This window comes from Molossus molossus, unplaced genomic scaffold (genome assembly GCF_014108415.1).
Source record: "Molossus molossus isolate mMolMol1 unplaced genomic scaffold, mMolMol1.p scaffold_m16_p_20, whole genome shotgun sequence".
Lineage (NCBI taxonomy): Eukaryota > Metazoa > Chordata > Mammalia > Chiroptera > Molossidae > Molossus > Molossus molossus.
Window position 1 is genome coordinate 2,345,145 of NW_023425356.1, and position 1,153,433 is coordinate 3,498,577.

At 44.0% G+C, this 1,153,433-nt stretch overlaps 2 protein-coding genes and 2 pseudogenes across 5 annotated transcripts; 2 read left to right on the plus strand and 2 right to left on the minus strand.

The window, feature by feature from the left end:
* The first annotated feature begins 137,495 nt into the window (after nt 1-137,495).
* PTBP2 (polypyrimidine tract binding protein 2) lies at nt 137,496-188,370 on the plus strand. 4 transcript variants are annotated; one of them, XM_036272234.1, is made up of 14 exons: nt 137,496-137,575; nt 138,850-138,880; nt 153,620-153,695; nt 162,490-162,662; nt 163,569-163,712; nt 169,671-169,835; nt 169,919-170,029; nt 173,894-174,089; nt 181,403-181,557; nt 183,007-183,040; nt 183,454-183,546; nt 186,346-186,562; nt 186,660-186,737; nt 186,902-188,370. In XM_036272234.1, the coding sequence occupies exons 1-14, from the start codon at nt 137,568-137,570 to the stop codon at nt 187,029-187,031; spliced, it is 1,611 nt and encodes a 536-aa protein (XP_036128127.1). In that variant the 5' UTR covers nt 137,496-137,567; the 3' UTR covers nt 187,032-188,370. The 4 variants fall into 4 exon arrangements, with proteins under 4 accessions (XP_036128127.1, XP_036128129.1, XP_036128128.1 ...); XM_036272236.1 differs by having other exon boundaries at nt 181,418-181,557; XM_036272235.1 differs by having other exon boundaries at nt 181,418-181,557; nt 186,899-188,368.
* LOC118638036 lies at nt 167,818-167,913 on the minus strand (annotated as a pseudogene).
* A 157,592-nt stretch (nt 188,371-345,962) lies between the features above and the next one.
* Nucleotides 345,963-933,427, minus strand: DPYD (dihydropyrimidine dehydrogenase). Its single transcript, XM_036272711.1, has 23 exons — nt 933,281-933,427; nt 911,966-912,076; nt 870,454-870,536; nt 797,312-797,399; nt 780,417-780,578; nt 770,760-770,956; nt 764,941-765,022; nt 748,672-748,759; nt 688,404-688,511; nt 686,313-686,482; nt 674,256-674,466; nt 649,682-649,866; nt 631,270-631,485; nt 575,818-575,982; nt 539,474-539,542; nt 530,892-530,975; nt 484,776-484,896; nt 483,615-483,734; nt 434,454-434,596; nt 409,153-409,332; nt 354,780-354,923; nt 349,056-349,196; nt 345,963-347,311 (listed from the first exon to the last, which is right to left on the minus strand). The coding sequence occupies exons 1-23, from the start codon at nt 933,317-933,319 to the stop codon at nt 347,141-347,143; spliced, it is 3,078 nt and encodes a 1,025-aa protein (XP_036128604.1). The 5' UTR covers nt 933,320-933,427; the 3' UTR covers nt 345,963-347,140.
* Nucleotides 933,428-1,081,980: 148,553 nt separating this feature from the next.
* On the plus strand, nt 1,081,981-1,082,641 carry LOC118637627 (annotated as a pseudogene).
* Nucleotides 1,082,642-1,153,433: the final 70,792 nt, after the last annotated feature.

Consider the following 1,153,433-nt stretch of genomic DNA (forward strand, 5'->3'; position numbering starts at 1 on the left):
AGCTGGCCCCTCGTCGTGTGCCGTCTCGCTGACGAGAAATGGGAGTCCTCCCAACCCTGTGGCCTCTGAGCCCTGGCCTCCAGCCCCACACACGTACGTGGTCACGTGAATGTGGATGCAGATGAGTTGGTTTCCTTAACAGTCTGGATTCCTCTGATCGCCTTCCCATGGGGTTCTGCTTGCTCACCTTGTCGGGACGGGGGGTGGGGGGCGATCCCAGCAGAAAGCACTGATGGTTCTGGGACATGGGCCTCTGAGAGCTGCCTCTCCCACTCAGGAATCTGGCGCCTACCATCGTCCACCTGGAACACTGGCTGTAAAGTTACTGACATAACTGACAGCGAGCACTTCCTTCGAAGGGAAAATCTCTGCAAGTTCCAATACTTTGGAATAGTGATTAGAAAGAACCAACACTGAAAATCAAAACAAGCCAGGTTGCATATCCTCTGGGCCATTCATTTCACGTGACTTTCAGCAAGTAACTTGGCTTCTCTGAGCCTCAGCTCCCTCGCCTGCGAGACGAGAAGCCCACAGCCCCCTCCAGACTGCCGTGGGACACACAGGAGAAAACGCATGGCGGACGGTCAGACAGTTTTCGTTTCATTTCCAAGTTTGCCCTTTGCTGTATCAGGGTCACCAGACCACTTGTTGCTCGTGACTCACAATCATCCTGTTGGTTTTCTTCAGCCCACTGTAGGTCAGATTAAGGACCTCGACCTGATCGTTTGAGCTAGTCCAACTTTGTTACCCCTCCTGGCTTGTCCTCGGTGCCTAGAATTCCAGGATCGACCCCTGCAGTGCAGGCGGTGATGTAAGGAGACGGTGATGCAATGGTGATTTATCCAGTGGGATGTTCCAAGAGTTCCTTCCTTGTCACTGTGTTAGGTGCCAGAGAAATACCTGTCTCGTACCTACTGTCAAAGCAAGGAACGATGTAGGTGAATGAGACAGGCGAACGAGACAAGCAAGCCAGGGAAGACTGAGCACAGCGTCAGGGCTGCCGGGGTGCACGGGGACCAAGGAATGCATCCACCCTCACCAAAACCAAGTGGGGAGAGCAAGCAGGTGTGAAGGGAAGGGGCGATTCTGCGTTTGAAAGGGAAGCGCCCCCCATCAGAGTGTGAAAATGATGGTGGGACTTAGGAAGACTGGATGGAAAGAGCATCACAGAAAGAAAAGAACAGGCTATGTGGAGGTGTGGAGCTCTGAAAGAATAAGGGCCCATGTGGTAAACCGCAAATAGGTGTAGCTGGAGCTTAGGACGGCTGCCTACTCCACCCCTATTTCCTTGTGTGGTCTTGGAGACGAGGAGATGACATTAAGTTCTGTTGTGCGAGCTGAATGAAATGGAGAGATGGTAGGTGTGCCTAGACAGCAGGTGTGCCTAGATGGCAGGTGCGTCTAGTCGGCAGGTACACCTAGATGCCAGGTGCATCTAGACGGCAGGTACACCTAGATGGCAGGTGCAGCTAGACAGTAGGTACACCTAGTCGGCAGGTACACCTAGATGGCAGGTGTGCCTAGACGGCAGGTGCGCCTAGTTAGTAGGTACACTTAGATGGCAGGTGCGTCTAGACGGCAGGTACACCTAGACGGCAGGTACACCTAGACAGCAATGACTAGAAGTGAGCTGAGTTTAGTCCTGACTGTCTGCTTCAAATGTGTGTGAAGTTTTCCCAACCAAGCAATTCTCTGACAGCAGCATGGGTCCTACACGTTGACTCAATTCTGACACTGTCTACGTGAGAATAGTGAAAAGACCTCAGGTCAAGGCTCAGTCCCTCAAGACCGCCCCGCATTCAGAGGCCAATCGCGAGCTGCAGGTCCCCAGGTTACCACAACCCTTGTCCAGTTTGGCTCCAAATCGAGGTTCCCGTGACCTCCGCCCTCGGATTCTATTATTTACTAGAACAGCACACAGAACTCGGGAACATATTCACCCGCTTATTAAAGACTATGGCAAAGGGAAACACGAGGCAAGGGCTGGGAGGGTCCTGAGCACAGGGGTGCTTCTCCCCATGGAATTGGGTGGGTTAGCCTCCTGGTGCATGGATGTGTTCACCCCTGGAAACTGCCAAACCGCCTACTGTTGGGATTTTACGAAGGCTCCTCCATGTGGGCACGATTCACTACCCCCACTTCCAGCCCTCTCTGCTCTCGGAGAATGGGGGTGGGGCTGAAAATTCCAAGCTTCTAATCAGTCGTGCTTTGGTCTTTCTGGTGACCAGCCCTGCCCTGGACCCATCCAGGTGCCCGCCCAGAGTCACCTCATTAGAGCAAAAGATGCTCCTGGTGCTTTTATCACTTGGGAAATTGCAGAGGCTTGGGGAGCCCTGTGCCAGGAACCAGGGGCAAAGACTCGCGGATGTTTTCTGTTCTCTCACAGGTGGAGGGGCTGGGGATGTCATCTGATACACAAGTGAGGTATGCATCAAACTTCGGAAAGTTCTATTGCAGATCTTTTGATGAGCTTTCTTCAAATGAAAGGAAGAGCACTGATTACAAAAAGATTAATGATATTGTTTTATCTAAGTGAGTTCTATGAATATTCACACAGTCCCACATGGTCTCAGGGCTAAAATGAGACACTGTCCTGTTTTACTGTATCATATTGTTTTACTATTGTAAGGTCAGCGGGCTCAGGGGAGTCACGTGACTGGGGAAATGGATGGCCCAAGGAGACATCGAAACCACCAATCATACCTCCCCTCATTGTTATGCAGAATTAAGTACCTCCCCTCTTTGTTCCTCCACCTCCCCTATAAAACTTCCCTGGCCCCCTCCACGGACCCCTGGACCTCCCCCGGGAGCCTCAATAACACTTTCTTGCCCGCTTTTGCGGCTCTGTTTCTCTTTCTTCCTCGGCGAGATACCTTACCACTATTCCTTGTCATTTTGGACCTGGCCGCCCCTGGAAACCACCTAGAGAAATGAATCATAAGTGGTTAAAAATGTGAGGGAGAAACATCAAGTTATTCGGCAGGGCTTTGAAAAGCTAAGTGTTTGTGAGGAGAAACCTAATTAACAGGTTACAGTGTATATGTTTGCAAAATGCCAGTGATGCATGAAAATGGTTTTGTCTACTTAGTTTCCCTAACATCGTGTGTTTATACTTACATTAGTTAAAGGCCAGCGCCTGTGCTCTTCAATAAACTGCAGTAACTGGTGTGGGCAGCCCAGCGGTGGCATGCAGTTAAAATGGCTGGCCCGAGTGGGGCCCAGGAGCTGCGCTTGGTAATGAGAGCCCTCGGACAGGGGTTCAGCCGAGGAGGCTCCTGTCCTCGAGGGGACGGCACCCAAGGCCTTGGCATGAAGCAGCCCCTGAGGCTGAGCCACAGTCAGGAGCACCTGTGAGCAGGCACCGTCCTCTGCGTGGTTCACTGCCGCCAAGAGCACAGAACACACCCGCCCCGGTTTCTCCTCGCTGAGCTGTGGGCGAGTGGGTGCACGGGTTTCCTCCGCAGCTCGGCTCTGACCGGACAGCAGAGGTCTGGTGTGGGAGGGAGGCCTCGATTCTAACCTTCACTGTGGGGTGGCGCCCATCTTTGCTTCAATAATTCAGTAACACAGCACCACCCATGAGGGTTCAAACCGAGGGCCACCCTCACTGGTGGTGGGGTCCTGAGTAACCTATTTAATGTTGAGCTCGGTTCCACGCCAGGGAGCTGGAGACAACAGATGGGAACATGAGGTCACCAGGCGCAGCTCCCGGGAACACACACTGAAGGCATTCACGGGCTGCTCATGGGTCTCCCCGAAGGCGCAGGTGTGTTTGTGTGTTACCAAGGGATTCCCAACCCCCCGTGCTTGTGCATTTATTCTTCAGTCTCCGGACACATGGGCGGCCCATAATAAATGTTTATTAAAATGACCTGAACCCCATGGCTGGAGCATTACACAGTGGGAAGTGTGGGGGACAAGCCAGCATGGATGAGAAGGACTCACTGCCAGGAAGTGTCTGCAAAGTTGGTTTGTTGGGGTTTCTGAGATCTGGCTTTCTCTCTCAGTCTGGGGGCTCTCGGTTCCCAGGGTCATTTATCATGACGATTCTTCCCCTGCCTCCACGTAGGACAACACCTTGCGTGACAGTGAGCGGGGCCTGCTGGCTGTTCGAAGGGCAGAACTATTGCTGACTCGTGGCGCCTCGCTTGAATATGTCCAGGTCTACACATGCCACATGTTCAAACGTGTGCCGCTGTGCCCAGGAAAACCTTCTCAGAGTCTATGTGTACCCAAATAAATCCTCAGCTCATGGACAGATTCGTTTTCAAAATCACACTTGTAAGAAGTTTTCCAGAATTTCTTCAGCAAACTGTCCTTATCGCTTGGCCTGTGTGTTGAGCACTGAGGTCAAAACAATGGCCCCACGATGTCCCTTCCACCCCGGCTGCTCCTCATTCTCCAGGGCCCAAGATGCAGAGCGGGGGCAGGGCTGCGAAGAGAGCTGTGCAGAGGGCAGGTGGGCTGGGGGTGAGGGGCTGGTGTGAGAGCGGGTGGAGCAGGCACCAGCTAACGTGGTTGTCGGCACGTGCGGCGTGAGTGAGGGGCGAGCAGTCCCACGGTTCGCCCAGAGAAAACACCCTCACATAAGCAGTTTTAAGGCAGGAAATAATTCTCCTAACTAGGGCTAGAATTTAGCATGACTAAGTGCAACTGTGTCTTCCTCCTAGGAGGTGCTTGATGTGTATTAAATGAACAAATCGATGAGTCCTCGCCCCACATTTACTCACTGTGCCACTGGGCAAGTTGTGTAAACTCGCCAGCTTTTTCCAACTGCAAGGACAGTAATACCTTCTTCCTGATGTCATTAACTGCTGACAACAAAGACTGAAAGGCTGTATATAAAGTGCTTAGTACAATACCAGGCACACAGCAAGCTTTCAATAAACAGTGACCAGTGTGATATTAGTGCCTGTCCCAGGGATTATGTCCCTCAGACAGGACAGAGAAGGGAACTGACAGATGTGATCATCTCTATGCACAGTTGTTGACAGGCCTGTCCCTGTGCATTATGTGCTATGTGACATGTAATAAGAGGACTTACAGCCTTCTGTGGTTTTGTGGGAAGAGGCACCCTGTTGACGGGCCCTGCACTGTCCACCTGGTGTCTGGGTAATCCCTGCGAGCAGTCCTCTCTGCCTGCCCGTCCCGAGGCACCTTCCCTCCACCTCACATCAACACTAGAGGACGGAGAGAGGGAAGAAGGCAAGAGAGAGTGAGAACTGACTCCCTCCAGCCTACTAGCTCAAAGTGTAATATTGTGTGTCAGCACAGACTTCACAGTCAACATAATTATATGCACAATATGCGTGGATATGCAAAAACATGTAAATCATACCGCTTTAAATGCAAATATATACATGGTCTTTTTGATTATCTGTGCCACTTGGATGTGACCCTGAGGATAACCTCATTGGAAACTACTGCCCTAGGTACCATTTTTAAACCGAATCACTGATCTGAGCTGTTTTTTAAAAAGGAACTAGGGATGAAAAAGGAATGTTTCACAGCTCACATCTATGTGGGTTAAACCACCTGCTAGGATTCTGGAGATTATATTCCTTCTACTGCCTTGAACTATTAGTTAATTTCTCTGTGTGCATGTTTTCTCTCCCACCGCCCCCAGCTCCAGGCTGTCGGTACCTGGAAAGAAGGCACTGGGGACGATGATCCATCATGTCCCATTGGAACCCATTTGAGCGCTCAAATCTTTGAAAATGGAGGGAGGGCCTGTTCCCGGAGTTGATACCATGACATGTTTCTCACTCACGCCAGCCCCTTTGTCTCCTAGCTCCCGTGTAGTCATCTTCTGACCTTGCCTGTCCTCCTGGGTGCCCGCCCTCTCTCTCTCAGGCCTGTGCTGAGGTCTCTGCTCCTCACTCAGCATCCCAGTGGGTGGCCTTTCTTACAGCATGCCCTGGACCCCCAGCCCCTCCCTGCTCCTCTGTCCTCTAAAGCCTCTCCCACCACTTCTCCCAACCTGAAGTTGGAGCAGGTTCACACATGGTTTTTCATCTACTTTTTCAGATCCCACACAACGAATCTTTATATCTGGTTTGAAACCATCCAGACACCTGGAGTGTTGAGGGTTTGGGTCATGTCATGTCCCTTCAGAGACAGGATTCTCTCCCATGGTGAGACAAATCAGCCTGCATGTCACAAAGGCCCTCACGGCTCCTTCCCACAGCCCTGTGTCCGAGTTCTCCACACCCAAGTTCAGGCGGGTGGGCTGCTCCTCTCCATCCCCATGGACACACCCACGTCCCAGGTGTCTGCGCTGGACTTGCCCATGGTTGTCAGTGGGTGCAGGCACACATTACCTGCTCAGCTAGCTCCTACGTTCAGCTGGGAGGTGTGCAGTTCACTGTCACTGTCAGCACGGCCCTACAGGGGACAGCATGCAACTGTGTCTCCGCTTTTTAAGGGCATAGCTCTTCTAAAGAACAGCTGTTATACACGCCGGAGAGGGCATCTTTGAGATTTCTATTTCTGCAAAAAATAAAAACCGAGGTGATTTGGAGCAATTACAAACTTTCTGAAAGCTTGCTCACTTCTGTGTTGGTCCTTTCCTGTACACAGACACCAGCAAGCTCTTTATAATGGGCCGGATTGTCAGTATCTTATTAGAGTTTCTGGCCATACAGTCTCTGTCCAACTGTTCGCTTCTGCCTAGTGAATGGTGTGGCTGTGTTAAAGGTGGGGAGGGAGGGAGGGGGGACAGAAGGAAGACCAGAGTTTAAGGGGGCGAGGAGAGGTAAAGGACCTTGCTTTGTTCTCTGATCTGGGGGAGAGAATGTCATCGAGCCAATACTTGGTCCCCAAAGGTAATCCATCCTTTCTGTCTTTATTCAGGCAGGTAGCTTTGAGCCAAAGAACAACAAGTAGTAGGATTCAAATACCCGTTTCCTAGATTATCATCAGTCATTGATCTGCCCCCTAGGAAAATGCAATCTGTTCTGACCAAATAATGGGAATAGAGTAACTGCATTACTGGTGTTAAAACAATTAAGCAAGTGGGCCATTAGACTGAGGTGGCTCTAATGTCAGGGAGACCTGCGTAAGCAAACCCCAATCTAGGCCTGTCAGTGCCTCTCGGTCACAAAATTGAAACCTGAAGACAACCAGTTCCAAAGAGGCAGCTGAGCTTTCCTCTGCGGCCAGTCAAGTGACTTCCGTTTTTGGCTATCACCCCGGCTCCCTAGGGGTCTGGGCCCAGCGCCTGGGCACCAGACTGCACCAGCCACTTCTGTTCTATACCACAGCTATAGTAATCACCCAAAGATAATAAGTTTTAATATTTTGGCATTTTTATTTTTTATTCTTTTTGAGATTACATACTCCCTTTATATTTAATTGAGCTCATTCTTAACATGTTAAAACCCAGTGAACTATCCTTTAACCCAGCGGTTCTCAACCCTTTGGGGATTGAACAACCCTTTTGCAGGGGTCACCTAAGACCATCGGAAAACATATTTCCAATGTTCTTAGGAACTGAGACACCTCTATTCATCTCCAGGCAGGTCTGCCCACATGCACATACACCCACATACGAGTACCTGGCATGATGACATCATCGTGCCAACCCCATCACATACACCTCGTACAAATACAGGTGTGTATGTGACAGAGTTGGCACCATAATGTGCTTATGTGGATCAGTCGCACATGTGTAGAGAGCAGCTACTGTGTAGAAAGCAGCTGTATTGGAGGTAAAATGACACTTCATGAATTATAATTACTGGGTAAATGTAAAATCATGTACTGTAAAATCATCAACTGCTGCAAAAAAAAATATCTGTACCATGGAAACGTAATCTGGATGCTGATTGGTCTTTTATATTCAGCTGTGGTTGATGTGAATACTGCCCTCTTGTGATAGTAACAGGTATGTAAAAAAACAACACAGAATGGTAAATCATAGGAAACTTTAATGAACTGTATTGACTAAACTATGCCATGTATCATCTTTTGTATTATTAAAGTTATTGTTATATATTATTTTCATTAGCAAACCATCCCATGACAATGGATCATGTAGAGAAGAATGTTAAGAAAAGAAAATATAGTGAGGATTTTTTACAGTATGGTGGTTTTACCTCAATAATTACAGTAGGATTGAGAAACCACAAGGTGTGTTTTTTTTTATCCTCACCCGAGAACATTTTTTGCATTTATCTTCAGATAGAGCAGGAGGGAGAGAGGGGGGAAGAGAGAGAAACATCAACATGAGAGAGACACATGACTGGTTGCCACTCACATAACCCCAACCAGGGCCGGGGACAAATTGCAACCAAGGTACATGCCCCTGGCAGGAACCAAATTAGGGACTCTCTGGTCCGTGGGCCAATGCTCTAACCACTGAGCAAAACCATCCAGGGCCACGATGTGTTATTTGTTGTGAAGTTCTATTAGCCGAATCTATGAAGCCAAACAAACTAAAATGCCATTTTGATAACAAGCATCCGAGCTTTGCTGGCAAAGACACCAACTATTTTAGAAGCAAAGCTGATGGACTCAAGAAAGCCAGACTTGACACTGGTGGCAAGTACCACAAACAAAAGGTAGCAGCTGTTGAAGCTTTATATTTGGTGGCACTCAGAACCGCCAGAGCTATGAAACCTCACACCATTGCTGAAGATTTACTTTTGCCAGCAGCCAAAGACATTGTTCAAGTTATGATCGAAGATGAATTTGTTACAAAATTGAGTGCAATTTCCTTATCTAAGGACACTGTCCACAGAAGAATAGATGGCATGTCTGCTGATATTTTTGATCAGGTAATCCAGGAAATTAAATCTGTTCCACTTCCAATATTTAGCATCCAGCTTGATGAATCTACAGAAATTGCAAACTGTTCACAGTTATTGGTTTACGTGAGGTATATTAATGATGGCAACTTTAAAGATGATTTTCTTTTTTGCAACCCTCTTGAAATGACAGCTACTGCACGTGATGCATTTGACACAGTTGGTTCATTTCTGAAAGAGCATAAGATCTCTTGGGAAAAGGTTTGTGGTGTTTGCACAGATGGTGCTCCAGCTATGCTAGGTTGTTGATCTGGATTTCAATGTTTGGTACTGAATGAGTCACCAAAAGTCCTCGGAACTCACTGTATGATTCATCGGCAAATATTAGCAATGAAGATGCTGCCACAAGAGTTACAAAAAGTAATGAATAGCATCATAAGTTCTGTCAATTTTGTAAAGGTGAGCACTTTAAACAGTCGACTGTTTTTGCAACTGTGCAACAAGTTGGATGTGCCAAACAATGCTCTGCTATTTCACACTGAAGTGAGATGGTTGTCTACAGGAAAAGTTTTAAAACGTGTTTTTGAGCTTCATGATGAACTCAAAATGTTTTTTAATCAGAAAGCAAGACCGCAGTTTGAAGCACTTTTCAGTGATAAAAGTGAACTGCTCAAAATAGCTTACTTGGTTGACATCTTTGCCATCTTGAATGACTTAAATTTATTACTTCAAGGACCAAATGCAACATGCCTCCATTTTTCTGAAAAGATCCGATCATTCCAAATGAAACTTCAGCTTTGGCAAAAAAATTAGATAAAAATAAAATTTACATGTTGCCTACCTTATCTGCTTTCTTTGAGGAACATGACATTGAACCAGACAAAAGGATTATGATGATAATTTCTGTGAAAGAACACTTGCACATGCTTGCAGAAGAAATTTCATTGTATTTTCCAAATCTACCTGACACCCCATTTGCACTTGCCAGAAGCCCATTCAAGTCAAAGTTGAAGATGTTCCTGAGACAGCACAAGAGGAGTTCATTGGACTTATTAACAGTGATGCAGCGAGAACTGATTTCTCTACAGTGCCAGTTACAAAATTCTGGATCAAGTGTTTGTAGTCATATCCTGTTCTTTCTGAGACTTGTTGAGCCTTCTTCTTCTATTTCCAACAACTTATCTTTGTGAAACAGTGTTTTCCAGCTTGTTGGTTATCAAGTCTAAATACAGAAGTAGACTTGTTGTGGAAGATGTGCTCTTGCAAAGACTGCCCGGAGAATTTCTGATCTGGTGAGAAAGAAGCACTCTCAACCTTTGCACTGATGTTGGCTTTTTACCCATACTGTTGCTAAATGTAGCAATGTAGTTTACTGTTGTTATAGTAAGACTGTTACCCATGCTACACCATGCTTCAAGACAAAATTTCATTTATTTGTAATTAGAAATAAATATTTCACAATATATAATTACATATAGTTTTTGTGATTAATCACTATGCTTGAATTCTGTTCAATTTGTAACAATGAAAATACATCCTGCATATCAGATATTTACATTATAATTCATAACAGTAGCAAAATTACAGTTATGAAGTAGCGATAAAAATAATTGTCTAGTTGGTCACCACAACACGAGGAACTGTATTAAAAGGTTGCGGCATTAGGAAGGTTGAGAACCACTCCTTTAACCAAAAATAAAAAATAAGAATTTCCTGCATTTCATTAAATATTACACCTTCTAGTATGCAGTTCATAGATATGCCCCACCTTAAATAATTATGAATTTAGGATAGTTAGATGATTTTCTATTTTTAACATGACAAGTAGTCTCATGATAAATTTTCTTTTGCATATATTTTGCCTGCATTTCTGATTATTTTCACAGAAAAAAATATACAAATAATCCAAGTTTAAATATATGTGTGCTCATTGCATCTAAAAAGTTTCAATAATTTATACTTCTATTTTTCAAAAATCCTGCCAGCCATCAGTTTTATATTATCATTAAATTAATAAGTGAAATTAGTATCATATTTTCTATTTACATTCATTTTAGTACAGATGTGGTTAAATATGTTGTTATAGGTTGATTGGTCATTTGTAATTTCCCCTTAGTGAATTTCTTTATTTCTATTAAGTTGTTCATATTTTCAATTATTTTGAGAAAGCTGAGATTATTATTTTTTAATTATTTAGCCCTGGCCAGTTTTCTCAGTGGTTAGAGCATTGGTCTACAGACCAAAGAGCCACAGGTTCAATTCCCAGTCAAGGGCACGTACCTCAGTTTCAGGTTCCATTTCTGGCCCTGGTCAGTGTTGTGTGGGAGGCGACCAAGTGATGTATCTCTCTCCCATCAATGTCTGTCTGTCTCTCTCTCTCTCTCTCCCCCTCCTTCTTTCCCACTCTATCTAAAAAAATCAATGGAAAAATATCCTTAGGTAAGGATTAAAATATAATAATTATTTACCAGTCATTTGCAAATATATTATTTGACATTTGCCTTCTGAATTTATTTATATAATTTAACATAGTTCATTTTTATGTATTTTATGTAATTAAATAAATCATTTTATATTTAATATTTCTATATTTATTTTTAGGCTAAGTATGTCTTTCCCAACCAAATTAATTTTTTTCTTAATTTTTCCTCTCTTATCCTCCCTCCTTCCCTCCCTACCCCCCTCCCTCACTTTCTCACCTTCCTTCCTTCTTTTATACCACTTTGAAAGCTCATCTCTTATTTATTTATTTATTTATTTATTTATTTATTTATTTATTTATTTCCTTGGGCTCCTATTCCCCATTCCCTGCTCCTCTCAAATATAACAATTTTTATTTCTTTTTATATCTTTTTCTGGTTCTGTGTTTCTGTGAAATGTGTATTTGTTTGTGTGTGTGTATTGTTAATTTACATAAATGTTGTTTTGTGTCATAAATTGAAGTTTTTTGCTTTTTTTCATTCTACCCAAGGGTTTTAGAATTCGTCTGTGTGGCTCTGCCACATCGACATGCTGTTCATTGGTCCTGGCTGATACAGACTGCTGTAGGACACACTCACAATATGTATATACCCAACTGCCTCCAACTTCCCACCACCACAGACAGTGCTTGAAGGGACATCCTCATCTATTTCCACCCACAGTTTTGTAAGGAGTCGAATCGCTGGTCACAGGCATGCCTTTATTTAATTTGGTGAAGCATGGCCAGTTTGCTAGGGCTTCTCTGTGTCATTCTGCATTCCACCACTGGTGCCCAGGCAGCCTCCCTCCCAGTGTCCCGCCAGCAATTAGAGTTAGCTCAGGCTTTATCTGTTTGACACGTTGTGAGGAGCATGTCACTGTTACTTTCATATGCACTCATCTAATCACTACCAATTTTGTGCATCTCTGTAAGTCTATGAGTCTTTTGCGTTTCCTCTTCTATCAATTGCCTCTACATACATTCCTGGACCATTTTTCTAGGGAGTATGTATCTGCTTTTTGTTTGTTCATATGAAGCTCATGTTTATTCCTGATATTAGTCCCAATGGGGTCCAGCATTGAATAAAAATCTTTAGTGTGATACAATCAAATTAAGCAATTTGATTACCTCATGGTTCCATAGTTAGGGAACTAAGATATTCTACTGTATTATTTTCCATTAGCTTTATGGGTTTATTTTCACAGTCAGCTCCTTAATCCATCCGGATTCCTTCTCCATACATCATGTTTTATTTTTCCTTATACAATAAGACTCTTTTCCCAATACAACCTACTAAACAACATGTTTCTTTTCTATTAATCTCTGGGGTCCTCTATTGTATATTAATTTTTCACATAAACATGAGCCTGCTTCTGAGTTCTTTAGACTGTTCTATTGGTCTATTTGTATTTCTACCAAATTCTGCAAATATTGCTTTATAATATGACAATATCTAATAAGAAAAATATCCTCTCTTCATGCATTTTTTCAAAGTAGATTTAACTCTGCATAGAAACTGATTCTTCCATATTAATTTAAAAGTAAGTTTAATGAGTTTCTTTCTTGTTAAGTTTACTCAAGATTTTGTGTTGAAGGCTAATGATCCATTTATAGCATATTCTGATTACTAACCTTTTTATTAAATTCTATTTTACTAGTTTATCTGTTGATTTTTTTATTAATTTATTTTTCTTACAGATGTTTCTCCTTTTTCCCCCATTGACACCCTCCTCCCAATCCCCCTCACCGCAGCATTGTTGTCTATGTCCATGGTTATGCATATATGCATATAACTTCTTTCTTTGCTTTATCTCTTCTCTGCCCCCACCCCCTCTTCTGAGGTTTGTCGGTCTGTACCCTACTTCTATGTCTCTGGGTATATTTTGTTCATCAGCTTATTTTGTTCATTATATCCCACAAATAAGTGAGATCATGTGATATTTGTCCTTCTATGATTGGCTTATTTTACTTAGCATAATACCCTCCAGGTTCCTACATGTCGTCTCAAAGGATAAGAGATCTTTCTTTCTTAGAGCTGCATAGTATTCCATTGTGTATATGTACCACAGCTTTTTCTTTTTTTTTTTTATCCTCACCCGAGGACATTTTTCCATTTTTTGTTCAGGTAGAATGGGAGGGAGAGAGAGGAACAGAGAGAGAGAGAGAAACTTCAATGTGAAAGGAACACATCGAGTGGCTGCCACCCGCACAACCGACCAGGGCCGGGGACAAACTGCAACCGAGGTACGCGCCCTTAGCGGGAACTGAACCCGGGTCTCTCAGGACCGCAGGCCGACACTCTAACCGCTGAACCAAACCGGCCAGGGCATACCACAGCTTTTTAATCCACTCATCTACGAATGGACACTTGGGCTGTTTCCAGATATTAACAATTGTGAATAGTGCTGGTATGAACATAGGGGTTCATATATTCTTTCTGATTGTTATTTCAGACTTCTTAGGATATATTCCTAGAAGTGAGATCACTGGATCAAATGGCAGTTTAATTTTTAATTTTTTGAGGTAACACCATACTGATTTCCATAGTGGCTGCACCAGTCTGCATTTCCACCAGCAGTGTGCTAGAGTCCCCTTTTCCCCATACCCTTGCTAACACCTGTGCGATTATTTGTTGATGACAGTCATTCTGGCAGGTGTGAGGTGATACATCATAGTCATTTTAATTTGCATTTCTCTGATAATTAGTGATGTTGAGCATTTTTTTCATATGTCTCTTGGCTACTTATATGTCCTGTTTGGACGTATTTAGGTCCTCTGCCCAGTTTTGTGTTTTTTTTTATCCTCACCCGAGGATATTTTTCCATTTTTTGTACAGATAGAGTGGGAGGGAGAGAGAGGAAGGGAGAGAGAGAGAGAAACATCGATGTGAAGGAACACATCGAGTGGCTGCCACCCGCACGACCAACCAGGGCCGGGGACAAACTGCAACCGAAGAACGTGCCCTTAGCAGGAACCGAACCCGGGTCTCTCCGGACCACAGGCCGACACTCTAACCGCTGAGCCAAACTGGCCAGGGTCCTCTGCCCAGTTTTTAATGGGATTCTTTGTCTTTCTTTTGCTGAGTTGTATGAGTACTCTATATACTTTGGAAATTAACCCTTTATCTGATGTATCATTGGCAATTATGCTCTCCCATATAGTGGGTTCCCTTTCCATCCTGATGGTTGTTTCTTTTTATGTGCAGAAGCTTTTTAGTTTGGTATAGCCCCATGTGTTCATTTTTTCCCTTTGTTTCTGTTGCCTTAGGCGTTGTATCAGTGAAAATTTGGCTGCGTGTGATGTCTGCAATTTTGATGAGTACATTTTCTTCTAGGATTTTTATGGATTTACAAATCACATTTAAGTCTTTAATTCATTTTGAGTTTATTCTTGTGTATGGTGTAAGTTGGTGGTCTAGTTTCATTTTTCTTTTTCTTTCTTTCTTTTTTTTTTTTGCATGTAGCTGTCCAATTTTCCCAACACCATTTATTAAAGAGGCTGTCTTTACTCCATTGTATGCTCTTGCCACCTTTGTCAAATATTAATTGAGCATGGTGTCTTGGGTCAATTTCTGGGTTCTTTGTTCTGTTCCATTGATCTATGTGCCTGTTCTTGTGCCAGTACAGGCTGTTTTGATTACAGTGGCTTTGTAGTATAACCTGAAATCTGGTATTGTGATCCCTCCTACTTTGTTTGTTTTTCTTTTTCAAGTATCTGTTGATTTTATTGGATTTCCTGCATAGAGAATTATATAATATGCAAACCTCTTCTTTTATAATGCTTTTTAAAAATTGAGATATAATAGACATATAACATTATATTAGTTTCAGGAATATAACATAATGATTTGATATTTGTATACATTGCAAAATGATCACCAAAATAGATCTAGTTGATATCCATCACCAGAGTTACAAAGAATTTTGTTCTTTAGCTAAAATCTTTTAAGATCTACTCTCTTAGCAACTTTCACATATGCAATACAGTATTATTATCTATAGTTGCCATGCTGTATATTCTATCCCCGTGAGTTATTTATTAATGGAACTTTGTACCATTTGACCATTTTGCCAACCCTCAACCTCCCTATAATAATTCTTTATCTGAATTATTTTTCTTTATATGTTGCACTTGCTAGAGCTTTCTAACAAATGTTAAATAATGACAATGATAGCAGACATCTCTATTTTATTCCTTGTTTAATGGGAATGGTTCATGAAATTTTCCATTGTGTGATAAACCTGCCCTACTATATTAAAGGAGTATTCTTCTCTTATTAAGTTACTAAGCGATTGCATAATAAATAGTTTGAGCATTATCAAATGTCTATCATTTATGGATCAAAGTACAGTCCTTCTCATTTTATTTATTAATCTGAGTGTTATTCCAATAAATCAATAAATCATATTGAGGAGGGAAAAAATGGAGTGAATGGAAGCTACACAGACCATCTCCCAGGACCAACCTGGAATTACAGCTATAAAATAAAGACAAATTATCGGGAAAAACAAACTGAAAAGCAGCTGAAGAGAAACCTTGTAATGCGAGACAGAAAGAGGACACCAAATAGAGCCTGGCAGGGACTGTGGAGGCATGAGCGGGAAAGCTGGGAGCCCACGGACAGCAGCTGAGGGCAGTTTTATCTGTGAGCAGTCCCCTCTGACAAGTCAGTGGTTAAAACCCCATGGTGGCTCCCAGCAGAGAGGCAGCACCCCAGCACAAAATGGCGGGAGAGGGAAAGGGAGCTGCATAACACCTGGCTTGAGATCACCAGAGCTGAGGTTTTGTCCAGCAAGGACAGGCACAGGAAAAAAAAATGGCACTTCCCTGAAGGGCCAGAGCACCAAATCTACTACAGCCACTCACCTTGGACTCTGGCACAGGGAGGGCAGTCTGGACTGGAACTATGTGAACAGAGTCATGGGTTCATGGCTCAGGGGAGAGAGCTGGGAAGGAGGACACTGGGAGTTTTATGCTAAATCACTTCCTCATAGGACATTAGCCATCTCAGTCAAAGAGACAATTCCCAGAGCCCCAGGGAGAAGCAATAGCCCCTCCCTCAGAAATTTAACACCACCAGGCCAGGCCAGAGAAATGCAAATTGAGGCTCATTAACAGCTAGAGACTGCCAGCTAGTAAGGAGAGGAAAAAAGAAAAGGCCATTGCCTCACCTGCTGGAACTCCTCTTACCCTGTACACCTGAGAGACTTTTCATTCAGCTAAGGGCTACAACCCAAGACTCATTAAGTAACTGAGGCAAATAGCCTGCAGCAAAAGCTAGAGAATAACTGAACATTTGCTTGGCCAGCAAATCTACCCAGGAAAGTAAGACTTGACAGTTGTGTTTAACATGGGTCCTCCCACACGCATCCAAACCCAGTAGAGGGAGCCACAATCAGCAGAACACCAACACCCACAGGGAAAATTTGACAGACTCCAAAACCTACTGAGACAGCCAAAATGGTGAAACAAACAAATCCCAAATGAAAGAAGAGAATTCTACAGAAGAAGAGATAAATGAAATGGAATTAAGCAAGATACCAAAAGTAGAAGTCAGAGTCATGATTATGACGGAGCTCAACAACATGAGTAAAGATATAAAAACATTGAAAATCATTTCATTTCCAATTGATTAATTAGAAATAAAAAAACCACCAAGCTGAATTGAAGCATGACATAGCAGAAATAAAAACACATTGGAAGGAATAACCAGCAGAATAGAGGAAGCCGAGCATCTGATCAGTGAGCTAGAAGACAGGGTAAAAAAAAACCACCCAATCAGAGAACCAATAAGAAAAACAATTTAAAAACAGGAAGACAACTTAAGACAACTGTGGTACAACATGAAATGTAACAACATCAGCATCATAAAAGTTTCAGAAGAAGAAAATGAGCAATGGTTAGAGAATATATTTGAAGAAATCGTGACAGAAAATTTCTCTAACTTGGTAAAGGAAAAAGGCATAAAAGCTCAAAAGCACAGAGAGCCCCAAGTATAAAGAGCACAAAGAGGCCCACACTAAGACACATAGTAATTAAAATGCTCAAAATTAAACACAAAGAGAGAATTCTAAAGGCAGCAAGAGATAAGCAACAGGTTAACTACAAAGGAAACTCCGTAAAGTTATTAGCTTACTTCTCAACAGAAACACTACAAGCCAGAAGGGAATGGCATGAAGCAATCAAGGTAATGAGAAACAAGGATCTGAATCCAAGACTCCTACATCCAGAAAGGCTTTGTTCAAAGTAGAAGGTCAAATAAAGAGCTCCCCAGACAAAAAAAGCTAAGGGAATATATTAGTACCAAACCAGCACTGCAAGAAATGTTAAAAGGATTGCTATAATAAGCAGAAAAAAATATAAAGAAAAACATAACCAGAATGAACAAAAATGTCAATAAATAAATACATATCAGTAATAACCTTACATGTAAATGAATTAAACTCTCCAATCAAAAGACACAGAGTAGCTGAATGGATGAGAAAGCATGACTCATATAGATGTGGTTAACAAGAGACCCACCTCACAACAAAAAACTCACATAGATTGAAAGTGAAGGGATAGAAAAAAATTTCCAAGCAAATGGAAAGGAAAAAAAAGTTGAGATAGCAATACTTATATCTGGTAAAATAGATTTCAAAATGAAGGCCATACCTAGAGACAAAGAAGGCCACTACATAATGTTGAAAGAATCTATCCAATAGGAAGATATAACCTTGGTAAACATATATGCACCCAATATAGGAGCACCAAAATACATTAAAAGAACTTCTGGAGGACTTCAAAGGAGAAATCAACAGCAATGCAATCATAGCAGGCGACTTCAACACCCTGCTGACATCACTGGATAGATCCTCTAGACAAAAAATTAACTAGGAAACAGAGACTCTAAATGATGTACTAGATCAAATGGATTTAATAGATATCTACAGAAAATTACACCCCAAAGCTGCAGGATTCACATTCTTCTCAAGTGCACATGGGACATTCTCAAAGAGAGACCACATGTTAAGACACAAATAGTCTCTACAAGTTCAAGAAGATTGAAATCATATCAAACGTCTTTTCAGATCACAATGGCATAAAACTAGAAATTTATTACAATGAAAACACTCAAAAACATTCAAACACATGGAGGCTAAATAGCATGTTAATAAACAATGAATGGGTTACCAAGGAGATCAAGGAAGAAATTTAAAACTTCCTGGAAAACAATGAAAATGAACACAGAACAACACAAAATCTATGTCCTGAAAGGGAAGTTTATAGCACTACAGGCCTATCTCAAGAAACAATAAAAATTTCTAATTGATTATCTAAACCTACTACTTGAAGAACTAGAAAGTAAACAAAATGAGAAACCAAGAGCAAGTGAAAGGAAAGAAATAGTAAAGGTCAGAGTAGAAATAAATGACATAGAGACTTAAAAAAAAAAAAAATTCAAAAGAACAATGAAACAAAAAGCTGGTTCTTTGAAAAGATAAACAAGATTGATGGACTCTTATCAAGACTCACCAAGAAACAAAGAGAGAGGACCCAAATAAACAAAATCAGAAATGAAAAGGAAGTAACAACTGACACCATAGAAATGCAGAAGATTATTAAAGAATACTATGAACAATTATGCACCATCAAATTGGAGAATCTAGGCAAAATGGACAAATTTCTAGAATCACACTGTCTTCCAAAACTGATCTGGGAAGAGATAGAAAACTTGAACAGACCAATAACAACTAAAAAAATTGAAGATGTAATCAAGATACTTCCAGAAAACAAAATCCCAGGCCCAAATGGCTTCAAGGGGGAGTTTTACTGAACATTCAAAGAAGAATTAACACCTATTCTCCTCAAACTATTCCAAAAATATCTAAGAAAAAGGGAGACTTCCCAACTCATTTCATGAGGCCAGCATAATTTTAATTCCAAAACCAGATAAAAGACACTACAAAGAAAGAAGACTACAGGCCAGTATTCCTGATGAACACAGATCCCAAAATTCTTAACAAAATATTAGCAAATCTGATCCAGCCATACATCAAAAAAAGTTATTCACCATAACCAAGTGGGGTTCATCCCAGGGATGCAAGGCTGGTACAATATTTGAAAATCAATAAATGTGATACATCACATAAACACTCCGCAATGTGAGAATAAAGGGGTCATATCTTGACAGAATAAAGACCATTTATGACAAACCTACAGCCAACATCATACTCAATGGGCAAAAACTAAAAGCATTTCCCTTAAGAACAGGAACAAGACAGCAATGCTCACTTTTGCTACTCTTATTTAACATAGTACCGGAAGTCTTAGCCACAGCAATTAGACATGAAGAAAAAAAAGAAGGGATTCAAACTGGAAAGGAGGAAGTAAAACTCATTATTTGCAGATGACATGATATTGTACATAGAAAACCCTAAAGACTCCATCAAAAATCTACTAGACTTAATAAACAAATTGGGCAAAGTAGCAGGATACAAAATTAACATCAAGAAATTGATAGCATTCTTATACACCATTAGTGAACTCACAGAAAGAGAAACTAAAAAAGCAGTCCCATTCACCATTGCAGCAAAAAATTAAGATACCTAGGAGTAAACATAACCAAAGAAGTAAAGGACCTATTTGCAAAAAAACTGTAGGACATTGAAAAAAGAAATAGAGGAAGATATAAAAAGTGAAAGCATATACCTTGTTCATGGATTGGAAGAATTAACATAATTAAAATGTCCATACTACCCAAAGCAATCTATAGATTCAATGCAATCTCCATTAAAATACCAATAACATATTTCACAGAATGAGAAAAAATACTCCAAAGTTTATATGGAATAAAAAAAAAAAAAAAACAAATAGCCACAGCAATCTTAAAAAAGAAGATGGAAGTAGGAGGGATTACAATATTGGATATCAAGTTATACTACAAAGCCATTGTAGTAGAAACAGCCTGGTACTGGCACAAGAACAGGCATATAGATCAGAACAGAGAACCCAGAAATTGACCCAAGACATTATGCTCAATTAATATTTGACAAAGGTAGCAAAAGCACACAATGGAGTAAAGACAGTCTCTTTAATAAATAGTATTGGTAAAATTGGACAGCTACATGCAAAAAAATGAAACTAGACCACCAACTTACACCATACACAAGAATAAACTCAAAATGGATAAAAGACTTAAATGTGAGTCATGAATCCATAAAAATCCTAGAAGAAAATGTATGCAATTACAGACATCACACACAGCAGAATTTTCACTGATACAATGCCTAAGGCAACAGAAACAAAGGAAAAAATTAGTAAATGGGACTACATCAAATGAAAAAGTTTCTGTACAGCAAAAGAAACAAGCATCAAATTGGAAAGGAAACCCACTCTACAGGAGAGCATAATTGCCAATGATACATCAGATAAAGGATTAATTTCCAAAATATGTAGAGTACCCATACAACTCAGCAAAAGGAAGACAAATAATCCAATTAAAATATAGGCAGAGGATCTAGACACCTCTCCAAACAGGACATACCAATGATCAAGAGACATATGAAAAAATGCTCAACATCACTAATTAACAGAGAGATGCAAATTAAAATGACTATGATATATCACCTCACACCTGTCAGAATGGCCGCCATCAACAAATCATCAAAGAACAAGTGTTGGCAAGGGTGTGGAGAAAAGGGGACTCTAGTACACTGCTGGTGGGAATGCAGACTGGTGCAGCCACTATGGAAAACAATATGCTGTTTCCTCAAAAAATTAAGAATTAAACTGCCATTTGACCCAGTGATCCCACTTCTAGGAATATATCCTAAGAAGCCTGAAACACCAATCAGAAAGAATATATGGACCCCAATGTTCATAGCAGCACTATTCACAATTGATAAGATCTGGAAACAGCCCAAGTAGCTGTCAATAGATGAGTGGATAGAAAAGCTGTGATACATATACACAATGGAACAGTGTATGCAGCTGCATGAAAGAAAGATCTCTTATCCTTTGAGATGACATGGAGGGACCTGGAGAGTATTATGCTAAGTGAAATAAGCCAATCATAGAAAGACAAATATCACATGATGTCACTTATTTGTGGAATATAATGAACAAAATAGACCTAGAGACATAGAATTAGGGAACAGACTGACAAACCTCATAGGAGTGGGGGTGGGGAGGATGGCGGGGGTTGGGGAGAGAAAGGGAAGAGATAAACCAAAGAATGAATAGATAGATAGATAGATAGATAGATAGATAGATAGATGATAGATAGATAGATAGATAGATAGATAGATAGATAGATAGATAGATAGAGGCATAACCAATGGACATAGACAACAATGCCTTGGGGAGGGGGGCAATGGCAGGAGGGTGTCAATGGGGGAAAAAGGAAAAAGGAGAAACATCTGTAATAAGAATAAATTAATTAACCAAAAAAATCATACTGATTTTGCCTGTGATTACAGCTTTGACTGAACTCCTTGTTTTCATGTGTACCTTTCTCACTATTTCTATTTTCTAATTATTAAAGAACTACAGTTTTCAATCCTGCTTTAATTCAGAATTTATTTAGAAATATCATTGTGATGGCCATTGTTATTCCCAAATGCTAGATCAGAGGCTTCTTTTAATGTCTATACTTACCTGTGCTTTGGGAAACAGAGTATTAGTAAGATGTAATATATAATCTGTTTTGAAACCATTCAAATCTTTTAATTCCTTTTTGGTTTTTGCCATTAATGTTTGAAATATAGAGATATTTCTGTCTGTCATAATGATTGTGTATTGGTCACCTTTAAAGCATGGCTACTTTTCCCAATATGAAATTAGCCTCTTTCTTCCATTTAAAGCTCTTTTGCATTAAAATCTACTTTAGTAATGTTGTTTCTGTTTTTATTTGTTTTTAATATTGTTGCTTATCCTGTTACTTTTAAACTTTCTGAATTACTTGAGATTGGGGTTAGGGGGATACAGGAAAGGTTTTTCTTGTGGACAAACTAGAATTGGGTTTGATTTTGGTTGTATTTCATTTGTTTATCCAATGTAAGTCTTTTATTTAAATAGAGAAATTTAATTTAATTATATTTATCATTATAATTAATATGACCGCTCTTAATTATGCCAGTTTTATATTCTGTACCTTTTATGATTTGTTATTTTACTTTGTTTCCTGTTGCTATTTAATTTTTTTAAATATATTTTTCTTTTTCTTTATTGGTTTTGCAGTGTTCATTGAAAACCTTACTATGTGAAATGAGGAGAATGTGTGTGAGGTTCTCATCACCACCACATAACAGCATGTCTGACAGTACCTGGTGGAGTGAAGTCCTCAGGAGGTGTTGTTATTTCTGTCGTCATTCATCATCCTCATTGTCTGTCGTTCTGACATTTAGAATTATCAAAGCAAATTCAGAGACCCTGTACCATTTATTCCCTTCTGAGTATTTGACAGAATGATTATGAAAATCGTTTTTGAACCTTTGAAAATTATAAATTTCCCAATAATGTGTCTAGCTGCTATTCTCTTCAATTAATTCCTCTGGGCACCTGAGAAAGTCTTTGAATTCACTCGTTTTCCTCTGAAATCTCCAACAGTTACTTCCATATTGCAATCAAGAATTAACTTGATTGTTTGCTTCTTTCTCTTTTATTTCTCTGTTCTTCAAGGACAGAAAATATCTATGTGTTGGATTTCCTCACTGAGTTCCACAAATCCACTGTTTTTTTTCCATCTCTCCTGAGTTTTGTGAACACGCCACAATTCACGGACTTTTACCCGAGCTGGTTTTCTTCAGTGCGGACTCTGCTTGCTTCTGTGGTGTGTGTTTTGATTCTTCTCGTGTTTCCTCATCTGTGAATGAACATGAGATCGTTCCTGTCCTCCCTCGTCCCCCCTCACCATCCTCTCTTCTTGAAATACCTTGATGCTAGAATTTTATGTGGTACACAAATTAGATGTCATAAACTTACTTCTGGTCCCTTTCAAAACATTGTTTTTTAAAAACTGTTCCTCTACTTAAGTTTTGTCTTTTCCTTGTTCTTTTATGTTGAAACTGCTTTTATTGTCCCCAGTTATTACTTTGAATGAACATTTGAGTCTCCGGACCTCGTCTTTGCGTAGAGGCGGAGGACTGGATTATCCCGCAATCTATTCTGTCCTCCTGGCGAGGAACCTTTTCCCAGGGCTCATACCGGGGGTGGGAAAAGCACTGCTCCCTGAGATCTCACCACCTGAGGGGCGGGAAAGAGCCCACGACCTGGGCAGGTCCGCCTGCAGATGGTGGGAGCTGCGCCCTCCGCCTGCCCAGCTTTCCGCTGTCCCTTCTCTGTACCGTGCGCCTGTGTGGCCGCCGGGCTCCTCTGGTGCTGTTCTCAGGTCAGGGACGGAACCCCCCATCCTGAGCTACTGCTGCCTTGTGTGTGGTGTGCCATTTGCATAGACCTCACAACCTCCCAGCACAGTGACACCCAAATGTGTCCGCCCTCAAGAGACAGAAATTCTAAGGAAAGTGCTCCCATCTGTCCCGACCCGCTATAGGTATCACCGGTTCCCGGCACTGCTCTCCAGCACCCTGTGCTGCGCGCTGCAGGGGAGAGTGTGCCGACCCGCTGCGTGTACTAGGTATCACCGGTTCCCGGCACTGCTCTCCAGCACCCTGTGCTGCGCGCTGCAGGGGAGAGTGTGCCGACCCGCTGCGTGTACTAGGTATTACCGGTTCCCGGCACTGCTCTCCAGCACCCTGTGCAGCGCGCTGCAGGGGAGAGTGTGCCGACCCGCGACGACCTGTTCAATGCAGCTATACTGCATTAGTGCAAAACAGCCGGCAGGGGACGGTAACACGCCTGCTTTCCCTTTCCATGCAGGTTTTCTGGGCCTTTGGGGGTGTATTTTATTTTTTGGTCATTTCATCATGCTCCTTAGGTGACACTGTGAGGGCAGTCGGGGAAGGAAGTTCCATGCATATACTCAATTTATCAGTGTCTGAAAGTACAGAGAAGCAAATACATTACCGTCCATATTGCAAGAGTCTGAACACTCCTGACCAATATTCTGTGCGCTCTGTGACCAGGACGCCCTTCCGTGAAAGCCGCGCTCACATTCAAGGGCGTCCGCGTCAGAACATGGACCGAGGCACCGTCTGCAAAAGGTATTTACAAACTTTCAGAATCCATCTCACAGGAGGGCGTGATGTGTCCCGTCATCTGCATGGGCGAGGGTGCCTCGCAGTCAAGACAAAGCAGCCTGGGGTTTCACGGGCGGTGTCGGGACATCGAGGGTCCAGAGCCTCCTGCACAGAAGGGAAGCCGGCCAGGCGGGCGTCAGCCCCAGATGTGTCAGCGAGGAGGCTGTTCGCCAGCCTGCGGCGGAGGCAGCCGCCCTCACCACGCGTCGTCACACGGCCGGTGCCCAAAGCTGCGGAGCTCCGTTAGCGCGAAAGCTGCCCCTGACCTCGCAGGGGCGATCGGAGGCCCTGCCCGCAGCTGGACTGGGCACCAGAGCCTGGCAAGGCCTTCAGACCACAGGGCCCTGCGGCCAGGAATCAGTCCACAGCTACTCTGAGGTCTTCTCCATGGGGTCCATCTTCAAACCATTCCCTTTAAAGATTGCTTTTGTTCAAAGGAAAGACTTTTTATTGTTTAAGTATATAATCTGAAAAAGGTTCTCCAGACAATGACGAACAGACCCTCTGAAGGAAGCCTAGATACATTCAACTACATTAGGCAAGATAACATTAGGCAAACAAGATAACACCTTCAAGCAGGTGAGGCAACTGAACAGAGTGCTGAACTGTTGGCATCAACAATTCTTTGGCCTCATCTTCCATAAAGAGCTTTCGAATTGTGAAGGGAACAAGATAAATAAATGCCTGAGACAGTCTTACAAATGGACCCATATCTCTAAAAGGCACCCAAGGCCATGGCCACTCCCTCCAGTAGTGGCCTTGGCCCTGTGGGGGTGCCTTACAGCCTCTCGTTCCCTCCCCGGCTATTACCTGACCCATCATTGAGGTGAAATTTCCTCTGCAGGATTCAACACATGGGCATTCCAGTTTATGTTCAAGTGGAATGTGTTTGCTAGATGTGGTAGTAAGTGTGATGCTTACTTTAAACTCTTTTATAATCTGCTGTGTTCGAGCAGTTAAGTGGTGAAATTATATATGAAGACCTTGACCTATTCTGCTGTTTTTGTGTCCAAAAAATCAGAATAGCAGAAGCTCAAAGGCTTAGCTGGACTGTTGCGGCCCTGCATGCCTCCATGAAACGGGGTCCCCGCATGCCCCACTCCCCGAGAAGGGCAGAGCTCAGGCAAAAGCCTCTTCCAGTCACCTTTCCCACTGTGTGTTTTTAATTGTTATAATCGACATATAACATATTAGTTTCAGCTGTGCAATGTAATGATTTGATATTTGTACACCCTGCAAAATGACCCCCACACTGTCTAGCTACTGCATGTCACCAGGCATAATTCCATCCCCTTGCTCACTGCTGGTCAGTCTTCAGTTCTCCGTTGACCTGTCCTCTCTGGACTGACTCCCCTTTCTCGGCAGGATGCCTTTCTGATGCTAATAGAGACCTTTAGGAACAGTGTCTCATTGAATCCTCAGAGAAATTGTTTCTGTTATTATTACTATTCACAGATGAAGAAACTAAGGTATGTAAAGATTAACTAACTTGTTCAAGGTTACATGGCTCAGAAGTGGCAGACTGGGATTCAAACCAAAGCCTTCTGACTGCAGCTGACAGGTTTAACCCCTCTGCTTGGCTCTGTGTGAACTATGGTACAGCTGAGCAGTCTCCTGTGTGAAGGGGACACACAGCCGTGGACAGCAAGAGCCACTTCCAAGGGCTTCCGTCTCTTCATCCCTCTGACTGGAGCTCGAACCCCACAGTCTGTTCTTGGGGTGTGCTCAGATTGCTCTCTCTCATCCACCTGCCCCTCCTAAGCCCTGGTGCTGGCTGTCTTCTCAGTCTTCCCCGCTCTCTGCCAGGCGTTGGTCAAGACCTCTCCTCCCTGTCCCTAAGTTTACGCTAAGAATATCCTTTCTTCTCTGGGCCCAGACCCTTTTGACTTTGGGAGAGCATATGTTAGTGATGGTCTGTATCCATATTTAACTGGAAAACTCCCATTTCAGCCCACAGAGAATTTTTCTTAACTCTGAACCTCATCTGTTATTCAGTCTCTCTAAACCGAATTCCAAAATAATCAGCTCCTCCTGCTTTCCGCTGTCTCTCTCCTTCCTGCAGCCCACCCTCCTGCCTTTATGGCCACCACCTAATCCTTTTCTTTTCTATTTGGTCTCTCCTATCTTTCTTCCTAATCCTTTTCAAATTGCTGTTTCCTCAGGCACTTAACCACCCTCAGTTCCTCCCTGCTCCTTAAGCCTCTCGCTCACCTCTCTGCAAACACGGGTTCAGTGAAAGCCACTGTGTTCCCTCCCTCTGCCTCGGCAGCCCTGGGCCCTGGCCAGTGGGGCACACCAGCCCTCTCCCCTACCCCCACAGGAGCAAGTGCGTCTCTCTCTCAAGCTTTCTTGTCACTTAATAAATATCCCTTGGGCCCTGGCCAGTTTGGCTCAGCGGTTAGAGCATCAGCCTGCGGTCCTGAGAGACCCGGGTTCAGTTCCCGCTAAGGGCACGTACCTCGGTTGCAATTTGTCCCCGGCCCTGGTCGGTTGTGCGGGTGGCAGCCACTTGATGTGTTTCATGTCGATGTTTCTCTCTCTCTTTCTGTTCCTCTCTCTCCCTTCCACTCTACCTGAACAAAAAAGGAAAAAATGTCCTCGGGTGAGGATAAATAAATAAATAAATAAATATCCCTTGGTGTGTGGAGAGGCAGCCACCATCTGGCTTCGGTGATCCACCAGCGAACATCCTTAGAAATATTAATGTCATTTATATTTGACAACATCGACTTCACCTTTGCAGAACTTTGAATCCACACTTACCATTAGGATATGTATGCTACTCTATTCATTCAATTATCTCACAAGCTTGAATGTTTTATACAAATATTCTCAGTGTTACAAGGTGTCATAAGCAATATACTTCAAGCCCAGGCTTGGCAGAGGGCAGGACAATTTAAACCTGTATCTTGCTTTGGGAAAGTTTTGCTCATTTGCTGGAAGCACAGTTGCAGATGCAGAAGGCAGGGCGCATTCCCGAGTTCCCCACAGCAGGAGATGGATGGGAGGAAGTGCAGGCAGATGGCAGATGTGTGTCAGGGGAGAGTCAGCCACGAGCAACAGGTGTGCTGGCAGAGAAGGCAGGCACAGCGTCAGGAGCTGGGCTCCAGCAGGCAGACGGTATCAGGAAAGCCTAGCAGCTGGTATCAGGAGCCAACCCCACATGCAAGTTCTGCTCCATGAAATGCCTTGAGCGGAGGAGGACAGAGGGTCCTAGGCAGAGGCAGCCGGTAAACCAGGGCATCAAGGATTTGTCCGTTACTGGGATGGAGATTCAAGACTGAGTTTGATTGACAAGGAAGGTGATGGCTAGGGTTGGGTCAACAAGACTGACCAGAGTCTGAACCACTGTGTCTGCTTCTACTCAATTCCACCTGCCCTGCTCTAGGAGGGGCCTAAGGGTTGAAAATGGACTCAGACTTCCAGGTGGGGGCCAGGTAGTCTCCTCTCAAGTTCAAGGCAGATAAGCCCACCAGTGGTTGCTGGTGCCTCTGGGTGGGTAGGTTGCAAAAGGAGTAGTCACAGGTGCTGGGACTGCAGTTGGACAGTCCTTGCTCCTCAGAGGCGCATGTCTGGCCCAGACTCCGGCCTCCCAGGGCCACCTGCTCTGCAAATGCGCACACCAAGGTGTAGGCCAGCACCTCCTGTGTGAGCTCGCCACACAAACAGGTCTGCCCCACAGAAGAAGCGAGTCAAGGTGCCAGAACCTCTACGTGTGTAGGCCAGAGAAAGCAATGTGACTCCCAGAATGCGTTTTTTTCTTTTTGTCAATCCACACTGGAGGACATCTGTCCATCCAGTGGAAATGGGAGAATGGGAGGGAGGGGGTTGCAGAGGAAGGGGGGGACAGAGAGAGATCATTGGTTGCCTCCTGCATGATCCCAACCAAGGCCAGGGATTGAACTCACAATCCAGGCATGTGCACTTAATGGGACTTGAACCAGAAACCCTTCAGTTGGCCAGCACTCTAACCGCTGAGCCAAACTGGCCAGAGCCCAGAATACCTTTTGATCAGTGTGGGTGCTCGATAAATGTGGGGGACTGATCAGTCTTGCCATTCTCTTTAGATTTCAGAGAAGTAAAAGCTGGGTTCTGACCAGGTCTCTCCCATGGCTCCAGCAGCCAAAATATGAGGAATCTTTTTTTAAATTGACTATATTCCTATGACTTAATTTATAACTAGAAGCTTGTACTTTTTAATTGCCTTCACCTTTCCTCCCATCCCCCGCTCCCCACCCCTCTGGCAACCATGAGTTTGTTCTCTGTGTCTATGAGTCTATTTCTGTTTTGTTTCTATTCATTTGTTTTGTTTTAGATTCCACATACAGTATTTGTTTCCTCTGTCCAACTTACTTCATTTCTCGTAATACCTTCTAGGTCTATTCCTGTCATCTCAAATGACAAGGTTTCATTCTTTTTTATGGCCAAGTAATATTCCACGGTGTATACCACATCCATGTTATCACCGGTTGATGGACACCTAGGTTGTTTCCACATCTCAGCTATTGTAAATAACACCATAATAAACATAGATGTGCAGATATCTTTTCCAATTAGTGTTTTGGGCTTATTCAGACACATTATCAGAAGTGGAATCACTGAGTCATGTGATCATTCTATTTTTTATTTTTGAGGCCCCCCCCCATGCTGTTTTCCACAGTGGCTCCCCCAGTCTGCATTCCCACCAACAGTGCACAAGGGTTCCCTTTCCTCCCCATCCTCACCAGCACCTGTTTGTTGATTTATTGATGATAACCATTCTGACAGGCATGAGGAGGTCTCTCGTTGTGGTTTTCTTTGCATTTCCCTGATGATGAGTGATGCTGAACATCTTTTTATGTGTCTGTTGGCCATCTGTATATCCTCTTTGGAGAAATGTCTATGCAGGTCCTCTGCCCATTTTTTAGTTGGATAGTTTGATTTTTTTATATTAAGTTGTAAAATATGAGAAATCTTGACCTCAATATATTCTTTGGTGTTACATAAAGGAGTCATTCCCTGAAAGCAGGGAGACCCGCATAGAGATTTTCTGAGCATAATGAATTCTGAGCAATTCAAAATGCACGCTGTCTCCTGTCTGGGAAGATGTCCAGATGTTCAGTGCTGGCAGGTTGCTGAATTGCCCAGGTAAACACTTTGCTTAAATACAAAGAATGGTGTGTCAGTGTGTGCCGTCTATTTGATGCTCATTGTTTCAGAGTTAAATGCCCTTTTAATGACAATTCTTTGTATGTTTCTCAACGCAGTCATTTTTGCCAAATAAATCATGCCCGGATTGAGCATGGCAGAAATTTGTACTTTTTGCAGTCATGAGCAGTTTGCAAACCCCCCTTCTGACTGCCACAGAGCAAATACTGACAGCATTCTGCCGCTGGGGCGTACGCAGGCCACGCGTAAGTGCCCAGCATGCCTCTGCTCTCACTGTCCGAGCAGGAGGCAGCAAGTAGTCTGTTTCGTTTAGAGTCGTGAGCATCTTCTTGGCATCAAAATGACAGATGATCCTTCTCCATGTGGGAAGCTGCAGTTAGTGGGCTCTGTACCAGGGCTCTAAAGACTTGGAAATGTCAACGGCATATTCAAGCATCTGCTCTCGCCAGCCCCACATTTCTGGGCAACTGAAAATTTCTTCGGGATGATGCACTGAAGCCCCAGTCTTCCAGCATCAACTGTCAGGAGAAATTTTAAATTTACATCAAAGAAATTGGGTGGATCATCCTACTCTCCCCTGTTACTGCTCCATGGGGTTCTCTGGGATGAAATGAAATTGTGGTTACATTTCCAAATGGGTGATAAACCCGATACAGCGCTCCTTGGAGACTCACAACTTACACTTCCCCGCTTGCTGCTGCACTACTGCATCTCTGTGCGGCTCGGCTCACACTCGAGGTGGCAGGCAGCCCTGGGGAAAGGCAAAGATTGGGAAGAGAATTCTGGCAATGGGTGGTTGAGAGCTTAGTGGACCTTATTAAAGAGGCGTGTGCACGCCCAGTCCCCAGCCCGCATCCCTGCTCCCTGGACCACTCTGCCCCACTGATGCTGTTACAATGGCAGACTAGGAAGCAACTAAATAACAGCTCTCCACCCTGACAGCAAATCCAGACCCTGTGAAGCTTCCTTCATTTTTGTGACTACTGAGCTTTCGGTGGGGCTTCCCCTCAGAGCTTTCTCAGAAGGGATTTGTGTTTGCAGTGATGCCCTGAATCTAAGTAGACTTTTTAACCCAAGCTTTGGAAGAGACACTTATGTCAGGCAGAGGAGATTTCCAGTTGGAGGCAGAACTGTTTCATTTCGGGGAGACCCACCCTTTGTCTCATCCCAGAAACAGTGGCAAGCACCCCAAATGGCAGCCTTTATAAAGCTGTTTTAGCTTCGGGGAATTATGAAGGTACACATAGGCTTCCTCTCGGTGTTTTTAGAAAACAGACAATAACCAGGAAATAAACACAGTGACTAAGAGCACATGCCACTGGATGATTGTGTCTCCTCTCCTCCCACCGTCTGTAGGCACTGGACCAGCGAGAAATGAACTGCCTGGGAGAAGGTGGAAATGTAAGCAAACTGAGAGCAAACAAACTTCCCTTAAGAAATAGCACACGTGGATTTTAAGAGCATTTTAAGGTCACCCAGTGAACGGAGTATCCAGGCTCGCTCTTCAGTGGTCTGAGACCAACGTCCAGACACAAAGCCCACCTTTACCCGTGGCCGTGGCCATGGCTGAGGCACGTCTCTGGCAACTCCTATGATGTATGTGCACTTCCACTCGTGCTGAAATTGTGATTAATGTTCAGTTCATCTTTCTTCTCGCTAATAGGCCAAAGTCTTTCTCATCAAGGAATAAATGATCAGACTACTGATACAAGTGGCTTTTGAGAAGTCCATTTATTATGCAGGAGCTTCAGCAGGAATTTCTTGACTTAAAAAAGCAGAAAAACTAGAACGGATGTCCTGTGATGTTTGCAGTTCTTCCCAGCTCCTTCTCGTGGACAGGGCTGTGGTGGTGACCGTGGCGAGGGGAGGAGGGAGAGAGGCCAGTAGCAGTGCTGAGCACTCACTGTGTGCCGGCTGCAGCCCAGGCCTGAACTGACCGGCCTTTCACTGCATCCCTGGAGCAGGCATCCCTGCCCCACTCTACCGCAGAGGAAGGGGCTCCGGTCATGCAGCCAGCAGCTGGTGAGGTCTCGTGTCGGCCTTTACCCAGCGCGTCATGCTGCCAGGCTGTGGGAGAACTGATACCCCACAGTGTGGAGCACTCACAATGAGTATAAAGAGGAACCTTGCCCGGCCAGTGTGGCTCAGTGGGTTGAGCATCCTCCCAGGGACTGAGAGGTCTGTTTCAATTCCCCATCAGGGCACGTGCCCGGGTTGCAGGCTCGATCCCCAGTAGGGATGTATAGCAGGTGGCCGATTGATGTATCTTTGTCACAGCGATGTTTCTATCTCTCTCTCCCTTCCTCTTTCTCTAAAAGATCAATAAAAACATAATAGAAAAAAAAAAAGAGGAATCCTGTAATTCATGTTCGACCAGTTCCTACAAGGATATACATGCTGCCCAATGAGCTGAATTAAAAGTGATGAGCATTCACCCAGGAGTTAAAACAGAAAACAATCAAACTCAACCCAGGCTTATCTCCCGCAAGAGCCCTGGAGCCCAGAGGTCCCAGCCAGAAGGTCAGAGTGTTCTGCTCAGATGATCAACGCTGACATTTAAATAGACACCTTAAAGACCTATCACCTATGCCTGCTTCCTCCCAGAGGAAACGGGGACCGCCGATTCTTGGTCAGATAATAAACAGGCAGCTCGCTCTGGTGTGAAGGCCAGAGCAGGCCAGTGCGGTGAGGAAGGCAGGTGATGTGTTCAGTGGCCAACCCAGCCTTGGGAAGGGCATGAAGCCCGAGAGGCTGACAGGTGCGGTGAAGTGATTCAGGAATGGAGTCTGGAGATGTGAATTCTGGTCCTAATTCTTGTTTGTGGCACAATTGTAGACAAGACGACCTCTCTGGGCTTAGTTCCCTTATCTCTTACCTGGCCTTTCATATCACTTACCTTCGAGGTTCCTTCGACCCTGTGAGTGTCCCAGTCTCTGTTCCGCGCAGGGGAGTGGGGAGAGAATTCGGGCTGGGGTATAGAGAAGGCCATACTGAGGTCCAGACATCACAGCCCAGCCCCAGTGTCCTAGGCCAAGGGACCAAAACACAGAGAAACCAAAGCCTGAGCAAAAGCTCACGGGGACAAGATACCAGCAGTAAGAAGGACCTAAACTTTAATCCCAGACTTTCTTTCTCAAGAAACTTCTGAGTTAACCCTCCAGGGGGCCGACCTGAGGATGGCTGGGCAGCGTGGGAGGCCTGGTCAGAGTGCAGTGTTCAGAAGGGAGCGTGCCCGCTCCTGGCACTGGCCTTCGCCGGACATGCAGCCGGCACCACCACAGCTCCTTTCTGCCCGGTTCGGTCCACGTCCCGTATTCTTGGAGGAGAACTAGGAAACCAGTGAGCCACAGGGACGTATTAAGAGCAGCTTTCTAACAAAGGAATTCGGTTCCTTGTGTTTTTCTGGAAGGAGAGTGGCTTGATGAGTCAGAGCAGATTGATTCATGGGGAACTTTAAATCTGCACTACATTTTAAATCAGTTTTGCTGATAGCTATCACCTCACTTACCTGGCTTTAAATAACAGAACCAGCCAAGTGATTTTTAAAAATGTGGTTTGATTTATTCTGCAATTGAATAGTGTTTTGAGGAAGATGAGTAGGTAATTTGGGAATTTCTTTGGACTTGCTATTTTCCTTTAAAATCAAATGGAATACTCTGTGACTATGGGAAGAAATATTTACATACATTATATGTATATTATACACATATAACATATGGGTTGCATCAATATTATTATTGATTTTGTTATAATTGGTTACATTAATATATTATGTGCGTATCAAACATGTGTTGTTATTTTTAGATCTAAAAGCAAATACAGAAAATACTGGATTAATGAGTATAGGTCACAAATACATATAGACAAGAATAAACTTTGTAGCATTCATTTTGATAGGGAGTAACTGTCAATAACCCAAGTGTTAATTAAGTATAGATTGGTTCGATAAACTATTGTTCAGTCTTACAGCAAATACTATATAGCTGCCCCAAAATACAAACAGGGACTTATACGTATGACGTGGACGGACGGTCCCAGCAAACTGGACCTGGGCAGCGTCACCGCCCGTGCACGCACGCCCTGTCGGAGCACGGGGGACAGCATCACACTGCTGCTGGTGCTGCTCTCTGGGGACAGGACTCTAATTTTCTAGATGATATGGTTTCTGTTTTGTGCAAATTGGATAAACTTTATGTTAGTATCATCATTAGAAAAAAATTCAAGAGAAAAATAAGATGCAAACAGGCTGATCATAGACATACACAGGCGTGGGCCAAGTAGGCATACGTGTGAGCACGGCATTCCTCCGAGTGAATGAAGCGGCTGTGATAACCGGAATCAGCAGGCCTCTTTCCATGCGGACAACTGTAAGCCTATCTTGCTCACCCCGAATGCTTCTCGATGTCTTAGTTCAGAGTTTGGTGTTGTGCCCTGACGTCTCATTTCATCGGACTACTTATCTTTTAAATGTTTATAGAAGGTATCAAACACATGTATCCCTCAGTAGTCTAATGATGATGACGGTGTGAGCTTGGCCTTTCAGAACCTATTTGAATATGTTCTGTTAGAGGGCAGTCAAGGTAGGGAACTGGGGTTGATCAAATCTTGTCTGTGTTTAAGCTTCAGTATGGCCCAAATTTTAGGACCAGTAACTCGAAACAACACAAAATGTCTAATGTAGTAACGAGTGCAAATAGATAAAGGCGCAGAGGAGCAGTTAGACTCCTACGTCGCCCTTTGATGTGAGATTGAACTGAACCACATCACCTGCTGTTTGAAGGGCAGTTAATGGAGTTACCTAGCTCCGTGCAAGGCTCAGGCAAGCTCTTGCTGTTTCTGTTGCTCTCAGTGTGTTCCACGCGTGGCCAGGGAGCAAGGTGCCTGGAGAAGAGTCTGGCCTAGCAGGCAGCTGATCTGAGCTTAGACCCGTCTCCGCCAACCACGGGCGGGCCACGTGGCGCTGAGCGACCCCTCACCCTTCTTCTCTGTCCTTAGAAGGGTTCTCTGCCTCTGGTCTGTTTTCTTCCACCGGGTCGTTTCAGGTCACAGGGAAGAAGTCTGAACCGCCCTCTTGCTGACGGCTGTGTCTCTGGCACCGAGAGTGGGGTTTGCTACATGGAAGACGCTCTGCACATGTGTTGCGAGGCCCAGGTCTCCAGCAGTCCTGGGGTGCAGTGTGGGCTTGTGCTCCCAGCACAGCCTGCAGTAAAAGAGGGAGACGAGAGAACAAAGATCGGGACTGTGTGTCAGGCACAAACTCTGTGGCCTGAAACAACAAAACGAAACCAAACCAAAGATTGTGGCTGAGCCACCACGGGGTCTTGCTTCTGAAGCCACGGCAAACCCTGAGGTGCCTGCCGGGAGGTCGTCCGGACAGCGCACAGCCCACTGGGCCTCCCGGAGCACTCCTTCCCTCCCTCCCCTGTCCTGGGACCAGATTTAATTTAATTAAATCAGATTTAATTTTCTATAAAACTTGGTGTGGAAAAGGATTTACTCATTAAAAATGCCCATCACCTGACTGCCCAGGCACGAACTCGCAGCAGCGGAAGGGGAACGCCATGGAAACACCGGCGGGCGGGACACGAGCACGCTCTGACGCACCTGAGCTGAAATGATCAGCAAGTCCCGTGTCTGGGTTTGCCTTTTAAAATATCACGTCAGGAATAAGTAAATGTCACTCACCCGTCAGCCTGTTTTCTTCCATTTCTCTCTAGCTCACTTCCTTCAACAGGTGTTTAGAAGTGGGTTTTCTTAGCTGACCTCCTTAGCCTGTGCGTTACCCACGATATTCCCCCGGTCCTGTGTGTGTGTCTTTGCAAATGTCACACACCTCTCTCCAGCACACAGCAGAAGGGCTCACATGAGAGCCTGGGGGGGCAGTGAGGACAGAGTGGAGAAACCATGGCCCATGGAAGAGCAGATGGCAAATGTCTGCAGTGAGTTCAAGATAGATCTGTGGTCTGTAGACGTAGCCCTGGGTAGACGCTGTGGCCGCCAGCTCAGCGGGATCCCGCGTGTGCGGAACTTGGAGAGAGTTAGAGTAACTAACTACAGCCAAGTTCCTGTCCAAGGTTGCACACCCATGCCCAAGAAACTCCTCATCTGTGAAAAGGCCAAGATCTAAGCATTCCCTCCTGCTCCAGCACAGGACAGGATTTTCATCGTGACTCTCCTAAATCCTTACTGTGCCGAGACAGAAAGGAAGGCCTGCAGGAGGGGTAGGGAAGGCACATGGAGAGCAGCCAGGAAGCTCGCCTGGAGGAGCCGGCCTTCCCTCCTGGCCCCGCATGTCCTTGCAGAGAGAAGGCCTTCCCTTGGCTGTGCCTGTCACTTCTGCCCAGCCCTGGGAATCTGCATTCTCTTTAAGGAAAGAGGTCGAGAGAGGAAAGCCCACACGTAGCCGCTGGAGAATGCAGCCGAGCCTGCTGTATGGTCCTGTACGCAGGCAAAGCGACACTGGCAAGTCTCCTGTTTCCACAGCTCCCTTTCCTGTCATTTCCCTTTGTGTGTATTTTTTTATTTGTTCCGAGTCTACGTATTCTTTTATCATCTGTCCATATGATGTGTTTCTGAGCCTTCCAGTCTGTGATTTATCTAATCTTAGGAACACTCCCAAACTGACCCAAATGAAGGTTGGGGCGTTTTACTTATTTTTTTATTTTAATATGTTTTTATTGATATTTCAGAGAGAGAGTAAGGGAGAGCAAGATAGAAACATTGATGAGAGAGAGAAACATTGATCTGCTGCCTCCTGCACACCCCCTACTGGGGATTGAGCCCGAAATCTGGGCATGTGCCCTGACCGGGAATCGAACCAGGACCTCTCAGTCCATGAGATGATACTCAATCCACTGAGCCACACCAGCCAGGCAGGTTTGGGGTGTTTTAACTAGATTTTGGAAAAGCAGGTTGCTTCGGTTGCTATCTACTTGTTAATAGGGTGGCTCATGTTCTCAGTTCACAGATAGTCTTTGAAGACACATGTTCTCGACAATAAAACTGTAAGAAAGTCCACAGCCACACCACCTAGGCTGATGATCTGACTGAGGAAGGGTCTTGGTGGTGATCCAGTGTCTGCCCCCTGGAAGTGGGGGCAAAAAAATGAAGGGCATCCCAGGTCAGTGCTTTGTGATGCCTTCCCCCCCCCCCCCCCCGAGTCATTATACTAATGGGCTGTGCACTGTGTATATGGCCCTGTCTAACAGGCAACTCACAGACAAGACTCTGTTTTGTGCATTTCATGTCATTAACGCCCCCGGACAGTGCCTAGTATTTAGGAAGATGTCGGTGCTTTTAAATGAATGAATGAACTAACGTTTTGATGTTAGAGCTGCAGAACCATCTTATTCAGATGCAAAAACTGAAAATGTAAAACCCATAGCACTTTGACCTCCTGGGTTCCTCTGTCACTGAGACCTGACACCGGGCACTGTGTTCTCTGTTCCTTGCTCTTCCTGTTCTGTCATTATCCTCGCTCCTGTCCGAACAGCCATGGAAAGCCACCTACTCTGATCCTGTGCCACAGGTCAGTGGCAAGAACGTGTGGATTTCCCCCATCAATGTCCGCTGCCTCTGAGAGGAGGCCACCAGACTTCCGCCGGCCCAGTGAGTGCGGCTTTGGGACCAGGGTAGAGCAGAGAGTTGCATGAGAGGACGGAGGAGAGTCACAGACAGCAGACCCGTCTGCTTGTCCATCCAGCCTGCATTCACCACCCACTTCATCCAGGCCGTTCTGCGCTGGTCCTTTGCACCACAACGGTGAACAGGGCGAGTCCCTCCTCTCCAGAGTTACAGTCTGGTGGGACAGTTGTCATGAACCTGGGAGTCTTGCTCATCCCACTGCCCTGAAAACGAGACCACGAAAGTGGTTGTTAGGCCTCAGGCTGGTCTGCTGCCTCGAAGGGCCTGAGCCACCCTTCGGCCACGGGCCTGCTCCACGCCCGAGCACTGCCGAGTAGCTCCTCGGGCAGTGGCAGGACCTGCTGAGCTCCAGGCAGCACCAGTCGACAGCAGTCGCTGGCTATCAATTATCTCTACAAATCATGCGACCCCAGCAATTCGTTCATGGTCGGAAAAGACTGGCTTCTGCGGTGAGTGATTCAAGGAGCCACCAAGTCCACTGGTCCTGGAAGTGCCCCCAAACCAGCCTCGAGATTCTCAGGGCCCCTTCAGGAGGGGCACTGCCTCCACATTCGTCCCCGGATGCCCGCAGGGAAAAACTCACGACCAGATCTTTCCCATCACCAGAAATCAGCTTATTTCCTTAATCCGTTACCCTCCCTCCTCCTAGCCTCCTACCTTGGTTCCTACCCCTCTCCGCTCAAGTAACTGTGAATCCCAGCCCGGGGCGGGGGGTGGGGTGATGGATCCTCATAGGTATCTCCATGGGGAACCTTGCTTTGGTTGTGGGGATCTGGACAGAAAACAAAGAGAGGAAAAGAAGGCTGAAAACAAATTGTCCCCACTTGACAATCTTGTGAGCTGCCTGATCTGCAAGTGACAACTCTTCTCCAACCAGACTCGGGCTCAGAGCTCCCGGCAGGCACGAGCCAGCCTCCTTTCTCAGCCGCACGCCGAGTGGCACCGGCGTGGTAACGAGGAGATGTCTGCATGCACACTGCTCTGAACAGGAGGCACCGGAGGAGTTATGAACTGCCAATCATTTCAGCGGTTCTTGGCCCCGTGTTTATCCAGAAATAATTTCCAAGGCTGCAGGAAGTGTTGTTACTAACTGATGAGCAAGTTTGAACACTAAGAATGAAGAATGATTGATGTTTCTTTAGGTGAGCTGGGAAGCTCTTCATCCACTGCAGGCAGCCACGGCTCAGAGCGCTGATGAGGTTCTGGCGCGAGTGATGAGTGGGGTGTGTGTGTGTGTGTGTGCACGCACGTGCACATTTGCGGAAACAGGAGCTGGGCTGCAACATGAGGAGGCGTCCTGAACACAGCTCCCGTGGGCCACACAGGCGAGGTCACAGCCCTGACACCGTGACTTGATCTGCGGCACGGACCCCCGGCAGGGTCTCACCTGCGCCTCCGGTGGAAGAGACTGCAGGAGCTCACACCCGCCCATTGGCAATGAAATCCTCCTGCTGGATGGATTTGTTGGTGATTTTGAAATGGTCTAATCTGAATGTTTAATGCAGAAGATTTTTCCGATCTGTCATATTTGGTATAGTTTTGATAGAGAAAAGGACAGGAACTTTTAAAAAACATTAAAACCATTAGAATCTAGGAAACGTGGACCAGATCTTGGGATTCCTGTTAGAGAGTCAGCAATGCTGAAATATTGCCCAGTTGGCTTCCTGACCTCAGGATTCGGAATGTCGACTCAGCACAGATGTATGCTCTTTGACAGGTGCAGGAAATTCTGATCACAGTGCTGGCTCACGACTGGTCTGGCCTGCCGCCTTCTCCTCCGCGTCCCCTTCCGTGCAGCAGCAGCCCATGTATACACCCAACAACACTCAGTCCAGGCATCTTCTGTGCCAGGCATGGTACTGGATCCAAAGAATCAGGGGCGGACAAGCAAACAGTGCTCCCTGTCTCCGTGGAGTTCACAGGCCAGCAGAAGTCAGAGGTGTTGGAGGTACAATACACAACCTGAAAAATGTTATGAAAGAAAGTTGGAGAGTGTAATGGAAGAGAATCATGAAAGGGAGCCATGGAGGGCCTCTCTGGGGGCTTACAGTTAGTCTGGAACAGAAGCCAGGCATCGCGCAGCGCAGGCGAATGGGGACCGTCCTGGGTGGAGGGAACTGCCCGTGTTGAGACTTGTGGGAACACGGGAACAGCACATTGGCGGGACCTCTTTTCCATAGATATTCAAGGCATACCCTTCTTTATCTTAAGATACGAAGCCCCTAGATTCATTACAGACATGGATTTGTTGTAAATCCTGTCCTTGCTGACTTATTCTGGATTCTCGATATTTATTAACCAGTATCTTTGGGGTCCTTCCTCTGGCTACATCCTCATTTCTTCAAGAATTCTTGGTCTTTCTCAGTAATGGTGACCGTGAAACAGGGCAATGTGTTGGGGTAGAGGCTGAGACTTGGGCTCACTGCAAGAGAAGACTTGAAGGATTCTGAAGATGCTAGAAGAAGGGAGTGTGGGTGCTTGGGGGAGGGCGAGGTTAACTTAGCAAGGCAGAGGGTCTGTCTCCCCCTCCCCCTCCACAGGGGGGCAGCAGGCCCTCTGTTTTCTGTTTTGTTTCTGTTTTGCTATCAGAGGCCCCCTGAAGGTCCACTGTTGTGCACAATGTCAATCGATCAAAATGGAAGGAACTGCTGAGGCAGGGCTGCGGGTGGGAAGGGATGATCTGCCTTCTTGCCAGTTTAGTAACATGTCTTTGCTATTCCCCCTCTTGGGAACCTGTAACCAGGCACCACAGTCTTTATTTATTTTTTTAAAATTTTGTTTTTTATTGATTTTAGAGAGAGAGGAAGGGAGAGGGAGAAAAAGATAGTAACACCGAAGAGAAAAAACATCAATTGCCCACCTCCTGCATGCCCCCCACTGGGGATCGGGCCCACAACCTGGGCACGTGTCCTGACCGGGAATCGAACTGGCGACCTCTTGGTGCAGGGTCGATGCTCAACCACTGAGCCACACCAGCTGGGTGGCACCATGGTCTTTGAAATGCAGCCCAGCCCTAGCCAGTTTGGCTCAGTGGTTGGAGCGTCCACCTGAGGACCAAAGAGTTGCAGGTTTTATTCTCAGTCAAAGGCACGTACCTCGGTTGCGGGTTCCATCCCCAGCCCTGGTCGGGGTCATGCAGGAGGCAACCAATAGAGGTGTCTCTCTCACGTCAGTGTTTCTCTCTCCCTCCCTCCCTCTCACTCTCTCTAAAAAAAAAATCAATGAAAAAATATCCTCGGGTGAGGATTAAAAATAATAAAAATAAAATGCAATCAAAAGTGCATCTCAACACATACCTGATGCTCATTTGAACCTGACATCTCCCCCGACCGTTCCTGACCACTGTCAAATTCAATCCCATCACCAAGTCCTATCCCACCGGTTCCACCTCTCTCATAACTCATTGCGAGTCTCTCTGCTCTGTGTAATCCCCCAAATTCACTTCTTCACCTGCCCTGGTTTCGCCCTCCCGTGTTCCTGGCATCCCACAGTATTCATCGCCTGCACCACCATGCAGTTAATTACGTTCTCTGGCGTGTGAAACAGAACAAGACACATACTGGTTTCTGCTCAAGACTTCGTGCAGAGATGAAGTCTTAACTCCCTCAAATCTCCTCCCATGCTCAATGCAAACCCGGATCTACGGCAAGCTATCAAAAATGAAAAAAAATTAAGTAAAGTCACCGGCATCAGTCCATGCCCATCGCCAGGCTAGGCGCCACAGGGTTTGTGAGGGACGCAGCAGCCTGGCTCCTTCTCATCTTTCTAGCCTCATCTGCATACACTGCTTTTCTCCTGGCAGCTTCCCCAGGTCTAAGTGCAGACAAGACACTCCTCCCGAGTGCCAAGGTGGCAGTGAGCCCCTGCACCAGGCCTCCTGACCACACTCTCCTCAGGCCGAAGGCACCATGACAATGGCCACGGGACCTGCTCCCCCTCCAGCCCAGGGCCTCCTTGGCCCATGGTGGGCATGCACTAAACATTGGTTGAATAAATAAATAAAAAATGTACTGACTTCAAGGCACAAATGATCTAGTTATTGAAACACAAGAAATACTTACATGCATACATGATGTACACATACGAATGATATGTGTTCGTATTCACTCGCGCACCAGTTTAAGCACTGCCTCTCAGGCGGACAACCGCGGCGTTAATGTGCGTTTGGAACGGCAAGAGCTCCTCCTAACGGCCGGTGGAAAGCGGGGAAGCTGAAGAAGAGGCGTTGATTCACCCCGTCTAACGGCAGATCGCAAACTCAGCCGGGCACTGCCCTCTCACCCCAACACTCGCCCTCCAGCCTCTTGTCTCCGAGACCGAATCAGGACGCAGGAGGCCTTGCTGAGCTGCCGCGACCTTTTCTCGACTGCGAGACCGGACGCACCCAAGTCCATTCCAGAAGCACAAACACTGGATGGAGTTTAAAATATTTGTGATAAGCCCTGGCCATTTTGGCTCAGCAGTTAGAGCATCAACCTGCGGACCAAAAGTTACGGGTTCTATTCCAGTCAAGGGCACGTAACTCGGTAGGGTTTGGTCCCCAGCCCTGGTCAGGCCGGGCGACAGGTGGCCAGTCGATGTGTCTCTCACAGTGATGTTTCTCTCTCTCTCTCTCTCTCTCTTTCTCTCCCTCCCACTCTATCTGAAGATAAATGGAAAAAATATCCTCGGGTGAGAATTTAATTTTAAAAAGATACTTTTGCAATAAGTAGCACTCCTGGATAAACGCCTTTCACCGTTTAACTTGAACTCACCTGTCCACCCTCTGAGGGTAGGTGCTGATCGTTACCGAGAGCACTTCCCAGCCCTCTGGCAAAGCTGACAGCCTTTGGAGTGTGCCCGCTCGCACCCAGGGTGCGTGGGCGGCTCTCGGGCTGCCACCACAGCCTTGCCTTCATTCTCTCGCTGGAAGAACATTTCCGAAGCATCTGGCCTGTGCCAGGCACTGTGCTGGTGCCAGGGACGCAGCAGCATGCAAGGAAAAGGGACTTCTATCTCCTTCCTGGGCCTCTGTGCTGCAGCAGAGAGGCAAGTCCAGAAATCCAGTTTCTCTTTACTTCGCGTCGTTGGCACAGGTGCCCCAGGGCCTCGGGGCCTACTGGACTGTGAGTGTGAACAGGAGGCCTCAGGAGCCAAAGGACGGGCACCACTATGTTTGTGTTCCTCCAGCTGACTTCTGCATCGTGAGTGCGGTCTGTCTACGGGTTACCTGCGCCGTCAGTCATGACGTATGTACCTGTTTCACCTGACTGAGAACAGGATGCACTCCTGGAGGGCAGGACTTGACCGAGACTTCATGGTGTCCCCGAGAGGGCTGTGCCTTGCACCCCGGGGGAAGCACCACTTATTCTACAGACTTTTTTACTTTGGGCTCGCTTCCAGGACCCAAATTGCCGCTGCAGCTGCGAGACCTCTGCAGGTGCTCACGCTGACGGGACGGGTTGTTTTCATGAACCATAAAAATAAAAATGAGGGAGCCTTGTTTCCAGTGGATGATATTAGATCCCACTCCTGGAATTTCAACATGAAATGGAAACTAAAACAGCTCCATGTTTCACAGTTACCCAGGAGGATCACCTGAAGAACACAGAGAATGAGGACCAGCCATCATCCGGGCAGACACTGCGGAGTGTGACCAGCCATCATCCGGGCAGACACTGCGGAGTGTGACCAGCCATCATCGGGGCAGACACTGCGGAGTGTGACCAGCCATCATCCGGGCAGACACTGCAGGAGTGTGACCAGCCATCATCCGGGCAGACACTGCGGAGTGTGACCAGCCATCATCCGGGCAGACACTGCGGAGTGTGACCAGCCATCATCCGGGCAGACACTGCAGGAGTGTGACCAGCCATCATCGGGGCAGACACTGCAGGAGTGTGACCAGCCATCATCCGGGCAGACACTGCAGGAGTGTGACCAGCCATCATCCGGGCAGACACTGCGGAGTGTGACCAGCCATCATCCGGGCAGACACTGCAGGAGTGTGACCAGCCATCATCCGGGCAGACACTGCAGGAGTGTGACCAGCCATCATCGGGGCAGACACTGCAGGAGTGTGACCAGCCATCATCCGGGCAGACACTGCAGGAGTGTGACCAGCCATCATCCGGGCAGACACTGCAGGAGTGTGACCAGCCATCATCCGGGCAGACACTGCAGGAGTGTGACCAGCCATCATCCGGGCAGACACTGCGGAGTGTGACCAGCCATCATCCGGGCAGACACTGCCGGAGTGTGACCAGCCATCATCCGGGCAGACACTGCAGGAGTGTGACCAGCCATCATCCTGGCAGACACTGCGGAGTGTGTACCAGCCATCATCCGGGCAGACACGTGCGGAGTGTGACCAGCCATCATCCCGGCAGACACTGCAGGAGTGTGACCAGCCATCATCCGGGCAGACACTGCGGAGTGTGACCCACCATCATCCGGGCAGACACTGCAGGAGTGTGAACCAGCCATCATCCTGAGCAGACACTGCAGGAGTGTGACCAGCCATCATCCGGGCAGACCACTGCGGAGTGTGACCAGCCATCATCCGGGCAGACACTGCAGGAGTGTGACCAGCCATCATCCGGGCAGACACTGCGGAGTGTACCAGCCATCATCCGGGCAGACACTGCGGAGTGTGACCAGCATCCAATCCGGGCAGACACTGCGGAGTGTGACCAGCCATCATCGGGGCAGACCACGTGCGGAGTGTGACCAGCCATCATCCGGGCAGACACTGCGGAGTGTGACCAGCCATCATCCGGGCAGACACTGCGGAGTGTGACCAGCCATCATCCGGGCAGACACTGCGGAGTGTGACCAGCCATCATCCGGGCAGACACTGCGGAGTGTGACCAGCCATCATCCGGGCAGACACTGCGGAGTGTGACCAGCCATCATCCGGGCAGACACTGCGGAGTGTGACCAGCCATCATCGGGGCAGACACTGCGGAGTGTGACCAGCCATCATCCGGGCAGACACTGCAGGAGTGTGATCAGCCATCATCCGGGCAGACACTGCGGAGTGTGACCAGCCATCATCCGGGCAGACACTGCGGAGTGTGACCAGCCATCATCCGGGCAGACACTGCAGGAGTGTGACCAGCCATCATCGGGGCAGACACTGCAGGAGTGTGACCAGCCATCATTCGGGCAGACACTGCGGAGTGTGACCAGCCATCATCGGGGCAGACACTGCAGGAGTGTGACCAGCCATCATCGGGGCAGACACTGCAGGAGTGTGACCAGCCATCATCGGGGCAGACACTGCAGGAGTGTGACCAGCCATCATCCGGGCAGACACTGCAGGAGTGTGACCAGCCTCATCCGGCAGACACTGCAGGAGTGTGACCAGCCATCATCCGGGCAGACACTGCAGGAGTGTGACCAGCCATCATCCGGGCAGACACTGCAGGAGTGTGACCAGCCATCATCCGGGCAGACACTGCAGGAGTGTGACCAGCCATCATCGGGGCAGACACTGCGGAGTGTGACCAGCCATCATCCGGGCAGACACTGCAGGAGTGTGACCAGCCATCATCCGGGCAGACACTGCAGGAGTGTGACCAGCCATCATCCGGGCAGACACTGCGAGTTGACCAGACATCCATCATCCGGGCGCACTGCAGGAGTGTGACCAGCCATCATCCGGGGCAGACACTGCAGGAGTGTGACCAGCCATCATCCGGGCAGACACTGCGGAGTGTGACCAGCCATCATCCGGGCAGACACTGCGGAGTGGTGACCAGCCATCATCCGGGCAGACACTGCAGGAGTGTGACCAGCCATCATCCGGGCAGACACTGCGGAGTGTGACCAGCCATCATCCGGCAGGACAACTGAGGAGTGTGACCAGCCATCATCCGGGCAGACACTGCGGAGTGTGACCAGCCATCATCCGGGCAGACACTGCAGGAGTGTGACCAGCCATCATCCGGGCAGACACTGCGGAGTGTGACCAGCCATCATCCGGGCAGACACGCGGAGTGTGACCAGCCATCATCGGGCAGACACTGCGGAGTGTGACCAGCCATCATCCGGGCAGACACTGCGGAGTGTGACCAGCCATCATCCGGGGCAGACACTGCGGAGTGTGACCAGCCATCATCGGGCAGACACTGCGGAGTGTGACCAGCCATCATCCGGGCAGACCTGCGGAGTGTGACCAGCCATCATCCGGGGCAGACACTGCGGAGTGTGACCAGCCATCATCCGGGCAGACACTGCAGGAGTGTGACCAGCCATCATCCGGGCAGACACTGCAGGAGTGTGACCAGCATCATCCGGGCAGACACTGCAGGAGTGTGACCAGCCATCATCCGGGCAGACACTGCAGGAGTGTGACCAGCCATCATCCGGGCAGACACTGCAGGAGTGTGACCAGCCATCATCGGGGCAGACACTGCAGGAGTGTGACCAGCCATCATCCGGGCAGACACTGCAGGAGTGTGACCAGCCATCATCCGGGCAGACACTGCAGGAGTGTGACCAGCCATCATCGGGGCAGACACTGCAGGAGTGTGACCAGCCATCATCCGGGCAGACACTGCGGAGTGTGACCAGCCATCATCCGGGCAGACACTGCGGAGTGTGACCAGCCATCATCCGGGCAGACACTGCAGGAGTGTGACCAGCCATCATCCGGGCAGACACTGCAGGAGTGTGACCAGGGACGAGGGTGGCCCAGAGATCAGGCTTCAGCAAGCCCATCTGCTCATCCAACCAGGGGCGTGTCTCTGCCCTTTCGGTCTCAGTGTATCGAGTCGCTGCTGGGGCTACACCACCCCGCTGGTGCGCTGCGTTGGCGGGATCTGTGCAGGTGCCTGGACCCTCAGGGCTCCCCATACCCACCCTGCTGAGGGAGGGGGCTCCTTACTGTCCCACTGTGTGGGACTCCCCGGCAGCGACCACACTACACACCCAGTGTGCTTGTGGGAAGTAAGGACTGACAAATTAGTATTGTCAATATCGCTACATCCCAAATGTCGGTTTACTGGTTGTTCTCTCTGATATTGAGGAAGACTTTTAAAATGTTATCACAACACATGACTGTTTTAAGTTGTGGTTTTTAACCTCTGCCCTTGGGAGCCCTAAGACTGCCCCGGGGACCCTGTTAGGGCAGCCGGCGGCCTTGGAGAGGTGTCTCAGGGCGTCTCCAGTCTTGCCACTCCTGTTTTTGCTTGAACTCTATTTAATGTTCTCTTTATTGTTTTAATTTTAGAGTGTAGTAGGCAGTGGTTTTTCTGAGGGGCCAAGGGAGAGAAGACCTGTAGCTTTATACAGTATATAAATCAGTGGTTTAAAAATGGAAAAGCGTAGTATATTCACAGGGCCTGTATCTGTCTGTGGGAGAGGCACACTGATTGTCCATGTGTGCATCTCGGGGTGTGGGGGCGTTCTCTGTGGGCTGTGGTTTCTTGTTGGTTTGGTTTGGTTTTTGTTCTTGGTTTTTTGGTCTTTATTTATGCAAGTTAGTGCTATGAAGAGTACTTGTCTAGTAGGTCACAGTGCTAAGTGATACTGTGGAATAAACATCGAGAAAATGCAAAGCTACCTGTCAAAACAACAAAATCTAGCATTCCTTCGTTTTCTCCAAGAAGACCCAGGGGAACTGGGCATCATGTCACACTGTCTCCTGTTGGGCAGCCAAGCCCACGCTGACATAAAAACATACCAGCCCTGACAGGAACTCAGCATATAGCGTGTTTATGTAAGATAAAGATGTGTTCACTTCCAAAGGGAGTTTCAGATCTGACCAGACTGAAATGCCTTCTTCCTCGCTATTTGAATTCTCTCCTGCGTCTCCACCTGCTCCCAGCGCCCGCCGTGAACCGTTGCTACGGGGAGATTGAGATGTCTAATTCCCGTTAACGGCACGATAGGAACAGCCACCGTGATTAATTCCCACGCTGTGCTGTCTTCAGCTCACACGCATTAGACGCACTCCCTCGGAGCCTGGAGAGCCAGGCGGCACGCCGGCCCTGGGAGAAGCGGAGCGCTCGGAGCTCCGTGGTTCTGGGACGGGAAGCGGCTAGGCGTGGCCACCCTGCGCTGTGGGATGGGCTGTCACCTCTGTGCGCGCCCGGGACGCGGGCCGACATCCAGTTAGCATCACACAACCAACTCCTCTCAGGAAGGTTAGCACGGAGCGGAAAAATGTCTCGATGCATCTGTTAGGTCCGTTCTTTAATAAATTAAGATACTTAAGGAAGGAGGTCCATCTGGCATCTTCTCCGGTCTGTTTTCTTTGGAGGGTGACTGGGCTGCCGAGAAAAGTCAAGAGTGGATGCAACACTCCATTGAAAGCTCCGTAATCAAAACAGAGCACGAAAACTCTGGAGCATTGTCTAATGGGCGATTTATCATCCAAACAGATGCATTTATTACAGGGAAATCACCTTCAAATATCAGTAAAACAAATTGGGTCTGTTCTGACTTCTTATTTCTCCAACAAGAGTGTTGAGACTATGGAAGCAAGTATATAAAAGATGCTTCAGTGCACCAGCAGGACATTGCAGGCATTTGAGTTCATTGTGCAAAGCTGCTGGAACTGCTCGAAGACGGTAAATCACCCCAATATGGAACATTCCAACCGATAATGCCTTTCTGGGCTGATTATTCCTCTCCCATATTTCAGAGACAGAGGCTGTTTTGTTACCTCATGGCTATTGTTATTATTAATGCGACGAGCACTACTAATAAGACGTCATTTTCTGCCTCACCTCACTCAGTGGGCTTCAGCCCCTCACCCCGTGCCCCTCTGGCAGGGACTGCGCCTCAGGCACAGCGGAGACCGGCGCCCTCATGCTCTCCCCTCCTGTGACAGGCAGGTGGTGGAGAGAAGCACCGCTCCCCCAGGACCTGCACCGCCCTGAAATCTATACTAACAGGCAGCAGGGTGGTCGCCCAAAGGCCGTAATCCAGCCCCCATGTGGCATCAAGAAGTTCCCTCCACAAACAGCCTCAGCCCTGCTCACTGGGCTGTGGCTCGGCCAGGGACAGCTCCTCTTGGCCGGGGCCCTAAAGGCTTGCTGCAGACTCACTGCATTGACGACTGACGAGGACCAGTCTGTCCCAGAGCCCCTCCCAGGCGCCAGCTCCGAGCAGGAGCTCTCTGGGCCTTCGGGGAAGAGTCTGAGCAGCGAGACAGAAGGTCTCGCGCTGCGACGCTGCCCTCTGCACACGGGCCCCTGACTCCAGGGCCTGTTACATGCTGGGGACAGCTGGACGGATGTTTGGGTCGTTTTATTTCTGCAGATGAAGAAGGAGAGGCAGCTAATGGCCGACGGCACCCGGCAGTGGGGGTAAGCCAGGTGCGGTTGTGATTCCACCAGCCAGTGAGCCTCTGCGTCCGCGGCGGGGTAGGGCCGGGGCCAGGAAGGGCTTGGTGTCAGTCCGGCCTGACCTGGTCTCTGCCTATACGAGTTCTGAGAAGCCAGCTATCCTTTCTGATCTTCATTTCTTTGTTTGTGAAATAAAATAGCCAACATTTATTGAGCACTTGCTATATAAATATGAAATGCTTGTCTAAATCACAACATATAATTCATTTACTCCTCGCACAACCGTGCTGTTCACTCCAAATGATGAGCCTGGGTGTCAGAGACCTTCCACAATTTGTCCTGGTGATGAGACAGGGCAGGGCCACAGTGGGAGTCACTCATGTTCTCTGACTCAGAAGCTTGGGGCTGTAGCTTGCTTATGCCTCCCTGCCTACTGTGCCTGTTCTAAGGCTGAGACTCTATACGGTACGGGGACTGCGTGGTCATAGGGGATATGCCTTATTGAACTATGACCATGTCACGCAGAGTAGTAACTACATTATCATAACTGTTCATTGTCGACCGACTGTCAGTGAAGTCGAGTGTGTGCAGAAATTTGCTGTGCTAGAACAAACACCTTCCCTAGCTGAAGTCTTTATTTGAAATATATGTATAAAAGAAGTTAGATGTTAACTTTTGGGGAGAAGAAGCAGTGTCTTGGGCATCTTGTAGCCTAGAAAGCAGCACTTTGCATTTATCAAATACTCAGCAAAGTGACTCAGTTGTGCTTTGGGAAAAGTACATAAGCATAGCCACTGTGTTTTTATATTTCAGTCGGTCCCTCATTGAACTATGCGCCAAGCCCCGGCCAGGACCTGCGGGACAGACAGATGCAATGGCCCTGGAATCCACCATCCGATGTCTCTGAGGTCTGTTGTAACTCAAGCCTCCTCTGAGTCATGCTGCATGATGCACGGTCTCCGAATCTCACCACCTGAGCCAACACAAACAGCTTCCTTCTCCCCCTCAGCTCATGTCCTGCGGGGTCGCCCTGAACACGGCTCCGCACTGTCCCCAGGACACAGGCTGGTGGAGAGCGAATGGCCTGTAGCTGCCGCTCTGGAACTTGGGCCTGTGGGGGCCGAGGCAGAGAAAGAGGGTGCTGAAGGGTTTGGCCGCTGTCTGGGGCATGAGGGGCTCCCCCAGGGATGGAGAACAGCCTCAGTGGAGGAGAGGCTGCAGGGGGTGGACGGGCTGGCTGGCTGGGGAGAGCCGTTCTCCTGCAGGGGAACGAGGACGCACCAGAGCCTTTGCCTGGAAGAGCGGACCAGCAGTCTGTGCCTGGCCCGTTCCAGAGCTTCCTTCTGACACACAAATAGGTAATTTCCCAGGAGCAAGCTTTTACCGTTTAGGTTCCGTATACCCAAAGTCCATTTCTAAACGTCAAGGTTTTATTCAGTGAACTCCAAACCACACTGAAGTAATAGTTACATTGCATAACACAGAACACTTTGATTTCTCCCATCTAAGTTGAAAAAGTTGTCACAAAACACCAACACATTCAGAACAGCTCTCAGAATGACTTTCTTTAAAGGCAGATTCCCGGACTATTCATCTGTGTTAAAATGCATTTTGCCTTGAATTGTATGTCACGTTGCCGGCAAAGAGTTGTTTCCATGCCAACTCGTTTGCAACGCGGGGAGAAAAATCAAAGCTCCTAACATCTGGAAGATGTCAGCACTGATGTGAGCCACTTGCAAGGAAAGGTGCAGGGCCGCCCCCATCTGCCGGAGACCCGGGGTACAGGTATTGTCCATAACACAGGTACCTAACAGTGCGACACTGTTCCCTTTTTGGCTGTGTTCTTGATCTAAACTCTATTTCAGAAAAAGGTTTTCAGCAAAAAAAAAAAAAAAAAATTACTATGGTTTTTATGCGGTGTTACTCTCAAAGCCAGCATGGTTTTCGGACATGCGTCTTTTCACACGCCGCCTTCTTCCACTGTAGCCTGAAACCTGGGACAGGAAACACCTTTTCCTTATCTGTGGTTCCGAAATGTCCCTTATTTGTTTATTTATCTGTTAATCCTCACCTGAGGATATTCTTTCCATTGATTTTTTTAGAGTGGAAGAGAGGGAAGAAGGGAGAGAGAGACACACAGAGACAGAGGCATCGATGTGAGAGAGACACATCAATTGGTTGCTTCCACATGACACTGACCAAGGCTGGGGATCAAACCTGAAGCTCAAGTATGTGCTCTTGACCAGGAATCAAACCCACAACCCTTTGGTCTGAGGGCCAATGCTCTAACCACTGAGAAAACTGGCCAGAGTGGCAAGTCCTTTTTAAAATGAGGACTGTCGGTGAGATAAATGAAACCTAGCATTTCAAACAGTGAATTTCATGACCAGCAGCTCTATATACTCATGCCTCCTACATAGTTCTCTCTTCTTTACCTGTGTGTGTGTGTGCACGCATGTGTATCTCTTTGTGTCTTTAAATAAAATGAACTAGTTTATGAATTTCCTAAGTAGTAAAGAACATCACAGACCAGAGTGGCTCCCGAAAATAGTATCGTATGGTCAAGGAACCTAAGGACACGAAATCGCAAGATCATCCTCGTGGTGTCAGGTCCTCCCACAGGTGACTAGGATCCGCGCATCTCTTAATTGACTGGCGGAGATCAGGCATTTCGTGTCCTGACTTAAAACAGGAGTTGCCCAGAGAGCTCATGGGGGTCCTGTAATAGAAGCGGTTTGTGTTCCTCTCCCTCGCTGCTTTCTCAGGCAGGACCACAGAGGCTCCCGAATGTTCCTGGGTGTCTGAGCATATGCCTCGCTCGTGGGTGCAGGAGCCCCGCTCAGCTGTGCTCGCCGCGTCTGCCTGCGTCGCTCTGCCGCCTGCACCAGCCCCGCGCGGCCCGTGCAGAAAGCCTTGCGGTGTCTGTCACAAGCTGGGAGACCTCTGGTTCCCGACCTCCATGGGGAGCACACGCAGTGGTATCTGTGACCAGATTACTTGGTAAAACAATTTTAAAGGCCTTAAAAAAAACAAAGAACCTCTGCTCTCTGTGGGACTCATAAAAGATTCCAGTGGGACCTGGGCCGTGGCCGACTCACAAGATAAATTCCCAGTGACAGTGACTCTATTGTGTCTCCCCCAGGTGACACTCTGATTCTCTTACTGAGTCCACCTCTCTTGTCTGGCTCCTCTTGGTTTGGAATGAGTTCTTCCCCGGCAGCTCGTTGGTCCCTCTTACAAAAGTGTGGGGCAGGTGCGCCTCAGTTCAGCAGACACGCCCGCGTGGGTCTGAGCGCAGCGTAAACGGCGTAAATGGCGCGGGGAGTCAGCTGCAGGCTGGTCAGACATGGACTGCTTTCCAGCAACCAGCATCCTTTGAGTCGTGTTCAGAGGACTTTTCTTGAGGAGCAGCTAGGAATGGTTCCTTCTGGCCCTCCACCCAGGGCTCTCTTCACCAGTGCAAGCGGGAGGTGGACACAGTGCCTCATGTCCTCAGTGGGAGCATATTCCCTCTCCGTGGACAGATCAGACACCTCTCCAGCCACCCCGCACGCATGCATGTCACCTTCCTGGTTGCTGGCCCACAGGTGAATTCTAATCAGAGTCCTAGTCCCAGTTCCTTTCAGAGCCCTGTCCTAGGCATTTGGGCTAAGCCTGCACTTCCTGTTCAATGGGAAGAGAGCCCTAACTCAGTCACTGAGCCGGCATCCTGCCTTTACCCTCAAAGCACATCCTTTCCACACCGGAGACAGTCCCACCTTGTAGATCCAGTTCCCATCTCCGCTGCAGAGCAGAGTGAATGGAGATGGTCGTCTCCTGCCTCCTCCCCCATCTCCCTGCAGCTCCGCCCATTGTCTGTCCCTGCACTCCTACCGTCCCCACCTCCTGACACGCAGGAGTCATTCTCTGGGATGCTTGCTCCATGCACGGCTAAGTTTCCACTGACACCTGTGTCACCCTCAGGGCTGTGCCTAGTTCCTCGTTATCGCCCCAAATCCAGCCTGTCCCGAAGCCTGCAGAGCCCAGACAGCGGCACCCTCGGATCCTGCCTGGACCCTGGAGCACCTCTGCGTCTGCTCTTTGAGATGGTGAGCGTCGTGGAGAAGCCAGTCTGGATGAGAATCACACACCACGAGGCCGCATTCAGGTGCCATGCAGGACTGGAAAAGATTCCTGTCGATCTTGAAGTCTGGTCAGCCCCACACAAAACCCCTGACTTCTGGTTTTCCTTGAGGTAGGGGAAGCTCTCGAGCATTGGCTCAGCTCCTCATGGTAACAAACAACTGGAGCTGAGCCGTGGCTCCCCCAGAGGACACGTGCTCCCCGTGGCTTGAGGTCACTGCGCATTGCTGTGGCACTGAGGGTTTTCTAATCGTAGAGAACCAGGTCTCTTTGTCCTGGTCTCCAGCAAAAGTAGGAAATGAATGAAAGAAAGGAGTCATGTGTTGAAGAAACATGCACGACAGGGACTGAGTGGCTGTGTGTGTGTATGGGTGTGTGCAGGGGATGGGCAGTCTTGCACGTTCAATAGTGGAATGTATTTCTGAGGTACCACCCATATCACCCAGCTAGTTGTCCTGAGCCAGCCCCTCCATGGAAAGATCGATAAAGCAACCAAGTCTAAATACTTCAGATAAATAGCTTCCTGTACATTCCAGTTTAAAAACCAATGGAAGTCGGTCTTTCCATCAGGATTCTCCTGAACTGCTAGGTCATGCCTGACCCCTCCCTCAGCACTGATGGCGCAGATGCACCTGCCACGGTGAGCACTATTAATCTCGTTCCACCCGTGCCTACTAAGCTCCTCTATGTGCTTGGCATGGAGCTATGCACTTCAGGTAATTATATTTACTGTCATTCAGGGAGGGCGTGCTGTGTACAGGGCACTGGACCAGTCCGCTTCCAGATACCGTACTGCTTATCATCCCCCGTGGCAGCAGTCATCCCCACTGTATCATAAAGAATCTGGGGTCAGGAAGCCACGCAAGTGGCCTAGGGGTACACCTTGAACATGGGGTGTCAAAACCCAAGCCATGGCCGGTGTAAGTGTAAATGGCCTCATCTCCCAGAGGACCACGCGCTGGCACTGTTTACTTAGACAGCCAGGTTTCTGCGTGGCTCAGGGTTTCATACGATACACATGTGTGTCTTCACGTGAACCTGTGTGTGATTACCCTTGCCTGACCTGAAAGAGACTTACCTACAGAGAGGAGTGCTCGACTTGCCCAGCAGGACTCGGCCTGCTTGTTACAAAGGCTTTCTTTTTCATTTGTAAAATGACCTCAGCACATCACCCTACTGGGAAGACGAGCGCACTTTTTATAACCGACTTCCAGCCGTGCTCCGCTGCAGGCGCGCTTAGCCTCCATGAGGTTGCGGACGGCATTTTCCACGAACTTTAACCTCTGCGTGTTAATCAACAGCAGAGAAGCCCGCATGCAGCTGCACAGTGTGAGAGTAATGAAGCTGTTCATTACCCTTGACTCGGCTGCCCCTGCCCTTATTCCCCCTCTGCACGTGGCCAGAATTGAGTTGATGCTGAATTTGCTCTGTGTGGGTAATGCTACTCATACATGCTTTGGTAATCCATTCACTTTGCTCGTGTTCACCTTCCGCTGTTTCCATCACTTAACATCTGCTTTGGCCTCTCTCACATTCTGTCTGCTAAGTTCCTGGGCATGAGTGGGAGATTTATGAACTTTCTGAGCTTAGGTTCCAGTAGGCCTGGAGAACAGATGCATGCCAGCCTCCTGGGGTGGACCCTGCAAGGCAGGCACCCAGTTAGGAAGGGTAGCCTATAGCCCTTGGCGACAGCGTCACACAGTGGCTAAAGGCTCCATCTTCTGACGGGCAGGATTCACACCCTGGAACGCTGTTCTCATCTGCAAAATGCATATACTCACAGTATCAACCACATAGGAGTGCTCTGAGGATTAAATGAGAAAATCTATATCAAGCACTTAGCTTGCAATATATATTCAATAAATATGCATTATTGTTTTTTATGGTGAAGCCATAAAAATATAAAGCTGATCTTTTATTTTGGGGAATGGGAGGATAAAAATATGAAAAGACCTAAAAGGGGGATACAGGGTGATACATGGAGACTTGACTTGGGGTGGTGAATACACAATACAAGATACAGATGGTATGTTGTGGAACTGTGCACCAGAAATCTGTAAAATGTTGTTAACCAGGGTCACCCAAATAAATTCAATGAAAAGGTGGGGGAAGGCCTAAAAACACACAACAAAAATGCTTCAATAAAGCAATTGTTCATTCAGGGTAATGGCAACAATTGCACGTAGTGAGCAAACCTGGCTGCCCTTCAATATCATCGTCCAATGTTACAGTCACTGAGTAGAAGATACATTTGCTTTAGTGAAATAATAGATGGATCCTTCTTTAACTGATTGTAACTCTTTTGGGGCTTGCTTAATTTCTGCTCTGTACAACTCTGGGATAACTATTCTCCTTGGGCCTGCTACCCTCTTTGAAAAGGGGCGACATTTACTCCCTGAGTTCTTAAATTTGGGCCTTGGTGAATGAAACACAGTTTTATAGACTCTTTCATAACCTCCTTTCCCTTTCTCTGTCTTGGGTGCGGAGGCAAAGCGTAGTAGCCAAAGACACTGATGGCCCAGCACAGGCTCAGGCTGAGGCAGTGTCGTAGGAAGAACATAGCTGACTCACTGGGGTCAGAAACAACAGCGACAGTGACGTAGGGGTGACTGAGCCAGATAGTGCTCACAGTAGGAGCAGCAGATGAGGAACATGGGGTCTAAATGCAGCTATGTGTCAGGATTAACCCTGGTTTAGCAAGATGGGTAGATTAAAAGATAAAACTGACTTGAAAATCCTAAAGGTAGCTGGCTAGCTGTTCTAACAAAGATATGAAGCAAAATAGGCAATTATTTGGAGGAAACTGACATCTTTTCTATCTTAAGAGACCAGAGTGTGCTACTACAGCATAGCCCCAAGCCCCAGAAGGCAGAGGTGGTCTCATTCATTCAGGATCACTGGTGGCTGAGTCTGTGGGTAATGCTACAGGTGCCAGGCAGCCCCAGGGATCTCTCAGGATCCAGTCCAACGCAGGCTGCCCCCTTGGTGCCCTCATATTCCACCTACAGAATCTCCCTTCTTCACACCCTGTCACCACTCCTTGGGTCACCAAGGACTCTGAAGGAGCTATGACACTGACCCCAAACTCTGGCCCTTTTCCAGGCCAGTTACAGCTTTCTGGAAGTGCAGTGACCAGAACATGTTCTTCAGGGGTAACATTATACTTTCTATTTTCATTCTAATGCACTTCCCGGTGATGCCAAGAACACTCTGGCCTTTCTTCTTTCTGTTTTCACCGCTGCTGCATACAGAGACCTGAGTTTCTGTGGTCCCTCAGAAGCGGTTCGATCCAGCCACAGCTTACTGAACTCTTACAGACAACACAGAAGCAGCCAAGGCTCGGTGCAGCCCAGGGAGCTGGCGGGTCCGGAGCAGTGCCGCCTGTGACGGAGGCCAGCTCACGGCCTTCCTCAGGAGCTCCGTGGCCGTGGCGGTCAGACCGCAGCGTAGCGAACCAGTGGAATTCCCTCCCAAGTGATACGTGATGGACACATTTTATTTTCCAAATCAAATTATTAAACTAACAAATGACCATGGTCTATTACCACATTTAGTTAGATGAAGGTACATAATGCTTCAGTCCCTTTGGGCTGCTGTGACAAAGTACCCTAGCCAGGGTAGCTGATAAATAATGGAAATATGTTTCTCACAGTTCTGGAGGCTGGACGTCTTAGGTCAAAGTCTGAGATCTTCTGGGTCTCGGACTTCTCATCCTCACGTGGGGGAAGGGGACTGAGGACCACTGTGGCCCTTCCAGAAGGGCACTAATCCCACTATGAGGGCTCCATCCTCATGAAGGAGTCACCTCCCAAAGCCCCACCTCATAATAGTATCACCTTTGGTAGGTTAGGGTTTTAATATATGAGTTTAGGGGGCACAGACATTCATTCAGACCAGAGCAAATATAGGATTAAAAACAATCCCTTCACTGTATGGACTGTTTTCTCATTTTGCTGTGATTTCCTTAAGGTCATGGGAATGACGGTTTAACCTATTCAACAAATATAGCTATCGTGTTCTGGGAAGTAGGCACTTGGATACACCCATGAACAAAATAAAGGTTCTTGTCCTTTTTCTAAATTATGAAAAAGAAATATATTTTTTAATGATTAATTTAGCTGGAAATATAAAACCCATTTTTCACAATGAATCACAGAATATTATTCTCAAATTAAATTCAGATCTTAAATGAGAGCAAACAAGACTGGTCCATATTTGTAAAACACCAAAGGTCAATTAAAATTTAATTTCCACTTAAGCAGTAAATTTAAGGCTGAAGACAACAAAGTCAATGTGTTGAGTGAATATACAAATAGAAGTTTATGTTGATAATATTAAAATCTGCCCTGTTTCTGTTTCTTTTATAGTTAATAGCATACTTCTGGCTGAGCAGTTTTAATGACTCGATTGTTATTACTATTTCTGTTGAACTTGGATTAGGTCACTTTCTGATGTACCTTCATAATCAAAATATATTTTTTCATTGTTGTTATTCTCACTTCATCCTTTGTTCAAATTGGAACCTTATTTTCCATTAGTCTTGTCAGTTTTATAAAGTTAATATTATTTTATTATCTTCATATCGATTTCATCTTTACAGGTAATCTTGAGTCAACCTGTCTTAGTCAACCTTCCCTAAAAATATGGGGTCAGACTTACGCACTTTGCTAAAATACATCTGTCAGAGTTTTCATAGATTCCCTAAAATTGATGGATTTTCAATGAACTAATATGTAGTGTGAGTTAAGAACACACCTAGATAGGCCTGGCTGGGTGGCTCAGTGAGCTGGAGCATCGTCCAACCGTACACTAAAAGGTTGTGTGTTTGATTCTGGTCAGGGCACATACCTAGGTTGCAGGTTCAATCCCTCGTTGGGGTGTGTACAGAAAACAACCGATCCATGTTTCTCTCTCACATCAACATTCCCCCCGCTTCCTCCTCTCTAAAAATCAATTTTAAAAAATATATCCTCAGGTGAGGATTTAAAAACAATAAAGAACACATGTTTGATATTCAGCAACCACTGAGCTCTCTGCTTGCATACATCATCAGTAACGCTTTTCTCTACCTGTACTTCATTCAAAGGAGAGCTTTGTATTTTTGGAGTGCAATTCTCAATACTTTTACTTTAATCTTAGAAGAAATGCACACTTAAACACTTAAAATGCCTACAGCAGCCAGAAAGGTGGCAGAAGTGGATTGTCCATGAACTCAGCTTACAAGGAAGAAGGAAATTACCGAGGCTACTGCGGTCGAGACAGAGCACATGTGCCCTTCCAAAGCCACTCAAAGGTGTACTGCATCTAAAGGCGCGGTGTGTGGTCAACACACACACTTCTGCAGAGACGACCTGCAGGCTTGCGTTTGCAGGTGTCTTAAGCACTGCTTGCCGAGACCACTGTAACAAACTCAGCATCGGTCAGCCTCACACAAGCCCCACGTTCCAATCATTGTTGCATAAAATGAATACTATTAAATGACCAATAAATGTACTTTATTGTTCTAGTACTATGCTAGCTACTATGATTAATCAGAAGCATAAGGTAAGGCTTCTTTCCCTGAGGAACAAGAACAGAAAGGAACAATTATTTAGCACCTGCTGTGTGCAAAGCATTATACAAATGTAAAAGAAATGGCATTTCTTTTGATCTGCACAACTTCACAATTAGCTATTATTTGTTTCAGGTATTCATTCACTCAGTGAAATTTGTTAAATGCAACAACACACCTAGCACTTTGCTGAGGGCTGGGATTTTAAAGGTGAAGGAAGTGACAGGCAGAGAGGAGGAACTTTGCCCGAGGGCCAGGACTCGACCGCTACCTTTCCAAGCCCAAAGCCCACGCCTTTCCCCCAGAGGGGCCCCGAGGAAGAGCAGGGCTCCCAGTGAAATCTGACAGGATTTGGAATCCTACCTCCTACGTTATAGCTACATCTATTTCTGTCTGTGTTGCATTTCCTACATCTTTCTCAGAGTATTGTGGCTATGCAAAGGACTTTGTAACCAGCGCTGGATTTTTGATGGATAGAGAAAACCTTCCAAGCTGAATTCTAACTGAGATTGTTTTCCCACTAGGCAAAAGTCATTGATTCTACGGGACTTCTTGTGTAGACATATCAACACCCAGGCTCTGGAGACTAAGGTTGTGCTATTTAACTGTTCCTCGCATATTCAGGTTGGGCTGTAACCTTGGAACTATTCTCACATTTGCATATATATGTATATATAATATATGTATATATAATACATTGCATATACAGTATATTATATATTGCATAAATAGTATACAATATATATTACATATAAATTATCAGCAATGACTATTGTTCAACATGAATAATATATATAATGGCTATTATTAGTAGTGAAGTGGCCATCGTTCAACATAAATAAATAGTTTTGTTTTTGAGGTTATTGTTTCATGCTTCACCTAACAGATTCAGCTATTTTTTTTTATTCCTCACCCAAGTATATTTTTCCATTTATCATCAGATAGAGTGGGAGGGAGGGAGAGAGAGAGAGAGAAACATTGATGTGATAGAGATGCATTGACTGGTTGCCTCCCACATGACCCCCACCAGGGCCGGGGACCAACTGAAACCGAGGTACGTGCCCTTGACAGGAATCGAACTTGCGACTCATTGGTCTGCGGGCTGATGCTCTAACTGCTGGGCCTAACCAGCCAGGGCCAGATTCAGCTATTTTTATTAGAGCCATTTATATATTTGTAGTACTCATTCTCAGCCATCAAGGAAAATGGTTCATTAGACCTTATGCTGTTAACTATAGACCAAAAGTCCTTTAAGGACAGGGGCTAAGAATCCTGTTTATTTCCCTGTTTTTAATCCCTCCCAGCACAGGGGGTGGAGTTGATGAGTGAGTGAATGGGGGCGCAAATAAAGAGGTGCATCCTTCTCCAGATGGTGTCTAAATCTGAACAAGTAATTTTTTAGGGGAAGCCCATATCTCAGGGATTCATTTCCTCTCCTGTCTGACAAATGTCCAGCGTTGCAGGACACGGTGCGGCACCTGGGCACTCCATCACGCTTTGACGGGTGGAGGCGGCGCGTGTCTGGAACAGAAACACGGTCACCAAAGGCTGCGTTAATGTCAGTGAAGTTCAGCGGCTGAGGCATTAAAGAAAATAAATAAACATACTGACACCAAAGTGTCATTTTTAGGAAATTATCTAAAAACGTTTTTCTAGGACAAAGAAGGAAACATCACCATATTTTCTCCACTGTGGGAATCTGGCAGTATTTGCACTTCAGGTTTTATCAGTTATTGCTGCCTCGGTCACACTGCTGCTTCTTAGCATAGCATGCCATCTCTGTCCTCCAGGGCACATTCCGTCTGGTTGATGTTGAGCTAATTGGCGATTTTCCTCTGTGTTGACCCCATTTCTCAGCTGCAGCCATTATCTGCAACTACCTCTCTTTGAACTCTGAGCCGTTTGGATAGTGGCCCTGATCTGTCTATTAGCCTTTCACGTGGAGGAGAGTTGACATTAGTGCCCTGGGGAAAATATGAGCGCCCTCTGCCCTTGTCGGTCCTGGAGGCCTCATTCAAGGCACTAGTTCATTTCCATTCTTGCTTTGCCTCTTCAGAGTGAACCTGTAAACGCTCGTTTGCCCTGAGCTGATTAAACACCAGCACAGCTTGGAACTTTCTCATCTTTGATTTCACTGAACTTCAGCCCCATACAAGGCTTTATGTCTTTTTCCTGTATGTATACTGCAAACTTGCTGATGTACGTAGCTTCTTCGAAAATATACCAAGCCCTTTCCCTAGGTAACAACCAACATTATTGAGTGTTTATCATAACTTAAGCACTATTTCTAGATTACTTAATTTAATCCTTACAATGATCCAAAGAGGGAGGTAATATTATCTCAATTTTACAGATGTTCTTAACACCATCTTCCTAACCACTACAGTTCTCACAGGGCTGTTCTTTCAAGCCATCATGCCTTTGCACACATTCCTTTTGCCTTCCAGCCCTTGCTCCCCTCCACAGCCGGGCAAGCTCCTACTTGACCTTTAAAACTTATCTCAGATTCTTTGTTTGTGAGCTCTTTCTGAATCCATCCCAAAGAGATGATCATTACTTTTTTGTGCCAAAACCATACTACCAACCACAAACTTTAATAATGTTCATTTCACGCTTAACAACATTTTTTTTTTTTTACAAATCTGCTTCTACCAAATTATAATGACTTTGAGATCAGGAACTTAAATTGTTGACTTTTAAAACCCAACAATTGGCCCATCTCAGGGCTGCTTTTTATGTACTGTTTTGCTTCTTGATTATGAATTATAATTTCCTATTCATTTGTATTATGCCTAGTCATTTTTGGTTTGAATATTGGACCTTGTTCTAATACATTGTAGAGACCCGATTCTGTCCTCTCTGAAGAGTGTTGATTCTTGTGTTAGCAGACAGCTCAGTTGCTGGCTGGTTGCTGCCTGCTGGGGTGGTTTGAGTTTGTGCAAAACCTAATGCATGTTACAACCCCTTCAACATCCAAATCTGTCTTCTCTGAAGATCTCATTGGATTTTGGATTTGGGCTTAGGTTGTGGCTCATACTCCTAAGGTGTGACCCTTCTCGTATCTCGGTTAGGTGTGAGGGTGTTATCGAGGTGTTCAGATGACCTCTCCACTCTGGCAGGGTCAGAATTCCTGGGTTCCCTGGTACTGCCCTTTCCACAGATACTCACCCTCTAGTGTCCCTGTTCTACTTACTCACTAGTGAGCCTTGGGGGATTTCACTCTGCATACCTACAGCCCAGCCAGCCAAATCCACAGGCAACGCCACACGGAAACTGGGACCCACTCTGTGTAGTCCCTGCCCCTGATGCCTCAGCTTGCAGAGTTCAGCCATTGCAACTGACTCCAACTTCATCTCAGCTTCTTAGCCCAGTGAGCCACCGTGATCTTCTCAGGCGCCAGCTCTCTGGGCCACGCTCAGGAAGTTGTCCCCAGGCAGCAAGTTGTTCAGTCATGAGACTCCTCTCTTGCTTCCCTCATCCCCTCGACAGCATTGTTGTCCAGCTGTTGTCCACATACCCTGCCTGGTTTCACACTCAGTTGTGGCGGAGAGGTCATCTGGTCTCAGGTGTGATGGCATAGCCAGAGGCAGAATCTACGCTCTTGTCAGCTTTATGTCCCTAGTACTTATGTGTGTAGCTAATAGTAAGTCTCCAATCATCAATAACTATGTATTTAACAGGAGTCAAAGAATGATGTTTTTCAATGGGTTACACTATTCTAGCTAAGTAATACTTTTATTATCCTATAAGATCACCAAAATAGACATAAAATTAATTTACTAAAATTAATGGAGGTGAGAAGAGAATTTTCTCGGCTAGTTTTCAGTTGCTTGCATTTATTTATAACACAATTTTCTAGTTCTTTGATGGTAGACAGATAAGTACTTAGACAAATTAAAGTAAAAATCTAGGTTCACCAGGAGTGCCTCAGAGAATAGAATGTTCTGTTAATGTGATTTTTCCAGTGAGAGTTAACAAAAAACCCTTCTGTTTTGTTATTTATTGAAAACGTCTATGGAATAAAGGACTTCACTTTAGAAGGTGCAGCCTTTCAGCTTACAGAAGTCTGAGACAGACAGATCTTCCTGCAGTTCACCCCGTCCAGGCCAGGCAGCCCTGAACTCCTTGGCCGTGCCTGTACCCAACGCTGACCACGTGCAGTATGGCGGCCTTGAGGGGGGCTGAGGCGACCCTGGTGAGTGCGAGTCCAGAGATCAGCAAACATTCTATGACCACACCTTCGATAAGCAAAACGCAGCTCCAACCCCAGAGTGTAGAACAATTCAGGGCAACATATACTCCCTTTTCCTGTTTCCTGCCCAGATAGAGGAGAAGCAGTACTCCAGGTCTCTAGCTTCCCAAACTCTAAAGATGCAAAATTGCAACTGAAGGAACCCCAGACCAGCTCCTATAGTTCCCCACATGGTCCCACTTTTATTTCTTCTGGTTCCATCTCAGGGGAAAAAGTGACAAACTGATCAGTTTACTGGCCAGGGAACTAAGCTATTCCCTTTACTTAAAAAAAAAAAAGTATCTTACTTGGATCTTATTTGACTTCTTGAATCTGAGAATTGTATCTCGTATCACCTCTGAAAAATCTTCGATCATTACTCTCTTCATGTTGGCCTCTGCTATACCATATTTCTCTTCTCATATTCTATTCTTCATGAGTCTGCATCTCTTTTATATTTTCCATCTGTTTCTGTTTCCTGGATGCAGTCTGGATAATTCCTTTTGACCTATCATCTAGCTTATTAATTCTCTCTGTAGCTGCTTTAAACTGCCCTCAACCCACCCACTGGGTCCTGCGTTGACAGCAGCGTTCTTCACAGTGCGGCCTTCAGATCTTATCTGAAATGAAAGCCCTTGGGCCTGAGCTCCGACCAGCTGAACCAGAGCTCGCGAGAGCCGGACCCGGGGATCCGCGTGATCACCAGACGTCTGGCCACTGTTCATGCGTGGTAATCTATAAGAAGCACTAATTCATGGTATTATATTTTCCAATTTTATACATTCTATTTGATTTTTTTTAAATATGCTTGATAATCCCTTACTTTCCATTTCCTGGAACTTTTCTTAAGTTTGTCTTTTACTTCTTTAAACATAATAACCATATATTTTTTTTCCAGTCTAAGATTTGAAGTCTTTGGGGATTCATTTTGCTTTATGTTGTTTTTGCTGGTCTCATGCCCAATGCCACACTTCCTTCTGTACTTCCTGGGGTTTTTATTGTAAAATGTTCCTTTTTTTGTTTCAGAATTCCTCCTTACAGTTGTTCTCTGAGGCCTGGGATGAAGAGGCGCTCTGCAGTTGTGTTGTATCAAATGTGGGAGTACTTTAGGCTCACAGAAGGTTTGAACTCCCTATGTGGGCTATCAGTCCATTTGAGGATTAGCTAGCGCTTAAAACTTCTCAGATGCAACTTTGTTTTTCCTCCTGATCAGAATAGCTCAATGTCAAGTTTATATTCAGTCCCCAGAGGGGACTTGGTTTTTTTTAATCCTCACCCACCTCACCAAGGACATTTTTTATTTTTTTTTGCATTTATCTTCAGTCGAGAGAGAGAGAGAGAGAGAGAGAGAGAGAGAGAGAGAGGAAGAGAGAGAAACATCAACATGAGAAAAGAGAGAGAGAAAGAGAGAAAAATCGACGTGAGAGAGACATATCAAGTGGCTGCCACCCACACGACCCCAACCCCGGGCCGGGGACAAACTGCAACTGAGGTATGTGCCCTTACCAGGTCTCTCTGGTCCGGGGGCGGATGCTCTAACCGCTGAGCCAAACCCGCCAGGGCTGGAATTACTTTTGATTACACTGAAGATATAGCTCTTCGGGTCCCTTCGTGGGGGGTTTGGTCGCAAATTACACTGTGTTGACTTGAATACTCTTCAAATCTCTTCTTAGTTTATAAATATCTTTGCAAAGGAGAAACATTCTGTTGGTTCATTTTGAAAGTTTTAGCTGGATTCAAAACAACCTTTTTACAAAATTCTGTTAAACTTAAATCGTCTTTGGAATTTAGGAGTATTTCTTTTATCGGTACCAGTCGACCTGCCTGGTGCATTTTCTTCATTGAAAAGATAAAATGATGGAACGTGAGATAACTGTTCTCCTGCTCTGATGTCAGAGTTACGTTCCTGGCTCCTTGTCTCTTTCATCATTTCATTTGTTCTCCGCCATGGTTCCTGGGGACGAGTCCTCGCTCTCATTGCGGAGGTCAGACAGATGTCCTTGTGGTTTTCTTCACCGGCTTCTCTCTTTCCTTTCTTATTTTATACAAATAATATCGCATATCTCCTCATTTCTTGGATTTTTCCATGTAATTTTAATTATCCACTGGTCACCTCTATCGTATGAAGAGAGGAAAGTGAATGTAAAAATTTGGGACAGATTTCGCGTTGGCCTAATCAGTCATTGCCTATCAGATTCAGGTGGTGGAGACTGACTTCCCTTCACTTACAGACCCACAGTTTGGTGAACCTGATTCAACCCAGATGTAATGTCACTTGTTCAGAAGTTACACCCTTTAAAAACCTAGTGAAATATAATAAAATGGAATGATTTTTATCAGTTGCCATCGGGATTCTTCCATGAGAAGCTCTCGCCATGGTAGTACGCTCTGCTGTCTCTGGACTCGCCTTACTTTCAGAATTAAACATCCACAGCCACAGCGTTTGGGGTCTACCAGCCTGTACCCGAGCTTGGCTTATTGAGTTCTCCTGTTCTGTGATCACGTGTTAGAGTTCTCCAATACGATGAGTTGGCACCTTTTAGATACTTAGGTACTTACTGACGTCTGGCGATTTTTTAAAATTTCAATTGTCATTGATATGCTGACGGTGTCAAGCAGAGACAGCTGCCCCACTTCCAGAGATAGATGTCATCAGGTCCTTCTGTTCTCAAATGCTATGAAATGTTAGCATTCTTTGTCACTGACCACATTTTATTCTAGGCCTTAAATGCTAGTAACTGTTCTTGTCCTTTAAGTGTAGTTTAGGTAGCAATCATAAGTGCTTACCCAGAGCATCTAGAAAACAGCCTGATGAGTACCCCGCCTTTGAGTGTTTTAAATACTTAGCAAATTTATACCAAAGGTTTTATTCTTTATTGATGATTTAATTCTTAAAATTATGTCTCCTGGAAGTTTCTAGATGAAGTAGATGTGGTGTTTAGCTGCTGTCTGAATTATATTCGTAGTGATGAGAATTCTTACTGAGAGTTTGTTATGTGCCAGTAAACCTGCATCCATTTAATCTTTCCTTTCAAAAAACTGTTTTACAGAATAGGGGACGAAGCTCAAGAGATGAATTGGTTTGCTCAAATTCACCTGGTATATGGAAGATTCATGGTCTGAACTTGGGTTTTGCAGCTGCATTCTCTCTCCAGGACACAGGTAAGCCATCCCCTCAGAGGTCACGCCGTCTGATTAATTCTTAGCTCTCCACCTCATTTTTCCTGTATGGATTATTAATGTGTGGCAGGACTAATGAACTAGGCACCGTAAATTCATTTATTTAATCTCTAAGTGACTGATGATATAGATCACTGGCTGGTCATTAACGCCACGGCCGTGAAATTACGTTTCAAGACGGCTGAAATGAATGAGCCAGCCCTGTGGCGGGCACAGGGCACAGTGCTTCCCGGCCGCTGTGGCGATGGGGCTCAGCGCTGGGCTAGGGTCACCGGCGTGAATGGAGACTCTGCTCCACCACTTACTAGCTGTGTGACATTGAACAACCCACTTAACCCCTGTGCCTCTTTTTCCACGTCTGTTAATAGGAGTGTAGGGATGCTGACCTCAGTGTGTGGTCAAGAAGATTAAATGAGATAATGTGTGTAAAAGGGTATTATGTTCTAAAGTGCACTCTCTGATTCTAAGCTATAATTATTATTTTATTAGAGCATTGTTCACCAATACATTCTTATGATCCTGAGACTCCTGGAGAAGGAGAGAAAAATGTGTCGAGTGTCCCTGTTCCCTTGTGTAAATCTTTTCACATTTGGACTCCTACAGTTAGGATCATGCTTAACTTTCTGTTTGTAACTTAGCATCCTGCAGATGATTTATCGCCTTACCATCTGTGCTGTCTACAAAATCGAGGTTACATTGTAGGGTTTGTGTGTACTTAGTGTCCCGTGAGGACTTGACTAAACATTTTGGGGATCTTCTGGTACATGTTTAAGTCTTTATTCTTCTTTCTGTAATGTTCCTCAGCATCTCGTACGCACGGGAAAGGGCATTGGAATCACTTAATAAGAATTAATGAGCTTCTGACTGGGACATATGCTAAACGCAGTCACGTCCCAGAGGGCCACACGTGCAGCATGCTGAGTCCGTCACGTGTGCGACTTACATGTGCCAGTGCTAGGGCACAATCCATCCTCATTCGAAGAGATCACATATTTATAAAACAAAGGAAGTCAGCATGGAGCCTTATTCCCGTCATCAGCAATGTTGTCTGAAGCACCCCCTCTGTCATATCGATAGAATGACCTGTCATGGCCTTTACCGAGAAAATCCCGCCATACAGGACTTCCGAGTAAGGAGGAAATACAGCAGGGCATCGCTTTCCTTAAAGGGAAGTCTGTTTTTCTTTTACTCCGAGTGAAATATACAATGACCTGTAATTAAGAGGGCAATCTGATGGTCCGCTGACAGGTTTTGGGGGTCCGTTTCCCACGGCGAGTGGACATAGCTGAAACATGCAAAAGCCTCTGCATGTGTTTTCACTAGTGCGAGTTGATAGTATACGTTATAATAAGTTATTTCAGCCGCGCTGCTAAAACAACGACATAGCACACAAAACAAAGCTGAGCAGAGGTCCGAACAGGGCGTTATTAGAAAGTCGAAGTGAGTGAGCAGACGAACTTGGCACGCCCAGTGGGTTGGTCACCAGGGCCACCTTGGACCCGTGAGAGCCCGTCTCAGTCAGACGACGGCAGGTGAGAGGAAGGGATGTGCAGAAGCCAGCACTGCCCAGCGCCTGTGCTCCCAGGTAAACCCGGGGCTTTCACTTCCTTTGTCTTTCTTTAAGCACAAGACAACATGAAGCTACAGTCTGGCTCCATTTGTCATCAGAGACTTTTCCCACAAAGTCTGTGCAAAGGCAGTAGAAGGAGAATTGGAACCGGCCAATGTGTGGTGCTCTCCCACTCGGGCGCATGGGGTGGACGCCGGGGGACAGCACCCTCTCGCTAAGGGAGCATCAGCTCCATGCATGAGTGTGTGGGGAGGCCCATGCAGAAACAGTGGCTTAGTCACCATCCCCTAAAGAACCAATCAAAATGCTTTGCTGGTCAGCTCCCCAAAGTAACTACTCAACTCATCACTACTCTGTTCAGACAGATGGAAATGTAGCCATTGACATTTCCCTCCCATTCTGACCCAACACTCTGGCTTGTATCGTGGCCCCACCATGTAGCACAGCAAACCTCACAACCTGCATGGGGAAGGTAAGTGTCGAACCCGAGGCACATCCTGCAGGAAGAATTTGAATTGCAGAAAGCCCTTTTCCTAGATCAAATGGAAGCTACCCAGATAGCTCGTGATAAACAGAAAGGCATTGTGGGTTACACATGGGAGTTTGGGGAGCATGCTTTCTGGGTGACCTTTTGGGAAGAGCACAGAGCTGGTTGGGTGGCATCTACTGTGTAAGATAAACACAGGAGAGGTGCAAAGTCCCCCACGTGAGACAACTGCAGTGTAACTGTGACCCATCCTGACTCTAACAGAAGTCAACACAAGCTGACAGCCAGACGGCACCGCCGATCCACAGGGCGCCATGCTCCTTGTTTTTGGTGACAGAGATAGCATAGCCTTCTGCTAAAGCTTAATCTGCACTTTGAGAGTTCTTTCAGACTATTAGTGCCAAATATGGGTGAGTGTGCAGGGTTTTCCAACCAGAACCAAAGAATGTCACATATATATTAGTCTAAATATATATGACAATATATTGCAGTAAAGGACTACATTGAAAACAGAATAAAAGTCTGATGCGACCCTGTTCAATTATGTGATCACCTCGTGTCCTCACTGCAGGACTGAGAAGAATCCACAAGCGCCGAGAGCCCAGGGCACCTGGACATGCCTGGTGAAAACTGGAAATCAACAGGAGTCTGTATCGCAGCCAAATGGCACCATGTGGGCGAAAGATGACAGGCGTCACGACGGAGCTTGTGCAGGGCTGTCACACACGTGGCCGTGTGACCCGCTCTCCTCAGGTGCCCACAGTGTTCCTGTGCTGGGCACACTGGGTTTGGGTTTGATTTTAGCATACTCTTGCTTCTGTTACAAAAAGAAAATTATTCCTTAATTTCAGGCAGCAAAAGAATGGCAAACCCTTATATTGACCTCGTGCTAGTTACATACTGAATATTTTTCTGAATTTACTAGGAAAGAAAGAGAACCCACCCTCCTCGTTGGCACCCCACTTATCCACACGCGGGCACCAGTTCACAGGTGCTCCCCAGCTTTCTGTCAGCTCACCCTCAGTTCATCTCAGTCTGGCCGGAGCGAGCTCCAGTTCCAGCGCTGAGAGGTGATTCAGCCCCAGTCAGGCTCTGCACCTCGGGTAAGCCAAGTCTGCCAGTTCGACATGAAAATGAACCTGACTCTCCAGCAGGGGCCAAGCTAAACCAAACATTTCATTTTGCTGCAGACGCCCATTTTTTCTCCAGTTGAGATTTGTGCTTGTAGTTCTTGATCCTGAGCCTGTGACACGATGTGTCCAGGTCACAGCTGTCCTTGAGCTCTCGGGCTGACTCACGAAGGCACAGTCCACAGTGCCAAGGTGCCTGTCCTAGTTATAAGAGAAGCAAACTCATCTACCCGAAGAAAGGCAGGACAGCCTCCATGACAGCCTCCCCAAGACAGACACAGACAATCGCTGTCAAAGATTTTCATCTGCGAACCACAGCTGGCGTCCCAACATTCACGATTGTAGCATGCACTTTCGGGCAGAGGAGGGTGTGCTGAGTTTGACGGTGCCTCGGTCAGTTCTCAGAAGACAGTGCCTAGCTAAATGCCCATTTATTTCTAACATTTTTACAAATATAAAGTGTGCTAAGGGCCACCTTCTTCGTCAGTGGAAAGTGAGGATAAAGACGGTAAGTGTTACCCTGGCCGGTGTGGCTCATTGGTTAGAGCATTGGCCCGAAAATCTAAGGGTCTTGGGTTTGATTCCTGTAAAGGGCACATACCTGGTTGCAGGTTCAATCCCCGGCCCTGTCTAGGTCGTGTGTGGGAGGTAACCGGTCAATGTGTCTCTCTCACATCAATGTTTCTCTCTCTCTCTCTCCTTCCCACTCCCTCCCTTTAATACTCTCTCTAAAAAATCAATGGAAAATATATCTTCAGGTGAGGATTAACAAAAATAACATGACTGTAACTGCTGTCCCTGTGGGGTACCAGATACACATCTGGATTTGAGAGCTTTCTGAGGTGGGGGTGGGTCTATCCTGGTGGTTCTACAAATGGCATTCATAGTTTTCAGAGAAATTAGGACTTACCTTATTAATGAGGTGTAAGTTATGACTAGTTACCCATGCTCTAGGTGTCTGTGAAGTTCAGAATTAAGAGAAAATAGTTTTTCTGGAAGGCACCTGGGAGAGAGGACTCAAGGCCCAGGGCCTGCACTGGCAGGCACACGACGGGACCACAGTGACCAGACCAGAGCAGCAACGGGGCTCTCTTCCTGGGCATGAAGAGATGCTGTATGGTGCTGTATGTCTCATTGCCAAGAAATGTGTATGTGTGTGTACACGCGTGTGTGTGTCTTTCTGGGTCTAGGGCTTTGGGACATTGGGGTAAAGCACTGTTCCCCCAGCAGTCACCTCCATTGCCCTGCACCTCACAGCCAGCTGCCCCTTCCCCCATCGGCCTAGCCTGCTGGTCTCTGAGCCCTCAGAGTCCACAGGGGCTCCAAGAGCCACTTCCTCCCCTTGTCTTCTGGCCCCTCCTTCCTCACCCATTCCTGCTCTGCCGCGGGGCTGGGAGCCCCCGTGGCCCGCTGTGGGCTCTTCGGGAAGCACTCTGGGAAATGTCTTCCCCACTTCCTGGACCTTGTGCTACTTCTGTCTGTCAGACTCCAGGACTAGTGTACCCGGCAATTCACACACACTGACCTCAGAGGCCCAGTCTGGTACCCCCAGCCTAGGTCACTCCCTCACAGCCCCTCACAGTGCCCCCACCCTCTCACTGCTGATGTTGCCTTGTGTCCCCCTCCCTACTGTGCCGCTGTTTCCACTCCGAGGGCGGGCAGGGGCTGGCTCTCTCCTCCCGCTGTGCCCCCTCCTGTGAGGGAGGGGCTCACCCTGCAGGGAGCTCTGTGCTGCAGGGGGTGCAGGCCGGTCTTCTGAGTTCCCGTCTCTGTGTGACCTGTACAGATCACAGACACAACTCCGAGCCTGAACTTCCCGCACGCGAGCCAGGAAGGACAGACTAAGAACCATAGATTTTTAGGTCAGCAAAGAAAATTTCCTGGACGGGAGACAAACAGGCAACATATCGCAACCGCAGGCAGTAAACATGCAGTCACCCCGAGGTGAACGGAAGGCCAGGAATGTGCTTGGACCGGGCTGGGGTGGAGGTCAGTGGTGGGGGGCACTGGGCGGGACTGTCAAAGTCAACATGCTCTGACTCAGATCAGCGACGCAGGGAAGGACCAGAAACATCACTCTGAACGAGACCATCGAATTTCAGTCTTTAAGGTAAACCACTCAGAAAACACTGGCAGCGTGCACAGTGTCTCTCCAGCTGCAAACATGTCCTCCTCAGCCTCCCCCCCCCCCCCCGTCCCCTTCCCCATGTTTCCCTTCTGAGCACCTGTGAGCTGGAAGCTCGCCGTCACGTGCCTGGCATCGAGCCGGGCAGCGGGCGGTCTGTGCAGCTTGCAGGAGAAGCCGGGAAAGAAGGTGCGTGGAAAGGCCTCGGTCTCTTCTGTCCCCGTGGGGCCGCTGCAGACCACTCGGCCCAGCGCCGCGCGAAGGCCTGCCACTGCTGGCCGCGGGACCCGGCCCTCCCCCGACGGCCTCGCGGTCATCGGGGAAGCGCAGGTGCGTGCCCGCCCTGCGGACACTCACACCCCTATCCTCACCCGCCCTTCCCAGGGCGCCCCGCTGTCTTCCTCTGTGAGAGAGCAGCCAATGAGCCGGTTCCTCACCTGCAACCAGGGACAACTAAGAGTTGGCGCACATTTACCAGCCGCTCAGCGGAGCCCAGCACAGAGAACTAGGGGCCGGGGCTCTGCGGAGGGGGCCCCGCCCTGCTGAGAGGCCTGTGTCACCTGACGGCCCTGGCTTGCGCCCCGAGTTCACGTACTTCGTGAGGTCCTCGTCGCGCAGGAAGGCACAGCTCTCAGTACAGGGGTCCTGGCCTACCCAGGCTGCTGCGGTGGGCGCGTTGTTGGAGGGCTTGGCCCGGCTTGGGCCGTTACCCCGCAGCTGGGCCTCCCACGGGCAAACCCCGTCTTCCTCCTCCTCCGAAAAGGGTCTGAGGGGCCTCAGAACATAAATATTTGCTTAAAATAAATGTGGGAGGGGGCGTGGGGAGGAGGTGCGTGGAAGAGAAGTGTGCCGGGAGGGGAGGCCCGCAGTGAGGGGAGGCCCGCAGCGAGAGGAGGCCCCGCAGCGAGGGGAGGCCCGCAGCGAGGGGAGGCCCGCAGCGAGGGGACGCCCGCAGCGAGGGGAGGCCCCGCAGCGAGGAGGGGAGGCCCCGCAGCGAGGAGGGGAGGCCCCGCAGCGAGGAGGGGAGGCCCCGCAGCGAGGAGGGGAGGCCCCGCAGCGAGGAGGGGAGGCCCCGCAGCGAGGAGGGGAGGCCCCGCAGCGAGGAGGGGAGGCCCCGCAGCGAGGGGAGGCCCGCAGCGAGGCGAGGCGCGCAGGCCCGCAGCGAGGAGGGGAGGCCCGCAGCGAGGGGAGGCGCGCAGGCCCGCAGCGAGGAGGGGAGGCCCGCAGCGAGGGGAGGCACGCAGGCCCGCAGCGAGGAGGGGAGGCCCGCAGCGAGGAGGGGAGGCCCGCAGCGAGGGGAGGCGCGCAGGCCCGCAGCGAGGAGGGGAGGCCCGCAGCGAGGAGGGGAGGCCCGCAGCGAGGGGAGGCGCGCAGGCCCGCAGCGAGGAGGGGAGGCCCGCAGCGAGGGGAGGGTGGCCGTGTCCCTCCCTGCAGCCGCCTCCCGCCAGTCTCCTTCCGCGCCTGCGTGGGCAGCGTGGACGCCAAGCCGCAGATCTGAGGTGTGAAATGTTCAAACAGAGCTTTCCAGGCGCAAGTGAAATTCCTTCCGAGGACATGTTTGAACACACACCACGTCGGGCAGACAGCAAGGCGTGGCTTCTCAAAGGTGGTCTTCTGATACCTTCCCTACGAAAAACGACTGCTCCCTCCCGAGGGAGGCTTATTTAATAGAAAAGTATTGTGGAGAGCTCTGCACGGCTATTAAAAATGGGGGTGGGCTGCCCTGGCCAGTTTGGCTCAGTGGTTAGAGCGTCGGCCTGCGGTCCTGAGAGACCCGGTTCGGTTGCCGCTAAAGGCATGTACTTCGGTTGCAGTTTGTCCCCGGCCCTGGTTGGTCGTGCAGGTGGCAGCCACTCGATGTGTCCCTTCGCGTCGATGTTTCTCTCTCTCTCTCTCTCCCTTCCTCTCTCTCTCTCCCATTCTATCTGTACAAAAAATGGAAAAGTGTCCTCGGGTGAGGATTAAAAAAAAAAAAAAAAATGGGGGTGGGGAGGAACAGAAAGCAAACGTCAGCAGGGCCTACACCAGGGACCAGCTGAACAGGCGCTGCAGGCCCCAGCCCGAGGTGTGGTGCCTGCGACATGGTGGGGCTGGGCCCCACCCGGCTGCCGAGGCCACAGGGCAGCAGAGGGGCTCGGACCGGCAGCTTTCCCAGTGAGCCCGGTGTATCTGGGGTGTGTGAGCCTTGCCCACACTGAGAACTGCTGTTCTCGGGAACCCTGCGGGGGCGGGGGGGTGTCCTCAAGCCGCCTGAGACCCTCCGAGGCTGCCACTCGAGGAAGCAAGTGGGATGCGCAGGCAGTTACTGCGACAAGTGCTCTTTCCTTGGGTGCGAGCCGCCCAGTTGTCTTCAGGGAGGCTTGACCGCAGGCAGAGACACACCCCCTGGGGTCCAGGCGCATCGCCCCATAAACCGCCCCCACACCACCCTCCAACTCCCATCCCTCCCCCGACAGCTGCTCCTGAGCAATCCCGCCGGGCAGGGGGACACGAGCACGCGGGCAGGGCCGCGCCAGCTGCTTCAGAGCTGTGCCCACACGCCTGGCGCCGGCTTTCCAGGGCCACGCCGCCCGATCCCGGGTTTCAGCGCCCTGGCCTTGGTGACAGGCCGCTCAGGGGAAGCTCAGCCCTGCCCTTCCTGGTCTGTGTGGTGTGGGGCCGTCACTTACTTCTCTGAAGTCAGCATTTAAAATCACCAAATTCGTGGTAAACATAGGGCCTAGCTCAGTGCTGTGGGGACCGAAGGGGATAATCTGGTCGAGTCTTCCACAGGGTAAAGGAATAAAGAAATGCCAGTTGTTCTCACTGTGCTGTGAACCCAGGAGACAGGGACTGTGTCACTAGTTTGTCCCTGTAACCCCAGTACAGACCCTGGCGTGGGTCCGTAAGTGCTTCGGAATGCAGGGGAGAAGGAAGGAAGGAAGGAAGGAAGGACGGACACACTTTGGAAGGTAAAAGACCTCTGGTTCCAAGGCAAAAAATAGAGTGTCAGAGCCATCTGTAGGCCCAGACTACAGTGTAACAACAGATAATATACAGAAATTTATTTCCTGCTCACAGAAATTCCTTTGCAGGTCTGATGAGTCAAGACCCATTTCATGGCATCGGGTAGCACTGGCCTCTGTGTGTCCTCCAGTGAAACTGGCGGGAGCAGAAAGCCATGAGCCAGCCGCCTGAGTGCCATCCACCATGTCCACTCTGGTCCACTTGAGCTTCCCGGATGCTGGTGGGGGGCGCACCAGGTGCTAAGGGAGGACCCCAGGAGCACCAGTGATGTTGCCACTCTGTGTGTTGGGGCATCGAGTCTGAGCAAAGGCAGTTGGCAAGCCATATATAGGAACATATACCCTGAAAAGAATTAACAAAAATATGTTAAGCGATCTTGGTTTCCTCACTTTTTCTTCACAACGTCCTAGGATTTTCACTTGGTATCTGGTATGTGCAGGGGCACAGGAGAGACCTCAAAAATGATGGTACAGTGTTAATTGAGTCAAACCTTTGTTGTTTCTCTCTCCCTCGCTCCCAGACCCTTGGAAACACACACTACAATGCCCATGCCTTCCTTACTCTGGCTAAGGTAAGAGTCATGTTAACCTAGATCCCAGGAGGAGAGGGTTACAGATGTTCATTAATATCTAACATTTACTAAGAGGAAACAGCCTGTGATGGATGGATATACCCTTCACAAGTTAACAGCCCTGGGGAAAAACACCTTCATTTCCGTTCCACTGGATAAACCAAACATGGAAGCTTTGACCTTGAACTAACAACCATCTTTACCCAGGTGGACACATCTAGGACAAACAAGGCAGAGTTATTTCTCTGGGTGACCTGAATTCAGTGAAGCTAGCTGCACAGTTAATTCACTAAAATATATCAGCATCCAAATTTGGCCAGAATAACCCAGATGTAATCTGCTTGCAATCCCTCTCAACTGTTCAAAAACTTGAGTTTGCAGGATTCTAGAACTAAAGCGTGTGTCCTTTGTGGGCACGGGTTTCTGAGCAGACCCTCAGAACCCGTGAGGCCAGTGGCTCAGCTCTGTGCAGAGTGTCAGCCAGCTTCATGCGATGAGGATGCAGCTTCCCAAGTCTCATGACTCGCGACAAAGACCCTACCCATTGGCAGCTGCAGAACGCATTTTGGGGTGAAGGTCACATTTCGAGCTAGGAGCTGCTCTTGGTTGAGATATGCCATTTGAACAACAAAGAGAAAGGAGCAGGGATGTCAATAGAAACCCATGATGCCTCTAAGTCTGTTCCCATGTCACCTCATCGGGTCCACTCACATGCTATTGGCTGAAGTTGGTCACTAGGCCAAGGAAGAGAGAAGTCCATTTCCCTCACGTGGGACCCCCCCAAATGCAAGGTGCAGACTGTAGCAGGCCTCCAAGAGCAAGGGGGTGAATATTTGAGAACAATGATACAATCTACCCCTATATGTAATCAATACGGAATCTGTCTCATCTTCAATTCCCTAGGGCTCAGCACAGGTGTCCAATGAATATTTATTAAATCACATTGAATATTCATTGTATTGAATGAATATTATCATTTCCGTATAAGTCAGTCATCTGAAAGAAAGAGTATTTTATCATTCTATCACCACTATTACCATCAAATGATAGTTTTTAATTAGCATGTATACCTAGTGTTTATCTGAACATTCTACAGGTAACAACAATAGATTTTATTGATTACTGATTGGAGTTTAACAAACTGAAAGATAAAAATGATAGAAAATCATTCTAAAAAAGACACTAGCATATATAATCATTTATTAACATACAAAATCACAATTTCCCTTTTGAAACCACTGTTGATGATGCCAGTCAAACCCTGAGGGGGACTTGTTTTCTGCGAACTGCCTCTGAGATTGAAAACGGGGTTTCCTCTGCTGGAGACATTCTGTGGGGAGACACCAGAAGCAGTCAGGAAGATGCGGTGGTCCCTCCCCGTGTCGAGCTCAGGAGTTAGTTGTCCTGACTCTGCTGGTTTTGGAGGCCGACCCCGAAATAACTACAAAGATTAGACACAAAATGAAGATGGCCAGCCTGAAGGAACTCAAAATATAATGTTTTGAAAACATTTGGAGAAGGGCTGGTTGTGCTGCTTTTTGATAAGAATTCAGGCAACATGAAGTTCTGAGACACTGCCAGCCTCCCTGTAGGAGCCTGGGGCCAGCAGCCACACTCTGGCCCCTCTGCTGTCACAGAAATCACTCCTTTTCATTGGCATCCACTTCAGGAGTTGGTCCTGAATTCCCACATCCAGAACCTGGCTTTTCCTCAGACACCAGGATGCTACACAGTGCATTACGGGATTCAAGGCTAAGACCTTTATCCTGTGAAATGATGCCCTTCCCTCCAGATTGTAGCTGGGAATTGTACCAAAGTCGTCATCCGTGCTCAGTGAGTCAGTGAATGGATACCCTGTGCTGTTGAATCCGTGTCTCTTATCATCTGCCACTTGGAAGACTCGGTTTGCATCACTCAGGCTGCCCCCAGTCAGCTTCCGACGCAGGAGCAGCTCCAGTTCCGAAGCGAATCCTCGAGCTGAGAAATCCCACCAAGGGAACAGAGACCGCTTTGACTTCCAAACACGGCCCAGGAGCCAGCAGAGCGTCTGGAGAAGCACCCGAGCCATCGGTCCATAAACTGTCGTGAAAGCCAGGTCTCCTCCAGCACAGATCAGAGGCTGCCTGGGCAGAGCACTGTGGGTGACGGTGCCGTCCTAGGAGCCGAGCGAGACCGCGCCCGCTGCACTCCGGAGACCCGTGCCAACACCGCGCCGGGACCGAGTCCGGAGGCCACGCCAGCCCTTTGTGTTGAATTCTTCCTTAAATATATGTGACGTGTGTATTTAAAGTTTGATGTTACCTTTGAGAAAACAAGGCCGCATTGCTGATTAAAAGAATATTTATTCTCGCCAATGCCATCACAGCCGCATACATTTGCCTGGCTGCCAAGCGGTAATTAATTTCCTGGTGAGCACTGCCTGTCTGGAGACCTCTGCAGAGCTACCTAGGACTTCTCATTAAAATGACTCCTGAAGGCACTTTGCTATTGTTTAATCTCAGAAAAATATTGGCAGGGCTTTCTCCCTCCCTCAACATCCTTGTTTTCTAAACGTTGGGTGTAAAAGCATTTTTGCACATCTTTTGAAGTATTCCTTATCAATAATTCATTTACAGTCACAAAAGGGGAGAATAGCTGGGTGGTCGAAACTGCAGCAATGATCAGAAAACCGCGTCTGCGTTTGGCTCTTCGTGTTCCTGAGACTCGGCTGAAGCGCCGGGACCGCCGCTCGGCCACGGGCCTCTGTGCTCAGTTTGGCTGTACTTCCCAGGAGCTCTGGGGTACCCCCCCTGCAGATGACAGCACCAGGGTGTGGGCACTGCCGCGCCCCTTTGTGTCCCTTCAGCGGCCGACAGACAGGGCAGAGTCCTGTGGGGTCCCCTGCTCCTGCCTCGGAGGATCAGCTCTCCAGCTGGACTGCGCTTCCCTTATCTGTACACTGTGCCCACAGGCGGGGCCACTCCAACCTTGTGGTTGTCAGTGCAGAGCGAGGCCCCTCGACAGCGCTAAATCAACGTTCAGTAACAGGCCACATCGTTCCTGCCACGAACGTCGACGTCAGAACAGAAGACTAAAACGGAAAGCTGTACACACCGGCCAAGGCATCCTGCACAGAGCTCAGATACAGACAGACTCTCCGCTTGCCGTAGTGCCCGGTGAAAGGCCATGCCACTCATTATTCCAGCCACAGGTTAAAGACACAGCCTCCGGCTCCTGGCTGCGGCGGCCGGCTGCTCTCCACGTTGCCGTGGAGTTACCAGCGCGCTGGTTTTCCACGTCCCGGCTTTGCGTTTCAAAATTACCGAACCTTAGTCCCTAAGTCTGAGGGACACACTCAGAGTTACACAGAGTGCGGGTCACAGACTGGGTTCTATTTTCTTGAGGTTATTCGACATCTTAGAGTTAATGTTCTGTTAGAAACTACAAAAAGAAATGAAAATGTTGACCAAATCCTGCTTACAAACTTATATCTGAAATGCTCTATCGCGGCACACGCAGGAACGCATCGGACTTCACCAGGCATCCGTGGATACCTGCTTTTCAGTCAAAAGCAAGGAACTCTTTTTAAATATGCTTTTTGTAGTTGATTTTTCGAGAGAGAGAAGAAAAGAGAGGGAGAGAGAGAGAGATAGAAACATCCATGAGAGAAAAACATCAATTGGCTGCCTCCTGCATGCCCCGTACTGGGGATCGAGCCCGAAACCCAGGCATGTGCCCTGATCAGGAATCAAACCTGCGACCTCTTGGGACCACGCTCAACCACTGAGCCACACCTGCCAGGCCAAAGCTCTGAACTTTAGTTTCACCTGAAATAAATCTTTAATATCTCTTTAACTTCTCATCCATAATAAAACATAATATTGGGAAAAATTAGTTCCTGAATAAAAATACCAGTCGTAGTTCATAGTTCTCCTCCTGGGCTCCCAGCAGTGCCGGGCAGTACCAGTACCTGACCCCAAGATGAGAAAGGCACGTTTCACTCCACGTTGTTGTTTACAGGAAAATGGAAACTTCAGTCAAGATTCTACAAACTGAGAAATATGAATAGATTAAAACTGTATATTAGATTATGTCAAAAATAAGAGCCATAAGTGTCAATACATCATGAATGGTTCAGAGGGTAAGCTAAGCTAAATATACCTCATTATTTTTTATCAGATATTAATCTGATATAGAAAGTCATATATTGATCAAACTCTCTAAATATTCATGTAGGTAATAATAATAATAACAATAGCTATAGTTATTATGACTATATCTGAGGGACTAGTCTAGGGAAGACTTTCTACATATACGTCATACAAACACATGTAAAATCTCAATCTTTATAATACTCTTTTTAGACTCGTATTATTATCCCCATTTTTCTGTGGAGAAACACAAGTTTCAAAAATGTTATATAATTTTTCTGTAGCCAAAATAGCATGGCCAGGATTTGAGCCCGTCGAACTCAAACCCATGTCTTTAAACATTACTAAGTGATAGGATTATCAGAGATCTTGAGAGTTGATTGAACAACCACATCTAAAGAATATACACAGATGTCATTGGTCAGTGTTCTCCTGAGAGAGGTCTCCTGAACTTTCACATTTGACCCTCCCTGGTTCAACTTTGTTTCTTTCTTTTTTTTTATCCTCACCTGAGGACATTTTTTCTATTTTTTGTTCAGGTAGAGTGGGAGGGAGAGAGAGGAACAGAGAGAGAGAGAAACATCGATATGAAAGGGACACATCGAGTGGCTGCCACCCACACGACCGACCAGGGCCGGGGACAAACTGCAACCGAGGTACATGCCCTTAGCGGGAACCGAACCCGGGTCTCTCCGGACCGCAGGCCGACGCTCTAACTGCTGAGCCAAACTGGCCAGGGCTCCACTTTGTTTCTTAAATCACCAGCTTTATGAAGATCTACTTTTCAAATTTACAGATAACACAAATATGGGAAGAGTAGATAATTAATATATTGCATTATGAAATCCATATTAAAAAGAGCTCAACACAGAAATAACGAACCCCAACTGGAAACATTAACAGAGAGAAGCATGAAAGGGAAGACCTACCTTAATCTTTGCCGTGGTGGGAAAAACAATCCTACAGATTTTAAATGGCCACAGAAGGCCACAGAAATTAATGATCACGTGCACTGTCCGGACAATGAAAACAGTTCTGTTGTGGCACTTTGTTATTGTCAGGGAATCGCTATGAGATGAAACGTTTTCCAAGAAGTCCATGAGGCACTTGAGAGGTGTGGGGAAGGGACCTCTTGCCCTCTTCCGTCAGACTAGGGACAAAGTCGGGTTCTCCTGGAACCTTTGTGAAACCACGCGGGCCTCAGCCCCCTGCATCTGGAAGCCCGCACCCACAGGACTACGTAGCTCTTTCAGGGGCTGCCGCTGATGTGTTCCAACCATGCTCCTCCAGCGGTCCTGGAACATTTCTGCTCAGCACACCTCACTTCCTGCCGCGGCGCCAGGACTGCCCTCCGCCGCTTCCAGCATCCCAAGTAAAGCCACTGATCTGCAAATACTAAATCTGCAAAGAGAAATAGACACCAAAAATCATGCAGTGGGAGAAATAAACCAATATATCTTTTGTATGTAATGGCCTGAATTCAGCAACACATTAACTTAAATATCCTAGTATCAACCCAAAAAGTGAGAAACCAGTGTTCAAAGTAAACTTTGCAATAACATGGTTAAAAGCTAAGGCTTAACAGTTGGACAGACCTTGTTTGAATTTCTGCATTGTCGTTTACCAGACTTTTGACTTTGGGGAAATTTTTTTAGCCTCTGTATGGCTCGGGTTTCTCACCTACAAAATGAGTAGTGATTGTTTCTCAGCTTGAATCCCACTCCAGCACTTCTGACAGTGCAGCCTTGGGGGAGATGCTCAGCCTCTCTGTGCATTAATTTTCTTTATCTGCAAAATAGCACAATAATAGTATCTGTTAAATAGGATTGTAGAAGGGAATGTATGAGTTTACATGTGCAAGATGTTTAATCAATGTATGGCTTATAGTCGACCTTCAGTAAATCTTAGCTACTGTTCACCATTTCTTCATAGTGGAGGGTATAGAACCCGCCCTGTTCGGCTGGACTCATGGGAATCACAGCATGTGCTGGAGAGGACTCATCCTACAAACTGAAACCCCAACTGAATATTCACTGGTGGTTTTAGTTTTATCAGCCAGGAGTCCACAAAGCATTTGTATAAATTGCAACTGAAATTTTAATTATCTTTCTAGTTGTGTGCAGTTAGATTATTTATCGGTCATGTTTGGGGACTGGCAATGAATCATAAAAGACATTGCCCAGAATTTTGCATACATATCACAGATACGTTCTTAGACATTCACGTTTGTAGGAAACCCTGGGAAGAATCCAAAAACTGAATTTCAAAACAACTTTTTAATTAACTTTATTTTCAAGTTTCCAATGGAGAAAACAAACCATCGTTTGGGGTTCTGATTTTTTTCCCACTCAGACCCAGGATAATTTTAATCGCCTTTTTTTTTTTTTGCTGACCTTAGAAGAAGCAATCATTGGCCACAGACAGTAATACTCTGAGAGCCCAGACCACCACCAGCTGAGATCATTCCCAGCCACATACAGCTGAGTCATCTTCTGAAACCAGGCCTCGAGTGGCACTTTTAAAGTCCATCTTGCTATTTTTTTAACTTCTAAGACACATTCCCATGTATCTAATGTTTAATAAGCACTGCTGAATTCACGTTGGATCTCCCCTTAGCGTCTCAGTACCAAGTCAGCGTCAGTGGTCGGTTCTGCTTTCTCTGGTCCCACCCACAGCCCAGCAGCTGGAAGCTCACCAAGACGGTGGTGACACTTGGGGCGTACACTCCTGGGTCATTATGTATAGAACACGTTTCCTAAACTTAGCAAAAGGAAGTCTTGTACCAAAAGCATCTTTAAAAGATTGTTCTTTGTATTTGATCGTACTACCCAACCAATGGAAAGTCATGCTGCTCCAGAAATGTATGGAGCTACCAAACCGTGTCTTCAAAGAAAAGGTTGTTTAATGGAGAAAAGGAACCAGCTTTTTTTTTTTTTCTTGACCAGAGATTACCTAGTTTGAAGCGAATTGTTATCTCAAAATTAATGAGAAGCAGCAGCAGAAGCGAAGAGAAAACCCGGACAGTGCTCCTTTGGCCTGATCGCAGAGGGAGGCAGCACCCCACGTGGGCCACTGTGTTCAAGACCCCAGGCCCGGGCCTCCGTCATGTGAGCACACATAATGGCACCTATTGGACAAGACAGCAAAGCTCCCGAAAAGGACATGTGTTTTCAGATGTCCTGGATTGTTGATGCCCTGAATTTCACGGGGACCAAAAAAGGACAAAATAAAACCTTTGTTTTTGGTTTTTAGTTCTACAAATGCAGTTATGTTTTTCATAAGCATCCTGGTGGATTCAAAACCAACTGTTCCCTAGGGAAGGAAGGGAATATGGAAGGATCTACTAACAGACACCTTTCAAATAGGCAGCGACAAATAAAGAGTGACCATGAACCAAAGGCTCATGAACCCCCACCCCCTTTTTAAGCCACAAGAAGATAGGTATCTGAGAGGTTTAGTCTGCTTTTCAAAGTGTTCACTTATTACTTGGGATAATCTACCGGCAAGGAAACAAACGTTTGGACTGTCCTAGACTGAAGACAGACGATGCCATTTAGACTTGCCAACCCTATACGACCACAGGAATGTGTCCATGTGTTTCTGAGAAGGAAGAAAAGGAGAGAAAGTCCTGACTACACCCACCCGTGTGTCCTGCTTCTGGAAGAGCCTGGCTGTCACCCCACGGGGTCACCCCCCGGAGTTCCATCATGGGGCTTCCCAACAAAACAGAAGTCTACAATGATCTTGTTCTGTTATAAAGGCAACATGCCCATTAAAAACAAAACCCTAGGACTCCTTCCCCAAACGGAGACAGTGTCCTGAGAGCAGGAAATACTCGCTCCAATGCTTAAAAGAGAATGACTGTGAAAATACCTTCAAATAACCTTTTGAAGAGAGAAGGAATGCTAGAATTGTCATAAACACCCCCAATAAACACCAAAATCATCTTTCCACTCAAGGTACAATGCTCTGTCATTGGGCCTGATTAAAACTTGGATTCCCAACAACATTTCTGCTCCAGGAAATAATGTTAAAACGTGGCAAGGCAGCCAGTTGAAGACATCAGCATTTCATTCTCATTTCCAAAAACATAGTCCTGGAAGGGAGAGCTTGTAAAATTAGAACCCAGAGTAACTATTGAGTTAAGCTCATCTTCAAAGGCAGTACTAAGCATTTAATTAGGCGATTTCTGCAAGGACAGAGCTGGTAAATGAATACAATCTAAAAAGCTCTGGCCAGGGCCAGGAACAATGATCACATCTACTTGCCCTGTGTTTACTCTTCAGGCCTTTGCTGGGTACGTCCCACTAAAGAACAATACAATCAAGGAGGAAGGAGTTGAGAGAATGCTTTTCATTGTAAGAATTCTGGCTTCAGGATACAACTTTATATATTGAAAATGTGCTCTAACCCCTCTTTGGAAATTCTCCCTACCTCTGTAGCCCGAGCCTCACGAGCCCGATGAATGGCTGTTTTCCTTCCAGCCTGTTAACCGGAGAGAACGGGATGACCAGAACTCCGCAGCTGGGAGTGCAGCACGGGGACCTGGAGTGAGCAGCCTCCGGAGCTGGCCCATCGCACAGCAGGGTGGGCTGGCCTGGCAGCAAGAGGCAAACATCTGCAGCTTGAACGGCTCACAGCTTCCCTGGTGTCTCCTTACAGTCTGTAAAACAAAAGGGTGGAGTGAAATGTTCCCTTCCCTTCTCCGTCTGTAGGAATTGGGTTCCTAAGTGTGCCTATTGTTGAAGAAACGGGATCCCAGCACCTATAAAACACAGGCGGCTGCCATGGTGAAACCATTGCTGGGGGAGGGGCGGGGGCTCCATTCCATTCCACACCCAGCCAAGGCGGCTGGGGAGTGATCGAAAAGGATCTGTGGCTGGGACAGGACTCAGAGAGGACGTCGAGGGTAGAGGGAACTTTCTGAACAGCCTGGACAGGACACTGGCTAAAGGCAGGGCAGGTGATCAGATCCAGGGGGTGAAGGTTGATCAGATGTCCAGGGTGAGGTTTCTGACTGAACTGACTTAGCAGGATTCTGGCTACAAGTGGACAGGCTGGCCCAGTGCCAACAGGGCTGTGGTAGGACCTGATGAGAGGAGGGCTTGGGGGAGCCTCGATTTTGTCACCATGTGGGTTGCAGCAGAAAGCAGACAGGAGACTGGCATTAGGGAGTAACAGGTGCAGTACAGACTACACACACAGCAGACGGCACCAAGTGCCAGGTGGCCTGGAAGGGAGTGTTTCTTCAGGCATCTGGATGGGGACAAGCATTTGGGCTTGTTCAAAAGTCAAATCTAAGGATGCAGAAATGAATCCATTCCAGTCTGACCTTGCAGCCATGACAACCAACAGCACAGCAGAGCCGGGAGACAGAGAAGCAAGTGGTCCTGGCTTTGATGGTCTGTGGTTCTGAGTCTGCGGGGGATTGGAGAAACGTGTGTTATCATTGTTGTGTTCTGTGACAAGTGACCAGAAACCCTCGAGGTCACCTCCAGGCAGACTTCAGATGGAGAGGAGAGGCTGACCAGTGTCACCTCTGCCCCCTCTGCTCAGCGTGTCCTCCAGTTCTGATGGGGCGCTGTCACAGTGATGGCTCCTTTCCTGGGGTCCCTACCACATGAGCATGCTGGGGGTATGAAGCCCCTCTGCTCTGTGAACGGGCTCTTGAGCCTGGCTCACCAGGTGGCTCAGCTCCCAAGTTCACGTCACACAGACTCATCAGCCATGCAAGTGCAGCTTGAGCCATTCCAAACTGGACTCCAGAACTGTGGGACACAGAATGACCTGGCGTTTTTGGAAAATGCAGATCCATGGGCCCGGCACTCAGAAATTCTGATCTTCGTCCCGGGTGGGACTCGGGAGTGTCCATTTTTCAACCAGCTTCTAGTAGGCTTTGATGTACCCTCTGAGAAACCCTCGTCTAGGGTTTGTGTAGTTAAAGTCACAAGTGTCAAAACTCCGCTGAGTCCCAGTAACCTGTTATCCAGGTCAGGTTGACAATGTTAGACCTTCCGGACAGTTTGACCTTGAGGAGTGGTCCTCACCGGAGGACGAGTCAAACTGCGGTGTCTCTCTGGCTGAAACTGTGGGAACATGATTTACTTGTGAATACCCTTCATAGCACGTGGGTTCTGAGCGTTGCCCAGGCTCAGACCTCTCTTCCTCGCTGCGGGGGTGGCGCGTGGCGGCCAGCGCTGGCGTCCTCTGCTCAGCGCCCCTCGCGAGGTCCCGGAGCCCCGCAGCCAGACCCGGTCCCCGACTCCCCAGCCTCAAACCATCTGTAAAGAAATATTCGCTTATTAGCAGCGCGTGTTTGACAGTTTACTTCATGGCAGCCTCTAGCCTCCTTTACAAGCTGATTTGCATAATGTGCTATTATGTCTGAATGGAAACGCAGTCTGTGACTGACAAGTGTTTGTCAGCTTCATGCAATATTCAGAAGTGAGGGATCCGAATCACAACAGCACTCAGTGGGACGGGAAACTTGTTGTGTTTCCTTCCTTACAAATTTACACTCTGGTACAGGATTGCCAATTAGACATTCCATGTGTTAAACAGTTTATTTCGACTGTGAAGGAATTTACTGGAGTTTATTCCACAGTGTTCTAAGTAATTACAATTCACATTACAATTTTTTTAAATTTTCAAACAAAGCAGCTCAGGAATAGTCTCCGAATGACCTTGGCAAATATCTCCAAGAACTTCTGTTTCATTACTTCAGAATACCTGTGAGTCTTATGATAACATTTTTTTTTCCTTTTTTCTTTATTGATTTTAGAGAGAGAGGGAAAGAGAGATAGAAACATCGATGAGAGAGCACTGATTGGCTGCCTCCCGCATGCCCCCCACTGGGGATTGGCCCCACAACCTGGGCATGTGCCCTGACTGGGAATTGAACCAGCGACCTCTTGGTTCATGGGCCGATGCTCAACCACTGAGCCACACTGGTTGGGCTTATGATAACATTTTTAAGAACACTGAAAATTCCACTGTGGGGATCTAAAATTTTTTTCGCCTTCGACTTGGTATTTAGGATGCTGACTTTTGGTGCTGATTTTTGGTATATAATAAGAAACACAGTATTTTAAAGGAGTTTTCACTGCATGGTTCATGGTCCCCCCTCATATATTTAGCATTGTTCTCATCTTAACATATGGATGCCACATTAATATTTGATTTAACGTTAGCACCAACCACTGAATCCATGCAACCTCCTCCACAGAAACCCCCCGAAAAGAAGTCCTTTTGTCTGAAGGGCCTTTTCAGCCGAGAGACAACAAAGAGAAAGTAGCTACAAGCCCGCTTCGGGCCGCTCCCCCTCGCTCCCCCTGCTCCGTCTTGTCTCCCTCCCTCCTTCCCCTCAAAAGCTGCCGCAGAAAAGCCCCAGCCTGAAGCAGGGGGCCGTGCCCACAGTGGGCCCAGTCCTGGAAGGGAGGGCACAGGGAGATAACGGAGGCTTGAGACCCTGGTATAGGGGTCCCGGGGACCTCAAAGCAAACAGCTCAGGCTGAGGTCTGGGGGAGACAGGGCTGGCCCCGTGGGAAAAAGAGGAAGGAGGCCTGGTTTGGTCCACACCCCACACACAGATCCTGTCCAGGCGCTGAATGGCTGGGATGGAGCGAGAGGCCTGACAGGGTGACTGATTCCCGAGTGGTTCCCCCAGGACTTAGCTGACTGGGAACTTTGAATGATGAGAGTCTGCACGCCCAGCACTGGTTGGTGGGAAATGTGTGTTCGGGTTGTGTGACCCCCATCCCGAACCCAGGACGTGATGAGGTGGTCAGCAGGCTTTGTGTGGGAGGCCTGGAGACCAGTGATGGATGGCCAATGAGGGGGCAGAAGCTGACCTCAGAATAGTCACAAGGACCCAGTGAACCCAGATAATGGCCTATTGAAGCCAGTACCTAGGAGACCTCAAAACATATCCTCAAAGAAAGAATTTACAGCCATGTGATGAAAAGTAAGCAGCTAGACCAAGTTACAAAGGAGGGGACAGTGGCTCCAGAACTGTGGGTCAGGGAACACTGGCATGGAAGGGACTATTGGATGTGCACGGCCCAGCCCTCCTGTGCCCCTGGGGACGAAGGAGAGGCCAGAGAGGGAGGAACTCAGTGGTGTACCCGCCTCCTAACGACACAGTCGGTTCATCTAGCCCCTCACTGTGCATGTTTCACAAGAAAATATCGGTTTGCCCAGGCCCTCTCCAAGGCTTTAGCCTGAAGTGAACTCTGGATAGCAGTCAATCCTGCTGCATTCACTGTCCAAGGTGTTCTCAGCAGTTCCCAGTCTTCTGTTTTTTTTTTTACTAACATTCATATTATTATCTATCATAATAATAGTCTCAAAAAGAAAAATTATAGACCAAATGGTGATTGAAATTGCTCTTTTTTTGGAATCTCATTAAACCATTCTGATTACAGGACCTATCTGGTCAAATCACCTCTTAGCAGAGTAAGAACATTATATTCATGTATTAAAAATTCAGCTAGTAAATTAACATGTATTTTTAGCACCTACTTCATTCATTCATTCATTCATTCATTCATTCAACAAGAAAGTACAGGTGGCAGACTTTGTTCTACAGATGTGAGACACAGCAGTGACCAGAGCCTGAGAGGTCTGTACCTTCACAATGTTTATACTCTTGCAGGGGTGGGGAATCTCTGGCCCATAGGGTACAAAGCCCTGGAAATCAATACCAGCTAACATCACACGCCTCACCAAGTTGGCCCTACCAAATAGAGCAGGCTAATGTTTAAGTTGAAAATTTTGTATGGCTTTCAAATGATGTTATAAGTATCCAAATGGCCCTGGGCACAAAAAAGGCTGCCCGCCCCTGAAGGGCGATTGCACAGAATGCCATCTAGTAGGAGCTCAGAGGTGTTGAGTGCCCCGGGGGAATGAGGTCAGCACAGCTGGGGAGCACTGGTCTGCTCCAAGGTCACTGCTCAGAACATTCGGAGGCCATGATGGCCGGGCTAGCTCACTGAGGAGCTTCAGAGGACTTAACGTGTGACCGGTATCATACCAGTTCCGTCAGATGATAACAGGTGTTTTGTGCAAAAAGCAAAGGAACCCTACAGTGAAATAACTTTAGGAAATCTTGAATGAAATAAAGTCAAAGTACTGCGTGAGCTCTCCAGAGGGCGTGGAACGCTGGTAGCCCTGGGCTCCACAATACAATCGTATGAGAGGATCACAGGAGGTATTTCCCCATCTCCACCCGAGAACTTGCTGAACGAGATCTCTGTGGGAAGCATTCCGGAGCATGCGCAGTGGGCCTGCAACCTCTGCAGACACGAGTGCTGCGCAGACACAGCCTTGGCGACCCCAATATCCGTGTTCCTTAGTACATGGCGCGCTCAGGGCTGAATTTTAAAAGGCGATCGAAGCGTCGGACTTTGATAATGGGTCCCTCAGAAAAATCTGTTGCATATTTGCACTAAAAAGAAAAAAATGTTCTTTTTAATTACAACACATATGATTGCCTTGTAAAGTGTCAGATTGGTCCATATCTCCATGGTCCATGTCAAATTCTTGTACTCCTCTACACCCTGCCTGGACAGTTCGCTCACTAGACGGCAGGCACCGTGCGGGCGGGGCGGGCGGCCCCCGGGCGGCAGTGATGGCGCAGTGCGGGGGCGGGCGGCCCCCGGACGGCAGTGATGGCGCAGTGCGGGGGCGGGCGGCCCCCGGGCGGCAGTGATGGCGCAGTGCGGGGGCGGGCGGCCCCCGGGCGGCAGTGATGGCGCAGTGCGGGGGCGGGCGGCCCCCGGGCGGCAGTGATGGCGCAGTGCGGGGGCGGGCGGCCCCCGGGCGGCAGTGATGGCGCAGTGCGGGGGGCGGGCGGCCCCCGGGCGGCAGTGATGGCGCAGTGCGGGGGCGGGCGGCCCCCCGCGGCAGTGATGGCGCAGTGCGGGGGCGGGCGGCCCCCGGGCGGCAGTGATGGCGCAGTGCGGGGGGCGGGCGGTCCCCGGGCGGCAGTGATGGCGCAGTGCGGGGGCGGGCGGCCCCCCGCGGCAGTGATGGCGCAGTGCGGGGGCGGGCGGCCCCCGGGCGGCAGTGATGGCGCAGTGCAGGAATATGTGCTGAATAAACGATTGCATCAGTAAGTAAATGAGGCTCACCCAGCTTCCATGTCCCCACACTGCTATCCCATGGCCGGCATACTGCAGCACTCTTTCTTTGTGAATCACTGAGGTAAAATGCATATAACAGAATTAATCATTAACTTAAAAAATGTGAACAATTTAGTGGCATTTAGTATATTTAAAATGTTGTGCAACCACCATCTCTATCTAATTCCAAAATAATTTTCAACCTATACCCGTTAAGCAGTTTGTCCCCATTCTTCTGTTCCCAGCCTCTGGCCATGACCAGTTTGGTGTCTATCTCTATAGATGTATCTATGGTGGGTGTTTCATAAATGGAAAGTAGGAGACTGTCTTTGAATTCACCTTCTCATGCATGGATGTGTGTTCCTTCTATGTTTTCACAATCCACTCATCCGAGCTTTGGTAGACTGCTCCGGTCACCTCCCCCAGCAAACCTTGCTCCCATATATGTCACTGTGCATTTAAGCCACTGTGTTACTTCTTTGTTTTATGTCTACCCTTACTAGCTCATGAGATTCTTGAGAGTAGGGATGTTTCTTGCTCTTTGCTATTTTGTTGTTGTTGTTGCTGTTTTTCACATAGTAGGTGCTTAATAAATATTTATGGCCTGATTCCTCTAAGTATGAAACAAGCATAGCTTGTGCTTGTTAGAAGAACTTTAGGTATAAACAAACTGCCGGGGGGGGGGGGGGAGGAGAGAGAGGAGGGGAGAGAGAGGAGGGGAGAGAGGGGGGGAGAGAGAGAGAGAGAGAGAGAGAGAGAGAGAGAAAGGCAGTTCTATAAAGCAGAAGAAAACAGAAATCTGCTTAGGCAGCCGCTTCCTCTAACTATGCACAACCCAGCCAACCTACAAAGTCTGGACTCTTCCAGGTTTGGTTTTAGAAAAGAAATCACAGTGGCTGCTACTGTCTAATGTGGGTTGCACTCGATATGTGGGTCCCCAGGTATGAAAGAGAAAAGGTCCTCTGAGATGTCTGAAGCCAAAAGAAATAAAAAGCTTCCTGAGGCATCTGTATGTCAGTTGCCACTAGATTTCATTGGACTGGGTGGCAATCTGATTGCTTCTGCAGAGAAGAAAAGATGAAAGGTAACAGAACATTGCATCAGGACCACTATTCATTTCTAATCTACTGTAAAACCAGGAAGAAAACACCCCTTCACCTTTCTTGGGCATCCTTATTTGGGAATAATTATGCACGGAGAGGTTGTTTGCACCTTCAAGGCAACTATGGTAGCTGTTAGTGATTGATAAGGTCCAGTGGTAATAAAATGAAGCGGGACCCCCAAGACAGCTTGGTGGGGGGCAATTCGGACCTATTACTGTGGGAATCACACACTGTAATTAAGCTCAGAGGAGGCGTTCGCATCTCTGCTTGTGTGAAAAGGTCCTGATGAGCACTTGTGCTGTGCGCGTTGGTAGTCAGAAGTCATCACAGAGAATGCAAAGTTCGGGGAAGGAATATTGCAATCTTCTATGCATTAAATAGGCTAATTTTTTAAAGAAATGACTTAATATCTAAAGTAAACAACATACGTTCTTTTCCTGAATAGCATCAGCATGCGGTCAGATGCGCTCTCCACGGCAGTTCGCACAGGGCTGCGCAGCGCACGTTGGATCAGCAAAGCCGCACTCGCACCGCAGAGGCCGACTTCACTGCAGTGTTGAGATGTGAGGTATTTTGCTAGGTGTCTCTAGTCTTGGAGAGAGCTAAATGATGAATGAAACCAGCCCAAGATAGAAACGGCAAGTTTTAAATTCTTAAATCGTTCCACAAATTAGGTCAAGATTCAAGACGACTTCTGACAGAGGCATCAGAAATATTTTTGTTCCATGAGATATGAACAGGGAAGAAAGCTTCCACTAGAATGTGTTTGGCTTATTCTGACACTTGACCTTTTGTCCCTTCAGGAGACTAGCATCCAACCACTACAATGGGGTCTTAAGTGTATCAGGCCATTGTTGTTTTTAATGAATTTCAAAGGCTTTTTTTTTTTTTTTTTTTTTTTTTTTACTGTTTTAGACCTGTAACTAAACAATCTAAGAAATTCTTTTCATATCAAATCTTTGCAAGATCATGTTATTCCATCCACAGTATCCAGTTCCACTTGTTTGAATTATGTGGGTTCCTTGGTAAGTGTTCAGAAGAAGAGGCATTGTCAGGAATTGAATGGGACAAACTGCATTTACTCAAAAGAAATTTAAACACTTTATTGTTAGCAGCTAAAATTCAAGCTAGTTTATTAAATGACCATTTATTCATTATTTATGACATACAATTAGAAGCACTTTTAACTTTGACTATAATTTTACCAAATTAATGTTCCTACATCTCCACAGCTGTCTTTTTAAATACCTCTTCTCCAGTGTGCCATTCAGATTGACCAACTAAAGAGCTAAAACCTTAGCTGATAAAACAGTAATGACTGCTTATTTCAAAGTACATGAGACAATAGCTAAATAAGTAACTTCTTTAGTAGTTATTATAAAACGATTAAACTATGAAGGTTAAACATCATTTCCCTTTGCTTTGCTTTAACTGATATTACTCTACAATTGTTTTGTGATAACACAGTATTCATGAAAATGAATTTAGGAGTATACCCCAAGTTGTAATGATGTGTTTTGTTTTGTTTTTTATAGAGGTGTGTAGACTGACCCATAGGCACGACAGGTGTCCAGTGTGTTTTTCCATATCCTGTCACACCCTGTAACTCGCCACTCTGTGACCAGAAGCATATTTTGACAAAACAATCAGGCACTAGGCCTGTGGTGATTCACATAGAACACAAAGCTGGTCACAGTCCTATATTGAGATGCGACTGTTTTTAAAAAAAAAATAGAGGGAGAGCCCAGCTGGTGTGTTTGTAGATTCAAACAAAATCATTTTGTTTGTTGATAAATCTGTATTTATTGTCATTTTGTTGTTTATATTTTTTATCTTGTTTTTCTTCAAGAAGACCCTTCAACATTTCATATAATACTGGTTTGATGGTCATGAACTCCTTTAGCTTTTTCTTGTCTGGGAAACTCTTGATATGGCCATCGATTCTAAATGATAGCTTTGCAGGATAGAGTAATCTTGGTTGTGGGTCCTTGCTTTTCGTCACTTTGAATATCTCTTGCCACTCCCTCCTAGCCTGCAAAGTTTCTTTTGAGAAATCAACTGACAGTCTTATGGGAGCTCCCCTGTAGGTAACGAACTGCTTTTCTCTTGCTGCTTTTAAGATTTTCTCTTTGTCTTTAACCTTTGACATTTTGATGATGTGTCTTGGTGTGAGCCTCTTGGAGTTCATCTTGTTTGGGACTCTCTGTGCTTCCTGGACTCGTATGTCTGTTTCCCTCACCACGTTAGGGAAGTTTTCTGTCATTATTTTTTCAAATAGGTTTTCAATTTTTTGCTCTCTCTCTTCTCCTTCTGGCACCCCCATAATGTGAATGTTGGTATGCTTGAAATTGTCCCAGAGACCCCTTACACATTCCTCATTGTTTTAGGTTCTTTTTTCTTTTTTCTGTTTTGATTGAGTGTTTTTTGCTTCTTTATATTCCAAATCTATGGTTTCCTTCTTGGCTTTACCTACTCTACTATTGATTCTCTGTAAATTATTCTTGATTTCAGTTAGTGCCTCTTTTATTTCTGACTGTGCATCCTTCATTTCTGACTGGTCTTTTTTTATGCTCTAGGCCCTAACTAAGTTCCTTGAGCATCCTTATAACCAGTGTTTTGAACTCTGCATCTGTTAGATTGCTTATCTCCATTTTGTTTTATTTTTCTTCCTGGAGTTTTGTTTTATTCTTTTATTTGGGACATGTTTCTTTGTCTCCTCATTTTGGCTGCTTCTCTGTGTTTGTTTCTATGTATTAGGTAGAGTTGCTATGTCTCCTAGGCTTTGTAGGGTGGTCTATTGTTGTAGGTGTCCTGTGGGGTCTAGTGGCACAGCCTCCCTGATTACCAGAGGTGCACCTCTAGTGTGAACTGTACATCCTTCTGTTGTAATTGAGTCTTGATGGCTGTTGGCATGTCAATGGGAGGGATTTACTCAGGCTGATCAGCAGCAAGGACTGGCTGTGCCCACTGACCACTGGCCTCTGACTACCTTGGAGGATCAGCTGTGCAGGGGCCACCACACAGAGCAAGACTTACCTCAGTAGGGCTCTGTTACGCACTGAGTCCACTCATTGAGTGTGTCGCTTGTGGAGGTGGTTGGGTGGTGGTGCTTTGCCATGGTCTGAAGCTGTCCACTGGGTGTGCTGGCTCTGGGGCAAGGTCAGCCACTACCTGTATTCTACCAGGGCCACCAGGCATGAGCTACAAAGTTATCTGTAGATGGCTGCTTCTTGTGCTGGGCTTGGAGGTGCCCAGTCAAAGCCAAGCTGTGAACCAAGGCTGGTTGCTTCTAGTGCCAGGCCTGGGGCCACTTAACAAGAGGTATGGGGCTCGCTGAGGCCAGATGCTGCTTGTTTGAGAGAATTTAGGAAAATCTGAAGCAAGATCTAAGACAGGCTTTGGTAAAGCCACTGGAAACAGCTTGGGTGGGCCTGAAAGTTGGGTGGGGCGGGGCCTCAGGGTATCACCAGGGCAGGGCAATCGGTGTGAGCCAGGTTGCTTCAGTCCCAGATATGGTGGCAGACTGCCTACCCCATGCGGGAAGGGCTCATCAAAGGAACAACAGCCTCTGCCAGCACATCTGTCCGGGAGAAACTTGCCTCTCCAGGCTTCTCCCCACTGCCAAATAGCCCCGTATGTCTCTGGTGCCTTTCAAGCTGCCTCTTCCATGCTGGATTCTGGAGGAAGAGAGTCTGAGTAAGTCAGTGCACAGGCCCTTTAAGAGGAACTTCCTGGGGCTGCAGCAGCCTCAGCCTCCCTCAGCCTTAGTTCCTGCTGGTTTTACAGCCAGAAGTGATGGGGATTCTCTTCCTGGCCCTGGAACCCTGAGCTAGAGCCTGGTGTGGGACAGGGACCCCTCACTCTTCGGGGGGGACCTTCTCAGCTGAGGTGTCCTCCTGAGGACCAGCCCATCTGCCTCTGCCCTCCTACCAGTCTTGATGTGGTTTCTTCTTTAATCTCATAGTTGTTGGACTTCCACTCAGCTCAAAGTCAGGCGATTCTGAACGATGGTTGTTCTGTAGTTGTCATTTTGATGTGGTTGTGGAAGGAGGCAAGTACCACATTTACCTACCCTCCATCCTGACCAGAAGTCTATTTTTATATTTTTATTTTTATTTTTTTATCATCACCCGAGGACATTTTTGCATTTATCTTCAGATAGAGTGGGAGGGAGAGAGAGAGAGAAACATCCATGTGAGAGAGAGCCACCCACACAACCCCAACCGGGGCTGGGGACAAACTCCAACCGAGGTACGTGCCCTTAGCAGGAACTGAACCCAGGACTCTCTGGTCCATAGGCTGATGCTCTGACCGCTGAGCCAAACTGGCCAGGGCTATTTTTATCCATTTAAAAAATAATTCACGCTGCATGCACATTTTCAAAGTTAAATTGAGCACCATATAAGAGGGTGTAACGTAACCTGAGAATGTAGTCAAATCCCCAAGTTCAGTGGATGTCATTCCCCTTGAGTCTCAGAAGCTAAGTCAATTCAGAAATCCCACCTGTCTCCCGGTCCACATGACTCGCATGCAGGAATACCACTGAGGTTTGTGGAATGACAGTGCTGAGCTGGAAAGTGTATTGTGAGACCAAAGAGCTGCATGCTCAGTCAGCAGAAAAACACTACGTCTCTTTTCTGAACTTGAAAAGATCCTGACCCAGCATTGCTGTATAATAGAGGTTTCGTGATGAAGGAACTTAGGTTGAAATGCTCTACTGAGGTTAGGAGGAGGAATGTATAAGAATATGGGGACTGTTTGTTTGTTTGTTTGTTTGTTTGTGTAAAGACAGGACCATACAGGATACTTCGTTCTCAAGGTCAGGGTGAACAGGAAAAGCCAGAGAAAAACCTGCAACCACCCAGGCAGGTTAAAATACTAGACAAGTTCTTTCAAGGATTTTTAAAAAATATTTGAAACCATTTGGGATCCTCGATTCTGTATTGCAATAAGGTGGAAAAGCCACCATTGTTGAATAATAAGAGAATGCATAAAATACATGATTTGGAAAAAGTTGGACCTGGACTCTAATTCTCATCCCATTCAATAGCTAAGTGACCTTGACGGAGTTATTGAACTTCCATAAGCCTTACCTCTTGCATCTACAAAGCAGAGGGAAAACAGGAACTGCATTACAGGGTTACTGTAGGTGTAGAAGATAAAGCACTTGATAAATGTTAACTGCAATTAACATGCCGATTTTATAGACAAGAAAATAAATGATCAGGGAAATTATGAAACTTTCCCCTAATCTACAGCTAATACCTAACAAAGCCAGTGCATAAATCACTGTAGTCTGAGTACAGAAATCATGAAAGAAAGAAAGAAAGAAAGACAATTAGGATTCAGACTCAAGGGTCTCTAACTTCAAAATGTATATGCTTCCTCCTACTGCTTTTCAAAGGCAGGTGGCAAAAATAATAATAATAATGATAATAAGGCAGCTGGACGTAGAATGAAGCCGAATGGAGAAGCTGTCCAAGCTTGCAGTACAGGGGGGAGTGACGGGCAGGTGGGTGGCATCTGCCCATGTGCACACAGTTTCTGAACAGAACCCAGGGGCTCAAGTGATGTCCCTTGATGTTTGTTGACACCGAGTCACTTGAGTTAGTGTTCACAGGAATGTATTGTTTCCATCTCAAATAGCAACAACGACTGTTTTCCCAAAAGGATGAATTAAAAAGCCATCACACAGAGTGGCTGTTCTGTCTCCTCAGTCTTCAACCTTCCTGATTGTCAAGGGTTCTGTATTCTTTTATGAGATGGTCAGTCAGGTGCAGCAGCGAGAGCAGACAGAAGAGGGGCTCAGGAAGATGAAGTTCGTGGCTCTCACGTCCCAGAGACTGGGAGCACGTCATGGAACAGACTCAGAAATGAGGGCAGAGTAGAATGGCCTTTATTGGGGTCTCTGTGGGACGGCAAGGCAGGATGGGGGAGCAGTTTAAGAAGGGTTTGTGTGAATGGTCTAGGTGGGCTCTAAACCACAGGGGTGGCCCCTGTAAACCTGGCCTTGGGATGATCCTGGCAGAGGGATTTGGCCTCCTGGGGTAAACAGCCAGGGCTCTGGATCCAGTAGTTTGTGTATCAAAGGCCCCTCCTGGCTGAGCCCTGGGCTGCCTCTAAGAATTGACAGTCAGGACAGGCAGGCTCTCCCCAGCCAGAAAGGTTTGTTTTAAAGACAGCAAAACGTCATAATGTACATATAAGTAAAAGATACGTACATATATAATACAATAGGTATCTTTTTACATATATATTCATACATCAAACTATTTTTTCCTATGTAATTTGAGAAATATCTTACAACATAGTAATCTATAAATCTGATTTAACGAGCTGCCCATATTATGTACTAAATCAGCTAATTTTCAATAGCAAAAAAAAAGGAATATTTTGGTATATTTATCTGACAAAAAGTTATGAAAACTCCTCTAATTAGGTACCCTTTACATATGCTTGTTTTATGATGTCCATATGTCTTTAATGTTGGTATTGCTCCTGTGAGAATATTGGGGTGGGGTGGGCAGGATTCTCATTTCCTAAGGGTTCGGGGACATGAGAGCATCATGTCTCCCTGTGGATGGGGGACAGGACCCCAAGCTCAGGACGGGGTTGACGATCATATCTCGCTGACTCCTCCATCTCTTCGTACTGAGACAGGCCGGCAAAAGCTGCCGCTGCTGTTCAAGGGTGACGGAACACGACCTCCACGGAACACGGGAGAATTCAAGACAAATGAAATTTCAGGTAATTTATTTCAAGTTAGAAATGTAGCAAAGCCTTGTGCTGATAAAGAGGCGCACACACAGGATCAGAGTCATTCATCTCCAGGGCCCAGCCGAACAAAGAGAATTATTTGCCTCAAATGTGATATCCTATTAGTGATGGAGAAAATATTCCCATCTGTGAAAAAGTGGTAGATTCGGAAATCGCATGAACCTCAATCACTGAAAATAGACCCATGTACAGAGTAACTGCTGCTCTGACGCCCGGACTAGACATGGCGAGGAACGGAAAGGTGCCTACCTCCAATTCCTGCAGTCTGGAAGAGGAACACCGAGTACACAGGGAAGGATTCTATTTTTCTTGATCCAGACAGACCTCTAGACACCCCAGCTCATCTACCTTCTTACCACATCTCTGACGCAGAAGCTCTAGCTCATTTTCCAAAATCCCCTTCCCCTTCGAAGTCCTCACCAGGTGTCCCACATGCTGGGTCATCCCAGCAGGGTGCTCCTTTGGAAACGGGTGCTCACGTCTCCCAGAGTTTATGATGTGAGGTAGCAGCTGTGTCTCCTTCTCCTCCCCAGCTGGACATGAGCCTCTCGCTGATGCTCACCCTGCAGGCCCACAGACACCCCCGCACACACGCCAGGGCGGCGTCAGGGCACCTGCTCCCTAGGTGAGTGCAGAGGCAGGGGCCAAACTGAAGACAAAGGACCCGTCGGATAGTTTGTCTACTTGGTGGGATGGGTCTCAGTCTTACTTACAATCTGCTGATAATTCAGAGGCATTCTGCCTGTACCTCAGTTTTCCCAAGTTTTGAGCACTTCAAATTGCCCCTGGCTGGCTCGCCTTCACTCCCCTCCAAAATTTTCACCAAGAGCAGAGTTGAAGCAAACAAACTCTCCAGAACTAGAAGACACTGATGCCAGAGGGGATGGTTTTCTGACTCATCAATGACTCATGTAGGCCAGAAGAGCCCCCCAAATGGACCACTAAGGTCCTTATGCAGAAAGCCCAGGTTTCAATCTGAGAGAGAGCATTAAAGTGTTCAGATTTCGACCCTGGTTCGCTTGACATGCTGTCTACCTAAATGTTTTGGCTATTCATCGAACAGCTTGCACAGCCCATATGGTTACCATGGAGCCCGCGCTAGACCGAATGCCACTTGAAGCTTCTAAACCTCGGGTAAGAGACTCCATCCCACTCTCTCTGCTTCCTCCCCTCCCCCAAAAATGCAATTTGGACAGACTATTGATTTTTAATTTCTCAATTTGTAGAACAAAAATGTGATTTCTTTTTCCATGACGCTTTGCTGAAGATCTCACCAGTGGTTAGGTTTCAATATCTATACAACATTGAATTCCTTAGAATTAAAGCTATCTGGTATTTCTCTCTAATTTGGAAAAAGTTCAATTAATTGAAAATATCTGTAATGAAACACCCCAGTAATTCCTGGTAATTCTGCTAACTGTGTACATTTTTTTTTTTTTTTTAAATCCTCACCCGAGGATATTTTTCCATTTTTTGTACAGATAGAGTGGGAGGGAGAGAGAGGAAGGGAGAGAGAGTGAGAAACATCGATGTGAAAGGGACACATCGAGTGGCTGCCACCCGCACGACCAACCAGGGCCGGGGACAAACTGCAACCTACGTACGTGCCCTTAGCGGAAACCGAACCCAGGTCTCTCCGGACCGCAGGCCGACGCTCTAACCGCTGAGCCAAACTGGCCAGGGCTAACTGTGTACATTTTTAAAACCTTTTCATTTAAAAGGAAAATGAATTAGAAAATAAAACTTTGATTTCTTTCCCTCTGAATTAGGACAGTTTTCTGTTGTTATAACAGATTTTTCTTTAACCTAAATCATTGTTTTATCTTTAATGTATCAGGGAGCATTTGCCAAGGGATTGAGGCAACTGTTATTTTTGGTATGAGAGATTTGTAAGTTTCCTCTCCATTTTAAAAAATATGCCATTATTCACATATAATCCAGTAAGAAATGTCATATGGGTACTCATCTCAGCTTTTCTGGCTGGAGAAGTGTGTTTCCCAAAACAGGACCAGCAAGTGGTTTTCGGAAGGGTGTGCTTGCACACTGTTCTGTCTGCAGCAGAGCGTCAAGCCTTTTCCTCAGGGGCCTGTCGGAAATCTACCGTCCAGGCACGCAGCCAAACCTTTTCCAGTACGTATTTCAACCTGTCCTGGCTCTTGAAGTCATGCATTTCTGGGATTTCAATACCCATGATGTCAATTTCTATCGCCATTCCCTGGTTCTGTTTTGCTCCCGTTAAATTCCAAAGGATGCCCCGTTCCAGCCCTTCAGGCATCGGGAGCGAGCCTGTGCGGATTACCCTTTGTCCTCCCAGATTACAAATTGTGATCAAAACTCTCTCACCTTTAAACTGACATGTTCTACTTACTTAATACACTTCACAGTCACTGTTCCTGGTGACCCGATAAATATCAAGGCATTAGCCCTTTTCAGTTATTATTTTTTTTATTTCTCTGCCACCTGTCACAACATTGGCCAGACTGTTCCTTTCTATTCTTCTTGTTGTTGTTGTTAATCCTCACCAGAGGATATTTTTTCCACTGATTTTTAGGAGTGGGAGGGAGGGAGGGAGGGAGAGGGAGAGACGGAGAAAGAGAGAGAGAGAGAGACATCGATGTGAGAGAGACACATGGATTGGTTGTCTCCCGAAAGGAACCCAACCAGGGCGGGGATGGAACCTGCAACCCAGGTACCTGCCCTTGACCAGGAGCCTTCGGTGTGATGGCCGGCGCTCTACCACTGAACACAGCGACCGTGGTGCTGTCTGCTCTCCCCCCGCAGGCGCTGGCAGCGGCGCCGCTTTGGCGTCCGCTCTGTCTGCACCCACCCGGGAGCGGCCTCCGCACGGCCGGTTCGGAGCTCCCGCCGGTGTGCTTTCCAGCGCTGACTGCGGCAGTCAATGGAGAACAGCTGTTTTTTCCTGGAATTCAGAAAAACCCTGAAGCACAAATGAGGGATTTCAGATGAAAAATGATGTATTATGTAAGGCCCCACCTGTTTCTCCACTTTAGAAACACTTTGCAGCCCCACCGCCTCCGCGTCGCTCCAGGCCCGCGGGCCGGTTCGTCTTTCTGCCCCGCGGGGCCGGAGCTCACTGTAGAATGTGCCTGCCCCGGTCATCACCGACGTGGGGACGGGCGCCAGCCCAGCCCTTGGCTTCGCCCTGCGTGTCTGCAGGTGCCCGCGGCTCCCGGAGGCAGCGCCGAGACTCCGCAGCCGCCCCTGCTCCTCCTCTGACTCCCTGCGAGCCGGGCGGCTCCCCAGACCCCTCTCGCTCTCGGGAGGCGCCCACTCCCCGCAATGTTCCCACGCGGCTTCATCACCGCACTGCAGACACTTCACGTGGAAACTTAAAAACAAATACAGTCGGCTGGTGTGGCTCAGTGGTTGAGTGTCACCCTGCACCAAGAGGTCACCAGTTGATTCCCGGTCCGGGCACATGCCCAGGTTGTGGGCCCGATCCCCAGTGGGGGGCGTGCAGGGGGTGGCCAGTCCATGTTCTCTCTCATTGATGTTTCTTTCTCTCTCCTCACTTCCTCTTCTAAAATCAATAAAGGGAAAAAAAAAATACAGCCTCTCTTTGCCTTCTCGTGTGTCTATTTGAAGCTTATTATAGAAGGAAATACAATGACAATATGAATAAGAATTACAAAATTTCTAAAGAATTTTAATGGTTACTATAATAGCATTAGGCATAATAATAAATAAAATTTCATTTATTTATATTCAGTTTTAATTATAGTGAAATAGAATAACCAGTTCACATCTGCTGCCGGAGCTGCCCTTTGTGAGGCAGAACGACGGCCTCGGGCGTGGAGGGAGGTTTGAACAGTTAGCAATTTTAAAGAATATCAAGCCTCTCTCCAAAACCACTTAAATAAGGGTGTACTTTTTCTACAAAGAAAACATTAACTGTTGACATTTGATGCGGTGATTTTCATCATATCTGGAGAAATCGTTTTCTGTTTGGGCCATCACCTTCTCCCTGGTGTCAAGTCTCAATTACAACCTAAATTGCTTACAAGTATAACAGGAAATAAAACATTTTGCTTAGTTTTTTTCATTATGACCATTAAGATACAAGTGCATATACTCAGGAAAAACTGTGTATACCTGTGTGTCTGTATGGATGTGTATTGACAACATGATTCTAAAATTTAACTTGAAATGCAGTCAATGGCAATGATAATTATGAAAAAGAACAAAGTTAATTATCCTACACTACTAGATATTAAGATTTATTATAAGGTTACAGTAGTTAAAACAGTGTGGAATTAGTGCGAAAATAGACAGATGGAATAGAATTTGCAAAAAGACCCCATCTATAAATAGCTACTTTATTTGCCTATGACAAAAGCACCACTGCAATGCCCTGAGGAAGGAGTAATCATTTCAGTAATGGGTGCTGGGTTAATTTATATTACTACAGGGAGAATGAACCTTGACCCTATCTCACACCTACAGACAGTCTGCTGCAGGCGGCCCAGGACGTCCGTGTGAAGAGCGAGACAGTACCGCTTACAGAAGAAAATTCAGAAGATCTTCTTGCCCTCAGAGTAGGCAATGAATTTTGAGAAATCACAAAACTAAAACCACACACACAAAACAAAACACAAGAAAAAACATTTAAGAAATGACAAAATACAAAAAGCACTAATCAGCAAAAGAGATTGGCAAATGGGACTTCATTAACATTAAAAACTTCTGTTCAATGAGACCACTAAGAGATGAGAAAGGCAAGAAAAGAGAGACGATATCTGCAATGTTATCTACCAAAGAACTGATATCCATAATATATAAAGAATTTCTAGAAATCAGTTAATATTACATAGGGAAAACAATTTTAAAACATGGGCAATAAGTCTGAACAAGCACTTTACCCAAGATGCGTACAGATGGCCAGTGAGTGTATGCACATGTCTTTAGTCAGCAGGGACTTGTATTCACCACAGTAGCTCTCATTTCACACCCACCAAAACAGTGGAAATTAAAAAGACAAGTAATGCTCAGTGTTGGCGTGAATCTGGAGCAACCAGAACTTCCAGAGTGTGCTGATGGGAATGTGTAGCAGCTGCATCGCTTTGTACAACTTTTTGGCAATACCTGGAGCTGAACATGTACCTACCACAGAACCCAGCAGTTCTTTTCCCAGATGTACGCTTAGTAGAAATGAGTGTATATGTCTCCAAAAGACATGTCAAGAATATTCACATCAGCTTCATTTATAATGGCCAATGTAAGAAAATCCAAACCTCTCTCAACAGCAGACTGGATAAATAAACTGTGGTCTAGTCCTCCAGCAACACACCATGCAGCAATGAGAAAGGATACACAGTTGCTGCATCGACAACGTGGACTGATTCTGGAGACATCACGTGGGACCAAAAAGCCAGACATACAAGACATTCTGTGAAATTCAAAATCAGACAAACTACCCTGCAGAGAGTGGGCCAGAGTGGTGGTTGCTCTTGTGGCAGGAGGACAACGACCGGGAGAGAACACCAGGGGTATTCTGGGGCACCAAAAATAGTCTGCCTTCTGGTCTGGCTGATGGTTACTTCAATGTACACATATTTTAAAAATTCATTGAGCTAGACATGTAAGATGTGAGTACTACTGCATGTGTATTAGACTCAAAAATAGGAGCAGGAGAAAGGACAGGAAGGGGCGGGGGAGGGGCTGAGATAGTCAGGTGAAAGCTCATGGATTCAACCTGCTACAGAATGTTTATAGTCTCATAAACATTTGCTTCATGAACCCTCTCAGATGGACTTATTTAGATTGTCTTTAATAACAAAAAAGAAATTTAACATAAAATAATTATTTTCTCTCTTTTGTTTTTCTAAAAAAAGGTAAAGTCACAGAGTATACCTGAACTTTCAAAATGATGTAATTTGTTATTGTCCGTATTTTTATTAAAAGGATTTTATGTTATTTTCTTATTATTTTATCATCACCCCATGGATCTAGCTGTTTTACTTGTTTTCTATATTTACCAAACTTAGAGAAACCTAACTCATGGCTCCCAAGGTCACAGGGTATGTTTACACATTTATACAGCACATTCTTAGAGAAAACATTATGCACATTTAAATGACTAGTCTTTTTATTTACGAAATTACACTGTTTTCTAGAAGTGAACATTGATCAGTATTTGTAAGCAGATATACTCATGATACCAAAGTCTTTTTACATCAATTACAGATAAAATTAATGAATACCTTTATAGAATATTAGTTAGATTAAAACACCGCACCCTTAATGTAGCATGCTATTAATGACTATGCATTAGAGAATATATAAATGGTTGAATGGCAGTGTTTGATATGATACCTAATTTGACGTATACTTTTAAGGCACTTTTTAGACCCACTGCGTTTTCAGATGTTAGATTATTCGCTCTCAGAATCATACCTAGGTAGCCCTGTGCACCCGAGCTCTTGTGTAATAATTTGCTGGCAGTTAACATTAAATATTTGCACTTGGATATTTGAAAATAAACAGTAAGATTTCATCACAGGGAGTAAATATTATAGACTAGTTTTTCAATAAGTGTTTTGAACCTGAAGTAGCAAAAGTAGTCAGTTAAATGCATCCCGATCTTTAAAAGCGTATTTCAGTTTTTTAGAGAGAGCCATGCAGCCCCTGGGACTGTAGGATGGGCGCTCTCTTTGTTCCGGACCATCCCCTCCCAGCATGTTTGGTGTGGAAAGCTTAGAAGAGAATAGGACTGAGAAAGCCGTAGTCTCCCCACGGGGCAGAGGACAGGGTTGTTCCCTGTCCAGTCTAATAAAGATAATGACTCTCTGCAAGGCAAAGGCCTGGCAAATTTGCTTTCATTTGAACATAAAGGATTTCGTGTGCACAGCATCTTCACCTGGTCTCGCATCCCCGGGGCACCCAGGCGCACAGTCTCAGGTTGGTTTCTGTGCTGTGAGGACCGAAGTCCTGCGTCTCTGACCCGGAAGTCTCGGAAGGCCATGTCTCTGTCCACGACGCTGCAGCAGGCTGGTTGGCCGCTTGCAAGTCGGGTTCTTCATGATCCAGAGCTTGTTGTTTACACAATGAGGGCACGCTGGTTTCCTGAGGCACTGGCTTCCTGGAATCCCAGACTCATCCCCAAGCACAGCTGGTGTCAGGGGAACCGGGTACCTGCACCTGGTCCCCAGGATCAGTCCCGTCAAAGTGGACGCTGACTCCCAGGGTCGTCCAGGAGAGCAGCCCATGCACTCATTTGATTCATTCCTTCTCTCTGCCTCCTGATGTTCCCAGGATGAAATCCCGCTGCAGCACATGGGCTGTAACTGATAGGGGTCAAACCTTTCGGCCTCATTTTCTTCTCCTTCTCTGCCTCACTCCTGCATCATTACCTTCTCACTGTTCCTCGGGGGTCACCAGTCTTCTAAGCTCTGCACATGCTCCTCCTTCCCAGCGAATGTCCTTCTCCATGCAGGCAGGGCTGGAGGGCACACTGAATGTGGTAGAAACGGACAGGCCCCCGAGTTAGCACACTCCGCTGCGCCCCAGGCCCAGCTGAGATCCTGTGTGCTCACAGAGGCCTCTGCACTCTTTCCCAGGTATACCTGGCTCTTTCCCAGGTGTACCCGGCTCTTTCCCAGGTGTACCCGGCTCTTTCCCAGGTGTACCCGGCTCTCTCTTCTCCAGGCTTCCACACGGCTCTTCCCCAGGTGTACCCGGCTCTTCCCCAGGTGTACCTGGCTCTTTCCCAGGTGTACCCGGCTCTTCCCCAGGTGTACCCGGCTCTTCCCCAGGTGTACCCAGCTCTTTCCCAGGTGTACCCGGCTCTCTCTTCTCCAGGCTTCCACACGGCTCTTTCCCAGGTGTACCCGGCTCTTTCCCAGGTATACCCGGCTCTTCCCCAGGTGTACCCGGCTCTTTCCCAGGTGTACCCGGCTCTTCCCCAGGTGTACCCGGCTCTTCCCCAGGTGTACCCAGCTCTTTCCCAGGTGTACCCGGCTCTTCCCCAGGTGTACCCAGCTCTTTCCCAGGTGTACCCGGCTCTCTCTTCTCCAGGCTTCCACACGGCATTCCACCCACATCACAGCTTAACTCTGTCTTAAGGTAGGAACAGGACTCATTTATTTTTCATCCTCGGGGCCTGGGACCTAGTTGGTCCTTAAAAACTGTTTAAGGTCAAAAGGAAGAAGAATGAACAAAACAAGAAGCATACAGATGGTATGCACTGGCCCGTCCGCTCTCATGAGAAGGACAAGGTTAGGATGAGCTGATTTCTATCTCATTTCATTGTTTGTACCCTGCATCCAAGTGGCTTCCCACAAGGTTCAAAGCCCAGAGGCAAGGTTGCCTCCTCCTTACCTTGACCAGAGTTGCAGGTGCCCTTTGATCAGGAGCTAGAGCTCTGTGCCCTGGAATGGGCCAGCGCTTTAACACAAGCTGACTGGAGCTGGGCCAGCTGTGCAGAGGCCCTCGGACTTCCAAATAAGGAACGCTAAGACATTGGTGAAAATGTACAGACATTTTCTTGTATTTCCCAGGATTCCTCTCTGGAAAAATACTATAAAGGACTGGGAAGAATTCTGTAACATGTCGGGGAGATGAGGGAGGAGAGAGGCGGCTCATAGCACTTACCAGCTCCCTCAGAGGATCACCGAGCGGGCCGCAGGGCTCTGGCTGCAGAGGCGTGGACAGTTTGCAGCCCAGAGCAGAGACCCTGGGCGCTGCCGAAGGGGCCCCATCCCCTCCCGGTCTCTTTCTAAACAACCTGTGAGTGCCCAGTTTGCGATGTGCAGTGTGGTCGTGTGGGTGGGGAGGGAAGGCGTGGGTGTTCTCCTCTGGCTTTCTGCCTTGCAATGCGCAGACCTTCGTTCAGATCTTAATTTGGAAAAAGGGGCGTAGCCTCTCCAGCAGGACCAGCCGCAGGATTTGCAGGGCTCATTGTAAGACAGAAATGTGGAGACTCTGGTTCAAAAATTATTAAGAATTTCAAGACAGTAAGAATAAAGCATTACACTGCACAGGTCACATGCCCCGTGGCTGGACTTCAGAGGCTGTCGGTGACATTGTGGACGCAAAGGCTCCCAGCAGGGCTCTTATAGGGGTGCACCAGTGACCAGGTGGAGGGGACCGGCCTACTGTGAACATGCAGTGACTACTGGTTCTCGGCCTCCCTCTCCTCTCTGCTCTTCCCCCACACCCTTCATTAGAACAGGGAGAGTAGCTCAGATACACCTGTGCCATTGGTTATATGAACTGTCAGATAAACAATATAACGTTCACGTGGTTAATGTTAGACATAATTTTCTGTAATAACAAAGATAGGACAGGAAGATTGAAACCCACGAGTTATCTCAAATTACCTCCTAAGCCATAACAGAACATTTCTCCTCATCAATTACCTTTTCATGAGAATTAATAGGCCCCCATTTTTCGAGCGCCCCGCGACAATGACACAGTGCGGTATCGGGCGTGGAATAAAGCTCTTTCCCTGGCTCGGCTGCAGGTACGTCAGCACACTCTGCTCTAGTGCCTTACATCACGGCACGTTCTCCAAAGAACAGCATCTCCTGTGAGTATACTTTTGACAGAGTATAAGCCAGAAGAATCGGTTCTCTTTTATTTTTTATAGTCAGTCCAGACAATATCAGAGACACACTGCACACCAAGCGTCCTGCATTAAGTATTTTATGTGATATTCCCTCCTGGAACTATTGGGAAGGTGCCCAGTGTCTATTATGTAAATGAAATGTCAGCCGTGGGCAGCTGTGAGTTTTGGGTCCTTCAAGTTACACAACCGTCTTTACTTCCTCTTCACTCACCCAGGCTTTTGCTAGACCTAGAGCACGAGTCTCTCCCCAGCGCGTGTCCAAGTACAGGAAACGTGAAGGACGCGGCTCCTGAAACATGCCGGCGCCAAGAATACACAGCTGACCACCGCTGGAAACCGCACCCCACGTGCACCTTCCGATGCTTGTATTTAATTGTCAAAAGAGCTCATGCTTTTCTTTAAAAAGGATTATATCTAAAAAAGATAAGTGTTGTAAGATAGAATTAAATTTTAAGAAGAGGAAAATATCCAGTGTATCTGTGTGTCCGTCATTTCAGTTTACAACATAGTTCGTATACCAAGAGATTCACTTTCTTCTCTTTGCAAAACTTAGCAAAAACATTACATACATTTAAATATATGTTTACATGCATGTATATTTAAGTAACGTGTCTGAAAAGAAGAAAAGACCCATGATCTCTTTCTATACATTTTCTACTGGAATTGAAAAAGCCCCTAAAGACAGCAATCTTTATTTTATTTTTTTATTCCTTACCTGAGGATATTTTTCTACTTGTTATCAGATAGAGTGGAAGGGAAGGAAAGAGAGAGACAAAGCGAAACATTGATGTGAGAGGGCCACATCGACTGGCTGCCTCCTGCATGACCTGACCAGGGCTGGGGATGAAACACAACTGAGGTACGTGCCCTTGACCAGAATCGAATCTGTGACTCATTGGTCCGCATGCCAATGCTCTAACTGCTGAGGCAAACCGGCCAGGGCAAGTAAGTGATCTTTTAAATAGAGGAACATATAAAAAAGTGGAAGCATATACCTTGTTCCTGGGTTGGAAGAATTAACATCATTCAAATGCCTATACTACCCAAAGCAATCTATAGAGTCAATGCAATCCCCATTAAAAGACCAATGACAGATTTCACAGAACTAGAACAAATACTTCACAAGTTCACATGGAACCAAAAAAGACCCCAAATAGCCACAGCAATCTTGAAAAAAAAGAACAAAGTAGGAGGGATCATAATACCGGATATCAGGTTATACTACAAAGCCACTGTAATCAAAACAGACTGGTACTGGCACAAGAACAGGCACATAGATCAATAGAACAGAACAGAGAACCCAGAAATTGACCCAAGACATTATGCTCAATTAATATTTGACAAAGGAGCCAATAACATACAATGGCTTAAAGACAGACTCTTTAATAAATGGTGTTGGGAAAATTGGACAGCTACATGCAAAAAAATGAAACTAGACCACCAACTTACACCATACACGAGAATAAACTCAAAATGGATAAAAGACTTAAATGTGACTCATGAATCCATAAAAATCCTAGAAGAAAATGTAGGCAACAAAATCTCAGACATCATAGGCAGCAGAATTTTCACTGATACATCACCTAAGGCAACAGAAACAAAGGAGAAAATGAACACATGGGACTACATCAAACTCAAAAGCTTCTGCACAGCAAAAGAAACAACCACCAAAATGGAAAGGGCACCCACTCTATGGGAGAACATAATTACCAACGATACATCAGATAAAGGATTAATTTTCAAAATATATAGAATACCCATACAACTCAACAAAATGAAGACAATTAAAAATGGGCAGAGGACCTAAATAGACACCTCTCCAAACAGAACATACAAATGGTCAAGAGATACATAAAAAAAATGCTCAAAGTCACTAATCAGGGAGATGCAAATTAAATGACTATGAGGTATCACCTCACACCTGCCAGAATGGCCGCCATCAACAAATCATCAAACAACAGGTGTTGGTGAAGGTGTGGAGAAAAGGGGACTCTAGTACACTGCTGGTGGGAATGCAGACTGTGCAGCCACCATGGAAAACAATATGGTGTTTCCTCAAAAAATTAAAAATTGAACTGGCATTCCCAATGATCCCACTTCTGGGAATATAGCCTAAGAAGCCTGAAACACCAAACAGAAAGAATATATGTACCCCTATGTTCATAACAGCACTATTTACAATAGCTAAGATCTGGAAACAGCCCAAGTGACCATCAGTAGATGAGTGGATTAAAAAAAGCTGTGGTATAGCCCTGGCCAGTTAGAGCATCAGCCCGCGGACCAGGGAGTTCTGGGTTCGAAGGCCAAGGTCATATGCTTCAGTTGCGGTTTGTCCCCAGCCCTGGTCAGAGTCATGCAGGAGACAACCAGTCTATGTGTCCCTGTCACGTCAATGTTTCTCTCTCTCTCCCTTTCTCTCCCTTTCTTTCCCTCCCACTCTGTCTGAAGATAAATGGAAGAATATCCTCAGGTGAGGATTAAAAAAAACAACAACTGTGATACATATACACAAAGGAGTACTATGCAGCTATAAGATATGGAGGGACCCAGAGAATATTATGCTAAGCAAAATAAGCTAATAAGAGAAAGATAAATACCACATGATCTCACTTATTTGTGGAATATAATGAACAAAACAAAAGCTGATGAATGAAACAGACCCAGAGACATAGAAAGGAGTATGGTCAGACTGACAAATCTCAGAGGAGGGGGGCTAGAGGGAGGGATGGGATAAACCAAAGAACTTATATGCACATATGAGTAACCAATGGACACTGACACAGACAACAATGCTTGGGGAGGGGGAGGAGGGTGTCAATGGGGGAAAAGGAGAAACATCTGTAACAAAAATTAATTAATAAAAATAATTTAATAAAAAAAGACGGTGTCTTTTGTTCTCCTCTGTTCAATTACATAACAAAGCCTCCACTGTCAGCTTCATGGAGGCAGGAGCAGAGCAGCCCAAGGGCTTCCCCAAACCCTGCAAATCTAAGTGGGGTCCCACCAGTCTATGTCATTTAAAATGAGGGTGGAATTCCTCCTGTGCCCATCTCTGAGGGTCGTGATGAGGATCAATGGGATAAAATGTAAGGCAGCTTCCTCAAGTTCAAACCTCATGAGTGTGGGAATACAGGAGCAGCAGCATTGTCACTTCTGAGAATTGTCAAACGCCACCTCCTCAGTGAACAATGGCGTCGGGGCGTTGGGTGTGAGGCGCACGGGGCATCGGGGGCGCTGGCGCTTGGGCGCGGATTGGACAGGCTCCAGAAACCCTGAGCTCCCCGCGGCCTAATGATCCTTTCCCACACGCCCAGCGAAGTGTTTGTTACTCGTGTTAGTGGCTGAAGAATAATATTTGTTTTGTTTACTTGTAAGGCGGAACGTGTATGGCTGCCACCCACACAACCCCAACTGGGGCAGGGACAAACTGCAACCGAGGTGCGTGCCCTTAGCGGGAGCCAACCCGGGTCTCTCTGGACCGCAGGCCGACGCTCTAACCACCAAGCAACCGGCCAGCGTCAATGTGGTACTTTTTAAATTCAAAACAACTTCACTGCATGCAACCAATACATAGCAATTTTCAAATATTTCTAAATGCCTATGTTTTTCAAGATCTTTCACAAGAATGATTTACAAGTGCATTTTGATATAATTTTTACTTGGTTTTAAATTCTTTCACTAGAATTGTTTAGAAACTTCAGAATTTTTAAGTATGTCCTGGGCCTGTCACATCTGTTATATTAGTTGTATATACATGTATTATCTTACTACTTAAATATGTTTTTCACTTCATTTGCTTCATTAATTAAAAGAGTAAAAACTGCATTTCAGAACCTTTTCCATTTCTGTCTGCCGCTGCACTGGGGCAGGTGTGTGACTGAGGTGACATGAATGAAGAGGAAAAGTGCAGCCCTCTTTTTTTGCTACTTCTGAGTTTTATATTTTCCTTAGCACTTTTTCCGTTTATATTTATGTTTCCATTTATATTTACCAAGAAACACATTCTCAAAAAATTTCACCCTAATTTAATTAGATGGTAAAGATGTTACATAGTGATATTCACTGTGGTATACTCGTATATACATGGATCATTATCTGAGTTGGATAACAGATAACTATGGATATTCTGGAAGATAAAACTACATTCTGAAGTTAACATATCCTGAACAACAAATAGATATGGAGAAAAGTACAAACTTAGTCTCCTCTGAATCTCCTTCTCTCCTTCTCTGGAAGGGGAGGGTTTCTGAGGACATTCCTTATAGGACAACTCTTCTTGAAAACAGAAAGTGCTGCTTTCAAAATCATACCTGGACTTTCTGCCTTAAAACCTCAAGTCTCCAGTGGGGCCTCTGCTGACCTCATACTAGTCACCATGAAGCAATTTAACTTTTAAATGACAAACAAGTAATGCAGGGGAAGGAGACATAGAAGAGGGCTTGATGCACATGGTGTATCTACTATATACTAAGTGTCCTATTTAGTGTCTTATATGGAGTGTTTTATTGAAAGAGAATGAGCCCTGACCAGTTGGGCTCAGTGGTTAGAGCATCAGCCTACGGACCAGAAAGGCCTGGGTTTGGTTCCTGCTAAGGGCATGTACCTCGGTTGCAGGTGTTCCCAGCCCCAGTTGGGGTCGTGTGGATGGCGGCCACTCAATGTGTCTCTCTCACATCAATGTTTCTCTCTCTTCCTCCCTCTCTCCCTCCCACTCTCTCTGAGGATAAATGCAAAAATGTCCTCTGCTGAGGGAAAAAAAAAAAAGGAAGAAGAATGAGCCCCCGATCATATTTAGACATAATAAAGGCCATATATGAAAGACCTACAGCCAACATCATACTCAATGGGCAAAAACTAAAAGCATTTCCCTTAAGAACAGGAACAAGGCAAGGATGCCCACTTTCACCACTCTTATTTACCATAGTACTGGAAGTCTTAGCCACAGCAATCAGACATGAAGAAAAAATAAAAGGGATCCAAATTGGAAAGGAGGAAGTGAAATTGTCATTATTTGCAGATGACATGATACTATACAGACAGGTCACCAACGAGGTTATCCAGATGAAAACATAGTCGTGAACAGGCATGTGAGATCACTAGCCATTGGGGAAATGCAAATGAAAGCCACAGCCAGTGACCATTGCACACCTGTCGTAATGACAAATGCGGCAAGTCCTGACGCTATTACACGCCAATGAGGAGGTGGGGTCCTCTCGTCCATCGCTGGAGGGGACGAGAAGTGGAAAAACTCTCTGGAAAACCGTCAGTCAGTTGCTCATAAAGTAAAATTTTCACTTATCACCCAACCCAGCAATTGCACTTATCAATTGTATTTATCATAGAGAAATGAACATGTATGTCCACACAAGAACTGCATGCAGATATTCATAACTACTTTGTCATAGCCCAAAACTGGAAACAGCCCAAATGTCCTCCTGTGGGTGGAGAGAAACTGTCCATACAACAGGGCAGAAAGGAGCCAGCTATCCCCCTGGCTGGGGAGCAGTTGGTTAGAGCATCGTCTGGATATGCCATGATTGGGTTCAATCCCTGGTCAGGGCACATACAAGAATCAAGCAATGAATGTATAAATAAGTGGACCAACAAATCCATCTCCCCCTCTTTCTCTCTCTCTCTCTCTCTCTCTCTCTCCATCTCTCTCTCTCTCTCTCTCTCTCTCTCTCTCTCTCTCTCTCTCTCCTCTAAAATCAATCAATAAATTTTTTAAAGGCGAGAACTATTGATACATGTGACAGCACAGAGCTCTCCCAGGCATTTTGTTTAGTGGAGGAAACCACTTGCAAAGGTTCCGCAGTGTAGGATTCTGTTTATATAACCCTTGATGACAGAATAATAGTGACAAAGAACAGGTGGTGTTTGCCACAGGTAGGACTGGGAAGAGGTATGAGATAAGGCAATGTGAGGGTCTTTCTCTGTGGTGGCAGACAGGATCTTCGTTGTGGAGGTGATTGTGTAACTCAGCACATAGATAACATTTCATAGAACTACACACAGACACAGAAAAAGAGGGAATGGAAATGCTGGCGAGACCTGAACAAGTAACGATGATATTAGACCAACAGTAAGTTTTTGTTTGAATATTTAGTATGGGTTCCTAAGATGTTATTGGAGTGTGAGGACTAAAAAATAATAAAACTTTTTGTTTCCTCTTCTAAGTTCTTGTGGCTGAGCTAATCATTAAATTAACAGAGGCAGATTTACAGGAGGAAATCAAAGTTTAAGACATACACATGGGGAATTCACAGAAGCATGAAAATTCCAAAGACAGGAGGTAGTGTTGGGTATATATGCCATTTGGGACAGAGGAGAAAGGGGGTAGAGGAGGGGTATTAGATTTCAGAAGTGAGAAGCAGCGATGTCCAGGTACTGAAGAGCTGGACACAGGCTGGTACATTCTTGCAGGAGGCTCAAACAAGGGGACACCACGGTGTGTGGCTAACAGCCCGGCCTGGAGCCCCTCACAGACCACACTTGGTTCACATTCGGCTAAGACAGCATCCTAAGATTGCCTTCCTGAAGTAGGTTTTTCTGCCTGAATCTCTTGGACAAGAAGGGGTCCAAGGTTCTTTTGGAGTTGTGTTTCTTAATAAACGACTTAGAATCAATGTCCTGGAAGGCAGCTTCAGGTTGGTAAAACTCTGGTCCCCTTCATTGTCTTTTGAGTTGAATGATTGAACTACTTCGGAGTTTAAAGTTCTGGTGTTTTTTAAGCGTGGAAATTCTTATCTGTTTCATAGATTGACAAAGTCTCTAAGTTACCTTCGCTAAGAAAGGTCTCTGAAATTCGAGGAGTCCCTTGCAGCTGGGAGCCGCTGTCACCTGGGCTGGCTTCGGCTCGGTGCAGGCGGACTTGTTTACGAAGTGCCTTCGCCTCCTGCCAAGGCTCTGGCCTTGGCCCAGGACTTCAAGTTGTTCCCCGACCTCAAGTGGGCAAACGTCTCAGCACAGCGGGAAGAAGGTGATAATCCTCGAGATGACTTCTTTCCGGAAGGGGATTTGCTAGCATTCTGCCTCCTTCTCTAAAGTAAAGATGATACAGCAACGGCATCGGGAAACTGGGCGTTGCGATGCGGAGGCCAAGGATCAGCATCGGATGAATATCCAGCCGAGGCGGCCGACCTGCAGCTGCGGACGGAACTGCTGCAGCGGAGGCTGGCCCCCCCCCCCCCCAGGCCCGCTGCGGGCTGTCCTCGTGGGCTGGTGCGGACTCCGCTCTGCGCCGCGCTCCAGTGCAGAGGACGGGCGCCCAGCCTGCCGGGGGAGGTCAACGCAAGACCGGCTCGATTTCTGAACCTAAAAACTCCAAGCTCCTTGCTACCCATTCAAATGAATGAAGAAAAGCTCTATTTTGATGTGTAGCATCCCAAAGACTTGCTTGGGGCATCCAGGAGAGAAACGGCTTCGGCTCGGACCATTTGGCACCTCCCAGAGCGTGCGACCCGCCCAGAGCTGTGGGCCGCCTGGTTCCCGAGGCCTGTCTCCCGAGTTCAATGCAGCTTAAATAATGGAGACTCCAACAGAGAAAACAGTACCGTGCTTGGCCCTTTTGCGGGAACATATATTCCAGAAACAAAACAGTAAAGTGATTGTGCTATTCAAGTTGATTGTGAAGTGGATTTTTCATACAAAAGGCTGGAGTCTGATTTTATCGTAGGCAAAAGTCTGAAAGTTTAGGAAAAGCACTAATTAGGCAGCATGTTAGGTTCCTGAGAAAATGCTTGTGCTAGTGACGGAATCAGGTTAAACCACAGCAGCTCCACTGTGTGACAAGGTTCAGTACCGAGCATGTCCCAATCAAACACATGGGGTGACTGCTCTCCAGCCTGGAACGGGGGAGCTGGATAAGATGGGGTGTACCCTGCTGTGTGTTTCTGGGGCAGGTCGGCACCGGGACTCTACTCCTCTCTGTCCCACTAGTTTTCTGCTTCCTCCTGGCATGAGACACAAAGAGCTTGACTCAGGTATTAAACAATTGGGCTTCTGGAAGGAGGAAATGGTGATGAGTAATGTGTGTGTACACACACACACACACACACACACACATAGTTTCTTCTCTTTGAGTATATATCTGAATTTTTTCCTACTATTCTCAGCCAAATGAAATATAAGGTTCCCAATAAAATATCTTCCTCGGAGACCCCATGATTGGCAGTCTTCTGGGAAAGGAAGCAGTACTGAGTGTCAGTGATTTAGGGTGCCCATGGTAACAAGAAGGGCTAAGTTAGTCAATTAAGTTTCTGCCTCATCCTTTTTTATTGCTTAATTGTTGATAGGTGTGTAAGCATATATGTAACAATTATTTATGAGACCTGCTGAGGTGAACAGTGCTGACCTACCCACCTGAAGACCAGGGCAGGGAACCTGCACGTACTGCGTGTTCCTTCCCTTCACACATCTTTCCCCCTGCCCGAGAGGCACCGCCATTCGGAAACCTGTGCTTATTCTTCTCTTGTCCCCTCAGCCCTCACGTACCCCCCTAGTTTTATCAGAAATGTATTTAGTTCTAAACAATATATTGTTTGCCTTCCTGGTTTGGAGACTTGTACAAATGGTACCCTACCGCACACATTCTTCTACCAGGGCCTTCGCCGAAACATTTTTGCAAGGATCCATCACTGCCATGACATCACATGGTGTACATGCTCTACAGTTCCATCACCCTGTCAACAGACATGTGGGACGTTCTCTCTGCCACCTAGCTCCCCGAGCCCTTATCATCACCTACTGAAGGCTGGGTAACCCTGACTACCATGGGCTAAAAGTTTCTCCAGTTAGAACAGGGGTGCACCGTGATAAACTGAGCCCTTTGTAAGAAGTAACCCAAAGAGGTGCCTTAGGTCCCTCTGGTCACGGATGCTTAGGCCTTTGGTGAGCCACATGCCTGGTTGTGTGTGTCCTCCTCTCTTCTGGGCTCAGGCTTTGTAACATTACCCCACGCCTCAAGTTTCCTTCAAATGAACCAAGTTTCCGAATCTCAGATGGAGAAATATTTTCCACGATGGGAAGTCCATGCTTTGGGTTTGGTCCCGTCTGAATGTACACTGAACTCTGTCCTTCTAGATCTTGAACAGTTTATTTACCTTCCCCAAGTTCTAGCTTCCTCTTCACTAAAGTGTAAACAATGATACATATTCATAAGCGTGATATCATTATTAAATAATGTTAATGCCTAGCATAGTGTTTGGCACATGGAAGGCATGGAATCCATGTTTGTGGGGTAAAGCACTGAAGAATGATTAGGCAGAGGGGTGAGCAGGGCGCCGCACAGAGAGCAAAGGACGGAGCGCATGTGTGAGTCAGGGACGTGCTGACAGGTGGTGCCGTGGGGAGAAGAACTCGGGTCTCGTCGCGAAGCTGCCACACCACACACCAGGCTGTTTCTGGGGTTGACCACGTGTAGCTCCCTTCTAAGGCATTTATATTATATTTTAAAATAGAATATGCTGGTGAAAGAATCATATGTGCAAATGATTGGCCTGGATAACCATTATTCAATCCCTAGTGTGTAGAATTCTAAGCCGGGGTTGTAGGAATGACCTACTGTGTGACAGAAGCAAAGCTGCCATGTTCCGTGTGCCTACTGAATGTCCCGCTGCCCTCCGGGGAGAGAAAGGGGAGCCTGCTGCTGAGAAAAACCCGGTCCCTTTTCTTAAGAACCTAAAACGTGCACCTCTCTCTTGTGGCAGTTTCCTGACACTGTCCCTCCGTGGCAGTTCCTCCTTGTCTCAGGGATGCCTGTGGCTCAGTCCAGGCCAAAGGGCTTTGGACGCCTGCGGGCCCTTCAGACAGCCGCACACAGACGCCAGGGCACCGGCAGCCGCCTGCTGGCTTCCCGGTGGCAGGAAATGCTCAGTGCTCGCATCTGCTCCCCTCGGGCTCCGTCCTCAGCCCCTCCCAGTATTTCCTAGCTCTCTCGTGTTCTTTCCACGGCTCTCGTCCTGAGACAAAGGCCTTCTGGGCAGCCCATCTATAATCCCTGCATCCACCTCTTGCTAGGAAAAGCTCTAAGGAAATCATCACTTTGACTATGGCCGTAGTTTACACTCTTGGTATGTCTTGTACATGTTGTCTACATGATTAGTACAATGAAACCTCTCCTCCCATTTCCATTGTCCATCTAAGTAAGTTACGTCTACTGCACACAATTTAAAACGCAGCTGAGCCTATTTTAAAGATCAAAGATTATTGAAAAAATATTGGCTCCATTCTATCAAATTCTGACTCGTACAGTACCCATGAAACTTGGAAAGTGTTGGACATCTGGCCTCGTCACCCTTCTTAAAGCCTAGGCTCGTGCTGCCCACTGCGGCGGCGCGGCGGTGCCCCCAGGCCGCGAGCGGCTGGCCTGGGTCCCTTGCGCGCCCTCGGCTTTCATCTATTTCGCCTTACTGCTCTCCGTGACAGAAACCCGACCATATATTGTGGGCAATTTTACATAATATCACTGGCAGGTTTCCCTTCCCATCACTCTGCTAGGGCTATCTGAAATTCCAAACAGGCAAAAATCTGACCCACCCGTTCTGTAGCATTCTTATGACCAGATTAATATGAGAAAAACACACATATTAAATATTATATGATCAAGAGTTTCCCAGACAAGAAAAAGCTAAAGGAGTTCATCACCACCAAACCAATATTATATGAAATGTTGAAGGGTCTTCTTAAAGGAGAAGAACAAAAATATGAACAATAAAATGGCAAATAATACATATCTATCAACAATCAAATCTACAAACAAAATGAGCAAGCAGAACAGAAAGAGACTCATAGATACAGAAAACTTTTTGTTGCTTGCCAGATGGATGGGGGCTGGGGGGCATGGGTGAAAAAGATGAAGGAATTAAGAAGTACAAATTGGTTGTTAGACTGATGAACCTCAAAGGGAAGGGGGGAGGGAGGGCCAGATGAGATAAACCAAAGAACTTCTATGCATATATGCATAACCAATGGACACAAACAATAGTGTGGGTAAGGCAGGAGAGGGGCGGGATTGGGGAGGAGGGAAGTCATTGGGGGGGGGGACATCTGTAATACATTCAACAACAAAGATGAGTTTTTAAAAAAATATTATATGACAGATGACACATTGCATGTCCCAAAAGTCCAGCCTTTGGGAAATGCTACTGACCAGAGAAGTGACCGGCTGGCCTGACTTTTCTGCTCCCCCTCTGGATGCCTCCCGCTGGGCTGCTCCTGAGCCCTCCCTCTCGGGCCCCTTGCATGCCTCTCCACCTCAGTCTCTCCAGAACATAAGCAACTTTCCGGTCTATCATTTGTTCTCAGTTCTGTGCTTCTTTCTGGACCACTATCCATGCACAAGGGATAGTTCTGAGGAGGGGCTGACGTTCAAATCCATTTCCTTCCTGAGAGCAAGTATGTTAACGTCATTTATCTTCTGTGTTGCTAGTATCCTGGCTACTCACCGGAGTGGCATGCTTCCACAGGAAGGGCTTGGCTTCTAGTCCTTATGACCTTGTGAGTCTCTCCCCCCACTGGAGAGCAGCAGAGCCAAAACCATCTACTAGCTGTTGAATTCCGGACCAGAATGCATTCACTACAATTAAAAAGAATATTATCAGTAGTGGCTTAAGCTAATAGTTTATTTTTCTTACATAATTGTGAATTTAGAGACAGGAGGTCTGCTGCTGCTCTGCAATGCCATCCAGGACCAAGGCTCATTTAGGCCATCTTTCTGCCATGTGCCTAAGCATGTAGTTTTTGTCCTCATATTTACTAAATGGCTACTGCACCTCCATCCGTCACATCTGTGTTCCAGGCAGGAAAAAAGTAGAGGATCATATACTGTCTTCTCATAGGGTTTTGCCTCTGGGGTTTCTTTCTCCAAAAGTCTCTGTTTACATGATCATTGAGCAAAACAACTTTATGGCCAATCCAGCCTGTAACCATGGCTGAGAAATCAAGTGTTTTAACTTTCTAGTTGCCAAAGTAAAAGACACAAATTTACAAACATATTACCTCTTCCACTGAAGACTAAATCAGAGGGTTTTTCTTCAAGTTTAAGGGAATTGCCTTCATGAAGTGTATGTATCGTGTACATCTGTTATCTTTTGTTTCGATTTTGCTGGGCGCCTTAGGCACCACCTAAGTAACTCTCAAATAATCAACATTTTGGAAAATAATTTCTTAAAGATGATACTGCAAGGCCAAACATATGTGAAATAATAGGGAAAGATGACAGGGAGGGAACAATGACACAGAAGCACATTAAAAATCAGAGGATAGAAGAAAGAAAACTGAGTCCGATCTGGGGACAGTAAATCAGCAGCCGCCCTGAGTGCTTGTTGCTCAAAATCAAAGTCAACTGGCGCTGGGTCCCATCCTCCCGGGCGCTAATGACGCTGCCACGGGAGAGAAAGACCCAGATGCTCCAGCCCAGCCACGAACACGCATATGTAGTAATCTCCAATGTAGAAAAAATGATGACTTTTATCATGCCACACAAGAATATTAGACCACGGGCTAAAAAATAAAACATGTTTTCTATCTGAGGAATTCAAAACAATAAACAGCTTTTAAAACAAACTCAGGAGAAATTTTCTAACAATAGACAATATATAGGAAAGAGAGAGGACCAAAGATCCTTTGCTCATTCTCTCTTTTTTCTCTCTATCCTTCTTTTTTATTCTCTTTCTTCCCCTTGCTCTGCTTAATCCTACAGACACACACACACACACACACACACACACACACAATATTTTGTTTCTCAGCAACATTTTAATAAAATATGGACAGATTTTAATAACAAATATGTGTATTTGCCAATAAAAGTAAGGTATTAGAATATTAGAGCATATGGTTTCACTTAAGGAAACAAATGTTTTCTAATTATTCCCTTTAGTTCTTATATATTTTTAAAATGGGACAAGACAGGATGGCAGTAACATGTTTCGTTGTCTGTTCTTTCTCTTCATCCTGGCTTATCCCCTTGTGCATGAAAATGCACACGCAACTTGCCAACACTCGTTATGCAGCCTTAAAATAGTTGCAAAGAATGTTATTCCTTTTAAGGGTTATGTCTCCAACATCTTAGTATGATAACAAGAGCTTTCATTTTCAATAGCACTTTCAAATACACTTTTCAGATTTATACCTATAATACCATGATTCCACAATCGTGACTGTTTGTAATCATGTTGTAATTAATGCATTTAATAGAAACCTCATGGATAGTACATAATGTTTATCACAGTAGGAGAAACAGTCGCATTTTCAATTCATTAATTCTTTGGCATTTGTTCTGAGCACCGCCCTGTGCCCGGCATTTCCGTTGCCTCTTCCGGTCTCTGCAGCCCGTGGGCGGAGGCTGGAGGCCAGCAAGGCTCTGTCCTGTCCTCCTGCTCACCTCTCACTCCGCGTCTGGCACACAGTGTGCGTTGAATCCACATTTGTTCAGTGTGCACAGGTTGACATTTATCTGAAAAACTTGTTTCTGTTTTCGGATCCACTCCTTAGTCGTTATGAGTCTAAACCTCTGGTCTCTGTCGCGGAATTGCAGGACCGGTGGTGTTTCCGTGTGTCCCGGCTGTCCACACCTCTGCAGACGGCGTGAGGCACGCTTGCCGGGGTCCTCAGGAGTCCCGCTTGTTCCTCCCATTCTGTCACCTGGCTGCGAATCACTAGCCAGAAACATCTTGGGAGTTCTGTTGTTTTAAAAATCAGGCCTTTCAGACACAAGCATCATTGAATCCCTTTTCTCTTCACAAAGGGCATGAACATCCTTTTTAGGCTCATTTTTTACAAAGTATAAATACTGCTGGCGAGGGTAATGTGAAACTTCAATAATTTAAAAATAAATAAATGCATCAGACTCCTTTCTTGTCTGAGAGAGAATAATGGAGGGCTTGTCGTGACTCCTGGGTCCCACGCGACACTCAGTGGCGCTCGGTCGTCGTGTGCACTTAACAATGGGCCACAACATATATATATATATTTTTTCATGTAAGCTGTTTTGTAAGGTTGCTGATCCTATAAAATAAGGCGAGTAGATATTTACAACTTCTGTATATGGAAACACATTGACAGGATCACTCAGGTTACAGTTGTGACATGTCGAGACTTTCCGCTACACATCACACACACTTTATTAATGACTCTATGAACTGTTGCAGAGAAGCACAGAGTAAGAAATTAAAAATGCATTAGAAACATCTAAGTCCATATTTAGAACAAACAGCCGACCCACCCCATGACCTGGAGCCTAATGCTAGGTCTGATTTTGGAGCAGCTGGGGTGTGAATTCTCTCCCCCAAACCACTCCAGGTCACTGAGCGTCTGCAGTCCCTGACGGACCGGCTGCACTGTGCACTTCTCAGGGACCATAGTTTCAGAGACATGCACATGTTCTCCAAAGCTGTGAATTCCAATCCTGTGCCAAAACCACACTGCTTTATAACTCCACACTGCTTTGCTCTCCCAAGCCTTCTTCCCACTGTAAGAATGAATGTTGACATGATGCCTTTCTCATGGGAACATGGTGAGGTTTCATTCATCGAAGCATCGGGAACCTTCTGGGAAACTCAGAGCAGAGATGCTGCACAAGTGTGCGGTATTATAGCAGTTTCCAAACTGACTCAATTATAAAAAATGTGCATTTCCAATATGGATACTTTGGCCCTATATTCTCTGTGCCAACAGTATAATCTAAAATAATTACAGTAGCTGTACTTTTCAAAAACAGACATCTTTTTCTTAGGCTACCAAATGCCACTAGTTTTTTAGCTATGGTTTAAATGATAGCCTTAGTAATTTTCTACTAGGAACCAAAAGTCACATGTAACAACTTCAGTGAGGGTGAGAAGGGAGCTGCCGCCGTGGGCAGGGCCACGGGTGTTTACTGTGCTGCCCTTGGTGCTGCGTCGTGCTCGAAGGGGGCTGACCACCACTCTGCACAGAGAGCCAGACTGGAATTTAAAGCAAAACTTGATGCAATAGGGTCTATGTCGTAAAAGGCCACAGTTGTAAGGGTGGAAAACGCTGGATGTCACGCTGACAACCCTAAATTTTCTTTTGTTTGTTCTGTCAAATAGAAAGCAATGACAACCCATCATCCACCTATTAATGCATTAAGTCCCCTAACTTGTCAGCTGCTAAAATAATTGTTCGACCACTTAACTGTTTCCAATATAACCAGCAATGATGACTGTCAAATTCCCCCGAAGTGCAGAATTTATGATCTCAGAATACACTTCTTTTTCCCGCGCTGAATCCCTTGTGTATTTATATTTAAAATTCTGCCACTAATAACAGAATTATTTGAACTCACAGTTCTTGTCATCTGTTATTCTCAAAGTATGAATGATGAGTAATCTGTGAGATTTGTCTCTGCTCTGGGCATTACTGCTTCTGTTTCAGCCCCATGTCCCTGGATGCTGGTCCCGTCTGTCACTGCCAAGGTGTCTGAGTGGAGGGAGGAGCAATAGAACAGTTCCAGGTGGGAGCAGGGCTCCCCCTTCCCCTCTGCGCTGTTCCTGTCAGAACCTTCCGGGGCTGGGTCCCCGGGTGATCCATGTCCAAATCCGCCCAGAGCAGAGAGACCCACAGGGGGGGGCGGGGTCAGGACCCCACGCCCTGCTGGACACTTGTTCCCAGCACTTTGCCCTGCACTCGACTTCCGGCTGCTGCTCCAGGGTTCTCGTCCTGCCACCAAGACAGGGACACCAGAGTGAGCGCTCGCTCTTCCCGACATGGGCAGGTGGGATCCTCCAGTGCTGGCGTTAGGAGAGTGCACCGTGCTGGTCTGTCTTCTTGGCCACGGTAAAGCTTTGTAAAAATAAAGCTCAAAAGGTAATATATGTAGAAGGGGAAGTGCAGGATGGCCAAATGATCTCCAGAAAAAGCTTCATATTTGTCATTTCAAATCTTATATAACACACACCCTCTTGAGCGTTTTTGGTTGTTGTCAAAACTCTGACCTCGAGCACCTGAAAATGATGAAGTCACTATGGCCACCTGGTTCTTACTGTTTGTGGATAATGGCCGAGTGACACTGTCAGTAGTCATTGTTCTAAGTCGTGTCGGCTGCGTGGCTCTTCCTTGCAAACTTTCACTCACCACTTACGCAGAGACGGACATGTGAGCTGTGCACAGGGGTGGGAATTCTCCAGACTCGTGAGGTGTCGTGTCAGAAGCATCTTCGGAGGCTTCGGATCTAACATTCGTCCTGGAGTTCAGTCTTTCTTTCTGAATCAAAGTGTGGAAGGTTGTGGAGTAACTGACACTGTCCAGATTACCAGCTAGAGCTTCTGAGTTCACCTTTTCATGTCCTTCCTTCCCCAAAGTCCACACAGTATGGATTTAAGGTGAACAGACCCAAATCAGCACTGAAAGTGGTTAAGAATGCTGTCTGCAGACTGGACATTTGATACATTCCAGAAGCACAGACGTGGGTGGGGTCGCAGGCAGCACGCTGAGCACATGACACCTTTGTGAAAATTGGACCCTGTTCTCCTAGGAGGCAGAGCCCTGAAAGCATGTTGAGGGGCCCCAGGTTCAGTTCCCGGTCTGTCTGCCCGCCCTTCCTGGGAAAAGTGTCAGACAGAGAGCCAGCTGGTGTTGCGTGGAGTGGGAGGGGTGAGCGGGCTTGTAGAGAGGCCACGAAAGACATGTAACAAGTTCCTCGGTCCCAGCCACGGCCAGGTTCTACTTCCCAAGCACGAGGTTGGCTCCCATGTCCCGACAGGAGTGTCCTTAGAAGGCCGCTACCGTGACTGCAGCAGCAGGTCCCCAGTGCACTTGCCCGGCCACATCTGAGAGGAGACGGGACGTAATGAACCCTAGGAAATAATATTTTTGTTTCTCTCATTGTAATTAGATCTATCCAACAGCCTTAAATCCAGGCATTTACATTTTTCACAAAATTTAAATGACGTGTGTTGTGCTGACCACAATTTCCTTTTGTTGGCCAAACAGGTGTAGTTTATACTACTGTCAGCAGTTTATTTTCATTATTATTTTTTAAATATGTTTTTACTGATTTTTAGAGTGAGAGACAGAAACATCGATGTGAGAGAGATACATCAATCGGCTGCCTCACACGCCCCCCACTGGGGATCGAGCCCCAAACCCAGGAATGTGCTCTGACCGGGAATCGAACCGGCGACCTCTTGGTGGATGGGTCAACGCTCAACCACTCAGCCACACCAGCCAGTCTACTTTCATTATTATTATTATTATTATTATTATTATTATTATTTATCCTCACCCGAGAACATTTTTGCATTCGTCTTCAGATAGAGTGGGAGGGAAAGAGGGGGAAGAGAAAGAGAGAAACATTGATGTGAGAGGCATATCAACTGGCTGCCACCCACATGACCCCAGTCGAGGCCGGGGACAAACTGCAATCGAGGTATGTTCCCTTAGCAGGAACCGAGCCCGGGTCTCTCTGGTCTGCGGGCCGACGCTCTAACTGCTGAGCCAAACCGGCCAGGGCGATTTTCATTATTTTTAAGGGCTTACCTGGAGGACACTAGGAATGCACATGTCATGGGAAGGGCAGGTTTTCTATTTCTGAAATAATTTCTCCTAAAAGAATATCCCCAGCTTGAAGAATATTTGGAAAAGGTTTTCTCTTTGAAAAAATTCATACAATTGAAAGTTTCACCTTCAAAGACTTCTCCAGAGGGAGCCCCGAGAATTCTAGGCATTGCGTGGGGATTGTATTCTTTGAAGATTTTTATGTTAGAAAACAGTTCCATGACGTGGGTATTCTCTTTGAAGGTTTTCAAAAAAACAATATTTAAAGGATTTCCCCCTTTAAATGTTTTCAGGCTACTGAGTACTGTCTCTCTGTTCAAGTGGTCTGCTTTCATTCCCTTCTTCCCCATTATTACCACACCTTTAATTATTTTGTTCTGATAAGAAGAATTGAAGATGCTACTTAACCAGGGCTCCTCCCACATACTACAAAACGTGGGTTGGCTTTCCCAGCCTCACCCTGCATCAGACTGGACTCAGAAGTACTATAAAAATGACTACCCCAGCCCTGGCCAGTTTGGCTCAGCAGTTAGAGCATCAGTCCATGGACCAGAAAGTCCCCGGGTTTGGTTCCCCCTAAGGGCACGTACCTCGGTTGCAGTTTGTCCCCAGCCCCGGTTGGGGTCGTGTGGGTGGCAAACACTCAATGTGTCCCTTTCACATCGATGTTTCTCTCTCTCTCTTCCTCCTTCTCTCCCTCCCACTCTATCTCAAGATAAATGCAAAAATGTCCTCAGGTGAGAATTAAAAAAAAAAAAAAGATTGTTGTAAAAATGACTACCCCATATAAGGAATCAACAGAGAAATGGAACCTAATGTAGAGGGGCTTTATAAGAATTGGCAGTGTTGCCCTGGCCGGTTTGGCTCAGCAGTTAGAGCATCGGCCTGCGGTCCAGAGAGACCTGGGTTCGGTTCCCGCTAAGGGCACGTACCTCGGTTGCAGTTTGTCCCCGGCCCTGGTTGGTCGTGCGGGTGGCAGCCACTCGATGTGTCCCTTTCACGTCAATGTTTCTCTCTCTCTCTCTCTTCCTCTCTCTTCTTCCCACTCTATCTGAACAAAAATTAGAAAATGTCCTCTGGTGAGGATAAAAAAAATTATAATAATAACCAGCTGGATTGTGCCTCAGACACTACCAAAGATGAGGAAACATTTTTGTTGTTGTTGTTGTTTTGTTTTGTTTTGAATGAAAGGCTTCCAAATGGTCACTGTAAAAAACATGTGTTGAGCAAGGTTTAGTATATTTTTAAATTTTGGATTATACTGGGAGCTGGAGAGATGTGTAGGGCAGGAAGATGTTTTCCATTACCCTCTTCAGGTCCCTGGCTGGGTCAGAAAATTAAACTGGCAAATCAGGTTAACAGGATAAAAGCATACAAACTGCACTGAATGTTTATGTGTCCATGGAGCCTTCACAAGAGAATGAGAACCCAGAGGAGTAATCTGAGCAGGACGCTGTTGTACCTTTTAGACAAAGAAATGCTACGTTTTAAAGGACTGACAGGGCAGAGGGCGGGGGCTGGGCTGGGCCGGGTGCAGCAGTGACCCGGACGCAAAGGACGGTTCAACAGGGTCTGTTTATACCGGTCTCTCAGCCCCGATTCCTGTCTCTGGGGACAAGAATGCCGTCCGTCCTCGTACTGCAGGGAGAGTACCTGTCATGGGGATGCTCCGCTCTGTTTCAGGGAAGCAGGGCCGAGGGGTGGAGGGGTGGTCAGAATTGTCTCTCTGCTTCTGCCCTTGTCTCCAAGTCTTTCAGCTAAAGACAGTCATGTGCCAGCCCCCATGTTTTGGGGTAGCATGTCTTGAATTCCCTGAGATGGAAACCATACTTTTGTTGGGAATTATATCTTCAAAATTTACTCTAGGCGGATTTCAGCAGACATAGTGGTGATAGGTTCGAAACAAAGAGGTACCGAACAAGTTGGGATGGTTGCTGAGGGAAGGGGAAATGGCCAAGTTCATCTGTCAATGTAAGGGACAGAAAAGATTTCAAATATGACGTTACCTATTCAGCTATGACATCAAACTCTGACTGCTAACAAATGCTGACTAATAAATCCTTTAGAACTGAGGAGGTGATTTGCACGTGATATAGCCAATAAAAGGTTCATTTCCAAAATATATGAAGAACCCGTACAACCCAACATATAAACAAGCAATCCAATAAAAAATAAAAAAAAGGAGACTTCTGGTCAGAATGGCGGGTAAGTGACCACGGTCTCCCTCCTCCCACAAGCTCATCAAAGTTACAACTAAACTACAGAACAACCATCCTTCAGAACCACCTGACATCGAGCTGAATGAAGTCCTACAACTACAACATTAAAGCAGCCACATGGAAACTGGTAGGAGGGTGAAGGCGGACGGGCTGGTCCCACACCCACGTGTGGCAGATAATAATCAGGAGGACACCTCAGCTGGGAAGGTCCTCCCTGAGGAGTGAGGAGTCCCCATCACATACCAGGCCCCCAGCTACGGGCTCCAGTGCCAGAAAGAGAATCCCCATCACTTCTGGCTGTAAAACCAGTGGGAACTGAAGCTGAGGGAGGCTGAGGCTGCAGCTGCTGAGCCCCAGGCAGCTCCTCTTAAAGGGTCCATGCACTGACTTACTCAGACTCACTCCTTCTGGGCTCTAGCATGGGGGAAGCAGCTTGAAAGGCACCAGAGACAGATGGGGAAGAACTGAGCTGTTTGGCATCAGGGGGAGAGATGGAGAGGCAGCTTTCTCCCAGACAGACGTGCTGGCAGAGGCTGTTGTTCCTTTGGTGAGCCCTTCCCTGGGGCAGGCAGACGGGCACCATATCTGGGACTCCAGCAACCTGGCTCACACTGTTTGCCCCGCCCTAGTGATTCCCTGAGGCCCCGCCCCACCCCACCCAACCTTCAGGCCCAAGCTGTTTCCAAAGGCTTTACCATAGGATTGGCTTGTCTTGGGTCCTGCTTCAGATTTTCCTAAATTCTCTCAAATAAGCAGCATCTGGCCTCAGCGAGCCCAATACCTCCCATTAAGTGGCCCCAGGCCTGACACTAGAAGCAGCCAGTCTTGGTTCATAACTGGACTCTCCCTGGGCAACTGCAAGCCCAGCACAAGAAGGACCCATCAGCAGATCACTTTGTAGCTTATGCCTGGTGGCCCTGGTAGAACACAGGCAGTGGCTGACCTGGCCCCAGAGCCAGCACACCCAGTGGACAGCTTCAGACCATGTCTAAGCACCACCACCCAACCACCTCCACAAGCGACACACTCAAGAAGTGGTCTCAGGGGGTACCAGAGCCCTGCTGAAGCAAGTCTTGCTCTGTGTGTGGGGCCCTGCACAGCTTATCACCCAAGGTGGTCAGAGGCTAGTGGTCAGTGGGCACAGCCAGTCCTTGCAGCTGATCAGCCTGAGTAAATCCCTCCCATTGACATGCCAACAGCAATCAAGACTCAATTACAACAGAAGGGTGTATAGTCCACATGAGGGTGCACCTCGAGGGCCCAGATGGGGTGACCAGGGAGGCTGTGCCACTGGACCCTACAGGACACCTACAATAATAGGTCACCCTACAAAGCCTAGGAGACATAGCAACTCTACATTATACATAGAAACAAACAAACACAGGGAGGCAGCCAAAATGAGGAGACAAAGAAACATGTCCCAAGTGAAAGAAAAGAACAAAACTCCAAGAAAATAACTAAACAAATGGAGATAAACCATCAATCAGAGTTCAAAACACTGGTTGCAAGGATGGTCAAGGAACTTAGTGAGAACTTCAAGGAACTTAAGAAGAACTCCAAGGAACTTAGTGAGAACATCAACAACATAAATAAAGACCAGTCAGAAATGAAGGATGCACTAACTGAAATAAAGAATAATTTACAGAGAATCAGTAGTAAAGTAAAGCCAAGAAGCAAACCATCGATTTGGAATATAAGGAAGCAAAAAACACTCAATCAGAACAGCAAAAAGAAAAAAGAATCCAAAACAATGAGGATAGTGTAAGGAGCCTCTGGGACAATTTCAAAGGTGCCAACATTCGCATCTTGGGGGTGCCAGAAGGAGAAGAGCAAGAACAAGAAATTGAAAACCTATTTGAAAAAATAATGACAGAAAACTTCCCTAACTTGGTGAAGGAAACAGACATACAAGTCCAGGAAGCACAGAGAGTCCCAAACAAGATGAACCCAAAGAGGACCACTCCAAGACACTCCATCACCAAAATGTCAAAGGTTAAAGACAAAGAGAGAATCTTAAAAGCAGCAAGAGAAAAGCAGTTCATTACCTACAGGGGAGCCCCCATAAGATTGTCAGCTGATTTCTCAAAAGAAACTTTGCAGGCCAGAAAGGAGTGGCAAGAGATATTAAAAGTGATGAAAAGCAGGCACCTACAGCCAAGATTACTCCATCCTGCAAAGCTATTATTTAGAATCAATGTACATATCAAAAGTTTCCCAGACAAGAAAAAGCGTCACCACCAAACCAGTATTATATGAAATGTTGAAGGGTTTTCTTGAAGGAGAAGAAGAACAAAAATATGAATAATAAAATAGCAATTAATGCATATATCTATCGACAATTGAATATACAAACAAAATGAGCAAGCAGAACAGAAACAGACTGACAGATACAGAGAACATTTTGTTGCTTGCCAAATTGGAGGGGGTTAGGGGATGGGTGAAAAAGATGAAGGAATTAAGAAGTACAAACTGGTTGTTAGACTGACAAACCTCAAAGGGAAAGGGGGGAGGGCAAATGGGAAAAGATAAACCAAAGAACTCATATGCATAAATGCATAACCAATGGACACAGACAATAATGTGGGGAAGGCAGGAGTGGGGAGGAGGGGGGTCAATGGAGGAAAAAAGGAGGGACATCTGTAATACATTCAACAATAAAGATAAGTTTTAAAAAATGGGCAGAGGACCTCAACAGACATTTCTTCAAAGAAAAATACAGATGGACAGCAGACACATGAAAAGGTGCTCTGCAGCAACTCATCAGCAGGGAAATGCAAATTAAAACCACAATGAGATAGCACTTCACACCTGTCAGAATGGCTTTTATCAAAAAGACAAGTGTTGGAGGAAAGTGGAGAAAGGGCCCCCCTTGCACAGTTGGTGGGCTTGTAGATTGGTGCAGCCACTGTGGAAACAGTATGGGGGCCCCTCACAAAGGTAAAAACAGAGCTACCATATGACCCAGTAATTCTACTTCTGGGCATTTATCTGAAAAAACTGAAACTAATTCAAGAAGATGAATGCAACTTTGTTCATTGCAGCATTGTTTACGATAACCAAGATATGGAAGCAACCTAAGTGTCCATCAACAGATGAATGGATAAAGAAGAAATGGTACATATATACAATGGAATATGACTCAGCCATAAAAAAAACAAAAACACAATGAAATCTTGCCATTTGTGACAACATCGATGGACCTAGAGGGTATTATGCCAAGTGAAATAAGTCAGGCAGAGAAAGACAAATACCATATGATTTCATTTATATGTGGGATGTGAAGGTCAAAACAAATGAGTACGCAAAACAAAACAGAAGCAGACTCATGAAAACAGAACACGCTGACAGCTGCCAAAGGGCAGGGGTGGAGGAATGAGTGGAAAAGGTGAAGGGATTAAAAGGTACAATTTTCCAGTTATGAAATAAGTACAGCCTGGGGCTGTGATGCACAGCACGTGGAATACAGTAAACAGTATTGTCATAACTTTGTACAGTGACAGAAGGTTACTAGAATTGCCGTGGTGATCCCCTCATAAGGTATATGGATGTCAAATCACTGTGTTGTACACTGGAAACTAATAGAATATTGTGTGTCAGCTGTACTTTAGCAAAGTAAAGACAGTTTTAACTTAAGAGACTGATACAATGAATAGATAAAAATGATGTATAAAGTAATTCTGATTAGCATATCAATTGTATGTAGATTAACTACTTCCGAGGCTTGTAAGGGTATTGAAGGTGTTCCGTTTATTGTCTGTGGTATTTTAAATATGTTGCCTACACGTGTGCAGTTCAGTCGTGCTGTGTGCAAGCAAGGCGATCTTTTGGCAAAGAGGAACTTTGGGGGAGGGTGTGCCTGTTCCTCCTGTGTTCTCCGCACCGCACCGCAGCTTGGAGCCCGCCTGACGCGGTTTCTGCTCCTGCACTTGCGAAAGGAAAGGCGTCAGTGAAGAGGCTCCTTCCCCACCCGTGCCCTCAGGTGCCACTCCTGCTTTTTATAAATGTCTAGTTCTTCACACCCACTTCGTCACCTTCACAACTCCACCAACTAGACCGGGAACGACACAAAGGCTGAGTAGCGGACAGGACCCGAGAACGCCCCCCAAAGTAAGTAGCACACGGTCATGGCTTTGAGGACACCAAACAAAAGCAGAGTACCTCTGCGAGGTCCCCAGACACTCAGCTTTTGAGAACTGTTCTCACACATTTTAGAACTTCATGCCAAGTGTTTATATAATGGTGGTGATGGCAAAGCAACTGGTGCATTGTGGGAAACGTATGACTTTTTTTCCAACTAATTGATGGTGTGTGCAGTTCCAATTAATGTGTACAGGGTCTTATTTTTATTTTTTTTACATAAATGATAAGAGATTTAGTTTATTAGCCCAGATCTTATACATACACATAAACAGTGATTAAAAGAAAAATAAAATGGTTATTGGTTGTGACTCTTTGGTTGCAAGTAACAGAAATAACTTGACTGGCTTAAGGAGGGTAGAGAGGGAGAGAGAACCAGCCTCAGGGTAAGAACACCAACGGGCCTTAGGAAGAGCTGAGAGCAGGAACCAGAAACCCTAACAGATGGCCAAGCTGCATCTCTCTGTCATTTGGCTGTGTTCTCTCTGCATCAGCTACATTCTTTTATTCCTTCTGCAGGCCAGGTATCTCCACGCCTTAGCTCACGTGTAGGATATGGTTGTCCACTACTTCTGAGTTAAGATGTCATCTTTCTAATCACACAAGAAGACTGGCTGTGGGTCTTTCCTCCTACGTATTTCTAAATTTCTAGTGGGAAGAATCTGATTGGCACACTTTTGTGAGTTGCCATTCCTGGCCTGTCGGCTGTGCCCACAAGGGACTGACTCTCACGTATAAACACAGCTGCCTAAGCTCACCTGCATGAAGCGAGAGTGTTTGTTGACCGGCTGTGCGAATGTCCTGTTGAAGTGCCCACATCAAGATTCTTCCTACCAGATTCCTGTGATCTCGTCTCGCCTCTGTCATGGCCACGTTCGGCCTCGGCTTGAACATGCATAGCAGCTGACCAAGGCTCGGGGCAGCTCACTCCAGTGGGAGCCAGTTTTATTGTTAGAAGGTTCCTCCTTAGGCTGAGCTGCAATTTCTCTCTTTAGAACCTTAGTCCACTTTCCTTTGTGGAACAATAAATTATATGCCTAACTCCACCTCTGCTATGACTGCCCTTTCTTTACTGGGAGATGACTAACCTGTTCTTGACTGTTTTTCCCCGGGACAAACATCTCCGACTCCTTGAAACATATCTTCTTTGAAATGGGTCCCTCGTCCCTCACTATTTTAATGGTTAGTTTACTTTCAATGGTCTAAAAAAGGTCTTAAGGGAAGGCCCTAACCGAGACAGTGCCCACCATGTTCAATGAGTGACAAAGAATGTCAGTGGTCAGCAAAGAATGAGAGAGGGGCCAGGGAACCGGGTCATGTAGGACTTACAAGCCCTTTGTAAGGACCTTGGCTTCTACTGAGAATGGACTCGGGTTCTGTTTCAGGATCTTGAGCAGAAGGGTGAATGGGCTTAATGTATTTTTAAAAATTTCCCTGGCTCCTATGAAAAATAGATGGTTGGGGGGGCAAGAGATTCTTTCTGTTTCTCTGTGGGCTTTATGCTTAGGTAGGCACCTTCTGTGATTTTCGTGGGACTGCCAGCATAGAGCAGAGCTACATGCTTCCACATTCGTGTTCATCAAGAGGAAGAGGAAGAGGAAGATCACCACCATCACTGAATGGCACATTTCATGCAGATTGATATGCCCCTGAACCAACCCTGGGGTCAAGAGAATGCCCTAGGTATGGACCACCAGAAGCTAGCACTATGGAAGGGGGGTGACGACTGTCATGGACTTACCCCTGCAGCTGGGAATGGGGGCAAAGTCACCCAAATTTCATGGCTAATACACAAGGAGAGAATGGAGTGAATGTTGAGCTGCCTACCATCATATTGTCCACAGTTATTCTGGTATAACTATTGTTGTTTTCTTAACATTTATTCAATGAGCATAATAAGCTATGGGCAAAATTTGAGTAGAATACAATGGGACTATTACATCCTTTATTGAGTACTTCCATTTCATTGTAACTATCTTAAAGTTGTCATTGCTTTGCGTCAATGCTTCATGATTTCTTTATAGGGTCTATCATCAAACCATATATACCCTTCTATGTAGAGTATTTATACAACTGACTTTTTATTTTATTTTATTTTTTTGGTACATGCCCCTAGTGGGAACTGAACCCGGGACTCTGTGGTCCGCAGGCCGATGCTCCAAACGCTGAGCCAAACCGGCCAGCGCTATACAACTGACTTTTTAAAACCTAAATAAGAGTTTACATTTGTAGTATGTATTCCTCTTGCACTTTTTCCAATACTATTTAGAAAGCTGATTCCATCTTCCTAATATAAATGATCATCATTTCAAATAAACACTTCATCGTAAATATTAAATAAGAACAAAATCATATCCTTTCCCCTTTCTTAAAAGGATACTTTATTTCTATAATAAAAAACAAATGTATCGGGTGAGGAGGTCATTGGTTGAGGTGACAATGCCCAACAGAGACATCTATTACAAAATAATTAAGAGACTTAACCAAATATGAACTATTTTCAGCTCTCATTTCTCAATTTTGTACTGCCAGTGTGAAGGAACAAATGCATTCAAACTACTTTGAAAATTTTAGAAATATTATGAGATTTTGTAAAGGCTGAGCGTTTCCATTCGTTACTTTGGTTCCTTTCTTTGTGAAATTATCAAAGAAGAATTTAAGCTGGAAGTGTTACTCCTTCCAAGTATGAGCTTAAAACCTGTATTTTTGTTTGCAAATCACTTGTCCTCAGTTATCATGTATGTGGCTATTTGCAGAAAGCTGCATAAATTATAATATGGACTTTATAATATTTCATGGTTTATAATAAAGCAAAATGAGGTTGTTTCCTTTGTAGTTAGCATTCCCTGCCACCCCATCTTTTACTTTTCTGTGTAGTTTTTTACTTTTCTACTTCTTCCCTAGTTTAGTTCTTTATACATGATCATTTAAAAAACTGCTGATCCACTCAAACTATTGTGCTCTCTTCCGAGAATAATCTTTGTTATATGCACAGTGCAGGGGGGACAGCCGGCTCTGCTGGGCTTTGGCAGTGAACATGCAGATAAGCAGTCGCTTCTGCTGAATACAAAGGAGGCAGTGTTTGTGCTAAGACAGTCCTTTGCTCACTGCCATCTAATCCTTTCTTTTTTAAATGCAAAATGTATTTTTCTCAAAGTAACATATGCACATAGCTTAGAAAGTAAATAGTCGTGGACAATTTATCATGCAATAAACAAAAGCCAAAAGCATACTTCTCTGTCTCGCACTTTTTTATCCTCAAGTACCATGCCCAGAAGCAAGCACTTTGACTCTTCTCCCTGATCCTCCTGGTTTTTACCTCTAAGCTTCCAGGAACACTTGCACCTGCCAGTGTCTCATCCATCAGTTCTAGACATTACCTATAGACTTCCTCCTTTGGAATACGGGAGTTTCTACTCCCACCACACACACGCATCCACAACTTCTTTTTCATTCTCCCACGAAATTGTTTCACAGTCTTCATTTTATTAATATTCAGTGCTTCCATTATTATGAAGATGTAACTATTTTCATAACTGAGCCACAGAGTGTACTATGATATTTCTTTACAACATTTTATTTATCTTGGATTTTATTTAAAAATTTTTTTCCATGTACCTTTCATTTTTTCCCTAAGCATTCCAACAGCTCTATAAGACTCTGCTCAATGTACTTAAACATTTTTTTTAATCTTTAAGGTTCACATTTTTACTTGGAGACATCTTTCCTGAAGCTCTCTGATCTCATATTGCATTGCACCTGAAGGGCTGCTGCCTAGCTGCATGGGTGCCTAGCTGTATAAGTGCATAGCTGCATAGGTGCACAGCTGCATGGGTGCACAGCTGTACAAGTGCGTAGTTGCATAGCTGCTGGCCTCGGCCTTCTCTCCCAACATCTAATCTACTTCTCTCTTATGTGTTGGATATCACATCTTCTTCATTACTGATATATATCTTCTAGAAATTTTCAGAGAAAAAAAAGCATAAGAAAACAAACTTTTTTATAGTCAGTGTATCTAGAAGTGTCTTTATTCTATTTTCACATTATTGATAGTTTAGAAAAGAATCCTCTCTTCTTAGTCCTCAGGAAGCTTGGTGCGATGTCTGTCTGGGGTTTAGTGGGGAGAAGGACAAACAGGTTAAAAAAAAGAACCTTAGTACAGTTTTACCTTGAATTTCTCTGATTATAAGTGAGGCCGAGCATTTTTTTTTTTTAACTTTTCTGTAATGTTTATTCATAGTCTATTCACATGCTTTTCCCATTTTTTGATTTGGTTGTTGGCCTTTGACATTTTTTGGGGGTAGAAACTATGTATTAAAGAAATTAGCTCTTTTTAAAAGGATAGGAATGCCAATATTTTTCCACAAGGACTCAAGGAACTGGAGGACAATTTGATAGCATGTTTTAAGATTAAAAAGGCATGCCCCAAAATTTAATATATGTTATTTATCCAGAACATGTGAATATGACTTAGAAACAAGATATTCATTGCAGAATTGTTTGTAGATAGCAAGATTGGAGGCACCTAAATGTCCATCAATGAGATCTAGCTAAGTAAACTATGGTTTACTTATTCGGTAGAATATTGTGCTTGTATATATAAAGAGCGAGGCATTTCTAAATATACTGATAAGAAAAGACCTCTAAGACATATTTTGTAAGTTAAGAAATAAGTTGCAGAACAGAATGTACTGTAATTACTACTTTGGAATAAAAAGAAAAACTAAGTGTGTAATCAGTTTACTTATAGAACATTTCTAGGAGGGATATCCCATAAACTGACAGGACACAGTGGTTGGGGATCTGGAGTAGAAGGTATATGCTTTTTCTTTTTGTAACAGCTTTATGGGTATGTAATTTACACACTATGAATTTCACCAGTATTAAGTGTATAATTCAATGAATTGTAGTATATTGTACAACTATCATCACCATGTAGTTTTAGAGTATTTCCATCACCCTAGAAACTTTGGCTCCATTTGTAGTTATTCCCCATTGCCCTCCCCGCCCTAGGCAACCACTCAATCCACTTTTGTCTCTATTTGCCCTTTCCAGGCATTTTATGTAAGCTTTTATGCCTTTTAAATTTGTTTTCTCTATTTTGAATTCATATTAGCTATTCAAAAATACATATCAAAAAATTACCAAATTGATCCTATTATTATTCCCTCTTCATATAATAAGAAACTGCTCCGTGAAAAAGTTAGTCTTTAGTGCTATAGGCAGCTGAGAGGTGGGGCTAGGAACACATTCAGAGCATCTGAACAAATCTCATTTCCTATTTTTACTGCACCAATATTAGATCTCATTTTGGCTTCACATACACTGAAATTTAGAATTAATCACCATTCACATAAGTGTAAGTCTCTGTAAAAGGTCAAAACATTTACCATTCAAAAGGGAAAGAACAAATCATTATGCTCAAAAAGGATATGTGTGTGAAAATAATGCTGCACAGGCGCTTCACTTTTAATTGCCTTGTTTTGTTAGGAACCTATAAACATTAATGTAATCTTGTCATATATTACAAAGGTTGGCCATCTGGTAATGCTGAGATTAGTAATCTAGCCCATGGTTAACTCATAAAAATCATACAAATTTAGATTTGGCTGGGGATTTGGAAATTTATCTATGACATTTTCTCAGATTTATACCACTAGATACCAGCCAATCTAATTACTTTAGTGACATGTTTAACCTTTGTGAAAATCTCTATATAGATTTATTTTTATGAATATTGTTGGCTGTTAAAAATCCAAGAGCCAAATTTGTGACCACTTCTTTTTCAAGTGGATAATAATAGTTAATAAAAATAATGAGGATGATGATAGAGCCCTTTATTTACTGGAGCCCACCACTGGGCTAGAGAGGTACTTCAGCAAGGCGTCTAGCCTTCATAAACATCCAGAATGGAGACCCAATTTTTAATCCCGTTTTCATTTTCAGTAAAGAAAACTTTTTCCTGGACAGGTCAATGAACACGCCTAACGTCATGCAGTTATTAAAGGAAACAGCTCCAGTTTGAGCCCAGCCTTTGTGCTGCCATACACAGCTGCATCCCTCTCATTCCTGACTCCACATTAGTCTGTCCTTTTGTTTTATTCCTTATTTTACTTTATTTCATCTAGTATTTTATGTGTCTTGACTTGTAAATAATCTTAACTTTCTTCTAGAAAGTGAGGGGCTGAAATAAGCAAGCATATTGACTAGTGTTTGCAGTGTTGTACTTTATTAGGAGGGAAAAGAAAAATGTGTTTTTGTGAATACTACATATAATTCCTTTTGCTACCTCAGGACAGCCTTCCTCTCAGGGAATAGTTTGTCTTTGCCAAGACAAAGCAAGAGCCAATCAATCAATATTGATTGAGTCAGTGTAGGGTATACAGAGTTATGCTGGAGTCCCTGCCCTTTGGGAGCTTACATATTTAATTGTTGAGTGAAAATACATGTACAAAACCAAAAATATGTGAAAAGTGATTATTAATGGCACTGATGTGGATCCCTTATGTATCATAAGTGAATGCTTAAGGCAAAGGGAAGGCATTGTAGGAAACAGATTTTTGTTTAGGATTGCTAATCCCTGAGTTAAATAAAGAGTTTAAAAATTTTAAGTGCTTTGGAGAGTTCTATAACAACACATTTGGACAAGAAACTCTTTAAGGTCTGTCTGATTTAAAGTAATGTAATTTAATGAATGGTACAGAAACTACCACCTACTACAGTGAAATTCCAATTTGTAGAGGGTTAGGAGGTTTGTGTGAAGTGGGTATAGGAAAACCCAGAGTGGGCGCGGGGAGGTACAGGGAATCTTTCTCATTTCTCAGGATTAGACGTGCATTCGCGCGTGGACAGTCCCACGGAGCAAGTTTCCGGTGCCTTTTCAAACTCGGTGGAGTCTCTGCTAACAGTCACAGGAAAAAGTCGAATTTGCGGTTAACATTACAGTGGGGACAGAGGAAAGGGATCGGATAGGTGTGGTCCCCTTCACGGGCCTTCCCGGCGGGGTGCACCCCACCCCCAATGTGGAGTCGCCCACTATGGAGCACGTGGCCACCTGCCCTCTCTCCCACCCAGGCCGTGGTGACCATCTTCCCTAGGTGCCCCCTAATCGTCCACCAGGCAGGCGGGACCGCGCTGCCCCGAGGCGTGGAGGACAGGTGTCGGGAGGGCGCGGCCGTGGGCGTGATGAGCTCCACCGGCTCCTGCTGGGCGGTGGTCTTCGGCCCCGGTCCTGTGCAAACAACGGGGAGGGGCTGCAGGGACCGTGTGCGGGGCGCCCGGCTCGGGGCGGCTCTGCCGGGGCGGCCGGGAGGGGCGGCCGAGGGCCCCGGCGGCGCGGAGGGCGGAGGGCGGAGGGCGCCAGTCAGAGCCGCGTCCCCGCCCGCAGGTGCGCGCGCCCCGCCCCCCGCGGCTTCGGCTCTTTCCGCCGCTCGGCCCGCGCGCCCGGCTCCCTCGGCCATTTCCGTCGCGCGCTGGCCGCCATTTTGTCGCCGCTCGTGTGTCTGCTGGTGCGCGGCTCGGTCCCCGGGAGCGAGGCTTTGTCCGGTTCGGCAATGGACGGGTAGGTGACGGGCCGGCCCGGGGGCCGGAGGGGGTCGCCCTGCGGTCCGGCGGGACCGGCCCGGAACCGCCCGGCGGTCGCTCGCAGGCCGGGCCGCGTCTCCGCCGCCCCCTCGCACACACCCCCCGCCGCCCCAGGCCGCTCGGGGACGGGCGCGTCGGGCCGGGGGCGGCGGGTGTGCTGCGGGGCCGCGGCGGGACCGGGGGCGGCTCCGGGCCTAGGCGGCCTTGCCCCCCGAGCCACCTCGGCCGGACACCTGGGAGCAGACGGGGACCGCGCGGGGCCCGGAGGCCGGGCTGCGGGGAGGCCCGTGTCCGTGTCCCCGCGCGGCCTCGCCGTCCCCACCGCCCGGCCCGGGGTGCGGGAGGCGGCAGCCCCGCCGAGGCGAGCGGGGCGGGGGAGGGGCGGCGGTGTCGCCGCCTTTGTTGTCGCTGAGCCGGGGTGGGGGCGGGCGGGCGGCCGTTAGGGACCAGGACGCGCGGGGCCGGCGCCAGGGCCCGGAGTGAACCCGTCGCCCGGGGCGTGTGCTCCCGGCCCCGTCACGCGGGCCACGCTGGAGCCGCGGCGACCGGGAGCGCAGCCGGCTCGCGGGACCGGCTGTTCTCCACTTTGGACCGTTTCCGGGAAAACAAAAAACGGCCCGGGAAGCGCGAGCCTGCCGCCCCTGGGAGAGACCGGGCAGCCGTGCGAGGCCCGGGGCGTCGCGTCGCGGGTCCCGCCCGCCCCTCCCCCAGCCTGCAGACCCAACCGTCGGGACGGCCGCCTGCAGGCCCACGTGGGGGCGGGGCGGGGCTGTGCCGGGAGAAGCCCGGCGTTGGCCCCGTGACGCGGCCTGAGACTCGGAAGTGAAGCGGGAGGGGGGGGTCGGCGCGATTAACCGAGAACTCGGGGAAGATGGTGTAAAGGTTGCGAGTCACAGAACTCGGTTTTCCCGAGCCAGCCGCGTGTCCCCCAGGTGAACGTGGGTGGAGGCGGAGCTCGCGGTGGAATGCGCTCCCAAATCTCCCGGGGTGACCAGACCGGGCAGGAGGCGGAGGGCACGCGGTGCCCCAGCTTTGTGCAATGCCTTACGGCGGGCGGGCGGTGCACCCTCCCCCTCTGAGGCTCTGCTGCGCCCGCTGCGCCCAGGACGCACGGGGTCGCCGACCCTCTGCCCTTCCCACCCGCCTTGCCAGGGGAAGATTCCTGAGTGCTGAACTGCCCTAAAAAGTTTCAAAAGTGACCGTTGGGAAGATGGCAAGAGGTTGAAACTGTTTTTCTTTTTTTCTTTACAGAATTGTCACAGAGGTCACAGTTGGCGTGAAGGTAGGAAATGATTGTGGGAAACCAATGAAAACTGGATTGTGGGATCTGTTAACATCAGTAATGGAAATTTTCACTTAGGTTTTGAAACTAGGCTACAACTCACAAAACCCAGCGAGCTGTAAAGTGTGTGCTTCTGAAGTTGAATCCTGTAGTTTTAACCTAAATAGACAGCAATCATACATATGTTATTCTGGAAACAGTCTGAGAATGACACTTCATAGGACGTGTGAATGGTGTTCAGGAAATTAAAAATGCTCCAGGCATGGCTTCTCATGAATAGGGAGTGAACTCCCAACTTTCTGAGGGGAAATTGTGGCTTTAAATAACTAGATAAGTGACTTGATCTGAGTCATATAATTTTATTAATTTAGGATATTTTGCTTTTCTTTTGTCTTGTGCAGACTAAGGTAGTTTTGCTAATAATAAGCCACATTTAAAATCAGTTAACCTGACCCTTATAAAGAAAAGAAACTTGTTTACACAGTTAACTTCAAACTCGAGTTAGAAGTTGAGAACTGGTGGCCTTCCTGTTAAAGAAGGTAGGCTTTTGGACTCTATTCCTCAATCGATCAGGTTTTGTCCAGGAAAACTCATTCTTTCAACCTTAGTTCTGCTGCTTCGGCCTTTTGTTTCTTTTAATCCCCGCACATTTTTACATCATGATTAACATGCATTTTTTTTGTTTGCCAGCCTGTCTGCCCGCCCTCCTAAGGGCATGGTCCTTGTCTTGTACCTTTATTTTCCAAGCCTGGCACATCATCTTCCAAGCCTAGTCAGCAGGTCCTCAAATAAAGTCGTTTTGTTAAAACGCTGATGGAATGCCCTAGGAACTTGACTCTCATTTATATCAGTCTGGGGCAAAATTGGTTTCATTACATGTTTTGCCTCAAGTTGCAGAACCTATGGATGTTAAGTGAGGACTTGATGTATTCTGATACTTGTTGGATGCAGTGACATTTTCCCCTTCAGGTGTCTCCGTCTGTGCTTAGTTTAGTGATGCTGACTGCTCAGAATACTTCTTAGAATTTTAAAGTTTTCATCCATAACAGCGTGGTGGTTCTCAGAATACTTTTGGAGATACTTTGTTTTTTTTTGTCCTCTGCCTTATAGTGAACTAGATACTTGTCCATGTTTTAATATTTAGGCTTTTTTTGTTAAGTTCATATTATGTAGACTGAGGGTGAAGTAATGAGCGTTTTGGGGGAAAGGCATTATTTGGCAGTGATATTTTCTAAGCTGAGATAGAAGAGAATTTGAAATGAGGAATAGGTCAAGAGTAGTTACCATCCAAACTTATCTTCTGAAAGTGAATTTTGTAAAAGAATAAATGATGCAGGTCTGAGTATCATTTATGCATGAGGAGAGAAGGCAAAGAGAACTGAGGTTTAGAAGAGGATGTCCGGGTGAGCTGTATTGGTTACACCAGTGTTCTACGTTTGTGGTAGTTTGAGGGGAAAATATTAGCAAATGATATAAAAGTAATTGCTAACTTTTTTTTTGCCCATTGTTAATGTAAAACTTTGAATAACAAAAGCTATGTTTTATATGATTTTCTAGGATAGTGGTTAAGAACTTTTGCTTTGGCATCAGACTTCTGTACAAGTAATTAAGCTTTCATAATTTTTTTTTTTTTAATCCTCATCCGAGGATATTTTTCTATTTATCTTCTGACAAGTGGGAGGGAGAGAGAGAGAGAAACATCCATGTGAGAGGGACACATCAACTGGTTGCCTCCTGCATGACCATGATCTGAGCTGGGGACCAACCGAAACTGAGGTATGTGCCTTTGGCCGGAATTGTACGATCCTGATCGGGGCCAGGAATGAACCGAAACCTTAGGTACACGCCCTTGGCGGGAATTGAACCCCAAGACTCATTGGTCCGCAGGCCAATGCTCTACCGCTGAGCCAAACCGGCCAGTGCAAGCTTTCATAAATATTTTTTAAAAAGTAATGTGCATAGTAAAAAAAGTTCAGAGTACAAAGTATTTCTCACTGATTTCCAGTCCTATTTATTAGGTGTAGCTAATTATATTAAGATTTTTCTGGTGCATGTTTTCCTGGAATTACTGCTTTATACATTACCACACACATACGCGTTCTCGTTTCCCTAGTTGAAGTCATGCCTCCTGTGCTGGCTTTCATCTTGCTTTGCTTTTTAAAAAATAGCATTATTGAGATAATTGATATAATCTACACATATTTAAAGTGTGCATGTTTTGACATATGTATACATCTATGAAACCATTATTGTAATCAAGACAGTGAACATCCATCACCTCCCAAAATATCATTTTGCCCTTTGTAATCCCTCCCATCTGCCTTTCTCTCCCCAAGCAACCACTGATCTGTAGTCTCTCACTATAGATTATTAAATTTTAGAATATTAAATAAATGAAATTGTATAATATGTACCTTTTTTGGTCTCACTCCACTCAGCGTAATTCTTTTCAAATTTACCCATGTTGTGTATCAGTAGTCTATTCCTTTGAATTGCTTAGCAATATTGCCTTATATGGGTATACGGCAATGTGTTTATTCATTCAACTCTTGATGGATGTTTCAAGTTGATGCTATTATAAATCAAGTTGCTGTGAACATTCCTATAGAAGTCTTTGTGTGAACATTTGCTTTCATTTCTCTTGGGGAAATGCCTATGATGAGAACTGCTGGAGCATATGGCAGAGGCATATCTAACTTTTAAGAAGCTGCAAAACTACTTTCCAAAGTGGTTGTACCTTTTTACATTGCCACCAGCATTGTATGAGATTTCTGGTCCATCCATATCCTTGCCAATGCCTGTTATTGTATATCTGTTTTTTTTGGTGTTACGTGCCCCTAGTGGGAACCGAACCCAGGACTCTTTGGTCTGCAGCTGACTCTGCAGGCCGACGCTCAACCACTGAGCCAAACTGGCCAGGGCTGTCTTTTTTTATTACAGACCTTCTAGTAGGTGTGAAGTGGTAATCTCCATATACCAATTGGTAGTTGGATCTAGAGACTCTCAGATTCTCTTTTTGTTTGTGTTTTGTGGAGTGGTGGTGTGTTTTTCCATTAGGAGACAGGATACCTGAATCTTTTATGCCAGCACATGCGTGAATGGTGTTATTCTCAAAGATATTTTCTATAAAAGGTTTTTCTTCACCTTCTTTGTGCCTGGCATAGTCTCTGCTCGATAAACATCTGTTTATCAATATTCTTTCTACAAAGATGTATATTTTAAAGTATATGTAATAGAAATGCAATATTAAAATTTAACATTAATTGTAGTTATTGATGGTGGATGGAAATATTTTTTCAATAGAGGTCTTGTCAAGTTAAGAGAGGTTGATTGGAATTAACAGACTAGGGTTTGGTCTGTGAAACATTGAACCAGATGACCTCTGAGTTTCAATTTTACAAATTTGTAAATGAGCATAATAGAACCTACCCACAAAAGTTATATTGAAGATCAGATAAGGTTATACGTAAATGATTTCATACGGAATGGCACATAAGTGTTCAAATGATGATAATGGTGGTTGTTATAGTTCTTTAATCTGTAAATCTGATTTAAATACAAGTCCAATGTGATAAATAAGATAGCTTGGAGTCCAGGTTAAAAATAGTTGGTCAGGCCCTGGCTGGGTTGCTCAGTTGGTTGGAGTGTCGCCCTGTGCACCAAACGGTGGCAGATTGGATTCCCTATGGGGCAGGTATGGGAGGCAACTCATCGATGTTTCTCTCTCTTCCTTCCTCTCTAAAATCAATTATTTTTTTAAAGGTGGTGAAAGCTCAGACCTTGAAAAACAAAATAATTGGTTAGATAGCACTAAAGAGAGAATTAGTGAACTCAAAAATAAAAATTATTCAATTTAGTACAGCTATAAAGAGATAAAATAGAAAGGTTAAAAGATATGGAGGAAAGGAAGAGAAACTGTAACAGATATCTAATTAGAGTTCCAGAAAGAGGAATTAAAAGATTGCAGAGAAGCAAAATTCAAAAAAGCTGAAGACTGATAATCCAAAATTAATGAGTTACATGAATTCTTAGATTTAGGAGGCACAAGGAAATCTGGATGCATCACAGTAAAAAAGCAGAACACCAAAGACACTGAGAAGATCTTTAATGCACCCAGAGGAAAATTAGATTCCCTAAGAAAGGAATAAGAACTAGAAAGATAAAATGCTTCTTCAGCATCATGGGCATCCAAAAAATAGTGGAAATAATAGTACCTTCAGAATGTTGAGTGAAAATAACTATCCACCTGTTATCACATAATCAACTGAATTATCCTAAAGGACAAGAGCAAGATAACATTTTTAGAAATCCCCAACAAAAGAGCAATTAAAGGCATTGATAATGACCCACTGGGAAATTCTAGAGGTTGTATTTTAGGAAGAAGGCCAATAAATGACTCCAGAAAGAAGGTCAAGTAGAAGTGATGTTAACCAAGAAGTCGGTAGGCATGAGGGTAAATGTAGTTATTGAATGTATAAAAAAATAATAGCAGTGATTGATTTGGAGTTTAAAAAATAAAAAGTAAAAATACTGAATTATGATACCATGTAAGTGTGGCAGAGGAACTGGAGTTTGTGTGTTTTGAGCTGTGTTGCCTTGTTAGGTAGCCATTGTGGTTATTGAGCACTTGACATGTGGTCAGTTTTTTTTTTTTTTTTTTTTTATCCTCACCCGAGGATATTTTCCCATTTTTTTGTACAGATAGAGTGGGAGGGAGAAAGAGGAAGGGAGAGAGAGAGAGAGAGAGAGAAACATCGACGTGAAGGGACACATCGAGTGGCTGCCACCCGCACGACCAACCAGTGCCAGGGACAAACTGCAACCGAAGTACGTGCCCTTAGTGGTAACCGAACCCGGGTCTCTCTGGACCACAGGCCGACGCTCTAACCGCTGAGCCAAACTGGCCAGGGCTGGTCAGTTTTTAATTATCAAGTACACATTGGATTTTTGAGATAGTATTGAAAATGTAATTTATATTTGTGTTATCTTTTCCTTTTAACTTTTTAATTAAAGTATGGCTACTAGAAAATTTATGAGATTACATGTATTGTGCACATTACATTTCTTTTGGACAGTGCCCTTATGGAGGGTAGAAATTTTAAGTCCAAAGTGAAATCAGATAAATTTACATTTTAAAATTGTAAGGGTGAGCACAGTAAAAATAGGGATAAAGTATATAACTTCTAAAATAATTGGAGGTGGGGTGATTAAAATTAAAGATATATAATTCAAAAGAAGTTAGTGAAAAATAAAGAATAGGGCACAAAGTGAGCTCAATTTAATGGTGTTAGAGCAGCTCTATGGAGGGAGGGCTCCTTTGAACCTGTAAAAGGAGGAGACATTTGGGTGGTAGGGATTTGGACCTTGTCTAACCCTAATTGCCTCCTCTGGGACTCTGTCCCCATATCTAAGTAACATTACACTGGGGGTTAGGGCTTCAATATAGAAACTTGGGGGGACATAACATTTAGTGCATAACACCCTGCATATACTTCTTACCCACGTCCCACCCCAGGTAAGCTATCCTGAAGTTGGTTTCCTGTGAAATTATCTGTACTTTCACTATATGTATTTATATATATATTTTGTCTTAAGCAATATATAATTTTGTTTTACATGTTTAAAAGATATATATGTGCGTCGTGCTGTGTCTTCTGTAATTTGCTCTTTTCAATAATTGCTTCTTAACCTACGTTTATTCATTTTCCTTGACATAAAATATATAGTTATATGAATATACCATTACCCTGTTGACAAATACAAGGTTGTTTCTTATGTTTTTCTGTTACACAATGCTGCTGTGAGCATTGTGCATATTTCAGTGTATGTCAAGACTAAGAGTTTCTCTAGAAATAGAATTCCTGGATTATGAGTTGTGTCTGTTTTCAAGTTGATTGGATATTGGCATGTTGCTTTCCTAATTGGCTGTGCTAATTTATACTACATTAGCAGTGCATTAGAATTCCTGTTTCTACACATCCTCTCTGATAATTGGCATTGTTGGACTTTTTAATGATGTGTGCACGTTGCATGTGTGTATAGTATCTTGTTTTAATTTGAATTCCCTTAGTGTCAATGATATATTTTCTTAATTAGCCATTCGTGTTTCTTCTCTGTTAAATGCCTGTTCATATGGTCTATCCATTTTTTTTCTCTATATTGATTTTAGAGAGAGAGGAAGTGAGAGAGAGAGACAGACAGACATTGATGAGAGAACATGGATTGGCTGCCTCTTGCACATCCCCCTCCCCCCAGCCCCACAACATAGGCATGTGTCCTGATTGGGAATCAAACCAGCGACTTCTTTGTGCATGGGTCGACACTCAGCCACTGAGCCACATCAGCCGGATTATCTATTTTCTTTTTAATGTAGTTTTAATTTTTTTTTTAAATTGATTCCTAGGACTTTTTATATATTGTGGATACTAAAGCTTTGTTAGTTATGCATGTTGCAGATAACTCCTTTCTGTCTGTAGCTTTTTTACATTGATAAATAGAAGTTGGAAATTTTAACATCACATTTATATTTTAGGTGTAGAAATAGTTCTTTAACTGAAGGTTTTGTAGTCTTGTGGATTGTATTTTGAAAGTTTTAAAATTTTGATTTTCACATTTAGGGTCTCCATCTATTTGGAACCTAACTTTTATGTAGTGTGTGGTAAGGGTTTAATGATTTTTTCCTTATGCGTAGTGAATTTAGTAGTGAGTCATTTGAATAGTTGGTTTTCCTGTGGATGTGTGTCAGCTGTCAGGTTTCCATCTGTGGTGGAGCTGCGCCAGCGCTTTCTTTGCTGCTCATTGCTGTCTGTCCTTTCTGAACACCACAGCGTCCCAGTCAGTATGGCATCTTCGTAGAGTGGATTTCACAACTTTGTTCTTCAGAACTGACTTGGAATATTTTTTATTGTATGCTGTATGTATTTTAAGGCTAAATTCCTTAAAGACTTTTTGGGATTTGATTTATAATTTCACTCAAATTCTAAGTTAATTGGGGGAACATTGTATTTGCATTATCATGTTTTACAGTGGCAGGATTTCTTTTTATGGCTGAATAATATTTCCTTGTGTGCATATATGTATAATCTCATATCTCAGTTTCTGTCAAAGGACATTTTTATTTTTTTTATTTTTTTATTTATTTATTATTATTATTTTTTTTTTATCCTCACCCGAGGACATTTTTCCATTTGTTCAGGTAGAGTGGGAGGGAGAGAGAGGAACAGAGAGAGAGAAACATCGATGTGAAGGGACACATCGAGTGGCTGCCACCCGCACGACCAACCGAGGGACAGGGCCGGGGACAAACTGCAACCGAGGTACGTGCCCTTAGCGGGAACCGAACCCGGGTCTCTCTGGACCGCAGGCTGACGCTCTAACCGCTGAGCCAAACCGGCCAGGGCTCAAAGGACATTTTTAGGTTTCCATATTTTGGCTATGTAAGTAATGCTGCCGTGAACATGGGGGTGCAGATAATCCTTTTTGAGATAGTGATTTCATTTCCTTAGGGTAAATATCCAGAAATAGGATTGTGGAGTCATGTAATTGTACTTAAAATTTTTTTTTGAGCAACCACCATACTGTTTTCCAAAGAGGCTGCATCAGTTTACATACCCACCAACTGCACAAAGGTTCTCTTTTTTCCCACATCCTCACCAGCACTTGTTATTTCTTCTCTCTCTTTTTTAGGGGGGTTAGTCCTCACCCAAGGATATTTTTTTCCATTGATTTTTATTTTTATTTTTTTAAGGGAGAGTGGAAGGGAGAGTGGCGGGGAGGGGGGAGGAGAGAAGGAAGGAAACATCAGTGTGAGAGAGACACATGGATTGGTTGCCTGCCACATGACCTCGACTGGGGCTGGGGATTGAACCCAGCACTCTTTACTAAGCCAAACTGGCCAGGACTATTTTTTCTCTTTCTGATAACATCCATTTTGACAGGTATGAAGTGATATTTCATTGTGGTTTTGATGAGCGTTTCTGTAATAATTAGTGAAAGTTGAGCACCTTTTCATGTACCTGTTGGCCATTTCTGTGTCTTCTTTGCAAAAATGTCTGTTCAATTCCTGTTTATATTTTTAAATTGAATTTTTTTTCTGAGTTGTATGAGTTCTTTATAAATTTGGGGTATTAACCTCCTATTAGATGTATGATTTGCAAATATTTTCTCCCATTCCTTAGATTGTCTTTTTATCTTGTTGATAGTTTGCTTTGCTGTGAAAAAGCTTTCTAGTTTGATGTAATCCTAATTGTAAATATTTGCTTTTGTTGCCTTGGCTTTTGGTGTCAAATCGAAGAAATCATTGCCAGGGTGATACCAAGGAGCTTACCACCTGTTTTGTTTTTTCTTTTTTCTTGGAGTTTTATGATTCAGATTTTAAATTTAAGACTTTAATCCATTTTGAGTTGATTTTTGTGTATGGTGGAAGGTAGTGATTGAGTTTCATACTTTTGCATGCGGTTGTACAGTTTTCCCAACTCCTTTAATGAATAAACTGTCTTTCTCCATTGTATATTCTTGCCTCTTTTGTTGCAGCTTAATTGATCACATATGGGTGGGTTTGTTTCTGGACTCTATTCTGTTCTAGTGGTCTGTGTCTTTTTTTTTTTTTTTTAATTCTCACCTGAGGATATTTTTCTGTTTATCTTCAGATAGAGTGGGAGGGAGAGAAAGAAACATTGACGTGATAGGGACACATCGACTGGTTGCCTCCTGTGTGACCCCTACTAGGTGTAGGAATGAACCGAAACCGAGGTACATGCCCTTGGTTGGAATCGAACCAGCAACTCATGAGTCAGCAGGCTGAAGCTCTACTGCTGAGCCAAACCGGCCAGGGCTGTCTGTGTTTGTTTTTATGCCAATAGCATACATATTGTTTTGCTTACCATAGCTTTGTAATATAGTTAGTAATCAGGCAGTGTGGTGTCTCCAGCTTTGTTCTTTCTCAAGATGGCTTTGGCTACTTTGATTCCACACAAGTGTTAGGGTAGTTCTATTTTGGTGATATGGATGTTTAACATTATTAATTCTTCTAATCCATGAGCACAGAGTATCTTTACATTTATTTGCGTCTTTTTCATTTAAAAAAAAATCAAAGTCTTTTTAATTTTAGAAACTTTATTATAAAACTTTGAAGATATACGAAAGTGTGTGAATGGTATAATAATACAGCTGACCCTTGAACAACACAAGTTTGAACTGTGCAGGTCCGCTTATATGTGGAGTTTTTTCAGTAAATCCTCTCCTGTTTTTTTGTTTTGTTTTTTTTATCCTCACCTGAGGATATTTTTGCATATATCTTTAGATAGAGCAGGAGGGAGAGAGGGGGGAAGAGACAGAAACATCGATATGAGAGAGACACATTGATTGGCTGCCACCTACACAACCCCAACTGGGAACGGGGACAAACTGCAACCGAGATACATGCCCTTAACTCTGGTCCACTAGCCGACGCTCTAACTGCTGAGCTAAACCATCCAGGGCCCTCTACTGTTTTTGACCCGTGGTTGAGAGTCTTTAGATGCAGAGGGCTGACTGTATACGTTGATGTATGCCATTCTGTATAGGGAACATGGCACATGTTGGTGGATGTTGGTATTTGTGGAAGCTTCTGGATCCAGTCTCCTAGAGATACCAAGGGACAGTTAATATGTTTGAAGAGTATACATGGATTTTTGGCTGCAACGGGGGTCAGTGCTCCTAACCCCTGATTGTTCAGCTGTATACGTTTTTTTTTCTCTCTCTTTCCGATGGAGAATATTGAAGAAAATTTTAGAGATCATATCATCCCCAAATATTTCACTGTGTCTTTAACATATATTTTCTTAAAAATGACATTGATACCATTATTACACCTAATAAAATTTAAAATCATTTCTTAAGGTCATCTACACTCCTACAGTACTCAAAATTTCTCAGTTGCTTCAAAATGTCTTTTACTCCCCCCCCCCCACCCTCCCCACACACACTTTGAATCAGGAGCCAATGAAAGTCAACCCCATGTTGATTTGGTTAAAGTGTTTTTAAGTCTCTCTGGATATAAATTTACCTTTCCTTTCCCCTTCTCTTGATTGTTTTTATTAGAGAAACTAGGTCATCTAATTTGTTCAATTTTCAGAAATTTGTACTTTCTTGGTTTTGCCAAATATACCTCTCTGATGTCATGTCCGATGTTCCTCACATCCTCTGTATTTCCTGTAAACTTGTAGTTAGATGAGGCTTGATCAGATTCAGATTTAATTTTTAGCAAGAATATTTTGTAGATGTACTCTGTGTGAATATTAAAAACATAGATGTGTGTAACTTTCTGAAAGGAATTATATTAATTTTAAGGATAATACATTTTGTACTGGGGAGAACTTAAATCTCTACATTTTCTATCTTTTGGATTGAATTTTCTAAATTGATACTTGGAATTAATCAATACTGAATGTTACCAATGCTATTGCTTATGCTTATGTGCTCTTTTTATATTTCTTCCTGACTCTGCTGCTGTGGTTACTGACAGCTGTACATTTTATGTTTTTGTTTTTTTTTTCATGATTTTGTCATGTATATGACAATATATTGTTATGTACATTTTTTGAGTTTTATGAAAATGGTATGCTCTTATATTTTTTTTTGTGACTTGTCATAATATGGTAGTACTTTTAACAGTTAGCCATGTTTTTCTCTATAGTTGTACAATACCCAGTGCTATGTAGGATTCTTCTGTAAAAATACCTTGATTTATCTCTCTTCTTGTTGGTGGACATTCGGGTTGTTTAAAATGTTTGACTTGAAGAACAATGCTGCTCTGAACATTGTTGTACTTATTTCTTGGTGGTGTATGCAAACATTTTGGCAACACATATCTAAGGAGTACGCTGAGCTTGACAAGGCAGTGCTTGATTGCTTCTGACATCCTGTTCCAGTTTGTTTTCTTACCAGTGCTGCCCAAGGGTCTGGCTGTTTTAGACCTCTTCAGTGCTTAGTATTAAAGCTCTTAATTTTACCCTTCTGGTATGAAATATCTTCTATTTCCCTAATTATTGATGAGTTGTTACATTTCCCCCCTTTGAACGTATTTATTGGCCATTAGAGTTTATTCTTTTGTGAAATTCTTTGAAATATCTGTTTGTATCTTTGCCTAATAAAAATTTGAATTAAACTGATTTTGTAGTTTTTGTGTGATACAGTTACTGATTCTCTTGCTTATGTTGCTAATATCTTCTGGTTTGTAGCTTGCCTTGTCACTTTTTTATGCTATCTTTAATGAATAAAAGTTATTAATTTTTACCTGTAGAGTTTTAATATGCCCACAAGTTAGTTCCCTTTGCCATCCTAGTTAAAATGATGTGTTCCCAGTCTTGATCCACCCATTTTAGTTTTCCCCTTGTTCTCCTGACATCTTTCATGGTGATCGCTGGAAATCAGAGCCTAATCGTGGTTTTTAGTTTTCATCTGTTGTTGGGATACAGTTTTTTTGGTAGAGATTTTGTGGCCACTTTGTAGAATTATCAGTATTTTTTTATGGTTAGTTTTCTTGTGTTTTAATTTTAAATGTCCTTATATATTTAGATCATAAAGCTATTTTATAAAAATGTTTCAAGTTTTGCCTTTTGCATTTGTCTGTAATCCATGAGGAAATTATTGTTTTTTGTTTGTGTATTACGTGGGCATCCAATTTTATTTTATTTTTTTGCTCTTTTAGAGATAACCAATGAAATTAAAATTTGCAGTGCCATTTTTTCACTTTACAGGTGTATATATATGTTTTAGGATAAAGGTTGAGCTACTTGAACAAAATACTCAGCGTAGTGGCAAGAATAGAGCAGACGTTTATTTCTCCTGAGCACAGGTCCTGGTACGGAAGGAAGTGGTATTAGTCCATGAGACTCTTCTATCTTGTTGCTTCATAATTCCCTAAGCTTTTGTTTTTGTCTGTGTGATCTGATGGTGTATGACTAACTTTTTTCCCCTTGATTATTCTCACCTGAAGTTTGTCTGCTTTGTTGTCTTGTTTACAAACAATGGACTTCTGGTTTTATCGATCCTCCTCAGTGTATCATTGTATTTTTGTTGATGTTATGAGTTAGTGCTGTCACAAATTCCTAGTAGGGAGGAGGCACTTGGTCCACCACTCGTCTCCTTGGCAGCACCTGGCATGAGCGAATACCTTTCTCTCTGAGAATCTGTTCCACCGGAACCTGACATTGCATCCTTGCTCCATGTCTTTCTGTCATGGCTCCCTCTTCCCCGGAGGAGAAAGTCTCTGGGCAGTTCTGTCTTCAGTCCTAAAGCCCGGCACTCATGTCAGCCTTGGCCTTCAGCCTGGTGTGCCACCAGCGGGCCTTTCACCTGTGAGTTTACGGGACTACATGGGGAACAGAATGTCTAATCACCTCGAGAAGGAAAAATAAGGAATTTCACCGGAATGAATGCCAAAGGTCATTTAAATGTACATTTTGTGCTCATCCTTTCTTAAGAAAGCACTTTTCTCTCTGATTGACATATAGATTGTATCTTCTTGTGTTAGCATTTTCTTAATTGTTTTTGTGGGATGCTAGTTTCCTGTGAAGTGGTTGTTATTACACAGGAGGAGAAGTTTCTATGGTCAGATTAACCAGGGACATCAATACCACTTAATTTCTTGTCTTAATTGAATCTAAGATCATTTGACATTTATCTTAGATGAATTAAGTAAAAAGTACATACTTAGTAAAGATTGTGATTCCAAGTTTAAGTGCCTCTAACTTAATGTGTCGTAGCAGCCACTACTGCAGAGCAGCCATCAATCACTACACCATTGAGTCATTTGATGCTATGTCTATTTCAAGTCAGGCAGCTATGTTGAGATATTTCAAATAAGATTATTTAATCAGTTAATATGGGAATGTTAACATTATCAGTACTGCAGAATCACTTCTTATGGACAAAATAGTAAGCTTTTTACTCAACAGAAAGGCAAACATAATTGCTTTTTAATAAAAATAATGTAATTTATAAAAATATATTCAATAATTTTTGTGAAGATGTCTCAGAATTGTAAATAAGTTGGTACTCTTCTGACTCAGTTATGAAGACAAACTTACTCTTTGAACAGCAGGTATGAAATTATTTGGGGGGTGGGGGAAGATCGCAGACACAAAATTAACAAAATAATTAATAAAACTTTGCCATTCCTAAAGATGGCATTACAGGAAGGAGGAAGAAACTGCCCCTAGCGCCACACATCAGATGACAAGCTTTCCTTAGGCATCAGTGGACCTAAGATTCTACACCTCTCATCTCCATAATTAACCTATGAATCCACTAGGGTGGAAGGATTTTTTTCTCACAAGCAAACATCTAAAGAATAAAGTGAAAATTTATATTTGAAAAGAGGGCAAGTGATACTTTTGAAAACTAGAGGAGTCAAAGTGTTTTTTGAGAACTAAGACAGTTCATTGTAAGCAGCATTCATTCACTCACTTAGTAGTCATGCAATAAGATTGACTTGCTGAAGAGGCACCTTGGAGGGCTTTCTAGAACTCTGGGTCCCACCTCAGTTTTCATTCAGTAGGTCTGGGATAGATCTGAGAGCATGGATCACTAACACATTTCTAGGTCTGCTGCTTGTCTAGGGACCACGCTTTTGAGAATCACCAAGTGTCTAGTTATGTTCATCATGTCATGCTGAATCTTCCATAGCTTGAGAAATTAGACATGATGCATATATGGTGTTAACGGGGCTTGAGATAATGTTTTAATTTCTGTCATGCTTGTGTGTATTTCTCTGAGCATTTGATGAATAGAAGCTTATAAAACAATTTGGGAGATAACCATTTGTTTACCATTTTGATATTTGTTATAATACAGCTTATTAATTGAGTTTGAACTCAAATTAGCATAAAATTTGGTTAATTTGTACCGTTTTAGACTTTCTGAAATGCTTTGATAAGATGTCCTTTATATATTTTATTTTTCATTTTGTTAGTTGCATTCAGCTTCTTTGTACTTGTGGTTGTTTAAATCAGCTTGTATTGATTTAGTGACTTTAAATAGTGATGCCCATGTATGTAAATGTATACCTACTTAAAATAGGCAAAACCATCGACTTAGCTATTTTAATAATCTATGAACATGTAGTTTTTGTAAATACACACATTTTTAAAATAGCTAAAAGCAACTGGCTTGTTTGAACAACTGCATTTATAAGAACATAGGAATTTATAGCCTTTTATCTAAAGGATTTGAAGACATGATTAGGTCTCTGTTTTTATAGGCAGAAAGAAATTTCTCATTCTGTGGATTCTGCTTTTGCTTTTAGTGTTTTAGCTACTAAAATGTATGCCTAATTAATTTTAATGATGATGAAGATAAGCTGTTCAACTCACCAGGATGAAGTTCTAATTTCCTACAGACCCGAGTTATCTGGATGAATCAAGTGCTGTGGGTTGGAGAATTTGCAGCATTAGGAAGTTTATAAAATATAAATGTAGTTCTCCAAAGCTTTTGATTATAGAACCAATTCTTTTCCTATTTGTTGTCTTTGGACTTGGGTGAAAGGGAGAAAAAGAAACTATTGGCTTTGTGGGAAAGAGAGTGAGATCCATGTTTGTCAAGTTTTTATTTTAGGGATTAAAATATTTCACTATTTCCCATAGTGTTAACACCTGACACTTTGTCAGTGACTATTTGAAAAGTTACAGATAAGTGACGGACTTTCAGATTTATATTTTTAAATTTAAAGATGTCTTATGTTGATTTTTGTTTTTATAGAGAGGATCTGACGAACTACTCTCAGGTAGTGTTCTCAGTAGTCCAAACTCTAATATGAGCAGCATGGTGGTTACAGGTAAGTCTTCACTTTCTTTAACAGTATGTCATTTTTGCCATTTTATGGACCAGGATGTTAGAACGAAAATGTATTGTTTTACCAGAATAGTCTTTATTTTTAAAGGCTTTCTGTTGACATATTTTAGAGAATATATATGTGTGTCAAGTGAAAAAAACCTGAAGATGGTGACTTCTATGGGCAAGTAATTAAGTCTCATTGCTTTTTTAAATCACGAAAATATAATCTTTTTTCCTTTCATGTTCCAAGTTCTCTCTAATTCTTTCTCTACTTTTGTTTTTAGCTTTTGTGTTTTGCATGTCATAAAGTATTTTTAATTCTCTAGTTCACAAACCCTAAAGCCCAAACTATAAATAAAATCCCAAATTTCAACCATATAGTTGTCTTTATTCTATGCTTTGAACCGTTTTTCTTTGCTGTAACAATATTTTAATTCTTTGAATTAAAAGACAGTAAAAGGATTGTGAAAGACTGAAAGCATTTCCTTCAGGTAGCCACTGCTTATATATACAGGCAGGCCTGATTTTATTGTATAGCACGTTTGTGTGCTTCACAGATGTTGCATTTTTTTTTTTATAAATCGAAGGCAAGACTACTAGCAAGCACATTGAGTTACCTTATTTCGATACTTGGCTGTATTGCGGTTTCTGGAACTGAACGCACATTATCTCCGGGGTTGGCCTGTATCTATACCTCAGCACACACATACACATTCCTGACAGTTAAGTAAAAATTACAATGAAGTATTTACCAAATACAGTCATAATAATGTGAAGCTGGATTTGTCCACACAGAAAACCTTTTTTGTTTATACAGTATACATTTTCAAATGTACATAGAATATTCACCATGATAGGCCATAAAGTATTTCTCAATAAATTTTAAATGATTGAAAGCTCATATAGTACCTGATAATAGTGGAATTTATTTTATTTTTAATCCTCACCTGAGGATATTCTTCCATTTTTCTCTTCAGATAGAGGGGGAAGGGGGACAGGGGGAAAAGAAAAGAGAGAGAGAGAGAAAAAGAAACATCGACATGAGAGAGACACATCAACTGGCTGCCTCTTGTATGACCCCGACCAGGGCCTGAGACCAAACCACAACCAAGGTACGTGCCCTTGATGGGAATCGAACCTGCGACTCCTTGGTCCATAGGCCCAACACTCTAATCGCTGAGCCAAACTGGCCAGGGCTGGAATTTAATAGAAATTAAAAACAAAAATCTAGGAAATTACCAAATATTTATGAATTGGACTACACAATTCTGAAAAATACATGAATCAAGATACAAAGGCATATTTCTGACTGGATGAAAATGAAAGTATATCAAAATTTGTTAACTGCAGCCCAACTAGGGGGAAAAATTAGGTCTATACCTATAATAGATACCTATCTACCTGTATTAGAAAATAATCTGTATTGGAAAGAATAAAGGTTTACAACTCTTATCAAGAAAATGAAGAAAACTTAGTATTGCCAGTATTGGGAATGAATGTACAGATATTACTACAGATCCTCCACAGCGTAGAAGGAAAATAAGGCAATATTATAAACAGTGGTAATGCCAATAAACTGAACAAATTAGATGAAATCGACAAATTCTTTTATAAATCTCATTTACTAAAACTGACACAACCTGTCATTCCAAAATAGCTTTAGATGAGTTCTGTATCTATTATACAAATTTAATTTTCAGTCTTTCCACAGAGGTATTGGTGCTTTCACTGCTAAATTTTATGAAGTTCGATGTAAGAAATAGTCATCTTTAATATACTTTTTTTTAGAAAATAGAGGAGGGGATACTTCCTAATTAACTTGACGAAGGTACTGTAACTACCATACCTCACAGATAGGAAATCAAGACTTTATACTAATGTTTTTCATTAATGTAAAATGCAGACATCCTTAATAGATGTAAGCAAATCATATATAGCATTATATAAAAGATAATTCATGATGACTAATTGAGACTTACCCCAGGACTGTAAGTTAGCATTCGAAAATGAACTATTATTTATCACAATAATAGATTATAGGAGGGAAAAGGGCTTTTGACAAAAACACAGCATCCATTCATGATGAAAATCTCTTAGAAAACCAGGGAAAGTTATAACAAAGCAGATAAGGTCTACCTGGAGCTTACAACAAATTCCATTCTTAATGCTGAAGTACTGCATTTTTTTTGTTAATAAGAGGAATGGAGTAAGGATGCTGTTTTCACGATTATTTTTTAGCACTTTTCTTATATTAAGGCACATAAAATAAAAAGCATACAGATTGGAAAGGAAGAAATAAAACTGTCTTATTTACAGTCACTGTGATTTTTAAACTGAAAACCCAAAGGGATTTACAAAATGGTAGCACTAATAAGTAAATTTAGAATAGTTACAGGATTCAAGTTCAGTATACAAAAATAAACATTTTCCTGATGTTAAATTTAGAGCTCCATTTACTGAAACATCAGACAAAATATCAGGGAATAAAATTAACAAAATATTTGCACGATATCTACACCAATAATTACAAGACACAGCAAAAGAAAGTAAAGACCTAAATAGAGAAACCATATTCATTAATAGAAGGCTCAGTATGTATGATGTGGTCGTTTATCTCCAAATTGGCATGGAATCGATTGTGCAAATCAGTCAAGTCAAACAGGCTTTTAAATTGAAATTGATGAGTTGATCCTAAAATTTATGTGGAAATTTTAAAAGGAACCAAAATAACTAAAACTGATTGGAAAAAAGTGCCTTGGTCATTAAGTGGGCAAGAGAAGTCTTTTCGATTAATGGTGGTAGTTGAATACATATACAAAAACTCAAACCTTTTTCATACTGTATAAAAATGAGATGAATTATACACCTAAACCTAAAAACTAAATATATAAAGCTCTTATATATAAATAAAGGAAAAAAATACATATATATGTTTTTTCTCAACCTTAGGGTAAATGAGCATTTCTTTAGAGAAGACAAAAAACATTTATCTTCAGAGTGGGAGGGAGAGAGATGCATTGACTGGTTGCCTCCTGCACTACCCCTGCCAGGGACGGGGATGAACTGCAACCAAGGTGTGTGCCCTTGGCCGGAATCGAACCCGTGACTGTGGTCAACAGGCCGATGCTCTAATCACTGAGACAAAGCTGGCCAGACCGAGATTTTTTTTGGTCTAACATAGAAAGGTGTGAGTCTGTATATGTTCTAACAGTCCCACATTTGGACACTGTTGCTTATAAGAGCTTACAAACCTTTAAAAGCTAGTGATTATGCTTGCATGGAAAAATATACCATTGTTCAGATGTCTCAAAACAGGACTTTTACAGACATCATTATAAGGATACTTTTAAAAAATGTTTTTATTGATTTTTTTAGAGAGAGAGATACACCTATTGGCTCCCTCCTACATGCCCACTACTGGGACTCGAGCCTTGAAACCAGGGCATATGCCTGGATCAGGAATCTAACCGAAACCTCTCAGTCCATGGGATGACGCTCAATCCATTGAGCCACACTGGCCGGACTACAAGAATACTTGTGTGGTTAGCAGATACTGAGCAACATTTCAGCTTTATCCAAGATGTTTCTTCTGATTGATGTTACTATAGAATTCTGTTTCCAGTAGCATCTATCTCAACAGCCTTTCCCTGTCAGAAGTTTTAGTCTACTGATTTTTTTTGTGTGTGTGTCAAAGGGTAGATAATTTTAGAAGTGAGGAAAGTTGTTAACTTTAACTCATTATATTAAGACTTATTTTGTAATAAATTTATCCTTAAGAAATAAAAGTGAGGCATTTTAATACACAACTAGCTCCACCTAGTCCTGGAATTAGATTTTATTGAAAGATGTTTGTAACTGTTTGTCAGTTGGGCAGAGACTTGACATTTGTAAGATATGGTCTCTCTCGAGTCATTTCTTTGAGCTGTGGAAATGGAATAAATATCCCTTTAAGCTGGGTATACATATTTCTGCCAGTGCTGCATGTTATTTCATAATAGCAGGATTTATTATCGCTAAATATATGACTTTTGCCTTATTCGAAACTGAAATCATTTCATAAATTCTGGCCCATGTTACTCTGAGATTTTCATTTTAATTTTTATATGCAGACAATTTTGACTTGGTGTCATTTCATTTTGTTAAAATGCTTTCATTTTGTTATAGTGTTCTAGCACATTGTTTCACAGTTGAATGTTTATGGGGTTCTAACAACCTGTCCTCTTGCATGTAGAGGTAATGAGAGTCTTCCTCAAATTTAATCTTCTGCATTTTTCCAGTTCATGTGGTAGGTACTTCAGCAACTAGGCTATGCAAGTACTTGGAAATAGAGTTATAGCAGATTCTGCAATAAATCTAGTGAAATGTTTGTTTACTAGCTGTTGGAGTTAACTAAAGAGCTAGCAGAGTAACAGAAGTATATCTATCTGTTTATACCTGCATTTCTGGCTCTTTGGAATTTTTGTTTTCCAGTATAGGAATGTAAAGAGTGTGAGCCTCATTTTTCTTAGGTCAGATTCTTATTTCTTTAAAGCCAGCTTCTGTAACCCTGTGTTACCCTGACGTCTAAAACTGCTTGGAATTAAATTGCTTTGCCTCTCATTATCATATTTGATAAAGGAAGTTACCAGTACTTTTATAAATGCTTGAATCTGAGAGATATGGAGAATGAGATTGTGTGTGTATGTGTATACACACACACACACACGTAATTTTTTTTTTTTAATCCTCACCTGAGGACACCTTTGTAACCTATCTTCAGATAGAGCAGGAGGGGACGGGGAAGAGAGAGAGAGAAATATTGACATGAGAGAGAAATATTGATGTGAGAGAGACACATTGAGTGGTTGCCACCCATCCGACCCCAACCAGGGCGGGGACAAACTGCAACCAAGGTACATGCATGCCCCTAGCTAGAACTGAACCCGGGCTTCTCAGGTCCATGGGCCGACACACTAACTGCTGAGCCAAACCGGCCAGGGCTGTATTTATATTTTTTTAAAAGTCTGTTTCCAATGGTCAGATGCAGTATAGTTTTGAAGTGTACTTAGTGAATAAGTAGGACTAAAATAATAGATACACAAATTAAATGAGAAGGTGCTGGAGTGTTTACATGAGCAGGTAAATGTAGAAAGGAGCTTAGGACCAAAGCCACTTGGTGAACACAGCCATTTTCTGGACTGAGTGAGTAAGCAGAGGGTTCAAAGCCAGTATAGGATGAGTCGGGGAAGCAGGACAGCTCGAGATGAGTGGTAGGTGCCTTGCGAGCAGAGACTCAGTAAGAGTCAGAGGTCTCATGGGTCTTCGACCATGGGTGGATTTAACAAACTACCCAGGGTCTTTATGTGAAGACTACAGGTTAAAGCTGGTGGAGAACAAGGGTCAGGTAAGGGGAAAAGCGATGGGCTGGGACTGGTCAGAGATGGGGAACATGGTCACTTTAGAGTTGAGGCGGAGAACCACTTCTGAGTTTGGGTGAGAAGTTTTCAAATGGAAATAGTTTTTATGTTACGTTTGTTTTGAATTTATGAGAATATCCTCCCTAAGCAAAAGGCTTTAAGAAGGCTGAATAATAATATGGAACATAGTATAATTAAAGATTTCTGCAATTTACATGCATAAAGACAAAAGCATTGCTACGTCTGATCTTTCATAAATTCTTAAAAATTATTCTAATTATTATTGGTTTCTGGATTTACTTGGGGATTGGAAGGGAAAAGATCATGGGAAGAAATCTAAAATTATTGTACTTTGTCTTTTAGACAATCATAGATCTGTAACCCAGAGAGACCCAACCTTCCTTCCTTGTCTCCTAGGGGAGTCAGTGGCCTGGATACTTCATAAGCTGAGGGCCATACGTTTTTTTCTGCCCTCTTTCTTTTCTAGGGTTGGGGTCTTTTCATATATGAAAGTAGGCTTAGTTGTATGATTGAAGAAGTCCTCTTTTCCCAACTTCACATTTTCATAGTATCATTGTTTAAAAATGAAAGTTTTTATTAAAATAGGATTATTTAGTAGCCACCCTCTCTGAAGCTGCTAACTAAATGAGGGAGGGTGTATTGGGTATCATGAAGAGTGAATTCTGATAGGTGCTTGTTCAGATCTTGGCCATCGTATGTAATGTGAAGATTGTCTTTGGGAACCTGCTCCAGTGCGGTGGGTTAGAACACAGGCTGTGGATCATTCTCTGACTCCCATCCTTTTTGTATCACTTCCTGTCTTCACCACTTGGTAACTTTCTGGTCTTGGACATCTTAACCAGCTCTCCTGTATAAGTGGGATTCACGGGTCATAGCATTGTTAGAGTGCACAGCGCCTGGAGTGTAGTTAATGTGCAGTGGATGTTAAATATTGATGCAAAAAAAAAAAAAAGCATCTTGTCTATATTTCTAAAAAAATCAAACACAGGTTATTTACCTTTGACTGCCAAAAATATCTCACCTTTCTATATTATTCAGCTGTTTTACTCCTCACCATCCATTGTCTAGGAATTATCAACATCCAAAAAAATAAATTGTTCTGTTCTTTTAACAGATTTAGGTAGCCTTTTGCCTTTGGGGATCACATTCTAAAATTCCTGTAAAAGGGAAGGTTATCCATCCCTCTGTATGTACAGCGCAGGTAGTATCTTTACTGTGGCGGCTTTTCCTGTCCTTTCCCAGAAAGAAAAGGACAGATTAAATAGGAAAAACTTAAATTGCAGTTTTGAGTTTCCTGATACTATAATCTGTAGCTCCTGGGTCCAAGTTGGATTAGGACATATTTGTCCTTGTTATCCAAACAAATGAATGAACAAGAACACAGAGTGTCAGGATCCTAGACTTGTACTTTTTTGCCAAGAGAAGTCTTATGTAAGAAGCATGTGCTTTTGTATGCCAGTTATATGTTTTAAGGTATAGACAGTTTTTTGATTCCCTGCTTAATTTACATTTTTACTTAACAGATGCAATGATGATTTTAAGATGCCACAATATAGGTAATTCAGCCCCTTTCTGATCAGTTCAGCCGGTGCACACACAGCTCTTCCTTAGTTAGGAAAGGAGTGTGGAGAGGGCCCTGTGGTTTCTCATGTTCTACAGTGAGGAGAGCTAGCCAGCACGGTTTTACGGTGTACATTCAGAAGCCAGAGGACTATCTTTCTGTACAAAGCCTGCCTAGGGGGATTGTTGAAATCATTAGCTGGCTATTTGTGTGTATAAACTTGAGTGAAACAAAGTATGAGTTAAGTGTAATCTGACAAATAATTATCAAGTGAGATCGCACATTATCTCTTAGAGATATCTTTCTGAGCATCAAGTAAAGTCACGACCACACCACCCTCATCTAGTCAGTCAGTTTCAATCACACCCCACTGTGTTACTTTCTTCATAACACTTAATCACTACAAGAAATGATGTGGTTCTTGTGCTAGTCAGCCAACCTCTCCCGTGAGATTGCAGGGGGAGCATCAGGGTCTCACTGATCTTGTTCACTGCTATGCCCCAGAGCTTGAAATGGTGCTGCACACATTTTTTAAAATAAGTTTTTATTGATTTTTTTTTTAGGGGGGGAGAGAGAGAGAGAAAAACATCAATGTGAGAGAAACATTGATCGGCTGCCTCCTGCACACCCTCCACTGGGGATGGAACCGGCAACCTGGGCGTGTTCCCTGACCAGGAATCAAAGCAGAACTCTCAGTCCATGGGACAATGCTCATTCCATTGAGCCACACTGGGAGGGCTGCTGCACACATTCTTAATACTCAGTACCGTTGAAAGTACCGTGGGAATGGATTTTGAAGACACTTAGAAATCAGGATGATCTCAGTTTTATTGGGTGTATATATTATATATAATGTTGTTTGTAGATATTGTTGAATGTTTTGGGGAGTATCACAAAGTACCTAAAATTATATACAGGATAGAGTATGCATGTATATTTCTCAGTGTACAAGGATCCTTCATTTTAGTTAGTTTAAAGCTCAGAGTGATAAGGCAGTTAAGTCCATGAGTGATTTATAGTATATAGATGTTGATAGTGATAAAATACTTAGGTAAATGAGATGGTGATATTAAATTAGCAGAGGCTCATGGGAGGTAAGCACAATGTAGTGACTACATAATTATTTTTGTAGCATTGCTTTCTTTGATCCTCCTTTTGGGTATATTTCTCAAATTGAACAATTTATAATTTTTCAGGTGAAATTATAATCTAATTTTTGCTAATCCAAATTTTCACATTTAAAAAATTTTCTGTTAGTCTTTAATATTATTAAATTACAAGGTAATTATGTTCTTTGGCCATTGGACAATTTCTTAATGAAGTTACACTTTAATGTTTTTACTTTATCACTTACTACTTTTTACTGTTCAGAAACATTTACCCAGTAGTAATCTTAATTAATTGGTGGATAGGATTTTCTTTGTTTCTTTGAAACCTGTTTTTAAATTTTTAGGACTTATTCCGATATACTCAGCTGTGTTAAGTTTTTTTGTTTTATGTTTTTTTTTAATACTCACTCGAGGATATTTTGTTGAGTGGGAGGGATGGGGAGGGGGGAGGTGAGAGAGAAACATTTATGTGATAGGAACACATCGACTGGCTGTTTCCCACACCACCCCGACCAGGGTTGGGGCCTGAACTTCAACTAAGGTATGTGATCTTGACCAGAATTGAACCCGCAACTCGGGTCCACAGGCCAGTGCTCCAACCTCTGAGCCCAACCAGCCAGGGCTTAAGTTCTTTTATAAACATTGTTTTGTGCTTTTTAATGCAGATAAGGAAAATTAATATGAAAACTATTTTCTAATGTTTTTTAGCCAATGGTAATGACAGTAAAAAATTTAAAGGAGAAGATAAGATGGATGGTGCTCCTTCTCGTGTTCTTCATATTCGAAAATTACCTGGTGAGGTGACAGAAACTGAAGTCATTGCTTTAGGCTTACCTTTTGGAAAGGTGACCAACATCCTTATGCTGAAAGGAAAAAATCAGGTATACCTCTTTCAGGACTTAGAAAATATTAGGTCCCTGACTAGTCAACAGGTGTGAGTTAGCTGTCTCCTAATAATGGGTAGAATCTAGTAGGTCACTTTGTGAAGGAACAGAATAGAAGTCTGGCTCTTCCTGGTAGTGGTGCTCTGGGAATTAATGCCCAGGAAACTAATGCCTGGGAGCTAAATGAACAACGTACTGCACTTTTCAAATTCTGCCTTTTGAGCTCACTCTGAGACTCTGCGTAGTTGTTGCAGTGAGATCGCAGAAAACACAAATGTTGTACTGTACTTCTTTTCTTGTGGCTCTGCCCTTTGTAATATCAGAAATTGGGGGCACTAGTAGCATCTTGACTAAGCTTATTCCATGGAAATAATGTAGCATTAAAAGAAAATAGTCATTAATCCTAGCTATTCTTCATTGAATAGAAATACTTGTCTCAGTAGGATCCAGGTATATTAAAAATGAAGTTTTAAAATTCTAATACCATTTGGAAGAACTTAAGAAATTTAACAATCTCTTAAATATTAATGCTGCTAATAATCATCTGACATTTAATTTTTAACTTTTTTCTTTGTCTCCGATATACTGCTTTAAAAATGACTTGAGATCTCTCTTATTCTCTAAGTTAGGAGTTGTAAAATTTTGATACTGGAAAATGTTTAAATTTATTTTTCTCTAACTTTTATTGGGGAAGTACATTTGTGATGTTTAGAGAACCAGAAGTACCATGTACACAAAGAGCTTTCTCCTATTAGCTTTAATTGTGTACCTAACCTTCATTAAAGTTCTGCTTATTAGAGCATCTAAAGTAATTTGAAAGTTTTTCTAATTAGCTGAATAGATCAGACAAATATTAAAGTCTATTTGAATTTGTATTAAATATTTTTGCATTTAAATTTTCAGGCATTTTTGGAACTAGCAACAGAGGAAGCTGCTATTACTATGGTTAATTACTATTCTGCTGTGACACCTCATCTTCGTAACCAACCGATTTACATCCAGTACTCGAATCACAAAGAACTGAAAACAGATAATACATTAAACCAAGTAAGTATATGTAGGTACATAAATGAAATGACATAGAACATATTAAGAAATCTCATAAATACAGTAACAGAAAATAAAAATTTTAACCATTCTTAAGCTGTTTCTGTGGGTATTTTCTTATTATTTTTAAGACATTTTCTTGCAGTGTGTCCCTAATTGTTAAATATTATGTTTATTTACAAAAAGTATGGTTTCTTCATGTTTTAAATTAATACTGGATAAATTAGTTAAATAGTACTCTTTCAGTGTTTTTAGGTCCTGGTCACAAACCTAAATGAGGTGGGACTCATTCTGTTTATGAGGTGGGACTTACTATTAGCATAAGCTATTTATACAACTCTGCTGCTTGGACTTTATAAGTTCAATGCCTTTGGTTATTTGACTTTTTATAGGTCTTATGTCTTATGGAAAATTTTTTGTTGAAGCTGTGTTAATGGTTTCCTGGGGGGAAATGTTATGAATGGAGAATTCATGAGTAAAAGAATGGTTTTAGACCTCAAATACATAGTCTGCAGTAATGATATAAAAACTTTAGCTCCTTTAATAGAGTTTTTAGCTAATTAAGTTTTCTGTTTCAGTAAAATCTAAATTGTATCTGGCTCTTTGTCTTGTTGAAAATTTAATGAAAAATGACTCCTCAAAGATTTTAACCTTTATAAAAAGTGACCTATGGTCTTTTTAATCGTTTATAAAAAATAAGCTTATAAAACTCTTTGTCTAAAAGAAAAGGCTAAAATGCCAGCTTTTAAAAATATTTGGTAATAATTTTCATTTCCCTTTCAACCAGAAGTTATGCTTCTTAAGAATTTATCTTGAGGAAATACACCTCAAGAAAATATTCTTTATTGTTTTTACTTAGAATTTAGCATGGCATTTAATGTCCAGTTTTTATTTTGTATCTTAGTATTTTCAGTAATGTTTTAATACATTCTCATTTTGGAAGATTCAAATGAGAGGAACATATAAAAAATAAAAATAAAGCGGCAGTAGCTGTATGTCGGAGAGGGGGATTTGTAATTTTAAATGGGATAACCCATGAAAGCCCGTCAAGTAGTGACATTTGAGTAACAAACTTCAGAGTGGTTAGACACTAAGGCACTTAACTCTTGTCTGGTTTATTTCAGACACAGGGTGACACTCAGTGTTGAAAAAACTGTTTTGCTGCCATATTTTTAATTTTCAAAAGCCCTGGAAATCTTGGATCATCATTTTTGCATTGGTACTAGACATGTTCCATGATTTTACAATTCTTTATGGATAGTAATTAATGATGTTTTGAAAAAGACTTCACTGTCCTCTAAGTACTCTCTTGTTTTCTTCAGTGTTAGCTGTTTATCTTGTCTGTTCATATTTCAAAAGGAACAGTTGGGTTTTACTGGACTTGCATATTTTTCTTTAGTCAAGTAATGAGTTTGATACTAAGCTGGGATCCCCTCAGATGACAAAGAAGTCTTTACCCTGGACCAACAAATTCCCTTTAGAACTTTTGACTCCTTTAAGAGAGAATTTTGTTATTTTTGTTTTTGTTTTTTAATGGTAAAGGGTAGAGAAAGAGAGGGGAAGAGGAGTTTAGCTGTTTGACTTTCTGTTAATCCTTTTATCTCCACTCTCTTCCTCCTCCTGTGAATGTGCCAGTTCCTAATCTGAACCTTGAAGCCCTTTTGCTATATGTTCATTATATCTCCTCTCCATTTGGTTACATTCATTTTCTGTGTTCCAGAAATTGATAAAAATTACTGTTAGCTAATGATGACCTTCTCTGTCTTCATTGTTTGTGTTTATTCCATTTTGTATTCATTTAATAAGCATTTTTATAGGATTTCACAATAGAAGAGAAGCAAATGAATGTGTCATTCATGAATTCTTCCAGAACTGTTCCTCAAACCACCCAGTCCTATCAATTCTCTTGTTATTATCTGCTCAAGTTCCTTCATCTTTCTTGCTACATTGGTAGCTCAGACAAACACTTCTTGGCTATCTTACTATAATTGGTGTTCTTACTGATCTACTTTCTTTTTCCTCTTCAGTTCTTTCTGCCTATGTCTTTCTAAACTGCACACATCATCTAAGGCATCCCTGCAACAAATCTTCTGAGATGACTACAGTCTCTGTCTTCTGGTTGTTCTCACCCTGCTTGCCTACACTTCTGACCTAGCATGATTTCTCTTATTTTCAGTCTTTTGAGGCCACTGTGTCTCTGTGCTGTCCTTTCTGTCTGGAAGATGTGGCTTCTCTTCCTTTGCTACATTACACCCTGTACTTCATATGGCCAGATGCTAGACAGTTTTAGGTGTCCCCTTGGCTAGTTTCCTCTAGAAAGCCATCCTCCCCTCCACAGAGTGGGTTAGGTTTGAATTGAGAACCTTTAATACAAATTAAAATCACAGTGAATTAGTACCTGCTACTCCTAAATGGGCTAAAATTAAGACCAGTAATACCAAGTGTTGATAACAGTGTAGAGAAGCTTGAAGTCTCATTTATGAGTGATGGGAATGCAAGCTGGTAGAATTATTTGTAAGAAAAAAAAAGTAGAAATATTTATTAAAGCTGAGCATATACATAGTCTTTGAGTTAGTAAATCTCCTAGTTACATAAATGAGAAGACACGAATGTACGTTAGAAGATGTGTGAAAAAGTTGACGGCACATCTGTGTGACATCTAGATGTTCAACGGGAGGTAGAATGTGTCGTATTCACTCATTGGAATGCTGTCTGGCAAAAGACAAACAAGCTACTGGTACCAACAAAACATGAATATAATCATAAAATCAATGTTACTGAAAGACGCCAGACCAAGTAGAACAGATACTATGTAGTCCCATTGATACAACTAGGAGAAAGTATGAAGTGTGGCTTCTGTAGTCTGATAATGTTCTGTTTTTTATTGAGATAGTCATTTCACAGATATGGCCAATTTGCGGTGTTTTATTGAGCTGTATACACTTGTAATTTGTGTTCTTTCTGTATATATGTAATAGAATTGGAAATAAATGGAGTAAATATAAACTGACGCACTTGTATGTAATGGATATGTACATATATGTTCTACATGGATGGTCTTTCTGTGAGGGGTGGGTAAGAGAAAGCAGTCAGGGTGACAGGGTTTAACCTTTTGTACCATTTGGATAGTGTTCCATGATCATGTGATTCTTATTTAAAAAGACAATCCAGCCCCGGCTGGTTTGACTCAACAGTTAAAGCATTGGCCCTCAGACTGAGAAGGGTCACGGGTTTGATTCCCAGTCAAGGGCTTATATTGCGCCCAGTCCAGGTCATGTGGGAGGCAACTATTGGATGTCTGTTTGTCTGTCTGTCTCTCTTTCTTCTCCCTCCCCCTCCCTTCTACTTTGTCTAAAACTCAACGGAAAAATATCCTCAGGTGAGGATTAATAAAATAAAATTAATTAGATAAAACAAAAAGACATTTCATTATTTGAAATAGCAGGTGTTAATGTTTTCGTTAGCTGTGATTTTCCATGCTTCTTATTTCATATACTATGTGAAAGGACATGTTCACTAATGAAAAAAGTAATATTGCAATGATCTACTTGAAAACTTTAAATATGTGTTGGGTTAAATACAGCAGATCCATGCATAACATCTTTTGTTAAAACTTTGGTGAGGTACCATAGGAACTAACTCCTGTTCACGTCAGTTAGCCTGTGGTGAAATTGTTTTTGTTACGTCATTTCACTTAAACTCACAGAACCTATCGAGGATGTTAGGTGAGAACTTACTGTCTATTTAAACATTTAAGTTAATAAATGTTCATAGCATTGCTTTAGAAATTTTTTGATCCTCCCTTTTTTAACTGTATGCTCCATTGTAGTGTAAATATCTTTATTGTATTGTATTAAATATCATGTTTCAAAATGTTGGATTTCAATTAGTCACTTTAGCTAACAAATTTATAGGTCATCTTATCTAATTAACATTTAAAAGTTATATATGATCCCTGGTTATGTAGTACTTCATTGAAATGACCATTTTTCCTTCTCAGCTTTATTGAGATATAATTGACATGTAACACTGTTTAAGGTGTAGTGTGTTAATTTGATAATATGTATTGCCAGTGATTACCACCATTGTGTTAACTAATACCTTCAAAAATGAGTAACATATTACAAACTTGCATGTCATCTTTGCAAAACAGCCATGCTAATCTCTCTTTCTAATTTTAGTATATTTGCTGCCAAAGCTAGCACTGACCGTTCTTGTTTATTCTCCTGAGTGTTTTAATTCTTTTGTTCATCACTGTGTCTGTCTGTATTCCTATTCATCTGCCAGTACAGCTTTTTTAAACTTTAAAACAAGGTGGAGGTATTTGTCATTGTTAACATTTAATAATTATTTCCTTTTATAATGATTTTTTGACTCCAGATAAGGTAGAAAGAAATTATTTTCTTATCAGTGACTCTGTCACAGTAATAATGGGAACAGCAGGATAGTTTTAGTAAAGGCAATCATTTTGGAGCATTTAACATATGATTTAGTTGACAGGTTTCTGAAAAATTCTATATGTACGTTTTTTTCACATTTTAAAATCTCAGAAATCAGTGTTCAGTGTCATGGTTTATTAGCAATAGCTTCCTTTGGTTAATCCTTACCTGAGGATATTTTTCCATTGATTTTTAGATAGGGAAGGAGGGAGAGAGAGAGAGAGGTGAGAAACACACATTGATTGGTTGCCTTCTGCATGACCCTGACTGGGACCAGGGATGGAACCTGCAACCCAGGTATGTGCCCTTGACCGGGAATAGAACCAGAAACTCCTCAGTCTTCAGGTGGACGCTCTGATCGTTGAGCCAAACTGGCCAGGGCTGCAATATCTTTTTTTTTTTTTTTTTAATCCTCACCCGAGGACATTTTTCCATTTTTTGTACAGATAGAGTGGGAGGGAGAGAGAGGAAGGGAGAGAGAGTGAGAAACATCGACGTGAAGGGACACATCGAGTGGCTGCCACCCGCACGACCAACCAGGGCCGGGGACAAACTGCAACCGAAGTACGTGCCCTTAGCGGGAACCGAACCCGGGTCTCTCCGGACCGCAGGCCGACGCTCTAACCGCTGAGCCAAACTGGCCAGGGCAGGGCTGCAATATCTTACTAGTTATACATAAAATGATGGTGCTGCTTACCTTTGATTGTGTATTAGATACTATAGCATGTATGGGAAATGTCTTTCATATTTTATCTTAAAGTGTTCCTGAGAATGTAATGATTTTAAACTACAGTGTACATCAGTTTTAAATATTTTGATGTCAGTTACACTAGTATGAAAAAAGACTTAAATTGTATTGTGAATATTTGTCTTTTAAGATTGTATTGGAAATAACATTTATGGGGGATCTTCTGGATAATAGAGTAATCCCCTTCTTGAAGTTTCCTATTTGTCTTTTTTAGAGAGTGAAAAATGTTAAAGTTTTATTGTTACTCTAATTTTTTGTTTTAATTCTCACCTGAGGATATTTTTACATTTATCTTCAGACAGAGTGGGAGGGAGAGAGGGAGAAACATCGATGTGAGAGAGATGCATTGATTGGTTGCCACCCGCACGACCCCAGCTGGGGCCGAGGCCGGGGACGAGCCACAACCGAGGTACGTGCTCTTGGCTGGAATCGAACCTGGGACTCTCTGGTCCACAAACCAACGCTCTAACCGCTGAGCCATACTGGCCAGGGCAAATTTTATTGTTATTATAAAACTTCCATCTTAACGTTCTTTTGGGAGTAAATTACATTGCCTATTTTGGCTTGTCCAGCATTGGTCCCAAAGGTACATGATTATTTTGAAGTAAATGTTAGAATGTTTTGAGACAGTGCCTGTCTTAAAAGGATTATTTGAGTGTTAAATTTTATTTATATGTGTTTTAGAAAAGAAATGAGGTAGTAGTGTAACACGTAGCAAATGTAAGAGAAAAGACTGGGTGTGTTTCCAAAGGACTTGTCTTTGCATTTCAGCGTGCCCAAGCAGTTCTCCAAGCTGTGACCGCGGTGCAGACAGCAAACACCCCTCTCAGTGGCACTGCCGTGAGTGAGAGCGCAGTGACCCCCGCCCAGAGCCCTGTGCTCAGAATCATCATTGACAATATGTACTACCCTGTGACCCTGGATGTTCTTCACCAGGTACCTGCATCTGGATTTGCATGTCAACCAGCAAATTGAAGAAGTAATACAGTAGATAATGTTTTCCTTTAATGTTTTATCAGATATTTACTAAGTTTGGTGCTGTATTGAAGATAATCACATTTACCAAAAATAACCAGTTTCAAGCTCTCCTCCAATATGGTGATCCAGTAAATGCACAACAAGCAAAACTAGTAAGTCTAGAGCTTTTTTGAGATGAGATGTTTTTCCATTTACGCATAGCCAATGTTACTGATACCGATGATACCGATACACCATGTATGTAGCATTATAGATTGTATAGATTGTTGTCATTAAGATAATGTTAGAAATGCTTAATATTTTTCATTTAAAAATATGTTTATTTTTAAGAATAGTCATATCTGTAGTTATCTATAGGTTTATGTTATTTATATTTTTGTTTGCTTTAGGTAGAAAAGTTTTGTGCTCTTGAGGAAATAGCAGGATTATATTGTGATGCACACCTGTGTTAAGACTTGTGCTTTCCAGTAGGAGTTTCAACGTAATTAATTAGCTATCTAGATAGTGTGGCCGAAAGACATCAATTACACCTGTGACTTAAGAGATTACGGTTTCTGAATAGGTTCCTAGTCTACTTTTCATTCACATCACTTACATTTTTGTTGTTATATATGGAGGGTAAGAAACTATTAAAAGAAGTGACGTCTTTCCCTGTTGTGGCTACCATTGACAACTGCATGCCACATGTTTCTTCTCCTCGCTCTAATCTGTGTCTGTCTTAGGTCTACCTCTGCTCTGCCTCTAACTCCTTGTGCCGGACTATCTCATGTTACTGTTCCACTGTTAAACTAAACCAACCCTGTACTTACCTTTATCTTGCCTCTTTTTCTCCTTTTCACTCTTTTACTTTCATGCTAATTACAGTCTGTCTCTTAGGTTTTTCTCTATGTTGGCTACTTCTCACTAGTGTTTTAATCATGCTTTAGCCTCCATTTTAAATGATTTACCCTCAACTTTCCATTTCTCTCCTATCATCACCCTGTCTCTCTTCTCCCTTTTCACTTATAACCAGAGTTCTTAAAGAAATAGGCCGTCTTTGTTTTCTGTTTATACTTCTTAATTTGGTTTTAGCCCCATTTACCAATATGTTCTACCCATATCACCAGTGATCCCAACAGTATGAGTAACTTATATCTTGACCTTTAGGTGACATTTGACACTGAACCGCCCTTTTTCTTACAATGCTCTCTTCTCCTGGTCTCTCATTCTTCTCACCTACATTCCCACCTCCTTGACTGTTTCTTCCTTGTCCAGGAAGGTTTATGATGAAACTAATGATTTCAGAATGTTTATTAGTAGGAAAATCCTGCATGAGCTCCTGGTCTGGGATTTTATATTGGTAAATAATTGGCCTAAATATTTTATTAGTATAATGAAACTTAATGTTCTTGATTTTGATAATTTTTTATGACTAGCTAAAGGGATACATTTAAAGAATTTGAAACTTAAGATTTCCTTGAGCATCTGCTAAATCTATGACCCTCAACAGTCTTCTCAGAAAAGTAAGAGACATAGAGAAATAGTAAACCGCATTGAAATAAAAGGGAAATAGTTTTGTTGTGGCTTTTCTTTTTATTCATATGCAGTGTTTCATTGTGCTGCTTCCACATTCTGTGCCTAGCATCTTTTGATGTTTTAGCCATAACTCTTACATTGACTGAAAATATTTTTCCTTTTTTGTATTTGATTTTTCTCCTTCCTTATTTGTGTCCATCTTTCTTCAGCTGACTGTTGGAAATGCCCGGGTTTCTGTTTGAATGCCTCCCCAGGTCTTGGTCGTCTCCTCTTGCTAATAGGCAGTTTTAATTTATATATTTTTATGAGCTAGTTTTCTCTAGCTCTTGAATCTCAGGTATACTTGTGTATCTTCCACCAGCATAAAGACATTTCTTTCTTTCTTTTTTTTTTTTTATCCTCACCCGAGGACATTTTTCGATATTTTGTTCAGATAGAGTGGGAGGGGGAGAGAGAGAGAGAGAAACATCGATGTGAAAGAGACACATCGAGTGGTCGCCACCCACACGACCCAACCAGGGCCGGGGACAAACTGCAACCGAGGTACGTGCCCTTAGCGGGAACCGAACCCGGGTCTCTCCAGACCGCAGGCCAACGCTCTAACCGCTGAGCCAAACCGGCCAGAGCAAGACATTTCTTTTTTTAATTGAAAGTAAAATGTCAACGTTTTCTGGAGGGCTTTCTAACAATTGGCATGTTTATTGTAGAGATTTGGCAGTTACTAACCTCAGTATTGCTTGGAAGGAATTTAGCCCCCCAAATAAACTTGGCTTATTGTGACATTAGTAATTTTATATTGGTACTTTACTTTGTGCATTAATCTAGATACTATGACCCAAAGCCAAGTCTTTTTTTTTTTAGTAAGATACTAGGTTTTTTCTTTGTTATTGGAATAGTGACCTAAGAGTGAATTTCACTGCTCCTGTTTCGATATTCATGCAGTGGGTATGGAGACAGGTTCGATCGCTTGGCTCCCAGCCCCTCCAGGGAGGAGTGCTGCATGAGGAGATGAGCGCTGCTGTCAGGGCCGTGTGCCTTTGCAGCAGGCATTGCACATTCCTCTGCTGTCAGGGCCGTGTGCCTTTGCAGCAGGGCATTGCACATTCCTCTGCTGTCAGGGTCATGCTTGGCTTCCCCACGGCTGTACTGAAATGGGTGAACTTGTGGTGAATTATTTTTTAGGTTACTTTTAGCTTGGCAATATATTCACATAACTTAATTTTGTACATTAAAGGGAAAGGCTTTTCAGAGTGGGAATAAGTGAATGAATTACAAACCTTGTATACTTCAGTAGCTATAGGACACTCCTATTTTTAAGTCTGTCTCAGGTATTTTCTTAGTCAACCACATGGCAATTAAAATAGTCATACTGAGATAATATAAAATTTCTCTTAAATCAAGCATGTGAAAAAATGTTGGTTTACTATTAAAATATTATGGTTCTAGAATTACACACCTAATGGGTTTCAGTCTATGTAAACATCAGCTGTGATCTATCTGTGTTGTTGCCAGAAGAATGTTGTTTCATTTTCAGTGATTTATAGAACTAACATAGTCCTCATTTCTGAACTGCTGTTTTATACAGTGAAGGTTTATTCTTCTCATGAAAAGTAAACAGTATTTCCCTGTTTTCTAATTTATTTCAGGCTGTTACCTAGCTGGAATGGGACTGGTGATTGTGTAGGAGCAGAAAACGCATAATTACAGCAGCAGCATAGTCCAGTATCAGTCATTCATGGTGTCCTTTCCCCCACATGGTCCTTTATGTAGTCCTCATGATAACCCTGTGAGGATGCATGGCCATCTTTGCATCTCTGGTCGGTCTTCAGATTAAGAAAGACTCTGAAGTTCAGAGAGGTTAAGTACCTGGCTCATGGTGACCTAACTGAGTGTAGACTTTCAGCTCTCAAGCTGGCACTCGGCTCCTCCAGAACCTTCCTGGGATGTCATTGGATTTGCTAATTCAACAGGTGGTTCTGATTCAGGTTGAACACCTCAGGTTAAGGACGATAATAGTTTTTGCCCATTTCATAGGAATTGCTAGGTGCATCCCAGTGATATTTATTTGGCTTGAGGTCCTTCATACAATGTGGCATCAAATAGAAGTTACCTCATACAACCATACCAATGGTTAAGTATTGCCATCCAGCAAAAAAGTGTACATATTACATCATGCAGGTTATTATGGTACTACTTTGGCAGGACTGACTGCATTTTGTTAGTTTTAAAAATTAAATTATTTGCAGATTTTTGCAATTTGTACATGTGCCTAACAGGTTGTATTTTAGATTTAAGCAGCTCTCTCTCTTTCAAGAAGATAGTACTTGAGAAATCTAGTTCATGTACAGCTGGGATAGCAAAGAAAAATGGATGACATTTTGATCCCTTTCCTGGTGGCTCTTATGTACAGGTTTTCATGGTTGAGTTTTATTGTCAAAGTCATAACCGTTAGCTAATGCTCATTCCTTAACATTGCTCATATGCTTTATTTACTTTCACAGGCCCTAGATGGTCAGAATATTTATAACGCTTGCTGTACTTTAAGGATTGATTTTTCCAAACTTGTGAATTTGAATGTAAAATACAACAATGATAAAAGTAGGGATTATACTCGACCTGACCTCCCATCTGGGGATGGACAGCCTGCATTGGACCCAGCTATCGCTGCAGCGTTTGCCAAGGAGACATCCCTCTTAGGTATGATTTCTATTGTCTATCCCACTTGTCCCCCGTGTGCCAAATGGAAAGTGCCTGTTAAACTCCAGTAAGTACAATGAGCCCCCCATTTTGGAATTTAAGAAATTGTGTTATGTTCTATTTTCCTTGGGTGAGAAGCCATGTGAATTCTGTTGGGAAAACCTAAAGTGTTCTTTGTAAGTTATATTAAAATTATATCAGTTATATGTCTTTCTCCACTCTCACTTTCTTTCCCGAAATAAGAAAAGCTGTAAAATGGAGAAATACTGTTGAGTTCTTCATATAACATTTACTCTTTAAAGTTGATGTGACACCGTCTAGAACTAAATCTAGGTCCAGGACCCTGTGCATATTCTTTAGGGCTAATCTGATTGTTTTCATTTAGCACAGCATAGAAACAGTGAAATATTAACAGGCAAAACCTGGAATGGGAGGAAGACGTATTACACACCCTCTCAAAAAAATTTTTTTACACTGGAAAGAATTTTCTATAAAATTACTTTTTGTATTTGATTTCACCTTGTTCTACAGTGGATTTGACCCATCTAACAAAAACAATACAAAAATTTGCAGCTAATAGTTGATGGAGTTGAGATGAAGAAAAAAATGAGGGAAAATATTATTTTGTAAGTAAAATGAAGTTATAACTTAAAATGGAATCTTAGTTTCCTTTTACTTGATATGTGTGGGAAATTCTTGATTTCTGACATTTGTAAGGTTCTGACCGTTTCTGTCCATGTCAAACCGACTCTTACAATTCAGTTTATGTCTATCAATTAAAAAAGAAAACGCAATTAAAATGAAGTGATTATTGAAAATAGATACTTATTTACTGTAGATATGTAACATTTGTACTAGCCATTTGTAAATATGTAATATAAGTGATACATCTGTGAACAGCAGAGAGACACCCTAATGTAAGTGAACCAGATGACATTTGAAAATAATTCTTTCTGGTGACTTCAGTCAAAATTGACCCTTTGTTCTAATTTTCTGCTACATCTATCACAAGCCATGCTATTCATCTTGGCGATAATAGATGCTTTGGGTTGGTAACATTCTGACAATCTCTGATACTATGGGTCTAGTTTAAGTGTTTATTCCCTCAACTCAGCTTATAAATTAATACTATTTCAAGTTTACCATTTTAAAGGTAAATATGAGAGAATAATGAGTGATACATGACCTGCTTACAATTATTACTATAGATTCTTAAATTCTTTACTGATTCTGTTACTTTATTGGCAAGATAAAAAGCCAACATTTATTGAATGGCTTCAAGGTCTTAGGCATTCTGCTAGGGACTTGGCTGATACATTATTTAATTCCTAGGATATCAAATAGAAGGTGACATCAAGATTTTATAGTTTCTAAGAAGTTTAAAAATTCACACGCAACTCATTAAAGAAACAATTTAAGGGTAAACTACCAAGAAAATTCAGCTAGTGTCAAATAATCACTTCTTTGCACCCTAAAGAGCTGTGTGCCTTTGTCCATGTGTTTGCATTTGGTCAGAAGTCACTTGGCTTCTTCTAGGGATTTCATCACCATTTTCCCTATAATCTCATGGTCTTGGTGAAAATTTTATTTAAAAGTAATAAGTCTTTGTTATAAAAATTATTAAACCCTAGCATAAGTAGCTTTTATCTTACCCTGTGCCTTTATTGTTTTCAGGTGTTTTTATTTTTGCATGAAAAGCATATGAATCAAGTTGCTCAGTTCTTAATAAATTGTCTAGTGTCTTTCAGCTCTGTATTGAATATTTAATATATTTTTGTTTCTTCACTCTGCCTGATGAGAAAAAGAAAATGTTCTGTGGTGAAAATATGTGAATTCACCTTCCTTTACCAAATAACTTCATCATTTACCTCTTTTCATGGCTTTACATCTTGTTATAATTGGGCATTTTAAGTATCCTAAAATAGTTCTGGATGTAGGTGAGTTACATGTTTTAAAAATCAAATAATGGATTCTCTGGTAATTTGGATAATTTATGAGATAACCACTGTTACAGTTTTACTGACAGTTTTACTGAAAATACAAATTCCTATACAAAATTAAAACCATTGTATTTGCAGTTTTGTGTTCTATTGTAATTGCATTTTGCTAAGAATTTTTTTGAAAAAGTATAATTTTAATAGCTGCATAGCGTGATAGTGGATGTATCATACTTTTGAAAATAACTTTGTTGGGTATTTGTTGCACATATTTACATTCTTTTTATTATAATAAGTAGCATGTGACAAACAACTTTTTTCTCCCCTCAAACTACTTGTTTAGGCTAGATTCCTAGAATTGGAATGATTGGATCAAAGAAAATGTTCAAGGCTTCTGATTCTTACTGCAAGTTTCTTTCTAGAAGGTGGTATTGATTTACACTAACATGAATGGTATATGAGGCTGGTGTGGCAGTTCTCCCCCTCTGCCAGCACTGAGTACTCTTTTTATAATTTGCTAGGATCTTCATTTGATAGGAATGTGTCAGATTATTATTTTAATTTTTATTATGATCTATTTTGTATTAAGTGCTTATTCAATATCTATACATTTCCAACTTGGTTGTCTGGATTATTTTCTGTTGGAGTGTACAACGTGTAAAGTGAGTATTAAGGATCTTATATTTTATATGAGCTGATCCTTTGACTTTGTTCACTTAGACTGGCCAGTTTGTGGAAAAGTATTTCTAAATAACTCATCTCAGTTCAAAACTATCCATGTGTACAGGACATTAAGGTAACTTTTCCCCCCATACATCTGGTGGATATTGTATCAGGAACTACTTAGTGTTTTGCTTTTTAAAGTATTCTTTAAATACCTAATGAATACTGTTTAGTGAGGGCATGCCTTCTGGAAGGTGATAAATCTTTGTTTATCTGCTTCCAATGATATTTACCAGTCAGGTGACTTCAGAGTACATCCAAACTAGCCCTGGTGATGTGCATGTCCTGCTGTCTTCTTTACACTGTGCTGTTCAAATGAAATGATGGATCTCCTGTTATTCCAAATGTTCTGAAAGAACACAAGTATGAGGTGGTAATTCTTTCCTGCTAAATATTTAGGGGGATTCTCTTTACCTTGAGAATTCTAGATAATATTTAGGGGGATTTCACTTTACCTTGTATAGTTTTTATATTCTAAATACTTGACTGAATTCAATTATGTTGGAATTGGTATTGCAAATTTTATTTATTTTATACAGTTTTTGTTAAAATTAGTGTTTATACCTGGCTTTTCTGCTTGCTTCTATTACTAAGAAATGCAGTGTCTCAGAAAACAGAATTTATTCAAGAAGGGGACTTAGAAATCTGACGTCTATGTACATAGCCATAAACCTGGAGAATGACTTATATATAGATGCTACTTCAGAGAACAGGGTTATCAAAAACTATTGAGATTACAAATTGAGAATCATTATAATTATCATTTTATCATGTTGAACCAATGGACACAGAAAACAGTATGGTGAGGGAGAGGTGGGGGTTGGGGAGAAAAGTTTAAAAGGGACGTCTGTAATAAAAAAATTAATAGAGTAAGTATTAAAAATAATTAAATTTTAAAGAATGAACTTACTCTTACTTTTATAAAAACAACAGTATAAAACTCCAGAATCTACAAAAACTGTAATAGCAATTAACAAGTTTATTGGAAGTAAGACCTAATATGTACAAAAGAATCACAACAAATAGAAAAATAACATTTTCATTATGAATAGGGCATTAGCAATAGCAAAAAAAAAAATGTGTAGTTAATTTATTAAGGGCTGGGTCACTTTTAGAAAATGTATTAGAATTTTTCATGATCATATTGTCTACATTTTAAAAATTAGGGCAAATAAGCAAAAAAAAGCAAAAATTAGGGCAGATAATAGGTACAAAGAATACTTTTTTTAGAGCTATGTATTTTGAGTTGAATGAAGTAGCAATTAGCCACTCTTGTGAGATGCCTTAAAAGAAAGGCAAAGCAAACTTTTAAGAAATCTGTTGGTGTTAAAATAATTGGTAATTGAGAATAGCTATAATAAGCATTTATTCATAAAGGTAAATATTTAACCCTTACAGACCAGCATTTCACAAGCTCTGCTGCACATTAGTCACCAAGCCCTACCCTGGACTGAGAAGCATTAGGACTGGGTCCTGGGTGTTTGCAATTCTTTAAGATCCCAAGGTGGTTTTGCTGTAGTGAGAGTTGAGAATTAGTGCTATAGACAAAAGTGTATAATTTTTTTAGATTTAAAATGTTAGCTTTTTAAATGATCAATGTCTCATAAGAACAATATAGCTTTTAAGCAGTATTGGAATACTTTTCTTATTCATGACATAGCCATCTGTGTGTTTGTCATGTATAAAATTAACATATAAACTTACTGTTAAAATAAGTATACATTTTAAATTTAGTAAATAATTTTAAAACTTATGTTTTAAATGATTTCTGAAAGCTTTTTTTGTTACTTTTGAATGGGTTATCACATGGTAATTTTTTAAAACTATACTATCAAAGATTTCAATCATCACATATTAATATAATGAATCCCACATAGCCATCACCACCATTCAGTAGTTTTCTCATTGTTTTATCTGTTTCTTTTTTCTGTTATATTTTGAAGCAAATCTTGACATCATGCAAACATTACCATATCTCTAAAGTAATTATATTTTCTTACCAAACTATATATTATCACACTTAGCATATCTGATGGTTATTTCTTAATGTCATCAAATACCCAAACCATCTTTAATTTTTTCCAGTTGATGTCCTGGCCAGTGTGGCCTAGTTGGTTGGAGCATTGTTCCATACACCAGAAGGTCATGGGTTCGATTCTTGGTCAGGGCACGTGTCTAGGCTGCAGGTTCGGTCCTGGTTGGGGTTTGTATAAGAGGCAACCAATTGATGTTTCTCATTTTGATGTTTCTGTCTTTTCTCTCTCTCTCTTTCTCTCTCTCCCCCCCCCTTCCCCTCTAAAATCAATAAACATATCCTCAGATGAGGATTAAACTTTTTTTTTTTTTTTTTTAGTTTTTTTCCAGTTGTCTCAAAAGATGTTTTTTAAGGGTTGATTTGTTCAGAATAGGATCCTCTAAAGGGCCACACATAGCATTCATTTGGAAGTCTTGTGATCTGTAAGTTCTCTGTGTGCTCACCCGAGTTCCTCTGACTGATCAAGGAGCCTGGTGGTTCTGCTAGCAAGTCCCAGCATCTGCACTGGTCTGGCTGTTTCCTTGTGTGTCATCTTAATTTGCTTCTCCATCCACTGCATCTTTTGTGTGAACTAGAAGTTAGCTCCAAAGGCTTGATTAGATTTAGAATTTTATTTATTTTTGTGTAAGCAAAGGTTCTTCATAGGTGTTCCTTGTGCTTCATATTTATCTCCGTAGGAAGCATAAAACATCTGGTTTTCCCACTGTCAGTGCTTTTAGTGGTGCTGAGAGCCTGCTGGTGGTTTCAGGTGGCAGTATTCTGATCCTTCCATTATATTTTTATTCTAACGGTTTTAGTGTCCACTAATGATTGCTGTCTTGACTATTTCATTTGGGGCTGCAAATGTCCCCCCTCCCCTTCAAGGCACACATTCCTTCTACATTAATTGGTTGAAAATCTAAAGTAGAATTTCCTTCATCAACCAGTACTGTCTATCTAGTGATACAGTTTGTGCAGGACAGGTAAATTCTTGTGTTTATTTGCTAATTTTCAGTGGAAGAAGTTATTTACTCAGCTTTTGTTTTTGTTAATTAACCAGGTAATGAATAGGGGCAGGCTAGATTCTTCCCCACTTTTGCTTTAAACTCTGGAAACTGTTGGTTGTTTCTGGTTTCTGGTAGTTCGAGTGGTTTGCGATAGTGAGCTTAGCTTAGAGGTGATGAGTTTTATTTACGTAATTATGGGAGTTGGGGAGGGCTACCATATGGCTCCAAGAAAGGAAGGGAGGTGGGTAAATAACTAAATAAAGCAAATTAACATTTAGATATTTCTTTAAAAAGAGAATTTGTCCCCATAAAATAAAGAACCAGGAAGCAATTTTTTTCCTCAGTAAATGTCAACAGACTAAATCATTTCTCATAGCAAATTGTGAGGGGAAAAAAAACTACCTCCAGACATGAGTGTGAATTGCTTACCCAGTCAAAGGATTGACATCCCTCGGGTATTGTTTTTCTTGTACCATGTGCAGTCTCTGCCTGTGTGTTCCTTTTGATCATGATTCTATAAGATGTGCCTTTTGTGAACCGTTGTCACCGTGTATGCTCCTCCAGTGGAGTGATGGGAAACTCACAGACAGGCTGGTGGGAGAGTAATTAGTGTGTGGCAGCAAGCTAACGAGCCAGCAGCAGTGCTTGTGTGTGAGTGACGCCTGTGTGTCTCCTTTGTGTGTGTATGAACAAGGTACCCTTCTGTTGTCTTTCAGATACCATTTAATAAACACAGGCTATTCAGTGTTTCAGTAGTTGCCAAAGATGAATGCTATTTGGAAATTCTTGTGTTTTTTTTTTTCTTACTGAAACATTTAATAGCCCCACAGGTTAGGAAGAACAACATTATTTCTTGGTTATTTTCATGAATTTGTAAGGCTGCTTTCAGTTAATTGTTCTGTAGGCCATTAAGTAGACTTTCCTAAAAAGAAACGTTCATGACAGGAGTCTTAAAGGCACACGTACTAGTTTCTGAGGAGTGGGCCTCTGGGTGATTGGTATCGATTGAGGGGATTAGCTTTTTTTTTTTCTACCACCATTCACTCTTCCTATAAAAATTTGGATCTATTCTCTAAATGTCTACATATATCTGGGGGGGGGGGGGGCAGTGGTTCCCACTGTAGGAATAGCTATTCAGAAAATTATTAGTTTGATTCCACCTTTATTGCTTAGTTTTATAAGTTGTAATTACTTGTTTAATTTCAGGTGTGAGTTTATGAAGACTATAGCATTTGTTTTAAAAAAGTGTGAGTTGCTGTTATGTTTAAGGTGATTTTTTTTTTTTACATGAGGCTTCTCGCTGTAAACCCTGGGAGGGAATTTTTTAAGTTTCTGACTTGGAAGTATACTACTCTTTTATGCTTTTGTTTGCTTTTCCATAGGAAATGGAATATTTTATATTTATTTTTTTAACATAATACAGGTATGTACCTTAGTTCTAATATTTTTCCCAAACCGGTTGTTTTTCTGTAACGACGCCATACCAGCGAACTGTTTCCCTGATGTTATAAAAATGAACTTTCAGGAGCCACGTGGAGTGCTCAGCCCTAAGTCCTGCAGCCTTCGTGCTTAAGTTGGTGTTTGTAAACGACTTGTGTGTGTTTCGTAAAATACGCTTTATTTTAAAATTAGGGCTTCCTGTTGCAGCTGTTCCAGGAGCTCTGAGTCCTCTGGCCATTCCAAACGCCGCGGCGGCTGCGGCTGCGGCTGCTGCGGGCCGCGTGGGGATGCCCGGAGTCTCCGCGGGTGGCAACACAGTCCTGCTGGTTAGCAATTTAAACGAGGAGGTTAGTGCCCTGGTCTTGTCCTGTTCACCCTTGAACTCCATTTCATCTGTGCAAGTTTTTCATGTTTATTTCATTTTGCACTTGCCTTTTTTTTTTTATGTACATTCATTAGTCAAAGTATTTTTGTATGTTTCTACTTCTGAATAAAATCTATGTACTTGTTTAAGTAATACTTGATTTCCTCAGACAGTCATATCTCATTAAATATATATAATATATTTCTAGCTTAACTACCTATTTTTCCTAAGAAAAATATGGTGAAGTACAATAGTTTGGCTTTTTATCTTTTTGTTGTTTTCAAAGGCAAATGTAATTCAATTTGCAGATTTAACTGTAAAACAATTTTGCTCTTTGCCTTTTCTAATTATTTGCTTGTTCATTTCATGCTTACATGTCATTGCATTTTTTTTTAAATCTTATTTTATGTGAACTACTCTAATACATTTTTCTTTGAAGGTTCTTCCAAAGATCTTGCCGAGGCACTCTTCCAGCCTTTCTTAGTAATTTTTCTTTGCAGTTATTAGTCATTGTCTCCTAAAAATATTTTTCGACTTGATTCCCCCTTGTTAAATAAAATTTATTGTTATTTATTTATTTATTTTTGGTTGTACATTTTTATGTCTGGTGTATTTTATTTTGATTGCTATGAAAGCTGGTATGAAATGTGGGAGGCTCAGTGTATCAGTTTACGGTGTCTAATTTGAATATTTGTTTCATTTTTAATTGGCCTCTGTTAATATGAACATTAGCTTATTTTATCATTTAATACTATTGTCATCACAGTTCTGCATGTTAAAATGTTTGAATCAGAGTGCCTTCGTTTTTTGTTTAAAAATTTTGCCTGCATTTCATAACCAGCCATGCTTATGCAGTTAAAGTTCAGAGTTTTAAATTCCTATGCATGCTTTCCTTCCCCATGTTGAGATGAAATGCTGTAATTTACTCTTTGATGTAGATGTACTTTACCCATATTTGTCTTGGATGACTACATTTTACTCAGTTTTTCTTGTACAGTACATAAACCAACCATTTTCTGACCAAATTCCTGCATTTCCTATGTACTGACCTATATTTTATTTTTTTTTTGTTCCCCGATTCCTTATTTTTTTCTTCTGCATTGCTGTTTCCCTTCCCCATTTCATCCTTTTCCCTGTGTGTTCACCTTCCCTTTCCTTGTCTTTCCAAACGCCCATCCCTCCCCTGTCTGATCCTTTATTTTCCTTGTCCTTGTCTTCATTCCCTGTTTCCATCCCTATGTTCATGCTTCTGTGCTTGAACAAATGTTCCTCGGACCAACTTGCCCCAATTAACCGCCTTGAACCATGATCCATGACCACCTCACCATTCTGCGGGAACCACCCTTCGTTATGGATGATCTGTTCATCTCCGCTCTTCCTCGACTCTTCTCTCTTCTTGTCTTACGCTGCTTGCTCCTCTCTCCTTCTAAAGATGGTTACGCCCCAAAGTCTGTTTACCCTCTTCGGTATGTTATTGTTAGCACTATACTTTTATTATTGATTTGATTTTGGTTTCACCTTAATTCTTATTTGTAGCTAGCACTTTGGCTTAAAGTTGAATAGTAAATCTTTTGCTATTTTTCTTTGCTATTTAAAACTCTCCATAGACACAAAATTTGTTTTAATGCATGCTGATTTATTTTGCATGGTCTTTAATATCATTCACATAGCTTTGAGGGTTTATCAAAATTTGTTCTTTTCAAAATTCACTGTTCAAAATCTTGATCTTTCTTTATTCATTTGTGAGAATGATGAGTTTGAATGAGTGATCATGTTGATGTCTGAGTGTTTCATTAATATGTCAGAAAGATAATCTTTAGCTGACTTGCACATAAAATTAATTTCATTTTTGGATTACCTCTCTGTGGCTCCACAAAAGGTGTTTATGGAGACGTGCAGCGTGTGAAGATTTTGTACAATAAGAAAGACAGTGCTCTGATCCAGATGGCTGATGGAAACCAGTCCCAACTGGGTAAGACACAGCTGAGTTACCTGTCAGCTTCCGGCCTGACTCCAGATAGCAATGCAGACCTGTGAGTAATGAAAACAAACCCCTTTGTGTCAGGAAGAAACCACCTGTTTTTTTAAGGACCAGAGCTCAAAATGTCATGTTAATTTTTCTATTTTCATGTAAATAGTAGTATATGGTGAACATACTTGTATTTTTCTGCTGTCCTCTTTCTGTTTGTCATGCTCGGTCTAATGGGAAGTGGTTGGGCTCCAAAATCGCAGTAATAGTTGTACATAGAATTATGGCATCTATGTTAACAGGCTCTTTCGTGGGTCTCATTCCTGCTTACTCCCTGTACTGGAAGTCAGCTGTTCATATAGGCTGTGGGGTTCCAAGTAATGCCGTGGTGCCTTCATTCTAATGGCATTTTTAAGTACTGGAAAGAGTCACATGGAAAATACCAGGTTCTTCCCAATGTAAAACCTGTGCCAGATACACCATCCCTTTGGAATCTTAAAATATACTTAGTCCAGTTACACTTACAGCTTTACATAGATAAATAATTGGTGATTTTAGTTAAATTGATACATCATTTGACTTTATACTCGGAGTGAGATCACATAAATCTAGACTAACCGTATGCTCATTGTGACTGACTGACTAAGTGACCTGTTCTCAGCTGAGACTTCTGTTAGCTAAGATTCAGGAATGGTGGTGCCTCAGACTGATTGTATTCACATTGTTCATTTGGAAGTTTGCCATTTTGACAGAAGGACTAGTGTAGTTTTGCTGTTACATCTAATGAGAATTACGAGCTAACAATGGGACATCCTAGACCTCTTGTCTACTGGAGACAGACAGAAGTAAGTTTGAGTTTTCAGTGTTTCTTACCAGCTATTGTGGTAGCTCAGGCAAGGCATGAGACTTTAGACACCTGGCTTTCCACTTTTTAAAGTGTAGGTGACTGTCTTTTATGAGAAATAGATAAAAGGCTTGCATGGTCAGTCTTCTTTCCCCACTGGTGTGTGCTCTGGGGAGGGTGGTCATTGTGAGCTGGTTTTCCTTATCACCAGGTGAGCTGTGGGTGGCAGAACCTCAGATAAATAAGGTGTCCAAAGTCATGGTTGAGAAGTACCTGAGGTAGAATAAACAACCACATTCTTTTGAATAGTTTTTGGTTTTGTGTTATGTAAGGGCTATTTTAAATGAGTGATATTTTAATTTTTATTATATTAGTCTGCTTAGGTTGCCATAACAAAATGCCATGGACTGAGTGGCTTAAACAGCAGTCCTGGGGGCTGGAAGTCCCAGATCAAGGTGCCAGTAGACTTGTCTCAGGGGAGGGGAGAGGGGTGTCTCTTACTCCCTTGTCTGCACTAGCCTTTCCTTTGAGCCCCTCACCCATATAACCTCGTTTAACTCCTGATGACCTCCTCAGGCCCCTCTCCAGACAGTCATGTGATGAGGGAGTAGAGCTCCAACATAGGAATTTGGGGAGAGTATAGTTCAGTGCATACAACACTTATATTTGTAAAGAGTCCAACTTTTTATAAGATCTTTACACTAAAGCTTTGACTTACTAATAGCATGATTTATAGTTTCTGGACTATAATCTCTCAACACTGTAGTAAAACCATCAGAAAGAGTAAACTTTTTACAAGTTAGGGAAGTGGTAAGTGAAAAAAGAATTTTCTTTTATGAATAGTACCTTTGACTTTTACAGTATTTTTCTTTTCAGACCTATTTTTATTTAACTGGCATATTCTATACCAGTAAGTGTGAGTGCACGAAGCGTGGATGTCCATGTTGGACTGTGCACATAGTATCTCCAGGTACGAGCATTTGAGAGGAGGGGTTCTGGCCTCGGTGCCTTGCTGCCTTTGCCTCTGCTGTCAGTACTCAGACTTGGAATAGTTGGATCAGATCTTTAGCTTAGCTGAAGTGTGTGACTTGTGAAATGGTCTTTTCATTGGTAACTAATGAATAAACGTAAAACATACAACTTTTCTCTCTCATCAAACCAGTTCATTAGTTCCAGTAATCACCCACTGTTACCTGAAGAAGTACGTACACATAATGTTCTGTGCTTATACACGGCACTGTGTGGAGTAGGCAGCAGTTCCTGTCTTCGTGGACCTAACAGTCTTAAGGATAGAGGTCCTTCAGATAAATTATGATGCATTTCTGAAGTACACAGCACTTACCGCATGGGCAGGGTCTACAGCGAGGGCTGCGTCTGTCCCGAGGGTGGAGAAAGACCTTCCTGAGGAGGTACCAGTGAAGGACAGAGGGAAGTATTAGGGCTGGAGTGGTGTGCGCTCAGGCTGAGAAAAGACACACTGGCACTTGGGGAAGGACCATGTTGTGTGCAGCTGGGCAGGCAGTGCCTGTGCACACCCACTGTGCGTGGGCGCCGTCAGACTAGGGGAGGTGGAAGCGATGTCGGGATGCGTTTAGACTTTGTCCCGTGGGTTTTGGGCAGGTAATGACGTGATCAGATGTGCAACACAGAGCTGTGGATAGAAAGGGTTGGGATGCTGATCGGGTCACCCAGGTGCAAAGTGGGGAGATGGACAGAAGATGAAGCTGAGAGATTAGGGTGTGGAGCAGGAGGGGAGGTTAGAGGTGAGTTGCTCAGTTTCTTTCCTGGACAGCTAAGTCTGATTATCAGCATGATTGTCAAGGTAGAGAGAGGTTCATAATCTGGCTTTTCATTCTATGGAAGAAGCTTTTTTGTGATACTAGTCTAAAAATCATTATTTTTTGCTTTGAACTTTCTTAAAACTTTTTTAGTAGGCATTGTTTTCTTTTTTTTTATAGCCATGAACCATCTTAATGGGCAGAAAATGTATGGAAAAATTATCCGTGTCACTCTGTCTAAACATCAGACTGTACAGCTACCTCGGGAGGGACTCGATGATCAAGGTCTCACAAAAGATTTTGGTAATTCCCCATTGCATCGTTTTAAGAAACCTGGATCCAAAAATTTTCAGAACATTTTTCCTCCTTCTGCAACCCTTCACCTATCCAATATCCCGTGAGTATTAAAGTTGGACTTGGTAAGGATGTACAGTTTAGCAATAAAGTATAAAATTGATTAATAACCGTTGTTTTTTTTGCTCCGATTTCCCTAGTCCTTCAGTAGCAGAGGAGGACCTGCGCACACTCTTTGCTAACACTGGGGGCACTGTGAAAGCCTTTAAGTTTTTTCAGTAAGCAAACTTTCTTGTCTTTTAATTGGTGGCTGGATAGAAGTAAAAGTCATCTAAGTAATTTTTATTCTTTTTGTTTATAGAAATTTGTGTTTCTGGAATGGGCAGAATTTTTATTTCCTAATTGTTATGATGTATCTAATTTTATTATTTTGTTTCAGAAGAGATCACAAAATGGCCCTTCTGCAGATGGCCACAGTGGAGGAGGCCATTCAGGCCTTGATCGACCTTCACAACTACAACCTTGGTGAGAACCATCACCTGAGAGTATCTTTCTCCAAGTCGACAATTTGAGGGGCGATGAAGAGCAGAGGTGGATCACAGTGTTTGGTGTCATCACCTAGTGACTGTTCAGAAAAGTGGGGACCAGAGTTTGATTTTTTTTTTTTTTTCCTTTTTTTTTCTCATGCTGTTATCATTCCTTGGTTCTAAAACTAAATGGCATATGTAAAGGCAGAGTGATTAACTGCTGTATTCCATCTGTTTGATAGGGAAGCCATTTTTATTGTCTGTTTAAAATTTCAGTTTAATTTTCCTCTTGTTTTTCAACTTAGTTGACATACGTGCCTTAAAAGGAAAACTAGTGTTGCTATTGTGCATTTACTAGGAACAAGGAATTGCTTGTCTGGGGCACATTTGTTATATGGGGATTACACTATGTTTAGGCAGGGGTGTGTAAAAAGGTTAAGTTTTTGTTTCTCCTGCTTGGAACTTACTTTGAATTATTGGCTTGTCACATTTCTTTCTATTTAATCAAATAAGATACAGGATATTGAAAGAATAAAGCAGCATTTTTTAGTTTTACTACCTTAGGCTTTATTGCTTTAAAAAAACATTGGCCTTTTGTATCTCACAATTCTGGTCTAGATTCAGTTATGAATGTAGGCATTAGTTAAATTAACAAGATGCAGAGTATTAATTTCTGTAAGTTTGAGCCCTACGTGGAAAGCATTGTGGAATCTTAACCTTTTGTACACGCTCTTGTGGGACGCGTCATATAACTAACTGTCAGCACTAAGTAATGTCTTGTTTGTGGCTGAATATTTTTCGTAGATGTTTTTGAAGTTGACATGACTTATGTGCATTTAAATATATATTGCCATCCTTAGTTTGTAATTAAGATTTGGAATATGGTTGTGGATTTCTGAGCATGTGAAGACTGGTCTAGCTAGTTCAGGAACTGGTGCATGTATTTTTCAAAGATAAAGAAAGTGTACTGCAAAAATTTGCAGGAAGATTAATTTTGTGGCAGTTTTCTAAAACTGACAACCAGGTGGGACCAAAGTTTATGTGCCTTTAGTCTTAATTTACCTTGCATTGTAATATTCAGTTTTAATAAATCTTCAAAATATTTTGTATTTAGGAATAGATCTGACTTTAATAAAAACATGGCTCAGAATCTACAGGTCAAATTAATTTGAACAGTTCTTGTCGATCTGAATTGTTGATTCTGTTTAAATGACCAATACTTTTTTGAAATTGATGTACTTAGTTTCAAGATCCATAGATTCTGTTATCTATGTAGACAGAATGGTCATGTATATTTTCTATTAGTTGAGTTTTTACATCTTTAGAAATGTAAAATTCAGTCTAGTTTGAAAGCGGCACAATTAAAAATTACTTTTCTAACAAAGTCGGGAGGTTTGATGGTGGTCTACTTTCCTTGTGTGTACTCTGCTCACCTCTGTAGCATGCTCAATAAACACTGCAGCTCTGTACTCACCTCTGTCTCTCTCTGCTGCCTCTCCCTCTGTCCCTCCTCTGCTCCTGAAGTCCTGTCCCTCTGCAGGGTGGGAAGGGGCAGTGATGCCCAGTCCATGGCTTTATCCCAGAAATAAACCGAGATGCTGTGAAATACACCAGCGGGCTTTTTTTTTGTTTTTTTGTTTTGTTTTTTTTTAATTAAAGAGATATAGTGACTGCTTCCCAGGAGCACACACAGTTAACATTTCCCACCCTGTTACAATCTGCTGCTCAGACACAGACTGATTGTAGCTCGTGCTGGTGTGTTCCCGTAGGTGGATGTAGGTGAACGCAGTGGCGGCCTCCCACTGGCTGTGCTCGTGCAGTCCACCTGTCCTGTCTGCTGGAGGTCTCCCTAGATGCCCTGTGAGCCCTAACCAGGAGCATGCGGTGTTGGAGGAACGGGGCCTGTCCTTCCTTCACTGCTGCCTCGTGGGTCTTCTCACCAACACACACGTGCAGGTGTTTGAAACTGGACAGTTTGTGGCTTTATGACTGACTCATTAAAGCATTCTGATAAGGTGCTATCTGTATTACTCAAAATATTGTAGGTCACATTTTTTTCAAACAGGTATATTGGTGACAGATAACCTCAGAGTTACACGTGTTCCTTAGGGTGGTCCCAGTGCAGATGTGTGTGTACATAAGAGGAGAGAGAAGGACTCGGAGTGAACTGGGGGTGGTCTCTGAGGGTGTCATGAGGGGGAAGGACGGGGTGCAGGAGTAGAGGCCACCCTTCCTACTAAGTCAGGATCTAGAAACAGAAATGTGTACAGAATTGTTTGAACACAGGTATGGGTTTTTGTTGGTTTTTTCTTCTATTTCCCCTAAACGTTACTTGGAAATGTGATCATAAGAATTCAGTAGAAAGTCTTTATTTTTATACTTCTTACTCTCCTATATATTTATTCCCTTTAAGTTAATGTGTTTTTTGTTTTAAGATTTTGCAAATAGAATTAATGCTGAAGAAGAGTGTCAGATTACCTACATTAAGGACCAAGTAAAATGTTCAAATATGCAGAAAAATAGTCCCTGGCACTAGTACTCTCCCCCCAGCATTTCCCGTACTCTTGAAGATGAGAATGTTCGGACTGGACACTCCCTTTATCAAATCTCATGACAATTTAAGGAGATTTGAAATTTTATTTTCAGTAATTATTGAATAGGTTGTTGGAGTCTCAACTTTCTCCAAGGTGATATAAAAAGTGAACAGTGGTGTAACTGGACTTGTATGTGAGCATTATATGCAAACACCTTTCTCGTTTCACATGTGGTCGCCCTGCTTCTACAGCTTTCTTCCAGTTTGACAGACAGTGTATTTGGCCTCTGTGTTCATCCCCTTAATTGGGATTAGTGTTGATTAGGATTTTTGAGTCAAGGAATTTTAACTTGTATGAAAGTTCCCAAACACACAAGATAGGAGACTGGCAAATCCCATGTCCAGCTTCAGCACCACCTTACCAACCTCGCCTGTTCCTCCACCCACTGCTCCCTCAAGTGTAAATGGGAACCCCAGACACACTTCATCGGTGTCCTGCATCATCTTCCTGCATAATGACATCTGGGCCTGCCCAGCTTAGCAGCAGTCCTGATGGCCCGGGTCCGAGAACCTTGCCATTCTAAATGCAGCCCTGAGACCAGCAGCAGTCAGTATCACCTGGGAGCTTGTTAGAAACTCCGAATTCTGACCTGCTGAATCTACATTTTCACAAGATTGGCAAGTGAGGCCCATTTGAACAGTAAAGTTTGAGAATCCCACTTAGTATAACTTTGTTTTTTAGTTCTATGAAAATCATCTTGATTATATTTTGTGATTTTTTTCCTTGACTTCCCATTTTTTAAAAAATGAGTAAATTCATTTGCCTTTATAATAACATAACTACACCAGAAGCCCAAAGATGTCAATTTCAGTTTTTAAAGATTTTCAGTATGAAACACCCAGTATTACACTTTCAAATTAAATACCAGACTCTAAAATGTGGATTTCTACCAACTAGAAACAAATCTTAATCTTTACAAAGTCTTCCACTTTCTTCACTACAATCTACTTTTAAGCTCTTGAGAATTAATTCTTTCAACACATATTATCCCACAACAACTAGGAGCCAGTTGATACTGTGAAACCACACATGAAACACACTTCCTGTCATGTGGGATGAGATCAGTGGACGGCAGTTAGGCAGTTGAATACGTTTTATGGAGAAGTTACTGGAAAGCACTATAGGATATTCAGCCTCTGGATTAGATGAAAGAATTCTTGGAGGTGGGTAGATTTAAGGGTTAGCTGGGTTGGGGGAGGGATGGGAAAGGGAAATGTAGACAATACAGTTCCTCGCCATTTCGTGCTTCGACTTTTGCAGCTTCACTCTCGTGGTTTTTTCAAATTACTAATACTACACTACACTACACACTATACTATACCTATACTACACTACACTAATATTCGAAAACCATGATAGACTGAAGCCACAAAAGTTGGAGCGCGAAGTGGCAAGGGATGGCTGTAAATAAAGAATCCTACTTCGTGGAAATTCATGTATCAGGGGAGGGTCTAACTGATTAACCACAATAAACGAGGGCCGACTGTTGTGTAGTTTTTGGTTTTTTAGAAGACCTGAATAGAGATTGTGGCACCTGGGAGAAACTAGAAGGTGAGCATGGCCAGGTCATCGACTGAGAAGAAAGGGATAGAGAAATGTGTTTGGATAGGAAGACGCCAGGTCATGGCCATGCTAAAGCATTTGGTCTCTCTTTTAAGATCAGTGGCTTTTAACCACAAGTATTGGTAAAACAGATTTAAGAGGGGACTGGGAAATTCACCCTGTTTCTTAAAATATCCCTTTTAAGCTCGGTGGTATTGCTCAGTGGATTGAGCATCATCCCATTCATTAATTGAGGTCCCAGTTTGATCCCAGTCAGGGCACATGCTGGGATTGCAGGCTTGATCCCCAGTAGGGGGCGTGCAGGATGCAGCTGGTTGATGTTTCTATCTCCCTGAACAAAATAAAAATATAAACTCTTTTTAAATACAAAGATTTTTCCCTCTAATTACACAAATTTGAAGTTTATTCAAATAGATCTAACATCTAAGAACTTCAAAATTAGATGTCAAATTCTTTTAAACAATACAAAATTAAGACTTCCAAAAGTATTTGTTGAATGCCATTAAAAGAGAAGCCCTTCCTGTGGGCCGTGTTATCCTGAGGACAGCAGGGCTCCATGACCGTGTTCTCTGGCTGGATGATACAGGTCGGGAAAGCCTGGAACCAACATGCATAGGTTTGGACTGTCTTTTCATTAAAATATTGTCCTGTGCAAACAAGCACACATACCGTTAGTAGAACACAAAGCTTCTACGTTACAAGACTGAAAGTGTATTCACAGTATTTCATTTCAGAGCTGCTCTCGGCTGTTAGGTGTGCCTCAGCACCCTCAAGCTTGCAAGTTCGGCCCACTCCTGTGCTCTAACGGGAAGTTAAATCTGAAATGGCAGGAATTTGGTTGAGTCGAAAGAATTGGTAGAGAAGAGCAAAGACCCTGCCTTTATAAAAATATAACTTTTTAAAAAAGCAAAGTCTCACAGTACATTTAAATATTACACTCTAATAAAAAATATGTTGACCATAATTTACCTTTTAGCTAATTCCAGAATTTTCCTTGCAATGTATTCATGAGTTTATAGCCACACACAAAACCAGTTTAATGGTAGAAAATCCACATGCTCCCCTTTCCCCTATGCCTTTGCTGTCTACCTCAGCTTATTCTTCTACACAAGCTATGGATAATGAGAACTAGTGGACATCAAGTGGACAAAAGTTGTCTATGGAATATTGAGCTTTATTTTAGATAGAGGTTTACAAAAAATACCTTGTTAGCATTAGCATTTCCGATGACTGCCTGAATCTCACGGAACTCTAGAGGTTCCTGACCTACCCATTCGAGGTCTTCCCCCTCAAGTATATTGTTTCCATTCATTATTATTAAAACCAGGCTGATGTGGAATTGATGCCGCGGTCAAATCCCAGAACTGGCACACTTTGGACACATACTTGAATTGTTACTGAGCAGATGTAATTTAGTTGTAATTAGCTTAACAGTGTTTGGCCTGAGGAGATCAGAGAACTCATCTTACTCGTGCTATATGTAATGTATTTACTGCATACATTTCAGACTGTCTTTAACACATGGCTTGATAAATGCAAAATAATTGGCACAAATAATTCAAATTGTTTTCATTTGGCATTTCACTATTTGTACTCAATATCTGACCACGATATACACAGGTACTAGTATGCTATGTAACACGAGTGTTGTCTCAAGACTGGTTAGAATGCTGTCGGGGTTGGAGCGCTGAGGTGGTTCGCCCAGACTAGTTGAACTGATGTACGAGATGAGGCGGATCATGAAACGGGGTGCGGAACCAGCGAAGCCCGGGGATTCCTAACAGAACACGAGCACAGGTAGGTGTGTCCTTCCCTCCGTGTCTACACTCAACATTCAACCTCTGTTTCCTGCCTTCCTTCCGGGGAACAACAATTGTGTATTATCTAAGAATTTAAGTTCACACGGGATTTGCTGTGATGAAGGCATGATCTAAGTCAGCCCTGGACCGAGGTCGGCTTTGCAGGCTGCGCAGCCAGCAGGAGGCGCTCTGGCCTGTCCGCACGCGCACTGGGCCAGCTGTGCAGCTGCAGCCTCCCCAGGCAGCAGCCCGGCCCTCTCATTCTGCCCCGACAGGTGAACAGGACCCCGTCCTCGGGTGTCAATCTTGTAGCAGAGTGCCAGGACTTGCAGCTGTCCACCTTCCTGCCCAGGGCGAGCGGGAGAGCACAGGACCTTCAGGATGGGGTGGGGTTAGTAAGGCTGGTGCTCCCTGAGGGCTGGGTGGTCATTTGGTTTTGCACCTAGGCGCCCAGAGGAAGACGACTGTACTTGCACTCTGCATGGGTGTCTAAACTTCCCTCTCCATTTTCTGGTGTGTTTTTTGTTTTGTTTTGTTTTGTTTTGTTTTTGACAGTGCTTTTCTTTCTTTGCTTACACATTCTGTGTTCAATTCAGCACAGTAATTTGGAAAGTAATTTCTGGGAAGGTGTCCAGTACAGGGTGGGGCAACAGTAAGTTTTCAGTTCATATGAAAAAATACACTAATAATACAGCATACTCGGAACCGGAAACCTGTGCAGTGACTCCTGCTGAGGGCAGTGTGGACGCCCCGTGGAACTTCCTGGGAAATCCAGACAGGTCCACCTCAGAAGTGTCTCAAGAACACAGAAAAATTTGTGTGTGTGTAGTTAATGGTATATTGTTTTATTCTCTGAAACGTAAATATTTGCTAATTAGGCTACAACTTAAAAGAGGCCTGCGTTTTCACCAAATGTAGGAAAAGGCCTAGAATATCAATGCCTGTTCTTTAATGCTACAGTTCCACAGGTGTGCCATCATGGAGAATCACGCTGTTCTACATTGACACGTGCGTTCTTTGTAGACGAGGTGATCTGTGTTGGGACTTGTTCGAATTTTATTCCTTTAGCTATGGCACTTTTTTCTTTATATTTTCCTGTCTGGCTTAGTGTTTTTCTTCCAACTTGTTCCACTAGAATCTAAGAGTTAAGTAAGCAGTTATTTTCTTTCCTTTTTGGGGGGGTATGTGCCCCTAGCGGGACCCAAACCTAGGACTCTGGTCTGCAGGCCGACGCTCCAACCGCTGAGCCAAACGGGCCAGGGCTAAATAAGCAGTTTTTAAAGATGTCCTTAGCCAACATGAAGGAAATTATTTGAAAAGCATTGCTAAGGCACATTAGCCATTTAAATGTAAATAATTTGCAATGCCGTGGATCTAGCTGATGAGAGCCACCGAAGAAATGCTGGCTGATTTATTCGAATCTTTTCCTGATTGATAATTATTTCAGTCTCTTTTACGTAATTCAGTTGATCGTTTTTGTGCCAGGTCTTAGTAAGCATTTCACATCATTAGTTTCTCCACACTTTCAAACCAGCAGTAGAGGACCAGTAACTACATTTCTTACAGCTGTTTACTGACTACTCACAGCGCTTACTGATTTTAATGATCTGATTTGTAAAATATTTGAAAGCTTTGCATTGGTCCTCCTCAACAGTACGTTTTCCCCAGGCTGTTATATTTTAAAATATTTAAAAAGTTACCAAAACAACCTTCAGTTACACTTTTAGGTTTTCATATAATCATGACCTTGAGGCATTTAAAATTTGAGCTTTGTTTGAAATTCACAAACATGATTGTAATTTCAAGAAGCACTATCTTAAAGTTGTCTTATTGCTGTAATGAAGCTGCTAGAAATTTCATTTATTCTCAAGTTAAATCTCAGGAAACCCATTTTATCATTGGAAATCAGTCAGTGCTAAAATCCGCTCTGACTCTGGGGTTCAAGTTTATTCATATAACTCTTGAGGAATGCCTGTCAGTCAATCACAGAAGTTTTATTGCCTATTATATTTATTTTTTAATATAAATTTAAATCTAGCATCCTCGGAGGCTAATACTCTGTACGTTACTACTTTTATGATGTACGTATCTTCATTTATTTAACTCTAGGTACCTGGAAAGTTCGCAAATCCTACACATCACAGATTTTGGTACAAGACTTGTTAACTCAAAAATCCGTGGCTGTGGCTGACACGCAGCTGTCCGTTTAACAGGAAGCAGCAGGCGCCATGACTGCGTGGGCGTGCCTCCACTCCACGTGTGTGGGCGTGCCTCCACTCCGGGTGCGTGGGCGTGCCTCCACTCCACGTGTGTGGGCGTGCCTCCACTCCACTCCAGGTGCGTGGGCGTGCCTCCACTCCACGTGTGTGGGCGTGCCTCCACTCCGCGTGCCTGGGCGTGCCTCCACTCCGGGTGCCTGGGCGTGCCTCCACTCCACTCCAGGTGCGTGGGCGTGCCTCCACTCCGGGTGCGTGGGCGTGCCTCCACTCCACGTGTGTGGGCGTGCCTCCACTCCACTCCAGGTGCGTGGGCGTGCCTCCACTCCACGTGTGTGGGCGTGCCTCCACTCCGCGTGCGTGGGCGTGCCTCCACTCCGGGTGCGTGGGCGTGCCTCCACTCCACGTGCGTGGGCGTGCCTCCACTCCGGGTGCGTGGGCGTGCCTCCACTCCACGTGGGTGTGGGCGTGCCTCCACCCAGGTGCGTGGGCGTGCCTCCACTCCGCGTGCCTGGGCGTGCTCCCTCCGGGGGCCTGGGCGGCCTCACTCCCGTGGTGGGCGTGCCTCCACTCCACGTGCGTGGGCGTGCCTCCACTCCGGGTGCGTGGGCGTGCCTCCACTCCACGTGCGTGGGCGTGCCTCCACTCCGGGTGCGTGGGCGTGCCTCCACTCCACGTGCGTGGGCGTGCCTCCACTCCACGTGCGTGGGCGTGCCTCCACTCCACGTGCGTGGGCGTGCCTCCACTCCGGGTGCGTGGGCGTGCCTCCACTCCACGTGCGTGGGCGTGCCTCCACTCCGGGTGCGTGGGCGTGCCTCCACTCCACGTGCGTGGGCGTGCCTCCACTCCACGTGCGTGGGCGTGCCTCCACTCTGCGTTTCTGTGGCTGAGCTTTCGCAGTTGTGAGCCAAGTCTCTACCTGATATAGCCGTGAAAATGGTAGGATACACCATACACTAAAAGAAGAAAAACTTGTATCTTTTAAAACTGCTCACTGGTAGCTCAAAATCCTACATGCTGTTTTGTTTAGAAATATATATCCTTTTGTGGTGACAAAACCGCTTCATTTCTAGAAATTGCTCAAACTGGAACTGCTTATCTTAAAAACAAGGCATAATTATATAGAGAATCTGTGTGCTGGTGTCTCACTTTGAAAGTACATAATTCTCAGATGGAGGAAACGAACATATTTTGAAAATCAGAAGATACAGACCCCAATACTGCAAATCCAATAGGATTTCTTTGTGTGTTGATCTACACGTTAAGCTGTTTTTGTTCCTAGAGGCACATTCTTTGTTGTTAAATTCTGAGCCTTTCCTTATGACCTTATGAAGTATAGGCTAGTTCCATTCCATTTATATTTGATCTGGCAAGAATTTGTAGTGCCTAAAAGTCTACTTGTTTGAAATAATACAGCATCAGAATTTAAAATGAGTGTATTTCTAAAGTCAATGGGGAAGAAAGACCCGACCTAGAGTAAAAAATTCAGGGCATTTTCCCATAGATACTTATATTAAACTAAACTTTCTTTTTTCTTTCAATTGATTAGACAAGATATAGTTCCAAACTGATTAACTGAAAGTAAATAAATACTTCCTCAGTAAAAAGAAAAATTTGTTTAGACACTTAAATTGTTTATAATAAAGTCTATACAAACTGAAGACTTGTAGGTTCTCATTTACTACATTTATTTATTTCAATTTTATTTTTTATCTAGAAAATATTTATTCTATCATGAAAAATTGTTAGATTTAAAACTGAAGCTTAAGGACTTCCGGTCAAGATGGCGGGTAGGTAAACAACTAAACTACAGAACAACCATCATTCAGAACCACCTGACATGGAGCTGAATGGAAGTCCTACAACTACGGAATTAAAGCAGCAGCCACATGAGACTGGTAGGAGGGGCGGAGGGGACGGGCTGGGCCCACACCCACGTGTGGCGGATAAAAATCAGGAGGACACCTCAGCTGGGAAGATTCTCCCTGAGGACTGAGGGATCCCCGTCCCACACCAGGTGCCCCGCTCAGGGTCCAGTGCCAGGAAGAGAATCCCCATCACTTCTGGCTGGAAAAACCAGTGGAAACTGAGGCTCAGGGAGGCTGAGGTGGCTGGAGCCCCAGGCAGCTCCTTAAAGGGCCCGTGCACGGACTTATCGGACTCTTCTCCCTCTAAGCTTGGAGGGGAGGCAGCTTGAGGGGCACCAGAGTCATACAGGGAAGAACTGAGCTATTTGGCACTGGAGCGAGGGCTGGAGAGGGGGCTTTCTCCGGGACAAACATGCTGTCAGAGGCCTTTGTTCCTTTAGTGAGCCCTTCCCTGGGGCGGCAGACAGCTGCCACATCTGGGACTCCAGCAACCTGGCTCACACTGGTAGCCCTGCCCTGGTGACTCCCTGAGGCCCCGCCCCACCCAACTTCCATGCCCACCCAAGCTGTTGCCAGTTGTTTACCCACAGGATTGGTCTGTCTTGGATCCTGCTTCAGGTTTTCCTAAATTCTTTCAAACAAGCAGCATCTGTTCTCAGCCCCATACCTCTCGTTAAGTAATACACAGAAACAAACACAGGGAGGCAGCCAAAATGAGGAGACAAAGAAACAGGTCCCAAATGAAAGAACAGAACAAAACCCCAAGCAAAGAACTAAGCGAAATGGAGATAAGCAACCTAACAGATGCTGAGTTCAAAATACTGCTTATAAGGATGCTCAATGAACTTAGAACCACAGTGAACTTAGGGAGGGCCTCAAGAGCATAAAAAAGGACCAGTCAGAAATGATGGATCCACAGTCAGAAGTGAAGGAGGCATTAACTGAAATAAAGAATAATTTACACAGATTTAATGGTAGAGTACATAAATCCAAGAAGCAAACCATCAATTTGGAATATAAGGAATCAAAAAATGCCCAATCAGAACAGCAAAAAGAAAAAAGAATCCAAAAAAATGAGGATAGTGTAAGGAGCCTCTGGGACAACTTCAAGCGTGCCAACATTTGCATCTTGGGGGTACCAGAAGGAGAAAATAGAGAACAAGAAATTGAAAACCTATTTGAAACAATAATGGCAGAAAACTTTTCTAACTTGGTGAAGGAAACAGACATACAAGTCCAGGAAGCACAGAGAGTCTCAAATAAGATGAACCCCAAGAGGCCCACACCAAGACACATCATCAAAATGCAAAAGGTTCAAGACACAGAGAGAATCTTAAAAGCAGCAAGAGAAAGGCAGCTAGTTACCTACAAGGGAGTTCCCATAAGGCTGTCAGCTGACTTCTCAAAAGAAACTTTGCAGGCCAGAAGGGAGTGGCAAGAAATATTCAGAGTGATGAAAAGCAAGAACCTACAACCAAGATTACTCTCTCCTGCGAAGCTGTCATTTAGAATCGATGGCCATGTAGAGAGTTTCCCAGACAAGAAAAAGGAGTTCATCACCACCAAACCGTTACTATATGAAATGATGAAGGGTCTTTTTGAAGAAAAAGATAAAATATATGAACAAACAAAATGGTAATGAATACATATCTATCAACAATGGAATCTATGAACAAAATGAACAGGCAGAACAGAAACATTCTTATAGATACAGAGAACATTTTGTTGGTTGCCAGATGGGAGGAGGGTTGGGGGAATGGGTGATAAAGGTGAAGGGATTAAGAAGTACAAATTCATTGCTGGACTGACAAACCACAAAGGGAAAGGGGTTGAGGCGTGGGAAGGAATAAACCAAAGAACTTATATGCATAACCAATGGATACAGACAATAGTGTGGGAAAAGGCGGGAGGGGGGCGGGAGTGGGGAGGAGGGGGTCAATGGGGGAACAATGAGGAACATCTGTAATACATTCTACATTCAACAATAAAGATTTAAAAAAAATAAAATGAAACTGAAGCTTAATATGTAAGGAAATATTAAAAAGTCTTGGAGAGTTGCCACTGATTTAAATCTGACTTTGAATACATCATTTAACTATTTAGGAGATATATTTTCTTTGAACAGAATTACTATAATTGACATGCTTGCAGAGAAACTGAAATATTATTTCTTCTTGGGAAAATAGGAAATGCACATTTTTTAATGTTGACAAAATGTGCTTTTAGTGGTCAATAAGTGGAAATTTGATCTCTAGGCAGAGGAAGCACTGACAAAACTCAGTAAGTGGAAAAAAGAAATCACAGCCAGGTGGACAAACACGGGGCCAGGTGAGAGGAGGCGAGTTCCTGGAAGGCCTCCACCCTGAGGGGCGCAAGGACTGAGCGGCCCTTGATCCTGAAAGCCATCGTCGGCCTAGATCTCTGCAGGGCTCTTCAGATCTAACACCTCTAAGTTAAGATCATCACAGGCCTAGAAAATGTTCAGTGAAGTGACAGCGAGCTTGGCACACTACTGCAGCTGCTTAAAAAGTGCACCACCATCTCTGCCCAGAACTCACCGTGCATTGAATCTGTTTTGCCCACTCTGTGAATACAGTCTTACAGTCTGATTTCTCCATTCGTACCCCCGTGATTCAGGTCCAAAGATGAAGACAGGCCCACAACAGTCAGATGGAGGCCATCACGAGTTTGGGCTTTCTAGTCTCACTGGGCTCAGTGCTCCTGTCAGTCACTGTGACTGACCTTGGTGAACTCCTACTCCCCTTCTCAGCATGTTACTCCAGCCCCCTTCCCCACAAACACACTCTCTAACCTATGGCGCCAATACCCACATGCACACGTGTGCTGTCTCACTCAGGAAATGAACTTTGGAATCAAAGTAGAGATCGAGTGAAACCTTCCCACTTCCCCCGCTGACGTAACCATCTCAGATGCTCTTCTCTGTGGGCTCAGGAAGCAAGTTCACCCCATTCGAAGGTAATTCCTCTCAAAGGTCTTCCTGCCCTCAGAAAATCCTCTATGAAGCACCCTTAGCCCTGAGATTCCCAACTCTTCTTTAATACAGAAGATGAGAGAATACATCATCCAAACTTATTTTATGAGGCCATCATTACTCTGATACCAAAACTAGACAAGAAAATTCCAGTCCAACGTTCTTGATGAACATGGGTGCAAAAATCCTCAAAATATTAGCAAGCCAAATTTAGCAGTACATTGAAAGGATCATACATCATGACAAGTGGAATTTATTTATTGTAAGGGAGGTTCAACATCTACAAACCAACCAGTGTGATAAACACTAACCACATTAACAAAACGAAGGATGAAAATCATGATCTCAGGTGCAGAAAAACATCTGACAAATTTTAATGTCCAGTCATAAAAACACTCTACAAATTGGGTACAGAGGGACTGACTCTACTTCAACATTAAAAGTTATATATGAAAAATCCACAGCTAACATACTGTGGTGAAAAGCTGAAAGCTTTTCTTTTATGATCAAGAACAAGACAAGGAACAGTAAACACTTTTATTCAAAGCAGTACTGGAATTCCTAGTCAATCAAATTAGTCAAGAAAAAAGTAAAGGAAGCAGTGAGCCAGCTGGTGTGGCTCAGTGGACTGAGAGTTGTCCCAGCTGGTGTGGCTCAGTGGACTGAGAGTGTCCCACAGACGGAGAGGTCTGGATTACGTTCCCTGTTCCATTCCTGGTCAGGGCACACGCCCGGGTTTCCAGCTAGACAGCCAGTAGGGGGAGTGCAGGAGGCAGCTGATCGATGTATCTCTCTCACATGGATGTTTCTATCCCTCCCTCTCTCTAAAAAATCAGTAAAAACAGATTTTAAAAATTTTGTTTAAAGGAAGAAGTGAAACTGCCTGTATTTGCAGATATTATATATAGAAAACCCTAAAGACTCCACCAAAAACCCTTAGAATAAATGAATTCAGTAAAGAATTAAAAAAATCAGTTGCAGTATACACACTAACAACTAGCAGACAAAATAAAGAAAATAACCCTGCTTATAACTGCATCAAAAAGAAGAAAATACCTGGAAGGAAATTTAGCCAGTGGTGGAAAGATCTACACTGAAACTGTCAGATATTGAAGACACAAATGGCAAGATATTTTGTGCTCATGGATTTAAAAATATTTTTTTTATTGATTTTTAGAGAGAGAGAAAGGGAGAGGGAGAAATAGAAACATCAATGAGAGAGAACATCAATTGGCTGCCTCCTGCATGACCCCATTGGGGATTGGGCCCATAACCTAGGTATGTGACCTGATTGGGAATTGAACTGGTGACCTCTTGGTGCATGGGTCGACACTCAACCACTGAGCCACCCCAGCGGCACATGCTCGTGGATTTTAAAAATTAATATTAAAATGTCCATAGATTCAATGCAATACGTATCAAAATTCCAATGGCTTTTTTTTCCATAGAAATTCAAAAAAACAATACTATAAGTTGTATGAAGCTACAAAAAATGCAGAATAGCCAAAGCAATGTTTAGAAAGAAGAAGGAGCTGGAGGAAACATTCTTCTGATTTTAAACTCTATTACAAAGCAATAGTAATCAAAGTAGTGGTATTGGCATAAAAACACACATAGATCAATGAACCAGAATATAGGGCCCAGAAATAAACCCATGCATATATATATATATATATATATATATATATATATATATATATATATTTATTTTTATCCTCACCCGAGGACATTTTTCCATTTTTTGTTCAGGTAGAGTGGGAGGGAGAGAGAGGAACAGAGAGAGAGGAGAGAAACATCGATGTGAAGGGACACACCGAGTGGCTGCCACCGCACAACCAACCAGGGCCGGGGACAAACTCCCATGCATATATTTTTGACAAAGGAGTCAACAACAGGGAAAGTATACAACAGGGAAAAGACAGTCTCTTCAATAAGTGGTGTTGGGAAAGCTAGGCAAAAGAATGGAACTAGATTTTGTCTTGTGCCCATACACAAAAATCAACTCAGAAGTATTAAAGACTTAAATTTAAGACCTAAAACCATAAAACTAGAAGAATTGGGTAAGCTCCTTGGCACTGGTCTTGTAAATGAAAAGCAAAAACAAGTGGTTCTATATCAAACTAAAAAGCTTCTGTACAGCAAAGGAAACCATCAACCAAAAGAAAAGGCAACCTACAGAATGGGAGAAAATATTTGCAAATTGTATCTGGTAAGGTGTTAATATCCAAAAATATACAAAGAATCCTCACAACTCAATAGCAAAAAAGAAACCAAACAATCCAATTAAAAGTGGGCAGAGGAACTGAAGGGACATTTTTCAGAAGAGGATATGCAGAAGGCCAATGGGTACATGAAAAGATGCTCAACACCACTAATCAGGAAAATGCAAATCAAAATCACAATGAGATATCACCTCACACCTGTCACAATTGCCATTATAAAAAAGAGAAGCATGTTGGCAAAGAAAGAGAACCCTGGTGCATTGTTAGAGAGAATGTAAATTGGTGCAGCCACCGTGAAAAAGTATGGAGGATTCTCAAAACTTAAAAATAGAACTGCCATGTGATCCAGCAGTACCACTCTGGGTATTTATCCAAAGGAAACAAAAATAGGATCTCTAAGAGATATTCACACTTCTGCATTCACAGCAGTGTTGTTCACAAAAGCCAAGATAAGGAAATAACCTAAGTGTATTTTATATATATGAAAGAACCAAATGAAATATTATTCAGCCATGAGAAGGAAGGAAATCCTGCCATTTGTGAGAACATGGATGCACCTTGAGGGCATCATGCTATGTGAAATAATCCAGACAAAGATAAATACTGCATGGTATCACTTATATGTAGAATTTAAAAAATCAAATGCATCGAAACAGTAGAAAGTGGTTGCCCGTCCCTGGCCAGTTTGGCTCAGCGGTTAGAGCATAAGCCTGCGGTCCAGAGAGACCCAGGTTCGGTTCCCGCTAAGGGTATGTACCATGGTTGCAGTTTGTACCCGACCCTGGTTGGGTCGTGTAGGAGGCAGCTACTGATGTGTCCCTTCCACATCAACGTTTCTCTCTCTCTCTCTTCCTCTCTCTCCCTCCTGCTCTATCTGAACAAAAAATGGAAAAATGTCCTTGGGTGAGGATGAAAAAAAAAAAGAAAGAAAGTGGTTGCCAGTTTGCCAGAGGCCAGGGGTTGGGGGAAATGGGGAGAGGTTGGGAGCTGGGCACAGACTTTCAGCTGCGGGATGAACACGGCCTGAGGTCTCATGTAAAACATGGTGGCTGTCGTTGCTAACGCTGTTGTGTAACTGAAACTTCCTAAGAGTAGAACTTAAATGTTCTCACAGAAGAAAGAATATGAGAGGTGATGGATGAATAAAATAGCAAACCACCAGGATGTACACATCACACGTCTCACAGTTTTGTCAATTTTACCTCAATAAAGCTAAAATTTTTAAAGTTAAAAATAAACATCTTCATTGAAAGAGAGGGACAGAGTGATCCTGAGAGACCCCTTTCCAATCCCAACGCGTCTTTGTCATCAAACGGAAGCCCTGGGCCGGCCCTCGCCAACTTGCCCGTCACACATCCCGTTGTCCGGAGGAGGAGCCTGCCTTGCGAAGACAACCCATCCCAGAGCCCTCGTCCTTCCTTTGAACTCCTCCAGACGGGCTCTGCCTTCCCCATCGCTTGGTTCTAAGGGTGAGATGCTGTCTCGGCCTATAGACATATCAACTCGCACGACAGTCACACAAACACACCCCCACTTTCTCTGCTCCGTGTCCCCTCCGAGCCCGTCCTCTCGCCTCCCTGACGGTCCACACTCCTGCTCCACAGGACGAGTCTGCCTGGCCACCGGCACCCCACAGGAACGGTCCTCCTGGCTGCCAAGCCCTTTGCAGATGCCGCTGCCCGGACCCTCCGACACCCTCTCAAGTGTGTTCTTGCCCCGCTTCCTAGACGACGAACCTCACTTCCAGCAGTTCCTCCAGCCTCAGAGGTCAGCGGTGGGCTCAGCTGGAGTGAGTGTCCTTGGTGGGACATCACTCAGGCCGAGTATAGGGTCCCTCTGCTTGGACAAACTGGGGTCACGGTCCTCCCTCTGAGCCAATCGCAGTAGCCCGCGGGCTATGAGCCAGACAGGCGGACCTCGTTTCGTGGCGTTTCATCGCGTCTGCAGGTTTTGCAAACCGAAGGCAAGGCCCTCCTTGGGACGCCTCGCTTTACGGGGCACTGGCTTTCCTGCGACACCCTGGAAGCGGCCGCAGGAGCGCCCGCCGCCGGGCCGTCCTGCCCGCTGCCAAGGCTACACCGCCCGTTTTCATCTTCGAGGATGTTTATGGGACAGTCGGCGATTCATCTTCCACCCCGCCCTTCGCCTCTCTCCCTTTGTGGGAAGAACCGAGGCGAGCAGCGGGAGCTAAGACGTTGGTCCAAAGCCGAACCGTGTACCGGAGCTGAGGTGAAGGCGAGGCCAGATCTCCGCCTCGAGTCCTGTCTGTGCTCCCAGCTCTGCTCCGTGAAAAATACGTGCCATTTAAATATTTACATTTTGCTAACAGTAGCAGAAATAATGCCAGCAAATGTTAATTAAGCAGCCACGAGATGATTAAAACACTGGTACGGCCTCCCCAGCGAGAGAAAATCTATTAACATGTCCTCACTGACTCTCGGAAGCTCGCTGTGATCTGTCTCCCTGAGCGGAAACAAATGACAGCTCTGATGGAGGGATGGGCCCGGGGAGACGCCGCGTGGGCAGAAGACACTCTTTGTATGGCTGGTAGGCCGTGGACGCTATCTGATGGCAGCCAGCAAGGGCAGAGGGCTCGGAAAGGGGCTTGTCCTCGAAATCAGTAGCCTTGCGGGAGTCAGGTGCCAGCAAGGGCGCACCTTGCCTTCTCCCACTGTTTCTGGAACAAAGTGCCGTCTCTCCTGGTCTCCGACTGCTCGGAGGAGGCTCTGCAGCCACAAGCAGCCGTGGGCTCCTTGCCTGTAGTCACAGGTGCCACCGGAGCGTGCACGTGCTGTGTTCGGTGGGTCAGCTTTGCCTTGTCCCGCAACCAGCAAGTCTTTCTCTGCCCAGTGGGGGGCGGGCTGCGTCGCCTCCGCTGACAGGCTGGCGCTGCACTGGGTTCCGTCCGAGGTGGTTTCCCGGCCTCTTGTTTGCTTTCTCACAAGGTAATAGGGGATCTTTGCTCTCCTGCCCTCCCTGGCAAAGGAGCTTGGGGTAGGGGACTCTTCTTTCCTCTTCATGGCAACTCTTGTGAACCTGGCCAGATAGCTGTCCCTGTTAATGCCTGGGCTTTCCTTCCAGCTCTGGCTTTCTCTCTGTTTCTCTTCACTGGAGTCCTTTCTTTGTGGCCTCGCCAATGACATTTCAGATGTGTGCTCAGCAGACAGGCAGGTCCCAGTCTGCAGACTAGGAGCTGACTCACAGCCTGGCTCTACGGGATCGCCTGAGACCACAGACCCTTGTCATTAAAGAAGATGCATTTCTAACAGAAAAGATTTCAGTTACAAGCAGGAATCCATAGCAAGAATCCCCCCAAATGCCTTCTTTATTTATCTGAAAACATTCTCAACGACGTTGAGACAACAAAGCCAGGATGCCACACTAAAGGCCCTTGGCAGGTAGCAAAGGAGACAAGGCAGTCAGTGCCCACGACTCAGAAGGTAAGTGCCCTGACAGATGTATCTGTAAGGGGCTGCTGGTTCAGGGAGCCTGCCTGGAGGAAGCGATGCTCAAGGTGACTTTTGAAGGATAAATGGTCACCACATAGGTAAGACTGTACTAGGAGGCTGTCATAGCTCTTGGATGAGACAGTAATTCTCGTGGACAGCTTACAGCAACTGAGGAGAAAGGAAGTGGGTTTGCTAGTGAGAGATGGCAACATTAGGAGTAGCTGTCAGATTTCTCCTGTGAGTGTCTCGATGAATAAAGGTGCCAGTCAAATGCCGGGGACTGGGCTTAGCAGGGAGGAAGTGAGTTTACTTTTGGACACGTTGACTTTGAGATGCTCGTGGACTGTCCAAGTGAAGAGGACATGCTACTTGCCTGTGCGTTTCACAGTCCCCTCTGCAGACTCCGAGAGGTGGAGACTAGAAAAGGAGCATCCTCGGACAGCATCTAGCCATGCTGCAGACTTGTCCAACCTTAGCTGCAAGCTTTGGCCACCATTAGGAGAAACAATGACATTGTGGAAAATAAATAACCAAACAAGGCGTCCTGTGGCCCCTGACACAAGCCAGGGAGGATGAGGCCCTTCTCTGCACTAATTCTGAGCCTGCTTTTCTCAAATATGAACAAGAACCCTGAAAGCATGTACCTACTGAACCATGTCTTGTATAGACGACTTTACTGGGGAAAAGAGACCCTTCTTCCCCTCGGTGCTGAGTCAGAAGTCCTCAAGGTCCCACCTGGAATCTCCTTTGTCCTCCTGGACGAGGTCAGCGAGAGCGGGGGCCAGACTCTGAAGAACGAGGACAAGCTCTGTGACAGTCCCAGCATACACAGCCCTATAAGATAGAGGAAGTCAACCACACCGAGGCTTTCTGCTGCTGAGCACTGACACAGACAGGGAGGGGTGGACCGTGGCAAAGGTCTCAGCCTTCGGGCGCCTGTGGCACGGAGGAAGACATTCATCTTCCAAGCCCACGTTGTGACATGCATTCTTGGCTTGTTCTGTCGACAGTGTTCTCTCTCAGAAGGTTAGGAAAGCAAGAGGAACGTTTACCTGTGAGACACATACAGGGAAGAATCATTAAACTCGCACGTTATTCTTCTCTCAAAGAAAATGACCTTTAGTGGGAAATTTGACATTAGACATTAGTGCGGGGGACTTAGGGCCTGAGAGAGGACCAGTTCAGGTGTCCCGGTGTGGAGGGACGACCTCCCCGGTTACTCTCAGAGCTGACCCGTGCAACCTGCAAGCGCTCATGGGTGCCCGGGAGGAAACGGGACGCCCTGGCCCGGGGTCCTCAGACGGAAGTCATACTCTTGGTTTTCAGACAAGTGGGGGAAGGTTACGTTCCTCAAACTGCAAGCGGATGAGCAGCAGGGCAATGTTCCAGGCTGGACTCAAGCATTAATACTCACTCATTTGCTTAAATACTTGTTCATCCCAGGCAATCTGCCCAAGGCGCCCCCACCCTGCTTGGGATGTGGCCACCACGCCACCACATCGCCCGTGCTGGAGACACCGCGCCTCCGGTCCGCGTGGGAGCAGCGCCTGCAGAACTGGGAGGGATTGGGGAGATGACACAGCCCTTCTGTGGGGCGTCATTAAATTCCTGCGCATCCGCAGTGTCCTGCAGCCCAGGGACCCAGCCCTGTGTTCCCTTTTCATGTGTCCACCTTTTCTCATGCTCCCCTCTCTCCAGCCTCCCCTCGGCGTGTCACCGGCCTCCAGACCCTGTGTCAGGTGCTGTGCTCAGACTCAGGCACGTGACTGAGGAAAAGATCTATGAAATTCATCGAAGCCAGAGCAAAAGCTGTCTTTCAAGTTTCAAGTGCAGTGTCACCTCCTGCTTTGCCTCTGTATTTACTACCTGGGTCAAGTGGTGGCCACGGCGAAGGGCCTCTGCTTGAACTTGATCTGGGCCTGGCCGCGTGGAGAACGACATGGTCTCTGAGCATAGGCTGCTTCTGATCGGACCACACCGATCAAGGGCTTGCCAGCTGTTCTGTGCGACTGGTATTGCAGCTGGCCTCTCTGCGTGCCCACTCCCGGGGTGTGCCAGATCACAGGCATGGCGAGAGCCAGGCTGGGCACAGTTCACTGGGCATCTGGGCAGCCTGGCTGGAAGCCCACCTTTTTTTGTTTATCCTCACCTGAGGACATTTTTCCATTTTTTGTTCAGGTAGAGTGGGAGGGAGAGAGAGGAAGATAGAGAGAGAGAGAAAAACATCGACGTGAAAGGGACACATCGAGTTGGAAGCCCACTTTTTACTCAAGAGGACATGTTGACCTGTGAGTGAAGTTCCTGTTGTTACAGTGATGTAACCTGACTGTGGTGTAGTGTTTATGAAAAATCCAATTGTCCCTCTTCTGTGGTTCTTATTAAAGGTGACAAGTCACAGCAGCTCAGACCGACTGTCACACAGGTGGGTTGGGACACTGGTACTGAGAAGTAGACCCAGGGCTTCACGCTTCAGCATAAATTACTTATCATATTGGGGAAAATACAGTTCTGAGGACCTCTGTGCTTCTAAGAAGGAGCTCCTTCCCAGTAGACTGGCAAAAGGGGTTCCTTCTGCTTTTGAGATTCAAGAAACAAACTCTTCATCTACAGTTCTCTACTTTACCCAATACCTCCACTTCCTTGTGTTCCGCCTGTCGAAGTCTGCACTCAGAAAGTCTGACAGCAGTCATTAACACCATAGTATAAATTTCAGTGTACTTTATTTTACCAGAAAATGCATAGTGTTTGACTTTTTAAAAGCCTTATGTCATAGGTAGAGATGAAAGTATTTTTATTCAATGGTTGCAATATCAGCACCTGCCCTAGAATGAGACAGTTTGAGACTTCGGTCTAGAGGTCAGATGAGTTACTTGTTTCTGAATCATAGACAAAGGCCACGGCCCAGGACAGAGTACTGATCCCGCCTCCGAGTGGGGCTGACGGAGTCTGCTGGCCTAGCTCAGCTGTCCCTTTCCAGGGCTGGAGCCATCCCTAATAACGGGTCCCTCTCTCTGCCATTTAATGATCGCCCCTCTTTATTGGGAGAACAGTTTGATTCAGCCCATTTTCACAGACAAACTCTTTCAGATAAGGGTACTATGAATCAGGTAGTAAAACCAAAGAGACAAAAACTGAGGTTTTGTATCAACTGTAAGCCCATATAGTCTGACATCAGATCCCTCCTCAGTAATTCTTCGATCATTTTATCCACACCCTTCCTGAATGAGCTGAATGCCTTTGGTAAGTAACTAATTGGGGGTTTGTTTTTAAATATAAAAACGAAGGCTTGATAGTGGGAAGAATCTCCCATGGACTAATCTGAGCCCTTAGGCCCTTCAATTCGGTTTAAAACAAGTCATACTTGATGAGATATTTGCTGCATTTCAGTTTCTTTAATTTGAAAAGTCAAATTGGGGATAATCACCACCATTTAAAATAAAAGCCTAACAACCACCGCCTACATTTGTGAAGATATAAACAACGTGGGACTTGGGAAAGCGAGTATCAGGTTCCCGTCTGGCGTGTGACTCACCGCAGGCCTGCGTCCCTTACAGGACTGAAGTGAACAACATCAGCCCCCCCTCCCCCCCGGCAGGGTTTCCATCTGTGACACTCTCTCCAACACAGCTGTGGGCACCTTCTCTCCTGCATCTCGTCTGTGGGGGACCCAGGGAAGGTGAGACCTGGCTTCTGTCCACATGGCGTCAGGACAAGCTTCTGAAACCCACAGTCATTCCTCACCCTGTCTGTTCTGCTGCTGCCGTGACAGGCACCACCGACGGGACGGAGCCGCAGAGGCTGGGGGGCTGGTGAGGGCCCCCTTCTGCTGGGTCCTCACTGGGCACTGGGGGAGCTCTGGTGTCTCTTCCTCTTCTCACAAGGGGACAATCCTGTCCTGGGGACCCCACCCTGGGGACACCACCTAAACGTGACTGCCTCCCAAAGGCCCGCTTCCTAACACCACCAGACGGGGGGGCTCACCCTAGGAACTGGGGGCAGGGAGGTCGCCAACAGTCGGTCCTGCAGCCTCCTCACTACAGCCGGTGCAGGAGAACCTTCCCCTCGCCCCTGCGCCTCCACCTCCCAGCTGCCCGCTCCCGAGCTCGCCGCGCGTTTCCCACGGCTTTCCACCCGGCAGGGCCACGCGCCTGACCCCTCAGCTGTCGGCCGAGTGATTCTCCCTCTCTTGCCCCTCAGCCCGTGGACTCCGCCCTCTTGCTGGCCCTTGTCCCCAGGACCACGGTGCGCCGGCATCGCCGCGTCCTCCTTGCGAACAGCCTAGTCAAGCCTGTCAGAGAGCGGGCCTCCAGGGGGTCCCGGCGGTGGGAGACCCCAGGGTAAAGGAAGCATGAGGAGACATCAGGAGGGGTCACAAAGGGCCGCGGCTTTAGAGGCTGGTGGTGGGATACTCGGCTCTGGCAGGTGCAGGAGCAGGTGTGGACACGTGTCCTAAGCTGTACCTATGTCCTGCTTATATAAGGCAACGTGATCTGCGCCTGTGCAGCCAGTTCCGGAGTCTTGTCCTCTATCAACAGCTGGCTCCCAGACCCTCCGGGAGAGAGGCCATAGGTTTGAGAACTAACCCAGCTAAAAGCAGTTGCCCCTCCCAGAGACGGTTCTGCCCCGTCTGGAGAGGAAGGAGCTGGAGCAGAAATGGGGATTGAGAAACCTGCAGGGGAGGGTCCCAGGAGATGTCCACCTGGGGACAGGGATGTCCACCCATGGGGAGGGGTGCCCTGTGGCCCCTCTGAGGCCCGCCAGAGCTGCACAGGAGTCTGCAGAGTGGGCCGTGCATTTCATGTGACCACGTGGAGCGATGTGCTCAGGATTTCAGCGCCCCAGCAACAGGAGGGCCTTGCCGGATTGAAGTGGCCTTTCCCTGGTTGCAAGGGGTGACCTGGGTGTGACCTGTGTGAACCAGCCCTTGGCAGCGGGCAGGGGGATGGGGGTCCCCCCCGCCCCGGCACTACACATAAGCCCAGAAGGTGGCTGTAACCCCAATCCCACTTTCTGGCAGAGTGGGCACGCAACACAAACTCAGTGGAATTAAAAACCAAAAGAAATGCATGGCACTTTGGAATTTGTGATTCTGACCCACAACAAGCCTCTGAGACTTAGCTTTGGCATCCTTCTTATACGCCTTCTGTTAACTCTTCTGGGCAAGCAAAAAGAAAAATTCCTCCTTCTAAGTTCACCATAGGGATTAATGGCAGCGTCTTTGTAAAAGACCCAACACGAGCCTCGCTCGTTGACGGCCCTGGGTGCCTGGTGGGTGGCACCCACGCGGTCTGGCTCCCCTCCACCTGCACCGTGTCTGCCAGAGCCCACACGTCCGCCACCCAACCAGGATCTGTGATCTAGCTAATAGAAAAGACTGTCCGTATAAAATGTTGGTGGAGTCTGTCCCTCTATGCTGTAGAGCGGCACGTCACCTATAACGCAGCAACAGGACACAACGGAGAAAGAAATCACTTCTGCTAATCTCCAGCTTCCTGAAGCCTGAACTGCTGGGAACGAGAGAGTTTGCTCCACAGAGAAGTCAGATGCTCTCATCTGGGATCTGAGACCGATGATTTCCTCTGTCCTGGACCACTGCAAACTCTGGCTCTGATCCCAGCTGAAGAACATCTGACTTTCTCTGCCGCTCTGCCCAGGGGTGCAAACACCACTGATGATATCTTCAGGGCATTTGGTTAAACTGCAAAGCAAGACTCAGGCCACTGAGAAGCGCCGGCCGCCTGGCCGTGCGATGTCAGCCCTGTTGCACATGAGAGTAAGTCATGCTTCTTTTCACCGGAGAGAAGAAAGAGAGGGCTGTGGTCCCCAGGGGGAGGGAGAAGGGGAGCACCTCCTTCCTGATGGCACCAGCCACCCTCCCAGCTCCACATCAGGGGTCACCCCACCTTCCTGGCACGCGCTGGACCGTCAGGGCTCGCCCCAGGCGTGGGGTCCAGGCGAGGGCTGTGGCCGCGGCCGCAGGCGGCATTAAGGGAAGTGGTACCAGCACCGCTAATGAGCTACCTGGCGAGCGGCTCCATCTGCATGTGGTGGAAAGTTAATTGGAGCACAGACCCGCCGAGAAGGTGTGAGGCGACCAAGGGGCTGACTTGATGTTCGCTGCACTCAGTTCGAAAAAGACATTCTGTAATTAACTGCCAGATAGGAGTGGAGTGAAATGCCCCTCCTGCCCCAGCTGCTTCCTTCCCTGCCCCCCATCTCTTCCCTTCTTTCTCTTTTCTCCCAACCAGCTGCCTCCCCGCTTAGCTGAGAAGGCTGGGGCGCTGCAGGCTCCGGGGCTTCTGTCCCAGGATGACGTGAGAACCCCAGACCTGCCACGGGAGCCAGCAGGTGGAAAGGGGCGAAGGGCTGTGTTGTGAGAGGCCCCAGGCAGAGAAATTGAGGGACTTGATGAAGCTTTAGTGCTGAGAAGGGGCTGTGACTGGACAGTGGTGACGTCTGTTTGCTCCCACGGAGGTCAGAGCCGGCAGTAACAGACATACTGCACTGGGATGGCCAGGGGACTACTGGAGACACCTCGGGTGTGCAGGGAGGCACCGGGAGCCTGGGGACAGGCCCACAGAGCCACGTGACTGTCTCCCCGCGCGGAGTCTTTCTGAGCACTGTGACGTTGGGAAGCGCGGGGCCAGGACTGCCATGTCTGGCGTTACTGACCTTGGGGTCAGTGATGTCCTGGGCCTTGAGGGGTGCTTGGCCGTGTCCCTGGCCACTGCCTGCTACATACCTGGAGTATCCCCTGCCAGCTGTGATGACTAAAAATGCCCACAGACACTGCAAATGTCCCCTGGTGACAAAGTGGCACGGAACCACTGTCTGAGAGGCTGACTGGCTGGATGGTCACTTCTGGGTTTAGCCCTGTGGCTTCTGGAATGGAAGGAGGGGCAGAGGCACCTCACTGGAGAGCTGACTGACCCCAGGTTGTCCCACGTTCTAGAGGAGGAGCAACTGAAACCGGACCCCACCTAGAGACTCCGCCAGGCCCTGGGCACCACAGTGCCCGGCAGCACTCGCCTGGGGATGGCGCATTCTCTCCAAGACCACCTTTAAAATGCCTAAGGAGAAACTATTCATGGAGATGCCAGAGAGGTGGATGTTAAAAGGGAAATAAAGATGGAAATAAGAGCCATTTTACTTTTTTGTTACAAATTATAGATTAAAATGGAAATATTAAAATCCAGACATTAAAAATACTACGATAGCCCTGGCCAGTTTGGCTCAGCGGTTAGAGCGTCGGCCTGCAGTCCAGAGAGACCCGGGCTCGGTTCCCGCTAAGGGCATGTACCTCGGTTGCAGTTTGTCCCCGGCCTTGGTTGGTCATGCGGGTGGCAGCCACTCGATGTGTCCCTTTCACGTCGATGTTACTTTCTCTCTTTCCCTCCCCACTCTATCTGAACAAAAAAATGGAAGAATGTCCTTGGGTGAGGATAAAAATAATAATAATAATAAAAAATACTATAATAGACTGAAAATACTGTAAAATCACAACTCAGTAGCAAAAGCCCACCCTAAATAATTGAATTAAGAAATTGGCAAAGGACCTGAACAGACATTTTCCCAAAGATGTTCAAACTGTCGATCACACGTGGAAAGATGCTCAGCATCCCCTGTCTTCAAGGAAATGCACATGGAAACCCTAAGGAGCGATCACCACACCTGCCGGCGTGGCGGCCCCAGCAGCTCCCCAGCGCGGAGGCTTGGAGGAGGGAACCCTCTGCTCCGCTGGGGCGTGCAGACTGGTGCAGCACTGTGGAGACAGTTTGGAGGCTCCTCAGAAGATAAGGACAGAACTACCATGGGATGCGGCAATGCCACTCTGGGTGTTTATCTGAAGGAGATGAAGTCACTGTGTCGAAGGGAGATCGTCACCTCATATCCACAGCAGCACTTCTTACCACAGCCAAGACGTGGCAGCCTGAGTGGCCACTGACAGATAAGTGGACGAGGAAGACGTGGTCCAGATATACCATGTGATACTGTTCAGCCCTAAAAAAGAGGAAATTCTGCCCTTTGCAACAACGTGGATGGACCTTGAGGGTATTATGCTAAGTGAAATAAGTCAGACAGAGAAAGATAAATACTGTATGATATCACTTATATGTGGACTCTAAAACACAACGAAAATCCCCAAACTCATGGAAAAAGATCAGCTCTGTGGTCACCGGAGGTGGGAGGCGGAGGAAGTTCCGAGGGGGGAAAGACGCCCAGTAAAGGGTAGTGAGCCAGGGCTGCCGCACGGTGGGGACAGTGAGCACTGCGGGTTCTGAAAGTTCTCGTCACCAGGAAGAAAACCCTGTTCAGGCACCTCTGAGGTGATGGGCACTAACTACCCCGTGATCGCTGCACAGTCTGTTCACAGTGCTTCGCTGTGCTGCGCCCCGAAACTGTCCAGGGCTGCCTGTCAGCTACAGCTCAATAAAACAAAGAACAAGTTAAAATTAAAAAACTCCAAGATCCACCTTAATGACAAGTAACCCCGAGAGTCCCCACGGCAGGGAGAAGGGGAGTGAGGATGATGAGCTGACCGAGGCCACAGCCATGCCTGTCAGCCCAGGGTCCTAAACCCCTCCACTAGCCCCTGCCGAGGACCTGCACTGCGCATCAGCTGGACCCTCTCTGGAGCCCAGACATGGGGAGAAGGGCTTCTGAACTGGTCGGAAAGCTTCCCAGGCAATTTGAAATGAACCTGAGATAAGGTGGTGAGCACACAGGTGAACTCTCCGGGACTGGGTGTGTAAATAAACATTCAGCGGCAAGTAAGCCCAGGGTGGACTCCGGGAGGATGTGCAGATGCTGTTAGGGAGCAGAGGACGGGGAACGCCCGTCAGGAGACCAGTGGACGAGGCCAGCATCCCGGGTCTTCACCAAATGCTGCTTCGCCGCCCCATCCACCACAGCGCCCAGGGCGCTCCCGACTCTCCTGTTTCGCCCAGGGCACCGGATTTCTCTCACACAGCTGGGTGAGAGGTTAGGTGCTGTCGGGGACAATGAGACACAAAGGGGTGATCACCAGCCACACAGGCCTGGCTGGTCCCCTGTGCTCCATCAGGACGCGGCGGAGCCCTCCGTGACTGCTGTCCCTTCTACAGTTCACCTCCAAAGGAAGGTCAAAGCAATATTGACCAAATTTGCAAATAGCACAAAGCTTGCAGGGAGGGGAGAGGAAGGCCGTGACTTACTGCAAACCCAGCAGGATACAGATAACTCAGGGCTCAGCTGAACAAAGGTGAGATGACATTTACTAGACCTGCACAGTAATATATGCACCTGAGAGAAAACCACTCAGCACAGATTCAAATTCCAGGACATTACTCAGGAAGTGGTCACCCCAAGTGAGATGTGGGGTGCGGTGGGTAACCAGTTGAACAGGAGTTGCAAAGCTGCGCCAGCGAGGAAGGCAGTGCAGTTCTGAGACGTGCCGACAGTAGGAGCATGTGCGAAGATGCACGGGGACAGCGTGCTGCTTGACTCCGACCCCTGCCCGCTGGGACAAGGATGCAGTCAGATGGGACATTCAGCAGACAGTCACCGGAATGCTCCGGCGAGCGGGTGCTCGGTCTCTCCAGGGGAAGCTGACTTGTCCGCTCAGGCCGGCAGACACACATTTATTTATAAAAAAGTTTTCTCATGGTAAGGTCCTCCTGATACTACACTTCTTGTTGGCTTTCAGGAATAGAGAAAAAGAAAGAACAAACCAAGAAAAATGAGGGGTTTTCATCTGTTTAGCAATATTTACTAGGTATAAACACTTGCCTGTAATATCTTGGCAACAGAAAAAGAGATGACAAAATAATCCTGCAAGGACAAATCAGTCCTTATATTAAACTAACATTTCTGCACTAACATGAGGACAGTAAGGGTTCAGAAGGAGAGGTCTTGAGTTGACTGCGGACATCCCGTGCTCTCCCCATTTACACCAAGAGCAGCCACCGCGGTGGCCGACTGCCCGGAGAAGCCGAGCCTGTGGGCCGGGTAGCAGGGGAATGGGCGCCCGGCCAGCTGCTGGGATGGAGAGGAACAGGACCCGAAATATGTGAAGGAAAAATCAGTAATCCTTGGTCCTGGCCGGTTTGGCTCAGCGGTTAGAGCGTCCGCCTGCAATCCGGAGAGGCCCAGGTTCGGTTCCCGCTAAGGGCATGTACCTCGGTTGCAGTTTGTCCCCGGCGTGCGGGTGCTAAGGGCATGTACCTCGGTTGCAGTTTGTCCCCGGCCCTGGTCGGTCGTGCGGGTGGCAGCCACTCGATGTGTTCCTTTTGCATCGATGTTCCCCTCTCTCTCTCTTCCTCTTTCTCCCTCCGACTCTGTCTGTACAAAAAATGGAAAAATGTCCTCGGATGAGGATTAAAAAAAAAAAAAAAAGGAAAAATCAGTAATCCTTGGAACGGTCATGACTTTGCCATCAGACGCCCTGAATTTTAATCTAGACTACTACTTGGTAGATACATACATGCGGTGTATTTAATCTCTCTGAGCCTACATTGTTTATATCAACTAAAAGATGAAATCCACTTTGCCAGATTACTATGGCAATTTGAAATAACAGGCACGAAAGGAAATACTCAGATGATTTTTTATTTTAATTTTATTTTTTTAAATCCTCACACAAGGGTATTTTTTCAAATATCTTCAGATAGAGTGGGAGGGAGGGAAGGAGGAAAGGAGAGAGAGAGAGAGAGAGAGAGAGAGAGGGAGAGACACTGACATGAGAGGCACACATCGACTGGCTGCCTCCCACATGACCCCGACCAGGGCCTCGAGGATGAACCACACCGAGGTCCATGCTCTTGACCAGAATCGAACCCTCTGAGCCAAGCCAGTCAGGGTGGGAACACCCAGACATAAAGCTTGTGGCAGGCAGGTTCATGACAAGTGCTCACAATTGCAGGGACTGACTCGTGGCTGAAGCCACAGAGGAAAAGGAACAGAAGGTGAGTGTTTACTCCGGCAGTGGGTTTCCATACTATTCTCAGAGATGCACAGGCAGGAGGAGAGCTCGGCGGCGGCCAGGTGCTGGGAGGAGCGTCACCCATGCGGACTCTGAAGAGATGACAGAATGCCGTGGCTCTTAATGTTTCCAGAATCTGCCTCGTGGGGTTTCTCGTGGGGTTTCTCGTGGGGTGTCTGATGCACTGCCTCTTGCGCTGCCTCGTGGGTGTCTCGTGCGCTGCCTCGTGGGGTGTCTCGTGCGCTGCCTCGTGGGTGTCTCATGTGCTGCCTCGTGGGTGTCTCGTGTGCTGCCTCGTTGGGTGTCTCGTGTGCTGCCTCGTTGGGTTAGGCAGAACATTTTGATGCACTTGCGTCAGCCTGAAAAAACTTGGCTGAAATGTCTCAGCTCATTGGACTATAGGTATTACTATTTCTTAAAACATAAGTATCTAGAGGTATAGGACTTATTCACGCTCACTTTCAAATTCACATTTAATTTCACACAAATAAGGGTGATGCTTTTATGCAAATTAAGAGTGTGTGCATTGGGGAAACTTCCAGATAAATGAATAAGCAAAACAACAAATTAACAACCATCCAAGCAGAGGGTGTAGTAAGCATGTCTGCCTTGAGCCTGGGCCTTGGCAGGAAGACTCATCTTGTCTTAAAAAATTTTTTTTTAAATTGATTTAGAGAGAGAGGAAGGGAGGGGGAGAGAGAGAGACAGAAACATCAACAAGAGAGAACATTGACTGGCTGCATGCCCCCCACTGGGGATCAGGCCCTCAACCTGGGCATGTGTCCTGACCAGGAATTGAACTGGCGACCTCTTGGTGCATGGTGGACGCTAAACCACTGAGCCACACCAGCTGGGCTTATCTTTACCTTTTATGTCTATGAATGGCTACCAGTTATCACTATGTGGCCCATAGTCTCAGGAACAAAATATGAGCATCTGGTTAAAACAGTCCCTGTTTGATGCTTCTTTGCACACTTGTTCATTCCATTTTGTCTTCATTCAAAAGACATTTTTATTTCTGTCACAAACAATAATCACTTCTTAGGGGGAGGTTGAAGAGAGTAAAGGGGTCAAACACATGGTGACAGAAGGAGACAAGACCTTGGGTGGTGGGCACATGACACAATATACAGAGGATGCCTCATAGAATTGTACACCTGAAACCTGTACAGTGCATTAACCAATGTCACCCAGTACATTTAATAAAAATCACTTCTTAAACTTCAAATGATGCATTAAAATTTAAAACATAATTAGCATCATGATGGCTGAAATGTGTTTAACTTGACTAACAATTTGCTAACAAAGCAGAGAAAGATTAATATTAATGGTTAAAATCATCTTTTCAATCACCCGAATGTGCATTCCCTTGACTCCCTGGAGCAGAGCTCAGCAAACCTCGCTGTGAAGGAGCAGGTGACAGATATTCTGGGGGAGTGGTCCATGAGGCAGACTTGGGTAGCATGCAGGTACTCACAGAAGGAGACACAACTAATGTCCACCAATTTTAAAAATAATAATTAAATATTGATTGATATAATAGTTCAGTGTTCATTGATGTAATAATAATTGAATATGATTTTTGTACTATAGCTGTATTAATGAGAAGAATGAAATTCTTTTGGGGGTGATGTTGCTGAACTGGGGTTCAAGGTCTGCATCCCCAGTCACCTTGGCAGAAGTGAGGCCTCATCCCCTACAAAACTTCCCCTTGGGTCTGTGCAGCGTGCACCCCCCGCCCCCCGGGAGCGTGCGGAGCTGTCGCCAGCGCCTCTGGTAGGTAGGCAGGCCGTAGGTACTTCCCTCTGAGGGTTGGGCCCTCTCCACAGGGGGCAGGCGCAGAGGGCTCTGGAAAGGCCCCGGAGTGCGGATCCCAGTGGAACTAAGACTCATTAGCGGAGTCATTGTCTACACAGTTTGCTCATCTGCAAGACGAGTAACAGCACCTACCGCACAGGGTTGTTGTCAAGTTTAAAGGAATAAACACAAAGGTTTTGAACAGTGCACGCCATACTGTAAAGCCCTTGATATAAAAATTATCCTCCTTTTGATTTGTTAAAAAAAACCCCAAAAACAGTAAAACATGTAAAATCATCCTTAGCTCATACGTGGATCATAGTTTATTAAAAGTTTTCTTTCCTTAAACAATCATGATCTGTGTATTAGAATCAAATTTATGAGGCAAACTGGACTTTGAGCGGTTGTTAAAATGATGTCCCTCGCTGTGCAGATGAAGAAACTGAGGCACAGTGTCGCAGGGAGCGGCTCTCCCAAGCCCGCTCCTGAGCGGCCCCTGTGAGGGCTGCCCCTGGGCTCCCTGCAGTCGCAGCCAGTGTGCAGCCCGAGCTGCCCCTGGGCTCCCTGCAGTCGCAGCCAGTGTGCAGCCCGAGCTGCCCCTGGGCTCCCTGCAGTCGCAGCCAGTGCAGCCCGAGCTGCGGCTGGGCTCCCTGCAGTCGCAGCCAGTGTGCAGCCCGAGCTGCCCCTGGGCTCCCTGCAGTCGCAGCCAGTGTGCAGCCCGAGCTGCCCCTGGGCTCCCTGCAGTCGCAGCCAGTGCAGCCCGAGCTGCTGCTGGGAACGCAGAGGCAGACGTTTGCCAGCCGGAATCCGTGGCTCAGACGCCGGTCCTGCTCCCCTCCTGGGAGGCCGCTGCTGGCCTCCTGCCCTGCCACCTGCTCGTGGGGACTCGGTTCCTGGCAGACCCAGGACCCCAGGGAGAAGGGGGTCTGCAACGCGGAGCCCTGCTCCGGGCGGGCTCCCAGAGGGGCAGCGCCAGTGCGCCGGGCGCACCGCCGACCCTCCTGTGCTCCGCCTGGAGGCTGCGCGAGGCCAGGCGCCGGCCGGCTGGCTCCTCCGGCCTTGGCTGTAGGGCTGTCCTCTGCCCCACCCGGGGGTCCCTGTCAGTGTCCGCCCGGATCTCGTCCAGCCGCGTCGGATAGGGCCCGCACCCGTGACCTGGTGAAATGACCTCTTCAAAGGCCCTCCCTCCAGAGTCACAACCTCAGGGACAGTCGACCCATGGCAGATCCCACTGGTTCCTCAGAAAGTGGCTCTTCGTACCCACGTGCTTCTGTAGCATCCGCACCTCTCCGGGCCGCAGCCGGTGCGAAGTGTGCGCGAGTGGCCGTGCTGGGTCCTCGCCCTTTCCGCGTCGGAGGTGCGCGGCCGGTCATGGGGTCATGGCCGAGACACATTTCACAGGGACACCCGAGTCAGCGAGTGGCGTTGCCGTGCGGGCCTCGCAGAGCGGTGCTGAGATGCCCCGCGATTACGGCCTGAGGTGCCCTCCACTCCCCCGGGGGGTAGCCTAGGGCCCGAGGTGCCCTCCACTCCCCCGTGGGGTAGCCCGGGGCCCGAGGTGCCCTCCACTCCCCCGTGGGGTAGCCTGGGGGTCTGTGCCCCCCCCCCCCCGCCCTGCACTCCCGCGGCGAGACATGCGCTCGGACCAGCGCGCACTGCGCGATCCCCACTTGTGGAAGGTGCGGAGCGCCCCTGACTCATATGATCCCCACTTGTGGAAGGTGCGGAGCGCCCCTGACTCAAATGATCCCCACTTGTGGAAGGTGCGGAGCGCCCCTGACTCAAATGCGGCAGAGAGAACTGCTGCTAGGAAGGCGGTGAGGGTAAAATGTGCCTGTGTTGCCCGGTCTGGTCTTCTCCTTTGGTACCAACCCCTTATTTCTGGGTAAGCGTCGGTATCTACATTTGAAGCAGAAAGTGTAGATATCTGGCAGATGAGGAAGTGACATTCACAGTGTTTGGTCAGTGGCTCAAGGCCAAGGAGTGGGGTCCCTGCCAACAGCCAGGCCTGTTCGACTATTCTGACACTGTCCTGGTACCACTGCCTCTCTCAGAACCTTCACCACCAGAATCCAGCGCCCTGAAGTATAACGAGGTTTGTACAAATACTTAATATATCTGTCTACTTTTGTCTGCAAGTCAAATACAATTAACTCAAATTTCTTTAGCAGAAATAGTGAAATAGAGAACAGGAAACAATAGAAATAATTAAGCTAACTAAGTATTGATTACTTGAAAAGAGAAATTAAATAGACAAATCTTTAGCTAGACTAACCAAGGAAAAAGGAGAGAAGACCCAAATCACAAAATTATAAATAAAAAAGGAGATATTATAACTGGTAACATAGAAATACCAAGGGTCATAAGAGGCTACTATGAATAATTACACACCAGCTGGACAACCTACACCGAACTTTAAAATTTTTAGAAAAATACAACCTATTAATACTGCATCAAAAATAAGTAGAAAATATGGATAGATCCATTACTAATAAAAGGATTGAATCAGTAATAAGAAAATCTCCCAATGAAGAAAAACTCAGGACCAGTTGGCTTCACTGGTAAATTTTACAAACATTTAGAGAAATAGTGCTAATTCTTCTCAAATTCTTACCAAAAATTGTAAGAGTAGGGAACACTCCTGAACTTATTTACGAGACCCTAATACCAAAGCCAGAAAAAGGACACTATGAAAAAAGAAAACTACAGGTCAGTATCCCAGACAAATGTCAGTATAAAAATTCTGAATAAAATACCAGCAAACTGAATTTAACAGCACATTAAACAGCTCATTCACCATGATCAGGCAGGAATTTTTTTTAAATCCTCCCCCAAGGACATACATACCTTCACTGATTTTGGAGAGGGAGGAGGGGATAAAACTGACAACCCGGGTATGTGTCCTGACCAGAAATCAAATCCGAGACTTTTCAGTGTACGGGATGATGCTCCAACCAACAGCCACACTGGCCAGGGGATCAAGTGGGATTTGTCCCTGCGATGCAAGGATGGTTCGACTACATAAATCAGTGAATGTGATATAAGATATTAATAGAATGAAAAAAAAATCATATGATCATCTGAATAGATGCTGAAAAAGCATTTGACATCTGTTCATGATAAAAACTCCTACCAAATTAGGTACGTAGGAAATGTACTTCAACATAAGAGCGGCCATTTGTTGAAAGCTCTTCCTCCTTCATCAGGAATAGACTGGGGCCACTCTCACCACGTTTATTTTACACAGCACTAGAAGCCCCAGACACAGCAATCGGGTAGAAAAAAGAATAAAAAATGCTAGAATTGGAAAGGAAGTTTACTTTCTCTATTTGCAGATGACATGATTTTAAATACAGAAAACCCTAATGACTCCACCGGAAAACTGTTACATCTCATGAACAAATTCAGTCAAGTTGCAGAATATAAAATTCATAAAATAAGCAGTATTTCAATACACTATAAAATATCTGAGAAAGAAATTAAAAAGATGATTCCATTTACAATAGTATCCAAAATGATAAAATACAAAATAAGCAGTATTTCTATACACTGTAAAATATTTGAGAAAGAAATTAAAAAGATGATTCCATTTACAATAGTATCCAAAATGATAAAATATTGAGAAATAAATTTAACAAAGGAGGTAAAAAAAAACCCTCTACTCTGAAAACACAAGACATCGATGAAAGAATTCAAGACACAGGTAAATGGACAGGTGTCCTGTGTTCATGGATTAGAATAATTAATATCCTTATAATGTCAATACTACCAAAAACAATCTATAGATTCAACACAATTCCTATCAAGATTCCAATGGTAACTTTTACAGACGTAGAAAAAACAAGACTAACCTTATAGGCATCACAACGACCAAAAGAGCTGAAGGAGGAGGCGTCACCTCCCGAATTTTAAGCTATACTATCCAACTGTAGCAATGAAAACAGTAGGGACTGTTATGAAAACAGACCGCAGGCCACTAGAACATAACGAGGAGCCCAGAAATACACCCAAGCCAATATGGTCAACTAAAATTTGACGAAGGAGCCAAGAATACTCAGTGCAGAAAAGTTCGTGTCTTCACGAAATGGTGCTGGGAACATTGGATATTCACGGGTAAAAGAATAAAACTAGATATATCCTTCAATTCCACTCATAAAATTTAACTCAAAAATGGATTAAAGACTCAACTATAAGGCCTGAAACCATAAAGCTCCTAGAAGAAAACATAGAAAGAAAGCTCCTTGTCATGGGCCGTTCGTTACGGTGTCCACCTTAAACGTACACAGAGCTGTATGTCGGTCATGTTTCCATCAAGCCGGGGAAAATAAAACTGAAGGAAAGACGGGTTGTATTTGAGATCCTTCAGCAAAGAGGTCGAGCCAAGACTCTCTTACTGTTTTTCTGTGAAGTGATAATGCTTTTCTCAGAGGAAGACCCGGTGCTCTGGGCTGTCAGGATGGAGAGGTGCGGAGTGGAGCCCTTGTCACAGAAACCCGAATCAAAGGCAGCTGTCACTGCAGGTGGCCGCGTGGCCGGGCTGCAGGGCCTCAGGGGCCAGGCGGGGGCCGGGGAGCAGAGCTCCAATCCACCAGGGAAAAGCGCGTCCCCTCTTCTGTGGCACGTTCATGAAATATTACTTTAGACACAGAATTCTGCGGCGTGAAACCCATCGCCCAAACAGGCCGAAGAAAGACAGTGAAAGACTCCTCTTCTGTTCCAAACCTCAGACAGGGTAAACCATTTCCTCCATCACAGGCTCCCAGGAACAGAGAACCAGCAAGGCCACAGCCTGCTCTCCAGGGGCCCTCCCAGGCTCTCTCTGCCGCCCTGGTGAGAAGTCACTTCAAAGCCCATTACAGAGTGACGATCGGGCGGAGCGGGATCCTGAGAGAGGAAGAAGGCGGAGTGCTGTGCGGGTGTGGAGCCCCCCCCCTCCCCGCACTGACCCGGGATGCAAGCTTTCTCCTGGTGGCCACAGGGACCCTCAGACACTCACTGTGGACAGTGATCTACTGGAGGGAGTGAATGGCTCCCGGCTTGCTATGCAGAAAGATAAGTCAGAATTTGTCCCCCAAACAACTTCCGCATCCACGGGCAGCCCTGGGCGAATACAAAGTAACACAGAGGCAGATGAGCACAGAGGATCCAGCCAATCACAGTGCTAATAGCAACATAACGTAAAAAACACTTAATTTGCCGGCACACACAGGTAATGGAATAGGGGTGTGAATGTAATTTTCTAGTAAAGTGGAACCACCCAAAAGTGATTATTTTAGCCCTCGAAATTTTTTTATGTAATCTGACTCTTAAAAATAGCTGTAATACTCTCAATATCAATCATCTGATAATTTAGAATATTGCGATGCTTCTGGGTCTTCATTCCAGATGTGATTCTCACTGACGTCTACAAAGTGAGCTGGAGGGTGTTTATTGTCAAAGCCTTTATTTAGAAAATTTTCAAAATTTTCTCTTTAAACATTTCAATTTCTTCTAAACCTGGCCATGACAAGGACTCGACCTGCCCACCCACTGGAAACAGTGGACAAGATACACTGACCAGAGGTTTCCCAACATTAGATTACCTGCAGAGTGCGACTGTGACCCTTCAGATAAGGGAACCAGATGAGGTTATCCCTGTAATCTCCCTGGATTTCTGCCTAGAAACACGGTCCACATGGGAGCAAAGGAAGGTGAACCCAAATAGGCACGGAGCTCTGGCTGAACCGGGGGTCAGACCGGGGCTCAGGGGACAGAGGGCTGGAGGGGAGAGTGACCACGGCAGGAGCTCCAGTGCCTATCTGACCACCGGACTGCGTCTGCAGACAGTAAAACCTTCCAGAACAGGCAGAGACCCGCAGACCTCAAGACAAGTAACAGACTCACACAGGACTGGGAAGTGTTTGCACTCCGACCACCTGAGTGGACAGAGCTCTGTGAGCACACAAATATTCCTCCCTGGACATACAGGGATAGAAGTGGAGAAGGTGGAGAAGTGTGAGTCGGGGTTAATGATGAACTCAACTGGAGAGTTTAAGGACACACCCCTCTAGCTGCGTCCAGGGACTAGTGAAATGATGCCACCTGCCCAGGGTAAAGCCAGTGACCAGACGCCAGGAAGCTGACTCCGACCCAGCACAGCTAACGGGATTGCTCTCTGATTCTCTCCTGCCTTCCGGCTGTCACGCGAGTGCGCCATGGGCAGAGATTAATTCGTGTGCAGAGCTCCAGCGGCAAGCAGGTCTGAGGGCTGGAGACTGGTTTCCAAGTACCATGTGGCTGTTGCCGACACATCCTTTAATCTGAGTTTGGTCTCATTAGAATTTTGTCTCATGAGAAAATGTGATAATTTAATATTGCAACAAAGCCTACTTTAAAGAAGGATGTTGTTGGAGGCTGATGTCCAATATAGTGAACTAGAAAGTAAACTCTTTGAAGGCAGCACAAAGATCCCAGGATTTTTGTATTTTCAATCTTGAATAGTACCTGGTATTTTGATGGATGCTCAATACAACTTATTGAGTTAATGAGTTGAATGAAAATTTTTACTTCAATACAACTGACCAGGGCTGCTCATTTAGCTGTTAGCATTAGAATTTCAATGTTCCTAGTTCAAGGAAACAAACTCATTTTTTGCCATTTTCATACACACACGTGTGTGTGTGTGTGTGTGTGTGTGTGTGTGTATACACACACACATACACACAGGTGTCCCAAAAATGTATACACACTTTAAAGCTGATAGCTCAATTGATGTTTCTTTTCAGATTTAACCCATTGGAATTTGTAATTATTCAAAGTGTGCATGCTGTTTTGGGGACATCCTATATATGTGGTCCTGAGCAGCGTGATGAAATCTCCCGCCATCCCGCTCAGTCCCGCCCGAGATGTGAATTAGCACAGCTTGTTCAGTATGCACGGTGTGTGTGCTCTCCCCTCAGTCACGGAGTACTGGCCCAGGTAGCAGAGGTACACAAGCAGTGCTTGTGTTTAGGTAACTCTTGTTTTACTTGATAATGCTACATGCACATAACTTTTATCACAGTATTTTGTTATAATTGTTCTATCTTCTTATTGTTGTTAATTTCTTACTGTGACTAATTTATAACAGACTTTTAAAGGTATGTATGTATAAGGAAAAGCCTAGTCTATATGGGTATGGTAGTATCCGTGGCTTCAGGTATTCACTGGGGGTCTTGGAACATCCTCCTACAGGTAGGGGGATGGGTAGATACCTAGGAAAGAGATCTTGGAAGATAGTTCAGTAGTATGTACAAATATGTCCACATTTAGTCCCCGGGCTGCCCAGAGATGCCTCAACTTACCATGATCCCCACGACTGCACAATTTACAGACTAACTAGAAAATTCAAAATGAGCCAAGCTCGAATTCAATAGTAAAGGAAAGACAAGACAACTAAAACAAAGATTCCACCTAGGGAGGAAAAGGAAAGGGACAGGCAGGTCCGCAGCACATGCCGATCATGTTCTGCACCCTCTGGGTGGAACGACAAAGTGGGTCGTGGGAGCCGAGAGATCCATGGGGAATACTTCCTCAGGTCCCTTTCTCAGCATTTGGGCGCTTTCCTTGGCCGGGGGTCTGGCTCCGGCCCCGCCTGGCTGGGTGGTGTTCTCCATGCAGTATTCTCTGGCGATCCCTCGGAGCTGAGCCCTGGGCATAACCCTGTGCGTGCGTCCGCCTTGTCACAGCGGTCCTGGTCTCAGTGGCACAGGTAGTCACGGCACTTCGTCCTGGATTTGGCCTGGGTAAAACTCCCAGTCAGTTCAAATCCAACATAAGCCATTACTCTCCGAGCTTGGGGTTTTCCTGATGCTGCAACCCTCCGGAAACCTCTCTACTCAGTTTAGAAACTCCATTTAATTTGTTAAAAGCCAATTCTCAGGGTATCTGCCTCTGCAGCCACCCTCTCCAGACTGTTTCCCAACCTAATTTGTTTGTGTGTTTTCAGGATCAAGCCCACTTGCGTCGGATTAATCTTGGCTATTTGGGACCTGTCCATCCACATTGCATGTTGTTCTGCGCTTAATGGCCCTTGTCTCGGGGTAGAGATGAAGAAAAATGGACGGGGAGAAGCAGATGCGGCTGTTTCTTGCCTAATTTGCCTTTGTCATTTCACGGTTACCGTCCCGGAAATTCCAAGTCTGGAGACAGAACAGGGAGGGAGGTTATGGCCTCAGGCTCCACCCTGTCCTCAGGCAGGCGCACGGGACAGTGGGAGACGTACACTTAACCCCGATGTTTCCTATTTGACCCAGAAAGCAGATTTCCAAGAGGAAATGTTTTAAGAATAGTTTGAAATAAGGAACTAGAGTGGAGGTAGGAGCTGGGGTGTCGAGAGGTAGTTTTGGCATCTGATCTCAGTTTCAGGGTTGAAATCTCAAGTCACAAACTCAGTGAAGAAATAATCAGTGGGGAGAGTGTTGAAGACTCAGACAGGCAAGTCAATATCATGTGCTTTATGCACCACAATGCCATAAAATACTGGTTTTGATTTTTATAATCATCATCATAGCTATTCCTATTAAAAAGAGAAAACATACAGAGAGGGGTTGGAGGAGGAGGTGGACGTTAACATCCAAGGGAGGAGAAGGTTCCCGGTAGAGTCTGTAGGGTCAAATATGCTGCAGAAAGCTCAGTGCTGCTGACATACAGAGGTCCTGGGACGCGGTGCCGCAGAGGCCGCTGGCGAAGCAGTAGCGGGAGAGTCAGATCATGAGAAAGAAGCGAAAACGAAAGCCAGGAACTGGCGGCATTTATTTAAACTGTTGGCATGAAAAGGAAAGGGTGCAATTGACTGGAAAGTAGAAAGGCCATTAAAATGATGTGGAAAAGGCCCTGGCCAGTTTGGATCAGCTGTTAGAGCGTCAGCTCATGGACCAAAGAGTCCTGGGTTCGATTCCGGTCAAGGGCACGTACCTCAGTTGCGGTTTGTCCCTGGCCATGGTCGGCTTGTGCGGGAGGCAACCAGTGATGTGTCCCTCTCACGTCAATGTTTCTCTCTCTCTCTCTCCCTCTCCCTCCCTCCTGCTCTACCTGAAGGTAAATAGAAAAATGTCCTCAGGTGAGAATTAAAAAAATAAAAAATAATACAAAAATAAAATGATGTGGAAAAGTATTAATCATGGGAAATGGAATATTTCAAGTGGAGAGGGAAGGGAAAGAGTGGGATAGCACTTACGGTGAGAAAAGAATTGAACGGTGTGGCTCAGTGGCTGAGCATCGACCCTGCACCAAGAGGTCGCTGGTTCGATTCCCGGTCAGGGCACAGGCCCAGGTTGTGGGCCCGATCCCCGGTGTGGGGCGGCCAGTCAATGTTCTCTCTCTTCCATGTTTCTGTCTCTCTCCCTCTCCCTTCCTCGCTCTCTCTAGTAACAATTAAAAGAAAAAATGGAGCCCTGGCCAGTTTGGCTCAGCAGTTAGAGCGTCGGCCTGCGGTCCTGAGAGACCCGGGTTCGGTTCCCGCTAAGGGCACGTACCTCGGTTGCGGTTTGTCCCCGGCCCTGGTCGGTCGTGCGGGTGGCAGCCACTCGATGTGTTCCTTTCACATCGATGTTTCTCTCTCTCTCTCTGTTCCTCTCTCTCCCTCCCACTCTACCTGAACAAAAAATGGAAAAATGTCCTCGGGTGAGGATTAAAAAAAATAATAATAAAATAAAATAAATAAATAAAAGAAAAAATGGAACTGTTGAAGGGTAGTACCAGCAGGAAATAAATGTATAAAGAAAATAGGGAGGAAAGTGAGAGTTTCCCAAGAATTGTTCTTTGTCTGAAGCCAGCCGGAGGCGCACGGAGGCCCCAGGCCTGGCGGTCCCGCAGCCCCCTGGCCACAGATGGCCTCTTCTCTGCCTCACAGGCTCGGTCTTCTTTCAAACCCCAGCTGGACCTCGCCACCTTGCTTTGCCTTCCTGTTCACAGTCTGCTCCCTGCACATGTCACAGTGTGGTTGACACAGACTGTGCCATGTGCCCAGGAATAGGGTGAAGCCGTGTGAGCCCAGCCCAGGAGTAAAGACCTCAGCAGTGGCCCGACTGCTCCTGCTCGGCGCGTCCACAGGGATAAGAACAGTCTTTCAAAGATGCCCAGAAAGTCTTTAGGATGAATTATGCCACAAAGACAAGTAAATACAAACTAAAAACAGTACTGTGTTCTTTTTAAGACAGGTGTTTAAAAACAAGATTACTTTTCTGAACCGCATTATCATGTGAAGTGTTTTTTGTTTTTATTTTTTTTGCTCAGGTTCAATAGACCTCACAAAATCAACTTCAAAATCAATGACTGTCGCCTCTCCCTATCCTCTACCCCCTGCCAGTGTCAAATGATGTGACAAAAACTGAGATTTTGGTTAAAGACACCGACTGCGATGAAAGTATCTATAGAGATTATCACAGCAAAGTCTATTTTAATAACCCTTCTTATTTTTATGTGTATAGTGTGGACAGGGATTTAAACTCACTGCAAGTACCCTTCCAATTCTAATTAGAATGGAACAAAAACACTGATCAATAGGCTTGTTTTTTTTTTTCTCCTTGGGGCTATCAGTCATTTGCAACAGGAATTATACTTTGGGATGGGGTGCAAGGAAAAAAAAAAGAATTATAGCCATTATGAGTATTTGATCTGAGCAATAGATGGTCTTTAAAATAAGCTCCTTACTTAACCCACCTGAAACTGGCCCGCCTCCTTTTGTTCTGTCCCCACGGGGATGTTTCTATGTGGTTTCTGTTATTTTCTCAGGTTTGTTATTTCATGACTGCAATATTTACATCAGAGCCAATGACCAGGGAGAAGAGTCTGTTCTCTGTTCTTTGTCACACTCTGGATTGATTCGTCCGATTTGATGCAGTGCATAGAAAAGGTTTCATTAATTTCAGACAGGTCATGAGATTGAAGAGGCATACAGGGTGCTAATTGAAAATATCAGGTGTGTGCTGTTTCTTAATTTCCCAGGCTAACAGCTTGCTTGGTTTTTCTTTTTTGCCACATATGCATGTCTAGTGTTTTTGTTTTTTTTAATTAGCTGTGGGTTGCTGAGTAGTTGAAACACCATATTGAAACTTGTCTTAACCCACGTTATTCTAAAGCACTTGGTTGTATGGATGTGTGGTTCTTTGCCACATCTTTTATCTGGAGCAGTGAGGCTGAAAGATGAACTCAGGCTTACCTGGATGTTCCATCATTCTTGGGTAAGACAGCTAACAGCACATCAGAGTTTGTTCCACAAATCTCTGGTTATGCAGTTTCACAAGGGAAGATGCCCGTGAGTCTCCATTTTACAGAACCAAGTCCAATACTCCTCAAACATAAAGTGGAGAAACATAACACCTCTTGACCAAGTGGTTGTCACACAAAGCTTGGCCCTTTTACATGAATACACGCACCATGTGTGTAGAACAACTTTCAAGATATTCATGCAAAGGGCTATGAATGTGGGATTTCATAAAATTATTTTGTTTGTCTACAACAGCCTCCCTGGGTTATATTACCTATTTCCCAGAAAGCAGACATTTTGGTAAACGTTTAAACTGTAAAAAGTACAGTAACAAGTTTACTCATTTTTCACCTTCTGAAAGTAAATAATTAACACTGCTGCAGATTTAACACAATTTGAATTGAATTAAACCCTAGAGAACTGGGAGCTGGGGCTCCTAAGAAATGTTTGCTTGAAGAACTGTGGCCATTTAAACCAGAGAGAAATGATTAGTTCTTAGGAGACTGACAGAATCCTGCAGCTGCACAGTCATCTGTCTGGTTCAGGCCAGTGGACTTCCAGAAACGGTCCTTCCATTGTCTCCTCTGTCAATACAAGCAGACAAAGAAGTCTGCTGTCTCCTTCCTTTGTTCTTCCTGCCTCTTCCTGCCCCCTCCTGGTGCTCTCTTGTATTTTTGTCGGTGCAGGTAGAAACAGTTCTAGTTTCTCATTTCCCTTTTAGCTTCTGCTTTGGATCTAAGCTGCTCCTAGAACTCTCTGAAGGAAAAAGGAGCCGCAATGGCAGCCCATTTCCTTCTTACAGAACCTGCTTCGGCAAGGCGTGCTCAGGGCCCTGTCACTTCCCTAATTTATTTTTTAAATGTCAACGGCTTTATTATTGTTATAATCATTAAAATAATACATACACATGGCAAGAAAAACTCACACAGAAATTAGAAAAATTAAATTTGTAAAATAAAATAAAACAAAAATATTTATAATGGAATTTAAGTTGTTATCAGCTAAGGGCAAATCAAGGTTTTTTGTTCTCCCTTCTGCACATGGTTTGGGTTGTATGTACTATTCGTGGTTGTCTCAAAGAATATATGTTATCTAAGAATATGTTTATTAATGAATAAATCTCAGCAGCAGATATAGTGGAAAATCTCAGGTTAACATATGCTCCTTTAGAAGTTTTGTATGTCTATTACTAGTTTTGTACTTTCCCCACAATGGGATACTTTAATTGCAACTTGCAAGGCTTGCTATTTTCCCCTGGGCTCCTTGCAAAGCAGAGCCTGGGACTTATCCTTCATTCAAGGTGTGCCTGGAGGCTGTTCCCTGCAGACATCCTGGAGGAGGTTCCCTGCCGTCAGCCTGGAGGGGTTCCCTGCAGACAGCCTGGACGAGGTTCCCTGCAGACAGCCTGGAGGAGGTTCCCTGCAGACAGCCTAGAGGAGGTTCCCTGCAGACAGCCTGGAGGAGGTTCCCTGCAGTCAGCCTGGAGGAGGTTCCCTGCAGACAGCCTAGAGGAGGTTCCCTGCAGACAGCCTGGAGGAGGTTCCCTGCAGACAGCCTGGAGGAGGTTCCCTGCAGTCAGCCTGGAGGAGGTTCCCTGCAGTCAGCCTGGAGGAGGTTCCCTGCAGACAACCTGGAGGGGATTCCCTGCAGACAGCCTTGAGGGGTTCCCTGCAGTCAGCCTGGAGGAGGTTCCCTGCAGACAACCTGGAGGGGGTTCCCTGCAGACAGCCTAGAGGAGGTTCCCTGCAGACAGCCTGGAGGAGGTTCCCTGCAGTCAGCCTGGAGGAGGTTCCCTGCAGACAACCTGGAGGGGATTCCCTGCAGACAGCCTTGAGGGGTTCCCTGCAGTCAGCCTGGAGGAGGTTCCCTGCAGACAACCTGGAGGGGGTTCCCTGCAGACAGCCTAGAGGAGGTTCCCTGCCGTCAGCCTGGAGGCGGTTCCCTGCCGTCAGCCTGGAGGCGGTTCCCTGCAGACAACCTGGAGGAGGTTCCCTGTAGACAACCTGGAGGAGGTTCCCTGTAGTCAGCCTGGAGGAGGTTCCCTGCAGACAACCTGGAGGAGGTTCCCTGACGTCAGCCTGGAGGAGGTTCCCTGTAGTCAGCCTGGAGGAGGTTCCCTGCAGACAACCTGGAGGAGGTTCCCTGTAGACAACCTGGAGGAGGTTCCCTGTAGTCAGCCTGGAGGAGGTTCCCTGCAGACAGCCTGGAGGGGGTTCCCTGCAGTCATCCTGGAGGGGATTCCCTGCAGACAGCCTTGAGGGGTTCCCTGCAGTCAGCCTGGAGGAGGTTCCCTGCAGACAACCTGGAGGGGGTTCCCTGCAGACAGCCTAGAGGAGGTTCCCTGCAGACAGCCTGGAGGAGGTTCCCTGCAGTCAGCCTGGAGGAGGTTCCCTGCAGACAACCTGGAGGGGATTCCCTGCAGACAGCCTTGAGGGGTTCCCTGCAGTCAGCCTGGAGGAGGTTCCCTGCAGACAACCTGGAGGGGGTTCCCTGTAGACAACCTGGAGGAGGTTCCCTGTAGTCAGCCTGGAGGAGGTTCCCTGACGTCAGCCTGGAGGAGGTTCCCTGCAGACAACCTGGAGGAGGTTCCCTGTAGACAACCTGGAGGAGGTTCCCTGTAGTCAGCCTGGAGGAGGTTCCCTGACGTCAGCCTGGAGGAGGTTCCCTGTAGTCAGCCTGGAGGAGGTTCCCTGCAGACAACCTGGAGGAGGTTCCCTGCAGACAACCTGGAGGAGGTTCCCTGTAGTCAGCCTGGAGGAGGTTCCCTGTAGTCAGCCTGGAGGAGGTTCCCTGTAGTCAGCCTGGAGGAGGTTCCCTGCAGACAGCCTGGAGGAGGTTCCCTGCAGTCAGCCTGGAGGAGGTTCCCTGTAGTCAGCCTGGAGGAGGTTCCCTGTAGTCAGCCTGGAGGAGGTTCCCTGACGTCAGCCTGGAGGAGGTTCCCTGTAGTCAGCCTGGAGGAGGTTCCCTGCAGACAACCTGGAGGAGGTTCCCTGCAGACAGCCTGGAGGAGGTTCCCTGACGTCAGCCTGGAGGAGGTTCCCTGTAGTCAGCCTGGAGGAGGTTCCCTGCAGACAGCCTGGAGGAGGTTCCCTGCAGACAACCTGGAGGAGGTTCCCTGTAGTCAGCCTGGAGGAGGTTCCCTGTAGTCAGCCTGGAGGAGGTTCCCTGTAGTCAGCCTGGAGGAGGTTCCCTGCAGACAGCCTGGAGGAGGTTCCCTGCAGACAGCCTGGAGGAGGTTCCCTGACGTCAGCCTGGAGGAGGTTCCCTGTAGTCAGCCTGGAGGGGGTTCCCTGCAGACAGCCTGGAGGGGGTTCCCTGCAGTCAGCCTGGAGGGGGTTCCCTGCAGACAGCCTGGAGGAGGTTCCCTGCAGACAGCCTGGAGGAGGTTCCCTGCAGTCAGCCTGGAGGAGGTTCCCTGCAGACAGCCTGGAGGAGGTTCCCTGCAGACAGCCTGGAGGAGGTTCCCTGCAGTCAGCCTGGAGGAGGTTCCCTGCAGTCAGCCTGGAGGAGGTTACTGCCGTCAGCCTGGAGGAGGTTCCCTGCAGTCAGCCTGGAGGGGGTTCCCTGCAGACAGCCTGGAGGAGGTTCCCTGCAGACAGCCTGGAGGAGGTTCCCTGCAGACAACCTGGAGGAGGTTCCCTGCAGTCAGCCTGGAGGAGGTTCCCTGCAGACAGCCTGGAGGAGGTTCCCTGCAGTCAGCCTGGAGGGGGTTCCCTGCAGACAGCCTGGAGGAGGTTCCCTGCAGACAGCCTGGAGGAGGTTCCCTGCAGTCAGCCTGGAGGAGGTTCCCTGCAGACAGCCTGGAGGAGGTTCCCTGCAGACAGCCTGGAGGAGGTTCCCTGCAGTCAGCCTGGAGGAGGTTCCCTGCAGTCAGCCTGGAGGAGGTTACTGCCGTCAGCCTGGAGGAGGTTCCCTGCAGTCAGCCTGGAGGGGGTTCCCTGCAGACAGCCTGGAGGAGGTTCCCTGCAGACAGCCTGGAGGAGGTTCCCTGCAGACAACCTGGAGGAGGTTCCCTGCAGTCAGCCTGGAGGAGGTTCCCTGCAGTCAGCCTGGAGGAGGTTCCCTGCAGACAGCCTGGAGGAGGTTCCCTGCAGACAACCTGGAGGAGGTTCCCTGCAGTCAGCCTGGAGGAGGTTCCCTGCAGTCAGCCTGGAGGAGGTTCCCTGCAGACAGCCTGGAGGAGGTTCCCTGCAGTCAGCCTGGAGGGGGTTCCCTGCAGACAGCCTGGAGGAGGTTCCCTGCAGACAGCCTGGAGGAGGTTCCCTGCAGACAACCTGGAGGAGGTTCCCTGCAGTCAGCCTGGAGGAGGTTCCCTGCAGTCAGCCTGGAGGAGGTTCCCTGCAGTCAGCCTGGAGGCGGTTCCCTGCAGTCAGCCTGGAGGAGGTTCCCTGCAGTCAGCCTGGAGGAGGTTCCCTGCAGTCAGCCTGGAGGAGGTTCCCTGCAGTCAGCCTGGAGGAGGTTCCCTGCAGTCAGCCTGGAGGAGGTTCCCTGCAGACAGCCTGGAGGAGGTTCCCTGCAGTCAGCCTGGAGGGGGTTCCCTGCAGACAGCCTGGAGGCAGTTCCCTGCAGTCAGCCTGGAGGGGGTTCTCTGCAGACAGCCTGGAGGGGGTTCCCTGCAGACAGCCTGGAGGGGGTTCTCTGCAGACAGCCTGGAGGGGGTTCCCTGCAGACAGCCTGGAGGGGGTTCCCTGCAGACAGCCTGGAGGGGGTTCCCTGCAGACAGCCTGGAGGGGGTTCTCTGCAGACAGCCTGGAGGAGGTTCCCTGCAGACAGCCTGGAGGGGGTTCTCTGCAGACAGCCTGGAGGGGGTTCCCTGCAGACAGCCTGGAGGGGGTTCTCTGCAGACAGCCTGGAGGGGGTTCCCTGCAGACAGCCTGGAGGGGGTTCCCTGCAGACAGCCTGGAGGGGGTTCCCTGCAGACAGCCTGGAGGCGGTTCCCTGCAGACAGCCTGGAGGGGGTTCCAGGCAGTCCCACAGCAGGGGGCCAGGAAGCTGCACAGCCTGAAGCCAGGCCCTGCTGACTTGCTCCTCCTTGAAGCTGGCCAGCAGTGCAGGAGCTGTTGCCCGGCAGTGGATTGACACGTCCCCACTTGCGTCTCAGAGGGGTGGAGGGGTGAGTTAGAGGGGCCTAGTGGGACATACTAGACTCTTAGGAAAGGTTGGAAGAAGCTTCAGAGGCAGGAATCTGAGACAGAAATCCTTGTTTTCAATTAGACTCAGCATTACCCTGGATTCTAGTAAACTTGAAATAGCTAACAGTGCCCAGAAGTTTATTGGTGTGCTAAGACATTTCATCTGCTGTTGTGAGAATTAGAGAACCAACAGCCCATCTATTAAATCCCCTGGTGTGAGCCTACACACCCCACTCCTCCGGCGACCTGGACTGGGCCCTCCTCTTATTCCTGTGTGAAATCTCCTGTCTCTATGGCGCCCACTAGATGGAGAGGGGCGCAGGGACTCCATCCCAGGGAACAATGTCAATGTAACTCAAGCAAGGGGCAAGTGGGGAAGACACGAGGACTCTGGGCTGCAGGGTAGGAGATGCAGGAAGACGAGGCCCCGGGAGGCCCCCTTCTGAGGTCTCACTACCCTGCTGCCACTTCACAGTAGTAAATGAACCCCAGGCACAGGGGAGCTGCTGTAAACCTGTGTTCGGAGCCACGCGAGGATCTGGGTGCGCTGGTGACAGTGACCTGCTGACACAGTGGCCCCGCTTGCTCCGCCCACTGCGCTCAGCTACGCTCCCTGCTGCAGCGCTGGCGGCAGGGCTGTGCCTGCGGCGACGTCCGTGGCTGTCACCTGGGCTAAGAGACCAGAGTGTTGATGAGACTCTACACTACTGTAAACCCACATTCATATATGTGTTATAAAGTGGTTTTTACCTTTTTTTCTTTACTTATTTTAGAGAGAGGGAGAGGGAGAGAGATAGAAACATTGATGAGAGAGAACATTGATTGGCCGCCTCCTGCATGCCCCTCACTTGGGATTGGGCCCATAACCTGGGCATGTACCCTGGTCGGGAATCGAACTGACAACCTCTTGGTTCATGGGTCGATGCTCAACCACTGAACACACCGGCCAGGTGATTTAAAAAAAATTATCGATTGATTTTTAGAAAGAGAGAGGAAGGTAGGGAAGGAGGGAGGGAGAGAAACATCTATCCGTTACTCCATTCATTTGTGCATTCATTGGTTTGTTCTTTCTTTGTATTTGTCCTGACCGGGAATCAGATTTTCTTCCCTGAATGTGAACACCTCAAATAACCATCGTCCAGTATCAAAGCCAACATGTTTCACACTGTCAGCTAGACCCCACACCTGACGTTAGCGTCACCCATCCTTCTAACCGTGTCCTAACTCTGTTCCAGACATTGGTCACATCTCCAGCCTGCGACCATTCCTTGGCCTTTCATGCCCTTGACACTTCGGAAGAGTACTGACCTGCTATTTTGTAGCCTCTCAGTATGCATTCATCTGATGCTTAAAATAAACTTATGCCTTTTGACAAGAACACAAAACAGATGATGCTGTATCCTGAGTGCTCAGAGGTAGGGTTTTTTTATTCCTCACCTGAGGATATTTTTCCATGTATCATCAGATAGAGTGAGAGGGAGGGTGGGTCAGAGAGAGAGAGAGAGAGAGAAGGAGAGAGTAACCTTGACCAGAGTTGAACCCGCGACTCATTAGTCCTCAGGCTGACGCTCCAACTGCTGAGCCAAAGCGGCCAGGGCCAGAGGTGGTTTGTAACCTTCTGTGTGTTGAGGTAGAACTGCCAAGTTGAGAGCCCGCTCACAGTGTGTTCAGACCGGAGGACACGTTCAGGGCTCAGGGGTGCTTCCTGAGACGTCTAGGCTTTGGGTGTGAAACTGAGGCGGATGGCTTCTGAGCCCGTCTACTGGGCAGACCTACGATTCCAGTTCATCTATTCAGCCACCAATACTGAGAAGCCACGAGTACATGCCAGGTATCGGAACACAAACACTTGTGTTAAAAAAAGTAAAAAACACCACCACTCCAGGAATATACACAAGCAGATACATACAGAGCAAAATAAGTCTATTAACAGAGGATTTTCCATGTCAGGGAGTCTGGGAGAGCTTGGGGTTAAGACAGTTAAGTTGGGGAATTATAACTGTTTTTTCACACCACCGAGCGGTTTTCCCACCCCAGCTGGGTAGCCTGCAATTCAACTCAATTGTCGTATCAGTTGGAGTCAACGCCAGGTTGAGGTGAGGGCTCAGAACTGAGGCTATCCCCCTACTCCCACCTTCAGATACAAATCGAGAGTCCAGGTTGTTGTCTGTTTCTGACCGACCGACTGCTACAGATGAGAGGTTGTCACCATCCCCTCCTCTGTTCAGCTAACTTGCTACAGCTGCTCATAGAGCTCAGACGTTTTCTTACATTTACCAGTTTACTACCAAGGATGGAACTCAAGCATGGCCCGATGGAAGAGGTACAAGGTATGTGGGAAAGGGGACCACAACCTCTGCCCCCCTGGTTTTACCAACCTGGACACTCACCTGGACCTGTCCTCTTAGCGTTTTGTGGAGGCGTCATTACATGAACAACTGATTAAATCACTGGCCATTGGTGACTGAACTCGATCCCCAGCCCTTCCCCGTCCCAGGAGGTCAGGGGTGGGACCCAAAGTTCCAACCCTCTAATCAAGGGATTGGTTCCCCTGACAACCAGCCCCCACCCCTAGGTTACCTAGGGCCTTTCCAAAAGCCACTCATAAACAGAGTGAAAAACGCCTTTACAATTCTCATCTGGCAAAGTCCAAGGGTGTTCAGGGCCAGGAATGGGGAGGAAGACCAAACAATATTCTTGTTACTATAAATCACAATATCTCAGGGATGTAAGAAAGACCGTTCTTCTCCCTCTCATCCCCCTCTTCCTCCAGACAGGAACTGTCCCAACGCCAGGGGCTCCTGAAGCCTGTGATGGGGCCTCTTCCCTCCCGCTTCGGTGAGGTTAGCGAAAGGCTGACTCCCGTGTCTCACGTCATCACGGGGCCGGTGGAGGTGTTTGTGCTTCAGCAGGTTCCAGACACCTGGGCTGTAGGACTGACTGCTGCCTTTGGGTTCAGCTAGCTTTGTTTTCAGTTTGCATAAGGCCATCTCTCAATGGACAGGGCCCTGGCCCAGGATGAGGGAGCTGACTCTGTCTGGTGTGCACCCTGCAGTATGTTTGTGTCAGAGGTGGTCCCGAGTTCTGCATCTAATGTCCATCGATTTGAATCCAGAGGAGTACATACACACAAATAGCGCTCCTAAACTCCATGCCTTTGACTGTCCGGACAGGCTCCAGGAGGCAGAGACACTTGGACGAGGTTTAAGGGTGAGACAGAGCATGTCAAGGGTGGGGGGCAACACACATTTTAGGCACAGGAATGTTGGTCTCAGGAAAATGGCTGGTCATAGCATCTCTCCTCTACCTGGGGTTTGGACAAATGGTCAAATCGAACTATCAGCAGATGGAGAACCAGACAGCATGGAATTACGGATCTACTCCTCTCGCAGAGCAGAGCTTAGTGTAGGCTGCTAATCGTGAGGGGGTCTCAGTCTGGATGGAACCAGGGGTATGTGATGGGGAAGCTCACATACGCACCGTCAGAAGAGCAGAAGAATTCAGAGACTGATTTCCTGGAAATGCCGTATTTACACAAGGCCAAAACTTACCTTCTGACCAACGAACGTCCACCAAGAATCTCTCTCATCTTCAAGCCAAGGAATTTACTACTTGGACTCTGACTTCTTGCCCATAGATACAGCCCGTCCCACACCCTCAATGGGTTCACCTGTAGCTTGATAGGGCATGAATGTCTCAAATAGCAATTCCCAAACAAGCTCCATTTCTCATAACTCAAGCTGGCCTCAGCCCTCTTTATTTAGGGTGACATGAGCAATCCCAGAATTACCTTTACTTAATTACCTTTACTTAAGGCAGTGAGGAACTGGGGCCAGTACCCCGTCAAAGGGTGTGTCTGTGAACAGTGGGGTATGTGTGTTGGGATGGTGGGAAGTAATAGAACATCAGACTGGAGAGGAAGACTGGACTAGACCTAGTTCTTTGGTGAAGGGATGCACTTGTGTCACAGATTCAATCACTCCACGTGTGATACGAAGCATTGGCAGGAGGGCAGGCAGGAGGTCGGCTCCCCATCTAGTGCACTGACCTAGGAGTGAAATGATTACTTGATGCAGGTGAGGCTTGAACAGCAAAGATTCAAGACAAGTCAGGACAGCAGAAGAGACCTGTGCGGTGAGCACTCAGATGGGGACGTGACGGAAAGAATGAAGATCAGAAAGTCCAGTCCCTGAACGGGGAGCTGGGCAGCCACCGGTGCCGTGGAGAAAGGTCACAGGTGGTGGTCGAGCTCCTGGGGTGTGTGAATGTGCTGGCACTTTTCATAACTGTTGGGGTTTAGGGAGCCAAGAATAACATTCTTTTTCTTAAAATTCTTTTTCTTTATTAATTTTGGAGGGAGAGGAAGGAAGAGGGAGAGACAGAAACATTGATGAGTGAGAACATTGACTGGCCGCCTCCTGCATGCCCCCCACTGGGGATCAGGCCCACAACCTGGGCATGTGTCCTGACCGGGAATTGAACCAGTGACCTCTTGGTGCAGGGTCGAGGCTCAACCACAGAGCCACACTGGCCGGACAAGAATAACATTCTTACTTCTATCCCAAGTTTGGAAATTACGAAAGGATGGGACACAGGACTTAGTCACCTGCAGATCACTCTACTGTAGTCAGGTGGACGGCCGTGTTTCCCTGAATGAAACGGACTTACCCCCTGGCTAGTTATCGCGATGCTGCGGCAGGCAGTTCGCAGACAAGGACCCAGGGGGCGCTGCCCTGGGCAGGGATCTGCTCCTGGTCGCGGGAGGGAGGGAGTGACAGACCGGAGGAGGCGGTCCTCGTTTTCATTTCAGGAATAGCCCATGGAACTATTCATGTCTATGGAAATGAGCGGAAAATAAACATTTGCTCTGGTTTCTAGTACTTAAATACACATTACTGTGACATAGGTATTTATATCTACACTTTGTAGACAAACCGAGGCCCAGAAAGGTTAAATAACTTGTTAGGGTCACACAGCTACTGCGTGGTGGGGTGAGGTTTGCACCCAGGTTGGTTGAGTTGAAATCCTTCCTCTCCCGCTGGGTTTATACCCGCCGCCTAGGGCGGAGGAGAACATGCTGAGTTTCCGAGGCTGACGAGGACGTCCCGGCGGACACACGTGGGCAGTGGGACACGTCTGGGCACAGAGGGGGCTGGGCCTGGGGCTGGAAATGTAGGAGGCAGAGGAACACGTGGCGGAGGAGGCTTCTGAGTGAGAGAAAACCCACCACAGGGCTGTTCAATACGGAGCAGGTGACGGAGAGCATGGTGGGAAAGGAGGTGCTTGGAATAATCGACAGATTTGGGAGTTCAGTAATATATACACATTAAAATGGTTTATTTTATTTTTTTCTATTTATTTTGTTACAGATGTTTCTCCTTTTTTCCCCATTGACACCCTCCTCCCAATCCCCCCCCCCCCCACACACACACAGACACACACCAGCATTGTTGTCTATGTCTATTGGTTACATATACTGGCATATAAGTTCTTTGGTTTATCTCTTCCCTCCGCCCCCACCCCTTCTTCTGAGGTTTGTTGGTCTGTACTCTACTACTATGTCTCTGGGTCTATTTTGTTCATCAGCTTATTTTGTTCATTATATTCCATAAGTAAGTGAGATCATATGACACTTATCTTTCTCTGTTTGGCTTATTTTGCTTAGCATAATACTCTCCAGGTCCCTCCATGTCATCTCAAAGGATAAGAGACCTTTCTTTCTTACAGCTGCATAGTATTCCATTGTGTACATATACCACAGCTTTTTTATTCATTTCTCTACTGATGGGCACTTGGATTGTTTCCAGATCTTAGCTATTATAAATAGTGCTGCTATGAACATAGGGGTACATATATTCTTTCTAATTGGTTTTTCAGGCTTCTTAGAATATATTCCTAGAAATGGGATCACTGGGTCTAATGGCAGTTCAATTTTTAATTTTTTGAGGAAGCACCATAGTGTTTTCCATAGTGGCTGCACCAGTCTGCATTCCCACCAGCAGTGTACTGGAGTCCCCTTTTCTCCACACCCTCACCAGCACTGGTTGTATGATGATTTGCTGATGGCAGCCATTCTGACAGGTGTGAGGTGATACCTCCTAGTCATTTTAATTTGCATCTCTCTGATGATTAGTGATGTTAAGCATTTTTTCACATGTCTCTTGGCCATTTGTATGTCCTGTTTGGAGAGGTGTCTATTTAGTTCCTCTGCCCATTTTTTAAATTGGATTCTTTGTCTTCTTTTTGTTGAGTTGTATGAGCACTCTATATATTTTGAAATTAACCCTTTATCTGATGTATCATTGGCAATTATGCTCTCCCATACAGTGGGTTCCCTTTACATTCTGATGGTTGTTTCTTTTGCTGTGCAGAATTTGATGTAGTGCCACGTGTTCATTTTTTCCTTTCTTTCTCTTGCCTTAGGCATTGTATCAATGAAAATTCTGCTGCCTGTGATGTCTGAAATGTTGTTGCCTACATTTTCTTCTAGGATTTTTATGTATTCACGAGTCATATTTAAGTCTTTTATCCATTTTGAGTTTATTCTTTTGTATGGTGTAAATTGATGCTTTTTTTAGCATCTATTGATATGATCATATGGTTTTTATCTTTCACTTTGTTTATGTGGTGTATCACATTTGTTGATTTGTGAATATCGTACCAGCTTTGCATCCCTGGGATGAATCCCACTTGGTCATGGTGAATAATTTTTTGATGTATTGCTGGATTCATTTTTTTTTGCATGTAGCTGTCCAGTTTTCCCAACACCATTTATTAAAGAGTCTGTGTTTATTGCATTGTATGCTCTTGCCTCCTTTGTCAAATATTAATTGAGCATAATGTCTTGGGTCCATTTCTGGGTTCTCTGTTCTGTTCCACTGAACTATATGCCTGTTCTTGTGCCAGTACCAGGCTGTTTTGATTACAGTGTCTTTGTAGTATAACCTGATATCCGGTATTATGATCCCTCCTACTTTGTTCTTCTTTTTCAAGATTGCTGTGGCTATTCGATGTCTTTTTTGGTTTTCTAAGAAATTTTGGAGTATTTGTTCTAGTTTCATGAAATATGTTGTTGGTATTTTGATGGGGATTGCATTGAATCTGTAGATTGCTTTGGGTAGTATAGACATTTTAATGATGTTAATTCTTCCAATCCATGAACAAGATATGTGCTTCCACTTTTTTATATCTTCCTCTATTTCTTTTTTATGTACTGTAGTTTTGTGAGAATAGGTCCTTTATTTTTTGGGTTAAGTTTATTCCTAAGTATCTTAGTTTTTTTGCTGCAATGGAAAATGGGATTGTTTTTTTTAGTTTCTCTTTCTGTGAGTTTATTATTGGTGTATAAGAATGCTGTTGATTTCTTGATGTTAATTTTGTATCCTGCTACTTTGCCAGATTCATTTATTAGCTCTAGATTTTTGATGGAGTCTTTAGGGTTTTCTATGTACAATATTATGTCATCTGCAAATTATGACAGTTTCACTTCCTCCTTTCCAATTTGGATCCCTTTTATTTTTCCTTCTTGTCTAGTTGCTGTGGCTAAGACTTCCAGTACTATGTTAAATAAGAGTGGTGAAAGTCGGCATCCTTGCCTTGTTCCTGTTCTTAAGGGAAATGCTTTTCATTTTTGCCCATTGAGTATGATGTTGGCTGTAGGTTTTTTCTATATATGGCCTTTATTATGTGGAGATATGATCCCTCTATTCTCACATTGCTGAGCATTTTTATCAGAAATGAGTGGTAGCCCTGGCCAGTTTGGCTCAGCCCTCGAGCATCGGCCTGCAAACCAGAGAGTCCTGGGTTCGGTTCCTTCTAGGGGCACGTACCACAAAAAAAAAAAAAAAAGAAAAGAAATGAGTGGTAGATTTTGTTGAATGCTTTTTTAGCATCTATTGATATGATCATATGGTTTTTATCTTTCACTTTGTTTATGTGGTGTATCACATTTGTTGATTCGTGAATATTGTACCAGCTTTGCATCCCTGGGATGAATCCCACTTGGTCATGGTGAATAATTTTTTGATGTATTGCTGGATTCAATTTGCTAATATTTTTTTTGGCATCTATGGTCATCAGAGATATTAACCTGTAGTTTTCTTTGTAGTCTTTTTATCTGGTTTTGGAATTAGAATTATGCTGTCCTCATAAAATGAGTTTGGAAGTCTTCCTTCTTCTTGGATTTTTTGGATAGTTTGAGGAGAATGGGTATTAGATCTTCTTTGAATGCTCAGCAAAACTCCTCCGTGAAGATATCCAGGCCTGGGCTTTTGTTTGCTGGGAGAGTCTTGATTACATCCTGAATTTCCTTAGCTGTTATTGGTCTGTTCAAGTTTTCTATTTCTTTCTGGTTCAGTTTTGGGAGACTGTGTGTTTCTAGAAATTTGTCCATTTTGCCTAGATCGTCCAATTTGTTGGCATATAATTGTTTATTGTGCATTTTAATGATCCTTTATATTTCTGTGGTGCCAGTTGTTACTTCTCTTTCATTTCTGATTTTGTTTATTTGATTCCTCTCTTTTTGTTTCTTGGTGAGTCTAGTTAGGGGTCCATCAATCTTGTTTATCTTTTCAAAGAACCAGCCTTTTGTTTCATTGATCTCTTGCATTGTTTTTTGTTTGTTTGTTTGTTTTTAGTTTCTATGCTGTTTATTTCTGCTTTTACCTTTATTATTTCTTTCCTTCTACTTGCTCTGGATTTTTCTTTTTGTTTACTTTCTAGTTCTTTAAGTTGTAGGGTTAGAAAGTCAATTAGAAATTTTTCTTGTTTCTTGAGCTAGGCCTGTAGTGCTATAAACTTCCCTCTCAGGACAGCTTTTGCTGTGTCCCATAGATTCTGTGTTGTGTGTTCATTTTCATTGGTTTCCAGGTAGTTTCAAATATCTTCCTTGATCTCATTGGTAACCCATTTGTTGTTTAATAACATGCTATTTAGCCTCCATTGTTTGAATGTTTTTGGGTGTTTTAGTTGTAATTGATTTCTAGTTTCATGCCATTGTGATCTGAGAAGATGCTTGACATGATTTCAATCTTCTTGAACTTTGTAGAGACTTAATCTCTGTCCTAACAAGTGGTCTATCTTTGAGAATGTCCTATGTACACTTGAAAAGAATGTGAATTCTTTAGTTTTGGGGTGTAATTCTCTATAGATATCTATTAAATGCATTTGACATAGTGTATCATTTACAGTCTCTGTTTCCTTGTTAATTTTTTGATCTACCCAGTGATGTCAGTGGGGTATTGAAGTCCCCTGCTATGATCGTATTGCTATTGATTTCTCCTTTGAAGTCCTCCAGATGTTTTAAAATATATTTTGGTGCTCCTTTTTGAGTGCTTACATGTTTACCAAGGTTATATCCTCCTGTTGTATAGATCCATTCAATATTATGTACTGACCTTCTTTGTCTCGAGTTATGGCCTTCATTTTGAAGTCTATTTTATCAGATATGAGTATTACTACCCCAGCTTTTTTTCCCTTTCTGTTTGCTTGGAAAATTTTTTTTCCAACCCTTCACTTTCAACTTATATGAGTCTTTTGTTGTGAGGTGGGTCTCTTGTAAGCAACATATATGTGAGTCATGCTTTCTTATCCAATCAGCTACTGTATTTTCTGATTGGAGTGTTTAATCCATTTATGTTGAAGGTTATTATTGATATGTACTTATTTATTGACATTTTTGTTCATTATGTTTATGTTCCTCATCCTATTTCTTCTGCTTCTTACAGCAGTCTTTTTTAAAAAAATTTTTATTTATTAATTTGTTTTTGTTATAGATGTTTCTCATTTTTCTCCCATTGACACCCTCCTCCCCTTCCCCCCTACCCCATCCCCAGCTTTGTTGTCTATGTTCATTGGTCATGCACACATGCATGTAAGTTCTGTGGTTTATCTCTTCTCCCACAAACCCCCGTCCTCTGGGGCTTGTCAGTCTGTACCCCACCTCCATGTCTCTGGGTTAATTTTGTTCAGCAGTTTGTTTAGATCATTATATTCCACAAATAAGCGAGATCATGTGATATTTGTCTTTCTCTGCTTCGCTTGTTTTGCTTAGCATAATATTCTCCAGGTCCTTCCATGCCATCTCAAAGGATAAGAGATCTTTCTTTCTTATAGCTGCGTAGTATTCCATTGTGTATATGTACCTTAGCTTTTTAATCCACTCATCTACTGATGGACACTTGGGTTGTTTCCAGATCTTAGCTATTGTAAATAATGCTACTATAAACATAGGGGTACATATATTCTTTCTGATTGGTGTTTCAGGTTTCTTAGGATATATTCCTAGAAGTGGGATCACTGGGTCAAATGGCAATTCAGTTTTTAACTTTTTGATACAGCAGTCCTTTTGACATTACTTGGAGTGCTGGTTTGATGCTAATATATTCCCTTAAGCTTTTTATTTTTTTTGTCTGGGAAGCTCTTTATTTCACCTTCAATTTTGAATGATAGTCTTGCTGGATAGAGTAGTCTTGGATTCAGATCCTTGTTTTTCATGACCTTGATTACTTCATGCCATTTCCTTCTGGCCTGTAGTGTTTCTGTTGAGAACCCAGCTGATAGCTTTATGGTGGTTCCTTTGTAGGTAACCTGTACACATTTAAATTTTACTGGAAAGTTTTTCTTAGGAACCTGACATATTTTCAAAGAAAGGCCCTCTGGTCACAATTATGTTTATCAGCCTCTTGGCACAGGAGAAGTCCTGTTCTGTAACCGCTCTGCCCTCTCTGACGGACAGCAGCACGGCCATGGGTGTGGATTGACAGCTAACCTTGGAGACACCATAGGCTTCAGCCAGCTTTGTTTAGCTTTAGAAAAGGGTACAGGATGCAGTGGCAGCACGGGCGGTCGGGCAGAGTACGGGTTCAGGACTCCCAGGGACAGCTTCTGAAGTCCCCTCGCCTGCACTTGGGATGCAGTCGAAGTCAGCAGGTGCAGACGAGCTCAGCTTAGGGAAGTCAGCCGTCTGGGCTCTGTTCGCTTTTATGACTAGCTAGTCACTAGACCCCTTCAAATCGTCATTCTAACTCTCACTCTCTAGGGTAGCTGATTCTCACTAATAAAGGGTAGTCATTATTTGATAAATGATCTTGACACTAAGTTATAGGCTCTTGGTCCAGTACCTAGTCTGTGGTTGGGTTCTCATTTATCTGGATCTGGTATCAGCATACTCCTGAAGTTTCTTTCACAGAACCCTCTCATTCCAGTAAAGAAGAGACAGAAATCAAGGAAAATCTGTACTAATTACACCAGCCATGCAACCTACTTATAAAATAATTGTTAGTGCATTCGAATGCTCAATGATCAATTATGGTGACAAAAAAAAAAAAAAAAAGCGACCCCACCCAAAACCCAAAACAAACCTTCAAGCTGATTTAAGCACTAAAATAAAAATAACGGATCGAGAATGTAAAAGCAGGGCACACATCTCATACTCATCCGAAGCTGCAGACACAGTTACTCCGCCCCTCTGGTGCCTGCTGGCCGCCGTTCCACCTGCTCTAGAACCCTGGCGAGGGTCTGGCCTTCGTGGTCGGGTTCCTGTGTCTTCATTAATGACCAAGCGCCAACGTACACGGCTGCTGTGGCCAGGTTTGGACCCACTACTGTGCAGGCGAGGGCAGGACCCCGGGACTAATAGCCTCGGGTGGGACCGGGAAGCAGAGTCCCAGAGGAAAGTGGGAACAGACCAGAAGCAGCAGGCAGCAGAGGCTGGCTAGTGGCCTCTACTGGATTCTAACAGTGTGTTCATGACATCACTGTCCACACACGTCCTCACTCCTCTGAAAGCCAATACCACGGACAATTGTTTCAAAAATGAAAAAGGCAGTCCAGCCAGTGTGGCTCAGTGGTCGAGCATCAACCCTGCACCAAGAGGTCGCCAGCTGATTCCCGGCAAGGACACAGGCCCAGGTTGTGGGCCTGATCCCCAGTGGGGGGCATGCAGGAGGCGGCCAATCAATGTTTCTCTCTCTCTCCCTCTCTCTCTTAAAAAATCAATAAAAGAAAAGAAAAACAATTAAAAAGAGAAAGATAACATGTGATTTCCACTTTATCAGAATGTAAGACCTCATATCTACTCGTGGGAAATTCATTTCTCGTACCCAGACCTAGAAGGCATTTGGGCGGAAGTGTGGGCACCCTGGTGAAGGCCTGGCCCTTCCCTTTGCCGTGCTGCCCTCCCCAGGTCCCCGGAAATACAGCTGCTGAGCAGGCTGAGATGACCCTGCGAACGGGGTTGTTAGTCATGGCTCTGACTAACATGACTGAAGTACCAGAATGCACTGGGAGAGTAACTTTGCAACGTTCTGGCTTAGCTGTAATTCCTGTATATGCAAATCCTTTGGCGATTAGTTGTCTGGGCAGCAAGACCGATGGGCGAGCCCCTTCCAAATGCACACAACTCTGCCGTCAGGCCCAGACTCCACCAGGCAGGTGAGAGATGACTCGCTTTATTTGCTCACCTTGTGCCACCCTTTCCTCTACGTGGGAGCAACCTTCCTTCACTTTCATCACTAGCAATGAGTCCACCCAAGCCGATTAACTCACACCAAGGGTTTAAATGGAATGAAATAAAGACGGCTTATTTAAATCACGCATTTTGAGGATCATTAGAGCTCTGTGTCCTATGAATAAAGGCGATTAAAATTCAGCAGTTTTGTGTATTCCTAATGTGCATTTAGTTTACCGGGCGTCTTCTCTAACATACCATTATGCCGGGGCCGCGACAGCTATTCATAATGGCACACGCTTGGTAATGTGCATGATGATACAGAGCACAGCTAAGTGTCTTTACATTATTCTTAATATAATAATGGCTCCTGGGGCCGCGTGCTGCTGTGAATGCAGATTAACGGGGTGCCCACTGCGAGTTAGGAACCGATGGCACAAAGTTTTCAGAGAAAGCTCTCACTGCGTATGCAAAGTAGCTGCCTTTGAAACCTTGAAACTTGGACTGCTTAAAATTGCTCCTAGTAATATTTTTAAAAGAAAATATTCCAGAAGTAATGTGTGAGCTGAATGGATTTATGAATTATTGCTGTAAAGTCTTCTTTTTAAGGTAATAACTCACCAAACCACAAAAGGAATAGAAAATTATCTTTTTATGCACGTGTAATATGAAATCAATTCAAATGAATTTCAGTAACAAATGTTCTTGACGTTTTCGCCATCTTAATGGATCTCACTGTTTATCTTTTATTCTTCTGGATCGATTGACATCGAGACATAATGGATCATCTTTGTTAATTTGAACAAACTGTTCATAAATGAGACGTTTTTAGGAATTAAGTGTTAAATGGCCACATGGGCCTTGTTTTGGGAATATCCATGCCCACATCCACTCCCCACTGAAAGCTCTCTGAACCATCCCATTCTTCTGAACCATCCCAAACATGTGGACCTCCCCACGAAACTCGGTGAGTTTCCGCCACACTCTCTCCAGACTCGTCTTCCTTCACCTCCCTGCCCTCAGACTGCAGACAGCAGCATTTTGCAGACATGCATTACTTCCTGCCTGCACACAAGGTCCCTCCACCTGGGGTGTCTGCCTGGCCCCCCTGACACGTCTCATTTCAAGGCATAACGTTTCATCTCCCCTGTAACATGGCCCTTGGCCCTTGAGTTGTACCCCTGGCCCAGCTGGCCCCAAGCACACGCTTTGTCACTCCCTTCATGATGTGATTGCTGGGCTGGGGGGACTGACCTCATTCGGGTACTTACTGGGCAGCAGGGCAGTAAAACAGGTGAACGACTACTGATCCCACGAGATTGACATGGGCCTGAAAATGTGTGCAATTCGCAGCATCTAATACACAGTGCTCACATATATTAGCTGCATTCCTACTGCCGACCGGAGTGACGTTTAAATGATGAGTCTCTTGCTAGACTGTGAACTCCAGAAGGACAGACACTGTGCCTTATTCTCAGGACCAGGCATATGCTGAGCATGAAGGTATGACCAGTGAATGCAGCAACAAAAACAGGTCGAATATCTCATTAAATCACTTAATAAGCTGTAGAATTATTCTACACGGGAAGCGTCACGACAGTCTTTCGCTGACTCCGAGACCCAGGGGTTTTGCAGTCTAACCCTCTGAAACTGGCGGATCGCCGCAGCTTGGTTGGGGCACTTATTCTTCCTCGATGGAACATGAAATGACAGCGTGTCTTACATTTGATGGTTTCTTAAACTCAAAGAAACGCGGCGTTACTCCTTCTAGCAAGACTTTAAGAAACACCTGTCAAGGGCCTGTATTGGTCAGGGTAGGCCATGTGCCGTAATAAATAACTACAAATTCAGCGGTTTATCGGAGGTTCAGTGAGTCTCCACTCGTGTTCCAGTCTAACGTGGAGCCTGTGCTTGTCCCACCTGGTGGTTCCTATACCCACTGGGGTTGTGGCACCTGTGGACCTTCTCCGAGATGTGAAGGGGGAGAGCGCGGAGACCCGGCCAAGGTCTCGGAACCTGTCCCGGGAGGGGCCGTCACGGGCACTGTCGCCCCCGCAGGACCATCACACGGCCCACCTGACTGGAGGGGAGTCTAGACGTCCGTCCAGTGCGGGCCAGGAGGAGAGGCGGTGCGGGCGGGTGAGGACATAAACACCTCGCCAGGTGACAGCGCACCGCGCTCCGCTGCTACCTGCAAGGGCTCGCGGTTCAGCCTCGGTTTCCTTAGCCAACACATACTTACTGACTGGCCACTCGCACGCTGAATGGGTGAGGTGTACAGGGTCAATCGGACTTGCACCCTTCTCTGGAGGGTTTTAGCACCTGAGAGAGGAGATAAAACAGACACCTCGGCCATCGTGAGCGATGCTGCGACGCACACGGGGCATGTGCGCAGCGCAGGAAGTGTTAACCATAGCTACAACACGAGGGGCCGTGCGAAGTGCAAGAGACAGGAGGCTGCACGCAGCTGGGGCGGGGAGGGTTCGGAAGGGAGGTGTGAGCACCCGGGCTGGAGGAACATTTTGAATATGGAAAAGAGCAGAAAGGTGCGGGGGGGGGGGGGGGGGGGGGCTTGAAGTCAAACTGCGGACGAGGAGAAGGCAACAGGTTTGGTCTGAGTGCGAGTGCCAGAGATTTACCCAGAACACAGTGTGGTCTCCAAGAGCAGGAGGAAACCTTACCGAGCAGAAGCGCCGGGGCCAGGGGCTTGAGCAGCGCGGAGGCCTGAGGCGCTTTCTACGGGAGGAGGGCCCGCGGGGAGGGTCTCCTGCCCACTGTCCTGTCACTCAGCTGTGTGAGCCCCCCATCCCCAGGCTCCCTGATCCCAGGCTAAACAGAGGTGGTGGGTCATGTTCACGGGGGAGGGGGGTGGAGGCTGCAAGGCACTCAGGGTCCTTTCCACCTGGACACAGGTACAGCTGTCCTCGGTGCAGAAAGGTAGCTTCCTAACAGCCCTGCCACCCGCCACCAAAGGCACTGTAGCCGAGGCCTCCAGCACCTGGCGTCACCGCCTCACCACCTCCGACTCCAGCCAGGTCGGACGGCCGTGCCATGAGCCCAGCTTGCCAGTCCTGGAGTGTGTGGGCAGGGTAGTTAGCAGCCCTGGGGACACCTCCACCAGCAGGGGGCATCCAGGGGATACTTGCTCATTTATGTTCAACTCCCATGTTTAAAAATCTTCGAGGAAATCCTAAGTTTTCCGTGTGGACCGCTGGCCAGGGGAGAGCAAGATGACCAGTGTTCCAGAGCCAAGGACACTTGGTCCAGGATGGCGGGCGAGAGCCCTGATGTCACGGAACTTCGCTCTGGGAGCTGGTGAAAGGTCATGGGTCTCTGGGGAGGGTCATGTTTGTTTTTCATTAGGTTCCTGTCTTTACCTTCATCCACGCTGGCTCCATCTGCCTTCTTCAAGCAGAAAGAAGGTTCTCTCTGTCTAACGGCTATAAAAGCGTATCAGCCCTTCTAACCTTTACAGGTTATTTCTGTTTCAGTCACTGAATCTGATTTGCATTCGTCTGTTGGAAAGCAGTAGTATCTCCTTGCTCTTTGAAAGGGACTTGGTTTAACTCTTTCCACACCGGCGTCTCCGCAAGGCCTTTCTTCGTTGTCAGTAGGCTGAAGAGGTACCGACAGACGGAAGGAAAGACGGCCTCCCCTGGCTAAGTCCCTGAAGCTCCCACGAGCCAAGTGGCTGGAACAAGGAAATACCGTAGGGATGTCATCCAGGCTTCGCTCATGGACTTGAACCAGAATGAGAAACGCCACACCAACTCCTGTCCTCAGGCTCGGTCAGGCAGCTCAGGCCCAGCACCGTATGTTCCCAGAAGTCTCCCAAATACTGACTTTCGATATGGATAACACGAGCGACAAGTGTCGACTTGTGATACCTGCTGCATGCTGACCACCCTTAGAGCGTGATGCACACATTACAGGCGACCGCTTACCCCTCCGTCCCCCGGGGGGACAGGCACTATCATCCCAGATTTTACACGTGAGAAACTGAGACGCAGACAGGTTAGGTGATCTTGCTCAGAGTCACACAGTAGTAGCATAGCCACTCAAGCTGGACGCTGGACAGACCATACTGACCCCACTCGGCTGAAATGACAAACTGGGTCCTTCTTGCCCTCCCCACTTGCCCTCCCTTCAGTCTGCCCACCACATCCTTCCATCTCCGTGCAGACCCACGCTGAGTGCCTTTTCCGCACTGGCTTCCGGTCTTACCGGCTCTCACAGGCTCATGAAATGCGGCCACTGGCCAAGCCAGGGTCACAGGGAACCTGGTCCAGGCTGGGGTGGAGCTAGAACAGTCCGAACAATGTTAGTTCCATCGGGACACTTGCTGGGATCTGGAATTCACATTCTCTCAAGGCAGCCCTTCTCCAGTCTCAGCTTTAGTCCTTTTCAGAAAGAAGTGTCTGTTCCGACGAGATTTGACGCCGCACTCTGCGAGCTTCGCCTGTGGGAATGGAGCTTTGGGAAGCTTTGGCGCCACACAAGGGAATCTAATGGGTTGGGAAGGGTCACTTATGTTGCCCTGATCAGTCCCAAATTAAACCAGTTTGATGGTCAGCATCTTATTTTTCCAACTGAGAACTGATACTGAAAACTTCTGGTCTTCTGGCAGCTTTCCCGGATCAGTTGGGGGACATTTTCCCTCGTTCCCCTCCTTCTCCTCCTCCTCCCTTTTCTCTTCGTTATCATGAGAAACCAACATAAATTTCCTCTCCAACTCGTTGCCTGTTCCATCCGCTGTTTCTCGCAGGAAATTTTTATCTGAAGATTCCTTTGTCAGCTGCTTGTGGGGTCTGTAACGTCTCCACGGAAGGTGAGGCTATATTCTGATTTATTCAACTCCAGTCAGCAACTGTTAATGATTCCTAAGGGCAGGAGATCAATTATGTTCTATTTATATTTAATTAATTTCATGTTGCCTCACTTGTCTTTTGTAACTACTTTAAGCCATTAGAAAAAAGCATGTCTGTGATATACTCTTACACATAGTCATGTTTTTATTAGCAAAAGAAGCCTCACAGATTTGGTTTCTCCACAGGTTTTCTTATTTCCTCCAGGTAGAACCAATCCCAGACTCCTTTTTTGTCCCAAATAAAACTCCATGGTAAGAAGTGGGGGTGAAGGGGGCCTAATATTTGGTGATGGAAGATGATTTGACTTTGAGTGGTGGGCACACAGTGCAATACACAGATCTTGTATCATAAAAATCTACACCTGAAATCTGTATGATTCTAATAACCAATGTCACCCCCAATACATGTAATAAAAAATAATAAAACATGAAAAAACCCTCAGCTGTGACTTGATTCTCCCACTTGTTCCCGGTCGGCCTCTTTCGGGGCCACGGGCTCCTCTGCCCCCTGCTCAGCATCTGCATGGCGCCCAGCAGGTGCCACACCGAAGTGCTGCTTCGTCAGAAAGAGTGGACAGATGGTCGGATTTTAGAAGCTGTGAAACTAGAGAAATACAGTGTGTTCGAGACAGATCGGGGGAACCTTTGCTTCCCGGTGAAGGAAAAGGATGTGCAGAGGGAAGATGTCATGGCCCAGTGGAATCAGATGTTCCGTGTACCTAAAGCACGATGTGATGGATGCAACCAGGCACTAAGATTCTGGGACGGGGGACACGGCAGGGCCGCAGGGTAGAAAGCGTTTGGCAGGGGAGTGGGTGAGCACACACCGAGGAACACCAGGAGACCAGGAGACTGGAGGCAGGGCCGTGGCTGTGTCTTTCAGAAGCTCTACCAAATGCACAGAGGTTCTTCTTCTCCCACCCTTGGGTGGCTGCCAGTTACTAATTTTCTTTTTCAACGAAGTGGGGAGGCCATCTAGGAGTCTGTAAACTTTTTCTGTAAAGGGCCAAAACGTAATTATATTTTCAGCTTTGCCGGCCATACAGTTTGTGTGGAAAATTCTCAAGTTAGCTGCTGTGAAAACAGCTACAGACTGAATGTGATGCTCCAGTTAAATTTACACACAGAAGTAGGCGTTGGCCGTGCTCTTCTGACCCCGGCGCACAGCGCAGGCTGCGCTCCGGTCCGTCCTGCGAGTCTCCACGGCGGGCGCTCCGGTCCGTCCTGCGAGTCTCCACGGCGGGCGCTCCGGTCCGTCCTGCGAGTCTCCACGGCGGGCGCTCCGGTCCGTCCTGCGAGTCTCCACGGCGGGCGCTCCGGTCCGTCCTGCGAGTCTCCACGGCGTGCGCTCCGGTCCGTCCTGCGAGTCTCCACGGCCTGCGCTCCGGTCCGTCCTGCGAGTCTCCATGGCCTGCGCTCCGGTCCGTCCTGCGAGTCTCCACGGCGGGCGCTCCGGTCCGTCCTCGAGTCTCCACGGCGGGGCGCGTCCGGTCCGTCTGCGAGTCTCCACGGCGCCTGCGCTCCGGTCCGTCCTGGAGTCTCCACGGCGGGCGCTCCGGTCCGTCCTGCCGAGTCTCCACGGCGGCGCTCCGGTCCGGTTGCCTGCGAGTCTCCACGGCGGGCGCTCGGTCCGTCCTGCGAGTCTCCACGGCGGGCGCTCCGGTCCGTCCTGCGAGTCTCCACGGCCTGCGCTCCGGTCCGTCCTGCGAGTCTCCACGGCGGGCGCTCCGGTCCGTCCTGCGAGTCTCCACGGCGGGCGCTCCGGTCCGTCCTGCGAGTCTCCACGGCGGGCGCTCCGGTCCGTCCTGCGAGTCTCCACGGCCTGCGCTCCGGTCCGTCCTGCGAGTCTCCACGGCCTGCGCTCCGGTCCGTCCTGCGAGTCTCCATGGCCTGCGCTCCGGTCCGTCCTGCGAGTCTCCACGGCCTGCGCTCCGGTCCGTCCTGCGAGTCTCCACGGCGGGCGCTCCGGTCCGTCCTGCGAGTCTCCACGGCGGGCGCTCCGGTCCGTCCTGCGAGTCTCCACGGCCTGCGCTCCGGTCCGTCCTGCGAGTCTCCACGGCGGGCGCTCCGGTCCGTCCTGCGAGTCTCCACGGCCTGCGCTCCGGTCCGTCCTGCGAGTCTCCACGGCGGGCGCTCCGGTCCGTCCTGCGAGTCTCCACGGCGGGCGCTCCGGTCCGTCCTGCGAGTCTCCACGGCGGGCGCTCCGGTCCGTCCTGCGAGTCTCCACGGCGGGCGCTCCGGTCCGTCCTGCGAGTCTCCACGGCGGGCGCTCCGGTCCGTCCTGCGAGTCTCCACGGCGGGCGCTCCGGTCCGTCCTGCGAGTCTCCACGGCCTGCGCTCCGGTCCGTCCTGCGAGTCTCCACAGCGGGCGCTCCGGTCCGTCCTGCGAGTCTCCACGGCCTGCCCAAACTGGTCAAATGGGAAATCAAGGGCTTTCTGCTCGAATGTACGAGTCCCAGCTTTACTTGCTTGCTAACTAAAGAAGCCCTCCCCAGAAAGCAAATATTTTTATTTCCTGTTAGATACAAACTGTTCACTATTCCAGTAAGTTAACACAATGTTTGAAATTCAGTCATTAAAATATGTCCTATCAATAAGTCAAAAAGTTTAAATGTCTGATATTAAATCTTTTCTAATTTTCCAAAGGGAAAGATATAAAAAAGACCACAGTGTGGGCCCCCGCTGCGGAAGCACAGCCTAAGGGTGGGAGGTGAGGAAAAGTGGCACAAAGGCTAATCGGGGGAAGAATCAGCTTGTAGCCCAGTCGTTCTAGCTCGGCTCCAGCTCGGGTCCTCATCTGTGATTTAATGTGGCTCCAGTTTGCCTGAAACTAGTCACAGACAAGCTGTCCCTGCGTGCTGCTAGCAGCAGTGACTCGACACTCTATGCCTTGCTGTGGCAAAATTTCTGAAAAACAATTTTTTGCTTAAACATGGTTGACCACAGGAAAAAAGGAATTAATTCTCAAAGGATTCAGCTTGGGATAAAGCCGCTCACTGCTCGGGATAAAGCTGCCAGAGAGCTAGCGTTTGGGTCAGAACTGGCTTGTAACTGTATGTATGAAATGGTCTCTTCCAATTATACATGTATAGTAGTAACATCTATAAGTAATGTTTATAGAGTCACTGTTGCTCTTGAAAAAAGATAAACATCTCTTATGGACACAAATGGAAAAAAACAAAGCACAGTGAGGGAGCTGAGCTGAGACCTGCCACACTGTAGGGTACGACACAGAGTCAGCGGAGAGCTCAGTCTCTGGAGACAGGACCTAAGCTTTCCTAGTCCAGTCAGGAGCTGGAGCAAGAAAACAAGGCAAAATCATCTCCAGGACCACAGCCTACACTGCACTGCTGGAGAGCAGGCAGGAGGCAGAGACAGCGGGTGTGGCTCAAGCCCTACATTCACCTGGGTACTTGATTGGTTATAACTCCCAGAATGGTACTTCTAAGCTGCCAGCACAAGGCCTGTTTTTGACTGGGGACTTGGAGCAGGGAGTGCAGAGAGAGGAAAAGTAGGGAAAATGACAAAATAGAATATAACAAAACTATTCATTTGATCTTGTAATTAAAATTCCATCAATGAAAACTAAACTTATTATAGTTAGTCAACAAGTTCAATAAGTGATAAAATTCATTGCCAAGATTATAATATTCTGAACAGGACATAAAAGATATATGGTCAAAACCCTCAAAGACATAAAGGAAAATATAGCCACAAAACAAGACCAGATATTATGGACAAAAGTAGATTAGTCAAGGAGAGGAGATGATTTTTTCTTTGTCCCACCCTGCCCCATCTCCCTTCCCTCTGAGGTTTGTCAGTCTGTTCCCTACTTCCATGTCTCTGGATCTATTTTGATCATCAGCTTATTCTGTCCATTATATTTCATAAATGAGATCATGTGCTACTTGTCTTTCTCTGACTGGCTGATTTCACTTAGCATCCAGGTCCTTTCATGCCATCTCAAAGGGTGAGATCTTTCTTTCTTTTTTTATTTTATTTTATTATTATTTTCTTAATTAATTAATTTATTTTTGTTACAGATGTTTCTCCTTTTCCCTCCACTGATTCCCCTCTCCCCCTCCCTCCCCACCCTGCCCCCAGCTTTGTTGTCCATGTTCATTGTTCATGCACACATGCATATTAGTTCTGTGATTTATCTCTCCCCCACCATGCCCTGTTCTGGGGATTGTCAGTCTGTACCCCACTTCCACATCTCTGGGACTACCCCATTCCTCAGACTGTTATGTTCATTATATTCCTCAAATAAGTGAGATCATATGATACTTGTCTTTCTCTGTTTGGCTTATTTCACTTAGAATAATACTTTCCACGTCCCTCCATGTCATCTCAAAGGATAAGAGATCTTTCTTTCTTACAGCTGCATAGTACTCCATTGTGTATATGTACCACAGCTTTTTTTATCCATTTGTCTACTGATGGACATTTGTGCTGTTTCTAGATCTTAGCTATTGTAAATAGTGCTGTTATGAACATGGGGGTATATATATTCTTTCTGATTGGTGTTTCAGGCTTCTTAGGGTATATTCCATGAAGTGGGATCATTGGGTCTAATGGCAGTTCCATTTTTTATTTTTTTGAAGAAACACCATATTGTTTTTCATAGTGGCTGTGTCAGTCTGCATTTCCACCAGCAGTGTACTAGAGTCCCCTTTTCTCCACACCCTCGCTAGCACTTGTTTGATGGTGGCCATTCTGACAGGTGTGAGTTGATATCTAACAGTTGTTTTAATTTGTATCTCTCTGATGATTAGTGATGTTGAGCATTTTTTCATATGTCTCTTGGCCATTTGTATTCCTGTTTGGAGAGGTGTCTATTCAGGTTCTCTTGCCCATTTTTTTTTTTTTTTTTTTATCCTCACCCGAGGACATTTTTGCTTTTATCATCAGATAGAGCGAGAGGGAGAGAGGGAGGAAGAGAGAGAGAGAAACACCGATGTGAGAGAGACACATTGATTGGTTGTCACCCACACAACCCCAACCGGAGCTGGGGACAAACTGCAACCAAGGTACGTGCCTGTAGCGGGAACCAAACCTGGGACTCTGGTCCTTTGGCCAATGCTCTAACCACTGAGCAAAACCGGCCAGGGCCTCTTGACCATTTTTAAATTGGATTCTTTTTTTCTTTTGTTGAATTAGAAATTAGCCCCTTATCTAATGTATCATTGGCAAATATGTTCTCCCAAAGAGTGGGTTCCCTTCCATTTTGATGCTGGTTTCTTCTGCCATGTAGAAGCTTTTAAGTTTGATGTAATTCCATTTATTAATTTTTTCCTTTGTTTCTGTTGCCCTAGGTACTCTATTGGTGAAAATTCTGCTATGTGTGATTTGAGATTTTGTTGCCTACATTTTCTTCTAGGATTTTTATAGTTTCAGAACTTACATTTAAGTCTTTTATTCATTTTGAATTTATTCTTGTGTATGGTGTAAGTTGGTGGTCTAGCTTTGTTTTCTGCATGTACCTGTCCAGTTTCCCCAATACCATTTATTAAGGAGATCGTCTTTTCTCCATTGTATGCTCTTGCTGCCTTTGTCAAATGTTAATTGTACATAATGTCTTGGGTCGATTTCTGGGTTCTCTGTTCTGTTCCACTGGTCTATATGCCTGTTCTTGTGCCAGTACCAGGCTGCTTTGATTATGATGGTTTATAGTATAACTTGATATGCAGTATTGTGGTCTCTCCAAGTTTGGTCATGTTTTTCAAGATTACTGAGGCTATTTGGGATCTTTTTTGGTTCAATATAACTTTTGGAGTATTTGTTCTAGATCTGTGAAATATGCCATTAAATCTAGTAGTTCTTTGATGAAGTCTCTAGGATTTTTTATGTACAAAATTGTATCGTCTGCAAATAATGACAGTTTCACTCCTTTACAATTTGGATCCCTTTTATTTTTTTCTTCTTTACTGATTGTTGTGGCTAAGACTTCCAGTACTGTGTTGAATAAGAGTGGCAAAAGTAGACATCCCTGTCTTGTTCCTGTTCTTAAGGAAATACTTTTTGTTTTTGCCCATTGAGTATGTTGGTTGTAGGTTTGTCATATATGGTCTCTATTATGTTGAGATATGATCCTTCTATCCCCTCTTTGCTGAGCATTTTTATCACAATTGGGTGGTGAATTTTTTCAAATGCCTTTTCAGCATCTATTGATATGATTATATAATTTTTATTTTTCATTTTGTTTTTGTGGTGTATCACATATATTGATTTGCAAATATTGTATCAGCCTTGTATCCATGGGATAAATCCCACTCGGTTGTAGTGAATACTTTTTTTAATATATTGCTGGATCAAATTTACTGATATTTTGTTGAGGATTTTGGTGTTTATGTTCATCAGAGATATGGGCCTGCCATTTTCTTTCTTTGTAGTGTCTTTATCTGGTTTTGGAATTAGAATTATGCTGGTTTCATTAAAAAAGCTTGGAAGTCTTACTTTCTCTTGAATTTTTGGAATAGTTTGAGGAGAATAGGTGTTAGTTCTTCTTTGAATATTGAATAAAACTCTTCTGTGAAGCTGTCTGGACCTAAACTTCTGTTTGTTAGGACTTTATTGATTACTGCTTCAATTTCCTATAGTTGTTATTGGCCTGTTCAGGTTTTATGACTCTTCTAGGTTGAGTTTTGGAAGTCTGCATGATTCTAGGAATTTGTCCAATACACCTAGGTTGTTCAATTTGTTGGCATATGACTTTTCAAAGTATTTTCTAACAATCCTTCATATTTCTATGGTGTTGGTTGTTACTTCTCCTCTTTTGTTTCTGATTTTGTTTATTTGGGTCCTCTATATTTTTTGTTGAGTCTCACTAAAGTTTCACCATTCTTGTTTATCTTTTCAAAGAACCAGCTTTTGGTTTCATTGATCTTTTGTATTGAATTTTTAGTCTCTACGTCATTTATTTCCACTCTTACCTTTATTATTTATTTCCTTCTACTTTGGGTTTTTCCTCTTGTTAACTTTCTAGTCCTTTAAGTTGTAGGGTTAGATTAGCTATTATAATTTTTTCTTGTTTCTTGAGATAGACCTGTAATGCTATGAATTTCCCTCTCAGGGCGGCTTTTGCTGTGTTCCATAGATTTTGTGTTGTATGTTCATTTTCATTGATTTCCAGAAAATATTTTATTTTTTCCCTGATCTCTTTGGTAACTCCTTCATTGTTTAATAACATGCTATTCAGACTCCATGTGTTTGAATGTTTTTATTGTAATTATTTTTTAGTTTCATGCCATTGTGATCTGAGAAAATGCTCAATGTGATTTCAATCTTCTTGAACTTGTAGAAATTTAGTTTGTGTCCTAACATGTGGTTTTCTTTGAGAATGTCCCTTGTGCACTTGAGAAGAGTGTAAATTCTGCAGTTTGGGGGTTTAATTCTCTGTAAATATCAGTTAAATCCATCTGATCTATTGCATCATTTAGAGTATCTGTTTCCTTATTAACTTTTTGGAGAGATATATCCAGTGATGTCAGGGGGGTGTTGAAGTCTCCTACTATGATTGTATTGCTGTCTCTCTCTCCCTCCAGAACTTTTAACATATATTTTGGTGCTCCTATATTGGGTTCATATATGTTTACCAAGGTTGTATCTTCTTGTTGGATCGATCTCTGTAATATTATGTATTGGTCTCTGTCTCTTGTTATGGCCTTCATTTTGAAGTCTATTTAATCAGATATGAGTATTGCTACCCCAGCTCTTTTTTTTGTGGTTGTTTCTATTTGCTTGGATAATTTTTTTCAAACCCTTCACTTTCATCCTGTGTGAGTTTTTTGTTGTGAGGTGGGTCGCTTGTAGACAACATATATATAGGTTATGTTTTCTTATCCAATCAGCTACCCTATGTCTTTTGATTAGAGCATTTAAGCTATTTACATTTAAAGTTATTATTGATATATACTTATTGCCATTTTTATTTATTATGCCTATGTTTTTCTCTATTTCTTCTGCTTATTACAGCAGTCCTTTAACATTTCTTGTTATGCTGGTTTGGTGGTGATATATTACTTTAATCCTTTTTTTTTGTCTGGGAAACTTTATATCACCTTCTATTTTGTTAATTATTTTTTAGAGAGAGAGGAAGGGCAAGGGAGAGAGAGACAGAAACATCAATTGGCTGCCTCCTGCATGCCCCCCCCACACACACACACACACTGGGGATTGAGCCTGAAACCGGGGCATGTGCCCTGACCAGAAATTAAATCAGTGACCTCCTGGTGCACGGGTTGATGCTCAACTACTGAGTCACACCAACCGGGCTCACCTTTGTTTTGAATGATAGCCTTGCTGGATGGCATAGTGTTGGATTCAAATCCTTGTTTGCATTATTTTGAATACTTCATGCAATTCCCTTCTGTCCTAGAGTGTTTCTGTTGAGAAATCAGCTGTTGGCCTTATAGGGGCTCTTTTGTAGGTAACCTGTTGCTTTTCTCTTGCTGCCTTTAAGATTCTCTCTTTATCTTTAATTTTTGGCATTTTAATAATGATGTGTCTTGGTGTGGGCCTCTTTGGGTTTTTCTTGCTTGGGACTTTTTATGCTTCCTGAACTTTATGCCTTTTTCCTTCACCAAGTTAGGGAAGTTTTCTGTCACCATTTCTTCAAATATTTATTCTAACCCTTGCTCACTTTCTTCCTCTTCTGCTATTCCTATAATGCAGATATTGTTACATTTCATGTTGCCCCACAGCTCTCAAACTGTCATCCTATTTTATAATTTTTTTTTTTTTTTGGTTCTCTGATTGAGTGATCTTTTTTCTACCTTGTCTTCTCATTCGCTGATCTGATCCTTGGCTTCCTCTAATTTACTGGTTATTCCTTCCAATGTGTTCTTTACTTCAGCTATGTCATTCTTCATTTCCAATTGGTCATTTTTCATTGTTTCTATATCTTTTCTCATGCTGTTAAGCATCCTTATAATCATTACTCTGAATTCTATATTTGATATCTTGCTTAATTCCATTTCATTTAGCCCTTCTTCTGGAGAATTCTCTTGTTCTGTCATTTGGGATGTTTTTTTTGTTTGTTTCACCATTTTGGCTGGCTCAGTAGGATTTGGAGCCTGCCAAAATCTCCCTGTGGATATCAATTTTCCACAGATTGTGGCTCCCTCTGTTGGGTTTAGATGTGTATGGAAGGGACCAAGCTGAACACCAATGTCTGGTCTTACTCTCCCAGGTAGAGTCGTGATGATTTTTTTTAAATGTAGAATTTTGAAAAGTTAAAGAATGTAATCACTGAAACAAACTCAGTGAATACAGACAAGAAATAATTGGTGAACTGTAGGAAAGACCTGAGAACTTTAACTAGAATTCAGGAGAGGCAGATACAGAGATGGAAAATATAAGAGCAAAGTTAAGAGACACAGAAGATAGAATAAGAAGCCCAACCTGTCTATATAAGAAGTTTGAGAAGTAGAAAAAGATAGAATAGCAGAGAGGTAATATTTTAAGTGATGAATGTTTTATGAACTGGAGATAAAAAATCAGAAAGGCCCACAATAAAGTGAAACAGAAAAATAAAAATAAGTCCACAGTTAGACCCAGAATAATAAAAATGTGAACAATATAGAAATAGGAACTCTTGTCCTGGCTGGTTTGGCTCAGCAGTTAGAGTATCAGCCCATGGACCAAAGAGTTGCAGAGTTGCCTGTCTGCCTGTGTTGTGGTGACTCAGGGGACAGTCGGGGCCAGGCAGGCTGGGAGTGCACACGCCGCGAAAGTGTTAGCACACTGTGGGAAACTATGGTGATCCAGTGATGATGAGACAAGATTCCTTGAGATGCTGATGACCTTGCATCCTATGATTGACAAGCATGTTGTCAACTTCTTTGACAACACAGATGATAACTCCAATCCAACCTTTGGCCACACGTCTACAATCAACAATCCTCGCAAAAATTGAATCTCAGATGAAGAAGAAGGACATTAGAGTACACAGAAAAGACCTCAAGAGTCAATGATACGAATGTTGGATGTGTTCCAAATCCACAATGCAGGATTTGAACAGCAATCAAAGCAAAATAATCACATTGCTGGTGACACACACACTGGGTAGTTATTAAAACTTAAGTGGTGTGACATCCTACAAATGGTGACTACAAAGAAAAGTTGATGCGGAGTGTCACTCTTTCCAAGAGAAATGGACAAATTATTATTATTATTATTATTTTTTAAATCCTTACCTGAGAATATTTTTTTATTTAGCTTCAGACAGAGTGTGAGGGAGAGAAGGAGGGAGAGGGAGAGAAAGAGAGAGAAATATCGGCATGAGAGAGAAACACTGATTGGTTGCCTCCCACACGACCCCGACCAGGGCCAGGACAAACTGCAACTGAGGTGCGTGCCCTTGACCAGAATAGAACCTGTGACTCTTTGGTCTAACTGCTGAGCCAAACTGGCCAGGGTGACAAATGATTAATTTTTGTTGTTGAAGTCAAAGGCAAACCTGTGTGCCTAGTTTGTGGTGATGTGTTAGCAGAAATGAGGAAAGCCAATCTGAGTGCCATTATAGCTGAAAACCTGCTGAACTTAATACATTGGGAGGCCAAATTATGTCTGGAAAAAATCAGTGCTCTTCAGCGGAGTTTGGAACACAACAAGCCACTTTCACTAGGCCTCGTTGTGACAGAGACGACGTTACTCAGACGAGTTCTGTAGTGGGCGAGCTAATTGCAAAGAAGCTGAGCCTTGTGCAGAGGGAGCGTGTTGGAGTGCGTGGTGGCTGCTGCGTTGTTAGCACGACAGAGTCAGGTTGTTTCAGTGTTAGTTTGTCTCAGAGACCGTCTCAGATCGGATTCCTGACTTGGCACAAGACATTGCAAACACACTGAAGGATTCTGCAGGAGATTTCTGATTTGTCTCTCTGGCCTGTGATGAGACAGTGGACATAACAAATGCTGCCCAACTGGCCATTTTGTTCGTGGGATAACTGCAGTTGACACGGGAGGAACTGCTGTCCCTGAAAGCCATGTGTGGCACCACAAGAGGTGAGGACTTGAGAGACTTGTTTTATCAATGAAAAAACTTGAGCTAACATTTGAAAAGTTAAGTGGCCTTCCTACAGATGGAGCTCCAGTGATGGTTGGCTCGAAAAAAAGGTTCATTGCATTTGCCAAGAAAGAACTGAATCGTCTCAGTCTTGGTCCAAGTGATTTAATTTGGTGCCACTGCATCACATGCCAAGAAAGCCTGCACAGTCATTGCTGCTCAACAGCGTGATGTCAGCAGTGGTGTCATGCATACATTTTGTCAAAAGCAGAGAGTTTAACAGCTGCCAGTTTGAGGAGTTACTGAATGACCTTGACTCAGTACGGTGATCTGGTTTATCACTGTAAAGTGCAGTGCCTGAGGCACAGGAACATGCTCATGAGGTTTTACAAACTGAGGGATGACGTCAAGCAGTTCATGGAGAGGAAGGGAAACCTGTCAGGGAACCTGTCAGTGGCTGTGTGACTTAGTGTTCATGGTGGACATCACCAAGTACCTCTCAGAGCTGAACATCAAGCTGCAGGGTCCCAACCAGCTTCTCAGCTCCCTGCTTTCAATCATTTGAAGCTAAATTAAGGCTGCAAAAAGTGCAACTAGAAAGGAATAACTGCATTTCCCCACTCTGCGGGGACAAAAGCCTATGACACTTGACTACGCTGGTGAATGTGCAAAACTTGAGGCATTGAATAAAAGATTAAGGACATGTAATGTAAATAAATGGAACTGAACATCTTTGCTACACCGTCCAATGTGGAACCAGCTAATGTGCCTGATAACCTAGAACATGAAATCATTCAGCTGCAAAGGAATGAGGAGCCTAAAGCTAGCCACCTCCTACCGCCTGAGTTCTATAAACGTTACATAAGCAGTGATGAATTTCCCACTTTGTGGAGACAGGCACTGGAATCACTCCTGTGTTTGGAACAACTTACTGCTGTGAGCAGTTCTTCTCAAAACTTACCATTGTGAAGCGTGGACTGCGCTCCAGACTGACCGACGCAAACCTGGAGAAGCAGTTGCGAGTAGCATCATCGACACCAGCTCACATCACAGCCTCACCACAGAGAAGCAGCTCCAGCCGTCACCTTAGGGTGAGTTCATTAAACGTCTGACCAAATAGAGCAGGCTAATGTTTTAAAAAACTTATCTTTATTGTTGAATGTATTAAGATGTCCCCTCCCCATTGACCCTTTCCTCCCTAATCCCGCCCCCCTTCTAGCAGGCTAATTTTTAAGTTGATAATTTTGTATGTCCCGGGAATAATCTCTTGGCAGAAAGCAGGTTCCCCACCCCTGTCTTAATTGGAAATAACAACACCCTAGAAACAGCGAGAAGCAGTATTTGGAGGGTGAATCATGCTAAAACATATTAGGAGTAAGAGATAAATAGTGAAAATTCCAGGTATTGTTAGGAAAATTTAAAATTAAGTTAGATTGTTAAAGATTTTAATATTGACAGTAGAATAAAAATACAAGTTATAATATCTCAACTAGCAGAAGACAGAGAAAAATAAATGTTTTGAATGGACTAACACACTGGAAAGAATAAAGAAACAGAGGAAAAATTATGGAAAAGAGAAAATACAAAAGAAAGCGGCATAAATAAATCTAAGTAAACCAGTAATCACAGTAAATGTAAATACCCAACTGCATGTTAAAAAATGCACAAAATCTAGATTTACCAGTGTATCCTTAGAGGGTCGTTTGGAGAAATGTAACCTTGGTGGGTTTTTTTTGTTATTTAGGATTTGATGGCTTCAATATGACTTAGTAACACGAAACCAGAATTAACAAAAGCAGCTAATACCACTGAATTTGTCAGCGTTTGACTAAGCAACTCTGCTTTTCAGGGGATGGGGATGAGCTCGTTCAGCTGGAACCCTGGTGGCACCACTTGACTGTAAGCAGAGCACGTGAAGATGGTTGAGGCTGTTCCCTTACCTGGAATAGATTTCATAGCATCCACCTCACAGGGCTATAGATAGCGTTACATAGGATGAGAAATTTAAAGCATTTATTAAGGTTCAACTTATGTTAGCATCCCTTTTTCCCCCCTTTCACTCTTTTGTGTGTGTGTGTTTGTTAATCCTCACCTGAGGATATTTTTCTATTGATTTTTAGACGGAGTGGAAAGGAGGGAGGGAGAGAGAAACATTGATGTGAGAGAGACACATGGACTGGCTGCCTCCCTCATGCATGACCCTGACTGGGGCCGAGGATCAAACCTGCAACCAAGGTACATGACCTTAACTGGGAATCAAACCTGAGACCCTTCAGGGCCGATGCTCTAACAGCTGAGCCAAACCAGCCAGCCCCTCCTATTTTTAATCCTTACCTGAGGATATTTTTCCATTTATCTTCAGAAAGAGTGGAAGAGAGAGAGAGAGAGAGAGAGAGAGAGAGAGAGAGAGAACGAGAGACGTTGATATGAGCAAGACACATCAATTGGTTGCTTCCTGCACGACCCTGACCAGGGCTGGGGATGAACTGCAACTGAGGTATGTGCCCTTGGCTGGAATCAAACCTGCGACTCTTGGTTCTGCTGGCTGACCTTCTAACCACTGAGCCAAACTGGCCAGGGGGCTAGGGCCCCCTTTTACTCTTCAGTGTGCCCTACCTTGGGGTAATATGAAACTAAACACTTAGCTCAATTTGCTTCTGTAAAGAAGTAAACTTAGAGGTAGCAAAGGCTCATTTAATCCAAGCCTCCACGTGGAGATGGTGTTGGACTTGGAAGTTCCATAGAAACTCAAGGTGATCTCCAAGATTCTGCATTTTTCACAAGCTTTTGGGTGATGTCAACGCTGATGCTCTGTGGACCACACTGGACACAGGTTCCAAGGACACAGGTGTTGAAGGCAGAACAAGCTTTAGAACCCGAATGTCCACTACACATGCAAGGTGCTCTTCACCACGCCTCGCCGCGCGTGAGGAGGGGGCTCTGAATGCTGCCATCGCCAGGTCCCCCTCGTGCCTTTCTGCCCAACTGAAATCCACCTCTAAGTGTTTCAGTGGAAAAATTAATGGATTTCAAAGCACCTCTCTCTTGCCATAACTAACACTGGGGTTTCTGAACCCGTAACAGGGAACCGAAATCCAAACACATTTGATTGTTGGGTGTGAATTCAGAGATCTTAGTCAATTTTATTTAGGTAATAGTCATTCTTTCCCCAAATGCTTCTTGCTTCTGGGAGTTGAGTAACTCTTATACCCTGGGGTTCAATTGCCCAGGCTGTTCTCACACTAATTACTAAAAAGAAAGGAAGAGAGAAACACTTTTAAAATGGTTCCTTAAGTGCTAACTTCTTGGATTTATGGATTCAATAAAAAACAGTGTCTCTTCAATTTTTCAGGGCTTGTGCTGATTTATATGGGCTTTGCTGCCACAAATATTAGATTAAAAATTTTTTATTAAATCTTGTCTGAAATGCTTAAGCTTGAAGGGAGACTTCAAGAAAGAAAATTCATTCTCCCAATTTTCTCCTAGGGCTCGGCTTTGGGGAAACAGCACCGACTAAGGTCTCCTGCTTGATCTCCGGACGGGCCCCAGTCCACGCGGCCCACCTGGAAGATTTCCTGTCTTGTTTGTGATCTCCGCAGAGTCAAGCATCCTGCGTGGTCTTTCATGGAGCTGCAGCCTGATTTCCATCTGTGAAGACAGGGGTTTGGATTTTTCAGGATCCCTGCAGTTGAGCCAAACCCTTTCTGACGTGCTCATCAGTGGAAGAATTATCGGGAGACTTCTTCCGTGAATCGGAAGAGCCTGTTTGTCAGGGCTCAGAATTCCCCCTTCTGGGCTGCGGCTTCCTGCAGCTCTAATCACAGCCCTCGGTCCGGCCCTGATTTTCTTTGTGTGGCTCAGTGTGGTCTCCAGAAGCCAGCTCCCGCGCCTGCCGAGCGCCACTCGGAGCGATGAAGCAGCTGAGGACAATGGACTCAAGGAACCTCGCCTTTCCTCTCTGCTCCAGTGCAGGAATCCTTCTCGGCCGTCCTCGGAGGACGATCAGGCCCTTCGGTTTTACCCTCCACTTGCAGGCGCCCAGCAAAGTGTGGAATTGGTTTCATTACCTTGAGAGATGGCTGGCGCCTGGCTCACACAGGGACGGTGATTTGCTCCCCATGATTTTCCTGACACGCAGGTGGTTGGTTATATAAAATATTTTTTTAAAGAAGTTATTTTCAGATATGTCCTGAAATAATATCACCTCCGTTGGGTTGCCTAAGGTGACGGGACACAGAGCGGGCGGGGCGTGGTCCCCGGCAGGGCAGGTGCGGCCGGGCCGCTGCTACAGAACGCTCTGTGCAGGCTGCTTAGGCACTGGAACAACATACTGTAATTATCTAGTTGGGCGAATTGGTAGACTGTGGTAGGTTTATTAATGTGATTTGGAGTAAAATTTTAATAGGAATAAAATGTTTACTATGAAAATGATTGAGCAGAAATTTTGATTCCTATTCTTTGCTTTTGCCTTTCTCCCCCTCCCCCCACTCCACCCCCAGAGAAAACACCCCTGGGGTTTCCATTCTCTCATCCAGAAAAGTAAAGACTAGCTTTTGGGGGGAAATTTGTTTTTGACAGGTAAAATTTATTTTCGATGCGGGCTTGGAGTAGTAAACATTGCAGAGCGACTGTGTGTCCACACTGCTAGCGAGTGGGAGTATTTAAAACAGGTAACAATAAATATCCATCCCGTCTGTGAAGCGCATAGGGTGTGCACCCCGGCACAAGTGAAACGCCTCACTTCCTAATTTCCAAGCTTGTCCTTCAGTCCTTGCACGGAGCTCACTGTCCCTGTGGCCTCATCCGTCAGCGAGGGAGGGCCGGGGTGCTGGCTCCGGGCCACAGCAGCTCCTGGGGCCCTGTCCTGCTGAGCCCCCCACCCAGCCGGAGCCTGGGCAGCCGGGCTGTGGGAGGGGTGGGCGGCGGCAGCTTCCTCCACGGTGGGGTCGGGGGTCTCTGATGGGCCAGACCCGTCTGCTGCCCACAGCCGTCTGAGGCCCTGCACTTGCTGTTTCTCAAAGTGACCTTTCTCAGTTTGTTTTTACACTGACATTTTATTACCAGGCGAAACCACAAACATCAGCAGCAGCGTGGATGTGCTCGGGAGGATACTGCGGAGTGCATCTCGTGAACTCGCAACCCTCCGTCTTCAGCGGCATCTCGGGCTGTTCCTGTCTCCGAGGCCTGTCCTGGGCACGCTGGGGCTGCGGGCCCTTCTTCCCGCGTGTGCTTCCGTCACCTTTTTAATGTGATGGTAAGATCTAGGAAGAGGTAACGTGGTCCACATTCTTAATTTAAGAGCCGGGTTCTAATGACCAATATCTACATCAAAGGTGTCGGTTTTTACACTTCAACTTTAAATATAGATCAAGCGGCACTTCTTACTCATGTATCTTTTCCGTCAAACATTTAATTCATTATGCTTTTCATTTAAAGTTTGAGTCAGGGGACCTATTAGTTTATAAAAGGAAATGGATAACTTTTTTAATTGATTATTTTTTTAAGAGAGAAAGGAAGGGAGAGGAAGAGAAAGAGATACAGAACTATCCATGAGAGAAACACTGATCGGCTGCCTCCTGCACGCCCCCTACGGGGGATGGAACCTGCAACCCAGGCGTGTGCCCTGACCGGGCATTGAACCGGGACCTCTCAGTCCATGGGACCATGCTCCACCCACTGAGCCACGCTGGCTGGGCGGGATAACTTTTTTGACTGACTGAATGCTACTGGGAGGAGGCAGCAGTCTGGAGCAGACCTTTGGAGAGGTCAGTGGGTTTTAGGTGAAAGATAAGGTCACTGTGGTAATTTAAATAATTGTTGGATCAGATTGCCAGAGAACATCTTATGCATGTTTCACAAACACCAGGGAAGGGAGTGTTCACCCTCTGAGGGAGTTCAGACTCCAGCTGGGGTTTGGGACAGGGCAGACCAGCCTAGTCATGGAGCTAAGGAATGCGTCCTGTGCTCACTTTGTCCTTATACATTTAAACAAGCCGCCACACACCATCCAGGTGCTTAAATGAGGAAAGAACAGGTGAGAAGGGCACCTTCGTGCGTTCATTTAATCCCTCGATAGCTATTAAGCACTTTCTGCCTCCCAGGCCCTCTGCTAACGGAGCATGCTCCAGCTCATTCTGGTTCCTGCCCAGCTCCCTCCAGCTCCCTCCAGCACCCTCCCGACGGCCTCCTCGACACCATCACACAAACCCCAGGGCCAGGCCCTGGGAAACGTCTCTCGGACTGGTTCCGGTGTACATGTTTGGACCACCAGGAGGACTTGGTTGCACATCCTTCTCCATTTCCTTTTCCTCATTCCCCACTGGGCCCAAGTGGTAGCTGTGTGCCAGGGGCTGTTACTGGGTGTGCCCACTGCTTCTGGGAGTGGATGGCGTGTTTCTGGTGCGCTGTTGGCTGTACAGGGTCCATCAGAACCCTTGCCACCGTGAGCTAACTGGATTCCCTCCAGCCCTGTATACTTGCTAAACAAATGAAATGTTTTTCTGAGACAAGTACTAGACACCTGTTGAATGACACATGGAACCACTGACCTGTCTGCATGGTGTGGACTGGAGATGAAGGCTTACTCCTTCGGGGCATTTACTAGGGGAACAAGGAGGTGCCTCTCCTGATGCAATGTGCTTTTCTGGGTGGCCTGAGAGCATCTTTGCCTTGGAATGCCCTCAGCAGAGGTGGCTACTGAGCAGGAAAGAAGTCATATTTTTGTCTATAGTCCTAATTTCTCAGACCATTAGGTTGGCAGTGCTCAGAGGTACAAACCCTCTAAATTACTAATATGAACACTTTTTTTGTTTCTTTCTAGCAGCAAATATATATATTTTTGAGAATTCTTGGAAATTCTTGCAGTTTTTGGTTAGATTAAAAAACAAGATTATAATCAAGGACTTTTCAAAGTTTCATTCTGAGCAGTGAACACTGAACATAATTTGAAATCTGACTTTAATATCTCATTTATTCATATTTGACGATCACCTGAGATCAAAAGAAAAAGACAAAAATGAGAATAATTTTCATCAACTAGAAGCTGAAGTCTTGTGTGTTGGGGAAATGGAATTAAAAGCAAAATCTTCTCCCACCCCAGAAAACTTCTCACCACGCTAACAGAGAGCGAAAACCAGTTCACTGTTGAATGAGCATGAAACCACGCGCGGGGATGCGAGGCACCGGCTCCGGCGGAACAGACGGAAATCTCGTCCCCTGTGCGGCCAGGCAGACACACCCATGACACACCTTTCTCAAGGGCAACAGGAACTACCCTCCGTGTGTAAGTGGAGCACAGCTTTCCTGTCCACGCATGTACTGACGGGCACGTGGGCTGCTTCCAGGTGTTGGCTGTTGTAAATAGTGCTGCTGTGAATGGAGGGGTGCATATACCCTACTCTTTTGAATTAGTGTTTCAGGTTTCTTTGGATATATTTCCAGAAGTGGAACTGCTGGGTCAAAAGGCAGGGCAATACTACTCAGCAGGAATCTTCCCTCTGAGACAGCATGGATGGACCTGGAGAGCGTTATGCTACGTGAAGTAAGCCAGTCAGAGAGAGACAAGAACCCTGTAATTTCACTTATATGTGGAATCTAATGAACAAAATAAGCTAAGAAACAGAATGCAAACAAACTCATAGACACAGACCGGGGAGGGGGTTGGGGGCTGGTTGAAAATGGTGAAGGGACTAAGCAAATAAAAAAAACTTCATAGACACAGAAAACAGTATGGTGATTACGAGGGGGGAGGGGGGTTAGAAGAAGGTGAAGGGGGCTAAATGGAGGTGGAAGGAGACTTGACTTGGGGTGAACACAGTACAATAGACAGAACAGTACACCTGAAACCTATGTAATTCCATTAACCAATATCACGCCAAATGAATGAAATAAAAAGAAAATAATACAATAATGAATAAATAATAATACAAGAATAAAAAACCTCAGTAACTATCCTCAAGTGAGGTTACGGTGAGTCACAGTTTACCGTAATTTTACCTGGGAACTGAAATGACCACATGGGCTAACTGGCTTTATCACGGGGGCAAACTAACTTCCAGGCTCCTCACTACAGGAGGTCTGCAGCTGGGCACCACCGGCCCACAGAGGCTGCAGGTGGGGTGCTGGCTCCCCTGACGGTCACATTTTAAGGAGATGGCTCCCCGGTTCTTCAGAACAGACACCAGGGGCGAGGCCAGCGGTCAAAGGCCTCTCTCGTCTTCAAAGGTGTCTGTAACTTTAAAGAGGCGAGGGAGTACTCCGAGGAGAGGGAGGGAGGGGAAGCTCCCATTTCAGCTGGGACAATAAAGCCTCTTATTTTTAATCCGTATTTGTTCCCACATGTGCAACTTGGCAGAAAAGCTGTCATTTGGTTTCACAATCGCCTAATAAAATCAGGTGGGAAAACGTGTATCACTGGGCATCGAGACCATGAGCGATGTCTGCAGCTTTAACTCCCGTGAGTGGATTGTGTGACCTGAGCTCCTGGACACGGTGGTGCCCCCTGTGGCCCAGGCATCCCCACCGAGCTCCAAGGCAGAGGGGCTGCAGGGGACACACGGGTCTGGCTTGGGCCTTCCTGTAGGTGTCCTGACCGAGGGCCCTAATTCAGTGGCCTTGCCACATGTTTGAGCCCTTCGCTTCTTGATGTAGTTAGTTTCTCCTTTGCCCTTATTTCCAACTGGTACCTGTTAATGTAAATGACAGACTCTTCCAGAAACCTCCTTCTCCCACACAGCCCAGTGGCTCTATCACCCCCCCCCCCGGGGGCTCTCTCACCCCCCACAGTGGCTCTCACTCCTCCTTCCCTCTCCCACCTCCCAGTGGCTCTCACACCTCCTTCCTTCTCCCACCTCCCAGTGGCTCTCACTCCTCCTCCCCTCTCCCACCCCCCAATGGCTCTCACTCCTCCTCCCTTCTCCCCCCACAGTGGCTCTCACTCTTCCTTCCTTCTCCCACCTCCCAGTGGCTCTCACTCCTCCTCCCCTCTCCCACCCCCCAATGGCTCTCACTCCTCCTCCCTTCTCCCCCCACAGTGGCTCTCACTCCTCCCTTTTCCCACCCCGCAGTGGCTCTCCTCCTACTCCCTCCCCCCCCCCCAGTGTCTCTCACTCCTCCTTCCCTCTCCCCACCCCAGTGGCTTTCACTCCTCCTCCCCTCTCCCACCCCCAGTGTCTCTCACTCCTCCTTCCCTCTCCCCCCCCCCAGTGGCTCTCACTCTTCCTCCACTCTCCCACCCCGCAGTGGCTCTCACTCCACATCCCTTCTCCCCCCCCAGTGGCTCTCACTCCTCCTCCCCTCTCCCCACCCCAGTGGCTTTCACTCCTCCTCCCTCCCCCCTCCCAGTGGCTCTCACTCCTCCTTCCCTCCCCCCCCCAGTGGCTCTCACTCCTCCTTCCCTCTCCCACCCCGCAGTGGCTCTCACTCCTCCCTTCTCCCCCCACCAGTGGCTCTCACTCCTCCTTCCCTCTCCCCCCCCCAGTGGCTTGCACTCCTCCCTTCTCCCACCCCCAGTGGCTTGCACTCCTCCCTTCTCCCACCCCCAGTGGCTCGCACTCCTCCTCCCCTCTCCCACCCCCAGTGGCTCTCACTCCTCCTCCCCTCTCCCACCCCCAGTGGCTCTCACTCCTCCTCCCTTCTCCCACCCGCAGTGGCTCTCACTCCTCCTCCCTTCTCCCACCCCCAGTGGCTCTCACTCCTCCCTTCTCCCACCCCCCAGTGGCTCTCACTCCTCCTCCCCTCTCCCACCTCCAGTGGCTCTCACTCCTCCTCCCTTCTCCCACCCCCAGTGGCTCTCACTCCTCCCTTCTCCCACCCCCCAGTGGCTCTCACTCCTCCTCCCCTCTCCCACCCCCAGTGGCTCTCACTCCTCCTCCCTTCTCCCACCCCCAGTGGCTCTCACTCCTCCTCCCCTCTCCCACCCCGCAGTGGCTCTCACTCCTCCTCCCTTCTCCCACCCCGCAGTGGCTCCCACTCCTCCTCCCTTCTCCCACCCCCCAGTGGCTCCCACTCCTCCTCCCTTCTCCCACCCCGCAGTGGCTCCCACTCCTCCTCCCTTCTCCCACCCCCCAGTGGCTCCCACTCCTCCTCCCCTCTCCCACCCCGCAGTGGCTCTCACTCCTCCTCCCTTCTCCCACCCCGCAGTGGCTCTCACTCCTCCCACCCCGCAGTGGCTCTCACTCCTCCTCCCCTCTCCCACCCCGCAGTGGCTCTCGGCACTGGCTACACACCACACTGGCCAGTGGACCTTTGATAAAGTACTGTCCAAGACCCTGTCCTGAGAGCCCAGGTCAGCTGTCTGTGGGTGTCCAGCGTCAATATTTGAGAGCTCTCAGAGCCAAGATGCAGAACCAACGGCTGGCCCATCATCGCTCACCCACAGTCACTTCTGCAAGCTGGGCCCAGGTGCCTCCCTGCAGTGGTGGGGATTCCCACTGCCAACCTCTCACCCACGAAGGGCAGCTCTTAGAGGAGACACTGCCACCACCCACCACTGTGCGCCCCTGTGCCCACACCACGCACTGGGATCCTTGTACCTGGCAGAGCCCAGGTGTGCACTTGATGATCTTTCGGGAACAAATGGCCTAGATAGCGAGACGCACGACACAAATCTCTTTCATGTGGAAAGAGTCTCTTCCGAGAGTCCAGCTTTGGGGAGGCAGGGGCACAGTGAAATTCAAGGCGTGATTCAGGATCTGCTGCGGAGAATGGCAGGTGTGCGTGGAGGGGCCTTCCGGCTCTAGGAGAGGGCAGGTGCGCGCCGGGAGGTTCCAGTGGTCATAGATGCCTGGATTTGCAAACGTTTTATCGATGAGATGTCATCTCTTTCTTTTTCTTTTTTTTGCTAAAGACTGTTCATCTCTCTACTGAGAGAAAAAGAAACCATGGGTGCTTTGTGGAATTATCATATGTTCCTGACTGGGTGGGAGGGTCATAAAGGAGAAAGACTAGGGAAAGAGCAGGTTTTGGGGGGGCGGAAAGTGTGGGAGAGCAGCCTTTTCCCCTCAAGAGGAGGAAAGTCAGAACAGAAATCATGTATTTGCCACAAGCACAGTCCTACGTGAGCCTGACAGCAATGATTCGGCAGCCCCGGTGTCCCTGACACACCGGTGCCTGCCTTGGGTCACCGTGCCTCCTGGGCTTTCCCCGCGTCACCTGCTGACAGGACAGCAGCCTCGCCCTTAGCCGGCAGGCATTGCCTCGGGCCTCCCGGGTGGTCCAGGGGGCTCTAGTCCCAGATGTTCCACATGTTAACGGGAGCTCAGGGTCTGCCTGGAACAGCATGAGGCCTGGCGCATGTTAGCCTATCGAAGACCCCAGAAACCCAAATACAAGGAAATGTGTTGACTTTTACCCGAGCGTTTTTCAAATTCATGAAAGCAAGGAACTCTTTCCGTGAACTCGCTGGTTAACTAACAGCTTGAGGCGCTGGAGACCTGGGTCATACACTCTGGGGCACTGGGCATCACCCTGTTTCACCTGCGTGGGTTTCCACCTGCTACTTCAGCACCTCATTGTGGCTCTTACTCTAGCACCAAAGACCAGAGTAGGAGGTGAGAGGGTGGAACTCAGAACAGGTGGGAAGAAGCTCATGGAGGCAGATGAAGCTGGAACCAAGACAGTGTCAGTGCAAACAGCCGCCCAGGCCTCCTGGAGCTGACCCAGGACCTCACACATCACTGGCACCTGGTTTGGGGAGGAGGCGGGGGGAGGGGATGGGGGATGGGCGGTGATTTCAGGATCCCTGCGCTGCTCACTAGATGCTGTCCAGCCTTCAGACACGTGGGCTGCTCGGAACACTGGGGTGATGTTGGAGCTTGAGCTAAGCATCTTTCAAGGAGACTTAGTACAGAGAAAGACGTCAGTTGTGATTTTAGGAAACTTGTTCCGATTCCTCTTCGAACATGATTATCACCCACATTCCATTGGTCGCAAACCCTTGGTCAGTCAGTAGTTCTGTCCCCAGCTTCCTCTCCCTGCCCTGCAACTGGGCGCAGCCCACCCAACCAGCCAGATTCCTCGGCTGCCGCGAGGCGGGGCTTCACCTTCCACGTGTAGAAAAGCAGCTACCACGCGGGACGCAGCAGGAGGGCTGAGGAGCGTGACCAGCAAAGTGTTTTCCCACGGAGCACCTACCGGGACGGGCAGGCAGCTGGTGACCTGAGTTTCCGGATGGAGGGAGGGCCTCACCTTGACCTCTGCTCGGACTCCAAGTCCCCTCCACCTCCACACAGGTGCGGCTCGGTCCACCGGCCCGCTGACTTCTGCAGGTGCCTTCGCGTTTAGATGTCACCAAAAACACAGTTAATAGCTAGTTACTCAGAACTCACTATGTTGCAGACCCCGTTTTAAGTCTTTACAGAAAGAGTTTTATCCCAGCCCCACAATTTTTCTTCAGAGGAAAACAGCTGTTACCCTCATTTCACTCACGGGGACAAAGGTTTGGAGAACGTGGGGGTCTGTCTGCAGACAGGGTCTGTCGGACACTGGAGTCCAGGGTCGAGGCCACCCAGCCCTTTGCCTTAGATTTCTATGGCTCCTCTAACAAATCTGTCACCAACTCAGTGGCTCAAAAGAACAGGTTTTTGTCTGTCTTCCTGTTCTAAGGTCAGAAGTCTAACGCGAGTGTCCTGGGCTGAACAGAAGGCGTGGCAGGGCTGCGGGAGGACCGGCCTCCCACTCGCGTAGCCTCGGGTCTGCCGTGGTCAATGCGCCTGCGCTGCTCCGGCCGTGGGCCCCGGTCGCTGCGTGGAGGGTGCTCGCAGGTCCACTCGGCCACCTGCGCCCACGCAGCCGCGAGGAGTCCGTCTGCTGCCCTCCTCCCCTCCTCCCCGCAGCTCGACCTTTCGCAGGTGACGGCGCGGGCGGGACGGCTGCTCGTGGGAGCATGTAGCCGCCCAGCTCGGGCTCCTGTTCTCTGTGCAGAAGGGAGGAGCCAGCACGTGGAAGGCGGAGCTGCAGTCGCGGCGGTAGAACACGTCCCCCTAATGCCTGCACCAGCTTCCAGCTCAGCAGCTACAAAGCTGACTGGTCCATGATGAAGCAGCCAGAAAATCCGAGTCAACACACCGGATTTGCACGCGTCTGAGCCTCGGGGTTACGGAGGAGGGACCAGGTAAGATGCGACAGTTAACGCGCCTGCCACGTGCCCTCCTTTTCCTGCTTGGACTTTTTATCCCCCTTGTCTCACAAGTGCTCTTCCTCAAACCGAGCTGTGCAGGCCTAGTGGAACTATAACCCGGCCCGGAATAAGTGCACTCGCATTCCCACAGCTCTGTTACCATGTAGTCGAGTTTTCAAGGAAGCCGGGCCACGGGAGCATTCTGAGTGCCGTTTGCCGATGGCAGGTCCGTGAGGAGGCGGACTCAGGAGAAGAGTGAAGCTGGTGAGAAGAGAAAGGAGGCTTGGTCGCTGGAACAGCGAGCGCTGTTTGCCAGGCACCGCTCTGCGCTGCGGGAGGAGCCCTGTCTAGGGAGCTGAGACATCCGCTCTGCAGCACAGAGATGCCGGGCACGTGAACGAGTAGCAGTGGTCCGAACCGGGAGGTCTGGGAAGAGGGGCAGGGTCGTTACACAGCTCCTGATGGGGGGCCCTGTGAACGGAGGAGGCAGAGCCCCGTGAACAGATGGGTAGAGTGTTTCAAAAGGAAAAGCAAGTCCAAAGTCCCTGAGGTGGAATGTTTTTAGCATATTGGAAGGAAAGCAAAGAAATGATTTCATTTTATTTTACTTTATTTTATTTTTTCAACTTTGTTGAGATACAGTTGTCACCTAACATTGTGCTTAAGGTGTGCAGTGTGTTCATTTGATACACTTATATGTCACACAATGATCGCCACTGTAGCACTAACTGATACCTGTGTCATGGCACATAGGTACTCTTTCTCAGCAACTTTCAAGTTCTACTAACTCTGCTCACAGGGCTGTATATTACGTTATTACACCCCCAAAGGTGGAAGAATGTATTCATCTTATAACTTAGCGCTTGTCCTTTTTGATCAACATCGCCCCATGCCCCCCACTTCTCCCAGCACCCTGGCACCCACCATTCTACTCTTTCGATTCTATTTCAGCTTTTTCAGATTCCACATATAAGTGATATCTTACAGTTTTTGTCTTTATCTGACGTCTCTCACTTAGCATGATGCCTCACGATCCATCCATATTGTTCCAAATGGCAGGGTTTCCTTCTGTGTTGTGGCTGATGACTATTCCACTGTGTGTCTGTATCTCACATTCTGTACCTACCCATCCGTCGGAGGGCATCAGGCTGTTCCCATATTCTGGCCATTGTGCATGATGCTGGGATGAACACAGGGGTGCAGGCAGCTCTTTGGTTTCCTGTCTTCATGTTTTTCGGAGCCGTGCCCAGCAGTGGGACGGCTGCGAGAAAATTCCAAGGAAAGCAGAGGCGGAAAAGTGGAGAGAAACATGAAATGAGTTCAGAGAGGTGGTGAGGGCAAGACGAGAGTCTAACATCTGAGAAATTTTGTTTTCCTTCTGAGCGAGACAAGGCTCCATGGGGGTTTTGAAACAATGAGGTGAGATCTGATACTAGTTTCCGAAAGGATCACTCTGGCCGCCGGGGGAGGGGAGCGAGACCAGGTAGGAGGCTCTGCGAGTCTTCCTCATGAGAGATGAGGGAGCAGCGGTGGAGGAAGGGCAGGCTGTGGAGGTGTTTGAAGGTAACGCTGTGAAGATGCTGATGGAGGGGAGGTGTGTTGTGCGGCCAAGAAAGGAGCCAACGATAACACCATGGGGTTCACCTGAGCGGCAGAAAGGAGTTGGTGCTGACGAGATGAATGAACCCAGGGACGGAGGGGTTGGAAGGAGGCTGAGGATTGTGGCCCTGGACACGTGAGGACTGAGCTGCCTACTGAACGCCCAGAAGCAGGGTTGAGGAGGCAGCTCGCGCAAGTTCGGACCTCAAAGGTGGACGTACGAGGTGGGAGGCACCACGAGCCTTCCTCCTGGTGTGCCCCCGTTTGAACAGTTGGAGAAAGGAGGGGCGATCTGTGGAGGGACTGAGGAGGGTCCGTGACACAGGGAGACAATCAAGGGAGAACAGCAGCCCGGGAGTCAAGTGCAGAGCGTGTTTCCAGAAGGAGAGCGTGGACAGGCAGCTGGCGGAAGAGAGGACTGGAAATTGGTGGTTGGACTTAGTAATACAGAGAGGTCTGTGGCGACCTGGATGACATGACCTCGTGGAGATGAAACTGAGTGGAGCGAGCCCAAGAGTTGGGGAAACACGTCGACACTGAGCATAGACACCCTTCAAGAATGATACTAGAAAGAGGCAGTAGTGGAGGGGTCACGGGTCAAGGACGGGTTTTGTTTTAAATGGAAGACGCTGTGGCATATTTGTGGCTGATGGCAAAGAGCAAACAGGATAAGCTGATGATGTGGTGATGTCAGTTACTGAGCGCTACCTGGGAGTAGGGGCTGTCGCTCAGGGCAACCATGTTCTTACCAGAACCACGGACAGGGGCAAGGAGGTGGCAGAGCCTGGGGCCCAGACACCCACCACCGGTAGATGTGACCTGCCCTGATCTCATTGCTTCTGAGAACATCTACGTCTCAGCGAGGGGAAAGGCAGGGAGCTCAGGTGAGAGGGAAGGAAGGGCGGGCGGCGGGGAAGGCTGAGGCAGCACAGCCGTCCCTGGGTCCCTGGGGACAGAGAGTCCGTGAGGGAACGGGATGGGCTGCGCGTCGTGGTGTCGGCAGGTCCTGTGTCCCTCTAGCTCCTCCAGGAGATTGGAAACCAGTGCTGATAGAGCTGTGACAGTTTATAACTGTAAGAACATTGTCTCTTTCTGGATCATAGTAAAGATTTATGAAGGAAGCCTTTCCTGCGATCTACTCTCTCACATGTGTGCACTGTCTGCGGGAGGAGCCCCGGCCGCACCTGCGCTGCAGCCCTGGGGCTTCAGATCGCAGCAGGAAGGCGCCGAGGGAGGGCTGTGCGGGCGGCCGCTCGCTGCTCCGCAAGTAACTGCGCACTGCTGTCAACTGATGCACGCCTCTAGACCTGGACAAATAAGCAGCTGTCATTTCAGATAGTTACTTCTGAGAGAGACTATTCATTTGTGCATTCACTACCCTAGCACAAGAAAAATAGGAGCAGGACAGGTTTAAGCGGGTGGATGGGTTGTACATCCCCGTTACTGTGCTGTGGCGCCTTTGAAGCAGCGATTCGTTCCCCAGGTTTGCCACCAGAGTGGGTGATCAGCCCCACAGAGTCCCAGTGTTTTCTCCTTGCTGTCCTCTGGCCCATTATTAGGATGATAAACTTAAACACCCTTGGAGCAGGGGAGCAAGGTGGTGTCCCCCTAACACACGATGCTAACTCTAGTCACCCCTTCCATTTGATAAAGACCAGGGAGAAGGCTTTCTCTCTCTTAAATGGCAGAACTAACCTTATAATCTGTCACAGCTCTGCTAAAGCAAGAAATTGCTGAGAAAAAAAATCTTCTGACACATTTTTCTAGACTTCTGGAAAAACAGCATATAAAGAACCAAGAGAGCCTGACATTAAATGAAGACAGCTCACTGTTCTGTCTTTTTCCTTAATTGGAAATGCTGTTTTATAAGAAGCTCTATTTTATTTTCATGTACTGCAAGGAAGGCTGGAGGAGTTTGATTAAACTAGAAAATTCTTCAGGGGTGTTCTAACATTGCTATTTTATTTTAGAGCCCAGGATGTGGAAGTAGGGGTCCAAGGAGAATTTGAGGGGCCTAACAGTGTTTCTTGACCCAGGTTAAAATAAAAGTCTTCAATTCTATCTGTACTATTCCCAAACATGGAGATAAGCAAATACAATGCAATACAAAGGTACCATCTATGCTTGTTACATTTGCAGTGTATGGATTTTTCATCACTATAAGTCACTACCTAGTTTGTTATTCATCCATCTAGCCCATTAAGCCAACATTTATTTATTTTTTATTTTTTTATTTATTTTTATCCTCATCCGAGGACATTTTTCCATTTTTTGTACAGACAGAGTGGGAGGGAGAGAGAGGAAGAGAGAGAGAGAGAGAGAGAAACATCGATGTGAAAGGGACACATCGAGTGGCTGCCACCTGCACGACCAACCAGGGCCGGGGACAAACTGCAACCGAGGTACGTGCCCTTAGCGGGAACCGAACCCGGGTCTCTCGGGACCGCAGGCGGACGCTCTAACCGCTGAGCCAAACCGGCCAGGGCAAGCCAACATTTATTAAGAATCTGCACAGTACTAGACTTCATGCTACCCTGGAGGGAGTAGAATTAGTCAGCATGGTCCCTGACCTCATGTAACACACAATCTAATCTTCCAACCTACCCAGAAGCACTGGTTTGAATTGTGTTCTTTAAAATGCATTTCCACCTCGGGGTGTGGTGTGTCAGACTTCCGAGTGACACCTTATTTGGAAGTAGGTCTCTGCACATGTACTGAAGTCAGGGCGAGGTTACACTGCGCTAGAGTGGGCCCTAATCCAATGGCTGCTGTCCTTATAACACAGACATGCATACATGGAAGGCAGTCATGTGAAGACGGAGGTTTAGATTGGGGCTGTGCTACCACACAGCAAGGAACACCAAGGACAGGGACAACTACCAGAAGCCCAAGAGAGAGAAGGAATTCTTCCATGGAGCCTTCAGGGACAGTGCTGCCTGCTGACACCTTGAGTCAGATTTCCAGCTTCCAGTACTGTTAGATGATGGGTTTCTGTCATTTGAAGCCACCCAGGTTGCGGTGACCCATCAATTTCCACCCTTGCAATCCAGCCCAGACGTCGTTTGGTAGCTGCCTGAACCCTCAAACCACCCTCTCCTCTCACTTCTCAAAATCCTTCCCTTTGAATGAGAAAACCTTCCACGCAGTGGTCACCAGTGGCTCGAGATGCCCCAGGTAGACCCATTCTCTTTTGTTTACTCATCGGGGGCAATGTTTCCTGTCTAAAGGCCGTCTAGGAGAGAGCTCGCCCTCACAGTGCAAGAACGTCGGGGTGTAAGTAAGGCAAGTGGTAGAGGACTCACAGAAGCAGAAGGCCTTGTGATTATTATTTTTAACACAATCGCAGGTGAGTGGCTTATAAGTAATTCTTCCCTGAATACCAAATACTTTTTGTGAGAAGCAAAGATGGAAGGAAAATGATATCAGAGCTTCTTAAAGTTAAACAAAATGTCTACATAATAAAGAGAAGCCAGCTAAGCCACATTTCTTTTCTTTGCACAAAATGAACCGCATTTCAATCAACAGACCCAACAGCCAAGAGCGGCCGGCGGGCAGCTGCGGCGTCAGACACAGTGCTCGGGAACACGTCGGCGGGGTGCGCTCTGTGCGAGCATAGTTTCAGGAAAAGCAAATTCTCATGGTAATTGTTGGTGGCCATGGAGATCATGTTCTAAACTAACATTGTATGATTATTGATTTGGAGGTAAGAAATGCATTTATTCTGAAATCACATTACCTAGCAACCACTGAGGCAGAGATAGCTTCTCATGGAAACTAAGGAGGTCAAATTATGTCCTATTATTGTGTGTTTTTTTTTTCTTGTATTCAAAAATAGGTCTGCATAGAATAGAATATTCATAGCCATTACTTTTCAAACCTGTTCAAACTAGAGTCTTTCATAAAGGATAAGAGAATATAAAAGGACCTGTTAGGGTGCTTGGGCAATAGAAAAATAAATAAATTACTTGCATTGGTTAGATACTTTTCATTTTTTCTTCAGGAGAAAGCCAGCCTCCTTCCCTCCTTCCTTCCTTCCTTCCTTCCTTCCTTCCTTCCTTCCTTCCTTCCTTCCTTCCTTCCTTCCTTCCCTACAGCCTCCCTCATTCTCTGTCTCTCACTTTCTCTTCTTTCAGGACTAACCACGTATAAAATCTTAGACACACAGAACCATCCAACCAACGCAAGCTATTCTCATGGGCTTTTCTTTTAAGATATTTCTTTCTAAGATAATGATGCTCAGGATTAATAAGTGGAAAGCAATGTGCAGTTTCCTCAAAAAATTAAAACAAGAACTACCACATGACCCAGAATCCCACTCCTGGGTGTTTACCCGAAGAAATCTCAAACTCTAATCTGGAAAGATACCTGCACCCCTGTGTTCAACATTATTTATAATAGTGGAAATATGAAAGCAACTTAAGTGTCCATCAGTAGATAAGTGGAGAAAACAGCTGTGGTAGATGTATACCACATGTAGAATATTACTCGGTCATACAAAGAATGAAATCTTATCATTTGCGACAACATGGATGGACCTAGAGGGTATTATGCTCAGTGAAATAAGTCAGACTGAGAAAGACAAATACCATATGATTTAACCTATATATGGAATTTAAAAAACAAAATAAGTGAACAAATAAAACAGAAATAAACTCCTAGGTACAGAGAACAGACTGATGGTGACAGGAAAGGTGCTGGGGGCTGGGTGAAAGGTGAGGGGATTAAGAAGTTCAAACTGGGAGCTACTGAGCAGTCGCAGGGATGCGAAGCGCAGCACAGGGAATACCGTGTTGACCGCGTGTGGCGTCTGGTGGGTACTAGGCCTATCAGGGGATCGCTTTGTAAGTTACAAGTGTCTAACCATCAGTGCACCTGAAACTGATCTAATATTGTATGTCAACTGTAATTGAAAAATGAAAGATTGTTAGAAAATCCCAACTTAAGGGCTCAGTAGCTACATGTGGCTGGTGGCTTTCATACCGGACGATGAAGACCCGGAAGCTAAAAACCACGCGTAGAAACAGGTAACTTGTAGTGTAAGGACTACACATTTGTCCTACAAAGGCACGGAAGTAATGGCGCCTGTCCCCTGTGATTCCAAGTTGGAGAGACAGGAGCTGAGGACGGACAGGGCTCCATGTGGAGTTTTGGTGTAGCTGGGAACGGAGGCAGCTTGTGGGGCACCTTGTGGGGCACAGCTTCAGGACGGGGGGCCTTCGGCCTCCATGCGAATGCACCTGCGTGGCTGTGTGGAGACCTGGCGTGGTGGGACCTAATGCCCTTTGCAGCACTTCGCCCCCCCGCGGCGCGGGAGCTCGGTGGCTCGACTTCCCCCTTTCCAGGGAGACCAGGCCCCTGGAACATCAGTGGGTCCTGGCCTAGCAGCGCAGGCGCGGGGGGGGGGGGGGGGGAGGCAGGGACTCTGTGCAGGTGGGTCCTTAGGCAGGAGCTTGGCTGGTGCGGGGACAGTGTCTCTCCAATCTGACCATCCTGGTGGCCAGCACCCTGTTTTGTGGGTGAGTCCTTTGGGGGTGAGGACCTGTGTGTGTGCAGGTGGCACCGCAGAGACCGGATGCCGATTTGGAGTTTCCTGGGCTTGGTCCTGCCCTTGGCAGTCGTCAGACTTTCCGGTGACACTTCCTTCTCCAGCAGGACGGCTGCCAGTGACCCTCCTCTGTGCTCCGCTGTCTGGAGCCCTAGTAACCTCAGATTTATTAGCTTTTTTGTCAACCACTTGCACTGTAGCCTCCCAGGAGGAGAACACATCACAGAGCAGACTCGATGCGACACATACATAGGAAAATATCTCAAACAGCAAACGCTGGCTGAGAGAGGGAGACAGTGGCCCTTGAGCAAGCACGCGCCGTGGGCACATTGTGGAGCTGTGCACATAAATCTCACCGCAGTCCGCCGAGTGCAGGGTTCCTGTCTGTCTGAGGTCCCGAGACGAGGCCGGGGTCCTCACAAATTTCCCGGCTGGCTCCAGACAGACACTAGACTATACTCATCAAAATGAATGGGTTTTCGAGTGAGTCCAAAATAGATTCTTTAAAAAAATCTAAGGCTTAGCCTCGGAGGGGCTCTTCTTCTCTGTCCTTTTCCTGTCTCCCAGGGAGGAGAGGAGAAGAGACTAGTAATTAATACAAGAGAGCAAGGTGATTGGCCTAAGTTACGGAGCGAGATGTCAACAGAGACATGGAGGTCCCTGGCAGCTCAGACCACAAGTAGAAATTAGAGCAAATATATCTATAGAAATGTCTAAGTCCCGTCAGCTCTAAATGCAGAAGGACTGTGGGATCTCCAGATGGAACCACTCTTGGTTGACCAGCTGTCTCCTAGGTTAGTTCCACACATACTTTCCTCCTGGTTTTTCTTTATAACTGTCATGCTCTCAAATTACTCTACTTTAATATATCAACCTGATAGATGTGGGAGTTCAAGGAACTCTTACGTGTTGCAACAGCATGGACAGACCTGGAGATAATTATGCTAAGTGAAATAAGCCAAACAGACAAAGACAAATGTAATATAATACATACAATGCTGAAATGTGGAATCTAATGATCAAAATAAACTAACGAACAAAATAGAAACAGAGGGATGGATACATGGAACAGACTGATATCTGTCAGAGGGATTAGGATGGCGGGACCAGATGAATGAAGGTAAAGGGAATAGCCAAAAACATATGCATAACCCACAGACCATACTGTGGTGATAGCCCGAGGGAAAGGGGCTGGAGGTCGGTGGAGGTGGGCAAAGGGCGGGAAATGCGGATGGACAGAGACTTTACCGGGCTAGTAAGTGCACGGTGCAGCTGCAGATGTTTTGTTGAGTTGTACACCTGAAACCTGTATGGTTTTGCAAATCAATATCACCTCAATAAATTCAATTTTAAAAAGACAAACCAAAATGGACATACATGAACAAACTTGCCACTGGATCCATTTTTCATCCAGGTCATATATGAAAAGTTTGCGTGCACGCGCGCGCACACACACACACACACTCATAGCTAAAATTCCTTGAGTGCTTACTATGTGCCTGGCACTGTTCAATTTTATTTACCTTATCTCTCTAAGTTTTATCTTCTTGAACTCTCAGCATCCTATGTGATGGGGAATAGCATTGCCTCATTTTCCAGAGAATAAGGGCCTTGTCCACAGTCACACAGCAGGTGATGGAGGCAGGCTAGGAAGGCGGGCTGTCCCGCTTGGGAGTCTGGGCACCTAACCGTTGCCATCCTTACATGGTACTTACTGTGAAAAGTATGCCAGACACTGTACTATCTGCCTTAAAATCATACAGTTTCCTTTCCCTTCTTCGTAGGGAGAGAGACACAACTGCGTGTCGTGTTCCAGTCTGCACGCGGGGCATGGGAATGCAGTGACCGCACATTCGAGCAGCAAGCCCGGGGTGAGCATTTCTCTCTTTCCTTAATTTGCCGGTGTTGGTCCAATGAGCCGAAGTGAGCGGGATCTTCACACAGCCTCGGGTTAGCCTGCACCCCTCCGCCTGCTCCGCCGGCAGAGCGGGGGTTTGGAACCGAGCCCTGGAATCTGACCCGCAGATCAAAAAAGTGCTAATAAGTGGCATCCCATCCATCAGCCAACAAATGGTTTTATTTTCACTCCGTGACGGTTTCATGCTTAAAGGGGAGATGGATAATTAAGACTTCATGTTTCAAAATATTAAATATTGATTTGTAGCGTTTAGCAGCAGGCTGAGAGCTCTCCTGAGGGATGACAACCACTATCTCAGAGATTATAACAGATTTTATTTCTCTTGGTAGAATTTAGCATTTATTTCTTATTTAAAAGATGTGGAATGAGAGCTGGTGAAATATTATGTCAAGGAGATAGCTCGGAGCTGGGCAAATGGATGTCGTGTCTGTGTGGTGAGCCGGGGTTCAAATAAAACGGTTTTGCTGGTTTCATATTGCCTTTTGGTTTATTGAAGTGTCGGAAGGTTTATAAGCTCTTCAACTCAAGTTTTGATTGTTTTATCCCAGACTGTCACTTCTTATCAGTCCTGAAGGCAGAAATCAAAGCCCGGGCCCCGGAGGGGGCGTGCGGTCGTGGCTGGCTTTCTGTGGCCACAGAGGCAGCTGGCACCCTCGACAGGCCCGCTCCCCCGACACCCCAGTCCAATTAGGGGGATTTTTATAATAGGCTTCGCCAATTAGTTCGTACATTTCCTGATTAAACACTCCTTTGTCTCAGTCCTAAATGAGCAGGAGCAGGAACTGGGACCACGTTGAGGCTACAGGGAGACGCCATGGTGACCGCACTGTCACGGACCTTTGGCTTCCCCAGGACCTTCAGTCAGGAATACTGTCACTGCAGACACTCGACCAACACAGCCCAGACAGCACCGTCGACCTCGTGGTGGTCTCGCGACCACAGGCCCACGCGACGTGCGGTTTTCTGGCACCTTGACGAGACACCATGTTCTGGAAAGTTTTCTCTACTAATGAGCCCTTTGGATGAGGGGCTGAGCAAGGCAGAGAGAAGGACACCAGATCCCACGGGTGGGGGGAGACCTGCACAACAACCCAGCAGTTCTGGAAACCCCCAACATGTAAGATTTGTAAGATCTGCAGAATTCCCCCGTGTGCCCGTAGCGTTCTCACAGGTACATTGGTTTCATCTGTATTTACACGACTTGACACGCTGCAGTGCAGACCAGCCGTCTAAGATCTGATGCCGCTCGTTTGTTGACTCGAGGCCTCAGCTGGTGAAGGTAAGTTCCAAGGCAGAATTCTCTGGCACTGGGAGGCCAGGTTTGCCGGGGGGGGGGGGGGTGGGGGGTGTGCCCCTGTGCGGTCTGCAGGGTCTGAGGTCCCCTCTAGCTCCCAGTGGCTGCCTGTCTCTGAGCAGTGGCTCGGACGTCCTTCCTCACAGCATATGCCCAGGGGCTTCTGTCCCTCCCTCACCGGAGCAGTGGCAGCAGCTGGTCCACAGATGCAGAGCTTGGACCGAGGTTGTGATAAATGTTCTTCCCATCGAAGATAACGTGGTGTTTGGGCGTGTTGCTTTGGCCGGCGTCCCCTGCGTGCTCAGATCGGGGCAGGAGGAGAAGGGGTGACAGCCGCGGTCCCCATGGCAGCCATGTTCCCAGTGGACGGTCCTCGGTCTCCACACGTGTGCTCTGCTCCCTGGTGATTGTTTTTTAAATCTATTGCAGAATGGGGCTTTAGAATGGCTCCTTAAAGAGGTAGAAAAAGAAGCAAATTTGGTTCAAGTCTTTATGCTGAAAATGTGCACCGTCTAAATCCGACATTCCCAGCACCCGCCATGCACCAGTGGCCCCCCGGCCACGTCCCCGGCCACGTGGAGGAGGTTTGCTGACTAGCCCTGTGGTATGAGAAATCAATTTCTTCAGCAAATATTAGTTCAGGAGCCCCACGTGCGAATCCGACATGCAGCGTCATGGCCCATTTTATTTTGTTTATTGCACAGGCATATTCAATTTTAGAATAAAAGTATTTTTGTATTTCCCATTGAAGTTCCTGCGATGCATTTCAGAGCTATCTTTTGCTTATAATGGAACACTTAGAATTAGGAATGCATTCTTTTCAAGGCACATCCGCATGTTATTGGACATTTGAATGCATCGCGCTGTTTTATCAGCAGCAGGACGTGGAGGATGGAAATGGGAAGTAGCAGAAAATCCGTCTGACAGAGAAAATAACTCTCTGCCCGTCTGGGAGGAACAGCACTGCCAGCGTAACACATTGTCTGGCATCTTAATGGCAAATCATGGAATAAAGCACCATTTAACAAACGTCGCGTGGTCTGGTCACTCGAGTTCGTATCAGCACCAAATAGAAATGGACTGAGACGAGAATCTTCTACGTTAGATTCTAAAGTAAGTCCTAGGTTACATCTCTTATTTATAAATGAAGGGGAATTTAACAGGCAAGTCATGTATTTAAAACAGAAAGGGAAACAATATAGTTGGAAATAAACACATTTCGTTTTAAGCTCAAAGTGTATAAAACAAAGACACAGCCGTCGTCCCCGTCGGAGAAGCACCGCGAGTCCATCAATGGACTGTTTAGAGCTGTGAAGGGACGTGGAGGTCCCTGCCAATTACCACCGCCTCTCGCAATGTAGACAGGATTTCCGAGCACGCAAGGACAGCTCTAATGTATGGGATCATGTTCATATTTACATTTAGGTTTGAAAAAGCAAAACAAAGAGATAACCTTTTTTCTGAGACCTTCCCGGAAAGTCTAATTAGATGTGCAAATTCCTTCTGATTGTCAGGCGATCAAGAAAGCCTTTTCCATTTCGAAAGCAGCAGACATTAGTTTCTGAAGGTAACGCGGCCGAAGAGGGGAAACCTGGCCACTGAGTGAGGTGCAGTCCGCTGCAGCTCCGAGTGGCTTCGTGCCCTGCGTGGACTCCCCCGTCAGAGTTCTGATGCTCGTGGTCTCTGAGCACGTTTCAACAGAACAGCGACGGACAAATACACTCCACAGAGTTCATGAGGAGGAAATCGACATATTTCAGCATGGGAGAATATTTATGCATTATTTAATAGCAATAATGTTTGAATTCATACATTATGCAAATGCAGCTATAATCAGGAAAATGAAGAACTTGGCTGCCACAACATCCTCAAGCCCCCATCAGGCACCTACCCGTGCGTGGCGCGGATACCGCACACTGCCTGCGGTGTTCCCAGCGCCCCCGCGAGAGGAGAGTTCCCAGAGATTAACCAGGTATAAAATGAAAAGTTGATGAACCTGATTGCTACCTTGATACCGACTTCTATCAATGTATCCTTGAACAAGTGTGAGGATGTTCGTGGTAATTAAAGTGCCGTTGGAATAGCATGCACCTCACGCAAATGCCGCCCATCCGAGCCGCCTCACGTTGAGTCCGACACGGACAATTTCACCTCCTTTACCTCCTTTACCAACGTGCGGCAGAGCGCTGTGCTGAGCCCTTGACAAGACTCCGCTCATTTGGTCTCATAGCAATGCTACGAGGTGCACAGTATGATTATTCCTCTTCTACAGGTGAGGGACCTGGACCACAGAGGAGACGGCAGCTTGTCCGAGGTCAGCAGAGCATCAGGTGGCAGAACCCTGGCTTTGGGACACGAGAGTCTGAGGCCAGAGTCTGTGCTCTTGGCCACGACCTGTCGTGTCTGCTGCTTGATAGTTGCTCATGCTCTACGTCCTGTCGGACTCAGACGACGCTGAGCACCTGCTGTGTCCTGGCCCGCGCCAGGCTCAGGGGCAGAGAGGTGAGCACAGCCTGCTCTGCAGGGGCTCGTCTAGCAGGGAGATGGATGTGAACTGGTACCGCCCAGGGGAAGTGCAGAGACGGGCGTGCAGAGAGGGAGCCGGACCACAGTGGAGGGTGTCTGCCCCACCCGAGCAGTGGGGATCGGGGTGAAGGGAAGAGAACCTGTAAGCAGAGCTCTGCCCAACCCACTGCGTCCTCCTCTCGGCCTCGAGGTCCCGACGCGGATTCTGCAAAGAGCAGGAGGAAGCAGGTCGGTCTGATGGCTAACTGGTCGGATCAGGTTGCTTTCTCAACAGCAGGGCCCGTGGCTTCCGCGCTGGCCATTCGGTGCCACGGTGTGTGGGCAGAGTTCAGAGGAGACACGTCTCCTGAGTTATGCCCCCTCAGGTTTTCTTGTTGTTGTTCATGTGGGTTACATCAGTCTATGCTTAACCCACTGGTAATGAAAACCGAGAAATTAAATAATTTGTCTATTAATTAAAAAATAATAATAACAAACCCCATCACATACTAACATAAATGTTGTTATAAAACAACTAGTTTCCAAAACAAAGAAATTAGACACACGAGTGGTATTCGTTTACATTTGTGTAAATCTCTTTGATGTCTGGCTTTGTGGAAGACGGCTGGATTCTCAAGTCTGTTTCTGCTTTTCATGGACAGGATGTGTTATTTTGGCAGGATAACGTGAAGAATATCTGTCCTCATGCAGAGACGGAGCGGAGAAGAGAGACGCACTCCGCAGTCTCCTGACTTGGCTGTGGCCACACGCCCCCTGACACACACCAAGACCTGGCAAGGAGCTGTTTCCTCAAGGTCACTTTGAAGTGTTGAACCTGAAACTGTGACAAGGAACGTTTTGTACTCTTGTACATGAAAATCCACTGGTTTGCTTTGCATTTTGAATGGATCTTTTGCTCTTGCATAATTTTTTTTTTTTAATCCTCACCCAAGGACATTTTTGCATTTATCTTTAGATAGAGTGGGGTGGGGGAGAAACATCAATGTGAGAGAGACACATCAAGTGGCTGATACCCACAGGACCCCAACTGAGGCTGGGGGCAAATTGCAACTGAGGTACGTGCCCTTAGCAGGAACCAAACCCAGGTCTCTCTGGTCCGCGGGCCAATGCTCTAACCATGGGGCAAAACTGGCCAGGGCTGCTTTTGCATAATTTTTATGAAATTTTGCAGTGGTCATTTAGAAATATAAGTTCCGTGATGGAGTACAGAAACTTGCATCCATCAATATCACGTCCAATTTCATCCAAAAGTCTTCAGATATTGGGAACCTGTCAAGCTCATTATTATGAAAACAAGTTATTCCAAATTCCAGTTTTCATGTAAAATATTTAATTGTGTCAATGGCAACAAACTTCGTCAGTTGGTTTTCTCGAACTGATAGGTTCGTTTAACTTTTTCTTGAAAAAATGTCCCCACATACACAAGATGGAGTGATCACAGGTTGCCAGTCATTCCTGCAGGTAGACATTGTGTGCAACAAAGAGGAGACCTCAGCTCACAGCGCATCTTACCATCGCTTCTCCTGGGACAGAGCTGTGCTTCGTACGCAGAAAGTTCTTCATGTCCGCCTCTTACTCCATCCTCTGGGCGATCACACATTGCACCGAGGAGCCAAGCTCGAATAAAATTCGTCTTTCTTGTTTCACAAGGACGTTTCTAAGTGCCACTGGCATGTTTTGAAATGGTGACTACCTGGCAGAAACATACAGGGGTCATCTCGCACAGGTGGCGGTCGCCATCTGGACTTTGCTGGTCTTCCCCATCATGGCTTTTGCCCCAGGGATGCCAACCGTCGACACCATGAAGAAGGAAATCATGTCTCAGCATTATCAAAACAGTTGCGACCTTGCAGATGCCCTGAAAGACCGAGAGGCCCCTGGCGTTCTGTGACGCATGTTTGAGAGCTGCTGGTATGGAGGGCACAGAGAGACAACTCTGTGCAGGACGGTGGAAAGGTTGGAGGAAAATGAGCCTTTAGGGATAAAAGCTCACAAGTAAAAGTGAGAGTATGTACCCAAGGGTGTCGAGGCCTCGGAGCGGCAGAGCCTCCCGGACGCCGACGCCGGGCCGTCCAGGAGCAGGCACGGGAGCCTCTGCGGTGCCTCCCGGCCGCAGTTCCGACCTCGCTGTCCCCACACACCAGCATCCATTTCTCTGGGCAGAATCTGAAGAAGGAGCATGTGGGAAATGGTAGGAAGAAATTACACTCATGCAGCTGAAAACTGATTAAAAAAATCCTACAAAACAAAAGGCTTTCAAGAGCCCACCTATATGGCAAACGGGAGCTCTGGAGAGCCCGGCTCCGAGGGGGTGTTGACGGAGGCAGGCCGGGAAGAGGCTGCGGTAATTAAAACGAAACTGGAGACGCCGAATGATGCTTGTCTTCTGTTTTCCTAGCTGCGTCTCAGCTGCCACTCAGGAGGCGCTTCTACCATTTACTTTACAAATCTCATTTCATCGGAGGTCACAGCTCAAGCTGCAAATTCACTTCTGCTGGAAACGCCTACCTTTCTCTCGGCCCAGGTCACACGTGGAATGCTCCGTGGGTTTATTTTAGTTGTCTAAATATTGTAGGGCTGCCTGGTAATAAATCAACTTTATGCAATATTTTTCTTCTCTTTATCTCTCGTCATCTCAAAACACTAAGGGCTGCTTGCATTAGGGTGGAATCCTGTATAATACATAGATCCCTGATAAAAAGATAACTTTGTGTTGTGGAACAGGTTAATAGGAAAGAATATTACTAGCCATTCATCTTTCTGCCTCCAAGGCAAAGAATATCTTCCAGAGAGATAGCAGCCGGTGTCCTTTTAAAAGCACAGTGTAATTTCCTCAGCAAGAGTACAGTCCTACAGATGGAAACTTGGTAGAAGGCAACACTTCACTCACCCGTGTGCTGTGGCTGACTTCCCGACGTCACTGTCTCTTAAGCACAGTTAAGGTGCATGGTGCAGAAGCTCTCACGTAGCCCAATATGCAGTCGTTTCGGGGAGCAGGTTGGCATTGGTGGTATTTCCTGCCAAGAAGTTGGCAAAGCGAGTGGCCGTGCTTAGGTATTGTCCGAAGGATGCCACCTACTGGGACACTGAGCACCTCGGACATGAATCGAAACATGGGCTCTCAGCAGAAAGAAAAAGCCCGGACTAGAGAAATGTGCCCTGCTCCTCTGGCCTGGGTCACGGTCAGGCAAGGACACAGCTTTGGAGACCAGGGAAAGGTGGTCAGGGCTCGTGTTCCTTCCCAACCGGAAGAAAACCTTCTCTTTGGCCGCTCTAGTCCGCGCCCGGCGCTCTCACCAGCACAGTGGTTAAGTGCACCGATGAGTCCGGACGAGGCTCAGACCGGAGCCAGTGGTTAGGTGCACCGATGGGTCAGACGAGGCCCAGACCGGAGCCAGTGGTTAGGTGCACCGATGGGTCAGACGAGGCCCAGACCAGAGCCAGTGGTTAGGTGCACTGATGGGTCAGACGAGGCCCAGACCGGAGCCAGTGGTTAGGTGCACTGATGGGTCAGACGAGGCCCAGACCAGAGCCAGTGGTTAGGTGCACTGATGGGTCAGACGAGGCCCAGACCGGAGCCAGTGGTTAGGTGCACTGATGGGTCAGACGAGGCCCAGACCGGAGCCAGTGGTTAGGTGCACTGATGGGTCAGACGAGGCCCAGACCGGAGCCAGTGGTTAGGTGCACTGATGGGTCAGACGAGGCCCAGACCGGAGCCAGTGGTTAGGTGCACCGATGGGTCAGACGAGGCCCAGACCGGAGCCAGTGGTTAGGTGCACCGATGGGTCAGACGAGGCCCAGACCGGAGCCAGTGGTTAGGTGCACCGATGGGTCAGACGAGGCCCAGACCAGAGCCGGTGGTTAGGTGCACCGATTGGTTGGATGAGGCCCAGACCAGAGCCAGTGGCAGAAGCTCCGGGATCACAGCCCTGGCACTGCCCAGGTGGGCTCCTTGCTGAGCTGCTCAGGGATGCCTGGCTTTGGGCTCAGGTAAGATGAGTCCCAGAATGTAAACAATGGTCACAATAAAGGGGCCTTGGCGATGGCCTATTATAGACTGTTCATTTCTTTTTTTTTTTATCCTCACCCGAGGACATTTTTCTATTTTTTGTTCAGGTAGAGTGGGAGGGAGAGAGAGGAACAGAGAGAGAGAGAGAGAAACATCGACGTGAAAGGAACACATCGAGTGGCTGCCACCCGCACAACCGACCAGGGCCGGGGACAAACTGCAACCGAGGTACGCGCCCTTAGCGGGAACCGAACCCGGGTCTCTCAGGACCGCAGGCCGGCGCTCTAACCGCTGAGCCAAACCGGCCAGGGCGACTGTTCATTTCTTATGTAAAGTCTGTTTTCAGAGGTTTAGGGTCACTCTGCTGAGCAAGAACATGCAGATGAGAACTCCTTTCGAGACCACGTTTTCCTGATAGTGACAGACAAAAGCACATGCATGGAAATACCCCCCCCCCCGCCCGCACGTTGCAGCTGTTATTATTATCTTAACGAATGGTTAGAGGCTAAAAGGTAGAACAAAACCAGGGCTGAGCACAGGGCTGGCTCTGCACACAGCCTGTCCAGGGGAAGCACCTCCGCCAGGTGGCTGGCCTTCCCGGCAGCGGTTAGGAAGAGCCTAGGATTTCCAAGGCGACACAAAAGCTGTATAGGTTTCACTTCAATACCATCGAACCTTAAAAACACACCTAAAACCATGTTCCTTTGGGAGTCAGAATGAATACGGCCTGAAAAGAGGCCACAGGAAGGGAGGGTCGAATTTGCTCACTGTGCTTGGGACACAGTTACGATAGTGATGTTTTGGTTTTTAGAGGAGTAATTTACATGCCCCAGCCACGCACACGTGCCTGCCGCTGAAACGCCCGCTGCGCCTCTCCCCGCACAGTTCCGATTGGCAGTGTACCATCCGTGCACAGGGTGACATCCGCACAGCCTCCTTCCAGGGGAAGACTGCAAGCCCACTTGACTTGTTTGTAAGCAGCTACAGTGTGCATTTTTACCGCACATGGGAGCTCCGTGTCCTTGGGCCTCACTCAGAACATTTTCATATGCAAACCGGGATCCATGCCCAAGGACAAAAAACTTCGAAGTGATTCTCCATGCGGTCCTGTGCCTCTCCGAACATCCCCACATTGATCGCTACCCAGTTTTAGGATTCCGTGGTTGCATGATTTTTTTCCCTATTAATATGACATGTGGACTTCCATAATATGCCTTTCTGAGCATAAATTCCAGTTCTCTTTTAAAGAAATATAGTCTTCATTAATTGTGTAATTTTTAATACAACTCGGGGGTTCTAGGATCATCATATTAATGATACTTCAATTATTTCAAACTACTGTTTGCAATGCAATTAAGCAAGACCAGGAATCTTTACATCAGAACTGCTTCTGGAAGACAGGTGGTAACATCGCCATGGCAAACTTGCTATCAATTCCGCGAGATTGAAATCACAGTCTTCCAAGGGCTGTACTTCACCGTAGGGTGTAAACAGCTTGGCTCCTAAGAACAGCGCTGTAGAGAGGGGTTGCTAATTGATTTTTCCTTGTGAACAATCCGTTTCTCCTCCAGTGTGTTCTAGGAGCACTGGTGATTGTCACCCCGACATTTGGGGCTTGCTGCCTTACCAAATGCTGCTCCCCGCTCCTGATGGTGGGGTGTGGGGCAGAAGAAGGCCACAGGATGTCAGATCTGCCTAGCAAAGGATCAAAGTGCAGATGGGATCCCGAGAGCTGGGAAGCTGCATGTGCCTGTGTAAATAATCTATTAATTATTGACAGCTTGGGGACCGAAGTCTCCCGTTCAGTCACGACATCTTCATGTTGCACTGAAGGAGCCATTCTGGTAGTTTGAAGTGCATGCTTCTCCTGCCGGGGGATGGAGTGCTGTGGTCAGCACCGGCTCTCTGCTGGAGACTTCTCCTGACGCTTGGTCTGATGTCTGCCTATTAAAGTGACATTGGAGATGACAGAAGGCAAGGCAGGATCCCAATGAGAAACAGCCGGGGTATTAGGGCTGTGGCATCACACGCTGGAGGAGTCATTCTGTTCTTACCTAGAGGGAACCCCCAGCAAAAGTGCCGGCGGCCGAGCGGCTCCAGGCCCGTGCTCCGTGCGGAAGGAGCCCACACCTGGGACCACTAGCAGGTATTTGCAGACTGAAGGCCATTTTTCAAACACTTCGGAATGTATCCAAGAAAAGTGTAAGGTAAACATAAACAATTTTTCTGTCCTTTTATACATTTCTACAATTGATTATACATTGGACATGACACCCTGATCGGCCCATATGTGCCTGCACACCTCACCCGGGTTTCCCCTTCCCGGCAGAACCGTTTGTCCAAAAGGACCCGGGACTGCGCACCCAGGCTACACGGCGGAGAGCATGCGCGCAGCCCCCGGCACGTGGGTGCAGACCCTCTCTTCTGGGTTTCTTCACAAGCTAAAAGCTTGAACCGGGTTCCCTGAAGTTTGCAAACCCCTTTGTACGTTTGGGTCAAGTTTGAAGCCCAAATGAGCCAATTTATGTTTTTCAGGGAAGTTCTGCTTTGAGCGGAGGGAGACTGTTTGAACCCCCCACGCGCAGGCCCACTTGGCGTGAGTGTGGGAACTGCTGGCAGGAGCCTGCGCACCCGCCCCGCGGGCTGCCGGCCGTGGCACGCTGGTCCCACTGGCCTCAAAGGACGCGACACCGGGAGGGGGTCCTGCATGTGCCCCTCGCTTTGACTCCGCTCCCCGCGACCGACCGACCGTTAATGGTAAACCGGAGGCCGGCGAGGTGGGCGGTGACCGCGCTCAGGTGCATTTCACAGCCCCATGTGCACCGAGCACGTGGTCTTTAGACAGCATGTTTTAGACACTATGCCCAAGACGGAGCGATACAAAGTGGGAGGAAGGTGTTTCCATGGAATAAATTAAGTGCAAGACATTTAATGATAGTTTGTTTACAAGAAGAAGCAGGCAGGAAGGACGAGAAAACGAAGAGCAAGCTATCATTCCTCATGGCATCACACAGGAGGGGTGAGTCTCTGTGCCTGACCTTTAGTTTGAGGAGACACTGCTTTCCCAGGGGGATGCTGTGCACTGTGTGTTCCACAGCCAGAGCACCTGAAATGGAAGAAAGATGTATCCATAGTCATCGCTGGTGAGGAGCTCACGCAGCCACCGCCCGCCGTACCGGAAATGCTCCTTCTGTCCAGCAGAGGGCACTAGCAACCAGCTCACACCAGTGGCACATGGTATTTCCCAGAGGATGAATAACCAACCACATTTTCAATACATCACAAGCCCCAGTAATGAGAAGCACCAGTTCCTATTTTTTTGCTGCTGTTATCATGACATAATATCTTTAATTTATCCCAGTGAATATTCCTAATTCCTGTGGCTTTGATGAAAATATCAATATCCAGTTCAAAGTGCTCTCTCACTGTCCACAGTGGGTCTACGGAAACAGACCCACGTGGATGCTTCCACACGTCTGAATAAAGAAAACTCCCTGACCTGCTCTGACACACACCTCTGCTCACGTAGGCAGGATTCCAGCGCCAGGCCCCTGACACTGGGACCTCTGGCTCCAGGGAGACTCGAAGTTCAGCCAACCTTGATTTCATCCTCACACTGCATTTTTAAAGTCTCCATCTCCTTGAATACTCAGGCACTATTTACATAGCCATCTTATGACACATCGACGCATGAGCATCAGTGTGGCAGCCTGCTGAGCGCTGCCGATGCATAGCTCCTTGGAGACGGACAAATGCTGCAAACGTATTAACAAAATAGGCTTCTCAAACTTTAAGGCATTGGGCCCGTCATCACCCTCGACCAGATGCATAAAAGAGAGAAACAATGGAACTTCACGTCTTAACTGTTTCTCAATAAACTCGCCCATAAAAACTGACAGCAAACATCAAATCACTGACAAAAAACTTGCTTCAATCTCTCTCTCCAAACACATTACCATTGAGTGATGGTCATCTAAATATAAATTCCAAGTATTTCTTATTGAGAAGAAATTTTATAGGGAATTTTAAATGAAATGAATATATATTTATGTTCCTATGTGTCTCTGTATTCACGTTTAACTTTATGTGTCTGTGATTCTCATTTTGGGGTAGGGGACTTAGACCTTATGAATATGTGTGACGACTAGAAAAACCACACATGTACACTGTGCATCGTTGAAATGACATATCTCACTATAAAATTATACCTTTTATGGCGTTCACTGAAAATATAGAATGGAACACTGGTCAACCTACCAGAGTTTTGAATTTCGTTATTCACATTTGTTTTATCATCGATCCATTTTGCTTTCTATCGCAGTGGTGACCGACGAGGTAGCAAACACTGCATTCTAGAACAGGGTGTATCTATAGGAAATGCATGCCATTTGGAATGCCCTGTCCTGTCACTGAGAACTTTGTTACTTTTGGCTTTCATTAAAGCTCTTGCTTCAGAGTTGGTAAGTATGGGTTTCTGCCTTCAAAGCTGACATGTCTCTTCTTTTTAGCATCTGTTACATAAACACAGGGGGTAGCTCCAGGGCTCCCAAACTGTGGAGGAAGCAGCGAAGGCTTGTTCCTCACCAGCCAGTGGAACAGAGGGCACCAGTCCCCGCCCCCCAACCTGTGGTCTGGCTCTGGAGACAAGCACTGTTGGGCTGCCTTCCTGACACGAGGTGCTGACAACAGGAAGAGCTGAAGCAGAGGGTGTTGCTGGGAAGACAGCAGGGGAAGGAGTCTGGCAGTGTGAGAATGAAGATAACCAAGGAAAATATTAATACTTCTGTAGTGTTTTTTGCATATTTATTTCACCAATCCTCATACCAGCCCTCTGAGAAATATATAATTATTACCTCCCATTAAAAATTCTATATACATATTTGTGTGTGTGTGTATTTAAAGTAAAGAAGAGAAGTGCTCTAGATGGGAGAATTATTTCTTTTCTGCTCTCTGGGCTAACATTAAGACAGGGATCAGGCAAATCAAAATGCCTTAAACACAAAAGAAAATGTTATCTCACACAAGAAGTGTCAGATTAGAATAATGCCCTTGGGAACGCGGGTTCAAGTGCAGCATGTGCCCTCATGGTGCTGAGATGGCTGCCACAGCTCCAGGAGCCACAGTTTGCATTGGTGAACAGCACAGGGTCTAGCATAGTTTCTTAGAGCAACGTCTGGAGCATCAGCTTGTGCTGTTTTGCCTCTGAGCTCAGGTTCAGGCAGAATACCCAAGCTCCACGTGGAAGCAAGTGGCCCCACTAGCTCCCAATGCTCAGTTTCAAGTTCATCCCAATACAAACCTTCGGCTGAGTTTCCATGATTTGTCCCAAGATCTGGAGGCACATCTGGAATGCAGCGCTCTGCCCGGCAGGTGTCTGGGTTCAGAGAAGACGGTCCTCCGAGGCGTCTGTTTATTTGTGCGCCCTTCTCTGTGCACAGCAGACACTCATCAGCCTTGGCTGATTTGATTTTAGGTTTAAAAATGAAATTAAAATGAAGCTCCCTTGGGCTATTTGGCTTTGCTCTCTCTCTGGCATTTCCCTGTGTTAAGTTTAATTGAATTGAAACCAGACTCAACTGTGAGAAATGTCCAGGACTCATATCCTTTCTTATGAGTTTAACTTTGTGTGAATATCAACATAGACAGAGACAAGCAGAGTCAGGGGACTTGCCCTATGGTCAGGCACCAGGCGTTCAGCGACCACTCTCTCTGAGCACCTCCACCAGAATGCCATCTTAGCTGCTCCAAACTATTGAAGGTGAGCTGCTTTGCATCAGGGAGCTTGCAATGTATTTGGAGAAACCAATCAAGTACACGTAAAAGGCTGACTAATGATTTAAAGGTGTTAAACATGCATCAAAGAAATAAGATCTCTGGGAGGCTGGTGCCCAAATGCACAGATGTGAGCTGGCCCTCAACAGGCGAACCGCTCTGGGAGAAGCTCGGCTCGCACTCTCCGAACAGGAGTTTCCTCAGTCGTCTGCAGCTGCCCCAAGGGCAGGGTTGGAACTGAATGCACCCTAGAGGTGCACTGGGGGCATGCAAAGTTGGGGTGACTGCTCAGAGCTTGGACCTCTGTGCAGTGGGGCCTTGGGAGATGAAGAAGAATGGGTTTATTTAGGTAGGTTTAACTAAGATGCAAAGTTTGAGGGATCTAGCCAAACAATGAATCAGCCAATATGTGTCCATCATCCCCACCGCCCAGCCCCTTTGTGACGTACTGAATATGGGGTTTCTTTAAGCCTAATTGCACCTGTCTGTCAGGACTGGGGCTCAGACGCTCTTGGACTCTTCCCTCCCATGCACCCTCATGATGGGCTCTGCCTTTGAGGCCTCCTGGGTACAAAGAGGGTCATAACAGTGTCCACTCTGTAGGGTCTTGTCACGTTTTAGGGGGTCAGCAGGTGCACAGCACCGGGAAGCTTCCTGACAGAGGAAAGCGCCATGTCGCTGTTGGTAAAAGGGCGCCCCTCGTTCTTCCTCCCCACAGCGCCTCTCACGGGGAAGGCCTGCTGTCCCTGCCCCTCTCTGCACCTTTGGGACCCTCTGCCGGCTCCTCTCCAGGAAAGCAGGTTCCCTTTAAGTCCCACTAACTGCCCCGGGGCAGTTCCACCCAGGCAATGCCTCAGAGGGAAGGACTTTCTGCCACGGGGATTTCTGGACACAGGGCTTCCCCGTGCGGCCTCCCGAGCAGCCCTCCACGCTGTGTTGCCCGGAAAGCAAGACAGAAGATGGCAGGAGGGTGGCGAAGAGCAAGGCGCGGAGAACCGGCAGCCACAAGGCCGTCAGGCCCTGCCGCCGACACCGGGAGCTGAGCGGGAGGGAGGAGTCCCACGGCGCTCCCCGCAGCCAGGGCGCGACTCAGAGCAGGTCTGTACATCTGCCCTTGTGCCCGAGGGGGTGTCTGCCCGCCGAGCACCACCTGCGCCCCGCGCGGCTTGGGGACTGGAGTCGCTGGCCGCCGGTCCCTGGTCACGGGGGCTGGTCCGAGTGAGCACTGCCTCCACCACCACTGCGTGGGCTCAGGACAAACCCTGAGACCTTTTCAGGTCCATGAAAAGGAGGCCGACACGAGTTCTGTAAATAAAAACCTTCCAAAGATGGGTTTGTTAAAATTAGTCTCTTGCCTGCAGGTGTGGCTCAGTGGCTGAGCGTCGACCCTGCACCAAGAGGTCGCCGGTTCGATTCCTGGTCAGGGCACATGCCCAGGTTGTGGGCCCGATCCCCAGTGGGGGGTGTGCAAGAGGTGGCCAGTTGATGTTCTCTCTCATCGATGTTTCTATCTCTCTCCTTCTCCCTTTCTCTCTCTCTAAAATCAATAAAGAAAAAGAAATTAGTCTCTCTGCGAACTGCTTCGGGTATCAATCTGTCAAGAGGCAGAACTGGGGTTCCGGGCTCTGTCATGCCTTTTCTCGTGTGGGGTGTTGGGCACACCCGCCACACTCGGCACCCAGAATGCCTTGCTCTTCTGAGCGACACATGGCACCAGCTGGGGGAGGTGGCACAGCCCACGACAGACTGCTGGACAGACTGCCGGGAGCGAGGGACGTGGCCTTCCCCCGTCCGCGCGGCTCAAGAACACTCGCGGCGCCTCGCAGCAGGGCCACGAGGACGGCCTTAAGCCCACAGCGCCGCGGGCTCTGCGGAAGTGGGGACCCGGAGAGACAGCGGACCCCTCTGCTCCAGCGCGCAGCGGTCGGGACGAGCGGCTTAAGTGCGTTGACAGAATTGATGGCAATGAACTGACAGAGGAAATTACTTTTCCAAGACAAACAGTTACGATATGTACTTTCCTCCTAGACGCTCAGGCCTGTGCATTCAGTCTCAGGGCGCGCCTTGTAAACACGAGAGAAAACCGTGAACAATGTTCAGCCGGGAGGCTTGGCGCCCTCGCGTCGGAAGCGGCAGCCAGGCGCTCAACAGGCCCAAGTGGCTCCGCGGCCCCGCGGGCAGTCCCGGCGCCTCCGGGAGCCAGCAAAGGTGTTTCTGAGGCCAGGCTCAGGGACCTCCGCCTGGGCCTCTGTCCTCCACACCCTCCCCCCCGCGCCCCTCCCTGCGCCGCTCCCAGCAGCCCCCCCCCCCCCAAGACCCCACAGTTCCGGGCACTGCTGCGACCTGTAGGGTTGGTACTGACATGGGGACAAGATCTGAGCTCCAGGAAGCCAGCAGACGGTCACAGTGCAGGGACAGCCGCTCGGACGGCAGGGCGAGAAGTCCCGGGACTGCGTCTCTGGGTCCGGGAGACCACTGGAGCGTCAGGCCGATTCCTTCAGTCTCTTCTGACATGGCTTTCCACTCACCATCCCCACGGCCACGGAGTTTCTCAAGCCACAGGCAACCGTGAAGCGACCGTGGAGTGCCTTCATGTTCTTTAATTGATCTGGGTCGCCTTATGAGTCCCCTCTTTCCTGAATAGTCTCAGTTGCCAATTAACAAGATATCAGTCTGCTCTGCATTCAACAGTCTTGTTTCGGCCTGTGGTGCGTCCATCTGGCCTCCTTCTGGGACAGCCTGTGAGCCTCTTCCCCGCGCCATGGGTGCCTGGCAGGGCCCCAAAGGCTGGGGATGTCCCACAAGTCGGGAGCCTGGAGAAGAAGGGGCACTCTTCCCAGCGTCCCAAGCTCTCCTGTAACTGCAAGTTCCCAATTGTCACCTGCTCTGGGATGTGCCCCTATGAAGGAGTAGAAGGGGGTTGCATGCCAGTGTAAATGACACACACTCTTCCTGGCCTCTCTTCCCGCCATCCCTCAGCGCTGCCAGGCCCACTCCTGTCCCTTCTCCTCCGGTCTGACCAGACTCCTTCACCCTGCACCCTCCCTGCAGACCCCACTGTCAGAACTACACCCCACTTGGGCTTTAAAGAGAGAAGCCAATCCACCAATAAAGGATTACAGTTCAGAAAGCATTTCAAAAGCATCACCCGTCACCTGCTGTTATGTTGGTAGAGGTAAACACTTGAATGGAATGGTAAAATACTGGGAGTTTCTCGTTCCCAGTGTCCATTTTCAGAGACAGAGTGATGCTGTCTATTGCCCCAGTTCCCATGTTGTCTAGCTGGATAGCTTGACATCATTAGAATCTCCTAAAGTTCCTTCAACCCACTGGGTTTAAAGAGCTGAAGTGTGTGGAGCCGGAATCAGGAACTGTGAAGGCTGTGCACCCGTCTGGAGCTCCCAGCCTGCACTTACATTTCAAAATTCCCCTACAGAGATTTTATTATATCTCTTCAAAATGAGGAAGTCTCTCACTCCTGGTTTACAGAGCTTTACATGCTCAGACATTAGCTTATGAAATTAGTGTTCTAAGATTCCACAGAGGAGGGAAATGATCTCATGTGCTCAGCCCTTGCCAACCTCCCCTGGAGTATATTATACAGTTCTGGAAACACAGCGTCACAAATCACAGTATGTTCCTTGGAGGGCAACTGGAAATCAGTCACCCAACATCTTTTTACTCTGCAAACCGGTCCTGCACTCTACGTGCCGGCCCTTGTTAAACGAGGTCGATACAGCCCCTTCCTGGGGAGCTCGCCTTCCAGCAAATAAAATAAGAAAGAGGGATATAGGCAGTATGAGGGCGATCTAAGGACCTTCTGAAGTATATCCATCAGAAGAGGAACCTCAGGGAAGGGAGACTGAGATCCCAAGACAACTTAAAAAAAAAAAAGTACTATTTGAATCTGTGATTTGAAAGTGATTTCAAATGTAATGCCCGACTTTTCAGCGATGACTGCAGATAGTAGAATGCCTGAGTTTTCGGAGAGGGAGGAGCTCACCGTTCTGCTGGGTGCAGGACTCCAGGGAGGACTCAGAAAGCAGAGCCTGCTCAGAAGAAGAAAGAATTTGCCGCAATTAGAGTTTTACTGCACTGGTCCCTGCAGAACCCTCATGCCTGCTGGTGGGGATGGAAATGGTGCAGCTGCCTTGGAATGCCAGCCGGCCGCCCCCCAGGCGACTAAATGTGCATGAGACACAAAACCCGATGATTTCACTCCTAGGCATGTACACGAGAGCAGTAAGACATGTCCACGCACAGAGCTGTACCTGCATGCTTACCACAAAGAAAAGGGGAGACTGGCCATCAGTGGACGGCCGATGAACAAATGCAGTGGGATATTGTTTTGTGACTGAAGAAGCGAGCAGAGATCCATGCTGCCTTGTGCATGGCCCTCGAACACCGTGTGCTGGAGAACCATCACCAAAGCCCGTCACTGGCTGATTCCATGGCCCTCGAACACCGTGTGCTGGAGAACCATCACCAAAGCCCGTCACTGGCTGATTCCATGGCCCTCGAACACCGTGTGTGGGAGAACCCATCACCAAAACCCGTCACTGGCTGATTCCATGGCCCTCGAACACCGTGTGCTGGAGAACCCATCACCAAAGCCCGTCACTGGCTGATTCCATGGCCCTCGAACCCCGTGTGTGGGAGAACCCATCACCAAAACCCGTCACTGGCTGAATCCATGGCCCTCGAACACCGTGTGTGGGAGAACCATCACCAAAGCCCGTCACTGGCTGATTCCACTCATGTAAGCTCACAGAGCGCGGACATCTCCAGAGACAAAAGTAGACGGGGGAGGAGTGGGAGGAAGGAACGGAGCAGGCTTCCTTCCAGCCGGTGACAGTATTCTGAAAAGGCCTGTGACGATGGTTGTGTGCATCTGTGAATATGCAGGAATCGTGTCCTCTAAACGGGTGAATTTCATGGTATGTGGATTATGTCCCAATAAAACCATTAGAAAAAGAAGTACTGTTTGCATCTGTGATTTGAAAGTGCTTTCGAATGCAATGCCTAACTTTTCAGACCAGATTTCGGGGCACCCCACAGTTCAGCGCCGGCCCCGGGAAAAGAGAGGGACCCCACTTGAGACTCCATTTGAGCCTTTTGAGTCTGTTTCAGCGAGCGGAAACCAGACATCATGTCTCTGATGATTTGGGGAAACTGATTTTTTTTTTAAATGTAATTTCTACCCCTTTTTAAAAAGTACTTTCTGGATCCTTCATCCCAGGTTCTCAGTCTAAGAGATGCAATAGGGGTGCAGGAGAGGAAAAGGTCTGTGAAGAACCCACAAATCAGCGGCTACTCTTTATCCTTCATTGAAGTGTTATCAAAAAGGGCAATTTTTGAAAGGACTAAAAGACAAAAGAAGGATATTCTGTTCATCAATATATTCTAGAAATTTATCATAAGAAATAAAATCTTTAAAATGTCATTATCTCTTGCTACATGACATCATAAAAGCTTTCCTCACTGCCAGTCATGGGGTACCCACCGTGCCCTGGGCACCCTTCTATTCCCCAGCCACAGTCCTGGGTCCCTCCGGGAGCAGAGTTCTGAGAAAGGGCAATTGGCCCCTAACTGCACTGTTTTGGGTACGTGGCCGAGCCTGGATTTGAACCTGCGGCTTTCAGACACCCACGTCTACTGGGACAGGTTGCCTGTGAAGAAAGTGGGCATGACTGCCACTCACGTCTCCTCACTGCTGCGGTGACTAAAACCCACCAGACGCCAAAGGAAACCTGGCTACTCAGAAGGTCCCTCCGAAAAGTCATCGAAAGCGAGGACACGTCCTAAAGTGAGTTCTTGCTCTTTCTGAAAAGGTTACTGCTCAGAGTCTTCCAGCTCCTGCCCTGCAAGGACCGACTGGCAGGGCCGACGCCTCCTGCCTTCTGCCCGGCTCCCCCCCACGCTGCGGAGCGGAGCTGCCCCACACCAGGGCCCGGCTCCTCACACATCTGCAGAAGCCACGGCAGACCAGCTCGGCCGGGTCCACGTTCTCCGGGGCTGATGACGCATGTGGGCCATGCTGACGGCCTCGGGTGGAGCTTTAGCGCGGGATGCTCCACCCAGTAGCCCCCTTCCAGGGGAGCAGGCGGCCATGACGCTGGCATCTCCCTTGTTTATGCTAAAAATGTGCCTTCTGCCTCATGCTTTTTACTTAAAAGCAGCTCATCACAAACATTAAAAAAAAACCAACAGGCCGTTTCTAGTAGGCTTGACTGGCCAAGTGCACACAATTAGTAAGACCTTTAGGAAGAAGAGTTTACAGAAACGCTCCATTCGTTGACTTTCAATTAAAATGATAAGAGCGACAGATCAAGGGATAGGGACCCTGTCGCCTCTCCATGAGCCCTGGAAGGGGCGCTGGGTCCTCTCTGTAAGCGCAGGTGAGCCCGGGAGCAGGGAGCAGCTTTTACACCCAAGCTAATTGGTGAAGACATTTTCATTTTGACCTGATCCCACAGGAAGCAGACTAACAAACCCCACACACTGTCAAAGAGCTATGCTAATCCAGGTAAGGTTAATAGGTGTGAGGGATGAGGCTTTCCTTACTATTCATCAAAAATAATTTGAGCCTTAACACAGTGCCCTTGGCGCCTTAATTTCGATGGTGCGGACCAGACCGTTTCCCTTCAAGGCCGTTAATGGGGTCAGTCCGGAGTCAGAGCTGGTTGCTATGCCGTCAGTCCAGGGAATTCTACCAGCCATCATCGTGTGTTTCTAAACAGATCAAGAGCTATTTACCACTTCAGTGTTCTGTGCGCAGCTGGGTGCCTGGCGGATGTCCAATATCCATTAACATTTAAGAATTAGTCCCATGATGCATCTTTTCTAGGGCCTGAGAGCGTGCCCCGGCCACACGCCGAGGACCGACTGCACTCACGCTCCTCTCAGGCTGCACGTGACTTCCCCACAAGCCGGCGACTGCGCCCAGCAGGCCTGTCCACCTCGGGCGGTGGCCTTCGACGCGCAGGGTCGCTCACGGTCCAAAGGGGAGCAAACCGCTAGGCGAGAAGGCTGCTTCTCACAGCGAGACCCTCAAATATGTCTGCGATGACTCGCTGGACTTCTGTGGGTCTCCCATGCTCTTTCTTTCTGGAACGTCCAGGCGGGGCGAGTCAGGGGGACGCAGACAGCGGAGGGTCCCAGTCGCCGTTTCTGCTCCCTTGGTGTGCAGAGCTCGCGTCCGTCTGCAGGTTGGTGAACAGCTGGTGCCTAGTCTTGCTCACTTCGGGCGACAGCTGGGTCACTTTCTTCTGTTTGTTTGCTGAGTGGAGGAGTTCTGTCTTCAGGGCACAGCACTTCCAACCCCACCTGGGAATCCATATCTAATAGCCCGAGAAAGGGCACTCTTTTGTCGGTGGTTTATAAAGGTGGGAAGCAGAGATGTTCAGAAACGAGCACTTCCTGGGAACTGTTCTTCACACCTGAACAGCCTAGAAGTCCCTCTAATAAGATCCGAGGTGACCTCGGGGCCAAACCTACCCGGGAGCAGCCAGCAGAGGCCCCCGCAGACCCTGGCTGCTCTGGCTGAGGCCCTGTATTTAATAAAGCCACAGTGCTCACATAAATAGGATACTACACCACGAGTTTTTAGGATTCGAAGGTGGCTTAAAAAAATAAGTTTCGCTAACATTCAACAGAACACTTCAGCGATAAGTTACAGAAAATTTCAGGGAGGCAGTGATTTTCCGAATGTGCACAGACTGATTCAGCGACTCAGGCTCTGGGAGCGCGAGGGGAGAGCTAGCAGGTGGGCTCTCCTGGGGGCTCCCCTGCCTCTGCCCTGCTGGGGGGCAGGCTCCCTTCATCTCCAGCGTCTGCAACTGCTTCATGGCAAAGCAACTTTGGGCGGTGGCAATTGTTAAGTTAAAAATTGCACAGGCTGAATTGATTTGAGTGGGCGCTGATTCTAGAAAATGCCACGGCCTCTACGATTTGAGAGTGGTTTTCAGTGAGCTGGAGGCACATGCTGGGACCTCCTTGGGCATGCTCTTGTTTTGAGAAGGCTATGTTACAATGTTTTGGGTTGAGGTACTTTTAAACACAGGAAATACCGGGCTCTACTGAGTCAGGAGTTTGGGGTGAGCATCCTTTTTCCTGTTTGGGGAGCGTGTCACAGTCACTGCTGGAAACACATAGCCAGGCAGGGACTGGAGACAGAGCACACAGAGGCGGTGTGCCCACGGAGGAAAACGTCCGAGCCTGTCCCTGCACAGAGCTGTCTCGATTGCATGTTCCCAGGTCATTCTTCTAGGAGAGGAATTAACCCAATGCATGGAGAAAGAACTTGATTCCATGGATGGGAAGGGTCTGGTTTGGTTGAGAATACTTCATTTTAAGAATGTATGCCCGGCTTCAAAAAAAGTTCAAAACAGGCTGGGAGAAAGGGTGCATTTATCTTTGTATAAAAAGCATTACAGGGTTATGATCTCATCATACTTATTTAAAAAAAAAAAAAAAACTTTACAAAGGGAATGGTGAACAAGAAATGTATTTCCTTCAACTTAATTATTTGGTTTCCCACTAAGACGTTGCTCTGTAGAGCTCAATTACCCTTCAGGGATATCCTGGAAGAAATGAACAATTAGCTTGATTTTCTGTTGAATTTGGAGCTTGAGACTCAGTATGTGATCTATTAAAAACAGGAGATAATTCCTCTTAAACCATGTCCTAATCTGCATGGGAGTCGTACACGGCAGGTAGGAAATCAGCAAGGTAATGCAATCCACCACCATGGGGCTGAGGCCGACCTTCCAGAAACACAACAATCATGGCTTCAGAACGTTAAGAGGAAGATCTATCCTGGGAGCCAGGAAGATAACAGAATCCACTCCTCTTAAGAAGTGCAAAACCTATGAAAGGGAAATGCCATTTGATTTTTTTTTTTTTTTAACTAAACAGAATTGCTCAAATCTGATTAAAGACGGAGTAGCAGCAAACATTGTAATTTGGGGATAATCAGGAGAGTGTACAAGTTGACGCAGAGATGAAAGGCAAGAGAGAGACTTCCATAAGCTTCAGATGGCGCAGGAGGCTGGGACCTGGCTCTGCTCCATAAGAAAGGCTTTCTTGCCCCAAGAAACAGAATTTAAAGTGGGGGCCAAATTGGGTTAAAACATCTCCTGCACAGAGCTTCTCAGAAAAACAACAAATTCACCTACATGGTGAGTCTAGAGAAAAATGATTTCCACTCTGGAAATATCTTTGTTTCCTTTGCAGTTACTGTAACACGGGAGCTGTAATTACCACCTTTTCTCTCCCTCTGTTTTTTAGATTCGAAGATGCTAGTGTGAGCTGGCTCTGTTTCCTTGGAAGATGGGCTATGCTTCCAGTCGAATGACCCCAGATGCCCTCTGGACCTTTCAGTCACCTCATGTCACTGATGTGGCAGGTCCCCTGAGGTCGCCCTCATTTGTCCATCTCAGTCCTAGGAGCGAGGTCTTACACACACACACACACACACACACACACACACGATGAGAACAAGCAGAACTCACAGTATACCATGGAGTGGAAACCCAAGAAAACCGCTTTACAGCCAGTTGCTGGTTTTCTTTACAAGAACGGTTTTATCAACAACCACTGAATGGCTGGCAGAAACAGGTCTCTGTCTAGAAAGGGAGTAGGTAGCACTCTCCTGAATGGCTGCTACATATGATACCAGTGACGATTTATAATAACACGTGAAGAATTCATTTAACCGCCTTTAGTGAGATGTAAAGGCTTCAGGCATCTCCCCCGTTCCCTTTGCCGCGTGCTGGACATCGACGGGCAGACCTGTGTGTCCCCGAGGTGGAGAGACAGCTGAGACAAAGACCAGAGCAAGACCAGCCGGAGCTGTGTCTGGGGGGACAAGGGCCTTCTTGTTGAATCTCCAGTGAAGTTCCTTGTTCTGATATATTTCCCTCCGAATATTTTTCTCTGCTCAGGTTGGTGCTGCGTCCAGTCTGGCCCAGGACTCTGAGTCCACGTGGAGATGTGCTCTCCCACTGCACCCCTCCCCCTTAAGCTCGGCCTCTGCAGACAGCCTCAGCATGACCTGCTGCCCTTGAGCCATCACGTGGGCAGCAGGTGTGGCCAGAAGAGGCTGTATCAGGAAATACAGGTCCAGCCCAGCAGTGGGGGCCGGTCTCCATACCCAGCCTGCCCACTGGCCGCTCACTGTACCCTAAAGGACCTGGGGTGCCAACACATACCTGGGGTCTTCACTTTGATCTCCAAAATGGAGACAATATTGGTGGCCCTCCCACAGGATGATTTATTTATTATTTTTTAATCCTTACCCGAGGCTATTTTTCCATTTATCTTCAGATAGAGATAGAGGGAAGGAGGGAAGGAGAGAGAGCAAGAGAAACATCTCAGTGAGAGAGACACATCGACTGGCTGCCTCCCGCACAACTGCCACCAGGGCCGGGGACAAACCACAACCGAGGTACGTGCCCTTGGCCAGAATCGAACCCGAGACTCTCTGGTCCGCGGGTTGATGCTCTAACCGCTGAGCCAGACCTGCCAGGGTGCACAGGATTACTTTTTGCCCACTGGCGATCATTTACTTGGTAAGAATGAACAAGACAATGTGGACAAACGTGCCCCTGTCGATCAGCATGAGGCCACTACAGACTCAGACTGAACCTCTCCCCTCTGCGAGCATATCGGCTGGGACTCAGAAGTGCCTGGAACTGGTCTTTTCTGCGCTGTACTCTCTTTGGTCAGGGTCCCCAAATGCCAGCCTTCTCTGTCATTCCAGGTCAGAATCCCACAAAGGAACCCCCCTGAGTGTAGTTTCTGTGTTAAAAATAGGCCACGGAACTCAGCATCAGAAAGTCTTCTTGGACTATAGAACTTCTGAGGGTTTCCACCCAACTGCCCTCCGAAATATATGAGGTGTTAGATCAAGACTCCCGAGGACGCCTCGGACTAGCCCACGTCCTGCCGAGCGGTGAACCCCGCCGGGAGGAGCCTCACAGCTCATAACCCTCTGGAGCTGCAGAGCGACGGGCCTCGCAGTGCGCACGCATCTCTGCGCTTAGCTGCGGGGTGCAGCCCGGACACCCTAGCCCAGGCACGTGGGGCGCGCCACCTCGCGGCTCGCCACACCAGAAGTCCCGGAGGGCGCCTGCAGGGGGCGCTGACCTGGTCGCCCCACCTCCACCCCAAGACGCAAAGTCAAGACAAGCGCCTGCAGGTGTGTATGGACCACAGTCACTCCCGCGGACAACCAAGGGTCGAATGAGCAGCTTCTGAGCAACAAACAGGAGAAAGAGACCGAACGGGGACACTGGGCACCAGGGAGCCCTCGGGCGAGGCGCCGGGGAGCCCTTGGTCTGTTCCGCCACCTGGGGGGTGCGGGGCTCGGTCCCAGCTCTGGTGCACCCGCAGGTCCCAGCTCTGACAGGCCACCCTCGGAGCAAAGGGGACGGCCGCGGGGTTCCCAACACCCCTGGCCTCCCTGGGTCCCCACCAGCCGCGTCGCCCCTGCCCCCGGGCTGTAGGCCGCACCGAGGCGCCTTCTGCACAGGACTTGTCCATGCGGACCCAGGGCGGGGGTGGAGGCGGGGCTGGGGCCGCGGGTTCCTCCACGGGGCGTGGGCGCCACGGGTTCTGCGGCAAGGTCGCCAGCACCTTCCCACACTTCCCAGCGTGCATCTTAGTAATTCAGGCGTTTTCTCACCTTATGTTAGAAAATGTGACCACGTTTGCCCATACGTATCGTGCGATAGCTTTGTTTTTCGGGACTAGTATGATTGGGCCCGATGCGTTGTTTCTGCACTGTTACCTGGCTTGACCAAGTTCCAAAGCCAAATAGCTCTTATTTAAATAAAATGTGTCTAGGAAAGAGTGACTTCATCACAGGGTGAGTGCTGTTGAAGTGTTTTAGCTTCTTCTGATTCTCTGATATTTGGTGGTGGGGGTCACTTCTGAGCTGGGGCTCCATTGGCTGTAACAGGTGTTAGAGTTGCTGCAGGTGAATCAGCACAGATGTTATGTACACACGTGCATTTCCATGCTTACTATATTCACTGACACGAACATGGGATGAATACTTATTTTTGAACAATGATTTGTCATTAAATGTGTAAACTTATTTGAAGGTCTGCCGCAAGTTAACTGCTCTGCTCAAAAGGTGAGCACACACGTTAAGACCTTAACTCAAATCCTGCCACTGCCTAACACTGAGCGACATCAACCTGCCTAGTTTCAGTTCTAAATCTGTCAGATTGTGATAAATAATACTTATCTCATGATTGATGAGGGTTACATAAGACAAGACATGTGAGTAAATTAATATTCCATTCCACGGATGACTGCATGAGGTTGATAGCACCACGTACACTTTTGCAGAGGAGGCAATCAACCAGTCTCCCAAATCTGACTCCCCATGTCCCGGTAGGCGCCTGCGTAGCTAACACAGGAGACCACTTTCTAATTTATATGTCTGGTGTCTCCCTCTCGGGTTCTCAGGGATAGAAGTAGCAAGACACTTGCTCTTATCTCAGGTGACACTCGATTGCTCTTATCAGGTAAGAGATATAGAGTCTCTTTTTTATCAATTAGATACTCATTAAGGTGGGCAAACTTTATTGATCGGTACCGGCGCATGTGGCCAATCAAAGGGTACTCGTGACTGGACTCTTTGCTGCAAGGCAGACGAGGCCTGATGCTTCCCCTGAAAGTACTTTCATGTATTTCTGTTGACCATCTGGCACCACAGTACAGGGAGGCTGTTTAAATATCTGAGTGGGGATTGGTTGTGTATTTTGACATAGTTGTGCTTTTGCAGGAGTATCAGTGATCACACGGATGGGTTGCTCATTGGATGAACTTCTTACATGAGTGGTGTTGACGTCAAGTCTCTATTGACTTCCCCTGCACCATTGTGTACGGTCTGGGGTGAAGGTCTTTCTGTGTGTGGGAGCCCACTTCTGAAACCACAAGGAAGGCAGTGAGTACGTGACTTTTGTATGCAAATATTTATATCACAGACAACCTTTCAGGAACGTGTAGTGCAGAGGGCCAAACAGATCCGTGTATCAGCAGGCGGGCTGGTTGCGGGGTAGGAGGCAGTAGTTGGGCTTGGTAAGTTCCCTTTCTCTGCCCGTCACAGAACCGTCGCTGGTGGGTTTCTCCCTGGGCTCCAAGGCCTTGGCCACCTGCATGGGCTTGATGGGCAAAGAAGGAAAAGTAATGAAGACATAAGTGTGTGTGGCATATTCTGAAGATAGAATTACAAAGCATAAAACATGTTTATCTTTATATCTTTTTTTACACGTTTTTACAATGATAAACAACTGGAAAAAATCAGAACCAACAAAAAGCCACATGGCTTTGCAGAGTTGAGCTGTTGGGAAACAACCTTGAGAAGCCCAGGAAAAGCCAGTAACTGCACTGGAGTCTTCCCGCAGGCCGGGAGGGGGCGGAGCCTGTGATGTCACGCCCCCCCAACTGCTCGGGCAGGAGCACTTTGCACAAAGCAGCACTGCACGTGGACCCAGCCCAACGCACTAGAGCGTCAGCACAGAACAAGGTGGTCGTGTTTTTCGATCCCACACTCGCCCGGGGCCAGGCTGACCTAAAACACCACAGGCAGATTCTCTGGAGTCGGAGACTTCTAACCACATGTCAGTGACGATTAGTTACAAAGGGAAAGAGAACTCGCCCCACTGGACACCCAGTGACAGAATAATGTTGTCACAGCTACAAACAGGAAAAATCAGTCTCGGAGACAAGACACCGTTCCCTGTCGTGCTGGGACAAGTCCTCTGGTTGCATCCTCGACCCTGGGAATCGTAATCTCTGCCCTCAGAAGGCTTTCCAGGCTGGGCTCGTAGACTGTGGCCTGGTGACTTCCCAAGGACGATCTGCAGAGTTAAAGGAACCTGACCTGCATGTAAGATTTAGTTTTTCTCTATCTCTGCAAAGTGCACTCTTGGGGAGAGACCGCAGACCCTCATTACCCTGCTGTGGATGAGACACAGAGACCGCGCCGCGCCGCTTGGCGCAGGCCCGCGAGAATGCACGGCAACAGCGCGAGGCTCAGCGTGGAGGCCGCAGCAAACGTTAGACGGTGGGCAGCACAGGCAACTCGGATTGGCCTTTTTATCCTTTTCAATTGTGTTAGAACTTGCCTCCTAACTCTTCAGATTCCCCACAAACAAACGTCACAGTGATGGGCCTGGGCCTCTACCCAAGTCCCCAGAGATATTCCCACTGACTTCATTTCTGTCGTCATTAACGGCATGTGAGAAAATAAGTTCAACAAACTTGTGTGGGCTTGTGTACTCAGTGCAGATCTCCACCGTCAAAGTAAAGGGTTGAGGCAATTATGTGGATGATTCAGGCAGAACCTACCGGGCCCTGGGGACGCCTCCCTGCTGCCGCCGCCCCTGCCAGTCGCGGGGACTCTCTTCACTCCGTTCTCCGCTCACGGAACTCTGGTCTCACTCCGTCCTGGACCACTGGAGCTTGTCACCGGAATAAATGTATCACGTTGGAAACAAACACCAGCGAGGAGGTGCTCTCGTTTCCCGGGCGGGTGGACGGGCTGGGAGCCCGGGCGGTGGACAGTGGGGGACGATGGAGGCACACAGTCAGGGAGAGCATCTGAAAGGAAGGGAGCTCCGGCCATGCAGAGAACTTTCTCACGGGAGCCTGCTTTTTTTTTTGTACAGATAGAGTGGGAGGGAGAGAGAGGAAGAGAGAGAGAGAGAGAGAGAGAAACATCGACGTGAAAGGGACACATCGAGTGGCTGCCACCCGCACGACCAACCAGGGCCGGGGACAAACTGCAACCAAGGTACGTGCCCTTAGCGGGAACCGAACCCGGGTCTCTCCGGACCGCAGGCCGATGCTCTAACCGCTGAGCCAAACCGGCCAGGGCTCACGGGAGCCTGCTTTGCTATTTATTGCTGTTGATGGCTCCTGGGGAGAACAGCACAGACACTAAAATGAAGGAGAATATTTTGACCCATGTCACCAATCATGTGGCTTTACAGCCTCCTCGTTAGACCCAATTTCTAATCACCAACCAGCACACGAGCCTCATGACGGGAGGCGATGTTCCTGATAAGAAGGCCTGAAGAACTATCAGTTGGGATAAAGCAGCCGAGTAAATAAAAAGCTCACCAGCAAAGGCTGCCTCCTCCTTGGGAGACTGAAGGTGTGCCCATGGCCTGCTGTCTGACCATGTGATAAGGGGCACAGGCTGAGGCAGTGCTGGTCTCCAACAACGGCTGTGGGTACAAGTGACAGGGTTGTGCCTTTCGAATAATTTGTTATGTTCCAGTTTTTTTTTAAATTAATTAATTAATTTATTTTTGTTACAGATGTTTCTCCTTTTTCCCCCATAGATTCCCCCCCTCACTCCCCGCCCTGCCCCCAGCTTTGTTGTCTATGTCCACTGTTCATGCATACATGGATATAAGTTCTGTGTTTTATCTCTCCCCCAACAGCCCCTCTTCTTATCAGTATGTACCCCACTTCCACATCTCTGGGACTACTCCATTCCTCAGATTGTTATGTTCATTATATTCCACAAATAAGTGAGATCATATGATACTTGGCTTTCTCTGTTTGGCTTGTTTCGCTTAGGATAATACTTTCCAGGTCCCTCCAAGTCATCTCAAAGGATAAGAGATCTTTCTTTCTCACAGCAGCATAGTACTCCATTGTGTATATGTACCACTGCTTTTTATCCATTTGTCTACTGATGGACATTTGGGATGTTTCCAGATCTTAGCTATTGTATATAGTGTAGCTATGAACATGGGGGTACATCTATTCTTTCTGATTGGTGTTTCAGGCTTCTTAGGGTATATTCCTAGAAGTGGGATCACTGGGTCAAATGGCAGTTCAATTTTTAATTTTTTGAGGTTACACCGTATTGTTTTCCATAGTGTCTGTACCAGTCTGCATTCCCACCAGCAGTGTACTAGAGTCCCCTGTTCTCCACACCCTCGCCAATACTTGTTGTTTGATGATTTGTTGATGGCGGCCATTCTGACAGGTGTGAAGTGATACCTCATCGTTGTTTTAATTTGCATCTCTCTGATGATTAGTGATGTTGAGCATTTCTTCATATGTCTCTTAGCCATTTATATGTCCTGTTTGGAGAAGTGTCTATTTAGTTCCTCTGCCCATTTTTTAATTGGGTTGTCTTGCTTTTGTTGAATTGTATGAGCACTCTATATATTTTGGAAATTAACCCCTTATCTCATGAATTGTTGGCAATTATGCTCTCCCATAGAGTGGGTTGCCTTTCCATTTTGGTGGTTGTTTCTTTTGGTGTGCAGAAGGTTTTGAGTTTGATATAGCCCCATGTGTTCATTTTCTTCTTTGTTTCTGTTGACTTAGGTGATGTATCAGTGAAAATTCTGATGCATATGATATCTGAAGTTTAGTTGCCTGCATTTCTTCTAGAATTTTTATGGATTCATGAGTCACATTTAAGTCTTTTATCCATTTTGAGTTTATTCTTGTGTACGATGTAAGTTGATGGTCTAGTTTCATTTTTTTGCATGTGGCTGTCCAATTTTCCCAACACCATTTATTAAAGAGGCTATCTTTACTCCACTGTATTCTCTTGCCTCCTTTGTCAAATATTAATTGAGCATATTGTCTTGGGTCCATTTCTGGGTTCTCTGTTCTGTTCCATTGATCTATCTGCCTGTTCTTGTGCCAGTACCAGGCTGTTTTGATTACAGTGGCTTTGTAGTATAAGCTGAAATCTGGTAATGTGATCCCTCCATCTTTGTTCTTCTTTTTTCAAGATTGCTGTGGCTATTTGGAGTCTTTTTTGGTTCCATATAAACTTTTGAAAAATTTGTTCTAGTTCTCTGAAGTATGTTGTTGGTATTTTGATGGGGATTGCATTGAATCTATAGATTGCTTAGGGGAGTATGGACATTTTAATGATGTTACTTCTTCCAATCCATGAACAAGGTATGTGCTTCCATTTTTTGGTATCTTCCTCTGTTTCTTTTTTCAATAACCTCTAGTTTTCTGCAAATAGGTCCTTTATTTATTTGGTTAAGTTTATTCCTAGGTATCTTAATTTTTTTGCTGCGATGGTAAATGGGATTGTTTTTTCAGTTTCTCTTTCTATGAGTTCATCATTGGTGTATAAGAATGCCGTCGATTTCTTGACGCTAATTTTGTATCCTGCTACTTTGCCAAATTTATTTATTAAGTCTACTAAATTTTTGATGGAGTCTTTGGGGTTTTCTACGTATAGCATCATGTCATCTGCGAATAATGACAGTTTCACTTTCCTCTTTCCAATATGGATCCCTGTTATTTTTTCTTCCTGTCTGATTGCTGTGGCTAAGACTTCCAGTACTATGTTAAATAAGAGGGGCGAAAGTGGGCATCCTTGTCTTGTTCCTGTTCTTAAGGGAAATGCTTTTAGTTTCTGCCCATTGAGTATAATGTTGGCTGTAGGTCTTTCATATATGGCCTTTATTATGTCGAGATATGATTCCCTTCATTCCCAGATTGCTGAGCATTTTTATCAGAAATGGGTGCTGGATTTTGTCGAACACTTTTTCAGCGTCTATTGATATGACCATATGATTTTTATCTTTCATTTTGTTTATGTGGTGTATCACCTTTATTGATTTGTGAGTACTGCACCAGACTTGCATCCCTGGGATGAATCCCACTTGGTCATGGTGAATAATTTTTTTGATTATTGTTGGATTTGAGTTGCTAGTATTTTGTTCAGGATTTTGGCATCTATGTTCATCAGGGATATTGGCCTGTAGTTTTCCTTCTTTGTAATGTCTTTTTCTGGTTTTTGGAATTAGAATTTAGCTGGCCTCATAAAATGAGTTTGGAAGACTTCCTTCTTCTTAAATTTTTTGAACTAGTTTGAGGAGAATGGGTATTAGTTCTTTAAATATTCAGTAAAATTCCCCCGTGAAGCCGTCCGGACCAGGGCTTTGGTTTGCTGGGAGAGTGTTGATTACATCTTCAATTTCTTCTGTTGTTATTGGTCTGTTCAAGTTTTCTATCTCTTCCTGGTTCAGTTTTGGGAGACTATATGTTTCTAGAAATTTGTCCATTTCGCTTAGATTGTCGAATTTGTTGCTGTATAATTGTTCATAATATTTGTTAATGATCTTTCGTATTTCTGTGGTGTCAGTTATTATTTCTCCTCTTTCATTTCTGATTTTGTGTATTTGGGTTCTCTCTCTTTGATTCTTGGTGAGTCTAGCTAAGGGTCCATCAATCTTGTTTATCTTTTCAAAGAACCAGTTGTTTGTTTTATTGATACTTTGAATTGTTTTTATGGTCTCCATGCTCTAATCTTTACTATTTCATTCCTTTTACTTGCTCTGGGGTTTTGTTTTTGTTTGCTTTCTAGTATTTTAAGTTGTGAGGTTAGATATTCTGTTAGAAATTTTTCTTACTTCTTGAGGTAGGCCTGTAGTGCGATGAACTTCCCTCTCAGAACTGCTTTTGCTGCATCCCATAGATTTTGTGTTGTTGTGTGTTCATTTTCATTGGTTTCCAGGAAATTTTTAATTTCTTACTTGATCTCCATGGTAACCCATTTATTGTTCAGTAACATGCTATTTAGCCTCCATGTTCTCAAATGTCTTTGTATGTTCTTGTTGCAATTGATTTCTAGTTTCATGCCGTTGTGATCTGAGAAGATGCTTGATAGTATTTCAATCTTCTTGAACTTGTAGAGACTTGCTTTGTGTCCTATCATGAGGTCTATCTTTGAGAATGTCCCATGTGCACTTGAGAAGAATGTGAATTCTGCAGTTTTAGGGTGTAATTCTCTGTAGATATCTATGAAATCCATTTGATCTAGCGCTTCATTTAGAGTCTGTGTTTCCTTGTTAACTTTTTGTCTAGAAGATCTATCCAGTGATGTCAGTGGGGTGTTGAAGTCCACTGCTCTGTTTGCATTGCTGTTGATTTCTCCTTTGAAGTCCTCCAAAAGATTTTTAATATATGTCGTTGCTCCTATATTGGGTGCATATATGTTTATCAAGGTTATATCTTCCTGTTGGATTGATCCTTTCAATATTATGTAGTGGCCTTCTTTGTCTCTAGTTATGGCCTTCATTTTGAAATCTCCTTTATCAGATATGAGTGTTGCTACCCCAGCTTTTTTTTTTTCATTTTGTTTTGCTTGAAAGATTTTTTCCATCCCTTCACTTTCAACCTATGTGAGTCTTTTGTTGTGAGGTGGGTCTCTTGTAAACAACATATATATGAGTCATCCTTTCTTATCCGGTCAGCTACTCTGTGTCTTTTTTTTGGAGCATTCAAACCATTCACATCTAAGGTGATAATTGATATGTACTTATTTATTGCTATTTGTGTTTAGTGTGGTTGTATTTTTCTTCTTATTTCTTCTACTAATGATAGCAGTCCTTTTAGCATATCTTGCAGTGCTGGTTTTGTGTTAATATATTCCCTTAGTCCTTTTTTGTCTGGGAAGCTCTTGACTTGACCTTCTATTTTGAATGATAGCCTTGCTGGATAGAGTAGTCTTGGATTCAGATCCTTGTTTTTCATGACCTTGATTATGTCATGCCACTCCCTTCTGGCCTGTAGTGTTTCTGTTGAGAAGTCAGTTGAGAGCCTCATGGGTTTTCCTTTGTAGGTAACCTGTTGCTTATCTCTTGCTGCCTTTAGGATTTTCTCCTTGTCTTTAATTTTTGGCATTTTAATTACTATGTATCTTAGTGTGGGCCTGTTTGGGTTCCTCTTAATTGGGGCTCTCTGTGCTTCTTGAATGCCTTCTTCCTTCACCAAGTTAGAAAAGTTTTCCGTTATAATTTCTTCACATATATACTCTACCCCTTGCCCATTTTCTTCCTCTTTGGGGACTCCTATGATGCGAATGATATTATGTTTCCAGTTGTCCCACAGTTCTCTTAAGCTATTTTCCTGTTTTTTAATAGTTTTTTCCTTTTGGTTTGCTGATTGGTTGATTTGTTCTACCCTGTCTTCTAATTCACTGATCCAGTCCTCAGCTTCCTCTACTATGTTGTTTAGACCTTCCAATGTGTCCTTAATTTCCGCTATGTCATTCTTCATTTCCACTTGGTTGGTTTTCAATGTTTCTATATCTTTACTCATGGTGCTGATGTCCTTACTCGTGCTGTTGAGCTTCCTCAAGATCATGGCTCTGAACTCTACCTCTGATAATTTGCTTAGCTGAGTTTCATTGATCTCATCTTTGATAGAGTTCCTGTTCTTTCATTTGGTATTTGTTCTTTTGTGTCACCATTTTGCCTATCTCAGTGGATTTTGGAGCCTGCCAAATTTTCCCTGTGGGTATTGGTGTTCTGCTGTTTGTGGCTCCCTCTATTGGGTTTGGATGAGCCTGGGTGGGCCCACATTAAACACCACTGTCAAGTCTTACTTTCCTGGGTAGATTTGCAAGCCTTGGAATGTAGCCCTGGTGTTCTGCCTAAGAGGATTCCAGTGGGTGGGATAGATGCTGGTTGTTAATGAGCCTCAATTTGCATTTCTTTGCCTCACCTGGGAAAGGTTGAATCTCTGGGGGGTAGGGGGATGCTGCTGTTTCCCACACCTCTGGGAAGGAGCACACTGGCCAGTCCTTTGTGGCTACAACTCAGCAAAAACTCTGAGTGCCCTCCAAATTTTGGGTGTCCCCACAGAGTTCCTGCCCAGTCTGCCCTCCCTCTTCCACAGCCCCCAGATGAGTGGTTGTGGATATTTTAGTGCTCTGTCCCTCTGTCCTGGCTCTCTGGGCTGTGGAGCGGGCTTGGTCTCTATTCCCCAAGGGCGCTGCTCACAGCTAAGATGGCTGCTGTCCATGGGTTCCCAACCCACCACCCTCTTGCGCCTTTGTAGATCCTACCAGTGTCCCTGGTTATATGGTCCTGTCCTGCTCTTTTCTGTGTGTGTGTGTTTTTTTTTTTCCGAGGATTTGTCTTTATTTTAGTTGTAATTCCTGTTTGGTCCTGGGAGATTGTCTGCGTGGCTTCTATTCACTCCACCTCCTTTTTCACCTCCTCTCAGCCTACCTTGTGTGCAGCTGGGTCGCACAGGCCTTTTTGGTGCCCCAGCACCCTGCATGTCCTGCGGGTAACTGGATCGCTCAGTCCCTCTGTGGACCCGGCTCTATGCCTATGTTATGGGCTGCTGGGTCGCACAGGCCTCTCTGGTGCCCCCGCACCCTGCAGCTCCCACGGGCGGGCAGCTGGATCACTCCAGTCCCTCTTGGGCTCCAGCTTCCCACTGCTCTTGTGAGCTGCTGGACCGCCCACACCTCTATGGAGCCCCAGGTCCCACCGCTGGTGTCTGGGGAGTGCTGCTGCCCCATGGGGCTCAACTCCTGCTCAGCTTTTGCTGTAGTTTTTGGGGATGGGTCTCAGCTGTTGGTCTGTGCTTTTGTTGCCTGGGGATGGATGTCTGCTCCTCAGCCTCTGTTGCTGGGGGTATATCTGGACTCTGATCGGGCTGCTACTATGGGGGATGGTGCTGGGCTCCGGGCTGTCTGCAGATTCCACGACCAGCACCTTGGGAGCTCCACTGCTGTGCACTGGTCTGTGTTGACAGAGTGTCCACTGGTCCGATGGTGCCAGGTGTGCTGGTGGGCTCAGGTTGCTGGGCCCCAGCCGCTCCCACTGCCTCCTCCCAGGGAAACCCCAGGATCTTTCAAAATGGTGGGACCTCCCCGCAGAGCAGGGAGAAGCGCCCTGAAGGGCCGCTCACCGCGTAGCCGGCAGCTCTGTCCACGGCACAGGGACCTTGTGCTCTGCAGCTCTGCACTGCTCGGGTTTGGTCGTCCACCTGCACGTCCACTCACACTCTCTCACACACTCACCCTCCCTCTGGTCCTGCCTGCCGCCGTCTTCAGTAGCTATCGCCATGTGGCAGTTTTCACTCTTGTCCATAGAGTGCGTGTCAGACAGAACATCTAGAAGCACCGCTTTCCTTCTCTATGAGCCTTCCAGAATATCCTTCTATATCTGCATTTGAGCAAAGTTAACCATGTGGCGAATCTTGAGATGTTTGACATCTTTATTTATGGGAACATACTGCACTTTCTCTAACCGTACAGCCGAACTCCAGGCCTGGGGCGCTCCCTGAGTTGCTAGCACAGTGTGGCGACTAGTGTGACATTTTCCACAATTTGCCAGAGTTCCTACAAAACACCAGGTCCATGTTGGCATATATGCTCAGAATTGAACCCTCCAGCATAAACCGAGGTCTTGTTGCCTTTGGCCCCAGGTTCACAGCAAACCTGTGACCGTTCCCAGGATGTTGCTCTGGTAACCGATAGCTTTGTCACAAACTACCTCAACTCAGTGGCTGGCCACCGCTGGTCATTTCTTCTCATTCTCCTCTGTGGACTGGGCTCAGGAACGGGGTTCTGTCCCCCTGGGGCCCGGGGTGCTGGGACACAGGGGACACTTCTTCACCCACATGTCTGGTGTCATCTGGTCAGGGGCCTCTGCCCACGTGGCCTCTCGGGTGGCGAGCAGGGACTGCTCACTCATGGTCACAGGGTCTGCCTTCTCACTTGGAGCCCAGCTCCCAGGAGGAGGCCGCCACACACTTCCGGTCTTCGTGATGCAGGGGCTTGCCTGGGGCATTACGTCTGCCACACGGTGACAGGGCCAGCCAGGAGCAGGGGGAATAGTGCCACCTCTGAGGAGACGCAACGGTACCAGCGGAGGGAAGACATCGATGCTGGATGTGTCTGGGCCTCAGAGAGGCCTCCTGGCCGCTCAGGTGGGCGAGGGGGCACTGCTGTTGGACTCAGTGCATATGGATGGCATGTTTCTACTATTTCAGAGATAGGAGGAAGCTTAGCTATCTTCTAAAAACATGTTTCTCAAACAAGTGTATGGTCATCCATGCCGGAAGCATCTCGGATCATGATCAGTCTACAAAAGTGTGTATGCGTACAAGTATACATGTGTGCACGCCTATACATATCCCTGGACAAACACACGAGTGACAACAGGTTCAGGAGGCAACGCTGATCCTTAATATGTGTGCTGAGCCCTGCTGTCTTTTAATCTGTTTCTTTTTAAAGAAAGTTGGTCTTGACCCATCTAGTTGATTTCATGACCTACCAATGGGGCAGCATTGTGATTTAAAAAACGCCATCTCACCCCTGGACTCGGTTTGCGGAGAGGCTGCTGCGCAGCGGAGCAGTGGGGTGGTGACTCTCTGGGCAGAACAAGGGCCCGTTGAAAGCCTACCCCGGAGACCTGTGTGTAGACTCGAGCTTGGCTGTGGCCAGAATGCAGGGTGGGTGAGCCAGTGGCTGGGTGGCTTCATTCCATTCTGTGTCTTTCCGTATCACTGCCGTCCGGGCTGGAGCCGTCTCTACAGCATTCTCTTTGGCCCTCAGACCCACAGTTACATCCTGATGATCTTCTCTGTCGCTCCACAAAACGCTCCTGAGCAGCGCTTGTGTGACTTGGTTGGTTCTCCCTGCTGCATTGCTACACTCAGAATCCTCGGGCAACTCTGCAACAGAAGGGTGACCTCCTGCAGACTCCATGTTCACATACTCTGCCCAGTGGCTGCACTGCTAATTTGATTTCGCTGCTGATCAGAGATAGGAAGGGAATTGTAATTGAAATGCATTGCAACCAATTTGTAAATGTTGGTGCGCATTATCCATCATTGTTATGCTATTATGCTATTAACATAAATTATCATATAGAGGTCATTTAGAATTGTTAACCAACACAGGTATATCTTATTCCTGGCGGTAATTACACATGAGGAAAGGAGTTGGGCTACATGTTGCATGGTATTATTGAGTGGACTACTGATGGACAGCAGTCATTAAGTAATGTTAGCACTGAAAAATTACCTTGTTTCTAGCATTCTATGAATTTTCTGTTATGCATGAATTTAAGGTTTCATTCAAATAAACAATAGATTTTTCTTAAGAACACACTTTTGGAGCTAAGTTTTTTTGAAGTCATTATTCTGCTTCATACTAATTTAATATTGATTTTAATGAGTTTTTGTCTCACATTTTTTAGCTTCGTATAGAACATTTTTTTAAACAAAAAACACTAACTCATTACTAGTGAATTCTTGGTTGACTACATGGACTCCCACCTCGTTTGTATATTGATGAATTGTGTCCTATATTCTCAAGCAAATTGGGACCAAAAAATAATAAGCTTGCACTTCCAAAGGTGAGTGTTCCCTCTGCTGGGTCTGAGGGCAGGTGCTGTGCTGAGGCTGTGACCCTGTGGAGAGACCCTGTCCACGAGATTCTGTGCTGTGTGTGGCCTTCACGGTACAATAGTAAAAGGAAAACTAAGATGGATGATAGGATGGGAGGTAGAGCCAGATGGGGAACACTGCATTTCTCAGAGCTAAGCTTTGGGAATCTTTGCAGATTCTCAGCCAGAGGTTAGGTTGTCAGTGGTGCACAGTGAAAACACTGGCCATGTTAGGTGAGCCCTTCCTACCACCGATGTCCAGGACAAAATGTTAAGTGACAAATGGGCCCTTAGCAGAATAATGTGCTATCATTCCATCTCAACCCAAAGCGTCCCACTAGTTCTGGGACTGTTGAGTCTACGAAAGTCACATGGTACAGATGTCATGAGGTGGCGAGGACAGAGCCTATGTGACATTCTGAAGCTGTGAGCTGGGCGGCGTGGCTGATTCCTTGGTGCTCAGTCAGAAAATAATTGCACATAAACTTACAGAGCACATGCTACTGTGAGTCTTTGTTATTCTCCAATGTGGGGTGCTAAATGTCAGCTCAGGGCACTAAGATGTTTCTAAGGGATGAGATCTAAAATAGTCATGGAGGATGAGAGACGTGTATTACAGAAGCAGCTCCTGATAAGCTCAGGGCATTGTGATGCTGAAGACTAAGACACTCAGAGGGCCCACAGTCCCAGCTGTGTCCCCAGGTGGGGTAGACCAGCACAGCAGAGGAAGTGGGTGCCTTCTCTCTGGGCCTGTAACGCGCAAGGAGTCTGTATCCATAAACACCGAAGTCTGAGTCAGTGTAGCAAAGATGTTTCATGATGAGCGGCATGGAGATCTGGGGCAGGAGAAGGAACAGATTTTCATGTTCCCACGTCTCATCGACAGTGCTCTCCAGGATTCCCACTCACCGAGTGAAATTGCCAAAATTGCTGGTCTATTTGCATTATTTAAGTGGTTTTCTCTCACTTTCTTCCTCTGCTCCCTCTCTTTTCTCTTCTCCTTTCCTCCCCTCCTAACTCCGAGCAGAGTATTATTTAATATCACCCTGACTGTGTCTTTGAGGTGGTATAGAAACATTAAACTTTCTTCAAAATTTTAAACTTATATATGGTCTAGTCTTGGTTCTAGGATATCTAATTTTTCAAACCTCTATGCCTTACTTTCTGTCAGCAGCAATTCTTCATTTCTTTGGTCGGGTAACCGTTTTGAGTAGATGATAAGAGCTAGGGACCCTTTGCCAGAAACATGCACTATTATATACATTTAAACTCAATGAAAAAAAAAAAAAGAAGATCCACGCACAGCCTATCATGTTTAACAAAGATGCTCTAGACCACCACAGATTTCCCCTTCAACCAGCAGGTGGAGAGTCTATTTTCTCCTGGAGAAGGTGCGCCCTTCTCCGTGTACAGAAGCGAGCGGCGGCAGGGCGGAGCGCACGGAGCGTGGCCCTTCGACGCCGCGGTCCACAGAGCCCGGTCCGAGGGGAGACGGCGGCGGAGCGCAGGGCGAGCGGCTGAGTGAGGTGGACTGGACGCTTCCGCAGGTCTGTCCGTGGCGGAGAGAGGGCCCCCCTGTCCCTCCAACGAGTCTGGAGGCCGAGATGAAACAGCAGGGCTGTTACCGCGCTAGGGACGTCGGAAGAAAACGGCCCCTGTGGGCCGGCGGGGGTGGGCGGAGACCGCAGAAGTCCATTCCCTCCGAGTTCTGGAGGCCAGAAGGCCAAGATCAACATCTGCAGCCCGAGACCGGATTTCCAGGAAGGCTGGCGACCCGACACGAAGGCTGTTTCCTCCTGTTCTCCCCACTGCTCCCTTCTTCCCGCACCGCTGGCACGAGCACCGCTGCCTGCTGCGCAGGGGAGAGCGCCGGCCTCATTCCCCTCGGCTGCTGGAGACGACGGTGTCCCTCTGCCTCTGCAGATCCCCGCCTCGGCATCCCCGCCTCGGCATCCCCGGTTTACACGAACAATGGAGTTTTGTGTCTGCTTGCACTTTACAATGTCCATCTTGAGTATTTCACGTGAAATAGAGAGGTGTGTTTCATATCGTGCTCTGTCTTAAAGCCCTTCAGACCAGGCCCTTCAGACCAGGCCCTTCAGACCAGGCCAGGGGTGGAAGCCCGGCTGCCCACTTGCGTGACCTGGGGCCGGTGTCTCACCCTCTCTCTGCCTTTGTCTCATTCTCCCGATCTTTAATTTTTGTTTTGCATTTTATTTTGTATTTTTCAACTATAATTTACTTTCAGTATTATTTTGTGTTGATCTCAGGTGTACGGCAGAGTGGCTAGACCATCACATACTTGACCGTGTCCACCTCGGTATTCCGGTGCCCACCTGGCACGTGCGCAGTTACCACGATATTACTGACTCTGTTCCCTGCGCTGCGCTTCACCCCTGTGGCTGTTCTGTAGTTCCCACGTTGCACCGACCTTTGATGTTTTCATGTAGACTTGTGTGTGGCTTGCAGGGGCTATTTGGTAAGAGAAACTCGACAGTGATGACCGGTGCCCGTTTCACACGTGACTTCCCCTTCTGGTCTTAACTTTGCTGGTGGAGACTGTTCTCTCCTCTTTCATCTGTCTGGGAATACACAGTAATTTACTTTGAGGAGATGGACCAGACACAATTATTTCTGAATTACTTGGTTTGTACTCTAAGAAAAGTTAATTATTACAAGGCAAACGACCCTCAGAACGTAGCCGCTCACACCAGTTCTTGCTTTCATGATTTACTGTAGGCCATGGAAGCTGTTTGGCATTTTAATTTTGCAAATTGCTCCAGGAGGATTTGGGTGAAGATTTAGAACAAGACCTTTGCTAGGTGAGACACACATGTGCATTCTTCCATAAGGAGGACGGAGGCCCTGGTGGCTAAGGTAGCACGTGGGTCTGCACCGGCCAAGGCGTGGCCAGGAGTAGACTGCTTGGGTTTCAACCTCAGATTCGTCACTGACCTGCCCCGTGAGTTTGAGCAGCTCACGTAGTCTTTCTGCCCATCACGGTTTTCACTTTTCGATCTATGAAATGCTCCTAATTATGGCTCCGTTAGCTCTGAACCTGGTGCATCAATAATATTGTTTGGTGATTTTTAATTTCCAGGGCACAGCCGTCCAAACAGGCCTGTAATGACCTGGCAGCTCGTTACACTTCCTCACCCACCTTCAGGTCTCGGCCCTTCGCTGCCGGGTTTCTGCTTTCTGCAGAGAGCGTCTCTTTTCCGCAGCATTGTACTTGGACGCTGGAGAACAACAAGAAGGAGCCCGTGTACCATGAAGACAAGAAAGAAGCTGATGACTTAAATAAATGAGCATTGTTTCTTATAAAGCCCAGGCAGGATAAAGAGCCCGCTCAGTCCATTAACCAGTTACTAAATGGTGTTTGTGTTATCCCCATGAATACTAAATGAATTCATTATGATATGTGCTATTACAGTGAATAGCAAATGAATTCATAACGATGGGCTCCATAAAAATATTCCTAATGGAGAAGTTATGCGTTATCAAGCTGGCTTCTGGAGTAACTGAGGCTTACATCGAAATGGGGGAGATAAATATGCTAGCCACAGCGTTGGTGGCTTGGGGTCACTGGAGGAAACCCTAAACACGGAAAACACAGCTCATGTCTTGGTAACAGGTCAGTGCACCCAGATGACTCTCAGTTTTTGGTTTCTGTCCTTTATTCCTGGTGGCTAATGTCTATTTTTATCTTTGATTCAAAGAGAATTACCAGTTATATGCCACTGGTCAATAGTGCACCTTTGGTTTCCAATGAGATCAATTAGAGGAGAGTCTTCAAGTGGGTTCCAACCTTTCTGCCCAGAGGCTATCACACTTGACCGATCTTGAGGCCAGTGTGATACATAAAATCCAGTGAACCCCCTCATTTACCCACTTTTGCTCAGCATAAGACCAAAATACATTTTAGAATTAATGTCATAAATGCTATACCCTTGAAGTAATATTTGAATTTTATTGACCATCATAAATGGATTATGGAATCATTGCAGTCACAGATGGTGTCTTATTATAAACCTGCAAACCACAAGCCACGAGCCAGGAGACCACTCAGCGGGCACTCTGGGGCCATTGGTGGTCTGGAAACCACACTCTGATAACCTCTCATCAAAATGCAGAATTCATTTCTTAGCAAAAAATAGGACACAGACTTTTGGCTTCACAATAAAATTAAAATACTTCCCAGGCTTAATTTTCGAGAACCAGCAGTTTTATATGTTACCCTAAATTATGGATTACATTTGAGCCTATGAGAGTAAAGTGTGGCGAGAAGTATAAAAAAACAGAAGAAATAGAAAGTAAAACTTTACTAATGCAGCAGTTTAAAATCCAGTTAAATAACATTACTTGCACATGCAAGGCATTGTGGGGGAGAAACAAATAACACTCTGGACTCTCAAGGAATCTTCTGGATGGTTTGTCATGTATGTATGTATGTACCTGTGATATAAGTCAGACTGGGATAAGACTTAGAACCAATATAAACATTATGGGATGTGAATAATAATTGCAAAATACTAGCGAACATTTTTATAGTACTTTCTATGTACCAGGAACTTTTGTAAGCACTTTACAATTGAGCCATTTGCTCCGCATGACAGTCCTGTGCTCGGGCACGTGCACCCCGACCTCCGGTGAGGAAGCCGAGCTGTGGGGGGAACGCAGCCGACAGCCGCTGGCCGTCCTCGCTTCCCGCCCGGCACTGAGGCCTGCCGCCGAGACGCAGGTGTCCCCCGGGAAGAGTGAGGCTGGAGGGGGGCCGCCAGGTGAAGGGGAGGACGGCGGCTTCCTGACCCTGAGAAAGGTCCAGTGCTCGAAAGAGGAGAGGGTGGCAGGTGGGGGCACACACACACACACACCTCCATTCAACATAACTACAGTACACAAGGGCTGCAGTTTTGAAGAATTTTCTATATTACTTAAATATAATATAATATAATATAATATAATATAATATAATATAAATATTAACTTCATTAAAGCAATGGCATTAGAGTCTGCCTAACTTATTATTATTAAGTTTGTTAATCCTGAGGATATTTTCCCACTGATTTTTAGAGAGAGTGCAAGGGAGGGAGAGAGACATCGATGTGAGAGGCACATTCGTCAGTTGCCTCCCGCACGCCCCTGACAAGATGGAACCTGCAGCCCAGGTACAAGCCCTTGGCCAGGAATTGAACCCGAAACCCTGTGGTGCTCTGGCCGACGCTTCAACCACTGAGCCACACCAGCCAGGGTGAGAGCCTGCCTGACATTAACGGCACGTTCCACATTTCAGAACCGAGAGGTTCTCACGCGGTGCCCACCGACACGTTGGTTAACTGAAGCCCGGGCACACGCGATCTCACTGGTACCCACAGAAGCCCCGTGGAGCGGTGCGCGTCCTGTGGCCGCTCAGGGGAAGAGCGCTCTCTGGCCTACCATCACGGGTGGAGGGGAGCACGGGCTGGAGTGGGCTCCGAGCCCCCTCCTAGAGCTGTCCCCTGCCACGCGGGCACCTAGAATTGAGAGTGCAAGTAGGCAAGCGCAAGCCTCACCGTGCGGCTGAGAGTGATTCGCACGTGGGCGCGCCTCAGCAGGAGCAGCTCTCTGCACTGCGGAGGTGGGACCACTCCATTCGCCTAAACATGCTCTTAACTTAGTAGCAACTCCACTGACAGCCTCCTTGGTGCAGTGGGAATTACAAACAGGGCCTGCACCAGAAGGGATTTTTTTTCTATCCTCCTCCGAGGACATTTTTGCATTCGTCTTCAGATAGAGCGGGAGGAAGAGAGGGAGGAAGAGAGAGAAACGTCGATGTGAGAGAGACACATCGAGTGGCTGACACCCACACAACCCCAACTGGGCCCAGGGGCAAACTGCAACCGAGGTACGTGCTCTGAGCGGGAACCGAACCTGGGACTCTCTGGTCTGTGGGCCAACGCTCTAACTGCTGAGCAAACTGACCAGGGCAGGAAGGGATATTTTTGTGGGAGCAGATTGCTCGAGTCTGGTGTTCTCAGCCTGCATCTGAAGAAGAAACAAGATGTGGGTTTATTGATACTGGTCTCTATCACCCTTTCGGAGGTAACTGATAATCAATGTCTTAACTGTTCTCAAGATCTGTTCTGTTTCTACCACAACACCCACAGCAACAGCACAGCTGGATCATGGAATCGGTTCTTCATTCAACAAACGCCGCACAGTTATCGGGTGGCAGACACCCAGGCACCAATGAGCATTTTGGATGCAAAAACAGTGGGCGTGGCTAAGCTACTGCTCTGAGACTTGATCTCGAGTGCATATTCTAGGTACTTATATATGTGTGTGTGCATGTAGTGTTACACGTGGGAACTTGACATGCGTTGTGAAAGAAATCACATGAACGACACCTGGCATTATGCCAAGCTGACAGTGGTCCCATCGGAGTCAGACTGTCCCAGGTCAGAGGCTGCACAGTCTGCATCTCCTCTCCTGTCCTCCCGTCAACCTTCCCAGCCAGCTGACACATGCCTTGAACCCAGCACTTGGCCAAAATTACGAATTTTGTTATTTCTTGATTGGCTTTAGGTGGTCTTGACGCTTTAAGATGTCCATGCAGCATTTCCCCAGGTGGCAGTGATCCTTGATCGAACATGAGTGGATGCTGCTGGAAGTCCTAGGCAGCTGAGGGACAGCTGTCCCCGAGTGAGTCCAGTGCACACCCACGCAGTCCTTACTCCCGCATTCCTGACGATGCTGGGGTGTCATGTCACAGTGACTTCCTAAGGGCAGAGATTTGGGCAGTGTCCGCGTGACGCCCCCGGTAACCGAGCCACGGGGAAACCAGCACTGGCTGAGTCAGAGAAGGAGAATCAATCAGTCAGTCGTTTCTCCAAGAAGCTATGGCTCAAGAGCAAACCGAGCATATCGGGTGGAGGCTGATGAAGCAGCTGACGCTTGAAAAGCAAAACAAAACCCAGAACCTGATAAATCCCTTTGCTTAACAACAAAACCAGAGAAGTTAAGTGACTAAGCGGAAAGCTTTTGTGTAGCAGCCAGGGATGTGCCAGGTGGTCTTTTGGGAGGTTGGGGCTGAGCACTGAGCTTGCAGCAATGATCCCACTGTTTTGATCGACGCTCATGAAATGACCAGAAAAAGCATATTGTCTCATCTTGATCAGAGTTTGAGGTAACACAGTGGAACCAGTTCAATAATTAAACAGCCCCAGGAAAACTGCTGTTTACTCTGAAAAAATTACAACAGAGCCGGTCTTCTTCCCATCATGTAATTTTGGTGACAACATTTTCTGTTTATTTTCATGAAAACCAATTTATTCTTTATCAGCCGGGCTCATTCTTTCCTGAGAAGTCAGAATTACGTGCTCCCCAGAGCCAAGGGTGTCCATCGCAAACCAGTACAACTGGCTCGGACAGTTTAAGGTCATTTTGTGATTAATTCGATTTTGAACAGCTCTTCTTTTGGAGGATACATTGTGGCAACTCGCACAATCTGTGTGTGTGTGTGTGTGTGTGTGTGTGTGTGTGTCCTGAGGACACTATGGAGTCCTGTTGAGCCTTCCTTACTTTTTGAAACACTCTCTGCCTTTGGATTCCATGAGAGCTTACTCTCTTGACTTTCCCCATCTTTTTATTTCTTAGACTCCTTTTGGGGTTCTCTGCTCTGTCTCATCTCTTCAACGTGACCCCTTCTCAGCGTCCTGCCCGGCGCCCTGCTGAGTCCCTGCGCCCCCGCAGCCGATGCAGAGAGGACACAAGTGCTCAGCCTCCCTCCCGCTCCCTGCACTCCCTTCACCGGGCCACCTGAAGGTCAGCATGTTAAAAACTGAAGCTGTTGTTCCCCTCCAGTCTTGTTCTTTTCCCTTCGTTCACTATTATTATTATAGAATGTGAGCACACCTTTGGATGAGATAAAATTCAGGGGTTACCTTAAAGTAATTAAACAAAGTGGCCCTGAGATGGAGTGTCTGGGTGCCCCGTGGAGGAGGTGAGCAAATCTGCAGCCGGAGCCTGGAACGTCTCAAGGCTCAGAAATCGAACGTAGGACAACGGGTCACAAACAGCCAGCGAGGCTTCCCCAGATGAGACCCTCGCCTGAGCTATGGCCAATGAAACGATTCTTTGCGTGTCCTAGCCTCATCTCTAGAAAAGTCTTGACCCTAGCTTCTGTTGGTAGAGTGCTATGAACCACATCTGGATTGGATTCTGCTGGATTTGAATTAATTTTTGCTCAAATAAACTCTTTAAAATGTTTCTGTCTATATTGTTCACTGAGGTCAGCGAGAATGCAGTCTCAGTAAAATATTGGCAGTGTCTGGGACAAGAAGCAAGGTTTAAATTTATTGAGAGGTGAAATGTTGGTTAAAACAACTGTTTCAGTGTGGGGGCTGGGTCAGGATTGGATGAGGATCAGCCGCAGCGGCCAGGTTGGCTGAGGCAGCAGGTGAGGGCACCTGAGGGCAGGGATTCAAGCACCCTTAGGGCACGAGCTGATGGTGCATCCCAGGGGGCAGCAGGGGCCATCTGCCGGGGTCAGAGTCTCCTGTAGTGGTGACGGTCCATTAATGAAGACAACAGAAGAGAAGACATTTTATATGTGGGGGACAGACAGTTCCCCTCAGTGTCCAGGGGTGTGCCCAGGTAGGTGGCTTTGACCCTCGTTACGCACATACTTGCTTCGGACGTGGAGCAGCTGACGGCGCCGGAGTGCCTGCTCACTTCGTGTGGTCAGTGCTCAAGCCTGAATGACGTTAGACCTCCTCCCAGTTTCCCAGAAGAGCCCAGTCACAAATGATCCTTGCTAATAAAAAACTCCTCCGAGGCATATCTGATGTGACAGGTGAGACGTCTCCAGAGAATTCTATCCCATCCGTGGCCTCCTCCCTGCACGGCTGTCTGGTCCCCAGTTCGTGTCAGGTTTGTCCTCTACACTCCTGTCCGGGAACCTGTAGTTTGCACGTCTATTTTTCTTGATTGATTGAAAAATTTCTGAAGGTGATTCTAGGAGCGATACCTGCATAATAGATAATAGAAATCTAATAAACACGTGTTTAAGAATCCAGTGTGATGATTTCAAAGTTATTCTTAATATGAGGTAATTTTTTTTTTTTTGTAGTAATAAAAATGTGTAGTGACCTGTTTCGTCAACTTTAATTGCTGCTGTAGGTGTTTGAAAGTCATAAACTGCTCATGCCATCCCAAAGCTCCATTCGGATGCTGTCTGGAGCCTGGGCCTTGTCGGGTGGCTGCCTGGAGTCGGCCTGGTTTGGCCCCTGGACAACCATGGCCTTTGAGAAAACGCTTCAGCCCTCAGCCTCCTTGCGGTCTGTAGGATGCAGGTGATCTGCCGGTGCGATGTGTTGCCCAGGGCTGCCTTAATCGACGCGGCAGACGGGCTGGGGTAAGACGACCAGTTACCGCCTCAGGGCTCTGGGGACTGGACGGAGAAGCTGTGAGCAGGGCCAGGCCCTGCTGGAACCTGAGCCCGGTGGGTGCCTGTTGTGGCTGGTGGGTGGCCGGGCGGCCAGGTGGCTGGAATCCTTGACCTCCATTGTCTTGCAACCCACAAAATTGACTTATAAAGATCTTGTTTGAACTAGAAAGACAAATCAATTGCTTTGTATCTGGTGGGCGCCACAGACTCTGATGCTTCCCCCCTTCATGCCGGGCCACAGCTCCGAGACTGTCCGCGCTGACTCGGGTCCCACCGGTGTCCTCAGGCTTGCCGGGGCCGCACCGGGGCTGGTGAGAGCTGGGTCGCACGGGCCCCTGCACCCTCGCCCTCCTGCGCTGCCGTGGGCACCCGCGCCCCACCCTTGTCTGGGCTTGTTTGCAGAGGCATTTGCGTGCGGCGCGGGGCCTTTTCCTGTCGCGGGGCTCGTCTGGCTGCAGCTCTTCGCCCGCTGCTCTCCTGTGAGGGGCCAGCTACCTCCAGGGAGGGGTCGGCGCCCCGCGCAGGCCCTGCCCCAGCTCGGCTGCGGGAGAACACTAGGGCCGCTCGGGGCAGCGCCGTGGACGCCCAGAGGGGGCTTAGTTTTCATTGTAATACGTTCCTTTTGGCTGAGCTTACCTCCGCCAGATCCCTAATTCCCTTAACATTTAAGGTTGCCAAATCAGGCCATCTGTAAACATGCAAAGTGGTAAAACTGGGGTTTCTCACCAAAGTAATGGTTTTAATATTCTGAACAGAAGAAAGATTGCTTTTTGCAGCTCTGAAAGTCTTAAACAATAGTGGGGAGAAGGCACCCCTTCTTCTCCACCCTGTGCACTCAGGGCTTTCTGGGCGTGGGTGGAGGTGGGCTTCGTGACCACCTTTTCATCGTTTTCCTTCTCTCTTCAAGAACGTGCTGGCAAGCTGCAGAGAGCCCCGCACGCCCTCAAGAGCGGGGAGGTCAGAGCCGGCCGACGGGGCAGCCCCGCTCGCTGCTGCTGGTGAGCTCTCCTGTTTATTCTACATGTGTTTCCTTTTAATTAAAATGTCATTTTTAATTAAAAATGAAATGTCAAGAAGGAAAAAAAATTGGCAGCGTCTGGATGACTGCAATGGCTGCGAGCAGAAAGAGCTAGTGGGGAGAAAGGACTTTGGAAGGATGAGAAAGAACAGTATCTTATTCACCATTTTGGTAAAAACAAACGAAAACCACGAAGAGGCTCGGGAGGCTCGGCAGCCCTTTGACACCTGCGGCTCACAGGTGCGCCTCTGTGCAGGTGCGCCTCTGTGCAGGTGCGCCTCTGTGCAGGTGCGCCTCTGCAGGTGCGCCTCTGCAGGTGCGCCAGGTTCAAACCGTGTGTATGTGCCGTGTGGTGCAGGCTTTAGTTACAGTGATGCTGATGGGCGCCCCATTTTTCATGAGCGACAGACCCACTAATGAGAAGTAGCACGGACTGCGGAGGGCATCGATAAATTGTGTAGAACACCCTGCTGGCCATTCACTTAATTTATTTTACAGAGTGTAATGCCTTCTAGATTCATATGGAAATGTTGGTTTGTTCTGAAGACCCTGTTCTGCTTGAGAATGACCCCACCCTGCTACGACGGACGCCTCAGATGGTCTTGCTTCTGCAAAACATCGGTTCCATGAACACCCCAGGCCAGAGTCCACGTCACCTTCATTAGACAGACGAGTGGACGCGTGGTTAGGAAGGTGCGGGCATGGACAGACCACTTGCTCCAGACAGACAAACAGGAGCCCGGGTGGAGCGGGGAAGGCAGCGGCCGGCCCCACAGGCGCCCGGCTCGGCCTGCTCCTCGAGGGGCTGAGACACGGCCCGCTGCTGCTTCGGCCGTGGTTTGGCCGGCCTTCCTCTCCTGTGCCACACTGTCCCTGTCTCGGGGCTTTCCATACCTCTTCCCTCCGCGGGGAAAGCCGTCCCGCTCTCTCCTCTGACCCGCGGCTGCTGCTCCCCCTTCGGCTGTTTACAGAGCGTTATTGCTGCCAGACCCCTGCTGACTCCTCCCCTCTGTGGTGACCGCCACTGGTTCCCTTTTCCTCTTTAATTTAATTTCACTTTAAAAATCTTTATTGTTGGAAGTATTATAGTTGTCCCCTCCTCCCCCCATTCACTCTCCCGGGACACCCGGCCGCCTCCGGAGCTTCTGCAGTGACTGTAGCTGAATGCTGTCCACTGCCGGCCGCACGCGCTCACAGAGACGGCCCGGGTTAAGCTGTGCCCCAGCGCCCGGCACCCTGCCCTGTACATCAGTGTCAGGTAAATGCTGGCCTGTCGCCGTCGGTTTGCTACAGGCACATTCAGAGCCGTCCAGGTGCGTGCGGCCCACAGGAGGAAGGGCCGTGCACACCTGTGGCTTGGCCTTTGCTCTGCCTCCAGTCCTGCTGGTCCACGAAAATGACAACGGCGCTCCAGGTCCGCTCCTCCGTGACAGGACAAGCAGTTTATGGAGACACAGTCTGGCCACCCTGCGCAGCACCGCGACGCGGCCGTGTGCCGGCCATGTGCCGGCCGTGTGCTTGGTGCCCGCTGCCCCTGCCCTGCTGAGCGGGGCTCAGAAACTTGGGAGCGACGGGATGCAAGGGTAGCGCTGTGTTGCTTGTCTTTCTGATGTCTACACCAGCAAATGTCATCTGGGGTGCAAGGAGGTCTGCCTATTCTTAGCTGGGTCGCCAGGAAAGAGAGGGGTGTCTGTGTACAAAACTGACCCTGAAGGACTGAGCATTGTTCCCTGTTTACATTTTCAGCGGAGCAACTAGTACGAAATGACTGCTCTGTGTCGAACAATAAATAAAATGGTAGAAATGGTATTAGATAAATATTAATTTCCCTGTCTAGTCCTCAGTTTTGTAAATACAAGCGATAACAGTAAAGACATCTCCTTTCCATTTTGCTGGATATTTTCGGACAGTTATCTCTGGAAAAACTATTGAAAAGGCCTCCCCATTTCTCCTTATCTCCACGATAGTCAAGGAGTTCCGCCTGGTGTCCAATCGAAATCTCTTCTGCATTATTAAACTGCCTGCTGCCTGTTTGCCTCTCTGTATCCACGGAGAACAGATCAGCATCCTTCATATGAAACCCTTTATGTTCTTGGAGACAGTAATTTCCTGTGAAAAATTTAGTGGAAAGTTTCATAAACTTTAAGAGGAAAAAAAAGGGCTGTGGTTAGTACATACTTCATGAAAATATTATTCCAAAGCTTTGGACATGAAGATGGTTACACTTGCCCTTCTGTGTGACAAATTAACATTAACCTCCCTTTTGATAGCATTTTGAGTGCCATCAAAGTACATTTAAATCACGTATTGTCTGTCAAGCATGGTTAATTATTTTGAAAGTGGACGCATTATAGCAACTCTTTTTGACTTCTCTTAATTTCTTGGTAAATTTCTTCAACTGTATTCTATAATTTAAGTCATAATTGTCCCTCTATGAATGATTATTCTTTCAAATTGATTTTGGAAATTTGATTCTAAAACCTTGAAATCCGATTATGGAGGACCAAAGAGAAAACATTCATGTGCGATTCAGAAAGAAAATATTGTCTTTTAGAGTCGAGCGATTTGTTTTTGGGAGCAGCTTTTCAGAAATACCTTGTACCTAGTATTAGTTTCAGAAGTGCATAGTTGTCTGCGGTTGCTCTAAAATGCAGATGTTTAAGTAACAGTGAAAGCAGATGTCACTAACACCACAAACATTCGTGTGGTGATTTGGACATGAAGGTATTTTCTGGAGAGAAAGCACCTGGTATCCAGACCTCGTCATTTCTTTGTTCCGGACACCAAGGGGCGCTTGTCCTCAGCAGCTCTACGATTTGGAGGGTCTCCGTGCAAATCAGCAAAGGTTCTGCCTAACCGTTCCCGTGGTTTTGGTGAGAGGCTGCTCTCTCGTGCGGAGAGAGAAGCAACTGGTAAAACCCTCCTTTTCCTTATCAGCTGATGCAGTTTCTGTTGGGTTCTGAGATGGACGTGAGCACCGGGCCTGGCACGCCCAAGTCACTGTGCAGAAACACCAAGAATTCACCCCTCTCTGCCTCGGGACTCCCTGCACTCCAGCAGGGCCGTGGATTTCCATGGGTCCTCTGTGCCGCTCAGACCGAAGATGAGCCTGCACCTTCAGTACGAGAAGAGACCCCACAGTAGGAAGAACATACAGGGTCTCCCTTCAGAAAAATAAATGAGGTACTTATTTCTAATCACAAAATCATCTGATCTGTTAATGAACAGAATCGTATGACTAATGAAGAAGGAGCCAGAAATACACCCTTCGGTCTGCGGAAGGCAAGGTCTCCACGTGGGCACCTGGGAGAGAGGAAACGGGACTTAGCCCAACAGGATAACCCTTCAAGTGCTTTGAAGGACTAGTCCTTTCTAAGATTAGTGCTTAAAAGTAAAAAGTAGAGCACCCACACTCTCCCTTGTTTTTTTGGCCTTATATTGCCAAGTTACTAGTTCGACTGGAGAAGTAGTATTTCCAAAACGCACACGGGGTGAGTAGATAAGATGGAGTATTTCCATCTGAGACGTTAATAAATTTTAGTTTATGCAAATACTTTCTTGTACTTTCAAAATTTAAGGTTTCAAAGAACTTAACAAATAATTATTGTCACTTAGAAAAGAATGAGTTGACTATCTTTGTGATGAGAGAGGCTGATGTTATCGGAATTAATTACTCTGTCTCTAATCCATAAATCACGGGGTGTGGATTACATTTCGGTCCCACAGGGTCTTTAGTCATTGGAGGTTGCTTCAGCACTATCTTTGTAGAAGATAAGAATGACTTAGAAGCAAACAGAGCCCCAAGAAAAACGAAAACATAGCCACTCAGAGAACTGTGCAAATGTTCACAACAGTGCTGTCCCTAATAGCCAGGAAGTGTCCTCATGTCCATCGGTGGACAAAACGTGTTCTATCCAGACAATGGGATGTTATTCAGCCATAAAAAGAAAGGAAGTATTGATCCACGCTACCACACAGATGAATCTTGAAAACATTACGCTAAGCGAAAGAAGCCAGACACCAAGGGCCACATAATGTATGATTCCATTCTTATAAAATGTTCAGAATAGGCCGATCGTTAGAGGCAAAGAGTATATTAGTGGTTTCCTAGGAGTAGGCCTTATGGGGGCAGTGGGGGGTGAAGGAGGGGAGAGGCACAGGGAAGGGCCTGCTAATGGATGCAGGATTTTTTTAGGGGTGATAAGAGTGTTCTAGAATTAACTGATTGTGGGGATGGTTGCAAACTTTATGCATATATTAAAAACCTTCGAATGTACATTTTAGATGAGGTTTATAGATTTATATAGAATAGATATAGATTTAGAATTATATCCCCGTAAAGCTGTTGTTTAAAAAAAAGAAAAACTCAAAAAAGTAAACAAGAAGCAGCATGCCACCACGACCTCCAGAGCCTCCGCTTGAGCTCGGCAGCAGGGGCTCAGCACCCAGATTCTCAGGTGCGCAGCAGCCACGCAGAACCTTCCGGGCTCTTCCAGGTTTTGCGTCATCGGTTCGAATCTGCCTTCCTGTTTTATGAGTTTAATTATTATGAGTAATATTCACCCGGACTTTCTTTTCCCTTCCAGGAAAGAATGTCTTGGAGGGACTGTGAATATTTTAAGTCTTGTTACAATATTGACATGAGCAGAGACAAAGATGCAAGGGCGGCCCTTTGCCCTAACAGTGCTGTGAGCTGTGCGGATAAGATGCAAACCCCGCCTGATAGTGGGGAGTCTCCAGGGGCCTCTGGGGTCTCGTCTCCTCAGCTGGGAAGTGGGCACAGTGGTACGTTCTCCACCACAGCTGTTTTCTCATCCACTAGATAACATAATGCATTTTAAGTACTTTGCAGAGTTGCTTACCACATGGTATGTGCTCAGAAAAATAGAAAATAATAACAATAACTGAAGGATAGGGTTTTATTTATTTAACTCAAGTATATGCATAGAAAACAGAGGTAGCAGATGCCTCGGGCTGCTTTAGTGTGAATTAGGCAGTTTTTGCACTGGTCTTTACAAATACGAAGACACTTTTTCTTTCCTTTGAAAAAAGGTGGGCAGAGACACGGAAGGAGACTCGCAGCGCTGGGGCAGCGGGCAGCATTACTCTCGTTGGGTATTATTTTCTGAACACCGACGAGTCGTGTTCATCCTGGGATGTCCTGCCATTCACAGTGCCGCGGGCCAGCACCGCTGTTGGCAGCAGCTGGTGCCCCTCTCCACGCGGGATCACTCTGCAGTATTTATAGCACCACTGGCTCACCATGCGGAGCCCCAAAGAAGTGACAATGGACAGGTGCCTTTCCTGTGACAAGCGCCGTGTCCTCTGCCCGAGATTTCCTCCCCCCCCCCCGCTCTGGGTCTGGAGCCCATCTCACCACTCGGCACACTTGAAAGCAACCAAACCAATGGAGCCGAGAGACGTTTAATTTCAAAAACACAAAGTTTTGCTGTAAATATGCTGTAGAAGCCATGAGCAGAATGGGGGGGGGGGTGCTAAACAAGTACACAGACTGGCCAGAGACCCTGAAATGTAAATGGAGACCAAGATCCAGCTCAGACGTGCAGAAATACGTGTCTTTCCTCAGGGATATTAATGAAATGGTTAATTCTGTTGTCATGGTGACAGAACAGTTGTGATAAAAAGCTAAAGGTCTATACATAATGCCCAATGCAAGGTCTTCTTAGTTCTAAAGCTGATTTTCTCAGCTACAATGGAGTTGACGTGTTTTCAATGTCATCCGAAGCTTTTACATCAAATCCCTCCAGTTAATCCAATAAACAGGCCAGCGGCATAAAAGGGAGGAGATGTTTGCACATCGTAAACCTCATAAAGGAAGTTTACCTGTGCTGGACTTCACAAGGGATCTGGGAGGTCAACATCCTCCCGCAGAAATAAAATGTGGGCTCGAGTGTAAAACACAGACTATGTTTGCTGGCAAGCCCAGCAATGGCCAAAGCCACTGTCACCATGCCCGGCCGCAGAGAGGTTCCTGTTTCAGAGAATAGCGTCACCATCCCCAACAATGGCACAGCGACGGCAAAAATAATTCAGTTTTAACAACTAACCAGACAGCCCGGTGCCAGCGAAGGGCTGTCTTCAGGCCCGCAGTGTGGTTTGCGGGGCGCTGAGTTCGCTGCAATGTGCTGAAACGTCTCCACCCCAGACTAGATGCTTTCAGACTGAGGCAGACCCCGTTCTAAGTCACCCTGATTCATGAGCTGCCTCTTGTGGGTCCTGGGTGGTGATCTAGGGTTTGGTCTTCTTCATTTCTAGTCCTCTTCGGTCCCCTCTTCTCGATCCCACGTCTGGGGCTCAGACCGGTTCTCCCCGGCGTTACCATGGTGATCAAGCAGGCCCCCAGTCTGCTGTTCCACCCGGATGACGAAGTGATCTTTCTGAAGCATGAATCCAACGGTGTCAGTCCTCTTACCTCTTTCAGATGGTCTCTCCTGACTTTTAGAGAAAAACCCACACTTCTTTTTCTAGTCATCTGCTTTTCGTTTTAGAATAAAATGGTGTCTATTTAAGATGTGGTGCTGGGAGCCTGCACCCAAGCCTGAGCAGAGGTCTGGGGTGCAACAGTGTCCCACGGTGCCGAGATGGCACTCGGGCAGAGTGGAGAGCCGGCGCTAATCCACTCAACGTATCATTTGTCAGCAAAACTAACCTGACCTGCGCTCCCGGGGGGCAGTCTGACTGATGCGATGAGTCGGCTCTGGAGCCCTTGGAGTGAATGCCTTGCTCTACGAACATCAGTGACTTTTACGCCGGTGCTGCCCTGGACCTCGGTGGGGATGTATATGATACACAGGACATGCATATACTTTTTTTCCCCCAAAACTGTGGAACATTGTGACATAGGAGACATGTGTGGCCTGGTCTTTGTGGATAAGGGATGGAGACCGATCCTGTCCACAGGTTGACTTTGGCCCGGGGAAGCGAGCCGACCCATGTACCCCACCTTCCTCCCTGGGCTTCCCACTCGGAATGCCTGCCCCGCGGACTCCCAGACGGAAGGCATGCCTGGGACCACGGCCACTGCCACAACAGACGGGGCAAGTGCCTACCTCAGAGAGGCTAGGAGTAAAACTTTAGAGACTATTTGGGCACTCAGAATTTGGTCCAAGGGGTGACCTCCCTCGTGAGATGAGAATATGGCCCGTGTTCCTAACATCCCTGGTTGCAGTCAGGCCTCTGGATGCTGGAGACTGGGTTCCCCCCAGACGCGTCTGGGCTCTGAGGGTGCTGTCCTCGCCACGCCCGGCTAGTGCTGCACCTGGGACTTGGGACATCGCCGACGCTGCTTCTTCCTTCCCCACCCATCCTGAAAATGACTCCTCTGGGACTTAGGCTGAAAGACGGCTGTGTAACAAGTCATCGTAGACACAGAAGTCATGTTAAAGAGATACAAGGCTCCCAGTCCTAAGCAAGACATGGGTGCTAGGCCTGATCTATTCCAGAGAGGGCGTCTGTACACTGGAAGGGTGTTTGTTTGATCATGAAATCCTTGAAATTTGTCACAGAAGAAATCATGAAAGCATGAAGGAGGACAGGGGCCTGGGCCAGGTAGGTGACTTGTAGCCCAGGTGCTCTGGACTCTTAGAAACAGGTGTCAATTCCAGACCACCTCCCCCACTCTGTTCCCATGTTCCCCTTGTCTGGAGGGAGCAGCATGCTTGTCGGTCTACTTCTTACTGCACATTCTGTTTGACGTGACTGTTTGTGGCGGTGCCCAAGACGTGAGGCTGGTAGCCCTCAGGACTGAGCGACTGGGGCCATCGCCCTGGGAGGACTTCCTGTAGGTGGCGGCCGGATCTCCCCCATCTCCCTGTCTTTGCCTGCAGAGTGTCAGGGTGACGAGGCGACGCTGACACAGGTGGCCTGTCTAGTTGTCAGGTGGGCAGTGTGCCCCCGCCCCTTGATTTTTCCCTTCCTGAAGCAAAATCCCTATTTTAGTATGCTTTGGTGTTCTCTAAGGTCGGGGCAGGCGCACAAGGCTGACAACAGTTAGTCCAACACAGATACTCGTGAAGTGTGTGCTGCTCACCCGCGCAGTGCCGGGCTTTGGGCACGCAGCGAGAGCCAGTTCTTGCCCTGGGGAGGTGGCAGGAATCAACTTGAAACAGGAGACTGTTTCTACGGCTGGACTGGGGCGGGGGACAGGACACGGGACAGGGGACGGGGGACAGGGGACGGGGGACGGGGCTGACTTGGTGGAGGGGAGAGAGGCCCGAGTGGATGGGTGGGACATTTGAGAACGTGTGACCAGAGCACAGAGGCCTGTGTCTGCAGGGCCAGCGGGCATCGGGCCGGGTGGGTCTGGCTTGCCCACCTGGAGAGCTCGGGCTGGTGGGGGCAGCTGCTTCTGGTCTGAGCTGGGCGAGCTCACTTCCCTGCAAAGCGCCAGCCAGCGCATGTTCTAGGCTCTGCTGCCGAACCGCCTCGTGCAGCCCATACCCACTCGGTTTCCATGGCAGCACGGCTGCGGTCTGCTCAGGGAGGGGTTGGCTTCGTTCCAGGAAACTTGACAAGAGCTGCTGGTGAGGCCCAGCTCCAGGGTGGGCGGCAGGGCCGTGCTCAGAAGGCTTCAGAAACCAAGCCTGAGATGTGAGAGGCTCTGATTGGGGGATGTTGAATCAAAACCAATGTTAATGCCGTCGGATCCGGCAGAGCAGGCCTGGGGCCCCAGCCGCCCTCAGCAGCCGCGGGAAGACGTGAGCAGGCCTGCGGAGAAGCAGGGTTTGAGAGCTGGGAGGAGAGGAGGGCTTTCTGATAAGAACAGCAGGAGGTCGGCCTTGCGGCGGAAGGGTCAAGGGTTCGATTCCCGGTCAAGGGCAAGTACCTGGGTTGCAGGTTTGATCCCTGGCCCTGGTCAGGTCATGCGGGAGGCATCGCATCGATGTGTCTCTCTCAACTGACATTTCTCTCTCCCTCCCACTCTATCTGAAAATCAATGGAAAAATATCCTCAGGTGAGGAGTAACAACAACCACCCACAAGGAACAGCATGAGAAGAAAGAGCAGGGGACGAAGGAGCTTGGGGTGGGTGAGCAGCTCAGACCCTGGGGCCACATGTGCCACGATCAGACCCCAGCTCTGCAGTCCACCGCCATGAGCCCACCTGCCACCCCGCATTGTAAGGATTAAATGAGTTATTTGTAAAAGTTCTTAGACCCACCGCAGGCACAGAGGAACCGCCAGGTTGGCTGGATAATAATAAAAGACTCTTAAGATGTCACGTAAACAGCAAGCAAGATGCCTGTACACTGGGGAGAAGTGACGACGATCTCACTGGGACGTTCCTCATCGACATGTGCGCTTTTCTGTTGTCATTTGTAGTACAGACTATGCACTCCACACGGCAGGCATGTCCCTGTAAGTCAGCCCTGTCCCTGAGTGGCCGCTTACCCTGCAGATGTGTCCCTTGGTTCCAAAGGGGACAGCTGGGCTAGAAACAGATATATGAACAGATCTTGACGAGTAAAATTCTAGACGATTTACCAACCTTCGTGTTATTCACTGAACAAAAATTATTCTACAGATGGTTTGTTTCTGGAACACGCATGTCTGTATCTGTGCGCACCCCAGACACGCAGTCGGACTGAGGGGACCCTGGCTAGCACCGTGAACTCACCGCAGCGTGAAGGGAAGGCTCGGGGTCTGATCATCCTGTCGTTTCCGTCACAGCGTTCTCCATCCCCTTAGACGTGTGGGCAGGAGGCTGAGGCTGCAAAGCCCTCTGGGCCCTAGTCCTGCAGCTCCTCTCATGACACCAGCAGACGTGGGGCAGGCAGGGCCTTCCTGCGGACGGAGGTCGGTGGTTCCAGCACCGTCTGCACAGAAGCCCGGCGCCGGATCCAGAGCGCAGAGCAGGACCGAGGGTGGGAACAGGGCACGGCGGCTTTTATTGAAAATTAATGGACTGTATGGTTTCACTTCCATGTGGAGTCTCTAAAACAAAACCAACCAACCAACCAACGCACAGATGCAGAGGACACATGGACGGCTGCCAGAGGGGGAGGGGATAAAAGGTGAAGGGGAGTAAGAGGCACAAACTGCCCGTTATACGTAAGTCCTGGGGAGTGAAGTACAGCACAGGGAATATAGTCAATGATACTGTGATAACTGTGCACGGTGTCTGCCCCAGGCTCTGCTGGTGCTCAGCACCTCCCGTAACCTTGCAGTTTGTTATCTGCTTGCTTTTTGTATTCGTCACTGAGATGTACGCTCAGTACGGCAGGAACCGTGTCTGTCTTATTCACAGTTGAATCAGCATCCATGAGCAAGTGCTTGGCATGAGAGAGGTACTTAACGTTCAAAATGAGCGAACGAATGAACGAAATGCTGGTGGTGACTCCCCGAGGGATCCTGAGACCCTTCAAAGCTGCCTCCCTCTCTGCCTTACCTCCCAGCACATGCTCCATTTGTTCTAGCACATTCCAAGCTCTTATTGTTTTTTGATCGTTCGACTTTTCATGCCTCTATACTTTTATTTTCCCTGCTTGAGATGTTTTTCTCTCATCACCTATTTAGGAAATTTACTTATGAACTAAAAACTTGACTTAATTTATCATCTCGCCGAGGGAGGATGCCCTAGGTGTCCCTTCTCTTCAGGTGGTTTCCCTACACTCGCGAGGTGTGCTGGGATAACGGCCACCTGCCTGTTTCCCCACAGAGTAGGGGGATTCAGGGATCTCTCATCATTCAGGTTCGCGCCCTCAGCCCTCAGCCCGGGGCTATGTGGCAGTTGTTTGAGAAGTACTAGCTGAATGAATGGAAGGCCGGACACAGGAAGGCAGGCAGATGGTGTAACAGACATAACCAACACACCTAGCAACATACCTAATGAGCTGGTGCCTAGGACAAGTTACTCAGACTCTTTAAGCACCTGTGTCCTTATTCGTTAATGGGCAAAAACACAATAGAACCCACCTTCACTCATTTTAACATTGAAGCATGTGTGTTGTATTACTGAGAGTTCTCCAGAGACACAGAACCAGCAGAGTGTGTGTGTGTGTGTGTGTGTGTGTGTGTGTGTAAAGGAATTGGCTCATGTGATTTTGGAGCTTTGAGGCCAAAATCTGATGCAGGAGGCTAGCCAGCTGGATTCAGAAAGAGTCACAGTGTGAGTGCAACGCAGCCTGCCGAGGACGCAGGAAGGGTCGCTGTCACAGAGGAAGTCCGGAGGCCATCTGTGGAAGAAGTCTCTCTTGCTAAGGGGAGGTCAACTTTTTGCTCTATTTAGGCCTTCAACGGATTGGTGAGGCCCACCCTCATTATGAAGGGCAATCTGCTTCACTCCGAGTCTACCAACTTAAATGTAAATCTCATCCAAAACCACTCTCAGAGAAACATCTAGAACAACACTTGGTCAAGTACCTGAGTACTGTGGCCCAGCCAAGCGGACACCTAACATCAACCATCACTTATGGAGAACCTGGAGAACATCTTCATAGGCATGGGAAATGCTCCCTGAGACTCGCTGGCCTGGTCCTGCGTCTCCATCTGTGCCTGCGGGATGGTACTGGGGCCGTGGCCTGCGGCTCTCGCTGGAGGACGGATTTCCCTTCTCCCCGAGTCTCCCCAGCCACCCGCGTCAGGTTCAGCTGCGTTTCCTGCACACAATACGGACCAGAAAGGCTTCTCACGATAAAGCAGGAAGCAGACACAGCAGGAAAACGTGTGCGGGCAGACTGCTGGGACGTCGCCTAACGAGAGCCCTGGTCACACGGGCAGTTCCGAGCAGAGCTGATGCCCGGGCCCCCTTTCTCCGAGGAGGATGCAAAGTCAACAACCGTTTTCCTGTAGTCTCCAGGAAGGGACTTTCTGCCTGGTGGCCCGTGCACTGAAGGGGACTCAGGCGCCTCTGTGCCAGCAGCATGTCCTACAACCCGGGAGGGCCACCAGCCGAGTCCAACCTCTTGTCAGATGGAGAGAGGGGTGACAGACCGAGGACATCCACGGGGCCCCGGCACACCACTTTCTGGGCAACTCAACCTCACTGCTCACCTGTTACCGAGTCCAAAAGGTGAGGTGCCCCGTGTAGACAAAGCGAGTCAGTCACATGAGACCTAATGTCTCAAAGCGGTGATGCTAAGTGACATGGATGTTTCTCACTGTGAAGATGGCACCTTGGACGGCAGGCTGCTGTGTCCACCTGTCTCTGCCCCTGAGGTACTGCGAGGGGCTGGCGTGCCCGTGACACACAGTGGCCGGCAGGACTGACCCCAGCGGGAACGCTGAGCAGAGGGCGTGGAGCAGTGCCGCAGGGACAGGCCACCAGCCTCCCGCCGGCCGCGCGCAGCGGGCGGGGTTTTCCGGGGTTCACCGCCCGCGCCTCGGAACCGAACGCTCGCGCGCGGCTGTGTCTGCAGAGGAGGCAGGAGACGCACGCGGGCGTGAAAACGTTTTACAACATTTATTTGATATTATTCAGCCATACAGATTCTGTGGTAAGCGTTCATTTCTCAACAGTGCATAATCAGACATCTCGTTTCCTAGGCCTGGTGTTTGTCCCAGAACTACGTCAAGATCGACTCCTATGGATTCCTGCGAAATGTGCCACCCATGAGCGATACATGAATTACAGGGTGCTATTTGCTGATTATGAAAATAGAAAAGTGCAAAAATATTGTTTGGCAATCACAGAAAAAAATAGATTTCTTTTTTATTCCAGAACCTCTGAAACTTAGCATAAACACGATGAGTAGCTGAACTGTGCTTGCTCATTTAAGAGATACTGCCAGTGCCGCGTCCCTCCTCTCGCATGGTGACGCGCAGCCGCTGGCACGCAGGCGCGGTGGGCGCCGACCGGGTGCAGGTGGTACCCCTCCGCCAGGGCGGGTCTGTGCGCGAAGAGCGCTTGCCCGGCCCGCACGTGCTCCGACCCGGAGAGAGAAGAACGTGCTGCTGCCCTGGGGGGCGGGGGGGGGGGGGGGGGCTGCTGGGTGAAGAACAGGGGCCTGATGGTTAAAACGCTCTTGCTGGTGGTCTCTGCCACCAAGAGGGGGAGCTCTTTCAGCAAAGGGGCCCCTGCAGAGTATGCCTACCCACTTGGCTTTTTTTTCCAGCTGCGGTAAAAAAAATTGTTCGACTTTTTTCATCTGTGCTTTCTGGAGCTAACTCTGTTTGCTTAGAGACAGTGTTAAAATTAAGTGTAATTTTTAACTATAAAATATTTCATTGGAAACATTTTCTTATGTTTCATCGTACATTTTCCATATAATATGTAATTTGGCTTACGATTAGAAATCGAAGACAGAGCCCAGCACTGGGAAATTTGGAAATTGTTGCATTAATTGCCACAAAAAATTAATATTTTCACCATGAACAGATGGTGAACATCCAGTTAACTGCTACACAGTCATTTCACAACTACCCTCAGAGAAGAATTATTCTACGTATGACCATTGATTGAATGGTCACTGGTAGCAGGCTTTTTCTAAGTTAGAAACTTATTTAGAGATTATATTTTCATCTAGAAATTATATATCTATTTTCATTTTGAAAGAGCTGAACCGAGTGATCACAATGAGAAAGCTAAGTGTATGTGGGTGACTGCAAAGTTTGCAGTAGCTTCAGAAACCACCTTAACACACGGGATTCACGGCCAAGGGCAGGCCTCTCTTGGGCTCGTACGGGGTTGTCCTGGAAACCATTCTGATGCAGTCGATGATGGGGCAGACGCTGAGACACAGAGTACAGCCGGTGCACGCATCCGTCACACTGGGCAGGTGGGTTTCGGGATCAAACTCTATGGCCTGCAAACACAAATGGAGAGCGTTGCTGTCCCTGCCACGCAGGTCACGGGGGAGGGGGTGCCCCCCCCCCCCCCGGAAGCCCAGTGCTGGCATGGCCACAGCTGAGCTAGCAGGCAGGAGGGGAAAGACGGAAAAGAGGTCCTTTCACACCAGGAACAGTGTTAACATTCCTTGGAGGTGTCTTTCTCGTGTGTGGCGGCAGGGCCACTCCATCCTTCGTTTGAACAGGGAGCGGGCCTCATGCAGTCGGCCTGAATGGAGGGTGCCTGCTACCTACGGAAGTGGTGAATACACTGGTTTGGATTTCAAATGGTGTGCACAGATTTTAGAGGAAAGCAACAAAAAAGCTTAGTGGGGGAGCCCTCTCTGAGGCTCCAGGACTCCCGTGGGGTGTGGGCGCCGCCCACCACAGGGGGGAAAGCACTGGGCACGGAGGCCGGCCCGCCTGGCACTGCTTGGCCATGAGAACCCGGGTGAGGCCTCTGGCTGGGAACCGGGTCTTTGAGAAATTTGTGATTTATTCCTCTTCTGTCCCTTCCTTTATTTTTTTTCCTTCATTAATAAGTTTACTTTTAGGCTAGAATTCCAAGGTGGGAGCCGTACCTCCCAAGACCGAAGACATTAACACCCTACGCTGTGATCTCAGTGACCAGACTTGCTGGCGTTTCTCTGGTTCTTTGAATGTGATAGATTAGCAGTTTCAAAACAACTGTTCGAGACCCCCATTCAGGCTGGAAAAAGAAAGGGACACACCGGTCACAAATTTGGTTGAGAAGTAATGTCAAATTAAGGCGGAAGAGATTTTTAAAAATTGTGAATATGCCTGTCACCTCTATTAGGTGGTGAGACTATGCAAATTCCTACCTCCAGCAACATGGGACCTTCTTCCAGGCTGAAGATAAATGAACTTCACTTTTTAAAAATGGGCCATTTCTCTGTCTTGAAAATTCCACTCACTCACTCACTCACTATCTTAAAACCATCATACTTTATTCTTCTTCTTAATAGTTTGAAAGTTGAATGCAAATAATATCAGTCTGCAGTGTGTAGCCTGCAGACAGCTGGATGCCCACCAGTGGTCCCTGTCCCATGGCAGGGTCCCAGCGAAGGGTGGGGGAGCAGAGGAGCACAAGCCCACTCGGTAGTGGGTGGGACAACCCTCTGGGCGATGCATGGCCCGGCCTCTCACTTCCCAGTTACCGAACCACCATGCTTCCTAATGCCCCTAATTGGATGACTTTCTCTTTTTGTTTGGAACTTCCCTTATAGTTTTATGAGTGATGAGATGATATTAAAATAATCCTGTGCATGGCCCTGGCTGGTTTGGCTCAGCAGTTAGAGCATCGGCCCACAGACTGAGGGTCTCGGGTTCGATTCTTTCTAAAGGGCACATACTTGGGTTGCAGTTCGATCCACGGCCCCAGTTGGGGTTGTGCAGGAGGCAACTAATTGATGTGTCTCTCTCACGTCAATGTTTCTCTCTCCCTCTCCCTCCCTTCCACTCTCTCTAAAAGTCAATGGAAAAATATCCTCTTGTGAGGATTAACAACAACAAAAAGAGTCCAGTGCATAGAATAGTGCTACAGTGACTAGAAAGTACAACTCCTTTAAATACAAACACTCCACTGTGAGGCTGAGAGGACACGTCTGGTCTGAATCACAGGTGTAGCGACAGAAGATGCTGTCTGCCACCACAGCCAGAAGGAATACGCTGCCAGCGTCGTGATTTGGGCAGAACTCCTACCTGGTAGCCAGAGTCATTGCAGGTCATGTAGCACTTGCCACAGTTAATACACATTTCTTCATCAATCATGGCCACGACATGCTCCACGGTGCTCAGATCACCGAAGGTCCCCAGGTACTGCAGTGTCTTTCCAATGACATCCTGAAAGACAGGCATGGGTTGCTCATGGCTCACTGTGTAACATGGCCTTGTAATGACACAGCAGCCCACACCCCCCGATTGTATACAATATTGCATTAAGTAACTCAGGAGGCTTTCATTATAGTAGTGCTCACAGGTAGACCTTCCATAATTGTAGCTTAAACATTTCTATCTTCTGGAAGATGGGCAATGGGTGTACCTCGCTTAGAAACACGACCTGTTAGCGGCATTAATCTACTGGATCACCTAAACCGCGTTTCTGTGGCCTGGGGAAGCGACGCCCTCTTTGGTGGTTGTGGCTTACTTTTTCTTAATTTTGGACCTTGAAGGATCCAAAAATAATGGCAAATGACAAAGGTTAATGTACTTCTACTAGAAGCCTTAGATTGTGAGGACTGAGGGGAACAAAACTGTGACTGCTATGCATTTATATCACGGCATTTGGACTCTAGGTTTTCATTTAGCATACCCACCTGTCACGTCTTGAAGACTATATTGCATTATTTAAAAATTCTAATTTATGTTAATCGATTAGGCTTGTCTAATAGTGAAATAAGATGCTCTTTTACTTTCTGAGATCGAGGATTTTCTTCATTCACGGAGGTCTGCAGGCCGTTCCACACTGCTGTGTTCTTCACAGTGATTAAAAGTGTGCTTGATATGTGAAGCACAGCTGTTTCATCAACAGTAAAAAACACTTCCATAAAACAAAACAGGAGAATGCAACAATGTTTGTCAAATTAGCATGCTGTCAAGATTTTCTGCTTTTGTTTCTAACTTTGAACAAGAGGATCTTTTGTTGGAATTCAAGGTCCACATTCAAGAGGTTCTGACTCTCACTGCAAGCCATTTTCCCGTGTTCGCTGTGGCATTTTATTTTCTGTTCCCCTTTCTTTCACTTTCCCCATTTCAGCTCCGTGCAGCAAGCTCAGGGCTTGGCGTTTTCACAGTGAAGCAGAGCGTGCACGACCGCATGCGGTGTATTCGTACATCTCGAGGAGTAAGTGACAGAGCTGACTACTCGTCCTCGCTACTTCCTTTCAGGGAGCTGACGGTACCATCTCAACGGCACTGCAGGCCTGTGGGTGGGCACCGGACTCCCGATCCACATCTCCACTGACAGCAATACCACGAGGACTGTCCCTGCAAACTGCTACCTCGGCTTCATCGTCATCGAATTGAGCGTCAGTCCCGGAAAACGGGGCCTTCTGGCTCCTTGGTGAACACGCCAGGGCTTTCCAGTCACTGACCTGATGTTGCAACTTCTCCTGACTCCACTGTCTCATCTGGTGCCAAGTCTCCAAGGTCTGGCCGTGACGCCTTCCGGACAGTCTTCCCACGTGCGCGGCAGACTGTCCCACGGCAGGTCATTTCCCACGATTCGGGCGCCAGCAGGAGCCCGAGCCCACCCTCAGCTCCCGCCGCGCGCGTCGCCTTACGCCACACTGTCCCTGTCAGACCCGAGAGCAAGACCCGGCGTCTCGCTGCCTCACTCACACGTCCGCTGACTCAGTCTCGTGTTTCAGTCGAGCAGTTAGGGCTTCCCACCAATGTGCACTTTTTGGTCTTATTCTCATCTCCAAACACCGGGTGCATGCTTGTCAATCAACTGCTCTAAAGCCAACTTTCGTGCTCAGTTCCTGTCCAGACTGCCCTTCGTGCCCATCTGCACCTGAGAAGTCCTGCCCGCCCCTCACAGCCAGTGCCCCGCCGCTGCGTCCCCACCTTCTCGCCGCCCCTTCCTCCGCCCTGGGCCTCATCTCTGCAGAGCCCTGTGACCAGGGCAGGAGGCCGCGGTGAAGAGCAAGTCTGAGCTCAAATTCAGGAGAACCCTGCTACTGAGACTCCCGTGGTTGTACTGAGGGGATGGAGCCAGGAAATGAAGTGGTAGGTTGGCAGGGAAAGTGAGAGAAGCAAGTGAACCGAGAGAGAGAATAGAAGCAAGTGAGAATCTGAGAACTGAAGTGGGTAAGGGAGGGTGGGCGGGGGAGCTTATTAGTGAGAGAGACAGATGGGCGAGGACGGGTGTGGCCTACCTTGGTTCAGTGGCCCTGCTCACAGCACTGGGCTGGGCCGGGGCTTGAATGGGTTTAGGCTCACTGAAGGCTACGTGTGGTTTCGCGACATCCCCCCCTAGCTTAGGCTTCAGCTCGCCGATGTGTCTGTCCCATCCATTCTGGTTCTGAGCACATTCTCTATGGGGAGGCTGGGAAAATAATCGTTGAACAGTTCTCTCTAATTGCAAGTTAACACATACCATCTGTTCTAAGTAGTGGGTGTATTTTCTCTCTCTTTTTAACTTTTTATAGACAAAATATATTTCCACTTTACCTAATATTTTCTCCAAATTCATGTAATTTCAGGCTTTGGCACTTAGGACACACCCTTCAATCTTGATGACAGTCTTTGATGATCAGCACTGGTAATTTGTGATCTGTGTTTTCTCATATGACCAGTAAATACTGAGTTATCTAAATGTTTAGTCCTTCTTCATCCTCAGGAAGCTTAGCGGTGACATCATCAAATGTCTAATTGATAGCTTCTCGGTCTTCTTGGTCCATTTTCAGGTGACAGCCGCTGACTACAGGAAGTCAGACTCACGAAAGGTGGGACACTGTACATCTAAACTCACACTTCCTTCCTGAGCCTAAAGGAATGGTCACTGTCCTTCAAGGTCCTGTTAGCTGCCATTTCCCCAAAACAGGTTGTTCTAAGGAGCCAGAAGTGACCGGATGCTGCAGGTCCCCCCCTTGCTCCTCTCCCTTTTGTGTGGGATTGGATTTCCAACAAGGGAACTCAGTACACGTTCAGATGTTTCGCCTGTGGTGGCGTGGGATTCTCATCTGGTCTGTGAAGGCGTCCACCGCTCCTCCGTCTTGCCTGTGTGTGTAACCATCTGGTCCCAGGACTGTGATGTCGTCCCAGGACACATTTCTGTTTTCCTTCCCTTTCTCTCCCCGTCAGGTCTGCGGATCCCACGCACGTTGGGGTCTTTCCTATGCATGCTCCTCCTCCAGCCCTTCGACTAGACAGTGACAGTCACATCTCAGAACATCCTCACAAGACTTGAGAGCTGATTTTTTGCCACATCTGTCCATGTTCTTAAGAGTTCAGCATGATGGTTTTTCATCTGCAGTTGTTGCTATGTAGACAACCGAGGACGCGCCTGTTGCCCCAGCACAGTTCTCTGGCGTCTTCTGAGCACCGCCGGGGAGGGAGGCCCGTGGCTGGCTCCTCCGCCAGCGCCTTCGTGCACCACAGTCTGAGCCGGCTGCCGGTTCTGTCTGTTTCCTGTTCTCACAATTCAGATGAATAACAACCCCGCTGGCCAGGCTGCCGGTCTCCCGCCAACACGGTCTTGCAGTCTTATGAGATGTGGTCCATCTCTCACAGGAGAAGCAGGGGGCATCGATGACATCATCAGTGCCCCTAAACCATTCATTTTCTGCTCAGAAATTCAAAGATATTAGGGGCCCATCCCTGGCTTCATAAAGAGAAAGGGAGTTCAACCCCATGTATATCAGCGGACATGGGACACACCTGGGACCTTCCGTGTCCTGGTGACCTCTCAAGTCTCCGTGAAGCTGCCTGGGGATGAACCTTCTCACTGAGCCCAGCAAGGATGCTCGCTGTCACCTGTCACCTCAGTTCTCAGTGAGGACACCAGCTGCCTCCTCTTTGGTGACAGGTCCATCTGGTAGAAGGAGACCTCTGACCTACTGCAAAGCTGCCTCTCTTTCTTCTTTCACCGTATCTCTCCCACCTTCCGGCACTGGCTGGCACCCTCTTCTTCCACAAATCCTCCCGCTTCCTTCCCGACTCAGTAGCTTCGCCACACGGCAGGTGCCTGGGACGCGCTGCGTCATGCGGAACCCAAATCAGGATGTGCGGTTGGTAAAGGGGACATCACCTGGAGGCCGGGCTGTCCCCTGAGCCCCAGCCACCCTCTGGGGCGGGACTGTGTCCCCGAGGCCACTCTCTAGCATCCCAGGAGGCGAGGCAAAGTGGGTAGGATGTGGACTGGCAACGACGTTGGTTCTCAAGGACCGAGTCACAGCGCACGCAGGGAGCAACCACTCCCGGTGTTCTCGTGAGGTTCTTAGCCTCGGAGTTGGTACATTCCTTTACTTTGTGACATCATGTTGTTAAGAATGATCAAGAAAACCAGATGACTTTCTCATTACTGTTGGTCAAGGCTGTCCTTTCTATGATTTCCTACTGAACAAAGAATGGGCTTAACGTTTGGTGCCACCACCTGGTTGACCCGGGGCATGTGTGTGGGGGGTGTTAAGGTCACACAGCTGCATGTTAGCCCATGTATGTATGATCACGATGCTCTCAAACACAACACACTAACTTACCTGAAATGCTACCTCCCTTTTTTTGCCTTTAGTGAGAGACAGCAAAGGATAGTGTTGAAGGGCCTGGTTCTGGAGACAGACTTCGGAATAAAATCTTGGCGCTGATATTTTCTTAGCTGTGTGATCTTGGGCAAGTTATTTAACCTCTCTGTTTGTCAATTATTTAGTCAGTAAAATAGGGAAAATACAGGAATCTGCTATTGATAGGGTATTGTGAGGACTCACTGAGCTAATTCACAGGCACAGAGAGCCGTGCCTGAAGCCTAAGGACTCAATAAATATTAGCTTTTATTATTAATTCTGTGTAATTAACACTAATTTATTAAACTCCATGTTAAATATCACATCTCTGTGAAGCTTTCCACAATTAACTGAGGCAGAACTAATCCCTTTCACTCCCCTGTGTTCCTAGAGCCTTTGTACATTTGATTGGACTGTAAATAGTTTTAACATGTGTCTTCCTCCCTTGTTAGATCACAAGCTCCATAAGAATAGATCTCTTTCTTTTTAAAATTCATGTTGCTTCTTAGTTTCCAGTGCAATTCCTGGACCTCAGCAAGCAAATGATAAATACAAGTCGGTGCCAGGTCTCTGCACAGACTGGGAAACCCCTGAGCCCCGGACCACGCCCGGATGTCTCTGCACTCAAACCTGCTCCTGAGACCATTGCTGGCCACACAGCAAATGCTCAGTAAATACTGACTTATTGATGACATTGAAATGGCTACTTCTCAGGCCACAGACCACTAAATCTTATCTGAAGCATCTGAAAGGAAAAGTGGGGAAAAAAGGAGAGATCTATTGAGCATGGCTTGCCTAGAAATCACACTGTCACGCTCGTCACCAGGGAAGATGGGATTAGAAACCAGGATGCGTGGCTGAAAGACCTGCTTAGACAAGAGGGGCTGAGCGAGCTGGGTGGGGCTCCGGGGCTCTTCTCGCGGCGCTGGGGAGCCACGCCCTGTGCCAGCCGTGGGAAGGCCAGCACAGCGCTGTGGAGTGTGAACAGCTGCACAGGGGGTCCACAAGGAGGCCACAGGAGCCGCGAGGAGACACGCTCAGATAGGCAGGTGCGTGCAGAGACAAGAAGCATGGAGACAGATCACCCGGGCATCCAGGACGATCCAGGAGGGGGGGATACATTTTAACAGCAAATAAACTTAAACTACATTGTATATTTAAACAGTAAAGCAGACATGCTGTTATATGGCTTCATTTTTACCTTAACAGTGGGAATAGGCTTTTGAGGGATAAAAAGGCATCTCTTGGGGGGCAGAAAAGCTGCATTTTCTCCTTTCAGTTTAATCTTGTTCTCGGCTATGATTTTCTTGCGTTGCTCAAGGTAAGGCCCAAAACTTGGCAGTTTCTATAAGGAAAACACACAAATAAGAAAGCACGTTAGCTCATCAAAGAGAAAAACGTGAGGATGTACACACAGATATTATCAACACGCAAATGTGTGTTTGTGATATGGCCTCATGTAAACAAGGTCTTCATTCCCGGACCATAGGCTTCTAGGTGCCGGATTCTCTTATCTAGGTACCAGATTCTGTTAATTATGAAAAAGAATACAAGGGAACTATATTCTTGCCAATTATGTATGTCTTAGATATAGAAATGTTCATGAAAATACATTTCTAAATGAAGAGTTTGCAATGGTGAACAAAACCCATCCACTTAAAGCAGGAGGTGTTAGTTAGACCAGGTGTTTGGTTTGCACAGACAGAGGTGGCATCTGTCCATGCTCCAGTCTCTCTCCATCATGTGAACACGGCCATAATCCCTGACAAATGCTCCCATCAATACCAAAGGTACTTTGCCGAAGTTCTAATCTGTATCTCTATTTCATTGGTTCAGATTCTTAGGGCATCTTGTTAAAGATGGTAAAGAATGTTGATTGCAATTTGCTGCAATAGCTGGAAACAAAGTGATAAAAATATTGATTTCTCTGTACAGAAAATACACGTTATTTTGCATGAAGGAGACCAAAATAGAAGTGAAAAAGCAGAGGCAATATCTGAGTGGTGAAAGCAACTCTATCAGCATTCAAAATCACACCAAAGAGCTTTAAATCTCAAGGTTATTCCATTGTACTTTACAAAGTTCATTTAGAAAGAAACCTGGGTGTCATGGAAAAACGTAAGGGGTTTCAAGTTAACAAGAAAATGCCCTCATGCTGTTCATTATGGCACGGTAATTTCCTCTTCACTTTGTCCTTTCTCTTCTAGAACATCCTTTCTCCCACATATGCTGGTGGTAAGACACCTCTGAATGCCAAATGTTCCCCGCTGCCCGGTGCCTGGAGTGGCTAGCTCGCTTTTTCAAGAGCGCAAAAACACCCTTTCTCTTTGGCTCTTGCAGAATAAATCCAATTTATCTAGCTCAGCAATTTTTAACCAGTGTGCTGCAAGAACTTTTAAAATATGTGATACCTATTAGTAACTTAGATGGCTGAATAAGAAATGACAACAGCCAACACAACACTAGTCAGCCGGTGTGAATGTCTTGCCTCGAACCATAAACATGTAGGTCATGGAACAGAGTTGAATAATAAGGCTACATCTGATTGGTTAATTCTCAGTCCCTAATTTTTAAAAAAGTCACTTTGAAGCAAAAAGGGTAGGTAATTGCTATTATTATTTTTTGTAAATCAATCCAAATTATATTTTTTTGACAGATGGGCAAAAAGTATATTTTTTGGTGTGCTGAAGAATTTTAGTAACTGTGTGTGCCATGAGGTGAAGGCTGGAACTCTCTGAGCTAGCTGAGGGAGGCCCGGAAGACGACAGCACTGTGAGGTCCCGTGATCTGCGACCCGGCCAGCGCACTGCTGAGGAGTCGCCTTGTCTCGACACCCTGGCCCACTGCCGGTGGCGTAGGCAGGCCCAGGGAACGTGCCCCCTGGCCCTCCAGGGACGAGAACCCGCCCTTCGGGCCCCAGCTTGGCCACCCTGCGCTGGACGTCACATGCGCAGAACATGTTTCCGTGCTGATATCGAAGACGGTTCCTCCATTAGCAACTTACTGTAATTATGTCAACAAGTCAAACAAATAAAAATGTTATGAATGCCAAATTAATTTATATACAATTAAACTCGAACTGTCTACTTTATTGCTACACCTTCATGCTTTCCCAAATTACAGTATTTAACAATTGCAGTACAAAATGAGAGGGAGGGAGACAATATATTCTGTCCATTTTACCATAGAAGTGATGCTGTCTTTTGAAAAAGCATAAAATAAGTAGGAACATAAAACAAACGCTCACTACTCATCACCTGTAGCCTCTCTAAAGTAAAAAGGATAATGCGCGTTTGAAATGCCCACTTAGGAAGTGACCTCTGGCGAGGAGGTGGAGACTACACTTGGGGTCAAAGGAACACCCCTGGGGCCCCACAACATCTAAGGGTGGTGAGCGCATCTCTACGTGATGTCCATCTTGTCGGGATGTCACTCTCTCCACACCTCTCTCTCACATCATGGGCACCTTACTTTCAATCTTACATCCTTGAAGGTTATCAAGGAGTTAGGTGTGGAAACACGTGACCTCTGGGCCTAGCAGACCCCTCCTGGTGGCGAGCTCCGTGCGACCTGAGCCATTCTCCCGGCTCCCTGACTGGCTGTCACCTCACTCGGCACCTCAGTCCCACAGGTAGATATATAGGAAATCATTCTTGGACCTCAGTGATTCGTCTTCTTTCAAACATGGGCCAGAGGAGACGTTCCCCCATCTTGATTATTCTTTATCCAAAGGGAGAGAAATGAAGTAGTTAAATTGAAACCATGACAATGTCATTGTTCCAATGATGGGAATAGTAATATTAATAGCAATAATAATAAGATTTGAAAATCCCTTGGTGCTGAATAGAATGCAGCCTCAGTACACACCTGCCAGCTGCTCTGTCCTGTGATTTTTGCAGCGGCCAGCCTCATCTGCTGTACCTAAATTACGCAGCCTCTTCACGGCCGGCGTGCTATGGTTCCAAAATATGCTAATTTCTTATAATTAGTCCTAAGGACAGGTTCTCGATTCAATGTAGACTCCTGTAGGATTTGCTTTTGTGTGTTGGCTATGGAAAAGAAGAAAACATGTTGCCAAGTTTTCCTTTACATTGAAAGCACCCACACAGCGTCAGTGAGCCCCTCCCCCTCCCCCCCCATCTCCATGGGCGGGTCTATTTGCGTGTAGTTCTCTTAGCTGGACAAGGGGTCCAGAGGCAAGGTAGCTTCTAAGGTTGCCACGGGCATTGTTTTCCGCATTAGTATAAGGAAGTTAAATGCTTTTAAAAAATCACATTGTAGGTATTAAAATGCCTCCAGGATATTTGAGTACTGAACATGTTTTAATCCTCACCCGAGGATATTTTTCCATTGATTTTCAGATAGAGTGGGAGAAATGGACAGAGAGAGACGGAGGGAGAAGCAGGGAAAGAGAGAGGGAGAGAAACATCCATGTGAGAGAGACACATCGATTGGTTGCCTCCCTCATGACCCTGACCAGGGCTTGGGATCAAACTGCACCCCAGGTATGTGCCTTTGACCAGAATTGAATCTGCAATTCTTTGGTCCGAGGGCTGATGCTCTAATAGCTGAGCCACAGTGGCCAGGGTAGTACTGAACATTTTTAAAAGTTACATTTCACAAAAATATAAAAGATCAATTCCCCCTGCACCAAAGGGTCACCTGTCTACCTACTACCTTTAGGCATGTGTTTGTGTTCTGATCTTGCCAAAGAAACAAACCGAAGCAAAGGAAAAAAACAACAACAACTAAGCGTGAGCAAAGGCAAATGCGGCGCTGGTTGCTGTGCGTGTGTGCATCGGTGATGACCAATAAAGCGCCGAGATCACATCACTGTCTGAACACAGAGCGAATTGATTTCCGATCGCAGAGGAGGCCGGCCGACAGCAGCGGCAGCAGGGGCTCGTCCCCTTCATTCATTATTTCCGACAGAAAACGTTGTAGCCTGCAGTAGCTCAGGGCGAGAGGTTTGCAGCGCCACGCTATATATTCGAAACAAAGAAAAAAGTCCTTTAGAACCATCAAAAGCTGCTTTGTAACTGATGAACTGAACAGAGATCAGAAATGGTGTGATTTTTGTTTCAATAGTTTCTCCAGGGATTTATCACTGATGAATTTGTTCTTACCAGAAGAGCTAAATCCTACTCATTTAGAGATAACAGTATCTCATGCTAAAACGGTCTCTGTCCAGATATAAAGAGCATTACATCGCCGATAGAAAAGTGACAACATAATGAATCAACAATGATACCTTAAGCCAGCAAAGCTTTAAGGTAAAGAAGTCTATTTGGATTATAATTTATTCATGGATCAATCCAAAGGTAATTGAGCACATTATGAAGTAGAAAAGCGTTTTTGTTCCTAATAGAAGCACGAACTGGTATCTTCCAGTTTAAATTGCATAATTTCTATGAGTGGCAGCGAGTTGGCTAACCACACGGATCTATGGTACTGAAACGGACCCGCTCTATTTCCCAACCATCCTCCCTTATCTGACAGTGACAATGAAGCGGGAAAAGGAATTACTTTGGTATCCAAATGGTACCAGTTTAAAAGATAAAGGATTTCAGATTTATACTGAGTGCAATGTGTATAATTGCATATATATACATATACACCGAGTGCAATATATATTGAACTCATTGTAATCTGAACACCATGGATAGGGATATGGTGTGTGTGTGTGTGCGTGCGCATATACCGACAGGCTGCAAATAGATGTAGAGAATGTTTCCAACTAAGAAATGACTCCCCCTCAAAAGAACTTGTTCACATATGATTTAATTACATTATTTATCTTTTGCCATTTATTCAAAAAATACAATATCAAATGCCTACTATGGGCCAGGAACTGTCCTGTGTTCCATTAAAGGTTAAATAATATCCTCACGTTATATGTATAATGATCATTGTTATTAATTTTTAAGTGTCTCTCATCATTCATTAAGTGCTAGTATTAGAGTGAGTTATATCTCAAGCATACCTGATTTTTGCACTTATCTAAAGGCATAATATACATTTATTTTTGGAAAACTGATTTCAATGTAATGACTAACAATTGGAGACAAAAATGAACAGAATACACCTTCAAAGGATTGATCTTCAACAAACTCAAGTTGGCATTGGCATACCTCTTGGTTATCTCAAATATAATGAGTGTACAGGACTGGGAACTTGGGTCCCCAAGTCTGCTCCAACACCCCGATTCCACTCAGGGTGTCTGTGTCAGCTGCCAGTTTGGGGCCAGATGGCCAGTCTGTTCTGTCTGTCTGAATTCAGTCACCTGTCTTCTTCCCATCCCTCAACTGTGAGAGCAATCGGCTGCTTATGAGACCCTGAATTTTAGTTCGAAATCCATTTCACCGTGGTTTAAATTCAGAAACTCAGATTTTCCTCATGAGTAACTGGCGTGTAATGCTTAATCACGGAAACAGTAAGCAATTTGTCATGATATTATCAAATTTGGACAGTAGAAAACAGTAAGCAGAGAGAGAGAGGACCATCGCCGTATTATCAGGCAGATTGGGACACTGGAGTTGAACATAAAAACATTTGAAATTAATGAAATATAACTATTCGTTTAACTTGATATGTTTATGCATATAACTTATGATAAGAAATCTGATGTCTATATCAATCCAAAGGCAATAAGAGTTCATGCTTCACAGTGAAAGTAGCCAGCCACCACTGGCTGATTTAGAAGTCCAATTTGCATTGAAATCAGTTTTATACTCATTAGCTGTGTGTCTGTGCGCCGCTCCTCAACGCTTCTGCTGCCCCTTTTCCTGGACGGCTCCACGGAAGGACGCGCTGGGACTCCTGCTGCCGGGAAGCGCGAGGGGGAGGGGTGTTGGTGAGCTGTGTGCCTGCCAGTTCATCCCCGGAAACCTTACCCCCGATGCTGCCTTGTGCACCGGGCTCAGCTTTCCCACGTTTACACGCACGCCCTTGCTAGGAGTGTCCCCGCCCTGTTATTTTCACAGGTGCACTCCCACCGGGCATTTTGGTCTCACCTGGGTCCTCACAGCATCCAGGTAGACCTGCTGACTCTGCACACAGTGCTCCCGAGAACTGGGGGGTGTTCTCATCCTCCCGCCATGCGGAGCCGCTCACAGCCTCATCCCGGTCAGCACAGTGCCCACCCTGCCCTGGCATCCCAGCGAGACAGGGTTGGATTCAGCACTCAGTAGGCACACAGTAAGTGTTTTAAAACTTAACGAATGAAGGACTATCTTGAATATATTTTTAAAATCCTGCTTAGTTGTTTAACATGTCAGATGATCCCAATTACTTTTAGAAAGAAATTAAATTATATAAATAGGTTCTTTTAGTATTAAAGTTTATATAAAGTAATACAATCATATTCACACAACACCTGTGATTCACAAATTCAGAAAACAAGGAGCCAGACAAAATGTATACATTGAAGCAACCTGTGGCCCCGAGGAGCGGACAGTGGAGAGTGGGCAGGGCCCTGGCAGAGTGATATGGTGTTAGACGGGCAAGGACAATGTGTACCTGACCCCGTGAGGTTCTGAGGGTGGCGGCTCTTCTCCCGGAGGTGAGGAGGAGCTGAATTCTGGAAGACGAGGTGAAGGTAGGCTGTCATGGGGTGAAGGTGGAGGTGTGAGCGTCAGGAAAGGGGCAGCCCAGCCTCTGGGTGGAAGGAACCTCGGCGGGAGAAGGGTGGCACTTTGAAAGAGGCACTGGGGCCAGCAGGGGGCCAGCAGGCCCCCCCCCCCCTGCCCTGCCTTCAGGAGGGCACAGGAGGGTGAGGAGCATTCTCTGGCTGTGCAGCCGCGAGGCGGGGACCCATGGTGGGGAGAAGGCCAGTCCGGAGGACAGCCGGTGTGGGTTGTCAGCGGAACCGAAGGCCCCTGCTTCGTGCGGGGTGCCGGCCGGGGCCACAGGAATGTGTGGCTCGTTCTTTTCCACACAGCCTAAAGCTTCATGGGGACCATGACTCATGCCCAGTGGAACTGAGGTCATCAGATCAGTTTGCATCGAAATATTATCTAAATGAAGCCAACTGGGTTCCTCTCAATGAGAAAAGCAGCTTCATTGTTTAAAGCAATCTTTTACAGCAACCGCTTCAGTGAGGAGTTTGGGAGGTTGGGCGCTGAAGGCCTGGCTCAGGAGAAGCACCAAGGGGGCTGGGTGCTGCCCGGGAGGCAGGAGGAGGGTCCGAGCAGGGCAGGGGAGAGGAGCGCAGAGCCAGGACAGGGAGGAAGGCGGAGGGCTCCGTGGGGGAGGGGCTGATACTCGGTGGTAAGCTGTTCACGTTGCGCACTCGAAGTCCTCCTCCAGGACCGCTACATCCTGAGCAGTCCCGTGCACACAGGCCTTGGGGCGCCATCTGGGAGAAAATCCCGGTGGGCTGGCACAGGGCCCAGAGTGGAAACCGCAGGAGGGAGATGTGACGGAGACCCAGCATTCCCGGGAGCGGGACGCACAGCCGGAGAGGACCGAGGACCTTGTCTCCCACGACTTGGGGCAGTTTTCAGAGGACGGGCTGTGTGGTCTCAGGACCGCTGGGTCAGGAAGGGAGGCGTGAGGAGGGAGGGGTGGAGAGGGAGCCATGCACAGACGCCTGCTGTACCCCATCCAGGGGGCAGCAGTGAGGAGGAATCTGAACCGTGGGGAAAGGTCCCAGGGGAGAGGAGCGCGGTGCTGGACGGGAAGCGAGAGGTGTCGGAATGGACGCCTGGATGAGGAGAGGTCAAGCTCAGGACGAACTTATTCTCTGTGGCTGAAATACACTGAGTGATGGGGAACAGCTAGGAAATCCATGCAGGGCTCCGAATTCTGAGCAAAGCAGTCTGGAGTTTTATTCTTCAGGGGTAGGGAAATAGCAGGTATTTGAAATTATGTGGTCAGGTCCCTGTAGCAGCAGAAGGAAGGGTGGATGGTGGGAGGATGTTCCGTGGAAAGAAAACCACCCAGAAGGTGGAAGATGGAATTCCGGAAGGAGCAGAAACGTGGAACAGATGACCTACACGGTTTTTAAAAAGATTCTGCTGGAGTCTGGAAAATAGAGAACCAACACTCACTACACACCCCAACCTCAACCGTCCAGCACGGATCGTGTCCAGCACACCGCGCACTGGCCGCCACGCCTGCTGCCCGGGACTCAGGCCTGACACTGACCAGCCTTCCTTCCCTCTGACGCAGGGTCCTCGGGCCCTGCCTGTCTCTCTCTCTCTCCGCTGCTCATCTTCCTGCAGACGGCCCCTCCTCTCTCGCCACCCCTGCGGCATCCAATCGCCCACACTCCCAAGTCCCGTGGGAATGGCAATCACTGCTGCCCACCAAGGCTGTGAGCTGCAGAAGAGTCACTTCTTGGTCAAACTGAACATCAAACAATGTTGGGAGCAGTGAAGCAGGACTCGTTGGTCTTGCCTTCATTCCGGAGGACTTTGCGGGTGTGTGTAGGGATGGAGTAGGGAGGAGCCACGGGGAATCTGCCCCCTGTGCTGGGCGTGGTACAGGAGGGTGAGGAGAACTGTAGTTCTGTGAACGGAGTCTCACCCCCATCTTCATGGAAATCGGCACATTCACTGCGCATGCTGTGTACCAGGCCCTTAGCAGGGCCCGTGCGGGTGGGCACGGTCGGGTTCCGGATGAGAAGGCTGAGACTCAGCGAGGAAGTGACCTGTTCCCATGCTCACCATTCATAAACGGCAGAGCCGGCTCCAATCCGTCTGCCAGACGACAGGCACCATCAGCGGCCCTCCTCCTCCCATGGCCCTCACAGGGTCTGTGCGGACGAGTAACCGACACACTTCATGGCCATGGGGAGGCACAGGAGCATGTCCACCACTCCTTGAGATCTGTGCGTCCTGTTTTCCTCCTCCTGCCAACAGCGGAGGGAAAACATCTCACACGGTAGGCATCATTAAAAAATGCTGAGCACATACCATGCAGAACACGTGTAGTAGCTGTGTCCTGTTTACTCCCGGCCGAGTTTAATGAGCTCGTGGTAGCGCAGGTGAAAGGCCAGCAGGTTCCAGGCCGCAGTTAATGAAACGGCGCAGGGCGGCAAGGAAGCGATGAGGCGCCAGATGTGAATTTAATATGCGTTCTTCTCCAGAACCGCTGCACGGCGGCTCGGCGGCAGTGGGCCGGTGGGGACCGGGGGAGACCGGGGAGAGGCCGCGCTCCGCTCTGTGACCGAGTCCCAGCGGCCCCCGAGAGGCCAGCTTTCTGTCTGTGAACCGCGGGGTTGGACCAGGTCACTTACAGGGTTCTTTCCGCGGACATGTTTTGTTGTCAGAGTCCGTTAGAAATCCCCAGGGTTATGCCCAGGTGGCATCTCATAGTCAGTGGAAGACACACTGGACTGAGTCACAAACTATAACCTTTCCGTCCCTTCCGTTGTAGGACACACTGGGCCGACTGGGGCTGCCCGTCAGGGCACTGTCCCCGGCCACACTCCCAGGGTGGCTGAGGTCCTCGCTGTTTCAGGCTGCTCTGGTGGAAGGCACACCGTGGATATCTGCTATTTTATCTTATTATTAAATAATTAAATCTGTGTAAGTAATTAATGAAAGTGAAAATGATTTTAAAAATAAAAGCTAGCACTACACTGGATTGTCTTTCCGATGGTGGATGTTTAGTACCTTACCTGAGGTACATTCTACAGAAGTCAAACACACACATTAGACGTGAATGAAATTGCCAAGTAAATAAGAATAAAACATATATACTCGTTTATGGTTGCATTTGGGATGTATCGGCAGTTTCCAGGGGTTGGAGCGAAGCAGGGCCTCCATGCACATGGTGCAGCCCATGGGTGACAGTGGCCTTGGCGCAGGACTGCGGAGCGGCCGGTCACCTGCGCGGGCGCCCGGTCTCCTCCGTGCACCGCGGGAGGCGCCCACTCCGCTCCGTTCTCACTGCGGTCGAAAGAAGGCCGTGGCCGAGCGTTAAACGCAGCTTGTACTCTTGGAAACGGCAAGGCACTGTGGAACTGAAGTGTATTTTATTAAACAATGTAAAGTTGAAGCGAACATTCTGAATCACGAAAATGTCACCAAACATGAGCGGCACATGGACACCGCCCCCAGGGCCCGGCGGAGGGTCGCTGGGGCATCGGCCCACGCAACGCTTCAGGGCTCCGCGCCTCGGCCCCGGCGCAGGCAGTCGGGCCGGAGCCCACGCGGCGAAGTGGACGGGAAGCTGCTTCGCACCGTGGAGGGAAGCGCACAGGTGGGCTGATGAGGAAAACAGGCCCGCTGGAGAGAAACTCGGAAACAGAAACCCACAGAGGACTCGGGCTGTCTTTGGAGCAAGACTAGAAGATCCACCAGTATTCCCACGTGTATTCCCACGCGACGCCGCCTGTGTTCCTACAGGGACGCGCTGGCGCGCTCAGGCCTGCCTCCCGAAGCAGGCGGGCTGAACACGCTGTCCGGACACAGTTCAGGGCCCACTGGAAACAGTGGTCATCGTTTCGAAAGCCAATGTTCAGGGTTTCTGTGCTAAGTAGAAGATTTATATTAGAGAAAAAATGAAAGCAAGTGTAAGTGTTTGGCTGAAAGGAAAGAATGTTCTCAGGTAACAGTTCCCGCGCTGGTGGAAGCTGTCAGCACGGGGACCTGTCCTGCACAGACAGCGCTGGGGGCAGCGGTTCTGCAGGCGCAGGGACACCAGCAGCCCCGTCCACACCCTGGCTGCCCACCGCCACTCCTGACTGTGTTGGCTGCCCTGGGTCTGGGTTTCACTCTCCTCACTTGCAACCACCTTACCCTTGTTTACACCCTCTTTCTCTTTCTCAGTAGATAGCAAACATTTTGAGGACAGAACCATTCTTGGACATGTTTTATATCTCCCTTAGTTCTTTGCACATAGTTGGCCTTAATTAAATATTTTATGAAGGAAGGAAGGAACAAAGTCAACAGAAGGCTACACTGGAGGAATGTTAGCTCACCTGGGGTGGCTACGGCTGAATGATGAGAGCTGATCGAGTCTGACTGAACACTTTCCCCATGAAATATTCAGAAACGCTCTCTCTCTGCACAGTGCTGGCCAGCAGTGGGGCTCGTCCGATGTGTAAGGACTGAACAAGGACTGTTTGGTCTGGTCCATAACATTACATCAACCCTGATTTAAAACGACACTTTGAATGGTAATAATGTTCTGTAGGCTAATACGCTTTTAGTAACCAGGCATTGTAAAGTATACTTCCAACTATCAATTTAGATTCAACATCTCTGAGCTCAATGCTAATCTTTTCTTTGTCTTTTCCAGGTTTTTTGTTTAAAGTTTTCTATCAAGAAAATATGAGTGAACAATTATTTCACTCTCCTGCTTCATAAGCAACAAATCAAAGAGTGACATAACTATAAAAACTATCATTTAATCAAAAGTTGACTGAAGAATTCTAAATCTAGGCAATTATTGCATGAAGTCGGAGCTTCAGCTCCAGGGGAAGGATAAGCCACCTGGTCTTCTGGGCGCTGCAAAGCCGCGTGCCTCCGCAGTCCTTGCTGCTGGTGTGGCCCGGTGCCCTGGCTGCGGTGGTCCGTTATGAAGGCGAGCCTGACGGCCCGCAGCGGCGAACCCCGCCAGATGAGGACAGCAGCCAGAGAAAGCCATCAGGTTGCGAGCAGAAACCACGAACACAATTTGCTGAGTGTCGTCAGACATCAGCCAGTTGCTAAGTGTCCCCGGTCCAAGGAACACCAAACCCTGAACTCACTGACAGGGTGGCAGCATTTATAGGGCTGTAGTAAGAATTACATACTGTAAAGAAAATATATGAAATAAACCAGAGTTTGTACACAGGCAGCACTTGATAAATGTCTGTCTTTACCATCAACATTATCGGTATCAAAGATATCCTGGCAATGTGTTCGTTTTCTTTCTCTTACTTACAGGTACTTTAGCATATTTTGCTATGCGCTTAATACTAGGCCAGACACCCCTCCCTCCAGTAAGCCGTTTTCCAATGTGTGTAAGGGATGCTGGATCAAGCCTGTTTTCACACGATGGAGAATTGCTCACTGCACACTGAGACTGCATTAGGGCCGTGAGGTTGGGGTTGCCCGCACAGTTCCACAACTCTGTGCCTCAGAGAAATGAAGAGCATGAAGACTGGATAGCTGAGAAGCGGAAACGCTAGTGCTGGGGGGGGGGGGACACTGTGCAGCCTCGAGTGGGAGCTGGCATCTGGGGGGAGGCCGCGGAGGGCGGAGCCCATGGCCCTGCCACTGCAGAAACATCTGGCTGGCTGGCACTTCACAGGCAACAGTGTCTTCTCTGAACAGAAGAGACTGCAGCTCACCAGGGACTCCCAGTCTGGTCCCAAATATGCAAGTACCTGCTCTCTCTGATTTCCATAGATTATCATATTCATGACGCTGTGGAGGGAAAGCATCCTTCTCACTCTCCAGCCAGAACATGAAAAAGAAATTAAAACGTTGGCAGGCACTTTGTCTCCAGTTTGTTGGACAAGTAAGAAAAGGACTTCCCACTCATTTATGTAAATGAGATCCTGTCAACGTCCCGCGTTTGAACAGAGATGACAGCAGCCTGTCTACTCATAAATAACTGGCAGGATAACAGTTACAATTGTAGTTGTCTGGTTTTTTCCCCAAATGTGGGTCAGTCGGTGTTTTTAAAGAATCTATTTAAAATAAATTTGCAAGCCCTGATGATTTCCCCTCACATCTATTAATGCAGAAAGAAACTCCCATGAGAATGTTCCTGCCCTCTTACTATGGCTCAAGAAGGCGACGGCCAGAGTCGTTCTCCTGCAGCTGCTGTGGGAGTTAGCGTGTGCTTGCTGTGTGCACTACACCCCGCGCTCTCCGCCGGGGTCTGCGCGCTGCGGGGACACTCGCGTCACGGAGCGCTCGTGTGTGTGTGTGTGTGTGTGTGTGTATATGTATATGTGTGTGTGTATATATGTGTGTGTATGTATATGTGTGTGTGTATATATGTGTGTGTGTATATATGTATATGTGTGTGTATGTATATATGTGTGTGTATGTATATGTGTGTGTATGTGTGTGTGTGTATGTGTGTGTGTGTATGTGTATGTGTTACCCATCAGGCTTTGGGAATATATTCAGTAGAGGAAAAGGAAGTGAATTTAATGAATAAATTGAGTTTTGGGGGATTATCAATGGCATTAATTAATTCCCCTGGCTCAATGCCCCATTGGTTAGATTTCAGAAAGTGACTTTTCAAACAGAATGAGGATGAGATTTTAATTTCCTTTTGTGGAAGATCATATGTGGTTTTCTGTCTACTGAAGTTTGGTGGAGGGTCTATGTTGATGTATTAGAATGCCAGTTACAAGTACTCCCAAAACACTGAACAATTTTTTCTTTACCTATTATAAATTGAAAGCACATATATACTTCATCACATTTAAGATGTTATATTTTGTTCTTATGTACACAATATGAGGAAAAATATAAGCAAAATAAATGGTTTAAATGATTACTAAAATGTCTCCATGGAGTCGCCTCATCCAAAGACGCTGTCACAGTGGCACGCCATCCGGATCAGAGACATCAAGCCTGGAGAAATGCACTGTGTGCCCCTCACTCGCCGGCTCAGTTCTGAGTCCTCACCACTGTCCACAACCAACCTCACTGCCCCCAGCGCAGTGCTCTGTGAAAGTGATGTCATCACTCTCCAAATCCTATTTATAAATACAAGTTCAAATTTTAGAAGTATAAAACAAAGTAGAAACCTATCACCGGAGGAGAGCAGGGGATAAACAGTGTTCTGCCTTCAGCTTCATCTCAGAACAAGTGTCTGTAGAAAGGAGATGGCCGGGAGGAGAAGTCCCGAGTGTGTGGCTCGCGCTGGTCCAGATCCGAGTGTTTCTGGACAGGTGAGTGCTGTTCTGTGAGTTCCACCCACCTCACCATATCTCCTCCAGAGGCCGCAACGCCAAGCCTGTTTACTTATTTTTTTGTTGATCCTCACCTGAAGATATTTTTCCATTGATATTTTTTAGATAGAGTGCAAGAAAGGAAGGGAGGGAGAGAGAGAAATATCCATGTGAGAGAGACACATCGATCGGTTGCTCCCCACATGACCCTGACCCGGGAGGGGATTGAATCTGCAACCGAGGTACATGCCCTTGACCTGGAACTGAACCCACGACCCTTCAGTCCACGGGCTGATGCTCTAACTGCTGAGCCAAACTGGCCAGGGCCAAAATTTTTTTTTTTTTAATTAAATAATATATACAATATGTGTTTGTTTTTTCTAATGTGAGTTTAAGAAGAAAATATTATAAGCAACATTATTCCTTCAAGAAAATCATGACAATGACCACTGTCTAAGAGCAAGACATCCCTGTCGTACCTCTGGGTGTTTTTGCATGAGCTAAACACCTGGACAGTTGGCAGACTTAGCTGTTTCTAGGGGATATTTCCGTGGAGCAGCGTTCAGGGATGATTCTAGCACCCCCCAGAGATGCCTTTCCTCGGACAGGATGAGCCGCAGGGACACGGACAATGCCGAAAGGTAGGGCAACAGCACGCCATTTAATGGCTCAAGTGGGTTACGTCAGCCAGCAGCTCAAGGAAAGCAGGTTTTCACGGAATAAGAATGATTAAAAAATATCATGCTACTTTATTAGAATCAATAAAATCACAAGCCGTATATTTCCGTTAGTCACCAATGATGGAATTAGTGTCACCTACATTAGTGTGTAGGTGACAACACTAATGGCTTTCTTAAAGGCAGATTACCGCCAGACCCCGGAGGAAACCCTTCCCCACTGCAGAGACACGGCACCCACCCCGGGGCAGATGGACTGAGACTCAGCCTGCAGGCATCTCCCCTGCTGAGTGACCCTTTACCTCCCCTTCCACAACCACCCACTCCTGACAGGAGGACCCTGACGCACATAAACTCCCTGAGTCACACCGAAGATGCCATGGCTGGTCACCCTGTGGTCTGGGTCTCATTCCACACATGACACCCTGGGGGCCTCACCACTTCCTTCACGAGGGTCTCTTGTCCACACACAGAGCTGACCCGGGACTGACCCCGGGGTCCTCTCTTGCTCTCATTTCTTCCAAAGGGTCTTGGCATGTTGTGTTGGAGAGAAAAGTCCCTGAGGACTGGAAATGGGCACAGTGATTTTTTTATTTGTCCTCAAAATAGATTTTAATGTTATTATTTAAGAAGTTCCAAACATGCCCAGCTGGTGTGGCTCAGTGGCTGAGCATAGACCCATGCACCAAGAGGTCACCAGTTCAATTCCTGGTCAGGGCACATGTCCAGATTGTGGGCCTGATCCCCAGTGGGGACATGTGGGGGCGGCCAATCGATGTTCTCTCTCATCAATGTTTTTGTCTCTCTCTCCCTCTCTGTCTAAACTCAATAAAGAAAAAAAAAAAGTTCCAAAATAGCAGAATAGCTAAATTGGCATTCATTCTTCAACATTCCTACATGAGTATTACAAAGAAAATCGTATTCAGGGGGATTCGAAGACGCATACAAAGTGCTCATAGCACTTTAAGTGGGAAGAAGGCAGAGTCACAGCAGTGCCACCCTAATTCAGTGTAAGAAATGATTGTTTCTGTGTGTGGCGTCCACGTGAACCGCTGGGATCTCCAAGCAGTGAGACTGGAGATGATCTTTCCTGTACTTATGCATTTTGCTAATTTGCTACAGTGAGCACATATTACTTTTATAATCAGAAAAATGTTATTAAAACAGATATTGTCTTAAAAGGCACACTAATGGGAAATATAAAAACCTTGGTGGGAATAAAATTACAATTATTATTATGGCCAAAGTTGTTATCTTGTTTTTTGGGTTTTTTTTTAATATCAATCTCAAATCATAATTTAGAATGGTAGCTATGAAGCAAACCTAAGCTGTGGGAAATGCATATTAGTGACTAAACAGAGATAAAATATTATAAGCAGACCGACCTTAGGCCTAATTCTAAAATACGGCTAAGTCCATATGAAATCAGAAATGTTCAACCACTCGAGCAAAGTCTGCATATATTTGAGGTTATAGATTTTTATTTCTGAGTATATGACAAAATTTCCTATATGAAGTGTTGGCAAATTAATGAGTGCCACCCCAAATTAAATGGTAGTGTGAACTTTCCAAGAATGAAAACTCTACTGTTAGTTTCAGTAGAGTGGGTCGTTTTCCATTTATGGTTCTCATAGAAGATGCGCATTTCCACACACACCCATGAAAACATCTACACACACGCACGGAACAGAACTCCATCCCGACACAGCTGAGCTGCCAACAGCTGCAGCTCCCCGAGTGTCCCTGAGCCTCCAGGTATCGCCTCTCCAGAAAGGTCTTGGGTGCAAGTGTGGTCTGCTCATCTAGACAGAATGACCCCAGTTGGGAAGAACTACAGAGCTAAGTGTTGCCTTCACACCAAATTCTGATGGGTCCATTTGTGGACTGAGAAAGAGGGCCTTTGGCTGTCTGGTGACGACGGCTGTGAGCCAGTCCTTTTACGTAGAAGTCTGTGATTATGGGAACGTGTCACTAGAATAGTGAAACCAATTTGTAAATATATGAAACAAAGATTGTCTATAGATCAGAGGCAGCAAATACACTGACCCGGAAAACAAGGGTCAGGACAGAGGCAGAGACTGGAAACAACAGGCAGTGGGGGAGCACAGAGGCGGAGGCTTCACCGGCTCTGAACACTAACGCCACCAAAGGATCGAAAATGCGCATTCCTATTCCACTAAGGCCTGCTATGCACACACACATAATATATACACAACAATATGTAAATATACATATGACGTGTACACACATGCCCGGAGAGACGCCAACTGCAATGCAAACTCCTTCTTCGGGGGCAGGAGAGGGTATGGGAGTAAATGGTGAGGGAAGGAGACCTGACTCGGGGTGGCGAACACACTACAATATACAGGTGATGTATTGTAGAACTGTACGCCTGAAACCTGTATCATTTTATGAACCAGTCACCCCAATAAGTTCAATTTAAACAAATTTAGAACATAAGCTCCACTTCCTTCTAGAAGTAAAGGGCACGCTTGAAAGGGACACTAGGCACCTGCACGTGACCTAGAAGAGGTGAGTGAAGGAAAAGGGTGATAAGTCAACAGAACACTGGTTTCCCACCACGTGGGAGGTGGGCATTCGGGAGAAGTCACCAAGCAGACGCAGATGCTGGCCCCGTGCAGTGACTCGGAGAACCTCTGTCTGGATGGCTGGCTTCCGTGAAACCTGTTTGCTGAGCACCTGCATCTGTTGGGCGTTGCTCTCGCTGGTTGACCCACTGCTGAGTGGGGAAGCCATGAGGACTCCACCATGGAGCCTTCTAAAAGGCGGCCACGTGCCTCTCCGGGGGCAGGAGCAGGAGCCCACGAACAGCCAGCTGGTGTGACTGACAGACCATGGCTCTGCTGGAGAAATGGGAGGCTTTTCTTGGACAATTCACATATGTACAGAGTCTCTTCTTCGCCACGTTTCAGTGTACGTAAACCACTGACATGGATTACTGTCTTCTGCTATCAACCTGGCAGATGCTTGAACACGCCCCTCAGGTCCCCTAGGATGAGAAGCATGGGGACTGCTGACACTACAGGTTCCCAGATGAAACCACTGTTGACTGAATACCTTCCATCAGCAAGAGTGACTCATCCTTCCGATGCTTGTGAGTGTCTGCAAATGTGTGGACGGACAAAGACGTTGTTCCCCAACAGTCTTCACTAGGAGATCATTTCCGAACCAGAGCTCCAGCTTCATGCTGGCTGCACAGTGTGGAGGGCACTTGGAGGATGTGAGGTCGAGCAACATTGTTACTGTTCTCAGAGGTGGATTCAGCCTACAGACTGGGGCTCAGCCACACGCTACACACCATACAGAGGAGATGGGAGGAGCAAGTTCGTCCATTGTACAGAAACTGCATGGAAATTTCAGTTTCATTATAAAGTCAAAGCTGGGATTTTTCATATTGGTTTAGAATTTTGCATCTTTATTTCTTAGTGGAAAATGGTCTGTAATTTTTCTTACTGTAGTATTATCTGGTGCGCATAGTCAGGTTAATCAAGGTTCATACATTTATTGGGGTTTTTTCTGTATCTTTCTATAAGGTGAAATTGTTTAAATAACAGAAACTCTGAGAAAACTACCCTGTCTCAGCCTTCAGGGTGTCCCCAGAGGTCAGGCCACAGTTCTGTGGAACGGACTTCCCCAGGGGACTGCAGAAGGCAGTGCCACGGACACTGGCACTCAGAGTGCCCGCCCCGCAGCCAGCCCGTCGATGGCTGGCGGGCTACAGGGGACTTCGGGGCGAGCTCAGGGCCGAGTGCGCTGTGGGCGGAGACGGGCAGGACGGCTGAGCATGGACTGATGGGAGGGCGTGGCTGCCCTGTGAGCAAAGCGTGGACTGTGACCCCACTGCAGAAGAGATGCTTTTTTTTTGAGCGTGGTTGGCTCTGAACTTATTCAGAAGTACCTCGGTGATACGGCCAAACTCATTTGGGAATTGTTTTCTTTTATTAATTATTATTTTTTTGATCCTCACCCGAGGACAATTTTCCATTTTTTGTTCAGATAGAGTGAGGAAAGAGAGAGAGAAACATCGATGTGAAGGGGAAACATCGAGTGGTTGCCTCCTGCACGACCCAACCAGGGCCGGGGACAAACTGCTACAGAGGTACATGCCCTTAGCGGGAACCGAACCCAGGTCTCTCTGGACCGCAGGCCGATGCTCTAACTGCTGAGCCAAACCAGCCAGGGCAGATGCTTCTTCTTTTTTTAAATTAACTTCATTTTTAAAATTAATTAACTTTTTTTATCCTCACCTGAGGACATTTTTCCATTTTTTGTTCAGATAGAGTGGGAAAGAGAAGGAGGGAGGGAGGGAGAGAGAGAGAGAGAGAAACATCGAAGTGAAAGGGACACATCGAGTGGCCGCCACCTGCACAACCAACCAGAGTTGGGGACAAACTGCAACCAAGGTACGTGCCCTTAGTGGGAACCGAACCCGGGTCTCTCTGGGCTGCAGGCCGACACTCCAACCGCTGAGCCAAACTGGCCAGGATGAAGAGATACTTTTTTATTGAAGCTCTCCTGTCTGGGGGAGGGACAGCCTTTCAGGCACGGATGCTCTGCGGCTGTGGGGAGCCACTAAGAGATCGGCTCAGGGACCACTGGCCCCACGTCCCCAGCTGACAGCCTCACAGAATCTGTCACTGGCCGCCAGTGCTGTCCACAACTCGGTCAGGGAGCGACCACGGCTCTTCAGCAGGTGTTTCCATTCATTTGTGGCCGGATGTGCAATAACCCTCTGACCGAAGGTGAGTCAACAATAGAAAGATTTTTAACAAAACAGAGCCAGTGCTTCAAACGGCGCCTTGTGCACCGTTCACCTGACACGGGACCGTGGCGGACTCCCACCCCACGGAAGCCCTCAGCAGAGGGGCGGGCTGGCTTGGGGACAGCTGACCCTGGGTCCTTGGTCGTGGGCTGCTGCACTTCTCCTGGGAGCGCACTGGCCAGCACACACTGGTGAGCAGCCTCTTCTGTCCGGGGGTTTGCTCAAAGCTCTTCCTTCATCCAAGTTCTCGCGTGTTCTGTTTCACACCCAACCGACAGCCTGGCGGAACCTTTGCTCTCTGTTCTTCAAAGTATGTGTTCCTCAGTGCGGTTCCATCTCAGTCTCTTCGAAAGGATATGCATTGGACAGAGTCCAGCGGACAGGACCAATGGTCAGTTTCCATTCCCTTTCAGTGGGCGGCCACCCATGGGCCTCCGACAGCTTCCCTGGAAGACACAGGTGTCTGGACAATTCCATGGACACACTGCGGGCCCTCTGGATGGCAGACTTGTGGCCCCAAATAAATCCTTCCTCTGACCCTTTCCCATGACACACAGCTGAGCTACAAACATCAATGTTGCAGTTTTAATTGAGCCCTTCCTTTCTGTTACTTTATCTAAAAATTCCTGGCCGTGACTTTCCCAAAACAGCCAGTTCCTGTCCATCTGAAAATGCTTTGAGTTTCTCCCCTTAAAAACAAAATAGAACAGCCCTGGCCAGTTTGGCTCAGCGGTTAGAGCGTCGGCCTGCGGTCCGCAGAGACCCGGGTTCGGTTCCCGCTAAGGGCACGTACTTCGGTTGCAGTTTGTCCCCGGCCCTGGTTGGTCGCGCGGGTGGCAGCCACTCGATGTGTCCCTTCACATCGATGTTTCTCTCTCTCTCTCCCTTCCTCTCTCTCCCTCCCACTCTATCTGTACAAAAAATGGAAAAATGTCCTTGGGTGAGGATAAAAAAAAAAAACAAAAAAAAAAAAACAACAAAATAGAACAGCTGTAACAACCACAGTCACATGCTCAGCTTTCCAGGTGCTCCCGGAACCACAGGGACAGGAAGGGCCCGTCCTCCGGCACCTGCTCCAGGTGCTCCCGGAACCACAGATGGCGCGAGGATCTGAGGGCCCGAGGAGTGTGTCTGGTGGGGAAGACCGACCACCCTCCCGGTCCGAGGCTGTTTCGTGGTGAGGAATCGCTGCAGAGAGCTGTAAGTGTTGAACAGTGCTGTTTTCGGTCAGGGTACCGTGAATGGCTCTGGTTCTTGGGTTCCATTCTATCATCTCTGCACTTCAGAGCATGAGCTGCATCTGGAGCCTTGCACCGCTCTGGGCACGATGCGGTCACGGCGCCCACAGCGCCCAGCGATGGTGGCGTGTGTGTGCATGCGTGTGTGTGCATGCGTGTGTGTGCATGCGTGTGTGTGCATGTCCCACTGGGGAGGTGGGTTCTGCTGCCTTTCTTTTTTTTTTTTTGCATTTATCTTTAGATAGACGGGGAGGGAGAGAGAGAGAAACATCGATGTGAGAGAGACACCTCAATTAGTCACCACCCACATGACCCCACCCAGGGCCGGGGACAAACCGCAACCGAGGCACGCACCCCCAGCGGGAACCGACCCAGGACTCCCCGGTCTGCGGACCGGTGCTCCCACCGCTGAGCCGAACCGGCCAGGGCTCCGCTGCCTTTCTAACAGGAAGCTCCTGTCAAAGAAATTGTTTCTTCAAGTCTTTGTTCAAATTGCCTTCTTGTGAGACCTTTCCCGACACCCATCTCAGCTGAAATCTGTCTGCCGCCTGCTGCTCCCCACCTAACGCTCTGCCATGCCTCTCCCCCTTCAGTACTTATGACTTGCACCTCGCTTATAACTTACTGACCTGTGTTGTTTATGGTCTACCTCCATTTCCAGAAAAATGTGCCCTATTCCTGTCTCACTACGTTGTCCCTGGGGCATGGCGCAGGGCCATGACAGGTGCCCAGCCAATGTTCCCTAAAGAACTGTCACTTGTGTAGAAGGGTGGCAATGTTGTTACCCAGAACGAGGCCCTGTGGATGGGGTCACTGCTCACAGGATGCCGGGGTTCGGAAAGTACCCCTTGCTCTCGGAACCAGGAGGACGCTCTGAGAACGGAGGCTGGTGCAGGAGAGGAGGCCCGACTCCAAACCCAGACGAGGAGTTAGCCCCATGAGGCTTGTACACAGCCAGACCTGTACACTCCCGCTGGTTTGGGTGGACACAGGCTTCAGCTGTGGGTTCAGCTCGCTTCCGGCCCAGCGAGGCCTCTGTAGCAGAGGCACCCCGCCGGGCACGTCGGGGACAAGGCCCCCGCCCACGTCTGCAGGTGGAGCACGACTGCAGCCGGCCGGCCCGTTTCAGGCCCCGAGCAGGACGTGCCACCCGGGCCTTGGAGGACGCTGAGCCCCGGGAGCGGAGCGGAGCGGCATCGAGAGCACGGATGGTGTTGGGAGAAGCAGAACACACCTGTGAAGAGCGACCAGCCTCACACAGCCACTCCCCCAGACACTTCTCCTGGAGATCATTCTAGAAAGATCGGCCTCTCCGGGTTGCACAGTGTTCTTGGACAGCCGCGCAGAGCTGTGCAGGAGAATGGACTCCCTCAGCTTCAGGTGGGTTGCTTTATTTTATTTTGTTTCCATGGGAATAGCATAATTAGTCAAGTGAGTAAATATTTATAAGTACCAGACTGTAAAGCTTAAACACTATGGAATTCATCCAATGTCTAGTCTTTAGAGAGATAAAAGTCGAATATTCTAGAATAGCGTTATGTACTTGCTTTACTTTTTTTTTTAATCCTCACCTGAGGATGTTTTTCCGTCTATCTTCAGACAGAGTGGGTGGGAGGGAGGGAGAAAGAGAGAGGAACATCGACATGAGAGAGACACATCGATTGGTTGCCTCCCCATGACCCCAACCAGGGCCGGGGACGAACCACAACCGAGGTACAAGCCTGTGACTGGAATTGAACCTGCGACTCTTTGGTCTGTGGCCAATGCTCTAACTGCTGAGCCAAACTGACCAGGACTGTATTTGCTTTTCAAAGACCTCCCAGACAGACATGGGAAGCTTGCTCGTCAATCTTTCTAGGACTCTGGGTGATTAAGAAATTCTTCCTAATTTCCAAACCAAGCTTTATAATCTTCATTATAACCAATTTGATCTGATTCCATTCTCGATGTACACAGACAGTCACCGCCGAGCCGGTGTGCACCTGCCGGGGGCAGCACGTGTGCTCACTGACACAGCTCCTGTCTCTGAACCCCACGCCCCCATCTTTCCAAAGCCCAGCTCACAGCTCCCTCTGCTGCCTTTGCATTTCTCTCTGAACTGACCATGGGGTTGCACTTCAGTCTAAGAATGTGACTATTGTAGAGACTGGTGGATGGTCATTTGGTGGCTTTTTTTACGCCACTCATTGACTTTTTAGCTCTCAGTTGCACTGATTAGTCTAAATAAACAGAAGTTTGCTGATACCCTCAGATGATTTTCTTCTGTACTTGGATGTAGTGAGATCTGACCATCCTCTCTGGTCTTCAAGGTACAGGTTTACTGCCACTTGGCCGGGCAACAGTGTCTCATGGACCTCGCACATTTATTTAAGTTTTAAAGGTGAAGCCCCAGTTTTCAGTCGATGAAATAGGGACTAAACATTTTTAATGCTGACATTAACACTGTAGGTCCTCATGTGAATTCGGGAATCGGGTCTTTAGGTACCAGAAACGTATCTGCATTCCGTGCCAGTCAGTTCCGAGATCCGCACACTCAGTTTACCACACTGCTGCAGTTAAAATTTATTTTTCTAATAAATTCTGCTTCTAATATTAAGGCTGGGGTTTGGCGAGTTCATTGCGACTGGGTCCTTTATTATTCTCTGAAATTGGTACTATCAAGTGAATTTAAGAAAACCAGTAAAAATTTAACTGAATAGGATTTGAAATATAGCACCTCCAATAGCCCAGAGGACTCTCTTACTTTCTAAATCTGATAAACAAAGCAAATCTATGAAGAAAAATGTATATGCTTCTTGACATCACATTTATATCCTCGCTTATTTATGAAATTTTTCTTTATTGTCCTTCGAATGTAAGAAAACCAGCGATCTGGATGCTTTGAAAAGGCAGGGAGCGTTCGTTAACTAAGACGATCTACATGGGTGCACAGAGCAATTACTCTTGTGGTTTTATCCCTTCATCCATCTTTCCCTACTTTTTCCATTTTACTTCCTATCTAATCTCGAGGAGGTTTTTTTAAAGCTTCCTTATGCTATCCTGAGCAGCCGTGTCTGTGCGTCCCTGTGTGTCTGGGACATGTCTGGGACATGCCTGCGCTGGGCGCCCGCCCGCCGGGGGCAGAGGAGCCTGTGTGTGTCGGGTCAGCCTGCAGGGACGGCCTGGGCCCTGCCCGCCGGGGGCAGAGGAGCCTGTGTGTGTCGGGTCAGCCTGCAGGGAGGGCCTGGGCCCCGCCCGCCGGGGGCAGAGGAGCCTGTGCGCGTCGGGTCAGCCTGCAGGGAGGGCCTGGGCCCCGCCCGCCGTGGGCAGAGGAGCCTGTGTGTGTCGGGTCAGCCTGCAGGGACGGCCTGGGCCCTGCCCGCCGGGGGCAGAGGAGCCTGTGCGCGTCGGGTCAGCCTGCAGGGAGGGCCTGGGCCCCGCCCGCCGGGGGCAGAGGAGCCTGTGCGTGTTGGGTCAGCCTGCAGGGAGGGCCTGGGCCCTGCCCGCCAGGGTCTGCCCTCACCAGGCTCCACCTCATTTCAAATCATGATGCATTTTTTACATTCATTTGGTTGGACTTTATTTCATCAGACAACTTTGGGAGGAGTATTTCATACTGTATTTCATGCTGTGTGGGAGTCACCGATCGGGGCGGGCTACGGTTTGGGATAACGACGCTTGACCTGCAGGAACCAAGGGAAACTCCCCAGCAACCTCCTCTGTCCCTTCGCTGAAGCAACGGCCCCCAGCCGGCTCCAAACAGCATGGACTTCTGGGACTTTAATGTGTCTGTTTGACCAGACAGATTTTAATCCCTCAAAAATAATTCTCCTAAGCCTTAGGTTATTTATGTCTCTTAATACTTTGTTAGGAGAAAAGGCAAACAGTCACGTTAACTGGGTCACACACATTAACATTCTAATTTTTAGTAACTTTTCTAAGTAATTTAAAAAACACAGAGAAGCAGCTGCCCAAGGGGCAGCCCAGGGAAACCAAAGAACTAGGTTTATTCCACGCACACATTCGTAGGTCACATTCATATAAAGGGTTGTGGTTTGCATTTTGTATTATTTCCTTCAACATGCTCTGTGTCCACCAAGGAGGGGACACCCCATGGTGTTGGTGGGTGCACACCTGATGCAAAGGAGGTGACCCCAACATCCGGCCTGTGCCATGGAGAGACCGATGGCTCCACAGGGCCCCCACCTGTCCCCGGTGTCAGCGGTGGGGCCTTCAAGGGCCCAGCGACCACTCCCGGGCTGGAGGGAGGACGGTAGCTGCGTTCGGACCGGGACTGGGCACAATGCAGCGTGTGGATTCCCACGACCCTGCTGCCGGCCGCACACTGAATGTGGCCGGGCTGAACCGTCCTGTGTGAGTGGCTGTGACTCCGCAGATACATCCCACGTGGGTGGCCCGGGGAGCAGGTGACGTGCTCTGAGAGCCAGCATGGGGCGGCCTGCGGCAGCCTGCCCCGAGCAGTGGTGGGTGAGCGCGGGGTCTGGCAGGAGGCCAGCACTGGGGACGGGTAGAGGGAGTCTGGGGAGACCCAGAGCAGCTGGGGGTACGCTGCTTCTGAGGCGATTTGCTGCACGAATGGCATCTGGTTCATCCTTTCCCGTTTTACTCCCCAAAAATTAGAATGGTTGGGTTTAGGGTGACAAAGCGTTACGGATATTTTGTTGACCACACACACACACACACACACACCCCACACCGACACCCACACACACACACGAAGTGATAAAAGAGGTACTGATGATGCCAGTCTGAAGCTTAGTTAATTGGGCATCTCTGGAGGAGTCACGCACGTCGGGGCCCTCATTAAGGTGACGCGTGCTCCGGGTCTCCAGGAGGGCTGGCGTCCCCACAGCGGCTGTCGGTTCTTGGGCAGCAGCCGTGACCAGCTCCATGGACTGCAGCCCTGTGGCTGACACAGCGAACACAGGGGGGCAGCCGGTCACCCCCGTAGAGGACTGAAACACCCACGCAACTCCACGCTAACTTCTGTCAGGAGTTAGGAAATTTTGTCATGAAGTTTGGTCCTTCTGAAGAATAAGAAATCTGCCGCCGTTGTAGGTTTCTTCTTACACTTTGTGGATTCACAAATATTATTCAAAGTGTGGATTAATTTCCCAGGGGCTCCACGTGGAACCCTGGAATCCGCTCGTCCTGCCTGGCGCGTGCCGGCCCGGGGCTGGGGGCTGGGGGCTGGGCGGGCCCCCGGGCTCCCATCCTGGCCCGCATTCCTGATCTCCCCAATCACAACTGGATCAAAGCAGTGTGATTTTTAGGAAGCCGCAAATTACTTTTTATTCTTCTGAGAAAACAAGTCATAAAAATAAAAATATTCTCCAGGCAGTTTCACAAGATGAATCTTTTAAAGAAAAATCAAAACTCTATGAGAAAACTAATAATGCAACTTCCAAGTAATGAAACAGTACCCAAGCCGAAGACACGGTTTCACTCCCGGATTTAAAGAATCTTGGACTTCCGGCATCTGAGATGCTCTCTGGGAACGTGAGTGTGACCCCTGGAAGCATCCTTGGTCTCTGTCATTCCCACCACACCCGACACGCGCTTCTTGTGCTCACTAGCGCCAGACTGAAGACAAGGCAGGGAATGAAGACAAACTCATCAGCAGTGTTGTCGCAGGACAGTCTCTGTCTCCGATCTGAGGCCCCAGACATGGAAGAAACGCTGGCTGTTTCTAAGAGGACTGGGTGAGTGGGTGAGAGGCCACTGCACCTGGTCCCGAAGGCCTGGGCCCGGGCCCGCCCACCCTCCGTCCGCCCGGCTCCCATGAGGGGCTGGAGGAGACTGCCCGGAGAATCTGGCCCAGGGCAACCCAGGCGTTTTCTGTCCTGCTGAAGCTGGCGCAGCCGCAGCCCAGCTCGGGCCCCCAAGCGGTTCTCAGCACACCCTGTTGCCTGTCACCAGGTTCCTTAGCTACCCCTGACTTCACACTTGTCCTTTCTGAGGTCAGCAGCCACCCGAAGCCAACAGCATCCTGAGAGACGCTTGCGGTCCGTGGTGAGGCCCTCTCTCTGACGCTGTCTCGGAAACTTCACGCGCCAGCATGTGGGCAGAGAGCTCCTCTTCCCGCCGCGTGAGCCCCGCAAGCGCTGGCCCCCTAGGGCGTGTCTTACCCCGTGACAGGCTCCCCTTCACGACAGTCACCAACCCTGCCGCCCCCTCTGGCCATCAGCCCCGTGGGTGTTGTCAGGAGATGAACATCCAATGAACACAGAAGGGTCACAGGGTGACCCCAGAGCTGGATTTTGACTCCTCGACTCCAGAAAAATAGTCTATGATTTTAAGACCTTTGCTAATTCAGTGACATTTTAAGGCAAAGGGACAAGAAAGAAGTGTGGTCCCTTCAGGCAGACACGCAGGCCATATGCCTTCTGTCTGCCTTACACAGAGGCCGCGGACGAATCTTCTACCTTCTGAGCAACCACCCAGAACTCTGTTAACTGGTAGGTGAGAGAAAAGAAACCCTGTGTTCCAGCCGTAAGAAGGAACGGACACACTCCAGCCACGGAGGGAAAGTCGCAGCCCGGTTGGGAGGAGAGAAAAGCTACAGGTCACTCGACGTGGAAAGCCCACTGGGACATTCTGCTGTGTGGACAATCTGCTCCTCTTTGGTGGCCCTGGGAGAGTGAACAGCAATGCTCATAATCTCTCTTATTGGCTATGTTCATTTTTTTTTTTTTTGAAGACTACTGGATGTTTATTACCCTACAACTTTTTGCGACTTGTAATGTACTCATTTCTGCAACAGACAGATTCACATCAAGGCGGAATAGCTCCAAAGTGTGGCGGGATTGCTGGGGCTCCCCCGGGACAGTTACGATCACTTCTTCCCACACAGGTCGTCTGAGTGGCAGTGGGACACCAGGAAGCCCTGGCCCACGCTCGATGCCGTCAGAGGACCAGCGGACGACACGGGTCCGTCACGCGCTCCGAGGCAGCATCGGGAATGACAGCTGAAGTACTCGGACGAGCTACCGCGTGTTCACACAGACCGCGCTCTCGTCCGTTCTACAGATGAGCCACAGCGACTCCAGCCCTCTGGCCCCGAGGAAGCCTCCGCTTGGGGCTCAGGTCGGCGGCCACGGCGGGCAGGGCGCTGCGCCGAGAGGTCTGGGCGCAGGGCGTGGCGGTGGGTGGCGAGCGTGTTCCCAGGACAGGGTGTCAGAAAGGGGGAGCTATCCGCTCGCACTGCAGTGCGCTATAATTAAACATGAAAACCTAAATTGGTCTCTGTGTTCGGTTGTCATTAATGTAGCAGGGAGCACACATGTTCTAATCTAACAGCTGGTTTTTCCCTCCATGTGCAGCATATTAAAATGTATATTAGCCTCAAGGTGCATAAACAAAATAACAGACCAAAGGTTTTGGCCTGTGGAGGGGGAAACCCATGCTCCAAGGCCGTCCAGCAGCTGTGATACCAGGGAGACACACACTTGGCCTCATTAAGCCAAAGCCCTCTTTGCTTGTCTTTGGTTCTGCCTGACAGCGGCCTCTGTTGTATAATAATTCATCCCGAGTTTGTTCCAAGCGACGGAAACTGGTGAACTGTGGCCATTTTAATGAGAAGTATTGGGGGGACGCATGATCGGGAGACACGTGGGCAGGGTGATCACCGGCCACTGCAGCCAACAAAATGAGATAGTGTCGAAATCACAAATTTGTCAAGTTGTTTTGGACAGGATATTATAAGCAGCACTAAAACATGCGTCCCATTCGTCTGCATTTGCCCGTCAAAGATCACCGCAGTGAAGGCAGGGCCCGGCCACTCTGTCCCACGAGAAACAAGCTGCAGAGCAAGGAAAGTGTCACGCGGTTTGTTGGGGGGGCACTGCTTGATTGAAAACAAACCCGTCTGCACTGAGTCAGGGTCTCCTGGCGTGGTGTCCGGGGCCAGCGGTGAATGCACAGCCTGCTGGGCAGGGGGTGGGCACGAACACAGTGCGTTTACTAGGTGTGCTCAGCAGCTGAGGATGCAAACCTCAAGCTCAAGGCTTAAGTTGAGTCTAATGAAGAATTCCTCAGAGATAAGAGAGAAAACGGGAACAAGACAATCTCTCCAATGATACTGAGCCTTGTGTTTTATCCTTTCCTGCTTCAAGTGGCTTAGCCTTTGGGATAGTATTTTTTTTTCTTGGGGTTGTTGTTGTTTTGTCTGTCGGTTGGATTGCTTTTCAGATAAACCCAAAGCTTTGGGGAGAAGGGGGGGTGGTAACATCTCTCTTCCATACCAGCTTGTTCAAGAAAACTAATACAATAATAATGTAGGAGGTGGAGCTTTTCACTTGACCATAAAAATGGTCCGTGGGAAGCAGTGACCATATAACTTACCACCTAAACCAGGACTCCTCTGAGAACGGAAACGAGAGGGTGTCAGAAATCACAGGCGGAGCAATGGCTGTGCCGAGCCAACCAGTCCGCACCCACCGCGGGCTCCTGGGCTGCCAGGCGGGGAGCTCGCCACCACCCAGAGCGGGGCAAACATTCTGCCGAGGTCGGTGCACAAGTGCAATGTGCAGGACAAGCTCGGGAACAGGGAGAAGAACCCTTTTCACTCCAGCCACTCAGTTCAACAGCTCTCACTGACCCTCGGTCTTGCGGTCACTCTGAGGAACAGAGACAGAAGAGCGTGGTGCCCCGGTTCCTGATCAGGGCTGGGGGCGGCCAGATGCTTGAAGACAAGCACCCGACGCCCCACACCCATGGCCATCAACACAGTAACGGCTGCTCTGGGAGGAGACCAGGTGGCCCTTGGTTCAGAGCAGGAAATAACCTGCCTGGTGAGGGGGCCGAACACAGCTTCCTGGAGGGGGTCACACCGCCTCGAAGAGCTAGAGGAATTCCCTTACGCAGCGAGAAGAGTCGGGGCAACTGCACGTGACGAGCCAAGAGGTTGAGGTGTGCGAGGGCACAGCAGGGCACCTTGGGACCGCGTGACTCAAAGAGCCCAGGGAGACTGGCAGGTAGGCTGCAGTGAGCCCAGAGGGCCCTGCAGAGAGCGCCTGGCAGTGCCCTGTGGGCCGGGCGAGGCTGCGAGGAGACGTCCGCAGCAGGGGACCGGGAGCAGTCAGTCCCCAGCTGCACTGCGTCCTCTCAGTGGCTCCCGTGTCCTCGGCCTCCCAGGCCCTGGCTCCCAGGCCCAGCTCTGCGGTGGGCCGCGTCAGGCTGAGACCCAGCTCTCCCTGGACACCGTGCCGGGCAAGCGGGGACTGTCTCCACGGGACTCGGCATAAAGCCTCAGGTGGTACAATTTCTTTGCCTCCATGTTTAAAATCATGAGTACTTGGGAACACAACCACTTTATTCTATGGGTGCAGGATCGGAAAGAAAGATCAGTGTGCGTTGCACCAGAGCTCTGAGTTGTCTCGGGAGACACAGCTGGACGTTCTGCCTGCCATTGAATCCCGAAAGCGTGACGAGTGTCCTGGGAGGCCGCGTCTGGAGTCCGAGAGCTGTGATGCATGACACATGACTCTTCAGCGCCAGAGGTCTCCGCCCTGGGTTGCTGGTACCGCCTCCACGGCCCAAGTGTCCTGTTTGGCATGAGTGTGCGTGTGTGCGTGCATGCGTGCGTGTGTGTATTTTTTGGGACATTTGCTTTGAAGTCTGACCATGGAATTTCCTTACTGAGAGCGACATGCTACAGAGAACAGTCCACGTTCGCCAGCTCTGTGTGTCGTTTGCTCAACTGGAGACAGACCGTCTGTGCAGAACCACAGGGCTTTCGTGGGTCTCTTCCTTTCATTAGCTGCCCACCTACTGGTCAAAGGTTCTGGTTTTATTTTCCACTCGAATGATGAATACTCAGGATTATTTCACCTAGAGCTCTATTTCATTTTGTAGAGAGTGAGCAGAGGTACTTTGATTGTTTTTTCTTTAAAGACCTCAATAATAGTTACCTTCTAAATGGAATCTTCAAATATACCAGGCCGATCTCATGGCTTACGGCATATTGGGAGAGGTCTGCTATGAAATCCTTGGCAATATCCAGTTTTAATTAAAACAAAATGTCACAATAATGTCATTCCACATTTGGATATCATGACAAAAATCACTGAGCTGTTGTTAATGAGGCGGAGACACTTGATACAACTTCTAATGGTCCTTCTACACAAATGGGACCCCACAGTGCACTGTCTGCATCCCCTTTGTGGCCCTGTATATTCTTCCTTGTATCACAGAAATTTAAGCCTCACCTTTCAACTAAATCATCAACTCTTACTGGGTAACTCTTCATCGCAACCCAGAGCGTCATGTGCGTCGGTCCGTGGATGCTGCAGGAACAGGAGGGCAAACAGGAACGAGCCCCTCCAAGCCTCTCCACCACAGGTGCCTACGTCTGTGCACCAACAGCAGGCAGCAAGATGGCACCTTCTGAAAGCCAGTGTTTACCAAAACGATGGGACATGTGTTAATCACATAAGTCAGTGCTGTACTGACCATTAAAATGCTCTCCGAATTCCCAACGGAAAGCTTGTACTGGTGCAAGTGGATATTAGATCCTAACTTTATTTCACCTGCAAAACAGACGTCACTTTTCTCCAGCTTCCTTCTCTAGGAAGGAACGAATGCAAGGGCCTTTCACATGCTCAGTGACGTATTCTCATTATTATTGTTCTTTGCATGAAGTTAAGATTTGTGTGGGAAACCCCAAATATAACAAGCTCACTCAGGAACCTAATGTGCCGAATCACTACGCAGAAGACATAGGGTTTAGTTCAGGGTGCAGGGGGACAGGAGGACAGCCACCCTGCACCCAACCTCGCCCACCACACTCCCGTGCTGGGATCATCGTGTGCGTGGGCAGTCTGGTGACGTGGCTGACTTGGGGGTGTAGGCGGGCTGCATGCCGCAGAACAGGGCGAGGACAGCCTGGAGGACGTGTGTCCAGGTAACGTTCCCAGGAGGCAGCCTCGTCCCGGGTCAGTCAGTTGCTTTGCAGCAGTGGGTGGAGCTGGAGCGGATGCGGACTGAGCTTTCCCCGAGACCCGGAGATAAACCGGGGGTCCCAGCGCCTGGCTGCCCTCTCCGGAGAGCCAAGCGCACGGATGTGGGCTGGGTACTGGTCAACACGGGGGGGTGGTGGTGGTGGTGGTGAACGTTTGGGACATGTTTTTCTGTTTGATTTCACTACTATCCTTCAAATTTCATGCTCCCTAAAATCAAAGGTTTTTCACATTTCCTATTTCCACGCGTTGTCGTATGTCTGACCTTGGAGTCATTATTTCAACTATTCACAGTGCTTTTCATCCATCAGGCTTTGTAAGCTGTTGCCCTCCAGATCCTGTGTGAAGCATGAGCCTTTCTGCCTTTGTGTTCAAATACTCTGGATGTTCACCGGAGTCGGTGGAAAAACACACTCTCCGCCTGTTCCCTGATTGGTCTCTGGGCGGAAGGCCCCCGATTGCATTAGTTGTTTTCATCACCGTAATGCACCGGAACCCTGATTCTGCTCTAATTTGCTCTTGGCTTTCATCCTGGTGCCAGGCCTCCCGACGATGCTGCCTCCTACATCGTGCCCATTCAACATCTTATTTGGCGTGATTGTTTCAGAGATTCATATCTCTCATTCATCCAGGTTTCATTTCACTTCTTCCTTATTTGTAACCTCTTTGGATTCTTCCGTGTGGGTTCTCTTCCGAGAGCTGAAAGGAGCTCCCAGTTACGGCCCCTACGACTTCTCTGCACTTTCTTTGGCCCTCACTCTGCAGCGATGGCCTGAAGACACAGGAGGAGCTTCTGGCACTGAGATCGAATTGTCTGTACCCAGGACTTCTCGGATCCAAGCAGACACGTGTCACCGGCCCCGGGGGGCCTGTTAGAATGCAGGCTGTGACCCTGTCGCCCGGGGGGACTGAGGCTCTGCAGCCCAGACAAGCCCAGGTGGTGCGGGGGTTGCTGGTTCAAGTACCACGAGAGTAGCAGGACGTGTCCAGTGTGTGCACACAACCAAACACCTGGAAAGCTTCCTCTTTCACACACAGACAGCGTTTGAAATGGTGGTTATTGAAATGAACGAATTTCTCTGACTTTGGGTTAGAGAAATGCCCCTTCAATATGACGTAAGAGGGAGATGAGAACTTGGTTTTCCCCTTCTTCAGACTCCGAGGTTCTATTCTTAGGTAGAAAGTGCTGGCTTGGTTCTTTTCAAACCCCTCGATGGACGACTGTACCACCAACTATCTGCCCACGTTTGAACACAGGCCACCTGTTGTGCCGATTCACACACCTTCGGGGATCCAGTCTCAGGTTAGCATCTTCATCTTGCCTTTTGCTTATTGGGGAGATTTAGCTACTTATGTGGGATTTTATTCCCCAGATAACAGGTTTTCTTCCTGACCCCCAAGGAACACAAATGCCCAATTATTTCTGTCTGTAGCTTTCTGCTACTGAGCCTGTCCTCTGTCTAGAACAACAAATCCCCCATTTCCACGGTGACGGAGGAGGAAGCAAGGCTGATCAGGAGTCAGCCAGGGCACCTGAGACAGAAAAGGGCTCGAGGTTCCTCTAGACTCAGGAAATAGGCCCCGAATGGAGAACAGTCTCTGAAACACGCTGCTTCCTGTGACAACTGCCCGCTCCTCCCCGTGGCGTGCTTCGAGCTCGCTCGAGCCGGTGATCACGCGGATCGGCTCGCCTTCGCTTTCAGCACGTCCCCACGGCGAACGTGCACCGGGTCGAAAGTGATGTTTTTCCGGACATGGCTTGATTTCAGGTATGAGATTCTTCACAATAAGCAGTGTTGAATGGGTGCTTCTATCCTGATCAGGTATCACCTATTTGGATTTGACTGCTCAGGATAACTGCACACATCCTCGTCGAAGTGCTGGGTGCTCAAAAGAGTTTAACTTCATTCCACTGTTAACAAAAGTGACCCTGAGAATCGCAAGTGGCTTTGCACCAATGATACCCTTCACCGCTCCGCATTGCAGGGTTTTCTCTTTATTAGCTTAAAAGTGAGCAGTACCCAGTCCCATTCCCCAGGGCCTTTTGTGCTCCGACAAATCATGTCAAACTGCTCACAACCACTGAATTTATTGCTCTGAGTTAGAGACGGCAGTGCACAGGATGAGAACTTAGAAACAACAATGGCCAAAAGCACTTAAGACTTCCAATTGTACAAAATCACAGTTTCGGAAAGTTGTATATAGAGGTGCATGTTCTCTCTCTGAGGATTCTTCATGTTCCTTATTTTACAAGGATGACTTCTAGAGAGTCCCACCTCTGGTACTGGTGGAGTACCTTGTGTTAGACTTCTGCAGGTACCCCACGCCCCCACACACAAACACGCGCGCACACATGCACACAGCCACGTGCACACGCAAAAATGCATGCACACACGTGTGCACACATGCAGGCACACATGCACGTGCACACACACAAATGCACATGCACACACGCGCACCCACCCACCATCCTATAGAACTGAAGCATGTCCAAAGAGGAGCAGAGACCAGAGAGGAGTTGACACCTGAAGAAGGAAGTGACACCGCACGGTTCTGCCTGGAGGCAGGCAGGTGCGCCAAGCAGGGAGGTGCACATTCGGAGAGCAGCCCGCAGCCTCACTGGCTGAGAAATCAGTCTGCATCAGGGCAGCTGGAGGCTGCATGAGCCCCTAAGCAGGAGGAAAGCAGCAGAGAGAGCCTGGGTCTCACACGAACTTGGTCTGGATTTCGGGCTGACTTCTGAGCTGTGCACACGCTTGGCAGATGCCCAGCTGCCAAGGAAGTGTGACATAATTGTGAAGGTATTTTAGCTGCCACTTAGTGCCCAGGGGACAGAGTTTGGGGTTTGCGTTCAGAGAAGTTAACTGTCTGCTGAAACAAAATCCAGTGCTTAGCAAACACCAGAGTCCAGACTCTCTGCACGTATAACCCACACAGCCCAAGCAAGCAAAGGTGGCCGGATGCACGAAAAAGCAGGAAACTGTGACAGCTTTCCAGAGAAGGGCAGTCAGTGCAGAGCGATCCTGAGGTGACCCAGGTAATGGAAATGAGAGGCCGAGGGTGTTAAGCAAGCATTATAACTAGTCTCAGGATGTACAGGAAAACACGCCGATCATAAATGACAAGATAAAAGAAAACTTGCAATAAATAAAAACCATAAGCATGAATAAAAAAGACATTCTAGAACTAAAAGATGTAATATCTGAAATAAAAATTCAGTAGGTGGGCTGGTTAACAGCATGCAGAGATGGTAGAAAAAGGGGACTCGGAACTTGGAGGGGGATTAGTAGAAATTATTCTGCCTGAAAAATAGAGAAATGAACAATTAAAAAAAAAAAAGAACCTCAAAGACCTTTGCAACAAAATAAAAAAGTCAAAGATACATTTAACTGGAGACCCAGAAGAGGAAAGAAAGAACAGAACACAAAAAATACTTGAAGAAACAATGACTAAGTACTGCCCACAGTGGGCCAGCACACAGATTCAAGAAGCCCAGAGGAGGCTGAGATGAACGAACACTACCGATGATTTTTGAAGGGTTATAACCTTTTAGTATTATGTAAGGGCAAGTTGGGGAAAGATCTTGAGAGTCTGAATTTGTAATCTGTTTGGAGGAAACTAGCAAAGGGGATATGGAAAAAATGGGAAAATAACACAAATGAATTAAAAATGCATTCTGTCACTTTTAAATCTATTATTAGAGTGTTAAATAGGAATGTTGTAAGAATTAATTTATCCACTAGATAATTAAATTGAAATATTATTCAGTTGCCATGCCACTTAGACAAATCCTAAGATTTCCTTTCCCCTCCTCCCTCCATCCTTCCCTCCCTCTTACCCCGGGGAGAAAGGCAGTTCTTACTGATATTGTCACACCGAGGGAGAAATGATACTGTGCTATCTGGGTCAGGAGTCAGTGACAACTGATCGTTCTATGTTTATAACGTTGCATAGTTAAATAGCTTCTCCACGAGTACCTTCCAGCAGGTGCTGGGCTTTCTCAAGATTATAGTAGAACAATTTTCTATTTAAAAGACATGTCATTAAAACAGAAGGTTACTTTATACAAATAGGAGATAAAAATGACAACAAAGACAACCTTTCTACTTGACCTATTTAGATACTGGACAGGGTGACCAGGGAGGAACCCTTGGAATGCAGGACTGAAAGCCCTCTCTAAACCCTCATAAGAGGTCCATTTCTCATCCTCATCTGGACTGACACTCTGCGTCTCTCCTGTGATAGCAATGCAGGGTTGACAACAGGTGCCTCTGTCAGATGCCCCCAGGCACACGGGGGATGAAGAGAGTCCTGCAGAATTTTGAAGTCCTGGTGATAGGGGTCAGATTCTGAGAGAGAAGCTAACACCTTAAATAGAATAGAAAGTTTGTATGAGATTCACTTCCTCCTGCCAAGCCCCTGCTTGCTCCCAGGGCCTAAACTCACGGCCATTTCCTTGCTTCTTGAGTTTTCTCTTATTGTCACAGTTCGAGTATCTGAATTGCAAAGAGAAACCAACATCTTTACACTGAGGCTCAGTCGGGGCTGAGATGGCACTGTTGCTGGGTTCAGTAATGTGCTTTCCTTTGTTTAATTATTTTTTTCGAAAGCCTAGTTTTTAACAAATTTTGAAAACAGAAATTTGGGCATGGTGATTGCTTGTTTTCCAGTTAATTCTGCAAATAGCTTCAGGATGGCTTCGGTTAACTTGGCAAAATGCCCCCAAAGTGAGTGAGCATGTTTGAGGACTTGGCCCATCTCCCCCTCCCCCACACAGAGCCCGTGCAATTTTAGGCAGCATTTCAGCATCTCAAGGTCTAAATTCCATCCTGTGTTTGTATCTGGAATCGGGTGTTTTGGAGAGGCAGACTTCCTTCTGTATCTCATGCAACTGAGAAATGACAGCAGATTAGCGATGAAATTGGTTGAACAAGTTCTGGATCATATCAATTAATTTCTCCACGGGCTTTTCCTTAAGTAAAGCATCTCCTCCACACAGCTGCAGGGTGCAGGGAGCATCTCAAACAGCCTGACCCTGTAAGACACCACGGCCTTCGACCATTTCCATGGTTAAGGATAGAAGCTCTGTCCCAAGAAGTCTTGGGACGCCATGGGGGCGACCCACTGTTCCCACCACATCGGTGCAGGTCTGAGAAATGACAGTATGAATGCTCCGATGGATTCAGACTCTTTGTAAAGAAGAACTCGTGCCTCTGAAAGCACCTGCCATCATGGGGGGACAGAGGGTTTTCTAAACCGGTCAGCAGGGAGCAATGCATCTGGACTCCACAGAGATAGTCTTCATTTTTAATTCAACAGGAAGCCTAAACCATGTAGCTTAAAGTGATTTTTGAAGTGGAAAGAAAACACCCTGCTCTCTGAGTCCACAGCCAGCGCTCCTGAGCACCAGCAGCAAACCGATGAGCCTCGTAGAGAACGGGGTCAGGAGGACAGCGTGGGCATCACTTGCTTCTGGTCCAGAGTTCAGTCCTCGAGAACGTGGCAGCCAAGAGCTGCACTGTAAGACGGAGGCTTCGTGCAGTGGGGCATGGTTCACTCTCCACTTAGGGTCTCCTTAAGATGACTGGTGGTTTCCTGCATGGTCTGCTCATCCCTGGCAGCTGACCAACCCAGCTACCTGCCTCTCCCGAACATCCCCTTGCTCTGGTCAGAGGGATCAGGGGTTCCCCAGGAATTGCATTGGTGTCACGAACTTTCCAGACATAAGCGAGAATCCCAGAATTTGACCCATGGGCCAATACACATGCTTTCAAGTTTTAGAGACAAGCAGAATTTAATGCAGGTACAGGGATATTATCTAAGTGCCGTGTTATTTGAGCATTTTGGAAAAATGCCCTCATGTTTTGTTTCTAGTCCGTTTTATTACCACTAATGGTTTCAGTCACTTTAGAGAAAATCTTAATGCCAAATTAGGAAATGAGAATGTTTCTGATGGCAAACGTTCTGATTTATAATCACAACCAAATTTATATTATCAAGTTTTATGATGGAAGATATTTTTTCCTTTCAGAGGATGTCCAATGGAAAGCTTTTATTTTCTGTAAGTTTAACTGCTGATTAAAAGTTAAAATCATTTGGCCACAGGAAGACTACAATATACACCTCGTATGTGTGTACTCGCTGGGTTTACTGAGTGCCCAGGATTAGATTTAAAGAGGAAAGCACGCATCACTCCCTTCCCCGCAAGTTACCACTTCCTGACACGGTGCAGTTCTTGGACATAATTACTTTGTGTCTCCAGAGAAAGACCAGTGAGCACCTGATGGAAGATTCCTGGTAGAAGCAGACACAATGAGACAATGGCTACGAACTGAGATCAAATTACCTCCACGGGGATATGGTGCTGCCTCAATCCTGCAACAGTCTGGAGTAAAAGCTCAGTAATTTGGATGAATTGTGTGAAAAGTTCCTTTGAATTGGAGAAAAGTCTGAACTATAGATTATTGGGAAAGAAATGCATTTCCAGGTACACTCACTGACAGGAATTGCTAACAAGTGCTCATTCAACACCGTACTGTCCTTATTGGTTTTCATGTGAATTTCGATAGCGTACTTGAAAGCTGTTAATTATCTTAAGTAGGTTAAACAGTTTCTCCAAATGTGTTTATGCTAACAATTTGTTTAGCAAAGTAGGCCTTTTCATATTATAGCATAAAGGTATGTTGTAGCATCTAATGATTAAGCATCTTACATTTTAAATTAGTTATATCTAAAAATTACAAGTTTGCAGTTTTTCAGTCTTAGTCTCTGGAAAAATTCTCAGCCTTTCTTCCAAGGTCTGCTTCTCTCATTCGTTATTCACAAACATGTTACTGGTGGAGTAAGGCTTTCACATCTGGATGGCAGATACAGTGGATGGCAAGCCTGAAGGTTTTCTTTCAGCACGTATTGCCGGACTCTCCCCATAAATCCGCGGCGCTCTGAGCACGGGGCGGCTCTTTACCCGTGTGGTACTCTGCAAGCAGCGAGTCGAGATGTTCGCAGGTTAAGTAAGGACAGTATGAGGTTGAGCTGATTTGTGTCCAGCTCTGTGACAGTCTTCTCCAACAGGCCGTCACGGGCAGTGTCAAATGCCTTCCGGAAAGGGAGGCACCCCTGGTCAGTAGTGGGTAGTCCCTCTTTTGAGGGGCCTGTGGAATGGATGGGGCTGAGTTCTGATTTCCTCTTATCTGGGGCCAGGTCCCCGCGTGACTATGTAGTAGCCGTGCCTGTTCCCATCGGCCACGCAGGGCTGTCTGTGAGGCCTCCCTCCTGGGTTGCTCCGAGGGTTAGACGAGGAGGCTGCAGAGAGGCCCCTGGCCCCGCGCATGGTGTTCCGTGAGAGCAAGGACAAAGTTCACAGCCTGGGACGTGAATTGTTCTTACCGACTGTTCACGTCCCCAGTCCCGCCAGGCGCACTGCTTCAGACAAGCCAACCCTCTTCCAAACTGCCGTCTGTATTTAAACCAATGAGCTTAAATGTTTTCTGGGAGACCAACTTCAACCTGAATGTTCAGAAATTTTCAGAATTCATATTTTTCCTTTGGAAGAACCGATGCATTTTCAGTTTGGGCGCTTCCCCTGGGGGTGGCAGCCACGGAGGACTGGGTTTGGGCACATCCCCGTGGCCTGCCGTCCGGCGGGATGCAGGGTGTGCTGGAGAACTGGCTGAGGCTGAGACCTCCACGCCTGAACTCGCTTGTGCAGAAACCCAGCTGCGACCCCGGGGGGGCTGCGTCTGTCCTGCGCTTTCTGGATGGGGTGGTTCTCCCCAGTGCAGAGGGTGGAGACAGAGTAGGAGGCGAGGAAGTCTGCCGCTCTGTGACCGCCGTGAGCACTGAGCAGGTTCACACACAGTCTCCAAAGGAGTGGTCTGATCCACCCATTTTCACTGGTAGCTTTAAAAGCCACTATTTACAATGAGGTTGACATCATCTATGGTTATTTCTGTCCAATTCAAAGTATCTACCTGTCGCCATCCTCCTTACATTCTGCGTTAGATGATGCCCCCATTTCTTTCCAAGGCAGAACATCTGGGGGAAATGCTTAGTATAAACGTGCGCTTACAAATGCCCGTGGGAACGAGCAGATTAAACACAAATACACTGGGCTGAGTTTGAACCAGTGCCACACTGTCCATGCTAATGCACCTCCCCCCCCAGCGGTGTCACTGCTGACCCGGTGCATGGCTTCACCTGCATTCCACGTGTGTCGGGGTAACAAGTGAAGTCCTTGGAAACACCGTCCGGTGGAGCCTGGCCGGGAACTCCTGCTTACCCACACTGCTGTGCATGCTCACAACCCTGACATGGTCTCCGAGGGAACCGCGGGCTCTCCGCCGGCCTCCAGGCTCTGCCCCGCCTGCCCCCAGCTCTCAGGAAACTACGGTGGGGCCCAGGCCGGCTGGCTCAGCCGTCAGAGCGTCAGCCGCAGACCAAAGAGTCACGAGTTCAATTCTGGTGAAGGGCACGCACCTCGGTTTCGGTTTGGCCCCTGGACCTGGTCGAGGTCGTGCAGGAGGAAACGGATTGATGTTTCTCTCTCACATTGATATTTCTCTCTCCCACTCTCTCTGAAAATAAAACTGGAAGAAAGTATCCTCAGGTGAGGATTTAAAAAAATAAATAAACTAAGGAGTGGGTACATTTTCAAATCACTTTCTGGGAATTTTTCTTGGGCCCAGGAGTGTGAGTCCAGGGACGTCCAGAGACGCATACAGGCGTGTACAGGAACACACAGCACTGTAAGGTGGAGGCCGGTTGTGCAGGTCGTGGGTGCCCGCACACCTGCGCACACCCGGTGCCGTGCTGGCTGCATGGACGCGGCCTCCCCTGCGGTGGTGGTGAAGGGCGTAATGTAGGAGGCAGGTATGTCTAGGGGTTCCCTTGCCACTAAGTGTAAGTCAGTCACTACCTGGTACTGTGGGCAGTAGAAGCCCAGCAGACTGCTAACCCTAGGAGGCTCTAAAGTCCCTCCAGTACCCAGCCGCTGCCCAGATGGCTGACTTCGTATGCAACTGAGGTGACCAGGAGAGGAAAAGCGCAATGTTCACACTGACGGTTCGGCCGGGCACACCCCCATGGGCACTGTAGCTGGGGAAGGGGAGCCGGATGCCGTGGAGAACAGAGCGGCGGCAGAGGCCACGCAGACCTCGGGGTCCAGGCTTCTCCCCGGCGTCGGGGCTCCCTCCTCCTGGCTCTCTTAACCTCAAACAGAGAATCCGAGGGTTCGGCTCACTAAGGCGCTTGGTGGGGGAAATGTATGCGGCCAGTAAGCATGTGGATTCATAACCCAAACTGCATCTGTTCCAGAGGCGGGGGAGGTCCAGGGCTCCGAGATGCGGGGTGGAGCCGAGGGAGGAAGAACGAGCCGCAGCCTTGGCCCTAAGCAGGACTGAGTGAGGACCAGCCCGACGGCCGGACGGCTGGGCCTGCTCTGGGTGCCAGTGGCTAGGCGCACGCGGCCGGGGGCGGGGGGGTGCCTGCAGAGGGAAGGGTCCACCCCGAGCCCTCTGAATACAGGGGAGAAAGCACATGCCACGGTTCCCAGCACAGCTGGCTGCCACAGGTCACGGGAAGGCAGGGGGAAGTTCACCCCTTTGGCTCGCAGATCAATAGAAATGGAATCTGCAGTCCGCAGACCTGAGTCCAGGGCAGAGCTGGAAAGGACGTCCCGCCTCCGGGAGGGTGGAGGGTGGAGGCAGGCCGGCGGGGGCGGGGGCAGGTCTCCTGAGCTCCCGGACTGGGCTGGAGGCCCTGGCTGTCCCAGCCTGGAGCTCGGACACCTTTCCCACCGCCCCAGTCGCACGTTTCTCAGCAGGAAGAAGACACAACGATTCAAGCCTCCTATGGATTGGAAGAACTGAAGCGGGCGCCATAAAAAGCCCTCAGAACAACATTGCATAACAACCAGCTGAAGGGACGTTATTTTTATCATCATTGTAAGTAGGAATTCCACATTTCTCTGGGCCAACAATCTTGAAGGTGCGAGCTGACGTTCACAACATGGTTGGTCTGAGGAGAGGAACATGCGTCCTTGACCGCTGGAGGCAGAATTTCGCCTGGCTGTGCACCCCCCTTGTGGTTTGGGGTGCCACTGCCCCTGGAGTAGCAAGGTTTATCCCAACGCCAAGAACGGGTGTTGCGACTGTGGCAATGGGCCCTGCAGGACTGCAGCTCAGGCCGGGTCTGGGCGGCGACACCTCGGCTTCCTTCTCAGCCCTCCGAGCCCCCAGCCAGGGTGTGAGAGGGATTTATAATTTATAAGCTCCAGAGACAGGTACTAATGAATACAAAGTGTCTCTTAGTCTGGGTAACAGTTTTTTGACTTCCTACAAGTAATATCATCCTTTAAACTCATTGTATTAAGTTTGATGAGCCTACAAATGCTAAGGAGAGAGACACACCTGACTGTGGACTCTCGGACCTGGTCTGCGCGTGGAAATTCATACAAATGTGTCTGTCGCACTGATTTGGATAACCTGCCATAAGCTTTTGTTACTGCTGGGAGGGAAGACACGGCGCGTGCTATAAATTGACTTAGATATCTCCTCCTTACATATTTTGGTAGCAAATTAAATTTATCACTTCATTATCCTTTCCTGGCAGTTGGAAGTTGTAGACTTTAATAGAAGGTGCCAGGGTTGCTAATAGAATCTTCTCGTCACAGATGAAGAAAATGTAAAAACGCAAAACGCACGGAGATTGGATGGGCTTATGCTAAAGACAACGGCACCCACAAGCACAAACTAAGAATGAAATCTGTGCCCTATCAGGGGATGGAATTCATCTAACTGAGTTGTAACTTCCTCCACTCAAAATAAAAACATAGCGACTGTCAGAAGTGGTCAGTCGGCCCCAGCCTTCGCCTGCAGATCAGTGTAATGAGGACATTTACATAAGCTTCTACTGTTCTCATCACTCAGGTGGAAGTTCACCTGCCCTCAGGTGCTCCTGGCCCTCAGGTTCAGACGGGCCTTGTTCTCTTCTGTCTGTGACGCCGACAGGGCTACAGCTGTGGTGTCGGAGGACGTGTGGGCACACGGCGAGGGCACGGTTTTTGCGATAAACAGAATTGTGTTTGCATCGTGCTTCTTCTACCGAATAACTAAAACTCTTTGAGCCTCAGCTTCCGGTTTAGTAAATGGGAGATGTGTGTTGTGAAACAGAGTTTTCATACAGAGAACTGTAAACCGCCTTTTGCCCACCCTGTGTATGTGCACACACACGCAAATACGTTTATGTATATCTAACTGTGTGAACTTATGTATAAGTAATTATGTAAAGCATTTAAAGTGTTTCTTTTATTTTTTGTAGTTGACTGTCCCTTGATAATGGGTTTATCTTGTTATCGCTTAATCTCAATTATCTCCTACAATGCCTGGTGTGTAACAAATACCCTATACTTGTTGAATGAATATATACATTTAATGATTAAAATGCAAACTCAAATGAAAGTTTCTGAGATAGGCAGAGATACGTTAAAAAAATTCTATTTAGAATCCAAAATAAAATCTGTCACAAAACTTATGTGAGTACAAAGAAGACATATGTTATTTGTTTCCAGCCATATTTTTTAAGAGGATTCATTAGATAATAGGAAGCACAAAAGCAATAACTTCAAGGAAAAAGAAATACCAGGATAAAAAAAAATAGTTTTGGACGCTTTACAATTTTGCAAAACATACCTGCATGAATGGAAATTCAACCTTGAGAACGGTGTCTTTAATTCTATTGTTATAAGTTCATTATCCATTCATAATAAGGGCTATAACAAAACACAATGTCAGCGTACGCATGAGAGCATGAGGGATGTATTTGCCTTAAAATGACCAGACAGATGTCCCCTGGGTTTGTGTGTACGGTGGGTGGACATCAGGGCGGAGAGCCCAGCCCTGAGTATAACTCTCCACGAGCAGTTCACGGTGCTGCTCGGGGAGCTGTGTGCTCAGGGGAGGCCCCGCTTTGCTGGCAGAGTCTGCGGGCACGGGCTGCCCTACTAAGCCCAGCGGACACTGCCCCCTCCTGCCTCAGTCAAGGAGCCGGCCGCTGCCATGCACAGGGCCCGTGCCCGGGTCTGCACCCAGCTGCCGCCAGTGGACCGTGTGTGTTTATGCCCCGCTACCCATTTTCTTAAATTCCGGCCAAGATTTTATCTAGGTACTGGTTATTCGTTTCCGGTGGTTCAATTCATAAGGTTTTTAGTTCCCAAAGCTACCTTATTAAAAGTTATTGGGACATAAATTAGGTCTGCAGTGTTTCTATACGACGCGTCTTACTTGGTCCCCAGAAGCTCGGCTGAGTGCTGTCCTCTGGTTTCTTACTGAGCTAGATGTTTACTTAATATGTGGGTGCAATTTGCACCCAGGAAATGCACAGTGGCCAGGGCACAGCTGGGAGACTGGACAAATGAATAGGTCCCCGAGCCTGTCACCCTAATTAAGGTGTAGGGTGTTTTCATCACTCCAGAAAAGTCCCTTTTGCCTCCTTCCAGTCAATTTCTACTTATCAGGGTTGTGACTTCCAATGACACAGACTTGTTTTCCCAGTACTCAAACTTCACATGAACGGAATTATTTAGTAAGTACTCTTCTGTGTCTGGCTTCTTTCCCTCAACGTAATGCTTCTGGAATTTATCTACCTCTAACTTTACAGAGATGTGTTGTGTGTGTGGATATTTTCCCATTGATTTTTAGAGAAAGTGGAAGGGAGAGAGGGAGGGAGGGAGAGAGAGAAACAGAGAGAAACATTGATATGAGAGAGACTCATCAATCAGTTGGACCCCGACCAGAGCCCGGGATTGAACCTGCAACTGAGGTACGTTTCCTGACCTGGAATTGAACTCATGACTCTTTGGTCCATGGGCTGACACTGTAACCACTGTGCCACACTGACCATGGCTGGAGATGTGTTTTTATTTCTCTTGGATCAATACCTCAGAGTGGAGTTGTTGGGTCTTAGAAAAAAAGCGCAAATAATTTTTCAAAGTGGTGTAACCTTTTATACTCCCATTTGCTCAGGACAAGAGTTGTAGTTGCTCCACATTCTTGCCAACACTTGACCCTGTCAGTCTTTTATTGTAGCCGTTAGGGCGGGTGTCAAGTAGCATCTGACTGTGGTGTTTGGCTGCACTAGCATTTTTTCTGTTTTTCCTTGCCCACGTCTGTCTGTTCTTACCCAGGGTCTCCCCCACAAAGGAGGATATTCCTCCTAATCTGAGGCCAGACTACATGAACTGTGGTGAGGCGCAAGGCCACCTGGTGATGGAACCAAGTTGCTGAGACAAAAACTGCATCTACCGAACACGGTCCTGACCCCCTCCCGCTCCCCTCCGTGGGTTTCCCAGGCGGCCAGAAGGAGCCACCATCAACCCTGCACTGCAGAGAAGTTCTTCAGAATCTCGGTGAGGCGCCCAGCAGGGATCTGTTCAGTTTGGGTGCCAAAGGGATGCAGGCGGAATTAAAGCTGGGAAGTGGGTTATCCACCACCTGTCCTTTGACTCGATCTTGTTTCCCTTAATCATCTACTCCACTAAACAAGGACTATTCTCCACACCTTGCCTCCTGCCTAACCCGTTATTGCATTCCTCTTAGCCCAGAGAAATTATCCTTGAAGCTCATTAGAATCAAGTGCATCTCTTATTAATTGATTCAAAGCGGGAAAAAAAAACACACAAAACAGCGACCCACATTTCCTACGGCTCAGGCTAAATAAATGTGTTCAGCAGAGCGCCTGTGCCTTCACACGGCGTGTCCGCGGCCCTTCGCAGAGGGGCCTGGGCCGAGGACACCGCCGTGGTCTGCAGCGCGCCTCCCCTGTGCCTGGCTGGCAGCTCCGCGTCGCTTGGGGTGCTCGCTCGCCCCGTGACACACGGCAGCGTCACTGAACAGACGCCAGCGAAGCCTGTCTTGAGTGGTGTCAATCGCATTGAAAATGTTTCAGCTTTCTTCGCATCCACACTAGAAGGCTTTAATTAACGCACTAAACTTTCTAAATGATAGTTAATGCACGTAAGAAGTGAGAAAGCAGAAGTGTGTGTGGGGCGTGGGTAAGTGCCTCCCTCAGCCTGCTCGGCAGGAGGGGCCTCGCTGCTCTGGGCAGCCTCCCGCGTTTCCATGGAGCCCTTGGCTCACTCTGGTCCCCCGGAGACGGAGAAGGTGGGGGAGGCGATTGCTGCTGTCACCGTCCCCTGGCTCCCGAATGGTGAGCCTCAGCCTGGAAGCAGGCCCCACCCAGCTGCTCCCCTGTCTCTGGGGGTCGAGAGGCTGAGGTCAGAAAGCCTCAGGCGAGGACGGCGGCACGGTGTGCGGCGGCACGGTGTTCGGCGGCACGGTGTGCACCCGGTGCTGCTGTTACAAGGGAGCAGCTGGTGGTACTGGGTGCCGAAGGGCTCCGTGAGCTGTCAAGGGCTTCTGCTCCTGTCAGGGACCATCGCTGCTGGTCCTGTGGTCCCGGGTTGCAGAAGGGGCACCGAACTTGGCTGTTGGGAGGCAGAGTTCACCAGAAAGCTGAAAAGATGGGGGTCCAGGGTCCAGGGCAGGGTCTCTGGTGGGACTCCACATTTGAAAGATGACCACAGAGAGAGCAGAGTGGCTTCCTGGGTTGGAGGAGCACATACCGTGAGTGACAGGAAGGCCACAGACAGGGGGATACTCGTTTTTGGGTATCCGGAAAGGCAGGATGGGTCCTGAGAGAGAGAGTCCAGCAGGTCCTCCCCACACAGACATGTGGAAGCCCAGGGCTCTTCCATGCTCTGCCTTCGCCCGGTGTCCGATTATCCCGGAAAACATTCTCCAACTGCCCACCTGTGCGTCCTCTGCACACGCACAGGTCACACTGCGTCACAGATAACTCTTAACTGTCTGGTCTCCACCTTGTCCGTGGTCCTCTGGGGGAGGGCCATCACAACGTTGCTAGTATTTGTGTCTATAATGCCCAGTACACAGTAGGCTGAAAGTCATGTGCTTAATAAAATGTAAGGGAGAAAAAGGGAAAAGAGTGTTTCACAAGTCAAAGAAGAAATTTCAGATACGACGGAGTGATCAACAACCATTCTAGTTAGTGAGGAGGCAGAAAGTCCCGGACCTGGTGGCCGCTGAACCACTGGGAACATGTACAAGGGCCCTTTCGACGTGTGGTGGGGCGGAAAGCTAATTCTGGTGGGCTGCGAACAGAAAAGCAAGTTAGACATGAGAGACAGTGAGGAGAGACCGTGTTTGCTAGAACCGGACCTGTGCCAGGAGGGAGAGGTTCTGACCCCGTCACTGCCCCCCGAGGATCCCAGGTGACGCACAGCTCTGCCCCGAGTGTCTGGACCAGGAGGTGGTGGCTGACACAGCAGAAGCTGCCCAGGCCCCACTCCCAACAACGAGGCTGCAGCTCCAGGAGAGGGCCTTGCTCAGGGTCGCAGGGGGCAGGCTGGTGCCCTCTGACCAGGTGCGGAGCAGGGACTAAGGGGCTGCAGGCTGGGAAGGAGGGCTCTGGGTATCTCCAGGTGTCTTCCAGGGGTCAGCTGCGTGGGAGGGAGGGAGCAGGAAGGTGCCCTGGTGCCCCGTGCCCCTGGGCTGCAGGAAGAGCTACACAGATGGCAGGGGGACCTCTAAAGGCGAGACTTCCAGTTTGCAAGGGTATGGGACTCAGCCGAACAAAGCTGCTCTCTCACTCGCGGAAAGCGTTTCCCGTGGTGTCCGGGTGCCCGGGCAATGCCCCCGGCGTGGCGTGGCACCTTCTCCAGGAGACGTCAGGAAGTGAGCACGGAGAAGGGAGGGCAGGTCGAAATGCTCCCACTGAGAGCCGTGAGGAGGAGCCTGTCTGCTCCAGGCTGGAGGGCACCGCCCAGGGCACCACCACCTCCGCCAGCACACCTGCGGGGCTTCTCGGCTCTCGGCAGGCCGCACGGCAGGGCTGGAAGCCCCACGCTCCCCGCACGCCTGCCCACGCTAATGCATTCACATGCAGTGCTTTCCCGGGGACCCACACCTGAAGGAGGACCCGCTGACAGCCCCGAAAGGATGGGAAGCACTGGGGAGCTCAGCTGAGCTCAACTTCCTGCAGAGAATCTAGAAGGTTCTACAGCATGAGATGAAAAGGGATAAAATTGAGAAAGAGGGAAGACAAGCCAAATGCTGTGTGACCACACATGTTCAAAAGGCACGGTCGGACTGTCTGCGGGCACCGTGCGCCAGAGCGGCCGGGGGTGTGGACGGGCTGAGGCTGCAGGCAGCGTCGCCAGCACTGCCCCGAACCCTGGCTGCAGCGTCTGTGCAGGCGGGTGGCAGGCACTGCTCCTCAAACACACTGCTAGGGCTCACCTGTGACCATGAGCACAGACCACCGCGGCTGCGGGTTTGCGACCTCATGTAATTGCTTTCCATGATCTGTGCAGCATAAAACAGAGGGAAGGGTTAGAAATGAAGTGTTGACTTGATCACTATGGGCAACCAAACAGCAGCCGGTTTCTAAGGAGCAGAGGCCGGGGGTGGCACTCCACTGGACATGAGAACTGCGTGGGTAGCTGTGGCATCCGCCGATCACTCTGCCGCTGAGGGTGCCCGGCCTGGTCTTCCCCAGATGCCAGCATTTTGGTTAAGCCCTTCAATAGCAGTTGGGACCCATAAAATTTGAAAGCCAAAAATCAATAATTATGATTTGTTAGCTTTGAGATATATTTTTTTGTAAATCAGATCACCTTTATAATTTCAAAATGTGGACAATGGATTTCTTCTCAGTCCTCGATGAGGACGAGCAGGCAGAGCCGCGTGTACGCAGATGTCTCTGCTCTTCGCGCTCCCAAAGCTCTCTGACGCCGTGAATCGCCAGAAGAGTATTATCTTGAACCTAATACTCCTTTTATTCAAATGGGAAGATGGGCTCAAAGAGAACTATAACAAATACATATTTTTTCCTGGGGGGAGATGTCAGGGCACAGCTCAGATCTGCAGAGAGAGATTTGCCTTCTCCGTAAAACTGGGCTTTGCAGCGGACTCACCGGCGCCGAGGGGTGCTGATCACCCGGGGCTCGAGGAGGCCGCCAGCTCAGGACAGCACGGGAATGCGGACTGACCTCACATGCCGTGGTTTCCTTATAATCCCCCAATCCCCGCCCCAAACAAGAAAGGTACTTTTTTTTTCCAGCTTAAAAGTAACAGAAGAATTAATGTGGGTGAGTTATGCTGGAGATGAAGGCACTTCCATACCTGTCTAAGGACAGAAGTAATACTAATTAGGTGTGTTTGGATTGAAGCAGTACATTGGATAAAGTTTGAGGAATTACACTTAACCACTCACTTTCATGAAAAAAGACAAAGGAAATAATGACATTTGTGCTTGTCAATTAAATGTCAATTTTATGAGTGAGGAGAACCAAGGAGCCCTCACTTTGAGGAACAGGACAGGATGCTGCAGAGCAGTAGAAATGCTGCATGGTTCACACCTGAGCAAGGAGGTAGCTGCAGGTCAGATTCAGAAGCTGCCCAGATTCCCAGACCAGACAAGCTGTCCCTGCTCCACCTCAGGATCCCCCCGCTCTGCTGGTCCAGGCCCGTGCAGGCATCACTGACGGATCCCCCCGCTCTGCTGGTCCAGGCCCGTGCAGGCATCACTGACGGATCCCCCCGCTCTGCTGGTCCAGGCCCGTGCAGGCATCACTGACGGATCCCCCCGCTCTGCTGGTCCAGGCCCGTGCAGGCATCACTGACGGATCCCCCCGCTCTGCTGGTCCAGGCCCGTGCAGGCATCACTGACGGATCCCCCAGCTCTGCTGGTCCAGGCCCGTGCAGGCATCACTGACGGATCCCCCCACTCTGCTGGGCTTGGCTTTGAGTCACAATCTTCTGTTACACTGTGCTTCTGGCAACCACCACCAATTGATCAGAGCTGCCCTGCAAAGTGAACCCACTTTCCCGAGATGAAGAGAGACCAAGCCCGGGAGGCTCACAGGCACACAGCTGGTCCCGCTGTAAGCAATGAACACCAGCTCTCCATGACATGGGAGACTCCCTGCAGCACCTCCCCAGTGCCTCATGTTAAACTCTGGTGTTGTTCTCTGATTGGCTACAGCAGTAGTTGCCCCTCACCCCCTTTAGGACCAATGACAAATCATTCATGCCAGTTCATTGCCCAAACCCCAATTTAATAAATTTATCTCCATTTTACTTGGAAAATGACCAACTCTGAATTGTTGAGAATCTTTTCTTTGTGAACTGGAATGCTTCAAAGGACAAAAATGCTAGCTTTTACCAGATTAAATGAAACTAAAGCAAGGAAGATCACATTATCAATAGAAGGCCAGGAAAAAGTATAAATATAATGTGTGAGTCTCAGCTGGAAAATACACACCAAAGGTAGAAAAAATAAACTCAAGTATTTTCAATGTTTATGTTTACCCTAATATTATCCACATACTTGGGGTATGGATATATCACATATCACATTTCCAAAGTACTTCTATCTATTATCTATCTACCTATCTATTATCTATCTACCTACCTACCTATCTACCTATCATCTATCTGTATCTATGTATGTATGTATGTATCTATCATCTATCTACCTACCTACCTATCATCTATCTGTATCTATGTATCTATCTATATATGTATCTATGTATATATGTATGTATGTATGTATGTATGTATCTATCTATCTATCTATGTATCTATCTATCATCTATCTACCTATCATCCATCTATATCTATCGATCTATCATCTATCTATCTATCTACATATTATCTACCTATATCTATTTATCTATCATCTATCTATCTATCTATCTATCTATCTATCTATCTATCTATCTATCTATCATCTACCTACCTATCATCTATCTATATCTATCTATCTATCTATCTATCTATCTATCTATCTATCTATTAGAAGTAATTATAACAATAACTGCCATGTACTGAATGCCTCCTGTGTGCTGTACACTTTACAGGTGTGCTTTCTAACCCTCACAAAGCACTTGTAAAATAGGTATCATTGTGTCAACTTGCCATTATAGGATGGGAGGATTGTGGGGTTCATGTAGCTGGCCCACAGTTACCCCGAAGTGAGACACTGAGCCTGGGTTCAAACCCATGCCCGCCATGCTCCCCACTCGCACCCCCACTGGAGCATGCTGACTGCTCTGTGGGCTCATCACACATGAATGGGACCATTAGATGGCCAGAGGGCAAATCTTATCCAGCAACTTTTGCTTCTAAGTATAAATAATCACCATTTATTTTATGTAAATTAGATCTCAATTTGGAAAAATAAAAATATAAAAAAATAAATAGCTTGGAAGACATAAAACTTTTAAAGTTGTGGCAGGAGACAGCATACCCCTCTTCTGAGACTCATCGGGCCTGTGGTCCTGCCTGTGACGCTCTCTTTGTGCTCTGTGTTGGAGAACATGCCAGAACAAGAGAAAGAGACACCTTCATATATAGTATCACAACCGGATAGCCATCGTTTTATCAAATCATATTACTCTTGGCTTTAAAATAACAAGAGACGATGGACTTGGTTATCTGAATGCACCGATTTCGGTTTCTGTCATCCAAACAAAGCCATGTTTTAGGAGTTTCTCTACAAGCACCTGCCGGTTTCCTGATTTATCCTAATGGAAGCTTTTTAAATGAGCACAGATTATCCTCACTTATCAATATCGCTGATACGCATTTCATCATGTTTTAATACCTGCTGGGAGCAATTTGGCATGCTTCCTGTTTTCTTCTCAAATGACTCTGTTCCTGAAAGGGCCTGGCTGGAATTTTAATTATAAATTGGCTTTCTTTTTTCCCTTCTAAATGAGGACAGTGCAGATAGTTTGTGTGATTTAATTCTATAGCATGGAGCGCTGTGTGAGGCGCTGGAAAATTCTCGTATGAATGAGACATGATCCCTGTTTTCAAGACGCTCTTAATGAGCTCAGTGATGGACAAGAAGAGACAGGACCAGGAGATAATGTAATACTGGAAACAGCAGTTATATGAAAAAGGGCTACTGGAGAACAGAAGAAGGAGAGACCCCATTTTCCTGGAGGGAGAAGGAGCAGGTCACAGATGGCTTCACAAAGAAAGTGACATTTGAGACAGATCCTAAAGAACATGCGTGATTGATCAACATTTCATTCACCTGCAGCCGCCAGGCTGCTGCTCCTGCGCGGGATGCCACGTCAGGCCCGGCTCGAGGTGAGAACCCGGCCTTCCAGAAGCTCAGACTCGGGGCGTGTCGCCGAGGAGGAGTGGGGGTCATTCAGCCGCCTGCCTCACTCTTCCCATCAGGCTTCTTCCCATCTCCTTTTACTACACTAGACCCAGACACTGGGACCAGGGAGACTGCATTTCTCACGAGCATCCCACCTGGTCCTGGAGCCCCACGGTCTGCCGGCAGCCGTCCTCCCAGTGGGCCGGGAGGCACGCCTGCCGCACAGCGTCACTGCACTGTGAGGCCAGAGCCAACGACACGCCTGGCCGCTGGCCCTTCCTAAGCCATCCGCAGACACATGGCGTGGGAAGTTAACCAGCCAACAAGGGCGGTACACACAGGGAGAGTATATTAAATATACTAACTACCTGAGGGACTGCATGACTCATTCGGTCAAATCCTTGTTTCCCTGGCTAACATCTCATTTTCTCTCCATCTTCAAACATGGGATTGCAATTGGCTTCTCGCTTTCCACTCTAATTCATTCTAGCTGACCGCTGAGGGGAAGACTATGCCGAGTAAGGAATGGAGGTCATTCGCTTTCCAAATGGACCTCTGCCATCTCAAGATGGCTACACCCAGGGTCTTCCTAGGAAGGGCTAAGTCTCCTCTTTTCTCCCCTTCAGCACCCGGACACAGGCAGGCGCCATCCTGATCTCCAGCTACTGAGAGTGTAATACAAGCTGTCGTCTCACATACTCACACACACTCACACTCTCACACACTCATGCACACTCACACACATCCATGCACTCACACTCACACATACACACTCACACACTCATACACACATACACACGTGCACTCACATACATGCATGCATGCACACACATACACTCTCACACACACATACTCTCTCACACATACACACTCTCACATGCACACTCACACATACACATACCCACACGCACACTCACACACACTCACACATACACTCACACACTCTTACACTCTCACACACATATACACTCACACACATTCACTCTCTCATACACATACACACACTCTTACACTCTCACAAACATACACACACACTCACTCTCTCATACACACACTCACACATACACACACTCTCTCACATGCACACTCATACATTTTCTCTCTCTCTCACACACACACACCCCCCCTGGTAACAAAGGGAGGAACAGGACGCCATCTGCACCAGGGTCCAGAGTGCTTAGATCCACTGTTAGAAACACTGACCTGCAGGGCACTGTCACCTGCCTCGTTAGGTCAGCTGCAGAGGAGCCAGGAGCTCAGATCCACTGCCAGGCCTGCCTGGTCCTCCTCTCACTACTAAGAAATGAACCACTAACCCTCACACAGGCAGCATCTTGTTCTTTTCTTTAACAAATGATAATGTTGAAAATGACACTTCCTATTCTGATGAAGGCTCAGTGTGCCAAAATAAACCTAAATCAAGACCCAAACTACCAGCAAATCAATTTCCACTTCCGTCACTGATACAGTGTCTCCATCATTGTCCACCTTCCACCTGAATAGGTGAGTTTGGAAATGAGCACGCGAGTCCAGTGAAGACCAGCGGCACAGAGCCACGCGCCTTGCATGGCGACCCCTTGCATTCGGGATGACGCTGTTATAGATGATCATAAACCATCAACACGATTATGTTGGAAACAATTTTCATTAGATAGTTAAAATGAATGAGTGTAAAGTTTTTTGCGAATTTTTTTTTTAGTTATAAACAACCTTAGGATATTGAGGGTCATTGATGAGGGCAAGGACGCTCACCTGTCAATCCTGCAGACTCAGTTTATGGTCATGTGATTAGTTACATTCACAAGACTGCCTCAGCACAGTCTTGCTAATTACAATATTAGAAATATTAACGTCACCCAGCATTTGTTTCATTGCCACTCACGGAGTCATTCAGCGCTGTTTTCCTACAACCCACGCTATGAGATCTTATTTCTCCCTTCCTTTTGGTTCTATCAATCATACACGTTATTCCTCAAGAAGCCATTACTCTGGCTGTGCCAGGAGAGGAACAGGGTGTCTTCCACGGGAGCTCAAGTGCGCGTCAGTTAGATGATCCCCCCCCTCCGCTCCGCATCCCTAGCCCTGCCCCCTAGGCAGAGTGCGCAGGGGTTTTAGTTTCCTTTTTTTTTCCATGTGACCTGTTTCAAGTTAAGATTCATTTGAATTATTAAATGCTTCCTTAAAGAATCTTTTTATACTTGCTTCTCTTTTCTTTAAAGTTAATTATTGATGTAGTGACAAGCTGAAAAGACTAAGAATTATAATTTTTCCTCCCCTCACTTAGGGCTGGGGAAATGTCTTTTGACAATGGCTGTCTGTGTAGAAGAACACAAAGGAAACACAAAGGCGAAATGCTGACTGTTGTATCAGAAAGGAGCTGCTAAAATCACCGTATTATGCAAAACGTAAACGCAGTGTACATTTCTCACAAAACAGCAGCGAGCGAGAAGGTCGGGACGTAACCTTTGGCGCCCCGGCTTAAGCACATAGCAGAAGCAGCTACAAAGATACTGTTTAGATTTTAATTTTAAAAAACATTATCATATTCTCCAGGGCCCCCATGATGATCTTGAAAATAGGGAACGTCACCAGTTCAGAGCTTGTTAAAGAATAAGGACCCTCCGCCCCCACTGGAAAGGCCGGCCTCCGCCCAGCCCGCAGGGGCGCGGAGGGATCTGCTGCGGGACCCTGCCTGCACTGGTTTCGGAACACCGTACGTGGCAGTCCCACCTGTCATTGGGCCTCCTCCAGCAGGAGTCAGCTGTGGAACCGTATCCCACGGCCCGGTCTCCTGCGCGGGGCGGTGGGAGGGAACCACGACCTGGAGTGGCCGCGAGCAGGCGCACGTCTCGGGACAGCCAGCGGGAGGTGCGCACCTACCTTTCCGGTGAGCTCAGCTATTCCAGGAACTGGCTTCCCCTTCTGGTGGCTCGCGGTAGGGGGGCTCTGCCCGTCCCAGGCCCGCAGCTCCTCGATGCTCTGCAGGTAGAGGAGGGCTCGCAGGCCAGCGCAGTAATCCTCGATCACCGTGAAGTCCTGGTTCTGGACAGCGCTGCACACCTGGGGAGGACGGCAGCAGGCAGTCAGACCCGGCTCCCCCAGCACACCCCCTTCCACCGAGGGCGCAGGCGCCCGGGTCCCGCCTCCGGGGCCGAGGGGAGGCGCATGGGCACGGGAGTCCTGCCCCAAGCCTGGAGCGCTGCGGTCTCACACGTGTCCACCTTTCAGAACGCACCGGACCGCACACCTGGAATACGTGCAGGGTGCCGTGCGTCGGCTACACCTCAGGAGGGCTGTTCAAAGTCAGAGCCACTCAGCCGAATGTCCAAGGAGTCAAATGTGGCATAGCACAAGGAAACCCAGCTGAGAGCTCACTTTCCTCGCTGGGACGTGGGGCCCAGACCTGGAAGTCGGCCGCGGTCACTCGGCCCCCTCCCCCATGGCCTCGGCTTGGCTGCATCTCCTCTACCCACTGTGCTGCCATCTCGGACCTGTCCTCTCTGCCTCAGGTTTGCACGTCCCTTCTTCACCTTCGACACGGGTCCGGCCCCCAGCCCTCTTGGGTCTCCCGGACATGCACTTCTTCAGCGAGGCCTCTGGGAGCCCAGAGTAGTTAAGGCTTTCCTTTTTAAAACTGTATTTATATATTTTTATTTTTTAATTACAATTGGCATTCAATATTCTTCTGTCTTAGTTTCAGATTATAGCACCATGGTGAGACCAGCAGGTACTCACAGAGTGCCCCCTCCCTGCAGCTTCCAGAACCCACTGGCTTCACCTGGTTCTTGCGACCTTCCTGGCCATGTTCTCTAGGCTGCGAGCTACGCCTCTGTGACTGTCCACTACCGGTCTGACTTCCCAGTCCCTGCACTTTGCACCCAGCAGCCAGCCCCCCCCCCCCCCCCCCCCCCCCCCGTCTGTGCTCTGTATCCATGAGTCTGTTCCCATTTCGCTCTTGTATTCTGTTCGTTAAGGCTTTCTTACACTCACACACCTTCGGTAGATAATTATTGCACAATTATTTGACAGGTCACTCCTCAAGCCGATGGAAACTTCAGGGGGGAAGACCATGCTCTTATCTTGGTCACCGTGCTATCCCAGGGACTAGCACACTGTCCCTGATTCTGACTCTCAATAGACATGTGTTGAATAAGTGAATAATTCAGAAGGGATACTTTAATTTGAGTAATTATGTCAGAAAATAGAGATGAAAACATTCTGGAGATAAGGAAGATAGAATCTTATTAGGATTCTTCTAATAAAAATATACTTGTTGGTCTGTGTTAGAATTAAAGTGACAGCTTGGATTTACTGGGTTTGGAAAACACTCGGGGGCCAGTTATTTCAGAGCATCTCCTCCTTCCGACACCGTGGGCTCCCGAGACTCACTTTTGACCCACCATCACTTCAAATTCAAAACCTACAGGATAGGACGTAACACCTCTCCTCACCTATACTGCAGATCAATCCAAGAAGCAACCCTCCAAATAGGCTACGCAACACTCATTTCTACCCCATTTTGAGCTGTTAAATTCTTAGCATACATACACCTGGCGCCTGGCCATGGCAGCCGACAGAAAACTCGTCAGATGTGAATGAAAATGAGAAAATACCTGAAAACAGGAAATAAAAGAGATTCGGTCTAAGGTCGCTCAGAGCCCCCTGGATCTTTAATGAATGCCTTGTATTATAACCTGGCAGCCCAGCACACGACCTCCACTGGTGGGTGAGGGAGTTCACTGAGCACACCCGGTGCCAGCACGGGGCTCGGGAAGGAGGGAGAGGGCAGGAAACACTGCCCGGAGTTCTCAGCAAGGGCTGGCAGTGACTCCGTGCCAGGCGTGAATCGGAGGCCGGGCGGGGTCTGGGAGCACCAGCGTCTGGATGGGAGGCTACGGAGACTAGAAGACACGGAGCAGGAGGGACCCAAGGTGACCTCTGGGAAGATGTCCAGGCTGCGTGAAGACCGATGGCCTCAGAGCTGGAGTGACCGGGGTTGGCGATCAGGAGACACCAACCACAGTTGCCACCATTGGGCACACGCCCTCAGCAGTGCAGAAGCCATGCAGGGTGGGTGAGGGATGGGTGCAGGTTGGGGACCTGGAGACTTGGGGTCAGGCAGTTCTTACGTGAAGTTTGGCTCCAGTAAAGGAAGAGGAAAGATGTGGGCACTGGAGGGACTTGCTCTGTGTTGGGGCCACGGGGCCATGGGGCCACTTGACATTCAGAATAGGACAGAATGACTTGTGTGTGTTATATTTCTGTCAAAACTGGGTGGGTGATGGCGCGCTAAAAATAATTCAATATCTAACATGATGTGGGCTCTTACTATCGGGCATCCTGCTAAACATGCTTTAATGTATTAGCTCATTTAGTCCTCAAGTAAACCTAACAGGCAGGTTTAATTTTTAGCCCTAATTGTTAGAGAGGAGGAAACTGAGTCATGGAGGTTAAATGACTGCCCGGCCACCTGGTTAGGAGCACACTCACCTCCTGTGCTAAGGCATGCACAGCGGCAGAGGAAAACGGTTTTCATGTGCTACAGTTCTCTTTGCCTTCAACCATTCCGTGAACCAAATTCATGGTTTTTTTTTTGTTTTGTTTTTTTTAAATGGTCAAATGATCTTCAACCCAAATATAACCTTTGTTTTGAAAAAGCCACACTGCCAGATGAAAATTGTCAATGTTCTCCAATTTGATTTGCCTCCTTACTTGCACAGCATGAGAAAAACAACAATAAAACAAGTGAAAAAGCAGAAACAAAACCCTCCCATTTCCTATCTGCAGTGCTTGATGTTACTGCAATGTCCGAAAGAACACTGCATCGCCACTAAACGCAGACAGGAATGTTTTCTATGAAGCTCATTTATGTGAAAAACCTGCTTCTTAGGAGGAACAATTTGAACATTAATTAGGCCTGCTGTAACTTTCTTAGAGTTGATTTTTTCCAAGAATAATTATAAAGAACATCATTATAATTTTTTCCACAGGATTTTTTTTTTTAACTGGATAAGTCAACAGACACTTTCCTTGGCGCGCTTTGCTCGCTGGGAGGTTCGCTTTGTGGTAGCACATGCTACGGGAAAACTTCTATCACCTTAAAACAGTGCGCCCACCACAAACGTAAAACCTCGGATTTTAAAACCACATCATCACGTCCTGTCCTTCATGGGATGCTCATGCTATAAAACCGGTCGTTTAAAGGTCTCTACATGCTTGGCAGTGGCTAAATAGTCAGGTTTAAGTTCTCTCATCTCTGATTTTGTTCAGTGAGATGCACAAAAGAGACAGAATATGTACATAGCAGACCCAGCCGAGCGGCGCTGACATCCCCGGAAGCTAGGCTGGGTGCACCCCAACTATGGAAGAGCATGGTGGGACCCATGGCTAGGAAGAGGGGGCTCTCCACACCCTCCTGCATGTTCTTTATTCCACGACGTCTCTGCTCCACATAAGTGGGAGCCATGCTGAGTATGCATAGGGACATGAACCCTAAGAGGAGACAAGACTAGCGGATGTCACAGAGTGTGGTTGGACAACGCGCTGCGCTCTGGAAGCCACCGTCAGAGGAGGGTGCTGGGGGTGCCACTTCAGGGATGCTTAGTCACAAGGCAAAGGTCACACCATTTCTCCACCTTTTCTTTCCTTTCCTTTTTTTTTGGTACATGCCCCTAGCGGAAACCAAACCCAGGACTCTGGTCCACAGGCTGACGCTCCAACCACTGAGCCAAACTGGCCAGGGCCATTTCTCCACCTTTTCAACGTGAGCAATTTGATTTTTACTTTCCATTCATTGATTTTAATTTCCATTGATTCACTTACACATTCATTTTCCTGATGGAATTTCTGGTGGCAGGGACTCGCACACCGGTATCTCCTTCTAAAATGTTAGCATCCACATGAATGACCAGAGGAGCCTACTGAAATGCAGACGCAGAATCTGTGGGTTTGGAGCAACAGGGTCCAGGGGCGGGGAGGCTGCTGGACCACACGTGGAAAAGCAAGGCCGCGAGCACCTGTGGGGAGGAATCTCTTCCTAACCTGAGGTGCGGTCTGCAAAGTACATTCCTTCTTCATTTTATTACTGGATTCTTGCAGCATCTCCACAGCCCTTTAAAGAAGAACTACTCATAATAACAAGTCACATCAGCAGAAACAGGAGTAGTTTTCTGATTACACAGAGATGAGACCCAAAATAAACCGTAGGGTGCAAGCCCGCCCCTGGGAGGAGGGCTCTGACCACAGGATCCAGGCTCAGACAAGGAGTTTGCTCAGAGGGGCCTGGTTCCCACCCCTGACTCTCTCAAAGGTGCAGGCTCTTAAATATTCCAGACGCGTTTTTGCTGTTCCTAAATGGGTGCGTTTTATATGACATCTCTTAATTGTTTGTTTAACAGCCCTGATTAGGATTCTTAATAGCTGTTAACATATTTACTTAGTATAATTTGTAAGTTCTTTATGGCGAAGGCTGGTTTACCTTCCTCACAGCAGGACGTCAGGCACCACTACAAGGATCATTGCCACCCTAACTGTTTCCGAAGCGCGGGGAGACAGCCAGCTGTCTGAGCAGGGCGCTGGGCGGCCGGTGGGCGGTGGGCCCCGCGTGCCCAGCGCCCCGGGTGCTCACTGTGGGCGCGGGCACCTCGACGCCAAGGCTGTGGCCCACGCACAGCTGCTGCGGGGGGGGGGGCGCGGGTGCTGCGCCTTCCGCGTTCTTTCTCGTGAAATGCGACTAACCACATTGATCGTAAATTTCCTGTTTATGGCGATTTGCATTATAAAAATACCCTTCACACGCATTGCTTCTTCAACACTCAGAGTAAACCCCGGTTAGGCAGGAGAGAGTACTGTTCCTTCTTGAGCTGTTTCTCCGTCCGATCCCGCCGGCCGCGCTGGGGTTCAGGGCGGGCACCGAGGCAGGCGGAGGGGAGGAAACCGTCCCAGTTGCGCAGGTGGACAGGTGACACTCCAGGTCCTAGAAGTGCGCCACCAGGCTCTATGTACGTAAAATTATGTTTACAGCTTACGCCCAGAGTTGTCCTGAAGTTCCTGAGATCCATTAGTCAGAGGATGTTTGGAGAGGATCTGCATCTAACCAGAAGTGGAAATTCTCCGCTATACTTGTCACCTTCCAAAGCACCCTTCTGACAGAGTCTCATGTGGCTGGCCCACATTCCACTCTTCTCCCCCGACACAGGCCACGGATGAAACACTGAGAAAGAGGACTGTCTATCCAATTCGCAAAGATTTCCCAGAAAAGTGAGCCTATGCTCTGCCCTTACTAATCTATTTTGATAAAGGGTTAAACTGTCTAACCAATAACGTCTGCAGTATCTTCCGAACGCTGTCTAGTTGGCAAAGCAGCTGACAGAGTCAGGGACCCTTACCCAGTGATTTCCAGCCGTCAGAGCAGGTGACATAGGAGAGAGGCCTTTGCGTGTTTCCGACCTGCCTGTTCCACAGGTCAGAGCTGTGGCAGGTTAGACAGCCTGTCGCGGTCACTCAGACCCCGGGTGCGGTCTGGGCTCACCGGCTCAGGGCTCACAGGGTCCTCGTCCTCAGCCCACACACCAGCGCAGGGAGGGAGGGCATGCTCTGAGGGCGTGGGGCACGGGACCCTGTGCTCCAACACCAAAGGCTGCGGTGGCAGGCACTACGCTCGGACCTGACCTGCTGACTCTGCTCTCTTCCTGCCACGCATTTCAAAATCCTAAATTTGACAAATCTTACATAGCTAAATAAGCACATAGTTGTAATTTTCATAAGAAGCACATTATTGCAAAATGATTTCAAATTTACTTAATGAATAAATAGTGGCAGAAATCCACAGATTAAAAAAAAAATCTTAATAATTGTATGGCCACTGGGAGGCTGACTACTAAAACCAGGAAACAGGCCTTTGCTGGTGCTGAGAGAAAAGTAGTTTCCAGCCCCGTGTGTCCACACCCATGGCTACCATCAGCTCCTGAAGTCTGGGAGTCAGTCGTTCCTCACAGACGGTCTGTCCAGGGCTGACAAGCAGACGTGTAGAACAACATGCTACTGTTGAAACTGGTGTACAACACACATTGTTAAAGGAATCATTCAGAAGAACAGCATCCCCCTATGAGTTTGGGGTCCTCCATAAACATGGCGCTGCTCAGCAGAATTCATGAATAAAACACCCGAGTTATAAATTTATAAAGCTACAGGTGGAAAGACAGCCCCCAGGAGCCCGACGGGGATGCATTTGTATGTCCACGTCAAACCACAGAGCTCAGCTGTCCAAGCACATCCGCTTTCGCTTGTGGAAGAGGTGCCGCATCCCCGCGGGAGGTCCTGTGTGTGAAGCTAGCAGCCACGCAGCGGAGCGCACGGAGAAACCCCAGGGGCGTTTCTGAGTAGCCCCCGTCTGCTCTGAGACTGAGGAACTGTGCCGATTTCGGCCCCTTCCGAGATCTCAAAGGCTGTCTCACTCTTCGGCCTCTCAAGCAGCTTCCCCCGCCCTAAAGTGATAAAATCCTAGCATTCAGCAGAATACCGTCCTGTTTTCCCCAAAAGGAAGGGTTTGTTTCAGCTTTGCTATAAAACTGCCCAAATGCCACTCTAGTAAGAGATTTGGCTTTGAGTCTGGTTGTCTATGTTCTGACCACAGCAGATTAGATTGGGAGGGGGATACAAACAGCCCCACAGACACTGTCTTTCAGAGGGTCCGCTCAGAAAAAGCCCAATGGAAAAGCTGTTCTGCTTATTAAATCTTTTCTCAAGGTTGCCCTTTAACCGCTAGCCATTGATAAAACCTAAAGGTAAGGAGGCACTTAGCTTGTTTCGTCATCACGTGTTTCATTGTCCGTCTCATTACTCACCCCCTGACACGAGTCCCTGCACTACCCCTTTCTCCTAATCAGGAAGGAATCCTGTGCAGCTGGAAAAGCTGTTGTTCAAGGTCGACCTGTGGTCATTCTCTATCGGATTCGTTTCTGAACCCATGTCCAGCCGGAGACAGAAGAGAATACAGTGTTTCTAAGGTGTTTTGTACTGGGGTCCAGACCCATCTTGCCGCCAGAATAGAACCAGTTCTCCGGGTGTCTGCTCAAAGGCAGCACAGGCTACAGCTGCCACGTGCCTGTTCCTTGGAACAGTGTGTGCGGTTACATCATTGCTCTCTGTCGATGACGCAGCCCCGACGGCCGGATGCAGTCCTTAAAGGCTGTGCCCTGCAGGCCGGGCTGCTCTGCCCCCTTCGGTATCTCTCCTTTCCAAAGATGGCTGGACCCAGATCGCAGTAACGACCTGAACAGGACATGACTATTTCAAAGACCCACACGGAGACACAGCTCTCTGCCTTTTATGAGGGGCTGGGGACGAAGTATGCGAGCCAGGAAGAACGTGAGGGAGAGACGGCGGATGTAGCCCACAGCTGTCAGAGGGCTGCAATCCATCATCGTGGGCAGGTTCTGTTTGTTAAGAGTCAATGCAGATGGGGTAACTTGACTTACAATATCATTTCTTAAAATACCATGTGGGGTTTGGATCACAGAAGAAGAAGTCACAATGCCTAGAGAAGAAAAGTCTAAATGGGAAATTAACCCATGGATGTTTTTTTCTGGACCTCTGTTATTCAATAATATAGGCAGACATTTAAAATTCTGAGAAAAGAGGACTATTTGCCCACAATGAGTAAAACATTGTCTACATGAAAATAGCATCTCAGATAACACTGTCCACCCCTTAACGTCAATCACTCACAGTTCAATATTTGTGGACACTGATAACAGAAACCATCAACTAATACACAGTTTATATGTTATATGTATTACACACTGTTCTCTTACAATTAAGCTAGAGAAAAAAGTTATTAAGAAAATCGTAGGAAGAGAAAATACATGTACTACTGTATTTATCGAAAAAACAATCCACATAATCCACATATAAGTGGACCTGTGCAGTTCAAACCTATGTTGTTCAAGGGCCAATTGTACATATTATATACATAGACACATATATATAACATTATGTAATATAATACATAACATATATTAGATATTATAACTATATTTTATATTATACATAATTTATAAAAATACACATATATAGACATACGTATATGTCTATCTATACATCTACAACCAAATTCTTGTGAGGATTATAGCAAATAAAAATATATGTGAGTATCTCCTTCAGTGTCCAAAATTCATGTGTGGCAGGTATTACTATTTGAACTTCATTCAACATCTTTCAGAGATAGTAAAAGGGCAGGGACTGTATCTGTTTTGTTCATTGCTGTACACTGAAGGCTTAGCACAGAAAGATCAGTGGTTGGCACATTATGTGTTGAATGAATGAATGAACCAATGAAGCAAGGCAAAGATGTCATAGTAACAGCATTCAGTGACAAGCACAATTCTCTGTCATTCCCAGCCAATAGCACATTTTTCTCTTTTTCTAATTATGCGACTATATCATAATTCAGAGTTCATGCCAACACACAATATGATTCTTTATCTCAACTTCGATGGCACTTAGATCATCCTTCCCACTGCACCATCAGCTGTTAACTTTTTGCATTATTATTTGGCTTTCTTTGGGTCTGCTGGTGCCCTTCCAGGGTGCCAGGGGACGCTCACTGCTTCAGCATTGCCTGGCACCCAGAGCATGGCACCGTCACACTGGAAAGGACCCACATACGGGGTACTGCTTGTCGGACGTTCCCCGTCTCTGGACCTGAACCTCGGCGGAAGCTGTCATTGGACCCTTTGTCTCCTGGTAGTCCCTTCTAATAACAACTGAAGTGATATGCAATTCAGAATTCCATAAAGACGTCGTTTAGCAATGACTGAACTCGCAGGAAGATGTCTAATGTGTGCAGTGCTCTGAACTATAATTTTCACATGCGTATGTAGACTAAAGTATTCCTACACAGCAGTCTAGATGCTAGCTCCAAAGGACAGATCAAAGAAAGCTGGGAGACACTAAGAGAAATGTCTCTACGTTTTGTGCCCGGATTCTCTTATTTAATTTTCAGTTTCTGTATCAGATGCATATCCAGGTCAGCCCGGTCATCTCCTGGGATCAGGACCAATATTTTCATTATAAAAAATTCTTTCTTGGGAGTGGGAATGTGGGGGTGAAGGGGGCCTGATACACGGTGACAGAAGAGGATTTGATTTTAGGTGGTGGGCACACAGTGCAATATACAGACCTTGTAACATAGACATCTACACCTGAAACCTGCACGATCCTATTAACCAGTCACCCCAATACATTTAATACTAAAATAAAATTAATAATAATAAAAGAAAACAAGATTTTTTTTCTGTATCTTTAATTATTTCAGGTCCATACTTTAAAGTTCAGAACTTCGTCCACTTTGAATAGTTCAAAGTAAATAATCAAACGTAGTTGAACAGATACTGACGTTTAAAATAAGTTGCCTCCCTTAACACATGGCCCACGACCTCGCCCAGTCTTCTCTCCGCTGGGATGCAGCTGGGAGTGCTCAAGAGACCGTTTTGGATTTTGACTATAAGAAAGAAATTTTAAAAAATCATTTCCTCAAAAAAAAAATGTCTTTATTACTAAAAAATAACCCACTTATTCATTTATCCTTTTGTCCCACAGATGCCACCCTGTGAACCAGTCCCCTGGCTTCTTTTCCAATCTTCTGTCGAACAGCTGCCCACAGAGCCCGGCTGCGCTGTTTGTTTCGTGTCTGTCGGAGGGAACTTCCTCAGACAGCTGCTGGGAGGGCCGAGCGGCTTCTCGGTCCAGGTGAGCCCCGTGGGGCTCGCTCACAGGTAAGAATGATTCCAGTTCCTAATTGTATATCTTCACGTGCGTTTTCTTTCCACGTTGATTAATGTCTAAGATTCGTTACTGCATCACGCCCCGGCACTGAAATGGCCACACTCATGTTGTACACGGGTCCTTATCACACACAGTGAACTTAGACGAGAACGTGCAGAGAGGTGACAGTTTCAGTGGCCGCCCTGTGCCAGCATGAACCAAACAAATCCAACTGCCATCCTGTCCCCACAAATCAACCTGCTCTTGGCCTAAAATAACTGAATTAGAATAGGAATAGGAATGAAAGAGAAGATAAATAAGGTACATGCAGGTAAGTGCACTTTATGTTTTTTCATTTCAGTATTGTCTATACCATGCCACACTGTAAGTTAAACTATTGCTTATATCCTGAAACTGGTATAAGGGAAATTACCGCACTATAATAATGCTCTACTATGCCATAGAACTGACTTAGTATTTTTAACGCTCTCTAGATTACTCACATTAGTTTGAGTGTTTTGGAAACATCAGGCCCTGTGAGTATGCCATACTGTTCTTAATCCACGGCCAGGCCTGGCACCCACTGTGTCTGGCCACGCTGAGTTCACCAGTGGCTGAGATCTGTAGCATCACTCTCCTCAGGCCAATGGTGACTCATGGGACGTGCTCTCCCTTCATCCACATGACTGCATCTGGTGTCCTTAGGATGGAGTTAATATCCAGGATGTGAAGATTGATTTACGGAGATGATAATGAGATTATGGCTCATGCCCTTAAAGCATGACAACAGAAATCCTATCATTTTCCACAAGAGGAAATATGCTAAATATTATAATATCCGACATGTCTATCATTGTGGGATTAAGCCAGCTTTCTGACACACAGGTTTGATACAGTCAGATCCTTAAACATATTACCTTCTTTAGTCTTACAAACACGGCATAATTGATTTGGGGATAATGAGGGTTTATATTTGCATGCCCCCAATTTTTAGGTCCTTGGTTTGGCTCTGTCAGATGAAACAGGAGGCCAACAGCAACCACTGGTTCCTCCCTGATATGGGGGGGGGGGGTGCCTGACAGGGGCTGTGCTTCAAGTCGGGAGACACTCATGGAAAAGTTGTGGAGGACCCAGGAGTCACAAAAGCAATAAACGGGCAGGAGATCTGACCACTCAATGTGATACAGAAGCAATATTTCCTGAATATTAGCAGAGGAAGAGTTAGGGAAATACATGGATGAGCATGTTTATAAAGGCTAATAAATCCAGGATTGTTATTTCTTTCAAGGAAATGTTTTTGAGACCTTGTATTTACTTTCTTCAATAATGTACATTTGATGCAAATTATATTTATTTTTTCCTCTAAAATTCATGGCCTTCTACAACTCAGCTTCAAGAACATGTCCCTGAGGATGCTAAGGTCCAGCTGACGTGCGCCTCTGAACTATTCAGCACCCAGCGGCTTGCTGTCTGTTTCCACTCACCCGTCCAGACACCCACCCAGTCGTTCTCTCTCAGCATCTCTCCACGAGCTGTTTCCATGGATCTACTTCTAATTCTTCTAGTCACTGTGGTGCACTTGTAAGAAATGGAAGAAAACACTCTGGTTGTGGGGGTGGGGACCTATATCCATCTGTCCACATATTTCCTAAGCATGCCTGAGGTCCCTCTGGTCACCTCCAGGTGTTTCCCTATGAACCCTTAGTCCAGATGTAAAACCCTTCTATTTATTATCATTGTCACACAGAGCACTTATGTTTTCTAAGTATGTGGGTTTTTAAAAACAGCATTACTAAGGTATAATTCCATACCATACAGCATCTTGTCTAAGTGCATGTCAGTGATTTTTAAGTTTAGAGTTTATAACCATCACTGCAATTCAGGTTTAAAAGATTCCCCTCACCCGGAAGTTCCCTTGTGCCTTGTGTAGACCCCCCCCCCCCAAGCTGCGGGCGACCACTGCTCTTTCCCTGCCTTCTATTCGCCACTTCCGATCGGCTCAGTCCAATGGAGCCGGATAACTCAGAGCACCGTGCGTCCCTCGCCTTCACCCAGCGTGCCGGGCTGCGCACCCGAGACGCTGGGCTGCGATGCGTCAGTGCGTTTCCTTGCTGGATACGGATCAGTTGTACGGACGCAGCACCTTGCACCTGTCCGCCCACCCGTGGTGCCCCAGTTTGGGGGTATCAGCCACGACCTTGTTCTCTCCATCTGTGTACAAGTCTTTTTGTCCATATATGCTTTTACTTATCTCGGTAGATACCTGGGCACGCCACTTCTGGACTGTACAGTAAATGTGTGCTGAACTTTCTAAGCAGCTGCCAAATGTCTTCTAAAATAGTCGCACCAGTTTGTCTTCCCACAGCCAGTCCAGCAGGGGCCCGGCCTCTCCACATCCCCACCAGCACTTTCTCCTGTCTGTCGTCGGATGATAGATATTCTAATGTGCAAAAATGTCAACCCGACGTGGTGGTTGAAATCACAGACACTAGGCCCAGTCATCTGAGTTTAGATCATAGCTTTGTCACCAACAATGCCATACACTGACATTCTTGTCTACAGAATGGAGAAAATAGTAAGACAATCTCATGGGAGTACTGGAGGAGTAAATGAATTAATGTAACTATTAGCTTAAAAAAATATCAGGCATAGAGTAAATTTTACGCAAGCATCAGCTACTGCAACAGTGTTATCATTTGCAGTTATAGTAAATTTAGAGCCTGGTTGTGGATTATAGTTAGGCTCTGGAAAGCTGTTTATATTCTCTTAATGATCAGTTTTTTATAGGACGTTGGCCTGACATACTTATCACATTGTCCAGGCATTAGGATTTGGGGTGCTATAAAAATCAAGCTACAGGTCTCACATATAATTAGAATGGGTAAGACCCCCACATGGCCAGAATGACCTATCAGGCAACGTCAGCAGAAATGGGACTTAAATTGATTGATTTAAGCCATGGTTCTCACTTATGTATGAAATGCACCTATCCATGGAAGAGCAATTGAAAACTGGCTTAGACAAGTTGTTTTCCTGGAAAAGCTGCTTTCAGATCTTAGTTACTTAACCTTCTCCCCTTTCTTTATCCCATTTGTTTCTTTGTCTCCGTTCCCCTTTCTTGACCGCTTGGATGGTTAATAAACCATCGCTGCTTCTGGCCAAGGAATGGATGGAGAACGAGCCAAAGGATGACATTCCCCCTTCCCAACTCCCTGCAATGCCCCTGAACGCACTGCTCTGAGGAGGAGCGAGGCCCGACGCGTTCTGAGCAATAACTCTGAAGCTGCTCCGCGTGCCCGTGTGTCCGTGTTCACAGACCATCACCAACAGCATCCCAGAGCAGTTCCCGGGGCTGCGAGCTGGAGGTCACTTCGGTCCTAATTTCCCCCGGCCACAGGAAGCCTTGGGACACCCATTTCATTCTCTAGCAGCAAGCCAGGGTCACTTGCGACCAGCCCAGATTCTTCGTCTCCTGTGTCTCACTCTGGGAGTGAAGGGTGTAGGGTAAAAGGATTATTGTAAACGTGTATGCTCTCTGCACGCACCTGTGTATGGCCCATAGTCAGGAGCAGTGATAACAAGGACACTAGGAATATAATTTACTGTTTCGGCACATACTCCACTTCTAAAATTCTACGCTGTTATAGGAATAACATGAACATATTCTGTCTAGTATTAAAACAAAGAAGTAGGCCAATGGAAGGGAGACAAATGGAGGGAGAGTTTCTATGCCACGAGGCAGACTTTGCCCAGCTTTAACTGGGTGAGCTGTGAGGTAACTCAGTCTCGGTGACTGTCCCTGCTTGGCAATGAGCCTGGAGAAGGGAACGGCATCCCCGCTGGAGGGCCACGGGCCACGCCGCAGGGGAGGTAACGTCCAGGGGATGACCCTCCACCAGGGCAGACGTACGGCCGAGGGAATGGTGGACACTTTTCTCCCTGCCATCCCTGTGACAGATGGTCCAGGGCAGTTTTCTGTCTAGCCTACCTGGAGAGAGCCGATTAAAAGTTCTTGGTTAATACACAAAGATACTAGCAGGGGTGGTGACGATCACCCTCGTGAGTGCGAACATCAACGGGACTTTGTCGCAGGTACTCTCTGATGAGTGCGAACATCAACGGGGACTTTGTCGCAGGTACTCTCTGATGAGTGTGAACACCCACGGGGACTTTGTCGCAGGTACTCTCTGATGAGTGTGAACACCCACGGGGACTTTGTCGCAGGTACTCTCTGATGAGTGCGAACATCAACGGGACTTTGTCGCAGGTACTCTCTGATGAGTGTGAACACCCACGGGGACTTTGTCGCAGGTACTCTCTGATGAGTGTGAACACCCACGGGGACTTTGTCGCAGGTACTCTCTGATGAGTGTGAACATCCACGGGGACTTTGTCGCAGGTACTCTCTGATGAGTGCGAACATCAACGGGACTTTGTCGCAGGTACTCTCTGATGAGTGTGAACATCCACGGGGACTTTGTCGCAGGTACTCCCTGATGAGTGTGAACATCCACGGGGACTTTGTCGCAGGTACTCTCTGATGAGTGTGAACAGCCACGGGGACTTTGTCGCAGGTACTCTCTGATGAGTGTGAACAGCCACGGGGACTTTGTCGCAGGTACTCTCTGATGAGTGTGAACACCCACGGGGACTTTGTCGCAGGTACTCTCTGATGAGTGTGAACACCCACGGGGACTTTGTCGCAGGTACTCTCTGATGAGTGTGAACAACCCACGGGGACTTTGTCGCAGGTACTCTCTGATGAGTGTGAACACCCACGGGGACTTTGTCGCAGGTACTCTCTGATGAGTGCGAACACCCACGGGGACTTTGTCGCAGGTACTCTCTGATGAGTGCGAACACCCACGGGGACTTTGTCGCAGGTACTCTCTGATGAGTGTGAACACCCACGGGGACTTTGTCGCAGGTACTCTCTGATGAGTGCGAACACCCACGGGGACTTTGTCGCAGGTACTCTCTGATGAGTGCGAACACCCACGGGGACTTTGTCGCAGGTACTCTCTGATGAGTGCGAACACCCACGGGGACTTTGTCGCAGGTACTCTCTGATGAGTGCGAACACCCACGGGGACTTTGTCGCAGGTACTCTCTGATTGAGTGCGAACACCCACGGTGACTTTGTCGCAGGTACTCTCTGATGAGTGCGAACACCCACGGGGACTTTGTCGCAGGTACTCTCTGATGAGTGCGAACACCCACGGGGACTTTGTCGCAGGTACTCTCTGATGATGTGCGAACACCCACGGGGGACTTTGTCGCAGGTACTCTCTGATGAGTGCGAACACCCACGGGGGACTTTGTCGCAGGTACTCTCTGATGAGTGCGAACACCCACGGGGACTTTGTCGCAGGTACTCTCTGATGAGTGCGAACACCCACGGGGACTTTGTCGCAGGTACTCTCTGATGAGTGTGAACACCCACGGGGACTTTGTCGCAGGTACTCTCTGATGAGTGTGAACACCCACGGGGACTTTGTCGCAGGTACTCTCTGATGAGTGCGAACACCCACGGGGACTTTGTCGCAGGTATTCTCTGAAGTGCTTTCCATGCAGTGACATTGCACTCACACCATCCTATGAAGTAGGTACTATCATCATCTCCACTTTACAGAAGACAAAAGGGAAGTATAAACAGTTCCCAATTCGAGTAAAGCCCACGTCCCCAAGGCAGTGACCAGCAGAGCTGGGGTTGCAGCCCCGACAACGGGGGCCTGCTCATTGGTGGGGAGTGCTCATGGACATGCCTTTCCCAGGCGTCCCTCAACCTGTGGGTGGGCATCGCTGCTTGTGCAATGGACCTGGGCGAGGCTGCCCGGGCCCCTGCCACACTGGGTATGGTCACAGAGTGGGGTCCCCTTTGCTTTAAGGATGTGTAGCTTGGGGACATCAGATTCTACCTCTCAGGTGATGGAGCTTGCATGTTCAATGCACTAATTTGAACCAAAGTCTCTCCTACCTTCCCTTGCAGTACAAAGGTTTATAAAAGGTCTCCTTTCTTTTATGCTTAATCTGGGCATTTGTAGTCCCCTGGCATCACTTTGGCACCCTCATGCACACACCCTGCACCCAGCAGACACGCCCTGCTCGGGCCCCGTCCGCTCCCTTACGTGACTACTGGGGCCACAGTGTAAAGGCTCCCACTTTGTGTGGGGTGTGACGCTTATCACTGGAAGTGACTTACACTTTCCTTTTGCCTTGCTGTCACTCTACTTAAAATAATGACTACAGATCTCCCAGCAAAGGTCGCTGTGTCAACAGACTGCACACGGAGGATCAGATCACCAGCAGTAACTGGAAATTAATGCTCTCCTGGTAATGCACTCACTGCACACACTGATCCGCCACTGAGTCACAGAGGCTGCTGAACAGCGACTCTGCTTTCATATTTGGGAGGCTTTATTGCTCTTTCCGTAATGCATTTTTCTTTCAACTGGAATTTTTCTCTAAGTGTCTCCATTTTTAATTTCCCACAGTTGAAAAAAAACTTTAACTTATAATTGGAATCTGTAAAAATGGAGATCTCTACCTCAGAACCTGAACTATAACTTTGATGCCATAAAACACACATGATATGCAGATGCATGTTTCTGGAGAGCCCAGCCCCTGGATGATTTCGTTTTTACTTAGAAATCCAGGTGGTCCTCTATCCAGAATCACAGTCTGGTGAACACTCTGCAACGAAACATTCAAAAGTTCCCCTAAAAGCGTTTTCCTAGGAAGCACTTGAGGATGTGATTTTCTGTCCTACGGCACACTTTTTAAAAAAATTTCTCACCCGAGGATATTTTTCAATTTATCATCAGATAGAGTGGTAGGGAGGGAGAGAGAGAGACAAAGAGAAACATGAATGTGAGAGAAACACATTGACTGGTTGCCTCCTGCACGACTCAATCAGGGCCGGGGACAAACCGCAACTGAGGTCCATGCCCTTGACCAGAATTGAACCCACGACTCATTGGTCCACGGACCAATGCTCTAACTGCTGAGCCAAACCGGCCCGGGCTCCTGCAGTTCATTCCAGAGAGGAATTTGTTTTAAAGAGTGAAGGTCTGAGGGGAGATGCAGAAACCCAGCCACATCTGTGCACATCCGCACACAAAGCTCGGACAAAACCCCCACTCCCATTGCGTCGAACCCTTCACTGAGGAGGATTCTCCCACCTGGCAGGACTGGTCATCAGCTTGTATTTCGACACCCAGTCTGATCCTGCTCCTAGTCTAGACCAGGTCACCGGGCCTGGCCTGTGGTCTGAATCGTGACTTAGGGTCACTTGTGACAAGGGACGGAGCTCCGAGTCACGAGTCTCTTGGACGGGAGTGATATCCTGACAGCAGTTTCCTTTACGACTCCTCACACCTGTCGATGGCAGACACAGTGGTCACTTCCAGCAGAAGTCTTCTACAACGCTCTGAGTTCCGTGAGAACCTCGCTGTGGCGCTGTGATTTCTTTCGTCCTTTGCCTCAAAGCCACACTGAGGCAGCAGAAAGGCACGTGTGTCCCCTGCTGGCTTGTTCAGTTCTCAGGAAGCCGGGTCGTAGGGAACAGGGACACCTTCAGTGACTGTCAGCGCGAGGCTAGAACGACACCTGGTGCTCCTTCTTCTAGGTGCTTGTCACTGGAGACAGAGACCATCAGAGCCACTCCTTCTTCAGGGTGCTTGTCACTGGAGACAGAGACCATCAGAGCCGCTCCTTCTTCAGGGTGCTTGTCACTGGAGACAGAGACCATCAGAGCTGCTCCTTCTTCAGGGTGCTTGTCACTGGAGACAGAGACCATCAGAGCTGCTCCTTCTTCAGGGTGCTTGTCACTGGAGACAAAGACCATCAGAGCCGCTCCTTCTTCAGGGTGCTTGTCACTGGAGACAGAGACCATCAGAGCTGCTCCTCGTTTGACGGCCAACCCTGGAGCTGGACCCCGACGAGCCAGCCTGCTGGCCGATGGGACGGTGGCAGGAGCGGGAAGAGGACTCCCGGGGACTCTGAACTGTGACACCCCCTCTGCACAGCCCAGTGAGACAGGTGTGAGGACTCCGTTTTACAGCTGGATAAACCAAGGTTACAGCAGGTAAATAATGAGGCCACATTTTTCCAGCTATTAAGTGAAGAGTCCAGGTGTTCAGCACAGAATGTAGACTTCATTTCAAGCCCCCCCACCCCCCAGCAGCCCACCATCTCTGGGTATGTAAGGGCAGCACAAATAGTCAGGAATCTTCAAGACTGGAAGGAACTGAGGTTTTGAATAATGCCAGCAACAATAACAGGGTTTCTCAAGTGGAAGCATTAAGAACAAGGGAACATGGGATTTCAAGATAAAACAAGAAGCCCGTCTGAGACAATGCTACAGAGGCGAAGACAGAACTATTCGGTTTCTGTCTGCCCTCCGTCCAAGAGAGCCAGGCCTTCCAGAGCGTGCCCGGGGCCCAGCTGCACACCGGGTGCAGCCTCGCCCTGCGACAGCCACCGCCCAGCGGCGCCGCCCTTGCCCCGCTCCAAGCCGCCTCAGCTTAGACACGTCTAACATCCAGATCAGAAAGCAGAGAAATAAATCGCACTTTCTAACCTCTGAAGATGGTCAGAAATAAGACCTTTGCAAATCTACCCCATAATAAATGAACTAAGAAGAAAACCAGGAGTACCTCCACAGAAAATTTTTTAAAATGGAGTTAAATCAGGATGCACCACCACCAAAATGATGACTTTTCAGAAAAAAGCAGCTCCAGAGGGTCCAGTTTGCTGTGAACACGGGGTGATGCTGCCATGAGGACGGCCGCAAACAGGCCCGCGCCAGGGGACAAGCTCTGAGTGTGGCCATGTCACTACGAAGAGAAGTTACTGCTCCAAGACAGGAAGATTCATGAAATATCAAAAGAGCCAGTCTCAAAGCAGCCTGGAACACTTCCCCAAGTCCCCTTGTCCTGTTAGAGGGACGCAGTGGGCATGAGGGGGAGTGTGCCCCTGCCCCAGGAACAGCGTTACGGTCACAGAGCAATCCAGTGCCAGTCCACAAATGCCGCTGAGAAACGCGGTGGGGAACTGGGGCAGCACAGACCAAGCGGAACTGTGGGCACAAAACTGAACGCTAGGATCGGATCTTGTAGGGACATAGCTCGTATGAGGAACCAACTGTGGAAGGTCTTTTTCTGGTCTGAACTTTTTTTCTTGTAAGAGAAATACTTAGACTGGCACAAACATGTGTTCTGATCTGAACCCTTGGAGGGAATTCGAATGTGTTAAGCACATGATAAAACCGAATGGTTGTGGAAAGACTTTGTATTAGTTGGATATCTGGATTAATATTTAATAATGTCTCTTTTGTATAGAAAGTTGACGATGATGTTCTACCATGAATAGAACATGTGCTCAAAGATATGTTTTGTCCAGAGTGATGGATCTGTGTTCACAGAGATGGTTTTTGGTGCCATCATCCTGGGGAATGGTAAAACTATTTGCAAGGCAGCTAACCAAGGAGGATGGAGGTTATCAGTAGTCCTAGAAGATGGGAGAATTTAAATCCTGGGGAATAAAAACCGGTGATGAAAACCAAGCGCGATCCCATGGAGGTAGAAAAGCCCATGGGTGTCGGTTTGCTCGTGGGCCTGAGGAGGGAGGGGGCATGGGTGGGCTGTGAGGCCTGCCTGTGCACCCCCACGGGAGAACCGTGACGACACATCTACACCCACTACTTCCTTCTCTCGTTTTAATAAAATAATACTTCTCCTGATCACGTTAAAATCCACTTGGCTTGAACGAGGTCCCGCAGAGCAGCTCAGATCACCTCACAGTGGATTTGGCTATGGAAGGTGAGTGCAGGTCCACCGTGTCACCACGCCCCTTCACCGCAAACACCCACCGTGCTAATTCTTTCTGCTGTGTTTCAGGATTTCCTACAAACCTCAGTGACAAACCCACACAAAAGAAGTGGAATAAAAACCCACCCGCGCAATCTCAGTGGAAGTGCAGTAGGTCACAACTGCACGAGTGAACAGACGACTTCCTATGTGAGGGGTCACAGCCCTGGAGAGACTGAGTCGCAGTGGAACAGGGTTAAATTAAATGCTAGAAGCCCAGTCGTTCAGTGGAAAAGGTGGTGCAGTGTGACAGTCTTTGTCCACACACAATAAGGACAGGGAGCACTTTGTGATGAAACCCATCACTGACAGCAGCGGACTCAGTCTGGATTTTGGTTGAACGGAAATCCCTGACTCATTTTTTATTAACAGAAATTGTCAACTATGACTTAAGTCAGATGGAGGGGACAGAGGACTCACTGGGAAGGCTCGGTCTGGGACTGACAGGAAAAACTAAAAGTTAAAAAAAAAAGCCAGTGTTAATTTATTAAAGCCCTCTCTTCAAAATGTTGTAAAGGGAAATTATTGCCCTGGTTGGTGGCTCAGGTGGTTGGAGTGTCATCCCATACACTGGAGGTTCGATTCCCAGATAGGGGTCCCACCTGGGTTGCAGGTTTGACTGATCCCCAGGTGGGCTGTGCAACAGGAGGCAACAGGTCTCACTCTCTCCCTCCCCCTCTCTCTAAAATTAACAAACATATACTTGGGTGAGATTTTTTTTTTAAAGGGCAATCATTCAAGTTGTTTATTGATAGTCCTCTTCATAAATAATGACTTGGCAGCCAGAAGCAAACTTCTTTTCTTCAGAGTGGCCCCCAAAAGATTTTAATGCCTCAAGAGTTTGAGAATATAATTTAACAATGAGGTATTTACATATTTCAGTATCTGAAATTTACTAATAATTTTTCACAACTTGCATATTCTAACCAATGAGAGCCTACCAAGGAAGATGAGAAATCACATTTCAAAGTCACTGGGTTCACTTAAATAAATCAGAAGTCAGTTGAGTTGACTGACCAAGTTATAAGAGCAGCTACCCAAAAACACAAACCCACAACCAGTTCTGAACCTTATTTCTTGGCCAGTGTTGCCTCTGGTTCTGTGGTAATAGCTATTTTCTTTTTTTAATCCTCACCCAAGGATATTTTTACATTTATCTCCAGACAAAGTGGGAGGGAGAGAGAAGCATTGATGTGAGAGAGACACATTGATTGGTTGCCACCTGCATGGCCCCAGAGGGGTCAGGAACAAACTGCAACCAAGGTACGTGCCCTTGTCCACGGAATCGAACCCATGACTCTTTGGTCCGCAGGCTGACGCTCTAACCACTGAGCAAAACCAGCCAGGGCAGTAAGAGCTATTTTCACTCCAAAGTTGAGCTAGAAACATGCTTTGGAATACTCAAATTTCTCTCTAGCTACCCCCTTAGCTTTTATATTCAACATTCACCAAAGCATTTTAAGGTTAGAGTTACTGTATATTTTACTATTAAATGTTAGCATCCTTGTCAAAGCAAGATATAAAATAAGATATGAGAAATAAATAGGACCACTGAGAAATGCCACATTCCTAGAAATGGTATCAAGAATCCAAAAACAAAAAACTTGCCCATTAAAATGCAAGTGATACCCTAAAAGGTGTTTCTTTTTATTAACCACAAGGTACTCTACAATATTTTATGATTTTTGTACATTGGTTTAACTCTCAATAAGCAAAAAAACCAAAAAAAAAAAAAAATATTGCAGGTGATGTTGTAACCTAAGTATTTTAGGACAATAAAAATTCACAATTCACTAACTTCAGTTTTTTATACCTTTTTTTTTTTTTCACAGCTCTTATCATTTTACATATCAGCTCATATACATACGTTTCCTATTTAGTTATATTATATCTCTCCTCTCACTAGAATGTAAGCACCATAAGGTAATGGATTTCTGTCTATTCTATTCACAGAAGAATTCCAAGTTCCTAGAACAGTGCTAGGCAGGTAGGAGATTCTTAATCAATATTTATTAAATGAATAAATGAATGAATGGTTCTCTGTGACACATACTAATTAACAAGAAAGACATGTTATTATCCAACGTATGAAAAACATTTTAGCTTTCCATTTTGGAAATGTCAGTACTTTCACTAAAGTCACATAGAACCCTGTGGTTATTAAATTCATTTAAAACTGAATTTGAAATTACTTTGAGTATAAATCCTTATTTCAGTAGTGAACTCACCTGTTTACATAGTTCATGTATCAAGAAAAATCAGAATCAAAATATTTATTCCTATCACTATCTCTCTATGCCTTTTTCTCTCTGCCTCCTAGTGACTCGGCCCCCTCACCCTGGTACGAAACACATTTTTGTCTCATCATGTCTTATAGAAAATGTAATCTGTCAGTACATACTTCTCTTCTGAGTAAAAATAAGTAGAAAGGAAGATTTGAGAGTATTCTACCTGCAGATATATGAGTGAATGAGCTGATCAAGAGAAATATTATAGAACCAGAGACGGGGTGCAACTGGGCTCTGAGCGCCTGTGAACAGATGGAACTGAAGGAACAGGACGGTGGGACGGAGAGATTCAGAGCCATGAGGAGCATGAAGCCCTGAACTAACTGCTAGAGGAAATCTGATGGAACATTTTTTGAAAAGATGAATACAAACGAATGCTGACTAGCACCCAAGGCCCTGCTGACATCGCACAGTGAATCTGGAGTAAGCGCAGTTGGCAGGGTTACTTGAATTTCTCTAATAATATTCAGAGTCCAGAAGAACAGAAATGAAAGGTTACATTAACCCAGGACCAGGGAGTGGAACAAAGTAAAATTCAGTTATAATGCAAGAGAGATGGAGATATTATACATTCTCCATCTCACTCAAAGGCCAGGCCAAAATTCCTAATTCAAAGGTCTTCCCACTTGTAACCGTCCTAAGTATATCTTAATACTGATTTAAATTCACATTCTAGCTAAAATTGGTTTAAAATATATTCTGGCTGAATGAAAATCTGACTCAAGCTAATAGTAGAATTCATACATAGTCTGTGATTTTTGTACCAGTTAGAGCCTATGTCTGGAACTCTCTGTTTTTAACAAACTTGTGGGAGCTGATATTTACAGCACTGGAAAGTCTGGGCCGGGCTTGGCCAGAGCTGAAGGGGCAGGCTGTGCAACCACCGGTCATGGCCTGTTAACCCCTTTCAATCTGCGAAAACAATGACAACTCAAGCACATTCATTTGACAAATTCACTCAACAAATGTTTTGTGTGTTTCTGCTGCACACCAAGCAGTGGGTACACTGGGTGAGCGTGTTTCATCATGGGATCTTGCATGAAGAGATAAGTGGAGGCAAACAGGGTTCCTCTTTGTGAGATCCGAGCTTGCTGAGCTAGGGAGGCATTTCAGGTAGAAGTGGGAGCCGAGAGACTGCCATGGGGCTGGACCACGGTCAGGCGGCAGGCAGAAGTTCAGAGGAGGCAAGAACAAGGGGTGATCTTTGGGGAAAGAAAGAGTGGACAGAGATACAGATTCCCTGGAGGGAGAAATTACATGGCCCACAAAAGGGAGACAAGGCCCCCTCCAGAAGCAGAACTTCCCATCAGCCTTGCCATTCTTGTTTCCATGTGTGTACAGATATGACAAATGCACCTCACTTCCCTCCGGTAGCTGAGTGGTTCTCTGCTTCTCGACCCAAGGCGAGCCTGGGCGTGCACTGCAGTCTGTGTGATCACTGCCCTGCACGCTTTATGAGGACACGTGTTTGTATGTCGTGGTCCACACACTGAGCGCACAACTGTGCTCAGAATACATCATGTTGATTTATTTCTCTGTTTTCACATTTCTTCTCTTCTTCGAATCCTTACTTAAACTGTAGACTAAACATGTAAGCCTGGAGTAGGAGGGAACACACCCGTCTGTAGCCAACCCTTCTGCCTCCGAGGTTCTGGGAGGGGCAGGCAGTGTGTCCCGCTGGGCGAGCACTGGCTTCGTGGCTGGGAAATTCTGGGTCTGAGTTCGGGGTCTAGCGCTAGTCATGTGACCTGGGCACACGGCTTCCATCCTCCATGCCCCAGTGGACGTCAATCAAAGGGCAGGTGAGGGAAGACTGAACGTCGCAGCAGCTAGAATGAGCATGTGGCATAGTCAGCAATCTTCACCCCTGGGTGTGACTTGCCCAAGTTCACCCACTGTTTGGAAATGAGCAGGCATCCTTCCTGGGGCCCTGTCCATCTGCCTTGCACCCTCCAGTTCATGTGTTCTCGGTATTCATGACAATACATTTTGGTGATATTCAAGCCCAGACAGGCACTGCTCCAGGTCCCGTCTTCCTTCCTGAGGTCCCAAGTCACCTTCTTTAATCATGTCCTTTTTAAGGAGATCCCTTTAGCTGTTCTTCCAGTTATGGTTTCCCAGCAATGGACTCTCTTTGTTCTCTTTAGTGAAGTGTGTCTAGGTTTCGGGGTTGATAGAGCTTTTCCCGGAACAAGTAAGAAACATTGTCCCACTTCCTGGACTTGATGGTTTCCGTTCAGAAGAGGATGTCAGCTCTGAGGGTCAAATTGGCAACACAGATGTTTGCTCTCCATTTTCTTGCCAGGGAGTATAGGAGGTGTGACCGCCTCTGCTTCTGCTCCCAGTCACCACCGCTGCTAGATAGTAAGAGGCCCTATCAATGCAGGGCTTTCTGAGATGCCAATACCTAGTCATCATGTGAAGAGTTTTAGCCCTGGCTGGGTAGTTCAGTTGGTTAGAAAATCGTCCCGCTACACCAAGGTTGCAGGTTCGATCCCCAGTCTGGGCACATACAAGGAGCAGCCAACGAATGCAGAAATAAGTGCAACAGAATATCTATGTTTCTCTCTCTGTACCTCTCTCACAAATCAATAAATAATAATTAAAAAAGAAAACGTTTATCCCGGGGTCCAGTCAGATCACCCCAATCTGCACACCTGGCCCCACAGCAATGCTTAGGGCACAACGTGTCAAATGCCGCACGGGCCTCGACTGAACGACATTCTAAAAGCAAGTGTGTGAGCAGTAACAGCGACTGAACTTCCGTTGTGTGGGGCGGCTGATGGGAGGACAACGTGCCGGGGCCCAGCACGACCCTTGCGGAGGAATGAGCGCTCCCCTCGGCCCAGCGCGACCCTTGCGGAGGAATGAGCGCTCCCCTCGGCTTCGCACCAGACGAAGCGGAACGACTGATCTCTCTGCTTGGAAGGCTCCGGAGCAGCGGCCCTGCTTCGCGGCAGAGGCTGGGCACCCCCTCTGGACCTCAGCGCGCAGATTCCGCGCGGCCTTCCCGTGACTTCGCTTCATTTCTCATCAAGATGTACCCACATTTGCTCTACTTGTGCCCCGCCGAGAGCAGCGTGAACTGGGTACCCGGTTTCCCTTCACTCTGAAGCGGAGGCGAATGCACGCACTGACAAGCACCCGAGGCCGAGTCCCCCACAGCGCAGGGGCGCTCAGGCCGGTTCCCTACTTCCAGCGGGGCGAACAGGGCCCCCCCCACCCCCCCACCCCCCCACCCCCCCTGTCCACAGCCTACCTGGAGCACCGAGGCGCCGCCGTGCAGGAACTGAAGGCCGCTCTCCGCCGAGTCGATCCCCCCGGTGGCCAAAATGGGAAAGCCGGGCAGAGCGCGGGCAATGGCCGTCACGGCTCGCAGGGCGATGGGTCTGACGGCTGTGCCTGCGGGAGGAGGGAGACCCACGGTCAGCACGCTGGCCCCAGGCCGGCCGCCTTGGACCATCATGCTGTGATGGCCGCGTGCACTGGACGAAGCTCAGGTGTCCTTGTCTGTCAGGACACGTGAACACACACATGCACACACCGCTACATTCAAGGCGTGTCCGCCTGTGAATGGAGGTGCAGAGTTGAGGAACGCGGATGCCGCTAGGCACGCACACCTGCTACCCGCGTGGGAGGGCAACCTCGTGTGCAGAGGCTGCAGACTGCAGTGCGACGGACCGGCGTGCAGAGGAGTGGAGCACGCAGGCACCCTGTGTTCAAAGGACGAGGGCAGCAGGACCCGGGAAGGAAACAGTCGCACACACAGCCCGCTGCGTTTCCGCGGAGGACGCGCCGCGGTGTGAACGCGGACTGTGAGCCAAGCAGGGTGCTGGGCACCTGCAGATTCCCGCTGCTTCTTCCGTGTACGCCAGGGCTTGGGAACACACGGCACGCCTAATCGCATTTCTTCATACATGGGAACGTTTCCACCAAGTTAAAGAGAATTGAGAGGAATCCAGTAATTAGAAAGTGTATGCTTAATGTGTTATACTTTATTCAGTGAGACATTACGAACATTTTATTTCCTAATTGCAGGGAAAACTTCTGGACGGACGAAAAACTGGATTGTTTTAAATGGATAAACTGCACTACAGCTGCTTCGACTCCCAGGTTAAACATCCGGGATAAATGAATGCGTTCGGAATGCAGGGATGTGACTTTTATTTCTGGTGTGGGCTGCAAAGACTGTGGTGTTTTTCTGAACCAAAATGGTTCTGTGTGTGCAAGAATCTGAGATTGCCTCAAACAAACAAAACAAATGAAAGCAATCCACACACAAGCAGCTGGTGGCACCTTCCCGCCCTCGCCAGCACCCTGTGTCCCAGGAGTGCACGCGCCCTCGCCAGCACCCTGTGTCCCGGGAGTGCACGCGCCCTCGCCAGCACCCTGTGTCCTGGGAGTGCACGCGCCCTCGCCAGCACCCGTGTGTCCCGGGAGTGCACGCGCCCTCGCCAGCACCCGTGTGTCCCGGGAGTGCACACCGCGAGGCCACAGGGAACTCTCCTGCAAGTCAGTGGATGAGATTCTTCTCCTAATCAGATCCACTCCAGTGAAATGGATCGTGGTGTACCGGATGCTTCTGTGCTCAAGCCCAGAATGTGGACCTGTCTCCTTGCTGCTTGCACACCTTCAGAGAGCTTCCTCCATAGGTCAGCGTTTCTTAGTCAGGACTGTTAAATGCTGACACTTCAGAACAAAAGGCACTGATTAGGGGAACTCTGAAATGGACCATCAATATTCTGTTTCTATTTCAAAATATTTCTCAGTGACTTCTTAGTCTGTATGTTGTAACCATCAGGAGGGCTAACCTGTTGGGCAGGAGAGTGCATAAGCACACACACACACACACACATTCCTATACATATATAAGAATAAAGTTAAAGAAAAGGATTTTTAAGAGCATCTGTAATGTAACCCTTTTTTTTTCCAATCCTCACCGAAGAATATTTTTTCATTTATCTTCAGATAGAATAAGAGGGAGGAAGAGAGAGAGGAAGAGAGAGAGAGACATCCATGTGAGAGAGACACATTGACTGGTTGCCTCCTACACGACCCTGACCAGGGCCAGGGACTGAACCACATCCGTGGTATATGTCTTTGACTGGAATTGAACCCGTGACTCTTTGGTCAGTGCGCCAGTGCTCCTCTGGCGCAATCCATTGATTTTTTAGATAGAGTGGAAGGAAGGAAGGGACGGGGAGAGAGAGAGAAATATCAATGGGAGAGAGAGAGAAACATCAATATGAAAGAGGCACACCAATTGGTTGCCTCCTGCATGACCCCATCTGTGGCTGGAGATCGAACCTGCAACCCAGGTACGTGCCCTTGACCAGGAATCCAACCCGCAACCCTTCGGTCCATGGGCCACGCTCTAACTGCTGAGCCACACCAACCAGGGCTGTAATGTAAACCTTTTAGCAGACAAACACACAGTGTCTCTGTAATATAACCGACAAGTTCAGTAGACACTAAACTGATCTTTTCTTTACATGTCTGTTACTTTGAAGTGCTAAAGGGATATTGAGATTTTTTTTTTTTTCATATTTAGTTGGCCCTGGAGAGTAAAAGAAATTTGAGCTAAGAAGATAAATAATTTATTTCTAACTGCACTGTTAGAAAACTGCTGTTATTAACACTAACGGATAAGATTTCAAAGTGGCTCACGGGAATCTGACCACACATTCCCACGATCTTAGTGGACGTGGAGCGGCAGAGTCCCAGGACACAGCTCGGAAGGCGTCACCGTGCAAAGGGCAACGTTATCACACAGGTGTGAGGATCCCCACAAGCCCTGTGTTCGAAGATGTTCAGTGAGGTCAATAAGACACTTTTCATTTCATGTTTTCCTTCCTTTCCTAAAGCCTTTCTAATCTACCTAATGAACATGAGAACTTTCAGACTATAAAGGTATCTTTTTCAAAACGAAGAGTAGTCACATTTCCTGAGGAAATGTAATTCATGAGTAAAGAAGCGGGTCCTTCTGTTGCTGGGTAATAGTACACAGGGTTTGTTTTGTTTTTAATGCAGTTTTAACTCCCATTATAAATTCCATTTGATTTTCCTTCTAACTCAGTTGATTTCATATGAACTATAATCTGTTTTCAGCATTTTTTTTCCCATGGGGAATTGGTTTTAAAAATCACTTCCACCGACCATGAAAGGTTTCTGGGAGGAAACTAAGCATGTATGAAAGGATCTTTCTGAATTGTTATATAGAAATTTCTTAGTTTTAAAAACAACAGAAATGAAGAAATAACAGGTTCAGGATAAAAATGAAATGTTCGATGTAAAGAAGATACATGTATCAATACCCTATAGAGTTGTACATGTTAATTAAAATGCGCAGAGATTTCCAGAATCACAATTATTGAGAAGAGGATTTTCAAAACCTGTCCCTGCTACAGTAACTAATGATTTCAGACCACAGACTAGGGATGAAGAGGCCAGTTTGAGAGTCTCAGGGAATTGAATGTGGACTGCACCCTTAAGAAAACAACAAGGTTTAAATCAAGACATTGGAATCCTATAATCTTAAATGAACTCACAGTCAACATGCAATTTGAATTCAGCCCTCGTCCACCTGGGTGGCCAGGTGAGCCTGATGGGATGTTCGGTTCTCTGTGTTCCCACTGTGTGGCTCGTCCATGAAAACCGAGCGTTCCAAATCCCCAAACTGAAACAAGCTGGTTTCCAGCAAACAAACAAAAAGTGGACTAGATTTCTGGGTTCCAACATCGCTGCCATGGGTTCTGACGGGCTGAATGGCCTGGTGGGAATGCTGGTGAGCTAGACTGCAATGTAGCTTTGATGCGATCAGTCTCGTCCTGACCGCCGTGTGGTGCACCCTCACTGCAAATCAGTGCGTTGACTTCATTGATCTTGGATAAACTTTACAGAACATTTTGGGATCGATTCACGTTCTATCAAACCAAACACAACAAAAACACACCACATTTTAAACTGTGTTCGGTGCCAGGTGGGTACTGGAAATATCATGGGGAACACTTTGTATAGTATATGATTGTCTAACCACAATGCTGTATGCCTGTACTTTAAAAAATGCTACCATTAGCAATAGTATTATATATTAATATGTAAGTATTAATAGACAATGACTGAATCAGGACCCTTACTTAGGTCTCATTTATCCATCCATATGTCCATCTTTCTCCCCAAAAAGTATTTGTTATGTACGATGCCTTTTATGAAAATAAAGATAATTGTATCTGAATTGGTAAAGGTTGAAAGAACTGTCACAGTTGACTTACTCTGTGTCCTGACCATATTCGCACCCAGGACAGGTACCTGAAATATCAGCCCAAGGATCCTAGGAGGTTGTTTCAAGGTAAATAATATGAATCCAGTTGTTCATTCTGTACAGATACTCCAGAAGAAATTCATATTCACATACACATCACACATCTTGCAGATACTATTAACATGCATTCTAGCCCTGGCCAGTTTGGCTCAGTGGTTGGAGCATCGGCCTGCGGACCGGAGAGTCCCGGGTTCGGTTCTCACTAAGGGCACGTACCTCGGTTGCAGTTTGTCCCCGGCCCCAGTTGGGGTCGTGATGGTAGCAACCACTTGATGTGTCTCTCGCACATTGATGTTTCTCTCTCTCTCTCTCTTCCTTCCTCTGTCCCTCCCACTCTATCTGAAGATAACTGCCAAAAGAAGAAAAAATGTTCTCGGATGAGAGTAAAAAAAAACATGCATTCTAGAGAGAAGGCAATTTAAGCCTGAACGTATCAGCCTGACCGCGGGGCCAGGTACAGAGGCTGGGATTCCTGCCCACGGCCTTGGAGCTGTGTGATTCTATGAAATGTCTTCATTTCATGGAGACTCTGTTTTGGATCTACAAAATGATAAAACTCTAAGAATGACCGCGCAGAGCGGTTGGGAGGACTGTGTGAGTTAACGCATGAAGTCCATGAATATCATGTGGGTGTCCACTGTTACCATCCACACCACGCACACGAGGGGCTGAGGGAGCCTGCCTTGTTCACTTCCTCAGCGCCTCTCACGGCGTTGCTGTGGGCTCAGTGACACAATGAAACCGGTTTTAAAAACGAGACGAAAGCTGGGCCGCTGGCCCTGCCGCCCTCCGGTGCCGCCGGCCTCGCGCCCCGCCGGGCCTCGCGCCCCGCCCTCCCCCTCTCCGGCCACCTTCCCTGGTCGTGCCGTACTTTTGGGAAGAGTAACAGACTCTGAAGGTGAAACCTCAAACATCAAACATCAATATATATTTTTAAAAGACTGTGAGAATCCAAAGGTTCGTGCTCTCAACTAACACGCACAGATTTTAACGACAACGCCGGAGACCCAGTTCGCGGTGAGAGGGAGGCAGAGCGTGACTAAGTCCTCGCAGAGAAAATAAACTGTTAATGGGCAAGAGAGTGCAACACATATGCTAATGTGGGACAACTGGAAATTTGAATAATTGAGTTTAATTCTGTTTTTCCCCCTAATCATTTGACTCCTAGGACAGCCACCGAGACACAAAGAATCGCCAGACCTACAGCCACAGTAAGCTTCCTGCGAACAGCTCTCGCCAGCATTAAAACAAACTGGGCTACAGTACTCACACGTGCTCACTGCGCATACAGAAGGAAAACACAGTTTAACTTGCTTACATTAATTAAAATATAATGAATAAGTGGATAACAAATTCATTAGAAATTGAACTTTGGCTGTCTACTGTCTAATTGTTCATAGTTTTAACATCATCCAGAAGAAAGAAAACATGAGCAAATTAAGAATGTCAAGGATTTAGGAGCTGCAGTTTGATTTTTATAACATGCAGATACAGCAAGCAATGAAAAATGTATACTTTACTAAAGCAAGCTTAACATGCTAATGAACCTAATATACTACAAATATGTGAAACTCAGCTATTTAAAAATACATCTTTACACATGGATTGAAGTCCTCTGAGAAACTTGGCGGAATTTGCTCAGAACCGGGCACGAAAGGATCAGGGCTCCACGCAGATACGAAAGCTGAGGCGGAGGCACGGGAGAGAAGCGATCGCTGCCGTCCGCTCGGGCTTACTGGAAAAACTGCAACTGTTCTTAGGAAAATGTCCTCACTCCTGCACACTTTGCGCAGACGTTTCCGTGCTGCCGCAGCGGGGAGCGCTGGAGCACTGTCCGCGCGTGGCCGGTGCCAGGACGGGGTGGGGACGCACTGGCTCGTTCAGCTGCTGCTGGGACGCTGGTGGTAAGGCGTCTGTACCTTGTGCATGAGGGAAGGACAGCTCAGGCTGAACAAATAACTTGTTTGATGTCACACAGTTTAAAAGGGATCGACGGGGACCCAACCCCTTGCCTCTGTGACTCAGAAAGGACCATGCAGCCGTGGTGAAGAAGGTCACTTTCCCATTGTCTCTGCCGCAGGAACCAGTGTCAGTCACCTGGGGCTTCATACTAAGAGCAAAGGACAGACCATCCCTTCTATTCGGTGTGGGCTCTGTCACTTTACACAGCGTGTCTTTGAGCGGGCTCCTTCCCCTCCCAAGACATCAGTGCTCCCTGTTTGCGACAACGTGACATCAAGGACAATAGTATCAGAGCAACTCGGGACAATGAACTGACACAGTCTGGAAAGCCCTTGGCACAGGCGGCTGGGCGTTGTCTACATGGGCTGCTGTTCCACAGAAATGACTGCAAAACAGTCACCCGAACAGCTGGGGTGAACACTCGCACTGAAGGGTGTTAATCTCCTGGAAGTTCAATGTGGAGGTCTTGTGATTCCTGTCATTTCATTGAATTTGCATCTATGACTATAAAAGCAACCTGTGGGGGTAAATATTCAGTTTATAATGCAACTGCAGTCTCTAAATGTACATGCCCTTTTACCCAGAAACTCCACTTTGAGAAATCTGTTCCATTTGTACATGCACACAGAGTTACATGTACAGAGATGGTCCGTGAAGTGTTGTTTTTCACAGTAACACAGTGAAAACAACCGGTCGAGTCCACAGTAGTCACACTACTAAATAAATCATAGTGCATCCATGTATGCTAGCCTAGGAAACCTTCCCCGTGTCCTGCAAATGTCTCCAGGATTCAGTGTTAACAAACATACACAATGCAGCTCCACTGTTAGTAAAGGAGGCGTAACATTTAGTATGTGGGCATGTAGTACATGGCATGTTGAGTTTTAAATTGTTACTAGTTATCTCTGGGGACAGGCTAAAGAGAAATCTTCAATTTGATAACTGTATTTCCTATTGTTTCAACCTTTTGGGTAAAAAAGTGTTTATGATTTACTTCCACAGTAAAAAGTGACTATTTATTTAATAATGGTCCTAGAACTCCCACTACAGGAACAATAGGCATGACCAGGTTCTGCGTAGTGAAGCTGTACACGTGGGGTGCGCAGGGACTCCACCTTCTGTGCATTCAAAGGGGCACACTCAGCTTTGTGTCCAGTATTTTAAGTAAAATATTAACAAGCTTAGAATACCCCCCCACACACACACACACACAATTAAATGGACCCAGAGATAAAATAAGCTTAGGAAGGATTCGCCTGGGATCAGGGTCAGCAGAACCAGCAGTGGAGCTTCAGCACACGGCGTCGTGGAGCAGTCGAGGTCACGCGAGGTAGCAGAAAAGAGGGGCGCAGGAAGTGTGGCACGTGGACGAGTTATGTTGCTAATGTGTGCAACATCTTCTTTAACACTAGCTGTCAAAAGAAACACTTTTCTTTATGACTTAAAATGTGTATATGTATGTGGGGGGGGGGTGTGTAATCGTTTATTATATACAGTAATTCCATTGTTTTGGTTGCAATAAAATTGATTCTGAAATTTTAAAGAGTGATATGTATGTGTGTATTTGTGTCTGTGTGTAGAAGGTGCGGGTATACAAAATGGCTAAAAGTAACTCCAATAGTTGTCTTCACATATTAAAGGGCAAACATGTGTTTTCTGCAAAAGATAACAGGAAGCAATGGTAAAGCACATACTGTTGGTATTTTTGTTATTATTAATTTGTTATACATTCAGCAACAGAAGTAACCACCCTGGGCTGTCCCTGTCCCTGACGCCCCAAGGGAGACTGGGAGGTGGGATGCCACAGAGACTCTGCACTAGTGCCACAGGAAGCACTGGGCTAGACCAGCACTTCCAGTGCGAACCTTGAGGATGCTACACATTGTCGTGGTAGTTTAAGGAGCAATTTTACATGCTTCTTGGTTTCCCAACAGATACCAGTGAAGAAGTTAACTTAGAAAAGAACCAAGTATGCATTAAAACTATGGAAAACAATATGGTGTTACCTCAAAAAATTAAAAATTGAACTTCCATTTGACCCAGTGATCCCACTTCTAGGAATATACCCTAAGAAGCCTGAAACACCAATCAGGAAGAATATATGTACCCCCGTGTTCATAGCAGCACTATTTACAATAGCTAAGATCTGGAAACAGCCCAAGTGTCCATCAGTAGACGAATGGATAAAAAACCAGTGGTACATATACACAATGGAGTACTATGCAGCTGTAAGAAAGAAAGATCTCTTATCCTTTGTGACGACATGGAGGGACCTGGAAAGTATTATCCTAAGCGAAACAATCCAAGCAGAGAAAGACAAATATCACATGATCTCACTTATTTGTGGACTATAATGAATATAACAGTCTGAGGAATAGGGTAGACCCAGAAACATGGAAGTAGGGTACAGACTGACAACCCTGAGAAGAGGGGTGGTGGGGGGGTGGGAAAAGATAAACCACAGAACTTGTATGCATGTATGCATAACCAATGGACATGGACAACAAAGCTGGGGATAGGGCAGGGGGGATGGGGAGGAGGGTGTCAATGGGGTAAAAAAGGAGAAACATCTGTAACAAAAATAAAATTAAAAAAAACAACAACAGATTTTTAGTATTAAATACATTCAATACAGAGACTTCTCTGTTGAATGTTTTCCAGTTGCCAGGTGTTTTTGCATACATTGTCCCAATGACATTACTATAGGTTTTTGTCCCCATATATATAGATGTGTAAATGGGACTCAGCAGATAAATATCTCACCCTCAAGGTCACTCAGTTCGAAAATGTGGGTTTAGTGCTTCAAGTCAGATCTGACTCCTGATATCACGCTCTTACCCACAATGCTCTACTTCTTCCCTATTTCAAATGTTTGTAAAATCAAGTTAGAGAGAGGCATTAATTTTTGTAACTAATGAAGATATGTTGTCCCTATATGATAAAACCAAGACTGTTAGTGTTCTATTAGTTACTGGCTAGGAATTATATTAAAACTATGGCAGTTAGTAATTACTGGAACTCTACGACCCAGTTTGCGTGCGAGAGTCCTGGTTTATTAAACCTGTGCTTATTTGTAATTACGTGACATAATTATAAAAAGCATCCTCTTTCACTCTAAAATATCCCCGTTTGAATGATAAATTATAACGATAATTATACCCAGGAATTATAGGACAAAGGTAATCATGAACACACAGTGAAATTTGATTTAGAACAAAACCATAATCTTTGAAAAACTTAACTAACTACAGTGTCCAGAACTCAAAGGCATGAAGAAATGTCTTTAAATCTGTTACTAGAGGGAAAAATACATGGCATTCATATGTGAGACCGAGACGTAATGAGTCTGCATGTTCTCTCCGTTCCCAGACTGTAGGTGGCCACCACAGGCTTCATTTATTAAACCGCTCATTAGCAGCATTTTCAATACTGTCATCTTCAGGTAATTAGCAATTTATTTAAATAACCAATTTCTGTAGAAATAATTGCCATGAAATGCCCTGAACCTGCTTTTTTATAAACTATAATAAAAGTGTTAAGATAATCCCTGACATTTGCAAATGCCATTAGTTCACCTTTTCCTTTGGATAGTGCTGTGGCATGATGTTTAAACAATTACCGGCTAACAGAGCAGTTCAATGAAACAGTACAGAAAGCACACGTCCACTATGGCCAGCGAGGACACCCAGAGTGGGCAAGGAATCCAGTGTGCAGACCAGCATACAGAGCCCAGCAACAAAGCACTGTTGAAATGAGGACATTGTTGTTATTCCCAACTTGGTTTAGTTCCCACAGAAGATGCCACAACATAGGTATTCTCTTTGGAAACAAAAATGGAGGGTTTTATAATTGGCTGGTATGAATGAAAATCATGAATCTATGAATTTATAAAATGTACTTATTGAGCTATTTGTTCAGTAACCTCCATGTGAGAGAAAACAAGTAGGGTGTTATTCTTGTGATTATTTTTAAATATTTAAGTATGTTTTTATTTACAAAATGGTACACACTTTCAAAGTAGCGTTAACAAGGAAAACTATAACGGCATTTAGATCTCAGCTTGTCTTGAGCGCCTTCAGCGGAGCAGAGGCCCAGCTGGCAGTCTCGTCCCTGCTTCTCGGCTGTGCAGACGAAGGGTCCCTGATGACCTCGCCGGCGCCCGGGATCCCGAGCTGTCCTCCGCGATGGCACGGAGCTCCAGGCACGCAGTCACCTCGCCCGCCTGGGCGCGTCAGCGTGGCCCGGCGCCTCCGCTGCGTCAGGTTGGGGACCAGGAGCTAGAACACCCCTGGAGTGGGTGGCTGGAAGCCAGTAGGTATTTGGATAATCATGGAATGGAAGAGAACTTCAAATGGACGCAAAAAGAACCAGGCGAATCCAACAAGAGGCCCTGGCGAGCAGGCGGCGCGGAGGCGGGCGCAGAGGGTCTGATCCCAGACAACAGAAGTGCAAGGAGGAAACTGTGCAGAACTTTATGCAATAAATTCAACCACGGAGGTGGACAAATTCCAAGTAACACATCTAACCCAAACCAATAGCAACAACAAAAAACAGAAAGTCAAAATAAAACATGAGAACACTTTACCCTTTGAGACAGCCCAGCGTTGCGCTGAGTGAAGAAAGCCAGAGACAGAAGTCCCACAGGTCTGCCTCACACGTGGAATCTAATGAACACACCAAACTAAGAGCAAAGAGAGACAGACTCTTGGAGAGCAGGCTGACGGCTCTGGGTGGGGTTGGGGTGGTGGAGAGATGGGATGAAACAGAAAAAGGAGAAAGAACTCACAGGGCCAACAATGTGGTGCTTGCGGGAGGCGGGAGAGGTGAAGGAGGGTACTGGGGGATAAATGGTGATGACAAAAATAAAATAAAAAATAGCCCCATAACTATTACAAAAACTAAATTCATAAACAACAAAAACACAAGCAAACTGCAGACCCAGGTGACTTCACATTCTATCAGATTCAAGGAAGAAATGATACCAATCTCTCACAAACACTAGAGCAGAGAAAAGGGGGAACAAATTCCCACTCATTTGATGAGGCCCACAGAATCCTGATCCCCAAATTGAGAGATGTACTAAAAGAAAAAAATATATAGTCCAATATCTTTCTTTAACACAGACCCTAGCATCTTTAATAAAATATAAGAAGACTGTCTTCAGCAATATATAAAAATAAAAGGGAGAAAGCCACCATGATCAAATGGGGTTTATCCTACCAATGTGAAGTTGTGTCAACAGCTGGAAATCTATTGATGTAATTTTCCATCTTAACATAAAATAAAAGAATAAAAGAGAAAAAAAACCTGTTAGCCTCTTAAAAGAGTGCAGAAAGTACATTTAGAAAAATTCGAAATCAGTCCACAATTAAAATGCTCAGCAAATAGGAGTGAAAGAGCTCATGCTCCCCCGTGATAAAGGGCAGCCCACGAAAAGTCTTAGCTAACATTGTGTTTAGTGGTAGAACATTAGCTTTATATACACTATGCCTATCCTTTTCTATATACTAACAATAAGCAATCAGTAATTAAAATTTAAATACCATTTCAATAGCACAAAAAAGCAGCAAATAGAAATACATTTGTGAAAGACATGCTGGGTCGTGACACTGAACACCGCAAAATGTTTCTGAGAAAAATCAAAGAGACTTAAGGGCAAGAGACAGAGACTACATTCGTAGGCTGGAAGAGTCAGTGCTGTTAAGATGTTAAATCTCTCCAAATGCATCTATAGATTCAACAAAACTCAAATCAAAATTCCAGCAAGGCTTCTTTGAAGAAACTGATAAACTGATTTAAAAATTCATATGGAAATGCAAACAATCTAGAACAGCCCAAACAATCCTGAGAAAGAACATGGAATTCGAGGACACTCTCACTGGGGACTGCAACCCATCCGCAGTGCCAGACAGCAGCATGCAAATACAGAAGAGATGCTCCATACAGAAAAGGTCGGTTGACTTTTGATCAAGTCAGGTCAGTGAGGGGAAAAATGTCATTGTAACAAAAAGTGCTGGGACAACTGATTAGAAGAAAAAAACACAACCGTGACTGCTATCTCACCTCATAAAAAAGTGATTAAGGTTCAAGGTAGATTGAAGATCTCAAAGTAAACCTGAAAGTACAAAGTATCCAGGAAAAACATGGGAGAGTACCTTTGTAACCCTGAGTTAGAGTCCCTGGAAAGGACATCAAAAACAACTACATTTAAAAAACATCGATGAACTGAATTTTATCAAAAAATATATAAAGAAGCCAAAGTCTAGGAAAATTATTATATTTACACACATGTATTTGAAAAAGAACTCCTACCTAAAATGTGTAAGGCACTCCTATGAAAGATCAATTACAAGATGAATAACTCAGTTAAAATGGACAGAAGTTGAGCAGACATTTCAAGAAAGAAGACATACAAATGGACAACTGGAGCACGAAAAGGTGCTTCATGTAGGGGAAACGGAAACCAAAACCACCGTGGGACATATTTTACACCCATTTAGAAAACAGCTAAAAATCAAGAAGCTTAGGACACTGGAGATGTAGGAAAGATAAAATGATGAAATCACTTTGGCTAACTGTCTGAACATTTCTTTAAAAATTAAACATACATCTGTCTTATGACTCAACAATTTCATTCCTAGACTTCCCTCCAGCAGAAATAAAAACAAGACTGCAAAAGTGTATATATAAGAATGTACACAGGGACCTGATTTATAATAACCCCAAGCGGAAACCACTCAACTCCATGCCCATCAGTGAGAGAAAAGATAAACAAATTATGGTCAATTAATTTTTTTACTGAGTATTTTGTTTGATTTATTTTCTTAACTATAGTTGGTATACAATCTTCTATTGGTAACATTAGTTTTAGGTGTACAATATGGTGATTTGACACTTCTATACCTAACAAAGTGATCATCCTACTAATTCTAGTCATCATCTGTCACCGTGCAGATTTATTACAGTATCACTGACTACTCCCCTTCCCTTCACCAGCCCCACCAGCTCTCCCTCTGGTAACCATCCCTGAGGTCTCTGGGTCTGTTTTCATTTGGTTTATTTTTTAGATTCCACGTGTAAGTAAAACCATACGGTATTTTTCTTTCTCTGCAATAAAAGCATACAAATAGGAAAGGAAGAAGTACGACTGTCATTATTTGTAGAGGACATATTATATACAGAGAAAATCCTAAGGTATCCACTCAAAATTAATGGAATAAAATAATTCAGTAATGTAGCAGGAAACAAAATTAAAATACAGAAATCTGTTGCATTCCTATACACTAATAATGAACAATCAGAAGAAATGTGGCCAATTAATGTAATGAAAACTGTCAGCAATTAAAAGAACATGTAGCCCAGGTGATGTAGCTCAGTGGATTGAGTGTCCTCCCATGGACTGAGAGGTCTGAGTTTGATTCCCAGTCAGGGCACATGCCTGGGTTGTGGGCTCAATTCCCAGTGGCGGGGGGGGGGGGGGCATGCAGGAGGCAGCTGATCGATGTTTCTCCCTCACATCAATGTTTCTCTCTCTCTCTCTCTCTTCTTCTCTCTCTAAAAAAAATCAATAAAACCATATTTTAAAAAAAGAACTTGTATACTGATACTGGTAACAACAGAGACGGATACATTTATTGAATGTATTGGGGTGACACCAGTTCACACAATTACACAGGTTTCAGGTGCGCAGCTCTACAACACACTATCTGTACACTGTATGTGTTCACCCCTTGAGTCAAGTCTCCGCCCATCACCATCCTAAACATTTTCCTGAATATAAGTCAAGCCCAAAGTATACTTACACACACACGGGGTAGGGGTGTGAAAAAGAGAGAGTGAATAAGTATTATCACTGACATAAAGTTTAAGAACAGTCGACAACAATCTGTGGAGTAGTTCAGGCTGGGATACAGGGAGTGAGGGAATACCTTCACCATGTTTCAGGCTGTAGTGACTACAGATGTATCCACTTTCCACAGCTGACTTAGCGGAAAGCTGAATATCTGTGCCTTGTATCATATGTAAAATATACTTCATTCAAAACAAATTAAAAACAAGTAATTACATATAACCACCAAGAAAGTGCGTCTCAAAGGCGAGCCCCCCACTTGGACGCACTTGTAAGGTATCTTCCAGTGGTCGGGGGTCACAGGCTTTGCTCGTGAAATCGGAGGGCACTTGCCCACGTGCAGATGGAAACACTGTGAGACGGAGTCTTACGTTTCAGAGGCAGAGGGGACAAAAGACCATCTCTGTGGCACACCATGACAGGTAAACCTGGAGAAGCAGATGAGCTGTCGGAGAAGTCGGGGGGGTGGCCGGTCTCTGATGTTCTCAGTCTTCGTGAAATGTTCCTGAAGGCAAGGCCTTCCGAGAAGCCACACGTATCATAAATGTACACACACACACGGTGTGATAAACCTGCTGCCTGATTGCTCAGACTAAGGACACTGCAGTTCAAGAATGATGCAAATAAAAGACAGGGCTAATCTGAATCACAAGCCCGAACGTGGCAGGCGCGCTGCGCACCACGCTGGGCAGCCAGGCGGCTCCAGCAAGCGCCCGGGCCGTTGGTTGTCTGCTGACTGTTGTACTAAGTAAGACCCTAGAGCCAAATTTCCAAAGTGTCATCAACTGATCACAAATGTGGTTAACAGCTAATGAGAGTTTCTGTTTCCGCACTTTATGCCCAAAGTGCTATTTGAGGACATCTTTACCTCTCCGAAACAAGAGAGCAAGCACTCCAGGGTGCTGTTCCTATTAAAACCGTGTCATCATAAACTTCTCTTCCCGGCTGAATCTTTAAAGAATATTTGGCTTATCGCTTCTGTCAAGTGATGGGTTTGCAATGAAATCGCCTTTCTCTGTTTGCTACTTCTCCAGTCATGTATGTTTTCCGATGAAATTTCAGGCTCTTGTCAAATGGAGGTCATTACTCTGTTGACTGGCATGGACATTCAGGCTGAACCAGCGCGTGCAGCGCGTGCCAGCCTGTGTGATCCCACCCCTCGCCAAATGGCAGCGAGCTGACTGCTGCCCCGTGAAGGGAGACAGCCTGCTAGCAGGACAGCCTTGGTGGGCAGGTGCCCAGGCGGCATCTAATGCACACGTTGAAGCAGCAATATCATGCATATGTTTTTCCTCATTCATAGCTGCTCATTCAATTTGCATTGTTGCCATAAGTGGTTCATCATCCAAATGCTTAAACTGTGCATGATTCCAAAAAGCACTGGGCCGTTCGGCACTGGGCGCTGGGGGGTCGCAGATATGCAGAATCCACTTCTCGAACATGGCTTCCGAGCCTCGAGAGGGGACACGTTCTTGGTAACCTTTGCCCAAACGGCTATGTATGTTTTCTCAGCAGAGCTCAGAGACTCCTTGTAATCATGCAGAAGCTACTGACAGAGATCATATTAGATGACACGAGTTTCTCAGAAAGTGTGTCTGCAGTGAGTGTAAGGAAAGCCGGCAGGCACACGTACCCCCTTTTCTACCACTGGTCTCGGTTTTACCCGAGGCAGAGAGAACGCGGTGTGGGGACGGGCAGGCTCACACGCAGCAGTGGCTGGAGAGCGGCCTGTCTGCACTCTCGAGGATCATTGTTTGTGAACTCCAGAGTACAAGGCATAAGTCTCCCAGAGGTTTTACTTCCTAAGTGCTCAATCGTTATAGGGCAACCCTTGAAATCTAAAATTTAAAAATGGCAAAGTATTAAAAAGTTTCAGGGGAAAATAATACATGTCCCATATCTAGTACCAAGTGAGCTAGAGAAACATCTGTGATCGCCAAAAAGGGCTAGCGCTCTAGAATGCTAGCAACTTTAGTCACTCACAATGGCACGTTTATGGAGAATATAATGTCACAATCAATAATTACAAGCCCATACAAACAGCATTGTAATAATTCTACAACGCGTGTTCACAAGTGAAATAATTTAGAATTTGAAATCAATAGCATTTATAGACATTGAAAAATGTCAAATGGAAAAATGAATGGCAGTATTTGAATTCTTTCTGGAGCATTCTTACTACTCAGATTTTAATTATTCCTTAAAAGATTTTCTAGTACCGGAAAACAAAAGCACGTGTTTGCCCTTTCATATCTTAATTAACTATATCAACTGATCTAGATTGGCCAGGGAGCTGTTTTATACACAGGAAAATAGCACGTCTCCGTGAGAACTTCAGTTTCCTAAGTGGTGCCCTTCAGGCCTCTCCCCTTTGGGCCACGCCCCTTTGGGCCACGCCCTCCTTGGGCTTCTCCCTGGTTCTGTCACAGGATTTTTTCTGTTCATTTCTCAGTACTCTGTTAGCCTCCAAAATGAAGACTTTGGCATAAACACTTTCTACCCCAAGACTTTATGTTGTTAAGTTCTTAAATTAAAATACTCCTTGTAATTAAAAATAAAAGAAGTTGGGTGAAGGGGGAGGGGGGTTTGTATGGAAATTCTGTGTACTGTCTTTTCAACTTTTCTGTAAATTCAAAGGCATTCCAAAACAAAAGGTTTGTTTTTTAATCCCTATACAACATTTGGGTTCTTCCTACTCTTATAAAAATAGCAGTTTGTCTGTATTATTTGGCAAAAACAAAGACACAAACATGTGAATATTGGACATAGACTTTTTAAACAAAACATTTATAGTTTTTTTGTCAATTCCTGCTAAAAGTAACAGCAGTGATAATAGCTATCTCTTACTGAACCGCTGACATGTTTTAAGGCTTTGACATATGTTAGTTCATTTAAATCTCATAAGATCCCAGGAATCATTACTTTTAGTGTTCAAAATGGTTATTTATCCTGCCCTGTGGTAGTAACAGTAAGACCTTAGGTTCCCCAGTCTGCGGCTCCCACATTAGAGAGCTGCTTCCCACGTTCCCGTCCATCAAAAAGACAGTATCGGTATGCAGCGCCTCTTTAACACAGCTGTGTCCCAGCACTGCACTAGGTTATGTTTGTGAACGTGTCAGAAGTAACCTGCAAACAGGCTGCCGTTAGGCCTACAAACAGAAGGACAAATCGAGACACCTGCTAGTAAAAGCTGTCCCAGTTATAAAGGCATCTCACTGTCGATTCTAGTCTCTGCTGACACTTCAGGTGTCGAAAAAAAGATGTATTTAACCGTTTCTCCATTAATGGACGGATGTCCAATCATGTTAGGCATCACAAAATTACCTATCAAGTAAAAAAGAAAGGGCAGAAAATTTAATTTCAGATTATTCCAGAAACTATGGCAACCGGCCAGATGAGATAGATGGATATATTTACATATTCACTTTTACATTAAACAGAGTGGATGACACATCCCTGTATAAAATCTATTATTTAAACACTTCAAGTGAAAAGTGTTAAAATAAATGGCTTATGACTTATGAAGTGTTAAAATAAACGTTTATTTCAACACTATACATGTCATAAGCCATTTATTTCAACACGTTCTACTTCAGAAGGTTCACCCAGACAGAGGAAAGATTTCATTCGCTAGGAGTACGTCAAGAGGCCGGGACACAGGCGACATGGAAGTTGTGATGCTGGAGCGCTGGGCTGGGAGGCGGGCGCAAGGCCTGGTGGGAGCACCGTGCCTGCCTTCTGGCCGCAGCTCTGCGCCGCCACCTGCACCGCTCAGCGACACCACATCATCCTAACGACCTGAGGCACCGGGCGCGCCCGAGCGCAGATTACAAATGAAACGGGCTGTTGGGGTCTTTTTACAAACAACAACAACAACGAAAACAACATGTTTTGTTTCATGTCTCCACTTATTAGAAGAGGCTGACTTAACCCAGACTCTTCAGACAAGCTTTCCACATGAAATCGTGTCCCCTGATGACAGGGGACGCATTCTTCCAGCTCTGCCTACGGAAGGTTGTGTTTTCCTACAGACGCTTGGACGTCTATCACTACAATGAGTATGTCTGAGGGTGACTGAGTGACTTCCCCTCAGGTTGTCTCTGTGACCTCATAGAAGTGCCGGGAGCGCTTCTCTTCAAGCCACCAACAAGGCCGGCCCGAGGTCCAGCCTTACCAGGTCGCTAGTCTCACCCGCTGGGGCTCTACCCTCACGACCTAATTACTGCCCAGGCCCCACCTCCTAGTACCATCACACTGGGACTGGGGTTTCAAACCATGAATCTGGGGAGTTCACAAATATTCAGTCCATTACACCAACCGATCCCTTCGGCGATCTCAAGGTCAAAATTGGTCAAGAGAAGTCAGAAGACTAAGGGCATCGTGACATGCGAAAAACACTTTGAACAACCATTATGCCAAGAAAAATTCTGAGATAGTGCATGACATACTTAACATGCACTAAGTAAGTATGTAAGAAAGGAAGAATGTAAAGTGTAGCAAAATCTGAAATGTATTGAACAAAAAAGAAAGTTTTTTTCAATAATAGATTGGTGATATTAAAATATAGAGTCATATATTTATAAGATCTCAGTAACTGATATATTGTCACTGATATACAAATTATTTCAAATAATATAATTTTAATAGCTATTTATCATATACTACATATTCCAGATAAATGAGACCTACATTTTTATAAATGAGGCCTGATACTTCAGAAATACTATTGAGAGTAAATTTTAATATTTACTACTGGAAATAAAATAAAAACTACACACACACACACAGGGTGGGGAAAAAGTAGGTTTACAGTCATAAATATGTAAAACACAGAGTTTATTCTTGTATTATTATTTGTTTATTGTATCATTTTCCATATGAACTGTAAACCTACTTTTGACCCTCTACACACACACACACACACACACACACACACAAAGACTAAGAGGGTGGGAGGCATTGTGACAATTCAGAGGTTAATGTCATTAACAATAATAATTTTTAAGGTTTGTAGAGAATAATAAATTTAAATTTGGGTAAGTACCCTGAGGTTATCTAGGTGAAAAACATCTGAACTACTTAAGAATGTGAAATATAGCCCATTATTTATATTCTGGTTTGCTATGCACAGTGAACTGTATAATTAGGATTCTATAAAATGTCTTATTTATATATAGTAGCCTAGAAATAAAAGAGGTTGTGACAGTGTTGACTAATGGAAAGCTTTCGCTACAATGTTGTCCAACTGAAAGAAAAGCAAAAAGCCATGGATGGACTTCCAGGTCATAGAACCTCGGTATACATGTCTGCTTTCTTCTCTTAACAGCATCCATGAGCTCAATCTTAGTCATTCTAAAAATAAAGCTAACAATGCCGATCTCATACGGTTGTTTTGAGAATCAAATGAAATTCTGGAAATGCTTTGAAACAGTGAAAATATTATATAAACATTAGTTAGATCATTGTAAAATTAGGTTTAGAAGTTGACGGATAGATGGTAACATGGATTCTAAAGTTTGTGATGTTGATGATGAAGGTTAAATGTATTACCCTAACTGTGTGTTAGCTAGAACTTTAAGTACTTTTATAGTTACCATCTCTTAATAATAATGACAAACTTTGGAGCGATGGGAAGAGAAGCGAACCAGGGCCCGAGGTGGGGTGGTGACTGAAGTCAGATGGGCTCAGGTGGCGTGATGGAGACCAGGTCAGCGCAAACAGTCAAGGTGGAGTATGAGGGCAAGAACTTCCAAGAATGGTGACTGAAAACTGTGCAATAATGTGGAAGAACTAGTGAAATAATGAAACAATTATATCAACACTATTCATTTTTGCTCAACTTTAAAACTCAACAAGGGTTTTAATTCTTGCTCTCTATTCTCACTCTTCCTCCATACCCATGCAAGGTAGGTGAGTCAGACTGAAACAAAGAAATGGTATGGACAGCAGCATGTACAGACAGATAGGTGTGCACACATCTCTTCACATACATGCAAAGCTACTTTGTACCACTGTCAATCCTGGCAGACAAAACACTATAATCATTTTATAGCTGAATGGCATACAATGCAATAAAAGGTCTTCACAGGAAAAAAAATATTATGTTTTCACCCTTTTACTTTCTTTATCAGTGATTAGTTCCAGAAATATAAGGTATCATCACTTCTAAAAAAGCACTGTAGGTTATAAGATTGCCCCTTTGAAGTTGGCAACATGTAATAAGTGTGCTTTATTCCTAAACATCAATCAGTTTCAAGAATGGCAGATGCTTGTCGGATGGTAATAATAGAACTAGTTGGCTAATTGGTACCAAAGGCATTAAAACACTGGGTGACAGATACAAAGACTCCTTACTATAAAAGAACACTCTCTTATATAATTATGGTTTCATAACTAGGTATACCAGTTTCTAAATATTTAGTTTTCAAAGATTTCTGTATCTTTGTGGTAACAAAATGTATATGGAAGTGTTTCTACTGACATAGAATAAAGACATATATTCAAAATCTATTTGAAAGTATTCTGGATGCTAATTACCAAAAGTCTGGTATGAGAGCATTTTAATTGATTGAAGAAGTATGGACTTGCAATAAGAATGCTTGTGATCCATGTGACAATTACCCTGAAGTTAAAATGTTCAGCAGTTTATAATATGGTTTGGTAAAAGTACAACAATAGATGATGAAGTTTATTTTCAAAAGCAAAACTTCATTTTGTCAGATACACAGAGAAATTAGGTCCCTGACCTAAATGGAGTTATCTTTTGATGGAGACAGGTTTGCAGACGGACCACAATATCTAATGTTAATATCTACATGCCAAGGAGACCAGGGGCAGGTCCAAAGGAGACCAGAGAGCGGTGAATCCAAGATGTACCTGGAGAAGGTAATTATCAAAAGTACAAAATCAGAAAAGCGGGCCTCAGGCATTTCAAACTTCAGAAACGTTTCGAAGAAGGCGTAGAACTGAGAACACAGACTCTGGTGCCTGGGCAAGGTGGCATCAGCCACCAGAGCAGATGGTCCGTCAGAGGGTCACTGAGTGCTGGCTGGGCTGTCGGCGGCTGCTGGAGTTCAGGGCGACTAAGGAGCTGGATGAACAGGCCATTGGCAAAAGCACAGAGTTATCTTTCGGTGTAGTTTATTGAGTAGATGTTGAAGGGGATTTTATCATGAAGGTCAGGGAAGAGATAGACAACTCCGTGGCTCTATGCTGGGCACTGTGCGGACACCTTTAAACATGTTCTTATGAGAAACCTGTCATTCACATGTCTATTTGAAACCATATCAGTTCAAAATTATTTCAGAAGTCCACCTGCACAAATACGGGGGTGTTCGGTGCCAGCGACATTTGGTAGTGGGAATGAAGATGACAACTCTCTTGCAGACAGAGATGAAGGAAGGACCTGTGTCACGAAAGAGCCCGTGTGTTTCACTCCTGAACTGCCAGAGGAAGGAGGAAAATGAGAAGGGAAATGATGCCAATGGCTATTTTATTTAAAGAAATTTCTTTGAGAAGATAGTTTACAGTGACTTCTGAGGGTAGCATGGTATGAATTTATAAGGAGATAAAACAGTGTGCTTAGACGTGAGGACTCGGCCAGGCAGTGGTGTGCACCCCTGCTGATCCCCAGCAGCAGCGTGTGCGCCTTGGTTCGGGTATTCTTCGGTCACCGTGAACACTCAGAGACCATCTGCTGTAAGTGTGCTTCTGACTTAAACTCAGCAAGTTCTTTGCATCCTGCATGTGGCCTCTCTCCAGGAACTCCTGAAAACTGACCTACTTGTAGTTTCTTAAGGACATGGAGTTCATTCACACCTGTCATTTCTCTTGGGATTCCCCTGCCTGAAATGTTCTCCGCCTTCCTCTCTTATGCATCCTTTAAGGCACACACCACATACCAGACCTTCGGGGCCACCCTGGACCAGCCTCAGCAGCACATCCTTGCAGCAGGAGTGCAGACAGCACCCGGGCTACGGCAGTGCCCGTGTGCCGGCCTCTCACGTGTGAGCTCTGGGAGAAACACCTAGTGGCTACCTTCACTGTGCGTCTGGCACGAGAGGAACACAAGGGAAGCTTCAGGAAACAGTGGGCAGGGCCAGACAAGTTCCTGATGCTCCTTTTCGCCTGTTTTTGCATTTGTTACAGAGGGTCACTGGCAGTACTTACAGCACAGAGTTAAATAAGGAAGTGCAGGTGACCTGCTCCATGCAGTCTGACCCAGTCTAAGCCTTTAATGCATATTCATTCTTAGCACCACCACCATTGCTCTTCCTCTTCTTTTTTTTGTTTTGTTTTGCTAATCCTCACCTGACTATATTTTTTTCACTGATTTGTGTTTTTCAGAGAGAGCGGAAGGAAAGGGGGTGTGGGGAAGAAACATTGAGGGGAGAGAGATCGACTGGTTGTCTCTGGAATGACCCTGAACGGGGTGGGAATTGAACCTGCAACCCAGGTACATGCCTTTGATGGGGAATCAGACCCAGACCCTCCAGTGCACAGGCCAATGCTCTAACCACTTTGCACACTGGCCAGGACCCATCATTCTTAGTAATGATCGACATTCATACCTCAGCTTCCTGAAAGAGTGGAAAGAGTTAACTTTCCTCCAAAACTTAGAGGACTAATTCTATGTTCTCTAAATACTGTTGTTGGAATATTGCCATTTGAGTTTATAGAGCCACAATGAAAAATAAATGAATATTTTTTACGACTGATATTTTGTCTTAAATTTGGATCAAAGCTTCTAAAGAATTAGCAATTTGGAATGCATTTACTTTTACTGGGAGGAGAGTAAAGGATAATAGCCTTCTTCTATCTCTTTCCCTTTAGGAGGTGGGAATTGTAAGACATTTTCTGGTAGAAAAGATAATATCAGACTTAGGTATATAGTTGGTTATATTCTGGATCCATGCTGAGAGAAAACAATGAATGTTACACTTCATTTATAATTTCCACTGTGAACATGATAAGGACTCGTATATTCTCAAATCAAATTAATGCACAGTTGTAGCATTTCAGATACAGTGGAAATCCCTAGTTCAAGTGTACAGTATCATCCACAAAGCCCAGCTAAGTGGGGCGAGATACGAGTTCTCAGGCTTGGGTTACAGTGTCGGTGCCAGACGAGCTGTGTTAACGAGCAAGCTTGATCTTGATCGCTGAAGCACGCTTGTCAATATTTGGTTCCCAGGGGCATGCCAGGGCCGTTATGGAAACCAGCTTAAATACAAAATACTGTAGCAGGATTTGTGATCCTTTTTCTAACACTCAGATTAAACTGCTGGTTTTTCTCCTCTTAGCTTTTTAAACCAGGAACGAGTTTTCCATACTCTTCCCGTAACAAGAAGAGAGTGTACATAGAAAAACTGGAGATGCTGCTGTTAGGGTTCCTTGAAACCCAGATAAAAGTCTGTCCCATGAAATCACTATGAGGCTATTATCTGAGGTTGAAATACCATTTACCTACCATGATTACAATATAGAATGAAGCTTGAAAAAATATTAATCTGTACGTAGAAACAAATGTAATACAGATGAGACGATGGGTAATGATTCCCCAAAACCTAAAAGCAAGTGAATTGCAAGTTTAATAACTCAACACTTAGAATCTTCGGCCACAATAAGTCTGTGAGGTTCACAAGTTTCTGCAGCTAGTATTCTTTATATTGTGGTGGGGGTTGATCTTAGAAAGGAAACCTACATGCTCTACTGTGATTAAGAACAAAACGTTAAAAAAAATAGCATGTTTTTCTAAATATATATATTTCTCTTTGCAATCTGTCTTTTTGGCTTAATAGATATGGATTAGAAATCTACATTTCCCCCTTTTATTGGGTCTAATAAAGCATTCTATGAGATTGAATGTAATAAAGATTACGATGAAAATAAAATAAAAATTTAAACACACATATTTCAAGTAACTGAAGAATTACCACCTTCATTTGGTGATCGAAATTTTCACATATGTCAAGTCCTTATAAAATGACTAGGAATGGCCTTGATAGCACCTGCTTTGGTCGCTTAGTGGCCAGAGATGAGATGGGATCGACGCGGCCGCCGTGGGGGTCCGGCGCAGGCTGTTGGGAGCGAGGCCGTGGCCCCGCTGTTGTGGGGAAGCCTCAGAGAGCTGGGGTGGGCAGTTCTGATTTCAGAACCATCAATGGCAAATTCCTCTTCTCAGCCCACCAATTTCTGAGTGAAAACTCCAATGAGTCACTGAAACAATACCAGCTTTGACGTGTTTGTGAACAGTGCACAGTGGCCACCTAACTGCTGGGCTGCGGGACTGAAACAGACACAGCATAATACCGAACATATTCAAACAGCCGGAACTGAGAACTAAGGACAAAGTCACACAGAAAGAAAAATGTATGCGAGTCTTGCATTCCCCTTGAACTTTTATGCAGTGACAACTTTTTCAGATGTCAGTTGACCCTCACAATGATTATCATGCTTCATAGATAAGACACTGGGCTCAGATGGATCAAGTGAACACAGCCCAACATCACAAAGCTAATAAGTATTTAACGGAGGACCTGAACCTGGGTCTGTCTTTATCAACACATCAGACATTTCTTGATTGGGGCAAAGTTTGAATAAAAAGGTGCTGAGACTTCCGGATCTAAGACTCTTTATATTTTTATTTTTATCATTATTTTTTTCTTTTTTATCCTCACCCGGGGACATTTTTTCATTTTTTTTTTTTTGTTGTTGTTGTTCAGATAGAGTGGGAGGGAGGGAGAGGGAGAGAGAGAGACATCGACATGAAAGGGACACATCGGGTGGCTGCCACCCACACGACCAACCAGGGTCGAGGACAAACTGCAACCGAGGTACGTGCCCTTAGCAGGAACCGAACCCGGGTCTCTCTAGACCGCAGGCTGATGCTCTAACCGCTGAGCCAAACTGGCCAGGGCAGACTATTTATATTTTCAGAGAAACGTTACTCTCTAGCATGTGTCAAAATTTAGTTCTTGCCTTGGCTGGTGTTGCTCAGTGGTTAGAGCATCAGTCTAAGCACTGAAGGATCATGGGTTCGATTCCCGGTCATGAGCATGTATCTGGGTTGTAGGTTCGATCCCTGGCCCTAGTAGGGGTGCATGCGGGAGGCAGCTGATCTGTGTGTTTCTCTCACATCGATGTTTCTCTCTCTCTCACCCTCCCTCCCTTCCACTCTCTCTAAAAATCAATGGAATAAATATCTTCGAGTGAGGATTAATAACAATCTAGTTATGGAAAATGTAAAACTTTCCAGTTTTTAGTTATATTTCTGCCTTGTCTTTTCTTAAAAAACAAAACAAAACAAAACAAAAACCTTTAATTTCTCCCAAGTAGATAACAATGACAAATTCTGTTTTTATTCATATCCTTTTTATGCCTGGACACTGGCTAACTGGACACTAGGAACCCGAATTATAAATTACATCATCCAACACTGTTAGTTCATCAGAGTCCGGCCTCACTAGTATTTGATGTTTGCTAAACTCGTGGCGGCAGGTGTGCTCTGCTCACCCTTTCCCTCCCCCGTGCTCTGGGACCTGGATCATTGCAGGACTGGCACCTTTGATCATGCAAGTCTCAGCTTAAATGTTATTCCGCAGAGGTACATACCCAGAGCCCAGGCTACAGCTCCACGTCTTTATTTCTGTTACAGTCATCACCTCGCTTCACTAGCTCCTCAGAGTTAGGAGTATCTGGGAGGGTCCTTATTGCTCACCTGTCCTCTCCCCAGCCTCACTGCCTGCCCTGAGCTCTAGGTGCAGAGTCTAGAACATGCCTCGCGTATGAAAAGCTCTCTGATGAACATATGTTTAATGGGCACTTTATTAATCAGAGTCTCTTTACCATCCTGATATATCCTAAAAAAATGTTTTAGGAATAACAGGTGACTTTATCAGCCCCATCTCTGGGGACTGAATGTGGTAGAACTTGTGTTAGTGTGATGTATATTTCTATTTTCTTTTATGTTGTATATATATTTTTATGTTGATACTGGTTATGAGGTAAGCCTCATCTTTTCTTAAAACTTTTTAGCACAACTTTTATTTTTTATTTTTTATTCACTCCTGGTCTCCTGCTGAGTTGCTCAATTTCAAACATGTAACCTATCTACTCATAGGTCGGAACATTTTGGTTTTCTCCACTTAGATGAGCAATTTCCCAAGAAAACCTCATTCCCTCATTGTAGTATAAGTTTGATTCTTCCACTCAACATTTTATAAATTAAACATTCCATATCAGATGTACTCTACATTTTTATTGAGAAAAGTAATATAGTGTGCTTTGAGTAAAAGTAAAAATTACTTTTAAGTCATATGAATTTAGATAAATTGTACTATTGAATAAAGTTATTACCAATTACAAGATTTTTTTTAGGTAAAAGATGGAGATATCTGGGAATAAAGAACTTCATCTAAGTTTTTCATGAATTGGCTCTAAAAACTTTAATAGAATATAAATTTCAGAGAAATGCTATGCTATAAAATTTGTATGACTCATCCCTCTGAGTTCAGAAAGGTATTAATGAATGTTCCTCATCGGCCACACCCCTTTGGCTTAGCATGTCAAGGGACAACACTGACCAGGGAATGAAAAATAGCACAGTTGTGGTCAGAATACTCCACCTTTAAGAGAAGAACGGTCAGCACCATGGACAGAGTGCACAGAGCAACAAAGTATAACTTAGGTATGCTACCCAACATCCCCTTAAATCACATCACTGTGGCCCCCAGCTCAGGGTCCTGGGTCTTTGGCCTTCACATGCAATTCAGGTCAATATTCTATTATCCCTCTGAAGGGATCTCCAGTGGATTGCAATTTTCTTCATATTTTATGTGACTATGTCCAATGAATGCTACATCATGGAGTTCTGTGTCTTCCTAGTAGACCAGTGAGAAACAAGAGTCTTACCTATGTCAGAGGAAGTTATTTGACCCACAACAAGCTCCTGGGGAACTTGGCAGTTTAGTCCAAAAGCCAGTTCAAAGAGTATGGAGTTTCATTTTAAATGTGATATTTTCCAAGAAATTTCCATATTTTTCACACTCTGCTGAGACTATTTTGAGAGCCCTGCAAAAGCCTCAGTTTTATTAATGCAGGTTACAATGATGTACAGAACAAATTTCTAGGGCATAAATATTGTGAATGAGATATGGGCCATTTACTAAAGCGGACAAGCTCCCGAGGCCTGCATGGAGGGGTGTACGAACTCGGTAACTAAAGGTAACCACATGAGATGCTCCACACGTAGAAATTCCCAGTTGGGTAGGCCATGGCAGGTAGTCACCCCCAGGCCGGTGGCTTCCTGAGCAGAGGCCAGTCTTTACTCCGAGGGAGCCTGTGCACTGCTCGCACGCAGCGAGGGCAGCACCGCTTCGGAGTGTCCGAGTCATGCTCTTTTCCGCCCCCTTGGGGCACAGCCTCAGGCACCGGAGCAGAGACCACAGAGGCCCTCACTGCTCTTGGTGCCCACCCCCCACCCCCACGTGCGGCAATGTCCACTGTGATCTGTCTTGTACCCACCAGCGGAGAAGAAGTATGTGAGCCTCCACTTTGCTTTGTATCCCGTCCCAGAGACGTCCCTGCTTTGCTTTCTCCAGCCCCCTTAATCTGTCACCTGTGGGGTACACGTACCTTCCTTGACTCTCCTCTGGTTCTAAATGCATAAAAGAAACTGCAAACCTTCATTCTCTAGTGCATTTTCTCAGTCCCTCAAGATCTTGCTTCTGGGCAAGTTCTCAAAAAATTTGGCTCAATAAACTCTTATAAAACTTTGCTGTAAGTTTTCACATTATTTTGTTGACAACATAGAGACCACGTTCAATTTTTGACCCCTGATTTCTCCTTCACACGTCCCCAGAGGGTGCTCCCCGCCCTGAACTCGAGTCACAGCACTCCAAGGAAAAGACCTGCACACTTTGTCCAATGGGTCTCACGCATGCATCCTTATGGTGTCACTCCTGCTATCTTCTCTATGAAGTTTGTTCATATCAGTAACTTAGCTTCATTTGCCCTTCGATCACAGTATTCCTTTTATATTTTTATTTTATTTTATTTTTTTCCCTCACCTGAGGACAGTTTTGCATTCATCTTCAGATAGAGCGGGAGGGAGAGAGGGAGGAACAGAGAGAGAAACATAGATGTGAGAGAGACACATCGAGTGGCTGCCACCCACACAACCCCAACCGGGGTCGAGGATGAACTGCAGCTGAAGTACATGCCCTTAGTGGGAACTGAACCCAGGACTGTCTGGTCCATGGGCCGACGCTCTAACCGCTGAGCCAAACTGGCCAGGGCACAGTATTCCTTTTAAGTAGCAAACCAGTGCCCTGAGATAACTGTGAACCTCTTTATGAAAAATTTTTTTTCTGTAATTTGAACTTAGGGCAATGGATTTTATCAAAGGCAAGAAGCACATTTTTCTCTTTAAAAAACCCAAATTTTGAATACAAATAAAAGGTCTCCATTCGATGTGATAGTCCACTAAGCCCAGGAAAACCCAACTCACAGTCATTTTTTTTCTCCATCTTTGACTACATTTTAAAAGTGTTTCCTGGCTAAATTAGTAAAAACAAACAAAAGTGTGGCAGAGAGCACAGGCAGACGGCGCAGCATAGGTTTGCGAGGGCTGCATCTAGGCAGAGTGCTCTGTTGCTTCCAGCTGGAGTCTGTTCACACAGTTCATCAGCTCTGGTACATCTTTTATCTGAGCAAATGGTCAACAACCCTTTCTCTGTATGTTAAGGAGTTCATTTCCATCTGAGTTCTCCTGACAAATACTAAAATAGATAACCTGAATAAAGCCTTAATGAGATCATTCTAACTAGTTTTGTCTGTATTTAAAGCCCAGATTTAAGATCTTCATTAATGATTAACTACTGGAAAACTTTATTCAATCCCTTGAGTTATTTTTAAATCTTCATATACTATAATTGCATATATTCAATCATAAAACATTCCATAGCTATGAACACAATTGGACTTTGAATAAGAACAAGTGTGTTACAGATCTGGGCTGTTTAAAAGGTTAATCTGTAAGTAGACTAATGACATAGGGATCTTTACCAATTTCAAGACTTTTTTTGACTTAGGAAAAGATACTTCAGACCAGACTTATGAGAATACTTTCTCTGGAATATTTAAAAACTAGCACCTTAAAGTTTCTGATTATAAGGTGTCTCTGAGATTATGTAAGTAGTGTATCCCCTGTCTCTGGTCTTTAACTGCAGTGGTGTTAACATAGGCAAAGTGGTGCCCGGCCAGGTGGCTCAGCTAATTTGAGTGGCATCCTGTGCACCAAAAAATGTTGTGGGCTCAATTCCCAGTGAGGGCACTTGCCTGGCTTTTGGGTCGATCCCCAGTCTGGGCATAACAGTAGGTGACCAACCAATGTTTCTCCCTATCTCTCTCCCATCCCTTCTCTCTAAAATCAATAAAAACGTGTTCGGGTGAGAGTTTAAAAAAAAATAAGCCCTGGACAGTTTGGCTCAGCAGTTAGACTGTCAGCCCTTGGACCAAAGGGTTGTGGGTTTGATATCTGGTCAAGGGCACGTACTGGGTTGCGGGTTTGATCCACAGCCCCAGTGGGGCCGTGAAGGAGATAATCAATCGATGTGTCTCTCTCACAGCCACCCCCCCCCCCCCGCCCCCCAATCCCTTCCACTCTCTCTGAAATCAATGGGAAAATATCCTCAGGTGAGGATTAACAACAAAAATAAATAAATAAATAAAAATAGATAAACAAAGTACCCTTTCCCCATGAATTTTAGAGAAGAGTGGTAACTAACTGTAAAATTAAGTTTGAGCTGAAATAATCAACCCAAAAGTTCCTTAGAATAGGAAATGGGGTCATTTTCCATGTGTTACCACAAAATCAAAGAGATAGAAGGTGGAATCTTTCCTCCTGTTAAATAAGAAATAGTGATTTCAAAAGGAATCTTGTAGAAGACTGTATTTTAAATTCATGATACATTTTTCAGAATTAAATTCATTTTTAAGGCAAATTAGCTAATAACCTCCAGCCAAGAGATGTATTTGAGAAATGCAATTTTTGAACCTGTTTGATTCTTTCAGAGTGTGGCTTGCATAGGCCCAGCGAGGCAAAGGGTGAAACTCAGTATTTCTGAGCCTAAAATCTCTGTGACAAAGGAGTGCAGAGACTCAACACAGAACTTTATGAACTACTTGCTAATGAGCCACACCAGTATCTATCTATACTCTAACCCGAGACATCGCTTTCAACACAGCACAGTCCCTGCCACAGTGACCATAAATGGCAGTTAACACTGCAAGTGGAAATCTCTGCTCTGGTTTACCAGCCACGGCTCTCAAAGCCTCGGGGAGGCTTAGGAAGGTGGTAAGCTATTTAAAAATCGGAAGGTCTTCTGCATTTATTCAGCAGTACAGATATCGTCAACATTACAGCTCATGTTACAGCTCCTGTTTCCTGGAGGACTTCTGTGTTTATTGCTTTTCTGTAAGACGTTTACTTAGCTCTCTTAATCCTGTTCCTTCTCTTGCATGAATTCACACATAAAATGCCGGTGTCCTGCTTGTCTGATCTATGTCATATGCATTATTTGAAACCCCGCAGCCCCCCAAATTTCTTGGTATCTTCACAATTCAGGAACAAAATTATTTAGTAATGACATACCAGGGGTGATACAATGTCTAATGAAACACATATACAAGTCCATAAGCCATCTTTTCAATTTTCCTGTTGAAATTTAGGGGCAAAGTTAAAGAAAATACCTATTTTGAAGGAACTACAAGGCTCTGAATTGTTATCATCATAGCCTGTGAATTAGGATTTGATGTTCATTTTTCTCGCAGGAGATTTTCCACACCATAAAGTTAAGGCAACATTTACTTTAGAAGCTGATACTTTAAACAAAACTAAAGCAAAATACACTTTACTTTAAAATAAGTAAAATAAACATTAGCTCAGATACATACCTCTAAGTACAAGGGATTTGGAACAATGCAAGTCCAAGTACTATCTTCACTAACAGTTCTAGCGGTGGTAACAGAAAAGACCCGCCGGCCATTTACTAAGTGTCCCTACACTGGAGGCTCCGTGGGGCAACGCGCGGTGAGTGCTGGTGACACTGCGCCCTGGTATGTGGGGCTGACACCCATTAGCCACCTGGCCGGCCCCTTCTCTTGAGAAGCTCACAGTCTGAGCAAGACGGGTTAGAAGCAGAGCACCACGGAGAGAGAGGTGTGCCTACCGGCTGCATGGGCTCAGGAGGGGCTTCTGCAGCCGTCGGGGGCGGGTAAGGAACCCCGGGACTGGGTTCAGGACACTGCGCAGCAGGAGTGCCCCAGGCTAAGGGGAGGTCCGGCTGTAGGCGCAGCAGCGGGAGGCTTTGCGTGATGCAGTGTGAGCAGCTCGGCCCCGCCGCCCGTTGTGGCCCAGGGGAGCCGCGAGCAGCGCCAGCAGGAGGCTGGCTGGGGCGAGACCACCCCGGGCCCTGCCCGCCAGGGAAGGCAGCTTTTATCCGAACGCTATTCCTTCCTCGAGTCCTGCATGGAGTGACGCTTCTCCCACGAAGCCTCCTCCGAGCCTGCCCTAGGGAGTGCTCTCCCCTCCACGCACGACCTACACAGCTCTCGACGCTGCTTTTCCGGACGTGTGGTTTGTCATACAGCAGATCTGTTAACCTAATTTTCCTTATCCACAAATTGCATGCAGTAACTCTGACAAATATTTTTCATACAGAGTTACTGTGAGTATGTGAAAGCGCTTGGGACTTTGGAAGTGTCACTTGAGTTCTCTGAGTATATATCATGTCATATAAGAATGTACCTCCCTTATAAGGGGGCAAGATTCAGACTCTACGAGGGGTGGACAGTACACTTTGCTCATTATTTATATGCACGAAACCTTGCAGCTTGAGCTCAGCCGTTACTCCTCCAGGGGTGACCCGCAGTGAGTCCCACTCCTGACGAGTTCACGGCCACGCGTGTTGCTATGGCAGGGTGCTTGCCATACTTTCCTTCACTCAGCTTCCCTCCTGGGTCGTCGTCCTCCTCCTGGTCACAAAATGTTGACATAGTCTTTGGATCTCCTCTTTGTTTTATCTGTCTGCAACTTGTAGTCTATCTCATCAGATCCCATGGTTTTAAGTCCCAGGCACTGCTGATGGTATGGATGATGGATTTATGTATTAGGTTCTTCTTTCCTGAGCTTCAGAATCCAATGGGCAACCAGCAACTGTACACTGTCACCTCGCTATCTAATGGGCATCTCACACCTGACACACCCAGAAATGAACCCCTGATCTACTCCCCAACCATCAAGCTACTCTTCTCTAGGGCTCCCAGCACTTTCAAAACGGCCCAAGCTCTTTGGAGTCACCTATAATTTCCCCTTCCTCTTGTTTGCAACATTCTGTCAGTCAGTCCCATTGATTTACCTATAAAACACGCCCTGAAGGCAACACAGCCGCCTCTATTGTCCCCAGGCCACCACACTTGTCTGAGCCACCATCTCTTGCTGATTCCATGTTAGTCTTCACACTAACCCCACCCCACCTCCATCTCATGCTCATAGCATGTCTGCCACACAACAGCCATTGTGACTTTTATTTAAAAATAGAAGTCAGATCATATAACTATCCTAAAAATTGGAATAAAATCCAAAATCCATAACCTCCACCATCTCTGGTTGCTCCCCTAATCTCATTATGAACCCCTCTCCTCTCTGCTCACTGGACATCACATACCCTCACAGCCAGTCCCATGCACTTTGCCATCTTGGGGCCTGTGGACCCCGCTTCCTTCTATTGACATGACTGTGCTCACAGGTCATTCAGATCTTTCCTACCACACTTGCCAAAATAGTGATCAGATGCCTCGCTTGTCCCTCATCCCATCTTTTCTTTGTAGAATGTATCACTACGTTGCATTAGACATTTCTTTATTGAATTCCCATCTCCTCTGTTAGAAGGTAACCCTCCATGATGCAGAGTTTATTTACCCTGTTCAGTCTTACATTCCCGGGCAAGTGAAAATAGCAAGGTCAACAATGAATTATGACTTGGACTTTTTCTTTAAGCTTGATATTCTTTAAAAAATTTTTTGTTCTTTATTGATTTTTTTTTGAGAGGAAGGGAGAGGGAGAGAGAAATAGAAACATCAACAAGAGAGAACATTGATTGGCCCCCTCCTGCATGCCCCACACTGGGGACCAGGCCCACAACCTGGACATGTGCCCTGACCAGGAATCGAACTGGTGATCTCTTGGTGCATGGGTCAATGCTCAACCACTGAGCCACACCGGCCGGGCAAGCTTGATATTCTTGATAATATTAATTAATATTTATGACTAACTACTTTTAGTTTTCTAAGATTTTTAGACAAAAATTGATATTGAAATTTTAGAATACCCTTTCAGACCTCTTTGGGATAACTGATACTTTGTTATATTGAATATATTTATATAGTATATTAGGTAAACAATAGTCATAATATGTAGCCATCCTTACATTCCTAGAATAGTCTCTGGTCAAGATTTATAATTATTTTAATATATTATTGAATTGAATTTCCTATCAATTAATATCCATCTAAATTCATAAGTGAAATTGATCCAAAATTTTTGGTGCATCTTAAAAATTCAATTTTTAGTATGCTAGCTTCATAATGACTTTTCCAGTACAGAAATATTCTGAGACTATTTTTGTAGTATTGGCAAAGAGAAAGCACTTTAGAAATGTTATTCACATTGCACATGTATCAATCAGATTAGCCATGGCAAAATCTCTCTGCAGTATTATTCTTATTCCTATTATAGAGATGAGAAAATTCAGACAGACAAACATTAAGTTTCCCAAGGTCTCAAAATGTACTAAATTAAAAGTCTATGCTTTTGACTGCTATGCTGCTTACCATGATTTTCAAAAATATTATTTTCTAATTATATTACAATACCACCATTCCTTATATCAAGTCCAATTTTGAAGATTCATTCATTCAACAATGTTGCTTGAGCACCTAGCAGGTGCCAACCACCTTTCAGCAGCCGGCGATGCATCTGTGAGAGAAACAGCAGAACCTGTTTGCTCTTGGGAAGCTTACATTTTAGTGAGTGGTTGCAGACTATAAACAGAATAAGTAAGTAAATGGTTTGTGGGGTGTGGCCAAAGCAATGCATGGAGGGAAATTTTTTAGCTTTATATATTTATATTTTAAAAAGGTCTAAAGTCAATTATATGTCTACTTTTTACCCAAAGAATCTAGATAATCAGGAGCAAATTAAAGAAAGAAAAATATAGAGTTTAAAAAATGAAAAAGAGAAAATGAACAATAGCTAGAGAAAATTAAGAAAACTGAAAGTTGGTTCTTTGAAAAGATCAATAAAATTAATAACTTCTAACTTGACTGAGCAAGAAAAAAAGAGAATACAAAAATTACGAACAGCAGGAATGAGAGACAGCAATAACTGTAGGTCCTAAGACATTGAAAAGATAAAAAATTATAAACAAAATATATTGTATATGCTCTTTTAAAAATTTCACTACTTTAAATAATAGCTAGTCTTAAGTTTATCAAGACTGGTTAAACCTACATATTTTAATGATCTAAGTCAAGAATGAAACTTTGAAAAAATATCCTATTTAGATAAGAAATTTTGCACATCTGAATTCCACCCACCTACTTCTGTTACTTCTCATAAACTGTTCTTTGTTAAAATAATCCAGGATTTAGATCTGTGATTTCCTTTAAAAAATTTGTTAATATTTGTAGCTTCTCTTTCAGGATTAATTCTTAACACAGGCCTTCTGTTTTAAAACTCAATTTTCAATAATTATTTATTTAGGCCTCAGTATGTGTTTAAGCTTTTAAATGCTTGGCATTTATGCAATGCCCTTCTAATTCTTGAATGCATAATGTAACTCAGTGGTTCTCAGACTCCGGTGTACCCAGAATCACCTGGAGGGCTTGTTAAAACAGACGGCTGGACCCCACGCCCTGAGTTTCTGATTTAGTAAGTCTGGGGTTGGCCCTGAAAAATCTGGGCTTCTAATAAGTTCCCAGGTGATGCTTGTTGCTGGTCCAGAAACCCTAATATGAAAACTACTGTTGCAATTTATCACTTGGTTATTGAGTACATATTCTTCGGTAATATCTGTAAAGAACAGGTGCTATATTTTCGGAGCCTTTGCAGATCGGTGAATTTTCCTCCTGAATTGACACGCGGATATCAAGTTGGAGGTGTGATTCCGTCTCCGAGACGTGCTATGCTCCGTCGTCTTCTGGCAGTTACTGCCGTTGAGACCATATCTGTCACTTGCCTAATTTTATCTATTTGTTCCTGTAATTCAAAATATTTTGTAGAATGTTCTAGCTCAAGGTATCTTTACTAACTTTTTATGGTAATCAGCAAATTCTTTCTACCTTTTCTAAATTTGGGAAAGTTAAAACATTTAAAATTTTAAATGCATGATTTTTACTATAAATTAACATATGCAAAGTACCTATTAAAGAAGCTTAATGTATAGGAAGGAGCTTAGAACAGTGCCTACTACACACGCTCAGTAATGGCCGGGGTTACAGCTTTCCCCACCCTGCTGGCTTCATCCTGGATACCTTTTTGGGTTGTCTGTGTGTCACTCTCTCTCTCACGATTCTGATTTTCCATTCTGTTTCTCTGCATGTTTGGAGAGGTCCCTGAGGATGGTCTCACAGCTGTCACAACACCAATGTGGATTTCATTCGTGTGGCTGTAGGGCTGCTCCTTCCCTGGCCTCTCCGTTCTCAGCTGTTCCCTACCCCTTCTGCCTCTTCTCATCCCACTGCAGTGTGCGCTGCCCCTGCCTCTTCTCTCTGCTGGACCGCTAGGTCCCCGGTTCGGGTCCTATAAAGGTAGACAGCACAGATGTCCACAGTTCAAAGCCAAATTACCAGAACCCAGCAGATCTTGGGACCCTGTGAGACCCAAGTGTGAAAGCCTCGCCTTTTCCTTCTTGCCTTCATTGCTGACACTTTGTACAAATGGAACATGTAAACCTCCAAAACATGGGCACTAGGAATCCTGGTGCCTCTAACTCTCCTTGAAGAGCTTAGCTGAAGAGGATGAGAGCTTCGACACATCAACATTACCTCAAGCTGCTCCTGGCTGCCTTTGGGCGGGATAGAGAAAGTGAGAGAGACAGACAGAGAGAGAGAGAGACAGAGACAGAGAGACAGACAGAGACAGAGACAGACAGAGACAGAGACAGACAGAGACAGAGAAAGAGAGACCTACAGAGACTATTCATTCTCCACTCTGCTGGGGCTTGGGAACAGCAGCGCTGCTTCCTTTAGAGTAGGTATCAAGCAAACAGCTTCCTGTGGTCCTTCAAGTGATCTCCTCCTTGAGGTGGGATGAAGGGAAAGACTACCCATTTTGTAGAAGGTGGAGATGCTGGTAACAGGGAAGTCCAGACCAACCGCCTTAGTAGAATGAACTAAGGTATCTACCACGGTTTCTTGTGTAATCTGGTCAGTTAATAAACTGTGAGTGCTTTAAAATTGAAAGAAAAAAAAAAGTGCTAAGTGCTCTTTGCCTTGGTTTTTATCCACTCCTGGTTTGGGAGAAAAAAATGTGAATGACTTTTTGACAATTTTCTTGTAATCCCTCTTTGGATCCATCCAATCATAAATACCTGGTCAGGTATGAGTTGCAGCAAAGAAGGGCTTCTAATGCTACATCCCATCACCAAGTTTGATGCCTGCAAGCAAGGCTCACCACACACAGAGTGAGCAGAAACTGCTTGACAATGATGACAAGTCTTTGTTTTCCCTTTGAATTGTTGTTACTCGAAGGTCTTCATCTATTTAGTGAGGGCCTCAGAGTTCATCGGAGGCTCTACGCATTCAAAATCTATGTTATCATCGGGGTGACACTGATGAAATTTAACCTATCAGCGATAATGATTATCTCATTCTCCCCCGCAAAATTTCAATTTTTTTATTATACAAAAGTTTACATTTTGTAATGGTGGCATTCCCCATATTAGTACCCCACCCCGCCCGGTGGGATCTGAAGATCAGGGTGTCAGAATTTTCTGAGATTCTTGTTGGAAAAAAATACATTATTGGCCTTACCTCAAATCTACTGAATTAGATCTTTTTTTCCTGGGCCTTGAAACAGGCATATTTAACAAGCTCCTTAGGTGAATATTACTACACCAAGTATGTTGATAATCCTACTACATTATAAATCTATATAAAAATGGTGAAACTAGAGAAAAGTCCTTTGGGAATAATTTAAAATAATGTACAAGGAATAAACATGCAATTACACACACACACACACACACGCATACACACAGTATTCCTACAAAAAGTTACCATACCTTCATCTAGAATAAACTTGCTATTAAAACAAAGATTTGGGGAACTAGGAAGAATAATGCAAAAAGATATTTCAACTACTCAAACCATTATTGTTAGCCCAACTGATTTCTATTACATTTTTACTTTATACTATTTAATAGAGAAATGTATAATCCATTTTCATATTGAACTAAGCTAAAGTAAGAGACAAAACTTTTGGAACTAGTGAATAAAACCGAGCACAGGCATGGTTTGATCCATGCGCCTTTGGCATCTGCCTTGAAAAGTACATGTTTTGGTGCCGTGTCTCAGCCTATGGATATGAGGGAAGCATGAGCCCAGAGGCCAGAGGCTACTGAGAGGGTCACCAGACCACCCACAGTATAGCTGTGACCTGTCATCCTGGGGTTTCTTTTAAGCAATGATTAATCTTAATGCTATACTTAGGGGTTATTTTCAGTATAAACATTTTTTTTGTTAAGGACATACAAAAGTGAGTCTCTATTTTCATCCTACAATATGTTAAGGACATCACAAAAGCACACGGAATGAACCAGAATGAGCAGGAGTGGGGATGCTGCTGCATCACTATGGTTAATGCACACTATCGAGACTGAGGCAGCATGAATCCAACACACCTGCATACTAGCCATGCGACACTACAGAAGTTTCCTGACCTCTCTGTGCCTGTTTCTTTTTCACTAGAAAGGGTCACTAATTGTGACCAACTGATCAGGTTGTTGTAATGATTAAGTGACATAATATGTGAAAGCTCTTTCTTACTTAGCTCCCGAAAGCTCACCAACAAATCAAGATAGATGAAAGAGATGAAGAGGCAGTCTGATCGCTGACCGCTTTGTAACTGTGCACAGCCGAGTGTGAGAATCGCATGGCGTTTCCTGCATGTCCGCGATGTGCGTGTAACTTCCCCGGCTTTGGAGAAACTGAACCAGCGGAGGCTCCTGCCTTTGAGAAGCTTGCAGCCGGACGAGCCTGCCCCTAACCAGGTGTGCTAAACGACCCGGGCAACTCAGGGACAGTCCTTGGGCTACTAACTCCTGATCTGCACACTTCTTTTCAAGTGAATTCACACTGGTGAACATTTCTCATACTATATCATGCAGATGTATATGCTAAGGGTCCCTTTCTTATTTTATTAGTGTTTGATCTTCGTTTTAAACCAGGGAATCTGAAAAATGGCGTCAGTTCCCTTTTCCCTTTTGAAAGGGCTTAGCATAGCCTTCGGGTCCAAGTTCTTCCCCACGCGCCACCGTCGAAGAGCCCGGCTGTCCCCCGCAGCGAGGAAAGAGCACACTCAGACTGCTGAGCCCAGGGTGCGGGCGACCGGCCCTGGAAATGTCCACGTGGAAGGTGACATTGCAGGAACACAGGTCATTCACTGCCAACTGCAGATGACAAAGAAGAACTTGAGAAGGACACCTGCGCTTGTCCTAAGTGCCACAGCTGGCCTGAGTCACAGAAGTTCCCGGGGGCCAGGCGGGGACGGCGGTGCTGACGGCAGCTTCCTGGCGTGCACGCGGCCGGCGGGCGCGGTAAGAACATGCCTGCGTGCTCCGTTAGCTGGCTTTGTTATTGTTCTTTGGAATGAATTCAATAATTTTCCCCTACATCATCTATTGGGCTCAATTTTCCAATATGAAGACGGAGTGATATAGATAATAAGAGGCATGGTTTTGACAAGTACACTTGTAGATTTTAAAATCCAGATAGAATACATTTCAGTAAGTGACGTTCTTAGCCTATTAGAATTTAATGAGTACATTATACTTAGAGAGTTACCATGGCAGATAATGGATGAAGACATTTAAAAAAATGCCCAGCAGTTCAATTTTGGAGACAGATCTGAGTTTGAATCCAGACTAAGAGACAGACTACGTAAACTTTGGCAAGCTGCTTGACCATCTGGAGTTTGAGTTTCTCAGTCTGTAAAATGGGACTGACGATATCCACGTCATAGAGTTATTTAAATAAAAATGCATATAAAATGTGCAATACAGTGTGAGGCACATGGATACAGTATCCAAAGGCTTCAGTGTTCCTGAGTAGCTGCTACCCCTTTCTTGACAGTCAGGGCTGGGGTTGCAGAAATGCTGACTCGTTTTGCCGCTAACCCAAAAGTCTGGCAAAATAGCTTTTCAGAAACTATCACTAGCACATATGAACTTATATACTGAGATTAACTGACCCATCCATGAAAATCTTCCTCAAATTGCTGGTGCTCTTTTAGGAAACACAGTTGACTTTCTATAAAAGAAACACCAAGGTGCTACTTGGTTGTCACCAGGTTGTGCAAAGACCAGATGCATTAAGCTAGTGGTTTCCTCACAGATGTGTTCATGCCCAGCGGCACCTCACATGGAAGGGTGTACCCCACGGGCAGACTGCTTTGAAGGAAATAATTTTGTAGATCCTCAATTTCCACATGTATTACTCCTTAACTTTATATGTCCAAGAAGGAGTCTGGTCAAAACAGCATGCTGGTCCTTCTGCTCCCAGCTCCTGGGTCTCCAGTTCTTTCCACCCACAAGAAAAGCATATTTCTCACTGATCTCAAGTGTTAAAATGACATATTGCCCTCCAGTATAAAAATTCTGGGTTACCAAACAAAATAATCAGGAATATTGGTGTTGGCAGCAAAAGAAACCTCCAACAAAAAGAAAGGCAACCAACTGAATGGGAGATGATATTTGCAAACAACAGCTTCAACAAGGGGTTAATATCCAAAATATATAAATAATTCATACAACTCAATACCAAATGATCCCATTAAAAACTGGGCACAGGACCTGAACAGACACCTCTCCCAAGAAGACAGACAAATGGTCAACAGATATATGAAAAGATTCTCAACCTCACTAGCTACTGGGGAAATGCAAATAAAAACTACACTGAGATGTCACCTCACACCTGTTAGAATGGCTGTTATCAACAAGACAAATTATAACAAGTGTTGGAGAGGTTGTGGAGAAAAAGGAACCCTCATTCACTGCTAGTGAGGATGTAAACTGGTACAGCCACTATGAAAAACAGTATGGAGGTTTCTCAAAAAACTAAAAATAGGGTTACCATATGACCCAGCAACCCCTGTTCTACCTACCCAAAAAACTTAAAAACATGTATTCACAAAGATATATGCCCCCTATGTTCACGGCAGCACTACTCACTGTAGCCAAGACCTGGAGACAACTAGTGTCCTTTGATAGATTACTGCAGAAAGATGTGCATTTATACACTGGGATCCTACTCAACCATAAGAAAAGATGAAATATGGCCATTTGCGGTAACATGGATGGACCTTGAGAATATCGTGCTAAGCAAAATAAGTCAGTCAGAAAAAGCTCAGAACCATAAAATTTCACTCATATGTGGGAATTAATACTGAAACTCATAGATACAAACAGTATGCTGGTCACCAGAGAGAAGGGGATTTTGGGGTAGCCCAGGGTAAAAGAGGTCAAATATATGGTGACAGAAGATGATTTGACTTCAGGTGGTAGGCACACAATACAATATACTAATTATGTATCATAGAAATATACACTTGAAATCCATATGATGTTATTAACCAATGTCACCCCGGTACATTTAATTAAAAAAAAAAGAATATTGGTGTTTGTTATAAGAAAGTGACTTATGATTAGGTGACAAATATTTTTGCAAATCACGTGACTTTCAAGTTACTGGTTCAACTAAATTAAAAGAGGAACTCATCAAGTTGCCTGATTATTTTTGGTGAAGATCACTAATAGATTTAAAGTTCATAAATGAGGCAGGTGTTCAAAACTTGAGTGAGGTGACCAGAACGAAGCTCCCCCCATCTCCTTTAATTATCTAGATAAACTGTGTTCATATCTAAAAATAAAAGGAGAATGATGACATTTTAGGAATAATATGCATCAACAGATAAATGGCCAAACTGTTTTTTAAAAAGCCATATTTTACTCATTAAGAAATACATTTCCAATAAAATTTGTTTTTATGTGGAATGAGTATCACTATAATCTATTTATATTATTATGAAGTACAAATTCTAAATTCTAATAATATAGAAAAGAAAATGATCATTTAAAGCCTCAACCCAGTAATTTAAGACTAAAAATGTCCATCTATAGACATATATTTTGTTAAAAACAAATTCCATAGGGTGATACAGAAAAGATGTTCAAGCTTAAAAATGCATGAGAACAAGACACAATTTGGTGCAGTCGATTGGAAATAATGGTTCAAATGAGAAAATGATGTAAAACTTTCTACTATTATTTAAACTTGTATACACACACACACACACACACACACACACACACATATATATATATTTATTTATTTATTTTTTATCCTCACCCGAGGACATTTTCCCATTTTTTTTTTGTTCAGGTAGAGTGGGAGGGAGAGAGAGGAACAGAGAGAGAGAGAGAAACATCGATGTGAAAGGAACACATCGAGTGGCTGCCACCCGTATGACCGACCAGGGCCGGGGACAAACTGCAACCGAGGTACGCGCCCTTAGTGGGAACCGAACCCGGGTCTCTCCGGACCGCAGGCCAACGCTCTAACCGCTGAGCCAAACCGGCCAGGGCTATATATTTTTTTAATGAGTGAGATGAGTATAAATCACTGTGCTGTTCAGACTCAGGTGTATTAAAAAGAGTGCTGTGGTCATCATTTAAGGACTATTTTCAGAACATGAGAGGTTATGTCTTTTGCTCTCAAACTTAAGAGTAGATTTTGTAAGGTTGACTTAAAATGGATGAGGGGTACATAGTGTATACATGTTTTAATGTTGGGGTGTTTGTGAGCATAGAAATGGGAAGAACACTGAAACAGTGCTGTAAAACCCTCGCACACATTGAATCAAGGTCTCGGGCTGTCCTGAAGCAGAGCAAGTGGAGGTCAGCCGGCCTGACCAGTGCTTGGCCTCGGGTGTTACGATCCTAACTCTCCCCTTGTGACCAACTGTACCATGTTGGTCTGCACCTTGGAACATCTCATTCTTGGGTCTCGCAGGGTTCACTGTGCCCCGCACCTAAAAACCTCTTGGGATTTTCGTTGTGGTTTGCTACTGGGGATTCACAGGTAGGAACCTGGCGGGACTGCCTACCAGGACCCTCCGTGCCGGGGTGCGGCAGGCGTGGACCTGACGGGAAGATGGGGCTCATTGTGCAGCCGTGCCGAGGGCGGATGCTGGGCGCTGGCACAGCTCCCCCCACTGCACGGCCATCTCTTCCCTCTGCTCAGACAGGACAGCACTCCATGGATCTGACAGGGAAGAATGAATGAAGAGAGGAGAGCAGGAGGCTACCAATGCTGCTGTCGCCTCCATTTCTAAGAGCCAGAGAAAACAGTCAGGTTCACTGCTGTACAAGTACTTGTCCTGGAAGAGAACTGTTACTATTTCATATGTTAGCATCTGCACACAGTCAAAGGGAAACACGTGATATTTCACAACCGTGAGGTTCCCATCAGCCCAGCCTGCCCTACACCTGTTCCCTTTGCAAAGGATCACAAATACCCACAAGCTGTCTTCAGTGGCTCTCGGGACGATTCTCTGCATAAACAATAGTGTGCATTCAACAATTAATCTTAAATGAAGTGACATATCTGTTCTATTCTGAGACCTCAAGTGCTGTGTTCCGCAATCTTTCCTAAGCAGGAATTCTGACATCTTCACTGCCGCTTGTTTCGGATTTATACATGGAAAACCATGATTCCCCAATTTTACATCTGATTAAAGCCTTGGCACTGTTTTGGAAATAAGATACTGAAAAGAGCCCTGGCCAGTTTTGCTCAGTGGTTAGAGCGTCAGCCTATGGACCAGAGAGTCCCGGTTCGGTTCCCGCTAAGGGCATGTACCTTGTTTGCAGTTCCTCCCCGGCCCCGGTTGGGGTCATGTAGGTGGCAACCACTCGATGTGTCTCTCTCACGTCAATGTTTCTCGCTCTCTCTTTCTCCTTCTCTCCCTCTTACTCTAGCTCAAGATAAATGCATAAAGGTCCTTGGGTGAGGATAAAAAATAAATAAAATAAAATAAAATAAAAAGGATACTCAAAAGACAGTGCTCAGTGACACTAAATTCTTTCTTCATCTCCATCTAGTGCAGATTCCCAGGCTCTCCAGACTCACGTGTGGGACCCTCCGGGGAGGCGCCCAGCAATCTGTTCCTGCAGCCCTCCGGCTTCTGGTGCACGAGCAAACCGAGCTGCTAGAATCTCTGCACAGCAGGACTGGCGTGCCTGAGACCTGGCTGCAGCGTACAAGTTAAGAATACTGCCCTTACCAGCATGCACGGATCCTCATACATAAAGGCATCAGACACATAAATCTGAAGTCCAAAAGTTAAGGGTAACTCTAATTTTCATTGTGAATCAGGCATTTGCTCCTGGTGGGTCTCACGCTTTCCAACTGCTGAGGGCCGAAGGCATTTTGCTAGTTTTCTGGATGTTGGAAAGAACTGCTGGCTTCACAGAGTGATGCTGGAGAGTCGGTCTGATGCTCAGGGATTGGAGCCAGAGAATGGATAAAGATGGCGAGGATCTCATTCCAGTCATGCCCTCCTTCCCTAATTTCCCTTTTCACTGTTTGTTCTTCTGCCCCTTTCCCGAGGGAGCCCAGTGATTGATAGCCTAATGCAATGACTGTATTACAGCTGCCTGGACTAGGACTCCCTTCCTTATCATTAGCAGTTAGCCCATGGTGAAATTCACGGCTCGCTGCTTGGTACAGCCCCTGAGATTTAAGGGTCTGGCCTTTAGAAAATATTTAACATAAAACTGAAATCTTGACACACTGAGAACTCAGCTCTCTGCGAGGCTTCTTTAATTAATCCAGTGTCCTGTCCCATTGTTCTGTAGGAGACTGTGACATGGTGAACTGTTTCCGAAGCTGACAGAGATGTGTAGTTCCAAATTAAACAGTCACTAGCATGTCCCTACACTGATGTTTTAGTACAGTAGATATGCATGAATCTGTGAATATTTAAATTCAAGCTCAAACAGTGACACAATGCTCTCTAGTTTTACTTCCATAATAGAACATTTTTTTTATTAATTTCAAGCTTGAAATCATTCTTTATGAAAAAAAAATCACACACACACAGATGAAAGAAATTTAATAATTCATTGCCACTGCCACAAAGGTAAGTTTTCTTAATGTGCTTGTCAGGGCCCTCTGGTTTACGAAGCTGTTGAGTATTTTCCTAGGGGCTGGTACACACATTCATTGATTTTCCTAATTTTGAACAAAGAAAATAGATCCAATATCCACATACCCATAAATGTGCTGGTTCTTAAATCCTGTTTGATTTCGATCCTTTATCTGCAGGACAGAGCTATGTAAATGCCTACGGAAAGGATGTAGAACTTGATCTCTGCTGGAAACCTTTGCTCTGTGTCAGTCCTTATGTGAGTGGCAAGAATCTGTGGATGTGGCAGCTGAGGCCCAGATGGAAAATGATGCATCTCATAAACTGCTCTTCTGCTAAAATGTCAAGCCAAGGCGAGGCCGCACCTCAAACTCAGCGCTTGGCATTTTCCTTCTGCCTGCTTTGTTGCCAGGAAGCAAACACGAACAGTGAGGACCTGTGTAGGGCAGGTAGCGGGCGAGCTCACTGTCAAAAATCCATTATTAGGGCTCTGATCTCCTGCACAGACCAGCGAGGGCCGAACGCGAGGGCCTCACTGAAGGAAAGGCAGCAGAAGGCAGGGGGATTCTTGTCAGTCTGCACTGGAGCACATTCCAAGGAGCGTGATTTACATGAGAATGGTGCCAGCCCCAGCCTCTCAAACACGATGATGGCTTATAATGAAAATTGTACTTCGGCATCTTAATTTGATCTGCCTACTTCTGACTGTTCTGTAAATACAGTACATAACAGGGTCTTCAATAATCTGATCAGTTAAACTTGTGATAGTCTGCTAATGTTTTTACATATGTGAAGAATAGGCTAGATTTTTTTTTTTTGCATTACTTTGGTGCATGCATACACACACACACACACACACAGATGAGTGAGGATAAAGCAGGCAGCTTTTGTAAATAGTGCTACAATAAACATAAGGGTGCCTACATTCTTTTGAGTTCATGTTTTGGATTTCTTCAGATATATTCCCAGAAGTGTAATTGCTGGGTCGTAAGGTAGTTCCCTTTTTCATTTTTTGCGGTAACACCATATTGTTTTCCATAGTGGCTGCACCAGTCTGCATTCCCACCAGCAGTGTGCAGGAGTCCCCTTTTCTCCACACCCTTGCCAGGACTTGTCCTTTATTGATCTGTTGATGGCCGCCATTCTGACATGTGTGAGGTGATACCTCATTGTTTTTAATTTGCATCTCTCTGATGATTAGTGACATGGAACATTTTTTTCATGTGTCTATTGGCCATCTGTATGTTCTTTTTGGAGAGGTGTCTATTCAGGTTGTTTGCTCATATTTTAATTGGATTGTTTATTTGGTGTTGGGCTATATGGGTTCTTTATGAATTTTGGATATTAACCCCTTATCAGATGTGTCATTGGCAGATATGTTCTCCCAGTCAGTGGGTTGTCTTTTCATTTTGTTCATGATTTCCTCTGCTGTGCAAAAACTTTTTAGTCTGATGTAGTCCCATTTGTTTATTTATTTCTTTGGTCTCCCTTGCCCAAAGAGATATATCATATAAAATACTGCTTGATAACTGTCTGAGATTTTACTGCCTATGTTTTCTTCCAGGAGTTCTGTGGCGAATACTTCTTTAGAGTTGGTGAGTCGGATGAAGTACCCGCATGGTGAAGAGCTTACTGGGCCCTTCTGATTTCATAAAATATCCCTTCTGGACTCCAAACAAGCTTCCTTTTGAGGCCATTCTCATGATGAAACCATCTTTAATTCTATAAATCTACCTTGAATGGACTCGCACTGTGAGCTTGGAGATTTCCAGGTGTTCCTCCCACAACTGAAATTCAGGTTTCTAAATATTTCTATTATGAATCTGGTTCCTGTGTTTGCACCCTCCCCACTTCTAATCAGCTACATGGAGAAATACAGTTTCTAAAGTAACCAAGCTGAGGATGAGACCGTGGAATGAGGTGCTAGCCCCCCCGCCCCCTATACATTTTCAAGTGCAACATTTAGAAATTATCTTGTTTAAGGACTTCTATAGGCTTAACAACTTCTTTTATTTAACAAAGGGACCTCTCTCTAAAACAGTATCTTTCAGACATTTTTGAAGTTAAGCACAATACACAATGCATTTTATATCATGACCTGGTACAAATGTTATATACATGCATGTATTACATGTATAACTGAAAAAGATATTTGATCGAACAATGTTTAACTGTGTGCAGAGCATTCTGACATGTTTTCTATTCTATTTCTTTGTTTTTTTAAAATAAAAATGTTGAGTTACAGTTCATCACACTGACCCCATAGCTCATGAGCTGGGAATGAACGTTTGAAAACATTGCTTTATTTAGATTCCAGACGTATTCTATTTGAAATAACCCACTGCCTTTCCTTTCCCGAGTGTCTGCCTTTGCAATGCTGTCACCTTGCTTTGTCAGCCAAGGCAGAGGGACCTGGAGAGCATTACGCTGAGTGAAATCAGCCAGCCAGAGAAAGATAAGTATCACATGATGTTACTTATATGTGAAATCTAATGAACAAAATAAACTGACAAACAAAATAGATTTAGAGACATGGAGGCAGGGAACAGACTAAGGGACCTCAAAGGGAAGGAGGGGTGGGAAGAAGTAAACAAAAGAAGGTATATGCTATATGCCCAACCCATGGATACAGACAACAGTGCGGTGAGGGTGGGATGGGGGGGCAGGAGTGGGGTGGAGGGTGTCAATGGCGGAAGAAGGGGGACATCTGTGTTCCTTTCGATGACAAAAATAAATTTAAAAAATAAAAGAACATTACTGAAATGTGACCAGTTTTCTACAGCACGCGAACTCTCCCAAGGACCTCACTGTTTCTCCATTTAAACAAACTCAAACCTTAACTTCAAATAGCAGACACCGTTTTCTGAGAAAAATAAAAAAATAAAGACTAGAGAACACTGAGAGGCAAGACCACCCTTCCCAGGTGGAGCGCGTGTGTCTCAGGGGCTGGCTGTCCGGAGTTCCAGGTCGTTGCACTAAGGAAAACCTGCGGTTTGGGACCGACACCCGGTGCTCAGGGAAGACCTTCCGGGAGTGCTAGCGCTGAGCGGGGCCGTCCTTTCCCTCTGACACAAGGCTCTGGGAAGGTGTGATGCCGGGTGCGGAGGGTCCGGGTCTGCACGCCCTCTGCGATGAGAGGGGCGCTCGGCCTCCGTGGTACCGCGGCTCCTGCGCCGGCCTGACGCGCCCAGCAGCTGGCGCGGGACGTGCTTTGCCAGGAACTGGCTTCGCCCTGGACCATTCTCATCGCCTTCTTAAACCGCTCTTTCAGGTTCTACTACCGTTAAGTTAAAGTGAACGCTGCTTTAGAGGAGAAATACTATTAACGTTTTCATTACGGGGAAGGCTATTTTCAGAACAGATTGTCCGACGTGGAGGCGCTTGGCGCGGCGCCCGCGGGAAGAGGTGCGCGCTCAGCCCCTTCGGCGGGCGTTCGCGGGGAGCGCCCGTCGCCAGCCTGCGCCCCAGCGGTGTTTACGTGCGGATTTATAAATCTTAGAAATGGCGCTTTATGGAAATGTTAGCAGGCCCCGAGGGACCGCTGAGCCTCGCTCACGTGCTTGCAGCCGGGACACAAAGCCTTTTCTCACGCGCGATTCTGCCGTTTTATTAGCCTGAGTTATAGAAGGAGGGAATATTCAGGAACTGCGGCTTCAACGGCTAACGCGAGTGGTGTTACTTACATAAAATACTACCGCAATAGCTCTTCTATTAATTTTTAATGCTCAGCACCCTCAGTGACCTCCTTCCCTCCCCTGCCAGCAACCTGGCAGGTGGAGAAGCTGAACGGCTGACGCAAAACTGCACGCGACAGGCGCCCCGGTCTGCGCTGTACCTGGGGCCGAGGGGGTGCGGCCCATGGGGTCCCGCATCATGGTGACATTTAAGGCCCCTTTGGCTGCTCGTGCTTCTCGTCCACCTTCCTCCTCCTGCCATTGTGGGAAGGGAGTGGTGCCCTTAGAAGCAAATATAACCAGTTTCCCCCTTTCAGCCCAGGCTCACAGACACCCTTCATGGCCCGGAAGCATGAGGCCTGGCACGGAGAGGCCCGTTCGTGTCCTCCAGCCTCCCCCAAGCACGCTGTTCTGATTCGGCGATGCTGCCCGAGCAGTGGGCTTGCTCTGATCTGTGTATTCACCACTGTCTCTGTCGCCAAGGAGACTAATCCTCATGCCAGCACAGTGAGCCTCACAGCCTGGTCTCTGCACCGCCAGGCTCCTGTTGTCACAGCAACGGCGCAGGGAGACTGGGCGGCGAGGGGGGCGTTCCCGTTCTGTTCCGACGCACGTGTTCGCGGGTGGGAGCGTGTGCGGAGGTGTGAGGGCCGCCGCTGCTCGTCCACTGGCGCTGGGGATGCTCCAGTGTGTGTGTGTGTGTGTGTGTGTGTGTGTGTGTGTGTGTGTGTGTGCGCGCGTGCTGGGGACAGTTGGACAAGCATAATTTTTTGAAGAAGGTAGATTCCCTAATTCTAGGAAATATGGAAACGAATCCGGACTGTGGAAAGGCCAGGACATCAGGGTGTTGGTGTGCTCCTCTTCGCAGGCCTTGGTGTTGGCCTTTACTGAGAAGCGACAGGACAGCTGTGCCCATGAGAAACCCAGAGGGGAGCACAGACGCAGGGAAACAGGATCCCATGAATCCCCGTGGTACGCGCACGGACCCGCCTGTCTCTACTCCCAGGAGTTCTGACCAGCAAGGCAACAATGTGGGATCATAAAAGACACGACACTCCACTTGCGATATCCCTTCCCAATTTTTCAGCAACCTCCAAGAAAGCACAGTGCCAAGAGAGGGCACCACCTACCAGACACTCCTCCATATGTCGTCCGCTTCCCGGTGCCCACTGCTGGCCAGGGCGTGCCGTCGCCTTTGAGGCCCATCAGACCTGAGACTGTGTTGGTGGCTGTTACACCGTCTGCACCACCTACAAAAACACAGTGTTGACCTGCAGTTTTTAGAGGGACACCAGGAGAACCCATTCTGACCTGCACAGCTCAGGAAATGCGCCCTGCACCCCTCCCCAGACCATGTCCTCTCGTCAAACGTCTTCACTAAGCTCATCCTTCAGTCGTGCTTAACCTGCTAGAAATAAACATTTGTAATTACCCCCACTTCACTCTGCCCTTGCACACACGTATGGATGCCGAATACTTTGTATTCAGTGTTATTTTCCAGATAATTTACAATATGTTTGCAAATCAGGATGCAATTTCCACTGGATAGAATGTAGTGTGCATGCTTTGTAAAATCATCGTTAACTGTATGATTTATGGATTCAGTAGACCCTTATTAAACGTATGTTTAAGGCAGTGTACTAGGCCCATAAAATATAATGGGGACTCATCAGCAATTTTGTTGCATTGGGGAAGCAGGTATCTTCTTTTCTTTCTTTTTTTTACTTTATTCAAGGTTCAAAGGCTATTTCTGGGTTGTTATATTATCACATCACTTGTTGTGGAGTTATGTACTGTGACTATGGTTGGTTTTATAGTCCTGTGTGTACTAAACACGTGTTCATTAGAAACACACAGTATTAATGCTCTTTTGTTCCTTTAGCCCAAGTGTGAAGTCTATTCGAGCTCAAGTGCTCAACTTAATACTCTTCTCAAACTCGAAACAGAAATAAACACGTGTGAACAAAACAGACCCAGAGACATGGGAGTAGGGAACAGAGGACAAACCTGAGAGGGAAGGGAGTGGGGCGGGAAGAAATAAACCAAAAAACTTATATGCGTGTAGGCAAGACCAATGGACACAGACAGTAGTAAGATGAAGGTGGTGGGGAGGAGGGGGTCAATGGAGGGGAAAGGTGGGGCACCTGTAATACTTTCAACATAAAGATATATATATTATATATATATTTAAAAAGCCTGTACGCTTGTGGATAAAGATATAATTTTTTGGCTACATAATCGAGGCTTGTACTTACATAACTGGGCAATCTGTGCAGGTTTTAAATCCTTACCTTCCTTGGCAGCTCTCGCGATGCTGACGATATCAGTGACATTTGGGGTCAATTTGGCAAAAAAAGGAACTTGAACAGCTTGCCTAACCCAGCGGCAGATGTTCCGCACCAGCTCCGGGTCCTGTTCAGATAGGCCAAATATAGGACATCATTAAAGAATCGTGATCACAACGTATACCCACACCACGGGAAAGCTAGTGGTGTGCCAGACCGACCCACTGGGCAAGGCAGCCCGCAACACATCTCTCGGGGTTACACCTGGCCTCGCTCAGGAGCCGGGTGAGCACGCTGGGGTGAACTTCAGTCCACAGCACAAAGGTCACACTCTCAGGGGCCTTTGGAAAATGAAATGACAGAGAACCAAATGGAAGAACATGTTACCCACTTAGCAGGAATAAAACATGAACTCCTAGTGATAAGTTTGGGAAACATGACAAAATTTCTAGTGACCTTGTTTTAAGTCCAATAAAGAATATTTAAACTGGTGACTCCCAGGGGAATAATACAGAATCTGAAGCCTGTTGTTTTCATTACAAGGCAGTTTAGTGTTGTTGACACGTATTCAGCAGACAATCTGTGACTTCGAGTCACCTCACTACGGTGCGGAGTATATGCTGATATGGATTCTGCAGAAGCCAACCAGCAGCGTTAGCTTGATTTTGTAAACATTACCAAGGTCTGGCAGCACTTTCAACACTCATCTATTTGAAAGAATTGATCAAAATGGCAAAAATGAAATAAAATATCAAATGCTCATTTTAAAAGCAAGGAACAGACAGACTTTTTCATGTGCCTGTTTCCTGTGATTTTTCAGACTTCTGGGTCCTCATGGGATGAGTATAATTTAGAGGGTGATCACCGATCCTACCCATGGAAAATAACATAGCTGCAGAAATGTTCTTTGATTTCAACACATACAATAGTCCTTTTCTTCATTACTTTTAGTGCAAAATTTATTCTGACAGGTACTGATAATGTGCTTTGATAAATTATTTTAAAATATGCAATAGCAATTCATTATTGAAGTTGGTAATATTATCTTAGCAAGTGAAAATGTTTTTTTGAATAAAAGAAAAACCCAGAAAAATACAGCCATATTTAAACTCCAAAGCAGTAGGCAAGTACATTATTTGTAATTAATATTTTTACATGTAAGAAAGTTGCTATTTGCATTTTAACCTTTCAGATTCTCTTAAGATGAGATTTCTAATGTTGTAACCTTTAGAAAGAACCTTTTCACTTCGGTTTAATGTGTCTTGATCTGTCATCTTGTATTCCTCTAAAAGTTATGCGTTTATGGGCTAAGACACCACAATGAGGTGGTTTCTGTTGATTGTTATTGTCTCCATTCAGCAAAACTAAATAATTTTAACAAAAAAGAAGAAAATGTGGCTTTGCTTGTTCTCCTTTTCAGAACAGTCACTTCTTCATTAAACAGATAGGGAAGCAGCACTGTGTGGCTGCCCCCAGGGCAGACCGCGGCAGGGACAGGGAAACCTGGACACTTAGCTGTGCAACTTCTAACTCCTGAGAATGGAGGTCTGCCCTGCCCATGCAGTGTTCATGAAATATTTATAACCGCGACATTGGCATTATGAAGGTAGTTGCATCTTTGTGACTTTCATTTTTAAGTGATGAATTTCTGTGGGACTCAGCCTAGAAATGACAGTAACTCTAGATGATATGAATAGCATGTCCTTTGTGAAAGCTCTCTTTAAGGCAGAATTTGACAATAATTTAAAGATCACTTGCATTGCATAATACATGGCAGGCAGTCTGATTAGAATTACTGAAACAAATTTAAAATCGCATTTGGTTCCAACTGAGTAGACACTAATAATCGAATACATGCTTCTAAGTGGCTTTCAATACCATTGACCATCACGTCTTTAGAATTTACTTTGAACATTTGTCACACTGTTTTTTTCTATTGATTATCACATGTAGAATACTTTAAATGAATGCCTTTCATCCATTGTTTAACAATTTGAAATTTATTCCAAATGTATTTTTTTTTAAAAAAAAATAAATAAATAACAACATGGTCTCTTGTTAAGGTTGTTTATGGAGTCACCTGTCTCTATTTGGAGATTCCATAATTCAATCCTCCTATACTCCTATGACTGTTTATGGTCAGATATATTTTTCTCATCTTCATACTCAGCCAAAGCAGCTGCTCACTGAGCCTCATACCTAGCTGAAACATAATTAAATTACCTGGAAATTTAAAACATAACTTTGGACCAACATTATTGTGAACATTAATGACTGTTCTGTAAATGTGAAGCTTTGTTTGACAGGCATACTAGGGCCTATTCTAATACAAGTAGAAGTGTGGTGAGCTAATAACATGATAAAATGAATTTGTATACTTTGGGGAATTACAGGACAGCCTGTGACTATTAACACTCTTCTGGTTCCCTCGTGCATCTGATATTAATAGTCAAGATCTAAAAGAAATTAAGTGTTCACCTTATTTTCTGATGATAACATCAGATGATGTTACACTTCCAACAAGCCCATTTTTAGAATCTTATTAAAATGGATAGATTTTAGATAATTTCTACGTCTCCCCCAAATCTTCAGAATAGGAAGTACACAAGGGGACTTCAAATGAATACTTTAGCATTATCCACACCAACATAAATAAATAAAACCAAGCGAGGCTGGACTGCTTTCTACTTGTAGGCATACAACTGTGTAGGCACGCAAATATCGCTGTGCAATGAGAGAAGAATGAATGCAAACTTGGCACATTTTCCTTTGACTTCTTTATGGAGCCATCAGAACACAGGCCAAGGAAAACATGGATATAGTTAACGATGAATAATGTCTAAAATCATGAACTCTAAGGAGACTTGTTTACAAATCTGGGATAATTTTGAGGAAAAACTGGTGGATAATCATGCAAAAAACAGCTTAAGAAGTCTTTTAAAGTGTCTAACCCACAAGAGTCTACCTGGATCACTGAGTTTTTATTGTCTCTTCCCACAGGTATTAGCAATGCCCATCCTGACCATGCCTTGCAATCTCCCTCACAGCAACTGCCAGTGTGTGCGTGTGTGTGCGTGTGTGTTCTTCTCTAACACCTGTTTACCTTTGGTTATTCACATGATCACCAAAGAAAGCTCTTTGCCAGCAGAACAGGTTTTTCTGTGTAATAAGCAGGACAAGCAGGAAGGCAGTGAAGCCCCAGAGAAAAGAGGGGTGGACCTGGGAGCTGCTGGGGTGAAGGTAGCAGACCGGATGTGCTGAAAGGGGGTGAACGCAGCAGGACACCGATCTGCTCCTTGGACAGTTCATGAGAGCAGCCCAGCGTCTGTCTGTGGTGAAGACACCCTGGAATAGGCCCACGAAAGCCAAGCAAAGAGAAAGCAGCAGAACCCAGAACATGTCGTGTTGAGTGGACTGCTGCTTCGGTACTTCCCATGGTCCAAAACTTGTTTTTAAAGCTTAATTTTCCATCTCGGCCATAAAATAATAATTTTGATATTGTTGTTAGTCTTCACCTGATTTTAGGTAGAGTGGAAGGGAGGAAGGGGGAGAGAAACATTGACATGAGAGAGACACATTGATTGTCTGCTTCCTGCACAACCCCAACCAGGGCCGGGGATCGAACCCACAACCCAGGTACATGCCCTTGACTGGGAATCCATCCTGTGACCCTTCAGTCCGTGGGCTGATGCTCCAACTGAGCCAAAGCAGCCAGAGCAAGATAATCATTTTTCATTCTGGTAACCAGCTATAGTATATGAGGGTTATAGCTTAGGGGGCTCTGCTGCTTTCGAGGCCCCCACAATGACCTCTCGAACAGGCGCTCCCTCCAATCACCAAAGGCATCAGATCTCACTGGTTTCATGGCCCATACAAAGAAAAAAGCACCAGAGAATGAGACTGAGAATTTCTTGATAAGCTAAATTACAAGTGAAATTTTTGACTTTAAGAAACATTTCTCTTCAATTTACCTGGCAATTTTCACTCTGTACAATTCTTTTCAAAATGGCTTTCTTAGAAGGTGGCGTTTCAACAAATCCACTGAAGAATTTTACCAGTTATAAAGTGTTTTCCACTAAGGAACTTCTAAGCCTTAATTCATGTGACATGGCAGGGAGTAGCCAGCATTTTATGTTCTCCTTCCTGATAGCGAGAACTGGGGTCCAGGAGATCAACCTGAGTACCTATTTCAACTTCTTAATTTTCTTTCCCATTATCATGTCCTAAACCATCATCTTCTTTAGCAAAATTGCTCCCTAATGTGAAATTCAGCCATCACTTGTGAAGTAGAACTATAAAGTCTCCTACTTCATTTTTACCTGTAAAACTCAGAGTAATAGGCAAAAGTGACATATTTAACCTTCTGTTTTGGTAAAATAGGACAGAAGGAGTTTACTCCACGCAGTAAGAGTCCTCCAGGTAGAGTTATTAGCAAAGGTGATGACTGTGCATTGACACGGGCGTTTTAAATGTATAATGTGGTAGCATGTGTCCTTCTCTGGTGGGCTCGGGTGTCTTCATGGACTGCATAGTAAAACAATGTCAGTTTTTATTTAGCACCTAATAATTAACCTGAAACCTTCTGTGAAATATAGGACTTACTATGGAATCAACGTTGTCCTCAAATAACTTATAAGCAAATTATAACCAGTCAGGGCACTTAAATTTGTCAGAGTCAATAGAATATATATAATGACTTTGGGATTACAATATGTCTATTCCTCCATAAATCATTCAGCGGTTGAATACGCCAAAAGGAGCAAGCTCCAATATAATTCACGCGACCCAGCAGGAAGGAGTGATATGTATCACCCCACCAGGAAAGCTTCATTTGAAATGTATTAAGAGTAGCTTTGATTTCTTAAAACATGGATATGTAAACACAGAATAGTAATAGAGCCCATAAGGAAAAATATCTGGAGGCGCTGAAATGAAATTAAAATATGATCTCCCTCTTACTCTGAATACCTGCACGGTTACCAATTCAACAAGGATCTAGCTTTCATTTATCCCAACTCCACTTTCCGGAAGAGCCCGAAGTCTACACTGTTGATGAAAGGGTTGATGCAGCTGGCATGGGGGGAACATCTTCGAACTGCTGATACACAAAATCATACTAGCACCAAGAACAGATGGGTATTTACTCTTGCAATATTCAACAAATGTAATGTACCCAAAGGACTGCTAAATTTAGACAGTTGAAAATTTTGCAATTATTTTCTTTTCACTTAAAAACAAGTGTACTGCAGCGAACTTTACAGGGTTCTGTAAATAACGTCTAGGTGCCTGCAGCACCTAATTAGGTCTTCAGACAACCAGCCCAGGCAGCTGCCAGCAGCACAGAGCTGTTCTCCTCACCCCTCTCCTGTTGCTCATATTCCTGGAGTTGAATCCACAACGGCAATCACCAGCCGATGCACCCTCCTGATTGCTCTCTTTTCCCTGACAAGTAAGGGGTTTGAGGGAATAGCAAAAGCTACCAACTCTGGACCCAAGTCCTTAACTGGGTATTTGCAATCAGTCTGCAGATAATAATGAAGGCTTCATGAACAGTTTCATTTCGGTATAAGAAATAGACATAAAAACCACCCTGAACAATTCGCTCCACTTGCAGTGTGGACTGAGTGACTGGGAAATTAGGGTCAGAGTGATTACTTTTATTTACTCCTAACGTGTATGTATATTTGGGGGGCGGCAGTGAAAGCAGCTGTTGTCTGCAATCCTGAAGGTTCACAGCGCCTTGGCTGGAGGGAGCTGGGGACAACCATGACTGAGGATCCCAGGGAAACACGCTGCGAGGGGGGTGCAGGCACGACAGGAACAGACACCACCGCTGTGCAGAGCAGGGAGGGGACATGCCGCGTGCTCAGCTCCAGTTCAGGGTCAGCTTGGTAAGATGCTGTGTCTCATCCTTAGGCAGTAAGAAAACATGGAAGGCCTCATATTTATGTCCATGTTTTAGAAGTGTGACCCCATACACAGGGTGGGGCTAATGGAGGCTGACAGTGTGTGCACACAGAACACAGTTTAGCCTTGTATTCTCATGTATTAAGTACTGTGTTCTTCCCCATACAGACCACTGGAGAGCTATCTCTGCCCCACCCTGCAGACCGAGGGACACGGGATGGGACAGATGCAGTGCAGCAGGGAGGCCAGGCTGAGCCAGAAGGGTCTACAGCAGCGGTTCTCAACCTTCCTGATGCCATGACCCTGTAATACAGTCCTCGTGTTGTGGTGATCCACAACCTTAACGGTATTTCCGTTGCTACTTCATAACTGTAATTTTGCTACTGTGATGAATTGCCATTGGAAATATGTTTTCCGAGGGTCTTAGGTGACCCCTGGGAAAGGATTGTTCCACCCCCAAAGGGGTTGCGACCCACAGGTTGAGAACCACTGGTCTACAGTGAAGGGATGCCATGAAAATGAAAAAAAAAAAACTGCAAGTGGAATGAAATATTTTAAGGAAGAATATTAAAAACGTTCAAGATGACGACAAACTGAAGCTGGGGAACGAAAACTGAGAACCAGTCGGTTCTTTGTCATTGCTGGGGAGGGGCAAGTGAGAAAGTATGAGAAGCAGGTTTCTGGAGAACACGGGGGTGAATTTTCAACACGTTAAGTCTGAGGTCCCTGCAGAAATTTCCCTGACAGAACCGGTGAGCGTGGATAGGATCTGGATCTCGGGAGGAGTTTGGAGGCACAGGTTTGGGAGTTCTTAGTATGCAGATGGGGGTTGATGCTTGTGAATGAATGAAATGGAAAGAACTTAGACTGGGGATCATGAGTACTAAGTGGTAGAGATCCCAGCTATGCAGAGGGCAGTGAAGAACCAGGAAAAGTAAATATGAGGGAGAAGAGAAACTCCAATAAAGGAAATGCAGGTGTCCTTCTTGATATAGAATACCACGGAGAAACCAAGCAGGCTGAGGACTAACAGGCAGGCAATAGATACACCACTTAGAGTTACTGGTGACTCATGAGCATGTGCAGGGAGACACAGGAGAGACAGAAGGTAGGTTACAATAGATTAGGAAGTTAACATTTACAAGCAAAGAGAGCCAAAGGAAGCCAATAATAAAACTGACCGGGAGAATCAGAGCCCAGAACAGGGCGAGACACTGAAGGCGTGCACAGCAAGTCCATGTCAGTTGATTATCATTTCATAGTTTTCACAGTCAGAACCAATTCCACAGTGGGGGATTCTCTGCTACGTGATCAGGCAATGGGCATGTGTGAGGGTGCAGAGTATATGGCCTTCTTAAAGGTATTGGCTCTAGTTCAAACAATATCCCTGAATTATTGCAGGGTGGAGTCAATGACAATCTGAGACGTAAAGAATGAACTTGGTTAATTAAGTATATAATTAGAATCAGAGGCCTAGATAGAATCAAAAAAGGCTAGGTAGGCCACTCTTAGGCAATGTTAAAACTAACAGACAGATGATTCCAAAATGGCACCAGAGTGAATGGAAGCTACACAGACCGTCTCCCAGGACCAAACTGGAATTACAACTAAAATAAAGACAAATCAACAGAAAAAAAGCAACAGAAAAGCAGCTTTCAAGGATCATATAACCACGGACACTGACTCGATCCCGGTAGGATTGTGGAGGCATGAGAGGGGGGCTGGGAGCCCACAGACAGCAGCGGTCTTAGATGTGAGTAGCGCCCTTGGGTTACACTTCCAAGCGGCTCCACAGCGCAGAGATGGGACAGACGTTAAAATAGCCACAGCCACTCACCTTGGGCTCCAGCAGAGGGAGGGCACACTGGACTAGAACTGTGTGGGGACACTCGGGATTTGGAGGGGGCTCAGAGCTTTTGCGGAGTTGCAGCCACACAGGACGGTGGCCATCTTACTCCTTCCCAGGGCTCTGGGGAGAGGCAGCAGCCCCTCCCTCGTAGATTCAACCCCACCAGGTGGGCCATTGAAATGGAAATTGAGGCCCATTAACAAGCAGCATCTGCCCCACCCTCATGAAATCCCCTTACTTGAGCACCTGAGGGAGTTTTTCAGGCAACTCAGAAACCAAGGTAATTAAAATGTCAAAAATTAAAGACAAAGAGAGAATCCTAAAAGCAGCAAGAGATAAGCAGCAGGATACCTAAAAAGGAACCCCTATAAGGCTCTCATCTGACTTCTCAACAGAAACACTACAGGCCAGAAGGAAATGGCATGAAGTAATCAAAGTCATGAAAAAGAAGGATCTGAATCCAAGACTACTCTACCCAGCAAGGCTGTCATTCAAAATAGAAGGTCAAATAAAGAGCTTCCCAGACAAAAAAAAAGGCTAAGGGATTACATTAGCATCTAACCAGCACTGCAAGAAATGTTAAAAGGACTGCTTTAATTAGTAGAAGAAATAAGAAGAAAAATATAACCAAACTAATAAAAAATGGTGATAAATATGTACACATCAGTAATCACCTTAAATGTAAATGGACTGAATGATCCAATAAAAAGACAAAGAGTGGCTGATTAGATAAGAAAGCATGACTCATCTATATGTTGTTTACAAGAGACCCACCTCACAACAAAAGACTCACATAGGTTGAAAGTGAAGGGATGGAAAAATATCTTCCAAGAAAATGGAAAAAAAAGGGGGGGGGGGCTAGGGTAGCAATACTCATATTTGATAAAATAGATTTCAAAATGAAGGCCATAACTAGAGACAGAGAAGGCCACTACATAATATTGAAAGGATCTATCCAACAGGAAGATATAAACTTAATAAACATATATGCACCCAATATAGGAATACCAAAATATAGTTAAAATCTTCTGGAGGACTTCAAAAGAGAAATTGATAGGAATACAATCATAGTAGGGGACTTCAACACCCTGCTGACATCACTGGATAGATCTTCTAGACAAAAAATTAGCAAGGACACAGAGACTCTAAATAAAGCAGTAGATCAAATGGATTTAATAGATATCTACAGAGAATTATACCCCAAAACTATAAAATTCACATTCTTCTCAAGTACACACGAACATTCTCAAAGATAGACCACATGATAGGACACAAACTAAATCTCTACAAGTTCAAGAAGATTGAAATCACATCAAGCATCTTCTCAGATCACAATGGCATGAAACTAGAAATCAACTGAAACAAAAACATGCAAAGACATTTCAACACATGGAGGCTAAATAGCATGTTATTGAACAATGAATGGGTTACCAAAGAGATCAAGGAAGAAATTAAAAACTTCCTTGAAACCAGTGAAAATGAACACACAACAACACAAAATCTATGGGATGCAGCAAAAGCAGTTCTGAGAGGGAATTTCATAGCACTATAGGCCTACCTCAAGAAACAAGAAAAATTTCTAATTGACTACCTAACCTCACAACTTAAATAATAGAAAGCAAACAAAAAGAAAACCCCAGAGCAAGTACAAGGAAGGAAATAGTAAAGATCAGAGCAGATATAAATGACACGGAGACAAAAAAAAACAAAACAACAACAACAAAAACAATTCAAAGGATCAATGAAACAAAGAGCTGTTTTTTTAAAAAAGATAAACTAGATTGATAGACCCTTAGCTAGACTCATCAAGAACAAAGAGAAAGAACCCAAATACATAAAATTAGAAATGAAAGAGGAGAAGTAACAACTGACACCACAGAAATACAAAAGATTGTTAACAACCACTATGAACAATTATATGGCAAAAAATTCAACAATCTAAGTGAAATGGACAAATTTCTAGAAACACATAGTCTCCCAAAACTGGACCAGGAAAAGATCAAAAGCTTGAACAGATCAATAACAACTAAGGAAACTGAAGATGTAATCAAAACTCTCCCAGCAAACAAAAACCCAGGCCCCGATGGCTTCATGGGGGAGTTTTACCGAACATTCAAAAGAGAACTACCACCCATTTCCTCAGACTATTTCAAAAAAAATTCAAGAAGGAAGACTTCCAAACTTGTTTATGAGGCCAGCATAATTCTAATTCCAAAACTAGAAAAAGACTCTACAAAGAAAAAACACTACAGGCCAATATCCCTGAGGAAAAAGAGATGCCAAAATCCTGAGCAAAATACTAGCAAATCGAATCCAGCAATACATCAAAAAAAATTATTCATCATGACCAAATGGGATTCATCCCAGGGATACAAAGCTGGTACAATATTTGCAAATCAATAAATGTGATACACCACATAAATAAAAGGAAGAATAAAAACCACATGATCATATCAATAGACGCTGAAAAAGCATTTGACAAAATCCAGCATCCATTTCTGATAAAAATGCTCAGCAATGTGGGAATAGAGGGACCATATCTCAACATAATAAAGGCCATATATGAAAGACCTGCAGCCAACATCATGCTCAGTGGGCAGAAACTAAAAGCATTTTCCTTCAGAACAGGAACAAGACAGGGATGCCCACTTTCGCCACTCTTATTTAACATAGTACTGGAAGTCTTAGCCACAGCAATCAGACATGAAGGAAAAATAAAAGGGATCCAAATTGAAAAGGAGGAACTGAAACTGTCATTATTTGCAGGTGACAGGATATTAAACATAGAAAACGCTAAAGACTCCATTAAAAATCTACCAGACTTAATAAAATAATTTGACAAAGTAGCAGTACACAAAATTAACATCAAGAAATTGATGGCATTCTTAAACACCAATGATGAACTCACAGAAAGAGAAACTGAAAAAACAATCTCATTTACCATCATGGCAAAAAAATTAAGATACCTAGGAATAAACTTAACCAAAGAAGTAAAGGACCTATTTGCAGAAAACTACAGGACATTGTAAGAAGAAATAGAGGAAGATATAAAAAAGTGGAAGCACATACCTTGTTCATGGATTAGAAGAATTAACAACATTAAAATGTCCATATTACCCAAAGCAACCTATAGATTCAATGCAATCCCTATCAAAATACTAACGACATACTTCACAGAACTAGAACAAATACTTCAAAAGTTCATATGGAACCAAAAAAAAGGACCCCGAATAGCCACAGCACTCTTGAAAAAGAAGGACAAATTAGGTGGGATCACAAGACCAGGTATCAGGTTATCTGGAACAGAATAGAGAACCCAGAAATGGACACAAGACATTATCCTCAATTAATATTTGACGAAGTTGGCAAGAGCACACAATGGAGTAAAGACAGCCTATTTAATAAATGGTGTTGGAAAAACTAGACAGCTACATGCACAAAAATGAAACTAGACCATCAACTTACACCCTACACAAGAATAAACTCAAAATGGATAAAAGACTTAAATGTGACTCATGAATCCATAAAAATTCTAGAAGAAAATGTAGGCAACAAAATATCAGACATCATACGCAGCAGAATTTTCAGTGACACATCACCTAAGGCAACAGAAACAAAGGAGAAAATGAACACATGGGACTACATCAAACTCAAAAGCTTCTGCACAGCAAAAGAAACAACCCATCAAAATGGAAAGGCAACCCACTCTATGGAAGAACATCATTGCCAATGATACATCAGATAAGGGGTTAATTTTCAAAATATATAATATACTCATACAACTCCACAAAAGGAAGACGAAAAAACCAATTAAAAAATGGGCAGAGGAGCTGAATAGATACCTCTCCTAAGAGAACATACAAATGGCAGAAAGACATATAAAGAAATGCTCATCTCTAATCATCAGAGAGATGCAAATTAAAACAACAATGTGGTATCACCTCACACCTGTCAGAATGGCCACCATCAACAAATCATCAAACAACAATGTTGGTGAGGGTGTGGAGAAAAGGGGACTCTAGTACACTGCTGGTGGGCATGCAGACTGGTGCAGCCACTAAGGAAAACAATATGGTGTTACCTCTAAAAATTAAAAATTGAACTGCCATTTGTGCCAGTAATCCCACTTCTAGGAATATACCCTAAGAAGCCTGAAACACCAATCAGAAAGAATATATGTACCCCCATGTTCATAGCAGCACTATTTACAATAGCTCAGATCTGGAAGCAGCCCAAGTGTCCATCAGTAGACGAATGGATAAAAAAGCTGTGGTCCATATACACAATGGAGTACTATGCAGCTGTAAAAAAGAAAGATCTCCTATCCTTTAAGACGACATGAAGGGACCTGGAAAGTATTATCCTAAGCAAAACAAGCCAAACAGAGAAAGACAAATACCACATGATCTCACTTATTTGTGGAATATAATGAACATAACAGTCTAAGGAATAGGGTAGACTCAGAGACATGGAAGTAGGGTACAGACTGACAACCCTCAGAAGAGGGGTGGTGGGGGGAGGGAACAGATAAACCACAGAACTTGTATGCATGTATGCATAACCATTGGACATGGACAACAAGCCAGGGATGGGGTGGGGGGTTGGGGAGGAGGGTGTCAATGGGGTAAAAAAGGAGAAACATCTGTAACAAAAATAAAATAATATAAAATAAAATGAAAAAATAAAAAATAAATCTAACAGACAAACATATACTTAAGGATATACCAAGAGCTCCCACACATTTCATGTTCAAAAAAATTCTAACTTTTTGTTTTATACCAAATGATCCCTAGTGAGAGACAGAGTAGACCCTGCTCCCCACAATATTTCAAAACAAATCCACATGAATCTCTTTTCCATCCTGTTATAGGTTAAAATCGTATCTTTGTCTTACCTTAAAAGAGGCAAAAAACAACTGTTTAATATATTTTACACAAGATCCTTGCATTCAATCTTTCTTCAAATGTTACTTTTGAGAATTTTTATCTAACTATAAACAGTGATGCTATCCTCATTACAAAATTTTTTTGAATACATTTTGAAAAATTATTCAATAAAAATAAAAATTATTCATAATGAGACAACTAAACAAGAGCACTATTAAAATGGTACATTTCCTTCAATTCTTTCTGACTGGGAAACGCTTTCCTCCAAGTTCAATTTCCGTCCCCCTTTCGGGGCTATAGCCGTCATTGCTCCATTTTTCCACGTGCATTCCCTATGTCATTAAACTTCATGGAAATGCTAGTAACAGTCATAAAATATTGCAGCCTTTAGATACACCCTGTTTTACGTAATTATTTCCCGATTTTTTCACTTTGCAGTTATTTTCAGGATTTGAGAACTGGACTAAATCCACTCAGGTGATTGGTGCTCATAATCCCTATGCTTTTGTTGCTAGGACCTGTGTTTATGGGTAAAGTGTAATTTTTTTTTTAGAAAAGGAGACAAACAAAAATAAGCATGTAGAAGCTCTAACTCCCGGGTAGTCCACGCCGTGGGCCTCACACTAGTGGGAAGGTGTCACGCTTGCTTGGGGGGGCCGCGCTGCAGGCGGCACGGGCCTTCGGCGGAGGCTACAGGGACCCGAGCCCTTCTCCTCCGACCATCAGCCTCTGCCAGCCGCCGGGGGCCTCGCGTCTCCTCCGGAGCACACAGCTCCCTGCAGACAGCCCCGCTCTCAGCTGTTCACAGCGGGGTTTCCCGAACCTCCTACACCACAGAGGTCCCATGAAGGCCACACAGCTGTTTCTAAGTAATTAAGAAATAGACAATACCCTGTGTGACACACAGAACCCGTGACCGGAGTCAAAACCAGTGTGCAATGTTAGGCCAGTCACACGGGTCTCCTCATGTCACTACCAGAGCAGAAGGTACTAACACTGCCTCCTCCACGGGCCTCACTCCTACAGCTACACCGGCTCCCGCCCCTCATTTACCTCTCCCTAAGATTTGATACATATTTCTATCTTTATGGCTCCAATGAACTTTAGTAAATAGAGGAGTAAATGGATATTATTTGTTATGTAACTGGATCAATCCTATGATAAAAATATTTGAAAAATATCACTAGGGTTATATACTTTCAAAGACACATTAGCTAGAAAAGATGAGAACCACATACAAATGGTCAGACCACATAAAATACAGCTTTACTTTTTAAAAACATTCTTACATGATCTCTTGCTAATTGTCTAAGAACTATATATTTACCTTATGCAACTGCATTTACTCAGTTTGCTGAAATTTTACTGTGATTATGTCGCAATCAATCACTGTAGCTATCATTTGCAAAATATTAAGTTAATATAATTATATCAGTTCTTCATAGCAAAGGGACTTTTGGCTTATTTCTTTGTTTTATTGAACGATTTGTTTGAAGGGTGATAAGCTAGCGAAAGTGTTTCCTACGGGAGTGAGTGATCACTGGGGGCAGTAGATAGGACACACTTAACACCTAAAACAGCTATTAAAGAAAAGTGAACAGAAGAACATTGTAAATCTAAATTTTGTTAAGATTGCATGAATAGAAACAAGCATTAACAAGAAATATATTTCAGGATATGGAGTTTGAATTCCGCATAAGGTCATTTTTATGGTTATGCTATTAACTTTGAATTATACACATTAGAGCAGTATGAGCCACTTGTATGACAAGCACATTCAAAATCAAGTCTGTCTCTCTTTGGGCTAGCCAGGTTTACAAGTGGACAGTCTTAACATTCTTTACTTCCAGTACTTCGTCCTGGAGGAAAGCGATGCTTGAGGAGCACTCGGCAGGAGACCGACAGGTGAGGGGAGGAACACCTGTCACTGTGTGTACATGGCACACCACATAAATACTTTCCTCCACATTTAAACACACACACGCACAAGAATAACTATCAGATTATACCATATTTGTGATCAATACAGTATTAACATAAAAAAGAATATGCATTGATATTTCTATGCTATTTTCCCTAACTTCAACAATATCAAAAATATACAGTTTGTTTCAAGAACACCTAACAATGTCTTTAGACTTTTTGAAATTTTCAAAAGCAAACCTTAGTACAATTTTTATTAATATATAAAGTCATAATACACAAAGAACATCTCACTCAGAGCTCTCACTTCTTAATTAGAGAACAGACAACTGTTTGAACTTTACGTATCTGGTAATTTTGATATTTTATAAAACAAAGCCATAAACGTAAATACTGATCAGCCATGAAAGCGATCAGAGTGAGTCCCATGTCAATGCGTTAGCAGCAGCCCTTTAGAAATGGTGAAGATCAGTTTATTTTCTTCTATATCATTTTCCTGCTGTTCATTGTTAGTTGCTGCCTGATGAGGAGCTGAGCCTGGTATAAATATGGCACATGTGCCATGGTGCACAGTAAGGCTTCACCAGCCGTGTTTATCTCTTTAGCCTGGAGGAAGGCTGTGCACTGCCCAACCATTCTGCAATGAGCATCCTTATTCGATGATACGCATTCATTCATTCATTCAACAAACATATATTCAGCTACACCTTAGCTGCTGAGGTTATAACAGTAGAGAAGATTAAGCTTGGAGTTTTCATTCAGGCGGAAAATACAATAAGAAAAAAATGAATAAACATGTAATACAATTTAAACCAGGTAATATAATCTGTGCAGCAGGGCAGGAGGATGGGGTGAGGGAGGCTGGGGTGCAGGAGCACCCTGGATATGGGTGCTTGGGTGGCCCGAGGAAGCCGCATTGAACCTTGTGTATTTTCAACGCAAATCATCACTTTACTTTTCTAGGGATGTAAATGATTTTACTTTCATGTAGCTACTTTTTTTCTCTGTTGCTGGATTTTGAGTGGTTCCAAGTCAGGCCAGGTATTTTTTTTCGTCATGCGATGCCCTCTTTGGCAGCATAACAGTTTACAACAGAACAGATATTTATCACTGACTAGTGAGCCTTACATAAAACTTTATTAGAATGAGGTGTGGCTTCAGAGCAAATGCTGGGCTCCTATGTTTATATGGTCATTACCTGCTTCTGTTGCCTAGTTTTACTTATAATACATGACAGGAAACAGATGCAGGGGTTAGCTGGTAGCGAGCATGTAAAAGCTAGGCTAATTCTTGGCCAAGCAATTCACTTAACCAACCTCACTGTATGCCTCAAGTTTCTTGCAAAACCACATACTGCTATATTTTATAGGAGGTCATTCACCGGTCATTAAAACTGCCAATGCTTCACTCGTGTTCAAATGGGTTATAGCCAGATAGTGATATTTTCTTCACAAAGGAGGGAGGGGAGGAAGGAAGGAAAAGGGAAGAAAGGTAGAAAAGGGGAGGGGGGAGGCAGGCTGGCTAAAGACTAGACCTAAGAACCTGAAATAATTCTTCCAAAGCATGGCATTTGTTTTTTGTTACAAATTAAACAATAGTGCCATCTGTTCAGAGTGGCTTAATAATGGATAGCACTTCATTTTCAGACATAGACATGGACTGATATAAGATGAATTGAACGTCTGCGCTTTTATTAAGAAAATAGGTTGGGTTACATTTCTTCTTAAAGCTATATAATGCTTATGTGAGAGCAGGTATTCAGAGAGTTCAGGTATCTACAGTACTAATGGAATATTCTTGTTACTATTATCTAGGATCATTTACATCAGAAAAAAATAATGCTTTCTCTCATCTTTTGATTTTATATCTTTAGGTCCCTTTTCCTCCATCTGAGATGGTACTGAGATCATCATCGTTATCTTCTAACTGTGCGCGAGGAACGCGTGGGGCTCTGGGCTCACACGCAGCATCCGGAGGTGCACAGCCCTGCCCCGCCCAGCCTGCCGCTGGAGCGGGGGTCTGAGCTGCCTCCTTCCAAGGAGGGCGTCGAGCCCCTTCTCCTGATTCTGTCTTATGTTATTTACTTCAAAGGGCCATATTGCTTCTAAAGGATTTAAAACAGCTAAATAAAATATAAAATGAAATCATTCAAGCTCTGGCTGGTTTGGCTCAGCGGTTACAGTGTTGGCCCATGGACCAGAGAGTCCCGGTTCGGTTCCGGCTAAGGGCACGTGCCTTGTTTGCAGTTTGTCCCCACCCCGGTTGCGGTCGTGTGGGCGTCAAACACTCGATGTGTCTCTCTCATATCAATGTTTTTCTCTCTCTCTTCCTCCCTCTCTCCCTCTTGCTCTATCTGAGGATAAATGCAAAAATGTCCTCAGATGAGGATTAAAACAAACAAACAAAAAGAAATTACTCAAAATTTGTCATACATGCACTCAGTTGTTATTAAAGACACACATGCATACATGTATGTGTTTGTGCATACAGCGTGTGTGCGCACCGATGGCTGGCAATTTACCCGCAGCGGGAGGGACACGGAGGGAGGACTGGGGACAGCACTGCTCGGGCGTTCGGCTAGGAATTCTGGGACTTGCGTCGTCGCGTCGGCCCACTGCGTTCGCTTCTCTGCCTGCAAGCAGCCTCTCTGCTCCAGGCCAGCGCTCTGTCCTGGGCGCGAGGACACGCGCGGGTGGTCGGGCCACTGGTGGCAGTGGCTCGGCACAGGCTGACGGTGACCATGCGCTGGGTGCTCGGCAGGTGTGAGCAGTGAAGTGAGCCGCAGGGTCTGGGGCAGGAAACTGCAAACGTGCAGTCAGTGAGTAAGCACATGCTTTCTCCTCGTGGCCCAACCGCCGAAGACGCGCGGAGGGTCGGGAAACGCGCTCATCCCAGGGGAGTCCCGGCATTCGCAGACCGAACTCCTGCTCCTTCCTGCACCTTCCTGCTCCTTCCTGCTCGCGGCGGGTGGAGTGTCCTGGAAGCGGCAGCTTCGGCCCCACGGCGCGGGGTGCGTGGGCAAGGGGCGCGGCGAGGTCCCCAGCCCACCCGCACTGGGGCGCTCCGCAGAGTCCATTCCTGCTTCCAGAACATTTTCTTTTTTTTTTTATCCTCACCCGAGGACATTTTTCCATTTTTTGTACAGATAGAGCGGGAGGGAGGGAGGGAGAGAGAGAGAGAGAGAGAGAGAGAGAGAAACATCGACGTGGAGCGACACATCGAGTGGCTGCCACCTGCAGGACCAACCAGGGCCGGGGACAAACTGCAACTGAAGCACATGCCCTTAGCGGGAACCGAACCTGGGTCTCTCCGGACCGCAGGCCGACGCTCCAACTGCTGAGCCAAACCGGCCAGGGCCCAGAACATTTTCAAACCAACCAGAAAACTTCTCGTAAGTGACCCCTGAAGAAAGGCAGTTGCTGATTCTCATGAGAGACATTAAGAAAAAGTGAAACCATTTTTAAAAATTGATGGATCTTAGAAAATATGCGTTCTGGATAAAGTTGGTGGTGACTCAGGCGAAAGCCTGAGTGCACCATATGCTCTATATGGGAAACGAGAGAAGTGATGTTTAGAAATGTTCCAGCCAGGGCTCGATGCAGAATTTATGTTAATAGCATTATAAACGACTCTGGTTCTGTTTCTATAGAATCATTAGGGGTCCACGGGGATCGTTTAAATATTTCAGTTATACTTTACTGCTTTTTATGAGGAAAATTATATATTATAGTGACACTTAGGGATTTGAGAAGGTCTTGGGACATATGCCTCATTAATATCTAAGTCTCATTGCTTGTACATTTCCTTTCTCCTATAATTTCTTGCTAATTATCTGGTAATTGCTAAACTTTGGTTTATTCAGCTTAGAACAGAACTTATTTTGAAGATGCAGAGTTATATTACCAGATATTGTTAATTTGGCAGCATAAAGCCTAAAACATAGGACTTAAGGTGTTTGGAGAACTGCAACCTCTCCAGATGTCCACTCAGCCGATTTGACAGACGGGACCAGGGTCACCCGGGCCCCTCCCACTGAACAGAACACGGCACCCAGTGCGCCGCTGCAGTGCGGCCTCGGACTCCCCCTGCCTGCTCCAGGCCGAGACTCAACTCCCCGCCCCCAGTTTTGTTCCTCTGTTCCCCTACCCTCACCCAGGGACCCAGGGGACCCAGACTGCCTTCTCTCTTTATGAGCTATTTTCCTGTCCCCGTGCCCGCTATCCTGCCCTACATCTCGTCCTCTCTCTCTCTTCAAAGTAACTCGTTTCATAAACCAGAGTTTGAAGTTATAAAGAGCCTAATGATCTTTGCTTGTAGAGAATATTCATGTTTTAAGAAGACTCCAGAAAACAACCCTGTAACAATGTCTCCGCCTCCAAGAATAACACAGACATGGTGGATGATTCCAATACCACAGCCCCACAGAGGAACAGATTTCCTGGAGCCAATCAGCTGGGGGGAGCCCCCAAGCACACCTTGCAGCTATTCGAGGCTGTGGACAGGTGGTTGCAATCTCAAGGAGCCCAAATCAGCTTTGAAAATCTTGTAACAGAATTTAAAAAATAATTACAAAAATGATTTAGAGAATCCAGTAGAATCAAACCACCAGTGCTGAAACCCGATGGTATGAAATGTAGCAGGAGCTCAGACACTGCAGAATGAAGGAGCTTGCCAGCATCTTTACATAGTGGCGAGGACAGAGACTTAAACCAGGAGCCAGGGAACCGAGTGCTAGCCCTGACTTGGGAAGCACAACAATGGACCAGAAAAGGGAGGAAACAGGTGCTCAGAGAGGTGGCGAGGAACCGGAATGCACAGTTTTAAGGAGAGGGGAGCCATCTGAGAGAGGCTGTGAGGCCAAATTCGTGCAGGGATGAGAAGGTGGACGTGTGACAATGTATTGATGACATTCTGACAGCGTCCTGAGAAGCGTGGGGGAAAGGCAGACAGAAGGAGTACGGGGGTACGGACAGTGAAGAAGCGAACACATCTTCCTGGAAGAGTGGAAATGAAAGCCAACGCACAGGCGTGTTGAGAGGGTGGTAAGGTTGGAGCCAGGTTACCCCAGGGTTTTTATCACGCATGTGGAAAAGAGGGAAGGGGTCGAGAAGGTGGAGAAATGAGAAGTATGAGCGAGGGGGAGCGAGTAACACAGTGAGACAGACAGGCTGGGCATGAGCACAGAGCAGGAGGCTTGTTCTGAGAAGGAGGCGGCACCTGCTGACTAGGAAGAAATATTGCCAGGAGAGCCAATCAGTGAGGAAGCACACACCTCAGGAAGCTCCCAAGTACCCCCTGGGGTACTCCCTGACCAGACAAAGGCCCTAATTGCCCCGGCCTGACCACCACATGGGCGTCTCTGTGCTATAATGGGCCCTTCAGTTGGGTCCTCCAGGGCAGACTCCTCCTGTCTCCCCCTGGTCGAAGGCACACGATTTTCAAAGGACATCTCAGCTGACGGGCTGAACTCCTAGGTCTTTTGCTAAGAAACCACGAAGGCAGGTCTAAATTGAAGAATCACAATGCGACACCTGTTTTGAAATTGGCTTCCAGCGAAGAGAGTGCCGGGACGAAGGGGACGAGGCTGAGCAGGTGGGAAAGGAGCGTGTGCCGGCGCAGGCTGGCAGAGCGGCTCAGCGGCCACTTAACGTGTAACAGGCTCGGCTGTGGCAGCCCGGCCGGGTGGCCCCCGCTGCAGAACCTGACCACGGCGGCCAGGCTGCGACTCAGGAGCTCGCTGTCCTTCATGGGACCGAGCTACCGCTGAGCGGGCAGCAGAACCTGGGCTCTGCGTGGTGCCATTGCCAACCCTGTCTCCAGCCCACCCCTCTCCTAGGCGGGCGGCTCTTTCATTTGTCTGTTAAGTACGTCTATAGAAATAACCCAAACAAAATAAAGGCAAGAGTGGAAAATTGTACGAAGAGCAAGCCTTTCCTTACATCTGATGGCATTATTTAAAGCTGTGTAACTGGGTTCTGGAAAGGTAGGAAGTTGCCAGAGTAAGTCACCTTCTAAATGAACCGAGTAGTGCCGGGGCTTTGAGTCCCACAGAGAAGGCGCCAAGTCCGAGGCCCCACTGACCTTGAGGAGGGGGGCAGAGCAGAGGTCTCCGCGGGTGTGACGTTGATACAGCAGATTCCCGGCCACTGCGGAGCCTCAGCCTACGTGTTGGTGGGGCTCCATCAGGCAAAGAGGACCATTGGCCACCATTGCACAGGTGCTCTGGAAGGCCACGGAATTCTCCGGGCAGACAGCCCAGGAGCGTACACTGTTCCCTGTACTCATACTCTGGGAGGAACTGGCTTCCCCCCTTGCACCCGGGGAGCCGTGTCCCTAGTCTCACGCCCTTCTCAGTGAGGGGTTCAGGGAGGCCACTCGCTCACTGGACAACCACTGTATCATCCACAGCCTTCCATTATACCACAGCCCAGGAGAACCTCACAACCTGACCTGTGCTGGGGGACAAAACCTATGCGACAGGGAAGCCAAACCACCACCACCACCACAATTACTACCTATTTCACGACTCAGAGCTCGGGGGAAGGAAACCAAGCCCTACAGGTAGCTTCCATTAAGAAAAAACTAATGAATGAGAAGGAAGAGGATGTTAATTTAAGTGTAATGAGTGTTCTCAAGGAGATGCAATTAGAAAATAAAAATAATAATTAATTGAACGGACAATAATGATTTTCCGAGTTCTAAAATCAAATAGAGAAACTGAACAACAGAGTCTCCACTGCTGGGAACTGAATGAGTTGTCCGGATAATATAATGAAAGGGGAGGGGGAAAAAGAAAACTAGCAATAAAATGAGAGATTTAGAGAAGAGGAGTTTCAGATTGGGGGGAAAGTGAGCCTGAAATTAAAGACATAATCAAGAAAATAATAGAATAAAAACTCCGAGTTGGAGAAAGGCATGTGCCTTCCGACAGGACAGCCAAGGCTCAGACAGGATCAATTTTACAAAAAGCCACATGCCTAGACATAATCAGGGGAAGTGTCTGACCTCCAGCTAATGAAACAATTCTTTCTTTTGCCAAGAACAAAAAATAGTTTCCTTACAAAAAAAGATTATCTGACTATGCTATTAGAAGAAAAGGACTATGATCCAGAAATCTTTATACCAGCTAATATTATAACACTCAAATGTTAAGGAAAAACACAATGATTTTCAACATCCAAGGTCTCAAAACTATGCCATCCATGTCCTGATATCTTACCTAAAGAAAATACTCAAGGAAGTACACCCAACCTCATAAAAATGTATTCAGAAGCAAATCCCTTCTTTCCAAGAAGAGGAAGAAGAATATAATAGCACAATAAACAGTGTCAGTGAGATTTGCTTTGATTAAGACAATGCAATTCTATAACCAAGAAGTTATAAAATATGGCTCTTAAAAGTAAACATATATATAACCATATATTTGAATAAATATATATTTAATAAAAACATTCAACTAAAAATTTTCAGCTACTCAGCAAAACCCAGGAAGTGTGGAGGGAAGAAAGTAGAGGGAAAAAGAAAGGGAGGAGTCTAAAAACCCCTAAAGTAGAGGAAGGAGGGGTTTAGGGAAAAATATAGGCTGTCCTGGGAGAGCCATCATCTATAATGAACTTGATGTACTACTTGAGAAATACTGTTTAACATATTACTGTGAACAGAATAAGGGTTCCACATTGAATGAGAAAGAAAAACCAAGAAAAAGTAACCCACAAAGTAAACAGTGAATAAATACAAAAATATGAAATAATAAATCAAATGGATTAATTACTACCATATGTTGAATAGGCTGAATAAATTTCTTATCAAAATAAAAAATATTCAGATCTGGCTAAAAATCAAATGAAATAGCTAAGATTAAAAAATAAATAATTCGGTGAAATATGTCATTGGTCTTTTGATGGGGACTGCATTGAATCTATAGATTGCTTTGGGTAGTATGGGCATTTTAATGATGTTAATTCTTCCAATCCATGAACAAACTATATGCTTCCACTTTTTTATATCTTCCTCTATTTCTTTTTTTCAATGACCTTTAGTTTTCTGTGAAGATGTTCTTTACTTCTTTGCTTAAGTTTATTCCTAGGTATCTTAATTTTTTTTTGCCATGATGGTAAATGGGATTGTTTTTTTAGTTTTTTCTGTGAGTTCATTGTTGGTGTATAATAATGCCATCAATTTCTTGACATTAATTTTGTATCCTGCTACTTTGCAAAATTCATTTATTAAGTCTAGTAGATTTTTGATGATGTCTTTAGGGTTTTCTATGTACAATATCATGTCATCTGCAAATAATGACAGTTTCAGTTCTTCCTTTCCAATTTGAATCCCTTTTATTTTTTCTTCATGTCTAATTGCTGTGGCTAAGACTTCCAGTACTATGTAAAATAAGAGTGGCGAAAGTGGGCATCCCTGTCTTGTTCCTGTTCTTAAGGGAAATGCTTTTAGTTTTTATCCATTGAGTATAATGTTGGCTGTAGATTTTTCATATATGGCCTTTATTATGTCAAGATATGATCCCTCTACTTCACAGAACTAGAACAAATACTCCAAAAGCTTATATGGAACCAAAAAAGACTTTGAATAGCCACAGCAATCTTGAAAAAGAAGAAAAAAGTACAAGGAATCACAATACTGGATATCAGGTTATACTAAAAAGCCACTGTAATCAAAACAGCCTGGTACTGGCACAAGAACATGCATATAGAACCGAGAACCTAGAAATTGACCCAAGACAATATTCTTAATTAATATTTGACATAGTTGGCAAGAGCATATAGCGGAGTCAAAACAGCCTCTTTAATAAATGGTGTTGGAAAAATTGGACAGCTACATGCAAAAAAATGAAGCTGGACCACCAACTTACACCACACACAAGAATAAACTCAAAATGGATAAAAGACTTAAATGTGACTCATGAATACATAAAAATTCTAGAAGAAAATGTAGGCAACAAAATTTCAGAGAACACACACAACAGAATTTTCACTGATACAATGCCTATGGCAAGAGAAACAAAGGGAAAAAATGAATAAATGGGACTACATTAAACTAAAAAGCTTCTGCACAGCTAAAGAAACAATTATCAGAATGGAAGGGGAACCCACTATATGGAAGAGCATCATTGCCAATGATACAACAGATAAGGGGTTAACTTCCAAAATATATAGAGTACTCATACAACTCAACAAAAGGAAGACAAAGAACCCAATTGAAAAATAGGCAGAGGACCTAAATAGACACCTCTCCAAATAAGACATACAAATGGCCAAGAGACATATGAAAAAATGCTCGTCACTAATCATCAGAGAGATGCAAATTAAATGACTATGAGGTATCACCTCACACCTGTCAGAATGGCAGCCATCACACAAATCATCAAACAATGAGTGTTGGCGAGGGTGAAGAGAAAAGGGGACTCTAGTACACTGCTGGTGGGAATGCAGACTGGTGCAGCCACTATGGAAAACACTACGGTATTACCTCAAAAAGTAAAAAATTAAACTGCCATTTGACCCAGTGATCCCCCTTTTAGGAATATACCCTAAGAAGCCTGAAACACCAATCAAAAAGAATCTACGTACCCCTATGTTTATAGCAGCACTATTTACAATCGCTAAGATCTGGAAACAGCCCAAGTATCCATCAGTAGATGAGTGGATAAAAAACTGTGGTCCATATACACAATGGAGTACTATGAAGCTGTAAGAAAGAAAGATCTCTTATCCTTTGAGACGACATGGAGGGACCTAGAGAGTATTATCCTAAGTGAAACAAGCCAATCAGAGAAAGACAAATATCACATGATCTCACTTATTTCTGGAATATAATGAACAAACCAAACTGATGAACAAAATAGACCCTGAGAAATAGAAGTAGGGTACAGACTGACAAACCTCAGAAGAGTGGTTGGGGGGAAGAGATAAACCACAGAACTTATATGCATGTATGCAAAACCAATGGACACAAACAACAAAGCTGCAGGGAGGTGGGGGCGATGTTGGGAAGAGGGTGTCAATGGGGGAAAAGGAGAAACATCTGTAACAAAAATAAATTAATAAAAACAATTAAAAATAAATAAAATAAAAAAGAAATAAACACAGGAATGGCAATATAATGACAAGAGTGAAAATTTAGACCAAAATCGTTAATGAAGATGAGGCATGATACCGCGCCATGGTAACTAGTCTGACTCCCAGGGCAACGTGCACTCACGACACAGCAGATAGCACAAGGCACACAGGCTCAGGGTTAGCGCAGCGCTCATAACTCTATGGAACAAATGGGAAAATATATGAAAACACAGTGATAGTGGAGATTTTAACGCATCTCTTTTAGATTTTGACAATTCAACCAGGAAAAATAAGCAAGGATGGAGATAATTTGAATGATATAATTAACAAGCTTGATTTAATAGAGAACTAGGAAACTGTGAGACCCACATAGCACATTTTTTCTCACATACTCACATGAACACACTGGACATACAACTGGCCACAAGAACATCTCAGCGGTTTCCCCACAAATAATGGTTTATTCACCGGGTTCTTAGGCTAGACTCCAATGGCCCATGCCTTAACCACCAAGAGATGGCCCCTACGGCTGGTGTTTATAGGACAGTGGCAGTAAGGCTGAGCAAAGAGAAAAACTGGTCAACAGACGGAGAGGGCCTGAGAATTATCTGGGCCACCATTCCTGTGGTTTGGCTTCATTCGGCTGAAGCTAGTCTGTCTTTCTTTTATGTTTTTATCCAAAAAAAAAAAAAAATCCAGTGGACCCAGGTTCTCTCTCCCCTCTCCCCACCTACACATGCAGACATGGACACTGAATTCCTGCAAACACTTCCCTTCACCTGTGTCGTGCTGAATGGCAAGGAACCGGAGTCCATGCGAATACCCTCAGATCTGTACCCACACGCACACGCCGTGACAAGCTAGACTTTTCCCATGGACCTTTCTTTTCTTCCCTGCACCGGCGTAATTTAAGGAAAAGATCAGAGTCCAGAATATACTTAGGAACCTGCAAACTTCGCAAACTTCTCCGTTCCTTCACCGGCACAGACCACGCGCTGAGCGACGAGCATGCTGGTTCTCTGGTTTAGCACGAGAAAGGGGAGGTTTCCTCTGACGACGTCTAATTTAACCTGCACAATGGCTGGTTCTTATTTCCTTCCTCTCCTTGAGGAAGATGTCCCCTCCTTTCTGTCTCTCGGTCACCAGTGTTCCAAGGTGTGACTGGTGCCTGCAGGGCTAGGTCTTCACAGATGCACCCTAACTTTCCCAGTGTGGGGGGCCGCCGGGAGTGTTTACACCAGGGTCCCTGCAAAGGCTGCAAAGCGGGGTTGTTTCGTTTCGTTTGCATAGAGCTAGCTCCCCAGCACACCGCTGCTCTCTTTATTGGGCCCACTTTGCAAGTTCACGTTCTTGTGGGAGGAAATCAATCAAAAAAAAAAAAAAGACCCATTAGATACAGACTATGTTCCTCTTCAGCGAGGTTGTTTCTGAGAGATACTATTTTTTAAAAAAGTCATGGAGTCCTTAAACTAACACTTTCTGGAAATGTGATGTCTGAAAATTGTCTTACGAAATTGTAAGCTGAGAGAAAGTCCCTTTGCTTAAGGCTCTTTAAAAGGTGACCCGGTCTACGTTCCTCTTTTCAGTCCCCTACGTGCTCATAGTACTGAATTTTTCTAGTTTCTACTTCCAAGAACAACTAATTTAATGTTTCAAACAATGGTACAATGGTAGGAATGGCATTTCAGTGAATATGAATTTTTCATGTTATGCCTTCATAAAACTTCAAGACCTGTTATTATTTTATGGGGGAAAAAGTTGCCAAAGTTTCTTCCTTCGGAGAAAGCACTGACACCATATTATTCCGCACAACTTCACAAGGCTGAGCAGAGTGGCCTGGGTCCTTAGTGGGGTTACTCAATGTCCAGACAGTTATGACCGGTTGTAGGCTCAGAGTTGGCAAATGTGTTTATCCAAGGCATGCGTGACATCACGAACCCGCGTCCCTTCATTTGCATGCACAGAATGGCCACAGAAATGAGAGGGTTAAAGACCAGGTCGGACTGCGCCCTGAGAGCAGACGCTGGTGGATGTGCAGGACAGGTTCGTGAGGGACTTGGGGCTTAACGGAGGGCTCTGGGGCCGCCAGGACTCCGGCTCTGTGGGCTTGAGATTGTTTTTATTTGTGTTTTTTGCAATTTCTGCCTTGGCAGCTCATGAAGGGGCTTATCATCAGCACCTCCCACCCCATCACCACCACTCTAAGAAGGACAATTCAATTTATTTTTATGACAGAGACCAGTTTTTGAGGTCTGGATGTATTGTGCTACCTGTCCTGTGTTTACCTTACAGTTTCAGATATTTTAAAAAACACTATCCAAACAAGCAAAACAAAAGAAACAAAACCTTATAAAAACCTGAGAACGGGCACATTTCCTGAATATTACCAAGGTCATCTGAGCTTCGTGTGTGTGTGTGTGTGTGTGTGTGTGTGTGATGGTCTCCCCTGTCTTCCATGAACTGAAAAGGGCCTTTGTCTGAATGTGGCAGATCAGTTAGAAAGGTAGCAACTACCACTTACAGCTATTGATTTCAACGTGACTTTAAAGGCCTCAAATGTAATCATTGCTCTCTTCAATTGTCACAAACAAAGGTTGATAATAGTTGAGTTTGGATTGAAGGAATCAAGTAAAAGTTGCCAACCAAAATTAGTATGAGGCTCTCCTCTGCGTCACAAATCCATGTGGGGTCCACATCCCCCAGACAAGGAGGGTCATGTCATGTCATCATTTTCAACATGTACCTCTCTCCCAAAAGTCACATTTGAGATACTGAAAAGGAAAATGTTGTTTCATAAGAAATCATGCCATTCAATATAATCAATAATTTAAAGATCTTGTTCTCGGTGCACAGAGCACAAACAACTTGCTTTCTGTCTCCACGGCAGCAAAAGAACGCTCCTCGTGGCTGTGAGTGACCCGTGCGGGAGTGAGCGGGGTGCCGCCCGCCCGTCCGTGCAGAGGTCGCTGGCTGCAGGGAGGCTTGATGAGGTTTGTGTCTTCCAGGAGAAACCCTGAGGGAAAGCACAGACCTCCCACAGGAGCACGGAGGCCCCAGGGCGCTCGTGGGCAGGCCGGAAGAACAAAGGGCCGCGTCGGTGACAGCGGGCAGAGGGTAGCTGGCATGACACTGCCCAGCCTTACAAAAGCAATGGCAAGTTTTAGAGTCTACGAGTCTTTACAGTTCCAACTTGTTCATATTTATATCATGATCTACCAGCTACTCACCCTACGGTAAATGTCTCATGGGCTGTGTCCAATGTAAATTTTTTAAGAAGCATCTTATTTGTTAAATTATTTTAATAATGTTAATTATTGCCCAGCAGGTGGGGCTCAGTGGTTGAGCGTCGACCCATGCACCAGGAGGTTGCTGGTTCGATTCCCAGTCAGGGCACATGCCCAGGTTGTGGGCCTGACTCTCAGTGGGGGGCGAGCAGGAGGCGGCCAATCGATGTTCTCTCTCATTGATGCTTCTCTCTCTCCCTCTCCCTTCCCGTCTCTCTAAATATCAATAAAGAAAACAAATTTTATAAAAAAATAAAATAATGTTAATTATTATTACTATTATATTGTTAAATATTTATAGAGCACCATCAAATTATATGGAGTAGATAAAAACCAGCCATTTTTTGACTACTTCATAGAAAGGAATCCTAGATCAAGTAACTGAGTTTAGGATAATTTATTATTGATCATTATTTCCCAGATAAAATAATGAGACTCTGCCCTGAAGTAACTTGTACATGTTAGTAACATTCTAAGGAATTTTGGAAATGGGGTAACATTTCAAATGAACCTGGCTCATTCTTCGAATGCACAGACCAACGCCTGGGCCTGGGCGGGTGCTGCCGGCAGCCTCCCACGGCCTAACAGCACGCTGCAGTGAATTACTGCACCTCAGGGTCCCGTCCTCTGCACTAGCCAGAAAATAGCCTTCAAAACCCGACTGGCCAAGATAGTTCTATTTTAAAACCCACAAGAATGAACACTTGCTCCCATATAGACAACTGTATGAAATAAGAAATGAAATACCCCCTTCCTAATCCCAGTGTCTAACCGCTAGGCTGTATTCTCTCCACCCCCAACCGCCCTGTTTATACAGGCTATCTACACAGACTCAAATATTATTATTTAACAACAGTTCTATTGCTTGCTTTGTGCTCACTCTGTCTCTCTGTGCATATATATTTATGTTTACATATGTATGTATTTATATATGTTTATGTATATATTCATATGTTTATATATGTGCATACACACCACACACACTGATGTAAGTGAAGCTTGTTTTCCACGGTCGAGCCGTACATGCCTCCTCACTCTCCCCCGGGGCAGTGCAGCCTGCGGTACGGAGGGGCCATGACCACCCAAACGCCCCTAACATGAACATTTAACCTGTCTCCAGTTTTTACTAAGTGCACTGCACTGAATTCTATTAAACGTTTGTGCAATTTGCTAAAATTTTTACAGGATAGACCCCTAGAATTGGATTACTGAGCCTAAATGCTCTTGTCCTGAATTTACCTCAATTCAGCAAAACCCTTTCCCGAAGAGGGGTGCATTTCCCCACCCCACACCCTCAGCAGTAGCACACAGGGTTCTCACTCTTTGACAATCCAATTGGTCGAAAGTTGAGTACCTGTGATGGTCTAATCGGTGTTTCCATGCACGGTTTACTGGCCATTTGCAATTGTGTCTTTGAATTGCCTATCCATTTTTTTTTTTTTTAAAATTAGGTTGTCTTTTTCTTATTAATTGGCTAGAAAACTTTTTATCTAATGTGCTTTTCTTCCTGCTTACATGGATAATTCGTGCTCATTTTAGAAAGTACTTATAGGCAAAAACAAAATGAAAGCCGTCTGCATCTCTGCCCTCATAAGGTACTATGTGGAGCACGTGTCTTGTTAGTAGCCTCAGTGATGAGACAAAGTCATCCCATTCATTCCGTCTGGCCACCTCTTCTCTCAATGGCACAGCCCGGGCATTTTTCTAGACCCCGAAATCTTCCTCCACAACTGTGATTTTCATATTTGAATCAACACAGAACAAAAATAAGAATATACTGAAAATCCTTTCACCAAACAATTTTTTATTTTAAAAACTCCAGCGCTTGGTCAGCTTGCCCTGCACCCTCATGGGCGCCGGGGTCACGAGGACTGGGAGCGGCGGCGCGGCTGACTGAGCAGTGCCTCAACTGCGACTGCGTGCAAGGGCCTCCTCTACCACCACACACCTCGGAGAGCATTCCGAGAGGAAATGATTTCCAGGCCCTTCATCTAAATGATAATATATGGTATGCAGAGACCCGAAATCCAGCAATCCAGTTCTGGCAGCCTTGTTTCTGGTCACTGTGCAACTTGCCTAATGGAGTACAAAAGCAGGGATGAGATCACCTGTACGTGGGTTGTGTGTGGATGTTTTCTTAAAAATATTTTTGTTGAGTTTTAGACAGGGAGGAAGGGAGAGAGAGAAATATACATGTGAGAGCACAACAGTGATCCACTGCCTTCTGCACGCCCCCTTCTGGGGATCGAGCCCACAACTCAGCCTGTGCCCTGACTGGGAATCCAACAGGCAACCTTTCAGCGCTCAGGACGATGCCCAACCAACGAAGCCACACTGGCCAGGGCTGGGTTGTGTGTTTTTTAAATGTTTCCCCCAATACATTTCAAGTATTTTAAAATACATTTATTTCTCTATTTAAGTGAAAAAGAATATTTATAAAATATTTTTTACATAAAAAGTTTGTATTTCTCATTCCTTTTCTTTTCAAAAATAGTTTTGCCATATACATTTAAATCCTTAAAATCATATAATTTAATATTAAATGCTTTTATATTATATATACATAAATAACAGTCTTACTTTTTCCTCTGAAATGTCCTATTTTATCTCAACATTCTATTTCTAAGGTTCATTTATGTTTTTGCATACCATTCATTTTTTTATTGCTATATAATATTCCATTGTTTAATTACAAGTTTTTCTGTATTTTTTATTATAGATGGGCATTTGGTTGCTTATAGTTTTTTTGTTATTTACTATCTTTTGATCATTTTTTCTATTCAATTTATTTTTGCCTTTTTTCTTCTTAACTTGAAGAAATGTATACATTCTAAATACTGTGGCTCTGTCATTTGTTTGCAGGAAAATGTTTATTTCCAGTTTGTATCTTGTCTTTCCACTCTAGTCACGGTGTCTTTTGATATCTGTCTTTTCATTTAGGATTTGTGCCTCTTCTACCTTGTTTGAGGAAGGCCCCCAGATCATGAGGCCCTTACGTGTACTCCAGTACTGTTTCCTGAATGTTTGTTGCAAAGCCTAGGCATTTAAGTCTTTAATTACTTGTAGTTGATTTGGGCAATAGATGACAATTGTCCTGGTGCCATTTAGTGAATAGTTCACCATTTTGCACTGGCTGGCAAGGGGAGCTCATGTAGCCAAGGTTCCACAAGAGTCTGGGTCCTTTTAGGAGGTCTCTGCTCTGTAACTCTGCACAGTGTATCTAAACCTGTGTCAAAGCAATTATCTTAGAGCTATAGCTTTGTAAGAAATTCTTATAGTGATTAAGGCCAACTCCATATATGTCGAGTGCTTAGAACAATGGCTAGTACAGAAAAAAATGCTACATAAGTCTTTCCTATTGTTATTATTATTGAATGCCTTGTATATTTTTGGCCCTTTTATTATTCATATAATTCTGCTGGGATTTGATTAGGTTTGCAATGAATCTAGTGATTAATCTGGAAAAAATTGAAAATCTTATGTCACAACATCTAACTCCTGAACATAATATTTTCTATTTTTTTTATCTTGTCTAAATGCCCTTTAACAAAAATTCTTTACTTTTCTACATAAAATTATACACATCTTTTGTCAGATTGCATCTTATTTATATTTTAATACGAATTGTAGTTTTATAAATATACATTTAAAACTTGTTCATAGAAATGAAATTGATGTTTGCATACTGATTTTTTTTCTGAGCAATTTTTCTAAACTTATTAATTCTGATAATTTATCAGTAGATTTATTTTATATGTCATTGTAGATAACTAGAATATATGTGAATTATTTAAATTTTCCAATCCCTGTGTATTTTATATTTTCATACTTTCATTTTATTTAAATTTATTTTTGTAGTCTTGCTGAATTGCCATATCCAGCTCCATGAAGACCAGATATGCAAATAGCAGCCATCCCTCCTGTTTCATTTCTGAACTTTAAAAAAATACTCCCACATTTCACCATTAAGTTTGATTATTTGCTCCAGTTATTTTGCAAGCATGCGTAATCACTTTAAGAAAATTTCTTCCTATTCTTAGTTTTCTAAGATTTAAAAAAATTATGAATAGATGTTAAATTTCACCAAACATTTTTTCCCATACCTATTAGGTGGTCATGATTTTTTCCTTTTAGCTGTTTATGTGATGATTTGTATTAACTGAATTTTGGGGAGAGGGGTTAAACCAACCTTGCTCTATTGAGATAAATCCCACATGGTCATGCCATGTTCACTTTGCTACACTGCTGGAAGCAACATGTTAATATTTTGTTGGTATTTTGTATCAGTGTTCATGAGTGAGATCCAGCTACAGTTTCCCTTGTCAAACTGACCTTTCAATATCAAGGTTACGCCTGTCCCGTAAAATGAGCACTTACTGTTTTTTAAAGCCAGTTGGGAAGGTCTGCTTTTTCCTTTACACTAAAGACCAACCACACTGGGATGTGGGTCAGCCATTCTATAGTTAAAATGGAAATTAGAAATCTTTTCGACTAATTAGGTTTTAAATAGCTGTTGCTTGTACAATATATTCATAGATGTTAAGAAGGCATTGTCACAATTAAGGTTTTTAAAAAAATCCCTTCCGAGAGGATGTTTTCCATTGACAAACAGAAGCAAAATTAAATTCCCGATTAACAAACATAATGTCCCCTTTAATAATTCTCAGCACTCTGCTAATTCTGCCGATGTTAGTGTGCTGTCGACATTCTTTCCTTTTGTTTCATGTTTTGAATAATTCAATTAAAAGTCTGACAAAGCAATAACAAGGGATTAAATGTTGTCAAATTATAATTCGAAATAAAAACATAAGCTCTTGGGGAGTATTTATGAAATATCCTACAAAACCTTTTCAAGGATATGAGATTGTTGGCATCTACAAAGTAAACAGTTAACTGCTTAGCCAAGTCACCCTGCTTCCTCTTTTGTGCCCAATACCAGAGAATGAGGAAAATAAAAATGTGTAAAACTAAATGAAGTTCTTGCAAAACAGACCCCTTGGGAAGGACGGTGAGACACCTGCGTTTGGCCTACAAGGCGGCAGAGGCGCTTCTCCCTGTGCTGGGAGGAGAACATCTGTTGTCACCTGAGCAGGGAGCAGCGAAGGGCCTGGAGGGCTCATCTCCAGGCCCATCGTGTTTGCCGTCACCTGGAAACCATGCCTGGGCTACTGGGAAGGGCATGGGAAAGACAGTGACAAAGACCTTGCCTGAGACGGTGTTTACTCTAGTACCAGAGACAGGACAAGAGTTACTTTCATGGGAAAACTAACCCACATGGTTGTGGGCAGAAGGGAGACAAGAACATGCAGCGAGGTGACTACAGATGAAGATGTTAATGCCATAAATTCAAACCCCCATACATATAAACCCCCATATGTATATAACTCTGCTCTCCTCAGAGCTGGTGAGGAGCGATACAGTGAGAAAATCACCTATTCTTACACTAGGATCTGAAGCAAACTGCTAAAACCCGGTGCTGTTTTACAGGAGGAGCTGAGGTGCCATGGGGTGAAGCCGACCCCTAGTCCGACACTGTCTCCAACACCTGGCTGGGCCATCTCCTGGCTGCCGATTTGGGACAAATTGCTTAGCCTTTTTATGCTTCTGTTTTTTTATCTCCAAAAATAAAGATAATGGTAGTATTAGCTCAGAGGGTTGTTTGAGAATTAAATAATATACTCTATCTAAAATGATAACACATTTCCTGGCATATAATAAACTCTCAAAAAGTGAGAGCTGTTTGCTCTTAGCAATGTAAGCTGATCCTGCAAGTTTTTACTCCAAATGTAGTAGTGGTGATTCTAAGAGAATCAGAACCAGGAGGCAGAGTCAGACAAGGAAAATGCTGAGTAAGCAGAAAGAGCTGGGGTGCCGGGGGTAGGGGTGGGGGATATAATTAAAGAAATAAAAAAGATACAGTTAAATATGTGAAAAAATTTTAATTCAGTGAGATGAAGGACGGCTCCGACCTGTGACCCCTCTTTGTGAGGGCTGGGAGAGAGGAGAGGGGACAAAAGAAAAAGAAAGCCATAAAGAAATGTAAAGTCCCTTTTTAACTAACTGAGATTAGACTTTACTATAACACTGGCTGAGGTGTTGGTGGTGAGACGAAGACCTTAAATACTTATGTCATAAGATTGAGTCCAAAATATCTTGGTTAAATCCTCCTCCGAAGTTCAGCACTGTGTATGACCATTTTCTTTTTAAACCCAGCCTTCTCTATTTACCTGCTTTCTCTCTTCTAATGTCGACTGCAGTCTGGGTTGTCTATGATGTTTTTCTAGTCACTTGTCCATGTGTAAGACTGAGCAACTTCATGGGCAAGTATCCCATCTGGCATTCCCAAGGGGAGCTCAAAGTTTGGGGTCCAGGGGTCAGTGACACAAATGAACTCATAAATTAATAGCTTTTTGGAGAGACTGTTTTTTAGGATGACAGGTTTTATATTAAAAGGGGCACAAACCCCAGCCCAGGAAGAGCTGAGCATCGGTTATTAATGAGGCCGGAGGTCGTGACATCGGGAGAAAAGTAAAACCATGTGACACGTTGTTTCAGACTGTTGTATATACTGGTTTTAAAACATCACTCAAGTGTTCACATTGTAAGTGGAAGATGGTTGATAAAAATGCAACAGGAGATTCAAAAGAGACCTATATCCGCTAACTTTTAAAAAGTAGGTCACCAGGTCAGAGGCACGCAAGCAGAGGCGAGCAGAGCGTTGAGTAAAGAGATGGCCGGTGCCCTAGCACACACGTCCCTCTCTCTGGCGGAAGGGGCTCGAAAGCCGCCCTTCGGGACCAGGACCGAGCCTGCGGGAGGCTTGCTGAACTCCCCTCCGATCCTCACCACACACCCTCCCTGTGATGTCCTTCCAGTGTCCTCATTCCCACACTTACTTATTTCCTTCTGGTCTATGATCTCCTTCACTTCACAACCCTCTTCATAGCCTTTCATATCTGTCCCCCTCGGGCCATCCCCCAGCCAAGAAAAGCATGTGAAAGCGGAGGCGTGCTGTGTCAGGGCACGTGGGCGTTTCACTACATCTGGACGCTCTGGAACGACGGACTCATCCCCATGGCGCGTAAAATGAACTATGTTACAAGTTGGAGAGCTGACTCTGAAAGTCCCACTAGTAAAAATAAAATGAGATGTTTCTATGGCATTTGCAAAATGGCATAAAGGGGCCAGTGTTTCTTCTTTAAAAAGGAAGAAAACTGATACAGAATAAAGTTCAGGGCAGAATTCAAAGTGGTAAGAAAAGAAAAAAAGTCATAGAATGAAGGAAAATACTAAACTGGGAATTTGGAGACATCGGGAAGAGTGAAGAGATAAAACATATAAAGGAAGGAGTATGGAGATAGAAGAAGGTAGAAAACAATAAGCTAACTTTTTTGAGTGACTACAGCAATTCTGATTTAAAATAGCAACCACAACAAAAGTAAAAGTAAAAGCAGCAATCACTTTGAAATAGAATAAAGTAAAAAACAGAGAAAGAAAATATAAAAAACACAATAGGAATAAAAACAGAACATCCAAGGCAACTCAGGAGAAACAGGATTAGAATAGAATACGTTCATAACCAAAAAAACAACCAAGCCAATAAAAACAAACAGAGAAAAACATTAAAAGAGAACTAAAGACTGAAAGGAAGAATTTAGTTGAGGTCTTTGCTCTAAGTCACCGATAGTGAACAAGCATACATAGTAACACAATCAAATGCAGCTGCTATAAATAAGTACATGAATCCACAGTGGTGTGAGAGGGGAGGTCTGTCTGTAACAGCTCCACGGAAACGGGACTAAAAATCTGGTGCACTCCTGGGTGTTTTCTGCCATGCAGATTTGAGCTTTCTAACCCAATGCAGCAAATTTAGGCAGAAAATCAGAAGTTGTCTGCAAACAAATCTAAATAACCAATAGAAGCTCTAGGTCTGAAGGGATCATGGAAGAGAAAATGGACAAGGCAGGGTGACAGGTGACAATGTCCACAGAAAGAGGAAAGACATTGGGAACGAGGGAGGGACTGACTAATGAATGAACACGCAGGACAAAACTGATGGTGCCCAGTGTCCTCAGCACAATTCCCCCACATAATAGTTGCTCAGTTAACAACTGGTGAATTCATTGAATCAGTGGATGTTCCAATGACCAGAACCACCTTTTTATCAACAAAAAAACAAGAAAGGAAAAAGCAGATAGGTCGATTTGCAAGGATTAGTGTCAAAACAATGGCCAGTGTGGAACCGACGCACTGTTGGAGGAAAGATGAAAACCCTAAGTCATGTGAAAGGAGAACGAAGCCCTAGATTCTGAGAACTGACGACCTGCAGGGAGGACGGGGGTCTGCACTGTCCTCAGGATGGTCCTGTTGCTCTGGGCGGGCTGTTGCATCCGCCCTGGCACCCTCTGGATTTCTCGGAGCAAAGTGAAGAGTATACACAGTGAAGGTCTCCTATGCTGAAGAGAAAAGCGACAACCACAAAGCACCATGTAAGAGAATGTCGGCAAAAAGAGAAGGTGTTAGTCTGCGTCCGATGAGACAACGGGCAGAGAAAGGGGAGGAAAGCATGTGTGGTGACAGAGGAGCAGGAGGCTCCAGCTCGCAGAGGAGTGGGGGGGGCCCACGAAGGCAGAAACGAGGTAACAAAAAGCACAAAGCCAGTGGTAGAAAAGAACTGTCAGCCACACAACCCGCAAAACAATAGATCCAGAAAAATGGAACAAGATGACAAGGCAAGAGCAGCATGGAACTAGTAAGAAAAGGAAACAGAATTTCACATAATGGCTCCCTCCCTCCTCCGCTCCACAGTGCTCACGGCACTCTCACGGGTGGCGCATAATTTGTCAGGGCCACTCGCTGCCACGCTGCACGCAGGGGGCGGATCTATGGCAATCCCCCTCCCAGGATGGCTTAAGATCGGCCCTGTGTGGGGAGGTGGGCTGCCAGCAACAGCCAGGGCAGGCCACAGACAGGGTTGGTGGCCCTTGCACCCCTGGGAAGAGAGAACTAACTCTCAGGGCCCGCCGTGGGGGTTCAACCCCTCAGCGTCCCCAGAATAACCATCCACTACCAGTAGTTTCTTAATACCCTACACCAGGTATTGCCTCCTTTAGGGAAAGGGTGATATCCAATTGAATTGTTAGAAAATAGATTATAAAAATAAAAACAGACCTTGGCAATTAACAGCCAAGATGGGAAAACTGCATGATATTTTAATCATGTCATTTACAAAAAAATGTTTAGGGTTTCTCTTTACAAATAAATTTGGATACAGAAAAACATCAAGATTGCATTAAAACGAAGATCCTTTAAATTGTCCTTTCCAAATGTTTTTGGAAACTGGCCGTTCCAACGGTACTGATACAGCAGCTCCCATGCCTTGCGTCACGGCACTACCCTCAAAGACAGATGCGCATCGAGGATGCTGCGGTACCGCCTTTGGAGCGGAGGCGGAGCCACTTCTGCACAATTCTTTCCCAGGGGCCATCGGCCCAGGTGAGGGGCACGAGCTCGTGAGGCAGGTGGCCAGGACTTAGGGCTAATGCTCCCCTCCTTGCCCTGTGGCTGCCACATGAAGAGCGTCCACCTTCGGGTGCTCCCATCTGTAAAAGGGGAATCATATTTGTAAATACCTCGTAGGTGCAGGGCGGGTTCCAGGAGCTAGACCTTGGGAGACAGCACAGCAGGTGTCACCTCCTGACCTGCTCTCAAATAACATGTGGACATTCGGGGCATTTGTAATCTGGGACCGTCTTCCTTAGGTGCCATCCTCTGTCCTGCTAGATGCCATATTTTATTTTATTTTAATCCTACCCAAGGATATGTTTATTGATTTTTATTGATTTTAGAGAGGGGAAGAAAGAGAGAGAGAGAGACACTGATGTGAGAGGGAAACATCACTCTGTTGCCTTCTGTACAAGCCCCTGACAGGGAATCGAACCTGAAAACATTCCGCACACAGGATGACGCTCAACCAGCTGAGCAGCTCCAGCCAGGCGGCAGTGCACTTCCTTCTCTTCCCTCACCCTGGGGTACAGACTTCTTTATACATCAAGCTTACAAAAGGAATTTGTAGTCAGTTTTTTGACGTCTTTCATCCCCAAACTCCTACAGTAACATGTAAAAAAAAATTCTCATTCTTAAGAAAATCGATCATTGCGTTCCAGCAGGTGGAGTGTCTGAAAAGGGGAGAGAGCTGTGCGGGGCGGGGCTGTGCGGGGCGGGGCTGTGCGGGGCGGGGCTGTGCAGGGCGGGGCTGTGCAGAGATGAGGAGGCTCGGTGAGGGTATGAGCAGTACAGGCTCTGGACAGACACCTTCAGAGGGGTTCGGGACACACACTGGAGAAGTCTGACACATGAAACCTGACCTGGTTGAGGTGGGAAGATACAAAAATCAGAATAAGGTATTGAGATTGGTTTTAGAGGAGAGTAAGATAATTTGAAATGTAAGTTGTCAACTTACAAAAAAAAAATCAAGACCTGCTTTACCAAGTCCTATTCATAACACACCCTGCTCAGGGTCTTCCCATGGCCAATGGCACAAAAAACCCGTTTGTGGGAAGTCTCCCGCCCTCCCTCCCTCCCTTCCCACCTTCATGAATCTGTTCTAACATTTTTTACTGAACCCACCATATGCCCGAATAACATTCATCTTTGTCTGTAGTATGGAGAATTTTCTCTCTTCACCCTCAGAACGCACTGAGGAAGAGCTGTGACCCCAGGACAGGGAGCACCTGACACAGGCCTGGAACAGAACACACTGAGGAGCACACTCACTTCCCCTTCCCCATACGAGGCCCGTGGCAATCACTACCCTGAGACACATCTGCCGCGCGGTAGGTACCTGGGCTTTCCAATTTAAAAATGTACATTTAGCCCCGCCGGTGTGGCTCAGTGGATTGAGCAGCACCCCATGGACCGAGAGGTCCCAGTTTGATTCCTGGTCAGGGCACATGCCTGGGCTGCAGGCTGGATCCCCAGTAGGGGGCGTGCAGGAGGCTGCCAAGCAATGTTTCTCACATTGATGTTTCGCTCTTTCCCTTCCTCTCTCTTAAAAAAAAAAAAATCAATAAAAAATGCACATTTAGATGATTTTCCTGCCACCATTTCACCAGGTAGTCCACCTGTTTGTTCTACCTATAATTTCTTACTCCCACATGATTGTCCTAGAAAAAAACCAGTGATAGTCCCTGATTTGCCCCTGGGATTCTAGTCAGATTCTAATGGTGTTGCTTTCTGCTAAAAACTTACAATTTTTAAAAGAATGTAATAATTTGTGTAGCATTAACTGACATTAATAACTAAAATTGAAAACACACAGAGAACTAGCTGAAAGCAAAATATTGGCAGTTGTCAAACGCCTCTTACAGAGCTCGCGTAGTGATGGGCTCATCTCGGCACATGAGTCTATACCAAAGGCTGAGGAGTAAAAACCAATTAGAAAGTGGGCAGCATAGTATAAAGCAAGTATTTCTTTCTGACCACAGTGATTTTTCTCATAAACAAGTTGACACTTTGTTTTAAAACACTTCTAAAATTAAAAGGTCACAAGGACCATAAAAAAGAATAGGGTAAGTAAAAGGTAATATCAGATTTCAGTCACTTTGGCAGAAGTAGATACCAGGCAGCCATTTCTCAAGGCTCTTCAGGGAACGATTTCATTTCTAAGTGCGAAGATTTCCAATCCTGGGAATGTGACGTCTCTGGGGCTCAACGCACTGAGACCAACCTGGCCTACTCCATAGTTTGCCAACCAACTCACAGACCTCAAGTTCCAGCTCCCTGGCCCAAACTTACATTCATCCGTGCTGATTAGAGCAGGATTGAACTCATGTTCAGGACGCTGTGATGCCTTGCCACCCATGTCACAGGGGCTGGAGTCGGAGCGAGGGAATCAAGAACCCGGAACAGCAGGGTCTCGTGGGCATACAGCTGCCCAGCATTAGGAAGCAAATCTCACCGGGCAGCGGGCCTTGCCCTGTGTCCCCCTGGCGGCCATATAGGCTGGGCGGCCTCAGGCTGCTGTGTTTACGACTGGCAGGACTCCTTATTCCTTCCCTACCTTTGGGGTTTCTCCTACCCCCAAGTCCCCAAGGTTCACCCCTCTGGGAAACACAGGAAGTTCTGCGACTTGTCAGTAGTGTTGGCTTTTAAAATAGTATTTTAAGATTGTCTCTTGCACAGATATCCACCAGGGACCTGGCCCAGGCAGGGCTGTGGTCACTGTGTATGTGACAAGGTCTGCTAACACAGCTGTTGGAGGGAAGCTTATTTCCCAGGGGAAACACTAGCACATCTGGGCAATGTGCGCCTTGCACTCTGTTTGGATTCTCTTCCTGGTGACAGACGTCTGCTCCCTGGCAAGGGCGAGAGTAATGATCTGTGGTTGATGTTTTATGAAAATGTTGGCACTGTCGCAGAAATGGAGCCTTTCCTCTCTTCAATGAGCACACAGAGCTGTGTCAACTGAGCCTGGACAGCAAACACGATCGTGAGGGAAATGCTCAAGCGTTGCTTCGGGTGACCCTAATCTACGTCAATAATTGCTCAGGATCACCAAGCACATTCACATTTAGCACTTTCAACCCGTTTGTTCTCGCCGAGCTAAGTCGTCATGAAAGCAGGACTATTTCCCGATGACAAAGTCGGCGTTGAGCCCGTCTGTGTCGAGACTGCTGAGTTCGGGATCCCAGGCAGGCGGGTGTGCGTCCATGCACGGGGGCGCGGCGCAGGGCAGCAGGCGGTCACGGGGGCACTGCCATCTCATTCATGGCATCGCCTGACTGGGACTGCTCCGTCCTCTGATGATGGTCCTCGGGACTCCTCCAGCCAACGGAGTCGTCACTGAAACCCATGTGACTACTTAGAATCACACCCGCAAAGAAGGCGTCCAAACCACTGAGAACTGGAGTCCCCCGGCGCCAGGAAGACAGCATCTCCCTGGCCCCTTACGGCTCTTAGGACCCAGAGACATTTGAATTCATCAGCAGCGATTCACCTCACCATTGCGGATTCCACGGGGGGCCATCCGGTCTCCACCTGGGAACCGCTCACCTGCAATTGTCTTCCTATGGAAAGTGTGGGTGATCGATAAGACACCCCGGGTGATGAATGAACGTCATTTGAAATAGAGGTAGACAGGCAAGCTCTAGCTGGGTAATTTCAGCTGATAAGATATGAACTGCAGGCAGAGGGAATAAGCATACGTAGAAAGGTACAGGGTCGGAGCTCCCAGGGCGTTGTCCGGGAACGTCAGTTTGGCTAGGCATTTGGATACACCCAGTGACACACCGGAAATACTGGACAGAGCGTCAGATGTGGGTCAGGGACAGGGCTGCCACAGGCTATGGGCCATGCTCGCTGGTCGCCTCAGGGAAAGGCAAATCAGCCACCTTCCTCATGCCCTATTCTTCCTGGAAGTAAGGGGGTGAGCTAGCTGGGCAGCCTGAAGCTTCCTCTTGGTTCTAGAACTCTGAGTCCACTATGGCACCACTGACTCAAGGTAAAGAAGCAAATAGTCTGTGTGAAAGTAACTTAAGAAAAAAGGGTTTAAAAATGTATGCGTTCTGATGGCAAGCAAACCAGTCATTTCAAGAGGGTTACTGTCTAACCAGTACTGAGACGTCCTGGGTCGCTGCCTCTTCCTCCTCTTTTCTGTCACGTGGACATGAAAGCAGGAGGGAGGGAGGCATCTGTTCCCCGGCCTCCCCACCAGCCCCGCTATCCCTCTTCTGGGAGCTGACAGATTGCCAAAGAATTCAAGGTCCTGTCGGCTGCAGACGCAACCCGGAGCCTCTGCAAGGTCAAGCATGTGGAAGGGTAGCAGAAGTCCGGGAAGGATCGATTCTGACGTTTAAAGTGAGTCAGAGAGGCACATGCTGCTCGGAGAACGAACTGATCCTCGGTCCCACGCCTGCTGCCCCCCCACGGACCACAGGGTTAAAGGGGCCCGTGGAGCCTGAGGTCCACTGCTAGGTGGCACCAAAGGCCAGCTGTGGCCATAGCATCCCACCATCTCCAGAGAAGTAAGAAATGGGATTTTTCTGTCAAATCTATCTATTCCTAAAGTATCTGGGATAACGTCAAAAACACCACGACCACCACAACAGAAAGCTACTCAAGGCCTATTTAGTTCTTGTCTGGATCTGGGTTCAGAGGGTCTGCGGACAGAGCCAAAGTGTTCAACAGAACTTTGAAAGCACAGGAGAGGGTCATTCACACAACACAGTAAGAACACGGCATTTTGGGAAAGGAGAGAACCTTAAGAGGTGCGACTGTATTGGAAATTTCGGCGCTCACCAGCCCCAGCCACACTCACGGAGTTCCACGCCTCCACAGGAGTGGTTCGCAGAGAGCGCGTGGACGCTGGGCCTCCGCACTCTGGGCTGGCGGGCACTGCCTTCTCCCCGGGGACACCTGCAGCGGGCGTGGGTCTCATGTTCTCATACATTGAGGGAAGTGGGAACCGAAATGACAAAGGCTTTAGAGTTGACTCAACCCTGCACTTACGGTTCCGTTAATGACATTGAACACTGATACTGAAATTCCGATCTATGGGCACCGTTCCGGTGCCCTCCCTACATCCAGGCCGATTGCTGATTACAGCCGAGGCCCTCAGAACCGGACCAGAACAGTTAGCAGGAGAACATGGAGTCCTCAGTGTGTTTCTATTAAATGAGATAAAAACACTTTCTTTAAATTGAACTTATTGGGGTGACATTGGATAATAAAATGATATAGGTTTCAGGCGTACAATTCTGTGATACATCATTTGTATATTGTACTGTGTGTTCGCCATCCCAAGCCAAGTCTCCTTCCGTCACCATTTATTCCCCTAGCCCTTCCCTACCTCCCCGCCCCCCTTCCCGCTGGTGGCCATACTGTTGTCTGTGTCCATGAGTCTTTCTTTCTTTTTTTTCTTTGCTTAATCCCTTCACTCAAGGAAGAAGACTTAAAAATTTTTTTTCTTGTTATAATATAACTCTGACACTTTGGCGTGTACACCACCAAAATGGAGTGGATTTCATCTTTGCTTTAGTATCAAGGTTATGGGGAGGGGGTATTTACCATGAACTAGAACATTAAAATCTGATAGAAGGACAGGCTGACACACAAAAGACCTGGGTTCTATTTTTAGCCGTGGTAGGTGCAAGATTCCATAAAACCAAAGCTTCTTTAAACAAAAAAAAGTAAAATACATCAAAAAGTGAGCAGCATTGCTTGATGTGAAACTAACTAGGAACCACAGAAGCAACATACTGACTTTTATGCCACAAGAAAGGTTCAGTGTGTTTTAAAAGAACAACATAATATGAATTTGTTTATTTCTTTAGTTGTTTTTGTTTTATCAATGTTTTTATGGATAGTTCAAAAACAACATAATTCACCTGTGACCTATGGTGTGCATCTCCCAGAGCTGGAAGGGGATTCAGAGGTCATCTGGTTCAAACCCCTTGCTTTAGAGATGGAAACTCAGCTTCAGAAAAGTGAGGGCCTTGGTCGAAGTGACAGATGGTGGATGGAAGAGCAGACGGGGGAAACCTTTCAGCGCTTCGCAAGGGCTAAACATTTTATATCAAGCTTCACTTTGCAGAAGATGCACAAATCCAATTCCCAAGGTCAGCTTGAGATTGTCTTTATTGCTGCAAACTCCATAAATAAATATGATGTCTATATATTGTGGAGTAGAAGTTATAGCCATCTCTGTTCATAAATTTCACAAATTTTAGTTATTTTTGGGAACATTTGTAGAGTTTAAATATATATATATATATTTGCATATATACATATATAGTTCATTTAAAAGCACTCAGGTACAAAGGCAGTATTTTTTCACCTAATATATGCAAGAAAATATTTGAGATAAAGGAGGAAAACAACAGATGTTCACAGAAGAAAATTTACTGAGTGTGTTGTGATACCTCTTCTTCAGGGCTAAGATTATTATGTGTTCTAGAAACACCAGAAACGCAGAGCACCAGAGAGCCTGTCTCATAGATAACCACCCTGGTCGGAGAACTACCGTCCTTTAGGAGTGCGCACCCGTCAGGCTCCAGCGACACGCAGGGCTCGGGGCTGTGCACGGGAACTTTCCCAGGGGCCCAGGTCCCACTGGTGGGAAGAGGAATGGAAATGGCCCCTCAGCCCCCAACACCAAGCACAGGTCCCCATCTCACCAGCGTGAGGGGCTCAAGACTATGACCCGCAGGGAGGGAGGAAGAGGCAGCGGGACCAGGAGTCGGAGAAGGGGAAAGAAGGTCAGGATGAGTAAGCCCCGGCCCTGTGTGTGCCCCTCCTAAGAGCCACCAGTACAGCAAAGCTTTTATTGATTCCTGATGCATGGATGTTCTCCCTTCCCTCCATTTAAATACTGAGACTCGTGTGTCCTGAGGCTGAGTAACCACTTAAATTATGTTGGAGCAAAAATGATTAATCGAGCTTTATTTTCCAATCAGATACTCTACAAGAGAATATAATTCAAAAGAAAATTTCTAACTTGGCCAAGAAGAATCGGCTGTAGTGTTAGAGGTTAGAACTCTCGAGTGAGATGGCAATGCTCCTCTTCCCTTAGCCTGAGATAGCATGGTGTTGGAGACATGTTTTCCAAGAGTTTTAGAAAATGGTAAGTTTAACTGCAAAATTTTAGCACTTGGCATTCTCATTCAGCCAAAGGTTGTGCCTCCCATGACATGGTGGATGGCCCCTGGGGAGGACACCCCTAAGGCATGCACAGGGGAAGTTCAGAACTGTTCACAGAGCAAGTTTCCACCCTAAAAACGAAAGTTGAGGTTGGGAAACCCTTGCAAAATAATTGCTATTGGGGGGGGGGGGTGTCAAAGAATATATATTAAAATGCGTCCTTCTTTTAAAAACATAGTCAGTAGATTAAAATTTTCCACAGCTGCTTTTATCCATGTAACTAAAACCTAGTTTAGTTCCAACTTTCAGAGACTGTGAAAGGGGAACAAGAGAGAATCCTGTTCCAGGTGTCCTTTTGGGGGCCTCCCTCACTGTAATCAAGTTACATATGTTGATACCCCGAATGTGGCATAACCACCGCTCATACAGTCGTGACATCACATCATGACGTTGTCCCTGTACCGGGCAATGCTGGGGCTTGGTTCGGTCACTACATTCCTGGCCTTCTGGGAGGCCTGCTGTGTGTGGAACAGAGAAAGACGCTGGAGACACCTGGCCAGGCTCTCGTCTCCCTGCTCTTCTCCGGGTGGTTTCTTCTAAGTTACAGGTCTGTTCTGAATGTTAACTAAATATTTACGAGACACTTCAAAATTCTCCCTGAATGCTAATGCGAAAGTAGCAACCAATGTTCACTTGAATAAGCGGAAATTTTCCTCCTTCTCAATTAGAGCCTCTAGCCTCTGAGCGTAATTCAAATAATTTGTTAACTTGAAAGAAAGGAAGAAAGAATTGAGTACCTACCGTGTACAAGGCCCCACACCATATGTGGAGACAAAAGTAAGCTTCCAGGACTAGGGCATTTGTCATAAATAACAATATTTCATATTACTTAATCCACACCATTATTCTCTGGGCTTAAAAGTTAATTAGATGCCAAACAGTCTCCTTTTTGGCATTAAGCTTTTCCGTGGCTCCTGAGCTTTTCCGTGGCTCCTGAGCTTTTTGTGGTTCCCATCATGCAACACTGTCTCTAGTTACATAAAGATGCTACATTTTCTACACATTAACATATATTTCGGTATTTTTTATTAGGATTTTGAAAGCATTTCATAAGGTTTCCATTTACTGTGTCCAAACATAAAACTAGCATCACAGCCCTTGTGCAGCTCCCCACGAGTCAGGGGATCCCGCTGAGACGCGCCCGGGCCGGGGGCCGCTAAGAGCCCGCGCACGCTCCACAGCCCAGTGCTCCAGCGGGGCTGGGTCGGCGTGGGGTGAGCACAGGACTTTGCACGTGAAATCAGCGAATTCTGCTCCAGCGCTTTGAAAAACTGTGTTTGATATTACTTCCTGTCAGGCATATCATGTGGCATTTTCCTCAATAAAACTAAGCGTTGCTGTAATTCCAGCTCCCTTCATTTCCCACTCTTTACGCGCTAACTAGTTAAGCTGTGAGGACCTGGCCGTCTCCAGCCGGTCTGCTCCGCCTGGGGGACAGTCCGGGTCTGCAAGGGGCCCGCGTCGCACATGGACAGACAGGGGACAGCTGTTGGGGTCCTTACCTGCCCGCAGGCCAGGCCCATTCCCCTTTCGCCCATGCCATGTGGGCACGACAGATTCAGCTCCAGGGCGTCAGCTCCGGAAGCCTGTAAGACACGAAGGGAAGGGGAAGCTTTACTTGTGCAGACAGGCTCTGCCCACTGATAAATAGCACAGGGCACGTTGCTAAATTGTAACTCTTCTGCCTTCTCTATGACAGCTATCTTGTGAGGTATATTCTGGCCCTCAAATTAGAGTGTGGATAACAACCATCACCAGTGCTCCTGTGAGGACACCACCGCCCTGTGCGCCTTGACTCTGTTGTCTGGGTTCTCGGGGTCCTTGGATGATCCGGGTACATTTCACTCGCGAGAAAACTGAAGCCCAGGCCTGGTTATTCAGAGACGCGGCAGAGACGTGAACTCAGGTCTGTCTGACACCGCACTTATTCTGCCCTACACAGCTTCTGTTGGCACAGGAACAAATCGTACTAATTCTGGGTAATTGGCACTATAAGGAGCCGCGCAAAGGAAAATGCAGGACCGCGGGAACGAATGCAAGGAAAATTTTAAATGCTTTTAACTCAACATTGATTTAATTGTTCTTTTTTTAAAATTCTATGCTCAGAAATATAGCGCACAGGTCACTTTGTCTGGGCTGGATCATCCGACAGGAACCTCTTGTCTAACTTGTTAATTCATTAGGTACGAAGGGCCGTGAGAACAATGTCGTTCAAGAATACGAGACAGTCCTGGGTTCCACAAGAGACTTCTGTGGAAACTCTAAGAACAAGTAAAATGCTTTTAAAACATACTTTAATATAGTAATTTGAGGAATGGGGCATGAACTAAATGATTGCAGTTTTACATTCTTTCACCTAACTTCCAGAATTTCCCTGATGCTACAACTTCTTTTTAAATACGGTCGACTTTAGAAACTTGACTCCTTCTCCATAATGTGATATCATGTCTATCAAACTATGCAAAGGCTTTAGAAAAGTTCCCCATTGCCCTGGGCAGTGTGGCTCAGTTGTTTGAACTCTGTCCCACGCACCAGGAAGGCACGGGTTCAAATACTGTTGTGGATTGTGGCCACGAAAGAGGCAGCCAACTGATGTTTCTCTCTTACATCAATGTTTGTCTCTCTCTCCCTATCTCTTTCTCTCTAAAATCAATAAAAATATCTTTTTAAAAGTTTGCTACTTTCTAAGTGCATAAGCCTTTTCATTAGGCCAAGAGCTGTTTCTTCAGGAACACTCCTCACTTCCCAATTGTTCAAGATTTTAGCCTATTTTCTTCTGCTTTATGAATTTGAGGTAGGACCTCAACAAACTTAAAAATTGTAGTTAGCATTTCTCACTGATCTTTATTCACCAGTGAGCTGGCTGTTTCCTGCACGTTTGTGAAAGTTCATTAGTTTATTCAGCCTGTTTTATAACATGATTTCATTATGGTTTTTGCTTCCCTGATTCAGTTTTAAAATGCTTCCTGTTATTTGAAAATTACTTTAAATCATGCTATTTTCCCCCTGCTGCTTTGGTAGTAATCATGGGCAACACACACCTGGTGAAACCGAGTTCAATCCCAGGTCGGCGAGGGAACGAGATGCTTCAGGCAAGTCAATTAACCTTGGTCTCTGCTCCAGGGTAAGCTGTAGATACTATGACCCATCTCCAAACCACGTCCCCAGGGAATTACCAGCTTAATTAAAAGATTGTACATTACAATTACATACACGACTGCACTTTTCTTATTATTTCCTAGTTATTTCGAATATTTCCTTTAGACTTCTTTATTTATCTGAAATGCAGCAATTAATAGCAAGCCAATTCAACAACATTTTGGAAACACATAAGGTTTCGGGGCATTTGCATACATGTTCACCTTACACATATTTCCTAGAATCTGAGTGCAAGCTTGCAGTCAGCTAGCACCGCGACAATAACAAGGAGCATTTATTGGGCACTTAAAACATTCCAGACACCTGCCCAGGCTCTTGCAGTAGAATACACCACTATCCCATTTGAAAAATGACAAAGCCAAGGCACAAAGAGTCCCACAGCTTGTACATGAGAGCAGGGCCTTGAATCCAAACATTTCAGTGCATTTGGAATCCACAGCCTGATTTTACTCACCACCATGACTTACAGAAACCACTAACTCTGTGGCTGGTGTTGGACAGTACGTTCATAAGCCTGACATCCTTACAACTTCTACACTTGAACTAAAAATGAAATCTTGTAAAGTCACCTACCCAATTTAAAATTTCTTTTCAGTTACTAATTATTTAAAAAGTCCTCAGTAGTATGCAAATGTCCAAACACTGACCCGCCAAACACACCTGGAAAGGCCTTTGAAATGAGCATCCGGGCTCACTGCCATCCCCAGCCACCCATGCATTCGAAGGGCCTTCACTGCCCAGTCATCAGGGAGTGCTAAGTCAGCTGCCACTGGGCATGCTGACCCCTCCTGGTCACCAGCCTTGGGTTCGTCACGTAGCTGAGTTTAGTCCACCCCACCTGACCGGTCATACGTGACAGTCATCTCCTGAGGCAGCGGCAGAAAGTGCGCCCGTCCTGCCTGCGTGCGTTCTCCACCCTCCCCGTGCAGTGCTGAGCTCGCAGCGGGGCTCTGGAGCCAGGTTTCGGGGGGCTGAGTCACTTACCACGCACTAGCTGTGTGAGCTTGGACATAGCATTTAACTACCTTTTGCCTCAGTTTCCTCATCTCTAAAAAGTGAAAAAACATGGAAGCAACTCACAGGGTTGCTTTTGTAAAGTATAAATAAATTTAATAAAAGTGAAGGACATAGAACAGTGCTTGGACTATAAAAATACTATGTAAGAGTAAGCAGTTTCTATCTATTCCTCCATCTGTCCATCTGTCCATCTGTCCATCCATCCATCCACCCATTCACCCATCCATCCATCCGACTGTCCATCTGTCCATCCATTCATCTGTCTATCCATCCACCCAATTAGACTCTCTGACTTATTCTTCTCCAGACTGAGAAAGGAGTTCAAGTACCTATCTATACTTCGGGGCGGGGGGACCATTCTGGGAGATCTCTCTAGTAGGAGCTGTGCAGACTCACATTCTGGGAGTCACTTCATAAAAACTCTCAGAGAACCCAGGGCAGCCAAACCACAGCCCCTGTACAGTGTGTATACACAACAAAACCAGGCGGAGAGCTCTTCCTTCTCATCTCCGCCCCTCTCCCTTCCTTCTGGTCAACATGGTGCTCAGGTCCTGGGTGGGGCAGAGCAAGGCAGTGGAGCAGGAAGATTTGAGGAGGAGCCATGAGGGCGCAGTGTGGAGTATCGCAGTCCAGACACCGCGAGAATGACGTCCACATGAGGGTGGCACAGAGTAGTGTGTCAGAGCCCACGTGGGAAGAGAAGGATTCCGTGGACGGTGGGGGCTGGCAAAGGGCATCAGAGCCCCAGCAGGGTGAGGAGGGTTCCTTGGTGGGGCAGGAAAGGTACACTTCTTGCATTTGCTCTTAATTTCTTCTTTTGAAAGAATACAGAAGATCCAATGCTAAGTAGCTACACTGTCATCGTGTCTCACTGTCCACACTGGAGACAGTTCTCCAGGGTCTTCCACCTGCCTAAGATGCATCTGCGACAGGTAAACCCTGAACTAGCCTGGACCACTGGACACAGTCAGTGACTCTCCTGTCTCCAAGGAGGTGTCCCTCTTTCCTGTGTCCATCTGTTCTGCTTACATCCACTGTTACAGAGGCCCAGCAGGTCCTCGTAGTCTTGTAATGTGCCTCTCTCTGGTTTTCACTCTGTCTGCCTTTGAGACTCCTTAACTCTAACATCTATTTAGTTTCATGACATGCTGCTAGCCCAGATTCGGTGGAGAGCCTGGTTTCTAAGTGGTTGATTTGGACTCCCTGGTAGGAGTTGTGTGGCCACCTGTCCTGGACACCTGTGCCTCTCCCTGGACCCCCCTCGTCTGCTCCTTCCACTATGGCCGCACCTTTGGCAATCCCTCATCCGGTCCCTGGCTTAAAGCCTTCAGTTTGGGATCTTAATTGCCCATTGAGAACAAAGCCTGTGCTTGGAACTGGGGACCAGCCAGGGACCCGGTAGGGGGCCACTGCACCGAGCCCTGTACTCAGCAGGGCAGGGTTAGAAGCTGGCGGCAGCACTGCCCATCAACTGCCACTTAGCAGAGCTGCAGAGGAGGAGCACGGGCAGGGGCAGACCCAGTTTTGGGGAGCCAGAAGCTTCAACAGTTTGGAGAAACTTTCTTTAAGAAAAAGATAGTTAAGAGTACAAGTGCAGAACAAGGACGAGGCCGGGGAGGGGCGGGGAGGCTCGAGCCTCAGCGGGGAAGGAGGCAGTGGTCAGACCACGTTGGATTTACAAGGTCAAGTTAAGGGTTTTGCATCTTAAGAAAGACAGTGAGGCCTGGTCGGTGTGGCTCAGTGGTTGAGCATTGACCCTGCACCAAGAGGTCGCCAGTTTGATTCCTGGTCAGGGTACATGCCCAGGTTGTGGGCCCGATCCCCAGTGGGGGGCATGCAGGAGGCAGCCAATTGACGTTCTCTCTTGTCGACGTTTCTATCTCTCTCTCCCTCCCCCTTCCTCTCTCTAAAATCAATAAAGGGAAAAAATAAAAAGAAAGCGGGTGGGGAGGTTTTGGGCTGAGTGAGGCCAGGTCGGCGGTGCCATCCTAGGTAGACTGGACTACAGGAGAGGGACGCAGACTGAACCATGCCCAGTCGCTACGGCTCCTCCAGCCTCAGAGCCCCGTTTGCCACCCAAGCTTTTGCCACCAGCTTAGAAAGAAACCTCAGCGCCTGCTGCTGTCTTCTCGTTTCCTAGGTGCCACTCACAGTGCCCCAGGGTGACAGCTGGGCTTCGTCAGAGCCTCCACGATGGCTCAGAGCGGAGGCCAGGGCCTGCCTGACCCCGAGGCTCTGGCCTCTCCCTCTGGTCTTCAGTTTGGAAGACGCATCTCACCACGTCCTGCCCCAAAGCGGGCAGGGCACACCCTGTGGTGTAGAGGGAAGCATGGGCCTGGGCTATGGAATTGACCAGTGAGACATGGGACACAGAGGGGAACCAGCAGGCCTCCCCTGGCCCTTCCCTACACTGCTGGGGGCTAGACGAGCCCGGGCAGCCCCGTCCCCAGGGCTGAGCCAGTCTGCAAGGCTGTGTGCTCCCCTAGATGAGGCACCCCCACATGGACTCCAGCAGCCTCTGCTCTGACAGTAACGCACCGTGAGGAGGAAATGGGTTTAAGATCTATAAAACGACTTCAAGATCTACATAAGTAGGACCAAATATTGTGAGCCTCCAGGGTCTGATCATCCATCGGAACCGTGCTCACATCCACACAGCCGGGGTTGCACCGTGTCCCCCTGGTCTGGCGGGCCAGGGCCTTGGCACAGAGGGGGTGCTTCGTACACCTTCCTTTGCACGGAGTTAAGATCGGCTCACTGTCCCAGGAAAGCAGGGAGCTGAGATCACCCCGGACCCGGAGAGCAGCCGAGCCAACAGTGCTGCTGACGATCGTGCGTGAGAACGTTCCCAGAAGCCCGTCTCTGTGCAGCTCACATGCATGACCGCGCCGCACCAGGCGAGACACGGACAGGTGACCTTGAAAGGTGCGCCGTCCAGGAGCTTTCTCAGGAACGTGTACGACAGAGTCGCACCAGGCGTACACGGACTCGCACGAGCAGCATTAGTCGAATTTACACCGAATTGCGAGAAAGGACCTGGCTCTGTTTCTTTCCTCTACCCACATGGCCTCCAGTCTTTATTCAGAACAGTGAAATCAAAAGGTGACCTCCGGTGGCACAAGCAAGCAACAATGACAATGACCCCTGTGCAAGCGCGTCCACGCTCAGCCCTTTCTCACGCCCATGCGCCTGGATCTGCGCTGAGCGCGCCTTCCCGTCCTCAGAGACAGTGAGAATGGACGGCCCGGCTCTTCCCCGTCCTCAGAGACGGTGAGAATGGACGGCCCGGCTCTTCCCCGTCCTCAGAGACAGTGAGAATGGGCGGCCCGGCTCTTCCCCGTCCTCAGAGACGGGTGAGAATGGACGGCCCGGCTCTTCCCGTCCTCAGAGACAGTGAGAATGGGCGGCCCGGCTCTCCCGTCCTCAGAGACAGTGGAGAATGGGCGGCCCGGCTCTTCCCGTCCTCGAGACGTTCCCCGTCCTCAGAGACGGTGAGAATGGGCGGCCCGGCTCTTCCCCGTCCTCAGAGACGGTGAGAATGGGCGGCCCGGCTCTTCCCCGTCCTCAGAGACGGTGAGAATGGGCGGCCCGGCTCTTCCCCGTCCTCAGAGACGGTGAGAATGGACGGCCCGGCTCTTCCCCGTCCTCAGAGACGGTGAGAATGGACGGCCCGGCTCTTCCCCGTCCTCAGAGACGGTGAGAATGGGCGGCCCGGCTCTTCCCCGTCCTCAGAGACGGTGAGAATGGACGGCCCGGCTCTTCCCCGTCCTCAGAGACGGTGAGAATGGACGGCCCGGCTCTTCCCCGTCCTCAGAGACAGGTGAGAATGGCGGCCCGGCTCTTCCCCGTCCTCAGAGACAGTGAGAATGGACGGCCCGGCTCTTCCCCGTCCTCAGAGACGGTGAGAATGGGCGGCCCGGCTCTTCCCCGTCCTCAGAGACAGTGAGAATGGACGGCCCGGCTCTTCCCCGTCCTCAGAGACAGTGAGAATGGACGGCCCGGCTCTTCCCCGTCCTCAGAGACAGTGAGAATGGGCGGCCCGGCTCTTCCCCGTCCTCAGAGACAGTGAGAATGGACGGCCCGGCTCTTCCCCGTCCTCAGAGACAGTGAGAATGGGCGGCCCGGCTCTTCCCCGTCCTCAGAGACAGTGAGAATGGGCGGCCCGGCTCTTCCCCGTCCTCAGAGACGGTGAGAATGGACGGCCCGGCTCCCAGCGCGCTCAGGCGTTCCTGCGCCCGAGGACGGCTCCCGTCAGCCGCTCCGTCCTGTGAACTCGAGGCGGGGGGCAAGCTGCAGCCCTGGGGTGGCATCCAGCCGTCACCCCGAGGACACGGTGGGAGCGGGACGGCACCTCCGCTTGAACACTGTTCTGTTGGTGGTGGTTCTAACGGGGGCTCTCCCCTGTCAGGGGACCTGCTTGCCTCCTTTGGGAGCATGTGCTCTGCTGGCCCCACCGAAGGCGAAGGCGAAGGCGGGGCCGGGCAGGAGGGCGGGGCAGCTGCCCCTGGGGCGGCCCTGGCAGGACCCCACTTCAAGGTTACAGAGATGATTTTTTAAGTGACACCATCTATAGACTGACCTTCTTGTTAGGTAGATTGTTTTCCTGTGGGGAGGTTACCCAGACTTAGACTGGATGAAAGACATATTTTTTTCTTTAAAAAATGTTTTTCTTCCTTCTTCCCCCTTCCTCCCCGCTCCCTTCTCTCCTCCTTCCCTCCTTCCTTCCCTTCTCTCCTCCCTTTCATTCTCTGCTATGAGAACTTGGCAAATGCTATCAAATTAAACTGCAATGAAAAATAGATATAGAATGTGAAAAATATTTTTAAGTTGTATTATGTTACTAATACAAAGGCTTTTGACGTTTTCAAAGTCAAGTTCACTTATTTAAACGTTCATCACTGAAGAAACTAACTTTTAAGTATTGTGTTCCCCAGAAGGGCAGAGAGCCAAGCGGCGTGGTAGAGCGATTCATCACAGTCAGCTTAAAATCGGAAAAGCTCATGCCAGGCACGGCCTCTGTGCAAGATTTCATGGTCAATTAGGTAAATACACGTAGAAAATGGACCCAGCTCCGAAGATCACGAAGCCAATTACTGACTATGTTTAATTTCACCCCCAGGTCCCAGCAGTCACGTCTGCTCACAGTGCTAAGATATCCAAACAGATGTACAGGCAACATTTCGAACAGAACGTGGACTCATGAGTTCATAAGTACAGTTAGATTCAGTCTCTGTACCTCTGGGAGGTTTCTGAGAAATCTCAGCTAAACCTGTCTAGAGAATTTTTCAAGACAGCATGATGGACATACGTGTGTCATGCTAAGGATATGTTTTTTTCTGTTTGAAATGCGGACCCGAGCCCGTGACTCTGCGCTCGGGCAGGACTCGGCCCCCACGGAGAAGCTGCTGGCTGGCCCTCCTTTAGGAGTGCCCGCCCCCCCTCTCAGCACCTCTGTATTCACACTCGAATTGTATTAAATGAACCTTTGATATTTTAAATATTCAAGAGTTTTATATTCAAAATTTCTCCTCTTGCTGTCAAACTAGCTTGCCTAAAGGCAAGGTAAGATCAAGTTAGACTCTCAAAGGTAGAATTAAATTTTATCATGACATCCATCATAATACACAGTTTGCTTAATATGCAAATAAAGAGTAAACGGATTCAGAGAATAAAGGGTTTTTAGGTAGCCTGTGAAATCCAAGGGACCACATTTATAGAATAGATTCCTTTTAAATTTACATTTCCATCATTTAAATGAAAACACTGGGTAAACAAATTATAATGGAAATGTTTTAAGGTACCATTTTCCATTCAATTTTACTGCCATGGGGTTATTTTTCATGGCCGCTCTTTATTTACAACGAGTAACAACAGAAGAGAAGAGGACTCCGGGCCAGGGCGAGGTTACCTGGGCCATCCTGGAGAGCTCCGCCCAGTCCTCCTTGCGGTAGGTGCACATGATGCTCGCGATCAGGACCTGCAGGAAGAGGAGAACACGGTTTGAACAGTGGTGCCTTGGTGTGCAGGCCTGCAGGCTTTCACGTGTGTGTGTTCACAGTGTTACACCAGTGTGCACAGCAGTCGCGTTCCTGTTGAGAGGGACATGATCGAATAACAGCAGGTCACCCTAAGCAAAGCAAAAGATGAGATTTGGGGCTTCCAACTTATCCTAGAGACCCCCTCGTTTATCTCTGGGCAATCGAACATGTTACCTGACTTTTCTGACCCTCGGCACTCTCATGAAATGAAGGCCACACGGACTCGTCAACCTCAGAAAGCGGTTCGCAGTGAGTTACATAGCTTCGTGCATGTGAGACGGTTGTCCGAATCATACAATGACATACAGTGTTTATTCATAGAATCACGGACATAGTGAAAAGGTTTCAAGGTATGGATGAGAAATTAATTAGGGTCTCCTTCTAGTACGGATGAGAGTACTTACATGTCACAGCACGGCATAGTTTTAGGTGCTGTCCAACGAGGGTCCCAGCAGTCTTCGGGACCCTCTAAAGGAGGCGCTACAGGGGCGTGAAGCCACCCCTGCGCGGAAGCCAGGCATCCCGATCAGAACTCTAGCTCCAACCCGGACAGCAAGGCCCTCCCTGGGGAAGGAGTTTCGTTTCCTCATGAGTTAAATGTGATGATACCGCCACCTACTCAGAAAACTCATAAAAGAAGTTGCTCAGGGCGACAGAGCTCTTAAGATGAGCTGGGTGCTGATTAATGGCTTCTACTTTATTGACTTAGTCATGCCCAACATTGTCCTCCCATTTCACGGACAGAGATGCTGAGGGCTGAGATGTTAGGCCACACAGCCGATGAGGGCAGAGCCGGGACTCAGGCCCAGGCCATCGTGCTCGGACCCTCCAGGGTCCCCAGCCCAAGTTCAAAATCACACAGCAACAACACGTTCAAATGGTTACTCTCAGGGCTTGGGGGATGGGCAGCGCCCCCAGGCGTGCTGCTAACACCTCAAGGGCAGGTAGATCCAAAGATCCAGCCCAAGCAGGACACAGATTTTATCATCAGATACTACTCCTGTGGTGAGAGTAAGGACCAAGTGGGTCTAGGTTGTCAGGATGTTTCAGTACTTAAAACAAATGAAGACAAAAGCAACAGAAACAGAAACAAACAGGTCTCCAACTAGGATGAAGTAGTCCTTTGTCACTTCCCCTCAGAGAGGCCACTGAGGTGCAGGGAGGAGCCCGGGGCGGGTCCTCCGGGGCAGGTCCAGGGGCAGACAGGCGAGGAGGACCCAGACCAGAGCCCTGGGGACTGCACACGGACGGCAGAGACAAGCTTGCCGCTCGCCAGGAACACGGCTCCTCTTTACCGAACGACTTTAATTTCGACAAAGCTGTTTTTGTTCAAACAGATATTGACTGTGCCAGGGTTGGTTAAAAGCATAATTTTCCTGCCCTGGCTGGTTTGGCTCAGCAGTTGGAGCCTCGGCCTGTGGTCCAGAGAGACCCGGGTTCGGTTCCCCCTAAGGGCATGTACCTCGGTTGCAGTTTGTCCCCGGCCCTGGTTGGTCGTGCGGGTGGTGGCCACTCGATGTGTCCCTTTCACGTCATTTCTCTCTCTCTCTCTCTTTCTTCCTCTCTCCCTCCCACTCTTTAAAATTTTTAAAGAAAGCATCATTTTCCCTCTAGGGTCTGAGGACAGTGAGGACCTCTGCAACTGGGCTTGATGGGGAGACTAAATGTCACCCAGAGAACTGTCCTGGACACCAGGAGTGTGCCATCCCACGTCCAGGCAGCTGTCACCAGGGAGGGTGACCACAGCTGGGAGAGAGGCGCTATGTTAGGCAGAGGTGGGCTTCATTCTCGTGCTCCGAGCAGCCCAGCCCCACCCGCCCTCCCCCCTCTCCTGGGACGGGCTCTGCCTGCCTGCCCAGAAGGCTGGGGAGGGTGCCCCCCAGGGCTCGGCTCGTGCCAGGCTCGCGGCTCCCCCCCCCCGGCAGAGCCCTTCCCTGGGGCTGCGCAGGTAAAAGCTTTTTACCCAACGGTCCGCAGCCTGGCAGAGTGTGCTCAGAGCAGTGGGGACCCTGACTGACCCCCACAGAACTGCCCTCCCACCCAGACTACTTCCCCGGAGAGCAGGAGAGCAGAGAGGTGAGGTGAGGAGAGACCTATGTTGCAGCCACTTCCGAGTCAGGCACCCCACTCACACACCTGTACACGCAACCTGGTAAGTACCACTTCGGGCTTGAGAAAATTCAAGTTCGATTCTGCTTTCTGTCACTTACAGGCTTGACAATGACGACATGCAAAATCACAGTTGTCATTTTTGAAATAATGTCTCGAACAATTTTTTTTAACAAGTACATTTAGGCCAAAAAAAAAAAAAATCTATAAAGTATTTCAAAAATGCTAAATTGAGGAGTCTATCTTTATCTAAAACCAAGAAATAGTTTGTAAAAAATACATGGTGACATTCTATGTCAGAGGAATAAAGGTGACCCCAAAATTATTTTATTCTTTATGAAAAGATATTAGGGTTTTTCGTAGTCCGGTGGAAAGACATTAACCCTAGAAGGACACTGGGCCTAATTTAATTTTTCGTTGGTGATTAGGAAGCCTGTCAGCGTTTTCCTGGGCTTGGTTTTCAGCCAGCTAAGAGGGTGGGAGCGCTCTCTCCTACGAAGAGCACTGATGGCTACTTTTATTGGGAAACATCATGCCGCATGGCTAGAAATGAACGCTCCACCAAGCGTGATTTTAAACCAGAGTAACGTTTCCCTATCCTTAACTTAATTTATGCCATTTCTATTGCTCCCTTTTTATGGCTCATATTTTAAAACATTGTTGGGTGAGTTTTATGTGAAAACCAAACGCGATGGAGAGTTAAAACCACATCCCACACTGCGGCTGCACAGCTGATGAGAGGCGAACGGGGCACCGAGCACCTGCTGCGGCGGGCACGCCCTGGGGGGGAGTCCGGGCCCCGCTGGGGAGTCCGGGGCCCTGCGGGGGAGTCCGGGGCCCTGCGGGGGAGCCTGGACCCTGCGGGGGAGCCCGGGCCCTGCCTCAGGCCGTCCACCCAGCATGCCATCCATAGCTCCTGAGCTACTTTGTGCTGGTGATTGTTTTAACTCAGAAGTAATGGGAGAACAGAAACGCCCTGCCTTCCTGCGGCTTACATTGTAAGGGTGGGAGGACATGGAAACAAGAAAAAAATACATTATCAGGTCTACTTCCAAGTCCAGATCGTTGTAGCCAGAGTAGGGGGAGGCAGGAGGCAGCGCCCAGGAAGACTGCCGTGGGGGGCGGGCGTTCTGCACGGAGGTTCCCAGGCAGGCGGGTCTGGCGGGACGGGAGGAAGGCTGTGCTGACCAGGAAGGCAGGGCAAGCTCCAGTGACGGGCTGCACCGGGGCTGGGTTTTATTACAGGGGCAATGGTGCCGCTGGCTACTTTGCAGGGAATGGAATGGGGGGTGTGGGGCGAAAGGAAAGCACCCAAGGAGGTAGAGAGAATGTGGGTTTGCTAGTAGCCATGGGCTGCAGAGAAGTGGACAGTCCTGAGCTGCGGCCAGTGAGACGGGCCAATGCTTAGACTCAGGAGAGGAGTGAAGAAAATGAAGGGTGATCCCTAAGTTACTGACATGAGATGCGGGGTGGATTGTAGACCCTTTCCTGGGAAGGATCAAAGATGAGTGAGGTATGAGTCCTGGGGGAGTCCCAGCAGGTTCAGGGTACCACCCTGCACACCAGACGCCCGCTCAGCATCTCATTCACGAAGACATCAAACGCGCCCCTGGACAGAGCTGCACTCCGCTGCGGAGACGACGACGTTGTCCAGGGACATCAGCAGCAGGACACACAGGAACGAGAATGGAGCAGAGGAACAGGAAGGGCCTGGGCTGACCCAGCCACACGACCCCCAGCTGTGGTGACTGAAATGCCCAGAGTGAAGTGCACCCCAACTTAGGAACGATGCGCCTGAGAATCTGGAGAAGAGAGGTGTCTGGGTTTGGCGATACGGACCCCCTTTCCAAGAAGGCAGTCTGTAGAGCAGGGTCAGGGGTCAGACTGGAACAGACGGCGTGAACAGAATGGGAAGAAGGGGGGAGTGGTCACTGGTCTCTCTGGGTTCAGTGCGAACAAAAGTGAGAGCTGAGGCCGGGACAATGGCTGGTGAGGCCACTCTTTCTCACTGTCACACAATTACAGTTCAGTCAAATTCTATGATTACATTTCCTTATGGAACGAAACGATAATTTTATTAAGCCTTTTAAAAGAATTTCAATGACGATAAAGCTTGCAGATCAGAAATTAAGGTGCAGGACATCATAGAACTTCCAACGAGTTATGGGCTATCTTGTCAAATTCCCACACACGGCGAGTCTGTGTTCAGAGCGCACACCGGGCACTGCCAGGGAACCCGTGGCCACACAATAGGCCACGCCACGGGCCACGCCACGGGCCACACCACGGGCCACACCACGGGCCACGCCACGGGCCGCGCTGGAAACCAGCCAGCACTTCGGCTCAACACAACCAGGTTTAAGTAGGAAAACTGTTGAGTGGCAAAGGTGAACAACTGTAAATTACAGGTAGATGGGTGAGATTTTGTCAAACAACTTGACAAAGTCGTTGCTAACACTACTGGGACTATATCGAGAGGAAAAACAATAGAATGGGGCAAGCGATTTTCAAAGGCATTCAAACTAAGACAATCCATTTATTAATTATTAATTAACTGCAACATTCACATTTTAAACAGTCTTCGTATCTGAATACGAATCGGGTGAAGGAGGGTTGGCACAGCCTTCCCGAAACGTGGACGTGGAGCAGACACGAGAAGCCAGGCCCCACGCTGTTCCGATGGCACGCGCTGTTGCTGACTTCATGCTTGCAAATGACGGCACCTCGACGTTGTCTTCCTACACTATTTTGTGTATTTTGGGACCAAAGAATGCCTTCCTTATACAACTATTCCTGATATAGGAAAACCACATTCAAATGAAACAATATGCACAGTTTGCACAGAAAATCAGAGATGTTTTCCACTAGAGCAGGGGAAAGACACCGCTGCTGAATGCACCACAGTAACCGCGGCTTTTCCTCTGCTGTGATCACTTCCTGATGCATTTGTGTCCAGTGTGTCCAGTGACTGGTCTCCCCCAGGCCCCAGGGGACCCTGGCAAACACAGCAGGAACTTTTCAGCCTGAATCTTTCCTGGAATCTGGCGCTTCGGCCGCTCAGCACCTCCAGCTTCCAAAGACCTCTGCCATTTGAGCTTTGGAGATGCCCTTTCCTGAACTTCCCTGTTTCTTATTCCTCTTCAGGCCCGTCTACCTGTGGTCGCCTCTCACCTGTGCACCCTCGAGGTGTGCTGTGGTCCTCCAAAGGTGTCACTTCACACATGTTCCTCGGTGCCCCACTCCCAGGGACCCCAGATCCTTCCCAAATGCAGTAAACCCATCGAGGGCCCGCCTCCCACCTGTCTCCCCCTCCTCCACCACCTTCTAATGCTGCAAAATCAGACTTGAAGTTCTCCATCCTGATGCTATCCCCCCACGTTAAATATGTTACATGGTACCCCCTGGTCCCAGGTTAGAGAGGAGAGGATCCCCTTTGTTTTGCTCTCATACCTATACCCTGTTATTAACCAAGTACCCCCACCATGGTTCTCAAACTTGGCTGACTGTCGAAGTCACCTGCAAAGTAACTAACAATAATATCCTCAAGGATTCTGAGTTACCCTGCATAGCTTAGGCCCAGGCATCCGTTTTTCCAGGATCTCCAGGTAATCCCAACGTGCAGGGAAGGTTGAAAGCACTGCTCTAGATCCTCCCCGAACCTCTCGTCAGTGCTCCAACTCTTTGTCGGGGCTCAGGGAAGACGCTCCCCGCGCCCATGGCCCTGGCTGCAGTCCGTGCATCTGCCAGAGCCTCCCAAAGAGAGGACTGATCGCGTCACACTTCTGCTTCAAATCCAACCTCAGGAGAAAGGCCGAGGCTGTAGCCCACGACAGGAGCCCAGGGCGAAGCGTCTGCTCCAACCCCCTGGCCCATCGCGTACGGAGTGTACCGTGTATCCTGCTTTCTCTTGCCCGTATGTCTGCGCCTCTGGTCTGAATGAATCAGGAATGACCCCTGTGCCCTGGGAACATATGGCACAAGAAAGGAGACATATGTACACTGATACAGAAATAATTAAAGTGTGTGAGCCGGATCCGGTGAGAGAGACGGGGGGGTGGGGGGGTGGGGGGTGGTGACTGGTACCTGCAAGACTCGGGAAGGCGTCATCACAGAGCTACTCTTCCCAGGTTCCAAAGTCACCAGGGCAGCTATTGGGAACTGACTGCACAGCCAAGGGGCAAGCAAGCATGCTCCGGGTGAGGGGCGAGCAGGAGCAGACGCACAGGGCACTGTGTTTAAAAATAATCTCAAGTAGTTCAGTTGAGCTTCGAGAAAAATGAACAGCTTCACTTCCTGGACAATGAGCTGGATGCTCAGGCCCGGCAGGAACAGGGTTATTTGGGCTAGAGGCGTTCTAATCAACCAAGCATTGAATTTGAATTTCAGATTATTCTCTCGTAAATTGCTGCCGGGGAACCCGTGGCCACACAATAGGCCACACCACGGGCCACGCCACCTTCCCTGGGACATCACCTTCCCTGGGAAGCCGTCCATCCCCCTCCCTCCCCAACAGTGTGAGGGTCCCCTCTCCCGGATCACACAGTAGTATTATACTGTGTTAAAGTGTTTTTGTATGTTTTTCAATAGAGAAAAAAGTTTTGGGGGGCAGAGCCCATCTTTTCATCTTTTTTTTTTTATCCTCACCCGGGGACATTTTTCCATTTTTTGTTCAGATATAGAGTGAGAGGGAGAGAGAGAAAAACATCGACGTGAAAGGGACACATCGAATGGTTGCCACCCGCACGACCAACCAGGGCCGGGGACAAACTGCAACCGAGGTACGTGCCCTTAGCGGGAACGGAACCCGGGTCTCTCTGGACTGTAGGCTGACGCTCTAACCACTGGGCAAAACCAGCCAGGATACCATCTTTTCATCTTTATATCTCTAGCACCTAGTATTATACCTTGAATGTAACTGGAATTCAATACATATTTGCCTCCGAGGAATATTAAAATAGGCAGCCAAGAAAAGGAATTCCAAGTTACATACATTTTTATTACCAATCCCAATATGGAAAGGTAAGTACATTTCTACCTTCGCGCGAGAGACTGAGAAGGATAGATAGGGGACCAGGTAAGAGGTGAAACACCTCTTGGCTGAGAAGGATAGATAGGGGACCAGGTAAGAGGTGAAACACCTCTTGGCATTTATTTCACATCAAAGAACAGTAATCCATTACATTTGTTCTGCATTTACACTTACTACATATTTTCACACACACTGTCTCATTCATTTCACGCCAGAACTTTGAATCCCGAAGCCCTTACGCGGAGAACAGTGCGGAGAGGCTGCGTTGCTCTGCCAGGTCGAGCTCATCCACAGCAGAGGCAGGATCACGGCCTGGTCCTCTGACTCCAAGCCCCTCTCCCGCATCACGAGCATCCCGCAGTGTTCCCATCCTTTCAATTCACCTAACAGGTTCTACGTGATCTGGCAACCTCAACCCTCTCCTGGTGGACTATTTGGGGGAAAGTGATGCTCCCGTGTATCGGTGCCCTCTGCACTGTGACCATGCAGTCAGTGGTTCGTCACCCACCCCCGGACCTGGGCTGGCTGTGCCTTCTTTAGTCAACAGACCGTGGCAGGAGGAATGCATCTGTGCCAAACCAGAACTTGATGGGGCCTTGTCCTCTCCTGCAGTCGTGAAATCCTGCCCAGCCCTGCGATCACGCGGGCATAGCCTGTGAAGGATCCGAGACCAGGTGGAGGAGGAATGAGCCATCCCGCTGAGGCCACCGGAGACCAGCCAGCCCCGGCCCCCAGACGCCGAGTACAGACAGAGACCAGCTGAGGACAGAAGAACCGAGGCTGGGCTCAGCTCGAACTGCCAGCACACACAATTGTGAACTAAATTAACAGTTGCTTCAACAGCCAAAGCTAACTGATACCATCACAGTGGCTACAACAGTGACAAGTGAGGACCTGTATGTGTGTTAGATGTGTCACATGTTACCTGCAATCCTTAGAACAACAAGGCAAAGTGGAAATGCATCAGCCCATTTCACAGATAGGAGAAGCTTCTTTCAAGGCAACTACCCTTGGTTGTCCAGCTGATAAGAGTCAGTGCAAATGTTGAACTGCCTGGTGATAATATTTTTCTTCTGAATCATTGTTCATGAGTCTGAATCACACACTGATAGAAAAACTTGTGGGTGTATTTTTATATGTGGTGGATTTAATTCAACATGTGTCCATTTTTATTATTTTCATTCTCAGAAGCTAAGCCTGTTCCTGTCCTTGGCTGATGGGCCAATTCAATGTATCTCCACAAACACCATCCGAGCTGGACAGGCAGAGGAACTGTCGAAATCAAGTCAGAGAGACGGTCAAGTGAGCAAAACCCAATGGATGAGTCACTGTTTCCTAATGACTTAGCCATGTTAAGAAATGAACGTAGGGTCATGTTGGCACTTTCTCACCTGGTCCCATGCCACCTTATCGCCCTTCATCCCGACCCACCCAGTTACCTCAAATGTACTGCCCCCAGATGTCCGGTCGGCCTCCACTCTTCCCCAAGCTGGTCTTTCTCTCTCTAGCTCCTCCGTGCCCTCTGGCGGCACTGCCCTCACCATGCTTCAAGGTCGGACTCAGAGCCACGTCCCACCATCACACCTCCGCGGTGTCAGAGTAGGGTCACTGTGGTTACTTTGCTCTGAGTGTGATGCGTGCACTGATCTCCAGATGTCTGTGTTCATACCACGGTCTCCTACTCCACTCAGCGGGGAGCAGGCTGACTTCTCACCTGTTTTCTTGTCAGTATGTTCAGCCAGCATAGCCCTAATGTGCATTTAACAAATGTCTGTACAAGGAAGGAGGGTCTCTTGTTTTTTTTTGTTTTTTTTAATTTTCTGGTTCATCCCTATAAAGACTGCAGTTCTTGCTGCAGGCATGGAGAAAAAGTACATGTATGGAACTACCGTGTACCATGTTCTGTACCTACGAGCCATTTCTGTCTTCCTCACATGACTTGGCACTGACTTCAATCGACATGTCTGACTGCATGTGGGTTGTTCTATCGCCGATGATCTTTCACTGAGGTTGCAGTGAGTCAACAAAGTCACTAGATTTGAACCAACTCTACACACACACACAGAGCAAGTGTGTTCCCCTCATAACCTGTGTGTGAGATCTGACTTTGCCTTCAGGTAGAAGGCTGTAGTGTGCTGTGGCTCCCGCAGGGCTAGGGCATGCAGGGCTAGGGTACACAGTGCTACGGTACACAGGGCTAGGGTACGCAGGGCTGTGGGTACGCAGGGCCATGGTACGCAGGGCCACAGTACGCAGGGCTATGGGTACGCAGGGCTACAGGTACACAGGGCTACGGTATGCAGAGGGTTGGCTTAGAATGGTAGGAAGTGTCTATATCCAAATTCTAAACGTTTCCTATTTAGAGGCTATAATGAATATTCACTTAATGGACTGCCTTTATAAATTAATATGGTTAATAGTTAGTAGTGTTAAAATGGGACAGGAATGGGAAAGAACTGAGAATGAAAGGAAAGTAGTGGAACCCTCATGACAGGCGGAGTGACATGCACTGTGAAGTCGTGGGGTGCGTCTGCCTGTGGGGCACACCGACGGCACAGGGTGTTCCCACAGCGAGTGACACGTGTTTCCTAAAGATGTTAAATCCCCACAGAGAAGTTCATGCGAATACGAAGTGTTAGGTTATGACTTTCTGAGATGCAGGTCCCTTGCTCTCGTCAGCTAGGAGTACCTGCTGCTTGACCCGCCCTCACCTCCACGACCCTTTGTGTAGGTGGGTGTGTCTCAGGTGGATTGCAACGACCTTCCAGAGGCCATGGCTGTCCTCCCTCTCAGCTCGCCTCCCTGTGCACTGGGGGTGCCTGTTCTCTCTACAATGTACCCCGCACATATGTGGAACTTACAAAATATTTGTGTGGTTTTTTTATTATTTTTATTTTTTTTATCCTCACCCGAGGATATTTTTCCATTTTTTGTACAGATAGAGTGGGAGGGAGAGAGAGGAAGAGAGAGAGAGAGAAACATCGACATGAAGGGACACATCGAGTGGCTGCCACCCGCACGGCCAACCAGGGCCGGGGACAAACTGCAACCGAAGTACGTGCCCTTAGTGGGAACTGAACCCGGGTCTCTCCGGACCGCAGGCTGACGCTCTAACCGCTGAGCCAAACCGGCCAGGGCACAAAATATTTGTTGAGAGTAGAAACAAATAAAAGAATAGTTAAAAATGCAATACCTGTTTGTTAAAGGCAATGCTTTTAAGAAGTCAAGGACTTCTAGAAACACACACTTGTCTTTTCCAACTCTGCATTATCAGAGCACAGGAATCCTGTAGGGGCTTAAACTCAGTTCACTGCGGAATGTGCTGAGCACCCGTGGGAGACTCCACGCTGGCCGCTGCCTCCCCTTGCCTCTCCTTCCCCAGCCTCCCACAGCTGTCCTCCCAGCTCCTCCCAGGCTCCACTCCACGCCATTCTCCCGACACTCGATCTAAGATGACAAGCCATCGCTCCAGCCCTATTTCCTTCTCCATGACACTTTGCGTTACATCATTTTCTTAGTTAATCTGTTTAATGTCTTTCCCCCTTCAGCCGGAATGCAAACACCACTTGAGTATGAATCCTGCTGTGGATTGTCGAAGACGCCCTGCACCTGTGGCATGAAATTCTGACACATCGTTCAATGTCTTTCTGCATGAGCTGCCTGATCTATAAAATAGAATCCTATGGCTCACCAGGCTTATTTCATTGGAATTATTCTGAGAATTACCTGGTATTATATATTTGACATTAAGTACTTTTCAATGAAATTCAATAATTGTTTTTGTAACTAAGAAATAATGTCATGTTCGGATTTGTCATTTTCTACAGTTTACTTAGAATGCAAACCATGACATTTTGGAATAGAGGAATACTTTGGCTTTAAACACCCACAGATAAGACTTTTAAAAAGATGTCACTAGAAAGGGAACAATGCCCAACCTTTTTTTGCCCTTCGACCCTTCTGCAGGGTCATGGTGGGCACATTATATTTGTAAATTCATGTCGTTTTCAAAAAGAGGTGACTCCATGGAAGCCAATTTTATACAGTGTCACATTTTGCAGATATTTGACAAGTATTTTAAGATTTCATTAAGTGCTAGGAAACACCTCTACCTAGGACACCTTTTGTTAAATTGTTTCTTGGCTGACGCTGCTTTATCAGACTTGAGATTAGTTTTTTTTCCTACTTAGAAACACCTGTAGATGTGAGCCCCAGACTTGTGTGATCCTGGCTGGGAGGGCCCAGCTGGTACAAACAGATGCCGTTAAGGACACAGGTGCATGCTGGGACCAGGTGCAGTGTCAGGGAGGAACCAGGGAGTGGTGGCCACTGAGAACCATGCCCTACACCTGAGAGGTGGAAAGGGCGTGCGTCCAAACCAGGGAGCCGGAAGCTTCTCTCCCAACCCATGCTCTGCATGAGGCAGCAGCCCTGCCTGCACTGCTCTCTCTCCTGTTCACTCTGCAGTTATGCAGCCGTCCTCCCGGGAGACCACCTCTTTGAGACCCCCCTTGAGATAGGCAGGACAAGGTGCTGATGCGAAGAAACAAATGCCCCCCTTTTCCCTTTGCCCTGCTCCCTGCTTCGTCAGCAGGCCCCCTCCCACCACCACGGCCCTCCACAAGCAATCCTTTCGCACGGGGAGTGCTCCCCATGTTTGGACTCCCAGGCCTCCTCCTCCACTTTGAGCTTCCATGTCTGCCGACTGGCGACATTACTGCACAGCACAGAGACACTGAATGGGTTCACTTTTCAGGGTGATGATGAATGCAGCTCAGCTAATAAAACATTCATTGCATCACTGAATATTGATAAATGATCTCCTTCCCTTAATATGCTGTTGATACTTAGGAATCAACCAAAGATGTTCCCCGCATTTGGTAAACATCTTAAGGTTTCATCTATATTCCGAATTTCAGTTCAAAATGTTCCTTCTCGGAAGCTCAGCAGAGTGATTTACGATAGAAATAATGACAGGACCTTTCTCACAGTGATTGGAACCTTTCTGGTGTAAACTTTACACAGCAGCATAATGAATGCGTTGGCATTTGGTCCTTATTTGCATACTATAAAAATAAAACAGTGTACAACAAAGTCTCTGTGAAATTCACATTACCTGTTCAATGAAGATACTCAAAAGGCAATGTAACCTAATTAAAATCAAGAAATGGTATTTAAGCCATACTTACACACTTCTACTCTAATACAAATGCACTAATATTTACAATGCATGCAAAGGGTGTACACCTCATTAAACATACAGAAAAAAACAAATTTCTTTGCTTAGTCATTTCATAAAATTTTTCTAATATCAACATTAGCTATTTCAGCTGCCAGGGAAGACACATTGGTCTGTAATCAAGACACGAGGGGCTCAAACCCATAGCAGACACTAAAGGGCATTCTCAGAATTTAAAATTTGATGTGTTTTTTTTTTTTCCACAATGACATAGTGACCGTTTGCAATTCAAAATGTATGGGTTTCCTCTAAAATGTTCCTGTTTCCCATTGTCCATACTCGCTGGTCTGCTCCTGAATGATGCTCTCGGGGCTGTTGTAAGGGACCAGGATGAGGTGTTCATTGTGTGATCTGTCTCCACATACTACTCCACAAGCTCTGAGACTTCCAAAACAAACAGGAGAAAGTACAAAAGGAAGTAATTGTATGGCTGGGTTTGCAGTCCTCTAAATTAAGGGGAGATTATACATTTTTCTTACTGTATAACATTTTCCAATTTGAAAGTTTGTTTGAAAAATGAATTTATAAGCACACACTTGTCTTAGGAAGTACTGTATAAAGGTATGCACAATTAAGAGTTGGGAAAAAGGTGTAAGACTGAAATTTTGGGTCATCAAATGCTTTCAGGTTTGATAATTACTATATACTTTCAAAAAGTATTATAGGAACTACAGCATTGATGGTTTTAATTACTTAAGGCAAAGAAGAGCCTCTAGAATAATTTGACAGATGCAGCCGGGCCCCAGGTCCCCCCCCCCCCCCCCAAGCATTTTCCCGGGCATGGTGGTGAATGCCTGTCCAGTGGAAAGGTTACCATATGCTACATTGTTTCAGCTACCAAGAACAAAGGGTGAATGGTCCCTGGCTCTGTATTTGAAACAAAAAGTATAAAAGCAAAACAAGAACCTCTTACATTTTTGCTAAATAAAAGAACAAATGCAGATGTCAAAGACCTGGTGGAAGTTTCTCTGGGCACCATGCTGTTCTTTCTTGAGACAAAGTATCCCAGGAACGACCGCTGGGTAGAAAAGGAGAAACAAATGTCCTCCACTGGATCCCACTCCTCCCCAGTACAGAGCCACAGTCTAGCATCCAGGGTTCCCTGCAGTCACCTTTGAGAGCATCGGGGATTTTTGCTGTTTCTTTAGGAAGAATTCACAATATGATAGGCAGTTACTGTCGAGTGTGTTTTATTTTCTCTCCCCCTTCAAGACACCCTGAGGCATGCCTCTTGAGTCGGGCTAAGCAACCCCTTTCCTGGCAGTATTGTCTCTCAGTAGATACTATTCAGCCAAACCTGAAAGATTTACTGTATTTGCTAAATGTACTATATTGTCCCCAAAATTATTTATGTAAATAATATAAACATATATATATATATATGGCATATATAGATACTATACATACATATATACTTTCAATCAACTATTCCAGTAACTCTACAATGAAACGGCCACCAATGAACCTAAATTACTCGGCCAAACACACACACACACATTCTATAAACTGAAAGAAAAAATCCTAGTATGCAAATTTAGCCTTAAATTTTTGTCCTATCCAGGCAAAGCCCTTCTTTTCAAATTGTGATTTATTACAATTAGTCTTTTTATCTTCTGGGTACTGGTTGAGTGCACAGGAATTTCTGGTGAAGGTCTCTCTGTATCCAAAGCCCACAGTTAGTAGGCTGCGGGCGCTGGGAAGGTTCTCATGTGGGATGCTACCCCTCCCTATGCTACGGTCTCTGAGAAATGCCAGGAACAATCACCCAGCGGACCAGTGACCGACTTCCACATATCAGAGGACAGGTGAGGTCTGGGCCTGATGCTGATTCAGGGGGCCGCTTCGCTGCTCTGCATCCGAAGGGACCCACAGTGGAGAGCCGACAGCCTCTACAGCCAGCAGCCCCAGACTGCCGCCCGCTGATGCGCTCTGCCCGCTCTCCTGTGTGGAAGCGGTTTCGTTCTCCACTGAACATGCGGGAGCTACAGAATTTCTAGGAGTCGAGTCTTTCCAGGTGCAAAGTACTGGGGCTCACAACTGTCTTACTAAGTGTGCTACCAACACCAGCGTTCCTGCCTCAGCTTAAGTCTGGTCTAAAGGGCCAGCTTTTCACGTCATCAATTCATCTTAAACAACTTTGTCAATGAATCTATTTCAGGCCACTCTAAAGATTTATTAAACGAGTTCTTTAAAAAAATAAGAACTCATCACCTGGCCAGTAGGCTCAGTGGTTGAGCGTCGACCCTGCACCAAGAGGTCGCCGGTTCCAGGTCAGGACACATGCCCAGGCTGTGGGCCCGATCCCTACTGGGGGACATGCAAGAGGCGGCCAACTGATGTTCTCTCTCACCGAGGTTTCTGTCTCTCTCTTCTCCCTTCCTCTCTCTAAAATCAACAAAGAAGAAAAAGAGAACTCATTAATCTTCCCTACTTTTACACTAAATTTTCCTTTGTCAGCTTGAAATTTTGTGCCAGGAGCGTGGCTGTTCTCACTTCCCGTGAAGCACCCGCCCTGAAGGGACGCGGAAGGAGAACCTTCCCTAAGGAGAGCTGCTGTCGACCGACGCCGTGTCCAAGGACTTCGGCATTTAGGCCCACGTCGTTTCACTGCTACTGCGCAATTGCTATTTTGTGTTTGTCCTGTCTGCCCAGCAAGTTACACCCCTTTGATGGCAGGGCTTTGTTTCATACTTAGTTCCCATGGATAGTGTCTTGCCAACATCAGCCATACTCCGCACTGGTACATATTCGATATCCCCTGTCTCACTATAAAAACGGTGAAGGGAATGATTAGCAGAGCAGGGCAGTCCGATACCATGGATGCTTGGGACCACTGACATTTTCAGTTCTCAGTTTGTCAGAACTTGGTATTAAATGATGTTTTGCTGAGAACCTGGGAAACATGTCACAATATAGGATGCTTTACAAAGAGGGCAGTTTAGTTCTTTATAGCTCTGAAAGGGTTTCAAACTGCATCACGTCAGCTACCTAGAGGACTGAATTCACAAGAATGAGCCTCCCACTCATGCAGTGGTGCAGACAGGCACGGCCTTGCTGTCTTGCTGGGTTCACACAGAGCTGGGATTCGGAACAGGTGGAGGAAATGCCCCAGGGACTGTGCTGGGCGCTACGTCTTCCAGAATCAACACCAATCATTTGGACGTCCCTCATTTTCAACTTTGAAAACACAATTTTGTCTCAACTTCTATATATACAGCAATATTTTTTCATCAGAAACAGACCCTAGGATACTTTGTAGCCACATGCCTAACACCCCTCTTGAAGTACCTCCTGTGGTTGTCGGCAGTCGCCAAAACACCCCATTATTGTTGGTGAAGCAGAACAATATTCTATCTGGAAATCATTAGGGATCCAAGACCCACAAAGCTATCTGCAAACACAACGCAGTTTTTTGTTTTTTTTTTATCCTCACCCGAGGATATTTTTCCATTTTTTGTACAGATAGAGTGGGAGGGAGAGAGAGGAAGGGAGAGAGAGAGAGAAACATCGATGTGAAGGGACACATCAAGTGGCTGCCACCCGCATGACCGACCAGGGCCGGGGACAAACTGCAACCGAAGTACGTGCCCTTAGCGGGAACCGAACCCGGGTCTCTCCGGACCGCAGGCCGATGCTCTAACCGCTGAGCCAAACTGGCCAGGGCCACAACGCAGTTTTAAACAAATGTGAGTGTTGCCCCAGTCGTCATTGGGATGACAGGACTGATCCACACCCTCGGGGTAATCAGCCCTAACCCCCAGGTGCTCACCAACCCCTCAGGTAAGCCCTGGCTTCCTCTCCACCCTAACAGATTTCTCCTGGACTCACAGTTTCTCACTATTGTTTCTTAACATTTAGCCTCAAATGTAACCACATGGATACTAATTAATTAATGTTTTAACTTTCTAAAGAGTATATGGAAAGATGTTTGACTACTAGCTCCCCTGCATGCCACCTGGCTGACCAACGAGAAACAGCCTTCCCGAAAGCCTACGAGGGGGGCAGAGGATGCCTTGGGGAGAGCGGGGTGCCCACAGATACCAGCTGTGGACCCAGCGCAGCGTCAGCATCTCCCGGGAAGTTACCAATCTCGGTGAGCTCGCCTTGTGGTCTAGAATGCGGGCCAATAGTAGCTGCTGTAGTGAACTGTTATTTTTAAAGCATTTCTACTCATTTGTCTATTTCTACACCTGTCTCCAACCCTTCCTCCATCTCTAGTTCCAAACTATGTTCTACGTGATAAACGGAAAGCCCTCCACAGTATTAGCTAGTTCCTCTGCCTCTGCAATGATCTAAAATCAGTAGGTATTTCTTATATCAAATACTATGCTGGACATGTACATTCCAAGGTCGAGGACAGCACAGCCAGCGGCAGGCAGGCCTGGCCAGCCGGGCGGGGGGAAGCAGAGCCGGCTTCTCAAGCAGAGCTGGCTGTGGGAAGCAAGGCCTTCTCTGCACACATTCCGTTCCGTGGGTATCTGATTTCGATTTTATTTTATGTTGTACTCACTTGAGTTTTTTTCAATATTGAAGTAAAATATGCTTCTTATTAAAAACTACCTAGAACATCAAATCCCACACAATAAGAGCCTTAACCATTGTAAACCCTGGCATGTCTCTGAGAAGCAGAGGAATTATCTTGTTATCAATTTAATAATGGACCGTTGAAGTGAGTGATGCCATCCACTGACACAGGAACACTATCTCTCTGGGGAAATTCATGTCCATGAGAACTGTCAATCTAGATGGATTCGGACATATTAAACATACTCCCTTCAATCTACTTTTCCTGGGACTCCTTAATAAAAGATTCTTTATTTGATAAAGACAAGCTATGCAGAATACCTTGACATTACTGATCTATACTCCCTTTATGTAAAAAAAAAATATTTTATGAAAGGGGTTAGTAAATAATTTGATAACTTTTTCCTCCTTTCTGTTTTTCCTTCAGCATAACCTGATGTGACGATGCGTCCGAGGCTTCGGATGAGTAAAGGATTAATAATCACACAGAGCAGAGGAAGTGGACATCAGGTATCGACTTAGCCATTTGCTGCTTTGGCATATTTTCTGCAAAACACAGTTTACCTTTGTTGTTTTACATTAAAATTGCCTTTGGTTCTAATTCACATGGATATCAAGTGATTCCTTATATTGAAAGTGTCTTATATTTCCCCACAGGAAAATATGACAAGAAACATAAAAATTAGCCAATACGTCAATCAGACATGCCGTAACAGAACAGAATGAAAATCTTCTCAGCGCAGAAGTACACTGGAGGAACAATCAGAAAGCAAGGAGTCAGTTCCCTTGTCCTGTTACACTGGTGAGCTGCTCCGGTAGCTTAGGTCGCCGGTGAAAGTTAAATTGCACTGACAGACACAGGTTTCAGGGGAAGCAAGAGGCAGCGACACCCTTACTCTTAGGGACTGACAATGGAAGAACAGATACTGATGAGAAGAAAAGATTCAAGAAGGAAGTCAGGACTGTAGAAAAGGCTAGGGAAACTTCCGACGGGCCTTGCAGTCTCTCTCTCCACTCCAGACGGTGGTATTGCAGAGCCAAGAAGATTCCACCTGCTGCTGTCCAAATGCCTTCCGGGCACCAGGAATTCTCTGTACCCAGAACCAGACCCGTCATCTCCCTCCCCAAATCTATGTCTCCTGCTGTATTCTGGCTTCTGTAAATGGAGCTGCCAAACACACCGTTGCTTAAATATTCTCAAATCAGCCAAGAGGTAACCCTTCACTTCCCTTATGCAATGAGCCCCGCCCTTGCATTTGCACAGTCACCCCCTCTGGCCACGCCCACTCCCTGCAGAGGACTCCGCCTCTTCCAGGCCCACCGCCCTTTCAGCGCCCCCTCCTGGACGGCCTCCGTCTGCAGGCCTGGAGCCCTACAGCAACGGAAGGTATGTCACGACTTTAGTTCTCACAACAATTTTAAGAGACAGGCACAGATATCTCCATTTTAAAGATGTTTCTAAAAATTAAAAATAACTTTTATTGCAGGTTATCTAAACAAAACAGTTTGGAAAAACTGTAACCACCTCCACATCCACCCTCCGCCTCCAGGCCTTTCCACAGATGTGACACTAGGGATGTTGCCCATCTACATAAAAGTCTCCATTTTTATACCAAAGAGATTGTATTCTGCACACTGTTGTATAACCTGAGCTCTCATTGCAAAGTTTACCTTGGATCCCATCAAATCAACCTCCACGGATAAATATTTTTTTAAACCATTAAGCAATACCACAATAAACATTTCCTACACATATGTTGGCGATTACAACCATTGAGTAAATTCTTAATTAAGAGATTTCTGGGTCAAAGAAAACATGCATTCAAAATTGTTACTGTTATGGTCAAACTGTTCTGGAGAAAGGGTGTACTAATTAATAATGCCACTGACAGCGTATGAAATGCCAATTTCCCACATTCTCTCACATTAATCAGAGTCCTGGCAGGAGACAGGTGGCACACTCAGCATGGGTAATTTGGGTGAAGACGGATAAAGGGGCTCTTCACCAAGGCGCGGGCTTGTGTGGGAGAACCACAAGGAGCCCTGGAGGGGGGCCGGGGAGCTGCGGGGAGGGAGCTCCCTCTCTTTCCTCCTTTTCTGTGGTCCCCAGACAGAGCCCACTAGGAAGCCAGAGGACAAGACGACCTTTGATGCCGGCCAGCCTTCCAGATACAGCTACTGATGAGTCTGTGTGGGGCCAAGTCACGCCGGCGCCATCCTGCTGGGGGTTCTGGGTGGCTGGAGACCCGTGGCTCACTGCTTCTGGGGTTGCCCTTTTGCTTCCTTCCTGGCCAGTTCCTGCAGAGCTGCTCAGGGATCCCCCGAAATGCACGTGGGATCTTCTGCATGAGCTCTCTCAGGAGTCCTCCATCTTTCCAGGGCAAAGTTGACCCTCCTAGGCAAGAATCACTGGCTCATCCTAACCAATTCCTGTGGTCTGGGCACCTCTCCCGCCATCATGCCGTGCCCCAAATCTGTATCCAGTACTGATGGTGCTGAGCCATGGGCAGGGGCAACTGCGCCAAGTATGCTCACACTGTGGGAGGCCCCCCACGCCAGGCCCCGCTCTGGGGGGCCCCACGCCAGGCCCCGCTCTGGGGGGCCCCACGCCCGGCCCCGCTCTGGGGGGCCCCACGCCAGGCCCCCTCTGGGAGGCCCCACGCCAGGCCCCCTCTGGGAGGGCCCCACGCCAGGCCCCGCTCTGGGGGGCCCCACGCCAGGCCCCCTCTGGGAGGCCCCTAGCCATGTCTCCTGTGGCCAGAGAAGCACTAGGTTCCCAGCTCCTATGGAACTTGTGTGTCTCCCATCGGAACGCAGGTTCGGACCTGTCTGTGGGTCTCCCCTCCAGGTCGTGAATAACTAGGGCAGGGTTGTTGCTCACTCCCTTTGCTTATCCCTCTCGGCACCCAGCTCTGACTGATGGCCGGTGGCTCCACCGAGTCCTGGAGCCCGCGCGGATTAGCTGTGTGTACTCCGCAAGTCCCTTCATGTCTCAGTCCCTTAGCTGTACAATGAATGTCCCCATGGTTCCCTCCTCCTAAGGTTATTGTGAGAGTTAGGAGGTTTCACTTTCTTCCAGCCGTAGCACTGTGTCTACCACAGAGCATTCGGTAAATGTCAGTCATCACTGTCAGCTCCAGATGTCATGATCACACCGAGCCACGAGGACCCCTTTCGGAGAGGTTCATGAGTGACTCTGCGTGAAAACCCACCAGATAGCCCTGGAGAAGTGGGAGAGGGTTTGGGGCCCACACCAAACTCCTGAGGATGTAAATCCCGGTGGAGATTCCTGAGCAAAGAGAAGAAACAGTGGCTGCCCAGACCCGGCCGAGAAGCACAGGGCCCTCGCTCACTGCGTGACACACGGCACGCGCACGCCGAGCATCAACGGCTCACGGTGCCTGCTGGTTGGAAGGACGCACATGCCTGATCTGGGACCACCGTGTGGCGTGAAGTGCCGTGCATACCTTGTCCCAGGGTCAGGAGAAATGACTGCAGCTCCCGGCGGGGGGACTGAAAACTGGGGTCCCTGGGGAGAAACCCTCCCTCTCTCTGAAGACCCCGGAGCAGCAGCAATGGGAAGACTATCACCAGGAGCAGAGGCAGGAAGAATTTCTGTAAGGGGAGAGGTTCTGAAGAGTTGGACTGGCACAACCAGGCCCGTGGCTGGCACAGGAGCCGGGACAGGGCTGGGGGCGGGGCTGGTTCCGTGGAGCGCGGGTGCTCAGGCAGCACTCCTGAACGGACTCATCCCCCGTCTCTCCCCTGGGGGACAGCAGGGGGAGAGAGTGGTTCTCATTCAATAATGTCATGAATTAACTAAACAATCTGAATCTTACATCTTTCTTATATTGTAATATTAACAAAGGTGCTAATATTTGGATATGGGATTGTCTGCAGTTTAGAAAATGTACATTTCAAACAAGCAACATTCAGGGGGTGAGTCACAGTGGAAGGAAGGAGGGCTCCCAATGCACTGCTTTGTCCTCATCACGGGGCGTGGAAAGGACTGGACACAGCCTCACAGGGTGGATCACTGTGAATGAGGGGTTTCCTCGGATGATGTGACTGTGACCAGGGACTGTGGTCAGCTCCCCTGAGGAGGGGCCCGCGAAGGCAGCGGACCCAAGGGAAGGTGGCTGGGGAAGGAACCAAGAAGCCCAGCCAGTGGGGTCCTGGAAGGAGACACCACATGGGGATGCTTTACCACGGATGAGCCAGGACACCTGCCCACCGTGCCGGATGCCTGGATGCCCATTTTCTCTGACTTGAGGATGGAGTGGCACAGCCCTGAATTCTTGATTGTATCCAGATCTGTGGGTAACCACACAGCCCTCCTGCCCACTCAGCCTCAGCCTGGCTGGTCTGCTGCCGTGGGAGGAGGGGAGACGATGGCGGGCCAGAGGGGTGCAGGGAAAGCATGTCCTTTGTTCCTTGCCTAGAGAAGAGCACAAAACGACACCGCGTCCCTCCTGCCGGGAGCCTGCAGAACTGGCCACGGGCAGTTGTGAGCACGGAGCTGACACAGTGCCCGCTGACCCGCAGGAGCTGTGTCCAGCAGGCTCGCTGACAAGCATGGGCATTGAGAGGCGGACTGAGTAGGCTCATTCTCACCCCCTGTGACTTCAGTGACAGGTCCAGTGTGCTCTCGTCCGAACTGGCGAGAATGAAGCCACCAACCATGCCGGCTGCATCACCAGCCCATGTAACTGAGCTGCCCCTCCAGGTCTGCTCAGCATGCCCGTGCTGCCCGCTTCTCGTCTCTTCCCTGGCGTTTGCACTGAGAGGCTCCCTTGGCACTGATGTTAAAATAACATTAATGTTGCTGCTTACCATGCAGTTAGCCTATGAATGAAAAGTCTTGCGTGTGAGCCCACAGTAAGGCCAGATGCACACCAGAAACACAGTGTGCTTGGGACGCTAAGGAGGCATGTTTGCTTGTCTGTTGGGGAGAACTTCCTTGGTATTTAACAATGACATTTACTTTTTTCTTACTGATGCTAATAAGAGACAATGCCAATAAAATATATAGTCAAAGACAATTTTAAAAAATCACTTCCAGAGCTATTCATAAAACTCACAAAAAGGATGTCTGGAAAACATGTGCTTTTAATCAAAAAATGTGGAAAAGTAGTCCCTGCAAGAACTCGGGGGCTGGGGTGACACTCCAGGACTTCCGGTGGGGTGACATGCACAGGAACCCACAGTGGAAAGGATGCAAAGGTGTCCTCATCACATGAGCGGAACAGACCGCGGAGCGTGGCAGTCAGAGATTTCCACCAGCCCAGGGAACGGACGCACCACTCGGAGGGGACGGGAAACGGAGTGACACTGCGCCCCACTGGTTAGACTGTGTCGCCAGCACCATAGCAGGGAGGGAACGGACACTGTTTGCTCTGCAAATGTTTGTAGTGGAATTCTCTATAACATGCGTCACAGAGTCGGCTCTGGGATTCTCACCAGAACCCTCACCTCCGCGACCTTCCTGAGATCCGAGCTGAGGACCCATGCCTTCTCCCGACACTGCGGTTCCTGTGTGACCTGGTGGGCCCTGGAGCATTCGTTCCAGACCCTGGTGCCCACAGTGAACGGGCCCTTTGCCAAATGCTGTTTCACTGAAGGTTACGTTTTTTCCGGCGTTTTCCACCACATACACACCGGGACCATTAAGACCCCCAGACTGGCCGCGCCAGCTTCCCTCATCATCTTCGTCTCGGCATGTCCACGTGGGCAGGTGAGTCAAACCAAAGTCTCAGCTCCACAATTTTCTTGGTATTAAATAAAGTGATAACAATAGAATCACATTTATTAACTACAAATTACACAGAGAACGAGTCTGCCTTAGACGTCTGAGGTCGCATGATGACTATGCTAGGGTAGCACACTATAAAAATGATTAAACTTGGGGGGAATGGATTCATTAGTTTGAGTTTCCCAGATAATAAATATGTGTACATTTGACATACATAATTAATTTTTTATTAAGTGTAGATTAAAATCAGCAGGATAACTGGATGTTACCAAAATATTTCAACTCAAGAAAACCAATGCAAATTATCCAGTGTCCTCCTTACGCGGCAATAGGTTATTAAGCTGATCTCTGTAATAAATTAATGATTTGCCTATTTGGAACCTCTTGTTACAACACATTGGGCAAATCAAGCCATTTCACTGTAGCATGATAATCCTATAAAGGCAACAATTATCAAAGTAGATGGTAAAATTATTGCATTGTCTAAATATTAGCCAGGACTATTCTATTACTAAATCTCTAGAGATATCAAAAGAAAAGGGAACACTAGACATTTCTACTCTCCTTTTATGACTATAACTTTTTGAAAACTCTAATCTCCTGAAGAGATGCAGGCCTTTGGCTCCTCAGGAAAATTTAGAAGAGACATTGTATGGAAGTGAATGTCTACAAGCAGTCAGGTTAAATATGTGGCTGTGCTCTTATATTACAGATAAGTGTCAATGGAGAGAAAACAGATTTGCCATTTTACCCAACAGACACCACCCAGGCATGTTACTTATGGGTGGTGCACACAAAAAGGTTTATTGCATTATTTTGTACAATTTTTATTAAAATAAAAATAAAATAAAAGCATGAATTGAAATGAGTATTTATGGACTATAAGCTGGAAAAGGAGAGTTGTCAAACCAGGAGAGGGCCGTGAGTTGGAGGCAGCAGAGAGAGCAATTAGGAGGAAGTAAGACACTGAAGAGCACATGTGTGGGGATGGAGAAGGTGCGGACTTTTGTTCAGGTAACAGGGTCTCAGCTTTCAAGATGCTGAGGTATCGTAGCTCTTTGGGAAACCACCACCAGGGCTGTCTATGGAAAAAAGCTAGTGAGACATGATGGCAAAGTAGCCAGAGGGTAAAATGTTAAGACGAGGTAACAAAAACCATGACTGTTAATGCTCAAGTTGTCTAAGAGATGATGGCAGACAAAAATTAAGAGTCATATTTAGGCTCAGGAGCTCAAGAATGCTTGAGGTGAGGAGGAGGATGAACAGAGACTGCAGAGCCGGGACCCGTGGGCTGCAGGGCAGGGAGAGGTGGCTCCATGACAAGGCATGGTTGACTGGACAAGTGCTGGACACAACCACTGGCCTAAGGACAGAAATATGGATACGAGCAGGGTAGGCTGGAGGGCAAGCGGGACGATGGGGAAGTGACCTCCACTGGAGCGTGTTTTGAAGAATGCTGCCCTAACCGATACTTTAGTTACGGCCAAGAGGTAGCTGCGAGCATCTAGAAAACCACTAGGGTTGTCAGGAGGTGTCAAGAGGACATGGGTTTCAGGAGGCAGAGGAAGCAGAAGGAAGGCACTCCAGGAAAGAGCCAGGTGAAGTCCTACTGGTGACTTATTAGAGGGAAGTAACGCCCAGCACTGATGAAAGACTGAGGAAACAGGACGAGCTCCAGCAGGTGCTACTGCTCCGGCCACTGAGGCTGTTTTGAGTTACTTTTCTATGTGTAATGTCTGTAAATTCCGTGGCTGAGATTTCAGACTCAGGTGGAAGGGTGCCCGCTTTCTACAGCACGTAACACATGAATAGAGTTGTTTCAATCCTGCAATATTTCCTATTTAACCCTCAAGGAAGTTTTTTCTTTTCTTTTTTGGAAAATTTCTATCAATAACCATAAACTGCAGATACCATGGTGCAAAAGGAAGGCATATAGCCATGGATGTGTCCTTCATTTGTTTTTGAAGTTAAATATCTATTAGTTGATATGTCCATGCAAGAGATATGCTTTCTGGTATGAGAAATCTTGAGAATTAGACAGAAATATCTTTGATTTTCCCTGTCCTGATTATTATCTCCGGGTCACCACAAACCTACCCCTCCTTCTGCTTGGCCAAGTGGCTGACACTTTGGGTGCCCGGAGATCTGCACCATCAGCACATACAAGCAACAATGTAACACTCCCATCATCTGTTCTAGGAAATCACTAAGAAAACACAACCCAGTCCAAAATAATTTCCCAGCTGATCAAAACCCTTGGCCTGCCCTTCGAGCCTGAGTACAGTGGGACGCGTCCAGCTGGGAAAACCGGCCGCGCGCTCCAGCCTGGCTCTGCCCAGGGTCCCCCACCTGCAGCGGTCTTTCCCACGGTTAACCTCACAGAAGAGAAAGCTTTCTTGTCCAATGGAGCAGAGAGAAAACAGTCTCTCTCTGAAAACGTACCTCTGTCTCAAATAATTTTTCCAGACATAGATATTAATCTTGTCCCTTTGCCCACTCAGCCCGTAGGGGAAGAACCTCAGAACACAGAAATTCTGTCATTCTCAGACCATTTCATCGCACGCACGGCGGACAGGGGCGGGGGCGGGAAATGGTGTGCGTTCACCTCCGCCGTGATCTCGTATGTTCCGAGTGTGAGCTCCCACTGGCTTCTCTTTCGTGCGACTCACAACTGCCCCAAACAATGGCGAAGTGCGCACGTGGAGCTCTGTCTGCCACCATTCAGTGCGCACAGCAGCACACGCTGCTACCGCGCCAGGCACAGGCTACGAAGTGATTTCACGGCCACGGGAGAAATCCATCCATCAAATCACTGTCTGTGTAACATCGCCCAACCTCCTTTTCATAGACCAAACTGTGACTTGCCCAAGCTCCTATCGTTGGCGACAAGGCTGGCAAGACCGTATCCCCCAGCCCCTGGCTCAGCATTTATTCACTTGGTCCTGGACACACCACGATCTGCTCCCATTCCCACCTTCCCTGCCTGCAGCCAAACTGCAGCCTCCCAATCAGTTACTTGGAGTGATTTTGGAAAGGCCTTCTTCAGATGCTACATACAAAAATAATAATAATAAATTCGAAAAGTGACAGTCAACAAATATGCCAAGTCAAGCGACTAAGCCAGGCAGCGGAGTTGGAAGGCACTGGGTTCCATGCACATGGGGGCATCTCGGACCCCGAGCCTGAGTGGCACGTGACAAGGGAGACTGTCCTGGCAGGTGGCCATGAGCCTGCGTCCCATCAACCAGCCAAGAAAGGGCAGCTAAAAGCAGGACAACAAAAACCTTCGAAAAGTAACCTGATAACACAAATGCATGATTCATACAACTTGAAAATGAACATGTTGCTCAGACTTCAGCAAGTACTTAAAACCGTGTCGGGCGTGTGTGGGTGCCGCGTGCTGGCGTGCGTGCCGGCGAGGGAGGTCTTCCCTGGCAGCCTGTGGCTCCGGCTAACACGCTGCAGTAACGGGATCGAGGAAGTGGCTCGTTTTGTTAACAAATATTGGGTGAATAGGGTACTAAAAGCTTTAAAGTATTTAGAAAAATTTCCAGGAGTGCAAATGACATCAAAATATCAGCTCAGAAAAAAATTTAAGAGCTTAAGTAGTAAAATAACAATCATTTTTAGAAGCAAACATTAGATATCAATTTGAAAATTGTATAGGTTTATGTTGGCTCTTGAGATAATAATTTTGGTAAAATTAATACAAATGATCATGTAGCCTTTATAACTGTACAGAGAAATGTTACTGTTTAGCTCAAACTATTAATCAGTGTAACATGATATACATCTTGATAAATCTGAGTTAATGAGGAAAATACAGTTATATTACGTGTATGATTGGGAAAATCTATATGCTTTATAATGCTTTTTTTACATATAATTTTATATCATACCTAAAAACTTGTATACTTCTTAAGATTTAGTAAATCAACAATCTATTGGCAGAGATGTTATATAAGAAATAAATTTAGCATCTATTTGTCTACCTTAATCCTGACTAGAAAGCAATATCTATCATAGTGATCTGTTTTCTTTTTCCTTTTTCTTCCTCATTGTTTTGTTTTTGTTTTAGGTCAGGAGGCCTGAGTAGGTAGATGCTGTTACAGTAACATGCTGTGTGCTGGACAGACGGAGACTTCTGGAGTTCAGTTTCTGGTTTTGGTAATTTCTAGCCCTTTATCTTGGTCCACTCCTTCTTTGTTTTTAGAATCAGTCTGTGTAGCGAGGACAGTGACACCTCCTGAGTAAGACTGCGATGAGTATCTGAGATCAGTGTGTCTGTCACTCCGCATAGCAAGGGCACAATCCCAGGTGGTTATTAGCAGTGACTTAGTCATCACTAATTATGACATTCTGACTAATAGACGCTGGCAATGCATGACTCCAAAGGGTGTGCATTTGGGCTTTTAACACTGTGCTCTTTGGAGTGTTCTCCTTGGGGGTGCGAAGGTTACAATAACCGGAAACATCTGTTCAGGCAGAAAGGCATGGTTGTGCTGATTCATTGTGGACAAATTGATGACCAGTTGGCACAGCATTGGGACCTATGTCTCTAACCTTCCTTTCTCTCCTTAGTCAATAAGCAGACGGGGCCAGAGGATGCTCAACAGCTGGTAATTCAGACTCTGGCATTCGACAGCGCTAGATGAACAATTCAGCTGTGGTTATTGAGAATGCTAACCATGGCCCATGCTTTTCCTGCTCTCAACAGGTTGCTCTCTAAGGGGCGATTGGGAGAAAATCTTACTATACTCGGGAAATCACAAAGGTGGCTAGAAGTTCCTCTGTTAGAACTGTGGACACAGGATAACAGCCTTGGAGAAGTCTAGAGTGAGCTATTCTGTGGAGTCAGTCCCCCACTGACTTTGGACAGACTTGGTCATCTGTTTCTAAAACTCAGCCAACATGGCCTAAGGAACATGGATTCTTAAATAAGAATAATAATTTAGCCTGGCCGGTATGGGTCAGTGGTTGAACATTGACTCACATACCAAGAGGTTGTCGGTTTGATTCCTATTCAGGGCTCATGTCCAGGTTGTGGGCCAAATCCCCAGTGAGGGGCGTGCAGGAAGCGGCCAATCGATGTTCTCTCTCATTGATGTTTCCATCTCTCTCTTCCTTCCTCTCTCTAAAATCAATCAATAAAAAATAAAAATAATAATTTAAACAAAGTATTTTGATAGTTTTCTTTAAAAAAAAAACCTTGACTGGCATGTGTCCTTCATCTGTATGGCTGATTTTCATAGATTACTGGAAATTCGAAAGACCCCCACTTCCACAGGAACCTGAATATAATGTGATGCCATCTATGAAGGAGACGCCTAGAGAGGCCAGGCCCAGGGCACAGCCCCAGAACACCCGCGCCACAGTCTGCAGGCGTGAAGACGTCCATGCAGACAATTACACGTGTGACTGACAGACTGTGACCACCCTTCCCCCCAGCGGTCCTCTCATCAAAATGCTCGTTTCTGTTCTGTGTCTGTGAAAACTGCCCATGTGCGAGCCGGTCTTGTTGAGAACGTAGAAAAATCGAAGCCGAGGGGTTAGAGAGGGAAAAAGAAAGGAAGAGTGCAGAGTAGAGCAGGCTTAGGAGTCTTTGCCAGAGTCTACATGAAACAGGGCCTTAGAAATGAGCCCCCAGAACTAATTGTTTCTTGATGTTTCCAAAGGGTTACTCATTGAGCCTTCCGCGGGCCTCTGCCGCGGGACGGAGGCCTGCTCACCCTCCGGAGGTCTCCGCTCTGCGGTCCGCCCCAGCTGGCGGACTCAGTGACAGGCTGCAAGACGCGGTTGCTGCAGGCTGACCAGGTCTCCGCCTGGCCTTCGTGGGGTGCGCACACTTCGCCCACTCCAAACACATCCATTCAACTTACTTGAAAATCGTCCTGGTTTCTCCATGGTGACTTCCTCCCCGCCACCATTTCTCAGGGGAAGAAAGCAGTCATGAGTCTCTCTCCCAAAAAGAGCTAATGGCTTTCTGGAATTGAGTTCATTTGGGTTAATTTGTATTCTCAGATCCCTGATAGGCTTTTCAAAATCTGATTTTGCAGTTTATCTGACTCGTTCTGGTGGTTCGTGTGGGAGTGGCAATCTCTCCTGGCTTTTTCTACACCCTCACTTGAAGTCCTGCCTGCATACCAAGGTCACAGTCTAACCACGTGGCATCTCTCCTGGCCGTCTCAGTTTGAATCTGGAAGGTCTTGGAACATGTTCAGCAGACATGAGGAAAACTCTGAGTCGTAAGACACGACCCAAAAGCCTGGAGTTGAGTAGTAGGTGTGAAAGTTCATGACGTGTGAATTACCCAGGTGGAATTACAGTCTGGGTAACAACACTATTACTGCTGTAGTGTTACATGTCACTACTGCAGTTGATCTCAGCACTGTTTCTAATAATTCATTACAAAACATTTGCACACATAGCTTTTTGAGTCTTCAAATGTGTTCATTTCCTATATTAAGACATCTCCCCCCAACCTTGTAACCCTAGAGCCATAACTAAATTTACAGTTTAAACTCAATCAAGCATGAAACAGTCACTGGTCATTTAAATATCGGGGGTTTTAGAGGATGTGTTGATAAAAAAATAAAATAAAAAATTCAAAATGCACAAAGTTAAATGAAATTATTTGTTATGGAAAAATTAGTCAATCAAGTTACTTTCCTAAAATTTGCATGAATAAAATCTTACCAAAAAATGTCCTTTTGTTTGATCAGTATATAGATCAGAAACTCCCCCCAAATCGCATATTAACAAAATTAACTCATTCTTTATTAATACTCTAGGCATTTTAACAACATGAAAAGTGAAATATTCACCTGAAAAATGACTTTAATGGTAAGTTATTTCTTTGCTTCGTGTACACAATGGATAATTAGTTCAGGAAAAAAAATTTCAAAGGGTGAAAAAAAATAGCCAACTGTGAAACTCACAAATACCCCCCTTGGATTAGGCACGATGCTACTGAGGCCAGTCCCAGGGAAGCATACATTCTCCCTGTCCCATTTACAGCCCAGTCTCGATTAGCTGGGAGCTCATTTTCCAGTTTGTGAATTATCTAGGCCTTGAATTCTCGCCCCTCTGGCTGACTACCTTTCCCATGTCTCTGCTCATTAGTACCTCCACCAGAAGGGGGAGAAAATCCAGGCAAAGATAAACAGTGAACCGTACGTGGGCATTCCTAAGTCCTCGGAAGCCTAATGTAACCTTTTTCTTGTGTGAATGTGTATATGCTATACGTTCTGCTGCTAATTAGAAATTCTACCCCTTCCAGTCTGAGAAATCTCCTTGGGAAGTTATCTCCCTTCATCTAGAGGTCATATTCTAGCAGGAAATGGGAGTGACAGCAATGCCTTCTTTGCAGGGTTACTGTAAGACAGCTCACAGGAATGTAAGTCGGCTTCCTGCAAATGGCCATACAAAATGAATGAGTTAGTATATTTTGGATTCATAAAACCTTTTGTCAATTTTTGCTTCCCATAGACTCAGGGCTTGCCTTGGGAGAAGGCTCGTTGCCAAATGACATGTGTTTTTCTTTTTCTTCCTTTCTTTATTTGTGTCTTTTCTTTTCTTTCTTAGTGGCTATGAAATGTAGTCTTGCTAGAAAAGTAGAAGAGACTCATAAAAATATTGCTGCATCTTTACTGATGAATTTCATTAATCAATTCCTCCCTATCTGCTATTGAAATGGATCATCATAAGTTGCTTGTATTAATACATATTCTTACCTAAATGGCCCTCATTCTAGTGTAACTTTGGTTCTTAAAATGAAAACATAATCCCAGAGTACAATTCTAAGTAAATTAGTAGGTTCACTGTATACATGTTTGTTGTATCAAAGTTTACCTCATTTATGATATTTTGTTGTTAATCCTCATCTGAGGCTATTTTTCTATTTATTTTTAGCTAGAGTGGAAGGGAGGGAGGTGGGGAGAGAAACAGAAAGAGAAACATCAATGTGAGAGAGACACATTGATTGGTTGCCTCCAACACAACCCTTACCGGGGCTGGGGATAGAATCTGCAACCCAGGTATGTGCCCTGAACTGGAAATCAAACCTATGACTCTTTGGTCCACAGGCTGATGCTCTAACCACTGAGTCAAACCGGCCAGGGCTCATTTTTGATATTTTAAGAATGTCTATTTGCCTGGTGATTCAGTTCTAGCACCCTCCAAGACCATTCTTTTGGACGGTTTACAGGTAATTACACCATATTGGTGAGTCGCAAATACAGCCTTAAATTCTACTTAAACAGAATCAATTATCCGAACATAAATAATGGTTAAAAAGGGAAAACAATTATTAGAGTATAAAAATACAAACGTTTTAAACAGTATTGTTCAGTGTTTATTTTTTTAAAAAACTATCATAAAAACTAAAGAGAATAATGTCAGGTAAATATCTTAGAAGACCTAACAGGAAAATGTGAAATTAGTTCCTTGCGAAAAATAGATCTTTGGCATATTACTTGTACGGTGAGATGTAAAAGAATAAAATGCCCTAGTATCATAAAAGGAAGCTGATGGGGGAAGGTTGTCATTATCAGCAAGCCAAAAAAAAAAAAAGTAAAATAGGACAGGCAGTTTGTAACAAAGTTAATGCAATACATATAATTGTAGTATATTATGTTAAATAACTGCCTTCATATTACCTTCTACTTTTAAGCCTCTGACAAAATAGTGGTGCTTATTTCCAAGATTATTTTCAAATGAACAAATTAAAGGGGTCTTTCAGGACAAAAAAGATTTATTTTAGGGATGGGGGATTGGGGGAGTAAGAGGTTTTACCCTAGCCCGTCTCTCTCTTGGTTTCCCTAATACTTTGAGAGAAGAATGCATGAGAGTTGTGTTCTCCACCAGAACAGAACACCAACTGACCGATCACTGAAGTGATATTAAGTAGATGATGCCGCTGAACACATCTTGTTGGTGTTGGGATGTAAACTTCGTTTTCATTTATGACATGGCCAGGCTATGTAGCAAACACATAAAATTCATGAACAGTTTCCACTGCATCTCTACTGAGCTGGTTCACAACAAAGAGTCTCAATTCCACGCGTCCTCGTCCTCCCCAGGGTCTCTCTCCACAGGTACAGTATTGCCACACTCCTAAACCGAGAAGACGACGTTGTTACCCCAAAGACAGCAGGACACATTACAAAGTGAAGGGCAGTCTGAGAACAAGCCTGCCATAGGCGGTTCATGCCCGGATAGTGTGACTGTTACTCTGTATTCACTTACACCCTGGGTAAAATGTGTGTCCTGGAGCTGCCCTCCCCCCACACCGGAACTCTTGCAAACTATGTGCAGACCTGCTGCTGAGAAGGACAGTGACCCTGGCAGGTGGAAGACAAAGGAGAGGGTCTGTGCTGTGGCCCCAGGAAGGTTTCAGGCCCCACCACAGGGAGCAGAAGCCAGAAGTCTCCCTGAATTGAGGGGGCAATCTCTGCTCCACAGATACATACACCCTGTAACTCCTGGCACACCCAGGAAGCTCCCGGTAAAGAGTGCTGACATTTATAAATGTTTAATAATCAACGTCAGCGGTCATGACTGATGCTGGTTGTCTGCAGTCAAATCAATGCATAAACGTTATAAAAGCACACACAAACATACATATCTATACACAGACAGACCTGTATCGATGCCAGGATCTCCGCAATGGCAGAGCGGGATAGGGCCCCCCATGCTCTTCCGAGCTCCCCGGAGGGTTTTAACATGCAGCCACAACTGAGAGGAACTGGACACAGGTTCTCATCTGGGGCCCATGGAACCCCTGACAGACTACTGCACATTCACAGACATGCATGGGAAAACATTGGACCTTTATTTTCACTCACCCCCCACTGAAACTTAGCATTTCCCCAGCCATGCGTGCAGCCAACTGCAGCAGCACTCACAGAGAAGCCTGCTACTGACATCGCAGGTGTCGCTCAGAGCCGCCACCACTGACAGGGCGGTGGTCCTTCACCTGCCCCAGCCTCGGCTTCAGCGCCTCATGCAAGAGTATGTGCGTGGTACTGTGCCAGTTTTAAAATAGTTGCGAATTTTAGTTTAATATAATCGGAATCCTTTGCAACCTTATGAATTTGATTTTTTGCATTCAAAAGCATTTTTCAGACAAAGGCTCATAGGCTTCCCCAGGTGCTCCAGGTGTCCGCGGCCCATGGGAGAGAACTGCGTGCAGAGGCCACTGGGCAGGACAGCGCTGTCTGAGGCCCTGATGAGACACAACCTCACGTGAGCAGGGCTGACCTCTCGGTAATGAGCTGAGGAAGCGGATCAGCAAACATGAGGAGCACCGTCACAGAGATACATTTCCATATCCATTGTCCCTCCTTTATTAGTTTCTCTAACGAAGCCACCACGCACTATCTTCACAGCTGATGCCCGGCCGGTCCCCAGTCCCATGCCCAGCCCGCAGTAGCTGCTACGCAGGATAGGACTTGTCAGTCTCTGCTGGCTAATTCCGGGCATTTGGGCAACATGGAGCATGTATTGTCCTTCAGGAGGTAACATTTTCTTTCCAAGCCTAAAGTGCATGATTTCTAAGGCTTCTGCAGTGAGAATAAAAGGATCCACTTAAAGCTGATTTTGTAAGCCCTAATTATACAGTACATTTCATAATAAGCATTGCAAAACTGCAGCCTGGGAACAAAAACTCTCTTAGTTAGTAATAAATTGTCACTGCAGTGATCAATGTGCCAAACTTAATTCACAGATAAATAAAAAGCAACCTTGAAAGCTGAGCAGAAGTCTGTACCAGTGTCGGCTTTGGTACAACTCTGGAAGTTGAGGAACAAGCCCTTCGATGTATTTCAGGGAGCTCGATGCCTCTGTACCCGAGGCGTCCCAGCTGTGCCCTGGCACCTCTCTCTGCAGACAGAGGCACTGGCCACCGACAGCAGCCAGGCTCTGTGCCCCAGCGCAGTGTCTTCTGAAGAGGAGCCGTGCGAGGCTGCCGCACAGGGCGCGGGCACGAACCCTGTCGTGACAGGTGGCCGGCAGCGGAGACGGTCTGGAAAACTCCAGGGCGAGTGACAGTGAACATGAGAAGGGAGGGGTCGCCATCTCTCGTTCCCTCACTGGGGTTGTCATCAGTGATGCCAAAGTGGTGGGGGCAGTCTGCTCTCGGGGGGCTGGGTCCCGGTGGACACCCGTTCCTGCCAGGGGTTCAGATGGGAATGCCGCTGTAACTGTACTTAAAATGTCACCCTTTATGCAGAGTAATACTGTTAAAAATTAGTTCTGCGAACACATGAAGAGAATAATGAGTGTAATCTAAGCGGTGAAAGAATTGGAAACAAGAAAAGCTTTGTTTTTCTGAAGAAAAAGCACCGTAGGAGAAGACTGTTTCTAGGGAGATGGGAAAGAACATGCAAATGTCTCTCCTTCCAACCCGACCGCAGACACACCCAGCGAGGGCCGTCTTGGCCCCGTCTCGGCCCCGTCTCGGCCCCGTCTCGGCCCCGTCTCGGCCCCGTCTCGGCCCCGTCTCGGCCCCGTCTCGGCCCCGTCTCCCCCGTCTGGGCCCCGTCTCGGCCCTGTCTGCCCCGCACTTCTCGGGCCTGGACTCCTGCCTGCTGGGAGGGGCGCCCTGGCCCGCTCCAGACAAGCCTCCCCAAGAGCTGTTTTCAGGAATACGGATTTTTTCTCTCCAGATACACTGGTTCATCTACACACTCCCGAAGCAATATTTGCAAAATTGTATTTTGTACCATTATGTTACATTAAAAGTGAGAGGGAACTAGCAAGGGCCAGAAACACCGCTGTGGTGTGGGCGGATGCTGGAGAGGACAGCTCTCGGACGGGGGCGCTGGCGCACGCTGGCCCGACGCACGCTGACGCACGCTGACGCACGCTGACGCACGCTGACGCACGCTGACGCACGCTGACGCACGCTGACGCACGCTGACGCACGCTGCCACTGCGCAGCTGCGGGCCTCGCGCGCGCCCTCTGCGCACCTGGTTTCCTCATCTGTGAGACGGGGACGTGACCCTGCCTGTCTTATAAGGTTGTCAAAAGATCAAATGAGTGTTAAAATGTATAAAGCTTTTATGACCATACCTATTACACAGTGAATACTATATAAATGTTCACATTATCATTATCACTATTATTTTATTGCATGTTCAGGACCTAGCATTGCACTTAACACTGTAGACTGAGCTTAAAAACACATTCTTTTCATGCCTTTTTGTCCTTGTCATTCTGAGTACAGCTTTCCAAAAGATGTGTGTTCTCTAAAATTCAAATATCTCAACAGGGTGGTTCTTAGACTTGATTGTATAATGGAAAACAACAACAACACAGAGAATTGCAAGATCAAGCCCAGAAAATGAAAAGCACCTAATAAGCAGAAACTATAGATTTCAGATGGCTCTAGGTCTCTTCACATCTGAAAGGCTGAACCGGAGAAGATAAATTATGTTCTATATTATTATATTTTGTTTCGAGGTAAGAGAACTCCAAAACATCTGGAGCTTCGTAAAAGAAAACAACAGTTGCTAGCTGAGGCAACAGTGTGATGTCTATAGGCCCTTGTAAGATTTTTTTGATCAGTTTTTGGGCAAACATCCACAAATTTCATTATATACATACATACATATACATATGTGTATACATATACATATATATTATATTATAATATATCATTAGAATACTTGAAGTGTTCTTATTCATCTCTGATGAATCAATGTAAAAAAATATTTTCTACAAAATATACACACACATTGATCTAAACTTCAATTCACCACCAGCTCATTCAGAAAGAAGGAAGGGAGGGTGAAGGAGGGGAAGAGGGAGATATAGAGAGAGATGTATGTGTACATTTGTGTCCATGTAGTGGGAGAGGTGGGAGGAGGGGGAGGGAGAGAGAGAGAAGGAGAGAAAGAGAGGATGAATGAATGAATGACATTAATGACAGCTCAAACCAATTATTGAAGAGAAAATACTGTCTATAGGTTCAAAAACCTACAAGCAACATAGAAAAGCCCACAAGGACATGAAATATTATACATAAGCTGGATTTTACGGTAATATTTGTCACGGTACTTTAGAAGAAAAAAGGGTTTTATAAAAGACCATTGGCTCATTTAGTATGAAGGGTGTTAAAATTATTTGGCAAATTATTTCTCACTGAAAACAAAGAAATAAACTATATGAGCAGCTACTCTGCTTCTGCCTTGGGTTTCTATTTAAAATGATTTATAGTCTGCAATTTCTTGGTAAGGTCATCACCTTCATAAATACTAGCCACGTATAGTAAAAAGTGACTCAATAAAGTGAGCAGTTCATTTCTCTCCCCTGTTTATGTAGATACGTCTTCCATCTGCATGGCCCCCATTTATAACAAAGCCTTCCCGTGTGCGAATTTTTATGAGTTCTTCGGCTTTTCTTTCTTTTTTATCTTTCTATGCATCAGCAAAGCCACTGGCAGATTCTTTAATAAAATATATTATACACATTAATATTTATAAGCCTATGAATTGATGTTTAAATAAACATTCACCAACTTATGCCAATTCTTTTGTTTTAGACGTTGGATCCACTCACATTGTCTGGGAAGTCAGCCTTGAGCTCAGTGATACTTTGACACCAGTATGCCGCTGTTTTCTCGCTGATGAGCTCGATGTTCAGGAAGGAGCTTTGTCCAGGGCCGTACATGGGGCCAGAGGTGGTTCCCCGGATGATTCTGGGTGAGACATTTGTCACGATGTCCTGATAAAAGAATGAAGATACTGAGTCTCCATTTGACAAAGAAAACCTATGATCTTTATGCTCATTTCCACATGACAATGTTACCAAGTCCCTCTTCACGTTATTACAGAAGAATTTTAAAGTGCATTTTAAATTGCAGTGAAGCATTAAATAGTTCCAAATGAAAGAGTAAAGTATTTGTTAGCTTTATTTAAATGACATTCTGTGATTATAAGGTTAGCATAGTGAAAAAAATAAGTGTGTAAATTCATGTATGCTGGTTTTGGGCATATACATTTTAATTTGTTTACAATTAATTAATAAATAAAAACATGCCCAGTAAAATGTAAGACTATCATTTCAGTCTATTTCATGTATTTCCAATGAAATTTTAATTTTAATTAATAAGAGTAATTATAAAGAAAAATTTTTTTTTTCTAAAAGTTAATTGTAAGGTATATCAGCCAAAAAGTACCTATTAGTACTACTGGCTCATCAAACTTTAACAAGTGTTTTAACCAACCAACCGGGGCACCCTACTCATAGGATTCTAGCTACGAGCTCACTCTGAGAATTCCCTGTCCCAGGAATGACGCGAGGATATGGATACCTTCCTGGCAACTATAAACAGTAAACTGTCAAACCAACCGGCTTGTTAAGTATAATTAACAACCCACAACAGCTTCCCTAGCTTCTACTAACAAAAAAGAGTAACATTCTTACATTACTAAAAACTAAAAAGAAACAAAGAAGAAAACTGTTACTTCAGCCAACTTCCAATTAAAATTAGTTTTGAGTAAAGGTCATTTAGTTAAGGATTTATCAGAATTAGTCATTTAAGTACCCCTCCTCACCATCTTGTCACTTTTAGTGAGATAACATGAACCCCCATTAGTATATAGCAATTAAGGTCAATTTACATATTTTAATTAAGAACCACCCCATATAAAACAATTAGCGTAATAGGCATACTAACTGGATTTCATAACATTTGGACGTTTTTCCAACTAGATAGACAGGAAACCTTAATTAGCATTAATTAGTACTGATCTGCACACGTTTGATAAGGCATACCCTTGCCACAAAAGATTATTTATTCCCGAATCTGCCAAACGCTGTGGTTGCCGAGGATAAAAGGACTTTTCTTCACATTGCATGTTAATTTCTGGTGATTTACATTCACTTTTACATTCGAATTAGTATATTATGAAATAAATGGTATAAATGTTACAATAAGCCTCCTTAAATATGTACATTTTTAGTTATAGGAATCCTGCCAGTTAATGTTTTACTAATTAAGCCATTTCACGTCTATTGTAATTGTGGGCAACATCACCAGCCTCACTTTGATTTGCTATTATGAAAACTTGTTACAGGATCTTAATGGGGAAAATGACGAGAAGCCTCACTCCAGGAAGCTGAAGCCTGGTGGGGCCGACTCTGTTGTGGCAAAGGCTTCAACAGGAGCTCGGCGCCCCTGTGCTGGGAGGCTGTCAGCCTGAGGTTCTCCTGTGCTGCCACAGTCTGAGACCTGTCCAGAAATGGTCACATCCCAATGAAGCAGGTTTTCTTTCGTGTCTGTGTTCAAAGGCCACACTTTCAAGCCACAAGGTGCTCCTTTCCTGCTCTGGCCCCTACTGCAGAGGCTCGTCGCCACAACAGATACTGTGTCTGCACAGGAGACCTTCCTGATGGCTGGCCCTCAACTGCTGGGCTCATCTGATCTCGCGGATCCGAACAAAATGCCCCCATTCAGATACAAACCAACTTTTCGTCTTTTGTAGTTAGTTCAGGGGCTGTGAATTCCTATCTTGGCCCATGGCCACCTGGGAGACTTCTTAGAGTTTGCCTCTCAGGCCATTAAGCAACCCCAGCTGCCCCTTGTGTCTGTGCCCGAGGCTGAGTCCACATCTTCACAGTGTGTGTAGGAAAAGTGTTAGTCGTCATAACGTAGAAAAGACACAGAACAGAGTAACTGCACGCAGACGAAGACAGAACTGGATGGGCCAAGGATTCTATGCCGTGTGCTGCCTTGCAGTCATCCTAATAACAGTCAGGCCACAGTAGCCAGAGGGTCAATAAGCTAACACTTTCACTGGAGGACAGTCAAGAAAATGCTTCTTTCTTAAAACGCACCCCCTCACTGCCGTGATACCTCACAATTGAACATTCTACCAGCAGAGAGTCCTCCTCTGTGTACTGTGAGCCAAGCTCATCGTTAGCGCTGGGGCTGTTTTACTGCTCTGTAATCTGGTGTGTGCCGTAGATGCATCATGGGAGGATGATCGATGAGCCCCTTGAGCAGGATGGGGACCGAAGGGAAGGTGTGTCTACTCTGACAGTGGGCGTTTGCTCCTCTACGCCGATTCTCATAGGTCGTGCTTCCCTAAACAGATCGGTTTTCTCTTTTTTCAATCTCAAGTAAAGAAAGAAAGATCCTTAATAACTGCCCAAATTACAGATGCTCACAGTGTAGAACTTATCAACTACTCATGAGTCAGCTGTTACTGTCATGGCAGTTTAAAAACTCAGCATATTTCAAATTCAACAGCAGAGCCTGGATGCATGATTGGCCAGCGATCAACCAGTCAGAGGTGTTTCAGTCTAGGTTCCTTTCCCAGATTCAGGTATATTTGCTACTACTTAGTCAAAGACCCTCCCCACTGACTGAGACCTTTTAGAATTTGTAAATTAAGCGAAAGATGAACAGAAACTTGGATACAACCAATTATCCTTGGTTATATGATTAGAGTTTGAGCTCCCATAATTGGGCAATAACTTACTAAAGCTTTTGACCTGGGAATACTAGAATTTGGATATAATTTTATAAGATAATAATTTGCTTTAATATTTAATAGCTAGGTCATATTAGCATTGCTTAAGGGAGTTAATATAAAAACAAACATATTGAAGAATAGTTAGACTAGATACGAGTTCATTTTCTACAACAAAGAAGATAAATTACCATCTAATCTTCAGTGCATGAACGATATTCGGATTTTTAAAAACTGATATTTATAGGTAAGGAAGCGTGAGGTGCTTTCTCTGTGTTGTGTGACAATTGTCACTACCATTTAAAATTGACTGCCAGTGACCTCTTAAGGTGTGAAGTAACGGCCGTGATTTTTCAGCATTAGTAAGGAGACTTACTAATGGTAAACAGACTGATTATATTTGTTTAAGTTCATTTACTTGACCTCTCTTATCCTAAAAAAACCCACACAACTATAGTGTTTCCATGGTTACTACAGATTAAGATAGTCATAGTGGTTTCAATAAATAGAAAAAGGACACTTTGTAGAGCTGTCTTGCTAGGAGAATACGAAAATAAATGGGGTACAAAAAAGTGGGATGCAAATAAAACCCAAAATTTGCAGAGTGAACCACAGTTACTAGACCAGAACAGATGAATTTTTGAGATACGTTATTGACTAAAAGAGCAACCCGTGGAAACGTATACAGACTATGACACGTAGAACCAGCAAAGCCGCACAACACGGGATCCACTGCGACGTGCTCATGTGAGGAAGTACGGCTGAGAGAACAGTTCAACAGGATTTAGGCGAGGGGTTACCTACTGGAATAGGAAGACGCTGGGAGAGAAGCTGGGGTGGCTTTCTAAAAGTATTAGTGACGTATAATTGTGAAGACTGTTCCTGAAAGGCAGACACACCCAACAGATGAGAAACCGTTCCCTGAGATGTGCAATGGTGAACACTGCTAGAAGCTATCAAGACAGTTCAGTGGGCTTACCTGAAAACCTGTAAGTCAAATCTTAGGGATACTTGTTTCTTTTTTAATTTGATTCTTCTGTGAACTGGTTGTGTTTTTTGTTTGTTTGTTTGTTTTACAAACAAATCTTTTAACTATTTAGCTTTACAAGCTAGAGTTTCAGAAAAGAAATGTACTGCAGAATAAATTGTCTTCTAAAATGTATCACTTCCACAGAAGTGGAGTTTAACTATACATTATTCCCTAGGAGAGGAGGATCACACTGCAAATGGATCCACCACCACCCCGTTGATGGACCTGTTCCCATCACTACCAACCTGGCCGTCACCCTGGGAACAGCAAACAGTAGATAGAATAAAGTCTAACAGTGGTCCAGTTTCTAGTGAGATTCCACTGTTCTATCTGAACTCTCCAACATTTTATTTTACTCATAAACTAAGTATATTTATATTTGATTATTCTAAAAAATAAACGTTATAATGGTCAGAGTAATCTCTTTGGTTGTTTTGGAGGGTGACATGGGTAGGATGAGAAGTTTTTCTTAATACATCAATTTTTTCCATCCTCGTGTCTCATATAAGGACAGCACTCCAAAACCTGGGGTAGTGACACAGGTCCCATTTGTCATCAGGAGCTCTAACCCTGTCTATCTACATGGGAAACACCGTACATGAGAACAATGTTATCCCAGAAAGACAAGACGAGACGTCAGTGAAACCGTGGCTTTGAAATGGCAGAAACAACAACAACTTAGGTCTTCACAGCATGAGGCTTCCCGAGTCCCATCTAACTGGATTTCACACTAGACCAGGGCTTCAGGGAGCCAGGGATCAGCTGCCCCCTGCTGCCCAGCTCTCGTCGGCATGGAGATAAGACGAGAATTCGGGGCTATTTGTTAGCTATGAATGATGATAATAATAATAATAATAGTAATGGCATCACTTAACATTTGACGTATGCGATAATAATTAGGACTCATTTTAGTTGCAAGGAAAATCAACAAGTTAAATTCTGAAAAGAGGGTGTGAGATATTTAAGGAAAAATAGTATTTCACAGACTGCAAGGGAGGAAGCACCGTGAGGGATGTTTCTCTGCCTCTTCTCCCTGCTTCTTGTGCTTCTGTTTCATTCTTCTGTCTTTCCAAAGAGGGATTCCTTCATCTCAGTTCATGTAAAGGAACACAGACACCTGGCAGGTCCCGAGACACATGTCACAGGTAATCGTGTAATCTCCAGACCCCAGGTTAACCCTGTGCAGAGACTGACAGCTGAACTTGGTTGGAGGTTCACTGGTCTAATGAATGCCCACTAGCAGGGTGAAGTTAATTAGGGTTCATGCAAGTGTCCCTGCAGACAATGGAGTGACTGGAGCTGAGCATGTATTCTTAAAGGGTCCTACTGCCCCAGGACTGATCTAAGCAGGTACCACTTAGAAAGCCCAGAAAAAAATATCACGTGGACAATGATGAAGTGTGACTAACTAGAAAAATGCTGTGAAACAGACAAAATCATGACCATTTAGTGAAATGAAACTTTCCATAGTCCTGTACCCACCATGACGACCCATTTCCTATTGCGGCGTCCCTCAACCTTGCAAGAGTGAAGTTCTAGAAACTCCTGGAAACGCCCCAGGTTCCAGCCACAGGGAATTCTGCACCCACCACGTGCGGGTGCTCGACCTCGGGCAGGGAACACCTGGTTCTCCTCCCTCAGCCCTGGGGGCCGAAGCGGCCGAAGGAAGCCGGGCCAGGGCTGGGGGGGGGGGGGGGAGACAAGTGAGAACAGCACCGCTGTTCTAGGTGCCCCGGGAAACAGCTCACAGCCTCTTTAGGCTTTGACCAGGAAAAGGGGCGTGGAAGGGAAGGCGCTGGATGCCTGCTGCCTGTTCCCAGTGCTCACACCGGCCCAGATGCCCCACCTCCTGGAGAGAGTCAAGCACCCCAAGGGTTTGGAGCCTCATAAGAACGGAGGTTACTGTTTCAACTGTACTGAGGCCTGGCCGGTGGCACTCTGGGTCCCGGGGCCAGATGGGCTTTAGCTGTGCTCATGCCGTTCTCGGAGCTCTTGATGTGCCAGCAGGACCCGGTCCTATTCACTTCGCGCCTGGAGGTCCCACGGGTCGTGCTGCGGCACTGTATTGCAGAGAAGAGGGAGGGTATTGAGTAAAACAATATGGCACACACCTGACCGGTGGTGTTTGATAAATAAGTATTTATTCATTCGTCAATGCACGGACTTCACAGTCGCGGTGGATGCTGGGAGCGTGGGAACGTGGGAGCCAGCACTGCGTGGACAGTCTCCACGGCTGCTCTGAGGCCCCCACCTGCTCCGGCAGCGCGGAGCAGTCACCGCACCCGCCTCCTGCTCTGCTCAGGGCACGAACACCATAGCTGGTAGCAGCTGCGCTTTCCCGAGATACGTTTGCAAGGAAACAGATGAAGAGCTTTTCCAGGGCTGATATCAGATGGATTAGAATGTGATTAATCAACGAACAGACTGATTAAATTATTGGGTTCACTGTTCAGATAAGAGGTTGAAGATACACTCTGCCAAACTGTAATTAACTCAGCAATGTCTGCTGGCCTGCTTGGAAGACGCTCATGCGATACACTTTGAAGAAATCTTTCAAGGCCCAGAACAGCAGCTGTGAAGTTGTAAGCATGAGTCAGTTCTAATAATTATTAATCATCCTCAAGTATTTGAGCAGAATTTTCCTTGAAAATAATAAATATTTTTTAAGACTTTATATAAAACTTGTATAAATCCTCTGGTTTTATTCTAGACACCACTGTAAATGCAGTGGCAATTAGTTAAGGAAGGGAGAGCGTCTAAAAGAATCGCGCCAGAGCCAGCACACCCAGAGGACAGCTCCAGACCACATCAAACACCACCACCAACCACCTCCACAAGTGACACATTCATGGAGTGGACTCAGTGGGTGCCAGAGCCCTGCTGAAGTAAGTCTTGCTCTGTGTGGTGGGCCCTGCACAGCTGATCCTCCAAGGTAGTCAGAGGCCAGCGGTCAGTGGGCACAGCCAGTCCTTGCAGCTTATCAGCCTGAGTAAATTCCCCCCATTGATGTGCCAACAGCAATCAAGACTCAGTTATAACAGAAGGGTGTACAGTCCACATGAGGGGTGCACCTCAAGGGCCCAGCTGGGGTGACCAGGGAGGCTGTGCCACTGGACCCTACAGGACATCTACTACAATAGGCCACCCTACAAAGCCTAGGAGACACAGCAACTCTACCTAACACATAGAAATAATCACAGGGAAGCAGCCAAAATGAGGAGACAAAGAAACATGTCCCAAATGAAAGAAAAGAACAAAACTCCAAGCAAAGGACTAAACAAAATGGAGATAAGCAATCAACCTGATGCAGAGTTCAAAATACTGGTTATAAGGTTGCTCAAGGAACTTGGTGAGACCTTCAAGGAACTTAGTGAGAACATCAACAACATAAAAAAGGACCAGTCAGAAATGAAGGAAGCACTAACTGAAATAAAGAATAAATCACAGAGAATCAATAGTAGGTAGGTAAATTCAAGAAGCAAACCATCAATCTGGAATATAAGGAAGCAAAAACACCCAATCAGAACAGCAAAAAGAAAAAAGAATCCAAAAAAATGAGGACAGTGTAAGGAGCCTCTGGGACAACCAAGCGTACCAACATTCACATCATGGTGGCACCAGAAGGAGAAAAAAGAGAGCATGAAATTGAAAACCTATTTGAAACAAATAATGACAGAAAACTTCCCTAACTTGGTCAAGGAAACAGACATACAAGTCCAGGAAGCACAGAGAGTCCCAAATAAGATGAACCCAAAGAGGCCCACACCAAGACACATCATCATCAAAATGCCAAAGATTAAAGACAAAGAGTGAATCTTAAAAGCAGCAAGAGAAAAGCAGTTAGTTACCTACAAAGGAGCTCCCATAAGACTGTCAGTTGATTTCTCAAAGAAACTTTGCAGGCCAGAAAGGAGGGGCAAGAAATATTCAAGGTGATGAAAAGCATGACCTACAACCAAGATTACTCTACCCTGCAAAGCTGTCATTTAGAATCGATGGACATATCCAGAGTTTCCCAGACAAGAAAAAGCTAAAGGAGTTCATCACCACCAAACCAGTATTATATGAAATGTTGAAGGGTCTTCTTGAAGGAGAACAACAATAAAAATATGAACAATAAAATGGCAATAAATACATATCTATCAACAATTGAATCCACAAACAAAATGATCAAGCAGAACAGAAACAGACTCATAGATACAGAGAACTTTAAAAAAATGTTTTTTATTGATGTTTTTAGAGAGCGAGAGAGGATGGAAGAGGGAGAGAGAAACATTGATGAGAGAGAACACTGATTGGCCGCCTCCTGCATGCCCCCCACTGGGGATTTGGCCCACAACCTGGGCATGTGCCCTGACCGGGAATCGAACTGGCAACCTCTTGTTGCATGGGTTGATGCTCAACCACTGAGCCACACCAGCCGGGCCAGAGAACGTTTTGTTGCTTGCCAGATGGGCAGGGGCTGGGAGGATGGATGAAAAAAGATAAAGGAATTAAGAAGTACAAATTGGTTGTTAGACTGATGAATCTCAAAGGAAAGAGAGGAGGGAGGGCAGAATGAGATAAACCAAAGAACTTCTGTGCGTACATGCATAACCAATGGACACTGACAACAGCGTGGGGAAGGCAGGAGGGGGGCAGGACTGGGGAGAAGGGGTCATGGGGGAAAAAGTGGGACATCTGTAATACATTCAACAATAAAGATGAGTTTAAAAAAATTAAAAAAAACAAAGAATCAACCAGGACTCTTCCATTTTTGCAATATGGTCAAGAAGATGTCAAGAAAACACCTTACAACACAGCACATCTACGAATGCTGGGCAGGAAGGTGGCCAAACAGGCGCAGAGGGTGCAGCTATGCTGGTGTCAGAAAATTCCTCTGAGATCAGAAATGACAACAAAGCAGACGTCCCCCAAACCCGCCCCAGGGTGAGGTGTGCCCTCCAGGTTTCTCCAGTGCCCGGTGGCAGAAAGCCTGAGTTCTAATGGCTTAAAAATATCAGAGAGGGGAGCTGGGCCTTGGCGGAGAGGAGAGCCGGGACTCCAGTGTGGCGGCAGGTAGATGAGCAATTCCCACATGAAAGTGGGACCCACAAAAAGCGATGCTCGATGTGAGCTAGAAAACAACTGCAGGGCAATGGGAAGGGGGTTCTTTTCAGCCTCTGTACTGGATTTTTTTTTTTTTTTCCTCACCCAAGGACATTTTTCCATTTTTTGTTCAGGTAGAGTGGGAGGGAGAGAGAGGAACAGAGAGAGAGAGAGAGAAACATCGACGTGAAAGGGACACATCGAGTGGCTGCCACCCGCACAACCGACCAGGGCCAGGGACAAAGTGCAATCGAGGTACGTGCCCTTAGCGGGAACCGAACCCGGGTCTCTCAGGACCGCAGGCCGACGCTCTAACTGCTGAGCCAAACCGGCCAGGGCTGGATTTTTTTTTTTTAATGTGTCTCCTAAGAATTCACCCTTGTGTGGGCCCCAAATCACACATCAGAAATTTGGTTTACAAGTGGCTCCCGGTCCTGCTCCACATAACATGAAAGAAACATCAGACTAGAAAGGCGGCTGTCTGAGCTGCTTTTCGGTCCATGCCACAGATTGATGATTTGGGAGCATGGGGAGCGGGATTTCACCATCCCCAAAATATGTCTCTTTGGTATTAGGATTGTTTTCAAGAAGCAAAAGACTTGGAAGAGCTTTCTGCCTCCCCCGTAACTGCCTGATTGTTTAGATGGAGGCCTGGTCCAGGGAGAGTGACCCCAGAGATGACGATGAAGAGCCTGGGCCAGCAGGGCTTAGAGAAAAGTCCTCTGCATCTCACTAACAGAGGGGCCTGCAAACATGTGCCTCCTCCCCCCAGGTCCCAGACCCCTACCCCTCCTACTCCGGAAAGCCACATGAGCTGGTTGCCCTCACATTCTACGGAGTCCTCGTATGCACAAAATCGAATTTGACTTTCTCCTGTTCATCTGTTCCATGACAATTTAAATTCTTTTTTATTAATTAATTTATTTTTGTTATAGATGTTTCTCCTTTTCCCTCCATTAACACCCTCTTCCCGATCCCGCCCAATTTAATTCTTAAACCAGACAGAAGAACCTAGAAAAGTAGTGATTTTTTATTTAGTTATTTTTTACGATCTCAGACTCATTTTCAAATCACTTCATGTAACACACTTACACGCCTTGGCCACCGCAGAACTCTCCCCACCAGTATCCTGCAGACTGAAGTGGAAAGACACAGTGGGAGGGGGAACGAGGTGCTTACTCCTGCCAGCAATCTGTGGAGCGTCAGCTAACGAGAAGTCGTTCATTGGGCAATATACAAAGTCCAACTCCCCTAAATATAAGTTAAGTAGCCATGAGATTTAATAATTGGAATAATAAAGTTTAAAGTCTGTTTTCTCATAATTCTAATATCCCAACTCAATGGCATTTTTTCATGAATTAGGCCATAAAGATGATGATGCTTGTATTATAATTACAAAACCCCATTTAAAAAGTGTATTATGTACTGCAGTCCTCAGCCTTGACAAGCAATTACTTGATATCACATTCAGCTGGATACAGAAAGCAGCCGGCACAGGTTACAATCAGCCTGCAGGCCATCAGCACTCGGAGCTGCTCTGAGCCCCCCTGGGCCCGCCTCTCCTGGGAAGGCCAGCACGCGGCCAAGGACACCCGAAAACCTCCCTGCCTCTGTCCTCTCCAGGTTTTCCGACTTTTGTTTTTCTTTTACTTTCATAAGGGCTAATGGTTCACCTAATAGGTGACTAGTAATGGCTTCATATGTTTTACAAATTAGAATAGAAACAAAATAAAAACCACCAAGCAAACAAAGGAAAGGAGAATTCTAGACTTCAGGGGGTGTTATGCATGATAGGACTCTATTTTCATTATCAGGGCCCTTTTTATGCGTCAGTGCAGAAAGGGGGCATGGCTGTGTCCCAGTAGGACTTCACTTACAAAACCAGGCAGAGGGCCAGGCTGGGCATGTGGGCCTTAGTGCTGACCTCTGCTCTAGCCTGAGATGCCCAGAGACCTGGCCTCTGGCCACATCCTCCTTGCAACAGGAACTCTGGGAGTGTATGCCCATCCAACATATGTAGAGTCCTGCTGAGGTCCACTCTACTGCACCTTGTCCTTGCGTTTGGTCATTAAGGGATCTGTGGTTGATGAGATGCTGCTACGTCAGAGGACGGAGGTAAGTATCTACCCAGAGGAGCCATGGGTCAGCAGGTAAATGACTCAGTGGGTCCCAGAGCCAATAGTTCTCTGAGCTGAGTCCTCACCCAGTCATGTGAAGATGGTGAAACCAAACTCAGCAGAAATTGCTCCCCATTTGCCTGACAGCCATTCCTGTTTTTGTTCTTACTCCCTGAATCCTGAGATTAGCTAGGGGACAATGTGCCCAGTGGCAGACTTGCTTTTCCAAGGTGCCCTGAGCCTCAAGGAGGCCACCTGTCATGGATCTGGTCTGTGAGAGACAACGTGAGAATTTCTGAAAAAGCCTTGTTTCCCTGACAGTTATTGCACCTCCTGCTTGTCTCTGTCCCCTTCTGCCTGAAAAAGACATTTCCCTATAGCAGTATTAAATGCTAGAGAGCAAGAAGCAATGCCTTCGAATTTTTGAAGAGAAATGTTTTCAAGCAGAAATTTCAAATCTTCAGGAACTGTAACAACAGACCTACTACACACCCTTTCTGGAAGCTTTCTGAAGGACTGGTCTTAGGAAAATAAGAGCTTGAACTACGAAAGGAAGAGATGGGATTGAGGAAATGCAGAGAGGAGCATGCAGTAATCTGAAGACTTGGAAGTGTGAGTCTAGCTTGGCACAGGAGAGCTTGGTCTTCAGAAAATAGACTGAAATTTTGGAACTTTGTGCTGAAAATGTACTTAAACATCTGTAAAAAAAAATCAAGTGAAATAGAGAGAAAAATTTAATGATAGTTACATAAAAAGCAAAACTATTTTTGAGAGGTGTAATTACTGTGTGTTACAGGCCATGGAATCCGTTCCGACTCCTGGGGGCCCTATGGATAAGGGGTGTGCGCAGCGTCCCGCCCGCAGGGGCCCGGCTTGGCTCCTGTACCCTCCTGTCTGTGGCTCCTTGTATGCAGTCAACCCATCCCATGCTTGGTCTCCCTCTTTTCCTGCTGCCTCCTATTTGCCCAGCATGATTATCTTTTCCAAAGATCCTGCCTTCTCGTGATGTGCCCAACTAGGAGAGCTTCAGATTTGTCACTTTTGCCTCCAGGGATGTCTCAGACTTAATTTGCTCTAGGAGACACATGTTGGTCTTTCTGATGTCCAGGCATCTGCAGAGCTTGCCTTCAACACTGTTTCAGATGAATCCATTTTTTTCCTATGAGCCACTTTCCAGTCTGTACACAGTAACTGGCGACAGGAAGGTGGGGATGGTCTCAGCTTGGCCTCCGACAATGCACCTCGGCTTTGGTGATCTGTCCTCACTCTTCCCCGGCTGTCCTCCGAGCCTCAGCTGCTCTAGAGTTCTGGCTGCAGCCTGCATTGGAATTGCAGACTGAACCGAGGTGAGCTAAACCTGAGCAGCTTCAGTGTCTTCCTTGTCCATGCTGCAGCTGTTTGCTTCTTCTGTAGTCATGGTTTCAGTCTTCTTGATGCTCAGACTCAGTCCTGCTCTGGCACTTTCTCCTTTCCTGTCAGCAGAAGTCCTTCCAAATCGTGGCTACTTTCTGCCAGTGCACCGGTGTCCTCTAGGGCTCCACTGCAGTCCACAAAACAGACCAACTGTCATCGTGACACACAGACTAACCTTCCCCTGAAATTTCTCGGAGTGTTCCAGTATCCAACAAACGTTTGGAACTGGGCCTCGGGTGCCCCTTCCTTTTCTGAATGCAGCTGGAACTTGCAGCGTCTCGCTCCAGGGGGGTGGAAGCTCGTGTTGCCTCATCTCAAACATCCCTCCCCTTCCACAGAAAACCAGAGCCACGGGCCTAGAGCCATAGTGCTCACAGCATCTCCCTCACTGCAGGCCGGGCGGACCTCGAGTGTTTCCAATCTGCAGGCCATTTTCTTTCCCACACTTGTTGACATATACTTAAAAAAATTTTTTTTCCCTTTACTGATTTTAGAGTAAGAAGGAGAGAGAGATAGAAACATCGATGAGAAAGAACATCCACTGGCCGCCTCCTGCACGCCTGCCACTGGGGATCAGGCCCACACCCTGGGCATGTGCCCTGACCGGGAATCAAACCGGCGACCTCTTGGTGCAGGGTGGACACTCAACTACTGAGCCACACCAGCCTGACGGTTGACATATGTTGGTTAGGATTAGGACAGGTGCAGTCTCCGTGCCCTGAAATACCTGTAGGCATCCCGTCTCCCGGGGCTCCTTTCATCTGCTTTCTGCAATGCCAGGTCTCCTTCCTCAGAGGCACCTGCTCAGAGGAGGAATCTGCGGCTTTTGTCCCTTCTGTGCGGATTCGCAGTCCGTTCCCTCCTTCTCTTGATTTTCTCCTGGTCAGAGTCTGGGCTTCCTTGGGTTGTTCAGCACTGCTAGTGTAGGTTGCAATTCCCCTTTATTTCTAGAAACTTCTCTACAGCCCCCATCGACCTTTCCGTTGCTCTCCTTCATCTTGGGCGGCTGCTGCGATCGCGTCCCTGCGCTGTCACAGACACGACACGTGCCGGCACCGGGCTCCTGCCGCGCTGCCTCCGCCGCCTCGGACGCCGCGTACTGTTCGCTGTCCTGTCCTCGACCGTTCCCTCCTTACAGCTTGACTGCCTTCTTCCAGCCCCCTAATCGTAGTGCAGCTGGAGAACCTACTAGGACTGGTCCAGGGTTCCGGTTCCGGTTCCGGGCAGCTAAGTATGACCGTGCGCATCGGCGTGCTGTTTCCGCTGTGGTGGCGCTTCGATGCTCCTGCTCGGCTTTCCCGTCGGGCGGGAGCGGTCCGGCCAGCACCCCGCCGCTGCTCGCCGTCGGCGGAGATCGCGCCGGGCCTTCCGTCCCTCGGAGCCTGCGGTCGTCCCACGGCGCCCTGGGCGCGCCTGCTCGGGGCCCACACAGGGCGCAGCAGACGGCGGCGTGGACACTGCTGCACCTCCTCCTCTACTCTGCTTTACTTTTCTTTTCATCTGACCTTGAAAACCGAACGATGAGACAGTCCAAAATGAGATATGAAACAGAGGCGAAGGATTGGGCTCCGGGCCGAAGGCACTCAGTTCTGGGCAGACTGAACTGGCCGGACGGCACCGTTGCTAACGACACCGCCAGGAGCAGCGCCGAGGGCCGCCGAGGGCCGCCGAGGGACTCCGAAGGCCGCCGAAGGACTCCGAGGGCCGCCAAGGGACATTGAGGGACTCCGACGGCCGGAGGGCCGCCACGGGCCGCCGAGGGACTCCGAAGGCCGCAGAGGGACTCCGAGGGCCGCCGAGGGCCGCTGAGTGACTCCGAAGGCCGCAGAGGGACTCCGAGGGACTTCGAGGGCCGCCGAGGGCCATTGAGGGACTCTGAGGGCCGCCGAGGGCCGAGGGCCATTGAGGGACTCCGAGGGCCGCCGAGGGCCGTTGAGGGACGTCGAGGGCCGCCGAGGGCCGCCGAGGGCCGTTGAGGGACTCCAAGGGCCGCCGAGGGATCCGAGGGATGTCAAGGGCTGTCGAGGGACGCCAAGGGCTGACGTGCACAAAGGCGAAAGGGAAGGACGCCGGCAGCACGACCAGTCGGAACAGGAGTGCAGGAAGCCTGAGCGGAGGACACCTGGAACGTGTGGAGCAAGAAATGGGACATGTCCACATTGTCGTCACTAAACGGTCTGCAATGGGACACTTCCGCTCAGGCCTGCAGTGTTCCACTCCGGAAGCACAGACTCGCAGGAAACGCGTGGCTACTGCTGAGACAATGAGCACAGCAGTTAGGGCTGCAGTGCAGGCCTACCCTGACAGCATCAGTCCGACTTCCAGAAAACAGCCAACATCGCCGCGGCGCAAATCTACGCTCTAACTAGAGGCAGAAGAAGATAAAATTGAAAGCCTTCATAGAGTAGCCAAGAAGAAACTGATCGCACAAGACAGGCTGATAATTATAGGTGCCTGGAACTCCAGAGCAAGATGTAAAGCAGAATCCAGTGCGTTTGGAAACTGGGCTCATAAATGAAGCAGATCGGCTGGTGGGTTTCTGTGAAGCCAATGACTTGTCCATTGCAAGCACATGCTTCAAACAACCGAACCGACTATGGTACAGGTGGACATCACCAGAGAGCCCCTGTGGAAATCAAGCAGATGGTGGGATTGGAAGCAGGAAGTGGGGAACCTAGGTTCTCACCACAGCTAATAAGTCCATATAAGACAAAGGAAACAATCATTGCATACCACTTGGTCAACAAAAAGCAATATTTACATAGATGTGGTAAGGTAAACCTCAATAATGAGAATTAATTCCTCAGGAAATTAACAGAAAATGTCTAAAAATGTCAATGTAATAATATTATTTGGAACCATGGATTAAAAAAAAAAAACTAAAAAAGCAGTAAGAATTAAAAGTATTTGCTTAGGCCCTGGCTGGTTTGGCTCAGCGGTTAGAGCGTCGGCCTGCGGTCCAGAGAGTCCCAGGTTTGGTTCCCGCTAAGGGCACATACCTTGGTTGTAGTTTGTCCCCGACCCTGGTTGGGTCGTGTGGGTGGCAACCACTCGATGTGTCCTTTCATGTCAATGTTTCTCTCTCTCTCTCCCTCTCACTCTATCTAAACAAAAAATGGAAAAATGTCCTGAGGTGAGGATAAAAAAAAAAAAAAAAGTAGTTGCTTAGAGCTAAAAAAAAAAAAGTGTGAGAAGGTGAGGCAGAGAACAGCTGAATTTTGTCAAAATATTTTTTGTATCATCTGATGTTTAACCTAGTGTAGCATACTACTCTGCTAGAGGCAAACTTTAGTTTTTAAAAAGTTATAAAAACTAGGCTAAAAGAAAATATGATGTAAAAAAGATATGTTAAAGCTTACTATGTACAAAAGTATTGCTCAAAATGTTAGAGGCAAATGATTCGATAAAAAACATAGTCAATATTTATTCATTATTCCTTGATAAATCTGGAGGGGGACAGGAAAATCATCAAAGGGTGTGCACAGTCATTTCATGAGGAGAAAAGTAAGTATGAGTGAAGATGTGGAAAGGTGTTCAGCCTTCCTAGTAGACGGGGAGATGCACACGAAAACCAGGAAACGCCATCGCCCACGTGGTGCTGCTCTGCAGCAAATGTTTGAAAAATGGATACTATCAGAGCTGGCAGTGGGGGAGGGATGATGGTCTTACATGATTGGGTGTGTGATCTGCTGAGACATTTCTTTTTAAAGTAAAGTTCAATGCTTCTTGAAATTGAATAACATGAATACTTTTAAATCAACATTCCCCTTTTAGGACCCTCGAATAGAGACAATAGCACAGGACACCAAATATGAACATTTGATAGTGGCAAAAACTGTAAAAAACCAAATGTCCATCCAGAAATAAATGGTTGGGTGAATTATGCTTTATCCTATCTGTATGACAAGACTCATGCAGCTACTTTTGGTTGTTGTTAATCCTCACCTAAGGATATTCTTCCATTAATTTTTAGATAGAGTGGAAGGGAGGGAAAGAGAAAAACATTGATGTGACAGAGACACATCTAGTGATTGCTTCATTCAAGACTCCAACTGGGGCCAGAGATCAAACCTGCAACCCAGGTACATGCCCTTGACTGGGAATGAGCCTGCAACCATTTGGTCCATGGACCAATGCTCTAACTGCTGAGCCACATCAGCCAGGGCTGGACTCATGCAGCTATTAAAAAATCAGTGAATTACAAACAAGGCACTCGCCTTCATGGAGATTATATTCTACTCAGAGAGACAGGCAATAAACTGGTAAATACGACCACATGTGTTAATATAACTGTTTCATTGAAACCTTAAAAATCTAGGTATAAAGACTGGCTATCTATCAGCAATCTCTAGTTATTTAATACGTGGATATATCTAGTTCTTCCACTGCATAAAGTTTCTCTTCCTTCTTTTAAAGGTGTTATCCACCTGAACACACATTTAGTTACATTGTCCAATAAGGACGAACTTCTGAAATCAATACACACAGCACAGGCATCTGTATTCTTCTTTTTCCTTTTAAGTTTAAGATTGCTACAATTCTGTAAGTATTGACTCACAACAATAGATATATTGAGGGTGAAGAATCTGAGGCAAAGATACTGTTTCCATATGAGTAAGCTAATAGAAAATAATACTTAAAGTCCACAGTTTTTCCCTCCAAGTAAGGGCTGACCCAGATTCAGGCACACATGACTAAAAACTTGGTTTGGATAAAGAAAGGGTACATGCAGGCAGGTTTCATAAGTCATAACAAGGAACTGTTCTATGTTTATACTGGGAATCACATAGGAAATTCAGTTCTTATAATATAAGCAGCAATTGAAGGAAAAGTCTGCATTTATGTGTTCACTGAATCAGACAATAGGCTGGTGATCTGCCTCTACCTTCACCTATTTTTATTATTTACATGAGATTTTAGATATTTCATATAATCTTTCATGCAAAGTCATTCTCCTCCAATCTCCCAACGTATGACTCTGCAATCAATATTTTTATGTTTGCAACTATGTAAATATGGGTCTCTCCACGGCCAGATAGTCGCCTACAATCCCCTTGGTTTTCTTGTACTACTCTCTCCTCCCCCTCCCACCCAGGCTCAATGTTCTTTCTTCATGTACCTGGCTTTTCCTGCATCACAGGCCCATCTCTCCACCTGCCATGGTCACTCAATTGAATGGCTTGTAATCTGAATGCCTACAAGATCAAACCTGTCAGATAACTGAGCAGTTTCATCTGTTCCTTAAGGTCATATTTCACACATTTTCTAAGAAAGGAAAAGCTAAAACTTAAATTAATTTTCTTAAACTGGTATATCCATGCTCTTCTAGCACTTCCTGTGCTGTGTTGAATAACAGTGGTGAGGGGAGACATCCTTGTGTTGTCTTTTATCTTGGAAGAAAATGCTTTCACCCGTTTCACTGCTAATCAGGATGTTGGCTGTGGGTTTGCCATATATGGCCTTTAATTTTTTTGTGTATTTTCCCTCTACACCTGCTTGGTTGAGAATTTTAATCATAAATGGACTTTGAATTTTGTCAAATGCTGTTTTTGTGTGTCTATTGAGATCAGCATAATTTTTATTCTTTATTTTGTTTATGTGGTGTGTATCATGTTGACTGATTTGTGGATGTTGAACCATACTTGAATTCCTGGACTAAATCCCACTTGACACGGTGTGTGATTCTTTTAATGCATTGTTGAATTCAGTTTGCTAATATTTTGTTGAGGATTTTTGCATCAATGTTCATCAGGAATATTGGACTATAATTTTCTTTTGTGTGTGTGTGTGCATGCATGTGCATGGTGTGTCCTTGTCTAGTATTGGTATCAGAGTAACGCTGGCCTTGTAAATGAGTTTTGAAAGTCCTTTCTTCTTATTTTTTGGAAGAATTTAAGAAGGACTGGTTATAATTCTTCTTTGAATATGTGCAGTTCACCAGTGAGCCACCTGGTCCAGAACTTTGTTTGTTGAGAGGTTTTTGGTTACTGATTCAATCTCCTTACTAGTAATTGGTGTGTTCAGATGTTCTATTTTATCATGATACAACCTTGGTAGGTTGTATTTTTCAAGAAAATTATCCAGTTCTTTTAAGTTGTTCAATTTGTGGCTGAATAATTGTTCATAGTAGTCTCTTATGATCTTTTGTACATTTTTGTATCAGTTGTAATATCTCTTTTTATGTATGATTTTTTAACATTTGAATTCTCTCTCTTTTTTTCTTGGTTAGTATAGCTAAAGATATGTCAATGTTGTTTATCTTTTGAAAGAACCACCTCTTAGTTTTATTGATCTTTCCTGATATTTTAGACTCTATTTCATTTTTTCTGCTTTAATTTTTTATATTTAAACCCTAGTACTAATTTTGAGCTTTATTTGTCTTTATTTTTCTAGTTCCTTCAGGTATAAAATTATTTTGATATTTTGGGACTTTTCTTGTGTTTTGAGGCAGACATTTATTGCTATGAACTTCCCTCTTAGAACTGCTTTTGCTGCATCCCATAAAGTTTAGGGTTACATTTCAAATTTCATTCGTCTCATGCTATTTTTTTTTTTAATTTCTCTTCTGATTTTCTTTAACCCATTGATTGTTCAGTAGCATGTTGTTTAATCTCATAAATATTTATTTTGGTGGAAAAAAATAGCAGTGGAGTGAATAGGAAGCTACACAAACTGTCTCCCAGGACCAAACTGAAATTATAACTAAAATAAAGACAAATGATCAGGAAAAACCAACTGAAAAGCAGCTGGAGAGAACCTGTATAACCAGGGACAGAAAGAGGATGCCAAAGCAAGCCTGGTAGGATCTGTGTAGGCATAAGAGGGCAGGTTGGGAGCCCACAGACAGCAGCAGAAGGTTGTAGTAGTTGTGAGCATTTCCCACTGAGAAAGGGGGGTTTTAAAAACCACCACATCAGCTATAGCTACTCAATGTGGGCTCCAGCAGAGGGAGAAAAACTGGACTGGAACTATGTGGAGAGAGTCCAGGGTTCCGGACACAGGAGAGAGCGGGAGGGGTGGACACTGGGAGTTTTGTGCTAAATTACTCCCTCATAGGACAGTGGCCATCTTACTCAAAGAGCCCTTTCCCAGAGACCTGGGGAGAAGGAATGGCCCCTCCCTTGGGAATTCAACACCACCAGGCCAGGCCAGAGAAATGCAAATGGGGGCTCATTAACATGTAGAGTCTGATAGCAAGCAAGTGCCCCACCCACTGGAAATCTTCTTACACCTGAGAGATTGTTTTACTCAGCTGAGGGCTACAAATACAGGCTTATCAAGTAGCTGAAAGTAAAAGCCCCCAGGCAAAAAGCTAGAGAATAACTGAACCTTTCCTTGGCTTCAAAATCTTGGAGCCAAGTAAGGAAAGTAAGACTTGACAGTGGTGTTTAAAGTGGGTCCTCCCACACTCATCCAAACTCAGTAGAGGGAGCCACAACCAGCAGAATACCAACACACACGGGGAAAATTTGACAGGTTCCAAACCCACTGAGACAACCCAAGTGGTGAAACAAAGAAAAAAAATCTCAAATAAAAGAGCAAGAGAATTCTATAGGAGAAGAATTAAATGAAATGGAATTAAGCAAGATATAAGAGGTAGAGTTCAGACTAATAATCATGAGGAAGCTCAACAGCATGACTAAAGATACAATGGCATTCATAAAGATATAGAAACATTGAAAACCAACAAATTGGAAATGAAGAATGACATAGCAGAAATAAAGAATACATTAAAAGGAATAGCCAGCAGATCAGAAGAAGTCAAGGACCAGATCAGTGAATTCAAAGAGAGGGTAGAAAAATATCACCCAATCAGAGAACCCAAAAGAATAAACAATTAAAAAACAGAAAGACAGCCTAAGAGAATTGTGGAACAATGGAAATGTAACAACATTCACATCATAGGAGTGCCAGAAGAAGAAGAAAATGAGCAAGGGTTAGAGAATATATTTGAAGAAATAGTGACAGAAAACTTCCCTAGCTTGGTGAAGGAAAAAGCCATACAAGTTCAAGAAACACAGAGAGCCCCTAGTAAGAAGAATTCAAAGAGGCCCAAACCAAGACACATAATAATTAAAATGCCAAAAATTAAAGACAAAGAGAGAATCCTAAAGGCAGCAAGAGATAAGCAATAGGTTACCTACAAAGGAACCCCCATAAGGCTATCAGCTGACTTCTCAAAAGAAACATTAACAGGCCAGAAGGGAATGGCATGTAGTAATCAAGGTAATAAAAAACAAGGATCTGAACCCAAGACTACTCTATCCAGCAAGGCTATCATTCAAAATAGAAGGTCAAATAAAGAGCTTCCCAAACCAAACAAGGCTAAAGGAATATATTAGCACCAAACCAGCACTCCAAGTAATGTTAAAAGGACTGTTGTAATAAGCAGAAGAAATAGGAAGAGAAACATAACTATAATAAAGAATAAGTATGTATCAATAATCTTAAATGTAAATATATTAAATATTCTGATCAAAAGACACAGAGTAGCTGAATAGATAAAAAAGCATGCTACATATACACACACACACACACACACACACACACACCACATACACACAAACACATATTGTTTATAAGAGACCCATCTCACAATTAAAGACTCACATAGGTTGAAAGTGAAGGGATGGGAAAAAATTTTCCAAGCAAACTGAAAGGAAAAATAAGCTGGGGAAGCAATACTCATATCTGATAAAATAGATTTCAAAATGAAGGTCATAACTGGAGACAAAGAAGGCCACTACATAATATTGAAAGGACCTATCCAACGGGAAGATACAACCTTGGTAAACATATAAGCACCCAACATAGGAGCACTAAAATACATTTAAAAACTTCCGGAGGACATCAAGGGAGAAATCAACAACAATGTAATCATAGCAGGGGACTTCAACAACCCACTGATATTACTGGAAAGATCCTCTAGACAAACAATTAACAAGGAAATAGAGACTTTAAATGATACACTAGATCAAAAGGATTTGATAAATATTTACAAAGAATTACACCCCAAAATTGCAGAATTCACACTCTTCTCAAGTATACATGGATCATTCTCAAAGATAGACCACATGTTAGAACACAAACTAAGTCTCGATAAGTTCAAGAAGGTTAAGATCATATCAAGCATCTTCTCAGATCACAATGGAATAAAACTAGAAATCAATTACAACAAAAACATTCAAACACATGGAGGCTAAATGGCATGTTATTAAACAATGAATGGGTTCTGGAAACCAATGAAAATGTACACACAACAACACAAAATCTATGGGATGCAGTAAATGCAGTCCTGAGAGGGAAGTTCATAGTACTACAGGCCTACCTCATCAAACAAGAAAAATATCTAATTGACTTTCTAACCCTACAACTTAAAGAACTAGAAAATGAAGAAAAAGAAAAACCCATAGCAAGTACAAGGAACAAAATAGTAAAGATCAGAGCAGAAATAAAGGACATAGAAACTAAAAAAAAAAAAAAAAAAAAATTTAAAAATCAATGAAAAAAAGAGCTGATTCTTTGAAAAGATAACCTTTAGCCAGACTCACCAAGAAACAAAGAGAAAGGACTCAAATTAATAAAATCACAAACAAAAGAGGTGAAGTAACAACTGACACCACAGAAATACAACGGATTGTAATAAAATACTATGAACAATTATGTGCCAACAAATTCGACAACTTAGGTAAAATGGACAATTTCCTAGAATCATGCAGTCTTCCAAAACTCAACCAGGAAGAGTCAGAAAACGTACACAGACCATTAACAACTAAGGAAATGGAAATGGTATTCAATAAAACCCAGCAAACAAAAGTTCTGGTCAGGACGGACTCACAGGGGAGTTTTAGCTAACATTTAAAGATCTAACACCCACTCTCCTCAAACTATTCCAAAAAATCCAAGAAGAAGGAAGACTTCCAAACTCATTTTATGAAGCCAGCATAATTCTAATTCCAAAAGCAGATAAAGACACTATAAAAAAAAGAAAACTACAGGCCAATATCCCTGATGAACATAAATCCAAAATCCTTAAGAAAATGCTAGCAAATCGAATCCAGCAATACATCAAAAAAATTATTCACTATGACCAAGTGGGATTCATCCCAGGGATGCAAGGTTGGTACAATATTTGCAACTTAATAAATGTTATACACCACATAAACAAAATGAAAGATAAAGATCATATGATCATATCAATAGATGCTGAAAAAGCATTCAACAAAATCCAGCACCCATTTCTGATAAAAATGCTCAGCAATGTAGGAACAGAGGGATCATATATCGACATACTAAAGGCCATATATGAAAAACCTACAGCCAACACCATACTGAATGGGCAAAAACTAAAAGCATTTCCCTTAAGAACAGGAACAAGATAAGGATGCCCACTTTTGCCACTCTTATTTAACATAGTTCTGGAATTCTTAGCCACAGCAATTAGATATGAAGAAAAAATTAAAGGGATACAAATTATAAAGGAAGAAGTAAAACCGCCATGTTATATTTGCAGATAACATGATATTGTACATAAAAAAACCTAAAGACTCCATCAAAAATCTACTAGATTTAATAAATGAATTTGGCAAAGTAGCATAATATAAAATCAACATCAAGAAATTGACAGCAATCTTATACACCAATAATGAACTCACAAAAATAGAAACAAAAAAAAAAACCCATTTATCATTGCAGCAAAAAAACTAAGATACCTAGGAATAAACTTAACCAAAGAAGTAAAGGACCTGTTACTACAGGACATTGAAAAAAGAAATAGAGGAAGATACAAAAGAGTGGAATCATATACCATGTTCATGGATTGGAAGAATTAACATCATTAAAATGTCCATATTACCCAAAGCAATCTATAGATTCAATATAATACCCATTAAAATACCAACAAGATGTTTCATGGAACTAGAACAAATATTCCAAAAGTTGATATGGAACCAAAAAAGATCCCGAATAGCCACAGCAATCTTGAAAAAGAAGAACAAAGTAGGAGGGATCACAATACTGAATATCAGGTTATACTACAAAGCCACTGTAGTCAAAACAGCCTAGTACTTGCACAAGAACAGGCATATAGACCAGTGGAACCAAACAGAGAACCCAGAAATGGACACAAGACATTATCCTCAATTAATATTTGACAAAGGAGGCAAGAGCATACAATGGAGTAAAGACAGACTCTTTAAAAATGATGCTGGGAAAATTGGACCGCTACATGCAAAAAAAAATGAAGGTAGACCACCAACTTACACCATACACAAGAATAAACTCAAAATGGATAAAATACTTAAATGTGACTCGTGAATCCATAAAAATCCTAGAAGAAAATGTAGGCAACAACATTTCTGACACTACACACAGCAGAATTTTCACTGATAAAATGCCTAAGGCAAGAGAAACAGGAAAAAATGAATAAATGGGACTATATCAAACTAAAAAGCTTCTGCACAAAAAAAGAAATAAGCATCATAATGGAAAGGGAACCCACTATATAGGAGATCATAACTGCCAACTATACATCAGATAAGGGGTTAATCTCCAAAATATGTAGAGTACTCACACAACTCAACAAAAGGAAGACAAAGAGCCTAATTTAAAAATGGAGAGAGGACTGAAATAGTGACCTCTCCAAACAGGACATACAAATGGCCAAGAGACATATAAAAAAATGCTCAACATCACTTCACTGACCATCAGAGAGATGCAAATTAAAAGGACTATGAGGTATCACCTCACACCTGTCAGAATGGCCGCCATCAACAAATCATCACACAACCAGTGCTGGCGAGGGTGTGGAGAAAAGGGGACTCTAGTACACTGCTGGTGGGAATGCAGTCTGGTGCAGCCACTGTGGAATACAATATGGTGTTTCCATAAAAAATTAAAAATTGATCTGCCATTTGACCCTGTCATCCCACTTTTAGGAATATACCCTAAAAAGCCCAAAACCCCAATCAGAAAGAATATATGTACCCCTATGTTCATAGCAGCATTATTTACAATTGCTAAGATCTAGAAATAGCTCAAGTGTTCATCAGTAGATGAGTGGATAAAAAAGCTGTGGTACATTTACACAATGGAAAGAAAGATCTCTTATCCTTTGAGATGACATGGAGGGACCTGGAGAGTATTATGCTAAGAAAGATAAGCAAGAGAAAGACAAATATCACATGATCTCACTTATTTACAGAATATAATGAACAAAATAGTCCCAGAGACACAGAAGTAGGGTGCAGACTGTCAGAAGAGGGATACACAGGGTAGGGAAGAGATAAACCAAAAGTCTTATATGCACATATGTGTAACCAGTGGACAGAGACAACAATGCGGGGGGTAGGGATTGGGAGGAGGGTGTCGATGGGGAAAAACAAAGAAACATCTGTAACAAAAATAAATTAATAATAAAAAAAATCTCTACATATTTGTCACTTTTCCTGTTTTCTTCAGGTACTTAATTTCTTGTTTCATACCACTGTGGTCAGAAAAGATGCATACTGTGATTTTAGTCCTTTTAAATGTAATAGGATTGTCTGAGGCCTACATGTGATCTGTCTTGGAAACATGTTCCACGTACGCTTGAGAAGAATGTGCATTCTTCTTGGATGGGGTATTCTGTAAATATCTGTCTATTTGACATAACATGTCATTTAAGGCCATTTTCTTATTGAATTTATGTCTGGAGATTATTCACTGAGGTAAGTGGATATTCAGGTGCACTTCTATTACTCTATTATTGTCTATCTCTTCATTTAGGTCTGTTAATATTTGTTTTATATATTTAGGTGCTCACATGTTTGGTGCATAAACATTACAAATGTTCTATCTTCTTGTTGGATTGACCCTTTATTATATGTCACACCCCTCTTTTTCTCCATTTATAGACTTTGAAAAATTGTTTTCAAGCAGGAAAGCACCTAATGAACGGGGAAAGAAAGCAGATATGAGTGGCTTCACCCCTGGGCAGGGGGTTGGGGAGAATTAAATATCATATATACTGTCTAACTGTGAGGGCTCACTGCTCTTCTGTGTCTTCATTTTCTCTTCCAGCTGCTCTCAATGCCACGTTAAAGTAACATGTTGAAAGAATAAGGGAGACGTGCTGTGTAGAGTAAATGCACTGGTTTTGGGTTAGAGAAACCTGAACAAGAACTCTGGCCTCACCTCTGAATAGCTGTGACCCTGAATAGTTGACTCACTTCTCTGGGACTGTTTCCTTAATCATAATATTATGAAACAGTATGAAAAGATACAATTCTCATTTCTAAGAGCTACTATAAAGATTAAATCAGCCCTGGCCAGTTTTGCTCAGCAGTCAGAGCGTCGGCCTGTGGACCAGAGAGTCCCAGGTTCGGTTCCCGCTAAGGGCATGTACCTAGGTTGTAGTTTGTCCCCGCCCAGGTTGGGGTCGTGTGGGTGGCAACCACTCGATGTGTTTCTCTCACGTTGATGTTTCTTTCTCTCTCTCTTCCCCCCTCTCTCCCTCCTGCTCTATCTGAAGATAAATGCAAAAAAAATGTCCTCGGTTGAGGATAAAAAAAAAAAAGATTAAATCAAATTATCTACTTATGTATCCTAATAATACACAAGTTGTTTCAACTATGTTGTCCCCTAAGTGACATTTTCAGGGAAAGTGGAGGAGACTCTATAGGAGAATTTGGTCCTAGAGTTTCACACTCTCAGATTAAACATAGATTTCCTCCCAAAGTAGCAACATCAGATTCTCCAACCAACTTTCATGGTATCCCTGCCATTGGGGAGGCGCATTAAAACTGGTTTAAACATTAACAGCACTTACTATGGACACATCTCATGCATTCAGTAGCAGGTTTCCCTTCTATATCCTAAAGCCTCAGAAAGATCTCGTCTGATACTGTATTTTTAATTCATTTCCACTTGTCAAGGAGGGAATAGCAGGTTTTATTTCAAATGAGTATCATCCATTGTTGTGTGATACTTGACATCACAAAATATGATGCAACTCTCCATATATGAAGCTTGATACAGTCACAAATTTGCACTCCAAGCCCTCGTTGACTTCAGTAGAGCTTCGGCTTGTAGAATGATTGCAGAGCAAACCGTTCTGATATAATGTAATTTTTAAGTAGCTTTTTTCCATAAGTAGAAACATGCTGTGAATAGCAAACTACCTGCACAACACATACACAGTAGTCAGTAACCCCACGCCCTGTCAAAACATTTTCTATTCATCTGTGAGTGTGGACTATGAGAGAGACGTAAAATGATTTTAAAGAAAATCTCTGTAGCCACATTCTACTGTCTATTTGCATAACACAACTGGAGGAGCATCATTAAAATCTATTCTTACAGGACCACACCTTACCTGCTTTATCTCGATGCCTTAGCTCTCAGCTAGACTTTTCACCTTCTATGCATGCAAGTCATAGTATGCTTTTTTTCTTTTTAAAATCAGCTTTTGTTTCCAAATGAAGATCTATTTTGCCAGTAGATCATAAATTACGAAGGGCACAATCTGCAAATATATGCTTCAAGTTCAAGCTGCAATGATCTGCTACTTACAGTCCTGAAGACAATAAACATTTGTATCCAATAAACCAGAGTCTGAAGAAATTCCAAGAATGGAAAGTCTCAAATATACAGGCTTTTGGATACCAAATTACCTTTGAAACCCCCACCCAGAAGTCTCTCTAACAAAATCCACTTGAAATACTGCTTCAATATTCTAAAAAATCAATAATTTAAACCACAGGTTGAACATTTTTACTGTTTCCACTGCAGACTGTCATTTTTCGAAATGAGAATGCTAATGACCCCGGAGGGAACGCACGAAGAGGAAGGAATGCTGAATGAAACCTCGGATTGGCTAGACTTGCTGCTTTGATCTCTTTCTCCCTCACTCATCTGTGACAGAATGTCTTTTAAAATCAACAACTTTCATTTCAGTGTCTCTAAAAAATGCACTTCTCTGTTGTATATTACATCCTTCTTTATGGGAAGTTAAGGAATGTGCAGTAGCAAGACATTTTGTAGTAAATATGAATACAGAATGCAACAGCAAGTAGGCTGTATTATTTCAGCATAATCTGTAATGTGGGACGCATGTAAAATACTGCACAGGGCGCTGGGGACAGGATAATCCCCTGGTACCAGCACTGCCGTCATGATACCGCTGCATGAAACCCAAGCGGTGAAGGTAGCCATGGAAATCTGGACGTCAGTACAGAGAAAAACTCTTTCATTGCTCGTGAAATTATTTCAGATGTTTCAACGTTAAGAAGTGAAGGTGTGAGAATAGGGCTTCAGCCTCTCCTGGAGGGCCCCTGGATTTGCATCCACTTGGCCCAACATGGAACCTGGCTAGGCAACTTAGTGAGCACTGGGGTGGAGCCCCTTTTGTCCAGGAGTTGGGAACTGTGAGTCATGAGATACAAAAATCTTACTGGGAGAGAAAGCCAACAAAGTAATTGTTGCCAGTGAATAGTCAAACATGATCCCATGAGCTGTGGGATGAAGAGAGAGAGATCTTGTCCCCCAAAATAAGATAGTTACAAAGAGGCCCATAGTAAATCTCTTAAGTTTTCATTCTTTTCTGAAAATGTACAGCAACTGAAATACAAGCTGCAGGTGAATGATGACTATATATGTGTTATGGACCAGTGTCTGTCCCATGATGGATCGTACATTTCCACATGGCAGAAACATCCTGTGAAACAGGAGAGGGGCTTGGCCTTCACCCAGCCTGTGTCTGTGGCACTGACTACAGCTGACTTGGAGGCAGGGACTCAGAACTGGTCAGCCTCAGTTTACCCATGCAGTGGGGACGAGGACATCTATCATACTGTACCCCTGACAGAAAAGAATAAAATACAAATTAGGTGGCTTTCAGAATGCCTGGCATATAGTATATGCACAATAAATACCCAGTGTTAGTCCCTCAGAGGGAAAGGGATCTGGTATTCAGAGAGCTAGCTCCAAAGGAAAATGAAGCAGTTCTGGTGAAACATTTAGAGTGCTGGCACAGCAAGGAGCTGACTAACAGTCTCACCTACCTCGCTTATAGGCTACCAGCGTGCTAGCGACTCAGCTGCAATTCCACTGCGCTTCTTCTTCCTACGAAAGCAGCTGGTTCAAGAGCTCCAAGGGTTACGAAATCACAATTTGAAGGGAGAGTCACATCTTATTGGACTGAGGACAAATTAAGCTCCTGATGGGCAAGCTCTGGGGGAGAGCTTATCAGAGGGGAGCCGGCACAGAAATAAGTGCTGGGGGGAGGGCCGCACCTGTGTCTACAGCACTGGTTCTCAACCTGTGGGTCGCGACCCTAGGACTATGTCAAAACCTCAGAGGGAAGGGGTGGTGGGCAAGGAAGAGATAAACCAAAAAACTTATATGCATAACCGAAAGAACAGACAATAGTATGGTGAAGGCAGGTGGGAAGGGGAGCAGGGAGGAGCGTGTCAACGAGGGAAAAAGGAGGGACATCTGTAATAAAAAAAATTAATAAAAAAAAAGAAAAGAGAAAAGAAGTACACTGACGTCTGTCAGGCGAGACCCTGGAATCAGACCCTGTAAGAGCTTGTGTCGTGCCATGTTCTGGGTACAGGTGAGGCCTTGGACAGCAAAGGCCTCACCTGTACCCTTGGACAGTGTGGGGTGTCAGACATGGGCGCTGTCTGGGTTCTGTAATGGACTCTATCGGAATGGCCAATGCTCCCTGTGAGAAAGAAGGAGGGGGCAGGGGAGCACAGAGGGACAGAGGAGAAAGATGAGTTTCCCTATCTTCTATTTTTTTTACTTTTTTAAAATCCTCACCTGAGGATATTCTTCCATTTCAGATAGAGTGGGAGGGAAGGAGAGAGGGAGAAAGAGAGAGAGAGAAACATCAATGTGAGAGGGACATATTGACTTGTTGCCTCCCACACGACCTGACCAGGGCCGGGGACAAACTGCAACCAAGGTACGTGCCCTTGACCGTGACTCCTTGGTCCGCGGGCCGACACTCTAACCACTGAGCCACACCAGCCAGGGCGAGTTTCCTCACTTAGTACATGGTTAACATGTGTCTCCTGCCCGTCTCTGGGGCCCTCGCTGGTGGGTGAATGTCCAGGGGTGAAGAGACATCACTGGATGGGGCGCGGCCTCTCTGCACTTTGTTCACAGTTCGAATCCATTTCCTTCTTGAGCGGTGGCGACGTCCTGTGTTTTGTTGTTGCTTTTATGACTATCGACAGCGCTATCCTGCAGGTGACTGCCATGCTGCGGACAGTCTGTTAAAGATGTGCCTGACGCCTCAGCCGGCTAGGAGGGGATTGTCATCATCCTTATTATTAAGATTTTCTTTTATAGCTGGGACCAAGAGACATGATTTAAAGATAAACACAGCTATGCTCAAGTTATTTATATCAAGTTAATTAATCACATTGATTTAACATCCTGCTCTGTTACTGAACTTTCCCCCTTCAGATGGTGGTTTTAGATTTAATTTTAGAATTAAATAGAGTTCAGGCCTCAGAACTCTCCATCAGCACCTCATCTGGAAAAATATTAACATTTCCCACTCCAGTTGAGTAACTGCGGCCCCTCTGCTGGGGTGACCTTTCCTTCCAAATACTAGAAGGAATTATGGCTGGAGAGGAAAGTGGCCACTGGCAGTTTCTTATCGATACTGAAAGTCCACTTTGGAGACAGGACACAAACCCGATTTCTCCTCCAGTGTTCCTGTCAACGGAACAGCCGTGAGGAGCGACCAAGACGGACACACCCCATTCCTGTGTCCTCCCCTGCACCGGCACCCAGTCACTATGATGAGGGAACAGCTGCTCGAAGCTGCTGCCCAGGCATTTCACAGCATCACCACCCTGCGCACGCCCGTCTGGACACTTGGGTCAGGACCGGAGCTCAGGGTTCCCGCCCCAGTGTCCCACTTGGCGCTTTGCATTTCCTAACCTCTCAGAGCGGAGCCTGTGACAAGTCAGTGCCCTGCGCCCCAACCTCCTAGGGAGTAGCCAGCGCCTCGACCCTGTTCTCCTCTCCTGCTCCCTGGCCCTTCTCCAGGCACACTGTGCCCCCACCCATTTCTGGGATCTGTAAGCAATGCACCCTGTGACTTTACTTTCTCTGTGTGTATTAAAACTGTGCCTTCAATCAAAACGACCCTAAGGTCTCACTTCCCCCAAGTGGGAGCTCAGATGCTGGGGCGGCCACCTGCTGACCCACACGGAACTGTCTCCTCCTTCAGCAGCCACAGTTGGGTACCCTCAATTTAATATGATAGCAATGCCCCCACCCCTGCGGTCACCCTGCTTCAGTCTTCTCTCTGCATTTTCAGTGGGTGCACTTGGCTCTGGCTACCACCTCGGCCAATACCATTTCTTCCCCCGCCATCAGCTCCTGTAACTGCAGGAAGTGAGCACCTGCGTACTCCTGGTCATTCCACCCTCAGGCCAAGCCCAGCGCCTGTTGCAGTCGAGGTGCCCATTTTGACCTCCTCCCAGTCTCCCACGGTTCTTTCCTAAACACCTTCCGCACCATCAGAGAAACCTTTCTAAATCCATATCTGGGCCAATCGCATTCTCCTTTGCATCAAGTCCATCCCTTATCCTATAAGATAAAGTCTATGCTCTTCCCCATGGACAAATGAGGCCCTTTGTTATCTGGTTCCAGTCCCTGTTCTCACTACATCATCCTCTAGTGACGCTAAACTCCACTCCCATTGGGCTTTCGGTCGGCCTGACTCTGCCTGTGCTCCTCAGCCACAGCATGTCGCCTGTGCTCCCAACAGGCATGGTTCCAGAGTCCTCTCAGATACCGTCTTCTCCCAGGGACAGTCCTGCCCCCACTGAGGCTGGGCTCCTTCGCATTTCAGCAGCTGCTGGCTTGTCCCTCGCGCAGCTTCACCAGCATGTGAGCTGGGTCCTGGGCATCTCCGCCCAGAGTTCAGTTCTCTGAGAGCAAGAACAGGGTCATCGTTCTACAGCTCGGATCATAGCAATAAACAAAGAATGGCAGAGACAATAACATTGTATGACAAGGACAGTGCTTCAAGTGCCAAGTGCAGGGTTGACAGTGCCCTACTGCCGTCCACATAAACTTGAACAAAACCATTGATGAACTTGAGACAAATTCCCCTCCCCTGTAAACAGAGCTTTTGGACCAGAGCCAGAGCTCAGCTAAGTCTTTGCACACTCGCAGTTGTTGCTGCGGGATCTGGAATGAGACCATTTCCAAGCAGGGAAACACATTTGACTTGGATCCTAGAGTAACATTCCTCCAGAGTACATGAAGTATTTCTCCTTAGGCTTCTGGTTCAGTGTGCTGTGCTCACAGGTTAGCTTGGGACAGACATGTCTTCACTTCCTTGAACTAGATAAATCACCGACAGGAGATAACTGAGTGTACAGCGCACCCTGGGACCCTTTCTCCCCAAGGCCAGGCCCCCATAAACGGGCTGTTCGTCAGAGGCTGCCATCACCCCACCCCAAACTCCATCTTCAGACTTTCTCATGCCAGGTACCAGCGGCCTGGCCCCTCACCTGATGCCCACACATCTTGGAAGGATAGCAGATAGCAGCTATTTGAGCTGCAAGTTAAATCCACTAGTTGCCACAGTGATAAGTTATTAAGACTACGAAGGCAGTTATTGGGCCTTCGTACTTTTACTATTCTAGTTATCAATTATACTAGGAGTCAATATCATGATGAGAAACTATCTCACATTCATTTTGACGGCTGCAATGGAAAAGATCACAGTGTCGGAGAGGATGTGAAGAAGTCCCAGACCTCACACATTGCTGGCAGGAATGGAAACTGGGTACAGCCACTTTGGAGAACACTTTGATGGTTCATCAAAAAAGTTAAAAGTAGAGTTACCATCTCACCCAGCAATTCCACCCTAATTATATTCACAAGAGAAATGAGTATATACATCCACTCAAAAACTTCTATCTGAAAATTCAACAAAATACTACGTATAATGAGCAAACAGTAGGAAAAATACCCCACAAACACCCACAAGCCAATGACTGGCTAAACAAAAAGAAATGACGGTTTGATACACAATACGACACGGATGATCTCTGAAAATACTATGTCAAGTAAAAGCAAGCAGACACAAAAGGTCATATATTGTAAGATTCCATTTATACAAAATGTCCAAAATAGGCAAATCCGTGGAGATGAATATCTATTAGTGGTCTCCAGGGGCTGTGGGATGTGAGGAGTGGGGACGGGTGTTCTTTTAAAGTGATGAAAATGTTCCGAAATTAGTAAGATAATGAGAGCTATACAACTCTGTGAATATACAAAATAACACAAAATGTTTATTTTAAAAGAGTAAATTTTATATAATGTAAATTATAAAGGAAAACAAAATAATTCTAGAATGAGCTTGATGGCTAAGTTGCTAAATATTGCATTTCTTTGCTCTTAAATTTTTTAATTGCAGGGATACATCTTTTCAATGAATAAAAAAGAAACTGATCCCTGACCAGGTAGCTCAGTTGGTTAGAACATCGTTCCAATGTGCCAAGGTTGTGGATTCAATCCCTGGTCAAGACACAACCAATGAATGCATAAATAAGTAGAACAACAAATCTCTCTCTCTCTAAAAATCAATCAATAAAAATTTTAATTATTAAAAACCAAAATAGATTACATATCACACTCACATATAAGCATATAATATAAATACAAATATATATATATATACAAATACACACACTTAAAGGCCAAAGTATCAAGTATAACATGAAGTTCTCAACAGAAGATTGCATGATCTCATGCTATGTAGAATTTATTCTTGTGCTAGCTATCTATTAATGGAAAGTACCTGAAGTTTGACTTAATAGAAAAAATGTGAAATTTATATGTAAGGCTAAAAGAGAAATTTTTCTTAAAGGTAGTGTTCTGTAAAAAGTCTTCTTTACAACTTTAATTACAATGATAGCCAGATCTACCTGACTCCTTTTTATGCAAACTTTTATCACAATAAGTAAAGTTCTTATGTTCTCTCTCTGAGGAATAAAATGAAAAAAAAAATCTGAGCAAATCAAAATATAGAATATTTAGAGTTGCAACCCTGACCTCTATCTGATTTTCCTCCCTCCAGAGATATGTCTTCAAAGAAGCAATTTCAATGTTTAACCTTGTATTCCTTTGGTAAATTCACTTTTCTTCTATTTTGCATAATTTCTTTATAAATTTTCCAAGACTTTATACCCTAAGTCTCCAAATAAAATGAATATGTTTTTGCTTTATTCTCAAAATAAAGATTATTTTTATCTTACATCTTTTCTATATCTGTGACCTTATATTTTAAAGCATTGCTTTAAAGTACACTGAAAAATACTTTGTGCTAAAATTGTAAATATTTTCACTTACCATACATATATCTCCAACGTTAATGCTAATTCAAAGACATCTTAGCAAGTGCATAAAGTGTATTTCTCTCTTGCTATTTAAAAACATACAGTATAGCAGGCCCCAGTAGCCTATTGGATAAAGCACTGGCCTCCTAAAAACATACAATATAGCCCTGGCCAGTTTGGCTCAGCGGTTGGGGCATCGGCCTGCGGACCAAGAGAGTCCTGGGTTCAGTTCCCACTAGGTCCTAGTGGCTAGGGGCACGTATCAAACAAACAAACAAACAAACAAACAAACAAACAAACAAAAAAACACTGTATAGAGCTTGGCTGAGCAGAGTCCTCTATCAACCTGGCCATAGTGATTGATTCAAGGATAAGGACATAATCTAACTGGGCCAGGTACAACTTTCCTAAAGCGCTTGCTAGAATTTCCTGGAAAAAGATTATTTTTGGAAATACCGTGAGCAAGGAGACTGTGGAGAGGTGAGAGGAGGAGACGGTGAAGTAGGTGAGTGAACTCACCACATAGAGATGCCCAAAGGAGACCAACAGAGAAGAGGAGGGGAGCCCATGTAGTGTCTGGGGAAAGAACCCCATTCCTCCTACCATGAGCGAGAAGAGGTGTCCCTCCCTCCACAGCAGGGAACAGCACAGAACTGAAGGTCGGTACCCCAGCAGCAGGGTCTTTCTTTCTTTCTTTCTTTCTTTCTTTCTTTCTTTCTTTCTTTCTTTCTTTCTTTCTTTCTTTCTTTCTTTCCATTACCCTCCCCCTTTTTTTTTCCTATTCTCACCTGCTTGGGGTGGGGTGTCAGCAACTAAGGCAGAACTGAGGCATTAGAAAGAGAGGAAGAGACTGCCTGCCCCCACCTGCAAGATATAGGCACCACCCCCAACACAAATCTGAGGAAACCCCCCTGACTGGACCTGATACCCCACAGAGCCCAGTGTCATGGGGGAAGGGAAAGCATCCCGGAAAACATACATACAAGTGGCTGGACCTAAAGGTGACCCAGCCTCTGGGTTAGGGAAGCCAAGCTCATAGGACTACCTGGGACCACACCCTGCAGGGCTCCAGCCAGGAAGCCAAGGACAAGGAAGGGACAGTGACTCACATTGGCCTATACCAGAGAACTGCCCAAGAGGACAGGAACCTATACCCAAGGGGCCAAATCCAACTACAGTGGAGAAAAATTCAGTGAGCTTCATAAAGAGCAGGGCCAGGGTTGAAACTCATAGTTAACAACCCCAAAGACTGAGCCCACCCACAAAAAGGTAACAGCAATAAAGACCCAAATTCAACAGGAGACACCACACAACCCACAGAAGGATCTGTCCTATAGCATCCAGCTCAGAAGATAAAGGAGACTACTCCATTGGGTCTCACAAGAAGGCCACCACACCAAGACTGGGAGCCATAGCAGTCTTATCTGATAAACATCAACCTGTGTACATGGCCCATCACATCTCGCATGACCCTGAACTACAAGACTAATAAAATGGTGAGACAAAAAAACCCACCCCCAAATGAAAGAAAAGGAGGAATAACCAGAAAAGGAACTGGTGGCAAGCAAGTTCTCAGATAAAGAATTCAAAGCAATGGTTTTAAGGGCGCTCAAACAATTTTGTGAGAACTATAAGAAACTTAATGGGAACTACACCAGCATTAAAAAGAAAAAAAGAGGTAGAAGCTATGAATAATAATCAAGTGGAAATGAAGAATGACAGAGCTTATATAAAAAATATCTTGTAAAGATTCAATAGTAGATTAGAAGAAGCTGAAGACTGAATCAACGAGCTAGAAGACAAAGTAGAAAAAAACTCCCAAATAGAGCAGCAACTAAAAACAAAAATTAAAAAACATGAGGGGAGTTTAAAGGAACTTTGGAACAATACAAAACATAACAACATTTGCATCATAGAGGTATCAGAAGGACATTTGCATCATAGAGGTATCAGAAGAAGAACCGGAGAAAGGAATAGAGAATCTGTTTCAAGAAATAATAAAAGAAAACTTCCCTAACCTGGAAAAGGAAAGTCACACAAGCCCAGGAAACACAGAGAGTCCCAGTCAAGATGAATCCAAAAAGGCCCACACCTAGACACATCATAATTAAAAGGGCAGTTGTTAAAGACAAAGAAAGAATCTTAAAGGCAACAAGAGAGAGACAGAAAGTTACCTACAAGGAAGCTCCCATTAGAAAATAAGCTGACTTCTCAATAAAACAATGGAGGCCAGAAGGGAGTGGAATAAAGTATACAAAGTAATGAAAAGCAAAAGACTTTATCCAAGACTACTCTATCCAGTAAGACTATCATTCAAAATTGAAGGTGAAATAAAGAGCTTCACAGCCAAAAAAAAAAGGTTAAAGAAATTTACTACCACCAAACCAGCACTGCAAGAAATGTTAAAGGGAGTGGTGGAAGAAGAAGGAGGAGGAGGAGGAGGAGGAGGAGGAGGAAGAAGAGGAGAAATAGAGAGAGAGAGGAACACAGGCATAAAGAACAAAAATGGCAATAAATAAGTACCTATCAATAATAACTTTAAAGGTAAATGACTTAAATGCTTCAATCAAAAGACACAGTGTAGCTGATTGGATAAGAAAACATGACACATATATATGTTTTATACATAAACCTACCTCAGAACAAAAGACTCACATAGAATGATAATGAAGGATGGAAAAAAATTTTTCCAGGCAAATGAAAAAAAAAAGCTGGTATAGCAATATCTGATAAGATAGACATAAAAACAAGGGTCATAATAAGAGACAAAGAAGATCACTACATAATAGTAAAAGGATCAATCCAACAAAAGGACATGATTCTGGCAAACATATACGCATCGAATATGGGAGTACCAGGCCCTGGCCGGTTTGGCTCAGTGGTTGGAGTGTCAGCCTGCAGTCCAGAGAGACCCGGGTTCAGTTCCCGCTAAAGGTGCATACCTCGGTAGCAATTTGTCCCCAGCTCTGGTTGGTCAGTGGGTGGCAGCCACTCGATGTGTCCCTTTCACACCGATGTTTCTCTCTCTCTCTCTGTTCCTCTCTCTCCCTCCCACTCTATCTGAACAAAAAAATGGAAAAATGTCCGTGGGTGAGGATTAAAAAAAATAAAACAAATATGGGAGCACCAAGATATATTAAAAAACTACAGGAGGACTTCAAGGGAGAGAACAGCAGCAATACAATCATAGTGGGTGACATTAACATCCTACTGATACTACTGGATAGATCTTCTAGACAAAAAATAATAAGGAAACAGAGACCCTACATAACACACTAGATCAAATTAATTTAATTAATTTTTTCAGAGGATTTCACCAAAAACTGCAGAATATACATTATTCTCAAGTGTACATGGGTCATTCCCAAAGATAGTCTACATGTTAGGACACAAACTAAGTCTCTACAAGATTGAAATCATATCAATCATCTTCTCAGACCACAATGACATAAAACTAAAAAATAATTACAATAAAAACACTCAAATACATGGAGGCTAAATAGCATGTTATTAAACAATGAATGGATCTCAATGAGATGAAAAAAAAAAAAAACTTCTTGGAAGCTAATAAAAATGAACACACAACAACATAAAATCTATGGAACACAGCAAAAGCAGCCCTAAGAAGGAATTTCATAGCAATACAAGCCTACCTCAAGAAACAAGAAAAATGTCTAAGAGACTATCTAACCCTACAACTTAAAGATTTAGAAAGAGAAAAAAAAGAAAAACCCAGGGTTAGTAAAAGAAAAGAAATAATAAAGATCAGAGCAGAAATAAATGGCATCGATACTAAAAAAAAATACAAAAGATCAATGAAACCAAGAGCTGGTTCTTTAAAAAGATAAACAAGATTGACTAATCTTCAGCCAGCCTCACCAAGAAACAAAGAGAGAGGATCCAAATTAATAAAATCAGAAACAAAAGAGGTGAAGTAACAACTGACAGCACAGAAATACAAAGGATTGTAATAAAATACTATGAACAATTATGTGCCAACAAATTCAACAACCTAGGCAAAATGGACAATGTCCTAGAATCATGCAGTCTTCCAAAACTCAACTGGGAAGAGTCAGAAAACCTAAACAGACCATTAATAACTAAGGAAATAGAAGTGATAATCAATAAAACCACAGCAAACAAAAGTCCTGGTCAGGACGGACTCACAGGGGAATTTTGCCAAACATTCAAACAAGAACTAACACCTAATCAATTCAATCTATTCCAAAAAATTCAAGAGGAAGAAAGACTTCTAAGCTCTTTTTATATGGCCAGTATAATTCTAATCCCCAAACCAGACAAAGACACTACAAATAAAGAAAATTATAGGCCAATATCCCTGATGAACATAGGTGTTACAATCCTCAACAAAATTTTAGCAAATTGGATCCAGCCACATATTTAGAAAATTATATACCATGATCAAGTGGGATTTATTCCAGGGATGCATGGCTGGTACAATATTGACAAATTAATAAATGTTATACACCACATAAACAAAATGAAAGATAAAAATCATATAATCATATCAATAGATGTTGAAAAAGCATTTGACAAAATCCAACACCCATTTTTGATAAAAACTCTCAGCAATAGAAGTAGAAGGATCATACCTCAACATAATAAAGACCATATATGACAAACCTATAGCCAACGTCATACTCAATGGGCAAAAACAAACCATTTCCCTTAAGAACAGGGACATAACAGGGATGTCTACTTTCACCATTCTTATTCAACATAGTACTAGAAGTATTAGCCACAGCAATCAGACAAGAAGAAAAAATAAAAGGCATCCAAATTGAAAAGGAGGAAGTGAAACAGTCATTATTTGCAGATGAGATAATATTGTACATAGAAAACCCTAGAGACTCCATCAGAAAGCTACTAGATTTAATAAATGAATTTGGCAAAGTAGCAGAATACAAAATAAACATTTAGAAATTGTTGGCATTTTTATATACCAATAATGAACACATAGAAAAAGAAACTAAAAAAACAATCCCACTTACTATTGCAACAACAAAATATTAAGATACGTAGGAATAAATTTAACCAAAGAAGAAAAGGACCTGTTTGTAGAAAATCACAGGACTTTGAAAAAGGAAATAAAAAATGGAAGCATGTACCTTGTTCATGGATTGGAAAAATCAACATCATTAAAATGTCCATACTACCCAAAGCAATCTATAAGTTCAATGCAATCCCCATTAAAATACCAATGACATATTTCACAGAACTTCAACAAATACTTCAAAAGTTTATATGGAACGAAAAAAAAAAAAGACCCCAAATAGCCACAGCAATCTTGAAAAAGAAGAAAAAAGTACAAGAAATCACAATACTGGATATTAGATTTTACTACAAAACCAATGTAATCAAATCAGCCTGGTACTGGCACAAGAACAAGCATATAGATCAATGGAACAGAACAGAGAACCCAGAAATCGACCCAAGACATTATGCTCAATTAATATTTGACAAAGGAGTCAAGAGTACACAATGGAGAAAAGACAGTCTCTTCAATAAATGGTATTGGAAAAATTGGACAGCTACACGTAAAAAAAATGAAATTAGACCACCAACTTACACAAAAATAAACTCAAAGTGGATAAAAGACTTAACTGTCACTTGTGAAACCATAAAATTCCTAGAAGAAAATGTAAGCAGCACAATGTCGGACATCACATGCAGAATTTTCACTGATACATCAGATAGGGCAAGAGAAGTAAAGGAAAAAATGAACACATGGGACTACATCAAACTAAAAAGCTTCTGCAAAGCAAAAGAAACAACCATCAAAATGGAAAGGGAGCCCACTATACGGGAGAGCATATTTGCCAACTATACATCAGATAAGGGGTTAATTTCCAAAATATATAGAGTGCTCATACAACTAAACAAAAGGAAGAGAAAGAACCCAATTAAAAGATGGGCAGAGGATCTAAATAGACACCTCTCCAAATAAGACAGACAAATAGCCAAGAGACATATGGAAAAATGCTCAATGTCACTAACCATCAGAGAGATACAAATTAAATGACTCACACCTCACACCTGTCAGAATGGCAGCCATCAACAAATCATCAAACAACAAGTGCTGGCAAGGGTGTGGAGAAAAGGGGACTCTAGTGCACTGCTGGTGGGAATGCAGACTGGTGCAGCCACTGTGGAGAACAATATGGTGTTTCCTCAAGAAATTAAAAATTGAACTGCAACCTGATGTTTTATTCAAAATCTTATTTCAACATTCTCAGGGAGTGTCAGAATGTGGTGCAATGGTACCAGAAGGGATCATTTGTGTTCCATGTCTCATGAAGGGGGCTGGGTGTGTGCCCAGCTTCACTCTAAAGGACCTGTAATTTGATGGATTAGAAATTGAAATATTCTGTTTTTACATTTATACTAAATTAAAAGTAAAAGCCAGTTGCACAGTTAAATTGTATATATGATAAAACTAAAGTTGTCTGATGACAAAGAAATTTTTTTAGTTCTTTGATGTATTATCCAAACATATACTTTATTATGTTTAACACTGTACAGTGAATGGTGATGCCTAAATTTAAAACTAAATGAACTCAAAGATTTTCTGTTCTAATCAGTCATATTGATCTTCTTTGGCTTTGTAACAAGACATTTCTTTTCCTTAGATGCAAGGCATTATCTTTTTTTGCACATGAATAGCAGAGAACTTGTTAAGAGCAGGAACAGGAAGAACACAACGCGTCTATAATAGAAGGTGACGCTGGGCCTTGGAGCTGACATGGCAGGCCACATACGCTAAGGCTCATTTTCAAGCCTCCTTTACTCACGTAGCTTAGGCTTCAAATGTATTTCTCAATTGCTCACCTCAGAACAGCTGTAAAGCTGAAACAAGATCTTCGGTATAGAAATGACAACCCTTTTGTTTCCAAGAAAGAGTATTCCGTCATCCGCGGCGTGAGCTTTCCAGCCTTGTTGTCTGCCAATGCTTACCAGTTTGCCAATTACGCAAGCTGCTTCCCAGACATCAGACACAAATTCCACAAGACTGCTGTGCAAGCTACCCTAATTAACCATCAGCTTAATTAGACAATTTACTGTGTAATTAGCAGGCAATTAGTCAACACCTCTCAGATCTTATTGACTGCTGTGACAGCCTTCCGTCTCCCCGCGTTCCAGCACACCCGAGCGCCGCAGCTTCCCGCTCTTCAACCTGTGGTGTGACCCGGTTCTGGACAGAGCGGTGGGGAGTAGTATGGAGCAAAGGAAAAAGTCCATTCGGAGCCTGTCTAATTATTGAGCTGTGTATAAACTCGTCCTTTATTAAAACTGGTAGGCCAACACTGAAGACATTTTAGGTGCCTGCTCTAAAAATAGCTATGAAACCAATTTCTTACCATGTTTTATTTCACGTTTTAAAGTAAAACACTTCAAATTGCACATACTACGAGTTATGCTCCACGGCTGGCTATGCCTGTAGTCTTTCAAGTACATTTTTTTTATTTGTGTGGAGACCTGTTATCAGTGGGGAGTCCTCTGTGTCCCCACCTGTTGCTGGTGGAGATGGGCTTCTTGAGGTGCTGCTGGAATAAGAATGTCCTGAGGCCCCCTGTGGGAAGATGAGCTATTGTGCAAAGTTTTTATTTCTGTGGAATTAAACCTGAGTTTCTAAGGTCACATCTCCCTCTGTCCTGCTGAGGAACAAGTTCCATTTTCCCTTCAGCAGAGAGAGAGAGCTAGGACTTGAGCCACTGTCCAGGGCTTCTGTTCCATATGGAAGCACAGTCCAGTCCAGCATCTGGCTAGCTGAGCTTGTGTTCCCAGCTGCAGCCCATTGTGTATGGGGTCCCAGGGCCACATGGCTATGGGGGAGCACAGGCCAGCACAAGGAAGCAGGATCGAAGCAAGAGGAACGAGAGAACAATCTTTGGTCTGTGGATTACATATTCCCAAAATGCTGCATGCCTGTGGTGGCCCTGCCCCTCTAGCCAATTATTTTTGTTCCCAAGTTGGACTGACAGGCAGCACATTCCCCATGTCACCCTGACTCCACTACACATATATCCATCCCCCTTTGTTGGACCCCTTCCCCCAGTGATCTGCAGGGAATGGTGGGTGGTTCCCTGGGGAGTGCAAAGTTGCAGCTTCCTGGTTAAGATGCCCAGACAACCATGCCTACAATGTCTGGCCCTTCCCTTGCCCCTTTCTTATTATTTATGTTAATACTAGCTAGTTATGATGGTAACAAACCTACTAGACCAAGTCCCACTCACGTTTAGAGCCATTGTAGACACAAATCGCACACACACTGATGGAAGTCACTGCAGGGTCAGGGCACTTTCTGGCTCTCAGTGAACTATGAGAGGTTCAGAAGCCAGGATTCACAACATGGTATTTTCATATTCACATCAACATTTATTCATTTTACATAAAAAAAAAAAATTTTAAAACACTTTCCTCTAAGCTCACACGCCCACTGTGCAACACCTACTATTGACCCCTGTAAAATACTCCCCTTTCTGAGGATGTTGTGATCAGTAACTAATGAGGTCCCAACAGCCATAAGGAAAAAAACAATTCTTTACCTTTTTTTCTTTTCAGAAATATTTTAAAAGATGAATTTTATTGAATGACTTTTAAAAATCATGAAATCTTCTGTTAATGGAAAGGAATAAGAAAGAAAGAATATTGACCATTCCTTCATAATTGAATTGGTTAGTTAGCCTGGTGACTACACTGGCTGAATCAGAAGAGATTGGCATGGGGGGAAAAGTGGAAGTTATTATTGAAATAATGAATGGGAGTTACACTATGATTCACAGTGATTTCCAAACTGATTTAGGTAATTCCTCTTCGGGCTCCCTGTTGTCTATACAACCACATTTAAATCCCGAGCCCGAGAGGCCTTCCCGGTTGTCTGTGCCACCACTAACTGAACACCAGCTGCTCAGCCGTGGGCGTGCTGGGCACCGTCTGACCAGGGCCGTCCACACGCTCTCCCTTCTGCCTCCAGTAAACACTCAGCTCCAACATGAAGTCATCCTTCTTCTTTAAAAATAGCGGAAAACACTGCTTATTAAGTAATATTTTTAGTCTAAGAAGGCTGCTGCCTTATGTCAACACTCTGTCATCCTATGTCTCTTGAGATTACATTTTCCACAGCAAAGATCATTTTTTGCAGATATATATGTAGGGTATTTGTAAGAGCTCTCAGAACACAGCTAGTCTAGTCAATGATGACATTTTTAGATACATTTTTTACTTTAATTGAGGGTGAATTTGGCAGAAAATAAGGTGCGTCGTTCCAAACATCTGGGACGCCGTGGGAACCTTGCAGGCGAAGAGGCGGAACAGGGCAGCAGAGGGCAGCGGACACAGCTCACGAAGAGGCAGGTGGGCAGGTCGGGGGATACAGGTCACTGGGGTTTGAAAAGGCAGGTGGGCTGAAGGTTTCTCTACAAAACCAGTCACTGCCTGGAGCATCTAGTCACACCTGACTTCAGTGGTGACTGAGCATGTATGTGGTCCACTGCAAGTGAGAAGGAGAAGGAGCCGGAGGAGAATCCCAATTTTAAAACAGTGTAAGTATGTCTTAAATAAAAATTTGACTGTGAAAATCACTGGGTTTGTGTGTAAAGGTTTTAAGGAAGGGTAAAGAGTATCCTTAACGCTAATGACCACGAACCTTGCTGAGAATCGATAAGAAAACCACAAAGCCAAAGTGGATATATTGGAATTCAAGCCATGTTGATTTCAACCAAAGACTGTACCATCCAAACATCCCCAGAATATGATTGTTCTTAACCAGTTAAATTTAAAATGTGCAAAAGAATTATGTGAGACAGAATAAGGGTAGAATCAGTTTTTTAAACAGCAGGACTATACTTTAAGGAAATTTCCTTTAGCCCTAAGTATGAGAATTTTCCATTAACCTTGACATCAATTGCTTAAAAAACAAACAAAATAAGAACTGAATAAGAGGTATTTTCCATTATAAGTTAAGTTCTCCACCAGCTAACTCAGATCAAATTGTACACGTCAATTTATATTAAAAAGTCCATTTGAGTCTCCCCTTGTCCACTCTACCAAAATGATTAACTAATTAACAAGTGTGAAATCACAGCCAGAAACAGAAAAGAAGGGAAGACATAATTATATTGGAAAATTGATTGGTCTGCTTCATAGTCAACTAGTCCAAAATGTGAAATAAAAGGTAAAAAAAAAAAAAGAAAAAGAAAAAAATGAGAGCAATTTGTGTAACTTTAATAATGTTCCTGGTTAAAAATATATTTGGCTACAATGAAATAATTTAAACTTAATGCTAGATGTACGTGCATTAACCTGTATTTGGAAAAATAATCTGCATTTCCTATTGAACAAACTAAGTCTGAAATCCATGGCGTGGTTGCAAATGTAATTACTTTAAAACTCTGTGGAGAGAGGGGCTGTATTTTTTATTACACTCTAACTTGCAAGATTTCGCTTCAACACTGCAAGTGTGCACACCGACGGGCAGGCGCACGCCGCTTTGTTGCTGAAGCGAGCAGGGTTGCTTTGCAGGAGAAATGGTTCATCTGGACGTGAGCCTTCGAACGGAATCTCCCAAGGCCGCTCATGTGAACTGCAGCCTTCGGGTAAATGCATGCTTTATCTAAGGACAATGAGTCAATTTTTTGAATTCCAATCAAATAAAATCTAAATCACAAAGAGAGCACCTAACCAGGTCAGCTTTATCTAAGGACAATGAGTCAATTTTTTGAATTCCAATCAAATAAAATCTAAATCACAAAGAGAGCACCTAACCAGGTCAGAATCAAGCTATTCCCACATGGAAATTATTTGTCGTGTTGCATTTCAAAATCTCCAAGGTGAGCTGTTTACATTGAATAGGTTTTAATAATTATAACTCCTTAGTTTATGCATAAGTATACACCAGAAGATAATACCACTCAATCAATAGAAATGAATTATGGACCAAATTTGAAACTAGAACTATGGCAGTGAAAACCACGCACTGGGCGGTTCATTTGTTTCGTGGACTTTTATGATAAGGCAATGAAGAAACTTAATGATAAAAATAAATGTTACATTTAATCATAAAAAAAAAAAAAATCCAGATCTTATTTCTAAAACAAGTTGCCAAAGTAACTATGATTGTTCTGTATCATAATCCAAACAGACTTAACCAGCCTCGACAGCAGGGGCGGGGACCTTTCTTCTGCCATGGCCATCTGGATGTTTATAACATCATTCGCAGGCTATACAAAATTATCAACTTAAAAATCAGCCTGCTCTATTTGGTCAGACATTTAATGAACTCACTCTAAGGTGATGGCTGGAGCTGCTTCTCTGGTGAGGTGAGTCATGTGAGCTGGTGTTGATGATGCTACTCGCAACTGCTTCTCCAGGTTTGTGTCGGTCAGTCTGGAGCGCAGTCCACGCTTTGCAATGGTAAGTTTTGAGAAGAACTGCTCACAGCAGTAAGCTGTTTGGAACACAGGTGCATATTTCAATGCCTGTCTCCTCAACGTGGGAAATTCATCACTGCTTATGTAACGTTTATAGAACTCAGGCAGTGGGAGGTGGTTGTATCTAGCTTTCAGCTCATCATCGCCTTGCAGCTGAATGATTTCGTGTTATAGGTTATCAGGCATATCAGCTGGTTCCACATTAAATGGTGTAGCAAAGATGTTCAGTTCCATTTGTTTACTTTTCATGTCCTTGAATCTTTCATTAAATGCCTCAATTAGTTTTGCACATTCACCAGCATAGTCAAGTGTCAAAGAAGGCTTTTGTCCTACTAGAATAGGGAAATACACCGTGTTATTCCTTTCGAGTTGCACTTTCCACAGCCTTAATTTAGCTTCAAATGATTCCACACTTGAAAGCAGGGAGCTGAGAAGCTGGTTGGGGCCCTGCAGCTTGACATTCAGCTCTGACAGGTACTTGGTAATGTCCACCATGAACACTAAGTCACACAGCCACTTGCTGTCATTGAGTTCCCTGACAGGTTTCCCCTTCATCTCCATGAACTGCTTGACTTCATCCCAAAGTTCGTACAACGTCACGAGCATGTTCCCATGGCTCAGCCACCTCACTGCACAGTGATCAACCAGATCTCCGTGCTCAGAGTCAAGGTCACTCAGTATCTCCTCAAACTGGTGGCTGTTAAACCCTCTGCTTTTGACAAAATGTATGCATGACACTACCTTTGACATCACACTGTTGAGCCACAAGGACTGCACATAGAGACTTTCTTGGTGTGTGATGCAGTGGCATAGAATTAAATCACTTGGATCATGACTCAGTTTTTTCTTGACAAATGCAATGAACCCTTTCTGCGAGCCTACCATGGCTGGCGCTCCATCTGTAGTAAGGCCACTCAACTTTTCACATGTTAGCTTGAGTTTTTTCATTCCTAAAACAAGTCTCTCAAGTCCTCACCTCTTGTGGTGCCACACATGGCTTCCAAGGACAGCAGTTCCTCTCCCATGTCAAAGTCTACAGTTATCCCACGAACGAAAACAATCAGTTGGGCAGCATTTGTTATGTCCACTGTCTCATCACAGACCAGAAAGACAAATCGGAAATCTCCTGCAGAATCCTTCAGTGTGTCTTGTGCCAAGTCAGGAATCCGATCTGAGACGGTCTCCAAGACAAACTAACACTGAAACAATCTGACTCTGTCGTGCTAACAACGCAGCAGCCACCACGCACTCCAACACGCTCCCTCTGCACGAGGCTCAGCGTCTTTGCTAAGGCCTTACTCACTACATAACCTTACTCACTACAGAACTCGTCTGAGGAAGTTTCCCTGTCACAATGAGGCCTAGTGAAAACAGTTTGTTGTGATTCCAAACTCCGCTGAAGAGCACTGATTTTATCCAGATGCATTTGGCCCCCCACTGCATTGAGTTTAGCATGTGTTGAGCTGTAATGATGCTCCAGGTTGGCTTTTTTCATTACTGCTAACACATCGCCACAAACTAGGTACACGGGTTTGCCTTTGACTTCAACAAAAATAATCATTTGACTAATTCTCTTAGAAAGATCCACACTCTGCATCAACTTTTCTTTGTAGTCGGCATTTGTAGGATGTCACACCAGGTAAGTTTTAATAACTGCCCAGTGTGTATGTCACCAGCAATGTGATTATTTTGCTTTGATCGCTGTTCTAACCCTGCATCTTGGATTGGAACACATCCAACATTCGTATCATCGACTCCTGAGGTCTTTCCTGTGTACTGTAATTTTATTAATCTTCATCTGAGAGACTGTTTATGCAAGGATTGTTGATCATGGATGTGTGGATAAAGGTTGAATTGAAGTTATTGTCTATGTCGACAAAGAAGTCAACAACATCGTAGTAAATCATTGGAGGCAAGGTCATCAACATCGCGAGGAATTATCTCATCACATCTCATCTCATCATCACCGATCACTGTAGTTTCCCACAGTGTGTTAACACTTTCACAGCGTGTACGCTCCCAGCCTGCCTGGCCCTGACTGTCCTCTGAGTCACCACAACACAGGCAGATGGGCCACAGGCAGCCAAAGAGAAGCATTAAGTGCCTGTCTTGTCATGTACTCAAATGTGTTCTGTCTATCCCATAATAGACGTTCCTTGCTTGTCCCTCAAAATTTACATTATATTATGCTTCACTTAATATCAATTTATGTTGCTTTGAGGAAGCTCCCAGATCTACTGAATTACAATTCAACGGCCAGGCCAAATGACTTCATGGGCTCATACAGCCCACAGGCCAGACGTCCCCACCCTGCTCCACAATATTATGTAATATATTTGTGAAATGTTTCTTAGCAAATCTAAGTATTATTTTCAGCGTTTACAGTCCTGACAATGTTATTTCTGAGTTCTTCTCTGGTTGATAGGTGTCAGCAATCTGGGCAAATATATGCAACTTGTCAACTAGGATAATGTGGACTGAAACACATTTCCTGAGATCTGCGTGGGGAACGGACACCTACGTGGAAGAAGGCAGCAGGTCTTGTTATGGGAAGGAGAACAGGACTGCTCAGGAGAAAACGGAAAGGCTTGCTGTTAGGACAGTGGGCTGTCCCCCTGTGAAGAGCTCTCCTGTGGAACTGGGTTCCAATTAGAGGCCCGTGATTATTCACGCATCCAAAGATTGCACCTCGCACCTTCCCACCCGGTTCCTGGCCCTGGACTTGCCGTCGTGAACAAGGACGTCGACGTCCTTCTTCTTGTGGAGCTGATTTCTAATGGCGAGGCAGAAAGGAAGCAAGTGGACAAAGATGTGGTCACGGGCATAAAATGTCATGAGGTGGTCACTACACGGAGTGACCCAGAGAGCAGTTGTGAGTGGGCAGGAAGGACTTCTCCGAGGGGCATTCGCGATGCGAACCGAATGCGAAGCAGGAGCCGGGTACTGAGGCCGAGGCCAGAGCTGTCCTGGCAGAGCGAACGCTAGCCCGGCGGCCCTAGAGAGGGAGCGTTGTCGCTGGGGAACTTCAGGGGGCCACTGGGCTGTACCCAATGGCCGAAGAGGAGAGAAGCTTTCGAGGACGATGGAGTCCAAGAAGGTTGTTTAAATAAGTATTCTGTCTTTATTCTCTCTCCCCCTGTCTCTCTCTCCATGAACTTGGATGCAGAACCAAAACAGAAGTGAGAGCGTGGGTGCCCCTCTGCTTGAAGCGGGGACTGGAGGGCACAGGCACCTGCTCCACGGGTCTCGGGGCTCGGCCAATGCGGTGGAGTCAAGCCCGCCACCTCCATTTTCGACATAAGGCGATGAGGTCCAGAGAGGAGCGATTAGGAAGCAGCATGAGAGAGAGGAGAGAGCCTGGGTTTGTATCGAACAGACCTTGGTTCAAATTCTGGCGAACTTAGGCCTGTGGATGAGAAGGGCCCCTCGCTGCCCCGGGACACTGGTCTGGCCTCATGCCTTGTGCTGAGCAGCAGAGCGCAGTGGACGTTACATGGTGCGACTTTTGAGCCTCAGCCTCACCGTGTCCCCTCCTGCCTTTTGAACCACTGCGCCCAGGAGCCCGCCCGGTGCAGCCTCCTAGAGACGAGACCACGTGGAGTCAGGCCCAGGCTGGCCGCGAGGCCCCGCACCGACCGTGAGCTGACTGCGAAGCCCGAGTGAGGAGAGCCAACACCTCGTGGACGGGGTGCCTCCCGCTGAGCCCTGACCCCACTGCCAAGCTACGGAAGCAACAGCAGGCGACTGGTCTTTTCAGCCACTGACCTGTGGGCGGTCGGACACGCAGCCATCGATCAATGCTACAGAAACACTGGCGAGAGTAACGCAGTCTAAAGTGTGCTGCGTGGCTTTCAGACAGAGGCCGAGGGAGCCTGCACTGAAGACCCGAGGCCACTGGTGGTGCAGCCGGAAGAATGGCGAGCGCACCGCCCACGGGCGTGGCAGCACCCAGGTGGTTCTTGCAGGCGGGAGAGCAGCTGTGCTGCTGGTGATGGAGCCACTGGTAGGGACATTGCTGCTGGTGACTCCGCGGGGCACCGTGGGGGGTCAGGCCGAAGAACGCCTGGACGGAGCGGAGTGCTCCTGCCCACGTCCAGCAAGGTTCTGTGACAGGGAAACAAGCTAAATTAAGACATAGGCAGGTTGTTAAATAAATTCAACTTAGGGCCACGCAAAAGGCCCAGGACATGCTGGATTGGGAAATAAACCATTTTTAAATACTTTGTTTCTTCTAGAAAAAAAATGATGTTCAAAGTAAGAAAAAAGCTCAGGGTAAAGATCACATCAAAGAGAGTACAAGGTATTTTGTGAAGACTTTAGAGAATTTAGAGCAGGTCCTAGTAGGTTCTCTGAAGAAGACGAGATTGATTCTAAGACCCCCGAGGACGCGGGGCCACAGCAGTGACACATGTTCCCCATGGAGAGAAGTCCGTCTCGACAATAAATAGTTATGGATGCGACCCTGAGGCAGGGAGCCAGCCCTTAGTAGATTCAAACAGCGTTACCCTGGCCTCCCTGGGAGCTGGGACCGGAAGGGACCTGCACAGTGAAGAGAAGAATAGGCTCTGAGCTCGCTGTGAGCAGAACAGGCTGGAAAACCGCCTCGACATCATCACGGGCCATCACCGGCCATTTCTAAACACACAGAACAAAACTCAGAGGACAGAGCCCACAGCGGACAGGAACAATGGACTGGGGAAGCACTGTGAGGGAATGAAACTGGATCCTAACTGAGGAGTACACCCTGTCCCTGGAGTAAGTAGCCCTGAAAATATGTGCCCGACTGAATTTCAAAATTGCTATGGACACATGATGGCTATGTCCATCCATTCCTGCTGCTTCTGAATGAGGGTCCCTGCAGCGGTTCTACTGGGCATGTCATTTTATGTTGGGTGCACAGGGGACAGACACCTTGTCTAGGTCACAGACTCCTGGATGAAGAGAAGCTGAGGCCAGGCAGCATATAGGCACCAAGAGTTGATAGCGATCACCAGATCATAGACGCCGAGCCCATGTCACGACTGAATGGCGTTTTGGGTGTCTTGGAAAGGGGCAGACAAAAAAGTAATTGTGCACCGCACCTGTGGAAGGGATGGAGGTCACTGCATGAGAGGGCAAGTTGACACTGTCTGCGGAGACGGCTGCAGGGATTCCTCCACGCTCTGCGCATGCCCCTCGGCGCTGCGTTCTGGCTGCTCTTCCCAGCAGCAGGGCACTGATCCCCTTACCCAGATCATGCACGGTTTGCCGTGTAACCTGCTCTGGCCACGAGGTTTGGGGGAAGGGACCTGCGCGGCTTTTGGTTTTTGAGTCTTTGTCTCAACAGGCCTCTCTTGCCCTCTTGGGACAAGCCTGGGCCACTCCCCCGAGGATGAGATTGTGAAGAGCTAGAGAGAGGGGCTCAGCCATCTCAGCAATGACAACAACTCCTACGAGGGCCGGGGCAGGTGAGCAGGGCCCTCGCAGGTCCGCAGGCACCTGCCGGCTCGCTGCAGTGAGCAGCATTCGCACGGAAGGCAGAGCTGTCTGCAGGGCTCCACCAGATTGCCCTCTTCCACGGCTGCGAGCAAATAAATAATTGCTGCTCTCAGTCCCGGGCAATTTATTTAACTTCCTCAGCCTATTATGTCATCCGAAAAAAAATTACTAGCAATTTTATAGGGATGTTGGGAAGATTCAATGAATAACTTACAAAAAGCTCTTGGCAATGTCTATACATTCTAAGTACTCAATAAATGGTAGATACGTGTATAATAATAATAATTACAATGAAACCTAGAGTCTTAAACGAGTTCCAGACGGTGATTTAGAACAGCCGTGGACAGATACTGGAGTCTCCCAGGTCAATTCCTTTCCCCAGACCACCTCTCCGTACTGTTAGCCTTCCGCGTGTTTACTTACACACCGTACTTCAAAATCAACAATTCATTTTTGTTAATCAGTTAGACTAATTTATGCCATGATGCCTTCAAGGGCAGAACTATAAAACATGGATGAAAATTATCAGAAGGCAGATATTTCTGCAAGATCGTCCTACTGCTAGACAGGCTGCGGCGCCTGAGGCCCGAGCACACCCCGCTGACTGAGCTTTCCAGAGGGATTCCCTGTCTTCTGTCGGGGCTACTGGCCAGGACCTTAGACGGTGTGGCCAAATACTGTTCATGTCCCTTCCGAAAACTGCGCAGTACATGTTCTGTTTCCTCAAAAAAATCTCTGCATTTTTAAGGCCTACTCAACATGCTAAGTCTTAACATACAACCCATACATTTAGAAATTCCACTGATATTTTCATTTTTAGACATGTATATATATATATATACTCTATGAAGTAACACACGATATGAAAATTTTAAATTGGCCTTCTCTGATTGAGATCAATAATCAGAACAATCAATGCTTTATGTGTTAACTATCTATTCACATGGCTAAAAACAAAACAAAACAAAAAAACAACAACAAAGCTTTCAATAAGTTGTTGCCAGAAATCTATTGTCATTTATTAATTCATTTATACAACAAATATTTATGAAGCATTTATCAAAGTCTTCCTATACACTAAGCATGGATGTGGTCTAAGGTTGTATTTGAGGGAAACAGCTATAATCAATACTTTGAATCCAAAGAAATAATGAAGACCCTTCACTATTTCTCAGTGTTTAGTTTTCAGTATTTTATGTTGAGAGAGACTCATCATACGTACACTTATTTACCTAATCATTTGACATTGTTACAATGACACAGATGCGTTCCAGACATTTTCTTACTAAAAGTCAGTCCTAAGTTTACTCTCATATCCGGATACAGTTATAAATTGAAGAACTGTTGCTGAGGCTTGACTTTGGGTTAGGATGGTGATAAACACTTCTGAGTTCATCTGTGTGGCGATGAAGGCATAGAGGACTTACAGTTAGCTATCACACATTTGCAGCATGTAATAGGTAGCTACCTGAGATGAAAGAAAAACTGCGACATAATTAACAAAAACAAAATGTTTTTATGTCCTATTAGGATAATGTGAACACAGGTCAGAGGTTTATTTTATGGGACTGCTAAACAATTTCTAATATTCCCAGTTAAACTGAGTAATGGCTCTGGTTTGTCGCGATAACTTAAATTGAGCTTGGCAGATTGGTTTCTTTTCCACCTTTTCAAAACTTAAACTCAATATATATATTTATATAAAAATAATTTATAATTATATTTAAATAGTTTTTTATGATGGCCTTTTTGATGCCATCATTCCAAAGCATAAACAGAATCTGAGGAGAAGCAATGGTGGTATTTTGGGACATTCTGGGAATGAGTGAATTGGCAAAGAGGACTACAGTTAATAGGCGTCATCTTTGATGGTGTTTAACACCAGAGCAAACACAGATCTCCTTATATTGACATTAAATGCCGGTCACCTGCCTCCCTCAGGGTGCAGACCTCGCAGGGAAGGGCAGTGTCTGGGGCTGACGCCCACTGGCTCTTCGGTGGGAGGCAGTGGTCTGCCGTGGCCACAGCGTAGTTGTCCTCAATCTGTCATCGACAACGTCAAGAGTATAAAAAAATGTCGAGGACCGACATCAAAATCATGCTCCGAACTCCCCCACAAATAAGAAAAAAGGGAAACAAAGTTCACTTAAACATATTTGCTATAGAAATCAGTGCAATATTCAGCTGTCAATCTAGGCAAAAAACCAGGGACACCCCCTCCTGTCAGTGGGACAGGAGAGCACCATTTCCCGCAGCTGCTGAGCTGGGGCTCTAATTTTTACTCAACTCCCTTGGTAGACATTTAATTTCTTTATCATATGCAGTCTCGGCAAATCGAGCTTCAGCAACATTGCATTGTGAACTATTAATATGTCATGTGATAACAAAACACCATAGAATAACCTTTGTCATGTTAAGAGCACCCACATTTCAAATGTCAAGATTCTGAACTCGAATACACGTTAAGCAGATTCCTGAATGGGCACATGAGTTGTAGTAACTGCCGTCAGGCTGATGCACACGGCTGTGCACACGTCACGCAGAGGCGCAGCCGGCCGTTGGCAGGGCGGCTCCGGGAGAGGCTTGGGGCGTGTGCCTGCACTGCCCAGGGCGCCCACCGCGCATTGCCTCCGTGGAGAAGCACCGACACCGAGAAGACAAGCTCATATTCACAACAGGTATCACTGCTAATTAGGGGCCATATGAGAAACCACTATGTAGTACATCTCCATGATGCAAACAGGCTCCTTTGCAAAATCATGCATGGAAAGGAATTGCTTTTGGAATTGGCATTATATAACTCAAGGTGACATCATTGTTTCAGTCACTAGTCTCCACAGAACCATTTAAAATAGCCTTTGCACAAGAAGTTTGTTTGCCCCACCCCCAAACTGAGTAACAGCTTCTTACCCCATCCTATGCTTTATGTGCCAAATTTAATTTGCATCTGTCATAACTCTCCCTCTAAACCAGCACCACAGACTCCGGAATCAAGAGATTAAATTCAAATTAGAGGCTCAGAAGGAAGTTAGCCTCCACGTTTATTTCTGCTGCGGATCTGAATAAAGGGAACTGGTCCTGGGTTACGGAGACAGTGTCCCAAATCAATGCAGGTCCCCAACACAGTAAAGACAAATGTCTCTGATTAATCAGAATTCAATTTCTGCAAGCAAAGAAAACAGCAAATTCAAAGCAAACACTGCTGGTTTTTTGTTTTGTTTTTTGGCTACAAGTCTTTAGGAGTACCTGATCAGCAACCTATTTTTGTTTACATATAAAAATTAAGCTCTATAACTAATGTAGTCATTAAATGCTATCAGAGACTCAGTTTTTCCCAAGGGATTAAACATTTGATTATGGCTTCTGAGTATTCTTAAAAGAAGCACTGAAACAAAGAAAAATATATTATTGATATTTCACGAGGTTGTAAACACTTGATTAATGATATTCTACAGCTGAATTCAGTGTGTTCTGTGTATTTTTATACATTGCTTCACCAGACTATTTCTAACTATTCAGCCTTTTTTTTTTTTAAAGTACCTCCCTTTAGCTATTTAAACATAAATACATTTACAAAGTATTTTTTTCATGCACTGTTTTTTATTAACTTTTGAGGATTTTCAGATTTTCTTGACTACAGTGGCTCTTCACACCATGCAAAGCCCTCTGGAGAGAGCGGTGATGTCCGGGCCCTGAGCACCAGCTACGACCCTTCCGAGAGAAAGCAGCAGAGAAGGCACTTACTGGGGCCTCTTTGTTCTCTAGTATCTTCTGAGCCTAAGGAAAGGGCTGTTTAAATAATGACAATCTTTCCCTAGTCACTAGATCCACACATTCTTATACATTAAGTATCACTAACAACAAGTCAGTGCTAAACACATCAATAGGTTTTACATTTAAAATGTCATCAATGGAGGTTTAGGAAATGTTCAATTCTGCTGCTCTTTGATAATTCAGCCTTTGCCATGTGATCAGCCCACTTCGCCAACACGCTCACAGGCTTGTGTGCTTTGGAGAAACTAGATCTCAAGTGAAATACATAGTTTATTTTCTGATAAATATGTCCACTGGTACTGTGAGCTCAAAGTCAACATCGGGCCAAAATAGACTCAGGCGTGTGTATTTGGGGGAAAGGTTCTGCATTTAAACATTCAAGAACAATCTTATCTGTGACCAGCGCCAATGAGTGCACGGGGCCTCCTCGGGCATGACTTCGATCTCGCACGGTGCCCACGCCAACCCCACCGGGCCTCACGCCGAGAGGGGCGCTTGTCCTCATTCGCACATGTCCAGAACCCACAGAACAATGAACACTGCAGGAAGAAGAACTCCGCTGATGGCAATTATTAAATGAAACAGACACTTGTGTAATATTTATATTTTTCATGCTTTCTAGACAAAGCAACATGATAAATATATGCCCCCCCTCCACTGGGGCAGAGGAATCAAAGGAAAGTAACAACTGACATGTACTCAGAGGGCTTGTCTGGTAGTTTCCTGATGACTATTGCTTGGTCAGAAAACTCCTTCTGTGACAGTGTTCACGACCTGACTGAAATACACGACAGACACGGAAACATGCCCTCGGAAGCATTTTCTTACCTTATCCAGAGAGAACGTTTTGGTCACGGCGAAACCCCAGCCGGCCTCGAAGGCTCTGCGGATCATCGTGGTGCTGGTGGCAGGCGTCGCGCTGGCGAGCCCGAACGGGTTGGGGAACCGCAGCCCCGCCATGTCCACGTGGATGTCCACCAGGTCCACGGGCGTGTAGAAGAGGGGCAGCTCGGGCTTGGCAGGAACCGCAGCTCCGTGTTGTGACTGCAAAGAAAAGCGGCCAGGAATTGTTCTTGTGTCAGAGCTGCTTTTTCATCATCTTTTACAAAGATCACTGCAACCCAGCATTTGAATTTGCGAGCTCACACCAGTCGGTGTACAGTGATGGGAACTGGCAAGGAGTCAGTCAGCAGGGACCCGAACTGATACAATGCCATCCCCTCCCATTTGAAAAGTGGCAGAGAGAGCATCAGCAGAAACACAGTCAATGAAAGAAACAAACGAAAACTCTATTTAAAACATACTGAGATTCCAACATGAAAGGGAATCATTTCAGAATGTACCTCCCTGGTCCCATTAACCCAGCCTTTTTGAACTTAATTTGTGAAACTGTCAGTACTGCTTAGAGAGAGGGGCGACAGCAAGTCGGGAGGCCAATTCAGCATCCAGAAATCTCACACTGCTAGTGAGACTGTAGGAAAGCCACCTGACATGACCCTGTCTCTTCTCCTGCATCACGGTCAGCACAACAGCAGGAACGCCAGGCACCTGACTTCCGACCTCATCAGGATACTGGCCAACTCAGGAGCTCACAGGAGCGCTCAGGGGGACATTTCATTTGGGAGGTGGGCAATGTCTTCACATGCGTGACCGATTCTCTTTTCAGAAACCAAACAGGTACCAGCCAGGTACTACTGCAGCCTTCCACTGGCCTCCACTATGGAAGTCCCACTGTGAGGGAGCACTCTACAAACGCACTTGCATGACTGGAAACACTTCAGAGCAACACTTATGCAAAGTGCGCGGTACCACGAGGCAGTCGCTGTTTGCTGAGCGTGACCTCTCTCTGACTACTGGGAGGTTCCTGAAGATTTCGTCAGGCCTTTTGTTTGTCAGGTGTCTCTGTCTGTCCTCTCCCTCCCACATGAACTCCTTAGTTTACCCAGTGGTTCTCAACCTTCCTGATGCTGGGACCCTCTAATACAGTTCTTCATGTTGTGGTGACCCCCAACCATAAAATTATTTTTGTTGCTATTTCATAACTGTAATTTTGCTACAGTTATGTCTTTGATGACCCCTGTGAAAGAGTCGTTTGACCCCCAAAGGGGTTGTGACCCACAGGTTGAGAACCGCTGGTTTATAGGATCCCAGTTGTGAGTGGGCTCCTCCCCATCACACCTTTCTAGTCTCATCTACTATCACTCACAACATGTCCTGTCAGACTAGTAAGCCTCATATAACTTCTCAAACAAATCAGCAGCATTAATGGATCTATGCATTTTGACTTTTTCCCAGACAATGTTCTTTCCTGCCTGGTTTTTCTGCTTTGAACATTCCAACCAAACCTTCCAGAACCATCTCCACTAGGAAGCCGAGCACAGCCACCCTCACCACACTGCCTGGTCTGCTCACCTGCCGTTCCTCCTGCCTAATGGAATTTCGGCACCCAGGATAGCACTTGGCAGAGACACTCAAATATTGTTTCCTACTTTTTATTGAATGTATTGGGGTGATGCTGGCTAACAAAACTATGCAGGTTTCAGGTGCACAATTCCACAGCACACCATCTGTACACTGCATGTGTGCTCACCCACCAAGTCAAATCTCTGTCTGTCCCCATTTATCCACCCATACCCTCCTCCACCTCCCAACAACCCTCTACCCAGCGATCACCACGCCGTTGTCCATGGACACTCAAAATATTTGTTGAATGCACTGGACTAGTGACCTTGGGTACTTAGTCTCTCTTTCAGACCAGTTCGTAGTAAGATGATAATCAGTTTAAATGCAGTAACTATCAGCTGTGTTCCAGGCATATGAAAGTCCATTATATCTCATGATTCTAATGGGGAGTAACATTCAACTCTTACCTCTGAAGGCTTGAATTTAGGAAAGGCTCTCAGAAGGGCCATCTAGTGGGAATGGTAAATAACTGCTCTGCGCAGGAAGTCAGTATGTGAACACGCGCATGCTATAATTCTCTCGTCTAAAGCGATGTAAAAATTCGTGGACCTCACAATGTTGCCACATCCAGCTTAAAGTCAAGCATTTTTCTGCCCTCTGTACTTTTTAACTTCCAGCTTAGAATGGACGTCTTTGTTTGCAAGTGACAAAACTATCCTCAGAAGGTTACTATGAGGGTACAGAGGTATCTCATGAAGGCAAGCAGCTGAGCCTCCAGGAAGGCAGGGGTCCGGTGATCTGTGCTTCCCTCTCCTCCCCTACAAGCTTCTAGTTTATTCTCCTGTCTGCCAATGGGCCTCCTCTGCTCCTTTATCCAGAAGGGTTGATAATTTATAGGTCTTGCCCAGTCATTTTTAATTCTACATATTAAAAACATTCTGAGAGCTCTGGCTGGTTTGGCTCAGTGGTTAGCGCATCGGCCTGCAGACCAGAGTCCTGGGTTCAGTTCCCGCTAAGGGCACGTACCTCGGTTGCAGTTTGTCCCCGGCCCTGGTTGGGTCGTGCCAGTGGCAGCCAGTGGATGTCTCTCTCTCACATTGAAGTTTCTCTCTCTCTCTCCTCCTCCCTTTCTCCCTCCCACTCTACCTGAAGAAAAATGCAAAAATGTCCTCAGGTGAGGATAAAAAGAAAATAATAATAATAATAATAATAATAATAAAAACATTCCGAGAATTTTAAACATTTTGCTGTCCGGGCCTGATAGACTCCACACTAACTCCATCAGAATCGCTCAGAGGAGGACTTCAGCATTAGTGACTTTTAACTCCCGCCGGGGAGGACTGCGATGGGCACCTGAGGCTGAATCACTGGTTCGCAGGTGATGGCTTCTCATTCCCAGTTCTCAGGCGAGAGATTCCTCAGTCTACCTTCTTCAAGTACATGGTGACGGGGTTCTTTTAGAAGAAGCAAGTACATCGTGAGCCAGGGGGCACTCTAGAAGGGCTCATAAGGGGACCCTGATCTGCTTATAAGGTATTGGGTGTGACGACCACCAGCACATTATCTAAATGTCGGGGCCTGCTGTAAAACAGGCCCCTTGTATTATCCTCAGAATCAGCAACATACTTGTCTATTTGCAAATGATCCTTATACCAGACCCGGGGATGGATGCTTTTCACTTATTCTCTCTTTTGATCACAACTCTTTGAATCAGGCGCTATTTCCTACTGAAGAGTAAGAAAGCGAGGAGAGTAAACAACTTGTCCAAAGATAAGCAGCTGATGAGTGATGGACAAGACCTGACTTGGGAGCTTACACTTACTGCATTATATCATGATGTCCCTCTTTACAGAAACATCATTTCTCTAAAGTGCTAATGTTCTCAAAATGGAACTGACCAGAAAATTATTCATGATGGTTCAATCGAACACACACACACACACACACATAAACACACACACACGCTGGAAAATCTATTATCAAAATTTTTTTTAAATGCCATTCAGATATTGATAAGAAAATCAATCCTACTTCCTTTCATTTGAGAATGGGGAAAAAAAATAGAATCTTCAACAACACTGGCCCATTATTATGTCATTATACTGTTACTCCTGGTCCCAGGAGCTCTCCTGCTATACTGGCTGGGTCGTGGAATTAGAGACAGAGAAATTTGCATGTATAATTGTTACATTGTTGGGGAAAAGCAAATCACATCATAATTATGTATTCCAATTGCATTTTTTCCTAATTTGCTTTACTAGAATAATTTTTTTTAAAAAGCACTGTTAAAAGCAAGACCACTGGTAGGGTTGTTTTGATTGAAGAAGAGAGAATCATTCCCACCATGTTCCATCCCATTTAAACCCATCAAAAAGCTTTCACTTACTCATTTTATTTATATTTCATTGTGATATAACTACAATGGTCCCTATCTTGGGGTACAGCTGCTCTAGAAGCATCCATTCTAAGACTATTCTATGGCAAAGAATAAGTAGCATTGTGCAGCTACTTACGGCCAGATTAATTCGTAAGCTGGATTAATGCATTAATTAACTCCAGCTCAGTTACTTTGCCCTTTGAAGAAATATCTTTTGAGGAGGGAAAAAACTTGCAAAGCAGAAATTAATTTGGATTAGTTTCTTCCAAGGAAAGGCCTACGTACAGTGATTATAATTATAACATAAAATCAAATTCCATTTCCCTATTTTGAGAGACTGCAATTTGTAATGAAAACTTTAGAAAAGACATAAGGCTATAGAAATGTTTCTTAAAAGTAATGATCTCATCATGGCTGGTGTGGCTCAGCAGTTAGAGCATCAGCCCTCGAACCGAAGGGTCTCAGGTTTGATTCCCGGTTGCGGGCACAAACCTGGTTTGTAGGTTCGATATCCTCCCCAAATCATGGTGCATGCAGGAGACAACCAATCAGTGTGTTTCTCTCACATCGATGTCTCTCTCTCTCCCCACTCCCTTCCTTCCACTCTCTCTAAAATTCAATGAAAAAAAATATCCTCGGGTGAGGATTAACAAAAACTATAATTATAAAGATCCCATTTTATTCACTTTTTAAAGGATATAGTCACTTTGCTCTTAATACTTGTAACCTGAGCACTGAAAAAGGATACAAAGTTAAATGATATTAACTCAAATGGATGGCATCTTTCCTCCCTCTGAACTCAACCTCCACCCCAACTCTCAGCCCTTACGAAACTTTAGGCAGCATCGTGCAAAAACCCCTCCTCACTTTCCCCTACTTATTGACTTTATGGAACAACTCTGTGTATCATTCTTGATATCTCTTCTCTCTCATTCCCCATTTCCCTCCTAAGGACACCATCTCCCAAATTCGGGAATCCACACAGTTCCACCTATTCTCACGGGTACCAGTAGCTCTCCCTGGGACTGCTTCCTACCCGTTTCCTCCGGTTTCCCCGAGTTCCTTCCCACCTGCTGGAACCACCCCTCACTTTGCACCAGAGAAGCCTTTCAAACACACAAACGTGATTGTTCAGAACTTTTCACTAGAGTCCCTTTGCACTTTGCATATGCAAACTCTTCACTGCAGCCTGCAAGGTCCATCACCATCCTGCCCCCCTCCCCAAACTTCCGACGGCTCTCGGGTGGGCACGACCCCAGCCACCTGCGACTCTTCCTGCGTATTGGCGCTGGCTGCTCTTCACCTGGCCTGACCTCTGTGCACTGAACTGATCTCTCCCCAAATTCGTATGTTAAAGCTCTAACTCCAAACTGGTGATATCTGGAGACTGGGCTTTTGGGAGTTACTTAGGTTTAGATGAACTCATGGAGGTGAGGCCCTCGTGATGGGTCTAGTGTCTTTAAAAAACAGCAGAGAGAGCTCACTCTCTCCTCCTCTCTCTCTCTGCCATGGTGATGGCACAGCAACAAAGTGCCCTCTACCAGCCAGAGGAGAGCCCTCCCCAGAGCCCAACCATGCTGCACCCTGACCTCAGATTCGCAGCCTCCAGAATGAGAGGAAATACGTTTCTGGGTTCAAGCACCCCGTCTGTGGTCCCTGGTTATGGCAGCTGAACTGACTAAGACAACACCCTAAGGCAGAACCCCCAGTGAGCCCAGTGGACCTGAAAACTGCTTCCTAGAGCTCATGTTTCATGACCAGAAAGGTTTCTTCCGCATATTCGACTTTTCAACACTGTTTATGAAATGCCTACTATATACTAGACGCTGTGACCAGGTGCTAGGAGCCCAGCAGTGAGCCAAGGAGCCCAGCAGTGAGCCAAGGACATTTTCTGGTTGCATGGACCTCACATTACAGTGTGATAGTGGGGAAGAAAGAAAAGAGACAAAAGCATCACAGAGAGAGAGAGAGAGAGAGAGATTGTGATTTATAACAGAAACACTGCTTCCAAAATGCTTGGAATTTACTAACTTACCCTGAGTTCTGTGAGTTGCTCTAGAAAATTAATTGAACCCAAGGAGGGGTGGTAGGAACCTCTGATCCACAGCCAGGCAGCCAGGAGTGCAGGTAACAACCTGGGCTCAGGATTGGCTTCCTGAGTTGGAGGAAGTCTTGGAACCTCCAACCTATAGCCGGTGGGTCAGAAGCACAGGTGAAAACCTGGGCTTATGATGACATCTGAAGTGTGTGTGTGTGTGGGGGGGGGTCTTGTAGGACTGACCCCTTACCTGTGGGATCTGACACCATCTCCAGGTACTTAATCTCTGAATTTAGTCCAGTTGGAGGACAATGTCCTGAGCATTGCTTGGTGCTGTGGGGAACCTGCCTCCTGACACACACACAGGTTAGAATTGGGTCCAGGAACCCAATGTAATACATCTTTAAGTGGGTTCTGCTCAGACCCAGAAGGCGGAGTGTGGGGTCGGGAGGCGTGCGGCTGGGGCTGGGCAGGCCTGCACTTGGTGCCCATGGCGGCGTCCTTAGTGAAATGACAGCTCCAGAAGCTGTGGCCGAGGCACTGGCGCATCTGCAGAGACTGCTCCTTTCTGACTTTGAAGTGAATGGTCCAAGTTATCAACTGAGCTTCGCCGTGACATTGGTCTCTTTTACCCTGTAACTGTAGCACTGCCGAGGAGAAAGCAGCCCCCGCCCGACCCACTGAGCCCCCAAGTCACACAGCCCAAAGCGGGTTACAGAAGCAGACAATAGTGAATTGACTTTAAGAAATGGCTTGTAAGTTGGCCAAAGATCCCCCAAAATAATAAATAACATGTCGACAAATTTTCTAAAGTGTCAATCAAGAAGGTGATAATGACTGTATCAGACCCGGGGGCAAAGGGGTGACACCTGGGGACAAGTTGTCAATGACCAGAGTGAGAAGAGCCTGGTGACTGGCTCAGGGTGGTGCCATCGAAGCCATGCCGCACAAAGGAGGCGGTGCGATCAGGTGAGGGAATAAAAGAGGCTGACATTTCAGAAAGGTGAGGTGACGGCAGCAGCGCCAAATATTGAGGCTTGAAATAAAATGCTCACAATTGTAAGTCAACAACCTACCAGCCAGGATCTGCCTTTGTACTGACCTATTAACCCTTGTATTTCCGGGACAAGTCCTTGGAACAGGCTGGGTGGGATGGGATGCCAGGACAAAGCCATGTAGCAGCTCAGAAGTCACATTGTGACACTACACTACCCAGTTAGGCCTCTTTCAACCTCATTTGTCTTGTCCTTGAAACACCTCATGTGACGCTGGCCAGGTAGCTCCGCGGGTTAGAGCATCGTCCCCATACGCCAAAATTGTGGGGTCTATCCCCAGTCAGGGCACATGCAAGAATCAACCAATGAATGCGTAAATAAGTGGAGCAACACATGATGCCCCCCCCCCCCCAGTCAATAATACATAAACCCAGCTCATGGGCAGGACGGCCGTGAGGCTAGAGGCAGAGAAACAGCAGCCAGAGTGCTCACATCCCCTCCATTCTGTGGTCTGCTCCCCCACCTGTCACAGCCTGGGGTCATGTTTATCACTGAGCCAAGCAGAGTCACACAGCCTCTCCCTACACCTCACGTGCTCCGCAATCGAGTCTTCTATCCTACTCATCAACTCGGCATTTTATTGGCCAACCACCTACTATGTGGAAGGCGTTGCTCTAGGCACCCAGGATACCACAAGGAGAAAAACTGACACGCAAACCCACTAGAGGTGACACCCCAGTGGGCGCAGTCGGCTGCACTGACTGCAGCACATGGGACGTGGTCCGAAAATGAAAGGTCACTTTGAGGACTAGCGGCTGGATCACAATGTCCAGCACCCTGGTCTCCTTGGCTGTCTGGGGCAGAGCCCAGGTCCTGGCAGGCACCCACCACACAGGTGCCTTCCACCTGCCCAGCGATGCTCAGCCAGAGAGAACCCAGAGAAGAGGCAGGTGGCCCAGGAGGAACAGGGACGGGAGGGAAACACCAGCTGCAGCCCGGCATGGCCATCCCTCGTCTGAACCCTTTAAGAAAGGTCTCAGTCTCTCCTGCTCTTGTGTATGGATGTTATTGCTCTTTATGTCTTTGAGGATCTTTCATGTATTTATTTTTAGGTGCTTTAAGATAGTTCTATACTCCTGAACGGACTCTCCTCTTACTCGGACTTCCTTTCAGAGTCTGCCCCTCAGCTTCCTGACCAGCACCTTACGTGTTTGACCCCAATGGTCCCAGGGCCACAGCATTTAATTTGCAAAATGGGGAAAAATGTTTTTCCTAAGGTGATTTTGAGTACAATGAGAATGTTAAACCCCTAAAAAGATAATTGGCATATAACGGGCATTTAATAAATTAGATTATTTATTTTTCACATGTATTATTTGGGTTTCAAACCATCAAAAATTATAATTTTATCCTTTTTACAGATGCAAGCAGTGAAGGTCAAGATCAGGTACCTAGGATTTGGAAGGGTTTTAGTCCTTGAACCAGGAACCCCACCTCTGTGCTGTTGAACACTCCATGCTGTAAGCGCACACGCCGCACTCGGCTGTCACTGGGAACCACAGGACGGAGTCCCTGCCCGCCAGCAGCTCCGCGGCCGGGCACTGTCCACCGAGTCACAGCCTTTCTGCGGCCGCGCCCACACTTCACAGGGCTGCGCACCCAGACGAATGCCTGGTGGCCGGCCAGCCACCTACAGCTGGGGAGATGACTCGGCATCGGGGCTCCCCGCTGCCCCAAGGCTTTCCCATCCGCGTCCTGGGGGGCCGAGGGGAGCCCCTCGGAGCCTGCAGAGGGCACAGCGCAGACACTCGGCATTGGGGCTCCCCGATGCCCCAGGCTTTCCCATCCGCGTCCTGGGGGGCCGAGGGGAGCCCCTCGGAGCCTGCAGAGGGCACAGCGTAGACGCTCCGGCGCGCAGCTGTGGGGTTGCATCTCTCATTCCAAATCATCAGTCTTCAGACATTGCAGAATCCACGGGGATATTTCAGGGCAGAAGAATGCCTTTGAAGATGTGGAGTTAAAGTGGTATTTTAGGCGCTAATCACAAGCGTCTTTTACTTAAAGTTGGCACTGAAGGTCTTGGAGGCAGCAGAGACCTAGACGAAGAGTCCTTCTCAGTTTGTTTTCTAAAGTCCCAGCCACTCCTGTTTTAGCAGCTGCTCGTCTTTGTCCACGGTGGAAATTGGTAACATGAGGCACGGTTATGGCCATTCTTTAGGTATTTTCACATCATAAAAATGACTCGAGTAGCTTTAAAACTCTAACAACACAACAATGTAGGCTCATTTTGAAAATCATTGAGCCCAATAGAAAATAAAACTGTAAATATTCCAGTGGTAAGAAAATGCTAGACTCTTATAAATCTTTCTGGTACAAACGTTTGCCTGTTTCCTCTCCAGGAAGATAATTCTTTTTAAAGAGATTCCAAGTCAGATAGTGTTAATAACCTGCCTGGCCGGTGTGCCTCAGAGTTAGTTGAGCATCAGCCGCTGCACCAAGAGATCGCTGGTTCAATTCCTGGTCAGGGCACATGCCCAGATTGTGGGTCTGATCCCCAGTGAGGGGCATGCAGGAGGCGGCCAATCGATGTTCTCTCTCATCGATGTTTATCTCTCTCTCTCCCTCTCCCTTCCTCTCTCTAAAATCAATAAAGGGAAAAAAATTATAAAAAGGAAAGTGTTAATAACCTGACTGGACAGTAAAGATATTAGACAAAATTCTTCACATAATCTCAAACTTTAAAAGTGGCAGAAAGTGAAAGATTTCATTCATTGAAATGAGCACACAATTTAATTAACTATACGGCACTGTGCTCAACTTCAATTCCCTGACTTAGTCTTCTCTTCCAGCTTGTTAACTCAGCACTTCTCAAGTGAAAGACTGACAGGTATACACAGGCCTCTAAATGTTCAGTCATGGTCCAAATGCACATGCAATAACAACAGGATTAAAATGGAAAATGAAAGATTTAAAAAACATGCAGAAGGACACCGAGGAAACAGAAGACACGAATGTCGTCACTCTGCATCTTGCATTAATCACCCAATGGGACTGGAATTGCTTTGCGGAAGTCCATTCAGTGGTGCCGAATTGTTCCTCATTAACGATGGCAGAGAGAGTCCTCGGGATGTGACCGGCCTGTCTCAAACCCACAGGCACAGGCCTTGTTCTCCGTGCCATTCCACCAACACCTCACCAGGAGGATGCTCAGCTCACATGAAACAACGGAAGCACTTAGCAGTGATCGAACCCCTTTCTCTTCCAACGGACACCACAGCTAGCACTGCACTGACTCACGAAGGGTGGGCCATGGCATGAGACTCCCCACTGCGTGTGGGAATCACAAACTCCTTTCACAGAGCTTGCCATCGGACGGAGCTGCCTTCCTGCCACTCTTGACCTGGGAGATCTGAACCAGCGACCAGGGGCGTGAGGCTCTGCAGCTCAGTACCAGGTGTCTGAGATACCTAGCTCCCTCAACGACCAGTGGTTCTGTTGTGCCTCCATGGCCTGGAAGAAAACACACAGTACCTCATGCAGCAGCAAAGGGGGTCTTCAACGCAAGGGATTTATGATAGTTTTGAAGAACTTTACAAACACCTGCTAAAAAATATAGTCATATTCTCTGCCCTGGCTGGTTTGGTTCAGCGTTAGAGCATCAGCCCTTGGACCAATGAGTTATGAGTTCGATTCTGGTCAAGGGCATGTACCTTGGTTGCGGTTCATCCTTGGCTCTGGTTGGGTCGTGCGGGAGGCAGCCAGTCGATGTGTCTCTAATCACATCAATATTTCTCTCTCTCTCTCTCTCTCTCTCTTTCTCTCTCTCTCTCTCCCCCTCCCTCCCTCCCTCCCTCCCACTGTGTCTGATGATAAATGAAAAATTATCCTCAGGTGAAGAATTTAAAAAAAATATTTATATATATAGCCATATTCTCTACACAACTGAGTAGAACCACATTCACCGTGAGAGAACTTTATTGTACCCTTCATTAAAATGTAGCAGCTTTACTGTTGGGCTGGAAAACAAAACTGCAGAAAGTTTTAACTAACAGATACTTGTGCCCTGTGACCTTATAGGAGGGCTGAAAAAGACCCTTCTGTTCCAGTAAGATGCCAGAATGCGCACGTGTATACCTTGTGTAAGATCATTCTGCCACACACAGAAATTAGAATCAGGGGCCACTGACAAATTGGGAAGAATAATATACATTAATAAATTAAATAATCAAAATAGTATCAGGCACCTTGATATGGATACTTATAAGAATACAGCATATTTTAATAAAGGACAAAGCGTACAGAAGAAAAAAAGAATGTCATTAGGAAACATGCACACAGACAAACTCGGGTATATAGTTGAAGGACTGAAACTAAACTGATAATAGAAAAATTAACTTTTTGTTGCTGTTGAAAACTGACCTCCAATGCTGGCTGCCAATAAACAATATTCAACAGCTGTTCAACTTCCACTATTTTATACTAAGTATTCAGTGACTCCTAAAGTCACTTGTAAACATAGTAACCAAAAAAAAAAAAAAAAAAAAAAGGTTTGATGTTTAATGTCACAATGCCTCCTTTCCTACCCTTTGCAGTTTCCTCATAATTGTTTGGTTTTCATGAGATGAATTCTACCTAAAAGAAAACAGGTCTTTTTTTTTATTGTTTGTATTTGAAGAACCACTCTATAAATTATCTCCTTTGTTTGAATCCCTGTCCTAACCTGTTCATTCTATATTTATCCTTCAAAAATAATTCTTATCTTTGTCTCTCTCTCAATATTTATCTTTCTGCCACTACAACCGCGTTTACGGCAGCAGCATGTAAATTGAGTTGACCACGGTAGTAATGAAAGCTGTGCTTTTTAAATGTTGCATCTAAGAGACTGTGAGTTGAGAATAGAATTCTGATTCACAGGATAATAATTGCCTCTAATGAGGCAATCAAACCAGTAGGCTTTGAAATTATAATTTTTATATATTTAGATGGGCTTTATTTGACAAAATGCCCCATGTTAATAAAATTGCCTTCTCAGGACTACCAGGACTACTTTAGGGAAAGGAGCTTCTGATCTGGGATTAGAATTTGGAAGAACTTAGTCTGTGTTCTGACTCTGAGTTGGTTCTAGTGGAGAACTTAGCATGGTAACATATCATACCGCCCTTCTCTTTCTACTTTGTGACTAAATTTGTTCATGTTCTCATATTAGAACAAAGTAATGACTGTATTTTCATAAGCATATAGCATCTGGTGTGAAGTTATCTCTTTGGCACATCAAAGACTCCCTGCAGCAAGCTGGTTGTGCTTACCAGACTCACTGGGCTGGTCCAGCCCTTCCCCCCACTCCCTCCGTGAGACGCACTAGGATGGCCAGGAAGTAATGAATCTTTGTCATGAGCATGGCTCCCGTTTGCCTATGAACTTTCTACGCCCACTGGTTAGTTCTGTGCTTAGAAGTCAGTGTACCCTGGCCAGTGTGGCTCATCGGGTGGAGCACTGTCCTGTACACGGAAAAGCTGGCGGACCCAATTCCCGGAAGGGCACAGAGCCAGGTTGCAGGTTCCATCCCTGGTTGGGGTGAGTGTGGGAGGCAATGATCGATGTTTCTCTCTCTCTCTTCCTCTCTCTAAATCATTTGCATTGGTTAGAAATGTAAATAAAAATACATAAATTGGCAAGTTATATGAACATGAAAAAACAGCTGATTCTGTAAAAACTAAGTTGCATGTTTTCGAAAGGTGTAATAAAGCATGTCACAAAAATTGCTATTGATTTGGTGTGGGTCAAGGAAAATGATGGCAGGGCTACTGCATGTTAAACAAAGCAATTTTCTGGAGTGCATATGTATATATGTAAAGTGGAGATGTTCCTCCACTTTAATAACAAAACTGCAAGTTGCAGACAGTGTAGTATAAATAGGCTTAGATAGGAAGCACGATGGGACGCCAGTCCCTGGTTCGAACGGCACGGGCATCCACTTTGTAAGAGAAGTGAAGAGGCAGAGACATTTCTGCTACACGGTTCCCACCCTTCCGCTGCTGCGGCCCTTCGGTACAGCTCCTCACGCTGTGCTGACCCCAACCACACAATCATTGTTGTTGCTACTTCATAACTGTATTATGTCTCAGGCGACCCCTGTGAAAGGGTCGCTGCTGCTACATGAAAATCACGTATTTAATGTGCACGCATGTCCTTCTCACAGGTCCCCACTTCAACTTTTCCTGATTGAACAGCTAACTGATGTCTGTTCCATAGTTTAAGAGAATTTCTTTGTACTCCTGTGTTTTTAAATGAATGTTCTGGAGGTAACCAGTTTGGTGTTCACTGAATGTCGTGGATTATCTATATAATTGAAACGTCTCATTACCAGTTAGGCCCAGGTATCCTCATACCAGGTGAGCTGAATGCCCCTCTCGTTCCATCTCTTGAGTCCTGAGACGCGCTGTCCACACTCTCCACTCACCCACCCTGGTTCAGCTGCGTTGTAACCAAATCAAGTCACACACAGCTGCAGAGGAGGCCTCAAAGTCCCGGTGCTTTACTGTATTTTTTCATTTTGACACACACCGCAGGGGAAGATGTCAAGGACGGATGCTGATCGGCAAGAACAGGAACGCAGAGTTGAAAAGCACCCGGGAAGCAGCTCAGAGGAGAGAGGAAACAGACTGCCTGTGTTCACACGCTGCCCCGACTGACCGGGCGGGCCTCGAATGGGTCTCGTCATCATTGCACAGCCTTTTTCTAAAGCTGTGAGACAGGAACGATGATACTCATTTCACAGGGTCATTGTGACCAGAAAAAATGTGCAAGGTCTAATGGATGCCAAACAAATAGTAGCATTATTACAACGACCGACAAGTGGATACAGAAGGCATGTTCCAAGGGATAAAAGTCAGGGACCTCTTCTTTCATGAATCTTCTCCAATAACTTTAGTCAAAATTGATCTGTTTCTTGACTACTTTAGAATTTACTAGCTGAAACTTCAGCTTTCCATGGTATCATACCGTATATTTTTCTCTAATGATTTCACATGGGTGATCCTTGAATCTGAACATCACTATGATAGGTTGATGTGGTTAAATGTTTTTTCTAATACAGAACCTTTTATCTATCCATCTGTACACACACACCTGCACATGCACACACGTACATGCACACATGCATCCACACAGGCACACACACACGCACATGCACACACGCGGTTGCACACACACAGGCACACATTCACAGGCATGCATGCATGCACACAGGCATACAGATTAAATAAGTCCATTAGAAAAATGCAAGTACATGCACAAATATATTTTAAAATTTATAAAATTTTTTTCACTTCACACTATAGTCATTCTTTCAGTGAAATACTCTTCCTGTGGGTATACTGTTCAAGTTATCTCTGACATTCAGCCATGTTCATTCAAGTGGAAGAGAAAACTCAGCTATGCCCGGACTTTACTAGCATTATATAAAAATGACAGTAAGGTCACACTGGATTGCTAACTAAAGAAGAATACATTTAATATCATAAAATAATGTCTCTGAAGGAGGGAAATGTTGACAAATTAGAAAACGTTTTTCTCTAGATTAATACCAGATCCGAACGTAGCACTTCCTTATACAAATACTTCCTACCACATCCTGCCTCATCACATACCCACATTGAAGTCCTAAACAGGGTATTCTCAGCCTGTCCCAACCCCACGTAATTACAGACCCTGCCTCCCAGCTCCCCGTACATGCTCTGTGTTCAGGGCCCCACCAGCCAGGCCGCCTGTTGGTACCGGGGAAGCTGCCGTGCGCAGGTGTGAGCTTCCGAGCGAGGAGCGCCTCTGAGCATCCCGGGAAGGCACTCCTGCCTCCGAACAGACGCGCTCAGCAAACCACCCCATGGCTGGTGAGTAGAGCGTGGTGGGGCGCTCAGCCAGCTGCACCCTCATCCGGAACCTGTGTGCAGGCAGCCGCTGCAGGGTCCCATCTGGCAGCCTCTTGAAGTCCCAGCGATTCAAACCACGGAGGAGTTCTCCCCTTTGTCTTATCCCCCCCCATGTGTACCTTCATTTCTGTGATGCTTTTCTGACCCCACATCCAGACAGAATCTGTCATTACCCCTCCCACGCTACTCCGTGACTTAACGTTTTTATTATTGCATTTATTCCATCGTAGTGAATGTGTGTTTACATGACTGTCTTCCCTACCAGGCTATGAGATTGTCAATGGCAAGTTTCATGGTTTAATTCACATTTATAAACCTAGTTATTAGTGCTATCTGTAGCGGATGGCACTGTTTCTTTACATTTATTGCTCAATGAATGAATCAATGAAATCTTGCATGAATGATGATATGGATAGACAGATGGACGTATATAGATGAAGAAATAAATGGCTAAATAAAAAGCTTTTATAATGACTTGAAATAGCCTCTTCCAATCTTTATGTTAAAACCCTATACTTTGCCTTTCTATTCATTTCTCCTATTTTGTAATGTTTCTCTACCATTTTAACAATCCAAAGGAAATGTTCTCCAATAGCCCACAACAACACAAACAACAAATGGGTTTCACAAAAAATGTATACAGGGTGGGTAACTGACCGGAGCTGGGCTAGGGTGGAGACCAGGGTGTGAGCATAGGCGTGGCCACCTAGGGGAGCGCACACCTGCAGTGCACCTGTGAACTGCAGACAAAGCCGCAGCAAGGGGTGTGGGGTAGGGGCTTGTCCGGCCTCTTTTTTCTCCCCTCCCCTCCCCTCCCCTCCCCTCCCCTCCCCTCTTTCATTTTTATAGCCACTTTTTCTTGTAGGTGTTAATAATAAATCCTTTGTTTTTATCCTCACCCTAGGACATCTTTGCATTCATCTTCGGATGGAGGGAGAGAGGGAGGAAGAGAGAGAGAAACATTGTCAACGTGAGAGAGAAGAGAGACGCACGGACTGGCTGCTGCCTGCGTGGCCCCAGCGAGGGCCGGGACAGGCTGCAGTCAGGTGTGCGCCCTTAGTGGGAGCCGAACCTGGGTCTCTCGGAACTGCGGGCCCACGCTCTAACTGCTGAGCCAAACCGGCCAGGGCAACAGTAAATTCTTTAAAGAGGAAAACAGTCACCCTTCCCCAGAATCAGGGTCGTGCAAGTGCTAGGTCAGATCCTGTCTTTATATAACATTTTGATTTAAATTTTTTTTTCCTTTATTGATTTTAGAGAGAGAGGAAGGGAGAGGGAGAGCTAGAAAAAAAAATGTATACAGGGTGTCTATAGATTCTATAACATTTTGGAAATAAAATGTATTTTAATAAACACTGGCTTACAGTTATTCAAAGTCCTGTGCACATTTCCCCGAGCCAGCCTACACTTGTAGCGCAGACTCTCAGCGGAGAGCGCTCCAGGAATTCTCTCTCACACTCTCCTCCGCAACCTCACAGGCAGCAACTCAAACCATCACTGATCCCGAAGACCATGTCCTGGAGCTGTAAGCAAGCTGTCCAAGGTCACAGCCTTTCAAAGTGCTGGCACTGGGTTCGAAACCAGGTCTGCGTCATTCAGAGATCACACTTCTAACCTCCCTCCCACACTCCCCTCTACCCGTGCTGGTGCCCTCCCAAAGCCAAGTGTGCGCCTGACAGCTGGCACTCAGCAAGGGGCGATCGATTAAACTAACTAATGAAATTTAAGTGAAGCTTTCGCAGACAGCTATGGGAATTGCTGCAATCCCAGCATGAAGGTCTTTAAATAATCACATTTATCTGGAAAAGTATATTACAAAGAAATCCTACATAGCCAATTGCAATGAACGTACGTATGAGTCATTACTATAATGTGTGCATTAAGTCATCTTGTAAAGTACACAATCTAGTGTTACATTTCTCCCAAATACACTAAAGTAACCCACAAGGCAAGGTGTCATAGATCTTCACTCATGGATCCAGTTCAGACATTACGAAGTACTTCCCAGTGAGTGCTACATTTGCAAGAAAACGATTCATTTCCAGTGCCAATGAACTTATGTAACAAACCCATTCGTTTTCTTAGCTCCTCTTTGAATTCCTATAAAATAAATGATCTCACTGTACCCATTTTTCCTACTTCACAGATGAACACACTGCTTATTCTGAGGATGTAATGATACACAAGCATGGTCACTGGCTGTGTGGAGACAGACCAGGAAACTTATCCTGGGGGACCTGAGGGTCCTGAGGGTCCTACCGACCACAGGGAGGAAGAGGAAGAGGAAGAGGAAGAGGAAGCAAGGCCTGCAGGTCCAGCGGGGTCCAGGTAGATGAAATGGATGCAACAGGGGAGAGATGTGATTCTGAAGAAATCTTGGTATGTGGGGGATTCAAAATCACATCACAAGCTGAGGAGTTTGGGCTGCATCTCGAGTGCAAGCAGGAGTCTCTGAAGGGTGTTCCAGGGACATCAGGCACACACTTGTGTCTGAGAAGATGACCCTGGATGCAGAGCAGGGCACTGGATGGGGTGGGGGTCATTCTTAAGGGGCCATAGAGGCCAGAACTAAGTTAGTGACAATGTGGAGAGGGGAACATGTCACTTCGTCTGTTTGTTCCTTTTGAGTCTTAGCGCTTTGCAGTGACACCTGGCAGGCGATGGGAGGGTAGGTTTTATTAAACAGACTGTTAGCTACCTCTGCTTCTACTCTAGTTTAAAAGGCCATTAAACTCTTTCTTTGATAAGTCTGAATCCTAAGCCAAACCCAAAACTAGAACTGGCCACAGATTTTTCATCATATATTTCGAACACTATTTTTCCTAGCAATATGCATTTTCAAAGAACGTACACTTTCTCTTTGCATCATCCCCAAAAGTCTGTTTCTTTCTTTTCATGAGTAAGTAGAAGCTAAGTAAAATAATTGCTCATTTTTCTCAGTACACTTTTATCAGATGCATGAAAATAAAACAGTGAAGTAAAAAAAAGAAATACACTTAAAATTCCTTTTAAGTGACCATTGGGAAGCACTACAAAACCACAATCATCGCAAAATATAGTGAATATTCTCTATGCTTTTTATGTCAAAAGCTATAAACAGATTTAAATATTTAGGGAAAAACGAACACCTTCTATTCTTTATGGATGCAGTTCAATTTCACCATTTCAAACCTCCTGCCTGTCTGCCTTCCCACTGTGTCCATCCTACAGGCTGAAGTCACACATTCACTAGGTTTCAATGGCCTCGCCCAAGAGCCTTTTCTGATTCTACTTTCATTTCTTCCAAGAAATAACAGACTGGTCATCGATGTCTGGTCAACCAAAAATTGTACTCCACACAAAAAATCAAAAAAATGTTCTCCAAGTAAATAGGAATGTGACTGATTACATATATAGCTATTCTATAAATTATAGAAATATTGATATGCAGAAGTAGTAAAAACAAATAAAGTACTTATCCATTTGAAACAGTTAACCAGAAGCAATTGCACAGGCCTACCTGTATATATTTGTGAATGAACCAAGAAGCCTGCTTCCCGTCATTCACGGACTCCACAGTCGTGTTGGCCATTCCCACGATGTCACCGCCAGCAAACACCCCTGGTTCGCTGGTCTGCATAGTTTCTGGATCTACTTCTGGGAGACCCCATTTGTTAAATTTGATAGGGCTCAGGGCTTCTTTCACTGAGAAAAAAGGTGAAAGACAAGAGATCATGACAAACCTGTGTATCATGTAATAATAATTTGAAAAATTAAGAAAAAATATGATTTAATGACTGTTCTAGGGAATCAAGCAACTGTTTTTAATGAAGCATAAAAATGGAAAATTAATGAAATATCTAAGTATTGACTTAACCAACTCTCAATATACCTCACTTGTAGAAATGCAAAACCACAGAGTTGGCAATGTTTTAGGTCTAGTATTTATGTGTAACAGAAGTATAAATCCAGGAAGAAGGAGAGCATACCCCTTTAAATATTTTAATGAATATGAAGTGTATTTACATTCCTTTAAATGTATTTAAAATTCATTTTCTGGACGTTATTTGTCCATAATTATTATTTTCACAAATTTCTTATCGCTCCTAGGCTCCCAAACTTGTTCCTGTGAGTCACAGGTGTATGTGATGTGAATTTGGGTCAAAGGCTAAACCTCTTTCTTTCACAAGAATAAGTGTTATTAACCAAACAACACAAAGTCTACATTTACACTAAATCATTCGCACCTAATGTTGAGCAATTAAACTGACCCAGGAAGGGTTACCTTTAGTCATCAATCTGTTTTATTTTGTAAACATCAACAAATTTGAACATGGCCATCAGCTCCTTAAACTGCTTCAAATATGCTAAAATAATTGCTAAGCACCCTATGTTCTGAGGACCCCAACATGGGACGGAATAAGGAAGAGGCTGAGACTGAGTACAGGGCTCGGAGACGAGGAGAGATGGCGGCGGAGTGAATGGAGCTCCACAGACCATCTCCCAGGACCAAACTGGAATTACAACGAAAATAAAGACAAATCCTCAGGAAAAGGTAACCGAAAAGCAACTTGGAAAACCACATAACCAGGGACACTGACTTAATTCTGGTAGGTTTGCAGAGACGCAAGAGGGGGCCAGGAGCCACAGTCAGCTGTGGCTGGGAGCGGCAGCGGCCTCCACTGGGAGCTGCGCCCTCGGCTAGGAGCGGCTGCGGCCTCGGCTGGGAGTGGCTGTGCCTTCGGCTGGGAGCTTCGGCGGCCTCGGCTGGGAGCTGCTGCGGCCTCGGCTGGGAGCTGCTGCCTCGGCTGGGAACGGCAGCACCCTCGGCTGGGAGTGGCTGCGCCCTCGGCTGGGAGCGGCAGCACGGGCCGGGATCGGTAGTGGACTCGTCCGAGAGCAACGGCCTTAGCTGGGAGCAGCGCCCACGGGTTAAAATCCCAAGTGGCTCCAGAGTGCAGAGCCGGGACAAAGGCTAGAATAGCAGCAGCCACTCGCCTTGGGCTCTGGCAAAGGGAGGGCAGACTGGACTGGAACTGTGTGAGGAGACTCAGGATTTGGAGGGCTCTCAGAGCTTTTGCTGAGTTGCAGCCACGCAGGACTGTGGTCATCCTACTCCTTCCCAGGACCCTGGGGAGAAGTGGTGGCCCCTCCCTTGGAGATTCAACCCAACCCGGTGGCCATTGAAATGCTAATGGAGGCCCATTAACAACCAGCATCTGCCCCAACCTCCGGAAATCCTCTTACACTGAGCACCTGAGGGAGTTTTTCATTCAACTCACAAACTAGGGTTCTTCAGGTGACCTATAAGAATAGCCTCCAGGCAAAAAGCTAGAGGATAACTGGACCATTCCCTGGGCTAGCAACTCTAACCAGGAAAGTAAGACTTCACAGTGGTGTCTTACGTGGGTCCTCACTGCCTCATCCAAATCCAGGAGAGGGAGCCACAGACAGCAGAACACCAACACCCACAGGGAAAATTTGGCAGGCTCCAAAGCCCACTGTGAAAGCCAAAATGGTGAAACATAGAAACAAAAGCCAAATGAAAGAACAAAAGACCTCTACCGGAGATGAGATAAATGAAGTGCAGTTAAGCAAGTTAACAGAACAAGAATTCAGAGCAATGATCTTGAAAAACCTCAACAGCATGTGTAAGGACATGAGCACCATGAGTAAAGACAAAGAAATATTGAAAATCAACCAGTTGAAAATTAAAGATCACCAAGAAGAAATGAAGAATGACATATCAGAAATAAAGAACACATTGGAAGGTCTAAATAGCAGAGTAGAGGAAGCTGCAGACTGGATTGGTGAATTAGAAGATAGGGTAGAAAAAAATCAACCAATCAGAAAACCAAACAGAAAAAACAATTTAAAAACAAGAAGATAGCTTAAGAGAACTGTGGGACAACTGGAAACGTAATAACATTTGCATCATAGGAGTCCCTGAAGAAGAAGAAAATGGGCAAGGGTTAGAGAATATATTTGAAGAAATAGTGACTGAAAACTTCCCTAACTTGGTGAAGGAAGAAGGCATTCAAGTTCAAGAAGCACGGAGAGCCCCAAGTAAGAAGAACCCAAACAGGCCCACACCAAGACACATAGTAATCAAAATGCCAAAATTTAAAGACAGAGAATCCTAAAAGCAGCAAGAGAGAAGCAACAGGTTACCTACAAAGGCTCTCAGCTGACTTCTCAACAGAAACACTACAGGCCAAAATGGAGTGGCATGAAGTAATCAAGGTCATGAAAAACAAGAATCTGAATCCAGGACTATTCTACCCAGCAAGGCTATCATTCAAAATAGAAGGTCAAATAAAGAGCTTCCCAGACAAAAAAAAAAAAAAGGCTAAGGGAATATATTAGCACCAAACCAGCACTAAAAGAAATATTAAAAGAACTGCTGTAATTAGCAGGAGAAATAGGAAGAAAAATAGAACCACACTAAACTAAAATGGCAATAAATAAATACATATCAATAACCACCTTAAATGTAAATGTATTGAATGCTCCGATAAAAAGACACAGAGTCGCTGATTGGGTGAAAAAGCATGACTCATCTATATGTTGTTTACAAGAGACCCACCTCACAACAAAAGACTCATATAAGTTGAAAGTGAAGGGATGGAAAAAAATCTTCCAAGCAAATGGAAAGGAAAAAAAAGCTGGGGTAGCAATACTCATATCTGATAAATTAGATTACAAAATGAAGACCATAACTGGAGACAAAGAAGGCCACTACATAATATTGAAAGGAGCTATCCAACAGGAAGATATAACGTTGATAAACATATATGCACCCAATATAGGAGCACCAAAATATATCACAAATCTTCTGGAAGACTTCAAAGGAGAAATCGATAGCAATACAATCATGGCAGGGGATGTCAATACCCCGCTGACATCACTGGATAGATCCTCTAGACAAAAAATTAGCAAGGAAACACAGACTCTAAATGAAGCACTACACCAAATGGATTTAATAGATATCTACAGAGAATTACACCCCAAAACTACAGAATTCACATTCTTTTCAAGTACACATGGGACATTCTCAAAGATAGACCACATATTAGGACACAAACTAAGGCTCTACAAGTTCAAGAGATTGAAATCATATCAAGCATCTTCTCAGATCACAATGGCATGAAACTAGAAATCAATTCCAACAAGAACACGCAAAGACATTTGAACACATGGAAGCTAAATAGCATGTTATTAAATAATGAATGGGTCAATGAGGAGATCAAGGAAGAAATTAAAAACTTCCTGGAATCCAATGAAAATGAACACACAACAACACAAAACCTATGAGATGTAGTGAAAGCAGTCCTGAGAGGAAAGATGATAGCACTACAGGCCTACCTCAAGAAGCAAGAAAAATCTCTAATAGACTACCCAACCTCACAACTTTAAGAACTAGAAAGCAAACAAACTAACAACAACAACAACAACAAAAAACCCTAGAGCAAGTAGAAGGAGGAAAATAGTAAAGATCAGAGCAGAAATAAAAGACATAGAGTCCAAAAAACAATTCAAAGGATCAATGGAACAAAGAGCTGTTTTTTCGTAAAGATAAACAAGATTGATGGACCCTTAGCTAGACACACCAAGAATCACAGAGAGAGAACCCAAATACATAAAATGAGAAATGAAAGAGGAGAAGTAACAACTGACACCACAGAAATACAAAAGATCATCAACAACTACTATGAACAATTATATGGCAACAAATTCAAGCAAAATGGACAACTTTATAGAGACACATAGTCTCCCAAAACTGGACTGGGAAGAAATAGAAAACTTGAACAGACCAATAACAACAGAATAAATTGAAGATGTAATCAAGACTCTCCCAGAAAACAAAAGCCCAGGCCCAGATGGCTTCAAGGGGGAGTTTTACCGAACATTCAAAAAAGAGCTAACACCAATTCTACTCAAACTATTTCAAAAAATTCAAAAAGAAGGAAGACTTCCAAAGTTGTTTTATGAGGCCAGCATAACTCTAATTCCATAACCTGGAAAAGACATTACAAAGAAAAAAAAAAAACTACAGGCCAATATCCCTGATGAACATAGATGCCAAATTCCTGAACAAAATACTAGCAAATCGGATCCAGCAAAAAATCAAAAAAATTATTTACCATGACTAAGTGGGATTCATTCCAGGTATGCAAGGCTGGTACAATATTCACAAATCAATAAATGTTATACACCACATAAACAAAATAAAGAATAAAATCCACATGATATTATCAATAGATGCTGAAAAAGCCTTCGACAAAATCCAGCATCCATTTCTGATAAAAACGCTCAGCAGTGTAGGAATAGAGGAATCATAGGTAGATATAATAAAGGCCATATATGATAGACCTACAGCCAACATCATACTAAATGGGCAGAAACTAAAAGCATTTCCCTTAAGAACAGGAACAAGATAGGGATGCCCACTTTCGCCACTCTTATTTAACATAGTACCAGAAGTCTTAGCCACAGCAATCAGACAGGAAGAAAAAATAAAAAGAATCCAAATTGGAAAGGAGGAAGTGAAACTGTCATTATTTGCAGAAGACATGATACTATACTTAGAAAACCCCAAAGACTCCATCAAAAATTTACTAAACTTAATAAATGAATTTGGCAAAGTAGCATTCTTATACACCAATGATGAACTCACAGAAAGAGAAACTAAAAAACAATCCCATTTACCATAGCGACAAAAAAATTAAGAAACCTAGGAATAAACTTAACCAATAAAATAAAGAACCTATTTGCAGAAAACTACAAGTCATTGAAAAAAGAAATAGAGAAAGATATAAAAAAGTGGAAGCACATACCTTCTTCATAGATTGAAAGAATTGACATGATTAAAATGTCCATACTACCCAAAGCAATCTATAGATTCAATGCAATCCCCATCAAAATACCAACAACATATTTCACAGAACTAGAACCAATACTTCAAAAGTTAATATGGAACCAAAAAAGACGTCGAATAGCCACAGCAATCTTGAAAAAGAAGAACAAAGTAGGAAGGATCACATTACCAGATTTCAGGTTATACTACAAAACTACTTTAATCAAAACAGCCTGGTACTGGCACAAGAACAGGCATATAGAACAGTGGAACAGAACAGAGAACCCAGAAATGAACCCAAGGCAATATGCTCAATTTATACTTGACAAAGGTGGCAAGAGCATACAGTGGAGTAAAGACAGTCTCTTTAATAAATGGTGCTGGAAAAATTGGATGGCTACATGCAAAAAAATGAAACTAGACCATCAACTTACACCCTACACAAGAATAAACTCAAAATGTATAAAAGACTTAAATGTGACTCATGAATCCATAAAAATCCTAGAAGAAAATGTAGGCAACAAAATATCAGACATCATACGCAGCAGAATTTTCACTGACACATCACCTAAGGCAACAGAAACAAAGGAGAAAATGAACACATGGGACTACATCAAACTCAAAAGCTTCTGTACAGCAAAAAATACCATCATTAAAATGGACAGGCTACCCACTGTATGTGAGAGCCAATGATACATCACATAAGGGGTTAATTTCCAATATATATATAGAGTGCTCATACAACTCAACAAAAGGAAGACAAAGAACCCGATTTAAAAATGGGCAGAGGAACTAAATAGACACCTCTCCAAAAAGAACATACAAATGGCTAAGAGACATATGAAGAAATGCTCAACATCAATCACTAATCATCAGAAAGATGCAAATTAAAACAACAATGAGGTATCACCTCATACCTGTCAGAATGGTCGCCATCAACAAATCATCAAACAACAAGTGCTGGCGAGGGTGTGGAGAAAAGGGGACTCTAGTACACTTCTGGTGGGAATGTAGACTGGTGCAGCCAGTATGGAAAACAATATGGTGTTACCTCAAAAAATTAAAAATTGAACTTCCATTTGACCCAGTGATCCCACTTTTAGGAATATACCTAAGAAACCTGAAACACCAATCAGAAAGAATATGTACCCCATGTTTGTAGCAGCACTATTTACAATCGCTAAGATCTGGAAACAGCCAAAACGTCCATCAGTAGACGAATGGATAAAACATCTGTGGTACATATACACAATGGAGTACTATGCAGCTGTAAGAAAGAAAGATCTCTTATCCTTTCAGAAGACATGGTGGAACCTGGAAAGTGTCATCCTAAGCGAAACAAGCCATACAGAGAAAGACAAGTATCATATGATCTCACTTAGTTGTGGAATATAATGAAGATAACAGTCTGAGTAATGAGGTAGTCCCAGTAGAGGGGGTGGGGGTGGGGGGATAAACCACAGAACTTATATGCATGTGTGCATGAACAATGGACAGGGACAACAAAGCTGGGGAGAGGGCGGAAAGGAAAGGGGAGGGGGAATCAGTGGGGGAATAAGGAGAAACATCTGGAACAAAAATAAATAAATTAAGAAAAAAAAAAGGAAGACGCTGAGCTTCTTTAAGAATATTGGAGGGAACTTTGATCAGATGCATGGTCCTGACATTTGAAAGATTGTTTAGGATAAAATTAATTTGAAGTGCAGTCTTTCAGGACACTAAAGGAGATATTCTTCACTCCAGTCAAAAGAGAATATAACTTAATCCCTTCACCTTTCCCACCCAGCCCCCAACACCCTCCCCTCTGACAGCTGTCAGTTTGTTCTCCATGTCTATGAGTCTGACAGCAGTATGGTAATTGCCAGAGAGAAAGGGGTGGGGGAGTAGAAGAGGGTCAAGCGGGGATAGATGGTGATGAAAGGAAATGACTTGGGATGGTGAACACACAATACAGTATGCAGATGATGATGATGTAGTATAGAATTGTACACCTGAAACCTATATAATTTTTTTTTTATCCTCATCCAAGGACATTTTTTCCATTTATGTTTAGATAGAGTGGGAGGGAGAGAGAGGAACAGAGAGAGAGAGAGAGAGAGAGAGAAACATCGACGTGAAAGAGACACATCAAGTGACTGCCTCCTGTACAACCCCAACCAGGGCCAGGGACAAACTGCAACTGAGGTACGTACCCCTAGCAGGAACCAAATCCAGGTTTCTCTGGCCCACAGGCCGATGCTCTAACCGCTGAGCCAAACTAGCCAGGGAGAAACCTATATAATTTTATTACCAATGTCACCTCTCCCCCAATAAATTCAATGGAAACGAACACAACGACAACAAAAGAATATAACAACTTACACTAATGGAGAAAAGATTGAAAGATTCTGGAAGTTAGTTGTTCAATAGACTGAGTAAAAATGTTATTCGGACACTGACAACAAGTTTCTTCTGAGCAATAATAGAAATAGAAATAAACCTTGGTACATATTTGTAACTTTCTATTTAAAGAACATTAGACTATCATTAAGGGACCACTGTTAATTATGTTTGTCCCATAAGGCTGTGCGTTCCATGAGAATAGGAATGTGTTGGGTCACTCAGCACTGAATCACAGAGCCCAGGACAGCCTTAGAGGTCAGGAGACTCTCAATTCAATGGGTACTCGAATGAATAAGTGAGCAGATGGATCAGTGCTATTGTGCTCAGGTTTGTATTTAAAAAGCTGTTACTGTTTGTATCTCTGATGTGATTTCACCTTTCGTTGAGAGTAAAATTAAATATTCATGTAATTATTTCCAATGCAGAATAGCATTTTGAGAAGATTTTTCTAATGTCTCAAAGGTGAAGAGAGACCTGTATCATCTGTTCCCATTGCATAACAGATCATCACTACCATATGTTGACAGTTACTTGAGTTGCAAGAAAGTCAATAGTGAGCATGGCTCCCTGATGCAACTCTTATAGCAACAATATCTGTAACCCATCATCACTGGATGGTTTGTGTAAGTGGTGCATCTATACAATAAAAACAATTCTCCTGTATAAGAAATGACTTTATTTGTCCAAGACTTGATACAACTTTGTCCTACAGAGTGACCTGAAATAAAGATGGCATTTAAATGAGAAGGTATTCAAAACAATTTCACCAGGAAATCAAAGCCCTTTCATACATTTTTTTCTCTCTCGTTGATTTATGATAACATCCCTGTAGGTTAGCACAGATTTTACTCTAGGCTTGAGCAAGGTAGGAATTACACCCACATCATCTCTGATTTCCCTCAGCAGCCACTACAATCAAAAACCAAAGTTACTGAAGCTTAAACTTCCAGGTCCCTCAGCTGCAAGGGCCCCTTTCAAGGCCTGGTGCCTACATTTGCATATGTAAATTTTCTTCTTTATAAAGGAGTCCTCCAATACAGGGTGGGGCAAAAGTAGGTTTACAGATGTTCTTATGGAAAATAACACAGTAATTGATACATAGTGAAAGAGAGTCAGCACCATGTTTCTCACTCAGAACTGAGCCTGCCTGGCCACGGGCACAGGAGCCCCAGGCCCAGAGCCAGCACCTGCCCGGCTACGGGCACAGGAGCCCCGGCCCAGAGCCAGCATGGCCCTCAAACGTAGTGCCTTCCACATGGCAGGTGCTCAAGTCGGCCACGTTCCTGAGAGATGTGCTTTATAATCTATACTTTAAAATGTACATGGTTTGATTCGTTGTTGCATTAGGACTCCATTGCTAACTCAGTCAATTAGTCAGGAGACATTACCATAAGTTTAATAAGTAACTTGCATTTCCTAAAACATTCAGCGTGGACACTGTAAGCCACCTAACAGGCAGTTACCTGTGAATTCAGTGTTATCCTATTCACGATGTGTCCACTATATACACATTGTGTTATTTTATGTCCCTAAAACTCACATGTACTCATGTGTACTTGTAAAATTACGCTCTTTTTCTTCAATGTCTAATTCATATATACCTTGAAGTCTTGGACCTGAATATCAATAGTTTTAGTTATTGAATCATTGGTAATATCGAGCTAATCTCACTAATAATCAAACAAATGTCTGACACTGTGTCCCAAAACAGAAAAGGATTTTCCTGTCATTATGAAAATGATCTGAGACCCCTTTTGAGCCGTATCTGCTGATTTCCCTACTCTTTTTCGGAGGCCTTCGCATCTAACATGCTCACATTTAAATGCTTCACATTTAAGAAATAAACAGAAAAGATAATGAGAGGCCCAGTAGCTGGTTAGGAGGGTATTTAACATATTATAGTAAAGCTTATGTCAATCAAAATAGAAATCATTTGTTTGCATTTAATAGCTAATACGTTTGACTTACCAACATCTACAAAGGATCCCTGAAAAAGTAGAACATGAACAACTTCTGGGAATGTGAGCAATGAGACAGCACAGAGGAAACACTCTCTCAGTGGGCTGAGCAGCCAGCCAAAGAGGATCATTCATTACAACTCGATCATCAAAAGGTTCAGATCAGTTAGCACCATTCCCTGTAGGCACATGGACTCTACGTAAATATATATGTATGTGTGTGTGAGTGTGTGTGTGTATGTTTGTGTGTATATACATATACATATGTGTGTGCATATATATATATAGAGAGAGAGAGAGAGGTAGATAGACAGAAAATGAATTCATGAATTAACTTATTGAAACTTTGTTGAATTTGATATGATGAATCCAAATACCTTTCATGATTTCAATGAGTCTTTTGAAATATAACAGTTATTTCTATTTTTTAAACATATTTTAAGCTCTGAAGTATTTAACATAGAAGTCAAATCAAGGATTCAGTAAAAAGAAAAGCAGAAGGCGTGTGCATCTTCTTCACAGTCTGTCCCTTAGGCTGTCCATGAGGAAGACTCCCTGCCTTCCTCCTCGCGGTGCCTTCCGGGAGCTCCGCAGGGCCCTTCCCGCTCTGCTGCTCCTCCCCAGGGGCCAACAGAACAGCCCTGGGCAGCACGGCCCTGCCTGCCTCTCTAGCTCGCAATGAGGGAAAGCCTAAGAGGGTGAAAATGTATATTCACATTTGCAAACCAAATAACTGCTTGCCGTTTCCTATGCGGTGTAATGAATATTTATAAAAGGGCTGTAGTCTCTCCTTCTTGTTTATAACTAACTGGTGGGGTCAGGCAGTTCCCCACAGGGGTCCGTGACGCTGCATCACGAAGGGGTCTGCGGCACATGTCTGGGTAGCTCTGTAGCTGGACAGAAAAAGAACTTTAAAAAGAACCCCAGAATATGCTTACTTACAGTCTCTATTATTCTGCAAACAGGAGAGAAGTGTGTTAAATGCAGTCTTTAAAAAGAACGAAAAGCCGTGGCTGGTTTTGCTCAGCAGTTAGACGTCAGCCTGCGGTCCAGAGAGACCCGGGTTCGGTTCCCGCTAAGGGCACGTACCTCGATTGCAGTTTGTCCCCGGCCCTGGTTGGTCGTGCGGGTGGCAGCCACTCGATGTGTCCCTTCACGTCGATGTTTCTCTCTCTCTCTTCTTCTCTCTCCCTCCCACTCTGTATGAACAAAAAATAGAAAAATGTCCTCGGGTGAGGATGAAAAGAAAAAAAGAATAAAAACATCCTCAGTGTATACCAAACATTCAAGATTTATGTTATTTTTCTGCTTTAATTACTACTATGTTCGTATATGTTTATTTAATTTTTAAAAGACACTCTGAGGTCACTTTAAAACAAGAAGTGGCTTTGAAATAGGAACTTTTAGTCAATTTAATGTTATGCATGAAATTATTTTTTTAAATATAGACTTAATTGTATTGTGACACACAAGTTCTTCAATAAGCCACAGCTCAAAATTGCAGAAGCTTCTCCTCAGGGACACATCACTAGGAGATGCAGATTGCCAAGGTCAATTAAACTGACGGAGCCGCATTGTCATATCTGCAGAAGAGAGACCCACAAGCATATGACAAGTATATTTCTCAGTATTTATAAAAGGATGTCAAGAATGTTGTGTTATAGTGCATAAATGTAAATTAATCCTCCATAAACAATGCGACAGAAATCTCAATCAGGAAGGGTTGTTTGTATTCTATGTTGAGTTTGAGATGTTATACTTTAAAACAATGGGGGAGAAAAATTCAACATCTATCACAAAATGGTGTCTTGAAAACATAGATGGATTCATCTGTGTGCTTGTTGTTTAATTTTGCATAACCTATTAGCCACTAGGACCAAAGCACAATGAAACAAAAAAGCAAGATAAGGCAACCATCCTAGTAAATCAAAGCTGAAAGCAAAATCTCAGCAAAAGAAAATAATCACTAATTACAGGGTCAGGAGAGCAGAGGCCCGTTTAAATAAAATAAGCTGGGGTAAGGAAGGGTCAGAACCAGATAGTGCCTTCAACTAAGAATAATCAAATTTGATAGCATGGGTTCTGTCTTCATAATCTTCTACTTCTAAGTGTTGGAAGCGACATGCTAGGCACTCCCCAACCCAATAGCTTCCACATGAACATTCTTCACTTTCTTTCATAACCCTTAAAAAGGCAATCTTGATTCTACACCTTTCTGCTCCTCCAGAGCCTCAAATATCATCTCTGACTCTCCTTAGAATATTGTATTTCTCCTAGTCTCTTCTCCTTTTGAAAAACTGGCGTTAACATGGTTCCCTTTTTCACTGCCATACTAACATATTTCTTTACCTAATTTCCTAGGATGATTTATACTGACTGTCTACTATTTTCCCCACCCAGTTATTCCTTCCAGTCTATTGTCTCCATAGCCACTAAAGTCTGTGACCTCGGCCTTCCTCCCTCTGCCTTCCTGGGTGATCCAGTGGTGGATTCCCATTCATTTGATCTTCTCTGAACTGTAGAATGTCCCTCCATCGGGCTCTCATCTGTAAACTGTCTTTCTTGGGCTACAACTCATCCAAAGGAAACTTTCTCCTGGTTACTTCTTCCATCTCATTTATATCCTCCTCACCTACGAAAGAATTGATCCCTTCTGTGAGACAGGCATGATGCCAGGCATTCCCACATCGTATCTCATCTAGACCACAAAACAACTCTTCAATAGAGATGCAATCACCCTGAAATCTGAATCCAGTTATTTCTTACTCCAAAGTCCTCCTTGCCAATGGCCCTTGGAATGGGGGCAATGGAAGCCTGGCAATGTGCCCAAAACAGTCTCTAGAAGCTTCACTACAGGGGGCCATAGGGGAGACCAAAGGAGGTGAGAGGAACAGCAAAGAATTCTAGCCTTGGCCAGCTTCACAAACATAGCCTTTCGGTCACTTTCCCGTGGACCCATTTTTTTCCCTTTATGTTAAATTAACCCCAACCGTTCTCTGTTAAACAAGCACCTCTGTAAATTTTCCTTGAGTTTGGGGACGACACCTGGGCCATCTTGCCCTGCATCTAGATGATACCTGGAACATAAGAGGAACCCATGCATGATTTTGGTTGGCGAAAGTAATGTGAACAATGTAACAGCTGTCGTTCCGTTATTTGGCACTCACATTATCCGGTCTACGTGTATTATTTTCTTGTAGGTCTTATTTCCACAATCAGAGAGTCTGCTCATTGTGGAGAATAAATAAAACTATTTGCCTTATTTTTCAAGCTTCTTTAATAAAACTTCTCCACTGCCTAGGGAAGAATAGGCACTTGGTTAATTTCTCTTGCTTGGTTTGACTAGCTGACGTCCCCACTGCTATGATTAAACAGTGTCTGTCTAGTTTGGGTAAGCTAGTAGAATCCGGGCAGTGTGAAAATACAGCTTTCATCTCTTCCTCTGGAAGCTCAGGACAAGCGGGGGCATCACAGTTAAACACAAAAGATGGACATCAATCATCGCCTGTAGCAACTGCTTCTGTTTTCCTGGTATTCTTCAGGGAGTCTCACTCTCATTTCCTAAACTGACCAACTAATCAATTCAGAATTAAAATTGTCCAAGCACTTCACCTCGATTTGCTTATTTCTCTGCAATAATTCCATCAACTTAAAACTCTAAACTCCTTGAAGATTTGATTTCATTTTATCTGGAAGCGATCTCCTCATGGAGGTCAGCGTCCTCGAAGAAAATGCGTGGGGTTGTTTTCGAATTCTCTGTTGGATTCCCAAACGCTGCACTTTGATTTGCTTATTTATATTCAATGATACCATCTACTTAAGACTACAAACTCCTTGAAGGAATAGATCATCCTTTAATCTGATTTGGACCATAATCATCATAATTCTATGCACATTTGGGTGCTTAATACTTCTTGATAATTAGGAGACAATGAAAAAAAAGTAGAGGCTACTAAAATATTTTATATATGCTTCTCAGTGAAAGAACTTTCCAGAATGCTGAATGAGATCAAGAAGTGATATAAATAATTACAGAAAGGGGTTAAAAAAAACTGTTTAATGTAAGATTCCCCATTAGCTGCATTTAAAGCCTACATAAAAACAGTAGTAAATTATACAACTTGCAGAAACAATATTATTAAAATATAAGTGAATACTGAAAAATATTTTAATTAACAAAATAAATCAAATGGAAAAGATTCCCTAAATAGAGCTTTAAAAGTAAGTGTGTGTGTGTTTGACTGCTATGACTAATTACGCACCATGTAATGTGTGTTCGATTTGGGCTTATTTAAATAGCAGAGATGCTCATTAGCTGCGGAATATCTGTGAAGCTTCAGTAAACAGTTTAATGGTTTTTATGTTTAACCAATTTCATAAGTTCCTGTAATTTTAGCTTTAGCAGCTCATTAATGTTATTTTTTGATATCCATCTTACGACTTTTTTCCTTCCCTTGTTGATTGGCTGTAGGCATACTTCAGCACTAACTTAAGACATACAGCAGAATTTCTTTTTAACAATTTTTGTACATCAGTAAATGCGCAATTCAAAACTGTAGCTTCCTGACACAGGGCGTTAGGTGTACTGCCATGCAGACAAGGCAGGACACTAATGATTCCCACTGACTGGCAGCTTCCCCAAAGCTGTGGTTAGCTCTGGACTTGGCAATGTGTATCTATTGTCTTTTCCGATCCTTATTTCAATCTTACAGTTAAGGAGACTGAGACTGAGGTGAGTTACCCAGGTCACACTCAGGGTTTGTTTATTTTTTCTTCTTTTATTTATTTATTTTATTTTAAATCCAACTACAACTCAACAACAGATGTACCAAATGGAAAAGCCTGGAGGTCTTCAGGGACATTTAGAGACACACACCTGGACCACAGGGGAGGACCCCCTCTGTGAAATTAGATACAACACTTCCATATGCTTTTGTCTTTACTGGGAACCTGCTGTAGGAACATGAATACGAAGGCAGTCATTTCAGTCTCTTCATCCCAACATCTGTCCTTCTCTTCACTCATTCCGACTGGTTTCAATGTAACTTTCCAACTTATCCAATTATAACATACATCTATGAAGGGCAACGTCTGATTTAACCAAAGACTATCTTCAGTAGGTATATTGTTAAATTTATCTTGTGCTTTGAGCCAAGAACACAAATCAAGTAATTCATAAAAACAATGTGTAACACAAAATACTACTGAGAACATTAGACAGAATCCACATTATTGCTTTATAATTTTCCTAGATTGTGTATCTCATAGCAGCTTAGTGTAGTTAATATTTCACAAGAGTATTAGGTTTCAGTATACTTTGAGTAGACCATAAGCTAACTGATGTCTAAAAGACAAATATAATAGGCCATGATCAATAAAGCTCAGGACATCTCTGCCACTCCCTGAATGTTGAACAACACTGGCCATGTTTTATGATTTCTGTTCTCTGGAACAATTGTGCAGTTTTCCCATTTTCTACCCTCTTTCCCCAGCAAAACGTAAAACAGGCCGCGGCTCTGCTGCTTGTATGTAATCTCTGATTTGATGGGAACTATGAATGTATCCGCTGTCTCCCTGCAAGAATGCCTATGATGTCAACCCCAGTGAAGCCTGAAAAGCAAAGATAAGGGAAGGCTCTGAGCAGAGATATTCACGGAAACAAACCCATTCCTATGCAACTATTAAAGGAAGTAAAATAATTACAGGAAGATCATGCTGTGCTTCAAGGGGATGTCTAAGGAAGTTGTAAGTGATGTGATGTTGATTCCACATCACTTTCAATACTGTTATCAGTGTGACCCCACCCCCATCCTCTCCACCTCTTTAAAACAACTTCAAAGAACAACTTGCAAAGATTCTATTATTTGGCGGTCACTCCGCAGACCTGCCAGTATGCACTGGGTTCCACCAGTTCACCCCCCCACACACCCACAGTGTATTTACAATAGAAAGGCAATACATCTCGCAGCTAGAAGAATCTGATCATTAGGACAGTTTTTAAGAACACATGCAGTGTTTTTGCTATTGAGTTCCTGAGAATAGTTCTTGCCCAAAATCTGGTTAAAAGCAGAGCAACGTACAGAAAAGACTAGGAAGGGGTCATTCTCAGCTTGGGCCAGCCGGCATGAAGGAAGCGTCCGGCACACCCACGTTCAGTACTCAGGCCGTGAAGATGAACCCAGAGCCCGAGCAGCCTGGTCCGTGCATGCTCCCCTCCCCTCCCCTCCCCTCCCCTCCCCTCCCCTCCCCTCCCCTCCCCTCCCCTCCCCTCCCCTCCCCTCCCCTCTGGGGGCAGCAGTATCAGCTCTGACTCTCCCCTTCATTACAGAATGGGGAGGTGCTTCTGGGTTTCCAGAAGAAATGCCACATTTCCCATACTTTAAAGAAGTTATTTAAACTCCAGTTGATAATGGCTCACACACATTAATTTAATCAACAAATAGCCACTGTTCTAGGCACTAGAGAGAAAAATGATACGTCACGTTCCCCAAGGTCAGTTTCGTCAGCCTGAGTTTTCTTTTTTACTTATTTATTTATTTTTTTTATCCTCACCTGCAGACATTTTTGCATTTATCTTCAGATACAGCGGGAGGGAGGAAGGGAAGGAGAGAGAGAGAAACATCGATGTGAGAGAGACACATCGACTGGTTGCCACCCACATGACCCCAACCGGGGCCAGGGACAAACTGCAACCGAGGTACGTGCCCTTAGCGGGAACCGAACCCGGGTCTCTCTGGTCTGCTGGCTGATGCTCTAACTGCTGAGCCAAACCGGCCAGGGCGAGCCTGTTTTCTTCACTCAATTCCAATTCCGCTGTAGAATGGACGAGCAGATCAGACGCCACGCGTCGCCCTGTCCCTCAGACCTGTCCACCTGCTGCATTTGTGAGTTCTTCTGCACAGGAACCTGGGGCAGACCCTCCCCCCCAGACACGCCCCATTCAACCTCTTGTCAAACCAGTGACCCAATCTGAGTATCCTATTGAAGAAACAGGGCTTGATTCTGAATGTTCTTTCACAGTTGTGCTTCTTCTGCCTAAATCCGAACCTTCACTGGGAGCCACTTATAACTAACAAAAACAGTGTTTTAACTGGCTTCATGGATACTATTCTCTCATAATTCTAGGCCATTTCCTTCAACACTCCTGCGAACACAGACCGACCTGCTCGCCCCACAGCCTGGGGTCCTTTCACGAGGCCGACAGCGTCGGTGCGGCACTCATGCTGCTCACTGTTATCCCACCTTCCGCAAAACGCAGAGCGTAGTCATGGCAACTGGTGACTCTGGACGGAGACACAAGGCGTGCATCACACAGCCCTCTCATGCCTTCGGTGTGGGAGTGCCAGCCGAGCAAGGCTGGGCTAGACCTGTATGCGAAGAGCCCTTCACCTCGTCTACTGGACACACTGGCCGCCGAGAGGGGCCACCACCAAGGTGACCCCATGGTTTCTCATTGCCAACTGTCTGGAAAATGTTACAAAAGGTTCAGTGCCCAAGCGGAGAGAAGGACGCCCACCCAAAGGCCTCCCATGTCCAGACCTCCTGCTTGTCACCTGGAGGGGCAGACGGTAACGCTCAACACCCCCAGCTGACCACACATGTCTCTTTAGTCCACACGGATGTGTACCAAATTCCTTGCCATCTCATCCCTAGACACTCTCCCCCTGTCTTACCACGGAGCAGCTCTTCCAGCCACAGAGAATCTCCACCGCTCTCTGGTCGTACCGGGCCACTTGTCAGCTCACACTTTGGGGTATGAAATTGCCTCAAACAGAGAAACTCGGGCTCGAACCCAGTCCAGACGGGATCTCAGATGAGCACATTACGTTGCAGAGTGTGTTCACGTGCCTGTTTCTCCCGTGGGCCCGTGAGGCCCTGAAAGGTGAAGACCCGCTCACTCTGTCCGTCCCCTCGAGCCTGGACAGTGCCTGTCACCTCACTGGATGCCCAGGAATGGCCACTGGATGATGACTCATGAGCAAATGAACAGTGGAAATCACAAAACAGAAAGTTCGATTTTAGAAATGAAAATGGAAAACGCAGATCTTCATGTATCAAGAGGAACGTGCATGATTAAGTAAGGACAACTTTCTGAGACATGCTTTTTTTTTAACAGAGCTTCTAAAGTGACTGTGGGGTGCCTGGTTGCCCTGACAGGGTGGGCTGAGCAAGCTGCCCCTCCCCCAGGAAGCCCCTCCACAGGCTCAGACTTCGGCAGACAGACAGCTGTGTTCTCCAGGGAGAGCTCAGAATGCCCAGACTGTCTCTGTGCTCCCCGGGACTTGAACTCCTCCCTGCACAGTTGACTGAAATGAGAGTCTCCCCACTCAGCTTCACTTCTAGGTGCAAGGTCTGCATTTTCCTCTTTGTCACTTTACCCCAGAGCCTCGTGCAGTGCCCGGGGCAGCACACCATGGGAGTTAGCAAACAAATGCCCGCACTGTGAGGGGCTGAGAATGCGCACTCACCCAGGCCCCACCCAGCACGTCTGGGAACATACCCACGGAAACCCAGCAGGTGCTGGCGGCTCGTCGGGCCAGCTGCACCAGACCGACCTTCGTTTCCATCCTACCTCAGCCACTTAGTTATACTGGTCACCAGGAAGCCTATCGTTTTGTCATCAACCGAAAAAGTCTCCTATCTAGCAATGAAGGGCAGTATTTGTTCATCTGTTCTTTGAATTTTATTGCTAGTATTTCTGGTTATAGAAATGCATACCACAGTGACTCTGCCCTGGCCAGGTGGCTCAGCTGGTTGGAGCACCATCCCATACACGGAAGGCTGCAGGTTCAGTCCCTGGTCCAGGTGTTTACGGGAGGCAGCCAATAGATGTTTCTTTCTCTCTTCCTCTCTCAAATCAATTTTAAAAGTTTAAAAAAACACAAATTTTAAATCATAATTATTTCATCCCATAATTTTCAAGCACTTAAAAACTCAGACTAAGTACCCTCAAAAGTGTTTCTCTCTTTCCTTCTCAAAATAAAAACAATCATCTTAGATTAAACAAATAATAAATGTGGCCCAATCTCACCATTTTTAAGAGTTGTTTAAATAACAAGGTTATTTAAAAATCTTTCACTCTTTAAAAACTAGACTTGTGAAAATTCAAAATGGAGATTTCTAACTACTAAAAATTAGTGAAAGAAAATCCCTTTTGATGTTGTGAAAACAGAGTTAATAATAAAACACTTTCAAACATATGATAAAGTTACAAATTGTGCAAAGTTTTATCTGCAAATAAAAATAAGCAAATCAATAAAATCTTGTCTTATTTAAAACCATAAATGAAAGAGTATCATTTCACTCATTAAGAAAGACAGGACGAGACTTCCGGTCAGGATGGCGGGTAAACGCGGTATCGCGTCCTCCCACAACCACATCCAAGTTACAACTAAACTACAGAACAACCATCATTCAAAATTGCCTGAAATCAAGCTGAATGAAGGTCCTACAACTACGGAATTTAAAAAAGCAGCTACATCCAGACTGGTAGGGGAGGCGGCGGCGCGGCGGGCTGGTCTCACACCCACGTGTGGCGGATAAAAATCAGGAGGCTCCCGCGGCTGGGAAGGTCCTCCCTGAGGACTGAGGGGTCCCCGTCCCACACCAGGTGCCCCGCTCAGGGTCCAGGGCCAGGAAGAAAATCCCCATCACTTCTGGCTGGAAAAACCAGCGGCAACTGAGGCTCAGGGAGGCTGAGGCGGCTGGAGCCCCAGGCAGCTCCTTAAAGGGCCCGCGCACGGACTTATCGGACTCTCTCCCTCCAAGCTCGGAGGGGAGGCAGCTCGAGGGGCGCCAGAGACACACAGGGAAGAACTGAGCTGTTTGTTACTGGAGCGAGGGCTGGAGAGGGGGCTTTCTCAGGGACAAACGTGCTGTAAGAGGCCTTTGTTCCTTTGGTGAGCCCTTCCCTGGGGCGGCAGACAGCCGCCATATCTGGGACTCCAGCAACCTGGCTCACACTGGTAGCCCCGCCCTGCTGACTCCCTGAGGCCCCGCCCCACCCCGCCCCGCCCCACCCAACTTTCAGGCCCACCCAAGCTGTTGCCACTTGCTTAACCATAGGATTGGCTGGTCTTGGATCCTGCTTCAGGTTTTTCCTAAATTCTTTCAAACGAGCAGCATCGGGTCTCAGCAAGCCCCATACCTCTCATTAAGTAATACACAGAAATAAACACAGGGAGGCAGCCAAAATGAGGAGACAAAGAAACAGGTCCCAAATGAAAGAACAAAACAAAACCCCAATAAAAGAACTAAGCGAAAGGGAGATAAGCAACCTAACAGATACTGAGTTCAAAATACTGCTTATAAGGATGCTCAATGAACTTAGGGAGAACCTCAGTGAACTTAGGGAGGGCCTCAAGAGCATAAAAAAGGACCAGTTAGAAATCGTGAAAACACAGTTAGAATTGAAGGAGGCATTAACTGAAATAAAGAATAATTTACACAGCTTTAATAATAGAGTATGTAAATCCAAGGAGCAAACCATCGATTTGGAATATAAGGAAGCAAAAAATCCCCAATCAGAACAGCAAAAAGAAAAAAGAATCCAAAAAAATGAGGATAGTGTAAGGAGCCTCTGGGACAACTTCAAGCGTGCCAACATTTGCATCTTGGGGGTGCCGGAAGGAGAAGAGAGAGAACAAGAAATCGAAAACCTGTTTGAAACAATAATGGCAGAAAACTTTCCTAACTTGGTGAAGGAAACAGACATACAAGTCCAGGAAGCACAGAGAGTCCCAAACAAGATGAACCCCAAGAGGCCCACACCAAGACACATCATCATCAAAATGCAAAAGGTTCAAGACAGAGAGAGAATCTTAAAAGCAGCATGAGAAAGGCAACTAGTTACCTACAAGGGAGTTCCCATTAGGCTGTCAGCTGATTTCTCAAAAGAAACTTTGCAGGCCAGAAGGGAGTGGCAAGAAATATTCAGAGTGATGAAAACCAAGAACCTACAACCAAAATTACTCTATCCTGCAAAGCTGTCATTTAGAATCGATGGCCATATAAAAACTTTCCCAGACAAGAAAAAGTTAAAGGAGTTCATCACTACCAAACCGTTATTATATGAAATGATGAAGGGTCTTTTTGAAGAAAAAGATAAAATGTATGAACAAACAAAATGGCAATGAATACATATCTATCAACAATGGAATCTACAAACAAAATGAACAGGTAGAACAGAAACATTCTCATAGATACAGAGAACATTTTGTTGGTTGCCAGTTGGGAGGGGGGTTGGGGGAATGGGTGAAAAAGGTGAAGGGATTAAGAAGCACAAATTCATTGCTAAACTGACAAACCTCAAAGGGAAAGGGGCTGGGAGGGGTGGGAAAAAATAAACCAAAGAACTTATATGCATAACCAATGGACACAGACAATAGTGTGGGAAAAGGTGGGAGGGGGGCGGGAGTGAGGAGGAGGGGGTCAATGGGGGAAAAATGTGGAACATATGTAATACATTTTACATCCAACAATAAAGATTTGAAAAAAAAAAAAAAAAGGACAACAGGGCCCGAGAGGCCTCAGCCGAGGTTCTGATTTTCAGATGCTCTTACCTCTGGACAACAGTCATACTATCACAGGGCTGAGATAGAACTCAATTTAATGATTAAATTATGGTTTTGTCTGTGGACACATATAATACTGTGGTGAAGTCCTGATGGGGGAGGGAGTGGAGTGGAGAGGAGGGGGCCAATGAGGGGAAATGGGGAAACATCTGTAATACTTTCAACTAAAAGATAAAATAAAATAAAACACTGTTTTGTTGCACAGGATAACATCTGAAACTTCAGAGATGCACACCATGCACTAGGAATATATCTAAGTGCTTTACATATATTCTAGTTAATTAATTACTAAAACAACTCGAGACAGTAGATACGGAATCATCCCTCTGAAGAGGTCAGGACCATGAAGTACAAGGGACTCAGGAGGCCAGGTTTCTGAGGGCACCACCTGGCTCCAGCTGCTACACCGGACTGATGCCAATGAGCGTAATGTTTATTGGATTATAAAGAATGCAACAATGTATGATAAAACGGGGGGAATCAATGGCTGTAGAAAAATTGAACTATTTTAAAAATATTTTCTAAGAAAAATAAACCAAACCTACCCCAGAGTAGGAAAAAAATAACAACTAGGTCTAATAAGATGAGTATCTTAACATGACTCAAGTCAAGTCAAATGCACAAATACACACCATGTGTCTGTTTGGGCAGATTAATACATTGGCTGCTATTGGAACTACAACACACTGCAATGGTACAGTTTCTGCCTCTTGTGGGTTTACAATATAGTTTGAATATATCTTTTCAAAGTGGACATTTCCAAAGAGTGAGCAGGTGTCTGGGGTGCCTTCAAAGACACATGGGACTCTGTCACCTCATCTCGCAGGGACGTGGGGACAAGGCCAGCTGTTACTGCCGCCATTGCAAACAGCAAGCTGTAAGGTCAGTCAAATGGCAACATGTCCCCTCACAGAGTGCAAACGGACACGTGCACACCTTTGCCCCTGGCACCACCGCTGCACAAGAAGGGGACAGAATCACCCAGAGTCTCTTCAGTGTTCGACTATCCGAGAGAGAGAGAGAGAGAGAGAGAGAGAGAGAGGAGAATTAATTCAAATGTCGGTTCAGCAGAAGAGACTTCCTATGTTACGAAATCTGTATTTTTAAAATACGCAATTTAAAAATTCCAGGGAAGGAAATTTGTGGAGCAGAAATGCTGTTTGGAGGTTCCTTGTGCTTGATTTACCAACAGCCTTGAAAATCAGTTTCAAACAATAAAACCTCAATTTAATATGATCAGGAATCTTGCATAGTTAGAGGTAATGGATGAGCATTTTAATTTTGTTATTTTTATTTATTTTTTAAATATGTTTTTATTGATTATTTATTTTATATATCTATTTTGCTGAATTGTAGAATACATGGAAAATAATTTTAGAATTGTTAAAGCATACCACTAGGGAAAAATTTACTAACTAGAATTCAGTATTTATTTACACTTCTTTTTGTCTTTAATCGGAGAATATATCATTGAAATAATGTTGTTCAACTGTTACCTTTTTTTATTTTTTAAATTTTTTTTCTTTATTGATTTTTATAGAGAAAAACATCAGCCAGTTCCTCCTGCACGCCCCCAACTGGGGATCAAGCCTAACACCTAGGCATGTGCCCTGACCGAGAATCTAACCGGGACCTCTCAGTCCCCGGGGTGACTGCTCCATCCACTGGGCCACACCGGCCAGGCTGGATGAGAATTTTTAAAAGGAGGAACCACTTTGCATTTTTCATGGGAGAGATATTGAATAAGGCTAAGGCTTTATTATTTCAACCAAATCAGAAGCTGGACACCACGCTGTCTCCGAATACGGGCCAGCAGTAACGAAAGGCGCAGCTGCCCTGTGCTCGCCATAAGCAGGCACATGTCTGCTCCACGCGCAGGGCACGCGCATCTCCGGTCCCCATTTCCCACTCACTGCTACAACCCAAGGAAGGAGATCGCATGAAACAGAACTGGGTAAAATAATGACGGTTACTCATAACTGTCATTAGCCTCAGTAGCAATGAAATAATTAGCAACTTTAATCCAAGGATATTATCCAAATTTGTTTTAAATATTTCATATGTGTATCTTTTCTATCAAGTGTTGAGGCATTTAACATTTTTATGATAGGAAATGCATAATATAGATATATTGGTTTGCTTAGGAAAAGATACATTTTTCTTAATATTCGAGTTGTCAGTTGTGCAATATAAATTTAGATGGGTAGCTAATGATTGTTGGGTAGGCGAACCATCAAGAGGATTATTGGTTAAACACGATTCAAATTCTACTCCGTCTTTGGCGACGTGCAGAGTAGGAAGCAGCGGACGCATTTTTAGATAATAGGATGCAATTGACACATTGCTCTTTCTTTCTCACCGAACCCAGTTAATGAATAAACAGACCACACTGACTGTGTCTGCTGGTCACAGAGACATCAAGAAGAAAAGTGAGAAATTCAGGCCATCATTCAGCTATTTGAAAACATTTATCTTGATGACATTAAACATCTGGAAGTTCCCAGGTACCGAGATGTTTGATGTCTTCCAGATAAGCTGCCGAGGCGTGTCCCCATATTTGCATGTCTCCCTCCCTGGCTCAGACACAAGTGCAGGTCCGAGACAGGGCTAGGTGTGTTCTGATCCTTGTTCTCAATGAATCTCTGACTGAGAAATGTCTTTTTTTTCTTTTCCTTTCAGTAAATAAATGAGTGAACTGTTATTTCAACAGTGTGTACCAGAAGGTAAAGGGTTTGCAAAGGAAGGCATGCAGGGCCTTGGCACCCTGTGTGGGCAACGTCACAGGACGGCCTCAGTGCTGACTTGCCCTTCAGCTGGGATGTGATGCACAGCATCTCCTTTTCTCGTCACCTCTCGCAGGGCCCGCTTCCCTTCCTGAGCACGGCCGCTCCCCGTCCAGAGGAAATGACTTGGGTTCAGGCTTCCTCACTGGATGTCTCTAGTGCTGGCTGGACCATCCCAACCACACCTGTTTCCGCCTAGTCACGAGGCCCTCCTGGGTCTGAATACTGAGGGCTGCCTGACACAGCTTCTCTGCCCCCCGCCACCCCAGGTCTAATGGAAGGAAACATCGTTCTTCTGGAAGAAACACGGCCAACATCTGAACAAAGTAGAATATGTATTTTGATTATCGGCTTAAAAGGAAGATTAATGTTCTTTTCAAATCCCTCACTTTAAAAATAATCCTGTATAACAAGCATTAAATACCATCTCTAAGCTTCTTAAATCAAGACTGCTTGCATTCCCTACAAGAAGAAGGAAATACGCTTCAAAGTGAAGCCCCCGAAGGCTGGAAGCTATTGTGGCGCGGGGGGAGGGGCGTACCGTCAGGGTCGCTCAGGACGGAGCCGAAGGCACTGATGACCACATCGGCTTTCAGCTGGACCCTCTGCTCTTCATCTTCAATCCAGTTCCCAGCTTCGTCCTGCTCGGTCCGCACAAACTGCATACCCACAATTCTCCCTCCTTTCAATAGAACCTTCCGTGGGGACAGGAAGGGCAGAAATTCACACTTTTCTTCCTTAGCAAGCTCCATCTAAAACAAAACAGAACACAGAAAAAAACTTGAAAATGTTTCTTCTCCATTGCACATTTGATTTTTCATTCAAATCGTATGGTCTGAAGCACATGACATTCTTCCTATCACCAAAGTGGAGATCCAGTTATCTGCTGTGCATTTTGTCACGTGCAGACTTGGGAGGGCCTGCGTTGGAGCTGTCCCGTGGAAGCCGAGCGGCCACATGTGCCGAGCCCCGGAGCCGGGGCCCTGGCTGGTGCGCTGTGGGCCTCCCTCTAGCAGCCTGGCTTCTGCTGCTCTCGCTGTGCAGGGTAAGCCCTCGCTGTACTCACGCCACACGTGAGGATAAATACTCCTGACTGTTACCGGGGTACATATATCTGAGCTGGAAAAAAGTCGGCCAAGAGGGTGGGCCAGTCGGTGCCAAGTAGGTGATTAGAATGGCAGGCAGGAGAATGGAGTCGGAAAGAGCTCAGGGGGACTAAGAAGTCACAGTGACTCTTACTTTTGTAAAAACAAAAAGGACAATTTAAGAAAGAAAAGAGCTTGCTCCTCTGTCTTCCACTTCTGCTCACAACTCCTTCTGCCAGGGCGTGGGCACCCTCGTTCGCACTTGTTCTCCTCCCGTGATGGGCTGTTCACCAGTAAAGCCTGTAAACATTTGCTTATTTTCCTACCTACTGTTCTGGGGAATTCGGGCTTTGTCAGTGTAGTCATAACCAGTATGCTGAGAGTTCTCTTTCAAACATGGGAAAACGTCCTCCTGCAGAGGGTGAGGGGGGCTGGGTCCCCTTCTTTCCCACCCATGGCAGACAGGGGGTTCTCAGGAGGACCCCAACAGGGGAGGCAGAGAAGGCTGTGTGCGAGGTTTCAAACCAGGAATGATCCCGGCCACATCCAGGTGGAAAACAGCTTTCATGTAACTTGCTCAGTGTCGTGACAGCACGGGCCGCCTCCAGCGGGCCACCCCCGCCAGTGGTGGCGAGCTTTGCCGTGGGCGCCAGACGGCCTGGCGGGCTGGCTGGGCAGACCGCAGGGCGCCCAGAGTTCCCGGTTCTGCAGGACTGGGCGAGGCCCCAGAACATGGTCTGTGACATGGTTTTAGGAGATGCTGTGCTGTGGCCCAGAGGTGACATCTGTGAACCACTGTCTAACCAGACTGGCGTGCACGGCTCCGACCTCGCTCGGCCTACACCAGGCATCTCATGAGAGCTGTCCACTCGCAGTGGAGTGGACGCTGATTCCTGGAGAAGGAAGAGCCACGATGCTGTGGCCGCCAGCCCCTCCCAAAAGAGCCACAGCACAGACACAAAGAGAATATCTGTGGCATTAAAATTACAGTGATGGGGGGTAGTAATTAGGAAAAATATTCTAATATGACCCCCTAGGGAGAAGATAAAAATTATTGAGTAACTCTAGTCATTACTATACATTAGCATGAAGCTATTCAGTCTCTTATTTACAATGTTTTTGAAATATTGTCTAAAAGACTTAAAATTGGACTGTGTGAACTATTATTAACAGTATTTCTCTTTTCATTATAAAATTAAGGGGTCAGTAACATCAAAAGGAATAGATATGCCGATACTGTGGGTGTAAATATATAAACAGTGGCCCTGAAACTGTCCACCACTCAGACCGGGACACTGGAGGAAGTGACGTTGACTCGGGTTTGACATGTTTCGGCTGCCCATCTGGGACAGGCGCCTGTCTGGCCTTCTGATAGCCTGCATGGACAATGGCACAGCGGCTCCTCGTTAAGTGGTGTGTGGTGTTACTGAGGCAATTCAGATACATCGACCCTGAGAGCAGAACCTAACTTCTAGAAGGTGCAAATCAATGCCATTAACTCGTAGTTCAATTCTCTCCTCTCACCCCCCCCCCCCCATCTTCAAACCATTCGATCCCACACAGCAGTGGGATCCTGGTTCCAACGAGAAGGTGGTTCCGTAGCACAGGTTCGAGAGAGAGGAAAGGCCAAAGATGAGTCCTGGCCACCTCTTTGATTTCCCACAGAAGAGAAATGTGTGATTTCTGGAAGGCAAACGATTCCTGCAATAATCCCAGGGATAAAATACACAGCTCCCGTAGGTAAGGTGCCTCTGTCACCTCTGGGTAACGGGCACCTCACCGCTCATCAATGTAAATTGTGTTCCAAAATGTCAAGTCACGCTACATTTTCATGATAATGCCAAGCTTGCTTGAATAACAATGTCAAATACTTATGGTTTGAATAAGTGAACCCACACGCGTTTGTAACACTGCTTCCCTGTGCAGAGGCGGAGTGAAATCCTAAGGCAGCCGCAGGTGTCGGGCCTCAGACTCGTGTGCTCTGCCCTGTCTCTCCGTGAACGGACACTTAGAAAACGGACACTGCTGGAGGTGGACAATCTCACACCTTTTTGAAAATCTAGCATTAGGTATAGAAACAACAAGTGGACACTGCAAACAAGTAACAACTTTTAAAAATATAAAATAAAGATTTCTAACGACTTTATGTGTGAAAATGCGTCCCTAGCATTCTCACCATGATTCGGACAGCTGAGGGCCACAAATGCAGAAACAGTTAAGTGAAGAAGCTGCACTCTGCCGTGTCCTCAGCTTGCAGCATGGTCTCCACGTGCCCCAGGCTGGGTCACTCGCCTTCACACGGTGCCACGCCCATGCGCACACCCCCCGGAGCTTACTCTGCATTTCTGCTCTGGGGATTCAGACGTGTTCTGCACTCTCTAGCCTGTAAGAGCAGGCTGTTGGCAGCAGACACAAATACACCATGTCTTGCTATTTTGCTATTAAGTAGCTAGATTTTCCACTTTACATACAAGAGGGAAGAACTTTTAAGGGAAAGATAAGAAGATCTCATTTGAACATATCTGCTTATTTGGAAAGTACTGATACTGGGGAAAGAAGAACAGATAAGATTTATTTTAGGAAGTAGGGAAATATTGGGAAAGTGAAAATAGAAGGCAACTGGAGTCAAAATATGTTTTCAGTTATTTGTGGACAACAGAACAATTTACTTTCACTATTTAAGTCTAACAGCAACACAGTAATAATAATAATATTTGTATAGCAGGTATTCTTTAAGTGCTTTATATAATTCACTTTAATCTTCACTCAGAAGATGTGTTATGACACCTATGTATTATTATTATTTTTAAAGTATTTAGCTTCAAACAACTTTGCCCTTGTTGTGGCTCAGAAGGCTGGTAGCACACTGGACCTCCCCGATGTACAGAAGCATCACCCAGAACCAGGCGCACCGACGCTTGCTGGCCCACGGCCAACCCTGTGCAGTGTGGCGGGAATGAGCCCAAGGCAGCGTTCATTCTGTCCACTGAGAGCAATTTCAGAATATCTGAAGGAATGAGACTTGTCCAGTTCCAGTCATTGACTCTCAGAATAAGGCTAACTGAACAGAAAAAGATCTGGACAAAGGCAAATGGAGGCCAAGGCTGGCTGGATAAAAGTGTGCTCAGCGTGAAAAGGAGACTCCAGCTTCATGGTCTGAGGGAGTTTAAAGGTCACTATAAAATCATAAAATATGGGAACCAGGTGATTGACTTATGAGCCCAATATTGAAATGGGTTAATGGAGACCCCTGAATCCAGAGAAGGATTAGAACAAGGGAGCACTACTTCATAAAACGGATAGTAGAGACAGAGAGCACAGTATCTCAAGATACAAAGGTGAAAAATTAAAATAGAATGTAAAAAATTTATTTCTCTGCCCTGGCTGATTTGGCTCAGCGGTTAGAGCGTCGGCCTGTGGTCCAGAGAGACCAGGGTTCAGTTCCCGCTAAGGGCACGTACCTCGGTTGCAGTTTGTCCCCGGCCCTGGTTGGGTCGTGCGGGAAGCAACCACTCGATGTGTCCCTTTCACATCGATGTTTCTCTCTCTCTCTCTCTCTCCCTCCCACTCTATCTGAACAAAAAATGGAAATCTGTCTTCGGGTGAGGATAAAAAAATATATATATATTTCTCAGATTGTAAACTCCTACCAAAACTGTTTAAGTACCAAAAGGGTATGTTGTTAAACTTTCTAACAAGTAGCTAACAAATATCGAGTACCAGCAAATGGACATTCAGACAGATGCCTGCTGAACCAGAATATGCCTCATGGAAGGACATCGGGAATTTCAGCCCTACTAGTGTCCATCAAAATGACTGGCACACAGTAAGTAAACCTCAAATAACATTTTGTTTACCAAGAGAGATGGCTCAGATGAAAACCAGAAGGACTCAAGTTAACAAAAGGACAACCAACTAGGAGGACACACAGGGAATCGATGGCTGCAAAGCACCCACCCCAAGCAGGTAACAGTGGTCATGGAGAAGACAGGCTCCCTGACCACAGCACCCTGTGCGTGAGCGTGTTCCTGCTCAGCTGTTGGTTACACTGCCTTGAGAAAAGATGGACCAGACCGACCAGTGGTCTGACCTCACACGGGGGTCTTAGTATCTTATTGTCAAACGAGTCGGCCTCCTGTAGTCATTCACAGATGTTAGCGGTAGTGTTTCTTAGCACCCAGTGTTCATCAGTGATCACCAGTGACCTGCACCTTTGTGAGTTTGGTATAGGAACACGTTTATTCATTCGCTTGATGGCACCTGTTCTCAGGATGGACAGACAACTGGGCATTCAGCAAACAGTCACACCTCTCACCCTCAGCTCCACCAACAACAACTCAAGGGAATGACGGACAAAGTATCCATATGGTTACATTTTTGAGGTTCAATAAATCAACCAGTTACTTTCTTTTCACATTGTAAGAGGAAGTGGAGAAAAAATTCTTCTTAGCTTTATTTCTACCTCCACGTTCTTGAAGTGCTGTGGCCGATGCTGAGTGAAATAAAAATAGAGTGCTCTAGCATGCAGTGACGGTCACCATCCCAGTGACTGACTTCATGGAACGTGATGATTTGGTCTGATTAATACTGCCAGCATCATACTGTGGAAATTATGAAACAGCCTAATCTATAATTAAAAGCATGATGCCAACTCACTTCTGGGTTCCTAGGGGCAAAGTAAGCACAGGCTCTCAATGGTGACAAGCAGAACCCCAAACCAGCACACACCGAATCCGAATATGCCGAAGTGCGAGCAACAGTGAAGCTGAGGAGACAATATTCTTCGGAAAGATGTCCTCTAATGGCCGACATCTCCTAAGTTATCCCTTCTGTATAGAGAGGCGGACCCCCAAAATGGTACTTCAAATCAAAAGATTGCTCAGCAGTCTGCTTTGGCCAGTCATAACCTCGGAACAATCATCTTTTTACTTCAGTACTGCTGAATTATTAGATGTACCACAAACATTCATAACTACAAGTCCCTTTCCTTCATAAATCTACCAAACATGTTTAAGCACAAAAAGTGGTGCTAGACACTATGGCTAATAAAATCATCACTTTCAAGAATCTCATAGAGGCAGACAAAGCAGCAATTATGTTCAGTGTGAAAGCACACACAGTGTACCTTAAGGACACAGCAAAGGGTATTTACACAGCTGGAGCAGGTCAGGAAAGGGCACCCTGGAAAAGGTACTACCTAAGCTAATCTTTAAGGGTGCACAGGAATTAGTCACTGAGAAGAAATTCCACTTTGGGAAGTTCTGCTGTGGAATCAGTTCTCTCTGGGGAGGGAAGGTGTGGGTGGGTAAAGGTGTTCATCTCCAGGAAGTGGCCTGGTTAAATATCCTGCAACCCTCCCCTGGGAAGCAAACACATCAGCATTTGTAAATGAGCAGCCTTTAACTGGAATGCTTTGGGCAAGATATACCTTAGTCTAGGATCGCCATGGAAAACCAACTTAGAAACTAGATTTATGAGGAATGGCTCTCTGAAGAATCATATAAATCATGTAAGTATCTGAGTGTAAACTGGAGATGTTTTATCGTTAACACAGCTTCTTTTTGTGGAAGTGACAGAGCTACTCTGCGACTTAAAAACTGCACATGAACCTGGTTAAAGCCCACTTGACGAGGCTTCATTGCCCCACCTCTAAAAAAATTCTCAGCTCTCTTGTAAGAGACTGAAGACCAGGAATAATTAACGTTATTTAATCTACTTTTAATGTCAGGTTGATATTGTAATGTGATAAAATGATATGCTTTAACATTTAGATTAAAAATAAAATAATTATGTATTTTATAGCTATTGGAAATAATTTTGAGGTGTGTTGTGCATATATGCATAAATTATATATTTTGCATATTTGTATGCATTTAAATACTTCCTAGATGCCCCTAAAATATTATTTATGTAACCCCTCACTGATCCACCGCCTTGGATCAATGCTGTTCTGCAGCTGCGTCCAACACCCGGATGAATGAGCTGCCCACTTGAGGACCTTGCATTTTAATGGGTGGGGAGGACCCAGCAGTAACTAGCGAGTAGGATTGATGCTGTAACACAGTGAGCACAGAGCTCCGCAGGCTCACGGAGGGCATGCTTCACGGGGGGACTGAGGAAGCCTTCCAAGAGAAAATGACATTTGGAGCAGACCTTGAAGGATGAATTCAACTTTTTAAGAAGAAAAAAAATCACTTTTACAAAGAATAACAATCCTGTGTTTACATTAATTCATGTGTGGTTTTCACTTATTTTTACCTTTTGAACTGTATGCATGACCAACATGTCTGTAGTTAAAAATATACAAATTACTTCTTAATATTTTCAATTTATAACACGAGAAGGCAACACTGGAAAGCTGAGGTGAATATTATTAATGGGAAAATGACTTCTAACGTTCACATTAGAGTTAATAGAGCAATAACAACATATCAGTATTTAATAAGGCTTGATAATGACTCAATATTAGTTTAAAATATTCCTTGTTGATAAATCTGTCTATATATGTAAATATACAGATATAGATATTTGTCTATGTATTATGTATGTCATATAATTTTATATAAATATTTTATGTATAATTTCATTACACAAATATATATAATTTTACATAAATATATATTAGCATATAATTTATAAATTATTATATAATATTTTATATCATATGTATGTGATTAAAAACAAACTTTAAAAAAGTATACAGTTTTAAGCTCTCCAGATATTCCTAGCCAACATAATGTACCACCACTTCGAAATTTTTGAAAAGAGTTAAGCTTTGAAAATATATTGTCTTGGACAAACACAGGCTTTGTTGGCTCCTGGCCTGTCTCCTTTGTTCTTTCCCACCCACCATCTGAACCATCCCAGGTAGTGATGTCACAGTCAGCCTCTCTGACATCCCCATATTTCATGCGTGGATTTCACCGCCTCTGGCTGGGGACACGCCCATCTCAACCTGCTGCAAGTGTAGCATGTACAGATGCTCAGGACACAGCTGCTGCCATGCCCAGGAGATATAGCCTCCTGTCCGGGTTCCTTCATTCCCATACCCTTCTCTGAATGTTCCCAGTACAGAACTTGGGGAACAGAAGAAACTCTAAGACATAATCAGTGGTTATGACACTGATTTTGCAGATGGACCGACTCAAACTAGCAGATCTAACCCAGCACCAGGTCCTCCAATGTCAGTTCACTCCTCTCAATGGTTCAGGTCTCCTTCTCCTATGACACTGAATTTTCCCCCTTTTGAACATGTAACCATGCGCAGGTCCTTGGAATGTCATTCTCACATCATCATCAAGCACTGAAGGTATACTTCCTGGCTTCCTGCCAGGGAGTCCCCAGGGACCCTAAGGAAGGTGCCTGCCGGGGGGGCAATGTCTGTGTTTGCTGATGTGCAGGTGCCTTTGAGTCTGGCCATGCTGGCCGGTCTGCTGTCACTCTGCAGAGCCAGCTCAGAGGGCGTGCACGCCAAGCGTGGAAGGAGGTACTACTAGCATCATCCTTACTAAGTGAAATCAAATTCGCCAGCTCAGACAGGTTATTGGCTTAAAATAATCCCAGGCTCATAGTTCTTATAATTATGTAAAAACTGAAAAGCATCAGGTACTGGTAGAAAATGCATGTTTAGCCAGCAAGATGTAGAGGAAGAGAATGCGGAATGAGAGGAAGAGAGGAAGGAATGGCTATGACGGGGTCACCTGGTGTTAAGGTGTCTGAGGGACACCTGCAGATCGGCCACCGGCACGACCTCATGGGCATGGCTCAGAGGGTTCAGAGAAAAGGCACAGGTTTTCGCATAAAGATGTATTAATTATTTCAAAGTTGCTTTAACAGATGAAGATATTTTTGAGTAACAGACCAGGCAATCTGGTACTGTTGTCTTCATTACTAAAATTAATAAAGCAGAGTTAATTATCAGAACAGTTGACCTTCTGAATGCTAAAAAATATGGAAACAGGCATGTACAAGTTAAATCAGTTGCCATTTTAGCAAACAAAGAGGGGGAAGCCATGGGCATCTGGGAGTAGTCTAGAAGCTCATGTAAATTGCTGCAGAATTAAAGACCTATCCTGTTTGCTGTTGCTGAGAAATTGAATAAGTGAACAACAGATTCTTACACTCTATGTGTGGGGCTGTGCTAGTAAAACAATTCTGTTCCATATTCCGCTCAGTAATGATTCATGAGAACGTCGAAGTCCTTCCTGGCCCACCTGTACAATTACCCGCCCAAGCAGGACGGGAGTCCTGACCTTCATGCCTCCTTCCAGGGATTCCAACTGCCTGGAGCGCTCTTCACATTCTATCTGATCCGTCAACAGCTTTTAATACCCGCATTTGGGGGGATTCTGTTCTCCTGTGAAATTTAATCTCCCCTCTTTAAGCTTGCAGGAAGTACTGGAGGGGATTATTAACGGATCCCCGGCGCAGTGCGCAGCCCCGGGCTGCCTTCCCCACGGACCCTCCGCTGCAGCGCGGCAGCCTGTCAGCAGCATCCTGCTTAGCATGTGTGTGAGGCCACAAGGGAGACCGACAGACATCTGGACTCAGAATTACGTCAATGTGCTCGTGATGCCTGTGTCTTCATGCGATGAGACCTCTGTCCTGGGCACGGGTGCTTCTGGACGAACACGGAGGGCACCTCCCCGCCGCGGTGGCTCTCCTTCGGCAGCCGCAACCTGCACTGACCACGCCTCACAGCAGGGCACCAGCAGCTTCTGTGTCACCGGGAAACTGGTTAAAAATGCAAATTCTCAGGCCTACCCAGACCTACTGAGTCAGAACCGGGGCCCCCAAGCTATGTTTCCAATCCCCCAGGTGATACTGACGAGGGAAGCGCCAGACCCTGCGTCAGAGAAGGGGGTGGGGCCACCCCTGCAGCTGCTCCCCGTGGGGCTCCCAGCCTTGTCCATTAGAGCACGTCGGGTGTTCCCACACCGTTCTTCCTTACAAGGTGCCTCTCCAGCAGGGCCCCCTTCTCGGTAACTGGCCTTCGTAGTAACGCTCCGCTGCCCTCGAAGGGCGAGGGCACTGCTCCGGGTTCTGCATGCCCGTCCTCCGAACCATCGAACCAGCCCTGCGGTCCGACACGCCCACGCTGTCATGCCTCCGAGGCCCTGACCCACAGACAATGCGCCACTTCCACGATGTATCCAAGATCCCGTCACACAATCCGTGTCTGAGAGAATCCTGAACGTCCCCACGCTCCATCTCCGTGGACGCTGAAGCAAGCAGGTGTGGGCGCAGCGTGCGCGTCCTGCGCAGAAAGCCGAGGACCGGGAGAAGTGCGCAGGGTTCGCAACGGCGCTGTCCTCACCTCGGCCAGCAGTGTGTCCCGGAACGTGCCCTCTCAGAAACCCTGCCGCGGAGGACACACAGGCCACCGCGCCTCCCTGCCTCTCCAGGCCGCACGTCAGCCGGCCACAGCACGGCCACAAGACCAGGGCTGCACCCACGGCCTCTCCCACTCTGCTCCAGCCTCATGGACTTGCTTCTGTTCCGAGAAGTCTCAGGGCCTTTCTCAGTCATGGTGAGTGCGCTGCCTTGGTCCAGAGGTCTCCTCTCCAGAATGTCTGCCCTCCCGGTGTCTCCAGCTCCTGCCCAGCCATCTCAGCAGAGAGCCTTCCTGGACCACCCTCTTCCTCCCCCCCCCCCCCCCCGCCCCCAGCCACCCTCCCGGTGTCTCCAGCTCCTGCCCAGCCATCTCAGCAGAGAGCCTTCCTGGACTCCCCTCTTCCCCCCCCCCCCACCAGACACCCTCCCGGTGTCTCCAGCTCCTGCCCAGCCATCTCAGCAGAGAGCCTTCCTGGACCACCCTCTTCCTCCCCCCCCCCCCCCCCGCCCCAGCCACCCTCCCGGTGTCTCCAGCTCCTGCCCAGCCATCTCAGCAGAGAGCCTTCCTGGACCTCTCCCCCCCCCCCCCAGACACCCTCTCTGTGCTTCCACAGTGCTTAACTCGTCTGCCCAGCACGTTTTGCCATCGTCTGTATGTGGCCATTTGTGTTGGGTGGTGGAGTGTCTCCCCTCACTGGGTGCAGGCTCCACATGGACAATAACTGCTGTCTGATTTGTTCGCTCCTGTCTTCAGTCACCTGAAACAATGCCTGGTACACAGCAGGTACACACTGATGTTCATAAACAGTGGTTGAGCTGCCCTTGCCAAGGGGAGAGGCCTGTGATACGCAGTGTGCTGCCAGGGATAGTGTTGTCCGGGGCCATCTCCTCTCCTAACCCCCAACCCTCAGAGGGGAGGCTTGTGCCATGGAAACGCCTCTGGCATTGGAATCAGAACAAGATTAAGAATGTTTAGTTCGAAACATATTTCTCAGCACCTATGCCTGCGGAGGTCCTATGTCAGACATGGGAACACAAAGATGAGCGAAGTCAGCTCATGTCTTCTCTCCTCCCAGGCAAATCACGCCACTCCAGACGGCTGTATCCTGTTACGTGTGCCATGATGAGAGTGCAGACCGGTGCTTAACACTGCAGGAAAAGCTCAGAGGTCTGTAAGATCACCACCACCTGGTCTGGGACAGAAGTCTGAAGGGTAGACAAGGTGTGCAAAGCCAGAAGACAGAGCTGCCGTTTGAAGTGCGCCATGAACCCGCGAGGACTCCGGTGTCTGAGTAGGGAACCTCTCCTGTGGTCGTTCTGCAGGTGGTGAACTCCCTGTGGACTACACTTACAATTCTTGCCCAGAGTAGACTCCAAATATGTCCAGGCATTCTAAAGCAAATCAAATTTGTAATACTGATTTGAATATAATGAGTCATTCGTCTTTCAACGGATATGTTCGGTCGTTGTTCTCAGAACTGCTGTCCTTTGGAAGCCATTACTTTCTGTAAGGGTATGACAATCTGAGCAGCCCAAGGTACCCACACCCAGCTGATGCCTCACCCAAGATTAGTCACCAGTCACCTGTAAGAGTGAGGTGCTTTTAAATCTGTCCTTTTCAGGAAGCTCACTCATTACTCATTCTATATAATGCTTGCATTAGAGCTCTTTCAAAATATAAGTGGCCACGTCTTGGTTCTCGGTCTCCAGGACAGAATGAGCAGGCAGTACGACCAAGCTTCTTCCTCCGGAGGCGCTCCGCATCTGCTCACGAGAACTGCAGATGTCCCTACCTGCAGCATCCTCCCAGTGCCACACGCTTCGCGAGCAGTGCCTATTGCTTTCGGTTTTTAAACTTATCTTTACTGTGAGTACCTATTGTCCAGGATACGAAAGACTGCGAACAGTCCACTGTTACTGTTAAATACATTCCAAAGATATTAATACCTAGAATAAGAGGCACTTGTGTGCTGACAAAGATAAAGTCCCGCAGTTTATCCGAATCAGTATTAAAAAATAGTTTTCCTTCACTTTCCCCGCCTGGATTAGAAAAACAACAGGGTTAGGAAGAAATGCTCACATTTGCATTTCCCAATTTCAAGAACATGCAGATGGCACGTGAACAGTCTCCTCTCCCAGACCTGCGGCCTGGCGGCCCCTTTCTGATGGGTCTGCCTTACCTCCTCGGGGACAGCTCTGATGTTCACGAAGCCTTTCCTGAAGACGACGAACACGCGGCGGGCCCCGCAGCGCAGCGCTGAGGTGGCGCAGTCGAAAGCCGTGTCTCCCGCTCCCAGCACGATCACGGCTCCCCGGACCGATGGCAATGGAGAGTGACAGGCGCACATCCCTGAATGATGAAAGGAAACCCCATTTCAAGTACAGAAACCATTTCTGCATGACAGCTCAAAAGACACTTGTCCTCAAAGCAGTGTGAAATCGCATCTCGCCGCGTGCAAGGATGGAGTGTCGCTATCAAATTATTCTGCTTCATTGGAAGACAGTTTTATTCTCATTTTAGAAATATGCTCATGTATGTAATTTCATAGTCAGTACCTTTGACTTCTTTTTTCCTTCTAGAAGGATAGCTACAACACATCTTGGAAAGTATAGGTCACAACAAACTGGAATCGATTCAAGTTCTCGTGGCAAGACGGGGACCAGTACTTTTAAGTTGGCATCCTTAATGTTCTGTTAGTTAAAAGCAAAGCCAGTGGTCCTCATGATCTGGGTTAATTATTCATATGATAATACGTTATTTAGCCATTATGCTGAAAGACTTCTAACATACAACCCTCCTATTATTACCATTTAGGAAACTTTGAAAATTAAAGATTACCATGCTGAATAAGTGTTCTTTAGGTAACTGAAGAATTTCTGAAACTTTTTTTTTTAAATAGTTAAAAATAAAACTTTCTATACTTTTCTATTTTTTTAAATAAAATTGAGCATTAAAGGAAAAATGTCTAAGTATACATTTCTCAAGAGCACCTATATGAAGATGATGTTCATATAAAAATTAATGTAAAAAGGTAAAATACAGGTGTTTTCTATGTCTTAAGTGGTAGTGTATTATCAGATTAAATACAACTGTTGATAAGTTACTATAATGTTTGAAATGGCATCATGGACAGCATAGGCCTATAATTTCAGTGAGTGTAAGCGTTTTTCTTGGAAGAGCCCGGACTCGGAGTTGTGCAATTGGCCCCTTGATATTTCACCTGCACTGTGACCTTCCTTAGAATGCCACATGTGTCTTGATCTCTTTGAAGGAGGAACATGGGGGTGGTACACACACCTTTTATTATTATTATTTTTTTTATCCTCACCTGAGGACATTTTTCCATTTTTGTTCAGATAGAGTGGGAGGGAGGGGGAGGGAGAAAGAGAGAGAGAGACATTGACGTGAAAGGTGGCTGCCTCCCGCACAACCTCAACTGGGACCAGGAACAAATTGCAACCGAGGTACGTGCCCTTAGCGGGAACCAAACCTGAGTCACTCTGGACCGCAGTCCGACGCTCTAACAACTGAGCCAAACCGGCCAGGGCCTTTAACCATAAACTTCTACAAAATGATCTAATAGAGAAAGGTGTGTTTTTTAAAAATTTGGGAGAAAAATGTAAGTTCTTATCTTTTCTACTTGTAATTAGATGTCAGAATAGACTTTTAAGAATATATATGTTTAAAGGATTTAGATGATCTGGTTTTGGAGAATATATTACAGCTTCTGTGTCATTAAGACATGACTCCAGTCTAGACAAAGCAAAGGACAGTATCAGCTTTAGACTGTCCCTGGGGTCTGTGAAGTATTATTACACAGAATACGTACCAGGTGTCTATCAAAGTGTTTAACCTGAACTTCATCAATTTCCTGTTCTAGAAGAGACACTCTTTCTGCCTGCTCGGACACAAATTATATGATCGTTTCTCCAATGTCAAAATAAAATAATTAAATACACTAGTCCCCAAACTGAAGTCTCTGACATTTCTTCTAAGAACATCTTCCAATATCTGTTTATGACTCTTCCTTTGAAGCAATTTCTCATGATGCAGCTCAGATCTGTATGTAAGACTGAAAAGTCTTTGTGATGATGCTTGACTGGAAAGATGAGCAAGCAGACTGTCTGGCAAATGGGTATATTAGGCTCTTCTTCTTCTTTACATCAGTGCTATGAAGGGACCAATCTGAACCATGTCTCGAGCCTGGACCCGCCATAGGCTCGGAGTGTGTGTGGCGCCACGGGCAGCATGGGGCAGAGCTATACGTTACCTGCTTTACTGCCTTTGGCTACGAGAGGCAGAAAGTCTTTGGATGAATAAAACCCCTGGTCCTGTGTCAGGCCTTGGAAGATGTGGTCTTTTTTGGGTTCTGGCAAACCTAGGAAATAAAAATTTATAAAATATCATTAGCAGGAGGAGAAACTTTTCCTATTAGATACTTCAAAACGTAGAAAGCTGCAATCATTAAAATAATGTGGTTCTTAGAGGGAAAAATCTGTAAGAAAATAAACATAAAAGAATGTACATAATACAATGTAACAGACCTCAGAGTATACCTTTAATACATAACTAAGCACATGTCACACATCACACCTTCACAGACACAGACATATACAGGAACATGGATATACACGACACACACATACAGTGTTAGGGGGTAAAATCAGGTTATATTCTTTCCTCATGTCATAATTAAAAATAAATTGTTGGTGTAATAAAGTGTTAAATATAAAAATCTCATCACAAAAACTGAAAAAATTATGAACATATATTTGACTAGTTCCTGAACATGGAAGATCATTAAAACAAACAAACAAACAAACAAACAAAAAACGACGAAAAATGTCAAAGAAAAAAATATATTTTAGCACAAAAATTCAGGTTTAACAATTTAAAATAGTACAAACAAATTACAAGGCAAATGATTCACCAGGAGAATATTTTAACAAATAAAACGTCTTTCCTGTATAAAGAAGTTTCTCAATTTCAAGAGGGAATATTAGCTTTTCAACAGAGGCATAAACTAAGACCAACAAAAATTGGGATAGGAAGTAATATAAATACCTTATAAGCACAAAAAAAATTACTAATTATTTTAGCCATTTAAGAAGTACGAATTAAGACAGTGAGATATGATCTCCCCTTTTCTAATACCAAAAGGATTTAAGAGAATTACATTACTTGGCAACCTCAGAGATAGGTTTGTTATACTCCTTTGACAGACAAACCAGTTAGTGCTCAGTTTCTAGAAAACAGTTTTTAATTTATCCTAAGGAAACACTAAGACATGCAAACTAAGGTTTAGTGTGCAAAAATGGTTAATGCAAACATTTTTTTAAAAAATAGAGAAAAAAACCCCACATAGGACGGAGGAATACCAGAATGCCCACAGAATGAGTAAATTAGTCTCACTTTAACAAAGACAAGAGAACAAAATGCCGTAAAAACGAATATTTGAAAAGTGTGGTATCAGACTGTAGTCCAAATATAGTGCTAAATGAACTAGCAAGATATAAAACACTGTCTAGTAGGAGCCAAGTTTTGGAAAACAGGATACATAAACAATGATCACTTCTGGTGGTGGGAATATATACACTCTATTTTTTCATTATTTCCTTATTTTCCAAATTTTCTACAACATGCACGTAACAATTATATAATTAGAAAATCATTGTGGAAATTTGGGAAAGAAACTGAATAGCAGGCTACATTTTTTTCAAGGTATAAGCAAAGCAAATACGATAGCAACCACCTCACCGCAGGAAAGTGGAGAGTTAATTCACCTCAGTTCCATGAGGGCTGGGGAACATTTATAGTTTGATTTTATTTACTATCCAAAACCCATTCCATGCCACAAATGGGTCATTCTAGAGAGAGAAGGATTTATTTTGTATTGAAATAAAGGGTGATAGGTAGTTGCCAGCGGACACAGTAATAAGCAGGGCCCAAGAATGACTGTGGTCACATGAGACCAGGGAGGCACCATGTCTGATCTGAATCCAGATGCTTGTGGACTGAGTGTGTAACCAGCAATAAACCTCTGTGGTCCCTTCACATTAAATCAAACATTTTTCTTCCCTGTCCAGCAGCCCCTCAATTTTCTCCCCCAAGAAGTTTGCCCTTTCCTCATAGATAATTGTAAGACTGTTTTTTTAAAGTATCTTAATTATCTAGGAAGGTGAGGCAAATCACTTGATTTGCCTTTGCCTTGGCTTCTCTATAAGTGAAATGGGGATAAGCCTATTTCTTCATTTTCTGACAGAGAGATAGTCCTCAGGTATATTTGTAACATGGAAACTATTACATAAATGTGTGCTTATTTATGTAACTCTTTTACAAAGTCTGAGATGGGGGTGGTTACAGTTACATAAAAAATGTACTTGAAAACTCTAATGACAAAGCAATGTTTCTTGAAAGCTATTTAAAAAATGACCGTAGTTTAAGCTACACTTGATTAGTCAAACCAACATATGCATATGCCATGCTTAGAATTAAGATTTAAATAAGGAATTGTCTCCCCTGCCGTATTACTATACTATGAGATAGCATATGTTTCATAGCTCTTCATTTTCCTGTTAAAAAAACATAAACAAACAAGAAAAACAACCCAAAGGGCTATGCAATTTCAAGGTGATACGATAAGCCAAACCCTTTAAAACAGATCCAAAACAGGACCCGGAGAATGAAGCGGCAATAAGATGCAGGTCTGCAGGCAGTGAAGTCCGAGATCCTCCTTTGCTCCCCGGGCATCTGAGCTGGCTGGCTGCCCACCACTAAGAAGGCGGAGATGGTTTTCTGGACTCACTGCTAAAATAACTTGTCTAAAGAAAGACATTCGTATCAAACACAGAGCCAGACCCAAAGAGGTGACTTCTCCTCTCCTGCAAGGATTATTGCACAAGAAAAATGCTTGGGTAAAATGTAAATTTCATTTTTTCACCTGGATCAACACTCAGACAGGACAACTCAGATTCCTGTGCTTCACCCCGTTCTGCATTTATCCCGGTAATGAACTTAGGAACTTAACATTTGCTAGGTCAGGCCCCTACCGTAAATATCCCAGGGCGCCGGTCACTCGTTCTGACCTCTGAGTATTGCCCTCAGGCAGTGATTTTCAACCTGCGTGCAGCAAGAATTTTTAAAACATGCAATTCCTGACTCTGAGGGGCACTGGACCTCTTTTGCCTTGGATTGTCAAAAAATAATAATAATAACAACAGCCAACACAATAACCATCCAGGGTGAGTACAAAATTATGCTTGTTTTGTGGTGTGTGTGAAATTGGCAACACATGTATTCTCGGTGTGCCGTGGAATTAGGAGCTAGCCTGTGTGCCGTGAGATGGAAGGGTGGAGCGCTCTGGCTTACGGAGGGGGTGAGCCAGGGCCTGGAAGCACCATGACGACGGGCAGCCTTGCTGTCGACTTAGCCACAGCCCTGGTCACACACACCTAGGACCCCAAGGTCCATCGGGCCCTTCTCCCCCAACTGGGGACAGGCCCCCCTCGCGCCCACAGACACAAAGCTCTCCTCACCAGCCCTCTGGCAGAATTGCCTCGCTGGCTGAGAAGCCCACCTCCTGCCGCCCATGACGCTGGGCTGACGGAACAGGGTCCCCGGCATCAGGCAGACATGGGTGTGACCTGTGGCAGCTCCCATGATGGTTAGTTTTAGGTGTACTTGGCTAGGCTCGAGTGTCAGCTTATCCGATCAAACACTAGCCTAGGGGTGGCGGTGAAGAAAATGTCCAGATGTGGTTAATAGCTACAATCAGTTGTCTTCGTAAAGGAGATTACTTCAACTTCTGGGGAGGCTCAGAACAAAACTGGGGTTTCCCAAGGAAGAAGAAAGTCTGTCTGTCAGCAGGCCTGAACTACAGATTTTGGAGTAAGCCAGTTCCTACAATTGCTTAAGATAATTCCTTGAAATAAATCATCTATATCTCTATCTATCTATCAATCATCTATCTATCCATCCATCCATCATCCATCCTGTGGAAACAGTTCCTTAATCTCTGATAATATCTGTACCTATGTCTATACCTATCTATATAACTATGCACATCTACTTACACATCTCTCTATGCATAGCGACGAAGCTCCATATATTTATGTAGCGCTGAGGCCTGCCACTTGTTGAGTGCTCAATAAATATTAGCTATTAAGGTCAAAATAAGTTTATGCATTCTGAAGTTTATCAATTTTTTTTTCAAATTTCACATCTATGTCAAGGAAAGAATAAAGCTTAAATGAGTGTAAAGTATTAAACTTTGGCAAATTTAAACAAAGTGCTACAAAGAAAGAAAAATGAAGCATCTGTAAGTGAAATATGAAAGATAATGGGACTTGCAAATACCCATCTATCAAAGGAAGATTTCCCTGAGAGGAGGTGGCATATTAATAAATAAGGTACGTGTCCACACCACGATGATTTCAAAATGACACCGAAATGACTTTTTAAATTCACCTTTCAGCAGGAAGGAGGAGGTTTGTGAATGAAGAGGAATTGACGAAGACTTGACAAACACAGCAGCTTGGCATGGACACGGTATATTTCATTTCAAGAAATCCAGGTAGTTCCTTCGTTCCCCTCGAATAGGCACCGAGACTGATGTTTCAATATGTACTTACACAAAGGAACACCACCTTAAGAACCACTAAAAAATGATCATTTTCTAGTTCTCCAAAAGGAAAGAAAGACACAAAATTTTTGCTTATATGGCAGAAAATCTAACTGAACATGTATTGATTACTTATTATAGGCACTGTTCCACATGCATGGCCTATAGGTGACTTTTTAACGCACACATTCATTTAATTCTCACGAGGGTCTGTGAGGCAGCTCGGTCTGACCGCACCTCGGACGGAGGAAGCTGGGCGCGGGCCGCGGGCCGGCCTCAGAGCTGCTGGGCAGCAGGGCCGGCTTCTGCCTGCGAATGGTCGCCTTGACTTCAAAGCGATGCCCCGTCATGGAGAGGTTAGAATTAAGCCTGTTACAATGTGATGCTCCATAACAAGTGGCCTCTAAATTAATCATTCCGCGTCCAGTGCTGGGTTTTGCTAGAAGGCTACAGTACTGCATACAGGCCAGAATGTGTGTGGCCCTGTCCTGACCTGGTGGCAGAGAGGCTGCTGCCGCCCTGGGTTGTGGCCCCGTCTTGTGATTTCTCTCTAGTACAATTCCTCTCTGAAATGCTTTCCTTCTTATGTGCATCCCTCAGGATGTGCTGGTTACTTTCCAATGTTTGATATTCTTTGAAATATGTATCCCTACTCGGTTTGCGAAGCACCTCCCCCCTCAGGAGCAGCTCCATGACACGGGACAGTGGTGCGATGTCGGTTCTGCGTGCTCATAAGAGGCTGTGCGCACTTCATTAGCATGGATGAGATAGCAGATGTCCTGCCTCGTGCTGTGCCTAGCAAGTAACAGAGAAGGAGCTTGCTTCCCAAGCCGGGTCCTCGTGGCTGTGGCAGGACCTGTGCAGGAACGTCTCAGGTTTCATGATGTCTGCCTGTGCTCCTTTCCCGGGTCACTGACTCAGTGTTAATGGGATTGAGCAAGCATTGGTGCAACGCCTTTCGTTCTAGGAGACGTCACTTGAGTGACAGCTGAGCCATCCTGGGAAAGACAGTGATCCCACAGACCTGTCACTGGGGAGGTTCTCACAATCCTGGGGAAGGGCTCCTGGCATAGGCCTGTGGCTCACAGCAGGGGTAGGGCCCTGGGACACGAGCTCCCCCTACAGGCACACCCACTCCTGGTTTCCACACCTGTGCTTCTGTAAGAAGATGTTAGGAGACAGGACCCCTGAGCAGGTCGCTCCTCACCCAGCCACAGGTAGCCAGTGGCGATGTCCTGCACTTCTTACTTTTCCAAGAACTTTTGCATCTTAGGTCTCCAAGAAGAAAGCATGCCATGTGGTCTCAGTCCTCGTGGTCTAAGCCTGGTTTGGGGACCAGTGGTGCATGCAGAAGAATATTAAAATTACAGATGAAAGAGACTCATTAAATAGACTCAGGGAGGGACATCGGGCCCTGGGCCACAACGATGCACCCGTGACTTTGTTAAAGAAATATCCCTGTATGGCCATCTTTCTTTATTTTTGTTTATTTAATCTTTAAAAAATGCCTTCATGCCAATGACTTACTTCTATAACTATTTGTAAGTAAGAGTGTATTAAATAAAAGTGGAATCTCTGAAGTCAGACTTTCTGCATTAACATTCTAGTTCTGGCACCTATGAGCTATCATGGCCTTGGGCAAGTCAACTATCTGTCTGAGCAGCAGCCACCTCATCATATTATTGTTAGGAGAATAAAACAAATATGATGTATGGAAAGGTCTCTGCATAGATGTGAAGTAATGTTTCTTTTCATTTTCATCCTCTCCTGGAAAGCCTTGGTTTGATTTAATGAAATGACACATTTGGAAAGACGTAAATTAAACACTCATCTAATCCATGATATATACACAGTTGATATGATCTCACATGTAAGTGGTCAGTGCTGGACAGGGTGGGAGTTGAGTCCATGAGAACTGTGCATCTTTGGCTTGACTACAAGGCTGTGGCCAGACAAGGGTCCTCTGACCTCGTTTGTTCTACAGAATACGATGGTCCCGAACCACATGGACCTCAGGACCGGGAAATAGCAAGATGAAGACGCCTTGATGTTTACTGTCGTTCACATTGGAGTGGGGTGGCATCGAGCTTCAGGGAGCATGGGCCCAGGAGAGAGGAGGACCGGGGACGTGTCTCACTGTTCCCCTCTTCTGCTGCATTGGTAAAATCACTCACTACCATGGCACCCACATTCCTTGACTTTGGGATGAAGATAGCCCTGCCTGAACCAGCGAGAGATGGGCACACGAAAACACCGGTGACTCTAAGAAATATTCAAATGTCAGTCATTATTGCTGTCTTGAGGAAAATATAAAAACTATGGAAAATAAAGACTCACATGATAAAAAGATTCATAGTAAACACTTTCGAAGACAAAAGATATTGCAATTAATTACAAGAAGCCATTTAAGTGAGGGCCAATGAGGTAAAAAAGAGAGTAACATCTATGATATTATCAACAATAAAGATAAAAAAATAAGTACAAAAAAATGGGTGTATACAAGCAGTGTAAATGTAGGTATAAAAGCATTAATATATGTATCTATTAATATGCGTACGTAACCAATACCTAATGGGAAAGGCAAACGCTTCCTCTGTCACGCCTAAACACTCGGGTTACAATACAGAAGTGAAATACTCCTTTCAAGGGCCTGAACGTTCCAAAATGCCTCAATGGGTTAGAAAGTTCTTCATCTGTCACTTAGCGATCACTTATATGATTCAAAGGATTTATATCTTATTTCCAAGGGACAACAGTGCCATATCGGTTATAATTCTAGACCTATGTATTGATTAGAAAGAGAACAGATAAATGATGCCCAATTGTGCTTCTCTTCCCAATATAACTCCCCATCTTTTCCCCAGTACCCCCATAGAGAGCACGCTTAGTCCTGAGTGTTCGGCCTGAATTCAGAAAGAACGAAGTGATTCGATATAACACACATGAAATCAGATCACCATGCATCACAACAGTATCCATTTTATTGATTTTTTCAAATCCCCATTAAACATCTGTTTCATATACTACTGTCTACTTTCTCTCTCAATGTGACCACGTACATTCACAGTGTGCATTACACAATCGGTCAGAGCATAACAAGACAAAATGTGATGAATAGAGTCACCATCTCAAATCACATTTTTTCCCATTACATAAGGTACTTTTCTCTGCACTCAGAAACGTCTAATAATGAAGTCTAGAACCAAGAGAAGTGCTGAGCATCCACGCAATTTTAAACATGTGATAGATGTTGAAATAAGGTCTGTTCGTACTTAATTTGTAACATGATAAAATTTAAAAAGCACTGAAGAAAGATAAAATAACCAAAGATGGTAATTTTTCCACAGTTACGTTAAAAATGTATTCCAGTGCACTTTTATAACTTCCTGTAGAAAAGATACACAGTCCTGCTACATCGACGAGACTGGGTCATGGAACTTCCAATTAGAACTTGACACCAGCTCCATGTGGAGCATGCACAGGTGAGGAACAATGTAAACACGTTAAGAAAACTGTGTTAATCACTGTAACAGATAATCTAAGGAGATGAAATTCTGTAGAACTTGTTCACCTGTAACCAAATATCCAGCAATTTCATATAATAAAGTGAGGATGGGGTTTACTATCCCTTTTTGGTCTTATAATTTTTATTTCAGTTACACATTTGGAAAAAATATAGAGACTGTATTTTAATTAATTGAACGATGCCCAAGAATTCCAAGATGGGCAAAATATCCTTGAGTGTATTTTACTTTCCTGATAAATAATTTCTATACTCAGGAACTATCTTAGCAGCTGTTCCTCTATATAAAGGGACATATAAAACAACCAAGATGACAGAATCTTGGGCAGACAAAATATAAGGTAGTTTTCTTTATGCTTTTGTAATATTCCAATATTCCCATAATTAGAAGTTACTTTAATAATTAAAAATTTTTAAATGAACATAAGATCTTGTTAAATCCATCTTCTAGAAAAAAATATGTTTGCTGTGATTTCCTGTTATTGTCACAAAATCGATCCATTCCTTTGGTATTTGGCATTATTTATTAGAGTATGATTTACTTGGGCCTTTTTTTTTTTTTATTCCCCTCCCTCCTCTTTTCTCATTTTCATTTGGCTTTTGCTATAAAACAATTTCCTTACATTTTAATCATCACATTGTGAAGCCAAAAGAAAAAAAAAAAATCAAACAATATGCCTCAGGCAAAGATTTTTTCGTAATGATTGGAATTCCTAGATGGTGTTAGGAAATTACTATTTAGGACTATGCAAGTATACTACATTCCAAAGTAAAGAAATCATTAATAATAAAATACTAAAAGGGAACAGTTATATTACAAATAAATCTACCAGGCTCACAAAGAAAACAAATCTGCAACAGCCGCCTGCTGTGGAGATGAGGCAGTAATCTAGACAGCAGGAAATAAAAGGGAAGAAGAGAGAAAAATACAAAAGCACAGACATTAAAAAAGTAATTAAAACACTTATCTCCATCGACATACATAACAGAAAAAACCTTCAAGCAGCCACCTAAAAACATGGTCTAGTGAGCTGCACAGCAGGAAACAGCGTTAAAGTGCCGCCGTAAACACACATTCTGTAGAAGGGGGAAGACTCCTCTGAGGACAGAATCTCAGAGGCATTACTACTGTGTTAATCACACACTCATTGTGTTGTATTAGTTACTTTCTCAAAGGTATTTTAAAAAATTGCACTTCTACATTTTTTATTCAAATACATTCTTAACTACATGCATGGATAACCCCCTCATTTGTAATTGTTCCAGTGAAGTTTACAACTATATTGTGAGACTAGCGTGTTCTGTACATCAAAAACTGGATGCAATGATAATTTAACATAACATGCGTTTAGATAATGCACTTAAACTGTTCCCTTGAAAGCCAAGTTAATCTTAGCTCCAGTCTTGGAATGCAAAGAGGTGAAACAATGCAAGAGTTAGGGTCATGGATTTGAATTACGCATGTAATCTCGGGTGCTCAGAGCTCTGCAAACTGGACAATGCGAGCCCAGGAAGCAAGTGGCAGCTGCCAAGCAAAGACCACACACCCAATGTGCTTGGAGACTCCCAAGCTGCGGGAGCTTGTTCTCTCCTCCCTGGGACTTCACACCAGACACCTCTGTGAAGCGATGCAGGGATGCTTGGTTCACAGTCAGAAGGCCTGTAGTGGATTCTGAATCCGTTACTTACCAGCTATTCACTATAAGTTCATGCCCAAGTTACTAAACTTTAAACCTGTGTTTCCTCATCTTTAAAAAGAGAAGAGTCACAAAAACTCATTTCTTTATAGATCTGTTACTGGGGTAATAGTATGATATGATATAGCTCTATATTGTTGTAACTACTTAATTTTACAGGTAGAAAGAGCAATTCACAATCATAGAAATTGGTTATGCTACCCGCTAACTCTGTTGTCTTGCAATGATATTCCCAACTCAGTGTCGTTTCATCTTAATTATGCATTTCCTCTTATACTTAAATGATACGTCTATGCAAATTTATCTTACTCTAAATCACAACTATAATTTTATAAATTTTACAAGAAAATATTTACCTTAATAGATTTCTTTTTAAAAAAATATGTATAAGAAAAATAAATTATTTTTGTGCTTAAATATACGTGGAATATACTTAGTATTACTGACTTGTTGCTGAGTAAGAGTCTTGAAATTAGAATCTGTTTCTGGGAATTCAGAAAACTCCACAAAGTAATCACTTTTCAAAAGACATTCTTGATGGACAGACATGCTCAACAATGTCAGAAACATGTGGTTGACCTTCTTGAACCTGTTTGTTCATCCACAGAATAGGTAGATTATCTAGAAGCAGAGTCTGAACCTTGCCTGTGTTTTTCAAGGAACCCAAGACGATCAAAAATGTATTGTATGCACTTCACTGTGTATGTGTGCAGAGGGTTTTCACTTTTCATTCCAATCTTAGAGGAACCTGTGACTCACAGTGGACAAAGAATTACATTCACCAAGATTAAATCAATTACACTGCACCATTTATCCAAATGCCATCCCAAATTCAGAGAGTGTGGTCATAAATGCCAGAATGCAATGTGATTATCCACACCTGCCAATCACTATGTCAAGAATGAATACCAGCTTGTAGCAGAATTGGGATGTATATCCATCCTGGCGTAAGGGCAAGTGATAGTTTTGACATCAGACATACCTGCATTCATGTCACTATTCCACCAAAGATTAGCTGTGCAACTTTGCATAATCAGTTATTTAAATTTTAAGTTTCAATTTTCTTATCTATAAAACCTGCCTTGCAGGGAGATTAATGAGATAATATATCTCAATATATGATCATTGTTTAGCTCAGTGACTGGCATATGACAAATTCTAATAAATGAATTAGCTTTTAAGTATTTTAAACTTTAAAAAATACTATTATTTTTACACTTGTACCTTCATTGGTATTTAACACAATTTTAGTATAAAACACCATACCAATAACAAAACTACAGTTTATCTAAACTTAGTGTCAGTTAAAATTTCCTTAAATGTTAGCAACTAACCACATAAAACTTGGCAGGTTCAATGTATACTCGTTACATATCTAGTTCTGAAATTTCATTACATAAAAAAGCCAAATGTAAACATATTCTATCATGTTCCACTTTTAGATTTGTATACCAGCTGTGATTTTTTTAAATATCCCCATCCGAGGATATATTTATTGATTTTAGAGAAAGGGGAAAGGAGAGACAGGGAAGGGGGGGTGGGGGAGAAATACTGATGTGAGAAATATCGATCAGTTGCTTCCAGTACGTGCCCCACCAGGAATCGAACCGACAACCTAGGTAATGTGCCGTGACTGGGAATGGAACCCACAACCTTTTGGTGTATGGTCGACATTCCAACCCACTGAACCACACTGGCCAGGGCCCAGCTGTGATTAAGATCAGTTGGAAATAGAAATCGTAAAATGTTTACTTTATTTTACCAATCATTCATTAATACCTATTGAGAGCCTACTATGTGCTAGCCAACATATAGGTGTTAGGGATATGCAGATGCATAACTTCAAGGTCATGTAATCCGAAAGTTAGAAGCAAGGTCTGTTCTCTGATCGAGGGAAACACAGGCCAGTGCTCAGAATGCTTCCAAAGCACCTGTCACCTGGACTGCAGACAATCACACCCAAACCGAGTCTTGAAAGATGAATGCTTCTAGTAGAAAAAGAGGAAGAATGAACAAAGGTGAGCAAAGGCAGGATGGGGTAAGAGTTCAATCCACTAGAACTAGAGTGTGGTCAGGGGAACAGATAGAAGGGGGCAAGAAGTAGTGACATCTGAAATTTGACAGGTAGGCAGGTCCTAGGCCATATGGGCCACGCAAGCCACAGCGAGGAGTGTGGAATGCACACTGAAGAGAACTGCGGGGAGAGGATACAATCAGCTCTGAGTAGGAGCAAGGACAAGTTGGTGGAAGTGTGTGTCGATGGTTAGCAAGCAGTGAGAGGGAAGGAAGGGATCACGGCCAGGGTGCTCCATGAATTCTGAGAAGGACACTGACCTGTGCTTCTCCACCTGGGTACTAGTAACCCCATTAACACCTTATAAACACAGTTTACCCTCCTGGGGCAACTCTTTCACCCAAAGAGAAGTCATGAAAATTATGGTGTTAACATGAAGACAGATATGAAGATATTGAGGAATGAAATGCAACTTTGAATAAAATGTTAATGCTTCAAAGACATTCTAGGCATAGCATTTAAAACCAGTCTCTGGATTTCCTAGACATGCTTTTTACTTCCTTCACCTATTACAGTAACTTTCATGGGATTCACTAAGATACTAACAGTGGGGGTATAGGAGAAAAGCATACCCTTCAGATACTTAGGAGTTAATTCCATAGGGTTGGGCACCCAGTGGCTGCAGGAGTAGAGGGAAAGGGATGGTCATGCTGAGGGCCCTTTGGTTTTGGTGGGCACCTCCACAGTGGTATACCCGACTGTGGTCCAGGACAGCAGAGGAAGAGAACAAACTGGGAATGGCATGGTTTCATTTGGGACATGTTTAATGGGGTGTGGGACATCCAAAAGAGTTTTCCTCTAGATAACACACACCCAAGTCTGAAGCATGAGAGAAATCTGGTCTGGACAAACAGATTTAAAAATTATCACCAAAGAAATGGCACAGATAGCTGTGAATGCTAAGGAGTAATCCCAGAGAGAGCACACACAGTAAACAGAAGAGAAGATCAAGGGTGGAGCCCTGGAGAACATGCCAATGTTTAAAGGAAGAGAGAGGAAGAGGAGCCGAGTGGACACTGAAGAGGGATTACTGTGGTCAGGTTGGTGAGGTGGGGGGAGAAAGCCAGGAGAAGAGAGGTATGAATTCAGACATTCTTGTCTGCAGAAGAAAATAGATGTAAAATTTGAAACATATATATCCAGTACATAATAATGTACATTATAAATCACCAAGAAACAAGTGTTTAAAGATACTTTTGAATATAGGACTCAGCCTTCTTGAATTTTAAGTATAGTATAAGGCCAGAGACCTATAACTAATTTTAGAAACAATATAACTAAAGGAAATTTATTGAGACAGACTAAAAAACAAGGGAACAGAAATCCATGGATTGTAACCATGAGAAGCAATTTACATGAGGGGAAGCGGAAGAGGTTTTCCAGCAGCAATGCCAGGAGAAGCGTGGAGACAGGTTCAGCCAGGCGAGGACTATACCTGTGCCTTCCCAGGAACCAGTATTAGAGAATATATTCACACTAGAGTGCTTTTAAAAAAAATCTTTATTGTTGAAAGTCTTACAGATGTCCCCCTTTTTTGCCCCATCGACCCACTTCTCCCCACTCCCACTCCCCTCCTGCCTTCCCCACACTGTTGATTGTGTCCACTGGTTGTGCATCCATGCTTGTAAGCTCTTGGGTTTATTTCTTCCCTCCAACCCCCTTCCCTCCGAGGTCTGTCAGTCTGTTTCCTACTTCCACATCTCTGGATCTATTTTGATCATCAGCTTATTTTGTTCATTATGTTCCATAAACAAGTGAGAGCATGTGGTAAAGACTTAGGTAACAGTGGAAACTCCGCATTAACTAAACTCTGAGTGGATAATACAAAATGGAATAACTTCGCTACATGTCTGACTAAAAACAGCCTGTGGAGGGGCTTCTCGCACACACCAAGATTTGTGTCAAAGCTGAAGCTCTGAATTACTGTCTACCTCCACCAGATTTGGAAATCCCACAGAAGGGCACATTCATGTGGGGGTGACCCTGCAAGACTAGCCAAAGCCCCAGAGCAGGAGAAATGAACGGTCCCCACCTCGCTTTGCTCCGTTCCCTCCCCTACTCACCGTCAGCCTGCCTCCCTGTGCCTCAGTCTCCCTCCCCTGAGCTATGTCAAAAACTATTAAATCATCAAGCATTATACAGACATGAGATTTAATTAACAGTAACTGAAAATAATTTCACTGTAATGGGAGTTCATTACCTAGGCAGTCTCGTCTTCTCTTTCCTACTACGAGGTGAAGAAGCATAGTAACAGTTCCAGTGGATGGTGGAGTATCAGGAAGATCATATTGAAATTCTGGGTTGCTTTTTGGGAATAATTTAAATCCCTTATGAGCGATCCAATACACACATGAGCAAAATTTAAATTATATTCAAAAGCACCTGAACCACAGTATTTAGAGCATGTATCTTGCCAGGATCAATAAAAATCTCACTTTTAAAAGTCAATGTAAAATCATGAATTCTACCCCAAACGTCTTTGGTTTAATAAACTGAGCCATCAATGCTTTGATATTTTTTGTCCAGTTTCTGAACAGGTGATTTCCATTCTGACATGGTTTCAGGGCCATTTTGCAGCACTGTAAATACTGTCAGTGTTCTTAAAAATCCTGTTCTAACGCTAAGCCCAAGCTCTGCTGCTTAGAGCAGGCACGCAGAGCGAACATCAGCGCCCACTGCACCAGCCAGCTGAGTCACAGCCCTGTGGACCAATCCGAACCCTCGAGTGCTGTCTCGCCAACGTGCTCCAAGACCACAAAGACGAGAGAGGGTGTAGTTCGGATCTGTTCACCACTGACTCTCTACACATAGGCTCAATTCCCTAGAACCTTGGGAATAATACATATTTTAACAGTTTACATTTGTAGAGTGTTCTAGTACTGAAAAATACTTGAATATTTGAGCTCCACAACAACATTATGGGCCAGATATCTTTTCTTTTTTTTTTAATCCTTACCTGGGGACATGCTTAGAGAGAGGAAGTGGGGAGGTGGGGAGAAAGAGAGAGGTAGAGAGACAGAGGGAAACATCGATGTGAGAGAGAAACATTGTTACCTTCCCTATGCTCCTCGACTGGGGATCAAGCCTGCAGCCCAGTATGTGCCCTGACCAGGAAGTGAACCAGCAGCCTTTCAGTGCACCGGCCAGTGCTCAGCCCACTGAGCCACTCCGGCCAGGCTGGGCCAGATCTCTTTTTTTGTTTTTAATTTTTTTTTTCTTTATTGATTCTAGAGCGAGAGGAAGGGAAAGGGAGAGAGAGACAGAAACATCGATGAGAGAGAATATCAATTGGCCATCTCCAGCATGCCCCCCACTGGGGATCGGGCCCACAACCTGGGTATGTACCCTGACTGGGAATCAAACCCGCAACCTCTTGATGCATGGGTCAGCTCTCAACTACTGAGCCACACCGGCCAGGATGGGCCAGATATCTTTGTGACCATTTACGGATGAGCAAACTGAGGTTCATGGCAGTAAAATTAGCTTTCTAAAATCTCAGAGCTAATTAGTACCAAGGCCAGATTTAATCCAGTCAAAACTCTCACAGTGTTTCTTCCTCTGTTACCTAAAATATATATTGAGGATAACATATAAATCTTTTTAAAAAATATTTATTGTTAAAAGTATTACAGATGTCCCCCCATTTTTCTCAACTGATCCCTCCTCCCTGCTCCCACCCCCCTCCTGCTCTCCCCAAGCTATTGTCTGTGTCCATTGGTTATGCATATGTGCATATAAAATCTTTATTATTAAAGAATAGAAAAAAGCCTAACCTAGTCTGAAAATTTAGCATAAAATGATCTGTGGTGCCTTACATTTTCTAAATGTTAATACAGTAGTTTTTATTCACAAGAAAGAAAGGAAAAAAACACACACATGCTTTAAAGATTAGTAGGTAATTACTCACACACCCTCCCACCTACGCTCCATTTTCAAATGGCTCTAAGTACACCATGCCTACTCAGATCCACCTGATGTCTTGGGAAGGCTCTTCCAGCAGATCCTCAATGACAAACCTATCATCAATTCACTTTGATGAAAGGGTAATAATTAAAGCATTATTTTTCCTTCTTTCACTGCAAGTCATTTGACCTATGTTAAATCAACTATCAAATTTTCATTCATTATTTCTACATGAAGGGTTTTGCCAGCTCAAAAAAAGTATAAATCTTCATTTGTCAAATGTAAACTATACCTGTCCCAGCTGCTACCAGGGCTCATAGCTTTCTCCTCTAAACACAGCAAAATATTCTCAAGTCACACAACCTGCCCTCAGCCTCAGATGACCTGGCATCGATCATATTTGTAACCTGTAAGTGCACAGTTGAGGAGAACAGAAGGTAAGTGCTGTCCTCGTTGACCACATTGAGCTGTGATGCTGTAGCTGACTCCCTTGTGTGGCCAATGATCAATTTTAATCTCCTGACCACGGATCAAAGAATGCAGACTCCTGATTCTGGATTCATCTGGAGAGACTATAGATCTGCGTCTGCAGTGGGGATGGAAGCTTTAATTTAACTGGCAGCCCAGGAAAGAATGCATCTGCGCTATCATTGCTCCTCACTACCCTCCTGCTTCCAGGGCCCCCGCGGACAGACAAAAGGCTGGACAAGTTGCTCACGCGGGGTTAAGAAACCACAATACCGTTGTGGACACTGGACTGCTGACTACAGAAACAGACCACGGTGGCTTCACTGCTACAGGATTTAAGGTGATGTCACCTTTTCTATTTCAAATTTCTTTATCAAGATAATTTTGTGCCAAACTTCTTCATGCGAAAACCTTTATATTTAAGCAATTAAAGAAAAAAATACATAATTTATTAAAATCATGGTTAGCTGTTTCCAAAGCACATATTCAGGGACATGGTACACTGTAGAGGCTTTCAAACCAAATAGACTCTGACGTGACAAAGAGTTGTATCTCTGTCTGTCTGTAACTCTCCCCACGCCTATGTCATTATGCACATACACACATTTAGTCATGGCTTACACACACATGCAGACAGTCTTATTTTTCTACAAAGATAACAATAGGGTATTTCATCATTAAAAGTAGAGGGACTACACGGTATTCTAGGGGTTTACAAAGATAAGCAACTGTCATTTGAAATTTTTGTAATTAGCCCGGCTGGTGTGGCTCAGTGGCTGAGCGTCGATCTATGCACCAAGAGGTCGCCGGTTTGATTCCCAGTCAGGGCACATGCCCAGGTTGTAGGCCCGATCCCCAGTGGGGGGCGTGCAGGAGGCGACCAATCGATGTTCTCTCTCATCAATGTTTCTATCTTTCTCTCCCTCTCCCTTCCTCTCTCTCTAAAATCAATAAAGGTAAATATTTTTTAAATTTTATAATTACCATAAAAGAGTTTTTTCAATATACCGGACAAAATTTCTTATTCTACATCACCAACATCATTGTAGCAAACCATTTTTGAGCATTCTCAATACATCAGAGCTGTAGTAGACAAAAAAAGAGCATGGCAGCACAGGGCATGGACCACAAAGCCAGGCCCAAGTTCAATGCCCGACTCAACTACTTTCTACTGTATCTTTGTCACATAGATTTACTACCTTTAGCACAGGTTCCTCACCTGAGAAGCAAGTACAAGGTCATCAACAGCACCAACCTTAGTGGAGCTTTTGTAATGAGTAAGACAGAGAATACGGACAGACACAGAGGTGTCTGTGGTACTTCGTGGGCACTACATAGTGTTAGATATAGTAAAACATCTTCCAGTTCATGCATTTCTTCATTCATAAACATTCATTAAGGGCTCCCTGTGTTTCCAGAGCTGAGATAGGGAACAAAGACAAGCAGAACATCCTCGGGAATCTAATGTTGGCAAGTTCCACTTTTGGGCATCAAACGTTCTTACTTGAAAAATTAAGATACTGTTATTTGTCTTGGAAGACTGCTGTGAGGATCAAATGAAATTAATATGCAAAGTGCCAATCATAACACCAGCTATACACAGGGAATGGTCAATGTGTGTGTATTAAATGAAGGAATAAAATAACTGGATGAATAGATGGCTGGATGGGTGGATGGATGTATAGACAGAGAGAGGGATGGATGAACAGATGGATGGATGGAGATATGCTATGCTCAAGTCAAATAAGAAATAATAGTGAGTTAATCATTCATCAGCTCAGAGAGCACATTTATAAGTAAATTAAAATATTACTAGACTTTAATTGAGATATAGCTGTGTAAAAGGCTCAGAGTTCAAAACTCAATTTTGGCAGGGGTGATTACCTGATATTCTAAAGTCAATAAAGCCGTATGGTGCTGTTTACCAGGCAGGGGTGATGGATGTTGTCATTTGATTTTAAAATATGTACTGTGGCCCATGACCATTTGATTGATTTGAAGTCTCTGAGAAGAGAACATGAAAGTGGGAATCATTTTGCATATTTATTTTGACAACAATGACTGCCTCAGCCAACAGAAGTGAATGAGGAATGGAATCTGTTTCTCCATGCAAATGTTAACAATGGAAAGTCATATTCATTCTGTCTCTTAAAATGAATTTCAACCAGACAGTTCGAATGAGCACTGATTGGAAGGACAGGAGCCTTTCAACCTGTCCAGTGTGCATGTCCAGGCCGCTCCCTGTTCCACATACACTCAAAGTCGTTCAGTTTGAATGTGCTGTTCCAGGCAGGGAATACAGCAACTCCGCTTTTCCATCGGCAACGCCGTGCTAAATTTAGAGGGAGGATGAAAAAGGAACCAGGAGTGTGCCAGCATTTAAAATGGTGTAAAGAAATGGCATCAGACCTGGTCAGGTGGTCAGCAGAGAGTTGAACCCAAGGGCAGTGTGTTCAGCGGAAGCTGCCGAGAGCCGCTCGGACCAGCATGAGAGAGAGACCACCTGCCCGGACCGACAGGGGCAGGACACAGGGACAGAGGCTGGAGGCCGGAGCCAATGGGGCAGCTCTTGAACTGACCCTTCAGGGAACTAAAAGCATTTCCTTTGGACATCTTAAAAACACTGGACTCTCTGATTTAAAAAAAAAAAAAAAGTTGGCTACAAATGTACTACTGTAAATGCCAACTTATATTCAGAACTTTGGGAGGCCTGGCTCATGTGTTGACTGAGGGTAGGGTTTTATGTGCAAACTGCAGGTCCACAGGGAAGGTCTCTATCTGTCTGTCTGTATGATACATGTGCATTTCAGAACGATGAGTTAGTAATAAAAGTAGTGCAGCTTCATAAAGAATCACATTCATCACTGAAGCATCTGGGCCCCTCCAGTAGCACCACTCCCGGGATCAGCAGGTACAGCTGCTCCAGGTAAGCCGCCTCTCCGTTCCTACTTCCCGCATCTCCCGCCTTCTCCTAACTTTCTTATAAGACAGAAACAACTAGGAACCCACTGACTGCCCTCACCCAGACGGTTTGACACACAGGCACATTAGAGATGAGCCAGCCACCATGCCAGGAGAAGTTTCAGCCAGACGATCAGCGTGTTCACTACCAAGCCGTTCATGGCTGACGCACCTCCCGACGGGTCTGTGCCCAGGCTCTGCTGGTCACTCAGTGTGGGAATGTCACTCCTGGGGTCCAGCCAAACTAAAGCAAACGTGAGGACTGGAGGCCAGGAAATACTTTCTATGCTGACATGGCAACAAGGTGGGGTAGGGGTGGAAGAACTGAGAAGGAAAAATACATGAATGTATTATCCCTCTCCTCTTTCAAAATACATAGTGAAGCTTCAGCACATCTATTCTTCACTGACTTCTTTAGGGCCTGTTTCTGACCAACAGAAGTAACATTCCCAGAGCTGTGCTGTTAACATGGCTCTGCAGCATTCGTGTCTGATTACAAGAGCATGACTGTCTCATCTGTTATTCAAGACATGATGCCAAATACTTAGGGACTTTGCTATTTCCACAGATCCACCCTTTATTTATTTTTATTTTCTTTTTATCCTCACCTGAGGATATTTTTCCATTTATTTTCAGATAGAGTGGGAGAAGGGGAAGAGGAAGGGGAGAGAGAGAGAGAGAGAGAGAGAGAGAGAGAGAGAGAGAGAGAGAGAGAGAAACAGTGACGTGAGACACATTCACTGGTGGCCTCCCTCAGGACCCTGACCAGGGCTGGGGATGAACTGCAATCGAGGTACGTGCCCTTGACTGGAATTGAACCTGTGACTCTTTGGTCAGCAGGCAGACACTCTAACCAGTGAGTCAAACTGCCCAGGGCCACAGATCCACAATTTAAATCTGCATTTATAGTGAGTGGTATAAGAGGAGGAGAGGTAAACCGAGGCCCACTGCACCCTGCGCTGTTTGGATCCAGCATATTGAGGCGACCCTGTCTCTGTGGAGTCCCATTCCCATGATAAAGGAAACGGGAGCATCTGATCACTCACAGAGCACGGCACAGGCTCCTGCTTGGCTCGAGGAGGACGAATCTCCACAATGCTGGGGCTTGCCTAATGTTGTGGCTTTTAATCCTCGCACACCAGGGGTCTAAAATACTTGCTATTAGCACTAATGTAAAAAGAATTAATACTTTACATATGGCTATCCACTCTCCTCAAATAAAGGGGTTAATGATAAAATAAGCCTTTAAGGATGTAAATGATTTTTCCCATGTGGCTGGGAAGTAGCTTGAGTGTTTTTCATTTAAAGTTATTAACATACAGAAACATTATCTCTGCAGTTAATACGCACCTCGCTGAAAACCCTGTGGTCTGCAAAAATTAAGGGAGGTAGCATCCTTAATGAAGTTATCAAACATATATCATTTACTAAGCAGCAAATTATATCTTTAATTTCAGCTATAATATAGCTTTAATTTTAGCTTCAATTATTACAGGAGAAATGTCTTCCAAACCCCAGGACAAATTATTCTATGGCAATCGGGTTGGTTCTTTGGCCCCCACCCTCCAGCCACCCCGTGCTAGACAGGCTGTGATTTATCTCCAGCTTCCTTCCCGTGAGCATGAACTTTGAAAACGGAGACAATCATCGGCAACACAGAACTAAACAATGCTTTTCCATTAAGAGTCTTGTATCTAATTTTGACATTTTCTTATTGATTAATGAAGTGTATTGAACAGTCTACTGAATGTTATAAATTAGGGTTTCACTGCTACCTTAACATGTGAAATGTTATAGTAAAAAGGTTGAAGACAAGCTAGGCAGACACCCCCTGTACGTCTGATGAACTAAAATTAACAGAAAATTTTATAAAATCAGAGAACACTGAGATAAAAGGTGCTTCAAGGATGATTAGCCCCCAGAATGGCCTTGACTTGTCCGAAATGACCCCAACCTTCCTGTTTCTCGGTTACCTTGGAGTCAGCCCCCAGGTCACTGGCAGAGGAATTTCCCTGAAGTGGAAAATCCAGCCTGTCACTGACCAGGGCCTCCCCACAGGGAAGACCCTTAGTGTGGAAAACAGGAGCCTCCTTTCCGAGGCCTGGTCTCATCCTCCCTTCCTTTAACAATTTCACGTCACTCGAATTAATTTCTTAATTTTTTTCTGTGAGTGTTCACAGGACAAGCCCTGCTCTGCTGTCCACTGTATTCCCTCCACCCGGCACACAACAGGTGTTCAACTAATGATAGTCCAATGAAGGCGTGGTAAATGCAGTTATTACTTTTCACTTTTTCCTCAACATCATAAAAGCAAGGTTCCCTACATATGTGAATGAATCATCCTTTTTTTCAATATACAAAGATCCAAATGTAATTTTAAGATAATGAGACTAAAAATTATTCTAAGAAAAAAATTCTTATTCAAAATATTATCTCTTTGAGACAAGATATGATTATCATTCAGAGACCAGGGGACGATAATAGGGACCTTGGATGCTTACCCTTTGTTCTCTTAATTATCCACACAAACAACCTGGAAGTGCTAAAACCTCGATTCCAAGAACAGCCAGGTGAGTCCAAGATCACGCGCCAGCCCCATCACGCTGTGCTTCGCTAGCCGGGCGCGCACTGAGCAAGGACCAGTTCATACAGAATGAAAATACACATGTATCTCCTAGGTGAATACGTGTACAGCACTAAACAATTATAATTTTTCATTTCAATGTCTAATGCTGTGGATAAAAAGGGAGCCCACAGAATGAATATGCTACTGCAGTGTTAAAATTCCTTAGTTTATTAGAGCAGAGATTTGTTCTAAAATTATACCTATGAAAATATTCTTTCCTTCTTTCTGTCTCTCTTTCCCTCCTTCCTTCCATATGTGATCCAAAGTCCCAATACCCATACCCAATTCCTACATATTAGTATGGGGCTTACATATGAAAAAAAATGACACAGTGTCCCATCCATAACCCCACACTGTCTTGGCCAGAACCACAAGACCACGGTGCCACAGAAGTCAGTTTAGAAAACAACTCTACCGGAACCCTGCACCCTCCACACTGGAACAGAAGTAACTGGCAGCGGGTACCAACTGCAGGAGAAGACATGTGTACCAGGGCTGCAGGCAGAGGAGATGAGGTGACTGTGTGGACTAGCCGGCGGTCGCATCTGTACGGCATTCGCAGCAATGACTGAACCTCAACGAAGTCAGGTTCACAAGGCGGTTCCTAGTTCGTACGGACTCAGAACCCAGCAGCCAACCAGTTCAGAAACAAATACAGGCTCTGAACCCAGAGAGGCTCAGCCCGGCCTGCGCATGGGGTCTCCGGTTCATAGACCAGCACTTAGCATTGTCAGTGAGCACACTGGACCACAAGGCACGGGGACACACGAGAAGAAAGGACCCCGAGCACCCAAGGATGTGTTCCGTGTCTCAGTTCTGCAACACCAGCCAGTCATCTCGGTCAAGATGCTTCATCTTCAGCATTTTCAGTCTGTTTACATTTGGTATGATATACTACAGACTGTAACTGGGGAGAATATCACAATGCTGAGTTTCTATAAGGATTATAGACTTAGACAGGGTTCTACTATCTTATTTCACACAGATTGGTGATTCACAAAATTGAATGTTCTATATAGTGTAATCAATTGTTTGGTTACAGAATTGCTAGAGGTGCCTAATAAAATGATTCTTACTTCAGACGACTTGCACCAAATTATATTCTTATCTGTATGGAGCAGACAACGGCCGGGCACGATCACCGTGAGCTGGGTGGCCGGAGAGGCAGTGTCACTGTGCCTCAGCTGCCGTGAGCACTGGTCGATATAAAGGTGTGAGTCAGTTACCGCCCAGGAAGTGGGACATAACCATTTTGTTCTCAGCTGCTCAGCATGTCCCAGGAGAATCCTGAAATGCAGCGGGACATGCATCAATGTGTATCACGTGAATGACTTCCTATTTCTCAGTGCCAAGTCTTTTGCACTTCTCAGGACTTCCTCCGTGTCTGTTAAAACAAGCCAACAGGAAAAAAGTGCTTGAAGCTCTATTCAAAGTTGTAATTACTTTAAAATGTCAGCGATACCAACATAATTTAGATGGGAAAACCATTATGAAAGTGATGGGGAGATGTATGCATGGATCCAGCTACTTCAAGTACTTTAAGTGACTTTCTCTCAGTGTCACTTGGAAGTCAATGCTCCGCGTGCCTACAGTTGGTTACTCCAAATTCCAGAAGCAAGCAGTGACTTCCTAACACCTGCAGAGCTCTGCCCACTGAGCATAGGTTCAGTTCCCTCCCCAACTCTGCCTCGGTCTATGGCTCCTCGAAGGGATGTGCCCATCTCCCTGCAGAAGCCAGTCTTCTAACACAAGGTCAGAACTGTTGCCGGTTGTCAGCGGTTACCTGACCTGTGCAGGTGACGAGGACCAAGGCTTAGCATGTCTTCCACATTAGCTTGATGGTTGTCACACAGGAAGGAAAGAACTTGGAAGGTTACATAATTTTTGAAATACATCTTATGTGCCAGGTATTTTCTAGGTGACTGAACGTTCAATACCCACAGCATCTCAGTGAAATAGAGTATTGTTTTGAGATTTGTTAAGAGAAAGTGGAGCTGAAACAGGTTGACATACTTTTCCAAGGGAAATGCCAGCCTCAGCGGTAGATCCAGGGTTTGGATTCAGAGCCACCTGCTTTAACTTACAACACACCACCTTTCAGGATGGAGGCATTTTCATACCTAACTGTTAATGCCCATAGTTTGTAAATACCGTTTCTAGACACATGGAGTTTTCAGTGATCTCTTCCATGGACGTGGACTGCCCTGACCTGCTTGATCGCCTCTTTCTACTGTAAACTGACAGCCTTGTTTCAGGTGTTTCTCCCAGATTCACCTCCTGCTCGGCCATTTCTCAGGTTTCCAGGTACCATTACGTACCTTTTATCTTCTGAGTCATGCACTGAGCTTGGACGCCTGTGTCTTATACTTGTGCTATTCTGCCATCTGCCACGGGGCCATGCTGTAAATTCCCCCAACTGCCACCTAGCCTTTGACAGAAAATCCTGCTCTGAGTAACACCCATTCCGTTCTCTCCAAGTTCTGTGCCTTGGAACATTTCTCCACCCTGGTGACTTGGGGGAGCTGGAGATTATCAACAGATTATCATCAAACATTACACTGCTAACAGCATCTATAACAACACATTTTATATATCCACAGGGCGTATGTTATGTACAAATAAAATACATTATTCTAATTGTAATACTATTAGGTTCAAGGAGACAAACTATAAAGAGTTTTTTGAGCCAGGTGATGACGTCGGATGCTGTCTTGAGAAAGGGCGGTTTCCAAGCTGAGCTGGAAGTCAGACGCCTTAACTAAGGAATGAAAAAAACAGGACCCATTTCAGAGCCATTTGGAAGGAGACTCCTTGGATATGAAAACTGCCCCATGTGACAGGAAAGGAAAAGAAAGATCTTCCAAACCTTGGTCACGTTCATGGACCAAATCTGCACCAGCCCTGCTCCCTGGGCTTTCCCACCCGTGTCCTGGCCGCGAATACGCTCCGGCTCCGCGCCCAGGTGGCTGCCTGCCTTCAGAGCATGCTCCCTACGCGCTCAGCACTCCTCCCACAGCTCAGTTCTAAAGCACCTGGAGTCCTGAGCCATGCGCATTCTGCTCCTGGATACCAGTCAGTCTGCAGAGAGTCTTCTCTCACGCAAGCCGGAGAGAAAATGTTGTCAGATGCTGATAGTTAAACCATCATCTGAAAAGTCAGCCAGTCACAAGAGAAGATGCCTCTGGCATTATGTATGTGCTGCCTGCTGTTTGGGGTCCTGCAATCAAGCACACAGCAATATTCTCAAACAATTGTATCAAATAACAGTTAATTATAGGATACCCAGCACCACTCAGAAATCTTGCCAATAATAACAATTATGAAGATCATAATACCTCTTCATAATTTTTAGGAGATGAGAAGAACCATAATTTGTGAGGTGATAGCCAAATCCTACTTAGATTACAAAATGCTTCGGAGAAGCCAAAAAAAAAAAGAAAAGTTAGAAGAAGAAAAAATTCGGGACTATCCTTTCATTATATGCCAATAGAACTAGTAAATACTAAGGTATGACCCAGGTACTGTCCATTAAAAGCATGGTGGGTATGCGCACAGACTTTGAACCGAGACAGCTGGGTTCGAAATCCCAGCCTCCGCAAGGACCTGGGATGAATCCCAGTGAAGGGGATACAGGCGTCACTAGTCTGGCTCAACATGGGTAAGAGGGTGTGCCCAGCACTCGGTAAATTCTCATACACACTGTATACGATTACTGTGCCTTTTAAGTTGACAGTTATTTTTTCAAAGTGCAGACTGCTGGTTTATTTGATTTTCCAAACCCCTCCCCCCGCCACGCGCCACATGATGGATCTACAACACATGCTGCAGCCCCACCTCTGAATCACATGCGGGTCTGAGACCTTCTCAGCACTTCCATTGCTCTCACGGTCTTCGTTTGGGTTCTCCCGGAAACAGAGCTGAGATAAGAAATTAACTGCAAGTAGCTAATTGGGAGATGATTTCAGGGGACAAAAAACAAAAACCTGTTGGGGAATGAAGACAGGAGACATGAAAGGGAAGAAAGTAAAAGGTGATTTCAATCAAGTTAACATGTGGCATGAGCTCGGGCCTGCTAAGGATTCTGGGAGCCACATGGCGCGTGAGCTCGGGCCTGCTAAGGATTCTGGGAGCCACATGGCGCGTGAGCTCGGGCCTGCTAAGGATTCTGGGAGCCACATGGCGCGTGAACTCGGGCCTGCTAAGGATTCTGGGAGCCACATGGCGCGAGAGCTCGGGCCTGCTAAGGATTCTGGGAGCCACATGGCACGCGAGCTCGGGCCTGCTAAGGATTCTGGGAGCCACATGGCGCGCGAGCTCGGGCCTGCTAAGGATTCTGGGAGCCACATGGCGCGCGAGCTCGGGCCTGCTAAGGATTCTGGGAGCCACATGGCACGCGAGCTCGAGCCTGCTAAGGATTCTGGGAGCCACATGGCGCGCGAGCTCGGGCCTGCTAAGGATTCTGGGAGCCACATGGCACGCGAGCTCGGGCCTGCTAAGGATTCTGGGAGCCATTGTGGACAGGTGTCTTAGGGCCATCGGCCACAGTGGTGGCACCCGGGCGCTTAGCGGGTCCCGTTCGTTGCTGGAGGGCTGCTCACACCCCGCCTCCCACTGCCATCAGAGACGGTTGGTCCTTCCTGGGGGGGTACAGCTCTATTTTATCAGCTGCATGCAGCTCCGCACGCTGACCCCCTCGCAGAACTCACTCGGCTCACTCGCCTCAGAGACCGTCCTAACAAGCACATTGAAAATAGTGTCCCACACTCCTTAGAAGACAAGTTTAAAATGTAGCAATCTCTGTCCTCAGTAGATATATTAAGCAAAGTCTAAGGATGGATTTTAGAAATTAGGATCTAAAGAACACTACCATTTATGCAGGTCTTTTAAATTTTCTCATCCACCTGTAAAATGAGGATCATAAAATCTATACCCGGGCTGTGAGAATTGAATAAACTAACAGACGTATGCTATAAAGCATTGTGTAATACAAATGTAATTTTTTTTATACTTAACATTTAAAACATTTTATGCTAAGGTTTTCTGTGCAGTTTGTTTTATTTCTTCTCCCATGTTCCCTCCTCACTGTCGTGTTTTGTTTTGTTGCTTTTTCCCGAAGTTCCTTCAGGTGCTTTGCATGCCTCCCATCTGACTCTCCGTGGCTCCACAGTCATTCCCTTTCTCGCTCCCTCCTCATCCTCCTCTGCGGGACCTGCCTTCTTCTGAGCTTCCTGCCAGGTGTCTCCCCTGCAGCTCCATGCGCACAAGACCCCGAGCCTCTTCTTCCCCAGGACCTCAGAATTCGGTGTTTTGTCGGCTTCAAGCTGTTCTGGAGGAAGTGTTGGTGGCTTTCTCAGCTGTAGCGTTGACTTAGCAAGGCTTTCTTTTAAACTTGTAAATAATTCATTTTAGGCCAAGTTTCTGCTACCAGAAACTTTTCTCAGGAATTAACAAGTTTCTTTATCTCCAGTAAGAAAGTGTGGTTTGGTGGCAATAGTGGTAAGCAACTCGTTAATAAAAGATAAATCCTCTAGGAGAAAGGCACAAGCATTCCACTTTGGTGCCACACTGATTCTGCTACTGTGTTTTGATGGGAGAGAAGTAAAGAATTCAGTGGTGATACAACTTCCTGCCCTTTGCAAAGCCTGTCGATAGGCAGTATTGTCAAAAGCTTCAAGAGCTCAGTCTGACTTCACTGGGGCCCCAGTACTCCTCCGTCTCCATGTGGTTCATGATAGGTTCTCTAATAACTTAAATAGTTGAAGAATTAGAGGTAGCTGAAAAAACAACAAAAGTAAGTATGTCCCAGGCCTCTGAGAGCAGCTTATTCATTCTCATATGGCAGAAACCACTCCTAATGTGGGCTATGGGAATCCCAGATGCATCTCCCAGTCACTTCAAACTGTCATTGCGCTGTGCCAGTGAAGGGATGGGGATCAGGCGTTTGGAGCATTCTGTTGGTCACTCCAAGCCCCGAAGAGGAACGAATGCAAGGTACAAAAGGGCACAACTGATGGACAAAACTGAAGTCCAGCGTGCCACCATCAAGCCAGCTCAGGCACAGTTTATTTCCCCCCGTCAATCCCAGCAAACCCTACTCATTGCTGGCATTCCAACAAGGAAGATTTATTAAGGGTGAAATGTCAATCTTGCATCTTGCTCCACTGTGTCCCACATCAGTAGGCAACCAGAGTGGCATTTTGCAATCACAAGTGCTTACGTGAAACCAATCTGAAACATGATTTATGTCGAAAACTACTAAGGGAGCAAATGCATAAAGCTATAAAGAGATGGACAAAACAAAGCAAAAGGTGCTTCTATGAAATGTTCTATTCAAAACTACATCAAAGGAGTTTCATGCAGAAAAATAGATATGAAATAATGCTTTTCTACATCATATTCAGGAAAAAGGACACACATACACACACCACTAAAATGTAGGAAGAAGGGAAAACAGAATTTTCTTGAAACATATTTTGCAATTTTAGATGAATATCTGCTCTGTGAAGATTAATCAACAGAAACTTCTTTTAAATTGGAGTTGGGGGGGCCTGTAGGGGGAGCTCTCATGCCCTACCACTCACTGACAGTTACCCCAAAGGGGAGGAGACTACTCTCCATCTCCAACAGGAAGATTTTTTTCTTCTCTACTGCTCCAGCAGGAAGAAGGAAGATCTTCTCCTTGTCCAGCAACAACTCATCCAATGAAAGGCTGTTACATCTCAGCCAATGAAAAGTCACTACACTTCAAACACCCAGTTTCCTCCTGGACTCTTTGTTTACAACAGCTCCTCTGTGCTCCACTTTCCTACATAAACAACAGGTTTCTCCTTTGTTCTCAGGACTTGCATGTGGTTGGCCTTAGACCACATCATCCGAACTGTAATTCTGCGTTGTTCCCAGATAAACCCATTGTGCTGGAGAAATATCTGGCTATTTGTTTAAGGTCAACAGCCCTCTGAGTTATGAGAGTGGGGAGAGGAATTTGTGGACAGATCTTTATAATATAGTACAGGAATAAAAAATTCAGAGAAACCAAAACATGAAAAAGATACACAGTAAAAATACTGGAGCATTTTATGGATAACACAGTTCAGTTTTTTAAAATGATTTTTAAAGACCCCTTTGAAATTGAGATTTGAATTATACATAAATATAGCCACAGGCTGGACTTCTAAAATTCCACACCACTGCTCAATTGTAACCTAAGAGTAATGCCAAGAGTGTGTGAGCATGAGCCCCCGAAAGCTCCCCCACTGTAAAAATAAGTAACATAACAGGGAGTGAAATGGAAAGAGCTAGCAATGCATTTCCCCCCCAGCATATCAAGCAGGTTTTCATAAAGAAGCTGTGGTCATCAATCACTACCTCATTACCAGCCCGTCATCTGGGCTTAGGCTAAATGTATTCTGGCTGGCTGCCACACTAAATGTTCAATGAAACACCCTTACGGCTCTCTACAAGTTCAGCTGAAGTCGCACATGCTATACATCAAAGAGGAACATTAGCGTTATCATAGCTTAATAAATAGTGCCATTCTGGCAATGTAATCCTGTGTTCTAGAGCTGCCTACCATCCCAGTACTATTCTGCTGAGACAATCTTGCCATCTCCTGTGGGGTTACTAATGACAAAAGCATGCAGAGACAGTCATACTACCATAGATATACAAGCACGCTGTCAAGCTTGCTCAAGAGCTGGACATAAATGAGATTAACAAAATATTTTAATACACGGATGTTACAAAAACTCTCTTGGAATATTAGTCATATATGCCTATTGCTCTTCATCATTGACATTTGACTCTCACTGAAAAACTTCTAAGTCAAATAATGGTCCCAATGCTCTTTAAGACTCTCACAAGTTCAAATGGTACAGATGCTGAGTGGTATATTGTTTATTGAAACGGTTGCTTAATGTCACCAGTCAAAAAAAATCATCCCAGAATTTTTAATATCTGTATAGGTATCATTACTTTTATTTGTATAAGCTGTATTGCTAGGTTTGAAGAGGGACCCCCCCCTTTTTTAAGGTGAAATGTACCAAACTGTTTCAGAGCAGTGCACACTTTGGCAGTTGCTGGGCTATCTTCACTTGGGTATAAAGCCCAAGGGTACAGACAACACTCACGTTCCTAAGAAAAATGTCCCCGGCTCCTTTTCAGGTTTAAAAATACAAGTAATGAACACAAATGGCAGGACGTGCTTTCTAACACTTCCAGATTTGCTCAGTCCACACAGCCTTCCTTGGTCTTCTGACTATAGGCTTTGGATTAAGAGCCTCCAAAAATACTATTTGAGAGATCTAAGAAGCAAATCTAGAATTTTAAGTCAAATACATTTATAAGAAGTTTGAGTCAAGAAGGGATGGATATATGTACCATAAATTAAATTTAAAAACAAAAAAAAAACAAGGAAAGACTTAGTGTCACATGTAAGCCAAAGGTTATCTTGGACCAGAAGGGTAAAGATAGACGCAGTTATGGAACCCCTATGAAGTAAAGGGCCTGAAGTGAGATGAGGGTCTGGAACCTGGTTCCCTCTCGAAGCCCTGTGTCTGACATAGGACTACCCACCCAGAGTAGCCGAAACTGTTGCCAACCCCCTGAATGGAACTATGACATTGTAACAGGTGGCCCAAAGAGAATAGGTTGGCATGGGCATAGTCTCTTCTCTATTAACCAACCAAGATATTGGATACATCACACATTAGATTACTGTGGGAAGAAGCCAAAAACACATCAAGATGTCAAGAAGGGAAACCATTTCTTCTATCCTCTTAGGTTCAGTATCTGGGAGCCTGTGAATTAAACTAAAAAATAAAAATAAAAAGACAGATTAACAGGAGAAAAGGCATACATTTTTTACTGATATTTACATGCACAGAAAAGAAGTGAAACGCCAAGAAGTGCTTAGACTTTGGGCTTATATACCATTTTTAAAAATGTTTTTATAGAGTTTTTAGAGAGAAAGAAATAGAAACTTTGATGTGAGAAAGAAATTTCTATCAGCTGCCTCCTGCATGCCCCCTACTGGGGACTGAGCCTGCAACTCCAGGCATGTGCCCTGACAGGGAATTGAACCAGGACCTCTCAGCCCACGGGGTGATGCTCAGATACTGGCCAGGCTTATGTACTGTCTTAATAAGAAAAGGGGGCTTTAACTTCAAGGGAGAGTACACTGTGGGGCAGTGACTAGGAAAGACAGGTGAGAAATATAGGGAGACAAGGGTTATTTAGTCAGGTCCGTTTATGTGAACTCCTCTTGCATGTTGAATCCTAGCTTTGGTGATGGTGTTATTCTCTTCCTGCCAGGTGGGGGACGGACAACTTCAAAAGGGGAACCAATGCCCTGCTGTCAGGCAGAGAAAGAGGGCAGAGCACTCTTCTGGGATTTGTAAGTCTCAAATGCTTTCAACTCGAAATAATCCTTATGCCAGAGTGGCATATTTGGGGATGACATATTCTGAACCCCTTCAAAGACCTGATTTAAGAGGAAAAGGTGAGCTGTCAGGCAGGGGACAGTACAGGTGAGGAGACAGAGGGAAATAAAACCAACGCAGATGTTAAAACCCCATTTAAAAGGAGGCCGAAAAAGCAACCTTAAGTCTTGCAAAAGATTCCAATGTTATGAAATAAAACCAATTAAGTCAGTATGTAAACCATGAAGTCACAAAAAATTAATTTTTAATTTTCACAAAAACATGAAGTATGTTTAGGATGCTCAAAGTGGAAAAAACACACTGGTATTTCTTAAAACAAAGCATTTACTTATGACACAAAAAGAGGGAAATCAGGATGCAGATTTAAAAAAAGAACTGATGTAATGGAAATAGAGTATAATCAATAAAATAAAAACAAGTGCAAAGGTAACTCTTGCTCTGACTCTGTCAAAGAGATCGTTTGTGATGCTAATGAAGAATTCATCCACAAGGCAGAGAAAAACCAGGAACAAGCCAGCAGAGGACATGAAAGTGACCAACAGATGTCTTTGAAGGACCAATAACATGGGAAGAGAGAGAAGCATGACTTAAAACAATAGTAGGTGACATTTTACATTATCTAACAGGTGGAAACATGGACTCACATGTTTCCGCAAGGCTTAGAGCGCATGTCAGAACACAGCCCCGCGAGCCTGGCTGTACTACAACTCACAATAGCAAGGTTTTTAGGGAAAGGAGAGCCCCTCTCGGGACCAACTCTAACCTCCCCCATCTAGTTGCAATTGCCTGAAATTCCTTTAACCAGAGACAAAGCCTTTCAATCGATAGCTAGAAATAAAGGGCTTAACATGCAAATGGCCGAGAGAAAGGTGTCCAGCCCCTGCTCTGTCTCCTTCGATGGAGAGTCCAAACTAGTGATGAGGCGCGAGCATCAGGGGAGAAACTGTCGGAGACGGTGCCTCGGAGAGGGAGGCCGCGGGCACAGCCTGCAGACGGGCTGGGCCCTGGCCCCACGTCAGAAGGCACGGCGCTTGTTGGGACACACTGCATCCTCTGGGGCGAGGCGTTCTGTGGTTGCCCTGCGCCCACCTGCAGCCTCTTCCTGAGGACGTCCTGTCTCCGCGTCCAGGCTGGGGTGGCCCACGTGCGACCTGTTGGATGGGAGGCAGGTACACCCCTGACTCCTTCAGCTCCCAACCTGTGGGACTGCACGTGAAAAACATAATACCGGTTTCGAACCAATAGATTTGCTTACAAACTGCCTTGAAATTACCCTCTAGCTACTAATACACAGGTGTGTTTCTCAATCAGCTAGCCTGGAATTCTTCAAGGGCAGAGGATGTGTCTGCTGAACACTGAGCATGCTCAGTGTCAACGTGTACGATAGAAGCATTCAGAGCAAATTGCAAACAATTTAAAAGGAAAGACATTGACTCAACCAACATGCCTGAAGCTGAAACTGTCCCCTGACCCAGAGAAAACAAGCTACTTCCTGACCCAGTGTCTGTCAGAAAAGCAGTAAAAAGTCTCCTTCAGCATCCTTCCTGGCATTATCCCCATTTCCTGTTCCAAGCATTAAGCAGTTACAGTGTCAGTCATCAAGGTGATAATACCACTATGTCATATATAATATCAATAATATAAAAGTAATACTATTAATCAATCAAGTCATAATATTGATCCCTTTCAGCCTTTCTTTCTAATCGCCTTTCCACTTCCACTGGACCTTCTGTTCTCCCTGGCTCTGCCCTTCACTCCGGGCACAGGTAGTCGTGAGGGTCGAGCTGAATCCCGGCCCCACCCTCACAGTTATGAGCCCCTGAGTCAGCCTTTGTGATTTCATGTTCTCTATGAATAAAGTGGATTTTAAAATCCTACAAATAAAACTGTGAGATAATCTAGGAATAATGTCTTTAAAGTTCTTGGTGCCTGACAATAATATTTTTAGGATTTTTTACATTAATTATTTTTATATGAAAGGGGACATGAGTAACTGAACATGCATAATATATAAATCATTTTACCATTATCATCATCATCAATAACAAAGTTTTCCTTCTTCTAATCCAACCCTTCCTCTGGCCTCAGATAAATAAACATTACTTTGCAAATCTTATTTTTCTACTTAAAGTTTTCTATGACCGTCCAGTTAGGTCTGAATTCTTTGATTTGTGTGGCAAGTGAAACGTTCATGTTCTCGCTATCTCAGCCCCGGGCCCTGAGAACTCTTGGTGAGGGCACTGCTGTCCTGGGCAATGCCTCACACACCGCCCCGCGCCCCCGGGGAGTCCTGGGTGAACAGGTGTCCACCGCACTGCAAAGGACCAGGGAGCCCCGCCCGTACTGTGAGGACCCTCTTGCAACTCCAAAGTTGGTATAAAGATGATTTTAAGCTGAAGAAATGTGATGCTCAACAGATAAAGCAAGAGAAATTCTCAGTGCTCTCCGCATCTGACTAACGCAGGGACTTCTGGGAAGTAAGTCTAAGCTCCCTGTCTGGGGTGATGTCTGTGTCCAGGGAGAAGCTGCAGACAAGGTCCACAGCCCTGAAGCTGCATGAAAACATGATCACAAATGTTCCCATCTCGAATTTATTCTCCTAGAAACCCATTTCTTTTCTAAAGAAACCTAGTTTTTCTCCCCCAGATGCTTTTTCTGCCGCTACTCTCTTTTTCCCGTTAAGTTAGGTGTAAGCTTCTAGCTCTGACTTTATTGAGCTACTTCTTTTTTGTTAAATCCTCACCCAAGGATATGTTTTTATTGATTTTTTTTTTGAAAGAGAGAGGGAGAGAGAGGAGCGGGGAGGGGAAAGGTTAGGGGAAGGGGGTGGGGAGAGAGAGACACTGACTGGATGCCTCTCTCTTGTGCCCCAACCAGGAACAGAACCCATAACCTAGGCCTGTGCCCTCACTGGGAATTGAACCCTCAACCTTTTTGGTGTATGGGATGACACTCCAACCTACTGAGCCACGTGGCCAGGGCTGAGCTACGACTTCCTCGTTGGTCTCCGTGTTCACAGATATCCCTTTCTCTCCCATGAACCCAGGCTTTGCTGTTGATTCGCACCGCCCGCCGCCCCCAGGGGGCTGAGGAGACCCGCAGAGTCCTGAATTGGCCAGTGCACAGGAAGCAGGCAAGGGCTGAAAATGCTTAGACCAGACGAAGACTTGCTTTTTGCTTCAAGAAGAAAAAAAAGAAAGAAAGAAAAAAGGTCAAAGAGAGAAGAGGAAAGAAGTCTTCTTTCTGAAGCCAAAATAGCTGGGACTTGGTTTCACAAAGGTGCTGGCCAGGATACTTCAAGAAAGATGATTCTACTGATGACTAATTTCTCATTGCTGCAGTACACACCTCTTTTTCATAATCTATTTAAATACGTCAAAGAAAGACCAAGCTCACGGATGGAGTTCGTGCAAGTCTATGGCGAGGATCATGCTGAGAGCACGTGGTGCGGACGAGGGTGGGAGGCCCTCGTCCACAGAACACTGTCCGAGTCCAGCATCAGGTCTGAACCTGTCTCCTGAGCCCTTGGTTTCACTCTAAGCCCGTGGCCCTCCCAGGACACTAATATGAACGATGTTCTCAGGGAAAGGCTGCTGTCTCTCCTCCTGGCTCTCAGGCCAGAACAGTGGTTTCTGTCTGGAAGGCGAGAGGCCCAGACATGAATCCCAAGGAAACTGTCTGAGAGTGCCAGCTTTTCATCCTGAGCCCTGTCCAGCGGGTCAGCCCGGGGAGGGCGAGCACTGACAGGTGCACACCGCCCTCTGCCTGAGTCCTGCTCCACCAGCCTGGCTCAGAACTGGGCCCTCGGAAGCCGTGCCCAACACAGCCAGGCGGGCGTGCTTTTGCAGGTGTGGGGACTCACCACAGGTTGTTGATGCACCTGGGAGGAGCTACTTTCTAAAAAAGACCATCCCTACCCTCATCAAATCTTTATCATTGATGCATGGGCTAAGCAGCTCAGAAAATTCAAGAATTAGCTATAAAGCTCCTAATACTGGGTAAGGGATAACCTTCCTACTGGGAGATTATAATGATTCGATAGATATTTCAGGATCTGTAAGCACATACTTTTCTCCAGAGAACAGCCGTTAAATTCTGCTATTTAATTGCCAGTGTCTTAAGGCAAAATGTGTCTGAAGCCTGTGGGTGAGGCAGAAAAAACAGACACTGGATGCCATGGACCAGCTCTCCCTGTTTACTGATTGTGGGACATCAATAAAGTGTTTACATAATTTAATTTTGGTCTCACCATGTATAACATGAGAATAAATCTGTCTATTCTCAAAATTGCTATAATGATTGAAACACACATTATGTATGATTAGACATTAATAAATGTTCATTCCTTACCCTTTATTGGTAATACCATTATTGTAAAATAAACGTGTGCATTAAGTTAAAAATAATATTCTATTCCCTTCTGGTACCTGCTGCCATGGCTCAGACACTGAACAAGTCCCTGCGCCGCACTCAGTACCAACTGTGCTTGTGCACGTGTACTTGGTTGCTTCGCCCCATGCTGTCTTTTTCTTACCTATTATATCAATTTTGGAAAAAAGAAATGGCAAGTACTGCACATTTTATAAGTATAAGTAAGAAACAGTTGAATTTTCTGAAGGTTTAAAAAAAAAAATCTCCCTTTCTCGTGATCAGTGAAGTGATGTGCTCATCAGATGCCCAGTGGTTTCACTAAAAACACGAAGGGGCCTTACAGACTGCCTGGGAAGCTGGGTCCTTGAGTCTTGGTTGTGTGTGTGCGTGTGCATGTGTTTAATTTTATATAATTGGTAGGTAAACAGAGGAATAAGATTTTCAGCTATGATTCCAATTAGCTTATTGTTAATTTAAGAAGCCCATGGGAGGCTTGAGATCTGTTTAAAAAACCTGCCCATATTTGATCCTGAAACACACGGATGCGTCTCCAGACCATGCGTCACTTTCCTGGGCAAGCCAGTATGATTTCTGAAGGACACTGATAAGGTCAACAGTCACGCGAGAGCTGGTTCCTGCTCTTCTCCACCTAATTGAAACATGTACTTTTACAACCTCACAAATAAGGTATTGACCATGAAAACAAAAGCAATGGAGGTCAGCCAGCCACCAGGATAGATGCATCCAGCCATGGTGCGCCCGCACCTGGCAGGGCTTCATTCGGGTAGGCAGTGACTTGCAGAATTTACAGACCACGCAGTCGTTCATTTGTTTGCAAGAATCCACGCAGGGCAAGGACGTGCCCCAGTCCTCTGGTGTGGAAGGGACTCAGCACTGCTTTCAGCTGCTGGCAGAGGCGTTTTTATTTGCATATTTGTTTTCAGTTAGAAGACGGTGGGAGTCTGTGATCGCACCGGTCCTGTGAGAGCGGCCCTGGTGAACGTGAGCAGCAGGACAGCCGTATCTGCGGCAGCTGCCACGCCATCGGCTCCTGGCCCTTGGCGTAAGCCACGCAGCAGGGGAATGTTCCCTGGTCACACGTAGTCACTTCCACAGAAGAGCCACCGAGGCCGATGCAGTGGGGCAGAGAGGGGAACTCACGCTGGATTCTCCTCCAGCGCGAAGGCCTGGAAGTCAGTGTCAACACCTCGGTGTCTGGCCTGCTCTGACTTACGGGTCAGCCGGCGAGAGCGCGAGGCTGGCAGTGGGTTCCTCGGCCAAAACGCTCGTCACGAAGCCCCACTGTCTTTTCTCTCCAGCGTGAAAAGTGAGACTCAGCTTCCATGGGGCCTTCGTGAAGGGATGGATGTAAAAGACCTGGGACAGCTTCGATGTTCCCGCTGTGCACTGGGGACAAACCAAACGACCCCTCACTGGACACAACTCACTGAATGGGGATGTGCCTGATGCAGGTCCTGGCCTCTGACCTGTCCACCCAGATGCCAGACAGTCCGTAGGGGAGTCTGCTCGAGTCCAGCCACAGAGGGCTGCAGGTCCTGGTGACTGGTCCGACCGCGCACAGGATGGTGTCGAGAAGAGCAGGAGATGGAGATGAAACCAAGATATCACAGCATTTTTGTCCATCAGGGAATGAAGAAGGTGCTTCTCTGCCTGGTGCTTTCCGGCTCCCACGAAGCCTGAAACCTTCCATTGCTCTGCTTGCTCTGAGTTGCCGTTCACCTCAGCTCAGCACAGAGGCTCTGCAAAGACCACCGGAGAGCAGCAGCAGCGAACACTGACCACGGCCTCAACATCTATAAAATGGGGCGATCCGAAGTGGGAACGCTCAAGCCCTCCATCTCTAAGATGTAATAGAAAAGGTGCAGCTTTGCAGAACTAGGAAAGGTCATGTTCAACATTCTCCCCGTTGCTTTCTCCCCTCGTCCTCCCCCTGGTCCGCAGGCCCGGAAGCTGTGTATACACATCAGATGGCAACGCACCACAAGGGAACATACCACCTGTCTCTACAGGGAAATATTTTAAAGTTACATTTCAGAACATGTAACACAGTCACATGGCTGAAAGATAAGATATTAAAAGCTACAGTGTGAAAAGTTTCCATTTACTGTTGTCTCCCCTGTTTTAGTTTTTTTGTCTTTTGGATAGCTTTGCATTATGAATTTTTTATACATACACAAGTGAATATTCATATTGCACCTGTTTTTTGCATATATGACAATATATACTGTTTGCACCAACTTCTTTTGCTTTTCCCATCTATCTCAAGCTATTTCCCCATCAATGTATAAAGATCTTCAATAATTTTATTTTTATTTTTTAAGTGCTGTTTCTTTCTGTTTTTAAATTTTATTTTGTTTTTTCTTTTCAATACGTTTAAAACTTCCTCATATTCTAGAGCACACACAGAACATAATATATTTCTCAGTTATTAGCTAGTTTCTCTTGATGGACATTTAGGTTGTTCCCATTACTTGGCTATGACAAACAACCCTGTAGCTAACAAGCCAGCAGACACACCAGTGCACACATGCAGAATAACTTCCCACAAGCAGATCAACAGCTTCACACAGGCAGTGCACCAGACTGACTGTTCCCGCACGGCCCCGCTGATGGTCTGCTAGTCCGACAGACACAATGCTACCTCGGCGCAGTGTTAATTTGCATTTATTCTATTATGAATGAAGTTTAGCATTTTTCAACTGTTTAAGGCCATCTTTATTTCCTTTTCTGTGACATGCTATTCAATTTCAGTGTGGGATGTAGAACATGGATCCAAATTTATTGCACAGATACCCCAGCTATATCAATACTATATAATCAATAATTTGCTTTTCCATTCACTGACTTATGTTGTAAGGACATGTAGTTCCATTCACTATGGAAAACAAGATGTAACAGTCACTATCACACACAAGACATTTCTTCTCTGCCAGGAGCTATTCTAAGCATGAGACCCTCTCTATGACCCCAGGAGGCAGGGTCTTGTTTTTCAGAGTTAAAATTCAGAAGACTGAAACAGAGTCATTGAGTAACTGGCTCAACAACAACACTGGCTGCAAACGCAGACCCTGGCCCCAGAACCTTCCATCCTTTGGAACACAAGGTCGAGTGACACCACGGGTAAGCCTACGAATCCTGCTTCTCATTTCAGCCAGATGAGATCCTTTACAGAAGACCCTTCATGTAGGAAACTCATTCTGCTAAAGAAACCAACTGGGAAAAAATCTACCTTTTCCTTGCTATACACACTGTCTGCACAGTGGGTTGTTTGCACAGATGGCCAGAAAAATCCCTCCCCCCTTGTGCGCATGGCCCTCTGTAGACTGCCTTGCCTGTCCTCGCCTTCAGGGTTCACAGAGCCCACTCCTCTCCCCTGGAGTCTGGTGGTCCAGGCAACTACTTCACCCAACATAACGGTGAGAGAATGTTGCGTGGCTTCTGACCCTCGGCTTCGAGAGGCCTTGATGCTTGTGAGCTCCGCTTTCAGAGCAAGGCCGCCTGAGACCATGCCTGGGCTGGCCCCTGAGGATGAGCTACATGGGAAGACAATGTCACTGGCAGAGAAAGCAGCCCCGTTCTCCCAGCTGAGGCCTGAGACCTGTAAGCAGGCTCCCCTGAACCAACCAGCCCCAAGTCGTCCCTCCCCGATCCAGTGCTCGTGAGGACAGCTGGCGGCACACGGATCAGAACTTCCAGCTCAGCCCAGAGCAAACCACCAACCTCAGAATCATGCAGACAAAAGGTGGCTGTTTCCAGCCACTACGTTTTGGGGAGTTGTGTTATATAGCAACAGGTAATTGACAGACTTTCAAACACAAATCTCCCTTAGAAAATCAATCATCCCAGTTACATTATATATATATATAATATTGTATTATATGGTGTACTAGACACTTTGACTTCTCTCTTTAAACCCAATGTAATTTAGTTCAAATTCTTGTGAAGTGACAGTTATATGTGTGTACTTGTGGTGAGAAACAGAGAACGAAGTAGCTATTTAACACAGTTACTTAATATTCACTGCCCCAAATCGCTCTGAACTGTCTCTCCGAAAACCACATACGTATCATTTTGCATGTATTCATTTGTTCATATTTCTATTATAAAATAATATTAATTATGGCTTTTTGTTTTGCCCTGGGTTCTTTCCTAGGATAGAAACTTGACTAAAAGTGTAAACTGTCCAAGTTTCATCCATTATAAATAAATATCTTAACACTGACAATTAGCTTCTGGTGCATAAATCACCAAGTGCTACCTTCTGTCCCCCATAGCCAGCCTAAAACAATGCTCCCACAATGCTAAGTTGGAGTCACAAAACCTGAAGGAAAATAATCTTAGGCATGAACACCTGGCTGGTGTCCAAATTTTCTTCCAAAGGACTCCAGCGAGGACATAGAGCATGCTTCCGATGCTTGCATGGGCCTCAGGCGGTGCTCCATGATGGGGGTGGACTCAACATCACCTTCTGCTCCAACAGTCAGTACTGATCAGGGTCATAGGCTGATGCATAATTATCAATGTTTCCACCTGTGCCATTGCTTTTCATCCTCATGTCGACGGCCCTGCATTTGGGACCTGGGAAGTGTGTGTCTGTTCCCGGTGGCTGATCACTCTACAGACAGACAGAACTAGGAACCAGCACCCTGTATTTATTCTGAATTCTTATTAGATTCCTGCTAAGTATGCCCTGGATCTTAATTTTGTTTTACATGTTGTATCTACATAATGAGGAAGAAAAGAACATATCTCTGTGTTCTTTGATGTTCAGGATGTTAGGCTATGTTAATATTTGACATCTTAGCAAGGAGTCCTAAGAAAACTCCCAAATCTAGGAGGTTTATATTTTTGCATGTTTGCCTACATATTTCAGTTTAATTGAGGAAGCAATTTTCAGTCTTTAATTAATTGGAACTGTAATTATTCAGCCCAGAGAAGTCAACTTGGTGGAGATTTTCAGTTATATAAGGGGCTCTCAAGAAGCTCGGGCCTATTTCCACTTAAACACTGATTTATAAGATGGCAAAAAAGATGAGGAAAACATTCCTGACCGTGAAGGTTAGCCAGTCTTAGGAAACAGAAGGATTATAGAAATTTTTTCTGTAAGTCTTATTAAATCTTCCTCATATTTCTTGTTCTAGCTATGATTTTGCCAGCACATTAAAATATATTTCTTTTCCTACTTTGAACGTGTCTATGACTGCAAATATCAACGTGTTTAAATCCGATCACAATTCAATTAATCATGTATTCCTATTCGGCAATAAAAGGGTGGTCTTACATTCTCTTGACATTTTAGTGGAGTCAAAATTTTGAAAACAGAAGAAAATCACGTAGGAACGGTCTCACTGCCCGATAAATACCACTGTGCTTCCTTTAAATGGTAGTTAAAATTTAATAAATAATTCAAGGTAACAATGAAAAACCTCTTATTTTTAGCCCATGGCCACTGCAGAGAACAGAGAAAACGAGAGACGGGGAGTGAGAGACTGTAACAGTCAGAGATGTGTATCCCCGTGAGGAAAATCAGTGTCATCATGATCCCCCTCTACCCCCCCCCACCAACACAGTTGCCAAAGTGAACCCTTCAAAATGCAAATCTGGTCCTCTCCTCCCCACCAGCTACCTAGCATCTCTCCAAGCTCCATTAGCAGGACCCACCCTGTTCCCTGAGGCAGGAGAGATCCCTGGGAATCACTTTTCAAAATGTGTCACTCTGTGATTTGTGATGTATTTAATTTCTGACTCCACCAGCCCAGGAGCTCAAGGGCAGGGCTGGTTCCGGGTACTGAACGGAAGAGGACAGCCCACTGCCTGGCATAAAGCAGGTGCTCAATGCTCTGCTGAGCACACGAGCAGAATTGCCACGGAGAAGCTTCCTTTCCAATCCCACCGGCCATTCAGCCATCCGACAGGACACTCCCCACGGACTTCGTGCACGCGCAGTCCCCAGGCTGCCACCGTCCCAAGGGACACCCCAACTCAGCTTCTAATTCAGAATGCACGTGCAGTCATGAAGTTCTGTAAGTTTTTAAAAACACGTTTCTTCCATAGAATTGAGCTTGCTTATGACGGAGATGCTTTTCTTTTCGATCCTGTTGATCTGAAGAGTAGGTTCCTCACAGTTCCAACGCCCAGCTTTGCAAAGAGACCCCTCAGGGACAAGTGCCACAGCAGTACGCCCACCAACCACAAAAGGAGGGCTCCGCGGGACAGGTGCCTGCCGTGCCAAGTGCATCTTCTCAGAGGTTTTCATCAGGGTGAACCATGATGACTTATTATCACGCTCCTAGTAACTTGAAAGAACTTTGTCTTATTTTCTGAAAACAATCACTGAGTATATGTGAAGTAACTGCACTTATAGACAAAGTATGATTTTTACCTGTGCAAGAGTGAATGACTCAGTGTGTGTACGTGTGCCCGCATGAACACAGTACAGCTTGGTACACTACTTAGTATAGGACCATATCCATCATTGCGTTCTATTACTTATCATACCACTAAAAATTGCTCAATCATAAAATGACAGACTATTTAAATGTCTAGCCATAACAGTGACAGTGAAAATCCTTAACTCTGAGCATTTCATGAGCGTTCAATTAAGACCTCACGACTTCAAACCTTGTCTCTGTTCGGGGACTGTTGTTTTAAGTACCTACAAATTATTCATCTTTATACGCAAAACATATGCACGATCTTAATAGTTGTATATAATGCAAACCTTGAACATTTAGGGGATGTCACACCACATTAGGTTTCACCCTCATTTACGTCTGGGATGATTGATGTCAGAACCCCAACCGAGGCGATTTGATGAACCAGTGAAATGATTTGTAGTCAGAACAGCATTGAGTCCCCATGACAAAGTGTGCTTGGACAGAAATACCCGCTGGTGACGCATCCTTTACCAGTAATGTGTTTTCATTTCTCACATGTTGATCTCATTTATTTCATTCAGGCACACATACTTAAATCCGCAAGCTACTGCGAGCTTCTGAGACCTGAGAAACAATAAATCACGCCTGCAGATGTGTTCACCTGCTGCAGGCTGCCGTTCATTAATCAAACGCTATCAGTGCCCGTCATGCCCAGTGTTAAGCAGAAAAGGCACTTCATTCTGAGATCCGATTTTCATTCACTGCCCAGTCCCTGACCCCACAGAACTCACCGCTTGATTTTAGAAATGCAAAACCTCCTACAGTGTAACAGATTTTACAGCAAAACCCCTAAATGGTATCATATTTTTTGAATTCCATATTGCTCTATCCTGAGCTAAATCAAACTGGATATCCAAAATGGCAAATAAATGCACTTATAACATCCATTTTTCATTAGATCCACAAAAATAATAAATTTGTAGTATAAGCTTGTTTCTATGACTATATTTAACACATCAAATTCCTAGAACACAGATGCAGGAGTACACTTCTTTTATATTTTAGCTTACGCTATTTAATTCATTTCAGAAGACAATGAAGGGCAATTTGTCTGTCTACGGAGATTTTTAAGCCCACAAAAGGAAATTGGAACAAATTTAGAGACAAATGTAAAATCTTTCCCCATTTTTCTCTTCTCTAAGGAAATGTATGAGAGAAAACAGATCAACTTGCAACACAAGATACATGACTGTATAGATCATGGGCCACTGGAGACACCGTAACATCCCCATGACTTACAGGAAAGACAGCTGATGTAAACGGCACCTTTTACTGCCTTTAAACAGCCCAGCGATACGGGGCGGCACCTCCTGTCCCCTCTCGTCACAAACACAGGCTCCTGCTGCTCCTCTCTGACTAACAAGTCCAGGACAATAAAAATTCCAAGCCAACAATCATTTCAGACACCTGAATTGATTCTCACAATGAATGAATGAACAGGAGATTACCATGCAATTAACCATAAAGAAAATACTTTATAAATATTTCCTTTCGGCATTATAAGATCTTTAGGGACTGTCCATAAACCCTCTGCCATTAAGGTGCTAAAGCTGTACATGCTGACATAGCCCACTTTGCCAGCAAATTTATAATAAAAATTGTGTGAATTTCTACAGCATCATTTTTCCAGAGAAAGGTCTGAGGATGCACGGTCAATAAGGAACCTACACAAGAAGTATGTCACCCCGATTTCACTCAAATCTAACCCAACATTGGAACAGTCCCATTGCGGTCATTTGCATGATGACCCTCCTGAACATGAGGGCCTACGGCAGGACCCTGATGATGTCAATCCCCTGCCCTTTTGTCCTCCATCGGTTCTCTCCTCTCCTTTTCCCTCTCTAGGAAAGGAACTAGAACCATTTGCATTAGGTTTTCACTGAGTTATAATGCTAACATATCATTCTTCCCGACATATATGTATTGAGATAAGGACAAGCACACGATGTCCTTATTCTAAACAATAAGCCAATAGTTGTGAAATGGTCGGTTGGGCTTAAAAGTGTTTGAGGAGACAAATCAGAATCAAACCTTCCTTGAGGTCCAGCAGGGATCAGTACTCTGTGTGTGCTCTAGACACCTGTGTATAGTAACTTACCTGCAGTTTACAATCCCTGTCCTACCTCACCCAACCCAACTGTCTCAACAATCAACAGGGTAAGTGGAGGTGACCTTCCTGCATGTGTGTAGGACCAACAGGTTACAGAATATGGGCTCTAGCCCACACTCCTGCTTCCTCAATGTGCTGGAGGTGCTGCGATAGGAGAGCCAGATGATGACAATGACTGAACACCACAATAAACTCCGCGTTCCTGGCAATGCAGCCAAAATAAAATTATTATAAATTACAGAGATATCAACATCTGATGAAAAAAGGTCTACCAGTTTGTCAAGGAAGACTGTGTCTTATCACAAGATTCTTTAAAGAATTTTATGACACCAATCAATATATAAAATTTACTATCCAACATAATAGAAAATGTTGAATAATAATTTTATAAAAAGATATATTTCTTGGTGTCTTATTTGACCCAAGCAACAAATGTATGTCTTTAGAAAGAATAATTTGATGATGACATTGTCCTGTTGATCAAAAATACCTTTTATAAAAAGAAATAAAAACATACTAATAAATGGCAAACAAGAAACATAACTTGAAAAAATAATCACTCAAAATCAAAGATGGGCTACTCCCATAAAAGGAATATTTTTCTGTCTGGTGTGACCTACTTGGATCTACACAAATGCACCTGAATCCTTGAATGTCGTAAGAAAAAGAAATCTTGACAATCAATTTTCTAACAAAGCACTTTGTAAATAAACAAAACCCTATGTGATGCAACCATCAAGTGTCCCAGACTTGAAACTACAACTACTGCGTGGCTTCTTCACAAAATAGCATGCGTCTCCACCTCCCGAGAGGCCAAGACCAGGTCTCCCTCGGGTTCAGGCCCACCGCTCTGTTACGTGTTAAGCACAGAGACAGCCGGATTGCGGTTCCGGCTCCAAGGGGCCTGTGTGACTTCCTTTCCGCTGTCTGCTGAGACACGTCTGACCTCCCCACTCCCACGTGACAGCCGCAGTCTCTCCGAGTCCTGGAGCTCCGTGTTTGTTTAAACAGCTCGATTTCTAAAATTCAGCTGGGAGAAGAAAAATACCACTTTGTGGACTTAATAGTAAAAGTTAAAATACATAAGGCCTTTTTTAATAGGGAAAGCTATCAAACAGGTGTAACAACACGAACACACAGAAGCACTGGCATCTCCCTCCACTTCGGAAACACATAGATTATAAACTACATAGATATCAACATCTGATGAAAGAGTTCACTCTAAAAATTTACGCATTTGTTCATTAGATTCCACATATAAGTGAGAGCATGTGATGCTTGTGTTTTCTCTGACTGGCTTATTTCACTTAGCATGACAGTCTCCAGGTCCCTCCAAAAAAGAAAATGTACACATTTGATAGACATTTCAATGGACTTGTGATATCTTGCACTGGGAGCCAGTTAATAGCAATATTGAGTTTTCAGTATTTGAGTCATCTAGCGTGTATTTGGGAGCGAGAAAGTAAGCTGAAAAGGGGGTTAACATGTCTCGGAAACTCAAAATAAGGTCGCATTTCCCTGTTTAATTTTTAATAAAAGTAACTGCGGAGGAACATTGCTTCTGGAGGAAGGAGGGCACAGGTGCTGGCCAGGACTCTCAGCATAGCTCTGACCTGACAGTCTTCCAGCCATACGTGCAAAGGCACTTCCATCCGCCGCTCTCCCTCCAAGGCGGAAGGACACATCTGAGCCGCCCACCCGCGCCCACCGTGCTGCCCGCCCACGAGGCAGCTGCTCGGGGATCCAGGGGGCGGCAGGCGGCCTCGCCTCGGCCTCACCTCGCCTTCTCACTGGCGAGCACTCCTCCATGAGCCCCCAGGGAGCCGCTGGGCATCCTCGGTCCCCTGAACTAGAGCTTCGTGTGCTATGCGCGCTGTGAATGGAGTCACGGCATCCGCCACTTTTCAGGAAACTTGACAAATCCCTCCCTCGCTCCCACACCCTCGGGGCAGGCCCCGGTGCTGTCCGGACGGCTCGGCCGGGCAGTGCGCTGGGTCCAATGCTGCAGCATCTGCTGTCCCAAGTTTCACTGTTGTCTCCTCTCTTTCTCTTTGGAGCTTTTGACACTTGAAAAATCCTGTTGCTTTTATCTTAGTGACAATTCAGGATAGGACAGAAGGCTATGCTTGTATTCGGCTTGACACTGTCAAACAAGTCCCACTGGACTACTTATAAAAATAAGAACTACCATTTCTTACTTTGTGTTGATACTTGGGAACTTTTCTAGTTCCTTTTCAAAAGACTGAACAGAACTAGCAAGTGTATTTGTAGGTGTTACTTTTCTTTCTGTGACCTACTTCCAAGCATAAGCCTGGTCCGATCACATTCAGTGGTAAGGTCCCAGCTGCTGCACGACCGGACCCTCCGCACCTCCCGGTCCACTCAGCACTGGTCAGCAAGGCCCAGGGCCACCGGGTTGCCACCGCTCCGTGGGCAGTCCCTTACCGGACTTCCAGAGGACGAAAGTTTGTAGTTTTAAATCAAATTTCTAAATTTCAACATAGGCATTCTTGCCCATGAGTTGCCCTATTCTTGTGGTTTTTGAAGTGGTCAAAACTGTATCTAGGAAAATATAATGTGAAACTAAATTATTTCTTCGACAGTGTTGGGGCTCCTGCCATTCAGTGACATCACATTCTCCTGCCATTACTAAGGAAACAAACTGTTTTTAATTTTAATGCATTTCACATGAGTGAACAATGATCCATCGTGCTGTGGTCACTGACACACCGGGTAAAAGATGTGTCCCTAACAAAGGAACGACAGGTGTCCACATAATCAGTTCGCACTGCATGTTTCTCCCCACAATGGGATCAGAAAACTGCAAGGTAACACCGGCAATACGTTTCAATGGAATGTGTCTGTCATGTAACTGACCGGGACTGCTGAAGCCCAGCTGTCCTGAACTCTCCTCAGGCTATTTACTTCACCATGCTCCAGACTGCTTAGCTGCAAACACTGGCTGGACACAGTTATTCCTGAACAACTGTTAAAACATACACAGGTATGTTTTGGGGGGTTTCACATGAAAACTTAAATGTTAAGGCCAGGTAATTACTGAAATATGATTATTCTGTAGACAGTACCTGCAGTTCACTTCAAATAAACCACAAGGACACAACCTAGGGAACACTGTGTTTGTCGTCCCAGAATTCAATTCTTGTTAATGCTCTATTAAGCATTTCAATTAGTTATGTTTACTTTTAGTTTTATAAATTAATCTCTCTACATATCCAAATATACATTTCTTAATGAGCTTTAATATTCAAGGAGATAAATATGAGAAAATGTTTTGAAACCAATTATAGGAATAATCTTATGGAATTTGCAAATGCTGATCAAAATATATCATTTCAATAATGCTTATGCAGGGATAATATAGCTATACTTGGTTGAAAATAACTATTTGACTGTTAAAATAATGTTGGGTTTTATCCTATGTACATAGAGAGTAACACGACATTAAAACCCTTCGCCATAGGAAAGTGGAAGGAAAAGACTGTATAATGCTAATAGCTACTTATTAAGTGGTCACTTTATTTCCTGATGTTCTCATTAAGGTTTGTGATTTAAAATCATAAGGAAAAAGACCTAAGCGTTTAGATCTGAACCCCAGTTATCTGGTGCACCCGTTGCCCTGCTCAAGCCCCAGCCTCTCCCCTGCATGGCTGACAGCCGCCCAGCCAGTGTCCATGTGTCCACGTTGTTCCTCTGGAATTCGTATTCTATCCAGAGACTGTGCTGCCTAAAACCTTTCCGTCGGGTTCTCACACTCAATCCGATAGCGGCCCCCGTTCCCCAGCATGCTCAACAGGCCCTCGTGATCTGCTTGCCTAACTCTGCAGCCCAAAGACACAACAGCAGAGACCCATCGCTCCAGAGACACTCAGCTTCGGCTCTGCCGTGCTAGTGCCCTAAAACCAGCTCCCAGGAGACCTCCACCAGGAAGCACCCCTCCCTACACCTCTCTTCCTGCTGACTCCCAATTATCCTTCCAACTCCCACCCCTCCCTTTGACCACTCTGACACTTCAATTCACCAGGGTCATGGACAACGCCGGGCAGACTCGGGAACTCGGGAACTCGGGACCTCTCCCGAGGACTACACACTTTGCCGAGTTGTGTAGTAATTATGTTACTTTGCATCAGTGAGACTGACTTCATGAAATTGAGGAAGATGTCTTCCCCTTTACTGAATACCTGACAAGCTGTCAGACTGAATCTCCGAGAAGGTCCATCCCTGCTGCAGCCTCATCCCCTTCGGCTGCTGAGTGTTGAGGACTATGCCAACAGTCGTGCCATCAATATACCTCTTGATGGACAGGTGTGTTTTCTGTCTGTTTCCAGTTTGGGGCTAAATGCATTTCCATGGGGGGGATCTTTGTGGCAATGTTTTGTTTCTCTTGGTTAATATCTGTGAGTGGTATCAATGCCTCAGGGTAGGTGTATGTTTGACTATATAAAAAGTCGATAAACGGGCCCTGGTGGGTTTGGCTCAGCACTTAGAGTGTCGGCCTGAGGACCAAGAGTCACAGGTTTGATTCTGGTCAAGGGCATGTACCTCGGTTGTGGTTTGGTCCCCAGCCCTGGTTGGGGTTGTGCCGGAGGCAGCCAGTCAATGTCTCTCTCTCTCTCACATCAATGTTTCTCTCTCTCTATCTCTCTTTCTCTCTCTCTCTCTCTCTCTCTCTCTCTGTCGCTCCCTCTCCTTCCCACTCTATCTGAAGATAAATGGAAAAAATATCCATTAGGAAAAAAGAAAAATTGCTAAACTATTTTCCAAAGTACAGTATCCACTCTGAGCCTTGCGGTCTTCTGTGTTAGTCCTCTTACCCGGCCGTGCTGCAGGTCGGCGTGGTTTGCCTCTGTGACTTCTCTTCATTTCTCTAAGAAGTAATGATGCTGACCATCTTGCCCTGTGCCTATTGGCTATTGCTATATGTTTATTTATTGGCTCAAACTTTTTAAGTCAGGTTCTTTATCTTATATACTGTAAAGGATTCCTTGTATAGTCTGAAAACATACAAATACCTTTGTCAGATATATATACAGGCCGGGACAACAGTAGGTTTACAGCTGTGAGTACTGAAACACGAAGTTTGTTCTGGTATTAATATTTACTAATCACTGTATTATTTCCCATGCAAACAACTGCAAATACTATGCCCTGTACCCATGAACATCTTTTCCCAATCCTGCCACTTCCTTGGAGAAGTTTTAATTTTGATCAAGTACAATTTATTTCTCAAATTTTAATTTTGCTTTTTTTTGTTTGTTTTCCTATCTAAAAAGTTTTTTTAAACCTAATAGTCATAAGTATTTCTTCTAAGGGGATTCTTCATGTTAATAAAATCACCCTAACCACAGAACATCGGGCTGAACTCACTCACTCATCGGAGCGGCCCGGGAGGCAGGCCACCCTCTCAGAGAGGTGAGGGAACCTAAGAGTGAGTGGACACACAGCATGGAGGCACACAGCCAGGCGGAGGTGCAGTGGGTTACCCCAGGCCTTTCTCACCTGTGGCTCCAGGCCTAGCCTGCACTGTCTCCATACTTTCACACAGGGGATGATCAGCCTGGAAACTTCACAGATCACTGGGGATTCTAAAGATCTAGGTTTTTATTTCCAGTACAGACCATGGTAAATACCTGTAGAATGAATATATAGTTTTGATACAATTAGATATGTCCAAATAGGTTGCTGGCGAATCGGTACTCTGGAGATTTGGAGAAAGATTCCAGGGGTAATTTTTTTGCTTTTGATCCTCACCTAAGAATATTTTTCCACTTTTCTTCAGATAGAGTGGGAGGGAGGGAGAGAGAAACATTGATGTGAGAGAGACACATTGGCTGCTTCATGCAGACCACAACCAGGTTCAGGGACTGAACCACAACCGAGGTACGTGCCTTGATGGGATTGAACTAGAGACCTGCGGGTCTGCTGAGCCCAGCCGCCAGGCGCAGGGATCATGGTACCGGATCCAGTGTGTGCTTCAGCGTGTGGGCAGGGCCTGCTCCACACAGCCAGTGTAGACGTTCCTTGGTTATCTGTTTTCAGAATAATTATAGTTTGAAAAGGTCAATCCGTGGTGAGAAGTATTTTCCACACCATGTATATTGAGCTGTTCTTCAACATATGGCTAATTAAGTCTTTGGCAGAAATCAGAATTTTTTTCCTAAACTATTGGCCTACAGGCTTAGCTCAAAATAAAGCACCTCATTCCTCAAATGAGCAAATGAGACTTTTCAACTTGCTATTTTTTTCAGTCACATCACGCTCTGCAGTCGACCTAGAATATTAAAATGAAGTGTGTGCCCGCGGTGGGAGACCCCAAGCGTCAGGGTGAGTGCCGCACCCGGTGGCTGTTGGCTGAACTCCTCACACATTCATGTTCTCGTGTCTCCTTTGTCTCGTCTGCCTTGGTCCTTCCCTTCCACCTCACTGTGCAAATGTAATACATTCACATGGTCATCCAGTTTTCACATACACCCAGATGACAGAGCTCCGGTAACAAAACATAATATGCTTAAAGATGAATTTATCTTCCATTTTCAACTTATAAAATGCCCTCCATTTTCCCTAAGAGTAACAGTCTCTAACAGCATGGTGGCTGCTCCATCACGATGCTTCAGCGGAATGCAGCTTGTTGCTAAGGACTACAAATTGCTAAAATGCTACTGTTCCCATATTTCTGCAAATGATATGTTTGTCATAACAATTTACTAACGGGGTTATCTAATGACCTGATAGAATTAACTCCTTTTCAAAGCAGTTAATTACAACCTGAGTATAACTTATGGCTGGACGAACTGGCTCAAACCAGCTTTGCATGGTTTTATTTTTACATGCTTAAAGGGATCGTAATTCTACAGGTCTCCTAGAATATCCACTTAATAAATAATCACTAATTTCATTGTAAGAAGTTCAAGAGATATTACTGTTGTTTTAATTTCAAATAAACAATAAAACTAGCATTCAATAAAGGTGTCCTTCTTCTTGTTCCCTCTGCTATAATAAAATGAATTATTTTATTCTTTTTCTTCTGCTCCATAAAAGTGAACTGATATTAAAGCCTCCTATAAATGTAAAATTAGTTAAGTAACAACTTAGTGGGTTTTGTCTATATTTCTCTACTTTATTCTGCAGTTTCTTTTCCTCACTTATTGTTTTCTGTGTGTGATTCAAGAGGTAAAGTAAGGTTCTCTCCCTGTCTCCTCTGACCCCCTCCATCCCAAAGCAAAGTGAATTCCCTTGGCTGACATGATCCACCTCAGAATTCTTTCCATCTTCACCAAACTATTTCTCTATCAATGAGGAAAAAGTATCCGTGCAGCTTTCAAAAACTAACGTATCTGCCTATGCTGTTCTTTTCTATTCTCTCCTGTTCTTCCCCACTTCTGGCCCTTAAATATCATTTCAAACTTTTGTTTTTCCTTCACTTCTTTACCTTTTCCCAAAAGGTATTCCAATTTCTCTACTAAGACAACATCAATCGCTGCCTCCCCCCCACACACACACCGCTGGGCCAGCCCCCACTTCCCACTCACTGCGTGGAGAGTGCTGTGGACGGAGGGAGACCACCAGGTCTGGGTCGTGGCTTCATTCTTGAGAACCTTGATGGCCCTAGGCAAGCCACCTGCCCACCCCAGGCACAGTCTCTCAGAATTTAAGAGGATGTAACTGACATCTACTCCCTGGGATCCCATTATTAACACAAGGGAATGCTCACAAAAGCAAATTCGATAAGGAAAATATACATCACTCTTCAGCTAAAAGGTAAGTGTTCTTCTTTTTTTTTTAATCTTCACCTGAGGACATGTTTATTGATTTGAGAGCGAGAGAGAAAGAGACTGATAGGCTGCCTCCTGTGTACACCCCAACCTGGGATGCAATTGGCAACCTAGGTACCTGATCAGGAGTGGAATTCAGAAACGTTTTGACGTACGAGCCAACGCTCCAACAGTTCTGATCAGCTGTGCAGCCAGCTGCAAGTCACACTAGAAAACGCTGAGTTATTCTGTACGCAGCGACAGCCACGGAAATGTCTGAGATTCACAGCTTTCCTTTAGGCAGTGCTACTTCACATCGAAGGCTCATCGTATCAAAGTACCATACTGCTAAGAGCAGAGTGATTGGGGGAAACAAAGACAAACATCACATGCTAGCACCACCTTCTAGCATAAGCAAACTCTTTAGGAATCGGTGTCAGCATGGTGAACTTGGACTCACCATAAGGAGACTTGGGGGTCCTTACAATTATCTTCATGATGTGGGCTCAAAGACTCCAGGTCCATTCATTTAGGTTATTTTAAAGAGACACAACCAAAATTTCCTCAGATTCTCTTTTTTTCCCCTTTCTGAGCTTGTAAAGGTGACCAGTCCCTGTTATCTGATTCTGCAGAGTGAGATGCACTTTCAATGGATATGCTAATATGATCAAAGAGTAATTGCCCTCCATCTATCGGGTCTCCTTCTGGGCTTTGCTTGGGCTCATTAAGTGATGATTTAATGAACTCTCAGCTGGAATTCTATCTCTCTCAGCTCTGATTTCCTGGAAGCCGCCTCACAGTTATGCCCAAGTACTTACAAGCGACACTAGATTGGACAATATTACAAATTTTTTTAAAAGTGGATTGGCAAAATATTCGCCACCCCCACCCCTTTTCTTTTCTTTTTTTTTGCTTAAAATTAATTCAAGCTGATTATTTTAAAAGGATCTGTTCAGCATGGTGCATAATCCCTAAACAACTTCAGTTTTCATCTGTGGACAGAAGTGAAAAGGTTAATCTAAAATCCTTATCCACTTTCTTCTAAGTAAATAGACAGCATATCTGATTGTGTACATTTAGAAACTCCTGATTAAGAAGCTAATTAAGAATAACTTTTACAGAGAAGAATTCTGGCCCTAAAAAGACACAAGAGATTTAAGTAAAGGCCACACTGTAGCACGTTTAATACCAGAATCTCGCAATGGATCTTCTTAATTGTAATTATTTCTTCTTCAGCTACTATGCTATTTGGGAATCATCGTATTTTAAAAATATTATCTTCTGATGGTAACCGACAAACACCAGTTGGTGGCAGTGGTGAGAAAAGCGACACTGACAGTTAATAGGGACAAGTCCTTGCCGAGTGTGGGTCGCAGGCACTGGCCCGAGCTGAGGCCTCGGTGCGGGCCGCTGCGGCCGGCTGACTGGTGGCTTTGAGCCTCTGCGCCCTAAGTGTCTGCATGTTGAAGTATGGATATCTGCATTGCTACATCTTTCCTACCTTCTCCATACTTCCCAGGTTTTTGCTGCCATTTACTAGTTTTCTTAATCTTCATTTTCTTATCCATAAAATACAGTAAGCAATAGCAACCTCAAGCACCCTTTTAAGAGTTAATCATACAGCCCTGGCCGGTTTGGCTCAGCAGTTAGAGCGTCGGCCTGCGGTCCTGAGAGACCCGGGTTCGGTTCCCGCTAAGGGCATGTACCTCGGTTGCAGTTTGTCCCCGGCCCTGGTCGGTTGTGCGGGTGGCAGCCACTCGATGTGTCCCTTTCACGTTGATGTTTCTCTCTCTCTCTCTGTTCCTCTCTCTCCCTCCCACTCTACCTGAACAAAAAATGGAAAAATGTCCTCGGGTGAGGATAAAAAAAAAGAAAAAAAAAAAAGAGTTAATCATACAGATTACATTAAAATGGTGCAGAAAAAGAAGAATTAAGCATAGATTGTTTTAGCCATTATTGCTGCTGCTACTGGTATCCTCACCATGGGGTCCAGTACTCCCACCTTTTCATTGGTTTATGTCACTGGTAAAGTAACATGAAGTTTATAGCAACATAGTATCTATCTTGCCGAATTTGGTCGGTGTTACAATACCACTGGAACTGCCAACATGTTTCAACATCCTATCCATTTATTTTGACAAATAGTCAAAACAGTTCCATCAAAACTCAATAATTAAAACATGCAGAGTCCCCAGTAAGCGACAGGCTCGTTGCCAGACACTGCGTATCTGTGAACGAGGCGGACGGGACATTTGGCCGCAAGAGGAGGACTCCTGGTGGCAGGAACAAACATGCCACAGTCGGTCACGATACGTGCAGGGCGATAAATCTGCAAGAAGAGCAAAGCCAGTCTGGACGGCCCAACGGCTCACAGCGAAGGCTCGTTGTGGGTTGTTACAAGTGAAGAGAACTTTCTATGTGGAGCAGAAAGGACACTGGAGCTAAGGACTTAGATACGGAAATAATGACCATTCTTGGTCCAGGCAACCCCTTGTCCTGAGACTTAACAAAGAAATCGAAACGAGGTAAAGAATAGCTGAAACACACCATTCAATGGGTAAAGTGACTGGAGACTGAACACAAGAGCCTTGCGTCCTCCTGATTCCCTAAGAAAACAGAGACAGGGTGGGCAGGGGACTTGCGAAGGCAGGCCACGGGAGACCTAGCTCTAGAAAGACCACCGGTCCTGTTGTGTAGGTAACTGGGCCGGAGGGCAGGGCAGGAGGCGGTCTCGCAGCATCAGGCAGGGGTGTGGTGAGCACGAGAAGTGAACTGAAGGAGCATCTCTGGGGCAGACCCAATGAAGCGGGGGGGGGGGGGGGGCGAGACCACGATGTCTGCTTCTTCCTGCAGCTCCTGCCGCCTGTGCGCACTGTGCCCGCAGTAAGTCCGCGGCGGTCTCCCCAGTAACCCTGTCTCCTCCAACAGAAAACACAGAAACTCAGAAGAAAAGACACCTTTTGGAAGAATATATAAAGCTTTGCCATTTGTCTGAGTGTCTTTGTGTACGTCCTTTCTCTTACATGCATATTTAACCTTTTCCATACCAGCTTGTTTTGCGAGAATACAAGAGGCAAACGACCAGGAAACAGACAATCAGACAAGATGAAGAACACGGGCTCCTGTGAGCAGAGACCAGGGGGCAACTCTGCCGCCTGCCGGAACAAGGTCACCCGCAGACCTTGAAAGAACAGAAGACCTGAAGTCGTACCCCGCCCACCTCACCGCACTGTACTCCGCAAACTGTAGACTGCTCTGCTCAAATCTTATGATTTTCACGACTGAAATTGAAATCCAGCTCAAAACTGAACTCATATTTCTTTATATTTTCATGTTAGCACAGGGCCTGGAACTTTGCAGTCATCCAGTGCCTAGCTCACTCAGCAGCTACTTGTGTCCAGCACGGGCGTGCTGCGGGGGAAGGCAATTCATGCTCAGGTCTGACAACGTACAGCGTGGCTTTCAAGGCCGGCCATTAGGACACCTTTAAAAGCACTTTTTCCGTATCGTGCAGTGAGCATGCGCAAGCACACCTTCCAGAACAATACACAACTGCAGAGCATGCTTCACGAAACACCACTTACCCTTCCATGCACAGCACACTCTGATAGTTTTATCCTTTTGTGTTTGTTTTTGTAAAATAAAAAAAAAAGAAATGTGGTTGTACTTCATTATATTGATTTGAATACCAACCCAAGAGGACCATCCAGTATCCTGTAAAAAACTTTTTACAGGGGTGCTCTGACTCTGTTTCTGAACACAGACAGAATCACACTGTTCTGGTGCTTTTATTTCAATTAAAACACCAAATTTTTGGTCTTTAAAAAAATCCCAATTGTCTTCAAACAACACAATCTATTTTGAAGAAGACACAGAGTTTTAGCTCACTTATCTTTATTTTACTTAAAAAAATGAAATCTCTCCTGGGCAAAGAGATGTAACTCTGGAAGTCTCATAGTGATATATACACAATGAGATGATTCTTTAGTAGACTGTGTTAGCATTAGTTAGAGAGAAAACGACAACCCTAAATGTGGTCGACTTTCCACCAGCAATATCACACAGTATTAAAAATCAGAAAACAGGAGCACATACTCCTAGTAATGCAATGAATTTATTATGCTAAACTTAATAAATCATATTTCATAACAAAGTCATTTTTCTCTTAAACTAACATAGATGGACGATAATTACAAATATAGCAGATCTATAATACGGTATTTTCAACTACTGAAAGAGAAAACACTCCATTTTCATTAAGTGATCTATGTAACCAACAAGTAAGCACTAAGTTCAAAGAGTATCTCCTTTATTCTCATTAAATGTTTGCAAACGTCTCTCAGTGAGAAAGCATGTGGCCAATACCGATTATGAGGCAGACCCTCCCTCTTCTTCTCCCTGTTTATCTATCATCCTCTTTTCCTGTGGTAACTAAGGGTATTGAATAGGGTCTGTGTCCACCCAGCTCGAGGCTATATTCCCCAGCATACTTTGCTGCAGGGCGTGTTGTAGACAGTGAGACAGAAACAGAAGTGTCTATGCGACTTCTGGGTCATAACTGAGGGAAAGGTGCTCCCTCCCCTATCTCCCATGTCGTCAGCAGCCACGCGGACAGAGCAGCCACCTGCGGACTCAAAATGGAAATCGGGCATTGAGCGTGGTCCACACTGTTCGCTGACAGAGAACTCAATGTATATTTCATTTAAGCCATTATTATTTTCCTTTTCTTTATTGATTTTAGAGGGAGAGGGAGAGAAAGAGAGATAGAAACATTGATGGGAGAGAACATAGACTGGACGCTTCCTGCATGCCCCCCACTGAGGATCATGCCCACAACTTGGGCATGTGCCCTGACTGGGAATCGAACCAGTGGCCGCTTGGTGCAGGGTCGATGCTCAACCACTGAGCCACACCGGCTGGGCTTATTTGCCTTTCTTAATGAGACCAAACCTGTATCCTAAATAATACAGAATTCCCTTTCCAAAATGGACTTCTCCAAATTGAACGGGAAAAAGTTGAGAAAATAGTGAGTGCATTCTGATTGGTGTTTCAGGCTTCTTAGGATGTGTTTCTAGAAGTGGAATCACTGGGTCAAATGGCAGAGCAATTTTACATTTTTTGAGGATCCTCAATACTGTTTCCCATAGTGGCTGTGCAGTCTGTGTGCCCACCAGCAGTGTACTAGAGTCCCCTTTTCTCCACACCCTCGCCAGCACTGGTTGTGTGATGATTTGTTGATGGCGGCCATTCTCATAAGTGTGAGGTGATCCCTCATAGTTGTTTTAGTTTGCATCTCTCTGATGGTTAGTGACATTGAGCATTTTTTCCTTCCTCTGTTCATAGCAGCATGAATAGCTAAGATCTGGAAACAGCCCAAGTGCCCTTCAGTGGATAAGTGGATAAAAAAGCTGTGGTACATGTACACAGGATCTTACCCCTCGAGACGGCATGGACAAACCTGGAGAGTATTATGCGAAGTGAAATAAGCCAGTCAGAGAAAGATAAGTAGCACATGATCTCATTTATATGTGGAATCTAAGAAACAAAATAAACTGACGAACAAAATAGACCCACAGACATTGAAACAGGGAACAGACTGACAAACCTCAGAGAGAAGGTGGGAAGGAGGCAGGAGAGCGGTTGACCAAGGAACTTTCATATGCATAAGCCCACACACACAAAGACTAGACGGGGAGGCCGGGGTGGGGTGGAGATGGCTAGAGAGGGGCAAATTGGTGAAATGAGGGACATCAGTCATACTCTCAGCAATAAAGTAAAAATTTTAAAAATAGTGAGTGAAGTTTAATTACAGTAGGGAAGTATAACTAATGAACAAACGCAGGAAGGAGATAAGGCTGTCCAAGAGACAGGAAGTGATGTGGTCACAGAAAGGTCATGAACACCCACCGCACCAATGACAGGTGTCGACTAGACAATCCTGAAGGAGGAGGCTACTTGTCTTCCACAGATCGAAGCTTTGTTTGGGGGTTTTTTTGTTTTTTTTTTGATGGGATGAAACTATCTTGTATATGTTCATATAAAATACTGAAATAGAACATGACTGCATTCTACCCATCACCACACCGAAATGTTGCAAGAGTCACTTCTAGCGTGAATATGGACAGCCACATGAACAGGAAAGACCCCCACAATTCCAACGCGGTGTGTGCCACCGTGCAGAGTCCAGTGGAGAATTGTGGAAGGCTGCAGAATTATCAAACAACATGTGTAAGGGGACTTAATGGAATGAAATAAAAGGAAAAACTGAACCATTATTAATTCTTACAGAGAGACGATAACGCTACCGCTGGAACCATTCAGTATAACAAACCATCTCATTATTCCAAATTTTTGTTATAATTTGCTTCTTACACAACTGAGTTGGAGCTGTTTCAACATATTGGCTGTTTATTTGGCTCCTGTCTCAGCACAGAGATGCGTGGCGGACGGCATGCACAGAGATGCACACACAACTCCATTAAAAGAAAACATCTCTTAAATACAACTGCTGTAGGACACAGCAGTGGAGAATTTAAAACAGCGATTTGAAAACATCGCCAGCATTTCAGTCCTGCTGCTAGACTAAAGGGTCCGTTCATTACTACCTGAGTGTTTCTGACAGGCACTTGCTGAGAGGAACAGCAACTGCTCGTCTAATACTGCCGGTATTAGTACAATATACTTCGTAGATACTTGTCTTATTTATGTCAAATTCTCAACACCACTGGAAAGTTGAGAAGCAAAACCACAGTTACTATAATGCCTCTAAAAGTGGGGGGAGGGGTGGGAATGGGAGGAAGGTGTCAATGGGAGGGGGACATCTGTAACAAAATAAATTAATTAAATTTTAAAAAGAAAGAAAAATAAGCAAATAAATAAAAGTGGAATTTTGGGAAAGTTAAGACCTTCTCCCCTACCCCGGATCCACACGATGACTGTTGTACTCGAGTGGAGGTCAGACAGAGAGACAACCCCAACGATGGCTCTCGTGCTTCTGGAGGAGACAGGGCTCAATGCAGACATGTGGTCTGGAGGAGACAGGGCTCAATGCAGACACGTGGTCTGGAGGAGACAGGGCTCAATGCAGACACATGGTCAGGAGGAGACAGGGCTCAATGCAGACACATGGTCTGGAGGAGACAGGGCTCAATGCAGACACGTGGTCTGGAGGAGACAGGGCTCAATGCAGACACATGGTCTGGAGGAGACAGGGCTCAATGCAGACACGTGGTCTGGAGGAGACAGGGCTCAATGCAGACACGTGGTCTGGAGGAGACAGGGCTCAATGCAGACACGTGGTCAGGAGGAGACAGGGCTCAATGCAGACACGTGGTCTGGAGGAGACAGGGCTCAATGCAGACACGTGGTCTGGAGGAGACAGGGCTCAATGCAGACACGTGGTCTGGAGGAGACAGGGCTCAATGCAGACACGTGGTCTGGAGGAGACAGGGCTCAATGCAGACACGTGGTCTGGAGGAGACAGGGCTCAATGCAGACACGTGGTCTGGAGGAGACAGGGCTCAATGCAGACATGTGGAGGCTAGGGAAGAGTGAAAACTTATTTTTCTCTCTTTAGTTTTTCATCCAAACAAAGAGAGTGACAGAAATGGGCTTAGACTTGGTTGCAGTGATCTAGAGAGATGGTGCGGCACCCTGATAAGAAAGTTTATAGGCTGAGAAACATTCCTGATGATTTCACCTTGGAAACGCCAGGGAAATGGACAGGTCCCCAACCCTAAAATGTTACCCAGTGTGCGATCACAAAAGAGATAGATGCAACAGCTGTCGTCTCTGCGTAGATTTATCACCTAGATGTTGACAGTCACAGTACGTCAACTGAAGAAGGGGCAAACTAGACACCAGGACGGCGCTATTCAGGTGTGTGCCAGTACCTGTCCCCAGGACAAGCACACGAGAGAATGACCACGAAGTTCATAAGACAAAGACTAACCTAAATCATCTGTTCTCTCTGGTCTCGCAGGAAACAATAAGTGGACAGAGCAAAATGTCAGGAAACAACCTCCCTGGGATATTTTGGCAAAATATGGAGCCATAAACATATAAAAACAGCTATCGGTAGGGCTTTCAGAACTACGGTTATACAGTCTTAAAACTGAGCCCAATATGAAAAATCTTTAGGAAATCTTGAAAAAACAATAAATAGAACAAGAAGACAAGCTAATTCTGTCCTTTACTATCAGTTTAGCCATTTGTATTCGCATAGAGAGAGCTGGAGCATCGCAGCATTTCGAGGCCCAAACATTTCACTTCCTGGGATGCTCGCTGGTGGCGACGGCGCGGCGGAGCACGGGGAGGTGACCACGGCCTCGCCGCGGGCCAGCCACAGGAAGCACACTGGGGATAAAACAGGCGGTTTTCTTTGTCCACTCAGTTCTGTCTACTGTTCTCTGAACAGACTCAGCTTTGATCACAGACATGTCTGAAGGCAGTTATTCTCGATACTGTCAGGAATTTTAAAAAGTATAGTATAAAGAACAGTCTTGAAAAGTGGCCTGCTCACCTATGCCAACGAAAACGGCTTTGTATCCCTCTGCTTTGAGCTTGCTGAGAGTCAGGTCCTTCACCGAAAGGCTCTTACCGCAAATTACCTGGGAGAAACAACACACAAATAAGGATAACTTTGGCATTTGATGAGTAAAATCTTGATATTCAACATCAAAAAGAACAGAAACTAGATATATATAAAATTCCATATATGTGGAAATACATTTGTGTGAAACAAATGGTCAAGAGACATATGTAGAAATGCTCAACATCACTAACCATCGGGGAGATGCAAATTAAAACAACAATGAGGTATCACCTCACACCTGTCAGAATGGCCACCATCAACAAATCATCAAACGACAAGTGTTGGCGAGGGTGTGGAGAAAAGGGGACTCTAGTGCACTGCTGGTGGGAATGCAGACTGGGGCAGCCACTATGGAAAACAATATGGTGTTACCTCAAAAAAATAAAAATGGAACTGTCATTTGACCCAGTGATCCCACATTTAGGAATATATCCTAAGGAGCCTAAAACATCAATCAGAAAGAATATATGTATCCCCACATTCATAGCAGCATGGAGCCTAAAACATCAATCAGAAAGAATATATGTACCCCCATGTTCATAGCAGCATGGAGCCTAAAACATCAATCAGAAAGAATATATGTACCCCCATGTTCATAGCAGCACTACTTACAAAAGCTAAGATCTGGAAATAACCCAAGTGCCCATCAGCAGATGAGTGGATAAAAAAGCTGTGGTACATGTACACAATAGAATACTATGCAGTGGTAAGAAAGAAAGACCTCTTACCCTTGAGACGACCTGGAGGGACCTGGAGAGTACTATGCTGAGCAAAAGAAGTCAATCAGAGAAAGACAAGTATCACACGATCTCTTATTTGTAGAATATAATGAACACAGTAAGCTGTCAAACAAAATAGATCCAGAGACATGGAAGTAGAGAACAGACTGACAAATATCAGAGGGAAGGGGGGTGGGGGAGAGAAAAACCAAACACATATATGCATGTAAACATAGCCAACAGACACAGACACCAGTGTGATGAAGGCAGTGGTGGGTAGGGGGAAAAGGAGGTCACTGGGGGAAAAGAAGGGGGATCTGTAATACGTTCAACTATAAAGATATATAAAAATAATTTAAAAAAAGAAATATGTCTGTTAGTAGAAAGTTTACATATACAAAATAGTGTGTAAGTGGAACACTAGTGTGCTTTACTTAAGGGCTAAGAGCACTTTTTAAAATAAAGTAGCAAAGAAAAAAATCTAGTGTATTTAAAATCAAGTAGGCGGCCCAACCAGTATGGCTCAGTGGATTGAGCGTAGTCCCATGGACTGAGAGGGACCGGTTTGATACCCAGTCAGGGCACATGCCAGGGTTGCAGGATCGATCCCCAGTAGGGGGCGTGCAGGAGGCAGCCAATCGATGTTTCTCTCTCACATGGATGTTTCTGTCTCTCTCTCCCTTCTTCTCTCTCTAAAAAAAACCCAAAATCAATTAAAACATATTTAACAAAATTAAGGGGGTGGATTCCCATAGCTTAATTAATATGTTCAAGGCACCATGTGGGGGCACTTTAAATGATAAAATGACAAATGAGACCGTTTGTCTCAATGTGTAGTTAAGATCTGTGCAGAAGATGTACATAAATAAATACAACATAAAACAGTGTGATCAGCATAAGTCTACGGAATTCAGAGGATGGAGAGATTCACTCTGGCTAAGGTCATAAAGATGAGAATAAAGACAGGCAGCAGAATTTCAGCAGGACCTCCTAAAGAATGGATAGCATTCAGATAGGGGACATTGTCCAGGGAAGACGAATCAAGTGAGGGAGCAGAGGGGAGTCACCCCTATTAAAAGCCACAATAGTTTGTTCAGTTCCCAGACACGAGCCAATTTTCAGACCTGGAACCTGCCGGAGGGAAGACGGGACCAGAGGTGGCCAGGACCCAGGAAGAAGGGCCCTGCAGACTCGCTCTGCAGTGATTACCCCAGACCTTCTCCAAAGGAAGCCAAGGCCATCTGCCAAGGTGACTGTACACCGGGGAAAAGAAAATAATCACACATTTCAAGGACATCAGACACAGACTCTTCAGAGTCACTGGAGGACGGGACCTACAGGGATGAGGCAAAGGTGGAGGCTTGCAGCGTCGGCCCCCAGCGGGCCCGCGAGCTCACAGACCCAGGTGCCTCTTCCCCCTCTTCCACCGCAACATCCAATGTTAGACTTGCCAGGTGAAGCCACCCCCACCTGGGTCTCTGGTCTGTGCAGTCCGAGGTTGGAAGGAGAAGGGCTGGACCAGCAGCATCTTCAGGCTCAGACCCACTGAAAAGGTAGGTTTCTGGAGTATAAAGAGCAAAGCAAAGCAAAGAGGAGAGAAGGTAGGGAAGAGGATGACCAAGCCCGTATCACAGAAGGACGTTCTGCTCTCCTCAAACACTAATTCTACTCTTATATGGGCAGGCAGAGTACCTTTTGGAAGTTTGTAAGCAGGGGACAAGCAAGGGGAGATTGAACCCCAAATTCAGAACTCTGGAACATATCAAATGCCACAGAATAAATTACAGCATTAAGTAAACAAGTACTATTGACAGTGTTTGATAACAAGTATGGAATAATGTTACTACTGTTAGAAGGAGCAAAGCTAGATGCTACTAAATGTATCTAATAGCGAGGCTTTAGAATTTTAATATAGTGTAACATTTTAAGAATAGATATTTTTTTTATTAGACTCTCTTTGATCATTAAGAAAGATGGAAAGTTCTACTGTGTACTTTATGAAATAAGGCACCTTAATACCAACATATAATAAAAATTAGATGGAAAAGAAAATTATAGGTCCGAACATTCTAAATAAAGTTAAGCCAATCATCAAAGAATGCACTTTGCAAGTTGAGAAATGGAATGCCTTGCCGTGAGTTAATGAGTGGAAGTGATCCTCCTAAACTTCAATTTTAGATTTAGTTGATCTACTCTGTCAGCAAAATTATTCAAGAAAGATCTCCCATCCTTCCTGCAAAGGTGTGTGTGTGGGTGTGTGTGTCTGTGTGTGTGTGTCTGTGCATGTCTGTGTGCATGTCTGTGTGTGTGTGTGTCTCTGTGCATGTGAGCATGTCTGTGTGTGTGCATGTGTGAGTGAGCATGTCTGTGCAGGTCTGTGTGTGTCTGTGTATCTGTGTGTGAGAATGTCTGTGTGTGTGTGTCTGTGTGTGAGTATGTCTGTGTGTGTGTCCGTGTGTGAGAATGTCTGTGTGTCTGTGTGTGAGCATGTCTGTGTGTGTGTGTCTGTGTGTGAGCATGTCTGTGTGTGTCTGTGTGTGAAGCATGTCTGTGTGTGTGTCTGTGTGTCTCTGTGTGTGAGCATGTCTGTGTGTGTTTGCAGGCACACATGCACAGCAGTTTAATTCAGCAGTGGCAGCATGTGCTTTGTCAAATGAGAACGAAGACATCCCAACCCTTCCACTCCAGCAAAGTGAACATGTCCCTGAATTTGTTACATGCAGAAAAGAGACATTTTGTGTTTCTATAGCCTTCTCTACCATAGTAGGCGACTGTGTCCAATTGGGGGAGGAAACAAGTTCAGTTTCACTTTTCTGTATCAAAAACTGGAAAGACAAGTAGCGTAACTCTTGGTGGTAATCCACTGGGGTTGAGACCATAAGGACTGTGCTACTGTGGGCAAACATGGAGGGCCAGATGGAGCAGCCCTCACTGGCCAGGAGCTGCAGGTGGACAGAGACAGTGATACAACACTCTCTAGTGGACGACAGGCACCAGGACCCTTCCTCTCTGTGCTGGGTAACTTAGTACATTTCCCTTTGATAAACCTCCGACTCCGAAACACTCACCATCTCATCAATAACCTCTCTCAGTCAGAAAGAAAGGGGAGAAAGATTTAAAAAAAAAAAAAAAGGTTAGAACTCTGCTCTACTGCATATTGAGAACTTGGGAAACTGCCACAGGACAATGGTGAACATCAGTAACATTCCTGGGGCAGGTACACTGTGAACTCCCAGCAATATTTGTTAAATGATGTTAGAAAAATCACATGGTGGCATTTTGTCATCCTTTTGTTCCTTTGAAACCCTGTACTTTTATATTTGTAATATTTTGCCACCTTGATATTTGTAGATGTGGATTATATTACAGGTGTATTATACCTTTCTTTGATGGTTTTAGTGACACTCAAATTTCTTAGCTAAATTCAGAATAAAATTCATTTCACTTTAATCTCAGCATAGAAGTTATTGCTAATCCAATAAAAAGGCTGAATATAAATAAGCCCTGATCAAAAGGTCCATCTACCATCCAGTTTGGATTTGCCAACTTTCTTCATACAACCAAATGTATCCCTACATAGAATAGTATTTATAATGTAGGACAAAGGTTTACAACAGCTTTTGGAGTGGAACTTGTTCTTGCATGAACTATGTGACACCCACTATAGAAATACACAAAAAACAATGTACATCCTCCTCAGGTGTTTTTGATAGAATATTTAGCTAAAGAGATAAAATGTTTCCAGAATCTCTAAGACAGGACATCAGCTGGAATAGTTTTTAAAATATTTAGCTTTCTTTAGAAACAACAATTATTTTGTCAACTATTATTGCTCATGCTTGTCTCCTTCTAGTGCAGATATAAGATTTTATATTAGTTTCCTAATAGCATACTGTATTAATGAAAATGCTTGCTTCAGATAACCATAATGGACAACAAGACAATAAAGAGAGGTCATTAAAAAGAGACTTCGGCTAGGTTTTTTTTTTTTTAATTAATTAATTAACTTTGTTACAGATGTTTCTTCTCCCCCCCCCCCCCCCGCCACCACCACCACTGATACTCCCCTTCCCCACTCCCCACCCTGTCCCCAGCTTTGTTGTCCATGTCCATTGTTCATGCATATGTGAATATAAGTTCTGTGGTTTATCTCTCTCCCACCACCTCCTCTTCTGGGGATTGTCACTCTGTACACGACTTCCACATCTCTGGGACTACCCAATTCCTCAGACTGTTATGTTCATTATATTTCACAAATAAGTGAGATCATATGATACTTGTCTTTCTTTGATTGGCTTGTTTTGCTTAGGATAATACTTTCCAGGTCCCTCCATGTTGTCTCAAAAGATAAGAGATCGTTCTTTCTTACAGCTCCATAGTACTCCACTGTATATACGTACCAAGGTTGTATATCCATTTGTGTACTGATGGACATTTGGGCTGTTTCCAGATCTTAACTACTGTACATAGTGCTACTATGAACATGGGGGTACATATGTTCTTTCTGATTGGTGTTTCAGGCTTCTTAGGGTATATCCCTAGAAGTGGGATCACTGGGTCAAATGGAAGTTCAATTTTTAATTTTTTGAGATAACACCATATTGTTTTCCATAGTGGCTGCACCAGTCTGCATGCCCACCAGCAGTGTACTAGAGTCCCCTTTTCTCCACACCCTTGCCAACACTTGTTGTTTGATAATTTGTTGATGGCGGCCATTCTGACAGATGTGAGGTGATACCACATTGTTGTTTTAATTTGCATCTCTCTGATTATTAGTGATGAGCATTTCTTCATATGTCTTTTTGCCATTTGTCTGCCCTGTTTGGAGAGGTATTTATTCAGCTCCTCTGGCCATTTTTTAATTGGGTTTTTTGTCTTCCTTTTGTAGAGTTGTATGAGTATTTTATATATTTTGAAAATTAAACCTTTATCTGATGTATAATTGGCAATTATGCTCTCCCACAGAGTGGGTTGCCGTTCCATTTTGATGATAGTATCTTTTGCTGTGCAGAAGCAGTTGAGTTTGATGTAGTCCCATGTGTTCATTTTCTCCTTTGTTTCGGTTGCCTTAGATGGTGTATCAGTGAAAATTCTGCTGCATAAGATGTCTGAAATTTTGTTGCCTACATTTTCTTCTAGGATTTTTATGGATTCATGAGTCACATTTAAGTCTTTTATCCATTTTGAGTTTATTCTTATGTAGGGTGTAAGTTGATGGTCTACTTTTATTTTTTGCATGTAGCTGTCCAATTTTCCCAGCACCATTTATTCAAGAGGCTGTCCTTACTCCACTGTATGCTCTTGCCCCCTTTGTCAAATATTAATTGAGCATATTGCCTTGGGTCCATTTCTGGGTTCTCTGTTCTGTTCCACTGGTCTATATGCCTGTTATGGTGCCAGTACCAGGATGTTTTGATTACAGTGGCTTTGTAGTATAACCGGAAATCTGGTAATGTGATCCCTCCAACTTTGTTCTTTTTTTTTCAAGATTGCTGTGGATATTCAGAGTGTTTTTTGGTTCCATATGAACTCTTGAAATATTTGTTCTAGTTCTGTTAAGTATGTCCTTGGTATTCTGATGGGGATTGCATTGAACATATGGATTGCTTTGGGTAGTATGGACATTTTCATGATGTTAATTCTCCCAATCCATGAACAGGGTATGTGCTTCCACTTTTCTATATCTTCCTCTATTTCTTTTTTCAATGACCTGTAGTTTTTTGTGAACAGGACCTTTATTTCTTTGGTTAAGTTTATTCCTAGGTATCTTAATTTTTTTTGCTGCGATGGTAAATGGGATTGTTTTTTTAGTTTCTCTTTCTGTGAGTTGATCATTGGTGTATAAGAATGCCTTCGATTTCTTGACGTTAATTTTGTATCCTGCTACTTTGCAAAATTCATTTATTAAGTCTAGTAAATTTTTGATGGACTCTTTGGGGTTTGCTTCGTGGGGTATCATGTCATCTGTGAATAATGACAGTTTCACTTCCTCCTTTCCAGTTTGGATCCCTTTTATTTTTTTCTTCCTGTCTGATTGCAGTAGCTGAGACTTCCAGTGCTATTTTAAATAAGAGTGGTGAAAGTGGGCATCCTTCCGTTGTTCCTGTTCTTAAGGGAATTGCTTTTAATTTTTGCCCATTGAGTATGATGTTGGCTGTAGGTCTTTCATATATGGCCTTTACTATGTCTAGATATGATCCCTCTATTTCCAGATTTCTGAGCGTTTTTATCAGAAATGGGTGCTGAACTGTGTCAAATGCTTTTTCAGCATCTATTGATATGATCATATGATTTTTGTTTATGTGGTGTATCACGTTTATTGATTTGTGGATATTGTATCAGCCTGGCATTTCTTAAATGAATCCCTCTTGGTCATGGTGAATAATTTTCTTGATGTATTGCTGAATCCAATTTCCTAGTATTTTGTTCACGATTTTGGCATCTATATTCACCAGGGATATTGGTCTGTAGTTTTCTTTCCCAGTAGTGTCTTTTCCTGGTTTTGGAATTAGAATTATGCTGGGCTCATAAAATGAGTTTGGAAGTCTTCTTTCTTCTTGAATTTTTTGAAATAGTTTGAGGAGAATGGGTATTAGTTCTTCTTTGAATGTTCAGTAAAATTCCCCTGTGAAGACGTCCAGGCCTGGGCTTTTGTTTGCTGGGAGCATCTTGATTACATCTTCAATTTCTTTTGTTGTTATTGGTCTGTTCAAGTTTTCTATCTCTTCCCGGTTCAGTTCTGGGAGACTATGTGTTTCTAGAAACTGGTCTGTTTTGCTTAGATTATAGAATTTGTTGCCATATAATTGTTCATAATATTTGTTCACAATCCGTTGTATTTCTTTGGTGTCAGTTATTATTTCTCCTCTTTCATTTCTGATTTTGTGTATTTGGGTTCTCTCTCTTTGTTTCTTGGTGAGACTAGCTAACGGTCCATAAATCTTGTTTACTTTACAAAGAACCAGCTCTTTTTTTCATTGATCCTTTGAATTATTTTTTTGGTCTCCATGTTATGTATTTCTGTTCTGATCTTGACTATTTCCTTCCTTCTACTTGCTCTGAGATTTTCTTTTTGTTTGCTCTGTAGTTCTTTAAGTTGTGAGGTTAGATATTCTGTTAGAAATTTTTCTTGCTTCTTGAGGTAGGCCTGTAGTGCTATGAACTTCCCTCTCAGAACTGCTTTCACTGTATCTCGTAGGTTTTGTGTTGTTGTGTGTTCATTTTCATTGGTTTCCAGGAATTTTTAAATTTCTTCCTTGATCTCCATGGTAACCCATTTTTTGTTCAATAACATGCTATTTAGCCTCCATGTTTTCAAATGCCTCTGCATGTTGTTGTTGCAGTTGATTTCTAGTTTCATGCCATTGTGGTCTGAGAAGATGCTTGATATAATTTCAATCTTCTTGAACTTGCAGAGACTTAGTTTGTGTTCTAACATGTGGTCTATCTTTGAGAATGTCCCATGGCGCTTGAGAAGAATGTGAATTCTGCAGTTTTGTGGTGTAATTCTCTGTAGATATCTATGAAATACATTTGATCTAGCGCTTCATTTAGAGTCTGTGTTTCCTTGTTAATTTTTTGTCCAGAAGATCTATCCAGTGATGTCAGCGGGGTGTTGAATTCCCCTACTATGATTATATTGCTGTCATTTTCTCCTTTGAAGTCCTCCAAAAGATTTTCAATATATGTTGGTGTTCCTATATTGGGTGCATATAAGTTTACCAAGGTTATACCTTCCTGTTGGATAGATCCTTTCAATATTATGTAGTGGCCTTCTTTGTCTCTATCATGGCCTTCAGTTTGAAATCTACTTTATCAGATATGAGTATTGCTACCCCAATGTTTTTTTCCTTTCTGTTTGCTTGGAAGATTTTTTTCCATCCCTTCACTTTCAACCTATGTGAGTCTTTTGTTGTGAGGTGGGTCTCTTGTAAACAACATATATGTGAGTCATGCTTTCTTATCCAGCCAGCTACTCTGTGTCTTTTTATCAGAGCATTCAAACCACTCACATTTAAGATGATAACTGATATGTACTTCATTGCCATTTTTGTTTAGTGTGGTTCTATTTCTTTTCCTTATTTCTTCTACTAATTACAGCAGTTCTTTCAACATTTCTGGCAGGGCTGGTTTGGTGTTACTATATCTCTTAGTCTTTTTTTTTTTTTTTTTTTCTGGGAAGCTCTTTATTTCACCTTCTATTTTGAATGATAGCCTTGCTAGATAGAGTAGTCTTGAATTCAGATCATTCTTTTCATGACCTTGATTATTTCAAGCCATTCGCTTCTGGCCTATAGTGTTTCTGTTGAGAAGTCAGCTGACAGCCGTAATGGGTTTCCTTTGTAGGTAACCTGTTGTTTATCTCTTGCTGCCCTTAGGATTCTCTCCTTGACTTTAATTTTTGGCATTTTAATTACTATGTGTCTTGGTGTGGGCCTGTTTGGGTTCTTCTTAATTGAGGCTCTCTGTGCTTCTTGAAATTGAATGCCTTCTTCCTTCACCAAGTTAGGAAAGATTTCTGTCACTATTTCTTCAAATATATTCTCTAACCCTTGCCCATTTTCTTTCTCTTCAGGGATTCCTATGATGCCAATGTCATTACATTTCCAGTTGTCCCACAGTTTTCTTAAGCTATCTTCCTATTTTTTAATCATTTTTTCCTTTTGGTTTTTTGATTTGTTGATTTTTTTCTACCCTGTCTTCTAATTCACTGATCCAGTACTCAGCTTCCTCTACTCTGTTGGTTAGTCCTTCCAATGTGTTCTTAATTTCTGTTATGTTATTCTTCATTTCCACTTGGTTGGTTTTCAATGTTTCCATATCTTTACTCATGGTGCTGATGTCCTTACTCATGCTGTTGAGCTTCTTCAAGATCATGGTTCTGAACTCTACCTTTGATAATTTGCTTAGCTGCATTTCATTGATCTCATCTTCTATAGAGTTCTCTTGTTCTTTCATTTGGGGTTTGTTTCTTTGTTTCACCATTTTGGCTATCTCATTGGGTTTTTTGGAGCCTGCCAAATTTTCCCTGTGGGTGTTGGTGTTCTGCTGTTTGTGGCTCCCTCTATTCGGTTCGGATGAGCCTGGGTGGTTCCACGTTAAACACCACTGTCAAGTCTTACTTTCCTGGGTAGATTCTCAAGCCCAGGAAAGGTTCAGTTATCCTCTAGCTTCTTCCTGGTGGCTAGTAGTCTCAGTTACTCAGTGCCTTAGAATGTATCCCTGGTGTTCTGCATAAGAGTATTTCCAGAGCGTGGGATAGATGCTGGTTGTTAATGAGCCTCGATTTTTATTTCTTTGCCTCACCTGGGAAAGGCTGAATCTCCGAGGGTGTGATCTGCTGCTTTTCCCCACAGCTCAGGGAAGGAGCACACTGGCCACAGTTGTTTTTTGGCCGCAACTCAGCAAAAACTCTGAGTGCCCTCCAAATCCCGGGTATCCCCACAGTGTTCCAGCCCAGTCTGCCCTCCCTCTGCTATAGCTCCCAGGTGAGTGGCTGTGGCTATTTTAGCACTCTGTCTAGGCTCTCTGCACTGTGGAGTGGGCTTGGTTTCTATTCCCCAAGGGTGCTGCTCACAGCTAAGACTGCTGCTGTTCGTGGGCTCCCAGCCCATACCCTCTCGTGCCTCCGCAGATCCTACCAGTGTCCCTGGTTATATGGTTCTGTCCTGTTGCTTTGTTGTTGCTTTTTCCGAGGATTTGTCTTTATTTTAGTTGTAATTCCCGTTTGGTCCTGGGAGATTGTCTGTGTGCCTTCTATTCACTCTGCCTCCATTTTCACATCCTCTATGCTGATCTTGTGCACAGCTGGGTCACACAGGCCTATCTGGTGCCCCCCGCCACCCTTCAGGTCTGGAGGGTAACTGGATCTCACAGTCCCTTTGGGGACCTGGCTCTATGCCTATCTTATGGGCTTCTGGGTCACACAGGCTTCTGTGGTGCTTCAGCACCCTACAGGTCCTGTGGGTAACTGGATGGCACAGTCCCTGCTGGGTCATGCAGGCCTCTCTGGTGCTTCAGCACCCCACAAGCCCAGTGGGTAACCAGATCGCTCAGTCCCTGCTGTGTAGCACAGTCCTCTCTGGTGCTTTAGCACCCCACAGGTCCTGCGGGTATTGAATGTCACAGTCCCTGTTGGGTTGCATTGGCCTCTATTGTGCTTCTGCATCCTGCAGGTCCTGGGGGGTAACTAGATCACACAGTCTCTGTTGGGTTGCACAGGTCTCTCTGGTGCTTCAGCAACCCCACAGGCCCCACGGGTAACTGGATGGCACAGTTGCTGCTGGGTCTCACAGGCCTCTCCTGTGCCCCCACACTCTGCAGTTCCCGTGGGTAGGCAGCTGGATCACACCAGTCTATCTGGGGCTCCAGCTTCCCACTGCTCTTGTGAGCTACTGAACTGCACAGGCCTTTGTGGAGCCCCAGGTCCCACTGCTGGTGGCTGGGGAGTGCTGCTGCCCGGTGGGGCTAAACTCCTGCTCAGCTTTTGCTGTAGTTTTTGAGGATGGGTCTCAGCTGCTGGTCTGTGCTTGTGTTGCCTGGGGATGGATGTCTGCTCCCCAGCCTCTGTTGCTGGGGGTATATCTCGACTGTGATCGGGTTGCTACTATGGGGGATGGTGCTGGGCTCTGAGCTGTTTGTAGCTTCCGTGACCGGCACCTTGGGAGCTCCACTACTGTGCACTGGTCTGTGTTGACACAGAGTGTCCACTGGTCCGATGGTGCCAGGTATGCTGGTGGGCTCAGGTTGCTGGGCCCCAGACACTCCCACTGCCTCCTCCCAGGGAAGACCTGGGATCTTCCAAAATGGTGGGACTTCCCCACAGTGCAGGGAGAAGCACCCTAAAGTGCTGCTCACCGCGTAGCCCGCTGCTCTGCCCACAGCACAGGGACCTTCTGCTCCGCGGCTCTGCACTGCTCGGGTTTGGTCGTCCACCTTCACGTCCACTCACACTCTCTCACACACTCGCTCACTCTGTCACACTCACCCTCCCTCCCGTCCTGCCCGCCGCCATCTCCCCTCCTAAATGAAAACACTTTTTCCGGTTAGGTATTTTTGCTCAAATCATGAAACACAGGAAATGCCCAATTACAAATTGGGTCAAAACAAATTTTATCAAACTATTTTGATAAATGGCAAAAATACATGTTTTAAACATATGTAAAAAAATTCGAGATCTTTTTGCAGATTTACATTTTTAGTTTTAAAAATTTAAGCTATTAGAAATATTATAAATACTATGAAACACGAATATTCATATAATCTATTCTGAATTGCAAACCAAACCAAAAGAGAGCATTTAATCTAAAGATTACTAACATCATCTGGCACAACTATTAAGTCCACCTACAGTTAAAATAATTTGCAGGGTTCTATATTAAATTTTTATGATGAAATCAAGAGATTTTATGAAAATATTACAGCTAAGAGGTAAACTCTTCTAATGAAAAAATAGTTTTATTTCATTAGAAACGATCCTTTGGTGTGAAATCACTTGAGAGTATACATGATAGATTAAAAATTGTACATCTCTCTGATTTGTAGAATAAAAAAATAAAAATTTAAATGTTACATAAGAATGCAGAAGCAAGTAAAAGTATTATCCTAAACAACTCTGTGTAAAGGGGAAAACCAGAACTACAATTACTCAAGAAAAATAATAAGAAGAATGAGAACTTATAGATCATGACAAGGTTCAGAGAGAAATTAATTATTTTAAATGGTTTTATTATTCAACCTAGAAAAACAAAAATTAAGTAAAAACTCAAGAGGTTAAAAAAATAACAAATACATTGTAAGGACAGCAGAGGAAAAGAATTAATAAAGATAAACTCAGCAATTAGTGAATAAGGAAACATAAAATTCTGAGAGCTGTGTGTTTTGTTTTGTTTTTTAAATACATTAACTCAGAAACCACTACCACTATCAAGAACAAAAGTTAAGAAAATAATTGATAAACTTAGAAACACAAAACCAAATATTATCACAGGTACAGGTGAGGTATTTTCATTGTATACTGGAATGACATGTTTAAATCCATGCTAATTAATTCTGAATTCTGAATGAAACAGAATTTGTTCTTAGGAATATATATATTGGCCAAATAGTTGTGAGAATAAAACAGGTGAAAAGATTAACAACCTTATGGAAAAAGAAAAGGTCAAAGTTCTTATAAAAAGGCTTTGAGGTCACAACAAAATCCTTAAATTTAACAAAGAAGATAAATCTCAAGACTATATTCTTATGAATGATATAAAGTAATTGAATGCTGGGGAGTTTATTTTTTATCAGGCTAGCGTAATTCTATTACATAAACCCATGGAGATCATAAACAACAAGAAGGCAAACAAAAACAGGCTTTTGATGAATTTGGAACTAAAAGGAGAGAAACAGTATTTTACTATTCCCTGCTCTATTTCCAGTTTTAATATGTGTTTCATCAGTAAATGAGTGCAAGGGGAAATTTTTAAGAATGCTAACGAAACAAATCTAGTTCTATATGTATAGATATAATAAGATATCAGGCAAAATGGATATGGTCCAGCCTGCAAAGGTAAATACAATTCAATATAGTAACTGAACATAAGGTTTTTAAAAGGGCAATTAAAAAATTTAACACCCTTTCTCCATCAATATAAAAGAAACTAAATAAAATTTTAATATTCTAAGTATAGAAAAATAAAATATTTATTCGATATGACTAAAAATATTATCTCATAAAATAGAAAAGATGCCATATATTATTACTCTTTTAAAACATACTAGAAATTCCAGTCAAAGAAATAGTGGAAGAAAAATCATACATAATGTACAAATAGAGCAGATACCATTCTCATTATTTTCTTGTGACACAATATGTGACTTGGAAAATTCATCTTAGTATTAACAAGAATCAATCTATCAAGCTATTAGATATGAAATAAATTGAAATTATTCAATAGGAAATTTAGCTACAGAATATAGTTGGAAGTGAAGGTCATGGATTAAACTTGGTTTGGGATATGATGAGTTTACATTATTTGGATGATAGATGTGCTCATTAAACTGCCAAGAACACAGGGCTGGTGTTCAAAAGATGAATAGTTCTAGACTAGCCCTTAGCTCACGACTTGGCGAAAGTGAAGTTCTCAATGATTGTTTGTTGAATAAATGAAACAAACCCATTAATAAGAGAAAATAAAGAAAACTTGAATAATAACCAAGATAAGGCTAGACCACAGAAGCAAACACATACACACATGTACGCATGTCCATACATACATACATATACACATACATACGGGAATGGGCCGTGTTCTGCCAGGAGTTAACCAGCATAAACCTGGAGCACCGTTCACTTCTTTGCCAGAAGGCTGCTCTGAGTTCGAGATAAGCAACGCTGACTGAGAGGTGCAGACGGGGCAGCATGGGGAGAGTCTGGGGATGAGGAGGAGGCAAGGAGCGCACAGTGCTTTTCATTTTTTATTTTATTTATTTATTTATTTATTTTATCCTCACCCCAGGACATTTTTCCATCCTCTGTTCAGATAGAGTGGGAGGGAGAGAGAGAGACACATGGATGTGATAGGGACACATCGAGTGGCTGCCACCCGCACGACCAACCAGGGCCGGGGACAAACAGCAACCGAGGTACATGCCCTTAGCGGGAACAGAACCGGGTCTCTCGGGACCGCAGGCCAGCACTCCAACCGCTGAGCCAAACCGGCCAGGCGTACAGTGCTTTTTAAAACGCATCCTCTCGTGTGGAGCTAAAGCCAATCAGAAAGCTGCTGCATCTCAGCCACAGATGCGGGTTCTCAGAGGCGGGAAATATCTCACCGCCCTTTGTCCTCAGCACCGCACAGACAGCTTACTGTTCACACGGCTGAATTCTTTCTCTCCTTCTCATCTTACTAGAAATGGACAAGGTAGTATGAACCTCCTCTTCAATTTATGTCCTAATTTCTTGATAATATAGTAAACTTACTGGGTTTAAAATTCAAATGTACAAAAAGGTGATCAATCCTTCCCACACCTTCCCAAAGAATCTCATGCTATCAGATTCTTCTCTTCCCAGAGATAGTTTCTGCATATATAAGCAGATAAGTTTATATTTTACCCAAATGGTAGAAGCATACTTTTACCTGTGAACAGATATTGACCAAACTAGCGAGATCGACTTCGACTAGGTTATCTGACTATGCAACTGGAAAGCGGCCTGGCGGTGGCTGAAATGGATGTTTTCGGACACTCAGCACACGGGCCAGGCCTTTTGAAGAGTTACCTAAGAGCCATGTGTATGCCCTCATTTATGCAATACATCCGGGACTGCAAAAGTTGAATGCAATTTTATAATTACTTATAAGATATATTACATCAATTTCTGATTAATCTTCATTCTCTGACACTTAATATATTAGTTTGCAGTCTCAATAAATAATCATTTGCTTATATAATGAGATTTTGGTTATTAACTTGTATTTAAAACAGAGGATACTTAAAGAACTTCTCAAAATATATTTTAAAAAAGCAAATATGCATCCTTATATCGTGTTTTGAATACGAAGTTTTCATACAGTTGTGCTCGTGTGATAGGTGTATTGTTTAGTGATTATGTGTAAATGTTTCGTCACTGAACCTTTGCCACATAAAATGAACTAAAGGCGTTAAAGCACAGTATGTCGTCGTCAGTATTTCCCTTTTTAGTAATTATTTTGTATTTCTAAATACAAGAGCCATGAGTAGTTTGTTCACTTTTCAACATAACTTCCAGGTGCTTGCAGAGTGTTATGTAAATCACAGCACTTTATTAATCTGTGTTAGATCTATTATAGAAAATTAACGTTTTGAAACAAAGAAAATAGCAATCTGCTTGAAGGAAGAGCCAGAGTATAATACCCTTGAATAATAGAAAAGAATAAGAAGGTCTAAAGCTATATTCTAAAAGTACAGGGTACCAACTGTTTGACCATCGTTAGAAGAACACCACAACACGCGTTTTGCATGGTACATACAAAGCTGTGGCTTTCCGCCCCACCGATCTATTACTCGTGTCGAGAAAGGATTATCACATTAACACAGCTGACATGATGCATATGATAAACACAATGAACCCCTATAACAAATTATGCTCCATATTGTGAAATACGAATGTTTTAGAGCACACACGACTTGCACACAAAAAATGTGATTAAAGAACCCAAATCCTTCTATCCACTGCACTGAACCCCTAAAGCAATCGAGGAATTTGTTTCTTACAGACAATTAATCACATGCAGGCGTGCCAGATGAGAACTATCGACTGCCCTTTTCCAGGCTTGTGGCATTCAGACAGCAGACAGACAAATGCCCCAAGCATGGAGAAGCCTCTTTCTGCTTCTGCCTGCTGTAGCTTTTAATTGTTCTTTCCTAAAATGTGTGACATTTTGCTGTTAATCTCTACTGTGGAGCTCACTCCTTTTTCTTTGAACAATAAGCATGCATTTTGTCTTTCATTTACCTTCACACCAAGGTCCTTCATAAGCTCAATCTCAAAATTTACTACGTCATACGGCAGCCGGAACTGAGGGATTTCAGAAGTACTAAAAAAAAAAAAAAAAAAAAAAAGCATTTGTTGAAAAATCACCAGTCTTAAAAATGCAACATGTCTGTCTGATCAATATTAAAGGATGAAGTATCTTGTCTAAGGGTATTTTCATATCACATAATATGAAGTTAATGAGGACATCACATTTTCATATGCATGATAAACTACTCTATGGACTACAGCAGAAAGAGTAGAAACTGATGTGAAAATAAATGTGAACAATGGAAAACTAATAAGTAGACAACTGGTCAAAAGTATTTCTAAAACTATTAAGTTTATTATCTACTAATAATTATATAAGAAATTCCTAAGTAAACGCAATCTTAAATACCAAAAATTCATTGAAAGTACAGATAATGTTGACTATCATTCGACCTAAATTCAGGGCCTTTATACTCACTTGGATGACTAACAGGTATCTCAGATTTATCATACCCCAAACAAAACTTCAGTTCTGTACCCCAACACTGGTCCTCAGACAACTGCCTTGTATGAGTTAAGCCCCAAACTCCACCATCATACTCCAATCTTCATCAGTGTCATACCAAGTCCAGGATCAGGCAATGAGAAATGTATTGTTTTAAGACTATTTTAAAACAGTTACAAAAATGACTAGAATAAGCCCATTTTGTATTTTTGTATGATCACCATCAGCTCATAGCTCTAAACAATGTCAGTGCTATTCTAAACATGGTTCACCCTCACCCCCCAATAAATCTTTGGTAGATCTAAATTCTGAATAATTGCTATGGCTGCTACAGAATTTTAGTAGTATGCTTATAAGTATTAAATGATTCCACTTTTATCACCCATTATTTAAAAAACACTGAGTTCTACGAGGACGTTAACGTGAAAAACCCCAGTCAGAGTGTCCACGGGCGCAGGGAGATTGAGCATTGCTCATTCCAGTCCGGTAGGCAGCACCCATCCAACCCCTGTGGTGCTCCGTAGCCAATGCTGAAACAGTGGATTTGGAACTGATACAATGGTAGCATATGAAGCAATATGAGTTACTTCAATTCTGTAATCTTGTGCAACTACACGTTTTAATTTGCTTAAAGTTTAAAATAGCGAAACAGTGTAAACTATATATTTAATATTGAATTTACTTTGCTCCAAAGGAATGATTCAAAGTAACTATTATTACTGAATATTATATGATTCTTATTGTAAGTAACTTTATTGTACAGACTAGAGGATAAGCATGTTAAAAAAGAAATAATGACAACAATGCTGGGGGGTGCGGGATTGGGAGGAGGGTGTCAATGGGGAAAAAAGGAGAAACAGCTATAACAAAAATAAATGAATAATAAAGAAAGAATGAGCCTTGCCCAGTTTTGTTCAGTGGTCAGAGCATCAGCCTGTGGACCAAAGAGTCACAGGTTCAATTCCAGTAAAGGGCAGTACCTCAGACGCCATTTGGTCCCCAGCCCTGGTCAGGGTCATGTGGAGGCAGCCAATCATTGTGTCTCTCTCACATCGATGTTTCTCTTTCTCTCCCTCCCACTCAGGGGAGGATTTTAAAAAAAGAAGAAATAATGGACTCCAGACTCCAAATATACAAGGGACAACCAGGACACTGCTGACTTTTAACACACCCTCTCCACAGTGCATGTATCATTCCTTGACATATTCTGTGTTTGGTTTTGTGTCTGCCTCCCCGTCACTAGAGTGTAAGCCCCTTGAGAACAGGGACTTTGATTTGTCCACTCTTGTAGCTCTAGTGCCTGAGATGTGAGCAGCCATTGTAGGAAATCAATAAATACTGAAGGAAGGACAGAAAGAAGGAAGAAAGGAAGGGAGGGTGGGGAAAAGATAGGTACATATCAAGTCATAGAAGGCGTTCTGAGTCAAGCCCAGTCTTCTCTCTTAGGTTATAGGAAGTTACAAAGAGATTTCAAGTAAAGAGTGATATACTCAGATCTGAAAACTACAAGGAAAATGAATTTGAAAAGTAAAAAGAACCAGGTGGAGGTTCCTGCAGTGGTATAAGGGTGAGACGTCACAGGCATCCGAGATAGTGTGAGAACTTTTTCCCAAGTTCACAAATACAAGCTGTGCCCGGGGGCGGGGGTTTGGAGGGTGGGGGGGTGGAGCGCGCATGCGTGCGTGCAGAGCGCAGTCTTCCCGCCTGCGGCAATTCCAGCGACGCCCGCCGGGGGCGCACCTCCGGAGGAGGAGCGAATTGGTAGGGTGACCTATGTAGAGACGTCCAGGATCTAAATGTTGAAGGGGACAGAGAGGCCAGGCCAGATGGAGATTTTAAACAATGCTCCCACAGGGGTCCTGGGAGCCATGGCAGTAAGTGAGATTCCCCTCACAACTGCATGGCGAGGGAGGGAGGACAGAGCTGGGGTCTGATCGGACTGCTCCCTTCCCAAGTGCGTCCTGCTTCCAGAAACTCTTTCAGCCCTGGCAGGGTACTGAGCGGTCAGAGCAGCAGCCCGTGGACCAGTCGGTTGCGGGTCAAGGGCATGTACCTAGGTTGTGGTTCATCCCCGGCCCTGGTGGGGTCATGTGGGGGGCAGCCCCTGGATGTGGCCCTCTCACGTGGATATCCCCCCCCCCCCACCTCGTACTCTAATGATAAATAGAAAAATATCCTCGGGTGAGGAATAAAAAAAAAAGAAAAAAAAAAAAACACTTTCATTCTTCTATCTGTGCTCTTCTAACAATTTAAAGTTTTGAAAGAAATTTTTCTTAATGCAGCCGTATATCTGTTAGTACAGTCAACAGCATGCCAATAACACGGATAAAGAATACTCATGTTTCTTTACACACGTGTCTTCCAGGGAACGAGATGGGCCTGTGACAGTCCCCTGCCGCCCTTCCTGAGCACCGCTCTCACGCTGACACAGCTCTGCTTCCTCTTCTTCCCGCACAGGCACCGCACTGGAAACGCATGTTCTCGAAATATTCCCTATCGCTGTAACAATTTCACTTAAACCTCATTCCTCCTTCTTGCCAAGTAATGTGAAATTCAGCAGACATATAAAAACACTGCCGTACCCTACCTGACACCGTGTCATAACTTATGGGCAATGGTTTTTATAAGTAAAGGACAAAATCAGAAAGTACACGTATGCATGAATACTTAAAGCCTGCCAACACCATCTTTATCTTTGTCATTATAATATCAAACTCTTTAACGCTTTTAAACTCATGCCCTTAGAAAAAGAATCCACAGTTGGGGGAAAGCAAAACTAGTGATTATTTTATAAAGTTGTCAGAGCATCAAAAATAATCAATCAGTATGTTCAATACAATAGGGATTAAGTCCTGGGTCTCTTTCACCAACCCTAGTGATTTTGTAAAAAGTAGCTGGGATCTCAATTTACCAGGGATAAAAGAATCTATTGGGATGAAAAGGGAGAGGAGAGATAAAAGCTGTCATCGCCTCTTTAAGCAATTGATTTCAAATACAAAGCTAATTTAATCTTTTTTAGCCACTTTGAAGGTACAAGAAAATGAGAGACATCTGTAAGTAAGAAGATAAATTAACAGAGAAGTACTGAGGTTGTAATTCCGGCTGAATTCCAGTGTCAGTATTTATAATCTTGGAACAGCAACATGTAATGCCTCTACCATGGCAGGGTCCAAAGGAGACCGATTAAACGCTTTACACTATCCCTAGGTACTGGGAAGATTCAAAGGTGAAGGAAAGAAAATAAATCAGAAGAGAATTTTAAAAGTATACTGTTTGTTCATTAATCCAGGGAAATCTGTCCTCCTAGAAAATATTCAGCAAATATATGAAAATACAAGTTTAGTGCCAATTTGTATGATTTAGAAATGTCTACCCTGCATTGATTTAAAAGAGAGTAGTTGACAACCATAATAATCTACCAAAGTTGTCAACACAGAATAATTCACAAACAGGCTTCTTGTGCAAATGTAATTAGGGGCAAAAAGATTTTTCCTAGTCTACTAGGGAATGCAACAATTACATTCATATTTTTTAAATTAGCTCATATAGTCATTGATGTGTATAATTGAAAAAATGCAATGCTTATACATATCTTGCTAATACGTTATGTTGCTCCTAATTAATAAAGCCACAGTAAAATGCCATTATAAAAGATAGTCTAATGAATTCCAGCAAAATAATACATTGGGTATTTTACTTTCCAGGATAAATAAATGTATAAAATATATATAATCCCTTTAGGCTCATGGTGGTGAAGTGTCAATATAGAAAAATAATTATTTATTAACAATCAGGTTATTTTTTCTTCAGTTTCTGCTTCATACCAACTTTTATGGGTCCTCCTATTATGTAATATTTTTGCTTGACAATTCAGTCAAATAGTTTTATACTAATAGTTTAAAAACTATTAAAAAATAGTTTTACCCTTGTTTTAGCATATTATTTGATCAATATTGAAATTTATACATTTATTGACATACATTTTTTGATATCATAAAACATTAAAAGCAAACACAAATTTTAGCCATAACTTGATTAAATGTATTCTTTGTGATTATTAAATTTGAAAAATGTGTTAATAAAAACATTTCAATAGCCATCAAAATTTAGATGCTAAGTATAGCAACAGGTATGCAAAATGGCTTTATTATATAACCCATGATTTTCTGATGCAACATAAGACACTTAAAAAAACAACAATAAGTTGAGTAGTATTATTAACTTATACCCAAATACTTTATCATCTTACACCAAATGCTGTAGGTAGCACTTACTGCCCACTCATAACACATTTTATTTCTTTATGATCACAGATGTAGTCTATGCTCATGATAGATCCCATGTATTTTACACAAAGTAAACTCCATCCAGTTTCTAGGCTTGGCTTGAATATCTGAAAGTCACTGATAAAAAGTGGACATTTTCTATTTCGATCTATTATTCTTCATGGAAATAAAAGACCATGGGACTGAATCTTGGTACATAACAATCATACTGGTTACTATCAAACACTATTTTTTTAAAATTTATGGTATTTATGAGATAAACTGCATGAATGTATATTAAAATGAAACATTTTTAGCCCTGGCCAGTTTGGCTCAGCGGTTAGAGCGTCCGCCTGCGGTCCGGAGAGACCCGGGTTCGGTTCCCGCTAAGGGCATGTACCTCGGTTGCAGTTTGTCCCTGGCCCTGGTTGGTCGTGCAGGTGGCAGCCACTCAATGTGTCCCTTTCACATCGATGTTTCCCTCTCTCTCTCTTCTTCTCTCTCCCTCTCTCTCCCTCCCACTCTGTCTGTACAAAAAATGGAAAAATGTCCTCGGGTGAGGATAAAAAAAAAAAAAATGAAACATTTTTAGAAGAACCTAACCTATTCAAATGCAAAACTTAAGAGACTAAACTGAAACTCTGTGAGCAGGGCACTATGTCTGTTACATGGCAAAGTGAATCACCCGGTATTCCATGAATCAGGCTTCCCCATCTCCACGTCCCATCATTTCCATCATCTCCAATGAGGAAAGATTCACAGGGATGAAATAAGTGTTCATATGATTGGTTCTTCTAGCCATAAAATATTTTGATGAGATTTCTCTTAAATTCACAGAATGAGACAGAATTTAAAAATAAATATTGTTCAAAGCCAACTGAAAGTTCAAACTGAATAACATAATTAAAATCTGATCATTTGGAAAAAGAACATTTAAAACACCATCTGTAGTTCCTATATGATTATGAACCAGCAATATTTGTAACAGGTTTACCCCATGATTTTTGATACCTTAAACAGGAAACAAAGGTAGGTCTTACCTTAAACCCCCAACGTATTCTTGTTTTTCAAATATAGTGATGTCGGAGTAGCCCAATCGAGCCAAAAAGGAAGCACAACTTATGCTGGCAGGCCCGGCCCCGAGAAGAGCAATCCTGGCCGAGTAGGCTGGGGGCATGTCTCCGGGGGGCGGCAGACACGGGTCCCTGATCTGTGGTATGCTCATGGCTTTGAACACCTGTGGAGAAACCAGTGGCCATGGTGACAGTTTTTAAGGGAAGTTTTATATCCTCAAACACTTGTTTAATGTTTCAAATGCATTTGTGTTTTTAACAGAAATAAGCAGTACATTTTCTTAGACGTTGTATTGGGTCAAGTAGGTGACGAGTTACACTGACCAGCTCCTTCTCAATCTTTGCAGTTCTTTTCCAGGGTCAGCCCTCCGATGGGGTGCATTCCTGGCTCACAGCCTCACACCCACCTCCAGGCTGAGTTAAGGCGCTTCCTCTGAGCTTCTGTGAGCAGACTTCGTCTGCCCACGGTGTAACCACCTACCAACATATCTGTGCCATGCTTCCATGTCAGCCAGCAGGTGCTCATTCCTCGAGTCAGAGGATGCATGTATAAAGGTACACGTACATATAACTTAATAAACTCTATGTTTTAGGTGTGTTTTGAAAAAAACATGTTACCATCATACTGCCAGTAGTCAGCACTAACGTGGCACCCAGTACACATTCAGTAAATCATTTGGTAACATGTGCTTCTCATTATGACAGACCAGCTTTCAAAGGATGGCCTTTCAGAAATCTGTCTGAAGCATGAAGAGAGCTCCCGGAGTAAGCCAGACTAGCGTGGCCAAGACCCCGGAGAGAGAACAGCAGAGACAGTCCCAGAGTTACTTCTACCCCAAGGAAATCAGCCACGTACTAGCACATGGAGAAAGGCTAAGAGACATGTAGGGAACACAGCTCAGAGGACACAGCAAGAAGATTTAGGCAACCTTGGACTCTAAGTACTCATGGTTTTAGGAATGTAAGAAGCCAGAAACTGGAAGCAGAAGAAAGTACAGAAAAGTGAGCTTAATTCTTAAATTGCGTAGGACAAAAGGCTAAAAATTTAAATAGAAAATTTCTGTAAAGCAGAGGGGAGCTTTCTGCATGCTGATGGTCCAGAGGAAACAAATAAAAAGGAAACACAGGAGTAGCAAAAGGTGAAGCTTAGTTATTTACTAAGCACCCTGCTGGGACTTGTCGAGGGCTACACTCTACCAGTGGGAAAACCAGAGGTAGACAAGGCACCCAGCCAGAGTCAGTTCAGTCATTTTGAATGAAGGTGAGTAGCCCTTACTGGTTTTTGATCAAAAATCCTAGGTTTGCTAACAACTAAAAACTGAAATCGTCCAAGAATTATGAAAATAGAATGAGATGCATATAGAGTATAATAAGTATAGTTATCAAACACAGACTTTAGAAAAACTATAATACCTATGATCAAAAAATACATAAGAATGTGAATTTTCCCAGGAAACTGAAATTTGTTAAAAAATAAAAACAAAATTTTAGAAGAAAATAAGTGCAAAGTTGAAGCTAAAATCTAAATAAATGTATTTAGCAACAGATTAGACAGGTAAGCAAACGAGAAGTACTGAGCTGAAGACGGGCCGTGAAATCTATCCAGGCCAAGCACGCACAGCAAGTGGTGAGAGAAATACAGGAAGGAACATGAGACACAAGGACAACCTAAACAGATCTGAGGTGTGCATAGCTGCCATCGCAAACGGACAGGAGAGAGAGAATAAGCAAAAGCAATATTTGAAGAGAAACAGACCAAGGATTTTTCCAAATTAATGAAAGACATCAAGGCACAAATTCAAGAAGTTTTAAAACCAAAACAAGGTCAAAATACAGAAATTCATTCACATCACAGTAAAACTGCTGTAAACCAAAGAAAACTGAAGCATTGAAAACAGCCTACTAATAAAGACACACTGCTGTCAGTGAGCAACAAAAAGTCCGGAGCATCCTCTCCAGAGGATGGATGCAAGTGAGAAGACAACAAAATGCTATTGTTTTGAGCAATGAAAGAAAATACCTTCCACCTAGAAGTCCATTCAGAAAGAACGTATCCTTCATATGTAAAGTTGAAATAAAGACATTTGCAGAAAAAAACGTGCTGGCATCAGTAAAAGAAATGCTGGGAAGTATACCCAATACGTACTCTCCCCTAATGAGAACAAGGCCACTACGCACCGAGCACACACTGTGTGCCTGGCTTTCTGCTGTCTGCCTCGATGATCTCACTCAGTCTCTGTCCCGATTTAAAGAAACAGTTATTATTTCCATTTCCAGTTCACATAGTAAGGTTTTATCTCAATGCTATTGGACTCCACAGCCTGAATTCTTAAACACTGTTGCTCTCAAATTTTTATAGTGATTTTCAGCAAGAAATTATTATATACATATATTATTTCAATAGGAGATGTATAACTTAAAAAAAGGTATTACATGCCTTTATCTTTCCTAAGCCATCTGATACACTTATAATAGCCAGTCTATTAACAACAAAGCTGGTTGTTACACTTAGTAAATTAAATCGAATTTACAAACAACCCATTGGTAATGATGTGTCTGAGAAACACTGCAGTCACCTCGGGTTTCCCACCATGCTCTTCTGTGACCTGAGAAGCTCCTCTCAGGCAGGAGGAGCATGGTCCAGTTGACTCCTGTGCCTAATGCTCCTGGTCTTCATTATCCCACAGGGTCAGCCTCCCCACAGCCCCTGGTTGCTATGCAGAGAGCCCAGCAGAGAGAGGCCCAAGTCCTCTCTTTTCTGCTGAGTATTTCTATACCATTTCTGGCCCCCAAAGGTTTCTATATTCCTTTTTACTTCAGCTATTAATTTTTATTGTGTGCTTGTTATATTTCTTTTATCATTATACTTGGGAGCAAAATGAGGGGTTTAAATCTTAACTCACAGCATCGTGCCTCTTGCATGCGATTCACACTGACACAGCATTATTGCTTTATACTACTATTCATAAAACATACTTATAAAAGTGCACACATTTTTAACTTGCTCAGACTCAAATCACTGAAAGTCCATTATTCAAAACTGCAAGGTGCTCACAAGAGAAAGTGTGTGTGTATATATATTTGGACTTACACAAACAAATTCAGGGGAAAAATAAACTCAACAGGAAATAATCCTAGCCACCATGCGATTTTGGCCAATTTCAAAGTTATTACCCCAAATCCCCAAAACTTTTTTTTAAAACTCGAGGTACAAATATATAGTTATAAAACAAACAAAAATATTGTGATGGAAATGTTCTAGCAATTCATTTGGTCCCACGATTTTATTATCCATCATTGTGCCAGCACTGAGTATTTTTAATAGATTTCTAAAGATTTCTAGAGAAAAATGTCAGATATTTAGTGAAATCTATCAAGACATCATTCCTTTCTATTAATCATCACATTAGATGAAAAGGATAGGCACAAATCATGCCTTAACAGATATTACTTGCATTTAGATCCCCGAGAGCAACATTTCACCAGGGTACACACTATTGATTTTATTACTGCGTAATGTATATCTTTCATGTACATCTCCTTTTTCCCAGAAATAATTCCTCTTTTTCTGTATGAACAGTATTCACAAACTACTGCTAATACTGTTTTGAAAACCTGGTACAGAGAGATTGTATTTAGAGATGAGGCAGCTTAGGGCCATTTGGCAAGTGTGAGGTGTCATTATTCTAACAGCTATCCTATAGCCCATGTCCTATGTCTCCCGTCGCCCATGCCCTATGTCTCCCGGAGCCCGTGCCCTATGTCTCCCGGAGCCCGTGCCCTATGTATCCCATCGCCCGTGCCCTATGTATCCCAGAGCCCAGAGCCCGTGCCCTATGTATCCCGGAGCCCATGCCCTATGTATCCCGGAGCCCGTGCCCTATGTATCCCGGAGCCCGTGCCCAGTGTATCCCGGAGCCCGTGCCCAATGTATCCCGGAGCCCGTGCCCAGTGTATCCCGGAGCCCGTGCCCAGTGTATTCCGGAGCCCGTGCCCAATGTCTCCCGTCGCCCGTGCCCTATGTCTCCCGTCGCCCGTGCCCTATGTCTCCCGTCGCCCGTGCCCTATGTCTCCCGGAGCCCGTGCCCAATGTATCCCGGAGCCCGTGCCCTATGTATCCCGGAGCCCGTGCCCAATGTATCCCGGAGCCCGTGCCCAATGTATCCCGGAGCCCGTGCCCAGTGTATCCCGGAGCCCGTGCCCAGTGTATTCCGGAGCCCGTGCCCAATGTCTCCCGTCGCCCGTGCCCTATGTCTCCCGTCGCCCGTGCCCTATGTCTCCCGGAGCCCGTGCCCTATGTCTCCCGGAGCCCGTGCCCAATGTATCCCGGAGCCCGTGCCCTATGTATCCCGGAGCCCGTGCCCTATGTATCCCGGAGCCCGTGCCCAGTGTATCCCGGAGCCCGTGCCCTGTGTATCCCGGAGCCCGTGCCCAGTGTATCCCGGAGCCCGTGCCCAATGTATCCCGGAGCCCGTGCCCTATGTCTCCCGTCGCCCGTGCCCTATGTCTCCCGGAGCCCGTGCCCTATGTCTCCCGTCGCCCGTGCCCTATGTCTCCCGGAGCCCGTGCCCTATGTATCCTGTAGCCCGTGCCCAATGTATCCCGGAGCCCGTGCCCTATGTCTCCCGTCGCCCGTGCCCTATGTATCCCGGAGCCCGTGCCCTATTTATAAGCGACCTGTAAAAGGCACGAGTGCTAAATACTGGTTATTGTCCATTATCATGGCCACACATCTGAGTTTCTGATCAGGTGCATGAACTGATAGATCTGCTCAATCAGTTTGTGCAACTGGATCACAAATATGCTAGACTCACTCCTGAATTTGCTTCTAGACCAGCTACCACAGAATCAGGCTCAGGCTTTCCAAAGTACAATAAAAGCTTAGCTATGTATAGCTTCAGCTTCAGAGTCCCTCAGCACACGGGCCCTTCCCAGGCCCTGTATTTACATTCCGCAGGAGTGCCTTGTGAGGTATTTCATAGAAGAAGCACAGAGCTCACCATCTCAGGCCCACAAAGCCTGCAACCTGGGTGCATGGCAACCCTCTGAAGGCCCGAAGGAAGAACTTTGAAAACCGTCTTGGTTTTGTGCATGTGCATGAACCAAGGACACGACTAAGCCCCTCTGTGTTCATCTTCCACAACCTCTGTCAAAGCAGCTGTGTCCTCGCTCATAGAAGCTGAGCAGTGACCTCTCGGGGCTGAAAGTATGGTGGCCCAGGACCTATGGCTGAGCCTCCAGCTGGACTACTGTGTGCCTGCAGCCAGGACACCTGGGTTCACACTGAGTTTTATCAGTGACTCGTGACATTCCCGGGCCAGTGGGGGTCTGTGACACCATGAAAGCAGAGCATTAGCTCTGTATTCCAGATCTGCCCTATTCCACATAAGCTTTTGGAAGTTAACAAACTTCTTGGAGGCTCTTGTAACATATACATAACATAGAGATGGCAGTATTTACCTGCACGGTTATTTTGAGGATGATCCAGTTTTAAGTACCTACCATCCTCCAGGGCAACAGGAGTTTGTTTAATGTTAACTATGATTTTTTTAGTCACTTTGATCCTGGGTTTCCTCATGTCCAAAATGGAAAAAACATCAGCGAGCTGACATGTCACAAAGGCTGATCACCCAAATTGTAAAGTGAGATTACACTAAAAGGCATGGAAGTCCTTTTCCAGTGGAGAGTACTACAACTGCGTTTCCCCCTGCCTGATCCTTTTCTTTGTACGAAGGTCTAATCACCTCCAAAACCAAGTGACAAAAATTAATGAAGATGGGATTATCAGTCCAAGGGGCTGATGTAAGCACATATGTCTAATTACCTTTGCTACAAAATTTTAGTAGTTGGCTTTTATTTCCTGAGAAACTACAATGTGTCTCAGGACCTGTAGTTTATAAGCAGCCTACAACACTTAGTTCTAATCGATGCTCAATCAATGTTTGTTTGATAAATTGAATCCTTACCTAGTGGAAGCTTATTACACGGGGTGCTCACACCAGCCCATCTGCCTGGGGTAGGTCTGGTTTGCACCTGCTGCACTGGGTTAATGATTAACAATGTCCTCTCCAAAGTGTCTATGAGTTTGATTATTTTACTTATATAGCAATCATCGCAACAAGCATACCAATTGGAGTATAGCCAATCTCACATTTCAGTGTATGTACAATTTTTTGATCATTGATTTTAATATAAGGACCACATACATTTTTGTCTCCACTTTCTATGATAGATGGAATATATCACATAAATACAGTATTTGAGAGAAGATATGTAATTATTTATTAGTAGACATGTTTCTATAATCTCCTTAAATATGCTTGTACGAGGCAAAAGTTGAAAGCTTTTAGTGACCTTCATGTTCCAAAAAGATACAGTAGAAATCGTATTCTATTACATTCATCACAGAATAACTTGAGTAAACATGTTCCTTCTTCATTCACAGCTCTTCAAACTGATTTTTGTAGCATGGAAGCAAAACATAAATGTTGGTATGATTTAAATAACTGTAAAATGTTCCTTATAGTCTCATAACACCTGGCTGTCTAAATTACAATAGAATATTTTTATTGTATTATAAGTACTGATAGAATTAATGTGTACTATGTTCATTAAGTAAAATATAGAAATTAAGTAAAATGTAGAAATAAATGAAAATAGTAAATGATGGTATATAAATAGTGTACAATGTTGGGACAAGAAGTGATTTAATCTGCAATTTCATGTGTCAGTTCCATACTTAACTAAAAATATAAAAACAAAACTAAAAGTACAATGTCAAGAAGTCTATGCCACACAGTGTATTTAATAAGTATTAAAATAAATAATCTCATAAAGTGTTTTATTGCAAAACACAAATTCTACTTTTAGATATAAATTTCGTAACCTAATGTATTCCTAAAAGTTCATAATTGAGACAGCAATTTTAATATCAATCCTCTGGCCCTCAATAATTTTAACACTTCAAGTCAAATGTTAGAGCCTTGGAATTTTATTTTTAATTTTTCTATATTGCCTCCATAATTCTTTAACATCACCAGAAGAAAACTGATTTGACATACAGCTAACTGTCTACTTCTAGTTATTTCCCAACCTTTGAAGCGCGTGGAAGGCCTGTTCGACGCCACGCTCCCTTCGCAGAGCACGTCAGTTACATCGGAGAGGCAGCGCGAGTCCAGTGGTGTTACACGTGATAAACACACGATTTCTTTAAAATTGAATGAAACACTCAAACACATTTTAAAACTAAAAATTCAAGGGTTACATTTGTGAAGAGAAATTTTAAAACCCTCCTGAGATTGATGAGAAAATCCAAACCAAATTATTAATAGTATTATTGCCCAGTTATCTTACTGAAGCAATACTGTTACACCTACTTGAACCAGGGACACTGCTTCCCAGAGGGTGGGAGTCACCGCAGCCTGTTGGTCTGACGGGCACACAAAGGTGTCTGCAGCCAGGTCGCCGCAGATGTCGAGCCAGCCAAGAACTGAACAATAATGACCATCAGGGACAAAACGCAGCTGGCCTCCCGATTCTCCTGAAGGCTCTCCTTTGTGTGACTTCTTTCTTTCTCCCACAGTCCCTCCAAACCACATCCCAGTTCAAATGGAAAAGTGTAAGGTATGGATTTCACCGAAAACAGCAGACTACGGAGTTGGTGTTTTAAAAAAATCACTTCTAACTTACAGGAAAAACAATTGCGAAAAATATCATACTATTTTAGTCTGCTTCCATAACCTTTACTTAATTTGGTTGAAAAATAGATTTTTGTTTCTTTAAAGGTCAAAAATCAATCACTGTTTTATCAAACCACCAAACAGAAAATTATTTGCATCATATTCTGTTCTGACTTAAGTACTTCTAGCATTAGTTCAGCAGTTTGAAAGAACGATACCGTATTTTGTACATTATAGTTTTCGTTTTCACTGGCAGTAAATTAGCATATTCTTGTGTGTGTTTTGCTTGTCTTCACAACTTTGACAGCTGGGTAAATTTCAGAGTACCACCCCTTGACTGAGAGAAGACAGAACTTTCTGGAATAACTTGCCCTAAGCAGTGAACTTAAAAGAATAAATGGAAAGCTGTTCTACATAGTTTTCCTGGGAGATTTTTATATATGATTTAATAGATATCTCTAAAGCCACAGTCACACAAAGTATAACTGGATGAAATCAGAAAAGATATTCCTATTCTAAATGCCATGCACTTAATGCCATCCTAATCTATGCTATGTCTTACGTAAATAGACTTTGCTTTGGAAAGGGGTAGTGGGAATTTCAATAACACCCAGTGCGAGTTCTCAGAGAAATGCTGTCTCTCTCTCTGTTCCCCCATCCAGGTCACTAAAACCTAACAATATTATTTTAATCCATTTTGTTTGGAAATGCAGTGCTAGTTCATATACATATCGTGTGAACTTTCACTTACTACACCCTTGCAAGCTTGTCCTGGTTTAATGAAGAAACGATGGGTCCCCAAAGGAAAAAGTGGGAGAATTCAAGTGAATCTTCTCCATCAATGAAGGATTTTCTTAGGTTGTAAAGATCATACCTTGCACTGGTCAGGTAAGCCTAATACAATTTTGAATTTGGTAAGAAAAGAAATTAAATCCTAGAATTTATTGCAACAACTCACAACCTCAAATTGTTTCTATTTTCTCATTCCCAGGAGCCCGTCCTTAGAATTAACCTGTCAGAAGGCAGGAGGGGAATAACCCTGATTTATTACCAAAAGCAGCACGAGACTTAAGCTTGGGGGATGTCATGGGAAGTGTCCTGAAAGGAGAGAACAGGTTGTGTTTAGTTGACAAAACCAGATAGGGAAGTCATTAACTAAAACTCTAGTGTGGACAGGCATTTAATTTGGCCTTTTAGAGAACTGGACCCCAAGGATTACAAAATCTTACTGCAATCTCTGTATAAGCTGATCATTTAAATGATACATGGGAACTGACCTGGTAGCCGACTCCAAAGAAGAGACCCCAGAGAGCAGAAGATATACCAGAGAATCAAAGTCATTTACAAAGGATTCATAAGAGAGAAAGCCATGGCCCAGACTTACAAGATATATAGTGAAAAATGCTTTTATTTTTATTCAATTATGTGTTTGTATCCAAATAACATACCTACTTCAAATCTATCAGTTTACAAAATCTAATGTTAATGAATATTATTCAGTTTTGAGGTATTTGAAAATTCTCTAACCTCTATTACTCACAAAACATTACAAAATAATACTGACGTGTTATTTCAAGCTGTAAAGATGAAAGAGTTTCAGGGAGAAGAATCAGTTAAGCAAGATGGACTACATGATGGGTCCACTCGAAACCCTCCAGTGTAAAGTTAATGAATACATTCTATTTTCAGATCCTCTAATATATGCAACTTTCAGTCAAAGTATTTTAATAACCTTCTGGGATTGCAATTAGTTTGACATATGGTTTTATACATTTTCACTTATTTATAGTCAAGTTGTAGAATAAAAATACTGTTTATGACACAAAACACATACAGTCTAGTTGTGCTATCACACTAAGCATGCTGGATATCAACAAAGCACTGAGGATCGAAGTTACTTTGACATTTCTATGCTATAAGGGGAAACACATGGCAATCATCTCACCTCAGCAGCAAACTGTTGCAGTCCACCGATATTAATCGGTCCCTCTTCAGTGGCACAGAGATTGCACCCGCCCACGCAGAGATCGGAGGTTGGACACACCATCCCACAGGTCAGACCTAGGGGGTTGTCTGAAAAAATCACCTTCGCAGCTCCATAATAGTTCTGCCAAAATAAAATAAAATTTTATTATGTAACGACGTACCTTAAACACTCAAACTATGACCTAATTTTTTCTGTTAGGTAATTGGTTTGAAGATCATTACATAAAAGATGCAAAATTACCATACTGTTTACCATCAGGAATCATCAAGCGAGTGTCTAGCAGAGTGTCTAGCATCTAGGAGTATTCAATATATGACATATGAATAAATGAACAATTAATCAATTTTGCAAAATTGAAATTTAAAATATAAATGCTCTGTAATAGTTTTCTTCACAAGGCATCTAACTATATCTTTCCATTAATTCTTTTCATTTTTAAGAGAAGTACATGAGCTAAATTGCTAGAACAAGCTTAAAACCTAAATCTTAACTTAAAAAACAAACAAGCAAAAAACAAAAACAAAAAAATGGTTCCACTTAGGTTATCCTCCATTTAACTACGCTGGAAGCAGTCAGGGCCCTCTTATCTTCATTTCATCTGACTTGTCCAGAGACACTCTGCATTATGAACTCTGTGCTGACTGTCATCCTTCGGTAACATACTAGTAACCAAAGACACAGACAACACTTATCACAGAGGTGCTCCTGGACCAGACCTTGCCAGGTTCAACTCTTACCACTCCCTTCCATGCATCTGACGGTTACAGAAATGCTCAGAATCCATCTCTTTTTATCCAGAGGTTATGGAACCAAACTTGTCCAGAAATTGTACAATTATATAGTTATTTACTAAATAAAGAATGAATAATAAGTTGAATATTTCAGGACTATTTCTTCCTCTAATCAAAATTAAGATTTAGCCCTGGCTAGGGTGGCTCAGTTGCTTGGAGCATCGCCCCATGCACCCAAGGGTCTCAGGCTTGATTCCTAACCAGGACATATATGTAGGTTGCAGGGATCCCTGGTCAGGGCACATACAGGAGGCAACCGATGGATGTTTCGCTCTCACATCAATGCTTCTCTCTTTCTCCCTCTTCTGTCCTCTCTTTCTAAAAATTAATTAAAACATACCATCAGATGAGGATTTTTTTTAAAGTAAGATTTAGATCTGACCAGTAACTCTCAAAACTGTCAAATACATCAAAAATAAGGATACTTTGATAAACTATATCACTTAAGAGAACTCTAAGGAGATAAGAGAACTAAATGTAGTATGTTATTCTGGACAGAATCCTATATCAGAAAAAGGGAATTGTGTAAAAACTAAGAAAATCTGAAGAAAGTATAGACTTATTTAATAATAATGTATAAATAATGGTTTCATTAATTGTAGCAAATCAGCTGTAATGTCAATGTTAATAAAAGGAAAAACTGTATCCAGGTGTATAGGAGAATTCTCTGTACTATCTTTATAATTTTTCTGTAAATATAAAACTGCTCTAGCCCTGGCCGGTTTGGCTCAGCGGTTAGAGCGTCAGCCTGCGGTCCTGAGAGACCCGGGTTCGGTTCCCGCTAAGGGCATGTACCTCGGTTGCAGTTTGTCTCCGGCCCTGGTCGGTTGTGCGGGTGGCAGCCACTCGATGTGTCCCTTTCACATCGATGTTTCTCTCTCTCTCTCTCTGTTCCTCTCTCTCCCTCCCACTCTACCTGAACAAAAAATGAAAAAATGTCCTCCGGTGAGGATTAAAAAAAAAAAAAAAAAAAAAAACTGCTCTAAAACTACATGTAACAAGAGATGGTAGAATGTACTTAACAATATGAAGAAAATGCATTTATTTTATATTTGGTTTTGTTTAAAACAGTTGTGAAGGTCTTTGAAAACACACACTTTGCTTCCATAAATAACCTCAATGATAAATACAAATGATTAGAGACTGTAGAACATTCATGATGATAAACAACAATAGCCTTTTCTATTTATTGACTCTGGTACATTCCCAGCACTTGCCATGCCTTTCTTTACTTCTTCTTTTTTTTTTTTTATCCTCACCCGAGGACATTTTTCCATTTTTTGTTCAGATAGAGTGGGAGGGGGAAAGAGAGAGAGAGAGAGAGAGAAACATCGATGTGAAAGGGACACATCGAGTGGTTGCCACCCGCACAACCGACCAGGGCCGGGGACAAACTGCAACCGAGGTACGCGCCCTTAGTGGGAACCGAACCCAGGTCTCTCTGGACCACAGGCTGACGCTCTAACAACTGAGCCAAACCGGCCAGGGCTTTACTCATTCTTTATTACCAATGATCATAGGTAAGATGTCCAGCACTCAATCAAAAATGTTAGGCATGCCTCCTAATCAGAGAAAAAATAAGTAAATGAGAATGACCCACAGGTGATCCAGAAATTGAAGTTAACAGAAAAAATACTTTAAAATAATCTTTATGAAAATTCAGGCAAACAAAATAGATGAAATAATTAAAAACATAACCAGAATATTATAATCTAAAAGAATCAAACTGACATTATAAAGCAGAATAGCACATTTAAAAATAGATGTTAATGCATAGTTTTAACAACTTTCATGATTATTTAACTGCATTTGTCATATTCAAGTGTCTCCTTAGCAACCAACAGTCATGTCTGACACATAAGAATGGTTCTTCAATACATATTTCTGAATACATAGGAGGAATGTGTTATGAAATTAAACTTATAAACAAGGTGACCCAAGTAGAAAGGTTAGATAATTTGTCAAAGGATCGCACAGCCTATGACTGGCAGAGCTGAAGTCCACAGCCCTACTTCTGACCTCCACAGGACCAAGGCACATGCCAAAACTAAAGCATGCACTTACTTACTCAGTAGATCATAAAATATACTGTATTTAGCTATATTCTAAAGTTATAAAATAATACTACATAGTTATAGTATTAGTCAGCTATAATACATATCTTGATGTCCAACACACACACACACCTCTTTTTGATATAAATAAGAGAACATGCAGCTAGCTCCTTAGACTATGCTTTATACTTTATTAGGTGATTTTTGCTTATAGAGTTCCTTTTCGTTGTTGTTGTTGACAGTATTACCGATGTCCCCCATTCCACCCCCTTGGCCCCCTGCACCCAGCCCCTGCCCTCCCTTCACCACAGTGCTGTGTCTATGGCTACGCATATATTCATCCATGTTCTCTGGCTAATCTCTTCCAGTCCCCCACACCCCTAATCAGTACCATAGAAAGTTACTACAAGGTAAAAGTCTTTTTTTCTTAATTTAAGAGATTAAGATCTATTTATTATCCAAATTTGGTCATATTTTCCATTCTCTTTGTTATATCTTCATTAATGTCACTAATAGGCACCAATAATAAGGTACTAAGCTGTTAAAGTATAATTTTCCAAAGCTAACATAAAACTCTCTTACACACATGGAAGAAGCATGTGTCAAGACTTGAACTGACTCATTACTAAATAATCATTGCAATAGTAACTGATTCAAAGTGCATTTGAAGCTGACATGCCCTAAATGGTGAATTCTATGGAATATTTAAATAACAGTTCATACCAATTCTTCACAAATATTTCCAAAATTAGTTACAGAGTTATCTTCCTATTGAACAAAACTAAATTGCATCTCTACTGTATCCACATTTATAAATTAAGATGTAAAAATCACAGTCTGAACTTTTAATTACTATTAAATAGCAGTCAACCACTGGTTATTTTTCTTAGAAAAATTAAATAACACTTAGGTATCATCTGTATTTATTTATTTTTTAAAATAGTAATGATAGCCCTGGCTGGTTTGGCTCAGCAGTTAGAGTGTCAGCCTGCAGACCAAAGAGCCACAGGTTAAATTCCAGTCTAGGGCACATACCTCGGTTACAGTTCGTCCCTGGCCAATGTGTCTCTCTCATGTCAATATTTCTTTCTCTTTCTCTCTCCCCCCCCCCCCACTCCCTCTCTCCCACTCTATCTGAGATAAATGGAAAAATATCCTCAGGTGAAGATTTTTTTAAAAAATAGTATGATAACAGTAAATGATACAAACTTATTTATTCAGTCTTATTTTCTGGTTTTGAATAATTTTACTTTATAATAGTCATGATAAACAATTACTAACTTAAAATTATTTGGCCTATTCCTAAGCAAACATCCTTATTTCCAGCTTAAATATATTAAGCCCCTCACTCAGCACCCACAACTAAACAGTTAATCAATCCTGGAAAAAATCTCAAAGTTATCGTCAGAATTCTTTCCTCTTCTCACTTGACACCTCAGGAACTTTTGACATGATTGATTAACAAATACTTACTGACTGATTCACTGACTCAAAAAACCCTTCGTATAATGGAAAGTGTTCTTGTAATACAAAACACTAGCATGGACAGGAATGCCAACTGCACATCAGTTTTCAGGATATTCGGGGGGAAGAGCATAGGAAGAAATAATCTATTTAAATACCTAAGGGTCTTTCCACAAGAACATTGTTGTTGTATGAGCCCCAAATTAAGTTTCAAGACTGCACATAAGATTATGACAAATGAAGAAAGATACATGTTTTTTAAAAGTGCAAGAAATAAAGCATACACAGCTACACGTATGGCTCAGAACTTGCGATCGCTGTCCAACAGCAACGACAGCACATCACTGACAAAACTGTTCAGTGCTTCTCACCACTCCCATGACTCCAAGGCTCATTTTTACACCAAAATAAATGTGTAGGAGGCTATAAAAAATTTAAAATTAGTAAGGATTACTGAATACTTCGTAAATAAAAAGCACCGTGGCAACTTTTTTGAAACATCAGCTACATGCTCCCTGACATCAAGATGCTTTGGCACCAGAGTAAGAAGTCCTACTCTGCTGAGGGCTACAATCAGCTTAGAATGGGTGCAGTGGAAATGACCCTGGGTGACAGACTGAGATGAGAGAGCACATTATACAACACTTTCAGTACAAGCATGTGCACAGATATTCAAGCATGTTCAGAAAACATCTTGGCGTAATAACCTGGCAATCTGGCTACATTAGCTCATTCCCTCTCTCAGGAAATAATGATTAAAAGACACAGTTGAAAAAAAAAGTGCTTGGAGCTCATTATGGAGAATCTCGACAACCAACCGAAGGGTTGATTGAGTATTGACACTTTTTAATAGAGGGGTGCCAGTATTAAGGGACTAACTAGGAAGATTATTGTACAGCTAATGTGGAAATTCTCAGGACGGGGGCAAAAAGGTGAGGAATGTAAAGAAGACCTGATGGCATTTTTTAGAGCAGGAAAGCACTGTGATGTCTCACAGAATACAGACACAGTGTAAAATGGGCCGAGTCTCCGTTGAGCAACGATTCAGAAGTCACCTCACCACCCACCTCTCGCACACAAGATTGAAGGAATGGGAGAGAATCCCACTGTGCAGGGATCTGCGGCTCAGAGAAGACATTCAGAAAACTATTAGAAAGGAAACACCTTCTCAACTCTGCCCATCAAAACCTCCCAAGATCAATATCAATTTTTCCTCTTGTAGTAAGTGGGATGACTTCTTGAGTCCTCCTTCTAAACAAGAGGTCTGACTCCTATTCTGGGAGCTCTTAAGCCTTTCTGAAAATCAAGGCTATAACATTTAAATTTAGAAGGGCACTCTACAGGTGCCTAGCAGTCTCCTCCTGGAAAATTCAGACCTACTTCAACTGGTTTCTTTGTGTTATTCAATCAGTCCCAAGCATTTCAGTCTTCTGCTGGGTGAAGGAAAATGTACAGGGCTCGGTTATGAGCAATGAAAAATAAGTATCTGATCTGTGCACAGACTTACTTTATGTAGAGTCCTGCGGGATTTTACCCCTTCTCTAAACAAAAGTCCAGTAGGTAGAAACGATGCCGGCTCTGTTTGCTGTCTGTGAATCAGCACAAAAGAACAGGCACTGAATGGCCCGCAGTCCATCAGCTCACCGGTACTTTGCATGTGCTGGATGTTCTGTTACCCTTGGGGGTTCTCCAATATGTTCTAACGTACAAAACGTGCCACTTGTGCAAGTTATTCTATGAATGACTTTAACTTTCATTCTTTGCTTTTTATTTTAAAGTTATGGCTTGAAACTTCATTCGCTATCACTTCCACCATTTAATGGTTTTTAAAGTTATTATCAAGAAACCTAAGAGACACCCGAGCCAGCTCTCCTCTCATAAGGTGGGAAACATTTAGCAAACGGTCCTAGCAGGTCCAGGCCTTCTATCACTGCGACGGCATCGATGCAGCCGGGACTTAGTTTAAACGGTCCTAGCAGGTCCAGGCCTTCTATCACTGCGACGGCATCGATGCAGAGGGATTCAGTTTAAAGTGTTCTTCCTCCCTCCAATGACAGCGCTCGCAGATGGAGGCACTCTTCCGAGATAAACTCCAATCTGTTGCATTAAAAAAAAAATACTTGGGCAAATTTCAGTAAGTGTGTGAGGAGGGCGGATTAACACACTTATAGTTCTGCACTGAGCTACCTAACGGTGAGAGTACTGATGTACACTAATTACACAGCAAATGTATCTGATTTCACACAGAAAATACACTTTGTTGGCCTCCCTCATAAACAACCTATGGCCTCCACACATGTGTCAAGGGAACTGGGGATAGATTATGAACAGAACACACAAAAATCTCTACCCTCAGAGTGCTCACATTCTTGTGGGGACAAATGGTGACAGAAGAATAGGTTTGGCTGGTTTTATTCTGAAAACTCGCTCTTCATAGCTTAGATATACTAAATTTTAGAAAAGTTATATGACTAGACTTTTAGAACTATGCATTTACTTTAGATGCACTTAATTTTAATGTGTCAGGAAATAGCCATCCTTGTAGAAAATAAAAACTGTATCTGACCTTGGGATGCTAAACCCTAAAACACACATGCTCACGTGTGTATGCACACACACACTAACACACACGTGTGCTCATAGGTTTTAGAACCACACACTCCTGAATTTGAATCCTACTTACACCATATGATTGAGGAAAAACATAGTATCCCTTAGCCTCAGTTTCATCACTAGAGAAATGCAGATCACTATTCCTTAATTAGTCATATTTTCATTGAGTACTTTTTTTAACAAAACTTGACACAGATAAGGTGCCTGGTCCATGAAGCAGCATGAAATAGAATGAATACGTGTCAGTCCTCACACCTTCCCTCTGGGCTTTCTCTCCTAAAGGATTTTCTTAAAATGTTCATTCTAAGAGTTTAGATTTTAATGTTTAGAGATTAAGAGTTTAGATTTTAAAGAAAACTCATGTTAGGTAGTAGAATAAGAAAGGCAGCAAGAAAGAATTTTATATCTCTAATTTTATATCATAAATTTTATTTTTCCCTGCGATTATTTTTTCTTATAATTCAGTGAAGTTGTATTTCTTATAAACAGGTAACCAGAAAATGGCTTAAGTATTATTCTTTTTTACATAAAAAGAAAATAAATAAACACATACTAAAAGTGCATTGTTGTCCAGAATTTTGAAGTAGAAATTTAGTATCTGGATATATTATTAAACTTCATATATTTCCCTCTTCTGAAAGATGTGGTACCGAGCAAAAAAAAAAAAGCAACATCACACACGTTATTGGTTACTTGGGAAATAATTGGGAATGATGTCACCTCTGATTTAGTGTAAAATATACTGCAAAAAAATAAAATATACTGGTTACTAATATTCAGCAACACAGAGAAAAGCAGTGGATGTTTTATTATTTCTTTGTTTTAAAAAAATCGTTTGTTATTTAAAAAGGCAAAAATATTCAAGTCAAACCTAGTCAAGTTTTAAAATTAGATCTATAGTCCCAATAACAAATACATGTAATAGCAAAAGTACAAATGGAAGGTGAGAAACAGCTGAAGCTGACCTGCCCCCAAATCACCTTACCCCAGACAAGACGGAAAACAAGCTCCATGACTGACGCTGAACATCGTATGTATAAGATAATTACTTAATAAGCACAGCATTTCATTATTTATGCTATTAGAGCTAGACTGCAATTGAACATTCCTATTATCCTCTATTAAAAAAATAATAAAGTCAGACTATTTTGTGACCGTTTACTCTTCACTGACAAGAATGAGTGATGTCTTCAGACATGTGCTGTAGTGTGCACCACCGTGGGTTATTACATTACGGCTGATGGGCAGCTGTCAGCCACTCTGTACAATGGATACAAACAGATATATCAGAAAAGTCTCTATTTCATGTACACTATTTAAACCCATCACTACTTTCAAAATTATAATTAGTTTTGATGATAATTACTTAACAGTCTTCGATTTATCAAAGTCATTTTCAAAAACTAAACTGTAGTTTCTTTAAGATGAAGTAATACATTTTATCCACCATTCAAGATGTTACTAGTACTTATAAAGCTACTCAGGATGGCAAATTTAGCGCTTCCTATCTGAATACTAACTCATAGTACAGGTAGTGTATGCACAGTGTCATATGCTGCAGATTGAGCACACTGGACAGGGTCAGGAACATCAGGTATGCCATCGGGTGGCTGTGTGACTCTGACAAATCACTCAGCCTTGCTGCGTTCCAAACTTCTACTTTGACAACGAGATGCCTAGGTAGATTAAAGTGTCATTTGTCTAGCTTCTGTTACATTGACTTTTACTTATTAATATTTAAAATATTCTTACTAGTTCATTTTGTGTTTATGCAGATTAATTTTTGCCTTCTTTATACTAAAGAAAAAGTTATGATTCCAGTTTAATTATGTAAATTAATACATATATGGAGTACATATCATACTTGTGTTTTAAAAACAGCTTAAGTTTTTTAAAGTATTTACACAGGCATTTATTTAAATGTGTCCATGCAGACACACAACCACAAACAATATGGTGTTACTTGTTCCATATAAAACTGACTTAAGATACACAATGAAGGACTTCCGGTCAAGATGGCGGGTAGGTAAACACAGTATCGCGTCCTCCCACAACCACATCCAAGTTACAACAAAACTACAGAACAATCACCATTCAAAACCGCCTGAAATCAAGCTGAATGGAAGTCCTACACCTACGGAATTAAAGAAGCTGCATGGAGACTGGTAGGAGGGGCGGCAGCACGACGGGCTGGGCCCACACCCACGTGTGGCGGATAAAAATCAGGAGGACATCTCGGCTGGGAAGGTCCTCCCTGAGGACTGAGGGGTCCCCGTCCCACACCAGGTGCCCCGCTCAGGGTTCCAGTGCCAGGAAGAGAATCCCCATCACTTCTGGCTGGAAAAAACAGCAGGAACTGAGGCTCAGGGAGGCTGAGGCGGCTGGAGCCCCAGGCAGCTCCTTAAAGGGCCCGCGCACGGACTTATCGGACTCTCTCCCTCTAAGCTCAGAGGGGAGGCAGCTCGAGGGGCACCAGAGACACACAGGGAAGAACTGAGCTGTTTGTTACTGGAGCGAGGGCTGGAGAGGGGACTTTCTTCGGGACAAACGTGCTGTCAGAGGCCTTTGTTCCTTTGGTGAGCCCTTCCCTGGGGCAGCAGACAGTTGCCATATCTGGGACTCCAGCAACCTGGCTCACACTGGTAGCCCCGCCCTGCTGACTCCCTGAGGCCCCGCCCCACCCAACTTTCAGGCCCACCCAAGCTGTTGCCACTTGCTTAACCATAGGATTGGCCAGTCTTGGATCCTGCTTCAGGTTTTCCTAAATTTTTTCAAACGAGCAGCCTCTGGTCTCAGCGAGCCCCATACAGCTCGTTAAGTAATACACAGAAACAAACACAGGGAGACAGCCAAAATAAGGAGACAAAGAAACAGGTCCCAAATGAAAGAACAGAACAAAACCCCAAGAAAAGAACTAAGCGAAATGGAGGTAAGCAACCTAACAGATGCTGAGTTCAAAATACTGCTTATAAGGATGCTCAATGAACTCAGTGAGGGCCTCAAGAACATAAAAAAGGACCAGTCAGAAATGATCGATGCACAATTAGAAACGAAGGAGGCTTTAACTGAAATAAAGAATAATTTACACAGCTTCAATAATAGAGTATGTAAATCCAAGGAGCAAACCATCGATTTGGAATATAAGGAAGCAAAAAACGCCCAATCAGAACAGCAAAAAGAAAAAAGAATCCAAAAAAATGAGGATAGTGTAAGGACCCTCTGGGACAACCTCAAGCGTGCCAACATTCGCATCTTGGGGGTGCCCGAAGGAGAAGAGAGAGAACAAGAAATCGAAAACCTGTTTGAAACAATAATGGCAGAAAACTTTCCTAACTTGGTGAAGGAAACAGACATACAAGTCCAGGAAGCACAGAGAATCCCAAACAAGATGAACCCCAAGAGGCACACACCAAGACACATCATCATCAATATGCAAAAGGTTCAAGACAAAGAGAGAATCTTAAAAGCAGCAAGAGAAAGGCAGCTAGTTACCTACAAGGGAGTTCCCATAAGGCTGTCAGCTGATTTCTCAAAAGAAACTTTGCAGGCCAGAAGGGAGTGGCAAGAAATATTCAGAGTGATGGAAAGCAAGAACCTACAACCAAGATTACTCTATCCTGCAAAGCTGTCATTTAGAATCGATGGCCATATAAAGACTTTCCCAGACAAGAAAAAGTTAAAGGAGTTCATCACCACCAAACCGTTATTATATGAAATGATGAAGGGTCTTTTTGAAGAAAAAGATAAAATATATGAACAAACAAAATGGCAATGAATACAGATCTATCAACAATGGAATCTACAAACAAAATAAACAGATAGAACAGAAACATTCTCATAGATACAGAGAACATTTTGTTGGTTGCCAGTTGGGAGGAGGGTTGGGGGAATGGGTGAAAAAGGCGAAGGGATTAAGAAGCACAAACTCATTGCTAGACTGACAAACCTCAAAGGGAAAGGGGTTGGGGGGGTGGGAAGAAATAAACCAAAGAACTTATATGCATAACCAATGGACACAGACAATAGTGTAGGAAAAGGTGGGAGGGAGGCGGGAGTGGGGAGGAGGGAGTCAATGGAGGAAAAAATGTGGAACATCTGTAATACATTCTACATTCAACAATAAAGATTTTAAATAAATAAATAAATAAATAAATAAATAAATAAATAAATAAATAAATAAATAAATAAAATAAAAAAGATACACAATGAAATCGTTTCTCCTTTAGATCTGCTGGCATTACTTTTAGTTTTTACACTGCTTGAATTAAAAAAAAATATGGATTTCCTTTTATTGGTTTGAGAGAGAGAGGAAATGAAAGGGAGAGAGAGAGAAACATCAATGAGAGAGAACATCGACTGGCTGCCTCCTGCACGCCCCCTATTGGGTATTGGGCCCACAACCTGGGCATGTGCCCTGACTGGGAATTGAACCAGTGACCTCTTAGTGCAGGGTCAACACTCAACCACTGAGCCACACCAGCCAAACTACACTGCTTGAATTTTATAATGGATTGACTAACAATTCTTTGAGTTATAGAAGGTTTTCCAGAATTAAATGTTCATCTTTTGAAGCAAATATGGAAATCAGTTACCACTACACATCACATTGGCTGGGATTAAAAGTAATAATGTAACCTTTCAAAGGCCCAAAGGCATATATTACACACAGAAACGAGACAGATTTTGTGTAAGCATTAATGATTCAACAGACAATATGCATTCATCTATCTTCTCCAGCACAACACATTGAGAAAATAACATTCCAGCCCTTTGTCTTCAACATGAGTAAATCTAGTATCCTACCATTTGCCAGATTCAATGCTAGGAAGTCATATATTAAAATTAAAGGGTGAATTCTGGAAAATTCAGTTAATGTTACATCAACTGATAAATGAAGCAAGATGAATTTACACTTGCATTTATCGTTTTAAATTGATATTTTATTATAGTCTGTAGAAAGTGATCAATAATTATTTTGTAGAACTTTTTTCTCATTTTGTGAAACTAGTTTTACATGTAGAAAAAAGTCAGGGTACCCTGAAAATCAATACAGTGTCAATGAAATGTCCTCACTGAATGACAACGTACATACGCAGCATAGCAGTGAAAGCACATGGTCCCGGCAAGGACGGCTCCTAAGATACACAAACCACTTGGAAAAGACCTGAATAAATGTGGGATTAAGTGTATGATAAATGTTTCATTTCTGAAAAGTGGGAAAATATATTATTTACAATCAGATTTGGAATGATTAGTTGTTTAGGGAAAAACATCTGAATCTTTCTATACCAAAATAAAAACTTAGACTATGGCCTGTCACATGTTACTCTGTAACCTTTTGGCTTTATTTTAATTTACTAGTAAATTGTAATTTCTTATTTTTATTAAAAATATACATGCTCACCTTGGCCGATTTGGCTCAGCGGTTGAAGCATCAGACCTCAGACCAAGGGGTTTGATTCCTGGTCAAGGGCACATACCTGGGTTTCAGGTTCCGTCCTCATCCTGGGCAGGGTCGTACGGGAAGCAGCCAATAGATGTGTCTCTCTCACATCTCACACTGATGTTTCTCTCTCTCTCTCTCTCTCTCTCTCTCTCTCTCTCTCTCTCCCTCCCTCCCACCCTTCCACTCTATCTAAAAAAATCAACGGAAAAATATCTTCAGGCAAGGATTAACCAAAAAAAGAAAAAGTTAAAGTAGAAGTAAAATAACAGGGAGATTTATAAGAAATAAAAATATTAATAACTTCTATTCTCCCCTCTTTCAACCTTAATCAATGAAGAAAATTAAGTTTAAATTAAATCCCTCCATTCCATATTCAGCTTCTATGTAAGTTAGAATTTCTTTTCTAAAGACATGCTATTCATATTAATATGAAACTTAGCCCAGCCAGTGTGGCTCAGTGGTTGAGCATTGACTCACAGACCAAAAGGTTGCTGGTTTGATTCCTGGTCAGGGCACATGCCCTGGTTGTGGGCTCAATCCCCAATGCGGGGCATACAGGAGGCAGCCAATCGATATTTCTTTCTCATCAATGTTTCTCTCTCTCTAAAAAAATCAACAAAACATATTAAAAATGTGTGTGTGTGTGTGTGTGTATGTGTATGTATATACACACACAACTTACTCTTTTTCACTTAATAGGGATATACCTCTAAATCAATAAATATAATAACAATGCATTTTAAAAATATAGACTCATTCTATAATATATAGTGTAACAGAGTTAGCAATTTTTTTAATGATGGGCACTCTAGTTGTCTCGAGTTTTCTGCTTTTTCAAGCAATCCTACAATTGCTACAATAACTGCTATTGTACATATGCCATTATATGATGGTACTTTTATTTCTCTAGGAAGCACAAATAATAAAGCATTGCTGGCACAACAGTATATAGATATTTGCAATATTCAAACACATTTCCACTGTATGAGACTTCTTATTTTCTAAGGTTATTGAATTTTTTAACGTCAACAATCAGATGAGAAGAAACTGGTGTCCCACCCTTTGATTTACCTATTTCTGAATAATATGGAAGTAGGACATCTGTAATATGATTATTAATCACTTGTATTACCGCTTCTATAACGTTTGGAACCTCTGCCCATGCATCGTCTGGGTTGACTCATTAATCTCATTTAAGTTTTCAAAAACTCTTTGATTAACAGAGAAGTTATCAGTTAGCCTAAAATATGCATGGCAAAAATTTTTTCACTTGGTTTCAAGTTTGGTGAGTTGTTATTTTAAAAATACACTTTAAAATGTGCATAGTAAAATTTGCTATCACATAGTTTACAGCTTCAAAATGACCTTTGTAAACCATACAGCCACTGAAATTGAAAAGCATACCCAGAATAAATTGGACTAAATCTACTGATTGTTCTCTGCTTTGTAACGTGTAGAATGTGCACATGTGTGTGTATGTGTGTTCCTATGCACACATATATAGACAATTTTAAAATAAAACTACTGTCAGCAGTATCTACTGATACATTCTGCTGGCCACTTTGAACAGGGCTCTCTCTAGGATAAAGGGCCTTCCACCATGCTGTGATTCAGTCAGCTTTCCTCCAACAGGCATATTGCGGTTCTTTATCTAGATACAAAAGCCACACCAAACTGAGCACACGGATTCTACAAAATATACAAATCAGTAAAAAAAAATCAATACTTTACAGTTCAGTGTAAATTGTAAAAAGGGAAAATATCTCCATTGTTTAAACTAAAGCAAACAAAGGAATATTTTTTGAAGCAGTGATTTTTTTCCTCACGACATTTATAGATTGACCTCATGCATTCTTCTGGAAAGTACTGCTTTTCTAGGAAAACTATCAAGATATAGAGCCCAGGTCCCCAGTTTGATGACTCTGAAGCGTGTACTTCCAATGGAGAGAGACAGCTGCAAGGACAGCCTGCGAAAAGGAAGCGGGGCAAAGCGGACTGGGGGTACCACGGGATGGAGCGCCCTGTGGAAACTGGAGCTGTCATCCAGGTTGTACAGAGTAAAGAATGGAGTACTGGCCTAAAACTCCACTGGATCACAGAAACCTAACACAATACAACACTAGAGACATCCTTTCTCGGAGTCAGAAGGCTCACTGACTCTGTGATTCAATTACCCTCTCAACCTGGAAAGAAACCCCTCCTGAGCCAGGTCCAGGCGAGCAGTGTGGGAGGCTGCATTGTCCACAGCTGATAAATATCTAAAAAGCTGCAGGCTTTAAAAAACTAGAGTCTCTGACCTTTTATAATTGCTACAGTGACTCTTCAACAAAACGCGGCTTACAAAGAGTTCCGTAAATGCCTGGCAAAGATTTCATTTTCAATTAAATATCTCCAGATATCTTTTCTTCACATGGAAATCCGCTTAAATCCATACCTAAGTGCAACACTTCGTTAGCTGGTAAAGAATGTGGACAAATGAACAAAACAAAGTTTTCTTATAGTAGAGATGATTCTGAACTTACTCAGACATGTTATAAACTTTTTAAAGAATACCATTATTCCTCTTTTGTTTTTTCTTTATTATTTGAATGAAGAGGGCATACACTAATTGGAATCTCCGAGTCACTATTGCATTTTAGAATATCTCCAGAGAATTTAGCTAGCATGAATCATAATTCCAGTATTTCCTCATGCCTGAAGTCAGGAGTACTACCTTGGGTCTAATTGTAGCCAACACATTTTAGACTTCAAACTTTGCACATTTTATCTCACTCCTTTTCTCATGAGGTTATAATTAAATAAGATTTCATATATATGTTTCACATAGCTATTTATTTTCACAGAGGACAAAATTCCTGTGATGATGTCTGTTTGGGATACTCCAACGTTAGCACATGGGATTCCTTCCCAGAATCCTTCTAATTAGTTACAAAACAAATACATACCCTTGATTATTTCCTAACACCTACAGGATTAGGTCCCAAATACTGAGCACAGAATTCAAAGATGTTCATGACCTAATCCCGAGCCAATGACTTTGTCTCTTTCCCGTCATTTTTTTTCCATGTGACCAAGGCTCTTGTCTAGCCACAGTGAATTTATGACATTTCCCCTAAACCTGCCATGTAAATGCCCCCATTTACTGCTTTTTCATACCTTAAACATTATTCCTGGGTTGCAACACTAACCACATTGAATTATGGTTATTCTTTTAATATATCTGTTCTTGCTCATAGATCATGAACGCCAAAAAGGCATGTGTGTTTGGTACAAAGTAAGTGTTCAATAAATAACAACTACAGAAGTAGTAATCACTTGTATGGTGTTTACCATACTGAACAAACAGGAAAATTAATAATTCCATATCAACAAAATATTTCCTGAATAATTATTATGTTAGAGATTTTTCACATGCAAGCATTATTCAGTTTATACCACAGCCTTGTAAAACAGGTATTATCTTTCATAAATGAAAGTAAAGAGATAAGTAATTTTTTCTGGATTCACAATAAGTGGTCAACCTAAAAATTCAACCTAGACGTTAATAAATCTGATCATGTAGGTTAATACCAGGGCCTTCACCTCCATAATAACCTTTAATTCTTTTGAAATCCTATAGCTATATACATTTATCATTTTTCTCCTAAACTATTTTTAATTGGCATATTGAGAAATGATTCTCATACAAAGAAAGTCACTTGGCTGTTGAAGGAGCACGACTGGATTTGTGTCGCATTTTAGAACGTAAGTACTAAGCCTTGGGAAAGGATTCTCCACATCCTTATGGGAAGACTTTCTTCAGCTTTTGTTCATTTGTTAAAGGATAAGACACGAACAAAAGATACTACTAATGAATCATTCAATCAACCAATCATTCACTTACTGAATGAAAACTGGGCTTAGCCTTACATTAATTTCAAAACTTAGAGATCAAAATTCCTTTTGTTTTATCCATGCCCTATTATTATTATTTTTTAGGACATTTTTTGTTTACAACCCTATCAGTCTCTATAAATTATTCCAACTCTCGAAAAAATGAACTGAATGTCAGTGAAGTGGAGAAGCCCATCCCATCCCTTTGAGGTGTCTTGGTGTGCCAGATGCGACACCACGCACACTTAAAGGCATTTCACAAGTTAGAAGTGTGTTTCACTTTCACCATCAATGACAGTTTCTATCTATAAGCATTTAGCAAACTGAAGTGAGAGTCAATCTATTCAGTGACTCCCTAGATTAAAACACCATTCAACATAAACTGATCTCAAAGACAATGAACAACAATATGCATTTTCATAATAGTCATATCATGGCTTGGAGGAGCCTAATAAGATGTGGCACATTTTCACGTACCTATAGAAACCAAATTTTTAATTCTTTCACCCAATCTACAGCATACAAGCCTTATGCTTTGGCCAGGGGTCACAAAACAGATCTCGATCAAATGGTTTTAACAGGTTTCATTCGCAGAGATAAATCTGAACTTACCTTGTTTGCGATACTTGTGATGAACGATTTGATATCTAGATTCGTTGGACAGCTCTTCTGACACGGGGCATCTGCACATTTTAGGCATCTAGGAAATACAACAACTGGATTAAAGAAACTACCAAGTAACTGAGATAATATCCTACCCACCCACTACCCTAGACCCATTCAGAGCAAGTGAAGAGGCAGATCAAATACGATTGTACTACTTTCAGGTGAACACTATTTGTGAGCGATCAGGCACACACAGTTTCACTCTTTGCACAGCAGCAGAGAAGTATAAAGTGTCAGGTAGTAACTGCCCTGCTCTTGGCGTCCCTCCTAGAATTTGGAGGATCAGACCTACTTACGATCCATCATTCACTCATTGACTACACGATTCTTGTTTGGATCCCATGCTACATGGATAACACTAGAGAATGAAATCCCTTATGGTAGCAGTTTTGTGGGCCTTCTGCACCACAATTACCATACAAATGGAGACGGTGAAGTTTCTCGTTGTACCATTTGTAGCACCCTTTCTTCATCCCTTCACCCTCCACCTTTCCTCATTCCCTCCTTCTGTTGTCATCATCCCTCCCAGCCAGTTTTCTGATGTCTGCCACCTGCCTACTATCCACATGGCACCTAGGCTTTGGGTAGCTGCACAGCGCGCCGCCCACGCCCACCTCCTTCCAGGCTGACGCGTGTGCTGTCGTAGATGCTGTGCCTTCAGCTGAAGAAATCAGGCTCAGCCAAGGTCAAGCCTCCCTCCCATGGCAGTCCACATGCCATTACAGGTCAGGGGCTTAGAGGCCCAGGCCTGGCCCTCATCGGGGACGAGGTCTGCAACGGCTCACTGCAGCCTCGAGTGTGTCTATGTCTGTCCAACCTCGATCCCTTTTCTCACACGGACGTCAGTCTTCTGACCTCCTACGTACTCGTGTCATCTCAGAATCTGCTTCTGGGGGATCTGAGCAGAGATGTTTCCAAACTCAGAACCACCTGGGAAGCTTGACCAATGTCACAGGTCCCACAGAGGAGCCCCTCATGAGGCTGAGGGATGGGCCTGAGGATGCATTTGGCAGGGTGAACCCTTTGAGGAGATTCCGATGTACATGGTTGGATCCAGTTGGTGAGAAGCACAATTCTATACCGACTACTTCCGGACTGAAACCCCTGTGTAGAATGGTCTTTGATTCCATATTAACGTATGCTTGTTCACTTATTCATTCATTTCTGAAATTGTTGGTGAGTCCCTATGACGTAGCAGAACCTGGGACGTGAGAATACTAAGTAAGAAGACAACCAAGGTCCTGCTGCCAGGGGCCTGCAGTTTGGAGGAGTTCAGATCACAGAAGGCACTGAAAGCAGTTGGTGTGAATCCGGGTGGTGCCACGGAAGCAGGCAGTGCTGCAGGGAGAGCGTCAGGAGAGGGTCCCTGGGAGGCGGGATGCTTCGCGGGAAACTTGAAGAATGCGTGGGCACTGGTGTGTCTGCGGGACAGGTGTCTGTTCCGGCCCTCGGCCCACTTTTCAATGGGATGGTTGGTTTGTTTGGTGTTGAGTTGTATGAGTTCTTTATATATTTTGGATATTAACCCCTTGTCGAAGCTGTTTGCAAATACCTTCTCCCATTCAGTTTGTTGCCTTTTTGTTTTGTGGGGGGAGGGTCGTAAAAAAGAAAGGGGTGATGGAGGAGGATTTGAGATTTTGGGTGGTGGGTACACAATGCAGTATACAGATGATGTAGACTAGTAATGTACACTTGAAACCTGTATGATCTTATTAACCAATGTCACCCCAATACATTTTATTAAAAAAGAATCGGTGGGTATTAGGGAAGTGAAGGAGGGTGGGGCTTGGAGATCAGGGTCCCTCAAGACAACAACCCAAGAATAGAACATGACAGGGTAGGTGAACTAGCGGAATTGGTCTGGTCCCATTTGTCAGAAGAGCAGAATTCTCTGAGAATTTCGCTGAGAATGAATCCTTCATGGCTCAGTTGACAAAGGTGACTCGCTGGCTCATTTTCTATCCACTTTCCTTTGTAAAGACTTCGGTTCATTTCCTTTGAGAAAACAATACCACTCTCCTTGTTATTCTATTGTGAGCAGAAGAGTCCTCTTCATTATCCGAAGCAATTTCTCAGCACCTAATTAATATCTTGTTTTTACATCTGATCTCTTTTCTCTCATTTGTGCCCTTAGCCTTCTCTCTAAATTAAATTTTACACAATGAATACCGAAGGCTTTTCATAATCAATTGTCCTCTCTGAGATGGAGTCATTAAACCGCTCTCCCATCATCTCTCTAAATGCCATTGTTAGATTCACATCTATCATTTAGCAGAATTCCTATCTCCTCATACTTATGCTTTCCCCTGAAACACTGTCACTGAGTTCAAAGAGAATTTCCTGGGCACATGATCAGCAGCGTGCATCGCACAACAATGCAGGAGAGCACAATGCATGGTCTGTTCGGTCCTTGACGCCGAATGAGGTGATACTTATATGTGTTACCTACACATGAGTTAATGTGCTGAGCAGTACAGTGATTTGAAAGGATTTCCTATTATGCAATAAAATGAAATAGTGAAAAATTTAGCAAATAAGATGCCATCTTAAATACTTTCTAATTTATAAAAATGTCATTTTAAGTTGTTTAAATACCTGTCATTTAGCAGGAATACAGCAACAGAAATATATATATTCTGGTTATCCCTAAAGAAGTCACAAGTGTTCTGCCCTCTCCCCACCCCCAACTCCTAACTTGAATAATAAAGCAATTAAAAAATAAAGTTATAATGTCAGCAGGTATGAATGAGTCAAATTAGTGCCCAGTGTATGTTTCTGTTCTTCCACAGAAATCTTAAATTCAACATAAACAGATTCACTTAACAGCACTGACAATGTAAGGATTTTTAGTTGTGGTTATTAAGCCTCTTTACTAAATAATTCTCCTTTCATTATTGAGCTAGTTCGCAAATAACAGCTGTTGAAAATGTCAGATGTTAATGAGGCAGGGCAATGCAAACCTGAATTGTAGCATTCTTTTTTCTTCGTGCCGTGAATATGCCAGAATCGGCTGACTCTGATAATAATACCATCTTGCAATTCTCTAAGCACTCTGCAGCCCTAGAGTGCATCAGGCTGCCATTAATCCCACTTATCACTCTGACAGCTCAGTAATTACACCACTGCTGTAGCCAGGTAGTCCTAATAAAACAGCAGCCACCGCATGGGCATGCACACTGGAGAGAGGTTTTATTAAACTTGGTGGGGGCTGATCATCAAGTGACATTAGTGTTGACCTATTTTTCTATTTGACAATAAATTATCCTTTGACCATGCCATAAGAGATATTACAGAGTGCATTTACCACTGTACCAGACCAGAAAGGTACTGCATTACAATGATGTAGGAAAAGGGTGTAAATAAAAGAGCAGAAATGCACATCAGAATATTATTACCCAAATTGCTGTAAATGATTGATATCATGAAAAAAATCACAGACATAGTACTTAGGGGAATATGTCAACAATTATTGCAAACCACAGTTCTACATGAATTTTTTTCTTAGAAGTAACATTTAAATTACTCTTGTTTTTCTTTTCGGTCATTTAATTACCCTTCTATGTTTCAAAGTTACTCTAATGTAGTTTATTTTTAAATGCATTGCAAGAGTGAAACAATTATCTAATACTTTAATCCCCAAATAATTACATTTATACTAAGAGGAGCATATTAGAGATGTTTTAAAGCAATGAAAAATCTTAGATTCTTTTACTAGTGATAAACTTTTTTCATTTCCATATTTAATAGAGAGCATAACAATGAATTTAATTAAAAGAAAAATATGGAATCTTTAATAATGTTAATTCATGATTCAATATGACCATAAAAAAGATATGAAAACTTTAGTACTACTATTTAAGGGACAAAAATTATTGGAGATATATTTATCAATGATCTTTTTCTAGGAAAGAGAGCCTTGATTCCTGCTCCCAAATACAAGGGGCTGAACAGTTTCAGTCCACAGCCCAACACTTGCAGATGCTAGAGTGAGGGATGAGGTAAGCGGTGCCGCACCCCTCATGCATCTGAGAGCAGGTGCCTGCATCTTTTAGCGTCACCCACGGCAGCTGGAGTTACAACCTACGCTTGCTAAAAAATTTTCTAACCCATGGATTTAAAGAATAATTAATTTATTTCCCAGTTAAAAAAAAAAAAATCTATTTGAAAACCTTAAAACCTTATGTTGCATTTTCTTTATTTTTGTTTTGTTTTTTGCTAGACTTTGGTTCCATGAAGTCAGCACTGCTCATCATGCTATGCATAATTTATATGAGTCTGGATGCAACCCAACTGAGCAAGTTAGTATCTACATTAAAAAATTAAAATGTTGTCCTAATACTGATGTATTTCCGCAGCTCTTTGATGTTCTGTACCTTTATTTGGAATTTCTAAGTAACTGAGATGCAGCCTATGGTATAGGATCTGACTTCCCTACCCTAAAATCACCAGTGTAAATATGGAGTCTAACATCTTTCCCCACTCGGCAGTATTTCTACAGAAACTGCGCAGAACTGAGTATCAATAGGTTGAATGGAGGAGAGTGGATCAAGAAATGGAGGTTAGCAGTGTCACGCGTGTCTGAGTTCCTTGTGCCCAGATCCTGTCATAACAAGAGGACCCAAGAACGATAGCTGGTAACTGTGAACACATGGTGGGACTCCCCAATGTTCCGATACATTCACCAGTCAAGAGCCATTCTTAGCTTCCGGCAACCCCCACTCTGCACTATCCCACGAAGAGCCTTTCCGGTGCACTTTCTGACTGTGCTCTTCTGATGACAACGGTCCTCCAGCTCAGGGGTATTCAGAACCAACTCTGAATGTTTCTAATGTGCACCCTGGCCCGGCTTCTCCATTCTGCTGGGCGAGAAAGCTGAGGCAACATCATTAAAAGCCACTGAATTTTTTATGCTGTGCACCGTTCTGCCTTTCAAACGCTCCAATGATGTTCATGGTTAGGACTCTTAATATATATGTGAATGTGCAGGTTAATAGCAAAATGTAATTTTTAAATAGAGTTATTCATCTACCAGCCATTTATGTCTGCATGTGGGTGCTGCAAGACAATTCCAAAGAGGCCACATCTGACACAGTACACAATCCCTGCCGCTGGCGGGCACAGTGTTTTGTTGGATGATCTTGCTCACGAGTCTAGGAACAGAGCGCAGTTAAAAACGTTTCCAGTCTTTCTGTAGTCTGTGCCAGGAGCACATGGTTGTTGACCGAGTACCTAAATGGTGCAGTTAGTAAATATGAGACTCCATGTGATGAGAGACTTCCCTTCATCCCTGCTCTGCCTGTTACCTCCTGCACCTGTGCGTTTTCAAGGCCCACCTCAGGCCTCTTCTTGTCCCCTTTTCGATTCCTGTCACCTGGTGAGACCATAACAAGGTATTTCTTTCCCTCCAGACTAGAATAGCATTTTCCCCCAACAAAATATGCTATCTATGTGCACACATGATCTTTCTGTAGGTAACTGTTAATAGCTGTTAAATACCTGTACTTTTACACTACCTACCTGCATAATCCAGATCAGTTACACAGATTTACACAGTGTAGTTATCATGTAGCCATTTCCAAAAACCCAACTGTCACCATGCATGTTATAGTCCAACCTACCATGTTTGAGTTAACTACAACAAGCCATATGTAATTTCTTCTCAAGCCGGCATACACTGGCGCAGAACAAGGGTGGCCCCCCGCACCCAGACAGCTGTGCCAGGATGCTTCACATGCTTTGCCCCCCGACAGCCCTTGGAGGCGGTGGGCGCCGGTGCTGGAGGTTCGGTTACAGCTTCCCCACCACTCAGTGATCTCTCTTCACCTGCACCATCCCCAACAGTGTCATAACCTCTTTGATTTATACTGAGAATCCTTCCAGGCTTCTTAGGGAAAAAGAGATGGTTTCTTTGTAGCATATCCATACACTGTGCAAACTGCCTGCCCGAATGTTGAAACACCTGCTGTATGTTTATCTTAATGTCAACGAAGGCCCTTCAGGTAAGGCATCAACACAGTGTGTGTGAGTCATTGATGCTCTAAAAGTAAACTTTTCAGCAAATTTCAAAACTAAAAAGAATGCATTTTATGACTTTTGCAGGCAATTTCAGATATAATAAAATAGTAAACTTGACATAAAGATTTTTATCTTATTTCTAATAAAGATGTAAAAGAGGAACACACTCAAAAAAGTAAGCCGTAACAGGTTTTTATGATACAATTCCCAGACTGATGGCATATGTTGATTATGAAAAAATAATATTTGTGTAAACCTAGAAATCTACTTAAGGGCATGTAGACTAAAATCCAGGATAGATTTTACTTCTTTATACAATGTTATATTGTTTGAACTTTTTGCAATGAGCAAATACAACATGTACATTTATTTTTTAAAGAGAAGACAGATGTTGTTGACAACTAAAATCACATTACCCTGTGAACTTTTTATTTTATTGTTTTACTTTGGTCATCTGCTTTGAGTAGGCAAAAGAAAACCCATGACGCTCCCATACTCGTCTCCTCTGCCCCACAAAACTCCCCCAGTCGTACAAAGGGCCCAGTGAGCAGGTTTAACAGGATGACCCCGTGGAACAGACTTCTGAGGAGCTGGCGGTAACAGAGCAGAGGGTCAGGTTGCCTAAAGAAATAGGGTCCGTGGCAGCATGGTGAACAGGGACTCACTGATTACATCGAAACCACAGTGTAAGCAAGTACTGGGCCTTCAAACCATGAGTGCAGTCGCCATTAATAGAATTTAAAAACAAATAAATGCAACTGAAACTTAGCTCTCTAGATAATGTAGTGGAGTAGAAACAATTCAACTCCCAATGGTTCACTGAAGAGCTGCTGTGCGCTGAGTTCTGTGCTGGGGAAGGGGCGGGGTCACTGAGACTCACGGGAGATGGTGACAAAAATACACCGGGGTCACTTCAGGAAAGAGAGTCCTGTCACGGTTTCCTCCCTTCGTAGTGCAACAGTGGTCGCGATGTTTGGGTGCTGAAAGCACAGTCTGCAGAGCAGTAGTTGGACTAGACGGTCTTCCTGTTGGAACGGCCAGCGGCAGGTGTAGGGCCCAAACAGATTTGTCCAAAAGATTTACTCCATAAAAACGATGCTCCTTTCCCATCTTTTTAAAAGTAAAAAGTACACCCCCATACACATAATTTAAACAAAGTTAAATTTCAACTTAAATATTCATTCCTTTTACTTAACTAAATCTATGTTGATTATCCCAAGTTCAAGAAAAATATCTTCAGCACAATTTTTTTTAAGTTTTATACAATCCTGGCAATCTTTCTTTCTTTCTTTATTTATTTATTTATTTAATTAATTTATTTATTTATTTTATCCTCACCCAAGAGCATTTTTGCATTTATCCTTAGGTAGAATGGGAGGGAGAGAGGGAGAAAGAGAGAGAGAGAAACATTGATGTGAGAGAGATACTTCAAGTGGCTGCCACCCACAGGACCCCAACCAGGGCCGGGGACAAACTGCAACCGAGGTACGTGCCCTTAGCGGGAACCGAACCCGGTCTCTCTGGTCCGCGGGTCCACGCTCTAACCGCTGAGTCAAACCGGCCATGGTGAATCTTTCTTTCTTTAATAACCCATATCAAATCGTGACACTCTTCTGATTAGAAGAGAGAATTCTGGCACAAAAGGACATTTGGGCCCTGGCTCCCGCCCATTTCCTTCCTGCAGGGGCAGGTACACCTGCCTGACTCTGGAGCCCAAGCGCTCGGAGCAGGTAATTCACTTTTCAAAGTGCACACATTCCTACGTGCCGGTCCCAGCCTGAAGGCACACCTGCAGCTTGGCCGGAATTCGGCCAGGGGTCTCCCTGAGCACCGGGATTCTCTTATCAAAGCAGTGATCACGCTGGACAGCAAAGGGCATTCGCTTCTCTGTTCTTCTAGCTCCTCCCCCGGGAGAAAGCGCCTGGTCCCTTTGTCTTCTGTGTTGGTCTGCTTGGCAGCACATTAACTTGAAACTGGACGACAAAGATGGGCAGAATTGTGAGAATACTCTAGCTATGGCTTTTCTTGTTTGGAAAAAAAATTAATAACTGTTCTTCAAACTTATGTGAATTATATATACTTACAATGAAAAATATTTGTATGTGGTTTAATTTATTTTATCAATACTATGTACGGGTTACTATATACCAGCACTATTTTATGTTTTATAAATATTAACTCACTTAATCTTCATAATTACTCAATGAGGTAAATAAATACATATAAATATGAACTCACTCTATCTTTATAAGATCCTCATGCAGTAGATACTGTTAGTATTCTCATTTTAAAGAAAAAGATACTGAGGCACACAATTTCCTTCTCTGACTCAGGTTTGAAATATGCCGTAGCCTATTTCTGTGACCCTGGTGGTCACTGAGAAGTTAATACACGTCTTCTCAGGGTCCAGGATTCTGGTGTCCCCTTCCCCGTCCTGGACTCGGACAGGTGGGCACGCGGAGCTAGCCTCGGCCGGGCCAGCGCTCGGGACGCTCCTGGGGCGCTCCCTCCCGTGCAGCCTGTGACCGCCTCACCCTCCCACAGCGGTTCCCCCAGCAGCAGCCACGGCGCCGGACACTTGGAGAGTTTTCTGGAGTCACATGTAAAAGCCATGGCTGTCAGAGCCATCCTCACACGACGCAGCCCACCGATGGCTGCCTTCAGACACAACCTACAAACTGCTCGCCCGTGTGGGAGGAGTCCAGCGGGCATGCCTGCATCTGCGCTCTTCTTGACGAAGACCTTCTACACGAATGGCCTACAGAAATCACTGAGTTACCTTTCCAGAAGCAAGCCAGACAGACGAAATAAGAGCATGAGAAATAGCACACACGCGCGTCATAATAGGTACATTGAAATACATATTTAGTGTCTATAATCATGACCCAGCCTAAAATAATTGTCACTGTACAACATTTGGAACTTTATATATTGGGGCAAAAAGTAGTTAAGGCCCAAACTGCCCCCCAAAGCTGTTGTGCAGACCACGACTCCTCCCCCCGGCTCTGCACGAAGGAACATTTCAGTCCGTAGGAGTTCAGTGCCTGAGCCAGCAGGCACTGCACATGAAGATATGCAGAAATTTCAGGAAATTAATGAATATGAGAGAAAACAGATAAGAATATGAATGTTTAATCTTCTCAATTTAGTTCCTATCTTAAGGTGGACTGAGGTTTCAGGCAATAACACTGCTTGGAAAATGAACTAATGTGACGAAGGTCTGATCATTATCAGAAGACTTTTGAAAAAATTAGCCTAGACGCCAAAGGGACATAATGTTCAGAAATAATATTTTGAACACAGTCATCAGCTTAATATGATATAAACTCTAACAGCGGAAAAGAAAGAAGCTAAGGGCAAATGCTATTTATTTCTGTAGAAATGGAAAGTCCCATTGCTGCTGCTCCCAGGGACACGCAAGGTGACCCCCAGGACAGGCGCCATCGGACACACGCACCGTGACCCCCCAGGGTGGGCGCCGTCGGACACACGCACCGTCACACGTGAGACACCGAATGCAGTGTGAGCACAGCACTAGAACTCACGTGTGTGTGTGGCCTGGAAAAGCTAACATAACTTCCTTCGCTCTTCGGATCTTGCCTTCCTTCCCTCCTTTCTCCATTAACAGGTATGGACAGGATTCACTGGCTGGGCATTTGGCCAGGTGCTGGAGACACCAGGATGAGTAAGTCAGAGGTTCTGCCCTCAAGAAGCTCATGGTGAAGAAGTCACAGAAATGAACATACCTTCTCAGGGAGCAAATAGGTGAGGGGTGGACAGCTATGCTCTGAGCCCAAGGCGCCCCCACCATCCACTGCTCCATCGTCTCTGCCCAGTAGGATGATAGACACATGACGGGATGTGTCTCTTCAGGGCGTGTGTGTAGGTGTGTCCTGTGGACAAGCAAACGCAGGGCCCGAGGGAGAGACTGAGCCCTGAGAACAGTGCCGCCCGGCGGAAGGCACAGCGCTGCCCAGCGCTCTCAGGGTCGGCTCTGCTGCGCAAAGAGCATGTCTTCTTTCAAATGACCCACACCCCGTCCACTGGGTCCCCATCACAACACAATCCTGCAAGTGACAAGAGTGGGATGGATTCTGGATTGAAATCTAGCTTGATCACATATTAGCTTTGTGATCTTGGAACAGTTATTTAAATTCTTGGTGCCCTGGCTTCCTCATTTCATTTTCCAGTTCTAGTGAGGATTAAATGAATTAATACATGGAAAACATGTAGTCCTGCCACAGAGTATGTGCTTGGAATGTGAATCACTGCTGTAGATCATTTGGATTTATCACCTATTCAGTGGAGACATAATGAAGTAAATGAGCACGTTTCCAATAGCTACCGGGAAGCACTGTGTCATGGCTGGACTGCAGAACAATGACTGCCACACAGGTCACTGTGACAAGCAAATGATGTAATTAAGAAGAGCACCAACAACGTCATGTTCGTAGCAGCTGCTCAATAAATGGAAACTAGAAAAAAGTCTAAAAAAGACCTTCATCTTCCAAGCCAGTTCCAGGGCGTGTGTGGGATACAGAAGTGAAGTCACAGCATTCCGGGTAAAATAAATGTACACCCGGAACAGGCATAAGAAATACAATGTGTATGAGTGCCATGCGCGTGCACAGGGTTACACAGACAGCAACAGCCACAGCACAGCTGAATGTGAACTGAGCCCACCGAGGCCCCCAGCAGGATGCGGCTCGCAGAGCAATGACCTTGCAATCATTACCTCCATTCTCCAACACCCTCCTCTTCACTTCATTAATAGTTTGAATGGGACCATTCAGCCACCAAGTCTGCACTGGGAGGTTAGTGTGGGCGAATGTGCATGTGGACTGTGAGAAGAGGTTCTGGGCCCAGGGTGGTGGGCATGGCAGGGGTTGGGGGTGTGAATCCCAGCTATCAAAGGACGCTCTCTGACACAGGTGTGCTTTTCGGCCTCCTTCACATTCCACATGTAAGATGGATGTGTTTCCAATATATGAATGCATTTCAAATGATGAGACATCTGAATATTATATTTTAAAAGGGGAAACTTATTTTTAAAAATAATTTTAGAGAATAAATTGCCTTTTCATTCAAGCTGAAAAATGTGCTCCCTTCTCGAGATATATATATATATTTATTTATTTATTTTACTTTTTCACTGAATGTATTGGGTTGACACTGGTTAATAAAATCACCCAGTTTTCAGGTGTACAATTCTATACAATACAGAATACATGACCTGTATGTTGTTGTGTATTCACCGCCCAAGTCAAGTCTCCTTCAATTACCATGTATCCCCCTTACCCTCTCCTGCCTCCCCCGACGCTTCTGCCCTCTGGTGACCACCACACTGTTGCCCGTCCTATGCACAGATACATACTTTTTATTTTTATTTTTATTTATTTTTGTTACAGATGTTTCTTCTTTTCTCCCCACTGATCCCCCCTCCCCTCCCTCTCCACCTTGTCCCCACCTTTGTTGTCCATGTACATTGTTCATACATACACGCATATAAGTTCTGTGGTTTATCTCTCCCACCCCACCCCCTCTTCAGGGGATTGTCAGTCTGTACTCCACTTCCACGTCTCTGAGACTACCCCATTCCTCAGACTGTTATGTTCATTATATTCCACAAATAAGTGAAATCATATGATATTTGTCTTTCTCTGCTTGGCTTGTTTCACTTAGGATGGTACTTTCCAGGTCCCTCCATGTCATCTCAAAAGATAAGAGATCCTTCCTTCTTACAGCTGCATAGTACTCCATTGTGTATATGTACCACAGCTTTTTTATCCATTCATCTACTGATGGACATTTGGGTTGTTTCCAGATCTTAGCTATTGTAAATAGTGCTGCTACAAACATGGGGGTACATATATTCTTTCTGATTGGTGTTTCAGGCTTCTTAGGGTATATTCTTAGAAGTGGGATCACTGGGTCAAATAGAAGTTCAATTTTTAATTTTTTGAGGTAACACCATATTGTATTCCATAGTGGCTGCACCAGTCTGCATTCCCACCAGCAGTGTACTAGAGTCCCCTTTTCTCCACACCCTCGCCAACACTCGTTTGATGATTTGTTGATGGCGGCCATTCTGACAGGTGTGAGGTGATATCTCATTGTTGTTTTCATTTGCATCTCTCTGATGATTAGTGATGTTGAGCATTTCCTCATATGTATCTTAGCCATTTGTATGTTCTGATTGGAGAGGTGCCTATTTAGATCCTCTGCCCATTTTTCAATTGGGTTCTTTGTCTTCCTTTTGTTGAGCTGTATGAGCACTCTGTATATATTGGAAATTAACCCCTTATCTGATATATCATTGGCAGTTATGCTCTCCCATACAGTGGATTGCCTTTCCATTTTGAAGATTGTATCTTTTGCTGTGCAGAAGCTTTTGAGTTTCATGTAGTCCAATGTATTCATTTTCTCCTTTGTTTCTGTTGCCTTAGGTGATATATCAGTAAAAATTCTGCTGCATATGATGTCTGAAATTTTGTTGCCTACATTTTCTTCTAGGATCTTTTGGATTCATGAGTCATATTTCAGTCTTTTATCCATTTTGAGTTTATTCTTCTGTATGGTGTAAGTTGATGGTCTAGTTTCATTTTTTCGCATGTCCAATTTCCCAACACCATTTATTCAAGAGGCTGTCCTTACTCCACTGTATGCTCTTGCCACCTTTGTCAAATATTAATTGAGCATATTGCCTTGGGTCCATTTCTGGGTTCTCTGTTCTGTTCCACTGGTCTATATGCCTGTTCTGGTGCCAGTACCAGGCTGTTTTGATTACAGTGACTTTGTAGTATAACCTGAAATCTGGTAATGTGATCCCTCCAACTTTGTTCTTCTTTTTCAAGATTGCTGTGGATATTCAGGGTCTTTTTTGGTTCCACATGAACTCTTGAAATATTTGTTCTAGTTCTGTGAAGTATGTCGTTGGTATTTTGATGGGGATTGCATTGAATCTATAGATTGCTTTGGGTAGTATGGACATTTTAATGATGTTAATTCTTCCAATCCATGAACAGGGTATGTGCTTCCAATTTTTTATATCTTCCTCTATTTCTTTTTTCAATGACCAGTAGTTTTCTGGGAACAGGACCTTTATTTCTTTGGTTAAGTTTATTCCTAGGTATCTTAAATTTTTTTTGCTGTGATGGTAAATGGGATTGTTTTTTAGTTTCTCTTTCTGTGAGTTCATCATTGGTGTATAAGAATGCCGTCGATTTCTTGACGTTAACTTTTGTATCCTGCTCCTTTGCAAAATTCATTTATTAAGTCTAGTAAATTTTTGATGGAGTCTTTGGGGTTTTCTTTTATAGTAACATGTCATTTGCGAATAATGACAGTTTCACTTCCTCCTTTCCAATTTGGATCCCTTTTATTTTTTCTTCCTGTCTGATTGCAGTGGCTAAGACTTCCATTACTATGTTAAGTAAGAGTGGTGAAAGTGGGCATCCTTGCGTTGTTCCTGTTCTTAAGGGAAATGCTTTTAATTTTTGCCCATTAAGTATGATGTTGGCTGTAGGTCTTTCATATATGACCTTTATTATGTCGAGGTATGATCCCTCTATTCCCAGATTGCTGAGCGTTTTGATCAGAAATGGGTGCTGAATTTTGTCAAATTTTTTTTTTCAGCATCTATTGATATGATCATATGATTTTTATCTTTCATTGTGTATATGTGGTGTATCATGTTTATTGATTTGTGGATATTGTAGCAGCCTTGCATTTCTGGAATGAATCCCACTTGGAATGGTGAATAATTTTTTCGTGTATTGCATGATCTGATTTGCTAGTATTTTGTTCAGGATTTTGGCATCTATGTTCATCGGGGATATTGGTCTGTAGTTTTCTTTCTTTGTAATGTCTTTTCCTGGTTTTGAAATTAGAATTATGCTGGCCTCATAAAACGAGCTTGGAAGTCTTCTTTCTTCTTGAATTTTTTGAAATAGTTTGAGGAGAATGGGTATTAGTTCTTCTTTAAATGTTCGGTAAAATTCCCCTGTGAAGCCGTCCGGGCCTGGGCTTTTGTTGGCTGGGAGCATCTTGATTACATCTTCAATTTCTTTTGTTGTTATTGGTCTGTTCAAGTTTTCTATCTCTTCCCAGTTCAGTTCTGGGAGACTATGTGTTTCTAGAAATTGGTCTGTTTTGCTTAGATTATAGAATTTGTTGCCATATAATTGTTCATAATATTTGTTCACAATCTATTGTATTTCTTTGGTATCAGTTATTATTTCTCCTCTTTCAATTCTGATTTTGTGTATTTGGGTTCTCTCTCTTTGTTTCTTGGTGAGACTAGCTAACGGTCCATAAATCTTGTTTATCTTTTCAAAGAACCAGCTCTTTGTTTCATTGATCCTTTGAATTATTTTTTTGGTCTGCATGCTATGTATTTCTGCTCTAATCTTTACCATTTCCTTCCTTCTACTTGCTCTGGGGTTTTCTTTTTGTTTGCCCTCTAGTTCTTTAAGTTGTGAGGTTAGATATTCTGTTAGAAACTTTTCTTGCTTCTTGAGGTAGACCTGTAGTGCTATGAACATCCCTCTCAGAACTGCTTCCGCTGTATCCCATAGGTTTTGTGTTGTTATATGTTCATTTTCATTGGTTTCCAGGAAGTGTTTAATTTCTTCCTTGATCTCCATGGTAACCCATTTATTGTTCAATAACATGCTATTTAGCCTCCATATTTTTAAATGTCTTTGCATGTTCTTGTTGCAGCTGATTTCCAGTTTCAGGCCATTGTGATCTGAGAAGATGCTTGATAGGATTTCAATCTTCTTGAACTTGTAGAGACTTAGTTTGTGTTCTAACATGTGGTCTATCTTTGAGAATGTCCCATGTGCACTTGAGAAGAATGTGAATTCTGAAGTTTCGTGGTGTAATTCTCTGTAGATATCTATGAAATCCATGTGATCTTGCGCTTTATTCAGAGTCTGTGTTTCCTTGTTAATTTTTTGTCTAGAAGATCTATCCAGTGATGTCAATGGGGTGTTGAATTCCCCTACTATGATTGTATTGCTGTCATTTTCTCCTTTGAAGTCCTCCAAAAGATTTTCAATATATGTTGGTGCTCCTATATTGGGTGCATATATGTTTACCAAGATTATATCTTCCTGTTGGATAGATCCTTTCAATATTATGTAGTGGCCTTCTTTGTTTCTAGTCATGGCCTTCAGTTTGAAATCTACTGTATCAGATATGAGTATTGCTCCCCCAACGTGTTTTTCCTTTCTGTTTGCTTGGAAGATTTTTTTCCATCCCTTCACTTTCAACCTATGTGAGTCTTTTGTTGTGAGGTGGGTCTCTTGTAAACAACATATATGTGAGTCATGCTTTCTTATCCAGCCAGCTACCCTGTGTCTTTTTATCAGAGCATTCAAACCACTCACATTTAAGATGATAACTGATATGTACTTCATTGCCATTTTTGTTTAGTGTGGTTCTATTTCTTTTCCTTATTTCTTCTACTAATTACAGCAGTCCTTTTAACATTTCTTGCAGTGCTGGTTTGGTGTTAATATATTCCCTTAGTCTTTTTTTTTTTCCTGGGAAGCTTTTATTTCACCTTCTATTTTGAATGATAGCCTTGCTAGATAGAGTAGTCTTGAATTCAGATCCTTGTTTTTCATGACCTTGATTATTTCATGCCATTTGCTTCTGGCCTATAGTGTTTCTGCTGAGAAGTCAGCTGACAGCCTTAATGGGTCTCCTTTGTAGGTAACCTGTTGTTTATCTCTTGCTGCCCTTAGGATTCTCTCTTTGACTTTAATTTTTGGCATTTTAATTACTATGTGTCTTGGTGTGAGCCTGTTTGGGTCCTTCTTAATTGAGATTCTCTGCTGCTTCTTGAAGTTGAATACCTTCTTCCTTCACCAAGGTGGGAAAATTTTCTGTCACTATTTCTTCAAATATATTTTCTAACCCGTGCCCATTTTCTTCCTCTTCGGGGACTCCTGTGATGCCAATGTCATTACATTTTCAGTTGTCCCACGGTTCTCTTAAGCTGTCTTCCTGTTTTTTAATTGTTTTTTTTCCTTTTGGTTTTCTGATTTGTTGATTTTTTCTACCCTGTTTTCTAATTCACTGATCTGGTCCTCAGCTTCCTCTAGTCTGCTGGTTAGTCCTTCCAATGTGTTCTTAATTTCTGTTATGTTATTCTTCATTTCCACTTGGTTAGTTTTCAATGTTTCTATATCTTTACTCATGGTGCTGATGTCCTTACTCATGCTGTTGAGCTTCTTCAAGATCATGACTCTGAACTCTACCTCTGATAATTTCCTTAGCTGCATTTCATTGATCTCATCTTCTATAGAGGTCTCTTGTTCTTTCATTTGGAATTTGTTTCTTTGTTTCACCATTTTGGCTATCTCATTGGGTTTTGGGGGGCCTGCCAAATTTTCCCTGTCGGTGTTGGTGTTCTGCTGTTTGTGGCTCCCTCTACTCGGATCGGATGAGCCTGGGTGGGTCCACGTTATACACCACTGTCAAGTCTTACTTTCCTGGGTAGATTCTCAAGCCCAGGAAAGGTTCAGTTATCCTCTAGCTTCTTCCTGGTGGCTAGTAGTCTGTTACTCAGTGCCTTAGAATGTAGTCCTGGTGTTCTGCATAAGAGTATTTCCAGAGCGTGGGATAGATGCTGGTTGTTAATGAGCCTCGATTTTTATTTCTTTGCCTCACTTGGGAAAGGCTGAATCTCCGAGGGTGTGATCTGCTGCTTTTCCACACAGCTCAGGGAAGGAACACACTGGCCACAGTTGTTTTTTGGCCGCAACTCAGCAATAACTCTGAGTGCCCTCCACGTTCCGGGTGTCCCCACAGAGTTCCAGCCCAGTCTGTCCTCCCTTTGCCATAGCCCCCAGGGCAGTGGCTGTGGCTATTTTAGTGCTCTGTCCCAGCTCTCTGTGCTGTGGAGCAAGCCTGGTCTTTATTCCCCAAGGGCGCTGCTTACAGCTAAGACTGCTGCTCTCCGTGGGCTTCCAGCCTGCCACCCTCTTGCACCTCTGCAGATCCTACCAGTGTCCCTGGTTATATGGTCCTGTCCTGCTGTTTTGCTATGGCTTTTTTTTTCTGAGGATTTGTCTTCATTTTTGTTGTAATTCCCGTTTGGTCCTGGGAGATTGTCTGCATAGCTTCTATTCACTCTGCCTCCTTTTTCACATCCTCTAAACCTATCTTGTGCATAGCTGGATCGCACAGTCTCTCCTGGGTTGTACAGGTCTCTCTTGTGCACCTGCATCCTGCAATTCCCGCAGGCGGGCAGCTGGATCACACCAGTCTCTCTGGGGTTGTGTTTTCCCACTGTTCTTGTGAGCTACTGGACCGCACAGGCCTCTGTGGAGCACCAGGTTCCACCGCTGGTGGCTGGGGAATGCTGTTGCCCCATGGGGCTCAAGTCCTGCTCAGCTTTTGCTGTAGTTTTTGGGGATGGGTCTCAGCTGCTGGTCTGTGCTTCTGTTGCCTAGGGATAAATTTCTGCTCCCCAGCCTCTGTTGCTGGGGTTGCTGGGGGTATATCTCGACTCTGATTGAGCTGCTACTATGGGGGATGGTGCTGGGCTCTGGGCTGTCCGTGGCTTCCATGACTGGCACCTTGGGAGCTCCACTACTGTGCACTGGTCTGTGTTGACACAGAGTGTCCACTCGTCCGATGGTCCCTGGTGTGCTGGTGGGCTCAGGTTGCTGGGCCCTAGCCGTTCCCACTGCCTCCTCCCAGGAAAGACCTGGGATCTTCCAAAATGGGGGGACCTCCCCGCGGCGCAGGGAGAAGAGCCCTGAAGGGCCGCTCACCACGTAGCCGGTTGCTCCGTCCACAGCACAAGAACCTTCTGCTCCGCGACTTTGCACTGCTCGGGTTTGGTCATCCACCTTCACGTCCACTCACACTCTCTCACTCACTAGCTCCCTCTCTCACACTCACCCTCCCTCCGGTCCTGCCTGCCGCTGTCTTCTTCTCATTTCCTTGATATATGTTTTTAAGGTAAACTTTTCAGCACAATCTCACAGAGAGGAAATTACTTTGCAAGCTGAGAAGATACTAGTCTTCCTTCCTGCCCAGCCTAAAGGGTGCGGACATGCTCTCATTGAAGTGGGGCTGCTGGACATCCATACCGAGAATGCCATGAAGTACCAATTCTGGCAATGCTGATGCAAACGGAGTATTTTTAAACATACTTTTTTTTTTCATTTTCCTGCCTGTGCTCTTGCACTGTCCCCAATGCAGAGGAGTGAGTTCTGCCTCCTCACACTCACCTGATGACCCTGGGGGACCTGCAGGACCACCCTGGGCATCTGACGACCCTGGGGGACCTGCAGGACCAGCCCAGGCATCTGACGACCCTGGGGGACCTGCAGGACCAGCCCAGGCATCTGACGACCCTGGGGGACCTGCAGGACCAGCCTGGGCATCTGACGACCCTGGGGGACCTGCAGGACCACCCTGGGCATCTGACGACCCTGGGGGACCTGCAGGACCAGCCCGGGCATCTGACGACCCTGGGGGATCTGCAGGACCAGCCCGGGCATCTGACGACCCTGGGGGACCTGCAGGACCAGCCTGGGCATCTGACAACCCTGGGGGACCTGCAGGATCACCCTGGGCATCTGACAACCCTAGGGACCTGCAGGACCAGCCCGGGCATCTGACGACCCTGGGGGACCTGCAAGACCAGCCCGGGCATCTGATGACCCTGGGGGACCTGCAGGACCACCCTGGGCATCTGACGACCCTGGGGGACCTGCAGGACCGGCCCGGGCATCTAATGACCCTGGGGAACCTTCAGGGCCAACCTGGGCATCTGATGACCCTGGGGGACCTGCAGGACCACCCTGGGCATCTGACGACCCTGGGGGACCTGCAGGACCAGCCCGGGCATCTGACGACCCTGGGGGACCTGCAGGATCACCCTGGGCATCTGACAACCCTAGGGACCTGCAGGACCAGCCCGGGCATCTGACGACCCTGGGGGACCTGCAGGACCAGCCCGGGCATCTGACGACCCTGGGGGACCTGCAGGACCACCCTGGGCATCTGACAACCCTAGGGACCTGCAGGACTGGCCCGGGCATCTAATGACCCTGGGGAACCTTCAGGACCAGCCCGGGCATCTGACGACCCTGGGGGACCTGCAGGACCACCCTGGGCATCTGACGACCCTGGGGGACCTGCAGGACCAGCCCGGGCATCTGATGACCTTGGGGAACCTTCAGGACCAGCCGGGCATCATCTCTTGAAAAGCCTCCTTCGACCACCATTCTCCCCCTTACAGCTTATTTATTTACTTCTTTGTATCCCCATATTTTCACACTATACCATAATCATTTTTTAACCAACTTTATCTCCAAATGGGTCCCAGGAGGATGTTCATTCATTCAACAAGTAGGCCTTGAGGTCCTGGGGAAACGATGGCATGAGACACACAGACGCACCCTGTCTGCAGCTCAGGGGTAACACACACACATAAACAAATGAAAGAACAGCAACTGCATGTGTTTTTAATTTCTCCCTCGTATCATGAATACTTTTTAAACAATGTTCTACACAGATTTGCATTGCTTTTTTCTCTTTGCAGTTTTAAAATATTCTAAACTTAAAAATGATGATATTAATCGATAACAGAAGCGCGATAGAGGATTTGACTTTGTATTTCCTAGGTGTAGTCCTAAGTGGGTAACCCCTGACGTGTTTTACTTCTTTCCTAAGTGAGCTCGACACACAAATGTCTGCCTGTGTTGTCAGAAGGCTGAGGAGACAGGCCACTGTGATACTGGGTGTAGGTCAGCACGCGAATCACGTGAGCAAGGCAGACTGCTCCCGAGAGAACCGCTACAGAAGTCCAGGCAGAACCTCGGCGTGGGGACGTGCACTGGACACACACGTAGTTCTCGTTCAGAACGGTGCCCGCGAGGCTGACCTGGCAGCTTCGTGTCTGCAGGAGATGTCTGTATGTCTACTGTGCGTGGTGGACGTCATTTTTCATGACTACTATTAAAGTCTGCCGGCTGCTATGAAACAATGAAAAACAAATACACATCTCATGGTAGAGGAAGATAAATTAGGAGAGCATAGAGCAGCGGGGCCAGGGGCCAGGGGCGTCCTCCTGCCAGGGTGAGGATGAGGAGGGACTTGGAGTGAGGAGGGGAGGGGAGGGAAGGGGAGGGACAGGTGTGCCAGGACCAGGGGTGGGAGGCTCAGTGGTGAGGCCAGAGGGAGAAGCCATGGAACCTGGAGCAGGAGGGGCTGACGGGGAGGAGAGACTGCTGATTCTGTCTGTACTTCCCATAGGTGCTCAACAAATGTGTGTTGAGTAAACAAATGAACAATAATAATAATAAAGAGAGGACTGTGCATTTGCTTGAATTTTGAGGTTTACATTATTCCTATCTTGGGAAAATTAGAATTTTTACAAGGTAATTTACTTCCCATTACTACAAATAGGAATATTTTTGCCTTGTTAAGACTTTCCCCTTTCCATATATTTAAAAGCAATTTAGAGAGCTATAATTCAGTATTAAACACAGTGTATAAAGTATTTATGATGCAGCTAACTTGAAAAACAGGCATCTCACATACATCTGCTTCCCAAGGAAATATTTATAATATTTACAAAGTTTCGCTGTGGATTCCAAAGAGATGTAAATTGTATCATCTCTTTAGGGAAAGAAACGATCATTTTTCCACATAGCCTTACCGAATGAATGCCCAAAAAAGGCATTTCTGGCACTAACCACCTCTTTTGTTTGCACAACTGAATTCCCATGATGCACCCTGCCTGAGGGAAAGGAACACCTGTCCCTGACTGTACTTTACAGGCATCTCCCATCACAAAGTGACCCAGGCAGACCAAGACATACCTAAAATAAGCTCTCGGAATAATGTCCGAAGAAGCACTGGACAAAGAGGGCTTCCCGGCCCCATCCTGTTCTTGACAGGTGATGTAACCCTGTAAACATTTCACCAAATTAGGTCTCGGCTCCTCGAATCTTAGGAATGGGGGTTTAACTGGCGGGTCTCTAAAGTCTCTTCGAACAGCAAAGGCTGTGATCTAACATCCTCTTTACATGTTTCTCAAATGTTAGGAGATCATATGAGCAAAAAAACCTAAAATGTAAAACTCTGAATATTTTCTTTGAAAGGAGAGAAATAAATCTTTCAATACATGGGACATAGTTTGAACTTAATAGTGAGACAGACCGCTCCTAAAATTTCATTAGCAGTGTGGAAATCCTTATTTTAAAAGAAATGTAAAGAACTTGAAATCACTCCAACCCACAGCAATAAAAATGGTAAAATATTTGACAACCCTGACCTCATCCAAAATGTTCAACTACATTAAGTGATGAGGATATAGAATGTTTCCAATTTCTCCACTCCGTATTTCTTGGCAGTCTGACTTCACTTTGGATTAAGCCTTTAGAAAAGCCATTTAATTCCATTCTTAAGGGTTGGGAACTGACTTCCTCCATGTCCTGCAGTTGGAAATCCCCATTTCTTCTATCTATTTCACATCCTGCAGAGAAGACATTAAACCCCTTTCAAGAAAGCATACCACAAAATTATCAAAAGAACATTGGGTGGGGCCAGAAAATGGGTTCATATCTTGTCACTGAGACTGGGAGACTCTGGGACTTAGGTAAGATACCTAACCTTTCTGTCTAACCTTTTCCTTCCAGAAAATGAGATAACACTTATCGTAGAATAATGGAAATTCAATAATGTACATACATACTGTTATGTTAACTTTAAAGAGGCAATGTGAGGAACACCTGAAACATCTCAGTGCAGCCCAGAAGAAACATAGAGTCACAGGCTGAGCTGAAGCATCAGGTCCAGGGTCCAAGGGCGCAGAGCTAGCCCAGGTCACTCTGCCTCAGTGACACTTGCCATGGGAAATGGAATGACTCCTTGATCGAAATCACAGGTGGGTGGGCAGGACTCCCTCTCTCATGCAAGGGCTGGGGATACTGAGAGTTGTGCTGACTCAGATAAAGACTTCTACAAACCTCTGTGCCAAACGGAGACAGGAGGAAGCCAATACAGACATGAAATTAAGACGTGGGTCAAGCCCCCCCCCCATGGCTCCCACAGATGCCACATCGTCACAACATTACTATGGGGCTGCTCCCAGGGCCACCCCTGTAAGGCATGAGTCCAACTCAGGCCCCCCCAGGCACCCACGGAACTACTAGAGGGTCAGGGAGAGTTCATCGAGAGAGAAACAAGTGAACACAACCATCTTTCAAGACTCACAAATACACACTATTTCTAAGGGGAAAACATTAAAACCTCCAGTAATCAGAAACTAAATTTATTACAAAGTGAAAATAACAGAATACTTTAAACATTTTGAAACATTACTATGCGTATAATTCTTATAAGAAAATAAAGGAGTGAATACTATCTCCTAAAAACAAAATAAAAATGTATAAAACAAAAACAAGCAGAAGGAAAGGGAAAGATATTCCAAAGAACCAAATAACAATTCTTGAAATAGAAAATGTTGCCATTGAAATGAAAATATAATAGATGGGTACATTCCAGAGAAGACACACTCAGAGAGAAATGTAGCGAATTGCAGTATGGGACTCAGGGACTTCTGTAAGACAGCACAGTGACAATGATTCACAAAGTTATATTCTGGGATGAGGGGTTTAGACACCATTGCATGATGGAGAATGGGATGTCATCAAGGTTATTATTCAGGGAATTCTTTAGCAACTTGATTCTGGCAGCTGCATAAAAAATGAACAACAGCCCTGGCTGGTCTGGCTCAGCAGTTAGAGCATCCACCCGCAGACCAAAGGGTCGTGAGTTTGATTTCCGGTCAAGGGCACGTATCTGGGTTGCAGGGCGGATCCCTGGCCCTGGGTCGTCGGAGTTGTGCCAGAGGAAAACAATTCATGTATCTGTCTCACATCAATGTCTCTCTCTCTCTCCCCCTCCCTCCCTTCCTTCTTCCCTCCGTTACACTCTATATAAAAAAGAAAATCAATGAAAAAATACCTTCGGGTTAAGGTCATATTCTTGCCAAGCCATGATGAGGTCCTGAACAAAAAGGAGGGATGGAAAGAAATCCGTTCTTTCCCCAGCTTTTCTCTGCCATCATCAAGTTATCCATATTCAATGTATTTCAGGTGAAGGCCCTCTTCAGTTCTTCCCTGCATCCTCTCCTCCTTGGCTGAGTCTTCCTCCACATTTCCTCCTGTGTCCTTCCGTTTCTCCCAATCCACACAGCACAGAGCCTCAATATTATGTGCTGCCCGCCGTACTATTCCCTTTAAACACAACTGTCAGTCTCCAATTTGTGTTAAGCATGGCAGGCATACCATTTTCTAGTAACATTCCCATCCAGTGTAGACTCCTGTAATAACAATGCACTAACTTAAAAATCAAATGGTCTGGGTTCAAATCCCTTCTCTCCGACTTATCAGCCATGTGACAGGTCCCAGTGCTGTGATTCACTTTCTTAGTTTGCACAAGTGGAATATAAAGTCTTTAGTATGTGATTATGGGAACAAAACAGACTAGAGATCTACAGAGTCTAACAGACTGTCTGTAATGCAGTAGATGCTCAGTGAATGTTATTTCTTCATCTGAACACCTAGCAAAAAAGGCTAATTTTCCTGACTGCCCAACCAAGAAAAGACCAATGCTTCACTTGCACCTTCCCTCTGCCTGGTGCTCTGTCTGGTTAACGACCTTCCTGGCATGGTCTGTCCCCGCTGCCGTGAAGTCATGTCAGAGCGGTGCCCCTGCCTGCGTACTGAGCACTCCACAGCCAGCACAGTGCCCAGCGAACGGCAGTCTCGGGACGCGTCGGCTGGACAAATCCCTGTGGCTGCGATCTTTGATCTCCCACCCACCACCAGACGCGCAACCTGTGCAGGGCCTGTGCAGACGCACACCATGAGCGTCTTCAATTATCTTTACATTTCTCGTTCCCTCTGCACCTCCATTATTCCCCGAGCTGTCTTCTTCGTGGCCAAAGCCCAACTAACACACATCTTCCACTGGTTTGCTTCCTTGCCTCAGAACGGGCCTGCCCTTCCCTGGCCTCCTGCAGCCAGAAGAGGAGGAGAAAGGAACTTAGTGTCATATTCAGAATATAGTCTGTTCCCTGGAGTTTCTCACACACAGTAGGAGCTCTTATCTGTGGAACAGACTTAAATAATCCCACTTAGTCATTGAAAGGGTTTCTCGTGCAGTAGGATGCTCCCTATAAAAAGGCAATGCATATTTTAAATTGCTATGATTTATTAATTTGATTACTCTGATGTATTCCAGGGAACTTGAAATGAGGATTGAAAAATCCAAATAGGATATTAAAATTCTCAATATTCATCTAAACATCTATTATGAATCTTATTTCTCTCAGAAAATAAAGCTTCGTAGCAGCCTAATTAGCATGCTTTTATTGTGTGTGAAAACATCCTCAAGGATTTTATTTTTTCCAGTCAGTTCGTGATTGTTTGCACTAATAGCTACTACATATTTCATTAATGTACAATGAGCACGATGTAAAAGTATCGTCACTGCACTTGAGAAGTGACGGGGCCCCGCCGCAGTCTGGCACGGCGGACGGCAGGACACCGAGGGGGGGCCGCTCGGACGGGAAAGGAGGTGCCGGCGCCGGGGAAGGAGGAACAAAGAACAAAATCAAGAAGAAAAGGAACTGAGGAAGGGGTGAATGTAAATTAAAAAGTAACAGATTAAAAAGAGGTCAAAACAGAAATTTACAAAATGACAGAGAGGAGAGAAAACAACGGAGGAGAAATGAGGGAAGCGCAGGTGGCTGTCTTACACACGGAGGTGTTTCTGCATGTAGGTGTGTAAACCTCTCATGCTGCCTCGTTGAAATATGGTGCAAGGTACCACGGCTCGCTCTCCCCACCCAGGAATTCCTGTGAGACCCCAGAACACTTGAAGGGACATCTTGATTTCCGAGGTAACAACCTATTGTGACATTACATGTGCCTTTTAAGTTCAAGCTGACAACAGCGCAGACGCCTCAGCATGCACCAGGCAGTTTCAAGCCAAAGGATAAACTTTTAATTTGGTTGCAGACACAGTTATCTGTCAAACTTAAGTTTTTATATTTTATGTTGAAAGAAGTAAACCCATTTTATTCATAATTGTTACACTTGAAAATAATTATGAAACTCTAGGAAAAAGACTGATTTTCCTAAGAATAAATATTTATAGTTCTTACTTTGACCTACAATGCTGACTTTATAAACAGCCTCTCCTGTTTTATGTAAGATTTATTTTACAAATTTATATACAGTTCTCTCCTTTATAGACTGCAAATTCTTTGAAAACAATATTCAGTCTAAATCATGTTATAGCTCTTACTTTTTGCACAGTGCCCAGTAGTTTATACATTCAACAAGTACTTGTTGAACAAATGAATGAATCAATGAATTAATGAAATGTTATGACTTAAGTAAACTTTGGTTAATCTCGATGTGAACTAACCTTTTCACATCTGACACATTTGTATATGCTTTTTCCATTTAGCCTTCCCATCACTTCTAAGCTAATCTTTAAATATCAATTTCATAATAATATTCCCGTCCCCAAACAAATAACTCATCCATTCTAAAGCTCAAAAGTTTAAATGCTTTAAGCTTCCCACCATTCTGTCATAGATTTAAATGTTCACCAACACTAAATACTCCCAGAGATGTCTTGCTTTTTGCTTTAAGTATATATTATTAAACTTGTTGTAGGCATTCTTTATAGAGTTTGTGGGAAGAAAACGCTTTTGCGATTTATGTTTCATTGAATTTTTAACATATGTCAAAAAATGCTTTCAGAAATTTGCGTTTAATACATTTCTATGGGCTAGGGACACCTCGGGGCCACTCTACTCTGCCCATCACACTGAGGCAGGACCTCAAGCACCAGGTGCATGCTCAGCGAGCACAGAAGCGCTGTGAAGGACGAACAGCTGTGGCAGTCAGTGCCAGGTATGCACCTGAGGAATGACAGTGCCATCTCTACTCAACAGCTCACACCTCTCAGGACAGCAGGAGAGGGGCTGGCTAGCCTTACTCCCGGGCAGGTGCTAACTGCTGGCCATGATCAATCAATATACACATCCTGTTTTAAACCAATGACTGGGAGTGGTTTGTTTTGTGACAATAGCTAATTGATAGAGAAACTGTACCTAGAATTACTATTTTAAACCCTGGCAGGTTCAGCTCAGGGGTTAGAATGTCAGCCTGCAGGCCAAAGAGTCGCGGGTTCAATCGATTCCAGTCAAGGGCATGTGCCTGGTTGTGGTTCGGTCCCAGGCCCTGGTTGGGGTTATGCAGGTGGCATCCAATCAATGTGTCCCTCTCACATCGATGTTTGTTTGTTTTTCTCTCTCTCCCCCACTCTATCTGAAGATAAATGAGGGGAAAAAAGTATCCTCAAGTGAGGATTAAAAAATAAATTAATTAATTAAAATGTAAGTTATTTGGTACTCGCTCTATGATAAGTGGAGGGCAGAGGCTGGTAACAGTTACCAAAGCTACAGAAATGGCAAGTCCATTACCAGTCAAAGCTGGGGAGAGTGAGGGAGTCGCCGTGGGTGCTGGGCACTGGTGAGCCATGCTCTTTGACGGCGATGAAACGGGCTTGTAGGGCGTTCGAGCAAGTGCTATCCCTGTGAATGTGGGGACCGAGGCAAGACGGGCTTCAGGCGACACGCTCGGAATGCCAGCTGCTCACACTGCACACGATAAGGCAGGCTGACAGGAAGAGCATCCAAAGGCACGTGTCCCTTTGCAAGCGGATTCTACAGGAAGCAGAGAGGAGCTGAGGATGGCCAACTTGGCAAATAGAATTGTTTCTCATGTCTCATCTCCCTAGCTGGCAAAGATTTCCTAAGTAAAATGATGCCCAAGGACTACAGTAAAGTCAAGGCTATGGCTGAAAGACCTTCGCCATACTCTCAACAATAAAGATTAAAAAATAATAATAATAATTCCATGTTGTCCAGTGGGAGGAGAAAATAAAAGGATAAGAGCTTCTAGAAATCTTTAAGGTGACAGATAACTTTAACAGATATTATGTACTTTTAATGAAAGTACATAATATCTTATACAGTGTGGGTGCCATTTACCATGATTAAACTACTAATAACGGCAATTAATAATTATTTCTTTATATGTCTGTCTTCCCTGGGTTTTCATTATATGCCACATGGTAGCTGGTAGTGAAAATCCAAAATGATTAATTTTTCACATAGCTTATATAAAACATTAGTAATATTTTAAATTTGAAATGTACCAGGCTTTTCTAATGTTATACGTGTCTGATTTTTCACTTATAATATAGAAAAAAGAATGTTTCAGTCATGAAAATGAATTTCCTTTTGCTTATGAGCAGTTATACATCGGATGCATGCCAGTCGGGTCAGAGATGCCCCAGATACCAAGCCCACTCCGGTGCCTGTCCCTCTGAACGTCCGTGGCACCCACTCACCACATGCAAGTCAGTGCTCAATTATTTGCAAAGTCATAATATGAAATATTCTTAGAAGTGTCAGAAGGGACTCTACAGATTATCAAGTTGAATTAACAAATGAAAGAAGAGAACCGTAGGGACTTATTCAGGATCACAAAGCTGGTTCATGGCAGAACTGAGGCTAGAACCCAGGTCTTCTGATTTCTTTTCCAGTTGTATTTTTCTAGCCAAATGGGAAGGTATGGAAGGAGAACCACAATGTCCTGTGTGGCCTAGTGACCTCCACACTCCTAACACTGGCAGGGAATGGAAGGTATATAAATGTCAGTAGATGATGGGCATCGAGCATGACACGGGTGGGCTTCCACGCGTGGCTCTGGCTGCGCAGTTACTCAGCCATAGTATGATGCATCAATGCGACCGAACACCCTCCACTGTTCTCTTAAAGGACGTCGCATCAGAAAATACTTAGAAATAAATCTAATATTTTCTTGGGTTGTAATAATAATTAACAAAGTATCTCGAAATTTAGTAAGCACACCAATAATATCATCTCATTGAATCTTGCAGTGGCCTTATTTAGTAAGCATTATTATCCCGAATTATTAATAAAAAATAATCTCAGAGGTAAAGGAATGGGCTCAACGTGTCGAAACTAATGAGTGGGAAGGCAGGAAATTAAACTTAGTCCATTTCATTAAAAAGCTGAAGTTCTTTCTATCGCTTCTCCACAGACTCATGCTGTTAATTAAACCATGTCCAAAACCTCCTGTATTCGATACCACCAAAATGAAAATTATAATTAGTACACTTAACATTTAAAATGACTATAACCTCAAATACATTTCTTGAAACACGGAAACACACTATCACTCCCGCTACAGCCCATCAGTGACTGCGGAAAGACGGCTCGCTCTGCTGCGTCGCTGCCCCCAGCACAGAGGAGGGACGTCAGGTCCCCTTTGCAGAGCAGGGAAGACGTAAATCTATTTCCCAACAATCTTTGGAGTTAGCACTAGTAAAATCTAAGATTTTCCACACAGTCCCTATGAAATAGTTGCTCAATTTTCCTCCAAAATCCTTAAGTACAGTAGATGTTTTAATATGTTTAATTGCGTTTTAGAGAGAATGGAAGAGGGAGGAAGAGAGAGAAACCAGGACTGGCTGCCTCCTGATCACCCCCTACTGGGAATCAAGCCAGAAACCCAGGCCTGTGCCCTGACCAGGAATCAAACCCGTAGCCCCTGGGTGTACAGGACCACGCTCAACCCCTGAGCCACGCGGGCCAGGGTGGTACATGAATTTTATGCGAAGCTCCATACTGGCTAAGGAACCTCTCTCTGTACTGAGTTATCACTGAAATATACTGCCACCTTATGACAATTCTCTTTATACCTTAATTTTCAGACGACATTTAAAAATAAATTCTTGCCCTAGCCGGTTTGGCTCAGCAGTTAGAGCATCAGCCTGTGGTCCAGAGAGACCTGGGTTCAGTTCCTGCTAAGGGCACGTACCTCAGTTACAGTTTGTCCCCGGCCCTGATTGGGTCATGCAGGTGGCAGCCACTCGATGTGTCCCTTTCACAGTGATGTTTCTCTCTCTCTCTCTCCTTCCCACTCCATCTGAACAAAGAAATGGAAAAGTGTCCTCAGGTGAGGATAAAAAATAAATAAATAAATACATAAATAAGTACATAAATAAATAAAAATAAATTCTTGCCAGGAATATGATCATAAAGTGCAGAACTTATGATTAAAAAATAAAATAAAATTATAAGTTCTATGGAAAGTAGCCTGAGGGGAAAATGCTATATTTAAGAGAATATATTTAGATTTTGAATAACCTCATGATGTTAGTGACATGATGTAAGCGTTTTTAAATCCAAGGGGCCAGAATATAACTGATTCCATGCTGGCAATGGACCTAAAATTTTGAGTCTATTTTCACTTATAGTTTTAGAAGTTGTATCCAAAGTATTTGCCCCTTACTGTCTCTGTATGAGGCATACATGCACCCAAAGATATAAGCATTTCAATGGCTCAGATCAGAGGAAGCATAGGGGAAAGAGACACGAAAAGTAAGAAAAGATTGTATATCTGATTAAGTTCATCACTTTGCGAAATTTCAAAGGAGCCATCGAATATTACCTCTACAAAATGAGGCTCCTATCTACACAGAACCCTCTGGTTCGATGTGTTGAGCAGAAATTCCTGTCGTACGGGAAACATGAACCTTTTACCAAACCGGAATTTATGGTTCTCCCTGGGCCCGATTCACGTTTGCCATGAGCTCGGTTCACGTCTGCGTCAGCTGCTGTCGTAGGAAGAGGGACGCACGGCGCACTTGTCAGGACTAGCGGTCTCTGCATGCACGTTGTGCTGTCCCTCCTGGCCACCTCTTACTCCTCTGCCTCCTTTTCACTGTGGCCTGAGAGTCCACGTGCTTTCATTTGTATACACATATGTGGTCCCACAGGCAGAACACAGAGTCTGGGAGCTGAATAACCAGAGCAGGCTCTAACTTTTAGCAGCTGCAGGTCCTGATTTATTACTTCATCTCCAGGCTAAACTATAGGTTTGCCATTTATAAATTGGGGCTAAAAATATCTTCCTTGAGAAATTGTCATAACGATTAGAGACCACGACTGAAGATATCTAATGTTTATCAGGGCCTGAGATATCATGGCTATTTATTTCCATGATTTTTATTTCAATAAAGCTTCTAGAATCGAGTTCTATTTTATAATTACTTTAATACAGTCATGTTCTCCCCAAAAAGCAGTGTTTAATCAATGGTGTCTTAGAATTGAGGAAAAAGAGTACTGACTCATTGTCCTGTCTCTTCACGCTCGTTTGGAACTACGCAGAATTATTTACACAAGTTTTCAATGAACACTTGGTGGATTCGCTCACGGACGAAGACGAGGAGTAGCTGGGGTGTAACGGAGACTGTGGCGCTGTGGCGTGAAGGATACAGCAGACAACGTACTCCACCACTCCATTCGTGCTTCAAGTTTATGAGCAAAGAACAAGAATTTTAGAAAAAATTTTGTGCACTATAACATATTGCTTAGTTAAATTACTGATTTGCTGTTTGCCCAAAGTTTTAATCAAGAGTCCTTGCATGCAGATCACAGTGGGGACATCTGTAAAGCCGGGCGCCACGCTCAGCTCCTCGGGGTGCCAGCACCTGCCGACGCCAAGGGGAAGGACCTTCTGAACACAATGCAACAGCTGTCAGCTCCGAAGGAGGTATATTCGAAGTTCTACCAAGCAAGTAGTACTCCACAAAACCCCCTTTAACAGAAAAGAAGCGAGATAGAAAACATGCAACTTGTTAACAGCAAGAGAAGGACCACCCTAGATCGTGCCGCATGGTCTCTGTATGTCCCACCTGAAAGACCTGGCGGAACAACTCCACTGGCACTTTAAGAAAGCGGGAGCTGGTGGGTGCTATTCCAGGAAAAGGCAATACCACATCTTTAAAAGAATACAATCAGAGTAGAGACGGTGAGAATATGACTGCATCTTTAATGTAACACCAGAATGAAGAAATAAAGAAGCATAATTTCAACGGCTTCATAATGTCCAGAATGACTGGCTGCAGCAGGACGAGCCATGTCTCAGAACAGGTTCGGGTGCAATCTGCTTGGAGCACAGCAACGGGAAACAAGCTGCATTTGTATTATTCATGATACAGCAGTCCTGGCTGTGCGGCTGCCCTGACCCTCCACCTGCATTCCATTACAGATGCATCTTTTTATCCATCAGATGAAATCACCGTAATACTTTAAGATGTATTGTGGCCATATTTAATTGTGAATATGGACAAAGATCAGAAGCTAGTAATATATTTTTTGCTACCAAGTATTATGCACAGTGTTAAGACCACTGAGTTGGACATATATAATGTTTTCATAGTTAGAGTCCCAGCTTCACTGTGTCAGACGCGCCATGGGGACTGTGCTAATCTGTGCATCCATCCTTGCATGCCTGCATAAACACCTCTGTGAGTACGTGCTATATAACGGATACCATGCATTTTTATTTCCACAGAGTCATCCCTACAACATCAGTAAACATTTCTTCTACCGCCGGATTCTTCTTTAGGGCAGGAAATAGCCTACAAATCCTGAAAGGAATGGCTTGTACGAGAGCCTGAGTCCCATCACACACGGTCTACTCTGCGCGTGGCGCCCTAATGCTGGTGTGGTGGAGGTCCCCACATCCCACGAGCATCGTGACATTTCTCTCAAAACTCTGGCATGCACAATGTCTTAACAGTTTTATAATGACACAAAGTGTTTGCCTCTCTCCTAAATAAAATCTAAGAATTATATGAATGATTTTAACAAGATAGCTCATTTTCTATACTAGTAACACATAATATTTTATCAATAATACTATCCATGTTTCAAATGCTTATAATTTTGTCACATTATTTTAATCCGACAACCACTTTATTCATGAGAAACAGGCATTTTTACACTGAGAAAGCTGATTCACGTTCTAACTGACGTTGGTGTCCAGCCCACGTCTCCCCAGCCCCTCCTTCCCTGACACAGCATGTGGGCAGACACATTAAATTCGGACAGATGTTCTTTTGCATGTACATGAGGGAACCATTAAGGAACAGAAAGATGGAATTTAATTCGCTGAGGTCAGAAACTCAGCCAAGACAACTTCCTGCTTTCCCTTGTCCTCGTCCTCTCCCAGGGCAGATGTATGATGAGCCCTGCACACACACGTGTCTGCGGGAGGTGCTGTTCACACTGCCCGGTTCCGTGAGGTGCACAACTCACCTGGGAGACATCCTGGCAACTCAACTACTTCTGCAAACTGCCCTTCGTTACGGGCGATTTCCTCACCTTCCTTTCAAACCACCGTCCCAGGTCCTTTTGCGGCCTGCTAGCTGCAGCCGAGCTTGGGCCCGGGAGTCCGCCTTCCCAGCTGCCCTGGGGAACGAGAGCCTGCCTCCCACGGAGAGTCTTGGTCATATTGGTCCTGCAGTGGGAGTCACCCCTTCGCTGGGGACACTGCCATGCCCATCTCCTCCCCACCCTAGCAAGCTGTACCCTAATTTTATTCAGCCACCTATTGACATATAAAACTCCCCAAAACACACAGAAAGTGAAAGGGACGCAGACAAGATCAGTGGGGGGAGAAGGACCCTCAGAAAGAGGTCACCAAGTCCTAGCTACTACTGTACAGACCCCCACTGTCATCAGCTGCCTTAAATAATTTACCAAGAGTCAGCTACGTTCCTTTGCTAAGCTTGGAGAACAGAAAAAACGGCCAAACTCCTTTTCTGCATTTGTCCATAGGAATCAGGGCTGAGAGAATATTTTCTGAACAGCAGCGGCAGTACTGTTTTGTGCTTTGTGACCGAAAGTGCCGGCCGGAAGAGAAGGCGCGGAAGGCGCGGGCGGAGCCGAGCGGCGGAGGCGGCTCCGGGCCCTCTCAGTGCGGGGGCGCACACGGCGTTAACTCGGGGCTCGCTTCCGCCACCTCCACAGGTCCCCTCCACGTTCAGGCAGAATCAAGGCTGCTGAACATAAAAACACAATAAAATAAAGTAATAAAAATCCCTCTGATTTTGACACAACAATGTTTGAATAGTCATGTCTGAAATGATTGTCCTTTCTACAGTACAAAGAACTCCATGGCCCAGTTTTGCATGGATATGTATTGATATTTTAAAAGAATATTTCTATAAAGCTGACTCAGACCACAGGAGAAATCAGATGTGCTTTCTTTACTGAGTTGAGGGGAAGAGTGTCACCCCAGATACGACGCTGGCACCCAAGGTCCCTCACAACCTTTCGGGCAGGACCATGGCGCTGGGGGGAGAACGGAGCAGGTGCGGGTGACAGCCTGCTCAGTGGGCCGCGCCTCTCCTAAGGTCAGGACTTGATCCCGAATCCCAAGCCTGACCCTATTGGCTTTCTCCCAGTCCCTCCTACTTGTAACAGAATGGGTTCCCGCGGCAGCGGTTCAGAGTCCAGGCCATACGCACACTGGGGCTGGAGGAGTGGACTGACACTCATAGCGTCATGGTCCTTTTAGTTCTCAGTCGACATTCGTCACGTTATGGGACAAGCAATGCTTGCTCCCGTTTGAATGTCTATTCCCAAAGATTAAACACGTTCAGTATGACAGGAACAGCCAATAGAAGCAAAACGAAGGGCACCCCAGCCCCCAGAGATCATTCTCTCTTCAAGCAATAATGTTTCCTTAGGTATGAAACATGTTTTTTTCTCTCTTTTTTAATTACTCTTACACTGCGAGTAAAACCAGTTTTTCAGCTTGTCAGACTAACGGTTGAAAGTACAGATATCTACTCAGTAGCCAAGTCCCTGGCGAAAGCTCTAGGGAGTATATGAGTTAGCTCTTTACAGAAGAGACACACAGAACAAAATGAACAAGTCTCTAAGTCCTTAAGAAAAATGTAAATATATACGATTTTATAAGACTAAGCCATTGTCTTCAAGAAATGAAGTACCCGTGTATTCTGGGCAGTTCTCACTTGATACAATACCTATTAATTCATGAGAAGGAAAACCAGATCATCTTCCTGTACCGTGAGGACAGAGGGGGACGGCCCAGCGGATGGAGGTGCGCACCCTCCAGAGGGGCCACGCACAGCAACTCCTCTCATCTCCACTTCTGTCACCTTAAGTGCCACCAACAAAGGCAGCTGATACACAAGATGTGTGCCCAGAGGATGCTGAGCAACAAGCACGTCTGGGAAGAAATCCCTGCGCTGGGAACTTTTCGTGTGGCTGCCCCTTGTCCTTGGAGGGGACGCTCCGAGGCCCCAGTGGACGCCTGAGAGCACAACAGCACCACAGGGACATGTCCTGTATACATACCTGCGTGAACTGTCAGCGTATAAATAGGTCAGTAAGACTGTAGCAACAACAATCATGAAATAGAACAATCGTAACAGCAGACGTGATTAAAGCCCTGTGACTTGTGTCTCGCAGACCCGCCTGCACTGCGCTCCCCTGCTCCGGCACAGGACCTTCCAGCTGCTCTTTGCATGGAATCGCCAGCATCGCACTCGCGCGCTTCGGGCGTGATGGAGTCAAACACCAGCACCCAGACCCGAGTCGGCGGCTCAGTGACCACCGGGGGAAGTCGCATGAACCGGAGGACAGCAGGACTCGCGAGATTTCATCAGCCACTCAGAAAGGTGTCCGCATGCAACTTAAAACTTATGGATTGTTTATTTCTGGATTTTCCATTTAATATTTTCAGACCACAGTTGACTGCAGGAAGCTGAAACCCAGAAAAGCAACATCCCCATAAAGGGGCACCACTGTTCAATTGTGCCTCAAAGGAAGGCAAAAAGCTATTTGTAAAAGATAATGTCTTATAATTCCAAAGCATTCTGGCTTTCTCAAACAGAAATACATGTATTACACTTTTGTTGATTGATGGGAATTAGATTTATATTGTATTCTTTAGTGAAATCATTCAATGAAAATATAAGCTAATTCAGACTTTAATTTGCAGAAAAAAGGAAAAAAATATAGCAGCACCATAAAAATATACTTGCCTTTTCAACAAGCTTCAAACACCATGAAGTCCATTAAATATTTAACTTCATGATACACATATTTCATTGGTCATTTTGATAACATTTCCCATGTTGTAAAAGGCTCTCCCTGGGTATGAGAAAGGGGGTACTGATCATCCCAAATACGCACCCTAGCCAGACACACGGTTTTCCTACGGACACCCAGGGAGCAGTCGGGGCCCTGATCTGTGCTAGCATATCACTCAGTTTGAATGGATATCCAGGGCAGTATTTCACAAATGGAACAAGTTCCTTATATACACACATCTGTGATTCAACAGTATCTCAGGCCGTACGTTTTCAGAGCCGTTCCCTAAGCAGAAAAGAGCTTGGATACGCTCCAGTCCCATGCACATCAGACCCCTCCCTGTTTATGAATAGACCTCCATGCCAGTTGAAAGAGAAAGATGACCTTTCTTATAGGTCACTGCCTCCTGACTAAAATAACGTGCTCCCAATTTGCACCGTGAATTTTAGGTCAACAATATGCCTCAACCAAATTAAAAAAAAAAAAAAAAGACTCAACATTTCCCCCCAAATACTCAAGACAATTATAAAAGGTGGATGGCATTTACATCTTATTCCTTTAAAAAGAACAAAGGCAAGTTTTTTAGAAAGCATTCTCTTCTTTTGCAACATGTTACTCCACCAAACCTATCAAACTTGAAGGTTGGTGCCTGACACAAACAGACAGACAAAAGTAATGCTATTTTTAAGGAAATCCATACAAACAAGAAGAAAATAGGGAGACGTATGAAAATATGTACATTTGTGGCTGTTGTTAGCCTTCATTTCAACACAAAAGACAACACCCTTGTAAATGAGTTTTTTAAATAAAGCATAAAGATAAAATGTACTCAGTCCGCTTTAAATCACTGTAATGTTCTCATTGAAAACCACCATCTGTCAGAGATTATCTTATTTTATAACAAGGGAACATCCATTAAATATTCATCCTCCTCAGCCTGGCAATGAGCTCCATAGGACAGGACCCTCCCCACCTGAGAACAGCTTAGTTATCAGCCATCTTAGTAACACCCCCCCCCTCCCCGCCCGTAACCCTGGAACAGACACCCACAGTTCACACCGGAGAGGAGCACTCTCTCTGGGCTGAGCAGTGTGACTTCTGAGAGCTGCTAGAAATTCACACATAGTGAGACCATCAGCTCATTTACGCTCTCCTGGCAACACTTATTTTGTTTGATTTAAAAATAGCAAAAATTTGCAAAGGCAAAGTTTGTTAAAATATAGCATATACCTGCAAGAATTTGGGCAAAACCAAACAAAAGAAGGCTAGCTGACTGCTGAGGGGAAACTGAGTAAATCATTCTTTCCTTTTTGCATGAAAGTTCCTCACTTCCAGACTACTTAGTCAGAGCTTCATGTTTTATGCTTTATTTCCCTGGCTTTGGGGGGAAAAATACACCCGTCACTGTAAACCAAGAACAGTCCTTAAAATATTTATGCCACCTTCTTGTCTCCACACAAAAGTAATGAGAAAACAGAACATTCTGTTCAACTACAGAAAAGACTATGAAAATTTTCAAGATATATATATGCACACAAATAATTACTCAATTCAGGATGAAAATACGGCCTCCCCTCTCCTGTCACGGGGTCCCAGCAGGACACTGCATCCAGGCAGGGAAAACAGTTGAACGCACAACTTAAGCCCCGCGGTCTCTAGGTCTCAAGTGAAATGGAGTGAGATTCTGACCCCAAACAGTGAAATAGATCATCATAACAACACTTTGGAAAGAAAAAGTTTCAAGATGCCGTATCTTAACTGCTGGCTTGAATTATCAACCTGCTTCTGGTCTCACCTAGAACAGTGGCAGTCACATGGCAAGGGTCCCTGCCCACCTGAGATGCGCGGGGAAGAAAAGGCGATGTCTAGATTCACCCTCCCCAAGGCAGAGACGCAGCAAATACTTGAAAGAACAATTTTTGGTGAAGACGATAAGTCTGAGATACAAAAGTAAGGATCCATCTGCAATTTTTATGATGTTCTCTACTTAAAAAAAATTTAAAGCTGAAGTCTTAGGGGAAATTCTGAACTAACAGAAGTTCAGTTGAGTAAAGTTATGGTAACAAGGGTACTTTTAAAAATACAGTTAAGCCCTGGCCAGGTGGCTCAGTTGGTTGGAGCATCATCCCAACACCAAAAGGTGGTGGGCTCAGGGCACACACCTAGGTTGCGTATTCAGTGCCTGGTGGGGGCAGGTCCAGGAGGCAATTGATCCATGGTTCTTTCTCTCGCATCGATGGTGGCAGGACACCTGACTTGGGGTGGTGAGCTCTCAATGGAATGCACAGGTGATATATGATAGAATTGCACACCTAAAACCTACACAATTTTCCTAATCAATGTCATCCCAATAAGTTCAATTAAAGAAGGGGAAAAAAAGTCACTGCTGCAGAGATAACTCTTGTTGCATAAGAAGGAGAATGGTGATATTAGCATGTCAGTCTTTGGAAGCTCTTTCTTAAAATTATTGAAAAGGATGGTACAACGCCCGAAGGGATTCTGCATGAGGGGCCCCAGGAGAAAAGGGATTTTCTACAGAATCTGTGCATTTCCAACAAAAATACAATGTTTCCATACAGGGCACAGACTATTCCGCAAAGATGTGCTTTATATAGTTCTCTTCTGTTTTTGACATTTGTTTCACAGAAATTGCCTGAATACATTGTCTTTTTCTGCAGAATCTGGGTAATAACATATGCTGGGAAAGTAAAACACAGTGTGATTATTTCCTATGTTCTCCTATCATTTGGATATTATTTGTTATTCTTTTTACATCTCTTTACTTTAGAATTCTTCAAAAGACTATGTTCATGTAAGGTCAGTTATAGTGGAGAAACTGGCATTAGTACAGATGACATTCTGTTAAGTTCAAAACATTCAATTAGGGGGAAAAATCAATAGATAATTCAATCACATTTATAGGCATGATGGAAGGTTATCTACAATTATCACATGGTAATATGTCCTTCCTAGCTTCAGTATATGCTGCAATTAAAAAACACATGTCCAGCCAACATCATACTCAATGGACAGAAACTAAAAACATTTCCATTAAGAACAGGAACAAGACAGGGATGTCCACTTTCGCCACTCTTATTTAACATTGTACTGGAAGTCTTAGCCACAGCAATCAGACATGAAGGAAAAATAAAAGGGATCCAAATTGGAAAGGAGGAAGTGAAACTGTCATTATTTGCAGATGACATGATATTGTACATAGAAAACCCTAAAGACTCCATCAAAAATCTATTAGACTTAATAAATGAATTTGGCAAAGTAGCAGGATACAAAATTAACGTCAAGAAATCGACAGCATTCTTGTACATCAATGATGAACTCACAAAAAGAGAAACTGAAAAAACAATCCCATTTACCATCGCACCAAAAAAATTACGATACCTAGGAATAAACTTAACCAAAGAAGTAACGGACCTATTTGCAGAAAACTACAGGTCATTGAAAAAAGAAATAGAGGAAGATATAAAAAAGTGGAAGCACATACCCTGTTCATGGATTGGAAGAATTAACATCATTAAAATGTCCATACTACCCAAAGCAATCTATACATTCAATGCAATCCCCATCAAAATACCAACGACATATTTCATAGAACTAGAACAAATACTTCAAAAGTTCATATGGAACCAAAAAGATCCTGAATAGCCACAGCAATCTTGAAAAAGAAGAACAAAGTAGGTGGGATCACAATACCAGATATCAGGTTATACTACAAAGCGACTATAACCAAAACAGCCTGGTACTGGCACAAGAACAGGCATATAGACCAGTGGAACAGAACTGAAAACCCAGAAATGGACCCAAGGCAATACGCTCAATTAATATTTGACAAAGGCGGCAAGAGCATACAGTGGAGTAAAGACAGCCTCTTTAATAAATGGTGTTGGGAAAATTGGGCAGCTACATGCAAAAAAATGAAACTAGACCATCAACTTACACCATACACAAAAATAAACTCAAAATGGATAAAAGACTTAAATGTGACCCATGAATCCATAAAAATTCTAGAAGAAAATGTAGGCAACAAAATTTCGGACATCATACGGAGCAGAATTTTCACTGATACATCACCTAAGGCAACAGAAATAAAGGAGAAAATGAACACATGGGACCACATCAAACTAAAAAGCTTCTGCACAGCAAAAGAGACAATCATCAAAATGGAAAGGCAACCCACTGTATGGGAGAACATCATTGCCAATGATGTATCAGATAAGGGGTTAATTTCCAATATATATAGAGTGCTCATACTCCACAAAAGGAAGACAAAGAACCCAATTAAAAAATGGGCAGAAGAGCTGAATAGACACCTCTCCAAACAGGACATACAAATGGCCAAAAGACATATGAAGAAATGCTCAACATCACTAACCATCAGAGAGATGCAAATTAAAACAACAATGAGGTATCACCTCACACCTGTCAGAATGGCCGCCATCAACAAATCATCAAACAACAAGTGTTGGCGAGGGTGTGGAGAAAAGGGGACTCTAATACACTGCTGGTGGGAATGCAGACTGGTGCAGCCGCTATGGAAAACAATATGGTGCTACCTCAAAAAATAAAAAATTGAACTTCCATTTGACTCAGTGATCCCACTGCTGGGAATATACCCTAAGAAGCCTGAAACACCAATCAGGAAGAATATATGTACCCCCATGTTCATAGCAGCACTATTTACAATAGCTAAGATCTGGAAACAGCCCAAGTGTCCATCAGTAGACGAATGGATAAAAAAGCTGTGGTACATATACACAATGGAGTACTATGCAGCGGTAAGAAAGAAAGATCTCTTACCCTTTGAGACGACATGGAGGGACCTGGAAAGTATTATCCTAAGTGAAAGAAGCCAAGCAGAAAAAGACAAATACCACATGATCTCACTTATATACGGAATATAATGAACATAACAGTCTGAAGAATACAGTAGACCCAGAAACATGGAAGTAGGGCACAGACTGACATCCCTCAGAAGAGGGGATGTGGGGGTGGGGGGGGTGGGAAGAGATAAACCACAGAACTTATATGCATGTATTCATGACCAATGGACATGGACAACTAAGCCGGGGACAGGGTGGAGGGGGTTGGGGTGGGGGTGCCAATGGGGTAAAAAGGTAAAATATCTGTAACAAAAAAATAAATAAAAATTCATAAAAAAAAAAACACATGTCCAGTTATCTATAAAATTAATGTAATACATTTTATAAATAGATAAGTTATTTTATTGAGCTTATAGCTTCATTATTAATGTTTACACATCAGTTAGGAAATAGGTGGTAGATTCATCCAAAGTATATCTAAATAAGAGTTTAATACACATAAATACTGGATGTAACAGATTAGTCATATCCAGTTTCTCAAGAGGCATTACTCCCATGCTGCAACACTTTCTTTTCCTGGAATGTCCCATATCTCTGATCCCCTCCTTTCAAATGCTAAAAGCCCCCAGCCATCATGTGACAACCAAAGACACCTCCTCCCATTTCCAAACCTTCCCCGAGGGATAAGAACACTCATGCCCCCAAGTAAAGACAACTAGGTTCATTTTAGGGTTCAGGAGGAAAACCATCTTTTGCAAAACTGAAACTTCTACATAACCTGAAAACTATAATGCTCTTTTGAAACTGTTGCATAGCTGTGCTGAGACACGTTAGGGTCAGGTTGGACCCCAGCGTAGTTGTGCTGAGACACGTTAGGGTCAGGGTGGACCCCAGCGTAGCTCTGCTGAGACACGTTACGGTCAGGGTGGACCCCAGCGTAGCTGTGCTGAGACATGTTAGGGTCAGGGTGGACCCCAGCGTAGCTGTGCTGAGACACGTTAGGGTCAGGGTGGACCCCCAGCATAGCTGTGCTGAGACACGTTAGGGGCAGGGTGGACCTCAGCGTAGCTGTGCTGAGACACGTTAGGGGCAGGGTGGACCCCCCGTGTAGCTGTGCTGAGACACGTTAGGGTCAGGGTGGACCCCCAGCGTAGCTGTGCTGAGACACGTTAGGGTCAGGGTGGACCCCAGCGTAGCTGTGCTGAGACATGTTAGGGGCAGGGTGGACCCCCAGCATAGCTGTGCTGAGACACGTTAGGTCAGGGTGGACCCCCAGCTTAGCTGTGCTGAGACACGTTAGGTCAGGGTGGACCCCCAGCGTAGCTGTGCTGAGACACGTTAGGGCAGGGGACCCAGCGTAGCGGTGCTGACTAGGCGGGTGGACTCAGCGTAGCTGTGCTGAGACACGTTAGGGGCAGGGTGGACCTCAGCGTAGCTGTGCTGAGACACATTAGGGTCAGGGTGGACCCCCCGTGTAGCTGTGCTGAGACACGTTAGGGTCAGGGTGGACCCCCAGCGTAGCTGTGCTGAGACACGTTAGGGTCAGGGTGGACCCCCAGCGTACCTGTGCTGAGACACGTTAGGGGCAGGGTGGAGCCCAGCGTACCTGTGCTGAGACACGTTAGGGTCAGGGTGGACCCCCAGCATAGCTGTGCTGAGACACGTTAGGGTCAGGGTGGACCCCCAGCATAGCTGTGCTGAGACACGTTAGGGGCAGGGTGGACCCCCAGCATAGCTGTGCTGAGACACGTTAGGGTCAGGGTGGACCCCCAGCTTAGCTGTGCTGAGACACGTTAGGGGCAGGGTGGACCCCAGCATAGCTGTGCTGAGACACGTTAGGTCAGGGTGGACCCCCAGCTTAGCTGTGCTGAGACACGTTAGGGGCAGGGTGGACCCCCAGCTTAGCTGTGCTGAGACACGTTAGGGGCAGGGTGGACCCCAGCGTAGCTGTGCTGAGACACGTTAGGTCAGGGTGGACCCCCAGCATAGCTGTGCTGAGACACGTTAGGGGCAGGGTGGACCCCAGCGTAGCTGTGCTGAGACACGTTAGGGGCAGGGTGGACCCCAGCGTAGCTGTGCTGAGACACGTTAGGTCAGGGTGGACCCCCAGCATAGCTGTGCTGAGACACGTTAGGGGCAGGGTGGACCCCCAGCTTAGCTGTGCTGAGACACGTTAGGGGCAGGGTGGACCCCAGCGTAGCTGTGCTGAGACACGTTAGGTCAGGGTGGACCCCCAGCATAGCTGTGCTGAGACACGTTAGGGGCAGGGTGGACCCCAGCGTAGCTGTGCTGAGCATGTTTGAAAGAGGAAGCACCCGCATCGTGATGATGCAGAAGCTCACAGGGGAACCCTGTAAGTCTAGTAGCTACATCATGGTCCACTCATGAATCACTGGGCTGGGGTATGGTTCCCGTACTAGGACTTCAAAACTTCCTTTCTTGTGAGAAAAAGAATGTTTAAGTAATAGTGAACAGACTAAGCTAATTCATCCCAATCTGTATCCTTCATTTGTGGACAAGAGCAAAATAAATATTTTATAGACTTGTCCAAAGTTATTCTTATCACTGAAATGTGTGCACTTAAATACTCAGTGACACCAATATTTTATCAGATCTCTCTTTTTGTTAAGTTGTGAGGAAAGATGAGGAAATGGGAATTAGAACAGGAATTAGTAATGGGAAAAGAGAAAGAAAAAGACATGATCTCAATTCTCAATTGCTCTAGGGAGCAGTGTTTTGGGGGTTAAGACATGATTTCAAAAAGTTAAAAAACTGCCCAGCTGGTGTGGCTCAGTGGTTGAGCGTGGACCCCTGTACCGGGAGGTCGCCAGTTCGATTCCCAGTCAGGGCACATGCCCAGGTTGTGGGCCTGATCCCCGTAGGGGGCGCGCAGGAGGCGGCCAATCGATGTTCTCTCTCATGGAGGTTTCTATCTCTCCCTCTCACTTCCTCTCTCTCTAAAATCAATAAAGAAAAAATTTTAAGTCATAGAAACTGCTGTAGGCATATACGACGAGAACAGATTCATGCTTCTTACCAGCTCCGCGGCAAAGACAGCCTCCCAGAGGGCCCAGCACTGAGGCCGCGAGCGTGTCCCTCAGCAGAGGGCTGCTGCCTGCCCAGCGGCCCAGAAAGGACCAACCTGCAGGAAGACCTGATCCCAGCACCGCCCTGACGCCAAGCCAGCCGGGACCCTGCCTCTCTCCCAGGAGAACCAAGAGGGAGATGCTGAGGTCCGCGCCAGACCATCCTTGTCCGCACAGCCTCTCCACTCCACCAGCCATGAAAGGAAGCCTCGAATCTGCCACGCCCAGAGGGTCATTGAAGCAATGAAAGAAAACAGTGCTGATGAATCAGATAAACAGAAAGCCGAAAGTCAGGTTCTTTACCAGTTACCAGTGTGGGGTGATTTCAGAATGGGTAATGTGAAACTGTAAGAGAGAAAAGGTTTCTAGTTGTGATTTCCTATCCTCTCTGAAAAGGGACCAGCTCACTACATATCCATCGTGATTCGGTCATTCACACACAAACACACAAACGCATCTACCTACAACAACTCTCGTCATTCTTCATTTCATCACTAGTGCAGGAGACAACCAATCGCTGTGTCTCTCACATCGATACTTCTCTCTCCCCCTCTCTTTCCACTCTAAAAAAAAAAATCAAATGGAAAAGATATCCTCTGGTAAGAACTAACAAAAATAAAACTAACACAGAATAAAAAATAAACACCAAAGCATATATTATAGCAAATAATCAGAACAAATTTTCCTACAGAAATTTGACTTTTGTGCTTTTACCTTTATCTTAACAATTCCACTTTTTGACATAATGAACAACTAAAATTTCCCATATATTTATCACTATAGTCTTTTTTTTAAAATAGAGAGCATAGCATACACACATTTAGGTTTCAGTATTTAACTTTTATATAACATGTATACATGTTCCATAAAAAGTATAAAATATGAAATTCATTCTCTGAGGAAATTCATCATTAAAAATTACTGATATGATATTATAATGATTACATGTCTCATTTTGTTGTATCCCAGATCTAAGAAAATACTATTTCTTATTCTAATAAAATGATCTTTCCTGTGTCACCATTTTATTATCTCTAGAAATGTTCTACTAACAAGAACAGTATTTTATTAGGAGATGCCCCCCATTAAGGCGTGACAATAATATTAACATCTTAAAACTCTGTGCTGTGCAGTTTAAAATTCACTTCCACAAGCATCCGTTTTAATCTACATATCGATCCTGTTGGGTAAATATTACCACCGCTCCCACTTTACAGATGGAAGCATTGAGGCTTACGGAATCTGTTTTGCTTGTGTCGAGTCACACAGCTAATTAAAGACAGTAGGTATTCATTTCCTTCGGTGGTTTTAATCACATTAAATGGTTCCCTCTATGCAACATATAGATTTAATTTTTATGAAAATAAGACTGCAATTGCTCATTCCACAAGAATCGTGAATTTAATATATCCTGTCAATACACCAGAAAAATCTATGTCTTAGTCCTTATATATATTTTTATGTAAATAAACATCCTAATTATGGACAAAACTTAAAGGAGCCTTCACCCCAATTCACTGTAACACTGTCTTAATGCCAGTATAAAACATTACCCGATGGTGTTAGTTGAGAAAAGGTGTCAGGGAGATTCTGAAGGAATGAATGAGGGAAACATTGAAGGGGAAGGGACAGGGGAGGAAGGAAGGAAAGACGGAGAAACAGAGAGGAGAGAGAACCCAAGTCCAGTGGTAGTGACATGAGTTACATGCTTAGTTACCACAAAAGTAACAGTAACCCTGTAACTCCATGGGAACAACCCTGGTTCCACTTTAGCTCACGTACTGCTATCACCCCATCCTGATCACTGTGAAATTAATTTGTGGCACTGCTCCACGTGTTGGCCGTAAGCTGCTCCCCTGGTGACAGTATCACGCTGCCACAGAGAAGGAACGTTTGGCAGCAGCATGGGCAGCCAGCCGCTGCACAGGGAGAGCTGTCTAAATACACAGCACAGCCACCACCCGTGCAAGAGCTCCCGGCTTAGCAGGAGAGTTCTCCGCGCTCACATCCATTATCTGTTGACTGTAGCAGTTCCAATAAATGCGAAGAATGATCAAATGACCAGTTTATATTTAGCAACAGAGACTTCTTATCTTTAAAAAATGCAAAGGGGAAATATAAAAATGTAATACATTTACTTTGCTCTCTTCTTTTTCCTCCCCTGAAATTACTACTAGGCTATTAGGAGCTTTACAAGTGTATATATGCACACGCATACATGCTTCAGTGAGAATCCTGCATGCAGCTGATAGCTAGGCAACCCTTAGATATAAACACAGATACCAGAAACATTTTTAAAACAATGTTGCTTAAGGAAATTCAGTGGAGAAGGCCGATCTGTGACATTCCCAGCCTACTACCTTCAAAGTCACAGGAGAAGTTGAACATTTGGCCAAAAGGATAATCGCTTACATTTCTACTTTTTCCGCATGAAATACTGAAGAAAGCATGCACAAAAATGGAAGTGCGTAACTTTATGACATCATAAGAAGGCAAGAACTCGGCAAAGGGGTTACAGGGACGATGCCAGAAATAAACTAGCAAAGGTTCACATCCTGGATTTGCTATGTGTGATCTGTATAGTCTTAGGATGATACTCTAAACTGTAAAATTATCATAAATTTAACTAATAATAATAATACTCATTTCCATAGCTTCGGTTATATCTCCATATTTATCATCTAGAAGTATTCTAGAAGTATTTATCATTAGAAGTATTCATTTAAAAATGCCACACACCCCAAGCTTCAGATGGCGTAACCGCCCAGAGACGGAGGCCAGTTCCACCAGCTCACCCCTTCTTCCCAGCTTTCCTGATTCCAGCCAGGCTGATTACCATCCCGGGACGGCAGCAGATGGTTGGGCACACTCCTTGGACTAGCTGACATTTATGTGCTTGTGCTACACCTGGCATCGTCATACTCGCACTGTTTTGTCATCTTTCAGATAGAAAATATGGATCCTTCAGTATTCAATAAGTCTTTTTTTTAAAAAATCTATTTTGGCTTTTAAATGATCAAACCATACCTAGAGATGTGACCACATCTTTAGATGCACAGTGACTTCTGATGAGTAATATTTCCTTATGCACGCAAGGTTAACAGGGACTAGAACGTCCTTTTCTTGGCATATCATAGATTCCTATCAAGCAAAGCAAATGACTTCAGGGACTATTAGATTCTGACAAGTTTAGAAAAACGTTAGCTCAGAAACAGAAATTTATTGATCTAATTGGCTCCTACCCACCCCCACCCCCACCCCCCACACACACACACACCAGTGCCAGGCCCATAGAGTTTCAATATTTGTTGAATAAGCAAATAAATATTTCAAAATTATAACTTGGCCAACCTCCCAGTGAGGACAGAATGCAAAGCCACCTTTAGAGTGCTCTGGTCTGCTACCTACTTCTCCAGAATCATTCCACTAATTGAGATTTCTGGATATGCTCTTAGCAACTGTCTTGGGAGAGGTCACCACAGTGTGAACTACAGGTCATTATTTTATTTTATTTTTATACTAAGTCACCACACATAGGCTAACTACCCATAGGCTAACAAACCATGACTTGCCATTCTCTGTGACAATGAGAGAAACAGTGAAACAGTTTTGCTATTATGAGTTTCCACTGACTCATTTCATGTCCATGAGCAAGTTCTTGACCCACTTGGGATTCTTATGAAGAAACAAGATAATTAATGCAAAGTTTTTAGCATAGTATTAAAAAACAGAAAGATCACAATAAATATTTACGTTCTTGTTATAATTTATAAACACATCTAAAGTACTGAAGATGTATTCACTTCAGTGAATAAATTTTCATCTGCCATATCATGAGCCCATATATGTTTAAAAACCTTTGCTAAGTTATCTATGATGCACCAGGAATAAAAGGTGGTGTTGGAACAAGAGAACACTTAAGAAAGTTTCCATCTGCAAATTATGGAACCTTTTTGAGTCTTAATTTTCATCTCTAAAAAAAGGTAGAGATGATCAGTCTCCTCTTGCTTCTCATCGTGACAATAAAACTCATTCCAACAAGTCCTATGTTGCCTTAGAAATCTTCTTCGCCCACAAATATCCCTCCACGTGGCCTTCTTCAGCGTCCTCAAAATGCCATCTTGTTCTCATATGGGAGGGCCTGGAGCCACATATACATCCCCACCGTGGCCCCCGCCCTCGCCCACAGAGAGCCACAGAGACACAGGGTGTGTACATGGCTAGTCAGGCTGCTGCATCAACTGAGAAACGTGTACATCTGAGGAACGTGAGTGCTCCTTAGAAACACTGATGATCAGTCTAGCCTTGCCTGCTAATGTGGCCCTGATGTGAGGTCAGTCAACACATTGTCAAGGAAGTTCCTGAGAATCTCACAAAAGTCTCTAGAGACAAATGTCTACCTGTGTGAAAGTTCTCGTCCTGAAACCAACAGCACCTCTGAAAGTCCATGCTGGGTACCTGAGGAGCGCTGGTCCAGTGCGGGATCCGTCGTGACAGGAGTGAAGGGCTCCCCCTCTGTGATTGGGTCGTTACCCCAGGCTGCCCATTTCTTCAGTGTCGCGGCACGGTGTTGCCCCATGGAGTTCTGACTGAGAACACTCTAATGCAGGGTCTTAAAACCCATGATAAATTACCAGTGTTGCAGTGACTCATCAAAACTCCTGTGTTTCCAAAATGATACACGAAACACCATCTTTGATAAGTGGGACTAAAGTAGTTTACACCTGCGGCGGTGAATTCTTCCCTTGGGGGAGCGCAGGAGAAACAGCTCACAGGCCATGACTAGCGCCTGGCACCCTGAAGTCATTCCTTCTGAGTGCCCTTCAAGCCACGCCCCGTGCTTTCAGCGGGGTCCTCCACCCTCCTATTTTGCTTGCTCGACCCCCCATTAGTACTGGTCTTCATATTCTTCAAGAACTCGGCAAAGGGGTTACAGGGACGATGCCAGAAATAAACTAGCAAAGGTTCACATCCTGGATTTGCTATGTGTGATCTGTATAGTCTTAGGATGATACTCTAAACTGTAAAATTATCATAAATTTAACTAATAATAATACTCATTTCCATAGCTTCAGTTATATCTCCATATTTATCATCTATATGTCCAGCATTCTCAGATCTCCACTTATCTTTGGACTTGTGTATCATTATTAAACCATTTATTCATTCACTGATTCAACAAATGTAAGTACCTGCCATGCCCCAGAAACAGCTCTCGGTGCCGGGACGCACAGGGCACACACACACACTCCTCCTGCGTTCACTTCCTGGTGGTCCACGGAGGGAGAGGCATTAAAGATAAACACGATACACAGCCTATGAGATGGTTAGGAGTTCTCAGGAGAAAAACTGAGTCAGATGGAGGAGCAATGTTGTGCTGCGAGCGGGTGACTTTCAGAGCCGCCAAGGAAAGCCCCTTGAGAAGAACTAAAGGCTGAGAAGGGAGCAGGCGTCAGACCTCGGGGCAGAGACAACAGCCAATGCCAAGGCCAACGTTCTCTCTCATTTTCCTTTTCCCTGCGTTCTGTGAAGCTTCTTGACGGTTTGCCCCTCTCGCTCACTGAATAGTCAGCCATGTGCAATAACAATTCACTGCCTAGCGTTTTAAAAGATCTTACTCCTTAATTATTTACTTTCCAATAAGTGATATTATTATTTGTTTTATTATTTGACTAGTAGCATCATATCTTCATGCAAACAGATCCCCTTGTAGTACCTTTTAGCTATAAGCAGACTCACAGATACAGAGACAGACCGACAGCTGTCAGAGGATGGAGGTTGCGAAGATGGGTGAAATGGCAAAGGGATGAAGTGCACATTCCCAGGACTTGGCAGCGGAATGCCTTCTAGACGAATTTGTAGTTGGATACAGCACAGTTCTGACAGTTGGTGCTTAGTGAATTCTTTGAGATTTTGAAAACTATTTAATTATGAACATCTCTACAGAAGCCTTAATTAAGACAGATCTTTCTCCTGCCTGAATAAGAACTGCCAAGATGTCGGACGGCAGGATGAAAAGTTGCTGCCTGAACTCATCTTGCAAACTATACAATGAACCTGCTACCAGAACCACGGAGCACGTCCTCATGCAGGGCAGGGTCATCCCTGCTCCAGTAAGAACTTGTGCAGGAAAATACAAGGAACCTCCCATCAGAAGCAAGTTCTACCAATCACATTGCTACTGTCCTTTGGGCATCCAGATAGATTCCCTGGCTATATATCTCATATATATATATAATATATATAATGTATACATACATATAATTTATATATAATACATATATCATATATAATTTATACATATTATATATATATAATTTATACAAATCCATATAATGGACATATTTTTCCTATCAGCTACAGACCAAGGTGTGGCTCCAAAATGATTTCAGCTTATTTTTCAAAAGCTCTGTTGAAGGCTACATCATTGTTTTTGTCATGATGGTTGTCATTAAATTTACACAACCAGTAACATATTTTTCCTCAAACTAAACTGAACTATCTCATCAAGAAATAGTCAAGTAGCCCGAACCACTTTGGCTCAGCAGTTAGAGCGTTGGCTCAAGGACCAAAGAGTCTCAGGTTCGATCCGGGCCAAGGGCACATACCTCAGTTGCAGTTCAATCCCTGGCCCTACCTGGTCGGGGTGGTAACCAATCGATGTGTCTCTCACATCCATGTTTTTCTCCCTCCCTCCAACTCTGTCTGAAAATTAATGGAAAAATATCCTCTGGTGAGGATTTACAAAAAAAAAAAAAAAAAAAACAGAAGAAAAGAAGTAGTCACGTAATAATAAGTAGACCTCTGCAAAAATCTTATTCAGGCAAATGGCAGCATTTAAATGATTCAAAGTTTGGTTCTTACATGTCTTCCATATACAAGTTCATGAATCTTCTCGAACAAACATATTATTTTCTCAAACCAAAGGTATGAAATTATCACAATAAAAGCAAATTAAATATATTAAATGCTGCATAATTATCTCATTTATATGGCTCAGGTTATTAGCCGCGATGTGATGTCTCACACAACTTCCATTTGCAATTACGCTCCAAACGGCAGATCCTCGGCGCCGACGGGAGCGCCACCCCTGCCGTGCCAAGCGCGCTGCGACAGATGAAGGAGCACCTCACTGCGTGCCGTTCCTGTTTTACTGTCTTGTAATTGGACTACCCTACAGGAGCACTCTGCTCTATAATATATCACCGAGTTACTCTCATAGTCTGGGTGTTTTAATAATCTTCCTTTATATACAACGTAAGGATTTCTGAATTATTATTTCATACTCAGGATACAAATAGTACAGAAAAACATCTGGAATACGTTCATCAAAAAGGAGCTTCAGAACTCCTTGTGCTATAGTCCCTAATGACACGGCTGCACATGGTTATGGACAATGGAAATATGAGCACACATGCTTCCAGTCCATGAAATGGGTCTGCACAGAAACAGAGTGGAGAAGCATTCTGAAAAGTGGGTCTTCTCTGAATTTTATTTTTATGTATGTATGTATGTATTTTATCCTCACCCAAGGACATTTTCACATTAATCTTCAGATAGAGCTAGAGGGAGAGAGGGAGGAAGAGAGAGAGAGATACACACATCAATGTGAGAGAGAGACATCTATTAGTTACCACCCGCACAACCCCAACCAGGGCCGGGGACAAACTGCAACCGAGGTACATGCCCTTGACCAGAATTGAACCCGGGGCTCTTTGGTCCATGGCTGATGCTCGTACCACTGAGCCAAACCAGCCGGGGTGCTTCTCTGAATTTTAAAAAATGATCAATAACATGTCTACTATTTAAAGACTACAAAATTACTAGTTTTTTTTAAATTATTAAATCAAATATGGCCAAAAAGCAAAGTCTTCTTGTATACATAGTATCCTTGAAGTTTGGAACCTGTCACTTAGGTTTATATTCCTTGATGCTCATATATTACCACGTGTCCCATGACTGATTTTGTAAATATGAAGAATTTTTATGGAAATATTAATATCTTCATGGAAGAATTAAAAGTGATCTTCAGAAAGTATTTCACTACACCTTCTTTCTATCTGGATTCTGCATGTTAAGACCATCTTTAAAGTAAAAATACATTTTTTTAAAAAATGATTTTTCTTTATTGATTTGAGAGAGGAAGGTAGAGGGAGAAAGATAGAAACATCAATGAGAGAAAACATTGATTGGCCGCCTCCTGCGTGCCCCCCACTGGGGATCGGGCCCACAACCTGGGCATGTGTCCTGACTGGGAATCGAACCAGCACCTGTTGGTGCATGTGTCGACACTCAATTGCTGAGCCACACCGGCCGGGTGTAAAAATGCATTTTAACAAAGTTATTTTGTCACTAAAGTAGTAAAATTCATTTAAACGGTTTTTAAGCTGGAGTCGCTTTATGAACAATCATGCTTAATAGCGATGAAATTTCATTTCTAGTGAGTAATGAAAAGTCTTATCACATTCAATTTAGAAAAAAACAAATTTGTTAGTATGCTAAATGTTATTTTTCTTAACCCTAATTCTCATTTAATGCAGACATCTTTGGGGGAAAAAGAGAATGTATATAATAAGATATAGCATCTAATTTGGAGTTCTATATAAATTACATCTTTCCTTTAAGTATTATCAGCATGTTCTAAGGATCAGAGTATAATGATAGAAAAAGATTTTATTCCACACAAAACGCGCACAAAATTTCTTCAGAAACAGACACACTTGTGAATATAATGTAACAAAAAATAGAAAGGAACGCATCATAATTTTGTAAATTACATCCCATGGTACTGAGTCCTGAAATTCTGTCCTAAAACTCAGTACTGGCGAGGATGCAATGATTTTAACATGTTATGCACATTCATTAAGAAAAGTAAACACATTTATTTCATAAGACTTCAATTAGACACGTCCTACACTGTCTCTGTGACATGATCTCTCCCTACAGGATCTCACTGTCTGCCTCCTACCCCGGTGTCCGGATGGCTCGCCTGTGCTCCCCAGGAGAGCACACTCAGTGACACACAGCTCTCTCCTGAGAAGAGGGAATTAAAGAAATGAGAAGATAACAGGCTGCATATTCCAACTGTAAAAACAGACACTTTGGAAAGGTGAGTATTTAAGTGGTCATATAAAAAGCTCAATTAAAACTAATTTAGCTTCGTCTGTTAGGATTTGTAAAGCTACACTTTGGAACATTGAACTGAGTTGTCAGGACCAAGTTACCCTTCACTGTCCCTGTTCAACTGACCAATTAATAAGTAATTCTTATCAAAGTAGTGAATTATTTCATTGACTTGTGTGGTAAGCTGAACATATAACTAGCTTGGTTTTGAAAAAAGATAAACACTATTTTGACACTTGAGAAAATATTTTGTTAAAACAAGCAATAACCTACCTCTATATCTATTCATTTGAATAAAATATAAATTAAAAATGTTTTGAAAAATAAAACTCATAGAGGTTAAGGAGCTTAGAAAAAAATATAGTCAGTCCTAGTGACAGGGCCCGATGAGAACCTGGGAATGCTGGAGACCCTCTCAAAGGTAAAACAAACAAATTTGGGTTTTGAGAAGTTGAGTCTGAGGTTCCTAAAGAACGCTCAATGTCAAATAAGCATTTAGAACTGCGGGTCTGGTGTTGAGAGGGCGGCACGTGGGCGGTGCAGACACAGGGACACGGACAGACTGTGACGAAAGGCGCAGCAGCAGGTGAGCTCAGCCAAGGCGTGAGCGCCAAGGGAGACGAGCCCCAGGGAGGAAAACTCTCAGATGCCTGTATTTCAGAGAGAATGGGGGGAAGGGGGGTTCAAGATTCCGCTTAAAATGAATAACACAATACAGATTGAAAAGACTGTTTTCTTTAAACTTATAATGACATGCAATTGCTTACATTCAACCTGCCCATAACTTTATCAAAACAAAGAGTTAAGGTAGAGGAAGGGGGACTTCAACTTCTAGGCAGAAGGTAGGTCCCAGGAGGCCAATGAAGGCTCCCACGCCAAAAACCAGAAAAAGCTCAGTAAACCACCAGCATGCTGTTTTAGAGGTAGCAGAGATCTGGGAACACGAGCAAATGGCACACACTGCAGTTCCTGGCAGGGAGAACGTTTGCAAGATGAGTTGAGGAGAGATCAGCAAAACTTTTCATGACTGCTGGCATCGGAGAAGGGCCATTTTAATTGGAAAATTAAGATGACAACACATGTCTGTTTCCGTGCTGGACATATGCAGAATTCTGGTGGCGTGTGGGAAGCTAGAGAGAGAGGCTGAAAGATTCTAAAAAGGCAGACAGAAAATGGGGGGTGGGGCATTAATTAAAACTGTTAGAACCAAAAGGAAAAAATTGACAAATCTCAAATCATAGCTGAAGATAACAACAACTATCGCAGAAATAATGAACATTTTAATAAATAAAAATCAGTAAGATTGCCGGGCCGGTATGGCTCAGTGGTTGAGCATCAATTCATGTACCAAGAGGTTGCCAGTTTGATTCCCGGCCAGTACATATGCCCAGGTTGTGGGCCAAATCCCCACTGGGGGCATACATAGGGCGGCCAGTCAATGTTCTCTCTCATTGATGTTTCTCTCTCTCTCTCCCTTTCCCTTCCTCTCTCTCTCTAAAAATCAATTAAGAAAAAAAGATATTTTAATCTTTAAAGAAAATCAGTAAGATTATCAGAGATCTAGATAACACTATCAACCACCTTGAATTGATATGTACAGGACACAACCCCCAACAACTGCAGAATAAATATTCTGGTCAAGTCCACATAAAACACCACCAAGGATAAATCACATGCTGACAAAAAAGATCACCTTTCAAAAGATAAAAACCTTACCCATTTTATTTTATGGGCATAACGGGAATGATTGTGAAGTCAATGACAGTACAATCTAGAAGAGTGCCAACAACGTCAGCTTTGGAGTTGTACCTCATCCACACCGACATCTGCTGTCAGTCAGCCTAGTGTTAATTATTAAAGTGCACATAAATTGGGATCTTTTGTGATATCTTTTATGCAAATATATTCATCACTTAAAAATTGTTTTATAAATTATTTTTTAATTTATCTTTATTGTTGAAAGTATTAGAGATGTCCGTCCTTTTATTCCCCACTGACACCCCCTCCCTGCGCCAGCCCACCCCCCATTCATCCCACCGCTGTCTCTGTCCATGGTTATGTGTACGTGCATAGAAGTTCTTTGGGTTATCTCTTGTCCCCACTTACCCCGCTTCCCTCTGAGGTTTGTCAGTCTGTTCCCTACCTCCATCTCTCTGGATCTATTTTGTTCATCAGCTTATTTTATTCAGAAGATTCTACAAATAAGTGAGATCATATGATACTTGTCTTTCTCTGACTGGCTTATTTTGCTTAGCATAATACAAAAGGTAAAAGATCTCTCTTTCTTACAGCTGCCTAGTACTCCACTGTGTAAATATACCACAGCTTTTTTATCCACTCAGCCACTGATAGACACTTGGGCTGTTTCCAGATCTTAGCTATTATAAATAGCGCTGCTATGAACATGGGGGTGCATACATTCTTTCTGATTGGTGTTTCAGGCTTCTTAGAATATATTCCTAGAAGTGCGATCACTGGGTCAAATGTCAGTTCCGTTTTTAATTCTTTGAGGAAATAGCATATTGTTTTCCACAGTGGCTGCACCAGTCTGCATTCCCACCAGCAGTGTACTAGAGTCCCCTTTTCTCCACACCCTCACCAGCATTTGTTGTGTGATGATTTGTTGATGGCAGCCATTCTGGCAGGTGTGAGGTGATACTTCATAGTCATTTTAATTCGCATCTCTCTGATGATTAGTGATGCTGAGCATTTTTTCATGTTTCTTGGCCATTTGTATGTATTGTTTGAAAAAATGTCTATTCAGGTACTCTGCCCATTTTTTAATTGGATTGTTTGTCTTCCTTTTGTTGAGATTTTTGAGTACTATATCTATTTTGGAAACTAACCCCTTATCCTAATAATTGTTAGCAATTATGCTCTCCCATATAGTGGGTTCCATTTCATTTTGATTCTGGTTTTTTGTGTGCTGTGCAGAAGCTTTTTAGTTTGATGTAGTCCCATTTACTGATCCCCCCCTTTGTTTCTTTTGCCCTAGGCAATGTATCGGGGAAAATTCTGCTCCTTATGATGTCTAAGTTTTTGCCTACATTGCCTTCTATAATTTTTATGGTTTCACAAGTGACATTTAAGTCTTTTATAACCATTTTCAGTTTATTCTTGTGTATGGAGTAAGTTGGTGATCTAGTTTCATTTTTTTGCACATAGCTGTTCAATTTTCCCAGTACCATTAATTAAAAAGACTATCTTTACTCCATTGTATGCTCTTGACTTCTTTGTCAATATTAATTGATCATAATGTCTTGGGTCAATTTTCAGGTTGTCTGCTCTGTTCCCTGGGTTTACATGCCTGTTTTTGTAGCAGTACCAGACTGTTTTGGTACAATGGTTTTGTAGTATAACCTGAAATCCAGAATTGTGATCTCTCCAACTTTGTTCTTCTTTTTTAAGATTGTTGTGGCTATTCGGGTTTTTTTTTGGTTTCATATGAACTTTTGGAGTATTTGTTCTATATATGTGATGTATGCCATTGGCGTTTTAATAAGGATTGCATTAAATCTATAGATTGCTTTGGGTAGTATGGGCATTTTAATGACGTTGATTCTTTCAATCCATGAACATGGTATATGTTTCCACTTTTTTATACCTTCCTCTATTTCTTTTTTCAATGTCCTGTAGTTTTCTGAGAACAGGTCTTTCATCTCCTTGGTTAAGTTTATTCCTAGGTATCTTAATTTTTTTTTGCTGCAATGGTAAATGGGATTGTTTTTTTAGTTTCTCTTTCTGATTGTTCATTATTGGTGTAAAAAAATGCCATCAATTTCTGGATGTTAATTTTGTATCCTGTTACTTCGCTGAATTAATTTATTGAACCTAGTAGTTTTTTGGTGGGGTCTTTAGAATTTCCTATATACAATATCATGTCACCTGCAAATGATAACAGTTTTACTTCCTCCTTTCCAATTTGAATGTCTTTTCTATGTTCTTTTTGTCAGACCACTGTGGCTAAGACTTCTAGTACTATGTTTAATAAGAGTGGCAAAAGCAGACATCCCTGTCTTGCTCCTGTTCGTAAATGAAATGCTTTTTGTTTTTGCCTACTGAGTACGATGTTAGCAGTAGGTTTTTCATATATGGCCTTTATTATGTTGAGGTATATGATCCTTCTATTCTCACTTTGCTGAGAGTTTTTATCAAAAATGGGTGTTGGATTTTGTCAAATGTTTTTTTCAGCACCTATTGATATGAACTTATAATTTCTATCTTTCATTTTATTTATGTGGTGTATCACATTTATTGATTTGTAAATATTGTACTATCCTCGAATCCCTGGGACAAATCCAGGTTGGTTGTGGTGAATAATTGTTTTTATATATTGCTGGATCCGATTGGCAAATATTTTGTTGAGGATTTTGGCGACTATGTTTGTCAGGGATATTGGCCTTTAATTTTCTTTCTTTGTAGTGTCTTTATCTGGTTTTGGGATTAGGATTATGCTGGCCTCATAAAAAGAGCTTGGAAGTCTTCCTTCCTCTTGAACTTTGTGGAATAATTAGAGAAGAGTAGGTGCTAGTTCTTCTTTAAATGTTTGGTAAAACTCCCCTGTGAAGTTGTCTGGACCAAGGCTTTTGTTCGCTGTGAGTTTATTGATTACTCCTGAGTTGATGGTACAGAGTCCTCATACACCCCCACCCCCACCCCCACCATCACCACCACCACCACCATCACCACTATTATCATCACCACCATCACCACTACCATTACCACCATCACCACCATCACCACCACCAATATAACCATCACTACCACCACCATTACCACCATCACCACCACCACCACCATCACCACCACCATCACCACCACCACTACTATACAGGCTTAATATCAACATGCCCTCCAGAGTGCTATATTTATTACAATGATGAACCTACATTGACACATCAGTGTCACTCAAAGTCCATACTTTACATTAGAGATCACTCTTGGGTTTTGACAACTAGAAAATAGCATGTACCCACCATTATAGTACCACAACGAACAATTTCTTTACCCGAATGTCCACTATGCTCCAACTCATACCTTCCTCCCAAATCGCTGACAATTCCTATTCTTTTTGCTCTCTCTTCTTTTTAAATGTGTCATATAGTTGGAATCACACAGAATGTAGCCTTTTCATATTGTCTTCTTTCATTGATATGAGCCTAGTAATATGCATTTAAGTCTCCTCCATGTTTCTCTGTGGCTTGATAGCTCCTTCCTTTTCAGCACAGGATAGCATTCCATTGTTTGGATGCATCACAGTTTACACACTGAAGGACAGTGTGGCTGCTTCCAGTTTTTGCAATTATGAATAAAGCTACAATAAACATCCGTATGCAGATATTTGTGAGGACATACATCTTCAATTCATTTGGGTAAATATCAAGAAGTTCAAATGCTGGGTCACATGGTAACAGCATGTTCAGTTTTCTAACAGCCAAACTATCTTCCAAAGTGGCTGCACTATTTGGCACTTTTGTTCCACATCTTGCCAGCATTTGGTGTTGTCAGTGTTTCACATTTTTGTCATTCTAGTGAGTGTATAGTAGTATTACACTGTCCTAATTTTCAATTCTCTAGTGATGTATGACACTGAGCATCTTTTCACATACTTATTTTGCATCTGTGTATCTTCTTCGGTGAGAGGCATGTTCAGATCTCGGGCTCACTTATAAACCGCATTATTTTCTTATTACCGAGTTTTAAGAGTGCGTTTTATATTTTGACTAACAGTCCTTTATCAGATGTACCTTTTGCAAATATTATCTCTCAATCTGTGGCTTGTCTTCTCATTCTCTTGACATTATCTTTCTCAGAACAGAAGCTTCCCATTTTAATGAAGCTCAGGTTATCAATCTTTCTTTCAGGATCATGCTTTGGTGTTATATCTAAAAGTCATTGTTAACCCAAGATCAACTAGTTTTTTTCTCAGGTTATCTTCCAGGACTTTTCTAGTTTTGCCTTTTACATTATAGTCTGTGATCCATTTTGAGATAAAAGTTGTGAAAGGTGTAAGGTCTGTGTCTAGATTCATTCTTTTGCATGTGAATGTCCGGTTGTTCAGCACCATTTGTTGAAGAGACCATCTCTGCTCTGCTGTGTTCCTTTGCTCCTTGTCAAAGATCAACTGACTACATTTATGTGGGTTTATTTCTCGGCTCTCTAACCTGTTTTATTGATCGATTTGTCTGTTCTTTGGCCAATACCACACCATCCTGATTACATGATATGCTTTATAGTATGTGGGTAGTGTCAGCCCTCTGACTGTGTTTTTCTCCTTCAATATCATATTGGCAATTCTGGGTCTCTTACCTCTCCACATATACTTCAGAATCAATGTATTGATATACACAAAATAACCTGCGGGGTTCTGATTGGGCTCATGTTGCATCTGGATATATTTTTAAGGAGAGTCAGTAATACAGTGGAACCTCAGTTCTCGAACTTAATTTATTTGGGAAAGTTGTTTAAAAACCAAAGCATTTTTTCCCATTAGAAATAATGTAAATTGAATTAATGCATTCTAGACCCCCAAAATGTTTCCCTTTTTTAATCTTTCTTATATACAGTACATGTCGAATGTACTGTTTAATCAAGAAACACTTTAAAAACAAAAATGACATGACATGTAAATGAAAATGTAACAAAAAGGAAATGAAATGTGCAGTAATAAATGAAAATTGAATAATAAGCAGCAACAAAAGCCAAGAAAAACATGACAATATTCACAGCACAGTGTCCTGAGGTGTTAACTGACTCAGACTCGAGAATTCTCCCCTTGGTCTCCTGAGAGACTTGTGACTGGTCAGCATGGAAGGGTTGTCAGGTTGAGAAGTGAATCATTCGAAATGGGACACATTCGAAAATGAAGGTTTCGCTGTATTTTCTGATGTGCTCTGATATAAAAGGTATCAAGAATAATTCACGTTTTCAGCTGGGCTAACTTCTGTTGAACTGCAGGTAAATCAGTAGGAATAAGGTGGTCTGGAACGGCTGAGGTTCCTCTCATGCCCACATTCCCCAAGCGCTGTGTCCACACGGGCCTGGCACTGATGCCCTGCCCACTGTCCAGCCTCCAGCCTCCAGCTCCCGCCAGAGCTCAGCTCCAGCGCCTCTTCCTGTGGAATCCTCCTGTCCCTTAGGGACACTTCCCCCAGCAATCCCTCCTCTCCTTTGGGGAACTACCCTCGTTACACAGACTTTTACATTCGTTTGTGTGGTTATTTGACAAATGCCCACTTCCTCTCCCATTCGACTATGAGGGTAAAACTGATGAAAATGTGCTCTTAATTGCATCTCCAGTGCCGCTTGAGCTCTGCACACTGAAGAACCCAGTCGCTGTGGGAAAGAGTGAGCCATGGACAGGAATAGCTCTCTCCACAAACGTCCCACACCGCTGTGCTCCACTGACCTCACACTACTCTGTTATACGAGTCATCCTTTCAGATGAGAATCTATGTGTTCACAAATACAAACATTACTCCAAACAATAACTATTTTAATGAAGCCCTTTTTGTTAATCAAATCCTCTAAGATATCATAGATGAGATCTGAGACTTGCACATAAAATACAACCTCAGCCCTGGTCAGTTTGGCTCAGAGGTTAGAGCATCAGCCCCGGGGACCAATGAGTTTCAGGTTCAATTCTGGTCAAGGGCACATACTTCGGTTGCAACTTGTCCCCGGCCCTGGTCTGGGTTATACAGGAGGCAACCGGTCAATGTGTCTCTCTCAAGTCAATGTTTCTCTCTCTCCCACCCCCCTTCCCACTCTATCTGAAGATAAATAGGAAAAAAAAATATCCTTGGGTAAGGATTAAAAAAAATAAAATAAAATACTACTTTATTACTAAAATTCAATAAATTGCACCATAAACCAGTATTTTTAATTACACTCCAATCTACATACAAAAATTTTAAATTCTGTTAGAATACATAACCACATTGCAAGTATATATAACTTTTCCTAAATTATAATTTCCAAACTGTAGATTAGAATTAAAGTTTATGGAAAGGCACACTATAATTATTAGCTATAGATAGTCCTTACAAATCCTAATGCCATTTAATTACCAAATATAGAGAAGGAGCCTGAGGTCACTCATTAAAAGACATTAAAAACAACAAATAAAAACCTCATAAATCTGTATTTCTAGAATAGGCATCAAAATCATAAAATGAATAAATATAAACTAAAATTTTAAAAACTAACAAAAACAGAGTCGTCCTTTTCTAATGATACCATCTCTGCTTCCTTAGATTGCCCCCGTGACTGTGTCCAGCCGGTCAGATCACAGGGCCCGTCCCCTGGCTTTGTGTTCATCTCCTCTCATGATTTTAAATGACAAATGCATGCTAATGACTTACAAAATGGGCTGCACATCACTGGCTTCCATGAAACACTCTCACAAAGCACCTCTCGGGGATGCAGCCCCCGGCACGTGCTCTGAAAGCAGGGACCCAGGGCACACGAGCCTCTGGCATCCAGCCTCCTGCTCACGCTTGGCAAGCCCAAACTGAACCGAATTGAATAATCAGGAGCAGAAAAAGGTTTGCCTGGTTTTGTTTTGAGTAAACATATATGGTAACTACAATCACTTTCTGTAATACTAAAGATAAGCCCAGAATGTGGTACTATGTTAAAAAATATTCCATTTGAATTATGCTACAGTGAATGTGTGTGTGTGTGTGTGTGTGTGTGTAAGGCATATGCTCTGTGTGTGTATGTTTACTATCCATGGTTTCAAACAACAAAGGGTTTTCTTCTCCTAAAGTGCATTTTAAAAACTGAGCATCTTAATAGTAACACAAGAGCCCATATTTAATCAATTCCAATTAATCTACTATGTTACATACTTATGAGGATGTAAAATATAAAACAACGTAAGGAGATTTATTAGTGGCACTAAGTTGACTGACAATTTGTTCAACTATACTATTTTTATGTATAATCATATTTAAAATGTACTTATTATATATAAGCAGATAAAAGAATAATCAGAGGCATTCTATAATTTATGTCTAGAAAATATTAGTTTGTTTATAAAGTTATAGGTTGCAAATAGTCTTTATTACTATAGATCAAGTCAAGAACTCTTTCTACAATAACTCAATCATCTATAGAAACGTGTGTAGCAAAAATATTTGTCATCACCCTTCAAAAACAGGCATATATTTTGGTGGGACTACTGGAAAAAATTGATTCTCCAAAAATTTCTGATGAGCAGAATAATGCTGAATAAAAATAAATTATAAGACAAGTCTTGTATCGATACCAAAGAACAACAAACTTTCATGTTAATGGAATGACCGAGTTCAGGGGACGGTTCTCGGGCTTCACTTCATGGCAGTGACTGGCTCAAACTGGCTCCCAGTGCTTCTAAATTATTTAATACATTTTACGCATGTGCATAATTTAAATATAATTATGTGTCAAAACTAGTAATTTTTTTCTCTGCAATGAAAAAACGATCTTCTCCTTGTTTCACTATTAAAAAGAAAATATCAGATTCCCCAAACAGCTTTTCATCCAAACTGTTTAAATTACAACACAAGTCTTACCTCTGGGTGAGAAATGTCTTAAGCAATACTCCCTCACAGAATATGAAATTATAAACAACATATAAAGAATGAAGGAAGAGATGAAATATGAAGGGAAAATATGACAATGACAAATATAATACCAGTAAGTAATTTAACCTTATTGTAAATCATTTTTCTTCCCCATCTGAAAAAAAAAAAAAAAAAAAGATTACTCTAAATTCTCCTGAAAGATAGAGGAAGATACTGGCAAGATAATTGGTTTGCAAACATAGCCCAATATCCACTAAAAGTATTACCTCTGCAGCCCAATGACAAACACCCATTTCCATTAGAACCTGATGGGAGTTGATGTTACGGCATATCTCTAAATAAAATGACTGCTATTATTCCTTCTATCTACCAGTCAAAGTAATGGCTCTTAAAATGGGAGAGCTCTCCAGGGCTAAAAGTTTGGAAATGTACTAAATTAAACTAAATTCCGTAGGCTCTTTGGAAGATATTAGGAAGACTAAATTCATTTTTTAAAAGAGCTCAGTCTCTCTCACATGGTATCTCAACTGATCCTAAGAACATTTCTTTTTGGACTAGAGAAAAAATGTTTATTTTTTATTCATTGATTTATAAGATAAATATTGATTGAACTTCAAATTTCGGAAATGGAGCAATTCCTTAGATAGTCCCAGGGATACAAAACTTTATAATGGAGTTCAAATAATGGACCAAGAACACATGACAATCAATATTTTCCAATCAATGTCAGATGTCCTGTATGAACTTTAATAGGTGTCATGGCTCTTCCTTCATTTATAAAAACAACTGATAAACTCAATTAACCCAGTGTTGTGTTTTTATAGGTATATTGTGGTAAACTAGTGCCCACTGAAAAGGAACATTATACTGTTTCATAATGTCGATGGTTCTTCAATGGTTACTCCATATTTTAACTATAAACCATAAGTATAACCAATTAACCCTACCTGAGCTAGTGCACTGATACTGGTATCCTATTTAATCACTAGTCATACCTGGGTAGTTGAGTGAGTAATCTAGGAAATGTAATGTATTCAATTACAAGGAACAGCCCAGAAGTGAGGAGACATGACACCGCAGTCAGTGTTCTATAGTCATGTTTACTAATAAAATTGAAGAGCTTTATAGTGTTTTTTTAGTATTAATCTGTTAAAGCCAATCACAAGTTCATAATATATGTACCAAAAAGTTATTAAAACTTATTCTGACTTATGACAAGTATGCTCTTAACCAGGGGTCAGTAAATTATAACCCATGGGACAAACACAGCTGGCCACCTGTTTCTCTAAATAAAACTTTATTATAATGCAGCCACATTAACATGGCACAAGATTAGTCCACGTGCTCTCTAGGGGGTTGCATTATTACATCAGCAAAACTGAGCAATTGCAGTGGAGACCTCACTACCCAAAAAGCTGAAAATATTTACTTTCTGGACTTTTACATGAAATGTTGGCTTTCCTCTGCTTCAGACCATCACATCCCTGTGCTTGTCAATCAAAGCACCGAATCCAAAGGAAGTGAATCTAACTTACTAGCTACCTTTACCAACTGTGTGGGACACGTTTCCCCAAAATAAAATAAAAACTCTCAGTAGATGAATTTAGTACACATCACAATCACCTGTATAAATACTGGGTAAGAAAATGTATTAATTTTCTGTTAACTGTAATGTGCTATATATGAGAAATAAGGAATATCTAAACTGCAAAGTATATCTTCCAGAAGGAAGAGCATTACTGAAAAAAAAAAAAAAAAAGTACAATCACCTATTATTTTATAGTATATGTGAAATGACCCCAAATTAGAATGAGTGATAACAAAAAAAATGCCAAGGTACTTACAAACAATAATGCATTATCTATAAACCTAATCTATCATTCTTCTTAAGTTGTAGAAAATGCCAAATATAACTACAAAATATGTATTCAAAACATGTAAACCACTAATTTTCCACTTGTAAAAGCCTGATTCAAAAGCAATTTACTTTATGATTTACTTAAGCTTTGCAACTACATTAAAATATGATAGTATATACACAACAGCTTGTTAACAAGATTATCATAACATTAAAATCATAATGTGGCACTTCAATTATGGATACTTAAAATTAGAGCTAATCCTCACAGCACCAATTTTTATCTCCTAAATAATTTTAGCTATTAGCTGCTCATTCAAAGTCTCTATCTACAACGACAAGCATTCTGGAGTAGGATGAGCATTGCACTTTTCTTTGGTAGTAAGACAAACGCTATAGCCCTTACTTTCTAGACTTTAATACACAATTTTTTTTGCTATTAAAGAAAAAATACATTTGTTTAACTTGGCTCAATGTCATTTATGTTGTGGCCAATGTTGCTGTTTTAAATAGAAACATTCTAGATGCCAACCGAACATATGTTCTTTTCTAGTCTTATCATTTCAAATGTATTGCCTGGCCAGTGTGGCTCAGTGGTTGAGCACTGACCCATGTACCAAGAGGTCATCGGTTCGATTCCCAGTCAGGGCACATGCCCAGGTTGTGGGCCTGATCCCCAGTGGGGGGCATGCAGAAGGCAGCCAATCAATGTTTTTCTCTCATGGATGTTTCTATCTCTCTCCCTCTATCTTCTTCTCTCTCTAAAATCAATAAAGAAAAAATAAATAAATAAATGTATCAAGTTGCCATAAAATAGCAGTTATATTGGTTTGCTTTTCTTCTTCTTCAAATACTGATTTTAAATAAACATTTTCTGGTACACCTAGTTGAATGAACAAACACCTAGTTGAATGAATCAACACTTAGATTAATATAATTACGCATATTACAAATATTACTAAATTAACCTATGCCTGATTTTATTGTGTTGCTGTTTCACAAAATTTATGATTGATAAGTATGTAATCAATATTTCTCACATTCAAGTTCAAAGTAAAATTCAAAGTACAGAAAAAGACTGTAAATGAACATAGTTCCAAACTCACACTTGCTGATTGCTACCCAATCCATAAAGAACCCAGAAGTATCAGTGCTGAGCCTAAGTGTATATTTGGTTTTGTTAAACACTAGGTGAGAGTTAATATGAGACTTATCTCCTATTCCCTATAAATGGTGAAAAAAATAATTTTTTTGGCCTACCTGAAACTAAATGTCAACTCTTGCTTTCACTGACCCCTGGAGAAAATGAAAATAACATTCCTAATTTACGTGGTGAACAGATGACCATGTGAGTGCGCATGTGTGTGTGCACATTTGTGCACGTGTGTGTAAAATGTGTCTGTACATATATACTTATATCACACAAACTACATAAATTTAATTACGTAACATATATATTCAAATAAAATAAATTACATGTTTGTATCAAATTAATCATTTGCCTAATGTCTAAGCTGTATTGTCTGAGCTGCATTCTAATGATGTTTATTAGAGTAGTTGCAACAGCATTATCTACAAAAATCGATGGTGTGCTTTTGTCTTTAGATTTCGCAGAAACTAAGGATATTCTAGTTGATTGCCCTGTGCATGTGTTAGGTTGGCAAGGAGAAATGTGTGCGAACCAGGGCAAGGAGAAGTGTGTGCTTCTCTACAACAGAGATGATAAATGAGATGTTTTCTCAATAGAAAAGAGGAGACTCTTGTAACCTGCTGATTTGGGGGCAGGGCACTTTCCAGAGACTCTTACTGATCCATTGAGTGAAGGAAAACTTGGAGAAATATAATTATGATAGGATCAAGGCATATGATTAAAATAGAAAGCTAACACATTGCTTTTAAATGCAATTTCACAGGGCAAACTACTCATGTAGTTAAAAAACACATATAGACATATACAGGCATTTCTAGTTATAAAAGTAATTTATGTGTAAGTTTGAAAACAAAAAATGAATTGCAAATGTTAAATCATCTATAATCATTGATATTATTATATAACAATCAAAAATTTTTTTTAAAAAATTGTATTTACTTTCCATACTATTAAACTACCTGCTGATCTCATGAGAAGTATTTTGTTAATACTTTCTTGGCTTATTGATTTTATATTTTTCTTCAATGTCACTTCAAATTTTCTCATAGTCTTATATTCATTTTTTAGGCTATTTATTTAATTCAGTAGTCATACATACTTAGGTTGCCTTCTCCTCCCCCACACCTATTTCTCACTATTATAAAACAATTTCATTGAACTTCCTTGTACATAAATTTTTGTAATTCTAATGGCTATCCTGAAAAGCAAAGGGATCTCCAAATTCCAAATGCTGTCAGATGCAAGATGTCCTTGACTGGAAGGAGGTTAGACAGGCCTAGAGCTAGAGCTGGATAATCACATACACATATACAAAAACACAGTTTATACATATATCACACATGCACACATGCAAACTCGTGCACGAGAACAAGCTTGAGTAGGACAGTAAAATATTCTTATCTTCAATCTTAATCAGATGGACACGATTGCTCACAGAGACAGTCTACTTCAGTTCACGTAGAAGTCCAGTCTAAGAAATATCACTGTACTGTAGTTTAACAACTATGCTTAGCAAGGGATGCAAGACTGATAAAACTAAAACAATTAACAGCTAAAACACTATCTGGGCACCGGGAGTCACAGAACCCCTAGATCAGATGGTAAAACAGTTCAAGTACCCCTGGATATTAACAGAAGAAAGAAATGAGAGATGTAATTTTTAGGCTAATACATCCAGAAGGGAAAAACTGAAAACTACATTATTTGAATGTCTTTGAATCATTCTTGAGAACGCAGTCTTTCAATGAAATGTTACCTCTCAAATCTACGTGTCTAAAGTGAAGAAATGCAAATTAAAGCAATTGTAAACTTTTGCCTTACTATTTAGAGTGTGTTGTACCTCTTAAAACTATTTCCAAGTTTATATAGTTATACTTTAACTTTTAACTCTGTATTAATGGCGCACCTAGAATTACTATTACATACACCAGGAAAAAATAGCCAGGAAAATAAACTGTGCAACTCAATATCGCCATCTAGTGGCAGAATTCCTAACACGTGACAAAGCCAAGCAAACTGAAGAGACATCAGGTCTTGTAGTTCAGGTCTATACTAATCGTCTAAATGTACAGCTCTTACTGAATAGACTTGGCTCTGCAGATAATATACTAACCCCTAACTGGCAACGTTTGTACTCTAAAATGCAACTTATATTCTCCCCATAGAGTTATGTCCATAAATCTAACCAATCTGTATTTTTGTGTATTATTGTCAAAAAGCTGTGCATAGCATGTTTATCTTTTCCTTAATGAGCTATATTCTACATGTACCTTTATTTTTCAGAATTTGAAACTCCCTTTTCTATTCTGTATGGCCCACTACTGCCTCTAGAACTGAAAAGGGGAGACACACAGGTGAAAAATGGTCCCACTTTTCCCCTTGATGTTCAGAATTTATTACAAGGCTAAGACAGGTGCAAATATCATGAAACAGAAATCAAATCACTTTGGCACAGTAACAGAGTTCAGTTGGCAGAGATAAAGAGAAATATGATGAAAAGAAGTTGAGAATTTTACCTCTAAATCCACTATTATTGTACTGTAGTCAGAGATTTAAGCTAGAGATGATGCATTCTTTTCTGTCCTGAGAAAGTTTTTCTTATATCATAATTTTCATAAATTCTGTATGATATTTCCACACAGCTGTGGAGCTACAATGAACTCAGACAAAAAGTATGCCTATGCCACTCTACATCCTCAGACTACACTGAGGATTCCAGTCAATTCCATTATTATGACATGCAAATTCTTTAACATAGGCATTATAGACCTGACCCGTGTGGCTCAGTTGGCTGAACCATATCCCATGTAACAAGAGATTTCCGGTTTGATTCCTGTCAGGACACATGCGCAGGTTGCAGGCTAGATCCCCAGTAGGGGGTGTGCAGGAGGCAACCGACCGATGTTTCTCTCTCATCGATGTTTCTATCTCTCTCTCCCTCTCCCTTCTTCTCTCTCTAAAAACTCAATGAAAGCATTTAAAAAATAAAAATAAAATGAGCATCATATATCATTAAATAAAAATAATGTATACAAACATTTTCCAACTTTATATCTTCATTTCATTAATATTTCATAAATTACAAAGCATTCTTTTCTAAGTGACCCTTATTCTTCATATAAATACTGTTAATCCTATATCATAAAAAGAAAGATTAGCCCTGGCTGGTTGGCTCAGCAGTTAGAGCGTCGGCCTGTGGTCCAGAGAGACCCGGGTTCAGTTCCCACTAAGGGCACGTACCTCGGTTGCGGTTTGTCCCTGGCTCTGGTTGGGTTGTGCAGGTGGCAGCCACTCGATGTGTCCCTTTCACATCGATGTTTCTCTCTCTCTTCCTTTCTCTCCCTCCCACTCTATCTGAACAAAAAAAAAAAAAAAGAAAAAAGCAAGATTAAAAATAGACTTAGCTAAAATCACAGTTGGAGTCTCATATCTGATTTCTACCACTTATCCTACTATTCATGTAATTTCTTTCCATTTTTTCCATCTCTTACTTCATTGATTTTCTAATCATTCATAAAGTGCTCCCAGTATAGAAAATTTAAGAGAACAGCAAATTATAAGCCTGAGAGAAGTATCTGTAAACCCATCAGCCAGATGTTAATAGCTGATGTGCTCTATTTTATCCCTACTTTTTTCTCTACATTTTGTATATTCAGTGGCCATCACGTTCTACATGCCGTTTTTTTGGTGTGTGGTATTTTCCATTGCACATCATAACATGAGGATTCTTATGTCACTGAAAACATCATGTTAGTGATCATTTTAATATTCATTATGCCACAATTTACCATTACACACACGCGCGTGTGTGTGAATAAACTATTATAGCATATTACACATATAAAAACTTCATTTCCTTATTTTTTTAACAGCATACAGCTAGGTTCTACTCAGTTTGCTCACCATTATATTCTCCAGTTTGAGGAACAGGTTTGGATTGTCCATAATTTCAATGTCTTCTGCATACTATGTTTCAAGAAATTCAGTTAATATTGAAGTTCGATTAATATTGAAAGAATGGGTCTGTGTCAAGGCTCTGAGCAGGTATCGGTCCGCGCGACCTGCCTCAGTGCGGCAGTCCCGCCCAGGGCCCCGGCCCCTGCCAGGCCCTCGCCAGCACCCCACGGCCCTCCCGCTGCGCCGCAGTACAGTTACCAGACGTGAGGGTGTGGTTTTATAGATTTTTGCTGTTAGAGTTGAATACTTTCAAGGTTTACATAATCATACTTTGCCAATTATCCACTGAGCTAATCTTTTAAAACCTGTTATACACATACAATATGACACACTGATGATTATTAATTTTGTGATTTTTTTTACACATAAACTTTTATAATACACCCAAAGCTTAGTTATTTCTTCAACTACTTTTTAGCCTATCATTTTTTCCCCCATCAAACCTCAAAAAGACAGTCCCCTCCCACAATCTATTGAACTTTGGCTATTCATTTAGCAGTTTCATATACATGAAATCTCCTTTAGCACGTGTGAGGTGAGACTATAAAGTAATTTCTTTCTTCCAAACAGCGAAACAACGGCCTCTTATACCGTTTTCTGAGTAACTCAACATGTCCTGGAAGATTCGGGTACTTTATAATATAGTAATAGCTTTATAGGGTCTTTGTAGGATCTATTATCAATTACAACCACTCACTGGCTGTAGGTAATACATAGAAATGCTCATGGATTTCCATCTTTATCCTGAATCTAGCCACATCACTAAATTCTCTTATTAATTCCTAGGGTGCCTTTGTTGTTAACTCTCTTGGGCTTTCGAGAGATAAATCACCCCTTTGGAGAATAACAGTCACTTTGTCTCCTCCCTCTCAAGCCATCTTGTTAATTTCCGTTTTCACACCATCACTCTGTTACAAACCACCTGGCTCTCCCCCTGTCGGAGAAGTGGAATGCATACGGTGGGCAAAGTAGATTTACAGTTGCCCTGTGACCTTCTTTGGAGTTAACAGAGCTATTGTAATAATCATAACCTGTGAGTCTTTCTATGTGGACCACTGTAAACCTTGCTTTGCCCACCCCATATGTGTACTTTATCAGTAATGCAACACACAGTCACTGAACCTCCTCTGTGCTGTGCGGCAGGAAGGCAAGAACGGAAGACACGACACAGCAATCTTCCTGCCCTCACGGGACGCACGGGCTCCTCGGGGGCAGAGCCGCGTCCTTCGCTCTGTCCCCTTAGCTGCTGTATTACAGGTGTGTACATGCCCAATACAAGTGCATGAAGTGGATGGACGACAGGATCCATCCTTGCGCCCGATCTCCTTCCCCACTAGAATCCTAGAGCTACAAATGACCCGTTAACCCTGTCACCCCTTCCTTAAAATCAGGATAACTCCCTGAAATAATTTAAATTTGTCATCATGGCAAACTAGACATTAGGTCACTGGTCTCCAGGATATAACAAACAATGTCCAGCCGCCTGCTGGGACCAGCCTCCTGCTAACTGAGGTTCTGGACAAATTATTCACACCTGTCCCCGCTGCCCCGTGGCACTCTGAAACCCTGAGTGGCTCCCATTACCCTGCTACCTCCTGCTGCTCCGCTTCCACCCAAGGTCCTTAGCAAATAAGGACAGATGTGAATGGTGGAAAAACTCTCTGCCTCTGTGAGTTTTTTGGGAAAACAGAAAAAGCCTGAGGCTCTGGCTGGTTGCTCAGTGGTGAGAGCATCCACTCTTGGGCCAAAGGGTCTCGGGTTCCATTCCTGGTCAAGGGCACGTATCTGGGTTGCAGGTTCCTTCCCTCCCCAGTGGGGGCCATGCAGGAGGCAATGAATAATGTGTCTCTCTCACATTGATGTTTTTCTTTCTCTCTCTTCCTCCTTCCCTCCCTCTCTCCTTATCTCCCTTCCACTTTACCTAAAATTCAATAGAAAAATATCCTCAGGTGAGGAGTAACAAAAAAGGTAAAAAGAAAAACCCGAAGAAATGTTCCTCTATGTCAGGCACTTCTGTTCCTGAAATCCACGCCTGCACACCTGCAGCCCCCTCGCTCTGCCCAGCGCTGCCCCACCCGCACAGCACCGCCCCGGACCCGGGTCAGACCAGCACGGCCTCCGTGGGGTCTGATGCAGGCACCACCCCCTGTAAGGCGACGACTGCTCACAGGTGGGAGAATAAAGAATTTTCACCCCTTCCTACATTCTCCTCTTATTCTATTAGTCACATGGCATTGCGACATTTTTGTTGACATGTTTTCAGAATCTCACATGGAAAAGAATGAGCTGCTGCTGCATTTTCTAAGGGCAAAAACCAAAAACGAAACGTGCCAGGCCCACAGCACACAACATTGTTCAATGCTTTCAGTCACCAAATTATTTAATTGTGTTTAGCGAATCTAAACATTACCAATAACGTGTGTGTATGTGTGTGTAATATATGCAAACTATGTAAACAAAGTGCGTTGCACAGCCGTGTAATTAAATGCTGATTGAAATGATCTAGACTACCGCTTTATCTCAGAGCATCCGGCAGGCAGGCTACTCCAACCAGGTAACACTTGTTTTTCTCATTAGTTCAGCTCTACTTTCTTAAAAGCAGAATATCCGGGTATTTTCTAAAATGGCAATTATTAACAAATTCGGCAGAATGTAATCATCTCTTCATACACAGTTGTCCCATAATTCAATTGGTGTTTCCTTGATGACAGACTTTCTGTACTAATTAGGTGCCGTCCTTTGTTTATTGCATTTCCCTCGTTCTCCTCACTCCCCCTCTGCAAGACTTTCTGTGGTTTTGGCCTTCAGTTCTTTTATTCTCTTTGTCTTCCTGCGTGTCTATGTGTTTTTAAACTGAATAGACACAAAAGTACAGAGAATAAGAATAACTGTAGTTTCCTAAATAAATATCGGTGTGCACGCTTAATATATTCAAATTATTATAATAGGCATGCACAGAGTGATGTGTTCAGTGGAGAATTGTGGTTGTTTTAAGAGAGGATAAAGACTACATTGAAAAACAGTAGCTCATTGATAAGTTCTGCACTGACCTTTTCCACAATATTTTTTACACTTTACGTTTAATTTACTACTATTTTCAATAACTTTAACTTTCTGAGAATGTCTGATTGCATTTTATGTAGATATAAATTCTCTGTTGTGTACTCAGTTTTATTTTTCCCTTTTTTTTTATTAGTAAAGACATTAACAATAAAATAGGCTCCTTTGCTCCAGCTGGTAATTTCTCCGTACTAGTAATATATTATTCCTCTTTTCATGACATCATAATCATCTATGCAGAAGTACCATGTATCTTTGTGTAGAAGCTACTGTTTCCATTAAATTTAATTACCTCCCCCTGTGGTTTTAAATAGAAGTGGCTTCAAAATGAGGGCAGCTTCTATTAAATTTAATTACTTTCCCCTGCTGCTTGCATGGTGAAAGGGAGGTCGCTAACTGAAATCAGCTTCTAAACTAAAGTATGTGGTAACCATGTACTTGCACTAAGAAAACTGGACTCAAACGCCCCTTCCATGAGACCTCGCAGCTTATCCTTCCCTTTATTTTAGGTTTTGTTCAGCCTTGATTTCAGATTCTAAAGAGAAAATGAGCATGATAGAACCAGATATCTTTTAAAAATCAATGCATTTCATAAGCTGAATGAAGGTAAATATTCCAGTTCTACACAATGACTTTGGAAATTATCACATTCAGACAACCAACTGACAACTTTTAAGTTAGTATTTGTTGTTGTTGGACAGTGAGTTTTATACTTCACACATTTTTAATGTCTAGTAAAAAGCTTTCCTCGACCCTGATCAGAGGGATTTAAATACTGCTTCCTAAAAGTTATTAAAAAGGCATCAAATTGAGGAAGAAATTCAAGGAAATATTCACAAATAGTAATGTTAAAATGTGGAAAAAAATCACACTCATTATAGACTATCTTTGAAAACAAGTTAATCTATATATTCTATAATAGTTTGAAAATATAAATCTGTTTTAAAATACCATGATATATTTCTATAAAGTCCAATACAAAATTCTAAGTGCCTCCTCTTTAATTAAATATTAATTAGGAGGAAATACCGCTCAGTTATCGTGCTGTTTACTCTTTTACAAACAGGCAGAATTCAGATGAACAATCTTTCCATTCAATCACACAGTTTAGTATAAATATAAAACAAGACACCCCTTAAGCATTTTAAGTAACAAATTAAACATTTACATTTTTTACTGTGCACTGAGGCTTAACATTTATGCAGCTTCGAAACCAAAGTACAGCCTCCAGGGAAGTCTCTCCACTGACAAATTAATACCTTAGAGAACAGAGCTGAATGGTGGCAATGAACTCATTTGTTCCCCCAATAATGAAGAATGACTTTTTCTTTACCACATCTGTGACTGTTGCTATGGTGACCCAGACTTACCTCATTGCTTCTCGGAGGGCTCCTCGCTCACCAAGAGTCGTGTGCTTGATGTCATCAAAATTATTCTCCAGCTTCTCACAATCCTGCAACATATTAAAAAACGCATTAATCCTCCAACATCCGGAGATAAAATTACATCTACGCAATTATGGGAAAATGTAATTGATTATATTGATTATGGACTCATGAAAGACATGCACACCACTTTAATTGGGTAGAATTCATTAAAATTGACAGTGTGAATTCAACAGGAACAAAATAAAAACGTCTTATGATACATCTGTCACAGAAGTCTTTTTACCAGTTTTCCAAAATGATTAAAAATCAGTTCTCTAAATTAATCTTGAAAATATCAAAGCTAACTTAAATTCAAAAGAGAAAGTCAATAATGTTTGAAATTACAATTAATCATATAAGATAAATATTTAGTTCTAAATAAATTAGCATTTACTAAGATTAAAGAATAGAGCCCAGGTATAATATAACTTTAAAAAGTTCCAATATTTTGGAACTGAAATTTTATACAATCTTTAATAACAATTGTATATATATTTTTTACAATTATCTACACACACACAGACACAGATGCATTTCTTATAATTACGTGACATCATAACAGGTTCTTAGCATTGCTGGGCTAAATTTTCTAAAAATTTTTACTACAATTATAACTATTTTTTAATTTAAAACTAACAATTTTACAGGACCCTAGTAAGTTTTAAAAACATTATGTATAGGATTAAATTTTAGACAAAAAATTGTACCCATTTGAATGTCTGGCAATTTGGACTTCCTATAGAATTTAGTAGTATTTAGGTAATGAAATAATAAAATTTAGTGTTTTAGTTAATTCAACAAACAGAAAAACTAAATGATAAAATGTAAAATATTAGTGTGTTCTTTGTATTCTCAAATACAGTATGTTGGATTTCAGAAAATTATAGAATTTATATTAATAATTTCCCATGTCTAATAATTTATTTTTTATTGATTTATTTTTGTTACAGATGCTTCTCCTTTTTCCCCCATTGACACCCTCTCCCCAGCACTGCTGTATATGTCAATTGGTTACGCATACATGCATGTAAGTTCTGTGGTCTATCTCTTCCCTCCCCTCTCCTCTTCTTAGTTTGTCAGTCTGTACCCCACATCCATGTCTCCATGTCCATTCTGTTCATCAGTTTGGTTTGTTCATTATATTCCACAAATAAGTGAGATCATGTGATATTTGTCTTTCTCTGCTTGGCTTATTTTGCTTAACGTAATACTTCAGGTCTCTCCATGTCATCTCAAAGGATATGAGATCCTTCTTTCTTACAGCTGCATAGTACTCCATTGTGTATATGTACCACCGCTTTTTTATCCATTTGTGTACTTATGGATACTTGGGCTGTTTCCAGATCTTAGCTATTGTAATTAGTGCTGCTATAAACATAGGGGTGCATATATTCTTTCTGATTGGTGTTTCAGGCTTCTTAGGGTATATTCCTAGAAGTGGGATCACTAGGTCAAATGGCAGTTCACTTTTTAATTTTTTGAGGCAACACCATATTGTTTTCCATAGTGGCTGCACCAGTCTGCATTCCCACCAGCAGTGTACTAGAGTCCCCTTTTCTCCACACCCTCGCCAGCACTGGTTGTGTGATGATTTGTTGATGGCGGCCATTCTGACAGGTGTGAGGTGATACCTCCTAGATGTTTTAATTTGTATCTCTCTGGTGATTAGTGATGTTGAGTATTTCTTCATATGTTTCTTGGCCATTTGTATGTCCTGTTTGGAGAGGTGTCTGTTTAGGCCCTCTACTCATCTTAATTGGGTTATTTGTCTTCATTTTGTTGAGTTGTATGAGTACTCTATATTTTGAAAATAACCCCTTATCTGATGTATCATTGACAATTATGCTCTCCCATATAGCGGGTTCCCTTTCCATTTTGAGGCTTGTTTTTTTGTTTTGTTTTGTTTTTTACTGTGCAGAAGCTTTTCAGTTTGATGTAGTCGCATTTATTATTTTCCTTTGTTTATCTTGCCTTAGGCATTGTATCAGTGAAAATTTAAGAATTAACTTATTTAAAATCTATGGGCATATGTGCTATTAATTTTACCTTGACTTTTTTTTTTAATCCTCACCTAAGGTACCTTTTTCCATTTATTTTCAGAGAGAGAGAGAGGGGGCGAGAGAGAAACATCGATGGGAGAGACACACATTGATGGGCTGCCTCCCGCATGACCTGACCAGGGATGGGAACAAACCACAACCAAGGCACATGCCCTTGACAGAAATCGAATCTATGACTCTTTGGTTCCTGGGCCGATGCTCTAACCGCTAAGCCAAACAGGCCAGGGCTGACCGTGACTTTTAAAGTCAGCTAAAGATCCTTTTCAACACATAGTTATATACTTCCATAATAAAAATCTTGAAAATTACCTCTTCTCTAAAATAATTTGAATTCTGAATAACAGTCTTCTTTTACATGGGTCTGTAGGAGCTGGCATCTCGTGACCTTTGTCTTGTCCTTTCACTATTTTAGTAGTGTCTTTTCATGAAGAGAATTTCTTGTTTTTAATGAGGCTCTATTTATTATTGCTTAAATTTATGGTTCGTGCTTTTTGTGTACTATGTATAAAATTTTACTTCCTCAAAGTGATGAATATATTTTCCTATAGATTTACACAGTATTATTTCACATTTCACTTTTAGATGTGCAGTCCATCTGGGATTGATATATTTGTATACGGTGTGAGTTAGGAACTCACATTCATAGGTAATCGATTAAATTAGTACTATTTATTGAAAAGACTATCATTCCCCCCTTGCACTTCAGAATCATCTTTTTCCCTAAAATAAGTCTCAGCACATACTGGGTCTGTTTCTAGGGTCCATAATGGTTGACTGCTCAGTTTCCTATACTTGTGCCAATATCATACTATTTAAATTATAGCCATAATAAATTAAAACTCCTACACATAAATATAAAAGGCAGATAATTCAATGGGAAGTGAGCAATGACTATATAAACACAACATAAAAGAGACTATCCAAATATCCAATTTAAAAAACAGCCCAGCCCATGTGGCTCAGTGGTCAAGCATTGACCCATACACCAAGAGGTTGCTGGTTCAATTCCCAGTCAGGACCCATGCCCAGGTTGTAGGCTCGATCCCCAGTGAGAGGCATACAGGAGGCAGAAGATCAATGTTCTCTCTCATCGATGTTTCTATCTCTCCTTCTCCCTTCCTCTCTAAAATCAATAAAAATATATATATTAAAAAAATAAACAAACATGCTCAACATCATTGGTCATGAGGAAGATGCAAATTGTAACAATGAGATGCCACTACACTTTTGAGAATGACTAAAATGAAATAGATCACACAAACTGGACTTTTTAGTGTAGAAAGCAACAAACGCACTGCTGTTGGAACTGCAAATTGTTACAACCACTTTGTAAAAGTCATTTGGCAGCATTTTCAAAAGTTGAACATTCCTCTAGGAATACACTCACAACAGAGGTGTAACATGTTCCTCAAGTCTTGTACAAGAATGGTAATAGCAGTACTGTTCAGAATTGCCCCAAACTGGAAACAAGGCAAGTGCACATCGAGGTGGAATGTATAAATAAGAACACATCAGACAGTGGAAAACTACACAGCGATGAGAATAAAGAGCTACAGGCAGTGACAAGATGCACCTCGCAGCCACAATGCCAAGCACAAGAAGTGCACAGAAAAGAGCACAGAGCAAAATGATTCCACTTACATGAAGTTCAAAAATAGGAGGCTCCCATAAACAATCCAAAAATGAAAGCAAGAAAGCAATTCCACTTATGACCATAAAAAAAATACTTCCAAATAATTTAACAAAAGAAACATAAGATTTGTGATTCAAAAGAATAAAACATCACAAAAAGTATTAATAGACCAAAGTCAGTGGAACAATATCCCATGTCCAGGGATTAGAAGACGTGATATTGGTAAATGGTACTGCTGCTTAAATTGATCTAAAGAGTCAAAGCAATTCCTGTCAAAAATCCAGCTGACCTTTTATTTTGGCAAATTCTGACAAGATGATCTTAAAATTCATATGAAACTGCAAGGGACCCAGAACAGTCAAAATATTCTTTAAAATAGAAGAGCAAATTTGAAGAACTCATATTTCCTGATTTAGCATAGTATATCACTGCATAAATATTTGTACACAGATGTTCCTTACATTATTCATAAAAGACAAAAAGTAGGAAAACCCCAAAATTCAATCAAATAATAGATATATGAACAGATGCAATATAACAATACAACAAAATATTATTTGGTCATAAAAAGGGAAGTTCTGATTCATGCTACAATATGGGTGAGACTTGAAAACGTTATAGCATGTGAAAAAGCCAGATACAAAAGGCTACATTGAATGATTCCATTTCTATGAAATGTGCAGTGTAGGCAAGTCCTTAGAGACCAAAAGATTACTGGTTGCTAGGGGCTGGAGAGGCAGGGTAGTGGGGTTACTTTTTAGAGAGATTCAAGTGTTTTGGAATTAGTGGTGATTGATGCACAACTCTGTGAATATACTGAAAACAAATAAATTAGACACTTTTAAAAGAGTAAACTTTATGCATGTGAATTGTATCTCAATAAAGCAGTTATTACAAAATAGGCAAAGCTAACCAAGATGTTGGAATTTGGTGGACAATGACTACAGGAGGCACAGGAAGGTTTCCTAGGACACTCTTTCATTAATTTAGTAAAAATTCATAGAACTAAATGCTTAAGATCTGTTTACTTTGCCATGTCATTACATTGCAATAAAAAGTTTTCAGAAAAGAGCTTGAATTCTGGTTAAGAAATCTTAATGCAATGACGTATCACTGTGGTTAAAATAAAAACATGCATATAAAAAGTTCAAAGTATCAAAAAAAAAAAAGTTCAAAGTATCAAAGACTTAATAAATGTTAGCTACCAGCTAATACCAATGAAATAACACTTCATTATTTATTAAAATTCCATACCAAAGATCCAGTCCTGGTCACGAAGTCTAACTGATCCCGCTTAAGATTTGATACTTCATTAATTAAATTACAACCTTTTTCTATGGTGACTAGTCTTAAAGGATGACGTTTAGACAATTATAAATGCAAAGATGAGCAACTAAATTATCTGGATTCGATGGCCTTTAAAGAACAATTTTCCAGTACTTCTGGAATAAAACCAAGTGCGATTCGTGTCCAGGCCTCAAGAATAGAGAGCAGAGTCCTCTCTTTGCCTCAACAGTGCCAGTGAACAAAACAGCGTGTGCGGGGACAAGCATGCATTTCCACTTGACGAATTACCGTGCCCTTGACAATATCTACAAAAAATAATATGTTTTAAAAGGAATTTTACGCTCCTAGATGTTCATTGTAGCATTTTTATGGTAGTGAAATATTGGATGAAAAGTCTTAAATGTTCAACAATCAATGAATGGTCAAATAGGTCTCTTTGAATTTGAGGACATCGCTGTCCAGGTGGATTTTTAACAAGCCAATGTTTATAAGACAGCATATAATTTTAAAAAAACATTATGAAATCGAATATTACATATGCTATGACTACTCTTATGGAAAACAAATAAGCAGAGACAAAAAAGATGAGAAATGAAAGTTTAACACAGATTATCTCAAAATGTTGAATAAACAAGAGTGTTTCTTTTTCACTTATACTTTTCAATATTTTACAAAGTTTCAGTTATGGCTTTATATTTCTTTTTACTTCAAGATAATTCATAAGTAAGATTTTTGAAAGTTTTTGGAAATACAGGATGGGCAAAGGTAGGTTTACAGTTGTGTGTAAGTGAAACATAGCTTACTCTTGTATTATTTTCCATAAAAGCAATTGTAAACCTACTTTTGCCCATCCTGCATATGTATTTTATGTCCGATATGCTGTTTTGTAAACTATAACACAACAAATAGGTGCTAGTAATAAGAGAAATTAATCTAAATCAGGATTTGATTTTTTAAATATTTCTTAATTTTTCCATTACAGATATACTTCACTGGTCAAGATTTTGGCCTCCTCTGTTTGCCAGTGAGTTATTGAAAGTTTCTAATTCAAACTATCCAAAAAAAAGCTTCCATTTTCCTGTTTTTCTACTTTACTTTTGCACATAGGTATAATGATATACACAAAGTAATAAAAGAAAATTAAGCCATATAACAAAATCATGTACATTCATTTACTACATTCAACCTACAACATAGTTTGTGCTACTCAAATAGTGCCATGTGGGCTGCATGAGCACCTAACAATTCTCTAACACAGCCAGTAGGTTGTGGTATTTGGAATGTACTGTTTTTAACCTTTAGATATTTAATTTTAATAATTCGTGACTACTGTCTTTTCATGGTTCTAGACTTCCCAATGCAATTTCCAAAGCTGCATAATATTGCACTACACCCATGTGCTAGTATTCATTTAGCCAAGTTCTAGACCAAATTTGGTCTGTGTGCTTGCTTCCTAATGCTGCTATAAACACAGAACGGGAATCGAGGGCTGGAAATGAATTAAATGCTTTAAAAAGCCATAAGAAAAAATTATTCATTGACTAGGATTATTCATTCCAACTAATTCCCATTTAATTCAAATTGTTTTCATAAAATGTATCCAAAGTATGCGATACTATCTATGGTAGAGACAGTAATCAAATTCAGAGTTTCTGATTCTAAATCTCATTCTTTTCATTCCTAAAATTTAACCATTAATGGAAAACAATGTGTATTTTCTCTGTGGTCATATTAAATTTACTTTCCCTGCAACTAGGTTAGACATAAGCCCAACCCCAGCAATTTACATGAATTACTGCTAACTGTCTTACATTTAAATCTTAAAGTAGGTTTCATAGCCTTTATGGCCCTTCACATGAAAAACAACACCTATTTTTAATTCAATGCTTCCTCACAGATGGTTTTTAAATCAGATGTGGGAATAGATGTTCCCACTTAATTGCAATGGGCATATTTTTAATAATCCTCCAGTGTGGGATATATACACCTATACACATATACACATTATGTGTACGTGTACATATATATATATATATATATATATGTACATATATATATAAAATCTAGCTAGATGGAGTATGGAGTCTTTAATAGAAATAAATCTGTCCTTTGTCAAGATATTCTTGTTTTGTATGGTTGGCTTATAGAAAAATCTTAGAAACTTTGCATTTGTCAGGGATTAACATGACCAAATAACACTGTATCTGAATCTCTATTTAAAAACAACTGTTTTGAGTTAGGGCACTGTCTTACTGTCTTGAAGACCTACAGTGCTATTGGAAATGTGAGATGTAATCATTAAAACCAATGGAATGGCCTGATAATTGCACTACTGTAATTAAGAGAGAATTTTAAGATCTCAATGTAGCCATTTAAAACTTCTCCCTAGACTAGAACAATAATGCCCTTGGCAAAAGGAAGTCACAGACAACAAATATTAGTGGCATCTTGATTGGGACACAGCTCAGAACCAAAAGCAAACCCAGATGGAGCCCTCAAAGCCCTCCTGTCACCCCAACAGCCATGTCTGAAGTCCCCTGGGGAAAACTGTATAATAAAATGTAATAGACAAACATAAAAAATGATATTTAATTATTCATTATAATTTATCAGTCATTTCCAAAAATGAATGTTAATCTGATCAATGTTTCTGGCAAATGTCATTTTACAGTAAAATCCATATGTAGACAACTTTTTAAAAACAATTTTTGAGGAAATTTTACTTTTTCAGATTTATATTTTTTAAGTGGTTTCAGAATCTCAAAAGGCTCCAGATGTTACCACACATTAAAAAAAAAAAAAAAAAATGCGTTTGCCTCCTGGTCTGTGGTGGGCTGCAAGCATAAAGAAAAAATACATACAATTTTTTTCTTTTGGCCCTGAAATCCCTCATCACCTTCCTTCCCTCACCACCTGCACTGTAATTTAAATTTTTTCTTGGCTTCTACCACTGCAGAGGAACGAGTTCATAAAAGACATTAAAGAAGAAACTGCCAACAAAAGTTCACTGCCACCAACCCAGTGCCAACAGGCATCCCCAGTATGGGGTGCAGAAAAGGAGAAACTTTGTTCAGATGAATGGTGTGCAGACCACAAAGACACAGCCTCTGGAGGACTCTGAGAAAAGGGGGGCCAGCTCAGATCCAGTGTCTGCCCTGGTCCTGACTGGTCCACTTCCATGGAAATGAGGAATCCAAATTTGTGTCTGACTGGTCCAAACAGCACTGTCCTGATGGGATGAAATTGTGCATTCTAATTGGTTGTTAGGGAACTGCTCTTCTTGGTTAGTAAAGGTACAAATGAGGATGTAGCTCTGCAGCTCTGATTGGATGGAGCAGGTCTCAGCCCATTGGTTGAGGCACAATTCCAGGAGCTCCTTCATAAGGTGGCTCAGCTGGCAGGAGCACAGTACAGGGGCTGGCTGCTCAGCCTGCGACTTTTCCCTGAAACACGTCCTCCCTGAGAGGCCTCTGCAAACAATGGCTGCTAGACTCTGGTTATGAATTTGGGCTCAATGAACCATGGGGTTCCTTTTTGACAGATATATTTCATCTCGGGGTCAATAAAACAAATAAAATTAGTAAATTTTGAGTTCTTAAAAGCCCATTCCTAGCACAAAACAGTAGGATTGAAAGACTACTTGATTATATAGTTTTTACAGGAGATAAAAACATTCTCTTGAAGGCAGAAGTGGGGGAAAAGTTGGACTCAGAAGCCTGAAGTAGCCCTATTGAGCTCACTGAGGCCCCAGGAATTGAGACCAAAATTCTCAGACTTTGCTGCAAGTTCGGAGCAGCTGAGGGACGTCTTCACTTCAGCGGTGCTTTTACCTGGAAGTGGTCAAACTGCGTATCCTGCCATGAAGTGGAATGGGCACCTAAAGTGGGCATTAGGTTGTGTACCAGCAAAGGAAAGAATACCCCCTCTTACACTCCCGAAACCCCACAAAGCTCACTGCCCAACAAAACAGTGTGGGAAGCAAGCAAGGCCTGCAAACATTTAAAAGGTCAAATTGTTACCTTGACCAAAATTATTTATGTTCCGAATTGGACATCAAATCTAAGATCTTTTAAAAAGATTTTCCTAGAACAATATATGACAGAGAATCAGAAGTTGAAATGTCATTCAGAAAAATGTTAGTCTTTTACCATAATGAAATAAATATCTCAAGCATCTAACATCATCTGCTCATCCATAAATAAAATAAGTATCAGATCCACTGAATGAGAGGCAAACAGACTCGCTATCATGTCTACTATCAATAACATGTCCCTAACATTTGGGACAACTATATGTCCTCCTACCAAAGTTTATTTGCAACTCAGTTCACGTGAGTATGAATCTGAGAAAAATCACACACTCATTTGTAAGTAACACATGTCTTATATGTTGTTCACTGTAGAGGATTCTATGTTAGTCTAGGACAATCCCAGAAGACAATTTCAGGCATAAGTAAGACATAGGAGATTAATTTTCCAGGCTATAAAAAACTACCCAACGAGTCAAAAAATCACGTTGTCCATGGTGATGACTTACATGTTCCCCTTTGATTATAATTGTGAGAAAGCCGTCGCCGTCACAGCAGACACAAGTCAGGGTGTGTATTGTGTAGAAAAGAGGAGAAAGGCAGAGGGTAGATGAAGGGGAAGAAGGGACACAGAGAGAACAGTGACGTACTCACATTAGCAAGCACGAGAAGAAGAAAACCAGTGATTAGTAATCAGACACTGGAACGAGCTGCAGACCTCCGGACGCCATGGCGCGAGCTGGGACACACAGGGAAACAGAAGGACATGAAAGGCATTGCAGTTCACGCCAACCAGATACTCCATTGGCTACAACAAGCAAAGCCATCCCTACTAACTTAGGAGGAAAATGGAAATCCATATTAGTGACCGTGGTAAATGCTATAATTTTTTGGCATGTAAGAATGAATTATAGCCAACATTGAGGCTCACTCTGTGTTAGACTCTCTCCTGGGAGCTTTCCCCATTCGATCTGTGTGAGAACCACAGACATCCTTACTTTGCAAATGAAGAAACAGGCACAGGGAGATTATGATAACTTGCCCAAGGTGATCTAGCTATTAAGGGACAAAGCCGGGATTTGAACCCAGGTGGTCTGTCCTGAGAGCCAGACTCAAATCCTGCAGAGACTGCTTCACAGAATACTGTGAATAAAGTGAAGATGATCAAGCTCTGCATAGGTCCTCTTCCAGGGATCTGTCACTCCATTTACACACCGGACTGGAGAGATAACAGCTACCAGCAAAGTAGGGCAGAAATCCTTGCAGAAGTCTGTCTAATTTCTCTCCAGATGTGCTGTACTTTATGATGTAGAAAAATAAGGAATCTGATATACACATGTTTAAGCCAAATTAATACTCATAAATATTTTGCATGCAACAGTCTTTCTTTGGGTCTGTGACACCACCATGACAAATATAATGAGCAATTAAATCCCCAAGTGCTCAGATTTTGGCAGCAATTAAAGTGGAAACTAGAAAGTAGGCATCAAAAAGAACTGGTTTGGGTGGCCTCCTGCCAAATGAATCCCCATGGGTGGAGGGAAGGTCTGGAGTTTCAACTGGGATAGATTTATAGTGCTTTATATCTCATCTGTGTTAAGGACTGTATGAAAGTATAATAAAACAAATGAGTGGAATATCAACAGCAACTTGGGACAAAAAAACACATTAGGAGATCTCTGGATGCTGAAAAATTTAAATAAGATCACTGAGTTGTCTTTGCTTAAACTATAGCACAGAATAACAAATTCAGCCAGACAGCTACCGATTCACATCCTGGAGGGAAGTGCAAATGTTAGCAGATCGCATTACTAAATAAGAGAGGCCTGATTACCACATGACTTAACTTCCATAGGACTGCACTTCCTGTATGACGTCATCACAGTAACCAGAACTAAACAGATTGGATCTGAGCTTTATATACAAACTAATTTTAAAAATTAGAAAACCAATTTGAATAGATAGAAAACTCAGTTCTATATCATACGGGCCACAAAGAGTTAATGGCACGCCCACCAGAAACAAAGTCTCAGAATTATTTAATAGCAAAACTTCAAGTCAATCAATTAAATTTCAATTCAGAAAATAAAATCTTGAAAATCTAGTATATGTTAGGCATCATGCTAAGCACCAGGAATATCAGGGGAAATAAAAGAAGACCCCAAATTTATTGCAATCAGGTGAGAAGACAGAGGAGTTAATTCTGGAGCAGAGATGTCTAGGTTATTACTTCTGAACATGTCTTTGAAATGAGTCAACATTTTTTAGATTAAGAAAAATGAAAGACTAAGGTATTAGAATTGCTATCACCTCAGACCTCAGTGTTATGGCCTACTAGCTAGGTGTCCTTAGGCAGGTTACTTAACTCCATTTGTTATAAGTGAGATATTCTTACCTTCTTGGGGCATCAGCAGAATTAAATGAGATAATACATGGAACTCATTTAGTACACTGATCTAATAGAAGGTTTTCAATAAATAGAAGAAGAAAAAGAATAAAGCAAAGGAGAGAGTGTCCACAAGAATTTCACCCTGGTCCTAATGGGTCAGATTCTAAGGGGTGAGGTAGTAAATGTGTATTTTTCATGTTTTCCTGGTGATTCTTATGAATGATAAAGTAAAATAAATACACATTTAATGTTTTGGCTATAAGATCCCTACAAAAATATAAGGAAAATCATGATCCTTTTCTCTTAAAAAATTAAGTATTTAAGACACACACACACACAATATTCCATATACAATTTCCAGGGGCCACTGGACCCCCTGACACATCCATGGCACCATGACTATGCCCGCCACATTGCACATCGAGAAGGATGGTTTTGCAGTGAACTTAGGTAATATGGAGGTGAGAATTACAAATATAACCAGCTGCCCAATGCCTTGAAGCAAGGGGTCCAACAGTTAGCAAATTTCTCCTGGTGTTTCATAATGACGTTTAAGTTCAAATTACCAATAAAAAGCATGACGTGAAAGTCAGCCCTTTAGCCAAGCTAGAAATGAAAGCCATTCCCTTGCTCATTCAATATTTATTGAGATTCTAACAGGTGCCAGACATTACACTGTTTCTGGGATACCAAGGCTTAAAAAAGAAAACCAAAAAACCCTTCTCTTTCGAAAAATACAAGTTCGATACAATAAGTAACTGGTATCAGGCAAGTAAGCCCCTGTCCAGGGGAGAATCGCTGCCGTGTATTAATCATGCATTAATGACCCTTTCAAACTTGCAGCACATGTTATTCTGAAGGACCCACAGGGAATTATCACCATGGAGGCAATTATAAATTCACATTTTAAAATCTGAGAAATTTAAATAAAATAGCACACTCCAAGTTAGACTAATACAATTCTAAGATGATTGAATGTTGATTAATTTAATGGTTTTCTTTAGGCAGTGAGAAAAATCGAGAAAAGATAATAACAGTGCATTTATTTCTCATGTAGTTAGAAATTCCTCGGGTCTAAATTCCTCTAACGAACGAGTCCAGCCAGCGGTGTGGCTCAGTGGTTGAACACCACCCCGTGCACCAGGAGGTCACTGGTTGGATTTCTGGTCAGGGCACATGCCTGGGTTTCAGGTTTGACCCCAAGTAGGGGGTGTGCAGGAGGCAGCTGATCAAAGTTTCTCTCTTATGGATGTTTTTTCTCTCTCTCCCTCTCTCTCTAAAATCAATAAAAACATATTTTAAAATAAAGATTAAGTCCATTAGGTGAAATGTTATATTTTAATTTTGTCCCCTGTCAAAAAAGCCCCAAAAACTAGTCCTACTGAAATTGTTTCTATATCAAGGAAGAAATATTGTCAAGATTCAGATACTTCAAAATTCCAGATGATCATTCTGCTATGATTTTCAGATCGACACAAGAGATTCATATTTCAATAGATAATTGCTTTTCCCTTTGGTATGTCTTAACTAGTCTAATCCTTTCAGGGAACATTAAGACATAATCATATTTAGCTAATGTCATTTCACTAATGGTGGCCAGCTTACAATCTGGCCTATCTAGGAGACTCTATGTGAGTCACAGTGAAATGGAATATAACATAGTGGAAGAAACAGGAGCTGTGGAGACAGGAAGTCGGTTTTAAGTCCCTGCTTCACAACTGAACTGCATATGCGTTCTTAGGAAAATGCTTAACATCTCCATCTGCAAATATTCCCTCACAAAATGAAGGTATCGATGAAGAGAACAAAAGTAATGCCACCCTCTTCAAAGTTTTGTTGAGAGGGTAAATTAAGCGAGATTAAATATGTGAAAATATGTTCTCGACAAGAAGCACTGTTCAAATGTTCCCATACAAGTTAAATGGACAGAATAAATCTCGTAGGTTCAAATTCCAAATCAAAATGTATTTTTTTATAGTTACTTTGAAATATTTTAGATTTCAACCCTCATTCATGGTAAGAATTACATAATATTTTAGTACTTTCCTAAGGTAAGCAAAAGTTAAAATAAATATTTTGCAGCTTCCTGTTGATCCATTAATTCCTATACCTGAGGAAGTTCAACAAATTCAAGACTGTTTACTTTTTCATCTGAATATCTTATTCAAAACCAGCACACAGTTCTTTACATAATGGATAGTGATGTTCTGATCAAGTCTCCCTGGTGTGCAGGGTAATCAAATAAAACGCAGTATCATTATTTCAACAAACACTGGGCAGTGCTGTGTACAGAGGCACTGCGATCTCAAACCACTAACAACCCCTATTCTTTTATTTTCGGAAGTCATTATTATTTACTGATTCACTTCATCGTGACCAGGAGGCGGCTTTCCAAGAGCAATTTAAATAATGAAAATCTATTTCAATCAGGGAGGTTTGCAAACTCGGTGTGACCTGACCAGTCTCATTTCCTGCCCGGCACCCCACGCTCAGAGGCCGAGCCTCCTGCTCCCGGCACAACCCTCCCCCCCGCACAACCCCCCGCACCAAACACCCCCCCCCCCGCCGCCCTCCCGCACCAAACACACACACCCCCGCCGCCCTCCCGCACCAAACACCCCCCCCCGCCGCCCTCCCGCACCAAACACACACACACCCCCGCCGCCCTCCCGCACCAAACACACACACACCCCCGCCGCCCTCCCGCACCAAACACACACACACCCCCGCCGCCCTCCCGCACCAAACACACACACACCCCCGCCGCCCTCCCGCACCAAACACACACACACCCCCGCCGCCCTCCCGCACCAAACACACACACCCCCGCCGCCCTCCCGCACCAAACACCGCCCACCCCCCGCCGCCCTCCCGCACCAAACACACACACACCCCCGCCGCCCTCCCGCACCAAACACACACACCCCCGCCGCCGCCCACGCACCAAACACACACACCCCCGCCGGCCTCCCGCACCAAACACCGCCCCCCCCCCGCCGCCCTCCCGCACCAAACACACACACACCCCCGCCGCCCTCCCGCACCAAACACACACACACCCCCGCCGCCCTCCCGCACCAAACACACACACCCCCGCCGCCCTCCCGCACCAAACACACACACCCCAGCCGGCCTCCCGCACCAAACACCCCCCCCCGCCGCCCTCCCGCACCAAACACCCCCCCCCGCCGCCCTCCCGCACCAAACACCCCCCCCCCCGCCCCCGCACCAAACACACACACCCCCGCCGCCCTCCCGCACCAAACACACACACCCCCGCCGCCCTCCCGCACCAAACACACACACCCCCGCCGCCCTCCCGCACCAAACACACATACCCCCGCCGCCCTCCCGCACCAAACACACATACCCCCCGCCCTCCCCGCACCAAACACCCCCCCGCCGCCCTCCCGCACCAAACACCCCCCTCGCCGCCCTCCCGCACCAAACACACACCCCCGCCGCCCTCCCGCACCAAACACACACCCCCGCCGCCCTCCCGCACCAAACACACACACCCCCGCCGCCCTCCCGCACCAAACACACATACCCCCGCCGCCCTCCCGCACCAAACACCCCCCCCGCCGCCCTCCCGCACCAAACACCCCCCTCGCCGCCCTCCCGCACCAAACACACACCCCCGCCGCCCTCCCGCACCAAACACACACCCCCGCCGCCCTCCCGCACCAAACACACACCCCCGCCGCCCTCCCGCACCAAACACACACCCCCGCCGCCCTCCCGCACCAAACACACACACCCCCGCCGCCCTCCCGCACCAAACACACACACCCCCGCCGCCCTCCCGCACCAAACACACACACCCCCGCCCCCCGCCGCCCTCCCGCACAAAGCCCCTCCTTGGCACTTCCGTTCCCACTGCCTGAAAGGCTCTGCCCCAAGTATTCACATGCTTGCTCTCTCCTCTCTTTTAGGTCCCTGCCTAATGTCACTGCTTTAGGAACATCTTCTCTGGCCCCTACCTCTAAAAATAAACCCAGCCTCGCCTCGGCCCCATGTCCTGCTCCCCATTATCCTCCATGACAGTGAGAATACTTGACATTACTTGTTACCGTGTGTGTAAAACACCGACTGTATTTACAAAGGCAAGAGTGGTGGTTGTTTTTTCATCCTCTGCTGTATTTCCACATCATAATGAAGTGAAAGGTTTGTAGGGTGGACGTTCTAGCTCACACGTGCTGAAGTCAGACTTGAACCAGAGGCCAGCTCTGGCCTCTTAGACGTGCAGAACGAAGTCAGCGAAGGCAGCCAGTGCCCCTTCCCAAGGGACCCCAGTGCAGCCTCAGGCTGGTGGCTACGTCACGGTCAGACCGGGTTCTTCGGTCTTCTACACTAGTTCATTTGGTCAGTCCACGTGACGTAATTTGAAGGCCTTAAACTTCAACCATCCCTCCTTGTCCTCGGAAAGTTCCTCTCTGAAGCTGTACGCAAGCCTCCACAGATAGGTGAGGAAAACTTGGGGGTCGGGGGAAGGGGGACAAATCAGATTATTCCACTGCAGACACTTAACGATCCTCCTATAGAGGATTATGTTTGACTCCCACCCAGTTCAGACAGCTAAACAAACAAATGTCCCATCTACTGAATCCAAGGTGTTTGTTCGGGCCTTTATTAATGAGATAGAAAACACATTACTCTCAGTGTTCAGCAATTCGCTCTCAATATGTTCAAAGTAAATCACCTAGAGTCTCCCTGGACCACAGGCCTGCACGATGCCTCTCCCCGAAACTGAGCATGAAGGTGTGAAGTTAGACCCCAGGCAAACACACTCTTTTCTCTAGTGCTGGGAGACAATTCTTGTTTTGAAATGTTATTTTAAAAAATAACAATTATAAGTTGGCTATATAGTTTATGTTATGTTATCTCAATTCTCTCGTTTGGAAGAAAACCCCCTTGCAAGCACAGCAGAGAGAGGCAATTCAAACAGGAAGGAGGGAGCCAGTAGATGGGATACTGAAATTTAACAATCTTTAGTTCATCACAAATTCTAAACGTACGTTACAGACAAAATATGCAAACCAATTCAACAAAGGCTTCCACACATTTAGGTAAATCAGTACTTAAATCGATGACTTTCATTTATAAAGAAAAAAAAATGCTTATGGTTTCCCTACATGCAGCTATGGAATGCTTGGCACCAGACAGATTAAAAATAAATAAATAAAATAGTATTTTTAATCATTTATCTTAAAAAGCACATGTGTGTTTTAAATTTGTGAGCAGAGATTAATAGATCCATTTGAGCTCTGGTGTTAAGTTAAAATTCAGGGAGGCAATCATTTTAGTCACAAAAGAGAAAGCCTTCTAATATCCTTTGATTTTGAAGAAATAAAGCCTTTTAGTTGACAGTTACTTACATAAATGTGTATCAAAAAAGAGGGGTTGGCAGTGACTTCTAAATTCATAACAATTGTCTATTAGTCTGTTTTTAATAATTTTTCTTTGGCATGTAATCCTCTTTAATTAGATTCCACTGTTATTTCAAGACTCCATAAACTGGTGTCTTATGTACCAGCTGCTGAAGCAGGAGTTACTGTCTAAATGATATTCACAATGAGTATTTAGAAGGTTTACAATTATACCCTTGCTAATAAATTGTGTTATTTTCCCCAACAATTTTAAGTGCTAATCTTCAGAAGGCATTTTAAAATTAGCTAAAATTCTGTCAAGAGATTTACAAAAATTGTTAGCATGAAGATAATTATGTCACAGTCCTTGGACTCCATGTCTGATTGTGCGCATAAATCAGAAAACGTCAGCTGTGTTTTCCCTTAATAATTATCCTTACAACAATATATTACAGCCTAAACCCCTATTATAATTTCTGTTTCTGGTTTCTAAAACACTAGACCATTATTTCAAAAGTTTGGAACTAATTAAATAATATATTTCCCAGAATAATTAGTGATTATAAGTTCTAAAAATTTAAGTATCAGTAGTAAGTAGATTAATATAGAAGATGTAAATTCAGTGTTCATGAACTCTCCATCCAAAGGAACTAATCACTTAAATGTGATAATAAATTTTTACAAAATATTGATTCCATAAAAACCTAACAGCAGATGGTAGGCACACAGAGGTATGGGTGTTAAGTAGACATTCTAAGACGTATATACACATTTTATTTCAACATCAGAGGTACATGAAACACATATCTGTGTCTGAAATATGTATCAAATATGTTACTTATCATCTCTCAGTACATGATTTTCTATCTTCTTTATAAAAATATGACCTTCATTTCAGAAGGTATGAAACAAAAAATAATCTCTCTTTTTCCAATAATCATAAATTACAAGTGTGCTTTGATTTCCTCTGATTAAACAGAGAAAACCAAATTTTGAGATAAGCTCAATATCATAATAAAAACCAAAGTCTGAGACAGTGATCTTATTTTTTTAATTAAGTTTATCGGGGGTGACATTGGTTCATGAGATTATGTAGGTTTTGAGTGTACAATTCTGCTACACCACCTGCATATTGCACTGTGTGCCCACCCCCATAAAGAAAAGTGTGATCTTTATTAGCCATACCAGGAGGCATTGCCTGGTGGTTTCTCACCATATCCAGCATGTTAGGAATAGCAAAGGTATAATTTCTAGTTCTCTGAGTACTTCGGTGCTGTAACTTGTTGAAATGTCTGATGGAATAAAGGGACTGGCTCAGAGTTGTGAATATTTGAAGACAAATGAAAAAAAAGTGTACATTTTCCCAGACCATTAGTTTCATAAAAGAAGTTCTGGAAAAAAGTTTTGAATTTTTGCCCGTCAACTATAATCAATAGAGTCACATTTTCCATATTTACAAAATACTGCAATCTTTCCATGAAATCTCAGAGAGGGAAAAGTTATGTGCATCAGTAATTAGTAAATAGGGAAACTGAGGCTTATTACTAAATTAGCATTATAAACTCTGCAGTCACAGCAAATTAACAGGAGCCCTGCTAGCCCAGAAAGGAACGTAGGAGCTAGAATGAGGGATTCAGCAGATCCTTGTGAATGACCAATTTTCTGAAAAATTAGTTTGTAGCCTTAGAAACCAGGCTTCTCTCCTCGTTGGACCAACAAATAGACAAAATTCTCTCCTGCAAAATACATAAGATCTTTCACAGCTTCCTTAAAGATGTTTTAGTAACAAACACATCAGCATGTGCCTCTCCTTTCACTGTCTATGCCCCAATATTTAAAAAACAAACTGGAAATTCTACATATTGTCAATGAATCGGCATTTTTAAGTTTAATTTTTCTTTACTTTCACGTTTTACTTAATAATCAGTGTTCAGTTATAAAAGCCAGATAAACCCTGTTCCATGGAAAACACTCAAGGTGCGGTAACAGTAGCGCCGCCCTGGCCCCCGGAAGCCCTCGCGCCACCACCGCACCCGCTGCCGTCTTCCCACGCGGGCAATGCGCACACAGACCTCGCTTTAGTCTAGTTTTCTGTGTGTCCATGTATTTAGTTTTTTCCAATGGGGTTCACCTTTCTAAAAAAATAAAAAAATTATTTTTCACATATGTGGATATGTCGATATACTACCAGATCAGTAATATCTCCAAGATTCCAAAAACTGCTTAAAATTCTGTATGTTGCTTAATTAACACTTCTGTTAATGAGGGAAATAGAGTTGTTATTCCCAACATTTTATTATTACAAATAATACCACAATATGTACCCTGGTACATGGGTCAGAGTGATTTATTTATTTATTGTGGGATAAATTTTTCACAGTGGAAATGTTAGGATTTTTAAAAAATTTTAAATATACGTGACTGTTTGGCCACAGGTTTGCCTAATTGCCGACCCTCTCGCCGCGCGGTCGTGCCCAGACATCACTCATCTCTGACTCGTCTGCAGTGTGAGGCTGAAACCCATTTTTACCATTTCCTGGCTACAAATGACTTGAGCATCTTTGCATGTGTTTGGCTGTTTACACGTTCTCTTTTAGACATTGCCTATTCATATCCTTTGACATTTTTCATTATCATTTATGTTATAAATATATTCCCACACAACTGTTTGTGTGTGTCTTGTTTAGGGTACATTTCGCCACAATCATTCTTCGTTAGCTTGTTGTCTGCTTTTAAGCTACATTAAGAACAGCAGCACAAACTGACATAAAAAATTGAGATGAAGTTAAAAAGGATACGTGGAGGAAAACGTATAGCATTAAAGGATAGATCTTAAAAAAAAAACAAAAATCAAGTATTTAAAATTATAAAGTCTTTAAACCAATTCAGAATAAAAAGTAAAGAAAAGAGAACCTCTCCCCACTTCTCTCATGAACGGAGTCAATTTTTGGAGCCTAACACTGTGATGTTTCAGTTGTATCTGCTTTGGGTCAAACAGCAGCAACCAAGCAGAAAATGAGGTTGTTATTTATTTATGCTTAAACCGTAAGATTTAACCCATTCAAATGACATGTGAATAACTGGTTGAGAGAAGAGGTCAGCCAGATACTGTCTTTTTCTTAGATGAAAGTATAAACATCACTGATTTTCCCTATTTTTGCTGGGTTCATTTCACCCTATTATTTGTGATACGTTCATTCCCCAAATATGTAAAGATAAAATAATCGGTGAAGAAAATTTGAGAAGGCTGAGTTTTTTCCTGTTGCTTCTTGCTTTATTTATTAGCAAATATTGTATTAATTGGGATGAGAGGAAGCCACGTTGACAGTGATGCCAGGCCGTGGCGGGCCAGGCTCCCCGCCTCCACACGCCACACCCTGAGGCTGTGAGGGTGGCCGCCTCTCCTCTAGCGGTGCCTCGGGTCCTGGAGTTGCCACTCTTATTCTTTGGTCGGAGTAACAAAACAGTCCAGATTGTTTTTAAAGCCTGAAGTACCAATAACTGTATTTTCCGACGTTTTAATGAAATAGACAGGAACGTGTATAGTTTTCTTTGCCGCTCCACTGGAGGAAAGTGGTGGTCCAAGCATTTTCCTTCATGAAGGAAAAATGTGCTCTGTCAGAGGTTAAAAACTGAAATAAGACAAAGCGATCTGAATGCACTGCTCCCCTTAACAGAGAGACGTGCAGATCTGGCTATTTAAATATTCTTACAAGATTGGGCATGATTCATTAAAAAAAAAACAAAAAAAACTGTAAGGAAAACAGCATATTTACAGTCCATGACCAAAATGCTGCGGCGAAAATGAAATTTGAAAATTGAATGAAGAGAGTTGATTATGTAGATTGCAAGGCTCAGATAATTTACATGTGATGAAAATTACAGTATCAGTTCTTAAATTAATGGCATTATCAGTCATCCTTATTCCCTGCGCCAGTCCTTTTATGAGATTATCACAGAGACAAGAGAAGATTGACCAAAAGATTAGTGACCCTTTCATCCCATCATAAAATACAAGTGGCTTAACTTGTCATCAGAAAATATACTTATCACAATTTCCATCCATGCAGCCTGGGAACACTGCTCTGCCCCGGCTTTCTGATGGGACTCTGGAACTGTCTCTAGTGATTATCTGGACGTACTTAGTAAGCAATGAGAAGGGGGCCGATGGCCTTGCACCCCTCGTGGCTGTAGAGTCTCCAGTGCTGTGCAGGCTGAAAAGTGACAATCAAAACACTGCTGAAATGAATATGGGACGTAAATACTTCTTCTTTTAAACCGGTCTCCTGCCCGATGGGATCAGGGCAGCAACATCCTACCAGCTACCCCAAAGGAGCAGCAGCCAGGGGGAATGTTTCTTCCTCGGCATAAGCAATTCAAATATTGCAATGTCCAAACGAGCACATCTGCAACTCGCCCGGCATCCTATTTTACTTTTTGGGTATGTGTGTTAATTTTACCAAACTATAACTCAAGCTCTAAGAGAGAACGGCAGTAAACAGTGTTTGACACATATGAGGTGTTCTATGAATGAATAAAAACTATATTACTTGAATAAAAACTATATTACTTGTAGATTGCAAAATTTGCATAAATATTAAAATTAAACAAAGAAAAGACATCATAGACATCTTCCCCAGACCTTATCTCGTATGCAGTAGCTCCTGAGATAAGCATGGCTTTGTTGATACAATTCTTAAAAACCGACTTACTTCACAGGGGACAATGATAGATCTTAATATTTTTAAAATAGTCATCAGTAGTACATAAAGCAATTTTTATTTAAATAGTTAGAAAGTAATATTTCTATTAAATATATTAAAGGTTTGATGTTGATAAACAGGAAGCTACCTTGCCTTTTGTTAGAATAAATGTTGGCTGCATCATAACTAGAATAACAAGTATAATAAAATCAAATTGTCAATGAATATGTTAAATTTGGAAAAATTCTTTTAGAGCTTAATCTTCAAGTGAACTTTTTTTAAATTTTATTGTGGTAAAATACATATAACATAAAATTTAACATCACCCTTTTTTTATGAACATTTTTAAGGAAATTATACTACACTGCAATTCAAGATGAGTTCTTCTCTTGCTGCTACACTATTTTTATCAGAAGACATCTATAGTATATATTCGAATAGTCCAATTATCTTAATACTTCAATTAAGCATTACATACATATTATATACATATACATATATTACATACACATATATACATATCCTACAATTCACAGGGACTTAACTTTGTATAATGATTCTCTATTAAATGTTACTATTTACCTTTAGCTTTTCCTCTTACTAATTTCTCTAAATTTTTATCATATTTAACATGACTGTGGTTATTATTTCTTAAGTAGCTGACACGTTACTAGTTCTGCAAAGGTCTGTCCAGCACTCTGTCATCCGTTGTCAGATTGCTGAGGTCAGGAACCAGAGGGGCCTTTAGAATGCAATAAATGTTGAACTGAACTAACACTACTGTCTATTGATAGAGTTATGAAGTGAAAATCTATATTGTTTAAAAGACTTAAGAAGAGAAAGCCAGATTCACATCCTCTCAAGGAATTAACATCTTCACTCTCAGGACATGCTGCCGTCCTAATCTAAAGCCCTTGTGTTCAGTGGAGATGTTCAATAAACAGCCGTTAACTCCAACCTCTTGTCCTGGACTCGCCGGCAGCGGGAAACAGTCGGTCGTCCTGCTTTGCTGAGAACCCTTCAATCTGAAGACTGTCATTACACTCCCCACTCTGCTGGTCTCGGGCCTGAACAATCCAGTCCTCCGGCCCGGCTTCATCATTCTGTTTGTTTTAACTGTCGGTTTGCACACGTTCTTGTCGCAGGAATCCACTTTCGTTTCCATGTCTCTTCTCATTAACAGAGCTCAGAAAGGACAACTTGCTTTATGCATTTAACCCATTTTGAACATAATCAACGAAATGTTTTTTATGGTCCTCACAACAGCAATGACTGCCCCCAACTCCCCAGTCTAGGTGTTCTTAGGAGTTCGAGTGAGACTTTGACTCGCTAGAACATGATGATGGGATGCAGAAACCATTTTCCCTCAGCAAACAATGCACTGCCCTTCGGTATAGCAGCAGAGGTGTATCACACTTTCCCCCGGCAGAAGCTGATTCCATGTAAACTAAACGCAATTTTAAGACATAACAAAATAGAGCAAAAACCTCCATGTGCCATTATATGGTGATTTTGAAGAATTCCATTGTCTGGCCCAAATTCATTATGTATGGAACCTTCTAACAACCCTGAAGAACACGGTACCGGCTGCACAAGGGCTCGGTCCGGCCAGCCGAGCTGGAAATGGAAACTTGATTTTTAAGCACTATCACAGCACACAGCCAGGCTGCCTTATTAGTATGACAGGTAGATTAAATGATCACCACGTTTCTCTCCTTATAATGTCAAATGCCTATTGCGTGAGCAGTCCTCTTAAATAGACACCCATCATTTTTGCCTACATAAATCATTTGTATAAATTCCATTTGTATGGATTTACTAGGAAAATAATAATACTTCTAGAGGTTATTCTAAATATTCTAGCTGTCTGTCCTCATGAAGCTTATAATTTAATACAGGGGAGGGAGATGATACCAATATATACTTAAAACATCTATTTAAAGTATGGTACACATGTGCAGGTCAAAGGTCGACATTTAATACTGATAGCTACAGACACTGTTAAATGCTTTAGGGAGAAAAAGGCAGATAATGGGATAGGAAGACTTGGCCTGGTACAAGCACAGTGGTCAGGGAAGGTCTTTCTAAGGTCATGAGAGAGGGGAAAAGAATTGCCAAGACCCTGAGATGGTTCTGAACTTGGCTGATTTCAAGGAAAGTAGAAAAAGACAGTGTGCCTCAAGTAAGAGAAATACAGCACATAATGATAGAAGGAAAATCAGGGCAGGGAGACAAGGTCTGAACCACGCAGACCTTCCCAACCATGACAAGTAGTTGGTCATTACTGAAACTACCACATGATGCTCTGCATGGAAATAGTTGATTAGCCTCATTGTCGTAAAGGCAGGGGAACAAACCATCACGTGGTACTTTCTGCTCTCTTTGTAAATCACTCTCCCTGTTCACTAATGCTTTAACTTCAAGTATTAGTACATCATGTATTTCTATATTCACTAGAAAGTATAGATTTCTTAAAAGAAAAAAAGTAGCACAAGAGAGCAGTCACCTTTAGTTAGGGGAATTAAATGAGAGGAGCAAGCCGTGGGCCAGCAGCCCCCGCTACCGCCCCAGCTACCTGCAGATGGAAGCCCCCTGCTCCCCTCACCTAGGATGCCGTCTGCTATCCCCAGCGGACTATCAGGCATTCAGACAGGGCTCCGCCACACGACATGCTTGACACCAAACTGTATTTTTCCTCAGAATAAGTTATTTTTCTCCTAGGAACAACGAGTACTTTCGGGATAGAGTGACAGCTGAAAACTAAGAATCCAGTGGCTACAAAAAATGTCAAGTCATATTCAAACTAATACTCCCTCCATTGCTTTATTTCTTAAGTACAAAGAAGGTATAGTATTAAAAATGAAGGTAAATGAAGAATAAAACTTTTTAAAAAGTAAGTAATTGGTGCCCTGGCCGGTTTGGCTCAGCGGTTAGAGCGTCGGTCTGCGGTCCGGAGGGACCCGGGTTCTGTTCCCGCTAAGGGTACGTACCTTGGTTGCAGTTTGTCCCCGGCCCTGGTTGGTTGTGCGGGTGGTGACCACTCGATGTGTCCCTTTCACATCGATGTTTCTCTCTCTCTCTCTTCCTCTCTCTCCCTCCCACTCTATCTGAACAAAAAAAAAAAAAAAAAAATGGAAAAATGTCCTCGGGTGAGGATGATAAAAAAAATAAAAATAAAAGTAAGTAATTGGTAATATAATTGCCCTTAACATACCTACGAAGCTTATTGAAATATTTAAAATTACTCTTAAAAGTTTCACACAATCTGAAAGGATTTCAGTTCCAGCTTATCCTAACGAACAACAGGAAGTACAGCAAACTAGTTATCAGCTTACAGGAACAAATTCCACGGAGCCTGACTTCACCTTTGTCTCCGATACTGACGACTCCGATAGAGAAGTCAGTTAATAAAATGTAATAGTACATACTTACAGAATCATAATATAGTGTATAACTTATTAGTCTAGAAACAATAACAATCTCAGCCAAAAAAAAAAAAAAGAAAAAGAAATATCACAGACGTGATGAGAGTAGGTTGAGGACTTAAGATAGCATTTGAATGCAAGTCCAAATCTATCAATTAAACACAAATATAAAACATTTAAACTTCTCTATTAAAAGACAAAGATTCGCCCTGGCCAGTTTGGCTCAGCGGTTAGAGCGTCGGCCTGCGGTACAGAAAAGACAAAGATTCTCAGAACTGAAAAATCATAAAATCATGCTGTACCTCTATATCAAATGAGAATTTAAAAATGAAAATATGGGCCAGGCAGAAGCAAAGCATGAGATTGCTTTATATTGATAAATGGTAAAATCCACACAAAAGATAAAATTGTAGGAAACTGAGATGAAAGCAGAGCATTTAAAATATTTTTCAATAGCCAATAGCAAGGGAAAACTTTAATATATCTCTGTTTAACAATGAGAAAATATCACCTCTGTTTAAGAACATATTATAGACTGAGACTATTCTCTTAAAATGTCATATTGAGTAAATATAACAAAATAAATCAAAACAGTTCACCCTTTAAGAGAATTTGAAAGTGTCACCGTAGGGAAGATAAGAGGTTGGACTATGATATGCAATTATATTTTGTTATTAGGTCAGCAAATATCCTAAGAGGAATTTTCTTTTATGTGTATACATCCTGTAAGTATCAACATCAGTATTATATGAACATTTAAAATATGCATGTGTATAATACACATTTAAATTGCCCATTTCAAAAATATGAACATAAATCTATATTATATGAAGTGACTAATTCGTACAATTTTGCTTAATTAGATATGAATCACTGTTACTCTTGTCTTAGTTATAAAAGAGAAACTGTTGTATAACTACAGCAAGTAGTCTGTCTCCATTAGTCAGCATCTGAAGTGCAGTGTTTGTTTTAGAGAAGCTCAAATAAAAACCAAAGGGTTTTCAGAGGAAAACAATAAGGAAAGATTCAAGACTTTTTTCTATGTATTATGAGATTATGACTCATATGTTTCCAAATATTTGAGAGAAAACAATTTGTTTGCTTTGAGTTATAACTAGTAATTGAAGGTTAGATATAAGGCAGAGATTTCTTAAATGTGTTCCGAAAATAATCTTAAATAAGTATATTAAATGACGACCGTTGCAACAATATCCACTGTGAAGTTCTAGGGCATTCGATATATAAATTATCATGACTATGATAATAAAGACATTTAAACAATATGCAGTATGATATGTGATTACATGGAACATTTACATGTTATTTTATGTGGAAAAAATGAGGTTAGGAACTAAGATATATTCTATAATCACATTTTTAATAAAAATACCGAAGCATAGACTAAGACTAAAACAACACACTTGGAAGTGTTGGTGACTCAATGGTAGGCTTTCAAGTGATTCCATTTTTCTCTGTCTAAATACATTTCCTAAAGAAAAAAAAATATCTCTGTACTACTATAAATTCTTTAATAGCTAGTTTTACTGAATTCTTGCTATGTACTAGCATTGTTCTAGTGCTTTATATGTCTTAATTCTTTTCTACACTACAATAGCTCTTTTTTTTAAAAAAGCCATTACTAGATTACATTTTTTCATATGGAGAAACTGAGGCACGGGGGTTTGAAGAACTCGCCTATGGTTTCCTGAGTAGAAACTGACAACCTAGATTTGAACCTTACTCTTTTGGTACAAGGGTATGAACCACAATCTAAGCATTCCACAAAAACAAATTGAATTATCTTTCATAATTTTAAAATCACCAGAATAGTTACATTAAAATGAAAGAAACCCAGATGAATTTAAGGATTGCTGTGCTTAGCCTGTGCCACCAAGGTCAGGTCTAGCCCCTGTTATACGTGTGGGCAGGAAAACACATGGCAGGTCTTCTGCAGCAACATTTGGATGAAGCTTTTCTAAATACCCGAGTCTCTTCCAAACTTTGAATTTTGCAACTTTCCTTTAACAAAATCAAAATATCACATGGTGCGCCTGGCCGATTTGGCTCAGCAGTTAGAGCGTCAGCCTCCGGACCAGAGAGTCCCGGGTGTGGTTCCCACTAAGGGCATGAACCCTCGGTTGCAGTTTGTCCCCGGCCTGTGTGGGTGGCAGCCACTCGATGTGTCTCTCTTACATCGATGTTTCTCTCTCTCTCTCTCTTCCTCCCTCTCTCCCTCTGGCTTTATCTGAAGATGAATGCAAAAGTGTCCTGGAGTGAGGATTTAAAAACAAACAAAAAAATATCACGTGGTCGTGGTGTCCTCAGGAGCACTGAGAAATTTCCTGCCTGAGAAGTAAATGGCTGTGGGGGAAAAATTATAGGCCATTATGGCATGCTAACAATCCAAATTAGATAAACAAACACGAGGCATGGAAAGGAAGACCAGCAAACACGGGGCAGAGAACAGTGATAAGGGTAATGGATGCCGTCCTCGGAGGCTGCAATCACAGGCCGAGCCCTCTGGGGAAGATAAGTCATCTGGTTTTCAAGTTATAAGGGATTCTTACAGAATGTTTTCAGTTTGAATAGCTAACTCTGCAGGCAACCAAAATAGGGTTCTCAATATCTGATTAAGGTCATGCACAATTACAACAGGTAAAGAATACTGTCCTGTAAATAGCAAGATGCAGATTAAATGTCCAGTTTCCTCTGTTGCTTAACATGTAGGTATTAATTAAGGAAGTAGATTAAGCTATGCTGAGCTAAATTCTTTGTTATGAAAATGAAACCGAACTCTGTATCAGGGCACTATTCACGCCTACAAGGCTTCTTAATGAACTATTTCGTGCTCTCATCCAATAGTCCTTTTATTTCATATAAATTATTTAACAGAAATGGATTTTCACAGCAGAATCTGGTTTAAATGTCTAAAAAAGTCAGCCCAGATACTAGGTTAACTGAATAGGAGGAAACATGAGAAGAGGTATAATATGAGGGTGCTAGGCAATCATGAGATAAGAAACACATGAGATAATAGGGAAAACAGAAGTACCACTAATGTCATCTATAAGAATTAAGTCTCCTATTTTTTCCAACTTAATTTCATCATGCAAATTGCCTACTAAAAGCCATCAGGCTGGGTGATTTTTGTATTTCATTGTTTATAACTATAACTCCACCATCTGTTCTTCTATAAATGATATATTAAAAATCAAATCAATGATGATTTTTTAAAATACATGTCCATTTTTAGACTGTATCTCCCATAATTCCTTACCAATTTGTTAATGAAAGGGGAAAATGCAGTGTCCTCTTTTTTCTTAAATTGTTTATGTAATAAAACAAAACAACTCATTTTGTGGAAAACAGAGCAGACCAGAACTTTAACATCTTTTCAGGGTTAATTTGATCACTATTTTATTGTTTGAAAAGCAATGATGCATCCTGGCCTGTGTGGCTCCGTGGTTGCAGCGTCGGCCCCACGCCAAAGGGTCTCAGATTTGATTCCCCGTCCAGGGCAGGAACCGGGTTGCAGGTTCAATCCCTGGCCCTGGTTGGAGTGCATGTGGGAGGCCACCCATCAATGTGTGTGTCTCTCTCTCTCCGTCCCTCCCTCCCTTCCACTCCATCTAAATATCAATGGAAAAATATCCTTAGGCGAGGATTAACAAAAACAAACAAGCAAACAAACAAACAAAAAAAACTTATTTTGTTGTTAATTTTAATATAAACAAGTATCTAAAATAATTAAGTTCTCATCACTAACTCACATTTTAAATTGGCATCCACAGGACCACACAGAGGGCGGCTCCGTTTTTTCATTGCTCATTGACCTGCTGAGCTACCGTGGTCACGTAGACATAGGGAACCAAAGACGGCGGAGACCAGATCCCTATCACCAAGGAGCTCCACTCGCCTGCGCCGTCGAAGACACGGGATCCATGGAGCTACATGGCCACGCGAGAAACTTCCTTCCTGGATACCAGGATGAATCCTCAAGAAGCATTTCCAAAAGTACATATCAAATAAATCTTTATTTTCAATTCACTCTCCTGACCACCCTGCCACAGTCTTTGAAGTGAAAGACTTGGTTATGTCAAGTGACGCCACAGGAGACGTCACACACGTAAGCCGGCCGGTGGGGCTTCCAGCCAGCTCGGTGCATGGTTAGAGGGTTAACAGGACACACTAATGGATGTAAACTGATAACATTTCTCAAGGTGATAAAAAATTGAGTCATTTGTACACATTCAAAAGCTACAACACTTCAAACAATATGTTCAATTAGTATTTGTATAGGTCCTTCTGCTAACATCCTGATCTTAATTTGAAAAGCAACCCATTTGAGTTTTTTAATAAATTATAAATACTTAATGTATTTCTTCTATATTTGATTATTACTGATTATATTGTGTTATACTTGTGTTTTTATATATAATGACATATTTGTTATATATTTACTTAGGTATAGTTTGTTGACATAAATTTACATATATGAGAGAAGGAAAAGTAATTAACTCTCTCACCAAGCCCCATATAGACACTTCAGAATTCTCCCTGGTACCTCAGTGTGGCATGCAAATATTATCAATACTGGTGTGTGTCATGGCATTCTAAAACAAAACAAAAAAGGAAGAAAAAGTTTGGGAAGTTCTACAGTAAATGATATCTTAATTTGTAATGATGGGAAAACTGGCATATCTTTGCAGTAAAATCAGCTAGATTATTTTGTTTGTGAAATTTTACCCCATGAATATTATAAAATATGCTCCCAGGGATCTCACAATTTTATAAAATGTCCAGGTCTTCAGGGCATCAGGTAAGAAGCATTATTCCTTATTTCATTTGGGCACCACAGAAAAACCATAATATGCTCCTCTTCAAGCCTTTTGTAGTGAATAATTCTAGATAAAATAAAAACTTCTCATCATAACAGTACAAAGATATAAGCTATCTAATATTTTCCTTTGATGACCTAAAACAGCCTTTTTAGTCAAGCCAAGGTGACAGCTGTATTTTAATATTTACTTACAGACCCTGGAAATCATTTTCCTCACTAAAAGATACTGTTAGATGGTATCTGAGAAAATCAGGCATTGTACTATAGACTTTTCACTTAGTCTATGGGAGCTAAATATTTCTAATTTCAACACCTCGAAATTGGTGTTCAAAGGGGTAAAAGAATTTGAGCCCTGGACAGTGTGTTCAGTGGTTAGATCATCAACCTAGGCACCGAAGGGTCTCGAGTTTGATTTCCATTCAAGGGCAAGAGCCTGGGTTGTAGGTTCAATCCCCAGCCCCATCAGGGTGTGTGAAGGGGGACCCCAGTCGATGTGCCTCTCTCCCATCAATGCTTCTCTCTCTTTCTCTCCCTCTCCCTTCTCCCTTCCACGCTCTCTAAAAAATAAATGGAAATAGTATCCCCAGGAGAGGATTAAAAAAAGAAAAAACAGAAAATGAATTTGAAAGACCAAACTTTAAATATGCACCTCAATTTTGTGACCGTATGTGTTTAAATTTCATGAATTAGATTTGAAATAGTAGCATGGTCTAGTTTCTAGAATCTTTGTTTCATTAATTTGCATAGTTACTATTGCCAAGCATTTGTCTCGGCCCTGAGGATACAGTTCTGAATGGAACCGACTGAACCACTGCCAGCAATCCCACACTCGGGTTTATGTCCGAAGGCCACGGAGCCTCTTCTCGGAGATGTCTGTGCAGCAGTGCTCCCTGGGCGTGCCCACACAGCCACGAGTGGACACTGCCGCGCATGCCCTGACAAACGCATGAAGAAAGAAGATGTGGTCTAGTCCTGGCCAGTTTGGCTCAGCGGTTAGAGCGCTGGCCCTCAGACCAAAGCGTGGTGGGTTCGATTCCAGTCAAGGGCACGTACCTCAGTTGCGGTGCATCCCGGCCCTGGTCGGGTTGTCCGGGAGGCAGCCAGCTGGTGTTTCGCTCTCACATTGATGTTTCTCTCTCTCTCCCTCCCAACCACTCTATCTGAAGATAAATTTTTTAAAAATCCCTGGCTGAGGATTTTTTAAAAAGTGTAGTGCAACGATGCAATGGAAAAATTAATCTTTACGGGGAGGGGGCTTGCCATTTGCAACCACATGGATGAACCTGAAGGCATTTTGGTGATGTGCGCCAGACAGAGAAAGACAAATACCATGTGATATCACTTATATATGGAATCTACAAAAAAAAATGTTGAACTCGTAGAAACAGAGAGAATAGTGATTGCCAAAGGTTAGGGGAGGGGTAAATAGGAAGAGGTTAGTAAAAGGGGACAAACTTCATTACAAGATGAATAAGGTCTGAGGATCTAATTTACAACATGATGAGTATAGTTGATAATACTGTAATGTAGAGTTAAAATGTGCTAAGAGAATATAACAAATATTCTCAAAAAAAAAAAGGTAAATATGTGAAGTGATGGGTGCATTAATCACCTCGGAGGGAAGACCTGTTGGGAAAGGGCACTGCACAACGGTCCTCGATGTGTGCATGCCTAACTCCAGCACATCGGAGTTGGAAGAACTGAGGGAGCCGCAGAGACAGCCGAGTCCCTATCTCAGATGGACACTTTAACCCTCCTTTCTAAGACAGATCCAGCAGGCAGAAAATTAGTAATGACATAGTTCAACTCCACAATTACATCAACCAACTGGATAGCATGGGCATCTACAGAGGACTTAATCCAGCAACTGCAGAGCGTACTTTTTTCAAGCTCATAGAACATTCACCAAGACAGATATTCTGGGTCGTAAAACACATCTCGAGAAATTAAAAGAATAGAAAATATAGAATGTCTGCTCTTTGGCCACAGTGGAATAACCTAGATCAATTAACAGAGAGAGAACTGGGAAATCACAAAATACACAGAGACTGCACACACCCTTCTAAGCAACACGTGTAACAAGGAAGATATTTCAAGAGAAGTCGAACAAAAAATGCTGATGCTGTCCACATGTTTTCTCCAGAAGGGAATGACAGAACAATAATACCTACCACAGAAATACTTCCCCAAGGTGAGGAGATCAATGTCAAGTGTTTTGAGTTCCTTGGAGGAAGACATTTTATACAAGCAATCTGGGATTGCTATCTTGGTGATACATTTATAATAGTTTCCAAATGATTTCTCAGAGCATATACACTATCTAGGTTCTTTCCTGATGCTAACATTGTGTTAACAAACACACTGAGAGGCTAGTGAAACCCTCAAATAAGACAGACGTCTCAGCAGGAAAAAACTCCCATCAGCATTCCTGTTCTCCACATTTCAGCACTGTTTTCAACATCACATGTGGCTTTCTTGATGTTTATTCCTGTTATTAAAATAGCCGGTTTTATTTATAATTAGTAACGAGATATTCTTTGAGTCACTGCTCATGCTGCAGTGGCACACCATCGCCGGTTGAGACTGTCCGTCAGACACGCTGAGCTGCTGAGCATGTTCACATCACTGCTGAAAGTAAGTTCCTTCGGGGGAAAAAAAGCTAATTTGGGATGAACCAGGAAAACTTGCTGATTATATCTTAGTAATTATAAATTTAACATAGTCCCTAAAAATAAAACACCTTTTTCTAACATGTTAGAATTTGACATACACCACTGTGCTCCTTGGGAACTGGGAGTTGTCTGTATCAGAAACTTGCTTTAGGTGGTCGAAGACCTAAACAAGAAGAGTAAGTGTAACTCACAAAACACAGGCAGTGAAACTGTCCATGAGGAGCCATGACTAAGGGGCCCAGCAACTTTCTGTCCGCCTCTGCCTCTGCCTTCTCTTCAGACGGGCTTTTTCTGCTGGGTGATGTACGTGGAACGTGGAACATAGACACACCAAAACACCCTGGTTTTTCTTTTTTCTCTGCTCAAACAGCCCAGAATGAAATAGAATCTTTTGTCCCCGACTTCTGAGAGAGAATCTGATGTTCTCGGCTGGGCCGGTGTTTTTCAATCCGACTGAAGTCATGGGAACTCAGAGCGCCAAGGGGCCACCATGCAGGCGGCACTGGGGGCAGACACCCTCCCGCATGCACTGCGGTCCTCTGTATCTCAGAACTTATGATAAATATGTGTCTCTTGTAGAAGAGAGTCCTATAACTAAGGAACTTAAAAAACAAAAGCAGCCTTGGCCGGTTTGGCTCAGCGGTTAGAGCCTCCGCCTGCAGTCCGGAGAGGCCCGGGTTCGGTTCCCGCTAAGGGCATGTACCTCGGTTGCAGTTTGTCCCTGGCCCTGGTTGGTCGTGCGGGTGGCAGCCACTCAATATGTCCCTTTCACATCGATGTTTCCCTCTCTCTCTCTTCCTCTCTCTCCCTCCCACTCTGTACAAAAAATGGAAAAATGTTCTCGGATGAGGATTAAAAACAAACAAACAAACAAACAAAAATACAGGGAACTCAATCCCAAGAGGTTGTATATTACAGGTATGCCGCCCCAAAATATGCATCATGGAGATCACTGGAGCTAAAGGCAAGGAAGACAATGCAAATGCAGAAGCATATCTTCACCCTCCCCCATACGCCTAAGAGCAAGAGTACACGTGGCTCTGTGAACTGTTCCCTGCCCTGTCCTGCACCACAGCAATGCTAACACCGGAGACAAAAGCCAGCACTGAGAGCTCAGACCTTCCTGAACTAACGCTTCCCTGCCGACTTCCCGTGTTTCGCTTCCCACAACGAACCACTCTGTTAAAATGGTGCACACGCCCATGAATGTGACCGCTTCCGTGGTCTTCACATCCCTTCCGTGAACACGAGCAGAGAACGCCGCCCTGGCTGGCGCGGCTCCGCGGGCTGGAGCGTAATCTTGTGCGCATGTTTTGTTGTTATTATCAAAGCAATTCAAGAGAGGTAACAAAAAAATTACCCTGGATTAGCGAAAACAAAGAGTGCTGATCCTGATTTCAGTATAGGAAAATCCAAGTAATTTTCAACCCGTAAACGCATGATGGAGGACCATGGCAGCAGAGCCCTGTCCAGACGCAGCATCAGAGCAGGGTCTGTGTCACGCTGGTTTCTGTCTGCTCCCTGGTTCTGAGTAACACGCAGAACATCGGTGGTCTCGGGTCTGGGAGTATACAGCATACCCCCAATCTCCAGGAAAAGAAAAGCTCCTCAATTCCTGATCATTTGAACAGGCGCTATTTCCTACATTGGAAATTATGGCACTTTATTTAAGGAAATCAGTCCGACCAAGTGAGCTCTGCAGAGTACAGCCTGCACAGAAGTCAGTTCCAAGGATCACACATCAAAGTGTTCCCTCTCGTGTCCCTTAATCATCCCTCCGATTAGCGCTCAAATGGGACTGTGATTAAAAATGCTGCTGCCATTGTCTACCTATTCAGGAGTCTAGCATTCCACGTGGGTCCCACTGATTAGCGTCTGAATAGGACAGCTATCAGAAGACAGCTGTACGCCCATCGTACGCCCACTCGGAAAACAGCAAAACTCGGCATTTATTTGCTCTGAGCACCAAATAAATGTTTTGCGAAGGTAAAATAGACCATTAGGCGCTAAAGACAATTTAGCTGATTGCTTTTGTTCAGAGTATTCTGCTTTCCCATATGCAAAGATATTTCTTATTTGCAAATATAGTAATATACTTCATTAATATCTTTTAAAATATCCATGTTCTGTTTTTACAGATATAGTCTTAACATGCATCTGCTTTATTATACAGTACTTATTGACCTACAATGCATCATACAATTCCGGTTTAATGTTTATGACTGTGAAGAGAATGGCTACATAAACAAATCGCATCAGTTTGGTTCCACATCTTTCGGGTCTCTTCTGGATATCCCTGGGCTAATATATAACCTATATAAACATTTCTCGGGAGAAACTCTCGTCAAATGGTGAGAGGAAGTAAGAGAGGAGCGCACATCAGGTTAGCTAGCCCTCAGTCCCCGCAGGGCTGGCCAGGGCGCAGTCCCCACAACAAGGCAGAGCTGTGCATCAGGATGAAACTGGGCAGGACCAGGCATCACACCAAAGCTTTTTGGAGAAAGGAGAATGTGGAGGAAAAAAATCACACAAATATCATCCATTCCAACTTGATGCATTCAGTAGGAAGTGCTAAAAAAAATCTAATCTCTCTCTCTCTCTCTCTCTCTCTCTCTCTTTCTCTCTCTCTCAAGCACACACACACACACACACGCACTTTGCTGCAGGAAATTTCTGAGCACTGAAGGATATGCTCTGTTTTTCCTTACCATCCTTAATACCCCCTGCTCATTATCTCCCCATGTTCTGTCCACATGTAGGTGTTCCGCTCGGTACCCACTGTCACGGTGGACACCCATATGTGGTAACAGAAACAGTCCTGGGAGCATCAGCCCATCACTGCTGTAATGATAAGTCATAACACTTACAGGGAATTACAGGGAGAGCCAGGCACTGTTTTAAGGATAGCAGGCAAATTGACTCAATCACTCCTAAGAACAACTGTATCAGGTAGATGCTATTATTACCTTCATTTTACAGAAGAGGAGATGGAGGCAGAAACAGATTGAGGAATTCGCTCAAGATCACGCAGCTAGTAAATGGAAGAACCAATCACTGAACCCAATTAGTTTATCTCTGGGGCTCACTCTCAACCAGCCTCTCCGCTGACAGGTCAGCCCTTCTGGTTTCATTGTCTTCTTTCCTAAAACCCACGTTGACAAGAAGAAGCTAGCTTTAAAGGGAAAGTTTTCTTTCTTTTGCTAAGAAAGCAGAATGAAACACGTCTTACTCGGGGGAAAGTCGGCTCCAGCCCAATGCAAAGCCTGACCAGACAACGACATGCCACTCTAATTAACAGTAAAGTTGGCTTAAAAAAAACAGAGCCAACACTTCGATGTTATAAAATTTTCAAACTGAAGATGAGCAAAATAAAGTAATGGGGCTGATGGCTGACAATTACAAATGAGTTTAATTTGTGTGTCACATGGAGAAACTTGTGATCAGACTGAAATAAATAATTTTCAGCCTTGTAACAGCCTCAGGAAATCAAGAGTTAACACTTTTTCTTCTTTGTCAATTAACATTGTATTGCATATTTCTGCCCAGAGAACAATTCTGAGTGTGGAAAACACATATTTTCAAAGAGAGAACTTCATACCACATGGCAAGACTCCATACTGTAGCATGTAGCGAAGAGTGTGCTTTCTTAATGAGATGACAGGGACTTTCCCTGATGAAATAACCATAGCACAGAACTTGCCGACACAGGTCATTGTTGATATCACCCTCATGATCACCACTGTAACTGTCACTTGTACGTCATCCCTTGGGTCTCATCTCTTGGTCCTTTTGTTCACCTGCTACACTTCGGCCGTTCAGTACTGAAATGGCTTCACGCCTTAAGTTCGATATACCCTCCTCCTCTTAATTCTTTCCATGATCTGTTGTCTACTCTGGTGGGACCCCCTCCCCTTCTTTTTCTTTCCCTCCTTTGTTTGTATTTTCATCTTTAATTTTGGTTCCTCTGGGAGGCCAATCTTGAGTCCTCACACCAGTATCCGCTCCTCAGCTCTAACTGCCATGGTTGGCAGTTCTGACAGTGGGTGATGGTGAGTGACCGGAAGGACTACGGGAAGGACTGAAAATTGTTCAGGCAAGACAAGGGTGCCCCCCCTTTCACAGTGGCTGACACGTATTAGGTCTGCATCAATATTTGGCATTTAGTGAAACTGTACAAGTCAGATTTCAAGCAAATATTTATACTCTGTAAGTCTTAAAATTTGGTAGACTGATTCATCTCTCGTCATGCTATATAAATACGGACAGCGTGATGCAACACGTTCATTTGTTCAGAGGGCTCCCTGCTATGACAGGAACTATTCCCAGCCACTGGATTGTTCCCAGGATGCTCTTCAATGTCCCTGCTTCAGATACAGACAATAGAAAGCAGTCAATGGTTTCAGATGATAATGACTAATTCAGGGTGTGCTTTGTATTCTTAAAGAATCTGAGATCACCTGAAATTCTCCTTTTGAAATCCGTAACCAGACTTCAAGACTTCCACCAAAAATGCCTTCCCATAGCAGCACGTCACTGTTTAAGGTAAATATTGGTTATGGGTCAACATTCATGTGATGCAAACCTCACCCCAATTTAAAAATGACAAAGTCTGCATTATGTCTAAACGACACGCAATTTTAGGCTCAGCATCCCCATTCTACTTAAAGTTCTATTCCCTGCCAGCAGGGTTTTTAGGTATTTAACAGTACTTTTTAATCTCTATAGATTGTGCCCTCTGTTCAAGTTTCAAGCTTGCATTTTCTTTAAAGGGTCAAATACTTTCCTCTAGTTAATGTCCAACGTAACATGCACACATAAAATTCATTAGTAAATTCATCTAGTGAGAGCTTCTAATATTTGTGAAAAGTATGGAAGAGACTGTCCAATAAAGATCACTTAAAATATAGTTATTTTAAAACTTATATTTTTCAAATTCACTACAAATTTCTCAAGAAACACAGCAGGATATGTGGTCTTAAAATAGGAATGATAAAACCAGATGACACAAACAATGCACATTTCACCTTTAAAAGAAAGCATTAGGTTACAAAGAATCTTAGTTTGGGTTTTTTTTATTTTTTATTTATTTTTTTTATTTCAAAAACTCCTTCAGGCATTCAGACTATTTTTGGAAGAAAGCTATTGTCAACAATCAGGAAAGCAAGCTCAAACTTGAAAAGTTGTTTTAAAATATTGTGTAAGAAGAGGTGAGGGCAGAACAGGAATTGCTTTCTTACTGTGAATCTGGTCAAAAGTTCATTTCACTTTGAAGCTTAAAAATAAGAATCTAGCCTGGCAGGAGTGGCTCAGTCGGCTGAGCATCATCCCTTGCACCAAAAGGTTGCCAGTTCAATTCCCAGCCAGAGCACATGCCTGGGTTGAGGGTTTGATCCCCTGTTAGAGAGCATGTTGAGAGCAGCCAACAGGTGTTTCTCTCTCTTTCTCTCTCCCTTCCTCTCTCTAAGCATGTCCTTGGATTAGGATTAATAAAAAAAAGAATCCATATTGTACATTTGATATGTACCAATATTAGGACCTAGACTGTATGTCAAGTCTAACAGAACCAAGTAACTGGCTTTCAAGATAGAATGACCCAACCTTCACCTTCTGAATGAAATTAATTGATGTATTAACTATGTAGATTTCATCCCATAAGAGTCACATAAACTTGAGAAGAAAAACTGGACTCAGCATAGAAGGCAAACTCTAAGGATAATTTCCAGAGTAGGAAAAATAACCACATTTGGAAATCATGTCTAAGAGGAACAAAACACTGACTTCTCCTTCCTTGTCAGAATGCTCCCACAACCCTCCTGTGGGTCTCATCTCCCCCCTCAGAGTGCTTTGTAGCTACTTCTCATGTCTGCTTGCCCAGGTGTTCAGGGCCGTGCTGAACCCCACTGGGGCCGGAGAGATGCTCCCACATACACGTGTTATATGTTTTTGTATTATTTAACTTGACTACTGAGTCTTTGGAGTCCCTTATATTCTTCACCTGAGGCCAGTACTTCACTTGCCTCTTCCTAATCCCTGCCCAAAGGCTCCAAAGGTCTAGCCTCCACCCATAGGCTTTTAACTACCCATATTTATTCTGATGTTTCCAAACGTTTCACCTCCATCTTTGATCCCTTTTACGACTTTTACAATTAAACAGGATGTCACATAGGTAAAAGAAACTTAGAAGGTCCCAATCTGAATTCACTATTTCTCTCCATTTATCCCATAAACAATTCAACGCACACATAAAGTCCACTTCTAAGTCACATTTATTTTACCTCCTGCTATGGACTGAGTGTGCATGCCCCTCCCCCCTCAGCGTGATATTTGGAGGAGGGCCTTTGAGAGGTGATTAGGTCTTGGTGATGGAGTCCTCACAAATGGGGTTGGTGTTCTTACAGAAGAGACCCCAGACAGCTCTCCTGCCCCCTCTGCCATGTGAGGACACAGCTGTCCAGGAACTGGGACAAGGGTCCTCACTGACACTGAGTCTGCCAGAGCCATGATCTTAAACTTCCCAGACTCCAAAACTATTAGAAACAAATGTTTGTTGTTTCAGTCGCGCAATCTGTGGTATTTTTGTTATAGCCACCAAATAGTCTATGGCACCGCCTAAACACAGGCCAGCCTGCTGTGTCTCTGACACCCCAGGACCCTGGTCTTCCTCGTGTGTCTTCCAGCCTTCCACACCAGCGCCCAGCCCCGCCTCCCAGCTCGCTCCAGTCCATCTCCCACACTGAGAGCCAGCCCGATTCAGCAAAAGGCAAATCTGACCAACTCACAGTGATCATTAAAACCTCTTCCTGGTCTGTCCTTTGAAAGGGAACTACTACTATTTATTGCCATTTCTGTTGTCTTCAAAAGAGTGTGAGAACTTTTTTGGAAGGCCTATATCATATTCATCTTTACCCCAGTTTGAAAAGTGGCCCAGTGCCTGGTCCACGGTGAACGGGCAAAAATGCAGAACTGAAGCAGTTACAGAGACGAGATCAGGAAGCTCATGGGGGGCGGGAAATGACCTATCAAAACTTACATATTACTTAGTCATTATCATTGTCTAGAAGGAAAAAATTCATTTTTTATTTTTATTTACTTATTTTAAAAGTTTTACTTATAAAGATGTGGTGCCTGATTTCATGGGTTCAATCTCTGGTTCCACCATTTGGTTTATCCTTATTTTTACTTTTTTACTGTGAGCGCCTAGTAAGTGTCAAGTGTTTCAAACAAATTAGCTAAATTCCTAAAAACATGTCCAATAATGTGCTGTCTGGACTTGTCTTCCTTTTTATTTTCTCCCAGGATGTTTTTTGATTTATAACATTTTTCTGGTCTTAAAAAATTGCTAATGGAAAATGATTGTAAAATACTTATGTAATTAGGACATTTCAACATTTTCAAAAATGGCAAAAATAAACAGCAGTTATGGAACACCTGCTTAAAAGATACTGGAAAAAACTGCTTTGTGCTTCATTAACCAGTATAAACACATTTGCCAGCTTAAATCCCCTACTGAATTTAGGATTTCCAATTAGTACTGGAATTGTTTTAAACTGTCAAAGGAAGAACTCCTGAGTAAAAAATTTCAGAATGGCCTTTCTTAAGGGCACTTTTACTGCTCAAACAGATGCCTGTGTTCTTAGAAGATGCCTATTTTCTAATTTATTTATTAACACCAAATTTGTGTCTATTTTATTAGGTAATTTTAGACTACCTTTCTGCAGATTTTTATTCATCTTTGAGTAGCATTCAACACAGTTCCTGGAAAATGGTCACTTCAAGGACCGAGGTAGAAGGAGGAAGGCAGACAGGGAAACCTACTAGATATTGGTTGATTCTTGCATGTGCCCTGACCCGGGATCAAACCTGCAACCTTGGCTTACTGGACTGATGCTCTAACCAACAGAGTTACCCAGCCAGGACCTCAGTTCACTCTCTATAATTAATCATTAAATTATATTGTTTCAGTCACCACCATTATTGTACAGGGTTGTGCCTGGTCATCTGTCTACTCCTTAATCAAATGTAGACTACACCAGTGTCCTAAGGGTCATTGTACAGGGCAAAGCTCAAAGAATCTGAGCAAAAAAAAAAAACAATTCCAAACCCAGGTCTGCCATTACATGGCTATGTTATCATCTCAACTCATATTGTTTCTCTGTACTTCTATTTTTTCCTGCCTTCAAAAAATTTTACCAACTGGTCAGTGACAGAAAAATAAAAAATCTGATAAACACACATGCACATTCACAAATACCCTCATTCCCATCCACATGTACAAAGGAAGCAAGGAGTACAGAAAAATAAATTGAAACCATTATATTAGACAGTGTACACAAAATAACAAAAGAACTAATGTTAAATAAGTTAATACTATTCATTGTCTCACTAATTAATTTGAGAAAATTAATGTAGGGGGACTTAATTTGGGGAAATCAGGTTGAAAGAAAATTGGTTTACAAATTTAGAGATCCATATACCCTAAGGTAGCATTTTAAATGTTTCCTTCAAGGTTGCACTTAACGCAATTGAGGGTTTCATAGCCCTAGCCCTGTAATCACCTCACAGGCTCAGGTGATAATGTTCTAATAATAAGTCATCCCAGAGGTCTTTGCTACCACACCTTACCTGGATATACCATCACATGTTTATATTGAACACCTCGTGTTCATAGGTTCCCCAGAAGCATACGTGACAACAGTTTCTGCGCTCCAGTTTACCCTTCTTCAGTTGAGTTACATCTGTAATGGGAACTGTTCTGTACCACTGTGTCATTACACAAAACAATTTTAAGAGAAATTTAATAGATTTTTAAGAAAAGAAATTTGGTCACCAAACTAATCTTATAGGATGTTTAACTGTTTCAATAGATTTTTTTAAGCAGTAAAATTAAGCACACTTTGAGATGATTCTAATATAAAATATTTAAGATAAAAAAATTGCAGCTGTACTTGACGCATACTTAAGTGCATTTCTAAGTATATGTAAAATCTTGCCTTACAATGTGTAGAATGAGATTAGTTTTCAGTGTGAAATCATGTATCCATGGTACTTACAAAGCAGTTCTTATCGGGGTTTCTCTTCCAATGCTTCTTGTCTAATTTCTTGGCCGAAGTCGAACGCAGAGTTGCATGAGTTTGTGTTCGAGGATTTAAAGCCAGGAGATTCTGAAGACAGTATAAACAATATATAAACATACATAAATATGTTGCTGTTAAAAATAAATCAAAGTTTTATTTTAATATTCCCCTCACATACCCAAAGACAAACATATATTATAAATGTTGCTTTCCCTTTCTACTACTGTAATTCCAAAATAAATTTATTCCAAGTAATCATTTATTAGGTAATATCCTAGCTGAGTGAAAAACTACAATGACTAAAATGAAAAATTTGCAAGAAGTGTTCAGTAATAGATCTGAACTGGCAAAAGAAAGAATCAGCGAACTAAAAAGAGATTTTGCAATCCAATGAAGACAGAAAAAAAAATAATGAAAAAAATAATAACAGAGCCTTAAAGATATGTGGTACACTATTAAGTATGCCAAAATACTCTAATGGAAATACCAGAAGAGGAAAGAAAGAAGGCACAAATATATAAAAATTAGTATTGGCTGAAAACTTCCCAAATTTTATTTTAAAAACAGAAAACATTAAGCTGTACATCCAGAGGATCAACAAATGTGAAATAGGATAAATGCAGAGAGATCCACACACAGACACCATAGTGAAAATGCTAAAAGTCATCTCCAAAAAAAAAGTCTTGGAAGCAAGAGAAAAAAAATATGACTCATCATGTATAGGAGAATTCCAATGACAATAGCTGTCAGAAAGCAGTGAGATGAGATTTTCAAAGTACGAATAGAAAAAAAAAATTGTCAACCAAGAATACTATACTCGACGTAGAAGAACAAAGGAAAAAAAGACTTCAACAGCACTGTGTACTATCTGAACCTAATAGATATCTATAGAACATTCCACCCAACAGAAGAATACACATTCTTCTCAATGCGCACAGTACATTCTCTAAGATAAACCATGTACTAGGCCACAAAACAAGCCTCAATGAAGTAAAAGAATTAAAATCATAGGAAGTAGTTTCCAAATACAATGCAATGGAGTTAGATATCAATAAGAGAAAGAAATTTGGGAAATTTACAAACAACATAGATGAATATGGTAAACATTATACTATCTGAGAGAAGATAGTTACAAAATACCACATACTGTATGATTCCATTTATAAAAAATGTCTAGAAAATGCAAATCTGTGAAGGGAGAAAGTAGACTGTGGTTGCCAGGGGCTGGGGAATTAGGGACAAATGGGTAGTGTCTGCTCAAGGGTATATGGTTTCTTTCTGAGGTGATAACTGATTGTGGAGATGGTAGCACAACTCTATGAATACATTAAAAGCTTCTGAATTCTACACATCATATGGGTAAATTGTGTAGTATGTCAATTATTTCTCAATAAAGCTTATATTAAAACCAATAATCACTAAGTTCTTCTTTCAGTGGACTTCACTGTTTACTGTATTCACTCTAATAAACATCACTGGGACATACTTTATTGGCCCAATATAAATGACGATTATTTTCAGTAATTCTTATATATGATGGACATGATATTTCTTCTATCTATCTCTTTAGATGTCTACGTCTTCTGACAATAAACATATAATACAGCGAGGAATTTTAAATAGTTTATTCCTTATGATAAAATAATGTCAAAGCAACCTATCAGTTGATAAGAGCCAACATTTAAAATATAATTAAGTGCATTTTTACACAAAAAAATGAAAACATTTTCTTATATAAAATAAATGCAGTTTTTGTTTGTCTAGTTAATTTTGAACCTTACTTATCTTATTAATTCACACTGATAAATAAAAAGATGACATTTTTTTTTAAGGTACTTATTGTGGCCAGCATTTAAAGCAAAAAAAAAAAAAAAAGAAGAAAGAAAGAAAAAAAAAATCTGGGTAACATGCAAGAAAGATGGCTGCATTTATTTTAGTTTTTACTTCCACAATCCATATTGTGATAAATGATTATTTTTATCTATTTCGGCAGAGTAATGTAACTTTTGAGGAGAAACATTCTGAATACAATTTATTGGCTGCTTATCACAGTGACTTTTCTTTTACATAGCATAAGTAGAAAGCATAACATGAAATATTGGGTTAACCTTTTGCAAAAAGGCAGTGACTTGAATTCAATGGATCTTGGGTAAAAATAAATTGAATTGTGGAGAATGGTTACCAAGGATTTGACTTAATAATATCCCAAATGAAAACTGATATAAAATAAAAACACAGGACATGAGTGGTTGAGAGCTGTTAAAAACAATTTTCCAAAGCAAGACTTTTTTAAACTAAAAGTCAATATCATCAATAACTAAGCAGCTGGCAGAATGAGACAGGAGAGTTCTAAATTACATTCTTCCTAAGAAAAGACCAAAGGCAGGTCCTAACAGGGTCATGAGTTCCCCTGGCTGGATAAATTGAGCACTTTAAAAAGCCCATTAACCCTCTCAGATAAAAGGTATATTACTTACAAAGGGAGATTTTTCTCCCATGCAAAGAATTTGGCTTTCCCAATCATTTCCAGTAAGAATATATTTTTTTAAAAAGTACTGGTGATTCTAGAGGCAGAACAGAATTTGAGAAAATGCCACTGCACTAATTTTATTTATTTTAAGAAATGGTAGAATATGATGCAGAGACATTTACGCAAGAGATTAAATTAAGTTTACATGCTGTCATTGTGTTGTCTGTCAAAATATTCTGGGAAGTGGCTGGAATGTCGTAATCAACCGACTAGAACCTGCACCTGCGGGTGTATTTCTGCACTAACAGAGAGCGCGTGAGGCAGAGCCACGCTGAGTGCAATCACAGGCCCTCACGTCACAATAAAAGCAGTCCTAGCCTCAAAACTCTGGAACTGAAGTATTTGAGAGCTTGAATTCCAGTCGCAGGATGTCGCTTGGCCAACACACCCTTTCTAAAAACACGGCTTCGTTTGATATCACAACATTGATTATCCAAACATAATGCACCATTAAGCTTCCTTCACCCTTTGCATTTAAAATTATAAACAAATGTTCCCTCTTCAATACTGGTCATTACTAACTATAATTCTGATCCATTAAAATGATACACAAATACTGACATTTTAGATTTACAAGCTAAACTTGATGAATTACATTTTGTCTTATTTAAATTATCCCTAATTTTGCCTTTGATGGCTAATGTGACTCCTCTATAAGTTACCTCCTACTTTCCACAGCATCAAGTAAAATAATGATAATAATAACAACAACAACAACCATGCTTTACTCATGTTTTGATAATTGGGCATAAGTACCTTGATTTTGATAAAGCATTATATCATGCTGCCATTATTTCCCTCAATAAATATTCTCAGCTAATAGGAAAACAGAAATACCTACAGTCTAATGCATCTGATCAGTATCTGTTCCTTCATTCAGATGGCGATCTGACAAATGTTGAGCAATGGAGATGAACCTTTCAGTACTTACTTCACAGTCTCATGCTGACAAGCCCGTCTGGGGCCATTATCCCACCTTCTGCCATGTCCATCATGAGCCACTAGGTAAGATTAATTTAAGGAGGTATCTCAGGACCTCACCAAGGTGCCTTTGGTTCCTAAATAAAGCTCATTCCTCACATGGCCAGTCTACAGCTAGGTTGGCAGCAGAAAAGGAAAGAATTTTGCACCCCAGGCCCACATCTGAACTATAAACAACCTCAAAGGCTAAAGCTTTGAAAAATCTAAGCTAATCAGTCCTGGTAAGAGATGTCCACATTTTCCGAAAATGTTTTTAATGCACTTCCATTTTTCCCCAGGCTCAGGCTTCTATACCCTTAGGTTGAATTACCTTTCCAACTAATTGAGCTTCCTTTTTTTTTTTTTTTTTTTTTTATTGTACTAGCTCTATACAATAGCCAATTTTCCCTTTATGTACAAAGACTAACTCAGTGCAGTTAATTAATAATTGATGGAGGAGGGAGTCTCTGACGGTCCTAAATCTTACAACTTTCCTTTTATTAAGTATTCACTAAGTACGGTGCATAGTATAGAGGTTGAATTTGGGCTTAGTTCTTAGATCTCCCTTTTTTTATCTGGTCATAGGAACTCTCAACATCTCTACTTCTTCAACTATAAAGTGGTGATTAGTAATAGTACCTACCCCATAGAGTTCTATGAGGGTTAAATGAGATGATACATAAAGCTGTCTGGAATGGGGCAGGCAGTGAGCACTTACTACCTGTGATTAATTAGTATGTGATGAAAATATATTTTAAACCTCATTCAAGCTCCTATATTGCCAATTCTGAATATATGCATGGAATCATCTTTTTGAAGTACAAGAACATAATAAAGATGGAGGCAACAAGTGAAAAGATAACTATAAATAAGAGAGCAAAAAAGGAAGATGTATCTCAGGTGAAACCCATCACTGGCCTCTTAACTTACCTCTGCCCTAAGCCCACAATTTCAAAGGCAAACTACCTAAAAATGCAGTATCCTCCACACGAATAATTATGGCCATGAAAGGGGCCAGGAAATTCAAATACAGATTTCAAAATCTAGTACATACAAACAGCAATGTGCATCTCATTTTATATACATACAAGTGTATATAACTCAGAATTTCGGTCCTAACATGTTTAAGTGAATTCCCATTACATTTCCTTCCCAAGAAAGATAGGGTAGTGAATTTATAAGACATCAAAAAACTCATCAACTGGAAATGAACGAACCCCTGAGAATGCTACTCATATTCCCCAGGAAACTGGATTCATTTCTATTGAACAAATAGTTAACACAAAATAGTTCTTGCATCTTCAATATCACATTCACCACGTCACCCTTCTACTCAACGTGAGTTCTGCCTAACAAAGTTGTAGTCTGGCTTCGTAAGGCCCAGCGACTCTTTACCTATGGAACACACATCTGGCTTCGTAAGGCCCAGCGACTCTTTACCTATGGAACACACCACATCTGGCTTCGTAAGGCCCAGCGACTCTTTACCTATGGAACACACCACATCTGGCTTTGGAAGGCCCAGCGACTCTTTACCTATGGAACACACCACATCTGGCTTCGTAAGGCCCAGCGACTCTTTACCTATGGAACACACCACATCTGGCTTTGGAAGGCCCAGCGACTCTTTACCTATGGAACACACCACATCTGGCTTTGGAAGGCCCAGCGACTCTTTACCTATGGAACACACCACATCTGGCTTTGGAAGGCCCAGCGACTCTTTACCTATGGAACACACCACATCTGGCTTTGGAAGGCCCAGCGACTCTTTACCTATGGAACACACCACATCTGGCTTTGGAAGGCCCAGCGACTCTTTACCTATGGAACACACCACATCTGGCTTTGGAAGGCCCAGTGACTCTTTACCTTTGGAACACACCACATCTAGCTTTGGAAGGCCCAGCGACTCTTTACCTATGGAACACACCACATCTGGCTTTGGAAGGCCCAGCGACTCTTTACCTATGGAACACACATCTGGCTTTGGAAGGCCCAGCGACTCTTTACCTATGGAACACACCACATCTGGCTTTGGAAGGCCCAGCGACTCTTTACCTTTGGAACACACATCTGGCTTCGTAAGGCCCAGCGACTCTTTACCTATGGAACACACCATACCGGCACCTATGTGCGGCTGCCCATTTCTTGTTTACTGGGTCTATGTACATCCTACATTCATCCCTCTGCTCACTGCCTATGTCTAGGATGCAGTCACTTGATGTTAATTTAATTGCTAACTTTGAGTTCTAACTAAGAACCAGTTCCTCTAAAAATTAAGAACAAGTGTCCCTCTCTCTGTTTAGATTATACCCATGAACTTCTAGAGAACCTACTGCCACTGTCATTCACTTGGCCACTGGCTACAGTATCAAGCAATGATTACTTTATATGCTCTCTCCTATCAAGCTGGTCAGTGAAACCCTCAACAGCAAGGAAATCCCTTAGATATCCTCCTGTCCTCAAAACCAAGCATACTATTTCCTTAGTAAAAATAATCTAGAAATAATTGTCAATAAGCAAAGTCCCTTAGCAAAACAGTCTCAAAAACCAGCGAGAAATTCCACAAGAGTAGGGCTTTAATGCTGGCAAAACAAACAGGTTAGTTTTCCGCTTCGTGTGCGCCCTGTTGTGAAGGGCAGCGAGGACCTGTCACCAGCTACAAGCCCTTGAAGCCATATAATCATTGACTACGCCAACATGGGAGGAGGTCAGGGTCTGCCTCACTTTCTCTGGAACGCACAATGTGTGGTCATGTGACGCCAGCAACAAATTCTGACACGGAAACAAACGAATGACTTGCTTTCCGCTTGTACAATGTTCTAGGGTCAGGATCTTGGATTTTGTTACACAACACAGAAACCTCCAACATATCAAAAAAGGGTCCCTACACAATAGAAGAGGAGGATTAGACAGGGGTAACTACAGACAAAGTCATTCGAGTGGGCTCACACGATGTGGCTCAGCCAGCCCAGAAGGGGAGTCTGGCGAGATAGGAAGGGTATGTTTTTCTAACGCTTCTGTTGAAATCTTTAAAATAGAAAGGAGAGCCTTTAAGAAATCTTCTTTAAGAGGAAGTAGGGCTTATTATTTATAACAATAGAAAGCTGGAAAGGACACAGCAGTAAGACAAAAGGTAAATTACATTTCTCACCAGGGGAGTCATACCTGGACCTATTAGAAGTCATGTTTAAAGGGGTCCTCACCAATGTGAACCCCTCAATATCATACAAAGCTTCTAAAAGACAGAGAAATCAAATCTGTATCTGAAATAAGATTAGCTCTACTAGGTGTGATTTTGTGTACAAATATTTTAAATAATGTAAAATTAATGTACCAATTACTATTTAAGCCACTTTTCTTCTCTTAATCAACAGTGAAATCTTATATTCTTTTATTAGGGGGGGATTCTATTTTACTTTATTCTTTTTTCTTTCCATTTTATTGAATTCATTTGGGTGACACTGGTTAAAACAAGTATATAGGTTTCAGGTGCACAATTCCACAGCCCATCATCTGTACACTGTGTGTGTGCTCACCACCCCAATATCTTGTATTCTTAATGAATGCCCATGAGTGCCTACAGAGAATCATTGCCATTTAAAAACTGAAATTAGCTAGTGGAAAATATGCAGTACGAAGTCAGACCAAGATATCTCAGCTCTTTAACAAACATGACCCAGCAATTCCAACTTAGGGGCATAAATGCCTCACTTTAAATAGTTTAAATGTAAACCTAAAGGAAAATATAAAGGAACAATGCCTCTTACTACTCTTCAGTTGTAACTGAGGACTACTGGATATAAACTGGTTTTCTACCAGGGATAATACAACTCCCTGCATCTCCTAGGTCTCTAAGACTCGTTTATTAGGGTCAGAATAGATGTCAGACATTAACATTGGACTTCCCATCCTAAATCAGGGACCCTGTCCCAGACACTCCGTGACCTGCCTCAGTCGAAGTTATCAAAGAACTACGACAAAGGGTTAGACTTCTTAGTAAACATAAAGCTCACACGAACTGATCATAAAACAAGGAGAGACTGTTAGACTCAGAGGGAAAGGACTGCACCCTTCCCAGAGGCGTGAACGCACATTCCCCACTGAGGAGAATGGCATATTCAGCCACCACAGGTCTTCACAGACTTCAGTCAAGTCTCCAATGAACACACGACCCAGCACTGCTCTTCATGCTATTGTCATGCATTTTCTTTTCCCCCCAATAAAAAGCCTGGACACTAAGGCTCGATTCAGCCTCCTTAGTTGGCAACATGTCACAATGTTGCCCAGCATGGCCAGGGAAAGTAAGTGTGTCCTGTATCACTCCATTCAGAGGAGACACCTGGAAGGGTGTGCCCAGTTTCCTCTGAAATTTGACGCATGTTCCTTTCCTCTTTGTAGGGTCTAATCTAATTTTTATTGTAATAAACTGTTACCACGAATAGAACAACACCTGAGGTCTGTGAATACTTCTAGTGAATCCATGAGCCCCAAAAGGAGGCTTGAGTGAAGTGGTCTTGAGGACCCCGACAGAAACATGTAAGCAATGCCTGACTCCCCCTTGAGCTATGTGCAAGCAGACATCAGAGAACTACATTTTAATGCTTACTCCCTCCCTTGCAGCTTAACTCTGTGAAGCACCTAGACAAGAAATCTAGAAAAATTCTCAAAAGTGTCAACAAGATGATCTCTGCACTCGCATTTATCTTCAGTTAAGTTCCAGCCAGCAAGCTGTATTTAGAAGGGTGGGTATTTGGGGACGTCCCATTGAAGGGAGGGGTGCACTCCTATTTCCCCTTCCTTCTTCCTTTTGGGGCTCTAACTTCCAAGGTGAACTGCGAGGTGGACCTGAGGACACCAAAGTGGAAAGACAGGGACCTGTTGACAAGAAGAGGTACTGCATGCCCTGTACCTTTTGTGTATCTCCAGGAAGAAATAAATTACTGTCTCGTTTCAGCCACCTCCATTAATTGTTTGACTAATACGCTGCCTCCTCTGGCTCGCACGGTGCCCAAGGTGAGTCTGGTGGCCAACTAGGTGTGGGAAGCACTGATAGGCCAATCAACAAGGGAGCATATTCTGAGCCAGAGTGCATATAAATGTCAAAATGAAAGCATTTGGCTTCTGTGCTTAGAAGAAAAATGGGAAATCACATCAGCATAAGTTAGTATTTTTCTTGAAATCCATCAAGATGTCAAAAATCCTAAACCAAAAATTACTCATTTCAAAAAATGATCAATGAAAATGTTGTTTTGCCAGCACAGGAGGAAAAAAATAAAATAAAATTCATTTTCATCTCCATTGATCGGCTGCTAATAGGTTGCTCCATTTGAACTGATACCAAGTTTTTTACAATATGGTATGATGATGTGAATAAAAATGTGCCCACTATTCCTTTGCAAACTGATTTCTGGAAACTGCCCATAACTACCCCCTGCATAGAACCCCTCCCTTCAGTCCACACTGTGTGAGACCCCTCCTGCCAGGCCCCGGGATATAACACACTTCTGCGCTCTCAGGGTGCACATCTCTGTCAATAGTCGATTCATTGCAGGATTGGTTCTCGGTCTGATATATAATTCAAACAAGAAGACAGTTCAACTTTTTCTCAAATTTTTATAATGTCTCTCATTTGAACAAAAATATGGAGACATGTTTTTCTGAAGTTCTTTCACTGATGACTGTTCATTAGCAGCTGTTGTAGAGAAGGGGCCACCAGTATGCCAGGCGCCTTTCTAAATGTTTTTCATCACCACGATCCTATGATGTCATTGGTATTATTGTTAACAGTTTACAGATGAGGAAACAAAATTGCAAGGAGGCTGAGTTATGTGTCCAGAATGTGACAGACTCTAATCCACTCTAGTGGCTTCAGACTCTACACTGTAAATCACTAATATGTATTTTCTCCAAGGGCAGCAATAATATGAGCTTCATATTTATTCTAATGCATGTACCTCAAGGATTGCTGGATAGTCCATGTAAAAAATGAAAACAGTTTTGCTTTGAGGCTGATAACAGTGTACACAAGACCTGAAGTCAGACTTGAAAGAAAAGGCTTGTCATCTATTACCCACAGCATCTAACAAACTGCCTGGTACACACTGGTTACCTGTTATTGGTTTAAATGAAGAGGAAGAGGAAAAACTTAGAATTATTGATAAGAACGCTCTAGCAGGAGTTGATAACATGAACATATGTTGTGAAGGACAGAAAAATAAATGCACCTTTCACGTTGACATTTGTGGTTACCATGGGAATGGTAGCCACCGAAAGTAAAAGTTGGGATATAGAACTAGCTTCGGAAAAAAGTTCCATTCTTCTTGGCACTTCACTTGAACACTGGTGTCATCGTACAAATGACATACAGCCTAAAAAAAATTGACAGCGAAATCTAGCATGTTTCAAGTGCCTTTCAATTGTTGGATTTGAATTAAATCCAGACATATCTGAAAAGCTGAGATTTTTCCCTAATTGTGAAGAAATCACAGATGCTCTGGTACCAAAAATAGAGCTCACAACTCAGAAATGTCAAGTAACACTACTTCCATTATAATAGAAACTACATACTTAACACTTTCGATTCATAAAAATTTTTATATGCATGATTAGATCACGTATTTTGATTGAAATGCACACTGTCTAAAATTTTCCGCTTATGTGCCTGTCTGTTCCACTAGACTTTTAACTTATTGAGTGTAATGACTGCCAAGGACTTATCTTAGTATCTTCAGTACTTGTACAGAACAGAACACAAAGAAAGCTTGCAATGAACTGAACTGCAGCTGCTCAGTGTTAGAACCATAAGGCACGCCTGTTGACGGATAGACATCCTAAGAGGGCAACCCATGTTAAAGGCTGTCAGGGTGAGGGCCAAGTCTCAAGACTCCATTCCATCACCAAATTCATGCAAAAATATTACTACATAGAAGCTCCCAGATATTTTCAAATATTTTGAGCTATCCATTATTTTACTAGGCCTCTGACCATAATTCTGATCGGAAACCACTTATAAAAGTAGAAATGAAGCCAAAAAATTCAGGAAATGGATGAATAATAAGAGTCGAGAGTGGCATAACAGGCCAGAAGTTCATTCAGTGTCAGATGTGCTGGATAAAGAGAGATTTCTTTTATTTTCCCCAGAAAGATGACATGATCCCTGCATTTAAAATAATCCTTTGAGCGTGAAGAGTTTTCCATCACCATTGAGATGCTCTGCATCTTGAGATGAGTAATTATCACCATCACCTTCAACACAAGCTCCTTATACTTCACTCATCCCTGTACAGACTCCTACTGAACAAAAATTTTAAGCAGTTACATTGCCATGTAATGAGTCATAATTTCCCCAAATTAGTAGCATTCAGCATCTAGTGAGATTACTTTATTATTTTATTCATAGACTACTTTGTAAAAGGAGCCTACTAAACAGAGCCATTTACCTTGTAAGACTTTTCTTAAATAGGGCACACCACAAGGAAACAATCAGCTATTATTCTCCATTTCAGAGAAATGACTGTAATAACCTCCAGGTGTTTCATAAAAGGTATTTCCTGTCACTGTATAGGTCCACAAACTTTCTATAAGCCTCTCTGGCACTTAAACTTATTTGAAGGTATGAACGTTTTTCTCAAGGATGATAGATATTAGTTATAATTAGGGTTGTTGTGCTGTCATGGAAGAGAATTTGACTTCACGGGAAGACTCTGAGGGGAATTAACAAGGTTGCTACATAATTGCATAACAGGATTGACTGTGGGCTGTTTACACACTTGCTCAGATTTAAGGAAGTAAAGGCTGGATGATTGCTACCTCTCTTGTAGCATTTACCATGAAACGAAATGAAAACTTAAAGGACTAGAAACAGTGTGTTTAACAATATCACAAAGAAGTGTATCTCAGATTTATTTTGCCTTAAAATTTGTTACATTGAACATAATATATTTTCATAGGAAAAAGTAAAAAAGTTAATTAAAATGAAATTTAAGCCTCTTAAAGCAATAAATAGCCCAAATATTTTGAGTTATCTACTATTTTATATTGGATGAAGCTCTTTTTTTTTTTTTTTTCTTCCTCACCTGAGGACATCTTTCCATCTTTTGTTCAGGTAGAGTGGGAGGGAGAGAGAGGAACAGAGAGAGAGAGAGAAACATCGATGTGAAAGGAACACATCGAGTGGCTGCCACCCACACAACTGACCAGGGCCGGGGACAAACTGCAACCGAGGTACGCGTCCTTAGTGGGAACCGAACCCGGGTCTCTCAGGACCGCAGGCCGACACTCTAACCGCTGAGCCAAACCGGCCAGGGCGGATGAAGCTCTTGATAAAAATTTAAGTGTGTATATGTAAATGGTGTCTCTCAACCCATGTGCCAGTTTCAAAGTAGAGCTTCAGCTATAACCAGAATCTTGAAATAGGCAAAATGTATTTGCCTTGCAAAGCAATACCTAACATGGGCTGTGGAACTATCCTATGGTTATTAACTCAATTCTATTATATACATAGCAACTTGTTTAGGATTAATTCTATATTTTTAAAATTAGTCCTTAAAAATATGTGTTGGCATTATTTTACAACTTATTGTTTTATTTTGTTTTATATTTTTTCATTTTCTAGCCCATTGTTTGATCATTTAAACTAGTTCAAACTGTAGTAGAGGAGGCCACAGATTCAAATATGTAGACTTTTAAAAATTGTACTTTTCCAAAACTGCAAGGTCAATGGCCAAAGACAAAAAGAAAAGTGACCAAAAACATGACAGATAAATAAAATTTGGAATCATACCAGTAAGAATTGGGGGCGGGGAGGTCAATGAAAGGGGTGTAGAGAAGGCAATGGTGTTCTGGAGAACCTATAGTTAACATGTCTTCCCAACTCCCTATTTTTAGGGTTTAAAATGTTCCACTGAGGATGTGCTCACTCAAAGGTAACCAGCAACCACCACAAATCAGGCCTCCCTGCCCCTCTCTCCCTGATGCATGATCAGTCATTCACCAGCACTTCCCTGGGAAGAAAAGTGATAACACCACTACTTTTCATGAAAAGTCCCTCTTAATTAATTCATGTTTATTTTGAGTATTCATTATACTGATAAAAATTAAACTACATTTAAAGATGCCATTACTGAAACCATAGGATAACTCTGAGATTATCCCACAGGGCTCAGTGGGCAGCCAGATGACTGTAATATTTCAGTGGGAACACCTTAATAAGGATGGGAGGGACTCAAAACCCGTGTCAATCCGAACAGTTTCCATGGGTATGACAAGGCCACGGTGAGCTTGAGCACCGCATGAAAACTTGCATAACCAGTAAGTGTAACTTAACTTCACAGAAAAGTTGACTGAAAGAGTAAGTCATCAAACCCAAATGTTGCATTCATTCAAGCCATAGGTTTTTATGGAGGTATATATTTTTAAATTGAAAAACTAAATGTTTACCTAGATTCCTGATTCATTTCATTTTCAGATTAACTGAGAACTAGATAAGTGGGTATCTTTTTGATATTGTAGTAAAATTATAATTACAGAAAATGTACCTCTAAGTCTTTTCCATTGTTGCACAATTAATTCAAAATGGTATAAAGAGACAAAGGGGCAAGGGTTAGGCTAACAGAAGTTAATGGTGATCATATCCTTGTAATAACATTCTTTTTTAAATCCTCAAATGTGAACTGGTTACCTTGACTGAGACATCATTCTTGTTCTAATAGCCCATCACAGTTCTTAATGTAAGTTGAATACAAAAGAAAACTGTCCTTCGCTCAAGGAGCCCCATGAAGCAAAGTTTTATAACACATGTTTAAATGTAAAGAAATTAAAGGAAATAAAATAAAAATATACAAAATTCCAAAGCAAATTCCAGTCTTTCAGTCCATTCTACATAGTCTTCTGCTGTGAAGTTTGTTATGCGTTAACCCTGCAGATCTGTGAAGGGAGCTGAATGCCTTTCTTCTTTGAATTATGGAGGAGTTAAGATGTTTAGCCCCAGCACTCCCCAATATTTGTCCTTGAAGAATATTTGAAAGAAGATTCACCAAAGCTTTGGGGTCACTGCAGAGCAAGGACTCAGAGAAAGGTAACTGGAATGCCCTGTGGGGCTGGGGACCCCACCATTTGTACTCTGGTTTCCACTGACAGTTATCAACCAACAAACACTGAAGAAATTGACTTAGGAAGTGCATCATTTTGTTTGGAATCTCTGGTATAATTCCTAGCTAAAAAGAGTATTATTCTACAGACACAAACTTTGAATTTATTTATTCCAGATCACTCGGACAGAAGTCCAGCCACATATAGAAGAAACAGACATGTTCTGTGTTCCCAGGAGAGACTGAGATTTTGCTCATTCATTGGATGTAAACAGAAAAAGAAGCAGGCGAGCATGAAGACCAGAGAAAACGTCTTTCCAATCCCTATGGCTGGTATAAATGGTACACTTAATCCTACCTAGCATGTAAAGTGGAGTAGCTATGACACTACCAATCTCCATTTCCCTAATATGCTCACTTGGCAAGTCACATTTCCAAACAATTTCACTGTTGCCCTATTTTATTAAGAACAACCTTAAAAGACTGATCACTAGCAAACTCACTGAGGAATCAGCAAATTCTTCCTGAGGTGCAATGATTTCCACAAGATCAGAAAGCAAGGGAGCCCACACCGAGAGCAAACACATCCCAGGCTTGCCCCTACCCCCGAGTATGTATTTTAATTAAGATACAGTACATATGCATTCTCCTCTAGTTTCTTGCTGGAGATAGTGGCCTTTACATTAGACTAACATTTTTTAAGTTTTAGCAAGCTACCACAGACAGTTTTTAATCTCACTCAAAGGATTTCACAAAGATCTGCTCAAATGAGACAATCCTGAGCAGGTAAAACAAGTTGACAATTGGAGGGGGGTGAAGTTTGGGGACAGATGTAAACGTGCAGGGAGGGAAGAGGAGGTTCAGCGGGGTGGGGGGGCAGAGCGAGGTGGAGCGCCATAGGTATAAATCAGGCCTGGAGTTGACATGTAATTTTGTGTGGGTCCCCTGAGAAGTGTGAGAAGTGGCCCTCAGGGCTTCACTATTGATGAAGAGATTTTTCTCCCAAGTGGCCCAGTGAGCAGTGCCTCAAGAGGACATTCATAAGCACTCATAATATCAATTTCCAAGCACCTGGGAGGCAGGGACACAAAATGTCTCTTTAATTATTACAATCGAGGTAGAGGACAGGCCGTGTGAATGCTATCACACAACCATGCTGAAATTCTCAAAGAGATAAAATTTTTATAACCTAGCACAAAATGTTCATGATCAATAGTTCAGAAAGGGCATGGTTTACCTTTTCTTGGTGCAAAATAGGTTGATCTCTAACTCCCTCCCCTTCCCAGATGTAAAAACAAAAAGAAGCTATTTATGAACAAATACAGTGTGTTTAGATCTAGAAAAAATTTTCTTTGCAGCTGATATGCTTGCTTATAGAAACCAAATCTTAGCCCATTATTTGTAAAAATAAATAAATAAATAATAAATCGGGCATGTGTTTTTTAAAATAATTGTGTAGGGGTTTCTTTTCAGAAAAAGGATAACTCCAAATCCCTTCTATATATCACTGAGAAAGCCAAGACATAATTTTCACTAATGCACTGATTCTGATCAAGTCTCAAAAACACTCAGAAAGCCACTGAAGAATCAATCCACAACAGTAAACAGTCGAGTGGGGGTGAGTCCTGGGAGAATCTTATTCCCCAGTGTGTCCCATGCAGATAATCCCGTGCAGACAAGCCAAGGTCAACCACCTCCTTCCATACTCCTGGGGCTACCACTAGAGGGTCAGCAATACCGCGGGCATTAACATCTTTTTTTAATGGGAATAAAAAGCAACATGACTGAGTCTCTTTAATTTCACCTGAATTTTAGAAACTGCCCCATCTCGTTGGTAATACTGACAACTAGAATTCGGGAAATTTCCCCTAAAATTATCTGCAACATTTTTTAATCTATAATGAGCTTCCCTTATAATTCTTTTAACTTCATTAACTCTCCCCTCCCTCACATATTTTTACAGACTTTGATAATACAAGTTTATCCTTGGAGTCAAACAAAATTCTACCAAAATGATGTTTATATAACACACACGATATGTGCAATAACATTTAAAATTGTTAGAACCACTTAAAAGCATACATTCTATGTGACAGATGCTGTCTGAGGCATCATGTGTGCATGACTCCAATTAACCCTTAGAGCTATTCATGAAACAGTTAAGATCGAATGCCACTGTCGGAGGAAGAAACGCCGTCCAGGGAAGGGCTGGACCACAACCACACAAATGAAAAACAGCACAGCCAGTCCCAGCCCGGTGGCTCAGTGGGTTCCCCTGCACTGAGAGGTTGCAGTTTGTTCCTCAGTCCTGGCGCGTACCCAGCTTTCGGTTCCACACCCCCCACCCCGTCAGGGAACGTAGGGAAGGTGAGCGGTAGCTGTCTCTCTCGCGCGCGCGCGCGTTCTCTAAGCATGTCCTCAGGTGAAGATTTTAAATAAATAAATAAATAAATAAATAAATAAATAAATAAATAAATAAATAAATAAATAAATAAATAAAATAATAGAGTCAGGATTTGAAGCCAGGCCTGTTTCAATACAATGCTTTTTTTAAACCATGGAGTGAAGTCTGATGTTGTGAAATACAAAATAAATAACTTCATACAAAAGTACCAAGTTCCTAACATCAATAGATAACTGTTCAGTCTAAAAGGTAAGTTATGCGCTGAGTTAAACGCAGGTGTTTCGTACCTGCTAGTATAACATTTTAATTCAAAGCAATGGAAGCCGTGTAATTACAAACCACAGGAAAGACATAACCCTAAGGAGTCATCCCAGTGTTTTGGCTCCAGGATGTTGTGAACACCCACACCACTGACGTTTCAGGCCAACAACACCTTCTGTCTTGACACAGAGGATTAAGAGCAAGTGGAGCCCAGAAGGTAAACAAGTTGCATTTGAAAACTAAAATCCTGATTATAGATAAATTTATACTCTTGGAATGCCTTATTAAGTGCTTCTGAATTAAGGCAGAGCATAGGTGCCGTAGAATTCTCCTTATAGTTTTAAGGACTAACGGTTCGGGGCCTGTATTGGTCGCTGGGTCCATACGGCTGAGAAGCAGAAAGATAACTGAGCCACCCTCCTTCTAATCTCCTCTTCGGTGCATGGATGCCTGGTCCATATTTACTCTCTCTTTTTCATTATTATTTTGTTACTTCATTTTTTTCAGCCTCATCGTCTTCAATTTCACTGTTTCTAATTTTTCATTTAAGATTAAGCTAATTATTAGACTGCTCCCACAGGGACCGGGCACGTTTACCATACTACAATGTCTATTTTTCAGTCCTTGGTTGTTGTCTATTTATATTCAGAGCTTGGTAAAAAATGTTGTATTCAAATAGTTAAGGAAAAATAGGATTGCCTAAAGAACATGCAATTACCTCAGTATTTTTTACTATAGATTTTCTTGGAATTTTTGTTAATTGCAGCTTTCCAAAACTGGATTTTTCTTCTAGAATGTAAGAAAGGAGGCTACTGAATTTTAGCACATTTTTACAATGAAGCGATCAGACAACACTACCTGCTATAATTAAGCAGATCCAAACGAAAAACCTCCCCAGTGATCAATTCATCTTTAGTCATTAATCTCACAGTTTTTAATTAAACTACTAAAACCAGTCATATGAATTCAAATGTAGGAGGTAGATTTTTTTTTAACTATACTAAAATATATACATGACCATGCCTAAGATAGACATGTGAATTCCTTTAAAACAACAAGGATACCCTTGGAATGAAGGAACTCTCCAAATCACACAATCTGACATATATTTCTACTGCATGGCTCAATTCCTTGAAAAGGAGAAATACTTTAAAGTAAATGAAGTAACTCTCCAAATCACATAATCAGACATATTTCTACTGCCCAGCAAAATCCCTAAGAAAGGAGAGTTACTTTAAAAGTAAAACTAAGTATGTTTCCCAGGGCAGCTTATAGTAGGGAGGACAATGGAAACTCACAAAACAGGTTTAAAGTTTAAAAACTAAAAAAAAATTAAAAACTTTAGCAAGTCAAGACAGCATTCCCATAGATGTGTGGTGCCTAGCCAATAAAAAAAGACAAGAAAAGACTGTTACTTTTATGCAGAGTGAAATACGCATAAATTTATAAATAAAGACCCATGGCTTCTGTAAAGCTGAATCCTTATTCTCTGCTTTGGATCCAGACCCGCTTCCTCCCTAGGGGTATTCAGAAATAATCTTTGCCGTCTCTACCAAATCATAACTCTTGTCTTTCCTTTGGTCAAAATGCTCCCTAAAATTTACTTTTTCCAAGTTGTTTTCATTATAGTCACTTTTTCCAAGTCTATCATTTTATCCTATATTCTTAATTAACAAACAGAAAATTCTCCATTATCTTCTCCAATGAACAGAATCCATAGAAAAAGTCATTCAGAACAGTTTTTATTTGACTGGAAATGTATTGTGATTTTGTGGACAATGGACTAAAACCCCTTTATTCAGGGTAAGTTTGAAATGAGTTAATAACCCCTCATTACTCATTAACATAATTCAAGGGATGAACCTTGACTTGTGATTGTGGAAGCAGTAGAGGGGAGGTAGCAATTTGGTTCTCATGTAAATGTCTACCAAAATTACTAGTATTCACAGTTAAAAGCATCCACTTTAAAAATATATATATTTATTGACTTCAGAGAAAGAGAGAAACATCTATTTGTTGATATGTATCTGACCAGAGATCAAACCTTCACCTAACTAACTGAGCTACCAGCCAGGGTTGACTACACTTCTATAGTCTGTCCTCAATTATCCATGTCAGTGGGAGGGGAACAGACACTGAGCAAGAGTAAACTCTTCCAAAATCATTTTTATTTGCTTTTCAATATGCTGATATTCTACCTGTTACCAATTCAAGCTAAATCAAGTAGTGTGAAGGTACTACTGATGTCAGGGAAAGTGATTGATGTATGACAGTGGTATTCTTTGAAACCTTCCCAGGAGAATTTGTATTCAAAGTCATCCTTGACAAAATTCAGCTGTATCCAAAGAGTGAGCCTAAAAAGTCAAATAACTTTAAATACATGTATAGCTAGTGTTGGTAAGCTTTAGAATACTAAGTATTTCATTGGCATTGGTTTTCCTGATAGTTTTTTACATGTTTACCTTTTCACATGGTTGTCCTTTTCCCTAATGAGATGTCAACTTTTGACATTTGCCAATTACCTTTATTTTCCTTACTTCACAGATTCTGCAAATGTGACTTGAGAAGCTGGGTAACTTGCTTGGAGTCACAGGGCTAACAAGGGCTGAGACCTCAAGTTCAGAGTCAGCTTCGGGTGCCAGGCTGGGAGCCACACTGGGATGTGGGGGGAAACCTGACTTCCCTCGAATCTTCTCCCAGGACTCCAATGACAGCAACTTTCAAGTACATGAGCTAGGTTCTGTTGCCTAACTTCTATGGATCTATGACCTTCTAATGCACCCTTGCTCTGCCTATCTTCCAGCCCAGGGACATTCCAGTCTTGGAATTTGGTGTCCAGATTGTTTTGCAGGCTCCCAACCCTTCAACCCTGATGTGATAGGATTGAGGACAGGAATTATGGAGTGAGTACCCAGAGCGACTTTTTATGCCTCAATAACCTTTTCCTCAGAATCAACTATGTCTTGACTGCCTCACTGAGACCTGGGGTTCTGTAGGTAGCTGTTGGGGAAAGTTAAATCACTATTATAGTGGGTTGTCACCAATAACTTCTGTTCTTTTCACATTTATCAAGTGAGCATGTTTTCTGTTTCACAGCAATAATTTTTTTAAACATGATTTGCTTCTCCATCTATTTGAGACCAAGGCAGTGGTTACAGTCAGACTGACCTCTAGACAATGGGTTTAATAAATTCATTCAAGAAAAGCAAGTCCAATGTATACATTTGAATTGGATCAAAAGCTGTGTTTTCATAATTCATTCTGATTCTTCAAACAAAAGTGAACTTGTGTGAGTCAGTAGGATCAACTGAGACATCTATGCTTGAACATGTTTCTCTAGGCTTAGGTATTTTTCTTCACTGCATTATTTGAATGATTAATTTCACGGTCTTTCATGGCACCTAGCTCATGAATCGTGGGTACTACTTTGAGGGAAAAGTAAGTACTGTGTACAATCAGAGATGCTACTGATTCAAGTGTGTTGCATATCCAAACTACAGAAATACTGAAAAACCTTGACTTCCACTATTCTAGGTTATAAGGAATATCAGACAGACTATTTGCATAGACTAAAGTTAGCAGGTGGTAAGTGTGAGGGTTTTGACTTCTTACATGGTCTTGGTTGTAACAACACATGACATTAAGCCAGTCATTTAAGTTTCATTGGCATCTTGTCCCTTAGTGTAAAATGGTTAAGAACTGATTTGAAAGACAAATAAGAGAGAGAGAGAAAGACATCAGTTAAGCAGATAACATACCATTCTGAATTCGAAAACCACCTGACCTCTGACACTCATTTCTGAAATCAGCCCTTCTGCTGTTAGAACTTTGCTATTATTGACTTGGGGGGGGGGGGGCATTTGGATAGGTCAAAGTAACAAGGACTATAACATAAATCGAGTCTCTTCTACCCTTTGCTCACATAAATAAATATTAGGTTAAATATATCATATTGATCCAAATGAAAAAGTAAATTATCCACAAAAGAAACTACAAGTAAATTAACTGGAGAAGCCCACAAAATGTACTTTGGCTCTTGTTACCATAACGGTTTTTCAAAGCAATGCTTGGAGTCTGGAGAAAACACTACTGCCATCCCCCAAACCAAGTTCTTTCCATCAACAACAGAGGCAAAAGGTGGCAAAAGCAGCTATTCTGCAAACAGGTGGTTTTAAACTTTTACTGAAGACACAACGCACCGAGGAAAGAAACAGCTTTTCATTTCTAAAGAACACACACAAGTCTCATCAGAGTAGTTCACATAAAGAAAAGCCCTACAAAAAAACTAAACAGCAGTATATCTTAGCTCAGAAATGCTGACATGGATGAGTAAGTCCAAAGTCCCTATTTGTAATTAAATCCTCGCCACACACATAGAGGCCCTAGGGAGAACTCACAGGAAATGGTCATTTCAGGTAGGACTTTATATTCAGAAAGAAAGATGACATTTTTACAGAAACAGAGTGCATGAGGAAAGCAAAAACTGTTGAAGGGGGGGGAACCACAGTTTCCTTGCAATTTTCATGTTCTCAATACTTGATTCCCCTTTTCTCATGCCAGATTATTTCCTAAGCAATACTCTGGTTAGCAGGGACTGCCACAATCGCTGACACACAGCTCTCCTTCATTTATGCACCACCCCTTGGCAATTACTCAGGATTCAGATGCCTTGGCGAGGGGGGAGGGGGGCAGCAGACAGGAGTCCCGAATGCAGGTAGGGGGGGAAAGGGAGGAGTGGGGAGTCTGACTGGAAATGGGCGCTGCTATCCCGCAGAGTCCCCCTGTCTGCAACTCTTGTGCCGCTTCAGTCACGCCACTCAGGACGGGGCAGGCTTCCTGACACCCCCTCCCGGCAGTAACAGCCCTGTCCCACCCCAAGGGCACACCCTCCACTCACGGGACTCCGCCGCCACGCAGACCTCCGGCGGAGGCCAGGGTCCTGCGTCTCCCGCTCCTCCCCGGCGCTGCGGTGGCCGCGGGCCTTCCCGGTCCCCACCGCGGGAACCCCTCCCGCCCCCGAGGAGCCGGGGCGCAGTCCGTACCTCGATGTCCGGCGCGTCCTTGCTGAGCACAGGGGCCATGGCAGTGTCTGCAGTCCGGGGACCCTAAAAACAGACCCTCCGTGCGTCCTCGGGCTCCGAAGCGACAGCTCTGTGGAGGCGAGTGGAGAGAGGAAGCCCAGGGCCAGCGGCGCGGGGGCGGGGCTGGCCGTGACGCCCTCGGGCGGGGGCGGGGCGGGGCGCAGGACACGCCCCCGGGCGGGGCGACCACGAGAGTACACGCTCCGGGCGGGTCGAGCTCGGAAGGACACGCCCTGGGCGGGGCTTCGCGCTCCACCCCGTGACTCCGGTGCTGGGCTCTGAGCGCGGAGCTAGGGTCGCCCAGCGCGTGCCGGTCCCCGGTCCCCGGTCCCCGCACCGCGTCCCGCCCCCCGCCCCGCCGCCTGTTTTCCTTCCGCGGGCGAAAGGAAGGGCGCGGGAGAGCGCTGGCCCGGGGACTGCCTTGCTCGAGACACTTAAAGGCTGAGCTAAGTAGGCGGGGGCCAGACGTGACAGACCCCCAGAGTTAAAGGTGAAAACTGTGCGTTCTGAGTGACGGCCAGCTCCTTTTCTTTCCTTCCGCACGAACCGCGCGAGGCGCACACCCGGCATTGCAGGAGCTCTTCAGGGACAGAGTTCCCCATCCATCCCGCAAAGGGCGGGCAGGGCCCTGGGCCGCGTGGAGAAGGCCAGGTCGGGGTCTTCTGCGAGATGACAACCCCTGGGGGCGCTCCCTTGCCAGCGGCGGGCCAGGGAGCCTGGAGAGCAGCAATTCCATTGCCACAAGGGCTGCAGGTACTACCAAGTCAAAGCTGTATTTTTTGCAGAACAAGCCATTCTCACGGCTCTTTTTAAAAAGAATTGCTCTATAATAAGCTCTTTGGAAAAGCTGGTCTTTATGTTTGGTTCTAGAGCTTGTTTGGGATAGGGGAGCAGTTTCATTTAGAGATGGTCGCAGTCCAGAAAACATTCACTTCTCTGAGGATAGCTGTGCTCCAGACCTGTCCCTTCTCTCTCCACTGAGGTCATTGCACCCTGACCTCTGAATAACCGGCCTCCCCCTCTCTTCCAACCGCACCAGGGCCACTCTCGCTATGACTGGTTATGGTCCAACCACAGCTAATCTATCTTCCCATCCTCCAACCGCTTTTCTGGCTGGACACCTGTCCGGTGTCGGCCATGTGGAAGATTGTTCACATCTACTCACCCTCTCGTTCTCACAGAAGCCTTCCCTGGTCCATCCCAACCAGCCGCAAAATGAGAATCACCCTGTCTCTGGTGTTCCTTTTCATAACACCCTATTTTTAATTCACAGCCCTGTCAAATTTTATTTGCATATTTATTTGAGGGACAGTTTTAATGCCTGTCTTCCATTCACAATGTAAGCTGCAGGAAGAGAGGGCCCATGTCTGGCTTGGTTGTCTACTGGATATTCAGTTCCTAGTCCAGGACTTAACCATAAGAGAATGGGAATATTTGGTGGTCAAATGAACACAGTAGACCCTCAAGTCATTTTATGCACCAAGCAGTTCATTTTAGAAATTTCCGTTGCTCTTTATCATGAAAACCAACTAAACCATAAATCTATCAATGGCTTGCTAGTTAAACATACCTTGCCTCCAAAGTTATGTGTGTGTATACTCTCTCTCTCTCTCACACACACACACAGATATGCATGTTACACATATAGAACACATATAGAATTATAATATATAGGATTCCTTCTCCAATTTAACCAGAAAACTTCAATGTCAATTTCCTAACCTCTGGAGATATCGACTCATGTGCCCTTTTATGTTGCACTCTAATACATATCTTATCAGTTAGCAACTCATACTTTAGTTGTTTTATGGGTACAAGTGTCCAAATTATCCAAGAGTCAGACATTGCATTTCCATCTATGGTTTCTGTGATTATTCTTCTTCTAAACTCATAGAGGGTAAGCTGCAAAATATGCTGCTTTCACAAAGTTAAGAGCTTCTTCAGTGATACTCCATATTCAAATATAAAATTCAAATAAATGCTGTTTTACCCTCCCCCCAGCCTCACCAAACAGATGTGTCCTGTTCTGAGATATTTAATTAAGGCATCTATTCCCATTGCTCACATGCTACACCTATATTCAGTGATCAGTGATCGAATCTAATAATATAGTTAAATCCACTGAAGTTCCACGTTGAACACAGTTGTACCTGTGAATGATCCAAGCTGTTTAAAACTTACTGAAAATGCATTCACACCACACTTTCTAAAAGTTGTAAATTATGATGGCATTTTTCAAGCTGTCCCTCCATCTGGAGGCACAGTTGAATATCAGGTGTTCCACACTGATTTTTTTGTAGGCTCTGGAGAGAGAGCTCATGTGATAGTATACAAATTACCTAAATGCATCTAAGCCCGACAGTTTGCATTACACAAATTATTATTAATAATATTATTATTATCATCATCTTCACCATAGTCAGAAGGAAGGCTTATGAGTCATCCTTCATCTACATAAATTTATTCAGAATGACAAATTTAGAAACACAATAAAAATTCAGATTTCCATATGTTTTTACTGCCCTCCTGTAATTAGCATTAAGACATTTTTTTCAGACATTCTTTGAAAGGTGATTTTACCCCCAATGTTATAAACTTTTGACTGACCATGTGACCTATTTTTTCCAAATGATTTTCTAAGGCCAGATGAACTCCTATCCAAACAGACCAAGATAATAAAAACTAAAAATTAGTTGGGTCCAAATATATCTAATATTCCTACCAAAAAGTCATAATGTATACATTAGTTCTATGGTATGGGTCAACTTGGTATAATTTGTTCAACTGCATATACCATGTATCCTATGTAAGCATGCCCACACACATATGTGGGTGCTGCAAATATGCCTATAAATTATGCAATGTCATAAAAAGCACAAATAACACAGAGAAACTACAAATTCCTACCAGAGATTTATTCAATAATTACTTATTGAATGCTATTGTTTCAGGCACTGCGATAGGCATTATTGATTCCTCAGTGTATAATAAAAACATTGCCCTTGTCATTGCAAACCTTCAGCCTCTAGCTTAAAATTACACAGAATGATTTTGAACAAGTGGTTTAACTAAATAAGTCATTGTGAGAGTTAAATAGCAAAAGTCACATGATAGTGTTTTGTAAATTGCAAAATGCCATGTATCATCAGTTCATATTAAGAATGTAAAGATATGTCCTCTAGTACTCATATTCTGGAAAAACACCATTGACATATGATTGACATACATGATTTGGGGTGAAATGCAGTGTGAGTAGGAGGTTTATAGACGTATCTGAGTTAGAGATGAACATTCATTAAGTAATCACACAAAAATGTCATATTTACTGTGAATAACAATATCAAGGAAAAATGGAGAACTGTTATAGCAAGAAACCTGGGGAGTCAGGGAAGGACTCCCTGAAGAAATGACTGCTGCTGAGCTCGGGAGGAAAATAGGAGATTAGAACAGGGGTGGGGGGAGAGAGAAAGAGAGAGATTTAAAAAGGCGAATGACTTTTTATTTATTAAAAAAAAAAAAAAAAAGAGTTCTGCCAGTGTGGCTCAGTGGTTGAGCATTGACCTATGCACCAAAACAGGTCACAGGTTTGATTCCAGGTCAGGACACATGCTCAGGTATGGGCCAAATGCCCAGTGGGGGGCATGCAAGAGGCAGCCAATCAATGTTCTCTCTGATCAATGTTTCTATCTCTCTCTCTCCATTCCACTCTCTCTAAGATCAATAAAGGGGAAAACATTTTTTTAAACGAGAAAAGAAACAACATTCCAGGCAAGGAAGTAACCTGTGCAGAGAAGAACAGGTGCACCCTGAGGGAGGGGAAGGAGGCTTTGATAGCTGCAGCTCAGGCAGCAGGACAAGTGACCCATAGTAAGGCTATAGGGATGAGCATGTCATACAGTGTTTTAGCCTTAGTTTAGGAATTTGAATTTTATCCTGTGAGAAATGGGAAGCCATGGAAGTATTTTTAAAGCAGAGGAGAGACATGATCCAATAAGAAATTTGAAGTATTACTCTGGTTGCAATGTATGTATAATTGCACATTCGAATACTCACTTTGGTGAATGTGTAAAACTCAACCAAGCCAAGTTAGTTCTGGATTTGGCCTCAGCTGTTTTCCTCCACAGGCCGGCCTGGGTGGTCATCATCACTGCCACTGGAGAACAAAATAATGAATTTCCTGCCACACACCAATGCCATGGTTATCAAGCGTGTTTTACACTCAGGAAGCAGAGCTCCATGTTTTTCATCAGAGTCTGGAAAGAAAACCTACACCCCAAAAGGATTTCAGTCTCTTGATCAGTGGCTATCTTTCTGTTTTCCAACTATAATGATCGAGGGTGTGAAAAATGGCGGCAGAGTGAATGGAAGCTACACAGATGATCTCCCAGGACCAAACAGGAATTACAACTAAAATAAAGACAAATCTTTGGGGAAAAAAGCAACAGAATAGCAGCAGGACAGAACCATGTAATCAGGGAGAGTGGTAGGATCTGCAGAGGTGCAAGAGGGTGGCGGGATGGGAGCCTTGAGACAGCAGCTCTCTTAGCTGTGAGCAGTGCCCTTTGGGATAAAATACTAAGCCTGCTCCACAGTGCAGAGAGTTGGGACAGAGCACTGGTTTGGCTACAGCTTCTCATCTGGGGTTCCAGCAAAGAAACAACAGACTGGATTGGCACTGTGTGGGGACACCCGGTATTTGGAGGGCACACAGAGTTTTTGCTGAGTCGCAGCCACAAAGGATGGTGGCCAGTCTGCTCCTACACGACTGTGGAAAAAAGCAGCAGCCCCTCCCTCAGAGATTCAGCCATTTCCAGGTGAGCCCCCCCCCCAAAAAAAAATGCAAATTGAGGCTCATTAACAACCAGCATCTATCCCACCCTCTGGAAATACTGTTATGCATAATACCAGGACTACATTCCAAAGCCCTGAGTAACTGAGATTACTAGCCACCAGGAAAAAGCTAGAGGATAACTGACCTTTCCGGGGCTTGCAAATCTACCCAAGAAAGTAAGACTTGACAGTGGTGTTTAACTTGGGCCAATCCAGGCTCACCCAAATCCAGTAGAGGGAACCACAAACAGCAGAACGCTAACACCCACAGGGAAAATTTGGCAGCCTCCATAACCCACTGAGATAGCCCAAATGGTGAAACAAAGAAACAAATCCCAAATGAAAGAACAAGAGAACTCTATTGAAGACGAGATAAATGAAATGCAGTTAAGCAAATTATCAGAGGTAGAATTGAGAGCCATGATCTTGAGGAAGCTCAACAGCATGAGTAAGGACATCAGCATCATGAGTAAAGATATAGAAACATTGAAAATCAACCAAGTGGAAATGAAGAATGACATAGTGGAAATTAAGAACACATTGGAAGGACTAACCAGCAGAGTAGAGAAAGCTGAGTACCGGATCAGTGAATTAGAAGACAGGGTAGGAAAAAATCAACCAATCAGAAAACCAAAAGGGAAAAAACAATTAAAACATGAGATGATAGATTAAGAGAACTTTGGTAGAACTGAAAACGTAATAACATTTGTATCATAGGAGTCCTCGAAGAGGAAGAACATGCCAAGGGTTAGAGAATATATTAGAAGAAATAGTGACAGAAAACATTCCTAATTTGGTGAAGGAAGAAAGCATTCAAGTTCAAGAAGCACAGAGAGCCCCAAGCAAGAACCCAAACAGGCCCACACCAAGACAAATAATAATTAAAATACCAAAAAGTAAAGACAAAGACAGAATTCTAAAGGCAGCAAGAGATAAGCAACAGTTTACCTGCAAAGGAAACTCCATAAGGCTGTGTCAGCTGACTTCTCAACAGAAACACAACAGGCCAGAAGGGAAGGGAATGAAGTAATCAAGGTCATAAAAAACAAGGATCAGAATCCAAGACTACTCTATCCAGCAAGGCTATCATTCAAAATAGAAGGTCAAGTCAAGAGCTTCCCAGACAAAAAAGGACTAAGGGAATATATTAACACAAAACCAGCACTTCAAGATATGCTGAAGGGACTGCTGTAATTAGTACAAGAAATAGGGGGAAAAATATAACCACACTAAACAAAAATGGCAATAAATAAGAACATATCAATTATCACCTTAAATGTGAATGGTATGAATGCTCCGATAAAAAGACACAGAGTAGCTGACTGGATAAGAAAGCATGACACACATATATATTGTTTACAAAAGACCCACCTCACAACAAAAGACTCACATAGGTTGAAAGTAAAGGGATGGAAAAAATCTTCCAAGCAAACGAAAAGAAAAAAAAAAGCTGGGGTAGCAATACTCATATCTGATAAAGTAGATTTCAAAATGAAGGCCATAACTAGAGACAAAGAAGGCCACTACATAATATTGAAAGGATCTATCCAACAGGAAGATATAACCTTGGTAAACATATATGCACCCAATATAGGAGCACCAACATATATTAAAAAGATTCTGGAGGACTTCAAAGGAGAAATCAACAGCAATACAATCATAGCAGGGGACTTCAACACCCCATTGACATCACTGGATAGATCTTCTGACAAAAAATTAACAAGGAAACACAGACTCTAAATGAAGCGCTAGATCAAAGGGATCTAATGGATATCTACCAAGAATTACACACCAAAACTGCAGAATTCACATTCTTCTCAAGTGCACATGGGGACATTCTCAAAGACAGACCACATGTTAGGGCACAAACTAAGTCTCTGCAAGTTCAAGAAGATTTAAATCATATCAAGCATCTTCTCAGATCACAATGGCATGAAACTAGAAATCAATTGCAACAAGAACATGCAAAGACATTTGAAAACATGTAGGCTAAATAGAATGTTATTGAACAATAAATGGTTTACCATGGAGATCAAGGAAGAAATTAGAAACTTCTTAGAAACTAATGAAAATGAACACACAACAACACAGAATCTATGGGATGCAGCGAAAGCATATCTGAGAGGGAAGTTCATAGCACTACAGGCCTACATCAAGAAGCAAGAAAAATTTCTAATAAACCATCTAACCTCACAACTTAAAGATCTAGAGAGCAAACAAACAAACAAACAAAAAACCCCAGGGGAAGTAGAAGAAAGGAAATAGTAAAGATCAGAGAAGAAATAAATGACATGGAGACCAAAAAAACAATACAAAGGATCAAGGAAACAAAGAGCTGGTTCTTTGAAAGGATAAACAAGATTAATGGACCCTTAGCTAGACTCACCAAGAAACAAAGAGAGAGAACCCAAATACACAAAATCAGAAATGAAAGAGGAGAAATAATAATTGACACCACAGAAATACAAAGGATTGTTAACAAATATTATGCACAATTATACAGCAACAAATTCGACAATCTAAGCGAAATGGACAAATTTCTAAAAACACATAGTCTCCCAAAACTGAACCGGGAAGATACAGAAAACTTGAATAGACCAATAACAATAAAGGAAATTGAAGATGTAATCAAAACTCTCCCAGCGAACAAAAGCCCAGGCCCAGATGGTTTCGCAGGGGAATTTTACCGAACATTCAAAGAATTGATACCCATTGTCCTCAAACTATTTCAAAAAATTCAAGAAAAAGGAAGACTTCCAAACTCGTTTTATGAGAGCAGCATAATTCTAACTTCAAAACCAAAAAAAGACACTACAAAGAAAGAAAACTACAGGCCAACATCCCTGATGAACATAGATGCCAAAATCCTGAACAAAATACTAGCATATCACATCCAGCAATACTTCAAAAAATTATTCACCATGACCACGTGGGATTCATCCCAGGGATGCAAGGCTGGTACAATATCCAAAAATCAATAAATGTGATACACCATATAAACAAAATGAAGAATTAAAATCATATGATCATATCAATAGATGCTGAAAAAGCATTTGACAAAATCCAGTACCCATTTCTGATAAAAACACTCAATAATTTGGGAACAGAGGGATCATATCTCAACATAGTAAAGGCCATATATGAAAGACCTACAGCCAACATCATACTCAATGGACAAAAACTAAAAGCATTTCCCTTAAGAACAGGAACAAGACAAGAATGCCTACTTTCACCACTTTTATTTAACATATTACTGGAAGTCTTAGCCACAGCAATGAGACATGAAGAAAAAATAAAAGGGATTCAAATTGGAAAGGAGGAAGTGAAACTGTCATTATTCGCAGAAGACATGATATTATACAAAGAAAACCCAAAAACTCCATCAAAAATTTACTAGACTTAATAAATAAATTTTGCAAAGTAGCAGGATACAAAATTAACATCAAGAAATCAACAGCATTCTTATACACCAATGATGAACTCACAGAAAGAGAAACTAAAAAAAAAAAAAAAAAAAAAATCCCATTTACTATTGCAGCAAAAAAATTAAGATACCTGGAAATAAACTTAACCAAAGAAATAAAGGACCTATTCACAGAAAACTACAGGACATTCAAAACAGAAATAGAGGAAGATATAAAAAAGTGGAAACACATACCTTGTTCATGGATTGGAAGAATTAACATCATTAAAATGTCCATACTACCCAAAGCAATCTATAGATTCAATGCAATCCTTATTAAATACCAACAACATACTTCACAGAACTAGAACAAATACCTCAATAGTTCATATGGAACCAAACCAGACCTCGAATAACCATAGCAATCTTGAAAGAGAAGGACAAAGTAGGCGGGATCACAATAACGGATATCAGGTTATACTACAAGCTACTGTAATCAAAACAGCCTGGTACTGGCGCAAGAACAGGCACATAGGTCAATGGAATAGAACAGAGAACCCAGAAATGGACCCAAAACATTATGCTCAATTAATATTTGACAAAGGTGGCAAGAGCATAGAGTGGAGTAAAGACAGCCTCTTTAATAAATGGTGTTGGGAAAATTAGACAGCTACATGCAAAAAAAAAAAAAAAGAAAGAAAAAGAAACTAGACCATCAACTTACAGCATACACAAGAATAAACTCAAAATGGATAAAAGACTTAAATGTGACTCATGAATCCATAAAAATCCTAAAAAAAATGTAGGTAACAAAATTTCAGACATCATACGCATCAGAATTTTCACTGATACATCTCCTAAGGCAATAGAAACAAAGAAGAAAATAAACACATGGGTCTTCATCAAACTCAAAAGCTTCTGCACAGCAAAAGAAACAACCACCAAAATAGAAAGGCAACCCACTCTATGGGAGAACATAATTGCCAATGATACATCAGATAAGGGGTTAATTTCCAAAATATATAGAGTGCTCATACAGCTCAATAAAAGGAAAACAAAGAACCCAATTAAAAAATTGGCAAAGGAACTAAATAGACACCTCTCCAAACAGGACCTGCAAATGGCTAAGAGACATATGAAAAAATGCTCAACATCACTAATCATTAGAGAGATGCAAATTAAAACAACAATGAGGTATCACCTCACACCTGTCAGAATGGCTGCCATCAACAAATTATCAAAGAAGTGTTGGTGAGGGTGTGGACAAAAGGGGACTCTAATACACTGCTGGTGGGAATGCAGACTGGTGCAGCTACTATGGAAAACAATATGGTGTTACCTCAAAAAATTAAAAATTGAACTTCCATTTGACCCAGTGATCCCACTTCTAGGAATATTCCCTAAGAAGCCTGAAACACCAATCAGAAAGAATATATGTACCCCCATGTTTGTAGCAGCGCTATTTAAAATAGCTAACATCTGGAAACAGCCCAAATGCCCATCAGTGGAGAAATGGATAAAAAAGCTGTGGTATATATACACAAAGGAGTACTGTGAAGAAAGAAAGAGCTCTTATCCTTTGAGACGACATGGAAGGACCTGGAGAGTATTATCCTAAGTAAAACAAGCTAAACAGAGAAAGACAATTATCATATGATCTCACTTATTTGTGGAATATAATTAACCTAACAGTCTGAAGGACAGGGTAGTCTCAGAGACGTGGAAATGGGGTACAGACTGACAATCCCCAGAAGAGGGGGTGAAGGGGTGAGTGATAAACCACAGAACTTAGGTGCATGTATACATGAACAATGGACATGGACAACAAAACTGAGGACAGGGCGGGAAGGGAGGGGGAGAAGTGTGTCAATGGGGGAAAAAGGAGAAACATCTGTAACAAAAATAAATAAATAAAACTATAATGATCCATTTTTAATCATCTGAATAAGGAATGGCATTGCTGTTTTTGTTCATGACTACCACCTCCCCTAGACTGTGGTAAGACTGTGAGGTCCTTGGTGATTTAGAGGAGGCTTTGTCTTTCTATCTTCCTTTCTAATAGTACCTAGTCATAGTAAGTGCATAAATACAGGGCATCCCCAGAAAAAGGATACGTAGCCGATAGCTCAATGGAGGTTTCTTTCTTGGCAAACAGGCAGGTTGGAGGAAGGAATTTCGTAGGATACCCTGCTCGTCCACCAGACCACACACCTGTGGACTTTTTATTTTTATTTTATTTTTCCTTTATTGGTTTTTTCTTTAAAGAGAGAGGAAGTGACAGGGAGAGAGAGATAGAAACATTGAAGAGAGAGAACATCAATTGGCCGCCTCCTGCATGCCTCCCCTGGGGACCCTGCCTACAAACTGTGCATGTGTTCTGATGGGGAATTGAACTGGTGACCTCTTGGTGCATGGGATGAGCATGTCATAGTGTTTTAGCCTTATTTTCGGAATTTGAATTTTATCCCGTGAGAAATGGGAAGCCATGGAAGTGTTTTTAAAGCAGAGGAGTGACATGATCTAATATGAAATTTGAAGTACAGTATTACTATGGTGCAATGTATGTATAATTGCACATTCGAATAGTCACTTTGATGAAAGTGTAAAACTCAACCAAGCCAAGTTAGCTGGACCAGCAGACACCTGTAGACTTTTTTTATGGGGATACTTAAAAGATGAAGTCTACACTACAAAACCAGCGACACTCCCTGAATTGGGAGTAGCTGTTGAACAAGAATGCGCTCAAACACGGATCGAAACGTTTCTTGCTGTCTGCAATTCCATTGCGTCCCGTCTTCGGCACTGCCCGGACCAGCCAGGCGTCAGCTTGAAAACAGGCGTCGACAAAACAATTAGACAATGTAGGTTCTATCACATTTTGAAAATGACATGTATTTGAATAAACACTGGCTTTATAATTATTCAAATTGTGTATATACTTATGAAAAAGTATTCATTATAGCTCTCTCTAAACAGAACAGAGGGTATGGCAAGCCTGAGGGAAAATATTTTTAGTAGTATACGTGTAAAGGGCATTAGTGGGCAATTCATACACTCACACACACACAAAAATAAAAGTGGTTGATTTAAAAAGTGAAATGGGCCCTGGCCGGTTTCGCTCAGTGGTTAGAGCGTCGGCCTGCGGTCCAGAGAGACCCGGGTTCGGTTCCCACTAAGGGCATGTACCTCAGTTGCAGTTTGTCCCCGGCCCTGGTTGGGTTGTGAGGGTGGCAAACACTCGATGTGTCCCTTTCACGTGGATATCTCCCCCCCCCACCAATCTATCTGAACAAAATATAAAAAAAAAAAAAAAAAAAAGCAAGCAAGCCCTGGCCAGTTTGGCTCAGCGGTTAGAGCGTCGGCCTGCGGTCTGGAGAGACCCGGGTTCGGTTCCCGCTAAGGGCACGTACCTCGGTTGCAGTTTGTCCCTGGCCCTGGTTGGTCGTGTGGGTGGCAGCCACTCGATGTGTCCCTTCACGTCGATGTTTCTCTCTCTCTCTCCCTTCCTCTCTCTCCCTCCCACTCTATCTGTACAAAAAAATGGAAAAATATTCTCAGGTGAGGATAAAAAAAAAAAAAAAAAAGTGGAATGGTGTCAACCAGGGTTATAATCAAATAAATGCCAATTAAATGATTATGAGATATGATTGTTCATTTATCAGACTGGCAAAAAAAATGTTTAACAAGTGATTAAGAAAAAGGAAAATTAACAAATTCATAAGATTTTTATTGCAAGTAAAACCTTGGCACAGGTGTGTAGGGAGTGCTTTAACAGTACATAGCCCAGCTTTGACCCAACCATCTCATTCATGATAGTTTTATCCAAGAACACAATTATGCTTATATGCAAAATTTACCTAAAAGTATGCTTCATTCCAAAGTTGTTTGTGCAATAATAAAAAAGTAACACAAATGTTATACAATAGATGACTGATCAATAAATGTATTGAATTAATACAATTCAATTTCAGTCTTTAGAAATGAGGCTGTAGAATATTAACAGGGAAAACAATTGACAACATGTAGTAGAATATACAGTAGTTACCCTTTATCCATTGTTTCTCTTTTTGAGGTTTCAATTACCTCCAGTCAACCAAAGTTCGAAAATGTTACTTGGAAAATTCCAGAAATAAACAATCCATAAGTTTTAAGTTGCATGCGGACACCTTTCTGAGTGGCTGATGAAATCTCGCGAGTCCTGCTGTCCTCCGGTTCATGTGACTTCCCCCGGTGGTCACTGAGCCGCCGACTCGGGTCTGGGTGCTGGTGTTTGACTCCATCACGCCCGAAGCGCGCGAGTGCGATGCTGGCGATTCCATGCAAAGAGCAGCTGGAAGGTCCTGTGCCGGAGCAGGGGAGCGCAGTGCAGGCGGGTCTGCGAGACACAAGTCACAGGGCTTTAATCACGTCTGCTGTTACGATTGTTCTATTTCATGATTGTTGTTGCTACTGTTTTACTGTGCCTATTTGTACTTTAAATGTTATCACAGGTGTGTATGTATATGAAAAACCGTAGTTCTTATAGGTTCTTCTGCAGTGTCAGGCATCCGCTGAGGGTCTTGAAACCTATCCCCTGCAAATAAGAGGGAACCAGTGTATCAGAGAACCTGTGAGATTACAGTGTCCAAGTACATGGACGAGTAACAGATACGTGAGTGATTATAATAAAGTGAAAGTTACTTAACAACTTCATTGCATTGTCATCAAATACACAAACACATATAACTTTTAAAAATGTGCATGAGTGCACACGAATTAGACCCCCAGTATTCCCACCTTGTACTTGGCACACATGAAGTGCTCTGTAATTTTTCTATCAAGTATTTGCTGTGAAAAACTAAATATCAAAATTGTCTATAATTTTTGCAGTTCATTCTCTGAAAATAATTATTAATATAATCGTATTCCTGGATGAAAACCTTTTGAGTTATAGAAACTGGCAAATATAATTAGTAAAAATTATCATAGTCCTGGGTACAATTTTTTAAGTTCTAAGAGACTGGCAAATAGTGAGAACTACTTAAGCTTTATCTAGCTAGACAAAATAATCGGAATGTTTGAATAATGTCCTATCACACAAAAATTGTCTGAATGTATTGATTTATGTAATCTATAAAGCAATAGGCATGCTGGGCTTTTGCTGCAAAGCCAATTCACTCAGCAGAAAATAGTCCTTAGAGTGCCCACAAGGCAGGTATGAGCCCCTTCCCAGTCCCGGCTATTCTTGTTAACTGACTACATTAGCATGGGTGTTTCCCCGAGATGTTCCCTCTGCCCAGTGATATTCCTACAGCCAGCCCCTCATCAGCTTCAAGCACTCACCTTTGGTAAGGTCTTCTCTGACCACCGTATTAAAGAATTTCAGCTCCCATTTATGACACTCACTATCCCCCCCTTTCCTGCTTTATTTTTCTCCATAGCACCCTCTACAAACTGACATTCCATTTGTTTTAATTGCATGTCTATTCATCATTTCCCTTCCTCAACCAGAATGTGAGCTCCAAGAGGTGGTTTTGTTCCCTGCTGTGTCCCCAGACTCTGGAGCAATGAACATCATATATACGCAACCAATATTTTCCGTGATTGCATGAAGCAGCAAGTAGGTTATAATCCTTTACCAGTTTTTATACTTCTGTATTAGCATTTAATTCAGAGTATTGTACATTTATGTGTCTGTCTCACCCACCAGAGGGACTTGTTCAAGGCAAGGACTATGTCTTATTCATCTTTGAATCCTCAGTTTACATAGTGTCTGGAAATAAGCAGGTGTACTCAAATATAGGTCGGCTGAGCAAGAAAATGGATTAAAAGTCAGCATGTTCACCCTGCTGGTGTGGCTCAGTGGATTGAGCGTTGTCCCATGGACTGAGAGGTCCGGTTAGATTCGTGGTCATGGCACATGCCCGGGCTTTCTACTCAATTCCCATTAGGGGGCATGCAGGGGGCCACCGATCAGTGTATCTCCTTCACATCAATGTATCTATCTCTTTCTCTCCCTAAAAAAAGAAAAAGGAAAAGAAAAGTCAATAAAAACATATTTTTTAAAAAGTCAGCCTGCTTTTATACCTTCCCAATAGCACTTGCCCCAATGCATCTTCAGATGTTTATATTGAAATTCCTCTTGTATGCCGATCGGAGCTTACTCTGAAACAGGGCCCTTGCCTATACCACTTGCTTGGCAATATTTGATAAGTACAATCACTCTGGTCAAGTACCCAGAGTATTTTCAATAAATCCAAGTGCTTTCCATGATCTGATTTCATGTCTTAAACTCATTGAGTTTCCTTCGTTTTTTTTTTTTTTCAAGTGTTCTGAGCCGCCTCTTCTAAATCTATGGAAAATGTTATCACATTATGTGTGTGTGTTTTATTTTGCATTCAATTTTTAGAGTGCAAAGGGACAATTATTTAGTAGTTTGTATCTCAGGCAGAGTAACCATTTCTTAAGGATTTTCACATTCTTTAAGAAGAACTAATATATGTATGAGGTGTGTGTGTGTGTGTGGTGTGTGTGTGTGTGTAACCATCATAGAACTCATAAACTATTTTGTTTAGCTTCAGTTGAAAGAACTTCTTTTAGTTTTTCCTTCTTCTTTTTCTTTTTTTTTTGGGGGGGGGCAGGGTGGAGGGGTGCGGATGCTGATTAGTATGACCTTTCCAAGTAGCACAAACACATTTCACAATGTGATCTTTGATAAATGTCCAAATGGATTATAAAACTGAACTGAGCTGCTTTTTATTGAGTCCTGTAATGTATTCCACCCATCTGTGTCACACACACACACACACACACACACACATTTTCTCTTAAGTGCTTCATGATTCTTTTTGTCCCCCTCAGCATCACCCTTAGGCTATAACAACATTAACATCTTTCTGGACTAACTTTGGCCCTCTAATGAATAGAATACATCTTTCAGGCAAGAGATTTTTTTTTTGAACATCATTCTTTGCCGTTTGGAGATTAAAAACTGTGGAAGCTAGAGCATTCTTTGGCATCATACTTTCTATATAAAGGCCACCGAATGTTTCTTTCTGAGAGATTATTTTGAGCGGTCAGAATCTTGGCACCGGCTATTGTTCTAGGGAAAGAGTTTCCTGGCCACACTTGTTGTTGCTGGATAATGAATGACCAGCATGTGTGGAGGGAGCCACCTCCCCATCTGTACAGGCCTAACCACTATCGATTGCTGTGTGTGTCTTCTGCTGAACCATGCATGCTTAATCATTCATTTTATTTAGAGCTAATAAAAACCCACCTTTATTGACCATCTACTGTATGCCTAAGACATTACACATGATTTCTGATTTAATCATCACAATAATCTGAATGTAAAGATCGAGAAACTGACATGTCTGCATTTTAGTGGAGTTTCTAATAACTAATTTTATGTAAGACTTATTAAAACAATGCTAAAAATCTGTGGACTTTTTTTAATGCATTGTATTTTATGAAATGCACTTTGAATTTTTGTCATGGAGAATGATACTAACTTTTCAAGTTCCTACTCAGCTAAGCAATGTATTAGACTTTATATTAATGATCACAGTGTAAGGAAAACGGGCTGAGTACGGTTAGCTGTATATTTTCACAAGACTAGAAGCTGGCACATCCTGGATTCGTGCCCATGCTGTCTTTCTTCTAACCATCCTGCCTTAATAGAGTAATGGTAGCCAAAGTTTTCCTACAGAATCAATCAATCTATCTATCACCTACCTATCATCTATTCTATACTATTCTATTATGTCTGTGACCTATAATAATACTGAAGTTTCAGGAGTAAAATTACCTATATCACTGCTTTTCTGTGCTACAATAAGAAACAAATATTATACACAGGACTATATAAAAATTACATGTATGACTATATGTATCAGCCACAACCTAAGTACATATATATTTGTTATTTATCCGCATAGTAAATCTATGCCTAGATGATGAGCTCAATCAGATTTCAAACAAATATAAATTATTAAGTACTGTGTCCTTTTTCTCCCATTATATAAACTAGGCTAAATTTCTAAATTTAACCTATAGCACAAATTTCTAAATAGCTCATACAATGCATTGATACAAGAAGCCATTCATATTTAAATAAATTAGTCTGAGAATATATAAATTTGGCTAAAGTAATAAAAATAGAAAAGGATTAGGTAATTTAAGGCCATTTAACCTAGGAGGACAAAGTTTGCTAAATTTGCATAGATTATTGTATTCAAAGGGTTTTTTCTTTAAAACTAAGAATGGTGAGAAGTTGTTTTGTATTTTGACATCAGATCAGGAAATGTGTTTAACAAATTTTGAGAGTTTAATTGAATATAAGAAAAACAAGTTCTATGTCAAAATGATCAAATTTTTGTGTGGACTGCTGAGAAAGAAAAGAAGTCATTCTGCCTGGGAATCTGCAGAACGGCCATAAACATCCGTGGGATCCCTGCCCAGAAAGGCCCAGCTCCTGGGCAACACCCCGAGTGGTCGTGCTAATTTTTCCTTGTAGACAGCGGGACTCTCTCCTTCCTTGTCTCCAAGCCTTCTCTGCCATGCCCAACAGTACCGTAGGCAGTCACAATCTCTGGCTTTTATGTTTAGACACACCTGATGATGAGATTACTCAATGCAGGTCCTCTTTTACATTCCATTGTCAGAAACTGAAAACAGTGATGGGTCAGGTGGCTTTCAGGAAAAATGCAGATTTCAAGGTAGGTCCCACCTATAACTCATTCCTTAACATATGTAGAGCAACTGGGGTGATGACTGAAAAACATGTTTCCATCGTGACATGGCCCTGTTCAGACCCTGTCAATGGCTTCTCGCTGAAACCAAAGTAAAACACACATTCCTTGGAAAGGTCTACACGGCCAGACCTGACCTGACCATATCTGGCCTCCTGTCCTCCCTTTCTTCCCTCGTTCACAGCACTTCCCACTCTCCCTGCTTATCCAACAGACCTCTTCGCTCTTCTGTGCTTTGTCCTTGGGTCAGTGCCAACATGAGGCAGAGCAGGTGACCCTTCCACGGTGTCGGATCAGCAGGTGCCAAGCTCTGCACTCTCTTTCCCTCGGTGCCCCGAACGTGCGTGGGCACACGTATGTCAACGTCCGTCTGTCTCTCCCAAATATCTTCCTTTAATGCACACACACGGACACTGAACTGCATTTACATGCGTAGTTTACCATCAGTTTCTCCTTCTAGCTCATAAGCACTGGGGTCCTCCTGTCCGCTGCATTGCCTGCACCTAGAATGGAGTCTGGCACATGACAGACACTTAATAAATCAACCTGTCACTTCACTTTGAACTTAAAAGAGGACATTATTTCTCCGATGCCAACAATCTGATGAAAAAAATATTGTTTCTAATGGTGACTGGAGCCAAAGTCAGTATGTTTGTGACTGAATGTTCGACTTTCCACCCATATGGTTTTTCCTCATGAAACGAGAGCTGGAGTCCAAAGGGGATGTGGGAAGTATAATTTGCAGAAAAACATATCATCTTTCTGTCTAAAAGGAATCAAGGCTTACTCTCTTTGGGTAAAAAAAAAAAAAAAAAAAAAAAATGCATTATATTAAAAAAAACACCTTAAAGTGAACTTCTTTTCTCCGTATAATAAAACATTTGCTATTTAAAAATGAGATCCTCTGTCTAATGTGAGAATAATTTATCCTGTTCCCTGTCTGAGAATTTCATTGCCATTTGCATGCTGCCTGGAATACAAATTGTACTTAGTAATCAATCAGTGTTTAATTGCCGCTCAAGTAAACCCTTGTAATCAGACTTGCTGTAAAAACGTTAAGGTGTGCAAAACGCATAAGGTGGCATTTCCCGCCTCCTTCTGCCTGTGTCGCTTCCATTAATACTAATAGGACGCACAGCTGGTCGTCAACAGGAGATTACAGGTTGCTGTTTAAATCATATTTTATTTTTATACCTTGGTAAGATTTATGTATTGAAAATCAGGTGGCCAGATTTTTGCTGTTGTTAAGAAAGCTTTTCCTGAAAGAATGAGATTGGGGGGAGGGAAATTGAGTCTCCTGTTTTTTATTTTAGGAATATAAATACTCAGAAATCTAAGTAGCAGCTTGTCCTTAGACAGCAAGTCTGTCTTATTCTTCGGCACCAGCTGGAGTCCCATTTCTAATTTGCTGTGAAGAATTAAGTGATTTGAGACCCATACCCTGGAGTATTTAACCTCCAGTGTCAACCAGTGAGCTTGCAACTCCCTTGCTGGAAAGTGTCTCCAGAATTGATTTGAAATATCATCAGTTAAAATACTCTGCAGTCGAGTAGCAAATATCATTTCAAATCTGAGGACAACTTTCTAGCCATGAAAATAAATGCGCTGTAGACTGTTAAGGAAATGAGTTTAGGAAACATGGAAGACCTTGGTGATCGGAAAGGTCGAGATAACAGAACCTTTCAGCCAAGGTCATCAGCTTGAGCCTGGCACAGCTGGGTGACGACAGTTGTTTGTGGCATCATGTGCCCTGTGTCCATGCTCTTGGGCTCATTTCTTGGTGGTCAGGTTCATTTCTCAGAAGACAGCTATTTTTGTTGTTCTCAAATGCCACAGTGTTGACAGTCTAAAGCACAAAAGGATAAATTCGGGGCCATATCTTCATCATCCCAAATGCAAAATCTCTTCTTTTACTTCAGTCTTGCTTTTCTCGTGGTGTTGTCCTCTGGACAGGTGTCCATTTGTTTCCCTGTGCCTAATCTAGTCCTTCAGACCAGCCGACTGCTCTCTCGCCCTCTCCGTGACACTTCTCCCAGTAATCCCCACAATCAGTACGTGTTTCCCATTCCTGGCCTTGCGTGGTGTCCACTTACCTGATGATAGCTATAATACCAGCCTAGGTAACACTGGTGTATGTGGGAGAAGAAATGTCACCAACCCCGTAACTCCTCTTAAACTCCTCTGTCCTCGTCCTCTCTCCACTTTCCCTCCAGGCTTCCGCAGCAGTAAGTTAACCACATCCTGCTTCTCACTCCACAGGCTCGCCTGGTCTTTTGTCCTGACAACCTGTAGCTCTGGTGCCCGTATTTGGCCACCACCTAGCCTAACTTGCTGAATTATCCACCCTAAGCCAAGAAGGGGACACTGCAGGCTTGTAACCAAGGCCATCTCCATCCACTGGACGTGATCAAGTGGATGGAAGGGGAAGTGCGTGCCACGTGTCAGTAGGAGGTAGATCCAAGGATGTGGGTGTGTTCTGAGAATCTCTGGTTGGAAATTAAATAGTGATTACTTTTTATAGTTTATTCACAATATACAGTAGTTTCATATGTATATTGGAATACTTAGTACAGTGACTATTATTTTTCAAGTATGTTATGAGTTAATTTAGCTTTACAACTTTGGGTGATTCCTCAAATTCTAGACTTGTATGGGGTTATGTTCTCCCATGAGTGAAACTAGATGGTGGGCTTGAGCAATAAAAACAGCTGCCATTGACCGAGACATTACTGATGCCAGGCATAAAGGGAACCTGGGCCTTCAGGAGTTTAAGTGCTTTGACTAAGCTCGCACTGCCTAAAACATCCAAATTCCAGGATGAACCTGGATAGTAACAAATCCCTATCCTGTTTACCTAACCAGTGTTGCACATAATCTCTTCAAATTCTAATATTCTGTGATTTGATCATCCTATTTAAGCAGCTAAAGATACATCCTGAGATTCTACAATATATCAAGCTTGATGTAGGAAATCACTATGCCTGTCTGGCTGGTGTGGCTCAGTGGTTGAGTGTCGACCCATCCACCAAGAGGTCACCGGTTTGATTCCCAGTCAGGGCATGTGCCCAGGTTGTAAGCCCGATCCCCAGTGGGGGCATGCAGTGTTCTTTCTCATTGATGTTTCTACCTTTCTTTCCCTCTCCCTTCTTCTCTCTCTCAAAATCAATAGAGAAAAAAATTTAAAAAAGAAAAAAAGAAATGACTATGCCTGTACATTCAACTCAACACTTTATTAACACATACAGTGGGATGAGTTTCTAAGGAGTTATTTTCCAATCCTTCTACCCATCAAACAAACATATATAAGTAGAGTACGTTGTCATTCTGCTGGGGAGGTGTTTGTTTGTTTGTTTGTTTGTTTGTTTTTAACAAATAAACACTTACTGAGTTATGAATCCATACTAATTCTTCTCTATGTATGAGTGATATTCCCTTATATGGATATAGCACATATTGTTTATCCTTTCTTCAGTTGATGGACATTTGGGTTGTTTCTACTTTGGGGCTACTGTAAACATTTATGCACAATTTTTATATGAATGTGTGTTTTCATTTCTCTTGGGCACATACCTAGGAGTGGAATCGCTGGGCCATATGGCAACTCTGTTTTACTGCCTGAGGAGTTGCCAAACCATTCCCAAAGCAGCGGTACCACTTTAAATGTCCACTGGCGAAGCCTTTCCGCATCCTCGCCGGTACTTGTTATTGTCCGTATCTTTATTAGACCCATCTAATGGGTGTAAAGTGTATTTTACTGAGCTTTGATTTCCATTCTGTGATGACAAATGACACTGAGCATCTTTTTATGTGCAGATTTTTGTATAAGCATCGTTTTCAAGTCAATGTGGTGAATACCCTATAAATACTATTGTAGAAATAGGTGTTAAGACTATGGTCTCTTTATTCAATTAAATAGATATGATACAAATTGCAACTGGTATTTGTGAAACAAGTCCACCGGACACGGGGATCCACTTGTTAGCCAGAGAGAAGGCAGAAAGCTCACGTCTCGCTCTGTCGGTCTTCCCTCGAGGGTGCAGAGGAGAGACACGGATCTCTAGGTGAGTTTGGCAAAGTGCTGGGGTACTTTGGTTGTCAAAATGGCCGTGTCTGCCACAGGCATTTAGTGTCTAAGGTCCAATTAGCATTGTGCAGTGTTTGTCCTGCATGATTAAGAAATGCCCTATCTCAAATGTCACAGATGAAAATAATAGCCTGACATATGAGTCAGCAGAAACCCAAAGATAGAAAAGTAAGGGGCAGAGTTCAGAATCTGCAAGTGATAAAGAAGGAAATAGTGGTTGGTTAACTGCCAACGCTCTGGGACTGAGAGTTGATAAGATCTCCTTCCTGGAGTGTCTTGTGTCTCAGATACTCTCTGGGGCCTGTGTATGTTATAGTCGATATGTGACAAGCCCTGGGTCCCTTGAGAGTCTTTTTTCCTCATTTATATTTGTATCTTCATTCTGACTAACATTATTTAGAACACTTAAGTGAGTATCTAGTTTTTGCAACCAAAAGATGCTAACATACATTTTTCCCCATAAATATGTGGACAGAGTGGGATTTGAAGAGGAGAGTGTAAGTTTCCACCTTACTCTGGAATTATTCATTATAAGCTCTTAGGACTAATATTTGCATTGTAGTTAAGACATTATACGTAGTTGTGATGTCTTTAAATATTTACCTGGCAAGCTCATTATTTGGGATACTTTGATTCGTTATATTTTTTTTCTAAGTGATGCTAATAAGTTGGCTTCTGAGGATACTACAAATTATGAAATTGAAGCCAACTTCAAGTTAAATATTTGGATAGAGGGGAAAAGGCACTGCTTTGCAAGTTTATTCAAACTGTGATATATTTTTTAGAGGGCTTAGTATTTTGTGGATGTATTCAACATTATAAACCAGGAATTAACATAGAAAAAAAGTAAGAACTTTTCCATTTATCTCCCAATGGAAGGAATTATAGCTGAAGTTGTGATGAAGCGAAACTGGGCAAAAGAATAACCAAGGCACAACTGTCAAACAGCAGCTTTCCATTTCCATAGCGAGAGCTGGGCACGTGGCCATAGCACTGCGGTCGCGCTGTCCCTCGTGACCAGACGAGAACGCATTGTTCTGTATCCCTAGCAGCCAACATGACGCCAGTGATGAAGCCATGTGGGTCTGGTCCACTGGTGGCCCTGGAGGACCCCGTCTCCTGGTGTTCGGTCCCTTGTAATCTTCTCCCCTCGAGTCTGGGCTGGAACAAGCAAATGCTGGACTGAAAGACTGTATTTGGGGTGACACTGTGCCAGTCCCTAGGACTTCCAGAGTCTGGCAGCTTCCCATTCTGCACCGAGAGGACCCCTGAGCCCAGCAAGGACAGCAGCTCTGCTTCCGGAAGGACCGTGTGGAGGGGCAACAGGAGGACGAGAGGCCCTGAGTCTCTGTGGAAGGAGAAAGAACCTGGGCCTCAGCTTCCCTGCTGCCCTCTGCAGACCTCGGCTGAATTCTCCAGAAAAAGAGGACCGATAGTGGTGCAGCGGAAGAATCAGAAACTGAGCCCAGGCCGGAGTGTGGCCTTGCCAGCGGACAGAAGAGCTGACTCAAGCCAGTGTGCTCGGGGCTTCAGCGGTGAAGCAGGAAGAAACGAGACAGCACCTTCTGAATACCCAGGTCTGCACAGTCTGCCCAGGAGGTACACAAAATAGACGCTAGAGCTATACATCTTCAACTCGGTTTTATTTCACACTTGATGTCAACGTGGCTAGACCCCTTGTCATGAGAAAAACTCTCTTAACTAGTTTTCAAGTGTACGGTGCATCACTGTTGATGACAGGTACCGTGTTGTACAGACACTCAGAATTTAATCGCCCTGCCTAACTTATTCAACGTCATGCCCATTGACTGACTAGTAACTCCTCGTTCCGGCTCCCCAACCCTGGCAACCACTACTCCACTCTGATTCTGTGAATCGGCTACTTTGGAGACCATCTGTAATTGACTTTTCGTTTTTGAGATGGAGTATAGTATACACGTTGTCACTGATATTTTGGGGAATTATATATATTTGAATTATGTTTTTTTGTTAAGTAACATAGTTTAGCTACATTTTCGATGCCCTAAAGTATACCAAGGAATATTAATTATATTTAGCACTTCTGTGGATGAATGAATTTTCAGCTTCTAATAAGCGACTTACAGGTGAACTTTTGGAACACATTAGTTGGCTGGGTACTGCCTGTCATCATGAGCAAGCCTTCCAGTTACTCCTTCCAGTTGGTGCGATAATTTAAGCAAGGGAGGCATTTGGACCTGCCTGAGCAATTCAAGAAAGACCAGAGCCGTTTGGATTCCGGACCTAAAGGAAACAGGACAGACATTCTAGACTAGGTGTGACATGCTCAGGGGCGGGGGTGACCACTACATTAGAAGGGTCCTAAGGATTTGGTTTATAATCACACTGGATGAAGAGGAATTTAAAGAAATTACCCCAGAGTAACTTAGCAAGGAAAGTACATGATCAGGCTATGCTTTAGACTTTTCTGTGAATTTGGCAACAATTCCTAGGACAAAATAGAAGAGGGAGAGATTTGACAAAATTACGAAAAATCTTACTGACATCCAGTGTTTTCGGCAGCTTTTTCTAGTATTCAACGGAGGTTTTTTAAAAAACAGAAATATAAAATAAGTGCAATAAATGTCAGTAAGTACTTTTTTTTTTGCAGCTGTATCAAATATTTTTATATAATGTTATAGTAACAACAAATTACAAAGGCTACCATATCTTCTAGGAAACCTTAAAGTCAATTTATTTGGTTATGTAACTTTGCTAATCATCCTGGGATGTTTTATGATACTTTAAATAAGGAGATATATGCCCGGTCGGTGTGGCTCAGTGGACTGAGCGTCGTCCCAGGCACTGAGAGGTCCGTGCTCGATGCCCAGTCTGGACACGTGCCTGGGCTGTGGGCTCGGGCCACAGTGGGGAGCGTGCAGGAGGCAGCCGGTCTATGTTTCTTTCTCACATCGATGCTTCTATTTCTCTACCCTCCTCTCTCTCTAAAGAAATCAATAAAAACATATTTAAAATAAATAAATGAAGAGCTATATGGTTTGGGTGAGCCTGACCTTTGGCATCCTAGAACAATTTTGTTCATATTGACTTTCCTTCGTATTTTATTTATTTATTTATTTATATGTATTTATCCTGAGCAATTTCATTGTGTACATGTCTGTATATATGTGTTTTTATAATTTCAGTCTCTTATTCTGGAGGAAATTTTTATAGTTTGACTGCACATTAAACAGCAGGGTTTTTTAATATATTTAAATGTCACTAAAATAAATGAGCCTGTGTCTCCTTGTGATGAGAAAGATGTTCAAGAAAAGGAAAATTCAGCCCTGGCTAGTTTGGCTCAGTAGTTAGAGCACCAGCCTTCAGACTAAAGGGTCTCGGGTTTCATTCCAATTAAGTACCTGGGTTGCAGGTTCAGTCCCTGGCCCGGTTAGTCCTGAGGGAGGCAACCAATTGATGTGTTTCTCTCACATTGATGTTTCTCTCTTTTTCTCTCCTTCCCTCCCTTCCACTCTATCTAAAAAAAAATCAGTGGAAAAATATCCTCAGGCGAGGAGTAACAACAACAACAACAAAAAGTCATTTAGGCACTAAAAGAATAATTAAGTCAGGAACAAATAAAGCAAAAAAAAATTATCTGCAATTCTGTTTAGTTCAAAATCTCTCTTAGGGTACCCTATAAGCATACTTCATATTGTTATTTATAATTGCATAGAGAGTATCCCAGATATTGAGAAACAAATATCTTGCTGGAATTTATTGCCGCTATAAGCTTTGCAAGCAGAGAATGGTGTGTGCAGCAGGCGGCACGACCGAGTTCGCGCTGGAAGAGCAAGTCCGTGAGATCCGTCCAGTTTCTATTCCTCGGAGGACAAGCTGAGCTAGGATTTCTTCTAATACACCACCTGGACATTCTCTCCTGAACAACTTTGTAGAAATTGGTGGAAGCCTTTCCAAATTAGGTAAAAGCTTTTTAGAGGGCTTAGTATTTAGCTGAGTTCCCTGGATTGGTCTCAGAGCTCATTTAGGCTGTATGACATGGAGTAATGACATGAGACACCTCCTACCGCCAGAACTGAGGTGGTGCGAGCTTCTGCTGTTTACAGGGCTATGTCGTATTGTTGGATTACAGGTGATCTATTTCCCATTGAAATGGGAAGCCAGAAACTTAGCTGAATAAAGAATGAGTCAAATAGGAATCATGGCAAACATTTCTAAAATGCAAGGGCTGTGTATATTTTTAGGATTGTCCACATTAGAATCTATACCATAAAAGATGAGATTCTTCTAAAATCTGGAAATAGTGCATGTTTTTCTAAAGCATTACTTTCTCTTAATTCTGTGAATACATGGTTTTTTATATTAAATGAAAGCATTTATGAAGTAGATGTATGATAAAAAAATAAAAATTAAAAAGTGAAAAAAAGTATTACTCTAAATGGATCTAATTTCGGTTTTAAGTATTGTTTGTAATAAAATATTAAAGGTAGTTTTTGATTTGAATTGTTTAAATTAGAGATGCCTGTAGATTAATTTCAAAGATTAAAACTCATAATCAGATGTTAATTCTAATTCTTTTTACTGTCATATAAATGTTAACTTGTGTTTTTATCTCTAAGGTAAAATAATGAACCATGAATCCAAGATTTGCAAAACTGTATACTAATGAACTTATAATTCCCTTGTGCATATTTTGGGAGGGCTTTTTTTTCAAAGCATATTGAAAGTATAAAGGATCTCTTTTTAGTGTTTGATTAGCAGCACAATTAGTGAGCTAGAAACATTATTCATAATACAATAGAGATGTTAGGGAAGTTGGAAATGCTCCAATTGGGTATCTGAAAACAGGGACAACTTAATTGTTCTGAGGTTGAGAGACAAATTATTGATTACATTTCCCACTAAAGTATTCTCTTTAAAATTAAATGAAAATTGTTTGTATTTTTGCTAAAAAACAAAAAACACTCATTCTGCCTAATGCTTGGCACAGAGTAGGTGCCCAATAAACGTATATATTTAATCCTGACCAGAGTCGATGTTTATTGGTTTTGAAGAGAGAGGAAGGGATAGAGAGAGTAACATTCATCTCCTGCATGTGTCCTGACCAGGAATCAAACCTGAAACTGTTTTGGTGTACGGGACGGTGCTCTAACCAACTGAGCCATCCAACTGGGGCAATATTTTTTAAATTAATGCTAAATGCAAGTATGTCCACTGATTATAAGTTACATTGAGTGTGCTGCCTATTTGAATTTAATGAAAATTATGGTTTATTTTTCTATCTCATGGATTAGGCACAGTTAGGAAACATGAATTTTGACATCAACTTTGGTGATTTGGGGAAGCAAATCTGTGGTTTAGTAACATGTTGATTCAATAATTCTATTTCTTGTCTACAAATGTTTGATTCTTAGAAAGTATTAAGGCAAGTTTTGGGTAGCAAATGCTTTGATGTTTTCAATAAAGCCTCTTGAACATATATTTTTAAAACATAAACCAGAGCTATATAAGAAACAGTAAAAGTGTTTAGACATGAATGAAATATTTAGATGAGTAATTCTTAAGCTATATTTACTCCAATTGGAGGTAAGAATTTTCTAGGCAGCATGAGAAATTAGGCTAAAATGAGTTGCCTCTGTATGTTTGAGTAAGTATACCCGGGGGTGGGCAAAAGTAGGGTTACAGGTGTTTGTATGGAAAAAATTAATGATGCTTCTTGTGGCTGAGTGAAAATTTCAGTGTTCCAGGTTGTATATGTATCAGATGAGAAAATGTTCTTAAAGTTTCAAAATCAGTTTACATCTCAGGGGAGTTCTCCCACAGCGAGCTTGGAGTTGGGCTAGGGTAAAAGTGAATGGGGATCTAGGTAAGGAGAGCCTCGAGGGAGCCCAAGTGTGAAGATACTTTTATCATTCAGTGGACAAGAAAATTACAGAATCAGGGATGCAGAAAATCCACACATTTTGACATATGTGATTTTTTTTTTTAAGTTTAAAAGATGTTGCTAAACAGAAACAGAGAAACAGGTTCTGATATTTCCAAATGAGGCGTCACCAGGGAGAAGGAACAGGCATTTCTGGCTTCATTCAAATCTACAGCTAAATCTATCTGCTCCCATCACCAGGTATGTACTAGTAATTTAACACTTGTCTGTGTACAAAACTATGTTATGTGATGAGGAGACGGAGAATCCATGTTAAGTGTTATAGTCTTATTCAAATGCCTGGAAATACCATAGAAAGAAAACAAGGCCTGATAACACTTGCTGTATCCCTAATATGCAACAAGTGCTATATTCAGCTATAATATAAGATAGAATGTGATAAGTGTTAAAGCCAAATAGCACAGGAGCCTAAAGGTGGAGAGAATAAAATTTGGGGAGAAGAAATAGGACTTTAATAGGCTAAGATTTCATGTAGAGGGAGCAATGTAGCAAAGGACCACATGTCAGGAAGGAGGGCGAGACGATGGAGTTGCCCTGCCTGGGCCTTCAGTGTGCACAGTGCTATAAATGTCTAGAAAAGTAGGTTGACTAGAATAACGGAGAATTTTAAGTGCTGTGATAGGAGTTAATGTATTCAATAATCCAGTAAAACTATTGAAAGTCTGGCACTCGAACCGAGTGACATGATGAGATGTTGGGTTTCAGAGAATAAAAGAGTGAGGCGTGGAGACAAGGGGAAAGTTGGCAATGATCCAGATGGTAGGCTTTAAGAATCCAAAATAGGACAATAACAGAAAGAAGGAGATAAAGAGGTAGACGATGTTGCAAAGATTGAAATAAAAAATACTTTGCAATTAGCTTTTAAAATAGATAAAAGCAATACTGTTAGTAACTACTATTTGATACATATTTTTACATCTGTAGTCATGAGGACCATTGTCTGAAATTTTATTTCTTTTAATGTCATTGTCTAGTATGCATATCACAGTAATGCCAGCCTATAAAATAAGTTATTTCAACTATTATTTATGCACAGCTTTTGCATTATTTTGAAGATTTAGAGTATCAGTCATAGGTGTAAAAGCATGTTCTGTCAAATGAGGGAGGAATAATGGTCAAAATTTGTTAGAAATTATTAAATGTATGGAACATATATAGGTATCGTCCTCCCCATAAGCTTTATATCTGAAAAGGTTACTCAAAATCATTGTAGGCATATAGATCAATGGAACAGAACGGAGAACCCAGAAATTGACCCAAGACATTATGTTCAATTAATATTTGACAAAGGGGGCAGGAGCATACAGTGGAGTAAAGACAGTCTCTTTAATAAATAGTGTTAGGAAAAGTGGACAGGTACATGCAAAAAATGAAACTAGACCACCAACTTACACCATACACAAGAATAAACTCAAAATAGATAAAAGACTTAAATGTAACTCGTGAAACCATAAGAATCCTAGAAGAAAATGTAGGCAGCAAAATCTCAGACACTACACATAGCAGAATTTTTACTGATACAATGCCTAGGGCAAGAGAAACAAAGGAAAAAAGAAGAAATGGGACTACATCAAACTAAAAAGCTTCTGTGTAGCAAAAGAAACCAGCATCAAAATGAAAAGAAAACCCACTGTATGGGAGAACATATTTACCAATGATACATTGGATAAGAGGTTAATATCCAAAATACATAGAGCACTCATGCAACTCAACAAAAGGAAGACAAACAATCCAATTAAAAAATGGTCAGAGGACCTGAGTACACATTTCTCCAAGCAAGAGACATATGAAAAAATGTTCAACATCACTAATCATCAGAGAGATTCAAATTAAAACAACTATGAGGTATCACCTCACACCTGTCAGAATGGCCACCATCAACAACAAATCCTCAAACAACAAGTGTTGGCGAGGGTGTGGAGAAAAGGGGACCTTAGTACACTGCTGGTGGGAATGCAGAATGGTGCAGCCACTATAAAAAATAATACAGAATTTCCAAGGCCCTGACTGGTTTGGCTCAGCAGTTAGAGCGTCAGCCCACGGACCAAGGAGTCATGGGTTTGATTCCGGTCAAGGGCACATACCTAGGTTGTGGTTCGTCCACAGTCCTGGCCTGGGTCATGTTGGAGGCAACCAGTTGATGTGTCTCTCTCACAATAATATTTCTCTCTCTCTCTCTCTCTCTCTCTCTCTCTCTTTCTCTTTATCCCTCCCACGCTATCTGAAGATAAATGGAAAATATCCTCAGGTGAGGATAAAAAAATAATAATAATATAGAATTCCCTCAAAAAAATAAAAAATTGAACGGCCGCCATTTGACCCAATGATTCCATTTCTGAATATATCCTAAGAAGCCTGAAACACCAATTATGAAGAATATATGCACCCCTATGTTCATAGCAGCACTATTTACAATAGCTAAGATCTGGAAACAGCCCAAGTGTCCATCAGTAGATGAGTGGATAAAAAGCTGTGGTACATTTACATGCAGCTGTAAGAAAGAGAGCTCTCTTACCCTTTGAGACAGCATGCAGGGACCTGGAGAGTATTATGCTAAGAAAAATAAGCTAGTCAGAGAAAGACAAGTTTCACATGATCTTGCTTATTTGTGGAATATAATGAACAAAATAAGCTGATGAACAAAATAGATCCAGAAACCTGGAAGTAGGGAACAGACTGACAAACCTCAGAGGGAAGGGAGAGGGGAAGAGAGAAACCAAAGTACGTATATGCATATATGCATAACCAATGGACACAGACAATAGTTCGATGAAGGTGAGTGGGGACAGGAGTGAAGAGGAGGGTTCAATGGGGGGGGGACATTTGTAATAAAATATAAATAAAATTTTAAAATTAAAAAAAAATCACTGTTGGATGATGTTCTGGAAAAACATTGTCTCACCGTCTGAACAGACTCATTTGAAGTGGACTTAGGTATTTTCTTGTTTAAGAATGAGAGAAACAAATAAAATAAAGACCAAACCTGAATCTAGGTAATACGAAACAAAGGGAAGGAAACATCTGTATGTGTGAGCTAGGAAAAGGGCTTCGTTTCTGAACATGACTTCCTGTACGAAGCAGAAGGAAACATCAGAAAACAATCAGCATTCAAAATAGTATGCAAGAAACCATTGCTTTTTACACAACAGAAGGAGAGAGACATCGAGAGAGACAGTGTTCAGATGGACGGGTAAGGGGATGACTTACGATAAGAAAGGATTATAAAGAAATTCAAAGTTATATTAAAAGAATGAAAATCCATTGATACTCCCAAAAACTTTATGGTGAGTTAGAGGATAAACTTGAGATGGTCAACAACAAAGAGAAGAAAATGTTCACAAAAAGTAGAAGGCAACTAATGCTATTTTTTAGTTTCTGATGTTTCAGTTTAGCATAGAAATACATAGGGAGACATTTGAGAATAGGTCACTTTCATGGCTCTTCTCCCCAGAAATGAGACACACAAAACTCGTATTAACTTCAAGAGGTTTGAAGACCTCCCCAAATTGCATTCAAGTACCCCCCATTCAGGTGAGAATTTCCCGGAATGCAGTGGATCTGATCATCCTGTTCACTATTTCCAAAACCACTCCTCCGTGGAACCCTTTGCTCCCCACCCGGCTGTGACCGCAGTATCCCACACGCACATGAATTTGGGAAATGCTGGGATGAGCAGTATTAAGCAGATTCCATTACTTTATTAATTCTCGGAGCCTTTTATATGAAATGTGTCCAGTACCTAGCTGCTTAAAAACATGCTTGCTCTCTGCCAGGCACTTTCTAAGTCAGTGTTCAGCGTCTCTTCATCATGTGATCCTCGTAACAAACCTGTAAGGTAGATCCTTATTTTCTCTGTTTTATCACTGGAAACTAGGGAAATGGAGATTAAAGAGCTGCCCAAGTTCACAGCCTATTAAATCGAAGGAGCTAAGAATCCAACAATCCGATCCAGGGTCTGTTATCAACCATTACAATAAAGACAGAAAGCAGAACACACATGGACCATTAAACCTTTTATTTTGAGATCAACCTATTACCATTCCCTAGAAGTTGTGTTTTATAGAGCAAGATGTGGAAATCATGTGATTAATATAAAAATAAATATATATAAAACTCATACAAACGCACGTAGTTATATAGCTTTGACAAACTAATAAACAACACAGGAAACATTTACAAAACTCAATTATTTATAGGGCAACTAAAAATATGTCAACATAATTCTGGGCAGGAATTGTACATTCTGTATAGTTTGAAAACAATGCGATAAAACAGGACAGTGTTCGCTATCACAGTTATGATATAATTACAGGAGCTGATGCAGAGCGGCAGGATGAGGCAGAAGGTGAGTTCTCTTCCCCAGACAATTCTGTCCCGCGCCAGCAGGGCAGCTCCTTGGTGTAAGGGGCCCAAGTACCTTCTCTGTGCTTGTTCCCCACAACTCACCCTGTTAATTCCACACCATGCTCCAGGGGAGCCGCTCCACCCAGCTCCTCTCTCCCTCACGGCTCCTTCCCAGGCTCTGAGCAGAGGACGACACCTGTTTCCTCTGCAGAGTGCTGGCTGCCTGGCCCCTCGCGCCATCACTTCCTCGTATCGCCCTGTGGAGCTCAGCTGCACGACAACCTTGCTGCCGGGGTGAATAGGAAGCAGTCGTCTTCAGCAGGTGACCACGGGCTCAGTTGAAAATTCTGTTATCATAATAGAAGGGAGAACAGATACCCCAGGGCTGGGGCCACCAGAAGCTGCGGCTGCTCTAGGAGAAATCCTCTTGACTGAGATCAAGGGTGAAATCAGAACTATAGTTACAGAAGGTTTAACACGGGTGGGATTCTGCCTAACCCCCACTCAAAAGAAAATGGAATGCTTGCATGATTTTACACTAAACAGGACAGAATGAAAATAAGCAAGTGAATCATTCAAGGGAGGAAGCTAGAAATAATTATTTAAAATGAGTATAAGAAAAGCATAAAAGACCAAATAAAGATAAAATTGTAGATTAATGATTTATACATGAGGAAACCCAGTGCGATGATGAATAAACGTAAATGCTGTGTCTTCAGAGAAAACATTAAAAGCGACAAACTGCAGGAAAATACAGGTCTGTGTATGGACGAGAGAGTATAACCACAGATATAAAGGAAGATGGATTGCCATAAGCATATGTCATCACTTGGTACAGTGGCTTGCCCGACGCCTGACACAGTATCAGGACTTTAATTTTCGTTAGCTAATAGACCCCGACCCACACAAAGCTCTTGTCTATAAAGGAATTAACGTGTAAATCTGTTACAACCACAACAACATCAATTTAAGATGTTGGGAGCATGAATCACCAAAAGCAGAGAAGGAAAGGAATGGATGTTTGTGTAGCACATTCTCTGAACCAGGTGCTTAGCCCATGTTTTCTCGTTGATTTCTGCTCCAGAATCCCCAGGAAAGACTTCGGCCTTGCAGAGCTGAGCCGAGATTCCGAGAGGGCAGCCCTTGGCGTCTTGAGCGCTTTGTATGATACGGCCGCGCTTTTGTATTTGCTGAAAATAGTCACCATTCTTTTATTTAAATATATTGATACGGCCGCGCTTTTGTATTTGCTGAAAATAGTCACCATTCTTTTATTTAAATATATCGCTCTGTTATTTATAACTTGGAGAACTGGTATGTAGATACTAAGTTAATGTTCCTTGTTTATAACTTGGAGAACTGGTATGTAGATACTAAGTTAATGTTCCTTGTTTATAACTTGGAGAACTTGTAGGTAGATTTTACATTAATGTTCCCTTTTAAATATACTGATCCCTTCAAGAAGTATTTATTAGGAGGTCCATACCCTTGTTGGTATGATGGTGACGTATTTGCAGTAGACCAACATTCCTGGTGACAGCAAAAACAACAACAAAAAGAAAATTTAAAAATTGCATATGAGCTCTATGATTAGATTCTAATTTTCTCTATTCTACAACCCGTGAAGGCATTTCCTATGACCAGGCCGACCTCACAGACTACAACCCAGGTGCTGCCCTCAAATCCCCTCCTTGGCTGGGAAGGGGCACCTCAGGCAAAAACCAGCCACCAGGAAGAAGAGCCGTCCCGACTCCCTGGGCACGGCGGTCTCCTTGCCCTGTGACTCCGCACGAAGGGAAGGAGCCAGACGTGCTCTGCTGCTCCCCTGCACCCTCTGGGCATCAACATCATTAACATGTTTTCAGATTCTCTGCTTTGGGCGAAAATCCAGGTGGTTGAAGTGGCTCTTAACCAACTGTGTGTTGCCTTCCCCGCACCTGCGTGATGCTCACATGCAGAGCCCTGAGAATTCCTCCTGAAATCCTCCAGCGGTCTCACTGCCCTGCCCCCTCCCCGTTTCCTCTGTTTCTTCCCAAGCCGGAAGCTTCCCCTGCAGTGTGGAATGTTGTCTGGTTACAAAGTGTTACACCATCCGCTCTCCCACTCAGCCTCTTTCTAAATGTCTACCTTCCTTTTCTCTCTCTCAGTATTGAAGATGTTGCAGCCCATCAGGTTGTCCCAGGAAATGTTTGGTCACTATTTCAGAGTAATTTTGTAGTGACTGTAAGCTCTCTGCAGGTCCAGAGCAGCCAGCTTTCTGGTCTGGTTTCATGGTTTTACAAGGTCTCCGCTCCACAGCCCGGCAGAGTCCCCAGTGGATTGGGAGAGACTTCACTTTCCAGCTGATGCTTCGCTGCACAATGGGCCTGTATGGGTAGAAACCATCTTCAAAACCACACAGCAAATCCATTGTCACCACATTTAGAATTTAAAAACCTATTTTTTATTCCAAAAGTATTCATGAAGGGATAAATGTTTAAAAAGATCAATTCCATAATAAGCAAAAAATGTTTGACATCTGGTTAGTGGGAGGGGGATGGAAGTAAGAAAAAACTAGAGATGACATCACTTTTCTTACAAGTTTTAAATATTCTAAACCTAGCATAATGCCATTTTCTCTTCTCTGAATTTCTGTACTCTGTCTCCGCACTTTTTATTCCCGAAGCCCTTTAATTAGAGCGCTGGACCAGCTGGAGCAATGAGGCCCAGAACCAGTGTGCTGAAAGTCTCCGGTGTGTGCCTCTGGACCAGACTGGACTTGCCCTCGGCCTTCGGAGAAAGCGTGGCCACTTGTCCCTCATGGGACTGACTGCAGGCCGACCCAGTGTGCAGGGACAGCGTGGGCTCAGGTGGTGTATTATCTGAGTGCATGAAACCATCTGCCTTTCTGGTGACGAGGTGGAGGAAGGCGACCCTAGCAAATTCTCACACCTTCACAGTCGTGAAGCCGGGGCCACTGGTACGGGCACCTCCACCACCACGAGTTCAGGAGCCTCACACCTCGCACCGTGTGGCTTAGAGACACTGTTGTTGGCTGCACTGGTCCCGGAGGCCTGGCTCCCCCAGCGTCCACCCAGAGGGCTGCTGCACACACAGGCACGTGGGAGTGACCGGGCAGGAGCGACTGCGGCCAGTAAGACAGGCCGCTGAACCAGCCAGCACACACACGACTGCCTGCCTCTCTGTCCCCGCAATGGCCTGGCCCAGGTTGCAGTCGATCTTACGGCCTTCAGGAGGTTTCCCGCAACAGTGAACAAGCTACTCTGATGCAGAGCTGTGAGCAGCTCAGAAGGATACCCGAGTCTGTGTCCCCCTCCTGCCAGCCTCTCTGGGACTGCATCCCAAGAAAACTGTGGCACAGGAGCTTTGCCCCAAGGTCTGTTTTCTGGGGAAGCTTATTCAACCCATGGACGAAACCTCAGCTAAAAAAGACTTTTTAAAAAAATCCTCAGCTGAGGATTTTTTCCCATTGATTTCAGATAGAGGTGGTGGTGGGGGGGGGAGAGCGAGAGCAAGAGCGAGAGAGAGAGAGAGAGATAGAGACAGAGAGAGAGAGAGAAACATCGATTGGTTGCCTCCCACACAACCCTGACTAGGGCGGGGGATCCAACCGCAACCAAGGTACGTGCCCTTGGCTAGAATCAAACCTGCAACCCTTTGGTCTGCGGGCCAACACTCTAACCTGAGCCGAACTGGCCAGGGCTAAAAAAGACATTTTAAATTCTCTCTTCTAATGGCCACCACTAAAACATAAGAACATGGAAACGTTGAAAAAGTATAGAAAAATTTATAGTGGGAAATTAATTTTTTTCAATTTACAGTAGTTCTATTAAAGACTGATAAAATAAACTTTAGTGAATGAAACAGTATAATTAGGAATAAAGTGGCTATATACATAATGACAAAATATAAATTCATCAGGAAGTTTTAACAATTCTTAAGTCACATGCACCTAAAAAAAAACCAAACTTCAAAATATATATGACAAAAGTGGTTGAAACAAAACAAAGTGGCAAATCTGCAATCAGAGTTGGAGACATCCACTCACCTTTTAATTGTTGCTACATTAAGCACAAATAAATTAAAAAATAGAAATAATTTGAACACACAATTAACATATATCTCTAATAGCAATTTAAAAACTTGAAAAAAATCCCACATACTCTTTGGTAAGGTCTGAGTTAAAACGTTGTTACATAGTCACCTTGTGGAATATTATATAGCCATAAAAATGAACAAATTTCAGTTATATGCAACAACATGACAGAGCTGAGAAACATACCCTCCAGTGAGAAGAGCGAGTTACAGACCCCATAGACAATGATGCCATGTCACAATCTTCCAAACCTAGATGAAGATATACTTGTGATGGAAATTTTTCACAAGCAAAGAAACAATAAATCCAACATTCATGATATTGGTTACCTTTTGGGGTTGGAATGTGGAGAGGATTTGGAGGAAATCATAAATGTAGCCTCAGTGATATTCTACCTCCTGGGCTGACTGGAAGGTTCATAATAGTTTCCTTTTCATGGTTCACAATTTTTATGTATGAAACATTCTTATTTATATATATCAAATTTGTATATATCAATTTATAGATTAAATATTACCTAATAAAATAATATGTAAAATTTTAAAATAGTTTAAAAGATTGTGTCTATTAAGTAGAACAAAGTATATCATTGGTTACTGATAAACTTATTTAGGAACATGAGTCTCAGCAGTTTTATTACCAAGTTTCATTCGTGGTAGGCCCTGAGTTCAGATTTACTCAGAAAGATTGTATGTTACTATTCTGAGCCTCCTAGATTCTGAAAATCAAGAAATCAATACTTTTTAAATTGATAAACTCCGAGTCAGTGCAATGGTCTGCTTTCCAGTTCACTTCACTTGCTTTTTCCTGTGGAGAAGGACGGTGTCGTCTGTCCAGGGATTAGGCCTGCTTCACCTGCTTGTGCTCAGCGGCGTGTCTAACTCTGGAACCACCGGAGCACAGGTACGTTGCTCCTAATGCAGAGGGAGATCAGCATTGCCAGATGTCACTCACATGCTGCTCCTCGAGCTACGCGTGCTCTGCATTCAGGGCTGCAGGCTACAAGCACACCGCACACCACCAGCACAGTGCGCAGAGCCACCGTGTGAGTGAGAAGCTTGGAGAGCACCAGGATGGAGTGTGTCTGTTATGTACACAGGTACTGAAAGGTAGCCTAATGATTACTAGCTGATCCCATAGGACCTTGAGCTTATTAACTTTTTAGCTGTGAGAACTTGGCAGGTAACTTATCTCGTGGCCACATTTTCTGCATTTTAAAAATGATAACATGCCTGGCTGTTGTGGCTCAGTGGTTGAGCATCGACCCATGCACCAAGAAGTCACTGGTTCAATTCCTGGTCAGGGCACATGCCCAGGTTGTGGGCCAAATCCCCAGTGAGGGGCGTGCAAGAGGCGACCAGTGGATGTTTTCTCTCATCATTGTTTCTGTCTCTCTCTCCCTCTCCCTTCCTCTCTCTCTAAAATCAATAAGAAAAAAAATGATAATGTTATTCCCCAATTCAGAGATGTGTTATGAAGATACAATAAATTAATATATGTAAAGTTCATAGCCCAATATATTTTTCATTCTTTGTTAGCTGTTGTCATTATTATATATGGTCAGAGTAGTGCTTATACCTGGGACCAGTTTCTTTCTCAAATGAAACAGCACTGACAAATTATTTTACTCTTATCTAAAATTTCAGACTAGGCAGTCTCTGTAAAAAGACCCTGTTGATGAAAGGGTGGATTAGAAATAAAGAAGCAATGAGTGTAGCTGTTTCAGCTGCAAGAAACAAAGGCCCGACTAAAAGTGGCATGAACAATAAGGAAAGTTTATGATGTCACACGTGAGGAACTCTTCTCCAAAGGTCGGTGTTCCAGAGTCGGGTCAGAATCTCTCCTCTCTGCCCTTCTCAGCACGTCTGCTGTCTTCCCAGCTTTATAACGATGACAACAGCTGCAGGCAGCATCTCGTGAGGATCTTCAAGGGTGGGACGTTGAAAGGCATCTCTTTGCCTGAAGAGTATGGAAAAGAAAGTCTCCTGAAAGATGCTGTCTGGTATCTCATCCATATTTGCATCACAAGCCCCTAGAAGAAGTGGGGCAGAAGGCTGGTAAGGTAGGTAAGTGACAGAATTTGTCACGTCTAAGATGGAAAGGAGGTGTTGGAAGCGGCCTTGAAAGGGTCTATCGATCAATAACTATTTTCTGTGTGACATCTAGTACAGAGAACAATTCTGTGAATATTTGGGGAAAATACCAAAAATAAGATGGCAATATGTCATTAAGATGAAAAGTAAGTGATGATTTTTTTATTAAAAAGTAAAAACATTAGTGGGGGCATAGCATTAATGCAATAAGATAAATATACAGAATGATAAAAGAGTATCACATGATAAATGGAGAAAAAATGTTCTTACATTTCCATCAAGGGAAATATGCTCATTTTATTTTTAATATTAGCATACCACATGGTTTGGAGAAGTTCCTTCTTGGGACTATTACCTGGACACTGATATTTTGCAAATAAATGGGGGAAAGCCTAATAAAGGCACACAACTTATAATTCAAGAGGAAAGTTGTGAGGTACAGTCAGCACTTGGTGTGTACCAGTAGCGCTGTTCTGGGATCCTCTGGCTTGCTGACAAATGCTGAGCATAAACACTTACACAAACAAGAAGGTGCATCACAGTTCACTCAAAGCCTTCACAGAAGCTGCAGACTACCTTCGTGCACATTTTTGAATTTTGAAAATATCGATGATTTATACATACCATGTATTGGACCAAAATGGTCATCAAAAGAAAAATGGTAAATATTTAATGGATCTGTGAACATTAGGCCTATTATTTTTAACTTGTTTCCATTATAGATAAAAGGAATATTGAAAAAAAAAAAGTTCACAGTGGTGTTTTTTGCTGAAGACACCATGTTTTGAAAGGCTCTGAACTCATAAAAATTTTAAAGCTAATAGCAACCTTATAAATTATTGTGTCCTGCCTTCTAATTTTACTAATGAGAGCCAGGTAGAGCAGCGGCTAGGTTTCGGCTCGCACGGCTGGCCAGCGGCCCCTGGCGCCGGTTCCTGCCTCTCCGCAGGCTCGCTCCTTGCTCTGGAAGGCACTGGTGTCCTCGTGTTCTTTCTCTCACTCTTGGAGTACACAGAACCCTACACTTTAAGGCACACAGATCATTTACAGGGTGTCCCAAAAAATGTCTTCAGGCTGTCTGTAGATTCTATTACATTTTGAAAATGAAATGTATTTTAATAAACACTGGCTGTATAATTACAGTTTTTTGTGTATACATTTTGGGGGGGGGGGGACATTCTGTATTTTATTTCCATTTAAACAATTCTGTCAGAAAGATAACCAGGAGTGATAGATGATGTGTTAAGTCAGCTTAGCATTTCCTCCCGTTTAATTGAGGTGCAATTGACAAATAAAACTTGGATATTTTTAAGGTGTACAATGTGGTGATTTGATATACAGTGTCCCTTTGTATCTGGGGGACTGGTTCCATGTCCCCCATGGATAGTAACAGTAAGGATGCTCCTGTGCCTTCTATAAAATGTCACTGTGTTTGCACACAACCTGTGTGTGCAGAGGCTGCAGCAGGATGTGCCCACACAGAACTTCCTTGGTGCAGGTTACGGTTAGTGTGCTGTGCATGGTCAATTCAAGTTTTGCTTTTGGAAACTTTCTCAGATTTATTTTTCAACTATTTTTCATCTACACTTGATTAAATCTGTGGACACAAAGGCCACAGATCTGGAGGGCAGACGTTTGTATGCCTTGTGCACACCATCAAGCCAGTTAGCACATTCGTCATCTTACACAGGTGCTGTTATGGGGGTTGTAGTGAAACACTGAAGAGCTGCTCTCACCAACTTCAAGTGCACAGCACAGTATCATTCCCCACGGTCACCACCTGTACATCAGATGCTCATTCTTACAACTTCAAGTCCGTACCCTTGGCCAACACGCCCCCATTTTCCCCACCACCCAGCGCCTGACACCACCATTCTGCTCTGTTTCTGAGTCTGACTTTTCTGGGTTCCACATTTCTGTGGTGCTCTTATCTGCTCACATTCGGATTCCAGATCACAGCGGCCACTTATCTGATCGCTGGGAAATCAAAATGCCAAGTTCATTCCTCACAAGTACGCCATCCTCAATGTTATCCAGAAGATAGTTAATGACACAGAAGAATAGCCATAGTAATTATAAAGAATAATAGAACAGAAAATCCAAGTGGTTCCAAGTGCCTTCCCCAAAGTTATGCATAGTCCTTGCGGGGCAATCGGTCTGAATACAGGCTTCTATCTCCAGTTCTCCAGAGTAAAATGTCCTCAAGAGGTCATGCCCCAACACTGTCTTCTGAATATGCCTCTGTTGGGTCTACATTGCTTGAGTCATAATCTGTTTGATATAAGCACACCCTTTAGGCAAGTTCTGCCTGTTCTCATTACTGTTCATGTCCATTTTCTATGAGACATCAACTAGTTTCCATTCAGAGATTCATTCCTTCAATAAATATTGGTTATGCTCTTGGCATATTCCTGGCATCCTAATAATCTCTGGGGATAATTTGGTGAACAAGAAAAAGACTGTGTCTTTCTTTCCAGAGAACTGAGTCCCGCAGGAAAGACGTGCCGTTAGCCGACAAGAGGCAGCATGCTCCTCGCTGCGGTCCAGGAACTGGGGTACTATGATGAGAGCACATGACAGACACCCCCAATAGAACTTCAGACAAGGGTACCTTCCAACTGGACATGGAGCGCCAGGGGGAAGTTTACATGCAAAATGAGCCAATTTCCTTCTCGTTGTTGTATTTGGTGATTCTTCCTTAGATTTTCAACAAAAGTGTTCATGAAAGGGTATTTTAAAATCTAGAAGCTTTTCTCCTGGGCACCATGACTTAACTCCTTTTTCTCTAGATTTCTATACTTCCCAGAACCAAGTCTTAATATCTTAATTTAATTTATGCTGTGGCTGTGGTTTCTCAGAGAATAACTGACTCCCTATCTTAGAATCATGTAGGGTTGTGTTTACGTGTGGAGACCATCAGCGTTCACACCAGTCCTACTGCCACATAGTCTCCGGGAATGTGAGGAGGGGAGAGAGAACTCACATTTGCATGCATTCCTTCACACACTACAGTTTGAGACCTATTGGCTGCCATCATTTGGTGCACATTCAATTTTCTTCTAATTGCCTCAGAAAGGGGTTTTTGTATCTTTTAGAGGAGACACTATTCCAAGGTGTCCAAGTGCCAAAAACTCAAGTTGATTATTTCCATTCTATTATCTAAGGCACTATAGGGTAGGGAAGCATATATTGGGACTAGAATGGCACATGCCTAGGACAATTCCCAGTGACTGGGGCGCTCTTACTCAGTAGAAGTGGGCCTCAGGAAGGTCAGGTTTTAAAACTCCTATCTGGAGTTGCATATTTTTATCCAGAGAAAAAAAAATCAGAGTTACTGTAAGTGACTAGCCTCTGGCCAGTTCAGAGAATTGGGGCAAAGTGTTATCAAAGTACTCTAGAGTTTCTGACTCAACATCCAATGTTCTACCAACGAAATCACTTTAGGTGGCAAAGCATATTGCACCTAACAATTATGTAAATTTAGGTAAGAGTAGCCTGCTGCATTCAAGACACCCAATGAAATTCAGTGGCTTAAGGAAGATTCAAGTTTATGTCTCTCTGATGGTAATAGTCCAAGATGAATGGTTCGTGGTGAGGGTCGACTGCGTTTCCTTTCATCATGTACTCCTCCCTTCTCTAGGACATTCTACCTGTCTGCACGGTGAGTCAGCTTTCCAAAGGTTCCAGGTGGTGGGAAGGGAGCATGGAGAAAGCCCAAGAAATGTGCGTCACTTTTCTCCATACCCAGAAGTGAGAACCGAGTCCCGTGGCCACATACAACTGAGAATGGCCCCTATGTAATCTCTCTGACCGAGTCGCTGCATGCCCAGCTCCAGTGATGTTACTAGGAAAAAAGGGAAGAAGACATCGGTTTACAGCTAGCAGTCTCCATAACCATACTTTAGAAATACAAAATGGCATTGCTTTCATCATAAAAGAAATTATTGACCCTGAAAAAAATGCATGTTTTTTTTCACGAGCACAGGACTTCGTTAGTTTAATAAGAAATGAGGCATATTCCTTTGTTGAAAATGAGTCTGTATCATTGTTCTATTGCTACTTAATAAACCACCCCAGAACTTAGTGGCTTTAACACAGGAATCAGCAAACGGTCCTGTAAAGGGAAAAGTAGTAAATATTTTAGTTTCTGCAAATACTCAACTCTGCCTTCATAATGAGAGTAGCTGTAGACAATACATAGATAAATGAACATGGCTGCACTCAAATAAAACTTTATTTTCAAAAACGTGTTATTCTGCGTTTGGCCCATGGGCTGTAGATCTTAAAAAGGGCTCTGTCTTAAAAACAAGGACTATTTTCCCTGGCCAGCTTGCTCAGCCGTTAGAGCGTCGGCCTGCAGTCCAGAGAGACCCAGATTCAATTCCCACTAAGGGCATGTACCTTGGTTGCAGTTTGTCCCTGGCCCTGGCTGGTTGTGCGGGTGGCAGCCACTCGATGTGTCCCTTTCATGTCGGTGTTTCTCTCTCTCTTTCTCTCTTCCTCTCTCTCCCTCCCACTCTATCTGAACAAAAAATGGGAAAATGTCCTCGGGTGAGGATTTAAAAAAATAAAAAGAAAAACAAGTACTATTTTTTTTCTTATGATTTTGTGGGATTATAAATTGATTATCCATTTAGCAAATAAGTCATCTGAGGCTGAGTCATCTAGAATGGCCTCTCTCTTATGACTGGTGGTTGGCAGATTGGTTGGTCTGGGGGACTCAGCTGGTATGGCTCATCTCCATCCCACATGGTGTCCTGTTCTCCAGGAAGCTAGCTGAAGCTTCTTCCCATGTGGTCTGAGGGCAGCAAAGACAGCAAGCCCTCGTGTGCAAGCGCTTGTCAAACCTCAGCCCCTCTCCTGCTTGCTAGTGTCCTGTTGGCCAAAGCCAGCCTCTTGGCAAAGCCCAGACGTAAGGGGGAGAAACTTCAGCTCCTGGTGAGGGAGCAGCAGCCACATTGCAAAGGCGTGTACACAGGGGACAGAAGGAATTATTTTAGTCATCTCTGTAAACTATATCTACCACAAAGTTCTTGCAGTAATAAGGGACATTATAATTCACCTTCAATAGTTTCCTTCCCTACTACAAAATTACTTCAATAAAAATGTAAACATGTTTAACAATAAATGATTTTTTACTTTGGGAGCTGTAGTGGAAAATGTATATGTATACCTTACTTGAACATTTTATAAAGAATTACATTCTAAGGGCAGATAAATGAAACAAGGATCTTAAGAATAAATAATCCATATCGAAGACTACCTAGATGAGAGTGTTATTGGCCAGGCAACTAAGCAGGGTTATCTCTAGACTGTTCAATCTTTTCCTAAAGTCCTATTTCCTGCAGTGCCTACCTTTGAAGTTTCAAGAATATAGACTGCCTGTCATCTTGATGGACACAGTGGCCTGTAGCAGACAATTTTCTGTTCAAGCTCTCCAAACAGTGGAGTGTGTTGCTAATGTCAGTCCTTGCATTAACTTATCAAGAAGTGTCTAAGAACTGAAACCCTGGATTTAATCTAATTTAGGGGGTGGTGGGTTAAACCCCTTGAGCTTCTACATATGAATCACTATAGGAAACAGTTTTTCTAAACTAATCATGTAAAAGAAATTTACTCTATAAGTATTAGTAATTATTTATCTTCTTTACAAAAATCTAATAATAAGTAGGAGAAACCATTTTTCCTGTAATGTCAGTAAAGTAATTTTTACAAATCCTCCTCTCCTGGAATTTTGATGAACTAATTGAAATGCTTTCTAGTGTGTTAGAAAAGCAAAATTGTCCGGTGTTCCGTGTAATAGGCTGAATTACATTACTAGAGTGCTACCATCATGGACGTGTACTAGGTACCGTAGCGGGCATCACATGACATCTATCATCCAGTGAAAAGTCTGCAGAATCCTATGAGGATCTGTCATCTCTATTTTTTTTATTTTCAAATGGAAAAATCAAAACAAAACTAAAGCCCAGAAAGGTTAGGAAATTTTCCCAAGGTCTGGGGTGTGCTGGTAAGCTGACACATAGGATTGACGTTGCTTACCAGTTTTGGGTGGGATGTAAATAATCGCAACTTGGCTGATTTCAAACTACCCGTGTGATGTCAGTGGACGTGATGTTGGAGACGTGCACTTTATCAGCTATAGTGAGCCAGTAGGTGGTGGCTCAGGCTCACCACTGCCAATATCACACATATGAAAGGAGTCGGAGAGCCGGGATATGAGCTTCTGAATGCCTACAAAGTCCCTCTGCTGAGTCATCATACAACAATGCCTTCTGCCATCAACAACCGTTCACCTGAAAAACCATCAAAATCTTGAATGTCGGTAATATCTTTAATCCCAGAAATGCAGATGCTTCTTTATTTTGCTTTGGAAACAAATACAGTAAATACTCCCCAAATTATGCAATAATCCTGTGTTCGAGGCCAAGAACACCTGTACGCTTTTTCCATCACTGCTGCATTATTCTTCCCTGTCCATTTTTGTCTGGGTCTTCCACAGTTTTTGCTACAGTTACATCCTATTCATATTTCATGGCCACTTTACCTTCAATCTTTCTATTGGCCCCCAACAAGTGTATTTGCTGGTTCGTATTGTTTGTTGCTTTTTTTTCTTTCCTTTTCATAGTTTTTTGTTTTTCCTTATCTTATAGCATAACTTTTCACACTCTTGTATTTAGTTCTTCCACATTCTGACAGTCCTTTTCTGAGCAAGTAAATAGATGGATAAAAGTCTAATTACTGAAATAAGGTGAGTTCACATTTTAAGAATTATTTAACTGCTCCATACCAAAGTCTTTTCATCTGAAAATGGGGATAATAAAAGTACTTACCTTGTACTATATGAGTGGTTGATCAATTATAAAACAAACCAACAGGAACTATGTGGAGGACCTGAGAAGGGGTGAAATCCAACATTGTTTTATGCTGATGAAAAACATCCTTTGATGGTAGATGAGAACACATCTCAAAGATTGGAAACAATAAATGGTAGCATATTTTCACAACATAAAATAAAATTGTACTTGAGCACTTTCTGCACATAACAATGTCATACTAATTATTTTCATCCCTTGCTAAAATAATTAAGGTACTTAAAAATACCATTTACCATTACCATAGATTGAAAGAATGACAAATGAGAAAATACATATTTTTCTAAATAATCTTATATGTATTAAGCTTTAAAAAAAATAAGAAAACCATTTTGGAGATTGGTATGACTTCATATCTGACAAGAGGAAGCTTTGGAAAGCGTACCTGTGATGCCGGGTCAGCGCGTACTTGTACAGGCCGGAGTGAGTGACAGTTTTAAAAAAAACTCACCAGAATTTTCACCAAATGTCTGAACTGAAGTAAGAGGATGCTCAGCAAAAACTTTCTCCTATACTGCTATAGAAAAGTAAAGGAAAACAATAAGTTAATTTTTCTTTTTACAAAATGAGCCCCATTGTATATTTTCCTCCCATATAAAAATAGAATGTAGGCTGCAAAAGAGTACTTAAAATGATAATTCTCACTGTAGATAAGTAAGGCAAAAACCTTACCTTCTGTTTGGTGTGTTATTCCTGTGGCTCCATGGCAACACCCATGACGTCTTGACATTCTGTTGAAATTATTTTTGTTGTGTAGCCCATCCTGGAGTTTTGAAGAGTTGTACAGAATGGTGAATAAGAACACTTTTGGGGGGAAGGCCTGGTGCATTTTCAAGTGCATTTAGGCAAATAAAAATAAATAAATAGATAACGGAGCTAATTGAAAAGATTGAGGTTCAAATGGAATCCAACTGCCAATAGGAACAGCATTGAACACGGAATCAGGAATAAAGCCATGAGTGAATGTGATTTTAAATAATGGTTAATTACAATTAAATCTCAAACATAAATTATAAATCATGTATCAGACCATAAAATGCAACATTGCTGTTATACTACAGAAAGCCAAGCTTCATATAACCAAGAGAAGATCCTTTTGGACTGTAATAATGTCAGAGACTAGAAGGAACGTTTGGGGAGAAAATCACTGACTTGAAGTTTAAACAATATTCTTCTAATAAATGGAACATACTGATGATGGCATAAATACAGCTTCAGCATAAAGAAAATAAACCTATGCAACATAGTACTGTGTTCTCTCCAAAGCCGAATGATTCTCTTTACTATTACTGGCTTTACCTCCTCAGTTTCATCACTTAGCTGACAGAGTGCAACTTGGCAATAATATAGTCAGATTGGCATCTTACCCCCTGCAATTAAATAACTTACATTTTTCCTCTGTAGAGACGTATATGTGTTTCTCTTCAAATTTTGGTATTACCATAAGGTGTGAGCTTCACATATTAAACATGGTAATTGAGAGCGTTAACTTTATTTTATTTAGAGAAAATATGGGAGAGGGTTTGTTTTTGCCTAAAACTTTGGACTGTGGTAAATCTCATTTCTTTTGTAATTCTGGGCTGGATTATTATTGACCAGTAAAATGACTTTTAAAAGTTTACAATAATTTATTTTATATGTAAAAATAAGTCCCACTGATGAATATTAAACCAAAACATACCCCGATTTAAACAGATGGCAAAGCAGACGCGGCGAGAAGGCTAAATAAATAATAAAAAAATTAAAGAGGAGTCAGGATTAGTCAAAGTGAAAACGAAAGCTCTAATAATGACAAGGTTGTGAACAAAACATTTAAGGAAAACTCAAGACACATGTTCTTGGATTTCTAAGTTTCTATTTTCTCAATTTTTCTGGGCCTCGTTTTATTTTTAGATTGTGAAATCTATCGTCACACAGAAGAACTTACACAGAACGCTGCCCAAATTATCTTGCAACATAAACATTGATTTTATAGGCCCTTCATATGATCGCTATGTCAAGACGGCATATTTAAGAGTTTTAATTTTTCAAGGTAGGCTACTATAATTCCTCAAACCCTTATTTATGTAAACAGCCCATTACATGATTAAACCTTGCTTTTTATCTTGAACATTTTTATTTAACTCTCATTTCTAATGAAGAGTGGAGAATGTTCACATTGGCCATTTAGGGGGACTCCAGGGCTCGTCACGAGCAATAGAAACACACGAATTGCCCGTCAGCCTGGATCTGACAGCCGCGCCAGGCAGGAGCCCCACCTTCACTAGGCGCCGGCCTCGCGCCTCCTGGCCCTCCTCCTCGCCGAGCGCCACTGAGCTGTCACCGCGGTTGCCCTAGTCCTCAGCTTTAAAAAAGCATAATATTGGAAACCTTCTGAGAAGGGCTGCTATCCCTCAGCTGATACTACAACATAAGGTGTTTCACAGATCCAGCCAGCGTCCCTCTCTCCTGTGATTCAGACACTCCCTCTGTTGGTGACCCACTGGCTCAATAAGGTTACATGGAACTTTCTTTAATCTAAGACCCCGTATTGTTAACCCCTGACACAAACCACTTAATTCACTGTACACTGTAATTTAACATTTAGAATGTACTGGAGGATTGTAAAAGAAGTTAACTTTCCATTTTTACACGAAAAGATACTTCTTTACTACAAAGCAAGTGTGCTATTTCAATACAGTACGGGGCTAACAACTGAACACGCGATTTAAAGAAACAAGTACCGGAGCCATAAAACATGCTTTGAGAATGACTGTGCACTTCATCTCAGACCTGCACCTTTCATTTCCGGAGTGAGCCCAGAAGCCACCAAACGTGCTGTATCTGGATTAGCACCAACGGAAAGAACATGTCTGGCCCGTAGACCATGGGCCTCTGCAAAGGGGACGGCGGGTGAGGTGGGCAGCTCCTTTGCTACGTGAGGTCATTGGGATAACTTTTAAGGGATTCCTCCATAAGCAAAATCAGACTATAATTAACTATGGGAAATGTTGCAATCAACCTTTTTTGAGGAGTGCACTGGAAACAAAGTAGAAAAGAAGACAAGCTGGTCTAAGGAGATAGGAGTTTGTCAGCAAACAGTCCCACTAGACTACCCTGATTTGGCTCCCACCTCACTGCCGACTGGAAGTCACTGGAAATGTGCGTGCCCATGTCTTTCCAATATGGCATCTATTGTTTCCAAATATAAGCTTATTTGGTATAATAGGGAAAGCCTTTGACTGTATGTTAGATAAGCGAAGTTTCCTGAATAACTCAGAGACCCACTCATGCCAGTCAGAGTACACACATCGCAAGGAACAGTGGGGTCTACACCTTAGGACATTCGAAGAGAAGGCAGGTCCAATCCGAGGGCTAGGGATAGAGGATTTGGAAGGTAATTCTAGAGTTAGGCAGCTTTTTCATGCCTCTGCCAAGCAGTTATTGAACCTTTGATGATCCACTACAGTATTTCACATTTCTCACTTTCTTCCCTGCCCAACCCAGTCTTTACAGCTTACCCAGAGTTTCGGCTGGCTCATAATTTGAGCATGTACAAAACCTTGGGAGATCATAGAAAATCCTTTCTTCATTTAGTAGATCTAATTCCAGAGACAAATTAAAAAACAAACAAACAAACAAAAGCCCTAATGAACCCAGCTCATCAAGTCTGGCCACAGCCGATAGATAGCAGGCCAGCCTATCCTTCAGTTATAAATGGTGGCAGGTGGAGGTCACGTGTGAGTAGACATGGACACCCAGGTCACAGATGTTCTGCATGAGGACGGTTCTGTTAGAAAGGATATGTCATGATTGACGCAGACAATACTCAACGTGGGGTCTAGAGACTGGAACTGGTCCATTGGCTATTTGTTACCCATTCAAACCCAGAAGCACATTGGGGAGAGCCATTCCAGAACTCTTAGAGCTATGTGTGCAAGTCATTCGATGACTGTTGTGTCTAATAACTAAAATTTGAATTTGTTTCTTGCATATATTTTTGTTCATTTTTCTTGTAACTTATTTATACTATTTAAAAACAATGGTTGGTGACAGATTTGGGGTGGGTGGGATATGGATCTTTTGCTACAGATATTTTGAGAGGTACTGGTTGGAACACTCCACGATTCTAATTGTGGCATCCCCCCACCTTGACCAATGAAGTAATAATGATTAAATCTTTATAGTCAAATTATAATCCTCTGAATACCAGTTTCCTCCTAAAAAACATGGACTATAATGTCAGTCATTCACCTTCCCAACCTATTGTCAGGTATGAGAAAATACAGGAGAATAAAGTTTAAAAAGATGTAATAAGCTAATCAGAATTGTTATTATATATTACTGTTAAAGTATATACAGCAGCTTGCTTATGTTTTATTTGCTAGCTTTTGCAAAAGACAGTTAGGGATCAACTGACAAAGATTTACTCAGGACACACTCTGTTCTCAATAATTAATTGACTATAAATACAAGATAAATAAAATATTCAAGCAGCATGATGTTCTGAGAATGATGAGGAAGAAGTACATATTTAGTAAGTTAATGATACCAATATTAAAGACTATAAGTATTCAAAAGAAGGAGAGGGGATTTCATGCTGGTAAGAGGGGAGATTTAGAGAACAGGTAGGATTTGTACAGCCTCTTGAAGAATAGATAAGATTTGGAAAAGTAGGAAGGAAAAACTAGGTTATCTAGGTAGGACAAATTTTCAAGCAGCAGTGTAGGATCAGAATAGATACATATATATGAATATGTATAGGTGTTCCAACAGATAGATAAAAGATAAATGTCTAAAATAAATGAAATTAGAAACAAAATAAACTAAATTTAAAACCCTGTAAGTTAAATTACAGTGGGCAATCTACAAATGGACTTCTACAAGTTATCAAAGGACACATCTGCTCTTTGGGGAGTTTGCCACCATAAAAACCTCAGTTTTCCTATAGTAATCCACTGAAGTATCAAATATTCTACCCAGTTATTAGCAAGCTGTACTTGGTTACCTGAGAAATTTACTGTAGTTGAAAATTAGACTTAAGGATGAAGTTTACATTTAACAAAATGTCCATGTATACAAACAGCATGAATGGGTATAAAGTGTCTTCAAAGGATTCATGTATTATCAAAGCAGTCAGATTACACTTAATTAGGATTCCTGTCTCCATTAAGTGGATTTATGTAGTTGTATAAGTAATAGTCACAATTAAATACCTACATATTACATGCAATACTATACCTAAGAAATCAGTAGAGTTTAGGTATTTTTGTTAAGCCCCTTCTAACTCAGGTTATCCTTATTGGACATATGAACATTCCCCACTGTTTTCTATGTGCCCAGCAGTAGACAAGCAGACCTAAATGGGCCTCAGGTCACTTACTACACGGCGTTGTTGTGTGATTTGGGAAAGGCTCTATTTCTCAGGGCACTTCATGTCCATCGGTAGGCAATTTGTCATAATAAACTAATTTTATTGAAACAAGGCACTATATTGCCATCTGACAAAAAAAAAAATGCTGTAATAAATACTTAAATCTGTGAAGTCAACAACACGAATGGTTCTGCTGGGTTGTCCAGTGAGCAACCTGTGCAACCATTCACTGTGGTACAGTTTAGACTTCCCTTGTCCTGGATAGAGGATTTTACACATGATAAGAAAAATAAATGCTTCAAAAGTACACCAAATCAGAAATCAAAAGTTTGCATGAATAAGGAATATACTACCAAAATTATTACAATGAGCCCATCTTAAGACATAATGAGTATCACATCTGGTTTCAATGGGACAAAATGCTATGAGACTAAAACATTGAACTATAAACAGTAATGGGCTTTTTTGAGTTTGTCTGTAGTCATTATTTATAAAATCTATTATTTAATAAAAGCAGCTGAGAACATGTCAGATATAAAATTAATGGGTTGAAATTGACCTACATAAGTCCACATGTACAAAATCTTTCCAGAAGGGACCATCCTTAAATCAGCTACAATAAACAAATATCTATCTTTTTAAAATAAAGATTAACAATTCATAAGAAAATATTTCTTATAGTTAATTTAAATCCATAGTGTTTATACTTTAGCCTCTTCTCTCTTGTTCTCTCAATGTGAGAATAAATAATACAACAGATATAAAGTATGTAAAATGTGGCAGGCACTCTAGAGGTGGTGAACGTTTTAAACTTGTGCACAGTTCTTTTTATTACTGCATTTAAAATATTTGCAGGCAAGTTACACGATTAACTTCCTGTAGGAAAATTAGGATGAATAATTGAATGATTGATTACAGTATCTTTTTAAATATAGATACGGCAGACGATAATCTTAGGTTCTCTTCAGGATGTATGCTGCCCAAGTACAAGATTTGACAAGGTGGCAGTAACATTGTAATCAACACTACTTTGAATATTAAGACAATAGCTTTTTAAGATTTAGGACAGTCATTAATTGTTAAATGTTGGGAGTTCCCAGGTTTGGTGAATCAAACAATCAATCAATCAATCAATCAGTACTGAGCTGTGTGTTTCCATCACCACAGCCCGTTGCCTTCCCCTTTTCCACAGCCACTTTCTCATGTTCTCTAACTTCCTTCTCTCGCTTCTCAAGAATTTCTTGTCCATTCATCTTCTTACGTTCACACAAAACTATAACACATTAAATTTTTCCATAGTTTCTTCTCCTTCCTTCCTTATATCCTTTCCTTTATCAAGGATACTCTTAGGTATATTAGAGTGTTTAATGTATTTGAATTACTAAGAAGGATTCAGGGTGGTTCTTGCATCTATGTTTTATGTAGCCTATTAAAAGCAAATTTTTTTGTTCTGTTTTTGAGCATTTTATCTGTAGAATGTTTGTTCTTTTTGATAGCAGTTTTTTCTTTAATTGTGTTGGTGCACTTAGTGTAGTTCTAGCCTTCTAATTGTACAGAAAAAACCCCCACAAATGCTGAGGCGTAAGAGGTAAAGGGACCCTCTGTCTTTGTATCTCGGAAGGAAGTCACAGGCACAGCAAGAGTTGCTCACTGAGCACAAAAGCTGGGGAGTCTGAGAGAAGAAAGCATTTACTAATTGTGGAGAAAGAAACAAGGGCATAATTTTCCTAATTACATAGAAATGTAGTGAGAAAAAATTTTAGAAAAAAAGAATAAAAATTGTGTTTTGTAACAATTTGCAGCAAAAAGAAAACTTCAATCCACCAGCAGTTTATTTTCACACCCCCTCACACAAACTATGTGAAGAGCATTATCAACTTCAATGTGATTTGATCAATTGTTTTTTCAGTACATTGAGTAACTATTTTTTCATGATTGAGTAACGGACCCAATGTTTGAAAATGTCTAGGGGATGTTGACAGTATATTGATATCAGTAAAGCCAAGAACAATTTTTTTTTATTAAATACTGAACTGAAATCATACTTTGAATTTCTCATTAAATATTGAAGTTCATCTTTATATCCTTGAAGATCCTCTTACAAACAGGGCTGAACATCTTTTAGAGAGCAGAAAAAGAATTTACCTCTTTGACCTCAACAAAAACTATTACTCAAAATTTGCTATTGATGTTTTTAATTCCAGGGAAAATTCTACATTACTAAGCAGTGAAAATATTGAAATAACATGATTTTTTAAGTATTAGCACAATATAAGTGAGAGTTATTGATCTATAGCACATCAATACAACTCTATAAGAAATCCCCTAAATTATGTAATAAATAAGTTGCTGTTTTTCGGTCACATATGGCCACTTCTCTCCATTGGTACTTCTGTAATAGGAGCTAATGTATATAACCTGAAAACCCCTGATAAGTAAAATAGTATTTACGACAAGAGCCGTCATTCTCTGTGAGAAACTCAAAAATCACGTTTGGCCCTGGCCGGTTTGGCTCAGCGGTTAGAGCATTGGCCTGTGGTCCCGAGAGACCCGGGTTTGGTTCCCGCTAAGGGCACGTACCTCGGTTACAGTTTGTCCCTGGCCCTGGTTGGTCATCCAGGTGGCAGCCACTCGATGTGTCCCTTTCATGTCGATGTTTCTCTCTCTCTCTCTCTGTTCCTCTCTCTCTCCCACTCTATCTGAACAAAGAATGGAAAAATGTCCTCGGGTGAGGATAAAAAAAAATCACGTTTGACATATTTTACATGTTCAAAGCTATGAAAGAAAATTGTTGCTTAAAATAATTTGGGGGGAAACTGGTAAAAATAAAATCTGTTTTTAGGGCAATAGAGTGTAAGTTGCTATTAAGTTGATGACATAAAGGAGAATACACAGATTTTGAGTACACAGTTAATGTTAATTCAAGTGCCTCTTGCTATCTCCAAAGTAATTTCAGCTATAAAACTGCCTGTTGACAATTTATTTTTATAAACCTCTTGTCAAGAAAGCTTTGAAAACCTGTAACTTAGTTCTAGGTTTTATTTAAACAATACCAAATAGCATTGGCAATGTTGCTGTCATTTCTACCCAAACTGAGTTAGATTTAACGACATATTTACTGACTTACTGGTGCACTATTTCTTCCTGAATAACATGCCTTTAGGTTTTATTTATTTATGAATAAAATATGTCCTTTAGTATTTCTATCAAGTGAGGGTAGGAAACTCTGTGTCACTATATGTCTTTAAATGTTTTCATTACATCCTCTCTTTTAAATGTTTTACTTTGAATGTTGTTCCCTTAGCTGTTTGAAGTGATTACTCCACCCTCTTCTAGCCTCTTCTAAGGCTGGTGAGGGTCTGCTATCAGTCTGACTGCCCCTTTGATTCCAAGATTTTCTCTTCAGCCCTGATGTTCTGTAATCCCACTACAAACTGTCTTCAGCTCAAGAAATGTTACAGCCATCATTTCCAATATCGTGTCTTCCCTCTGAGCGCAATGTCAGAGCTTCTTCCCTCCACGTCTCTCGATGTTGTTCCTTTCCATCTGTGTGCTGCATTTTGCTTGCTTCCATCTTCCTATTCACTGATTTTCTCTTCACCTATGTCTAGTGTCTTTGTAGACTTCCTATTATTTCAATGACTATGTTATTTTATTTGATTGATAACCATTTTTGGTTTATACTTGTGGAAACAGGGAGCTTGGGATTCTATACTAGACCTTTAAGAAATAATGCTCTGCCCTGGCCAGTTTGGCTCAGCGGTTAGAGCGTCAGCCTGTGGTCCACAGAGACCCGGGTTCGGTTCCTGCTAAAGGCATGTACCTTGGCTGCAGTTTGTCCCCGGCCCTGGTTGGGACGTGTGGGTGGTGGCCACTCGATGTGTCCCTTTCACATCGATGTTTCTCTCTCTTCCTCTCTCTCCTTCCCGCTCTATCTGAATAAAAAATGGAAAAATGTCCTCGGGTGAGGATAAAAAAAAAAGAAAGAAAGAAAGAATGCTCTAATGTTGAAATGGTAATTTTAGAGAGGAAAATCCTATGATCAGTCAATGTGACAAAGCAGAAGAGGGGGTGTTCATTCTCTTAGTACACCTACTATCTGGAAAATTATATATTCTCAATAAATGTTTCAGTAATGGATTAAATATAAACTAATTAAGTGTTAAATGTAGCAATAGTCTACCTGAGCATTATTAATAGGTTGTCTTTAAACCAGAGGTATTAAGAAAAACCTCAGGAGAACATTAAAATGCAGATTCACAGGACTTACCACAGAGCTTACGATTCACTAGGTCTGGAAAAAGATCTAGAAATCTGTATTTTCACAACATGTATAAAACATTGCCTGAGTGCCATCAGATTTAGAAATGGTGGTGACGTATAGGTAAACCAGATTCATCTACAAAAAAACATGATTTAGTCAGCAAAGGGAACAGTGGAGACTGGTGGGGAAGAAAGACTTTGGAAGAAATGAGCAAAAGCTGAATAACAGGAGAAAAGTTTGAGAAAGGCTGATCCTGGCCTCATGAAGTATTATATCAAAGCTAGATCATTACCCTGTGTAAATAATACATGTTTGGCCATTAGCTCTAGTAAAGAGCTATGTTTGCAGCATACAATTTTGTTTTCTTCACACAGGTTTTATTATTAATTAAAATGGAGCCATGGTCAGTTTGGCTCCGTGGTTGGAGCATCAGCTGGAGGACCAAAGGGTCTCTGGTTCAATTTCAGTCAAGGGCACATACTTGAGTTGCGGGTTCGATTCCTGGCCCTGATTGGGGTTGTGCAGTAGGCAACCAAACAATGTGTCTCACTCGCATCAATGTTTTTCTCTCTCTCTTTTCCTCCCACCCTTCCTTCCATTCTATCTGAAAATTAATGGAAAAATGTCCTCGGGTAAGGATTAAAATAAATAAATAAAATGGGTAGAAATGGTTAATATTGGGTCTGTTTTATTGTGGATTTATTTCTAAAACCTTGGCATTTAATTTTGTAGCATGATAGAATGATAATGTAATATAATTTAGCTTAATATCTACTTTGAGTTAGATAGTTTTATTGAGCAGAACCAATAATCATCATTATTTAAAGTCATAACGACCCATTATAAATGGTCTCATTTTCCCTAATTTTAATTTTATCTCTTAGAGTATGCCTTTCTAGAATTGCTAAAATGGTTACACTTGGCTTCTTTTATAAATATAATTTTTGCAGTCACTCTGGAAACATAAATCATCTAGTAGTTAATGTTACTATTCTATATATTTGATAAATAACTATTTCAGTGTCTTTGTTTCTCTTTATTAAACTTTAGGATTAGCAAATTTGGGGAAATTGTTTACAGCTGAGATGAATAGCCTCTTTTGTCTGGGTGGCCACCTTTCTGACCCTTGTGTTTCTTAGGGGAGGGATTAGCACTCAGATTAGAAAAAAGGAGGACTTGTTCCCACCAGCCTCCAGAATGTCTGGGTTCCCAATCTCTTCTTTAAAAATACAAGCAAACTAAGGTGCTTTGTGTCTATTAGGCATTTTAACTTAAAGTGAATAAACTTAGGCAACAATCATTTGCGTTGTTGTGCTGAGAGGCAGGAGTTTGGATGAGGGAGGTACATTATTTAGGTCATGGAGACTTCAGGGCAGGGAGGACGCTAGCTGTCCCCCATTTTAAGGCTCTTTTAAATAATATCGAACATCTGATTAACGACTCGTAGTTTACAGGCATTCTCACTCGTGTGCACCCTCCCACAGCGGCCTCGCCATTTCTCTCGAGGAGCATCATCATTTTTCTAAATGTGAACTGTGGAGACTCTGTGTCAGAGAAATGAAGTCACACCCAAGCCAGCTGCCTCAGTCAAGTGGAGGCAAAACGCGTGCTCGATTTCACATCAGATTGTGGTGGTCAGAGCACACCCCAGAGGCTCTGGACGCCGAGGAGAGGGGCAAACGGTCACGGAAGTTAACAGACTGGAGGGTGAAGGTCATCTCAGATACAGACTTCAGCTTTGAAGTAATGCCCAGGGACCAGCATGCTGCAATTGCTTAGAATTCAAGGACAGTCAACTCCTTCCGCTTGGCATGGGCTCAATAGGGTGGTTCCTGCTGCTTTGAGGACTATTTCACCTGCACATGATTAAAGGTAACTTTCTTCCATAAAACTTGCACCTGGATAAACTAAAGATGTATTTGCAAGCATTCAAGGGTGTGTAGGAAGAAATCAGATTCATTCTTGAATGCAAACACGGATCATCACCTGTGGTGCCGTTATGTTAGTTCATATTTTACTTTCTGCTAATTATTTATTTATTCAATACAGACTCAGTGAATGAAATGCCAAAACTGTATTAGGCACTAAGGTCACAAAGGAAAAGATACGATCTCGACCATACAAAGCCCATCCTCTGGTTGGAAAGAAAAACATTGACAATACAATATGGAAGTTAATACAACAGACCTCACAGAAGTCATGGGCATGCAGAGAAAGAGACTTCCAATGAAACTTCTAGTAATTTTTTCAAATGATTATTTCACTATGATTCATTTATATACATGCATATCAATGATTACCAGTTTGTATGTCTATATGCATGCAGTATGTAGCTTTACTCTGAGTTGCCACCTAATTTGTAAACAAAGTAACATCCTCAAGTTTGTTCAAATAGAAAATCCTCATAGAGAATGATAAGTTAGAATTGGTTGCATTGGGCTAGGAGCAACTGGTTTAACTCAAGGGATTGTGTTATCTATGTTTATAGGGGTCTTGATAAGCCATGCTGATAATGGCATTTTTAAAAGTCTTAGACAAATTGATGAAAGAAATGCTTTTATTTTTAGCCAAACAGATGTTTAGTTTCTGCGTGGTAACCATCTCCTAAAACATTACAATCACCAGGATGTTGTAACTACCAAGGAATTCTGCCAACCTAGCAGTCTTTAAGATGAGGCTGAAATGACTGGCAAAATGGGGTATTTCTGTCAGTGTGTCCTGTGTCTATAAAATTCTTGGTCACAAATTATATTCATCTGAAAATCCATGTTGATTTCCTTGAGATCTCAGACCAAGTATTTCCACCCATTGGTTAATATATAAATAATACAAATTTTATAAATTTTATCAAGTTCTTTGGTAATTATTATATTATCTTTATTTAATGTTTTAAAGGGGGGATCATGGACTTTGGAGTAAGTCCTTGTAGCCAAATTCTGAAGTTTTCACTATCTTTGATCCTGGAGAAGTTTCTTACCCCAAGATTTAGTTCTTATGGAGAAAATAAAGATAATACCTACCAGATAGTTCTGTGGTTAGGCTCAAGGACAATCTATTAGATACAAAACTGAATAGCACCTGGCAAAGGGCAGTTTCTGGGTTCATGAGGGTCCCCTCCACACTGGGCTGCGGAAGCGGAAGCGGCACTGGGGCGGCTTTTGTCATTCAAACGCCCCTGTCCTGGCTCCGCGGCAGTCGGTCACAGATGTGATGAAGCCTCCTCAAGCCCTGCACTCCGTGGGGTTATCAGTGGCTGGCCCACATGAACTGACCGCTCAGAAGGTTTCTTGGGTTGTGTTGCAAAAAGGTTGCAACACACCACGCATCCCCTCATTTTCTCACAGTCAGAGTGATGCCTGGCGTTCCTGTGCTGAAGGGGTTGCTTTCTGAAGGTCATCCAGGTGTCACACCACCACCTTATTTTAAAGACTGGCTTAAACATAGATACATTATTTCACACTTCTGGATGGTTCAGCCTAACTGGTCAGAGTTCGGAGTCAATTCAGGGTAGGGTAGTCCGTCTCCCCCAAGCACTAATTACAACGACATTTCACCCGGGGTCGTTGTGTTTCCGTCTGCACTCTCCACCGCAGTGGTGACATCCCGATGGCTCACAGGAGGACCAGAGGAGAGAGGGGATGAGTTCATGCCGCCCTTTTCCTGCTCCAGAAACAAAACCCTTTTGTTGATCCGCTACCTACGGGTCATTGCGCCATCCTCGTATAAAATAACATTCCTGTGGCACAATGTCCTGTGCAAATAACAGAGATCATGAGGAGGTGAGACAAATTATCTGGGGCCATTGTCTTATTTATAGATTAAAGTATAATTGTGTTTTCTACTGATTTACATTCTGACATCTTAATTATGTTATTTGTTTCTTTTATGCTCCTTCTCCTCTTAGGTCTGGTGTGACTATTCTTTGCTTTAGTGTTCTTTCTCTTGTTAGCGTGTTTATTTTCTGAGTGGCAGAATACCTTTTTCATTATTATTATTGTGAGAATGCTAAGTATTTACCCAATCACCCTTTAGAGAACACTGCATGACAATGCAGTTGAACAAGTGGATGGACACTGGAAAGGAATTACTGAATAATCGTATTTTTTCTAGAAGTCTTAGTGACTGCTTTCTTCTTACCTTTTCATATTTTACTCTAGGTTACTTATTTTTTATGACAGTTTTTCAAGCTTATAGTTGGTAATTTCCTTTCTTACTATTTGAAAAAATATTCTGGGAATGTCCCAGTGTTCAGGTAAATATTATCTGTTAAAAAACTCTTGAATCTAAGCACCTATTAATACATTTATTCATTTTTTTTAGAATGAAGAAATATCTAATACAATATTATTTTTATACCATGGCTTTCCGTTCGTATGTGTGTTTAAAGAATTTCAAGCCAAGTCTTATGCTAATTCAAACACTGAATAACTGATGTAAATAAAAAATAACATAGGCCCAACACAAATAGTAAGACAGAGAAGATTCTCACTAAACCTTTTAGGCAGTCCATCAGTCACCCATCATTCGATTATTGAGAGTCTAACTTAGTGCCAGGGGTAGATACCAAGGTGAGAAAGACATAGTATGTCCCCTCCAAACATACATGCTGGTAATAGAGGAAGGTGATGTAGATATGGAAACAGATTAATACAGTGCACTGAGACCCGTCACAGACAGGTAGAGGCACTGAGAGACCGGCCGGGTAGACAACGCATGGTATTTTCATTTCCATTTAGAATGCATTTTTATTGTTGCCATGCAAATGGATTTTATTGACTTCTGTGTTGGATTGGCTAATCTTTAATTGGTTTAAGTCCTTATATGCATATTATCTGGAGGTAGAGTCCACGATAAAATATGATGAATGATAGAATAAAGATATCTGGAGGTAGGGTCCATGATAAAATATGATGAATGATAGAATAAAGATATCTGGAGGTAGGGTCCATGATAAAATATGATGAATGATAGAATAAAGAGTCACAAGGGATTGAACATTTGTTAAAAAAAATTTTTTTTAAAGGATTTGAAAAGTGGAATTCTACCCTAAAATGGAGAAGTGAGTGCAAATCAGGAACATGCTTGTAGAGACGTAGCAGCGTCAGCCCAGCTGGACAGCCTGACGCACGGCCCTTACTGTCTATTCACACTGCTCCTTTAGGGGAATTCGACAATAATGCCTCACAAATATATTCCCACAGTCAGAGCTTCTTGCTAGCATTTTAGCAAAGTGGAAAGCAGTTCTGGCACCTCGGATAGATGTCCCCCAAATCTTCCCCGCCAGACATCTCATTAAGTAGGAAGCGCCGACGGAGTAATACGGCAAAGCAATTTTCAAGAGAGGTTTGATTCACGACATGGTGACTTTTGTAAATAATATTCTGGGAAGTCTTCTGTGTTTTTTATGGATTTAATTTTGCTGTTGGAGTTGTGTGCCTCTCCCTGTCTATTGTGCCCGGTAATGTCACCCTGACACCACCCATCACTCTTTTCTTCAAAGACAATGGAGTGTAAATCAATGCGTGAAACCATCTCATAACTCACAGAAGACTGTGCAAGAAATGACTGTTTCTGAAAAGATTAGTTATTCATTATGTTCCCACATAATATTCTGATACATTCAATGCACCTTCCTCCCTGATGTGGTCATGCTTTTAATAGTAACATGATGGCCCTTCTTTTCAATCTTACTTTGTTATAATGGTCGCTGCATATTACAATTGTGATTCTTTTGTAAAAGTGGACCCCTGAGAGCAGGGTTTGTGTGATCTTCATTGTATATACTTTGTATCCAACCTTGCCACAAACATGTAAGTCCTTGATTAATGTTTTTGAAGGTGTGAATGGCGCGGCTTTTCTATATTTGATACTTGCTGATACCTACTTATTTGTTTATAAATACGGCTTTCAACAAGATTGCCTTAGTCTAATATTTTGGTTTGCTAACACGGGGTGAAAATAATCCTGTGTAATTCTCCTCTCTGTCTTGACTGTCTTTGCCCTGGTTTGTGTTCTCATCTTCTCTTGGTTGAACTGCAGAAATCACTTTCTTACAACTTAGTTGACATAAGTCAAATTTCACGGCTCCTCTCTCCGTCTGACTTCACCCCCCTGGAGTGATCTTCCCAGAACACCCCGCTCAGCATTCTTAGTGCGCTGCCTTCACCCCACCGTGAACCTCGATTCCAGGGTGACTTGCCCAGACTGAGTTCTGGGAGGAAATCAAGTCCTGTCTCATTTCTCTCCTCACGTAAGATGTTCATTCAACACCGTTGAATAAATGCTGTCATAGGCCAGAGAGATAAAGATCATCTTGTACTATACTTGGGCCTACATTTGAGCAGGTGACTTGGGTCCTAGAAGTTTCTAACCGAGATGGATGCTTTCGAAAAGCATTTCACACATCTGCTTGTTCATAAAAGTTATCTGAGATATGTTCTTAAAATAAAGATTTCTGAAGTCATAATTTCCAAAGGAACACTTGAGAATCTTGATTTTGTAAAATAATGGCTTGAATCAATTCTCTTGTTCAGGCAGGTTCAGAAAGACCTCTTAGAGAAGCGGTCAGTCTGGAGACTGATGGAGACTCAGATGGAGACTCAGATGGAGACTGGACTGTCCGACTGAAAGTCGGTGTTTCTCTGCAGCACTATTCCCATTAAAACAATGCTACATACATACAATCAAACTGCTACATTTTCACAAGGAAACTTTAAAAATGAAGCCTATTGAATTAAATCAAGGACAAGAGAAGACCAAATTGAAATAAATTTAACTTAAAACAGAACTCTGCACATACAAACACACACCACACACAAAACACCAAATAAAATGTATGAGGGTTTGTGTTTTTAAGTAAATTAGTTGTATCGGGGTGGATACTTTAGAAAATGAAAGAATTTAAATAAGAGCCAAGAATGTCATGGTGGTAACTGTGGGCGTGTTTCCAAGGACGAGAAGAGACAGACTGGCTACTAGCCAGGAATTAAGAACCATAGACTCTTACACAGACATAAGCCCATGAACGACCTTACTTTTGTTCTAAAATTCCACTTAGAGCAGCAAAAATAAAAACGGTCCTTATTAGCCATAGCCTAAATGTCCATGGAGTGATGCAGTTGACCTATGAAAGTGAAAAGCCAGGATATCAAAAGAAATACCCTTTTTGTTTTATTTATCAGAGTGCAGGAGATTTTTCCTAATCACCACTCTGTAAGTGTAAGAGGGTTAAAGCATCGAACAGTCTCATTACTGCTCACATGTGTCTGGGATCTTTTGAAAAGGACTTCATCAAACACAGGCATATTTTTAAATCTAGAAAATGAACAAGGGAAGTTACCTCTCTTCCTTCTAGGGGTTTTCTGAGCACCACATTTATGTACTTACCATTGCAATTAGGATAATCCCCAACACCACCACTCACACCAGTGGGCCCCACGTACATTTATCCTCCAGAAGCCCAGAGAGCAGGCATTACTGGTCGGGCTCACCCGCGGTATCTGCTCCCACCAGGGTGCTTCTGCACACCAGTTGGGAGGTTCTATGTTTTTTTGGAAAGAAATAGTAACGTTATAAAATGATGGGTTGTGTGTTTTTCTAGCAGAAGATATTTCTGCATTTTGTATCTCAGCACCTCTTAGATGGTGTCCAAGGTCTCCCGCGATTGATGATGGAGATGAGCAATGAGCATTGAGCTTTATGTCTCAAGTACATGCAGTTTTAGCGAATGGGAATCTGTTTCTAGGGACTTGTGTTTTTCCTTTTTCCTGGCGTTTTCAAAAATGCCAGGAAAAATAAAAATGGGGGTTCAAAGTAACAGATTGAGTTTCTGAGTGATTTTCTTGCAGTGATTATGAATGGTCTTAAGGGGAAAGGGTCAAGCGCTCACCTATGCAGCTTGATTTATTTTAAATGTCGATTTTGTTTAAAGTAGAATGTTTCCCCCAACTTGGGGAAATAATGACAATCTCTGGAACAGGATGAAGCATTCCAACCAGTTTAACTTCAGAAAGAAATGTTTTGAAAGGAATTAGAGGCCCTCTGCTCCCCCAATTCATCAGACAGCGTGTCGTCCCGGGCAGTGCCAGCTGCACCCGAGACCGATGGTGAAGGTCGGAGTGACGGCTTTGGCTGCATTGGGCGCCTGGTCACCAGGGCTGCTTTTAACTCTGGCAAAGTAGATGTTGTCGCCATCAATGAACCTTCCTTGACCTCAGCGGCATGGTTTCCACGTTCAGTATGATTCTGCTCAGGGCAAGTTCAAAGGCGCTGTCAGGCTGAGACAGAGCAGCGGGTCATCAGTGGAAAAGCCCGTCTCCACCGTCCAGGGGCAAGAGCCCGCCGACCTCAAATGGGGAGATGCTGGTGCTGAGTATGTTGTGGAGTCTGCCGGTGTTGTCACTACCAAGAAGGCTGGGCCTCCCTTGAAGGGTGGAGCCAAGAGGGCCATCATCTCTGCCCCTTCTGTGGATGCCCCCATGTTTGTGATAAGTGAACTGTGACAAGTATGACTACTTCCTCAAGATTGTCCCCCTGGCCAAGGTCATCCATGACAACTGTGGCTTCACAGAGGGACTCATGACCCCAGTTCATGCCATCACTGCCACCCAGAAGACCGCTGATGGCCCCTCTGAGAAGCTGTGGCATGATGACCGAGGGGTGCCCAGAACATCATCCCTGCTGCTACTGGTGCTGCCAAGGCTGTGGGCAGGGTCATCTCTGAGCTGAATAGGAAGCTCACGGGCATGACCGTCTCTGTCCCCACCCCCAATGTGTCAGTTTTGGATCTGACCTGCTGCCTGGAGAAAGCTGCCAAATATGATGACATCCAGCAGGCAGTGAAGCAGACATCGAGGCCCCTCAGGCATCCTGGGCCATACTGACGACCAGCTTGTCTCCTGCAACTTTAGCAGTGACGCCCATCCTCCACCTTCGACGCCGGGCTGGCACTGCCCTCAGTGACCACTCTGTCACGCTCGTTTCCTGGCATGACGATGAATTCGGCTACAGCAGCAGGGTGGCGGACCTCATAGTCCACGTGGCCTCCAAGGAGTAAGAGCCCCCTGCACCCCCAGCCCCAGCGAGAAGGAGAGAGGCCCTCAGCTCTGGACCATCCTTGCCCCAAATAGATCCCCCAACACGTAGAGATCTGACCTCCAGTTTCCATCCCAGACCCCCTGAGGAAGGGGAGGGGCTTAGGGAGCCCTACTTTGTCATGCATCATCAACAAAGTTCACTGTACTCAACCAAAATAAATAAATAAAAGAATTAGAGGGGTGAGAGAGAGGAAGAGCAGGACAGACACACAGACACATGGATTTATCAGTTTCCCATAATGTGTTCAAAATTTAACAATTCTTCCTGTTCTAGAAATTGCTACCTGTAGCTTTAATCTCTCCTACTACAATGAAACTTCATTTACTGCTTTTGTGTTGGAGGGCAGAGGGCCGTGGGGTGAGAGAGAAGTTAAAGGATAACCAGTTCTTCAACCAGGATTGGGTGGTGCTCACACAACTATAAAACGAAAGCTGTTCCACTTCCTCTATGGCCCTTAAACTTCGGACATTGTGTCCACTGGTAGAAAATTAACAGGAAAAAAGTCTGCCTTGCTTTCCAGAGGAAAAGGGTCATGGGTCTGTCTACTCATGTTAGATTATATCAATTGTATTTCTTTCAAAAGCTTTTAAAAGCAAAAGTGTTTAAAAGAAGTTGTTTGTCATCCTCATGGTGTCACTACCTGTGGCTCTCAAGCTGTGGATTCCCAGGCTGTTTGCTGGACTAATCATGCTCCGTGCATTTCCGGGCGCGCGATCCTGCTCTCGCTGCCAAGATCCCACTCGCATCTGAAGACGGTCTGCTGCGGCGTGTCCTCCTGAGGACTGGTCGCATCCGTTGGAGATGGCGATCATGTGTCAGGAATACCCTCTGAGCTGCTGTGACCTTAAAACCCATGTGAAATTGGATCCCAATTACAGAAAAGTACCCAGTCTGTAACTATGTGTCTCAGACTTCTTAATGGAAGCTTTTGTACTTGAAATGACTTCGAGAAGGCTGCTCAGCATCAGATCTTCTCTGAGGAATGTAGTGAAGTAAATTTGAAGTTTCCCATACTCTTAAAAGTCCTAGGAAGTTCTGGAGAAAGTGTTGGTTTTGACATATGTGTCCCTTAATTGCACCCTTTGTTATGTGCTTTAAATGGGCACATAATTGGATTTTCTCATCTTTATGGGACATGATAGATCCATTTTCTCATCATTTTGAAATGTAGAGGACACAAAACTATTTGTGAAATATTTTTAAGATACTTACAACATTGTCGATGATTCTCAATATATTAAATTTACCCAGTATATCCACTAGTTATTAAAGTTAATTGCAAACATTGAATTATAAACAGGCTACCGTCTAGAAGAGATTAAACAGGGAAAATACACTATCCTTATTCTGTAGCAGTTAGAGAAACTTATTATCTAGAAATCATTCTTCCTTTCAGGCCTTTCCAAATTAATAATAAACAAATCCTGAGCACGCGTAGACTTGGGGGCAAGGGCCTTCTGTTCATTTCACAATGGAGATTATATAAATTATGCCTTTTCTGGGTTATGATATCTCTTGTAAGTCTCTTATCAAGTACTAATTAAACCTGTTTTCCAACTCTGTCCAATAGACTTTGCCTTTTGTTTTTAGGTTCTTGATTTCAACGATCAACTAGTTACAACAGTACATTTTCTACGAACTGGGCGTGCCTTGGGTTTTCTTTGTAATTTAATAACAATTTAAATGAATTTATTTTGGCATTATATGGAATTAGTCTAAATGATCTTTTGTTAAGGTGAGTTCAGTTGCAATAGCAAAACTTAATTTCAGAAATGTACCTCCATTCATTCATTTAATTAACTGATACCAATAGCCCAATATAAGGACCAATAAGTGAGTTATTATTCATTTGAAAGTAGAAAAGTCACCATGATTTCCTGACCTAATTATTCGTGACACTGTTATTTGTTCTTACCAGTTTCTATGCATAAAGTTATGTGAGGCAAAGTGGCGTCACAGGTGGAGCTTTTGCAGACAGCCACACAAGGTTCCTGCCAGACCATTCAGCAGCAACTCAGAATCTGCTGTTCATTGTATAGCATTTTTCAATGATAATTATTACTATCACATCTAAAAATTATTGCATGAATGGATAGATTATGTCTCTGGTTGCCTACTGAAGAATCTCAATTTACAGGTTCATGAATGTATTTAACATCAAGCGGTGCTATTATGGGCTGTGGGTTTGGGAAATTCTTTTCCTTCTGCCACAAGAGAGGTCATTTATTTGCAGGTCAAGTCCAAAACATGTGCTGTGTAAAATTCCCAGAGTTGTCTGGTCCCGAGCTGCACCTGGAAGTTTAGTTATCCCTTTATTTGTGAGCAATTCTAGCCAAGACCCACCCGCAGGACCCCACCATCTGTGAGCCCGTACATGTAAGGCAGCCGGGACTCCTCTTAGCTGACGAGGGATTCGCATCCAAACAGCACACAGTGCCACTTGCTAGCCGCGGAACTGCCAACACGGTATTGAAATCGGAATACACAAATGATGTGAGTGTTGTAGTGTTGACACTTTAAAGCATGGCTAGTGGGGAAGAATTGATAATCCCTCTCAAAATCAACCTGGCAAAGGCATCAGGAACCTTAAATTATTTGTATCATTAGAGGCAGTAAATTCTATTTCTGAGGATCTCGCATAAGAAAAAACTCACATACTGACTGAAAGATGTATTGAAAGGTGTTTATGACAGTGACATCTGTAATATTAAAATAGGGGACTAGCCCTGGAGGAGTAGCTCAGTTGGTTAGAGCATTGTCTCAATACGCCAAGATCCCAGGTTCAATCCCCGGTCATACAAGAGTCGTCAACCAATGAATGCATCAATAAGTGGAACAACAAATCGATGTTTGTCTCTTTCTCTCTCTCAAATCAATTAATAAATAAACATTAAAAATAAATAAAATAAAATAGGGAACTAACTTAAACATCCAACAAAATGAAACTGAGTAAATCAATTATAATACACCCATATGAGGAAAAGAGGTTACAGATAGTTTAAATAGTAAGGTTGCTCATAACAGGGAAATGCTTTTAAATGAACACAAATGGACAACGAAAAAAGAAATATTTACAAAGGATCACAGATGTATGAGGAGTCCTGTCCGCATCTTTCTATCTAACTATATTTAAAATGCATGACAACCTTTAAGGAAATAATAAAATAGCTGGTGTGTTCTTTAAAACATGTTTACACATTTCAAATTGCATAGCATTAGATGAGATTATTTTTATAATCGTATTTTTAAAACAGACCGAGCCCCTGGTAGTGGAAGAAATGGTGACTTCATCCGTTGAAGTGTCCCAGGCTGACAAGCTCAAGAAACGCTCAGATGGTCCCCATGCACGGAAACGTCTCACCGCTTACCCAGGGGTGACAGATCGGGAGATATGTGATAACTCGGTTTGTACAATTATCAATAATTGAGCTACTCAGCTTAATGCAGAGTAAAATTTCCAATATTTCCCTTTGTCAGGCATCAGACACTAAGAGTAAGTTGAGAGTTTTTTTAAAATCCCAAAGGTGTGAAAATAGTAACTAAGACATACTTATTAAATCACACAAGACTTTAGAACTCACCAAATATACCATAAAATTATTTTCTTCCTGTGAAGATAATTTTAATGTACACTTTAAATGCTATTTTACAAACAATATTGACTTTGGAGAACTTGAATTTATAGTGTCTGGAAACTAATAGGAGTTTATTAGTTTCGTGGAGGGCATTTCAAAGCCAAGTCTGAGTTGTTACAGGACCTTGGCCTTGGCGGTAACAGTCACGTTTTGTTATGTTGCCACGACGCCAGTAACTACAGGAGTGGAGGAGGAAAGTCTTAGGAAGGGGGTGTCACCGGTCAGTTTGCCCCAGTAAGGGATCTGGGGGTGATTCTGTTCATGGTGACAGCACCACGAACGACCTGCTCCACACGTTCCCATTGAGTAAATGCAGGTGTGGGGATGTGTGTGAGTGAACAGCACTGAGGTGACGTGTACGAAATGTTCTGGGCAGCAGGCGCATCGCAGCTCGATGTGGCGTACACGATCGGAGCATGTTGGAAAGAATGTTGAATGAATGAATAAATAATATACATTTAATAAACCCTAATCTCCCAACCCCCACTCATCCCCGTTCCTTCCATAACTGATAGCTAAGTCAAAAATTCAGGTCTGCTGTGCAGACTGGAGATTTTCACATTAAAAACAATAAAACAAACATGAATGTACTTATCAGCATGCCACCCAATGATACTAAATTTATTTTGATTAACAATATTTTTAAATTTTCAGAGTAAAGTAAATTCGAATAGCAGGCAAAATACCATGGTTACTTCCAAGTCTCGGGAAAGTAGACATTTTGTGTGTGCCTAAATAATAGCCCTATAGCATTTTTCACAGTTACAGCGACATGCCTGGAGACCCGACGGCTGTGCCAGGATCTCAGCCGCAATCTCACGAAGTGTGTGCAGAGGCAAAGTTCATTTCTGCCACGGCCACGTGACGTTCATCACATGTGGCTATTACATTTTTAATGGATGCTTAGCAACTGAATCTATAGCTTTTGTATGGTAATGTCTATTTTAAGAAAAGAATCACATTCATCAAGAATTAGGGGGGAGCCCTGGCCAGTTTGGCTCAGCGGTTAGAGCGTCGGCCTGCGGTCCGGAGAGACCCGGGTTCGGTTCCCGCTAAGGGCATGTACCTCGGTTGCAGTTTGTCCCCGGCCCTGGTTGGTCGTGCGGGTGGCAGCCACTCGATGTGTCCCTTCACGTCGATGTTTCTCTCTCTCTCTCCCTTCCTCTCTCTCCCTCCCACTCTATCTGTACAAAAAATGGAAAAATATCCTCGGGTGAGGACAAAAAAAAAAAAAAAAAAAGAATTAGGGGGGAAATCTGGTTTTTATATTGACTGGTGTTCACTAACTGCTTACCAAGATATTTAAACATTCCCTAAGCCCATCTTCTGAATAAATCACTTGCAAATCATAGGGAAATAAAACATAATTGATGGGACCAGCATTTAACAAAGGCTTTGTGACCTGAATTGTATGTGTATTTTATATACATGGTTTTATGTATAGCAGAACTGAATAGTAGAGCTATGTTTGGGAAGAATTTTCATCAGTAAGCTAAGTAAGAAACTAGTACTTTGACAAATTTACTTGGGCTAATTTGAAGATGACATTGTATTCATCTGAACATAATTTTAAAGTATTGAACCTCCCAATAATACTAAGTATGAGTTTTATTGAAAACTACAAACACAACACAATTGAAATACCGATCATTAAAAAAAAAAAAAAAAAAGGATAGGGGAGGAAGAAGGAAATGAGAAATCATTTTATTTCTCAATCAATATGCTGTTCTGATTAGAGAAAAATATGAGACTTCATTGCATGTTACAGAAGAGGGGGCATCCAAGGTCCTCCCAGCACAAGCCAGCCATGTAAACCACAAAACAGAGAGAGCTGTGTTAAAATGGACTACATTGAAATAGTAACTTTTCAATGCTATGTAAATCCTATGAATACTGCCCTGGCTGATTTGGCTCAGCGGTTAGAGCGTCGGTCTGTGGACCAGAGAGACCCGGGTTCGGTTCCTGCTAAGGGCATGTACCTCGGTTGCAGTTTGTCCCCGGCGCTGGTTGTAGTCGTGTGGGTTCCAACCAGTCGATGTGTCTTTCTCACATCGATGTTTCTCTCTCTTCCTCCCTCTCTCCCTCCCGCTCTATCTGAAGATAAATGCAAAAATGTCCTCGGGTGAGGATAAATAAATAAATACTATGGATATTTTAAATTCAAAGATAAGCAGCATCAATAGATAGCAACAGTTTTAAATTTGCTAAAAATCAATAGAAAGGCAGTAAAGTGAAATTTTCTTAAACCCAGTTGTAACTCCCAGTGAGCCAAGCCATTTTTTTTATACTTAATTTTATTTATTTATTTATTTTATTTATTTGTTTTTGTTACAGATGTTTCTCCTTTTCCCCCCACTGATTACTCCCTCCCCACCCTGCCCCCGCCTTTGTTGTTCATGTCCATTGTTCACACATACATGCATATAAGTTCTATGATTTATCTCTCCCCCACCACCTCCTCTTCTGGGGATTGTCAATCTGTACCCCACTTCCACATCCCTGGGACTGCCTCATTACTCAGACTGTTATGTTCATTATATTCCACAAATAAGTGAGATCATGTGATATTTGTCTTTCTCTGCTTGGCTTAGGATAATACTTTCCAGGTCCCTCCATGTCGTCTCAAAGGATAAGAGATCTTTCTTTCTTACAGCTGCATAGTACTCCATTGTGTATATGTACCACAGATATTTTATCCATTCGTCTACTGATGGACATTTGGGCTGTTTCCAGATCTTAGCTATTGTAAATAGTGCTGCTACAAACATGGGTGTATGGGAGAGTATAATTGCCAATGATATATCAGATAAGGGGTTAATTTCCAATATATATAGAGTGCTCATGCAACTCAACAAAAGGAAGACAAAGAACCCAATCAAAAAATGGGCAGAGGAACTAAATAGACACCCTTCCAAGCAGGACATACAAATGGTCATAAGACATATGAAGAAATGCTCAACATCACTAATCATCAGGGAGATGCAAATTAAAACAACAGTGAGGTATCACCTCACACCTGTCAGAATGGCCACCATCAACAAATCATCAAACAAGTGTTGGTGAGGGTGTGGAGAAAAGGGGACTCTAATACACTGCTGGTGGGAATGCAGACTGGTGCAGCCACTATGGAAAACACTATGTTGTTACCTCAAAAAGTTAAAAGTTGAATTGCCAATGACCCAGTGATCTCACTTCTAGTAATATACCCTAAGAAGCCTGAAACACCAATCAGAAAGAAAATATGTACCCCCATGTTTGTACCAAACCATTTTTTATTCAACCGAGAGATTTTTTTTTTTTTAATAGGACTTAAGAAAGTGGATTTAACATTATTTTATTTCATTAGTGGTTAACATATACGGGAAATGCTTTGAAGTCATCTACATTATATTTTTATTAGCTTGAGAGCTTCTATATACATATTTTATGTTCTTTCCAGAAGCATAAATAGTATTACATTCTAATTATTATTTGTTTTTCTCCCAGGGACCAGCCAGAAAGTGGTACTCAGGTGTCCTGGAAAGAAGCCCTTCATGCTGAAAAGCGTCACTCAGCGCCACCCTGCTCTCTGGGAGGGAGCGATTTAAATAATGTATGGCCAGTTCCTTTGTAATAAAGCACTCTTTCTTATGTTTTGTTGTGATTTTGTCACTTTGGAGGAAATGTTGTTAGTTAAAAGGGTCACAAATCAAACAAGGATTTCATCAGTGCCCTATAATTGATCTCTGTATCTCTTTAAGGGGTGGCTGACAGTCATTCAACACTCTCAGCATTTCATTCAAATATAAAACCTGAACTGTGAGCATACTGATGAGTTAAGAAAAGGTATAGACTTGTGTGCGTAAAACAAGCCCTGGGTGAACATCTTTTTCTTTTTTTTTTCTTTCTTTCTCATTAAAGATTGATCTAAAGATTTTTTTGAGGGAGACAGATTTGATCGTCATGGTCACTTTTTTTGGTTCCCAGTGTGGTAATAAAAAAATAAATAAATAAATAAAGTCACTCCATAAAATACAGTTTCCCTCTTCTCTTGCGCCCAGTCCTCCCTCCCCTCAAACGCAGCTGTTTGCTTGAAGCTGCTTTCAGAGGTGAAGACCGATGGGGGAGGGCTTGGAGAGAACAGTTTCTGAAGAACTAAGAAGCTTTTTAAGTATTGGGTTGAAGTCTTGCTTCTAAGTGTGGCTTCTAAAATAGGCTCTCTTGAAATAATAAAAATAAAAATAAATCGCAGCGAATTTTATTTTAACAAAAGAGGAGGTTTCCTCGGGCATCCTTCATCACCCTGCCATCTCCTTCCTCCGGCGTGTGGGATCTCTCCTGTTCCCCAGCACACCCGCCTCGCCAGGTATCGGTATTTATTTTGTGCGTTTCTCTTTATTGCCTACACATTTCCCTTTGGCCGCGCCAGGCCCATCAGCCCACGGCGTGTGCAGCCCTTACTTGGGAATCCGTGTCTAGGAGCGTGATAAGCAGCAGCCCCGCGAGGGCACAAATCAGCAGCCTCCTGCGCCAGAGAGAAGGGTTTCTTTTACTGGTGTTCTGTAATATTCTCTTAACTTCAGACACTGGCATGTTAATTTTACCTGTTTTCCGAAGAGCATGGCATGGTTATTGACATGCTGAAGGCTTTGTGGTCCCCGGATGCATGAATTATTAGTGTTCCTTGACAATCTAAAATCCCCAAGTCTGTAGCCTATGGCCATCCTTCCCGTCAGCTCCTGAGGCTCTAGGAGGCTGCAAGTGCTTGATCAAGGATTGCTCAGTAATTCAGAGATGTCAGGCTCTATGTGGATTTAAAAAGGGGGGTCTTGGTTGTTATTTCTGGACTTTATACGACAATATCTAAAAAAAAAAATTGTATAGCACTGTTGTGTATCCTATGCCTTGAGCACATCTATCCTGATTGTTGTGAAGAAACTACACTTGCTTTTTTATCATTTTTTAAAATAAGAAAGCACTACTACTCAAATGTGGTTATTATTAGATTTTAGTGCCTTTCTCTCAAAGCATCCCAATGAAATATTATAATAGCACTCTATCATGCATAATTGATTATGTCTGAATATTTATTATGCAAAAAGTCTACCTGATTAAAAAGAATAATGAAAATATTTGAGTTACAGAAAGGTAGAGCATATATATGAGTCTTCAATTTTTCAGGAGCAACAAAATGATTCTTCCTAGACTCATTTCTAAATGGCTATTTGCTTGTCATAGACAGATACAAGCATTGGGAGCAATAAAAGCTGAAAACATAAATATCAAAAACATCTACTTTTTTTCAAAGAATTGTGATCCTTTTATTTACTTTTGTATTCTCAATATATTTCTAGTGTGAAAAAATGTGACCCCCAAATTTGGACTCTTGGGAAAAACCAGTACATTCTCAGATAATGTCTGTGCTGAAGGTTTTACATTGTTAAAGAATCACAGTGGAATTATATTTTGTTTTATTTTTCTCTTCTGATACACACTTAGCCTGCCCTACCAGTAGGAAGCACTTTAAATTAGGACACCTATAATGAAACTCGGCACAATTAATTGCCTGTTAGTCTCTTACACTGGATTTAGACTACCAGGTATATTGCTAAATTGTGGATTTAGAAACTTACCTCATATGGATTGACTCCCAACTCATCAAAGGACATATTCCCAAACCCCAGTGATTCGTTCCAATGATCCTTGCAGGAGACACATTTTCCAGTTTCTATTGTCAAACCCAGTGACCCGTGGAAAGTCCTCATCTCAGCGAAGCTCTCTGAGGCACTCGGAACTCAGGGACAGTTCTCCAGATCACGCAACACCCTTCTCATCCGTTACTGAGCCAACCTTTGTCAGCTTTCTTCCTGGGCCCTTCTCTCTTCCCACTCATTAGATTTTGTTTGGTGCTATTTGCATTTTTTTTTTTACCCCAAGAACATTTATGAGGTAAGTATGATGTGCACTGTGGTGTGAACATTGCTGGGGGATTCAGAAGCACCTAGGACAAAGGCCGTGACCTGTCCCGGTGAAGAAGGCACGTAAGCCCGTCATTCCAACTGGACAGCATCAGTGCTTCTCTTCTGCCACATTCTGCTCACATTAGGTCACTAAGGCGTCACCCCGGGATGTGCTGACCATCCTGACACTTCTCACCTGCAGTTGTGTTTCCAGCCTCTCACTGGATGGACCTCCCTCTTTGGATGTCCTCTAGGCACTTGGATTCAGTGTGTCGAACACAACGTTTTCTCTGCACCCATGTGACTTTAAACTCCAAACACAAAATCATTGCTTATTTACTGGAGTCTCAGTCTTAAAAGTTGTCATCTGTGTTAACACTTTCCCAACCTCATAATGTGCAGGTCATCCTGGACTGAGTGGTCTTGGATTGCTAACCATCCTGGGCTTCAGTTTTCTCATGGGTAATGTGTATAATCCAAACAGTTCGTGTTCATGAGAAAATTAATGTATCGTACAATTCTTGGCAGATATTAAACACACACAAATGTTGGTTACCTTTTCACTTCAATTTATCCTGGACAAGACTCAGAACTTGCTTCCTTTATAAATTTGATCATATTCTCCTATTGAGAATCTTCAATGACTTCACATTGCTTTACAGATGAAGCTCACGTGGTTGTTTCAACTCTAATTTATCTGCCCAGCCTCGATCCCTGACTTTGCAGTCCTGGCCCTTGATGATTAATTTTCACCAAGCTCCTTGCCCCTACTGAGCTCTCCATCCCTGTGAACCCTCCAAGGCGTGCCCACACTGTCCCTGCTCCCCTTTCAAAAGACTTCTCCCACCTCGTCTAGTCGTATAACTCCTACTTCTCTCAGAGACCCAGATCACATGGAGCATCTTCTGAAAGTCCACCCTGACTCATCCGAGAAGACAGTCATTCCACTCGTGTTTCTGCATCACCTCATCTACAAACATGAGTGTACTCATTTCCGGCGACTTTCGCCAGAGGGGTTTCAGCTGAACATCAACAAGGACAACAACCATGACAACGAGCCTTCATAGAGCGCTCGCTGTGTGGAGGCCCATGCTGGGCCCTTCCTGGCGCTGTCTCATTAGGACCCCTCTGCAACGCAAGGATGTAGGGGCTGTTTTATCCAAAGTGAGGATGAAACTGTTTGCAGTTAGCCCCAGATGAACTACTTATGGTCCATGACCAGATGGACCCTAACTTCAGAGCCCATGGTTTTAAAGGCTATTTCTAAATAGAATGATGTATCCTAAATGTCATGTTGGTTTACAAACTCCTTTGAGAGTATAAAAGTAATAGAAAAATGCCATTGTAGTATGGATATCAGGTGACCTCTGAATATCAGATGACTCATGGGACCTCTGAAATCCTTCTGTGGACACGAAGGAATCCCCTGATCTGAAGATAAGACCCCTTTCCCTACAGCTCAAACTTTGTATTCTGTCATCTGATGAACAGATATTCTTGACCTTTTTGTTTTTAAATAATGTCCTCGTTTCAAATGACAGCCCTCGGTTAGCTCCACGATGTAGGTTCTAAAGTACTGCAAAGCCTTTATGTTCCGTAGAGTTGTGGTGGGCGGTAAGACAGACATGAGCAGAAAAGGATGATGGGCCAGGTACAGAAGGTCACCAGGGTGGAAAGCCCTGCGTGCCCAGCAGCAGACACATGCAGGGTGGAACCTCGTCCCCAGGGTGGCCTTTCCTCTCCTAGCATGTCGCTGGTCATGTAGTTTGGACCCCCTGACCTTTTCCTCCCAAGAGAGAACATTTAGGCCTCAGTTGTATTTCAGCTCCAGGCCCAGAAAAGCAGAAAAAATAGACTAGTGACCCGACAGCTGACCTCAGTGCCAGTTACAGTGGATACTGACCCCCTGCCCTGGTGCTGACCAATCAATCAATAGAGACTCTACTCTGACAAGACACGCCTGGGAAGCTGATGAGTATTCTATTAAGATCTTCCTCTGGAACCTTCCCTAAAATCTTCACCCTTAGAACCCTTAGGAGGGGGACCCAGCACCCTCTCTCTCCCCAGGGGTATTACAATGACCTTCCTCCCTCCCGAGCTCCAAGGGCCCTTCCTTTACCTCTATAACTTGTTTCCTGAGCCCATTTCTTCTATGAATTACTTCTTCTACCTCTGTGGTTTTCCAAATAAATGTTCTCTTATGATATGTGTTTTGACTTTAAATTCTTTCCTACCAGAACTCAAGTATCGAGGTTGCTGAACCCAGGTCCCGTCTGACCCCACTGGTCTAACACCTGTCAGACCAGTTCCCATGGCCTCCAACGGAACACAGTTTGACAATCACTGGGTAAGGTGTATGTTCAATTCCTCAGAACATGCTTATTTCTCTTCGTGTCGAAAAGCAAGCTCGCTACCCCCTGCACTAGCTTATCCCTGCATGCCATCATGGTTTCTTAACATGTGATTTACACAGTCAAGATTTCATCTTTAGCTGAATGTTTAGATGAGGTTGGGATATTTTTCTTCTTCCTTACAAAATGTGCATTTGTTTTATTTCCAGGTAGAACAGATTGGGATTCAAAAGAAAAGTAAACTGTCCATAGGAAAGGAAGGTAGGCGGGCAGTTCTCTCGTCATGACAGCTGAGACTCACTGGCACCCAGCGCCCACCAGCGCAGATGTGTCCGTCCGGATCGCAAGACCACCCAGACGCAGGGTCCAGTGCTCAACACGCACATTAGAAATTCATCGTGGGACGAACTGAGCGAAGCTCTCTCTGGGGAGCAGAGCTGCACATTGGCTGCCAGTGACCTGAATTTGGTCCCTAAATTTATTGTTTGCCCTGCATAATATGTTTTTTCAAATGTAAGTCTGTATTTAAACATCAGGGTAGTGTGTGTTTGTCTGTTTTTCCATGAATCTCGGGGTTTCCAGCTTCTCTGGAGATGTTGGGAACGCTGACGGCCACGTTCTCACATGGCAGGGACTGGCTAGAATGCAGTGCAGCTGCTTCCCTGAACAGGACGTGCATTTCCAGTCCCACAGCCCCAGCAGGCTCACTTCGCACAATTACTGCCCTGCCTGGCCCCTGGGGACACTTGTAACCCTAGCAGACTGGCCTGGAAATTTTTTTCATCCTCACCCGAGGACATTTTTGCATTTATCTTCAGATGGAGTGGGAGGGAAAGAGGGAGGGAGAAAGGGAGAAGGGGAGAAAGAGAAACATTGACGTGAGAGAGACACATCGAGAGGCTGCCACCCACACGACCTCCCCCCACCTCCGGGCCGGGGATAAACCACAACCGAGGTACATGCCCTTAGTGGGAACCGAACCAGGGACTCTCTGGTCCGCAGGCCGACGCTCTAACCGCTGAGCCAAACCGGCCAGGGCCTGGCCGGAAATTTGAATAGTTTATAGGAAACTAATTTTTAGTAATCTATCACGTGTTGCAATGAATGCAAGTTGAAATCACTTCTTCTAAAGTAGTTTAGAGATATTTCACTTCTGCATAGTCATCGAGGCTGCTAGGATTCCCAAGAAATGGTATGAATAGAATAATCTCACATTCAATTATTTGGATTCACACCAGTTGGACTATGGAGAAACAGAGGACTTGAATTCCAGCCTACTGGTCAAAGCCGCATTGGCCACCCAGGTAGTAGTAATGCAGCATGGGATCCAGGTCCTCTGTGCTGAGTACAAAATCAGATCCAGAAGCCTAGTATTATTTCAGTTAATAAGGCATCCGCTATCAAATGTTACTTGTTGTTGTTGTTGTTAATCTTCACCCAAGGATATTTTTCCATTGATTTTTTTTTTTTTTTTAAGGGGGAGTGCAAAGTAGAAAAGCAGAGAGAGGGAAAGAGAGAGCAACATCGGTGTGAGACAGACACATTAGTTGGTTGCCTCCCACAAAACCCAGACCAGGGCCTGGGAAACCCGCAACCCAGGCACATGCCCTTGACTGGAATCCAACCTGAGACCCTTTGGACAGCAGATTGATGTTCTAACCACTGACCAAAACCTACCAGGGCTCAAAAGTTATTTTTAATATTCATTCTCTATAAAGAAGATGGGGGGGGGGATTGGGCTGGGATGGAGATGGATTTTCTTTTTATTCTCTATCAGTATTATTTACATTTGTATACCACCTTGTAATTAGAAATAATATAAGCAAGCAGAATATAAGTAGTTAGTCTTAGTTTTTCACATTTTGCAATTTTTTGTTTTCTTGGCTTTTCTATCTGATCATGATGATGATAGTATTTTTTAAATGGTCTAATAGGTTAGAGTAAATAGATTATAGTTATTCTAAATCTTTACAGTTCAATAGGGCCTTGAAGGATGATTTCTCATAAGAAAAAAAAAGTACTATATCATGGTTTAATTATGTTGGCTAATAAATATCACACTAGCTTTCCATTCCTAAGCTCCATCAAACCTTATACCAGAACGTGTGTGAGAGACTGATTTGGTTCAGGAGGACTTCGAGTCCCTTGACTTGTCAAGGAAAAACCAGCTCAAATTCCTTATATATGTCGCCCATCTTTCGGAAGCTCTGCGGATGTCGGAGCACTCGGCCTTCCCAGCGCGCACACACTGCCGCTGGGTGGCTGGCAGAGGGCGGGCCTCGCGGGAGCTGGGACGAGGCCGCGGGATCGGGCCTCCCCGCCCCTCGGCAGTGGGATGGGACCACCCAGTGGGCAGGCGCCAGGAGAAACTGTGCCTGAGATCCCGAGATGCGGGGATGTCCTAAGCACCAGAGCCCGACACTAGGGATTTGCCATTTAAAATTGGACTATTTTCCAACTGCCCTAAAAGTTGATGATGTTTAAACACTGATCCTTTAGTTTTGAAGCTCAAATTTTGAATTATTTTCAACTCTGGTGATTTGAAGAGAATCACGTGGCTGGTGTATGAGTCTGGTCACTCACTGGGCATTGATGCGTCTGATATCCTCTCACCATTTCTGCATCCAAAGCCTCTCTCTCAGAATAATTTTTAAAAACACAGTTACTTTTGTGTAAAGAAATGGTCTTCAAAGGAGAGAGGCTCCGAGAGAGTCAGAAGCAAACGCCATGACCCCTGCCAAGAGGGGTTCTCGTTGAAATAGGCTGACGCTCTGGCGTGACTGTTGCTAGGTCTGGGAACCTCAGATTTCAAAATGGAAACATCAGGAGCCTACTATCCTTCAGTACATCCTTTAACAACAATGCTTTCATTTGCGACAGTTTTGAATTTGCTAAAATGCCAATTTAGTCTTCATTTACTCAAACAAAAACATACTCTCTGGGCGCCTACTTATGCAGATTTTACAGGGTTAACAGGCTAAAACAAAGCATTGTTCAAATATGGGCCCTTTCTGAGAAATCCAGAAACCTCACACATTTGTAGGATTAAGAGTGCATCTTACATCTTGTAAGTTAACTTTTAACACAAATCTGAGTGATATTACAGGATCTAGATCAAAATATTCTTGAAGGAGCTTAGTTAATAAATTATTCATGCAATACAGTCAGGACTATAATCTCCTTAGCAAGATTTTCTGAACTAGAAGCTCTATCCCCATAAAACTTTACATTTCAGCCAAGACTTGCCAATTCTGTAATAAATGCAAATACAAACCTCATTGTCACAAACCAACACATTCATATTTGTTTCCAATTTGGTGCAATTCCACTTGAAATTCTCAAGAATTGTGACTCTGATGCTTGAAGTGAGTTACCTAGATTTTTAATATGAGTTATTCATATAAACCTAGGCATTATCAATATTTCTCCTACAGAGAAAGACTACATGTGAAGGGTAAAACATCTTAGGAGTGCATTGATTCTTTCATAAGTAAAAAACTACACTAATGTTAATTTTCACTGAACTGGAAAAATGATTTACATAGATCAAGAATTCTTGGCATATTATTTCTTACCAAACCGTTAGGGGAAAAAAATCAGATGTATTAAATTTCATCTAGAAGCAAGATATGATTCTTTTAAATGTTATGAGTTTTCTTCATTTTTAAAAATAATGAGCACTAGAATGTTTTAGGTAGATTATTCTTGAAGCACCATAGCATGATGATCAATTTCAAATTTATTGGATTGCTCTTTCCAAAAAGTCCTGTTCTGACACTGCTGTTTTCTCTTGGGCAAATTACTTAGCCTCTTTGTGTTCGTTTCTTTATTCATAAAACAAAAACTAATGGCTATATCACAGGACGGTTGTGAGAATTTAATTAAATAATTAATTTAAACTAAGTACTATGCCTGGCCCATAGAAAATGTTCCATACATGTTTGATATAATAATAAGTTCATTAAAATTGATATAGTCTCCGTTTAAAGATAAATTAGTAAATTTTATGACAGTGAGCCTTGGCATTTTTACTTACAATTCACTTAGGAGTTTTGGTTTTAAAAAATGTTGACAATATGCTTGTAGAGTGTATCCCTGATTCCTTTCTTCCTTGCAAACTTAAACATAAATTTCAGTAGCATGCATAACATTTGAGCTACCATTCATACGTTTCTGAGATACTATCTCTAAAATCACCTCGAGAAGCCTCCTATCTGTTTCCTGTAGCTTGTATTCCACCGCACTGCAGATGAGATAAGTACAACATTGCATGCTAAAATATTCTGCACAAAGTCGGCATGGGTTCCAGGTTTTACTGGTTCAGTTATCATCGGAGTTATCTCTGTTTATGTATCATTTATAGTAAGCATTCCAAGCAGCTTCGTAATAAAATTCTTAGTGGGGAAAAAGTCACTAACGTAGATAAGGAAAAATCAAAACATGCTTCTAAATGTTCTCTTTACACATGCATTTATTTTGTACTTCAGAGTTCTGTTGTTTTGGTGAGCTTTCCAGTATTTGTACAGTTAGTGAAGTTGGTGCAGACATATGCGTTTGAGGTCAAATCATGCAAGACTTAGTCCTTTGCTTTGTCTGGGACTGTCCAATACATTTTATAATAAGTAGCAAATAAGTCATCTGCTATATTTTATGCAGACAAAAATAATAAGAAAGATTCACTATAGGTTCCTATTAGATTAGGATTTTTCTGAATGATAAGAGTGTGTATAACCTAATATTATTATCCAAATAAATGATAAATACTAGCTCTTTAAATATCTTTTTTGTTTTACGTTGCTTTATTCCACTGACATTAAAAAGCAGCTGTGACTCAGGCCATATAAAGTTGTGGGATTCACACCATAAAGAAATAAGTTAAAAAAACCCAAAACCAAAAAACCTAAAGTTTAGGAATGGTTGCATTTTTATTAATGCTAATCTGAAAAACATAAATTCCGTTTAAATTAACTCTATGTATTTCAAGATATTCTGTATGTTATTTCTATTCTATTGCAGTTCTAAGACATTTGTCATGATTATGATAGCCTACAATCAATTATTTGAAATAACAGAATTTAACAAACTTTAAGTTGCAACTTCCTGTCACTGAGCAGAATAGCTTTTAGCACCCCTTGTATCCTGTCTTATTTTCTCTAAAGAAATAGGTATCCCTCCATAATCTGTCTTCCTGTGTCCAGATGGTTTTGAGCAAGTGGTCAAAGCACCCTGTTTGCTGTGCACCACACTTATCCAGTTCAGCTGGAATGCCATCTGGTGTGAGCCTCCTGTCCACGTCCCTCGTGCCGATCACCTTCTCTGTCTGGAGCACGGCAGTTGGCCGTCCAGTGGGTCCCCAGATGCTGGAGCGTTCTGTGTAGCACCCACCAACAACATTTGACGGGTTATTTTAAGTTCATCTAGGGTATTAACAAGTTCATTATTTGGTCACAAAATATCAGAGATTTTATTTGGAGAAATATAATCTTCGATTTTTGGAATGAAATCTTTTGGATTCAGTTAGGGAAAGAAACAAGAAAATCCGTTCCTCCCTTTCTGAGAAGCAGATGGCAACTATTATAGTGTTAGTTATCCAAAATTATTTCTATTTTACCCTTCTGTGCTGGCTAAGGGTTAGTGGAAGCAGCATCCTGACATGCAGATCATCTTTGTTCCTTGAAGGACAACCATTAGAATAAGAAAGGGCATGGAATTACGTTTCTGTAGCTCAGCGAGGCAGACCGTCAGAGCTATAAGGCTCAATCAGAGGAGGTGGGATCGGATCCTAATGAAACCATGCAGTTTGATGTGCAAAGACATGAGGAGATTGGGGTGTATGTACTTGTGTGAATATCAACATGCCGCAAGGACATCGAGCATCATCAACCTCCTTTCTGCCTCCCTGCCAAGACATGCCAAATCTTTAGTGAATTTTAGAGCACCCCAAATTTGTTTCTTACCGTATCATTCAACATTCTCCATGGTTTTGTAAGCAGGAGGGGGTAAAAAGGTTATTTTCCCCCTCTCTCTAACCAACTTCTGTTTTATGCTTAGCTGATTTTAAATCTATCTTGGTTAAATTTCCCACTCTCTCTTCCCATTCATTCATTTATCCTTTCTTTTTACAGTTACTGAGCTACGAGAGATTTGGGAGAGACAACAGAAAATTTGGAGGTGACCACTGTGTATTCAGGGAGCCCTCAGTGAGGAGGAAGAAGGTATGTGAACCAATAATTACAATAAAATGTGATGGGCAGCACAAGGTATTCATAAGGGAATAGGAAGCCACAGAAAGCCCCTAAGTGCCAGGTGGGCCCCAGATTACTGTATTCCCATGCTTTCCTTAATCACTATCTGTACATAAATATCTGCTGCATTTTATCTTTCACAGGGGTTTCCTGAAGCACCGTCAATGACATCAGTTATATAAATGGAAGTATTTCTAGCTGGTTTAAAACCTTAACAAGCAAAATATTCTAACTGATATTGGAATATAATATTCAACTGACCTCATCTGTGTAATGTGCATATAAAAGGTCTCTGAATTAATTATACCCTTTCTTAATACTTTGTAAAAATGGAAAAGATGTTAATGAATCTCACCTAGAGTCTTTATTTTGTAACCCTGAGAATAGTACAAGAATTTAGCTTTGCCTTTCAAGCTTTAGCTTCGCAGTTAGATTACTGTATGTTTTTGGGGGGGTTTTTTTGGTATGTGCCCCTAGTAGGAACCAAACCTGGGACTCGCTGGTCCGCAGACCGGCGCTCCGACCACTGAGCCAAACCAGCCAGGGCATTTTTTTTGTTTTTTAAAATGAACTTTCTGAAACATTCTTGATAGACTCAAGTTTTGCAGAATGTTTGCTTTAGAATTTACTTTCTTTAAAGTGAATTTGAATTCTATTACTTTTGATCTCAAAAGAGATGTGTTAGCTCCCTAATAAGCTCTGAATTAATTTCAAAATTGATTTAAAATGGCATATAATGGATACCTACACTTTAGAATTGTACTTAAATGAGCATTAGAATTGTTGGGAATAATCGGTAGACTGAGTGGTGCCTACTCCAAGTACTAGGCTGGAGCTCCGTAAAACATGCTAGCTTTAGCTTAGTTATTTTAAACCTGGCAGCGTTATCGCTGGCAGAGAAACTAAGTTAGTGAACTAATTCAATTCTGTATTTAATCCTTTTCATCGTGTACCAGTCGATTAAGAACATTTGGACCTAAAAAAATTTTCAGAATAGTCATAAAAATGGCAAATTCTTACATATGTACACAAAACCAATTGAATTGATGTTTTCCCTTTTCATTAATTTGGTGTGGCATTATGTAGAGTCATTGTTATCATACATTTTAATGAAAAATTGATACAAATTTATTTTCATAAAACTTCTCTAATAGTTTTATAAAATATTATTTAATTTTTTTTTTGGTGGTGCAATGTAAGCATTTGAAAACAAAATAAAACACCCTCTAGCTAGCACTCATTTTTAGCATAGTGACAGGATTCTTCAGTAAGTCAGTCTTTGAGATAATCCATGTACTTCTTCTGAAATGATGAATTCACATGAAAAGATCTTCAGATGTTTTAGACAAATTTTAGTTTTTTCTGTCTTCCCCACATATGATATATTTTGGAAATCAGATGCATTCATTGTGAATAAGAAGAAACAAGTAATATATAGTTACTACTCTAACAACAACAAAAATATCAAATAAGTTTTATATTCTATAAAAACACATTTGTCTTTCTCATAGACTTACTACAAACAGAAAATCCAAGTAGAAATTCATTGTTCTGAGATGTCAATTTCTTAAAAACGTAATATCCAGTAAAAAATATTTTAAGTATTAAATACTTTACCCAACCCCACTCTTAAAGCTGTGTGTCTTAGGAGTAATTTCTTGATTTTTTCCGAATTACTACAACTTTTCAAAAACGACTATCTCTTCAACAAACCTTTGGGCAGAGAGTTGGATTTTTTGTTCGCTGAGAATCGTGGTTACTGGTGAAACTGAAGGACACATGCAGAGCGCACCCCCAGAGCATCTTGTGTCCCAGTCTGCACTGGTGGTGCCCTGGCCTCGAACTCTTCCTTAGCGCTGGCTTCATCCGTGTCGTTCTGGATCTCAGAAACGCCCCATTCCTCCTCATCCAAAATTGGCCTTTTCCAGTGAACTTCTACCTCTTCAAAGTGCTCACGTCCTCTGTGAAGTTTCCACAACCTGTGCTTTTCTCTCTCTTGTTTAATTATTTATTGAGCTCTCTTATGCTGCTGGAAGTTTCATATAGGAGTCCATTCTGTCTGTGTTTTCAGCAACATAGGTCCACCACTTTGCACATTGCGTGGCATGTGGTAGGAGGTCTGTAAATGCACGTCAAACATGTATATGAATGAAATCAAACTTAACCATACTGTTATTTTTTTTCCAGAATTCCTACTAGTTGAAAATCGCCATGACATATTTTTTGTGTGCGAAAATCATATATTCTAAGAAGGTGTTCAAGTGCTTACAAATTATGTGGAACAATTATTGTTTATTTCTAATACAAAAATTGTGAAATTGTGTCAATATTTATGCAATAGCAATTTGAGAACATAAGTAATAACTGCTGAAAGAAATAATTCTCTTCACTTTGCCATTATTTACATTTTTGTCGATTTTTTGAAAAGGAGAAAATGGTGAGAAAAATCTGTAAGGAGTTTACACACAAAAGAATATTTCAATGAAGGAAAATATGTCAGCTTACTATACCATATTTTGTTCTTGCAAAATATTACAAAATTGACATAGGACATAATGGTGTTTGATGTTCTAAGGAAAATACAATATGTTAGGAAACTGTGTGGGTGATAGGGATGTATCATTCTGAGAACTGCATAAGGAACAGTTCACATTTCAGAGGCAGAGATGTTCAAAATGGTATGTATATGTGTCTAACATTGCTGGCGTGCTATAATTAGTTTTTATTCTATTTTAACGGGTCATTCGCTTATCTTTTACACAGTTTTCACACACAGCTTATCATGAATCCCTAGAGCTGCTATGATTAAGTCAATATATTTACATGAATAGTATGTAAATGTACTAAAGTATAGAATTCTTGATGTAGCCCAAGGTGTATCATACGAATATATCCAACATTTTGCTTCTTGAGGGAGATAAATGTATTTTTATGCTTCCTCACACATACTGTAAATATCCTTTACCGGTACTGTGTGCTCACCTTGCTTCCCATCATCCATTTAATTTTGTTATATATGCAGCATAATAAATACATAATATGAAAGTTAGACTTTGTAAGAGTCTGACCCACAATAAGTTAATTTCATGTCTTTCTTGTGTTTCACTGATCTGGTCAAAATATGAACTTCCTGTTATAGCGATAAGAATTTTGTTCTATGATTGAAGCCATGAAATCAGATGAGAACCTAGGAAATACCAGAGAAATATTGTTCACTGGTATTATAACTGTGAATGATTTTTTTTTTTTCAGAATTCTTTCTCAAAAAAAAAAAAATAATAATAATAATAGACCTCTTTGAGATTACTTAAAATCACAGAAGACTAAAGCTAGTTCTAGCACCTGATTCTGCCACTGAGGGGAAAGAGATTACATTTCAGCTAGTGGCCAAAGTGGGGACAGAACCCAGTCCTGCCAGGTTCCAAACCCGTGTTCTTCCCACACACGACTCATCCTATGCAGGTTGTTTGAAGAAGACATGGAAATGGCATTGTCGTGGGAAGCAATGGACAAGGGTTTAATGTAAACTAGCCTGAGGCTCTTATGCTTACTAGCTGTGAGACTCTGGGTAGGTGACCATCCCTATGAAACTCAGTTTTCTTATCTATAAAAGATCAATAACAATGCTGACATATACGATCATTTCCAGAAGTAAATGAAAAGAGATAATAGCTACTGTGTGCAATGCCTGGCACGTGTTAGACACTCTGCTGAAGGGTGCCCATCACTCTCAGGATTGTTTATGGTTCACGTTATTTTTACAGTCCATCGTCACTCGAAGCAGGCGTGAGTAATTGTGCAGCGTTCTGCAGTGGGAGGCGGTCGCCGTGTGGGCAGGCTCCCCTGACAGCGCGAGAGGCCAGCGTTCCTCCGGCTGACTGTGGCTGCACCCAGCGCAGAATTAATTAGTGCTGCTCAACCAAGGTAATCTGGAAATTGGCTCTCAGGCCATATTTGCAATTTTATGTGGAGAGAAATGGTTCGGTATTCATTAATGGTTAGGTACTTTCAACGTTAAACGTTGAGGTCTTTGTGTGAGTAGGACGGTTGTTGAAGGGAAGACCTGCCTGAACGCAGCCAGGCAGCAGGAGCAGTCGTGCATCAGATTTACACGGGAAAGGAGAGGACGTGGCGTCCTGTGAATGCCAATGAGTGTGAGAAGCAGTTATTCTAATTACCAGCAGGAGTAACTGGGGTAGAGATGTCCTTCCAGCCTCTGTGTTTCATAGAAAAGAGAATCCAATGTTTGTGGGTCGTGTTATGTTTGAACAATATTTTTACCTCCAATAAAGGCAGTCAAATAGCTTACAAATTAAACGTTTCATAAGGTTATCTACTGATTGAGTAAAGAATGAGAAAATTAGGAATAAACAGAAAGAAATATTTTTGTAATAATAATCATTTTGTGATAATCATTTGACTCAATAGGTCAAACCACACGTGTGTGGAACTGGATGGGACCCATGCATGACTGAAGTTATTGCTGTCGGCAACTTTCACTCAGAAAAAAATGTTGTTAGAGTGGAAGTTGTAATATCTCTAAAGCCCAGTTTCTCACCTTTAAAATAAACGTGGTTGTACCAAACGCCCTCTCGACTCTTCAGGCATCACACTCTGAAAACAGTTCTCTCCCCGGTGCAAAGGTGGAGACTTTCTTCCCGTACATGGCTCCAGACTCCCACGGGACTGAGGGACGGGGCCACATTCCACCCCGTGAGGTTCTGTCACAGACCAGCCAACACCCAGACTACTTGAGGATTCAGGAGGGAGCCCAGAAATACGGCTTCCATAGTCACAGCTTATTTTGTTCCTGCCCTTTTAGGACAGCATACACCTAGGCTGGACTTCTGCAGGAAAGCGGAATTCAGGGCCATCCGCAGAACGGGGGCAGGCAGCAGTGCGCCAACCCATCCCCGGAGGCTGTGGTACCAGTGAAATTAAAAAATTCACTTTAGAACAGGGCTTCCTGTTCTAAAGCCCACATATCTGGACACTGACAGCTTATTACATCATCAGTTATCCTCCATCCGTGCATGTCTGGGACATGGCTGAAGGTGTTCAGTGGTCTTCAAGCCTCAGGACTCCAATTTTGCAAACTTTTAAAAGAAAAAGCATTCAAAATTTCCTTTGTTTGACCTATTCCAGAAATCAAAATGCCTTTAAGTGTAAATGACACAGGATGATGGGACTCTAAGCTTTCTCTGCAGTGAATATTATATTTTCATTTTGCACGGCGGAGCTCAAAATGCCTCACTTTATGCTGATGGTGGGCACTTTTAGGGCTCTTCATCCTCCTCCAGTTGAAATATATGACAAAGTGGCCACTTGCAAAAAGAAATGAAGGGGATAAGTGAGCAAGGAATTCACAGGAATTGAGTCCACATTAAACACTAAGTAGGTGTACTTCCATCTACCTCTATTTGTAGATAAATTTTTATATTTGCTATACCAAGAAATTCACTTTGGCAGACTATTCTTGTGGTGAAAATTAGAAACCTCGCAGAAACTATTATACTCATAGTAAGACAGAGGGGAAACACGCTAATCCTTACACATCAATAGAAATCAAATATATAGGTGTGTATGTATATCATTTAATGATACCTACATAGTTTGAAAAATATGTACTACTACAGAAACTCAAATATTAAAAATTAATGTATTTTTCCAAAATAATCAGTTTTTTAGCCATATGGGACTAACCACAGAAATTAAATTATGTCTGTAACAGAATAAAATAAAGAAAATGGCTTTTCCTGCTTTATTAGCATTTTATGGAAATCTTTGCACTAAAATGTCAGCCCCATAGTTTCAAGAATCATTACATAAACATCAAGGAATGTCATTTATAATGTACAACAATCCATTCTGATCCAAGAAAATAGACCTTGTTGTACTATGGCATTTTCAGGTTCCATCTCATGTAATTTGAAGTGCTAAAATTCTGATCTTGCCTGATATTTACTTGTGAGCCAGTCATGGCATTAAAGATGATATACATGTAAGAAAGGAAGGATAATAGAAGTACTTTGATTCAAGAAACATGTGACCTCTAATGCTTTCTATTCCAGTCTGCTTATTTAGTACCAGGACTAACACCTGGCTAAGGTGTGCTTTTGGTTTTCATCCTTTAGTATGTGTCTCCAGTGATCTTTTCCAGTATGGCTAAACATTTTCAGGTTTTCTATTTTCAAGGAAAATATTTGCTATATAAATACTATTTTGAGTTTTACAAGAGGAAAACAATTAATACTTGAGGAAGATTATGAATTCCTAGGCCAGAAACCAGTATCTTAAAATTAAAATCATTTTTGTTAGTCTTAATAATTACTTTATGGATGTATAATTGCCATATATTATAATTGTAACAGTTTTCTATCATAAATGAAAAATCTTAGTTTCTCATATAATGTCATTCATTTTTGAATGGAAGTTTATAATAGAGTAAATATTTAGTTTTTTATAATGTGAAATATAATTTAGTACAAACTTCGAACCTACATTATTTAAAAATTATAGTTCCGAACTATAAATAACACATTGTTGGTGAATAACATTTAAAATGTTCTTCCTAGACCTGCTTTGATAGACAAACAGAAAAACTTCTAAGTAGTATAAGGTGGCGGTCTGCAAATAAAATGGTCAGGAGTTGTGGCTAAATCAGTTTTGCAAAATATTTCAAGCATTCTAGAAGAATAATCTTAAACCATTAATGTTTTATTGCTGATAATTAATAAGCTCACATCTGTTAACTTTTCCAGCTATACACATAGTAATTTATGTTAACTATAAATCCATGACGATGACATTATCAGCAATACAGGCCCACAGTAAACTCAATGAGATGAGGCTAGAAATCGCATCTATACATAGTCGTCCTCCTCTACCTGCAGGATGCCTGAAACCACAGAGTACCAAGCCCCATACATTCCACCTGTGTAATGTGTAATTTATAAATTAGGCACAGTAAGAGATTAACAACAACAATTAATAATAAAATAGAACAGTCATCACAATAGCCTGTATACAAGTTATGTAAACATGGTCTCTCTCAGGCTGCTGTGGTACAGCTCTCACTTTGTCTTCGCAGACGCCCTGGCTTCTCTCTGGCGTGTCCGCCCCACCGCCCAGCACGGCTCGTGTGCTCTGGGGCCATGATCACCATTACTGCTGGGTACTGGACAGAGCTCTGCCCAGCAGTATGAGTACTAAGTGACTAACGTGGGGGGGTCTGCATCGTGGAAACACCAGACAAAGGGACAATTAATGTCCCAGGTGGGGCTGAGCAGGACAGCGAAAGATTTCACAACACTACTCAAAATAGAGTGCAATTTAAAACTTATAAATTGTTTATTTCTGGAATTCTCCAGTTAACATTTTCTGACCGAGGCAGACCGGGAGGAGACTGAAACCGTGGAGAGGGAAACCCTGGCTAAGGGGGGACAACTGTGCTTATTTGAGAAAGATTTCAAGTGGTTATATAATATTAACAATTTTTCCAATCTGACTTTTCCTTTATAAATATTTAAAATAATATTTGTTACTTAAAATGCATGTGAGTCCGGCCCCTGTGGCTCACTGAGCATCGACCCTGCACCAAGAGGTCGCCAGTTCGATTCCCAGTCAGGGCACACGCCCAGGTTGTGGGCCTGGTCCCCAGTGGGGGCGTGCAGGAGGTGGGCAATCAATGTTCTTTTTCATTGATGTTTCTCTCTCTCCCTCACCCTCTTCTTCTCTCTCTAAAACCAATAAAGGAAAAAAAAATTAAAGGCATGTGAAACATCAACAATAATTGAATACCATAAACCCGCCATACTACTTAAGAACTAGAACCAATAATAAACTGAAACAGTTCATAAAAGTACAAGAGGAAAATAAGCTGTTTTTGACAATTCTGAATTTTAAGTATCTTCTCTGCCTAAATGTTAGCTACTTGGTACTGATTTCGCCTCCTTTCCACAGTCAAAACTCCTTTGTTTGAGGCTTGAAGTACTAACCTTTAAATTAGTGTCTATTTAATTTAATAACTAAATCCGTCAAACTAGAGGCCTACTAAAATGATTTCATTTTCCTTTCTGGTTAATCTGAAGTACTTAATCTTAAAATGTTAACTGTCAAAATAATGGGCCTTTTTCCCTTTATAAGAATAACTTGGATTTCTTATATATCTCTTGGCAATCATTCTAAATAAATTGGTGTGCATAAATTGTTCCGCCACCGACACTCCCTCTTAACTTCAGTGTTTAAAGCCGGACAGTGTTGATCTCTAACGCGAAAAAGAAATAAGATCCCACCCTACACAGATTTACAGGTCTCTGCTTATTGTCGTAATGCGTTTTTAGAGAGGGAACATTCTATTATTCTGTCAAGTAGAAGAGCAAAAAAAAAAAAAAAAGGTAACATTTGAGAAAACAACATTACAGAACACATTCATGCATTAAAGCCATAAAGTAAAACACTACGTATTGGTTACTAAATGTCACACACATTGTCTGTAAGAATTTTTTTTTTTATATTCAGGCCATCACCTTCTCTCTGTACACATTAGTAAAAGTTGTATTTTGCTAAAAAGTATTATTATTAATTCTTCACTGTATTTTCTGCTATCCTGTAATATGTGTGATCAAATCTGTGTTGTGGTCTAAGCTACTAGAGTGTCTTGTTAATAGGAGACATCAGACTGGAAAAAAGCCTGAGTTACATTGTCAGTCAGTTAGTGTGACACTAAATCAGAGGTGCTCCGATATTATTTTCTGCGTGAAACACAAAAGCCGACTTTTATGGATCAGAGGCCTATCCTGCTCTTACCATCCAGAGTGACACAGCATAACAGTTGTCCTTTTAAGTTTGAATTTAAAGCATAAACAAGAAAGTGTTCACTGCACTTAGGGTACGTCTTAAACATTCCAGCCTTTGAATTTCTAGCCTTTCCAGGAAAGCTTGAATAAAAAGCTGTGGTCTAGCAAACTCTGTGGAACAGTCTCCAATGGACATAATGAGAATTGATATAATTAAATTATTTAACCAAAAACATTAATTTTTTACCATTATATATACTAATCCGTGTTCTGAGTACATTTTTATCCAATATAGTCCTAATAAACATATGTCAGAAATTTATTTTATACTGCTGTAATACAAGACTATTTTGTAAATGCTCAAAGAAATTGATCAGGGGAATTTACATAAGAATTTAAAAAATTCTTTGTGTAATAGATGAATGAGAAAATTTTAATAACGATCCATAGGACAGTCACACAACACACACACACACACACACACACACACGGTCTACAGTTCTTATTCAGAGCTTTATCAAATGAAGCTGATTCTTCTTGCTTCTAAATTGGGACATAATTAAATACCAGAGTAAAATTTGGACAGCTATTGAAATGACCACAATAATAATAACTAAAATCAAAAGAAGAGTTTACAAACTGAAGAAATTCAATTCAATATACATGATCATGATTACAAAGCTATTAGCAATAACAGCACTATTAAGAGTATTATATAATACAACTAAGAATACTGCATAAGTTCTATGTAAATAGAACTGCAAATAAAGAAGAATATTTGGGAGCCTAAAATATTTCTCAAGTGTTATAGAATTTGCCAGTCAGGTAAAGCCCTGATTTTTAATTTAAAATATATTTTGTAGGCCCTGGCTGAGTAGCTCAGTTGGTTAGAGCATCGTCCATATACACCAGTTTGCAGGTTCAATCCCCAGGCAGGGCATGTACTCTTGTACAACCAATGAATGCATAAGTAAGTGGAACAACAAATCAATGTTTCTCTTTCTCTCTTTCTAAAACCAATTAAAAATAAAATATATTCTATAATAATCAATAACTTGCTATTATAATTTTATAATACAGCCTAAATTATTTGGTTTTTATTGAGTCAGTGTTGCCTAGAACCTGACTTAAATTGTGATTTTTTTTTTATTTTTTTTATAATCAATAGAAAACAGTGGTTCTCAAACTCTGGAGAGGTTGTTACAACACAGAGGAGGAGCCCTGGCCAGTTTGGCTCAGTGGTGAGAATATCAACCCCTGGATCCAAGAGTCACAGGTTCTATTCTGGTCAAGGACAGTACCTCAGTTTCGGTTCGTCCTTGGCCCTGGTTGGGTCACGCAGGAGGCAACCAGCCGATGTGTCTCTCTCACACGGATGTTTCTCTCTCTCTCTCCCTCCCTCCCATTCTATCTGAAGATAAACAGAAAAATATCCTCTGGTGAGGATTTAAAGAAAAACAAAAAGACCCATAGGAGGAGGCCCTTCGGAGCGTCTGTGTTTCGAGCAAGTCGCTGGGTGAAGCGGCGCCGGCCAGGACACCTGCGGAGCGCCTGGGCCTGCACTGTGGCACGTCCCGGGGGCGGTCCCGGCGCGTCTTCCTTGATAAAGCCCATCAACACCTTCTCAAAATACGGTCATTGGCTATGGATCCTACAATCAGTAATGGATTTGGGAATTACATGTATTTACTATCATTTTACAGTTACTAAAATACAATTTTTGATAACCATAGACACTAACAATTCTTAGGTTTCTGTAAATATGGATAATTACAAATGCTGTTATAAAAACTTAGAGACTGTAGCAGAGTAACTATCGCTTTGAGCTGAGAAAATGTGCCCTTTAGTCTCTTCCTCTCATGTGCTTCCTTAGCCTATGCTCTAAGGGGGAGGAAGGAAACCCATTTCTAGAAAGGACTCTTGTAGTAGTGATAGTACATCGGTGAGGCATAAGCATCTTCTGGTGAATACAGACCATAGTGAGGCTTGTAGCAATGTTCATTTTTACACAACTCAGTGTGAGACACACTACCCACGACCCAGGAGGCTCTCTTCACACCCTTGTGAATCCCCCACAGCCTCATAAGAGCCTGGCTGGTGAGACACCGCCCAAAGCACGAATGCTTTAGGGCAATGTAACCCAAACGTTTAGAAAAATGCCAGGTGCATAGTAGGTCCTTAATTAATGTTGAAAGACCCGAATGCCTGCCTCATGAAGAGTACACGCATTATAGATACTTACTGACTTTTCTGGAAGCCATTCTACCTCTTTTGATATATATATATGTGTATGTGTATGTGTATGTGTATGTGTATATATATATATATATATATATATATATATATATATATGCGGCCTGATATCAGCACGTTCATCAGATGCTATTTTTTTTTTTATCCTCACCTGGGGACACTTTTGCATTTGTCTTCAGATAGAGCCGGAGGGAGAGAGGGGGAAAAAGATAGAAAGAAACATCAATGTGAGAGAGACACATCGACTGGTTGCTACCCACACGACCCCAACCGGGGCCGAGGACAAACTGCAACCGAGGTACATGCCCTTAGCAGGAACTGAGCCCGGGTCTTTCTGGTCCATGGGCCGACACTCTAACCGCTGTGCCAAACCGACCAGGGCTCGACAGATGCTTTAAAATGAAAGGTGGGGTAGTCCGAAATCCTGGCATTATGGCAGACAACTTGGTAAGTGTCCAACTGACCCTAGGTGACCAATTTTACCCTCATGTCTGTGCTACAGGCATCACAACAAAACCTATTTCTACATTTAAAAACGTGTTCTTGTTTTAAATAATGTAGATATGACTTTATACACATAAAATATATACTTAGCCCAGCTGATGTGGCTCAGTGGACTGGGCATCATCCCATGGTCCCAGTTCGAGTCCCGGTCAGGGCACGTGCCCGGGTTGTGGGCTAGATCCCCAGTAGGGGGTGTGCAGAAGGCAGCCGATCCATGTTTCTCTCTCATATCTATGTTTCTATCTCTCTCTCCCTTCCTCTCTTTCTAAGATATCAATAAAAACATATGTATAAGTATATACTATAATACACACATCTTCACTGCTGCTTTGCTTGTAGTATGCGCTTTTAATGAGACTTCAGGGTGGGGCTGGGTTTTGTCCTGCTTAAGGCTGTGAGAAGAAGCTTTATCGACTAGAACTAGGATGTCTGAGACTTAAGTAGACCTGCATATTGCCCCTAAAATGTTCATCTAATTTCTGCTCCTGGAGTATACTAACTCAGATGTTATCTGTGTTTTTCCATCAGTTCTGAGAATTGTGCCCAAAAATATGCAGGGGAATTAACTGCATACACTGAATGACAAGTACATCATTGCGGAGAGGGGGAGGGCATGAAGCCCAGTGACAACAGGTGACGAAAGAGTCCCTCCTCTTGTCCCTGAGTGTGGCCTTCCAGCCCCGGAGAACCCTATGGCCGCAACTATTCTATTTTTCATAATGGAGAAAAACCACTCAAGACAAAACACTTTACTAACAGAAGTCCCTTAAAATCTTTTTCACAAAAGGAAGAAAGAAAAAGAAAAATGAAAGAAAAAGTCTCACTGCTTGCTGTGCGCCTGGTGCCCAATATAACCAAGACCCTGAGACACAAGCTGAGACCTGCTGACCATGACTCCATCTGACTGTGTAAAGGGGGGCGGCCCCCACTCCCAGGCCAGCAGTGACCCTCTGGCAAACCCTGTGTCTGACCCAGAGAACAAGCAGGAAGGGGTGCCGTGGTACCTGCCACCAAAGAGTGCACGTTGCTCCTTCTCCTGGTCCTCAGCAGGGGGACTATTACTGGGAGACAACACACTGCTGAGTTAATGCAACTTAAAAACCTGCAGCAGGTCCTGTGCCTGGATGCATATCATGCCGTCACCTATAGGCATCTAATTGCACTGAAAACCATGAGCGATTGTGGAGAATATGCCTCTGGCTGGGAGGAGGGTGCGAGAGAAGTGCATGGCTGGTCCGCTCCACGAGTCGCTGGGGGGGCAGGCGAGCTGTCCTCGCCCCACCGATGGGAGTGCCCTGTCCCCACAGCAGTGGGCAAATGTGGCGTCTGCCCAGGGCTCCACGGCCACTTCCTGGGGACTACTGATGCCCTCCTGCTGAAGTAGCCACATGGCAACTGCTTCATATAACACATTGATCCAGCTGAGAACTTTTTTTACAGTAAAGCTATTTTACTTGTCTCTCTGCCTGCTGTTGACCTCTTTGAAGTCTCCTTCTCACATTTTGGCAAAGGTAGAAAGTAACAGTAAGAACATCCTGGGTAGAATTCCAAGCACTTATTTGGGAGAAATTAATCTGTATATTTCAGCAATGCTGGGCAACCTTGACCTATTCCTACTGGAAGGGAAAATTAATTTACTTCCAACATGCTTTAAAGAAAGTGTGTCATTATGCTTTCGCCATGAAGTAGGAGGATTTAGTACTTGTCCTGTGAATACTCAGAGTATCTATGGTACTTATTTCAGATCATATTCTGCTACATGAGAGCTGTGAAATATTACGCACACACCCGCATGCACACACATACATGGAAACTTCTATCGAGTAGGTTCCAAATGATAGCCCAGTTTTTGCTCAGTTGGGTTATAAATTGCTTATAAACTTTATTAATGTAGTCTTTATTCTTAGAAGTACTATAACCACTCTGGCTGTTAAATCTCCGGCAGTCTTACTCCATAATGATCACATGGCTTGGACTTAAGAAAAATACATTTAAATCATCATTTAGGTACTGAAGTTTGGATCCTTGGTGGTGTTAAGGTGGACATTTCTGTTCTGTTTGTACTACACAAAGGATTAATAAGGTTTGCATAACCTTATTTTGTGATGGCTTTTCAGCAGTGGATTTCAGGATTGCTGCCCCAAAACAGATTTTAACCCTTTTAATCATATTAATGACCACTTTTTGCAGAATACATCACATCCGTACACAAGGCAACGTAGCTCTGAACAGTTTGACCTGATATCCGATCGAGGAAATGTTCGTGGAGACACTTGCCATTTTGGTTGCTATAGTGAGCGTCATATTTTGTGGAAACCATTGCTGAATGTCTTAAAATAGACCTCTGCAAGGCAAACATTGGTCCAGTGGCACATGCTGGCAGAGCGTGGCAGGTGGCTCAGGTTCCCCCTTAGTCCCCGCCCCCACCAGGGGCCACTGTTCCAAGCAGCAGCCTGCTGGCCAGGCAGGCTGAGAACCCAGAGACTTGCTGCTAATTACAATGCTGACAATTCCCAACCTGTGCCCTGGCGCCAGCATCACTTCTGGTGTTAGCTTCCGAAGTTCCGCTCCGGCCACATTAGCTGCTGTGAACTAAAACAGACCCTGTATAGGAAAACTTAATTAGCTGGCTTGAGGAATAAGACCTGTTCTCTACACATTTTACAGCCAAATTATGCAAATCTGTCGAACATCTTTCCTTGGACAAAATGTTGATCACTTTAAGTGTGGCTTCTCAGTGTCCACTCTGCCCCTGTAGCGCCTTCAGTTAAGCACCAAACTAGATGGGAATGTCCTCCCTCTCTCCCTCCTCTGCTCTGTCTCCCTCCCTCAGTCTCTCTTTCCCTCCCTCTCTCTCCCATCTATCATCTATCTCACACATCTTTCTTAGAGTTATATCTACATTGTTTTTAAAATTTGAGGAAAATAATGAACATAATTGTTCACAGTTACGATTTACAGTTAGTGAAAAATGAAAACATTTTGATGGGAACAAAATGGTCAAAAGATATCTTTCAGTCTTGATGAATTTTTAAATAAAGACAGTTACCCCATTTTTCAAGTGACACTCTCACTGCTGTGACAGAGGTCTCATTTGGGGGCAGTCGACTTCCAAAGACTGGTAGGAAGTGCATGTCTTTGACTGATAAGCTGGGTGAGCACCCAGTAAGAAATCACCCTCTCAGCGCCTCAATGGTTCGCGTCACAGGTGGCGCAGAGGTGTCCGTGACCAATGGCAGTGCAGTTCGTAAACGGAACAGCGGTGGACAAGGTTTCGGTAAAACTGAGAATTGTATTTGGACTCTGCTGTAATCTGAGAGTCAGTCTGTCTTTATTTATTCAACAAGATAGCTTTGGATATTTAAAAACTGAAATAAAAGGAAGTAAAAGCAGATTTAGCTTATATGGGGTGGGGCAAAAGTAAGTTTACAGTCATTTTTATGGAAAATAAAATAATAATTAGTAACAATATAAGAATAAACTTTGTGTTTCATGTACTCACAACTGTAAACCCACCTTTGCCCTAACCTGGTTATTAAAATGTTATTTCATCTCTGTTCTTTGGTGTGAGAACATCACTGGGTCAGTGTTATTTACCAGCCCTATTTTTATTTATTTATTTTTATCCTCACCCGAGGACATTTTTGCATTTATCTTCAGATAGAGTGGGAGGGAGAGAAAGAGAGAAACATTGATGTGAGAGAGACACATCAACTGGTTGCCACCCACATGACCACAACCGGGGCTGGGGACAAACTGGAACCGAGGTATGCGCCCTTAGTGGGAACCCAACCCCTGTCTCTCTGGTCTGTAGGCGACGCTCTAACCACTGAGCAAAGCAGCCAGAGCCAGCCTTATTTTTAATTTTTCATTGAGTATATTACATGACAAATAGTTGCCACTGCAATCTTTCAACCAGTATTCTCATTGGAAGTTTATTATATTGAGTTGATTTGATTGAGATAAAACTTTCCTGTTTCACTGAAACACTGGCAACGTGGGGAAAAGATCAGGCTATTCCTTTAACTAGGAGCTGTATTTGCTTCTGCGTTAATATTGATTTGGCTTAAATTTTTCCTAGATTTTGCAAAATCGTAAGTATAAACACACTGTAGACCCTTGCAATCTTTTGGCATGTTTACATCTGACTACCCAATATTTGGGCATGAAAAAGGCTAAACCAGATGAATCACTGACTAGTAAGAAAAATATAAGAATTATTATCAGACACAAGCAAGAGTTATGTTAGAAGAAAAACTTCAACATTGAAGTTTTAGTGTGATGTGTTAAAAAGAAAGCATCCCAAGAAGACTAAGAAAATGGGACCCAAATACTGCCTGGTATCCAGGGACAGGTTACTGAGCACCTCTGTGCTGCGAGGATCCCATGTGTGAAGCGTGGAGACAGGACCAGCACCGATACCTGAATCTGAGACAGAGATTTATCCTAACAGCTAAATATCAGAGGAGTCGACTACAGGCTTATCTAACACTCATACAATTTCATATTCTACAAAGACAATAAACTGGGAAATAATTCCATTCAAAGAAAACTAAAGATCCAGGGGAGATGCTGTGACTTTGAGTATAAAGGCCACAGCGAGAAGGAACATGCCGGTTCTACTCCACCACGGCTAATTGGCATAGCCCTCCTCCCTCAAACCCAAGTCAGCTGCAGTGAACAGGAAAAACTAAACTCGTCTGTATTTTATAGAGTGGAATATGCTAATTCAGTCTTAAACAAATCCCTCTAGGTGACTTTATTTCTAAAGCAAAGATGCAAATACAACATAGATCTTTTCCAACAGAAAAAAAAAAAATAGATAAAACGGCTGTCTCTTTTCAGTCATGTCCTCCTTAGGCTTAATCTTACATCAGTCTGTCTTTTCAGTTTGACGGTCTTTCCTTTGACTTGCGAAACATCCAGATTCCATGCCTCTCAGTTTTCCACCTATAAGCCAGGCCCATTTCCTCAGACACTACTAATTGATTCACAGCTTTATAACAGAGCATGACTTTCCATCTAAATAAAAGAACTTATGAATCCTATGAAAGAATTCCTATTCTATAGATACACTATATAAAATCGATATTGTCAACGTCCCATCACAACTGCAAGAGGGACACTATGTGAAGAACACACTGTCTCCTAACGTTTCCCCAAATTGCTACTTTTTCCAGTGTGTACTGGTACTAGCTATTAGGTCTGCCAATAAAATAGCCACCAGGAATTTCATTGTTGTCTTTAACACATCACCAAAAACAGCACCATCCTCTCTACAGTCCACAGCCTTAACACTGTTACTTGCTATCACTGTCCCTTGTTTCTTGTCAAATTCAATTGTTATCTGCACAAATCGTAAGCTCAAGATGTGAAACTGTCTCAAAAATTTAATGTCAACCCTGACTTTGAATACAGCAGCCACAACTAACACTCGCCTGTCTTCTTGGGGTAAGAGCCCTCACAGCTGGACTCGTCCTAATACATAGTGTTGAGCAGTCCCAAAGCTGCAACAGAGAAACATGTGAGGTATTTTAATAAAAGTGTAAGTAAATGGCTTCTTACTCACATGCTTTTACCACCAGAAATCTATTTGAAGTCAATTGCTTTGAACGCTTTATAGAACTTTTATTAAACCTATTCTCAAAGTTTTAAATGGACATAATGTGTTATATACATCAATAAACTGGGGATGAAACATTATTGAAATCATGCGAGAAAGCAATAGCTGACAAACTGTATTATTTTAATTTTTACATAATGGGTGTATTCTTTTGTGGTTAAAAGGTCAAACTCTTATTTACTGCACTCAGAATACCCTAGAGAGCCACAACTTTCAAAACAAACTAAGTTTGTTTATAATTTAAATTTGCTTTGCAAGTAAATAATGACAAAAATACTACACAGATCCTTATCTTTCAAAATATATCTATCGCAGGAGTGTTATATCAGATAAAATAAATTTACATTACTCATTTGTTTAAAATTATATAAAATTTTACAAGTATTTATAGATTTAATAGGAAGTAAAATACATTAGGTAACTTTTCCTATGTCAAAATTCCCATGGAATGAAATGATTCCTGATGAAACAGCTATTTCGGTTCCATGAAGAACACCAGCTTTAAAAAATGGTTTTACAGGTTTTCCAGTAATTTAGGAGTTATACCTGAGAATCAGAGGAAACAGATTCTCTATCTTAACAAAAAATAACACTATTAGTAAACAAATTTGAGAATTAGAATTTATATTAACATTAAGTTAAACTTAAATAGATGCAATTCAACAGCCAATTTATATAATAGCTACTTTTAAAAGGACATTAACTATGGAAAAAATGTAAAATTGGGTATTAACATGTCTTTAAAGGATATAATTGCTTTCAATAAATTAATAAATATTTTGAGCCCCTATCATATGTCAGGAGCTGGATGAGATATTTTAAAAGGCTGTACCATTGCTATGCTACTTTAAGATTAAGTATCCTAGACAAATATTAGTCCTTTTCTTTTCTTTTTTTTTTTATCCTCACTCGAGGATATTTTTCCATTTTTTGTACAGATAGAGTGGGAGGGAGAGAGAGGAAGGGAGAGAGAGAGAAACATCGACGTGAAGGGACACATCGAGTGGCTGCCACCCGCACGACCAACCAGGGCCGGGGACAAACTGCAACTGAAGTACGCGCCCTTAGCGGGAACCGAACCCGGGTCTCTCCGGACCGCAGGCCGACGCTCTAACCGCTGAGCCAAACTGGCCAGGGCTAGTCCTTTTCTTTTTAACAGAATGAAAAAAATAGTAATTTTCCAACTCTTCTAAAAATACTAATTAAACTTAGTAGCATAAACATTTACACACAGAATAAACATTTTAAAAGGCTCAATGTTCATTCTTTATTCACTATATTCACATACATTGATTTTGAAAAGAGTTTGCAAAGTGATTCAGTCTTACTGGGCTGTTTTTTCTGAGGTATATCTATGGTTTGGGGTGGGGGCCACATATATTGCACTTTACAGAAACATACATTCATTCCCACGACAACACACTAGGATGAATCTGCAAGCCATCCTTTTGGGTTTTTTTCTTTCCTACTAAAACTTCAAATAAAAATCAAAAGGTGGCCCAGCTGGTGTGGCTCAGTGGAGTGAGTTTCGTCCCATGGACTGAGAGGTCCCAGTTCGATTCCCAGTCAGGGTAAATGCCTGGGTTTCTGGCTCGATCCCCAGTAGGGGGTGTGCAGGAAGCAGCCGATCTATGTTTCTCTCTCACACTGATGTTTCCATCTCTCTCTCCCTACCTCTCTCTGCTGGTTGGGCTCAGCAGTTAGAGTGTCGGCCTGTGGACCAGAGAGTCCCAGGGTTCAGTTCTCGCTTGGGGCACATACCAAAAAAAAAAAAAAAAATCAAAGGGTGAAGAAGTGACAAAATGTTTCTATGTGTTTTAAAAATTTAAGTTAAAATCTTGAATATTAATTTCCTATTTGCTATAAAGACAAAATAGGTTGGTGCATGCCTTTGGAAGATTTTAAAGCTGCTTTGTTAACTGCAGTATTGATTTGCACAACATCTATATATAAAATAAAGTGTGAGATTCAGGCCAAAAAAAAAAAAAAAAAAAAGTGGGGGGCTTTCCCTGAAATGGAGTCCATAGAGGTAGAAGGGAGAAGCTGTAAGTCCAGCCTTCCTTGTCATGATTGGGCCCCCGAGGGACAAGTGGGCTCTATGGCTGGTCCGCTGTCATACTTCACAACAGAACCTGGACTCAAAATCAGATTTTCTAGCTTTTACTCCAAAGTTATTTCTACCATAGGATACACTCTCCTCCCGTAAGGATCATATAACTGAGGGAAAAGGAGAGGTGAGTTTCTTCCATCCACCTGCTTCAGTTCTCTGACGTGCTTGTCAAAATCTGTTTAAAGTAATGGTTATGAAAACAAATTGTGCATAAAACTAGACCTAAAAGTAACTGTTCTTAAGTTTAATTTCCCTGCAGTTTTGCATAAAACAATCCAGAATATTTGTAAGCCTTGTCTTAATATATTTCTATGATAAAGGAAGAGATCTTTCCTCCTTCTTCTCCTTCTTCTCCTTCTTCCCTTCTTCTCCTTCTCCTTCCTCTTCTTCTTCTCCATAAATGAATAAAATATTTGGAAGAAATACAGAAACTATCTCAACTAAGTAACTTGAGTTTATCTTGTGACTTTGAACCAATTCTTAAAATTTGCTACATTTGCTCCTGGAGATAAAAAATGGACCTCAAACAATAAATTTTCAGTCCTGTATTGGATAAAATTTAAAAAACACTATTGCCAGAAATATCAGTTTTCCAATTAAATTATATCATTGTTTCTAAAAGAATTTCTTTAGAAACTGTGTCTCTCAACACACATTTATTCAAGTTTAAAAATAGACACTACTTTCAAATTATGCAATTTTCCACAACTGTAACATAATTTGTCAACTTTTTTCAAAAAGTGTATTATGACATTAACTGTATTTTAATCAGGAACATGGTATTAGTAAAAAGATTACAGCAATATAAGTGTTCTTTAGTTTGAAATTTAATTGAGATTCAGTATTGATTTGATATCTATATATAGTAATAAATTACATGTAATAAGCTTTATTTAAAACCCTTTGAATGTTTTAAAGTTCCTAGTTTATTCTTAGTATTTTTTAAAACTTTGTTTCTAGGTGGCACGTGTGCACTTTTTCAGATACTGTGGATTGTTACTGAGTCTCAAAGGATATTTCTACAAACACAGCAAATAAAAAGTGTTGTCTTTACACTGTGCAGATAGTGTAACAATTTTCATGATTTTGAAGATCAGATTGTCGTACTTAGCTCTTATTATTAACTAGAATATAACAGAACTCAGTATTCAAAATATTTAGGTAGTCACATATTTGTAACCTGGACACTACAAATATTAGCAAAACATCGGCCCTGTTGTTAAATAGCACTCAACAAACCCAGGTAAGCATATTTGAAAAACTTAAAATTTCATAATGTCCCTTTTTTAGCTTATAGTTGTTTTTCTTTTTGATGAATTAAAATGCTTTTTTCATTTAAAAAGCTTGTAATATATACTCATACAAAATGTTTTGTAGATTGAAATTTAAGAGTTATAAGTCATGATTTAAAGTATAGTAGGTAGAGGTAAAATCTCAAAACATTTTTTAAAAAATTGAACTACCAAACTCTTTGTTTCAAACCTATTTAGTGTTCATAGTGATAGGTGTATAGCTACCAATAACTAAAGGAAATAGCTAATAATAACAATAATAATAAAGTTCTTAAGAATTGTCATTTATGTTTTTTCTTTTAATTGAAAATATTTATCAGCAAAATAAATTTTCTTTCAAAGAGTAAGTCTGGAATGCAGCTGACACTACTCTGAACTGTAAGAACAGGGACATCATCCTGTCATCTCTGCGAGGCAACGGTAGCTGAAACTGCTCATTACTGAAAAGCTACGAGGAATCACCAGGGTCCGATACTGTCTTCCATGCTCTCGCTCCTTCTTGTCTGCATAAAAGCGCAGAACATTCCCCAATGTGCCCATCATTCCACCTAGACACAAAAAAGTCTATTTTTATATTTGAAAATTTACCATTACTGGAGTGAAATTTAATAAGAAAGAAATTATATTATGGTTTTAGGAATCTTCCATCCATCAAAATGTTACTTCATCATTGTTCCCCTTTGCCTGGACTTTCTCTGACAGTCTGTTCTGGCTCCATATTGACATGCGGTGACACCAAGAACCACATCGTTCTAGCTAAGAGTGGACCGGCAAAGAGGTCCTGGCTCCAGGATGTAATTATTTATTTTAAAATGTGTGTCATCAGAATCATCTGTCCAACACATTTTTTTTTTTAAATTCACATTAGAGCTTGTCATAATCCTCAGTGGATGCTTAACCCTGAACACCAACACTCCTGCAGTTCTATTCAAGCAAAAAATCAAAACACGACTCACAAACACAAAGAACAAACTCAGCAAATTCTTTCTAACACGAAGTTTCCATCGAGCACCTTACCTGAGACTTAGTAGCAAACCATCAACCAAGATGATGTTTCTTGCACCTATTAGCGAATGTCACAGGAGTGGTCATGGACATTATATAAATTTCAGTGGGAAATCTAAAATCTTCCATCTAAGCCATAAAGTGTGTCCATAAAATTGTAGACAAAAGCAATTTTGCTAAGTTTTCTCCCTTCCCCTCTATCGTCCCCGAAGCAATACGGTCACATGAATAGTCTGTGCTGTATCTATATGCTTTTCCTCAAGTAGAAATTCCATCAACTTTGTAACACAAACCACATTTTTAAAAAGGGATGTGCACTCTGCTGGTATTTGGACATCAACTGAAAAACAATCCACCAATGATGAGTACTTAAAGTCTCCTGGATCTCACAGGAAGAGTACACACAATCACCTCCTTACTTCTTCACTGGTGTCTGTGGATACTGACAGGCAAAATTGATAACGGTAATGATGATGTAATTCAAAATCCTATTTCCTGAGGGGGTGGGGAGCTGCCTTATAACAATAACAACTACAGTAGTTCCTTCTTATCTAGAAAGGCCCAGTGTGGTAAAAACTCCCTTTTTTTTTTTTTTTCTTTTCAAATTTAAATGAGAACCAGCTCAGTCAGACTGACACCTAATGGAAACTTTCAGAAGAAAAGAATTCTGTAAAGGAAAGAGAGCTATAAGTATTTAAACCACTTGAACAAGGAATCAAACACATTTTGGTGACCATGAGATTTCATCACTAGCATTTACAACTCACCCATCCTAAAAATTAATATTATTCATTTAGGAAGCAATTGCAGTCAGAAGCTAAAGTACCAAAGAATTGAAGGAAACAGCTTATCTTTTCAAAGTTCTTCCTTATTCTCTCAGAAAAATGCTGGAGTATCACATCTTTTATGTCTCATAAATGCTACCCCGAGGTCTCCACTCCCTTGATGCCTCCCGCCTCCACTTACTTAGCCAACCAACTGGCCTGAGACCACATCAAACGATCACCTAGTTACCAGATCATGTAGCTTCTCTCTACTTCTTTAATTTCTCAATAAAACAATGCCAACAGTAGACATATTGAATGTTGTTAAATACATAACATGCGCAATGTTTAAAAGCCCTGAATCACCAATGGGTGGGTCCCTAAAGGAAGAAGGCCATTCCTGAAACAAGGAAGGTGAGGACAGCAGTTACATTAGTCTCCTGCTCAAGCTGAACACCCAGTGCAAAGAACACTTGTTTTTTTCCTACTTGAACTAATTCTCAAATGGACTTGCCCTAGGAGCTTCCAGGAAGGGCCTCACATTTTCCTTGCACACAACCTTTCCTGAATGCAAAAGCTGTAGTGTAGATGCCTTGAGGGTCATTGTGGGATCAGAGTGGCATGGTGGAAATTGGGCCAAGATGACCGGTAGCGTGGTGGACCCCTCACTAGGAATCCAAGATACTGGAAGAAAGACGAGCCTCTAGACTCGTGGGGAAAGCTGGAGCACATGCCTGCTTCCTTTGGGGCACCTGGCTCTCAGTGTCTCCAGGGCTCAGATCTGCCCCTGTGGACCAGAACCCAGTGGGGTACAGGCACTTCTCGCCAGGCAAGGCCCGTCCTCCAAAGGGAAAAGGTGTCTGGGCTTAGCTCAGTTCTGAGCTGGTCTGGGAGTGGCCCGAGGGAAAGCGTCGCCGGCTTCTCTCTTTTATTTTCTTCTGCAGCGTCGACTTCTCAGGAATTATCTTCACAGCCCGCGTACAACAATCAACAGTCACCACTCAGGGAAGGAACATGGTCTTAGTGTCCCAGGAGGTGCTGGCCGAGCCTAATGGAACCTCTGGGCGCCTGGTACCTTCTTGTCCCCTGCACTTTCTCCTCCCACCTTTGATGAGGGAAGGAGAGCAGCCAGGCTGGGGGTCTGCCGCCCACGAGGGCTGAGAGCTGGAGCCTCCTGGGCGCGCGGTGCCTGCTAGGATAGGTCACCTTTCCAGCTCCATCCTGGGTATCTAAACTCCTGCCACGTCCAACTGTCCCCAGCAATGCCCCGGTGTGCTTGAGGGGCTGGGTGGGTGGCTCGTTGCTCTTCGCGAAGAGGGGACAAATCCGTTTGCTTTGGGCATCCGTCAGTATTGGAGACAAACAAACAAAAGCTGCAAGTAGAAGGAGGGACAGGTTCGCTCCTCCTCTCGTCCCTTCGCAGCAGACCTGGGACAGGGAACCTGCCTCGGGTTTGCTGCTGTTTGAGGCTCATTCCCAAGGCTCAGGCAGGGAAGACAGCGCTGAAGACGTGTCCCAAAGAAACCGGACGACTGAACAGTCGTGCCTGCCCCGGCCACTTTCAGGAAGGTTCCAGTTCTGGGCCACACCGCAACCAATCGGGTCCCCAGCCTGTTTCTCCACCCCTTCTCGGAGGATCCGAAAAGAAAATCTGGTTCCTGGGAGAACCGCTGCACTTCCAATCTGGAGCCTCCGCGGGGACCCAGGCCCCGTCCCCAGTCCCCCACTCCCTCCCCAGCCAGGCAGCCCTGTCGGGCTGCTAGCGACACCGCCGGGGGTAGGGCTCCAGCACCGCCCGGGGCCCGCGATTCGCGAAGTCACGCGCTCCCGCAGCTCGCGGGGGCACCTTCGCCCACGGACACGCCCTTTCTGCGGAGGCGGCCCCCGCGACCCTCTGCGGCTCTCCAGCTCCGCACTCACGACGCCGCCCAACTGCTCAAAGCCTTTCCATCATTCCCAACTTCAGACACTCGCCCTGTCAGCGCGCCTCTCCCCGCAGCCGCTCCACACCCGGGAGAGGACCCTGGCAAGCAGGGGACGCCAACACTTCTCTCAGGCTCCGGGACAGACCCCAACCTCTCCTGCCCCTCCCCTCCCCCAGGCCCCTCGCCGCCTGCGCGCACCCATTGCACAGCCCGCGCACCAGAGGCGCGGCGCACAGAGCCTTTCTGGTGGGATGACTTGTAATCACCTAACACGCGACCCACAGCGAGAACACCGAGGAAAGGAAAAGATTAAAAAAGTGCTACCTTGGCAACCACAGGCGTTCAGAGGCCAGCTGGTGGGCTGGGAGGGGCGGCTGCTGCCCGCCTGCCGCTGGTACTCTCCTCGACTACGCGTATTCTTAAGCAATAACAACGTAATCCGTATTATCCACCCAAGAATACCCGTCACCGAAGAGAGTCAGAGGACCAAGCTGCTGCTGCTGCCGCTGCTACCGCTGCTCCTGCCGCCGCCGCTGCCACCAGAACTCTGGCTGCTGATCCCGCCCCTGGCTGGGGCTGGGCTGAGCTTGACCCGGACCATAATCCATAACTCGATTTCCCTGAAGAAGGATCCAAAGCTGTGCTTGGCTGCTTCCTGCCCAGATCCAAATGGCTGCTCCAGTTCCAATTCTGAAAGACAAATCACAAACCAAGCACTTAACACAGAAGAGTGCTGTCTTCCCAGTGAGGATGGAGGATTTGGGAAGGCTCTTTGGGCGCAGGATGGGCGTGACAAGTAACCTTTAGTTTACCTGGTGTTCTTTCAGTGCCTTCCTCTGTCCTTGCTCTGCTTGGTATCCCCTCTGGTCTTGTCCAGCCCACTCTAGGTGCTTTGACTGAGTGTCATGGCAGCGAGAGAGCCCTGTAAAAGACATGCATAGTTAAGCACACAAATATTACAAATGTATTTGCTTAGCTGGCTTTAAGAAGAAGTGAGGCTCAAATAAAGATAGGGTCATGCATGGGTGAAATTTTCAGCAGTGTGTTTTGGAAATGCATTTTCTCAAGCCCAAGATCACAGAAAATAAACACTAGTTCAATTTACTACTTGAAATCAAATACTTATAGATCTACAAAAATAGGCATCTCGCCTTTGAAGGCCTTAGAGTTATACCACATAATGATTTTAAAGAAAAAAGAAAAAGCTTCAAAGCACAAAATAAACACATTTTCCCTAGTATCAGAACTCACTGAGTTTGACAAGCTGGTAGAGTTTTTATGATTTAGGCATCGTTTTGTACCACAATGTGTACTTCCATAGCCCACCTTTTAAATATACAGTATAAATGTATTGCTGTAAACACCTCTACAGAAAAACCTTTGAAGCTCTGTCTTCATAAAAATTATTTTAAGAAAAAAAAAAAACCCAATAACCACTCATTTGCAAAGTTACTGTAATGTTGGCTTTCAGATAGAGAATCTCTGTGATTCTTTGGTGGTCAATATGGCTCTTACTGGAAAAGCTTTGTTTTAAGACCCTGCAGTGAATATTCTGATAATAGGGGTTTATTGTTCATTAAACAAAATGGACAAGTGCAACGTCACTACCCAAGACATGTTTTAGCTCCATTAGAAAGTTCTCAATTAGCTTTTCCCTGTACTCTCCAATACATGGAAGTGCACCCATGTGAGCAGAATAGGGAGGGGAGATGGCAACATGGCAATACACATTATGATTCCTCAAATTATGTAAGTGCAAATAGCTCTTCATCAAGGAGTAATTATATAACAGAATCTCTCCCACTACCACAACTCATCTCTAACTGACCTGGTTGCAATTTAAGGCACTTAGGTTGTGCTTGCTCTTATTATTATTTTTTAATATATCATTTCTTCAGACACACCAACTCATCATTTTCCTGACATGTTACTTACAAATAGTAAAACCAACATGAATTCTAGGTTTTATGAACAGTTGCTTAACATATAATGTCTGCTGCCTAAAATAATTAAAAAGAAAAGCAGTATTGCCCAATTAATAGTCTATTTTACAGTATTTTCAGATGACTCTTAAGTACACCTTTCACAAAAAGACCGATGTCAATTAAACAAATTAATAAGTACTGTTTTCTGCCATTACCTAACATAGCTATAAAGTGGAGCTTTTCTCTAGGGATGCTACAACCAAACACACACATACACAGGCACACACACACACACACAGACACACACACACAGAAAGCTGACAGGTTCTCTTCAGCTTGAACTCCTAGAAACAAAAGCCCCGAGGGAAAGTAATGCAATAGTCTATGAGCAAAGTGTACATTTGTTCCTGAACTCTTCCATTTAAATCTCAACTAACATTAAATAGAAAACAAGAAATACATTATACTGATAGATTTTTATTTAGTAAATGAAATATTCCTTTTGTATTAAAAAGGATGTCAAGGCATAGATACAACACACACACACATACACACACACACACACACACACACACACACATGCATACACAATTCATGGCATATCAGAATCACAGCATAAATACCCACACAGCTTTTCGATCCTTTTTGAGTAATCTCCCTTAGTTTTGCATCCTCACAATTGAAATAAAACACACACACACTGACCCACAGACTCATACGCTGTAAGAAACTAGAACAACGCAGTTGACATGCTTTCTTTCTATCCAAGTAGCCAGAGCCAACCCTCTCCCACCTACCCAGTATTCCACCAGCTTCAGCACCTGGGCGAGTGGACAGCTCAGCCCGAGCGACCGCAGGCTGCACTCTGAGCTCTAAGCACAGCTCACCCGAGCTCCGGCGGGGCAGCCTGACTTCCGAGAACACCATTTCCTACGAGACCACTGCTGCTGGGTGCATATTCAATTCAAACCTCCTTAAGCTGTCGGATCGCCCCCCCCCACCCTCCCCCATCTCCACCCTCCACACAAAAACAGAAAAGGGAAGAAGCCCAATGCCAGCAGGGCGTTTGTTGATCAACTTACACTTTGCTTTTGCATATTTAGATACAGCCAGCGGAGCAGTATCAACGGAGGCTTAGGTCCGCATTAAGTACCTTTGTTCATCGACTCCTGCAAGCCATGTTTATTATAGAACCCACATTTCTCTTGCTCCCCATAATTGAGGGGTGTTTTTCGGGCAGGGGGGCTTCCAGCATCTTTTGATATCTGGAGGCCACCGCGACTAACTGCCAGTCCCCATACTGTCCCATTCTGTCCCCCGCAGTCCAAAACCCACCCCAGTCCAACGCTTGGTCGTTTGCGACCAAATATACATAAAGAAACGCGACAAAGCGATCAGTTTGAGGAAATAAGCCAATTAAGCTAAAGCAGAAATGCTTCTCTCTCCCCCACCCCTCCCCCCCGGCGTCCCTCCCTCTCCCCTTGTCCTTCCCTCTCCTGTAGAAAGGGGGAAACACCGAGGAGAGGGGCAAAAACCGGGAGGAGGGTGGTAGTCGCCTCTTACAATCAATGGAAAAACACGATACACAGCTTTACTGAATAATACTCTCTCCCAGACAAAAAGAAACACGTTTATAGATGTAAACATAGTCTGCCTCTTCGACACATCCCACATCCTTTACGTTTGCCGAGATTTGTCTTGCGGTATAGCAAAGTAACTGTCACAAATCCGTCTCGATTGAAGTGCTTACCCTCTAAATCCAGGTTTCAAGCGGAACTCCAACTGTGTGCAGAAGCCGAGAGTCATCTGATGGGCGGCGAGGTAGGCTCGGCAGTGGGAGCTGCTTCCCTCCTAGTGCCGGGTTACAGTGTTAACAAGCCCTGGGCAGGGACCTCGGTCCTCGCGCTGGCCGTGCCCCAGTGCCTTCGCGTGGTGGCGGCTTGTTCACGCTTCCAGGAGTCCCAGGCGATCGCCTTCAGCTGATACGAGCTTCCAGAAAGGAGTGGAGAAGGGGGAAAAATCATCTAATGCAATCAAATCGATCTGATCTACACCATCTGTCGCCTGCCACTATACACAAACGTTAAAACAGGAAAACGGAAAACACTGACAGCCCGTGAGGCTTGGTCTGCAAAGAGTTCATTTTTAGCAGAGCATAATTGGGTATGGTCGGCGTCCAGTTACAAAAGCTGCTGTTCACCATCCAGTGAAGGATCCCAAACATGCTAATGGTGGATTAATTGAGGAAGATCTGACGTGCAAGCTTCATAGTCTCTTATTCATGACTTCCCAATGGGAAAGGACCAATGCCTTGTGGGACTATGGTAACATACAGTCAAAAAGCTGCTAAGAAAATGGCTGTGTTCACAGCACCTCTCTCTGATAACAAACATATGTCGACCAAAACGGTTTAGTACAACGGGAGGGGGGTTGGAGAATAAAATTTTCTTTCCCTGTTTAAGCACTCCCCACCTTCTTTTCTTAAAGAAAAGCAAAAATAGATACTGTATCTTTACCGTAATGGAGGGAAAAGGATATTTTAAAAGGTTTTTTATTTATTTATTTTTTAAATCAAGATTAAACTCTGCCATATAAAAGAAATGAAACACACCTGGGCAGCAATTCTTTTTTTTTTTTTTATTTAAGAACCTGTTATCATTTTTTCCCCCCTTACTGTGATCAAAGTATAACCAGAGCATGTGCAGAAACTCAGCCCAGTTAATCCCACCAGGATTGACTGGAGGTTGCTGGAGGCTGTTTAATGCCAGGTACCCTTTTGACTTCTTGAAATCAGGTTGCCTCTTGGGCAAGACATTTTGCATCATTGAAAAATTGACATAATGAACGTTAAATGTGATTGCAGTGAGGAGATGGCAAGAGTTTCCCTTTTTTAATTCTACAATTATTCCCTCCAGCAAAACCCCTTTTGGTCTATTTCCAGTCTTTCCTGATCAGTTGATGGGGGAGGTATAGGAATTGAGGAGGGAGTGGAGATATGGGGTGGGCTGGAGAGTGTAGATTATCAATTGCCAATAAATTCTATTCTATCTGTATTTTTTTTAATTATGGGAGAAAAGAGTTCACTTATTATCTGTCAACAATAATATTTAAATATAAACCAGTTTTCAAAATTAATGTTTTATATGTGGGATGCATACATATTACAAACAATAGGGTGACTGTTCCCCTACCCATTTTTAATTTTAAGATTTAAAAAAGGAAATATAAAGTTTATTATCTAGATATGTGACATCCTTTTATTATCTATATCTAATATTCTTTATTTCCTCTTATTTTGTCATCCATTTGAACACTGAAAACTGTTAAATTTTATTCTGCTGTCTTTTTGAGAACATAAATTACATATATTCAAAGTAAACAGTGTTTAGGATAATTCTTGAGATAGCTGAATATGTCTCCTGAAACTTTGATAATCTCTTTAAGAAGAAAAATCCTCACAGTTATGAATTAGATTAGCCTAAAAATATAGCTTGAAGACAAATCAAACAATTTACCTGATCTTTTGTTTCAATATACATTAATTAAGCACTCTTTCCAACCTACACAACAGTCCAGGGTCATAGCCAGAAATCCAAGCCTATTAGCTCAGCAGCCTTTGTTGTCATTCGCGTCAAGCTATTGCCCCCTGCAGGTCAGGCTAGAAATGCAGGCAGAATTTGGCCCAGTCCTCAGGAAATTGATGGTAGGTAGTCATGCTCTTCACTCGCCCAATTTTTAAGTAGAGATGACTTTTTAAATTTGTTAGTTCATATTATAGTTTAAACTGTTTATTGAATAATAGCTAGTGAATTTTTCAAATAAGTTATAAATATAGGTGATTTCAGTTTTCCTCCTGAGATTTTTGTGGAATGAGGCAGACCATCTCTTCTCACAGAGAAAGTACTTTGATGCACTTAATATAGCTTTTTCCTCTTCCCTATCCCTTTCCACAAGATCCAACAAAACTCAAAAACAAATGTAACAGAATTGGGATTATGATTTTTCAATAACAAAGAAATAATCCTGGACAATTTACTACTTCATGTCAGTGTGCTCTTGGTAGACTCAATAAAGTGCATTCAGATCAAACTCTTTCAGATTCTTCCTACAGTTGATATGATGGGGGACAACTGTACTGTTCTTCTTGATAATGAAATAAAATATAATTTCACCTCCATTTCATCCTCCATCGCTACAATTAACTTCTTCAAACAAGGATCCTTGCCAAGATAAAATAAATTTGTTGTTGACAGAATATAAATTAAACTGCATCAACTTTTCTACAGTATTAGGGAGTGGAGAAAGTTTAAGGAAATGATTTCATAAAGTTTATCGGAAGACTTTCGTATTTTGGAATTCATGACAAGGCTATTTACACTGGTTTGTAAAGAACCCTACAATGGTCATGGCCCATTTTCTCAGTGGTTAGAGAAAGTGGTTAGAGGACCCAAGGGTCACAGGTTCGGTTTCCAGTCAAGGGCATGTACATTGGTTGCAGGTTAGATCCCAGGCCCTGGCCGTGGTCAGGGTAGTATGGGAGGCAACCAGTCGATGTGTCTCTCTGACATTGATGTCTCTCTCTCTCTCTTTCCCTCCCTCCCACCCTCGCACACTATCTAAAAATCAATGGAAAAATATATCCTCCAGTGAGGACTAACCAAAAATAAATAAATAAACCTACAATGCTACAATGGCATTTCCCTATTAATAATTTAAAAGCAATGGCATATCATTATGCAAAATATCATCAATTCTGATCCCAAACTACCAATCAGTAAGAATTTTACTCAGTCACATGTTAGAAGTATTATTTCCACATTGTGTTGAAATAGTAACATGAAATACATTCTGCTATCTTAGATCTGCTATCTTGGAACTGTCTGAAATGCTCACAAAGGACTTAAAGGATAGTGGCAAAACTCAGGGCTTTCTCTGAGGTTTTTTTTTTTTTTTTCCCCCCTAACCACTGATGCTTTTTCCAGATCCTCTAGAATAGAAACCTGGGGTAAGAACTGGGGATAACAATGCTATATTTTAAACAAATCTTAAAAACAAACAAAGAAGAAAACCCCACCCAATCAAAATACTGAATGCCTATCCTTGTTTTATTACATTTTCAAAGCCTGTTAAATTTCAAAAGGACTCTACATCTATAAATTAAAATCTCTGCTTCTATAGGTCATTGACAGTCTTGCTCAGTGCAAACAGAGGTTTGGACTAAGCTGTTGGACTAATAATTGCATCATTCCTGTAGTCAGAACAGCGACTGGTTGTCTGCAGCTGACATTTCCAGTTATGTTTGAGTGGACATTTTTCAAAAAAAGAAAATTCACCTCTCTTTCAAAATTATATATCATATATGTGATATGATTACACACGAATATATGTGTGTGTGTGTGTGTGTGTGTGTATATATTGCTATTGAGGCAGAACACTTCAACTATTTTAATTCAAATGCCTATCGACAAAGTTGATTTTAATTAGCGTCCAGAAAAGAGAGATGTGTCATTTGACCTGTGCGTCTGAATGAAGAGGAACGTTTTTTAATTGTCCCCATACACAACGCAGTAGATTGCCCCCAAGTGCCCTGAAAAACACACTTCTCTTCCTCTTACTGTCATCACTGTTGCTTCTAAAGGACCTGAACAGGGTTCTAGAAACATTATCATGTTCTGTTATTTATGGAATCCTGGATTATTAGACATTCTTATCCTCAGAAGCTAAAAACCAGGCTCTCTTATTCATATGCATCCTATGACTCAACTAAGTTTCCACTTGGCAGGCCCCGTTTGTGCAGGTTCATCCCCAAAGCATGTGTTTCCAGAGATTTTCAAATGCTAATGGAAGGGGGCAGCTCTGGCTGTGTGTGTGGGAAGGGGGCTTGGGGACACTGTCCTAGGCATCAACTTTATACAGATTCAAGGCCATCGGGACTGCCACCTCGGGTGAAAACCACTTAGGCGGGAGAATCCCGTTGGGGAGACACCTGTCTTGCTCCCCTGGGCCTCGCGCGGTTTGCAGAGGGTCCCGAGACCTCGGGGCAGTTCTCGCGGGCGCACCTCGGGCAAACTCTCGTGGGGCGAGTGGGGCGCCCCGCGGAGAGAGGCCGTGCGCCAGCTCGCTGTGCTCGGACGCCCCGCACCCCGTTACCACGTGCGTGCTGTCCCCGCGGCGGCTGCCCGCAGAGGCTCCGCTCAGCCCGCGCCTGGACGTCAGGGGCCGCGAGGGGGGCAAAGCCCGGGGCAGCGGGTCACAGGACACGACGCAGACGGCTGCCTCAGGGCCCGTCGGCCGGCGTGGCGGCCCAGGAGCGCTCCGGGGCCCGAGGCGAGGGCCCGCGGCCTGAGGGGGAGGCTCGGACCCCGGCCCCGGCAACGCCCGGCTTCCGCAGCGCGTGGCCAGGCTGAAGCGGCTCCAGGCAGGCGCTGGCTCGGCGAGCTCGGGGACCCCGCCGCGCCGCTCCCCGTCCGCAGACGGCCCGCCCTCCCCGTCCTGGGCCGCGCCGGCCCGGCCCGCCGAGCGGGAGCAGCGGGCGACGGGAGGGCGAAGGCGCCCCCTACCGGCCGTGCGCGGCGGCGCGGCGACCCGCTCCGGTGCCCTCCGTCCCGCGGGCGCGGCCCCGCCCGGCCCAGCCCGACTTCCCCCGCCCGGGCGCTGGGGCGTGTGACAGAAAGAGCCACCCAAACCTGCCCCAGTCCACTCACCTCGTCTGTGTCTCAGAGGTAAGTGCGAGTCCAGCTTCTCCCACGCCTCTCTCTGACCCTCCTCTGGTCCTCGGGGCTGAGGTCGAGGGAGACAAAGGGGCCACCCCCCCCCCGCCCCCAAGAAATCATGACTGCTTCGGAAAGCACGGTTTGCAAGCATTCATTTCAAACACACACACGCGCTCACGCACACGCGCCCCACTCAACCAAACCTGCACTTTCCAGTCCGGAGAGGGCCACCGGTGTGCAAGTGTCCGGAGTGTCACTAGCTGCTGGAGCAGTGTTTACTAACGTGCCAGGTGGTCGGCAGCACAGCGATTCTGTGGATTGGAAGGGAAACAAGAAGAAAGATGCCCCTTCCTTTGATCCGCCGCCCATGTCTGGACACTAGACCTACTCTCAGACTCCGTCCCTGCAAGGGCGGGAGAGTCCTCACCCTCCGACAGAGGCCGTTTCTGGGGTCTCCAGGAAATGGGGGAAGGAACTGTTTTGTTTACTGAGATCATTCATGCCTTGGTTCTGTATGGCAGTTTGAAATGAGTGCAGCCTTGAGACGGGCGGCGGGCTCTGAGTGGCAGGCTTTTCTGTGTTCAGGTAAAAAGATGGTTGGAAATGGCAGTGTTTCCTTCTGCTCAGGCCACCCTGAGTTAGAGAGGGGCATGCTATCTCGTCGTTGTGACTTTCGGTCATGTCTGTTGCTTCTGGATGTTTACTGTTTTTGGAGAAGGAGCATAGTTTTAAATATTTTTTATAAGATTAGGCAAATTAGAAGTCCAGGTTCAGTAAAGGATCGGTACTATCAGCTTCTACATTCTTCACGAACTCTTGGGAGGGGGTAGGGGGGGAGGAGAAGGGAATGGACTTGGCTGTCCGGAGAGGACAGGAAAGGAAGGCTTGGAAAGGGTTATTTAGTTGACCGAGGTGACAACAGGTGGTCGTCAGAGAGGAAGGGGCTGAGAGCAGGGGAAGAAACTGTCTTTAGAAATCACACGTATTATGCTGAATTCAGGCTGGTAATAAACTGAGATTTAGTTTTGAGCTTTAGCTTTTCATAGAAAAGAGGAAAGATATTTTTTCTCGAAAGAAAATCTTTGATACAGTGGAAGTATTGGTTCTGAAAATTGTTATCAATTCCCTATTCCCGTTTCACAGGTGAGAAAACGGAGAATTAATCCACTTGGCTGCCACCGTGAGGTGCATAGCCAGGCCTTAACCTCAGGTTATCTGATTCCAGCCCCTCTGCAGTCCACTCCAACACACTGTCCAGCCACAGGAGCCTCGATTGTTCTCCAGATGCTGAACAGTAAATCATTAACAGCCAGAGCCTATATTTCTCGGCGAAGAAGGTTTCTTTCACCTTAATTGTGAATATCTTTTATCCTGAAAGAATGCAAATGTAGAAATAGTGCTATTCTCAGTGGTGAATTAAATGACATAAAAATGGCAAAAGACTAAAATAACTACATCAGCTTTACTTGAAAAGCCGTTAAAGCAGTTAAAAAGATATCTGAAAGGCCCGTCTCAGTACAGTTTTCGTCTCCTCCCCGCTCTAGACCCAGCCTCCCCTACCCTGAGAAAGTCATTCCACATGACATTTCTGCTAGCTTTTGTTCATAAAAGATGAAAACGCACAGGTGTTGGTGCTTTTCATCTTCATTCATGTATTGCTTCTTTGCTCTGCGAATGGTTACGATAGAAATGTCAAAACACATCTGGGGAGTGACCACTGTAACTGATGAAAAATACATATTAATTGGTCAGAGATTTTTGACTGGCATCCACATTTTAATGTGCACTCACAATGCACTGAAGTATATTGTATAGAACCGATTTACTCTCTGTTGTAATGTTAACTCGGGTACAGAGAGCCCTTCATAAAATGCTCTTAGAGTTCCTCCATTTCAGTAGGGCTGCACCTATCAGAAAAAGCCAGAACTGCCTGAAGTCACCGATTGGCCCGCAGCCCACACGTCTCAGCTTTCTCAGTCATTGGCATGCAGCTTATTTGGCCACATGGCCTCTTGTCTTGTTGGGATCTGTGATTTTTCCGAAAGGTTTAACTCAGTTGAATATGATTGTTAATGCCAAATTGGGTATCTCCTGCCTTCCACCTCTCATCAAAACTCTAGTATCAATATCAGTCTGAAACTATTGTTATATAATGGAGCTTGTTTGCCTGTGTGAATTTGTACCCTAGACACGTTCACAAATTTTAGACTTTTAGACTTCAGGTTTTTTAAAATTAAATAGTCTGATCTGTTTATTTTATTGATGGCTAAACTGATATCCTAAGGCCGTCAGTTCCCAAGGACACCCACCTGGGGGAGGAGAATTGGAACCCAGGTTTGGTATCCAGGCTCTGAGACCAATGCATCTACGGCATCACGGTCCTTCTCACTGGATTTTCAGAGATTCACTCACTCATTCAACTAGTTGTTGTCATGAACTTGGCAGCTGTCCTAGGCATTAGGAATTCAACAAAAGGAAAAATAAAACAGTTCAGGAAAAAAGGCCTTAATTTGTTGAAACTTGTATTCTAATAGTGGACAAAATTAAATGCCAGTCTCAACAGGGGTTATGAAGATGTTTTATAAAGACATTTTTCTTTAAAAAATATCTTCAGCCCTGGCAGGTCTGGCTCAGCAGTTAGAGTGTCGGCTCTCAGACTGAAGGGTCTCGGGTTCAATTCTAGTCAAGGGTAATACCTGGGTTGCAGGTTTGATCCCCAGCCCCAGTCAGAATTATGCGGGAGGCAGCCAATCAATACATATGCATACACACACACACAGACACACATCTTTAAAGTGTTATATTGTGCAAGGTAGGCAAGAAAACTTACTCATATTCTTTCATATTTTCTGGTAAAGAAATCTGGGGAGCCCTTAGGGCCAAGAGATGAAGTTGTTGTTGGAGAATTTGTGGACGGACGTAATAAGCCTCATCAGGTGGTAGGCCCTCTCAGGTGGTCTGTTCATGAATCAAGGATGATTCTTTCCCAGGAACTTTCAGTGATTTAAGATTAAAAGTCTATGAGGAAATTCATCTTGTACAGGAGCCGGGGTGAAGAAGTAATAAAGAGATCTAAGAGGAAAAGACGTTTTTAAAAGTGACACATTTTTGTGTGTGTGTTAGATTGTTCTCGTGGATGAACCGAAGGGCTGGGGGAGCACTAGTTTGAGAGTGGAACACAGAAGCGTAGGGTCTGTTATAATCAGTGTTCATGATGAACTCAGCATGAACAAAGCAATAATAGAATATATAGTTATAACATAGTTAATCATATAGTATAATATAATATTAGATAACAATACAATAATATAATAGTTTGTATGTTTCCTGTTTGTGTCTTTATATGTTAGTTATGTGATAGGCAGTACTGGCTGAAATAAACGATTGGGGGGCCTTGCATGGGGGGCTTGCAGATCCAGTTCCCTGGGCAGTGAGTGGTTGAGGAACTTCTGCAGAATGGCTCTTTCATGTTGCCTGGATGGTGTGTGTTGGTGAGGAGATGATGAGGTTGGATCCTCCAGAGAGTCGCTGATCCGTTTCCTGCCTTGCAGTGCAACCAGAACCACGCTACAGCCGCGCAGTGTCGGACTGCAGAAGCGTGGCCGAGCGGTTATTTGTACTACCTGTGTTACTGAGATCAGAAGTTGTAAGTACAGAAGTCTGAATCTCCTTCAACTTCTTCTTGCCCGCGGGCCAGCTGAAGCAGCAATAGTGAATTCCCCTCTGTGATCACTGAAAACAGGAGCGAATCTTAAGTAAAGGAAAACATCAGCCCTGAGATCCTTTTGTTCTTTACGATCGGGTGAGCTTATGGAACGATTTTGTTGGAGCTCCAGGTGATGTGACTGAGGTTATCTTTCTGGAGGGGTGGAAAGGGCTGTGCAGACATGCTGCCTTTGGAGTCACTCTCTACAGAAAGAAGGAAGCGGGGAGGGAGCGAGAGGAGGAGGGAAGAAGGGGAAAATCTCATTGAGTTTGGGGTACGTGACACGAGAAAGTTTTAGCTTTCCGATTTATTTTTTCTTCTCCAGCTATATAATCATTTTTGTGTCTTTGCACCCATACTTAACTAGGCATTAAACTCTAGGAATAACCTGTTTATAGAAAATAAAGCCATTTCTATTTGAAAACACATGGGAGAAACTAATTATTTTTCCCCAAATGTGTGCCCTCTTAATTGGTCAGATGCATCTGACCAATCCTGCCGGCAGTTCGAGCACTTCATAGACTGCTGCTGCTGTAAGTCTGTCTGCAAGAGGCATTGTACGTGGTATTTACCTTTTAATTAAACAAAGTGTCCTGCAGATTAAACACATGTTCCTGTACATCACAATTTAGCTAACATCCTCTCCATTGTCCTCCTGCTGCCGCTGTCACAGCACCCAGCATCCACATGGTACCGCGTCACGTGGTCCCCTCTCCTGACTGTGCTCCTCGCCCAGGGCGGGTGCATCGCGTGCTGGAGGACACTCCCTGACGTCTAGCTGAGTATCTTCCCCATTTAATATACTTAGTAGCATGTGAAACGGGACTACGTCGGTGTGTCCAGTACCTGGAAAGCATTGGGCGCTGGTCTGACGTTCGTCTTCCCATCTTGCACTGGGAATTTGACAGTGAATGACAACACCTAGAGGAGTAGAAGAAGCCAGCAAAGGCAGAAACACTGCGCGTGAGTGTGGACTGTGGTTTCTGATAGCTATACGCTTGCTCTTACATGCACACCAGTCACCTGACATTGACGATTCACTGTGCAGCGTCCTTTCTGTCATCTTCTTACTGGCAAGTCCTCCACGCCCTGAAATAAATGTCCCTTCTAATTATCATATGAATTTGAACTCCGACATTCAATTTTTGCCCCTGTCCCTTATGATGGAATACTACATTTGGCTGAAGTATGACTTGCAGGACCATTTAGGGAAAGGGATCTGTTCACACACGATACATGGGAACTCCTTCCCTGATTGTACTCTGCCTCACTTGCAAAAGGCATGATTTAAAACTCATCCATCAGTACTGTTTCCAAGAAAATAATGGCAGAGTGAAACTGAGATAATTAGGATATAGTTTTAATGGAACAAAAGTCAGAGAGAGGTTTTTCAATAAAGCAAAATTGTAGTTAATGACTGTCACTCATTCGCACCGGTGCTCATTAATCTCTTTTATTTCTGTTTATTTATGGTTTATATAATTGAAACAAAGTCATTTGCTTAGATTATTGCCAAAGGAGAAATGCTGTCTGCTTCGAAAAGAGGAACCTCAGAATGAAGTTAAATAAAATCCAGGGTGAAGATGGTCTTCTTGCAACATACGGCACCACCAAGAGGTTTTCCCTGTAAGTGGTTTTTACTGTCAGTATTTAGTTTCAAGGTTCAGGTAAATAGCATGTTGAAGAGATGCTACTCATGTAGGAAATTGCTTTGAGGCCCAGAAATGATTGGTCTGGACATGGGTGGAGGAGAGGGCAAACAGTCCTTAAATGTCATTAAAAAGAACTTCAGCTCAAAGGAATAAACTACCATCTTGCTTTGTCTTAACCATGCTTTTAAAAAACAAAAGTAAATAATGAACATACAGTGGTGCAAATACGGGATTTCATGTTTTAAGTCGGTGTTTGTAAAATCGGTGGTATGATGCTTGTTTGTTGATTGCAGTCCGCCTTCACACATAAAAGTAAAAGGTCCTTTCTTGATGTCAAAGAAAGGGATAGAATGTGAATGCTGAATTCACTCAAATAAGACTGACAGTAATCAGACTTATCTCCTAGATTCAAATAAGACCAAAGACTGGGAGTTTTGGCTAGTGACAAAGTTTTAAAATATTATTTGCTTTTATACCAGCACAACTTTGGTTCCTTTGTTTAAACATTTCACAACTTAACTGGATACAATTTTCCAACTATAAAGAAAAATCTATGCCAGCCGACAAGTTTCAGAAATATTGATTGCAACTTTCATTGACGTGTAAAATGTGCCTGATTTTCCGTCTGAAAAAAATTTTTTTAAGTTTTATATCGATCCTTTTGCCATTTGGTTTTCACTGGGCTCATGCAAGATAAAGCATTGATTTAGCTCTCCATAGAACCAGCCAATGTGTAATAATTTTTACAAGTGATAGACATTCCATACAGTCTTTTAGATTCATTTTTATAATCTGTTCAATAATGTGCTCCTATTTTATGCATCCATTTCCAAAAAGATAAAGGAGAATTTTTTCAAAAAATAAGCAGTGCCTTCATGAATACTGGAAAAAGGGGCCAGTGTTTCTTTATTCTTGCCAAGGGTCAAGGTATTGCGCTGGACAGGCGGCGTGTCCCGGTGCTCCGAGGGGACTGAACCCCTTGTTCAGGGTCAGCCATCTAGTAAAACGTAGAACCTGCTTTGTAACCCGTCCTGACTCCCGGGCAGGGAACAAGGGTTACCTAGGTTGCTCTGTGGCTACTCACAAGTCTCATTGGCTAAACGTGTACCATAAACATGTACCAGGCACTGTGCTTGGTAACTTACATGCTGCGTCTTCTCTGGCACTGAATCTGATTCATGTCTAAGACAAGAATTTTGACTATAAAGGCACTTCTGGGTTTAGGCTAACTTAAGTGGAAGGGTACAGGTAAAGTCAACCCAAACAGAAAGCTAGAGAGTGGCCAAGCTTTCTTCCGTTTCTTGTCCTTTTCATTTTCATGCTGTCCCCAAGTCTACATCCCTTCCTGTGAACAAACTTTCAGAAGAAGGTGCTCCTAAAAAAAAAAAAAATTGAATTTGACTAGGGCATTAGAAAACAGAATGGAAAAGGAGCTCTAGAGAAAGACTCCTGCGTGCGCTCACTCTCTCAGCGGTGTGTTTTACAGTGAGAGCGGAGGCCCCGAGCCACGTGCTCAGGCGGTTGGAGCGTGCTCCTGTGCGCAGGACGAGAAGGCGGCGGGTTCGATCCCTGGTCAGGTTGGGTACGGGAGGCAACCAACTGATGTTTCTGTCTTGCATCAGTGTTTTGTTTTTTGTTTTTTCCTCTATCTCCCATCCTCTATCTCTAAAAAACAAAATCAATAAACGTATCTTCAGGAGAGGATTAAAAAAACTTTAAGTATGAAAGGGATGCGAAGACCAGAGCATGTGCTGGAAATCATAGGGTTGAAGGGTAGGAGACAAGGCCCTTCCTTCATGGGGCCACAATACATGTCGTTTTGGAAAACAGAATCAGTGCTGCCAGCGAGGCAGAGACTGCCGCGCACCGCGGGTTCTCACCACCACGGCCCGTTCTCAGCCTTGTGGCACACGCCTGCTTGTGGCACACACGCCTGCTTGGGGCACACACATTTCTAAGTTCATGACCGCAGGTGGTCAAACAAATGTTTTCAGGAGGCTGAGACCAGGTAACGTAGATTTTTCTCCCCAAGGTCAATGTCATCTTTTTCTTTCCAACACCTAGGACCGTGCTTGGCACATAGCTCAATAATTATTTATTGAATGAATGAGTGAATTAGTTAATTAACATACCAAGCTCACACTACAACCTAAGTGTCGCTGGTCCCTATCCACCATTAGTGGCACCTTTTTCTCAGTCCTCCTGAGAAATGGGACGACATCTCTACTTCTGTGTGCAGAAAATCAGGCTCCGTTTTTCAGTACATGATTTTTCTTTTTCTACCTAAATCAAATGAAGCCTAAACAAAAAGCAGTTCGGCCAAAGGAGATTCATTCAAAGGTCGGTTTCAAATTGAAATCATGTAAACACAGCAACTAAATGTACAATGCTTTCCAGAAGACCCAGAAAATCACATTTACTTCCAATAAAGTCACGATTATTGATGTGGTACACCGTCTTCTTCCCTGTGAGCCAAAGGGACAGGGAAGCCTGAGACAAAGGGAACGTCTTTGCCAGGCTTCTCCAGAATGTTTGAGGAGCCTGGAAAACCTTCAACGGAGCTGATTATCCAGACATTCCGTAGGAAAGAAATGAATAATTGAGCCATTTCTCTCTCTCCCTCTCTCTGATCAATCCATGCTGTACTGACATCTGGCTATGTAGAAAACATTTGATCCTTTAGTTAGCATTCATTTGTACATTTAGTGTGATAGTCATTTTGGGTTGATAACTCCTGTTGTATGGTGTGTCAGCCTGTGGCTGCCCAGAGAACCTTGGGGTGTCCATTGAGGATAATTGTATAAAGTAAGAGAAAATCTATGACTTTTCATCAGAAATGAAGGCGTTCTTAGGACCGTAACCATGTTGCCATAGGTGTGAGAGATACCAAGTACAGAAAGTCAAGGCAGGACATGATATATAATGATAAGCTGAGGCCAGGTTCTTATCTGCCAAGTGACCATGTGCCATGTGACCGTCCGCATGATTATCACATGACCATTGCATGCTGCTTCAAAGCCTTTAGCGATCCTTATTTTCTAAGGACAGATTTCACAATCCTGACCACGGCCATCAAGGCTCACCATGCTGGGTGCTCAGTGAATGTGTTTCCGTGAGCTTGTGGATATGTGCTGTTGTACACTGTGTCCTGCATTCACCCAAGAATTCTCAAAAGCTTTGTTTTATGTTTTCTTTTTTCTTCCTTCTGACTGTAAGATGTTTTCCTGTCACACTCTGCAAAAGCCCATCTCTCACTTCAGGCCTGTCCCCACCTCCCCTTCTCTGAAACCAGTTCCGTGGCCCCGACCCGCTAGCAGGAGTCCCGCTCTTGTCTCTGACACGTTGACGGCCCCTTCTCTGCGGCTGGTGTGGCCCGCACCGCCCTTGACCTGTTGCGTGGCTGTTGAGTGCACGCCTGTGGCACTGTGTCATAGATGTTAGGTATGGACCTATGTTACCTGTATTATAGCCAGGAGGTACATACTTGTCCCCTAAAAATGTAAGCTGTATAAAGAAGGAATCATAGGTTTCTTTAAATCATTGCTTTCTGTGGTAGATTTTAAATAAATGTTAGGTCAATCAATCAGTCAGCCAACAAACCACACTGATAGCCAAAAAAAACCCCAGAAAAAGCCCTTGCTGGTTTGGCTCAGTGGTTGGAATGTTAGCCGAGGACTAAAGAGTCATTGGTTCGATTCCCAGTCAAGGGCTTGTGCCTGGGTTTCAGATTTAATCCCCGGACCTGGTCTGGGTCATGCAGGAGGCAAGCAATTGATGTGTCTTTCTCACATCGATGTTTCTCTCTGTCCCTCTCCCTCTCCTTCTCTTCCTCCCTTCCACTCTTTCTAGGAAAAATACCCTCAGGTGAGGAGTAACCAAAAAAAGAGAGAGAGAGAGACAAAGTGGAAAGTGATGATGTCTTTGAGCTGTATCCATAGTGCTACCATTTTTTGCTTTTTTGTTCATCTTTAAAATTTTTTTAAACTTTGAAATTTGCACAACAAATATTATTTTATCTTTCAAGATGATTGCATTCTGTCCATGCTGACATCGTTAAAACATGTTTCAGACCCTGTCCTGTGGAATTGTTTTAAAAGTCAGTCTCATTACCTCCTTGCCAGCCTTAACTCTGGTTTCATTTGGTTTGTAGAAAATATTAAATCTATGTTCAAAATTTGAAGATTTACAAATTGAAACAAAATTCTAAATTCCAAATAAGGGTTATTGGTTTAAAAATGTAACAATTTTTACAAAGAATATTTACAACCATTAAAATAATGATATTCTATAGGAAATTATTTACATTAAAATTGTTCATTATCTCTTTTTCCTTACTAGTGATGATTTTTCTCTTTTTATTTAAAAAATAAGTCTACAGAGCATTTGAAAGAACGATTCAGTGGACACTCACCATCTCCACGGTTTCTCAGCTATTAACATTTTGTAAACATTTTCTTTATCTGTGTGTCTGTTTCTCTTCCTGTTTAGACTGATGGAGATAGGTGGGGGGATTCCTCAGGTAGGATTTTTCTTCAACTTTAGAGTCTAAAGTTTTAAAAATACTAGTTTTATTAGAAGCTGTTGTGCATCGGTTTTCCCAGGTACATAGGGGTCGTCTTAATATGGGAGTCAGGTCTTTTTATTTCTATAATTGTATTATAATTTATATATTACTTATATTTTATTGTTTTGTTTTTATTTTTCAGGGGATCAAGTTATTTCGATGTTAGGTGTTCTATGTCTATGTTCTATATTAGTCACATTTTATCATTTTTCCACTTTGTTTTTTTGCTTTCATTGACACAGCTCTGTGCCTACATAATATCCTTTATAATCTGTTTTTGTTGTTGTTGAATCTGCTCTCCTTTGAGCATCTTATAATTAATTTTTATTTCTAAGATGATTTTTTAAAAAAAAAATAGAATTTCTTTCTGAATTTTAAATTCTCACTTTATAGCTTTATACTTTTTTGTCCTTTTCTGTTTTGAAGCTTATAAATTATGACTTAAGTTATTTTAAAATCTGTGTATTCTTGTTAAGAATATTTCATTCAGTTTCCTTCTGCTTTATTGTAGTTTCATTAAGGAGACTATGAGCTGAACTGTTTTGATTCACATTTTTATTTTTCTTGTTCAATAGCTTTGTATAAATGTTGACATGTCTCAGTATATTAAAATCATGTTTTAATCACTTTGATTAGTAAATTTGTTTTGTAACTTATTAGAAGCATGTGGTACCTAGCACATGTGAAGCGTCCGATACAAATTGAATGAATGACTGATTGTCATTTGAGGGCCCAAGTTGGTCACAAGGACACCACGTCAGATGCGTGTATATGAGACTGTCGTCATGCCTGCCATGCCACCGCGGGAAGGACCTGCAGGTGCCCAGGGAGCTCCATGGACCAGGCTTAGAAGGAGAGTAACTACTTCTGCTCATGTTCTTTGAGGGAGGAAATGTCACAAAGCCACATCTAAGGGCAAGGGAGAAGGGAGCCTAGGGGATTGGGTGTAGCTTAGCCTAGCTACAATCCTGGAAATTTGTGAAAACAGACTCACCACAGCATGAAAAGGAATTAAAACCTATCTTTTTGCCTGTCCATCTAAGGCTTCTTTGCACTTGGATTATTCATTCATTAACATTTTTTAAACTGCTAATTGTTTACAATTATTACTTTCTAATTTAGCATTAACAACATACTTTGTTTAGAAGGAATGAATAAACATTAAAGTATTTTCATTACAGCGAAGTTAAACGACATCCATTTCAGCCATCTTGATCCATGGTGTCTAGACAACGCACCGCTCTGTCGTGACGCCTGAACTAAGATGAGTCGAGTTCTGTAGTCATCTGGATCTTCCCCATTCTAGAGTAGAAAACTTCTTCCGAATTTCCTGTGAGGAATCTACTGAAGTTCAGCCAGCTGGCTCATGGCCCTCTCCCTTCAGCAGCTTACAGTCTGGTCTGGGTGGCCACCTCCTGTCGTGTGACCCCCAGAGGAGCACTCCTGCTCCGCACAGGCTGTGGGCTGGCTCTGTCCCGTGTCACAGCCCATCTTCTATTACCGGGAGGCTGCTAAGTCCCCTTTAGTACATCACTGACCATATTAGTGCTCAGCAAATTACTCCTGTCCCCATGCCTCTGAAATACACACAGAAAGTAAGACAAGGTGGGTCAGCTTTGACAAATGTTGACTTTGACTGGAGTGCATGTGTGTCGAACGCATCAGCTGAGATAAATTAAACGTAACCACACTTAACATGCTCATTAATTTTCTCCTTAAATTTCTCAGTGAAACCAGTCGGTTAAAATGTGTACCCACTCTAGAGGAAGCAGCTCAGCCTCGGGTTATGTACAGCTGAAGGGATCGCCTCTTCAAGTTATTTATTTTTATGAATGAACAAGTCGGAAAGGGATAAAAATGTGCACAGAATCCACAAAATTAGCTAAATATTAGACTCATTGTAGCAAATTATCATCAGATTTGGATAATTGGGTATAATTGTTTGATTTAACAACTAAATTGGTTGACCAAATCTGATGGATTAATTTGTGGCCAGTCTGCCAGAGATTATAGTCTTTGGGAAGATTAGGGTAGTATTTAGGAGTAAATCCTGTTTTTTTAGTGATTGATATAACCCAAACCAGGATTTTTTTCCCTAAAGAGGACAAGGCATGTCATAATTGTTCCCATTATCAGTAACTTCAGAAAGACCCTAATTTTAGAAAAATGAGTAACATTAAAAAGTACAGCCATAAAAACGAATAACCTTTGTTGGTGCTTACAGTGCGCCGGGCGTCTTGACTCAGTTGACGAGGCTTCGCTGTCAGCCAGGCAGGGAGGGTGAGCTGAGGCGGCCCGTCCCCGGAGCTGGCGTCCAGCGGCGGAGGCCGGCACGAGCGTGTGACTGTCAGCGTGTTCCGGTACGGCCAGTGCTCCGAAGGAAACAGAGTCCAGTCCTGGGGACAGAAGCGCTGGGGAGGGGCTGAACGTTTTTCTCCGTTTATTTTTCAATTACAGTTGACATTCACTGTTATTTTGTATTAGTTTTAGGTGTACAGCATAGTGGTTAGACAGTTATAATTTACAAACCGACCCCCCTGATCATTAATTTTTTAATTGAATGGTCAGGGTAGTATAACACAATGTGATGAGGGCAATGACAGATTACAGACGCTGTCTCTCCTGGGTTCTCGGCTCCCTGGCCAGCCTGTGTCCAGGTCACTGCCGTCTTTAGGGTTTGCTCTCTCGGTCTCCCTTCTGTTCGGACGCGGGGCCTGTTCCTCTGTCAGGATGCGCGACGCCTCCCCACCTGGACGCCAGCGATACCTTTTCAGAGCAGACTGTGGCCCTGCTCGCGAAGCCAGCCGGTCCTAGCCCCTGGCCATCCAGGGAAGTCCGGCTCCACTTCTGTCTCTTCAGAGCAAATAGCTAAGAAAGCCAAACTCATCCGAACTGCTTTGTTTCTCTTTCGCGATCTCTTTACTTCCCTAAGTCTGTACAATTTTAAAATGAAGGATGAGGATTAAGCAAATTATTTTTATTGACAAATACTATGTCACAGAGTCCGCCAGCTGCTTTATTTTATATCCAGATGTGGGAAAATCCAAGGGTGGAGATACTGTTCTTCCCATGGAGCGCTGAGGGTAGGAAGGCTCAGTGAGGGGGGTTGAGGCTCAAACCCAGGTCAGATTTTTTTCTAAAAGAAAAGAGTTGCTTTGACATGATTCCTTTACCCAATCTCATCATCCAGGTCTCCATACTGCCGTTTCACCTCTGCCATTTTTTGAGAGAATACAGAAGAAAGATATTCGTAGGGCCTGTGCTGTTTGGAACCGTTCGTTCAGGATTAGATGTGATTTTTGTGACAGAACACCTGTATGGAGAGTTGCAGTCCTGAGAGAGCAGGGAAGCGTATTCACCTTGCTGGTGTTTTCAGTCTTCACCTCCTCAGCATCCTGTTGGTATTATCGTTATCTCTACTTCATAGGAAGCAAAGGAAGGTTTTGAAAGTTACATAAAATGCCCAGGGTGACATGTCTAAAGTGATGGCAGTTAATTAGGTGATGGCAACAAGGGATAGTTTAATTAATTTTTTATAACAAAAACATTAACCAAAACACCTCCTGCAGTTGACTGTGGAAAAAAAATGTTACTGCTTAGATTTCGATAAAATATAATGATTAAGACTGAAGAAGAACATTTACATAAAAAAATCAAGTAGGAATTCCATACATGACTTTAATTTGTATTTTAAAAATTTGGTAATTTAATGCATTTTTACGATTTCAGTTGAAATGGAACTTAAAAAGTTAGCAGTCATATAACCACATGTGTTAACATGCCCTTAATATTCCACGTTTTTTTCTCTATGCTTAAATATTATTTTTGGCAAACATATACATACAGACGTACACACACAACATACCACATAATAAAAAAGAAACAGCTTTTAATGTTAAATAAACTCAAAATAGAAAATGTGCCCTTATATCATGAAAATTTAAATGATGTTTTCAAAACTCTTCTTTTTAATATTTTAAAAATGTGGAGTCTGAGCACGAGTGTTGCTTTAAGAAAAGTACTCATATTACAAAAATAGAACTTGTGCCTGCGATGTTGCAGTTGCCATGGTTACTACAAATTTGTTACTTAATAGCAGAGCAAATAGATTCATAAACATGCTAATTATATCTGATACATTTTTAAAAACTGTTTTATATGAATATGCATATAGTTTACATAAAAATGAACATCCCCAGCCAATAATTTTGCAAGTTTGGGAAGGTTTTGCTGTGTTCTCCATGATGCAGTGTGTGACAATCTCGACACAGGAAAAAAGAGAAAATTTTCAGGCAAATGGTTTATGAGTCACAGGGTAGACAGCTGTTGTTTTTAATGTAAATAATATAACAATCTGCAACTGCCAAATACTTGGTACCAGTTCGTCCTTACAAAGGCTACGGTTGGGGATTACAATGAAGCTCTTTTTATTCTGTCATTTCATTCGAGGACATGTGAAGAAAGAAGCAGGTATGACAGAGATGACGGACAGTGCCGAGTTTGTGACATGAATCATGCTGTAACACACATGAGGATGAACAAAGATTTTACAACTGCAGTGTTTTGCTTTCAATGGCTTCAGTGTTTGACACCGTTGAGTGCACACAGAGCACTGCAAAGACTCAGGGGCCCCGATCCCTTTCTGTGAAAACCAAAGCCCCCATCATAATGAGAAGGGAGGAAAAGTCCTCGGCAGTCACAAAACCAGGAGCGGGAAGGGTTGGCCCAGATTACCCATTGAGTGAGAGCACATGACACAACTTGTAACTCCAAGTAGCCGCAGGAAAGAGGTTGTGCCCTTCTGAGAAAGGGTTTGCTTGGCAGATCTGTGGTTTCAGTCGGAGCCCTGGATGGCTCTGTGATGAAAGAGAGGGACTATATGTGTCTCTAGACAGTGACACCAGGAGGGACTTTGCCCTGATCTTGTGATTGAAGATGTCACCATTCTTACCAACATCACCTCTCCCGTTTCTCTTTTATTGACATTGACTTTTCCTTAGATGAAGTTCTAGGTACGGATACTAGCGAGGTGCTCAGAAACCAAGTGGAATGTAGCCACATGTATGATATTAACAATCAGCCACTTGTTTATGCTGTATTTTCCACTTTCACAACCAAAGCCCATGGAAGTTGGCGCCTGTATTTCAGATGTCGCAGCATGTCAGGATATTCACAGAAAAATCTGCTGTGTAGCTCACTGTCACTGGTGATTGATATCACCTGTAACAAGGTGAAATGTTATGGCATCACAGTTCCGTGAGATGCAAGGTAATCTTTGATCTTTGACTCCCAACAGAAGATTATAATATGTACTTAGTGTGATAAATAATACTCTTTCACTGATGTCAGAGAAAGATCAAGTTAAATTGATAATGGTTTTGGTAGCTAGCATTCTATTTTCAATTTTTTAAAGATTAAACGCCTTATCAACAGAAAGACTAGACTCCTACAATGTATTATTGTTAAATTATTACAACTTCTATTTGTTAATAATTGATCATTAATGATTCTCTCTTTTGCACTGAATAAAGAGTACATGTTAAAAACTGTTCAGTGCATGGCCTTGAGGTCAATGTTTGTTGGAGGTCAGCACAGAACCGAGGCATCAGTTTGGCAAAGGAGTGTGTAATATAAAAGTCAGGAATTGAATATTTGGCATGTGAAATACTTTAAGTAGTGTAAAAAACCTGTTTCTTTTTCTTTAAAATATAGAACACAAACTATTTCCTTAGAATGTAACAAATGCTTGGGAGATGTTAGGCCTCTTGATTAGTATCTTCATCATTACTAATTACAGCTCTTAGTGTGTTCTGTGACCTTATGATTTACCTCAGCTGTCCCTCGTCCGCCTAGAAAATCTTCCTCATCTCCCAAGATGCAGCTCAAGCACCGGTTCCTCTGAGAGTCCTTCCCGTTGAGCTCGGCCCCTGGAGAAGACAGGCGTCCTTCCTCTGCCCCTGCAGCACTTTGCCCACGTGTCCATTCCTGCTGTTTTCCTTGCCTGGAAATGCCTTGCAGTTTGTATGACATCTCATCTGAATGAGCTCCTCGGGCCAGGCACCAGGCCTGGCCCCTCTGCCCTCCATGTTCCCCGGGGCTCGGTAAATGCTGGTCGGTTGAGTTAGAGAACATGCAAGTGACCAGGCCACGTGTTACAAAAAGTAAAGGGCCACAAAAATGAAGATAGGGAAAAACACAACTGTGGCAGAGATGGTTGTAAAAAAGAAGACACAAAGTCTGCTTTTTTCCCCGTCTGCAAGAGAGACCCTTTATTTGTTTATTTACTTATTTATAGATGTGAAATGATACTTATTTTAATTTTTAGTTTTATATTGACAAATGATGTTGCGCATCTTTTCACATGTTTATTTGCCATCTGCATATATTCTTTTTCTAAAATTGTATTGTTGAGCATATTACAGAGGCCCCTCATTTTTCCCAATTTGCCCCCTTCCCCCTGCCTCGCATCCCTCCCCAGGCCTTCACCTGTCTGTGGTCTGTGTCCATGTGCTCTGCATGTATCTACTGATACGCATCATGTCCAGAATCTCCCAGCTTTAAGGGCACACAGCAGACTTCCAGAACTGCTCTGACTTAAGAACTGTGCCAGCCCCTCACCGCCCCTTCTCTGATGTTGTCTGTAGAGCATTAGTAAAGCCCTTCCCACCGCACGCTCCGACACGGTCCTCGCGACACCCCTGTGAAACGGGCAAGCCAGGCATTGTCATCAGCTTTTCATGGAGCCAGAAGCTGCAGCTCAGAGACGTTCCTGGTTTGCCTAGGGTCACACAGCTAAGAGACAGACTGTAGACCCAACTGTGGGTATCTGACGCCAGGTAGACGGCACTGTCACGGATCTGGAAGCCTCTCCTGAGACGCACTGCAAATGTTTGGTCTTCTGTTTAAGAAGTGTTTACCTTCAACACCTTTGGTTAGCATTAAGCCAGATATTAAATTAGTATATTTAGTGATGTGTATAGTTGACCTGAATTTTGGATAATACACAATATATCATTTTTAGGTTTTTGTTTGCTACCTAAAATGATATGCGAACATTAGAAAAAGGGAACTCTGAAGACTTGGGCAGCGTTTCTGTCCAGCTGTTTCTGTATTTCTGCAGACGCGTTTCGCGAGGGCCTATCACCAGGCTAAGGGTTTTTAGAAATAATCTCTCTCTGAAATAGGAACCTTAATAACAGTTCTGTAAGTTCATCTTTAGTTTTAGGTGTGTGTATACAAGCCAGTACTATTCACCTTATGTTATATTTATTCAGCTTGTAAATAGCAACTGTCTCCCTTAGACTTTCTGCAAAACCCTTGTTCTCAGAGAGATAACAGATAAAGTCATCTTTCTTTAGCAGGCAAGCATTGGGGCTTTCAAGACAGTTAGGAGTGTCAGTGAATGTAGATCTGCAGTCCCTGTCAGCTGCAGTCACTTAGAAGCATAAACTTTATAGCCAAAGTGACTTAAAAGATTGTCCAGTGAAATCTGTTTGTACAAGAGGAAATTGTGGTCTAGAGAGGTTAAGAGGTTCATTCAATCTCACGTGGCTAATCTATGATGCAGCCAGGACTTGAACGCAGATTCCCTTCTTTCTTTTGAGTACTCTTCTCTCTTCAGTGTGCTGACTCTTTCTCAGTGGATGGATCAGTTATCTATTGCTGTGTCATAACTCACCCCATATGACGGTGGCTTGGGGGAGCTGTGGCCACTGCTTCATGGCTATGCTGGTGACTCCGTCATGATGATGAGGTTGCAGGCCACCAAGAAACAACTTTCCATGAATATGTATAAAGACTGGTCACTGAGTCACCAAGTGGTATGTGCATAGGACAGTGATATCAGTAAAGTGTATAGTTGTTTAGTTTCAGTTTCTATTTCACCAAGGAAATAATTTAACATCATTTAGCTGGAACTGCATATGAAATATGTTTATTCAAACATAAAATACCCCAGATCCTACCAGTTTGAATTTCATTAGAAGAAAACCAATTTTAGAGACAAGGTCCATGGATTTTCCTGCACCAGAAGATGTGGACCGTTGTGCTCCCTCCTGGCAAAGCAGACACCTAGGATTAGAGGGTCCAGATGTGTTCTGTAGCTCAGATTTCATTGATTTCATAAATGAAAATGAATGGGTAGACTGGAATGTAATGAACCCAGATATTTATGCAACAATTTTAGACTTCTTTGTATTTTGAAAAGAAGTAGGATCTGGGGGGAGGGGGAAACCCATGATGTTATTATAATAAGTAATTGTTAAGTACCAGACTAGAGCCAGTTCTGTGAGCACAAGGAGAAATGCTCTCTGAAGGACTTGAGCATATCACACAGGTGAATTCTTGGTATTTTTTACTAGCTACCCTGGTCCAATCATTAGTCTGAGAAATGAAATTCAAAACATGTTCCAGGGAAAGTAGAAGGTGTGTATGGATGATGCATCAGGGGCAAAGACACTAACTCACTTTGGTATACCCTGGCTTTTGTTGGGCCTCAAAGTTGCAATATCTAATAATATATATCAAGCTTTTATTATTAAGCTTCTTAAGAACTCTGTTGAAAATTAATAAGACATGCCACTATTTTCTGGACACGAAAACTGAGTGGCTTAAAATACTCATTTTATTTGCTCTTGATCAGGAATTTCAGCTGGGATCAGCTGGGTGGCCTTTTGCTGGGTATCACCTGAAGTCAGGCATGAATGCAAGGATGTGCAGCATTGATAGCAAAAGATGAAGGACGGCCGCACTCACGTCCGGCTGCCGGCAGGGCTCCCCTCCCTCCCCCTCCCTCCCCTCTTCCCTGCAGCCACTGATAGCTAAGAAAGGTAGCTCTGGCGTCTTTACATGGCATCCTTTGGTTTCCAAGCAAGGGACAGCGGAAGTTGCAAAGTCCTTTGAGGCCTAAATTCGGGAGTCTCGTAACGTAATGTTCATCACATTTCAGTGGTCATAGTGAGTCACAAGGCCAACTCAAACAGAAGCAGGTAGAGAAGCAGATGCGACTTCTGGATGGAAGAGCAGTCACACTGAAAGAGGCAGGTGCACAGAAATGGGAGGCCTTTGCCCCTCCCTTGCCTTGTTTTTACAACTCAGTGTAGTGGATATGCCACAGGGTCTTACCATTCTCTTGCATCTGTATTATTTTACACAACATAGTTCTTTCAGGTGAAGAGAATCCAGTTTCTGTTTTACTGCAGGTAACTCCTATAGTTCATATTATAGAGACAACCCTTTCAAAATAATTGTGTCTATGATATTTTGAAGATTTCCCCCCCATGGACAGCTTGACAATTTTACAACTATATATATAAGATATATACAACTATATATTACACACACACACACACACACACACACACACATAAATATATATAATTTCACTCAGGAAGAGGTTGAGAGCAGCATTGGTCTCTAGTGGGTATCTGTGTTTTGGTTTCTGTTAAATGATGATCTATAATTGATTTGTGGGCCAACTCGAACTGCCTCCGACTCTTTTCTGCTACTTTGTTCTCAATTCAATATATAACATTGCTCACAAAGAGCATTACCGGCCCTTTCCCAGATAATCAATCATAAACTAAAGAGAAAAGGACTGTTGTAATGGAATATTGAGAAAATAGGAAGTGATTAAATACTATGGGTAGGGGAAGGACAGAGAGAGTCATCTTAGAAACTGGAGAGCTATTGGGTTGTAAGTCCAGCTTTTGAAGCTTCTCCTTGTTACTTAACCTCGCACTGTTGGGGATGCAGGGCAGAAAGCAAGGTGGGTGTTTGGGGCGCAACATTTAAGCCTAATATGTGGAGGTACTTAATAGACAAAGATGTTATTTAATCCTCACAATAATCCTATTAAATAATACTATCTTGCAAATTAGAAAACTAAGGATTGAGAAGGTTAGTAATTTATCCAAATCCACACAGACAGAAAATAACAGGTAGGAAAAGAATATAGAAAAGCTTGACCCCAAATCTTTATTTTTGTCTTCTATAATACATAGTCTTTTAATTGGGGGATATTAAAATTATTAGCCCTAATTTTTCTCCATTGTCTTAAGTAAAGGGTCATAAATAAACAGGCACATTAGGCTGTAATTATTAAGTAAACACGGAGGACAGGACATACTGTGCTTGATAATTGTTCTACTAGAAACATGTATAAAGTATTGTCTACAGAAGCCATACGAATATCTTGTCCTTCCTTTCAGGGCAAACACAATTTGGCAGATATATTTCACTGTTCTAGAATAACTTCTAGGAGGAATGTAGGTTGGTAATGAACATTAATGGATTGTAATTTTGTTATAGTAAATCTTTAACTTGATCTTAACAGTATTAACTTCGAAGGCCTAGGCTCCATGGTGAAGGAACAAATTAATTTAATAAGAATCAAATCCAGATATATATATTTTTTCACATCTCTGAAATCAGAACATTTTGTCAAATTTAACTGTTTTATGGTTCTTGATTCAGAATAATAAAGACGACAAACTCAAGCTGGTGGTATCACTATTTTCTCCTTTTTATAAAGTAACTGAAACACAAAAATTTAAGTAGCTTTTTCAATGCCACACAGGTAGTAAGTGGTAGACACAGATTTGAACCAAGGAAGTCTGAGCTGCAAGAATGTCTGAGAGAGCAAAAGTAAGCCTGACTTTGGAGTGTAGAATGTAGAAGTGTGGAAATGTGGAGAATGGAGAACGGAGAACTCACTATGACTGATGTGTCACTCCAGAGAATTTTTCATACCATATTTTTTATTCTAACCTTTATCTTTCCAGATATTTCACTCAGTGACATTGGCCCTCTCCTTTCTTATTCACTAGTCCCTCCCCTGATTTTCATCATATTTGCTTATTTTCCCTAGTCCAAAGCTTTAGCCAGTCTCTAATTAAATCCTATACTCCCTTTCCTATTAGAATTTCTCTTTCTCTGACTAACAAACCCAACATTGGATGAACCCACCTTTGCACTTTCTCAAACAAAGAGAAAAACACACACAACTAGGCACATCCCCTCCTTTTCACATACAAAAGGTAACATATCTGGGTGCATATACAGTATGTGTACATGTATGTATATATGTGTGTGTACATACACCTCTATATAATATTTTTGGAGAGGAAAAAGGTTCTCTTGGGAGATATGTATGTGTTGCACATTGAGTTTTTCACTTAAAATATGTTTTAGGCTCCTTTCAATGTCTGTGTACAGAGACTGTCATCTTTTTTGTTTTGTTTTTTTGTTTGCTTTCTTAGTAGTTGCAAGTATTATATGTAATGTGTAGCACAGTTTATGTTTAGTAGTTCTCTTGATCAGTATCCAACATTTTGCTACTATAAGCAATGCTGCAATGATATCCTAGAATATTTGCCATTTTCCTCAAGGGAAAGGTTATCTGAGTTGGTTATAGAAGTGGATTCAAGAGTAAAGCATTGGATTTTGGCAGGCTCCAAACCCTGCTCAGGCAGCCAAAATGGTGAAACAAAGAAACAAATCCCAAATGTAAGAACAAGAGAATTCTCCAGAAGAAGGGCTAAATGAAATGGAGATATGCAAGTTATAACATAGAATTCAGAGTATTGATTATGGGGATGCTTAACAGCAAAAGAAAAGATATAGAAACAATGAAAAACAGCCAGTCAGAAATCAAGAATGACATAGCAGAAATAAAGAACACATTGGAAGGAATAACCAGTAGATTAGAGGAAGCCAAAGATCGGATCAGCAAATTAGAAGACAGGATAGGAAAAAAAATCACCCAATCAGAGAACCAAAAAGAAAAACCAATTGTAAAACATGAGGACCGCTTAAGAGAGCTGTGGCACAACATGAAGCATAACAACATTATAGCAGTAGCAGCAGCAGAAGAAAGAAAGGGTTAGATAATTTATTTGAAGAAATAGTGGTAGAAAACTTTCCTAACTTGGTGAAGAAAAAAGGCATACAAATTCAGGAAGCACAGAGAGTCCCAAGCAAGAAGAACCCAAAGAGGCCCATTCCAAGACATATCATAATTAAAATGCCAAAAAGTAAAGGCAAAGAGAGAATCTTATAGGCAGCAAGAGAACAGCGACAGTTTACTTACAAAGGAAACCCCATAAGGCTCTCAGCTGACTTCTCAACAGAAACACTACAGGCCAGAAGGGAATGGCAAGAAGTAATCAAGGTCATGAAAAACAAGGATCTGAATCCAAGACTACTCTATCCAGCAAGGCTATCATTCAAAATAGGTGAAATAAGGAGCTTCCCAGACAAAAAAAAAAAAGGCTAAGAGATTATATTAGCACTAAACCAGCATTGCAAGAAATGTTAAAGGGGCTGCTGTAATAATCAGAATAAATAGAGAGAGAAACATATGTGTAGTAAATAAAAATGTCAATAAATAAGTGCATATCAATAATAATCTTAAACATAAATGGGTTAAATGCTCTAATCAAAAGACACTGAGTACTTGAATGGTAAGAAAGTGTGACCCACATATATGCTGTCTACAAGAGACCCACCTCAGAACAAAAGATTCACACAGGTTGAAAGTTAAGGGATGGGAAAAAAAGAACATATGGGGTGGTAATACTGATATCTGATATAAAAAGACTTCAAAATGAAGGCCATAACAAGAGACAAAGAAGGCGACTACATAATATTAAAAGTATGATCTTACAAGAAGATATAACCTTGGTAAACATATATGTACCCAATATAGAAGCACGAGATCAACGAAGAAATAAAATACCTAGAACTCAATGAACATGAACACACAACAACACGAAATCTACAGGACACAGCGAAAGCAGTCCTGAGAGGGAAGTTCATAACGTTACAGCCCTACCTCAAGAAACAAGAAGAATTTCTAATAGACTATCTAACCCTACAACTTAAAGTACTAGAAAGTGAACAAAAAGAAAACCTAGAGTAAGTAGAAGGGAAGAAATAATGAAGTTCAGAACGGAAATAAATGATTTAGAGACTAAAAAAACAATTCAGAAGATCAGTGAAACCAAGAACTGTTGTTGTTGTTTTTATCCCCAGGATATTTTTCTATTTATCTTCAGATAAAGTGGGAGAGAGGGAGGGAGAGAGAGAGAGAAACATTGATGTGAAAGAAACATATCAACCAGTTGCCTCCCATATGACCCCGACCAGGGCCAGGGATAAACTGCAGCCGAGGTATGTGCCCTTGACCAGAATCAAACCTGTGACTCACTAGTCCATGGGCCAACGCCTCTAACTGCTGAGCCATACTGGCCAGGGCCCAAGAGCTGGTTCTTTGAAAAGATAAACAAGATTGATGAACCTTTAACCATACTCACCAAGAAACAACAAGAGAGGACCCAAATAAACAAAATCAGAAACTATGAAGAAGAGAAGTAACAACTTACACCACAGAAATGCAAAGGATTGTTAGAAAATATTATGAACAACTATATACCAACAAATTGGACAATCTAGGCAAAATGGACATATTCCTAGAATCAGTCTCCCAAAACTGAATGGGAAGAGTCAGAAAACTGGAATAGACCAGTAACAACTAAGGAAATGGATGCTGTAATCAATAAACCCCCAGCAAACAAAAGCCCAGGCCTGGACGGCTTCTCAGGGGAGTTTTACCAAATATTCAAAGAAGAACTAACACCCATTCTCCTCAAACTATTTCAACAAATTCTGGAGGAAGGAAGACTTCCAAGCTCTTTTTATGAGGCCAATATAATCCTAATTCCAAAACCCGATAAAGACACTAAAAAGTGTCATTTATTTAAAATTTTACTCTTATCTCATTGATTTGAAATGACATTTCTATTTGGATCTATTTTTGTACTATTTTGTTTCATTCATCTGTCTGTGTATTCACGTGCCAATACTTTACTGGTTTAGTTTGGTCCACACTATTGAACACTTGTATGTGGGTGACGAGAAGTGAGAAGTGCTGTAATTGAAAAATACACCCTGGATTTCAAAGAATTAATTTGAACAAAGAATTTATATATCCCTTAATAGTTTTTATATTGATTACATATTAAAAATATTTTGGATATATTGTCTGAAATAAAATATATTTTAAAATTAATTTTAGCGCCCTGGCCGGTTTGATTCAGCGGTTAGAGCGTCGGCCTGCGGTCCTGAGAGACCCGGGTTCGGTTCCCGCTAGGGGCGCGTACCTCGGTTGCAGTTTGTCCCCAGCCCTGGTCGGTTGTGCGGGTGGCAGCCACTCGATGTGTTCCTTTCACATCGATGTTTCTCTCTCTCTCTCTGTTCCTCTCTCTCCCTCCCACTCTACCTGAACAAAAAATGGAAAAATGTCCTCAGGTGAGGATAATAATAATAATAATAATAATAATTTTAGCTACTAATTTTTGCTATTTAAATTGTGGATACCATTTTCATTTAAGTTCTGTGTCTACTGGACAGCACTCCTTTTCAGTATGTTTTGGGCTAGTGTTCAATGCTGTAAAAAGAAAGTTACATGAGTCATAGGGAATGCAAAGCTTTAAGTTTATATGAGAAGTCTGCTTGGCGTATGGAGAGTTAGGACTTTCCTTGTTTTGCTCCCCTTTCCCTTCAAATGTCCTGCATGTTGGTTCTGCTCTCGAGAGCCCGCACAGATGCGGGCGGACCACCGTGGGTTCGGTCCCAGGCCACCACAATAAAGCAAATATTGCGATAAAGCAAGTTATAATAATTTTGCTGGTAGAAGGTCTTGCATTTGTTAAAAAATGCAACATTTGTGAAGCACAGTAAAGTAAAATGCAAAATACAGGTACCTGCTTATTATATGTTGGATAGTCTTCCTTCATGTAGCATACAAGTGTATATGTGGGTGAACGTGTAAACATCTCACCAGCTCCTACTCAGTTATGGTTCAGATACCCCCTTATCTCCTCTGCTGGGCCTAGCTGGACCTCAGTAGCTTTTATTTTGTATTTTCTTCAACTGAGTTGTAAGCTCCTTGAGGATATTGCCTTAGTCACACTTGTGAACCCAGGGCCTAGAACAGCATGTGCGTTGACTGTGCACCCTTTAATGTTTGCAGAATGAATTGCTGATGAGGAGCTGTGAGGCCCGGTGATCTCTCCATGGGAGGAAATACTAAGGGGAAAGAATGGGTTTTAGGGGGCACTTGCAGGTAGAAAAAGCTGGGGAAGGGGGCAATGCAGGTGACCTCAAAGGAGAACGCCACACGGTGGGAGGATAGCCACAGGTGCATTTTTGTGATGAAAGGAAGCAAAGTCTGGTTGAGGAGATGAAAAGTGAACAGATACTCTGTAGCTTGAAAGGGAGCTCAGGGATGAGAAAGGGGGCACTCTCCAAAGAACAGAGTGGAGCTGGGAAGACGTGCAGTAAGACTAGACTCTTCTAATGAACATAAAAATGCCATTACCTTGCCCAGTGTTCAGTATATTAATGAAAAAATGCAAAGCTGCTTAATCTCACTAGCTCGCTTCATCCAGAACAAAATGCAAGGGAGTCATACAAGGCTTTGGGAGAGAATAGATGCAGAGACTAAGAGAGACCAAGCGAGATGATTTTTGCTTTCTAAATGAGGAAGACTCAGACATACCTGGAGACACAAGGAGAGGTGCCCATGGAAGGAGAGGATGGATATCCCTTCCAGGTCCCCCAGCAGGTGAGAATGGAGAGTGCTGTGAGCCCAAATCGCGGAAATGGCTTCTGAGATGTGGAAAAATACCATTTCCCCTAGGACCTCGTTTATAAGGATGTCTCATGGCACAGTGCTGGTCATAGTTATTACTTAAGCACTTTCTCCATGTTATCTATCACCCAGCTCTTCAGTGTTATTTGAGACACAATAGGAAGATAGGTTTGGTGGTATTTGACCACAATCAACTTTCGTCTCAGGTTTTTTGTTTGTTGCACGTATGTGTCTTTCAGAAACTAAGTTCTGGGAAAGCAACACCAGACTCAGTTTCATCGGATTCATTTTGGAACATGTAAGCATACTGATTTCAAACTTGCTTAAATATTTCGATTCTCTACCAGAGATTAATAACAGTAAAAAAAATGTTGTTGATTGGATTTAAAGTCTCCGTGGTTTATCCCTCGATTTCATAGAGTACGGAGCGAGATAGCACATTTGTCTGGCAAATATATATTTATGTCAGATAATATCAGTTTGTTATCACCATCTGCATGCTGCTCTATTAACAACAGTAAGAACAGAGATATGCACGTGAAATTGTGGGTTGATAACAGATATCATCATTAATTTCCACGTAAGTAGGTGCTTTTGTTAGTATAGAAAACTTTAGAATATTAAGTTAAACAGCCATAGAAGTTCTATTTTATGTTCTTGGAAATATTACATTTCATAGAGAATTCTGTTAAAGAGTGAAGAAAGTGTGCCAAAAGCATAGTTTAAGTGATAACATGAAGGCAAAAAATCTGGTTTTGATATGAAAAGAAATTATTACATAATATTATGGTTATTCTTTAAATATTTTTATAGTATATGACTTGCAATTTATTATAAGGTTGTTGATTGTCAAGTAACCCCAAGCCAGTGTCTCCTGCACCTTTTCTCCTGCAATGGAACGGTGTGCTTATGTTTACATTAGGATTTCAACATGTATTGTGTTTTTTTTTAATTAAAAGCTATAATTATTCATAAGAGTATGTTATCCTAATATAAATATATTTATACCAGACTTAAAGATTTTTCTGTTTTATTAATGTGTGTCTGGAAGTTACATGAACAAATTTATAATCACTGAAATCAAATAAAGAGGAGATAACTCATAATTCTTCTAGACAAAAAAATGTAACTGTTTTCATTTCTTAATCATTTGTAATCATAACCTAGATGCAAATTTTAACAGTATATTGAGACAGTCTTTATTATGCTCATTTTAATGAATCCATGATATTCAATCAAATTACTATTTCATTATTTATTTATATAAACACTCCCTAACTGCATAAAATTGGATTAACAGTTGTCCCCCACCATGGATATTGTTGAAATGCCCATCTTTGTAACTATCATTTTTTCTTTAGCTTTGGATTCACCAGGCCTAGATTTCAACTCAGTCATTCCCACTTACTAACAGGGATTTTGAGCAAATGATTTAACTTTACTAAGTTTTAGTGTCTTCTTCTGTAAAATGGGGTCACTGTTCATTACTTTGTGTGAGAATTGAATTCTAAAACTTTACGTTGGTTACAAACATATTTCATGGGCAAATATTCCATGGCAGGTGCTATTCCAGATATTATGGAAACAGTGTTGGAGAAAACAAACTCTCCTGCTAGCCTCTCATCTTGTTTACATGGGGGAGAAATGCAATAAGATAGGCATAGTAATAATTTATACTAAAGATAAAAGTGAGATAGTATAATAAAGGAGATAGTACTGGAGTGGGAGTAACTGTTTCTACAGATTCATGTCTTAGAGTCAAATAAAGTAATATTTGGGCAGAGGACTGCAGAAAGTAATGGAGCAACCCATCTGACCATCTGGGTGGGTGGAGTGGGGGGAAGAGTAATATTGAAGGCAGGGAAAACAGCAAGTGCAAAGGTCCTGAGATTGCAGCAGGGAAAAAACAAAAAGGCCAATAAGGTAGAGACAAAGTTACTGAGAAGGAGCAGAAGATATGGTCAGTTAAATTAGGAAGGGGAAGTTGCTCCTGAGTTACAGTCTTATAGACCATTGAAAGGTTTCAGCTTCCTTCTCTGAGTGAAATGGGAAAGGGGAGGCACAACTTGATTTAAGTTTTAAAAGACTCATTTTGGCTGCTATGCTGATAATATATTCTATGCTGGCAGTTACTGAAGAACGGAGACCATCAGAGGCTACTGTAAAACGAGGCCGGACATGGTAGCAGCTTAAAAGTAAGACCCTACAAAGAAGTGGAAAAAGTGGTTGCATTTTGGATTCGTTTGAAAACTAGGGCCAACAGGATTTGATGACAGGAAGTTTGTAGGATATTTGAGAGAAAGAAAGGAATTGAAATGATCTCAATAGTTTTTCCCTACCCAATTGAAAAAATGATATGGTCACTTTATGATATGTGGAAAGTTTGGGTGTGGAAGGAAAACTAGAAATTGATTTTGGACATATACATTTGAAATATGTACTAGGGACTGTTCTGAGGTACTTGGTTGACTGTTGGGTACATGAGCCTAGAATTCAAGGGGAACGTCCTAGCTAGAGCATTAAACTTGAAAGTTGTCAATGTATGGACGGTTTTCTAATCCATGACCTGAATGCTGAGCTAGGGGTTGCTGAGGTTAGGGAGGAAAATAATTCTGAAGGCTGAGCTGTGAGATATGCCGACATTTAGAGGTTGGGCCATGCAAAATACCCAGCAAAGGAGAGCAAGATCATTAACCAATGACTGAGGAGAACCAAGAGAGATTGTCTTCTGGAAGCCTGCTGATGAAAGTTCCCACCCAGGATGCGGTGACAACAGTGAGAGCCGTGCAGAATAAAACAGTTTCCCATCTATATCGTATTGGATGACAACTTGGTAATATCTATAAAAATTACAATGCATTTATCTTTCAACCCAGTACTCCACATTTCCAGGAACTTACACTGTTGTTGTGTGTGTGTGCATGTGAAGTAATATACTATTTACATGTATGTAATAATATACTACACAGTTGTTATATATGCACTAAAAAATGGAAATACACACAAGAAGACAGTAAATGTGTTTGTTATATAGTGGATATAGAATGAGATGGATAGGAATAGGGTGACAAGTATTTTAATATTTAACATCATTTTGATATTTAAACCATGTTTTTAGAAAGAGGAGAGGAAGGAGAGATCGACCGCTTCAAATGCTGCTAAGAGGATGCTGAGATAAGCTCTGAAATTGATCATGTTTGGTAAAGGAGACATTTCAATAAAGACAGTAGCCTCTAGAAGTTGCACTGAAAAGAGGGGAGAGCTGTGGAAAGGCAGCTAGAAGGGGCCTTAGGTTTGCATGGTGATGAGAATAGTAGACTAGGAAGGGAACTATGGATAATGCAGAGAGAGAGAGAGAGTGATGCTGGTGGGGGTAAAACACCTGGCAGTGATGGCACACCTGTTAGGGCAGCCGTGATTCAATTTCCTGTGAATTTCCATGTTTATGCTTAAGACTAATGTCAAGGTACAGGCAACAGAAATGTGTAACATCTCCCTTTGCTCCCTTATGTCTTGGCGTCTTTCAATTCTTTCTGTTTTGCAACTGAGGAACAACAAGGAGGTTAGATCAGAATGTTAAGAGATCTACACTGCCACTTTATGTGGCTATCTAATTTAATCCTCCAAACCAACCTGTGAACTGCATATTATTGTTCCATTTCACAGACAAGGAAAGGGATCTTCAGGTTAACTTGCCCATGCTTTTACAATGGATAACAGCACATTCTGAATTCAAATATCAGCTCTTTCTGAATTTAGAGTGTTTCTTTTTTGTTTTCCATGGTATACTGATTTCTGGGAGTATTCTGAAAAGTCTTCAGACAGCCACCACATTACTTCAAGCTGTAATAATTGGCTTCTATTTGTTCACTTAACAAATATTTACTGAGCACCTGCCTTGCATGCGGCACTGATGTAGGTCTGGAAATGAAGGGATGAATGTGATAGGTATGATTTCTGGCCTCAAGATTCCAGTAGTCTTTGGAAGGAGAGATTCATCCTTCCAAAGAGTATAAGAGGTGTTACAAGAGGCAAAGTGTCATCTGAACAGAAACGAACTTCTGTTCTGAAGGGATGAGCTCTAATAAAAATGTTATGGGTCTAAATGAAAGAGGATAAACTATTATATTTTTATTTACATAAATTATTTGCTTAAAATAATAATAATAAATATTATTGAAAAGAATCTATCAAGGATTACAGAATAAAATATCCTTTAAGTATCTCATAAAGGCTAAAAAAGTCAACATTTCTGTCCATACTACCCAAAGCAATCTACACGTTCTATTAAAGAACTAAGAGTGTATTTCATAGAACTAGAACAAATACTCCAAAAAAGACCCTGAATAGCCACAGCAAATTTGAAAAAGAAGAACAAAGTGGGGGGGGGGGGGGTTCACAATACCAGATATTAAATTTACTACAAAGCTATCATAATCAAAACAGCCTGGTCCTGGCACAAGAACAAGCATGTAGATTAATGAACCAGATCAGAGAACCCAGGTATCACCTCAAGACAGTGTGTACAATTAACATTCGACAAAGGAGGCAAGAGCATACAATGGAGAAAAGACAGTCTCTTCAATAAATGGTGTTGGGAAAATTGGACAGCTACATGCAAAAAACTGAAACTAGACCACCAACTTACACCATACACAAGAATAAATTAAAAATGGATAAAAGACTTACATGTAACCTATGAAACCATAAGAATCCTAGAAGAAAATGTAGGCAGAAAATTCTCAGACATTATACGTAGTAGAATTTTCACTGATACATCACCTAGGGCAAGAGAAGCAAAGGAAAAAAGTAATAAATGGGACTGCATAAATCTTCAAATCTTCTGCACAGCAAAAGAAGCCAGCATCAAAATGAAAAGGGAACCTACTCTCTGGGAGAACCTATTTACATCAGATAAGAGGTTAATATCCAAAATATATAGAGTGCTCATACAACTCAACAAAAGGAAGACAATCCAATTAAAAAATGTGCAGAGGACCTGAATAGACCCTTCTCTCCAAAGAGGACATACAAAAGGCCAAGAGACATATGAAGAAATGCTCAACATCACTAATCATCAGAGGTGCAAATTAAAATGACTATGAGGTATCACCTCACATCTGTCAGAATGGCTGCCATCAACAAATCTTCAAACAAGAAGTGTTGGTGAGGGTGTGGAGAAAAGGGGACTCTAGTACACTGCTGGTGGGAATGCAGACTGGTGCAGCCACTATGGAAAACAATATGGTGTTTCCTCAAAAAATTAAAAATGGAACTGCCACCCAGCCAGTGTGGCTCAGTGCACCAAAAGGTCGCTGGTTCGATTTCTGGTCAGGGCACATGCCCAGATTCTGGGCCAAATTCCCAGTGGTGGGGGACATGCAGGAGGTGTCCAATTGATGTTCTCTCATTGGTGTTTCTATCTCTCTCTCCCTCCTTTTCTTTCTCTCCAAAATCGAAAAAGAGGGGGGGGGGACCCTCAAAAATAAGAGTGGAACTGCCATTTGACCCAGTGATCCCACTTCTAGGAATATACCCTAAGAAGCCTGAAACACCAATCAGAAAGAATATATGTACCCCCATGTTCATAGCTGTACTATTTACATGCTAAGATCTGGAAACAGCCTAAGTATCCATCAGTAGACGAGTGGATAAAAAAGCTGTGGTACATGTACACAATGGAGTACTATGCAGCTGTAAGAAAGATCTCTATCCTTTGAGACAACATGGAGTTACCTGGAGAGTATAATGCTGATCAAAATAAGCCAGTCAAAAAAAGACAAATACCACATGATCTCACTTATTTGTAGAACATAATGAACAAAATAAGCTGTCGACCAAAAGAGATTCCGAGTCATGGAAGTAGGAACAGACTGACGAACCTCAGCGGGCTGGGGAGGTCAGAGGGCAGAGAAGAGATAAACCAAAACACTTACATGCATATTTGCACAACCAATCGACATGGACACTAGACTGGGGAAGGCGGGGGGGGAGTGGGAGCGGGAAGGAGGGGGGTCAGTGGGGAAAAAAGAGGGGACATCTGTAATACTTTCAACAATAAAAAAAGTAAAAATAAAGCAGAAAAGTTTTGAAAAAAAATCAACATTTCATGATATGAAATATGTAATAAAAAGAGAGTTTACCGTTTTCTTTATTTAACTTTTAACAGTCTTAAACTCAAATCATAGTTTTAGAAAACTTGAAAATAATACTCAGAGATCTCTAAGTCACAGCACCAGGAGGCACGGGGAGAGACGGGCCGAAGGAGACGGTGGACCGACCATCCGTGACAGCCCTCTGATCTGAGAGAGGGACGTCATCCGTGCAGAGAGTTTACATACCTGATTTTGTACTTTGTTTCAGAGTCACAAGAGCTATGAAGAATAAAACAGTGTTCACCTTTCAAGAAATTGTTTTTCTCAAGATATGAGGCACAATAGCCTCATTCTCATTTTCTTCTTTATATTTTAGTCGGAAACTGGAAGAATGTTCTCTGAGTTGGACTTCATGTAGGTGCTACTGTGCAGTTTCACTAAAAGGCCCGGATACTTTGACATAAATACGCATTTGTTAGTTCAGGAGCAAGAGAAAGACCTGGCAGAAAGTGTCGTGTGGAAAGTGTGGAAAGTGTCGTAACTTCCTCATTCACCTCCTGCTTAGAAATTCTCCGGTGCTTCCCTTTCCTGCGTGGGATAGAGGCTCCCCCAGACCCTGTGCAACACGGGTCACCTCATCCGACCCTCGCCGTCTCCGGGACTTGCTTCCGGTCCTCATTCCTTCCCAGAAGATCTGTGCTCTCCTCCCTGCTCCCTGCTCGTGCAGCACCTGGAATGCCATCCTGCTCTCTGACCAACCCTCACGTACTGCCAGGATGAGACTGAGCTGTCAGCCTTCTGGGATGGCTTCCCTGGCTGCTCTAAGTGGAGTTCATCAGTTGCATTAAGTCTGCTCCCACCCTGTGTGACTTTGGTCCATTTCTGATTTACCTGTTGATGCACCTGGCTGCATCCCTGGATCTGTTGTCCTGGGCGGGCAGGTTTTAGTCAGTCAGTGTCACTACCCGAAGCCTGGTCATACTTGTTTAAAAAATATGTCTTGGGGGGTGCAGTGTGGTGCAAGTGAAGATCAGAGACAGTCCCCCTGTCTCCTGGGGACTTTCAGCTACTGGCGTGGAGGGTAGGAGAGCAGATTATGCAGATGAGCTGGGGATAAAAGGGCACACGGAGTTGGACATATTTGGAAAGAACTGCACTGTACATAATTCCTGCGTTCATTTCTAAAGGGCACTGCTTCAAGTGGGTTTCATTGGAGTGTGGTTTTAATAAAGTCTAGAGCCATCCGCTTGTCCTCAAGATGTTCCTTCCAACTCCAAGGCTATATCTAAATTAAAGCTAATGACCAAACAGATTTTTTTTTCTCTGTTAATGTCTAGCGGGAAAGGACTGTTAGAAAATTTATGAATTAGAGTCTGTTTATAAGTTATTGCAACTCATCATGTATCCCCTTAAGCAATTCTCTCTGTTTTAAAGGTAAGTATAACTGATGTGTTTAATGAGCAAGACTCCTGGGATGTAATCAAAAGCAACTTTATTTTGTCTCCCACTATTCTAATAAAATTTATTCAGTAGGTAGAAGTTTATCCTCTGACTCTGGGTAAAAGCTGGGCCATCCAAAGCTTTTCTGTTCTCTCCCAGGTAGTAAAGATCCCTGCAGCCAGTTTAAGTCAGAAACTCAGTCCCCAGTGATTCACTCGATATGCCCAGGGCCTTGTAATGAGCAAAGCTTCCAGCTTCATGCAGTGAGAGGTACCCCTTTTCCTCACCAAGGCTGCAGACCCTCACTGACTCTTCTTTCTTCCTCTTCCCTCACTAGTTGCTACATGTGCTGCCAGAGTCGAAGTTCTGGAAAGGAACGAGGCAAGGGGCCAAGGTCTTATTTGACTGATGCTGCTATCGGGTGATGAGGGGGGTTAAATCTGGTTCTTTCTCTCAGGGGCTCTCTGTTAGGTTCTGCAGAGAACCCCCCAGGGAACCTCTCCCTCTCTTTTTCAAGGTGGCTCATTGGGAACTTGGATGCTTTCCCCTCTGCCTGGCAGGTCCCGCAGCAGCCCCTCATGGGCCTGCCCAGTTGGGGTTACCTTGCCCCTTCAGATGGTCTTGTTTGGCCAAATCTTCACAGTCTCCAGGCTGGTTCTGCTGTACTTGGCCACAGCAATGCACCCTGCCCTCAGAAACTGGAGTGGAGCCCTGGCTGGTTTGGCTCAGCGTTAGAGCATCAGCCCACAGACCGGAGAGTCCTGGGTTCGGTTCCCACTAAGGGAACGTACCTCGGTTGCAGTTGGTCCCCGGCCCCAGTTGGGGTCATGTGCATGGCAATCATTCGATGTGTCTCTCTCACATGAATATTTCTTTCTCTTTCTTCCTCTCTCCCTCCTGCTCTATCTGAAGATAAATGCAAAAAAAGAAAGTGTCCTTGGGTGAGGATAAAAAATAAACTGGAGTGGAGCCCACCTGTGTGGCCATGGCAGTCTCCCTCACTGCTGCGGCCTCAGGTTGACAGCAGAGGCTCCTCCCTTTAGATGCCTCAGGCGCGTGTCAGATAACTGGCCACGGTGCCTCCCGAGAGGCCAGGTGACACCTGTCAGAGCTGGAAACTCAGCCCTCACCTGGAGCCGGAGCTGAGTGGACTGCAGCCTCCATGCACGGCACACCCAGCCTGCCTCTGCAGAGCCCTCCTGGGTACCGAGGCACCCTGTGGCCATTTCCGCCGTTCCCTGTAAGTGCTCCTTGGGAATGCATGCTTTGTGGTGTCTGTGTCCGAGGTGGAACTTCCAGATGAAAGTCCAGTTTCTCGGCTAACTCTGCTGCTCGGGAGGGTCCGTGCGTGATTGACACCGTACCTCTGATGAAACCATGACCACGTGGGCACGAGTTACTACCACATATAACAAAAGACCCTTGCCTGCAACAGCATGGGAGGATATGAAGAAGGGGTCCTTTGAAGAAAAAAGCCAAAACCTACCAAAGAATAAACAATTTGAAGCAAATAGGCTGTCCCTTAAAAATGATGCACCCCAAGCAAAACACGAAAAGAACAAAAAGAAAAAGGAGTACTTAAATGAAGATATGAATGGATTCATGGACTACCTAAGGCAGAACTCACAGATGGTTCACAATGGGGAGATGATAGCAACAGTCAGGAAGTGAGGGAAGAAATTGCAGTTGCTTTGAAGAAAGATAGTCGCAGGGAAGGAAGATGATTAACAAGGCAAGCAGCAAAGAAAAATGCAGTGGCGAATTTCCTTTTGCAAAATGTTTTGTGTGTGGGGAAATGGGGCACCTGTCCTGATCTTCCCTGATAATCCCAGAGGAGTCTGTGCTCGTGGTGGTTGCTGCAGACTCTGGCTGTGTGGGGCATTTTAAGAAAGATTGCCCTCAAAGTCAGAATTCAGATCGAGTGTTTGCAGTTGGGCACTGGGCAAAGGGAATGAGGGCAGACTATGAAGAAATGGTGGATGTGCCTAAACCACAGACATCCAAAACAAAGATACCTAAAGTTGTTAATTTTTTATAATGATTAGTACTATCATAAGTTACTGTCTCATAGTTATTTTGTGAATTGAGCCTTCTTCACAGTTGCAGCTGGGCTCCCTTGGAGAGGCCCATATTGTAGATATCAGCATGATCTGGGTGTAGTGAAATAGTCCTGAGTTCTCTCCATCAAAGAATACTTCTGCTTGGACAAAGTCCCTGAAAAAACCGTAAGATGTTTAAATTGGATTCTTTAAAAGAACTTTTTTTTTTTTTTAACAGAACTTAAGTATAACTAAGTGGTTATATACCTAATTATAACAGTCATCTTTTTTTAAAAAACAAAATTTTGCAGCCCTAGCCAGGTGGCTCAGTTGATTGGAGCATCAACCCATATACCAAAAATGTTTTGGATTCGATACCTGGTCAGGGCACGTGCAGGAGGAGGAAACTGATTAATATTTCTCTCCCTCCCTCTTCTCCTTCCTTTCCTCCCTCCCTCCCTTTGTCTAAAAAATCAGTGGAAGCATATCCTTAGGTGAGGATTAAAACAAAACAAAATTATACATTTATCTGGGCCACCACTAAACAAAGAGTGATTGCTTTGATTTGGAAATGAATTTTTAGTTATGTTTTTTAGGTTCAAAGTATCAATTTATTTGTAAGTTGCCACAAAATCTTTATTTTTAAAATATTTAATAAAAACTTTTTTGCTGTTTTTCTGAAAAAAATAATAAAGTCCAGTTTCTCAAGTAAATATTCACAACAGTAATAAGGAAAAATCTGAGTGTATTCCCCTTCCCTGATAGACATTACTGACTCTCACAGATGAATTTCGGATCAGTGCTCTGCAGAGAGGCCCCTAAGTAACAAATGAATTAATTATCCGTTAGCCGCCTGATGAAGGTCTTGTCTGGCTGTATCCACAGGCCTAGTGAGTGAGGACTGAGCGCATGAATATTGCCAATTGTTCTTCACAAATTCTGTAGCGAGGAAATGGACCGGATTCTAAAACATAGCATATGTGTTTATTTGGACTGGGAAGATGTTTTCTCATAGAAAGGACACGCTAAGTAGTTCACGAGATGACTCTGATGAAGGAATTAAACAATGATCGGTGTCTAGGCTAGCCCTAGAGGAACTCAGTTATGTTCCTAGAAGGACTAGCCTGAGCCTTTCCAATAGGATTCATGTGAGGCATCAGGGAAAACTGTCCTGGCAAACTCCATAGATGTTTCACACTGGAGGACAAGGCTGGGGGGGAGGGGCGGGTCACTAATGTACAAGCAATCAGAGGCCACGTGGAATTCCCAGAGAGTCGAGTTAGACTTGAAGATTCTCATGCATTGGAAGGGGTCATGGTGCCTTTTAACGCAACTGCAGGAATCCCACTAGAAACACTGTCAGAGCGTGACGTTCGCGCCTCAGCGAGGAGCCAGAGTCAGCCGTGCAAATGCTGTCCCGAAAGAGCGCTCGTCTGTGGAAGGAACCACTCTGCTTTCAGACCGCCAGACATCTGCTCCGGCAAACAGCGGCAGGAAAGGGAGTTTGTTTTCTGGTGGTTCTGTCCTGCAAAGCAAGATCCTCTGTGGAAGTAATTGACCATCTCCACAGAACAGCCTGCATGCATATCTGCAGATTTAAGGTCATTCGGGCTTCCTCCTGGAGTTAAAATTGCCACTTAACTCTTGCGGATGCCTGATGGCGTACTTGTTCTTTCATTTGACATCAGGGTCATCACCTGCAGACGTGGGGTGCAAGATTTTTGGGGATACAGAAATGCAGAGGAGTAGAAGAAAGTTGGGACTTTGGCATTTAGTGGGCACCTGTTGTTTCCATTTGCTGGGTGTGGCAGTCCCCTGTGTATACCTTTGCAACGATTTTTAAACATCAGGAGCCTGAGCACACAGAGAGAGGTTCAGTGGCCTGCCCAGTATCCCCCAGGCTGTAAAGTGGAAAATCCAGGGTTTAAACTAACAGCTGTCAAACCCTCAGCCCTAGGATCTCCCCTCTGGATGACTCTGGCTCCTTTAAGGGACTTCCAGACTGCAAGAAAGGCAAGACTATTAGCAGAAGTCCCCTTGAAATGCTAAGCCGCTATGTGGGAGCAGGGAAGTGGGGGGCAGGGTGGTGGTGGAACAAAGCAGCATTCCAGACATGTTTTCACATGGTGGCCCATCTGCTGGGTACACTGAAACTTTCGTGTCTTCTCCTCGATGGCACTGCAGTTTCTTTCCGGCCAGGACTTTGGCCTTGATCCTGTTTCTCCATAGCGTGCCTAGCAAAGGGTCAGGAGCGAAGGTCAGGGCCCTGTGACACGCTGTCCTCTTGTGAGCAGAACAGAGAGGTTCATATAGATCTCTGCTTTATCATAAACATGAGCGACCAGGTTGTTTGAAATTCACAGGCATGTTGTGTTGTCTTTTTCAATATGAATTGTAGATATTTGGACAAACTAGATATTTTTCTAAGATGCCTCATATTTTAAATATCAACGAACCAGAAAACTGTTTTCTTTGAGAAAATTTTACATGGTTTGGTCAATGTCAAAATGCTGTAGTGGTCTAATAAATAGCAATCATGCTAATCAGCCCACCACCGGTCCATTGTGACTTCACAGTGGACCCCACACCTCAGCAGCTTGAGTGATGTTGACGCCTTCCCTCTGCCAAAGGTAAATACAATTGAGGCTGGGCTGTGAAATCAGGCTAAGTATTCATTTTGGGATGCTAATCAAATTTGGAGACTGACCCCAAAGTGTTCTCAGTATTATGTTTTTCTCTTAAGAAAAAAATCTATAGAATTTTATTAAAAGGGAGAAAAATTGAAACTCTCAAATAAACATGAGGAGGATATTAAATAGCCTGTCTACTGATATTAACTGTGGAATTGACTGCAGAAAAAAAGAGCTAGAGGAAAGTGAGCATTGTGTCCAGTTTTCTTCCTTTTTGACAAACACCAAACATTGGACGCATTAGAAATGGCTCAAAATGTAAATGGAGCTCCCAAACCTGTTTGCATACACTTGACTTGGATGGGCTGGAGAAACAGGAGCCGGGCCCCAGTCCTGGCCCGCCTCGGGTCCTGTGAGTCCCAGGAAGTTTCAGCCTTCTGTTTGTTCAGTGACCTCCCCTGGAAAATGGGGAAAATGCCTCCTTCCGCCTCGGTGCAGATGTTGTGAATATTAGCAGAGAGAAGCATATCTTAACACTGTAAAATATCGGTTATCATTCAAGGTTAGAATGAAGACCTAATTAGATGTATCTAAAAGAGCAAAGCACTAAAATGCCTTCTCAGTTAGATCAGGCAATGTCTGTTGTTGATGACAGTGACATATACAGGCAGAGTTGGCTTCACTATCAACGCCCCTCCTGTTTTCCAGGGGTCATTCCCTTTCATCCCTCCCCACCCCCACCCTCACCCCCCTACAAAAACAAAGCTGGAGAAATCTGTTCCTGCCACATTTAACCATCAGTCAATGCTTGACCGTTTCTCAACTTTCCTTTGTATTGTCCCCGGCGGTGCTTCAGCTGGGATTGGGAGCACGGGGACCTGCCGGCCGGCTGGGGCCTCGGATTCCCACTGCAGTGACTGCCTGCCTGCTCGACGGTCTGAAGTTGGGGTTCAGCCCTCCAGGAGCTGAGGTGTCCAAGTCGTCCTCCTGGATATTCCATTAAAAGTATTGCAGAGGGAAAGTGTGCTCTGAAAAATACTTAGGAGAAACTGGCCGAGGGCCCAGATCCCACCCCGCGAAGCTCTCGGCGGAACAGGCAGCGAGGTGCCGGGGAGGAGCGCTGCTCGGACCCCTCGGTCCATCAGGCCGGCCACCTGCGAGCACTGTGTGGGACTGGTGAGAGCCTCCGCGACCTCATCTGTGTACGAAGCATGACGTACCTTTGTTTATCTTTTGTGTATTGAGCACTTGCTGTGCAGCAGAAGGGGGCGGGGCTCTGCCCAGGGAAGGGCACCTGTAGAGGGACAGAGACACAAGATAGAAGCCCTTTCTCACAAAGGTTAGTGAGGAACCAAAGTGGAAGGGCCATTGGCTGGGAGGAGTCTAAGGGAATGATGAGATTAAAATAGCAAAGTGGGGATGAGCAGAAAGAGTTGAAAAATATGTTTAGAAAGCCATGCCCAAAACACCGAGAGCTACCAGTGCATTCATTGATGATAACAATGGCTATCATATTGAATGGTTACTATGTGCTACATACTGTGAAAGTAATTTATATACATCACATACATCAGTCACTTTACATCAGCGAAGTAATTAATATTGTCTCTTTTTATTGAGGAGAAAACGGAAGTTTCAACAGGTTAACTGACTTTCTCATCTCACAGAAAATGAATGGTGGAGTTAGGAATCTGATCCCAGGTTTTTTATTTTTATTTATTTTATTCTTTTTAAATATGTTTTATTGATATTTTTAGAGAGAGAGGAAGGGAGAGAGAATAGAAACATTGATGTGAGAAACATCAATCAGCTGCCTCCAGCACGCCCCCTACTGGGGATCAAGTCCACAACCCAGGCATGTGCTGGGAATTGAACCAGGACCTCTCGTCTATGGGACAGTGCTCCATCCACTGAGCCACCGGCCAGGCTGATCCCAAGTTTTAGTTTTTTGTTTATTGAATCCTTACCCGAGGATATTTTTCCATTTACCTTCAGATAGAGTTGGGGGAGGGAGAGAAATATCGATGTGAGAGAGACACATCAATTGGTTGCCTCCCACATGACCCCGACCAGGGCTGAGGACCGAACCGCAACCAAGGTACATGCTCTTGACCAGAATCGAACTCGCAACTCTTTGATCCATGGGCCGACACTCGAACCACTGAGCCAGACCAGCCGGGGCTGATCCCAGGGTTTTTGATGCTGAACATTCACGCTCTTACCTGCCACGCTTTACTACCATGGGAACAGCAGCAGAATCTAAATGTTTGCCTGTCCCCCTGCCTGCCCACCCCTACCACCTGTATAGAAACTTCTACAAAGTAGGAACCGTGGTCCATGAAGGACCTCCTTGCCATATGAATGTCCGATCTGCTTTTGGGGTTTCCAACTTGCACAGCAGAAAGTTCCTAACGAATGCATTTCTCTGACAAATAAAATAAAACAAGTGTGTTGTTCTACCTGGGACTCTTTAAATTATCTCTTTAGACTTTCAGCCACAATTTACAAGTGACAGGCACCATATTTCATTATCTTTATGTTTGAAATAACTTTCAAAGAGAGTGGAGAGGGGCGTTTGACATCATTGTAATCAATTCTGTCAGAAATATTATTGGATTTACTTGATTTTGTGAGCACAATCATGTTCCATTGTTATTCTGAATTTTCTCAGATGTTTTACAGGAGGATAGCATAAATAATAAAATCTGTTTCAGTAAGACATCTGCTGAAAAAATAAGGAGGAGCTGCTCCTCCGAGGACAGGCACTGTGTGAGCTGTTGGTGGCCTCTCTTTATAGCAAAAAGGCAAATTCCCAAGCGTCCTCTGGCTGACACCAGCTCCACTCTCCTCGACCAGAAGGGCAACACGCGTCCCCAAGCCTGAACGGGGGCTGCACGCAGTTGGGTTCGATGGGAAAGGACAGCCTAGTGAGGAACAGAAAGATGCAGCCTGCTCAGCCGCGAGGGGGCCCGAGCCCTGACAGGATCGTGAATCAGTCTGTCCTGGAGCTGATGCGAACACACTTACCCACACTGGGTGGTTTGTTGGCTGAAAGCCTTTGTGCAAAGGCCTGCTTCCCTGGCTGATTAGCATTTACGTGCCAGGCCTTTCTTACTGAGTGCTGAGGTTGTAGAGGGCATGGGCGAGCCTCCGGGGTGGGCTGCCCTGGGGAGCCGTGTCTGAGGCATGGGCGAGCCTCCCGGGGTGGGCTGCCCTGGGGGAGCGTGTCCGAGGCATGGGCGAGCCCCCCTGAGCTGCCCTGGGGAGCCGTGTCCGAGACATGGGCGAGCCTCCCTGTCCGGGCGGAACCACGACCAACAGTCTTGGAAGTTGTGAGGGAAATGCTACTGCGTGCATCTGCTTGCATGTGGCTGAGAGGAAATTGTTCTTATCCTTGGCACAATTTAAGACTGGAGCAGGACTAGCCATTTTAAATGAATCAACTAAAATTTTAAAATGATTATCGTGTGTCCTAGGTGTTGCTATCTTATTTCATTTCCTAAGTGAGAGGGGCACTGGTCTCACACGTAGAGTCTGAGAGTGTGGGGCAGAGGCCTTTGACACAACAGAAAAGGACTCTGGTCATCCGAGAGAGTATTTAACGGCTCTTGGCTAGAAAGTGGCAAAGTAGAGTGGCCAGGCTCTGGACGCTTCTGCCGCCACCCCAACCCGGGCATTGGAAAAGTGTTTCCTTATGTCTAGAGTGGAGATGAGAACTTGATGTTGGCATGTTCCAGCCCTTCCCCATGAGCTGTTCTGAGGCCTCGTGTGTCTACAGCTGTGACTGTGTCGGTGTGAAATGGGGTGTGGTCTCGCAAGTCTTGAGGAGAGATCTTAAAGGAGATTTTTCTTCCGTACATGTGAGATAAAGATTTCACTTCTACCCTCAACTACTTTTTAATTATTGTTAAGGTAGTATTTTGATGTTGTCAGGCTGTTTTTATGTTTAATTTTTTAGGCTAGGAGAGTAAGGCAGCGGAAAATCGGGAAAGAGGGCGCGTCCTTCCTGTTGCTGTGTCCCAGGGGTCTGGTGGCTCCGCAGAGAACAGTTACTGGATGTTTAAAAGTTGGAATCATTGAATTCTGAACAAAAGCAGTTGGATTCCCTTCAGATATACCGAGCTCCCCAAATTTAACTGACATAAGTGCACATGACCTGGGAAAATGTCTGAAAAGATTTATTTTGATGAGCAGCTAAGCACACTTGAGAGGTTAGGGTTCGGGCGTTGGGGTGTAAATGGGCACTTGCCAGCCACTTGGAAAGCATGTTCTCGAACGTGGACCCGCAGCCCAGCCAGCAAGTCCTGAAACACAGACAGTGATGCCGGGCCCAGGACGCAGTGGGGAGCAGGCAGGCCCTGCCCTCGGGCGCTAGGCCCACTGGGAGAGGGAAGACAAGATCTGGGCCTAGTTGGGAGGCATTGTATTCAGTACCACATAAGGGTCTGGTCAATCAAGGTTTAAAACCAAAGTAACCTAAGAGCACAGGGAAAGAATAATGCGAAGCAGGGTAGGAGGGCTTCCCAGAGGCAGTGGGATTTGAGCTAGACCTCCGCGGTGTGGTTGCCAAGGCAGAAAGGACTGAGCCCAGCCTGTAGGCTCGTGCCTCGGCGCTGCACTGTGGACGGTCCTGTCAGCACCGCTGCGTTCGGGAGCGTTCCTTGTTAGCATTTGATAAGCAATTATTGCCAAATGTTAGCAAGGAAACCTGCCAAATGTCACAGCTCAGACTTCACCGCTGAAGGAAAAGCAGTTTGAAAAGCCTCCTGCTGCGGAGCCCTGACCTGCCACGCCAGTCGGGGCTGTGGGGACCCGGCTGGGACACGGTGGGAGTCAAAGTGACGGGAGGCCTCTGGCCGGCAGTTCTGGGTTCTGCTCTGAAGTCATGGCTTTGTTGGTACTTGTTGATTTTCAGAGTGATGCGTTTGGGGCAGATGATTTCTGGGGGACATTTGGCTTCAGGACTTAATGTTTGATTCATCAACCAACTGAGTCACACCGGCCGGGCAAGACCAGCCTTTCTTCATCAGACCCCACTCTTCCCTCTGCCTCATCCTGGGGTACCCTTATCTCCTTGACCGTGCACTCAAGACCCATCTGTCACCTCAGTCTCCCTGAAAGCCACTCACCCTGCCAGGGGCGACCACCTGCTGCTTCTCTTGGTGAATGTTATTCGTCGCTCAGTCCCGGCAGCCTTGGCGACACCTCCTTTGCTCGGCAGGCGCATCTGTCACGCTGATTTCATAGCACGAACACATCTTTCCCACTAGAGTAAATTCTGAAGTTTGCCAGTCTTAGTCATCTCTGTATTCCCACTGCCTCGTCTGATTCTCCATGTACAATCCAGTATATATATTTTAAGTGCATGTTTCTTCTGTTTCTCTTTTTCAAGTGTGATGTCCCCAAGTTAGACACACTTGCGGAGCTGCAGATGAAGGTGGGACAGTCACTGGCTTGGCCCGTCGTCCGCCGGGTGCTTCCTTCTCCGTTTTCTCCTTTGCCCATGGTGCGCCCGGGCAGTTTGGCTGCCACCACTTCCCCGACTCTGGTTCGGCCAGCTCTCCACTCCCCGTCCCGAGCCGCAGGCTGACCATAACAGTGGCTGTTGAAAGGTGCTGCACGGCCCACAGCTGCGACGGGAAATCTGGGATTTGGGAAACAGGCTGGAGCCGGGGCGGGGTGAGAGGCCAAGTCCCAGGGACAGCAACGTGTAAAGGGCAGGTGGAGAGGAGCCCAGGAGGGAAAACCAGAAGGTGCCATCGGAGGGGCCTCAGGACGGCCACAGAGCAGCCGCAGACCCAGAAGAGCAGAGGACAGCACGCAGGGGTGCAGACAGCAGCAGACACGCGGAGGCTCAGGAAGACAGTGATCCCGGGATGCCCACTGCGTCCAGCCCTTCGGGAGCCGGGAGCACGCTCAGGGAGGTGGGAGCGAGAGAAGGTGACTTCCAGTGAGCAGCTGAGAGAGTCGCAGGGGAGGAGAAACCTCTGAGTAGTGGGGTGAGACTCAGTAAAGCCAGGAATATATGACAGGGGAGAGCTTTTATTCTGTAAGAATCTTGAGACTTTCTATAAACTATGGGCAGATGCTGGGGAAGAGGTTTGAGTATCCAGGAGAGAAGGGGGGAGGCGGGAGGGGCTGGGAGAAGTTAGAACGGTGGTCATGACAGTGGGAGGTGACCCTGACAATGAGTTTGTTTGTGTCAGGATGAGAAGCGGATGGAAGTCACCTTGAATGACGCCGGTGGTCTCAGAGTGAGGGGCTATGTGACCCACTGACAATGGAGTCAAACTCATAATCTTTCCATAGGGCTACTTAGCACGCCAAGCACCGTTATAGATACACTGTCTGTAATCCGCTCACAGAAAATATTTTGTAACACTGGGCAGAGCGTGAATCCAGGCTGCAGTGATCCCAGGGACTTGCCCATGGTCTGCCAACGGGTGAAATGTTGAGGTGGACACCAAACCCAGGCAGCCTGGCTCCACCCCGCCCTGGCTTTATCGCTCCAGCCCTGGGTCACCTGCCTGGCTCCCTGATAAACAGGAGCAATAGCAACAACAGCCACAATGCATGCGGATTTAGAATAGAACCCACCTCTCTTGGTCCGGATCAGCCTGGGGTTCTCCTGCGTGTTCTCACTGAGACGGGGCCTGGAGCCCTCACTGCTCAGCCTGGGGTTCTCCTGCGTGTTCTCACTGAGACGGGGCCTGGAGCCCTCACTGCTTGGCCTGGGGTTCTCCTGACTGTTCTCACTGAGACGGGGCCTGGAGCCCTCACTGCTTGGCCTGGGGTTCTCCTGACTGTTCTCACTGAGACGGGGCCTGGAGCCCTCACTGCTTGGCCTGGGGTTCTCCTGACTGTTCTCACTGAGACGGGGCCTGGAGCCCTCACTGCTCAGCCTGGGGTTCTCCTGCGTGTTCTCACTGAGACGGGGCCTGGAGCCCTCACTGCTTGGCCTGGGGTTCTCCTGACTGTTCTCACTGAGACGGGGCCTGGAGCCCTCACTGCTTGGCCTGGGGTTCTCCTGACTGTTCTCACTGAGACGGGGCCTGGAGCCCTCACTGCTCAGCCTGGGGTTCTCCTGACTGTTCTCACTGAGACGGGGCCTGGAGCCCTCACTGCTCGGCCTGGGGTTCTCCTGACTGTTCTCACTGAGACGGGGCCTGGAGCCCTCACTGCTCGGCCTGGGGTTCTCCTGACTGTTCTCACTGAGACGGGGCCTGGAGCCCTCACTGCTCGGCCTGGGGTTCTCCTGACTGTTCTCACTGAGACGGGGCCTGGAGCCCTCACTGCTCAGCCTGGGGTTCTCCTGACTGTTCTCACTGAGACGGGGCCTGGGGTCCTCACCTCTCGACCTGGGGTTCTCCTGACTGTTCTCACTGAGACGGGGCCTGGAGCCCTCACTGCTTGGCCTGGGGTTCTCCTGAGTGTTCTCACTGAGACGGGGCCTGGGGCCCTCACTGCTCGGCCTGGGGTTCTCCTGAGTGTTCTCACTGAGACGGGGCCTGGAGCCCACAGTTCAGCACATGTATACACAAGTCACTCTGTTCACACAGATGAGGCTTTTCAGGGTTCCCTGCGTACATTCAAGAAGAGCACAGCTCTGCACACAGGTGTGTATGTTCGGAACACACCTGGAAACTAATGGGCAGATGGAAGGTGCTCTAGAAAGGTTCCTTGCTTAACCAAAGACAGAATACCCTGATGGGAAGGAGCTGTGCGGGCCGTGATCTGACTGTTAACTTGGAGACGCTCCTTCTCTTGGGCGTTGCTCCCTGCTTGGTTAAGGGGGCCACCGGCCTCGCGTGCGGCCTCTTGGTGGTATGCGTCTAAACCCCGTGAGGGGGTGCGTGAGGGGTGTTACCTTATGCCCCAGGCTGAGATGGGGCCACCACCGCCACCTCCCACTAGAGGCTCCTGGCAGAAGGGGGAAGTGAACACGTACTGTAATATCTGTGCCACCCAATGTGTTGGCCAGTGGCCACCGTGAAACGTGGTGCATTGGACTTAAAATGGGATGTGACTGAAAGTCCCATTGAATTTCAAAGATACGGTTTTCAGGAAAAGAATGCGAAGTATCTCAGTAAGGATCCCACTGACTACCTGTGGAAACGACACTGTTCGGGATGGCGTGAAAGTGGTGCCGACGCCGCGGGTGGGGTCAGTCACGCAGGGCGCCTGGTCCCGGAGGCCTCGGATGCTGCCGTGACTTCCTGCCTGGACGGGCAGTGTGCGCACGAGAACATGGCCTCGTTGTTCAGCCCTGGCTAGTGCTTCTGCCCGCGGTTTAGGTCCGATGCAGTGAAACTGTGACAAGTGTTCACATGTCCCAGGTCCCCAGAAGTGCGCAAGGACACTGCCTGGCAGCCCCTGCCTTGTCTCGGGCAGGCGTGCAGAGACCCCAGGAAGCGCGGGCTCCCCGAGCAGCACGGAGCACGGAGAGCTGCAGGAGCCGGGCGCACGCTACCTTAGCAAAGGCTCCCTGTCCTCGCCTTTGGGCCGAGCGCCTGCCTGCCTTCTCTCTCGCATTCCCATGTCTCTGGTGGACAGCAGTGGGAAGGGGTGTGTGCCCATTCTCTTTATAAGGCTACGGTTGATTATTTCATCACACAGTCCCACTTTAATTATGGCCATCTAGTACACCTGGCTGATCCAAATACACATGTGGCCCCAGTGTGTGTGCAGTCAGTGGGTGGTCTGCCTTGCTGGGGTGCCTCAGTGGCACCGCAGCCTTAGCCGTGCACCTGGGGGCACGTGATTCCTTTTACGGAACATATACCCTGTAGTGTAAACACTACTATTAATAAGGTGAGGAAATAAAACTTGAATTACCACTCAGGACATGATTTATTCAACCAGTGATACACTTTGTGGTCCTTGAATTCATGGTTGACTGCGTTCACACTGGGATAGTAACACACCAGCCGAGCATCCCTGTTATGTCATGATGCCATGGCACGAGGTATCAAAAAGGAAAAAACAAACATTATTCTAGGACAGAAACCGGGCATGTTCCTGCAGTGCTTCCAAAGAGTATAAGACTCTTATGAATAAGGAGCTTTATTTGCTAACCGAAAGCAACGTTTCTATTTTTACTTTGTGTAAGGTGAGTGTTCCTTACTCAGAAAATATTTTTCTATGAATTCTGTCTTTCAAAATTATAAAGTCATAAGTTAATACTAGCCAAATTTAGATAATAAAGAACTCTACCAGCTTCTCTGAGAATATGGAGCAAGGCGGTCAGCACTTTAAAAAAAACTCTGATTCTCTTTTATTCCACTTGGTACTGCCAGCTGATGGGTCCATGGTGATTCCCGTAAAGGCAGCATCTGGCGCTTTCCCTGCACAGACAGTCATTCCCGCAGCAGAGGGGGTTTAGACATTGGATTTTGGTGCCAAGGATACCACTTAGAAAGGTTGGTTTTCCTGTAGGGCCTATTAATCTGAGTACAGATTTCCTCAAAGCACAGTGACATTCTCAGAAGATGCTGCAAACCTTAGAAATTGGTTTCTAACTCTAGAGAGCAGGAAGCCTGTATGTTCATGCGAGGGTGTTGCTGAAAAGCTTGGAGGTTCCTTGATAACCCGGCAGCAGGGGAATTTCGTAAGTAAGAGTCTAAGAATTGCTGGATTTAAGAAGGGCTTTCTTACCAACGGACCAGAAATGAAGCACAAACCTACAAAGCAATAGGAGGCCCACAGTCCCAATGTCCAGAACTGTGTTTTCCCTGACCTTTCTGGTTGATACATTAGGTATAAAAATGGGTCCTCAGTCTTCTCTTTTATTTCAGGCATTTTTTTCAAGCCAAGTACAGAATAGTTTGCAAGAGATCTATGAGTCTGTGTGGCTCAGAGAAAAACTGTGAATGAGATCATTGAAGGGTGTGAAAGAATAAATGACTTACCACAATGTAACCAAAAACCTTAGATTAATATTAGGTCAAGAATTAGTGAGAGTCTTTTTTCCAAATTTTCCAGCATTAATTGTGCATCACTAGATAGATTTCTATCTATAATGTTGTCTGACTTAACTGTAGATTTTCAAGAAACATACAAAAGGTGATGTGGGAAACAAGCTTTAAAATCCATGATTCATTTCACCATTCGGATTCTGATACACATTCACTGACAGAAAGATCAGTGTGGATTTGGCGGTGTCCCTCTCATGCAACTTGGCATTCAAGAAGTAGAAATAGCCCTGGCCAGTGTGTCTCAGCTGGTTGAGCATCGTCCCATGCACCAAAGGTCGTTGGTTTGATTCCTAGTCCTGGCACATGCCTGGGTTGCAGGCCTGATCCCCGTTAGGGGGTGTGTAGGAGGCAGCTGATTGATGTTTTGCTCTCACATCAATGTTTCTCTCTCCCTCTCCCTTCCTCTCTCTTTCTAAAAATAATTTTAAAAAAGAAGTAAATATTCAAGTGCTTAAATTCATATCATAATATTATTCCAATACCTGCTGGTTGAAGTAATCTATAAACTTCTAGAGAAAACAAAAGAGAATATTGGTAATTATAAGTTGATCTGTAAAATGACTGAATTCTGTCGTCTTCTGCAGGCTAACAGTATTTTCTCCCCTAAATTCCTTTGTCATCATATATCTTTAAATTGATGGGGGTTGTCCTGCAGCTCTGGAATGTGCTTTATTTCTGAATTGCATCCACTGGCCCAGCTGAGAAATCAGACCTACGTACCTGCTCTCACTGACACCGTCCGCCAGCTCTCCCAACGCAGGCGCAGAACTCCCTGCCGTGCAGGTCACGTGCCAGCATGTCTGGGAGGTCCCAGCACTGAGTTACATTATATTTTTTTTGTTACACTAGTTCACATTATGAATATTTTCTCAGTAGTTCTCCCTTCAAAACATATGCATGTAATCAAAGTCACGAGACAGAGGTGGCCCACAGACCACGCGTCTCAGGAAATGGCACGTGGCTGTGAGGGAGTGCACACAGGCCACCTCTCTCCTGAGTGCCCGTGCTCGCTGACAGGCCACCAGTTTGTGACCTGGCCAGTCCACGGAGCTCGGTTTTCTCATGCACGGAATGGTTTCCCAGCCACCCCCTTAGCGCACCGGCTGGCTGACATCACGTAGGAGGAGTAAAAGTATGTCTACAAGACCTAGAGACTCAGACGTAAGCTCTCACTGTCCTTATCCGGTGGAGCAGAGGAAGACGAAGCCATCTGCTGTGTAGAAAACATCTACCTTTTCTCCTCTGACCTGTCATTCATCTCGGCCTGAAAGAGAGCCACAGGTTACAGCATAGTTCATCATTTCTCATGAACACAACATAAAAGTGCAAAGGTGACACAAAGCTGCCTCGGTTTACCTCTGTGGCGTGACTGGATGAAAGGCCCACATTTACAGAAATCAAGCTATTCCTGACTTAACTGGTAAAAAATAATAATAATAATAATCCTGTTTTGAGAATGCAATGTCCCCTTTGGCTGGAGAAACATTAGCTCAAGGTTTTCTTGTAGAAGCTCATTCCCAAGTGAGCTGTAACCAAAGCCAGTCCCGCAAACAGGCGTTTCTGCTCCCAGGTTGGAGTCGTTGGTCTGGAGTGCACGCTGCAGATTTGCCCCAGTTCCAGCTGGTTCTGATCCAGGGTGGATGGGTTAATGCTGAGGAGGCTAGAACTAGAGGGGGCAGAGAAACTGGGAGAGGATTCCTCACTCGCTGTACCCCAAAGCCTGCAGAAAACCCACAACCTCTTTGCCTTTTTATTATTTTAACTGCAGTAAACGAGCTGCCAAATTTCCAAAATGTTAATAAAATGCAAAGAAATCATATTGATCTTTTATCCTAAAATAAAATCATTTTGTTTAAATATATATATATATATATATTTTGCAGGGAGAACTGCACATCCAGTATCATTGTACTAAAATAATATATTTAGCTAACCAAAAGGAGCCTTCATTGTAAAAAACGGTCACATGGCATAGAAATATAACTCAGTAATTTTTCTGTTTACGAAGCTTATGTTCAAGTGACTGTTTTTTCTTGGGATATTTTCATTGAGATATGCAGAGATAAGGGACAGGTTGACTAAGGCAGCAGTGCTACTGTGATCCAACCTGGAACTTTAGAAGCTCACTTGTATTCTGTATTTGTTACTTAAATGTAGGAGATTCTTTTAAAAACAGATAGAAAAAAGCATAGCTCCTGGCCTGCCTTTAGTTGATGAATTTTGCACAGGGTTTATGGACATAGCCTGAGATGGCTGAAATCTCCCATTTCTTGCAAGGTTCAGATTCTGTCGTGGATGTAATCTGCACCACCAGAACCAGCTGGCACGTGGCAGTGGTTTCCCATGTGCTCCTGAAAGGATGGTGTGGGTGTTTCTAAACATTGTCTGTGTTCTGCAATGTAAACAAATGGATCTGAATATTTCTCACCTTGCAGGTCAATGATGTTTGTTCTGAAATGCTCCTTGCAGAGGAAATAAAAAGATAAGGAACTATTTTATTATTTCTGTTAGGAGTTCTGTTTGTGAAAAGCAGAAGTCTCAAATACACACACACACACACACACACAGAGGCCATTGTTACACTCTTCTGGAAATGCAGCCAAGCTCTCTTTCTTTAAGCTATCATATACAGCATTATGACGGTGGAAATAAAATAGAATACAAATGTCCTGATGATTGCTTTTCAAAATCTCTTTCAAGTTAACATACATTTGACAGCTGGTCTCGTCTCTCCTGGGACCACTCAGGTGCCATCTATAGCAATCTGATGGACTGCAGGCTGCTAAGTATTTGTTCCGCCAGGAGAACCACATTGGCGGGGGTAGGGGATGGGGTGGGTGGCAGAGGAAGGAGCAGCCCCAGCAACTGGGCAGCTGTCCAGGGTTCTGAACCATCTGCCTGCTTTAAGGCCACATTTTCTTCTGAATGTGAAACCCTGGTGACACCTGCTCAGCTTCTCTCAGGTTCTTTATTATATTTATATTGGTAAGATAAAATGTTTAAATGTATGCAGAATAAACAGTTGGAATTTATATTTCGCAATTGATGTGTTCATTTCATTTTCTTTATAAAAAATTATACTGTGCTCGCCCTGGCCGGTTTGGCTCAGCAGTTAGGGTGTTGGCCCGCAGACCGGGAGTCCCGGGTTCGTTCCTGCTAAGGGCATGTACCTCGATTGCAGTTTTTCCCCGGCCCTGGTTGGGGTCGTGTGGGTGGCAACTACTTCATGTGTCTCTCTCACATCAATGTTTCTCTCTCTCTCTCTTCCTACCTCTCTCCCACTCTGTCTGAAGATAAATGCAAAAATGTCCTTAGGTGAGGATAAAAGAAAAAAAATTATACTATGCTCAAAACATTTGCATATTCTTTCTCTTACCTAAAAAGAAGAGTAGAAAGGGTGACAAAATCTTCTAATACCATACTTATGACAATAAAGTATTTGAAATATAAATAAAGTGCCAGTACCAACTCTGGGAACTGTAAAGGTTCTGTGTAATGTTTACAGCTATACTCTCCCACACAGCCTCTTCGAGACGTCTGATGATAATATCCCAGTTATTCTTCGGCAATTTCCACATATACAAAGTCAGCTGGGCATAACTCGGTGTACTTTACTTAGTGGTGGTGTCATTATAATGATTTGGGGATTTCTTGCACCAGAGACCACAGTTTGGAAGATATATTAACCCGATCCAAAGAATAACTCTAATAGTGCTGAGAATCCAAAAAGATAGCCCCTCTTGGGCTGAGTTATCCATAAGAGACAACTCAAGGGCATGCCATTAATCCTCTGCTAATGCAGTCTGGCAGAATTTGAATCTCTCTACAATCTATAACAAAATATTATCACCTTATTTGTGTCCTATAGCTTTTATGGGCTTCTGCTTTTCTATCTTTAAATGATAAGTTTGGATCTGATATTTTTTAATTAATTAATTTATTTTTGTTATAGATGTTTCTCCTTTTCCCCCCACTGACACCCTACTCCCCCACCCTCCCCGCCCTGTGCCCAGCTTTGTATACATGCATATAAGTTCTGTGGTTTATCTCTCCCCCCCACCCCCTCTTCTGGGGACTGTCAGTCTGTTCCATACTTTCACGTCTCTGGGACTACCCTGTTCTTCAGACTGTTATGTGCATTATATTCCACAAAAAGTGAGATCATATGATCTCTGTTTGGCTTGTTTCACTTAAGATAATACTTTCCAGGTCCTTCCATGTCATCCCAAAGGATAAGACATCTTTCTTTCTTACAGCTGCATAGTACTCCATTGTGTATATGTACCACAGATATTTTATCCATTCGTCTACTGATGGACATTTGGGCTGTTTCCAGATCTTAGCTATTGTAAATAGTGCTGCTATGACCATGGGGGTACATATATTTTTTCTGATTGGTGTTTCAGGCTTCTTAGGGTATATTCCTAGAAGTGGGATCACTGGGTCAAATGACAATTCATTTTTAATCTTTTGAGATAACACCATATTGTTTTCCATAGTGGCTGCACCAGTCTGCATCCCCACCAGCAGTGTACTAGAGTCCCCTTTTCTCCACACCCTCGCCAACACTTGTTGTTTGATGATTTGTTGATGGCGGCCATTCTGACAGGTGTGAGTTGATACCTCATTGTTGTTTTAATTTGCATCTCTCTGATGATTAGTGATGATGAGCATTTCTTCATATGTCTCTTGGCCATTTGTATGTCCTGTTTGGAGAGGTGTCTATTCAGCTCCTCTGCCCATTTTTTGATTGGGTTCTTTGTCTTCCTTTTGTTGAGTTATATGAGCACTCTCCATATTTTGAAAAATAACCCCTTATCTGATGTATCATTGGCAATTATGCTCTCCCATAGAGTGAGTTGCTTTTCCATTTTGGTGGTTCTTTCTTTTGCTGTGCAGAAGCTTTTGAGTTTGATGTAGTCCCATGTGTTCATTTTCTCCTTTGTTTCTGTTGCCTTAGGTGATGTATCAGTGAAAATTCTGCTGTGTATGATGTCTGAAATTTTGTTACCTACATTTTTTTTTAGGATTTTTATGGATTCATGAGTCACATTTAAGTCTTTTATCCATTTTGAGTTTATTCTTGTGTATGGTGTAAGTAGATGGTCTAGTTTAATTTTTTTGCATGTAGCTGTTCAATTTTCCCAACACCATTTATTAAAGAGACTCTCTTTACCTCACTGTATGCTTTTTCTACCTTTGTCAGATATTAATTGAGCATATTGTCTTCGGTCCACTTCCAAGTTCTCTATTCTGTACAATTGATCTATCTGCCTGTTCTTGTGCCAGTACCAGGCTATTTTGATTACAGTGGCTTTGTAGTATAACCTGAAATCTGGTAATATGATCCCTCCAACTTTGTTCTTCATTTTCAAGATTGATGTGGCTATTCGAGGTCTTTTTTGGTTCCATATGAACTTTTGAAGTATTTGTTCTAGTTCTGTAAAGTATGTCGTTGGTATGTTGATGGGGATTGCATTGAATCTATAGATTGCTTTGGGTAGTATAGACATTTTAATGATGTTAATTCTTCCAATCCATGAACAGGATATGTGCTTCCACTTTTTTATATCTTCCTCTAATTATTTTTTCAATGACCTGTAGTTTTCTGTGAATAGGTCCTTTATTTCTTTGGGTAAGTTTATTCCTAGGTATCTTAATTTTTTTGTTGCAATGGTAAATGGGATTTTCTTTCTTTTTTTTTAGTTTCTCATTCTGTGAATTTATCATTGGTGTATAAGAATGCCGTGGATTTCTTGAAATTAATTTTGTATCCTGCTACTTTGCCAAATTCATTTATTAAGTCTGGTAGATTTTTGATGGAGTCTTTGGGGGTTTCTACGTATAATATCACGTCATCTGCAATTAATGACAATTTCCTTCCTCCTTTCCAATTTGGATCCCTTTTATTTTTTCTTCCTGTCTGATTGCTGTGGCTAAGACTTCCAGTACTATGTTAAATAAGAGTGGCGAAAGTGGGCATCCTTGCTTTGTTCCTGTTCTTAAGGGAAATGCTTTTAATTTTTGCCCATTGAGTATGATGTTGGCTGTAGGTCTTTCATATATGGCCTTTATTATGTCGAGATATGATCCCTCTATTCCAAGATTGCTGAGCGTTTTTATCAGAAATGGGTGCTGAATTTTGTCAAATTTTTTTTTCAGCATCTATGGATATGATCATATGATTTTTATCTTTCATTTTGTATATGTGGTGCATCATGTTTATTGATTTTAGCAGCCTTGCATTTCTGAAATGAATCCCACTTGGACATGGTGAATAATTTTTTTGTGTATTGCATGATCTGATTTGCTAGTATTTTGTTCAGGATTTTGGCATCTATGTTCATCGGGGATACTGGTCTGTAGTTTTCTTTCTTTGTAATGTCTTTTCCTGGTTTTGGAATTAGAATTATGCTGGCCTCATAAAACGAATTTGGAAGTCTTCCTTCTTCTTGAAATTTTGCAATAGTTTGAGGAGAACGGGTATTAATTCTTCTTTGAATGTTCGGTAAAATTCCCCTGTGAAGCCGTCTGGGCCTGGGCTTTTGTTTGCTGGGAGAGTCTTGATTGCATCTTCCATTTCTTTTGTTGTCATTGGTCTGTTCAAGTTTTCTATCTCTTTCTGGTTCAGTTTTGGGAGACTATGTGTTTCTAGAAATTTGTCCATTTTGCTTAGATTGTCGAATTTGTTGCCATATAATTGTTCATAATATTTGTTAACAATCATTTGTATTTCTGTGATGTCAATTATTATTTCTTCTATTTCATTTCTGATTTTGTGTATTTGGGTTCTCTCTCTTTGTTTCATGGTGAGTCTAGCTAAGGGTCCGTCAATCTTGTTTATCTTTTCAAAGAACCAGCTCTTTCTTTCATTGATCCTTTGAGTTGTTTTTGGTTTTGTGTTTTTTTTAGTCTCCATGTTGTTTATTTCTGCTCTGATCTTTACTATTTCCTTCCTTCTATTTGCTCTGGGGTTTTCTTTCTAGTTATTTATGTTGTGAGGTTAGATAGTGTAATAGAAATTTTTCTTGTTTCTTGAGGTAGGCTTCTCAGAACTGCTTTCGCTGCATTCCAAAGATTTTGTGATGTTGTGTGTTCATTTTATTGGTTTCCAGAAAGTTTTTAATTTCTTTCTTTATCTCCATGGTAACCCATTCATTGTTCAATAACATGCTATTTAGCCTCCATGTTTTCAAATGTCTTTGCATGTTCTTGTTGCAGTTGATTTCTAGTTTCATGCCATTGTGATTTGTGAAGATGTTTGATATGATTTCAATCTTCTTGAACTTGTAGAGACTTAGTTTGTGCCCTAACATGTAGTCTATCTTTGAGAATGTCCCTTGAGAAGAATGTGATATCTGCAGTTTTGGGGTATAATTCTCTGTCGATATCTATTAAATCTATTTGATCTATTGCTTCATTTAGAGTTTGTGTTTCCTTGTTAAGTTTTTTTCTAGAGGATCTATCCAGTGATGTCAGCCAGGTATTGAAGTCCCCTGCTATGATTGTATTGCTGTTGATTTCTCCTTTGAAGTCCACCAGAAGATTTTTAATATATGTTGGTGCTCCTATGTTGGATGAATTCAAGGTATGTTTACCAAGGTTATATCTTCCTGTTGGATAGATCCTTTCAATATTATGTAGTGGCCTTCTTTGTCTCTAGTTATGGTCTACATTTTGAAATCTAATTCATCAGACATGAGTATTGCTACCCCAGCTTTTTTTTTCCTTTTTGTTTGCTTGAAAGATTTTTTTCCATCCCTTCACTTTCAACCTATGTGAGTCTTTTGTTATGAGGTGGGTCTCTTGTAAGCAACATATATGTGAGTCATGCTTTCTTATCCAGTCAGCTACTCTGTGTCTTTTTATTGGAGCATTCAGTCCATTTACATTTTAGGTGATAATTGATATGTACTTATTTATTGCCACTTTTGTTTAGCGTGATTATATTTTTCTTCCTATTTCTTCTACTAATTACAGATGTCCTGTTAGCATATCTTGCAGTGCTGGTTTGGTGCTAATATATTCCCTTAGCCTTTTTTTTTGGTCTGGGGAGCTCTTTATTTCACCTTCCATCTTGAATGATAGCCTTGCTGTATAGTGTAGTCTTGGATTTAGATCCTTGTTTTTCATGACCTTGATTACTTCATGCCATTCCCTTCTGGCTTATAGTGTTTCTGTTGAGAAGTCAGCTGACAAGTCTTATGGGGGTTCCTTTGTAGGTAACTTTTGCTTATCTCTTGCTGCCTTTAGGATTCTCTTTGTCTTTAATTTTTGGCATTTTAATTACTATGTGTCTTGGTGTGGGCCTGTTTGGGTTCTTCTTGCTTGGGGCTCTCTGTGCTTCTTGAAGTTGAATGCCTTCTCTTTCAATAAATTAGGAAACTTTTCTGTCATTGTTTGTTCAAATATATTTTCTAACCCTTGCCCATTTTCTTCCTTTTCGGGACTCCTATGATGCAAATGTTATTAAGTTTCCTGTTGTCCCACAGTTCTCTTAAGTTATCTTCCTGTTTTTTAATTTTTTTTTTCCTTTTGGTTTTCTGATTCGTTAATTTTTTCTACCCTGTCTTCTAATTCACTGATCCAGTCCTCAGCTTCCTCTACTCTGCTGGTTAGTCCTTCCAATGTGTTCTTAATTTCTGCTATGCCATTCTTCATTTCCACTTGGTTGGTTTTCAGTGTTCTATATCTTTACTCATGGTGCTGATGTCCTTACTCATGCTGTTGAGCTTCCTCAAGATCATGGCTCTGAACTCTACCTCTGATAATTTGCTTAACTGCATTTCATTTATCTCATCTTTGATAGAGTTCTCTTGTTCTTTCATTTGGGATTTGTTTCTTTGTTTTACTATTTTGGCTATCTCTGTGGGTTTGGAGCCTGCCAAGTTTTCCCTGTGGGTGTTGGTGTTATGCTGTTTGTGGCTCCCTCTACTGGGTTTGGATGAGCCTGGTTGGGCCCATGCTAAACACCATTGTCAAGTCTTACTTTCCCGGGTAGATTTGAAAGCCTAGGAAAGGTTCAATTATCCTCTAGCTTTTTGCCTGGAGGCTAGTAGTCTCAGTTACTCAGGGCTTTGGAATATAGCTGGGTGTTCTGCGTAAGAGGATTTCCAGAGGCTGGTTGTTAATGAGCCTCAATTTGCATTTCTCTGCCTCACCTGGGAAAGGCAGAATCTCCAAAGGGTGGGTGGGTGGGGGGGTGCTGCTGCTTTTCCCCACAGGTCTGGGAAGGAGCAAACTGGCCACCGTCCTTTGTGGCCCTGACTCAGCAAAAACTCTGATTGTCCTCCAAATTCCATGTATCCCCACAGAGTTTTAGACCAGTCTTCCCTCTCTCTACTGGAGTCCCAGGTGAGTGGCTGTGGCTGTTTTAGCTCTTTGTCCCAGCTTTCTGCACTGTGGAGCGGGCTTGGGAGTTTAACCCTGAGGGCGCTGCTCACAGCTAAGACTGCTGCTGTCCGTGGGCTCCCAGCCCATCACCCTCTTGTGCCTCCACAGATCCTTCCAGTGTCCCTGGTTATATGGTCCTGTTCCGCTGCTTTTCTGTTGCTTTTTTCCAAAGATTTTCCTTTATTATAGTTGTAATTACTGTTTGGTCCGGGGAGATCGTCTGTGTAGCTTCCATTTATGCCACCACCATTTTACCATCCTTCGGATTTGATGATATTAATGGTACCTTCAAATTCTAAGATTCCATAGTTTGTAGTGTAGGCAGGTGAGTTACCCTAAGTACCATTCATATGATAACCATGACACCACTCTCTGTGTACCATACTGGAGTTCCCATGAGTAGTGTGTATCTAAAGGTGTAAGTAATAACTGCTCTTTGCTCTCCCGTATGGTGAACCTTACAAGAAAGCAGTACTTCAGTACTTCATTTGTTCACAGGAGGTGTCAAATTCTCAGGAGACCTGTGTGTGTGTGTGTGTGTGTGTGTATGAGAGAGAGAGAGAGAGAGAGAGAGAGAGAGAGAGAGAGAGAGATTGATTGTTCAGTCCTGGACAGTTGGTCCAGCATTTAGAACTTTGGCCCATGGACCAAAGAGTTGCAGGTTTAATTCCCAGTCAAGGTCATGTACCTCAATTGCAGATTGGTCTCCAACTCCAGTAGGAGTCGTGTGGGAGGCAGTCAATCCCTGTGCCTCTCTCACATTGATGTTTCTCTCTCTCCCTTCTTCCCTTTCACTGTATCTAAAAAAAAAAAAAGTCAATGGAGCCCTGGACAGTTTGGCTCAGTGGTTAGAGCATTGGCCTGCGGTCCTGAGAGACCCAGGTTCAGTTCTCACTAAGGGCATGTACCTCGTTTGTAGTTTGTCCCCAGCCATGGTTGGTCATGTGGGTGGCAGCTACTTGATGTGCTCCTTTCATGTCAATATTTCTCTCTCTCTTTCTTCTTCTCTCTCCCTCCCACTCTATCTGAACAAAAAATGGAAAAATGTCCTCGGGTGAGTATATAAAAAAAATAGAAAAAAACGTCAATGAATAAATATCCTCAAGGAGGGAGGAAAAATAGTGGCAGAGTAAATGGAAGCTACACAGACCATCTCCCAGGACCAAACTGAAATTACAACTAAAATAAAGACGAATCATTGGGAAAAACCAACTGAAAGCAGTTGGAGAGTACCCTTATAACCAGGGATGGAAAGAAGACTCCAAATCGAGTCTGGTAGGAACTACAGAGGCACATGGGGGCAGGCCAGGAGCCCATGATCAGCAGCAGAGGGCTGTAATAGTTGTTTGTGAGTGCTTCCCACTGAGAAAGCAGGGATTTAAAAAAGTACCAAATCAGCTACAGACACTCAGCTTGGGCTCTGGCAGAGGGAGGGAAAACTGGACTGGAACTGTGTGGAGAGAATCTGGGGCTCCTGGCTCAGAAAACAGCTGGAGGGAAGGACTCTGGGAATATTGTGCTGAATTGCTCCCTCACAAGACAATAGCCATATTACTCAAAGAGCCTCTTCCCAGAGCCCCTGGGAGAAGTGGTGGTCCCTCCCTCCGGAATTCAACCAGACCAGGCCAGAGAAATGCAAATTGAGGCTCATTAACATCTAGAGTCTAATTTAAAGTAATTGCCCCACCTGCTGGAAATTCTTTTACACCTGAGGGATTTTTCATTCAGCTGAGAGCTACAATTCGAGACTCATCAAGTGACTAAGATCAATAGCCTCCAAGCAAAAAGCTAAAGGATAACTGAACCTTTCCCTGGCTTGCAAATCTATTCATGAAAGTAAGATTGGTGTTTAATGTGGGTCCTCCCACACGCATCCAAACCCAGTAGAGGGAACCACAACCAGTAGAACAACAATACCCACAAGGAAAATTTGACAGGCTCTAAAACCCACTGAGATAACCAAAATGGTGAAACAAAGAAACAAATCCCAAATGATAGAACAAAAGAATTCTACAGGAGAATAAATAAATGAAATGGAATGAGCAAGATATCAGGGGTAGAGTTCAGAGTAATAATCAAAGGAAGCTCAACAGCATGAGTAAAGATATAGAAACATTGAAAACCAACCAATGGGAAATGAAGAATTGCATAGGATAAATAAAGTACACATTGGAGGAATAACCAACAGAGTAGAAGAAGCCGAGGACTGGATTAGTAAATTAGAATTTAATCAGAAAACCAAAAAGAAAAAACAGTTTAAAAACAGGAAGAAAGCCTAAGATAACTGTGAGACAACATGAAACAGAACAACATCTGCATCATAGGAGTGCCAGAAGGAGAAAATGAGTAAAGATTAGAGAATATATTTGAAAAAATAGTGACAGAAAACTTCCCTAGCTCAGTGAAGGAAAAAAGGCATACAAGGTCAAGAAGCACACAAGAGCTCCAAGTAAGAAGAATCCAGAGAGGCCCACACCAAAACATAATAATTAAAATGCCAAAAATTAAAGATAGAGGGAAACCTAAAGGCAGCAAGAGATAATCAACAGGTTACCTACAAAGGAACCCCCTTAAGGATATAGTCTGCTGACTTCTCAACAGAAATACTACAGGCCAGAAGGGAGTGGCACCAAGTAATCAAGGTAATGAAAAACAAGGACTTGAATCCAAGACTACTCTATCCAACAAGATTATCATTCAAAATAGAAGGTGAAGTAAAGAGCTTCCCAGTCCAAAAAAAAAAAAAAAAAAAATGGCTAAAGCAATATATTAGCACCAAACCAGCACTCCAAGAAATATTATCAGCACTGTAGTAATAGCAGAAGAAATAGGAAGAGAAACATAACCATAATGAAAAAAATGGCAATAAATAAGTACATATCAATAATAACCTTAAATGTAAATGGATTAAATGCTCCAATCAAAAGACACAGAGTAGTTGAATGGATAAAAAGCATGACTGATATATATATATTCTTTTTTTTTTTTTTTTATCCTCACCTGAGGACATTTTTCCATTTTTTCGTTCAGATAGAGTGGAAGGGAGAAAGAGGAAGAGAGAGAGAGAGAAACATCGACGTGAAGGGACACATTGAGTGGCTGCCACCCACACGACCAACCAGGGCCGGGGACAAACTGCAACGGAGGTATGTGCCCTTAGCGGGAACCAAACCCGGGTCTCTCTGTACCACAGGCCGACGCTCCAACCGCTGAGCCAAACCGGCCAGGGCTGATATATATATTCTTTACAAGAGACCCATTTCACAGCAAAAAACTCACATAGGATGAAAGTGAAGGGATAGAAACACTTTTTCTGAATTTAGGAGAAAAAGATGGCAGAGGTCAGAACCAGAGTGAGGGTGAGTGTGAGTGTTAGCAAGTGTGAGAGAGAGTGTGAATGGTCATGAGTATGGATGAGCAACCTCGAGCAGTGCAGAAACATGGGGCAGAGGGTTCCTGTGCTATGGACAGGGAGCAGCCGGCTACTGCAGTGAGCAGATCATTAGGGCACTTCTCCCTGCACAGCCAGACGTCCACGCCATCTTGGAAGACCCCTAGTCTTCTCTGTGAGGAGGCAGCAGGTTATGGATAGGGCCAAGCAACCTGAGTCCACCAGTGTGCCCTGCACCATCAGAACAGTGGACCCTGCTGTGTCAGTGTAGACCAGCGCACAGTAGTGGTCCTGTCAAGCTACCTGCTTGGGGAAGCAGCAACCAGCCGGGATCTGAGTATCATCCCCCACAACAGCAAACTGATCAAAGCTGAGCACCATCTCCTTCAGCAGTAGTGCCCGCTTGGGAGCCCAGCACCTTCTCCCACAGCAGCAGTGACTGGGCAGGAGTGGAGTTCCACATCCAACAGCAGCTGAGGCTTGGGAGCTGAGACACACCCCCAGCAGCAGAGGTGCCAGAGCAGACATCTATTCCAAAGCAGCAGCAGTGCAGATCAGCAGCTGAGACTCATCCCCAGCAGCATCAGCAGAGGTTGATCAGGAGTGGGGCCCCAGCATAAGCAGCAGCAAGGCTCAGGCAGCCAAGACCCACCCTTGACAACTACATCAGCATATTTGGAGTGGAACAACAAAGTCTTGGGAGCTGAGCATCTTTAGCTCCCAACACCAGCAGAGGATTGGGAGCTGAGAGCACCCCCTGGCAACAGCAGCAGCAGTAGCAGCACAAACCAGGAGCTGACATTCACTACTAGTAGCATCAGCAGCAGATGATCAGGAGCTAAATTTCACAAGGCAGCAACACACCCCAGCAGTGCACCAGCTGGATCAATGCACCCCAGCAGCGCCTACCATGACAGACAAATACCAGCCACCAGTTGTTAATCCTCCAGGACCCACAGCAGGCAAGAGGCACCAAGCACCAAAGCAGTCTGGGAGGCACAGCAACCTTATTTGATACACATTGACCAGAACGTCTCAATAGTAGATTAGAAGAAGTTGAAGACTGAATCAGCAAGTTAGAAGGAAAGTTAGAAAAAAATACCCAAATAGAGCGACAAATGGGGAGGAAATTTTAAACGCAGAAGGAGAGTTTAAGGGAGCTTTGGAACAATACAAAATGTAACAACATTCAAATCATAGCGGTACCAGAAGGGGAAGAATCAGAGAAAGGAATATAGAACCTGTTTGAAGAAATAATGGCAGTAAATGTCCCTAGTTTAGTGAAGGAAAAAGTCACACAAATCCAGGAAACACAGAGAGTCCCAACCAAAATAAACCCAAAAAGACTCACAGCTAGACACATCATAATTAAAATGGCAAACATTAAAGACAAAGAATTTTATAGGAAGCAAGAGAGAGACAGAAAATTACCTACAAGGGAGCCCCTATTAGACTGTCAGCTGATTTCTCAATAGAAACACTGCAGCCCAGAAGGGAGTGGCATGAAGTATACAAAGTAATGAAAGGCAAGGGTCTGAATCCAAGACTACTCTATCCAGCAAGGCTATCATTCAAAATTGAAGGTGAAATAAAGAGCTTTACAGACAAAAAAAAAAAAAAGGCTACAGGAACACCACCAGACCAGCACTGCAAGAAATGCTAAAGGGACTGTTGTAAGAAGAAGAAGGAAGAGAGAGAGAGAGAGCAATACAGGCATAAAATAAAAATGTCAACTAATAAGTATTAATAATAATTTAAATGTAAATGTCTTAATGCTCTAATCAAAAGACATAGGGTAGTTGATTGGATAAGAAAACATGACATATATATATATATATATATATATATATATATATATATGTATATATATATATGTATATATATGTGTGTGCTGTCTACAAGAGACCCACCTCACAACAAAAAAACACAAGATGAAAGTGAAGCTATGGAAAAAAAAATTTCCAGGCAAATGGAAATGAAAAAAAGCTAGTATAGCAAGACTCATATCTGATAAGATAGACTTCAAAACGAGGGCCATAATAAGAGACAAATAAGGTCACTCCATAATAATAAAGGGGTTAATCTAACAAGAGGACATAACCCTAGTAAACATATATGCACCAAATATAGGAGTACCAAATATATTTTAAAACTTCTGGAGGACTTCAAGGGAGAGGTCAATAGCACTACGATCACAGTGGGTGACTTTAACACCCCATTGACACCACTGGATAGATCTTCTAGGCAAAAAATTAACAAAGACACAGAGTCCTTAAATGACAAACTAGATCAGTTGGACTTAATTGATATTTATAGAACATTCACCCCAAAGCTGCAGAATACACATTTTTCTCAAGTGCACAGGGGACATTCTCGAAGATAGACCACATGTTAGGACACAAAGTATGTCTCTACAAATTCAAGAAGATTGAAATCATGTCAAGCATCTTCTCAGATCACAGTGGCATGAAACTAGAAATCAATTACAATAAAAACACTCAAAAACATTCAAACACATATAGGCTAAATAGCATGTTATTAAACAATGAATGGGTTGCCAATGAGATCAAGAAAAGAAATCTAAAACTTTCTGGAAACTAATGAAAATGAACACACAGCAATACAAAATCTATGGGACACAGCAAAAGCAGTCTTGAAAGGGAAATTCATAGCAATACAGGCCTACCTCAAGAAAGAAGAGAAATTTCTAATTAACTATCTAACCCAACAACTTAAAGATTTAGAAAGAAAACAAAAATAAAAATCCAGAGTTAGTAGAAGAAAGGAAATAATAAATATCAGAGCAGAAATAAATGACATAGAAATTTTTAAAAATCAATAAAAAAGATCAATGAAATTAAGAGCTGGGTCTTTGAAAAGATAAACAAGATTGATGAACCTTTAGCCAGACTCACCATGAAACAGAGAGAGAACCCAAATTAATAAAATTGGAAATAAAAGACGCGAAGTAACAACGGACACCACAGAAATACAAAGGATTATAAGAAAATACTATGAACAGTTATATGCCAACAAATTCAACAACCTAGGTGAAATGGACAAATTCTTAGAATCATATACTATTCCAAAACTCAACTGGGAAGAGTCAGAAAACCTAAACAGACCAATAACAATTAAGGAACTAGAAGTAATCAATAAAATCCCAGCAAACCAAAACCCTGGTCCAGATGGCTACACAAGGAAGTTTTATCGAACATTCAAAGAAGAACTATCACCTGTTCTCCTCAAACTATTCAAAAAAATTCAAGAGGAAGGAAGACTTCCAAGCTCTTTCTATGAGGCCAGCATAACCCTAATTCCAAAACCAGATAAAGACACTACAAAGAAAGAAAATTACAGGCCAATATCCCTGATGAACATAGATGCTAAAATCCTCAACAAAATTTTAGTATATCGAATCCAGCAATATACTTTAAAAATGACACACCATACTCAAGTAGAAATTATCCCAGGGATGCAAGGCTGTTACAATATTCATAAATTGATAAATGTATTACACCACATAAAATGAAGTGTAAAAATTATGTGATCATATCAATAGGTACTGAAAAAACATCTGACAAAATCCAGCATCCATTTTTGATAAAAAAAAAAAACTCAGCAAAATGGAAATAGAAGGATCATATCTCAACATAATAAAGGCCATTTATGACAAACCTAAAGAGAACATCATATTCAGTGGGCAAAAACTAAAAGCATTAAGAACAGGAACAAGACAGGGATGTCCACTTTCACCACTCTTATTTAACATAGTACTGGAAGTCTTAGCCACAGCAATTGGACAAGAAACAAAAATAAAAGGGATCCAAATTGGAAAGGAAGAAGTGAAACTCATTATTCGCAGATGTCATGATATTGTTCATAGAAAACCCTAAAGACTCCATGAAAACACTATTATATTTAGTAAATGAATTCAGCAAAGTAGCAGGATACAAAATCAATGTCCATAAATCACTGGCATTTTTATACACCAATAAGAAACACACAGAACTAGAAACTAAAAAACAATCCCATTTACCCTTGCAACAAAAAAATTAAGATACCTAGGAAGTAAACCTTAACCACAGAAGCAAAGGACCTGTTCTTAGAAAACTACAGGACATTGAAAAAAGAAATAGAGGAAGATACAAAAAAGTGGAAGCATTTACCTTGTTCCTGAATTGGAAGAATTAACATTAAAATGCCCATACTACCCAAAGCAATCTATTAACATCATTAAAATACCCATACTACCCAAAGCAATCTATTAACATCATTAAAATACCCATACAATCTATAGATTCGATGCAATCCCCATTAAAATACCAATGACAGCCCTGGCCAGTTTGGCTCAGTGGTTGGAGCATCGGCCTGCAGACCAAAGAGTCCCAGGTTTAGTTTCTGCTAGGGGCACATACCAAAAAGAAAGAAAGAATAAATAAAATACTAACGACATACTTCACAGAACTAGAACAAATACTCCAAAAGTTTATATGGAACCAAAAAAGACCCTGAATAGCCACAGCAACCTTGAAAAAGAAGAACAAAGTAGGAGGGATCACAATACCAGATATCAGCTTATACAACAAAGCCATTGTAACTAAAACAACCTGGTACTGGCACAAGAACAGGCAGATAGATCAATAGAACAGAACAGAGAACCCAGAAATTGACCCAGGACATTATGCTCAATTAATATTTGACAGAGGTGGCAAGAGCATACAATGGAGTAAATACAGCCTCTTTAGTAAATAGTGTTGGGAAAACTGGACAGCTACATGCAAATAAATAAATGAATGAAGCTAGACCATCAATTTACACTGTACACGAGAATAAGCTCAGAATGGATAAAAGACTTAAATGTGACTCGTGAATCCATAAAAATCATAGAAGAAAATGTAGGCAACAGTTTCAGACTTCACATGCAGCAGAACGTTTACTCATACAATGCCTAAGGCAAGAAAAACAAAGGAAAATATTAATAAATGAGACTACACAAGCTAAAGACTTTCTGCACAGCAAAAGAAACAAGTATCAAAATGGAAAGGGAACCCACTATATGGGAGAGCATAATTGCCAACAATACATCAGATAAAGGATTAAACTCCAAAATAAATAGCATGCTCATACAACTTAACAAAAGACAGACAAAGAACCCAATTAAAAGATGGGCAGTGGAACTAAATAGACACCTCTCCAAACAGGACATACAAATGGCCCGGAGACATATGAAAAAATGCTCAACATCACTAATCATTAGAGAGATGAAAATTAAAACAACTGTGAGTTGTCACCTCACATCTGCCAGAATGGCCGCCATCAACAAATCATCAAACAAGTGCTGACAAGGGTGTGGAGAAAAGGGGACTCTAGTACACTGCTGGTGGGAATGCAGACTTGTGCAGCTACTATGGGAAACAATACGGTATTTCCTCAAAAAATTAAAAATTGATCTGCCATTTTACCCAGTGGTCCCACTTCTAGGAATATATCCTAAGAAGCCTGAAACACCAACCAGAAAGAATATATGTGCCCCTATGTTCATAGCAGCACTATTTACAATAGCTAAGATCTGGAAACAGCCCAAGTGTTCATCAATAGATGAATGGATAAAAAAGCTGTGGCACATTTACACAATGGAGTACTGTGCAGCTATAAGAAGAAACATCTCATTCTTTGAGATGATATAGAGGGACCTGGAAAATATTATGCTAAGCAAAATAAGCCAATCAGAGAAGGACAAATATCACATGATCTCACTTATTTCTGAAATATAATGAACAAAATAGACCCAGAAACATAGAAGTAGGGTACAGACTGACAAACCGCAAAAGAGGGGGATGGAGGGGAGGGAAGAGAGAAACCAAAAAACTTATATGTGTAACTAATGGACGTAGACAACAGTGCTGCCGGGGTGGGGGGGGGGAATTGGGAGGAGGGTGTCAATAGGGGAAAAGGAGAATCATCTGTAACAAAAATAAATATAAAATAAAATAAACAAGAAAAATATCCTCAGGTGAGGATTAAAAAAATTGTTTTAAACGCGAGAGAGTGTTTAGTGATATGAGGAAGAATTCACTGGTTTAAGGGAAAATAAGCAAGGAATGATACAAGAAGGAAACATTAGCTGACTATGAGGAGCTATTTCTACCAGGTTTCATAATGTACCAAATCCAGGCCCATTCCTTTCCAAGTCCATGGACTCCGTGTTAGTCCTTCGAAACAGTAACGAGAGCTCCCCACTCTGTAGAATGAGAAACCCAGTGATATTGGGAGCTCTGATGGCGAATCCTCCTTGTACTTCCTGTCTTTATCCTTGAGCACACAGCACCAGTGTTATATTAATATCAGTGGTTACATGTATTTATAATCCTCTAAAAATTCTAGAATTTCTTATGCAACATGAAAGAAATGATTTTTTGTTAGAGAATATGTTGGTTTAGGAACTCTTAAGTGAATTTTTGCTTTGTAAATCTGTTGTTATGGTAATAGAAGTTTACTTGTAACAGAAGGACAGATCCAGAAAGTTAAAGAATGGGAGAAACTGTGACAGTCTGGAAAGGGAAGTTGGATCTCATGAAAAGATGGAGCCAGTACACCTAAAGAGCACCGTCAATGCCCAGCCGCAGTCAGCCCGGGGGCCAGACTTCCCAGGACCACGCTGGGCATGGGCAGACGCGATCCTGCATTGCATGGACACCCGAGCACACAGACCGGGGAGGGATTACCGTGCTCATTCTCCCAGTCCACCTGCTCCTTTAAGGTCATATATGTCTGTTATCCACATTTGCATAATGCATTAAGTATGTCCAAGAGGTAAATGAGGCATTTGTGATTCTCTTCTTCCTGACACTGCATCTGCTCTCCCCGTTTGTGTGCTCCTGGAACTCCACGTGTCACTTCAAGCTCCGTTCCGGAGGATGTCTCCTCTGGAATCCCTGTCCCTGCCGGAGAGGTGCAGCTTTGTTCTCCCCGAGCCCTCCCACCATGCTTTCCAAGCTGGAAATCCTCTGTGGGCTGCAATCATATTTGAAATTTTATTTTCAAGGCAGCGTTTTACTAGTATAAATAACATGTTGGTGTAGATATTTTCTCCTCCCGTGGACCATATAATCCATGATCAAGAACACTGTAAAAACAAACAACAAAACAAAACTAAACCCCCAAAATCAACAGCACTTAGTACATGGAGGCTGCACATGTGTCCACAGCCTCTGCTGTGCACAGTGGATGGCTGGGAATTTTGAACCCAGCCTTAAATATGCACGTGCAAAACATACAGATTATGTGCTCTTCCACTTTCTAGATAGAAAACTAAATGTTAATGATTTTTTTAAAAATGATGCTGCTTCTGTTTATGCTCCCCAGTCCCAATAAATTCCACATTTTGCCAAGACACTAAGACCTAACTCTGGTTCCAGTCTGGGGATCCGTGGAGTGAGCCCTCTTAGAACTTGAATAGCTGTGTTCTTTGGAGGAGCCAAGATATGTAGATCTCTTGTTAAATCCGTTCTGTTGTAATTTTAGCAGGATTCATTGCATATGCAGGTGGAAGTGTATTGCCACTTAGATGTTTTTAATAGTCTGGGAATGATAATGGAACCATAGGCAGAGGTGTGAATTTGGCAGTGTTTGTCTTTCCTTTCTCTGAGTTATTACCATCCCTTATCTTATGGCCTCTTGCACAGCTGGTGTGATTTTAAAAGAAGCATCCTCTCCCTGAAAAACGTTCATTTTGGTAAAATACACTTGAAAATGAAAAGCCTTCACAATCAAAAGAATGAATTTATAATGATGGGTTTCAGATAGCAAGGGTGTAGAGTAAGTTGTTAAATAATTACGTGGAAAACTATACGGAATGAAATCCTCAGATTAATTAAAGAGAAACTGACTGAAGAAGAGGGTAGAAAGGATGCCATGCTGTTAGTAAAGAGAATGGATGATACCGGGAAAAAGGGCGGGGTTCAGTACGGGAACAAAATTCAGATTACTGAGGTGGCCAGTGTTTAATACAGCTACCTAAGCATTCGTCAAGTTGACAGGTATATATGGAAAACATTGTCGAATAGAAAGCCAGTTTTGCACCCTATGGTCGTATCTTTAAACTCTACTTACATGCATATGTATGTATTCCTATGGATGCCATATATATATATATATATATATATATATATATATATATGGAAACTAAACAGTTAAACTGTAAAACTTTTAACTATTGCCACCAGGGTTTATGTTTCGTGATACTACACAAGTAATATTAGAGAATTCCTACTTTCCTTTCCCAATGTAAAACTCATTTTTTAGTGTACAGTTCAATCTAGGAAACAATCAAACGAGAGACTCGGACAATACATGTGGCTAACACAGAAGCAGGAGGCAGGGAAGTCCCTGGGCTGGAACTTCAGGGCCAGAAGAACTCCGGGAGAAGTCATCCAGGGGCCAGTGAATAGAAAATAATTATGGACTAGGTTGTGGGAATCAGGCTGTCAAGTAAGTGCGGTTGAAGCAAGAGGGATGTTTATCCTGGTAAAGATAAGCATCCATGGGGGGCAGTATTAAGTATTTAAAACATCACAAAGTGGAGAGTAAATAGTGTTAATTTTGCTGTGTTTCTGACAAAGTTGCGGGGAGTTCTGGGTTTGCATTCCACCACATGCAGCTTGGACATTACCTGATAGAGTGTAACTAGAATTACTGGGAAGAAGCAGTAGGTAAGGAATTCTGCTCCGTCAAGAAGGAACCTTCCTGAGGAGCCTGCGACCTGCGATGTCTGTGCCCCCGACACTGGAAGTTCTGCGCGGGGCAGGGGCCCAGCTCCGGGTGAGTCATCTGTGTTGGAAGATGTTGTCAGTGAGGCCAGCCCTTGATCCTGCCTGGGCCGTGGTCGCCTACTCTGCCTTCTCGTTCTCAGCTGCAGCACGGGACAGCAGCAGCACCAACCGGGTCCCAGTTTCAGTGACAGCTGGGCTGAGATTTGAACCTTCTGAGGCAACCAACTGATGTTTCCAGCATCAATGTTTCTCTGTCTCTCTCTTCCGTCCTGTTTCTCTAAAGATCAGTGGAAGGGTATCCTCCTTGGGTGAGGATTAAATAATAATAATTCCTTAGAAGGACACCTGGCACACGACGAGTGCTCAGCAAATATCACCTCATTGTTACTACTGTGGACGCGGGACCACGCTAAGTGGAAACGGCAGGGCAGGGCATCGCAGGTAAAGAGCACAGAGTCCTTAGAGGCGCTTGGAGTTCATGGGGAAGAAAGACATGTACAGGGATGCGTGGAAAAGTAACCTGTGTAGTGGCCCTGTGTTTGAGGGTGACACAGAGGCGCTGTGTGAGATCTGAAGGTTCCCGGTCGGAATGGTGATGTCAGAGGAGGAGAACGCTGCATCACCGGGAGTCACCTAGTGGGGGCGTGGGGGCGTGAGACAGGCCCCATGGAGGGGGCTCTGAAACCTGCCTGGGCGGGACCGATGGAAACGCCTGCGTGGAGGACACTTCATTCTCGTCTGTGCTGCACGCTCTCATTTGTGAACACACACACCCCTGCACAAACCCAATTCAATAGCATCAATAGTTGCTTCCCACACATTTTCATTACGGAAGAAAGACTCAAATAAGAAGTTTCACAAGACACTAACCTCAAAGACTGAGAGGGGATCAATATGTTCAACAATTAATATCCAGCATTCAACGAAAGATGCATAATTTCACCAGTGGAAAATGTTAGATATAAATAGTCAGGAGGCTGTTGCCAGAAAAATGCTCCTTGGCATGTAGAATAATCTAGTAAAAGTCTTGAAAGATGACTTACTTTCTTGATTTGCATAACTTGGATTCAATACATTTACACAATATTTGCATTGGAAACTTATCCTAAAGTCAACCAGTGGAAAGAATACATGATTTTACCAACATGCTTATACATTAATAACATTACTTGGCAATATGATGTTTCAAGACCCAGGGTGAATTACTTATTAAAAACCCATATACAGCTATCTGTCTTTATCTTTCTTTCTGTATGAGCCATAATGGCTCTGATTGTTTTCAAAATTATATTTGGACAGGATATGACTGACTGTTACATGAGACCTCTCAAACCGATATAATTTCCCTCACTCATAAAATACATTATACTGCTGTGTGCATTGAGCCAAATCATTAATGAAGGAAGCATAGCCTAACCTCTATGCCCCTGATTTGACCAGCAGTTACACTGTAGCAAGCTAACATCTTGGAAATTGTTTAAAAAGTGAAGCTAACATGATTATGAATATTTATGGTAGATTCACTTATTTCTTGAAAATTCATCTTGCCGTCTGAACCATTTCATTATTCTTAACTATTTTCTAAGAGGCTTAACTTTAAGATAGAAAAACAGTATCTGAGTCTTACATTATTTGCAAAATCAAATAACTGTATTCCTGGAGCACATCCCTTCTCTGTATTTATTTAAACAGGCACGAGCTACTTAAAATCTGTGAAATGTGCAAATGAGGAAGCACATTAACACAGTCCTCACCCTTTTCAGCTTTTAAAAAATATTTGGAAGGCAACCTCTGACTTGCTATGACTGCCTTAATGGAACGCTGAGTTTCAGTTTAGCAGCTCAAACCACGCTCACTGACTAGCGAACCGTGTTATCTACAGTTCCTCTGCGTTTTCTGGACAAGGCAAATCTAGACATCTGAACTTATCAATGACCAGAATTTTTACATAGACACATAATGAAGCAATTTGTATTTGATTAAAAAGAATAAATGACCCGTTATTATAGATTAACTATAAATATTTCTATTTAATTAATTTCTTTCTTATCATTTTCTCAAAAGAGTCTTACAAAAAGGAATATAATGTGAATTCCGCCTCACAAGTGTCAATAAGTGAATGTAACCTGTTTTTCAGGCAATGTCTCTGGTTCCGAAGAAATAAATACGAATGAATTTAATTTAGAACTTGCAAGCAGGTGTGGCAGGGTTGGCCCATGGCTCCGCCCTGAAGTCGCTGCAGGTGTCCTTATTTGGGCTTACACAATCTTTCTCTTTTTCTAAGCACCCTAAAGAGGTAGGAGTGGGCAGGACCCCATCCCGGCTGCATTAGGGCACCTGCCTCTCATTGTTTCACTCGTATAAATGAGTATTTGGTTATTTCATTTGGCCTTCCTTGAGCACAGGCATCTGCCTGGAAGGGCTCGAGTCCCCAAGCATTCTGGCGCGGATGGCCGTCGGGCCTCTGTTCCGAAAACAAGGGCATCACTTGATGGTGAGAACGTTACCCTGCTTCACTACGGTATAGTTTGTAGCAATGTCCACCACCCTATTCTATGAAATCCACCATTTCAGAGATCTGCTGTAATCCCGAGCAAGGTTTAAGCCTTGGTGTTTGTCATTTCGCCAGTTACTGCTTTATCCAGCATACCCATCCTTTGTCGCGGAGATTGCCCGAAAGGATACAAATGTGTGCTTAGTAACACAATAGTCATTTGCAGGGTTCTTACCAGTGTTTCCAAATTGGATTCTGATTTTCAGGGCCCACTCACAAAACACTCAAGCATACATCATCCAAAATTATGGAATTTAGGCTGTCGAGGGAGATTTGCTCTTGGACAAATGACACATGAGTGCAGCCCTCTCTGCTGGATGGGTCCCTGCAGTCCTCCTGCCGGGAGGCAGTAGGGGTAAGGAAACAGGCCCGCTCTGAACAGGGACTCGGTCCTGAGAGAGGTCTGTGTGATGGTCCCAGCTGTGACCTTGTCTTCGAGCAGACACAGCATCACGAACCCTTCCCTGTTTCTGGAAGGAAGCAGCTCCCTCCTTTCTGGGGCGAGGAGAGGAGGGCCGGTAGGCTGCTTTCCCTTTCGTCATCGTCTCCACTGTCCTTTTGCCGCAGAGCGCTCACCGTCCCTTACCCAGGGTGTCCTGACAGGACAGAAAATGAGTTGCATCTAAATGGACCTGTGGGCTGGCACCACCCACTGGGTGCATCGATAGGGCAAGAAGAATGTTCAAAAAGTTGTTTTTGTGCAAGAGCTTTGGTGGAGGGAGGAGTGGTTCAGAGTCTGGAGAGAGATACGAGCCTGAGAGGCCCTCTCCCCATTCTGGGCCGGGTTCTGGAGCCGAGCCCTTAGCTGTCAGTTAAATGGGAGGCATCGCTGGCCCTGCTGCAGTGCAGAATGAAGATAACTCAGCGTGTTTAGTCCCAGGAGTATGGCAGGTTTTCTTCTTAAGCATTGGGAAGCACTGGGCAAAAACATTGCAGAAATTCGGTTTCTCACAGGTAATACCAGAGACTCCATCATGGGCCAGGTGACTCCGGAGGGCAAGAGTGCCATAGACAAGGAGCAGCAAGAGGACCGATGCCCTTTCGGCATTCACGCACTGTCCCCAGACCCGCAGAAGCCGCTGTGGTGCCTAAATTTCGGCATTCATGCACTGTCCCCAGACCTATAGAAACCACTGTGGTGGCTAAATTTCGGCATTCATGCACTGTCCCCAGACCTATAGAAACCACTGTGGTGGCTAAATTTCGGCATTCACGCACTGTCCCCAGACCTATAGAAACCACTGTGGTGGCTAAATTTCGGCATTCATGCACTGTCCCCAGACCTATAGAAACCACTGTGGTGGCTAAATTTCGGCATTCACGCACTGTCCCCAGACCCGCAGAAGCCGCTGTGGTGGCTAAATTTCGGCATTCATGCACTGTCCCCAGACCTATAGAAACCACTGTGGTGGCTAAATTTCGGCATTCACGCACTGTCCCCAGACCCGCAGAAGCCACTATGGTGGCTAAATTTCGGCATTCATGCACTGTCCCCAGACCCGTAGAAACTGCTGTGGTGGCTAAATTTGGGATCAGGCACCAGCCCATGTGGCACTATTAATGTAATCTCCTGTGGACCCAGCAGAGGTGGGTGGAGCCTCAGAACACTGAGTTATACCTGTGGCTAATAATAATGTATGGGTTCCATTAGTCACTCGGTTTGGCTGTGAGTGAAATCGCATGGCCCTGCAGAATGATCAGGTAAAATGCAAACAGTGCATTCTGATTCTGAGTCTGCCTGGAAGTGCAAACGTTGAGTGGAAAGCTGAAAACCTGCCAGTGCCCATCCACGGGTCAGAGCAGATAAGCCATTAGTCTTGGCGAGATCACCTCCTGCATTATCCTGCATGCAGAACAGGAACTCCCACGACCTGGGGCGTGTTTATCATCCAGAAGAGATACGCCTTTAAGAAAGAGTCTGGATAAGGTTACTGTCTCAGAAACAGATAAGGGTTAGGGAGGTTGCTACTCATTTAAGAAACAATGAGTTAGAGACATGGAAGCTTATTGGATTTATGAATTAAAAGCCAATCAGTGCCCACCCCTGCCACATACACACACAAACCAGAAAGGAACCTACAACTAACCTAACCGATTCTTCTGTAAATGATTGTAATTCTGAGAGCTTGGAATGGAGGATTTCAGTAGCTAGGACCGTCTCAGTAGAAATTTAATTGGGTCAGGTCACCAACGTGGACAGTGACATGGAAAAGCAGCTTCTCCACAAAATTGGAAAATGGGATAACTGTATTGATTATTTCAGGGAAAATAGAGAAAGAAAAGCTGTAAATCAAATCACGGAAAGCCTGTCTTATGTCAAGATTAAACCAGAAACTGAAAACCCTGATATAAATTAAACCAATTTTCTGTGAGCCCTTCGGAGAAGAGACCCAATTCGGCTAAACCACTTCCTTTTTTTCTTTTTTAAAGGATTATTAAAATTATAAATTTGAGCATCACCTACACTGACTTCAAACATCTGGTATATTTTCTTTTGACATCCTTGCAGAGCTGTAGCTGTGTGCAGCTTTATGGATCTGCAGTAGGTTGAAGAGTGTCCCCAAAGACTGTGAATCAAACAACGAGGTTAATGTAGAGGGAGATCATAGTGATGTGTCATCAAGCTCTCTCCCCAAGGTACCAAGATAGGGCACTGTCTAAGGCCTATACCAGTTACCATGGTGATAAGAGAATTTACTGATCACACTTCATCAGGGCTCATTGATCAGTGCAGCTCACTGATTGCCTGGTCCACAGGGACATGAGGAAGCAACTCTGTCTATTAATCCACGAGCAGTGGGAACAAGTGTTGTCTGAAGAAAGGGACTCAAGAGGTAGCCGACAGACCCAACACAGATGTTCTTAAAAACAAACATACAATAAAACAAAAACAGAAAGCAAGGCATGAGAGGGACATGATGAATTGATTTCAGATAACCAGGAAGACTTTTGAGATTCTCAAATAGAAAGTCCACAACCTTAGCTGTTTCAGCAAGAGGGACTCCTAATTGTTGAATCTCAGAGCAAAAAAAAAAAAATCCACTCAGCGATTGGAGATAGCTTGAGAGAGACAATCAGGACACATATTTTCACTGGAAATCTCAGGAAATTAGTGCCATAACTGAAAAAGCTGATCAGGGAAAGACAAATGGGATGCCAATAACTGCATCTGTTTGGGCAAATTAACTTCAAAGATGGACACTAGAGAGAAGGTGTGAGCCCTGTAAGGACTTGACAATTAGAAGTGTTTGGACAATTTAAAAAATTTTTCTCAGGGAGACAAGGCTGTTTTAGTTGTCCATCATCAAAAGAAGATACACTTAAATGATTGAAGTTTTCAAGAAGTGGGAGCTTCATCCAGTTAGGTTCAGTTTTAACTTATCAGGTTGCAAAAACTAGACAAGTTTTAATTGTGATAGAATAAAAGCAAGGTTGACTTGATATTTTTTCCAAATAAGTGTAAGGCTTCTGGTGCTTCTAGGGAAGAGCTGCGTAGGAGCGTGGGCACCTGTGGGCACTTCCGCAGGTGGCTGGGAGTCCAGACCTGGGCACCCCAGAGGAGCAGGTCAGGGTCAGGGGCTTTCCCTTAGAAAAGGCAAAGCCAGAGAGAGATCAGATTTCTGTTACAAGGGCAGGAAATGATTGACTTGCTGTTCTCCAGTGTATTTCTATCACCTCGAATTATGTTTGGCAAATTAATAGACATTTAATACGTGTTCAACAAATTCAGTAAGTGTCAAGTTTCAAAGAGAGAGCGATTTTGGTCTGATGGGGAGAAAGGCCGAGGAGGGGGACTAGCAGCATTTTGTCCATGTGCCACACTGTCACTTGTTTGACACACAGCGCCTCTTTGTAAATCGTCTCCGAGAAACGACACCTTACCCCAAGGTCACACGCTCGTAAGTAGTGGTGGTGTTACGATTTGAAAGCGTAACCTGGGCCACAGAGGTACATACTCTTGCCACTACACCAAGTGGTTAAAAGCACAGTCATTTCCAAGTAGATCAGATTCCCTTACAAAACAACTTGCACCCTGTCTCTAGAAACCACCGTACCTTTAGTGTTGGAAGGGTCCTTGGAGGTGGCTTTCTCCACCTCCTTCATGCTATACCAAGGAGTAAGGTCAGAGAGGCGGGGAGGCGTGACCAAACGAGCAGTGAACATGGGCCACCATGAAGCTGCACCCACTCCTGCATGACCCCCAGCATATGTGTGATTGTTCACCAAGCATCTGTCGTTCACACCAAATAATTTCTGTCCAAGAAGTCAGGGAAGGGCCTTGGCTGTCTTACTTCATATCTCAGGCCTAGCATCCATAACAAGATTTCATTAAATACTGAGTGAGTGAGTGAGTGAATGAATGAATGAATGAATGAATGAGTAAATGGAACCAGACCTTCAACTCAGGTTTTCTAAGCTGAAATGTTTAAACGGAGAGTCCATGGTGCTTTCTCGATGCTGTTCCATGTTAGAAGTGATCGTACCAGATGGCCATTGTGGTCCTTCCTGGTACTGGCATGTCTAAGACGGAATTAGCTTGAGTCCTCCTCTCCCCTGCTGCATCCTCTTAGATTTCTATTTTAGCATTTGCCTCGTGGCACTGACAGAACCGTTCCATCCCTGTGTTTCCCACCAGATTCAAAGTAGTGAGAGCGTGGACTGCTGCACCCTTACATAGTGTCCAGCTCCTCACCCGGGTCCCACTCCTCCCGAATGCTCACCGAATCTCTATGGACCTGCAGGGCCGGACATTCAGCTCGGGCTCCTGGAACGTAGTGACCGTACTCATCCCGTGTTCGCTGCTTCTGGTCCAGGCTCTCCGTGGGAAGGTGTTGATTGCGTTGGTTGGCTTTCCAGCTAGTTTTCAGTGGAGCAGAGGGGGAGCCCGAGATGGGGCATCTGGAAGAGTCCTGCGCTCCCCTGGCCGCCCGACACCGGCTGTTCACAGACCCAGGCCTCCGCCCAGCGCCGGCTGCACGTGGAGGCCCCACTCGGCCGGCTTCCTGGACGGCGGGGCTCCCACAAAGGCGGCGGGGTCAGGACGGAGCGTCTGAGGCACCGGCACAGGGACGCCGGGTGCAGAGATAAATTCTCCTCCAAATGAAAACCGAGTCGGATTTTCAGAATGGAATTCTGTAGTGCCGTCCAACTGTTTGAAACTGGAGTTGGCAGTGGTCCTTTCGAACTGTTATTTCAGAGCACGTGTCCCAGAAGGGACAGCGAAGAATGTCGTTTCTGAAGTCTTTCCAGAGCCGTTCCGCCGCACGCTGGCAGTCCCCTCTCCGTGTGGGTCACTTCGCCCCGCGGCGCGCAGCACCGTCGGGGAGTATTGTGCTTTGCTATTGCGACTGCTCCCGCCCATCGCGGGAACGCCAAGTCGGCGCCCTGCAACTTGTAAGTCAGGTGTTTTCTGGTTGAACGTGTGTTACGGAGAAAGGAGTTTGTAATCACGTGATTGTGCGTTAACCACAAGGTCCGAGCTGAGGATGTCGCAGCGGGCCCAGCGGTCGAACACCGACCCATTGTAACGGCCACCAGCCCCAAATCCGTGAACACGGATGGTCTCCATGGAAAGAGTGGGCTCGCTGCAAACCCACATTATTTTATTCTTCAAGAATTTTCCTAAATTTTTGTTAACCTCATTGGAATTGAAAATTTGAGTTCGGGTGTGTGAAGCTAAGATCAAGGGGCAGAGAGACCGGGGCTGCGACAGAGCCGGCCGGCGAAGGGCGCCGCGGCTGGAGAGGTGGAGGCGCTGCACCCCGAGGGTCCGCTGTGCCAGGCCCTCCACAGCCCAGCCTGCGGCGCTGAAGGCAGTGCGTCCGCTGGAAACGTGGGCACGTTTCTGAAATTACTTCCACAACTTCAAAATTCTGAAAAAAACGATTCTCTGAAGCTTCCCTTCTCGCCGTGGTCACGAAAGCCCGAGGCCGGCTTCAGAGATGGCCGTGTGATGTGAGGTTGGGGTCCAGTGGGGATCCATGCCCAGGGAGCCGAAACGCGGGCGTTGACCAGTGGAGATCCTGTTTTCACTGAGGGAGAACTGAGCCGTAAGGGCGTAGGTGCCGAAAACCCCTGCTCTGAAACATGGTTACATGGAGACTGGGGTCCATCTTCAACATAGTTCCTTGTCCATAATTATTAGGACTTCGATCATTTATTCAGGTTAGTAGATTGTTACTTTCTCAATTAAACTAGATTAAAAAGATAAAAAAGAAAAAGCCAAGCACATTCTTGGAGCAGATATACACATAACAATCCTTGTAAAATGTAATCGAAGCAGAGTATGGACAAAAGAGACATGGACGGTGCCTCCCCTCGGACCTGTGCCACTTTCCAGGAGGAGTAGAACGCTGTCCTCCCGCAGGGGCTGGGCAGGTGAAGTGAGAAGCCACATTGCTTCAGCGAGCGTGGGTGGCAATGAGATGACCCTGGTAATGGCGACTTTGCCACTGCCTTCTCTCGTCCAGTGCCCTCCCCGCCAGGACCCAGGTGTCCCCGGCCCACCGTCCCGGGAAGGCAGCTTTTTGGGCCACCCTCATGCCTAAGTGCCTGTACCCCTCACCTCCCGTCATGTCCTGTTACCTTGACAAACAGGCTCTTTCTGTTGCTCGTTCTTTCCTGTTCTGCCCACTCCTCTTTGTTTTGCATCCTACCCACTATGGGCTGCTGGTTTGTTTTCTTTTGTCTTTAATCCTCACCGGAGGATATGTTTGTTTTTTAAGATTTTATTTAATAGAGGTAGGAAAAGGGAGAGATAGAAACATGGATGTGAGGGGAAAACATCCATCAGCTGCCTCCTGCACACCCCCCACTGGGGATTGAGCCCACAACCTGGGCATGTGCCCTGACCAGGAATCGAACCCGAGACCCTGCGGTGCACTGGATGATGCTCAGCTGCTGAGCCACACTGGCCGGCCTGAGCTGCTGCTGTTCCTGGTCTTCAGCAATAGCACTGCCATTCTGGGGCCCTGACTGAGGGGTTTGGTGGCCAGTGGAAGTCAGGCCCAGCCCCTCTGTGTAACCCAGGCAGCAAGGGCCCCTCTCTGGGGTCCTGTGGGGTCCCAGAGTGGGAGGAGGCCCTTTCAAATACTTAACCTCTTCCGGAGAACTCAGACACGAGTTCATGGAGGCAGACCTTTAGGCCAAGTTACGTGAACAAACATCACGGTGAAATAAATTCCCCTCCACCCTTAGGCCAGCTTGTCAGCCCAACTTTTTTCCTGTCCCTTGGGAGAGATTTTCCTGCCAAGTCCTCTCAGTACCTCGTGCAAACAGACATCTGGAGGGACAGCCTTACTCCATCCAACAGGATGACTGAGACGTGTCTGCATCCTGACAGCCGCTGCAGCGCAGCAGCGATGACGGCCGTGTCTGCGGGTCGGAGTCACCTGAACCTGCGTGTGTGTGTCCTGCCCGCTGATTGTGTTTTACGTTATTAAATGGTTGGGGGGAATCTGGAAGAGAATATGCGGTGATGTGAGAAATTCTCACTTCGTGTCCATCAGTGACCTTTGATTGGAACAGAGCCACACCCATTTGTTGACCATGGTCTGTGGCTGCTTCAAGGACAGTGGCAGAGTGGAGGACCAGGCTCCCAAAGGGCTGTCAAACTAAAATGTTGACCATCTGGTCCTTCAGGGAACAAGCCGACTGCTTCTACATAAAGACGGGGCCACGGCTCTTGGTGAAGGTCTGTGCTGCAGCGCTTGGCTTCTAGAAAGTGCTCAGCAGCCCTGGCCGGTTTGGCTCAGCGGTTGGAGTGTTGGCCTGTGGACCAGAGAGTCCCAGGTTCGGTTCCCGCTAGGGGCACGTGCCAAAAAAAAAAAAAAAAAAGTGCTCAGTAAACATGAGATCCAGGTGTGGTTTTCTAACAGTGTAGCAGTGATTCTTAGTCTTTTTTCTTCCTTCCTTCAGTCCCTTCCTTCCTCCTTCTTTCTTCCTTTCCTCCATCTTTTCCTTCTCCCTTCCTTCCCTTCTTTCTTCCTTCCCTCCTCCCTTCCCTCCTTCCTTCCTCTCTCCCTTCCCTCCTCCGTTCCTTCCTCCTTTCCTCCTTCCTCCCTCCCTCCCTCCTCCCTTCCTCTCTCTTTCCCTCCTTCCTTCCTCCCTTCCTTCCCTCTCTCCTCCCTTTTTTCCTCCCTCCATTTTCCCTCCTTTTTTCCTTCCCTCCCTCCTCCTTTATTCCCTCTTTCCTTTCTCCCTCCTCTTCCTCCCTCCTTCCTTCTTCCCTCCTTCTCTCCTTCCTTCTTCCCTCCCTCCATCCCTTCCTCTCTTCCTTCCCTCTTTCCTTCCTTTCTGCCTTCCTTCCTTCACTCACTTTTATCATTCCTTATGAATGTCCAATTCCTCCCCTATTTTTTGGTAGATGAGAAAGAAGTCATTTTAAAATATTTTATGTCAAATCAGTACTTTTAAAAGATTCTATTATAAAGTGCATTTTCAGTAATAGTTAATGCAGAGACATTTTGATTTTTCTCTCAATTAAATGTCAAACATGGTTGTTTCATTTACTTTAGATAAATTATGCTAGGAAAAGCATGACTTTTGGACAAATACATTTTAAACTTGGTTTAAGGACCAAAAATATATTGAAATGTATATGGCAGTTTAGCTGTGTATTTATAATATTAAAAGTGGCAGGGATTGTTTTTATGAGCTGATACTTGGTTTTCTTGCAGTCTGTGTTTAAAAATGCGTTTCTGCCATTTCCTTGTTTTATATAATATTTTACATAAATTTAAAGGTGTTATATAGGTTAAATGTTTCCAACAGCATTTCTGTGGTCGCCGTTTTGTTGTGTAGTGTGTGTTCTCGGAATGATGAGTGCGGGTTTCGGCTCCTGTCCGCGCAGTCAGACAGAGTGGCGCTCCCGCGTGCGCATAACCGTCCTCACCGCGAAAAGGGCATGACGAAGGAGTCACTGTTATTTTTTCCCTTTTAAGTTTTGTTTTGAAGTAGTAGATATATCTTGATATGAAAATACTTTTATTTGGATGAATGAGCCTCATTGATCATGAACATCATGAAGGTGAGGATATATCATCTTCATTTTCACATTCCATGGCCCAGCTAAGTGAGGACTTGTGGCCGAGTCCATTACGGAAAGGCTGGATGAAATTGTGACTTCTTATTTTAAATGCCACCAGCATGATCCCCAGCACAGACAAGCGCACCGTCTCACCCACGAGGGGTCCTCTCCTTCTCCGTCCCCACTCAGCACACAGCTACCCCGTGAGTGCTCTGACTTTCCTGAGCGAAGAGACTGCTCCCTCTGTCTTATCATCCCTGTTCCTGTCACGGGCGTGCCACCACCCGACGCAAGGAAAAGGCTCCACCTTTTGTTGGAAAGGGCAGCGTGAGGCTCCAGGGCAGAAGAGGCTTGTGCTGTTGTTTGTTTTCTGTAGCAGCCACCCACAAACATGAGTGGGTACTTTACTCTTGCATTTTCAAATAAGATAGATAGACAGACGATGGATGGATGATAGATGATAGATGATGGATAGATACATACATACATACATACATAAAGGATAGATAAGTGGGTAGATGATAGATAGATGGATAGATGTGGTTGGATTGAGAAGGATGGAGTGATGAATATACATAGATGTGCTAAATAAATTTAGATAAGTATATAAATAAATAACCTTTATTTTTGACAATTTTAAAAAATACACTACCTCAAAGTAACTAGTGTATACATATATAGTAGGATAAAGACTTCTACATACACTTTCCATCTTATTTCAAGTCATTGTGGACATCCATTATAGAAGACAGTGTAAACCACAAATCCCTTTAAAATGTGGTAGGACCACAGTGTGCCGAGCGTTGACAAACATTGGGCCACTTGGCATCTTGCATGTGACTCGAGGCTGCTGACATTCTGCCTTGATGTGAGTGTGAGCATCTGGAAGTGTAATGAAACATTTAAAATAGTCTTCCTTGTATTTCGCATTAACAGCGTAAGTAGACAGTCTAATGCGCAATGCTAGCTTACCTTCCACTGACCACCTAGCCACCCCCTGGGTAGGAGACGCTCCTTTCGGGCAATTATTTTGTTGTTCCTCCAGAGGTGTGGCTTTTTCAGTTTATTACATCTCTTCCTTCTTCTGATGTTACTGTCCCTGAAGATTTGTGCCCAAAGACAGACATGAATAAACTCTAGTGTGTGCCTTTTTTTTTTCATTTAATTTAATTGATTGATTTATTTGTTAACCCTCACCCAAGGATATTTTTCCATTGATTTTTTTAGATAGAGTGGAAGGGAGGGAGGGAGGAAGAGAGAAACATCGATGTGAGAGAGACATTGATTGGTTGCCTCCTGCATAACCCCAGTCAGGGTCTGGGGATCAAACCTGCAACCCAGGTATGTTCCCTTGACCAGGAATTGAGCCTGAGACCCTTCAGTCCTCGAACCGATGCTCTAACTACTGAGCCAAACCAGCCAGGGCTAGTGTGCACCTTTTAAATTTTTCTGTCTGCTCTGTCATCTAGCACGGATTCTGGGTACTTTGATTCTCCCTCCAAAATAGCATCCTTCCTTACCGAGACCAGGGCCTAGAAGGCTGAAGAAGGACGGCCGTTCCTTAACACTTCAGCAGCCTAGGTGTGCATTTCAGTGGGCGTGTTCCCTACTTCTCTCTGGAGGTAGCAGGCCCTCCTGCAGTAACACATTTAACTCTCCTCTGCTCTGCACCCAAGCATTGTTGGCATTCTCATTAGTTTTGAATGTCAGGTCTCCTTCTAGGACCCTGGATGAACTAGTAATCTTCTGGAGTGTCATCCTGGGAGGACGGAAACCAGTTAGCAGGTGGGAGACAGGAGACAGATGGAGAGTAAGGTCTGTCCCCAGGCCCTGTTTCAGCCTCTTTGTGACTCTAGCATAGATGGGCTCTTTGGAAAGGGCTGGGAAGTGGTGTGTCAGGCTTCTGAAGGGGAGCTTTGATTCCAAGGTTGATGTTAAATTCTCCATTCAAACATAGCCCTGTGTAGAGATGGAATAGTAACTAACAAGAGTCTTACTAATATGCCAAAGATGCTCTAGAACTATTAGAATTACATGATTTAATCCACCATTAGAATCATTCTCCCGGGCTTTAGGGGGTCATTACTGGCTTAGGATAGAAAGATGAACCTTGGAAGAAAATCTTGTTCATTCATTCAGTCATTCAAAAATATTTCTTTGGTACCTACTTACCTACTGTGCACTTACTGCTTGGCCCTGGATATAAAAAGATGCATGCCCAGCCCTGGCTAGTGGGCTAGATAGAGTGTCGTCCTGATGCGCCAAGGTTGCAGATCCGTCCCTGGTCATGGCGCATACAGGATCGACCAATGAAAGCATAAATAAGTGGAAAAACAAACCTGTCTCTCTGTCTCTCTCTCTCCTCTCCTCTCCTTACTCCCCCCCCACCCACCCAAAATCAATTTACAATAAAGAGGCAATGCCAAAGAAACAAACCCCACAACCTCTCAATTCAGAAATTAAATATTGAGCAGCGACTGCGTAGTTAGAGCTGTGCTCAGGTGCTACGTGGAAATAAAGACTACATCCAGGTCACACTGAGGTCACAGCACCTGCTCTGTCCAGCTGAGTCGGCCCTAACAAAACACTCACTTCCCTACAGAAATCTGGCTTTGGGACATCCATGTGAAAAGTCGGAATAATAGGTTCATTACAAGTGTTAAGATTTAGTTCACTTATGCTAATAAAATCTCTAAGTCAGAGGCCTCTTCGGGTAAGGGGATCATTTAAGTGTCATAAGTAGAGAATATAATTGCATTCAAGTTCATACATTGAATAAATTCTGCCTAGTAAACATTGACTGAGTCTCATTAAGACAAAGTAATAAGATTCTGTGCTAACAAATACCATTTTCTCAAGTCTGCGTTTGCTTCTACAGGATCGAAATCCTGCTTCTGAGAAGAGTTGCCAGTGACATGTTTAAAAGACCCATTTTAACAGGAAAAGTTAACAAAGCCAAGTAAGTTTAATTGCATGTCACCTCTTGATTTTGACAAAATATAATGGCACAAGTTGCTAGTAAACTTAATTATGTAGATTTATTTTAGCTGAACAAAATATGTGCTATATAAAGTAAGTAGTTAGCTGTGAGCCAAGTTTTAACTTGATATTCTTTTTTTAACAGCAAAAATGCTCATGAAAGAATGATTTAAATTAATGAACTTTACCAGTGTAATTGTTGTTAAAAGCAGTTTTATACTGGAAAAACGCCTCTTCTGTGTTTCAAGGAAAACTAGAAGGACCTCTTTCAGTGTGTAGGGAGAAATGTGCTGAAGGTGTTTCATGCCCTGGCTTGGCCTCGGACCTCAGAACGCATCACTCCCTCCTGCTGCTCCAGGTCGCGTTCCCCCTGGTCACTTCTTGGGGCGCGGGCTCAGGGACCGCCCTGAGCTTTGGTGACCCTTCTACGCGCCTCCCCACCCTTCTCCCCATTTCGGCTCTGTTGCCCTTCTTTGTGCACCTAAAATCCAAAACAAAAGAAAACCACTTGGAGGCACATTGTCTCTTTCTTCTCTTTCAGCACCTGCCAGTCAACCAAGCCCTACATGTTCTTTCTTAAAGATTTTCTGATGTTGGTGCTTCCTGCTCAGCTCTCATGTCTGTCCAGGCCTTTCTGGCCAGACGAGGCAGCTGCCTCTTCACTGGTCTCCTGGTCTTTCTCTCTTCATCCAGTGGTGCCCAGCAAGTGTCAGGGAGACACAGCCGCACCACTGCCCTGCTGGGTGTTTCTGTGCGGCCTTGGAAAGCGCCCAGGCTCCTCGAACCCGGGCTGCCATTGTGTCCTGACCACAGCTCTTCAGCTCTCCCTCCTCCTCTCCTGGTTCTGCTTCTCACCCTTCAATCCCCAGCTTCCCAGCACAGCTCCTCCAAGACCAGTCTCCCCGCGCCTGGCGACCCACTTGTCAGGCTGAAAGGCATCTCAGAGACTGTGTCAATGCAGCTCTGCTTGTTCGAGAAGAAAGGGAGTCCCAGGAAGGTGGGCCAGCTAGAGGCAAACGGCACTCTGAACCCTGCCCCTTACCTTCCCGTTGAGTCCCGTTGCCTTTCTGGCCTGCTTGAGGGAAGGTGGCATTTGACATGTACTCCTCTCTGGTGATCAGGGATGCACTGCCTTGCGTGGCAGCAGAACCACGTCCTCCGTGTCCTGCTCCTGCTCTCTGTTCTCCAGCCCCAAGAAATGAGGGATCGTGGACCACATGCAATTCAGTGCTAAGCATATTTCAGCAATTGTTAATACCTCCTGGTTGAAAGGTTGGATTGTATCCTTTAAAATTAGACCTAAAATTCTAACGAGGCCCTAGTCACTTTGCTAATGTGTTCAAGTTGAACATTAAGTCAATTTTTATTCTGTACAATCATAAACTGTTTAGGTGTTCAGCATTTAGCCAAGTAAGGTAGCAGAGAGAATGGAGATTGAAATACGGTTAGTAGCTAGAATTCAGATATTTATATTAAGAAATAAAGCCTAATACCTTGCTGAGTTTGCTAATTAAAAGATAATTTCTGAAACGAAATTAAGATGAAATGTTTTGCCAAATTACTGGGTTTTCTCTAAAACAAATTTTCATTTATTTGTTTAATATCACTAGACCAAGGGGAGACCGTGGCATATACACAGCTGTGTCATTATCCCTCTGGTCAGTGAGAGACGTTTGGCCTTTTACTTTCTTTCTGTCAGTCCGCTTGTGCCGGGACACTCGGGGAATCCCAGTACTTCCCACAAGCCAAGCGTCAGAACTGTGCTGATACACATGAAGTCCAGCTTCTGAAATGAAAGAAATTCTTCTTGACCTAGTAGGTGCCATCTCCTCAGACTGTCTTCTCCTTAGGGGTAAGCTAAAAATAATCTGTAATATTAGCAAAATTTAAATATAACACCACAAAAACATTTTGATTTTGGGCAGAAAAATTATATTCTGTCTTATTAAGTACCACCTTGCTGGTGAGCATCACGAGTGATCCCTGACAGTTCATGCAAGCCAGTGGAACAAAAGTTAATTTTAAAAAATGTTTACCACCCTGAAGAAGGCTGCGCACGACACACATCCCTCACTTTCTGTAAGTGGTGCAGGGACATGACACACCCTGGTCACGTCCGCGGCGACCATGCCTCTGCACAGGCCCCAGCGGTGACACTGGAGCGAGCTCTGAACACTGACTGGAAGCTTGAAATGTCTCGACAACACCTGACTGCATCCTTGTTATGGTCCATCACCTCAGGCTTCCATGATCATTCAACACATGCACGCATGTTCACGGGGAAGTTATTGAGAACTGCCTAGTTCTGCGGAGTCAAGGCATTTCTCGTGTTCAGTCTCGTCGAATCTGTTTGGATGACTAAACAGCGTGTGATACCACACTGTAATCATGTACATGCATTATCGTGAAAACAATTTGGGAGCTCCCAGTTTTTTTGTTTTTTTTTTTTTTCCAAATCTTTATTGTTGGATGTAAAATGTATTACAGATGTTCCACATTTTTCCCCCATTGACCCCCTCCTCCCCACTCCCGCCCCCCTCCCACCTTTTCCCACACTATTGTCTGTGTCCATTGGTTATGCATATAAGTTCTTTGGTTTATTTCTTCCCACCCCCCCCAACCCCTTTCCCTTTGAGGTTTGTCAGTCTAGCAATGAATTTGTGCTTCTTAATCCCTTCACCTTTTTCACCCATTCCCCCAACCCCCTTCCCAACTGGCAACCAACAAAATGTTCTCTGTATCTATGAGAATGTTTCTGTTCTTCCTGTTCATTTTGTTTGTAGATTCCATTGTTGATAGATATGTATTCATTGCCATTTTGTTTGTTCATACATTTTATCTTTTTCTTCAAAAAGACCCTTCATCATTTCATATAATAACGGTTTGGTAGTGATGAACTCCTTTAACTTTTTCTTGTCTGGGAAAGTTTTTATATGTCCATCAATTCTAAATGACAGCTTTGCAGGATAGAGTAATTTTGGTTGTAGGTTCTTGGTTTTCATCACTCTGAATATTTCTTGCCACTCCCTTCTGGCCTGCAAAGTTTCTTTTGAGAAATCAGCTGACAGCCTAATGGGTACTCCCTTGTAGGTAACTAGCTGCCTTTCTCTTGCTGCTTTTAATATTCTCTCTTTGTCTTGAACCTTTTGCATTTTGATGATGATGTGTCTTGGTGTGGGCCTCTTGGGGTTCATCTTGTTTGGGACTCTCTGTGCTTCCTGGACTTGTATGTCTGTTTCCTTTACCAAGTTAGGAAAGTTTTCTGCCATTATTGTTTCAAACAGGTTTTTGATTTCTTGTTCTCTCTCTTCTCCTTCGGGCTCCCCCAAGATGCGAATGTTGGCACGCTTGAAGTTGTCCCAGAGGCTCCTTACACTATCCTCATTTTTTTGGATTCTTTTTTCTTTTTGCTGTTCTGATTGGGGATTTTTTGCTTCCTTATATTCCAAATCGATGGTTTGCTCCTTGGATTTACATACTCTATTATTGAAGCTGTGTAAATTATTCTTTATTTCAGTTAATGCCTCCTTTAATTGTAACTGTGTATCCATGATTTCTAACTGGTCCTTTTTTATGCTCTTGAGGCCCTAAGTTCACTGAGCATCCTTATAAGCAGTATTTTGAACTCAGTATCTGTTAGGTTGCTTATCTCCCTTTCGCTTAGTTCTTTTATTGGGGTTTTGTTCTGTTCTTTCATTTGGGCCCTGTTTCTTTGTATCCTCATTTTGGCTGCCTCCCTGTGTTTGTTTCAGTGTATTACTTAATGAGAGGTATGGGGCTCGCTGAGACCCGGTGCTGCTCGTTTGAAAGAATTTAGGAAAAACCTGAAGCAGGATCCAAGACCGGCCAATCCTATGGTTAAGCAAGTGGCAACAGCTTGGGTGGGCTTGAAAGTTGTGTGGGGTGGGGTGGGGCAGGGCCTCAGGGAGTCAGCAGGGCGGGGCTACCAGTGTGAGCCAGGTTGCTGGAGTCCCAGATATGGCTTCTGTCTGCCGCCCCCGGGAAGGGCTCACCAAAGGAACAAAGGCCTCTGACAGCACGTTTGTCCCCGAGGAAGCCCCCTCTCCAGCCCTCGCTCCAGTGCCAAACAGCTCAGTTCTTCCCTGTGTGTCTCTGGCACCCCTCGAGCCGCCTCCCCTCCAAGCTTAGAGGGAGAGAGTCCGATAAGTCCGTGCGCGGGCCCTTTAAGGAGCTGCCTGGGGCTCCAGCCGCGTCAGCCTCCCTGAGCCTCAGTTCCCGCTGGTTTTTCCAGCCAGAGTGATGGGGATTCTCTTCCTGGCACTGGAACCCTGAGCGGGGCACCTGGTGTGGGACGAGGACCCCTCATTCCTCAGGAAGGACCTTCCCAGCCGCGGGAGCCTCCTGATTTTTATCCGCCACACGTGGGTGTGGGCCCAGCCCGTCTCGCCACCGCGCGCCGCCGCCACCCCTCGCGCTGCCGCCCCTCCTACTGGTCTGGATGTAGCTGCTTTTTTTCTTAGTTCCGTAGTTGTACGACTTCCATTCAGCTTGATTTCAGGCGGTTTTGAATGATGGTTGTTCTGTAGTTTAGTTGTAACTTTGATGTGGTTGTGGGAGGACGCGATACCGCGTTTACCTACCCGCCATCTTGACGGGAAGTCTTTTAAAGAAATTCTTCAAGGAATGTTCTTCCAAAGAAAATATGTCACGCATAGGTTTCCTCACAACCTAACAAGAAAAAGATCCCATACAATCTCCAGATTTTTAAAAACATTTTCAGAGAGAGAGAAAGGGAGAGGGAGAGAGAGAAACATCCCTGTGAGAGAGAAACAATGATCGGCTGCCTCCTGCACGTACCTACTGGGGATCCAGCCCGCAACCCAGGCCTGGGCCCTGACCGGGAATCGAACCAGTGACCTTTTGGTGTGTGGGAATATGCTCAACCACTGAGCCACACCAGCCAGGGCCTGGTTCTCCCCTTTGTAACCCATCAAGGTTATATCATGTGGTCTTGCAAAATGGTAAACAAAAAAGAAAAAGTCTCAATTTGTGTGTGATTCATCGAATGAAGTTTACAGTAAATATTAAGTAATAAATACATACACTGATACAATTGACTACTACATACATACACTCTATGGTACATATTAACACAGACAGCACCTTTGGACATACTGTCGGCTCTGTAGTGGTAGCTTGGGGTCTAGCTCCGGAGAACTCTTCCCTTGGACAAGCTTGGAACGACACACGTGTGGAGACTGTCCAGAGGAGGGGACTTCCCTGCTCCTCTCCTAAAGTGCACACAGAGGACGTCACATAAACATTTGATATGACATGTTCTGATCCATACCACTGCGTCTCAGGCTGGCATTCCATCTCCTCTGTGCCCATTCACTGGTTCTGCGTGGAGACGTGGCCACCGGGGTGTACGAGTCCTACACTGACTGCAGTGGCGGGAGATGCTGGAGGCCAGGCTCCCGAATTCTTCCCTCCCCACCTGTGCAGCTGGGCATCGGCGACCCGGAAGGAACAATGTGCTGAAGATGTGTTCTGCCCAACGATTGCTTGTCAACCAAATTAGGCTAAAATTCCCACATTATCATAGCTAATGTGCACTGAGTGCTTACCATGTGCATGGCACCTAAGTCACAAAGAAGTAATTCCTCAGGCTTGTCCGGAAAATAGTGAGTTTAACCATGGCAACAAATAGATACCAGAACTGATTTTCAACTTACTTAATCAGTAGATGACAGTTTGTTTTATTTAACATGCTCTGCAAGCCAACCAACTAGTGACCGTTTCACGCCTTCCAAGTTAGCCCACCAGTGGCCGACTGACCCCCGTGAATACACGTGTAAAGAGGGCGCCACCAGTAACCCTCCTGCAGCACAAAGCACACCCCCTAGGCTGGCGTCCCTAACTCTTCCCTGAGTCTGGGGCCGACCAGCACCCACCGCCCTGTCAGGACCAAGTAGCCTCTGTTCCTGTGACAGGATTAGCTAATGTATTCCTGTGTCGGCTCTGTGAAGTACAGACCATTATCATCTCCACTTTAGAGGAGAGACCTGAGGTAGGAGGAAGTCCAGGAATGTTCTCAGGGCTGCAGCCACGCAGGTGTCCCGGAGCTGGTGAGAGGCCGCCCGCACAGCTCTGGGCCTGCCCCCGCCTGGTGGGCGAGGCCTGGGAGGTGCCCGCCCCGCACAGCTCTGGGCCTGCCCCCGCCTGGTGGGCTCTCACAGAGGAAACAAAGCAGGCGCAGAAAGCAGCGCCTCCACTGCACTCTGAGCGGTTCCATACAAGAACCACGCATGAGAATGCAGGTGACAAGGGCAGCAGGCTTACCGGGGACTTGTAAGCTGTGAAGTCATCAAAATACGGATGACGTGCTGCGGGAGAGCTCCTTGGTGCAGAACCTCCCACTCCTTTGGGAACCTTTTTCTTTCTTGAATTCTTTTTCTTTAAGAAAAGAAAAACTCCCATGAGTGTTACTGCCAGACACAAACCATGAATTCTCCTCTGCTTTTCTTTCAGGGTTTGGCCACTCAAGTAATTCTGTCGACTCAGCCGTCTTTCCGTAGGGCAGGGGTGAAAAATGATCCAGAGATTCCAGGTAGTGTGTGAGGTGGTTCACGACTGGGCGATCAGCCATGAGATGATCAGCAGTGTGTACACAAGTATTACTGAAAGGTTCTTGGTGGCTGGTGCACCTTACCAAGCAGTTAATAATGCGAAACTCCAACAACGTATAACTAGAGAGTGGGTGGCTATGACTACTGTGAATGCCCCCGGTAGGCACCAAAAGATTATTAACAATAAAACACCAGTTATTACAAGGGACCCTTAAAACTCCACAATAAAAAAGCAAGCAATTGAGTTTAAAAATGAGTAAAGTTCTAAATAAACACATCCCCAAAGACGACATACTAATGGTCATAAAACATATGAAAAAATGCTTCACATTATTTATTATTAGAGAATTGCAAAAACTATTCACTTCCTGCATTCAGAAAAAATCTGAATGGTGTTATTTTTTTCGTGTGTTTCTAAATGGCATGTTCCTCTAAACCAGCCCCCAACTCAGTTTTAAGTTCTCCATGTAATAAGATTATTATGCCTTTTTTATTTAAGATATAAATGCATTACAGAATACTCCACATGGGACAAGTGTTGGTTTGAAGTATATCTTGTGTAGAAAACATAGAGTTGCTTTTTGTCCAGTCTGAAAATCTTTGACAGTTGAATTGTTTAGTTCATTTACATTTATTGTAATTATTAATGCAGTTGGGTTTAAGTCTATCATTTTTACTCTTTCCGTAATCCTCTACTTTTTTTCCCTGCTGTTTTTGGTATGAAGTGAATACTTTTTTCTTTTGTTTGTTTGTTTGTTTGTTTTTTACTTTTTAACCAGTGACTACTCTAAGCATTAAAACATGCATCTTAACTTACTACAGCATGCTTAAAATAAATATAGCAGTTACTGTAAAATATAAATACTTAATAATATATTTTATTTATCTTCATCCATTGTGTTACAGTAGTCATATATAATTCTATATACATTATAAACCTCACAATAAAATCTTACTGTTTTTGCTTTATACAATAACTTGTCTTAAAAAAAATAAATAGGTTTTTAAATATTTACCTGCATATTTATCATCTCATGTCATTCCTTCTGTATAAATACAGATTTTCACACTGAATCATTTCTTTTTTTGTTGCCAGTACTTTTTGTGGTGTAGATCTCCTGGAAACAAATACTCTCAGCTTGTCCCTCTGAAATGGCTTTATTTCTTTCACATATTTGCAGAATATTTATCTGGTTTGCTTGCAATAATTTTATGATGTCACTGTATTATATTTTGGGCTTTATTATTTCTGATAAGAAAAAATCTCCTATTAGGTTCATCATTATTCTTCTGCATTATGTCTTTCTTCTCTAGCTGCTGTTATGATTTCTTTTCCTCTTTGGCTTCCATCAGTCGGCAGTGAAACATGCATCTCAGGGTGGTTTTCTTTGAATGTATGCAGCTCTGGGTTCACTGATTATTACTGTCCCACAAGTCACTGAAACTGCTTATTTTCATTCTCATCTTTTTCCACCATGATTTTTAGAACGGGTAATTAATTTTAATCTATCTTAAATATTAGTGATCATTTCTGCAATGTCCAATATGCTATTAAGACTATCCAGTGATTTTATTTTTCATTTCTGATATTGTACTTTGAATTCTGGAATTTCTACTGATTTTTCTCCATAGTTTCTTTCCATTTCTCTGCTTATAATACTGAGTTGTTTACTCATATGTGTCTTTTTATAATTTTTTTATTTTTTATTATTGAAAGTAATACAGATGTCCCCCCTTTGTCCACATTGAACCCCTCCTTCCCGCTCCCACTCCCCTCCTGCTTTCCCCAACCTAATGTCTGTGCTGATTGGTTGTGCATATATGCATATAAGTTCTTTGGTTTATTTCTTCCCACCCCTTCCACTCTCCATCCCTCTGAGGTTTGTCAGTCTGTTCCCTACTTCCATGATTCTGGATCTCTTTTGGTTGACAGCTTATTTTGTTCATTATGTCCCACAAATAAGTGAGATTGTGTGGTACTTGTCTTTCTCTGACTGGTTTATTTCGCTTAGCATAATAATTTCCAGGTCCCTCCATGTTGTCTCAAAGGGTAAGAGATCTCTCTTTCTTACAGCTGCATAGTACTCCATTGTGTATATGTACCACAGCTTTTTTATCCACTCGTCTACTGATGGGCACTTGGGCTGTTTCCAGATCTTAGCTATTGTAAATAGTGCTGCTATGAACATAGGAGTGCAAATATTCTTTCTGATGGGTGTTTCAGGCTTCTTAGGATATATTCCAAGAAGTGGGATCATTGGGTCAAATGGCAGTTTCATTTTTTATTTTTTTGAAGAAACTCCATATTGTTTTCCATAGTGGTTATGCCAGTCTGTGTTCCCATCAGCAGTGTACTAGAGTCCCCTTTTCTCCACACCCTCACCAGCACTTGTTGTTTGAGGATTTTTTGATGGCGGCCATTCTGACAGGTGTGAGGTGATGCATCCTAGTTGTTTTATTTTGCATGTTTATGATGATTAGACATGTTGAGCATTTTTTCATATGTCTTCTGGCCATTTGTATGTCCTGTTTGGAGAAGTATCTATTCAGGTCCTCTGCCCATTTCTTAATTGGATTGTTTGTCTTCCTTTTGTTGCATGAGTACTCTATATATTTTGGATATTAACCTCTTATCTGATGTATCATTGGCAAATATGTTCTCCCAGAGAGTGGGTTCCATTTTCATTTTGATTCTGGTTTCTTTGCCATGCAGAAGCTTTTTAGTTTGATGTAGTCCTATTTATTAATTTTTTTCTTTGTCTCTCTTGCCCTAGACAATGTATCAGTGAAAATTCCGCTACATATGATGTCTGAAATTTTTCTGCCTACATTTTCTTCTAGGATTTTTATGGTTTCATGGGTTACATTTAAGTTTTTTATTCATTTTGAGTTTATTCTTGTGTATGGTGTAAGTTTGTGGTCTAGTTTTATTTTTTTGCATATTGCTGTGTAATTTTTCCAATATCATTTATTGAAGAGGCTGTCTTTACTTCATTGTATGTTCTTTCCTCCTTTGTTGAATATTAATTGTGTTTACTGTCTTCGGTCAATATCTAGGTTCTCTGTTCTATTCCATTGATCTGTATGCCTGTTCTTATGCCAGTATCAGGCTATTTTGATTATGATGGCTTTGTAGTATAAATTCATATCTGGTATTGTGATCCCTCCCATTTTGTTCTTCTTTTTCAAGATTGCTGTGGCTATTTGGGGTCTTTTATGGTTCCATATAAACTTTCAGAGTATTTGTTCTAGATCTGTGAAATATGCCATTGTTACTTTAATAGGGATTGCATTGAATCTGTAGCTTGTTTTGGGTAGTGTGGACATTTTAATGATGTTGATTTTTCTAATCCATGAACATGGTATATGTTTCCACTTTTTCATACCTTCTCTATTTCTTTTTTCAATGTCCTGTAGTTTTCTTTTTCCTCCTTGGTTAAGTTTATTCCTACGTATTTTGTTGTTGTTATTGCAATGGTAAATGGTTTTTTTTTAATTTTATTTTTAAATTCTTTTTCTGAGTATTCATTATTGGTGTATAAGAATGCCATCAATTTGTGGATGTTAATTTTGTATACTGCTACTTTGCCAAATTCATTAATTATTTTTCTTTTTAAACTAATCTTTATTGTTGAATGTATTACAGATGTTCCTCCTACCCCCCGTTGACCCCCTCCTCTCCACACCCATGCCCCTCCTGCCTTCCCCACACTATTGACTGTGTCTGTTGGTTATGCGTATATGAATATAAGTTCTTTGGTTTCTCTCTTTTCACCCCCCCCCACCCTTTTCCCTTTGAGGTTTGTCAGTCTAACAGCCAATTTGTACTTCTTAATCTCTTCACCTTTTTCACCCATCCCCACAACCCCCCTCCTATCTGGCAAGCAACAAAATGTTCTCTGTATCTATGAGTCTCTTTCTGTTCTCTTGCTTATTTTGTTTGTAGATTCAACTGTTGATAGGTATGTATTAATTGCATTTTATTCACATTTTTGTTGTTCTTCCTTTTCAAGAAGACCCTTCAACATTTTATATAATACTGTTTTGGTAGTGAGGAACTCTGTTAGCTTTTTCTTGTCTGGGAAACTCTTTATATGGCCAACAATTCTAAATAATAGCTTTGCAGGATAGAGTAATCTTGGTTGCAGGTCCCTGCTTTTCATCACTTTAAATATTTGTTGCCACTCCTTTCTGGCCTGCAAAGTTTCTTTTGAGAAATCAGCTGACAGTCTTATGGGAACTCTGTTGTCAAATTCATTTATTAAATCTAGTAGATTTTTGATGGAGTCTTAGGGTTTTCTATGTACAGTATCACGTTATCTACAAAAAAACAACAGTTTCACTTCCTCCTTTCCAGTTTGGATCCCTTTTATTTTTTCTTCTTGTCTAATTGGTATGGCTAAGACTTCCAATACTTTGTTAAGTAAGAGTGGTAAAAGTGGGCATCCCTGTCTTATTCCTCTTCTTAAGTGGAATGCTTTTTGTTTTTGCCCATTGAGTATAATGTTGGCTGTAGGTTTTACATATATGGCTTTTATTATGTTGACATATGATCCCTCTATTCCCGCTTTGCTGAGCATTTTTATCAGAAATGGGTGCTGGGTTTTTGTCAAATACTTTTTAGCATCTATTGATATGATTATATGTTTTTTATCTTTCATTTTGTTTTTGTGATGTATCATTTATTGATTTGTGAATATTGTACCAGCCTTGCATCCCTGGGATGAATCCCACTTGGTAATGATGAATAATTTTTTAATGTATTGCTGGATTTGATTTGCTAATATTTTCTTAAGGATTTTGGCATCTATATTTATCAGGGATATTGGCCTGTAGTTTTCTTTCTTTGTAGTGTCTTTTTCTGGTTTTAGAATTAAGATTATGCTGACCTCATAAAAAAGGTTTGGAAGTCTTCCTTCTTCTTGAGTTTTTTGGAATACTTTGAGGAGAATGGGTAATGGATGTTAATTCTTCTTTGAATGTTCGGTAAAACTCCCCTGTGAAGCTGTCCAGACCAGGCTTTTGTTGTCTGGGAGTTTATTGGTTACATCTTCAATTTCCTTAGTTGTTATTGGTCTGTTCAAATTTTCTGTATCTTCCTGGTTCAGTTTTCTGAGACTGTGATTCTAGAAATTTGTAGGTGGGACAGTTGCTTTCCCTTCGGCTAAAGCTGCTTTGAGAACAGTGGTTTCTACAGTGTGGACTGTTGGCTCAGTGCAAGGACCCAGGCCTCAGCCTGCACAGCTCAGTCCTCCGAGCCACGGCCCCCAGTGCTGAGAGCCAGGTCCAGAGCTCAGAGCTTTCTGAGACTTTTCTCTGCTCACTGGCTGGTAGGCAGTATCTGGCTGTTAATGATCCTCAGGTTGACTTCTCTGGCCAGGTGGTACTAAATTCCCAAGAGAGGGGCAGTTGCTTCTCCCCCTGTCCCTCTTGGCCTCCTTCCCAGCTCTCTCCCCAGTGCCACGGACCCCCGACTCTCCTGACACTGCTCCAGTCCAGCCCACCCTCCCCCTGCCGGAGCCAAGGCGCTGGCTGTGGCTGGAATCAGTGTCCTGGCCCTTCAGGGAAGTGCTGGTGCTCCCTGCGCCTCCCTGCCGGACAGACCTCTGCTCTGGGGAATTTCTCAGCCGGGTGTCATGTGGGCACCTTTCCCTGTCTGCCACTCTGTGCTGGGAAGCCGACTGGGGCTTTGACTCCTGACTTCTCAGAGGGAACTGTTTGTAGGTAAGACAACCCTCAGCTGCTGCCCTTGGGCTCCCAACCAGCCCTGTCAAGTCTCAGCTCCTACCCGTCTTGGTATGGTGTCCTCTTTGCGTCCCTGGTCATAAGGGTCCTCTCCAGCTGCTCTTCAGTTGGTTTTTCTAGATGACTTGTCTTTATTTTCGTTGTAATTCCATTTTGGTCCTGGGAGATGGTCTGTGTACCTTCTGTTCACTATGTTGTCATTTTTCCAATCTTCGTATGTCTCTTTTTTTCTTATAACTTGGATATGTTTACAAAAGCAGTTTTAAAGTCCTTGTTTATGAAATTCAACTTCTGGGTCATCTTCTGGGTCTGTTTTAATTTTATTTTTTTTAATCCTCACCTGAGGATATTTTTCTATTTATCTTCAGATAGAGTGGGAGGGAGAGAGAGAGAGAAACATCAACATGAAGGGGACACATCAACTGGTTGCCTCCCGCACGACCCCGATCATGGCCGGGGACAAACTGCAACCGAGGTACATGCCCTTGACCAGAATTGAACCCAAGACTCATCGGTCTGCGGGCTGACCCTGTACTGCTGAGCCAAACCGGCCAGGGTCTGGGTCTATTTTTATTGACTGTGTTCCCCACTCCTTGACTCAGGGGACATTTTCCAAATTCTTCACATGTCTAGCAAGTTTCAGATGTATATTGGTCATTGTTAGTGATGCTTTGGTGAGAGACTGAGTCATGTTATTATTCTTTAAATGCTGTTTAATTTTGTTCTGGCTGACAGTTACCATTGGGTATTATTGATCTCATCAGGCCTAGTTTTATGCTTTGTTAGAATGTGTCTATTTTTTTTCTGAGCCCTAGGGCTTGGCCCTCAGTTTCGGGTGCAGCTTTGAATCCTGCAGCATAGTGTTGCGGTGTCTCAGCTGAGTGCCAGGAACACCCAGTGACTTGCCGCCATGTGGGCAGATCCTAAACAGTACTTTTTCCATCTCTGCATGATTTCCATATCTCCACTTAACTTTTAGTTTCAGAGCAGCCACTCGTGGGTACTGTATAGTCTTATCCGAGGTCTCAGCGAAGAACCCACCCAGTCCTCAAAGACATGTGGAGAATCCACAATCAGGCTTTTGAGGTTCCCCACTACACAGCGTCTGTCTGTCTGATACCCCTTCATGCAAATTCCTGCCATGTAGGTAACGCTGAAATACAGCCCCTTCACGTGGGCATTGCCTTCTTCCCTGCGGTCTGAAAAGTGCTCCCAGGAAAGTCTGACCACTCACAGGGACAAGCAGATCTTACAGTGCATTTTATTTATTTATTTTGTTGTTGTTGTTAATCCTAACCCAAGGATATTTTCTCCATTGATTTTTTTTTTTAGAGAGAGTGGAAGGGAAGGAGGAAGGGGGGAAAGAAAAACATTGATGTAAGAGAGACACATTGATTGGCTGCCTCCCACACGCACCTTTACCATAGTGAGGATCAAACTCACACCCCAGGTATGTGCCTTTGACCATGACTTGAACCCATGATCCTGCAGTGCATGGGCTGATGCTCTAACGACAGCCACACCGGCCAGGACTACATTGCATTTTAAGTGAGACCATATCTTAATGGTGAAAGGCCAATGAAATACAAACCTCTGGTAAAAAATGCCACCTCCAGTCATGTTTAATGATCTCTGCATTGCAAAATGAACTAAATTTGACATTTGATAAATTACTTTTTAAATTAAATTTATTGGGGTGACATTGGTTAATAAAATTGTATAGATTTTGAGTGTGCAATGCTATAATACATCATCAGTATATTGCTTTGTTTGGTTACCACCCAAAGTCAAATCTCCTTCTGTTACTATATATTCAATGATAGATTACTTTTTCTCTCTCTTGATGTTAGCATGGGATCTTAAGTCATGGATAGAGACCATTCAAACAGGTGATAAAATCCTGTGCCTTTGGTCAGGTAAACTTAATAGAAGAAATTCTAAAAAGTTAAATTGGAGCCAGGATATAGAGACCCTAAAAAATGTAAAAAAAAAGAGATATTAGAAATAATAATTCTCACACACAGCTTTCCATCAAACTGTCCAAAGCAGCTCCTAAGGAATTGAGATTGTCCTAGAACCTATGGGAAAGTTAATTGAAAATTAAAACATACTAATAATTAATTTTTAAAATGCTTTTATCATCTTAGAGGGATCAGAAACACTATGAGGACTTCTGTGGGTTTTCCATATAGACAGGAAAGGAACTATTTCCATAAAATGAGTTTGAGATGGAAATACTGGGAGACAAAATGTATTTGTGATTATGCCCCAAGAGATCAGCTTCCTCAGTGTGGAGGCTACGCCAGAGCTCAGCTGATGTTGCTGTATGTAATTTCATTTGAGATAGTAGAATAGTGATGGTAGTAGTATCCCATGATTCTGGTCAATATTCTACTTGAGATTATAAAAACAATACATTTGACGTGGTTTTCAAACAAAGCGATGTTTTTCTTAGTTTCTTTTTCATAATGCCTCAATGATATCCTCACTAATTCTAATGTTTCATAAAATAGTATAGATTTCCCCTTGCTTTTACCATATGTGTTTGAAGCTGACATGGAATGGGTTGCTTTAGCTCACCTTTTGGGGGTACTGAGTATGTACACATTCTCCAAGTTCCCACCCTGCTGCCTTTTCATCCTTCAACAACTGTATGCAAATTGGCAGTTTCTCCTACAGGGATCCCTTCCTCTCAAGCCCATACTGAAATCTGTTGCTGACCACAATACTTTTTCTAAAGAACACCAATGGCTATTCATAACTAAAAATATTATGCCCAAGATGGAGCCCTTTTCCATTAACTGGCCACTGATCATTCTAGTCCGCGCGTTAATCAGAGAGTGTGCTAGTAAACAAGGAAATACAGACTGTCCTTTGCTTTTAGATAATTGCAAATTCACAGATTGGGGACGTTGTATTCAGTACAATCAAAGTCTGCCCATTTTAATATTTTTTATCAGAAAGTTATGGTCAAAAATGGTAAAAAGAAATGATACATAAAATTTTCATGTTGAATTAAATGTCCATAATCAAGAAATTTTAAATATGCTATACTGTCACAAATAGTTAAAACAACAAAAAAATGCTTTTTATTATTTTTCTCTTTGAATGATGGAAAACATTACACCTACAAGATGTACATTCGTTAGGGTTTAAAAATACAGGAAACTTTAGACATAAATACCTCCTTATTTCTTCTTCCTTCTTGATATTCTCTTCAGTTGTTAGTTCTTGCAAAGTGCATCAGATTAAAGAAAACCTAGTAAGAACATGTAAGTATTCATTAGCTATCTGGAGGAGTAAATACAAAGAAATAAGTTTTCAATGAATACACGTTAGGAAATGTTCCTTTTATTTTCTTTATGTCACTTTAAGGAACTCACATCACTGAACACATTTTAAATGCTATTTATCTTTATGTATCAACCACAAACTAAAAATTTTAAAAGTCCAATCTGACTGACAGGTATAATCAATAATAATGGGTTTACTTTGATTTTGACTTCACATGAAAAGGTTCGTCTTTCTCTTGATGCCTGTGGTAGGCAGCTTCCCTGTGCAGCAGGGACCAGGCGCGGTTTCAGCAGATACAACGTGTGCGCTCTTTGTATTCAGTGCGGTTTCAGCATTAGTAACTGAATCCTTGCTTGCATTTCCACACATTACATCATCTAAAGTGTTCAATCTTTTGTCTGTTTCTTTTCTTACAGTTTGCTTTTTCTAGTTATTTCAGAAGAAAATGACCATCAATTTGGCTTTTACCTGGGAAGGGTAAAACAGTTGGTGTCAAATCCCTAATCTGCCCCTCGGTCTTGGCTTATTTGTGCTACATCTTTGAATCATAATTTTCATATCTGTAAAATGGTGTTTAATAGTTATTTCTGGCCCTGGCCCATGGTGCTCAGTGGTTAGAGCATCACCTGAACACCAGAGGGTCTCAGGTTTGGTTTCTGGTCAAGGATGCGTCCTTGGGTTGCAGGTTTGATCCTGTGGGAAGCAACCAATTGATGTGTTTCTTTCATATTGATGTTTCTCTCCCTCCCTCCTTTCCTTTCACTTTCTCTAAAATAAATCAATGAAAAAATATCTTCAGGTGAGGATTAACAAAAAAAACACAACTTATGATTATCATTATCTCTGGGGATTGTGTAATAATGCGAATGATAATGGATAGTGATATAAAACATTCAACACAATGTATAGCACATGACACTTTAGGAAACGGTAGCTGCTTTTCATAAAGATCTGAAGTCGTGGAACCCCTTCCCTGTTCTGCGTGTTCTCTGTCCACAATAATATTGAGCAGTAGGTCATTTTCTTTACATGAAAAACATCTCTTAAAATGTCCCACTCCGATAGTCCTGAGCATCCATTTGGCACATAACAGGAGCAGATGTGGTCATCAGAACTTAAGAAGGCCTCCTGGCGAGTCTGCAAAAGAAGCAAGATTTAAATTCCCAATTTGTGGTTTAACAATTTAATATTTAGTTTTTTTAAAAATATGCTTTTACACAGGCAAAGCTGGCATCCACCGGGTAGCATTCAACAACATCGTTTTGAATAAGACGAGAAGGATATTCAGATCTTTACAAGCCCAAAGAGCCAAACTATAACTTTCAAATGGCATTTTTTACTGCCATTGATTTACATGGTTATAAAGCCAGCAGCGAAAAGCTGTGTTTGCTTCACCAAAGGAAATCCAAATTACGGCTGAAAGTATCTTCAGGAATAATTTTTAACTGGATATTATACTGTCATTTTATTTTTTATATCATAAATGCAGATATTGCTGATGATGATTGATCAGAGGGGTTCATTTTATAATGTGCTGCTTTAAATATCACAAAAGCATCGGTCTTATTTTGTTTTCTACTTAATTAATTTAAATATTTTATGCAGCAAACAACAGTATTCATAAGCTTTTAACAAATCACACTTCTGAGTGTTGTTGTGGGTGTTACGGGTGAGTGTGATAGGGCCCCTCCACGGGAAGAAGGTTGCCGCCCGACAGGAGCTGGACATGCCCAGTAGTGCGCAGAAGTGAGAGACCAGCCAGGAAGCAGGTGGGATTCTGTCTCCAGGGCCGGTCACTGTTCACCACGCGCAACAGGCAGCTCCCTGGACCAGTGAGGTCATCTTTGTAAACTATAAAGCTCTCTCTGCTTTGGTCCTTACTTTTTCTCCTGGCCAATCTTAATGAACAGTCCCTGTTATTTCAAAATAAGTAATCCATTAGAAAATGACTCATAGAATACATATACATATCAAACTAAGAGCATAGATGTCATTTTTCTCAGGTACAATACATTTTGACTTTTTACTGCCTTTGCTTTCTTTTCTGGCGTGTAAGATGCATATTTTAGATAAAATAAATTCATTTTTCTCCAGAAAGAGCTCATATTTAAAACTAAGCTTAAACAAAGCATAATGACCTAGCTCTAAAACTCTATATTTCTTTGCCAGTAGAAACTTCTCTCCCAATAATCAAATCCAAAACAGTTGTGATAATATCATGAAATTCAGTAAAAGGAACCAAGGAGAACTTAAGTTTAAAAGAAAAGAGCATTGTCTGTCTTACCATGTATGTGGCATTTGGGGAAAGCATGTGTGCTGGACGGTGGCGCCGGTCTCTCGCTCGAGACCAAGGAGCTTGGCAGTCATGTTCTCTGTGCGGACAGGTGCTACCCACCAAGTCCCAGCTTCACGCCAAAGCGTTGAGATCACGTGTGATCAGTTTAACTACTCTGCATTTCTCTAAAAAATTATTGTATTTAGTTTGAGTCCTTAGAACTTGCTTTATTGGACAGGAATCTTTCTTCTGTACAGAAAAAAAAATTTTAATGTGTAATCATCACAAAATTCCTTGTACCTTATCCAAGACAAGAGAATACTCTTTTTTTTTTTTTAACACAAATGCCAAAATGATCTATTTCATGTCTGTGGGAATAGGAAAAAGCAGTCCAGAATAACTGCTTCGAGTTCAGGTCTTAGTCACAGAACAAGCACGATAAGAGTGAGGGCGTTGTTATCTCTGTCTCCTACTAGCACACATGTATGTATATTTACATGTGTTTCCCTTCTCGGGGTCAGGTTTAACATGTGATTGTTCTCATACCTGGAGTCAGATACCAGCATCAAGTCAGGGACATTAACCAGTAGCATATTATAAACAACACAGTCCATATGATACCTGAACTGTGTGTCACCGTCCCCGCTGGGTCACTGCCTTAGGCAGAGCAGCCACAGGCTGGGGTAGATCAAGAATTCAGGATTCTGGATCCTGGCTGATTATTTTTCTAACTCATCATGACCAATAGTCTGAAAGAAACGTTTTAAAATCATGCATTGTTTACCATGGTCTCTCCAGCCTTTAGCAAAATATTCTCTAGTGAAGCCTTTATAAATGCTTTTAAACCCTGTCCAATTAAGAGCTCCATAATGCCTGGTAATGAACATGTCCTGTTCTCAGAATTCCCCTCTGGTGAGAATTAGAAGCTCAAAGCATAGATCCAGTCCTGTTCAGGGGTCCCGCAGTGAAGATTCAAAAGCACCGGACGGGGTACCCCACACAGCAGGCTGAGCCCTGCAAATCAGGCTCAGCAAACCCTCTGCTTCTAGGCAGGCTGACTTGATGAGAGAAAGGCCTCGTCCCCCAGATCTGGGCTCCATCCCCCGTAACTAGTTCTGACTTGGGATCCAAAGGTGTATCTCCAGCCGTTTGAAAAGTAGCAGATGCACAGTGAACCGGCGCCTCAAGCCTGCTCCTGCGGGACCCTGAGCCACTGTCGTTCGCACACAGCAGAGCCCACTTTCCCCCACGGGAAGCACCGGGGTGGAGGCGTGAGGTCTTCAGTCGCGGGTCAGCTGAGGCGCATGTTCCTTCTGGCTCGTCTCTTGCTGCTTGTCACTCTGGGTCCCTGCCCGTAAAATGGCATGAGGACACGCCTCCCCACACTGAGGACGACAGAGAGGAGTTCCTGTGGTCTGCGGTACAGAGCAGGGATCATGCCAACTACACCTCTGACCACGGGGCATAGTTGAAAAGAACACACTCTGAGTAGAAAGTCCCAGTCAGTGTTTTTCCTCAGTGGATTAAAAAACAAAAAAAGAAAAAACCACCTCTTTGTCTGGAAATTATCTTAAAAGCCATATCCTTTTCTTTCGATGTCAGTAGAAATGGAAATTAGGTGGCCTAATGTAACATTCTGTCACCAAAATCATACAGAAAGCACGAAGCTCACTCTCCTGCAGAAATGCAAGGACATGAAGCTGCGACCTTCTCACTTGCGATACGTGTTTGTGAGAGCGTTCTTCTGCACAGTTTTCCAGAACGACCCTTGGAAACCTGCCTCGGAATCATCTGGGGTGCTTGTCACAAATGTGGACTCGGGGCCTAACCCCAGAGCAACTGAACTGAAACATAGGGCAGTTCCCCGGGGAACTGCCTGTTCAGGGTGCCCCCGCGGGTGCATGTGGCCCCTGGAGCTGAAGACCACACCCGGAGCAGCAGACTCCAGGCACTTGAGCACCATCCGGTCGGTGAGCTACGCCCCCCTCCCCCCCACCCCAGCCCCCGGGTGGTGTGGCCCATTCATAGCGATGATGGGCACGTCATACATACGTAAACTTTGAAAAATATATTAAAGGTTAAAGTATAAAATGTGATTGGCAATGAAATGTTTTCTTTCTTTTTTCATATTGATATTATATAAACTGCCCGGGATGTGAGAGTTAGACTTTGTACCTCTGGCCCAAAGGTTAGGTTGACTTTACATGGGACATATAAATCCAACTCCCTATGTTCTTTCTTTCTTTGACAAATATCGATGGGAAAACATAATGTGGCCCCTGCCTCTCATCCAACTTTAACAAATCTCAACATTTTGCCAGATTTACTTTAGAACTTTTTAAATAATGAAAAAATTGCAGAAACATTTATAAATTTTGATGTGCCCCTCCCTTTCCCTCATCCCTTCTTTCTGACTGCACAGTGACTGTCGCTCTGAAATACCAGGATATGGCTCTCATTCAAGATTTCACACTGTATCTGCAAGGGTATTTAACCACAAGCAATTTTAACATTTTATGGCATGAACACATGTACCATTGTACATCTGTGAGAAAGTCTTTCTTGAGTTATACATAAAATTGTGTACTTAGTGGATCTCCAATTTCATATTTTTGACTGATGAACAAAATGCAACCAGAAGCATGAATGCGTGGAACAGACTGGCCAGTGCCCGAGGGGAGGCGTGGGGAGGGGTGTGGATAAGGAAGGCGAAGAGATGAGCTAAAGAACATATGTGCACACCCACACAGACAGTGGTGTGGGGAAGGCGGGGGCGTAGAAGTGGGCAAAGGGTGAGGAAAAGAGACACACCTGCAATAATGTCAACATTAAAAAATTTTAACTGAGTCCTGGCCGGTTTGGCTCAGCTCTTAGAGCATCGGCCCTCGGACCAAAGGGTACCGGGTTTGGTTCCCAGTCAAGGACATGTACCTGGGATGCAGGTTGGAGCCCCAGCCATGGTCGGGGTGGTGTGGGAGGCAACCAATTGACGTGTCTCTCTCACATTGATGTTTCTCTCTCCCTCCCTCCCTTCCACTCTATCTAAAATTCAATAGGAAAATATCTTTGGGTGAGGATTAACAAAAAAAAATAGAATAATTTTTTTTTATTTTCACCTAAGGACATTTTTGCATTTATCTTCAGATAGAGCAAGAGGGAGAGAGGGAGGAAGAGGGAGAAACATCAATGTGAGAGAGACACATCAAGTGGTTGCCACCCACACGACCCCAACCAGGGTTGGGGACAAACTGTAACCGAGGTACGTGCCCTGCAGTGGTTCTCAACCTTCCTAATGCCATGACCCTTTAATGCAGTTCCACATGTTGTGGTGACCCCCAACCATAAAATTATTTTTGTTGCTATTTCATTACTAATTTTGCTACTGTTATGTCTTAGGCGACCCCTGTGAAAGGGTCATTCAACCCCCAAAGGGCTCGCAGCCCACAGGTTGAGAACTGCTGCCTCAGCAGGAACCAAACCCGGGACTCTCTGGTACACCGGCCGACACGCCAACGGCTGAGCCGAACTGTCCAGGGCAAAAATAAAATTTTAATTGAGAGGAAATGTTATGTCAGTTATAAACATGTAGAAATATATCTTGCTTTAAATTGTTTGATTCCCAGTTAGTGGGGTAGCCATGTCTTCATGTTCATGACCATTGTTTTCATTTTCTGAGAACAACCTACTTATTTCTTTTGTTCATTATTTTTTCTGCTAGGCTTTTTTTTTTTTTTTTTTTTTTACTTTATTGATTTGTAGATTTTATATCTTTAGAATATGCACCTTTTAAAAAAAAAGAATAGCTTACTGGTTTTTAGAGAGAGGGGAAGGGGAAGGGAGACAGGGAGAGAACTATCCCTGGGAGAGCACAGAACCCATCTGCGTGCCCGCAGCCCGGCATGCGCCCGTGACCAGGAATCGAGAGCGCTGCACCCCCCCCCCCCCAGCCCGGCACGCGCCCTTGACCAGGAATCGAGAGCGCGGCACCCACCACCCCCCCCCCCCCAGCCCGGCACGCGCCCTTGACCAGGAATCGAGAGCGCTGCACCCCCCCCCCCCAGCCCGGCACGCGCCCTTGACCAGGAATCGAGAGCGCGGCACCCATCTGCGGCTCCTGCACCCACCCCCCCCAAGCCCAGCACGCGCCCGTGACCAGGAATCGAG

Bases quoted from the DNA above. Each gene is read 5' to 3' on its own strand.
- PTBP2 (XM_036272233.1), top strand. The intron at 162,663-163,568 runs GTATACCTCTTT...TTAAATTTTCAG, and splicing joins TGCTGAAAGGAAAAAATCAG to GCATTTTTGGAACTAGCAAC. The intron at 174,090-181,402 runs GTATGATTTCTA...TTTTAAAATTAG, and splicing joins CAAGGAGACATCCCTCTTAG to GGCTTCCTGTTGCAGCTGTT.
- DPYD (XM_036272711.1), bottom strand. From the start codon at position 933,319: ATGGCCCCTGTGCTCAGCAAGGACGCGCCGGACATCGAG. The intron at 631,486-649,681 runs GTAGGCCTGTGC...TTTTCTTTGCAG, and splicing joins TCATTCACAAATATATACAG to TCACAACACGGAGCTGCGGT. The intron at 575,983-631,269 runs GTAAGAAAATGC...TTCTTTTATCAG, and splicing joins AAACGTTCTCTCTGGATAAG to GACATCGTGACAAATGTCTC.